A 993,231-nucleotide genomic window follows, 5' to 3' on the forward strand; every position below is an offset into this window, starting at 1 on the left:
AGATATCAGCTACAAACAAATCACCCTGTAGAGAGATCAGCTAGAAACTAGACACAATGTAAGGAGTTCGGCTACAAGCAAATCACCTTGTAGAGAGTTCACCTACAAACAAATCAACCTGTAGAGCGATCAGCTAGAAGCAAATCAACCTGAAGAGAGGTCAGCTACAAAATATCACCTTGTAGAGAGATCAACTACAAACAAAACACTTTACAGAGAGTTCAGCTACAAACAAATCAACCTTTAGAGCGATCAGCAACAAACAAATCAACCTGTAGAGAGATCATCTAGAAACAAATCAACCTGCAGAGAGATCAGCTACAAACAAATTAGCTTGTAGAGAGATCAGTTACACACAAATCAACTTGTAGAGAGATAAGCTAGAAACAAATCACCTTGTAGAGAGTTTATCTAAAACAAATCAACCTGCAGAGAGATCAGCTGCAAACGAATCAACTTGTAGAGAGATCAGCTACAAACAAATCACCCTGTAGAGAGATCAGCTAGAAACTAGACACAATGTAAGGAGTTCAGCTACAAGAAAATTACCCTGTAGAGAGTTCAGCTAAAACAAATCAACCTGCAGAGAGATCAGCCACAAACAAACCTCACCTTATAGATAGTTCAGCTACAAACAAATTACCTTGTAGAGAGATCAGCTACAAATAAATCAACCTGCAGAGAGATCAGCTACACACAAATCATCTTGTAGAGACATCGGCTACAAACAAATCACCCTGTAGAGAGATCAGCTAGAAACTAGACACAATGTAAGGAGTTCAGCTACAAGCAAATCACCCTTTAGTGAGTTCAGCTACAAACAAATCAACCTGCAGTGAGATCACCTACAAAAAGCACCTTGTAGAGAGTTCAGCTACAAAGAAATCATTTTGTAAAGAGTTCAGCTGCAAACAAATCACCTGTACAGAATTCAACTACAAACAAATCACCTTGTAGAGAGATCAGCTAGAAGAAGTTACGTTGTAGACAGTTCAGCTACAAAAAATTCACCCTGTACAGAGATTAGTTAGAAGCAGTTTTCTTGCAGAGAGTTCAGCTACAAACAAATCACCCTGTAGAAAGATCAGCTAGATCAATTCACCTTGTAGAGATTTCAGCTACAAAGAAACCACCATGTAGAGAGTGCAGCTGCAAACAAATCACCCTGTAGAAAATTCAGCTACAAACAAATCACCGTGTAGAAAGATCAGCTAGAAGAAGTTACCTTGTAGAGAGTTCAGCTGCAAAGAAACCATTCTGTAAAGAGCTCAGCTGCAAACAAATCACCTGTACAAAATTCAGCTACAAACAAATCACCCTGTAGAGAGATCAGCTATAAGAAGTCACCTTGTAGATATTTCAACTAACCCTGTAGAGAGATCAGCTAAAAGAAGAGTTACCTTGTAGATAGTTGAACTGTAAACAATTCACCCTGTAAAGAGATCAGCTAGAAGAAGTCACCTTGTAGAGTGTTAAGTTACAAAGAAACTACCATGCAGAGAGTTCTGTAATAAATATATGTACGTATTATATATCTAATCAAAAACAGCCAAGCTGTAAAAAAAGGTGCAGCCCCCAGAAAGGCAATGGTGAAAAAAGATGTGAAATCCAAGGTGGCAGCCAAGAAATGGCTTTGATGGTAGGTTAATGGTTAAATTTTAATAACGACATTTCAGGTGAATTTGGTGCTAAGACCAAGTGGCACAAAATTCACCTGAATTGTCGTTATGAAAATTTAACCATTAACCTACCATCACAGCCATTTCTTGGCCGCCACCTTGGATTTCACATCTTTTTTCACCATGGCCTTTCTAAGGGCCACACCTTTTTTTACAGCTTGGCTGCTTTTTATTAGATATCACTTCTTTTTGTATTTGTATACTGCAAAGCCAGCCTATGCCTGACTTCAGGGCTTTTTAAACCCATGTGTTTTTTTTCTTTACCACAGGAAGAAGAAAAGAACTTAAAGAAGATATTTAACACTTCAATTATTTTTGATTTTATTAGTAATTATACAAAGTATATACATATATTTATTACATGCCCATTATTCTCCACAGGATATTTTTGCAGCTGATCTCTCTACTGGGTGACTTGAAATGTAGCTGAACTATATACAGGATGGTTTCTTTTTGTAGCTGAACTCTCTACAAGGTGACCTCTTCTAGCTGGTCTCTCTACAGGGTGATTTGTTTCTAGCTGAACTCTCTATAGGAGACTTGTTTGCAGCTAAACTCTCTACATGGTGGTTTCTTTGTACCTGAACTCTCTACATGATGGTTTCTTTGTAGCTGAACTCTCTATAAGGTGACTTTGTCTAGCTGAACTCTCTACAGGGTGATTTTTTTGTAGCTGAACTCTCTACAGAGTGATTTGTTTGTAGTTGAACTCTCTACATGATGGTTTCTTTGTAGCTGAACTCTCTACAAGGTGACTTATTCTAGCTGATCCCACTACAGGGGGATTTGTTTGTAGCCGATCTCTCTACAGGATAATTTGTTTGTAGCTGAACTCTCTATAAGGTGATTTGTTTTTAGTTGATCTCTCTGCAGGTTGATTTGTTTTAGCTGAACTCTCTACAGGGTGATTGCTTGTATATAGCTGAACTCCTAGCATTGTGTCTAGTTTCTAGCTACTCATTTTCTTAGTTCTACTTTAGTGTACATGGATTCTGAGATTCTATGGTTGCAGTTCACTTTATTGATGTGATGCTTCATGAATGCCAGGAAATTACTAGGATTTCTTTAGAATGATTTTTGTTTTGATTTAAAGTTGAAAAGTTATTACTATATAGTGGGTTTGACTTAAGAGGAGAGTAGCTACATACAACCTGGGAAGAGATAACAATATTGCTAATGCTGAACAGGGTATAATCATGTAAAATTTACTGTGGTTTATTTCAGCTTCTAGTATTGTATTGTCAAATGTTACTGTAACTTGAAGGCACAACTGACAACTAAGGAGCTACATTAGAAAACAATCAGTAGCTAGGAAATTGTGATTGCAATTTAATTTAAGCTGTAATATAAATTGTGTTCCGAATGACATGCCAATAACTAACTACTAAGAGCAAAATAGTCATTGGTGTTTAAAGCCTAACCAAATCCCAGTAGACTAAAAGCCATAGCTATGTAACACTATTAATTTTTTATTATATAACTACATGATACAGAGGCAATCACTAACCTAAAGTAGCCATGTCAATTAATAAAGAAGTGAACTTAAAAAGTGTTTTTCATACTATAAATTCCAAAGTACAGTGTATATGAATTTCACATGCACCAAAGGGATGACTCCTTGGCAACTTCTATAATACCTCGGTAAGTATGAAACAAGCTGCCACATGAGTCATTGTCTCCTTGGTATGAAATTCATACTCTATAGAATTTACAGTGCACTCGGTATAATTACATAGTGACCTTTAGTTCAGCTTTATATTTACAGACTACACTGATATAACAGTGGCAGCTATATGCACACATAAACATCATCTTGTTTTGTAATGTGTGTGTACTATGATTATAAGTAATGTTGAGAAGACATAAACACAACACCATTCACATCATCATTTCTCAGAAAATTGTGTAGGTTAACTACATACATTTAAGAGTTATCACCTAATTCATGTGCTATCAACCATGTAACTACATAGCTAAACTGTTCTCAGCATTCCAATCTGATACTTGATCATGACTGATGCATGAATACTTAGAACAGAATTGATGTAGTTAATAAGCCATTTCATATTCATTTACATTCCATTATACAGTACAACGATTAAAATAAAATTACAGTGATCATCTGTTAAGATTAAAATATACTTATTTGAAATGGCAATGGGCACACTACTGGCACTATAATTATTCTACATCACATTATTGCCTGTATAGTCTGCTCATGTATCTATATGTACTGTACCCAGTATATCCTGCCTAATAACATCGACTTGCTTAAAAGCTAATACTCAATGACATTAAAGTACAAAAGAAACATTAAAAATGTGTTAGTGTTTTTTTTTTGAAAATGGTAATGGTAAGTGAACAATGGTGCTTGGCTTGAAAAGTCATAGGCAGTGGAAAAGTAAGTCATACAGTATGTTTCCTATAATTATGTGCAGAACTTTATTGCCCTGTATACACTCTCTCAGTATAACTACTTAACTTTAGTGACAAAAGTCAAGTGACATGAAACTATATGCTGAGGTGCTTGGTAGCCATAATATATAAAGTGGTTATGGGATTATGGGTGCTGCTAGTGATAGTAACATTCCTTTAAGTAATGTATTTCAAGTGAGCTTATAACCTACCATTATACCTGTACTCCTGCTCTATATCCTACCTATACTACAGTATGTAAATAGCTACACAAAATTAACATGGGAGAGTTATTATTAACTCTTGGTGACACAAAAAAGGAAGGTGCACAATGAGAGATACACTGTTAAAATGAAGAGTAACGACAACTCTCAAGGAGTTCCCAGTGTAGGGACGATTTAACACCCCTGGAGAGTAACCGTTACTCTAAAGGAGTAACTGGGGAGTAACACATGCTCTGAAGGTGGTGTCGCTTACTCTTCAGAGTAATGGTTATTCTCTTCAGAGTGTTGGTTACTCTCCATGGGGTGTTAAATCCTCCCTACACTGGGAACTCTCAGAGTGGTGGTTACTCTTTATTTTTAACAGTGTAAAGATGTCATAAAAGCTTCACAACCAAAACAGGGGGGTAGGGGGCGTGGAGTAAAATGATTCTGAAAAAACAGTGTACATAAAAGGTTGGCTAAATGGAAAGAAAACAGAACAACTTGTACCTATATTATTATTATTACTACGCCCGTGGCAAATACAACCAAGTACAATCGCCAACGGGACAACCTACTAATGGGGCATGTACAAACAGTGCATGGCCAACACAGTGTGTGCAGATCGTGTAGAAAAGATACACAGGAAATGATACATATGCATGCGTACACAGTCGAGAGAGTTTAACTGGCACCAGAAACCACAAAACTGACACAAAAACCAAGTTAAGTTAGCTATATTGAAAGTTTATTATTATTGTAGGTGTGACGTGTCTCTGAAAATGACTCAGCAGTGAAGTGAGGCTATACAGAACAAGGGACATGGTGATGGCACAATTAGCTAATGATCCCAATCAAGCCAATATGGCACAACAGACTCTATTGTAACTAGAGCCTCTAGAGGCCACTGGTGGTGTGCCAGTATATCAGCGGTGTGGCATTGGCACTAGTTGGCACAGTGATCAGTCCATAGGCGGCGAAAAGGGAAGGGGCTAGGGGGCTGAAGCCCCCCTCGGTCTGGGGCTTAGCCCCCCCCTCAGAATGATATCACACCGAAATTATCCTTCTTGGAGTGGGGCTGAAAACCGTGATAAAGATCGAGATACTCTAATAGAGCAGTCGCTCTAATAAAGCAGTGAGTGTGTAGCGAGCTATGTAAGGATTTTTATATAGTTTATCAGCTATAAATGCGTAGCTGGTGAGGTGGAAAGCTATTGTCAGTTGGTTGTGACCTTTTTTTATGGTCTCACCTTACCAAACCAGAGATTAGTCTGGGTCAGCTCATCCCTCCCCCCCCCCTCATATCACCTACTTCCTCCGCCCCTGCATCAGTCTATAATATTATGTATGCACAACATACAGGAGATATTGTTTTATACACAGCAATGCATCTTCTTGTTTATTTCTGACTCCGGCACAGTAGAGTAGCTAGTAGTTAAGCCAGGTGGAAAATAATTCCAGCCGCTAGCAAGCCAGATGAAGGATGAAGATGTATAATACAACTACAAGTATTACATTACTCATTACCTTGTTGTTCACGAGTGAATCAGCTGGTTGTTTACGAGCGAATCAGCTGGTTATTCGCTGGAGCGCATATCCTGCATACAAAATACACAGTTACAAACATTTAAACTTACTTGTAATCTTGTTGTTTACGTGTAAATTTGCCTCTGGCTCTGCTATCACTCCGCGGATGTTTAATAATCTTCTCCTTCGCGCAATCTGTAATTAAGCAAGGGCGTGGTGCTGGGCGTTATATAGAATTACACGTACGGTCAAGTCATCAGCACGAACAGGTGTACTTATTATACGGTTGTGCCTTCATTCACAGGCGAATCTATTATTATTATTATTATTATTATTGGGGGTACAGGTAAGGAGGCAAAGCCTGTAAAAACCTGATCTAAACAATCAAACTACTACAAAAATAACTATACAATATCATACTGGTAATCATAATAAAATCTATCTAGGTGTGTCTTAAACAAATTGGTTGAATGAACATTAACTGAGTCATATGGGAGTCCATTCCAATCATTTATAATTCTTACTGAATAAAAGTGACGGCGTGGCAAGCAGGTAGCGTGTGGTTTGTAGATCTTTAAATCATGACCTCTTGTTATAGAAGATGATCGAAGGGTAAATAAAGATGAGCTATCCATGTCCAGCATGTTATGAAATAGTCCGTATGTGTAAATTAAGTCCCCTCTACGACGTCGATATCTGAGAGATGGTAAGTTTAGGTGGTTTAATCTGTCAACATATTGCAAGTCTTTAATTTCGCTCACTAACTTGGTAGCTCTTCTTTGAATTTTTTCAACTGACTGCTGATCAAGTATGAACTGTGGACCCCATATAATATTTCCATATTCTAATATGGGACGAACAAAAGATTTGTACAGTTGGAGTAACACGTTGGTGTTCAAGTACTCAAACGATTTATTAATCACAGCTAGTATACGATTAGCTCTTGTAGTTACTATAGCAGTATGGTTATGAAACTTCAGAGAAGAGTCAACGATGATTCCCAAATCTTTGACTGACTCAGTAGATGTTATAACATTACCGTCAATACAATAATTTATTGTTTTTGACGATCAGCTCAAATTCCACCATCACACCACTCAAGCTACTACCAAATCTAACCGAGTACTTGGTTTGATTAAGAAATCATTTGAATACCTTGACTCTACCATGCTAACTTGTTTGTTCAATACATTAGTTCGACCTATCTTGGAATACAATAATCCTATTTGGGGGCCTCATTACATCCTAGACAACAGAAAGGTAGAGAAGATACAACGAAGGGCTACTCGTCTCATCCCACAACTTCAAGACAAATCTTACTCAGAGAGGTTGACACAACTAGATTTGCCATCTTTTCATTATAGACGATTGAGAGGTGATCTAATATTTCTTTTCAAAATTCTTAACAATTATTTCACTACCGATTTTACTGATATATATATACGTACTCAAGATCTATTACCAGGGGGCATCAATTCAAATTGCTTAAGGAACGCTCAAGACTATTGTGTAGATCTAATTACTTTATCAATAGAATCACCAACAATTGGAATAGTTTGCCTAATTATGTTGTAAATAGTTCTTCGATTAACACTTTTAAATCATTATTAGATAGTCATTTAATTGATTCAAGATTTATTTTTGTATAAGTCATTTAATTGATTCAAGAGTTATTTTTGTATAATTACTGCATTGATCGGGTATGCAGGCTGTGCCTTTACCCGTATTTAATCATAATCATAATAATCATAATTTCCATAGGAGTGGGTGAGACCTAAATGCAAAACATAACACTTGCTAATATTAAAATTAAGCAACCAGGTTCTCGACCATTCAAACAATATATCAATATCCCGTTGAAGTTGTAAGTAATCGGCTTCACATCTAATTGATCGAAAGATCTTGGCATCATCAGCAAATAGTAAGATTGGGCTGTCCACAGATAACGGAATATCATTAACATATAACAGAAAGAGTAGGGGGCCAAGGACTGAACCTTGGGGAACCCCGCTAGAGACTGTGGACCAACTAGAGTGATCACCATTAAGCACAATTCGTTGCCTTCTACCAGAAAGAAAATTCTGTACCCATCTTAGTAGAGACCCGCCCATGCCATATGCCTTCAATTTCATCAGTAGTCGATTATGAGGGACAGAATCAAACGCCTTTCGGAAATCTAAATATATAATGTCAACAGGATAGCCATCATTAAGTGATTGGGTCCAGTAGTCCATTGCTGTAAGAAGCTGTGTTGTGCACGACCTGCCAGCAATGAAACCATGTTGGCTTGGAGAAAATAAACTGTTAGTGAGCATGTGGTGTGTGACATGATCTTTAATGATTGACTCCAAAATTCAGACTATAGGTGATGTTAAACTTATTGGACGGTAGTTATCAGCAGCAGAACGATTTCCCTTCTTGTGAATTGGTGTGACATGGGCGTGTTTCCAACTACTAGGGAGACAGCTACTACTAAGTGACTTTTTAAACAGTATACACAATGGAACACTAAGTTGTAAAGCAGTTTCCTTTAATGAGTAGAGGCCAACCGTCAGGTCCTGATGATTTGTTTACATTGATTTTCTCTAACCTGTCAAGTACAATGGATGGTGTTATATCGACATCATTAAGTGTTGGTACTGTGTGATCAAAATGAAATGAAGGTACTGAGGATATATCCTCTCTAGTATATACACTGGCAAAATGATTGTTGAAAACATTAGCCATCTCAGTGTTGGAGTGTGTCATGGAGCCATCAGCATGTTGTAGACAATTGATACTAGACTTTGATTTTAATCTGGAGTTTGCATATTTCCAAAATACTTTCTGGTTAGTTTTAATATTGGAGGCGATTTTCTCTTCATATGACTTGCGAAGAGACCTTGTCAAACTACGCAGCTCATTTCTGGCTTTGCTATATAGTGAATAGTCTGTCTTTGTGCCAGATAGCTTATAGTGTTTCCAAAGCTTACATTTTTTCTTCTTCATACGAAATGCTTCACGTTTCATATAAATGTTTTTCTTCTTCATTTTAAGTGCATGGCAGGGTATACATTCCTTAAGAACTGACTCATAACGAGAGGCAAATACATCCCAGGCTTGATGAATGTCTAAGGAACTTAATGTATCATCCCAGTCAATAGCCTCCAGCAAAGTCCACATCCTGTCAAAATCAGCTTGATGAAGGTTGTACCTTGGCTTGTTATCATGGACGTACGTACCATAACATGTTAAAACAAATTTGAGACAAACATGATCACTCAAACCGAGACCAGGGAGATGTTGTATATCAGATATCATTCCTTCTTCATTTCTATCACCACTTAGTTCATGTCTCTAGGCCTTGTAGTTTTCTCAAACATTATTTATTTATTTATTTATTTATTCATTCATTATTATTTATTACGTATTTTTAACCGCATTTCGTGTTATTCTTAGTACTTGGTTGTATAATTAGTACTTTACAGTGACCAGCACATATTCGAAGATTTGAACCCTCATGTTGCACACAGCATTGGGATTAGGAAGTGCATGACTTGACCATTAAGCCAAAGGCGAGTTATATAGTGCCAGCAGTCACGTGCATTAAAAAAAACTTAGACAAAAACCTAAGAAAACGAAAAAAAAGTTGTCTCAGCAGGGACTCGAACCCGGGAATCCGTATATACTCATAAGCAATGCTCATAACCATTATACCACTGGTGCTGCAGCTACTCACCTCTTTTAGTTTCTACCTTATAAACATCCGACTGAAGTGACTTCTATTATAACAATAGTGAAGAAGAAAGCAAAACTGAACCCTAGCCTACCCTAACGCTAAGGAACTACTTTTCGCATCCCCTAAAGTTGAATGCTCGGGGCAACCTACTAGACACATCCCCTAAAGTCGAATGCTCGGAGCATATTGAACGCGTACCAACTCTAGCTCGCCTAGAGACAACTGGTTTGTTTGATAGTCCAGCAAATGATGGACTTGTGCCGGTAAAATAGCCGTTCACGTTCGTAACCGGTGCCGGTACTATATCCAGTTTGTAAGCGAAATGTACATACTCGCATACATTCAACTATTAGGCCAATGAAACTTGATTAGCAGTTTCGCGTCATCGCCCGCATGCTTTTGATACACCCGCATGGAATTTCATTATTGGTATTTCAGATTGAAATACTCTAATAGAGCAGACACTTTTACTCTAACAGAGCAATCAGCTATACTCCAATGGAAAAACCACTTGTTATATGGATTAGTAACGTAGTTTAGCTATTTAATGCAAGAGTAATCAATGTAGATCTCACTGCTTTTTGGCAGAAATCTTCATGTTTGGGATGTGTGTTGTGCTTTTGGAAAATAATGAATAATGAATAATAACCGCCCTCCCGCATCAAATTTTCAAAAATATGAGCGAGAAACTGGTAATCAAGTTTCATTGGCCTAAAAAGTGTTTATAAACCCATAGGCAAGTTGAATAGCATAGCTAGGTGTTTATTTACGGTCATGCATGTGGTTTATAGAAAGAATTTCACTGAACTTTCGTGTTGAGGAATGCTGACAGACAGACAGCATTTCAGCTTTATATATGTGACCATCTCAGCAAAAACCCGACTTGTTCGCACAATAAAAAAAAAAAAATTTTTAAATTGTTTTTTGCCCAAGGAATGGACCACCAAAGTTTCAGCTGTCTGTGGTGTGTAGTTTTGTAATTATAGAGGTAGACAGTAGAAAGAGCAAGATAATCGATTTGTACAGCGACTATAATGAAAATAAACTACAGGCACTTACATTCGCAGCCATAACTTCCGTTTGGATTAGTCTACAACTTTGCAATTTGGCTTAGAACGTTCACCATGGATCAGCACATCAGCCAAGGTATAGTATTAGCCCTGTAGATACTTTCGTATGTAGATATGAAGGCGGTTTGGTAGAACAAATGATGACGATCTTGTTTACGTTTACCGTATCGTAAACAAACGCACGTGACACGCATACTATTAGAGCTAGAGAAACAAAACAAAGATTTTCGAACTCTCCATGAACAGGCGAATAAGATGGTATATAGTTTTAATTGATCTGAGTCTTCATTCTTCAAGTACTGGCCCCATAAAAAAACTTGCGTAGTTTTTTTTTTGTGGCATGCGTAATATTTTATGAATTATTTTATTATTTCGAAGGCCTCTATTTGGTGATTGTTAGTTTCTCATCCAGCCTTTTTAATTATTATGATGCGGGCGGGAGGGTATTACCATTATGCCATTATTTTATAATATTAACACACTGATGATTGCATATTATATCGAACTATCAATAGTCAGCAATATCAATTATTATTACAATCCAAAATCCTTCCGGCATTCATTATACCATTATGTGTGTTTTAATTGATGTTTTTGTATTGTTGTGCAGTTTTGTAATTATTTGTTTGTTGTATATTTTTGTAGTTGTAGTGTTCTTTTTTGTGGCTGACACCTTGTACAGGCTTTGCCTTTTGTGTATGCCTTCCATTGTGGTAAATTTGATAATAATAATAATAATAATAATAATAATAACATGACCTCAACCTTATATTAAAGTGGACTGAAACTTGGTTAATGGAATTAAACACTTCCAAGTGTGTGGTACTTACCTGTAGTAGACTAACATCCTCCTCTACTTTCAACTATACTATCAGAAATTACTTTTTGCAGGGTGGGGACTATTCTACGGAACGGAACGGAACGGAACGGAACGGAATGATGGACTAAACCACGGAACGGAACGCTTTCTCAAACTGAAGCTTGCAACTTACCATTGCTGAAACTTCCCTTATAAGTTAGCAGTGGAATCTCCAGTGGGTGGTTAAACATAAGATAAAAAGAATTAACGGATCGATTGTGGGTTTTTGTTGGTTGTCATTAGTAACGAAGTATTATTGTGGGATGAGCTGTATCAGTGATGTTCATCCATACGGAAGGGAACTTTATGTGAGCTGTTTTTCTTATTTAGACTTTACAAAACAGTCTGGGCCGGTCTTTAAGTCATAAGTCAGTGTATAAATAAAGCAAGCAGGAAGATACTGGTAACAGGAAAGAGCCAGCTGAATTAAAACTTGAAGAATTTTGTGCAGTGTGTGAGGAGCAAATATTTTGGCAGACCGCAAGGAGGGTATATTCTGGCAAACATCACTGAAATGTATGCATGGAGTTATTTATATATTAACAGCTGGTGCAGTGGACTAATGCCGTATTCAATAGTGAGCTGATTTTATCTGTTGCACAATTCAAGGATGTGTCTGACTGCTAGCCTTGAATCAGGCTAAATGTCAAACTCCAAGATCAGCCAAATCTCTATTATAAGCCGCATGTGAAACCATGCCCGTAGCCACCAAGCAAACGTGATTTGGACCAGGATGTGTGTGTAATTTCAATGTATCTAGTCAGACCTGAAATGGAACACTCACATTAATTACATACCACCTAAGAATCCTAGGATTTCTTAAGTGTAACATTTCACATGCTTCACTTCAAACAAAACAGGTTAAATTTGTTCGTCTATTTTCAAGTGATTCCCAGTCCAGCTGGTCCATGAAATTACAATGGGATCACATGTATTTGTTACAGTGCGGGCTGTCCTGTGTTGGATCTACTCTAGAGTTGAGATTTCAAGGTAGACTCATTGCCAATTTACTGACACTAGTACTGTTGTAACAGGTTTAAGTGGAGGACAAATGAAATAGTAATGCTAGATTATTTATGTATACAAATTTTTCATAATGAAATTGATATCCCATTTTGATTTGTACTTCCACTTTGCAACATATTCAAGAGCAAGAAGCTACCACACTTAATCTCCAACCACTGTCATTAATTAACCAAGATCTCACTAGTCTGTAATTCACCTTACTGTAGTGTATGCTTTCTTCATTTCCTTTGAAGTTGTACCAAGAGTTCATAATAAGGTGGGGAGTGTCTAACTTGAATGCATTCACCAAACACCCTGCTTAAAGTAACACCTCGGCCTTATTTCAGAACAAAGGCTTTACCTTCTTCAGCAACTCTAATCAACAGTTTTCTATCCCCCAGTAAAGGTGTTGATTTGATGAAAGGTGAACTTTACACAGGGTTTTTGTACAGGCCATACTGAGAGTTAGACACTCTCCCCCATACAAATCAGTATTACGAACTCTTGGTTGTACAGTATAGGTAAACAAAGATAAGTTTCTCTCCCATCTTATTCTAGGATTTCTATTGACAAGGAAAATTCAATTATTTGTATACAGGCTCAAAATTGAGAAAATATAAAGAAAGTGAATTAATATTATACAGTCAGTTTGCTTTTGGATATTTAATGTCTCCAACCACAACAAAAATTCGATGAATCCATGCATCTCATCACTGGTCGTCTGAACATTCTGAAAGTGATACCTCACTCAATCAACCATATATTCTGTTTATTAGACTGAATAAAGTCATGATTACCTAAACAATCACTTAATTAATGTTTTATAATTATCCTATTCCATTTTCCTGGAGGTTCCACTGATAAAATGCAATTTCAGCAATGATAGCAGCTAGCCAAGCTGCAAGTTGATTCAGAAAGCACTCCATTCTGTAAAATAGACCCCATCCAGAATTCAACTCAGTACTCAGGCTGAGATATCTGACAATAGTCCACTACTCTGTTAATGAATCATTGATGTTCACACAATATAGCCTCCTTGAGGTATCTGAATGTTTGCTCCTCACACACTGCACAAAATTCCTTTAGATTCTACTTAGACTGAGTTGATTCAGCTTGTCACCATACTTGTTTCCTTTGTAGTGTAGCTATACACATACTGATTAATTTATGCCGATTAGAAAGGCTGGGCCTCAGACTACATTCTAAAGTCAAGTAAGTAAAAATAACTCACATACTAGTAAAAAAAAGTCATGCATTAAGTTCCCTACTTGATATATCCGAAGATGAAATCACTGAGTCAGCCATTCCCACAATTAGTACTTCGTTACTAATGACAACCAACAAGAACCCACAATCGATCCTTAAATTCGTTTTATCTTTCTTGGGGTACGTTTGATTACCTGCTGGAAGTGCCACTGATAACTTGTACAGCAATGGTAAGCTGCAAGCTTCAATCTGAGAAAGCATTCCGTTCCGCAGTTTAGTCCATCATTCCGTTCCGTTCCGTTCCGTTCCGTTCCGTAGAATAGTCCCCACCTTTTTGCAGCGAGTTACCCAACACCCTTATTTAGGAATTCTCTTAGACTCAAAAATGTCATTTACACCTCATATCAATCAAGTTATCTCTAAAGCAACAAGGATGCTAAATTTTGTTAAACGTAACCTTTATAGATGTTCTGCAGAAACTAAATGTTTAGCCTGCACCAGTATAGTGAGACCACTGTTGGAGTATGGATCGGCAGTATGGGACCCCTACTTGCAGAAGGAGATACAAAGTATAGAAATGGTACAACGACGTGCTGCTCGTTGGGTCAAGTCAGACTACCGATATAACAGTAGTGTTACATCTATGTTAGCAGATCTACAATGGCCATCACTTCAACACCGACGATATGTGACTAGATTAAAAGTATTCTACAACATTGTTTACTCCTCATCAGTCTTAACAGTCCCAAATTATTTCACTAACACCACACATCCCACCCGCCACCACTACCCCTTCCATTTTGAGATTCCGTTTGCTAGAACAGATCATTATAAATTCAGCTATTACCCCAAATCTATCCGCGATTGGAACAATTTACCAACTGACACAATAGAATCCCAATCTCTACAAGTATTTTTAGATAAATTATAATTGACTCTTATCTATGTGATTCGTAATGTTTTTTCCTTACCTGAACATATCAGTTTGTAACTGTGTTTTCAGTTATCATAATCATAATCATAATGTACAGACCTTGTCCAAATTGTCTTTCTTTCTTACTACAAGCATTTCCTTCAGCAGCTGATTCTACTTTTCGTGATCGCCAACTGTTTTTCGACAGTCAACTGAAAGCCTGCTTTGATGAAGTCGATAGAACACGATTGCAGCTGGCACTGCAGCAATTTGCTAAGGAAAACAACAGTTCTCCTGGCGATATATAGCGTATTGTAGCGTTCATCAACAAATAATTGTAACAGTTTGGTATCACGTGTTCTTCTAAGCATGCACAGAGTAAATAATGGCTACCATGCGGTAGCTTAAGAAGGATTCGGGCGGTGGATGAGAAACTAATAATCACCAAATAGGGGCCTAATACACATGTTTGTGCGAACAAGTCGGGTTTTTGCTGAGACGGTCACATATAATGATAGCTATGAATTCTGATGGACTGCTATTACAGTGGCAATTAGTTTTACCACTCACTGAGTGTGGCGCTTGGCCAGTATCCGGGTGGCCTGCAGATCGAAGTCACGCTGAGGTAGGCTTTTTTTCAGCATTTGTCCCACTATACTAAATTCAACGATTTTCGCTTAGGTTCCCTGGGCTAGTGGTGAAGCACCTCGTACAGGCTCTGCCTTCTGTGCAAACCCTCCAGCGCCCAACTGGTAGACTTGATAATAATTCTCTTGATTGCCCACCATAAAAGGTATTGAAAGCAAATGGTTGTCAGAACTCTAAATTACACTTGGAAAACAACTGAACAGAGTTGTATACGTGATGGGAGCCAGGTAAATGCAAGACATCTGGTATACATGCAAGATGATTAATTTGCGTATAAGGTTCTATAGTCCAGAAGACCACGTGAATCAGTCGCGGTTGTCACTGTAATCAGAATGAGTCGATGTAATCATAATGTAGCTAGTACACACACCATGAATATTGTACAGTTGTACCAATGGCTAGGGCATGTATAAACAGTGTCCAAGCCATTACCAGTAAGGTGTGCTAGTGGGAAATCCTAATGGTGCATATAATATAGCTATAGCAAGGAAGCTTAATTAGTATCTGAAAATCACAACACTAAAACTACTATTTCAAGTATTTGACATAAGCTAAAAAACAAGTGAGCCAATGCAGGTTCTAGTAGATTTGTTTACGTTGTAGGTGTGCAGATAATCTCAGTCAAGAAGTGAGGCTAGGGTAGCTACCCTGAGTCTAGCTATAAACTACAAGACGGTGAAGGCGGGAATGATCATCAGGTCAAACCTAATCAAACCAATGCCAAGTCAATATGGCACAATAATAATAGTAACAGACCATGTTGCAACCAGACGCACTGTCTGGCTACCGGTCGTCCAATCGACTACAGTAATTAATGATCCGTTACACGATCCGCATATTAATGCGAAACGAGATGAGAAACGCTTTTTATTTTGCAATACCAACAAAAAGAAACTGCGTGTGTGTGAAAACTGCTACCGAGGTAGGCACAGCGGCGCTTGGTAAGTATAGTTGTTAATAACATGTACGTCCACCTGTCAGTAGCTAGCTAGCTACTGTATTCTGCGCGGGGGGTGCTTATAATCTCTAATCGATAAGCTCCTTCGCTGAAATAGCGGTCTGGCCACGCGAGACTACTACTGTATAGCCAGAGTTCCCTCTTGCCACCTCTAATACTCAGGATTCGCGAGACTATTACTGTATAATCCTGAGCTCCCTCTTGCCACCTCTAATACTCAGGATTCGGCTCGCTTGGATGTTGCTGTAAACGGCTTCTGGGGTGGTCGTTCGGAGAGATGTTTCATTGATGTCTGTGTTTTTAACCCTTTTGCTCCTTCTAATAGTTCCTCCTCTCTGTCGTCCACCTTTAGGAAGCATGAAAAGATTAAGCATCGTGCTTATGGTCAGCGGGTTCGAGAAGTGGAGCATGCCACCCTCACTCCAATTGTTTTGGCTGCCACCGGCGGTTTAGCCCATGAGGCTACGGTTTTTTATAAGCGACTTGCTTCTCTTCTGGCCAAAAAGTGGGGAGATGATTATTCTGTGGTTCTGGGTTGGCTGCGTTGTTGCCTGAACGTTTCGTTGTTGCGCTCGGCAATTCAGTGTATTCGTGGGGCACGGTCTTCCATTGGTGTTTACACCAGGACTCCACAGTCAGTGGACTTAGTGACTGTGGAATCCCATTTGTCTGCTTAATTTTGTTCAGTTGGCCAGCACTTGCAATCTGTGCTTGGGGTAGGGTAGTCCATCAAGCCCGGGTTAAAAAAAAAAAAATTAAAAAAATAAAAAACTGTATAGCCATGCATGCCGTCACTGGTTATCTACTGTAAAGCAGATAAAACAATCCAGTCCTGTGCCGCGTTGTGGCTATATGTAATCTAATCAAAAACAGCCAAGCTGTAAAGGTGGCGGCCAAGAAATGGCTGTGATGATAGGTTAGCTAGCTAACCGAAAAAAAATAATAACAACAATTCAGGTGAATTTGTGTTGAGGCTCACATTATTTTTCAACCTAGCTTTTTTAGGCTGCACTCTTTTTTTACAGCTTGGCTGTGTTTGATTAGATATCAGCTCTTTTTGTAATTTCATACCTAAAGCCAGCTTTAGGTATTTCTTTTAACTTGTCTTTTCTTTACCACAGATGAGAAAATTATTATGAAGAAGAAGATTTTAATGATGTCTTTAGCTACATGTACTTTACGCAATAATTTTTAGTTGTGTTGATTAATCATAAAAATAAGTCACACAGGTTAAACTGTTCGCAGTTGAATACTCTACTGGAAAATGTGTACGTATGTAGTTGTATAGGGAGCCTCATAATGTAACTGTACTCGTTGACTACATGATGAATGGTTTGTAGTTGAACTTACCACATGGTGGCTTATTTCTAGCTGAAACACTCTACAAAATGTAGCTGAATTCTATCCTATTTCCAGCTTATCTCTCTACAGGGTGACTTGTTTCTGGCTGATCTCTCTACAGGGTGAATTGTTTCTAGCTGATCTTTCTACAAGGTGACTTGTTTCCATCTGAACTCTCTACAGGGTGACTTGTTTCTAGCTACACTCTGCAGGGTGACTTGAACTGTAGTTGAACACCCTCCTGGGTGACTTGATCCAGCTGATTTCTCTACAGCGTGATTTGTTTCTGGCTGATTTCTCTACAGGGTGATTTGTTTCTATATAACTGATCTCTCTACAGAGCTCCTTGTTTTTACTGAGCTCTCTATAGGTTGACTTGAAAATAGTTGAACTCTTTGTAGGTAACAGGGTAACTTGCCTAACTGATCTCTCTACAGGGGATTTGTTTCTAACTGAATACTGTGCAGGGTCTAGCTGATCTTTCTACTGAAAGATTTGTTCATAGCTGGATTCTCCATGGGATTAGTTGGGCTCTTACAGGATGACTTGATCACGTTGATCTCTCTACAGGGTGCCTTGTTTCCAGCTAATTTCTCTATAGAGTGATTTTTTGTTGCTGATCTCTCTACAGCATGATTTTTTTCTAGCTGATCTAACTTGTTTCTAGCTGAATTCCGAGTGAAGAGCCTATGAAAATGTGATGGTACTGTAAACCAAGAAATTTTGTGTAGTTTTCAAGGACACTGCCTATAAAAATTCATGGAGACCGCCTATGAAAATTTGACAATTCATGGACACTGCCTATGAAAATTTAACAATTCATGGCCACAGCAACCATGAAATTTTCTTGTGCCATGAAATAATTTGTCAGTGTTATAAAATTACCATGAAATCTCAACTTCATGAGTATTTCATGGCATCGATATTACAATGAAATATCAATGAAATGACTTTCATGGTACTTAGTGGAGATTATTACTGTTCATGGATAGTCCATAAGTGTTTCATGGCACTGTTCTCTGGTAGTGCTACACGGTGTGGACTTCATTCTATCTGATCTCTCTACAGGATGACTTGTTTCTAACTAATCTTTCAACAGAGTGATTTGTTTCAAGCTGATCTTTCTGTAGGGGGATTTTTTCTAGCTAATCTCTCTACAGGGTGACTTGATTGTTTCTAACCGATCCTTCTTTGGGGTGTTTGTTTCAAGCTGATCTTTCTACAAGGTGATTGAAATGTAGCTAATCTCACTACAGCGTGACTTGTTTCTAGCTGATCTTTCTACAGGCATTTTTTCCTAGCTGATTTCTCTATAGGGTGACTTGCACTGACTTCTTACTGGCTTAACTCTCTACAGTGTGACTTGTTTCTACCAGATCTCTCTACTGGGTGGTTGGTTTTGAGCTGATCTCTCTACAGGGTGACTTCAAAATTAATGTACCTTTGCAGGATAACTTGCTTCTAGCTGATCTCTCTACTGAAAGAGTTTGTTTGGAGCTTAACTCTCTACAGCGTTGCTTATTTCTAACTGAATCTCTCTACGAAATGTAGCTGAATTCTCTCTGGGTGGTTTGTTTTTGTTTTTCTGATCTCCCTACAGGGTAACTTATTTCTAGCTGATCTCTCTACAAAATGATTTGTTTCTAGCTGATATCTACAGGGTGACTTGTTTCCAACTAAACTGTCTACAGGATAACTTATTTCTAGCTGATCTCTCTACAAAATGATTTGCTTCTAGTTGATCTCTACAGGGTGAATTGTTGGTAGCTGATTTCTCTACAGGGTGACTTGTTTCTACCAGATCTCTCTACTGGGTGATTTGTTTTGAGCTGACTTCTCTACAGGATGATTCGAAATGTAGCTTGTGTCTTTACAAGGTTACTTTTTTTGAGTGATCTCTCAACAGGGTGAAATGTAGCTTATCTCTTCACAAGATTGTTTGATCTCTCTACAGGGTGACTTCAAATGGATTTGAACTCTTTGCAGGATAACTTGCTTCTAGCTGATCTTTCTACTGAAAGAGTTTGTTTGTTGCTGGACTCTCCACAGGATTACTTCTTTCTAGCTGAAACACTCTATATACAAAATGTAGCTGAACTCTGTATAGGGTGATTTGTTTCTAGCTCATCTCTCTATGGGTGGCTTGTTTCCAGCTGAACTCTCTACAGGGTGACTTGTTTCTAGCTGATCTCTCTACAGGGTGATATGATTCTAGCTGATCTCTACACAGTGAATTGTTTCTAACTGATCTCTAGTGAGCTCTTTACAGGGTGACTTGAAATGTAGCTGAACTCTCTGCAGAGTGATTTGTTTGCTGAACTGTCTTCAGGGTGACTTGTTTGTAGTTGAACTCTCTAGAGGGTGACTTGTTTGTAACTAAACTCACTACAGGACTATTTGTTTTTATTTATTTATTATTTATTTATTAATGCTTTATAGTACACACATACAAGCATGAGCTTAGGTACACACACAGATACAAGAATTGACAATACACATGGTGTACTAAAGGTCTGTAGGCTTGTTCCTACAGCCAAAAGTAGTAATTATAAAATAATAATAAAAGAACACATGATAAATTGTCTAAAACAGTGTGTACTTAATCGAGAAATGATCAGTAACACACCGACTACAGGGACGTCAATTAATGGAAGCGCATTCCATAAGCGACAGATCCTTACAAAGTAAAAGTGTCGTTGCTTGTTAGTGGTGGAGGGATTGTGATGTAATTTGAAGCCTCCTGATCTGGCACTGGTAGAGAAGGAAATGAAATGGTGAATGTTGAAACTACTGGTTGGATTTTTGATAGATTTGATGAAAAACATGATGTCTGAAAGTTCAAAGGTGTACATTAATGGGAGAAGCTCTAGTTTGAGAATTCTAGTTTTATAGTCAGAAATGTAATCGTTCAAAATATACTTTGTGGCTTGTCTCTGAAGATGTTCTAGGTTACTGATGTCTTTCACTAAATATGGACGCCAGATAGGGGACCAGTACATGAGCTGAGATCTGATTAGAGATACGTATAGCTTAACTTTAGTCAGTGGTGGTATAGATGAACTGAAGGTTCTTCGTACAAGACCCAATGTCTTATAAGCTTTACTTAAAATAATTTCATGATGAGTTTTCCATTCAAGATTATCACTTAATGTAACTCCGAGATCTTTATGTGATTGTTTAGTAATGATTATGTTACCACTAATAGTATATGATGTAGGAGACTTCCGGTTAAAAGATAAATGGCAGCTTTTAGATGAGTTAAAGTGTAAATTTGAGGATGTACTCCAGCTAAAGAGGTTGTCAATGTCTATTTATTAATGCTTTACAGCACAAGTGCTGAAGGTCTGTAGGACACCTGGTCCTACAGCCTGCTCAAAGGCTTTAGCTACTTAAGATGTGTTTGAAAAGTTGGAGAAAGGAGAAAAAATCCATGACTGGACCTAGGTAGCCTCGAACCTGCAGCCATCCGATTTATGCTCGAACGCTTACAGGAGTCTACCAGGTGGCCAGGATGTTTTCTCCTTGTTATTTTCATGTAATTATATCCATAGGTCACGTTGTAACAGTTGTTCGCCAGGAGGTGTCTTAATGTGCTTGAAACATTTGGTGTCATCTGCAAAGAGTAAAGCCTCACTGTCAGTAATAGAATTAGGTAGATCATTCATAAACATGATAAAGGGAAGTGGACCGAGAATACTGCCCTGGGGTACCCCAGATTCAACAGATAAAAGATCAGAATAACAGTTATTTTGATACTAGTTGAAGGGTGACTTGATTGTATTTAAACTTCCTATGTTGTTAGCTGAAATCTCTACATGGTGAGTTGATTGTAGCTGAATGTTCTAATAAATTGACTTATTGGCAGCTGATTGTTCTATTAGAGTATCTCAATCATGCACTTGTTACATCTAGTTCACTTTCATAGTATAGCTCAGTGGATTTTAATCTGATTCCTTGTAAACTACTGAAAGATCACTCTAAAATGATTTATTAACTTCTCTACCTGATTTCAGCAGATTCCGTTCACTAGTTATCCTGGTACGTAGGTGTGGAAGTGCAACTTTTTTATTAACAAAACTCGATTGTTGTGTAGTATAGTGGCTAGATAGCACTGAATGACCAATGAAGGCCCCACCCAAATAGAGAAGACAAAATAACAAGCTACAACACGTGTTCGCGCCTTGTACCAAACCTAATATATTAAAATCACACATGCACATATTTACAAAGGCTAATCAAGACACACGGTAGTGTGTCGTGCGGCCGAAGAAGCCGGCGTGCCACCCGTGAGTATATTAACAGGAAGAAAGAAAACGCAATTTTCACACCTATGTAGCTCTGTGATCCCTTATCCGATTGAAACCAAATTTGCTAGAGAGGTGCCGGCCAGCAAGGGCAGTCTACACACCAAATTTGAAGAAAATCGCTCAAGCCATTTCCGAGATACGAGCGAACAAAATGTCGTTTTAATTTCTTCGTTTTCTTCTTCTACTTCTTCATTTCGCACACTTCGCAAAATCCGCCATAAAACACGAATGCGTGCTCGGATCGGGCTGAACTTTGGCACACTTAAAGGGCTCCTTAAGGCGGATCTCTGTACCAACTTTGGTAGGAATCCGATGAACATTCACGAAGTTATTACCGATTATTTGCGTAAAATACGGTCGAAGGTCTGTCACGCCTACAGGGTAAACTCCTTTGAGGAATCAGTTGAAAATTGCTATGTGGATAGAGCAACCATCGTAGGAGTGCCTTCTTGTGGTTTGAAAGGAATCGGGACAAAGACCACGGAGATATGACACAAAACCCGACCTGTGTCAAAATTACGCGATCGATTTTTATGAATAAAAAAACTATTAGTTTTAGTGTCTATCAGGCAAACTCTTAGAGAAATGAGCTGAAAATCAGTCTGTAGCGGGAATAATCATCATAGAAAGTCCTTGCAGTAGTACAGAAGAATCGGATTACAAACCACTGAGTTATGATTCGAAAGGCAACTACGTGTAGCAAATGCGAGATCGAGATACTCTAATAGAACAGTCACTCTAATAAAGCATTCAGCTGCATTTATAATTTACTCAATTATATTATATTGCAAGTTATTCTGTAGGGAATTCAGCTACAAACAAGTCACCCTGTAGTCAGATCAGCCAGAAGAAGGTACCTAATAGAGAGTTCAGCTACAAAGAAACCATCATGTAGAGAGTTCAGCTCAAACAAATTGCCCTGTAGAGAGATCAGCTAGAAGAAGTTACCTTGTAGAGAGTTCAGTTACAAAGAAACAATCATGCAAAGAGTTCAGCTGCAAACAAATCACCCAGTAGAAAGTTCCGCTATGAACAGATTACACTGTAGAGAGTTCAGTTAGAAACAAGTCATCTTGTAGAGAGATCAGCTAGAAGAAGTCACCTTGTAGAGAGTTCAGCTACAAAGAAACCACCATGTAAGAGAGTTCATCACCTGTAGAGAGTTCAGCTAGGAACAAGTCACCCTGTACAGAGATCAGCTAGAAACAAGTCACCCTGTAGAGAATTCAGCTACAAACAAATGACCCTGTAGAGAGTTCAGCTAGAAACAAGTCACCCTGTAGCGAGATCAGCTAGAAACAAGTCACCCTGTAGAGAGTTCAGCTAGAAGAAGTTCTATTGTAGATAGTTATAGTACAAAGAAACTACCATGTAGAGAGTTCAGCTACAAACAAATCGCCCTGTAGAAAATTCAGCTACAAACAACCACCCTGTAGAGAGTTCAGCTACAAACAAGTCATCCGGTAGAGAGATCAGCTAGAAGGATAACCTTGTAGAGAGGTCAGCTACAAAGAAATCACCCTGCTTCTTTTTTTCTTCTTCCTGTGGTAAAGAAAAAATGATAGGTTAAAAAAAGCCCTAAAGCCGGCCATAGGCCAGCTTTGGGGTATACAAATACAAAAAGAAGTGAAATCTAATCCAAAACAGCCAAGCTGTAAAAAAAGTGCGGCCCTCAGATAGGCTATTGTGAAAAAATATGTGAAATCCAAGGTGGCGGCCAAGAAATGGCTGTGATGGTGGGTTAATGGTAAAAATTTTAATAATGACAATTCAGGTGAATTTTGTGCCAAGACCAAGCTGCACCAAATTCACCTGAATTGTCGTTATTAAAATATTTACATAAAACACGAATGCGTACTCGGATAGAGCTGAAATTTGGTACACTTGAAGGGCTCATTAAGGCGGATCTCAGTGCCAACTTTGGTAGGAATCCGATAAACATACACGGAGTTATGACCGATTATGTGCGTAAAATAAGGTCTAAGGTCTGTCACGCCTACAGGGTAAACCCCTTGGAGGAATGAGTTGAAAATTTATATGTAGATGGAGTAACTATCGTAGGAGTGCCTTTATGTGGTTTGAAAGGAATTGAGATAAAGACCATGGAGATATGACACAAAACCCAACCTGTGTCAAAATTACGCGATCGATTTTTTGATTAAAAAAACAAACTATTAGTTTGCACATCTACCAGGCAAACCGCTTAGAGCAATGAGCTGAATATCAGTGTGTAGCTGGAATAATCATCATAGAAAGTCCTTGCAGTAGTACAGAAGAATCGGATTACAAACCACTGAGTTATGATTCGAAAGGCAACTACGTGTAGCAAATGCGAGATCGAGATTCTCTAATAGAACAGTCACCCTAATAAAGCATTCAGCTACGTTTATAACTTACTCCATTACAGAATTATATTACATTGCACGATATTCTGTACGGAATTCAGCTACAAACAGTTAATCTGATAGACAATTCAGCTACATGCAAGTCACCCTGTAGAGAGTTCATCTAGAAACAATTCACCCTGTATCAGCTAGAAGAAGTCACCTTGTAGAGAGTTCAGCTACAAAGAAACCATCATGTAGAGAGTTCAGCTGCAAACAAATCACCCTGTAGAGAACTCAGCTACAAACAAACATGCCCTGTAAAAAGATCAGCTAGAAGAAGTTACCTTGTAGAGAGTTCAGCTACAAAGAAACCACCATGTAGAGAGTTAAGCTGCAAACAAATCACCCGGTAGAAAGTTAAACTATGAACAGATCACCCTGTTGAGAGTTCAGTTAGAAATAAGTCATCTTGTAGAGAGATCAGCTAGAAGTATCACCTTGTAGAAAGTTCAGCTACAAACAAATCACCTGTAGAGAGTTCAGATACAAACAAATCACCCTGTAAAGAGATCAGCTAGAAGAAGTCACCTTGTAGAGAGTTCAGCTATAAAGAAACCACCATGTAGAGAGTTCAGCTGCAAACAAATCCCCTGTAGAAAGATCAGCTAGAAACAAGTCACCCTGTAGAGAGTTCAGCTAGAATAAGTCACATTGTAGAGAGTTCAGCTACAAAGAAACTACCATGTACAGAGTTCAGCTGCAAACAAATCACCCTGTAGAGAACTCAGCTACAAACAAATTGCCCGGTAGAAAGATCAGCTAGAAGAAGTTACCTTGTAGGGAGTTCAGCTACAAACAAATCACCCTGTAGAGAGTTCAGTTACAAAGAAACCACCATGTAGAGAGTTCAGCTGCAAAAAAATCAATCACTCTGTAGAGAGTTCAGCTAGAAGTTGTCACCTTGTAAAGAGTTCAGTTGCAAACAAATCACCCTGTAGAAAGATCAGCTAGAAGAAGTTACCTTGTAGAGAGTTCAGCTACAAAGAAACCACCATGTAGAGAGTTCAGCTGCAAGCACATCAGCTGCAGAGAGTTCAGCTAGAAACAAGTCACCCTGTAGAGAGTTCGGCTAGAAGAAGTCACATTGTAGAGAGTTCAGTTACAAAGAAACTACCATGTAGAGAACTCAGCTACAAACAAATCGCCCTGTAGATAGATCAGCGAGAAGAAGTTACCTTGTAGGGAGTTCAGCTACAAACAAATCACCCTGTAGAGAGTTCAGCTACAAAGAAATCATCATGTAGAGAATTCAGCTGCAAACAAATCATCCTGTAGAGAGTTCAGCTATGAAAAGATCACCCTGTAGAGAGTTCAACTAGAAGAAGTCACCTTTTAGAGAGTTCAGCTACAAAGCTACCACCATGTAGAGAGTTCAGCTGCAAAAAAAATCAATCACTCTGTAGAGAGTTCAGCAAGAAGAAGTCACCTTTTAGAGAGTTCAGCTACAAAGCTACCACCATGTAGAGAGTTCAGCTGGAAATAAATCACCCTGTAGAGAATTCAGCTACAAACAAATCACCCTGTAGAAAGATCAGCTAGAAGAAGTTACCTTGTAGAGAGTTCAGCTACAAATAAATCACCCTGTAGAGAATTCAGATACAAACAAATCACCCTGTAGAAAGATCAGCTAGAAGAAGTTACCTTGTAGAGAGTTCAGCTACAAATAAATCACCCTGTAGAGAATTCAGATACAAACAAATCACCCTGTAGAAAGATCAGCTAGAAGAAGTTCCATTGTAGAGAGTTCAGCTACAAAGAAACCACCATGTAGAGAGTTCAGCTGCAAACAAATCACCTGTAGAGAGTTCAGCTAGAAACAAGTCACCCTGTAGAGAGATCAGCTAGAAACAAGTCACCCTGTAGAGAGTTCAGCTAGAAGAAGTCACATTGTAGAGAGTTCAGCTACAATGAAACTCCCATGTAGAGAGTTCAGCTGCAAACAAATCAACCTGTAGAGAACTCAGTTACAAACAAATATGCCCAGTAAAAAGATCAGCTAGAAGAAGTTACCTTGTAGAAAGTTCAGCTACAATGAAATCACCATGTAAAGAGTTCAGCTACAAGTAAATCACCCTGTAGAGAATTCAGCTACAAACATATCACCCTGTAGAAAGATCAGCTAGAAGAAGTTACCTTGTAGAGAGTTCAGCTACAAAGAAACCACCATGTAGAGAGTTCAGCTGCAAACAAATCACCTGTAGAGAGTTCAGCTAGAAACAAGTCACCCTGTAGAGAGATCAGCTAGAAACAAGTCACCTTGTAGATAGTTCAGCTAGAAGAAGTCACATTGTAGAGAGTTCAGCTACAAAGAAACTACCATGTAGAGAGTTCAGCTGCAAACAAATCACCCTGTAGAGAGATCAGCTAGAAACAAGTCACCCTGTAGAGAGTTCAGCTGGAAGAAATTACCTTGTAGAGAGTTCAGCTACAAAGAAACCACCAAGTAAAGAGTTCAGCTGTAAACAAATCACCCAGTAGATAGTTCAGCTATGAACAGATCACCCTGTTGAGAGTTCAGTTAGAAACAAGTCATCCTGTAGAGAGATCACCTAGAAGTATCACCTTGTAGAGAGTTCAGCTACAAACAAATTACCTGTAGAGAGTTCAGCTACAAATAGATCACCCTGTAGAGAGATCAGCTAGAAGAAGTCACCTTGTAGAGAGTTCAGCTATAAAGAAACCACAATGTAGAGAATTCAGCTGCAAACAAACACCCTATAGAGAACTCAGCTACAAACAAATCGCCCTGTAGAAAGATCAGCTAGAAGAAGTTACCTTGTAGGGATTTCAGCTACAAACAAATCACCCTGTAGAGAGTTCAGCTACAAAGAAATCATCATGTAGAGAGTTCAGCTGCAAACAAATCACCCTGTAGAGAGTTCAGCTATGAAAAGATCACCCTGTAGAGAGTTCAGCTAGAAGAAGTCACCTTACAGAGAGTTCAGCTACAAAGCAACCACCATGTAGAGATTTCAGCTGCAAACACATCACCCTGTAGAGAATTCAGCTACAAACAAATCGCCCTGTAGAGAGACCAGCTAGAAACAAGTCACCATGTAGACAGATCAGCTAGAAGAAGTTACCTTGTAGAGAGTTCAGCTGCAAACAAATCAACCTGTGGAGAATTCAACTACAAACAGATAACCCTGTAGAGAGTTCAGCTAGAGTCAAGTCACCCGTTAGAGAGAATCCTGTAAAGAGTTCATCTATGTACAAGCAGATCACCCTGTAGAGTGTTCAGCTACATTTCAAGTCATCCAGTTGAGAGATCAGCTGCAAATTATCCTGTGGGGATTAATTGACATGTAATAAATATATGCTTTCTTTTTATATTATGAACTCTTGATATATGCATTATATATATAATTTGTACATTTACTGATAAAATCAAAATGGGTTAAAGTATTTATAAAATCTGCTTCATCTTTTCTTTTTCCTGTGGTAAAGAAAAATATATAGATTAAAAAACTGGCCATAGGCCGGCTTTGGGGTATACAAATACAAAAAGAAGTGAAATCTAATTAAAAACAGCCAAGCTGTAAAAAAGGAGTGCGGCCCTTGAAAAGGCTATGGGAAAAAAGATGTGAAATCCAAGGTGGCGGCCAAGGAATGGCTGTGATGGTAGGTTAATGGTAAAAATTTTAATAACAACAAGTCAGGTGAATTTTGTGCCAATTGACCAAGCATCACCAAATTCACCTGAATTGTCGTTATTAAAATTTTTACCATTAACCTACCATGGCAGCCATTTCTTGGCCGCCACCTTGGATTTCACATCTTCTTTCACCATAGCCTTTTCAAGGGCCGCACTCCTTTTTTTACAGCTTGGCTGTTTTTGATTAGATAATAGTAACAAGTCTACAACTAGATAAGTAATGTCAATCAGTCTGAGACACCCTCCATGGGGGCACAATGTGCACCAGTCCATTGCTGTACCCTTTGTCGTCCACTTACCAATACATGACGAACTGGCCTTGGTGTCAATTCCACTGTGGGATTTTTATCAGTACTGTTGTCTTGGTGTGCTGCTCTAGCTAATTCTGCTGTTGTGACCTCATGAGGGTAAAGTTTAGCTATGGGTCGATTAGTTCGTCCGGTGGATGTTCTAACATTGGTGGAATGAGCTAATCCATCATTACCTTTGTTGAGATGTTCAATGACACCTAGTCCCCACTGGATCCAGGGCATGTCATCATGAATGAGAGTAACATCACCAACTCCTATTGTCTGGGTGTTATTGCCTGTTGAACGGTTGAATTCTCATACTGAAGTCAAATATTCCTTCTGCCACCTGGTCCAGAAATGCTTGAATAACAGTGCTTGGGTCTTAGTTTGCTTCTTTAAGTCTGCATCGTCACCATATGTTGGATCATTAACTTTGTCATCTTGTACATCCTGATAGGGCAGGGAGATAATGGATTGACCTTATAGGAGGTGGGAGGGAGTTATCGGGTACATATCCTTGACATCAGGTGAAATGTAGGTTAGAGGACAATTGTTCAGTACAGCCTCTACCTCTACCACTACAGTCTGGATACTCTTCGATGTTGCATGAGTGTGGCCCAGTATCTTCTTGAGAGTTGACTTAGTAAGCCCTATGAGTCTCTACCAAAAAACCCCCAAGCCGAGGGGCACACTTTGGAATAAACTGCCATTTGACACCTCTCCTAGAAAGGTTCTCAGCTAGTTCCACAGATGATAATAGGCTCTGAAGCTCCTCGGCTGCAACCAAATATGTGGAGGCATTATCAGAAAGCATCAATTTTGGTAAGGGTCTTCTGTTGACAAAGCAACAAAATGCCTGTAAGAAACATGCAACAGTAAGGTCAACAATTACTTCCAGATGGATTGCTCTGGAAACAACGCAGGTGAAGAGGCAAATGTAGGCCTTTTGTTCACCTTCACTGTTCCGGACATACAGTGCACCAGTGAAATCCACTCCAGTCACTTCAATCAGATTTGTTGCATTGACAAGTGGCAGAGGGTCTGGTGTTGAGTATGGTTTGCCTGAAACCTTCCTGCAGGTTACACACTTCCAAAGCAGTGACTGGATATGCTGTCTTCCTGACGGTATCCGGTACTGCTGCCGGATCACCATCAGGGTGGAATTTACACCACTGTGATGTATGATACGTGTGCTTGCAATATCACAAGGTTTGTGTAATGATGTTTGGATGGCAGTAGGTAGGGGAACCTTGTGAGCTCTGATAGTGGGGTATTATGGATACACCCACCACATCTGATCAGTTGGTTTTGGTCCAGGAATAGCCTAAGCTGTCATACCAATGGAAAGCGGTGAGAATTTGAAGTTAAGTTGGAAATCTCTGTTGGCATGTTGGACAGCTTCAAGGAACTTCAAGTTTTCTCTTGATAGTTCAACTGAGGTTATATGTTGTGTGCTAACAGGTGATAGATGCTTCATGTAGTGGATGAAGCATAGCACATATGCAATTACAGCAAGCAACTTCTGCAGGGAGCTATACATCTCAATGTCTATGATGTTTTGGAGGCTGGTTGATGGACTGCTTTCCTTCTGTTTAGTGTGGCAGTTTTGATCCGGTTGTTCTAGGTCAATTTCTGATTGTGACAGAAGGACTCTGTTGGATCCCAGGTTGGCCAATATGTTGGAGATGGCAGCCATGATGGTCCATGTAGTTGAGCTGTTGAAAGGTGATTCCTCTTGTGATGAGGTCTGCTGGGTTGTCCGTAGATGGACAATATTGCCAATTCTTGGAAATCGAGTGAATCTCAACAACTCTGTGGCTTACATATGTTTTTAACGTTTTCTGGCTGGCGATCCAATACAGAATGATCTGGCTATCTGACCACAAGTTTATAGTCAGATTGATGGTCAGGGATTTCATAATGAAGTGTCCTAGCCTGGCTGCAAGTACAGCTGCATTCAGTTCCAACTTGGGAAGGGACAGCTGCTTTAATGGTGCTCGGACATCAGTATTCAGGCTGGTGCTTGCCCTTGTTGGATGTATGCAACTACACCATAAGCATTTAGGCTTGCATCAGCAAAGATATACAGATTGGTAGAAACACCCTGAGGCACAATATTGTACTTACGGGAGAAGGACAAATTTGTGGCTTGTGCAATGTTCGCAGCAATTGTGATACATTGAGCGCACAGACTGGGGTCAAGTGTTATGTCCCACTCTAAATGCTCTTACCATAGCTGTTGTGGGAAGAGCTTTGCTGAGATTGTGACAGGTGATAGTAGTCCCAATGGATCAAAAATGCTTGATGACCATTTGAGAACATCTCTCTTAGTCATTGTAGGCGGAAACGTTGTGTCTAGGTTGGGGGAGACATAGAGCATATCACTCTCAGTGTTCCAGTACATTCCTAGTACCTTAACTGGGTTGCTTGGTTCAACAACTTTGTGCTGTGATGCTACCTGCTGTAGGCCTGCGCCGATCATGTCAGCATAATTTGGGGCATAATAGGTAGCCAAAAGTATCAGCATAATGCCAGCATAATAGGCAAAATTTTTGTGCATTAGTTATCAGAGAAGCTGAAACTCTACCTAATTTGCATGATGCAGAACGGGATAGTGTGCAAACATGATAAAAATCAGATTTACAGCTACGTTGTGAAAAAGATTAGTTAAAGATCGATATATTCTAATAGAACAGTCACCAGATAATGAAATATCCTAATAGAATGCTCACAAATGCATTACGTACTCTAATAGAGCAGTCAAAACACAATTTTATATGAGCATATTTGGAGCATAATGGCACACAACTGGGAATAATTGGAGCATAATAGGAGAAATTTGGAGCAATGCTCAAAAGCATAATAGGCATTTCAAAAGCATAATAGACTCAGGCCTAACCTGCTGAAGGCGATCACAGTTTGAGGACCAGGAGCATAGGTTGAAACCTGCACTACTGAGTACAGAAAGAGTTACAATAAAATATTTGTGTGCAGCTTCCTCACTAAGGCAACCAGACACAACGTTGTCTACATAACAATTGTGAAGTAGATCCTGTGATATTTCTGAGGAATTCCGAATTAGGTGGAAAGTAAGTGCTGCACACAGTATGAAAGGAGAACTGGTAGCTCCAAATAGCACAACTCACAATCTATAAATCACAAAGGGGCTGTTCTCGTCAGTGGGATCCGACAGCCATAAAAAAACTTGAACTGTCCCTGTCTGATTCATCTATATACACACATGGAGAAAGGCTTTGTCAGTGTCAGCTGAAAGCGCAATTGTACGTATGTAGCCGGAAATGGAGGAGAATGGTGCAAAGATCTGTGAAGAATGGGGGCTTGCGGAAAGGTAGTCATTAAGGCTAGGACTGTTGCGAGACTGTTTGCAACTGCAGTCATACACCATTTGGATGATTGTGGTGGTCGAGTCTTTTCTGACTGGGTGATGAGGAATGTGCGATATCAGGATTTTTATTTCAATATACTATAATATCGATACAATATTGGGGTAAATATCGAAATTTCGATATGATTTTCGATAATTTTTAATTGTGTGGGTGGTGTAATTGCGCGGGCGGCCGATATTTATGAATATACTTGAAATACAATTTACACACAAACTATTGCACAAAACTAATAATAAGCCTAGAAAACTGGTAGACAAGTTTTTAAAGTGGCTAGATAGTACAGAACCAACCTTCATTTCTAGCGTCATTGCGCAATCACACACTAAGTGTTGTAGATTCATCAAAATATTCTTCGATATTTCGATAAATATCGCAAAATATTACCATTTCGATAAATATCGAAATCTGCTAAAGCAGTATCGAAAATCGATACGATAACGATATCGACAAAATTATCGCGAAATCGATATTTTTTCGATATATCGCACATCACTAGGGTGAACTACTGTACATTATGTGTGTGACTGCTGCTCTCTACTATTTCTATGAAGCCTTGTTGCTCTTGATCTTTAATGATGGTTCCATGTGTTTTTAGCAGCTGTGGTGTTTTGGATAATCATTGTGCTAGGGACTTAGTTCATTTTGAGCAGATGGAATAATTAGATGGGAGAGGAGGGTGATCCTCTCTCCAGGGAAAATGCAAGCTATAGGCACCATCTGATCATATTGTGATATGGCTTTTTATGTATTGTTGGAGGAGCACATTGTTTTCCCTGAGTGTCTGTAGTGGGTGACAAGCTTGCAGACTCTGAATTCCAGAATTTGAATCAGCCACTGGTTTCTGTGGTACATGATAATATAGTTATATGAAGGTTAGTTGAATTAATGGGTTGGGTAAGGGGAGTGGGCCAGACAATAGGTAGCCTAGTCGTGATAGAACTGCTGTGGGTCCATCACCCTGAATTACCTCATCTTGTACAAAACACCAATAGTAGTCAGCCCCAACGATAACTGAGATTTGGAAGTTCTCATCCCCGGTTACTGGATGAGCCAATGTGAGGCTCTTCAAATATGGAACTTCACTCAGGTGGGTATGCACTGAGTTTCGGATGGAGGCAGCCAATTGCTGAACAATGAGGACCAAAATTGGGATACGAGCAGATTTCAGGGTGTATACAAAGAGTGTTGCTACCTCAAGGCTTCTGAACAAGGACACCTACGCTCCAAATGACAATACTGAGATAGTCTCATGGTGGGTTGGATGAAGACACAGTTCATCAGCCAGTGCTCATGTGATGAAAGCTCTGCTTCCTCAGCAAACAGAATGTTGCCTTCTGTAGTGGTAGTTGCTGATGACACTTCAGCAATAGCTGTCTTCAATAAGCACACACTGGTATATAATGCTGAGAGAGGAGCAGGTGTCATTGTGATGAATGTGGCATTGTCAGTTGCAGGTGCTTGTGCATTAGGTAATGCTGATGTCTGTTGGTCAGGTTGTGGTTGTGTGCTTTCTGTTAGGAAGGCGTGGCAAAGGCTGGTGTGGTGTCGCTTCTTGCACTGAACTTTGAGGTACATTGTGTCACCTTATGCCTGGCAAGACAGTTGAAGCACAACTTGTCTCGCTTTTCAATTGCTAACCCTTCCTTAGGGTCTGTTACACTGTTACATACACCACCTTTGTGGCCTCCCTTACAGAAAAAACATACAGGTTCCTTCCTCTGTTGACCATCACAATGGTGGTGGCCCTTGTGTGTAGCTGTGTAGAAGGAACTGGTGGGTGGTGGGGAGTTGTCGTAATTGCTAGGTTTACCACAGTACTGATAACTCATTTAAAAAATTTGGACTTCTTATGAATGGCAGCAAACACATCTTTAATGGGTCATTCTGTCTCAAAGTGTTCATGTGCTATATGCCGTTTTGATTTCAATGGGTAGTTTACTAAGGATGGATGAGATCAATAGCATACTATATGATTCAGGAGACTTGCCAAGTGTTGATAATGACCTCATGTGCCTTTCTATGGTATCATGAAAGGCCTGTAAACTAACCAAGTTATTAGATGGCTTTGTGAGGTTGAGTAAAGCCTCCATGTGGGCATTGATAATCTTATATGGCTGCCCTTCAACATCTCAAGTGACTCCAGAGAAGTTGGATGTCTTCCATCTAGATGTTTCATCACAGCACCAAATGTGTAGTATAGTAGCTAGATAGCACTGAATGACCAATGAAGGTCTCAAATAGAGGAGATGAAATAACAAACTACAATATGTGTTCACGCCTTGTACCAAACCTAATATATTTGAATCACACATGCGCATATTTACAAAGGCTAATAATAGTAACAAGTCTACAACTAGACAAGTAATGTCAATCAGTCTGAGACAATCGTGCGCATTTTACATATATTTGGCATGTTTGTTATAACTCCATGACTGTAGTCTGTTATGCGATTTCTTTCAAACTACAAAGATTTTCACTACGATGGTTACTCCATGTATAGACCGATTTTCAAGTCATTCCTTTAAACAGTTCACCCTGTGGCCGTGACAAAAAATGCTATCTAATTTTCTGAAAATCGCGTATAACTCCCTTGTTCTTTATCCAAAGTGTACAAATTTGGATTGTAAACATGAAAAATTACTTTCTTACAGCTCGACTAAAGCATGTGTGAGTAATAGCATTTTTTCTAAGTAGTGCGAAAAGAAAAAGAAGAACATAAAGAAGATGAAGAAAAATCCGAAGAAACTAAGACGAACTTTGAAGGTGCATATCGCAGTGATGGCTTGGTATATTCAGTTCAAATTTGAAATTGGAGGTGCCCCTCCCCGTGGTGGTTTCCACAGCAAAAGTGGTTAATTTCTGTTCTGCCATTATCAAGCTACGGATGGGTGAAAACGGCATTTTCTTAGTTCATGTAAAATACACACTTGTCTATCATGTATCCATACTGGCTGTACTTGGCTGCACGACTCACTATCATGTGTCTTGATCTCCGTGAGCATGTACATTGAGTGATTCGGTAATACAACAGCTAGATATAGCTAGCTAGTTATGTACTCGTTCCGTTTCTCCTTTTTTGGTAGCTAACTGACACCATTTAGCTACCCGGAACAAGATCCTATTAATTTTAACATTCTATCCTTATCCAATCATGATGCTTTTCATCATGCTGTTAGCTAAGCTATTTTTTGATGCTATCATTCCATGTGTGCCGGTACTTTGCATTCATGTTGTAATATGTTTGCTGTATAAATTATTGTTTGTGTGCTTTTGTCTTATGTGTGTTTTGTATGTAGCTATATATGTAAGGTACAGTATTGGGGAAGCACCCTTGTGTAGGTATAGCCTTTTGGTGCAACCCATTCCTCTTAGGATAAACTAGATACCAATAAACTAGACACCAATAAATAAACATGTGTGGGATGGTTAAATTAAAGTAGCTAGTTATACTGTGACTGTCTCAGCAAACTCCACTCAGTTTGCACAATTTTCCAATAGTATTATTGAATAATATTAGTTAAATAAGTTAATATTGGACAGCAGGGGCGGATCTAGGATTTATAAAAGGGGGGGACTAATTGAAGGTGCTAATCTATTGGGTAGAGGGTGTGCAAAGCACACTTCCCAGCATGCTAAGCATGCTGGAACTAGGGGGGTCTGGGAGCATGCCCCCAGGAAAATTTAAAAAAAATAGATGCTAAAATACTGCAATTTGGAGACATTTCCACATAAAATTCATAATATTATATGTTCTGCCTGTAGATATTTTATATACTACCTTTAGATTATAGGTATGGCTCTCTGAAGCATTTTGCTAATGGAAAAGTTTGGGTAGGTACAGACAACCAAGTACATGATGCACCCTCTCACAATTGCACAACACTGGATAGGTGCATGTTAGAATAATAATGTTGAAGGTGGAAAATTTTGAAATTTGAACAATACAAGATTGAATCTGAGAACATTTTCAATGGAAATTGTGTACTTGAATTAAATATTGCCATACATATTAACTACATATACACAAGTAGATGAATGAAGCCCTTTAAACAGACCAATGCACTTCGTTGTATGTATGGGTGTAGGCAGATTTGGAAAAAATTCCATAACAGAACCAACTACATGTTTCCAGTGAATGTTCTATTAGAGTAGTTAGCTGATCGCTCTATTAGAGTATCTCGATCTTGTACACCTCCAATGCTGATCCGGGTCCTTGTTGCATAAACTTTAGCATAAATCCACTAATGATACCTTGGAAAGATGTTTATAAGGTGGTTTTATGAGTATTTGTATTATTAGTGATCATATAATTATGCTAAGACAAAATTTCATTATAATACTCAGCATATTGATCAAGTAAAGCCTAAATTTGAAGGGGGGGGGGGGGGGGGGGGGGGGCTTCAGCCCCCGCAGCCCCCCCCCCCCCCCCCTAGATCCGCCCCTGGACAGACAGCACTGTTGATGTTGCCTAGGGGGCTAAATTTGTCCCAGTCAGTTACAAAGAAAATCAAAACAGTGTAACTACAAATAGATACTGTAGGAATTAATTATAATAATTTTGATAAATTGATTGATCTGCATTGTATCATGTGTGGGAAAGGCATCAAAGAAAGAAACTGCTGTAATATAGGTAAACTTGTATGGTGATGAATCATCATTGCTGTATAGCTAAAACAATTTTCAGAGCTGGTTTTTTAGTATATATAGTTAGTATTATCTATAATGTCCAAAGAATGGGTTCATCCTATGTGTAGTTTGGAATTATAGTTCTAGACAGTACTAAGAACAATCTATAGTGGAAACAATTAAAAGGAAAAAAATCAAGAATTTTAAGTTTAATTAAGGATCATGGAATTAATGTCCACTAGTATATCTTTAGGTTAAGGTTACCTCCTTTGTTTTACTATATACCTAATCAAACTTAAATTATTTTCCTTGTACTTGCTTATTTACTTTTTAAATTATTACTGGTGAATCTATACATACCACATTAGATCAAAAAGAATGGCACAAGGCTAGGCTTATTGTTTCCATCTGAATGCAACCCCAGGTATCAATTACTAATATAGTGAAGTAGCCATTATACTTCATTTTCAACTATATTCAGTCCATTACACAGTATTGTAATTGAAAAACACTAGGAGAAGGATCTCTGCAATCAATCAGTCACAACCGAAATCTTGGGACAATCTCTGTAAAACTTTGAATCAGTTCAAATGTAGCAGGACTAGACTAATTGTTAGGATATTTTTTTGTGGATACACCTGTAATTGTTTATCTAAACCCAAACAGCCAAGCTATAAAAAGAGTGCGGCCATCAAAAAGGCTATAGTGAAAAAAGATGTGAAATCCAAGGTGGTGGCCAAGAAATGGCTGTGATGGTAGGTTAATGGTAAAAATTTTAGTAGCAAAAATTCTGGTGAATTTGGTGCCGCTTGGTCTTGGCACAGAATTCACCTGAATGGTTGTTATTAAGATTTTACCACTAATCTACCATCACAGCCATTTCTTGGCCGCCACCTTGGAATTCACATCTTTTTTATCATAGCCTTTTTGAGGGTTTCACCCTTTTTTTACTGCTTGGCTGTTTGGGTTTGATTTCACTTCTTTTTGTATTTGTGTATAGCTTAGAGGCTTTTAATCTATCTTTTTTCTTTATAACAGGAAGAAGAAAAAGATGAATAAGATTTTAAATACTTTAACTATTTCTAATTTTATCAGTAAATATACAAATTATATATATAATTACCAATTATTCCCTACGGAAAACTTATTTGCAGCTGTTCTCTCTACTGGGTGACTTGAAATGTAACTGAAGTCTCTACAGGGTGATTTGCTTGCAGATGAACTCTCTACAGCATGGTTTCTTTGTAGCTGAACTCTCCACAGTGTGATTTGTTTCTATCTGATCTCTCTACAGGGTTACTTTGTCTGGCTTATCTCTCTAAATGGTGATGATATTATGTTTTTGTAGCTGAACTCTCTACAGGTCACTGGTTTCTAGCTGATCTCTCTACAGGGTGATTTGTTTGTAGCTGAATTCTCTACAGGGTCATTTGTTTACAGCTGAACTCTCTACGTGATGGTTTCTTTGTAGCTGAACTCTCTACAAGATAACTTCTTCTAACTAATCTCACTTCAGGGTGATTTGTTTGTAGCATAAACTCTTTAAATGATGGCTTCTTTGTAGCTGAACTACCTACAAGGTAACTTTTTGTAGTTGATCTTTCTGCAGGGCGATTTGTTTGTAGCTGAATTCTCTACAGGGTGATTTCTTCTAGCTGATCTCTCCACAGTGTGTAGCTGAACTCTCTACATGATAGTTTCTTTGTAGCTGATCTCTGTACAAGGTGACTTCTTCTAGCTGAATTCTCTACAGGGTGATCTTTTCGTAGTTGAACACTCTACAGTGAGGTTTTCTTGCAGCTGAACTGTCTACATGATTGTTTCTTTGTAGCTGAACTCTCTACAAGGTAATTTCTTCTAGCTGCACAGTAAAAACAAACTAGTGAACGTGACTACAAATGTCTGCCACAATACTCAATATTTTTGTGTAGTGATGTTCACTACTCAGTTTGTAGTGAACGTCACTACATTGACCACCAAGTAGTGACGTTCACTGCAAAAAGTAGTGACGTTCACTACAAAAAGTAGTGAACATCACTACTTTTTTGTGGCAGAGCAATTCACTACTAAGTTTTTACAGTGTGATCTCTCCACAGTGTGCAGTTGAACTCTCTACATGATGGTTTCTTTGTAGCTGATGTCTCTACAAAGTAACTTCTTCTAGCTGATCTCTCTACAGGGTGACTTGTTTGTAGCTGAACTCTCTACAGGGTGACTTGTTTGTAGCTGAACTCTCTATTGGTGATTTGTTTGCAGTTGAACTCTCTACAAGGTGACTTCTTCTAGCTGAACTCTCTACAGGGTGATGTTTTCGTAGCTGAACTCTGTACAGGATGATTTCTTGGCAGCTGAACTCTCTACATGATGGTTTCTTCATAGCTGAACTCTCTACAAGATAACTTCTTCTAGCTAATCTTTCTACAGGGCGATTTGTTTATAGCTGAATTCTCTACAGGGTGATTTGTTTGTAGCTGAATTCTCTATCTGGTGGTTTCTTTGTAGCTGAACTCTCTACAAGGTAACTTCTTCTAGCTGATCTCTCCACAGGGTAATTTGTTTGCAGCTGAACTCTCTACATGATGGTTTCTTTGTAACTGAACTCTCTACAAAGTAATTTTTTGTAGCTGATCTCTCTACAGGGTGACTTGTTTGTAGCTGAACTCTGTACAGGTGATTTTTTTTGCAGCTGAACTCTCTAAATGGAAGTTTCTTTGTTACTAAACTCTCTACAAGTTGACTTCTTCTAGCTGAACTCTCTACAGGGTGACTTGTTTGTAGCTGAACTCTCTACAGGTGATTTGTTTGTAACTGAACTCTCTACATGATGGTTTCTTCATAGCTGAACTCTCTACAAGGCAACTTCTTCTAGCTGATTTCTCTACAGGGTAATTTGTTTGCAGCTGAGCTCTCTACATGATGGTTTCTTTGTAGCTGAACTCTCTACAAAGTAACTTCTTCTAGCTGACCTCTTTACAGGGTAATTTGTTTGCAGTTGAACTCTCTACATGATGGTTTCTCTGTAGCTGAACTCTCTACAAGGTAACTTCTTCTAGCTGATCTTTCTGCAGGGCGATTAGTTTGTAGCTGAATTCTCTACAGGGTGATTTGTTTGTAGCTAGGCACCGGCCGATTATACCGGCATAATTTAAAGCATAATAGGTGACCAAAAGCATCAAGCATAATGCCAGCATAATAGGGACGATATTTGAAAATTCAGTAATTAAAATGCGGAATATGAGTGCCTGAAAGAAAGTAAATAATCACTGCCAATAGTATTATTAGTGCATTTCATATTTAAAAACACTTATTATAACTTATTAAACCGTTTCTTTGTTGGTCATTCACACTTTGCAGAAATAAGATCGAGATACTCTAATAGAGCAGTCACTTACTCTAATACAGCAGTCAGGAAAGGCTGATATACTCTAATAAAACAGTCAACTCTAGATCATAATCTTCATTTTGAAAGCATAATTTTGAGCATAATAGGATTAATTTGTGAGCAATGCTCAAAAGCATAATAGGTAAAATTTTGGGCATAATAGGCCGGTGCCTATTTGTAGCTGAACTCTCTACATGGTGGTTTCTTTGTAGCTGAACTGTCTACAAGGTAACTTCTTCTTGCTGATCTCTCTACATGGTGCAGGGGCGGATCTAGAACCAGGTAAGGGGAGGGGCTCAAACAGGCCTAAGTTGTAGGTGGTTGGGGAGACCCAGATTCTCTTGTTAGTTGCTGCACTTTGAAGCAGCAAATACCTCTTGCAGATGGTTGCGAAGTCTTAAAAGCTGTTTAAAAGGCTCTGAATGTCTTGAACAACAGTAACACTATAATTATTTTAGAGGCGCTTAGTACTCACGAAGGTGCTGGATGACAATTTCATTTGTAATAATACTAGTAAATTGTGCATATTGACGTAAAGTTTAGTATTTTTTAATCAGAAGTACGGCTCCTCCACAAGGTGAGGTGGGGGGGAGGGGCATTTGCCCCAAATGCCCCATCCTGGATTAGCCATTGTGGTGACTTGTTTGTAGCTGAACTCTCTACATGTGATTAATTTGCAACTGAACTCTGGTTTCTTTGTAGCTGAACTCTCTACAAGGTAACTTCTTCTAACTGATCTCTCTACAGGGTGACTTCAGTGGTGTAGCTAGCCCTGAAGGATTGGTTGAGCACACTTGGCAAGCTGCAGCAATGATGATGTGTTCTTGGATGTGCCAGGGGGTCTGGGAGCATGTCCCCAAGAAAATTTTCAAAGTTAGACTCTCTAAAGTTAAAGATGAGAACAATTCAAGCAGTTTATTATCCCATTATTGCACTAAAAATTGTTGACCGAGTATTGTACTAGGGTGATTGCTCTATTAGGGTGACTTCTCTATTAGAGTATTTCGATCTTGTGTGGCTAGTTTCTGGAAACTGAGTTGGTAGGGCACTGAAACTGATTGGTTGGGCCTGTGCCCTACCAGTACCCACTTTAGCTACGCCACTGTGTGACTTGCTTGTAGCTGAACTGTCTACAATATTAACTGGTTGCTGCTGGGCTCCCTACAGCATAGCTTGTAGAAATCTATAATGTAGTAAGCCATCAACTAACTGAATGCTCTATTAGTGAGACTGTTCTATTAGAGTATCTTCATCTCGCATTTGCTACAAGGAGTTGGCTTTCGAATCATAACTCACTGCAGTTGTTTGTAAACCGATTGTTCTGTACTACTGCAAGGACTTTCTACGGTGACTATTCCAGCTACATATCAATTTTCAGCTCACTACTCTAATCGGTTTGCCTGGTAGGCATGAAAATTATATTCACGAATCTCAATCGCGCAATTGTTACACACCTCCGATTTCTTGTCATATCTCCATGATCTTTATTTCAATTGATTTCAAACCACAAAACGGCACTCCTACAATGGTTGATCTATCCACAAAACGATTTTCAACTCATTCCATCAAGCGGTTTGATCTGTACGCGTGACAACAAATCGATCTTGTTTTACGCGAATAATTGGTCATAAAATCTTAACTGTTCGTCGGATTTGCACCAAGATTGATACTAGAATTTTCCTTTGGACTGCCTTTGTGTGTGCCAAATTTCAAGGCGATCGGAGTGCGTGTTTGCGTTTTATAGCACTTTTTGCAAGTGTGCGAAAACGCGAAGAAAGAAATAATAAAAAAACCTACACTTTGGCTGCTCGTAACTCGGAAATGGCTTGAGCTATATCCTTCAAATTTGGAATGAGGACTGCCCCAGCTGGCGGGAAACGCTGCAGTAAATTTGGTTCCAATCGGATATGGTATCACCGAGATACAAAGGTTTGACAATGAGGTATCTTTCTTCCTATCAATATACCCAGTGTGGCGCGCCGGCTTCTTGGGCCACACGACACACTACCGTGTGTCTTGATCTCTGCTTTTATACTCCATGTGAGGTTTTTGCACAGTAATAACAATAAATGTATAGGGAAGTTATCACGTGGCGCTACTGTGAATTGACACCTTGTGCTGTCAGCAAACATAAATGGGACACAACACAGGTGGATAAGTGCATAAAGCATGCATTGTAGCTATGTACTGCGTTATTCAAAAAGGTGCCAGTAGAGCTGAAGCAATGTCAAAGTAAATGTTGTTTTTTAATTTCATAGCAACTTTTTGGAGGTATTTCAGGTAATACTGAAGACGCTTTTGGGCTTGGTTATCAGTGCTTAACTAATCAGTGGCGGATTTAGGGGGTTTTCAAGGTTTCCGCGGAAACCCCCTTTGAAAAATGATTGCATAACAATTAAATGATTTAATTAGCGCGGCGTGCGCCTTGATCGAGAAACTCTAATAGAGCAGTCGCAGTAGCTATTAAAGTAAGATATTTTATGTACTGTCACTAGGTTGTGACCTTTTTTTTTTTTTTTTTTTTTTGGTCTCACCTTACCAAACCAGACGATGTAGTGCAAACTTTTGCATATCTCATGTCAGTGTATATCTCCACCTTCTAAACTGGAAACCACCTTTATAAATTCCTAGATCCGCCACTGCTAATACTGCCACAATGTCATGATGGTACTGTGAGGCTAGTTCAGTGTGATATTTTTTGGCCAGAAAACCTGATCCCAGTACAATATTGATAAATCCACCATACTGTAGTTTATATTTATGATGGCAGTTTAAATGAGTAACTGACAAGATCTTGTTTACATTTAATACTGCATCATTAATAAAATTAATACATTAACACACATACCCTTCAACTTTCAAGAACATAGCTGACATTATTATATGAGTGCTGGCTGTAAAGGCACTGAAAAGCCTCTTTAAAGATTGATAACACTCTTTAATAATCTAATATATTAGAGCAGTGAAATTGTTTCTAATCTGCAGCCAGCATCAGGGATTTAACTGAATGATTATCTGAAATTCTGAAACTTGTACATGTTATACCAGTGTATCTTCTTCAAGTCTTTGAACATATTGATATCATTATCTACCTGACTTAGCATGTAGCTATAGCTACAGCCTTAATACACTAATAATCAAAATCTCTTGAATTATTACTGCTGATAGCTATTCTACTGTAAGTCTGTTGTAACTACTTAAGGCTAGAAAAATGATGTGTAAGATGGAATGCTTCATTTGTGGCTATTAATTAGTTTTGATAAATTTACTTATATCAGCATCTTGAAAACTCAGCAACCAGCTACAGAAATTAAATACGCATTATTATGGAATCTAGGATACATACATACATACATGCATACATACATACAATAATAATAAAAAGAGTAATGACAGAAATTTTGGGGAATTCTGGAAGGAATAATAGGTAAAATGTTTGAACATGATAGGCTCGGCTTAGCCTAGTATAGTTATAATTCATTTGAGACTGGCTTTCCTAAGAATTGGATCATTTAAACTTGTATATGAAACATGCATAACTTCACCTATTTTTTATTTAGTTTATTCTAAAAATGTGCTTGTCCAAACTATGTTGTTTTTACTGAAACAGTCACATATAATTATATACTGTACTTCACAGTATCTAACTATATAAATATCCCACTAATATGCAGTAGCTAGCTAGCTAGTGGCCAGCTTTTTATTCATTTATTTAGCTATTCAATTCACTCTAAACAGTATTATGGCACAAAGCAATTCTCTTATAGTACTACCCAGACTGCAAAAGACACCATACACCAAAGTATAACTCTTTTCTCTGTAAGGCGATTAATTATTGAGTTTTGGTAGTTAGCTGTTGTGAAGATGTATTATGTAGTATGGTAGTACTGCATATTAGGGATCATGGAGGTATGCAATTTCTCACTTGGCACCAGCCTATTATGCTTTTAATTTTGCCTATTATGCTATGCTGCAGTGCTCAAAAATTTTGCCTATTATGCTCATCATAATTTTTGCCACAATTCCCATGTTTTGTTATTTTCTGTGGATAATGATAACTTTGGCTTATGAACAACTGGTTAAATGTAAAAAGTACTCATTGTGCATTAAGAATTTCGCTGCATTGTAAACTATAATAACAGTGGTGTCATCAGTGGCATCAACTGTTCTGTTATTGTAAGTCAACCTTATTCTGTGGCATGCATTTTTGCTTACAGTATGACAATTATTCTGCCTATTATGCTAGCATTATGCTTGATGCTTTCAGGCACCTATTATGCTCAAATTTATGCCAGCATAATAGGCTGGTGCCTATTTCTCACCTAAAATTGACCAGAAACCAGTCTTTCAATACCTTCACCTGACAGTATTTGTTAGGTATAAACAAGCCCAAAAGTGCCTTGAGTATGACCAAAATTCTCCCAGCAGATTGCTATAAAGTCTTTAAAATGCTTTATTTAGTGGAGTTTTCTACTGATTGACATTAACAGCTAAGGCTTTGGCTTGATTTCTTTACTGTTTGATGTTGCTTCAGTCTGATAGGTGCCTTTTGGCATACCACAGTATGTACAGTACAATGCATACATCATAGACTTATGTTTTCCTAATTTTGTCATGTAGCTACAAGGAAGAAGTAGGGGAATTTCAAGGAATCAAAGAAATAAAAACAATATGTGACCCTATTTTGGAAAACCATACATTTGGGCATATTGGCCAATTTTCTTTTTTATGGCTACAATGAAACACTGAGTGGTTATCTAACTTACGTGAAAATTTTGTGATGATACAATGAAGCATTCCAAAGATATGGTTATTTTACTATCTAATACATAACAAACTAACTTTTCATTTTCAGTTCATAGTACTGCATAGTGATTAGGTGTTACAAATTGATGACAAATCACTTTGTTGACAAAGATCTCCATTTTTACAATCTAAAATGGATGAAAAGAGATCCTTGAGTGTTTAATCATGTGTTCTTTGTGCTTTTCCTCAATTAATTCACCTGTATTATTGTCTAAAGACAAGAAAATGTTTGGTTTTGGGAATGAACAAATCACCCAATTTGTAAGTTAATTGCTGTCCCACGCACTGTGAAACTACTACATGGTCTGATATAATTGAGTATATCTCCTAGAATAAAGAAGCTATGGGTGTGAAATTTCACAGCAAGAGGGCTTAATAGTTGCTTTATCAGAATATGCAAAAAATAAGCTTAAAAAGTTTGCTGAAATTTTCAATTGAGCATTCTCACAAATTATTCATGTGCCCAAATGTATGGTTTTCCAAAATATGGTCACATGTTGTGAAACAAAGTACATCAGGAAGATACTGTATACCAGTGAAAATTTAATCCCAAACCTGCATTAAGGGTTAAATATCCATTGTATATCTTAAAGTGTAGGTGACCTCCCTTGTTCACTACTTTTTTTAGTTCTATGATTTCTAATCGCTGAATGTTTGGTTACTTTTTTTTGCAACATTATTATGACTGGTGAACCCACACATATATACCGAATGAATGGTACCAGACTTATTGTTTTTGTCTGAACGTGTGCCCTACTAAAAAGCTGAAGTTGCCATTACGCTTAGTTTTCAGCTATGTTATGCAGCATTGCAAATGAAGGACACTACAAGAAGCACATCTGCAATCAATCCATCCCTACGGAATATACAGAAAATTCCCGTAACAAATGTTGGGAAGGCATCATGCACTACCATTAATCAACACTTTACGCTGTCAGCAAAGAGAAATGGGACACAAAGCAAGACAAAGGTAAGTCCATGATGTGTGCAGCATATGTGCTGTGGTATACTAAAAGGCACCTGTCAGGTTGAAACAATGTCACATCAAGCCTGTAGCCTTAGCCATTATTCAGTTACGCCTTCTCTGAAGGAACCAGTTAATCAGGCAGTAGAATATTCCACTAAAAAATCATAGTAACCTATTAGAAGCATTTTAGGTCATACTGAAGGCATGTTTGGGCTTGATTACAGTATATGTAACCAACACTGCCAAAGCATCATGAAAGTATGATTTTGTTCAATATCTTTTTGTGAGTAAATTCAAACCTCCGTGATTCATAATACACAGTACTATCATACTGTACGATACCTGTATACAAACAGTAAACTTATTATAGCGAATAAGTTTCCTGACAGAAGGACATTTGTGAACACCTATATGTGACTTTAAAGAAATGTTCATCACTTATGCACATGACTCCCTGGTTCTTTTAATAACTTAAGTGCACATACCAAACCAATTAGGAGTACTGTGGAACTCATTAATAACTGAAATCATAGGCGGCGGAAAGGGGGGGGGGGCTAAAGCCCCCCTCAGTCTGCTGAGGGGGGCTTAGCCCCCCTTAGAATGATATCACAACGAAATTATCTTTCTTGGAGTGGGGCTGAAAACCGTGATAAGATCGAGATACTCTAATAGAGCAGTCACTCTAATAAAGTAGTCAGTGTGTAGCGAGCTATGTAAGGCTTTTTATGTAGTTTATCAGCTAGAAATGGTAGCTGGTGAGGTGAAAAGCTCTTGTCAGTTGGTTGTGACCTTTTTTTTTTTTTTGGTCTCATCTTACCAAACTATAGAAATAAGTCTGGGTTAGCCCAGCCCCCCCTCATATCAGCTACTTCCTCCGCCGCTGACTGTGTATCAACAACTGCTAAGCTTGTTAATGTGAATTATAATGCTTTGAAATATCAGCATTGAGTGGAAATGTGTGGTGAACATGCAATTAGCATTGCAAAGTGGTTGCTAGAAAAACATTGAAAAGATTACACACATCCAAATATTTGATTTCTGAGTAGCTACTTGAGTAAATGCAGTTACTTAGGATTAATCTCCTAATCATCTGATTTCACTATTGTCTGATTTTTAGCAAGCATAATATAGGCAGGTAAAGCATTTATTGTTATGAATTAGTCACTTTATCATTTCAAAGCTATTAAGTATCTCAACTCAAATCTATCTTTAAGTTTATTGTGATCTCTCAAACTGCTTCAAAATGCTGGAATTAATGTACTTCTTAATTCTTTTACACCATCAATAATCTGGTCTGTAGGTACTGTAATATGACAAGTTTAATGATGCAATAACAGAAAAATGTAGGAAGCACAAAACTGTATGATGGGTCTGATGATACATTATTAAAACAAATATTGGCTGCTATAGGTTGAGACTCTAAAGGCACATTTGACATTTCAATCCAAAGCTTTCTTCATTATAGCAGAAAACTTCAAGTATCACCATACATTCATGTTTCCAGACAGCTGTAAGGCTCACATCTGTCTTTATATACTCAGAGCATGTTACTGAGAATGACAAAAGAGTCAGTTCTATTACAAGAGAGGGTATAACGATCAAAGACTTGCCATGCGTTCTTTCAAAGGAGTAAAGTGTCAATACTGTGATAAGCAAGCATATTCATTTCAAAAGTTTGTAGCTAGTGAAGTTGTAAGCAACTTCCTTATACCTACTGCAGTGATCCTTAAAAATAGTCGCCAAAGATTGAATTTTTTTTGCTACATGTACAAAGGCATGAGTTAAGTTATTCAATAAGTTATCCTATCCGTAGCTGTTATTTGAGGATGATTCAAACAACATTTAGGTGAACAAAATTTACTATGAAATGTCTATGAGGCAGTGAGGTTATGGCCATGACTAATTTATTGCAATAATCTTACCTTTAAGTTAGCTTTTCTTGGAAGTATTAGGGAATTTGATGTTATGGTTAGGTCATCCTGTTATGGATTCATACTATATATAATACAAAACATCCTGTGTGGTATGTATGTGATTGGTGTAGCATGTGCTGTTATATCATCATCATCTTTATGTAGTCATCATAGCCATAGCTCATGTAATAAAGCATCACCATATCAAGACTACAAATACATCAACTTATGTTCAAGAAAAATAAACTTTGGCTGTATACCTGGCAAGCAATATAAGACACAAGGTAACCAATACATATAAAAATTGGGAAACATCTACTTATCACTTCAATGTGTATCTTTCATAAGTGGTGAATGCATAACGAAATAACACTGAGACTGATGAAATGAAAGCAATTTTATCACAACAACAGTACTGTAAGGTGGCAACTACAAGTACCTGCTAGGACTATTATTTAGATTTATGTATCTCTCTTCAGCTTTACTACTTCAAAGCAACAATTACGACTAAGAGTCATTATAACTCTTACACCATAAGGTTTAGGATAGTTTTAAAGGCTTCATCAACTGTATATAGAATCTCATGAAAAATAACATTTAATCATCAAGCCCATACTGTTTTAGTTTAAGACATTATGTCACATTTTAGATTTTGAGCTCTCATTTTGCATAAAGCTACTAGTTGAATTGTTGAATTTTCCATTGTCTTTTTTGAGGAGTAAGACATAGCCTACTTTCTTTCACAATCCTTCTCACCCTGATTGTCTTAAGGTCACTCCTTATCATGCACTTCTAACAAGTGTGTGGTTTTATACCATATATGGCTTCTTGGTCTTTATCCTGATTTCTCTCAAACCACCAAATAGGTACCAGCCTATTATGCTGGTGAAATTATATTTTATTGATACTGTGCAGAAATCATAGAGATTATAATGCACAGGTGTAATCATAGAGGTTCATCAGATTGCTACAAATATCATCAGATTGCTACAAATATCAACAGAGGGGTAGACAAAAATCAATAGTGGTAGGGGAGTTAACTACATTTACAAGGAGTTGATTTTATAGTAGAAAGGAACAAAGAAAATTTATATGCATCAAATAAGTGTCATTTGTTGGTAATAGCAGCCATTCCTCAGGCTTGAAAGCTTGGGGATAAGGTCTTCTGTGGGTATAACTAGATGCCCATTGGTTGTTTTGTAAAATGTTGTAGGTTTGGCTTTGGTTGTTCTAGTCTGTAATAGAGGTAGATTAAGAGAGGACAACATGTCAGTGACACTTGAAAAATCATTATAACAGAACCTATCCATGGTTCTCTGAATATATTCCAAATTGTTTATGATAGCCAAGGTGTGAGGGTCCCAAACAGATGCGGCATATTCAATAATGAGATGAACCATAATCTTATAACAACTACATTATTTTAATATGGACAGGATATTGGCACAAATTGCAATACAAAAATTTGTTGACTAGTCTGGCCTTGTTGGTTATTCTCTGAACGTGCATGTTATTCCATGCAAGGTTACTGGCTATTGTTACTCCGAGATATTTTGTGTGAGACACTTGCCTGATAGATACAGAATCTATGCAGTAATTGAGGTCTTTTAGATGTTATTCTTAAAATTCACACTTTTGGTGGCTGAACTCCATTTGTCAAATGTGTGCCCATTGTATAAGTGTATTTAGATATTCTTGAGATATTCTTGTAGAACTTGGCAATTATAATAATGATATTCCTCTTCTGGTATGTTCAAAAGTGAAGCTATAAGCTGATGATGTACTGCTTTATTTTACATCAAGTCCGAAGCTACGTAATAGCAAGAGGAGCAATGGAGCTAAGACTGTGACTTGAGGAACCCTTGATGACACTGGGGTGGGATGACTCTTGTGACTATCAAATGTCACATATAGTGACCTGTCAGTTAGGAAGGATTTGAGCCATAATAATAGTGCTCCATGTATAGTATACCATAGTGATGAAGTTTTTGAAGAGGTGTGTACGTGGCACTTTGCTGAATGCCCTAACAGAAGAACATCACATCAGCCTTCTTCATTGAGACATTTAGCTAAATCATTAATGGTAGTAATCGGTTGGGATTCACAACTTCGTTTTTGTCGAAATCCATATTAACTGTCACAGAGAACTTCATGATACTGTTGATGTTTGAATATATGAAATGTTCCAAGATCTTACAACAAATACAAGTTAATGATACAGGCCTGTAATTACCTAGATCTGACCTGCAGTCTTTTTTTAAAGATTGGAACAACTGCTGCTGTTTTCCAGGTACTAGGTAAAATTTCTTAGTCTAAGGATGCTTGATAGATGATTGTGAGAGTTGGCTCAATTTTGTAGGCAGCTTCCTGCAAAAATCGTGTTGGAAGGTTGTCAGGCCCAGTAGCTTTATTTGCTTGTAATAGTTGAGCTACTGCACCATCTGTATGCACCACTAACTGTGGTATACTGGGTAGGGAATTATCGTTTACTGTAGGTCTGGAATGTGAGATATGTCTTTGAAGTAAAATGGATGGAAAATAGCCTGTAAGTAAATCTGATTTTTCTTGAGGTTCAGTATACAGTAGGTAGACCCTGGTGTTTCAAGGAACTAACCCCTGTGTGATCTATTCTCTTGCTTTTAATATATGACCCATAATTGTTTGAGTTACTGATGGGGTCGATGAGATTCAATGCATACTGGTTAAATAATTTACGACATTGATACTGGCATTGCCTTCTGTTATCCTTGTACTTAGCATAGTCATAATCAGACACTTCATGTAACAACTTTAAATAGGCTGTAGGACCAGGTGTCCTACAGACCTTCAGCACTTCTGCTGTAAAGCCTTAATAAATAAAAAAGTGTTGATTGCATAAACAACATTGCTAGCATAACAGGCAGAATAAGGTTGCTGTTGCTTATAAAAATTGCCTATCACAGTAACTCACTTTAATTACAATAGCCTGGATATCAGAGTATGATGCAACCAGTGAGGTCAGAACCTCGCCACTTTTTGGCTGAAATAAAAAGAAAAACAACTTGAAACAAACATGCAAAACATAGCATATATTTAATGGCAGCAGTTGATAGAATCAGTACTTACCTACTGAACCTGTGTTTTATTCATCCAAAACAGCTTCATGTTCACTTAGTCCATATTAGGCACCTCTAAAATAATTATAGTTGTAGTATATTCACATTAGGCTTTGTATCTTTTGTAGCTACTTTGGAAACACTTCTTGTATTTACTTAAATGATATTACAGAGGTGGTTTTTGGTCAGTATCTAGTTTATCCCTAAAATTACATTGCAGTCTTACAGCCCAAAATTGCCTCCAAAGAATCACAACATGTGAAATTTTCTAAGGAGCATGTTTCTTAGACCAGGTCTGAGCCTCCTACTTTCAATTTTACTCTGACGCCCCTGAATAGTAGGGCAGTTGATGACTACATTATTATAAAGCTTTACAGTGACCAGCACTGAAGGTCTGACAGCAATATGTGCTGCAGCCTTTGGATTACCTAACCTAATAAACAGAATTGAAAAAGTTACTCAACTTAGCTACAAATAAGACGAAACAGAAAGTGGGCCAAAGAAAAGAAAAAAAAATTGGATATGGCTACTTTTGTTAGAGCATATAGAACTGCCAAATGTATATAGCTATAGGAAATAATGTCATATAGTTGCTGACAGAAAAAAAAAAAAACGTTTCAGAAAACAAAGATTTTATGCAATACTGTGAATAAATGAGGTTTACATAGCATATTTAAACCAAGTTAATGTAGGAGCGATGCATGAGTCAGTCGAGCAGTATTAGTGAGCATCAATCAGAATTCACGCATGAGTAAGTCAACACGTGCTTTAGGTGCGGAGAGTGTTAAGCGATAGTGCAATTTCGAGAATTATGCTTAGAACGAAGGGAAGTGGTGGAAAGAAAAAACAAATAGTCACCTCAAGGACGTCAGAGAGATGACAAGAAGAGGGGGAAAGAACTATCCGCCCAGTGCTGGAAAGGAGTCGTCACAGGCTACCAAATCGACCAAGAGAAGTAATGGGACTGCCCATTCACCACGTCTCAAGCGTCAACGTTTACGCGAGCAAGATGATGACTCTTCATCCAGCGAAGATGCTGAATGATTCGACGATGTCCCACTGACGAATGCTGACATCCCGAAGATAGTGGAAGCGATGATGAATCAATTCTCAAAGGAAGGTGAAGATTCTCAAGATGAAGACCAAGATAATCCACACCTCGGTAAGTATCTTTACCGATGTCTGCATCTCCGTTCAAGTCGCGTGACAGTGCGAGGTTAGGTAGGGTGTACAAAGTCTGCTGGTGGTTACAATATTATTTCAAACGAGGATCACGCGCACTTCTCACGTGGTTCGAACGTTGTTGTAAGTTATTAGGCCACTCCAATTGGTAATTATGTTTCTGATCCACCGCCCGCATTCTTTTTTGGTGAATGTGAAATTTCAGAAATACATGGGTAAAATGCCCGCATCAGCTTTTTGAAAAGCCTGGATTTCAGAAACATATATTGGGCTGCAACAAGTATAACTATCTAAATGTCCTAATTTGTATCTTATCAGTGAAAACCTGCAAGAAATGGGCAAAATGCAGTGACAGATCGATATACTCTAATAGAACAGTCTGTAAATCACAATAATACTCTAATTGAGCAGTCACTTCATTGTTGCTTTGTTGCTGAATTCCGCCCGCCCGCACCTAAAACTGATTTTCAAAGGACCAGAAACATAATTACCAATTGGAGTGGCCTTACAGCAGTGTGTACGTATATATATATATATTTTTAAATGTTAATACTAGCTAGGTGCAGTAATCAGTGGCAGTGTGCACGCGTAAAGCATTGGTATTATGCTTGTAGTGTATGGGTAATGCAACGATTGCAAATTAGTTGTAAAAAAAATTCCTCTACTACATTACCACGAAGCCTTATAGGTAGACTAGCCTATGAACTCTAATTACATCCACTCACTATCCCATTCTGACCCTGCCAGTATAGCACTTCATATTGTCCTGTCTCCTCTTTCTCAGATCTGGAGCACGTCAGCGTAATTTCATCTCACCAGAAAAGAACTCCTCCCCCCATCAACCACCGTATTGCTTCAGCTCCATCTGCTGGATCATCTATACCGCCAGTACCACCAAGCCTTGTGGCAAAGATTGAATCTGGAAAGTTTGTAGAGATGGGAGATCTTGTTCCAAGCCACTTAGGTTTTGAGGAGACAGCAGAAGCTAAGTCAAAACAACGATCTATTGCCAACATCTATGAGTGGCTTCAAGCATTTGCTGTCTATGTATCAGTTATTGCCAAAAAGCAGCCGCAGCGTGTGCCAGACTTGATGGGCTAACAAATTATTGTGCTGGAAGCCAGCAACAAATACCAAAATAATCGTTTACTGGCGATTTTGACAGCAAGCCGCCTCCCAACCTGACTGAAGTTTTGAGCACTGCATCAAAGCATAATACATAAAATTAAAGTGCATAGGTTGGTACAGTTTTGGTAGTCCTGTGGCTAGCTTTTATACAAGTGCAAGAAAAAATTAGGAATTTTCCATATGAGTAGGGACTGCAGCTTGTTTGTGAACTTTTTTTTGTAAATTTTATTGAATAGCCGTATTTAGCTAGTAATTCACCCCCCTCTGCAATTCTCGAAATACACAGCTAAACGTTCCTAAGAATGCGGATTTTTTAACAAACTGCTTTAAACAACACATTACCCACAGAAGTATCTTTTCAACGGCCTAATGTATTTCGCGGACTGGACTCACGGACTGGACTCGTGGACTGGACTCACGCACTGAGCTGGAAACAACTTGTAAACAATAATCCAGGAATTATCCATCTCTTGCAACACTGGAGACACCACTATCGCATTACAACTGCTGATACTGTTCTTCCTTACAAGTTAACAAACTAGCGCTTGCACTAATTTATTAGAATACACTTACGATACACGAGTACTAGCAGTGATAACGTGTGATAGAGGCTATTGTTGTAGCTCAGCTGTTTTTCCTTTGTTGCTCCAGTACTTAGCACTGGTGTTAGGACTGTAGTGATGAGTCAGTTTATTTGCATAGCCCCATCACATCGCTGGGCAGTACGTTCCACCTATAGCTACCCTGCTAAGAATTATTACTAGCTCATCTCTACAACACTAGCACTAGTGCTAAAGGAAAAACATCTAAGCTACAACAATAGCTTCTACCATGCTTTATCACTGCTAGTACTCGTGTATCGTAAGTGTATTCTAATTAATTAGTGCACCACTAGTTTGTTTACCTGTAAGGAAGAGCAGTATCAGCAGTTGTAGCTCGATAGTGGTGTCTCCAGTGTTGCAAGAGATGGATAATGCCTGGATTATTGTTTAATAGCTGTTTCCAGCTCAGTGTGTGAGTCCAGTTCATGAGTCCAGTCCGTGAGTCCAGTCCGCGAAATACATTAGGCCCTTTTCAACTGTTTTATAGTGTGTCTACAGTATTATTTTCCACTAATTTTCTCAAAGCCTCAGGGCTGCTCTTACTTTTAGTTCGCGTAAGTACGGGTCACGCCCACTTTCTAGACGACGAGATACGCGAGCCTATGAGGCCTACTATGGTGTTTTTCAGTTGTAGTACGTCTGAAAAGTGTTCTGGAAAAGCTACCCATACAGTCTGTAGAGAGGCGCCATATACAGCCTGTTTTTAAACTCGGAAAAGAAACCACCTTCGAGCCAAAGCAAACACTCTAATCCTTACGCGTGTAGTGGCGATGTTGAACAGGCAGCAGCATATCCCTAGGTGTATCCCAACATTAAAATCACGTGCTTTCTACAATTAAGCTACACATTTATTCCAATATGTTGGGGCGCTGTGGTGTGCATGCTTTGATGGAAGCTGTACCCATGAGAGATGGCCATGATAAAGAAGGATCAAAGATAAAACAGTAAGATAGTAGTGCACACATCGTAGGTATTTAATATTGTGAAAGGCCACAAAATTCGAAGCGTTTCCACCAAAGAAGCAAGGCTGTAGCTGTAGCCAGTTTTCTGCTATGCTTGACTGAACGCATCAGTGAGTGAGGTAGGCAGTGAGGCAGGCAGTGAGACAGGCAGTGAGGCAGGCAGTGAGGCAGGCAGTGAGGCAGTAGAAAATTTGCTAAAATAATTTTTTTTAAAATTTCGTAGCACCTCGTCGGAAACGTTTTGGGTCGTTCTGAAGACATATTTGGGCTTGTTTATACCTGACCAATACTGTGAAATGGCCATGAAGGATTTCTGAAGATGATTTTGGGTAGATTTTTCTTTGTGGACCACGCCCACACCTTCATCGTCCCTACTATACAGTACTATTGTACTGTATGGTAGTACTCTATGAAATATATGTAGGCATTTGATCAAAAGAATAATTTCCCTGGGTGGCACAGTATGTACTAGTGAATTTAAAAATTGTTAATTTAGAAATGGAAGTAGGGATCAAGCGATAAAAACTACTGAAACAAGTGATTTGAATGATGGCAACTATTACAACATAGCTTTGTGGGGAAATCCTTACATTGGCATCTCACCACGTCACCATATATGTTCAATGCCAAAGTAGGGATTTCCCCACAAAGCTATGTTGTAATAGTTGCCATCATTCAAATCACTTGTTTCAGTAGTTTTTATCGCTTGATCCCTACTTCCATTTCTAAATTAACAATTTTTAAATTCACTAGTTTGTTAACTTTTTTTGGTATAGGTATATAGCTATTATTGATCTTTGGCACTGACTGCTCTATTAGAGTATCTCGATCTTGCTGCTTGCTTTATGCAAGCTGCTCAATTACTAAATTGAAAGGCATGCAGGGTTTCTATCTCCTGTTTTCTACAATTAGTTACAGCTGGACCATTAATAATGGGCGTGGTCCACTGATCGTTAAGTACGAGCGCGCGCTCTGATTGATAAGGGCGTGGCCGTGTGTTCTTCACTAGGCTGTTTGATCGCTTTGCAAGTGTTGCTATACAGGCATCTACTTTCCCTTACAGTACGGAATCCGTTATTAGTTTTGTGGCGTCCGAATACGGCTGCTCTATGGAAAGTGTCGATACGAATTATTAACGCCTCCGTGACTGGAAAAGAAGAAGACGATCCGTAATTGAAGATAAAAGGAAAGGCAAAGCGCAGAAGGCAGACACTCGTCGGAACCCGAAAAGGCACATCCCAGCAGCGAGTTAAATATTGTGGCAAAGAATGGTGATCCTTCGCTGCTTCGTTTGGCCTGTAGCCTTGCGAATGTGGTCAGGCAGGCAGGCAGGCAGTCTGGCAGGCTGGCAGGCAGGCTGGCAGGCAGGCAGACGAAAATTTCTGTTTTAGCGATTTTTTAGAAATAAAATTCCAGCACTTTTCTAGTCGTTTCCTGATATATAACGCTAGAAATAAAGTTAGAAACTTGAAGACTCTTTAGTAAAAGGTTTATTTGCTGTGTGAGATATTTCTAGGATGATTTTTGAAGGATCAAAATTTGAGGCGCGCGCCAAATCCACCCGGATCCCTACTTAAACAGTACTATCGTACTGTTTGATTAAGTGGAAATTTCATTATAAAGATAGTAGCCATCCCCATTCAATAAATATGATATTGTGAAAGTCATTCTGTGATTCTATCCAACTTGAAAAATTTTTGCTGGGAGAGCAAAGGGTCCCAGACCCCTTCAAATTTACATTCTTCTCATGCTAGTGTGCTTCGCTACACCTTTCTTCAAAATGAATATTACCTGGCTGTGGTGTTATGCAGTTAGATTATGGAATATCAGCAAAATCTGTCTGTTCCTGATTGGTGTGCAGCCAGCGAGTCTACAGCTTTGCATGCTTGCAATCACATTATACTAAATATGTAATGAGAATTTTCCACATTTTTTGTGCAATACCTTTGTATGCTGTCAAAGTAAGGTGATTGATTGGTAGATTTATTTCCCACACTGTTCTCTGTTTGTAGCAATGTGTAATTTTAGTAAAAGAATTACTCTGCTTGCTATTCATTAGTATTTGCAGTGTACATCTTGGTATACATTCCATAGTTTTACCTGTAGTACCATTCTTTCCTTTGATGTGTTTGTAGAAATTCAATAAAATATGAACTTCGTTACAGAAAGGTCAAAAACAGAATTACATAAAAATAGTAATATTGAATATAGTAATGGAACCTTATTTGTGAGAATTTCTGGTTGATGTAAAGAGAACAGATCAATATTACCATATCATTGTGAGGAAATAATTATGAGACTATTTTTGGCTATTACTGTAGTTAAGAGAGCAAAGGCATTCTTTGATGATCTCAGATATTTATTATTGCCCCCACTAAATACAATACAGCACTGTGCTTAAAATGATAAGAGTAGAGCCTGGGGTCCGATACATTGTGCTTGTGTAACAAATAACTAGTATATTAAAAATTATAATTTAAAAATGAAGTAGGAATTCAAGCGATAAAAAGTAGTGAAACAAGTGATGAACAATGGTACCTATTACAGTATAGCTCAGTGGGAAATCCCTACTTTGGTACTGAACACAAAATAATTGTTATACCATGCCAAAGTAGGGATTTCCCACTGAGCTATACTGTAATAGCTACCATTGTTCATCACTTGTTTCACTACTTGTTATCACTTGGATTCCTACTTCATTTTTAAATTTATAATTTTTAATATGCTAGTTTGTTTAGTGTTTTGATAAAGCATACAGCTAGCTATAAACATGTGACTGTTCTATTAGGGTGACTGCTGTATTAGAGTATCTTGAGTCAGCCTGCAAAGATGTGTGCTTGCCCCAAAAGGGTGTGGTCATCGTGGTTTCGATCGATTCATAGTATTAGACTAGAGAATCTCGAATCCGAGCTCGAATCAACCTACCAACTTGAAGGTGTGTGGTCACAAATACAGCTAGCGTAAAAGGGGCGTGGTAATCGTGGTTTCGATTGATAGATCGATACTACGTAGAATAAAGAATGGGTGTGATGTCATGACCTATCGTGGAGTACCGGTACCTCCGTGCTCTGCTCCATACAGTAGCGTAGTCTAGGCGCCTTAAATAATTTTGTGGCATCTATTATGCTGCTTAAAGAAAGTGTTGATATGGAAAATTAACGCCTTGATATGGTTTTGTTGGATGAAGAAGAAGACAAGCAGCTTGATTGAAGATAAAAGAAAAGACAAGACGCACAGGGCGTACACTCATCGGAACCCCAAAAGGCACATCCCACCGCTGAGTTTGTTGTTGTGGCGTAAAATGGTGACCATGTGCTGCTTCGTTTGGGCTCTAGGCTTGCGACTGTGGTCAGTGAGTGAGGCAGTGAGTGAGACGAAATTTCGAGTTTTGACGATTTTAAAAAAATTCTATATCCGGCCGCCAGTAAGCATTTTCTTGTTTTTAATACTACATTTGATGCTAGGTGGACTAATATTATTCCGTAAAAATGATTTTCGTCACATAAGAAGTTTCTAAGCTGATTTTTTAAAAGCAATATTTTTGGTGGTGTGCGACATTTCAGGGGGATTCCTACTTAAACAGTACTACCGTACTGTTTGATTATACAGTGTAATGAGTAAAGCAATCAATACATCCATTAAGCATGATCTGTATACTCATTTAGCTATTAACTGTCAGTGATATGATGGTAATTATATTACTTTGGAACCTGATATCAGTTGTGGCTGGAGTCAGTCATCAACAGTGCACTCTTGATAAGTTTGTGAGAAATGCTAGTAACATAGTGAACTCTGATGAAACTGCTAAGCATAATCACACTATCACTATCAACAGTACATACTACAACTGTTTATCCAGATCTGAGACTAGTGATCATTACAGTTCCATGTCAGTGTCAATATTGTACATTAGATCAGATGATCCTAATAACACACATGAAGTTCGTTACAACCTACAGTGTAATAATAATGTTTGGGAAATTGTTGGGAACCAGTCAACTGCTCTGAGAAATAACAACACAAGATATTGTGAAGACTGTACTGATCAAACTGTCAATGAGTATCATTGTACAGGTTAGCAATTCATTTGTCATTAGTTGAATTACTGTATATACAGGCATATATATTTAATGCATAATTAGTTTCACAAATAAATGTTCATTGTAACTCAGTGGCAAATACAGGGTGTTGCATTGGTTTTGACTGAAACCCCCTCAGACAATAAGACACACACCCGGATGCAGGTGAACCTATCTAGTTTGTAGACTACCAGCTAAGTGTGTAAATTACATTTGCTATATTATAGCTAATGACCTACATAGTTAATCTTTGATGCCATTCTGGCAGGAGTTTCAGGATTGCCTGGGCACAAGATCTGACTATCCTCACGCAAATTAATTAGAAACAAATGCGAGCCCATCTCTGTGGACTCTTTATAACATATTTGCTTTTGCAAAACTGTTGAAAAGTGCGTAGATGCAACTAGGGCTAGCTACTACACTGCTGGTTGTGCAGCTTGTTAGACTAAGCTATTACTGCATCAATAATATAGAAGCTAAAACTAAACAATGACAAACTGACTTATTATAGCTCCAGTCCCAGTATCAACTTCCAATGTTAAGCCTAAATGTAATTGGGTCTGGAAAAACTGGTCTTATCACCCATGACAGCAGATCAAGACATACGATATGTTGTGCGGCCCAAGAAGCCGGCGTGCCACACTGTGGGTATATTGATAGGAAGAAAGAAAACCTCATTTTCACACTTTTGTATCTCGGTGATTCCTTATCCGATTGGAACCAAATTTGCTACAGAGTTGCCCGCCAGCCGGGAGAGTCTACATTCCAAATCTGAAGGAAGTTGCGCCAGCCATTTCCGAGATACGAGCTACTAAAGTTTAAACTTGTTTACTTCGTTTTTTTCTCTTTATCTTTTCGCACACTTGCAAAATAATTATTGCTATAAAATGCAAACATGTACTCCGATCGCCTTGAAATTTGGCATACAGGAAGGGAGTCCGACGGCGAGTCCAGCATTAAATTTGGTGCAAATCCGATGAATGGTTTGGGAGTTATGACCAATTATTCGCGTAAAACAAGATCGATTGCTGTCACGCCTACAGGGTATGAGTTCAAAATTGCTATGTAGATGGAGTAACCATCGTAGGAGTGCCTTTTGGTGGTTTGAAAGGAATTGAGATAAAGACCATGGAGATATGACACAAAACCCAACCTGTGTTGCAATTATGTGATCGATTTTTATAATAAAAAGTATTAGTTTTTATGCCTACTAGGCAAACCACTTAGAGCAATGAGTTGAAAATCAGTGTATAGCTACAATAATCTTCATAGAAAGTCCTTGCAGTAGTACAGAAGAATCGGATTACAAGCCACTGAGTTATGATTCAAAAGCCAATTCCGTGTAGCAAATGCAAACAGTTAATCCTATAGACAGTTCAGCAAGAAGCAAGTCACCCTATAGAGAGTTCAGCTACAAATATATCGCTGTAGTGATTCAGAACAATACAAGTCATACTGAAGAGAGTTCAGCTATAAACAAGTCATGCACCCTGTAGAGAGTTCAGCTACAAACAATTCACTCTGTAGAAGTTCTGCTACAAACAATTCACTCTATAAAAGTTCTGTTACAAACAAGTCTTCATGCAGAGAGTTTAACAATCAAAATCCACCATGTAAAGACTTCAGCTTTACTAATAAGTTATTCTGTAGAGAGATCAGCTAGAAATAAGAGAGAGTTCAGCTACAAAACATCACCTTGTAGAGAGTTCAGCTACAACCAAATCACACTGTAGAGAGATCAGATAGAAGAAGCCACCTTGTAGAGGGTTCAGCTGTGAAGTGATCACCCTAGAGAGAGTTCAGCTAGAAAAAAATCACCCTGTAGAGAGTTCAGCTACAAAGAAACCATCCTGTAGAGAGTTCAGCTACAAACAAATCACCCTGCAGGGAGTTTGGCTACAAAAACTCCACCTGTAGAGTATTCAGCTACAACCAAATCATCTTGTAGAGTGTACAACTAGACACAAGTCACCCAGTAGAAAGATCAGCTACAAGAAGTTACATTGTAGAGAGATCAGCTAGAAGAAATCACCTTGCAGAGAGTTCAGCTACAAAGAAACCATCCTGTAGAGAGTTCAGCTATAAACAAATCACCCTGTAGTAGAGTTCAGCTACAACCACATCACCCTGCATAGAGTTTGGCTACAAAGAAACCATCATGTAGAGAGTTCAGCTGCAAACAAATCACCCTGTAGAAAAATCAGTTACAAACATATCACCCTGTAAAGAGATCAACTAGAAGAAATCACATTGTAGAGAGTTCAGCTACAAAAAAACTACCCTTTAGAGAGTTTAGCTGAAAACATATCACCTTGTAGAGAGTTCAACTATAAACAAGTCACCCTGTAGAGAGATTAGCTAGAAGAAGTTACCTTGTAAAGAGTTCAGCTATAAAGAAACCATCATGTAGAGAGTTCAGCTACAAACAAATCACCCTGTAGAGAGATCAGCTACAAACAAGTCACCCTGTAGAGATATCAGCTAGATAGAAGTTATCCTATAGGGATCAGCTACAAACAAATCACCCTGTAGAAATATATATTGGAAACAAATCACCATGTAGAGATTTCAGCTAGAAACAAGTCGCTCTGAAAAGAGTTCAGCTAGAAACAATGGGAGTTTCAGCTACAGTTCAGTTATGTATAAGAAGTCACCTTATTACCTACAGTATGATGATCTTTCATTGTTAAATATACAAATATTTTTAATCAGACAAAAACTATACACAACATTTCTTCCTTTGTTCCACAATTCCTGCAAAAAAGAAAAGAAAAAAAAGAACAAGTTATATGGAAGCACCAAAGCCAGTTAATGGCCGGCTTTGTGGCTTGCAATACAAAAAGAAGTGATATTTAAACCAAAGCAGCCAAGCTGTAAAAAAAGAGTTCTGCCCCCAAAAAGGCCAGGATGAAAAAAGATGTTAAATCAAAGGTGGTGGCCAAGAAATGGCTGTGATGGTAGGTTAATGGCAAAAATTTTAATTACGACAATTCAGGTGAATTTGCATTGTCTCTTTTCCTAGCAATGCAAATTCACCTGAATTGTCGTAATTAAAATTTTTGCCATTAACCTACCATCACAGCCATTTCTTGGCCGCCACCTTTGATTTAACATCTTTTTTCACCCTGGGGGCCGCACTTTTTTTATAGCTTGGCTGTTTTGGTTTAGATTTGATTTTTCACCAAGAACACAAGGCTACAGTACAATAATAAACCATTAAATTTTACAGCTAGACTTGAGTGGTCTGCTTTTGCTGGTTTCTGTTCCTGAATATAGTGGTGATCCATACGTGAGGTCTGGGGCCTTAATGGAGTTCCGATCATTAGTCTAGGGGTGGCTGTGTATGGCTGTAATGCTTTGTGGTGTTGAATAAAGACCTGTGCAGTAAATTTCTGTACATTTTAGCCAGTTTTGAGACCTGAATGGTTGGCATAATTCATCCTTACACCTTCCTCTTTGATTTATTAAACAGCCTCTTGCTCTTCTTCCAGACCACCCCTATTGGAGCTTGCCTGATACAGTCAACCTTGGCTTAAAAACTATCTAAAATTGCTGGAAACTTGGCTGTTGGCTACTTGTACCATGGATGCTCTTGAAGGTAAGTGATTGGTATAAAACGAGTGAAATTTTCATACACATAACTTCAACCATTGGTGAGCTAAACCACACTAATGCTTAAAACCAGCATTTCTCAATACTTTTAAATTGGCAATATAACTGGTTTTCCCAGACTGGGTCAAAAATTGGCTTTAATATGTCTTGTGATGTACCTATGCGCCAATCAACTATATACTAGATAACTATTACTTCTTGAATTACTTTATGTCTAGTACTGTTGTCCACTCAGCTTGTGTCTCTACAGGGTGACTTGTTTGTAGCTGAACTCTCTACAAGATACTGTAACTTCTTCTAGCTGATCTTTCTACAGGACGATGTGTTTGTAGCTGAATTCTCTACAGGATGATTTGTTTGTAGCTGAACTCTCTACAAGGTGACTCTTTCAGCTTAACTCTCTACAGGGTGATCTTTTTGTAGCTGAACTCTCTACAAAGTGATTTGTTTGCAGCTGAACTCTCTACATGATGATTCCTTTGTAGCTGAGCTCTCTACAAGGTAATTCCTTCTTGCTGATCTGTCTACAGGGTGACTTGTTTCTAGCTAATCTCTCCACAGTCTGATTTGTTTGTAGCTGAACTCTCTACAGGGTGTGCCTCATAGACATTTCATAGTAAATTTTGTTCACCAAATATTGTTTGAATCATAACAGCTATTGATAGGCCTGGATAACTTATTGAATAACTTAGCTTGTGCTATTGTAGCAAAAAAATATTCAATCTTTGGTGACTTTTTTTAAGAATCACTGCAGTAAGTATAAGGAAGTTGCTTACAACTTCACTAGCTACAAACTTATGAAATGAATATGCTTGCTTATCACAGTATTGACACTTTACATTACACCTTTAAAAGGACGCATGGCAAGTCTTTGGTCATTATACCCTCTCTTGCAATATGACTGACTGTTTTGTTATTTTCAGTAACATGCTCTGAGTATATAAAGACAGATGTGAGCCTTGCAGCTATCTGGAAACATGAATGTATGGTGATACTTGAAGTGTTCTGCTATAATGAAGAAAAGCTTTGGATTGAAATGTGCTTTTAGAGTCTCAACCTATAGTAGCCATTATTTGTTTTAATTATTTATCATCAGACCCAGCGTGCACTTTTGTGCCTCACACATTTTTCTCTGTTATTGCATCATTAAACTTGTCATATAACAGTACCTACAGACCAGATTATTGATGGTGTAAAAGAATTAAATTAATTCCAGCATTTTGAAGCAGTTTGAGAGATCACAATAAACTTAAAGATAGATTTGAGTTGAGATACTTAATAGCTTTGAAATGATAAAGTGACTAATTCATAACAATAAATGCTTTACCTGCCTATATTATGCTTGCTAAAAATCAGACAATAGTGAAATCAGATGATTAGGAAATTAATCCTGAACAATTGCATTTACTCAAGTAGCTACTCAGAAATCAAATATTTGGATGTGTGTAATCTTTTCAATGTTTTTCTAGCAACCACTTTGCAATGCTAATTGCATGTTCACCACACATTTCCACTCAATGCTGATATTTCAAAGCATTATAATTCACATTAACAAGCTTACACAGCATAATTCATTCACAAATACTGACTGTATTTATTCCGTCTTTGTTTAGGTGTTGGAACTAATAGTCCAGATATTCTACCTTGGCTCAAACAAAAACAGACCACAACCCCCAATAGTGAATAACATTAGAGTCATTTATAGATTTGAGGTTTGTTTTGTCTCGTTATAAGGAGTTTTTAAAAATAGTTGTTCCAATACTGAATAAAGACGGAGTTAGAATATGTAGTACTGGAACACTATTTTTGCTGTGTTAGCAGTTGTTGATACACAGTTCCAGTTATTAATGAGTTCCACAGTACTCCTAAATGGTTTGGTATGTGAACTGCAGTTATTAAAAGAACCAGAGAGTCATGTGCATAAATATGATGAACATTTCCTTAAAGTCACATATGTAACCAGGCCTGCGATAATAATAGGGCATGTGGGCACATGATTTTTGCCTACTTTTTTACAATTTCATTACTCATAACTTATTGTGCCATTATGCTATGGCATTGCTATTTTCAGCTCTCAGTACACATTTAATTTGCATCATGATCCAAGTTACAGAATGCAACAATACCATTCCAGTACTAAGATATGGCCTGTAGAGTGATGGGGTGAGCTGAACTCTGTACATGGTAGTTTCTTTGTAGCCGAACTCTCTACAAAGTGACATCTTCTAGCTGAGCTCTCCACGGCGTGATCTCTTCATAGCTGAACTCTCTGCAGGGTGATTTGATTGCAACTTAACTCTCTACATGATGGTTTCTTTCTAGCTGACACAGGAAAAGCACATTGAAAGAACGGGGCAACATTTGTGACAGTAACAGTCCGCTTACTTGGATAACATCTAGATTAAGTAGTTAAAGTCTAAGTAGCTAAAGTCTTTGAGCAGGCTGTAGGACCAGGTGTCCTACAGACCTTCAGCACTTGTGCTGTAAAGCATTAATAAAAATAATAAATAGATCAGACGTTCGCCGTTTCGCCAGCTACAGACGGAGCTGTTTGCCTTCAGTAGTGGCACAAAAACCACACGGAGTGGCAGTATAGCTGGAAGTAACACTTGGCTTTACTGGCTGTTGGTTCTCCATGACTAGCAACATTCTCAAAAGAATCTGGGGTACTTCAGTCTTTGCTTTGTTTATCAGTTTTACGCTTCTAATGCTTTAAAAGCGACATTTTGATTTAATGCACGCACAGATATACATGAAATAGAATATATTACATTGTTTAACACTTGTAAATTCTCTGTGAAAGTTAAGCTTTGTCCTCCAGTTGAACTGAAGAAGTACCATGCCATTCCATAACCTAAAAATAAATACCATAAATAACACCACAAAGTATAATTTTTAACCTTTCATTGTCCGTTGGCTGTGTCAACATTCCATTTAGAAAGTTATGATGTTGAACTTGAAATCTGTTGCCTTACATGTTTCATCAACTGCTGTCACTCTTCATGGAGAACTAACTCAAGGTTGCCATGATGAACTTCAAACAGTTACCTAATATTAAATCACACTAACAAACCATACCAACATGAAATGTGACCGGATTTGCAAAAAGGTACCTTTTCACACACTTGACATACCAGCAAACAAAATATCATAATGGCTGCCTCCTTTCACTCATCAACTTTCTTTATATATCAAAATGTAGCCAACTAATGTAGGTTTAATCAAGAAAAATTGCAACTAAATGTATGCATTGATACAAAAGTTATGAAGTTTCAAAGTTCAAAAAATGGGTCAAATTTTATGTGTGATAAAGGTATCTTTTCGCAAATCCAGTCACAAATTATCACTGTATTACCTGCCATTGTTTATCAACTGTCGTCATTCAACTCTGGGTGGCCACAATGAAACTCAGTCAGCTAATTTTAATTTACACTAATAAAATAGCAACAATCACTCTGTTACCTTCCATATTTCGACTGTCGTCTTTCAATCCTGGAACTAAATCAGGGTTGTCACAACCAACCTCAAACAGTTTGTTAATATTACATAACACAAATAAAATAAGAACATTAAATAATCACTCCTATTACCTTCCTTTGTTAAACAACTGCTGTCATTCAATCTGGAGAACTAACTCGGTGTTGCTGTGATGAACTTCAGTCAGAAAATCACCCTGTCACCTCCTATTGTTCATCGACTGCTGTCATTCAAACTGGGGAACTAACTCAGGGTTGCCACGATCAACTTCAAACAGTTGGCTAATATAGCACAATAAAAATAAAATAATAACAGTAAATAATCACTCGTCAACTTCAATTGTTCATCAACTACTGTCTTTAAACTGGGAAAACTAACTCAGGGTTGCCATGATGAATTTTGAACAGTCAGTAAATCAGTCTGTCACGTCCATTCTTCATTGACTGTCATCATTCAATCTGGAGAACTAACTCAGGGTTGCCACGGTGAACTTCAAACAGTTGGCTAATACAGATATAATGGACAAGATTAAATAATCACTCCTGTTACCTTCCATTGTTCAACAACTGCTGTCATTCAACTTTGAGAACTAACTTGGATTTATCATGATCAACTTCAAACAGTTGGATAATCATTTGTCACGTTCAATTGTTCATTGACTGTTGTCATTCAACCTGGAGAATGAACTCAGGGTTGCCACAGTGAACTTCAGACAGTCAGATAATCACCTTTTCACCTTCCATTATTCATCGACCATCGTTGTTCTATCTGGAGAACCAACTCAGGATTTCCACAGTCCACTTCAAACAGTTGGCTAATACTACATAATACAAAGTAAGCAAGTACAGTAGGGATATTGACTTCTTATCATTTATAGTATTTGGACATTATGTACTACTCCGATCCAGCTTGTTTCAGTACTTTTTATTGCAGCATTATACACTATCTCTAATCTAATTTAAAATTCCAATTTTTTTCTTATACTAGTTTGTGAAGTTTTTTTTTTGCAAGCTCATGACCACTAAATATCTGCTGAGTTACTCACAGCACTGTTATACTAGATTATGACTAATAACTGATCAGTGGGCGTGGCTCTACATAAGCCTGCAGACAATAATGGATGTGGATTCGTGCATACCTATGGACTAATGAATGGGCGTGGCTACCATATGTCTACAGACAGTAATTTACATAAGTGGGCGTGGATTCGTGCATACCTACACACTGATGAATGGACGTGGCTACCATATGTCTACAGACTGTAATTTACTTAAGTTGGCATGGCTCACGAAAGAAGCAGAGCTACGCTAGCACGTGTAGTAACATGTCCACATTTAATTTAGCATGTGGGGTCAGACTCGAATAATCTGTAAAGCAGAACCTGGATGACCCGACTCGGTTTAACATTGTTACTAAATAAACTATATTTATTGACTTACACATTACTATATAGTTCGCTGTGAGTTGCTCTCTCTGATCGACATCAATAGTGAGTCATGTACATGTGTGTTTTTGGTGCAACCGATGACCACGTGTATTCATTTAGTTTGATACAATATGCACTGGTATGGAAGCCGTACTGTAGTCTATTAACACTCAGCAGTAGAACCTTGACTGATGGCCATGGTAAAGAAGGAGAAATGGTAGGACAATACCGCAAGCATTGTATGCTTATCAATATACCAAAGGTTTTTTCTTAAGCGAACTAGAAATGTTTCTGCAAAAAAAATTAGGGCTGTAGCTGTAGCCAGTTTTCCACTACACTTGACTGAAAGTGTCAGGCTGGCAGGCAGGCAGTAGAAAATTCTGTTGGATTTTTTTTTTCTAAATTTTGTAGCTACTTGACACAAACAGTTTGAGTCGATCTAAAGACACTTTTGGGCTTGGTTTTACCCAACCAATACTGTCATGTCGTTGTAAGGAAAAACCGTGGCAGGTTTTAGGGTTATATTATATCACGGATCGCCCCCACACCTTTGATGTCCCTAATATACAGTACTATTGTACTGTATGATAACAATATGATCACTTGTCACTAGGGTTCCATCGATACAGAAAAATACCTACTGATCTGATACCGATACCTAGCAGTAAATTTTCACCAATACAGATACTGATACCGATAATTGCCATACAATTTACACACCTATCAAGCTGGCTATGTGTGACTGCTCTATTAGAATATTTTATTGTGCAGTGACTTTTCTATTAGAGTATTTCGATCTTCATCCAAACATAGTAAGTAGCAGTTGCTTAATGTTTAACAAAGCAATTCCTGCACCTTTTATGCTAGAATAATCCTCAACACTATTTCCAATTTGTTATACCTCACGTTTTGCTAGCATAACATTTATGATGATAGTTATGATTATGATGATTGGTGCGAGTGGTCTATTAATCGGTTTCGGAATATCTGAATAACCCATACTGATCGATACCAAAAGCCCAATATCGGCTCTGATGCATTATCGGTGGAACACTACTTATCACTTTCAATTGTTCATTGACTGTTGTCATGAAACCTGGAGAAAGAACTAAGGGTTGCCACGGTGAGCTTCAGACAGTCAGATAATCACCCCGTCACCTTCCATTATTCATCAACTCGACTATCATCATTCTATCTGAATATCAGCTTCAAACAGTTGGATAATCACTCTGTAACCTCCCACTGTTTATTGACTATTGTTGTTCAACTGGGAGAAGCAACTCAGGGTTACCACAATCAACATCAAACTGTTGGCTAATACTACATAATAAAAATTAAATAACAATATTAAATAATCACTTGTCACCTTTAATTGTGACCGAATTTTGGAAAACCGTCGATATACGCACAACAGTACTTTTGTAATAAAACGCATTTAAAAACTATGGGTAGGCATTCCAGTATCCGAGATTTTTTAATAAAAAAATTCTCCGTATATTCCCCAATAGAACCCTGGCACAAAATGACAACTCGTGTTGAACTTGGGATTGCTCCGTCGTCCGAGCTCCAATGAGGGTGAAAATCGCTGTGGGGTTTGTCCACACGCTGATCATCATGAAAATCTTAGTTTTATCGTGCGCGTTACATATAAGTAAGTTTTGTGTTGTTTTGTAATCTTTTCAAGCCTTGTAATGTATGTAGAATACTTTAAAACTTTAAAAAACGTACGGTCGGGTGGAAGGTAGTCACTGGTGCTTACTTTAAAGTGCGTAGTTACTTCGCTCGGGTTAGCGATTTTCAACTCCAGAGAAATTTTCTGATGGTTGTGTCATCAGCTCAAAAGTATAAACCACTTCAAAGTCGGCATAACAATGCCATAATTGAAACCACAACTCCACCTTAAGTATTGTTGCATCATTGTGGCACCTCCACTTTAGTTATTAACCTTTATAAGTTGTTAACTTGATGTTTTTACCAACTTGAGATAGCCACTTGCCTATGGGCATACAGCATTGTATTGAGAAGTGTGCAGTAGGTGAAACATATTTGCTTACCACAAAGCATACAAAGATCGCTGAGATCCAATAAGACCTGAAGTTACTCTCATTACATGTACAAACTTGCAGCTAGAAGCAACTGCAGTTTCAAGATAGTCCAGATTGCTAAATGGCTTCCTGATTCAATTGTGCCATCTTCCCCTGTATAATGTATGGGGAGCCCTGGAGAAAAAATGTACCTTTTTTCAGTTTTTAAGCACTGTGCATGCCAAAGTGGCTAATTCCAACCCAACAAACTATATATTTCTGAGATCGGCAATCAATACTCTATCTATTGAGCATATAAAAAGCCCGTTTTTCCAAAATTTTAAAATCAGTCTGGAATGCCTACTATGGGTAAAAAATGCAAGCTCCAGAAAAAAATTACACAAGTTTTTATTGCCTCAGTAGTGGGGGAATTAAGCCTCCAATCGATAAATCCTGGGTATCATCGTGTTCGCCTGTTCATAGGGTATACAAAACTCTTTGTTTCATCTCCATACACGAAAGAATTTCAAAGTTACAGACGTTTGTTTACATTTCGGTGACAAAAGAATTTACCGACGATTGTTTTTCAGTTAACTTGCCTTCTTTCTCGAACACAGAAGCATGCCTGGGGAAACAACTATACCTTGGTGGATGCAGAAATTCATGGCGAACACAATGAGCCAAGATCCAATTTTGTGTGCCGTTTTATCAGTAAGTTATGATGGTTTATGTAAGCGCCTGTAGATTCTTTTCTTGATAGCTACTGTACATATCAATTTATTTGCTCATCCGGCTGTCTAGTGCTGTATTTCCATTGCTTATGAAGCTGAAACTTAGCTAGTCCATTCCTCTGTCCCTGTAGAAAACAAGGAACAAATAAAATGCATTTTGAAACTTGTGCGGATATTGACGGTTTTCTAAAATTAGGTCACAATTGTTCATTGATTGTTGTCATCCAACCTTGAGAGCTAACTCGGGTTACCATGATCAGCTTCAAACAGTTAGATAATCACTCTGTCACCTCCCACTGTTCATCAACTATTGCTTTCCGGTATGGAGAACTAACTCAAGAGTTGTCACAATCATCTTCATTCAAACAGCCAGCAAATATTACATAATACAAATAAAATAACATTAAATCACCTTCTGCTGTTCATTGACTGTTGTCAATGAACAGCAGAAGGTGATGCTAGCTGCCAATGCGGGTGAAGCAATGAACTGTCATCGTGAAGGTGTTCCACTGGGAAGGCTTACTGTCCCTAATACAACATGTAATTGACCCATTGGGATTTTCTTCAAACTTTCTGAGAAATGTGTACACTCATTCACTGGACTGCATCTCCAGAAAAAGCACACCTCATAATACATTGTAAATAAAATCACTCCTCACCTTCTGCTGTTCATTGACTGTTGTCATTTAACTTGAAGAACTAAATTTACCACTTAAAACAGTCAGAAAATTACCGTCACCTTCCATTGTTCATTGACTGACTTCATTCAATCTGAAGTTTCCGCAATATACTTGTAGTCAGCAATAACTCCATAAAATAACATTATTAAATAATAATCTGTTACTTTCCGATTCTCATTAAGAGTATTCATTCAACCTGGAAAATTAACTCAGGGTTGCCACAATGACGTATATATCACTCTGTCACTTTCCATTGTTCAGCTCTCAACGTTCAAGCTGGTGAACTAACTCAGGTTGTAGAACGCAAAAGAGCATTAATCGCTCTGTCATCTTTCATACTGACTTGGGGTTGTCACGATGAACACTGACCAATCACTCAGGGAAACACCATCAATACTTGCTTGGCTGTCATGATTTCAATGTTGCAAAACCAAAGTCACCAAAGTCACCAAGAGCATCACTAGTAGTCTAGACCAACCCACACTGTCATGTTTTCTAGTCACGAGCAATGTTGCTTTTGTGCACAAGCCATGGCAGCTGACTAGCAATTACTGATTCACACTGCTGTCACATAGTACAGTCATTTTTTTAAATGAAGCACACTACACTGTCACGTGACAATGTATTATGAGGTGTGCTTTTTCTGGAGATGCAGTCCAGTGAATGAGTGTACACATTTCTCAGAAAGTTTGAAGAAAATCCCAATGGGTCAATTACATGTTGTATTAGGGACAGTAAGCCTTCTCAGTGGAACACCTTCACGATGACAGTTCATTGCTTCACCCGCATTGGCAGCTAGCATCACGTGCTGTTTGTTTATGCACCTATTGAGATTAAGCTCCACTACCCCCTCCCGGGCATACCTGGGGGAATAGTGGGGGATTTGATCCGATTTGACCTTAAAAATTTTCCCACTAGTGGGGTATTTGGCTGTTTAAACATTTTAGCACTTGCTTGACTTTATAAAGTTATGCACCTCCTGCAAGAATAACCTACTTTTCCAAAGTACACTACATGAAGATTTGACTACTTGTCATGCCCCACAGATGAGGAATTTGATTTTTGAAAAAATCAAATCCCCACCTTTCCCCCACCCTTACCCGGAGGGAGGTGGTGGGGCGTAATATTGCTTGGTGCATTATTTCCAAGGATGAAGAACACCAAAGGCTTGCTGTTTGTATGTAGATAAATCAGTGAGTTCCTTCACCAACTAACCGCTCTTGTACATGGTAGGGTTGGCATGGTATAACCTTGACCAACTGACCACTCTTGTATGCGGTAGGGTTGGCTCTTGACCAACTGACCGCTCTTGTATGCGGTAGGGTTGGCATGGTGTAACCTTGACCAAATGACCACTCTTGTATGTGGTAGGGATGACTCTTGACCAATTGATCCCTCTAGGGTTGGCATGGCGTAACCTTGACCGACTGACCACTCTTGTAAGCAGTAGAGTTGGCTCTTAACGAACCGATTGCTCTTGTATGCGGTAGAGTTGGCAGGGCGTAGGCTGGGCCTTAACCAGCTGACCACTTTTTAATGTGTGCATTTAATGTAAGTTTGTAATGTGACTGTTTTGTTGTTGTAGGTCTATTGCAATCACACCATGGCAGCCAACACATTGATTGATTGATTTATTAATTAAACTCACAGTACTCAGCAAAGCTGCTCTTCTGTACTGAATTCCTTCAACACATAATGTAAAACTTTTATATTGTGTTCATTTTTGTGCCAATTGAAGGAGTTCAAAGTGAATCTACTGTAAAGTCTGACATCCATTGAGGAGAGAAGCTATGAAGGCTGATCCTTTACAAGAAAGTGAACTTGTGAAGGCAATTTCATCATATATATTTAAAACACTACAGATGTAGATGTTCATGACCAAAGACTACATTACATACATGTACTGTCTTATCAAGAATTTGTGAACTATTGATTTGTAGTGTGACCATGCATGTGGTTGCTAGTGTGAATATATGAAATGTCATGGTCCCCTGGCTTTATCCAAGTGTGATCCTATATCTATACATATTGTTGTATTATGCTATTGTGAAGGCATGAGGTTATGTTTGGTCACCATTAAAGGTATGGTACACATTAACAAGTGGTTGCACATCAAGTGGTTGCATTAGTAGTTGCATTGGTTTCATCAAGTGGTTGCATTGGTTGCAGTTGTTGCATTAACAAGTGGTTGCATTAACAAGTGGTTGCTTTGAACATCTGGTTGCTGGTGTGAAGGTTGTGGTCTCTAGTGGCCTAGTGTAAAATATAGTCACTGATGTCCATTATTTGTTAGACTCTATTTAGGCTGTTTTGGGTGGGTAATAAATCTCATATACTCCACCTTGTTTTCTAATATACTCCACGCTTTCAAGCACAATATGACATATGCTCAAAATTGGGTTTGTCCAATTGCTATGCGTTGTTCACGTACAGTGATTTATCGAGCACGATTATTCAGTCACGTGAGGATGTATAGTTGCCATGGTGCTAGTAATATTGTAAGAAAACCAGCCTCTTTAGCAAAGCCTACAGCAGCAACAGCCTTGGATGAGGTAAGTAATCTGAGTGTAATGTGAAATAGAGTCCAAAGCAGTTATATGGGCACAATGTGGAGTCTATGTAATTTATAAACCCTCACACTATAAATACAGTAGTGGTCACAACACACTAACACAGGTGTGATATTGTTGTCCAGACTGGCACATCCTTACAAGAGTAGTATACACTCCATGTTAGCCACACTAATAATAGTGTGACCATACATGTACAGCTGAAAAAAAAAGCACTTGTGCATTCAGGAGTGGAAGGGTAGAATGTGACGGCTTTATTATCAAAGTCAACCACTCATCATAGTATTATTGTGAAATATTACATCATCTGCAGTTTCACAATTGGTGTAACATTCCTGGAATGTCAACAATCTACAAAGAGTACACAACACTATTAGTCAGTCAGCAACTTACTGCTTTCAAATCTCTACTTAAACATTGTTTCAAAATGTATATAAAACCTATATCACTAAGCCTGGAGTTTGATTGTAGGTTTAATTTCACTCAACTGAGGCTACCTTAAGATATGTACGGGCTCCCACTGATACAAAATTTTCATCTTTCTACTGTTGACTGGATTAATCTAATGAAAATTCTATGAGTTAAGAGTAAATTTACTCTTGGTTAATGCAAATTGGTTACTTTATTGACCAGCTTTGTTCATCGACTTGAACTGTCACTACAATAAAATGTGTATTTGTACATATGTATTTGTAATGTGTATTTGTAAAATGTGTATTTGTAATGAGTTTATTTATAGCACATAAATTCAATACAATTGATGTTTTTTTAAATCCTAGTACCTCTAAATGATAAAGGATGCCAAAGAACACCTAATTTTTAACACTAGAATCATCTATAATAGCAGAAAATAGTTTTTCATTTACAAATCTCAGTGTCATGTATACCAATAATTATATAGTCACACTGCTTTTCTTGTGTGCTTCACACACTATATCCTAAAAGTGTGTCTACACCCCAAGGTTGTGCTGCTGGTTAAGTGTGCTATGACCACCTCAGTTTTAACAGTGCAGGCCCTTAGTAGTGCCCTCGCTTCAGTGGTGTGCTACAGCCCGGGCCTTCGGGTTTATAAATTTCATAGACTCCACATTGTGCCCATATAACTATTATGTATTTCTAACACGGTGGTATTTAAATTTCAAGTTAGGCACATCAATGTGTTGTTAAGTATCTTATAAAGTTGCTTAATACAGATTCAACGGACTACATATGGCCTTTGTGCTGCTTAGTATTTGGCGACACAGAGCGAAACTAGAGCAGTTTGCACTGAATCGCCGTGCTACTGACCATTGGCTTGGAGATTACCAAAGATTTGTTTAGCTCCATTACACTCTGTATCGTTGTACTAGTTTTCCCATGTGAACTCTACAAGGTAACATTTATTAGCTGAACTCATTACAGTGTGACTTGTTTCTAGATGATCTCTGTACAGGGTGATTTGTTTCTAGCTGAACTCTACAGAGTGATCTGTTCATAGCTGAACTCTCTACAGGGTAATTTGTTTGCAGCTGAACTCTCTACATGGTGGTTTCTTTGTAACTGAACTCTCTACAAGGTTACTTCTTCTAGCTGGTCTCTCTACAGGGTGATTTGTTTGTAGCTGAACTATCAACAGGGTGATAACTCTCTACAAGTTGATGTCTTCAAGCTGATCCTCTCATGGATGACTTGTTATTATTATTATTATTATTACTGGACAGGCAGTGTTTACTGATTATGCCCAGGGGGTAAAAATTACAGGAGTGGGGGGGGATTACTTGTGTCTAGCTGATCTCCCTTTATGGTGATCTGTTAAGTTTGTAGCTGAGCTCTCTATAGAGTTATAACTTGTTTGTATAGCTGAACTCTTTACAGGGTGGTTTTTTTGATTGGTTGCTGAACTCTATACATGGCGACTTGTTTGTACTTCAGAGTGACTTATTTGTAGCTGAGATCTCTACAGTGTGACTTACTTGTAGCTGAACTCTCTTCAGTGTGACTTATGTTCTAAATCTCTACAGCAATATATTTGTAGCTGAACTCTCTACAGGGTGACTTGCTTGCAGTTGAATTGTCTATAAGATTGACTGTCTGTAGCTAAACTCCCTACAGAATAACCTGCAATGTAATGTCAAGACACACGGTGGTGTGACGTGCTGCCCAAGAAGCCGGCGCACCACACCATGAGTATATTAGGCCCCTATTTGGTGATTATTAGTTTCTCATCCAGTCTTTCTAATTATTATGATGCGGGCTGGAGGGCATTACCACTGGGCATTGTAATATTAATACACTGATGTATAGATCTTGTCCAATTGTCTTTCTTTCTTCAAACAAATTAACATTGGTTTTTAGTTGCAATCTCCCTCTATCGACTTCATCATAGCGGGATTTCAGTTGAATGTTGAAAAACTATTGAAAATAGAATCCACTACAGTAATTTGCCAAGGTTACAACAGTTCTCCTGCATGGTGATGCATAGTGCACTGTAGTTTTAATTTAAAAAGCGTCGTCGTGTTCAATACAAACTATGATGGTTTGGTATCATGTGTTCTTCTGAGCATGCACAGAGTAAGTACCGGTAATGGCTTGCCATGTGGTAGCCTAAGAAGGATGCGGGCGGTGGATAAGAAACTAATATTCACCAAATAAGGGCCTTAACAGGGAGAAAATGTGATTTTCACACCTTTGTAGCTCCATGATCCCTTATCCGATTGAAACCACATTTGCTACAGAAGTGCCAGCTAAGTAGGGAGTCTACATTCCAAATTAGAAGAACTCAAGCTATTTCTGAGATACAATTTAGCAGCCAAAGTTTGGGGTTTTTTCTTCTACTTCTTCTTTTTGTACACTTTACAAAATCTGCCTTAAAATGCAAACTCATACTCCAATCAAGCTGAAATTTGGTATACTTACAGAGCAAATGTCAATACCAAGTTTGTAGGAATCCGGTGAACATTTACAAAGTTATGACCGATTATTTGCATTAAAAAAGTTGAACTTCTGTCACGCTCACAGGGTAAACTCCTTAGAGAAATGAGCCAAAAATTACGGTGTAAATAGAGTAGCTATCATAGGAGTGTCTTGTTGTGGTGTGAAAGGAATCCAGATAATGATCATCAAGATATGACATAAAATCACAATTATGTGATTGAATTTTATGAATAAAAATACAATTTTTTTTTGTCATGCCTACCAGGCAAACCACTTAGAGCAATGAGTTGAAAATCGTTATGTAGCTGAAATAATCATCATAGAAAGTCGTTACAGTAGTACAGAAGAATCAGATTTCAAACCAATTAGTTATACTACTTGTAGCAAAAGTTAGATCGAGACACTCTAATAGGACAGTCACCCTATTAGAGCATTCAGTATCATTAGTAATTGGAGCGTTCAACTATGCAACAAGTTGCTGTTTAGAGAGTTCAGCTAAAACGAGTTACCTATATAAGAGTTCAACTGCAAGAAAAGTTACCCAGTAGAGAGCTCAACTACAAGCAAATTATCCTGTCGAGTATTCAGCTACAAAAAGCTACCCTATAATTATAGAGAAATCAGCTAGAAACAAGTAGACTGTAGAGAGTTCAGCTACAAACAGGCTCCCCAGTAGAGAATTCAGTTGCAAAAAGTTATCCTGTGGAGAGTTCAGCTAAATACAAAAAGCCACCATATAATACAGAGATCAGCTAGAAACTAGTAACCTGTAGAGAGGTAAGCTACAAATAGGTCCCCCAGTAGAGAGAGTTTAGCTACACACAAGCAAATCACACAGTAGAGAGCTCAGCTACAAACACATCACTCTGTGCAGATTTCAGCTACAAACAACTAACTCTGTAGAGAATTTGGCTACTAACAAATCAACCTTTGGAGAGTTCAGTGACAAACAACCACCCTGTAGAGAGATCAACTAAAAAGAAGTCACCTGTAGAGTTCAACTACAAACAAGTTCTCCAGTAGGGAGTCTAGCTACAAAAAGTCACCTGTAGAGAGTTCAGCTACAAACAAGTCACCCAGTAAATAGCTCACCCATCTATACAGTAGAAAATTCAGCTACAAACAATTAGTCCCCCGTAGATAGTTCAGCTACAAATAGATCACCTAGTTGAGAGTTCAGTAGTCATTCAGTAGAGCATTCAGCTGTAGTACAAACAAGTCACCTGTACAGAGTTCAAGCCACCCCATATACAGTTCAGCTATATTCTGTGAAACAAATCATCATCCAAAGAGTCATCTACAAGCAAGTCACACAGTAGAAATTTCAGCTACAGACAAGTCACCCTGTTGAGAGATTAGCAAACTGTTACCCTGTAGAAAGATCAGCTAGAAACAAATCTCGCTGTAGAGAGATCGGCTAGAAAAAAATTCACTCTGTAGAGAAATCAGTTTGAAACAAGGCACCGTGTGGAGAGATCAGCTTGATAAACTCACCCTGCACAAATTCTAACTACATTTCAAGTCACCCTATGGAGAGTTTACTACAAACAAATTTCTCAGTAGACCGATCAGTAGATCGCCCTGTACAGTACAGCATTCAGTTAAGAAATAAATCGCCTTGTAGAGAGATAGGTAAAAACAATAAAATGAATGCAGAATATATATAACTAAATAATCTTTCGCGTTCTCAAAAAACCTTGCAATGGGAAGCACTCGGCCAACTACATTGTAAAACCATTCTCTGATGATCAAAACCTGTAAAAGAGGACAGATACCATTAGAACAGTCCAATTAACCATTACAAATCTGGAGGAGTTCATTGTTTTTACAGGAAATGCTTAGGTCGATAATGCATACCGGTAGATAATCATTCGCTTACCCTATGAATATTAATTTTTGCCTGTTTACTTTCCTGCTGCTCACCATTTCAATGAAATTTGAAACACTGGCTAGAAGCTAAAATACATTGCATGACCTTATGGCACAATCACAAATTCACTCAATGCCACATAGTAGAGATTTTCTATGTACTATACGTAACTACTGCATGTTATACCATCATGATTCTAGTTGATTGATATAACTTTTTAGTTTCTATGCATGATAGCATGAAAGAAATAAAAGAAGTAATGAAACAGCAAGTTGTAAACCCCCTATCGATAAGAATCTATCACTGTAAATCAAAATAGGGTAACAGTGGACAATATAACATTAAAATATTGTTTGGACAAAATAGCCAACCAAAATCAGTTTAGGTTGGCCATTTTTAAATTTGATTGGTCATTAAAAAAATCTGAGTGCTATGCACACTGTGGTGTGTGAAGCAAACCCTGAAGTGCGTAGCACGAGCTAGCTAGGGGAGTCTGGGGGCATGCCCCCCCCCCCCCCCCCCCCCCCAGGAAATGTTTGAAAATTAAAGCCTCTCAGATGCAATCTGGTGCAGATCTTGGTAAGTTTTAGAGGCTGTGATATGACATCAGCTACTACAGATGGATAGATCAGAAGTCATGCTTGGACTCCTTATTCTATTTGCACAATTAAAAAAAAACAAACATAATTATTTGTCAATGAAATATCGCGATACAGTGTATGACTTTTTGTTACCGGGTAGTTAGCAGCTATATAAACTACATAGTTATAGACTATATGTGACCGGGCCTGTGAAAACAGGGCATGTGGGCACAAACTCTCAGTACTGGAACAGAATATTTGTATTCTGTAACTTGCATCTTAAAGCCAATGAAATGCTTACTAAGAGCTGAAAATTGCATTGCCATAGCATTATGGTACAAAAAGTTATAAGCGATGAACGTTTGAAAAAGTAGGCAAAAAACATGTTCCCACATGCCCTATTTTCGCAGGCCTAGTCACATATTTACATGACTAGGCAGCTATAAGTATAATAATAATTTACAAATCATTCAGTCATGTATATATGAATCAACAGTTGGCAATAATAGTAAAAATTTACATAGCTAGAAGTTTAGAAGAGAAAGTCAGTCTGATTGACTATCTATCCAGTCATCCCAATCATCAAGTAAATTTAATTCATCAAAGCTAGAACCTGAATCAGACTCAGAGGTTGAGGCTGCTGACAACCATTCAATGGTATCTGTTGTGCTAGTAGTAGCAGCACTAGAACTTGTGCTAGTAGTAGCTGCACCAGAACTGGTGCTAGCACGCTTTCGTTTCTTGTTGGGTCGTCTTGCCTTCTGGTTTGGTCTACGTACCTTCTCTTTCCACCAAAGATCAATGGTGTCATCTCTGTCAGTGGAACATGTGCGCTAGTTATGGTCAACAGATCATCAAGTAATTCATTTGAAAGTGAACATCTTTTCTTAGTCTTGATTACATTGACTTGGGAAAACACCCTCTTTACTACCCCATTTGAAGCCAGCAGAGAAAACAAAAGCTCAACCAAGGCTAGAGCATTAAGCCATTCTGATGCAATTGGTGCATGAAAAAGGTGCCACAAAACAGCCCGATGCTCCATTGTTGACAAAGAAATGTACTGGCAAACATATTGCAGTGCACTTTCAAATTCATCATGAATTTCCTCGGCGCACACATTGGCCTTTCTAAGTGGAATTGAAAATTTTTCTACAAATCTATCTACAGCTTCTAAAGTGGCACTTTCATCTAATGATTTTTGCCAGCCTTGAGTGGCAAGGAAAAAATTATATCCCTTAACAACTGGAGATCAGACCATGCCAGCCTAGATTTAATGCAAGTGCTGACTTTTGAACAATAGTCTTTGTAAGTGCTAGTAAAGTAGATTTTTGCAGCATCAAAGTGCACTAGCTTCTGTGATTGATACGATATGGCTCCATTGTTATTTGTACACTTAAGGAGTGTTGCTGCATACGTGGGCCACGTGTCCAAATGTGTTGAACTCAATTTGTCAACTTCTTTCACAAGCTAGTTAGAACAGCAAGAATATCTAGATCATCAGATTGCATCACTTTTGAAAGTATGGTGCAAGGAGTAAGAAATTCCACAAACAGTGCACAGCCAAGCAAATACTTGCTATTAATCCAATGCCTATAGTAACCCTTGAGCTTAGCTTTATCGGCTGACTTTACAGTAGGATCCTCTGACAAAGCTGCTATGTGACTAGGATATGTACCATACTTAGAGAGGACACGTTTCATCGCATTCCATTTGTGGCTTATCCATCGTGAACCACTAGCTCTGATATGTCTTGTCCCACCATCTTCAGTTGACAGGCATTCTTTTAACTCTACAACTACATCCTCTAGTTGTCAACATTTTTTGGGAGACTTCATATAATAGATAAAGTCTGAGCAGCATCTCATCAACAAGATCAAATGATGTCTTTTTGAAAGCATCTTTTACTGCCAGTTCTAACATATGGACCATACACCGCATCCAAAATATCCATGGCAACTCCTTTTCCACTAATCCCTTTAAGCCAGCACATGCAATGTTAGCAGCAGCACCATCAGTTCCAATCCCAACTAGTTTGGTGCATTGCTCCCCACTAATTGCAGGAATACCAAGCTTTTGCACTGCTGCCTGAACCACATCATATATGCCCAATGCTGTTGCTGTTGATGGCCTACTGATGCACAAATAGCTAGTCCTTGTATAAACCTTTTCACCAACTCCATCCATATCAAACCACACTACTAATAGAAGCTCATTGTCTATATTACCAGCATCAGTCGAACCATCTAACAACAGTGAAAAGAACTTAGCTTTCTGCAAATTAACAACTAGTTCATTTCTCTTGGCCTGAGCAATGTAACCTGTAAAGGAGTTTGCAGTAGTTTCAGTGGTGTAGGTGATCCTGATGTTTACACCATGTCGAGCTTCAAGATCACAGACACTAGGAAATTTCCAAAATGGGATTTTTTCCACAGCAAGCCAGTACACTATATCGAACTTATGCCTTAATCTTACTATTTTGTCCTCAGACAAACTAGTCAAAGCCACAACAATGGGAGCATTTGACATCGAACTCTGCCCTGTTGCTGTTGTTGTCTGTCTTTGCAGCAGAGCCATCGCATGGTTATGCTGCTCACTACTAGCATGGTCACGTATATTACTAGTACGGACAGATTCTGCCCCAGATATCCATCGATCACTGAAGTTTCGCTTACACAAGATTTGTGGTTGAAACCTAGTGCACACAATACATTTCAGCTTCCTTACTACCTTATTTCCACCTTCGACGAAAGCTTAACAGTCCAGCCAGGTCACAGTCTTACACTTCCGATCAAATTCACGCTGCCACTTATGAAATGTAGAGTATTGTACTTTCTTCTTCGATGTGTTTCTGGAACCCTTGTTCCTCTTCATCAAAATTCATGAACTGACAAATCGAACGCCACAATTGAATCCACTCTCAATGTTTGATTAGCACATGCGTATCAATGCCTTTCTTCGATGATGAAGAGAAGACAGATTCACAGTTGGGCCGACGAGATAACTAACAACCCGCAAACGTTACTTGTAAAATTATTATTATTGTATTGAAAGTATTAAAAATGCATGATACAAGCAAATTATAATTTTTAAAAACTGGTCGGCAGAAATGGCCGCTCAATGCCTGTTTTGAGCGGCCAATGTGCCATTTTGGTCGGAAATTGGCTGATGGCTGACTGTTATATTGTGCACTAGGGTAACATCTATTAGCTTTGATATCTCTGGTCATCGTTGTAATAGCATGTATTGCTACTTTAGTCTTAAGTGATAAATCATTAATAATTTTATGTGCGTCAGTAACATACGTACCACACTAGCTACTGTACTATATGTTATCTGTAAAGTAATTATTATTAGTATCATACAGTATGCATGGTAGTACTGTATAATAGGGATTGTGAAGATTGATTTTCCTATTTACACATCCATAAATAAGTTGTTTACTTAAGTGCTATTAACGTAATTACAAAACTCAACAAAAAATAGTTCATAGGTAAAGCTTTTGTTTATGTACCACACTTCTTCCTAAGACTGTACTTGTTCTGGAGGTTTTATAACTCTCTTAGGATGTCACAGTTCCATTGAGATAGGGGTATCTAATCCAAAACAGCCAAGCTGTAAAAAAAGTGTGCGGCCCACAGAAAGGCTATGGTGAAAAAAGATGTGAAATCCAAGGTGGCGGCCAAGAAATGGCTGTGATGGTAGGTTAATGGTAAAAATTTTAATAACGACAATTCAGGTGAATTTTTGTGTCGCTTCACAAAAATTCACCTGAATTGTCGTTATTAAAATTTTTACCATTAACCTACCATCACAGCCATTTCTTGGCCGCCACCTTGGATTTCACATCTTTTTTCACCATAGCCTTTCTGTGGGCTGCACACTTTTTTTATAGCTTGGCTGTTTTGGATTAGATTTCATTTCTTTTTGTATTTGTATACCCCAAAGCCGGCCTATGGCCAGCTTTTAACCTATGTTTTTTTTTCTTTACTACAGGAAGAAGAAAAGATGAAGTAGATGTACTTTAAATATTTAATCAGTAAATGTACAGATTATATATATAATACATATGTGACCGGATTTGCGAAAAGGGGCCTTCCACGCACCCAATTTGCCAACTTTGACAATTGATAACTTCAGATTGGAAAGAGCTATTGCCTTGAAATTTGGGCAGTGGTGATTTCTTTGCAGCTGAACTCTCTACAAGGTAATTTCTTCTAGCTGATCTCTCTACAGGGAGATTTGTTTGTAGCTGAACTATCTACAAGGTAATTTCTTCTAGCTGATCTCTCTACAGGGAGATTTGTTTGTAGCTGAACTATCTACAAGGTAACTTCTTCTATAGCTGATCTCTCTACAGGGTGATTTGTTCGTAGCTGAATTCTATACAGGTGATTTGTTTGCAGCTGAGCTCTTTACAGAATAGTTTCTTTGCAGCTGAACTCTCTACAAGGTAACTTTTCTAGCTGATGTCTCTACAAGGTGACTAGTTTGTAGCTGAACTCTCTACATGGTGGTTTCTTTGTAACTGAACTTTCTACAAGGTGACTTCTTCTAGCTGATCTTTCAATAGGGTGATTTGTTTGTAGCTTCACTCTCTACAAGTAACTTCTTCTAGCTGATCTCTCTACAGGGAGATTTGTTTGTAGCTGAACTCTCTACAGGTGATTTGTTTTAAGCTGAACTTTCTAAATGATGGTTTCTTTGTAGCTGAACACTCTACAAGTTAACTTCTTCTAACTGATCTCTCTACAGGGTGATTTGTTTGTAGCTGAATTCTGTACAGGTGATTTGTTTGCAGCTGAGCTCTTTACAGAATGGTTTCTTTGTAGCTGAACTCTCTAAAAGGTAACTTTTTCTAACTGATCTTTCTACAGGGCAATTTGTTTCTGGCAGAATTTTCTACAGGGTGATTTCTTTGCAGCTGAACTCTCTACATGGTGGTTTCTTTGTAGCTGAACTCTCTACAAGGTAATTTCTTCTAGCCGATCTCTCTACAGGGAGATTTGTTTATAGCTGAACTACCTACAAAGTAACTTCTTCTAGCTGATCTCTCTACAGGGTGATTTGGTCGTAGCTGAATTCTGTACAGGTGATTTGTTTGCAGCTGAGCTCTTTACAAAATGGTTTCTTTGTAGCTGAACTCTCTACAAGGTAACTTCTTCTAGCTGATCTCTCTACAGGGTGGTTTCTTTGTAGCTGAACTCTCTAAAAGGTAACTTCTTCTAACTGATCTTTCTACAGGGAAATTTGTTTGTGGCTGCATTATCTACAGGATGATTTCTTTGCAGCTGAACTCTCTACATGATGGTTTCTTTGTAGCTGAACTCTCTACAAGGTAATTTCTTCTAGCTGATCTCTCTACAGGGAGATCTGTTTGTAGCTGAACTATCTACAAGGTAACTTCTTCTAACTGATCTTTCTACAGGGCAATTTGTTTGTGGCAGAATGTTATACAGGGTGATTTCTTTGCAGCTGAACTCTCTATATACATGGTGGTTTCTTTGTAGCTGAACTCTCTACAAAGTAATTTCTTCTAGCTGATCTCTCTACAGGGTGATTTGTTTGTAGCTGAATTCTGTACAGGTGATTTGTTTGCAGCTGAGCTCTTTACAGAATGGTTTCTTTGTAGCTGAACTCTCTACAAGGTAACTTCTTCTAACTGATCTTTCTACAGGACAATTTGTTCGTAGCAGAATTTTATACAGGGTGCTTTCTTTGCAGCTGAACTCTCTACATGGTGGTTTCTTTGTAGCTGAACTCTCTACAAGGTAACTTCTTCTAGCTGATCTCTCTACAGGGTGATTTGTTTGTAGCTGAACGATCTACAAGGTAACTTCTTCTAGCTGCTCTCCCTACAGGGTGATTTGTTTGTAGCTGAATTCTGTACAGGTGATTTGTTTGCAGCTGAGCTCTTTACAGAATGGTTTCTTTGTAGCTGAACTCTCTAAAAGGTAACTTCTTCTAACTGATCTTTCTACAGGGCAATTTGTTTGTGGCAGAATTTTCTACAGGGTGATTTCTTTGCAGCTTAACTCTCTACTTGGTGGTTTCTTTGTAGCTGAACTATGTACAAGGTAATTTCTTCTAGCTGACCACTCTACAGGGTGATTTGTTTGTAGCTGAATTCTGTACAGGTGATTTGTTTGCAGCTGAACTCTAAACAGAATGGTTTCTTTGTAGCTGAACTCTCTACAAGGTAACTTCTGCTAGCTGATATCTCTACAGGGAGATTTGTTTGTAGCTGAATTCTCTACAGGTGATTTGTTTGATGCTGAACTCTCTAATTGATGGTTTCTTTGTAGCTGAACTCTCTATAAGTAAACTTCTTCTAGCTGATCTATCTACATGGTGATTTATTTGTAGCTGAATTCTGTACAGGTGATTTGTTTGCAGCTGAGCTCTTTAAAGAATGGTTTCTTTGTAGCTGAACTCTCTACAAGGTAACTTCTTCTAGTTGATGTCTCTACAAGGTCACTAGTTTGTAGCGGAGCTCTCTACATGGTGGTTTCTTTGTAACTGAACTCTCTACAAGGAAACTTCTCCTAGCTGATCTCTCTACAGGGAGATTTGTTTGTAGCTGAACTCTCTACAGGTGATTTGTTTGCAGCTGAACTCTCTACATGATGGTTTCTTTGTAGCTGAACTCTCTACAAGGTAACTTCTTCTAGCTGATCTCTCTACAGGGCGATTTGTTTGTAGCTGCACTCTCTACATTGTGGTTTCTTTGTAGCTGAACTCTACAAGGTGATTTCTTCTAGCTGAACTATCTCTTTCCATAGTTCACCACAAGGTAACTTCTTCTAGCTGATCTCTCTACAGGGTGATTTGTTTGTAGCTGAACGATCTACAAGGTAACTTCTTCTAGCTGCTCTCCCTACAGGGTGATTTGTTTGTAGCTGAATTCTGTACAGGTGATTTGTTTGCAGCTGAGCTCTTTACAGAATGGTTTCTTTGTAGCTGAACTCTCTAAAAGGTAACTTCTTCTAACTGATCTTTCTACAGGGCAATTTGTTTGTGGCAGAATTTTCTACAGGGTGATTTCTTTGCAGCTTAACTCTCTACTTGGTGGTTTCTTTGTAGCTGAACTATGTACAAGGTAATTTCTTCTAGCTGACCACTCTACAGGGTGATTTGTTTGTAGCTGAATTCTGTACAGGTGATTTGTTTGCAGCTGAACTCTAAACAGAATGGTTTCTTTGTAGCTGAACTCTCTACAAGGTAACTTCTGCTAGCTGATATCTCTACAGGGAGATTTGTTTGTAGCTGAATTCTCTACAGGTGATTTGTTTGATGCTGAACTCTCTAATTGATGGTTTCTTTGTAGCTGAACTCTCTATAAGTAAACTTCTTCTAGCTGATCTATCTACATGGTGATTTATTTGTAGCTGAATTCTGTACAGGTGATTTGTTTGCAGCTGAGCTCTTTAAAGAATGGTTTCTTTGTAGCTGAACTCTCTACAAGGTAACTTCTTCTAGTTGATGTCTCTACAAGGTCACTAGTTTGTAGCGGAGCTCTCTACATGGTGGTTTCTTTGTAACTGAACTCTCTACAAGGAAACTTCTCCTAGCTGATCTCTCTACAGGGAGATTTGTTTGTAGCTGAACTCTCTACAGGTGATTTGTTTGCAGCTGAACTCTCTACATGATGGTTTCTTTGTAGCTGAACTCTCTACAAGGTAACTTCTTCTAGCTGATCTCTCTACAGGGTGATTTGTTTGTAGCTGAACGATCTACAAGGTAACTTCTTCTAGCTGCTCTCCCTACAGGGTGATTTGTTTGTAGCTGAATTCTGTACAGGTGATTTGTTTGCAGCTGAGCTCTTTACAGAATGGTTTCTTTGTAGCTGAACTCTCTAAAAGGTAACTTCTTCTAACTGATCTTTCTACAGGGCAATTTGTTTGTGGCAGAATTTTCTACAGGGTGATTTCTTTGCAGCTTAACTCTCTACTTGGTGGTTTCTTTGTAGCTGAACTATGTACAAGGTAATTTCTTCTAGCTGACCACTCTACAGGGTGATTTGTTTGTAGCTGAATTCTGTACAGGTGATTTGTTTGCAGCTGAACTCTAAACAGAATGGTTTCTTTGTAGCTGAACTCTCTACAAGGTAACTTCTGCTAGCTGATATCTCTACAGGGAGATTTGTTTGTAGCTGAATTCTCTACAGGTGATTTGTTTGATGCTGAACTCTCTAATTGATGGTTTCTTTGTAGCTGAACTCTCTATAAGTAAACTTCTTCTAGCTGATCTATCTACATGGTGATTTATTTGTAGCTGAATTCTGTACAGGTGATTTGTTTGCAGCTGAGCTCTTTAAAGAATGGTTTCTTTGTAGCTGAACTCTCTACAAGGTAACTTCTTCTAGTTGATGTCTCTACAAGGTCACTAGTTTGTAGCGGAGCTCTCTACATGGTGGTTTCTTTGTAACTGAACTCTCTACAAGGAAACTTCTCCTAGCTGATCTCTCTACAGGGAGATTTGTTTGTAGCTGAACTCTCTACAGGTGATTTGTTTGCAGCTGAACTCTCTACATGATGGTTTCTTTGTAGCTGAACTCTCTACAAGGTAACTTCTTCTAGCTGATCTCTCTACAGGGCGATTTGTTTGTAGCTGCACTCTCTACATTGTGGTTTCTTTGTAGCTGAACTCTACAAGGTGATTTCTTCTAGCTGAACTATCTCTTTCCATAGTTCACCACAAGGTAACTTCTTCTAGCTGATCTCCCTACAGGGTGAATTGTTTGTAGCTGATCTCTCTACAGGGTGACTTGTTTGTAGCTGATCTCTATACAGGTTTTTTTGTTTCTAGCTGATCTCTTGAATTCTTTTCAGGGTGACTGCTCTATTAGGATGACTGCTCTATTAGAGTATCTCGATCTCGCACTTGCTGCACCAAGTTGGATTTCGTGTTATAACTCCGTGGCTTTAAGTCAATCATTCTAAGATGATTACTCCATCTGTACAACGATTTTCAAAGCATTACCCCAAGCGCTTTATCTGGTAGGCGTGGCAAGCAGTCGTTGTTTTTTTTATTAGCTAATATGGATTGCGTAATTGTTACACACTGATGGTTTTTTCGTTGTATCTTCCTGTTTTTTAGCTCGGTTTCTTTCAAACCACAAAAGGTTTGAGGTTCAATAGTTAACCTATTCACCCACCGATTTTCAGCTTCTTCCCATACGCGGTTTACCCTGTAGGCGTGACAACATATTGGTGTTATTTTTCGTGAATAATCGCTCATAACTCTTTGCCTGTTTATCGTATTCCAGCCAAAGTTGGTACCGAGATGCACCTTTATATCCCACTTCTGCATGCCAAATTTCAAGGCAATTGGATATGGCGTTCGAGTTTTATAGTACTTTTTGTAAGTGTGCAACAAGAAAAAGAAAAATAAGAAGAAAAAAAAAACGAAGAAACTGAGACAATTTTTGAAGTCGCATATCTCGGGAACGCGCGAAGTGATTTCGCTCAAATTTGGAATGTGGAGTGCTGCAGTTGGAGGGCATGTCCACAGCAAATATCGTCTTGTTTCATCAAGGAAGCACAGAGCTACGGAGGTGCGAAAATTGCATTTTCTTCCTTCCTGTCAATATACTCACGGGTGTTACGCGCTGGCTTCTTGGGCCGCACGACACACTACCATGTGTCTTGATTAAGAGTATCACAGGAATTAATGCTACATCATACATTTCTTCATGTGGTGTTACATCTTCTTCAAAATCACTCTCACGATCACTACTGTAGTCAGATATCTTGCTTTTTGAATTTGACCTACTGTATTCGTAGACCTTTAGCCCCATGCATGTTATCAGAACTCAAGCATTAGCTTTGCATTGGTTGCTGAAGTTATCCTATAGGTGGTATGGTTCTGCTGTAGCAATCACCATAATATGGCATGTATCAAGACACATGGTAGTGTGTCGTGCGGCCCAAGAAGCCGGCGTGCCACCCGTGAGTATCAAGACACACGGTAGTGTGTCGTGCGGCCCAAGAAGCCGGCACGCCACACCGTGAGTATATTTACAGGAAGAAAGTAAACGCGATTTTCACACTTTTTTATCTCGGTGATGGCTTATCCGATTGAAACCAAATTTGCTGCAGAGTTGCAAGCCAGCTAGGGGAGACTACATTCCGAATTTGAAGGAAATCACTCAAGCCATTTCCGAGATATGAGCGGCCAAAGTTTGGTTTTTTTTTCTTCGTTTTTTTTTCTTCTTCGTCTTTTTGCACGCTTGCAAAAATTGCTATAAAACGCAAACGCGTGCTCCGATCGTCTTGAAATTTGGCACACTGAAAGGGAGTCCAAAGCCACATTCTAGCATCAAATTTGGTACAAATCCGATGAATGATTCAGGAGTTATGACCGATTATTCGCGTAAAACAAGATAGATTTGTTGTCACGCCTACAGGGTAAACCGCTTCATGGAATGAGCTGAAAATTGCTATGGAGATGGAGTAACCATCGTAGGAGTGCCTTTTGGTAGTTTGAAAGGAATCGAGATTAAGACCACGGAGATATGACACAAAACCCAACCTGTGTCACAATTACGCGATCGATTTTTAGTAATAAAGAAGTATTAGTTTTTACGCCTACTAGGCAAACCGCTAAGAGCAATGAGCTGAAAATTGGTGTATAGCTGGAATAATCTTCATAGAAAGTCCTTGCAGTAGTATAGAAGAATTGGATTACAAACCACTGAGTTATGATTCGAAAGCCAACTCTGTGTAGCAAATGCGAGATCGAGATACTCTAATAGAACAGTCACCCTAATAGAGCATTCAGCTAATTTATTTACTCCATTATAGAATTCTATTACGTTACAAGTTATTCTGTAGGGACTTCAACTGCAAACAGTTAATCTTATAGACAGTTAAGCAAGAAGCAAGTCACCCTGTGGAGAATTAAGCTACAATTATATCACTGTAGAGATTCAGAACATTACAATTCACACTAAAGAGAGTTCAGCTATAAACAAGTCATGCACCCTGTAGAGAGTTCACCTACAATTAAATCACTCTCTAGAGAATTCAGCTACACACAAATCACTGTGCAGAGAGTTCAGCTACAAACAAAGTATCCTGTAGAGAGATCAGCTACAAACAAAACACTTTGCAGAGAGTTCAGCTACAAACAAATCAATCTTTAGAGTGATCAGCAACAAACAAATCAACTTGTAGAGAGATCAGCTAGAAACAAATCTACCTGCAGAGAGATCAGCTACAAACAAATCAACTTGTAGAGAGATCAGCTAGAAACAAATCACCCTGTAGAGAGTTCAGTTAAAACAAATCAACCTGCAGAGAGATCAGCTACAAACATATCACCTTATAGACAGTTCAGCTACAAACAAATTACCCTGTAGAGAGATCGACTACAAACAAATCAACTTGCAGAGAGATCAGCTACACACAGATCAACTTGTAGAGAGATCAGCTAGAAACAAATCACCCTGTAGAGATTTCAGCTAAAACAAATCAACCTGCAGAGAGATCAGCTACAAACATATCACATTATAGACAGTTCAGCTACAAACAAATTACCCTGTAGAGAGATCGACTACAAACAAATCAACTTGCAGAGAGATCAGCTACACACAAATCAACTTGTAGAGAGATCAGCTAGAAACAAATCACCTTGTAGAGAGTTCAGCTACAAACAAATCAATGTGCAGAGAGATCAACTACAAACAAATCACCCTGTAGAGAGATCATCTAGGAACTAGACACAATATAAGGAGTTCAGCTACAAGCAAATCACCCTTTAGAGAGTTCAGCTACAGACAAATCAACCTGCAGAGAGATCAAATCACCTTATAGAGAGTTCAGCTACAAACAAATTGCCCTGTAGAGAGATCAGTTACAAACAAATCATCCTGCAGAGAGATCAGCTACACACAAATCAACTTGTAGAGAGATCAGCTACAAACAAATCACACTGTGGAGATCAGCTAGAAACTAGACACAATGTAAGAAGTTCAGCTACAAGCAAATCACCCTGTAGAGATTTCAGCTGCAAACAAATCACCCTGTAGAGAGATCAGGTAGAAACTAGACACGATGTAAAGAGTTCAGCTATAGAAGAGGTCACCTTATAGAGAGTTCAGCTACAAAGAAACCATCATTTAGAGAGTTCAGCTGCAAACAAATACTCTGTATAGAGTTCAGCTAGAAAAGTCACCTTGTAGAGAGTTCAGCTACAAAGAAACTGCCATGTAGAGAGTTCAGCCTCAAACAAATTACCGTGTAGAGAATTCAACAACAAGCAAATCGCCCTGTAGAGGGATCAGCTAGAAAAAGTTACATTGTAGAGAGTTCAGCTACAAAGAAACCATCATGTAGAGAGTTCAGCTACAAAGAAAGCACCCATGTAGAGAGTTTAGCTGCAAACAAATCACCTGTAGAGAGTTCAGCTAGAAGCAAATCATGCTGTAGAGAGATCAGCTAGAAGAGGTCACCTTGGAGAGAGTTCAGCTACAAAGAAATCACCACCTAAAGAGTTCAGCTACAAAGAAATCACCCTGTAGAGAGTTCAGCTAGAAGAAGTCACCTTGTAGAGAGTTCAGCTACAAAGAAACCATCATGTAGAGAGTTCAGCTACAAAGAAAGCACCATGTAGAGAGTTTAGCTGCAAACAAATCACCTGTAGAGAGTTCAGTTAGAAACAAATCATCCTGTAGAGAGATCAGTTAGAAGAAGTCACCTTGTAGAGAGTTCAGCTACAAAGAAATCACCACCTAAAGAGTTCAGCTGCAAACGAATCACCCTGTAGGGATCAGCTAAAAGAAGTCACCTCGTAGCGAGTTCAGCTACAAAGAAATCATCATGTGGAGAGTTCAGCTACAAAGAAATCACCCTGTAGAGAGTTCAGCTAGATTTGTAGAGAGTTCAGCTACAAAGCAACCATCATGTAGAGAGTTCAGTTACAAAGAAACCACCAAGGATGTAGAGAGTTTAGTTGCAAACAAATAACCTGTAGAGAGTTCAGCTAGAAACAAATCACCCTGTAGAGAAATCAGCTAGAAGAGGCACCTTGTAGAGAGTTCAGCTACAAAGAAAGCGTTGTGTAGAGAGTTCAGCTACAAAGAAAGCACCATGTAGAGAGTTTAGCTACAAACAAATCACCTGTAGAGAGTTCAGCTAGAAAAAGTCACCTTGTAGAGAGTTCAGCTACAAAGAAACCGTCATGTAGAGAGTTCAGCTACAAAGAAAGCACCATGTACAGAGTTTAGCTGCAAACAAATCACCTGTAGAGAGTTCAGCTAGAAAAAAATCACGCTGTAGAGAGATCAGCTAGAAGAGGTCACCTTGTAGAGAGTTCAGCAACAAAGAAACCATCAGGTGGAGAGTTCAGCTACAAAGAAATCACCCTGTAGAGAGTTCAGCTAGAAGAAGTCACCTTGTAGAGAGTTCAGCTACAAAGAAACCATCATGTAGAGAGTTCAGTTACAAAGAAACCACCATGGATGTAGAGAGTTTAGCTGCAAACAAATAACCTGTAGAGAGTTCAGCTAGAAACAAATCACCCTGTGGAGAAATCAGCTAGAAGAGGTCACCTTGTAGAGAGTTCAGCTACAAAGAAACGGTTATGTAGAGAGTTCAGCTACAAAGAAAGCACCATGTAGAGAGTTTAGCTACAAACAAATCACCTGTAGAGAGTTCAGCTAGAAGAAGTCATCTTGTGGAAAGTTCAGCTACAAAGAAACCATCATGTAGAGAGTTCAGCTACAAAGAAAGCACCATGTAGAGAGTTTAGCTGCAAACAAATCACCTGTAGAGAGTTCAGCTAGAAACAAATCACCCTGTAGAGAGATCAGCTAGAAGAGGTCACCTTGTAGAGAGTTCAGCTACAAAGAAACCATCATGTGGAGAGTTCAGCTACAAAGAAACCACTATGGATGTAGAGAGTTTAGCTGCAAACAAATCACCTGTAGAGAGTTCAGCTAGAAGAAGTTACTTTGTAGAGAGTTCAGCTACAAAGAAACCATCATGTAGAGAGTTCAGTTACAAAGAAACCACCATGGATGTAGAGAGTTTAGCTGCAAACAAATAACCTGTAGAGAGTTCAGCTAGAAACAAATCACCCTGTGGAGAAATCAGCTAGAAGAGGTCACCTTGTAGAGAGTTCAGCTACAAAGAAACGGTTATGTAGAGAGTTCAGCTACAAAGAAAGCACCATGTAGAGAGTTTAGCTACAAACAAATCACCTGTAGAGAGTTCAGCTAGAAGAAGTCATCTTGTGGAAAGTTCAGCTACAAAGAAACCATCATGTAGAGAGTTCAGCTACAAAGAAAGCACCATGTAGAGAGTTTAGCTGCAAACAAATCACCTGTAGAGAGTTCAGCTACAAACAAATCACCTGTAGAGAGTTCAGCTAGAAGAAGTCACCTTGTAGAGAGTTCAGCTACAAAGAAACCGTCATGTAGAGAGTTCAGCTACAAAGAAAGCACCATGTAGAGAGTTTAGCTGCAAACAAATCACCTGTAGAGAGTTCAGCTAGAAACAATTCACCCTGTAGAGAGATCAGCTAGAAGAGGTCACCTTGTAGAGAGTTCAGCTACAAAGAAACCATCATGTGGAGAGTTCAGCTACAAAGAAACCACTATGGATGTATAGAGTTTAGCTGCAAACAAATCACTTGTAGAGAGTTCAGCTAGAAGAAGTCACTTTGTAGAGAGTTTAGCTACAAAGAAACCATCATGTAGAGAGTTCAGCTACAAAGAAAGCACCATGTAGAGGGTTTAGCTGCAAACAAATCACCTGTAGAGAGTTCAGCTAGAAGAAGTCACTTTGTAGAGAGTTCAGCTACAAAGAAACCATCTTGTAGAGAGTTCAGCTACAAAGAAAGCACCATGTAGAGAGTTTAGCTGCAAACAAATCACCTGTAGAGAGTTCAGCTAGAAGAAGTCACTTTGTAGAGAGTTCAGCTACAAAGAAACCATCATGTAGAGAGTTCAGCTACAAAGAAAGCACCATGTAGAGAGTTTAGCTGCAAACAAATCACCTGTAGAGAGTTCAGCTAAAAGAAGTCACTTTGTAGAGAGTTCAGCTACAAAGAAACCATCATGTAGAGAGTTCAGCTACAAAGAAAGCACCATGTAGAGAGTTTAGCTGCAAACAAATCACCTGTAGAGAGTTCAGCTAGAAGAAGTCACTTTGTAGAGAGTTCAGCTACAAAGATACCATCATGTAGAGAGTTCAGCTACAAAGAAAGCACCATGTAGAGGGTTTAGCTGCAAACAAATCACCTGTAGAGAGTTCAGCTAGAAGAAGTCACTTTGTAGAGAGTTCAGCTACAAAGAAACCATCATGTAGAGAGTTCAGCTACAAAGAAAGCACCATGTAGAGAGTTTAGCTGCAAACAAATCACCTGTAGAGAGTTCAGCTAGAAGAAGTCACTTTGTAGAGAGTTCAGCTACAAAGAAACCATCATGTAGAGAGTTCAGCTACAAAGAAAGCACCATGTAGAGAGTTTAGCTGCAAACAAATCACCTGTAGAGAGTTCAGCTAAAAGAAGTCACTTTGTAGAGAGTTCAGCTACAAAGAAACCATCATGTAGAGAGTTCAGCTACAAAGAAAGCACCATGTACAGAGTTTAGCTGCAAACAAATCACCTGTAGAGAGTTCAGCTAGAAGAAGTCACTTTGTAGAGAGTTCAGCTACAAAGAAACCATCATGTAGAGAGTTCAGCTACAAAGAAAGCACCATGTAGAGAGTTTAGCTGCAAACAAATCACCTGTAGAGAGTTCAGCTAGAAGAAGTCACTTTGTAGAGAGTTCAGCTACAAAGAAACCATCATGTAGAGAGTTCAGCTACAAAGAAAGCACCATGTAGAGAGTTTAGCTGCAAACAAATCACCTGTAGAGAGTTCAGCTAGAAGAAGTCACTTTGTAGAGAGTTCAGCTACAAAGAAACCATCATGTAGAGAGTTCAGCTACTAAGAAAGCACCATGTACAGAGTTTAGTTGCAAACAAATCACCTGTAGAGAGTTCAGCTAGAAGAAGTCACTTTGTAGAGAGTTCAGCTACAAAGAAACCATCATGTAGAGAGTTCAGCTACAAAGAAAGCACCATGTAGAGAGTTTAGGTGCAAACAAATCACCTGTAGAGAGTTCAGCTAGAAGAAGTCACTTTGTAGAGAGTTCAGCTACAAAGAAACCATCATGTAGAGAGTTCAGCTACAAAGAAAGCACCATGTAGAGAGTTCAGCTACAAAGAAACCATCATGTGGAGAGTTCAGCTACAAACAAATCACCCTGTTGAGGGTTCAGCTAGAAGAAGTCACCTTGTAGAGAGTTCAGCTACAAAGAAACCATCATGTAGAGAGTTCAGCTACAAAGAACCACCATGGATGTAGAAAGTTTAGCTGCAAACAAATTACCTGCAGAGAGTTCAGCTAGAAACAAATCACCCTGTAGAGATATCAGCTAGAAGAATTTATCTTGTAGAGAGTTCAGCTACAAAGAAACCATCCTGTATATAGTTCAGCTATATTTTAAGTCACCCAGTAGAGAGATCAGCTGCTAAAAAATATACTGTGGGGAATAATGGGCATGTAATAAATATATGTATATAATTTGTATAATTACTAATAAAATCAAAAATAATTGAAGTATTAAAAATCTTCTATAAGTTCTTTTCTTCTTCCTGTGGTAAATAAAAAAAACACATGGGTTAAAAAAGCCCCAAAGCCAGCCCTATGGCTGGCTTTGCAGTATACAAATACAAAAAGAAGTGATATCCAATCAAAAACAGCCAAGCTGTAAAAAAAGGTGCGGCCCACAAAAAGGCCATGGTGAGAAAAGATGTGAAATCCAAGGTTGCGGCCAAGAAATGGCTTTGATGGTAGGTTAATGGTAAAAATTTTAATAACGACAATTCAGGTGAATTTTGTGCCACTTGGTCTTGGCATCAAATTCACCTGAATTGTCGTTATTAAAATTTTTACCATTAACCTACCATCACAGCCATTTCTTGGCCGCCACCTTGGATTTCGCATCTTTTTTCACCATGGCCTTTTTGGGGGCCGCACCTTTTTTTACAACTTGGCTGTTTTTGATTAGATATTAACAGGAAGAAAGAAAACGCAATTTTCACACCTATGTAGCTCTGTGATCCCTTATCCGATTGGAACCAAATTTGCTAGAGAGGTGCCAGCCAGCAAGGGGAGTCTACACACCAAATTTGAAGAAAATCGCTCTAGCCATTTCCGAGATACGAGCGAAAAAAATTTCGTTTTAATTTCTTCGTTTTCTTCTTCTACTTCTTCATTTCGCACACTTCGCAAAATCTGCCATAAAACATGAATGCGTGCTTGGATCGAGCTGAAATTTGGCACACTTAAAGGGCTCATTAAGGCAGATCTCTGTTAGGAATCCGATGAACATTCATGGAGTTAAGACCGATTATTTGCGTAAAATAAGGTCGAAGGTCTGTCACGCCTACAGGGTAAACTCCTTTGAGGAATCAGTTGAAAATTGATATGTAGATCGAGCAACCATCGTAGGAGTGCCTTTTTGTGGTTTGAAAGGAATCGGGATAAAGAACATGGAGGTATGACACAAAACCCGACCTGTGTCAAAATTACGCGATCGATTTTTATGAATAAAAAAACTATTAGTTTTCGTGTTTACCAGGCAAACCGCTTAGAGCAACGAGCTGAAAATCAGTATGTAGCTGGAATAATCATCATAGAATGTCCTTGAAGTAGTACAGAAGAATCGGATTACAAACCACTGAGTTATGATTCGAAAGACAACTATGTGTAACAAATGCGAGATCGAAATACTCTAATAGAACAGTCACCCTAATAAAGTATTCAGCTGCATTTATAATTTACTCAATTATATTACATTGCAAGTTATTCTGTAGGGAATTTAGCTACAAACAAGTCACGCTGTAGTCAGATCAGCGAGAAGAAGGTACCTAATAGAGAGTTCAGCTACAAAGAAACCATCATGTAGAGAGTTCAGCTCAAACAAATTTCCCTGTAGAGAGATCAGCTAGAAGAAGTTACCTTGTAGAGAGTTCAGTTACAAAGAAACAATCATGCTAAGAATTCAGCTGCAAACAAATCACCCAGTAGAAAGTTCCGCTATGAGCAGACCACACTGTAGAAAGTTCAGTTAGAAACAAGTCATCTTGTAGAGAGATCAGCTAGAAGAAGTCACATTGTAGAGAGTTCAGCTACAAAGAAACTAATATGTAGAGAGTTCAGCTGCAAACAAATCACCCTGTAGAGAACTCAGCTACAAACAAATATGCCCTGTAGAAAGATCAGCTAGAAGAAGTTACCTTGTAGAGAGTTCAGCTACGGACAGATCACCCTGTAGAGAGTTCAGCTACAAACAAATCACCATGTAGAGAGTTCAGTTACAAAGAAACCACCATGTAGAGAGTTCAGCTGCAAAAAAATCAGTCACTCTGTAGAGAGTTCAGCTAGAAGAAGTCACCTTGTAGAGAGTTCAGCTGCAAATAAATCACCTTGTAGAGAATTCAGCTACAAACAAATCACCCTGTAGAAAGATCAGCTAGAAGAAGTTACCTTGTACAGAGTTCAGCTACAAAGAAACCACCATGTAGAGAGTTCAGCTGCAAACAAACACCCTGTAGAGAGCTTAGCTACAAACAAATCGCCTGTAGAAAGATTAGCTAGAAGAAGTTACCTTGTAGGGAGTTCAGCTACAAACAAATCACCCTGTAGAGAGTTCAGCTACAAAGAAATCATCATGTAGAGAGTTCAGCTGCAAACAAATCATCCTGTAAAGAGTTCAGCTATGAAAAGATCACACTGTAGAGAGTTCAGCTAGAAGAAGTCACCTTTAGAGAGTTCAGCTACAAAGCAACCACCATGTAGAGAGTTCAGCTGCAAAAAAAATCTATTACTCTGTAGAGAGTTCAGCTAGAAGAAGTCACCTTGTAGAGAGTTCAGCTGCAAATAAATCACCCTGTAGAGAATCCAGCTACAAACAAATCACCCTGTAGAAAGATCAGCTAGAAGAAGTTACCTTGTGGAGAGCTCAGCTACAAAGAAACCACCATGTAGAGAGTTCAACTGCAAACAAATCACCTGTAGAGAGTTCAGCTAGAAACAAGTCACCCTGTAGAGAGATCAGCTAGAAACAAGTCACCCTGTAGAGAGTTCAGCTAGAAGAAGTCACATTGTAGAGAGTTCAGCTACAATGAAACTCCCATGTAGAGAGTTCAGCTGCAAACAAATCACCCTGTAGAGAACTCAGCTACAAAAAAAATATGCCCTGTAATAATATCAGCTAGAAGAAGTTACCTTGTAGATAGTTCAGTTGCAAAGAAACCACCATGTAGAGAGTTCAGCTGCAAACAAATCACCTGTAGAGAGTTCAGCTAGAAACAAGTCACCCTGTAGAGAGTTCAACTAGAAGAAGTCACATTGTAGAGAGCTCAGCTACAAAGAAACTACCATGCAGAGAGTTCAGCTGCAAACAAATCACCCTGTAGAAAGTTCAGCTATGAACAGATCACCCTGTAGAGAGATCAGCTAGAAACAAGTCACCCTATAGAAAGTTCCACAGGAGATACTAGCACTGTATACGGAATGGACGCTGTCCACGAATAATTTCACTTGGCGGACTGTATACGGGTGTAAACCCGTGCGGTGCCCGCCTAATGGCTTCCTCCACTACGCGGATACAACGCCTATATCCGCAAAGCAACTTATTCTACAACGCAGACAAGACGGAAGTAACGGGGAAGATAATTATAGTAGCTACAGGCTCCCACAATGATGTATCTATAGGGCTAAAACCACAGATTCAGAATTATAGCCCATGCGCGTTATAGCTCAGTTGAGGCCTGCACTCACTACTGTCCACTTTACCAGTCAGGTACTGGAAGGTGAACATTGGAGGCAAAACCTGTACGAGGTGCTTATCACGACATGTCCAGGCTCGTGATAAGCACATAGAGGCCAATGAATGACTGATAAGAAAAATCGGGAGTATCGATGCCGGAGTTTAGGTATTAATGATGAAACTGGCGCCTGGGCACTTGAAAACAGGCGACCACTGTGTCTCGGTGCTGGAAACACTTTGCACATGATGCATCAGCTAGCACGAGACCCCTCCTCGCCACAGATTATACCCCAGCACTCGTGTTTAGTGGCAAGTACCGCGGGTGCGGTTACCATTAGTTGCAAGAGTGCCAGACCTGCAGTTCTGTGGCATATTATGGCACAATATACCTACATCAACTTTTTAAGCTAGCCCCACCCCCGGAATCCCGATACACCTACTGGGGATTTGACCATCTACATCCTGGGACTTTTGATGGTGGCGGTCAAAAATCATTTTGATAAATTAATTCCCCTCAGAAACCCCCTTTTGAGGTGGGAATATAGTGGGGTTTTAGCTTCAGTACTGGGAAATTTGACACTAGACCTTGTCAAATCTGCTGTATTCCCCACCCTACCTGGAGTGGGACATGAATAGTGCATTGAAGTTTGGTAGAACTCACCATAAAAGCTGTCATATTAACAAATACTTGAATTGGAGCTATGACATCATGGGAAGTGTGGCTTCATGGACTAAGTAACTAAACTAACTTCGTAACAGTATACTACATCCCCCTTCTTCAATAAGGCACTCAGAACATTGTTTGTCATGCATTAATCAATTATAAATTATTATACTTCTTGTTTCCCGTTTATGGTATGTATTGTCCAACTTGACAGCAGCTCATGGTTATAGGCTAGCTTCAATCACATGACAAAGTTGTTAGCCCAGTTGCATACCTTTACCACGTCCAGTATGTGCATAGACAGGTGACATATATATTACGATGATAATTTCACTGTGACAGTTCATTTAGCCTGCAAACAGAAACAAACAACTCAATACATTTTTGAATGTAGTAGTTTCAATAGCCGTATGTGTCCAACTCAGCAAAATCCTCGTATGTGTCCAACTCAGCAAAATCCTCGTATGTGTCCAACTCAGCAAAATCCTCGGCATATCACAAAGCACCACTGTTGGACCTGTATAAGTGTTGTATATGTACAATTCATTAATTATCGAACCTGACAAACACATAATGGACAAATCACATGCTGGAAGGAATGATGTGGCGGACACGGCTTTACAATACAATCATTGTTATACAATTGCTTTACTTTCAGCAGGTAGTACATATGAATAATAGTTAGCATATTATATAGTTACTGTGGGCTTGTCCCACCACCCCTGCATACCATCCCACAATTCAGCTCCATTTCACAGTTTTAACTATGCCACTAATACAAGCTTGGAGTTCCACATGCCAGACAAGTGGGCAGTTTAAATCTTGCTACACAGTCACAACATTAAAGAATACTTATAAGCATTTGATCTGATTAATGCACAGTAAAGAGGAAATTGTTCATTATCAATATCAGTGGATATATAATTAACATCTTGCAAAGGAGGCTGGTCATGCTACATCAAACATCTTATGGTCTCCAAAATTGTTCAAACCATTCAACTGTGATGCTAAAAATTATTGAATTTAATTATTTAAAAGGACTCTGGGAACCATAGATTATGGTTCCCAGAACCCTACTCAACACTTGTTTGGCTTTCATAACTAATAAACAAATGCTACGAACATTATGCATACCCACTTAAAAGTGTCAAAGGACTCCATATGGACGATGATATTTTCAGTGCCCCGTTTGGTTCTGCAGGCAATGTCGTAGAGCTATGACACACGGCGAACCATGAGCTCCTCTGGTTTAGGGTAGTAAAGATCAACCACCCTATCTCATACACACTTATGTTAATCCAGTTTGGTAAATCAACTAAGTACTTACACACAGACACACAGACGCACACCCATACACCAGGAATATCCAACAAAATAGTTATGAGAAATCTTGATAGCTGAGATTTCTGAAAACTTTCATGTGTTCAAAGCTGCAAACAGTGAGCTGCGTACCCACTGATTTTTCCTGTCTAAAGATGGGACATCTTGACAGGACATGCCAACAAAAGATGGGACATCTTGATGGCTGAAAATCATGAGTACAGAGCTAAAGCTTGTACCGTTTTGCAACTGCGAACATCGTAATAACATTGATATTGATAAACAGTTACGTACCCAATGATTTTTCCTGCCTAAAGATGGGACATCTTGACAGGACTTGCCAACAAAAGATGGGACATCTTGATGGCTGAAAATCATGAGTACAGAGCTAAAGCTTGTACGGCTTTGAAACTGCGAACACCGTAATAACACTGATATTGATAAACAGCTACGTACCCACTGATTTTTCCTGACTAAAGATGGGACATCTTGACAGGACTTGCCAACAAAAGATGGGACATCTTGATGGTTGAAAATCATGAGTACAGAGCTATAGCTTGTACCGTTTTACAACTGCGAACATTGTAATAACATTGATATTGATAAACAGCTACGTACCCACTGATTTTTCCTGCCTAAAGATGGGACATCTTGACAAGACTTGCCAACAAAAACGGGACATCTTGATGGCTGAAAATCATGAGTACAGAGCTAAAGCTTGTACGGCTTTGAAACTGCGAACATCGTAATAACATTGATATTGATAAACAGTTACGTACCCACTGATTTTTCCTGCCTAAAGATGGGACATCTTGACAGGACTTGCCAACAAAAGATGGGACATCTTGATGGCTGAAAATCATGAGTACAGAGCTAAAGCTTGTACGGCTTTGAAACTGCGAACACCGTAATAACACTGATATTGATAAACAGCTACGTGCTCACTGATTTTTCCTGCCTAAAGATGGGACATCTTGACAGGACTTGCCAACAAAAGATGGGACATCTTGATGGCTGAAAATCATGAGTACAGAGCTAAAGCTTGTACGGCTTTGAAACTGCGAACACCATAATAACACTGATATTGATAAACAGCTACGTGCTCACTGATTTTTCCTGCCTAAAGATGGGACATCTTGACAGGACTTGCCAACAAAAGATGGGACATCTTGATGGCTGAAAATCATGAGTACAGAGCTAAAGCTTGTACGGCTTTGAAGCTGTGAACATCGTAATGCATTGACATTGATAAACAGTTACGTACCCACTGATTTTTCCTGCCTAAAGATGGGACATCTTGACAGGACTTGCCAACAAAAAGATGGGACATCTTGATGGCTGAAAATCAGGAGTACAGCGCTAAAGCTTGTACGGCTTTGAAACTGCGAACACCGTAATAACACTGATATTGATAAACAGCTACGTACCCACTTATTTTTCCTGTCTAAAGATGGGACATCTTGACAGGACTTGCCAACAAAAGATGGGACATCTTGATGGCTGAAAATCATGAGTATAGAGCTAAAGCTTGCAGTTTATATAACTGTGAGCAGTAATAACATAAAATGAGATATCTTGAAAGCTAAAAACCATGAGTACAAAGTTAATTTGTATATTGACAGCGATTATCAAACATAGAACGTCTTTGAAGTGGCCTATTTTCTTCATTGCTTTACAGATACATATATGGAATTACGATGTGGGTTACAGGTCGGCTCACCATTTTGTTTTCTAGTGAGGGTACGGAGAGTATACTATCTAACAGGATATCTCGTCGGATGTGTCAGTCACTCTGAGGATAGCTACATGTTAGCCGCTAGCTCAGTACGTCAGTAACGAAGAGACGGTTGTTTCTTCCGTTTATCGTCCAATACTTGAACACAATACAGTAGCAGAATGATAGGTACCACACGAGGTCTAAAGATTGTTCTGGAATTATTTTAACAGATGCGCACCTTTTAACTGGTGGAGGCGTGCGCACAACAAACCATCTTTGATCATCAAAATCACGTGCGGTTTCTTTTTGACGGAAGTGATTGGATACTGACGCTAAGCAGTCTAACGCAGCCGGATTGTTGAAGAAAACTAGGGTTAAACATGGCGCAACATTGGCGCTACTCAATACCAATGATTGCGACGATACTTTCATGGAATTTGGGGGGTTTTCGGGTGCTTGGCAGCTGAGACGTAATGGCGCTTGACTGAGCAGATCTAGATGTGAAGGATACCATCGTGTCAAACACCTCAGATTGTTTTCGCCAATCGATACAGTGAAATACGTATTGTTTTTAATTACTGTTTTATGTATTATAACAGACATTCCGGGTAGAGAGAACTACCGTCCTAGTCTGCTTTCTTCTGTTAGAACACTAAGCTGTGTGATGGTATGTACTCTTTGGTAAGTATAGTTGTGTTTTGGTTGGTAAGCCATGGCTGTTTTGTAGTGTAGTCGCAGTTTATTGGACCGTGCCCTTAGTGGATGATTTCAACCCAATATCTGCTATGTTGCTGGGATGCAATCGTACCATGGGCTGTTTGGCTGTCGTAAGGATTTTAGTTACCTACTATTCAAATTCATGGTAAGACTTGTTTTAGTGTAGCTTGATATAATTTAATGTGTTTCTCTGTGTACCAGTTGTCTAGCCAGCTTTCCAACAGTAGTTCAGTGCTATCAAATGATTTTGCCTTTATCTTTTAGGATTTCCTACAAGATATTTTACAGCATTAGTATCTCAATGGAATTTCCTTGCCACTACTTGCAATAAGCTGTCAAGTACTTAATAACTGAAACACCAGAGACTGTTAACAGAATCCTATGGCATTAAGCCAGTCTTTGGAAGCCAGATTGTTGCAAGCTGATCGTAGCAGTATGATGACCCCTCTGGCACGTGATGGCAGACATCAACCACAAAACAAACTCTTTACCTTACCCAGAAACCTCTAATGGATATTCAACTTTCTGCTAACGTCAAAGTCAACTTGTAAACAGTGGTAGCTGATGGACACGTGACTATGGTACGTGCTGATAGTGTGTAACTATTTTCTTTCCATTATGTATAGGCTTTTTCCAGGTGTTGTCGTGTTTGCAACAAAGAACTATTCACACAAGTAGTGTTCACATCTGGTACTTTGGCATGTGCTAGGTTAGTGTATAGTAATGTGCAGTTTGTGATACACTGTAATGTATGTTTTTCTTCAGGTTGAACTTGCTTTGCTTCGAACAGTTATGCAAGGTACATGTGTAGTGTGTAGCTGCATTATCTTACTTTTGTTATTGACAGAACTGGAACGTTGGAATGCATGGAGCTAAGAATGTTGTGTAAAAGAATGAACAAGACATTTTTATTTTTATTGTGGAATTTTATGCATTTTAAATTATGCTCTCACGTGACAAAAACTGAATTCATTATCGGACACAGCGGCCCGCACGTAGGATCCTGCGTGACCCTTTAGGCTCATTGGCGGACACCGGATAGGTGCTTACGGAGAACTAGGCGGTTTATTGATGGCACCGTACGGATTTCTTCACGGGTGAGACGCGTACATCCGCGTACAAGTGGTCCCAAACGGGGTACTAACAGTAGTCCGCGTACGCCTACGCGGATAACCGCATCTCAACCGTCTGCTCCCACTACGCGGTGTCTAATCCCCTTGGTACGTTGTCCGCAATCAAGGTGCGTTATTCCTGTGTTCAGCTAAATGAAGTTACCTTGTAGAGAATTCAGCTACAAAGAAACCACCATGTAGAGAGTTCAGCTGCAAACAAATCACCCAGTAGAAAGTTCAGCTATGAACAGATCACCCTGTTGAGAGTTCAGTTAGAAACATGTCATTATGTACAGAGATCACCTAGAAGTATCACCTTGTAGAAATTTCAGCTACAAACAAGTCATCTTGTAGAGAGATCAGCTAGAAGAAGTTACCTTGTAGAGAGTTCAGCTACAAAGAAACGACCATGTAGAGAGTTCAGCTGCAAACAAATCACCCAGTAGAAAATTCAGCTATGAACATATCACCCTGTTGAGAGTTCAGTTAGAAACAAGTCATCCTGTAGAGAGATCACCTAGAAGTATCACCTTGTATAGAGTTCAGCTACAAACAAATCACCTGTAGGGATTTCAGCTGCAAACAAATCACCTATAGAGAGTTCAGCTACAAAGAAATCATCATGTAGAGAGTTCAGCTGCAAACAAATCATCCTGTAGAGAGTTCAGCTATGAAAAGATCACCCTGTAGAGAGTTCAGCTATAAGAAGTCACCTTTTAGAGAGTTCAGCTACAAAGCAACCACCATGTAGAGAGTTCAACTGCAAACAAATCACCCTGTAGAGAATTCAGCTACAAACAAATCCCCTGTAGAGAGACCAGCTAGAAACAAGTCACCCTGTAGACAGATCAGCTAGAAGAAGTTACCTTGTAGAGAGTTCAGCTGCAAACAAACCACCCTGTAGAGAATTCAACTACAAATAGATAATCCTGCAGAGAGTTCAGCTAGAGTCAAGTCACCCTGTAGATAGAATCCTGTAAAGAGTTCATCTACGCACAAGCAGATCACCCTGTAGAGAGTTCAGCTACATTTCAAGCCACCCAGTAGAGAGATCAGCTGTAAATTATCCTGTGGGGATTAATTGACATGTAATAAATATATACAAGAGTTCATAATATAATGAACTCTTGATATATGCATTATATATATAATTTGTACATTTACTGATAAAATCAGAATGAGTTAAAGTATTTATAAAATCTGCTTCATCTTTTTCCTTTTCCTGTGGTAAAGAAAAATATATAGGTTAAAAATCCCCAAAGCTGGCCATAGGCCGGCTTTGGGGTATACAAATACACAAAGAAGTGAAATCTTATCAAAAACAGCCAAGCTGTAAAAAAAGGAGTGCGGCCCTTTGAAAAGGCTATAATGAAAAAGATGTGAAATCCAAGGTGGCGGCCAAGAAATGGCTGTGATGGTAGGTTAATGGTAAAAATTTTAATAACAACAATTCAGGTGAATTTGGTGCCAATTGGTCTTGGCTCCAAATTCACCATACTGTATCTTTTGAGACTGTTGTTTGATGTTATTTATGCTAAATCCGGCTCAAGGCATACACTCATAGATAGCTAATACATGCTACTGTAGCAAGTCACACTTCCAGAATCATATGCACTACATTGTTTACAATAGTATAGCAATGCAGCTACAAAATTGGCAATATTGTGTACTTTTTCATAAACCCATGAAACTTTCCACATAAATAGTATTCCTCATGACATGTAATTTTAGATATAGTGCCATCACTGAGTTGACCTTTGGTGACCTTTACGGTCATTTTTGTGCAGAAAATTGATCATTTTTGTGCAGAAAGTTGATCATTTTTGTCTTTAACTCCCCGAGGCATTAATTAACTTGTTAAAACATGGTACCAAAATAAAGATCTTGTTGATAGAAACAATTTAGTTTTTAATTGAAGTAATAGGTGAACTCATTACAAAGTTATGATCATTTTTACTAGCTGCAAAATTTGATAAATTTATGCATAATTATCTGCCCACAGGTAATTCACACCTCAAGGGCAGGTAAATTTATCAGATTTAGCAGCTAGTAAAAATGATCATAACTTTGTAATGGATTCACCTATTGACTTCAAATAAAAACCAAGTTGTTTCTATCAGCAAGATCTCTATTTTGGTACCATATTTTAACAAGTTAATTACTGCCTCAGGAAGTTAAAGACAAGAATGATTAATTTCAGTACAAAAATGGCCGTAAAGGTCACCAAAAGTCAAATATGCAATGGCACTATATCTAAAAATGCATGTATTGAGGAGTGCCATTTATGTAGAAAGTTTCATGGTTTTATGAAAAAGTGTACATTTTATTTGCCTGTTCATGGAGAATTGGAAAATCTTTGTTTCGTTTCTCCGATCCAACGGTATGCGTGTCACGTGCTTTTGTTTATGATGCGGTAAACATAAACAAGATTGTCAGCGTTTCTTCTATCAAACCGTCTTTATATCCATATGCGCAAGTATCTACAGGGCTAATACTATATCTTGGCTGATGTGCTGATCTATGGTGAACGTTTTAAGCCAAATTGCAATGTTATAGACTAATTCAAACGGAAGTTATGACTACGGATGTAAGCGCCTATAGTTTATTTTCAGTATAGTCAGTGTACAAATCGATTACCTTGCTCTTCCTACTGTCTATCGCTATAATTCCAAAGCTACACGCCACAGAAGGCTGAAACTTTGGTGGTCCATTCCTTGGACACTGCTGATATTGTTGAGTGAATAAAAAAAATTTTTAGTTGTGCAAACAAGTCGGGTTTTTGCTGAGACGGTCAATTTGTTATGCATTGTAAAGACCAAGGCATATGAGTTAGTTGAAAAAAAATTACTTTAATATATTCATAAAGACAATTTGAATCAACTCCTCTAATAGAACATTCGTTTACCCTGATAGAACATGTACGTATATTGGATGGTAACTATTATGCTCACAAATATTCAACTGCACATACTGACCCTGATGCCTGTACCTTGATGCACATCACCATTGTTTATGCTTTTGTTTTTTTATGATACTGCACACATAGAAAATACATACCATCATTGTGATTAAATGGTGGATCAATATAGCCAGTTGGAGTTTATTCTTTTTTTTTCTTTCTTCTTTTTTTATGGTGGAAGGGGAGGAGTAGGGACTATGAGGCTTTGAGCTGGGTCATGTGATCTCAATGAGTACTCAGTAGATTTTCACTGTTCAAGTCAATTATATGCTAAATGACAATTTGCTTAAAAAAATTCTCTTTGCTACTGATGGCTTTTCAAGCACAGCGGACTGGCTGTGGTGGCATATTACATTTTCACCGATGGTACCCATGTTGGCTGCACCGGTCATGCATTGTAGTTATCACAAAATTGCCAGGTGGAATTTAGGCAGGTAGTTGAGGTGGACTACATGATTGTCTCTGAGAGCTGTCATATTATACGTATAGATATTTTAATGGAGTTTAACTTTTGTAAAAAAGTTAATGGAGTGAGATAATTTGTGTGTGTTTGGGCATTGTAGTAACACATGGTAGCTATCCTACATTGGATAGGTACGTAGCACACCTGCATCACAATGCTACAGTGTAGATGTAGTATAGAACAATAGATATTAATTAGAAAACATTATGAACGCATGCGTAAGATAATTAGTATTAGTATTAGTATCAATATTATTAAATTATGGACAATGTACAATCATTCCAGTAACTTAAAGTTAATAGGCCGAGGGCCTTTTAGTCTGTCCATATCCAATTTGATGCCAGCCAATTATCTGAATTGTTCTTAAACTTATTTAAACTATCTGACACGAGCACATATAGGGGAGGGAATTCCACTGATTTACAATACGGTTAGTAAAGAAATATAATCTTGGGTTGATCCTGGAGTGGTGCTTAAATATTTTCTGATGATGTCCTCTAGTAATACTGTCGACACTGGTGAAGAATGGGCCTGGTGAAACTATACAAATAGTTAACTATTTTATATACATCTATTAAATCGCCTCTTTGTCTTCTACAATACAAGGAAAGTAAGTCAAAGTGTTGTAATCTTGTTCCATATGGTAGTTGTGCTAATTCTGGAACTAACTTAGTGGCTCTCTGCAGTATCTGTTCTAGTTTGTTGATGTTTTGTGCTAAAAATGGGTTCCAAATTGGGACACAGTATCTAGCTGTGGGCAAACGTATGTCTCATATAGTAGTCTCTTTATTATTCCAAGGGATTGCATAGCTTTAGCTGATTCTTTGTCTCATTGTGGTGTGAAATTTGGCTTAGATGTTATCCATACTCCCAGGTACTTTTCGGATGATGCTATACTAAGTTTAGTATTTGTCCCTTCAACATTCATATAGTATTCATAAGGTGAGGCATTATTTCCATACTTTAAGTGCTTACACTTAACAATATTGAAACGCAATAACCATTCTTTGCCCAATCACAGAGTTTGTCCAGATCATTCTGAAGAAATAATGTAGAGAGTTTAGCTGCAATCAAATCACCTGTAGAGAGTTCAGCTAGAAACAAATCACCCTGTAGAGAGATCAGCTAGAAGAGGTAACCTTGTAGAGAGTTCAGCTACAAAGAAACCACCACATAAAGAGTTCAGCTGCAAACAAATCACCCTGTAGAGGGATCAGCTAGAAGAAGTCACCTTGTAGAGAGTTCAGGTACAAAGAAACTATCATGTAGACTCTGAGAGTTCAGCTGCAAAAAAATCACTCCGTAGAGAATTCAGCTAGAAGAAGTCACCATGTAGAGAGTTCAGCTACAAAGAAACCATGATGTAGAGAGTTCAGCTACAAAGAAACCACCTTGTAGAGAGTTTAGCTGCAAACAAATCACCTGTAGAGAGTTCAGCTAGAAACAAATCACCCTGTAGAGAGATTAGCTAGAAGAGGTAACCTTGTAGAGAGTTCAGCTACAAAGAAACCACCACATAAAGAGTTCAGCTGCAAACAAATCACCCTGTAGAGGGATCAGCTAGAAGAAGTCACCTTGTAGAGAGTTCAGGTACAAAGAAACTATCATGTAGACTCTGAGAGTTCAGCTGCAAAAAAATCACTCTGTAGAGAATTCAGCTAGAAGAAGTCACCATGTAGAGAGTTCAGCTACAAAGAAACCATGATGTAGAGAGTTCAGCTACAAAGAAACCACCTTGTAGAGAGTTTAGCTGCAAACAAATCACCTGTAGAGAGTTCAGCTAGAAACAAATCACCCTGTAGAGAGATCAGCTAGTAGAGGTCACCTTGTAGAGAGTTCAGCTACAAAGAAACCATCCTGTAGATAGTTCAGCTACATTTCAAGTCACCCAGTAAAGAAATCAGCTGCAAAAATGTCCTGTGGGGAATAATTGGCATGTAATAAATATATATATATATATAATTTGTATAATTACTAATAAAATCAAAAATCCTCTTTAAGTTCTTTTCTTCTTGCTATGGTAAAGAAAAAAACACATGGGTTGAAAAAGCTCCAAAGCCAGCCATAGGCCGGCTTTGTAGTATACAAATACAAATAAAAGTGATATCTAATCAAAAACAGACAAGCTGTAAAAAAAGGTGTGGCCGGTGAAAAAAGATGTGAAATCCAAGGTGGCGGTCAAGAAATGGTTGTGATGGTAGGTTAATGGTAAAAATTTTAATAACGACAATTCAGGTGAATTTTGTGCCAAGACCAAGCGGCACCAAATTCACCTGAATTGACGTTATTAAATTTTTTACCATTAACCTACCATCACAGCCATTTCTTGGCCGCCACCTTGGATTTCACATCTTTTTTCATCATGGCCTTTCTCAGGGCCACACCTTTTTTTACAGCTTGGCTGTTTTTGATTAGATATCATTAAAGTATAAAATAAATAATAGAGGTCCAAAATGAGCCTTGAGAAACACCAGTACCACTTAGATTTCTTGCCATTTACAACAACTCTTTGGTGTCAACGGCACAGAAAACTACTGATCCAATTTAAAAAATCATTTGTTATACCATAACCCCTTAATTTGATTAACAACCTTTGATGGGCAACACTGTCTCAGGCTTTTTTAAAGTCAAGAAATACTACATCAATGTTATAAACCAATTCAATAGATGTTGTCCAATCTTCAAATGTTTCAAGCAGGTTGGTGAAACAGGATTTCTGGTAAGTGAATCCATGTTGTTGGATGGAAAAAATGTTTTTGTAAGATAAAAAATCAATCTTTTGGTCTCGAATGATTGACTCTAATACTTTACAAGCTTGAGAAGTTAGACTGATTGGGCGATAGTTGTTAGGCAGGTTTCTTAGCCAATTTTTGAAAATGGGAGTTACATTTGCCAGTTTCCAATCCTCAGGTAGTTGTCCTGATACCACGTGTATGGGTCATTCTAATGGGTGACCAGGTGGTACAAAAAGTCGGTCTTATTGATGATGATGAAAAGGAAGAAAGGACCAATGATGGGGCTAAGTATTTTAGTCTGGTTTGGATATTGTTTGTACCACTACGTAGTGAGCAGGATTGTACATGTGGTAAGTGGGAGATGAAGTAGTTCAATATTTGGACAACGGACTAACCGATTGCCTTAACGTCTGCCCGGAGAGTTCTTTCCATGTATTGTTGTGCACGACTTGCATGTATGCCAGCAAACCAATGCGTTGTTTGTTTGCAGTAAAAGCCACGATATCCCACATGAAATGCCCCACGCGTTTGGGGGATATTCGGTGTAGGCATGCAGAGGGTTGTCCTGACTTCTGTACTACCAGGTATGTTGAGATGCCACCTTTGGCAAATTTTAATATGCCTATTTGACACCAGTTTTGGAAAGAATAAATTTTGCCTATTTTTGAAAGTGGGGCATGGCCACAATGCTCTGATTTGAGAATTGTGCTATCATTTAGTTAGGTACTAAGCCGGATGTGCCTGTTGTGGTTAATACACAAATACGATGGGGCTGGGTGAGCAAAGTTAATACTGTATGACTAGCACTGATTTTAATAGAGCAGTCGCACTGTATATGGTACTAATCATTTCCTACTGAGGTTAACAATTACAATTTACCTTCGTAGCATTAAATAATGTGTAGTACAAGTGTCAGCGAGTTGGCTCGCTGAGGGGAGAAAATGTTGGTGAGTGAAGACTATTAAGCAAGTGGTTTATGTTCCTGTGGTTGGCTGGCAATGGCTTAGCCCATATATTACCTGTGTGTAGTATAGATGCCAGTGAGTTGGTTCACTGAGGGGAAACAAATTAGTAAGTAAGGAATATCAAGTAAGTTGTGTGCGTTCCAGTAGTTGGCTGGCTCTGGCATGGCCCTCATATTAATTTTCTTTTGTTATGGAGCAGCTTATCCCTTCCTCTCTCCTTTCACAAAAAAATAAAATAAAATCCCTGTACTCTCCAACTGGTTATATTGATTATATTGATTCACCACTGAATCACAGTAATGGTATAATATCACAATAAATGTAACAATGGTCATTTGCATTAGGGTACGGACAGTGGGGTCGGTATGTGCATGTGTACCGTATGGGCTAGTGTACAATTTCAATCCAAACTATTCATCTACGTATGAGTAAACATATACCGTATATGACCGTGGGCTCAAATACACGCAGGGGCTCAAATATATGCCGGGTACAGCTAGGGGACTGTCATAATAAATGCCGGGGCTCATTTAAATTCCAGGGTGCTAATGATATGCACTGAAAGGGGTTCTAAACTCATGTCAGCTACTAACTATATAGTGATGTCTCATTACCAGTCTTATGATATCTTGTCTTGTTCGACTATGCCTTCTCTTCTGGTGATGGCCATAGCGTATTTATTGTGGTCATTGTCATCTTTCCGCCCGACTTCCAATGTTTCACCCAGCAGAGGAGTCCAAATGGGTTTATGTATGTGATGGGCTATGGATTTCATATTTCGTAGGTACTTGTACTGGCACCTATCATTCTCAACGAGAGATTAGTAAGAAATAAATGCCTGGGTCCAAATTAACGCCGGTCTCGTTTAAACGCCGGGTCAAAAATGATTTATAGGAAATAAACTCCTGGGCTTCTATACGGTCATATACGGTACTCTGTTAGAGTAGTTGATTGAAATTGTCTTTATGAATATATGTGTTAAGGTGATTTTGGATTATTCATATGCATTGGTCTTAAGATTGCATGGCTAATGATAATGCCACTGGTGGAGCATTGTCAGTGGTCTAATAATGGGAGGGTACTTCAAATATGATTATAGTACTTCTTGTATAACAATGTAGTGTGTATGATTCTGGAAGTGTGGCTTGCTGCAGTAGTGTGTATTCAGCTATCTATGGCTGTATGACTTTAGCCGGGCTCAGTATAAATGACATCAAACAGTAGACTCGATAGATATTGTAGGTACTACAACATACTCTTCCTTAGGTGCCCAAAGGGCCCATTTATAAGTTAACACTGCTTGGTCTCGGGGCCTTTGCATTGTTATGGTTCACCAGGGAACACACGTACACCTTTGTAGCACCCCTGTGTGTGCCTTCATAGCACAAATAGTGTGTAGTACAGGTGCCGGTGAGTTGGTTCACTGAGTGGGTAAAGTGTTGGTTAGTAAAGAATATTAAGCTAGTGATGTGTGTTCCAGTAGTGGGCTGGCACTGGCATGACCATCATTTTATTTGTGTGGAGTACAGTTGTAGTGAGTCATTTCACTGAGTAAAAATTAAAGTTAAAATAATTTAAAAAAGACGAAGTTGGTTAGTAAAGAATTTTATTTAGCAAGCAGTGTGTGTTCCAGTAGTTAGCTGACATTGGCAGGGCCTTCATTTTATTTTTCTTTTGTCATTGAGCAGCCTACCTAGCACTCCAACTTGCGTGTGTACTCCCAATGTAGAATGCAAAGTATATATAGTCAACAATAGACACATTATGTGCTACTATTTAACAATATGCAATGCTAACAGGAAAAGGCTGTAACACTGCTGCACACAGTTAATGTTACAGAGTATTCGTCATCAACGTGTACATAATACAGAGTGGCACCGAGTACAACCTCAAGTAGATCTCAGCACAATTGGTCGTACCCTATAAAGGTGTAGTTGTTTTAAGTTTCCGTTATTATTCAGACAGACACAGTTGACAGTCACCACTGTTTCAGTACATTCTCTGTAGCAGGCTGCTTAAAATATCACATACACTATCACATACACTATGTCTCTAAATAATGTTACTAAACGTCGGGTTTATACCTTTTACTGAGGAGTACATTGCTAGTATATTGTTCTAATACGTGTACCACATTGATACAAAGACACACGACAGATAAGGACTGAACCATTCCTATATATCTTTTTTGACTGGGATACGAACACGCACAATACACAGGATGAACTGTCCACCATTGAAATTATTGCACAGTGCTTACAAAGCAATACACAGGATTTCCTGTCTTCACTGCATTAACCCCCTCATCAAACCAATTCTCCGTTATATGCACAGTACATGAATAGTTGCAACACTCTCGTTTATTGTTTTCCGTCCGTGGCCCAGCTAGTTCATGATGCCCTTTTGATAAGGATAGATACTTCATTGCCTACTCTCGGTGGCCTAGTGAGGAATGGATATTTACCACCTGGGACTCAGGTTCTTGAATCCTCTTTTACATAATCATGCACAATACTTCATTCTTATAGGTTATGTCCTATCTCTTTTTATCAATGCAGGGATCAGTGTTCTGGTTATTAGTTACAGTGTGGGGTTCCTATGTATGTACGGCTTGGTGGAAATTTCTGTGACGTTAAAGTTGGAAACCCCCAGGTATTTCGCCCCCAAGCCTCATGCAATTGGGAGCACCAGTTGTGACTGGATTTGTGAAAAGGTACTTTTTCTCCACACAAATTGTGACCCATTTTTTGAACTTTGAAGCTTCATAAAGTTGTGATCATGGTGTATAATTGCCTGAAATTTTCGATGAGTGTAGCTACAGTATCTGGTTGCATTTTGACACTAAGAACAAACTAATCAGTAAACAGAGTCAAGCGCTACATCATTTTGTTTGCTGGTACGTAAAATGTGTAGAAAAGGTACATTTTTGCAAATCCAGTCACAATTTGTGGCTGATCATACCAATGGTCCTGTTACAAAATTGTATAGGAGAACCATGGAACCCTGTGCAACTACCAAAACAACGACCATCATTGGACAGAGGTTGACAAGTGAACAATATCAGCTTGAAACAAATGGCCGATTGTTTGGGGCTCTTTATTTAATGACTGACATTAATTTGGTAATAACTTCATAGATGCATGTGTTGAAGCATAACATGTTCATCTAGTGTAATGCAAAAAATCTTTTGGGTACAACACTGAAACAGTGCAAGCATAAATAAAAGATTGAGATACTCAAAGAGAACAGTCACATAATTCTAATATAGCAGTCACGTATGTAAAAAAATTCATCAATATGCTGGTTTACAAAACTTCCAGGAATAATTTTGGAAATGATTGGTGAATTTAAAAAGAATTGTTAGAAAGAATAATTGAAAGCTCTAAAAGTGTAATAGACTCCTGCCTACTAGCCCATTAATTTGTACTGCTGATGTATAGCATGATTGTTTGAGTGTAACATTAACTACATTAAACTTCATTACAATTAATGTCATTTAAAATCGTTTGTGACTGGATCTGCAAAATTCCCACATGTTGAATTCCAGTTTATTGCATTTTCTTTACCTAGATAGTCAAAAGGAATGGTAATCCAAAGCTTCAGTTCTAGAAGCTAAGAACTTTCGAAGTTACAGTGCTACAAATGGTAACAACAGAAAGATAGATTTGTACAGTGACAATAGGAAAATTAAACTACAGGTGCTTAATTAAATGGTCATATCTTATGAATGCAGTCCTCTACAAAAATGAAACCTACATCATCACATTCTCCATGAACAGGTTAATCCATTGCTGGGTAGATTTTTCTCCTCAGTTCTTCCTATGACCAGGGAAAAAGCAAAAACATCAAAGAACCACTTGTCCAATGTGAGACAGGCTAATGCTGATATCTTGATAGTACTGACATGAAACAAAGATTATCAAACTCCTCTTGCTTTGAGGAACATGATACTACCAAGGTTTTTCCTTTAGCACCTTCCTTTCTAGTGAAACAAGAGCTTTAAAAAATTTACGGATTTTTTTTTAATGTCAAAGTTGTGAATAAAGTTTACAGTTATTTAGACTATGATATAGCTCATTTAGAGGGTTACTAAATCACTTAGTCACCTGACATGCTCATTTAGTCACCTACACATGTTCATTTAGTAACCCGGCCTCAGGCAATTTTGTACGTGAAAAATAATTATAACACGAAAGGTACACTGGAGTACTTGATAATACTGTAATACAATTCTTCTCCGTGTTCTGCAAATAATTCTGGAGAAATAGTAGACTAAGCGGCATATCTACTATAGCTCTAGCTGTTACTCTGGTTACCGGTCGAATAATTAATTTTGTGGGCGCTGTAAGGACTTCAGGAAGAAACGTTCTGCTGTTCTGCATTACTCTTTCACCCCACCCTAATGCTCTGGCTATAAAGGTATGTACTTTAAACCATAGTCTAAATAAGTTAGACACTGCGACCAACCGGAACTAAGCGATTTAGTAATCCCCCTGGCCCTTAGTAGCGCCCTCGCTGCGCTCGGGACGCTACAGCCTCAGGCCATCAGGGTTACTAAATCGCTTAGTTCCCTTGGTCTTGGTGTCTAACTATTATATAGCTTTCAGTTGCATTAGCTGAAGAAGCAACTACAGTAACTGACCACAGAAAGATGTCAATATAGATCAATTGTGACCAGACCTGCAAGAATCCCCTATGTTAGTGCCAGCTTACTTTTTTATAGTAGAATGTATGCATAAAATGCAATGGGTAAAACATGTGATGAGTATAACACATTAGATTAGGGTATGGTTTCATTAATGTTATTCATTATTGAGCAAATGTATTAGTCTATATGAAGTGTTTTGTAAACTAATGAAATCTACAAAGAGTCTGTTTACACACTCTAATAGAGCATTCACTGAAGTTGCTGATTATGTTTGTGTGTCGCCATGGTAAGCAATAACAAATATCAGAAGTATATAAACTTTTTGCATACAATTATATCAATTCTCTAAACAAGGCTTTTTTATTTGTAATGTACTTACGTATGCATACCAGAAGGGTAATTCTCTAGACATGACTTCCTTTATTTTGTACATATGCCAGAGGAACATGCATTTGTTGCGGTACTTCCACAAACCAGACAACCAGGTAGTTGACACTATCCCTTAATGAATAGAGAAAGTATCAACATTGTGTAAATTTTAGAAATGGTACGCAGAAACACTCCATTCTATTAATCATTGTTTTGTTTTGTATTATAACATGCAAATTCTTTAATTAAACATGTTTCGTAACACAGAATTGTCTTATAAACTTTATCATGAAAATTCTCTAGTCCTCGATACTGCCTAAAGATGATGAGTACATGTATCGTATGTTTCTTTTTGCATGAAGTTGATAGCTGTTAGTGCATGTATTACCAACAAATTCCCACTGTGCATGTGTTACATATTTCAGCTTGTTTCTGCATCAACTCAATGAATACTAGTTAATGAGTACACTCAGGTAGTATAGGATGAATACATGCTGCTGATACCTATGTACTGTACATATGTCACTCTGTACATTATTATTGTAGATCACAATTTCTTGAAGAGAGACTACTACTTTTCATTCTTCAGAAACTTTGACCATCAACAACTATCCATCATAATAACAACCTCTGAATCACAACCAGTGAACTATTTCATTGAAGCTCCAGGAATAGGATATTATACTAGTGGTAATGTCACAAGTGATAATGAGGTCATTAATCTTCCTACTACTCTGATAACATCATCACATAATGATCAGGATAAAGGAACTCACCTGATGACCAGTAGTGATAGGGTGACTGTGATTGGTCAGACTTTGGCAGAATTTAGTATTGGAACATTTCTTTGTTTACCCATTACAAACTTTTGTGTTGATGAATATGTGTATTATGGGATATCTGTACCAAGTGGTAGAAGTGGCTCTTTCAATAGTTCAATTTTAGTAGTTGGTACAGAGGATAACACAATGATGAAGTTGACAGTCACACAACCAGTCACCATTAGTGTTAGTAACTCTACAGATGATCTCACTGCTGGTATACAGTACTCATTTGTGATCAACAAGCTCCAAACTGTGTTGATTGAATCAGTTGATGATTTGACTGGAACTAAAATTGTTACAGACAAACCAGTATCTGTGTTGAGTGGTCATGAGTGTGGTTATGTACCAAAAATCTCTTCTAGTTGTGATCAACTAATAGAACAAGTTCCACCCACCACATTATGGGGTAGAGTATATTATACTGCACCATTAGCCACCAGAAGGTCATATACTATTAAAGTACTAGCAGCATATAACTCCACTGTTGTTGATATTTACTGTAACAATACAAGGGAGTCTTATAATATTAGTGAAGGAGAGTCTGTCAACAAAGCACTATCACTACAAGAGTATTGTGCCATTAATTCCAGTAAAGAAGTGTTAGTTGTTCAGCTTAGTCATGTATTTGCTTATCAGGATATTGGTGATCCAATGATGACACTAGTACCAGCCACAAATCAGTATAGTAACAAATTTCAGTTTTCTACACTTCAAGGTCAATCAGGTTTCACACACTATATTAACATCATAGTGTTAGCACAGTATTATCAACCTGACATGATATACCTGATATCAGGAGGAGTGAACAGGTCACTAGATACACAGCAATGGGTACCAGTTATGGTGAATGGTGTTACTGAAGCTTATAGTGTACAAGTGAATGTATCAGAGGGTGTGGCTGAAATTGCTCATGTTAACACTTGTGCTACTGTGATGAGTGCAATAGCATATGGATTTGCTATTCGTATTGGTTATGGTCACCCAGTTGGAATCTTCTCATATCCAGGTTAATGATACGTAATTATGTACTTATGGTTAGCTTTCATAAATAGTGTTTGTGACAGGTGTATGTAAAACAGGAACATACATTGTTAGTTGTTCACACCTTTATACTCAAAATTTTACTTACATCAGTGTGTACTCTGCACAACTAAGTGCCACCACAATGATATTGTTGATATACATACGGTGTATACAGTGGTGATGTGATTAGGTACAACCAAGAAGCTATAAAGAATGAAAATAAAGCTAAACTTGACCTTAACCCATAAAATTCAAACTTGTTTTCTGAAATTTGACACACATGGGGGTTTTAAAGGTGTATATATTATCACATTTGATTTAAGTTCAATTAGCAGTCACTGAATTATTACTGTGTATGTGCTAATCTTTGTGATACATGCATAATTTTTGCAAGTAGACAATTTTCAGCAGTTTTATTTTGGATTTTTACTTAGATTACCTATTATCACACAGTACGATAGTACTGCATAATAATTATTTACAAAAAGTTGACAAACAATTGCAAGTACACAAAACAACTGAAATTTTCAACTAGAGTAGGGACCATAGCACATCGATACAAAGTACTGAAACAAGTTGGAGTAGTGCATGATATTAAATCACAGTAAAAACAATAAGAAGTGTAATATCCCTACATTTCCATTATGGTATCTTAAGCACATGTACAGTGGGGATATATATATCTAATCAAAAACAGCCAAGCTGTAAAAAAAGGAGTGCGGCCCTGAAAAGGCTATGGTGAATAAAGATGTGAAATCCAAGGTGGCGGCCAAGAAATGGCTGTGATGGTAGGTTAATGGTAAAAATTTTAATAACAACAAATCAGGTGAATTTGGTGCCGCTTGGTCAATTGGCCCAAAATTCACCTGAATTGTCGTTATTAAAATTTTTACCATTAACCTACCATCACAGCCATTTCTTGGCCGCCACCTTGGATTTCACATCTTTTTTCACCATAGCCTTTTCAAGGGCCGAACTCCTTTTTGTACAGCTTAGCTGTTTTTGATTAGATTTCACTTCTTTTTGTATTTGTATACCCCAAAGCCGGCCTATGGCCAGCTTTAGGGCTTTTTAACCTATATATTTTTCTTTACCACAGGAAAAAGAAAAAGATGAAGCAGATTTTATAAATACTTTAACTCATTCTGATTTTATCAGTAAATGTACAAATTATATATATAATGCATATATCAAGAGTTCATAATATAAAAAGAGAGCATATATTTATTACATGTCAATTAATCCCCACAGGATAATTTTCAGCTGCTCATTTTACTGGGTGACTTGAAATGTAGCTGAAATCTCTACAGGGTGATCTGCTTGTACGTAGATGAACTCTTTACAGGATTCTCTCTACAGGGTGACTTGACTCTAGCTGAACTCTCTGCAGGGTTATCTGTTTGTAGTTGAATTCTCTACAGAGTGATTTGTTTGCAGCTGAACTCTACAAGGTAACTTCTTCTAGCTGATCTGTCTACAGGGTGACTTGTTTCTAGCTGGTCTCTCTACAGGGCGATTTGTTTGTAGCTGAATTCTCTACAGGGTGATGTGTTTGCAGCTGAACTCTCTACATGGTGGTTGCTTTGTAGCTGAACTCTCTAAAAGGTGACTTCTTCTAGCTGAACTCTCTACAGTGTGATCTTTTCATAGCTGAACTCTCTACAGGATGATTTGTTTGTAGCTGAACTCTCTACAGGGTGATTTCTTTGTAGCTGAACTCCCTACAAGGTAACTTATTCTAGCTGATCTATCTACAAGGCGATTTGTTTGTAGCTGAACTCTCTACAGGTGATTTGTTTGTAGCCGAACTCTCTACAAGGTGATACTTCTAGGTGATCTCTCTACAGGATGACTTGTTTCTAACTGAACTCTCAACAGGGTGATCTGTTCATAGCTGAACTTTCTACTGGGTGATTTGTTTGCAGCTAAACTCTCTACATGGTGGTTTCTTTGTAGCTGAACTCTCTACAAGGTAACTTATACTACCTGATCTCTCTACAATGCGACTTGTTTTCAGCTGATCTGTGATTAGTTTGTATCTGAACTCTGTACAGGCTGATTTGTTTGCAACTGAACTCTCTACAAGGTAACTTCTTCTAGCTGATCTGTCTACAGGGTGACTTGTTTCTAGCTGGTCTCTCTACAGGACGATTTGTTTGTAGCTGAATTCTCTACAGGGTGATGTGTTTGCAGCTGAACTCTCTACATAGTGGTTGCTTTGTAGCTGAACTCTCTAAAAGGTGACTTCTTCTAGCTGAACTCTCTACAGTGTGATCTTTTCATAGCTGAACTCTCTACAGGATGATTTGTTTGTAGCTGAACTCTCTACAGGGTGATTTCTTTGTAGCTGAACTCCCTACAAGGTAACTTATTCTAGCTGATCTATCTACAGGGTGATTTGTTTGTAGCTGAGTTCTCTACAGGGTGTTTGTTTGCAGCTGAACTCTCTACATGGTGGTTTCTTTGTAGCTGAACTCTCTACAAGGTAACTTATTCTAGCTGATCTATCTACAGGGCGATTTGTTTGTAGCTGAGTTCTCTACAGGGTGTTTGTTTGCAGCTGAACTCTCTACATGGTAGTTTCTTTGTAGCTGAACTCTCTACAATGTGACTTCTTCTAGCTGAACTCTCTACAGGGTGGCTTGTTTCTAGCTGATCTCTCTACAAGGTGACTTGTTTCTAGCTGAACTCTCTACAGGTGATTTGTTTGCTGCTGAACACTCTACATGGTGGTTTCTTTGTAGCTGAACTCTCTACAAGGTAACTTCTTCTAGCTAATCTTGCTACAGGGTGATTTGATTGTAGCTGAATTCTCTACAGGGTGATTTATTTGCAGCTGAACTCTCTACAAGGTGACTTCTTCTAGCTGAACTCTCTACAGAGTGATTGATTTTTTTTGCAGCTGAACTCTCTACATGGTGGTTGCTTTGTAGCTGAACTCTCTATTAGGTGACTTCTTCTAGCTGAACTCTCTACAGGGTGGCTTGTTTCTAGCTGATCTCTCTACAAGGTGACTTGTTTCTAGCTGAACTCTCTACAGGTGATTTGTTTGCAGCTGAACACTCTACATGGTGGTTTCTTTGTAGCTGAACTCTCTACAAGGTAACTTCTTCTAGCTAATCTTGCTACAGGGTGATTTGATTGTAGCTGAATTCTCTACAGGGTGATTTATTTGCAGCTGAACTCTCTACAAGGTGACTTCTTCTAGCTGAACTCTCTACAGAGTGATTGATTTTTTTTGCAGCTGAACTCTCTACATGGTGGTTGCTTTGTAGCTGAACTCTCTAATAGGTGACTTCTTCTAGCTGAACTCTCTACAGGGTGACATTTTCATAGCTGAACTCTCTACAGGATGATTTGTTTGCAGCTGAACTCTCTACATGATGATTTCTTTGTAGCTGAACTCTCTACAGGGTGATTTGTTTGTAGCTGAACTCCCTACAAGGTAACTTATTCTAGCTGATCTATCTACAGGACGATTTGTTTGTAGCTGAGTTCTCTACAGGGTGTTTGTTTGCAGCTGAACTCTCTACATGGTAGTTTCTTTGTAGCTGAACTCTCTACAATGTGACTACTTCTAGCTGAACTCTCTACAGGGTGACTTGTTTCTAGATGATCTCTCTACAAGGTGACTTGTTTCTAGCTGAACTCTCTACAGGTGATTTGTTTGCAGCTGAACACTCTACATGGTGGTTTCTTTGTAGCTGAACTCTCTACAAGGTAACTTCTTCTAGCTGATCTTTCTACAGGGTGATTTATTTGTAGCTGAATTCTCTACAGGGTGATTTATTTGCAGCTGAACTCTCTACAAGGTGACTTCTTCTAGCTGAACTCCCTACAGAATGATTGATTTTTTGCAGCTGAACTCTCTACATGGTGGTTTCTTTGTAACTGAACTCTCTACAGCGTGATTTGTTTGTAGCTGAACTCTCTACAGGGTGATCTGTTCGTAGCTGAACTCCCTACAAGGTAACTTCTTCTAGCTGACCTTTCTACAGGTCGATTTGTTCGTAGCTGAGTTCTCTACAGGGTGATTTGTTTGCAGCTGAACTCTCTACATAGTAGTTTCTTTGTAGCTGAACTCTCTACAATGTGACTTCTTCTAGCTGAACTCTCTACAGGATGACTTGTTTCTAGCTGATCTCTCTACAGGGTGACTTGTTTCTAGCTGAACTCTCTACAGGGGATTTGTTTGCAGCTGAACTTTCTACATGGTGGTTTCTTTATAGCTGAACTCTCTACAAGGTGACTTCTTCTAGCTGATCTCTCTGCAGGGTGATTTGTTTGTAACTGAACTTTCTACAAGGTGATACTTCTAGCTGATCTCTCTCCTTGATTACTTGTTCCTAACTGAACTCTCAACAGGGTGATCTGTTCATAGCTGAACTTTCTACTGGGTGATTTGTTTGCAGCTTAACTCTCTACATGATGATTTCTTTGTAGCTGAACTCTCTACAAGGTAACTTCTTCTAGCTGATCTTTTTACAGGGCATGTTTGTTTGTAGCTGAGTTGTGATTGGTTTGCAGCTGAACTCTCTACATGATGGTTTCTTTGTAGCTGAACTCTCTACAAGGTGACTTCTTCTAGCTGATACAGGGTGACTTGTTTCTAGATGAACTCTCTACAGGGTGACTTACATGTAGCTGAATTGTCTATCAGATTAACTGCTTGTAGCTGAATTCCGTACAGAATATCCTGCAATGTAATATAATCTAATCAAAAACAGCCAAGCTGTAAAAAAAGTGTGCGGCCCTCAGAAAGGCTATGGTGAAAAAAGATGTGAAATCCAAGGTGGCGGCCAAGAAATGGCTGTGATGGTAGGTTAATGGTAAAAATTTTAATAACGACAATTCAGGTGAATTTTTGTGCCACTAAATTCACTTGAATTGTCGTTATTAAAATTTTTACCATTAACCTACCATCACAGCCATTTCTTGGCCGCCACCTTGAATTTCACATCTTTTTTCACCATAGCCTTTCTGAGGGCCGCACACTTTTTTTACAGCTTGGCTGTTTTTGATTAGATTTCATTTCTTTTTGTATTTGTATACCCCAAAGCCGGCCTATGGCTGGCTTTGGGGCTTTTTTAACCCATGTGTTTTTTTTCTTTACTACAGGAAGAAGAAAAGAACTTAAAGAAGAATGACAGTACTTCAATTATTTTTGATTTTATTAGTAATTATACAAAGTACATACATATATTTATTACATGCCCATTACGCCCCACAGGATATTTTTTTTGCAGCTGATCTCTCTACTGGGTGACTTGAAATGTAGCTGAACTATATACAGGATGGTTTCTTTGTAGCTGAACTCTCTACAAGGTAACCTCTTCTAGCTGGTCTCCCTACAAGGTATTTTGTTTCTAGTTGAACTCTCTACAGGTGATTTGTTTGCAGCTAAACTCTCTACATGGTGGTGTCTTTGTAGCCGAACTCTCCACATGATGGTTTCTTTGTAGCTGAACTCTCTATAAGGTGACTTCGTCTAGCTGAACTCTCTACAGGGTGACTTTTTTGTAGCTGAACTCTCTACAGGGTGATTTGTTTGCAGCTGAACTGTCTACATGATGGTTTCTTTGTAGCTGAACTCTCTACAAGGTGACTTCGTCCAGCTGATCTCTCTACTGTGTGGTTTGTTTTAGCTGAACTCTCTACAGGTGATTTGTTTGCAGCTAAACTCTCTACATGGTGGTATCTTTGTAGCTGAACTCCCTACATGATGGTTTCTTTGTAGCTGAACTCTCTGCAAGGTAACTTCTTCTCTACAGGGTGATTTGTTGTAGTTGAATTCTCTACAAGGTGGTTTGTATGAGGCTGATCTCTCTACATGGCGGTTTCTTTGTAGCTGAACTCTCTACAGAGTGATTTGTTTGCAGCTGAACTCTCTACATGGTGGTGTCTGTGTAACTGAACACTCTACAAGGTGACATCTTCTAGCTGATCTTTCTACAGGGTGAATGGTTGTAGCTGAACTCTCTATATGATGGTTTCTTTGTAACTGAACTCTCTACAAGGTATCTTCTTCTAGCTGATCTTTTTACTGGGTGATTTGTTTGCAGCTGAACTCTCTACATGGTGGTTTCTTTGTTGCTGAACTCTCTACAAGGTGAATTCTTCTACCTGATCTCTCTACAGGGTAATATGTTTGTAACTGAATTCTGTACTAGTGCGTTTTTGTGGGTGATCTCACTGCAGGTTGATTTGTTTGTAGCTGAACTCACTAAAGGGTGATTTTGCTTGTAGCTGAACTCCTTGCATTGTATCTAGTTTCTAGCTGATCTCTCTACAGGATGATTTGTTTGTAGCTGATCTCTCTACAAGTTGATTTGTGTGTAGCTGATCTCTCTGCAGGTTGATTAATTTGCAGCCGATCTCTCTACAAGGTAATTTGTTTGTAGCTGAACTGTCTATAAAGTGATTTATTTGTAGCTGATCTCTCTGCAGGTTGATTTGTTATAGCTGAACTCTCTACAGGGTGATTTACTTGTAGCTGAACTCCTTACATTGTGTCTAGTTTATAGCTGATCTCTCTACAGGGTGATTTGTTTGTAGCTGATCTCTCTACAAGTTGATTTGTGTGTAGCTGATCTTTCTACAGGTTGATTTGTTTGTAGCGGATCTCTCTACAGGGTAATTTGTTTGTAGCTGAACTCTGTACAAGGTGCTTTTTTGTAGGTGATCTCACTGCAGGTTGATTTGTTTGTAGCTGAACTCACTAAAGGGTGATTTGCTTGTAGCTGAACTCCTTACATTGTGTCTAGTTTCTAGCTGATCTCTCTACAGGGTGATTTGTTTGTAGCCGAACTCTCTATAAGGTGATTTGTTTGCAGCTGAACTCTCTACATAATGGTTTCTTTGTTGCTGAACTCTCTACAGGGTGTTTTGCTAGTAGCTGAACTCTCTACAGGGTGATTTACTTGTAGCTGAACTCCTTACATTGTGTCTAGTTTCTAGCTGATCTCTCTACAGGGTGATTTGTTTGTATCTGATCTCTCTATAAGTTGATTTGTGTGTAGCTGATCTTTCTACAGGTTGATTTGTTTGTAGCGGATCTCTCTACAGGGTAATTTGTTTGTAGCTGAACTCTGTACAAGGTGCTTTTTTGTAGGTGATCTCACTGCAGGTTGATTTGTTTGTAGCTGAACTCACTAAAGGGTGATTTGCTTGTAGCTGAACTCCTTACATTGTGTCTAGTTTCTAGCTGATCTCTCTACAGGGTGATTTGTTTGCAGCTGAACTCTCTATAAGGTGATTTGTTTGCAGCTGAACTCTCTACATAATGGTTTCTTTGTTGCTGAACTCTCTACAGGGTGTTTTGCTTGTAGCTGACCTCTCTTCAGGGTGATTTGTTTCTAGCTGATCTCTCTACAGGGTGATTTTTGTGTAGCTGACCTCTCTTCAGGGTGATTTGTTTCTAGCTGATATCTCTACAGGGTGATTTTTTGTAGCTGACCTCTCTTCAGGGTGATTTGTTTGTAGCTGATCTCTCTACAGGTAATCTGTTTGTAGCTGAACTCTCTATAAGGTGATTTGTTTGTAGCTGATCTCTCTGCAGGTTGATTTGTTTGTAGCCGATCTCTCTACAGGTAATCTGTTTGTAGCTGAACTCTCTATAAGGTGATTTGTTTGTAGCTGATCTCTCTGCAGGTTGATTTGCTTTAGCTGAACTCTCTACAGGGTGATTGCTTGTAGCTGAACTCCTTACATTGTGTCTAGTTTCTAGCTGATGTCTCTACAGGTTGGTTTGTTTGTAGCTGAACTCTCTACAGGGTGATTTGCTTGTAGCTGAACTCCTTACATTGTGTCTAGTTTCTAGCTGATCTCTCTACAGGGTGATTTGTTTGTAGCTGATCTCTATACAAGTTGAATTGTGTGTAGCTGATCTCTCTGCAGGTTGATTTGTTTGTAGCCGATCTCTCTACAGGTAATCTGTTTGTAGCTGAACTGTCTATAAGGTGATTTGTTTGTAGCTGATCTCTCTGCAGGTTGATTTGTTTTAGCTGAACTCTCTACAGGGTGATTTGTTTGTAGCTGAACTCCTTACATTGTGTGTAGTTTCTAGCTGATCTCTCTCTACAGGGTGATTTGTTTGTAGCTGATCTCTCTACTAGTTGATTTGTGTGTAGCTGATCTCTCTGCAGGTTGATTTGTTTGTAGCCGATTTCTCTACAGGTAATCTGTTTGTAGCTGAACTCTCTATAAGATGATTTGTTTGTAGCTGATCTCTCTGCAGGTTGATTTGTTTTAGCTGAACTCTCTACAGGGTGATTTGTTTGTAGCTGAACTCCTTACATTGTGTGTAGTTTCTAGCTGATCTCTCTACAGGGTGATTTGTTTGTAGCTGATCTCTCTACAAGTTGATTTGTGTGTAGCTGATCTCTCTGCAGGTTGATTTGTTTGTAGCCGATCTCTCTACAGGTAATCTGTTTGTAGCTGAACTCTCTATAAGATGATTTGTTTGTAGCTGATCTCTCTGCAGGTTGATTTGTTTTAGCTGAACTCTCTACAGGGTGATTGCTTGTAGCTGAACTCCTTACATTGTGTCTAGTTTCTAGCTGATGTCTCTACAGGGTGATTTTTGTAGCTGAACTCTCTACAGGGTGATTTGTTTCTAGCTTATCTCTCTACAGGTAGATTTGTGTTAATTTGTTCATTGCTGATCGCTCTAAAGGTTGATTTGTTGCAGCTGAACAACCTGCAAAGTGTTTTGTTTGTAGCTGATCACTCTAAAGGGTAATTTGTTTGTAGCTGAACTCTCTCCACAGTGACTTGTGTGTAGCTGAATTCTGTGTAACTGAATTCTCTAGAGAGTGACTTAATTGTAGCTGAATTCTCTACACAGTGCATGACTTGTTTATAGCTGAACTTTCTTCAGTGTGACTTGTAATGTTCTGAATCTCTATAGTGATATATTTGCTTAACTCTCCACATGGTGACTGTCTTCTTGCTGAACTGTCTATAAGATTAACTGTTTGCAGCTGAACTCCCTACAGAATAACTTGTGATGTAATAAATTCTATAATGGAATAAATAAATTAGTCGAATGCTCTATTAGGGTGACTGTTCTATTAGAGTATCTCGATCTCGCATTTGCTACACGGAGTTTGCTTTCGAATCATAACTCAGTGGTTTGTAATCCGATTATTCTGTACTACTGCAAGGACTTTCTATGAAGATTATTCCAGCTATACACCGATTTTCAGCTCATTGCTCTAAGCGGTTTGCCTAGTAGGCGTGAAAACTAATACTTTTTTATTCATAAAAATCGATCGCGTAATTGTGACACAGGTTGGGTTTTGTGTCATATCTCCATGGTCTTTATCTCGATTCCTTTCAAACCACCAAAAGGCACTCCTACGATGGTTACTCCATCTACATAGCAATTTTCAACTCATTCCATGAAGCGGTTTACCCCGTAGGCGTGACAACAAATCGATCTTGTTTTACGCGAATAATCGGTCATAACTCCTGAACCATTCATCGGATTTGTACCAAATTTGATACTAGGATTCGCCGTTGGACTCCCTTTCTGTGTGCCAAATTTCAAGGCGATCGGAGTACACGTTTGCTTGTTATAGCAATTTTTGCAAGTGTGCGAAAAGACGAAGAAGAAAAAAAAACCAAGAAAAAAAAACGAAACTTTGGCAGCTCGTATCTCGGAAATGGCTGGAGCGATTTCCTTCAAATTTGGAATGTAGACTCCCTTGGCTGGCGGGCAACTGTGTAGCAAATTTGGTTCCAATCAGATAAGTGATCACCGAGATACAAAGGTGTGAAAATGACGTTTTCGTTCTTCCTGTCAATATTCTCACGGGTGTGGCGCGCCGGCTTCTTGGTCCGCACGACACACTACCGTGTGTCTTGATTCTGTAATAGAGTAAGTAATAAACGTAGCTGAATGCTCTATTAGGGTGACTGTTCTATTAGAGTATCTCGATCTCGCATTTGTTACACGTAGTTGCGTTTCGAATCATAACTCAGTGGTTTGTAATCCGATTCTTTTGTACTACTGCAAGAACTTTCTATGATGATTATTCCAGCTACACACTGATTTTCAGCTAATTGCTCTAAGTGGTTTGCCTGGTAGATGTGAAAACTAATAATTTTTTTATTCATAAAAATCGATCGGGTAATTTTGACACAGGTTGGGTTTTGTGTCATATCTCCATGGTCTTTATCTCAATTCCTTTCAAACCACAAAAAGGCACTTCTAGATGGTTACTCCATCTACATATAAATTTTCAACTCATTCCTCCAAGGGGTTTACCCTGTAGACGTGACAGACCTTCGACCTTATTTTACGCACATAACCGGTAATAACTCCGTGTATGTTCATCGGATTCCTACCAAAGGTGGTACTGAGATCCGTCTTAATGAGCCCTTCAAGTGTGCCAAATTTCAGCCCTATCCGAGTACGCATTCGTGTTTTATGTAAATATTTTAATAACAACAATTCAGGTGAATTTGGTGCCGCTTGGTCTTTACACAAAATTCACCTGAATTGTCATTATTAAAATTTTTACCATTAACCTACCATCACAGCCATTCCTTGGCCGCCACCTTGGATTTCACATCTTTTTTCACCATAGCCTGTCTGAGGGCCGCACTTTTTTACAACTTGGCTGTTTTGGATTAGGTTTCACTTCTTTTTGTATTTGTATACTTTAGGGCTTTTTTAACCTATCATTTTTTCTTTACCACAAGAAGAAGAAAAGATGAAGCAGGGTTATTTCTTTGTAGCTGACCTCTCTACAAGGTTATCCTTCTAGCTGATCTCTCTACTGGATGACTTGTTTCTAGCTGATCTCTCTACAGGGTGACTTGTTTGTAGCTGAACTCTCTACAGGGTGGTTTGTTTGTAGCTGAATTTTCTACAGGGCGATTTGTTTGCAGCTGAACTCTCTACATGGTAGTTTCTTTGTAGCTGAACTATAATAATAATAATAATAATAATACTATCTACAATGTAACTTCTAGCTGAACTCTCTACAGGGTGACTTGTTTCTAGCTGATCTCTCTACAGGGTGACTTGTTTTTAGCTGAACTCTCTACAGGGTGATTTGTTTGTAGCTGAACTCTCTACAAGGTAACTTCTTCTAGCTGATCTTTCTACAGGATGATTTGTTTGTAGCTGATCTCTGTACAGGGCGACTTGTTCCTAGCTGATCTCTGAACAGGGTGACTTGTTCCTAGCTGAACTCTCTACAGGTTATTCTTTGTAACTGAACTCTCTACAAGGTAACTTCTTCTAGCTGATCTCTCTACAGAGCAATTTGTTTGAGCCGAACTCTCTACATGATGGTTTCTTTGTAGCTGAACTCTCTATTAGGTACCTTCTTCTGGCTGATCTGACTACAGGGTGACTTGTTTGTAGCTGAATTCCCTATGCAATGTAATATAATTGAGTAAATTATAAATGCAGCTGAATGCTTTATTAGGGTGACTGTTCTATTAGAGTATCTCGATTCCGCATTTGCTACACGTAGTTGCGTTTCGAATCATAACTCAGTGGTTTGTAATCCGATTCTTCTGTACTACTGCAAGGACTTTCTATGATGATTATTCCATCTACACACTGATTTTCAGCTCATTGCTCTAAGCGGTTTGCCTGATAGACACGAAAACTAATCATATTTTTATTCATAAAAATCGATCGTGTAATTTTGACACAGGTCGGGTTTTGTGTCATATCTCCGTGGTCTTTATCCCTATTCCTTTTAAACCATAAAAAGGCACTCCTACGATGGTTGCTCCATGTACATAGCAATTTTCAACTGATTCCTCAAAAGAGTTTACCCTGTAGGCGTGACAGACCTTCGACCTTATGTTACGCAAATAATCGGTCATAACTCCGTGAATGTTCATCGGATTCCTACCAAAGTTGGTACAGCGATCCACCTTAATCAGCCCTTTAAGTGTGCCAAATGTCAGCCCGATCCGAGCACGCATTCGTGTTCTATGGCGGATTTTGCGAAATGTGCTAAATGAAGAAGAAAAAAACGAAGAAATTAAAACGAAATTTTGTTCGCTCGTATCTCGGAAATGGCTGGAGCGATTTTCTTCAAATGTGGTGTGTAGACTCCCCTTGCTGGCCGGCACCTCTCTAACAAATTTGGTTCCAATCGGATAAGGATCACAGAGCTACATAGGTGTGAAAATTGCGTTTTCTGTCTTCCTGTTAATATACTCACGGTGTGGCGCGCCGACTTCTTGGGCCGCACGACACACTACCGTGTGTCTTGATATATATAATATATTGTTTTACTGTTGTTTATTATTGTGCACTACTCCAGCTTGTTTCAGTACTTTTTATTGATGTGCTATGGTTACTACTCTAGTTAAAAATTCTAATTTTTTTGTGTACTTGTATAACAACAAGCCAATCCTTAATGTGTTTGGGGATGAAATTTTTGCACACAGAGCAAAATCTGGAAAAATTGCATTCCTCAAAAATTTGTACATATACAGTAACAAGTATTCATGAAACAAAACGTTGTCACACCTACATGGCAAACTGCTAAAGGTAAGAAGCTGAAAGTCAGTGCGTGGATAGGTTAACCATTGTGTCTCCACTCATATCTTTTGTGATTTAGCAGAAATTTAAGTGAAAGTCATAGAGTTAAACAAAATAAATGAAGCAGTGTACTTGCCAGACAAAGTTGGTACATTTCTTAATTAGATGAGAGCGGCCTAATAGGGGATGGGGCCTAACAGTAGTGCTGTAGGTTACTGATGGTGTAAATTGTTAGTGGTAAAATGTTGGGTGCTAGGAGAAAAAGCAGTCTAAGTTTGCAGTCTATGTCAAAAATTTATGTGACTGGTTTCCACACATCAATAAAAGTATGCCTACCTGATACTATTATTTGAAATGGTTCTATTGTGGGTTGTGGCTCAGCAGAAACTGGTAGCATTCTGTTTGACTAGTTACTGTGTTATTGAGGGAGAGTCTTTAGCAGATGAACTATCATACCCTACTCCAAGTCTTGTTCAGACCATGTGAGTGTTTTGCATGCAGCTCCTTCCATTTGGTCTACTGCCTGAAAATCTGTATTAGCAACAAAACAACATTCTCAAAAGCTATGTGGACATATGGGTCCTAGCTGTAGCCCTCTCCAAATTGCTGCTTGTGTAGATTGCAAGTGCCACATACACTCCAGCTATTAGACACAAACTAATGGTTATAATTATATTAAGCACATATTTCCTGTTAAGCACACATGACATACTCACACCTGTTTGTTAAGTGCATATATAGTTGAAATCGCTGCTACATTGAGCTGCAAGCTTGTGCTACATAGAATAAGTTCACTATGAGTGTTACAGTGCGCTTGATGCCTTGCCAGGAACGTGTCCAGCAGATACCACCAGTAATGGTAATTGCACCTGATTTTCAGGATTACCGTTTTCTCAACTATGTGATTGAATGCTGGTATCCAAATTGCTTGATAAACATGGTGGGCATGAATTTAATGCTTTCCTAGCAGAGACTTCTTCTGCCTATATATTGATAGCCAAAGGCTACAGTATCTCTAAACCATATCCCATTCAATACATAATGTGAATGATGGTTTACGCCTCATGTGGTTGCTTAGAATTACAAATGATGTCTTCGATCTCCTGTTTATCACATTTATGGAAAGTTTTTTTACATAAATCATTTTACAGTACATGCTCAAGCAAACTGTGTTGTATCTCAGCAGTGCTTTATGTATCAAGACAAAGCTTCAGTATTTCTTCTTATTGGAATATATTTTGGTACTCCAACTATACCCTTATTGCTTTCCATTCCTTTGCTCAGTCGTGGATCATAAACGAAGGATCTAGAATACATAGCTATGTATCTGGAAATCCCTAACTTACTGTGGTGGATGATCAAAATTTAATACTGTTAGTTTAATACTTTCACAGTTCAAAACTTTAACAGGCAAATCTTTTATGAATTTGAGACTCTGCATTGTAAATTTTCTCTCTGATTTCATAATAATGTTAGCTAATACCGCATTTACACTTAGCCTGGTTCAGCCTGGTTCTAATGTGATCAAAAGTAAACCATGCCCAAAACCAAGCTGGCCCTTGTTTACACTATGAAGCGCAAACAGTGCTGACCACAGAAACCCTTCACGTGTTATATCCGTTTTTAGTAATTTACTGGTTGTTAAATGGCTGACCAAACGCAACTGTTATCATTACTACTCTTTAGCTACTTAGATTCACACAATTTTACACCAATTCAAACTGTGGCCAACTTTAAAACCCAAAGGGAGACAAGACTAAGAAGAAATAGATTGAAACGCTTGAAATCTAGACGGAAAGCAGTTATATTAATAAGTTGTAACATCTTTCTTTTATTAAGAGTATTTACACTGCGTACACCGAGGCAACTGTAGACTCTGCCGAGGTACAGTATGTATAGTTACCTTTGTATGTTGAATCCTTGCAAAGCTATTAAATTACAAGCTGCCACACAAATTTATGTTTTTAGGTCTTCTCACTGGTGGGAACATGTTGAGTTAAGTACTTTTACTGCTACTGATTGGCTGGAGAATTTTCGCATTAGTAGAGAAACATTTACTTATATATGTCAGAAGCTTAAGCCTCTCATTCAAAGGCAAGATACTAAACTGCGTAAGGCTATCAGTGTAGCTATCAGTGTAGAACACAGAGTAGCCATAACATTATGGTGTTTAGCCACATGTGGTGAATATCGCACTATTGGTCATTTGTTTGGTATTGCAAGATGCACTGTATGTGTAATTGTCCATGACACTTGTACAGCAATAGTTGAAAGTATGATGTCTCAGTATATAGTGTTCCCACATGGTGATGAGCTCAAGGAAGTAATTGATGGCTTTGTTCGTAAATGGGGATTTTTACAATGTGCTGGAGCACTTGATGGTACTCATATTCCTGTAAGAGCACCAGCAATGAATCATACTGATTACTACAATAGGAAGGGGTGGTACTCCATCATTGTTCAAGGGGTTGTTGATCATAACTATTTGTTTCGCAATGTGTATTGTGGATGGCCTGGGAGTGTGCATGATGCCCGTGTGCTAGCTAATTCATCACTGTATCATAAAGCTACTTCAAGAGAAATACTTCAGCAACACTCATTAACTATTCTGGGACAAAACATACCAGCATTCCTTGTTGCTGATTCAGCGTACCCACTATCTACTTGGATAATGAAGCCATTTCCACATAATTCATCTTTATCAGCAGCCCAAAGAACCTTCAACTACAGGCTTTCTAGAGCACGAATTGTGAGTGAAAATGCATTTGGGCGGTTAAAGGCCAGGTGGCGGCGGTTATTGAAACAAAATGACATGTCTATTGCGAACATTCCAAACATCATCATAGCCTGCTGTATTCTCCACAATGTATGTGAAGTCCATGGAGAAACTTTCAATGAGATTTGGCTAGAAGGTATAGATTCTGATCAACCATCAGCATCAGCTAGTACAAGTGCTGTTTCATCTACAGCTGAAAATATACGTAAAACGCTAGTGCAGTATTATAGTAGTTAATAACTCATGTTTTGTTAAATCATGTTATAATCGCATGTTTTATTATAGTCACATGTTTTATTAAATCACACAGAAAGATCACCTGTAGATGAAAATCATACACAATCCTGTAGTTTTACAGCTCACTAGTTGTCGCAGTTTCCTGGCCACTCATACATCGGATCAATTCCGGAAGTGCTACTTGCACTACTGGAGCTAGAATTGTAGTAATATTGAGAAGGCATCATGGGTTGTTGAGTTGGAGTAGCATTATTACTATGCAATAGTGTAAACATCTTCAGTTGAAACTCTCTATCCTCTCTTCTTCAGCGCTCTTCTCTTGCTTCATTTTCTTTAATCCTGTCATTCTCCATCTTCAGCATCATCTTATCTAATTTAATGCGCTTTTCTTCAAGATTTATAAAACATTCATCAGTGCTGATCAGAGCTTTGGTCATCCCTTTCATAAACGTGTCTAATGTTTTCTCAAGCTTTTCATCTCGGGATCGCTTTTTTGATACTGGTTTTTTTCTACCCTTTTCTCAGCAGCTTTATCTTTGTCATTAACTTCACTTGATTGCTTCTCCTCAGCTTTGCCATCACCATCCACAGAACCACCACTAGTAAGGCTATTGTTTAAACTTTCTTCATCATTCCTCTGGTATGCTTCCTCATGATCTGATGATTCTGTTGTAGGTGTACTGAACGTATCTAACAATACAGGAAGTGCTATTGCTGGCTTGGTCCCCATTACCTCATCTAGCTCTTCAAAGAATTTGTACGTCTTCCTATTATTTCCAGTCTGTTTCAAGCCATCTTTAATTTTCTTATATTCTCCTTTCAACTTTTTCACCTTTTCACGACATTGTGGACCCGTTCTAGTGAAGCCAGCCACTGCCATTTCACGAGAAATCTTATCAAAAACTTCACGATTTCGCTTACAACCCTCTAGCTGCTCCTGTATTGTTTGTTCACCCCATATTTCAATCAGTTTTACCCAGTAGAAACCATCTTGCAAGAACCTGCAAGATCCTGCAAGTTCTTGCAAGAAATTATGATTGCAAGAATTTCTTGTCAAATTCTTGCAAGAGTAGTTAAAATCTTGCAAGAAAATATGACTGCAGGAATATCTAGTGCAAGAATCACTCTATTCTTGCAAGAACATAAAAATCTTGCAAGGATTATACAGATTCTTGAAAACTTCTTACTTAATTGAATTTAATTATATATACACTTAATTGAAAGAATTATAATATACTTTGGGGAAAATGATTTACGTACTATATGATGACTATCTGCCGCATTGAGGAAAGTTCTGGATTAGTAGCTACCCCTGGAGCCAAGTCACTAGTAGTTCATGGAGAGTACAAAGATATCCAAGTAACAGCATGTACAGCAATACATTTTACAGGTAGCTTCAGTACAGGACCAGAGGTAGTTGTCATTCATGTTTTTTTTTTCTTTCTTTCAGTGTTTATAGCTATACAAGGCTGATAACACCATGCCAAGAGCCTGACAGAAGTCACAGAGTCACCAGAAGGATAAGCTGTCGCAGAAAAATACCGAAATACATTTTAAATTATTAAATACAATATTCTATAATAAGCGCGTTATTTAGAGTAAAGAATATTACCATAGAAACGGCTTCTTTAGCAACGGTGTCGAGTGGAGTAGTGAAGAAAGAATTATTTTACTATTGAAATTCTTGATCTAAAAGGTGACATTTAAGTTTTTACTCGTATTTTGAATGATTGCTGGCCGGTTTCTTCCGGTGGGAGTTATTTCCGAGCTGTGAAATCGTGACTTACATCATAAAGCGGCTCTAGTGGAAGTCGCCGTTACTTGTAGTATGGTACCCTATTGTGACATGGCAAAGGAAGTTTAAAGACTGAGAGGAAAAGTGCAGTATTAGTGCGAGCTAGTTGTGATGGCTACGGCGAGTAGTGGCCGGTCTTTCAGCCCGCTATGGTGCAAGCTACATGATGGTACCCTACAACACTGCAACCATAGTTTTCTAGCGTGAAGGCGAAGAAACTGGGAATTTATCGATGTGTGAGAACATGCGTCTCTGAAGTTCCGTCACTATGCAGAGCCGTCTAGGCAGTAAAATGATGTCTTGCTATAAATTATCTGGTAAGCTAGTTTGTATCATTGGCATATTCTGGTGTGACTAGTATCTAAATTATACTGTAGGTTACCAAGTCACTATAGAACAATAATATTTTTTTCATACAGAAGGATAGCTACAATACAATACACATCATAGTAGGCGGTTACATCTTGCCACTTCCAAGTTGGCTCTTGCTCTGCTTTATCCTGTAAGGAGATAATGTTTAGTTGACATAAGTGAGCATTTAAATGTTTATTAGTATGGATGCCTCAACGTCACTGAGAATATCCATAAAGTTGAGAGCATTAACACTGTACGCTACTGGTTGTAAACAAGATAATGCAAGCAATCATCCAATCAGTTGACCTCAACAACGAAATGATGAACTCCAGGTAGTGACTAATACTGTTTTATATATGATTGCAACTGCATATTACAGGTTACCTAATACAGCATGCAGTGAGGAATTCAAAACCGAAATAGCATTGACGATAACTGTATGTGACATATTTTCAATGGATAAACATAGGTAACAAACTATATAGTGGTGGAACATTCCTTAAATGTGTTGTTTTCTACGATAGCTGGGAATCAAGTTCTGTACAACAATCAAGTTAGAGTTAAATACAACAGCTTGGAGCAAGAGTCATGTCCATTTACAAGATTATGTTCAGCTACTAATAAATGTTTTCATATTCATTGATTATCGAATTATAAGTGGCCAGCTATAGGATGCATGTGTAAAGCTAATGATGGTCTTGCAAGACATGCAAGAAACCGAAGTGCATTAAACTTTCTTGCAAGAATAGTTTTGTAAAATCTTGCAAGAAAAGGTATGCCAGAAAATTTATGCTAGAAAATTTCACAAGATCTTGCAAGAATTTTGCAGGATTATGCAGGATTCTTGCAAGAAAAGGTCCTTTTTTATTGCAAGAATCAGAATCCTGCAGGATTTACAGAAATCTTGCAAGACTTTTGCAAGAATCTTGCAAGACTTACATGCACAGATCCTGCAGGATCTTGCAAGATGGTTTCTACTGGGTAATACTTCTTTATCACTCCAAGACGCCATGCCTTTGCCGCAATCAAGCGCGTAAAGTTATACGCAAGTGCAGTCCGGTTTGTAGTGACGGTTTTGTTTACACTATCACAGGAAACGAGGCTGATGCGTGCTGGACCGTGCTGACCCTGTTAAGTAAACCAGGCCATTGTGGCACGGTTTAGTTTGGTGTGGTTGTGTTTACACTTCAAGCAGGAAACAGGCTGGCCCACTTTAATGCGAGCTGGCTCACTTATGATTAGTAGTGTAAACGCGGTATAAGTTTCTTAAGCGTTTCATCAAATCTCTGCTGACTGTAGACAGAATTACAAAATTAATGTCTATGTGTTGGATGAATATCAACTGTATGAAATTAGCAGAAAACTGCAGGGATTAATGTTGCTTGTCAGTTTAACCCGGTCAGCAGGACTTACCCTGTTGTGAACAGGTTGCCACTGTCAACAGATGGTGGTTGTTTTGGTAGGTGTGCAGGGTTCCATGGAATCTCCTATTAATTCTCAAATAGGCCCCTTTTCAACAAATGTGACCGGGCCTGCAATAACCAGGCATGTGGGCACAAACTACACCCTTTCACACTACAGATCATATCTCAGTACTGGAGCAGAATATTTATATTCTGTAAATTGTATCAAAAAGCCAATTAAATGCTGATTAAGAGCTGAAATTGCATTGCCATAGCATAGTTGTATAAAAAGTCATGAGTGATGGAAGTGTGAAAAAGTAGGAAAAAATCATGTGCCTATATGGCCTATTTTTGCAGGCCCAGTCACAAATTTACATGATGTATACAGCATGTTTTACTACAAAGGCTTGGAGGTAGGAATGCTTAGGGATTCTAACATTCTCTGAAACCACAAGAATTTCCGCATGCCAAAGAAAGGCAACTGCCTTTCCCTCCAAGCCATAGGAGCCGTAAAACCTCTGGGATACTCACCACAGATAGCTGAAACTTTGGTGAACCATTCCTTGGACAATGCAGATAATGCTGAGAAAATAAAAAAATATTCAGAGGTTGTGCGAACTAGACGGGTTTTCGCTGAGATGGTCTCATACGTATGTGACTATTGTATGTACATTCAGTGAAATTAAGTAATGGATAACTCTCGATCTTTCTTTAACATTGCTGCTTCTGTGTTGTGTTGGCTGGTCCATCTGTAATTCTATAATTTTTATAGCATACTGTAGCATTGTTACGAAGTTGTACTGAGAATAAAGTAGATGGGGTTGATGATGGTCCTATTCAGTGTCATACATGGTACTGGGGACATTAGCTTTATATAAGTTGACCACATAATATTATTATGTATGTACGCTGCGCACAGGGTTGACGCTTGTTATCTGTATAGTAGTGTTGTAAACTGGTATGGAAAAACTGGTTATTAACTGGTATTGTCTTTTGCCCACTCACTTGGTAAACTTCTGCTGACAAGTGATAACGTCATAGCATAACCTCAAAGCATGTGTAAATGTTGTGTAACAACAAAATAATATTTAGGCAATTTGCAGTTGCCAAAATTTTAATTTGGCGAAATACGTACCATTTGATTTTGTATTAAATTTACTGATAAATTGGCACTACACTGTTGCACATGTTGTAGGCTGACAGAAGGATGGATTTGTATCCTGAACGTTTCTTGTGCTGAAATGTCTGCCTTGTAAATTTTGTGCTCATTCACAGTAGGCTGTCCACTGATCGCTTTCACAGCGTTAGATCATCCGACGTGTGATCAAATGTCTGAGTCTGACCTGGATTGGATCACGTGTGCAATGGATCAATTAGTTCACGTTGAAGTGTTTTAACCTAGTTCTGCCACACAACCTAGCTTTTTTGTGAGCCACACCTACTTATCATGTTGCCATATAATGTTGATAGCATACTTTAACATTGTTACGAAGTTATACTGAGCTTTCTTGTCTTTGTATCGTTACTGGTGACATCAGCTTAATAATATGACCATGTATTTTGTGTATGTACACTGTGCACATGGCTTTCCCTTTGTTATCATTTAAACTGATTAAATAATGGAAAGTTAAAACCCATTGATTTATCAGAATTCCATTCAAATACTCTAATAGAACATACACACTTAAGCAAAATACTCTAATAGAACAGTCACTTCTGTTTGAATAACAGAATATTTGGGTATAGATAGCTGAACATTAATGGGACCACTGTTATACTAGGGTATGTGTGACCTATTAGAGTATTTTGTCATTACGTGAACATTCTATTAGAGTAAGTGTATGTTCTATTAGAGTAGTTGAACGTAACTATTATAAACAAATGGGCTTCATTTATTTGAACAAATGCACTTAACTGAACACTTTTAAGATTGAACTGAAACAGATGTTCAGATAGTGGAGGTCTTACTATACTTATTATACATCACAATTAGACAAAGCAAATACAAGTTGTTTATACATTAACAAATTTACTTGGTTATGTGTGACCCAGTCCTAGTAATAATAATAATAATAATAGTACAACGTGTTGACAATCATTCATCCATGCGATAATTTCAAACGGAATAATATTAGTATTTGCTGCTACTCAAGTTGGTACCATCACAGAAGTTTTCAGCTTGGTTTTAGTGAATTTACACTAGGCAGTGCAGACATCTGACAGTCTAAAAATCAATTGAATATATACATGCAGTTAATCAGTGTGAATAGATGTGGCACTTTGGCTAGCCTCATTTTTTCACTCCTCGTTTCGTTACTAAACCTCCACTCCTCATTTCATTACTGAACTTTCACTCCACTTTTTGTTACTGAACCTCCATGAAGAGGTGAATACATCAGTATTCTTGTGACTCTTTAATATCCATTCGACTTCTTCAAGCAGTGTACTTATCTTAGTTTCAAATCAGTTAAAGTACTCTCGATAGTACGCTTCGCCATTCCATTAAAATCCAGTTACAATATAACAAATATTTAGTAGCATTCAGTCCTAATACTGGGTAATTAAGGAAGCACTGAAGGATCATTTTTTCACCTTCAAAGAAGTTACACCATTGACTGGAGCCCATTTTAAACCTTGCTTTAGTCGCCCCCCAATGCAAACTGTACAGGTATAACATGCAATCACTGCATTGGTGTGGCCAAATCTGCCAAGACAGTGACCATATCCAATTACTAAATCAATGGCAAAGCTCTGCTTATCAAATCAGCTTGTGTCTAATTCAATTAGCAGTACAGTACCTGTAACAATCCACAAAAGTTATCTTTAGGGACCCACCGATTATGCTGGCATAATTATGAGCATAATAGGTGTCTGAAAGAATTGAGCATAATGCTAGCATAATAGGTAGAATATTTGTGTTATAGTATGAATTCTTGCTCATCAAAATAGCTATCACAGAAAGATCGATATACTCTAATAGAACAGTCAGTAACTCTAATAATTATAACAATCATATAGCTGACTGTTCAATTAGAGTATATCGATCTTTTCTGTGATATACATTTTGACAAGTTTGTGCTTCAGCCACTTATTATTTATCCATAAATTGGAAATTATTATGGGCATAATTTGAACATAATCAGAGTACAATATAACGGTCGGCCCTTGGCCATTTTCCGACCAAGTGATGCTGTTGACCGATCAATGTAGCCGTTGGTCGGCCATTTGTGCCGATCAAATTTTTTACAACTGTAATTAGCCTTTATAACATGTAATATTATAGTTATTATTATTGTCATATTGTTAACTTTCCTTACCAAAGCTATTTAATCACTACGTGAAATCTCGATCCCGTCTAAGCATCGACTCGATGCGCATGCGTAAGCTAGAGCACTGCATCTCGTATTTACCCAAATTATCGATTGTGGGTTACTGTCGATGTTGTGAAGAAGCGATCACTACACTGACTACACGAGTGGCGCCTTCCAAGAGAAGAAAAGAAAGTAATGATTGCGAAGTGGAGGTACAATATTAAGTATAAGATGGCCATTTCGTGGTTATAATCTGTAGAGATGCAGTGGCTGGAGAAAGTGGAATGAAAGCCACGTGATAAAGTGTTCTGCACACGTAAAGTTCGAGAGTAAGTTTTGATCTATTGCTATGCACAAGAGAAACTTTAGCAATAGCTAGTTGATAATTCAATCTGTGCTGACTCAACACCACTTGTAACAAAGCATTTAGCCTAGCTAAGTCTACAAACTGGCTGTACAATACATTGATTCATAGTTTTTTTTTGTAAAATATGTATGCAGCAACACAAATTTTGTACAAGTATTACTAATAAACAATTAATTCTCTGTAAAATGTATGTGCATAAAGTTCAGTGATAAGTAGCAGAAAGTGGTCTCAGATTCAATCTCAGAGTGATCCTTTTTCAAAAATTTCCTGGGGGGGGGGGGGGGGGATGCCCCCAGACCCCCCTAGAAGGCTTGTGTTTCGCACACTAGAATAGTACACCTCTATCTTATGGCCATGCAATTTCAGAAATGGCCAATCAAATTTACTTTTGATTGGCCATTCTGTCTGAGCAATAATTTTCCCTATATATTGTACACTGATAATGGGTAAGTAATGAACATAAATTTAAGCATAATAGGTAAATTTTTGAGCATAATCGGCGGGTCCCTAGTTATCTTATTAACACTGGTTATATGTAAGACCACATGTACATGTAGACACAATAATTATAGTGAACCATCATAATAGAGATTGCCTATGTTTTTTTTTTTGAAAATCGTAATAGAACACACACCTAACACTATCTTAGATAGTTCTCTCAACCCCTAAAGAAGCCTTAGAAGTCAATTTGCATGAAGTTTAGGTCCACTAGTAAATGTGGCATTTAAAAACTGATAAAGATACTTTTTTAAAGGACTTAAATATGCCATTTTGTTTATCTTAATCTTATTTTTTTTTTTTCACTGATCTACAACAAAAAAATCTGTTTACTGTCTGTGAAAAAACTACATAGCCTATCTTGCTGTGTCCTTCTTCATGTCCGTGACTTATTTTTAAATGCATATTGCAATGTTAACATAAATTTTAAAGTAAATTTGCTTCTTGTAGGTTCACTTTGCCATTGTTCTTCTGACTTAGTTTCTGCAAGGGTGACCAATGTGTTAATTGTGTTTATAACTATCCAATCTATTTATGTTAACAAGTTCATTTGAAAACCTTACGTCATTACCTATATTTAACCACAAATATATTAAGTTCATACCAGAGCAGCAGTGTTGTTGTGTACCACTGCATACTTGACTCATTGTGATCACATAGCTGCACAAATTAGAAGCCATACTATTGCTGACCACAGCATGCTATACACAGTGTATAGTACAAAGTACAATCAATAGCGATGGAACATTACACTGGTGTTTGCTAACTCTTATAATTTTAACTGAGTACTTAATAGCTATACTATACATGACCACTAATTTGATATACCTGTACATGTTTAGTACTGTGTAATAATAACAACTGTTATTATCACGTTAGATATCCATAAATGGATTTATAAAAAGTAAACAAACTAGTATAAAAATAATTTTAAAATTTAAAACATGAGAATAGAGATCACTGAAAATAGTAAAGAAACAAGAGTCAAACAAGCTAGGATATTAAACACACAGAGATTTCTATAATGTACTCAAATAAACATTTGTACAGAAGCATTCTCAGTACTTATCTGCCCCTGAGTTATGGAGAAGTTACCTTCTACCATATCCATTGAGTCGAAATAGAGATCTCTGTGTGTTTAACATGCTGGCTTGTTTGACTATTGTTTCTTTACTTTTTCAGCAATTTATATTCCTATGTTTTAATTTTTTTTATGCTAGTATTGTATGCTCTAGTCAAGACATAGTTAATGGTTACATATAATCATAGTACATTGCAAAACACTGCATGGTAAGCATATATATAAAGCTGAAAATCTGTCTGTCCATCTGTCCGTCTACAATTCCGATGGCGTCCAACGATTTTCTCACCAGCTGATGCATGTATTGAAGAGTTTTTTTTGTGCAAAACTAAGCGCTCATCATCTAAGAATTACTTTGCTTTCAAATGAAGCTTCTAACTGCCGTCGTTTGTCATTTACAGCGCGATTAGTGCAAGGGTGCAGACAAAAATTCGCTTGAGTTATTTCTGCAAACTGCAAGTAAAACACCTATTCCATTAAACTTAAGCATGCCTTTCTAAACAACTTTTAAAGACTCTATAACTTCGAGTGACATTCAGCCCATGTAGTAGAGCATTAGGCAGGAAACTGGTAGGATGGGAGTTCAAATCCCAGTTGTAGTACTTTTTTTTTCTTTTTTAAACCTTTTGGTTACAACTTTTCTTCAACAACCTTTTTTGCTACAAGATTTTTTTTTCATTTTGGTAGCCTTTTTGTAACAGGTTTTTCTCACTCTACAGTGAAGGCTGTGTATTAGGGACTGACCAAAAGTGTCGTGATTATCAATGTTTCCTGAATTTTCAATTCAGTTACATGCTAAGGGATATTTTAGAAGCATTACCAAGTGTCCAGATTATGTAGGTGTCCTTATTTTCAAGTGTCCTGATTAACAGGTTCCACTGCATTGGTTGGTAATAGTTTGTGGTAGTTAATTTTACTGCACAAAGGTGATGACAATAGGTAATAATAGTCAGTAGTAGCTTACTCATACAGTACTGCAAACGTAAGGATCATGGAGGTTAGAGGTGATGACAATAGGTTGTAGTGTAGTAAAGGGAACAGGATGGAATGTTGTAGTATTGTTAACATACAAAGCTCAGCCTGCACTGTAGGCATGTACTGCACCCTACCATTATGTAGTTTCTTTTTGTTGTCAGTAAGTTAATAGTCATATGTATGGCCTACATGACAGGTACTATACTATTATCACATAACATGTAGTTTGCGCCTGTGTGGTAGACATAATATTATAGGTATGGACAGGTAGTACAATATTACAGTTGTATTTACTTATGTAGCTACACACAGCTTTCCTGTTTAAAATTATCTGTATGCTCACATCATTCCAGTGTACTTGCAGGATGGCCTAATAGTATTTAATGGTCTTTAAAAGTTACATTCATTATACATGCAACATAGTTACATGAATTTTATTGCATGGTTACCATTACATGATGCGCATGCCCACAATATAATGCGCAATATGGCAATTTCTACATTACTGGGTAGGTACCAATAAATAATGCTTTTTGTGATCAATCTTTTATCAAATGATGCTACATGTAACTATAGCTTGCATAATAGGACAGGTACTACAAACCGTCCACATTGTTCACACCTATGTGTTATAAGCATACACATTACTAGAGTAGTTTAGCTACTGCAATTCTGCAGGTTCAGGGGTACCTGCGTGCTTCCCATGATTTTGGCAAGATGTTGGTATTAAAAATATTACCACCATGCATGCTGCAGGGCATGAATGGTACTGATGTTTAATGCTTGGTTGTTATTATAAAGTGATCTCGACATGTAGGGCAGGTACCAATGCTAGTATATATATATTTTAAATTACATGTATCCCACAAACAAAGTGAATAAGAATGAAGTTGGGGTGTGTGCAGGGTGAACGGGTGTTACTAGGTACAACTCCTATTGCTTGGAGGGAAAGGTGGTAGCCTTTCTGTGGCCTGTGGAAAATATTGCGGCTTCTACAGAATACTTACCTCCAGGCCATCTTAATAAAACATGCAGTATTAAGTAGCGTTTAGAAAAAAGGGTTCTGAACATGGACCTATTATAAGGTTTATTGGAGAATCTGTGAAATCTTGTACAACTTACTAAAACAACCACAATCTGTTGATGGTGACAACTGACTCATAACAGGATCAGACTGGCGGCTTATGGTTCTAACAGCAAGGAGCTACATTAAATGAAGTTTAACCAGTTAAACTAAGAAAATTAAGCAACTGTATACAATGGGGTTTTCTTTGAGGGTGTGATACTGTCCTGATGGTAGTGGGCTAGACGTGCAAGGTATTTTTTGGTAATCATAGTCAGCTGTAGTAACACTGATTCTTGATCGCTTGCAATGATTTTAGTTCCTCAGCCTTTAGAGGTCTAACTAGAGAATTTTCTAATTAGAGAATTTTCTAACTAGAGAAATGCAACTGGATGAACCACCGTCGGACATTAGCTGCTGCTAGAGAAGTCATACACTACTTGACTGAGAACACTTAGCTACGCCAGTAAAATCCCTCATCACCAGCTTGGAACCTACCACTACAAAACCAGGAAAGTCACACTGTGTATAACTGTCTTAATTTAAATATAGCTATTGCATTATTCAACTGAACACATGAAGTAAAACTAGTGGGTTTGCTGGCTCACGCAAGCTTGTTTCCTGAAGCGATAGTTATCAATTGACCAGCAACGTATCCCAATAGTACTATAAAAATTAATTACTCAGACAACCATTGATCATGTAAAAAAACTCGTCCAAATGCTAGACCTGATTCTCAGGCAATCCTTCAGTCTGACACCCCATCAACTTAACTGTCGGCTTCGCTGTCGCAACTTAGATCCCTCAGCATTGCAACAGAAGCAAAAGTCCAGAAACCTATAGTACGTTCGCGTTGAGTTGAATCCTGGGTTGTTGATTAAGAAGCCATACAAGATCAAAGGCTTTAAACATAATGTTTATGACGCATTTATTCGTAAGCCCATGTTACGGGCGCGCACTTAATTGTTGAGAATATGGCGTCCAGTGCACCGTCAGCGAGTGCGGAACGAAACCCTCTTGGAAAGAAGTTAAACAGCCTAACGAAGTACCTACTTATGAAACTATGGGAGTACTTTAAGCAAGAAGCGAAGAAATGTAAAATTTCTATCAACATCACGGAGAGAATCTTGCCGAGAATGAAGACTGACTGACTCTAATATAGCAAGTTTATGTTTTATCTTATTGTTCTAGGTTAAGCTATAGGTATTTTCAATTGCGGTTGTACACGTGAGCTGTGTGTGTGTGCGTTATATGGAATCTTTCCCGCCTCGTGGTGCATGGTGATAGAGGTCAAGTGGCTTTCATCAAACATTCCAGCAAGAGAACCTGGTAGCTGAGACGATCGGTATTTGGAGACACTCCCGCAGCCGTCTCATTGGTGCTGTGACGCAGTCGTGAGTCGTTAGCCTTACACTTTCTAACCCGCCATTTAAAAGTCGTGGTACCGTGGCAAAGGACTCGAGAACGGTACCCAGTAAGGCAAGCGACTCGTTATCTTGATTCTGTTCTTGTTGGTTTTATTTCAGTTACCGAAAGCAAATTATGGCGATGGAAGTTTCACACCTCCGAGCGTCACGAAGGAGAGCTAACAACTTTTCTGCACAAGCAAACATATTACTAGACGAGGGAGCACAACGCTCATTTATCACACAAACTCTCGCCAACTCTCTGCACCTTAATGTTCAAAGAAGAGAATCAGTTGCAATTGCTGCATTTGGAGCATCAGAGGTTTCCAACCAGACTCTTCCTGTTGCCACAATCTGCCTAGCAACTACAGAAGGCATTCAGATTCCTATCAATGTTCTTGTCATTTCGAGAATCGCTCAGCCACTCCATAACCTTCCCTTTTCCTATATTAAGCAACTACCATATTTGAAGGGGCTACACCTTAACCATGCAATCTCAGACAGTGATGCAATCAACATCTCAATGCTTATAGGAGCCGATGCTTACTGGTCCATTGTGCAGGAAGCCATAGTTCGAGGACCAGGTCCTACTGCTGTTCAGACTAAGATTGGGTACTTACTTTCAGGACCACTACACAACTACACCAGCTCTATAGCATCCAGTGTATTTAATCTTAGTTCAGCATCACTGTTCGACTCACTATACGCTATACCGGTCTGCATTCTGTTCGTTGACAGATTCTACAATTTTTAAGTATTCTCTTTACTTCTGATCTTCCATGTGGAATCCAGTATTCTTGTCTAACTTCAGCTAATGTTTGTGCCACACCTGAGTGAAGTACCTTGCAATGAATATATTCAATCACTAAGCGAGTGTATGGTTCTTTACTCGGAAGAAGCTTTGGGCATTTTGCACCTTGTGTCAGCTCAGCATTCTGATATCTTCCCTGACATCTCAAAAGGCCTTGTTCGTCAATCATTAAATTTAACTGATCTGTCATATTACTACTTTTGCCATCTCTCATCAGTTTAATTGTGTCTGAATAACACTTCTGTTATGTAAACTGGTCCCATAGAAGTTTTGCCTTCTTCAATTCTTGCGATGTCAATAAACCTGTTACAGTTTGTCTTTTCTTGAACTTGTCAACATATCTTAAAATCCAAGCAGTGGTTCGCAGTAGTTTTTGAAGTGATGAAAATCGTTCAATTTTAATGATTGATAAATTAAAATTTCCATCAGGACTCTCCCCAGCTATGAGTTTTGTTTCAAAAAGGACTTTGTGTTCTTCTTGATCTCCGACTGTTTGAGAAGATGTTTCTGAAAACTTGTAAACTGGCCATTTCTCTTGTGGATTTGATAACCATGTAGGCCCATTCCACCAGATAGAACATTGTAATTCAGAAGGCGATTTTCCTCTGGTGGCTAGATCTGCCAGGTTTTCTTGAGTCGGAACATACTTGAATGACATTCTTTTGTGGGACTTAATTTCTTTCAACCTATTCTCTACAAACACTGGAAGAGGCTTATTACTCTGAAGCCAGTGGAGCACACATTGTGAGTCAGTCCATACAACCTTTGAAGAAATTGGCAAATGCAGTTCTCTGTCAACAAATTCTAGTGCTCTCGTTCCAATAAGGACACCTAATATCTCCAATCATGGAATTGTTGTCTTCTGTGGAGCCAGACGTGTTTTTGAAAAAATACAGTCGACTTTGCATTCACCAGCTGATGACTGATGCAGGTAAATTACTGCAGCATATGCTTTTGCAGATGCGTCACAAAAGCAAAGGAATCTGTACTCTATCGGTTGACTTTCAGTGATGTTCATTCCAACATGTCTGGGTATACTGTACATTGAAATAGTTGTTAAGATATCCCATAAGTGTTGCCACCTGCTCAGATACTCACTAGAAAGTTCTGTGTCCCAATCAAATTTGCATGTCCACAACTCCTGTATGAACAGCTTGGCTTCTAAGACTGTTGGAGCAAAAAATCCAAGTGGATCAAAAATAGATGCTACTGCTTGCAGTACCTCACATTTTGTACTAGCTTCCTTTGTTCTGTCACCTGAAGGTCCTGGTAGTAACAAAGTATCACTGTTCAAATTCCAATTTATACCAAGGACCTTAATGTTTGAGCCACTTGCTCTATCTTGTTCAGGGACAAACTTCATTAACTCTTGGGAGTTTGATTCCCATTCTCGTAAATTCATGGAAGCTCTTGCAAATATCTGTTTGCTGTCTGTATACAAATGTTGCACCTCGTTTAGGGTACGTGTTCTTGTAATTATGTTATCCACATAAATATCCCATTGTATTCGTTCAGCTGTTGGATTACCAATGTGTTTTAGGTGGTAAGTTATTGTAGCTGCTAACAGAAATGGACTAGATACTACTCCAAAATTTACTCTGCAAAATCGATAAACTTGTAAGTTGTTATTGAGATCATTGACATTTATGGAAATGAGGCACAAATACTAAGCATAGTCAGGTGATTTTTGTGCAATTATGCAATCATTATTACATGTGCAAGTGAAATGGCATCTCCGTGTATAATTGTTCATTATGCTTGTATGATGGTTGCCAAAAATACAGTATTAAGCATTGGTCTGGCACGGTATAAAGCAGAATTATTTTCTACACTGATATGTACCTCACTGCAAAAAAGAATAGAACAATTGTAACTCAAAAAGCATAATAGTAACAGGTCACCATGACCATTTGTTAGAGTGTTAGCTAATTTTCTTTATAAGTTTTATTTCTGTGGGCACTATTATCTCCGTTCTTCAAAAATGTTTTCAACAAAAGTTTTACTACAACTGAACTGGTGTATACTCTTCAGTGACCTCTTGTAGGTGAATCTTCTCTTGGCCAGTTCATGATTAAAACAAATTATCAATGTATGAGGTTGTGAAGTACATACGTAACTATGTAGGTAACTGATACTTATGCTTGCAGAGGTATGCAAATACTTGGTACTTGAATTATTGGAATTGGTGCAGCCATAAGATTCACCACCTAACACAGTTTTCGTTATTCAAATTACAGGTCCATCTGCACCTCCACAAAATATTACTACTATGGTGATCAACTCAACATCAATATCTGTGTTTTGGGATCCACCTCCTTTTAGTGATCAAAATGGTGTCATCACTGGCTATAGAGTGAGCTTTACTAATGTAAACAGATCTAGTATTCTTTTTAAGGACATCATTCAGTCTACTGTTACTGCCACCAATTTAAAAGAATTTGAAGTATACAGTATAACAATTGCAGCAAACACTTCTGTTGGCAGAGGACCATTTAGTGCTCCTGTATCAAATGAAACCCTTAAAGATGGTTCGTTTTTAATGTGTGCATCTTTTTGTGCTTATGTATGTTTGTGAGTACTGTCTAGCAAACACAATCCATAATTCACTTTATTTGGTGTAAAATGATTTTGGTATGCAAAAATTATACAAATCAACACACACAGTAGTGTGTCATAAGGCCACAAAAGCCAGTGATAACAAGAAAAAAAATGTTTTTCATGCATGCATAACTCCATGGTCTCTTCTCAAAAGCACACATTATAGTTGCCAATTGTGACCGGATTTGCAAAAAGGGGTATTCCACACACATCCAGTTTACTAACTTTGTAACTTTAGATTAGAAAATGCTAACTTGAAAATTGCTCTGTAGTGGGATGGGGAAAATTTCAGGTTTGTATGTTTCTTGTAGAGTAAGTTATGGTCTTCTGAGTTAATAGAATGTGGAAGACCCCTTTTCACAAATCCATTCACAATTTAAGATAAACCGCCTTACATATGTGTTAGTGAAATATAAGACTCCAAAGTTAGGCTAAATTTGGTTGTTTTTCTTTGTCTCTTTTTTTGTGGGGCCTAATTTTTTGCATGCTTTACAACTAAATTTGTACTTAAAGTAGACTGCCAGGAAATTAGCATACAGATTTAGGTGAATTCAATTCATGTACCAAGTCCAGTACGAATTTGATAAACATTTATGGATGATTATTTAGACGAATATTAACATGTATAGGTATGGTAATAATTCAACAATCGATCTGTACATGCGATACAGCTTGAGGTCAACTTAATACCCACACACAGTTTAATCAGCCTTAAAGAAGTGGTGGTAATTCAGGCACCCGTAGTTTTCAGATGTGTGTACCCGCTACAGACCAGTCTGTATTGGTAAGAAATCAACCATGGCAAGTTAAGCCTCTAGCAGGTTAGCCCTCAAGTTTATTAGTCTGTTACGGGTACGAAATACTATGCACAGTAACATTACATTGGTAACTTGCTACGTAAAAGTATGTACAGGAGTAGAAGGTAGCACTTCGATTCAACCAGTTCAAGGTTCAACAGTTTGCTAGTAGAAAGTGTTGCTTTTCTAATTATGGGTAGGGATTAATTTAAGACATGCTTAGTCATGTTAGACTCAAGCATGGAAAATACGCTTGGAAACATGCAAGTGAACTGAAAACAAGGTAAGCAAATCACCTGTATTTGTTGCATAGATGTAACTTAGATGGTAGCGTAGTTATTGTAGTTAATTGCTCTCATGGAGGGTAAGCCCGCAGGATATTCCCTCACAGGTATGGAATGTCACAGTTTACCCACAGGCAAACCTGCAGGATATCTGCAGTGGATATTGTTTTAAAACGCACTTGGTTTATGCTGCTAAACCCGCACTTTTGTGTACCCTTTCTTTGAATAAAATTGATGATAATAATTATCATAAATGTCAGTATCCGTATGCTGTTGTGCCATGGGGATCAAATTGCCCTTGTTTTTGTGTATGCACATGTCCATGTGTAGGTGTAATGCATCAGCAATTATGCCACTTCTTTCTGATTTAGCTCCTACTGCATCACCTCAAAAAATATCATTTGTTCACACATCTCGAAGTATTACTTTATCATGGTATCCACCAACACCTTTGGAGCAAAATGGTGTCTTGACCCTATACCATGTAATTATCATGGAAGCACAGATACTATATTTAGACAATGGAACAGTAATCTCACAAATTGGAAGGAATTTCAACAGGACATGTGATGCTTCGAGAGATCATATGCAGTCCATTGACATGTTACATCCTAGTTACAACTACACTGTTAGAATAGCAGCAGCTACTGTAGTAGGAATAGGTCCATTTAGTGATCCCATTACTGTGATGACACTGGAGGATGGTGAGTACTAAGTTAGGTGACTTTCAATGGTATTATTTTATAACACAAAATGGTTGTGTGCATAAATGTATTGCAATTCAATACATGCAGGGACAGAAATACTTACAGTAATAAGTATGACTAAGTGTATTTAAAACATCATCTAAATATCAAGACACACGGTAGTGTATTGTGTGGCCCAAGAAACCAGTGCACAACACAGTGAGCATATTGACAGGAAGAAAGGAAACACAATTTTCACGCATTCGTAACTCCATAGTGCCTTTACAAAACACTACAATTTTTTGCTGTGGACACACCTGCTAATGTCGGTACCCCACAAACTAAATTTCAACAAAATCACTTCAAGCATTCCTGAGATATGAGACTTCAAAAATTGGCTTAATTTCTTTTTTTCCTTCTTTTTCTTTGTCTTTTTGCACACTTACAAAAACTGCCATAAAACATGAACACAATATCCGATTGCATGCCTTGAAATTTGGTACACAGAAGGGGGGAGGGGGAATAAAGGTACATCTTGGTACCAAGTTTGGCTGGAATACGATAAGCAGTCAAGGAGTTATTAGCAATTATTCACAAAAAATAACACCAATATATTGTCATGCCTACAGGGTAAACCGCTTACGTGAAGAAGCTGAAAATCAGTACATGGATAGGTTAACTATTGAACCTCAAACCTTTAGTGGTTTGAAACAAATCGAGTTAAGGTTACGGTATAGTTACGGGCAATCATTCAAAATTTTGAATACTTTTTGAGAAGCCCATAAAACCAGTCTAGCAGCATGAAAAGTTTTAAATGAAGGTGAAGCCCTTCATATTTAATGTTTTAATGTAGTTACAGTGTAGTTTGAGGCAGGTGGAACACTACAATTTGTTGTAGTAACACAAGTAAGCCATCCCATACATCGCTCAGCTCCAGCTGTCACTACCATGCTTTTCCGTTGCCAAATACAGCAAAAGCTGTAGGCTCTATAGGCATTTCTGGGGCATAGCGATACTGTATATTAAATTTATTAGGTTCTGTGGAAGCGTTTTTGGCGTGTTTCTTCCCAGTGACTCAGATACAAGCCTTCAAAGAGCTTGTTTCACTCGAAAAACTACTAAAAGTTCAATAAAACGCCAATACAACCAGTAACTTAAAAAATCACTTACACAGGACCTAGATATGTATTTTAGTTGTTTAGTCACTTGTGTTGAAATTATAAGGATTCAGTAATCTGTTAGTCTTGTTTTTGGCAGCACGTTTTTATAAAACATCGCTCTATTGTGGACTACACACCCAAAAACAGTCCTTGTTCTGTAGTAAAAACAAACAAGTACAATTAGTTGTATTGCTAACACATACACAGTTGTTGAAATTATTTATCCCTGCTTGGTTTAAAGTAGGTTTTGTAATTTGTTCCGCCCTTGCATTTTAAACTATTCCGTAACCTTAAATACCATGAAGATACAATGAAAAAACCACAATGTGTAATAATTACGCTATCAAGATTAGCTAGTAAAAAATTGAATACTTGCCATGCCTACCAGATAAACCACTTCAGTGTACAGATGGATTAATCACCTTAGAAAAGCCCTTCAATAGTTGAGAAGAATCAGATTTAAAGCCACAGAGTTATAACACTAAATCCAACTCCGTGTAGCAAGTGCAAGATGGAGATACTCCAATAGAGCAGTCACTCTAATAGAGCAGCCACCCTGAAGAGAGATCAGCTAGAAACAAGTTACCCTGCAGAGAGATCATCTACCAGAAACAAGAGAGAGATCAGCAGGAAACAAGTCACCTTGCCAAGAGATCAGCTAGAAACAAATCACCCTATAGAGAGAACAGCTACCTTGTAGAGAGTTCAGCTAGAAACAAGTCACCCTGTAGAGAGTTCAGCTGCAAAGAAACCACCCTGCAGAGAGTTCAGCTACAAAGAAGTTACCCTGTAGAGAAATCAGCTAGAAACATGCCACCCTATAGTGTGATCAGCTAGACACAATGTAGAGAGTTCAGCTACAAGTAAATCACCCTGTTGAGAGTTCAACTACAAACAAGTTACCCTGTAGAGAGAACAACTAGAAACAAGTCACCCAGTAGAGAGATCAGCTACAAACAAGTTATTCTGTAGGGAAGAATTGGCATGTAATAAGATCTAATCCAAAACACTGAAGCTGTAAAAAAAATGCAGCCCTTGAAAAGGCCATGGTGAAAAAGATGTGAAACATGTGGCACAAAATTCACCTGAATTGTCGTTATTAAAATTTTTAACATTAACCTACCATCACAGCCATTTCTTGGCCACCACCTTGGATTTCACATCTTTTTTCACCATGCCCTTTTTCCATTAACATACCATCACAGCCATTTCTTGGCCGCCTCCTTGGATTTCACATCTTTTTCACCATGGCCTTTTTAAGGGCCGCACCTTTTTTACAGCTTGGCTGCTTTAGATTAGATATCACTTCTTTTTGTATTTGTGTAACAGCACGCCAGCCACCAGAGGAATCAGGGCAAGAAGAATCCAAGGAAGAATCGCAGCTTAACAGTTCACTTTATTGAGGGCTAATTTGGAAGGCAACAATATACATTTTAATGCCCTAGTTATACAACAAAACATGTAGTGACCTCAATGACGTGTCATGTAGTGATACAAATAACAAAATAAAAATCAGGTGATAACAGTCAGTCAGTCAAGTGAGTGTCACTCCATTCAGCTTCTCTATCACACTCCTCCCTCCTTCTTTAGCATCACACAGCTCTGTTGAGACATCTTCCCAGTATGGTAATCTGGAGAGAGTATCTGCGTTAGCATTATCAGTACCCTTCCTATGTTGCACTTGGAAGATATATGGCTGTAATGCCAGACTCCACCTCATCAGTCTACTATTGTGATTCCTGAATTTTGTGAGCCACTGTAAGGCTCTATGATCTGTCTGAATCACAAACTGTCTGCCCAGCAAGTAAACTTCAAAAGCTTCGATACCCAATTTGACAGCCAAACACTCCTTCTCAACTGTCGAGAACCGCTGCTCTCTAGGTAAAAGCTTCTTGCTAAAGAAGGATACTGGGTGATCATGTCCCTGATCATCCTGCTGGCTCAGGACAGCTCCAACCCCTACTTCGGAGGCATCTGTCTGTAAAATAAAAGATTTAGTGAAGTCTGCATTTTTCAAAACAGCAGATGACAACATTATTTCCTTTAGCTTACTAAAGGCCTTGCTACCTTCATCATCTAAACTCACATGTTCCGGAACTGACTTTCTGGTGAGGTTGGTGAGAGGTGTAGCAATAGTGGCATAGTGAGGAATAAAACGTATATAGTAGCCAGTTAATCCAAGGAAGGATCGCACTTGCTTCTTGGTTGTCAGAAGCGGAAACTGGGCTATTGCTTGAAGCTTGCCCCTCTCTGGCTTCACCACTCCATTCCCCACCACATGCCCTAAATACTTACACTCTGTCATAGCCAACTGGCACTTAGAAGGTTTAGCTGTCAAACCCAATGACTGAAGACGCTTCAACACTGCCTGGAGGTGTTCCAGGTGATCTTCCCAAGAACTGCTAAACACAAAGAGGTCGTTGAGGTAGGCACTGGCAAACTTGTTCATTCCTCTAATAACATGATCCATCATGCGTTGGAATGTAGCCGGTGCCCCACACAGACCGAATGGCATCATACGCAACTGATATAACCCCTGGGGTGTGATAAAAGCAGTCTTGGGACGATCCTCTACAGCAACTGGCACCTGCCAATATCCCTTCGCCAGATCTAGAGTGGATATGTATCTAGCCTGACCCACCTTGTCCAGGATATCATCCACCCGTGGCATCGGGTAAGCATCAACCCGTGTCACAGCATTAAGTCTTCTGTAATCCACGCACAGCCGGATGGTGTTGTCCTTCTTCTTAACAACCACAACTGGTGAGGCCCATTCACTGCTACAGGGCTCAATAATGCCCTCAGCCAGCATCGTCTCTACTACCTTTTCTACAGCTTCTCTATACACATGTGGCAACCGGTATGGCTGCTGACGGACTGGAGTATCTCCTCTAATGTGAATGTGGTGTTGACAGACTGAAGTCCATCCACATTTACTACTCATCACCATCTTAAACTTTGCCAGCAAGTCATACAACTGCCTCAACTGTTGCTTAGACAGCTGGTCACTTACAATAGGAGCATCACTACCCTCACACTTCCATGTGGGCATATACTCTTTCATGTCCATTTGTTCTACTAACCAAAAACTTGTAGCTACTGGTGGATACCACTTCTTCAGCATATTCACTTGAAATACATTCTTCCTCTTCCTCTTATTTGGCATCAACACCTCATAATTCACCTTACCTACCCTGCGTAGTATGCGATATGGCCCTTGCCACTGAGCTAACAACTTATTACTACTATTAGGTAACAACACAAGTACCTCCTCATCTGGCTGTAGCTCTCTCTGCCTAGCTGTCTGATCATACCACTTCTTCTGCTGCCCCTGTGCTGCTCTAACATTCTCTTCCACCAGCTCAGTCATCTCCTCCAACCGTTCACGTACTAAGAGAATATGTGACGCAACACTCTCATCACTCTTCTTGTTGGCTTCCCACACTTCTTTAAGCACATCAAGTGGACTTCTAACTTCTCTTCCATATAGAAGCTCAAATGGGGAGAATCCTGTTGTGTCCTTGGGGAACCTCACGATAAGCGAACAAAATGTAAGGAAGCAGCCGGTCCCAGTCTCGTCCCTCCTTATTAACAAGCTTCCTCAAGAGCGACTTCAGGGTCTTATTGAACCTCTCTACCAATCCGTCAGTCTGCGGATGGTAAGGAGATGTACGGATCTGGTGTATCCGCAAGAGGTTGTACAACTCCTTAAGAAGTTGCGACATGAAGTTGGTGCCTTGATCCGACAGAATCTCTCTTGGAATGCCCACACGAGCAAATAACTGGATCAGGTGCTCTGCCACTGTACCTGCATCAATGGAACGAAGAGGCATGGCCTCTGGATACCTAGTAGCATAGTCGCACACTACCAATATATGCTGGTTACCTCTTCTACTGCGGGGCAGAGGACCAATAATGTCCAAAGCTATACGCTCAAAAGGCTCCTTCATTATTGGTGGAGGTATTAGAGGTACTCTCCGATGGCTTCCCTTTGCAGTACGCTGACATTCAGGGCATCGGCGACAGTAGTCTGCCACATCACGGAATAAAGCTGGCCAAAAGAACCGTCTACTGATTCTCTTAACAGTCTTGTCTCTACCAAGGTGACCTGCTAGTGGGATAGTGTGAGCCAACTTACACACTATCTGGTGGAACTGCTCTGGTAAAACCAGTTGTTCTACAGCTTCCCCTGATTTTTTCTTCGGGGTCCACACATGATACAGCAGACCATCTTGCTCAACAAACTGCTTAGGGCTTCTCTCCCTCATATCCCGAATTCCCAGAACCTCATCCTGCAGCTTACGCAGCTCCTGTTTAGACTGATTCACATTGGGGATATCTTCTTGAAGCCTCTTAAGACATGCCCATTCATACCGGTCCTTCCTCTTGTCTGATCGTGACTTCTTTGATCTTACAGCCCTATCATCAACAAACATGTCATCACCAAAATCAAACTCACCTGACAACACAAACTGCTCGTTGCTATCCGCACTAGGAGAAACACTCATTTGCTCCTCCGGTTGTCCCGTGGCTACCTCAGGTTCCTGTACAGGCTCTACACTACTGGAAGAATCAGTTGATTCCCCTTGCTCTAACTGGGCTGCTTGTGCTAGGGCCTGACGCCTAGTAACCACCATGAGGGCCTGTCCACCATCATTGGCTCTCAACAAATTCAACAGCTCAGGAACATCTGTCCCCAACAACACAGACTGTGGTAAAATCTCTGATACCACAACCTCCACTGACACAGCCTGTCCATGCACTTCCAACTCCATATTGGCAAGAGGATACACCACAGTATCCCCGTGAGCACACTGGACTGTAACAGCCTCACCTTGTCTCAGCTTCTCGTCACTGACAAGGTCACTATGGACTAAGGTCCTAGAACAACCAGTATCTAATACAATATCAGATACCAACTGACCTTCCACCATACCCTCACACCTACTCAAAAACTTACTCTTAGAGGATTTGTAAGGATTCCTTGCCCCACAATAAAATGAGCCACTTGGGCATTGCCTTGATGTATACCCCCTACCTCCACAATTGTAACATACTAAGGGCTTGTCCTCCCGTTTCTTCCTCTCTCCCTTTACAGCAGTCTCTCCCTTCGTAGCATCCTCCCCTTTTGAGGACACTCCTGTTGCCACCTTCGTAGGGCAGTCTCTCGCCAGATGACCAGGTTGCTTACAGGTAAAACATGTCCTTTGCCTGCTTTTCTTTGGCTCCATACCTGGAACCCAAAGATCCCCCTTCCTGGCTTGTCTGTAGTCCTCAGCCAGTCGACCAGCTTCCTCACTAGTCCGCGGTTTCCTCTCATTGACCCATACTTTAATCTCCTCAGGCAGGACCTCCACAAATTGCTCCTTCACCAACTCATCGACCACTGCCTGGCGATCTGCACGTCCCTTCAGCCACTTTTCTGCCAGATCCTGGATACGGATAACAAGCTCCACAGGAGTTTCATTCTCATTTGGTCTCACATCACGGAATCGTCGTCGGTGGTCTCTTCATTGATGTCGTAACGACGAAAAATGGCTGCTTTCACTGTGTCATAGTCCTTTGCGTCGTGGTCGCTCATTGCAGCATAAGCCAATCGTGCCTTCCCTCGGTTAGCCCTCGAACTAATTATTCATAGTGCCTCCTGCTGGTTTCCCATTCAAGGCGTCTCACTTCGTCATATTGGCAACGTTCCTCTAGTCGTGCCTTCTAGAAGAGTTCTCGTTCTTCTCTACGGTTCTCCTCTTGTCTGCGGGATTCCTCCATCCAGGCCTTCAGTAGCTCTGCTACTTCTGACATTGCTGGTTCTGTCTCAGGTTGGTAGCTCCTCCCAGAGCGCAGCATACGCGAGCTAGCTAGCAAGCTTAGTAGCCGTAGAACGAATCGACCACTCCTGTCACCAGGCGTAACAGCGCGCCAGCCGCCAGAGGAATCAGGGCAAGAAGAATCCGAGGAAGAATCGCAGCTTAACAGTTCACTTTATTGAGGGCTAATTTGGAAGGCAACAATATACATTTTAATGCCCTATTTATACAACAAAACATGTAGTGACCTCAATGACGTGTCATGTAGTGATACAAATAACAAAATAAAAATCAGGTGATAACAGTCAGTCAGTCAAGTGAGTGTCACTCCATTCAGCTTCTCTATCACAATTTGTATACACCAAAGCTATATTATTGCCAGCTTTGGGGTTATTTTAACCTGTGTTTTTTCTTCACTTCAGAGAAAGAAGAAAGACATACAAGCAGAGTTTTCTATATTAACTACTGTATTTTTTTATCAGTAATTAATCAAAATTTGAAATTATTACGTGCAACTGATCTCTCTACACTGTGATTTGTTTGTTTCAGTTCTTTACAGAGTGATTTTTTTGTAGCTGAACTCTCTATAAGGTGACGTGTTTATAGTGGGTCTCTCAAACAGGGTAACTTGTTCCTAGCTAATCTAAAAAAGGTGATTTTTAACTCTCTACATGGTGACATTGCTCTAGCTGATCTTTCTACAAGGTGACTTATTTCTAGCTGATGTCATAGCTTATCTCTCTAGAGTGTGATTTGTTTGCAGCTGATCTCTCTACAGGGTGATTTGTTTTTAGCTGAACTCTCTGCATGGTAATTAGGTTGTAGTTGAACTCACTACAGGCTAACTTTTTTGTAGCTGATCTCTCTACAGTGTGATTTTTTTTGTAGCTTATCTCTCTACAAGATGGTTCATTTGTAGTTGACAAATGAGCAAATTTTAAGATCATGTGTAATTGCATCCATGAGTTATTGAATATTTTTGAAACGCATTCATACTATAGCTGATCCTTTTACAGGGTAACTTGTTTCCAGCTGATCTCTCTACAGAGTGACTTGTTTCTAGCTGATCTAACAGGGTAATCTGAACTTTCTACAGGGTGACTGGTTTCTAGCTGATCTCTCTATACAGGGTGACTTGTTTCTAACTGATCTCTCTTTAGGGTAAATTATTTTTAGCTGATCATTGGGAGACTTGCTTTTAGCTGATCTCTCCACAGGGTGAATTGCTTGTAGCTGAACTCTGTACAAGGTAACTTGTTTCTAGTTGTACTCTCTAGTTTGTAGCTGAACTCTCTACAGGGTAACTTGTTTCAAACATTATCTCTCTTCAAGGTGACTTGAACTCTCTACATGGTGACTTAGTTCTAGGTGATCTCTCTGCAGGGCAGATCATTTCTGGTTAACCTCTCTACTTGTGTCTAGCTGATTTATCTACAGGATGATTTGCTTGTAGCCAAATTTTCTACAGGGTGATTTGTTTGTAGCAGAACTCTCTACAGGATGACGTTTTGTAGCTGATCTTTCTACAGGGTTTCTTGTTTCTACTAGCTGATTTGTTTCTAGCTGAACTTTTTACTAAGAGATTTGTTTGTAGCTGAACTCTCAACAGGGTGATTTGTAGTGTAATTGGACACACTACAGGATGACTTGATCAAGCTGATCTCTCTAAAGGGTGCCTTGTTTCCAGCTGATCTCTCCATAGAGTGATTTTTACTAGCTGATTTCTCCACAGCATGATTTGTTCTAGCTGATCATTCTACAGGGTGACTTGTTTCTAGCTTAACTCTCTACAGGGTGACTTGATTCTATCTGATTTTTCTACAGGGTGACTTGTTTCTAACTTATCCTTCTATGGGGTCAAGTTGGTCTTTGTATAGGTTGATTTGAAATGTCAGTACAGGGTGACTTGTTTCTAGCTAACTAATCTCTCTACAGGGTGACTGGTAGCTGATTTCTCTACAGAGTGACTTCTTTTTGGCTAAACTCTCATTTTGTTTCGAGCTGATCTCTCTACATGGTTGCTTGTTTCTAGCACAGGGTGACTTGAAAACTAGTTGAATTTTGCAGCATAACTTGTTTCAACCTGATCTCTCTACAGAGTGATTTGTTTCTAGCTGATCTCTCTACAGGGTGATTTGTTTCTTAACTGAATGCTGTACAGGGTGATTTACTGATCAGTGTATTGAGAGATTTTTATATTGCTAAACTCTCCGCAGGGTGACTGGAAATGTAGTTGGAACCTGTGTAGCGTGATTTTATCAAGCTAATCTCTCCACAAGGTGCCTTGTTTCCAGCTGGTTTCTCTGCAGAGTGATTTTTTTGTAGCTGATCTCTCTACAGCGAGATTTGTTTCTAGCTGATCTTTCTACGGGGTAACAGTTTCAAGCTAATCTCTCTACAGAGTTACTTGTTTGTAGCTGAAATCTCTACTGTGTGACTTGGGCTTGTAGATGACTCTCTGGATGATGAATTGTCTTTACAGTATATAGCTGAACTCTATACGGGGTGGCCTGTTTGTAGCCAAACTCTCTACAGGTGACTTGTTTGTACTGCAGCTGAATTCTCTACTGAATGACTACTGAACTCTCAACTGGGTGACCTATTTGTAGCTGAACTATCTACAGGTGACTTTTTGTAGCTGGAATCCCTACTGAAGGACTTGTTTGTAATTGAACTCTCTATACAGGTAACTTGTTTGTAGCTGAACTGTCTAGAGGGGGATTTGTTTGTATCTGAACACCATATAGGGTGACTTATTTGTAGCTGAATCTCTACAGTGTGAAGTTTTGTAGCTCAACTCTCTACTGTACAACTTGTTTAAGCTGAACTCTCTAAAGGTAACTTGTTTGTAGCTGAATTCTGTAATGGGTGACTTGCTTGTAGCTGAATTCTCTACAGGATGGCCTGTTTGCAACTGATCTTGTGTTTGCATGCAGCCGAACTCTCTACGGGTAACTTCTGTGTAGCTTAATTCTCTACTGGGCGACTTTCTTGTAGCTGAATTCTCTACAGAATGGCTTGTTTGCAGCTGAACTCTCCACAGGGTGATTGTTTATAACTGAACACTCTACCGGTAACTCATTTCTAGACTGAATTCTCTACCAATCTACAGGATGGCTTATTTGTAGTAAACTCTGCATAGGCTGATTTGTTTGTAGCAGAATGCTGTATAAGGTAATTTGTTTGTAGCTGAACTCTCCACAGGGTGATTTGCTTGTAGTTGAACTCTCTACCAGGTGATTTGTTTGTTGCTGAATTCTCTAATGGGTAAACTAGTCTGTAGCTGTACTTCGCAGGGTGAATTGTTTGTAGCTGAACTCTCTACAGGGCGATTTGTTTGTAGCTGAACTCTCTACTGGTGAATCGTTTGTATATAGCTGAATTTTCTAACATATACCTAGCTTGTAGCTGAACTTAGCAGGGTAAATTATTTGTAGCTGAACAGGTGATTTGTTTGTAGCTGAACTCTCCACAGGATGATTTGTTTGTAAGTGAACTCTCTACCGGGTGATCTGTTTGCAGGTGAACTCTCTCCTGAGTGACCTGAACGATTTACAGGTGACTTGTTTCTAGCTGAATTCTCTACCAAGTGACTTGTTTCTAGCTGAATTCTCTACCGAGTGACTACCTTCTAGCTAAACTCACTTTTTTATAGCTGAACTCTCTACTGGGTGACCTGTTTGTAGGTGAACTCTACAGGTGAACTCTTTTTGGCTGATCTCTCTACAGGGTGACTTGTTTGTAGCTGAAATCTCCACAGAGTGATTTGTTTGTAGCTGAGTTTTGTAGCTGAGTTCTGTACTGTGTGACTTGTTTCTGTGTAGCTGAACTCCCTCTACTGGGGGACCTATTTGTAGCTTAACTCTCTACAGGTTACTAGTTTCTAGCTGATCTCTGTATTATATGGTGGCCTTTTGTATATAGCTGAACTCTTCACAGGATACCTTTTTGCAGCTGATCTCTCTACTGTGGGGCCTGTTTGTAGCTGAACTCTCTACAGTCTACTTGTTTCGTGCTGTTATCTCTAAATAGGGTGGCTTTTTGTAGCTGAAATACTCCACAGGGTGATCTGTTTGTAGCGGAGCTCTCTACTGGGTAACTTTTTTTAGCTGAACTCTCTACTGGGTGACTTGTTGCGTAGCTGAACTCTCTAAACAGTGACTTGTTATGTAGCTGAATGCTCCAAGTTACTAACGATACTGAATTCTCTAATAGGGTGACTGTGCTATTAGAGTATCTTGATCTAGCTTTTGCCGAGGGGTCCGACACTTCAGAGAGCGTACGAGATTTCCAGATTTCTACTGTGATTTCTGATTTCCAGGTTGATTTCTGCTTATTTCTGCCCACACAAGCTTTAGTTTACGTAAAACATCTCCGATTTACAGAGAAATACAGAAGTTAGAGGCCTTGATTTCTGATTTCTACTGCAGGAGCGTACGAGATTTCACAAAGTGTCGGACCCCTCAGCTTTTGCTACAAGTAGTTTGCTTTTGGATCATAACTAAGTGGTTTGTAATCCGATTCTTCTGTACTACTGCAAAGACTTTCTATGATGATTATTCCAGCTACATACCGATTTTCAACTCATTGCTCTAAGCGGTTTGCCTGGTAGGCGTGAAAACAAATAGTTTTTTATTTATAAAATTCGATCGCATAATTGCAACACAGGTTGGGTTTTGTGTCATATCTCAATGGTCTTTATCTGGATTCCTTTCAAACCACAAAAAGGCACTCCTACAATGGCTACTCCATCTACACCGTAATTTTCAACTCATTCCTCTAAGGAGTTTACCCTGTGGACATGACCTTATTTTACACAAATAATTGGTCATAACTTGGTGAATTTGTACCGGATTCCTATTAAACTTGGTACTGCGATTTGCCTTAATAAGCCCTTTATGTATACTAAATTTCAGCTTGATCAGAGTACGCATTTGCATTTTATGGCAGATTTTGTAAAGTGTACAAAAAGAAAAAGAAAAAAAACCAAACTTTGGCCACTCATATCTCGGAAATAGCTGGAGTGATTATCTGAAAATTTGGAATGTAGACTCCCCTACCTAGTCGGCACGTTTGTTTCAAATCTAGTTTCAATCGTATAAGGGATCACGGTGCTACAAAGGTGTGAAAATCACATTTTCGTGCTGTTAATATACTCACGGTGTGGTGCGCCGGCTTCTTGGGCCGCACATTGATCAATATAATGATATAAAATTTGTACAATTGCTGATAATATCAAAAGTAGTTAAATATTAAAAGTCAACTTCAAATCTTTTTAAGGTGGCAGCCAAGAAATGGCTGTGATTGTGTAGGTTAATGGTACAAATTGTAATAACGGTGATTCAGGTTAAATTGGTGTAGCACTCTTTTTTACAGCTTGACCCTTTTGGATTAGATTTCATTCCATATACCAAATAAAAATATTTTGTTATAACTGACTGTAAAGGTTTTTGCCTGCCCAGTAATCCTCAAAACTCCCCTGCAGAGCTTATTGCAACAGAACTACGTCAAGACACAATGATCAAAGACTCTGATAATTTAAAACAGCATACACCTTTTATACTAGAACATCAGTTGATTACTTTACATCATCAGGTGACTATACAACATCAGGTGACTACATTAATTAATGTTTTACATGTACAATAACAGTAAACTCAGTTAAATTGGGTGCTGCTGCTAAAGTTAGGTCAGCTTTGTTACATATGCCCTCCGATGATTAAGCTCGTCTGATTGTCGTCTGATTTCTGGCTCCGTAATTATATGGAGAACTTCTTGAACCATCCTGAGGGACCAATGATAGTCTGGTTGTGGCTCTTGGTGTTAACTTGCGCTTCCTACATTTCTTCTTCTTTGAAGACACTGTTTCAGTTAGTTCACCAGTTATCTTTAGTTGTGGTTGACTCATAAATTTTTCTACCCATTTGGGTGGTCGTCCAGGTTTAGATCTTTTATTTCCATACCAATAGTACGTACAAGGAAATGACAAAGGACAGTTCTTGACTCTCATTTGGTGAACCTGTAATGGTGGATCATCTGGGAAATACACTTTAACAACAGTCACATCTCGGTTGTCCTTTGAAATAACTCGAAAAGGGCCACGCCAAGGCTGTGACAGTTTGCATAATTTGCCAGTCTCCTCTGAAGGGAAATAAACAAACACCCAGTCTACAACTTTGTACCTTGGGTTGGTAGCTACCTTGTCATATTGATGTTTGTATTTATGCTGAGCTTCCCGATTTTCCTTTCCTGCCATAGTCTTTGGTGAAGAAAGCATCTCGACTAATTGTTCTCGATAATCACTGATGTCAACAGGCTGGTGTGAAGTGGTTGGCACTAGTTCCGCTTCTGTTGGCGAACAGCAATCAAAGCCGAACAATAAATAAGAAGGTTTCTCACCTGTGGAACTATGGTGCATGTTACAACAGGCCCATAAAGCCCCTGGAAGGTAAGTGTCCCATTGAGATCCAAACTTAGCTGCCTGTTTCTGGAGCATTGCTTAAAATGTTCTGTTGAGCCTCTCAACCATGCCATAACACTGTGGATGATGGACAGTTGTGTTCAACTTTTTGATTCCTAGTAGCCTACAAGCATCCTGCATTAAAGTTGACAGAAGATTAGTTCCTCTATCAGACAACAAGGCTTCTGGCACACCACATAGAGGTACAACCTCTTCTGCTAATAGTCGAGCTATTCTTTCAGCCTTCTGATCCGGCATAGGAAATGCCATAGGCCATTTTGTAAATAGGTTTTGAAAAACTATTAAATACCTGTTTCCCCTTGTGGTTAGACAAAGTTCCATGATGTCAACCCCGACGATCTGAAAGGGATGATCGACAGGGATTGGCTTCAGGGGTGGAATTGATTTCTGTTCTGATCTTCCCCTGAGGGTAGCTTCTAGCATAATCCATTAGGTCTTTATATATATGGTTCCACCACCACCTTCTAGAAATCATCTTAAAAAGTCGTGGACTAGAAAAGTTACCAGCTAGGACTCCAGCATGATGTTCTTCCATAAGCTGTTGCTTCAGTGAGGTAGGGACCACTATCTGTGGTAATTCTCCTTGTTTAGAATCTAACGGTATAGTATATTGCCTGACATGGTAAAGCGCTGTGCTAAAGTGATCACTTCTTGTGCCTGCTGCCCATTCTCAGGTAGCACACTATCTCTTAAATACAGTATGATAGGACTCAGCTCAGGATCTGCTAACTGTTGTGAACTAAAATTATTATAATTAGTTGTGTCATCATGGGCTGTTTATTCAGAAGATCAACAATATTCTCTGGTGTCCTGCTTGAGGAAATCTTGGCTACTTGTACTTCTAGTTCTCCATCCTCTTTCTCAGGTGCAGGTAAGTTGGACTGATGGGACAGTGCATCAGCATGACAGTTTTCCTTCCCAGCTTTGTGTATAAACTCTAATCTTCCAACACCACTACCATGAACCTTGATCCACCACCATGCATGCTTGCCTGTGGGATTAGGGGTCCCCAATACTGCCTTTACCGCAGCATGGTCTGTGTAGACAGTCACTTGGTATCCATACAAGTAATACCACAAGTTGGTGATTCCCCATACTATTGCTAACGTCTCCAATTCTGTGACTGGATAATTCTGCTCAGACCTTGAGAGTGAGCGACTAGCATATGCTAGGGGATGCAACTTCCCATGATCTTGAACTTGTGATTGAATAGCTCCCAATCCCAAAATACTTGCATCCATCTCCAGTACAAAATCCCTGTCAAAGTCTGGGTATACAAGTACTGGTACAGTTATTAAACAAGACTTGAGGTTGTTAAAGGCAAACTCACATTCTGCTGTCCAGTGGTATGCTACATCCTTCCTTTCATACAACGGCTGTGCTAAGGAAGAGTAGCCTTTGACAAATCTCCTGTAATGTGATGTCAACCCTAAACATTGCCTAAGCTCTTTCAAAGTTGTAGGAACTGGAAAGTCTTTTACTGCTACTATGTTCCTGATACTGAGTTTAAAACCATTAGGAGTGACAAGATGTCCTAAATACTCCACTTCTGAACAACAGAACCTGCATTTCTGAGGATTAAGTTTCAAGCCTGCCTCCTTCAAACTCTGAATGTTCTGGAAAACACAATAATGTCATCCAAGTACACATCCACAAATTCCTGTTCAGTGTCCTTCTTTAAACCCAAAAGCAAATTTTGCATTAACCTTTGAAAAAAGGAAGGCGCATTCTTGATGCCAAAGGGCATAACACAAAATTCATACAATCCTCTATGAGTCACAAAAGTTGTCTTCTCCCGGCTAGAAGCACCCACTCTAATCTGCCAGTAGCCAGACTTCAAATCTAAGTACTTGGACTGGCCCAATTTGTCTAGCAGATCATCTATCTGTGGCAGTGGAAACACCTCAGGCTTGGCAACTTCATTGAGTGCTCTATAATCAACATGAAATCAGTGAGCCATTACGCTTCCTTACTAACACTTTGGGGCTTGCCCATGAGTTCTTTGATGCCTGTATGACTCCTTCCTCTTGCATCTTGCTCAGCTGTACAGCAATCTCCTCTCAAGCTGCAAATGGAACCCATCATGTTACTTGCTTCATAGAAGTTGCACTATTAGTGCTTATGTTGAACTCTACTAGACTGGTCTCTCCTCTTTCTCCTTCAGCAATTGAAAATATGTGATGATACTCCTCTAGGGTGGTAAGTAGTTTGTCCATTTCTGCCAAAGACAACACCTGGAAATTAGAAGAACATTTCGTCTGTTTCTTTAATTCTTGCTTCCTCCAGTGAATGTGCTCATTTGAAAAAGTTCGGACATTCATCACACATGAATCATCCTTCCCTTCAGAATGATGACTACCAATCTCATCTGCATTGGCTTGAATCAGGTCAACTTTAGCAGCCTTCCAAAAATGCATACCTTCCTTAAGCACCGGAGTATACAAGCTAGTGTTAAACACAACAATAGGTGCACTACCACTTCCATCATTCCTTATTAGACAATCATTTACCATAAGTGTGTTATGCCAGGACTGGTCAAGCTCCAACATAAGGTAAGTAGTATTTGTTGACTCCTTAACTTCCACCAGAACCAAGGCTGAACTATCAGCAGGTAAGCGAACAGTCTGGATAAGACTGATCCTGGATTTCTTTTTCTTCTTCAACTTACTATGATCTGCAGCTGGAAAAACTGATTGGACATCAGGATGGTAAGTAATAATATTTAGCTTACAACACACATTCTCAGAAAGTAGTAATATATCAGGTGCATCTAACTTAACATACACTCTTTCACACATTGACTTCTCACCAAATTTGATCTGTAAGTCCAGTTGTCCATCCAACTTCAACAGTTGGTACCCATAAGTACAAGCGGTTCTATCAGGTGGTTTAAACTGCTCCCTTTTAATTACACAAGCTGTAACAATTTCTTGGAATGCATTTCCACTAAGTATCGTGATGTCAGAGCCAGTATCTATAATTTCTCTGATTGGGAGTCCCTCAATCTGTACCTCAATGCTCTTAGGAGTACTGGTAGTCTGAGTAACTTCCTTAAGCTGGACTGTGGACACTGAGGTCTCAATGGGTGAGAACAAGGAATCAACTATCTTTGAAAATTTGTTTGGAGATATCTCTATGGGCTTGTCTTCAGTTCTGACTACCCAGTTTTTCCTTACGCGACTCTCACTCTTGGTAGCTTTACACAATCATGAGTAAGGTGATCAAGACTATCACGTACATAACATCTAACCTGCCTTTGAAATGGAAATAACTTTTTCTTGTTATTCCTTTTTGCTCCTGAATCCTGCCATTGATAATTTATGTTAGTCTGTGGGTATGAAAACAGGGTAGAAAACTCTTTTTAGTATACTGTTTTTTCCACTTCAATTCTGCAAGTCATCTCTCTTCATTTTTTGCAGCTATGCAAAGCTCTTTATAGCTTTGGGCTTCAGAGATGGCTGGAGCTTTACTAATGAGATCATTTCGCAGGCCATCCTGTAGTTTACCATACAGCAACACATCTCTAGCTTCTGCTGACATCGGGTCATGACCAAACGCCAGCTGAAATGTGCATACCAACCTTCTGCTGAAATCAGAAACACTCTCGGATTCCTTTTGAGTGATGTGTCTAAAATCTATAGCCGACAATGTTTTACTGCTGGGATCTAATCATACTCTCAATCCAGAAGTAGCTGACTTGTAAGTATCACGTTCAGTTTAACTCATAAAATTCCACTCAAGTAAAGCTCTACCACGCAAATATCCAGCCAACTGCATGAGCGTTTCACTATCAGTCCAGTTATTCCAAGCTGCAGCTCTTTCCAATGTTGGTAGCCAATCATCAAAACAGGTTTCAGCATCTTCCCCAGTGGAAGTATCTATTGGAGGGGCTTTACCTCGATGCTGTACTGAAGTGTCACTCAATGAGACTGGGAGGCCTGCTTGTGTTACTGAAGGGCTGCTAGAGATAGCAGTACTCATGTGCAACCCAGCGCATGGTACATTCCAAACATGGGGCATCATTGTAGACACAGTCCTTGCAGGATTACCAGAGACAATACTAGGTAGCCCTGTATGAAATGACACAGAAGGTAAAACAAATGATGGTGGTACCTGTACAGGTTGTCCTGACTCCATTGTTGGCGGCATATGAGACTGCCCAAGTAGCTTTGATGATGTTGTGACTCCATTGCTGGCAGGCTTGTCAACAGCAGTGGTTACATGTTTAGGAAGAACTGGAACAGTTTGATTGGGCAACAAGGTATCTCTGTGGAGATCAACAGTAGAGGAGGGTAAGAGCCTGCTAACATTAGTGGCTCCACTAGAGTGTCCAGACAGAACAGTCTGCTCAGTTGCAAGCGACGTAGTCACAGCACTCTTCATTCCTGTCTGTTTCCTTAGATACTCTAGTTCCTTGTCTCTCTCCCACAAAGCATAATCAAACTCACAAATCTGGTCACGAATGTCTTTCCACAACTCCTTAACTCTAACCTTAGCCTGTAGAAGTTCACATTTAAGACATTACACTTCGGAACCTGAAGAATGTTTTCTTAACTCTTCACATTCCAAAACTAACTTAGTCATCTTTTCCTCAGTTCCAGCAAGTGATTGTGTAAGCTGCTGGTTCTCAAGAGCCAGTTCTGTCTCTCTCGCCTCAGTCTCAGCAAGTAGCTTGGTCAGCTGCTGACTCTTAAGGGCCAGCTCTGTTGCTTTCTCCTCAGTCTCAGCAAGTAGCTTGGTCAGCTGCTGGTTCTTAAGGGCCAGCTCTGTTGCTTTCTCCTCGGTGTCTGAAAGCAAGCACTTACACTCCAATATAGCTAACCTCTGTTTCTCTGATAACTGTCCAAGTGAGCAAATCTCAGCATTGGCATTCTCCAAGGTTTCATGTAATCCTGTGTCAGTAGGTTCATCCAACACACTCTCTCTTGAGCTTGCCAATGAGGGACAAGAACTAACAGGAGCTAAAGTTGGGCGTTCACCTGGCATTGAAACTTCAAAGAATGCTCCACCTTCATCATGTAGCTCTAACCTCTGTAGTCCGCCTGAAATTTCCTTGATTACTAGTTGCACATTTGCAGGATCTCTCTCCAGTTTCCTTAGTTTCCCTTCCACCATGACTTGGAGCCAGTGCTAGTGACAGGTAAATCTAAAGATTGAGCCAATAAATGCCATTGTTCAATGTCAATACGCCTAGAAATCAGAGGATAAGCTTCTCTACAACCTGAAAGCTCCATTTCTGTCCTAAACTTAATAGACAAAATTAATGTCCACTATGGGCCAATTTATGGACTAGGCTAAAGCCTTATTGCTCACTGTCTGTAAGGGAGTCTCCCCTAGCAGAGTAAGTCCATTCACTCCTATCTTGGGAGGACCTCCACTGTAAAGGTTTCTCCTTCCCAGTAAGCCTCAAAACTCGCCTGCAGAGCGTATCGCGACAGAATCACTTCAAGACTCAATGATCAAAGACTCCAATGATTTAAAACAGTATACACCTTTTATACTAGAACATCAGTTGATTACTTTACATCATCAGGTGACTGTATTACAACATCGGGTGACTACATTAATTAGTGCTATACATGTACAATAACAGTAAACTCAGTTAAATCAGGTGCTGCTGCTAAGGTTAGGTCAGCATTGTTACATAACCATTAATAGTCATGCACAAGTATATTATAAATTATTAATTTAAAAATTAAGTAGGGATCCAAGTGATGGAACCAAATGACAAATGGTGTTGCCATAGTGAAAAATGCCCATAGCATAACAACATAGTAGGTAGTGAAACAATAAGTGAATGATGGTATTGCAGCATAGCTCAGTGGGGAAATTCCTAACAATGATTTTATTCAATGCCAAAGTAGGGATTTTTTCCACCAAGCTATGCTGTAATACCATCATGTTTCAGCACTTTTTATTGCCTCATTTTAAAATTAATGTACTAGTTTGTGTTGGTTTTTGTCAGCTACCGTAAAACAGGAAAATTTTGACAGAAAATTTTTGTCTGTTAATATTTTGGTGCAACATATTTTCGCCACTGGCATAATTGACAAAAAAAAATTGACAGGATACCTAACGTTAATATCAGTATTCGCAAATAATTTATATAGTTCATCATTTTAATTTTCATCAATACGGCCAGCAACAAAAAATTTTTGACAGCAATTTTTTTTTGATTTATGGTATACATGTGTGACTGTTCTATTAGGGTGACTGCTGTATTAGAGTATCTCAAGTCACTATTTCTTGTGCAGGTGTTATGATCATAATAGATTTTAAAGTGGTGTGGTCTCGGTTTTTGATCATTAAGCTGGCATTATAGGCATGACATTGAGTTACAGGTAACTACCAAACATAAACGCTTTAACAAGTTTATGGCATCTAAATATGCTGCTTAGATAAGAAAAATTAATGCCTCCATAATGCTTCCGTGTAGCTTCACCATACACTAGGACTCGTAATTAACACGCATTGCACGAACTATTAGCAGCCCGAATGCACAAAAAGTAGTTTAACAAAGTAACTCACACGTAATTCACCATAGTTTGGCATGGAAGACGTTTATCGCATGTTTTGGCAGGTTTTGTTTGCAACCCACAATCGATTCTATTGTGAGTGACATGGCAAAATATTTCCGTGATATTTCCAGTACTTGTCCATTTACATTAACAAATGTAACAGCAACGTTACCTTCTCCCACCCATCATCAAAGGATTTAGGTATGTCTATAAAAGCAATCCAGTAGTATAACTCGTATTGGCAGGGGTGATTGATCACTCAGTGCGGCGAGACTACCAGCCTTCACCGGCGTGGGTGATTAGTTGTACTGGCGTGAGCCCCACAGTCTATTAGCCTGCACTAAGGCACATGCATGGGCAACTGTGCTTTATTGCCCACAAAGAGTGCTTTATTGAACGAATAAAGCACTCTTTGCAGTGCAGTAAAGCACTCTTTGTGGTCTCGAAGCACTGTTGGCCAGCTGAGAGTGCACTTTATGAAAGTTAAAGTACCATTTTTCCTTTGATCTCGCCCACACAAAGTTCTATAATTTTTCTTTACGAATGTTTGAATGTTGTTACACCCATTTAATTAGTACAATAATAATAATTTTGTATTATGAACATGTACTAAAGATAGGTTTGTGTACATTTCTGAAACCTTTTACCTCAAATTAATGTTAAAAACAACCATGCATATAAAAGTAAAAACTTACTCTTACAATGATAATAATTGAGCATGGGCGAGATAACGAATGTTCGAATGTTGAAATTTACATTCGAATGTTAAGCTTATTGAACATTCTAACGAATGTTTGACATTTGTTCATGCCCTACTATGTAGGTGGAACCATTGTGGGATTAAGTTATATGTCGTTTTGAAATCGTCACAGTGTTACACTGTATAACAAATCATGCGATTAGTAGAGAAGATTGGACGTGTTTTCGAATCAAAGCTTGTAGCAAGATTATCATTGCTTCTGTTAGCTGGTGGATCAAAAACAGAGTGATAGCTACTGTGACAATAAAGTTAAAGCCAGCACTACCAAGGGTTTAAAGTAAGTGGTAACAATGAGTAGATTGTTGTCAATGGTTACAGGTTTTTGCAATTGAATTCGTCGCCTTTGCGATTGAATTCGTCCCGTTTGCAATTGAATTCGTTGGTATTGCAATTGAATTAATTCGTCCCGTTTGCAATTGAATTCGTCAGTTTTGCAATTGAATTCGTCGGTTTTGCAATTGAATTTGTCGGTTTTGCAATTGAATTCGTCGGTTTTGTAGTTGAATTAGTCGGTTTTGCAATAGAATTCGTCGCTTTTGTATTACAATTCGTCATAAACAAAACGGCTCCAAGAAACCAACCCGTTCATTAAGAGATGAACTATTTATGCCTTGGAGAGTTACACTTGAGACACTAGAAAGTAATTGGAGCTGGTGGTATGTGAAGTTGATAGCTGTCTGAGAAGTTAATTAACTTACTCGCGAGTGACCACACCCATCGCGAATGGCGTAGTAGAGTTTGGAATGTTGCTGGATAGGCTGTAGAGGAAGAATTATTGCCTTATAAAGAGTTGTTTACTACTGTTTTACTTGAACAAGTTCTTGTAGCAGCTGCTACATCATGTTTTCGTGTTTCCTCCAGCTGCCATTCTTGTTACAGACGAATTTAACTGCAAAAGCGACGAATTTAACTGCAAAAGCGACGAATTCAATTGCAAACGGGAAGAAAGGAAACGTCATTTTCACACTTTTGTATCTCGGTGATAGCTTATCCGATTGAAACCAAATTTGCTACAGAGTTGCCCTCCAGCTAGGGGAGTCTACATTCCATATTTGAAGGAAATCACTCAAGCCATTTCCGAGATATGAGCAGCCAAAGTTTGGTTGTTTTTTTCTTCTCCGTCTTTTCGCACACTTGCAAAAATTGATATCAAATGCAAACGCGTGCTCCGATAACCTTGAAATTTGGCGCACAGAAAAGGAGTCCAAAGGCAAATCCTAGCATCAAATTTGGTGCAAATCCGATGAATGTTTCAGGAGTTATGACCGATTATTCGCGTAAAACAAGATCGATTTGTGGTCACGCCTACAGGGTAAACCGCTTCATGGAATGAGTTGAAAATTTCCATGTAGATGGAGTAACCATCATAGGAGTGCCTTTTGGTGGTTTGAAAGGAATCGAGATTAAGACCACCGAGATATGACACAAAACCCAACCTGTGTCACAATTACGCGATCGATTTTTAGTAAGGCCACTCCAATTGGTATTTATGTTTCTGGTCCCTTAAGATTAAATTTTAGATGCGGGCGGGCGGAATTCAGCAACAAAGCAACAAAATTATGAAGAAGTAGCTATAGTATACTACAATAAACATTTCACCATTATAATGTTGTGTAATATATTAGGTACAGGTGTAAGTGACTTCATAGATACAAAACTTAATAATAACTCGTAGGATACAACAGTACAATATGAGTACATCATGATTTTTGAATTTTGGGTTGTTTACAGTCAGCACATTGGGGATAATATTCCGTTTCATTCCATTCAATATCTTTTGCACAGTATACACAAATTGGTGGATACTTTGCAGCATAATACAATTTTTCAATTGGTTCACCACAAGCTATATCTCTTGCATAAACATTAAGTCCCTCTGGTAACTCGAGATCACTCATTGATGCACCACATGTAAAAGAGTAATCTTTTAAAGCTCTTTCAAGCTGTAAACATTGGGCTCTTTGAAGCTTATGTTGAGAATAGAGCAATCTCCAGCTGTCACATTCCTCACACTGCAGCATCATATCAACATTCCTTACATGAGTTAAGTTTGATGCAAATGGCAATGTTTTCCTACGTTTATTCGGCTTTTTCAAGCTAGGGCAATGTTCCTCACTAGTATCTGTTCCATATACATCAGAAAAGCACCTATAGTGACCTTCTCCAGGTACTGGGTCTGGTATGAAGTTGATAGATTGAAATATTTCTGTGGGCAATTTTGGAGGCTTGCAAATACAGCATGAAATGGATCCACATTTTTTAATTTGAAACAAATACTTCCGTGTCCTGCAGCAGTGGTCTATAAATGCTTTAAGTTGAGGCTTTTTGTCCAAGGCTTCTTTCTGCAATGTTACGCCAGATGACAAACTGTCATCAATAGTATGTAAATATGACCACATTAATTCAATTTCGTCATCACTTGCTGCACTAACAACTTTTATTTTTTCATCTTTTAGCTGTAGTCTTTCCATAATTTGTGTTAAAAGAACTCTGGTATGTGAAATACTATCAATCACATCTTTGGAAAAACCTGGTATTTTTTTAAGCTGTATCTCGTAACTGTTTTAGATTATTACACTTTTTGACTTCATCCTCAAAATGGTCATCCAACTTCTCTCTCATGAGTCCTACACATTGTAAACCCAAGTTAAGAGTGGACATAATACGCTCCACTGGATTTCGCCAAGAATGGCATGGAGCAGTGCGAGCAGCACAAACAAAGTCTAAGTCAAACTTTAAAAATAATGAAATTAGAGCTACCTGCACTGATAAATAAGTTACTCGATGATCTGGCCCACCATCCGTATACACTAGTAAAATATGTTTGTTTTCTACTTGACTATCCAAAATGCACGATAGTTCTGTTGCATGATGCATAGGAGAGGAAGGTTCAAATGCACATTCTTTCAGCGATACATTAACTTGTCCTCGGTACCAAGAACCAGAAAACTCATCAGGTATATTATTGATGAGAGCCACACTTGGTATAATACCAAATTTCATAAAATCGTGGTCACCTACATCAAAGCTTGCTCCTACTTCGACAAGTACTCTTCTCCCCCTTTCGGTTGCTGCGACTGGAAACCCAGGTTCCCCTATTTTTATTTTGTGTTTATCATCTAAGCATGCCATTGTAGTAACTGATTTAAATTTAATGGCAAATTCACGAAAATATCTGAACAGTGCGACTGCATAATGCTCATCTGGATGGGTTTTTCTAAATTGCCTTGCTTGTATCATAAAGCGAACTTTCAGCTTACCTGTATAATGCATTGCAGTCTTATATTTGGGGTTTGTAGGCCAAAATTGTAAACGTAACCACTCTTCGCATGGTACTGCAGTCCCTTCTGGGCATCTAGCTTGTACTTGTTCTTTGAAATCTCGTATGGATATAGCAGTTGACAAATGAGTAATTTGCAAGTGTCTGCGATCATCAACTGCAGCACCTATCCCTTCATCTAAAAACCTTTTAGCTTCTTTCCAAAAATATTCATATTTTGTCTTTTGCTCAGGATGTTTAACTTCACGTAAGTCAACAATAGTTTAAGGATCATCAGGCTCCATAAAAAGTAATTCCGTTACTCTAGCATCTACCTCTGCTTCATTGAGGCAATTGACTGCTGAAGAGTCGCCCGTTAATTCATGATAAAAATGTCTAAGTACTGATGGTTTCACAGAAGGGGCAACTCTGCCAAACTTTGAGTACAACTCTTTTCGCATAGCTCGGGTGTGAAACACTGGAAAATTTGGTCGAATGGACTCAATGACTGGTTGACTACTGCCAAAGGCGTCTTCTGTTTTTTTCTGCATTTGGTACTCGCCAAATAAAATGTAGGTTTCCCTTATTGTTTCCATGTGAATATGTACACATTACAATTGGATAATGAAGGCCATTATTGCCTAACAATTGCAAATAATCATACCTCTTTTTTGAATCTGTGTCAAGGAAGTCGTTTAGAAACAAATACTCATAATCTCCCATGGTACAAAGTTTGGTATCAAGGTTTTTTAACAATGGAAGTAATAACGTAGTAGATTTGATGTATTTAACTGAAACTACATCTCCCATTATTCTTACAGGTACACTTGATGAATGCCTCAAAGCAGCTTTTTTATTCTGCTTTTCAAGGTAGTCAGTATACTGATGCATGGACCCAGTAAGCTCTTCAACATCATGATGAAACTTTTTCCACAGCTCTTTTTTCCAGTAACTTGTTTGTAGTATTGAAAATAAAGAACTAACAAGTGGTTTTAAATAATCTGACGACATATTTGTTATTGTTCTTTTTCTATGTTTTGATTTTTCTGGTATATTGTAACCAATAAATTTGGAAAAAACTTCTGGAATGGGACACTGTTGCAACTTTATTGTGTCATGGTGTCCGTCAATGTACCACAAAAGATCACACAGCGTTCTTACTAAGTTAACACCTAACGTATTAGCCTCAGAGGTAAAATAGAGATTGTTGTGGTCTAAGTAATCAACAAGGTCATTGAATAGTTCATCCTTTTTAGTGTGACGTGGCTTTTTATTAGGCAATTTTTTGATTTTTGCTGCAATAGCCTTTGACTGTGCATCATTATTGCAAATGCATTCTTAGCTGGCACTGGCGTGGATGGTGCCAACATCACACAATACTTCAGATACGCACCAAACATTTGTACAGCCCTATCCAAGTTTACTGATACCTCTATTAAATCCATGAACTCTTTGGACTTTCCAATGAAAACACTAGCAAGTGTAATTATTTGTTCTTGGCTTCCACTTGGTCCTTCATCACACTTCATTATCACTTCTGCTTGCAGCTTATCTTCGTAAAACCCCAAAACGGTATACCCTGGAGGTTCTAAAGGCAGTACGGTCCATGGCAGAATGATTCTGCTGGTACCCCGGTTTATAACTGTACAATTCACCAAAGTCATTGAACTAGAAAAAGCAACAACAGTGTTTTATAGCTACAACATATAACATGTACAAATACCTGTACTATAAATACTTACCAACTACAGAGAAACAATGATAAAACGAAATAGAGATGATTGAAACGGATACAATTCACGAAGAAAGAAGCCATGCCACGTAATCACGTGATATATGTGCATGCGTGTTGTTGTATTTCTGAAATTAACCATTTTGCAAAACTTGATGCAGGAGGTGGACCAGAAACATAATTACCAATTGGAGTGGCCTAATAAAAAAGTATTAGTTTTTACGCCTACTAGGCAAACCGCTAAGAGCAATGAGCTGATAATCGGTGTATAGCTGGAATAATCTACATAGAAAGTCCTTGCAGTAGTATAGAAGAATTAGGTTACAAACCACTGAGTTATGATTCGAAAGCCAACTCTGAGTAGCAAATGCGAGATCGAGATACTCTAATAGAACAGTCACCCTAATGGAGCATTCAGCTAATTTATTTACTCCATTATAGAATTCTATTACATTACAAGTTATTCTGTAGGGACTTCAACTGCAAACAGTTAATCTTATAGACAGTTCAGCAAGAAGCAAGTCACCCTGTGGAGAGTTAAGTTACAATTATATCACTGTAGAGATTCAGAACATTACAAGTCACACTGAAGAGAGCTCAACTATAAACAAGTCATGCACCCTGTAGAGAGTTCACCTACAATTAAATCACTCTCTAGAGAATTCATCTACACACAAGTCACTGTGCAGAGAGTTCAGCTACAAACAAATTATCCTGTAGAGAGATCAGCTACAAACAAAACACTTTGCAGAGAGTTCAGCTACAAACAAATCAATCTTTAGAGTGATCAGCAACAAACAAATCAACTTGTAGAGAGATCAGCTAGAAACAAATCAACCTGCAGAGAGATCAGCTACAAACAAATCAGCTTGTAGAGAAATCAGTTACACACAAATCAACCTGTAGAGAGATAAGCTAGAAACAAATCACCCTGTAGAGTGTTCAGCTAAAACAAATCAACCTGCAGAGAGATCAGCTACAAACAAATCATCTTATAGACAGTTCAGCTACAAACAAATTACCCTGTAGAGAGATCAACTACAAACAAATCAACTTGCAGAGAGATCAGCTACACACAAATCAACTTGTAGAGAGATCAACTACAAACAAATCAACTTGCAGAGAGATCAGCTACACACAAATCAACTTGTAGAGAGATAAGCTAGAAACAAATCACCCTGTAGAGTGTTCAGCTAGAAACAAATCACCCTGTAGAGAGTTCAGCTACAAACAAATCAATGTGCAGAGAGATCAACTACAAACAAATCACCCTGTAGAGAGATCATCTAGAAACTAGACACAATGTAAGGAGTTCAGCTACAAGCAATACACCCTGTTGAGATTTCAGCTACAAACAAATCAGCCTGTAGAACGATCAGCTAGAAACAAGTCACCCTGAAGAGAGGTCAGCTACAAAAAATCACCCTGTAGAGAGATCAGCTAGAAACAAATCACCTTGTAGAGACTTCAGCTACAAACAAAATCAACCTGCAGAGAGATCAGCTACAAACAAATCACCCTGTAGAGAGTTCAGCTAAAACAAATCAACCTGCAGAGAGATCAGCTACAAACAAATCATCTTATAGACAGTTCAGCTACAAACAGATTACCCTGTAGAGAGATCGACTACAAACAAATCAACTTGCAGAGAGATCAGCTACAAAAAATCACCCTGTAGAGAGATCAGCTAGAAACAAATCACCCTGTAGAGACTTCAGCTACAAACAAATCAACCTGCAGAGAGATCAGATCACCTTATAGAGAGTTCAGCTACAAACAAATTGCCCTGTAGAGAGATCAGCTAAAAGAAGTCACCTTGTAGAGAGTTCAGCTACAAAGAAACCATCATGTAGAGAGTTCAGCTAAAAAGAAACCATCATGTAGAGAGTTCAGTTACAAAGAAACCACCATGGATGTAGAGAGTTTAGCTGCAAACAAATAACCTGTAGAGAGTTCAGCTAGAAATAAGTCACCTTGTAGAGAAATCAGCTAGAAGAGGTCACCTTGTAGAGAGTTCAGCTACAAAGAAACCATCCTGTATATAGTTCAGCTATATTTTAAGTAGGGTTGGTACGAATATTGAAATTTACCTTCGAATATTCGCTAATAAAATGTTCGAACATCCAAAGCTTCGGTGTTAGCTTTCAAGTTGTAGGTTTTCTTGTATTTATGCACATCCTTCTAGGTTTTATCTTTCTAAACCTATTTAACAAGTTTGTAAGCATTTGGAAAGTGCATAGCAGCAGTACTGAATGACGCGATCGATCGATTGCAAATGGGCGTGTCCTCTATACTGCAATCATGCACAGGTAAACACCGAGAAATGGCTAAAAGTATGCTTTCCATGCATTATCTATCACTTTATAAGGTGTTTTAAGGCTGCAACCATGGTAGCAAGCTGAACTGCGATAGTTTAAAAGTGGGCGTGGCACACGAAGATCGATCGAGAAGAGACGAACATTCATCACGCAGAGGAATAATAGCTGCAATAAAGATAACTACGTTTATTTGTAATTCTTTCATAGACTATGAGTGCATTACGAAGCTTCGAAGGATACTTTTATAATTCGAAGTTTACTTAACCTTCGAACCCACGATGCATTCGAAGCTTTGTCCCAGCTCTAATTTTAAGTCACCCAGTAGAGAGATCAGCTGCTAAAATATATCCTGTGGGGGAATAGTGGGCATGTAATAAATATATGTATATAATTTTTATAATTACTAATAAAATCAAAAATAATTGAAGTATTAAAAATCTTCTATAAGTAGCGATTTCCAACCTACCAATTTTTCACACATATTTTTGCTACATAAATTATACACCTTCAATAAACGTTTCACAAGCTGCCGTTCCAGTAAATAGTAGCCAATGCTTCGTACTTTGTATTGCACTTTACTGGATTAAAATCTATGCGGTATTTATTGAAATACAGCAAATCAAAGTTTGAGAAATAAAAATCCCCATAGGGAGCCCATACAAATAATTGCGTACGTAATTCTAATTGGAAGAATGTGGCACCTGTGATAGCCAAAGTTTCTGAGTGTTTCTGCGTGAATCTGCTGCTGATGAGGACGAAGAAAGTGGCTCTGGGCAAACCGTATATGCTGATTTCGATTTTTCCATGTGTTTTTTGATTGGAGGACGATTGATGTTGGATTACGATGGAAATATGGCCCTTTTAAAGGTAAATCGCCATCTAACACTGCTCAGAATTCAGCATTACAATCACCCTGGGCTTCAAGGCATCCCCCTGCATCGATGCAAGTATAGTTTGAAGGTGAGCAGTTTGTTGTCTTGCGCGGAATTGCAAAATAAGGTTCAAGGTTGAGCATAATCTTTTCAAAAGTGGAGACTGACATGTGATACCAACCTTACATGGCTTCACACGTACCTGTTGTTATATTCTGGTGTATTTACTGCTGTTTTGATCCATTTTATAGCAGCTTCAGTGATTGTAATTTTGATCAGAAACTATTTATAATTTCTCTTTGTAGTATAGTGATGTCATTGTGTTATATAATAATTATCATCCTTAGTGCTTACAATGTGACAAATAAAGCTGAGCAGTGTCCAAACAAATCTATTTTAAAAATAATGTTGCTCTTACAGTGTGTTATCTGATTGTCATGTTTCCAAAGTACGTGTTAATTGTGACTTGTGATGCCAGTACTTGCCATTTATAAACTATTACTGATTTGTCTAGTTAGTTATCCTTGAAATTGCATTAAGTACCCGTGTATACTTAGTATTACACAATACACACAATTTTATTTGTGAATCACTTGTAATATTCTGAGTGGTCAGTCTACAAAGAAGTGGTCACTTTTGAGAGGTTTTACTTACTTCATATGCTGTTCTTCATAAAATAGTTATGTGGTGAAAATTTCATGTCGTTATTAGTTTCCTATCTAGATTTATGACACTTTGTATATTGTGTTTGGTGCCATGCGATATACTTCAAAAGCATTGAAATGCTGTACACAAAAATCATCACACTGTCAACTTCTTTCCTTATATCTTTTGATAGGAACCACTGATTGAGGTGGGGTTTGCACTAAAATGACCCTGACAAAATGCACAATATTTGTCATACCAATGAATGTATGGAATGTTAATTATTTAATTTAGTTGGAAATCTCTACTATAAGTTCTTTTCTTCTTCCGGTGGTAAATAAAAAACACATGGGTTAAAAAAGCCCCAAAGCCAGCCTTAGGCCGGCTTTGCAGTATACAAATACAAAAAGAAGTGATATCTAATCAAAAAACAGCCAAGCTGTAAAAAAAGGTGCGTCCCCCAAAAAGGCCATGGTAAAAAAAGATGTGAAATCCAAGGTGGCGGCCAAGATATGGCTGTGATGGTAGGTTAATGGTAAAAATTTTAATAACAACAATTCAGGTGAATTTTGTGCCACTTGGTCTTGGCACCAAATTCACCTGATTTGTCATTATTAAAATTTTTACCATTAACCTACCATCACAGCCATATCTTGGCCGCCACCTTGGATTTCACATCTTTTTTACCATGGCCTTTTTGGGGGCCACACCTTTTTTTACAGCTTGGCTGTTTTTGATTAGATTAATAATATACAGGTGATATCAAAGAGACTGTAGCAAATGTCATTTTATGACTACTCAAGTGTGTCAATATCATTGTCGTGAGATATGTTCATGCAGCCAGTTCCCTTGCAGTTACCACAAGCAAGAATGCACTCAATGTTGTGCTTCTTGCATAAGCATCTTAGTGTACTGCAATCAGTCTGGCAGTTGCATCTGATCACCTGTAGCAGATGTTCAGGAGCAGGAGGTAGCGATGTTTGAAGTGGCACAAACCTCTGTTCACACTCCTGCCATCCCCAGTCTCTGAGATGAAGTTCTGCAGCTGATCCTTTCCATTCTTGAACTTGAAAGCTTGAAGGTACACGTGAAGGATGTGGTACTTTGCTGCTACTAAAGTTGGTGGTAAGGATTGTGGTTTTACATGGGATGTTTATGGAGCCACCTTTTCACAGAACCGTTTATGTTGGAGGGAATCTAGTGTGTCAGTTAACATTCCATTCTAGACTAGTACTAGAGCTTTCTCTCCTGCATCTATCTCATCGTCTGTGGAGGCTGAATTGGAATGAAACACCTTTGCCTGCTCACAGAACAGACTGCTTGCTTTGAACTTGCAAAGAGATGTCCCTTTTCCAATCCCATAGAGACGTGATGTTGTGTCACACCCAAGAATAGCATGGATGAAGAGGATGTTGTGCTTGACCAAGCTTTTTTTGTGGCTTTGATGTTCCAGATGTGAAGCATTTTTTGTGTTTTCTTTGGTTCAAGATGAAGGAAGAGGTCATGTGAGTCGAGACTTGCATGGTAGCAGAGCAGAACAATGAAGCCAGTTTCTTCACCAACAAGCACAGTGGTGGTACTGGTGGTAGCAGATTAAACAGCCTTCTGAACAATCAAAAGATCAGTTTCTCCTGGTGCATGGTAAGTTTTGTAGTTGCTCTTCTCCAGTTCTGTACTCAGCATGAAAATATATTGCTGTTCATTCTTTCAGTTGGCCAAAACTGGTCCTTCTTCATTGTGGTGGTCATGTTAGCGGCGACTGTCACAGTTGCACCAGCCTTTCCTTTTGACTGCCTCTGATGTGTCATATCTTTTGTGTTCATATTTTCATAGCCATCAAATACAACTATGGCATCCTTGTACTTTCTTGCTACACATTCTGTGTACTGATGGCAGATGTCTCCATATGTAGAACCACGAAACCATGCATGGGGAGCATTGTAGAAGTACTCCACCATCCAGGACATACTGAATTCCATCATCTGAGATATCTGCTAGGACACCACTTTCACATATTGCATCAGCAAGTGCTGGCTTGTCTGCTTCGTGAAGCAAAAAAGAGGAATCAAAGAAAGCAGGTGGATAACTGCATAGCTCATGCTTGAAGGCTAACTCCAGATTATTGCATGACAGTAGTAAGTCTCTGATCTGAAAGAGGAGTGTGGATCAACCTGAATCCCTCCAAAGATGACCAAATATCTCTCCTCAGATGATCAAAGTACAGGTCTTCCATTACTTGATGTGCTTGGTGTTGGCTCCTCTTGGTTGGTGTGTTTTGCTATTTATGTAGGTTACAGTACTTGCGGCGACATCGCTGATGTACCACATCCCCAGGCATAGTACAAAATTAATGCTGTTGTTCCTGGCAATACTGACCTGGTTGATGGTTAAAGTACTTTTTGCTGTTAGACTAGAAGATGGGACACATCTGCAGAAGTCTTGCAGATGGCTTAAGTGAGCTACAACACCGAATGATCAACTTACCTTTATCTAAAGGTCCCTGGTTCATTCCCAGGTTTCAGCACCTAATGTCAAGATTGACAAAGTTTGTCCTGGCTTGTTCAGTTAGTTAGCAAGTACTCTTCTCATGCTATCACCAGCATTTAAAAACCACTACAACTCTACTCTGCCTTATATTCCATACAATGTTGGACCTGAACATTATCATTGGTAGATGTGATATTCACTTATCCACAACATAGCCTTTCAGCTGCTGGTTGAAAACTGTCAAGCTCACTATACCACTCTGTATGCATGCAAAACATGCATAAAGGCATTACTACAGTAGTTACATTTGCAAAACATGTACAAACAGTTATCAAATCCATTAATGTATTTGATTGTAACTCATTAACACATTTTTCTAAGATAATAATTTTAGTACCAAAAGATTCATCTTTGCGAGAGCTTTATAATGTTATAATGATACAATAAATTTTGATATAAGTAGTATCCTAGCTGAGCTATGACTATAAACACCACGAAAATATCAAACCATTAAGGAGCAAAAACGTTGGTTTTTATTTCAGTGATTTTCACACTGTTCCCCCACGAGGATTCCTTAGGACTTTTTTCCGGTCACTGAGAACATAATAAAGAAAAAAAACCTGTTGAGTTTACTTTTGTTACAATTAGTGTGAGGTTGACCCAATATTCTTGGTAAAATGCCTGTACTAATCAGTGCAAGCATACTATGAGATAGAAGCTGTGCTGGCCTTATTGCAAATTGACTGTACGTCAGTAAACAGGGTTACATGGTAGTTGGATGAATACTTTTCTTTGTCAATAATAAGGATGTACTCATATTGCTATGCTATAATACATTTTTAATATGTCATGCATCTACTGTACCTTGATTATTGTATGTGCTGGAATACTACTATGTTTATTTTATCACACAGCTCCAACTGAAGCTCCACTGAATGTCAGTGTACTTGTTCAGTCATCTCACAGTATCATATTGTCATGGGAACCACCTTCACTAGAAGATCAAAATGGATTCCTAGTTCAATACCATGTGATTGTCATGGAAACCCAGATACTATATTTAGACAATGGAACAGTATTCTCACAAATGGGAATAAATAGAAACAAAGCATATAATATTTCAGAAGAGCGTAGACAATTGATTGACATGTTACATCCTAGTTTCAACTACACTGTTAAAATAGCAGCAGCTACTGTAGTAGGAATAGGTCCATTTAGTGATCCCATTACTGTGATGACACTGGAGGATGGTGAGTGCTCCTTGGTCATTTGCAATTGAATGTCAAAATATTGTATAGTGCACTTTACTCAGAGTGAAGTACAGTAATAAGAGATAATTTTTACTACTTGTCGTAGAGTACTGTAGTACTGTATATTAGGGTTTAGGGTTTTCTGGTCAATAAATCACCCAAACCCATCTTCACAATGCCATCCTGGCACCTTGACAGTATTGGTTAGGTATAACCAAGCCAAAAAGTACCTTAGTAGAACCCTAAAGGCTTTCAACAGATTGTCATGGAAAAAGTATTCAATGGAATTTTTGGGTAAGTAAAATTCTGGAAGAATGGAAACGGGATGGGAGTGGAAAGCGGAAATGGGAACTAGCGAAAAATGCCTAGTAAAGGTCATGATGCCATTTTAAAGGTTGAATTGTACAGCACAATGCTTCTTTGCAGCATTGTTGGATTCTTATGCTAAAACGATCGAAATACTCTAATAGAGCAGTCACCTGTAGTAAAATATTCTAATAGAGCAGTCAAATCTTTTGTTAGCTATCCTACCAGAGACCCACATTGATGGCCTGTGAATTGATGGGCTATAGCTGTTACAGATTAGGTAAATAGACAAGCTATGTCATCAATATTGAAAGTTAGCTACTCACTTCAAACCATTAAATTTTATACCATTATCAAGACACATGATAGTGTCGTGCGGCCCAAGAATCCAGCGCGCTACACTGTGGGTATATTGACAGGAAGAGTCATTTTCACACCTTTGTATCTCAGTGATACCTTATCCGATTAGAACCAAATTTGCTGCAGAGTTTCCCGCCAGCTAGGGGAGTGCATATTCCAAATCGCTCAAGCCATTTCCGAGTTACAATCGGCCAAAGTTTCGGCTTATTTCTCTTGGGATTTTTTTCTTCTTCGTCTTTTCGCGCACTTGCAAAAATTGCTATAAAACACAAACGCATACTCTGATTGCCTTAAAATGTAGCACACAGTAAGGCAGTCCAAAGGCGAATCTTAGTATCAAATGTGGTGCAAATCCGATGTACAGTTAAGGATTTATGACATATTATTCGAGTAAAACAAGATGGATTTGTTGTCACGCCTACAAGGTAAACCGCTTCATGGAATGAGTTGAAAATCGTTTTGTGAATAGATCAACAATTGTAGGAGTGCCTTTTGGTGGTTTAAAAGCAATCAACATAAAGATCATGGAAATATTACACGAAACCGAAGATGTGTAGCAATTGCACGATAGAGATTCGTGAATAAAAATACCAATAATTTTCACATTTACCAGGCAAACTGCTTAGAGCAGTGAGCTGAAAATGGATATGTAGCTGGAATAATCATCGTAGAAAGTCCTTGCATTAGTATAGAACAATAGGATTACAAACCACTGAGTTATGATTCCAAAACCGACTCCGTGTAGCTAATGCGAGATCGAGATACTCTAATAGAACAGTCACCCTAATAGAGCATTCTGCTAGTTCATGACTTTCTCCATTGCAGATTTCTATTACATTGCAAGTTATGCTGTAGGGAGTTTAGCAGCAACCAGTTAATATTGTAGACAGTTTAGCTACAAGCAAGTCACCCTGTAGAGAGTTCACACAGTTAAAAAAAGGTTCTTTATTAAACACCCCTTGGGGTGTTTTATCTACAATTGTTGTCAGGCTCCCCCTTAGGGTGTCCCAGTACACCCTTAAAGGAGTTTCAGTAACACTCACCAACGGTGTTCCAATAAACTTTAAGGTGGTATACATAACACCCCTAGGTGTTTCAATAACGTCTTTAGCAGTGTTCAGTAGTCTTACAATTTTATTAGGGTGGTATTAAAAGTACAAGCATTGAAAACTGCTATACATAAATGTATAAACTTAATTTCATAAGAGTTTATTGTTCTATACACATTTTCTCCAGATTGGAATAACAGTCTCCAGTTGCAACAGCTACTCATCTTTGAGATTAAACACTTAGTACTGGAATGGAACTAGTGATGGAAGACTCAGCTACCCTCATCTTCAGGATCGCATCCGGTAATAACCAGAAATGGTTCTGACTGACAATTCGAAACTGCACAGAGTCTACATCGACATCACGTCACTGCAAATAAAAGAATAAAAATATATAACATATAACAAGCATGACAATAGGTACATATTTCAAGGAACTATAGTCTTGGCCGTATACCGCACAATACAAAATTTTGGTGATTTTACTCGAGAAGGAATTTGGTGGATAATATATTGGCGAATAGTTGTGTCATATTGCATTTTTGGCGAATCAAAATCATTTTGCCAAATTAGCCAAAATTTTCTCCCACCGTACAGTAAGTAGTACTGGTCTATTATTGATTTTGGATGCCAGGAAGCACTCCAGCCTATCTAGAGTTGTGAATTTATATGCTAATACGTAATTAATGCTTCATGCAGTGAAACTATTAGAGGTTTTATATGTCAACCAAACATAACTTTGTGAATGTACACTACAGGTAAACATACCTCAAAATTCTTAAGTAAAACACTATCCTTGCAAACCATCTTGGATGTAACAGATGACAAATCAGCTTCCAAGTACACAATCAGTAACATCTGAGAAAAATAAGACCTTGTTACATTCTTAATTGTTACTTACCATCTGGGTGGACAAAAATCATTAGCTACATTCACCAAGAAGTCCCAATAGCTTCTTAAATTATGGCCTGGTCTTACACTAAAACATTGACATCAATTTTGTTCTCCACATAGGCCAGTTGATAAAAATGAAGTCCTTTATATTGTCGTCAATTGGAACAGTTGCTTTTAACTTGTTTTGTATCTATATACCAAAAGAAAACATAATTTTCAAACTATAACAAACTATTATGGTACACTTACCCAAGTACTTGTGTGCAAAGAGGGGAATTTTGATCAATAACCTCTGACAAAAGTGGACATTCAGTCACTATTAAAGCCAGGCGTTCAGTAGGGTTAAATCCACTTATCTTCGAATTGTACAGTTCCTTTGCCACCCTCTTTTAATAGTCACCCTTCATGGACTGAATAGTGTCATCATACTCAGCCATCAGAAATTTCCAATCCATTGTCGGTGGACTCCATTCTCAAGTTTTTTAGTTGGTTCATTACTGATACTTTGATCAATTTGTTTGCTACACCCTCCTCTGAATTCTTAATTTCTAAAATAAACCAGTGTATCAAGGTTTTACACTTAACAACATACTAACACAAGTCCACTGTCCATTATCATCCAGGACCTAGCAGGGTGCCGCTTTTGAGCCAGCTTCTGGCACACCACATTGTAAGCCTCTGACTTTGGATGTACAATGATGCATGTTCTTGGCATCTAAGCTATCTCCTGTCTGCCCTGCCAGTTGTCAAACCAGTGGAAATGGCCTATAACATTGTCACGAGAATGTATAAAGTTCTACTGAAGATACCAGTCTCATTACGCTGTTCAGAAGTGAACACTTCTAATCGTCGCCAGTTCTTTCTTCACAGCTATAGATCATGTATTATTCACGTAAAAGTTGCCAGGCCGTTACTCACCTTTTCCCACTCTGGGCGCCCAAGCACTGATAACCGCTGCAGCCGGGTACAAATCGTCTTCCACATTCCCGCCGTCAATGCTGTTAAATTTTGGTACATTTCTTTACTATCGAAAGCTGCTCGCACGTTATCGTCTCAACTGCTTCTTTCGGTGGCCATATTACTGATATTGTGCACCTGGTCTTGCACCTGGTACACGCTATATAGTGCGCACTGCCGTTCAATAGCTGGGCATTCAATGGAACACAATTGGATCGTCAGGTCATCACTTATTTCTTGGTATATTTTGACATTCTGGAAGGTATGCGTGTATATAAATGCCAACACACGGGCCTATAGGACTGCAGGGAGTGTAGCTCAGTATCCGCTTGAATTGTCCATTGGCCTTGTCACAATCAACTTTCATTATAGTGAACATGTGTTGACATCCATTAGTTCTTGCAATTTAAAGGTCGGATCAAGTGTATGAAAAATCTTGATAGCTAAGCTTGATGTATAAATCGGACTCACAAACTGGCATTTTGAATCACGTCACAGTGTATGATGATGACCACAAGGCTACCCTCCGGCATCACAAAGGAAAATTTCCTTCCATTTTGAACATGATATGGAGTCTCTTAATGATATTATTACATGACCAGCTGACGACTGGAGTGATTGAAAAGATGTTGGATTATGAAGTAGCATTTAATGTGTAGCCTTGTATCAACACTGACATTACCATGCTTATATAATGGATTGCAATCCTATGGCTGACAAATTAGTACGGCACACAGAATTATTTACTTTATCGACTGCACGTACATTCATGCTCATATCTGTGAACTCTGCCTTTTGCACAGTGCACAATTTATATTTTAGATGTCTATAATTGTACGGAATTGAATTATCATTAATGCACACTAAAATCAAATATACAGAATGTACAAACACTATTAGTACTTGTAAAAGCAGTTATTGACATGTACAATCTAGCAAGCTACAGTACGTTGATGGATTGAGTGTGGATATAGTATAGCTGATCTGTTCGTCTGCATGCTGAGCTCAATGTAACATTGTTTGGGCTTCACTGTTGCACTTAACTAAATCAGCAACACTGCATGAGCTTATAATCCTATAGCATCACTGTATGGTGTGTAGACTCATTCCTACATAAAAAGAAATTCATTTCAAATGTATCAGTATAGAGTGTACAATAACACCTTTAATACACCCCAAAGGTGCTTCACTACACCTATTACAATCCAATAACATTATAGGTGTAATATAACACTCCTGGGTGTATATGTACACTGTTAAAGGTGTAGGTGTTCCATAAACACCTTTGTCAGGGTGTAACTGAACACCCCTGTTTTAACAGTGCAGCTACAAATATATCGCTGTATAATTATTATAAGTCACACTGAAGAGAGTTCAGCTATCAACAAGCCATGCACTCTGTAGAGAGTTCAGAATTCACTCTGTAGAGAATTCTGCTGCAAAAAAGTCTTCATGCAGAGAGTTTAACAACCAAAATCCACCCTGTAAAGAGTTCAGCTTTACAAGTTACTCTTTAGAGAGATAAGCTAGAAACAAGAGTGAGCTCAGCTAGAAAACGTCACCTTGTAGAGAGTTCAGCTACAAACAAATCACCCTGCAGGGAGTTCAGATACAAACAAATCATTCTACAGAGAGTTCACCTACAAACAAATCACACTATAGGGAGATCAGTTAGAAGAAGCCACCTTGTAGAGGGTTCAGCTGTGAACTGATCACCCTGTAGAGAGTTCAGCTAGAAATAAATCACCCTGTAGAGAGCTCAGCTACAAAAAAACCTGTCCTTTAGAGAGTTCAGCCGCAAACAAATCACCCTGCAGAGAGTTCGGCTACAAAAATATCACCTTGTAGAGTGTTCAGCTACAAACTAATCACCTTGTAGAGAATTCAACTAGACACAAGTCACCCTGTAGAGAGTTCAGCTACAACTAAATCACCCTGTAGAGGATTCAGCTGTGAACGAGTCACTTTAGAAGGAGTTCAACCTGAAACAAGTCACCCAGTAGAGAGATCAGCTAGAACCCTGTACAGCCATCAGCTAGAAGAAATCACCTTGCAGAGAGTTCAGCTACAAAGCAACCATCCTGTTGAGAGTTCAGCTAGAAACAAATCACCGTGTAGAGAGTTCAGCTAGAAACAAGTAACCCTGTAGAGAGATTAGCTAGAATAAATCACCTTGCAGTGAGTTCAGCTACAAAGAAATCATCCTGTAGAGAGTTCAGCTACAAACAAATCACCCTGTAGAGGGTGCAACTACAAACAAATCACCATGCAAAGAGTTCAGCTACAAAAAAAAATCACCCTGTAGAGAGATAAGCTACAAACAAGTCACTTTGTAGAGAATTGAGCTACATTCAAAATTACAAATCACCCTGTAGAGAGTTCAGCTGCAAACAAATCTCTCTGTAGAGAGTTCAGCTAGGGGTTTCAGCTAGAAAAAAGTCACCCAGTAGAGAGATAAACTACAAACAAATCATCCTGTAGAGAGTTCAGCTATGAACAAATCACCCTAGAAGGAGTTCAGCTTGAAACAAGTCACCCAATAGAGAGATCACTCAGATCATCTAGAAAAAGTCACCCTGTAGAGCAATCAGCTAGTCTAGAAGAAATCACCTTGCAGAGAGTTAACTACAAAGAAACCATCCTGTTGAGAGTTCAGCTACAAACAAATCATCCTGTAATGAGTTCAGCTAAAAACAAGTCACCAACTAGAGAGATCAGCTAGAAACAAGTCACCCTGTAGAGAGATCAGCTAGAAAAAGGTACTTTACAGAGAGTTCGGTTACAAAGAAACCATACTGTAGAGAGTTCAGCTACAAACAAATCACCCTGTAGAGAGTTCAGCTAGACACAAGTCACCCAGTAGAGAGATCAGCTAGAAGAAGTCCCCTTGTAGAGAGATCAGCTAGAAGAAATCACCTTGTACAGAGTTCAGCTACAAATAAACCATTCTGTAGAGAGTTCAGCTACAAACAAATCACCCCGCAGAGAGTTCGGTTACAAAGAAACCATCATGTAGAGAGTTCAGCAGCAAGCAAATCATCCTGTAGAGAGATCAGCTACGAAAAGATCACCCTGTAGAGAGTTCAGCTAGAAGAAGTCACCTTGTAGAGAGTTCAGCTACAAAGAAACCACCATGTAGAGAGTTCAGCCACAAATATATCACCTTGTAGAGAGATCAGCTAGAAGAAGTCACCTTGTAAAGAGGTCAGCTACAAAAAGATCCACCATGTAGAGAGTTCAGCTGCAAACAATCACCATGTAGAGAGTTCGGCTACGAACAAGTTACACTATAGAGAGATCAGCTAGAAACAAATAATGTTGTAGAGAGTTCAGCTACGAACAGATCACCCTGTAGAGTTCAGTTACAAACATGTCACCCGCAGAGAGATCAGCTAGAACAAGTCACCTTGTATGTAGAGAGTTCAGCTACAAAGAAACCACCCTGTAGAGAATTCAGCTACAAACAAATCGCCCTGTAGAGAGATCAGCTAGAAACAAGTCACCCAGTAGACAGATCAGCTAGAGCTAATTGCCTTGTAAAGAGTTAAGGGTGCTCTATACAGTCCGCTTATATGGCTTCCCATGAAATTTAATTTGTTCTATAACTTACAAATGGTTTTAGCAAATGTTCTGTACCTTTTTACTGAACATAATCTAACACTAGTACACAGTTTAGTCCAAACCCAACTGCTAAATTTGCTTTAGAACATGAGTTACAGTTTTTCCCTTTATACTAGAACTAGTCCTACAGTTTACGCACAAGAGCCTTGATACTTTTATGATACACTATGCTAAACAGCACAAACCATTGTGCGTTTTTATTTTTGTCTTTTAGCTTCTCAATCATCACATATTAATCTTTCGGGTTGACAGTCCCAGAGATCCTTTTTTTACTTCTACCTTATTCATCATCTGAACTTGCTATTTCAAAATGGCAAACACTCTTCTTTGGTAAAATTACTAAAGTAGCTTGTGTCAAAAGTTCATGTCTATTGACGGAGTATTTCTAATTTAAGTGAATTTAAGTGATAGGATGTAGAATAGCAAAATCCGTGTGCTTGTTGCTATGGGATACCTAGTTTACAGGTACTAAAATGCGTCAACATGTCACAGACTACTTAAGTAACCACAATATTTCTTTTAGTGCAAAACAGACTATGTTTTGGGAAGCCTTGTATGAACTGTACAGAGCACCCTTAAGCTATTAAGAAACCATCATGTAAAGAGTTCAGCTGCAAACAAAATCACCCTGTAGAGAGTTCAGCTATGAACAAGTCACCCTGTAGAGAGATCAGCTAGAAAAAGTTATGTTGTAGAGAGTTCAGCTACAACAAAACCATCATGTAAAGAGTTCAGCTGCAAACAAATCACCCTGTAGAGAATTCAGCTACAAACAAATCACTCTGTAGAGAGATCAGCTAGCAGCTACAAAGAAACCATCATTTAAAGTGTTCAGCTGCAAACAAATCATTCTGTAGAGAGTTTAGCTAGAAACAGGTCATCTTGTAGACAGATCTGCTAGAAGAAGTAACCTTGTACAGAGTTCAGCTACAAAAAATCCACCATGTAGAGAGTTCAGCTGCAAACAATCACCTTGTAGAGAGTTCGGCTACGAACAAGTTACACTATAGAGAGATCAGCTAGAAACAAATCATCTTGTAGAGAGTTCAGCTACAAAGAAATCACCCTGCAGAGAATTCAACTACAAAGAGATAATCCTATAGAGAGTTCAACTAGAAACAAGTTACTCTGTAGAGAGAATCTAATCCAAAACAGCCAAGCTGTAAAAAAAGAGTGTGGCCCTCAGAAAGGCTATGGCAAAAAAAAGATGTGAAATCCAAGGTGACGGCCAAGAAATGACTGTGATGGTAGGTTAATGGTAAAAATTTTAATAACGACAATTCAGGTGAATTTTGTGCAAAGACCAAGCGGCACCAAATCCACCTAAATTGTTGTTATTAAATTTTTTATCATTAACCTACCATCACAGCCATTTCTTGGCCGCCACCTTGGATTTCACATCTTTTTTCACCATAGCCTTTCTGAGGGCCGCACTCTTTTTTTACAGCTTGGCTGTTTTGGATTAGATTTCACTTCTTTTTATATTTGTATACCCCAAAGCCACCCTATGGCCGGCTTTAGGGCATTTTAACCTATCATTTTTTCTTTACCGCAGGATGAAGAAAAGATGAAGCAAGGTTATTTCTTTGTAGCTGAACTGTCTACAAGGTGATCCTTCTAGCTGATCTCTCTACCGGATGACTTGTTTGTAGCTGAACTCTCTACAGGGTGATTTGTTTGTAGCTGAACCCTCTACGAGGCAGTGGCTAAAAAAACTATTCTTTACAACTAGCCCAAACCTGGGACCAGGAGGGGTATAGTAGTTACATACATATAAACAAAATTTTCTTTGTGTTTGAATTACATATTTTGTGCTCTATGTTGTCACAGTTGTTGTGTAGCAAAATGTCAGAGAAGGGAATAATTTAAGGGATTTCAGGGGAGTGTGGGAGCATATTTACCTAGTTAAAACAAGATTGAATCTGGAATCAATTTGAGATAAGTGACCGAGATCTAGAACTAGGAAACAGCAAACAAACTTACAGTGACGTACAAGCTAATTCTTTATTGTTTTATAAGATTTTAAGGCAATTTTTTTTATATCAATGGTGAACTGTGAAAAGACCATAACTATCAGTGGCAATTTTAGTGAATGCAAATTTTTTGAAAATGGCAATCTCAAGACTGGATCTTGAGGTACTTTTAGTCAAATCCCTGTAAACATGCACAGCATATTTATGTAATTTTTTACTTTATTCTTTTCCGTGGTGCAGCTTGCTGACTTTTACAACTAGCCAAATCACCATTTACAACTAGCCAAAAGTCATTTACAACTAGCTTTTTGGCCACAACTAGCCCCCTTTTTAGCCCCTGCTACAAGGTAACTTCTTCTAGCTGATCTTTCTTCAGGGTGATTTGTTTGTAGCTGAATTCTCTACAGGGCGATTTGTTTGCAGCTGAACTCTCTACATGGTAGTTTCTTTGTAGCTGAACTCTCTACAATGTAACTTCTTCTAGCTGAACTCTCTACAGGGTGACTTGTTTCTAGCTGATCTCTCTACAGGGTGACTTGTTCCTAGCTGAACTCTCTACAGGTGATTTGTTTGCAGCTGAACTCTCTTACATGGTAGTTTCTTTGTAGCTGAACTCTCTACAAGGTGACTTCTTCTAGCTGATCTCTCAACAGGATGACTTGTTTCTAACTGAACTCTCTACAGGGTGATCTGTTCATAGTGGAACTTTCTACTGGGTGATTTGTTTGTAGCTGAACTCTCTACATGATAGTTTGTTTGTAGCTGAACTCTCTATTAGGTGCCTTCTTCTAGCTGATCTGACTGCAGGGTGACTTGTTTGTAGTTGAATTCCCTACAGAATAACTTGCAATGTGATATAATTGAGTAAATTATAAACGCAGCTGAATGCTTTATTAGAATGACTGTTCTATTAGAGTATCTCGATCTCGCATTTGCTACGCGTAGTTGCCTTTCGAATCATAACTCAGTGGTTTGTAATCCGATTCTTCTGTACTACTGCTAGGACTTTCTATGATGATTATTCCAGCTACATATTGATTTTCAGCTCGTTGCTCTAAATGGTTTGCCTGGTAGAAACGAAAACTAATAGTTTTTTTATTCATCAAAATTGATCGCGTAATTTTTACATAGGTTGGGTTTTGTGTCATATCTCCATGGTCTTTATCCCGATTCCTTTCAAACCACAAAAAGGCACTCCTACGATGGTTGCTCCATCTACATATCAATTTTCCACTGATTCCTCCAAAGGGGTTTACCCTGTAGGCGTGACAGACCTTCAACCTTATTTTACGCTAATAATCGGTCATAAATCCGTGAATGTTCATCGGATTCCTACCAACGTTGGTACGGAGATCCACCTTAATGAGCCATTTAAGTGTGCCAAATTTCAGCCCAATCCGAGCACGCATTCATGTTTTATGGCGAATTTTGCGAAGTGTGCAAAATGAAGATGAAGAAGAAAAAAAAACGAAGAAATTAAAACGAAATTTTGTTCACTCGTATCTCGGAAATGGCTGGAGCGCTTTACTTCAAATGTGGTATGTAGACTCTCATAACTGGGCAGCACATCTCTAGCAAATTTTGTTCCAATCGGATTAGGGATCACAGAGCTACATAAGTGTGAAAATTGCATTTTCTTTCTTCCTGTTAATATACTCATAGTGTGGTGCGCCGACTTCTTGGGCCACACGACACACTACCGTGTGTCTCAATCCTGTAGAGAGTTCAGCTACACACAAATCACCCTGTAGAGAGTTCAGCTACATTTCAAGTCACCCAGCAGAGAGATCAGCTGCAAACAAGTTATCCTGTAGGAAATAATTGGCAGATTGGCATTTAATAAATGTAAACATATATATAATTTGTAGAATCACTAATAAAATCAAATTAGTATTAAAAATTTGCCTTAAATCTTGATTATGATTAACTCTTTTTTTTCTTCCTATGGTAGAGAAAAAATAATAGGTTAAAAAAGTCCCATATACGTACAAAAAGAAGTGATATCTAATCAAAAACAGCCAAGCTGTAAAAAAGGTGCGCCCCCCAAAATGGCCATGGTGAAAAAAGATGTGAAATCCAAGATAGCAGCCAAGAAATGGCTGTGATGGTAGGTTAATGGTGAACATTTTAATAATGACAATTTAGGTGAATTTGGTGCCGCTTGGTCTTGGCACAAAATTCACCTGAACTGTCGTTATAAAAATTTTTACCATTAACCTACCATCACAGCCATTTCTTGACCGCCACCTTGGATTTCACTTTTTTTTCACCATGGCCTTTTTGTGAGCTGCACTCTTTTTTTTACAGCTTGGCTGTTTTTGATTAGATAGATATCAACTAGAAACAAGTCACCGTGTAGAGAGTTCAATTACAAACAAAATTAAACATGCTGTAGAGAGATCAACTACAAAATGTCACCCTGTGGAGAGGTTAGTTAGAAACAAGTCACCCTGTAGAGAGATTAGGTAGAAACAAGTCATCCTGTAAAGAGATCAGCTGGAAACAAGTTACCCTGTAGAGAGTTCAGATTTAAACAAGTTATCCTGTAGTAAAAAAAAGCTATAAAGGGTCACCATGTCAAGAGTTTAGCTACAAACAAAATAATCATCCTGGAGAGAGTTCAGCTACATTAATATATTTATGTCACCATGTAGAGAGTTCAGCTACATTTCAAGTCTCCCAGTGAAGATCAGCTGCTCCTGTAAAAAGAAATAGCATGTAATAATTTTAAATTTTGTATAATTACTGATAAAATAAAAAATACAGTAGTTAATATAGAAAAGTCTGCTTTAGATATCTTTCTTCTTTCTCTAAAAACACAGGTTAAAATAATCCCAAAGCTGGCAATAAGACAGTTTGGCGTATGCAAATACAAAAATAAGTGATATCTAATCAAAACCACCCAAGCTGTAAAAAAAGGTGCAGACCTCCAAAAAGGCCAGATTCACCTGAATTGTCATTGTTACATTTTTTACCATTAACGTACCATCACAGCCATTTCTTGACTGCCGCCTTGAATTTCACATCTTTTTCACCATGGCCTTTTTGGGGGCCGCACCTTTTTTACAGCTTTGATGTTTTGATTAGATAGATGTATATATATATATGTACTAGATAAAGCACTGCCGCGAGTACTATACGGGAAATATAGCACGGAAAGAGTGGGCGAGAGACAAATATAGCATGAGGTGAAGCCGAGTGCTATATTTTGTCTCGAGGCCACTCTTTGAATGCCATATTTGCCATATAGCACAAGTGAAAGGCAATGCTTTATCTGGTATAGAGAACTGTCAAATTGGAATAGAGATCACTGAAAAAAGTAACGAAACTGGAGTCAAACAAGCCAGCATTTTAAACACACAGAGATCTCTATTTGGACTAAATGGATGATGGTAGAAGTAGAAACTAAGGAAAAACAGTAGTTTCTCCATAAATTAGTGGCAGATAAGTACTGAAAATGCTTCCATAATTTGAGTCCAAATAGAGATCTCTGTGTGTTTAATATGCTGGCTTGTTTAACTCTTGCTTTATTACTTTTTCATTGATCTCTATTCCCATGTTTTAATTTTTAAAATTATTTTTACGTTGGGCGATAACCAATTCAGACTATAGCTTGTATGGCTCTGGTCACTGCCGTAATGGTGGCTTCCTGATTGAATTAGTGCTAAAACAGCTCACTAGTAGGCTTCCTTTATGAATATGATCATCTTTATGATCCAACGATTCTTTCTTTACACTCTAGCAACGATTTCTGATGACTGGAATCCAGCAAAGCACGTGACAAAAAAAATTGTTACAGGTATCTAACCAGTTTAGATACCTATCCTGGATATCTATTGGATTTTAAATACCTACTTAACAACTAAACTTCAAAGCATACTATGCGTGCCACAGTCTAATATTATCAGAGTTAGTAAACACCATTCATTACTATTGAATGTACTTTGTACTATACAGCTTTGACATATCCAACTATAGGCAGTGTATAGCATGTTGTGGTCAGTAATAGTATGGTTTCTGATTTGTGCAGCTATGTGATCACAATAAGTTGAGTACACAGTGGTACACAACAACAATGTTGCTCTGGTATGAACTTAATATACTGTGGTTAAATATAGGTAATGATATAAGATTTCCAAATGAACTTGTTAACATAAATAGAATTAATAGATTGGATACTTATTAACACAATTAACACATTGGTCACCCTCGCAGAAACTAAGTCAGAAGATCGGCGGCAAACTGAGCTTACAAGAAGCAAATTTGCTTGAGAAAATGGGTGTTATCATTGTAATATGCATTTAAAAATAGGTTATGGGTGTGAAGAAAGACATATATAAGAAGAAAGACTTATATAGGAAGGAAAGTTATGTAGTTTTTCTCCCCAAAAGTACTCACGTTTTGCTTTAGCCCTGTGAAAAAAATAATCATACAGTACGATAGTACTGTATAGTAGGGACATCGAAGGTGTGGGGGTGATCTGTGATCAAGACACACAATAGTATGTCGTGCGGCCCAAAAAGCCGGCGCACCACACCGTCAGTATATTGACAGGAAGAAAGAAAATGTCATTTTCACACCTTTGTATCTCGGTGATCCCCTATCCAATTGAAACCAAATTTGCTACAGAGTTGTCCGACAGCCAAAGGAGTCTACATTCAAAATTTGAAGGAAATCGAGATACCAGCTGCCAAAACTTTGATTTTTTTTCTTCGTTTTTTTTTTTCTTCGTGTTTTTGCACACTTACAAAAATTACTATAAAACGCAAACACGTACTCCGATTGCCTTGAAATTTGGCACACAGAAAGGGAGTCCAAAGGCAAATCCTAGCATCAACTTTGGTGCAAATCCGATGAATGGTTCAGGAGTTATGACCGATTATTTGCATAAACAAGATCGATTTGTTGTCATGCCTACAGGGTAAACCACTTCATGGAATGAGTTGAAAATTGTTATGTAGATGGAGTAACCATCATAGGAGTGCCTTTTGGTGGTTTGAAAGAAATCAAGATGAAGACCATGGAGATATGACACAAAACCCAACCTGTGTCACAATTACGCGATCGATTTTTATGAATAAAAATTAGGCCATTGCTATTGCCACCAGTGAACTAAAAAAAAAACTAAAAAAAACTTAGACAAAAAAGGTACTGTAAAACGAAAAAAAAAGTTGGGTTAAAGCGGATCCCTGACCCCAGACCTTCTGCACTTGAGTCACAGGGCCTACCACTGAGCCACCGCTGCCAGCTACTGACTTCCTTTGTTTTCTACATTATAAATGCAACTATAGTAGCAAACCACAAGGGTGTACTATATTATTAAAGAACAAGGAACCAAAGCTGAACCCGACCCTAACCCTAACGTTAACACTACTTTTTGCATCCCCTAAAGTCGAATGCTTGGGGCATACACATCGGTGTCAATAGCTAGTGGGTGGTTCTTATTGACACCGGTATACCAGTGGATATAGACACTCCGAAAAAAATTAGTAGTTGTTACGCCTACTAGGCAAACCGCTTAGAGCAATGAGCTGAAAATCGGTGTATAGCTGGAATAATCTACATAGAAAGTCCTTGCAGTAGTACAGAAGAATCGGATTACAAACCACTGAGTTGTGATTCGAAAGCCAACTCCGTGTGGCAAATGCGAGATCGAGATACTCTAATAGAACAGTCACCCTAATAGAGCATTTAGCTAATTTATTTACACCATTATAGAATTCTATTACATTACAAGTTATTCTGTAGGAAGTTCAGCTGTAAACAGTTAATCTTATAGACAGTTCAGCAAGAAGCAAGTCACCCTATAGAGAGTTCAGCTACAAATATATTGCTGTAGTGATTTAGAACATTACAAGTCACACTAAAGAGAGTTCAGCTATAAACAAGTCATGCACCCTGTAGAGAGTTCTATAGAGAATTCAGGTACAAACAAGTCACTGTGGAGAGAGTTCAGCTACAAAGAAACTACCCTGTAGAGAGTTCATCTATACAAACAAATTACCCTATAGAGATCAGCTACAAACAAGCTAGGAACCCTGTAGAGAGTTCAGCTACAGACAAGTCACTTTGTAGTTTATACAATGTTCAGCTACAAACAAGTCACTCTGTAGAGAAGTTTGCTACAAACAAGTAACTTTCGTGTAGAGAGTTTAGCAACCACAAAACCACCCTGTAAAGAGTTCAGCTATACAAACAAGTTACTCTGTAGAGAAATCAGCTAGAAACAAGAGATAACTCAGTTAGAAGAAGTCACCCTGTAGAGATCTCAGCTGCAAAGAAACCCTGTAGAGAGATCAACTACAAACAAATCACCCTGTACAAAGTTCAGGTACAAACAAATCACCCTACATAGAGTTCAGCTACAAAAAAAAATCACTCAGTAGAGAGTTCAGATAAAAAGTAACCATCCTGTAGAGAGTTCAGCTACAAACAAGTTACCCTACAGTGAGATCAGTTTAAAACAAGAGATTTCAGCTACAAACAAATCATCCTGTAAAGAGTTCAGCTATGAACAGATCACCCTGTAGAGAGTTCTGCTATACAAGTCACCCTGTAGAGAGATCAACTAGTAGAAGTCAACGTCTAGAGAGATCAGCTAGAAGCAAGTCACCTTGTAGAGAGTTCAGCTACAAAGAAACCATCCTGTAGAGAGTTCAGCTACAAACAAATCACCCTGCATATAGTTCAGTTGCAAATAAATTACCTTGTAGAGAGTTCAGCTACAAATAAATCACAGTTCAGCTAAATAAAAGTCACACTACAGAGAGATCAGGTCACCCTATAGAGAGATCAGCTAGAAGAAGTCATGCACCTTGTAGAAAGTTCAGCTACAAAGAATCCACTCTGTAGAGAGTTCAGCTAGAAACAAGTTACCCTACAGAGAGATCAGCTAGAAACAAGTCACCCTCAGTGTAGAGAGATCAGCTAGAGGAAGTCACCTTGTGGAGAGTTCAGTGACAAAGAAACCATCCTGTAGAGAGTTCAGCTACAAACAAATCACCCAGTAGAGAGTTAAGCTGCAAACAAATCACCCTGTAGAGAGTTCAACTACAAACAAATCAACCTGTAGAGAAATCAGCTAGAGGAAGTCACCTTGTAGAGAGATCAGCTAGAAATAAGTCACCTTGTAGAGAATTCAGTGACAAAGAAATCATCCTGTAGAGAGATCAGCTAGAAACAAATCACCCTGTAGAAAGATCAGCTATAGAAACAGCTCACCTTGTAGAGAGTTCAGTGACAAAGAAACCATCCTGTAGAGATATCAGCTATAACAAATCATTATATAGAGAGTTCAGCTACAAACAAATCACCCTGTAGTGAGATCAGCTAGAAACTAGGTACAATATAGGGAATTCAGTTATAAGCAAATCACCCTGTAGAGAGTTCAGCTACAAACAAATCACCCTGTAGAGAGATCAGCTACAAACAAATCACCTTGTAGTGAGTTCAGCAAGACTTGACACTTTTTAAAGCGTTTTAGTGTATTTGAGATGCTGACAATTCACATATTTGCAAACTGAGATAGTTCATATAACTATTGCAAAGAATTCCTGCTACTGCCTCTACCAATTGTGTAGTAATCTTAAGCATAAATGTTGCAAGAAAATAGTATTTTGAACTGAAGCAAGTAAAGATAACTGTCTAGTTTCTTCTAAAGTATAATTTGATATGTATATAGGTATTCCAATGTTGTATAGTATTTGGATATGAGTTTTAATACAATAGACAATATATCTGCTGCTGAAATAGCTTCAATTATCTGTTGGAACATTTAAAGTTAAATAATTGCAGTTTACGAGATCATGCAGTTGTAACAATAGCTGATGCATTGGTAAAAATCAATTCTTTAGTGTACCTTAACCTCGGCAACAACTGCATCACACAACAGGCAGTCACAAGAATAGGAGATGTTATTTATAGTAATCATACAATAAAGGAGTTGCACCTTCACAACTGCTTAAGACCATTCAATTATACTTTCAGCTGCTAGACAAAAATCTGCATTGAAATGCCTGAATTTGAGCTCAAACATCATCACACGTTCTACAGAAGGTATCATAGCATCAATTGTTGATCACTCACAGTTAGAATACATTGATTTATCATATTGCTACTTATCAGAGTCTGGATTTCTTCAAATTTTGAATCGGTTTATCAAGATAAGCATACTACAGTATGTCAATATTGAATCAAATACTGTCACCTAAAGATCAGTGGGAATACAATTGTAAATGTAGACACTTTAGTGCAAGTAATTACAGCAAATGTAAAACTGAGGCATCTCAACACATCTCATTGCCAAATCAATGTTGCTAGCTTTGTTGCAGTTTTTAAAGCCTTATAAAATAAAATGTGTTTGTCTTGTTTTGATGTTAGTTACAGTTTTATAGTCAAAATGGCTGCCATTGAACTGGATAAAGTATTTCATAGCAACAAAATCATAACACATTTATTATTGAGTCATTGTGTGTTTGAACTACAGTCATTTAGCAAAATTGTGCCACCCCTAAAACTATTTGGTTGTTTAAGGCATTTAGATCTAAGCAGCACTGCGAATGGTCAATGCTTAGCAGATGATATATCAGATGTTATTGAGAGCAATAATATGTTACAACATTTGAATCTATCAAATTGTAAGTTATCTGGACTTCGCCTTATGAAGATTACTTTAAGTGTAGTGAAGCTATCAATGTTGAAGCGCTTGGATATTTCTTGCAATAAAATAGCTAATGAAGCTGCTGTTACATTTGCATCTGCTATCAAAAACAATCCATCTCTCCAACATTTGCTTTTGAACAATTGTAATATACAAGAATTAGGAATCAAGAAAATTGCCAATGCATTTGAGATGTATATCATCTTTGCTGTCTCTTGATAATAGCAACAATCAAATCACAGCTAAAATTGAGCTATAAATTGCTGATGCAGTAAATCCTGATCTGCAATTGCACTTGTAGCCATTAACTTCATCAATACAAGTTCCATTATTATCACAAGGATTGGTATCACAATCATCAATATCTGTAGTACAGTTAACACCGGTAAATCCTGCTACACAATCACACATGTAGCCACCAGTGATATTTACACAGTTTCCACCATTAAGACATGGATTAGGCATGATGTATTAAAAATCTGCTTTGTCTTTTATTCTTCCTGTTGTAAAGAAAAAGGATAGGTTAAATAAGTCCCAAAGCCAGCCATAGGCCTGCTTTTGGGTATACAAATACAAAAAGAAGTGATATCTAATCAAAACCAGCCAAGCTGTAAAAAAAGGTGCGGCCACTAAAAGGCCATGGTGAAAAAAGATGTGAAATCCAAGGTGGCGGCCAAGAAATTGCTGTGATGGTAGGTTAATAGTAAAAATTTCAATAGCAACAATTCAGGTGAATTTGGTGCCGAAACACGAATTGTTGTTATTAAAATGTTTACCATTAACCTACCATCACAGCAATTTCTTGGCCACCACCTTGGATTTCACATCTTTTTTCACCATGGCCTTTTAGGGGCTACACCTTTTTTTACAGTATGGCTGTTTTTGATTAGATATAATATAACCCAAAAACCTGCCACGATTTTTCCTCACAACGACATGACAGTATTGGTTGGGTAAAAACCAAGCCCAAAAGTGTCTTCAGATTGACCCGAAATGTTTCCATCAAGTTACTGGAGAATTTTTTTTTTTAAATTTAGTCAACGGAATTTTTTACTGCCTGCCTGCCTGCCTGCCTGCCTGCCTGCCTGCCTGCCTGCCTGCCTGCCTGCCTGCCTGCCTGCCTGCCTGCCTGCCTGCCTGCCTGCCTGCCTGCCTGCCTGCCTGCCTGCCTGCCTGCCTGCCTGCCTGCCTTCCTGCCTGCCTACCTGCCTGCCTGCCTGTCTTCAGTCAAGCGTAGCAGAAAACTTGCTACAGCTACAGCCCTAATTCTTTCACAGAAACATTTCTAGCTGGCTTACGAAAAAACCTTTGGCATATTGATAAACATCAAATGCTTGCACTATTGTCTTACCTTTTATCCTTCTTTACCATGGCCATCAATCAAGGTTCTACCGCTGAGTGTTAATAGACTACAATATGGCTTCCATTTACCAGTGTATATTGCATCAAACTATTCAAATACACAGGGTTGCCGGTTGCACCAAACTATTTGAACACATGTGTACGTGACTCGCTGTTGGCATTGAGCAAGTTGGCATTGAGCAACTCTCGACGAACTATATAGCAATGTGTATGTCAATAAATATATAACAATGTTAAACCGAATCGGGTCATCCAGGTCCCGCTTTACAGATTATTCGGGTCTGACCCGACATGCTAAATTAAATGTGGACATGTTACCACACGTCATAGAATAGCCCTGCTTCTTTCGTGAGCCACGTCCACTTGCATAAATTACTGTCTGTAGACATATGGCAGCCACACCCATTCATCAGTCTGTAGGCATGCATGAATCCATGTCCATTATTGTCTGCAGGCTTATGTAGAGCCGCGCCCACTGATGTATGAGGCATAATTTTGTATAACAGTGCTGTGATTAACTCTTAAAATATTGTGACTGGTTTTGTGAAAAGCAGGCTATTTAGTGGTCATGAGCTTGCAAAATAACTTAACAAACAAGTATAAGAAAATATTAGGAATTTTAAATTAGAGTAGGGACAGTGTATAGTGCTGCAATAAAAGTACTGAAACAAGCTGGATTGGAGTAGTACATACATTATGTCCAAATACTGTGAAACAATAAGAAGTGAATATCCCTACTGTGCTACACTCAATGTACAGTAGGAATATTCACTTCTTATTGTTTTACAGTACTTGGACATTACGTACTACTCCGATCCAGCTTGTTTCAGTACTTTTTATTACAACACTATACACTGTCCCTACTCTAATTTAAAATTCCTATTATACTTGTAACAATAAGATGAACAAAATGGCATATTTCAGAAATTTAAAGTACTACTTTTATTGGTTCCTTTTGACTTCATATTTTCCAGTGGACTTAAAGTTCTTCCAAATTAACCTCAGCTTCTTTTATGGTTGGGGAGCTTCTAAGGTAGTGTTTAGGTGTGTGTTCTATTAGGATTTTGGCAAATACATAGGCGATCTCTATTATGAACCACTACCATGGTTCATGATTTTTTTCCACAGAGCTAGAGCAAAACGTGAGTACTTTTTGGGGATAAAAAACAACATAACCTTTCCTCCTATCTCTTTTTTCACGTCCATGACCTATTTTTAAATGCATATTACAGTGATAACACCCATTCTTAAGCAAATTTGTTTCTTATATGTTCACTTTGCCATTGATCTTCTGACTTATTTTCTGCAAGGGTAACCAACATGTTAATTGTGTTAATAGGTATCCAATCTTTTTATGTTAACAAGAAAGTTCATTTGGAAACCTTGTATCCTTACCTATATTTAAACACAGTATTATTAAGTTCATACCAGAGCAATAATGTTGTTGTGTACCACTGCTTTCTTGACTTATGTGATCACATAGCTGCACAAATCAGAAGCCATACTATTACTGACCACAACATGCTATACACTGCCTATAGTTGGATATGTCAAAGCTGTATAGTACAAAGTACATTCAATAGTAATGAAACATTACACTGGTGTTTGCTAACTCTGATAATATTAGCTGACTACTTAACAGCTACTATACATGATAATTAACTTGATATACATCTTTAGTATTGTGTAATATTAGCAACTCTTATTATCACGAGTACACAGAAAAAATTGGAATTTTCAACTAGAGTAGGGGCCATAGTACATTGATTAAAAGTACTGAAACAAGCTGGAGTAGTCCATGATATTAAATCACAGTAAAACAATAAGAAGTGTTATATCCCTACTGTGCATTTCCAATATGGTGTCTTGAGCACAGTAGGGATCTAACACTTCTTATTGTTTACTGTGATTTAATATTGTGTGCTTCTCCAGCTTGTTTCAGTACTTTTTATCGATGTGCCATGGTCCCTACTCTAGTTGAAAATTCCAAATTTTTCTGTGTACTTGTTTGTAATTATTATGACCTGTGAACTTATGCATACCGCAACTGAAATGGTGCCACATGCCCCAGCTATATCAATTATCGTCTGACAAGTGAAGTATCCATTATGTTTCGTTGTCAGCTATGTTCAACCCATTACACAGCAATACGAATCAAGGAGTGTTCAAAAAGCACCTCTACAATCAAAATAGCCGCTATGAAAATATGGATGATTTCCGTTTCGAAGGGAAGCCATCACGTTCTACTGCCAGATCGATACTTCTCTGTCAGCTAAGATGAATGGGACACAAAGGAGGACACTGGTAAGTCCTTGAAGAATGCACTGTACATACTGCAATATGCTCTCCAGCCAGAGTAACATCAAACTGAAAAAATCAAGCCCGTAGCTTTAGCCGTTATCAAGTTACGCTTGTCTGAAGGCATCAGTCAGTCAGCAGAAAATTCCGTTAAATAATTTTTTTTTTAATTTTGCAACTTGTTGAAAGCGTTTGGGTCAATCTGAAAGCTGGTTTGAGATTAGTTTTACCTAAGGGCAGCTCCAAGGCTTTTTGGGAGAAGAATTTGCGTAAGAAAACAGTGTAGCCTTCCAGTATATGTAAATGATTATATAAAAATCTTTAATTTAATGAACTTAGTACTTATTTCTGTGAAATTATAGTGCATGTGCTATTCTAATGTTTGCAATTACTCTTAGTAATCTAAAAAAAATTGTACTGTGTGTTTTGAAATTTGATGAACTTAATCATTAAATGTCAATAAGCACCTCAAAAGCCACTGATGTGGAGTCTATGCAATTGCTTGCTTTTTAACATTAATTTTAATTTGTTGAGACTGGTGAGTTTGAATTTGTTGAATTTTATTTACACCTGGTGTATGGTAAATTTGATTTGCTGTTTTCAGTGTGTGTATATATGTATAAGTTACATCATGAAATCCATGCAGCAGTACTATATTACTGCATGCAGTGCACACCAGTCATAAAATTGTGTTGTCCATGTGCATGGACATGAAAAAAATTCAGAAACTAGGGGGGCAAAAAATTGTAAATTTAAACAAGTAGAATAGGGATCGAAGTTGTGATTCTGAAAAAAACTTCATAAACAAGAAGTAATAGGGATGACGATTCACAATACTGCTTAATACATCAATACAAGCCAAGCAGCTTGATTTATGTACATTGAATTTAAGATTCCTATTTCGGATTTTTATTTTAACAGTCGAAATAGTAGTCTTAAATTCAATGTACACAAATCATGCTGCTTGGCTTGTATTGATGTATTAAGCAGTATTGTGAATGACCATCCCTATTACTTCTTGTTTACGCAGTTTTTAAACCAGGCGCGCGCTCACAGCGCACCTGGTTTACTGAAATTGTTTTCGTAAAAAGCGTGTGTGTGTGTGTGTATGTACCTATCTATCTACCTATCTACCTATCTATGTTTGTCCGTATGCACCCACGTGAGCAAAATCATTAAATAATGGTAAAAGCAGCTTTTACATAAGGAATAAAAGCGAAATTAAGTCTGTATTAAACTTCTACACAGGTGAACTTTGCTCTGAGGTGGTTTCTTTTCGACGGACTGAAATACGGGTGTGGCGACTTTCCTCAGACTACCCTCCCCTTGAGGTTTTCAGGCGTTTAACAACTGAAAAACAATGGTGCAGGCCTCGTACACTACCAGGAATAGCCTATTGCTTCGAGTTGAAAGGTGGCGTATCCCTTACGTATGCAAACGAAAATGAAGAGTAGCTTTAAGGCTTTGTCAAGAGAATTTGTGGGAAAAAACACAATAGTCAAACTATAATACAGTTTAGAAGATACTTTTGTGCGTAATATGTTGGTAAATGCAGTTTGTTTAACAAACGCTTCCTTAGCAGTGCATAGCAACATAATTGAACGAATTACGTAAATTTGATGAATTACAAAATACGAGAATTAGCTAACAATATTATTGCACAACCCAAAACTACCCTATTATAAAATAGTAATACATAGTTGGTTAATTCATAGTAGCATATACTATCTATGGTTAATTCCAGATGAGTTAGCTAGCTGCATGGCACCTGGTTTTTAGAAGTAGCACAACATCAACTTGTTTTTTCAGATCACAACTTCAATCCCTATTCTACTTGAATGTTTAAATTTACAAATTTTTGCCCCCTAGTTACTATTGGATTTAGCCTGTATTTTTTGTTAGACTTAATTATTGACTCAATTTAGAAGTGTGTTTAAAAGCAGTTTATTTTCCCACATTCTGATTATAACGGTAAATCTGAAATAAATTCATGCTATTTACCGTATAGCGGATTTTTATCGTGAGGACTTTAATCTCGCGTTTTGGGCACTTCACAATATTAAAATTCACGACATATTTTATCATGTGGAGTTTTGTCTATCGCAAGGTATTTAGCGTCTGTAAAACTGTCATGTTGAAACGTTCAATAACAAATCAGGTGCTTGTTTGTAAATAACAGCTTTCTGATTGTTTTGTAACAGCTCGATCAGTTGTTCGTTTCCCTACACAACACGTGTTTCTTCACTAAACATCGCTGAAAGCGACTGCCCTACCCATTTCTTGGCAAACTTCAGGCGCCTGCATCAATTAATCATGGATACAAGCATGGATACAAAGAAACACGGCAAACATAACAAATTTCACTGCTTCCCATCTCGTACGCGAACACTTATTACGAGTAATAAATTCGTGCGAGGAATTCAATGTCGCAAATTTGTCACCTTATGAGATTAAGTGTCGCTTGGTTTTATTTCCGCAAGGAAAATTGTTTGCGAGAAAAACCCGCTATATGGTATGTAAAAGCAAGCTTTTTAGATGCACTTATATGGTTTCCTGGCTAGTTATAAATGGGCTTATAACATAGTTTAACAGCTTTCCAACATGCCCTAAGGCAATGACTTTGATGTGGCACCATATCTCAAATGATTTAGTATGCCTTACTCAACTTCCATAAAATGTTTGGTGCTGTTATCACAAAGTGAACAATTTCATCAAATTTTTTTGCCTACTATGTTTTAAGAGTTCAAGTACAACAAGTCACCCTGTAGAGAGTTTAGTTACAACAATTCACCCTGTAGAGAGCCAGTCACCGTATACACAATTCAACTACAAACAATTCACCCAGTAGAGAGTTCAGTTACAAATAAGTCACCCAGTAGAGTTCGGTTACAAACAATTTACCCTGTAGAGAGTTTAGTTACAACAATTCACCCTGTAGAGAGCCAGTCACCGTATACAGAATTCAACTACAATCAATTCACCCAGTAGAGTTCAGTTACAAATAAGTCACCCAGTAGAGTTCGGTTACAAACAATTTACCCTGTAGAGAGTTCAGATACAACTAGTCACCCTGTAGAGAGTTCAGTTACAAGCAAATCACCCTGTACAGATTTCAGCTGTAAACAATTCACCCTGTTGAATGTTCAGATACAAAAATGTTGCCTGGTAGAGAATTCAGCCACAAATAAATAACCCTGTGAAGATTTCAGCTACAAACAAGTCACCCAGTAAACAATTCATCTACAAGCAAGTCACCCAGTAGAGCATTCAACTACAAGTAACTCACCCTGTAGAGAGTTTAGCTACAACAAATCACCTATACTGTACAATAGAATTCACTCTGTAGAGAGTTCAGCTAAAACAAATACAAGCCAGCCAACCTGTAGGAGAGAATTCATGTAATAGTACAGTACTAAGAGTAGGAAAAGAAGCTCCAAAGGAGGACTGTGACAAATACAAAAAGAAGTGATATCTGTATCTATAAAGCCAAGCTGTGAAAAAGAGTGCAGCCCCTGGGTGAAAAACATGTGATATCCAAGGTGGCAGCCAAGAAATAGCTGTGTTGGCATTAATTTTAATAACAACAAATCAGATTAATTTGGCACCAAATCCTAGTAAACACAAATTCACTTGAATTGTCAGTATTAAATTTTTGTCCATAAAACCTATGTACCATCACAGCCATTTATTGGCCAACACATTGGATTTCACAGCATTTGCACCTTGACTGTTTTGGGGGTTGAACACTTTTTCACAGCTAGGCTGTTTTTGTATTCACATGACACTTGATACTGAGATTTTGACTTTAAACTCCCATTATTTATGCCAATTTCAAGGCTGTTGGATAACAGATTTGTATTTTATAGTAACTTTGCAAGTGTACTAAAGAAGGAAGAAAGAAGAAATATGAAAGCAATTAAGCTGATTTTAGAAGGCTCGTATTTCAGGAATACCGGGAACAATTACACTCAAATTTTTAGTATACTGATTACTGTCAGAGAGGGAATTTTCATAGCAAAAACCATTTTCTATAGACAACAAAGAGCTACATGTGTATGTGTAAATACTATCTAATCCAAAACAGCCAAGCTTTAAAAAAAGGAGTGCGGCCCTGAGAAAGGCTATGGTGAAAAAAGATGTGAAATCCAAGGTGGCGGCCAAGAAATGGCTGTGATGGTAGGTTAATGGTAAAAATTTTAATAATGACAATTCAGGTGAATTTTGTGCCAAGACCAAGCGGCACCAAATTCACTGAATTGTTGTTATTAAAAGTTTTACCGTTAACCTACCATCACAGCCATTTCTTGGCCGCCACCTTGGATTTCACATCTTTTTTCACCATAGCCTTTCTGAGGGCCAAACTCTTTTTTTACAGCTTGGCTGTTTTGGATTAGATTACACTTCTTTTTATATTTGTATACCCCAAAGCCGGCCTATGGCCGGCTTTAGGGCTTTTTAACCTGTCATTTTTTCTTTACTACAGGAAGAAGAAAAGATGAAGCAGGGTGATTTCTTTGTAGCTGACCTCTCTGCAAGGTGATCCTTCTAGCTGATCCCTCTACCGGATGGCTTGTTTGTAGCTGAACTCTCTACAGGGTGATTTGTTTGTAGCTGAACTCTCTACAAGGTAACTTCTTCTAGCTGATCTTTCTACAGGGTGATTTGTTTGTAGCTGAATTCTCTACAGGGCGATTTGTTTGCCTAAACTGCTGAACTCTCTACAATGTAACTTCTTCTAGCTAAACTCTCTACGGGTGGCTTGTTTCTAGCTGATCTCTCTACAGGGTGACTTGTTTGTAGCTGAACTCTCTACAGGGTGATTTGATTGTAGCTGAACTCTCTACACGGTAACTTCTTCTAGCTGATCTTTCTACAGGGTGATTTGTTTGTAGCTGAATTCTCTACAGGGCGATTTGTTTGCAGCTGAACTCTCTACATGGTAGTTTCTTTGTAGCTGAACTCTCTACAATGTAACTTCTTCTAGTTGAACTCTCTACAGGATGACTTGTTTCTAGCTGATCTCTCTACAGGGTGACTTGTTTCTAGCTGAACTCTCTACAGGGTGATTTGTTTGTAGCTGAACTCTATACAAGGTAACTGATCTTTTTACAGGGTAATTTGTTTGTAGCTGAATTCTCTACAGGGCGATTTGTTTGCAGCTGAACTCTCTACATGGTAGTTTCTTTGTAGCTGAACTCTCTACAATGTAACTTCTTCTAGCTGAACTCTCTACATGGTGACTTGTTTGTAGCTGAACTCTCTACAGGGTGTTTGTTTGTAGCTTAACTCTCTACAAGGTAACTTCTTCTAGCTGACCTTTCTACAGGGTGATTTATTTGTAGCTGAATTCTCTACAGGGCGATTTGTTTGCAGCTGAACTCTCTACATGGTAGTTTCTTTGTAGCTGAACTCTCTACAATGTAACTTCTTCTAGCTGAACTCTCTACGGGTGGCTTGTTTCTAGCTGATCTCTCTACAGGGTGACTTGTTTCTAGCTGAACTCTCTACAGGGTGATTTGTTTGTAGCTGAACTCTCTACAAGGTAACTTCTTCTTGCTGACTTTTCTACAGGGTGATGTGTTTGTAGCTGAATTCTCTACAGGGCAATTTGTTTGCAGCTGAACTCTCTATATGGTAGTTTCTTTGTAGCTGAACTCTCTACAATGTAACTTCTTCTAGCTAAACTCTCTATGAGTGGCTTGTTTCTAGCTGATCTCTCTACAGGGTGACTTGTTTGTAGCTGAACTCTCTACAGGGTGATTTGTTGTAGCTGAACTCTCTACAAGGTAACTTCTTCTAGCTGATCTTTCTACAGGGTAATTTGTTTGTAGCTGAATTCTCTACAGGGCGATTTATTTGCAGCTTAACTCTCTACATGGTAGTTTCTTTGTAGCTGAACTCTCTACAACGTAACTTCTTCTAGCTGAACTCTCTACAGGATGACTTGTTTCTAGCTGATGTCTCTACAGGGTGACTTGTTTGTGGCTGAACTTTCTACAGGGTGATTTGTTTGTAGCTGAACTCTCTACAAGGTAACTTCTTCTAGCTGATCTTTCTACAGGGTGATTTGTTTGTAGCTGAATTCTCTACAGGGCGATTTATTTGCAGCTTAACTCTCTACATGGTAGTTTCTTTGTAGCTGAACTCTCTACAACGTAACTTCTTCTAGCTGAACTCTCTACAGGATGACTTGTTTCTAGCTGATGTCTCTACAGGGTGACTTGTTTGTGGCTGAACTTTCTACAGGGTGATTTGTTTGTAGCTGAACTCTCTACAAGGTAACTTCTTCTAGCTGATCTTTCTACAGGGTGATTTGTTTGTAGCTGAATTCTCTACAGGTGATTTGTTTGCAGCTGAACTCTTTTACATGGTGGTTTCTTTGTAGCTGAACTCTCTACAAAGTGACTTCTTCTAGCTGATCTATCTACAGAATGACTTGTTTCTAACTGAACTCTCTACAGTGTGATCTGTTCATAGCGGAACTTTCTACTGGATGATTTGTTTGCAGCTAAACTCTATGCATGATTGTTTCTTTGTAACTGAACTCTCTACAAGGTAACTTCTTCTAGCTGATCTTTCTACAGGATGATTTTTTTTCTAACTGAACTCTCTACAGTGTGATCTGTTCATCGCGGAACTTTCTACTGGGTGATTTGTTTGCAGCTAAACTCTTTGCATGATTGTTTCTTTGTAACTGAACTCTCTACAAGGTGACTTCTTCTAGCTGATCTCTCTACAGGATGACCTGTTTCTAACTGAACTCTCTACATTGTGATCTGTTCATAGCGGAACTTTTTACTGGGTGATTTGTTTGCAGCTAAACTCTATGCATGATTGTTTCTTTGTAACTGAACTCTCTACAAGGTAACTTCTTCTAGCTGATCTCTCTACAGGGCAATTTGTTTGTAGCTGAATTCTCTACAGGATGATTTATTTGAGCTGAACTCTCTACATGATGGCTTATTTGTAGGTGAATTCTCTATTAGGTACCTTCTTCTAGCTGATCTGACTACAGGGTGACTTGTTTGTAGCTGAATTCCCTACAGAATAACTTACAATGTAATATAACTGAGTAAATTATAAATGCAGCTGAATGCTTTATTAGGGTGACTGTTCTATTAGAGTATTTCGATCTCGCATTTGCTGCACCTAGTTGCCTTTCGAATCATAACTCAGTGATTTGTAATCCGATTCTTCTGTACTACTGCAAGGACTTTCTATGATGATTATTCCAGCTACATACTGATTTTCAGCTCGTTGCTCTAAGCGGTTTGCCTGGTAGACACGAAAACTAATAGTTTTTTTATTCATAAAAATCGATCGCGTAATTTTGACACAGGTTGGATTTCGTGTCATATCTCCATGGTCTTTATCCCGATTCCTTTCAAACCACAAAAAGGCACTCCTACGATGGTTGCTCCATCTACATATCAATTTTCAACTGATTCCTCCAAGGCGTTTACCCTGTAGGCGTGACAGACCTTCCACCTTATTTTAGGAAAAAAATCGGTCATAACTCCGTGAATGGTCATCGGATTCCTACCAATGTTGGTACGGAGATCCGCCTTAATGAGCCCTTTAACTGTGCCAAATTTCAGCCCAATCCGAGCACGCATTCGTGTTTTATGGCGAATTTTGCGAAGTGTGCGAAATGAAGATGATGAAGAAGAAAAAAACGAAGAAATTAAAACGAAATTTTGTTCGCTCGTATCTCAGAAATGGCTGGAGCGTTTTCTTCAAATTTGGTATGTAGACTACCCTAACTGGGCGAGAAGTCTCCAGCAAATTTGGTTCCAATCGGATAAGGGATCACAGAGCTACATAGGTGTGAAAATTGCGTTTTCTTTCTTCCTGTTAATATACTCACGGTGTGGCGCGCTGGCTTCTTGGGCCTCACGACACACTATCGTGTGTCTTGATCTTTCTTCCTGTTAAGGCCACTCCAATTGGTAATTATGTTTCTGGTCCACCGCCCGCATCAAGGTTTGCAAAATGGTTAATTTCAGAAATACAACAACACGCATGCGCATATATCACGTGATTACGTGGCATGGCTTCTTTCTTCGTGAATTGTATCCGTTTCAATCATCTCTATTTCGTTTTATCATTGTTTCTCTGTAGTTGGTAAGTATTTATAGTACAGGTATTTGTACATGTTATATGTTGTAGCTATAAAACACTGTTGTTGCTTTTTCTAGTTCAATGACTTTGGTGAATTGTACAGTTATAAACCGGGGTACCAGCAGAATCATTCTGCCTTGGACCGTACTGCCTTTAGAACCTCCAGGGTATACCGTTTTGGGGTTTTACGAAGATAAGCTGCAAGCAGAAGTGATAATGAAGTGTGATGAAGGACCAAGTGGAAGCCAAGAACAAATAATTACACTTGCTAGTGTTTTCATTGGAAAGTCCAAAGAGTTCATGGATTTAATAGAGGTATCAGTAATCTTGGATAGGGCTGTACAAATGTTGGTGCGTATCTGAAGTATTGTGTGATGTTGGCACCATCCACGCCAGTGCCAGCTAAGAATGCATTTGCAATAATGATGCACAGTCAAAGGCTATTGCAGCAAAAATCAAAATTGCCTAATAAAAAGCCACGTCACACTAAAAAGGATGAACTATTCAATGACCTTGTTGATTACTTAGACCACAACAATCTCTATTTTACCTCTGAGGCTAATACGTTAGGTGTTAACTTAGTAAGAACGCTGTGTGATCTTTTGTGGTACATTGACGGACACCATGACACAATAAAGTTGCAACAGTGTCCCATTCCAGAAGTTTTTTCCAAATTTATTGGTTACAATATACCAGAAAAATCAAAACATAGAAAAAGAACAATAACAAATATGTCGTCAGATTATTTAAAACCACTTGTTAGTTCTTTATTTTCAATACTACAAACAAGTTACTGGAAAAAAGAGCTGTGGAAAAAGTTTCATCATGATGTTGAAGAGCTTACTGGGTCCATGCATCAGTATACTGACTACCTTGAAAAGCAGAATAAAAAAGCTGCTTTGAGGCATTCATCAAGTGTACCTGTAAGAATAATCCCATCCAAAAACAGCTTATAGCTGTAAAAAAAGTGCGCGTTTAAGTAAAGCAGAGTTAACTGCGACAAAAAGTAATGATATCATAATGCGGCCATGTGCGAGGTGTGCAAGTTGTAATATTAGCTAATCAGATAATACAATGTTATTGTTAAAGTGTTAATGAGAACTATGTGATGCTGCTAGTTTTGAAGTGTGTGAGCATCTTCATAAATGCCACATAAATTTAATTCTCAATAAAGCAATGTGTATAGATTCTCTGATAGTAATAAATAGTTTGAGTTTGGCCACCTTTCCTTTGTTCGTAGCATTGCTGTATACAGGAAAGGCGGCCAAACTCAAACTATTTATTACTATCAGAGAATCTATACACATTGCTTTATTGAGAATTAAATTTATGTGGCATTTATGAAGATGCTCACACACTTCAAAACTAGCAGCATCACATAGTTCTCATTAACACTTTAACAATAACATTGTATTATCTGATTAGCTAATATTACAACTTGCACACCTCGCACATGGCCGCATTATGATATCATTACTTTTTGTCGCAGTTAACTCTGCTTTACTTGGACGCGCACTTTTTTTACAGCTATAAGCTGTTTTTGGATGGGATTTCAATACTTTTTGTTAGAATAAGCAATGCACTGTTGATAACAGTAGGTGAGTCAGTAGTTTCCATGGTTTTGACAGAAACCCCAGATTACAGTGACAGAATATTAAAATATAACTGTAATTTTAGTGGCCAGGGCCGCCCACATTGGGGGTAACTGGGGTATTTTTCCCCCTACCACAGCCTGAAAGGGGCCACTTGAATACCTGTTTAAAGAAAGATCGATATACTCTAATAGAGCAGTCAGGATCTAGACCCTTCCTTGCCCCTGGGCCCCTCTTTAACTCTTTTCCCTGGGCCCTCTAATTTCTTTGGACGGCCCTGTTAGTGGCATGCAACTGCAGTCAACTAACACCCATTTTAACTAGTAAACCCTTAACAACACTTTGCCTTTCATCTTGTACTGCATTGAAACGATCAAGATACTCTATTAGAGCAGTCACAAAACAGCTGTAACACAGCCATAGGCGGCGGAAAGGGGGGGGGGGGGGCTTAGCCCCCCCTCAGAATGATATCACACCGAAATTATCTTTCTTGGAGTGGGGCTGAAAACCGTGATAAAGATCGAGATACTCTAATAGAGCAGTCACTCTAATAAAGTATTCAGTGTGTAGCGAGCTATGTAAGGATTTTTATGTAGTTTATCAGCTAGAAATGGTAGCTGGTGAGGTGGAAGCTCTTGTCAGTTGGTTGCGACCTTTTTTTTTTTTTTTTTTTTTTTTTTTTTGGTCTCACCTTACTAAACTATAGAAATAAGTCTGGGTCAGCCCAGCCCCCCTCATATCAACTACTTGCTCCACCGCTGAACACAGCAATCAATATTTAGCATAGTTACAACTTCTGCTTAGCATCGGATTGTATAGTTTAAATTACTAGCTACTTACAGACTTTACAATATAAAAATATGGCACTTGTAGAAATGTGACTGTTTTATTAGAGTATCTCGATCTACTTCAAGCATTGACTAATTCAAGTGAAGAAGCTACGCCCCTGCCAAGAGATCTTGTGAAATGAAATGAGAATAGTAAAGAAAAGGCAAGTATGTACAGAGACAATAGAGGGGCGCGTAATTATGTCCTGTTGTAAATAAACGCCTTTAAAATTTATATTACTACTAAATAAACGCACCAGAATAGGCTTGTGTGGCTGTTGTCTCCAAGGTTGTCTCATTATTTGTCTTTTCGTGTTGAAGGGATTTAGTCGCAATTGGTGAGTTTAACTATACATGTATTTGTGTTGTAAAACTTAATTGTAAAAAGGCGATTAGCACATATCATGATAAACATGTATTTGTCACAGTAGAGTCTCTCACGAAGTCACGATTATTATGAGACATTGGACCAGGGTAAAAAATTTACTGCTATATTTAGAGGTTGTAGCGTTTGTATATCTTAGTATCTTAATAAATAATCCCCCATGATCACTAATCACTAATAGTACAGTGAAAACTGGTCATTATTCAGGCCGTAGGGACAAAATTTTCTAACCTTGCCTTTTAAAGAGGTGGCTGCATTATGCGGCCTTAAAAAAAGGTAAGAAGCATGCTGTTCTAACTGGCTATAGAGATGGATTTAGTGTATGACAGCGTATGAGACAGTGAGTGCTGGCAGCAAGGGGGCAGCCAATCTGTTAGAGCACCAAAAGCACTGCTTCAGACATAGGCAGTTGACTGTCAGCCCCAAGTGTAAAAAGTTTCACTGTTGGTCCTTATAAGCTCCTGATGAAGAAAGTGATGAAGTCATTATCCATAGGATATATTTTTCAGAGTATCCATTTCAGTTCTACAATATAGTAGCCAAGCATAAGATGAACATAACACAGCATTCCAGTAGTTTAGTGGTGACCACAACACTGCCTGAGTTAAACTGTGGTGAGATTTGAGACTACCAGAAGTCCTGGAATGTCTTCAACACATGAAATACCAAATATCTAATGCCTGGCTTTCATCCACAGTGGACCTGTCTTGGTGGCCACTTGTACAGAAGGGAAACAGCTAGTTGCCACACCCCTTAATTATCAATTTGTAAAATCGTTAGCAAAATTGTGTGTGCGAGCAAGTGCGATGTGGCAGTGCCGTGTATATGGTTGCTGCCTAGCAGTGACACATCACGAGTATTGAAGTCACAATGCGTTACTGTATCATCCATCTAAATACAATCTCTGAATGTGTCATTTTGTGTAGAGAGCAATCTTCCACAAGAAGTGACCTGCAGGTTTCAGTGTATATTGTTAACCATTAATATTGTTCACAATATTGTGAACTATATGTACAGTGAAACCTCACTTAGTGGCCACCTCTTTAATAAGACCACCTCATTATATTGGCCACCTCTAGTAGGTCCCAAATATAGCTAAGCATTACTTATGACCTCATTAATAAGGCCACCTTGTTATTCAGGCCAAATTTTTTGGTCCCACAGCCTGCCATATTAATGAGGTTTCATTGTACTTATGTGAATTTTTATTTTTCGTAACTTTTCTTCAGGTTTACTGATGGGCACTATGAAGCATTGTTGACTGGTACGTGTATAATGTGGTGACTTGAAATGCTAAAACAGTACGTAGCGTGTCTTGTATGTACATGTAATGTGTTGTAATGTGTCCACACATCCACACATCTTAGAAATAAATGTAATTGTATTCTCTATAAATAGTCAGTTCCATTGTGCCACTGGGTCATAAGTTGGTTGAGTATGGATCATCCAGGGCACTTGAGTCACATTTTGTCCTGGCCAAGTGGATCTCATCCACTGACAGAATATACAGGATCAGATCACGTGTATAAATTACGGTGGAACTTGTTTATTGCCACCTTCACTCATTCAGCAGGTAACAGTGTATAAATTCTCAATTGGAATTGGCTTTTCAAGAGTGGTTGTCTTTCTATACTAGTGGCCATTAAGATAGGTTGTACTGATAGAGTGTACATACTAGAGATGCAACAATATCCTCCACTTAGTGTCGTTTGATAGTGATGCAATGGAGACTATGTATTATTGCATTTAAATACTATACTATTATATTGCAACTCTAGCACGTATTTATAACAGGAATGTTTGTTAACCGTTTAGACATACTGGAGCCACACCCACTCATCTGGATTCTACAAATGGAGTCATACCAACTTGTTGTCATCATACTCACTCGTTACTCCCATTGTGTTTGGATGAATATACATGCCGTCATGTGAGACTTGCTACCATGGCGGGCCACTGGAAAACATTTGCATAGCAGTTATATTACAGTCATTATTGTACAATTCTTACATTATTGTTGTGAAAAGTGTTTGGTATTCATGTGTCTCCTCTGTATGTTGTAATTACATGTGTAATTTTGTGTGGGGGTGCTATAAAATGCAATAATGCATGGTGACAATTGTATTAGGCGATTTTGCACACTTCCTTTTAAGCTAGCTACATGTGCTAATTACTCACAGCTTGTGTCAACAACTGGTAACCGCAGTTGTACTCTTGTGTCATTCTTTAAGCCGCGCCCTTAGAGGACAAATTATGTGGGGGCGACTAATTTCAAAACGAAGGATGGTATGCAGCACCATAGATTAGCTATATCTATGGACTATAATCTATGGCAGCACACTTCTTGGTGGCTATATGTACTGATTAATTACATAGAGCGCCAGTTCATCAATACCCAGAGACCGCAGTTGTGCTCTGCGTCATTCTTTAAATTCCGAGTAAAATTCTTAGAGAGCAAATGACGTGGGGGCGACTAAATTCAAATTTCAAACTAGCCATTCTCGAAAACAAATGTTTCAATCTGAACGAAACTTTCAGAACAGTTTAAAGACACATTGCCCTACATGCCAAGCGAGTATTGCGGAAAACAACAATCTGGGATTTGTATTTGGCCTCTAGGTCGACTGAGGACGACTGAAACTTCGTTTGGTGCTGAAATCACGACTGTAGGGTAATCATGTATGGTGAAATCAATGATGTGAATCTTGAGGTGATTGAGTGAATACTGAAGCGATAACAGGGCGATCAATGTTCGGAATGCACAAAGGAACGCAAGGCATACACCTGCGGTTGCGTCTAACCGCATGCAATTAAAAGAAAAATGAAACGTCCCCTTTCATGTCGGCAATCTCGATCACGAAACAATCGGCATGGATTTGCTTCACTGCTTGTGTGGTAGTTACTAGTGACACGATGAGTTCAACTCCAGAGTTTCAGAGGGATAGCGTAAGTGACGGGTGGATTACAGGAAGGCCAAATTTGAGAACGTTCGTTCTTGTAAAATCCTCACGTAGTGGTCGCGTCATTTATTGTCTGCGGCGCGCGTTTCTGCTTTACTGGCCGCGCGACTCACTACCGTGAGTCTTGATGGGAGATGCAGTTTCAGTTAAATACATCAAATCTACTACGTTATTACTTCCATTGTTAAAAAACCTTGATACCAAACTTTGTACCATGGGAGATTATGAGTATTTGTTTCTAAACGACTTCCTTGACACAGATTCAAAAAAGAGGTATGATTATTTGCAATTGTTAGGCAATAATGGCCTTCATTATCCAATTGTAATGTGTACATATTCACCTGGAAACAATAAGGGAAACCTACATTTTATTTGGCGAGTACCAAATGTAGAAAAAACAGAAGACGCCTTTGGCAGTAGTCAACCAGTCATTGAGTCCATTCGACCAAATTTTCCAGTGTTTCATACCCGAGCTATGCGAAAAGAGTTGTACTCAAAGTTTGGCAGAGTTGCCCCTTCTGTGAAACCATCAGTACTTAGACATTTTATCATGAATTAACGGGCGACTCTTCAGCAGTCAATTGCCTCAATGAAGCAGAGGTAGATGCTAGAGTAACGGAATTACTTTTTATGGAGCCTGATGATCCTTAAACTATTGTTGACTTACGTGAAGTTAAACATCCTGAGCAAAAGACAAAATATGAATATTTTTGGAAAGAAGCTAAAAGGTTTTTAGATGAAGGGATAGGTGCTGCAGTTGATGATCACAGACACTTGCAAATTACTCATTTGTCAACTGCTATATCCATACGAGATTTCAAAGAACAAGTACAAGCTAGATGCCCAGAAGGGACTGCAGTACCATGCGAAGAGTGGTTACGTTTACAATTTTGGCCTACAAACCCCAAATATAAGACTGCAATGCATTATACAGGTCAGCTGAAAGTTCGCTTTATGATACAAGCAAGGCAATTTAGAAAAACCCATCCAGATGAGCATTATGCAGTCGCACTGTTCAGATATTTTCGTGAATTTGCCATTAAATTTAAATCAGTTACTACAATGGCATGCTTAGATGATAAACACAAAATAAAAATAGGGGAACCTGGGTTTCCAGTCGCAGCAACCGAAAGGGGGAGAAGAGTACTTGTCAAAGTAGGAGCAAGCTTTGATGTAGGTGACCACAATTTTACGAGATTTGGTATTATACCAAGTGTGGTTCTCATCAATAATATACCTGATGAGTTTTCTGGTTCTTGGTACCGAGGACAAGTTAATGTATCGCTGAAAGAATGTGCATTTGAGCCTTCCTCTCCTATGCATCATGCAACAGAACTATTGTGCATTTTGGATAGTCAAGTAGAAAACAAACATATTTTACTAGTGTATACGGATGGTGGGCCAGATCATCGAGTAACTTATTTATCAGTGCAGGTAGCTCTAATTTCATTATTTTTAAAGTTTGACTTAGACTTTGTTTGTGCTGCTCGCACTGCTCCATGCCATTCTTGGCGAAATCCAGTGGAGCATATTATGTCCACTCTTAACTTGGGTTTACAATGTGTAGGACTCATGAGAGGGAAGTTGGATGACCATTTTGAGGATGAAGTCAAAAAGTGTAATAATCTAAAACAGTTACGAGATACAGCTTAAAAAATACCAGGTTTTTCCAAAGATGTGATTGATAGTATTTCACATACCAGAGTTTTTTAAACACAAATTATGGAAAGACTACAGCTAAAAGATGAAAAAATAAAAGTTGTTAGTGCAGCAAGTGATGACGAAATTGAATTAATGTGGTCATATTTACATACTATTGATGACAGTTTGTCATCTGGCGTAACATTGCAGAAAGAAGCCTTGGACAAAAAGCCTCAACTTAAAGCATTTATAGACCACTGCTGCAGGACACGGAAGTATTTGTTTCAAATTAAAAAATGTGGATCCATTTCATGCTGTATTTGCAAGCCTCCAAAATTGCCCACAGAAATATTTCAATCTATCAACTTCATACCAGACCCAGTACCTGGAGAAGGTCACTATAGGTGCTTTTCTGATGTATATGGAACAGATACTAGTGAGGAACATTGCCCTAGCTTGAAAAAGCCGAATAAACGTAGGAAAACATTGCCATTTGCATCAAACTTAACTCATGTAAGGAATGTTGATATGATGCTGCAGTGTGAGGAATGTGACAGCTGGAGATTGCTCTATTCTCAACATAAGCTTCAAAGAGCCCAATGTTTACAGCTTGAAAGAGCTTTAAAAGATTACACTTTTACATGTGGTGCATCAATGAGTGATCTCGAGTTACCAGAGGGACTTAATGTTTATGCAAGAGATATAGCTTGTGGTGAACCAATTGAAAAATTGTATTATGCTGCAAAGTATCCACCAATTTGTGTATACTGTGCAAAAGATATTGAATGGAATGAAACGGAATATTATCCCCAATGTGCTGACTGTAAACAACCCAAAATTCAAAAATCATGATGTACTCATATTGTACTGTTGTATCCTACGAGTTATTATTAAGTTTTGTATCTATGAAGTCACTTACACCTGTACCTAATATTTTACACAACATTATAATGGTGAAATGTTTATTGTAGTATACTATAGCTACTTCTTCATAATTTTGTTGCTTTGTTGCTGAATTCCGCCCGCCCACATCTAAAATTTAATCTTAAGGGACCAGAAACATAAATACCAATTGGAGTGGCCTAATATACTCACGGTGTGGCGCGCCGGCTTCTTGGGCCGCACGACACACTATCGTGTGTCTTGATCTAATCCAAAACAGCCAAGCTGTAAAAAAAGTGTGCGGCCCTCAAAAAGGCTATGGTGAAAAAAGATGTGAAATCCAAGGTGCCGGCCAAGAAATAGCTGTGATGGTAGGTTAATGGTAAAAATTTTAATAACGACAATTCAGGTGAATTACTGTGCTGCTTGGTCTTGGCACAAAATTCACCTGAATTGTCGTTATTAAAATTTTTACCATTAACCTACCATCACAGCCATTTCTTGGCCGCCACCTTGGATTTCACATCTTTTTTCCCTTTTTGAGGGCCGCACACTTTTTTTACAGCTTGGCTGTTTTGGATTAGATTTCACTTCTTTTTGTATTTGTATACCCCAAAGCCGGCCTATGGCCAGCTTTGGGGCTTTTTAAACCTATTATTTTTCTTTTCTACAAGAAGAAGAAAAGATGAAGCAAATGAATACTTTAAATATTTCTGATTTTATCAATAAATGTACAAATTATATATATATATATATATATATATATATATATATAATACATATATTTATTACAGAACTCAACATGGTGGTTTCTTTGTAACTGAACACTCTACAACTAGACTTCTTCTAGCTGCTCTCTCTACAGGGTGAATTATTTGTAAATCGTCTGAACGATCTACAAGGTAACTTCTTCTAGCTGATCTCTCTACAGGGTGATTTGTTTGTAGTTAAACTGTCTACAAGGTAACTTTTTCTAGCTGATCTTTCTAAATGGTGATTTGTTTGCAGCTGAACTCTCTACGAGGTAACTTCTTTTAGCTGATCTCTCTACAGATCACTGTTTCTAGCTGAGCTCTCTACAGGGTAAATTGTTTCTAGCTGAACTCTCTAAAGGGTGGTTTGTTTGCAGCTAAACTCTATACATGGTGGTTTCTTTGTAACTGAACTCTCTACAAGGTGACTTCTTCTAGCTGATCTCTCTACAGGGTGATTTGTTTGTAGCTGAACTCTCTACAAGGTAACTTCTTCTAGCTGATCTCTCTACAGTATCACTTGTTTGTAGCTGAATTCTGTACAGGTGATTTGTTTGCAGCTGAACTCTCTACATGATGGTTTCTTTGTAGCTGAACTCTCTACAAGGTAACTTCTTCTAGCTGATCTCTCTACAGGGTGATTTGTTTGTAGCTGAACTATCTACAAGGTAACTTCTTCTACCTGATCTCTCTACAGGGTGATTTGTTTGCAGCTGAACTATCTACAAGGTAACTTCTTCTAGCTGATCTCTCTACAGGGTGATTTGTTTGTAGTTGAACTATCTACAAGGTAATTTCTTCTAGCTGATCTCTGTACAGGGTGATTTGTTTGTAGCTGAATTCTGTATAGGTGATTTGTTTGCAGCTAAGCTGTTTACAAAATAGTTTCTTTGTAGCTGAATTTTCTACAAGGTAACTGCTTCTAGCTGATGTCTCTACAAGGTCACTAGTTTGTAGCTGAATTTTCTACATGGTGATTTCTTTGTAACTGAACTCTCTACAATGTAACTTCTTCTAGCTGATCTTTCTACAGGGTGATTTGTTTGTAGCTGAACTCTCTACAAGAAAACTTCTTCTAACTGATCTCTGAACAGGGTGAATTGTTTGTAGCTAAACTATCTACAAGGTAACTTCTACTAGTTGATGTCTCTACAAGGTCACTAGTTTGTAGCTGAACTCTCTACATGGTGGTTTCTTTGCAACTGAACTCTCTACAACGTGACTTCTTCTAGCTGATCTTTCTACAGGGTAATTAGTTTGTAGCGGAATTTTTTACAGGGTGATTTGTTTGCAGCTGAACTCTCTACATGCTGATTTTTTTATAGCTGAACTCTCTACAACGTTACTTCTTCTAGCTGATCTTTCTACAGGGTGATTTGTTTGTAGCTGAACTATCTACAAGATAACTTCTTCTACCTGATCTTTCTACAGGGTGATTGTTTGTAGCTGAACTATCTACAAGGTAACTTCTCCTAGCTGATGTCTTTACAAGGTCACTAGTTTGTAGCTGAACTTTCTACATGGTGGTTTCTTTGTAACTGAACTCTCTACAAGGTGACTTCTTCTAGCTGATCTTTCTACAGGGTGGTTTGCTTGTAGCTGAACTCTCTACAAGAAAACTTCTTCTAACTGAGCTCTGTACAGGGTGAATTGTTTGTAGCTGAACTATCTACAAGGTAATTTCTTCTAGCTGATATCTCTACAGGGTGATTTGTTTGTAGCTGAATTCTGTACAGGTGATTTGTTTGCAGCTGGACTCTTTACAGAATGGTTTCTTTGTAGCTGAGCTCTCTACAAGGTAACTTCTTCTAGCTGATCTCTCTACAGTGCGATTTGTTTGTAGCTGAACTCTCTACATGGTGGTTTCTTTGTAGCTGAACTCTCTACAGGGTGATTTGTTTGTAGCTGAACTATCTATAAGGTAACTTCTTCTAGCTGATCTCTCTACAGGGTGATTTGTTTGTAGCTGAACTATCTACAAGATAACTTCTTCTAGCTGATCTCTCTACAGGGTGATTTGTTTGTAGCTGAATTCTGTATAGGTGATTTGTTTGCAGCTGAGCTCTTTACAGAATGGTTTCTTTGTAGCTGAATTTTCTACAAGGTAACTTCTTCTAGCTGATGTCTCTACAGGGTCACTAGTTTGTAGCTGAATTCTCTACATGGTGGTTTCTTTGTAACCGAACTCTCTACAAGGTGACTTCTTCTAGCTGATCTTTCTACAGGGTGATTTGTTTGTAGCTGAGTAAACTTCTTTTAGCTGATCTCTCTACATGGAGATTTGTTTGTATCTGAACTCTATAAGGTGATTTCTTGTAGCTGAACTATCTCTTTCCATAGTTGAACTCCCTACAAGGTAACTTCTTCTAGCTGATCTTTGTACAGGGTGAATTTTTCTAGCTGATCTCTCTACAGGGTTACTTGTTTCTAGCTGATCTCTATACAGGTTACTTGTTTCTAATTTTCTTCAGGGTGACTGCTCTATTAGGGTGACTGCTCTATTAGAGTATCTCGATCTTGCACTTGCTACCAGCGTTGAAACCGGGTCGGGTCAACCGGGTCACATTTTCTCCGGGTCATCCGGGTCTGACCCGGTTTACAAATTATCCGGGTCTGACCCGGATTGGATCACGTGAGAAACGAAATTGATCGTTTGACGACGTGGAACTTATAAACGCTAGTCGCGTAGCTCTTTCGTGAGCCACGCCCACTTATAGCGTTACAAACATACGCTCAGCCACGCCCATTTATTAGTAAGTACAGTCTGTAGCATGAAACTGTGTCCGTTTCTGTCTGCAAGCTTACGTTGGGCCACGCCCACTAATCGATTAATATATGAGTTGTATATAGTCTAGGTCTAGTCTTGCAGCAGGATAAGTACTTTTGTGAGCCACACCCATTTTAATATATTGGGAAATTGCAATACTAAGTATGTACGAAGCCACACCCAATTGCTGTCTGTAAACTTACAGTAGCTACGTGGAACCAAACCCACTGGCTGATTTTAAATTATAAACTTACCGGCTTAGTTATCACATAACTACTCGTTTACTCAACACGAATCGAACGCTCAAAACGTAGTCTCGCGCCTGAGTCGCTCGAGAATACCCGAAACATAGCTCTTATCGCGCGCCTCGGCTTATTTTAATCCGGGTCAGTGGGTCATCCGGGTCAGCAGTAGTGACCCGGTTTCAACGCTGCTTGCTACACCAAGTTGGGTTTCGTGTTATAACTCTGTGGCTTTAAGTGTGATTCTTCTACACCATTGAAGAGCCTTTCTAAGATGATTACTCCATCTGTACAGTGATTTTCAAAGCATTACCCCAAGCGGTTTTTCTGGTAGGTGTGACAAGCAGTGGTTTTTTTAATTGTTAATCTCGATTGCATAATTGTTACACACTGTTGGTTTTTTCATCGTATCTTCGCTCGATTTCTTTCAAACCACAAAAGGTTTGAAGTTCAATAGTTAACCTATTCACTCACCGATTTTCAGCTTCTTCCCATACGTGGTTTACCCTGTAGGTGTGACAACATATTGGTGTTATTTTTCGTGAATAATCGCTCATAACTCTTTGCCTGTTTATCGTATTCTAGCCAAAGTTGGTACCAAGATGCGCCTTTATACCCCCCTTCTGTGTGCCAAATTTCAAGGCAATCGGATATGGAGTTAGCGTTTTATAGCAGTTTTTGTAAGTGTGAGACAAGAGGAAGAAAAATAAGAAAAAAAACAAAACAAAGAAACTAAGCCAATTTTGAAGTCGGATATCTCGGAAACGCTTGAAGCGATTTCGCTCATATTTTGAATGTGGAATGCTGAAGTTAGAGGGCATGTTCACAGCAAAAATCGGCTTGTTTCATCAAGGCAGCACAGAGCTACGGAGGTGCAAAAATTGCGTTTTCTTTCTTCCTGTCAATATACTTACGGGTGTTGCGTGCCGGCTTCTTGGGCCGCACGACACACTACTGTGTGTCTTGATAAGTATGGCATTATTGTTCTCCTATCAATAGATGACTGTAATCCTAACCCTTGTATGAATAATGGAACTTGTACAGATGGAGTTAACTCTTTCAGATGTAATTGTGTGGATGGCTTTACTGGATTGGATTGTACAACTAACATAGATGATTGTGATCCTAATCCTTGTATGAATAATGGAACTTGTACAGATGGAGTTAACTCTTTCACATGCAATTGTGTGGAGGGTTTTAATGGAGAGAATTGTATAGATGATTGTGATCCTAATCCTTGTATGAATAATGGAACTTGTACAGATGGAGTTAACTCTTTCACATGCAATTGTGTGGATGGTTTTACTGGAGAGAATTGTACAGCTAACATAGATGATTGTGATCCTAATCCTTGTATGAATAATGGAACTTGTACAGATGGAGTTAATTCTTTCACATGTAATTGTGTGGATGGCTTTACTGGAGAGAACTGTACAACTAACATAGATGATTGTGATCCTAATCCTTGTATGAATAATGGAACTTGTATAGATGGAGTTAATTCTTTCTTGTGCAATTGTGTGGATGGTTTTACTGGACAGAATTGTACAACTAACATAAATGATTGTGATCCTAATCCCTGTATGAATAATGAAACTTGTACTGATGGAGTTAATTCTTTCACATGCAATTGTGTGGATTGTTTTACTGGAGAGAATTGTACAACTAACATAGATGATTGTGACCCTAATCCTTGTATGAATAATGGAACTTGTACAGATGGAGTTAACTCTTTCACGTGTAATTGTATGGATGGTTTTACTGGAGAGAATTGTACAACTAACATAGATGATTGTGACCCTAATCCTTGTATGAATAATGGAACTTGTACAGATGGAGTTAACTCTTTCACGTGTAATTGTATGGATGGTTTTACTGGAGAGAACTGTACAACTAACATAGATGATTGTGATCCTAATCCTTGTATGAATAATGGAACTTGTACAGATGGAGTTAACTCTTTCACATGCAATTGTGTGGATGGTTTTACTGGAGAGAATTGTACAGCTAACATAGATGATTGTGATCCTAATCCTTGTATGAATAATGGAACTTGTACAGATGGAGTTAATTCTTTCACATGTAATTGTGTGGATGGCTTTACTGGAGAGAACTGTACAACTAACATAGATGATTGTGATCCTAATCCTTGTATGAATAATGGAACTTGTACAGATGGAGTTAACTCTTTCACATGCAATTGTGTGGATGGTTTTACTGGAGAGAATTGTACAGCTAACATAGATGATTGTGATCCTTATCCTTGTATGAATAATGGAACTTGTACAGATGGAGTTAATTCTTTCACATGTAATTGTGTGGATGGCTTTACTGGAGAGAACTGTACAACTAACATAGATGATTGTGATCCTAATCCTTGTATGAATAATGGAACTTGTACAGATGGAGTTAACTCTTTCACATGCAATTGTGTGGATGGTTTTACTGGAGAGAATTGTACAGCTAACATAGATGATTGTGATCCTAATCCTTGTATGAATAATGGAACTTGTACAGATGGAGTTAATTCTTTCACATGTAATTGCGTGGATGGCTTTACTGGAGAGAACTGTACAACTAACATAGATGATTGTGATCCTAATCCTTGTATGAATAATGGAACTTGTACAGATGGAGTCAACAATTTCATCTGTAATTGTGTGGATGGTTTTACTAGAGATCGGTGTGAAAAAAGTATGTTTAAAAGGTCATTGTAGTTAATTTTTGCTATTGTGACTGATTTTTCTGCTATGTTTATTTATGACTGGATCTGCGAAAACTGGCCTTATCGCCAAGATAGGAAGTTTGATTACTTCACACAAACACAAAGCTTTATAAATGCACTATCAAATTTCACTGTCACAGTCAACCAGGTCTGCTTTTGCTAGCTGCTTGTTTCAAGCACAGTGGTGAGCCGTATGAGTGGTCTGGGGTCTTGATTAGGGTTGGGCGATATACTGGTATGATGGTATATTACAGCTGGCAATAACCAATACCGCCTTGTTTTTGAAAAACCGCCATACCAGTTTAAACGGTTATTGCAATATCATAGCGGGAATACAGCTGCAACTACACACTTACACGTGTTAACAACGCCATATTGTACTTGTCAATCAGTATTACAGCCTCCTTGTACTAGCAAACAAGCCTAACCCATGCACTACTACACAAAACAGCACACTAATTATTAGAATACATGCAAGGAGAGGAATGTGTACTGGATACAGCACTTCTGTGATTGTGGGATAAAAATTCTGGCTTAACATTAGTAAGCCTTAGTAAATTATCTGCTAGCTATATACATAGATAGAAACTAGCTATCTCTCCTTCAAAATTTATATGCACTCCATGCTCTATAAGTTTTTCCAAACTCTTAGCTAGCTGGTAAACAAATTTCACCCATGCATTATACTGTGTAAACAGTTTTTAGTGTAGCTACTTGATATAGTTCATTTCAATACCGTGATTTTTGCAATAATCGTGATAATAAGCTCCACAATAACCGTGGGAGGAAATTTTCAATATCACCCAACCCTAGTCTTGGTGGAGCCCTGGCCAACCAGGAGATGGCTGTGTGTGGTTGTACAGCTCCGTGGTATTGGACAATGACCCCCTGTGCTGTAAATTTCCTTTTATTTTAGCCAGTTTGTAGCCCTGAATGGCCAATGACTTGACCTAATTCATCCCAAAACATCCCTCTTCAATTTTTAAACAACATCTTGCCTGCTTTGCAGGCCCCCCACCTCCAACCCCTTTTGGAGCTCACCTGATACAGCCAAACTCAGTTTAAAAAAATATCTAAAATAGTGGGAAACTTAGAGGTTAACTACTTCTTCAGTGGATGACCTGGAAGGTAATAAATTGTTGTAAAATGCGTGAAAGTTTGGTGTGCGTTGCTACCACCATTGGCAAGCTACAATACTCTGAATAGTTATAACCAGCATTTTTCGATACTTTTAAATGGGAGATAAGACTAGTTTTCCCAGAGACAGTCACATTTAACAAACACAAGGAAAAATAGAGAAATTTACAACCTAGTAGGTATCATTGCAATCACTTGAAGTTGAGAAGCACTGAAGTTGAAAACAAGAAAAGAAAAAAAATTGGAAAGAAAAATAATAAAAAAAACTTAAAATTAGACTAAAAAGATGAATCCTGAAGGTACTTTTGGGATCAATTAAACCTAACCAGTTCTGCCTAGGCACTGCGAAGGGTAGATGAACTCTCTACTGGGTAGTTCTTTCTAGCTGAACTCGCTACATAGTGACTTGTTTGTAGCTGAATTCTCTACAGAGTGACTTGCTGTAGCTGAACTCTCTACGGGGTGACTTGTTTATAGCGAACTCTCTTCAGTGTGACTTATAATGTTCTGAATCTCTCCAGTGATATATTTGTAGCTGAACTCTCTACAGTGTGACATGCTTGTCGCTGAATTGTCTATAGATTAACTGTTTGTAGCTGAACTCCCTACAGAATAACTTGCAATGTAATATAATTCTGTAATGGAGTAAGTTATAAAGGTAGCTGAATGTTCTATTAGGGTGACTGTTCTATTAGAGTATCTCAATCTCGCATTTGCTACACCTAGTTGGCTTTCGACTCACAACTGTTACTCAGTGGTTTGTAATCTGATTCTTCTCTACTACTGCAAGGACTTTCTATGAAGATTATTCCAGCTACATACTGATTTTCAGCTCATTGCTCTATAGTGATTTGCCTGGTAGGCGTGAAAACTAATAGTTTTTTCATTCATAAAAATCGATCGCATAATTGTGACACTGGTTGGATTTTGTGTCATATTTCAATGGTCTTTATCTGGATTCCTTTCAAACCACAAAATGGCACACCTACAATAGTTACTCCATATACATAGCAATTTTCAGCTTATTCCTTCAAGGGCTTTACCCTGTGGGCATGACAGACCTTCGACCTTATTTTACATGAATAATGGGTCATAACTCCATGCATGTGGTCATAACTCCATGCATGTTCATCAGATTCCTTCCAAACGTGGTACTGAGATTTTCTGTTATGTGCCCTTAAGTGTGCTAAATTTCATCCCGATTGGAGCACACATTCGTGTTTTATGGCAGATTTTGCAACATATGCAAAATGAAAAAGAAAAGAAAACAAAGAAATTAAAATGAAATTTTAAACGCTTGTACTGTATCTCAGAAATGTCTGGAGTGATTTTCTTTAAATTTGGTATGTAGACTCCCTACCTGGCCGGCAGTTCTGTAGCAAGTTTGGTTCCAACCAGATAAGGGATCACAGAGCTACATAGGTATGAAAATCGCATTTTCTTTCTTCGTATTAATACACTCATGGTGTGGCGTGCCAGCTTCTTGGGAAGCACGACACACTATTGTGTGTCTTGATTTAAATGTACAAAGTTATAATCTTTAACATCTTTGCAGCCATTCATGGCTGCCATGCAACTTTTTCACCCAGGCTTTAAAGGCTGCACCTTTTTATGCACCTTGGCTGTTTTGCATTGATTTTACTTCACTTCTTGTTGTGTTTTAAATATCCAAAGCCGACCATAAACTGACTTTGAGGTTTGGCGTTTATACAAACTTCTTCTTATCTACAGATATACAATGATGATGATCATATAAGACAAAGCAGTGCTCTACTAGTGTAGAAAAACACATACCAATCTGATACCAAAGGATATATGCAATAACCAATCTAATCCAAAACAGCCAAGCTGTAAAAAAATAGTGCGGCCCTCAAAAAGGCTATGGTGGAAAAGGATGTGAAATCCAAGGTAGCGGCCAAGAAATGGCTGTGATGGTAGATTAATGGTAAAAAATTTTAATAACGACAATTCAAGTGAATTTTGGTGCCGCTTGGTCTTGGCACAAAATTCTCCTGAATTGTCGTTATTAAATTTTTTACCATTAACCTACCATCACAGCCATTTCTTGGCCGCCACTTTGGACTTCACATCTTTTTCACCATAGCCTTTTTGAGGGCCGTACTCTTTTTTTACAGCTTGGCTGTTTTAAATTAGATTTCACTTCTTTTTGTATTTGTAATATGGCCGGCTTTGGGGCTTTTTAACCTATCTTATTTTCTTTACCACAGGAAGAAGAAAAGATGAAGCAGATGTTAAATACTTTAAATATTTCTGATTTATCAGTAAAATTGTACAAATTATATATATATAATGCATATATAGAACTCTACATGGTGATTTCTTTGATACAGCCAAACTCGGTTTAAAAAAACTATCTAAAATGGTGGGAAACTTAGAGGTTGACTACTTCTTCAGTGGATGACCTGGAAGGTAATAAATACTTTAAATATTTCTGATTTATCAGTAAAATTGTACAAATTATATATATATATAATGTATATATAGAACTCTACATAGTGATTTCTTTGTAACTGAACACTCTACAAGGTGACTTCTACTAGCTGATCTCTGTACAGGGTGAACTGTTTGTAGCTGAACTATCTATCTACAAGGTAACTTCTTCTAGCTGATCTCTCTACAGGATGATTTGTTTGCAGCTGAACTCTTTACCTGATGGTTTCTTGGTAGCTGAACTCTCTACAAGATGACTTCTTCTAGCTGAACTCTCTACAAGATGACTTCTTCTAGCTGAACTCTCTACAAGGCGATTTGTTTGCAGCTGAACTCTATACATGATGGTTTCTTTGTAACTGAACTCTCTACAATGTGACTTCTTCTAGCTGATCTCTCTACAGGGTTATTTGTTTGTAGCTGAACTCTATGCATGGTGGTTTCTTTGTAACTGAACTCTCTACAATGTGACTTCTTCTAGCTGATCTCTCTACAGGGTGATTTGTTTATAGCTGAACTCTCTACAAGGTAACTTCTTCTAGCTGATCTGTCTACATTTGTAGCTGAACTCTCTACAGGTGATTTGTTTGCAGCTGAACTCTCTACATGATGGTTTTTGTAGCTGAACTCTCTACAAGGTAACTTCTTGTAGCTGATCTCTCTACAGGGTGATTTGTTTGTAGCTGAATTCTCTGCAAGGTGATTTGTTTGTAGCTGAACTCTCTACATGGTGGTTTTGCTGTAGCTGAACTCTCTACAAGGTGACTTCTTCTAGCTGAACTCTCTACAGGATGATATTTTCGTAACTGAACTCTCAACAGGTGATTTGTTTGCAGCTGAACTCTCTACATTGTGGTTTCTTTGTAGCCGAACTCTCCACAAGGTAATTTCTTCTAGCTGATCTCTGTACAGGGCGAACTGTTTGTAGCTGAAATCTCTACAAGGTAACTTCTTCTAGCTGAACTCTCTACAGGGTGATTTGTTTGTAGCTGATCTCTATACAGGTTACTTGTTTCTAGCTGATCTCTTGAATTATCTTCAGCTTGACTGCTCTATTAGAGTATCTCGATCTCACACTTGCTACACCAAGTTGGATTTCGTGTTATAACTCCCTGGCTTTAAGTCTGATTCTTCTACACCATTGAAGATCCTTTCTAAGTTGATTACTCCATCTGTACAGCGATTTTCAAGCATTACCTCAAGCAGTTTATCTGGTAGGCCTGGCAAGTAGTCATTTTTTTATTAGCTAATCTCGATTACATAATTGTTACGCACTGTTGGTTTTTTCGTTGTATCTTCCTGGTTTTTAACACGATTTCTTTCAAACCACAAAAGGTTTGAGGTTCAATAGTTAGCCTATTCACCCACCAATTTTCAGCTTCTTTCCGTAAGTTGTAGGCGTGATAACATATTGGTGTTATTTTTCGTGAATAACCACTAATAACTGTTTGTCTGTTTATCGTATTCCAGCCAAAGTTGGTACTGAGATGTGCCTTTGTACCCCCCTTCTGTGTGCCAATTTTCAAGGCAATCGAATGTGGCGTTCACGTTTTATAGAAGTTTTTGCAAGTGTGCGTAAAGAGGAAAAAAATAAGAAGAAAAAATGAAGAAACTAAGCCAATCTTTGAAGTCGCATATCTCAGGAATACTTGAAGAGATTTCGCTCAAATTTGGTATTTGGAGTACTGAAGTTGGAGGGAGTATCCACAGCAAAATGCATCTTTTTTCATCAAGGCAGCACAGAGCTACGGAGGTGCAAAAATTGCGTTTTCGTTCTTCCTGTCAATATACTCATGGGTGTTGCGCGCCAGATTCTTGGGCCGCACGACACACCATCATGTGTCTTGATCATGGGTGTTGCACGCCAGCTTCTTTGGCCAAGTAATATTGATAATTGGTTTATAATTTTGTGCATGGCTATGGCTATAAATTATAGTGCTTGTATTTAGGTTTTAGAACATAGTAAATTCCATCCAAGGTAGGTATGCATGATTATACTATGGATTTTTCTTATGCAGTGACTGTTCTATTAGAGTATCTTGATGTTTCATGCATAACATGATACGTTGTAGTTGCTCAAATTTTATCAATCTAAAATTGTAAGTCATCATTCACTGAACAAACCTGCAAGCCTACTCATTTGTATTTCTAAATTGATTTTAGGGACAATTAAAACTTGTAATTGCTTGTTATGAAAAGAGTTCATTATGTGTTTATATGTTTGTATAATATAAGAACTTTGTACACCTATGTATAGTTACTTTGATTTTTGTCACAGATTTGACTCTCACAACATCATTTTCATCAGTCATTCTACTGGAAGGAGACACAATTACCTTATCATGTACTCCATCTATAATAGAAATTGTCGTGTTGTGGACATACAATGGAAAAAACATTACACAAAGAGAGAACATATTGTTCACTCCACCTGGTCTCAGTCATGTCCTAAATATAACAAATGTAGGAATAACTAATAGTGGTATTTACAATTGTCATGCTGCTGTTCATGATGGTAAACCAGTTGATCAGAATATTACTGTATCTGTCATTGGAGGTACAGTGTATATATCAGGAGCTTATGAGCTGCCGATGGCAGCGAAGGAGCATGAAACTTACACTGCTTGCCAGGTTCCATCACAATCCAAATCAATCTCCAATTAGTTTCCATATAAGGAAAGTGAAATCTCATTATTTGAAGCCATATACGAAATTGCACGTGACCAGTGACACATGGCGATGGTAAAGTTGGCTGAGTTTTCCTTGAGATCTTTCTCTTCTTCGGTGGTGGCGAACTCATCTCTACTTCATGTGGCTGGAGCATCATTTGTGCGTGACATAAGCAAACACAGTGATGTAATTTGGATTGTCGTGAAACTCAGTTTCATGCTCCTTCGCCGCCTTCAGCAGCTCATAAGCTCCTGTATATACATATAAATGGATACTATATAACTTCATTGTTATCTGTGTGTCAAAATGTATCATAAAGTACACACTTCAGGTACTTGCCGAATACAGAACTTAGGAGTTAAAGTTCTCTTTAAATAAAGTACACAACTACAGTTACACATGTACATGAGTGAGGGTAGATTTAGGTGGCATACCAGGCCAAGATGCAGCCAAGATGAAGGTGGTAACTCTGTCAGGGAAAAACGTTCTCTAATCACTGTCTAGGTTTATTCATATCCAATATTGTTATTGCATTTGACAGGATGTATATGTCAATATGAGTAACAATGCATGTGTGGATCGTATTGCAGTGGTTGTATTATTAAAGTTATATTGACTGTTCTACTAAAGTATCTTGATTGCTTATTTAATTTTTTATGAAACTACCTGGCTAAGAAGAAGAGATATGTTGGGAGATTCCCTCTAAATCTGTCTTAATGAAGCTAGCATTAAATAAAAATATAGATTTGGTGTTTTATTATAATGTCATCCAGAATTCAATATTTGACTTCTAGTTATCATGCGTGTACCTTAAGAGTTTAATTGAAACTGGAGAGGAGAGGGGATTTGCCTCAAATGTCCCATGCTGGATCAGTCATTGAGTATTCATAGTAGGTTAATATGGCCGGCTGCATTCCTGACTCCAACTGCTTATTGAATCATCACTGTTCTTTTTTATATTTGGAAATGTTCACCACATTAAAGCATTACAGTTTTAACGTTAAAACCCTTTGTAACTTTTAGCAGTTGCAATAGTTATTATAGCAAGTACAAATATACATCAATTCAATGATAAATTTAATACCTATTTTTTGTATCTTTTAACAGAGTAGGGGCATCTAGTAGATACTAAGTTGTAAAAGTTCTTGTCAGCTTTCATTTTAGCCTTCCAATGTTGTCATGTATTGTTATTAATTTTATAAGACTGTGTTTTGGGTTGAGTCTTGGAAAGTGAAGGTGGTATAAATACTGTATGCATGCTAACATTGTACAGTACTACAACATGATAAAAGAAACATGTCCATAATAAGTTACCTGTTTCATTATTAGCATGTGATGAAGATTTTGCTGGAGGGTTGTTGTGGAGCAAAACTAGACACAGTACAACAACCACTCAATCTTGTGCACAGTTGCATCCAAACTTTCGTTCTGGTGTCACCATTGAGAGAAAATGTCTAAATAATGGAAGGTGGTCATCAGTTGATCTGAGTAGCTGTACTATGTTCACAGGATCCAACCCTGTTGTTATGGTGTCCTTTACAGTAAATACTGGCAGCAATAACACAAATGCTACAACAATTGCAAATCAGGTAAGTGAACATAAATTTCTTTACAATATATTGTATGCAGAAATTTGATTTTAGAATACTTTATTAGAAGATCAGTTACATAATATACATGACTTGTTTAATGTAGTTTATGTATGCACTTAGACTCTATTTAGGTTGTTTTGGGTGGGCAATAAATCTCATATACTCCACCTTGTTTTCTAATATACTCCACGCCTTCAGCCACAATATAACATATGCTCAAAATCTAGGTTTATCCAATCGCTATGCATTGTTCATGTGCAGTGATTTAATGAGCGATATTGTTTTGTCACGTGAGGACGCATAGTTGCCATGGCGCTAGTATTATCACAAGAAAACTAGTCGCTTTTGCAGAGCCTACAGCAGAAACAGCCCTGGATGAGGTATGTAATCTGAATGTAATGTGAAATAGAGTCTAAAGCAGTTATACGGGTGCAATGTGGAGTCTATGAAATTTATAAACCCTCAGGCCCTTAGTAGCACCCTCATTTCGCTCGTGCACTACAGCCTGGGCCTTTGGGTTTATAAATTTCATAGACTCCACATTGTGCCCGTATAGCTATTATATATCATACAATACAGTAGCACTGGAGTTTTGAGCTTTCTTGCCATTCAAACTAATCCAATAACATCCTATTAAACAGTATCTAATCCAAAACAGCCAAGCTGTAAAAAAAGAGTGCGGCCCTCAAAAAGGCTATGGTGAAAAAAGATGTGATATCCAAAGTGGCGGCCAAGAAATGGCTGTGATGGTAGATTAATGGTAAAACTTTTAATAACGACAATTCAGGTGAATTTTGGTGCTGCTTGGTCTTGGCACAAAATTCACCTGTATTGTCATTATTAAAATTTTTACTGTTAACCTACCATCACAGCCATTTCTTGGCCACCACCTTGGATTTCACATCTTTTATCACCGTAGCCTTTTTGAGGGCCGCACTCTTTTTTTACAGCTTGGCTGTTTTGGATTAGATTTCACTTCTTTTTGTATTTGTATACCCCAAAGCTGGCCTATGGCTGGCTTTGGGACTGTTTAAACATATATTTTTTTCTTTATCACAGGAAGAAGAAAAGATGAAGCAGATGTACTTTAAATATTCCTGATTTTATCAGTAAATGTACAAATTATATATATATAATACATATATTTATTGCAGAACTCTCCATGGTGGTTTCTTTGTAACTAAACACTCTACAAGGTGACTTCTTCTAGCTGCTCTCTCTACAGGGTGATTTGTTTGTAGCTGAACTATCTACAAGGTAACTTCTTCTAGCTGATCTCTCTACATGGTGATTTGTTTGTAGCTAAATTCTGTACAGGTGATTTGTTTGCAGCTGAGCTCTTTACAGAATAGTTTCTTTGCAGCTGAACTCTCTACATGGTGGTTTCTTTGTAGCTGAACTCTCTACAAGGTAATTTCTTCTAGCTAATCTCTCTACAGGGTGATTTGTTTGTAGCTGAATTCTCTACATGGTGGTTTCTTTGTAACTGAACTCTCTACAAGGTAACTTCTTCTAGCTGATCTTTCTACAGGGTGATTTGCTTGTAGCTGAATTCTGTACAGGTGATTTGTTTGCAGCTGAGCTCTTTACAGGAAAGTTTCTTTGTAGCTGAACTATCTACAAGGTAACTGATCTTTCTACAGGGCAATTTGTTTGTAGCTGAACTATCTACAAGATAACTTCTTCTAGCTGATCTCTCTACAGGGTGATTTGTTTGTAGCTGAATTCTGTACAGGTGATTTGTTTGCAGCTGAGCTCTTTACAGAATAGTTTCTTTGTAGCTGAACTCTCTACAAGGTAATTTCTTCTAGCTGATCTCTCTACATGGTGGTTTCTTTGTAGCTGAACTCTCTACAAGGTGACTTCTTCTAGCTGATCTTTCTACAGGGTGATTTGTTTGTAGCTCAATTCTGTACAGGTGATTTGTTTGCAGCTGAGCTCTTTACAGAATAGTTTCTTTGTAGCTGAACTCTCTACAATTTAACTTCTTTCTAACTGATCTTTCTACAGGGCAATTTGTTTGTGGCTGAATTTTCTACAGGGTGATTTCTTTGCAGCTGAACTCTCTACATGGTGGTTTCTTTGTAGCTGAACTCTCTACAAGGTAATTTCTTCTAGCTGATCTCTCTACAGGGTGATTTGTTTGTAGCTGAATTTTCTACATGGTGGTTTCTTTGTAACTGAACTCTCTACAAGGTAACTTCTTCTAGCTGATCTTTCTACAGGGTGATTTGCTTGTAGCTGAATTCTGTACAGATGATTTGTTTGCAGCTGAGTTCTTTACAGAATGGTTTCTTTGTAGCTGAACTCTCCACAAGGTAACTTCTTCTAGTTGTTGTCTCTACAAAGTCACTAGTTTATAGCTGAACTCTCTACATGGTGGTTTCTTTGTAACTGAACTCTCTACAAGGTGACTTCTTCTAGCTGATCTTTCTACAGGGTGATTTGTTTGTAGCTAAACTCTCTACAAGGAAACTTTTTCTAGCTGATCTCTCAACAGGGAGATTTGTTTGTAGCTGAACTCTCTACATGATAGTTTCTTTGTAGCTGAAGTCTCTACAAGATAACTTCTTCTACTTCTAGCTGATGTCTTTACAGGGTGATTTGTTTCTGAATTCTGTATATAGGTGATTTGTTTGCAGCTGAGCTCTTTACAGAATGGTTTCTTTGTAGCTGAGCTCTCTACAAGGTAACTTCTTCAAGCTGATGTCTCTATAGGGTCACTAGTTTGTAGCTGAATTCTATACATGGTGGTTTCTTTGCAACTGAACTCTCTACAAGGTAACTGTACTGGTGATTTGTTTGCAGCTGAGCTCTTTACAGAATGGTTTCTTTGTAGTTGAACTCTCTACAAGTTGACTTCTTCTAGCTGATCTTTCTACAGGGTGATTTGTTTATAGTTGAACTATCTACAGGTGATTTGTTTGCAGCTGAACTCTCTACATGATAGTTTCTTTGTAGCTGAAGTCTCTACAAGATAACTTCTTCTACTTCTAGCTGATGTCTCTACAGGGTGATTTGTTTCTGAATTCTGTATATAGGTGATTTGTTTGCAGCTGAGCTCTTTACAGAATGGTTTCTTTGTAGCTGAGCTCTCTACAAGGTAACTTCTTCAAGCTGATGTCTCTATAGGGTCACTAGTTTGTAGCTGAATTCTATACATGGTGGTTTCTTTGCAACTGAACTCTCTACAAGGTAACTGTACTGGTGATTTGTTTGCAGCTGAGCTCTTTACAGAATGGTTTCTTTGTAGCTGAACTCTCTACAAGTTGACTTCTTCTCGCTGATCTTTCTACAGGGTGATTTGTTTATAGTTGAACTATCTACAGGTGATTTGTTTGCAGCTGAGCTCTTTACAGAATGGTTTCTTTGTAGCTGAGCTCTCTACAAGGTAACGTCTTCTAACTGATGTCTCCACAAGGTCACTAGTTTATAGCTGAACTCTATACATGGTGGTTTCTTTGTAGCTGAACTCTCTACAAGGTGACTTCTTCTAGCTGATCTTTCTACAGGGTGATTTGTTTGTAGCTGAACTCTCTACAAGGAAACGTCTTCTAGCTGATCTCTCAACAGGGAGATTTGTTTGTAGCTATACTCTCTACAGGTGATTTGTTTGCAGCTGAACTCTCTACATGATTGTTTCTTTGTAGCTGAATTCTCTACAAGGTAACTTCTTCTAGCTGATCTTTCTACAGGGTGATTTGTTTGTAGCTGAATTCTGTATAGGTGATTTGTTTGCAGCTGAGCTTTTTACAGAATGGTTTCTTTGTAGCTGAACTCTCTACATGGTGGTTTCTTTGTAACCGAACTCTCTACAAGGTGACTTCTTCTAGCTGATCTTTCTAAACGGTGATTTGTTTGTAGCTGAACTCTCTAAAAGGAAACTTCTTCTAGCTGATCTCTCTACAGGAAGATTTGTTTGTAGCTGAACTCTCTACATGTGGTTTGTTTGCAGCTGAACTGTCTACATGATGGTTTCTTTGTAGCTGAACTCTCTACGATGTAACTTCTTCTAGCTGATCTCTCTACAGGGCGTTTTGTTTGTAGCTGAACTCTCTACATGGTGGTTTCTTTGTAACTGATCTCTATACAGGTTACTTGTTTCTAGCTGATCTGTTGAATTCTCTTCAGGGTGACTGCTCTGTTAGGATGACTGCTCTATTAGAGTATCTCGATCTCGCACTTGCTACACCAAGTTGGATTTCGTGTTATAACTCCGTGGCTTTATATCTGATTCTTCTACACCATTGAATAGCCTTTCTAAGATGATTACTTCAGGTATACAGTGATTTTCAAAGCATTATCCCAAGCGGTTTATCTGGTAGGCATGGGAGGCAGTCGTTTTTTATTAGCTAATCTCGATTGCGTAGTTGTTACACACTTGGTTTTTTCGTTGTATCTTCCTGGCTTGTAGCTCGATTTCTTTCAAACCACAAAAGGTTTGAGGTTCAATAGTTAACCTATTCACCCACCGATTTTCAGCTTCTTTCCATAAGCGGTTTACCCTGTAGGCGTGATAACATATTGGTGTTATTTTTGTGAATAATCACTCATAACTCTTTGCCTGTTTATTGTATTGTAGCCAAAGTTGGTACCGAGATGCGCCCTTGTACCCCCCTTCTGTGTGCCACATTTCAAGGCAATCGGATATGGCGTTCGCGTTTTATAGCAGTTTTGGTAAGTGTGCGACAAGAGGAAGAAAAATAAGGAGAAAGAAAAAATGAAGAAACTAAGCCAATTTTTGAAGTCGCATATCTCGGGAATGCTTAAAGCGATTTCGCTCAAATTTCGAATGTGGAGTGCTGAAGTTGGAGGGAGTGTTCACAGCAAACATCGTCTTGTTTCATCAAGGCAGCACAGACCTACGGAGGTACGAAAATTGCGTTTTCTTTCTTCCTGTCAATATACTCACGGGTGTTGCGCGCCGGCTTCTTGGGCCGCACGACACACTACTGTGTGTCTTGATTGGTTAAGCATAACCAAGCCCAAAAATCTCTTCAGAGTGACCTCAAATCTTTCCAGCATGTTTCTATAATTTTTTTTAAATTATTGAACTGAATTTTCTAGTAACTGACTAACTAATTAACTAACTGATATGTTCAGCCAATCATAACTTGACAATGCATAAGACTATGGGCTTGTTTTTTCACTTTTCAACATTGCTTTGTCCTGAGACATGACTTTTCAGCGACCACATTATGCATTAATCACGGACTTAACGTTGTCCTCCTTTGAGTCCCAGTTCTTTTCACTGACAACACAAGGTGTCAATTTGCGGTAATGCGATACAGCTCCTCTGTGATTGTGGTGGTAGCTATTATTTTATGGTCCATATTTTCCATAGTGATTGCAGAAACACTTCTCGTACTGTTCTTCATTTGTATTTCTGCATAACAAGTAGAAAGTAGCTAAGACGAAGCATAATGGTCACTGCTTTTTAGTAATTGATTGTTGGAGTACGTATTCAGATGCGAAATTAAATTTATGGCATTCCTGATACCATCAGTTCTTTTGATGCGGTATGTGCGGGTTCATTAATCATAACTACGATATTAAAAAGTAAACAAACAAATGGAAGGAAAAATTTAAATTCTAAATTGGATTAGGGGTCAAAAAATATAGCAAAACAAGGGAATTGCTAAAAAAAGTAGTGAAACAAGAGAGGTTGCCTATGCCTGCAGATATAATGGCAAGTATAGGCAACCTCTCTTTTTTTCACTACTGTTTTGCTATTCCCTTGTTTTACTCTTTGATCCCTAATCCAACTTAAAATTTCTTGTTAATTTGTCCCATTTTCAATTGAATTTGTTACTTTTGCAGTAGAAAATTTGTCACTTTTGCAATTGAATTTGTCACCTTGGCAATTGAATTCAATGCACTTGCTGTAGAATTAGGTGCTATTGCATTAAAATTAGTCGCTTTTGCAGGAAATTTCATCATGACTGGTTGTTTGTTCCATATGCCAAGATAGAAATAAATTTCTTTTAGTAAGTTATTTTTATTTATTTATTTTAGACTTTACAGCACAAGTGCTGCAGATCTGTAGAACTCCTGGCCCTACAGCCTGTTTAAAGTTGTTATAGAAAGTATGTTTGAAAAGGTGAAGAAAGGAGAAAAAATCCGTGATTGGACCTTGGTAGCCTTAAACCTGCAGCCATCTGATTAACGCTCAAACACTTACAGGAGTCTGTCAGGTAGTCGGCATGTCTCCTTTCTTAATTTCAAGTATATGTATCCATAGGAGCCTTAAAGAGTGACTTTATTTTCTTGAAGTATTCCAAGTGGACAGTATTTTATACATCCATGTCTGTATGAAGCCGTTTATAAAGGAATAACTGGATATCTAGTGTTTTCAGAGGTATGAATTTGAGTGTGCACATGTCCATTAATAGTGAACAAGAGTGGTAGGAATCCTTATCAAGCATGCTGTAGACAAATTAAGTACTGACTAATTACTGCAAGTTCTTGTTAGTCAACAATTGTTTCAGCTGCTTCGAATAGTGTTCTTGATTAGCCCGGTGCTCACTGACTACATGCAGTTGTGATGAAATTTCCTGCAAACGTGATGAATTCTAATGCAATTCTACTGCAAGCGTGTCAAACTCAATTGCTAAGGTGATGAATTCAATTGCAAAAGTAATAAATTCAGTTGTAAACAGGATGAAGTAATTTGCAAAAACCTGTATATACAGTACAGTAACATGTGTCTGTGTTATGTATTTGTTCGTGTAGAGTTGTGTGTATTATATGTGCAGATCCTATCAATGCTTTATGGACCTTATAGAATTTTTAGCTAATCAAATTTTAATATTAAATTTGTTATAGTGCAATACTGATAAAGTTTTAGGTCTTTGTATGTTTTACTTTGTTTTTGTTTAGGTTATACAACTACTGCTCAACAGATCTATTAATTATATTGAACAACATGTATACAGTTATCAACATTATATCTCTTCTGATGGGTCAAACATGTTCGACATTGTATTGTCATTTGATCTAATAATAACTCCAGTCCCTGCAGACATAGCAGAAAACATCACAAATATTTTAGAGGATAGTGAACATAACAGAAAACGCAAACAAGTCAATGTAATTTATGAGGATGTTGAAGTGTCTGCATTCCAACCAAGCAGTAAGTATTGTTTTCCTTTATACTGTGCTGTTGTAATAGTATACTGTGTACTCCGTATGCTTACAGCATCTTGCTCCTGTAATACTGATACTGAGACTACTATAAGAACAGTTTGTACTGGACCTAGTACTCCACCATGTTTGTGTGGCTCCCAAAGTTGTACAGTAAGTTACTACTTCATCAGTTTACACCTAATTCATGTTATATTTATAGTGTAATAGTCCCACTTATGTTGGTGATGGTAATGTGTGTGGATTAGACTCAGACAGTGATGGATTTCCTGATGTAGGTTTGGACTGTGATCAACCTCAATGTGTACAGGTAACAAGTTGAGAAATGTGTATCCTAGTCAGTAGTGAAGTTTTATAACTTTACAGGATCTCTGTCCTAAAATATACAGTAGAACTAGTTCTGGTGAACAAAGTGTATCATTCTGCACATTATTACCTGACAATCTGGGTGAGTTCCTTTAAGTATTTATGTGCTTAAGTTTACAATATTATTGCCATTACACATTAATAATGTGCCTGTAGTAATTCGCCTGGAGTGTATTATGTGACTGTACAATAGCATACTCACCTAATTGCTAAAATAAGTCGCTGCACATATTTAAAGATTTATGGTAGTAATTCATAAAACAAAGAAACTGTATAATATTGTATGTAAAGTGCATACTGTACCATAACAAAAAAACATTGCCACTACTTTGACTTTATTTATTTAGGATTTGCAGGACCAAGAATTTATAATTATTTGTATGGAGGACAGTATCCAACTTCCATTATGGCCTATAGCCCAGGAAAACATCCTCACTTTAAATTCCATTTGACCAAAATAATGCTTCTACTTGAGATAAAGACTGTTGATTAATGTTGATCACTGTTGTTGGGTTCAAGCCTTTTTTCTAAGAGCAGACTATGGTGCTACTTAACTCAGAGTGCTTGCTGAATGTAGTACAGGATAGGACCAATTTCACAATCATTGCTACATAATCACGTAGCCTCAATTCTCTGCCTTAGTAGAAGTATTCAGCTTGATAATGCATATTCTTGAGTTCTGCTTCTATAGCATGCACTACATTTAAAAACAGGTTAGATAACTTGTTGTGAGATGTCATCAACAGCACAACATTGATTTAGTCTATGAGATTATGGCTATGTATCTCCCCTCCCACACACACTAAATAATTATACAAAATATGCCCAAGTACAGTATGAGTAGAACTTTAGTACACCTCTTTATAGTGGCAGCAGTAATGAGGTAACTTTTGGGGTCAGGACTCAGGACTATTCATACTAGTATATTTAAAAATTAAATAAGTAGGTATCCAAGCATTAAAATGTAATGAAACAAAAGACGAATGATGGTATTACAGCATAGTTCAGTGGGAAAATCCCTACATTGGCATGTTGTTTCAATCATTTTGTACAGTATCAAAGTAGGGATTTTCCCACTGAGCTATCCTATAATACCATCATCCATTTCTTCTTTCACTACATTTTATCACTTGGATCCCTGCTACATTTTTGAATTGACAATTACCAGTTTGTTTGAATTTTGTTACAGCATACAGCTATACCACTGTGACTGTTCTATTAGGGTCACTGCTGTATTAGAGTATCTTGAATTAGCCTTCACCTACCAGAGGACATGTTGCTATTTCATATTTTCATTGCACTAGCATTATGAATGTAGCTAGACCAATAATAAGGGGTTGTGGTCATTGTGATAAAGTAAATAGATTATTAAGAGGTATGGTCCTCTTAATCAATTGTTATAATCAACCAAGACCATGAATGGGCATTGTCTCATACCTATTGTGAAGTTACAGGTACCTACCATGCGTATGCACTTTAAATATTTTATGGCAACTAAATATGCTGCTCAAGGAAGGTGTTGATATAAAAATTAATGCCCTAATATGGATACATTTCATCAAGAACACCACAACCAGAAGATAAAAGGAAAGACAAGATGCAGAGAACACACACTTGTTGAAACCCCAAAAGGCACATGCCAATGGTGAGTTTGTTATTATGGCATAAAACGGTGGCCGTGCGCTGCTTTGTTTGGCCTCCAGCCATGCAACTGTGGTCAGGCAGGCAGGAAGAGCAGGCACAGAGACAGGCAGTTAGAAAATCTCATTGAATAAAAAAATTAAAAGTTTGTAGCTATCCATTGAAAGCATTCAAGGTTGTACTACAGGCACTTTTGAGCTTGGTTATACTTAACCAATAATGCCAAGGCACCAGGAATGTATTGTGAAGCTGGTTTTCAGGTGATACGTTTGGCCAGAAAAACTCAAACCTCCATGCTCCCTAATATACAGTACCACCGTACCACATGATAACTATAATTATGTGACATGATCTGCAAAACCCGACACAATCGCACAAGCCTAAATTTACAATAATAAAGCATTGAATACATTGGGTGAAATACTTGCGTGTTATTGAAAAATTCCATAAAATTTTTGAATGCCTCTTTTGTAGTCAAAGAAGGGACAAACAATAAAACCCTGGATATCAAGACACACGGTAGTGTGTCGTGCGGCCCAAGAAGCCGGCGTGCCACCCGTGAGTATATTAACAGGAAGAAAGAAAATGCAATTTTCACACCTATGTAGCTCTGTGATCCCTTATCCGATTGGAACCAAATTTGCTAGAGAGGTGCCAGCCAGCAAGGGGAGTCAACACACCAAATTTGAAGAAAATCGCTCCAGCCAATTCCGAGATACGAGCGAACAAAATTTCGTTTTAATTTCTTCGTTTTTTTCTTCTTCTTCATTTCGCACACTTCACAAAATCTGCCATAAAACATGAATGCGTGCTTGGATCGGGCTGAAATTTGGCACACTTAAAGAGCTCATTAAGGCAGATCTCTGTATCAACTTTGGTAGGAATCCGATGAACATTCACGGAGTTATTACCGATTATGTGCGTAAAATAAGTTCGAAGGTCTGTCACGTCTACAGGGTAAACTCCTTTGAGAAATCAGTTGAAAATTGCTATGTGGATGGAGCAACCATCGTAGGAGTGCCTTTTTGTGGTTTGAAAGGAATCGGGACAAAGACCACGGAGATATGACACAAAACCCGACCTGTGTCAAAATTATGCAATCGATTTTTATGAATAAAAAAACTATAAGTTTTCGTGTCTATCAGGAAAACCGCCGGGAGCAATGAGCTGAAAATCAGTCTGTAGCTGGAATAATCATCATAGAAAGTCCTTGCAGTAGTACAGAAGAATCGGATTACAAACCACTGAGTTATGATTCGAAAGGTAACTACGTGTAGCAAATGCGAGATCGAGATACTCTAATAGAACAGTCACCCTAATAAAGCATTCAGCTGCATTTATAATTTACTCAATTATATTATATTGCAAGTTATTCAGTAGGGAATTCAACTACAAACAAGTCACCCTGTAGTCAGATCAGCCAGAAGAAGGTACCTAATAGAGAGTTCAGCTACAAAGAAACCATCATGTAGAGAATTCAGCTACAAACAAATGACCCTGTAGAAAGATCAGCTAGAAGAAGTCACCTTGTAGAAAGTTCAGCTGCAAAGAAACCATCATGTAGAGAGTTCAGCTGCAAACAAATCACCCTGTAGAGAACTCAGCTACAAACAAACATGCCCTGTAAAAAGATCAGCTAGAAGAAGTTACCTTATAGAGAGTTAAGCTCCAAACAAATCACCCGGTAGAAAGTTCAGCTATGAACAGATCACCCTGTTGAGAGTTCAGTTAGAAATTAGTCATCCTGTAGAGAGATCAGCTAGAAGTATCACCTTGTAGAAAGTTCAGCTACAAACAAATCATCTGTAGAGAGTTCAGATACAAACAAATCACCCTGTAAAGAGATCAGCTAGAAGAAGTCACCTTGTAGAGAGTTCAGCTATAAAGAAACCACCATGTAGAGAGTTCAGCTGCAAATAAATCCCCTGTAGAGAGATCAGCTAGAAGAAGTCACATTGTAGAGAGTTCAGCTACAAAGAAACTACCATGTAGAGAGTTCAGCTGCAAACAAATCACCCTGTAGAGAACTCAGCTACAAACAAATCGCCCGGTAGAAAGATCAGCTAGAAGAAGTTACCTTGTAGGGAGTTCAGCTACGAACTGATCACCCTGAAGAGAGTTCAGCTACAATCAAATCACCCTGTAGAGAGTTCAGTTACAAAGAAACCACCATGTAGAGAGTTAAGCTGCAAACAAATCACCCGGTAGAAAGTTCAGCTATGAACAGATCAACCTGTTGAGAGTTCAGTTAGAAACAAGTCATCCTGTAGAGAGATCAGCTAGAAGTATCACCTTGTAGAAAGTTCAGCTACAAACAAATCACCTGTAGAGAGTTCAGATACAAACAAATCAACCTGTAAAGAGATCAGCTAGAAGAAGTCACCTTGTAGAGAGTTCAGCTATAAAGAAACACCATGCAGAGAGTTCAGCTGCAAACAAATCCCCTGTAGAGAGATCAGCTAGAAACAAGTCACCCTGTAGAGAGTTCAGCTAGAAGAAGTCACATTGTAGAGAGTTCAGCTACTAATAACAAAGAAACTACCATGTAGAGAGTTCAGCTGCAAACAAATCACCCTGTAGAGAACTCAGCTACAAACAAATCGTCCTGTAGAAAGATCAGCTAGAAGAAGTTACCTTGTAGGGAGTTCAGCTACGAACAGATCACCCTGTAGAGAGTTCAGTTACAAAGAAACCACCATGTAGAGAGTTCAGCTGCAAAAAAAAATCACCCTGTAGAGAATTCAGATGCAAACAAATTACCCTGTAGAAAGATCAACTAGAAGAAGTTACCTTGTAGAGAGTTCAGCTACAAATAAATCACCCTGTAGATAATTCAGCTACAAACAAATCACCCTGTGGAAAGATCAGCTAGAAGAAGTTACCTTGTAGAGAGTTCAGCTACAAAGAAACCACCATGTAGAGAGTTCAGCTGCAAACAAATCACCTGTAGAGAGTTCAGCTAGAAACAAGTCACCCTGTAGAGAGATCAGCTAGAAACAAGTCACCCTGTAGAGAGTTCAGCTAGAAGAAGTCACATTGTAGAGAGTTCAGCTACAATGAAACTCCCATGTAGAGAGTTAGGCTGCAAACAAATCACCCTGTAGAGAACTCAGCTACAAACAAATAGTCCCTGTAAAAAGAATAGCTAGAAGAAGTTACTTTGTAGAGAGTTCAGCTACAAACAAATAACCTGTAGAGAGTTCAGCTAGAAACAAGTCACCCTGTAGAGAGATCAGCTAGAAACAAGTCACCTTGTAGAGAGTTCAGCTACAAAGAAACTACCAAGTAGAGAGTTCAGCTGCAAACAAATCACCCTGTAGAAAGTTCAGCTATGAACAGATCACCCTGTAGAGAGATCAGCTAGAAACAAGTCACCCTGTAGAGACTTCAGCTAGAAGAAATTACCTTGTAGAGAGTTCAGCTACAAAGAAACCACCATGTATACAGTTCAGCTGCAAACAAATCACCCAGTAGAAAGTTCAGCTATGAACAGATCACCCTGTTGAGAGTTCAGTTAGAAACAAGTCATCCTGTAGAGAGATCACCTAGGAGTATCACCTTGTAGAGAGTTCAGCTACAAACAAATAACCTGTAGAGAGTTCAGCTACAAACAAATCACCCAGTAGAGAGATCAGCTAGAAGAAGTCACCTTGTAGAGAGTTCAGCTATAAAGAAACCACCATGTAGAGAATTCAGCTGCAAACAAACACCCTGTAGAGAACTCAGCTACAAACAAATCGCCCTGTAGAAAGATCAGCTAGAAGAAGTTACCTTGTAGGGATTTCAGCTACAAACAAATCACCCTGTAGAGAGTTAAGCTGCAAACAAATCATCCTGTAGAGAGTTCAGCTATGAAAAGATCACCCTGTAGAGAGTTCAGCTAGAAGAAGTCACCTTTCAGAGAGTTCAGCTACAAAGCAACCACCATGTAGAGAGTTCAGCTGCAAACACATCACCCTGTAGAGAATTCAGCTACAAACAAATCGTCCTGTAGAGAGACCAGCTAGAAACAAGTCACCCTGTAGACAGATCAGCTAGAAGAAGTTACCTTGTAGAGAGTTCAGCTGCAAGCAAATCACCCTATGGAGAATTCAACTACAAACAGATAACCCTGTAGAGAGTTCAGCTAGAGTCAAGTCACCCGTTAGAGAGAATCCTGTATAGAGTTCATCTACGTACAAGCAGATCACCCTGTAGAGTGTTCAGCTACATTTCAAGTCACCCAGTTGAGAGATCAGCTGCAAATTATCCTGTGGGGATTAATTGACATGTAATAAATATATGCTCTCTTTTTATATTATGAACTCTTGATATATGCATTATATATATATAATTTGTACATTTACTGATAAAATCAGAATGAGTTAAAGTATTTATAAAATCTGCTTCATCTTTTTCTTTTTCCTGTGGTAAAGAAAAATATAGGTTAAAAAGCCCCAAAGCTGGCCATAGGCCAGCTTTGGGGTATACAAATACAAAAAGAAGTGAAATCTAATCAAAAACAGCCAAGCTGTAAAAAAGGAGTGCGGCCCTTGAAAAGGCTATGGTGAAAAAAGATGTGAAATCCAAGGTGGCGGCCAAGAAATGGCTGTGATGGTAGGTTAATGGTAAAAATTTTAATAACAACAATTCAGGTGAATTTTGTGCCAATTGACCAAACGGCACCAAATTCACCTGAATTGTCGTTATTAAAATTTTTACCATTAACCTACCATCACAACCATTTCTTGGCCGCCACCTTGGATTTCACATCTTTTTTCACCATAGCCTTTTCAAAGGCCGCACTCCTTTTTTACAGCTTGGCTGTTTTTGATTAGATTGTCTTATTCGCCTCCTCAAGAAGAGTTTGAAAATCTTTGTTTTGTTGAAGTAAACCCAAGGATACGGAAGCTATGAGCATTGTTTACGTCACATTGAAGTTATCGTACGCGATCAATTTTTCTTCATGAATTTCACCTTTGTATGCAGTGAAGAAGGGTGAGTAAAGGAAAGCTTACCCAGTAATAGTTTCCACTGTTCATGGCAAACATGACATGACTGTGAAAAGTGTAGCTCCGGACCTCAATTCGTTGGTAAGTTACAACCATTTTTGTAGGTGCCTGTAATTTATTTTCCCTATACTTACTGTACAAATCAATTTTTTAGTTGTTGCTACTTTGTAGGGCTGTAACTCCTAAACTTATTGGCATATGAGGCTGAAACTCTGCCAGAGGGTACAACTGGCTAAGTAGATTATAAATATTTAATAACAGGAATTTGAAAAATGTGCAGTTGTGTCGGGGTTTCGCACATCTGGTCACATATCACAGCATCCTAATTAATGTTGGTAGTAGGACTAATGGTCCTTGGATACAACCCCCGTCCTAGGATGGTGGTTGAGTTTGGTAAATATACAGGTTCCCAGAGTCCCACTGCAGCACTTCCTTTATTCACAAAATCCTTTCTCCCTTTCTACTGGTACAACATTACAAACCCAAGTACCACACTGGTCTCATTTACCCACCAACCTAATGGCTTGGGGATGACCTGTCCATATTTACTAGTGCAAACATACAAATAGGTTGTAGGAGGATTGCTGCAGTAAGACCCTATTGGGATCCCGTACTGTCACATTCCACAAGGGAATGGACGAGTTTGCAGCTATGTTGCCATGCAGCTGCAGACCTACTACAGCCTCATGGATGACCATATGACTGTATTCTTGTTTTACTCTACCGGCTATGCCTCATGCAGCTTTGTTGCCATGCAGCTGCGGTCCTACATATCACAACAACATACAGTTTTATTTATTTTATTTTTGTGTTTTGTGTAGCTGGCAGCTAGTTTGCACATTATTCTAAGGGCCAGACAAGTGCACAGCCATTTGCAGCTATGTTGCCATGCAGCTGCGGACCTACATACTATATACAATTTGTTTTGTAACGTTTGTTCAATTCACAATTCTATGGGCCAAGTTAGCACACAATTATGCAAGCCATTTGCAGCTGGGTTGCCATGCAGCTGTGGACCTATCTACTATATATATAATTTGCTTTGTAAAGGTTCAATTCACAATTCTATGGGCCAAGTCAGCATACAATTATGAATGTAATTTGCAGCTAGGTTGCCATGCAGCTGCAGACTCACATATACAATTTGGATTGTAAAGTTCGCTCAATCGACTTTTTTTTTTTACTTTTATTTATTTATTTATGTATATTTTTGATATTATCTTTTAATGAGCCAGGCTAGCAAACAAATATGAACAATGTTTGCAGCTAGGTTGCCATGCAGCTGCATAGGTATAAAAGTTTTCATTCTCTCATTGATAAACTTGAAATATCAGTAAGCTCACAATTTTTTTACCTATTATGCTTTAGAGCAATGATCCAAATTCAAGCCCACTAGGCTCAAAAGTAGGCATTCAAATAAAGATTATGCACGAGTACTGACTGTTTTATTAGAGTAAATTATTAGTGTTTCCTGACTGCTGTATTAGATAGGATATATCTATGAAAAGCATGCAATTAACTAACCAGGTGGAGTTAGCTACCATGCATTCTGTGAAGGTGTAAACAACACAACAAGCAGATGTACTATGGGATGGGTCAGTCAAGGCATAAATAACTTGCTACCAACCACCTATTTCACTTGTAAATTAAGCTCTAAAACTAGTTGATATTGAATGATAGCAATGAGTGATCTAGCAGTAACTGGAAGACCTAAAACAAGTCCAGTATGGGATTATTTCAGCTATGATGAAAGTGCTAAAAAGAGCAAATGTGAGGTTATAGCAAATGTAGTAACTAAGACTAAGTGTGGGAAAACCTTCTAAGGAAAATTTAGCACAAACCTAAAGTTGCATTTGAAGTCATCACATAGAGAAGCCTACGATGAAGTGATTAAGAAGGAAAAGCAAAACAAAGAGAAAGAAAATGAAAAGAAGTCATGTACTAGAGCTAATACTGTCTGTAATTTTTCAATGGAAAGTAATCAACCACAAATCACTACTTTTCTTAAGAGGCCCAAGCTGTATAACAATGAAGATCCTAAATGCAAGGCTATCACAAAAAAGTTATCTATATATTTAGCAGCATCTAGTGCCCCTATTAGCTTGGTTGAGGATCCAACTTTCTCTTCACTAATCACAGAATTAGACAGTAGGTACTCTGTATATGATGTCAAAGAAGATAGACGAAGCGCTTATAGATTTAAAAGGCAATATTTTGTTCCACATGTTGCAAGCTAGAAAAGTAAATTTTTGTACTGACATGTGGAGCAAGAAGGGAATGACTGCTTCTTTTATTGGTGTCACTGCTCATTTCTTTGCCAGTCACAAGCGTCACAATGTCACTTTAGCAGTGAAACACATGCCAAGCCCTCATAAAGGAGAGGAAGTATTAAAGATTGTTTTGCAAATCTTCAAAGATTTGAACATTCCTGATCACAAGATTGGAAGCATAATAACTGATAATGGGAGCAACATGGTGAAGGCTTTCAAAATTCTACAGCTACAACAAAAAGAAAATATGCAAAATGAAGGTGATGATGAGGAAGATTTTGAATTGTGTGATACAGATAACGTAGATGTATTGGACACTGGCAGCTTAGATGATTCTTTACCTGATCAGGAAAAAACCATCGAAGAATCACATCAACAAGACATGTATGAACAAGAAAGAGAGTTCGATGAAAATGAATTTGAACATGAAATAGCATTTGTTGGATATGGGAGGCTTAGTTGCTTTGCCCATTCATTACAACTGGTTGTCAGTAAATTTGATGAGTGTAGTGTATTTAGACATACCATTAAAAAAGCCAAGAATATAGTAAGCAAATTTAACAAATCAACAAAAGCAACTGAAAAACTGATTGCAAATGCTGGCTTAAAACTACTAGGAGATTGCCCAACTAGGTGGAGCTCTACATATTATCTACTGATTAATCGATTTTTAACAGTCAAGGTTTCTGTTATACAAGTTCTTGATGAGCACAGCTGGGATGGTTTGCAGAACAGTGAATGGAGAGTTCTAGAAAATATTCAAGAATTGCTGCAACCCTTTGCAGAATACACAACTCTGTGTAGTGGGGAAGAATATACCACTATATCATCAGTTGTACCTATTGTAATAGAATTACAGTATCACTTGGAAGAGGTGTCTACAAAGCCTGGAATGGCTACCATATCAAAAAGGTTGAACAATGAGCTGAAAATCCGTTTTGATAAATATGTGAATCCCTCTGCAGCTGGATTTGATGTGTATTACTTAGTTGCAACATTTCTGGATCCAAAATACACGCTAATTTTGAATGATCAACAGACCACAGTGGTAAAGGCACATCTTATAGTTGCATTGAAAACTGAAATATCAGAATTTACTGACACCACCCTTGAGTCAGGAAGCACAGAAACTGTGTCTGTGGTAGCAAATAGTGATAAACAACCTCCTCTAAAGACATTTCATCACTTATCCAGTATCATAAGCCAAAGATTACGAGAAGCACACCAGGTTGACAAAGGTATAGCTGCAACTACTGCTGAAAGTGAAATTGAGAGATTTTATGAATTGCGGTTCAACATACCAACGCCCAGTAAAAAAAATGCTCTTACATTTTGGTTAGAGTTGGAAACTACATTACCAAATCTTTTTCGCTTAGCAGTAGACTTAATGGTAGTACAGTGGAACCTGTGTTACGGTCACCTGGATTAAGCGGTCACCTCTGCATAACGGCCATGGACACAAAGTCCCAAATATTTTTCCATACAAATGTATGCATTGTTGTCTGCATTAAGCGGTCACCTGTCTAACGCGTATAACGGCCAACCAAGAATTCGCCTATGAATCACTGTATACATAACTTTCTCCTTCATATAGCGGTCGCTACCTTTTATGGTGGCTTGTTAAGCCAACTGTCTGGCACCACGGCACCATTTCAATTAATGCACAATTATCACCCTTCCTGCCTTTCAATGAATACTATATAATCTATCAGGCTTCATTGCTTAAACGTATTCAATACCTATAACCAACATTCATAACAAGCTCACCTTGTCCTTTCTGTACTAAAATATTACTGCATTGCGGTTGGCACGAGCCTCTTAATAATAATCACTCATTCATAACGGCCATAGCCACTAAAATGCTGCTGACCACCTTATACAGGTTTTCTCTATAACAGCCACCTGTATATAAAGGCCAGGTATATCTGGTCCCAAGGTGACCATTATAGACAGGTTCCACTGTACCTGCATCTAGTGCTCCAATAGAACGCACCTTTTCTATAGCAGGGTACTGCTGTATTGGTAGACGCAATCGTTTAACCAACACTAATTTAGAGAGAGAAGTCCTGATTAAGGCTAATGATCAGTACATTTAATACATGTATACGTATAGAATATGTAATTTACCTTTGAATGTAACAATAACAATAACAAATATTAACAATAACTAAATTGTACCCACTGGCTTCACTGTTAACAATTAATAACTAAAACAAAAAGTATTTTGTGAAGCTCTACAATAACAACAACAATAGCAAAATTTAGAACACATTACTATTACAACACTAGTAACATGGCAGCAAACAATGAACAGCACCAAGCACCCTCATGCAGCAGTAGCATTGACATTAATATATATTTGCGCCTGTATACATACAGGTGTGGTGTTATGCACATTGCAGCTGAATAGTTTTTTTCTTTTTTGAAAAAAAACTGATAGTAGTGCCGCACGCAGAAGCTGGGAGCAGCAAACAACAATCGGCGGAAAGTAATATACACAGCATTCAATAACCCTGTATATATCATTCGCAGGTGCATATAGCTATACAAGATCTGTGTTACTGTGCTGTCATGCAGCTGCAGTTCTACCATTGATAAATAATATACACATATGCATAAAAACACACACGCCTATAGAGGCAAGCAATGAACAGTAACATCACACAATACATAATAGGCCAATTATTCACACATGTTATCTACCCATAATGATCATAGCATGTCATTCAAACCTGTTTACGGGCATCGTATATATGTGTATATAAATTTATAGCTGTAACTATGTACAGCTATGTTGCCATGCAGAGCTGCATATCTACTATTGGTAAGGAACATGTGATCGACTTTAGGTCTAACCAAAGGAAAGTGCTGTTTGTCTGTTGGCATGAAGCTATTGGTTGTTTTGTTGTCATAAGGCGGATGCCATGATGACAGCAGATGACATTCCACACATATTATTGCAGTAACAGCAAACAATAGACAGACAGCTACAGTAAACAATCACTGTGAAAGGTACTTTATTATATGGAGAATATACATTTATTTGCCGTGATTAATGTGTGGACACTGATCATATTTGTACACAAGTGCACTCAAACTGTACCCGCCTTTGAGTGGCACCCATATATACATACACCTCTTTAATATACATATTACACAATGTAAATCAAACAACACAATATTCATAGAGATTCCATAACACCAACTTGCCCAGAGAGCTAAAGTCCATTCATCAACATACCAGACTACTCTAAAGAACATACACTACACCTGATGCCAAATTACTCTAATAAAACAATCACCCACATTGTTAGGATAATCAAGGGTTCAAATAACATTCGAATGATCAAGGTCCCACTGTATCTATATACCCTGTGTATTTGGCATAACTCACATGTAATGCTGTTAAATACTATTCAATAGCATCTCGGAGTACAGGGTGTAAAGCTGGTGAAACGGGAGGTAGGTGGGCAGATTACAAGCTGTCTTCACTCCATGCCACTGCTATGACACATGGTGCTACTTATCACACATATAAATCCAATAAGCACACACATGTGTGCATGTGATGTAATTGCAATTAGCGACACTGACTCATTCAACTGATGGATTACTGTTTAACTGCAGCCCTACCCACATTAACTTAGTTTAAGGTCTTAAACTTCATTTAATGTTGGTAGTAGGACTAATGGTCCTTGGATACAACCCCCGTCCTAGGGTGGTGGTTGGGTTTGGTAAAATATACAGGTTCCCAGACTCCCACTGAAGCACTTCCTGTATTCGCAAAGTCCTTTCCCCCTTTTTACTGGTATAATATTACAAACCCAAATACCACACTGGTCTCGTTTACCCACCAACCTAATGGCTTGGGGATGACCTGTCCATATTTACTAGTGCCATAGAAAGGTGAGTGATCAGTGAACCTTTCCCCCAAGCCAACCCTCTTAGTGGGAAACCTGTAACATAACTGGTTCACATGTACAGTACAAAATTGCAACATGGGAGGTCCATACTGATAAAGATGCACAAAAGATAGATACACTCACCTAGATGAGGATGCAGTATTATATGCGAGTAATGATAAGACTGAAATATACTTATAGCTATAGCTACTGTAGCAAGCCTTATATTATAATATGTAATATGACAACTTTGGACCTTGGTGTCTAGTAAACATGGGTACCTTCAGCAAGTGACAAGATGATGTGTAGTATCTCCACAAGTGATGTAGCTGTTACAGAAAAAAAGGCAAATAGTCCGTAAGCAATCTATCACAGAGTTGGAGCAAGGTGGGTAGTGGTAGTGGCAATGGCAATGAAAACCTAAGGGGCACACAGCCTGTAGTTGTGCATAGGTAATGCACAACTTCACAGGTATATTCAATCCTACACTGTGAAAAAATAGGGATATAAGATGGTATTTCCAGTGGCTTATTGAATACAAAAAAGCTTGATATAACCTGTAGTATACTAACAATCACATGTAAGGCTTTAGTTAATGTGTTAAACATACTGAAGCCATATATGTGATGGTATAGTGTGGGCATTATATTTGATATAAGCTATTTTAGGTAATGTGGTAAATAAACTGAAACCATATATGTAATAGTATAGTATGCATTACACTAAAGTATAACATGAGTATAATACAGGGTTTATATTAAGGCTTATTTGTATTCAATAAGGCACTGGAAATACCATCTAATCCAAAACAGCCAAGCTGTAAAAAAAGCGTGCGGCACTCAAAAAGGCTGTGGTGAAAAAAGATGTGAAATCCAAGGTGGCGGCCAAGAAATGGCTGTGATGGTAGGTTAATGGTAAAAATTTTAATAACGACAATTCAGGTGAATTTGGTGCCGCTTGGTCTTGGCACAAAATTCACCTGAATTGTCGTTATTAAAATTTTTACCATTAACCTACCATCACAGCCATTTCTTGGCCGCCACCTTGGATTTCACATCTTTCTTCATGACAGCCTTTTTGAGGGCCGCACGCTTCTTTTACAGCTTGGCTGGTTTGGATTAGATTTCACTTCTTTTTGTATTTGTATACCCCGTAGCCGGCCTATGGCCGGCTTTGGAACTTTTTTAACCTATCTTTTTTTCTTTTCCACAGGAAGAAGAAAAGATGAAGTGGATGTACTTTAAATATTTTATCAGTAAATGTACAAATTATATATATAATACATATATTGATTACAGAAATCTCTGTGGTGGTTTCTTTGTAGCTGAACTCTATACAAGGTAGTTTCTTCTATAGCTGATCTCTCTACAGGGAGATTTGTTTGTAGCTGAACTATCTACAAGGTAACTTCTTCTAGCTGATCTCTCTACAGGGTGATTTGTTCGTTGCTGAATTCTGTACAGGTGATTTGTTTGCAGCTGAGCTCTTTACAAAATGGTTTCTTTGTAGCTGAATTCTCCACAAGGTAACTTCTTCTTACTGATCTTTCTACAGGGTGATTTGTTTGTAGCTGAACTATCTACAAGGTAATTTCTTCTAGCTGATCTCTGATTTGTTTGTAGCTGATTTCTGTACTGGTGGTTTGTTGGCAGCTGAGCTCTTTACAGAATGGTTTCTTTGTAGCTGAACTCTCTACAAGGTAACTTTTCTAGCTGATGTCTCTACAATTTCACTAGTTTGTAGCTGAACTCTCTACATGGTGGTTTCTTTGTAACTGAACTTTCTACAAGGTGACTTTTTCTAGCTGATCTCTCTACAGGGAGATCTGTTTGTAGCTGGACTCTCTACAGGTGATATGTTTGAAGTTGAACTCTCTAAATCATGGTTTCTTTGTAGCTGAACTCTCTACAAGGTAACTTCTTCTAGCTGATCTCTCTACAGGGTGATTTGTTTGTAGCTGAATTCTGTATAGGTGAATTGTTTGCAGCTGAGCTTTTTACAGAATGGTTTCTTTGTAGCCGAACTCTCTACAAGGTAACTTCTTCTAGCTGATGTCTCTACTAGGTCACTAGTTTGTAGCTGAACTCTCTTTATTATGGTGTTTTTTTTGCAACTGAACTCTCTACAAAGTGAAATTATTCTAGCTGATCTTTCTACAGATTGATTTGTTTGTAGCTGAACTCTCTACAAGGAAACTTCTTCTAGCTGATCTCTCTAAGGGAGATTTGTTTGTAGCTGAACTATCTACAGGTGATTTGTTTGCAGCTGAACTCTCTACATGATGGTTTCTTTGTAGCTGAACTCTACAAGATGATTTCTTCTAGCTGAACTATCTCTTTCCATAGTTGCATGAACTCCACACATGGTAACTTCTTCTAGCTGATCTCTCTACAGGGTGATTGTTTGCAGCTGAATTATGTACAGGTGATTTGTTTGCTGCTGAGCTCTTTACAGAATGATTTCTTTGCAGCTGAACTCTGTACAAGGTAACTTCTTCTAACTGATCTTTCTACAAGGCAATTTGTTTGTGGCTGAATTTTCTACAGGGTGATTTCTTTGCAGCTGAACTCTCTACATGGTGGTTTCTTTGTAGCTGAACTCTCTACAAGGTAATTTCGTCTAGCTGATCTCTCTACAGGGAGATTTGTTTGTAGCTGAACTATCTATAAGGTAACTTCTTCTAACTGATCTTTCTACAAGGCAATTTGTTTGTGGCTGAATTTTCTACAGGGTGATTTCTTTGCAGCTGAACTCTCTACATGGTGGTTTCTTTGTAGCTGAACTCTCTACAAGGTAATTTTGTCTAGCTGATGTCTCTACAGGGTGATTTGTTTGTAGCTGAACTATCTACAAGGTAATTTCGTCTAGCTGATCTCTCTACAGGGTAATTTGTTTGTAGCTGAATTCTGTACAGGTGATTTGTTTGCAGCTGAGCTCTTTACAGAATGGTTTCTTTGTAGCTGAACTCTCTACAAGGTAACTTTTCTAGCTGATGTCTCTACAAGGTCACTAGTTTGTAGCTGAACTCTCTACATGGTGGTTTCTTTGTAACTGATCTTTCTACAGGGTGATTTGTTTGTAGCTGAACTCTCTACAAGGTAACTTTTTCTAGCTGATGTCTCTACAGGGAGATTTGTTTGTAGCTGAACACTGTACAGGCAATTTGTTTGAAGCCGAACTCACTAAATGATAGCTTCTTTGTAGTTGAACTCTCTACAAGGTAACTTCTTCTAGCTGATGTCTCTACAGGGTCACTAGTTTTAGCTGAATTCTCTACATGGTGGCTTCTTTGTAGCTGAACTATTTACAAGGTAACTTCTTCTAGCTGATCTTTCTACAGGGTGATTTTTTTGTAGCTGAATTCTGTACAAGTAATTTGTTTGCAGCTGAGCTCTTTACAGAATGGTTTCTTTATAGCTGAACTCTCTACAAGGTAACTTCTTCTAGCTGATGTCTCTACAAGGTCACTAGTTTGTAGCTGAGCTCTCTACATGGTGGTTTCATTGTAACTGAACTCTCTATACAAGGTGACTTCTTCTAGCTGATCTTTCTACAGGGTGATTTGTTTGAAGCTGAACTCTCTACAAGGAACTTCTTCTAGCTGATCTTTCTACAGGGAGATTTGTTTGTAGCTGAACTCTCTACAGGTGATTTGTTTGCAGCTGAACTCTCTACATGATGGTTTCTTTGTAGCTGAACTCTCTGCTAGGTAACTTCTTCTATTGATCTCTCTACAGGGAAATTTGTTTGTAGCTGAACTCTCTACATAATGGTTTCTTTGTAGCTGAACTCTACAAGGTGATTTCTTCTAGCTGAACTATCTCTTTCCATAGTTGCATGAACTCCCTACAAGGCAACTTCTTCCAGCTGATCTCCCTACATGGTGAATTGTTTGTAGCTAATTTCTCTACAGGGTGACTTGTTTGTAGCTAATCTCTATACAGGTTACTTGTTTGCTGATCTGTTGAATTCTCTGCAGGGTGACTGCTCTATTAGGTTGACTGCTCTATTACAGTATCTCGATCTCGCACTTGCTGCACCAAGTTGGATTTCGTGTTATAACTCCGTGACTTTAAGTCTGATTCTTCTACACCATTGAAGAGCCTTTTTAAGATGACTACTACATCCGTACAGTGATTTTCAAAGCATTACCCCAAGTGGTTTATCTGGTAGGCGTGGCAAGCAGTCGTTTTTTTAATAGCTAGTCTCGATTGCATAATTGTTACACATTATTGGTTTTTTCGTTGTATCTTCCTGGTTTTAAGCTCGATTTCTTTGAAACTACAAAAGGTTTGAGGTTCAATAGTTAACCTATTCACCCACCGATTTTCAGCTTCTTCCCGTACGCGGTTTATGCTGTAGGCATGACAACATATTGGTGTTATTTTTCGTGAATAATCGCTCATAACACTTTGCCTGTTTATCGTATTCCAGCCAATGTTGGTACCGAGATGCGCCTTTATACTCCCCTTCTGTGTGCCAAATTTCAAGGTGATCGGATATGGCGTTCGCGTGTTATAGCAGTTTTTGTAAGTGTGCGATAAGAGGAAGAAAATAAGAAGAAAAAAAATGAAGAAACTGAGCCAATTTTTGAAGTCGCATATCTCGGGAACGCGTGAAGCGATTGTGCTCAACTTTGGAATGTGGAGTTCTGTAGTTGGAGGGAGTATCCACAGCAAAAATCGTCTTGTTTCATCAAGGCAGCACAGAGCTATGGAGGTGCGAAAATTGCGTTTTCTTTCTTCCTGTCAATATACTTACGGGTGTTGTGCGCCGGCTTCTTGGGCCGCACGACACACTACCGTGTGTCTTTATCTTATATCCCACCTTTTTGACAGTGCTAGTTTCAACATTGTTTTTTAAAAAAAAACAAAAAAAAACATGCCCTACAGTGCAAACCTTTATTTTAATTAATTTTTTCATGGTATAGTTGGTCACTGTGCACAGAACCACTGTGATACACATAAATAAACTCAGGTATGTACCTCACTTATGCACACACCAAAGATATGTATAAATTATTAGTGACTTGTGTTCACTCTCTATGTGAATGTGAATATGCCCTATTAGAACATGGTTAGCAGGGGCGTAGCCAGGATTTTTTGAAGGGGGGTTCAAGCACCAGCATAGAGTTACCAGAAGCAGGGGTCTGGGGACGCAGCCCCCAGCCGCTGAGAGATTTTCAATATTTTAATGAATCAAAACTCAGCAAATTGCTATATTTTATGCAAAAAGCACATTAATTATGATGCATATAAGTGCCCCGCGATGAAGGTAGTACTAGATAAAGCCACCTAGTGGAAACAGACAGCATAACACATATATAGAGACACACATATATATAGTAATCTGTAAGTGATAGTTATCTCACTGTGGTATAAGAGCCATGAATCCACTGATATAACTACACAAATATGCATTGCATGAATTCATTTTGCATAACACAAGTGATAAATTACTGGAGCTTTATATCTTTAAGGTTACGGTATAGTCACGGGCAATCATTCAAAATTTTGAATGCCTATCGATACTTTTTGAGAAGCCCATAAAACCAGTCTAGCAGCGTGAAAAGTTTTAAATGAAGATGAAGCCCTTCATATTTAATGTTTTTATGTAGCTACAGTGTAGTTTGAGGCAGGTGGAACACTACAATTTGTTGTAGTAACACAAGTAAGCCAGCCCATACATCGCTCAGCTCCAGCTGTCACTACCATGTTTTTCCGCCGCCAAATACAGCAAAAGCTGTAGGCTCTATTGGCTTTTCTGGGGCATAGTGATACTGTATATTAAATTTGTTAGGTCCTGTGGAAGCGTTTTTGGCGTGTTTTTCCCAAGTGACTCGGTTACAAGCCTTCAAAGAGCTTGTTTCACCCGAAAAAATTACTAAAAGTTCAATAAAACGTCTATACTACCAGTAACATAAAAAATCGCTTCCACAGGACCTAGATATTTTAGTTATTTAGCCACTTGTGTTGAAATTATAAGGATTCAGTAATCTGTTAGTCTGGTTTTTGGCGGCGCGTTTTTACAAAACATCGCTCTATTGTAGACCACACACCCAAGAACAGTCGTTGTTCTGTAGTAAAAACAAACAAGCACAATTAGTTGTATTGCTAACACAACACAGTTGTTGAAATTATTTATCCCTGCTTGGTTTAAAGCAGGTTTTGTAATTTGTTCCGCCCACGCATTTTAAACTATTCCGTAACCTTAAACACTGCACACCAAAGCTATAGCAGTATAAGGTCATGCTAAGTTTTGCATTTAATGTTAGAATGTCTGAAAAACTTCATATGGACATGGATATATTTACATGCATGTTCTATTAGAGTATACCTGACTGCTCTATTAGAATATAAACCTGACTGCTCTATTAGAGTATATACCTGACTGCTCTATTAGAGTATATACCTGACTGCTCTATTAGAGTATATCGATCTTTTTATCGAGTTTTGAAGAGGCCTAGGGCTCATGTTACCTCTGTAAATCCTTACCTGAGAGATAAATGCAAGCTTTATCAATTGTTGTGCTGTGCTATATTACTCTCTCATTTTGTCCTGCCACACTAAATGGTGTGTTAGGATCCTGCTTACAGAAGTCTAAATTTTACAGGGGGTGTTCCTGAACCCCCCGAAACCCCCCTCCCTACGCCCCTGGTTAGTAAAGCAAATACACAAAGATGATGGAGAGTAGCATATCAGATTTGCATATGGGCATGATTTAGCAACATGAGAAGACAAGTGAATGCTTCCATATTGTGATTGGCATAGCCAATGGACAATAGATGTGCCTAGATAATGGAGATCTGGGTAGGAAGGTCCACTGTATATTTTAGTATACAAGGTTAAATACTCTAATGCAACATTCAACTATAGCATTTGGATTGTTACATTTGCACTTTTTGGGTTTTTTTTGGTTGTCTGGTTTTGTCCTAGAAAGCACGTGGTTTGTAGCCTATTGAGGTTTGAGAAACAGAAAGATTAGCTCTAAAGAGGTGATGCTTAGCTGTTAGATGGCTTCTTATTCCAATTACTACCTCGGTAAATTAATGACACAATTTACAGCCAAGCATACAGTTTTACAGCCCAGGGAGATAACCAATTATTTTGTATTCTATATACCCACACAGCGAAACTGGTAGTCTATGACGACCTTGTCCTTGTACATATAACTTACCGTCGTGGATTGGTTACGAGTGGATACAGCGTTCATATCAGATTTCGTATCATCAGTCGTCTTGCTTCGTCGTGGGACCATTTCTTGGAGACGGAATTCTGTTCGGCACCGTAACAGTAGCTCTCTATCAACACCAAGTACCTCCGTCGCGGTAGTATCAAAGCATCCTTTGCCGGATCAGCAGTCCTCTATTAACACCCAGCAACATAGTCGCGGTAGTATCAAAGCATGCTGAACTTCGTCCCAGTAAAACTAGATCCCGTAAAACTAGCCATTTTCCGTATAGGTATATTAAATTTTCCGTATACTAAATATTACATTTTCTGTACATTAAAAAGAAATAAAATGTTAGTCTGAATCTTCAAATATGGCATCCACCGGATCAGCCAAATCAACTTGGTGTATCTAGAAATATGCACCAAATAACCACTTATTTCAACTGCAAAAAATTTACTTACAAGATTTGAAGGTGTAGCATACTGACCCTAAGGAAAAATAAATAATTTAGCATATACATATAATTTTGTACAATGTCTCAAATAGCAGGCTGGATGTTTCTTTCAAGCTACTGCTAAATTCACCCAAACCGCTAGCATAAGTGGAAAATGGTTACAAAGGTACTACAATAAGGATTAACAACACGGTTCTGGCTACACTTGTACAAGGCACGTCCCATAGGCCAACTTATGATGCATATTTGTGGGCTATCAACTGCCTTCATAGTTGTAAGGTTTCCAATACCATGCAGGACGCCCAGCCACTACACCTTACTAGGTGTTCAATTTCATAAGGAAGAAAGGGGCCAAGTCCTAGCGGCTTGCTTCAATTCCTTCATGAGTTATGATGGATTACACAACGTTACCTTCTGTGGCTTATTTTTCACATACTGTAGACATGTACAAATTCATTATTTCACTCTAATGCTGTTTTCTAAAACTAAGGCTAAAACTTTGGACATCCCAGGCCATCGGTTTTTCTCTATATATAACCAAGAAGTTATTATAAAAGTTTCAGAAAATTGCAAAACTAGCTGTGCTTTTGGTCACATATCAATAATGTATGGATGTAGCCAAGCTTTTACCACACAAACTAAACTCAATCTTAACATTTCAAGCAAAACGCCCTAGATTTGCTGTTGTATTGCCAAAGTATCAATCAACAAACTTTCTTCTCAAAAGTTAACATGATGGTAGTGTATAAAGCAATCCCATTGAAATAACCCAATATTCAGTATGCAATGCTTATTATTTACAGTAATGACAAATTATACACAAACAACTCACCTGCTGTGATGGCAATGATTCTTCATAGTGCTACAAAATCAATAATATGTAAATGTAAGCCTAATCGACACTTTGACACTTACGTTAAGCAATGATCATTGTTATCTGGTCGTTGACTGAACTGTAATACAACCAGTTAAGGTACATCACACGGAATATTTTGTAGGTTAATTTACCTGAAGATAGTACTGGTCTTGTGGAGGCTGTATGTTGCGAGCATAGTACGGTGAAGGTGAATAGCCCTTTGCAATGTGCAGCTAAACTAAACATATGAACTTTTATACTGTACACACATACATCTGAATAATCATCTTGCGGCAGAGGATAGTGTGTGAGGCTCTGAAAATAGATAATAGCCATCAGAAGAGGTATTTGCTATGTCATACGTAGTACGTACCTCAGAATCATAAGCTGCGTGCATCTGATCATGACCTGTATCACCACTAGCAACAGCTGATCTTCAACCTGTAGTGGTCAAAATAAAATCACAAATGATACAGCTTAGCTGTGTACACACCTGTTCCACTTCAGTATAGGAGGATTGCAACTGGTGACCATTTTGTGGTGCATCATGATAAGCAGTTGCTACCTAAAAATGTATCATCTGTTACACTATACTAATTATAAGTTAACAACAGTAGGACTTATTGACCGTGCTCTCACTGCCCAAGCTGGAGCTCCCCTCGGGGCTTCACACACTAGTGGAGTAGACACTACTCTGGGCTTCTTCAATACACTTTTCACTGTCCACTTTTGATCCAGCTCTTGAATGAAGTCTTCTAGTTCTGTCAGGGAGACCATAAAATCAGCCTTGTTGTAAGAAATACCATTCATGTAATGTAACTAACCAGTAGATCGCCACGATGGTGAATGTGTTCTGTAAGAGCCTTCACCGTCATCACTCTCTTCAGTCATATAGGCTGGTATGATTTCTCTCCATCTTTTCTTTTCTTCTTTCGTCACGCATAGCTTCTTGCAACGATCATACAACTATTTCCACAATATTGAAATTTATTTATGCATCCAAAGAAAACTAACCGCTTTCTGCCTGCTCCTCACTTTGGTGTTCCTGCCATTGGCTTCTTTAATAGCCACCCTGTCAGGCCTCACATTAGTAACTAGCTTTCGTCTACGGGATTCGTAGTAATGATGAACTGCCTCTAATATTAATAACCAACATCTATATATGTAAATAAAATATGTAATGTGTACTACGTTACATAACTCAAACAATATATACCGTATGCCTTGCAAATCCCAGATTTTTAACAAAAAAAACTATATGTACATGTTCCATCAATTTTTTAAGTATATACAGCAGGAGTTGCTAAAAGCTGACCAATTTAGTAATATGTAAATAAAGGGTCTAAGTACCTCATTAGCGACGAAACTTTAAAGCATACTATGCGTACCGTAGTCTCAATTAGGTGTAGTCTCATGAAGGTACAAATATCACCTGGTGACATTGCTCTTACTTCAATGCAGCCAAAATGTTGGCTGGTCAATCATAATTATAACCCCAATCATTCAGAAAATCACGATGCAGAATTTACTTAAAACAACCTTGAATTATAGAGGAAGGTGATTTATTTTAAAACTTCAGTGCTGGTCACTGTAAATTTCTTTTGAATTATTTGAGCCAAAATTCTGCAGTTCTCAAGTGCAATGAAAAGACAACTTGAGTCACTTGACAATGAACAATTAGGTGAGAAAAGGCAAAATATGGAATAATGGAATGGCAGAATTACAGAATAAGCAAAACTTTGAATATCCCTACAAGGCGAAGATGAGACAACACTAAAACTATGCTCAGCAATTCTCAGGACGATCTTGAAATAGAATCACTCTAAAGTAGATAAGTACCAATACTGACATTACGTAGTATCACTGCCTATATTACTGGTATCGGTACCAGATCCATATTGGCAATACATACTAAGAGTGAAGACTTACCACATTTCCTACATTTTCAACCATCATTAAATAAGTTTCTAGTAGCAAATAACTTACAGTAGTTATGCAAACAAACTAATACCTTGTTATCGGGGCTCTTTTTAAACTGTTGGCACACACACACTCCATGTGTATTCTAATAAATGCTCCACGTCACGTGGTGCTTAAAGTGCAGTTAGGTACAAAAACTTCAGTTCTTTCTGCTGTGCTAGCTAATATCAGCTATCACTCTAAGTTAATAGCCCTAATTTATTGCAGACACCTTTCTATTAACAGGTGAAAGCTAAAGCAGGATTTAACCTTCATATTTTTTTTTATTTGCTTAGAGATGGATGACTAACAGTTGAGGAAGATGATTAAGTAGAATAATTATTGAAAACACAGAATACGGCAAAATGCAATAGCAGAGTTGCAGAAAAGTGAAATTTGAAATCTACCGAATCCGATCTGGCTTTATATGCTCTCCACCTCATATAATCACAAACACAAGACAACAATAGAACAATGCTCAGCGATTTGAAGGGCAGTCTTTAACGAATCGAATAATGCTAGTAGCAAATTATCGAATAATTATTTCAGCACTATTTCAAATGCACTTCACCATAACTTTGCCACTAAAATAGTTTTCTTTGCTGTACTAGCTAATACCAGCTATCACTCAACATTACCTGCCCCAATTTATTAGTGTACACCGTCTTCTACGAATATAATCTCTCAAACCCTAATTAAATGGTCATGAATGAGCCTATAATCCAAAATTATGTCACAAGCAAAAATGGCTACACATTAGCAGGTAAACTTTGATGACTCTTCTATGGCCGATGATTTTGAAATCTCAGCCAAGAATGAAGATATCAAAGCATAAAGTAGCCTACAATAGAGATAGCTACGAAAACCACTCAAAAATCGCTTCTACATACTCTAAAAACCATACCTGTGGGTTAGAGCCTGATATCTCCATTAGCTGAGATATGACTAGACAAAATTTTCCCCCTTTTCTGTCAGCCATAGAAAAATCATAACAGTCCTTCTACTAAAGCCGCTATTAGTTTTCCTTGTGATGCAATTTTGCTCTGCTCTCCAGTGACTTCCAATTTATTCATGCAATTAAGTAGTGTAGGGCTGACAGACTAAAGTCACCACGGTGCAAGCCATGTCAGGTATCAACCTTATGATATGACAAAGTTTCTTTCCAACATAAAACTGCTGGTGCCATTTACAGAACAAGAATATTAAATCACATGCATGTACAGCTTGAACGGGAGTCTAAGACCAAGGTGCAAAACAGTTCATCAAGTTTATTATTGCTCCACCATATACCCCCATTTCAGGAAGGAGGAGAACTAGGAAGGGATTCGACCTAATCTACCAACTAACATTGTAAGTCTATCTCCCTCCATTGTCAGCAAATACCTGGGTCTTCTATTAATTAACCCCCACCCCTGGGACTCAATTTTAGTCTAATCCTCTCGTTTTCCTGCGTCGGGAAACATGGGACAAAACATGAAGTCTTACTTTTCACTTGCTTCAGAGGATATTTCTCAACTAGTTGCCCGATTAAATAGTCAGCAACAATATTTGATTCTGCTCACTACGATACCTGAGAGGTAGAAACATTTCAGAGCACATACAAAAATTACAATAAAAGGTTACATATTGTTCGATTATAACTATTGTAAATGCCATATGTGACCCTCTGAGCAAAAACCCGACTAGTTTGCATTTTTCTCAAACTTCATTTATGACTTCTTGGTTATCTACAGTGAAAAAACAATGGGCTGCCAAAGTTATAGCCTTATCTGATGAATAGTTGTGGAGTTATAGCGATAGACAGCAGGAAGAGCAAAATAATCGATTTGTACAGTGCTTATACGGATAAAAAATTACAGGCGCTTGTTTAATCCATCATAACTCGAAAAAGAAATAAGCTACGGAGATGGGACTTGGCTCATTCTCTTCCTTATGAAATGGGGCACCTCGTAAGGTAAATTAGTAAGCCTACAGATACCCACAGATTTAAGCACAAGCGCTGTTTGAACTTAAAAATGGCGACGTGACGCCTGTTTTTACCGCAACGGAAACTAACGCTTATAACTCACGTTTACTTCATGGCACTGAAACGAAACAAAGATATTCGTACTCACCATTAACTGGGGAATCCGTTGGTCACTTAGTTGTCGTGATTTGAGCTTAGTTTTACTGTTCACTGAATGGATTAAAATTCGCTTAAAATAATTTTTGCAGTACACATTTTTACCATATCTATTCCAATGGGATTTATCTCAAAATCAGAATTATGCAAACTAGTGGGGTTTTCGCTCAGCGGGTCACATATGGTAACAGCTCAAAAAATCTGCACTTTGATGCAAAATAATTTTTGGCATCATTTTAATTTGGCAGAATGCACATGAGCATTTTGCATAGCTGCATACATTATTTTTAGTAATAGTAGTGTCATTTTAACTTGGTACTACACTTCCAATTTGCCAAATCGCCAATTACTGCAAACATTTTCTACACATAATGTATTTAGTATTGCATCCTTGTTCTCAGAGGTCGAAGCACTCATGTGCTTACAAGTATAAGCAAAGATTAGTAATTTTACAACCAATTACAGACCATAATAATAAAAAGTAAAGGAACAAGGTGGCTGCTTATACATCTGCTGAAATACTAGTGGACATTTAATCTCTAATAACTATACAACAGAAATACAGACTGAATTAGGGATTAATATATCTGCAGGCATAGACAACCACTATTGTTTCTTCACTTTTTTATTACTATGATACCTAAATGGCTGTAAATTAATATTTTTTGCTAATAATTGTTTGTTAAAAACATGATTATAATTTAGTGAACTCGTGCCTACAGCTTTAAAAGAAAAGATGGCCACCATTTGCACAAGCACATGCACTAAGAATTAATTAGCAGAAGGTTAATAAGTCAGTGTGCCTCGTATCCAACTATTTTCAGCCCATTACACAGTGTTCCAAAAAGAAACTTGAAAAATACCTCTACAACCAATCCAGCCACTACAGAAAAGACGAAACATTCACTCATCTAAACACACACCATCAGCTTTCAATTAGCGTAAGGCAAATGCGCCATTACGCTCTGTTTTCAGTTACCGATACGTCGAACACGATACCTAACATTTCAAGCAAGGAATAGTTTGTAAAGCACCTCAGTACTCAGGGAAGTCTCTTACTGCAAGCTTTGCACTGAAGCGATAGCATGCATACCGCAAATCGTCACCTATGCAAAGGAGCTGGGCATTGTAGCTGCTATGATTGGCGAAAAGGCACATCTAGGGACAAAGCGACATAGAACAGTGAAGAAATCAGGCCTGTAGCCTTATCCATTGTTTAGATGCGCTGGGCTGAATCAGTTAGTACAAAATTCTGTCAAATACTGTTAGAAAATTTCATTGCAACTAGTTAGAGTAGAAGATAAGGGTTTAGGATAAATCTGAAAACTTTTTTGAGCTTGGCCATCCCTAACCAATACTGCCAAGTTTCATTGGCTGTTTTTTGTGCGTGTTTTTAAAATCAGTAAGCTTAGGCTCGAAGGTGGTTTCTTTTCCGAGTTGAAAACCAGGCGTACTGACTTTACAAAGACACTGTAAAGGGCTTTCCTAGCAGATTTTTCTGGCATTCTGCAACTGAAAAACACTGTTAGTAGTAGGCTGTTCAGTCTCCCAGGAAGTGCACATCTCATCATTGTAAAAGTGAGTGTGACCCATACTTACGCGAGCAAAAATAAAGAGCAGCCCAGAGGCTTTATCAAAGAATACTAAGATACACAGACTATAAAACAGTTAAGAAGATACTTCTGTGTGTAATATTCGTTTAAAGCGGTTGTGTAAAATGTGCTTCCTTAGCAGCACATAGCAACGTATTTCATGAATTATAAGTAATTCAAGAATTACAAAATACTTCATTGCAATAAATTGCATGTGAATTATTACAAAACAAACCAAAGTTTTATTTATAGTACAGCTTATGTAATATTGTTGCATTGCAGTGATAAGCCAGGTAGAGCTGGTGCCTGGTTTTGAGAAGTAGCACAACATGAACTTGTTTTGGGTGATGTTACAGGGCAAGAAACCCCCAACCTTCAGGATACTTAATAGACAATGATACTGTATAATAATGTTAACGCATATTTGGACTTGAAATCTCATGTGAGTCTAAAGAGCTGCAATACATAACTAGCAAAAAATGAATATCAATTTCTAAAGGCGCTTAAGGAGGTGCTAAAGCAATAACGCGCATACCTGAGAAACATGTTTTTTATCTCAATTTTAGACAAACAAAATGAAATTAGTGATTAATTTTGCATAGAACAAGCTGCACATATAGCATTTGTAGCAGGTAAAAAGTGTAGAACTGGTCTCGAAGCAAGAAATCAGCAGTACTAGGTGGACCACAGAAGATACGTTATCTTGCGACAACCTCAAGTTTTAGCTCCGATACTTCACACGATGAAAACATACTATTACGAGAATCATTCTACGTATCAATAAGTGGAAGCAAGCTACAAGTCGAAGTATATGCCATTTCAAAGCAAAGGAAGGCCTTGTCCTACCATTTGCATTAAGCGAACAAAGCCATACAATGGATATTAGATATATGGGAACGTAGAATTATTCAGACAGTATTACTTACTATTTCTACGAAGTTTCGTGGTGATTCAATCCGTATTTACAAAGAAAGGGATGTTGATTCAATCCTTATTTACAAAGAAAAGGATGTTTGTAACACTGCATGTAAGACCTGCTGTTGACAAATAATTATTAGTGGAGCTTGTTTCTACACCTGTTGTAATTGGCTTTGTCAAGGAGAGTTGAATTTGTTTCAGTCCACCTGAACCATGTAATGGCAGCTGATGCTAACAACTTACTTGTTACTTGTGGTAGGTTTACACTTTGCTAGTGTAATATTTACTTTGCTAGTCTAATATTTACTTTGTAGTGTAATATTTGCTTTGCTAGTGTAATATTTGCTTTGCTATTGTAATATTTGCTTTGCTAGTCTAATATTTGCTTTGCTAGTGTAATATTTGCTTTGCTAGTGTAATATCAAGACTCACGGTAGTGAGTCGCGCGGCCAGTAAAGTAGAAACGCGCTCCGCAGACAATAAATGGCGCGACCACTACGTGAGGATTTTACAAGAACGAACGTTGTCAAATTCGGCCTTCCTGTAATCCACCCGTCACTTACGCTATCCCTATGAAACTCTGGAGTTGAACTCATCGTGTCACTAGTAACTACCACACAAGCAGTGAAGCAAATCCATGCCGATTGTTTTGTGATCGAGGTTGCCGACATCAAAGGGGAAGTTTAATTTTTTATTTTTTTATTTTTTATTATCGCATGCGGTTAGACGCAACCGCATGTGTATGCCTTGCGTTCCTTTGTGCATTCCAAACATTGATCGCCCTGTTATCGCTTCAGTATTCACTCAATCACCTCAAGATTCACATCATCGATTTCACCATACATGATTACCCTACAGTCGTGATTTCAGCACCAAATGAAGTTTCAGTCGTCCTCAGTCGACCTAGAGGCTAAATACAAATCCCAGATTGTTGTTTTCTGCAATACTCGCTTGGCATGTAGGGCAATGTGTCTTTAAACTGTTCTGAAAGTTTCGTTCAGATTGAAACATTTGTTTTCGAGAATGGCTAGTTTGAAATTTGAATTTAGTCGCCCCCACGTCATTTGCTCTCTAAGAATTTTACTCGGAATTTAAAGAATGAAGCAGAGCACAACTGCGGTCACTGGGTATTGATGAACTGGCGCTCTATGTAGTTAATCAGTACATATAGCCACCGAGAAGTGTGCTGCCATACATTATAGTCCATAGATATAATCTATGGTGCATACCATCCTTCGTTTTGAAATTAGTTGCCCCCACATAATTTGTCTTCTAAGGGCGCGGCTTAAAGAATGACACAAGAGTACAACTGCGGTTACCAGTTGTTGACACAAGCTGTGAGTAATTAGCACATGTAGCTAGCTTAAAAGGAAGTGTGCAAAATCGCCTAATACAATTGTCACCATGCATTATTGCATTTTATAACACCCCCACACAAAATTACACATATAATTACAACATACAGAGGAGACACATGAATACCATAAACTTTTCACAACAACAATGTAAGAATTGTACAATAATGACTGTAATATAACTGCTATGCAAATGTTTTCCAGTGGCCCGCCATGGTAGCAAGTCTCACATGACGGCATGTATATTCATCCAAACACAATGGGAGTAACGAGTAAGTATGATGACAACAAGTTGGTATGACTCCATTTGTAGAATCCAGATGAGTGGGTGTGGCTCCAGTATGTCTAAACAGTTAACAAACATTCCTGTTATAAATACGTGCTAGAGTTGCAATATAATAGTATAGTATTTAAATGCAATAATACATAGTCTCCATTGCATCACTATCAAACGACACTAAGTGGAGGATATTGTTGCATCTCTAGTATGTACACTCTATCAGTACAACCTATCGTAATGGCCACTAGTATAGAAAGACAACCACTCTTGAAAAGCCAATTCCAATTGAGAATTTATACACTGTTACCTGCTGAATGAGTGAAGGTGGCAATAAACAAGTTCCACCGTAATTTATACACGTGATCTGATCCTGTATATTCTGTCAGTGGATGAGATCCACTTGGCCAGGACAAAATGTAACTCAAGTGCCCTGGATGATCCATACTCAACCAACTTATGACCCAGTGGCACAATGGAACTGACTATTTATAGAGAATACACTTATATTTATTTCTAAGATGTGTGGATGTGTGGATGTGTGGACACATTACAACACATTACATGTACATACAAGACATGCTACGTACTGTTTTAGCATTTCAAGTCACCACATTATACACGTACCAGTCAACAATGCTTCATAGTGCCCATCAGTAAACCTGAAGAAAAGTTACGAAAAATAAAAATTCACATAAGTACAATGAAACCTCATTAATATGGCAGGCTGTGGGACCAAAAAATTTGGCCTGAATAACAAGGTGGCCTTATTAATGAGGTCATAAGTAATGCTTAGCTATATTTGGGACCTACTAGAGGTGGCCAATATAATGAGGTGGTCTTATTAAAGAGGTGGCCACTAAGTGAGGTTTCACTGTACATATAGTTCACAATATTGTGAACAATATTAATGGTTAACAATATACACTGAAACTTGCAGATAACTTCTTGTGGAAGATTGCTCTCTACACAAAATGACACATTCAGAGATTGTATTTAGATGAATGATACAGTAACGCATTGTGACTTCAATACTCGTGATGTGTCACTGCTAGGCAGCAACCATATACACGGCACTGCCACATCGCACTTGCTCGCACACACAATTTTGCTAAAGATTTTACAAATTGATAATTAAGTGGTATGGCAACTAGCTGTTTCGCTCGCAAGACTGTGTGGCAGCTGTTTCCCTTCTGTACAAGTGGCCACCAAGACGGGTCCACTGTGGATGAAAGCCAGGCATTAGATATTTGGTATTTCATGTGTTGAAGACATTCCAGGGCTTCTGGTAGTCTCAAATCTCACCACAGTTTAACTCAGGCAGTGTTGTGGTCACCACTAAACTACTGGAATGCTGTGTTATGTTCATCTTATGCTTGGCTACTATATTGTAGAACTGAAATGGATACTCTGAAAAATATATCCTATGGATAATGACTTCATCACTTTCTTCATCAGGAGCTTAAAAGGACCAATAGTGAAACTTTTTACACTTGGGGCTGACAGTCAACTGCCTATGTCTGAAGCAGTGCTTTTGGTGCTCTAACAGATTGGCTGCCCCCTTGCTGCCAGCACTCACTGTCTCATACGCTGTCATACACTAAATCCATCTCTATAGCCAGTTAGAACAGCATGCTTCTTACCTTTTTTTAAGGCCGCCACCTCTTTAAAAGGCAAGGTTAGAAAATTTTGTCCCTACGGCCTGAATAATGACCAGTTTTCACTGTACTATTAGTGATTAGTGATCATGGGGGATTATTTATTAAGATACTAAGATATACAAACGCTACAACCTCTAAATATAGCAGAAAATTTTTTACCCTGGTCCAATGTCTAATAATCATGAGAGACTCTACTGTGACAAATACATGTTTATCATGATATGTGCTAATCACCTTTTTACAATTAAGTTTTACAACACAAATACATGTATAGTTAAACTCACCAATTGCGACTAAATCCCTTCAACACGAAAAGACAAGTAATGAGACAACCTTGGAGACAACAGCCACACAAGCCTATTCTGGTGCGTTTATTTAGTAGTAATATAAATTTTAAAGGCGTTTATTTACAACACGACATAATTACGCGCCCCTCTATTGTCTCTGTACATACTTGCTTTTTCTTTACTATTCTCGTTTCATTTCACAAGATCTCTTGGCAGGGACGTAGCTTCTTCACTTGAATTAGTCAATGCTTGAAGTAGATCGAGATACTCTAATAGAACAGTCACATTTCTACAAGTGCCATATTTTTATATTGTAAAGTCTGTAAGTAGCTAGTAATTTAAACTACACAATCCGATGCTAAGCAGAAGTTGTAACTATGCTAAATATTGATTGCTGTGTTACAGCTGTTTTGTGACTGCTCTAATAGAGTATCTTGATTGTTTCAATGCAGTACAAGATGAAAGGCAAAGTGTTATTAAGGGTTTACTAGTTAAAATGGGTGTTAATTGACTGCAGTTGCATGCCACTAACAGGGCCACCCAGAGAAATTAGGGGGCCCAGGGGCAAGGAAGGGTCTAGATCCTGACTGCTCTATTACTGCATATCGATCTTTCTTTAAACAGGTATTCAAGGGGCCTCTATCGGGCTGGGGCAGGGGGAAAATACCCCACTCCCCCCCTCCATGTGGTTGGCCCTGACCACTAAAATTACAGTTATATTTGAATATTCTGTCACTGTAATCTGGGGTTTCTGTCAAAACCATGGAAACTCACCTACTGTTATCAACAGTGCATTGCTTATTCTAACAAAAAGTATTGAAATCCCATCCAAAAACAGCTTATAGCTGTAAAAAAAGTGCGCGTCCAAGTAAAGCAGAGTTAACTGCGACAAAAAGTAATGATATCATAATGCGGCCATGTGCGAGGTGTGCAAGTTGTAAAATTAATATTAGCTAATCAGATAATACAATGTTATTGTTAAAGTGTTAATGAGAACTATGTGATGCTGCTAGTTTTAAGTGTGTGAGCATCTTCATAAATGCCACATAAATTTAATTCTCAATAAAGCAATGTGTATAGATTCTCTGATAGTAATAAATAGTTTGAGTTTGGCCGCCTTTCCTGTATACAGCAATGCTACGAACAAAGAAAAGGTGGCCAAACTCAAACTATTTATTACTATCAGAGAATCTATACACATTGCTTTATTGAGAATTAAATTTATGTGGCATTTATGAAGATGCTCACACACTTAAAAACTAGCAGCATCACATAGTTCTCATTAACACTTTAACAATAACATTGTATTATCTGATTAGCTAATATTAATTTTACAACTTGCACACCTCGCACATGGCCGCATTATGATATCATTACTTTTTGTCGCAGTTAACTCTGCTTTACTTGGACGCGCACTTTTTTTACAGCTATAAGCTGTTTTTGGATGGGATTTGCTTTGCTAGTGTAATATTTGCTTTGCTAGTGTAATATTTACTTTGCTAGTGTAATATTTGCTTTGCTAGTGTAATATTTGCTTTGCTAGTGTAATATTTGCTTTGCTAGTGTAATATTTACTTTGCTAGTGTAATATTTGCTTTGCTAGTGTAATTATAACTAGCTCCTAAAAAAATTTTGTTTAGAATAAGTCATGTTATGTCATAAGTATTTGCTATGGCTTCTAGTGGGTGTCATTACTTTATCACCACCTTAATCACTTCCAAGCTCCTCTGCTTTGTAAGTTTGCTTGTCAACATTATGACTGAAGCTGAACATATCAGTAGAAGCTGAACATATCAGTATCAATAGACCGTAGCTAGCTAGACTTACAAGTATTGTTATACTTGGTGATTATGCATTATTATGGTGCAGTTGGTAACATAACAACAAAGGTGTAATGCAAGCCTGTTCAGTGTCATGTGTTGTTTAAGTACTCCCAGCTTGCTATAGTATAGGTAAGACTTTCAGTGATAGCATTCTTCAGTAGATAAACAATCCCAAAAGAATGATGTGATGATCACCGAGGCAGAGCCAAGGTGATTATTATATCATCATTGCTGAGAGGTATTTATCCAATGAAGAATTAAACCTTATGACTAGGTGAACAAGTTGATGTTGTGCTACTTCTAAAAACCAGGCGCCACTGTGTTGCTCTACTTGAACTTAATCACCATTCACCAATGCTATACTATTATACAAAGTTAATTTTACATGCTGTAAAAGACAGAACTAAGACACAGTTATGCATGCACTTCTTTGTAATTTAGTATTTCGTAATTCATGAAATACAAGTATTTCCCGAAATATGTTTCTAAGTGTTGCTAAGGAAGCATAATTGTAATAAACCACTCTAAACGACACATTACGCACAAAAGTATCTTCTCAACTGTTTTATAGTCTATCTATCATATTATTCTTTGAAAATTCTCGCAGCAAAGCCTCCGGGCTGCTCTTCATTTTCGTTTGTTAAGTATGGGTCACGCCCACTTTTAGAACGGCGAGATATGCATCTACTGAGAGCCTACGAGGCCTACTACGGCGTTTTTCAGTTGTAGAACACCTGAACAGCCCACTAGGAAAGCCAATCTCGAAGCCTGTGGAGAGTCGCTGCGCCGGTTTTAAACCTCGGAAAAGAAACCACCTTCAAGCCAAAGCTCACCAGTGCGGTGGTACACTAAAGGCTTTGTTTAGCCTTAACTTGTTGTGGATAAGCTGTTTTTGCAACTGAGCTAATGGTTTGCTCACGTGGGTGCGTACAGACAAACATACATAGGTACATAGGTACACACACACACGTTTTTCGGGAGACAAGTTCAGTAAACCAGGCGCGCGCCCACAGGCGGCTTTGGGCCGGCTGTGGGCGTGCGCCTGGTTTAATTACATCAATATTAATTTTGTTGTCATTTGCTATTTTGTACCTTTCTTCTAAATCAAAATCAGCATCGAATTCTTCATATAGCTTCTTAACATCTCCCTACAAATATGATCAGTTAGCCATGATAACGGTTGCAGAAGTATCAATCCAACACAAGGTAAATAAACAAATGAAAGTTTATTAATCCACCAGCACATGGCGATGCAATCAAGTAAGATGCAGCAACTAATACTTAAGCACTTACATAAAAGCTTCTCTAATATTAACTGTTAATAAATACTGTAGTACTTACACTCAAATTGGTATCGAGACGTTCATCATTAGAACTAGCAAGTGCTTCGTCTGGTGTGGTACCTTCCTGACCGGCAGACTGTAAGTTTGCTATCTCTTCTCTCATTGACCCAACTTACCCAACTTCTTCTTTTAAGGCTTCTACGGTCATCCTCAATGCCTGATTGTCCATGGCAAACTTTGATAGTGCTTCCTGCTGACTTTGCATCATAGCAGCCATCTGGTCAAGTTTCCCCTCAATTGCTGAGGTCACAGGTTCACTATGCTGCTCTTGTCTAGATCTCGCATAGAATCCAACCAAATGACTGTTCCTATTATCCACACCTAGTGGTATCCAAGTAACACACAGAATAAATTTGGCCTGTTGCCTTCTCACCTCGAGTCCTTGAAGTAATTCGTTGCTCTAATCTTCGAGGTGTGCCACGGTTGGCATTCATATCTATTGGAGAAGTAGTGATATGCAGAAATTATGTCTGTGACTTCTCGCCTCGGCCTTGTAGAGTCTGTGATTGAAAGCTGTGATCTGGTCCCTGAGGTGTGCCATGGTTGGCATCCATACCTAGATATAAGTAGTGATAATATTGTGTAGAAATTATGTGTGCTGACTTCTTACCTCGGCCTTGTGGAGTCCGTGATTTTCTTACCTCGGCTTTGTGGAGTCCGTAATTGAATGGTCTGACCTGGATCCTGAGGTGTGCCACAGTTGGCATCCATACCTGTATATAAAGTAGTGATATGTAGAAATTACATGTGCTGACTTCTTACCTCGGCCTTGTGGAGTCTGTGATTGAAAGCTGTGATCTGGTCCCTGAGGTGTGCCACGGTTGGCATCCATACCTAGATATAAGTAGTGATAATATTGTGTAGAAATCATGTGTGCTGACTTCTTACCTCGGCCTTGTGGAGTCCGTGATTGACTGGTCCGACCTGGATCCTGAGGTGTGCCACGGTTGGCATCCATACCTGTATATTAAGTAGTGATAATATTATGCAGAAATTATGTGTGCTGACTGCTTACCTCGGCCTTGTGGAGTCCGTGATTGAATGGTCCGACCTGGATCCTGAGGTGTGCCACGGTTGGCATCCATACCTGTACATGAAGTAGTGATATGTAGAAATCATGTGTGCTGACTTCTTACCTCGGCCTTGTGGAGTCTGTGATTGAATGGTCCGACCTGAACCCTGAGGTGTGCCACGGTTGGCATCCATACCTGTATATGAAGTAGTGATATGTAGAAATTACGTGTGCTGACTTCTTACCTCGGCCTTGTGGAGTTCGTGATTGAATGGTCCGACCTGAACCCTGAGGTGTGCCATGGTTGGCATCCATACCTGTTTATGAAGTAGTGATATGTAGAAATTATGTGTGCTGACTTCTTACCTCGAGTATTGTAATGGATCATTGTGTTAATTAATCAAAATGCTCGAAGAATTGACCACTGGGATTTCTGATTCCACTCTCTAGGACTAGCCAGTTGCCAAGCTGGTTGGACTGTACAGCTGGCTGTTTTAGCGGTTCAAACAACTCAAGTTGTATAAATTTTCTTTGATGGCGCTTATTTCGTGTCATCCCTCTCCAATTTTCTTTCTACAACCAATTTCACGCTCACACATAACTCACGTTAGATATCTCAACAAAGTCCTCTTCGTTTCCATTTTCTGGGAATTCCAGAAGTTCCCTACTTGCGTCCTCCTCGAGATCCGAGTCTTCTGTATGCATTAACTTGTGCCGATAATACGTAGACTTGGACACTTCTTTGTGGCAGTGATCACAAAACTGTCGCTTTCTATTTCGCTTGACTCCTAGGCTTTGTGAAGACAAAGTCGTCCCGGCCATTTTATTATCGTGTCAAACTGTAATAGTTACGGATTCTTATACGATTGGCGTATCCAATGTATCACGAAATTTATTTCGTATCCGTACGTCTAGCTTGTCTCGAGAAATGGCAGGTTTCAAGTACGGAAATCGCGTCAACTCGTAACTATTAGTGAGTTTCGCTGTGCCACTAGCAAAATAACAACAGAACTTGCATTATTAAGTCAGCATACTAACATGCATTTTTTAGTTATGGGTACTTCTGACATTGGGAAATTTGGAAATTGGTATATGCACCAGACTGCCTAGACAAAATAGGGTATAGTAATGTGTTTGTGTAGCAGAGATCAAAAATAGCAACCTGCCATACTGTCATTTCTGACCAGTCACATGGAAATTATCAACCAAAATGCTCTCCCACTAAGCCACATAGCACTCAATAAGAACGGTACTGGCATTCTTTAGGCAACATACTAACATGCATTTCTTGGTTATCAATACTTCTGCAATTAGGAGAGTGGTATATGTCTAGACAAGATAAGGTATAGTAATATGGTTAGCATGCTGGGATTTCCAACCGGTCACAATGACTATAACCGGATTGAAGAACTTTGATATTATGACCTACCAAATAAGCTCCCAATAAACTCTAAATATGTAAACTGCTCACTCTCATGTATCAATGGCTGACCACACCACATGTTGGTCTGTCAAATCATATAAAAGACATTACATATTAAGAACTGAGTAGACAGTAACAGTAGCCGGTTTTCATACTATTGAGCTACCTCAACATTTGCAGCAACAAATTAGTAGAGAACACTATACCAGCGCTTTCCCAGATTCTTCAACAAACAGACAGTATCTTATGCATGCTTGGCGACCACCAAATACACACATACACTCGGCACATTCCCCACACATATCATTATGGTATGCTCACAATCAACACATTCCTTGATTGCACAATTGTATTATTGTGCTTCCCTATACACTCAGCACATTCCAGACAGCACCCTGAGCAGAAGAAATCTGCTTAATAGTTAGAAGTATATCTTTTTGGTACAGATTTTTATTGCTGTTGTTTTGTTAGTTGCTTGCAAAAAATTCACAACAGAAATGTGATAGATAGTTAGCCTAACTTAATGTAGTGTAAGATAAAGTTACCATCAGAAAATTGATTTTATATCACCATGTGATATTTAAATGTGATTGTGTCCTGATTTAGCAAGCAACCTGAAGAATAAGATGATATCCACCTCCTTTTTATTAGCCACTGGCATCACATGATAGCACCCATAGCGCAAAGTGCCACTAAACAACAAGTTTGACAATGTTGAATCAAATCGGCATAGTAAGAGAACACAGGAAAAAAAAACTGATACACAAAACAGTTGGACTGATAATAATAGCAACCCTAGACGTAGCCATGCAGTTTGAAGGAGCTAAATGGGTTGTTGATTTATATCGCACCTAGGACAACCTAAAAAAATTTTATCCCACTGGCTTTAGCTATGGTTGGTTGCCTATGAGGATGCGGCCTGTATTAACACCATAGACAACAAAGTCCCCGCAAATATTTCATTAGATCCCCTGCTGACGTTAGTTCAGATAGCTGTAATAATTGGTTAAAACATGGCTAGTGATTTTGCGTTGTGTTCACTTGTTCCTCCCATAGCTCTTCTCAAGACTGACCAAGGCTGCACATGTTTGATGTGCTGATGGTAAGTCCTGAATACTAAAGCAACCAGGCGCATATTTTTATGGCTTCTCGTAGCACTTTTAAACTATAGCTGCACAAGGGAAATCTGTTGTTTTCCAGTGTTTTAGCTAGCCTGAGGGGGAGAGGGAGGGGGGGCTGAACGGTGGCTTTTTTACCTTATTGTACTACCGATTTACCCAGCGTTTTAGAGGCTTACCAATGTACCAATCATTGTCCCATGAGCACTCGCATATGGGTATGTATTCACACTATCATAAAACAGATGTAGTTACATGGAATGGGTTCACCGGATTCGAAGTACGTTGGCGCATTCTCCGACTGGCTCTTCCTGGCTGCCTTCTTCGCTCCACGCCACTGCTATGACACGTGGTGCAAGCTCGACGTGGTGCCACTTGTAACACGTATAATAAGCGAGATTACAAGCTGTCTTCACTCCACGCCACTGCTATGACACATGGTGTACTTATCACACATATAAATCCAATAAGCGCACACATGTGTGCACGTGATATAATTTCAATTAGCGACACTGGCTCACTCAACTGATAGATTACTGTTTAACTGCAGCCCTACCCACACTAACTTAGTTTAAGGTCTTAAACTTCATTAAACTAGTGATGCATTTTGCTACAGAAATCTATGTAGTGGTGAGTGAGCCTGGGCCCTACCAAAGCAGAGCTTTCCCCAGAAAAATAAAGTAGAGCGGTAATACTGTCAGTTTGCTACTAACATCAAGGTCAATTTGTAAATTATATATGTTCTTTTTACCACATCAAAGCAGTGCTGTATCACTCTATCACTCTTTAGTGGAGCCCCTGCAAAGCACTTTGGTGACCATGTTCATATGCAACATCAAGAATCACTAAGTTACTCTAATTAAGCAGTCAAAGTATTCAAAAGCATAAAGCAAAGTACCAATCTGTGAAGAAGATTAAAATCATTATTTTTATGTACTTGTCTGTGGTGTAGAACTGGATTTGGCTTATAGTCCAGTCTCTTATGTCAAATTTTAGGCAATATTGTGATTTACTGGACCAAAGCTCAAAACTTGGTGCAGTTATTCCTTAGGATGTACAAAGTGATTTTAGAAGGGGTGCCACCATGAACTTACCCTGCACCCCTTTGTACAACAGCTATTTTCAACAATCTGCGAAATTAAAACCCATCATATTTACTATATTGAATAACGTATGTTTTGCTAAACACATCTCTAAGTTTAATAATTCCTATTTTTGAGTGAGCAGTCCAGACATCCCAGTATAGTTTCATTGAAATATCATGGCTCTTTATAAAGATACAAGACTTACACAAAAAAAATTAAGTTTAGTGAAAATTAAAATAGCTAAAATTTAAATATAGCTAATTTTGAGAATTTTCGGTCAAAAACCATGTCTATAGTTCCACTACTTTGACCAATCGCTATACATTTGTTTACTGGATATTGTATCTACTTGGGGGATCAACATTATAAAATTTATAAGGTTTCAGAAAGCAATGATCGGAAAAATCTTTGGCTTTAATCTTTTACCAACTTATCTGTTTATGCTGTTTATTAATTATGTACAGTTGCTGATCATAGTAATCTATTAATAAGCTGAATGTGTACATACAGTTTATTTATTAGCCAGTCTTCTATTAGCACTCTTATGTTCAAGAAATACAATTCTCTAGATTTAATGTAGCTTGCAATTGTAGAATGTCTGATTTGCAAATGTTTACATGTACTTACAAACATAGGTTCAGACAATATTATACACATATCACTGGAAAATATATGTCACACCACTTTATAGAAATGCAATTATTTAGTGAAACTAAAGATCTTTTTCCTTATGTTTATTATCGAAACTACCACAATGAAATCTCTTGAATCCTACATGTCTAGCTCTATTACAGAATGACAATCTGTAATTTGCTGCACCAAGAAAATTTTGTATGTGTTATATTACATTGATAAATTGACATCCTCACACAATTTTTCTGCCCCACATCGGAATTATAGAGGTTTCACTGCAGTTGTTCAACAAAGGCAAATTCTCTGAGCGTCTACAATTTTTATGGTATCACAGCATAGCATGATCTTTTTCTCAATGCCATTTTTAAGTACATGTTTACAGGGTATTGTCTTACTGCTTTGTAATACAATTATGCATGATGGGTGATAACTATGTATATAAGTTATAATCCAGTGTGTATGGAAGAAAACGTATGTATATTCTACAGACCCAACTAGGTGCATGTAAATTGGTACATTGCTCATATACCCTATTGCTACCAGTCATGGTGCATGCAGGTTTGAAACCAAAACATTTGCATGATGTGACTAACATATCTTAAAAATAATGCGAAACTTGTAGTACAAGTTTTCTTATTCGGATTTAATATATGTGACCGGATTTGTATTCTGAACAAGTGATTTGTTTGCAGCTGAGCTCTTTACAGAATGGTTTCTTTGTAGCTGAACTATCTACAAGGTAACTTCTTCTAACTAATCTTTCTACAGGGCAATTTGTTTGTGGCTGAATTTTCTACAGGGTGATTTCTTTGCAGCTGAACTCTCTACATGATGGTTTCTTTGTAGCTGAACTCTCTACAAGGTAATTTCTTCTAGCTGATCTCTCTACATGGTGGTTTGTTTGTAGCTGAACTCTCTACAAGGTGACTTCTTCTAGTTGATCTTTCTACAGGGTGATTTGTTTGTAGTTGAACTCTCTACAAGGTAACATCTTCTAGCTGATCTCTCTACAGGGACATTTGTTTGTAGCTGAACTCTCTACATGTGGTTTGATTGCAGCTGAACTCTCTACATGATGGTTTCTTTGTAGCTGAACTCTCTGCAAGGTAACTTCTTCTAGCTGATCTCTCTACAGGGCGATTTGTTTGTAGCTGAACTCTCTGCAAGGTAACTTCTTCTAGCTGATCTCTCTACAGGGTTATTTGTTTGTAACTGAACTCTCTACATGGTGGTTTCTTTGTAGCAGATCTCTATACAGGTTACTTGTTTCTAGTTGATCTCTTGAAATCTCTTCAGGGTGACTGCTCTATTAGGATGACTGCTCTATTAGAGTATCTTGATCTCGCACTTGCTACATGTAACAAGTTGGATTTCGTGTTATAACTCCATGGCTTTACATCTGATTCTTCTACACCATTGCAGAGCCTTTCTAAGATGATTACTCCATCTATACAGCGATTTTCAAAGCATTACCCCAAGCGGTTTATCTGGTAGGCGTTGCAAGCAGTCGTTTTTTATTAGCTGATCTCGATTGCATAATTGTTACACACTGTTGTTTTGGTTCTATCTTCTTGGTTTTTAGCTTGATTTCTTTCAAACCACAAAATGTTTGAGGTTCAATAGGTAACCTATTACCCCACCGATTTTCAGCTTCTTCCCATACGCTGTTTACCCTGTAGGCGTGACAACATATTGGTGTTATTTTTCGTGAATAATTGCTCATAACTCTTTGCCTGTTTGTCTTATTCCTGCCAAAATTGGTACCTAGATGTGCCTTTATACTCCCCTTCTGTGTGTCAAATTTCAAGGTAATCGGATATGGCATTCGCGTTTTATAGCAATTTTTGTAAGTGTGCGAAAAGGGGAAGAAAAATAAGAAGAAAATGAAGAAACTAAGCCAATTTTTGAAGTCGCATATCTCGGGAACGCTTGAAGCGATTTTGCTCAACTTTAGAATGTAGAGTACTGAAGATAGAGGAAGTGTCCACAGCAAAATTCGTCTTGTTTTATCAAGGCAGCACACAGCTATGGAGGTGCGAAAATTGCGTTTTCTTTCTTCCTGTCAATATACTCCCAGGAGTTGCGCGTCGGCTTCTTGGGCCACACAACACACTACCGTGTGTCTTGATGGGTGGGTGGAAATAGGGCTACTTTTGCTCTAATAACTTAGTGCAAACTATGGACTTTCTTTGATGTTCTCTTTAGAGCAAAAGTTTTAAGTTGAAACTACAGTAAGTTAGTGTATACTGAATTGTGTATGGGTGAAAATCTGACCAATTTTAGGCATTAAATTGGATGTGAGGTCACCAAAGGTAAAATTAGAGGTGGTGTGGCTTTCTGTTTAAAAAAACAAAACAAAAAAGAGCTAGCTTTTAAAGAAACAAACTATGTGGTAAGTTTCATATCTTTTTCCAAAAGTGCACAAAAAGATATTAGAATCCTATTTTACTAGGAAGTAGGAATGAGTATAATTCTGCATGGAACCCAGCTCCAGTAGGTGAAGTATCCAGTAAACAGGTGGTGCTCTGTGTGTAGAACTTAGTCATTGTAGTGGAAACGTGTACATGGCTTTCAATGGAAATAAGTAACAAGCTAATAAATTTGAAAGTTCTTCATGAATAACCATGTTCAAAATTTAGCGATTTTAATTTTCGCTGAATGTATAGTTTTGTTTAAACTATGTATCTTTATACTGAGCCATAATATTTCAATGAAATTGATTATGAGATATTATGGACTGCTCACTCACAAAAAGAAATTATTAAAATTTGGAATATGTTAAGGAAAAGACAACTTGTTCAATAGGGTTAATATATAGGTTTTAATTTCGCGGATTGTCCAACATAGTTTTCGTACGAAGGGGTGCAGGGCAAGTTCATGGTGGCACCCCTTCTGAAATCACTCTGTATACCCTAAGAAGTCACTGTACCAAATTTAGCGCTTTGGTCCAGTAAATCACAGTAAAAACCATAAGAGACTAGACTATTATTAATATTGATAGGTGACATATCCTAAGACCTCCTGGATTGGACTGACTTTGTCAGCTGGTCATGTACTAACCTGTGCACTGCAGATCAGTTACTCTGTAGTGCAAGTTTATGCATAAAATTGTCCTTGTTTCCGTGTATCTAAACCAAAACAGCCAAGCTGTAAAAAAAAGAGTGCGGTCCCCAAGGTGTAAAAAAGATGTGAAATCCAAGGTGGCGGCCAAGAAATGGCTGTGATGGTAGGTTAATGGCAAAATGTTTAATTACAACAATTCAGGTGAATTTGTGTTGCCTCCTCCCCTAGGATTCGGCACCAAATTCACCTGAATTGTTGTAATTAAAATTTTTGCCATTAACCTACCATCACAGCCATTTCTTGGCCACCACCTTGAATATAACATATTTTTTCACCTTAGGGGCCACACTCTTTTTTTTACAGCTTGGCTGTTTTGGTTTAGATATCACTTCTTTTTGCATTGCAAACCACAGAGCTGGCCATATGGCTTTGATGCTTCTTTTTAACTTGTAAGGAATTGTGGAAGAAAGAAAGTAATTGTGTGTATAGCTTTTGTCTGATGAAATATTTGTATATTTAACATTGAATGATGATTATCACATACTGTAGTTAATAAGGTTACTTCTTACATAACTGAACTATAGCTAAAACTCTTATTGTTTGTAGCTGAACTCTTTTCAGGGTGATTTGTTTCTAGCTGAACTCTCTACAGGGTGATTTGTTTGCAGCTGAACTCTCTACATGGTGATTTCTTTGTAGCTGAACTCTCTACAAGGTGATTTGTTCAAGCTGAACTCTCTACAGGGTGGCTGAATTCTCTACAGGGTGATTTGTTTGCAACTGAACTCTCTACAAGATGATTTGTTTCTAGCTGATCTCTCTATGGTGTAACTTGATTATAGCTGAACTCTCTACAGGATAGTTTCTTTGTAGCTGATCTCTCTACAGGGTGACTTGTTTCTAGCTGATCTCTCTACAGAGTGAACTTGTTGTTGGCTGAACTCTCTACAGATGATTTGTTTGCAGCTGAACTCTCTACACGGTAGTTTCTTTGTAGCTGAACTCTCTACAAGGTGATTTCTTCTAGCTGATCTCTCTACAGGGTGATCTGTTCGTAGCTGAACTTTCTACAGGGTGATTTGTTTGCAGCTGAACTCTTTATATGATGGTTTCTTTGTGTGTACAAGGTAACTTCTTCTAGCTGATCTCTCTATAGGGTGACTTGTTTGTAACTGAACTATCTGCAGGGTGATTTGTTTGTAGTTGAACTCTCTACTAGGTGATCCTTCTAACTGATCTCTCTACAGAATTAGTTTTTCTAGCTGAACTCTCTACAGGGTGATCCGTTCATAGCTGCACTCTCTACAGGGTGATATTTTTGCAGCTGAACTCTCTACATGGTGGTTTCTTTGTAACTAAACTCTCTATAAAGTGATGTCTTGTAGCTGATCTCTCTACTGGATGACTAATTGTTTCTAGCTGATCTCTCTATAGAGTTATAACTTTCTCTATAGAGTTATAACATGTTTGTATAGCTGAACTCTTTACAGAGTGGTTTTTTTGATTGGTTGCTGAACTCTCTTGCTACACGGTGACTTGTTTGTACAACGGAGTGACTTGTTTGCAGCTGAACTCTCTACTGGGTAGCTTTTTTGTAGCTGAACCATTTATGCAGTGACTTGTTTGTAGCTGAATTCTCTACAAAGTGACTTGTTGTAGCTGAACTCTCTACAAGGTGACTTGTTTATAGCTGAATTCTCTTCAGCGTGACTTATAATGTTCTGAATCTCTACAGCGACATATTTGTAGCTGAACTCTCTACAGGGTTACTTGCTTTTAGTTGAATTGTCTATAAGATTAACTATTTGTAGCTGAACTCCTACAGAATAACTTGCAATGTCATATAATTCTATAATGGAGTAAGTTATAAACGTAGCTGAATGTTCTATTATGGTGACTGTTTTTGGATCTAGCTAAAGCTTTTGACTGTGTTGATCACTGCAGAAATTACCCTATTATGGTGTCAATGGTGATGCTCTTTCCTGGCTAACGAGTTTTTAAGTAGGAGGACTCAACAGGTTAATTTTCAGGGTTCATTGTCATCAAGTGGATGCATAAAGGTTGGCATCCCACAGGGTTCTATTTTGGGACCTTTACTTTTTTCCATTTATGTTAACGATTTACCTAATGTTATATCTTTGTCTGATGTTAACATGTTTGCTGATGACACTGAAATTCATTTTAGTCATAGTGACCTCTTAACTGTGGAGCGGACACTTCAGGCTGATATTCAGAATGTCTCCTTTTGGTTAGTAGCTGATAAATTAAAGCTTAACATTGTTAAGCCACTATGTATGTTAATTGGTTCTTGTCAGAGAATCAGTGGAAAGAGTCTTAACTTGTTCCTTGATAATTCAGCTCTAAAACAAGTTTCTGTTGCAGGGTATTTGGGAGTGTACTTTGATCGTTATCTTACCTGGGACTCTCACATTAATTATGTACTTCAAAGAGTTAGAAGAAAACTTTATATGATTAATCGACTAAGACCTGTTGCTCCTAGGGTGCTTCACCTTTTGTATCAAGCATTTGTATTATCCATTTTTGACTATTGTGATACAGTGTGGTCTCCATCAAATGCCTCCTGTATTCGCAGATTGGAGAAAGTTCACTCCAAGTTTTTGTCTTCTTTGCCACCTTTTCATAGCTCAGATCTAGGCATAACTCTGGTTGAACAAAGAACCTTTCATACAGCTGTTCAGGTTTTCACAATATTGCACAATGTTTCGCCTACATATATGCAAGGACTGTTTTCGTATGCTACTGATGTCACTGGTCGTTCTGGACGAAATCCCCACCGATTGTATGTTCCTAGAATCAGAACCAACTATGGCAAGAGATCTTTAGTTCTTTACGGTATCGGGGAACCTTTATATGGAACCGTCTATCTGCTATGTTGTACAATGCCACCTCTGTCAGACAGTTTAAATCATTATTTTGTTCTTTGTAAATTTATTTTTGTTTTGTGTGCTGTACTATTTTGTGTAGTTTGCTTGCATGTAATTTCACAGGGCACAGCTAAAAAAACAGCCTCTTCGGCTGATGCTGTTTTCCCTGTATAAATACTACTAATAAAATAAAATAAAATTAGAGTATCTCAATCTCGCATATGCTACACGTAGTTGCTTTGGGATCATAACTCAGTGGTTTGTAATCCGATTCTTCTGTACTACTGCAAGGACTTTCTATGATAATTATTCCAGCCACACACCTATTTTCAGCTCACTACTCTAAGTGTTTGCCTGGTAGGCGTGAAAACTAATAGTTCTTTATTCATAAAAATCGATCGCGTAATTGTGACACTGGTTGGGTTTTGTGCCATATCTTGATGGCCTTTAACTGGATTCCTTTGAAACCACAAAAAGGCACTCCTACGGTAGTTACTCCATCTACATAGCAATTTTCAGCTCATTCCTTCAAGCGGTTTACCATGTGGGCGTGGCAAACCTTCTACCTTATTTACACAAATAATCGATCATAACGCCGTGAATGTTCATCGAATTCCTACCACACATGGTATTTAGATTTGCCCTAATGAGCCCTTTAAGTGTGCCAACTTTCTGCCCGATTAGAGAACGCATTCATGTTTTATGGTGGATTTTGCAAAATGTGCGAAAGGTAGGAGTAGAAGAAAAAAACCCAAACTTAGGCCCTCGTATCTCGGAAATGGCTGGAGTGATTATCTTCAAATTTAGAATGTGGACTCCCCTACCTAGCCGGCAGTTCTGTGGCAACTGTAGTGTCAATCAGATCAGGAATCACGGAGCTACAAAGGTATGAAAATCGTGTTTACTTTCTACCTGTAAATATACTCACGGTGTGGCGCGCCGGCTTCATGGGCTGCACGACACATCAACTTACTAAAAATATCAATTTTATAGTATCATACAGTGTGCTATATTAGGGATTGTGTAGGTTTGGGCTTTTCTAGCCAAAAATATATCTCCCTAATACCAACATCACGATACCTTCATGGTATCTTGGCAGTATTGGTTAAGTATAACCAAGCCCAAAAGTGCATTCAGTACAACCTGAAACACTTCCAAAAAGCTGCTACAAATTTTTAGTTTTTAAATTAGGTGCATGCCCACGGCTGGCCTTTGGCCAGGTGTGGGTGCACGCCTGGTTTACTGAAATGTGACCAGATTTTACAGAACCGAACCAAATCGCACATCTGGCAAAATCAAACTACTGTAACCCCACCAGTGGATAGCTACACTATCGTACTACAAGTTTTGACCCTCAGCACTACTCAAACTACACGAGGCTGGTTTTAACAGACGTCTTTTCTGGCTGGTGTGGAGTGCTCAAATGGCGGTTCCAGGCCTTGTGGAGGACCTGGCTTGGCAAGAATCAGTGGTTTACTGGTGGACAGCCTTATAATGTTGGCCAGACGTGTTCTCTGTAGATTTTGCTACATATCAGCCACTAAGGAGCCAACGCAGCCCTGTAATCTTGTGTCTGGACTCCAATCGTGGTCTGCCTCCATTTTGAGGTCTATCTTTTGCCCTCCCCGCCACCCTCCACCCCTTTGTGAGCAGTCGTGATACTACTTCGGTTGTCCAACTGCTCAGATTTTCTATCTCATTTGGCGGGAAACTGTACAAGTAGCTACAAGTACTGGAAGTGGCTTGAAAGGTAACAGATTGATGCATCTTTTGTGTAAATTTCATACGCGTGCTTGCTATCCTTGGAGAGTTATGCTGGCTTCAATTCTTTAAAACCGTTTATCTCGAAACTTCTAATGTGCGATTTGGATCGTTTTTCTAAAATCCAGTCACAAATTGTTTTCGTAAAAGTATGTGTACTTATCTATCTAAACCAAAACAGCCAAGCTGTAAAAAAAAGGGCGGCCCCCTAAAAGGCCTGGGTGAAAATAGATGTGAAATCCAAGGTGGCGGCCAAAGAAATGGCTGTGATGGTAGATTAATGACAAAAATTTTAATTATGACAATTCAGGTGAATTTGCGTTGCCTCCTCCACTAGGATTTGGCACCAAGTTCACCTGAATTGTCGTAATTAAAAATTTTGCCATTAACCTACCATCACAGCCATTTCTTGGCCGCCACCTTGGATTTCAAATCTTTTTCACCCTGGCCTTTTTGGGGGCCGCACTCTTTTTTACAGCTTGGCTGTTTTGGTTTAGATATCACTTCTTTTTGTATTGCAAGCCACAAAGCCAGGACATAAACTGGCTTTGGTGCTTCCTTTTAACTTGTTCTTTTTCTTTAATGCAGGAATTGTGGAACAAATGAAGCAATTCTATGTATAACTTTTTGTCTGATTTAATATTTGTGACTGAATTTGACAAAACAAGGCTTCGATGCACAAAGCTTCGTTAGGAGATATGGCGATTTTAAGGAATCATGGTGTAATACCTTCCCAGTGCCTACAGCTGTGCAAACAAAATTTGCACCAATTATTCATCTATTTATTAGCTATCACTGTGTGGGTGTATACATTTCTGATACCCAAAATTTGCTCTGTTTTGGGCAGCTTTTTTCGAGTGGGTAATAATATCACAGGTGGTAGTAATAGGGTGGGAGGGTGGGGGGTAGTGGGTGGGCTTAATATAGCGGTATAAAATGAAGTAAGTAGACGATTGGAATCCAGAGGCCAAGTTTGGGCTCTCTATAGCCCTCCATGGCCCTCAAATCACTCCAAATTGACTGAGAACACTATTGGTGAGCCCTCTGTGAATTCCCAGCTCACTACACACCATTATCACAAAGCCATGACCATTTAATAGTGCCAATCTCCCACTCGTGGCTTTGACAGGATCGGAAGAAAGCTGCTACAGAAACCAGACTTGCCAGTGCTGAAGGAAGTACAGTGTGGAATATGATAGTGTATTAGACCAGCAATCCATTTCTGATAAAAACATAAGTTTGATTTTGTGTGTGTGGAAGCCTTGTTATATGAAATCCAGTCACATTTGTATATTTAACACTGAATAAGGTGACTTTTTACACAACTGAACTGTAGCTGAAATTATCATTGTTTGTAACTGAGCTCTTTTCAGGGTGACTTGTTTCAAGCTGCACTCTCTACATGGTGATTTGTTTCTAGAGCATACTTCTACAGGGTGATTTGTTTGTTGCTAATTCTCTATAGGATTATTAACTTGTTTCTAGCTGATATCTCTACAGGGTGACTTGTTTCTAGCTGATATTTCTACAGGGTGATTTGTTTGTAGCTGATCTCTCTACATGGTGACTTGTTTCTAGCTGAATTCTCTAATTGTTTCCAGTACTTATACTGGGTGAAACTGATCACTTGTATTTAGCTGATGTCTCTACAGGGTGACTTGTTTCTAGCTGAACTCTCTACAAAATGGTTTATCTCTAACTGATCTCTCTATAGGGTAACTTGTTTGTAGCTGAATTCTCTACAGGATGGTTTCTTTGTACCTGATCTCTCTACAGGGTGGCTTGTTTCTACCTGATCTCTCTACAGGGTGACTTGTTTCTAGCAACTCTCTACAGGTGATTTGTTTTACAGCTGAATTCTCTACATGGTGGTTTTTTTTTGTAGCTGAACTCTCTACAGAGTGACTTACTTGTAGTTGAACATTGTATAAAATAACTTGTTTGTAGCTGATCTCAATACGTTAGCTAACTTGTGTATACAGATGAACTCTCTACTGGGTAGTTTCTTTGTAGCTGAACTCAGTCTATACTCAGTGACTTGTTTACAGCTGAATTCTCTACAGAGTGACTTGTTGTAGCTGAACTCCCTACAAAACAACTTGCAGTGTATATATATATATATATATATTTTTTTTTTTATAGTTATAACACGCTTATGAGGGATATGACTAAAATATACGCACGATTTACGAGAGCGCGTAGCGATCGAGTGAGAGTGCGTATATTTTAGTCATATCCCGAGTAATCGTGTTACTGTTATATTCTACACCCCAGTAGATGAAAGCGATTTTAAGATAGTAAGTTATAGTGAAACAGCACCACCTGGAGATGGAAATTCTTGATGGATCAGACGTTTTACACTTTTAACGGTGCCACGCCCACATAGTCGCGATTAGTGAGTTATCCACGAAGGAGACAAGAGTTCATTGAAACTTGTTCCAGTTCGTGAGGTGAATAATTGTTGATTAATTTAGGTGCTTGTTATCAGAGACTTGTTTACCGTTTAGACAAGGATTTCGCGGAATGTGTGAAGTTACACTATAGAGGTAAGCGTAGCCACAAAGCGTGGTATATCAGTTATATACCACAGTTTGCCATGGTATATCAGTTATTTACCACAGCGCGGCACTTTTGATCTCAACCACAGGTGTGGTATATATATAATTTTACAATGGAGTAAATAAAAAAATAAATAAAAAATCACGTGACCCAAAGAGTGGCGAAATTAGACCCATCCTCAGCAACTCACTTCGGCGAAACTTTTCAGCTGTGGTACCGTGGCGTTTAGTTCTACTAACGGTACCCTCGAAGGTTTGAACCTAAATTTCGTTGAATTGTTGTCTTGGTGTTTTATTGAAACAGCCGGTGCGTGCTATTTGGAATGAGATGTCTAAAGGACCTATAAAACGAAAAGAGCTGGCTAGTTCAATCTCACCAGAAGCTAATCGATCAAAGAAGCATAATCAGGAAGGTGATACATGTGTTAATTGTAAGATTATTATTAATGATGAGGAAGAATGTAGTATTCAGTGTTAGTGGTGCCAGTTATGGGTTCACAGTAAGTGTGCCAATCTGAAGGATGAAGAGTGTGCTATTCTACGTAAGCCCAGCATTAACCTTGTGTTTTTCTGCACTACTTGTGTGCCAAATTTAGATGAAGCACTAGAGTTCATTGAAGACAATAAGACTGATAAGTCAGTACACTCACTTGTATCAAAATACGATTCCTTAGCACAGTCAATTAAAGATCTCTCCTCTAAAATCGAAAGCCTCTTCTCCAGAAATAGTAATCTCCAGATGGAGATTGACTCTGTTTCAGAATCAACTACCACCCACACTCAACCAAATGAAAAGCAGACCTCTGCTGCAACCACATTGACTGTTCTAGATGAACTGGCAGACAGGGAGCGAAGAAGCAAGAACCTGATAGTTTACAATTTTAGAGGGGCATCCGACTCCAAGTCTGAAACACCAGAGATTAAGGATCCAATCAAGTCTGTCTTTGATCTTGATGTCAATCTAACTAAAGTAGCATGCCTTGGCCGCAGAAATGAGTCCAAACCAAGACCTTTACTAATATCTCATGAGGATGTACTTGCTAGAGGCTCAATCTTGTTTCAATCCGGAAAGCTCCACAATTTTGACCAACACAAGAATGTGTATATAGCACCAGACAGAACCAAAATGGAACGAGAGAAACATAGAAAACTAGTAGATGAATTAAAACGTAGGAGATCTAGTGGGGAACAGAATCTGGTTATTCGCAATGGTGTTATTGTTTCCATAATTCGTCGTCATCAATCCTCTGTCCCTAGCAACCCCAGTACCTCTAATCAGCATTCTTGATAACCCTTCAGTTTGTAATATAAGTAACTCTACGTTGTCTGATTTGTGCCAAATTCCCCAAAACAACCTCAACCCTAATCGGAATTCCAATTCTATTCATGCTCTCAAATTTATTTCTCTAAATAGTCAAAGTATTGTATCGAAACGGGCCTCCCTTGCTGCATTACTAGATGAATGTGACCCTGACATTGTGGAAGTATGTGAAACATGGCTAACACCAAACATTTCCAATAGCGAATTCTTCCCTGATGGGTATCATGTTTTCAGAAGAGATAGAGCTGATGGCTATGGTGGGGTACTTTTAGCATGCCGGACCTCAATCAACTGTCAGGAATTAACATTTGACACTAACTCTGAAAGTGTAGTCTGTCGGGTCACTCTAAACTGTCACCAATCCGTAATAATATGTTCCTTCTACAGACCCCCAAACAAAGAGGTTCAAAATGTAAAAGACCTGTGTGATCTATTTACCAGTATTACAGCAACTTACCCTAACATACCCATCTGGCTGGCTGGTGACCTAATTTTGTCCAATATTGACTGGGAGAATAGTTGTACACAAGGCTCTGCATATCCCCTTGCTCTATGTGATACAGTTTTTGATTTTTTACAAGAATATGGTTTCACTCAAGTAGTGAACTTTCCTACCAGAGCAAACAATACCTTGGATGTATTTATCACTAATAGACCATCGCTCATCCATTCATGTAGTTCCATAGCAGGTATCAGTGACCACGAAGCTGTCTGTATTGATTCCTCTATCACACTTTCACAACAACAACAGTGCACTGAGAGAAAATTATATCTTTGGCACAAGGCAGATGCATCTTCTATTAATGAAATTATAACCCAATTTACTAGTTCCTTTTTAAATAAGTTCTCACCTTCTACTCCAGTTGACACCTTGTGGGAAGAGTTTAAGATGATGTGTTTCAATTGTTTAGGTCTTGTTCCCACCAAACTTCGTTCTAATAGATCAAAACAACCTTGGATAAATGCTTACATAAGGCGACAATCACCTAAGAAACAATGCCTCTATAACTTGGCCAAATTTTCTAACAGTAGGCATAACTGGGAAGTCTATCGAACTTTTAAAAGAAAAGTTCAAGGAGAATGCCGCAAAGCATATAACAACTACATTGGAGGGTTAATTGATGAGAAAGGTTCTGTTACAAAGAAACTGTGGTCTTATATAAAGAACCAAAGAAAGGATCATTGTGGTGTAGCACCTTTGAAAGTGGATGGAGTTGTCTACAATGACAGTCTAGATAAGACTAAGATCCTTAATCATTATTTCACCTCAGTGTTTACACCAATCACAATGGATACACCCCCACTGATGAATGAGCCACCGACAGCAGATATTGATCCTATTCAGGTTGACATTAATGGCGTTGTTGAGCTATTAAATCAAGACACGCGGTAGTGTGTCGTGCGGCCCTAGAAGCCGGCGCGTAACACCCGTGAGTATATTGACAGGAAGAAAGAAAATGCAATTTTCGCACCTCCGTAGCTCTGTGCTGCCTTGCTGAAACAAGACAATTTTTGCTGTGGACACTCCCTCCACCTTCAGAACTCTACATTCCAAATTGGAGCGAAATCTCTTCAAGCGTTCCCGAGATATGCGACTTCAAAAATTGGCTTAGTTTCTTCGTTTTTTTCTTCTTATTATTTTTATCCTCTTTTCGCACACTTACAAAAACTGCTATAAAACGCGAACGCCATATCCGATTTCCTTGAAATTTGGCACACAGAAGGGGGGGGGTATAAAGGCGCATATCTGTACCAACTTTGGCTGGAATACGATAAACAGGCAAAGAGTTATGAGCGATTATTCACGAAAAATACCACCAATATGTTGTCACGCTTACAGGGTAAACCGCGTATGGGAAGAAGCTAAAAATCGGTGGGTGAATAGGTTAACTATTGAACCTCAAACCTTTTGTGGTTTGAAAGAAATCGAGCTAAAAACCAGGAAGATACAACAAAAAAACCAACAGTGTGTAACAATTACGCAATCGAAATTAGCTAATAAAAAACGACTGCTTGCCACCCCTACCAGATAAACCGCTTGGGGTAATGCTTTGAAAATCGCTGTACAGATGGAGTTATCATCTTAGAAAGGCTCTTCAATGGTGTAGAAGAATCAGACTTAAATCCACGGAGTTATAACACGAAATCCAACTTGGTGTAGCAAGTGCGAGATCGAGATACTCTAATAGAGCAGTCATCCTAATAGACCAGTCACCCTGAAGAGAATTCAAGAGATCAGCTAGAAACAAGTAACCTGTATAGAGATCAGCTAGAAACAAGTCACCCTGTAGAGAGATCAGCCACAAACAATTCACCCTGTAGAGAGATCAGCTAGAAAAAGTTACCTTTTAGGGAATTCATGCAACTATAGAAAGAGATAATTCAGCTAGAAGAAATCACCTTGTAGAGTTCAGCTACAAAGAAACCACAATGTAGAGAGTTCAGCTACAAACAAATCACCCTGTAGAGAGATCAGATAGAAGAAGTTAACTTGTAGAGAGTTCAGCTACAAAGAAACCATCATGTAGAGAGTTCAGCTGCAATCAAATCACCTGTAGATAGTTCAGCTACAAAAAAATCTCCCTGTAGAGAGATCAGCTAGGAGAAGTTTCCTTGTAGAGAGTTCAGTTACAAAGAAACCACCATGTAGAGAATTCGTTTACAAACTAGTGACCCTGTAGAGACATCAGCTAGAAGAAGTTACCTTGTAAAGAGTTCAGCTACAAAGAAACCATTCTGTAAAGAGCTCAGCTGCAAAAAAAATCACATGTACAGAATTCCACTACAAACAAGTCACCCTATAGAAAGATTAGTGAGAAGAAGTTACCTCGTAGAGAGTTCAGTTACAAAGAAACCACCATGTAGAGAATTCGTTTACAAACTAGTGACCCTATAGAGACATCAGCTAGAAGAAGTTACCTTGTAAAGAGTTCAGCTACAAAGAAACCATTCTGTAAAGAGCTCAGCTGCAAACAAATCACCTGTACAGAATTCAGCTACAAACAAATCACCCTGTAGAGAGATCAGCTAGAAGAAGTTACCTTGTTGATAGTTCAGCTACAAACAAATCACCCTGTAGAGAGATCAGCTAGAAGAAATTGCCTTGTAGAGAGTTCAGCTACAAAGAAACCATCATGTGGAGAGTTCAGCTGCAAACAAATCACCTGTAGAGAATTCAGCTGCAAATAAATCTCCATGTAGAGAGATCAGCTAGGAGAAGTTTCCTTGTAGAGAGTTCAGTTACAAAGAAACCACCATATAGAGAATTTGTTTACAAACTAGTGACACTGTAGAGACATCAGCTAGAAGAAATTACCTTGTAAAGAGTTCAGCTACAAAGAAACCATTCTGTAAAGAGCTCAGCTGCAAAAAAAATCACCTTTACAGAATTCAGCTACAAAAAAATCACCCTGTAGAGAGATCAGCTAGAAGAAGTTACCTTGTAGAGAGTTCAGCTACAAAGAAAACATCATGTGGAGAGTTCAGCTACAAACAAATCACCTGTAGAGAGTTCAGCTACAAAGAAACCATCATGTGGAGAGTTCAGCTGCAAACAAATCACCTGTAGAGAGTTCAGCTACAAACCAATCTCCCTGTAGAGAGATCAGCTAGAAGAAGTTACCTAGTAGAGAGTTCAGTTACAAAGAAACTACCATGTAGAAAGTTCAGTTACAAACTAGTGACCTTGTGGAGACATCAGCTAGAAGAAGCTACCTTGTAGAGAGTTCAGCTACAAAGAAACCATTCTGTAAAGAGCTCAGCTGCAAACAAATCACCTGTACAGAATTCAGCTACAAACAAATCACCCTGTAGAAAGATCAGCTAGAAGAAGTCACCTTGTAGAGAGTTCAGCTACAAAGAGACCACCATGTAGGGAGTTCAGCTAGAAGAAGTTATCTTGTAGAGAGTTCAGCTACAAAGAAACCATCATGAATAGAGTTCAGCTGCAAACAAATCTCCTAGAGAGTTCAGTTACAAAGAAACCACCATGTAGAGAGTTCAGCTAGAAGAAATTACCTTGTAGAGAGTTCAGCTACAAAGAAACCATCATTTAGGTAGTTCAGCTGCAAACAAATCACCTGTAGAGAATTCAGCTACAAACAAATCTCGCTGTAGAGAGATCAGTTAGAAGAAGTTACCTTGTAGAGAGTTCAGCCACAAAGAAACCATTCTGTAAAGAGCTCAGCAGCAAAAAAATCACCTGTACAGAATCCAGCTACAAATAAATCACCCTGTAAAGAGAACAACTAGAAGAAGTTACCTTGAAGAGTGTTCAGTTACAAAGAAACCACCATGGACAGTTCTGTAATAAATATATGTATTATATATATAATTTGTACATTTACTGATAAAATCAGAAATATTTAAGGTACATCTGCTTTATCTTTTCTTCTTCCTGTAGTAAAGAAAAAAAGATAGGTTTAAAAAGTCCCAAAGCAGGCCATAGGCTGGCTTTGGGGTATACAAATACAAAAAGAAGTGAAAACAGCCAAGCTGTAAAAAAAGTGTGCGGCCCTCAAAAAGGCTATGGTGAAAAAAGATGTGAAATCCAAGGTGGCGGCCAAGAAATGGCTGTGATGGTAGGTTAATGGTAAAAATTTTAATAACAACAATTCAGGTGAATTTTGGTGCCGCTTGATCAATTGGCACAAAATTCACCTGAATTGTCGTTATTAAAATTTTTACCATTAACCTACCATCACAACCATTTCTTGGCCGCCACCTTGGATTTCACATCTTTTTTCACCATAGCCTTTTTGAGGGCCGCACACTTTTTTTACAGCTTGGCTGTTTTGGATTAGATTCTTTAGAGACTCACAAAGCTGCTGGACCTGATGAAATACCAGCACAATTTTTGAAGGAATTTAGTGAACTTCTTGCTCCCTCACTTACTGTTGTTTTCCAAGCATCGTTAAACCAGTGTTCTTTACCTTCTGATTGGAAAAGGGCATATATTGTACCCATTTTTAAGAAGGGTAACCATGCTATCCCTAATAACTACAGACCCATTTCCTTGACTTGCATTTGTTCAAAAATTCTAGAACTCATAGTTTATTCACATGAATTTGCTCATTTATCTCACTATAACATTTTATGTGACCAACAACATGGCTTTCGTCGCTTAAGATCATGCGAGTCCCAACTGATATTAACTGTAAATGATTTTGCTGAAACCTTGAACAATGGAGAGCAGTCTGATGTAATATTTTTAGATTTTTCAAAAGCATTTGACAAAGTGTCCCATTACCATCTATTTCACAAGCTCCATCATTATGGCATTCGAGGAGATATACTAGATTGGATAAAGAACTTTATGTTAAACAGATCTCAATGTGTAGTAGTTGACGGTCAACAAAGTGACTTGACTGGGGTATCATCTGGTGTTCCTCAGGGGACAGTCCTCGCTCCCCTATTGTTCCTTTGCTTCATTAATGACCTGCCTAACTGAATTACATCTAAGATAAAACTTTATGCTGATGACGTGCTATTGTATACTACGATTCATTCCCAAGATGACTGTCACAGATTACAACAGGATCTTAACACTTTAGAACAATGGGCAGCTGACTGGAAAATGTCATTCAACTTACAAAAATGTGAATTTCTTAGAATCACTAACAAGAAGCACCCAATACTAGCTCAATACACACTGCAAAGTAAAACTATAAAAGAGGTAACACATACTAAGAATCTAGGTGTAACTATCGACAACAACTTATCCTGGTCAGAGCACATTAAACAAATTACTAAAAAGGCCAATAACACCAAATGCTTCTTGCAACGTAACTTGAGCAAGTGTCCTCTCCAAGTCAAAAGTAACTGCTACAAAGCCCTGATTAAATCTATCTTAGAATATGCAGCCACAGTCTCTGGTCACCCCACACGCGAAGAGACATTGATGCCATAGAAAATGTCCAAAGACGAGCAGCACGGTTTGCATTTAACAACTATTCTAGATATTCCAGCGTCACTGAAATGTTATCTAACCTTAATTGGCCCACCTTAGCCAGATGCAGGAATGAACAGAAGGCTACAATGTTATTTAAAATTATATCTCACCAAATCGATATTAATGCTGATGATTTCCTTTTTCCTAATCCTAACCTACATCACACCAGAGGCCATGATAAGAGATTTTTAACCCCAATGACTAGAATTGACTGTTATAAATTTTCTTTTTTCCCCTCTGCAATCAATATTTGGAATTCCTTACCCCAACACGTGATTGATTTAACAGAGATTGACCAATTCAAGCACAGCCTAGCTGGACTAGTAACTGTTTAATAATTTATCAATGTGTATATATGGTCTTGTGTATAGTAAATATTGTATAATTATATAAGTTTGTTTTTCTTTTGTAATTGACAGTAGCAATTGTACCCTTTTTTGTGCACCATACTCTTTTGAGGTCTGCACAACAATCAATAATAATAATAATAATAATAATAATTAAAAACGTATAGCTGAATGCTCTATTAGGGTGACTGTTTTATTAGAGTATCTCGATCTCGCATATGCTACACGTAGTTGGCTTTGGAATCATAACTCAGTGGTTTGTAATCCGATTCTTCTGTACTACTGCAAGGACTTTCGATGATAATTATTCCAGCTACACACCAATTTTCAGATTCACTGCTCTAAGCGGTTTGCCTGGTATGCGTGAAAATTAATAGTTTTTTTTTTCATAAAAATCGATCGCGTAATTGTGACCCGGGTTGGGTTTTGCGTCATATCTTGATGGCCTTTAACTGGATTCATTTGAAACCACAAAAAGGCACTCCTACGATAGTTACTCCATCTACATAGCAATTTTCAGCTCATTCCTTCAAGCGGTTTACCCTGTGGGCGTGATAGACCTTCGATCTTAGGCCCTTATTTGGTGATTATTAGTTTCTCATCCACCGCCCACATCCTTCTTAAGCTACCGCATGTGAGTAGTTATTAGTTTCTCGACCGCATGGTAAGCCATTATTTACTCTGTGAATGCTCAGAAGAACACGTGATACAAAACTGTTATAATTTTTTGTTGATGAACGCTACAATGCGCTATATATCGCCAGGAGAACTATTGTTTCCTTAGCAAATTGCTGCAGTGCCAGTTGCAATCGTGCTCTATCGACTTCATCAAAGCAGGCTTTCAGTTGACTGTCGAAAAACAGTTGGCGATCACGAAAAGTAGAATCAGCTGGTGAAGGAAATGTTTGTAGTAAGAAAGAAAGACAATTTGGACAAGGTCTGTACATCAGTGTGTTAATATTATAAAATAATGGTATAATGGTAATACCCTCCCGCCCACATCATAATAATTAGAAAGGCTGGATGAGAAACTAATAATCACCAAATAGGGGCCTTATTTTACGCGAATAATTGGTCATAACTCTGTGAATGTTCATCGGATTTCTATCAAACATGGTACTGCAATTCGCCTTATTTAATGATCCCTTTAAGTGTGCCAAATTTCAACCCAATTGGAGCACGCATTCGTGTTTTATGGCTGATTTTTGTAAACTGAGCGAAAAGAAGAAGAAAAACCCAAACTTTGGCTGCTCGTATCTCGGAAATGGCTGGAGCATTTTTTTTCAAATTTGGAATATAGACGCCCCTGCATAGTCAGCAATTCTGTAGCAAATTTGGTTTCAATTGAATAAGGGATTACAGAGCTACAAAGGTGTGAAAATTGCATTTTCTTTCTTCCTGTACTCACGGTGTGGCGCGCCGGCTTCTTGGGCCGCACAACACACTATCGTGACCTATCTACCTATGTTTTTCCATACGCACCCACGTGAGCAAAATCATTAAACAATGGTAAAAGCAGCTTTTATGTAAGAAGTAAAAGTGAAATGAAGTCTGTATTAACTTCTGCACAGGTGAACTTTTCTTTGAGGTGGTTTCTTTTCAGCGGACTGAAATACGGGTGTGGCGACTTTCTTCAGACTTTGTAAACTACCTTTTCTTTGAGGATTTTAGGCGTTTGATAACTGAAAAGCAATGGTGCAGTCCTCGTACACTACCAGGAATAGCCTATCACTTCGAGTTGAAAAGGGGCATATCCCTTACATATGCAAACAAAAATGAAGAGCAGTTTTGAGGCTTTGTCAAGAGAATTTGTGGGGAAAAACACGATAGTAAAAACTATAAAACAGTTTAGAAGTTACTTCTGTGCGCAATATGTTGGTAAAAGTGGTTTGTTTAACAAGCACTTCCTTAGCAGTGCATAGCAACGTAATTGAACGAATTGTGAAAATTTCATGAATTACAAAATACTAGACAGATGCTATAGCATCGAGGGGCGAGCCTGATCAAGTTAAGTAGTGATGCTCATGCATTATAATGAATTGAGATGATATTGCCACAAAAAATGAATAATTGCAAAGTACATAAAGCAATAATTGTACAAGTGTCATTTAATAAGCAGTACGTTCATGATGCAACCTGTGATACGGAAGTAACTGTGTCCTTTGAATTGATGGTATACACCAGTACAGGTGCTGACAGCAACTGGTCTTCAAGGTCGATGCTGCTTGTGTGAGGCACTGCATATGCCAAGATCTGATTTAGAATATCATTGAAAATGGTGACTTTATTAAAGGGTCGTCAAATGATGGCAGTTGGCGTGTAACAGCACTATCATTGCAATCCGTAGCAGCAACTTGTTCTCCTTGTCTTCTCCTTTTGGATACAACATGTTCTTTTCTTCGTTGCGACAAAGCCCTTCGTTGATCTACAGGCATCTGTGCATACCTGCCTCTATCATATTCCCTACGTCTTGCAAGTCGCTCTTCTCTTTGCTCGGGGGTTTCCCTATTCCGCCTGGCTCTGTACTGCTCCCTCCTTGTCCTCAATCTTTCTTCTCTTTCCATCTGCAATCTAATCCTGGCATGGTTCACCTTACAACTGAGCGATGTTTAGAAATGGCATGATATTTCCGTGCACACACACCGTGGCATGGTTGACCTTATGAACCATATTTAGAAATGGCGTGATATTTCCGTGCACATACTCCGTGGCAGGGTTGACCGTACGGACCAAATTTAGAAGTGGCATGATATTTTCGTACGCGTACTCCGTGGCATGGTTCACCGTACGAGCGATATTTAGAATTTTCGTAGTTTTCCGTTTTCGATCGCGAATGGTTCACCGTACGAAATCTCTCGCTAGTGTGGGGCTCGCTCAGGCTCGCCCCAACAAGAATTAGTTAATAATATTATTGCACAACCCAAAACTACCCTATTTTAAATAGTAATACATAGTTGGTTAATTCATAGTAGCATATACTATCTATGGTTAATTCCAGATGAGTTAGCTAGCTGCATGGTGCCTGGCTTTTAGAAGTAGCACAACATCAACTTGTTTTATTTACGGCTGAGCACCTGACTGACTGACTGCTTGGCTGATGTCTTCAGACAAGTGCAACTCGATAACAGCTAACTACGGGCTTAATTTTTTCACTGATTGACATCGCTTCAGCACATCTGGTGCCATTTGGAGTGCCACAATGCATACTTACCTGTGTCCTCATTTACATCCTATTTATCTTTGCTGACAGACAGCATAATGTGATTCCCTGTAGCACCATGTGATGGCTTCCCTACATTTGACAAGACTCATCCAAATTTCCCTTGTGACTGACTGACTGCGGAGGTCCATGTCCTAGTGTTTCTCCATTTGGAATGCTGCATAACGGGCTGAATTTAGTTGAAACCTAAGTGTAACGGCAACTTTGTTATTTTAGTAATTCATATTTGGGGTGCTTGGTTTGGCAAAATTAATAAGCCTGGCGCCATGCTTTCAAAGTATATGCATGGGTTCACCAGTAATAATAATGTTACAAAAAGTAAACAAACAAGTAAAAGTTCAATTAGGGATCATAGAAAAAAGTTGTGAAACAAGGGAGGTCACCTCCACCTGAAAGGTATACTAGAGGACATTAAATCCTTACTTCAGTTCATACTCAACTGAAGTGGGGATTTAATGTCCACTAGTACAGTATGTCTCCAGGGTTAGGTGACCTACAGTACCTTGTTTCACTATTGTGTATTTATATTCCCTAATCAAAATTAAAACTCTTAATTTTATCTTATACTTGTAATACATGTGTATGCATTATATAGAATTTGTAGGATGTCTGATGGAACAAGATATGACATGGAACATAACATGGCCAACAACAAACATCAGTCAAGTAGCTATACAAAAATGTCCAGGTGGAAGTGAGGCAATAGGTACATATGTATACTGACACATCTTACTACATAAATATGTAATCAAGTGTTCATAATATAATTATGAACTCTTGATGTAACTTATCCTGTAAAAATATGGCATATACGCAGACCTAGTACATAGTACATAAATTCAATTAAATATTAACAAAATACAGCTACAGTAAGTGACTACTACATGTTTAAGTAATATATGTTAGTTGAGGTATATACTTGTTACAAACTCAGACAACCTACCATGCTTTAGGTACATAATGTGTAGTTAAACTCTTTACATTGGTGTAGGACTTGCCAGAAGAGAATGTATTAAAAAAGACACATGGGGTTCTCCAAATGTTGATAAATGTAGTACTGTTGAACAAACAAGACTTGAAATGAGAGCAGGAGAGTTGTCCAAGCTTGTTGACAGCATATTTGTTAATGACGATAGAGGCTTGACACAAACATTTATGCCAGAAGTAGTGGAGGATATTACTGATGAACTGCAGGAGATCACAAACACTACACGACCTATTCTACCAAATGATGTTGCCTCAGCTGCTAACACTTTAGGTGATATTATTAGGTAAGGTGACCACAAAGTTTAGTTATTGAAACTAGAGAGTACAGTATACATAAATTAGTAATGAATTTCCAAGTTATCTTTGAAGGGAAAGATGTTAAGAATGTGTCATTTAGTGAGATGTTCTTTGTAAATTGCAAATTCTTAGCTAGTTAGTTAACAAATCAGTGCTAACATTGTAATGGAATCTGTATGATATATTTCCAACATACAGAGTGACATATATAACGTTTGATGAATTTAATCAAGATGCAGTGACACAAGTGACTGAGGTAAGTATGTGCACTTCTTTAATAAATGTATATGATTGGGTATGTGTACAGTCATGTGTCGTTTTGTTGTGAAATTTTATGATCTATCTTGTTGTCTTCTAAATGATGACTTATCTCTTATAACTACATTCATGTGCAGTATAATCATTTTACAGTGGCCCTAAAGATCACACCATGTCCCAATATCTAAGTGACAATGAGCGATATCCAAAATGATGTTTCTTAACGTTGTGTGTGTCATCTATGATGCCACAATACAAAACCGCTGCCATAGTGTGGACACTTTGTACAGGGAGATATTGGGCGAGATAGTGTTTCCCTATGATAGCATTTATAAATTCAAAAAAGGGTGAAGGTGAGACATATTGTACAGGTGTATATAATGTGATACAAATAAACCTATTTGTGTGTGAATTTAAAATTTTCAGACCGCTTTCCTTGTTGGGGCGTGTTTTGCACTGTCACGGTACATGTACTACTTCTTACCATTACCAAACAACCATCTAGTGGTCTAAACACTTCAGTATACACAACTGCAGCACTGTATGATTAACCATTGATTTAGCATATCATAAGCTTTACTTTTGCTTGTAAATCTATTAGTGCAGGCCAATGCATGAAATATGTATAAAAGTTATGATACTTGGTAATTTGTGATCAAGACACACGGTAGTGTGTCGTGCGGCCCAAGAAGCCGGCGCGCAACCTCGTGAGTATATTGACAGGAAGAAAAAAAACGCAATTTTCGCACCTCCGTAGCTCTGTGCTGCCTAGATGAAACAAGACGATTTTTGCTGTGGACACTCCCTCCACCTTCAGCACTCCACATTCCAAATTTAAGCGAAATCGCTTCAAGCGTTCCCAAGATATGCGACTTCAAAAATTGGCTTAGTTTCTTTAGTTTTTTTTTCTTCTTATTTTTCTTCCTCTTTTCGCACACTTACAAAAACTGCTATAAAACGCGAACGCCATATCCGATCGCCTTGAAATTTGGCACACAGAAGGGGGGGTATAAAGGCGCATTTCTGTACCAACTTTGGCTGGAATACGATAAACAGGCAAAAAGTTATGAGCGATTAATCACGAAAAATAACACCAATATGTTGTCACGCCTACAGGGTAAACCGCGTATGGGAAGAAGCTGAAAATCGGTGGGTGAATAGGTTAACTATTGAACCTCAAACCTTTTGTGGTTTGAAAGAAATCGAGCTAAAAACGAGGAAGATACAACGAAAAAACCAACAGTGTGCAACAATTATGCAATCGAGAATAGCTAATAAAAAACGACTGCTTGCCAGGCCTACCAGGTAAACTGCTTGGGGTAATGCTTTGAAAATCGCTGTACAGATGGAGTTATCATCTTAGAAAGGCTCTTCAATGGTGTAGAAGAATCAGACTTAAAGCCACGGAGTTATAACACGAAATCCAACTTGGTGTAGCAAGTGTGAGATCGAGATACTCTAAAAGAGCAGTCATCCTAATAGAGCAGTCATCCTAATAGAGCAGTCAGCCGAAGAGAATTCAAGAGATCAGTTAGAAACAAGTAACCTGTAGAGAGATCAGCTACAAACTAATCACCCTGTAGAGAGATCAGCCACAAACAATTCACCCTGTAGAGAGATCAGGTAGAAGAAATCACCTTGTAGGGAATTCATGCAACTATAGAAAGAGATAATTCAGCTAGAAGAAATCACCATGTAGAGTTCAGCTACAAAGAAACCACAATGTAGAGAGTTCAGCTACAAACAAATCTCCCTGTAGAGAGATTAGCTAGAAGAAGTTACCTTGTAGAGAGTTCAGCTACAAAGAAACTACCATGTAGAGAATTCATTTACAAACTAGTGACCCTGTAGAGACATAAGCTAGAAGAAGTTACCTTGTAAAGAGTTCAGCTACATAGAAACCATTCTGTGAAGAGCTCAGCTGCAAACAAATCACCTGTACAGAATTCAGCTACAAACAAATCACCCTGTAGAGAGATCAGCTAGAAGAAGTTACCTCGTAGAGAATTCAGTTACAAAGAAACCACCATGTAGAGAATTCATTTACAAACTAGTGACCCTGTAGAGACATCAGCTAGAAGAAGTTACCTTGTAAAGAGTTCAGCTACATAGAAACCATTCTGTGAAGAGCTCAGCTGCAAACAAATCACCTGTACAGAATTCAGCTACAAACAAATCACCCTGTAGAGAGATCAGCTAGAAGAAGTTACCTCGTAGAGAATTCAGTTACAAAAAAACCACCATGTAGAGAATTCATTTACAAACTAGTGACCATATGTGACCGGGCCTGCGAAAACAGGGCATGTGGGCACAAACTACACCCCATCACTCTACTGGTCATATCTCATTACTGGAAAAGTATATTTCCATTCTGTAACTTGCATCATTATGCCAATGAAATGCTTACTAAGTGCTGAAAATTGCAACACCATAGCATAATGGTACAAAACGTTATGAGTGATGAAAGTGTGAAAAAGTGGACAAAAATCATGTGCCCACATGCCCTATTATCGCAGGCCCGGTCACATATAGAGACATCAGCTAGAAGAAGTTACCTTGTAAAGAGTTCAGCTACATAGAAACCATTCTGTAAAGAACTCAGCTGCAAACAAATCACCTGTACAGAATTCAGCTACAAACAAATCACCCTGTAGAGAAATCAGCTAGAAGAAGTTACCTTGTTGATAGTTCAGCTACAAACAAATCACCCTGTAGAGAGATCAGCTAGAAGAAGTTACCTTGTAGAGAGTTCAGCTACAAAGAAACCATCATGTGGAGAGTTCAGCTGCAAACAAATCACCTGTAGAGAGTTCAGCTACAAACCAATCTCCCTGTAGAGAGATCAGCTAGAAGAAGTTACCTAGTAGAGAGTTCAGTTACAAAGAAACTACCATGTAGAAAGTTCAGCTACAAACTAGTGACCTTGTGGAGACATCAGCTAGAAGAAGCTACCTTGTAGAGAGTTCAGCTACAAAGAAACCATTCTGTAAAGAGCTCAGCTGCAAACAAATCACCTGTACAGAATTCAGCTACAAACAAATCACCCTGTAGATAGATCAGCTAGAAGAAGTCACCTTGTAGAGAGTTCAGCTACAAAGAAACCACCATGTAGGGAGTTCAGCTAGAAGAAGTTACCTTGTAGAGAGTTCAGCTACAAAGAAACAATCATGAAGAGAGTTCAGCTGCAAACAAATCTCCCTGTAGAGAGTTTAGTTAGAAGAAGTTACCTTGTAGAGAGTTCAGCTACAATGAAACCATCATGTGGAGAGTTCAGCTGCAAACAAATCACCCTGTAGAGAGTTCAGCTACAAAGAAACCACCATGTAGGGAGTTCAGCTAGAAGAAGTTACCTTGTAGAGAGTTCAGCTACAAAGAAACCATCATGAAGAGAGTTCAGCTGCAAACAAATCTCCCTGTAGAGAGTTCAGTTAGAAGAAGTTACCTTGTAGAGAGTTCAGCTACAAAGAAACCATTCTGTAAAGAGCTCAGCTGCAAACAAATCACCTGTACAGCATTCAGCTACAAACAAATCACCCTGTAGAGAGATCAGCTAGAAGAAATTACCTTGTACAGAGTTCAGCTACAAATTTAAAGACACCATCATGTGGAGAGTTCAGCTGCAAACAAATCACCCTGTAGAGAGTTCAGCTACAAAGAAACCACCATGTAGTGAGTTCAGCTAGAAGAAGTTACCTTGTAGAGAGTTCAGCTACAAAGAAACCATCATGAAGAGAGTTCAGCTGCAAACAAATCTCCCTGTAGAGAGTTCAGTTAGAAGAAGTTACCTTGTAGAGAGTTCAGCTACAAAGAAACCATTCTGTAAAGAGCTCAGCTGCAAACAAATCACCTGTACAGAATTCAGCTACAAACAAATCACCCTGTAGAAAGATCAGCTAGAAGAAGTCACCTTGTAGTAGAGAGTTCAGCTACAAAGAAACCACCATGCAGGGAGTTCAGCTAGAAGAAGTTACCTTGTAAAGAGTTCAGCTACAAAGAAACCATCATGAAGAGAGTTCAGCTGTAAACAAATCTCCCTGTAGAGAGTTCAGTTAGAAGAAGTTACCTTGTAGAGAGTTCAGCTACAAAGAAACCATTCTGTAAAGAGCTCAGCTACAAACAAATCACCTGTATAGAATTCAGCTACAAACAAATCATCCTGTAGAGAGGTCAGCTAGAAGAAATTATCTTGTAGAGAGTTCAGCTACAGTAAAAAGAAACCACCATGTAGAGAGTTCAGCTGCAAAGAAATCACCCTGTAGAAAATTCTGCCACAAACAAATTGCCCTGTAGAAAGATCAGTTAGAAGAAGTTATCTTGTAGAGAGTTCAGCTACAAAGAAACCACCATGTAGAGAGTTCAGCTAGAAGAAATTACCTTGTAGAGAGTTCAGCTACAAAGAAACCATCATCTAGATAGTTCAGCTGCAAACAAATCACCTGTAGAGAGTTCAGCTACAAACAAATCTCCCTGTAGAGAGATCAGTTAGAAGAAGTTACCTTGTAGAGAGTTCAACTACAAAGAAATCATTCTGTAAAGAGCTCAGCAGCAAAAAAATCACCTGTACAGAATCCAGCTACAAATAAATCACCCTGTAGAGAGAACAGCTAGAAGAAGTTACCTTGTTGATAGTTCAGCTACAAACAAATCACCCTGTAGAGAGATCAGCTAGAAGAAGTTGCCTTGAAGAGTGTTCAGTTACACAGAAACCACCATGGACAGTTCTGTAATAAATATATGTATTATATATATAATTTGTACATTTACTGATTAAATCAGAAATATTTAAGGTACATCTGCTTCATCTTTTCTTCTTCCTGTGGTAAAGAAAAAAAGATAGGTTTAAAAAGTCCCAAAGCAGGCCATAGGCCGGCTTTGGGGTATACATTTACAAAAAGAAGTGAAATCTAATCCAAAACAGCCAAGCTGTAAAAAAAGTGTGCGGCCCTCAAAAAGGCTATGGTGAAAAAAGATGTGAAATCCAAGGTGGCGGCCAAGAAATGGCTGTGATGGTAGGTTAATGGTAAAAATTTTAATAATGACAATTCAGGTGAATTTTGTGCCAATTGACCAAGCGGCATCAAAATTCACCTGAATTGTTGTTATTAAAATTTTTACCATTAACCTACCATCACAGCCATTTCTTGGCCGCCACCTTGGATTTCACATCTTTTTTCACCGTAGCCTTTTTGAGGGCCGCACACTTTTTTTACAGCTTGGCTGTTTTGGATTAGATATATGTATATCTAATGTTTTGCTTGCAGTGTGTCCTAAATACAGTACTTGTGCATGTGTCCAGTGTGGCCATGTTATTCTTAGGACATCATCAATGTGCTAGATAATTTATTGGATCAAAGAAATGATGTGTCTTTTATGGAGATGAGTAGAATGGTTAGTTGCAGTATTGTGAGATTTTATATGCACACTAAAGCACAAGATGTGTAGTTATTAGTGTATGAGCATGTATTGTGTATGTAGGCACTGAATCTGTGATGATTAGTTTTCATCAACAACATATAAGTGATTTGAATTTATACAGTATATGCTATCATCTGAATTACAGTAATCGAACACTGATTATACAGTATAATTAGGGGAAAAATGTGTAGTGGGAGTATATCCAACATAGTAGGGTAAACAATTTATTTATGCATTTGGTATCAGAGGAGTTGAAACACTGTACATTTTACGTGATGAATATCAGGTTAGTCTAATAAAACAGGCAAAATCAGATTCACAGCAATCAAAAAACATATTATTTTATGATTGACTAGTGAAAACCAGCTGTTGCTATAAGAACATTATTTACATAAACTGAGTAAAAAACTATGCATGCTACATACACAAAAAATTATAACCATTTTAATCTTTGCACTGGAACAAAGCTCAAATCAATAAAACGTATTTAGAATCGGATTTTCCTGTTCATGGAAAGTAAGAAAATATTTGTTTCGCATATATAATGCAAATGACAGGTTTCATCTTTGTAGCTTATTTGAGTCATGAGATATGATCAATTAAATAGGCGCCTGTAATAATTTCCGAATTGTTGTATGCATTGAGTTTATTGCACTCCCAACTGCCTAGCCCTATAACTCCAAGACTGTTCATCATATAATATAAGGCTGAAACTTTGGTTGTCCATTCCTTTTTAGCACAGATAACAGAGAAACAATGAAATGGAAGTTGAGGAATGTGTGAAAATGACCAGTGTTTGCTCAGCCAGTCACATGTGGCTGTACTAGTATAGTATGGATCCTCGCTTAAAATGAATAGCACCAGCCGAAACACTGCTGTAAAAAGCTTTCATAGAAATATCATAGATGACCAAAATCGCCTTTACAGAATAGTCTTAGTGTTTCTAACATTAAATCCAACATTAAAACAAGAAGCTTACTTAAGGATGAATATTGTTGTTGTTTTTTCAGATATTGCCCAAAACCCGATGCTGGTCTGTTTTGCCTGCCTGCCTGCCTTCCTGCCTGCCTGCCTGCCTGCCTGCCTGCCTGCCTGCCTGCCTGCCTGCCTGCCTGCCTGCCTGCCTGCCTGCCTGCCTGCCTGCCTGCCTGCCTGCCTGCCTGCCTGCCTGCCTGTCTGTCTGTGTGCTTTTATTTACTGTCTGTTTACATGTTTATAAAGAGTTAAGTCAGTAATGATTGTGGAATGGTGTTACTAATTCACTTTAGAATGATACAGAAGTGCAAAAAACTGTTGGTGAGCGATTACTTGTAAACACTGAAGAAGTTGGTGTTCTGTTAAGCAATAGTCTGAGTAGTGACAGCAATGAGGCTGTGATGAACACCATTGAGGGAAACAACAACAATGTTGGTTAGTAATGTGCTACTACTTCATCATGCATATGTACATATTTTATGTAGTATCATAGTATTAGTGAGATTTATGATATTTCCCTCACAAAAGTTTATACTGCCTTTGATTTTTGTACATACGTAATTGATGTGATTTCTGTTTAGTAATTTCAGCACTGGTTCCTGCACATGAATATCTGATGAATATTGGTGATATAGAATTTGGTCCATCAAACACATCTAACAATTTTTTTGCAAAGTTTGGTGGTATGGTACCATCTTACAAAATACCAAGTGCTGTGATTTTGAAGAGGACTGAAGAAGGTATGATCTGCACAAACAAATTATAGATTATATGTGTGAACAAACTTGTTACTTACTGTGCATCTACAGTAACAGAGCTAGCACAAACAAATTAAGTGGCCATGGGCATCTATGAAAAGATAAACATATGCTTCTAAATTTGTCTGCACTTTAATCCTGTAACTTCCATAAATTTCCACCTATCACACTTTACATGCATGGACAATTAATTTTATCATTTCATAAAGATATTGCACACTTTTACTGTGCACTGGATATGGATAGCCCTATTCCACTGTCAGAATACTAAATATGCAGTATGTGATTTTCTTCAATTTGTGTAGGAAGGAGAGTTCCTATAACTACTGGTATCACTAGACATCCCCACTTACCTACTAATGAAGGGTATGTTATATATATTATAATGACGTGTTTGCAATACATAGTGTATCATTGCATATATGTAGTGTAAAGGTGCAAAGTTTGATTTTATCCCTTCAAATATCAACCAATCTGCTGAGTAGACTAGATCTTGGAAATGAAACTGTGTCATTATCATTCAACATTGGAATGGTATGTAACTGATTGTAAGTATTAAACTGTTAGAAGTTTAAACACACAGGTATAGATTCTAGCTTAAGGTTCCATAAATCACGCACCAGAATTGGTTACACAGCTCACACTTCTACTATGTTTTGTGCTATCAAAGTAAATTTACAGATTCTGGCAACTGTCTACTGACCCTACTGACCAAAGTATAGGACTTAAAATAGGCCAGGATAAATGCATGACTCAAGGTATTGTACTGTGTCATGAAGGAAAAGCCATTATCACCATTTATGAATATGGATTATTGTTATAATTGGTACCTGAATGATGTCACTATAATTAAAGTCATTCAGTATAATGTTATGAGTGGCAATACAAAAAGTGCGCAGTTTATAGTCCCTTGTGCTACTATGTGATTAAGAATGTTGCAGTACTATGGGTTTACAGTTATAGAAGGTTGATTTTACATGCACTGGCCAGGATTAAACCATTCTCAATTTTTTTTAAGTTTTCAGTTCAATACAAGTACTATACTTCAATATCCAAACACAAAAGTATGCAATCATCACAATAGATGTGTGTCTACAATTATTCTGTACATGAAGATACATGGGTATGCAGTGGAAAATTGTGTTGCTTTTCTGTCAATTTTAGCCAGGAAATACGTCAGTGTTTAATCCTCGCTGTGAATTTTTCAGCATATCAAAGTAAATTAGTAATTGCATATGTATTTTCTAATTCACTGTTTGCATGCCGTGTTTAGCAATGTTAATGAAAGTGGTACATTCTCAACTGATGGTATAATGCAGAGTGACACAACTAATAGCACATTTGTTCAGTGTTCTACTACCCACTTGACTAGTTTTGCTGTTCTGGTAGATGTGTCTGGAAAGAGTGTGAGTACATAATAATATTATGCACAACTACGTATATAAGTGCACCAAATAAAAAAAATTATGTGCATATACATTGCATCTAGCTAAGTCTTATATACAAATATAAGGAAACTTATAAATAATAACATTGAGTAGGGATTGTAGAAATAAAAAAAGCAATGAAACAAGGGAGGTCATCTACATCTGCAGCTGTTAGTGGCCAGCTGTACTAGTGAACATATATTACTACTTTAGTCGTATGCAACCTGTTATAGTATAGCTGTGACTGAAGTAGGGATTAATATCCACCAGTATAAAGTGTATCTGCAGGTATAGATGACCTCCCTTGTTTCATTGCATTATATTTCTATGACTCTTAGCTAGTAAAATTTCATAATTTATCCTCACACTTGTCTGTTCACTTTTATGTAATAACATAATTTATTACTGGTGAACAATTGCACCATATCAAAGAAACTAAGAACAGTGCCTCTGCAATTAATCCACTCACTATAGAATTAATGACTGAACGCAGTCCTGATTTTCACTTACCAAAATATGAAGTGGCCATTCAACTTCAGCTATGTCCCACTTGATATACAGCATTACAAATGGCAAAAAAAAACACTACAAGATGTGCTTCTGCAATCAATAAAGTCACACTACAGCAATTAAAGCACTGAAGTCATGATATGTTACTGCTAATCAACTCCTGTGCTGTAGGGGAGAAATTCAAAGGATGACAAAGGTATCAGTGGTGGATCTAGGAATGTATAAAGGGGGTTTCCAGTTTAGAAGGTGGACATATGCACTGCATAGGAGGTGAAAGGATGCTACAGTCGGGGGTGCCCAAAATTTATGGTGGTAGTACTAGTGGGTGTGCGAAGCACACCAAGCATGCGAAACATGCTAATTCTAGGGGGGTCTGGGGGCATTCTCCCCTGGAAAATTTTGAAAATTTGGTGTCAGGAGATTGAATTTGGAGACATTTTCGGTGGTTTCAGCTGTTACTCAATTACTAGTACTATTAATTTTATTTTAATACAAGCTTGAGTTGTCACTGCTTGAAGGTTGTTAGTTTACTAATTTGTTAAGCTGCTTTACTGTAGTTGTATCCCGTTATGCTGATAGTAAAATGTCAGTGACTTTAAGTATATGGAACATAATTGTTTTACTAAGTTTTAAACTCTCAGTAAAACATCAGTGAATGCGGGTTTACTGAAAAATACTAAAAATACCAAACAATTAACTGTTCCATATACTGGGGATATACCACTCTAGTAAACTAAGAAACTTCAAGCAGTGTGTATTAGGGTGACTGTTCTATTAAGGTGACTGCTCTATTAGAGTATTTCGATCGTGATTGACAAGTTTCTGAAAGTTCAAATGACGATTATTGCACAATACAGCTTTAAGTTGGAGGTACTCAGCACCCCCTCTTCCGCTGCCTATGCATGAGTGTGTGAAGAAGCATAGTCACTTGTGCTAGGGGGGTCTGGGTGCATGTCCCCCAGAAAATTTTAGAAATTTTGATGCTCTGAGACTGCATTTGGCAACAATTTTAGTATGAAATCAAGACTCACGGTAGTGAGTCGCACAGCCAGTAAAGCAGAAAGGCGCGCTGCAGAAAATAAATGAAGCGACCACTACGTGAGAATTTTACAGGAACGAATGATGTCAAAAAAAAGAAAAGAAAGCCTTCCTATAACTCACCCACCACTTACGCTATCCCTCTGAAACTCTAGAGTTGAACTCATCGTGTCACTAGTAACTACCACACAAGCAGTGAAGCAAATCCATGCCGATTGTTTCGTGATCGAGATTGCCGACATCAAAGGGGAAATTTCATTTTTTTAAATTGCTTATCGCATGCGGTTAGATGCAACCACAAGTCCTTGTGTTCCTTTGTGCATTCCAAACATTGATTGCCCTGCTATCGCTTCAGTATTCACTGAATTGCCTCAAGATTCACATCATCGATTTCACCATACATGATTACCCTACAGTCGTAATTTCAGCACCAAACGAAGTTTCAGTCGTCCTCAGTCAACCTAGAGGCCAAATACAAAACCCAGATTGTTGTTTTCTACAATACTCGCTTGTCATGTAGGGCAATGTGTCTTTAAACTGCTCTAAGAGTTTCGTTCAGATTGAAACATATGTTTTCGAGATTGGCTAGTTTGAAATTTGAATTTAGCCGCCCCCACATAACTTGCTCTCTCCAAGAATTTTACTCGAAATTTAAAGAATGACGCAAAGCACAGCTGCGGTCACTGGGTATTGATGAACTGGCGCTCTATGTAGTTATTCAGTGCATATAGCCACAAAGAAGTGTGCTGCCATAGATTATAGTCCACAGATATAATCTATGGTGCTGCATACCATCGTTCATTTTTAAATTTGGATTTAGTCACCCCCACCGTGACGTAATTTGTCCTCTAAGGGCGTGGCTTAAAGAATGACACAGAGTACAACTGCGGTTACCAGTTGTTGACACAAGCTGCGAGTAATTAGCACATGTAGCTAGCCAATTGTCACCATGCATTATTGCATTTTATAGCACCCCACACAAAAATTACACATGTAATTACAACATACAGAGGACACATGAATACCAAACACTTTTCACAACAATAATGTAAGAATTGTACAATAGTGACTGTAATATAGCTGCTATGAAAATGTTTTCCAGTGGCCCGCCATGGTAGCAAGTCTCACATGACGGCATGTATATTCATCCAAACACAATGGGAGTAACAAGTAAGTATGATGACAAGTTGGTATGACTCCATTTGTAGAATCCAGATGAGTGGGTGTGGCTCCAGTATGTCTAAACAGTTAACAAATATTCCTGTTATAAATATGTGCTAGAGTTGCAATATAATAGTATAGTATTTAAATGCAACAATACATAGTCTCCATTGCATCACTATCAAACAACACTAAGTGGAGGATATTATCACCAGTATAGAAAGACAACCACTCTTGAAAAGCCAATTTCAATTGAGAATTTATACACTGTTACCTGCTTATTGAGTGAAGGTAGCAATAAACAAGTTCCACCGTAATTTATACATGTGATCTGATCTGTATATTCTGTCAGTGGATGAGATCCACTTGGCCAGGACAAAATGTGACCCAAATGTCCTGGATGATCCATACTCAACCCACTTATGACCCAGTGGCACAATGGAACTGAGTATAGAGAATATAATTATATTTATTTCTAAGATGTGTGGATGTGTGGACACATTACATGTACATACAAGACATGCTACGTACTGTTTTAGCATTTCAAGTCACCACATTATGTACAGACCAGTCAACAATGCTTCATAGTGCCCATCAGTAAACCTGAAGAAAAGTTGCAAAAAATAAAAATTCACATAAGTACAGTGAAACCTCATTAATATGGCCAGTTGTGAAACCAAACAAATTGGCCTGAATAACAAGGTGGCCTCATTAATGAGGTCATATAGTACTGCTTAGCTATATTTGGGATCTACTAGAGGTGGCCAATATAATGAGGTGGTCTTATTAAAGAGGTGGCTACTAAGTCAGGTCTCACTGTACATACAGTTCACAATGGTGAACAATATTAATGGTTAACAATATACACTGAAACTTGCAGGTCACTTCTTGTGGAAGATTGCTCTCTACACAAAATGACACATTCAGAGATGGATGATACAGTAACGCATTGTGACTTCAATACTAGTGATGTATCACTACTAGGCAGCAACCATATACACAGCACTGCCAATGTACAACATCGCACTTGCTCGCACACACAATTTTGCTAAAGATTTTACAAATTGATAATTAAGGGGTGTGGAAACTAGCTGTTCACTGGAAAGACTGTGTGGCAGCTGTTTCCCTTCTGTACAAGTGGCCACCAAGGCAGGCCCACTGTGGATGAAAACCAGGCATTAGATATTTGGCATTTCATGTGTTGAAGGCATTCCAGGGCTTCCAGTAGTCTCAAATCTCACCACAGTTTAAATCAGGCAGTGTTGTGGTCACCACTAAACCACTGGAATGCTGTGTTATGTTCATCTTATGCTTGGCTACTATATTGTAGAACTGAAATGGATACTCTGAAAAATATATCCTATGGATAATGACTTCATCACTTTCTTCATCAGGAGCTTATAAGGACCGATAGTGAAACTTTTTTTACACTTTGAGCTTACAGCCAACTGCCTAAGTATGAAGCAGTGCTTTTGGTGCTCTAACAGATTGGCTGCCCCTTTGCTGCTAGCACTCACTGTCTCATATGCTGTCACACACTAAATCCATCTCTATAGCCAGTTAGAACAGCATGCTTCTTACCTTTTAAAGGCCGCAAAATGCAGCCACCTCTTTAAAAAGCTAGGTCAGAAAATTTTGTCCCTACGACCTGAATAATAACCAGTTTTCACTGTACTATTAGTGATTAGTGATCATGGAGGATTATTTATTAAGATACTAAGATATACAAACACTACAACCTCTAAATATAGTAGTAAATTTTTTACCCTGGTCCAATGTCTAATAATCGTGAGAGACTCTACTGTGACAAATACATGTTTATCATGATATGTGCTAATCGCCTTTTTACAATTAAGTTTTACAACACAAATACATGTATAGTTAAACTCACCAATTGTGACTAGATCCCTTCAACACGAAAAGACAAGTAATGAGACAACCTTGGAGACAACAGCCTCACAAGCCTATTCTGGTACGCTTATTTAGTAGTAATATAAATTTTAAAGGTGTTTATTTACAACAGGACATAGTTACATGCCCCTCTATTGTCTCTGTACATACTTGCCTTTTCTTTACTATTCTCATTTCATTTCACAAGATCTCTTGGCAGCGGCGTAGCTTCTTCGCTTGAATTAGTCAATGCTTGAAGTAGATCGAGATACTCTAATAGAACAGTCACATTTCTACAAGTGCCAAATTTTTATATTGTAAAGTCTGTAAGTAGCTAGTAAGTTAAACTATACAATCCGATGCTAAGCAGAAGTTGTAACTATTGATTGCTGTGTTACAACTGTTTTGTGACTGCTTTAATAGAGTATCTTGATCATTTTAATGCAGTACAAGATGAAAGGCAAAGTGTTATTAAGGGTTTACTAGTTAAAATGGGTGTTAATTGACTGCAGTTGCATGCCACTAACAGGGCCACCCAGAGAAATTAGGGGGCCCAGGGGCAAGGAAGGGTCTAGATCCTGACTGCTCTATTACTGCATATCGATCTTTCTTTAAACAGGTATTCAAGGGGCCTCTATCGGGCTGGGGCAGGGGGAAAATACCCCACTCCCCCCCTCCATGTGGTTGGCCCTGACCACTAAAATTACAGTTATATTTGAATATTCTGTCACTGTAATCTGGGGTTTCTGTCAAAACCATGGAAACTCACCTACTGTTATCAACAATGCATTGCTTATTCTAACAAAAAGTATTGAAATCCCATCCAAAAACAGCTTATAGCTGTAAAAAAAGTGTGCGTCCAAGTAAAGCAGAGTTAATTACATCAAAAAATAATGATATCATAATGCGGCCATGTGCGAGGTGTGCAAGTTGTAAAATTAATATTAGCTAATCAGATAATACAAGTTATTGTTAAAGTGTTAATGAGAACTATGTGATGCTGCTAGTTTTTGAGTATCTTCATAAATGCCACACAAAGTTAATTCTCAATAAAACAATGTGTATAGATTCTCTGATAACAATAAATAGTTTCAGTTTGGCCGCCTTTCCTGTATACGGCAATGTTATAAACAAAGGAAAGGTGGCCAAATTCAAACTATTTATTGCTATCAGAGAATCTATACACATTGCTTTATTGAGAATTAACTTTGTTGGCATTTATGAAGATGCTCACACACTTAAAAATAGCAGCATCACATAGTTCTCATTAACACTTTAACAATAACATTGTATTATCTGATTAGCTAATATTAATTTTACAACTTGCACACCTCGCACATGGCCGCATTATGATATCATTATTTTTTGTTGCAATTAACTCTGCTTTACTTGGATGCGTACTTTTTTACGGCTATATAAGCTGTTTTTGGATGAGATATAATTATTTACTAAGTCTATATTTACAGAGTGTTGAGCATGCACACACATCATGTTGTCGCTTTTTATATGTGAACGCCACAATAATTAATTAAAGTACTTAACTGTTGCATAATCATTTTTCAAAGGGGGTTTCTGAAACCTTGAAACCCCCCTAAATCTGCCACTGAATATGACCATGATGCAAGCATTGCAGCTACTTTGGCTGGTGAAAAGTGTGATCTTTGGCAGAAACAATGTTGACTCTGAACAGTACTTTATCCATAGTCAAGCTATGCTTGTCTGAGTGTGGCAGTCAGTTACAGCAGTAGATTTATTGAGTTGTTCTGAAGATGTATATGGGCTTTGTTATGCCTAATTACAAGTGGTTTTGGGTGGTAATTTGGGTATGAATACTCAAACCTCAATGATCCCTAATATGCATTACCATATTGTATGATAGACATCATTTGATCACCATGAATGGCCTCCTGATGCACTCTAGTTGAACGATTCTTATGTAAAATACATCTAGGAGACTATTTAAATGTGTCCACATCACTAGTCTTGTGTTCCAGTTGGACAGTAAGATGCCACAGTATTGCCCATATGACATACAAGTAGCAAATATCTCTAGAAATCCAACTGTGAAAGTATAGCCAATCAACTTAGTGGCTTGGCTGTGGTTGCGTCTTTATGCATTCATGGTGAAAAGTTGTTATCCAATGGTGTACATAAAGATGGTGCAGTGGCGGATCTAGATGGGTTTCTGGGGTTTCAACAGAAACCCCTTTTAAATTTAGTTTAGTGGCATTCTCAATACATAAACATTGTTGTATTGACAATCCCCCCCCCCCCCCCCCCAAAAAAAAAACACTATCGCTGTAAAAAAAGGCACGTCCAAGAAACTACAAGTACCTGAAAAAAAAACAACAGCTCAGCTATAGAAGAAAACTAACAGGCAACTGAAAGAGCTGATATCTGGAGCGGCCAAGAATTAATGTTGCTACAACTACCAAAGTTTTACCAAATCCATGCTCAGGTAAAATGAAAGTAACTGGCAACCAAAACAGCTGATATTTGAAGTGGCTATTTATTTTGATACAGCAAACTACAATTATTAATGAAGTTGTAATATTGAATCTTAATCGTTCAACTGTGTTCTATACATTCATCCCTGCTACATCGTAAATTAATTCTTTATTACTCTAATTGGCTGGTAATTTGGCCGCCTTTTTCAATAGTCAGTATGGAGAGAAAAAAAAGGCGGCCAAATTACCAGCCAATTAGAGTAACAAAGAATTAATTCACGATGTAGCAGGGATGAATGTATAGAACACAGTTGAATGATTAAGATTCAATATTACAACTTCATTAATAATTGTAGTTTGCTGTATCAAAATAAATTTTATTCTAGGCCACTTCAAATATCAGCTGTTTTGGTTGCCAGTTACTTTCATTTTACCTGAGCATGGATTTGGTAAAACTTTGGTAGTTGTAGCAACATTGATTCTTGGCCGCTCCAGATATCAGCTCTTTCAGTTGCCTGTTAGTTTTTTTTCTATAGCTGAGCTGTTTTTTTTTTTTCAGGTACTTGTAGTTTCTTGGACGTGCCTTTTTTTACAGCGAAAGTGTTTTTGGGGGGGATATCACTAATTTTTATCAGTTATATAATTGAAAGAGTCAAGCCATGGGGTGTATGATGAATTCTGCATTGTAGCGGTGTTGAGACAAAACACAAGTGATGATCATATATCATACATTCCTAGTACGGCTAGTAACTGTGAATTGTTATTAGAACCAGAACTGGTGGAAACTGCAATTTATTGGTCTGGCCAAGTAATGGCTATGGTCAGGGTTACCACTAAAGATGTGTGCAATACACTTATTTGCAAAGCATGCTTTGTAGGTTTTCTGGGAGGATACCAAATCTGAAAAATGACATAGCAACTCTGAGATTTACATCTGGGAGTAGAAATTTAATACTTTATGCTATATTGTTTGATGACTGTTCTATTAGGGTATTTTTGCCTCACTGTTCTATTAGAATATATTGATACTTTTCCATGAATAAAACCTACTATGGCCACTGCCATACAGACCATAAAGACAACTCAGCAACTTGGTTTGCCAGTCACAGCACAAGATGCTTTGCTGAGGGTCTATTATAGAGATCACACAAATGTGTGAACACCAGATTTTCATTTCAATACATAGACACACACATACATCATAAAAGCACAAGACACACACAAAATGTGCAAACACTATACATACCACTACCCATGTACACACATATATACACCACATATTGGTTGTACTTGATGTAAGCAAGTTTATATCACAAAGCTCTCGTAGGTGAGCTGGTAGCAGTAGTGCTCTTACTTAGTGTTAAAAAGTTCTTGCAGTGCTCGAAACAGAGGTACTGGAGAGTGAAGGATTATCACTGACATCATATTCATTCACAATAATCGTTGCAATGTGAAATTGCTTATGTACTGTATCACCATTGTTATGTTAATGTGTGCATGATTTATCCCACAATATGATTACCTCTTTTGGTATGTTGGTAGACTGTCCCTGGTGTGTTTGAATACCATTACAGAGACAGAGGATTGAAACAACTTTTAGAAGGGAGGATGGCAGTAGCCCAGACGTTTGTGACAGCAGGGACCTGAGGATATGAGGACGTATATATTAGTGTTTTTCACATGCAGACATGCCAACTATGGGGATTTGCTGGGGTATGCATATGCCTTACAGGATAGCTTTTAAAATAATTTCCCTTTGAAATTTAAGATTTTTAATAGCACCGATTTGGTTAACTGCATGGATGATTTTTTAGCACAAATATTTCGGCATAGCCATTCTTCCACACAAAAGCTACTAAGAACAATTATTATACCTAAGATGGAAAACTGGGGGAGGAGACAACATCATCAGACAGACCACCGCGGAGCTTGGTGCGGTGGATTCCTCAATACATTAATTGCCGGTATACTCCCATGCCACCGGCGTCTTCGGAGATATAGTTCAGTGGTCAAAGGATACACGGTCACAAAACTCACAATCCATAAGAGTATTGACGTACATTTACAAGTGTTCACGTGCACTACTGGAGGTGTGAAAGGGACTTTCCAAAAGACTTCCTCAACTACCACAAGTGGTATTACCAAATACGGCAATAGCGCATCACCTTGATGGTGACCTACTTTGCGAAAGTGTGTAGATCTAACTGTAAGTTAATATCGCTTATTAAATGTTTTTGTATGTGTGTAAATGAGGTGCACGTGTTTCAGTCCTTCTCCAGTCTTGGCTGAACATGAATGAATTAATTAGAGTTAGCAGTTGAGTGCATATTAGGAAGAACCTCAGACGGTGGTTGCTACTTTATATAGTTGTTATGCACCTATCAATGTAAAGCCCCACTACCATAGGTCAGAGACGTAGCCAGGGGGGGGGGGGGGGGCATTTGCCCCCCATCACTAAGTGTTTTTTTTAAACCTCCGTCACAACTCACAAGCTAAACTGACACGCAAATGACTAAATTATGTGCGCTACTACACGGTATCACCAGGGGTTGCTAGTAAATGCGCACACACTAACACAACATTCAACTCGCTCGTGAATCCACCGAACGAAAATATTAGAGACACACTTCTATATTTATCCTAGATTACTCACGTGGTAGAGCATTTTTGAATCTAAAAAGAGTGAGCCATTCTAAGTGACCTCCCCGCGGCAGGAGTCGCAACTCACAAGTGACAAAGGAGACCAAATGATGCTACGAAAAACTGCCTATGAGGTGATAAAGTCTGGTTAAATGTACCAAGTTTCTTTCCTCGAGTCGATCACACTAGATCTTTGTACGACAGTGCAGTGGCATGCCAGTTTTATTATTTTACTTTGTCAGTCAGTTAGGCGAATCAGTCACAAGCTTACAAGTTCTGCTAGCTAGACAGGTGGGATTCCGTGCAATACGCAGCATTTGAATTTCGTCAAATGAAGTGAGTGAACACGTCATCCTGTCAGCAATGTGCTAGGACTGCAGCACAGGCTGTGGCTAATGTAAAGTACCGGTAACTTGTATTTGCACTAAAATATTAGCAATATGGTTCTACCAAACTGTGGATGAATTTGTTGGAGTACATGCAGTTGTGGCACGTGTGATGATGCTCGACGAATATTCCTCCATTGATAAGTGATAAGCAATCAGTAATGAAATAATTACGTAGCTAGTTATTTAAGCTGTAACAATACAACATCGTATGTTGGCTAGCCCATCATTGGGTCATTAGCCTTTTTTACAATCATTAATGATTTTGAGTGTTTCATGGGGGCATACCTGCCTCTCCATCACCTGGCTAGCTACATCCCTGCCACAGATATGGCTGAGGTGGGGATTTCATCCCTGAAAATTATTCCCCACCTACTGAGAAGTACTGGTGATACAACATTGCTCCACATATCCTGACATCTCCCAGTAGCGAAACCCGGGGTTAGTCGGGCTTTTCACAATCACTCATTGCGTCTGTCACAGTGTAGCTATTTCAGTTGCAAGTTATTTCAAGCAGGATTTAGTGGTGACAAATAGTAAGTCAGCATCCATGAAATGCTGCATTGGTGTGTTTCTTTGACAATGACAAATTTCCACCAGGAAACTTAATGGTCCATTCCCCCACCTTCAGCGTGTACCTGTGGTAGTCGGGCATTACATTGATAGGTGCATTAAATCTGCTCCTGTTACATAATTTGTTGTTTATACTATGAGGTCTTAACTGCATCACATTATCCTGCATTTTCAAGGTCTCGGTCTACTGCATCATCAACACCATATTGCAAACGTCTGTGTTATGGGCAGATTGGGACCAATGATTACATGTATTGTGATTATAGCATCGTAATTCTCCAGGTCAGTTGGGACTCGCAGGGGCGGATCTAGGATTTATAAAAGGGGGGGGGAGCTAACTCAAGGTACTTATCTCTTGGGTAGAGGTGTGCAAAGCACACTTCCCAGCATGCGAAGCATGCTGGAACCAGGGGGGTCTAGGGGCATGCCCCCCCCCCCCCCCCAGGAAAATTTTGAAAAATAAATGCTAAAATACTGCAATTTGGAGACATTTCCACATAAAATTCATGCCTGTAGATATTTTATATACTGCCTTTAGATTATAGGTATGGCTCTCTGATTCTGAAGTATTTTGCTAATGGAAAAGTTTGGGTAGGTACAGGCAACCAAGTACATGATGCACCCCTCTCACAATTGCACAACACTGAATAGGTGCATGTTAGAATAATAATATGTTGAAAGTGGAAAATTTTAAAATTTGAACAATACAAGATTGAATCTGAGAGCATTTTCAATGGAAATTGTGTACCTGAATTAAGTATTGTCATACATATTAACTACGTACACAAGTAGATGAATGAAGCCCTTTAAACAGACCAGTGCACTTCATTGTATGTATAGGTGCAGGCAGATTTGGAAAAATTCCATAACAGAACCAACTACATGTTTCCAGTGAATGTTCTATTAGAGTAGTTAGCTGACTGCTCTATTAGAGTATCTCGATCTTGTACACCTCCAATGCTGATCCGGGTCCTTGTTGCATAAACTTTAGCATAAATCCACTGATAATACCTTGGAAAAATGTTTATAAGGTGGTTTTATGAGTATTTGTATTATTAGTGATCTCATTATAATACTCAGCATATTGATCAAGTAAAGCCTAATTATGCCCCCCCCCTGGATCCGCCCCTGACTCGTGTTTGAGTATCTTGAGTGTTAAGTGTCCATATCTTGTCTTTGTAGTGCCCACTTTGCCAACTTGCTGTTTACAAATGTGTTTTCAGTAGTGTGGGAATGTATCAGTTATAGATGTCACTATAGTTGTGAGTCTTGACTGGAATTTCCAGGAACTTTAGCTGCAGTTAAAAGATAAACACAAGTGAATATTTGTATAAATAAGGTTTTTTTGGCTGTGTGTTGACTGGCAATGGTCTAAATGACTGGATTTATTTGTGTTTTAGTCAGGCACATGTTACTTTATGTAAGATGTTGGTGTCCCAATAGTTTCTCAGATCTAATAGTCAGACCGTTTTCTTTCCCTACCTAGTTCTGGGACGAATGTGCATTTCATGATCATATTCGAAGGTTTTGTAAATTTAGTGAATGCTTGAAGGTGTGTTTCTAATATTTCAGTGCAATATGCATTCATATATTTTTGCAGAAATGTACTGTAGTCATTGAGATATAATGTAATCTAAATTTATTTTCTCAAATGTTACTATGCTTATATACTATAGTAACCATGGTAACTAGTGTTTGTTGGTAAAATGCATTTGTCACATATCTCCTTAATGAACAAATGTCAGACATTTGTCCCATCATTAGTTATTTTACAGATCAATTACTAGTAATGGCTCTAACCACCAGTGTCTAGATCATGAGACTACCCTGATTATGAAGGTGTCCTGGTTTTCCAGGTACATTGATGTGCAATGAGATTTTGTAGAACCTTTAGCTGCTGGTTAATGTGTTTAATAGTGCATCCCAAACTTGTTACCTAGGTTTAGATTGACCACACAATTAACGTGTTGTGTTTCTTGACAGGTAAAGTGAAATTCAGACATTGGAGGAAGGCATCCCATTAGCTAGGCCGGATGACAAATGTAGGTTTCGCAGACCGCCTTGGTTGCACCCCACCCGCATTGACCCTTCTTGGCTGCACTGAGGATTGGTGTCCTGTCAAGTACACAATGGCAGATCCAACATTAAGAAACAAAGCCAATGATCGTTCTTATTTGTCTACCAACATGGGACAGTGGTTTATTTTATAAGTGCACTTTGTGAAATACTGTATTGTTGTATGTATCAATTATTAGCTTGCGTGACATGTGATGTTAATCACTAGCCGTCTGGCTTTACTGTGCATGAGCACCTTTTCTTCAGAAAGTTAAGTACGAATTGGGAGTGATAATGTCTACACGAATGAAAGCAATCACGTGATATTACATGGATGGCGCTAAATGGAATTATACTGAAAACACTCTCCCTAGGGAAGTTACATTCTCATGCTTTCACAGTACGTTTATATGAGTGTTGGGTTTGTGTCCACGCCGTGTCTTTAAAAGTTATCGTATGGATTAGGCGTTTGGTAAACAAAATCCGCTGTACAGGCAATCCAGTACTAGAAAACTCCTGTGCCAGTATTACTCCACAAAAGGCAGTTACATTCAATGATGATAATGGCGATAACGCTAACACAAGCCGGGATATCAACGCAATGAAGTGAACTTGGTCTTATTTTCGCGGTTGCGACAAGATAACCACTCATTTACAATTCCGGCGCCCGCTGTGCAATACATTTCTAATGGGAATGATTGTGTAATTCAGAGCTAAAATTGCGAAACCGTCCCTACACATAAATAACTCACGGGTAGTAGCCGCGCGCGTTTTATTTGCGGCGTGCGCTTTGTAGTTTCTTGGCCTTGTGCCTCACTACCATGAGTCTTGATTTGTCATGGCAAACAACTATATACCAGTAGCATAGGTGCATGCAGTTGCACTTAGCTAACACCATTTATAGCTACTAAACCCTCAGCAACACACCAACACTTAACTTTTCATCTCCCACTGCATTAAAAATGATCGAGATACTCTAATAGAGCAGTGAAGTAACTACTCTAATAGAGCAATCAAAGCTACAGCTTGTGGTCACCATATTTTCCCTATAGTTAGCTATAGTATTTAGTAACTATGTACAGTTTAAAGCATTGAATTTATTGTAATTGCTAACTAAAAATAGCCTAAAATCCAATCTCAGAGTTTATAAAATCTCAAAATTTCCAGAGAATTGTCATCAGATGCCTTCTTTAGCTACGCCGATTTTCAGAAACCTTCTTTTAAAAATCCTAGATCCGCCACTGGGATGATATAACATCTGCTTATTTATAAATGTATCTAATCCAAAACAGTCAAGCTGTAAAAAAGAGTGCGACCCTCAGAATGGCTATGGTGAATAAACATGTGAAATCCAAGGTGGCAGCCAAGAAATGGCTGTGATGGTAGATTAATGGTAAAAATTTTAATAACAACAATTCGGGTGAATTTGGTGCTGCTTGGTCTTGGCACAAAATTCACCTGAATTGTCGTTATTAAAATTTTTACCATTAACCTACCATCACAGCCATTTCTTGGCTGCCACCTTGGATTTCACATCTTTTTTCACCATAGCTTTTTGAGGGCCGCACTCTTTTTTTACAGTTGGCTGTTTTGGATTGGATTTCACTTCTTTTTGTATTTGCATACCCCAAAGCCGGCCTATGGCCAGCTTTAGGGTTTTTTAACCTATTATTTTTCTTTACCACAGGAAAAAGAAAAGATGAAGCAGGGTGATTTCTTTGTAACCGAACTGTCTACAAGGTGATCCTTCTAGCTGATCTCTCTACCAGATGACTTGTTTGTAGCTGAAATCTCTACAGGGTGATTTGTTTGTAGCTGAACTCTCTACAAGGTAACTTCTTCTAGCTGATCTTTCTACAGGGCAATTTGTTTGTAGCTGAATTCTCAACAGGGGGATTTGTTTGCAGCTGAACTCTCTACATGGCAGTTTCTTTATAGCTGAACTCTCTGCAATGTAACTTCTTCTAGCTGAATTCTCTACAGGAAGACTTGTTTCTAGCTGAACTCTCTACAGGTGATTTGTTTGCAGCTAAACTCTCTTACATGGTGGTTTCTTGTAGCTGAACTCTCTACAAGGTGACTTCTTCTCTCTAAAGGATGACTTGTTTCTAACTGAACTCTCTACAGGGTGATCTGTTCATAGTGGAACTTTCTACTTGGTGATTTGTTTGCAGCTGAACTCTCAACACGATGGTTTCTTTGTAACTGAACTCTCTACAAGGTAACTTCTTCTAGCTGATCTCTCTACAGGGCAATTTGTTTGTAGCTGAATTCTCTACAGGGTGATTTGTTTGCAGCTGAACTCTCTACATGGTGGTTTCTTTGTAGCTGAACTCTCTATTAGGTACCTTCTTCTAGCTGATCTGACTACATTGTGACTTGTTTGTAGCTGAATTCCCTACAGTATAACTTGCAATGTAATACAATTGAGTAAATTATAAACGCAGCTGAATGCTTTATTAGGGTGACTGTTCTATTAGAGTATATCGATCTCGGATTTGCTACACGAAGTTGCCTTTCGAATCATAACTCAGTGGTTTGTAATCCGATTCTTCTGTACTACTGCAAGGACTTTCTATGATGATTATTCCAGCTACGTACTGATTTTCAGCGTGTTGCCCTAAGCGGTTTGCCTGGTAGACACGAAAACTACAAAAAAAAACAAAAAAACTCACGAGACGGGAGTTATGTCTAATTCGCGGCTGATATCCCTTCCTTCAACAATCCGCCATTCTTCACCCAATTGTAAACGCTGTTGTACCGTGGCACTAGAGGATAACGGTACCTGATAAGGCCAGTCAGATTATCTGTAGAAGTGTTTTCGCTTGATGCTTTTTTTTAGAATCTTCAGCAGTCAAATGTCTAAGCGAGACAGGCCTGGCGGGGACACTCCACCAACTAAGAAAATCAAGGATAAGGTCGATGTGTGCACAATCTGTTCAGAACGGGCTAATGAAGACGTGATGGAGTGTGCTTGGTGTGAGTGTAGACAGCACAGTGCTTGTTTGGGTATAGGTGCTGAGCAATGTAATACTCTTAGTACTGTTACTTACAATGTTGTATATTTTTGTTCGTCTTGTTTATCCCACCTGCCTGCTGCTATGCAATGCTATGATAACCATTCACAGGATAATGCAAACTTCAATCTGTGGAACAGAATGTGAACTCCAGACTAGATGGAGTTGAAAACAAGATAACTGAGGTCATCAAATCCATCAAATCGCAATTAGGGAAACACCACAAATCCCTATCTGATGTCATCACTGAGCAACCTACCCACACACCAAAGCCATCAAATCCTCCATCACAAATTTCAGAAGAATCAGTTGTCAATATTGCAGCTTCGATTACCACTGAACAAAAAGCAAAGGAAAAAAAGACAACTCAACATAATTGTACATAATATAGAAGAGTCCTCTGCTGAAGATGGTAAAACTAGGAAAACACACAATGTTGAAAGATGTACAGACCTGTTTTGAACCTACTTGGGAGTCACAGTTATTATTGACAAGGCTTTCCGTGTAGGAAAACGATCCTCAAAACCTAGATTACTTAAAATCTCACTCAGCTCTGACCAGGACAAGGCCTCCATCTTGAAGAATAAGCTAAAGCTTCAATCAGCCAACAACCCCCCAAAGGTTCGTAACATTTTCATAACTGAGCAGAGGAAAAATAAAGCACTACGTCAGCAACTTGCTGAGATGAATAAAGGAGAGAATACATATATGATAAAAAATGGGAAAATAGTGCAGAGACCACAGTAAGTGGCCCCTGCACTGATAATTACCCCCTTCTACCTCAACCTGTAACTAATTCTCCAACAAGTGATTCCCCTGTTATTACCACTCTCACCCTAAACTGTCAATCTTTACTTTCAAAACGAGAATCTTTTATGAACCTTATCAATACATACTGTCCCGAGATCATTTTTGGTTCAGAATCTTGGCTAAATTCAGATGGTTCATCTAGTGAAGCATTCCCAACAGGTTACAATGTTTACCGTAAAGATTGTGCCTATGGTTATATATATATATGGTGGTGTTTTTGTGGCATGTCACCAGTCCCTCATCTCTTCTGCTGTAGATATACCTGACAACACTTCTGAATTATCTGCTTGCCAAATAAGTCTCCCAAACAACTCCAAACTAATTGTTTGCTCAGTTTACCGTCCTCCTTCCAGTAACATCGATTACCTTGATGATCTTTGCAAACAGCTTGAGTCCATTAAGAGACCCATTCAGATGCTACTTTGTGGATAGCAGGTGATATTAACCTCCTGGATATCAACTGGGAGGACAACTTTGTTGAGGGTCATGCTTACCCCTTAGTGTTTAACAACACCTTCCTTGATTTTCTCAAAAACAATGGTTTAATACAAATGGTGTACTCCCCTACTAGAGGCAACAACATTTTAGATATTTTTGTCAATAATCGACCTGCTACCATGCAGTCATGTGAAACTATTGGGGTATAAGTGACCATGAAGCTGTTCTTACTAAGGCTTCCATAAACATTCACTGCAAAGACCCCTCCAAGAGACTAATTTATTTGTGGTCAAAAGCAGACTTTAACATCATCAGACAGAATATGCAGTCACTCATTCAAGATTACATGTCCAGCTACAGTACTCAGTTTCTACCCCTGTCAATGTGTTATGGAATAAATTTGCTGACATTTGTGATTATTGTCTGAAGTTAATACCAACCAAAACTTCCTCATCAAAATTCCATCAACCTTGGATCTCTAATCATGTCAAACGGCTCACTCGTAGGAAACAGCGAGCGTACAACCATGCACGACTGACAAATCACCGAGATGATTGGTCGTCTTACTAACATCAAACGACTTACACAACAAGAGTGCCGTAAGGCCTTTAACAATTACATATCTAGCTTTATTGATGCAGAAAACAATTGCACAAAGAAATTGTGGTCCTTTATTAAAAGCAGGGGGCTCGACCAAACTAGTATTGGCCCAATTAACTACAGAGGAGAAACCCACACTGACTCATTATCCAAAGCTAATGCATTCGCTGATTACTTTTCATCAGTTTATGCTCAAGATGATTCATCTAACATTCCCACTCTTGAAGGTGAACCGCTTCCTGATATCCAACAAATCCACATACACCTAGAAGGTGTCACTCAAATATTTCTTAATCTAAAACCATATAAGGCTGCGGGTCCTGACAACCTACCATCCTACTTCCTTAAAGAGGTTGCAAATAACACTGCCCCTTCCCTATGTTTGATTTTCCAGGCCTCGTTGAACCAGGGGTTGCTACCTGACATCTGGAAATCTGCTTCAGTTGTCCCTATATACAAGAAAGGTAAAAAAGATGATCCCAGCAACTACTGACCAATTTTACTAACTTGTATTTGCTCCAAAATACTAGAACATGTTATATACTCTCGCATATTTGAACATTTAGACTGCCATCAAGTTTTAACAGAGCAACAGCATGGATTTCGACAGCATAAGAGCTGTGTAACTCAACTGATTACAACAACACATGACTTTGCCCAGTGTCTGAATGAAAGAGGACAATGTGACGTATTACTGTTGGATTTTTGCTAAGCTTTCGACAAAGTTCCCCATTCCCGACTATTTTACAAGTAACATCACTACGGTATCAGAGACACTCTACTTACATGGATTAAGAATTTTCTTAGTAGCCGTTCACAAAGAGTAATCCTTGATAATAAACAAAGCTCTTCATCTGATGTTCTTTCTGGTGTTCCACAGGACACTGTTTTAGCCCCCTTGTTATTTCTCTTATTTATTAAATGACATCCCTTTACAAGTACAAAGCAAGATCAGACTATATGCTGATGATGTCATTCTTTACCGTAACATAAATTCCATAGAAGACTGTTGTGTATTACAGAGAGATCTTGATCTTCTCACACAATGGTCACACAAATGGCAGATGATATTTAATCCTAAGAAGTGTGAATTTTTAAGGATTTCTAACAAAAAAACATCATACCTAACATCTATTATATTGACAACCACTCAGTAAAGGAAGTCGCCCATGCCAAATATCTCAGAGTAATTTTTGACCAGACCCTTTCTTGGAATGAACATATAAAGCAGATAGCAAGCAAAGCCACCAAAGTCAATGCCTTCTTACATCACAACTCATACCACTGTCCTGTTAATACCAAACTTAACTGTTATAAAGCTATGGTGAGACCGGTAATAGAGTATGCTTTTCCTGTATGGGACCCCCACACATCTACCAACACAAATCTTCTATAAGCGGTTCAACTATCAGCAGCAAGGTTATGTTACAAGGATTACTCTAGATTCTCAAGTGTTTCATTAATGTTAGAAAATCTTAACTTACCTACCCTAAATAGCAGGAGGAACAGAGCCAAATTACAGATGATGTATAAAATCACTAACAACCTGGTGTGTGTTCCAAATGATTGTTTGATTCCTATTCCACCCTTCTTGAGAAATGGCTACTTCAACCAACTAGATACCAGAATTGATAGTTTTAAATTTTCCTTTTTTTCCCCTCGACAATCAAACTGTGGAACTCAATCCCCCCTCATATAGTCAACTCCCCCACACACGATCAGTTTTGTACCCTCTTAGATAATTATCACAATCACACCTGTGTGTTATAATCACATTGATTTCTGCACAGCACACGCAAATAATAATAATAACTAATAGTTTTTTATTCATAAAAATCGATTGCGTAATTTTGACACAGGTTGAGTTTTGCATCATGTCTTCATGTTCTTTATCCTGATTCCTTTCAAACCACAAAAAGGCACTCCTACGATGGTTACTCCATCTACATATCAATTTTCAACTGATTCCTCCAAGTAGTTTACCCTGTAGGCATGACAGACCTTCGACCTTATTTTATGCAAATAATCGGTCATACCTCCGTGAATGTTCATCGGATTCCTACTAAAGGTGGTATGGAGATCTGCCTTAATGAGCCCTTTAAGTGTGCCAAATTTCAGCCCAATCTGAGCACGCATTCGTGTTTTATGGCGAATTTTGCGAAGTGTGCGAAATGAAGATGAAGAAAAAAAACGAAGAAATTAAAAGGAAATTTTGTTGGCTCGCATCTCGGAAATGGCCAGAGCAATTTTCTTCAAATTTGGTATGTAGACTCCCCTAACTGGCTGGCACGTCTCTAGAAAATTTGGTTCCAATCGGAGTAGGGATTACAAAGCTACATAGGTGTAAAAAGTGCGTTTTCTTTCTTCCTGTTAATATACTCACGGTGTGGAGCGTCGACTTCTTGGGACACACGTTGATACAGTAATTGGAGTGAATAGTAACTACTATACATGCCAATTTGAGGTTCTCGTGATATTATTATCAATTCATTACATACAGTCAATATGTACAGTACATTGTACATTCTTACCAATAAAGTACATGTTTCAAATGAAATTTGGTCATTAATATACAAGTATTCATTATTAAATTTTGATATTTGCTTAGTTAAAAACACTGTTTTACTGATTTTTGTGGCTATAGGATAGCACTGGATCTAAAGCATTGTCCATTGTTAGCTATATCGGATGTGGAATATCAATCATTTGTCTTCTTTTGAGTATTACAATACTGATTTTGTTCAGGTATGTGTGTTGTTGATGTTCCATTATACAGTTTAAATGTCTTTACTAGGAAAAGTGTCTTTGATCATAAGCAACATTTCATCCATCTAAACCTCTGTATTGCTCTTCTACTTGGGATAACAATATTTATTAGTGGAATTGAAGCTGCTAGTGACTATAGGGTAAGAAGAAGCTATTTTTAAGAAATTATTATTAATGTTGATCAGTACATTTACACAACCACCGTTTACCATGTGGCACAAAGTGGTTTGGTTTTCTTGTCAACCACCATCTGATTCTAATGATGGTGGTTACTGTGTACAGGGTTCTATGTTTCTACTATGTATTTTACAATAGGACCACTGATATGAGTGTATCTGTCTCCATTCTAGGCTAGCTGCCTCATTGTTGCCATTCTGCTTCATTACTTTTTCATGGCTGCTTTCAGCTGGATGTTGTGTGAAGGAATCCTATTATTTATTATGCTACAATTTGTGTTGTATCATGGATTCCTTAAAAGCCGAATGTTTTATCTGGTGGTTGGCTGGGGTAAGTTGTAGCTACAACAAACTTTGTCTATTTTTGATATGAACTTTAACATTTTACTATAGGATTACCTCTTCCCATTGTTGTTATTTCTGCTGTTGCATCGCATGATCAGTATAGTGTTGATGATAAGTAAGTTTAAGAGTATAGAAGATATTAAGAAATATAGCCATTGTAATGATTACTAATATTTGTTTAAGTATATAGGTTGAAACTGTAGCAATAGTAGATGTAGTGCATGAGTCTGTGATTAAGGTCCTAACAGCCACTAATGTAAATACGACCTATGGTAGTGTTAGCCAAAATAGAAGTATCACAAAAACATACACCAATACTTCATTTAAACACTACCTTATATTCCTCCAGCAGCCCTAAACAAAGGTGAATCATGCTATATCACCTATCTCTAGTAGCTACAGAGTTATATTTTTGCACAATTCACCAATATTTGAGACACCTAACAGGAACTTGAACAGGAATTTAGACTCGGAACAGTAAAGTATTGCTCACTATGCACTGTGGGATATAGAAGTTGTGCTGAATATACTCAGATGATATTGTCATTATTTCACTTCATCTAGAATTTATTTTGTGCTCATGTAACAACCACAACAATTATCATCTAATTATTGGCTGCACAAGATATCAGCTCTTTTAGTCGGTGATAATTATCACCAGTTACTTTTACTGCATTTACTTGAACATGCCCTTATATCTAATTTCTCTTGTTTTTTTGTGCATATCACATTCTAATAGTATATAGTAAGACAGAATCAATTATTACTGCCTGACATAGGCCATTTGTCAGGCAAATATTGTGCATGGCCGACCATAATGGAACCTGCCTGACAAAATATCAGATCAAAATAGAAGGAAGTTAGAGAGTTTTATAGTGAAGCATTGTCAATCAATTAGACAACAATGATTGTATTATTATAGGTTGAGTCACTCTATTCTATTATAAGGATTCCGACAAATTGTGTAAAACAGTAGCATATCAATGTCAGGTAATGCTTTAGGTTGCCTGACATTTTCACTGGGATTTGAAAAAAAATTATAATTGTCTCTGTAGTAAGATATCAGCTTAGTCAGGGGTGGTGGAAACACCTTGGGCAAGGCTGTAGCTAGGCTAATTTGTGACCAAATCTGACAAAGTCAGTCTATAGCCGGAAAATACATGTGCTTGCTTAATATTGTGTATCTCCATTTCTGTGTAATTTATGGCAATTCTAGATCTGTAAGTTTCATCCATAAATTTCTACATAATATGTGGGGAAAATATTATATAGTTATCATGTCCACAGAAAAAGTTATTGAATTTTAAACTTTGAAATCATAGTCAAAATTTAACAGGCTATAAGACTGATTTTGTCATACCGGGTCACATCTAGGGGATGACATGTGTTAGTGTGCAAAGCATACTAGTGTGCAAAGCATATCATACTAGTGTGCAAAGCATGCCAATCTAGGGGGTATGAAATTTTGAAAATTAGGCTTTCTGAGATTGAATCTGACAGTGATTTTAGCAGTTCATTTGAATAATATCAAGACACACGGTAGGGTGTCGTGCGGCCCAAGAAGCCGGCGGCGCGCCACACCGTGAGTATATTTACAGGAAGAAAGTAAACGCGATTTGCACACCTTTGTAGCTCTGTGATTCCTTATCCAATTGAAACCAAAGTTGCTACAGACGTGCCAGCTAGCTAGGGGAGTCCACATTCCAAATTTGAAGAAAATCGCTCTAGCCATTTCCGAGATACGAGCGGCCAAAGGTAGGGGTTTTTCTTGGTTTTTTTCTTCTACTTCTTTTCGCACACTTTGCAAAAGCCGCCATAAAACATGGATTCATGCTCCAATCATGCTGAAATTTGGCACACTTAAAGAGCTCATTAAGGCGAATCTCAGTACGAAGTGTGGTAGGAATCCGATGAACATTCACAGAGTTATGATCGATTATTTGCGTAAAATAAGGTCGAAGGTCTGTCACGCCCACAAGGTACCGCTTGAAGGAATGAGCTGAACATTGCTATGTAGATGGAGTAACTATCGTAGGAGTGCCATTTTGTGGTTTGAAAGGAATCCAGTTAAAGGCCATCGAGATATGATACAAAACCCAACCTGTGTCACAATTATGCGATCGATTTGTATAGGTAATCACACACATTTGAGTGCAATTTTGGCTGTTACGAGTACAATTATTCCATAATTGCACAAAAATGCGTGTGATTGCCTACTAATCACATAGTGACCACCCTTCGTGGTTTTTAGTACACATCTATCCAGTTCTATGTGGCCATTAACTTCTACCAGGTGATTGCATCATCTCACATCATTTGTTGTTGCACTTAAAAGGCTTCGTGTGTCACCATTACTGATTGGCTACCCAAAATGTCTACATATGTTGCACTTAAAAGCCTTCTATTGTCAGCTTATTTGATTGGCTATTCATTATATCACTTTCTTGTTGCACTTAAAAGGCTTCTGTTATTCTACTATTTTATTGGCTACTTTACAGTGCAATTACAGAAACAAGGCCGTGCGATTTGGGATTAATTGCACTCCTACTATTGGGACTAATGTATGGCAAATTAAACCACTAGGTGATTATGATAAATAAAAAAACTATTAATTTTCACGTCCACCAGGCAAACCGTGAGCCGAAAATCGGTGTGTAGCTGGAATAATTATGATAGAAAGTCCTTGCTGTAGTACAGAGGAATAGGATTACAAACCACTGAGTTATAATTCCAAAGCCAACTATGTGTAGCATATGCGAGATCGAGATACTCTAATAGGACAGTCACCCTAATAGAGCATTCAGCTACATTTATAACTTAGAATTATATTATGTTGCAAGTTATTCTGTAGGGAGTTCAGCCTCAAACAGTTACTCTTATAGACAATTCAGCTACAAGCAAGTCACCCTGTAGAGAGTTCAGCTACAAATATGTTGCTGTAGAGATTCAGAACATTATAAGTCACACTGAAGAGAATTCAGCTATGAACAAGTCACCTTGTAGAGACAACAAGTCACTCTGTAGAGAATTCAGCTACAAACAAGTCACTGCGTAAAGGGTTCAGCTACAAAATAGCTACCCAGTAGAGAGTTCATCTAGATCAGTTACAAACAAGTTATTTTATGCAATGTTCAGCTACAAGTAAATCACTCTGTAGAGAGTTCAGCTGCAAACATATCAGCCTGTAGAGAGCAGCTACAAAGAAACCATCCTGTACAGAGTTCAATTGCAAACAGAACACCCTATAGAAAGTTCAGCTAGAAACAAGTCGCTGTGTAGAGAGATCAGCTATAAACAAGTCATCCAGAGATCAGCTAGAAACAAGTCATCCTGTAGAGAGATCAGCTAGAAACAAATCATCCTGTAGAGAGTTTAATCACAAACAGAAATCCCTATAGGGAGTTCAGCTAGAAACAAGTCACCGTGTAGAGAGATCAGCTAGAAGCAAGTTATCCAGTGATCATGCAGCTAGAAACAAGTCACCCTGTAGAGAGATCAGCTGGAAACAAGTCACCCTGTAGAGAGATCAGCTACAAAGAAACCATCTTGTAGAGAGTTCAATTACAAACAGATAACCCTCTAGAGAGTTCAACTAGAAACAAGTCACCATGTAGAGAGATCAGCTAGAAACAAGTCATCCAGGGATCAGCTAGAAACAAGTCACCCTGTAGAGAGATCAGCTAGAAACAAGTCACCCTGTAGAGAGTTCAGCTACAATCAAGTTACACTATAGAGATCAGCTAGAAACAAATCATCTTGTAGAGAGCTCAGTTGCAAACAAATCATCCTGTAGAGAATTCAGCCACTCTGTAGAGAGTTCAGCTTGAACAAGTCATCTTGTAGAGAGTTCAGCTACAAAGAAATCACCATGTAGAGAGTTCAGCTGCAAACAAATCACCCTGTAGAGAGTTCAGCTAGAAACAAGTCACCCTGTAGAGAGATCAGCTAGAAACAAGTCACCTTGTAGAGAGATCAGCTATAAAGAAACTATCCTGTAGAGAGTTCAATTGCAATCAGAATACCCTATAGAAAGTTCAGCTAGAAACAAGTCACCGTGTAGAGAGGTCAGCTATAAACCAGTCATCCAGAGATCAGCTAGAAACAATTCATCCTGTAGAGAGATCAGCTAGAAACAAGTCACTCTGTGGAGAGATCAGCTGGAAACCAGTCACCCTGTAGAGAGATCAGCCACAAAGAAACCATCTTGTAGAGAGTTTAATTACAAACAAATAACCCTCTAGAGAATTCAACTAGAAACAATTCACCGTGTAGAGAGATCAGCTAGAAATAAGTCATCCAGAGATCAGCTAGAAACAAGTCACCCTGTAGAGAGATCAGCCACAAAGAAACCATCCTGTAGAGTGTTCAATCGCAAACAGAAATCCCTATAGAGAGTTCAGCTAGAAACAAGTTACCGTGTAGAGAGATCAACTAGAAACAAGTCATCCAGAGATCAGCTAGAAACAAGTCACCCTGTAGAGAGATCAGCTACAAACAAATCATCTTGTAGATAGTTCAGTTGCAAACAAATCACCTGTAGAGAATTCAGCCACCCTGTAGAGAGTTCAGCTTAAACAAGTCATCTTGTAGAGAGTTCAGCTAGAAACAAATCATCCTGTAGAGAGTTCAGCTAGAAACAAATCACCCTGAAAAGAGTTCAGCTACAAACAACAAGAGTTTCAGCTACAGTTCAGTTATGTAAGAAGTCACCTTATTAACTACAGTATGTGATAATCATCATTCAATGATAAATATACAAATATTTCATCAGACAAAAGCTATACATACAATTACTTCCTTTCTTCCACAATTCTTTACAAGTTAAAAGGAAGCAGCATCAAAGCCATATGGCCAGCTTTGTGACTTGCAATACAAAAAGAAGTGATATCTAAACCAAAACAGCCAAGCTGTAAAAAAAGAGTGCTGCCCCAAGGTGAAAAAAGATGTGAAATCCAAGGTGGCGGCCAAGAAATCGCTGTGATGGTAGGTTAATAGCAAAAATTTTAATTACGACAATTCAGGTGAATTTGGTGCTGAATCCTAGTGGAGGAGGCAACACAAATTCACCTGAATTGTCGTAATTTAAATTTTTGCCATTAACCTACCATCACAGCCATTTCTTGGCTGCCACCTTGGATTTCACATCTTTTTTCACCTTGGGGGCCACACTCTTTTTTTACAGCTTGGCTGTTTTGGTTTAGATTAATATTAGCTTGACTGTTGTATTAGAGTGACTGCTTTATTAGGGTGTCTCGATCTTGAGGGCATTAATATTAGTATCAAGTGTACCTATGTAGGAGTCTGGGGGCATGTTCCCCTCTGTCGAAAATTTTGGGAATTAGACTCTAGGAATTGAATCTGAGAGTAATTTTAGCAGTCACCATTAATGTTATATTTGTTGGCTGCTGTATCAGGTTGACTGCTCTATTAGGGTATATTAATCTTGATGCATATAATCTAGTTGATTTACTACAATTGTAGGAAGCTAAGTATTTGTATATTTAGCTATTATTGGTGTAATACAATCAGTAAAATTGTTCGATGACAGCTAGAGATAATTTTAGAGGGGCTGAGCCCCTCCATAATCTTTCTACAGCTCTACTTGTCCCCCTTCTCTTCGGCCCTTGGTTGTAGTTAATTATGATTTTTACAACAATGATAGCTATACACAGTTTAAAATACTAATTAAAATTTACTTTTAAACTGTCATCTTTGATTTTAATTACAGAATTATCTTTTTTGCATTGCAATGTTTTTAGGTAACGAAACAATACAATCTAACTGATATTGGTATACCATTGTAACAACTTATACATTTTATAGTATTCATATGTATTATAGATGTTGGATGTCTACAGAAAAAGGAGCCATTTGGGCGTTCATTGGACCAATGTTAATGATCATATTGGTATAGGGTGTACACACTGAATACATGTGTATTGTTTTACAATGTATCATTTTAGGTCAACTTGTTCTTTCTGACTGCAACTATTATAAAAATATACAGTAGTAAAAGTAGCACCAATCGAGCTATTCAACAGTCTTCCTTCTATGCTGCAAAGTAAGTAACATTTTATTCTATAAAAATTGAAAATTCAATTAAGTGCTTAGGCAAGTATGCAATCAATATTTCTTCCAAAGTTTTAAATAGGCTGTACCCACTTCAAATATTGTATTCGTATGTAGTCTGAAACTACCAGTCTGACCATTCTGAAAATCATTTGAGTGAGTTTAATATAGATAGACTCCAATAAGCCAGATCAAGTAATGACTGTTTTTCTCTTTGTATGTACACATATGATAAAGTTTTTATTAAGAGTTAACAGTTTACTGTGTCATGCTTCACTTAATCGCTTTTTCTTAGTAACCTGATTACAAATTATCTATCAAAGCATTATTTTGGTAACATTGTGATGCTCTTTTTTGCCAATAAGGTACTTTTTGTATGACTTTTAACATCTTATACATCTGATGACGTGGAAAACTTTTAAAAGATTAGGTAGCATGTTTAAAATGAAAAGCAAACCACTGGACAGAGGACACATTCTTACCTCTTTAATATAATGGTAGAGCTTCTTTTATGCATTGAAAGTGAGTGTGTAATTTGAACATTTCAAGTTCAGTTTCATTAAAGGAAGTGTCTAGCTATGGCTATTTGAACTAAACTCTGCATTTCACTTATATTATTGTGTAGAACCATTGGGGTTTGCATACCTGAAGGTGTACTATTAATAGTTATATCACAGGATTTGCTGATATATACACCCAAAGCACGAGGGCTGCAGGTGTATATATCAGCAAATGTGACCAGATCTGCAAAAAGAGGTCTTACAGTCTTTCCACACTTCCAAGTTTGACGAGTCATAACTCATCATGTGTTTAACCCAATGTCTTAAAATTACATCCAAGAATAGTGCATATATTAGGAGTGTAAGGTGACCAAGGTTCAGGTTGGTACCATACACACAAGTCAAGGTATGGATTGCCAAGCACATGCAATTAGAAAGGCTATAAGACCCCTTTTCACAGATCAAGTCACAAATACCAATTCGAGCAGCCGTGATATAAGTGATATATCATTGGGGCGCACTCACCTAATAGGTGAAAGAACTAATGAGAACTCATCCCATTTGTTTAATAAAGTAGCATCTGAATATGGATCGTGGTTTTAATAACGTGGGCTAATAGGCACCAGAGCATTAAAACATCATTAATGCATTACTATGCTTCAATGTGTAATGTTAGAAAACTTGTGATTATGGGATAGAGTTTATATTCTTATAGTACTAAGTTAAGCCGACTAAATTTGATATTGGGACAGTATGTAAGGTATTATATTAAGTAAAGTACTTAGGACTGTAAGTTACTACCATATAGTAAAAAAACTTTGGCGGTAAAAAAGTGTGATGAAACCCCTCTGTTAAAAAAATTGGCAGAAAAAACTTTGGCGATTGAAATAATATTCGCCAATGTTTTTACCGCCAAAGTTTTACTCGATGGTACATAAGAATAACGAAAAGGTGTCAACTCATCAGTTAAGTAGTGTAGTAAGTGTATTGGTAGCTAGCATTGTTTTTGTAGCAGTACTTTTGAAGCTATTGATCTAATGATGTGTTAGCAAAGGCGTGCTTCACTATATCCCATGCGATTTTGAGAGGCAGAGCGATTGTATTTACATTTTCAGTAGCAGTGGTTATCACATAATTATATCAAAGTATTTGGCCAAATCCATCGCGAGATGATGAACTAGCTGATGTGTGAATGGGAAGCAGGTTAGAAATGCTATCCCAAGGAGTGCCTGGAGTGCTTACAACTGTGGGATGCATTTCGAAAATCTCCAAAGTCAGCTCAATCTTTATTGCATGGTGGTACAAGCTGACCTTCATCTCAAGTTCTAGTTATTCAATGTGCTTGTGTGATCATCTAAAATAATTGGTGAAAAAAACTTTGGTGAATTGAACACTATTTGCCAAATTCGCCAAAGTTTTTTGCCACCAAATTTTTACTATACGGTAACCTATTTCAGCGTAGCAGTGGTAGTTTTTCCATTCTGTAGTTTGTTCAAAGGCTGATATGTGGTGGGTACAAATACACATCCGCGATCACCCAAACAATTATTTTGTGCCTTCAGTATCCTTTACTAACAACCAACTAGTTTATCTTTGCAAATATACTCAGCTTAGCAACCACTACAAAAATGAGTCCCACAATACAAAGCTCTATATGTTGCTCAATATAACAAGTCAAGGAGTATTGTCTCTTTGAACTGGCTGGGAATCAGTCATTGGCAAATCGCTTTCCCATAATAATTATTGCCTGGGCAATATCTTGATATCGTCCAGGAAATATATGAGTTAAACCCCAAGCGGCGCCTTTGAATGCCCATGCTAAAGTAGTATATTGCTAGATTGCTCAGCAGCTCATATGAACACAAAACAATAGCGTAATTCAGTCATTTTATGTAGTAGTTCTCCAGATACAGTAATACATATTTAATTTCGTTGTTACAGATCATCACTAAAAGCAGCTATAATAATTATTCCTCTACTTGGATCTACTTGGGTGTTTGGATTATTGGCTATCAATAAAAATACAATCACTTTTGCTTGGATATTTACAATACTTAATTCACTGCAGGTATAGCAAGAAATGGACTAGTAGGGATATTCAATATGTGAAATACATAATTATTATGTATAATTTTGTTGCACTTCCTTACTGGATTGTTTGTACAATACAATACTTGTAGCGTACCCTAGTACTAATATCTGTAATCTTTGTATTGTTTTCTGTACAGGGTTTCTTCATTATGTCTTTCTATGTGCTTAGGAATGGCAAGGTAAATAATAAAATGTGTTTGTCACATTGTGTTAATGTATTTTTAACATGAGATTAAAGAAAACTAATACAAATCACCCATGTGAGATAAACAGTTCTACAGCCATTATAGCTTGCTGAGGGTAGTGACTACACATATGTATTTGCACCAGAGATATGTTAATTAATACTTTTCACAGTGTTTCTAGCTTCTTGTAAAGTTTTGCACCAAATAAGATACACAGAAAGAGATAGACTTCAATACAGACCATCATCAGGTACAGACACAAAGTTACAGGGCTATTCTGGCTCCTTAGTGGGTGATATGCAGCAGATTCAACACAGAAAATGTTTTGGCTACCGTAACTGGCCATTCACCAGTGCACCACAGATTCTCATCTAGCCAAGTTCTTACCAAGGCCAGATACAGTACTATTCAAGCTTGCCACACCACCAAAAATCCATTTTTTTACTTGCATATAGAATATTAACACACTAAGTCCATTCAGTACAGCTGGCTGAGTAGCTTGGAGTGTAAAGGTCCCACCTTGGGCTTTAATGTTGACCAAAAACTGTTTATTATTATGATTAAAGTACTTGGTAAAGGCAGAGCCTTTATGCCAAAAGGCCTTATAAAGGACTACGATGTTTATATTAACTTTACTAAGTATGTTTGAAAAGTAGGAGAAAGAAGAAAAAATCCATGACTGGACCTGGGCAGCCTCGAACCTGCAGCCATCCGATTAATGCTTGAACGCTTACAGGAGTCTGCCAGTCGGTCAGGACATTTTCTTCTTACTATTTTGATGTATTTGTATCCATAGGAACCCTAGAGAGTGACTTATTATCTCTAAGTACCCCAAGTGGAAGCAAATGGTCATTGTTTTATTACGATTAAAGTACTTGGTAAAGGCAGAGCCTGTATACCAGAAGGCTTTATAAAAGACTAAGATGTTTATATTAACTTCACTGTTTGTAAAAGTACATTGACAATCAGCTATCCTCCTTTGCATTGACAGTTTAGTATGACACTAAACAGTTTGGATCACAAGAGTTTGCTTTTTGTTGCTAAAAGTACTCACAAACTTCATTCCCTACATACTGTACTGGCTGCTTTTAGCACAAGGTATTTTTGCGCATGTTAATGTTATTTGATAAATAAATTCTAGAAACCGGGTAGTGTAGCATTATATAATTATACAATGGGTTTTAAAAAAAGATTTTCAACTGCAAATTGTATCATACGGTACTATCTATAGTAGGGATAACGAAGAAGTGGGCATGGCCTGTAATAAAATGTCACCCAAAAAATCTGCCTCAATTTTCCTCACAATGACATGACAATATTGGTTGGGTAAAATCAAGCCCAAAGGTACCTTCTGATCAACCCAAAACGTTTTTGTGAAGTTGTTACAAATTTAAATTTTTTTACTTTGATGGAATTTTCTACTGCCTGATGCATACTGGGTACAGCTACAGCCCTACTTCTTTCATAGAAACATTTCAAATTCTCTTAGGAGCGTTACAAGGATAAAGGGACAGTAACAAAAGGACACAATCATGAAATTTGTATGCACATGATAATATAGCACCACATTGATATGACTACCATGTGAGACCAAATACATGCCCCTATTTATGTGGTTTATATCTTTAGGAGTGATAATATATTCTCACTCATGTGGTAGTTATCATGCGAGTGTGCACCTGCTAAATATTTTGAATAAATTAACTGAATAGCTATAATACCGCATGTGAATGCATGATGTTTAGATTTTAATTGAGTGGAGTTGTTTTAGCATAGCTATATACAACCAAGAAAACTATTAGTTCAATTCACTACTCTTAATAGAGCAGACAACTGGTCTCCATAATTGGCCACTATTTCCAAACTGATAAATTTAGTTAAAACACTAAATTTCTGTTAGATGCATTTCTAAAAATTATAGCAAACAAACATTTTATGCATGGCAAAACATGGATATACCTACCCCAATACTGAGGAGTTTTCAGTGAGGCATAATTGTACATGTAAACTTTTACCAGTTTCATAGCGGAAAAGTTGTCCAGTAAATGACAGCTTTTGCAGAGTTTCTCTTTCTGATAACTATACAGCTATTTGCCATATATTAGTTATTAAGTTACAGTGGGTATGCATGTGTCTATTTATTTACTACAGACAGCAAAGCCCTACAATATTAAAGTACAGAAAAGTTGTTGTTTACATTTGTAGAACTGTTAATGTGATTTATACTCATGTAAATTCAGACAAGTATTCCAATTTGTTATTCTTAATGTCTTCGGGCCACTGGACATAACACATACATTATCAGCAGTAACTAGTCAATATGATAGCTGGAAAAGACAAAATAAACAGATTGTGGCAAACATGATTGAATATGGTAGACAAAGCAAATAGATCATAAATTCCCAAGTATTACTGATTTATAAGAGTGATCAAGCTTGAAGCCAAATGAAACAGCACAAACTAGAACAAGCTTGTGTGTGGTCTTTTGTCCAGATGACACTGTTTGGGGTTCTTGGATCCAAAAGTTTATGCCAGCTTATAGTAGCTGACCAATCAGAATTTGGGGCAGAATGAATGTAAACAAATTTGCAGCAGTATTTATTTCACCAAAAACAGGGGGTGTAAGGCTGAATAAAGAATCAGAGAGAACATGTTTATTACTTTGATCACACTCTTGTACCTGCATGTCCTTGAAATTAATTAACTGGTCAATTTGGATTGAAGTAACCAGGTTGGTGCATACCGCAACTGGTCACAGGAACTTTGTTGCACCTTGTTTTCAGACAATACAATAATTGGGTTGTCAGCTGCATAGAATGTCCGAACAGGTTAGGTATGATGATTCTAAAATCATGTTCTACATTTTGTACACACTTAATATTAACTGCTGGCAGTATGGCATTTCATGATCAAGAGAGTATATATGACACAGAACTTCAAAATGATGATCGTATCTTACAGTGCGATAGTACTGTATTACCGTACTGTATATTAGGGATCATGCAGTTATGGGCTTTCTTGGCCAAAAATATCACCCTAAAACCAGCCTCAAATTTCCTTCATAACAGCTTGACAGTATTGGTTAGGCATAGCCAAGCCCAAAAATGCCTTCAGAGTGATCCCCAAACCCTTCCAACAAGTTTCTACAGAATTTTAAAAATTTTCTATTTAACAGAATTATTTTTATTCTGACTAACTATAACTGATGCCTTCAGCCAAGCATAACTCGACAATGGATAAGGCTACAGGCTTGATTTATTCACTGTTTGATATTGCTTTGTCCCAAGACATGCCTTTTCACTAACCGCAGTACACTTTTCAGTGCATAATTGATAGGGACCCGCCGAATATGCTGGCATAATTTTGAGCATAATAGGTGCCTGAAAGCATTGAGCATAATGCTAGCATAATAAGAAGAATATTTCAGCCATACTACAAATCCTTGATGGTCAAACTACATATCACAGAGAAAGATTGATATACTGCAATAGAACAGTCGAAAACTCTAATAGAACAACCAGGCACCTGACTGTTCTACTAGAGTATATCGATCTTTTCTGTCGCATACAGTTTTGAAGAGCAAAGATGTGCTTCAGCCACTTATCATGTGCCGATAACTGAAAATTTATTAGCAAAACATGGGAAATGAGGCATAAAGTTTGAGCACAATTGGTAAAAAATTTGAGCAGTGCAGCATAGCATAATAGTAGTAAGGTGGCCATTATGCTTCATTTGTAGTTATACTCCACTGCTCATTACACAGCATTATAAATGAAGAATAGTACAAGAAACTTCTCTACAATGAATCCAGTTGCTACAGAAAATGCAGGCAAAAAGCATGACACAGCCAAAGGGAAGCCATATCACACTATCGCAAATCGATACCTTGTGTTGCTAGCGAAAAGAACTGGAGCACAAAGGAGGACAAAGGTAAGTCCATGATACATGCATTTTACGGATGTCCAACAAAAAACTAACACCTCTCAATTAGCACATATAACACATCCCATATAAAGCACTACTAACATGCAACTTCTACTGAAAATTTAAGATCAATACTGTGTTCTATAGTGAAGTTACAGCTATTACAATGCCATTAAAAATTAGGCCCATTTTACAAAGGAAAAATGGCTCCGAAGGGAAAATTAGCTAGTGATTTCTACATTTTAAATAAAACCATACCAACTCAAATTGTTCGTATAAGCCACTAAAACCATTTCTAACATATCTACAGGTAAGAAGTTGGACATAGTGCTTTTAACAATGTATCAAACTTACAACAGGAAAAATTGCTGCTTCTGCAACATTAGCTTAATTCTAGGGCAATGCCTTCAGTAATCCCATTTAGACCAATAATTGCCATTAAAATCTATTGAATCATTTCAGCATACAACCCTATCTTATCACACAGCTGGCCTATGCCAATATTATATCCATTCAATGACACTACAAAGCACACAAACTGGATTGCGGAGCTAGTATGCACATTGCTCAGGTTTACTACATTACAAATATGTGACCAGATTTTACAACCAAATCGCACATCAGGCAAAATCAAACTAACACCACCAGTGTATAGCTACACTATCGTACTACTAGTTTTGACCCTCAGTACTACTCAAACTACTCGAGGCTGGTTTTAACAGACGTCTTTCCTGGGTGGTGTGGAGTACTCAAATGGCGGTTTCAGGCCTTGTGAAGGGCCTGGCTTGGCAAGAATCAGTGGTCTACTGGTGGACAGCCTTATAATGTTGGCCAGATGTTTTCTCTGTTGATTTTGCTACATATTAGCCACTAAGGAGCCAGCACAACTCTGTAATCTCATGTCTGGACTCCAATCATGGTCTGACTCCATTTTGAGGTCTACCTCTTGCCCTCCCCGCCACCCCCCCACCCTCCACCACTTTGTGAGCACTCGTGATACTACTTCGCTTGTCCAACTGCTCAGATTTTCTTTCTTATTTGGCGGGAAACTCTACAAGCAGCTACAAGTACTGGAAGTGGCCTGAAAGGTAACAGATTGATGCATCTTTTGTGTAAATTTCATATGTGTGTTTGCTATCCTTGGAGAGTTATGCTGGCTTCAATTCTTTAAAACCATTTATCTCGAAACTTCTAATGTACGATTTGGATCGTTTTTCCAAAATCCTGTCACATATATTAAAAACAACTTAATACACTCAACTGAAGTGCGTACATGAGAAAAATATAGCGTTATATTGCACACAGACAGTAAAATAGGGTATAAACGCCTGCTATATTAACCATACCTTGCATTTGTGGCTTGTACACTTGTCAGATTTGAAATCAGAACTATTGAAAACCTAGGATACATGAAGGCCCCTTAAATCCATCTGTAATGTCGTGGAAACACCATCATACTGAAACAACTAGCTAGTGCCATTACCAGAATACATTTTGTGTCTAATTATCTGAAGCCTAAATTTTTATGTATTTTTTACTTTGAAATACGATAACTTCGTAATTACAAAACGAAATAAGTTGAATTAAACTTTATTTCGAAGCGCAAGCATCTAGGAATGAAATTTCGCTTAGTGATAATTTGTTGAAAGTAAGTATTGGTTGTTAAAGAAGGCTATACAGCCTTGTACTAAAAATATGAGGTTAGATATCACTAATAATCCAACAACTGAAAATGTTACTGTATAATACTCTCAATAGCAGTATATTGAAACACGTCAAGCGATTAGCCATTAGAATTAGTATTACACTTGTTTGTCAAGGTCCCTTGACAAAAATCTATAATACTAATTTGATTGGCTAAAATAGTGTGGTGCATTTATATTAAAGTAAATGTCCAACTTGACAACTATTGTTACCATAGTGATACATGCCCAAAGCATAACAATAATATGGCTGCTTAGCAATGGTTGCTAGGTAACCGTTGCTAAGGTAAAGTCATTTTGAGACCATAGCATCAGTTACTAGGCAACGGTTACTAAGTGTGATTGATCTTTTATGGTGGTTTTTATTTGAATTTATGTTGCCTAGTAACAGTTGCTATGGTTGTCGGATTAATTTGCAATAGGACGAATGGCTGTGGTATTTGGGATTAATAATTCTCGCATTGTAAACAGGAAGGAAATAGTGCTCGGCTTCGCCTCACACTATTTTACTCCTTCCTGTTTACAATGCTCGCACTATTAATCCCGAATACCACAGCCATCCATCCTATTACATATACTAATAGGTAAAATTTTGAGCATAATAGGCGGGTGCCTACACAGCATAATTCATACACAAATACTGACTGTATTTATTCTGTCTATGTTTAAGTGTTGGAACTAATAGTCCAGATATTCTACCTTGGCTCAAACAAAAAACAGATCACAGCCCCCAATACTGAATAACATTAGAGTCATTTATAGATTTGAGGTTCGTTTTGTCTCGTTATAAGGAGTTTTTAAAAATAGTTGTTCTAATACTGAATAAAGACGGAGTTAGAATATGTAGTATTGGAACACTATTTTTGCTGTGCTAATAATTGATTATTGGGGTTCGCGTTTAGATACAAATGGAATGCCTGACACAATACTTCCTATTAATGTGGTGCACATGGATTCAGTAGTCATAATTTTGTTATTTAAAAAGTAAACAAACAAGTAGAAGGGAAAATTAAGAATTTTAAGCTGGATTAGGGATCAAAAAACAAAAAAGTAGGGAAACAAGGAAACAGCTGAAAGTTGTGAAACAAGGGAAGTTGCCTATACCTGCAGATATACTAGTGGACATGTATCCCTAATTCAGTCATGGGTATAGACTGCAGAGTAGGGATTAGATGTCCACTAGTATATCTGCAGGTATAGGCAACCTACCTTGTTTCACAACTTTCAGCTATTTCCTTGTTTCCCTGATTTTTTGTTTTTTGGTCCCTAATCCAGCTCAAGATTCCTAATTCTTCCTTCTACTTGTTCGTTTATTATTTTAATAACACAATTATGACTACTGAATCCACGTGTAGCACAGCATGGCACCAGACATTCCATAAAATGAAAAAATTGCATCTAAACGCTTGCCCCGATAATAAATTACACACTGAAAAGTGAGGTGGCCATTACACTTCGTTTGTAACTATGTTCCGCTCATTACACAGCATTACAAATGAAAATCAGTACAAGATTCTTCTGTGCAATGAATCTAGTCACTACGAAAAATGGGGGCAAACAGCCAGAGGGAAGCCGTATCGCGCTATCGCAAATCGACACCTTGCATTGTCAGCGAAAATAACTGAAACACAAAGGAGGGAAAAGGTAAGTCCATGATGCTTGCATTGTACGTACTGTGTTTGGCAAAAAGGCACGTCTTGGGACGAAGCAACATCAAACAGTGAAAAAATCAAGCCCGTAGTTTTGACCATCTACATAGCAATTTTCAGCTCATTCCTTCAAGGGGTTTACCCTGTGGGCGTGACAGATCTTTGACCTTATTTTACACAAATAATCGGTCATAACTCTCTGAATTTTCTTCACAATCCTACCAACATTGGTACTGAGATCCGCCATAATGAGCTCATTAAGTGTGCCAAATTTTAGCTTGATCGGAATACGCATTCGCATTTTATAGCAGATTTGTAAAGTGAGCGAAAAGAAGAGGAAAAAAAAAAACAAGAAAAAACCCCCAAAACTTTGGTCACTCATATCTCGGAAATGGTTGGAGCGATTTTCTTGAAATGTGGAATGTGGACTGCCCTACCTAGCCGGTACTTTTGTAGCAAATTTGGTTTCAATCGGATAAAGGATCACGGAGTTACAAAGGTGTGAAAATTGCATTTTCTTTCTCCTGTTAATATACTTATGGTGTGGCACGGCGGCTTCTTGGGTCGCACGACACACTACCGTGTGTCTTGATACAGTACCACTATATTGTATGATAGTGCTATCATTAATACTTGTAATTGTGTAATATTGTGACTGGTTTTGTAAAAAGGGGCCTTCCCATGCACGCATTCAATTTGCCAACTTTAACAATTCGGGCTTTAGACAGATTGGAGGAAATTAATGACTTCAAATGTGGTCATCAATAGTTAGCATAGGCAGTGCTAAATCCCCCCTTCAGTCTCCTGAGGGGGCTTAGTTCCAAGAATGATATCACACTGAAATTATCCTTCTTGGGGTGGGGCTGAAAACCATGATAAAGATCGAGATACTCTAATAGAGCAGTCACTCTAATAAAGCAGTCAGTGTGTAGTGAGCTGTGTAAGGATTTTTATGTAGGTTATCAGCTATAAATATGTAGCTGGTGAGGTGGAAAGCTATTGTCAGTTGGCTGTGATCTTTTCTTTTTTTTTTGGTTTCACCTTACCAAACCAGACGGAGACAACGTAGTGCCTCATTTCCATAAGTCTGGGTCAGTCCAGCCCTCCCTCATATCAACTACTTTCTCCACACCTGATAGTTAACACTAACATTGCTAAATGGGTGAAACATTTTACGGCTATATACAGCTCCTATAAGGATGAGTGTTAAAGATGTATTTTCAAATAACTAGTTGGATCATTATACCATAGATTATATAATCTATGATTATATAATGTATTAAGCGGTCATGAACTTGCAGAAAAAGTTCACAAACAAGTATTTCCTCTCCATATGTTTTTTAGGATACCAAGATCGAGATACTCTAATAGAGCAGTCACTCTAATAAAGCAGTCACAGTATTAGAGCAGTGTGTAGTGAACTATATGTGACTGGGCCTGCAAAAATAGGGCATTTGGGCACAAACTACACCCTGTCATTCTACAGGTCATATCTCAGTACTGAGACAGAATAATTGAATTCTGTAACTTGTATTGTAAAGCCAATTAAATACGTACGAAGAGCTGTAAATTACATTGCTATAGCACAATGGTACAAAAAATAATGAATCATTGAAGTTTGAAAAAGTAGGCAAAAATCATGTTCCCACATGCCCTATTTTCGCAGGCCCGGTCACATATAAGGATTTTTATGGGAGAAAATGTCTTGTTTTAGTGAGAATACATACATACATACATACATACATACATACATACATACATACATACATACATACATACATACATACATACATACATACATACGTACAGGGAAGGAAAAGGGGCCTAGACTCAGGGGTACACAGCTAGCTGGAACACAGGTAGCTGGATCCCTGGCAAGGCAAGGCAAGGCTAAAAAAACCAAAAAAAACCATATGTTACAATATACTTTATCAGCGATAAATGCATACTTGGTGAGGTGGGCAGCTATTGTCAGCTGACTGTGACCTTTTTTTGGTCTCACCTTACCAAACTAAACAATGTAGTGCCTCAGTTCATTTTTACCCCCTTTTCCATAAGTCTGGATCCACCCCTGCAATGTAGTACCACAATTTGGCCCCAGTATATTGTGCCCAATATTTTATCTATTATGCTTTTGAGTTTTGCTCAAAAATTAAGCCTATTATGCTTAAAATTATGCTTTCAAAATCAAGATTATGCTCTAGAACTGACTGTTTATTAGAGTACATTAGTGTTTTCTGAATGCTGTATTAGAGTAAGTGACTGCTCTATTAGAGTATTTCGATCTGGCTAATGTCCTGGACATTTTGAAGAGAAATGTTTGACATTTGTAAGCCAGGGGATGGTAAAAACCCCATTTAAATGGATTTGGATTGTGTATATGTGTGCTGGGTACATTAGCTAGGCTGCTACTGTCAGAGAAGCCTAACTGTAATGTAACTACTCGGGCAAAAATCATGGTGCGGTCATCGTGCATGTATCTATTTACTATTGAACGGTAGCTGATGCTCTCAATGTTCATAAAAATAGCTTTGAATTCGATATAGGTAACTATTTGATTTGTACGAGCTTCACATGTGGCCGAATATAAAATTGCATGACAAGGTGACTTTGGAGCTTTGTAATTCACAGCCAATAGGGACTAAGCCAAATATCTGCATATATTTGAAGACTATAAGAGTTGCTCTTTCATATCAAGCACAGAAAAACTTGATCAGCTTCATGTATTACAAGCAGTGCCACTAGACCGATAATATATATGTGACTGGATTTTGGAAAAACGATCCAAATCGCACATTAGAAGTTTCGAGATAAACGGTTTTAAAGAATTCAAGCCAGCATAACTCTCCAAGCATAGCAAGCACGTGTATGAAATTTACACAAAAGATGCATCAATCTGTTACCTTTCAGGCCACGTCCAGTACTTGTAGCTGCTTGTAGAATTTCCCGCCAAATAAGATAGAAAATCTGAGCAGTTTGACAAGCAAAGTAGTATCACGAGTGCTCACAAAGGGGTGGATGGTGTGGGTGGCGGGGATGGCAAGAGATAGACCTTGAAATGGAGGCAGACCACGATTAGAGTTCAGACACGAGATTACAGGGCTGTGCTGGCTCCTTAGTGGCTGATATGTAGCAAAATCAACAGAGAAAACTTCTGGCCAACATTATAAGGCTGTCCACCAGTACACCACTGATTCTTGCCAAGCCAGGTCCTTCACAAGGCCTGAAACCCCCATTTGAGCACTCCGCACCACCCAGGAAAGATGTCTGTTAAAACCAGCCTCGAGTAGTTCGAGTAGTACTTGGTGGTGTTAGTTTGATTTTGCCTGATGTACAATTTGGATCAGTTTTGTAAAATCTGGTCACATATTTTGTCCGAGAATTGAGAACATTCAGACAGGTCACTTTTGCAGCTCCTGCAGCCAGACAAAGAAAGGTACAGGTCTGAAATTTTGCATGCAAGAGTTTCTGGCCTAGACCTCTCCAAAGGCATAGCAATAGCAGAAATTTTCTTTGTGGGTTTAAAGAAAAATTGCATCCGAACCCATGATGGTCGAACATTGGTGGCTTACTCTAGCTTCAACAGTGTGCATGTCCCGTGCGTTTGTTTATGATGTAGTAAACGTAAACAAGATTGTCATCATTTCTTCTACTAAACCACTTTCATATCCATAATCCATATGCACAAGTGTCTACAGGGCTAACACTATAACTTGGCTGATGTGCCGATCCATGGCGAACATTTTAAGCCAAATTGCAACGTTGTAGACTAATCCAAATGGAAGTTATGACTGTGAATGTAAACGCCTGTAGTTTATTTTCAGTATAGCCACTGTACAAATCGATTATCTTACTCTTCCTACTGTCTAGTGCTATAATTTCAAAACTATACACTACAAAAGGCTGAAACTTTGGTGATCCATTCCTTGGACACTGCTAATAATGCTTAGTGAATAAAGTTTTTTTTAATTGTGCAAACAAGTCCGGTTTTTTCTGAGACAGTCACCATTACTGATTAACCACTATTATACTAAGTTACTCATCCACTATCCCTATTCCTATAATATTAATACCAGACTTTAATAGTGCCCAAATTATCAGTAATATTATTAATAATATAACAGATGTCTTTGATCAGTTACATTTGTGGCAAAAATTTGCTTTAGCCATTGGCAAGCTATAATTGATTGAATACTTCAAACCACTACATTTCTGTGTTGTACAATTTGTATAAACTTTAAGGTACCTCTTGGTTGCATATATAATGCACTTACATGATTACAACACCACATATTTACACACAGTTTCTGGAAAAAATCAAAACTTGGAGTGAACAAAGAGGTTTTCTGTCATTTGACACTGTGAGTTATTGATTAATATTGCAAATTACATGTATACATGTATGTATACAATGGTATAGAACTCCCTGTCTGTACCCATTACACTTGTAAAGTTGTATACATATAAGCTACTAATTTTTGAAGCAATTTTGTGTCTAATAAACGCTCATTATCCATGAGCACACTAACAAGTGTCTTTGTGGTTCATCATCTACACTTCAATGAATGTACTGGTGTGGAGGATAACTTGAGATACATTTCTGTCATCAGCTATGCCATTTGTAATGAAATACTTCACCTAGAAATACCAATTTGAAGACCTCACTAGTCACAACTTTACTTACAGTATACTATGCATGTGTCTTCTCAGAATCTATGTACATTTTTCAACCAATAGCTTTATGATTATAAAATTTATTTGCATCAACAGTCTGCAAAGAGTTAGGGATGTAGGGTTGTACCAGAGACTCATATTTATATTAAATTGTGGGTTCATTTGACCTGAAAATTGTTTTTAAAAACTAAGTATGTGGAAGAATTGGGGACATTTTGAAGCAATCATGAAGCTTTAACAGTGTGATGAAAATCTGCTATTTGCACAATTCCATTCAAAAATATCGAGGTACTCTCTAATAGAGTAGTTAGAAATTCTAATAGAACATTCAAACAATTTTTACTACTCTAATAAAGCAATCACATAAAATGATTATGATATAATATAGCAACCAGATATATAAAAAAAGAATATCTGAAGCTAAAACATAGTATATTGGTCTAATACTGACATAATTGGCCAAAGATAGTGAATTGATTTCGGGAGTAATCTAGTGCATAATAGCTAGGTTATTATTTTAAGTACTGTTTAAAAATGTGATGCTCATTTGAGTATAATAGGCCCTGATACTGTAGTAATTGAAAGTGAATAGTCTGAGCTACAAAGTAGGTACTTCTACTGGTGTGCATAGTATGTTCTTAATACAAGTTTATCCATAATATGCTTCTGGGAAAACCGGTATTCTTGTCCATGATAGCTGGTTTGAATTTTCACCATGAGCACTAAAATTACATAAATGCACTAGTAAATTTCAATGTCATAATCAGCCAGGATTCTTGTGCAGGCTGCTTTCCCCAAGACCAGCTACGAGTAGTCTGGAGCCTTAATGGAGCTCTGGCCTACTTAGGGAGGCAACAATACTGGTCTTCCCAGATGCAATCATATAATACAGTGTATGGTAAATGATAATATGCATTTTTATATAGAAAAGAACTTCATCATTGCCGCAAACTTCAAGTATGTCTTTGTGTAATAATCATACTGTATAACATGTGCAGTGTTTTGGTACGAGCAACTGTATGAGTGTACAAGTAGAGGTCTGGACTATCCCCAGATAATATTGTACATAATAAAGGGTGAAAGAATTGAGAACCATTCCAGCACTTTGAAGCAATTGTAGTGATACTGTAATATGAGCTAAGATTGAGGTAGTGTACGTTTATAGAAGAGTCAGTAGAATTAAGACACACAATAGCGTGATGTGCGGTCAAGTACAGCCAGTATGGGGACACAACAGACAAGTGTGTATTGTACAGAAAATCATAAAACGTCATATTCAAGAATCCATACATTGAGAGTACCTGAACAGAAATTGATCATTTTTGCTGTGGAAACATCTGCATGGTGGTTACCTCCTGTTGAATCCACCAGCCATCTCAGCAATATATGCCTTTAAAGTTCGTCTTAGTTTCTTCACATATTTCTTCATCTTTTTCTATAGTACAGCTGTACCTTCTTTTCACATCACATATAATTACAACTAAAAATAATTACAATGCATTCATAATAAACCATAATTACAGTCAACTACTGAAAGTGGGAAATGGGAGGATGGACCTAGCAGTAGGAAAGGGTGAAATCAGGGTAGTCAAGGAGGTACAGGTAGTTACTGGAAATGCCAAATACTGTAGGTTGACATCAGAAATCAGGGCCGATTTAGACTGATTAAATGGTGAAGAGATACCCTTAACTGTGGTGTAATTTCGGGCTAAAATTGCATTCACAGATAGTTGCTGATCAGTGGAGTCATCAATATCTAGGGTATTCATTTGGTAAGCATGAAAAGCTGGTGAGATGGTAGTAAAAGACTGTTTTTATACTGGTGAGCTTTCATTGCATGGTAAACTTGATAAACAGAATTCTCTAAATAATGTTGAGTGTCAGTTGAATTCATTGATGCAATCTTATCTGTGCCTGAAGGAGTAGCCCCAAGATATGCTGAAGAGACCCAATAATGAACTGATGTTTTCTCAGAAGCAGCATAAAATTAAAAGACTTGTCAATAGCCTCAGGTGTTTTTTCTTCTTTGCTACATTTCCTTTGTACTTTGATACCAACTGTGGGTAAGAGCCACTAAGGGAGTCTTGGAGATCTGAATCTCGGAATTCCAAAGGAACTTCAATTCCTCTACAACAAGCGAGGAAAACCTGTTGGTGACAGGCATAGAAAAGCTGTCACTAACATGAGTACTAGAAACATCACCAATAGAAGAGTCACACACAATAGGCTTTGTTACAAAATCATATGCATTGAAATAAGTAGCTTTTTCAACTCCCTGCTCCCCAAGATCTCTTGAAAGCACTGTTTATGAGCACCAAACGAAACTTGACAGTCAGATCCCTCATCAGGTAAGTCTACTAGACCATCATCCTTTCCAACTGGAAAGCCCTATAACCAAGAAGAGCCCAAATATGCAATACAATTTTGGCATTGTAGTGATATAACCGAGTACTCAATCTTTCAAAAAGTCTTGCCTGTAGAAAGACCATTTTGAACAGTGGAAGTCCAAACAATGGAGTACTGCAAGAAGGTATCCAAGTACCACCACTAAGGGCAAAAACTAGGACTGTGTGGTAATGACAATAACATGATTATCGTGATATCTGTGTGATTTATCATGATAAAGATAATGAATTTTCTAGTATTGATAACTTAATATAATAGTAAATCCCAGTAGACTATTGTATATTGAAAGCAGGCAGATAGTACTATTGTGAGTAAGGTCACAACCAGCTGTGGTAATTCTGAAAAGGGCAAGAGATGTTAACTGTAAACATTTATTATTAGGCACAACTGTTTTTGTAAAAGTACTCTATGGCAATGTTTCATTATCAAGATAATATCATTTATCGCGATAAATGAATTTTGTTATTGAAACTTATTGAGATAGGTTTTCCATCATCACACAGCCCTAGAAAAACTCACCACTAATAGTCTCCATTAAATTTTTGAGTCAATCATCTTTTTTTCACTTCTCCCTTAAGAACTACAAAACCAAAAGTGGTAGCTGAATCTGTTAGAACTGCAGAATGGAATGCACTCCGTACCAAGATGTTAAAAATGTTAGTCAACCATGCAAAGGTCTGGATTACATACTTATCACCCAGTATAGCAGCAGACTCTCCAGACACCATCTGTTCTGTATGAGTTGTCCTCTAATAATGTGGAATAGATAAGGTCATAAAGTGTGCTGTGCCATCTTATGCACAGTGTACCCATGACCACGTCCAATTATGTGATCCCCAAAATGATCGATGAATTGTCCACAGATGCACTTAGGTGAATCTGCATCAGAAAACACCAGAATTCCAAGCCGACTTGAAACCAAGTGCAAGCCAGATCAGAGGAATCTGATAAAAGTACCAAATGAGCTCAATCACTTACACTTTGCTGAAACAAAACTTGTGAGTATAGATGTTCGTCAATATAAAATTGTAGCTCTGGGTGTGGGCAAAGAGAAAAGCTGGAAGTAAATTTGCCAAGTTTTGTTGTGCCAAGTTTTCTCCCTCCAATTTAAAAGCATCCTCCTCTACATGTACAACATCTGATAAACCAAATCCCGTATGTCTGAATAACTACCCAGAAATATTGCTATAACCTACGTATGCATGCTTTATTTGAAGGGTAATAAGAAAATTATGCAGAACATCTGCAGTCCAAATTTCATTTACATCAGATAAAGAACAGAGGAGTTTGCACAACTTTTGAACAATGCACAAGTGATTATTTTGTCACAGCCACTACTCAAAGGAATAAATTGAACTGTACATGAAGTAACCATCATACAGCAATCCTTTTGTGGTTTGAAGAAATCATGCTAATGGTCATAAAGATATAACAAAAATACTAGTTATATGTAACAAATGACCAATTGTGACCTGATCTGTGAAAAGGGGTCTTAAAGCCTTTTCAATTGCATGCACTTGGCAACCTGTAACTTGACTTGTAAAAGTGGTATCACCATGAAATTTAGTTTCCTAACATAGCACTATGGCTTGGAGTAATATGAAGGTGATAGGTTGAAAACATTAGGAGTTATGATCAGTCAAACTTGACAATTTGGAAATACTATATATAAGACCCCTTTTCGCAGACCAGGTCACAATTGAGCTTTGTTAAAGTAAATGAAGGTAACTTTGTGAATTTAAACTTTGATGAACTGTATTTCCTAAACAAATGATCAAAATATTTTGATATTTTTATTGACGATGCACCAGGATTGTGGTGATTGTCTGTGTCAAAGTATAAGTTTCTAGCTACTCTGATTTTTATGGTGGCTCATTTTGTCGTAGCTTGAAAACTTTTAGTCGGCACATCAAAACCTTGCTAGGCAAGTGTCTAGACATTTCTCTGAAGTGCAATACGTACTTGTACTGGTTTAGTTATGGCCAGAAAGCGCATAAATCTATATATCCCTCCTTGAGACCCTACCAGCATGATTGAATGATTGCACCTTGAAATTGCCTTGAAATTCCTGAGAAAATTAATGCAGCATTACAAGATAGCTGTAGCTGAATTAAGGACTGATATGCTTCTCTAGCATGTTTTATAACAACCTCAGACTGTTTTTGCGTGTTACTAAAAGAGTGGTGGTGTTGCTAGTTTACCGTAAAAATTTCAAGAAGTTACCCTATATACACGGTTTTTGACACTGCCAGATGTTTTGTGCTATATCTCGATAATGGCTATCTCAAATCACTCATAAATTGGTATTCACAGGCTAAATAAATATATGGATGTTGATTGCACCCAAGATTTGAAATCAGATTTGTTGATCGTAATTTATGACTCCAAATGCACAATATTCTCAGAGTTACCTCCATTTACTTTAATAAAAAGTATTTCTTGCCACACTTACCAGGAAAGCTAGTTAATGGAGTGAGCTGGAAATAGATATATTAATTATTTAGAAAGGTCTTTTAGTGGTTTACAATGGAATCACATTAAAAACCAGAGATATACCATGAAAGTCAACTAGGTATAATCTAATAGTGCAGTCATCCTATTAGAACATTCAGCTACGTCATAAGTCACTCCGTATTAGAGCGTTCAGCTACAATCAAGTCACCATGTAGAGAGTTCAACTACAAACAAGGTACCCTGTGGAAAATTCAGCTACGTTACAAGTCACACCTGTAGAGAGGTCAGAGACAGTTCAGATCAAACAAATCACCAGTTCAGCACCAAACAAAGTAATTACCAGTTCAGCTACACAACAAGTCAGCTTAGAGTATTCAGCTCACAACTAGTCACCCTGTATAGAGAGTGCAGCTACAAAAAATGTCACCCTATACAGTTCAGCTACTGTATGTTACAAGTCACCCCATAGAGACATCAGCTACAGTCAAGTCACCACATAGTGAGTTTATCCACAAAAAGACCACCTGGTAAAAAAAAAATAGCTATGAATAAATCATCATGCAGAGAGTTCAGCTACAAGAAAGTTTCCCTGTAGAGAGATCAGCTACAATCAAGTTTGGAGATAACCACTGATACATCATAACTTGAAACTACATAATATCATTTGACTTAGTAACGATAGTCTTGGAACAATAGTTTCAGAACGATAGTTTATCGAGATGGCATTATTAAAAAGGTTGTGAAGTATACAGTGATCTTGACATGTATACTATATCTATGTACAAATGTGGCCTTTGTACATAAAAGATTATCTGAAAATATAAGTGGCCTTTAAGAAGGTAACCGATTAGTTTAATTTACTTTTAACACAATATAAAAGTTTTTAACATCCATTTAAATTTTCCAATTCAGTATTCTTTTCCACTTTACATTTCAACTGTCTGAAACATTTATGCAATACAATATGTGGGACTATGTTGTAAAACAGTTACTTACATGTACTACCATGATTTTGATACTTTCAAATTATATACATGCTCAGACAAAGCGGTGAAATACCATACTGTAATAATGCAAAAAAATATGTCAGACAAAAACAGTTTCACTGTATGTATCAATTGGCTATCAATAAAAATACATAATTTTAATGGTGGAGCAGGCCTATTGATTTTATGATGTGAAATAATGTCTATACTATTGAAGTCTTTGCACAATGAATGCACTTGATCGCTGATCATGCTTGTTGGTATCATAGTAAGTGGTATGTCTTACTAAAAATAGCAACTGAGTTGAGTCCAAAAAACAAGATAGCTAACTGTGGGATTGGCCAAGTTGCATGCACCAAGCCAAAATACTGAATAATCACATAACATAATTAATCAACTGGCATGGAATTCCATTCTTGAATTTTAGAAATTCGCATTGGTCTGCTTATCACTTCCATGTACGTATATTTGTACTTTTGTAGAAGAACAAGTTTATGCAAAAAAGGAATCTAACAGTTTGGCTGCTGTTAACTCTGTCATCATTAATGAATGCAACATTTCACAACCTTTTCCTTCTTCCATTCAAACAGCATCATCACCTAATATTGGTAAGTGCATGTACATTATCATTGAATTGTAATTTTAATTTGAAATGTACATTTCTAGTTAACAGCTACGTTGATGCTGATGATTGCAGCTTGAATAAGTTTTCATCCCTCAAAAGAGACTCAGATGTAGATGAAGTGTCATCATTGGAATATATCAAGCCTCACCAAGAAGTAGAAACTACTAATTTCTAAGACCTTAAATTATGTGCTGCATAAGACTATATAAGCCAGTTAATTTCTTTGCTATATTAGTTTTGTTAGTTACTTTTAGCTGTAGTACTTTGATTGAACCACCAAAACAATTTTTTTTCTATTAATCTTAGGTACTAGGCGCCATTAATTGGTGTAATACACAATTTACACACTGTATGAAAAATAGTATGCTGTACAGTAAACTGTATTAAGTTTAAGCAGCACTTAAAGATGATTGTACATACAAATCACATGTCAATGACATTTAGAGAAAGGCAATACAATGAAGTATGGCTGATTTATGGTCTTTTATCTATTGATATGCGAAGGAGGAAGATGAAGAGATGGTTCTGTTGTACTTTCAAGCCACAACGTGAAGTTCTGGACTGGAAGGATGGGACCATTTAAACCAAAATTTAATGGGTTAGTTAATGATGCTTGTAGTTATTAAATAGCTTAAACAGTTTTTGCTCTTTAAGAGTTTGTTTTAAAAGACATGTGTATAGTACAATTTTCTGGACAGTGAATTGCATTTTTTAAATGGTTGTGGGTTTAAGTGTTAACTAAAATGTTCCACAACAAGCTTACACTGTGTATCAAAATAAAGGTAAGTTTGGTAGTGGTTTTGTATCTAGAGGTAAAAGGCTGAGAGGTGCCATGGAATGCAAATGATTGCTTTCAGATTAGTTAAAAGATAGCAGTATGAATTTCTCAAAGTTTTCTCAAACCAGTCTCTTTTTCCGTGAATTTGCCAAAGTTTTAAATTTACATTAAACAATACAGTGTATGAACCTTTTGAAATTTGGAGAGGTTACTTTAGACATTTACACTGTAAACTCTAAATTGCTGAGTAGGGACCCGCCGATTATGCTGGCATAATTTTGAGCATAATAGGTACCTAAAAACATTGAGCATAATGCCAGCATAATAGGTTAAATATTTATACGACAGTATAAATTCTTGCTGGAAAAATGACAATTGCAAAATAAGATCGATATACTCTAATAGAGCAGTCAGTAACTCTAATAGAACAATCATCACACTGACTGTTCTATTAGAGTATATCGATCTTTTCTCTTACTATGCATGCAGCAAAAATTTATTATTTGTGTTCCAGCCACCCATTTTTTCTTTCTATACAGTGTTAAACTAGTAGCAAAGTATATCAACTAAGGCATGAACATTGAGCATAATCGAGCATAATAGGTAAATATTGAGCATTAATTTAAGCATAATAGGTGAATTTTTGAGCAGTGCAGCATAGCATAATAGGTAAAATTATGAGCATAATTGGCGGGTCCCTATTGCTGAGGCAATGGTAATTATTTCTGCAATATTGTAGAATTTCTCCATATACCACACATTCAATACCAACCAAATATTAAGGCCATCATTATTAAATACCTTGTTTTTCATCACTGCCCGCATCAATTTTTAGGTAGCCACACCAAATTTTACTTCTTTAATTATAGATAACGTGAATGCATTATTTCATGATAGAAGGAGGCACAGAGTGATTAAGTTTTAAGGTAAATACATTACCTTTGCATATAAACATAGCAGAAGGGTGGAAGTCCCATCACTCTTGTTCAACAAGGTAGATGGGTGTACAATCCTGGCAGAGCAGTCAGAAACTGAAATAACTAGAGTCAAGTGTATAGTTAATAATCAGCAATCACCTACTGCCCGCATCAGTTTTTGTTCCATTGGGTGACGGGAAACAAGTGATATAATAATGGTGGCCATACTGTAGGTTAGGAACCCAGTCCAAGTTTCTTCATGGTTTTAGAAACCAAGGGGTTTCTAAAACTATAAACAACCTAGGGCGTGGTTCCTAACAAACTTAGAACATAGCTCGGCGTATATTTAATTTTAGCCACATTATAATTTGAACCCAACAATCAAAAACACGTTTTCATGACTAGGTTTTAAGTACAGTGCTTGAAGTCTGAATAAATTACTCAGTAGTTTTCTAACCAACTCAAGGAGGTTTCGTAGTGATATTAATGAACTCATTAAATATCACAGATCAAAGCTACATTGCATTCCATGTTCTAATATCCAACAAAAACAAAAAAATGGAATGATCAACTACATAGAGTAGGGACAATAGTACAACGATAAAAGTACTGAAACAAGCTGGAGTAGTGCAAAATATTAAATCACAGTATTTTTTAATAGTGGCTACTTTGATTGCAGTGGTGCTTTTCGATCATGATGAACAGTTCTTGATTCGTACTGCTGTGTAACGGGTTGAACATAGACAATGAAGTGTAATTGAATCACTTTTCAGACAACAATTGATAATTTGATAGGTGGGGCACACAGCACCAATCCTTTTTTTTGTTATGGTATCCAGTCAATAATTTTATAGTACAAAAAAAAGTTAACAGACAAGTGCACAAAAACTGTAATTTTAAACTAGTATAGGTACCATAGTACATCAATAAAAAAGTAATGGGATAGTGCATATTAAATCATAGTAAAAGAAGCGTCATATCCCTACTGTGTTCAAGATGGAAATGCACAGTAGGGATATAGCATTTCTTATTGTTTTACAGACGATTTCCATTATGAAGAGAAGCCAGAACATGCCACCACCAAATCAACACCTTTTGCTGTCAGCAAAGATGAATGGGACACAAAGGAGGACACTGGTACCGTACGTCCATGAAGAATGCATTGTATGTACTCCGGTATGCCAAAGGCACCTCTCGGGCCAAAGCAATGTAAAAATCAAGCTCATAGCCTTAGCCGTTATTAAGTTATGCTTGTCTGAAGGCATCAGTTTAATCATCAGGTAGTCAGTCAGTCAGTCAGTAGAAAACTCCATTTTAAATTTTTTTTTAAATTCCATATGCAAGTTGTTGAAAGCATTTCAAGTTGATCTGAAAGCTTGATTGGGCTTAGTTTTACCTAACCAATATTTCCTTTCATCATCAGGGAAAAGTGAGGCAGATTTTTAGGTGATGTTTTTTGTGGGCCACACCCAAACCTTTGTGGTCCATACTATACAGTTCATACTGTATGATATACATTGGTATTTAGATACAATGTATAATTATAGCTTAATTTGGTCATTAATATTATAATGCATGAAACATTATCATTTATCACACTATGAGGTTTGTACCTGATTAAATGCAACACCCAAGGATGGAGTTGATTACAAATCAGATACAAACCAAATGGATATAATATATCTGATTTATGGTATGGGGCATGTGCAGATCAAAGGTACCTATTTGTAACATGGAAGAAACAAGAAGGCATGGCTTATTGTTCTGCTGAGTACTGTGTAAAAGGAACGATTATACTCATTATTATTACTCTCTTGGTGATTCATTGTTAACTAGTTTATTCATTGGTAACATGTTTTCCATGCACAAGTGCAATGTGTATGTTGATACTAATCACTCCAGCCATTGTACTGCTTCACATCATTTACATAGGTGTAGCTAAAATGTCTGATATTCATTGTTGAGTTGTGCAGTGCTATTATAATAGTCTTTGTTAGCTTAATTTTATTGATGAATGAGCATGTGGTATACAGATACCAACTCAGCCCAGAGGTTGTACTGAATCCTACGAATGTAGTGCTATATGTTTATTCATTCCAGAGTGATTCATCTTACTGATGTATTAGCCAAATTCATTGCCTTGTATTGTGACTTCTTGTGTTGGTTAGGTATTTGGTGGCCAGACTGTGTGGCCAAAAGGAAGTAGTTAGCCATAATTGTAAACCGGTCTGCAACTGATTGTACAGTGTAACGCTGGCGGAACCTTTGATCTACCCACACACCATACTACAAAATTAAATTGAAGTTCCAGCATCAAATCAAAATCACTGACTAATATTTGGAGCAGAGGATGATTACTCTTTTTTAAAATTCTTTAGTATTTGTTGAGACTAAACTTTCCGGTTTTATTACCAACAATACAGTAGTACTGTTCAGTACCCCCTCCCCCACATGCACACACACAATGATGGGCGCCAATTACTACTATCCCTGGTAGTATTGGGTAGCAGGTAAGCTTTGCTTATAAAATGATTGCAATGGGTCACACCCTCTTAAATGATCAGAATGCATTAATAATCAGTGCTGAGCTCAATGACCTAGCCCCCTAGCTTGATCTACTGCATAGCTGAGTTGCAAGATCAAGGTACATATATACTCTAATGCGACAGTCAAAGCCATACGTGTATTTTATAGCAATTAACTAGTGCACTATTATTAACTTAAAAATGAAGTAGGCTTAAATGATAAAAAAATAGTAAAACAACTCAACAGGTGTCAACACCAGCCTACAGTTATGAAAATGTAAAATGTATATTTACTAGTGTTGCGTATATACCTTTGACTTGTAGGATGCAAGAAGCACCATACAGTAGTTTTAATATAGCCTCCATGTTGCCGCTACCAATCTTAAAGATTATGGTACACTACTGTAACAGTAGAAATGAAGTTATTTAGAGAACTGTGAGACTGTGTTGCAGGCCATAGCACGCTCTGTAAAGAAGTTTCATGCGATGACAGCTGGTGTTGTTCATGGTGAATTAAGCAGAGTTTTGACAAGGCAATGATGTGAATAACATTACTTGTATCAACAATAGTTCTAGACAGACAATCCAATAGAATTAATTACTACAATGCTTTGTAGTACCATGCTTTGTTCAGTAGTTTTTGTGTTTTTTCATGCATGACCACAAACATGCTGTCCCATTAGCCTTGAAAGGCTTTGCATAATTTTGTTGTCCTGTTGTATTCAGTGTGTAAATTAAGTTATGGCCATTGTTACACTGCTATTGGCACTTGTTCCATGTATTACCCTGGTGGCTAGAAAACCTTCTCATCAGGTGGCTGAGTATAGACAATTGCGATAAGTATGGTGAAACATATGAGTGCAAAATGCAATGTGAACATCGTTTTACATTTAGTTGCAGTAAGTTGTCTGAAGATGTGTTTAGCAAAATTGATGGAGTCATAGATAACTACTGAACAGTTCTGTGCCATCTACTATGAGCTGCATGGTCATGAGTTATATCAACAAGTCTTCTGGTAGTTTTGTAAGTAATGAGATATTGATACTATTCACAAGGCACTGGATAGTGTCATAGGTCCGTTAATTAAAGTTCTCACTGACACAACAAGTGAATTTCAACAATTTCAGTATTTCCTACACATCATGATCATAAATTATAGACCATTCTAACACATTAGAAATAAGTGTATACAATTTCACTATTTTAAAAACAATCTATGTATGTTTTTATTATACAGAGGCACATGTGTATCACCTACTGTAGTACATTACATTGCATAGAAGTAACAAGTAATATGTAACAGGTTACATTTTTAGGGTAACAACCCCAACTCTGCCAATTAGCTACATCATTATATGGTATGATCAAATTCCTCGATCAGAATCATGATTCTCAAAAATATTCCAATAAATAGAAATAGAAATGTAGAATTGACTGTTTATTTAAAATTCTATAGTTAATTATTGCACATAAACAAGATATTTGATTGTTCTATAGAGTAGTCTGCAAAAATAGGATTGATTGCATTATTAGAGTAAATGTGACCAGATTTTACCAAACCAACACCTCCAGTGGATAGCTACACTATCGTACTAATAGTTTTGACCCTCATTACTACTCAAACTACTCTAGACTGGTTTCAACAGACGTCTTTTCTGGGTGGTGTGTAGAGCTCGAATGGTGGTTTCCGGTCTTAATTGTGAAGGACCTGGCTTGGCAAGAATCACTGGTTTACTGGTGGACAGGCTCATAATGTTGGTCAGACGTTTGTTGTGTTGATTTTGCTACATATCAGTCACTAAGGAGCCAGCACAGCCCTGTAATCTCGTGTCTGGACTCCAATCGTGGTCTGCCTCCATTTTGAAGTCTATGATGACCACAAAAAGTGATAACTTCACAATAGCATCATGTACTATGTTGATCACCTACATACCATAATGGAAGTATTGCATTCTAGTCTGAAGCCCATAGCAGAGTAACCTAAAACCCCTTATTCTAAGAAATGATTGCTTTAAGGGAAAATTATTATTTTAACAAGTACAATATCATACATTTCTCTATCTGTAGTATAAATCCACCCCAAAAACACCTTTGCTGTAAAAAAGGCGCGCCCAAGAAACTACAAGTACCTGGAACCCAATGTAAAAAAACAAAAAGAAAGCACAGCTCAGCTGAAGTGAGAAGTAACTGGTAACTTAAAGAGCTGATATCTGAAGCAGCCAAGAATACAATTACTAAAGTTTAATCCATGCAAGAATACCTTGGCTATAAAACAGGTGTGTACATGAAAGTAACTGGCAACTGAAATGGCTGATATCTGAAGCGGCCAAGAATGAATGGTCATATACAACTAATTCAAAAATTTAACACTGAACATTTATAATTCAGCTGTGTTCTATATTCACTCTTGCTGCATCGTAAAGTAATTTCTTTTAACTCTAATTGGCTGGTAATTTGGCCGCCTTTTTTAATAGTCAGTATAATAGAGCAAAAAAAGGCGGCCAAATTACCAGCCAATTAGAGTTAAAAGAAATTACTTTACGATGCAGCAAGAGTGAATATAGAACACAGCTGAATTATAAAGGTTCAGTGTTAAATTTTTGAATTAGTTGTATATGACCATTCATTCTTGGCCGCTTCAGATATCAGCCATTTCAGTTGCCAGTTACTTTCATGTACACACCTGTTTTATAGCCAAGGTATTCTTGCATGGATTAAACTTTAGTAATTGTATTCTTGGCCACTTCAGATATCAGCTCTTTAAGTTACCAGTTACTTTTCACTTCAGCTGAGCTGTTTTTTCTTTTTGTTTTTTTACATTGGGTTCCAGGTACTTGTAGTTTCTTGGGCGCACCTTTTTTACAGCGTAGGTGTTTTTGGGGTGGATATCACTCATTTTTGTCAGTGATAGACTCTACATTTGGTTTAAAAGGTAATTTTTTTTTTGGAAATGAGCAATTAACATTAATGCAGAATATTATCTTGGAGAGTCAGTAAAATCCATACATAATAATGATTGTTTCATAACACCGTAAATTCGGAAGTATGAATTTACGGTGTAGTATGACTGTTCTATTAGAGTAAATCTATCTTTACTGCCTACATGTGATGAATATATCTCATATCTGTGCATGTTAAATGCTTCAGACACCTAATTAAACTTGCAAGTGCCTAATTAGTTCACAGTTGCTACACAGCTATAAATACATTTGTAATTGTTATCATGCACCATAATCATTTATCATGTTATAACCATTTTTTAAATATTTTGGTCACAACTTCAGGATTAGAGCAGCAGAGAAAGGAATAGAGGACTCAACTATCAAGACTTGTATATGGGAGATGGAACAGTATTGCGATGGACAATGCTGGTACTAACCCCTCAAGGGTGTTGCAGTACAGTATAGATGCAAGACCAGAGCCTCGATCGTCACCTTTTGACTGTGGTCACAACTTCAGGATTGGAGCAGCAGAGACAGGAATGGAGGACTCAATCATCAAGACTCGGAGAGATGGAATAGTATTGCCATGGATAATGCCAGCACTAACCCCTCAAGGATGTCACAGTGCAGTATCGATACAACCACTCCAACCAGTGCATAAGACCAGAGCCTCGATCATCACCTTTTGACTGAAATTTTTATACGTGATGAAGCAATTAAAACAAAAAAGTTGTAGTACTTATACTTTCCTGAGGGAGCATGCCCCCAGAGTCCCAGACTCCCCTGCCTGTTCAGCAGAATAATAGGATTGAGCCTTACTACCACTTTCACCTTTATTCTTGGCCCGGATGTACATATCGGCAACATAATACAGTAGCTGTAGATAATGCTAGCTAATGCCCCTAGGCAGAGCTATAGGGGTGGGAATTTTTCCCTACTATCACACTATCACAGTAGTTCTTCTCGCAGTTCTTTACCTGGCCATCATCAACTGCTGTCAAAACATTAGTGTCGTCCCCCAGACCCTTCCTCAAGCATGCTTATCACACAAAAATAACTTAGTTTAGCAGTGCACAAACAATTATTGTCAGCTTATACTTAGGGTTTCCACTCAAAACAGGAAGGTGCTTCATTTTGTTGTTTTTGGAGATTTTCACACAGATTTACCTTTAAGATAAAGCAAACAAGTGCTAATTTGTTATTGGAATGTTTGCAGCAGTCGCTATCAGCACAATTTTAATATCCAAAAAGTGGTCACGTGACCAAAAATCCCTTCATACAGAATGTCCACTGCGAAATAAGATGATACCTCAGTCTTTTTCATTCTTTCTGATGATTTTCATGCAGGCTGACCTTAAGATAAACCAAACAAGTGCTAATATATTATTAAACTGTCTATTACTTTTAATATTAGTGCAGTTTTAATTGTAAATACCAAAAAGTAGTCACGTGGCCAAAAATCCCATTACAGCTATAAAGAATGTGCTATAGCACTACAAGATGTAGAAGTCTTCATTATAAGGCAAGAAAATACACTAATTGTGACTTCAGTCACCCCAAAGTACACTGATTTTCTACTAAGCTGCCCAATTTAACTATTATGATATTTTTTGGTCATGTGACCACTTTTTGTATGTTTTTGTGTGTTAAACGTATGCTGTTACCCAATGCTACAAGCAATCTAATAATAAATTATCACTTGTTTGCTTTATCTTAAAGGTCAGTCTGTGTGAAAATCACCAGAAACAACAAAAGGAAGCACCTTCCTATTTTGAGTTGGAAACCCTATTATACTATATTAAAGTACACTTACCGCATTGTTGAACCATGTATACCACCAGAATCCACCGGATTGACAACTAACACGTGATCTATTTAGGGGAAATCTCCTGGAAAGTCCCTAATTACCTTAAGCGGACACTCGTGATACGTGGTTTTAAATTGAATGGTTTAAGAATGTAACTAGATGGTGAGGCATACTTTAATCGGCTCGACTTTAATGAGAAACTCGAGCCCCTCGTGAGAAACTACATCGCTTGTGCAACGCTTGAAGAAGTAAGAGTCAAGAATACTGAGGTACTCTATGATATATGCCGGTCTTGAATGCTAACGAAACGAGGAGTGAAGTTTGTGCAACGTGTCACATTACCACACACTGATTCACCGTGTTTGTGCGATAGGATTTATGGATCTGTCCACCAGATGCTGAAAGGAAATTCATTCCACCACATGTTGAAAGGAAATTCATTCCAACTTGTGAAGTTATTGATATAGTCATTGTTGGGGTCCACGGGGACATCGATGATCATTTACCAGTCAGCTGTAAGTAATGTCACAACAGAAGGAAAGGAACCATTTCCATACCCCTATGGCATACTGATTTTCCTGGTCAGTTTATGTACACTCAACCACAGAAATGTAGAACTTTGGTTGCAGGTGGAAAATAAACACATTTTTACTCAGTTACAAGAGATTCACCCAGCTGGGATAAAATGTTGAAGTGAATGTCATTATAGTATGTTCATGTTGAGCTGAATCCTGAAAAACAGCTAAAAATTTAAAAGTGGACTTTTTCTCAATAGAGTTAACATTTCAGCCAACCAGATGATTATTGGTAACAGCAAAAGTATCAACAACAGACACGTACAGTTTGGCTCCATTACAAGTTCGGGAAAGGGTTGTAATGGACACTACTTATATGGCTTCCCTATAGGAAATGTATTGCAAAAATTTTGATTGGCCGTAAATATTATGTCAAACATTTGAACAAAAAGATTTTGAACTATTTTTAGCAGGTCAAACAGTACTACAAATGAGCCAAATTTCAAGATCGTGTGTAGTTGCATCCATGAGTTATTAAATGTTTTTGAGGATTCAGCTGAACGTGAACATACTGTAGTACTAACTTGTTCATCAGGTATTGGACAATTCCAAGTGTCCAGATTATGCAGTTGTCCTCATGTTCAAGTTTACACGTTTAGGCAAGTCCCACAACGTCCTATAATCTATTACTATATCAGTGTGGAATAATGCTTATATAATATTTTTCATATTCCAGGCTTTAGGTGTATTATATTTAACACCTGCTTGTTGGTTTTTGCAGGCCATCTGGTCATACAGGTTTATCCACTAGCAGTTGAATGTGATCATGGTACATATGTAAGTTGAGACCATGCAAGAACAAAGATACAGGTGTCATGAATTTCAGGTCAGTTAACGTTCAGAGGAATTGTGTTATTGCAATTGTTCTTTTTGTAGTTATCAATTATCAGTGACCAGTTTGTGATAGCATACTTTTGTTTGACTAATGATCTAATGTTCTGGTTTACATGCTTACCCAACAGTTATGTTACTCACTTAACCTGCATATGGGATATATTTTTTTAAGTTCATTTTGATTATCCATCCTTTATTGGTACAGCCTGGCATATTGATTTTTTGCACATTCTCTTTTTAATTCAGTGCCTGCTGGATTGTTTCGTCAGATATCGAAACAGGTGTCTTTGGTTTTGCGACCAATGTTCCAGGTCAGTTTGCATATGTGTTTAATTTAAGGTCGACTTCAGTGCCTGCTTATTCTTTTACAGGTCTCGGTGTCGAGTGTCATGAATTTCAGGTCAGTTGACGTACAGAAGAATTGTATTATTGCAATTGTTGTTTTTGTAGTTATCAATTATCACTGTATACTAGTGATGTGACTCTGAATTTGCAGGTCAGTCTACTCAGATCTATCCGGTATAGTGTTGATGGGTTCAAACAAATATCCAGTGTAGACTGTAGTGGCATCAAGGGTGTTAATTTCCAGGTCAGTTTACATGTTGTGATGTTAGTGATTTTTTCCTAGTACCCAGGTGTTAAGTGTATTGTATTTAATGCCCACTTGTTATGTTTTTAAATTATGGTATATCAGTGTAGACAGTGCAACAGTAAGCCTTCTGTGTTGTAGTAACTATTTGTTTCATAATTATGCTGTTGTCCCGGAATGGCACAATTTTTGGGCAACCAGTGTGAAGTCCAGTGGTACAAACATTGTATTATGACCAAGTTGTGATAGCGTACTTTTGTTTGACTAATGTCCTAATGTTCAGGTTTGACATGCTTACCCAACAGTTATGTTATTCATTCACTTAGCCTGGGATATAATTTTTGTTCATTTTGATTATCCATGCTATTATTGATCCAGCCCGGCATATTGATTTTTTGTACATTCTCTTTTAATTCAGTGCCTGCTGGATTGTGTCATCAGATATTGAAACAAGTGTTTTTGGTGTTGCGACCGATGTTCCAGGTCAGTTGCATGAGTGTTTAATTTAATGTTAACTTCAGTGCCTGCTTATTCTTTTACAGGTCTCAGTATCGTCATGCTGACATACAAGAAATCATCACTATTGTTGGAACTATTTTTAGTCAAGTCTTGATGTGATGTTGATTAACGTTGTTACACATTGTTGTATGTTTACCATATGGCAAGAAATTTTCATGGCCATCATGAAATTTGAATATTGTGTAAGTTGTGTGGAACAACCCCAACTCATACATGGTCACTGGCAAACCACGAGCCACATTCGAGCCACAACACCACCAACCACATTCGAACAATCCATTACAAAATTTTGTTGCACCATTTGTGTGTGCATAATACTTATTGAAAGCCACAACACAAGCTACATGGTACACACTACATAGAGGTGGTAACCTCTAAAGGCTTGTTACCTTTTGTATTCACCTTACTGGCCTTTGTGGTTAATCTATTAAAAATTACATGTAAATAGAGAATTGAAGAGTATGCTTAAAGCACCTTCGCTAGTGATTTTGTTCTTCACACCATAAGACAACTGGCGATTTATAAACACTCGTATGGGGTGTAGCACTAAATGGAATTTAAAAGATTTCTTCTTAAAACGCCATCCCTAGGGAACTTACGGTTCAGCACGCTGTCACAACTTGTTTATCAGGCATTAGAGTTTGTGTCCACGTCGTGTCTTTAAAAGTTATTGTAGGGATTAGAGGTTTGATTGAAGAAAATACGCGTATAGGCAAACCAGGATTGGATAATGTCAGTGCTAGATGGACTATACAAACACGACTATGTTGACTGGTATAACGTGACAGTAGTTGTAAAATAAGGTAGAGAAATAAAGTGAAATACGCCAATTTTTTATTTTGCGATGGTTACTTTTTAATTTTTAATTAAATTAGCGAGGTCGCAAGAAAACTATGATGATGATGACGACTCCTAAAGATTTTTTTATCATGTAACGCAATACAAATCTATTGAGAGATGTTGCATAATCTAGGACTAATATTGCAAAATCAGCCCTACACATAAATAACTCACAGTAGTGGCCACGCGTCTTTTAATTGGGTGTGCGCTTTGTAGTTTCTTGGCCGCGCGACTCACTACTGTGAGTCTTGATCTTGATATAAAAGCTCCATGGTGTAGGGTAAGACATTTTTACCATGTTGCTTGTACATATGTATGTATCCATACAATCTACTGTATGCAAAAACAGCTTGGCTATGTAAAAGGCATTTCCATGAACATAAAATTAAAGTAACTGGCAACTGAAAGAGCTGATATCTAGAGCAGCCAAGAATGAATGTTAATACAACTAACTGTAATAAACAAAGTTTAGCACTGAACCCTTATCATTGACTCATGCTCTACATTTGAGCTGTGGCTGTGATAATCACATGATGACATACAGGTAACTTCACAATAACATCACATAATATGTGACCAGATTTTACAAAACCGATCCAAATTGCACATCAGGCAAAATCAAACTATACCTCCAGTGGATAGATACTCTCTCGTACTAATAGTTTTGGGGCTGGGCTGACCCAGACTTATTTCAAGTTTGGTAAGGCAATGGCGGATCCAGGATGGGGCATTTGGGGCAAATGCCCCCCCATTCCTCACCTTGTGGAGGAGCCAGTCATAATTCTGATTAAAATAGCTACTAAACTTTGTCAGGCTAAGAAACTCATGAAAATGTGCACATTTTACTAGCATTTATTACAAATTCACCTGAAACCAAAGCGAACCAAAGTCAAAATAGCTGTAAAGTTGTCACCCAGCACCTTTGTACGTACTAAGCGTCTCTAAAAATAATTATCGTGTTGCATTTGTTTAAGACATTTACAGCCTTTTAAACAGCTTTTAAGACTTCATAACCATCTGAAAAGGCAAAAGTGGCAAAAACCAACAGTGAGACACTACTAAGAGGTAATTATTTGTTGTTTCAAAATGCAGTACTGAACTAGAAAATCTGGCTCTCCCCAACCATTTACAACTTAGCCTGTCTGTGCCCCTCCCCTTGCCAACTCCTGGATCCGCCCCTGTAAGGTGAGACCAAAAAAAAAAAAGGTCACAACCAACTGACAAGAGCTTTCCACCTCACCAGCTACCATTTCTACCTGATAAACTACATAAAAATCCTTACATAACTCGCTACACACTGACTACTTTATTAGAGTGACTGCTCTCTAAGAGTATCTCGATCTTTATCACGGTTTTCAGCCCCACTCCAAGAAAGATAATTTCGGTGTGATATCATTCTGAAGGGGGCTAAGCCCCCCCTCAGCAGACCAAGGGGGGGCTTCAGTCCCCTAGCCCCCCCCCCCTTTCCGCCGCCTATGACTTAAACTACTCCAGGCTGGTTTCAACAGACATCTTTTCTGGGTGGTGTGTAGAGCTCAAATGGTGGGCATTCTATTGCCTTCTCTGTGGTAGTGTGTGTCCGAGGACTCACTCACTCACTTAATTAGCTATAGTTATTTTTGTACATTGTCATTTAAAAATTTTTTTTTGGTTTGTTCATCACCAATGATGGTTTCTTTCGTCCCTGATTCAATTTCCTTCCGCTTTGAGCCCGGTGTTCCGTAACCTCCTATTCGTACTGGGTATTTCAGTTCCCTTTGAAAATTATACTGTTTGCGTGATAACGTCAGAAGTAACGTGATGACATCATCACGCAAAAATCCTTGCTTTCTAACGGAACTGAAATCCCGGGTATGTGAATTTGTTAGATAATTTTGTGAGTTATTTATTCGTAGGAACTTTTTATGTTGTTTTATGCTCACGTGAGATAATAAGTCAGTGATTGATCATACACGTGTAAGAAAGTTGTTAAATTCTAGAAACGAAAACGAACAACTGGCGCCCAACGTGGGGCTCTAGAAGGCACGAATCGAAGACAACTACCTTGATATTAGTCCGGAGACGACGACATATCGAACTGGCACACCGTCCGACGAAGCAGAAGATTGAAACAACGAGGAGAAAAACTGAGAGAAAACCAACAAACCCACTTTCATTCACTGAACAGCCTTCACAGCCGATTCTGATCTCAATTCTAACCACAAACGAAAACGTCTGGTACCGTGGCAACATTCTTAACGGTACCCGTGAAGGCAAGCGCACGATTCGATTGAAAGTATTGTTGTTGTTGTTTTTTGTAGAATTCGAAGAAGACTCGAGAATTGTGTGACATGTCAGAGGACGAAGCATCTGCACGTGCGCTCGAGAGAACACGTGCTATTAGAGGTGGTCATCGCGGCGTCGTAACGAAACTTATCCGTGAAGCAGAAGAGATAATAACAGCCGCAACAGGGCCTTTAGACGCTCCAGGAAGAAACAGAGTTAATGCTATCAAGCAACAGTTGGAAGGAAAGCTCAAAACTTTAGAAGAATTGAACAAGGAAATTTTAGCTAGCTGTGATCCTACAGTCATTGTTACTGAGATTGAGGAATCAGATGCTATTGTAACCAAGGTGATTAGTTGTAAGCTTAAAATAGATGAACTCATAGCCGTAACTAGTAGTGCAAGTTTCACTTCATCTGAGACAACTGTTGCTTCACCCGTTAACCCATTGACCCATTCAAAACCTCGATTGCCGAAGCTCACTTTGCCCAAGTTCAATGGAGATGTTACTAAATGGACTACCTTTTGGGACTCCTTTAAGTCAGCCATTGATGAAAACCCTCAACTTGCTCCTATTGACAAGTTTAATTATTTGAATAGTCTTTTAGAAGGTAACGCCTTACGATGTGTAAAGGGCTTGCAATTGAGTGAAGATAATTATAACACGGCCCTAGACTTGCTTAAACAGAGATTTGGGAAGAAGCAACAGATCATTTGTGCCCACATGGAGGAACTTGTCAAATTGTCTGACTGTAATAATGATCGACCACATAGCTTGCGTTCATTGTATGACCATATAACAGTACACATCAGAGGTCTTGAGGCACTTGAAGTCAATTCTGATCAATATGGCAGTTTGTTGATCCCAATCATTATGTCTAAGCTACCAAGTGAAGTTAGGCTTAAGGTAGCTCGGGAAAACCAAGAAGATGTATGGCAAATCAAGGACTTGATGAAGGTTTTACAAACGGAGGTAGATGCCAGAGAGGCTAGCGAGACCACTAAGCTCAAGTCAGCATCACAGACTGCTGCCAAAAATCATTCACAAAACAGACACAATCATACTGCAGGTGCCTTTGTGTCTCAAAATCGTCCAATCAAATGTGTGTACTGTAATGCACTACATTACTCAGCTTCCTGTGATAAAGTCCGTGATGTGAAGGAGCGTAAGGACCATCTTATCAAGACAGGACGTTGCTTTAACTGTCTCAAGGCAAATCACAAGACTAGGGAATGTTTGAGTACCAAGACATGTAGGCTGTGTCATCAAAAACACCATCAGTCGATTTGTAACTCTTTGTCACAACAAGTAGAGCCCTTTGTCCCTTCTTCCTTACCACCTGTCTCCCTACCAACCGATGGTAGTGTAGCAACCTCTAATAATACCAGTAGCAATAAGAACGCTAAAACTGTTTTGCTACAGACCGCCAGAGCTGTTGCTTACAATCATGACACTGAATCTTCTTCCAGAGTTCGAATTCTTTTTGATAGTGGGAGCCAGCGGTCTTATGTTACAGAACAACTCTGTTCCAGGCTGAAATTGAGGCCAGTTAGTACTGAAAGACTACAAGTTAATACATTCGGTGGTGAACACTTTAAGGCTAAAAGTTGCAAGCTGTACAGAATTGATTTGTCTAAACCTGGAGTTCATGAATGCCACTCGATAACTGCCATAGGTTATCCTACCATTTGTTCCACCTTGCCTTCAGTAACAGCTGTGGGAGAGTATACACACTTATCAGATTTGGAGCTAGCAGATTTCTCTGGAGGACCAGATACCGCAGCAATAGAATTGTTGATTGGCTCCGATTTCTACTGGAAGTTTGTAACTGGAGAGGTACGTCGTGGAAGTGCTGGTCCCGTGGCCATACATAGCACACTTGGATGGCTTTTGTCTGGCTCGATCAACCCCACTCAAGTATCCGGTGATACCTGTACACATTTGATCTTGGCTACATCCAACGTAACTAGTATTCCTGAAGTTCAGGATCCAGTCCAAGACATGCTACGAAAGTTTTGGGACACTGAGTCAATCGGAATAGTGGACACAGAGCAAGAAATGACAAATGAATTTTCGAATCACATACAGTTTCATGAGAATTACTATGAAGTTTCGCTACCGTGGAAGGAAGGACATTGTGACCTCCCTAATCATTTTTCCTTGAGCCTTAATCGATTAAGACACCTTCAACACAAGCTACTAAGAAATCCGGACCTTCTCACAGAGTATAATCGTATCATAGAAGAACAACTCCAGAAGGGCATAATTGAGCAAGTCAATGCACCAATTCCAGGTCAGTTTGAGAAGTACACACTTAACAAGAGAGGTGAGTCGGTACATTACTTACCTCATCATGCTGTTATCCGCCGGGAGAGAGCCACTACTAAAATTCGAATTGTTTATGACGGTTCAGCCAAACTCAACGAGTCTGAGCCTTCTCTTAACGAGTGTCTTCAAACTGGTCCCAACTTAATTCCAAAATTATTTGATGTTCTTCTTCGATTTAGAGCCCATCCTATAGCCATTACTGCTGACATTGAGAAGGCCTTCCTTATGATAGGCGTAGCACCTAAGGATCGTGATGTACTTAGATTTCTGTGGTTTCAGGATCCCTATAAGCTGGATAGTCCCATACGTCAATTTCATTTCACTCGAGTAGTGTTTGGCTTAAGGCCATCCCCTGCATTGTTAGGTGCAGTTATTCTTCATCACCTCGACAAGTACAGTAGCATAGAACCTCAGTTAATTGAAGGGATAAAGAAAGGGCTATATGTGGATGATCTTATTACTGGTTCTGATAGTGTGGCTTCGGCCTTTCAGATCTATACCAGAGCTAAACAAATTATGAGTGAAGGTGGACTTAACTTACAAAAATGGACAACAAATTCACCAGACCTTCTAAAACGAATAAGACAAGCTGAAGAGGCCCATGCTGGTAACCATGGTAGTACCCTGACATCAGTATCTGAAGAAGAGCAAACTTATGCTCAGTCCCACACAGGGTTAATGAACCCCACTGAATCTCAGACACACAACAAGCTCTTGGGTGTCTTGTGGGATAGTAAATCAGATGAGCTTCTAGTCGACCTGTCAGAGTTGGTACGCTATGCCCATAGTCTTCCAATGACCAAACGATCAGTTCTTAGGGTGAGTGCCAAGATATTTGACCCTTTAGGGTTACTCAGTCCATTTGTTGTTAAGCTGAAACTGTTGTTTAGAAATTTGTGTTCTGAGAATGTCAATTGGGATGATCCAGTAGAAGGGGAGATTCTTAATAAGTGGAAGTCATTGATTCAGGAGTTCGAGTCTCTTGGTCAGATAAGAGTGCCAAGGTGTTATTTTGACAGTTCCCGTGTACCAATCTTGTTTGAATTGCATGGGTTTAGTGACGCGTCGTCTCAAGCATATGGTGCTGTAGTTTATTTCAGAACAGTTTATGATGATGGGAGCGTATCATCAACTTGGGTCTCTTCTAAGACACGTGTTGCTCCAGTGAAGCACCAAACAATCCCCCGACTAGAATTGCTTGGAGCACTAATGCTTACTAAATTGGTCTTGACTGTGAAGAAGTCACTTGATTCCTTGCTTAGTTTAAACTGTTACTATTGGACCGACTCCACAGTGGTGCTATTTTGGATCAGAAACCACAAACCTTGGAAGCAATATGTCAGTCACCGGGTGAATGAGATTAGACGTCATTCACTTTCAGAAGAATGGAATCATTGCCCTGGGTCTGTCAATCCGGCAGATATGCCATCACGAGGATTAAAAGGTTCTGAACTTTGCGATAGCCAGCATTGGTGGATTGGGCCTGAATTTTTGTGTAAGCCACAGTCCGAGTGGCCAAATACCACAAGTCTTAGCAGTGTTGAAGAAGCTAACCTGGAATTAATCAAGGAGGTGCCTGTCATTTCACATTCCTTGGTCGTTTTGAGTACACAGTTTAGGCTACATGATGTGATTGACTGTGAAAGATTTAGTAGTCTGCTTAAGTTGCTAAACACTACTGCTTATGTATTTCGGTTTACAAGACTGTTACGTAATCAAATCCGCAGCAATGCTTCTTCAAGAGTTAGTGGTTGTTTAAGTCCTACTGCTGAGGAGATAACAGAGTCAGAATCTTATTGGATAAAATCTATACAAGGAGACTCTTTTTCAGCAGAAATCAAGCATCTTGCTACTGACCGCCCAAGTGAATGTGTTCCTCTTGTTAAACAATTTGCACTCTTTCTCGATGGTGGAATATTGAGGTGTAGAGGAAGATTGAATAATTCAACATTGCCTTTAAATGCCAAGAATCCAATTCTACTGCCCCACAATCATCCGTTTGTTACCTTGTTGATTCAGCAATACCATGAGAGGTCAAGGCACAGTGGGGTGAATGATACCTTGACACTGCTGAGGGAGAACTATTGGATTCTGAAGGGTAAGCGAATTGTGAAACAAGTTATTAGCAGATGTGTAACATGCTTAAAATGCGAAGGACTACCTTATCGTGTCACTACAACTCCTGACTTACCAGCAGAGAGGGTGTCTGACGACCCTCCTTTTACCCACATTGGTATTGACTTTGCGGGTCCGCTCTACATCAAAGATAAGTCCCCCAATCAAACCAAGGTGTATGTATGTTTATTCACTTGTTGCTCAACGAGAGCGGTCCACCTTGAACTTACAGAGCTACTTTCGGCTGAATCGTTTTTATTAGCTTTCAGACGCTTCGTTGGAAGAAGGGGATTACCATCAACCATATGGTCTGATAATGCCAAAACTTTCAAGACTGCTGCTAAGGAGATTCAGAAGTTGATTCGCTCCCCTGAAGTGATAAAGCACCTTGCATCCAGCCGTATAACCTGGAAATTTATAGTTGAAAGAGCACCGTGGTGGGGAGGTTTTTGGGAACGGATGGTCCGTTCAGTCAAACGTAGTTTGAAGAAGTGTATTGGTCGAGCCTCCCTCACCCATGATGAACTAAGTACTCTCTTGGTTGAAGTTGAATCAGTTGTCAACTCAAGACCCCTCACATATGTCTTTGATGATTCAGAGGGCATCAACTACTCACTGTCACCATCTCATTTGATATATGGGAGGAAGGTTGCCAACATTCCAAATATTGGTCACTTTGAGATTGTCAGTACTTCGGAAAGCTTGTCAAGACGTGCTAAACGCCATCAAACACTTCTTAGACACTTCACCAATCAATGGAGACGCCAATACTTGTTAAGTTTGCGAGAAGCTCATTCAACTGCTTCAAGATCATCAGCAGTGAAGTCAGTGGAAGTTGGTGATGTAGTCATACTACGTGATGAATTAACTAAGCGGGCGCTTTGGAGATTAGGCATTGTGACTGAACTTTTAACAGGAGTAGATGACACAACCAGGGCAGCAATTGTCAAGACAGTTAATTCTGACAGGACTCAATTTCTTCGTCGCAGTATCAAACATCTCATTCCAGTTGAGCTGAATACTAATCTTGATGCAGTCAATGATAGTTCGGTATCAACTACTGATGAGGAGCAACACGGTTCTACATCCAGTTCTACACAATCTCGAAGACGAGCAGCTGCTATCAGGGGAGAGAAACAAAGAAGACTTAACACTAGCAATTAGTTACCTTGTACACCTGTTATCATGTAGAGTTTTTTTTTGTAATTTTGAGTTGGCTCACTTCCGTGCACCAACCGCCGGGAGTGTTAGATAATTTTGTGAGTTATTTATTCGTAGGAACTTTTTATGTTGTTTTATGCTCACGTGAGATAATAAGTCAGTGATTGATCATACACGTGTAAGAAAGTTGTTAAATTCTAGAAACGAAAACGAACAGAATTTGAGAATCCGTAATACGCTCCGCATAGCTAATCAGTACGAAACTATTTATCTTGTTATACCAACGATATATTGAACAGTACGAGGGGTCCGTAACGCAGTACTTAGATTTGAGATTTGAGAAATCTTAAGAAAGATTCAAGATTTTGACTGAGATTTGAAAATATTTTACAAGATTTTAAGATTTCAGTTAAGATTTGAAGTACTATGTTGTAGTGCTGTGGAGCCGTATTCTGTGCCTGGTATGAGTCGAGGTACGAGTCTACTGAAGGGGCTACTCTTTAGCTATTGCAATACTGCATACTACCAGCAATAGAGCTTAGTATATGTGGCTAATTAGCCTAGTTAAATTGGCGGCTTTGCCCGCTGACACGTAGCAAGTTAGCCTACAGCTAATGGAACTGTTCCCAATGCATCTATACAGTTACCTCACATAGTAAGTAATCATGACTAAGAGCTAGCTCTCCTTGTAGTGATCTCAGTAGTGATGAAAAAATGCCTAGATCTTTAGTTGTACATACTTCATTTGTACTGAGCAACCAAGATAGTGACATAGCAAACTACTTCAGTGCTAGTCACTGTAGCTAAAGCATTCAATCAAATCAAATTGCCCTGCATGCGCACATAAGCTCAGTAAATCTCACACTAGAGTTGGCAAAGCTTAATTATACTATTATTAACTACTACTTTGCCCTAGATTTTCATGCCGCACATGTATAGCTGTATTATAGTACTGTATGCATCAAATAATAGCTATGTCTAAAATCATCATGTTTGCCATGTCCATGCAAGTTGTGTACATTTTAGCTATATCATTATTTAGACATCTCTTGCAACTGCTGACAGTTGGACTGCATAATTGTCTCGATAATTGTGTACAGGAACTTCAGCATATCAATGGTGTAGCTGACTTCAGCAAATGTGGAATAATATGATATCAAAGATACCACACAATTAGATTTTACACATAGATTCCACACTTATATATAATATAACTTGTAGTGCAACTGTCTTTGAGACTGTCTACCTGAGTTAGCAAAGTGATATGGACATTGACCCACTGAGATATAAATTATTAGCTAGCATGCTTGTTAAAGTTTGTGCGTGTATTGTAAATTGTATGTATATACATGTGTACATAAACTCAGCTAAGCGAAGGTATCAGATGCGTTCATGCATTTCAAGGTATCAGGTATCAGATGTGTTCATGCGTTCAGCGCAAGTATATCAACTTCCAAACTGGTAGTGGATAGTTCCTGAGGTTGCTGCTTCATCTCCTGTTATCTTTCACTAACCAGTAATAGATGAGATAGTAATTTAATCTGCTCGAATCTGTTCAGCTAAGAGTGTGATATCATTTGGACACATTACTTGCTGGCATGGTAGAGTTAAGCTTACACATTACATAGTGCATGTTGCTACATAGCTAATTATAATTGGACTAAGCTTTCATACCTGAGCTTAATGTTGTGGGATGCTGGCACAAGATACCAGTGCAGGAATATTCAAAAGCATGCAAATTCTTTGTAACCAAAACCTTAAGATTTCAGAGACTCCAGCCAGCCGTGTTGTGACTTGATCCACAGCCACATACAATCAAGACGTGTGCCTATGGTTATGGAGCCATAGCAAGGATTATTAGTCTTCTCTGTATTCTTCTTGCCAGCATGTCTCTGACTCCCTATACTGACAAAGGCTTTCAGTACACTGTTAAAACTTAGGTGCTACCATGACACCTATGATTTTCTAAAAATCAAGGGGGTATTGTTGCAACACCCTTGAAAATAATTACCACCATAAGAGGTTTATAGTCACACTTGTTGGGTGTTACCATTTTGTAAACACCCTTAATTGTTCATTGGAAACCCTAAACAGAGGTCTAACACCTCATGATAGGGTGTAATGTACATGTAATCGCATACAGTTACTAACACTGTTAGAAATGTGACAGAAATACGTGACTGCAATTTATTTATGGGCCAAGTGATTTATCGGCCCCCATGACAACAGCACCTGCCCTGAATTATCATGCAAGATGAACACCTGCAGTTTCAAGTGAAATATAATAGTAGCTATTAACAGTATCAGATTTTACAAAACTGATACAAATTGCACATTAGACAAAATCAAATACCAGAGTATTGCCATACTACCATACTAGTTCATGGTTTTAAGCTCAAACTACTTGACGCTGGCTTTAATGGTGCAGGTGGTGTGAAAAGTTTAATGGAAATTTCTGGCCTTGGTAAGGTTGACTGTCTTGGGTTGACAGGAATTGGTGAATGGCCTATTTTAGTTGCCCAACATAATATTCTGTGTTGATAATTGCTTTTGCTGCATATATACCAGGCACTTAGGAGCCAGCACAGCTCTGTAACCTCATGCATGTCTGGATTTCAATTGCAGTCTTTATTTCCCACTCCTCTACAGCCCACCTTCCACTCCTTTGTGAGCAGCTGTGATTCTACCTCCACTACAAAAGAAGTGTCATGTGTATGCGATATGCTCCAAACATGTTGTACATAGTGTGAACTCCTGTGGTGTATGTGATGTGTAGGAGATGATAGTTCAAATTTGCCTCATTAAATAGCAAATGTGAACTATTATCTCCTACATATTACTTACCCCACCTAAGTACATTTCATGCATATCACATTTAGTCGCTGACTGCACTTGTGGACTGTGCTGTAAACAGCCCCTGAACACCAATCAAGACATTATCTAATTCATCACATATGCACAAATATGCATTTTACTGTAGTGAGCTAGCTAGCTCACTCATTAAAGTTATCTGATTTTCTTTCTTATTTGGCAGGAATACTCAAGTATCTGAAAGGTAATAAATAGATGCATCTCTGGTGTAATTTCATATGTGTGCTTTGGCAATTTTAAATCTAAACCAATAAATATGTGACCGGATTTGACAAAACAAGGCTTTTACACACATCCAATTTTCTGACTTTAACCAGCTGTAACTTGACTACTCAGCAAGCTATTGGCCTAACATTTGCACAAAGTCCTTCCATAGCATAGTAAATTACCAGTTCAAAATTGGAAACTAATGGCATACTCCTACATAATGAATGAGTTATGGTACTTCAAAGTCATAAAGTGGATGTGCGTGTAAGCCTTATTTTGTCAAATTCGGTCATTAATATGGATTGGTTTTCCAAACAATAGCTGCATAAATGCTTTTACATTGTGCTAAAGGAAATTTGTTTACTATGCATGAAGTGCTGCACTTCTGTATAATTATGATAATCAATACAACTATATTTCATTGATGAGGTGTAATGGGAACACCCTTTGCACCTGCAAGGGTGTTTCTGTGAATGAAATCCCACAATTAAAAGTTTCTTTGGTAGTTACGTTATAAGTACAAATTGCAACTTACATATAAAGTGTAGACAAGCAAGTAAGTGTACTTGTAATCATGTTGAATTACTGTATTTCACAGGTCATAATATGTGTTTCCTAAATATATCATCAATGAAAATGAAGGTATAGGAGGAGATCCACCCCCACGAAAGTGTTGGAAATTAACAGTGTACCGCACCACACACCCTGGACTTACACCTCTTGTAGCACCTTTACACTCTGGTGTTATATTTCTTGCAGCACCTTAGCACTCTTTTTTCACACCCTCTAAGTGTCACCACAGCACCCTTTTCTAACACCTGAAGGGAGTTGTTTTTAAACATGCAACTGGACACCCCTAAAGGTGCTTTTGGTACACCTGAATTTTAACAGTGTAGCCTTCACAGCTGAGGTCCCATATGAGTGGGATAACAAATTAAACTACATAGCAAATATCACTACTCGCATCACTAAAAGCAGGGATCCCACATGTGTAGCTACACTTTTCATTTGTCGCATGAATGTTGGCTAGTCTATATCAAGGTCTATACTATATCTAGAATATAGAGATTGAGATGTGTTGATTATAATTACTGCATGATGATTTTCAAGAATGTGAATATTGACGAGACATGCTAGCTACTCCTGATTTAGCTAAAGAGCTCACTAAAGAGATGTAGCTGTTAGCTATTTGAGTTTTATCTTGGCTATTATGTCAGGAGCAATATGAATCCGTACATGCACCATGCTCACTCTTTTCACAGGTGTGAATTCAGTATGTAGACTCACCTAACAAAGATCCGAGTCAGGGTCACTAACTAGCTTGTCCCAACGAGTTCGTCAAGTAGCTAAAGGCGTTGCGAAGAAGAAACAACCTCGGGAACAACTGGCTATATCTCTGGCAATATACGTAGACTGCAAGAACCCAATAATCGCACAGTACGCGTGGACGAACAGGCCTAGGTGCAAGAATACGTGTTAACAAGCAAGAGCTAGAGTAAAATATCCAAACGTTTACTGAAATTTACTAACAAGAAGATTAAGATTTGATTGTGGTAGTCTCAGATTCAAAGATTTCAGCGAGATTTTAAAGATTGTAAAAGATTGTCACGAAGGTTAGGAAGATTTTAAAGATTCCATGGATTTTAATGGATTTGGCAGATTTCACAGAGATTCGGAGATTTGAGAAGATTCTTGTAGATTGCATGGGGATTCTAAGAGATTTGAATCTCAGATAAATTAGATTTAAAGCGTGGCGGACCCCTCGGAACAGTAGAAGCTGCGGAGAGCTGTGAATGCAGAACGAAGCTGCTAATGTGTCCAGTACAGTGGCGTTTGGTAAGTGGTAGTAATAGTAGTTGTTTGTTCTTAGTTCGTAGCTAGTTAAGTCCACCTGAGCGACTGCGTCTGTTTGTTTGGCTGTGACTAGCCTGGGGATATCAAGTCGGCTCCTTCAACACATTACCCGAATAGCAACCCCTTTAGCAACTAGCATTACCCAACTAGCAACTCCTAGGGATGTTGAAATGGGCTTTTTCATCCGATTGGTATTCTCTACTTTTTAGTGGGAGAATGGGAGGTGCGGCCACTACTGCTTACAAGAGGTTGGCATCGCTGCTTGCTGCTAAGAGAGACCAGCGTTATAGTAGTGTAGTGTCCTGGATTAGATGCTCCAGCAGTTTTTCTTTACTGAGGTCAGCTGTAACCTGCCTGCGTGGAGCCAGGTCTCATGACTATCGGAGCAAATAACCTTGCAATATTTGAGGGTCAGGTGCTTCCATCACATGTATTTTTTAATTGTTGTTTATTATTTTTTCATTTACTTGTTATATTTCTCTGTTTAAAAATGTAAAAAAATAAAAACTGTAGGGCACACGGAAAAAAAAAAACTAGCAACCTCTTTGTATAGAGCGGTAACACCTAACGTCATAGTTGTTACATAATTGTACGCATACCGTTGGAGCATTAGTTTACTTTGCCTCAGGTTTGTTGAGACTGTCTTTCTAAATGAAACCATGTTATCAGGAGCAAGTAAGAGAGTAGTATAACAGATATTTAGGTAATGCAGGATAGTTTGATCCATGCTGGGTGAGTTACGGCTGATAATTGGAAAAAATTGCGTGGGCACAAGGATTTTGACACTTTGAAATGTATGATAGAAGAGTTCCACAACATTTATAGCAATACAATGATTTATTATTGTTCATTACTGAAGTGTTGTTTAGTGACAATAGCTTTCTCGAGTCGAGCCCAAAACCAGCCTTTTAATCCTTTTAATGGGTAGAATGAACCTGATGCACAAGTGACATTTTTCATGCCTTTCCCAACTTCGGTTCTATGTCCTGAGTAAGTTTCATGCTGAATGAATCGCCAGAAGCTAGCCTCTTGAAGAAGCCCTGCCAATAAATGTGTCCCACTTTTTTGCCCTGTGGAAGTTGCAGTTACGCATTTTAATGTACTTTTGTGACGTAAAATTTATCGCTCTATCAGTCAACCTAGTACTGGGGGAGGGACCAGGCCCGTAGTGAAGGGGGTCTGGGTTCTAAATTCTCCCTCCCTCTTGGAAAATAGGTCCACAATTTCAATATATAAAGGTCCACAATTTCAAAATTAAAGTCCAACGTAAAAGTTTTAATGGCTGAATTCAGCCTTTTAGTGTATTATTTTCACTCAATTTTTTTTTCTTTTTGAGGGGGTGGGGGCATGTCCCCAGACTTCCCTAGCTTTAGCATGCTTCATATGATAGGTGCGCTTTGCACACCCTGCACTATATACCCTACATCACACCACATAAACAGTCCAATTTTCATCTAAAGAGCCTATAACTGCTCAGATGAAAGTCTGGCTATGACCCTAGGGATGCCTTGGGACTATTTGAGCCACAGATCTCTTCTATTATTTTTGACTCAGTGTTTATAGTAGGATTGGGGTAATCAGGAATTTTGGTGAAAGTCTGTATGATAGCTAGCCACACTAGTTAGTGTAACCAATCAATTATCAACACCCTTATCTCCGTGGAACATACTTTTACCTTCAAGCATTCTTTTGGAACGAGGTTTGGCTGAGATATTCAGTTTGATATCATCTTCCTGTGCCCCAAATTAGATGTCAATAGCTGCTGAAAAGGTGCGGAGTCGAAGTAACCAGTTACTGTACAATTACTAGAACTCATGTAGGCTTGCATGTTTCAATTACCGGAATATTAACTCCTAAACCCATTAAATATTATTAAAAGGCCCATGAAATTATGAGTACCTAACCAACATCCATGAAAATTTCAGTTAGTACGTATGTAAGCTTGCATAATGTACTAGTTGTATATTTATTTTGTTGGTGTAAAAATGCACACATATAACTACATTGCTTAATAATTAAACACACAGTAGTCATTTAAAAATTGTATAATGGCTCCAAACTGATTCTATATGCATGTTTTTCTCTTTGCTCAGTTCTTGATCTCTTAATGGTTTCTAGATGTTTTGTAGGGATAGCATGGTGTCATTCTTCAACTCCAGTCATGGAAATGAATGTTGGGCACACTACACCTCTTAACAATTGGCTAGATGGCAGTACACTATCTTGGACCATGTTCTAACCAATCTCTGCCTTCATTACAGCTTTCCTGTGATCTTAGGTCACCCCAGTTCAACCATCAACTTTGATAGTATAGCCATATTTACTGTGTTTATCTTTGGTATTTTCAGCAAGTACTCACCTTGATCATGACTTGGTTGTATCCTTTAATTGTTTGGTGACTACCATTGAAGCAGATATTGGCATTATACTGTCATGGGCCCTCAAAGTGACAGAGAACAAATACCATTGAAGATGCAGGTTTAATCCGCTTCCAGACATATCCTCAAATCTACAGTACTGAAGTTCAACATGAACTGTTTATTCCTTTATCCTGACATACGTACAGTACCAGCGGTAGAATTGTAACCCTTAACACCCTTTACACACTTTCTCAACCATGCCATGAAATTATCTATCCTTGTGCTTCAGAATTCCACTGTTTATATGCGTTTGGTAATAGGGAAATCAATCAGTGATGATGAAATCAGAGGGTATTTCTGCTAGTTGAGTTTACCTATGAGCAATCATACTACCAGGTCTTGGAATCTTAAAGGTCTATGTTTAAATCTAAGAATACTGATACTAAAATAAAGTTTTGTAATGTGCATGCTTACAATTGCTTATTAAATCACAGAAATGTTGACAAGGAGTTTGATTGGCTTGTAAAGAAGACATAACTACATTAATTGAACCTGTTCAGCTTGACAATTGGGTAGCACTCATTGTTTCTGCTATTGAAGCTGTTGGATAGAGTTTAATAATGTTTTGGTGACTTCAAAGTCACAGTTAAAAATTTTGGATTGCTAGCCAATACCTACGTTTTGAAACTTTTTTAAAATGTGCTGTTAGCTTCTCCTATACTTTGGTATTGGTGATAACCTACAGCCTCATGGCCACCAAGATAATCCATAATAAGTGCTAAACACTGAATATTGCTTGAATCATCTTCTAACAACAGCTCCTGATAGCCTATTGAAACACTTACCTCATACCATTGTAGCAAAAAATTTTTATTCTTTGATACATGTTGACATATCACAAACATATTTGTTGGTATGGCCACCTGACTCAATACCATGAGTCTTGATCAAAAAGAAAACTTATGGTGAAGTGCCAAATACACTATACTCCAGATACAGCAATGTTGGACTTGATTGCAAATGCACATGCTATATGCAAGTCACTACTGTGATTTAGCTATATACAATTTTGCAATCTTCACCACAAGTCACATTATGTTTATCTTTTTAACACTTCAGCTCACGGACGTATGATGAACCTTTCAAATCAATATCACACACCAGTGCTTGGAATAATGTCCGGAAACTGGCGAGTTTCTGGATAATTTGTGGAATTTCTAAGTCAGAATTTAAATGTCTGGATTGAAAATCCAGACAATAAAATTGTGGTTTGCATGCATTACCCATAGATATGTACATATTGAATTTAATACTCACCTAGCTGCACCATTCAGTATTTCCCCATTGTCATTCATAGATACTTCCATAGTAGCTTGTCATATTGAAGCGATTAAATTTCAAGGGGGTGTCACGCAGGTACACGCTGTAGGTAGATCTGCAACTGCGGTCAAAGTCTTGACTGGCTGGAATTTTGCTTTGGCCTGTGATTGAGAGCCTTTTCGATCTTTGACCAGTGACTTAGCCACAATTTTTCAGTACTTTTCGATTGTGGGTTGTAAAATTTACCCTTGACTGTTGTCTTGGCACGATTTTGGTGGCCTTGACCTTGGACTTAGATTTTGACTGTGGTAGCAGATCTACCTACAGTGAGTGCCTGTGTGTCACCCCCTTGAATTGTTGAGGCAAAAAGTATGCATGCCCAGTATGCAAACAGTTTTTTTATGTACAAAAGCATGACATGGCAGCAAGTAGTTCAGGCCTAGATTCAGGCTGTTGTAAGTGTTCTTCTTCATTGTTAGCAGCGCCTGCTAGTAAGAAGTAGTAGTAGCCCAGGTGGTAGGGCATCCACCTGGTGATCAAGAGGTCTCAGGTTCAATGCTCGAGCAGGGACTTTCTACAACTGTGTTGTTTCCTTGAGCAAGAAACTTCACTCCCATTGCTCCAGCCACACAGCTGTAAAACCGGGAACGTGTACCAGGGAACAGCTGAAAAACAGTCATTGGGGTATTCAAAACATAACAATTACATTATCATGGAAAGAAATATCACAACATAATGTTATTGTTAGCATGGAGTTCCTTGGAGTAGCTGTATGGAAACAAAAACATAAAATATAAAAATTATTGTTAAATTTTGTTTCAGCACATGCTATTATTTATGATTATACAAAGTGCTCTTATATAATTGTCATAAAAGCTATAGAAAGGTAAAGGCGTTGTTACACCATAGATTTTGCCTAAAATGCCATCTCAGAGTATCAAATTTTGAAACATTTTCTGGGGGGAGGCACACCCCAGACCCCCCTAGTTTTAGCATGTTCGCACAATGTTACCTACATAATTTCAGCTATATCTGCCATACAAATTAACCAAATTCCTGACAATTCTACATAATTATGTGACCAGATTTTACAAAACCGATCCAAATCGCACATCAGGCAAAATCAAACTAACACCACCAGTGGATAGCTCCACTATTGTACTACTAGTTTTGGCCCTCAGTACTACTCAAACTACTCAAGGCTGGTTTTAATGGACGTCTTTTCTGGGTGGTGTAGAGTGCTCAAATGGCGGTTTCACGCCTTGTGAAGGACCTGGCTTGGCAAGAATCAGTGGTTTACTGGTGGACAGCCTTACAATGTTGGCCAGACATTTTCTCTGTTGATCTTGCTACATATCAGCCAGTAAGGAACCAGCACAGCCCCGTTATCTTGTGTCTGGACTCCAGTTGTGGTCTGTAGTGTTGTGAACCAGTATGGAAAAACCGGTTATTAACTGGTATTGTCTAGGTCAAGCCAATTATTGGCTAAGAAGCCTTTTAAACGGTTTTGCCCACCCACTTGGTAAACCATAAATTACCCCTGCTGACAAGTGTTAACATCACAACATAACCTCAAAGCATGTATAAATATGTGCTTGTAATAGCTGTTATTGTAAGGCAGGATGTTGATGGTAACTTTGGTACCACCCTAAGGCTTCCAAAAGGCATGTTTAGTGCCATAATGTCTGCTAATTTACAATCAGACAATAACCGGTCAATATCCAATTATTCACCTTCCAATAACCGGTTTTAGTAAACTCTGCAGGTTCACAGCACTAGTGGTCTGCCTCCATTTTGAGGTCTATCTCTTGCCCTCTCTGCCACCCCCCACCTTGCACCCCTTTGTGAACACTCGTGATACTACTACGCTCATCCAACTGCTCAGATTTTCTATCTTATTTGGCAGGAAACTCTATGAGCAGCTAAAAGTACTGGAAGTGGTCTGAAAGGTAACAGATTGATGCATCTTTTGTGTAAATTTCATACGTGTGCTTGCTATCCTTGGAAAGCTTTGCTGACTTGAATTCTTTAAAACCGTTTGTCTCGAAACTTCTGCAACTTGGATTGTTGTTCCAAATTCCAGTCACATATGTCAGGAAATTTTCCTGGTGGTTTAAAAAATTAATTTCGAGCACTGCACACAATCAATAATTGTATCCATGTTGCTATTTAATTTCTCTGCAGCAATGGTTACATGATTTAAATAAGTTACGATAGTTTTTCAGATTTACATTTTTCTTGGATCTACACTACCAAGAATTACATCAATATCTGCTGCTCTATCGTGTAACTTTTGTTGCTAAATTTGCCTTTTATCCACCATTTACCTTACTCTTCCACCTCTGCTCAGAGGCTTCAACTTGAAAACTTCATTAGGAGTGACACTTGTTGTCAACTTGAAAGTGTCTATTGATAATGATAAAGGTGAATCCTAACCACCAGTATGTACATACAGTATACATAATTATTACTATAACTAACACAGTAACACTTCAAAATTTCATTAGCATGATATCCTTGTGCTAGTTATCTGTAATACTATGTACTTTTAGTCATTGGCAGAACTTGCCTGTGGCTTTCAGTGCATTTTTGTACTGTAAAACATTATAATAATAGTTATATTAAAAACTGTTTGCATATACAGTTACATCACTGACTAGTTAATTATCACTAGCTACTGTAAATGTATACAAATATAATAATAGCAACTTCTGTGTGTAAGCTACATTATAATCAAGGTGATATATCATCATGATTATACCAAAGGTTCACATGGTATGCAGAAGTTTTAAACTGTATACAGAACTGAATTATCTTGAAATGTTGCTGGACAGGTGCATTATTACAATTGTTAGATGTTTATCAGCTGGTTATCTGGCTGCCTGGATGGCCACACACGTTGGAGCAGAATCTGGATCACATACCTCTGATACCTGTATATAGTATCAAGCTGTAAAAAAAGAGTGCGGCCCTTAAAAAAAGCTATGGTGAAAAAAGATGTGAAATCCAAGGTGGCGGCCAAGAAATGGCTGTGATGGTAGGTTAATGGTAAAAATTTTAATAACGACAATTCAGGTGAATTTTGGTACCGCTTGGCCAATTGGCACAAAATTCACCTGAATTGTCGTTATTAAAATTTTTACCATTAACTTACCATCACAGCCATTTCTTGGCCGCCACCTTGGATTTCACATCTTTTTTCACCATAGCCTTTCTGAGGGCCGCACACTTTTTTTACAGCTTGGCTGTTTTGGATTAGATTTCATTTCTTTTTGTATTTGTATACCAGCTTTGGGACTTTTTTAACCCACATTTTTTTTTCTTTACTACAGGAAGAAGAAAAGATGAAGTAGATGTACTTTAAATATTTTATCAGTAAATGTACAAATTATATATACTGTATCATACATATTTGACCGCATTTGCGAAAAGGGGTCTTCCACACACATCCAATTTTCCAACTTTGACAATTGATAACTTCAGATTGGAAAGAGCTATTGCCTTGATATTTGGGCAGTGGTGAGCACCACTATAGCTGAATACATGGTGCAACTTTCAAGTTAATATGTTACTTGAACACTGAGTTATGGTCTCCAACGTTTACGGAATTGGATGTGTGTGGAAGACTCCTTTTCGCAAATCCGGTCACATAAATTATATTGATTACAGAAATCTCCATGGTGGTTTCTTTGTAACTGAACACTCTACAAGGTGACTTCTTCTAATTGCTCTCTCTACAGGGTGAATTGTTTGTAGCTGAACGATCTACAAGGTAACTTCTTCTAGCTGATCTCTCTACAGGGTGATGTGTTTGTAGCTGAATTTTGTATAGGTGATTTGTTTGCAGCTGAGCTCTTTACAGAATGGTTTCTTTGTAGCTGAACTCTCTAAAAGGTAACTTCTTCTAACTGATCTTTCTACAGGGCAATTTGTTTCTGGCAGAATTTTCTACAGGGTGATTTCTTTGCAGCTGAACTCTCTACATGGTGGTTTCTTTGTAGCTGAACTCTCTACAAGGTAATTTCTTCTAGCTGATCTCTCTACAGGGAGATTTGTTCGTAGTTGAATTCTGTACAGGTGATTTGTTTGCAGCTGAGCTCTTTACAAAATGGTTTCTTTGTAGCTGAACTTTCTCCAAGGTAACTTCTTCTAACTGATCTTTCTACAGGGTGATTTGTTTGTAACTGAACTATCTACAAGGTAATTTCTTCTTGCTGATCTCTCTACAGGGTGATTTGTTTGTAGCTGAATTCTGTACAAGTGATTTGTTTGCAGCTGAGCTCTTTACAGAATGGTTTCTTTGTAGCTGAACTCTCTACAGGGTGATTTGTTTGTAGCTGAAATCCCTACACGGTAACTGCTTCTAGCTGATCTCTCTACAGGGTGATTTGTTTGTAGCTGAACTCTCTACAGGTGATTTGTTTGTAGCTGAATTCTCTACAAGGCGATACTTCTAGGTGATCTCTCTACAGGATTCCTTGTTTCTAACTGAACTCTCAACAGTGTAATCTGTTCATAGCTGAACTTTCTACTGGGTGATTTGTTTGCAGCTGAACTCTCTAAATGGTGGTTTCTTTGTAGCTGAACTCTCTACAATGTGACTTCTTCTAGCTGAACTCTCTACAAGGTGACTTGTTTCTAGCTGATCTCTCTACAGGGTGACTTGTTTCTAGCTGAACTCTCTACAGGTGATTTGTTTGTAGCTGAACTCTCTACATGGTGGTTTCGTTGTAGCTGAACTCTCTACAAGGTAACTTCTTCTAGCTTATCTTTTTACACTGCATATTTGTTTGTAGCTGAGTTCTCTACAGGGTGATTTGTTTGCAGCTGAACTCTCTACATGGGAGTTCCATTGTAGCTGAACTCTCTACAATGTGACTTCTTCTAGCTGAACTCTCTACAGGGTGACTTGTTTCTAGCTGAACTCTCTACAGGTGATTTGTTCGCAGCTGAACTCTCTACATGGTGGTTTCTTTGTAGCTGAACTCTCTACAAGGTAACTTCTTCTAGCCGATCTTTCTACAAGGTGATTGAGTTTTTTGCAGCTGAACTCTTTACATGGTGGTTGCTTTGTAGCTGAAGTCTCTAAAAGGTGACTTCTTCTAGCTGAACTCTCTACAGGATGATTTGTTTGCAGTTGAACTCTCTACGTGGTAGTTTCTTTGTAGCTGAACTCTCTACAATGTGACTTCTTCTAGCTGAACTCTCTACAGGGTGACTTGTTTTTAGCTGATCTCTCTACAGGGTGACTTGTTTCTAGCTGAACTCTCTACAGGTGATTTGTTTGCAGCTGAACTCTCTACATGGTGGTTTCTTTGTAGCTGAACTCTCTACAAGGTAACTTCTTCTAGCTGATCTTTCTACAGGGTGATTTGTTTGTAGCTGAATTCTCTACAGGGTGATTTATTTGCAGCTTAACTCTCTACAAGGTGACTTCTTCTAGCTGAACTCTCTACAGAGTGATTGATTTTTTTTGCAGCTGAACTCTCTACATGGTGGTTTCTTTGTAACTTAACTCTCTACAGGGTGATTTGTTTGTAGCTGAACTCTCTACAGGGTGATCTGTTCATAGCTGAACTCCCTATAAGGTAACTTCTTCTAGCTAATCTTTCTACAGGGCGATTTGTTTGTAGCTGAGTTCTCTACAGGGTGATTTGTTTGCAGCTGAACTCTACATGGTAGTTTCTTTGTAGCTCTACAGTGTGACTTCTTCTAGCTGAACTCTCTACAAGGTGACTTGTTTCTAGCTGATCTCTCTACAGGGTGACTTGTTTCTAGCTGAACTCTCTACAGGTGATTTGTTTGCAGCTGAACTCTCTACATGGTTTATTTCTTTGTAACTGAACTCCCTGCAAGGTGACTTCTTCTAGCTGATCTCTCTACAGGGAGATTTGTTTGTAGCTTAACTCTCTACAGGTGATTTGTTTGCAGCTGAACTCTCTACATGATGGTTTCTTTGTAGCTGAACTCTCTACAAGGTAATTTCTTCTAGCTGATCTCTCTACAGGCCGATTTGTTTGTAGCTGCACTCTCTACATGATGGTTTCTTTGTAGCTGAACTCTCTACAAGGTGATTTCTTCTATAGCTGATTTTTCTACAGGGTGATTTGTTTGTACCTGAACTATCTACATGATGGTTTCTTTGTAGCTGAACTCTCTACAAGGTAACTTCTTCTAGCTGATCTCTCTACAGGACAATTTGTTTGTACCTGAACTCTCACATGATTGTTTCTTTGAAGCTGAACTCTCTACAAGGTGATTTCTTCTAGCTGATCTTTCTACAGGGTGATTTGTTTGTAGCAGAACTCTCTACAAGGAAACTTCTTCTAGCTGATCTCTCTACAGGGAGATTTGTTTGTAGCTGAACTCTCTATACATGATTTGTTTGCAGCTGAATTCTCTATATGATGGTTTCTTTGTAGCTGAACTCTCTGCTAGGTAACTTCTTCTAGCTGATCTCTTAATTCTCTTTACAGGGTGAATTGTTTGTAGCTGAACGATCTACAAGGTAACTTCTTCTTACTTATCTCTCTACAGGGTGATTTGTTTGTAGCTGAACTTTCTACAAGGAAACCTCTTTTAACTGAGCTCTGTACAGGGTGAATTGTTTGTAGCTGAACTATCTACAAGGTAACTTCTTCTAGCTGATCTCTCTACAGGTTGATTTGTTTGTAGCTGAACTATCTACAAGGTAACTTCTTCTAGCTGATCTCTCTACAGGGTGATTTGTTTGTAGCTGAATTCTGTATAGGTGATTTGTTTGCAGCTGAGCTCTTTACAGAATGGTTTCTTTGTAGCTGAACTCTCTACAAGGTAACTTCTTCTAGCTGATGTATCTACAGGGTCACTAGTTTGTAGCTGAATTCTCTACATGGTGGTTTCTTTGTAACTGAACTATCTACAAGGTGACATCTTCTAGCTGATCTTTCAACAGGGTGATTTGTTTGTAACTGAACTCTCTACAAGAAAACTTCTTCTAACTGATGTCTGAACAGGGTGAATTGTTTGTAGCTGAACTCTCTACAGGGTGATTTGTTTGTAGCTGATCTCTATACAGGTTACTTATTTCTAACTGATCTCTTGAATTCTGTTCAGGGTGACTGCTCTATTAGGATGACTGCTCTATTAGAGTATCTCGATCTCGCACTTGCTACACCAAGTTGGATTTCGTGTTATAACTCCGTGGCTTTAAGTCTGATTCTTCTACACCATTGAAGAGCCTTTCTAAGATGATAACTCCATCTGTACAGCGATTTTCAAAGCATTACCCCAAGTGGTTTATCTGGTAGGCGTGGCAAGCATAATAATAATAATAATAATAAATTAGCTAATCTCGATTGCGTAATTGTTACACACTGTTGATTTTTTCGCTGTATCTTCCTGGTTTTTAGCTCGATTTCTTTCAAACCACAAAAGGTTTAAGGTTCAATAGTTAACCTATTCACCCACCGATTTTCAGCTTCTTCCCATACGCGGTTTACCCTGTAGGCGTGACAACAAATTGGTGTTATTTTTCGTGCATAATCGCTCATAACTCTTTGCCTGTTTATGGTATTCCAGCCAAATTTGGTACCGAGATGCGCCTTTATATCCCCCTTTTGTGTGCCAAATTTCAAGGCAATCGGATAACGCGTTCGCGTTTTATAGCAGTTTTTGTAAGTGTGCGAAAAGAGGAACAAAAATAAGAAGAAAAAAAAAACGAAGAAACTAAGCCAATTTTTGAAGTCGCATATCTCAGGAATACCTGAAGCAATTTCGCTCAAATTTGGAATGTGGAGTGCTGAAGGTGGAGGGAAGCTACACAGCAAAATTTGTCTTGTTTCATCGAGGCAGCACAGAGCTACGGAGGTGCGAAAATTGCGTTTTCTTTCTTCCTGTCAATATACTCACAGGGTTGCGCGCCGGCTTCTTAGGCCGCACGACACACTACCGTATGTCTTGATATGAATGATGGCTCTCTTCAGTGTATTTTGCTTCGGGGTTTATCAACAGTAAACTTTGGAGTTGGGGTGTATATTTTATAGTTATAACACGCTTATGGGGGATATGACTAAAATATACGCACGATTCACGAGAGCGCATATATTTAGTCATATCCCGAGTAATCGTGTTATAACTGTTATATTCTACACCCCAGTAGATGAAAACGAATATAGATAGTAAGTTATAGTGAAACAGCACCTCCTGGAGATGGAAATCAATAGAAATTCTTGATGGATCAGACGTTTTACACTTTTAATGGTGCCATGCCCACATAGTCGCGATTAGTGAGTTATCCACGAAGGAGACAAGAGTTCATCAAAATTTGTTCCAGTTCCTGAGGTGAATAATTGTTTTTTTTTGTTTTTTTTTTGGTGAATAATTGTTGGTTGATTTAGGCGCTTGTTATGAGAGACTTGTTTACCGTTTAGATAAGGATTTCGCGGAATGTATGAAGTTACACCATATATGGTAAGCGTAGCCACAAAGCGTGGTATATCAGTTATATACCACAGTTTGCCGTGGTATATCAGTTATAAACTACAGCGCAGCACTTTTGATCTCAACCACAGGTGTGGTATATAAGTGCAATACACCTCATAGCCATGGTTACATAAATATCATATATCTGGTAGTACTGTGTATTAGGGATCATGAAGAACTGAGCTTTTCCAGCCAAAAATTATCACCCTAAACCAGCCGCAATTTCCCTTCATGACAGCTTTGCAGCATTGGATGGGCACAGCCAAGCCCAAACATTTCTTCAGACCAACCCCAGATCCTTCCAAAAAGTTTCTATGGAATTAAAAAAAATTCTATTCAACAGAATTTTGTCTTTAATGAGCATGCTTGAGTGGTACATATGTGACCATCTCAGTGAAAGTCCATCTAGTTCACACAACCTCCGAATTTCTTTTTATTTTCTCAGCATTATCTGTATTGTCCAAGGAATGTTTCACCAAAGTTTCAGCCAATTATGGTAAGTAGTTTTGGAATTACAGTGCTAGAAAGTAGGGAGAGCAAGAAAATCGATTTGTACAGTGACTATACTAAAAATACACTACAGGTGCTTACATTCATAGCCATAATTTCTGTTTGGATTAGTCTGCAGTGTTGAGAATTGGCTTACAATGTTCACCATGGATTGGCAGATCAACCAAGGTATCAAGACACACGGTAGTGTGTCGTGCGGCCCAAGAAGCCGGCGCGTAACACCCGTGAGTATATTGACAGGAAGAAAGAAAACGCAATTTTCGCACCTCCATAGCTCTGTGCTTCCTTGATGAAACAAGATGATTTTTGCTGTGGACATGCGTCCCAACTGCAGCACTCCACATTCCAAATTCGAGCGAAATCGCTTCGCGCGTTCCCGAGATATGCGACTTCAACAATTGGCTCAGTTTCTTCATTTTTTTCTTCTTATTTTTCTTTTTCTTGTCGCACACTTACAAAAACTGCTATAAAACGCGAACGCCATATCCGATTGCCTTGAAATTTGGCACACAGAAGGGGATTATAAAGGCGCATCTCTGTACCAACTTTGGCTGGAATACGATAAACAGGCAAAGAGTTATGAGCGATTATTCACGAAAAATAACACCAATATGTTGTCACGCCTACAGGGTACACTGCGTATGGGAAGAAGCTGAAAATCGGTGGGTGAATAGGTTAACTATTGAACCTCAAACCTTTTGTGGTTTGAAAGAAATCGAGCTAAAAACCAGGAAGATACAACGAAAAAACCAACAGTGTGTAACAATTATGCAATCGAGATTAGCTAATAAAAACGACTGCTTGCCACGCCTACCAGGTAAACCGCTTGGGGTAATGCTTTGAAAATCGCTGTACAGATGGAGTTATCATCTTAGAAAGGCTCTTCAATGGTGTAGAAGAATCAGACTTAAAACCACGGAGTTATAACACGAAATCCAACTTAGTGTAGCAAGTGCGAGATCGAGATACTCTAATAGGCATTCCAGACCGATTTTTAAATTTTGGAAAAACAGGCTTTTTATATGCTCAATAGATAGAGTATTGATTGCTGATCTCAGAAATATATAATTTGTTGGGTTGGAATTAGCTACTTTGGCATGCACGGTGCTTAAAAACTGAAAAAAGGTACATTTTTTCTCCAGGGCTCCCCATACATTTTACAGGGAAAATGGCACAATTGAATCAGGAAGCCATCTAGCAACCTGGACTATCTTGAAACTGCAGTTGCATCTAGCTGCAAGTTTGTACATCTAATGAGAGTAACTTCAGGTCTTCTTGGATCTCAGCAATCTTTGTATGCTTTGTGGTGAGCAAATATGTTTCACCTACTGCACACTTCTCAATACAATGGTGTATATCCATAGGTAAGTGGCTATCTCAAGTAAGTAAAAACATCAAGTTAACAACTTATAAAGGTAAACAACTAAAATGGAGGTGTCACAATGATGCAACAATACTTAAGGTGGAGTTGTGGTTTCAATTATGGCATTGTTATGCCAACTTTGAAGTGGTTTATACTTTTGAGCTGATGACACAGCCATCAGAAAATTACTCTGGAGATGAAAATCGCTAACCCGAGTGAAGTAACTACGCACTTTAAAGTAAGCACCAGCGACTACCTTCCACCCGACAGTACGTTTTTTAAAGTTTTAAAGTATTTCACATACATTACATGGCTTGAAAAGATTACAAAACAACACAAAACTTACTTATATGTAACGCGCACGATAAAACTAAGATTTTCATGATGATCAGCGTGTAGACAAACCCCACAGCGATTTTCATCTTCATTGGAGCTCGGACGACGGAGCAATCCCAAGTTAAACACGAGTTGTCATTTTGTGCCAGGGTTCTATTGGGGAATATACGGAGAATTTTTTTATTAAAAAATCTCGGATACTGGAATGCCTAACTCTAATAGAGCAGTCATCCTAATAGAGCAGTCATCCTAATAGAGCAGTCACCCGAAGAGAATTCAAGAGATCAGCTAGAAACAAGTAACCTGTATAGAGATCAGCTACAAACAAGTCACCCTGTAGAGAGATCAGCCAAGAACAATTCATCCTGTAGAGAGATCAGCTAGAAGAAGTTACCTTGTAGGGAATTCATGCAACTATAGAAAGAGATAATTCAGCTAGAAGAAATCCCCTTGTAGAGTTCAGCTACAAAGAAACCACAATGTAGAGAGTTCAGCTACAAAGAAACCACCATGTAGAGAATTCGTTTACAAACAAGTCACCCTATAGAAAGACCAGCTAGAAGAAGTTACCTCGTACAGAGTTCAGTTACAAAGAAACCACCATGTAGAGAATTCATTTACAAACTAGTGACCCTGTAGAGACATCAGCTAGAAGAAGTTACCTTGTAAAGAGTTCAGCTACATAGAAACCATTCTGTAAAGAGCTCAGCTGCAAACAAATCACCTGTACAGAATTCAGCTACAAACAAATCACACTGTAGAGAGATCAGCTAGAAGAAGTTACCTTGTTGATAGTTCAGCTACAAAGAAACCATCATGTAGAGAGTTCAGCTACAAACAAATCTCCCTTTAGAGAGATCAGCTAGAAGAAGTTACCTTGTAGAGAGTTCAGCTTCAAACAAATCACCCTGTAGAAAGATCAGCTACAAACAAATCTCCCTGTAGAGAGATTAGCTAGAAGAAGTTACCTTGTAGAGAGTTCAGCTACAAAGAAACCATCATGTAGAGAGTTCAGCTACAAACAAATCTCCCTGTAGAGAGATCAGCTAGAAGAAGTTACCTTGTAGAGAGTTCAGCTTCAAACAAATCACCCTGTAGAAAGATCAGCTAGAAGAGGTCACCTTGTAGAGTTCAGTTACAAAAAAAACCACCATGTAGAGAGCTCAGCTACAAACTAGTGACCTTGTAGAGACATCAGCTAGAAGAAGTTACCTTGTATATAGTTCAGCTACAAAGAAACCATTCTTTAAAGAGCTCAGCTGCAAACAAATCACCTGTAAAGAATTCAGTTACAAATAAATCACCCTGTAGAAAGATGAGCTAGAAAAAGTTACCTTGTAGAGAGTTCAATTACAAAGAAACCACCATGTAGAGAATTCAGCTACAAACTAGTGACTCTGTAAAGACATCAGCTAGAAGAAGTTACCTCGAGAGAGTTCAGCTACAAAGAAACCATTATTTAAAGAGCTCAGCTGCAAACAAATCACCTCTATAGAATTCAGCTACAAACAAATCACCATGTAGACAGATCAGCTAGAAGAAGTTAACTTGTAGAGAGTTCAGCTACAAACAAATTACCCTGTAGAGAGATCAGCTAGAAGAAGTTACCTTGTAGAGAGTTCAGCTACAAAGAAACCACCATGTAGAGAGTTCAGCTGCAAAGAAATCACCCTGTATAAAATTCTGCCATGAACAAATTGCCCTGTAGAAAGATCAGTTAGAAGAAGTTACCTTGTAGAGAGTTCAGCTACAAAGAAACCATTCTGTAAATAGCTCAGCTGCAAACAAATCACCTGTACAGAATTCAGCTACAAACAAATCACCCTGTAGAGAGATCAGCTAGAAGAAATTACTTTGTAGAGAGTTCAGCTACAAAGAAACCACCATGTAGAGAGTTCAGCTGCAAAGAAATCATCCTGTAGAAAATACAGCCACAAACAAAGTGCCCTGTAGAAAGATCAGTTAGATGAAGTTACCTTTAGAGAGTTCAGCTACAAAGAAACCACCCTGTAGAGAGATCAGCTAGAAAAAGTTACCTTGTAGATCGTTCAGCTACAAACAAATCACCCTGTAGAGAGATCAGCTAGAAGAAGTTACCTTGTAGAGAGTTCAGCTACAAAGAAACCACCATGTAGAAAGATCGGTTAGAAGAAGTTACTTTGTAGAGTGTTCAGCTACAAAGAAACCATTTTGTAAAGAGCTCAGCTGCAAACAAATCACCTGTACAGAATTCATCTACAAACAAATCACCCTGTAGAGAGATCAGCTAGAAGAAATTACATTGTAGATAGTTCAGCTACAAACAAATCTCCCAGTAGAAAGATCAGTTAGAAGAAGTTACTTTGTAGAGAGTTCAGCTACAAAGAAACCATTTTGTAAAGAGCTCAGCTGCAAACAAATCACCTGTACAGAATTCAGCTACGAACAAATCACCCTGTAGAGAGATCAGCTAGAAGAAGTTACCTTGTAGATAGTTCAGCTACAAACAAATCTCCCTGTAGAGAGATCAGCTAGAAGAAATTACCTTGTAGAGAGTTCAGCTACAAAGAAATCACCACTGCCCAAATTTCAAGGCAATAGCTCTTTCCAATCTGAAGTTATCAATTGTCAAAGTTGGCAAATTGGATGTGTGTGGAAGGCCCCTTTTCGCAAATCCGGTCCCATATGTATTATATATATAATTTGTACATTTACTGATAAAATATTTAAAGTACATCTACTTCATCCTTTCTTCTTCCTGTAGTAAAGAAAAAAAACATAGGTTAAAAAAGTCCCAAAGCTGGCCATAGGCCGGCTTTGGGGTATACAAATACAAAAAGAAATGAAATCTAATCCAAAACAGCCAAACTGTAAAAAAAAGTGTGCGGCCCTCAGAAAGGCTATGGTGAAAAAAGATGTGAAATCCAAGGTGGCGGCCAAGAAATGGCTGTGATGGTAGGTTAATGGTAAAAATTTTAATAACGACAATTCAGGTGAATTTTTGTGCCGCTTCACAAAATTTACCTGAATTGTCATTATTAAAATTTTTACCATTAACCTACCATCACAGCCATTTCTTGGCCACCACCTTGGATTTCACATCTTTTTTCACCATAGCCTTTCTGAGGGCCGCACACTTTTTTTTACAGTTTGGCTGTTTTGGATTAGATAGTGTTAGCCCTACAGTCACTTTCACATAGGCGTATGAAGGCTATTTTACTGAAAAACGGTGACGATTTTGTTTATGTCTACTGCATTGTAAACAAACATACATGACATGCAAACCATTGGGGCAACAGAAACAAAACAAACTTTTTCGAACTCCCCATGAATAGGAGAATAAGATGGTGTATAGGTTTAATCAATTTAAGACTTCCTTTCCTGCTCAATTAAAGCTTGCATAAAATTTTGTTTGTAACACGAGTAATTTCACAATTTATTTTTTTATTTTTTGTTCTCAAAACGCATGCTTGTGCAAACTAGACCAAGTTTTCACTGAGATGGTCACATATGTATACTGTAGTCACTAGGGATTTACCTGATATATATGCACACGCCCTCAGGTCTGCAGCCCTCAGGTTTAGGAATATCAATCAAATTCCTAATATTTATTACCTGTTGTATACATTTATTACATCTTCTAAAAACTCAAAAAGTTACGGAGATTCACACATTGATGAAAAGATGACTAGTATAATTTCAACTTATCAGTCAATTACATAGTGCTAGTTTGAATAGATACCAATGCCATTTTTGTAATATAGAGTAATAGCAACTTGGTATATATATTACAGCTCCTACGGTCACCATAGTCAGTAATCCAGCTGGTACACCAATTAGTGGATCTATTAACACATATGACTATCCCATATTGAGTAATGTCACTCTGACATGTATGGTGGACCCTTCACCATCAACCACTATCACCTACCAGTGGGACACTACAGAATGTTACACTAATAGCAACTACAATAATGGTAAACCAGGATGTTTCCCTCATAACCAGACAACACAAAGTGTACCTGGTTATAATCTTACTGCTGAGGATGCTGGTACCATCGCTTGTACTGTAACCATTGGAGGTACTGAGTATTCTAGTAAACCATTTACCCTTCATATATCAGGTTTGTGTGAATTTCTGTAGCAATACTAAATACTTTACATTAATCTTAAGTGTACTACTGTACGTGTTATGTTCTCTACACTACAGGTGTGGTTATGATTACTGGAGATTTGATTGGTAACAACAGTGATGTTGTTACTGGGAGTATTTTAAATGATTACTCATTTGTTACAACAAATCAAAGTAGGGGTCAAATTGCTCGTTGTGTGACTGGATTGGGTCCTTCTGGTAACAAAAATGGTGAACTAGGAAAATGGTACTTTGATGGAAGTCGGATTCCTAATAGAGGATGCATGAGCAATCGTAGTAATGTGATTCAACCCAGTGGAGCTATGATTGCTACAACTGTTGGAATAATCAACTTGCAACTGTGTAGACTACTCACTACATCAGCAGAAGGTGTTTACTGGTGTATGATGATGAACAGCTCAATGATGTATGAAGTGAAGAGGTTGGGTGTGTATTTGAGTGGAAGAAGTGAGTCATTAAATTATTGTGTCACACCATATTTTATACCTTAAGAATTTTGGATGGCAATTATATTCCTTGCAGCTGTCATACATTGCAATAAATTTTAAACCTTAGTGAACAAAACAGTTGAGACAGTGTAGCAATAAAAGGATTCCTTTTGTAGCATGATATCAAGAGTTGCAAGCAAGAAATTGTTGCAGTAATGTTAATACGTAATAATATTTCTAGTGTAACAATAACATTAACATCATTGAAGCCTTCTTATCAATCTCATATCTTTTTCAAAGCAACAATTTTATGAAACTTCAACTTTTTTTGCACATCAGCTATTTGGTTTTTTTGTACAGTATTAGCAAGCCATTTTTGATTTGAGGCTTTTTGCTCCAAAAGTTCTCATTGCATTCTAATACAGTATTCACCTATTTCTTCTAAAACTTTTTGAAGTCGTGTAAAATTTGCATTGCCAATGCTTTTGCACTCTAACTTCCATTTTAAAAGTAGGAACTATGGGAGAAGGATAACTATCAGCAAGTAGCTTAAGGTTAGTGACCCTTTGAAAAGTCCCTGTTTCCAATCAACGTATTTAACTTTCTCAATTTTTGTGTACCTTTATTTTGGTGACTGTTATGTTAGACCAATTCAATCTCATTTTTGCTGTTACATGTATTTGGTATCATCTTAAAACTTTTTTACCATGACAGATTGCTGACGACTAATATAAAATAAACAGTATTAATCATTTGTCTAGTTACATAATCTTCTTAAAATTTGATGTAAATTATGCAGTACATACATCAAACAGTACAGTAGTAATATTTAGTAGGGTTGTCCCCTAAAATGAATGGAACCTGCCACAATGCTGCCCATAAAACCATTATAGAATTTCATAAGTGACAAAAGTACCTCCACGTAAGAGTGTTAGTGCACCTATACTGTAGCATCAAATCCAACATTAGATACAAGAATAAGCTTTCATAAAGCCGAATATTAATTTTAAAAACAAATTGCCAACACGCTATTTTTGATCTGCCCCTGACTGCCTGCCTGCCTGCCCGCTCACCCACCCGCCCACATTCACAAAGCTAGTGGCTAAACAACTCCCCATTTATGTCATGCTACTTAATTTACATCTGGTATTTGCCTTTTGGTTTCCAACAAGTCTACCCTCTGCACCTCACCTTTCCTTTATCTTCTGGTTGTCTTCTTCGTGCAAAAACAGGCATTAATTTTCCTTAAGTTTCAAAACTTTCTTAATAGGAGTGAATTTAGACACCACAAAACTATTTGAATAGTGCAGTGCAATTCATGATAACTATCCAAAATGAACATCTCACTTTGATATGGAACAACATAAAATTAAAAGCTAATTTTATCTTCAAAATTTCTACCAGTGGTGCAAAGTAAAGTCGCCTAAATGTTTAAAAACTTTGGTGGGTTCAAGACACACAGTAGTGTGTTGTGTGGCTGAAGATGCAACACCATTACTGTGGATATGCCCTCCTCCATCAATAGTTCACATACCAAATTTGAGCAAAATCGCTTCAAGCATTCCCAAGATATGAGACTTTAAAATTTGGCTTAGTTTCTTCATTATTACTTTTTTCTTATTTTCGTTCTTTTTGAACACTTACAAAACCTGCCGTAAAATGTGAATGCAATATCTGATCACCTTGAAATTAGGTAGACTGAAGGGGAGTATAAAGGCACATCTTGGTACCACGTTTGGCTGGAATACAATTAGCAGACAGGGTGTCATCAGCCATTATACACAAAAATAATACCAATATGCTGTCATACCTACAGGGTAAACTGCTTATGGGAAGACTCTGAAATTTGGTACGTGGATAGGGTAACTATTAAACCTCAAACCTTCTGTAATTTGAAGGAAATTGAGTTAAAGACCATGAAGATACAGCAAAAAAACCAGCAGTGTGTAACATTTATGTAATTGAGATTTGCAAAACAAACAAAACAAAAACGATTACTTGCTGCACCTACTAGAATGATTTGAAAATGGGAGTATACTGTAGATGGATTAATCATCTTAGAAAGGCCCTTCAGTGGTTTAGAAGAATCAGGCTAAAGCCACAGAGGTATATAGCACGAAATCCAACTCCATGTAGAAAGTGCAAGATCAAGATACTCTAATAGAGCAGTCACCCTAATAGAGCAGTCAATTTGGTAGTAAATTAAAGCATTCAACTGGAACATGTAGAGATTTTAACTCTGTTATAAGCCACTCTGGAATAAAGCTCAGGTACAATCAAGCCACCATGTAGAGTGTTCAGTTACATTTAGAAGTCACCCTATAGAGAGCTCAGCTACAACAAGTCATCCTGTAGAGATTTCAGCTATATATATAGAAACAAATCATCCTGTAGAGAGATCAGCTAGAAATAGATCACCCTGCAGAGAGATCAGCTAAAAACAAATCACCCTGTAGAGAGTTCGACTAATTTCAGGTAACCCTAAGAGAGTTCAGCTACAGACAATCACCCTGTAGAGAAATCAGCAAGAAACAAGCCACTCTGTAAAGAGATCAGCAAGAGAGAGTTCAGCAAGAAAAAATCACCCAGAGAGATCAGTTAGCAAAGAGTCACCCTGTAGAGAGATTAGTTCAAAACAAGTCATCGTGTCGAGAGTTCAAGTCATCCTACAGAGAGTTCAGCTAGAAACAATTAAAGTCACCATGTAGAGAGATCAGCTAGAAACAAGTCACCCTGTAGAGAGTTCAACTACATTTCAAGTCATCCTACAGAGAGTTCAGCTAGAAACAAATTATCCTGTAAAGAGATCTGCTATATAGAAACAATTCACCCTGTAGAGAGATCAGCTAGAAACAAGTCACCTTGTAGAGAGTTCAGTTACATTACAAGTTACTCTGTAAAGATCTCAGCTGCAAGAAAATTATCCTGTAGAAAGTTCAGCTATTTTGCAATGCTTTCTATAGAGAGGTTAGTTAGGTTACAAGTCACTCTGTGGAGACAAACCATTCACCATGTAGTTTAAGAGAGTTCAGCACATTACAGGTCTCTCTGTAGAAATTTTAGCTACATACTTACACATTTCCCTGTAGAGTATTCAGCTGCAAACAATATAACTAATTTGATAATTATGATCAATCAACATAATTGTAAATTACTAATACTATTGTTTAAATGTACTTATAGTAAATAAGTTATAGTTAAACCCCACCACAAGTAGGATATCGTAGTTATCAACCTGAGGCAGAAGTGAAGCTGAGGCTGAAGTATTGATAACTAGATATCCTATGAGAGTAAGTGTGGTTTAACTGGCTTCTATCCCACACTTTGAAGCAGTCAAGTTCACAAACAACATCTAAATAAGGCTAGATAAGCATGTCAGTTGTGTATGGCTTCATTTTTGTAATTTTATGGTGTGCATGGCTTCAATTTTACTGGATATAATGTGTAATACTTCAATTTGCTTTGCTTGCACTTCTTTCAACTAATGTGTTGTCTTCCATTTATGCACTGGAGTTTAACTACCATTCCCGGGGTTTAATTTATACTTGCAGTTTTTTTATTTTGATGTAACTTCAGTGGATTATAAAAATCTCAGTCTCTGTCATAATCTTCATTCCTGCCATAAAGAAAAAAAAAGTTGAAATTACGAAAAGAAGTGATATCTAATCAAAAAAAAAAAACAGTCAAGCTGTAAAAAAGGGTGAAGCCTCTAAAAAGGCAGGGTGAAAAAGATGTGAAATCCAAGATGGTGGCTAGTAAATGGCTGTGATGGTACTGTAGGTTAATGGCAAAATTATTTTTAATAATGAATATTCGGGTGAAATTAGTGCTGAATTCTAGTGAAACTTGGAGAGAGCAACACAAATTCACCTGTTATTAAAATTTTTACCATTGACCTACCATCACGGCCATTTCTTGGCCACCACCTTGGATTTCAGATCTTTTGTCATCCTGGCTTTTTTAGTGGCTGCACCTTTTTTTACAGCTTGGCTGCTTTTTGATTAGATTATCATTTGTGGTTACATGAGAATCCCATAAAATGCTAGTGGGTGAAAAACTTATTTAAAATGTATCTACAGTTTAATGAATTTTCAACAAAACTGTTCATACGAAGCCACCTCATAATAGCCAAACAAAGCAATTTTAATTTTTCTGCTTCGGAAGTAGCCTTTCATAACTTTTTGAGTATTTTTACAAAATACTACAGTACTTCCTATGGTAAAAAGCAAGGATTGCAAAAACTTGCAAGAAGTTGTACTGACATTATTACAGAAAGAAATTGTGGCAGATGTACTTATATTGGAAAGAGCAGCAAAATTGATCTTTAAATGGAAGTAGTCAGGTTTTAGATAAAAGTGGGTGGAACATTGTCACCACTATGAAACAGAAGATTGGATATAACCTTGTCATATTGGCAAAGCCACTGAGAGAATTTAAGAAACCCTAAGATGTTGGCCCCTTATCAAACGGTATGGTAGTGCCGTGCAAGTAGGGATCACCCCAATAATTTTGTGCCGTACCCAAAATCCCACCTTTAAACTTATCCTAGAGAAATTTTATGCCATGAAAATCATCTTTATGGAACAGTATTAGTCCATATAATATATATAACAAAAGACGTACAGGTGGCCGGATATAGAATTTTAAAAATTGCCAAAACTCGAATTTTAGTCTAACTGCCTGACTGACTACAGTTGCAAGGATAGAGCCAAATGAAACAGTGCACGTTCACCATTTTATGCCACAATAACAAACTCACCAGTGGGATGTGCCTTTGGTGTTGCGATGAGTGTAGGCCCTCCGAACCTTGTCTTTTCTTTTATCTTCCATCAGGCTACTTGTCTTCTTCTTCATCCAATGAAATCATATCAAGGAATTAATTTTCCATATCAACACTTTCTTTCAGCAGCATATGTGACTGTCTCTGGGAAAACTGGTCTTATTGCCCATTTAGAAATATCTAGAAATGCCAGTTTTATATATTCAGAGTGTTGCAGCTGGCCGATGGTGGTAGCTACGCATACCAAATTTTCACGTGTTTTACAACAATTTCTTACCTTCCAGATCATCACGGAAGAAGTATTTAGCAGCTAAGTTTCCTGCCATTTTAGATAGTTTTTAAACCAAGGTTGACTGTATTAGGTGAGCTCCAAAAAGGGTCAGAGGTGGGGGGCCTGGAAGGCAGGCAAGATGATGTTCAAAAATTGAAAAGGAACATGTTGGGATGGATTAAGCCAAGTTATGGGCCATTCAGGGCTCAAAAATGGCTAAAATGAAAGGAAATTTACAGCACAGGTCATTGTCCAATGCCACAGAGCTGTACAGCCACATACAGCCATTTCCTGGTTGGCCAGGCTCCATCGAGACCCCAGACTACTCGTACGGTTTGCAACTGTGCTTGAAAAAAGCTGCCAGCAAAAGCAGACCACTTTACTCTGGTTGACTGTGACAGTGAAGTTTGATAGTGCATTCATTAAGCTTTGTGTTTATGTGAAAAATCAAACTTCCTGTCTTGGGTGATAAGAATGGTTTTCACAGATCCAGTCACATAATTAGATGCCACAGAATTATTTCAGAGCTGGATTTCAGAAGTGCTTCAGTCCTGGCACTACTATAGGAGATATACCAGCTAGGTATCTGCAAATTTGCAATTGACATCCTGTTTGCAATCGGTTTGTGACCACGCCCATCAAATATAGATCTAAGTGGACTAATAGTGATAGAGTACAGAGACCACACCTCTTACAAATCTAGCTATTCACTTAACAGTAAACAAGATCACCTCACCCCTAGATAGCTACACATCCCTTGGCTGACTCGAAATATACTCTAATGTAGCAGTTATGTATGATATTCTAATAGAACAGTCACAAGTTACATTGTAGCTAGCTGTACTACAGCTAAAAAAACTTTAAAAACTAGTATTTTTTAAAAAAATGTTAAGTTATAAATGAAGTATGTACACTGTAGGGATCTATGCAATAAAAAGTAGTGAAACAAGAGATGAATGATGATATTACAGCATAGTTCAATGGGAAAGTCCCTACTTTGGCACACTTTACTTATAACAATTATTTTGTTCTGTGCCAAAGTAGGGATTTCCCACTGAGCTATGCTGTAATACCATCATCCATCTCTTGTTTTTTACTACTGTTTATTGCATAGATCCCTACTTAATTTTAAATTAACAGTCTTTTAAAATACTAGTTACTGATATAGCTAGGTAATACCTTCAGCATGTGAAGCATAGAGGGTCTGGGGGCATGCTCCCCCAGAACATTTTAACCTCTGAGATTGAATATGAGTGATTTTAATAGTTTGTTGCAGTATCATCTCAAGCTTGAATTTCTTTATAGTAAGCTTTCTGCCAAATACATACCACCTAGGAAATTTTTAAACATTATACACCATATATACTACAGTTTGTTAGTGTAACTAACTAGTTTAACTAACTAGTATAACTGAATATTTTCCTGACTGCTGTATTAAGGTGACTATTCTATTAGAGTATCTTGAACTTGATTATTAGTCACTATCTCACTAGGAATCTGCAAAGAAGAGTATATCACACTCACCTTATAAGATATAATACAACACTCACCTTATAAGGTATGTTACAAGTATAATGGTTTACTGTACTTAGAAACATACTCATTGCTATGAATCTTGTTGAGCTTGCTGGCTAATAGATGGTATCCCTTACTGAGGCTACCTTTGTCTTCGAGTCTACTGGAAATGTTTACACTGTTGTATGTTATTTTTATTGTATGTGTGGATAGTTTAGCTATGGGGCAGCTGCGAGCAAAATGCCCCAGTTGCCACCCACCACTTTAGCAACCCTGCATACAGGTATTAGCATAACTTCTGATTTATTTACCTGTTTATAGCAACAACAAAAAATTTCACTGAATTATAAAGTCTGGAAGTTTTTGGTGAATTGTACTAAAGCACTTACTATAATGTAATAGGGAATATCAGTAGATACCTGTAGCTGCACTATAAAATGATCACATATAAACTCTCCCTAAATGATCAGAACACAAATCACACCCTTCAACCATCATAATTCATTGTCATGATGACCACATTTTTAATAATCTAGCTGTAATGAACTGCAGTTTCCATGTGAAAAGAAGGAAATTGCAACCAAATCCTTTAATCTACTGTATAGCATACAGTACCTCACTATGCTTTAATATAGTGACACTTCACATGATCGATAGTGGGTTTTAGTTTTGTAAAGTGAGCCAAAGCATAGATAAGTTGTAGACTTGGAGTAGAAGATAGTTCATTGGTTTAGTGAATGAAGAAGGTAACATGTTAGTTTTGATTGCATGTGTCGATGTCCAGACACTGGGCATATAATAGCGATTAATTGATTTGGCCATTAGTGTTAACATATTCACTACTTTAGTTTACTCATGGCTAGTAAAGTAGGTACTTAAGTGCACTTGAATTGTCTTTATATTGCTGTTTTGACACCTGGCGCAATATCACACATGCCAAGCACATGCGTAGTAACTGGGTGAGGTGCTTAATTGACTAGGCCATTATAGTGCTATAAACATATTCACTGCTTTAGTTTATTGATAGCTAGTACGAGTGTATAGTAAGTACTTTATAGTGTACTTAAGCTTCATTATGTGCTGCTCAGCTCCCATTTGGGCTCCTGTGTTTAATTGTGTAACCACAATCAAAGTGATCTGCATGCTTGTGTCGATACACTTATATTCGGCCTCTCAGCAGCACCTTGTCTTGCTCATACATTGTTATCCACTATCGAAATTCACATGGTCACATATAAATACACTTACAAAGCATTCCTTCAGTTTCCCACACTTGCAGGTGGTAAGTCACCATATTAGTTGTAACATGGGCACTTGTGATTTGCCTGAAATATATGCACTTGCACTCGGGCCCTGCGGGCCCTCATGCTCGTGTGTATATTCACTCATGCCCATGTTACAAGTAGTACTACAAAAATTATTTTTTAAATGAAGTATATGAGGTTCCAGCAATAAAAGGTAGTGAACTAAGAGACATAATTGGTGGTAACTATTAAAACACACATAGCTATGTGGAAATATCCCTACTGTGGCATTGAACAGATGATGATGATACAGTAGCATGTCAACATAGGGATTTTCCCACATAGCTATGCTGTAATACCTACCACCATTCATATATTTTGTTTCACTACTTTTTATTGCTGGAATCCTGCTTCATTTCTGAGCTAATAATTCTTAATTGCACCATCATAATCAAGACACACGGTAGTGTGTCGTGCGGCCCAAGAAGCCGGCGCGCCACACCGTGAGTATATTAACAGGAAGAAAGAAAACGCAATTTTCACACCTATGTAGCTCTGTGATCCCTTATCCGATTGGAACCAAATTTGCTGGAGACGTGCCGCCCAGTTAGGGTAGTCTACATACCAATTTTGAAGAAAATCGCTCCAGCCATTTCCGAGATACGAGCAAACAAAATTTCGTTTTAATTTCTTCGTTTTTTTCTTCTTCTTCTTCATCTTCTTCATTTCGCACACTTCGCAAAATTCGCCATAAAACACGAATGCGAGCTCGGATTTGGCTAAAATTTGGCACACTTAAAGGGCTCATTAAGGCGGATCTCCGTACCAAGTTTGGTAGGAATCCGATGAACATTCACGGAGTTATGACCGATTATTTGCGTAAAATAAGGTTGAAGGTCTGTCACGCCTACAGGGTAAACGCCTTGGAGGAATCAGTTGAAAATTGATATGTAGATGGAGCAACCATCGTAGGAGTGCCTTTCTGTGGTTTGAAACGAATCGGGATAAAGACCACGGAGATATGACACAAAACCCAACCTGTGTCAAAATTATGCGATCGATTTTTATGAATAAAAAAACTATTAGTTTTCGTGTCTACCAGGCAAACCGCTTAGAGCAACGAGCTGAAAATCAGTATGTAGCTGGAATAATCATCATAGAAAGTCCTTGCAGTAGTACAGAAGAATCAGATTACAAATCACTGAGTTATGATTCGAAAGGCAACTAGGTGCAGCAAATGCGAGATCGAGATACTCTAATAGAACAGTCACCCTAATAAAGCATTCAGCTGCATTTATAATTTACTCAGTTATATTACATTGTAAGTTATTCTGTAGGGAATTCAGCTACAAACAAGTCACCCTGTAGTCAGATCAGCTAGAAGAAGGTACCTAATAGAGAGTTCAGCTACAAATAAGCCATCATGTAGAGAGTTCAGCTCAAATAAATCACCCTGTAGAGAATTCAGCTACAAACAAATTGCCCTGTAGAGAGATCAGCTAGAAGAAGTTACCTTGTAGAGAGTTCAGTTACAAAGAAACAATCATGCAAAGAGTTTAGCTACAAACAAATCACCCAGTAAAAAGTTCCGCTATGAACAGATCACACTGTAGAGAGTTCAGTTAGAAACAAGTCATCCTGTAGAGAGATCAGCTAGAAGAAGTCACCTTGTAGAGAGTTCAGTTACAAAGAAACAATCATGCAAAGAGTTTAGCTGCTAACAAATCACCCAGTAGAAAGTTTCGCTATTAACAGATCACACTGTAGAGAGTTCAGTTAGAAACAAGTCATCCTGTAGATAGATCAGCTAGAAGAAGTCACTTTGTAGAGAGTTCAGCTACAAAGAAACCACCATGTAAAAGAGTTCAGCTGCAAACAAATCACCTGTAGAGAATTCAACTACAAACAAATCACCCTGTAGAAAGTTCAGCTACAAACAAGTCACCCTGTAGAGAGATCAGCTAGAAACAAGTCATCCTGTAGAGAGTTCAGCTAGAAGAAGTTACGTTGTACAGAGTTCAGCTGCAAAGAAACTACCATGTAGAGAGTTCAGCTGCAAATAAATCGCCCTGTAGAGAATCCAGCTACAAACAAATCACCCTGTAGAAAGATCAGCTAGAAGAAGTTACCCTGTAGAGAGTTCAGCTACAAAGAAACTACCATATAGAGAGTTCAGCTGCAAACAAATCGCCCTGTAGAGAATTCAACTACAAACAAATCACCCTGTAGAAAAGTAGATCAGCTAGAAGAAGTTACCATGTAGAGAGTTCAGCTACAAACAAACCACCCTGTAGAGTGTTCAGCTACAAACAAGTCACCATATAGAGAGTTCAGCTAGAAGAAGTTACATTGTAGAGAGTTCAGCTACAAAGAAACTACCATGTAGAGAGTTCAGCTGCAAACAAATCGCCCTGTAGAGAATTCAGCTACAAACAAATTACCCTGTAAAAAGATCAGCTAGAAGAAGTTACCTTGTAGAGAGTTCAGCTACAAACACATCACCCTGTAGAGAGTTCAGCTAGAAACAAGCCACCCGTAGAGAGTTCAGCTAGAATAAGTTACACTGTAGAGAGTTCGGTTACAAAGAAACTACCATGTAGAGAGTTCAGCTGCAAACAAATCGCCTGTAGAGAAGTCAGCTACAAACAAATCACCCTGTAGAAAGATCAGCTAGAAGAAGTTACCTTGTAAAGAGTTCAAATCACCCTGTAGAGAGTTCAGCTACAAACAAGTCACCCTGTAGAGAGATCAACTAGAAACAAGCCACCCGTAGAGAGTTCAGCTAGAATAAGTTACACTGTAGAGAGTTCGGCTACAAAGAAACTACCATGTAGAGAGTTCAGCTGCAAACAAATTGCCCTGTAGAGAATTCAGCTACAAACAAATCACCCTGTAGAAAGATCAGCTAGAAGAAGTTACCTTGTAGAGAGTTCAGCTACAAACAAATCACCCTGTAGAGAGTTCAGCTACAAACAAGTCACCTTGTAGAGAGTTCAGCTAGAAACAAGTCATCCTGTAGAGAGTTCAGCTAGAAGAAGTTACATTGTAGAGAGTTCAGCTACAAAGAAACTACCATGTAGAGAGTTTAGCTGCAAACAAATCGCCCTGTAGAGAATTCAGCTACAAACAAATCACCCTGTAGAAAGATCAGCTAGAAGAAGTTACCTTGTAGAGAGTTCAGCTACAAACAAATCACCTTGTAGAGAGTTCAGCTACAAACAAGTCACCCTGTAGAGAGATCAGCTAGAAACAAGCCACCCGTAGAAAGTTTAGCTAGAAGAAGTTACATTGTAGAGAGTTCAGCAGTTTAGCTGCAAACAAATCGCCCTGTAGAGAGTTTAGCTACAAACAAATCACCCTGTAGAGAGTTCAGCTACAAACAAGTCATCCAGTAGAGGGATCAGCTAGAAGGATCACTTTGCAGAGAGGTCAGCTACAAAGAAATCACCCTGCTTCATCTTTTCTTCTTCCTGTAGTAAAGAAAAAAATGACAGGTTAAAAAGCCCTAAAGCCGGCCATAGGCCAGCTTTGGGGTATACAAATACAAAAAGAAGTGAAATCTAATCCAAAACAGCCAAGCTGTAAAAAAAGAGTGCGGCCCTGAGAAAGGCTATGGTGAAAAAAGTTGTGAAATCCAAGGTGGCGGCCAAGAAATGGCTGTGATGGTAGGTTAATGGTAAAAATTTTAATAACAACAATTCAGTGAATTTGGTGCCGCTTGGTCTTGGCACAAAATTCACTTGAATTGTCGTTGTTAAAATTTTTACCATTAACCTACCATCACAGCCATTTCTTGGCCGCCACCTTGGATTTCACATCTTTTTTCACCATAGCCTTTCTCAGGGCCGCACTATTTTTTTACAGCTTGGCTGTTTTGGATTAGATAATTATATACTGCATGTATATTTATTTGCATGTTGTGAGAATTAATTTTGGGAGACGATTTTAATAGTATGAATTTCAAAGTGTGTATCTGAGTTTAGGATGGCTATGACTAACCAATACTACCAAGTTGTCATGGAGGAATTGTGAGGCTAATATTTTGTGTGATATTTTTTGGCAGGAAAGCCCAACCCTCATGTTCACTACTACAGTACTGTATAATACAGCACTCACCTATTTCTTCATACATCTTTTAGAAATTTGTAAAATTTGCATTGCTGCAACTTTTACACTATAACTTCCACTTTTAGTAGGAACTATGGGAGAAGGATAGCAGTTTAATGGCAGTGACCCTTTGTGAAGTGCTTTTCCAATCCACATTGACTTTCTCAAATTTTTGTGTACCTTTGTTTTGATGACAGTTCTAGTAGACCAGCTCAAATTTGTTTTTATTGTTTAGGGTCATCTTATAATTTTTAACCCATGATGGCTTACTGAGGACCATTATCAAGTCACACTGTAGTGTATTGTGTGGCCCAAGAAGCCAACACACCACCCCTTGAGTATACAGTATTGACAGGAAGAAAACATGATTATCACACATTCATAGCCCTGAGATCCTTTATCTGAATGGAGTGAATTTTACAGAGGAGTTGCTCACCGGTATGGCAGTCCACATGCCAAATTTGAAGGGGCACCCCAGTTAATTCTGCAGCCAAAATTATTGTGACTTACTTCGTTTTTTTTCTTTTAACTGTAGTACGTACTTCTGCTTCTTATTTTTGCACTATAACACACAAGTGTGTAATCCAATTGAGCTGAAATTTAGCAAACTTAAAGAAGCTCTAAACATCAATCCCAGTACTAAAATTAATTTTGTGAAGTTATAACCAAATATTTGCATTAAAAATATTGAGCGTACAAGGAAAATCTTCACAGAATGAGTTGAAAATTAAATTAGCCATCATGGAAATGCTTTTTCATGGTTTGGAAGGAATCAATATAAAGATCACAGAGATATAATGATAGAGACCATGGATATATAATGCAAAGCCAAACATATGTAACTAGTATATTAATAATTATAAATTTAAAGATGAAGTAGGATCCTAGCAATAAAAAGTAGTGAAACAAGAGATAAACAATGGTAGCTAGCTATTACAGCATAACTCAGTGGTAAATCCCTACCTTGGCATTGAACACAAAATAATTGTTATACCATGCCAAAGGAGGGATTTCCCACCGAGCTATGCTGTAATAGCTACCATTGTTCATCTCTTGTTTCACTACCTTTTATCACTTGGATCCCTATTTTATTATTAAATTTATAATTTTTAATATACTAGTTTTAGTTTTTTGTTAAAGCATACAGCTATAGTCTGTTTGCATTCACCTGAACCCTCGTTTCTTGTTAATAACTCTTATTACATGGGCCAGCTGCCCAAACATTTAGTAGCACTGTGAAGCCCTTTAAATGCCAGAACTGTTAATCAAAAAAGCGCTTTGATACAGGCAAGAACAAGTGAGTTATGAGGCTTTTAAAATATCCCATACATTTAGTATGGACGATTAAGGCACGCAGACATGTTTGCACCATGAAAACATGCTCATTCCTGTACAAAACTATTGGGAGTGAACACATGTTCACCTCTTTGATAACTATATTTGGCGGAGGCTCAGCTGAATGCTTACTGACTGTAACAATAAACATGTTACTGTTCTATTAGGGTGAGTGCTGTATTAGAGTATCTCGAATCAGCCTACCAACTTGAAGGTGTTTGGTCACAAATACAGCTAGTATAAAAAGGGTGTGATCATCGTGGTCTCGATTGATAGATCGATAGCACATAGAATGAAGAATGGGCGTGATCTTGTGACCTATCATGTAGTACCGGTACCTCTGTTAGGGATGCGGCAATTATGCCGGCATAATTTTGAGCATAATAGGTACGTGTGGGAATCAGGGATTATGCTAGCATTTTGAGGTGATCATAAAGCTTTAACAGTAGGAAAATCTGCAGATTGAACCTTTCCATTAATAAGATCGAGATACTCTAATAGAGCAGTCAAAACTCTAATAGAACAGTTACTGAATATTATTTACTCTAACAAAGCAGTCACATTGAATTGAAATACTCTAATACAGCAACCATCTAAAGAATTCAAGATTATTTGAAGCTTAAGCATCAATGAAAATGGTCTGATACAACAATAAACTGGCATTATTAGCCAATTATGGTGGCATAATTTTAGGAATAATGGGCAATTCTCAAAAGCATGCTAGGTGATTTTTTGAGCACTGCTCAAAAGCATAATGCTCAATTTTTGGAGCATAATAGCCTCATGCCTAACCTCTGTACAGTAGCATAGTCTAAGCGCCTTAAATAATTTTGTGGCATCTATTATGCTGCTTAAAGCAAGTGTGGATATGGAAAATTAACACCTTGATATGGTTTCGTTGGATGAAGAAGGAGTCAAGCAGCCTGATTGAAGATAAAAGAAAACCACATCCCAGTGGTGAGCTTGTCGTTGTGGCATAAATGGCGACCATGCACTGCTTCATTTGGGCTCTAGGCTTGCGACTGTGGTCACTCAGTGAGTGAGTGAGTGAGATGAAATTTTGAGTTTTGATAGTTTTAAAATAATTCTATATCCAGCCTCCAGTAAGTTGTTTTTAACGCTACATTTGATGTTAGGTGGACTAATATTATTCTGTAAAAGTGATTTTCGTTGCTTAAAAAGTTTCCAAGCTGGTTTTTAAAAGGTGGTACTTTTGGCAGCACGCATCATTTTGGGGGATCCCCACTTAAGCAGTATGGTAGATAATTGTGGGATCAAGGTTCATGAATAAAAAATCCATTAGTTTTCTTACACTGCTTGAAGGTTCTTAGTTTACTAATTTGTTAAGATGCCTTACTGTAGATATACTGATAGTAAAGTGTCAGTAAACTTAAGTATATGGAACATAATTATTTTACAAAGTTTTAAACTCTCAGTAAAACATCAGTGAATGCGGGTTTACTGAAAAACTACTAAAATAACAAACAATTAACTGTTCCATGTACTGGGGATATACCACTGTAATAAACTAAGATACTTCAAGCAGTGTTACCTACAAGGCAAACTGCTTAGGGGAGTGAGTTGAAAATAGATGTGTAGATGGATTAGTCATCACAGAAAATCCTTTTGGTGATATAGAGGAATCAAATTAAAACACACCAAGTTATAATGCAAAAACAAACTGTTTTGCAGCAATTGTGTGATCAAGATACCCTAAAAGTACAGTCACCATATTAGGGAATTCAGCTATGTTGCTAAGTCTGAGGATACACCTCTCATTTAACTACAAACAAACCACCCTGCAGAGAGTTCAACTACAAACAAGTCGCCCTGTAGATAATACAGCTATACAAACAGGTTACCCTGTAGCAGCATATACAGGGGCGGATACAGTGGAATTAGACAATGGCTATATTCTATACTGAATGCTCTATTAGAGTATTGTGATGACTGTTTTATTAGAGTATATTCTTATGACTGCTCTATTAGAGTATCTCAATCTTTTACTAGCTAAAAAGTGATCCGGCCAGTGCGGCCTTGGTTCTGATATGATTTTTAGTATGGAAAACAGAGTTGCTGTTAAGGTTACGGAATAGTTTAAAATGCGTGGGCAGAACAAATTACCAAACCTGCTTTAAACCAAGCAGGGATAAATAATTTCAACAACTGTGTTGTGTTAGCAATACAACTAATTGTGCTTGTTTGTTTTTACTACAGAACAACGACTGTTCTTGGGTGTGTGGTCTACAATAGAGTGATGTTTTATAAAAACGCGCCGCCAAAAACCAGACTAACAGATCACTGATTCTTTATAATTTCAACACAAGTGGCTAAACAACTAAAATATCTAGGTCCTGTGGAAGCGATTTTTTAAGTTACTGGTAGTATAGACGTTTTATTGAACCTTTAATAGTTTTTTCAGGTGAAACAAGCTCTTTGAAGGCTTGTATCCGAGTCACTGGGGAGAAACACGCCAAAAATGCTTCCACAGGACCTAATAAATTTAATATACAGTATCACTATGCCCTAGAAATGCCAATACAACCTACAGCTTTTGCTGTATTTGGTGGCGGAAAAACATGGTAGTGACAGCTGGAACTGAGCGATGTACAGGCTGGCTTACTTGTGTTACTACAACAAATTGTAGTGTTCCACCTGCCTCAAACTACACTGTAGCTACATAAAAACATTAAATATGAAGGGCTTCACCTTCATTTAAAACTTTTCACGCTGCTAGACTGGTTTTATGGTCTTCTCAAAAAGAATCGATAGGCATTCAAAATTTTGAATGATTGCCCGTGACTATACCGTAACCTTAAAAAGCACATCTCTTCCTGGATACCTGCCTCTATTACACCACCCAGACAATTAACTATCACAAACATTTTAACACATGTTCCCACAAAGGCTTGTCTGGATTACTTCGCATTTTGATGAGTCGTCAAATGGCTAGCAACATACAGCAGATTTGTTTACTGCTTAGTGGTGCAGTTCTTTATACTTAGAGTGTAACAGCTACTGATTTTAGAAGACCTTGGTAAGAATATTTTAGCCATAACAGCAGCACTTATACACACGTATGTATTTGTATGGCTTCTCACAATGATCCATTTTATAGCACATGTAAACAGAGAGGCTTTCAATTAGAGTATCTATATCACTGCTACAGTAATATAGCAATCACTGACTGTTCTGCTAAAAGACATCAATATATCATTATTAATAAATACAGTATTGTATCATGATACTTATTTGCTGTATTGATATATTGCCGTATCGATATATATATATATATATATTGCAGATCTCTAATCACTAATGTTGTCGCAATGTAAAAACACTGGCTGATTGATGACTGATGATCAGAGTTGAATTTCATTTATCAATTTACAATTACATCCTGGACACATAATGTGTTATTATGGTAAATGTAACTATTTAATCAAGTTGACTTTACCTAAGTGTTATTATGTCACTCAAGTTATTTATCCACTAAAAACTCCTGACAATGCATGCATACCTTAACTAAACATGACTCATAAATATCATCAAATTTTTGTAAGACTATAATTAAATATACAGGTTTGTTGATTATATTTAACAAGGGCTGCACCTCATTGCAGCAGTCTTCACACTATATGACCAGGCTTGTGAAAACAGGGCATGTGGGCAGACCATACCATGACACACAACTGGTCATATTCCAGTAGCAGAACAGAATATTTGCATTCTGTAACTTGTTTAGTAAAGTAAATTGCATGTCTAAAGCATGATGGCATAAAAAGTTATGTGTGATGAAATTTAGGCTAGTGTAAAATTACTGTATGTGTCCACATGCCCTGTTTTTACTGGCCCGGTCACAGATATATTATGGTTTCTTTTTGTTCTATGTAATTCTTTACACAGCTGCTCCAAGAATAAGTCCTCCCTCATCAACATCTAATATAACAGCAGTTGCTGGTACTCCCCTCACGTTGTCCTGTACTTCAGTAAATTCGCCCCCAGACACATTCACATGGAGGAAGGATAGTGGTCCAATAATTAACTCTACTAGTATCACTACAGTGACTCATACTAATACTAGTGCAGTGTTCCGTGCTGACTACTCCATTAATAGCATTACTACAAGTGATAGTGGAACATATACATGTATTGTGACTAATCCTATTGGAACTGATAACAAAACTATAAATGTTACTGTTACTGGTATGTGGATGCACAGTGTGCTACTGTACTATTATAGTGTATATAAGGCCTGTAGTCTGTTCTGAGCAAAATAAACTTATGTACCGGTAGTATATAGGTACACTGTAACACTTATTGACTCACTTTGATGATCTCCAATGCATTAGACCACAATGCTATAAATAATTCTATGAAAGTGTAAATACTTGTAGTTCTGCAATTAAAAGGACAGAATGGGTACAGCTTTTCCCTTAGTTCAAAATTTTTATTAGCTTGTGTGTATGTCATTGTTTTTTGTAAGCATGCTACAATATTTTATTTGTACCACAACATAACAGTAAGGTAGCAGTATCAAATCACCCAAATAAATATCAGTACTGGATGGCACTTAGTTTGTTTGTACAAAATCACCATTACATGCAGCAAAGACTCAAAACAGTGCTCAGCCATTCTGTCTGAAAATCATGCCCTTTTATAACCTAACTTTATTTACCTCAATATTGCATGTATTTATATTATGTCAAATCATTTCCACAAGTGCCATTGGGAAATAAATCGTAGGGTGCATGGCTGAGAAGCTAATATGCACTAATATAAGGAGAAACAGTGAGCCATTTTATCACTAAAGTGGGTGATATTTTTATTACATAGGATGAGCTAACTATGTAATATTTTAAATTAGTGAAAATATGGTATGTAGGTAATTTATATACTAGCTCTTATGTAATAGTTACTAGTTCAGCTGCTGGTGCTCAGTCTGTTATACTGTACAACTCTACTACAACCAAGCCTTTTGATTAGTGCAGTCTTTATAAAGCTCATTAATTATTTTTGCATAATTTTACTAATTACTGAGTACTTTTATTGGTCAGTGTGACCCAGCTGTTGTTGGGGGCTGTTGACAATTGCAATAAACTTGCTTTTTTTCATTGCAAAATAATTTTTGTATGCAAAATTTGTATAACAATTTCTTGCACAAAAATTTAATACAAGATCAAACTACTCTAATAGAGCAGTCATTCACATAAATCATACAAATATATTTACACAAAAATTTTTATCACAAAAAAATTTTTTGCACGAAAATAAAGTGAATTACGGTAGTCATGCCATTAGTACTACATGCCATGCTGCCAAACTCTACTATATATGTAGTTTTAAGATTCATAAACTTGAATTTGTTCATTTATATAAATAATTTAATGCTCTACACACTTCAAGACATTTGATTCTATGTAAGTGCAAGTTACATACTGTAAATACATACACCTTTTCATTAATCTTACCACTCATAAATCAGAAATTAATAGTTTTATAAAGTTTTATGTACTTACCAAATTTCATATTATTATGTATATTGTATCTACTATAGATTTAGTACATTAATAAAATATAATAATAAAAAATGCTACTTCACAACTCCTACGGTCACCATAGTCAGTAATCCAGCTGGTACTCCAGTTAGTGGATCTACTAACACATTTGACTATCCCATATTGAGCAATGTCAGTCTGACATGTATGGTAGACCTCTCACCATCAGCCATTATCACCTACCAGTGGAATGCTACAGGATGTTAGCTACATTAATATCTAATACAATAATGACGAACCAAAATGCTTTCCTCATAGTCAGACAACACAAAATGTAACAGATAGGCCCCGGCCTACTACACCCAGATTTTTACCTATTGTGCTTTTGAGCATTGCTGAAAAATCAGGTATGTTTTTCTCAAAATTATGCTTTCAAAATCAAGATTATGCTCTATAACTGACTGTTTAGTAGAGTATATCTGGCTTTCCTGACTGCCGTATTAGAGTAAGTGAATGCTCTATTAGAGTATCTTGATCTTATTTCTGCAAAGTGTGAATAACCACAAAGAAACGGTTTAATAAGTTATATTACGTGTTTTTAGATATGAAATGCACTAATAATACTATTGGCGGTGATTATTTGCTTTCTTTCAGGCATGCGTACTGCACATTTTTTGTACTGCAATTATTGGTGGAACTGAATATTCCAGTATACCATTCAGTATTAGGGGACCCGCCTATTATGCTCATAATTTTACCTGTTATGCTATGCTGCACTGCTCAAAAATTTACCTATTATGCTTAAAGTTATGCTCAATACTTACCTATTATGCTCAAATTATGCCCAATTATTTATACCTCATTTCTCATGCTCTGCTAATAATTTCCAGTTTATGGATAAACAATAAGTGGTTGAAGCACAAACTTACTTGTCAAAATGCATATCACAGAAAAGATCGATATACTCTAATAGAACAGTCAGCTATGTGATTGTTCTATTAGAGTTACTGACTGTTCTATTAGAATATATCGATCTAATCCAAAACAGCCAAGCTGTAAAAAAAGTGTGCGGCCCTCAAAAAGGCTACGGTGAAAAAAGATGTGAAATCCAAGGTGGCGGCCAAGAAATGGCTGTGATGGTAGGTTAATGGTAAAAATTTTAATAATGACAATTCAGGTGAAGTTTGTGCCAATTGACCAAGCGGCACCAAAATTCACCTGAATTGTTGTTATTAAAATTTTTACCATTAACCTACCATCACAGCCATTTCTTGGCGGCCACATTGGATTTCACATCTTTTTTCACCATAGCCTTTTTGAGGGCCGCACACTTTTTTTACAGCTTGGCTGTTTTGGATTAGATTTCACTTCTTTTTATATTTGTATAGCCCAAAGCCGGCCTATGGCCTGCTTTGGGACTTTTTAAACCTATCTTTTTTCTTTACCACAGGAAGAAGAAAAGATGAAGCAGATGTACCTTAAATATTTCTGATTTTATCAGTAAATGTACAAATTATATATATAATACATATATTTATTACAGAACTGTCCATGGTGGTTTCTTTGTAACTGAACACTCTTCAAGGTAACTTCTTCTAGCTGTTCTCTCTACAGGGTGATTTAATTGTAGCTGGATTCTGTACAGGTGATTTTTTTGCTGCTGAGCTCTTTACAGAATGGTTTCTTTGTAGCTTAACTCTCAACAGGTGATTTGTTTGCAGCTGAACTATCTAGATGATGGTTTCTTTGTAGCTGAACTCTCTACAAGGGAATTTCTTCTAGCTGAAGTCTCTACATGGTGGTTTCTTTGTAGCTGAACTCTCTACAAGATAACTTCTTCTAACTGATCTTTCTACAGGGCAATTTGTTTGTGGCAGAATTTTCTACAGGGTGATTTCTTTGCAGCTGAACTCTCTACATGGTGGTTTCTTTTTACTGTAGCTGAACTCTCTACAAGGTAATTTCTTCTAGTTGATATCTCTACAGGGTGATTTGTTTGTAGCTGAATTCTATACAGGTGATTAGTTTGCAGCTGAGCTCTTTACGGAATGGTTTCTTTGTAGCTGAACTCTCTACAAGGTAACTTCTTCTAACTGAACTCTCTACAGGGAGATTTGTTTGCAGCTGAACTCTCTTCATGATGGTTTCTTTGTAGCTGAACTCTCTACAAGGTAACTTATTCTAGCTGAACTCCCTACATGGTGGTTTCTTTGTAGCTGAACTCTCTACAGGTGATTTGTTTGCAGCTGAACTCTCCACATGATGGTTTCTTTAAATTTGTAGCTGAACTCTCTACAAGTTAACTTCTTCTAGCTGATCTCTCTACAGGGTGATTTGTTTGTAGCTGAACTATCTACAAGATAATTTCTTCTAGCTGATCTCTCTACAGGGTGATTTGTTTGTAGCTGAATTCTGTACAAGTGATTTGTTTGCAGCTGAGCTCTTTACAGAATGCTTTCTTTGTAGCTGAACTCTCTACAAGGTAAATTCTTCTAACTAAACTCTCTACAGGGAGATCTGTTTGCAGCTAAACTCTCTTCATGATGGTTTCTTTGTAGCTGAACTCTATACAAGGTGACTTCTTCTAGCTGATCTTTCTACAGGGTGATTTGTTTGTAGCTGAATTCTGTACAGGTGATTTGTTTGCAGCTGAGCTCTTTACAGAATGGTTTCTTTGTAGCTGAGCTCTCTACAAGGTAGTTTCTTCTAGCTGATGTCTCCACAAGGTCACTAGTTTGTAGCTGAACTTTCTACATGGTGGTTTCTTTGTAACTGAACTCTCTACAAGGTAACTTCTTCTAGCTGATCTTTCTACAGGGTGATTTGTTTGTGGCTGAACTCTCTACAAGGAAACTTCTTCTAGCTGATCTCTCTACAGGGAGGTTGGTTTGTAGCTAAACTCTCTACAGGTGATTTGTTTGCAACTGAACTCTCCACATGGTGGTTTCTTCTAGCTGATCTCTCTACAGGGTGATTTGTTTGTAGCTGAGTTCTGTACAGGTGATTTGTTTGCAGCTGAGCTCTTTACAGAATGGTTTCTATGTAGCTGAACTCTTTACAAGGTAACTTCTTCTAGCTGATGTCTCTACAGGGTCACTAATTTGTAAATGAATTCTCTACATGGTGGTTTCTTTGTAACTGAACTCTCTACGAGGTAACTTCTTCTAGCTGATTTTTCTATAGGGTGACTTGTTTGTAGTGGAATTCTGTACAGGTGATTTTTTTGCAGCTGAGCTCTTTGCAGAATGGTTTCTTTGTAGCTGAACTCTTTACAAGGTAACTTCTTCTAGCTGATGTCTCTACAGTGTCACTAGTTTGTAAACGAATTCTCTACATGTTTGTTTCTTTGTAACTGAACTCTCTACAAGTTAACTTCTTCTAGCTGATCTCTCTACAGGTTGATTTGTTTGTAGCTGAACTCTCTACATTGTGGTTTCTTTGTAGCTGAACTCTACAAGGTGATTTCTTCTAGCTGAATTATCTCTTTCTATAGTTGCATGAATTCCCTACAAAGTAACTTCTTCTAGCTGATCTCTCTACGGGGTGAATTGTTTGTGGCTAATCTCTCTACAGGGTGACTTGCTTGTAGCTGATCTCTATACAGGTTACTTGTTTCTAGCTGATCTCTTGAATTCTCTTCGGGTGACTGCTCTATTGGGATGACTGCTCTATTAGGATGACTGCTCTATTAGAGTATCTCGATCTCGCACTTGCTACACCAAGTTGGATTTCGTGTTATAACTCCGTGGCTTTAAGTCTGATTCTTCTACACCATTGAAGAGCCTTTCTAAGATGATAACTCCATCTGTACAGCGATTTTCAAAGCATTATCCCAAGCGGTTTACCTGGTAGGCGTGGCAAGCAGTCGTTTTTTTATTAGCTAATCTCGATTGCGTAATTGTTACACACTGTTGGTTTTTACGTTGTATCTTCCTGGTTTTTAGCTCGATTTCTTTCAAACCACAAAAGGTTTAAGGTTCAATAGTTAACCTATTCACCCACCAATTTTCAGCTTCTTCCCATACGCGGTTTACCCTGTAGGCGTGACAACATATTGGTGTTATTTTTCGTGAATAAGCGCTCATAACTCTTTTCCTGTTAATCGTATTCCAACCAAAGTTGGTACAGAGATGTGCCTTTATACTCCCCTTCTGTGTGCCAAATTTCAAGGCAATCGGATATGGCGTTCGCGTTTTATAGTAGTTTTTGTAAGTGTGCGAAAAGAGGAAGAAAAATAAGAAAAAAAATGAAGAAACTAAGCTAATTTTTGAAGTCGCATATCTCGGGAACGCTTGAAGCGATTTCGCTCAAATTTGGAATATGGAGTGCTGAAGGTGGAGGGAGTGTCTACAGCAAAAATCGTCTTGTTTCATCAAGGCAGCACAGAGCTACGGAGGTGCGAAAATTGCGGTTTCTTTCTTCCTGTCAATATACTCACGGGTGTTACGCGCCGGCTTCTTGGGCTGCACGACACACTACCGTGTGTCTTGATCTTTCTGTGATACCTATTTTTATAAGCAAGAATTCATACTATTACACAAATATTCTACCTATTATGCTAGCATTATGCTCAATGCTTTCAGGCACCAATTATGCTCATAATTATGCCAGCATAATCGGCAGGTCCCTACCATTCACTTTACATGTATCAGGTACAGTGCAATGGTTACATATTGTGATATCAATTTTGATATCAAGGTAGAATAGTTGTAGTGTTTAAAAGAGAAGTCTATGAATTATATACTGGCAAGAGTAGATAACTAAAGAAGAAAAGTTTGATTCAGGGCAAATGCTATAATGATTTGACTTACACAACTGTACTGTATGACTCATACAGTACAGTTATGTGAGTAATTTTAAAAAGCATAGTGTTTAATTGATTTGGCCATTAGTGTTAACATATTCACTACTTTAGTTTATTCATCGCTAGTAAAGTTAAGTACTTTAGTGCACTTGAACCATCTTTATATTGCTGTTTTGACACCTGGCGTGATGTCAAACACTCGTAGTGATTGGGCGTGGTGCTTAATTGACTAGGCCATTATAGCGCGGTAAACATATTCACTTCTTTGGTTTATTCATGGCTAGTATGGTAAGTACTTTATAGTGCACTTAAGCTTCATTATGAGCTATTTGGGCTTGCTGTGTTCAATTGCATACCCACAATCAAAGCGATCTGCATGCTTACATTCAGCATGCTCTTATGACGTTATCCACAATCGAAATTCACATGGTCCCATACAAATACACTTGCAAAGCATTCCTGCAGTTTTCCACACTTGCAGGTGAGTCACCCAAGTGGAATATATTAGTTGTAACATGGGTATTTGTGATTTGCCTGAAATATATGCACAAGCATGAGGGCACAGCCTGAGTGCAAGTGCGTATATTTCAGGCAAATTACTAATGCCCATGATACAACTACTACTACAGACAGACACACACACGCACACATATAATTTGTATGATTACTGAATAATTAAAAGTATTTAAAATCTGCTTTATATCTTTTTCTTCTTCCTGTGGTAAAGAAAAAAAGATAGGTTTAAAAAGCCCCAAAGCCAGCTTATATGGAAGGCTTTGGGGAATACAAATACAAAAAGAAGTGATATCTAATTCAAAACAGCCAAACTGTAAATAAAAGAGTGCGGTTCCCAAAAGGCTATGGTGAAAAAGGTGTAAAATTCAAGGTGGCAGCCAAGAAATGGTAGGTTAATGTAATGGTAAAATTTTTAATAATAACAATTCAGGTGAATTTGGTGCCAAGATCAAGCAGCACCAAATTCACCTAAATTGTCATTATTAAAATTTTTACCATTAACCTCCTTGGATTTCACATCTTTTTTCACCATAGCCTTATGGGGCCGCACCCTTTTTTAAAAATTTTATTATTTTTTTTTTTTACAGCTTGGCTGTTTTGAATTAGATAATTATTACACACTGCTGTTTTTATTGTATATTAATTTTTTTGTGCACTGTATTCTTAGGGTCTTTAATACAATTTCTTCCAACCACAAAGATTTGAGGTTTGATAGTTAACCTATCCATGTACCGATTTTCAGCTTCTCCTCATAAGTGGTTTACCCTGTAGTAATGACAACATATCGGTGTAATGTTTCGTGAATAATCATTAATGACTTTGTGATTGATTATTATGTTCAAGCAAAAATTAGTCCTAAGATTTACCTTTAAACTCTTCTAATTTGTGCCATATTTCCAGGTAATCAGATAACACATTTTCACTTTATTGCCGATATTGTACATTCATGAAAAGAAGGGGAAAAAGTACAATAAATGAACAAATTATGCAAATTTTTGAAGGCTTGGATCTCAGGAATGCTTAGAAAGATTTTACTTAAACCTGGTATGTGGACTACTGAAAGTGAAGAACATTTCCATCAACAACAAAAATCATCTCACTTCATAAAGGCAGCACAGAGCTACAAATGTATAAAAGAACTTTTTAATAACACACTGGTGTGCTGCACCAAACTACATGACACACTATCATGCTTGATAGTCTGTCATAAATGCACGTGAACTTATGACAATGCATGTATGTCTTGACCAAACATGACTTATGAATTTGATCACATATTTTAAAACTATATGCATAAAATATATAACTTTGTTGATTAGATTTATATGACAGAGTGATAACTAATTTCAGGAGTTTTTGTAACATGTGACTGGACCTGCAAAAAACAGGGCAAGTGGGCACAAGCTACCAGTGTTGGGGTAGATACTTTTAAAGTAACTCATTACTTATTACTAACATATTATCAATAAAATATTACATTGTGTGAACAGCCTTAAGCTGTCATGTGCAGAACTACCATCTTATCTTGGAAATATAATTGTATCTAATCCAAAACAGCCAAGCTGTAAAAAAAAGAGTGCGGCCCTCAAAAAGGCTATGGTGAAAAAGATGTGAAATCCAAGATGATGGCCAAGAAATGGCTGCGATGGTAGGTTAATGGTAAAAATATTAATAATGAAAATTCAGGTGAATTTGATGCTGCTTGGTCTTGGCACACAATTCACCTGAATTGTCGTTATTAAAATTTTTACCATTAACCAACCATCACAGCCATTTCTTGGCCGCCACCTTGGATTTCACATCATATTTCACCATTAGCCTTTTTGAGGGCCCCACACTCCTTTTTTACAGCTTGGCTGTTTTGGATTAGATTTCACTTCTTTTTGTATTTGCATACCCCAAAGCCGGCCTATGGCTGGCTTTGCGACTTTTTAACCTATCTTTTTTTTCTTTACCACAGCAAGAAGAAAAAGATGAAGCAGAATTTAGAAATACTTTAACTAATTCTGATTTTATCAATGTACAAATTATATATATAATACATATATTTATTACATGTCAATTAATCCCTACTGGATAATTTTTTTGCAGCTGATCTCTCTACTGGGTGACTTGAAATGTAACTGAACTCTCTACAGGGTGATTTGTTTTGCAGTTGAACTCTCTACAAGGTAACTTCTTCTAGCTGATCTCTCTACAGGATCACTTGTTTCTAGCTGATCTCTCTACAGGGTGAATTGTTTCTAGCTGAACTCTCTACAGGGTGATTTGTTTGCAGCTGAACTCTATACATGGTGGTTTCTTCGTAACTGAACTCTCTACAAGGTGACTTCTTCTAGCTGATCTCTCTACAGGGTGATTTGTTTGTAGCTGAACTCTCTATATGTGATTTGGCTGCAGCTGAACTCTCTACATGATGGTTTCTTTGTAGCTGAACTCTCTACAAGGTAACTTCTTCTAGCTGATCTCTGTACAGGATGATTTGTTTGTAGCTGAACTCTCTACAGGTGATTTGTTTGCAGCTGAACTCTCCACATGATGGCTTCTTTGTAGCTGAACTCTCTACAAGGTACCTTCTTCTAGCTGATCTCTCCACAGGGCAATTTGTTTGTTGCTGAACTCTCTGCATAGTGGTTTCTTTGTAGCTGAACTTTCTACAAGGTGACTTCTTCTAGCTGAACTATCTCTTTCCGTAGTTGAACTCCCTACTAGATAGCTTCTTCTAACTGATCTCTCTACAGGGTGAATTGTTTGTAGCTGAACTCTCTACAGGATGATTTGTTTGTAGCTGATTTCTATACAGGTTACTTGTTTCTAGCTGATCTCTTAAATCTCTTCAGGGTGACTGCTCTATTAGAGTATCTCGATCTCGCACTTGCTATACCAAGTTGGATTTTGTGTTATAACTCCGTGGCTTTAAGTTTGATTCTTCTACACCATTGAAGAACCTTTCTAAGATGATTACTCCATCTGTACAGCGATTTTCAAAGCATTACCCCAGGTGGTTTTTGTGGTAGGGGTGGCAAGCAATCGTTTTTTATTAGCTAATCTTGATTGCATAATTGTTACACACCATTAGTTTTTTCATTGTATCTTCCTGGTTTTTAACTCGATTTCTTTCAAACCACAAAAGGTTTGAGATTCAATAGTTAACCTATTCACCTAAGGAGTTTCAGCTTCTTCCCATATTAAGCGGTTTACCCTGTAGGCGTGACAATATATTGGTGTTATTTTTCGTGAATAATTGCTAATAACTCTTTGCCTGTTTATCGTATTTCAGCCAAAGTTGGTACCGAGATGCGCCTTTATACCCCTTCTGTGTGCCAAATTTTAAGGCAATCAGATATGGCGTTCGTGTTTTATAGCAGTTTTTGCAAGTGTGCAAAAAGAGAAAGAAAAATAAGAAGAAAAAAAACAAGAAACTAAGCCATTTGTTGAAGTCGCATATCTCGGGAACGCTTGAAGCGATTTCGCTCAAATTTGATATATGGAGTGCTGAAGTTGGAGGGCATGTCCATAGCAAAAATCATCGTGTTTCATCAAGAAAGCTCAGAGCTACAGAGGTGCGAAAATTGCATTTTTGTTCTTCCTGTAAATATACTCACGGGTGTTGCGCACCCACTACCGTGTGTCTTGATTTGAGAGAAAGTAACAGTATTTTCTGATCAGTTGACTTGATTCATTAGTTTTAGGTGAACTTTGTTATGGCTTTGTTTGTTCATTGTAGCTAGTTGTTACTCAGTGAACTGTAACTTCATTACTTCAGGTCACGGAGTAGTGATAAAATTACTTAATATTTAAGCTGTAATAATTTCATTACTCATGTAATGGATTAAATTAATAGGTAAAGTTACTTGAGTTATATATGTGTTTTGAAAGCATATTACTTACTTACCACAAGGTATATATAACAAGTAACATGTTACCCCCAACACTGCAGACTACATTCTGTCACACTACAGGTCATATCTCAGTACTGGAAAGAATAATATGCATTCTGTTATTTATATTATAATGCCAATTGCATGGTGGCATAAAAGGTTATGGGCGATCAAAGTTAGGCAGCAAATATTATGTGCCCACATCCCCTGTTGTCACAGTTCTGTTCACATTATGTATTTTTAATTAAACTATTTTTTGTTGTTGTTGTTGCTTTTATTGTGTATTTGTTTTCCCAGTTGCTCCAAGAATACTTTCTCCATCATCAACATCTAATATAATAGTAGTTGCTGGTACTACCCTCACATTGTCCTGCACTTCAGTCAATTCTCCCCCAGACACATTCACATGGCGGAAGGATAATGGTCCAATAGTACAGTCCACTAATATCACTACACTGACTCATACTAATACTAGTGCAATGTTCCGTGCTGACTACACCATTGATAATACTACTACAAGTGATAGTGGAACATACACATGTACTGTGACTAATCCTATTGGAACTGATAACAAGACCATCAATGTTACTGTTACTAGTATGTGACCATACGCATAATTATAGTGAGCATGTAAACTTATATCTAATCAAAAACAGCCAAGCTGCAAAAAAAGAGTGCGGCCCCCAAAAAGGCCACGGTGAAAAAAGATGTGAAATCGAAGGTGGCAGCCAAGAAATGGCTGTGATGGTAGGTTAATGGTAAAAATTTTAATAACAATTCAGGTGAATTTGGTGCCAAGACCAAGTGGCACAAAATTCACCTGAATTGTTGTTATTAAAAATTTTTTACCATTAACCTACCATCACAACCATTTCTTGGCCGCCACCTTGGATTTCACATCTTTTTTCACCATGGCCTTTTTGGGGGCCGCACTCTTTTTTTACAGCTTGGCTGTTTTTGATTAGATATAACTTCGTTTTGTATTTGTATACTGCAAAGCCGGCCTATGGCTGGCTTTGGGGCTTTTTTAACCCATGTGTTTTTTTTATTTACCACAGGAAGAAGGAAAGAACTTATAGAAGATTTTTAATACTTCAATTATTTTTGATTTTATTAGTAATTACACAAATTATATACATATCAAGACACACGATAGTGTGTCGTGCGGCCCAAGAAGCAGGCACGCCACACCGTGAGTATATTAACAGGAAGAAAGAAAACGCAATTTTCACACCTATGTAGCTCTGTGATCCCTTATCCGATTGGAACCAAATTTGCTAGAGACGTGTCGCCCAGTTAGGGCAGTCTACATACCAAATTTGAAGAAATTCGCTCCAGCCATTTCCGAGATACGAGCGAACAAAATTTCGTTTTAATTTCTTCGTTTTTTTCTTCTTCATTTCGCACACTTCGCAAAATTCGACATAAAACACGAATACGTGCTCGGATTGGGTTGAACTTTGGCACACTTAAAGGGCTCATTAAGGCGGATCTCCATACCAACTTTGGTAGGAATCCGATGAACATTCACGGAGTTATGACCGATTATGTGCGTAAAATAAGGTTGAAGGTCTGTCACGCCTACAGGGTAAACCCCTTGGAGGAATCAGTTGAAAATTGATATGTAGATGGAGCAACCATCGTAGGAGTGCCTTTCTGTGGTTTGAAAGGAATCGGGATAAAGACCATGGAGATATGACACAAAACCCAACTTGTGTCAAAATTACGCGATCGATTTTTATGAATAAAAAACTATTAGTTTTCGTGTCTACCAGGCAAACCGCTTAGAGCAACGAGCTGAAAATCAGTATGTAGCTGGAATAATCATCATAAAAGTTCTTGCAGTAGTACAGAAGAATCGGATTACAAATCACTGAGTTATGATTCGAAAGGCAACTACGTGCAGCAAATGCGAGATCGAGATACTCTAATAGAACAGTCACCCTAATAAAGCATTCAGCTGCATGTATAATTTACTCAGTTATATTACATTGCAAGCTATTGTGTAGGGAATTCAGCTACAAACAAGTCTCCCTGTAGTCAGATCAGCTAGAAGAAGGTACCTAATAGAGAGATCAGCTAGAAGAAGTTACCTTGTAGAGAGTTCAGTTACAAAGAAACAATCATGCAAAGAGTTTAGCTGCAAACAAATCACCCAGTAGAAAGTTCCACTACGAACAGATCACACTATAGAAAGTTAAGTTAGAAACAATTCATCCTGTAGAGAGATCAGCTAGAAGAAGTCACATTGTAGAGAGTTCAGTTACAAAGAAATAATCATGCAAAGAGTTTAGCTGCAAACAAATCACCCAGTAGAAAGTTCCGCTATGAACAGATCACACTGTAGAGAGTTCAGTTAGAAACAAGTCATCCTGTAGAGAGTTCGGCTAGAAGAAGTTACATTGTAGAGAGTTCAGCTACAAAGAAACTACCATGTAGAGAGTTCAGCTGCAAACAAATTGCCCATTAGAGAATTCAGCTACAAACAAATCATCCTGTAGAAAGATCAGCTAGAAGAAGTTACCTTGTAGAGAATTCAGCTACAAACAAATCAACCTGTAGAGAGTTCAGCTAGAAACAAGTTACACTGTAGAGAGATCAGCTAGAAACAAGTCACCCTGTAGAGAGTTCAGCTAGAAGAAGTCACATTGTAGAGAGTTCAGCTACAAAGAAACTACCATGTAGAGAGTTCAGCTGCAAACAAATTGTCCTGTAGAGACAAACAAATCACCCTGTAGAGAGTTTAGCTAGAAACAAGTTACACTGTAGAGAGATCAGCTAGAAACAAGTCACCCTGTAGAGAGTTCAGCTAGAAGAAGTTACATTGTAGAGAGTTCAGCTACAAAGAAACTACTATGTACAGAGTTCAGCTGCAAACAAATTGCCCTGTACAGAATTCAGCTACAAACAAATCACCCTGTAGAAAAATCAGCTAGAAGAAGTTACCTTGTAGAGAGTTCAGCTACAAACAAATCACCCTGTAGAGGGTTCAGCTACAAACAAGTCATCCTGTAGAGAGTTCAGCTAGAAGAAGTTACATTGTAGAGAGTTCAGCTACAAAGAAACTACCATGTAGAGAGTTCAGCTGCAAACAAATTTCCCTGTAGAGGGTTCAACTACAAACAAGTCACCCTGTAGAGAGTTCAGCTAGAAGAAGGTACATTGTAGAGAGTTCAGCTACAAACAAATCAACCTATAGAGAGTTCAGCTAGAAACAAGTTACACTGTAGAGAGATCAGTTAGAAACAAGTCACCCTGTAGAGAGTTCAGCTAGAAGAAGTCACATTGTAGAGAGTTCAGCTACAAAGAAACCGCCCTGTAGAGAGTTCAGCTAGAAACAAGTTACCCTGTAGAGAGTTCAGCTAGAAGAAGTTACATTGTAGAGAGTTCAGCTACAAAGAAACTACCATGTACAGAGTTCAGCTGCAAACAAATTGCCCTGTAGAGAATTCAGCTACAAACAAATCACCCTGTAGAAATATCATCTAGAAGAAGTTACCTTGTAGAGAGTTCAGCTACAAACAAATCACCCTGTAGAGAGTTCAGCTAGAAACAAGTTACCCTGTAGAGAGTTCAGCTAGAAACAAGTTACACTGTAGAGAGATCAGCTAGAAACAAGTCACCCTGTAGAGAGTTCAGCTACAAAGAAACTACCATGTAGAGAGTTCAGCTACAAACAAATCAACCTGTAGAGAGTTCAGCTAGAAACAAGTTACACTGTAGAGAGATCAGCTAGAAACAAGTCACCCTGTAGAGAGTTCAGCTAGAAGAAGTCACATTGTAGAGAGTTCAGCTACAAAGAAACTACCATGTAGAGAGTTCAGCTGCAAACAAATTTCCCTGTAGAGAATTCAGCTACAAACAAATCACCGTGTAGAAAGATCAGCTAGAAGAAGTTACCTTGTAGAGAGTTCAGCTACAAACAAATCACCCTGTAGAGAGTTCAGCTAGAAACAAGTTACCCTGTAGAGAGTTCAGCTAGAAGAAGTTACATTGTAGAGAGTTCAGCTACAAAGAAACTACCATGTAGAGAGTTCAGCTGCAAACAAATTGCCCTGTAGAGACAAACAAATCACCCTGTATAAAGATCAGCTAGAAGAAGTTACCTTGTAGAGAGTTCAGCTACAAACAAATCACCCTGTAGAGAGTTGAGCTACAAGCAAGTCATCCGGTAGAGAGATCAGCTAGAAGGATCACCTTGCAGAGAGGTCAGCTACAAAGAAATCATCCTGCTTCATCTTTTCTTCTTCCTGTAGTAAAGGAAAAATGACAGGTTAAAAAGCCCTAAAGCCAGCCATAGGCCGGCTTTGGGGTATACAAATACAAAAAGAAGTGAAATCTAATCCAAAACAGCCAAGCTGTAAAAAAAGAGTGCGGCCCTGAGAAAGGTTATGGTGAAAAAAGATGTGAAATCCAAGGTGGCGCCCAAGAAATGGCTGTGATGGTAGATTAATGGTAAAAATTTTAATAACAACAATTCAGGTGAATTTGGTGCCGCTTGGTCTTGGCACAAAATTCACATGAATTGTCGTTATTAAAATTTTTACCATTAACCTACCATCACAGCCATTTCTTGGCCGCCACCTTGGATTTCACATCTTTCACCATAGCCTTTCTCAGGGCCACACTCTTTTTTTACAGCTTGGCTGTTTTGGATTAGATATTTATTACATGCCCATTATTCCCCACAGGATATTTTTTAGCAGCTGATCTCTCTACTTGGTGACTTGAAATATAGCTGAACTATATACAGGATGGTTTCTTTGTAGCTGAACTCTCTACAAGGTGACCTCTTCTAGCTGATTTCTCTACAGGATGATTTGTTTCTAGCTGAACTCTCTACAGGTTATTTGTTTGCAGCTAAACTCTCTACATCCATGGTGGTTTCTTTGTAGCTGAACTCTCTACAAGGTGACTTCTTCTAGCTGAACTCTCTACAGGGTGATTTCTTTGTAGCTGAACTCTCTACATGATGGTTTCTTCGTAGCTGAACTCTCTACAAGGTGACTTCTTTTAGATGATCCCTCTACAGGGTGATTTGTTTGCAGCTGAACTCTTTACGTGGTGATTTCTTTGTAGCTGAACTCTCTCCAAGGTGACCTCTTCTAGCTGATCTCTCTACAGGGTGATTTGTTTCTAGCTGAACTCTCTACAGGTGATTTGTTTGCAGCTAAACTCTCTACATGGTGCTTTCTTTGTAGCTGAACTCTCTACAAAGTAACTGCTTCTAGCTGATCCCTCTACAGGGCGATTTGTTTGTTGTTGAATTCTCTACATGGTAATTTGTTTGAGGCTAAACTCTATACATGGTAGTTTCTTTGTAGCTGAACTCTCTACAAGGTGACTTTTTCTAGCTGAACTCTACACAGAGTGATTTGTTTGCAGCTGAACTCTCTACATGATGGTTTCTTTGTAGCTGAACTCTCTATAAGGTGACCTCTTCTAGCTGAACTCTTTACATTGTGTCTAGTTTCTAGCTGATCTCTCTACAGTGTGATTTGTTCGCAGCTGAAATCTCTACAGGTTGATTTGCTTGTAGCTGAACTCCTTACATTGTGTCTAGTTTCTAGCTGATCTCCACAGGGTGATTTGTTTGTAGCTGATCTCTCTACAAGTTGATTTGTATGTAGCTGATGTCTCTGCAGGTTGATTTGTTTGTAACTGATCTCTCTACAGGGCAATTTGTTTGTAGCTGAACTCTCTATAAGGTGATTTGATCTCTGCAGGTTGATTTGTTTGTAGCTGAACTCTCTAAAGGGTGATTTGCTTGTAGCTGAACTCCTTACATTGTGTCTAGTTTCTAGCTGATCTCTCTACAGGGTAATTTGTTTGTAGCTGATCTCTCTGCAGGTTGATTTGCTTGTAGTTGAAGTCTCTACAGGGTGATTTGTTTCTAGCTGAAATCTCTACAGGGTGATTTGTGTGTAGCTGATCTCTCTGCAAGTTGATTTGTTTGTAGTCGATCTCTCTACAGGGTAATCTGTTTGTAGCTGAACTGTCTATAAGGTGATTTGTTTGTAGCTGATCTCTCTGCAGGTTGATTTGTTTTAGCTGAACTCTCTACAGGGTGATTGTTTGTAGCTGATCTCTCTGCAGGTTGATTTGTTTGTAGTTGAAGTCTCTACGGGTGATTTGTTTCTAACTGAAATCTCTACAGGTTGATTTTTTGTAGCTGATCTCTCTGCAAGTTGATATGTTTGTAGTCGATCTCTCTACAGGGTAATCTATTTGTAGCTGAACTGTCTATAAGGTGATTTGTTTGTAGCTGATCTTTCTGCAGGTTGATTTGTTTTAGCTGAAGTCTCTACAGGATGATTTGTTTGTAGCTGATCTCTCTACAGGGTGATTTTTTGTAGCTGATCTCTCTGCAGGTTGATTTGTTTGTAGCTGAAGTCTCTACAGGGTGATTTGTTTGTAGCTGATCTCTCTACAGGGTGATTTGTTTCTAGCTGATCTCTCTGCAGGTTGATTTGTTTGTAACTGAAGTCTCTACAGGGTGATTTGTTTCTAGCTGATCTCTCTACAGGGTGATTTTTTGTAGCTGACCTCTCTTCAGGGTGATTTGTTTCTAACTGATCACTCTACAGGTTGATTTGTTTGTAGCTGAAATCTCAACATCTTGTAGCTGAACTCCTTACATTGTGACTAGTTTCTAGATGATCTCTCTACAGGGTCATTTGTTTGTAGTTGATCTCTCTGCACATTGATTTGTTTGTAGCTGAACTCTTTACAGGGTGATTTGCTTCTAGCTGATCTCTCTACAAGTTGATTTGTGTGTAGCTGATCTCTCTGCAAGTTGATTTGTTTGCAGCTGAACTCTCTACATGGTAGTTTCTTTGTAGCTGAACTCTCTACAATGTAACTTCTTCTAGCTGAACTCTCTACAATGTGACTTCTTCTAGCTGAACTCTCTACAGGGTCACTTGTTTCTAGCTGATCTCTCTACAGGGTGACTTGTTTCTAGCTGAATTCTCTACAGGTGATTTGTTTGCAGCTGAACTCTCTACATGGTGGTTTCTTTGTAGCTGAACTCTCTACAAAGTAACTTCTTCTAGCTGATCTTTCTACAGGGTGATTTGTTTGTAGCTGAGTTCTCTACAGGGTGATTTGTTTGCAGCTGAACTCTCTACAGGGTGATTTATTTGTAGCTGAACTCTCTACAAGGTGACTTTTTCTAGCTGAACTCTCTACAGAGTGATTGATTTTTTTTGCAGCTGAATTCTCTACATTGTGGTTTCTTTGTAACTGAACTCTCTACAGTGTGATTTGTTTGTAGCTGAACTCTCTACAGGGTGATCTGTTCGTAGCTGAACTCCCTACAAGGTAACTTCTTCTAGCTGATCTTTCTACAGGGCGATTTGTTTGTAGCTGAGTTCTCTACAGGGTGATTTGTTTGCAGCTGAACTCTCTACATTGTAGTTTCTTTGTAGCTGAACTCTCTACAATGTGACTTCTTCTAGCTGAACTCTCTACAGGGTGACTTGTTTCTAGCTGATCTCTCTACAGGGTGACTTGTTTCTAGCTGAACTCTGTACAGGGTGACTTGTTCCTGCTGAACTCTCTACAGGTGATTTGTTTGCAGTTGAACTCTCTTACATGGTGGTTTCTTTGTAGCTGAACTCTCTACAAGGTTACTTGATCTCTCTACAACATGACTTGTTTCTAACTGAACTCTCTACAGTGTGATCTGTTCATAGCGGAACTTTCTACTGGGTGATTTGTTTGTAGCTGAACACTTTGCATGATTGTTTCTTTGTAACTGAACTCTCTACAAGGTAACTTCTTCTAGCTGATCTCTCTACAGGGCAATTTGTTTGAGCTGAACTCTCTACATGATGGTTTCTTTGTAGCTGAACTCTCTATTAGGTACCTTCTTCTGGCTGATCTGACTACAGGGTGACTTGTTTGTAACTGAATTCCCTACAGAATAATTTGCAATGTAATATAATTGCGTAAATTATAAATGCAGCTGAATGCTTTATTAGGGTGACTGTTCTATTAGAGTATCTCGATCTCGCATTTGCTACACGTAGTTGCCTTTCGAATCATAACTCAGTGGTTTGTAATCCAATTCTTCTGTACTACTGCAAGGACTTTCTATGAGTAGGCATTCCAGACCGATTTTTAAATTTCGGAAAAACCGGCTTTTTATATGCTCAATAGATAGAGTATTGATTGCCGATCTCAGAAATATATAGTTTGTTGGGTTGGAATTAGCTACTTTGGCATGCACAGTGCTTAAGAACTGAAAAAAGGTACATTTTTTCTCCCGGGCTCCCCATACATTTTAAAGGGGAAAATGGCACAATTGAATCAGGAAGCCATCTAGCAATCTGGACTATCTTGAAACTGCAGTTGCTTCTATCTGCAAGTTTGTACATGTAATGAGAGTAACTTCAGATTGTATCAGATCTCAGCTATCTTTGTATACTTTGTGGTGAGCAAATATGTATCACCTATTGCACACTTCTCAATACAATGGTGTATACCTATAGGCAAGGGGCTATGTCAAGTAAGTAAAAACATCAAGTTAACAACTTATAAAGGTAAACAACTAAAGTGGAGGTGCCGCAATGATGCAACAATACCTAAGGTGGAGTTGTGGTTTCAATTATTGCATTGTCATGCCAGCTTTGAAGTGGTTTATACTTTTGAGCTGATGACACAGCCATCAGAAGATTGCTCTGGAGCTGAAAATCGCTAACCCGAGCGAAGTAACTATGCACTTTAAAGTAAGCACCAGTGACTACCTTCCACCCGACAGTATGTTTTTTAAAGTATTCTATATACATTACAAGGCTTGAAAAGATTACAAAACAACACAAAACTTACTTATATGTAACGCGCATGATAAAAATAAGATTTTCATGATGATCAACGTGTGGACAAACCCCACAGTGATTTTCATCCTCATTGGAGCTTGGACGACGGAGCAATCCCAAGTTAAATACGAGTTGTTATTTTGTGCCTGGGTTCTATTGGGGAATATACGGAGAATTCTTTTATTAAAAAATCTCGGATACTGGAATTCCTACTATGATGATTATTCCAGCTACATACTGATTTTCAGCTCATTGCTTTAAGCGGTTTGCCAGATAGACACGAAAACTAATAGTTTTTTTATTCATAAAAATCGATCACGTAATTTTGACACAGGTCGGGTTTTGTGTCATATCTCCGTGGTCTTTATCCCGATTCCTTTCAAACCACAAAAAGGCACTCCTACGATGGTTGCTCCATCTACATAGCAATTTTCAACTGATTCCTCAAAGGAGTTTACCCTGTAGGCGTGACAGACCTTCGACCTTATTTTACGCAAATAATCGGTCATAACTCCTTGAATGTTCATCGGATTCTTACCAAAGTTGGTACACAGATCCGCCTTAATGGCCCTTTAAGTGTGCCAAATTTCAGCCCGATCCGAGCACACATTCGTGTTTTATGGCAGATTTTGCGAAGTGTGCGAAATGAAGAAGAAGTAGAAGAAGAAAAAAACGAAGAAATTAAAACGAAATTTTGTTCGCTCGTATCTCGGAAATGGCTGGAGCGATTTTCTTCAAATTTGGTGTGTAGACTCCCCTTACTGGCCGGCACCTCTCTAGCAAATTTGGTTCCAATCGGGTAAGGGATCAGAGAGCTGCATAGGTGTGAAAATTGCGTTTTCTTTCTTCCTGTTAATATACTCACGGGTGGCACGCCGGCTTCTTGGGCCGCACGACACACTACCGTGTGTCTTGATCAGTGGCAAATCTAGATGAGTTTCTGTGGTTTTTGACAGAAATTCCCTTTTAAATTTGGCTGTTGCTATTGTTCCGGCAGTCACGTGAATAAAAATAAAACTTAGACAAAAAAAAGTCCTCAAACGAAAAAAAAAAAAGGAAAAACACAAAATGTCTTGAGCGGGAATCAAAACCCGGGACCTCCAGTGCTTGAGCCCAGAGTCCTACCCATTGTGCTACTTGGCTCCCAGCTACCCAACTCCCTTAGTTTCTACCTTATATGTCTCTGAGTCGAGTAACTTCTATATAATATATATTGAACGTGAAGAAGAAACTAAAGCTGAACCCGACCCTAACCCTAATACTAGAACTACTTTTCGCGTCCCCTAAAGTCGAATGCTCGGGACAACCTACTAGACACGTTCCCTAAAGTTGAATGCTCGGGGCAACCTACTAGACGCATTCCCTAAAGTCGAATACTCGGGCAACCTACTAGACGTGTGCCCTAAAGTCGAATACTTGGGGCATAGCATACAACTAGTGTGCTTGATAGTGAGAAATCTAGTGGACTGCCGGAACAATAGCACTGACAAAATATTTCCGGCTGCCGGAACAATAGCAACTTCGTTTAAATTTAGCTAAGTGGCAGTGTAACTAGCTTCATTATTGTTGAAGTATCCATTACACTTCATTGTCAGCTATGCTCAACCCATTACACAGAATTTTGAATTAAGGACTGTTCAAAAAGCACCTCTACAATCCACGCATACCAAAAGAAATAGTGCTGCACACCCCAATTATATTAATTATCATCTGAAAAGTGAAGTATCCATTACTCTTCGCTGTCGGCTATGTTCAACCCAGTAGGCACTAGCCTATTATGCCAGCATAATTTTGAGCATAATAGGTGCCTGAAAGCATCAAGCATAATGCTAGCATAATAGGCAGAATAATTGTCATACTGTAAGCAAAAATGCATGCCACAGAAAAAGGTTGACTTACAATAATAGAACAGTTGATGCCACTTATATGGCATTAAGTAGTTGTCTGACACAACCGTTATTAGTTTACAATGCAGCCAAATTCTTAATGCACAACAAGCACTTTTTACATTTAACCAGTTGTTCATAAGCCAAAGTTTATTATTATCCATAGAAAGTAACAAAACATTGGAACTGTGGCAAACATTTTGAGCATAATTATGAGCATAATAGGTAAAAATTTTGAGCACTGCAGCATAGCATAATAGGCAAAATTAAAAACATAATAGGCTGGTGCCTACAACCCAGTAGGAATCAAAAAAGCACCTCTGCAATCATAATAGCCACTATGAAGAATACAGACAATTTCCGTTTCAAGGGAAGCCATCACGTGCTACCACCAAATCAACACCTTTTGCTGTCAGCAAAGATGAATGGCACACAAAGGAGAACTCTGGTAAATTCATGAAGAATGCATTGCATGTACTGTGGTATGCCAAAAGGCACTTCTCGGGCTGAAATGACACTGAATAGTGAAAAACTCAAGCCCGTAGCCTTAGCCGTTATTGAGTTACACTTATCTGAAGGCATCAATCAGTCAGTCAGTCATTAGAAAATTCTGTTGAATTACTGTTTTTAAAAATTCCGTAGCAACTTGTTGAAAGCGTTTCAAGTCGATCTGAAAAATTTGCTTGGGCTTAGTTTTACCTAACCAATACTGCCTATCGTCATCTAGGAAACTTGATGCTGGTTTTTTCAGTGATGTTATTTCGTGGGCCGCACACACTCCTCCTTTGTGGTCCCTACTATACAGTTACTATCGTACTGTAAGATACCACTGTATTTCAGTAGCATGCATGCAATTTCACTTAACTAACACCACTTATAGCTATTAAACCATCAGCAGCACTTCACTTTTCAACTTTCACTGCATTAAAAATGATCGAGACACTGGCTCTAATAGAGCAGTCAAGTAACTACTATAATAAGAGCAATCAAAGCTCCAGCTTATAGTCACAACTTTTACTCTATAGTTAACTATGTATTATAGTATTTAAAAGCATTGGATTTATTGTAACTGTTAACTAAAAGTAGCCTAAAATATGATCTCAGAGCTTCTAAAATCTCACAAATTTCTGGAGAAATATTCTCAGATGCCTTATTTTTCAGGTATACAAACTTTCAGAAACCCCATTTTAAAACCCTAGGTCCAGCACTGAATAGTGCAGGCCGTGCTGAGCAATATGAATTTTACATAGTGGTGGTGTGTACATCGAGATACTTGCTGTTACTTCTAACAATGACCAATGTATTTTAGATTGTAACACTGAATTATTCTACACAATGTAAATTCTTATAGTTCTGCAAATAAAAAGGATAGATCAAGGTTAATGGTCAAATTCAAATTGCATGATTTTATGTACTTACCCAAATGTTATTACTTCACAGCTCCTACAGTCACCATAATCAGTAATCCAGCTAGTACACCAACTAGTGGATCTATTAACATATTTGACTATCCCATATTGAGTAGTGTCACTCTCACATGTATGGTGGACCCCTCACCATCAACCACTATCACCTACCAGTGGAACACTACAGAATGTTACACTAATATCAACTACAATAATGGTGAACCAGGATGTTTCCCTCATAACCAGACAATGCAAACTATTACTGATAATGCCGTGACTGCAGAGGATGCTGGGACTATCACTTGTACTGTAACCATTAGTGGTACCAAATATGCCAGTAAACCATTAACACTTCGGATATCAGGTATGCATCCACTTCTGTTGCAGAATCAATTATAAATACATTGATTTATGCATACCACAGCAGCTGTTTTACCTCTACACTACAGGTGTGGTTATGACTGCTGGAGTATTGATTGGTAACAAGGATGTTGTTGATGGCAATATTTTAACTGATTACTCATTTGTTGCCACAAATCTGAGCAGTGGTTTAATTGCTGGTTGTATGACTGGATTGGGTCCTTCCGGTGACAGCAATGGTGACCTAGGAGGATGGTGCTTTAATGGAAGTCAGATTCCCTTAAGAGGATGCATGAACAGTAATAATATTATCCAACCTGTTGGAGCTAAGATTTCAAAGATTGTTGGCTTAATCAACTTACGTCAGTGTCAACCACTCACTACATTAGCAGAAGGTGTTTACTGGTGTATGATGATGAACAGTTCAATGATGTATGAAGTGAAAGGGTTGGGTGTGTACTTGAGCGGAAGAAGTGAGTCATTGGCACACATACATGTGTGTGTGTCATACCTTCTTTAATGCATAAAAGATGCTGAATGGTATAGTTACATTACATGCAGGGTTATTTTTATGAACCATGCAGTTGATAAATAATGCTACTGTTGAAGATTACACTATATGAAAACTTATAAAATATTACAGGCATCTGTCATGTGTTGCAATAAAGTTTGAAATAGTAGTCAATAAACAATAAGTTGCAAAAAATAGGACAACTTTAAAAGAATTGCTGGTGTAGCATTGTAGCATGATATCAAGGGTTGTGGTCGACAAATGATTGCAGTGATGTCAATAATTCTAACAATATCATTTATTGACATTAACATCACTGCAGTTTTTTCGGTGCCACCATTGATTCTCAAATTTTATAAAACTGCTACTTTCTTCACAGCTCAGTTATGTGGTTTAGATAATTTTTGTGCATTTGCAAACCACCAAGTTAGTCTATGACTGGCTTTGAGGCTTGCTTTTATTTGTTTGCTTTATTAGCTATTCTAACAAGTGTAAACAAAATGAAACTTTTACATTTGAGTAGTGATCATAGAAATAAACAGCAATGAAAGAAGGGACTTGCGGCTATACAAGTACACATTTAATTCCTACTTTAGTTACATTGCAGACTATAAATAGTATAGCCATAACTGAAGTAGGATTTAGGTTTTTAAATATCCTCCTAGTACGTATATTGTAACTGCAGGTGTAGATGATCTCCCTTGTTTCACTCTATTATCCCTAATCAAATCAAAATTTCTGAATAACATAATATATTTATTTACACTGTAAGTCAGTTGTAAAACATCAAGACACACGGTAGTGTGTCGTGCGGCCCAAGAAGCCGGCGCGCAACCCCGTGAGTATATTGACAGGAAGAAAGAAAATGTAATTTTCGCACCTCCGTAGCTCTGTGCTGCCTTGATGAAACAAGACAAATTTTGCTGTGTACATTCCCTCCAACTTCAGTACTCCACATTCCAAATTTGAGCGAAATCGCTTCAGGAATTCCTGAGATATGCGACTTCAATAATTGGCTTAGTTTCTTAGTTTTTTTTCTTCTTATTTTTCTTCCTCTTTTCGCACACTTACAAAAACTGCTATAAAACGCGAACGCGTTATCCGATTGCCTTGAAATTTGGCACACAGAAGGGGGGTATAAAGGTGCATCTCGGTACCAACTTTGGCTGGAATACCATAAACAGGCAAAGCGTTATGAGCGATTATGCACGAAAAATAACACCAATATGTTGTCACGCCTACAGGGTAAACCGCGTATGGGAAGAAGCTAAAAATCGGTGGGTGAATAGGTTAACTATTGAACCTCAAACCTTTTGTGGTTTGAAAGAAATCGAGCTAAAAACCAGGAAGATACAGCGAAAAAATCAACAGTGTGTAACAGTTACGCAATCGAGATTAGCTAATTTTTTATTTTATTATTATTATTATTATTATGCTTGCCACGCCTACCAGATAAACCACTTGGGGTAATGCTTTGAAAATCGCTGTACAGATGGAGCTATCATTTTAGAAAGGCTCTTCAATGGTGTAGAAGAATCAGACTTAAAGCCACGGAGTTATAACACAAAATCCAACTTGGTGTAGCAAGTGCGAGATCGAGATACTCTAATAGAGTAGTCATCCTAATAGAGCAGTCACCCTGAACAGAATTCAAGAGATCAGTTAGAATTAAGTAACCTGTATAGAGATCAGCTACAAACAAATCACCCTGTAGAGAGTTCAGCTACAAACAATTCACCCTGTTCAGACATCAGTTAGAAGAAGTTTTCTTGTAGAGAGTTCAGTTACAAACAAATCACCCTGTTGAAAGATCAGCTAGAAGATGTCACCTTGTAGATAGTTCAGTTACAAAGAAACCACCATGTAGAGAATTCAGCTACAAACTAGTGACCCTGTAGATACATCAGCTAGAAGAAGTTACCTTGTAGAGAGTTCAGCTACAAAGAAACCATTCTGTAAAGAGCTCAGCTGCAAACAAACCACCTATACAGAATTCAGCTCCAAACAAATCACCCTGTAGAGAGATCAGCTAGAAGAAGTTACCTTGTAGATAGTTCAGCTACAAACAAATCATCCTGTAGAGAGATCAGCTAGAAGAAGTTACCTTGTAGATAGTTCAGCTACAAACAATTCACCTTGTACAGAGCTCAGTTAAAAGAGGTTTCCTTGTAGAGAGTTCAGCTACAGACAAATCACCCTGTAGAGATATCAGTTAGAAGAAGTTACCTTGTAGATCGTTTAGCTACAAACAATTCACCCTGTAAAGAGATCAGCTAGAAGAAGTTACCTTGTAGAGAGTTCAGCTATAAAGAAACCATCATGTAGAGAATTCAGCCACAAATAAATCATGTGTAGAGTTCAGGTACAAACAAATTGTCATGTAGAGAGATCAGCTAGAAGAAGTTTCTTTGTAGAGAGTTCTGCTACAAACAAATCACCCTGTAGAAAGATCAGCTAGAAGAAATCACCTTTTAGAGAGTTCAGCTTCAAAGAAACAATCATGTGAGAGTTCAGGTACAAACAAATTGTCCTGTAGAGAGATCAGCTAGAAGAAGTTACCTTGTAGAGAGTTCAGCTACAAAGAAACCATCATGTAGATAGTTCAGGTACAAACAAATCACCCTGTAGAAAGATCAGCTATAGAAGAAATCACCTTGTAGAGAGTTCAGCTACAAAGAAACCATCATGTAGAGAGTTCAACTACAAACAAATCGGCCTGTAGAGAGATCAGCTAGAAGAAATTACCTTGTAGAGAGTTCAGCTACAAAGAAACCATCATGTAGAGAGTTCAGCTGCAAACAAATCACCTGTAGAGAGTTAAGTTACAAACAAATCTCCCTGTAGAGAGATCAGCTAGAAGAAGTCACCTTGCAGGGAGTTCAGTTACAAAGAAATAAACCATGTAGAGAGTTCAGCTGCAACCAAATCACCTGTAGAGAGTTCAGCTAGAAACAAGTCACCCTGTAGAGAGATCAGCTAGAAACAAGTCACCTTGTAGAGAGTTCAGCTAGAAGAAGTCACATTGTAGAGCTACAAAGAAACTACCATGTAGAGTTCAGCTGCAAACAAATCACCCAGTAGAGAACTCAGCTACAAACACATCGCCCTGTAGAAATATTAGCTAGAAGAAGTTACCTTATAGGGAGTTCAGCTACGAACAGATCACCCTGTAGAGAGTTCGGCTACAAACAAATCACCCTGTAGAGAGTTCAGTTACAAAGAAACCACCATGTAGAGAGTTCAGCTACAAAAAAATCAATCACTCTGTAGAGAGTTCAGCTAGAAGAAGTCACCTTGTAGAGAGTTAAGCTGCTAACAAATCACCCTGTAGAAAGATCAGCTAGAAGAAGTTACCTTGTAGAGAGTTCAGCTACAAAGAAACCACCATGTAGAAAGTTCAGCTGCAAACAAATCACCTGTAGAGACTTCAGCTAGAAACAAGTCACCCTGTAGAGAGATCAGCTAAAAACAAGTCACCCTGTAGAGAGTTCAGCTAGAAGAAGTCACATTGTAGAGAGTTCAGCTACAATGAAACTACCATGTAGAGAGTTCAGCTGCAAACAAATCACCTGTAGAGAGTTCAGCTAGAAACAAGTCACCCTATAGAGAGATCAGCTAGAAACAAGTCACCTTGTAGAGAGTTCAGCTAGAAGAAGTCACCTTGTAGAGAGTTCAGCTACAAAGAAACCACCATTTAGAGAGTTCAGCTGCAAACAAATCACCCAGTAGAAAGTTCAGCTATGAACAGATCACCCTGTTGAGAGTTCAGTTAGAAACAAGGAATCCTGTAGAGAGATCACCTAGAAGTATCGCCTTGTAGAGAGTTCAGCTACAAACAAATCACCTGTAGAGAGTTCAACTACAAACAAATCACCCTGTAGAGAGATCAGCTAGAAGAAGTCACCTTGTAGAGAGTTCAGCTATAAAGAAACCACCATGTAGAGAATTCAGCTGCAAACAAACACCCTGTAGAGAACTCAGCTACAAACAAATCGCCCTGTAGAAAGATCAGCTAGAAGAAGTTACCTTGTAGGAATTTCAGCTACAAACTAATCACCCTGTAGAGAGTTCAGCTACAAAGAAACCATTCTGTAAAGAGCTCAGCTGCAAACAAATCACCTATACAGAATTCAGCTACAAACAAATCACCCTGTAGAGAGATCAGCTAGAAGAAATTACCTTGTAGATAGTTCAGCTACAAACAAATCACCCTGTAGAAAGATCAGTTAGAAGAAGTTACCTTGGAGAAAGTTCAGCTACAAAGAAACCATTTTGTAAAGAGCTCAGCTGCAAACAAATCACCTGTACAGAATTCAACTACAAACAAATCACCCTGTAGAGAGATCAGCTATAAGAAGTTACCTTATAGATAGTTCAGCTACAAACAAATCTCCCTGTAGAGAGATCAGCTAGAAGAAATTACCTTGTAGAGAGTTCAGCTACAAAGAAACCACCATGTAGAGAGTTCAGCTGCAGAGAAATCACCCTGTAGAAAATTCTGCCAGAAACAAATTGCCCTGTAGAAAGATCAGTTAGAAGAAGTTACCTTTTAGAGAGTTTAGCTACAAAGAAACCATTCTGTAAAGAGCTCAGCTGCAAACAAATCACCTATACAGAATTCAGCTACAAACACATCACTCTGTAGAGAGATCAGCTAGAAGAAGTTACCTTGTAGATCGTTCAGCTACAAACAATTCACCCTGTAGAGAGAGCAATTAAAAGAAGTCACCTTGTAGAGTGTTCAGTTGCAAAGAAACCACCATGGAGATTTCTGTAATCAATATATGTGACCGGATTTGTGAAAAGGAGTCTTCCACACACATCCAATTCCATAAACGTTGGAGACCATAACTCAGTGTTCAAGTAACATATTAACCTGAAAAGTGCACCATGTATTCAGCTATAGTGGTGCTCACCACTTCCCAAATTTCAAGGCAATAGCTCTTTCCAATCTGAAGTTATCAATTGTCAAAGTTGGAAAATTGGATGTGTGTGGAAGACCCCTATTCGCAAATCCGGTCACATATGTATTATATATATAATTTGTACATGTTTACTGATAAAATATTTAAAGTACATCTACTTCATCTTTTCTTCTTCCTGTAGTAAAGAAAAAAAACATAGGTTAAAAAAGTCCCAAAGCTGGCCATAGGCTGGCTTTGGGGTATACAAATACAAAAAGAAATGAAATCTAATCCAAAACAGCCAAGCTGTAAAAAAAGTGTGCGGCCCTCAGAAAGGCTATGGTGAAAAAAGATGTGAAATCCAAGGTGGCGGCCAAGAAATGGCTGTGATGGTAGGTTAATGGTAAAAATTTTAATAATGACAATTTAGGTAAATTTTGTGAAGCGGCACAAAAATTCACCTGAATTGTCGTTATTAAAATTTTTACCATTAACCTACCATCACAGCCATTTCTTGGCCGCCACCTTGGATTTCACATCTTTTTTCACCATAGCCTTTCTGAGGGCCGCACACTTTTTTTACAGCTTGGCTGTTTTGGATTAGATAATTCATTACTGCTAAATCATTGCATACTTCAGTACATCAAAGGAAAGAATGGCAACAGATCCATTATAAAATTTAAGTGTGCAACTAAATCCATGTTCTTACTGTATTATCAATTGCTGAAGCAAAAAGTGGCTATTCCTCTTCAATTTCAGCTATGTTCCACCAGTTATACAGCATTAGAAACAAAGAACAGTATGAGAAGTGCCCCTGTAACCCCTCGAGTCACTACAAAAATTTCAACTGAATGCATAATATGTTTTACCCCTGAGGAGCAACTCTCAATTACTGAAACACTATGTGGCCATTCCACTTCATTTTCACCTATACGTACATTCCATCCACTATATACAATGTTACAAATGAAATGAAAAAAACAGTGTGAATAGTACTTCTGAAATAAATCTGGTCATGCTATGAAAGTTAAAACACTGAAACCATGATATGTTACTGCAAATCACACCTACTGTACATGATGCATACATTGTAGCTGCTGTGGTTGGCAACGATGTATGTCTTAAGCCAAAGAGACATCAAACAATAATGAAATCAAGTCCATAGCCTTATCCATAGTCAGGTTATGCTTGGTTGAAGGCATCAGTTATTCAGACCGGCAGTCAGTTTGTAGAATATCCATTTAAACTATTTGGAAAGATTTGGGGTTGCTCTGACAACATTTACAGACTTAGCTATGCCTAACCAATACTGCCAAGTTGTCATGGAGGAATAGTGAGGTTAATATTAATTTTGTGTGATATTTTTTGGCAGGAAAGCCCAACCCTCATGTTCACTACTACAATACTGTATAATACAGCACTCACCTATTTCTTCATAAATCTTTTAGAAGTTTGTAAAATTTGCATTGCTGCATCTTTTACACTCTAACTTCTCCTTTTAGCAGGAACTATGGAAGAAGGATAGCAGTTTAATGGCAGTGACCCTTTGTTCTCAAATTTTTGTGTAACTTTGTTTTGATGACTGTTCTAGTAGATCAGCTCAAACTTGTTTTTTATTATTTAGTTTCATTTTATAATTTTTAACCTAATAAGTATGGTGGTTTACTGATGGCCTTTATCAAGTCACACTGTAATGTATCATGTGGCCCAAGAAGCCAATGCACCACACCGTGGGTATACAGTATCGACAGGAAGAAAACATGATTTTCACAGATTCATAGCCTGGACATCCTCTATCTGAATGGAACGAATTTTACACAGGAGTTGCCCACTGGTATGGTAGTTCACATGCCAAATTTGAAGGGACACCCCCAGTTAATTCTGTAGCGAAAATTATTGTACCTTTCTTCATTTCTTTTCTTTTAACTACTTCTGCTTCTTATTTTTGCACTATAACACACAAGTGTGTAATTACTCCAATTGAGCTGAAATTTAGCAAACTTAAAACACCAATTCCAGTACTAAAATTATTTTTTTGTGAATCCAATTAACATTAATGAAGTTATAACCTAATAATTATTTGAATTAAAAAATATTGAGCCTACAGGGTAAATCTTCACAGAATGAGTTGAAAATTAAATTAACCATCATGGAAATGCCTTTTCATGGTTTAGAATGAATTAATATAAAGATCACAGAGATATAATGATCTAATCCAAAACAGCCAAGCTGTAAAAAAAGAGTGCGGCCCTGAGAAAGGCTATGGTGAAAAAAGATGTGAAATCCAAGGTGGCGGCCAAGAAATGGCTGTGATGGTAGGTTAATGGTAAAAATTTTAATAACGACAATTCATGTGAATTTTGTGCCAAGACCAAGCGGCACCAAATTCACCTGAATTGTTGTTATTAAAATTTTTACCATTAACCTACCATCACAGCCATTTCTTGGCCGCCACCTTGGATTTCACATCTTTTTTCACCATAACCTTTCTCAGGGCCGCACTCTTTTTTTACAGCTTGGCTGTTTTGGATTAGATTTCACTTCTTTTTGTATTTGTATACCACAAAGCCGGCCTATGGCTGGCTTTAGGGCTTTTTAACCTGTCATTTTTCCTTTACTACAGGAAGAAGAAAAGATGAAGCAGGATGATTTCTTTGTAGCTGACCTCTCTGCAAGGTGATCCTTCTAGCTGATCTCTCTACCTGATGACTTGCTTGTAGCTCAACTCTCTACAGGGTGATTTGTTTGTAGCTGAACTCTCTACAAGGTAACTTCTTCTAGCTGATCATTCTACAGGGTGATTTGTTTGTCTCTACAGGGCAATTTGTTTGCAGCTGAACTCTCTACATGGTAGTTTCTTTGTAGCTGAACTCTCTACAATGTAACTTCTTCTAGCTGAACTCTCTACAGGGTAACTTGTTTCTAGCTGAACTCTCTACAGGGTGATTTGTTTGTAGCTGAACACTCTACAAGGTAACTTCTTCTAGCTGATCTTTCTACAGGGTGATTTGTTTGTCTCTACAGGGCAATTTGTTTGCAGCTGAACTCTCTACATGGTAGTTTCTTTGTAGCTGAACTCTCTACAATGTAACTTCTTCTAGCTGAACTCCCTACAGGGTAACTTGTTTCTAGCTGAACTCTCTACAGGGTGATTTGTTTGTAGCTGATCATGAACTCTCTACAAGGTAACTTCTTCTAGATGATCTTTCTACAGGGTGATTTGTTTGTAGCTGAACTCTCTACAGGGTGACTTGTTTGTAGTTGAACCCTCTGTAGGGTGATTTGTTTGTAGCTGAACTCTCTACAAGGTAACTTCTTCTAGCTGATCTTTCTACAGGGTGATTTGTTTGTAGCTGAATTCTCTACAGGGCAATTTGTTTGCAGCTGAACTCTCTACATGGTAGTTTCTTTGTAGCTGAACTCTCTACAATGTAACTTCTTCTAGCTGAACTCTCTACAGGGTAACTTGTTTCTAGCTGAACTCTCTACAGGGTGATTTGTTTGTAGCTGATCATGAACTCTCTACAAGGTATCTTCTTCTAGATGATCTTTCTACAGGGTGATTTGTTTGTAGCTGAATTCTCTACAGGGCAATTTGTTTGCAGCTGAACTCTGTACATGGTAGTTTCTTTGTAGCTGAACTCTCTACAATGTAACTTCTTCTAGCAAAACTCTCTACAGTGTGACTTGTTTCTAGCTGAATCCTCTACAGGGTGATTTGTTTGTAGCTAAACTCTCTACAAGGTAACTTCTTCTAGCTGATCTTTCTACAGGGTGATTTGTTTGTAGCTGAATTCTCTACAGGGCAATTTGTTTGCAGCTGAACTCTGTACATGGTAGTTTCTTTGTAGCTGAACTCTCTACAATGTAACTTCTTCTAGCTGAACTCTCTACAGGGTGACTTGTTTCTAGCTGATCTCTCTACAGGGTGACTTGTTTCTAGCTGAACTCTCTACAGGGTGATTTGTTTGTAGCTGAACTCTTTGCATGATTGTTTCTTTGTAACTGAACTCTCTACAATGTGACTTCTTCTAGCTGATCTCTCTACAGGATGACTTGTTTCTAACTGAACTCTCTACAGGGTGATTTATTTGAGCTGAACTCTCTACATGATGGCTTCTTTGTAGCTGAACTCTCTATTAGGTACCTTCTTCTAGCTGATCTGACTACAGGGTGACTTGTTTGTAGCTGAATGCCCTACAGAATAACTTGCAATGTAATATAACTGTGTAAATTATACATGCAGCTGAATGCTTTATTAGGGTGACTGTTCTATTAGAGTATCTCGATCTCGCATTTGCTGCATGTAGTTGCCTTTCGAATCATAACTCAGTGATTTGTAATTCGATTCTTCTGTACTACTGCAAGAACTTTCTATGATGATTATTCCAGCTACATACTGATTTTCAGTTCATTGCTCTAAGCGGTTTGCCTGGTAGACACGAAAACTAATAGTTTTTTTATTCATAAAAATCGATCGCGTAATTTTGACACAGGTTGGGTTTTGTGTCATATCTCCATGGTCTTTATCCCGATTTCTTTCAAACCACAAAAAGGCACTCCTACGATGGTTGCTCCATCTACATATCAATTTTCAACTGATTCCTCCAAGGGGTTTACCCTGTAGGCGTGACAGACCTTCGACCTTATTTTACGCAAATAATCGGTAATAACTCCGTGAATGTTCATTGGATTCCTACCAAAGTTGGTACGGAGATCCGCCTAATGAGCCCTTTAATTGTGCCAAATTTCAGCCCAATCCGAGCACGCATTCGTGTTTTATGGCGAATTTTGCCAAGTATGCGAAATGAAGAAGATGAAGAAGAAAAAAACGAAGAAATTAAAACGAAATTTTGTTCGCTCGTATCTCGGAAATGGCTGGAGCGATTTTCTTCAAATTTGGTATGTAGACTCCCCTAACTGGGCGGCATGTCTCTAGCAAATTTGGTTCCAATCGGGTAAGGGATCACAGAGCTACATAGGTGTGAAAATTGCGTTTTCTTTTTTCCTGTTTATATACTCACGGTGTGGCGCGCCGGCTTCTTGGGCCGCACGACACACTATCGTGTGTCTTGATAGAGACCATGGAGATATAATGCAAAGCCAGGCATATGTAATAATTGTGCGATCAAGTTTCATGAATAAAAGATCCATTAGCTTTCTCACCTACAAGGCAAACTGCTTAGGCGAATGAGTTGAAAATAGCTAGATGTGTAGATGTATTAGTCATCACAGAAAGTCCTTTTGGTGATATAGAGGAATCAAATTAAAACACACCAAGTTATAATGCAAAAACAAACTGTTTGCAGCAATTGTGTGATCAAGATACCCTAAAAGTACAGTCACCATATTAAGGCATTCAGCTATTTTGTTAAGTCTGAGGATACACCTCTCATTTAACTACAAAACAAGTCACATCATCAATGTAACAAGTAATTTTGTAAAAAGTTCAGCTATACAACAAGTCAATCTGTAGTGAGAGTTTAACTACAAACAAGTCACCATGTAGAGAGTTCAGCTACAAACAAGTCACCCTGCAGAGAGTTCAACTACAAACAAGTCACCCTGTAGATAATTTACAGCTATGCAAACAGGTTACCCTGTTGCAGCATACAAGTCATCCTGTAGAGAGTTCAGACGCTAAAAGTTAACCTGTAGGAAGTTTAGCTACATTACAAGTCACTTAGTAAAGATTTCAGCTATGTTGAAAGTAGTGACTACAAACATATCTTTCAGTAGGGAAGGCAACACAAATTTACCTGAATTGTCACTACTAAAATATTTGCCATTAACCTACCATCACAGCAAATTTTGGCTGCTATTTTTGATTTCACAACTCTGACCTTATTGGGGGTTACACAGCTTGGCTGTTTTAGTTTAGACAAAATGCTGTACTAGCCAGCATTAATGGTCTGTCTAGGAAGCATTGCAGTAATCACACTTGGTTGTTTTATAGAAAATTGAGCATAATAATGTGTTTAAAACTAATCTGTAAGATGATTGGTAGGTCAATAATGTTTAAATAATATGGTGTAAAGTAGGTAAAGCTTAATTATGTAATTTTATTTGCTTAATTATTCCCATTCACATTATATGAAAATAATTTTATAATTTTGGGAGAAGATTTTAATAGTATGTACATGTGTATCTTAAAGATGGATAAATAGCTTGTGTCTGGATGTATATTATTTGGCACTGGAAAGGGTAAAAAGCTTTTAGGAAAGTGTGTTCATATGTGTCATATGTGATCATACGTTATGTATTCATGTGCTTGTAACCCAGTCTGGGATATCCAGTCTTATCGCCTATTTAAAATTGCCAGTTTTAAGTATTTAGAGCGTTGTAGCTCACCAATGGTAGAAGCTACGTACATGTACCAAATTTTCACACAATTTACACAAGTTCTTTATCTTCCAGAGCATCCACTGTACAAGTAGCCAACAGCTAAGTTTCCCTCCAGTTTTTGAACCAAGATCAGCTCTATCAAATGAGCTCCAAAAGGGGGTGGGCTTGAGGCTGTTTAAAAATATTAAAGAGAAAGGTGTAGAGATGTATTAGGCCAAGTTATGGGCTATCCAAGTCTCAAAACTGGTTAAAATGAAAGAAAACATACAACACAGGTCTTTATTCAACACCACAGAGCTGTACAGCCACACACAACCATCCCCAAGCTTACCAGAGTCCCATAATGCATGTATGGATCACCATTGGGCTTGGGAAAAGCAGCTAGCAAAAGCAGACCACTCAAGTTTAGCTGATTTTGATGGCGCAATTTGATAGTTTATTAATGTAGCTTTGTGTTCTTGGTGAAAAATATAAATGCTGTCATAAGCAATAAGACCAGTTTTCCCAGATCTCGGCCAGTCACATATTATGTGTTCATGCATGTGGGTATAGTTTGTAGTCGTCTAAGATACTGTATGTTGTGTACATGGGTATACTTGCTTTCTTTATAACTACAAACACTTTCAATCACAATTTCCAGGTTAATTAGTTTGGCTTTAACTTAGAGGCAGCTGCAATTTAGTGACTGAGTAGAAGGGAGAATGCACTGCATACAGTAAGTAAGTGGAGCATAGAGGAGAAGGAAGAGTTTATATATGAGGTGGAATTTACTAATTTTGCATTTACAATTATTACAATGGTAATTACCAATACAGTAGGACAAAGTGGTATGCATGTGGGTGACGATAAACAAGGTATTATTAATGTTGTCCTACTGCAAAAACCCAGGCTGATTGACGACTGATAATCAGAGTTGAATTTCATTTATCAATTTACAATTACATCCTGGATACGTAATGTGTTATTATGGTAACTGCAATTATTTAATCAAGTTGACTTTACCTCAGTGTTATTATGTCACTCAAGTTATTGATCTGCTGAAAACTCCTGACATTGCATGCATACCTTATGACTCATAAATATCATCACATTTTTGTTACAATTATAATTAAAATATACAAGTTTGTTGATTAGATTTAACAAGGGCTGCACTTGATTGCAGCAGTTTTCACATTATATGATCAGGCTTGTGAAAACAGGGAATGTGGACAGACCATACCCTGTCACACAACAGATCATATAACAGAATATTTGCATTCTGTAACTTGTTTAGTAAAGTAAATTACAAGCCCAAAGCATGATGGCATAAAAAGTTATGTGTGATGAAATTTAGGCTTAGTGTAATATTTTACTGTATGTGTCCACATGCCCTGTTTTTACTGGCCCGGTCACAGATATACTATATCAAATCAAAATATTTTCATTTGTTCTATGTATTTCTTTACACAGCTGCTCCAAGAATAAGTCCTCCCTCATCAACATCTAATATAACAACAGTTGCTGGTACTCCCCTCACATTGTCCTGTACTTCAGTCAATTCTCCCCCAGACACATTCACATGGAGGAAGGATAATGGTCCTATAATCAACTCTACTAGTATCACTACACTGACTCATAATAATACAAGTGCAGTGTTCCGTGCTTACTACTTCATTAATAGTGTTACTACAAGTGATAGTGGAACATACACATGTATTGTAACTAATCCTATTGGAACTGATAACAAAACTATCAATGTTACTGTTACTGGTATGTGGACACATAGTGTGCTACTGTACTTGCACTTTCCTTATATATTATAGCAAGAGTTAATTATAGTGTAGGGCTGGTAGGCAGTTCTGAGCAATATAAACTTTATGTACTGTACTGGTGGTATATAGGTACACTGTACTACTTATTGACTCACTTCTGATGATCTCCAATGCATTAGACCGCAACGCTATGAATTATTCTACAAAGTGTAAATACTTGTAGTTCTTCAAATAAAAGGACAGAATCAGTACAGCTTTTCCCTTAGTACAAAATTTTATTAGCTTGTGTGTATGTCATTGTATGTGTATAATTTTTTTGTATGCATATTACAATATTTGTGACCCAGTCTGGGAAAACCGGGCTTATCGCCTATTTTAAAGTATCGAGAAATGCCAGTTTTAAGTATTTGGTGTGTTGTAGCTCACCAATGGTTGAAGCTATGTGTACCCAATTTTCACACGTTTTACATCAACTCCTTACCTTCCAGAGCATCCACTGTACAAGTAGCTAGCAGCTAAGTTTCCCACCATTTTAGATAGTTTTTGAACAGATGTATCAGGCAAGCTCCAAATGGGGTTTGAGGTGGGAGCCTGGAAGGAGAGCCAGAGGCTGTTCAAAAATTATTGAAGAGGAATGTGTAGGGTGAATTAGGTCAAGTTATGAGGCATTCAGGTCTCAAAACTGGCTTAAATGAAAGGGAAATTCACAGCACAGGTCTTTAGTCAATACGACAGAGCTGTAGAAAATTTTTTTTCCTGGGGTATCCAGCACCCCTTGCCCCACCCCTAGCACTAGATGTGTTGAAATGCTAGCCAAAAGAAGGACTAAAAGTAATGGGAAAGGATCGAATTAAGGAAAAGCACCTGACCTTCTATTAAAGCAAGGTCAAGAGTCCTATGGCTAGCTGGGCAGCCACTATGGGAGTGTGCTCCCCTGAGACAAGCAAAACACTGCAGTTTATTGGGAGCACTGTTCACCCCCATAGCAGTGACCGCAGCAGTCTTCAAGCAAGCCGAATGATGCATCTCCAATTAAGGCCTCCCATGACCCTAGAAAACAGCACCAACCGAGAAACCATGACAGCAACGCATTAAACAACCTTTATAGAGCCCCTTGCAGTGGTAAAGGAGGTGAAACAACATGTCCAACAGCCCACGAGATGCAGAGAGAAGGGGGGGCTAATCACTCTAAATCAACTGGATCTTCAAATGGAGGTATACAGCCACATACCCATGCTTACCATAGCTCCATTAAGGCCCTACACCAAATGTACAGATCACCACTGGGCTTGGGAAAAGCAGCCAGCAATAGCAGACCACTCAAGTTTAGTTGATTCTGATTGTGAAATTTGATGGTTTATTCATGTAGCTTTGTGTTCTTGGTGAAAAAGCGAATCTGCAGACATGGGAAATAAGACCAGTTTTCCTAGATCCAGTTACATTTTATTTGTACCACAACATAACAGTAAGTTAGCAGTATCAAAACCACCGAGTACTGGATGGCACTTGGTTTGTTTGTACAAAAACACCATTACATGCAACAAAGACTCAAAACTGTGCTCAGCCATTCTGTCAGAAAATCATGCTCTTTTATACTGTATAGTAAAAAAAAAACTTTGGCGGGAAAAAATGTGTGACGAAACCCCTCTGTTGAAAAAATTGGCGGAAAAAACTTTGGCGATTGAAATAATATTCACCAAAGTTTTTTACCCGGCGCCAAAGTTTTTACTGTACGGTATGGTACGGTACGTAAGGATCTCGGTAAAGGACATATCAAAACTTGTGTAAAATATTCCGGATTTCCGAATGGATTATGCCTGTTTCGTATAAAATAACATTGTCTTCTAAACAAGGTACCATAACTTCCGTGTACTTTGGTTGACAGACACGAAGTTTGGTTTATCAGATTCCTTGATGAAAGGCAATTCGATTCATGTGTAAGCTCTTTGTGTAGTAACAAAGGGAAAGGTAAAAAAGAGCCTTATACCATGAAATTTATGTTTTCAGAATTTCCGTAAAAACACGTGTTTCTAAACATATTTCTGCAAACTAACCTGTTTAACAATTTATACAGTTAGAGTCTTATTAAGCATCCTTCGCTGTATAGAATGATACCAAATTTAGCAATTTTGGTTGAGGATAACAACTTGTAATTATTGAGATTTTCCCCGCCGAGATAATTAAATTTTCCAATAGGTAATAATGTATGGAGTGCGTATTATGTCATCATCAGTAGTAAATAACTGTCGCTATGGTGACATTTTCCCATTTATACGGTCGCAATTGGAAACATAAATTCAAGGGCTTTCCTTTGTTACATGGTGTGCTGTAGAGATTTTGTGAGTTAAAGGTTGTAAATTAGTGTTTTTGTGTGTAATGTAAATGTATTTTGTATTGGACAATGAATGACAAGGAATGATGAGATTTATGATCAGCCTCTTTTACCAAGTTGAGGTTTCAAAAAAGATATTAAATAGATATTAGATTTATTTGATGCGTAATTCTTAATTTTTAAAGGTTTAACCCAGTATTTTAAAAACTTTTAATGTTGACCACCTGAAAATGCTTGATTTGACAAATCCCATACATATGTTTTGATATGATAAAACGACAAGGTGTCAACTCATCAGTTAAGTAATATAGTAAGTGTATAGGTAGCTAGCGTTGTTGTTGTAGCAGTACTTTTGTAGCTACTGATTTAATGATGTGCTAGCAAAGGCGTGCTTCTCTATCTCCTGCAATGCCAAGAGCGGCCATATTTGCTTCTCAGTGAACTCCAGTAGCAGAGGTTATCACTTATATCAAAGTATTTGGCCAAATCCATCATAATACAACAAACTAACTGACATGCGAATGGGAAGTCAGTTGGAAATGCTATCCCAAGGAGTGCTTACAACTGTGGGACACATTCCTAGGAAGATCAAGATCTCCAAAGTCAGCTTGATCTTTATAGCGTGGTGGTACAAGTTGACCTTCATCTCAAATTCTAGTTACTCAGTGCGAGACTCAATGTGCTTGTGTGATCATCTAAAATAATTGGCAAAAAAAACTTTGGAAAATTGAACGCTATTTGCCAACATATTGGCATAATTTTTCATGAATAATCGTTAATGACTTTGTGACTGATTATTGTGTTTAAGCAAAAATTAGTGCTAAGATTTACCTTTAAACTCTTCTTATTTGTGCCATATTTCCTGGCGATACATTTTCACTTTATTGCAGATATTGTATGTTCGTGAAAAGAAGGGAAAAAAGGAACAAATTATGCAAATTTTTGAAGGCTTGGATCTCAGGAATGCTTAGAAAGATTTTACTTAAATCTGGTATGTGGACTACCAAAAGTGAAGTGCATTTCCATCAACAACAAAAATCATCTCACTTCATAAAGGCAACACAGAGCTACAAATGCATGAAAATCACTTTTCAATAACACACTGGTGTGCTGCACCAACTTCTTCGACTGCATCACACACTATCATGCTTGATAGTCTGCCATAAATGCACGTGAACTTATGACAATGCATGTATGTCTTAACCAAACATGACTTATGAATTTGATCACATCGTTTTAAAACTATATGCATAAAATGTACACCTTTGTTGATTAGATTTGTATAACAGGGTGATAACTAATTTCAGGGGTCTTCGTAACATGTGACTGGACCTGTAAAAAAACAGGGCAAGTGGGAATAAACTACTGGTGTTGGGATGGTTACTTATAAAAAGTAACTCATTACTTATTATTAACATATATCCATAAAAATAATACATCGTGTGAACAGCCTTAAGCCATCATGTGTGTAACTATCGTCTTATCACATGGCACAATCGTGTTGTTTGGAAAATGAGTAAATCTCGGTTATAATTGTATTTGAGAGAAGGTAACAGTATTTTCTGGTCAGCTAACTTGGTTCATTAGTTTGAGGTGAGCTTTGTTATTGCTTTCTCACTTCATTGTGGCTAGTTATTACTCAGTGAACTGTAACTTCATTATTTCAGGTAGTAAAATTACTTAATATTTAAGCTGTAATAATAACTTATTACTCAGGTAATGGATTAAATTTATAGGTAAAGTTACTTGAGTTATGTATGTGTTTTGGAAACATATTACTTAGTCACCACAAGGTATATGTAACATGTAACATGTTACCCTCAACACTGCAGACTACACTCTGTCACACTACAGGTCATATCTCAGTACTGGAAAAGAATAATATGCATTCTGTTATTAGTATTACTGTATAATGCCAATTGCATGGTGGCATAAAAGATTATGGGTGTTAAAAGTTAGTCAGCAAATATTATGTGCCCATATGTCCTGTTGTCACAGTTCTGTTCACATAATATATAATTTTAATCAAACTGTTTTTCTTTGTTCTGTGTATTCGTTTGCCCAGTTGCTCCAAGAATACATTCTCCATCATCAACATCTAATATAATAGCAGTTCTTGGTACCACCCTCACATTGTCCTGCACTTCAGTCAATTCTCCCCCAGACACATTCACATGGAGGAAGGATAGTGGTCCAATAGTACAGTCCACTAGTATCACTACACTGACTCATACTAATACTAGTGCAATGTTCCGTGCTGACTACATCATTGATAATGCTACTACAAGTGATAGTGGAACATACACATGTACTGTGACTAATTCCATTGGAACCGATAACAAGACCATCAATGTTACTGTTACTAGTATGTGACCATATGCATAATTATAGTGAGCATGTAAACTTATATCCACACAAAAACAGCCAAGCTGTGATAAACTGGTGTGGCCTCAAAAAGCCTGGGTGAAAAAAGTTGTGAAATCAAAGGTGGCGGCTAAGTAATGGCTGCAATGATGTTAATGCTAAAAAATTTTAATAATGCAGCCATTATTAATTTTTTTTTAGCATAACATCATTGCAGCCATTTCTCAGCCGCCACCTTTGATTTCACAACTTTTTTCACCCAGGCTTTTTAAGGCTGCACCATTCTTTCACAGCTTGGCTGTTTTGTGTGGATTTCACTTCTTTTTGTACTTTATAAGACCCCAAAACCAGCCTATGGCTGACTTTGAAGTTTGTTTTTACTCACATTTCGTCTTTTCTATGTAGATACAATGATGATTATTGAAGACAGACTTATAAATTTATTTCATTGCATGATTTAATTCAATATTTGAAAATATTATTGTAATTCTCTAATAAAGTGCACATTGTTTTGAGGACTTCTAATAGAACATACATAGAATGTTCTAGAACAATCTAGTATCTATTGGTAGATCTATGAAATTACAAATGTTTGATTACAATCACATTTCAACTAGAAATTTCATTTATAAAGCAGAAATTAAGTGAGGTGATCAGCCAAGGTAGCAGTGGAAAGGATGCAGGTGTTAGGTATGGAGGTCCCTGGTTCGAACACTGGTAAGTCTTTTTCCCCCCGACATTTTTTACACACATTTTTAACCCCGCGGTGACTGCTCTATTAGAGTATGTCAATCCCCCGATTTTACACTTGCTTAGTTTTTGCTTTATAACTTTGTCACCGTAACTCTATTGCTATTCAAACTATCAAAAGGCACTGCTACGATGATCAGCCTATCTACATACCAATTTTCAAGTTATTTTTATACTCGGTTTACCCTGTAGCCGTGACAGAAATTTGATCTTATTTACATGAATAAACGCTCATAACTCCTTGAATATTCCTCAGATTCACAACAAACATGGTATGTGAATCCACCGTTACATGCTCTTCATCTGTGCCAAAGATTGAGGCAATCGAGTTACACATTTGCATTTTTATAGCAATTTTTGCAAAGTGTGCAAAAAGAAATCGAAGCTCCAGTAGCTCCCGTACGGCATAAGAAGAAAAAAATTAACTTAAAATGAAAATTTGAACACCCATATCTCATAAATGGCTGTTGTGAATTTAATCAAATTTGCTGTGTGGCGTACCCTACCTGGGAGACAGCTACTGTATAATGCAAAAATGGTGTGCTTTGGAGAAGGGGCCATGGAGCTATGCATGCATGAAAAGGCTGTCACAAGTTTCTTTCTTCCTGTTAATATACTCACGGTGTGGTCACTGACTTTCTTGGCCGCACAACACACTACCGTGTGTCTTGATAATAATAGCAGTGGCAGATCTAGATGGATTTCTATGGTTTTTGATAGCAACTCCCTTTTAAATTTAGCTGAGTGGCAGTGTAACCTGTTTGATTATTGTTGTATTGACAATTTGTCACAGTAAATAACTATAACCACTGTACTTCAGTAGTATGCAGTTGCACTTAAAAACTAACACCACTTAAAGTTATTAAACCATCAGCAACACTTCACTTTTCAACTCCCACTGCATTAAATATGATTGAGATACCTGCTCTAAGAGCAGTCAAGTACTACTGCAATACAGCAATCAAAGCTCCAGCTTATAGTCACAATTTTTACTCTATAGTTAACTATGTATTATAGTATTTATAACCATTGGATTTATTGTAACTGTTAACTAAAAGTAGCCTAAAATCTGATCTCATAGCTTCTTAAATCTCAAACATTTCTGGAGAAATGTCCTCAGATTCCTTATTTTTTCAGGTATACAAACTTTCAGAAACCCCTTTTAATATCCCCAGTCCACCACTGATTAGTGCAGGCTGTGCTGAGTAATATGAATTCTACGTAGTGGTGATTGTACATTGAGATACTTTGCTTTAAATTCTAGCAATGACCAATGTATTTTAGATTGTAACACCATCTACATATTGTAAATTCTTATAGTTCTGCAAATAAAAAGGATAGAATGGGAAGCTACCAAATAGTATTTAAATTAAAACTCATAATAAATATAGGAAATCAGCAAATAAGAAAGAGCTTATCCTTTAGTACTGTACATAATTTTAATTAACTTGTGTGTACGTATGTGTACAATATACTGTAAGGGAATGGTATGTGGCATAATATTTTATTTGTACCGCAGTGCTAAGACAAAACTACTGATTACAAAACTACTTAGTTTACTAGTACTTTGTCTAGTTAGTCTACTAAAATACTAGGTTTGTTTGTACAGTAGCAAGTACAATATTTCATGTAGCTTTGTGTTCTTGGTGAAAAAACGAATCTGCTGACTTGGCAATAAGACCAGTTTCCCAGATCCAGTCACATTTTATTTGTACCACAACATAACAGTAAGGTAGCAGTATCAAAACCACTCAATAAATACAAGTATGTACTGGATGGCACTTAGTTTGCTTGTATAACATCACCATTACATGTAGCAAAGACTCAAAACTGTGCTCAGCCATTCTGTAAAAAATCGTGCCCTTTTATAACCTAATATTGCGCTGCTATATTTACTTCAATAGTGCATCTATTTATATTATGTCAAATCATTTCCACAAGTGCTATTGGGAAATAAATCATAGGGTACATGGCTGAGAAGCTAATATGTGACTGGATTTTGGAAAATCACCCTTATGGGTGCATACTTGATTCAGAGAAAAACGTATTTTAATAAATTAAAGCTTTGTTACTCACCAGCCTTGGCAGCTACACGTTTGGATTTTTTAGCAAAGATGGAGCAATTCACAACCTTTAAGAGCAGCTAGTGGCCAAGGTAATCCCTGTAGAGTTTCCCGCCATTTTAGATAGGTTTTTTCACCAGTGTTGTTGTATCACGAGTCCTCAAAAAGGGGTGGAGGGTGGCGGGGTGGGGCGGGCAAGAGATAGACTACAAAATGGACGAGAATAGTAAATGAAGGCACCAGACCACAAAACAGCCTGTCTGAGGCAGAGAATAGACTGAATTCTCGCAAAACAGACATACATCACACATTCAGCTCCCTGCTCGTCTGTCCACAGTGCATGAACCCCCCAAAGCACTTCCCTGTTGTTCACAGACCTGTACAGATGTCTGGGGTGGTTATACAGGCTGCCAGAGAATGGTCCACCAAAAGCAGACCCAACAATTTGAAGGCAAGTTTGATATGGAAATTGTTAGCCTGATAGTGCAGCAACTTCATGCTGGTGTTATCTCACTTTTGCCTTTTGCGCCCATATGGTTGATTTTGCTAAATCCAGTCACATATACAGTAACATGAGAGAGCCATTTTACTGCTAAAGTGGGTGTTTTTTTAAGGATGAGCAAACTACATAATAAAATTGTTATAAATATTTTGTGAAATATTCCTATATAGTGAAGTATGGTATATACGTAATTTATTTACTAGCTTTCATGTAACAGTTACTAGTTCAGCTGCTGGTGTTCAGTCTGTTGTACTGTACAACTCTTCTACAACCAAGCCTTTTGATTAGTGCAATCTTTATAAAGCTCAATAATTTTCGCATAACTTTACTGATTACTGAGTACTTGTATTGGTTAGTGTGACCCAGCTGTTATTAGGGGCTGTTGACAATTGCATTAAACTGGACATGCCATGTTGCCATAATTCTACTATATAGCTTTAAGCTTTATAAACTTGAGTTTGTTCATTTATATAAAAATATAATGCTCTACACACTTCAAGACATTTGATTATAAGTAAGTGCAAGTTACATACTGTAAATACATACACCTTTTTGTTAATGTTACCACTCATAAATCAAAAATTAATGGTTTATGAGGTTTTATGTACTTAGCAATTTCTTTTCCTTTCCTTATCAAAATTATTATGTACATTGTTTCTACCATAGATTTAGTACATTAATAAAATATAATAATATAAAATGCTACTTCACAGCTCCTACAGTCACCATAGTCAGTAATCCAGCTGGTACTCCAGTTAGTGGATCTACTAACACATTTGACTATCCTATATTGAGTAGTGTCACTTTGACATGTATGGTGGACCCCTCACCATCAACCACTATCACCTACCAGTGGAACACTACAGGATGTTACACTAATATCAAATACAATGATGGTAAACCAGGATGTTTTCCTCATGACCAGACAGCACAAAATGTAACAGATAATGCTGTAACTGCAGAGGATGCTGGTACTATCACTTGTACTGCAGTTATTGGTGGAACTGGATATTCCAGTAAACCATTCACTTTACATGTATCAGGTACAGTGCAACGGTTACATATTGTGATATATATTTTGATATATAAAGGGCAGTGTATAAGGTAGAATTGTTGTAGTGTTTAAAAGAGAAGTAAAAATTGAGATGTAGTAATAAGAAATCAATATATATACTGGCAAGTAGATAACTAAAGAAGGAAAGGTTGATTCAGGATAAACATTGTCAAGATTGTGACTTACACAACTGTACTGTATGACTCATACAGTACAGTTATGTGAATAATTGGTTCTGTATGAACAATACTGAATACATTGGCCCATGCAAAGTACATGCATACTTATTACAATAGTACTGCATCTTACTTACTGTTCTGCATATTATAAATAGCCAATGTCTGTAACTATCCATGGCATTGCTGGATCATTGCCTTGCACCGTCCTTGTGGCCATCCTTATGATTTACACCTTGTCTCATGGAAGAAAGTACATGAGTGCACATGTTCTGATAGATTTTATATAGCTCATATCTGCCTACTTTCTGTTTTTTGATACAGCTGCATGCAATAAAGTGCTGAGACTCACACAGACACATGTATACACTATTGCTAGCTCATAATAGAATTGGTTACTGAGGGTCAAGGATGGCATTACATATCAGGCACTTTAATGCTGGAAGCAAAAACTCTGATTTCAAATTTAGCTGTTGTTCAGTTATTTGTTTCTATTTGTGAGAAATCACCTGTTCATTCCCATGGCTTTTTGCATGTGATATTTCAAGTGCGTTGTTGCATGCAAGATGTTATTGCATGTATGATATTGCATGTGTGATATCATAGGTGTGTTGTTGCATGTGTGATTTTGCATGTGTGATATTACAGGTGTGCTGTTGTATGAGCGATATTGCTTGCACGCTGTTGCACGTGTGAGATTGCAAGCTTACAGCTGCAACCAGGCTTGTTACCATCCTTATAATTTGCACCTAGCCTAAAATGCCTCATGGAGACAAGTATGTGAGTGCATATGTTTTTGATAGATTCTTTGATAGCTTATATCTGCCTGCTTGCTGTTTCTGATGATTGACAAAATAACACAGTTGCCTAAATTAGCTGTTGCCTATTTATTTGCTTCTGTTTGTGAGCTGGTGTCTTCTGCTCATTCCTATGGTTTGCATGGATGTTGTTGGAAACACTCTAATAGAGCAGCCACAATACACTAAAATACTCTAATAAAACAGTCATGAATGTTATTTCCCTAGGAGCCTGCATGTGTTTCATGCATGTTGTTTCATACATGTTAATTTGCATTATATTACATGTCTTGACGTTGGATGCTGTTATTGCTACTACTTGATAGTGGTACCATCCCTTTTACTGCAATTATTGGTGGCACTGAATATATCCAGTAAATCATTTACTCTTCATGTATCAGGTTTAGTACAAAGTTATCCAATGAGATATTTGATGTGTTACTGTACATCGTAATTTGATGGATTCATCTCACTGTAGTAGTTTGTAAACTTTTATTCTCCACGTTATTGTAACTGCTTTACAAAGCAGTGTAATGACTCTTAAATAGGTGACAGGATTGATTGCAGAGGTGCTTCTTCTACTATTATTCATTTGTAGCTCTGTGTAATGGGCTGAAATCCTGAAAGCAAAGCGTAATGGCCACTTCAGTTTTGAGTCAGTAATTGATAGTTGGGGCATGTGTTCAGTCAAAAACATTACCTCTGGTGCCATCCTGTGGTATGTGTGGGTTCACCAGTCATAATAATGCAAAACAAGTATAAGGAAAATTAAGAGTTTTAAGTTTGATTAGGGATCATACAAAAATTAGAAAGCAGCATGAATAATTCTCTTTGATGTTGACACAGTTAATGAGGTTATTATTACCACTTAGAGACCTGAGGTTAGGGCTCTAAGTTTCATTTAGAGACCTGTTGTCACGTGAGACTGTTATGGTAAATTCAACAACACTTCAAAGAGTTTTCTATGTCACTGATTTAATTAGTGGTTGTATGGTTAAGTGAGATTTGGGTTTTTACCGTCATCAGCCATACCAGCACTTGACCAAGCTAGCTGTCAAACCGAGTGAGCCAGCTGCTTGATGCATATTACAGCTACCCCAGCAATGTTCCACATCACAACTAGCTAGCCATCAGTGAAACTACTGGTGTTGCCGAGTTTACAGCAAGCATGTTTGCGTTCTTGTGCTTGTCAGCACTGTCGCCATTAGACCATCAACACACTTCAGCTGTGTTATTGCACCTGTTTGTAACATTTGTCGCTTCATGGCCAGTTATCATAAAGCTTGTCGCTTCGTGGCCAGCTGTTATAAAGCTTGTCACTTCGTGGCTAGTTGTAATAAAGCTTGTCACTTCGTGGCCAGTTGTTATAAAACGTATCGCTTCGTGGCCAGTTGTTATAAAGCTTGTCGCTTCGTGGCCAGTTGTAGTAAAGCTTGTCGCTTCGTGGCCAGTTGTGAAGCTTGTCGCTTCGTGGCCAGTTGTAATAAAGCTTGTCCCTTCGTGGCCAGTTGTAATAAAGCTTGTCGCTTCGTGGCCAGCTTGTATTAGCTAGTAAAGAAGCCTTAGAACTAAATAACAGCTGCTAAAACAACACTAAGCCGCGGTACACGCGAACACGCTGTAAAGGACCTTACCTAGCGTGACTCTGCGCTTCTTTCGTCAGTGCTGGTAACGAGCTGCTTTCTAAATAGGTTAGATACCCACTGTAGGTTTTTAGTAGGTTGAAACCCTTGTGCTTGGTTTGGAACCTCGGCGGGCATTAATTACTGAGTGACCTCGGCTGCGCATCGGTCATTAATTAATGCCACACCTCGGTGACCAAACCGCGCCCTCGGGTTGACCCTACGAAAAAACCTCCAGTGGGTATCTAACATACACAAAGTATGGAAACAAGGGAGGTCATTTACAGCTGTAGATATACTAGTAGACATTTAATCCCTAATTCAGTCATGGGTATAGACTGAATCAGGGATTACATGTCCACAAGTATACCTGGAGATGTAAGTGGCCTCCCTTGTTTCCCTACTTTTCTTTTCTATGATCTCCAATCAAACTTAAAATTTTTACTAATACCTTATCAATGCAAGCTGAAACTTGCACCACCAGCAATGGATGAATCATACTGGGTGATTTTTTCTATATCCTCTTTCCTCACCTCAGATAAACTTGAAATCAGCGAAAAATGATCAACTCATAATGACTGTCTTTCCAACTCAATAATGTATAGGATCCAGAAGCAATGGAAGGCTTTAATAAATTGTATGCACAATGCTACACAGTGCATGGAACATGCTAATCAGGACACTAGGGCACCTGCATATTCTGGAAACCTGGTAATGGTCCCAAAGTATCCCTTAACATAAACTAGCAAGGAATATCTGGACACGTTGATAATCAAGACACTTTTGGTCAGTCACAAGGTGTCCTTAGTATAGAAATTTTACTGTATGCCAAGCGTGTTGACATGCAGACATTCATACCTGTTGTTTAAAGGTACAGCACTCAACCAAGGTAATACTGTACTACATGAGTATAGTAAAAAAGTAATACTGCCTAATATTTATTATTTTTACACATAAAAATGTTGTACTATCAGATTTCCTTATATTTGAGAACAGAAATGACTGTGTGCAGTGCTTTTAACATTAATAAATTCAATTTTCACTCTGATTGACTGATTTATTAATTGTCTCTGAATTAAAGTCTTATTATGTGTTAGCTACATGTATATCAATTACATATCATTTACAGGTGTAGTTATGACTGATGGCAATGACAATATCTATGGCGATTACTCATACACTACTATAAGTTCTATATAAAGTCGCCTGGTAGCTAGTTGTGTAACTGGGCTAGGTCCTAGTGATGGTTCTCTCAATGGAGCCTTGGGTGGGTGGCACTTTAATGGAAACAGATTACCTCATGTGTCATGTATGGCTACTGACCGTGTGATCCAACCCAATGGAGCAAATATTGCAAATTTTGTTGGAATGATAAACATACGTCAGTGTGAAGTTGGAGTATTTGCTACAACAGCAGAAGGTGTTTATTCATGTAGAACATTGAACAGCTCAAAGATGTATGAGACCATGAAATTGGGTGTGTATTACAATGAAAGGAGTAAGTTATATATTATTGATATTGTTTAAGAGAAAAATAAACAATTAAGCATGTACATATGTTATGTAGATGCAGTTCCCTTCTCCAAATGTAATGATTTTTACATCAAACTTTTCTGCTATATTTGTTTGTACACCTACACACTTAATTAAGCAAAGTTACCTTGAGATACTGTAAGTACAACATGTGCTCTTTAGGGTTATGAATCTAACTGAGTTTGATCCAAAGTCCAAGGTCTAAGACCAAGGAAAATTTTATAGTACATATACAATACAGGAAAATAATTATAAATTTGTTTTTTACAGGGATACCTCAAATACATTAAAATAGCAGTGTAAACAAAGCATAGGATACATATACTTTGTAAATGAATTCATAGAAGAAAAAATTCATCCACAGCATGTTAACCTCCCAAACTCAATAATATGTCACCATTGTGGTACCAGATTCAAAGATTGCTGTTGTAATTTTTGTTGTACATGTATGCATGGTATGTTCAGTACTATGACATGACCAAATTTAGTCACATTTATTGCAATGCATTCATTGGCTTAGAATTGTTTTTATTTTGTTCCCTACAGGTGCTCCAGTTATAGACCTCCCTTCAAAATCTAATATCACTGTCAATGTTGGTTCTCCCCTCATATTATCCTGTACCTCACGAGGTTCTCCCCCAGACACATTCACATGGAGGAAGGATAGTGGTCCAATAGTACAGTCCACTAGTATCACTACAGTGACACACACTACTGTAAATGCAGTGTTCCGTGCTGACTACTCCATTGATAGTGTTGCTACAAGTGATAGTGGAACATACACATGTACTGTGACTAATCCTATTGGAACTGATACATCCATCATCAGTGTTAATGTTATCGGTATGTATGGCTTTATTAATGTGAAACATCGATGCTATACTTATTGTATTGTATTTATTAATGTATATCTTCTATAAGAGGAAAATGTACATATTTTGATAATAAATTAATTGACATGATCAGTTATAAAAATAACTGTTACAATTCCTTTTTAAAGTTTGTGTAACCCGATTTGATTATAGCCTCAATTTACTAACTCATAACTTGCCTTGTGAATAAGGTATGTATTATGTGATCATAGAATTGTCACACTCATCTACAATATGTATACGTATAAGTGACCTGGTCTGACAAAACAGTCTTATAGCCTTACTAGATATCCAATTTGATAACTCAAAACTTTCTGTGCCTTACTTTTATCTAATTACAATTTTGCCACATGTAACATTAAGCTGACCAACTAGAAGAAGCAACCTTGTACAAGTGTAGCCAATTTATTTCACATCTGTAACTATAGCAATATTTGACTAGTTTTGCATGTTATATTTGTCATGAGTTCTACATATTTACAAGTTAATTTTTTTGAATTGCTGTATAACTACTTTTCTGCCTATGCAATTCCAGGTCCTGTTATATTTAGTGAAGGAGAAAAAGTTGAACATCAATCAATGATTAATGATTTTACTATCAATAACAAATTGACTCTAATGTGTGCTTCTATTAATGAATCTGATATGGTTAAATGGGAAGTGTTCAATCAAACAGGAACTGTATTGACTAACATATCCAGTGTTTCTTCAACAACAATAATACATTTTACAAATGCGAGTGAGGATTATACATCTCATGTAAAGTGCATATTAATGAGTAACAAATCTGTCCATCAAGATGTGTTCATCACCAAACGTAAGTTGCTACATATATGATGCACCATAAATGTTATATGTAGTATACATGTACCTTATTATTACATAGAAAATCCATTCTATAAGTTGTTAACTAACAACAGCTTAGTAGTAGCATTGGGTAGTAGTCCAGTCATCAGTATTATCATTGCCATTGATTCTGATGGTACAAGATCACAACAGGATAATGCCACTAACTCTTTAGTGTTCACTCATACTAGTAATAATGGTGATGTAGTAAATGTGGATGGACTTGAACAAGATCCTGTTAACTTTCAGTTGTACCATTACACATTTCCACCAGTACAGAGAAGTAGTGTTGGCACTTACACAATAACGTCAGGTATGTAAGAAATACGTTAATTTATACAGTACAATACACACCTGTAGCTTTAGTAGAGTGTTCCTTTGATTGCTGACAATATGTATTCAATTATCATAGTACAATCATTTTGCCCTAACTATTCATAATCTTTCTTTACTTCCCTTAAGCATTGTTTATACTGTACTCTCTGTAAACCATAAAAATACAATTGTGACCGGATCTGCAAAAAGGGATCTTATAGCCTTTCCAGTTGCATATACTTGGCAACCCATACCTTTACTTGTGAAAATAGTACCACCCTTAAATGTGGTCACTAAATACCTCTAGCATGGCACTAATGTTTGGTGTAATTTGAAGGTGTTAGGTTTCACACATGATGAGTTATGATCAATCAAACTTGAGGATTTGGAAAGGCTATAAGACACCTTTATACAGATCTGGTCAAAATTTTATCGGAATGTGATCACAAAACCCATTGAAATAACTAAATATAGATGTAAGGATACAGCAGTTGTATTCGTTGTGATAACCGTAGGTCCTGTGTTCACAATTCTACATAATATATCAAAAAGTAATCTCACAGCACATTTCAATTAAGTACATATATAGGTGAGCTTACTAAAAGCAAGATCAAAATTATTCTACTTTATAAGAATTATCTGAGTTAATGTGGCAGGTAGTTTGACAAAATGTTATGGTGAAATAATAGTACAGAGGTCAATAAGAAGAGGTTTAAGTTCAACTCAAGTACTGACGCTTTTATTTCTTGCATGTACAGTCTAGGTGTGGGAATTTGTTTACATCCGGTTGAAGAAATAGTTTAGTAAGATCCTTTTGGGTGTTCTATTAGAGTAGTTGACTGTAGTATTAGAGTATTTCAGATAAAATTATAAACTACATGTATTACTCTTGAGTTTTAATTGATTCTTAATAAACTGTAGCTCTTTCCCTTGCACTGTCTATCTTTCCATTGTCTATGCTTATGTTGCACTTGTAGTTTCTACAAGCTTCCTAGCTACATTAGGCATAATCATACCAGATTATAACTAGCTTTTTTTGATATGACATTATGTCAGATCAAAGTCAAAGTTCATCAACAAGACCTGACATTGTATAGCAATGAATATGCAAAGCACATGCAGATGGGTGAGCATGTGGAGTTTGGGGACATACACCCCAAGAAATTTTGGAATTTAAGATTGCAAATATTAACACCAAAAACTCCTTCAGCAGCCATACACTGCATGATTGTTAAACCACACATACAATGAATCAATAATGATTATGAGCGAGTATAAAATGTGAATGAACTTGAAGGTCTGTGGGTGAACTGTGCCCACAGTCATATTACACAAGTAATTATTACAACTACAGTACTTATATTAGTTACACATACTATTACAAATTGTGATTGTATAGCTAGCTATCTACTAAAATCACTACTTGTGTTATTAAAATAGCATATCTGTACTGGAATTTTGAACAGAAACAGAGAAAGCATTAAGCATATGAGTTACACTGGCATGGAAATTAGTGAATGAACATCATAATTCTGAGGACATTTTAAAAGGCTGTTGAAGTGACTTGGAGACTATCTACTAAACCGGTCAAGAATGGCCCACCACTTTCAGCTAAAAAGATCGATATACTCTAATAGAACCGTCAGCTACTCTAATAGAGCAGTCAAAGTGTTTCTAAAAAGATGCACCTAAAGGTCTTAAAACGAGTTCCATCAGGGAGTCAAACCTACACCCTTCAGCAAAGTATACTTTCTATACCTTTCTACCACATGTTCACACAGTTCAAGCTAATTGGCTAGTAAATGTCTGATGGCCGACTATTATAATCCACTCTGGGCATGATAAAAATCGAGGTAAGGGCTTCAACATCCTCTTTCCTCTAACTACACCAGTATCACTCAAAAAAGTGCACAATTTGTGTGAATATTATGCAGTTCTCCCACAAAGTGTGCAATTTTATACTACACAATTCTAATACAATAGTTAATCTTCACCTTAATTTTATTCAGATTTACGTAGTCTACAATCTTTGGAAGTTGAAGAGGAACTTAAATCCCTACGTGTGGAACTTAGAGTAAACAAATTCCTAGGTTAGTTATTTGTCTCTTAACATATAATTAATAGAAATTGCAGGATTTAGTCTCAAGAGATCATTTTCATCAGTCACTCTACTGGAAGGAGACAGCATTACCTTATCATGTACTCCATCTTTAATGGAAGTTGTTGTGTTGTGGGCTCACAACAGAACAACTATTACAAATCAGGAGGATATAATGTATACCCCACCTGGGCTAAATCATAGTTTAACTATTGAGAAGACTAACACAAATGACACTGGTAGATATAGGTGCCGTGTTGCTATAGATGATACTCAGATTATGAAATTTATCAATTTGACTGTTGTTAGAGGTATGCACATTGTTTATTATCTAGTTATGTTAAGATTTCAGAATTTGCTATTACTCTTAGACTACAGTTTGTAATAGTTTTATATATACATGTAGTACATGTATCTGCATGAAACTTCTTGGGTAATGCATGTTTACACAATACAGGCATACAGTACATGTCAATATTAGGTGGGGTATCTCACTCCTTTAACCTAATACTACATGTTAATTCAATATCTATTCACTGGGATACTTTAGAAGTTTAAACAAGCACTGTAAGTACAGGCTTGTTAAGAGATGAACAACAGCAATTCATGTTTCTGTCATTCAAAATTTTAACTACGTGTTTACTTTCAATTGAGTTTAATCACATGGATCATATGTGGCCTCCATAATATAATTATTATACTTTGTCAACTACTGTACTGTCCCAATTTCTAAATTGGCATTTTAGCTGTGACACGGTTAACCTCTCCACAATTATTTGCACAAGCATCCTGTAATGTTTTTACACCTTTGTAATAATGTTATTAGGACTCATACATTATTATTGTTATAAAGTACATTTAAACACAATTTCTGACAACATCCTGGCTGATCTGCACCTGGTAGGTGCTCCTGTGTATGCTGTGAATATACTCATGATGTAATGATTATATATTCAGCAATAAAAAATACCATAAATGTGAACATATGCACAACTAACATCCTGCATCATGTTAGCAAGTTCATTCAAATTGCCTAGTTGTACAAACAGCAACATTTTCACCACCCCCACCCCCTGCATGCATACTATACATGTGCCACTTTGTAAAATTGTATTTCAGTAATCATATGTAATATTGTTGCTACATTAGAGCATGTACACAGTAATGTCAGTGTGACTATCATATTAGAGTTCAAGTATTGGTTTAAAGTATCTCAATTTTTTGTATAAAATTTTAAAAAATTACACCTTTTCTTTGATAATGTGTTTTTATACTATCATTAGAGCTTAGGTTAAGTAGAGCTTGGTTGGATTAGCCTGACTAATGTAAAATCACAAATAATTGCAGCAATGAAATTGTAAATCACTGTAGCTGTTCATCATATGAAAATACCGAACTGTTTTAGTTCTAACAGGAAAGCAACTTCTAATAGCACAAGTGCACTGTAGCTATAAGGGAAAATACCGTGACTGGATTAAGGATTAAACATCCACTAATCTTCCTTGTTTCCCTACTTTTTTGCATGGTCCCTAATCGAATTAAAAATTCCTAATTTTTCTACTTCTCTGTTTACTTTATGTAACATTATCACTGGTGAAGCCACACATACTGTACCAAAAGAAAGGATGATGCCAGAGTTAATGTTTTCATCTGTACACATGCTCTAGCTATCAATTACTGACTTGAAAGTGAAGTGGCCATTATGCTTCACTTTCAGCTTTGTTCATCCTGTTATACAGCAGTACAAATGAAGAACAGTAGGAGAAGTGCCTCTACAATCAATCCAGTCACCAAAAGAAGGATGATTTGCAAGCCTTAATTAGCTACTAACTTGAAAGTGAAGTGGCCATGTTCATCCTGTTTCACAGTGTTATTAACAAAGAATAGTAGGTGCAATCAATTCAGTCACCATGGAAAATATGTTGTTTACAAACATAGGGAGCCCATCATGCCACCGCGAATCGACAACTTGGCTCATGTCAGCAAAAGAAATGGGACACAAAGGAGGGTAAAGGTAAGTCCATGATGCGTGCATTGTACGTACTGTGATATGCCAAAAGGCATGTCTCAGTATGAAGCAACGTCAAATAGTAAAAAAATCAAGCCCATATGTAGCCTTAGCCATTGTTCAAATTCAGCTAGCTTGAAGGCATCAGGCAGGTAGGCGGGCAGGCAGGCAGGCAGTTAGTCAGTAGAAAATTTCCATTGAATTTTTTTTAATTTTATAACAATCTAGCATTTAGGGTTGTACTGAAGGCACTTTTAGGCTTGGTTATGCCTGCCAAGGTGCCAGGATGGTATTGTGAAGCTGGTTTTTGGGTGATATTTTTAGTCAGAAAATGCCTAATTTTTATTATTATTATACAGTACAACTTATTATATGATTATGCGTATACAGGTACATAGCAGCAAAATACAATGATTAAATGTAAATACATAGTATAATATTATAAGTATTTTTTTATATTTATAGCATGTGGCAAAGATTTTTCTGAAGGTTTGTTTTGGAATAGAAGTAGATTGGACTCAACAGTCACTCAACCTTGTTCAACACTACATCCTAGTTTTCGTTCTGGTGTGAACATTAAAAGACAGTGTTTGAGAAGTGGAAATTGGTCATCAGTTGATCTCAGAGATTGCACCATGTTCAGGGATGCCCTCCCAGTTGTAACACTTTCCTTTACAGTGTCATATGCTGACAATGGCACAGATCCTACTGCAATTATTATAAACCAAGTATGAATGTATGTACATGCTCATGGCTAAGTATGTACTGAACTACAAAAATGTAGTGTACTCACACACACACACACACACACACACACACACACACACACACACACACACACACACACACACACACACACACACACACACACACACACACACACACACATGCACACACACACACACACACGGTCATGTGTGTGCACCTACAAGCACAACGTATGCATGTGCATGCATTTTTGTATGTGTGTGCATGTGTAGTGCATTAATTTTGTGTGACTGTGTGTATAATACACTGTATGTGTAATACGAGTATGTATGTACGTTTGTAGTTTGTGTACATATGTATATATGTGTGTATTCATGTGTGTGTGTGTGTGTGTGTTTGTGTGTGTGTGTGTGTGTGTTTGTGTGTGTGGGTGTGTGTGTGTGTGTGTGTGTGTGTGTGCGTGTGTGTGTGTGTGTGTGTACGTGTATGTGTGCGTGTGTGTGTGTACAATATGGTACATCTTTTGAGACTAATTATATGGTTGTGTGTTATTGAAATCATGTAAAAAACAGATACGTAGAGACAAAAACACATTTGTGAGAAAATTGGTCTCAATTCCCATAATAACAAGTTTGACTTTTACTTAGCCACAAACACAAAGCTACATAAATATAATATCAAATTTCACTGTCATAATCAGCCAGAGTTATTGGTTTGCTTCTGCTGACTAGTTTTTCTAAATCCAGTGGTGTGCCATATGAGTAGTCAGAGTCTTGATGGAGCTCTGACTGAGGCTGTACATGGCTGTACAGTTCAGCGATGTTGGATAAAGACCTGTTCTGTAAATTTCCTTATCTTTTAACCAATGTTGAGCCTTGCATGGCCAAATCAAAACCCCATAACATGGCCTATAAGTTCCTCTTTCATTTCCTTTGCCATCCCCTCACCCACTGCCTTTACTGGAGCTTGATAATTATAGTCAATTGCAACCTTGGTAAAAACTACAGTGTATCTATAATGATGGAAAGCTTAGCCATTAGCCACTTGTACAGAAGATACTCTGTAGTTGGTGTTAAAAGTGTTGTAGTTGTGTGCACTTAGCTTCAACCAGTGGCAAGCTACAATGCTCTGAATACTTGAAACTACTGTTTCTCCATACTCATAGATAGGTGACAAGACCAGTTTCCAAGAGACAGTTACATTTTTAATTGTACAAGTTTGTTAATGAAGTGATTATGTACTATATCTACTATTGCATACCATTGTTTACCAAAATGTCAAATGTCAAAATCAGTATTGTTACATGTGCACGTGTATTTATGCAGGTTTTGAGTGAGCTAAACAGTTCTATTCTAAGAGATAAGATAAAAGCTTATAGTCACCTTTCTGCAGTTGGATCAAAGTTAATGAGCTTTTTGGTATCATTTAATCTACACGCAACAATATTTTCTGCTGACTTAGTAGAGGATATTGAAAATATTTTTGTTGGTAATGGAAGTAGCAGATTTCATTCAGATGATATGAATTTATTCTATATGAATTTTGAAATATCCGCATTTCAGCCAAATTGTAAGTATTAGCAACTATAATTGTAGATAAGCATTATAAGCAACAAGCAATAAATATGTGATTTTGCAAATAATTCTTGTGACAACTAATCATAGTTACTTTATAAACTGTAGCAAGCTGTCCTTGTACAACAACTGATGATAATTCCTTGCGAATAGTTTGTACTGGACCTAGTACTCCACCATGTTTGTGTAATTCCTCACAATGTTGTACAGTGAGTTACCACTTCATCAGTTTACAACTGATTCATATTATATTTACAGTGTAATAGTCCCACTTATGTTGGTGATGGTAGTGTGTGTGGATTAGACTCAGACAGTGATGGATTTCCTGATGTAGGCTTGGACTGTGATCAACCTCAATGTTTACAGGTGCTAATAATGACAGATACAGTATTCCCATTATAGAAATTAATATTTTGTTTAGGATCTCTGCCCTGACACGTATAGCAACATTAGTATTGGTGAAACAAGTGCATTATTCTGCAAACAGGGTGAGAATTTTTATTTCATCTGAACATACATACTACAGTTTGTAGATAATCGTGCGAAGAATAATTGTGTGTAAATGCTACATGATACCTACACTGTCAGTGCCTTACAGTACACTCTACCAGAGTGGAAACACATTATTTTACTCTTGTACTGTATATAATTGTACATAGGTAGACACTGAATAAATACAGTTTTATTAAGAAATTCCAACATTCTTCAACTTTAGCAATGTATTTATTATGGTGGCAAGGTTCTATGAGCTAATGGATAACCCCTATAAATGTAGACTTAATTTAGACATGTATAGACACCAGCCAATTATGTGCTGCTTTATGTATGCTGCAGTGCTCAAAAGATCAACTGGTTGTGCTACAATTTACAATTCTGTCTACATGATACTTTTTTATACATCAGATTAATATACTGTAAGAAACAGTCGTGTAAAAATAGACAAGCTATTAAAGTTCTTAGTTACCTGACTATTGATAATATCATTGTCAAAATCTCCAGGAATTGTGAACTTCCAAATTCATCTAATCCTACTTATAAGACATGGATGGATGTTTCTAGCCTCCTAAACATATTGATGGATTTGATCAGAGATTCTTAAGAAAAATCAAACACCAACATCTCCAAGGTTATTCTCCCAAGATGTTATCAGACGTCTAGAAATAGTAACAGTAAAACAAGGTCAAGCAGATTCCTCCATTCCAACAAGTACTAAATATTGCTGAAAAATATTTTCACAAGTAAAGATTTACTAGTATTTTTAAAAATTGTTAATTTAAAAATGAAGTAGGGATCTATGCAATAAAAAGCAGTGAAACAAGAGATGAATGGTGGTATTACAGCATACCTCAGTGGGAAAGTCCCTACTTTGGCATTGAGCAAAATTATAGCTAATGTGCCAAAGTAGGGACTTTCCCATCAAGCTATGCTGTAATACCATCATTCATCTCTTGTTTCACTACTTTTTATTACATAGATCCCTACTTCATTTTTAAATTAGCAATTTTTCAAAATACTAGTTTGTTTAGTTTTTGTTGTAGCACAGCTAGCTAGTTACAGCATATTGAAGTATGTACTGTGCCAAAGTTGGAAGCACATAGGCCCGTAGTAGCATGCATAGCTTATCTTTGATCATAGTAGCAGTGCCGCTCAGATCTATGACCTATCTCAGTACAATGGTCCGCGTTCTATTCCCCCTGGCTAGAAGTTGTTAAACGAACAGTCCCTTTCAGTTGTCTGGAGCTTAGTCTCGACTAACAGGATGAAATAATACAATTTCCACTAGAGTACTATGCAATCACTCGCCGATCTCGCTTTCTGGCTCTGATGGGCTGAGTCAATGTGTTCAGAGGAACAAGCCATCAAGTATCAGTCCGTCTCAAATCTCTTCATCGATTGTAGTCCAGATATTGGCAAAAGTCGAAGTGACAACTCAGCAGCCTTGATGTTTCACGTGCAACACTTGAAATTATATGTGTCCCACTCTTTCAGTAGCATAAGCACTTTCTGAAAGAATTTTGTGGTGTTTACAGAAAAATGTTGATACGGAAAATTAATGCCTTGGTATGGTTTCGATGCTTGAAGAAGAAGACAACTAACCTGATTGAAGATAAAAGGAAAGACAAGGCACACAGGGAATACACTCGTCAGAACCCCAAAAGGCACATCCCACCGGTGAGTTTGTTGTTGTTGTGGCATAAAATGGTCACCATGCGCTACTTCATTTCGGCTCTAGGCTTGCGACTGTGGTCAGACAGTGAGGCAGGCAGTGAGACTAAAATTGGAGTTTTTTGGTGATTTTTTAATATTTTATATCCGGCCACCTGTGTTTTGTTATATTTAATGCTGTTTTATGTATTATATGATCTAGTACTATTCCGTAAAGGTGATTTTCGCCACATAAAATGTCTGTAGGATGATTCTTAAAGGCAGAATTTTGGGTGGCACACGAAAAAGTCACCACAATCCCTACTTAAATGGTACAACTGTACCATTTGATATTAGTATAAAAGTTATTCTTTCTATTCGAGGGCAGATAGAGATTTTAAAAAGTGGGTTCCACTATAGTAAATGATCATCTACTGTAACAGTTCAGCTATCTAGTATGTTGTGCAGATAGCAAACTAAGAGTTTCTCAGCAATGTTTCACTGTTAATCCAGAGCAAGGGAAAAAGCAATCACAGAAGCCTTTAACCAACACCACATATGGAAATACTATATGTGAGGTGCTGTTGGAATGGAGGGAATTCTGTGATAAAAAGAAGTAACAATAACTGCTTTAACCACTAAATTACACAATAAAATAATACTGTCTTTAATGATAAATTACATCTGATTCAAATGCAATCTTATACACTGTGCTTAATACATTAGACAACTATTGTGCTCAAAAGTGTATAATTGCTGGTACAGTTGTGTTACTAAATTCACCTTCATGTTGATGGAAAATATATGTTTAACATTAATATGATATGTTTTATGATTAATGTGCTGTGATATGATATTATTATGCTGTATGCTGTACTTGTACGCTAACTTGATATTTGATAATTGGTGTTTGCTGTTACATGCTATATTGAATTCAGAAAATGTGTCGTTGGGATGTTCTTATGAACAAGATGACACATGGAATATATCATGGCCAGGAACAAAAGTCAGTGAGGTTTCGATTCAGAAATGTCCAGGTGGAAGTGAAGCAGAAGGTATTGTACTGTATAGGCATGCATCTACTATGCTGGAATAATTTAGGTAGTAAAATGAATTAGGGAGTATTCCAGAATAATCAAATAAGTTCTAGGAGTACTTGGTGCAAAATGATATGCTTTGCTTGCAGTATATTGCACAAATCTTTTGGACATATCACTGAAACAGTGCAAACATAAAAATCGAGATACTATAATAGAGCAGTCACTTACTCTAATAAAACAGTCAACTTCAAGTCCATAATTCTAATATACTACAGTATGTATACTGAAATCTTAACTAACATCAAGGGCGGATCCAAGGGAGGCGCTAAGCTAGGGCTATATGTAGTAAGGGATAAACAACTGTAGTAACTGTTTGATACAATAGTAGTGCAGTGTGAGAAGCACACTACGCATGAGGAGCATACTTTATCTAGGAGGTCTGAAAGCATTTCCTCACAAGAAAAGTTTGCAAATTTGGTTTTATGAGATTGAATTTGGCACTAACTTTAAAGGCATGGTGAGCCACTTCAACTAAGTGAAATCATTATTTTCTAGCAGTGGTAACTAGCTATAAAGGGCACAGCAAAAATGCTGCAATGTGATTTGAGTTCAAAGTTGAAGTTCAAGGGATCTAGATCTTTGTTCTTTATAGTTTAAAGAATTTTAATGATGAATGTTCTAATAGAGTAATGACGGTTTTATTACAGTAGTTGACTGCTTTATAGAGTATTAACAGTTTTTTAGCATTACCCCTGAAGTATAAAATTAATCCCCTTTTTTGAGAATAACAGATGACTAAAAAGAATTGCCAGAAAGAATAAACAGAAGATTTTGTCTAGTGTGTAATAATACTGTACAGCACTTTCATTTATTTTAAAGCAATTTCATCATTTCAAAAGTAATTTAATTAAGGATACTTGACTTCTTAGATTTAAAATATTCATATCTTGACTACAATTATAAACACATTTACAGGTTGACTGGTAAGTCATAAAATTATTAAAGTTTTCTTAACAGGGCTTGCAACCAGAAAATGTCTTGGAATTGAGCAGTGGGGTGATCCTGATGTGTCACAATGTAGAACAGTTAAACAAATAAGACTCGAGACAAGAGCTAAAGATTTGGCTAACCTTGTCCACAATAGATTTGTAAATGATGATAGAGACTTGACACAAGCATTCATGTCAGAAGTTGTGAAGGATATTGCTGATGAATTACAGGAGATCACAAACACTACACAACCTCTTCTACCAAATGATTTGTCCTCAGCTGCTAACACTTTAGGTGATATTATTGGGTAAGTGATGGTAGAAACATCCAATTTATCCAACAGTTCAGCAATTTGCTTATACTATAAAAGTGCTCTTCTATTTAGAATAATCATAATTATCAAGACACACGATAGTGTGTCGTGCGGCCCAAAAATCCGGCACACCACACCGTGAGTATATTAACAGGAAGAAAGTAAACTCGATTTTCACACCTTTGTAGCTCCGTGATTCCTTATCCGATTCAAACCAAAGTTGCTACAGAAGTGTCGGCTAGGTAGGGGAGTCCACATTCCAAATTTGAAGAAAATCGCTCCAGCCATTTCCGAGATACGAGCGGTCAAAGTTTGGGGGGGATTTTTTCTTCGTTTTTTTTCTTCTACTTCTTTTCGCACACTTTGCAAAATCCGCCATGAAACACGAATGCGTGCTCCAATTGGGCTGAAATTTGGCACACTTAAAGGGCTCATAAAGGCTAATCTAAGTACAAACATTGGTAGGAATCCGATGAACATTCACGGAGTTATGACCAATTATTTGCGTAAAATGAGGTCGAAGGTCTGTCACGCCCACAGGGTAAACCGCTTGAAGGAATGAGCGGAAAATTGCTATGTAGATGGAGTAACTATCGTAGGAGTGCTTTTTTGTGCTTTGAAAGGAATTCAGTTAAAGGCCATGGAGATATGACACAAAACCCAACCTGTGTCACAATTACGCGATCGATTTTTATGAATTAAAAAAAAAAAACTATTAGTTTTCACGCCTACCAGGCAAACTGCTTAGAACGGTGAGCTGAAAATCGGTGTGTAGCTGGAATAATTATCATAGAAAGTCCTTGCAGTAGTACGGAAGAATCAGATTACAAACCACTGAGTTATGATTCCAAAGCCAACTACGTGTAGTATATGCGAGATCGAGATACTCTAATAGAACAGTCACCCTAATAGAGCATTCAGCTACTTTTATAACTTACTCCATCATAGAATTATAATTATTACATTGCAAGTTATTCTGTAGGGAGTTCAGCTACAGACAGTTAATCTTATAGACAATTCAGCTACAAGCAAGTCACCCTGTAGAGAGTTCAGTTACAAATATGTTGCTGTAGAGATTCAGAACATTGTAAGTCACATTGAAGAGAATTCAGCTATAAACAAGTCACCTTGTAGAGAGTTCAGCTACAACAAGTCACTCTGTAGAGAATTCAGCTACAAACAAGTCACTGCGTAGAGGGTTCAGCTACAAAAAAAAGCTACTCAGTAGAGAGTTCATCTAGATCAGCTACAAACAAGTCATTTTATGCAATGTTCAGCTACAAGTAAGTCACTCTGTAGAGAGTTCAGTTACAAACAAGTCACTCTGTAGTACAAACAAGTCACCGTATAGCTGGAGAGTTCAGCAACCAATCAAAAAAAACCATTCTGCAAAGAGTTCAGCTATACAAACATGTTATATGCGGCTCAAGAAGCCGGCGCGCCACACCATGAGTATATTGACAGGAAGAAAGAAAATGCGATTTTCACACCTTTGTAGCTCAGTAATCCTTCATCCTATTGGAACCAATTTTGCTGCAGAGGTGCCCGCGAGGTAGGCCACTCCACATACCAAATTTGAAGAAAACCGCCTTAGCCATTTCCGAGATATGAGTGCCCAAAAGTTCGTTTTTATTTCTTTGTTATTTTTTCTCCTTATTCTTCATCTTTTCGCACACTTTGAAAAATTGCTATAAAACCCAAACGCGTATTCCAATCGCCTTGAAATTTAGCACACATAAAGGGAGTCCAATGATGAATCCTAGTATAAAATTTGGTGATGATGCTTGTGCTTGTGGCAGTATACAGGACTTGCTCATCTGATGGAACCAGCTCTGTTTTAAGGGACCTGCTTTTGGCTATTTTGTGAATGCTCCTAAAACTTGGTTAGTTTCTAAGGAAAGGTTCCATTCAATTGCTACTACTCTGTTCTCAGATACTGATGTTCAAATTACTTCCGCGGGCCGTTCCTACCTTGGGGCTGCCATTGGTTCAAACGCTTATGTCCAGGAATTTGTGAGGGACAAGGTTGTTGGTTGGTCAGCAGAGATTACACGACTTGCCAAGTTCGCACAAGTTCAACCGCATGCTGCTTATTCTGCTCTCACTCATGGCTTGTCAAGCCATTGGCTCTACCTTTGTCGCACTACTCCAAACATATCAGAGGTTTTACAACCCCTTGAGGACAACATCCGGCTGGTACTTATCCCTTCTTTGACGGGATGCTCTCCACCAAATGATACAATCCGTAAGTTATTTGCCCTTCCACCTCGATATGGTGGTTTGGGTATCATAAACTCAACTCTTATTGCAGCTGAGGAGTACTCAGCCTCGTGTCACATTACTGAGCCTCTTTCACAATTCATTCTGGACCGGGATACCAATTCGGCTATTGTTAAAACAGAACAGCTATCTCGCAAGTCCGCAATCCGCAATTCCAAATCTTCCAACTATTCGGATAGGTCTTCCAGTTTGCGTACCCACTTGGATCCCTCCTCTCAATGCGCTTTAGATCTAGCCTCAGCCAAAGGGGCCTCCAACTGGCTTACCACCCAGCCCCTACAGGAACATGGCTTTGCACTGCATAAGTCCGCGTTTCATGATGCCGTGGCACTACGTTATGGGTGGTCTCCTCAGCGGACTCCTGCACTGTTAAAAATAAGGAGTAACTGTTACTCCCCTAGGGGAGTTCCCAGTGTAGGGAGGATTTAACACCCCTATATTTTGTGGAGAGTAACTAACACCCCACAAAGGAGTAACAGGAACCCTTTGAAAAATCTATTGTAGGGAGTTCTAGATACTCTAGGAGAGTTCACATAAGCATGCAAGGCGTTTCCTTTACTCCATGAAATTCTGCAAATAACTCCGTATAAAATCTCAAATGATGTTAAAGACATACAGCAAAACTATAACAAAATATTTAAATATCCAGCTTTATAATATTGGAAAGTCACTGAAAAAAAGAGATCAGTAGCAAGGCTTCATCATCAGCAAACGACACTTCACTGCCACACTTCACTGGAGTTACTTCCTGCCACATGACATGTGATCAGCTGTAGTAAATAGCAGTATAGTAAAGAAATATTCAACAACCATACTTGTTACCTTTATGGCTGAAGGTACGTCACACACAGTTGCCAACAAAGTTGTAAAAACAATTCTGCCAGACCAACAGCATCAGTAGTGTAAACTAAAAAGGCACAGTTGCTATCATGCAAAACAGCACTTTTTTGCTACCTGGAGTTCATCATTTTGTTTTTCTATTTGTTCACTGATTTCTTGTGGCACCTGTAATATATGTTTACAAATTGATGCACAGTCACTGTATGTTAACACACTTACTGGATGTTGTAAAAATTCTATGTTCTCAGTGACATTGAGACATCTGTGCTAAAAAAGTAAATATGTGCTTACGCAACTATAAACATTATCTCCTTACAGGTCAAGAACAACTTGGAAAGTTGATGAAGTCGAAGACACACAATGTACATTGTATCAAAGATTCTTGTTAACTGCAGATGATACATCTTACTAGTTAATTCCAGTGAATCTGCATGTAATTATGTAAAAAGACTGATACAGGCTACTGACCTTACCAGGCAATATCATTGTGTCCGGCTGCTAACGTCAACTGAAGGCAGACAGACATGATTATGTACGCCATGTTTAAGCTAGGTGGCTTTCCTCTCCTCCCTCAAGTCTTCAACTTCTTACACACTGACTACTAGTAGCTAGCGGTGAGCTTGGATGGGCTGAATACTGTACGTACCAGTCAGTGATACGACTGAGTCCGCCGAATTTTATTCTCTTTCCCTGAGTCTTGAACTATTTCTGCCGTGTCACAATAAGGCGCCTAAACCCTCACGAGCAGTGGTGACTTCCGTTGGAGCCAGTTTAATAAACCGGTGTGTCACACGAGACGACTCAGATATGAGCTCAAACGTACCTGAAGAAACAATGAACGAGATAGACTCTAGTGAACGTCCAATAATTATTCACGAACAAGTAAACACTTTAGTATCACCTTTTAAGCACTACAATTCCTCAGGGAAGCAAACCGCTTTCAACTACTCAACACGGCTCTGTTGTTAAAGAAGCCGTTTCTATGGTAATACTCTTCACACTAAATAATGCGCTTGTAATAGAAATGGTATTTAATAATTATACATACGTATTTCAATATATTCTTGAATCTTGAGTAACAATTCGTCCTCCTGTTTTCGTACTGTCTGTTTCCTTCACTATGCCTTGGTTAGCCTGTAAAATAAAACATGAATAAATGGCTGCCATTGAAAAGGAAGCCTAAATAATTACTTTCCTTTTTTACATTGACTGACTAGAATTGAACTGGTTAGTTAATGGAGAAAATAACATAGTGAGACAGCTGATCTGCATGTGGCTCATTCATATGTGGCCTCAGCCATACTGGCTCACTGAGTTCACCTTAGCTACTATAGCTAACTGGTAATGGGAACTCTTCAGTTTGGTGCCTTCACTTACTTGGAGTTCTCTTTACCCTTAGTGGGTTACTGTTACTCTCCTATTAATCCAAACTCCCCTTTCAGAGTAAAATATTTTACTCCCATAGTTACTGTTACTCCCCTGTTTTAACAGTGTGCTCACTGTGCATGTGGGACTTCCTTTTCAGTGGAGCATACTTTATCCTGTCCCAAGGGTGGCTTGCCTTCTATCCGACACAATGAGATCAGAGATCTAACTGCTACCCTGTTGACTGAAGTATGCTCTCAGGTAGCTGTTGAACCAGAGCTCCAGCCGGTTTCACAGCAGGACTACCCTGCTTCTGCCAATATCCAAGATGGTGCCCGTCTTGACATCGCCATGAATGGTTTTCGGGGTGGAAGAAGTGAAAGATGTTTTGTAGATGCACGGGTGTTCAACCCTCTGGCTGCTTCTAATGCGTCCTCATCACTGGCCTCCTGTTTACGGAGGCACGAGAACATTAAGAAACGCGCGTATGCTCAGAGAATTCGTGAGGAGGAGCATGCCTCTTTTACCCCCCTGGTAATGTCTGCCTCTGGTGGTCTGGCTCATGAGGCTTCTGTTTTTTATCAACGCTTGGCTCGTCAACTTTCAAATAAGTGGGGCGATGATTACTCTGTTGTCATGGGGTGGTTAAGGTGCTGTCTATCTTTCTCTCTCTTGCGGTTCTCCATACAATGCATCCGCGGAGCCCACTCATCCATCGGTCACTATGTTAAGACTCCCCCAATCGTGGAGCTGATTCGGGCAGAGTCACAGTTTGCCGTGGACTAAGAAAGTCCCAGTTTGTCCAGCACAGGCCAATTATGTGCTGGGGGTGGTAGGCAAGGGCAGTCCATCAAGTCCGGGAAAAAATTGTATAAAATTTGGTGCAAATTCGGTGAATGGTTCAGGAGTTATGATCGATTATTCGCGTAAAACAAGATCGATTTGTTGTCACACCTACAGGGTAAACCCCTTCATGGAATGAGTTGAAAATTGGTTTGTGGATAGATCAACCATTGTAGGAGTGCCTTTTGGTGGTTTGAAAAGAATCGAAATTAAGATCATGGAGATATGACATGAAACCTAAGGTGTGTAAAAATTGCGCGATCGAGATTCGTGAATAAAAATACCAATAATTTTCACGCCTACCAGGCAAACCGCTTAGAGCAGTGAGCTGAAAATTGGTATGTAGCTGGAATAGTCATCGTAGAAAGTCCTTGCCGTAGTACAGAACAATCGGTTTACAAACCATTGACTTATGATTCCAAAGCCAACTCTGTGTAGCAAATGCGAGATCGAGATACTCTAATAGAACAGTCACCCTAATAGAGCATTCATCTAGTTCATGACTTACTCCATTATAGACTGCAAGTTATGCTGTAGGGAGTTCAGCAGCAACCAGTTAATATTTTAGACAGTTCAGCTACAAGCAAGTCACCTTGCAGAGAGTTCAGCTACAAAGAAACCATCCTGTGGAGTGTTCAGCTACAAACAAATCACCCTGTAGAGAGTTCAGCTACAAACAAATCACCCTGCAGTGAGTTCGGCTACAAAGAAACCATCATGTAGAGAGTTCAGCTGCAAACATATCACCGTGTAGAGAGTTCAGCTACGAAAAGATCACCCTGTAGAGAGTTCAGCTAGATGAAGTCACCTTGTAGAGAGTTCAGCTACAAAGAAACAACCATGTGCAGATTTCAGCTGCAAACAAATCACCCTGTAGAGAATTCAGCTATAAACAAATCACCCTGTACAGATTTCAGCTAGAAGAAGTTACCTTGTAGAGAGTTCAGGTACAAGGAAACCATCATGTATAGAGAGTTCAGGTACAAAGAAACCACCATGTAGAGAGTTCAGCTGCAAACAAATCACCTGTAGAGAGTTCATGCAGCTAGAATCAAATCACCCTGTAGAGAGATCAGCTAGAAGAGGTCACCTTGTACAGAGTTCAGCTATAAAGAAACCATAATGTAGAGAGTTCAGCTGCAAAAAAATCACTCTGTAGAGAGTTCAGCTACAAAAAGATCACCCTGTAGAGAGTTCAGCTAGAAGAAGTCACCTTGTAGAGAGTTCAGTTACAAAGAAACCATCATGTAGAGAGTTCAGCTGCAAACAAATCACCCTGTAGAGAGATCAGCTAGAAGAAGTTACCTTGTAGATAGTTCAGGTATACAAACAAATCACCCTGTAGAGAGATCAGCTAGAAGAAGTTACCTAGTAGATAGTTCAGCTACAAACAATTCACCCTGTAGAAAGATCAGCTAGAAGAAGTCACCTTGTAGAGTGTTCAGTTACAAAGAAACCACCATGTAGAGAGTTCTGTAATAAATACATGTATTATATATTATATATAATTTGTACATTTACTGATAAAATCAGAAATATTTAAAGTATTTAACATCTGCTTCATCTTTTCTCCTTCCTGTGGAAAAGAAAAAAAGATAGGTTATACAAATACAAAAAGAAGTGAAGTCTAATCCAAAACAGCCAAGCTGTAAAAAAAGAGTGCAGCCCTCAAAAAGGCTATGGTGAAAAAAGATGTGAAATCCAAGGTGGTGGCCAAGAAATGGCTGTGATGGTAGGTTAATGGTAAAAATTTTAATAACGACATTTCAGATGAATTTGGTGCCAAGACCAAGTGGCACCAAATTCACCTGAATTGTTCTTATTAAAAATTTTACCATTAACCTACCATCACAGCCATTTCTTGGCCGCCACCTTGGATTTCACATCTTTTTTCACCATAGCCTTTCTCAGGGCCGCACTCTTTTTTTACAGCTTAGCTGTTTTGGATTAGATAACTCTATAGAGAAAGTTATAACTCTATAGAGAGATCAGCTAGAAACAATTAGTCATTCAATAGAGAGATCAGCTACAAGACATCACCTAATAGAGAGTTCAGTTACAAAGAAACCACCATGTAGAGAGTTCAGCTGCAAACAAATCACCCTGTAGAGAGTTCAGCTATGAACAGATCATCCTGTAGAGAGATCAGCTAGAAAGATCACCTTGTAGAGAGTTCAACTACTAACAAATCACCCTGCAGATAGTTCAACTACGAACAAGTCACCCTGTAGAGAGATCAGCTAGAAGAAGTTACCTTGTACAGAGTTCAGCTACAAAGAAACCATCATATAAAAAGTTCAGCTGCAATGCCTGCAAACAAATCACCCTGTAGAGAGTTCAGCTACGAACAGATCACCCTGTAGAGAAATCAGCTAGAAGAAATCACCTAGTAGAGAGTTAAGCTACAAAGAAACTACCATGAAGAGAGTTCAGCTGCAAACAAATCATCTGTAGAGAGTTCAGCCAGAAACAAGTTCACCCTGTAGAGAGATCAGCTAGAAACAAGTCACCCCATAGAGAGAGCAGCTACAAAGAAACCATCCTGTAGAGAGTTCAATTACAAACAGATAACCCTATAGAGAGTTCAGCTAGAAACAAGTCACCGTGTAGAGAGATCAGTTAGAAACAAGTCATCCAGAGATCAGCTAGAAACAAGTCACCCTGTAGAGAGATCAGCTAGAAACAAGTCACCCCATAGAGAGATCAGCTACAAAGAAACCACCCTGTGGAGAGTTCAATTGCAAACAGAAAACCCTGTAAAGAGTTCAGCTAGAAACAAGTCACCGAGATCAGCTAGAAACAAGTCACCCTGTAGAGAGATCAGCTAGAAACAAGTCACCTGTAGAGATAGTTAGGTGGCTTAGCAAAAAAATGTGGACACAACTGGCAAAAGCACCAATTTTTTTCTGTGAGTTCCTTACCACATTAGATTGTAATTTTTGATAGGATCCATCTCTGGCATGCATGCTGGGAAGCCATCCAAGGCTTGGATATATTCCTTTTGCGATATTGGTGTTTTAAATAGTAATTTGAAACTTTAGAATAATCTTACGACTAGAGTATTTCAAGTGACATTAAATTAAGTATGTCAGTCATTAAATTATAAATTAGGTCTTAAGTTTAAATATTTATCAACACATGTCTATGTTTTTGTGTTTTATTTACAATTACTCTATTAGAGCAGTCGGGCAGTCCTGTAATAAAGATAAGCACATCTCCACTCTGCATTTTACATTCACTTGTACCACAATCACTTAAAACATGCAATAATCCACCATACTGCCACCACAAATATCCCTAGGCTGTATTGTGATGTGATGTGTTGTGCAGTGCATGTGCACTCTCCTCAAGCATGTACGTATTTTGACAGATGGAATCTTTAGATTAGCTTGCTCTGAAGTGTACAATTTCCAGCCTATTGGCCCAGATCTAGGAGTGCTTACCCCCTTAGAAATTTAACAATGTACTTGCTTATAGGAAAAGCTAGTACAGTACATTTCATCAATTGTTTGCTTATGATACAACAAGTGTACCATAACAGAAAGATAAAAACAGCAAGGAAAAGAACTAAGCTCTTCTGAAAACTAATCAGTGCTGCATGGTCAAAATTATATTTGCAGGACTGATTTATTGAATGTGGGAATTTGAAAGAATAGTACTGCTAGAACAGTAATCTATAAAGTTTTGCTACACAGTAATAAAATTACCATGACCACTGTGCTCTTCTTTGCATGTGATTTCAACACAGCTATCTTACCCAATATTGTATGCATACAATCATGCCAAACATGTCATAGTTGAAATTCTACACTGTTGATTAACTGATCAATCAAATATTGCAATTCTGTATTCTTTACATCCTAACCTAGCATATCAAAGCTAACTATGTGTAATCTTTGGCTGCTAAGCTCCACGGTAATGGTGAATGTAAACATACTATACTAAAAGTTATTTTTCACTGCTACAATTTGATTTTAAATTGCAGTACTTCATCAGATTGCATCATACTGTTATGTCTGAAACATCTTTAAAACTATAGCATTTGATATATACATACCTGCATGTCCAGTCAAGCTCTGGTAGCAAGGCAATTATATTTACGTGTACGTATTTAATCTTTTATACTCTGCCATTGCTTAATGAAAGCTGTTTGGAAATTCATGAAAAAATCCCATGGTGACTGCATCCCACGGTTATACTGTACTTAAACCACCCTTTGCTCTCACAAACCCTGGTGAAATCCTATGCATTATCCACTACTACAAATACACATTTTTAGCATTAATTCAGCTTGAGACTTGAGTAGAGGAATTTTATCTTACATGGTATATAGCTGTACTGCTGGATTAACAGTATGAAGGACCTTATTGTATGTGATTTCAGCATAAAAACAAAGTCATGCTTGTAGCAATAACACATATTTTCATACTAAATAACAACAGCTGATATGTTATCAAGCTATAGCTACTTCGAGACCAAGTGGCACAAAATTCACCTGAATTGTTGCTATTAAAATTTTTACCATTGTCCTACCATCGCAGCCATTTCTTGGCCGCCACCTTGGATTTCACATCTTTTTTCACCATAGCCTTTTTGAGGGCCGCACTCTTTTTTTACAGCTTGGCTGTTTTGGATTAGATATATAATACATGTATTTATTACAGAACTCTCTACATGGTGGTTTCTTTGCAACTGAACACTCTAGAAGGTGACTTCTTCTAGCTTATCTCTCTACAGGGTGAATTGTTTGTAGCTGAACTATCTACAAGGTAACTTCTTCTAGCTGATCTCTCTACAGGGTGATTAGTTTGTATAGCTGAACTATCTACAAGGTAACTTCTTCTAGATGATCTCTCTACAGGGTGATTTGTTTGCAGCTGAACTCTTTACATGAAGGTTTCTTGGTAGCTGAACTCTCTACAAGATAACTTCTTCTAGCTGAACTCTCTACATAGTGATTTCTTTGTAGCTGAACTCTCTACGTGATGGTTTCTTTGTAGCTGAACTCTCTACAAGGTAACTTCTTCTAGCTGATCCCTCTACAGGGCGATTTGTTTGTAGATGAATTCTCTACAGGGTGATTTGTTTGAGGCTGAACTCTCTACATGGCAGTTTCTTTGTAGCTGAACTCTCGACAAGGTGACTTCTTCTAACTGAACTCTCTACAGAATGATTTGTTTGCAGCTGAACTCTCTACATGATGGTTTCTTTGTAGCCGAACTCTCTGCAAGGTGATTTGTTTGTAGCTGAACTCTCTACAGGGTGATTTGTTTGTAGCTGAACTCTCCACAGGTTGGTTTCTTTGTAGCTGAACTCTCTGTAAGGTGACTTGCTTGTAGCTGAACTGTCTAAAATATTAACTGGTTGCTGCTGAACTCCCTACAGCATAACTTGCAATCTATAATGGAGTAAGTCATGAACTAGGTGAATGCTCTATTAGGGTGACTGTTCTATTAGAGTATCTCGATCTCGCATTTGCTACACAGAGTTGGCTTTGGAATCATAAGTCAATGGTTTGTAAACCGATTGTTCTGTACTACGGCAAGGACTTTCTACGATGACTATTCCAGCTACATACCAATTTTCAGCTCACTGCTCTAAGCGGTTTGCCTGGTAGGCGTGAAAATTATTGGTATTTTTATTCACGAATCTCGATCGCGCAATTGTTACACACCTTAGGTTTCATGTCATATCTCCATGATCTTAATTTCGATTCTTTTCAAACCACCTAAAGGCATTCCTACAATGGTTGATCTATCCACAAACCAATTTTCAACTCATTCCATGAAGGGGTTTACCCTGTAGGCGTGACAACAAATCGATCTTGTTATACGCGAATAATCGATCATAACTCCTGAACCATTCACCGAATTTGCACCAAATTTTATACTAGGATTCATCATTGGACTCCCTTTATGTGTGCTAAATTTCAAGGCGATTGGAATACGCGTTTGGGTTTTATAGCAATTTTTCAAAGTGTGCGAAAAGACGAAGAAAATGAAGAAATAAAAACGAACTTTTGGGCACTCATATCTCGGAAATGGCTAAGGCGATTTTCTTCAAATTTGGTATGTGGGGTGGCCTACCTGGCGGGCACCTCTGCAGCAAAACTGGTTCCAATCGGATGAAGGATCACGGAGCTACAAAGGTGTGAAAATCGCGTTTTCTTTCTTCCTGTCAATATACTCACGGTGTGGCGAGCTGGCTTCTTGGGCCGCACGACACACTACCGTGTGTCTTGATATTAAGGATTTACGGCACAAGTACTGAAGGTCTGTAGGACACCTGGTCCTACAGCCTGTTTAAAGTTGTTTCATAAAGTGTGTTTGAAAAGATGTAGAAAGGAGAAAAAATCCATGACTGGACCTGGGCAGCCTCGAACCTGCAGCCATCCAATTAGCGCTCGAACAGGCTGTAGGACCAGGTGTCCTACAGACCTTCAGCACTTGTGCTGCAAAGCCTTAATAAATAAATAAATAACTAAATAAAATACATAAATAAATATTATGTAAGAGATATTTCATTTATATATCACAAACTAATTACTGCAAATATTATCTAATCAAAAACAGCCAAGCTGTAAAAAAACGGTGCGGCCCCCAAAAAGGCCATGGTGAAAAAAGATGTGAAATCCAAGGTGGCAGCCAAGAAATGGCTGTGATGGTAGGTTAATGGTTAAATTTTAATAACGACATTTCAGGTGAATTTGGTGCCAAGACCAAGTGGCACAAAATTCACTTGAATTGTTGTTATTAAAATTTAACCATTAACCTACCATCACAGCCATTTCTTGACCGCCACCTTGGATTTCACATCTTTTTTCACCATGGCCTTTTTGGGGGCCGCACACTTTTTTTACAGCTTGGCTGTTTTGGATTAGATATCACTTCTTTTTGTATTTGTATACTGCAAAGCCGGCCTATGGCTGGCTTTGGGGCTTTTTTAACCCATGTGTTTTTTTCTTTACCACAGGAAGAAGAAAAGAACTTAAAGAAGATTTGTAATACTTCAATTATTTTTGATTTTATTGGTAATTATACAAATTATATATATATATTTATTACATGCCCATTATTCCCCACAGGATATTTTTTTGCAGCTGATCTCTCTACTGGGTGACTTGAAATGTAGCTGAACTATATACAGGATGGTTTCTTTGTAGCTGAACTCTCTACAAGGTGACCTCTTCTAGCTGGTCTCTCTACAGGGTGATTTGTTTGCAGCTAAACTCTCTACATGGTGGTTTCTTTGTAGCTGAACTCTCTACATGATGGTTTCTTTGTAGCTGAACTCTCTACAAGGTGACTTCGTCCAGCTGATCTCTCTACGGGGTGATTTGTTTCTAGCTGAACTCTCTACAGGTGATTTGTTTGCAGCTAAACTCTCTACATGGTGGTTTCTTTGTAGCTGAACTCCCTACATGATGGTTTCTTTGTAGCTGAACTCTCTACAAGGTAACTTCTTCTCTACAGGGTGATTTGTTGTAGTTGAATTCTCTACAAGGTGGTTTATTTGAGGCTGAACTCTCTGCATGGCAGTTTCTTTGTAGCTGAACTCTCTACAGAGTGATTTGTTTGCAGCTGAACTCTCTACATGATGGTTTCTTTGTAACTGAACACTCTACAAGGTGACTTCTTCTAGCTGATCTTTCTACAGGGTGAATTGTTTGTAGCTGAACTATCTACAAGGTAACTTCTTCTAGCTGATCTCTCTACAGGGTGATTTGTTTGTAACTGAACTCTCTACATGATGGTTTCTTTGTAGCTGAACTCTCTACAAGGTGACTTCTTCTAGCTGATCCCTCTACAGGGGGATTTATTTGTAGCTGAACTCTCTACAAGTGATTTATTTGCAGCTGAACTCTTTATGTGGTGGTTTCTTTGTAGTTGAACTCTCTACAAGGTGACCTCTTCTAGCTGATCTCTCTACAGGGTGATTTGTTTCTAGCCGAACTCTCTACAGGTGATTTTTTGCAGCTAAACACTCTACATGGTGGTTTCTTTGTAGCTGAACTCTGTACATGATGGTTTCTTTGTAGCTGAACTCTTTACAAGGTGACTTCTTCTAGGTGATCTTTCTACTGGGTGATTTGTTTGCAGCTGAACTCTCTACATGGTGGTTTCTTTGTTGCTGAACTCTCTACAAGGTGAATTCTTCTACCTGATCTCTCTACAGGGTAATTTGTTTGTAACTGAACTCTGTACAGGGTGCTTTTTTGTAGGTGATCTCACTGCAGGTTGATTTGTTTGTAACTGAACTCACTAAAGGGTGATTTGCTTGTAGCTGAACAGCTTACATTGTGTCTAGTTTCTAGCTGATCTCTCTACATGGTGATTTGTTTGTAGCTAATCTCTCTACAAGTTGATTTGTGTGTAGCTGATCTCTCTGCAGGTTGATTAATTTGTAGCCGATCTCTCTACAGGGTAATTTGTTTGTAGCTGAACTCTCTATAAGGTGATTTGTTTGTAGCTGATCTCTCTGCAGGTTGATTTGTTTTAGCTGAACTCTCTACAGGCTGATTTACTTGTAGCTGAACTCCTTACATTGTGTCTAGTTTCTAGCTGATCTCTCTACAGGTTGATTTGTTTGTAGCCGATCTCTCTACAGGGTAATTTGTTTGTAGCTGAACTCTCTATAAGGTGATTTGTTTGCAGCTGAACTCTCTACATGGTGGTTTCTTTGTAGCTGGACTCTCTGCAGGGTGATTTGTTTCTAGCTTATCTCTCTACAGGTTGATTTGTGTGTAACTGGTCTCTCTACAAGCTGATTTGTTTGTAGCTGATCTCTCTGCAGGTTGATTTGTTTGTAGCTGATCTCTCTACAAGTTGATTTGTTTGTTGCTGATCACTCTAAAAGTTGATTTGTTTGTAGCTGAACTCTCTGCAAAGTGTTTTGTTTGTAGCTGACCTCTCTTCAGGGTGATTTGTTTCTCTCTACAGGGTTATTTTTTGTAGCTGACCTCTCTTCAGGATGATTTGCTTCTAGCTGATTGCTCTACAGGTTGATTTGTTTGTAGATGAACTCTCTACAGGGTAATTTGCTTGTAGCTGAACTCCTTACATTGTGTCTAGTTTGTAGCTGATCTCTCTACAGGTTGATTTGTTTGTTGCTGATCACTCTAAAGGTTGATTTGTTTGTAGCTGAACTCTCTGCAAAGAGTTTTGTTTGTAGTTGATCTCTCTACAAGATGATTTTTTGTAGCTGACCTCTCTTCAGGATGATTTATTTCTAGCTGATATCTCTACAGGGTGATTTTTTGTAGCTGACCTCTCTTCAGGGTGATTTGTTTCTAGCTAATCGCTCTACAGGTTGGTTTGTTTGTAGCTGAACTCTCTACAGGGTGATTCGCTTGTAGCTGAACTCCTTACATTGTGTCTAGTTTCTAGCTGATCTCTCTACAGGGTGATTTGTTTGTAGCTGATCTCTCTACAAGTTGATTTGTGTGTAGCTGATCTCTCTGCAGGTTGATTTGTTTGTAGCCGATCTCTCTACAGAGTAATTTATTTGTAGCTGAACTCTCTATAAGGTGATTTCTTTGTAGCTGATCTCTCTGCAGGATGACTTGTTTGTAGCTGATCTCTATACAGGTTACTTGTTTCTAGCTGATCTCTTGAATTCTCTTCAGGGTGACTGTTCTATTAGGATGACTGCTCTATTAGAGTATCTCGATCTCGCACTTGCTGCACCAAGTTGGATTTCGTGTTATAACTCCGTGGCTTTAAGTTTGATTCTTCTACACCATTGAAGAGCCTTTCTAAGATGATTACTCCATCTATGCAGCGATTTTCAAAGCATTACTCCAAGCGGTTTATCTGGTAGGCGTGGCAAGCAGTAATTTTTTATTAGCTAATCTCGATTGCGTAATTGTTACACACTGTTGGTTTTTTCGTTGTATCTTCCTGGATTTTAGCTCGATTTCTTTCAAACCACAAAAGGTTTGAGGTTCAATAGTTAACCTATTCACCAACCGATTTTCAGCTACTTCCTATACGCGGTTTACCCTGTAGGCGTGACAACATATTGGTGTTATTTTTCGTGAATAATCAATCATAACTCTTTTCCTGTTTATTGTATTCTAGCCAAAGTTGGTACAGAGATGCGCCTTTATACCCCCCTTCAGTGTACTAAATTTCAAGGCAATCGGATATGGCGTTCGCATTTTATAGCAGTTTTTGTAAGTGTGCGAAAAGAGGAAGAAAAATAAGAAGAAAAAAACCCCCAAGAAACTAAGCCAATTTTTGAAGTCGCATATCTCGGGAACGCTTGAAGCGATTTCGCTCAAATTTGGAATGTGGAGTACTGATGTTGGAGGGCGTGTCCACAGCAAAAATCGTCTTGTTTCGTCAAGGCAGCACAGAGCTACGGAGGTGCGAAAATTGCATTTTCGTTCTTCCTGTCAATATACTCAAGGGTGTTGCGCGCCGGCTTCTTGGGCCGCACGACACACTACCGTGTGTCTTGATAGTGTATATTCATTTCCATAGTGAGCAACTATAAAGAAATTTCTCTATACAGTTTGTGAATCATACAAGCTGTATACGTATGCTGTAAACTATAGGTGACCGGATTTGCGAAAAGGTATCTTTTCCACACATTTACATACCAGCAAACAAAATTATGTAACACTTGACTCCTTATACTCTTGCTCTTAGTACCAGAATGCAGCCAGATATTGTAGTTACACCCATGGAAAATTTCAGGCTATTATATGCCATGATCAAAAAGTTATGAAGCTTCAAAGTTAAGCACCAGCCTTTCATTTTACCTATTATGCTATGCTGCACTGCTCAAAAAGTTTACCTATTGTACTCACAATTATACTCAAACTTTTTGCCTCAACTTTCATGTTTAACTAACAGTTTTGCACTTTCTGTATATGGATAACAGTAACTTTTGGCTTGCGAGAAATTGTTCAAAGTTAATCATTTAAAAATAATTCAGCCAGCAGCTTATCAGTTATGTCAAATCTTTATGTAGCTCATTGCTTCATTAGGATTACTAATAAGTCTACACACCACTACTATAATTCTTTTTGTGTGTATGTGAAGAGAATGTGTAGGAAAGTACACAAGATTATGAACAGAGTAGCAAAGTATGCCACTCTTTTCCACTGATAATAATTCAATGCACAACATATAAACAATAGATTGTGCTAATAATTTTAATTGTCATTAAATTATCAACTCAGTATACCATGTATAGTAGAAATACAGTGTAATGTATAGTATGAGTACGTAATACATAGTATGAAACTGATGGCTCACAATAAATCATTCTTCTAATCTATTATAGGAACGGAAGTCATTTTAAATCCGTTTGAAGATATTACCAGTAGCCATACTCCACCATCACTACTTACCCCTGCATCATCATCAGCTTCTGAGTCTCAAATGGTGAAAGCAACTGATGTGCCACAACCTAGCAAAACACCAAGCCTTGTCCAAATGGACATTGGCATAATCTATTCTAAGGCTACGTCACCTGCTGATTTTTCTGCTGCAGTGCACTCGCTGACGGTGGCTGAAAAGTATGAATTGCTTACAAACCATAAAATTCCACACAAGGACCATGCATTTCCAACACAGCATGTTGGTGGTTGCAATCGCAGTTTCAAACCTGCATGGCTTTCACTGCATCCTTGGATGGTGTACAGTGAGCAGGTTGATGGAGTATTCTGCATCATATGTGCCATTTTCTGCACTGATTTGTCCAAAGGAAGCTTTGTTAACAAGCCATTCCATGCGTGGAACAAAAAAAGTGAAAAGGCTAAGGAGCATGAAAATTCTTTGTATCATCAAAAATGCATGGAACTGGCTGATAGCTTCAAATATAATGTTGAGCATCCAGATGTCTCCATCACATCTCAGGTAGATGCTCGCAAAGCTGCAAATATCGAATGCAACCGTAGCATTCTGAAATCTTTGGCTAGCGCTGTGCTGTTTTGTGGCAAACAGTGCATAGCCTTGCGAGGAGATGCAGAGAAACCTGAAACACCAGGTAATCCAGGAAATTTTCTTGCTCTACTAAAATTGCTAGCTACAAATGATGATATATTAAGGAAACATCTGGAAACTCCTGCAATGAGAAATGCAACATACATCTCTCCTCAAAGTCAGAATGATTTGATTGAGGTTATAGGTGAGCAAATATTCCAAGGCATAGTAGATGATGTCAATGCATCTCCATTTTATGCTATTCTGGCAGATGAGGTAACATCCCACAATGTGGAGTACCTAGCTTTATGTGTCAGATTTTTTGATCATAAGCAGAATACAATCAGGGAAGAATTTTTGGCATTTCTGCCCTTAGTAAGAATAACAGGTGAGGCAATTTCTGCAGTCATATTAGGCTTCTTAAGTAAGAACCAAATTCCAGCATCAAACATGCGTGGTCAGGGGTATGATGGTGCTAGCAACATGGCTTCAGATTCGGTAGGTGTCCAAGCACGTATTAAGCAGGCAGCCCCATTAGCTACGTATGTACATTGTAATGGCCATTGTCTTAATTTAGTTATCAGCAAAAGTTGTAAATTACCACAAGTATGCAATGTTCTTGATCGGATGCAAAGCTGCAGTAAGTTTTTTCTGTACAGTCCAAAGCGAATGGGTGTTTTAGAACTCATTATAAGGCAAAATGTGGTCGATGAGACAAGAAGAAAACCCTTGTTGGATGTTTGCAGGACCAGATGGGCAGAACGGCAGAGTGCTTATCAACACTTCTATCAGGCATATGTGTTCATTACTGAGGCTTTGGAGCTGATCGGCTACAAATGGCACATGGAAAAGTATGGCACCACCTATTCAGATTGGGGTACAACAAGCCGTAGTGATGCACAACAACTGCTAGCAGGAATCATCAGCTTTGAATTTATTGTAGTCTTTCTTACAACTTACCAATATCTCTCACACTTAGCTGGTATCACAGTAAAGCTACAGAAACGTACACTTGATATTATTGAAGCTCATGAAGAAATTACAGAGATTACCAAAACTTACAGCCTTGAGCGGAAAAATGTTGACTCTGGGTTTGCTAAGATATTTGAACACAGCAAAAGAGTTGCAGAAAAAGTAGATTGCACCATTCAAATGCCACGCATTGCCTCTAGGCAGAAGCATCGTAGCAATGCTGCAGCAGATAATCCTTGTGAATACTTTCAAAGGAATGTAGCAATACCACTGCTGGACCACATAATTTCTTTCTTGGACCAGCAGTTCTGTGATTCATCTGTTACTGCTATTATGCTGTTAGGGCTTGTGCCATCTATTTTTTGCAGAAAGAATATTAACCTTGAAACAGCTGTTTCCAAATACAGTGCAGATCTTCCATCCCCAGAACTATTCCAAATGGAACTTAAGCGTTGGAAAAATCGCTATACTGGTAAGAAAACCAGAGAAAGACCATCATCAGCTGGAGAAGCACTAAAGGAGTGTGACAAGGATATGTTTCCCAACATATTTGTACTTTTACAGATTGCTTGTACCATTCCAGTAACATCCTGCGAATGTGAGAGGAGTGCAAGTGGATTGAGGCATTTAAATAATTTTCTAAGGGCATCAATGGGAAAAGATCGGCTCTCCCATTTGGCATTAATGCATATACACTATGACACTCCAATAGATCTTGACAGTGTAGTAGATACTTTTGCCACACAACATCCACGTAGACTCGAGCTGGATTCACTACCCTGAAATTCACATAATTATTATTATGATTTGGCACTTGTAACATTTTTTTAAACCACTTACAGTTTAATAGCGATAACAATTAACACTTTTATAGTGTACAAATTCTTTATCATGATAATATTATGTGTATAACTACATAGTCCCGTGTTGCAATGCATATGGTACAGAATTGACACATCAGTAAATATCGTGCTATTTTAGTGGCTGAAATGTCACCAAATTCAGTCTTTTAGCATGTATTCCTTAAAAAATTTCCTGGGGGGCATGCCCCCAGACCCCCCTAGTTTTAGCATGCCACCATATCACACCATATGCATAATTATGGTGCAGAATTAGTAAATAATTGTGCTATTTTAGTGGCTTAAATTCAGTCTTTCAGCATGAATTTTTTTTTAATTTCCTGAGGGAGCATGCCCCCAGACCCCACTAGTTTTGTGTGCTTCGCACACCCTCAGCGTCACACTAAAAGGTCCACTTTTTCTTCAAAAGAACCTACCAACCTAAAGGTCTGCCTACGGCCCTGCTACAAGGTGACTTCTTCTAGCTGATCTCTCTACAGGGTGATTTGTTTGTAACTGAACTCCCTACAGGGTGATTTGTTTGTAGCTGAACTCTCTACAAGGTGATACTTCTAGCTGAACTCTCTACAGGGTGATTTGTTTGCAGCTGAACTCTCTACATGGTGGTTTCTTTGTAGCTGAACTCTCTACAAGGTAACTTTTCTAGCTGATCTGTTTACAGGGCATATTTGTTTGTAGCTGGAGTTCTCTACACGGTGATTTGTTTGCAGCTGAACTCTCTACATGGTAGTTTCTTTGTAGCTGAACTCTCTACATTGTGACTTCTCTAGCTGAACTCTCTACAGGGTGACTTGTTTCTAGCTGATCTCTCTACAGGGTGACTTGTTTCTAGCTGAACTCTCGACAGGTGATTTGTTTGCAGCTGAACTCTCTACATGGTGGTTTTACATGGTGGTTTCTTTGTAGCTGAACTCTCTACAAGGTAACTTCTTCTAGGTGATCTTTCTACAGGGTGATTTGTTTGTAGCTGAATTCTCTACAGGGTGATTTATTTGCAGCTGAAACTCTCTACAAGGTGAATTCTTCTAGCTGAACTCTCTACAGAGTGATTGATTTGTTTGCAGCTGAACTCTCTACATGATGGTTTCTTTGTAGCTGAACTCTCTACAAGGTGATTTCTTCTAGCTGATCTTCTCTACAGAGTGATTTGTTTTCAGCTGAACTCTCTACATGGTGGTTTCTTTGTAACTGAACTCTCTACAGGGTGATTTGTTTGTAGCTGAACTCTCTACAGGGTGATCTGTTCATAGCTGAACTCTCTACAGGGTGATTTGTTTGCAGCTGAACTCTCTACATGATGGTTTCTTTGTAGCTGAACTCTCTACAAGGTGACTTCTTCTAGCTGATACAGGGTGACTTGTTTCTAGATGAACTCTCTACAGGGTGACTTGCATGTAGCTGAATTGTCTATCAGATTAACTGTTTGTAGCTGAATTCAGTACAGAATATCTTGCAATGTAATATAATTCTATAATGGAGTAAGTTATAAACGAGGCTGAATGCTCTATTAGGGTGACTGTTCTATTAGAGTATCTCGATCTCGCATTTGCTACACATAGTTGCCTTTCGAATCATAACTCAGTGGTTTGCAATTCGATTCTTCTGCACTACTGCAAGGACTTTCTATTAGGGCTAAAACGAATATTCTAAATGAAAGAGAACGAATATATGTTTAATCAAGAACAAATAATAGAATATTCTATATATAGTGTAATACTCTTATACAGTGTATATGTGTTATTTCTTATTATTTGTATTCAATTGTAAGACATCATTAAAATTTGATACAGTATATAGGCAGCTTTTGAAATGAAGTAAAAGTGTCTGATGATGTAGCTACTAGAGGTGTACCGATAAAGATTTTTCAGCTGTATTGATATCTGATTAATTTGTACCTAAAAGAGCTGATACTGATTATATACCGATTAAATTATTGTATATTCGTAAATCAAATAGAACTACATGTGTAGCTACTACATGATGTATATTCTAATGATTTGTAGCATTGAGAAAAGAGAAGTGATGTAACTTTACTATGTTGCACAACTACTTATAGTGGTGTGGCCTCTATTACACAACCCAGACAATTAGGCACACCAAATATTTTACTATGATACATGCTCCCTTGTCCGGATTACTCCGTATTTTGATTAGTTACCAAGATGGCTGTAATACACAGGTGATCACTTTAGTTTTCCTGTAGTGCAGTTTTTTATTCTTAAAGTGCAGCTAACAGCTACTGTTCTGGGTAAGAATACTTTAACACTAATAGCAGTACTCACATGCGCAGTCGTATGGCTTCTCGTAACTTAGCGTTTTATAGAATAGTGTAGAGAGGCTTTCTGTTTGTTTGTAGCGAACAAAAAGGCTTTTGATAGCTGGCCATGCAAACTAATAGATTCATAGAGCGTTTGTGCCCATTATTACTGAATATGGAAGGAAAATCAGCAACCGATCACGATCTGATCACCCTCGCGATCACCAATCCGATTATTGGTACATCTCTAGTCCAGTGTCTGATGTTGTAGAGACTGACAAAGATTCCTCATTACTAGTGTCCGCCATCTTTACTGTAATTTCGAAGTTTCGAATTCAATAATTCCTTCGAACGAAGTCGAATCGAATACAAATTCGAATATTCGGTATATTCGTTTTAGCCCTACTTTCTATGATGATTATTCCAGCTACATACTGATTTTCAGCTCATTGCTCTAAGCGGTTTGCCTGGTAGATGTGAAAACTAATAGTTTTTTATTCATAATAATCGACGCGTAATTTTGACACAGGTTGGATTTTGTGTCATATCTCCATGGTCTTTATCTCAATTACTTTCAAACCACAAAAAGGCACTCCTACGATGGTTACTCCATCTACATATCAATTTTCAACTCATTCCTCCAAGGGGTTTACCCTGTAGGCGTGACAGACCTTCGACCTTATTTTACGCACATAGTCGGTCATAACTCCGTGAATGTTCATCGGATTCCTACCAAAGTTGGTACTGAGATCCGCCTTAATGAGCCCTTCAAGTGTGCCAAATTTCAGCCCTATCCGAGTACGCATTCGTGTTTTATGGCGGATTTTGCGAAGTGTGCGAAATGAAGAAGAAATTAAAACGAAATGTTGTTCGCTCGTATCTCTGAAATGGCTGGACCAATTTTCTTCAAATTTGGTATGTAGACTCCCATAACTGGCCGGCACATCTGTAACAAATGTGGTTCCAATCGCATAAAGGATCACAGAGCTACATAGGTGTGAAAATTGCATTTTCTTTCTTCCTGTTAAGATACTCACGGTGTGGTGCGCCGGCTTCTTGGGCCGCACGACACACTATCGTGTGTCTTGATATAAACAAACATCATCAGTTCAACAGCTTGACCACATCCCATGACACTAAATAGCATGATTTAAAGGTCCTATAAGAACAGGAGATGGAAACACGAACTGCTGGTTGAAATTGTGATGAATTGAGCTCTTTGGTAAATGGTTTATGTCAATTAGTGTAACTTTCCTGTTCATGATACAGCCACATCTAATTATAATGTATTTCACCTGTTCCCTATGTCCTTTAAGCTCAGTGTATAAAATCTTAAAATCTTTCCTTTCTTTTAAGGGGATAAATAAACCTTTTGGAAAGTAGGATCATCCTTAATGAGTCCTGATGCACCTTTAAAGCAAGTCTATTTTGTCCCTTTATCATCAAGTGTAACTTTAGATGTATTCCCTACATTTGCCAAGCCCTAATAGTTAGCAAATTGTAGCATCAAAAACTAATAGCTTGTGTATTATTATGCCCTGGATTGTTTTGGCATCAGCATGTTTTCTTTCCTGGATAGAAATCTGCACAAGTTCAGGGAAATTATGAATCATATTAACCTTCCGCAATCGCCATGCAATTTCTTTTTTTTTACAGTATTTTACAACTTTGTCAAATGAATATTACCTAAATTTGGATTCAACGCCACCTTCCTCATCACCATACAGTATGATAGTACAATACTGTATAGTAAGGACCACAAAGGAGTAGCTGTGGCCCATGAAATAACATTACCCAAAATTTCCAAAAACCAGCCTCAACTTTCCCTGACAACAATGAGGCAGTATTGGTTAGGTAGAAGCCTAAATTAGCTTTCAGATCAACCCAAAACACTTTCAACAAGTTGCTACGGGGTTTTTTACAAAACATTATCTAATGGAATTTTCTGACTGACTACCTGATTCCTTCAGGCAAGTGTAGCTCGATAACGGCTAAGGCTATGGGCTTGATTTTTTCACTGTTTGAGCCTGAGAGGTGCCTTTTGGCATACTGCAGTATGTACAATGCATTCTTCATGGATTTACCAGTGTCCTCCTTTGTGCCCCATTCATCTTTGTTGACAGCAAAAAGTGTCAATTTGGCTGTAGCACTTGATGGCTTCCCTTCGTAATGGAAATCATTCGTATTATTCATAGTGGCTATTTTGATTGCAGAGGTGCTTTTCAAACAGTTCTTGATTTGAAATGTTGTGTGTAACAGGTTGAACATAGCTGACAATGAAGTGTAATAGATGCTTCACTTTTCAAATGATAATAGCTGGGGCGTGCGGCACCATTTCAGATGCGGTATGCATGGATTAACCAATTATAATAATTATTTACAAAAAAAAAGTTAACAAACAAGTACACAAAAACTTTTTGGAATTTCCAACTAGAGTAGGAACCATAGCACATCGAAAAAAAGTACTGAAACAAGCTGGAGTAGTGCACAATATTAAACCACAGTAAAACAATGCTGTTATATCCCTACTGTGCTCAAGATATCACAATGGAAATCCACAGTAGTGATATAACACTTTTTATTGTTTTACTGTGACTAAATATCATGCACTACTCCAGCTTGTTCCAGTACTTTTTATCGTGTGCTATGGTCCCTACCTAGTTGAAAATTCTAATTTTTTTTGTACTTGTCTTCATTACATCATAACACCAATAGGTGTTGCAGCCATCAACTTGTATTCTAAAATGTTACAAAAGTTGGAGAAAGAACTTTTGAGTCTTATTTACAGTAATGTCTTAGCTACATTCTCAGTGTTGGGCAAGTTACTTTTTAAAAGTACAGTAACTAGTTACATATTACATATTACTTGCAACTGAACTATTTAGTTACAGTTACATATTACCCATAAAATGAAGTAACTATAATAATATTACATATTATATTACTTTGTGTCCACAGCCTTAAGCTGTCATGCGTGAAACTACCACCTTATCATGTGACATGATTGCATTGTTGGACAATGTGCAAATCTTGATTATAATTATAAGTAAGAAGCTGGTAAATAAGCTTCATTCAGTAGGCTTCATTACTTCGTTGTGGCTAAGCGTTACACAGTAGATTACTAATGAGATTAGTAACTTCATTACTTGTAGTAATAATATTCGTAATATTAGATTCGTTACAGTAACTATATTACTTAGGTAACGCGTTACATTTGTAAGTAAAATAACTTGAGTTATATTACCTGTTTTTATAGCGTATTTCATTATATTACTTAGTTACCACAAAAGTAATAATATTACGTAATGCGTTACATAAGTAACGTGTTACTCCCAACACTGTACATTTTAAACCACTTTCTTCAGAGACTTGACCACCATGTCATTAACACAACTTACAATCTCCTTCGTGAGAAGTAGCTATATGGCTATAAGTCTGAATTAATGTAGTTCGCTCACCTCTAACATACTTGTCACCAATCTTTGTCCCACACAGGTGTTACTGATTGGTTTATCCACCACTGTCATCTGATGGTGGTGGGGTTGGTAGTTGTACAAGGACTCTGTCTGCTGTGGGAAAACCTAACCAAAATTGTAGGCTGGGACTTAAATTGGGAAGTTATATGTATTAATATTAGATGGATTGGTGAATACTTTTGAATGGCAAAAGGGGATTTTTCAGACTTTTGACATAGCTTGGGTGTATCAGGCATCACTTAGTATACAGGGAGGCAGATCCTATTAGAATCCTTGCACTATCACATCCCGACTAGTCAGGATGGAGATGCTGAATCATGGGCAGGTGCACACCTGCTACCTTGTATTCAGCCGTGCCTATACATACTCACACTTAACTCTGACACAGGATACTGTTTAGGCATATAGGGAAAGTATTAGCACTGACAGGCTCCTGCCAGACTGCATTAAGACTGGTAAATTTTTTTTTTTTGGTAGGGTATACGCTGACAGTGAATACTTTTGCTGGCACATAGAGGGTAGCATTAACACTGACAGGCTCCTGCCAGACTGTACATAACATTGGTAGCACTGCTTCTGTGACTTTGGGTAGCATTTAATTTAGCACTAACAAGCTATTGCCAAAATTCACATCACGCATGCACTTATGTGAATATTTCCGACTCGCATGACACCTGCAGCGAATAGTAACTACACATGATGATAGGGTTAAAGTACACATTCCTATGAAACCTACAGTGAATCAAAATAATGGATACACAAATTCTTATGGAGTTAATTAGCTAAAGGTATTATCAAGAGTAAATAATAGAGAAGAGAGTATCCAACTGCCATATACCATATCAAAAATGATCCTGTTAAGTCTTTCTGCATATTTCAGTAAAATTTAGGGTATTATAGAAGTGTTCATATCTAGTAATCATCACCTTCAACACTTACACACACAATACAAAGCCTGTGTGCACACCACTTGTTAATAGACTAATTTAACACCTTCTTTGAAAATGTTTTAACAAGCAGAGTGGACTTTACAGGATCATTTTTGATGTGGTATATAGCAGTTGGATACTCTCTTCTCTATTATTTACTCTTGGTATTATATAGTGTTTTCTTTTTGTAGTTTTTTTTTTTTTTCCAATTTTAATGTGACCCCATTGCTGCTACAGCTGCATGCACATGTCTACAGTTATTCTTGCATGAGCTGTGGTTATTGCTCACTGAACACACTAGGTAACGCCAACCAGTCCTCCCATTTTATGTGCTCTTCTTACTACACACATTGGGTTGCTTGCTCAAAGCCTTGACCGGGTGTCGATTCCTCAGGCATTGTAATTAACTTGCTTGTTTCCTGCAATAACAAACTATACATATAAATACACAACCACATGTATATATAAAGAACACATCAGATATAAGGTACGCTAGTATGCGATTGTGGTTTTGTAAACTGGGGGCCCTTTTGGTGAAAGATAGAGTAACCATTGTACAAACCAATGGGATGGGAGAGAGGGATTCTTCCTTTTGTCCTCTGTCTGTGGCATGATGGCTCACCCTTAACAACTAACAAGTCACGCTGTTCATGCTAGGAGGAACGTGTTGAACACTGCGCATGTGCAAATTCCAGTTAATGCTCACTAACATTTCTAACCAATGCATGCATGATTAATAGCTCCTACATTAACTTGGTTTAAATGTGCATGTAAACCTCATTTAATGTAGTTCGCTCACCTCTAACATACTTGTCACCAATCTTTGTCCCACACAGGTGTTACTGATTGGTTTATCCACCACCGTCATCTGATGGTGGTGGGGTTGGTAGTTGTACAAGGACTCTGTCTGCCGTGGGAAACGTAACCAAAATTGTAGGCTGGGACTTAAATTGGGAAGTTATATATATATTGATGGGTTGGTGAATGCTTTTGAATGGCAAAAGGGGATTTTTCAGACTTTTGACATAGCTTGGGTGTATCAGGCCATAGAAAGGCATGGGAAATGACTTTCCACCCAAGCAGGAACCTGGGTTATACTACTACCTATACAAGCCAGAGTAAACATCTTTAACTGACTTTTCACGTATACAAGCAGCATTATATAGAGCACCCACAACATAATATAGATGTACACGCATGTATCCCATATGTGCATGCATGTACACGTCTGCAATATGAGTATCTTCATACATGCTCTAAGCACTTACAAGTTGCAGGGTGGATTAAGTGTAATAATACTGTGGTAGTACCAGGAGCAGGGTTGATATCAGGATACAATTGGAATAGACCTCCCATCAGTACCAGCTGCAGTTTAGCCAGGATGCACCATTAATGCTTCTGATGAAGCAGTGCAAAATTTGAAGATACAGTGAGTATGTGTTGTGGCCAAACACATGACTGGTTAACTATGGGTTTGAACAAGGTGGTCCTAGTGTACTAATTTTGATTACTAAGGAAAAGGAAGCCAATTAGATAGATAGCCTCAGTGATGTATGAAAACATAGTTGAAAGGTAGCCAGCATGCTACTTAAGTATGTCAGCAGGCAGTCTTCTTCCATACAGTAGTTGAAGGGAAAGCTGGCGGTGGTGATTGACTATCTAGTTTGTGGGGTGACTGTGGTAATGATTACATCTACATCCTATTGATATAGCATCATTAGAAGGTTGTGGTGCTAATCATTAAATTATTTTACTGACAGTGTGCACGATAAGAACAGCTGTTGCATGACTAATCAATGAAGCGAGGGATAATAACGAATCAAACGTTCATTTTTATTTTTTGATTGGAGGTTCTCATGGTCTTGGTTTCAATTGAAGATGTATAGGTCTGCAAGTGTAAAGGGGAGTCATTAGTAAAATGAAGATTGTTACGTGTATAGCAGAGAATATACCCTTGTTGTAAATCTTAGGTAAATGGTTCCTTTTCGCTCACTAAAATTTCTAACCAATGCGTGCATAATTAATAGCTCCTACATTAACTTGGTTTAAATGTGCATGTAAACCTCATCTGCATGAAGTGCCAACTTGTCATAGAATTTACAGAACCAATCTACCCTTAACTCACTGCATTGTTCAAAGTAACGGATCATCTGACTTCTTACATTTGCCACACAGCCACCACTTGCACTGAATAAGGTCCCTCACATTATTGGTGTACCTGTCACATATGTGGTCAGTAGCTGCACCATCATCCTCAAGTGTTTGTTCATTTTATTTTTATGCTGCGGAGGGGTACAGTATTATGCTCAAGGTACATTTCATGCTATACATTGTAACTGGCCCAATTAGAGCCACTGAAATATTTGATTCTGATAAGGTGAGCCTTGATGAGGAAAACACAAATGTCCAAGAGGAACAATGTATCAACTAATCTGTGTCCCTCAATTGTTACTTGTCATATTTTGTTCAGCCAGTTGACACATTGTGCATAATAATACTGTGTAGCTCACAAATACAAGAAAACTAGTAATTTCATTTTAATTTGTGATGTAGCTTTGTGATGTAGCTAGCCAATTGAGAATACTACAGTAAGGCAGATATTGAGCACCTGAATGTATCTGTGCATGTTACTCCTTGAAACAAGCAACTAAAAGTGGCTCAAAGATTACAATCATAGGTTTTGTAAGCTAAGTATTGCATTTTAAAATATAGAGTATAAAAATTCAGGTGTGCAGATATTACAGCATCACTGTATAAATTTTCATTTTGATACTTATGTAGATTAAATTCACAGTGATTATATTTACTACTCAATAATACTATGTGAAATTTAGGAATGTATTTCCATTGTAAATATGAGTGACATTGTGACAAAGCAATACTTTTGTAGTTCTTAGCATATGTTAGAAGATCAGCAGAAATCAGTTCCTACTCTCGCACTATATCTGTGAGTAAACCCATCTACTGTACTATACTTTGATATGTGACTACCTGTTTTATTGTATAGCCAAAATTTCTTAATTTGTCAAAGAAAGATTCTGCAAGTAAGTAATCCCTACTGTTTTAATAAACATCATGACAATAATTTCAATGGCTGAAGCTGTTTAGTTCTATACTCTGGTCTTATTTGTTTAATAAGTATTTTTAATATTTTCTTAATTTAGTTTTGTGCAGCTTTCATGGTCATCTTAGTGGGTACATAAGTAAGGGAAGAGCCTCACTATTGTTTAAATAGATCTAACAATAATTATGTAGTATAATTATACTGTAGCACATTTTATGTACTGGGCTTCAATTCACTAGAGTAGTACAGTTTACTATTGCCTTGCTCATACTACATAAAACTATGCATTGGTGCTTGCTGTTAATTCTAATAAAGCACCACAATCCTTTATTGCATTCATAAAGACAAATATGATTCTGCCTTTAAATTAATATTGGAACCAATTATTCAAATTTTGCAGACTGAATTATGAATGGGCCATTGGTCTTGAAATAAAGTGTTGGGATCAGTGGTTCATTGATGTCCCAGTTTGGGTGGTGTTTTAACAACTGGTATAAATAAAGATCAAGTTTGCTGATTTAAATTAATATAGGCTTGTTTTGGTACATAGTTTTACTGTGTAATGCATAAACTTGACAGTGTCCTACATGAAAATACCCACAGGGTACTGTTTCATGAATTATATAGACACTATGGTCTTAAGTTATGTAGACATGGTAGTGTACATTATTTAAAGCTATATGATAATTGTATTTTTATCAAGTGGCATACATTTATAACATTAATTTTATTTTATATAATTGTGCATGACTACAGGAAAAGAACATCGCCAAGTTGATACAACAAACCAGTTAAATGCACCAAATGCCGCTGATGGAAATATTTCTACCCATGAACAAAATTTTTCTCTTTCTTCACCAATGACTCCTCCCAATACTCACAACTGTAAGTACAGTACAGTTCATGTAAATGTAATTATTGTTTTGATCATGTGTAAGTATAGATGATGGTATTGCTGAAGCTGCTGATTCTAGCTTTAATGAAGTTTCTTCTACTAAAAGGAATTCACAAACCTTGCAGCACAAGGAAGAAGAATACGTTGATGCTATACAAGAAACAGATGTTTAACTGCATTTCTGTATACTTAAAGTGTGTTGCACGTATCAAAAATGACTGTGTAGCAGAATTTTCTTAAATTACTTTTGTAGCATGCAACTATTAGTTTTCTGTCCACATTATCTTAGACACTATATGTACTAATCAGAGTTCTTTGTGCATGTATGGTACCTAAGCTATACATAATTGACTTTATACATACAGTACAAACCATCCACTCTTCTTTTTCAGCACTGCACAATTCCTGATTGCCCACCAGCTGAAGGCTTGAGTAGTGCCAACATTGTGTTGAGGTGATAGATAATGATCATATGCTTACTTTGAGCATACATACGTCCTAACCACATCTGTTTGCTTACCATGATTACCTCATCCATTTCATAAATCAACTTGGTTTAAATTGTACCAATGTAAACCTCTTTTACATGTATAATTATATTGCTGACTGATTTTGCTGCCACAAGACATGAGACTGTTATGCTTATAAGTTGAGCTTACAGCTCTTACAAAATCTCCCTAAAAACTATCCATACTGTATTTCTCAATATCATACCACAAACTCTTGTCAACAATATTGCTTTATTAAGTTGTCATATAGGAATCTGGATGTCAACTAGAGCTGGACGATATAACAGTATTGTTAGTAATCTGTGATATTTAAGTATACTGGTTTTGATACCGCCTGTTTTTTTTTTAATACCGTCATACTGTCTGGGCATTATGGCCTGCCTGTGGGCTTGTTTCATCCCATATTTAGAAGGTAACCAGACATGTGACAATGTTTGTAGGCAGGTGCTGAGGGAGTGTATAAACAGTGGAATGGACTACTGGAATGGTGGAATGGAATTTTTTAAAGTTCAATATCATTTTTTACATCCAAATAAGTACAACTCCTCCCCTTATGTAAGCAAATAAATAGGATTCCCCTTGAAGTCAGCATAATTTTCCTCACCACAACACTTGTATGACTTATAACTCAATACTTTATTACTTGTGTGAAACTAACTGGTTCAGTTCAGTGTGCAACATGGCATTGCCATGATGAACTTTGGCTTAAATTTTGTTTTCTGACATAATTGTGGAAAAGGCTCATTGTAAATGCTTACAAGATCGCATTTCACTTTTCCCAATAATTTTCGCTTAGGTTCCTAGGTTAGTGGTAAACACCTCGTACAGGCTCTGCATTCTGTGTTCGCCCTCCAGTGCCTAACTGGTAGAGTTGATAATAAATGAACACTTTATTGTACAGTGAATGTGCTTTTACAATGCATTCATGTAATCAGCTAGCTAGCTAACTTTTTATCATTTGGGGGAACAAGGGTTAAGTCCGGAGTCTTCTTAGTATTCCCAATAAACTGCTATTGTGCATGTTCATAACTGACTTTACAGTACATTACATTAGTAAACTTTGTCTATGGTGAAGTGAATTATGCTAAATAAGCTGACTTCAAGGGAAATTCTATTTATTTGCTTACATAAGGGGAGGAGTTGTACTTATTTGGATGTAAAAAATGATATTGAACTTTAAAAAATTCCATTCCACCATTCCAGTATTCCACCATTCCAGTATTCCATTCCACTGTTTATACACTCCCAGGTGCTGATGTAGTCAGCTAACCAAACTATGTAAACAAGTTTGTGGTAATTTGTACCTGAGGTTTGCTGAGCTACCATGGGTACTTGGTGCTTTTGTTAAGGTAAATGGCAGTTACTTTAATATCAATGGCTTTTACATTTATACTGTGGTATTTAGTAATACCGTGATACTTTTTATGGAAGGTATACCATTTGCTATTTTTCAATACCACTCAGCACTAGTGTCAACATGACAAACTCTAATAGAACACTCAGTAACTGTTATAGAGCAGGCAGGTACTATATTCAATGTGACAGCCAGTGTTGGGCAAGTTACTTTTTAAAAGTAACGAGTTACATATTACATATTACTTGCAACTGAACTATTTAGTTACAGTTACATATTACCCATAAAATAAAGTAACTATAATAATATTACATATTATATTACTTTGTGTCCGCAGCCTTAAGCTGTCACGTGTGAAACTACCACGTGACATGATTGCGTTGTTGGACAATGTGCAAATCTTGGTTATAAGTAAGAAGCTGGTGAATAAGCTTCATTCAGTAGGCTTCGTTACTTCGTTGTGGCTAGGCGTTACTCAGAGGATAACCAACGAAAATAGTAACTTCGTTACTTGTAGTAATAATATTACGTAATATTAGACTCGTTACAGTAACTATATTACTTAGGTAACGTGTTACATTTGTAAGTAAAGTAACTTACGTTATATATTACGTTTTTATAGCGTATTTCGTTATATTACTTAGGTACCACAAAAGTAATAATATTATGTAACGCGTTACTCACAACACTGGTGACAGCTTTGTTATATAGAATATTAAAGACATAAGGCCACACCAAGTCAAACCTTAGTTTCTGGTCACCCGCCCGCATGGTAAACCTGGAACCCTAGTTTATGAGGACTATTATTAATATTACAGGTGCTTAAGTGCATGTGACCCAGCAAGACACTTATTTTTTACTGCAAAAGATCGAGATACTCTAATAGAGCAGTCAGAGATTCCAATAGAGCAGTCACACTACTCTTAACTCTAATATTAGGTATATATGCCACACTAATAAAAAATGTTTCTAACTATAGCTAGTTTTGTTCTCGATTATATAGCTGTTCAGATTATAACTGTTACTAATGCTTCTGTAACCAAAGTAATTTCAGTAGCATTAACTACTAGCCCATGCAGATGGGCCATAGCTTTAACTTTATAATTCAAATGTAGTCCTCTAATGATTAGTCTAGTAACTTCAAATTCCTTATCACTGAACACTGCAGGGGTATGGAAAGCCAGCAACATTCGGTGAGCTTAAACTTAAACTTTTCCATGACTAAAATTAGATTGGCAAGTAGAAACCCTTATAGTTTAAACATTCCCAGATGATCACTAAAAAACACTAGTCTGGAGCACTCAATGACTCAAAACTTTGACAGTTACTTTTCTCAAGGTTTGCTGAATAGAAGGCTGGAAACACATAGCTAGTGGGCTAAGACTTCACATTTGAATGAAAAGAATTTCTGATGTGAAAATAGAAGTTAAATTTCATTTTGGATCATGATCATTTGAACAACTTAGCTATAAGTCATAGCAAGAGTTCATAATATATAGAGAGAGAGATTATGAACTCTTGGTCATAGTAATACTTTCCTGACATAGCTAATGAGACATTTATTTCACTTGGAAAGCATAAGTAGCTACATGAGCAAAACATTTCCTATAGTATATTCTAAATAAATAAATAAATAAACTTAAATGCTATACATCAGTGTATAGCTAGCCATGATCCATCAACAACTTTCCTAGTGCATTTTTTTGCCGAAGCACAACTACTTATGTTGTTGGTTAAGTTTGACTAAAAACAAAATCAACATGAATTTGCTAAATTGAGTAAATAATAATACCATACAGTATATTGTCACAGTAGAGTCTATAGTCCTGAAGTCCTGATCATCCGCCCGCCCGCATCCATTTGTAGGCTTGGGAGTGACCAGAAACTAAGGTATGACTTGGAGTGGCCTAAATAACAGTTGTTATAATACTCTATCTGTATCTTCACTTTTAAACATACCATAATTCCCTTGTTTTCATGCACAAAATTTGCATGATAATTTTTTTGTGCAAAAATATTTTTGTATGATTTATGTGGATGACTGCTCTATTAGAGTAGTTCGATCTTGCATAAAGATTTTTGTGTAAGAAATTCTCTTACAAATTTTGCACACAAAAACTATTATACAACAAAAGAAAATTATAGTATTTTGCAAACTTGGTCGAATGTATATAATATGGACAACAAATACCAAGCAGAATAATAATTTGAGCACTGCACATAGTGAAAACTAGTCTCGTCCTCGCAGACCCATTCTCCGGGGTGGTGCTTGTCGATTAGAGATTATAAGTGCCCCCTCCGAAAGGGTCTGGTGAAATGCCCATACCATTTTTGTCCGAGAAATCGCCAACTCTGGCGAGTGATAATTGGTGTTTAATACTTACAAAAGATTTTACAAAAGGTGATGATTAAACAGTATTTATTATTTTATGACTGCGCAGTACAGACTTTACAAAAGCAAAGCCACAAGGAAATTATTCAAACATCACACTAATTTAGGGCTGGGCGGTTTCTCGGTATTATAGTAATACCGCGGTATTGCAATGAAACGATATCTGTATCGCGTAGATTTCGGTGAAACGATGATATCACGATATCAATATTATTACGATTTTTAGTGTTTGTGACAGCTTATTAAGCCCTTAAGGTTGTTATAATGCACCTCAAATAATCACGTGATACTACTGCAAACAAGGACCTAGTACTAGCTAGTCAATTTTTTTTTACAAAGATCGAGATACTCTAATAGAACAGTCAGCTAGGATCGAGATACCCTAATAAAGCAGTCAGCTACTCTAATATAGCAGTCATCTTTAATAACCGCGATAAATAGTAATATCGTGATATATTTCTGCACGATATATCGTGAAGCGAAACTCCAATACCGCCCAGCCCTACACTAATTCATATACAAGATCTAATTTTTATAGTAACAGAGTTATCAATGACTGGAATTCATTACCCCTGTAGGAAACAGACATATATGTGTATGTATATTTAGGTAGTATGAGGTGTTTTATGTATGTAGTTAGGTCATAAGTAATTCCTATTAATGCCTTGTACAGATCGCGTGATTGGGATTCTAATTAGTGTTACTATACCACACAACCCCAATCTATTGTTGATTCTCCCTCTGTCAATGATTTTAAAACACTGCTGGACAGACACTACAGTAATTGCTTATTTGATTTTGTATAGTAATTAGAATAGCTAAGTACATAATTTGTTTATTATTATTGTTATTATCTACTTTACCAGTTAGGCACTGGAGGGTGTACACAGAAGGCAGAGCCTGTTCGAGGTGTTTGCCCATAGCCTAAGATCCTAAGCGAAAATCTTTGAGCTAAATATCCTAAAGTGAAACGGGACAAATAGACTACCTAGAAGGGGTGAAAAAAAGCCAACCCCATCGTGACTTGATCCGCAGGCCACCCAGATTCCGGCCAAGCGCCACGCTCGGAGCCAACTTTGGGGAGGCCACCTAAGTAGGGAAATGTTGTTGTTATTATCTACTTTACCAGTTAGGCACTGGAGGGTGTACACAGAAGGCAGAGCCTGTTCGAGGTGTTTGCCCATAGCCGAGGAGCCTAAGCGAAAATCATTGAGCTAAAAATTTATGGATGTACTGAGGCATAAAAGCCTTTATCATTAAAATACAAATACAAAGCTTACCTCAAATCGTCACCTCTTGTGTAGTTATTAAACACCAATTATCACTCGCCTGAGTTGGCGATTTCTCGGACAAAAATGGTATGGGAATTTCACCAGACCCTATCGGAGGGGGCGCTTATAATCTCTAATCGATAAGCGCCACCCCGGAGAATGGGTCTGCGAGGATGAGACTACGTGAAAATTGTGAAGTTAACTATGAATGTATATACCTATTACCTACAATTGTGTCTCGGAACTTGAAAGGCTATAACTAGGGATGCGGCAATTATGCCGGCATAATTTCGGGCATAGCTAATAGGCATGTGTGGGAATCAGGAATTATGCTAGCATTTTGAGGTTATTATAAAGCTTTAACAGTAGCAGATTGCATAATTCCGTTAAAACGATCGAGATACTCTAATAGAGTAGTCAGAAACTCTAATAGAGCAGTCACTGAATCAAGTGTGTCGTGCGGCCCAAGAATCCGGTGCGCCACACCGTGAGTATGTTGACAGGAAGAAAGAAAACGTCATTTTCACACCTTTGTATCTCGGTGATCCCTTATCCGATTGGAACCAAATTTGCTACAGAGCTGCCCGCCAGCCAGGGGAGTCTACATTCCACATTTGAAGGAAATCGCTCCACCCATTTCCGAGATACAAGCTGTCCAAAATTTCGTTTTTTCTTCGTGTTTTCGCACACTTGCAAAAATTGCTATAAAACACAAATGCGTACTCCGATCGCTTTGAAATTTGGCACACAGAAACGGGGTCCAAAGGCGAATCCTAGCATCAAATGTGGTGCAAATCCGATGAATGGTTCAAAAGTTATGACCGATTAGTCGCGTAAAACAAGATCGATTTGTCGTCACGCCTACAGGGTAAACCGCTTCATGGAATGAGTTGGAAATTGCTACGTAGATGGAGTAACCATCGTAGGAGTGCCTTTTGGTGGTTTGAAAGGAATCGAGATAAAGACCACGGAGATATGACACAAAACCCAACCTGTGTCACAATTACGCGATCGATTTTTATGAATTAAATAGTATTAGTTTTCACGCCTACTAGGCAAACCGCTTAGACCAATGAGCTGAAAATCGGTGTATAGCTGGAATAATCTTCATAGAAAGTCCTTGCAGTAGTATAGAAGAATTGGATTACAAACCACTGAGTTATGATTCGAAAGCCAACTCCGTGTAGCAAAATTAATGCGAGATCGAGATACTCTAATAGAACAGTCACCCTAATAGAGCATTCAGCTAATTTATTTACTCCATTATAGAATTCTATTACATTACAAGTTATTCTGTAGGGAGTTCAGCTGCAAACAGTTAATCTTATAGACAGTTCAGCAAGAAGCAAGCCCCCCCTGTGGAGAGTTAAGCTACAAATATATCACTTTAGAGATTCAGAACATCGCAAGTCACACTGAAGAGAGTTCAGCTATAAACAAGTCATGCACCCTGTAGAGAGTTCACCTACAATTAAGTCACTCTCTAGAGAATTCAGCTACACACAAGTCACTGTGGAGAGAGTTCAGCTACAAACAAATTACCCTGCAGAGAGATCAGCTACAAACAAAACACTTTGCAGGGAGTTCAGCTACAAACAAATCAACCTTTAGAGCGATCAGCAACAAACAAATCAACTTGTAGAGAGATCAGCAAGAAACAAATCAACCTGCAGAGAGATCAGCTACAAACAAATCAGCTTGTAGAGAGATAAGTTACACACAAAACAACCTGTAGAGAGATAAGGCCACTCCAAATAAATTCTCTGTTTCCTGTCCTGGACTCAGGCATATTTGTATGCAGGCGGGCGGTCCATTTCCATTATTTCATTATAAGATTGGCTAGCTTTTCAAGCCATTATTTGCCAATAAGGCTGCATAAAAGGCTGCATAAAAGCATGCTTGAGCTTGTTCCTTCCTTTGTAAGTTGCAAAAATAACTCAAACGTGAAATTTGTGCTGACTTGATAGCACTGCTGACACTGTTTCAAGACCGCTTTTACTGAGCCTATCAGTATGCAAGAATAACCGGAAAATAATGGAAGAATACGGAATAATGGAACATTTAGAGCTGGCAGTAACCAGATGCGGGCGGTGGACGGGAAACAGAGAATTTATTTGGAGTGGCCTAAGCTAGACACAAATCACCCTGTAGAGACAAAAAATCACCCTGTAGAGACATCAGCCAGAAACAGGACACAATGTAAGGAGTTCAGCTACAAGTAAATCACCCTGTAGAGAGTTCAGCTAAAACAAATCAACCAGCAGAGAGATCAGCTACAAACAAATCACCTTATAGTGAGTTCAGCTACAAACAAATTACCCTGTAGAGAGATCGGCTACAAACACATCAACCTGCAGAGAGATCAGCTACACACAAATCAACTTGTAGAGAGATCAGCTACAAACAAATCGCCCTGTAGAGAGATCAGATAGAAACTAGACACAATGTAAGGAGTTCAACTTCAAGCAAATCACCCTGTAGAACGATCAGCTAGAAACAAATCAACCTGCAGAGAGATCAGCTACAAACAAATCAACCTGTAGAGAGTTCAGCTAAAACAAATCAACCTGCAGAGAGATCAGCTACAAACAAATCACCTTATAGAGAGTTCAGCTACAAACAAATTATCCTGTAGAGAGATCAGCTACAAACAAATCACCCTGTAGAGAGTTCAGCTACAAACAAATTATCCTGTAGAGAGATCAGCTACAAACAAATCACCCTGTAGAGAGTTCAGCTACAAACAAATCAACCTGCAGAGAGATCAGCTACAAACAAATCACCTTATACAGAGGTTGGCTACAAACAAATCACCCTGTAGAGAGATCAGCTAGTCGCTAGAAGCTAGACACAATGTAAGGGGATCAGCTACAAGCAAATCATCCTTTACTGAGTTCAGCTACAAACAAATCAACCTGCAGTGAGATCACCTACAAAAAAGCACCTTGTACAGACTTCAGTTACAAACAAAGTACCCTGTAGGGAAATCAGCTAGAAGAATTCACCTTGTAGAGAGTTCAGCAACAAAGAAACCACCATGTAGAGTGTTCAGCTGCAAACAAATCAGCCTGTAGAAAATTCAGTTACAAACAAATCGCCCAGTAGAAAGATCAGCTAGAAGAAGTTACCTTGTAGAGAGTTCAGCCACAAAGAAACCATTCTGTAAAGAGTTCAGCTGCAAACAAATCACCTGTACAGAATTCAGCTACAAACAATCACCCTGTAGAGAGATCAGCTAGAAGAAGTTACCTTGTAGACAGTTCAGCTACAAACAATTCACCCTTAACAGAGATCAGTTAGAAGAAGTTTCCTTGTAGAGAGTTCAGCTACAAAGAAATCATTCTGTAAAGAGCTCAGCTGCAAAAAAATCACCTGTACAGAATTCAGCTACAAACAAATGACCCTGTAGAGAGATCAGCTAGAAGAAGTTACCTTGTAGATAGTTCAGCTACAAATTAACAAATCACCCTGTTAAGAGATCAGCTAGAAGAAGAGTTACTTTGTAGATAGACTAAGATAGTTCTGCTGCAAACAATTCACTCTGTAGAGAGATCAGCTAGAAGAAGTCACCTTGTAGAGTGTTAAGTTACAAAGAAACCACCATGCAGAGAGTTCTGTAATAAATAAATGTATTATATATATAATTTGTACATTTACTGATAAATTCAGAAATATTTAAAGTATTTAACATCTACTTCATCTTTTCTTCTTCCTGTGGAAAAGAAAAAAGATAGGTTAAAAAAGCCCCAAAGGTGGCCTTAGGCCGGCTTTGGTGTATACAAATACATAAAGAAATGAAATCTAATCCAAAACAGCCAAGCTGTAAAAAAAGTGTGCGGCCCTCAAAAAGGCTATGGTGAAAAAGATGTGAAATCCAACGTGGCGGCCAAGAAATGGCTGTGATGGTAGGTTAATGGTAAAAATTTTAATAACAACAATTCAGGTGAATTTTGTGCCAAGACCAAGCGGCACCAAATTCATCTGAATTGTCATTATTAAAATTTTTACCATTAACCTACCATCACAGCCATTTCTTGGCCGCCACATTGGATTTCACATCTTTTTTCACCATAGCCTTTTTGAGGGCCGCACACTTTTTTACATCTTGGCTGTTTTGGATTAGATAATATTTACTCTAATAAAGCAGTCACATTGACATTAAATACTCTAATACAGCAACCAGCTAAAGAATTGAAGACTATTTGAAGCTTAAACATCAATGAAAATGGTCTGATACAACAATAAACTGGAATTATTAGCCAATTATGGTGGCATAATTTTGGGAATAATGGGTAATTCTCAAAAGCATAATAGGTGATTTTTTGAGCATTACTCAAAAGCATAATGTTCAATTTTTTGAGCATAATAGCCTCATTCCTAGCTATAACTTAGTTATAGAAACCTGAATCTCTCCATCTATCATAAAGACAATGTTGGTGCAAGGCTCCGGCTTATTATGCCCAAAATTTTACCTATTATGCTTTTGAGCATTGCTCAATAATTAAGCCTAAGATTATACCCTAGAACTGACTGTTTTATTAGAGTATATCAGCCTTTCCTGACTGCTGTATTAGAGTAAGTGACTGCTCTATTAGAGTATCTCAAACTTATTTCTGTAAAGTGTGAATAGCCAACAAAGAAATGGTTTAATAAGTTATATTACATGTTTTTAAACATGAAATGCACTAATAATACTATTGGCAGTGAATATTTGCTTTCTTTCAAGTGCACGTATTGCACATTTTAATTAAATTTTCAAATATCGTCCCTATTATGCTGGCATTATGCTTGAGGCTTTTGGTCACCTATTATGCTTTAAATTATGCCGGAATACTCGGCAGGTGCCTAGTTGGTGCACATACACTGTGAAAAAGGTGGGATATAATATGGTATTTCCAGTGGCTTATTGAATACAAATAAGCCTTAATATAAACCCTGTATTATATTCATGTTATAGTCTAGTATAATGCATACTATACTATTACATATATGGTTTCAGTTTATTTACCACATTACCTGAAATAGTTTATATCAAATATAATACCCACACTATACCATCACATATATGGTTTCAGTATGTTTAACACATTAACTGAAGCCTTACATGAGATTGTTAGTATAATACAGGTTATATCAAGCTTTTTTGTATTCAATAAGCCACTGGAAATACCATCTTATATCCCTCTTTTTTCACAGTGATAACCAACCAAATATCAAGGCAACAGTTTTTTTCTATCTAAAGAAATCAAAGTCGGTAAATTGGATGTGTGTGAGACAAATCCGGTCACAATTATGGGGAATAGAAAAATCCATAAATTTATATTACTGAAATTAAAGTGTTTCCACAAATTACATTCCCACAAACACCATGACAGTAAAGAAAATTACCTGTAGGTGTAACCAGGCTTTCAAGGGGTTACTATATTACCAGTAGCAAGAGTCTAGGGACACACCCTGTTACTGAGAAAACTTGAACATTTGAATGGTCTACAACTCACAAATTGCTGTTTGAATTAATGTGATACGCTGTAGTTAACTCCTATATATTAGATCCCACTGGAACACAGCTGCATAGCTAGTGGGCCTACACATACAGACAAGAATACATTGACAAAAATGGTAAATAATTGAAGCATCGGTTAAATAAATACATGGATATTTATATCAATGTTCTACTTGGCTGTTGTATTAAAGTATAGTTGACTGCTCCTCATTTGTGGGCCTTTCCTTAGGAGAAAGACATGGATCATATAAGCCCAAAATTAAGGAATTTCCCAAAATCTTCACCTATTACGCTCTTTAGTGTTCCCATTATGCTTGCTTTACGCTCCTAGGAGGTTAACAACAACTCTTACTGTAATCTTGGAACATTTCAATCAGTGAATGCTCTATTAGAGTACCTCACTACAAAGTGATTTCTCTATTAGAGAGGAATGCTACTTGAGTGCTCTATTGCAGCTTAAATTTTAACCGATTGCTCTATTAGGGAGTATCAATCTATTTTCAAAGTATTTGGCTTCATATTTTACCAAACATGCTGGAATAGCACTCCAGCATATCATATGTTGTTATGTTGGCATAAATTTTTGTGCTGTACTGCATATCATTGCTCACTCAATTATGTGGTGCCAAACTTAGTGTGTTAGGTTCCTGCTGAAACCTTAGATATCCAAATTCCAATCCTGAAATCCTTGAAATTCTTCCTCCCAATTCCCTGTGATATTGCATGTGCAATTACATCAGGTAAGAGATCATATAGTAAGTTATCACAATAGCAGCTGGAAAAAATTATCAACTGACATACATTCATATCTGTATACAAAAATGTTTATAGTTTCTACTAAAACAACAATACAAATATAAGCAATTGCAAACTAATACTCTAATGTTCTGCAGCTACACAAATGTTTGCAGTTATGTGGTAAATAGCAAATTTAATCTTATGGATTTCTAGTCATTTTACACTGTAAAATTGGAAAATAGAATCCAGGAGATATCTTACTGCTGCTTGGTTGATCAAAATACAGCCACGCATTATTTAGTGCAAGAGCTTCACCAAACAAGCAGTCCATTTGACTGGTAACAAAATGCACTTGTAATTCCAATTCACTGTAATACTTCAAGCTTGCTTTATAGAATAATTTAGTGCTTCCAGTTCCAAAGCTGATGTCAGCATAAAGAGTCTTACTGATAGTGTATATGTTAACAAAAATGGCAGCAAATGGACAGCTGAAGTTTCCTGTGTATGTTGTGGGAGTAGGAGGATATGGGATCTGTAATAAAGTAATGGAACATCTTAAATGTAGCCACAATACGTAGTCCATGATACTGTATTTTACTGTACAAGTGTATGGCATATACTGTAATTTGCTTTTTTTTGTTGTAAAATAATTTTTGTATGCAAAATTTGTACGGAATTTTCTTGTACAAAATTTTTTATACAAGATCGAACTACTTTAATAGAGCAGTCATTCACATAAATCATACGAAAATATTTTTACAACAAAAAATTTTTGCATGAAAATAAAGCTAATTATGGTACAACTCTCTTGGCTAATATGGTTGTACTTTAGATGTAATAACCCACATTGAATCATGTTTATCACAGAGTAGGAATTTTTTGTTTGCTTCACTGCATCTTTAAGTCTGTATGATAGAGTAAGTGAATAAATCTAGACACCAGTTCCAATCCTATATAAGTGGTTAATCAGTACCTACGTACCATGCTAGTTAAGCTTTTGAAACTTTCTAGTTTCATCGTCCCTAACAACTGTATGGATTGATTATCAATGATCTTTCATTAGAACTTGGTATAAAACTGGTCTTTAAACTCCACTGATCATATTTCCAATACATACAACACTCCAAAAGAAATCAAACCATGGAGCTGTGGAAATATTTTTACCTATTGTACCGCCAGGTAAAATTTTGATCACTTACCATACTGTTTGGGGAGTTATTTGCTCTAATAGGGCCTACAATGTACAATGAAGTTGATAGCAATGTGTCCCTGCTAAAAAATCCTGTACAAGTACTGTACAAGTACTTTTACTAGGTTTTAAGCAAGGTGAAATACTCAAATTTCATTGGCTACTTACAAGCATCTAAATTCTGTAGATCCAATGTTTATGTCTCAATTCTGGGGCAGTACAAAATATGGAAATTATGCATCTGTAACAATGGCAACGCATGGGCATTTACTGGATAACAAGTTTCGTTACAAGTTACAGGGAGGTGTATATTGGGCTAGTTTCTACAACTTTCTCATGTCACAAGCAGCTGTGAAGGTACAACAATGAGCTGTGGTCTAAATTAGTTAGACATCGAAACACAGGAGAAACCCTCAGGTTTCTACATTGAAACACAGGGTTCTACAAATCTAGAAACCCTCAGTCCCTGTGATAACGCCATCACTTCGCTTGTGTGCCAAAACACAGGGTCTTTCAGGTTTCTAAATTCCATAGAACCATGTGTTTCGATGTCTAACTATTATATAAACACTATATATAGTATGACAAATGTCCAACTTTCAGAATTAGTTATGCTACCTTTCCTTTCACACTAATTTATTTATTAGAAGCCACAAGCCTTTTGTGGTTACTTATTGGCTTCTTACAATTAACGTGGGCTACTGGGTAGCCACCACCTTAACTTTAAACTACAGTATCTTACAGTATGTTGTTAATGGGACTGAACACTTTAATCAGGGTATATACTGTATTATTAGTGGTATGTTCAGGTTTACTTATTTTGTGATAAAGGGGTAAAAAAAATGACTAAAAGAAAAGTGGTTTTTCTTGAGATATTCCAGCTAACTTGATTAGTGATGACAAGAAAAGTGTGAAGAGCAGACATGTACAGTTTGGCTCCACTACAAGTTTGGGAATAAGCTGTACTCAACCATACACTTTTGATTAAAATTATGATTGGTCATTTATATAGCTAGTGGGTCCAAGCTGTACTACAAATAAGCTAAATTTTATGAACTTCATCCACAGTTTTTAATAGGCCCAAGCTTATTATGCTTTTGAGAAATGCTCCAAATTTTCCCTATTATGCTCCAATTATACCCAGCATGCCTCAAATATGTGTGCTCTTAGAAATTGTATCTTGATTACTTTATTAGAGTATCTCAATACACCTGTGAACATTTTTTTAGGATATTCCAACAAGCCGTGACTATAGTATCAATCTTCAGCCACTCTCCCCTTAACAAGAAACTGTAAATCTGACTCTTTTTGGTGTTTATTAGACTATTCCAATCTGCATCACACAAAATATGCAAAGTTTTACCTTCTCTGATATGCAATTAATGGACAAATATGGTGCCAATGATAAAGTTGTATAGCTATACGTATATGCATGTGTGGAAATAATACATTAGACTAGATGTAATGTTGTGTATTATTGGGATTATGAATAAAATAAAAGAACAACATCCAAACATTCATAATGTATAAATAATTTCAAGTTGCTAATGGTTAGAGATCCACCAATTATGCCAGGAATAATACAGTTCTATAGGTACAGTACATACCGGTATAGTTGGAAATAAGGAATAATAAATTATTCTGGAATATTTACAAAATTCTGAGGATATATAATTTACAACTAAAATTCATGAAGTTTACTTGCATTATATCGGTAAGTGTTCTTAAAAGCACAATGGTGAATCCAGCAGGGGGCATTTGGGGAAAATCCCCCTCTCCCTTGTGGAGGAGCCATGCTCTTTTGATTGAAATACTAAACCTTGTCAGGACAAAATCAATTTATAACTCATGAAAATATGCATACAAGTACACAATAATACTGAACTTTTCAACTAGAGTAGGGATCCGGACCATAACACATCAATATAAAGTACTGAAATAAGCTGGAATAGCGCATGATATTAAATCACAGTAAAAACAATAAGAAGTGTTATATCCCAACTGTGCTCAAGATACCGTAACGGAAATGCACAGTAGGGATATAAAACTTCTTATTGTTTTACTGTGATTTAATATCATGCACTATTCCAGCTTGTTTCAGTAATTTTTATCAATGTGCTATGGTCCCTACTGTAGTTGAAAATTCCAAATTTTTGGTGTACTTGTTTGTTAACTTTTTTGTAAATAGTAATTATTATGACTGGTGAACCCAAGCAATCATTCCACATCAAAACAAAGAAATGGCACCGCAAGCCCTAGCTATAGACATCAATTATAGTCTGAAAAGTGAAGTATCCATTATGCTTTGTTGTAGGCTACAGTATGTTGAACTCTTTACATAGCAGTATGAGTCAAGAACTGTTCGAAAAGCACCTCTGCAATCAAAGTAGCCACTTTGAAAAATATGGACAATTTCCGTTATGAAAGGAAGCCATCATGTGCTACCACCAAACCAACACTTCTTGCTGTCAGCAAAGATGAATGGGACACAAAGGAGGACACTGGTAAGTCATGCATATTAAGTACTGCGGTATGCCAAAAGGCACCTGTCAGGCCAAAGCTACGTCGAACAGTGAAAACATCAAACCTGTAACCTTAGCTGTTGTCAAGTTACGCTTGTCTGAAGGCATCGGTCAGTCAGTCAGTTACTCAGTCAGTTAGTAGAAAATTCTGTTAAATAGTTTTTTAAAAATCCATATCAACTTTTTGAAAGCATTTCGGGCCAATCTGAAGGTTTGTTTGGGCTTAGTTTTACCTAATGAATATTGCCTCACCATCTTCTGGGAAAAGTGAGGCTGATTTTTGGGTGATATTTTTCATGGGCCACACCTACTCCTTTGTGGTCTCTACTATACAATACTAACATACTGTATGATATCACTACCATATATTGCAAACTGACTCACTTGAAACCAAAGTCAAACCACCTGTCAAGCAACCTGTCATTTGGCACCTTTCAGGTGTACTAAGCACCTCTAATTAATTATCATTTCTGGTGTATAAGACATGCACAGCCTTGTAAACAGTTATAAAGACTTCACAACTATCTGGAAAGCCATTGCACTTGCTAAGTGGTTCCTGCTCAAAAATAAAGCAACTAACAAGAGAGTTTCCTTTTCCCACCCACCCCTATAACTTAGCCTTTTTGTGCCCTCCCCTTGCCAGCTCCTGGAGCCGCCCTTGCACCATGAAACACTGCTAGCATTAAAACATCGAGATGCTCTATTAGAGCAAACACTAACAGTCACCCAGTACTATATTTGCGATTGCTTACAGTGTCTCAATCTTTTTCTTCAGTTTTATGCTTGTTTATTTACTACAGCAGTAAATGCTAATGCAGTACACAACTGAATTATATAGCATCACCCCTAGGAATACTTTTAGGAGAAATATATGCTAGCAAAAGTAGTCAGAGAGGAACAGAATATAATATTACTTGTATTAATTTTGTTTATTTAGAACTTGCCACATATAAAGGAAAACAAGTGATTATATCACTGACGTACTGCTACATATTACCTTTCTAACTGCATTGGAAACCATGAAATTATGGAACACTGGTATTACTGCATTGTAAGCAGCTATCATTGTGCTTTCCAGGTTGACACTACCACTAACCAAAACACTCATCCCTACAATAGTGTAAAACAACAGTGTGATAATAGTTACATAGTGTATATTCATCATTTAGCTACTATACCCAAAAACTCTATGATTGTTATATGCATTTAATAATGTGCAAACTTATGACTTCAGGCATTAAATTTCTATGTAAAACTATATCTCACAGGTATTTTCCAATAACAATAACTAATCACTGTGTCACCTAATGTTTCTTACTTCTCTACTCACAATCTGGCTAAATCTTGTTACATTTGCTTTTAGAGCACTTTTAAAATACAACTGTACAAAACCATTTTCTGTTAGGGCACTGAAATAACTGGAAAAATGTTAGTAATTTAGTCAGCCTTACTCAGTATTACAAATATGAAATGTGTGTCTTTTGTATAGTATAGCCCATACAGGACCCCCAGTGAGCTTGCCATTACCACCTAGACCTGTCTACACCCTAGTGGTGCCTCAGTGTATTATGATGATTAATTTAGTCCACAGCTAAATAATCTAATAATGTTTATATGTGACTGGATTTTGGAAAAACGATCCAAATGGCACATTAGAAGTTTCGAGATAAACGGTTTTAAAGAATTCAAGCCAGCATAACTCTCCAAGGATAGCAAGCACGCATATGAAACTTACATTAAAGATGCATCAATCTGTTACCTTTCAGACCACTTCCAAAACTTGTAGCTGCTTGTAGAGTTTCCTGCCAAATAAGATAGAAAATCTGAGCTGTTGGACAAGCGAAGTAGTATCACGAGTGCTCACAAAGGGGTGGAGGGTGGGGGGTAGCGGGATGGGAAAGGGTTAGACCTCACAATGGAGGCAGACCACGATTGGAGTCCAGAGACGAGATTACAGGGCTGTGCTGGCTCCTTAGTGGTTGATATGTAGCAAAATCCTCAGAAAAAATGTCTGGCCTACATTATCAGGCTGTCCACCAGTAAACCACTGATTCTTGCCAAGCCAGGTCCTGCACAAAGCCTAAAACCGCCATTCGAGCTCTACACACACCCCAGAAAAGACGTCTGTTGAAACCAGCCTCAAGTAGTTTGAGTGGTACTGAGTGTCAAAACTACTAGTACGATAGTGTAGCTATCCACTGGTGGTGTTAGTTTGATTTTGCCTGATGTGCGATTTGGATCGGTTTTGTAAAATCTGGTCACATATTAAATACATAATTATACATACCAAGTCCCAAATCAGGTATATATCCAAACATGGACGAATATCCAGGAAGATTCCCTCCTTTTCCACGTACAAGATATGTGTCTATGAAATTCATCTCCCATGGAGTACCAAACAATGTTTTGCCATCATAGTTCAAAAACACTGCATAAAAATATTAAACCTACATACATATTGTACTGTACATACGGAGGTAGCAAGTAATGGAAATAGAGATACTGTGGTAGTATAGTCATAAGCTGTTGCAACTAAATAATGACATCATCTAACAAAACAGTTAGTGTATAAATAAATATCCAAACCAAACAGCAACATCATACAGTACAATAGTACTGTATAGCAAGGATGATGAAGGTTTTCTGTGATAAAATATCACCCAAAAATCTGCCTCAGTATTCCCTCACAACAACATGACAGTATTGGTTGCCCTAAATGGGTAAAATCAAGCTCAAAATTTACTTCATATTGACCTGAAATGTTTGTCAAGTTACTAATATCTTTTAATGAAATTTTCTACTACTTGCCTGCTTGCCTAACTGATGCATCTAGCATAGCAGAAAAGTGGCTACAGCTACAGTGTTACTTCTTTCATAGAATGCTTCAAATTCACTTAAGAAGAAATCTTTGGAATATTGATAGCCTTGATACAATACATGCACTGTTGTTTTACATTTATCCTTCCTTACCATAGCACAATGTGGTTTCATCTCTGGGCATGCATGTCATCATTACACCAACATATTGGAATACACTTGTTCAGCCAGTGAGCTTTGAGAATGTACAGTAACTGATTATCATATACATAGGCCATTTGTAAACTTTGTTTGAGTGGCTTAGTTGTAGTGTAGCAAAATTGCTGTTGTATTTGTGGTTGATAAACCACATACAGTAGTGATTTTTTTTTCCATACATTAGTTCCAATAGTAGCAGTGCAATTAATCCCGAATTGCATGGTATTGCACTGTTAATCTGACGGCGTGATGTAATTCTATCGACAAGTGGTGTTGTCACAGTAATAGATGCCCCATTTTATAGCAATAACAGATGAGGAATAATTGTACTTGTAACAGCCAAAATTGCACTCGGTTTTGCCTCAGGTAATTTTACTGTACAATTATTCTCTAATTGCACTCAAATGTGAGTGATTACCTATACTACTCAAATCCAACCATAGTTACCATACAGATTTAAAGGTACTATACAATGAACAAATGAACATATGTGTAATCACCTGGTAGTCCCATTTCTTTTATTAAACTAGCTGGTAGAATGTCAGTGGTAGGTTTAGAAGAGCCATATGCAGAGTTAAAATAAGTTGAAAGCTAAATGTTTATGAAAAGCACATAACAGTAAAAAAGTATATCTGTACTCTATAGAAAGGTATATGCACATGTCCTATATAAGTACATACATTGAAATTTTTGCAACTTGTATAGTGAGACCTTTTTAATAGGGCCACCTATGGGACCCATGATATGTGACCCTATTACTGAGGAGGCCCTATTACCACAAACCTCATTAATGTGATCATAAACCAAAATGGCCTTATTGAAGTTTTTAACAAACCAGCAACTGCCTAGCTGCTGTAACAGCAATGTGCAATTGATCTAAACACACTATGTAGAGTTTATCACAGAGAAAGGTAGGAACAGGGCTGCAGCCCAGAGATTTTGAGTGGTCTGGCCAGCCATGGACTGCAATGGAGGTCATAGTCATATACACTACCTTTTTTATTGACTGGATGCAATTTTTTAGAATATCTGCTTTCATGTGATACTCAATTCAACTACATGTGATAACTATGCACAGCATGCCAAGCTAAGGGGGTCTGGGTGCATGCTCCCCCAGGGAAATTTTTGAAAATAGATTAGGGCTCAAATGAATATTCTATTATTTGAATATTCGGAGAATATTCAAATATCATTTCTGGTATTCGAATATTCGGTTCAAAAGAAATATATAAAATCACTGCGTAGAGTACATGGAAATTCTTGATTCTACATAAGCATATCTATGACATAAGTGATCAAATCATTTTGATTCTGATTTGTATTAAATATTAAAGAGACATCTTGTACAACAGGATTATTGATATCCCATCCATACCAATTAATGCTGAAAAAGAATATTCGAATATTCGGTAGTTGTGAATAAAGAATATTCGAATAGCAAAAACCACTATTTGTTTGAGCCCTAAAATAGATGCTCTGAAATGGCATCTAGAAGCTATTTTACTTGCAAGGCCTCTTCTCCTTTTTGTTAACATCAAGGATTATCCTGGTATTTTTGTACTACAATACCAGTTAATTCAATTTCATATCTAAAATTTTACTTGCACAATTTTAGTGAAAGCTTAGTTCTTTGAGATACAGAAGCCATTAAGATTTCATTAAGATTGTAATTGCTAATGCACTGTATGATCAATTAGCTCAATGCAATGACATGCAGATGACTCACTGGAACTTTTGAGTGATTGGAAGACAATTAACATACATGTATAATGGCTTAAACTAAGTAGAACAGTAGCTATAATTTACCAAACGCTCTATTAGAGTATTGCGATGACTGTTCTATTAGAGTATTGCGATGACTGCTCTATTAGAGTATGTTGACAGTTTTACAATTCAAGTAGCTGAAAAGTTGTTACTCCAGCATTACTGATGGTGCATGAATGGTAGCTGAAAAGTGGTTATTCCAGCATTACTTGGTTGGAAAAACATGAAGTACGTGTATACTGCCAGAATAATGGGTACTGCTTTCAGTAGTTAAAATATGCACTTAAGAGCAGCAACTTTTGCAGGATACCTTGACTGCCTGCTCAGCTGGCCTCTTTACTGAGGGAACATTGTATTAGTTTTACTGGTTTGGTCTTGTGGTATGTGGCCACTGGCTTTAATAATGAGGTGGCCCTATTAACGAAAATGCAATATAATGGAAAATAAATTTGGACTTGCTGGACCGGACCACTACAGTGAGGTGGCCTCATTACTGAGGTCTCATTACTGAGGTGGCCACTAAGTGAGGTTTCACTGTATTGTACTATTGCAAATTATATAGTGCATACTGTACATAGTTTTCATTAGAATTTTATTACAAGAGTCAGTGTTGTGAAAAATCTTTATCATACAGTACCGTAGTACTCTATAGTAGGGACCACAAAGGTGTGGGGGGTGGCCCATGAAAAAACATTACCCAAAACCAACCTCACTCCTTCCAGATAATGATGAGGTAGTATTGGTTAGGTAAAACTAAGTCCAAACAAGCCTTCAGGTCAACCTACAATGCTTTCAACAAGTTGCTACGGAATTTAAAAAAAAATGTATTTAACAGAATTTTCTACTGACTGACTGAGTAACTGACTGACTAGCTGACTGACTGATGCCTTCAGACAAGTGTAACTCTATAACGGCTAAGGCTACGGGCTTGATTTTTTCACTGTTCGACATCGCTTCAACCTAAGAGTTGTCTTTTGGCATACCGCAGTAAGTACAATGCATTCTTCATGGACTTACCAGTATGAGTCCCATTCACCTTTACTGACAGGTTTCAAAGCTCTAACAGGTATTTTGCCGTGATTGCAATGATTTTTCTCTCCCAGCTGTTGGTAGCATGCACCAAGAAAATATTATGCTAGATTACAAGCACAGGTGCGCATTGGAAAATAGAGAAGTAAGCAGGGGTCAAAATTTTGACAAGAAACGCTCAAGTCTCAAGTCAAAGACAATAAACACTACTAGTCAAGGGTCAAGGTAAATTTTTCCCTGGTTAAGACTTTGACCACGGTTGCAGATCTACCTGTAGTGTGTGCTGACACGAAACCCCCTTGCTCCAACCATTGTACTGCTTCGCATCATTTAGATGGGTGTAGCTGAAGTGTCTGATATTCATTGTTAAGTGGTGCAGCTCTCTATCCTTGGTTAGCCTAATTTATTGGCAAGCAAGTGTGTGGTATACAGATACTGACTCAGCCCAACAGTTGGGGCATTACTATTCAGTGGACTGGAGCACTGGACTGGACTGGACTGGACTGGAACACTGGACTAGACTACTAAGACTAACATATTTTTGGTTTTTGCACATTCCTTGGTTGGATTTGTGGAATCTTGCTAGTAAGCACCCTTAGAGCACCTTCAAAATGCTGAAGACAAGCAGTGGAATATGTGAAAACTGTATTTCACTATACCATTCATTATGCCTCTGTACAGCACTTACTCCTTACTCTGGTGTGTAGTAATGCTGCAGGCATTGCAGGGAATGTGACAGCAATAGTTAATCAGCGATCAACTTTCCAGTAGACAATATCCTTCGAGATATCCTGAGGAGCAAGCTAGTCTTACTAGTCTCGCTGCCAGACTTCTGTTTCAGCTTATCAATTAAAGATTATAAGTGCCCGTGCTGAAAAATCTCTAATTGGTAAGTCCCTGGACTGAACTAGAGGTCTGGCCATTCAAGACTAGCTTGTTCCTCAAGCTTGCTCTAAGGATATCTTGAAGGTTATTGTCTACCAGCAAGTTGATCGCTGGTTAACTATTGCTATATTCCCTGCACTGCCTGTAGCATTACTAAACAGCAGGGTAAGGAATAAGAGGCATAATGAACAGTAGTGGAATTATTAAGAGTCAGACAGTTTTTACATTTTCTACTGTCCATCTTCAGGGGCTGCAGGTGCCCTAAGGGTGCTTACTAGCAAGATCCCATAAATCTAACCATAGAATGTGCAAAAAAACAAAAATATGTCAGTCCAGTAGATCAGTCCAGTGTTCCAGTCTAGTAGTCCAGTTCACTGAATAGTGACGCCCCAGCAGTTGTACTGCTTCTCATTAATTTAGACGAGTGGAGTGTTGTGTGGTTATTCCTTCCAGAGCGATTTACCTCATTGTCAGATATTGATGTATTAGCTTTGTATTGTGTTAGTCTGGTGTTTGGTTTCATTTGAAGTCTTTGAACTAATTAGTGGCCAGACTGTGTGGCCAAGAGGAGGTACTTAGTCATGCTACAATTATTTGTGAACAAGTTTACAACTGATTTATAACACTGGCGGCAGCCTTTGATCTGTCCTTGTACCATATTACAAGAAGGGTTATATTCCTACTGTGCATTTCCGTTATGGTATTTTGAGCACAGTAGGCATGTAACATTCTTACTGTTTTACTGTGATTTAATATCATGCACTACTCCAGCTTATTTCTGCACTTCTTATCAATGTGCTATGGTTCCTACTCTAGTTCAAAATTCCAAAATTCTTTGTGAACTTGTACCATAAAATTATTGTGATTTGCTGTTACAGAGTAACAAATAGGATAAGTAGCTATAAAAAATGTTGTTTCAATGAAATAGCATGAATTATAGCTAAGGTGTACATGTGAGATGTAATTATTGTAACCAGATTTTTTCAAATAATCTTAAATGACAAATATTTTCATGCTGATGCTGTGCAGAGTTTACTTTACTTAGACAATGGTATGCAGCATTTCGTTTGATGTGTGGAGGTCTCTCATTTGCGAAGAAACCTGGTATCAGGTGTCTTAACCAGTAAGACACCTGACAGTTGTTTACAACCACAATGTGGCCTACAGTAATGAAATTAGCCTTTTGTGGACAATTAGTATTTCACACATCAATAAACACCAAGCGATTGCGAGCAGATTATTGCAAAGAAATTACACTCAGGTACGCTGTTATCGTGGGTAGCTCAGCAGATTTATAGACCATTGTGGTACAAGCCATTAATTCAGTTTGTGGCCTTCGCCATATTAAAGCACGCTCTGTAGACCATGCAAGACAGCCATGTTGGCACTGGCTATTCCCATTTGCTGCCATTCACACGTATCTATAATGCCTCAAACATACTTTTTATCGACTTTACAATCCTTCAGTTATTCGCGCTTCATGGCTTGCGCGTGAGCTTGCGCGACCTCACATCTTTTGCTCGCTGAAATACCCTAGGTGTTTACAATGGGAACTCTCTACATTAACTCACTGCTTCTACGCCATTGTCTAAAACACTTAGACACTCTCAATAGGCGTCTTCGAGGATTTAAAAACCATCGGTGACGTCAATAATTACCTCGGCGCAATCCTCGAAGACACCTATTGCGAGTGTCTAACTATTACAAACAAATCTGCTGGAGGTGTCTTATTGGTAAGACACCTGGTTTAATAAAACACTTGCTTACATCATGATGAGACAGACCCATAGTAATGCAATTATCATCTTGTGGACAATAAGTTTTTCTTTTTTAACTCATCAGTAAACACAAAGCAAAACAGTGGAGAAATCACAGCCAGGTGATCCTTTGCTCTTGTTTCCTGTAGTTATTTAAGGGAATCAAACGGTCATTGTGATTGCTTAATACAGGACTTAAAGAATCCTATTCATTTCTTTGTACTGTAGCTTATGCCATAACAAACATTGTTCAGTAGACCTATGTTGGCATTGGCCCTTTACAACTGCTGCCATTCTCAAGCACCTGCCCAGTTTCAAACACATAATCATTGAGTTCACAAACTGTTATCACACTCCATGGGTTGCCATCATCTCCCAAATGTTAAGTGTAAGGGCTTGCTGAAAGTAACCTGGTCACTGAAAGTACCGTGGTATTGAGATAGGACCTGTTAACAGGGTGTAGCTTGTGTCCATTTGTAAATGCCAGGTTCTTAGTCACAATTGTGGTCACATACTATACTATGTAGAGTACACTACATACTTACATATAATTTGGTAAAATAAGAAAAGAAGGTACCTCAACTATGCATTGACTAAATATAATTGTGACCAGATTTTGGAAAATCAGCCTAAATGTCAGTTTTATCGTTTAAATATTTATGATAAAATTAGGCATTGCACACTACCGATCAGCTTTACAATGATTAGAATCATTAGTCAGTCAGTACCTTGAATTACAACAAATTCAGAATCTGTGAAGTATTGTAACAAGTGCATAAGTATTTTAATGCTGACACAGCAAAGCATAGATTTCTATGTATTTCACATGTGACATTAACACTGATTTTCCAAAACTTGTTCACAATTATGAATGTGTATTAGAGTTGACAGAAAGCCTCAATATTTTAACAGACATACTCATAGATGATCATTAAAACTTACGAGTTGCTTTTATACTAGTTTCTAGGTGACACTTTACACATTTCTAACTACCATATAGCAGGATATTTCAAGGGGAAAATATTTAGTGGATGACCACCATTCAAAATTTCGAGTGGAAAAATTTGCTTTATTAGGGTCTTTATGCATTAAACAGTACCAAGATGCATATTTTGAGAAGGGAAATTTTCGTGGACAACTGCCAACCCATGGGAAATTTTCCCTCTCAGAAAAAAAAAACACTATAATATTATAATATCAAATACATGCACACAGTGTGTATGTATTGTATGTATTGCCACTAAAGCACTGTTGATTGCATACCTTCAATAGATCATTGATGGTCGAGTACATCTGTCCTGCAGGTGCTTCCCATCCTAGGTCGAATATGGGTACCTTGTGACCATCACTACCATAACCAGTAGCCATTTTATACATAACACTATTGGAGGATGACAAATCATAATACAGTAAATATTGGACACATACATCATAATGATGATGCATGTGGTTAATGGATTAGCTATATGTCTTGCAAATATCATTTTCATATAAATTATATGTATTGGGCTTAAGGCATGTCCACTAAACAAAAATAATGTGAATTGAATGCATATTGATTCGAATTATTCACGTCTACACAGAATGCGTGTTAAGGTGATTCGAATTGAAAGTGGATTACATGAATCCATCTCCATAGGTGGTTTGAATGTGAATTGGCTGGAGAATCAGGATTCATTATGTCATAATAATGCAATGCTAGTTAGCATGTGAGTGCTTGATCAATTTGCGTGTGACCTTTGTAAACAACAGAAGGCAGAAATACAGAAGTGGTTGGTGTGATAAAAGCACTAGGACATCTAGAAGCAGTGTTTCATTATCATAGCTAGCTCTTAGAGTTTGAAAGAACAACGGTCCCATGCCATTCATGCACAATCAGTGATCTTTTACCCTCTATTCGTAGAAATCCATATGGTACGTTAAACACAAGAATGAGTGTTACTATGAGCTATTCCTTTCATTTATAATTAAACTCACTGTTCTCTCAGTTGGCACAAATTAGCATTTTCTCAACCATTTAATTGTTCGTTTAACACAAGTACTGCTGATTACACAAATCTTTAAAAATTGCATGATGCATGTATGCATGCACACACCGGACTCAAAATGTTTCGTTTCACAGAACAAGGTACTAACATCGGGGGGAGGTCACCTACACCTGCAAATATACAAGTGGACATTTAATTCCTAATTAGTTATGGGCAAACACTGAAAACGTCCACTAGTAAATCTGCAGGTGTAGGCAACCTCCCTTGTTTCTCTACTTTTTCTATAATCCATAATCGAACTTAAAATTCCTATTTAACTTCATAAAGGCTTCTCCTCTTTAGTTGGTTGCTGTATTAGAGTATTTCATTTCATAATGGTGACCAGTCATTTTGTAGACTACTCTATTAGAGTAGCATAGCAAACTCAACTGTCCTATTAGAATTTCTGACTGCTCTATTAGATTATCTTAATCATTTATGCAAATTACAGATTGTTTTACTGTTAAAAGTTTTGTAAATGCCAGCATAAATTTCTGACTCCTACACATGCCTATTATTCCTGAAATTATATCGGCATAATTGCTGCATCCCTTATCACACTTTAGGTAGCTATATGCCAAATGTGTTTTAATAAACAATCTATGCACTACAATGTCAAAAGTAGGACACTGCATATACCAAAAAATAGTTTGTCACCTAGTCAATGTTTTGAGAGCAGATTATATATATTCAACCTAAACATATTGTACATACAATATACACACTGCACGCATTTAATACACATAAGTATGATTACTAACTCTCCAGTATAGTCAAATCCTGTATTAGTTAACTCCAATGGCTGCAGGATCTGTTTTTCAACATACTTTTCATATGACATAGTAGGGTGAGTCCTTTGTGCTATACACCGACCCAGTAATGCATATGCCAAGTTGCTAAATACAGTATATATACAGTATGTAGTTAAATGGAACATGATTAGTAATAATACACTATCGCATCACTATTGTATGGCCATACACACAGTACATTGTGTACATAACACCACTTAGTATCATATAGTATGATAGTACTGCACAGTAAGTAAGACAAAGGTTTGAACATGGCCTGTGATAATATATCACTCGAAAACCAACCTCGATTTCCCCTCACAACAACATGACAGTATTGGTGGGTGAAATTAAGCCCAAAAGTGCCTTCAGATCAACCTGAATGTTTTGTAAAATTACTAAAGAATTTAACGAAATATATTCATCAGGATTTTCTATTGCCTGCAGCCTGATGTGTTCAGTCAAGTGTAGCAGAAAAGTGGCTAATGCTATGACACTATATACTTCTTTGACAGAAACACTTTAAATTCACTTAAGAAGAAACTCTTGGTCTATTGATAGCCACACAATTAACCTTAGACTTGACTGGTCTACTTTGTCTGGCTGTTTTTCCCAAGCACAGTGGAAAATTTGTACGAGTGGTCTGGGGCCCCAATGGAGCTCTGATTATGGCTGTATGTGGCTGTACACCTCAGTGGTGTTGAATAAAAACCTGTGCTGTAATGTATTTTCATTTTAGCCAGTTTTGAGACCTGAATGGCCCACAGCTTGGCCTAATTCATCCCTTTTTAATTTTTTAAACAGTCTCTTACTTAAATCTTTGGGCCCTCACCGCTCACCCCTTGGAAACTAAAGTGTTGGCAGCTTGTACAGTGGATGCTCTTGAAGGTAAGGAATTAGTATAAAACATATAAAAATTTGGTACACGTAGGGTTCAACTATTGGGAGCTATAACACTTAAAACTGGCATTTCTTGATACTTTAAATTAAGATGGTTTTCCAAGACTGTATCACATATAACAACATTCATAGCATATGATGTCCATATGTATGATAGTAAAAAGTTTCATTATTAGCAGCATTAATGTCTATCAGTTTCATCACTTGGGGACTTTGAAGCTACATAATTACAGATTCTAATAAAACAACACTTTTCAAAAAGCCCTAAATTTTGTGCAAGTGAAGCATAATTGGATATCACATAAGTAGCTAACCTGTATGATGGTAGTGTCCATGATGGCAGAACTTTGTTTTGGGAGCTTAGTCTTTGTAATATAGTTGTTGTATCCAGTGGGCAGGAATTGTTTGTAGTAGCAGTACCATAGCAAGGTGCTTCTCGTGGTAGACCAGACAACTGCGAGGCTAACTGCCTGTAAATTGCAAAATATGTAAAATACATTAGTTGAAAGTCTTTTAAAATATTTTTAAGGCTTACTATAAACAAAATTTGATCAAAAAATTACTTACTTTTACGATGGTAATGATTTAATGTGCAATAATGTAAAACATTTCAGCTTGAAAATATAGAGTAAGTTTGTGTGTCCGGAAATATGTAGCATTTTCTCAGTTACAGCCACATATACTCACCTCAGTGTAACAACATCACCTGTATTAAAAGGATCTCTAATAGAAAACAGTAGACAATAATGTGACAATGGATCATCTAGTGACTTGATATGTCCTTGATCATACAACTGAAATAGTGCAATGACCTGTGCAAACAACATTGTGACGGTATGTACATACAATATACTATGCATCTGGGATGGTAAAGTAAGATGCACACATGGGGACAAACTAAACCTCTTCACATAAGAAGTCATATCTCAGTTCCAGAATACAGTATCGGTATTCTGTAACTGTTAAACTTTGATACAAACTAGCCAAAGCCAAATGGAAAAACAAGAGTAGCATAATGATTGTTTGAAAAAGCAGATAAATTTCGTATCCTGACTAGTGCTGAAACAATTTTCAGTTATTTGACTAATCAGTCAGCATGACATTATTTGATTCATTAAGACACTATTCAAATATTCGTTAGCACTTTGTACACTGTGATCAGATGGATAAAGCCAGTCTTGAAACTTTACATCCTGAAAAAGTGGTATATTTATGCTGTAAAAATTTTGTTTAGAAGAAATAGAAATAGCTCTTAGGCTATTCCTCGCTCCCTAACAAGTGCTTATTGAACAGAAATACATGCTTAAAGAATAATCGAATATTTGGTTGTTTTGTTCACAACTATTCAAATAGTAAAAATTGCTAATCGTTTCAGCACTAATCCTGACATGCCCTGTTAGCCTGGGCACATGTTGTAATTGTGCACAGTATTATTTATACATACCGCAAAAATCTTGCTCACACTTGCAATACGAAATATGGTATCACCATCTGGCATCACATTAGGAGAATTTTTATCCTTTGTGCCAAATCCTTTTACATATTTAAATGTGTCTGCATAATGAATTCCAAATACTGCTCCCGGCTAAATAACATAATATTCCATATTACAAACACATATGATATGTGACCAGGTCTGGAAAAACTGGTCGTATCACCCATGACAGCAGATTTGATTTTTCACCAAGAGCACAGAGCTACATAAATAAACTATTTCATTACCAAAATCAGCTAGACTTGAGTGGCCTGCTTTTGCTAGCTACTTTCCCAAGCACAGTGGCAATCTGTATGAATGGTCTGGGGCCTTAGCGTCAGGCATAACTTGATAAATTGTTTCTCATCCCCACCTGCATCCTTTTGTACCCCACTGCCTCAAAATTCATTATTGTTGTTATCAATCATGTGAACACTTATTTTGATGCTAAAAGGGTCGGCTATCATTTTACAGCACAGCAAATGTCACTTTCACCTCAGAAGTGGTGGTAAAAAGTATACTGGTTCTTAAAGGCTTTAACTAACCTTTACATTAGCAGACAGTGCAATTTGGAATATAATGAATAATGAAAAATGACCTCCCATAATCCGAATTTTTGTAGACGAGAAACAAGTAAATCAAGTTTGCCTGGAATAATGGAGCTCTGACCATAGCTATATGTGGCTGTACAGTTCCGTGGTGTTCAATAAAGACCTGTGCTATAAACCTCCTTTCATTTTAGCCAGTTTTGAGACCTGAGTGGCCCATAATTTGGCCTAATTCATCCCTATGCCTTTCTTTTAAATTTTTAAACAGCCTTTTGCCCTCCTACCAGCCTCCCATCCCTTTTGTAGCTCACTTGATACAGTCAACCCCAATTTAAAACTGTCTAAATGGTGAGAAACTTAGCTGTTGGCTGCTTGTACGGTGGATGCTCTGGAAGGCAAGGAATTGGTGTAAAATGTGTGAAAATTTGGTACACATAGCTTTCATCCATTGGTGAGTTACAACACACTGAAATAGTAAAACCAGCATTTCTCAATACAGTGGAACCTCAGTTATCTGAACCCCTTGGGACCAGGGATGGTCCATAAGTCTGAAAAGTCTGTATCTCTGAAACTGTGTATGAATAACCTTAAAATAGCATGCAGAAAATTTAAAATATAATTAGTTTCAACTACTCTAATAGAACAGTCACTACTCTTATAGAGCAGTCATTTTGGTGGTTTGATTAACTGAGAATCCGGATAAGTGGCGTCTGGATAATTGGGGTTCCACTGTACTTTTAAATAGGTTTTAGGACCAGTTTTCCCAGACTGGGTCACTTATTGGTATCACTATAGTAGAGGAATATACAGATTCCAATACTGCATAAGTTTATAAAGTCATTAATTTTACATACTATTACAGTATTAATATTAATATATTTTTCCCGTCAGCACCACAGTTTGTCCTGAGCTTTAGTTAAACTATACCTGTAACTGGTTATAAGTGCTTACAATAAAATTCTATGCTATGGCCTTTGCAGTTACACATGTGAAGTACACATCCCAGCCAGGTATACATGTACCCATTGACATTAATGCTACTATGTCCCATGCCTAATAGTTAGATAACTAGAAATCGAAGACATTTATTATTTCAGTCTACTGTACAGAACCTGATGTTTCTACAAGCAAAACTCACTTCTCAGTATTTGAATCTGACGTTTTCATGTAGGCCATTGCAGTGTCACACAACCTAATTTATGTCAACAATCAATCTCTACTAAGCACGGTATCTTCTTTTTCATCACAATAATGAAACCACTAAAGGCTAAGCCTGAAATATTTTCCTATGAAATATAAAGTGTGATACCTGGGGGAAGGGCTTACCCATTTCCCAGTTTACATTGTCTGTGCACATACTACTTCTCATACACACATTTAGTTGACATCGTAGCCATTTACTAAACATATGGCAGCATTTTAATGCATTACAATGATGCCGTTACAATACATAGTCACTTACTGCTGTATTGGGATTAATGATATTACTAACAATCTTTTCAACATTTTGTAAAGCATCACTGATATTCGTAGGTATCGGTGAGGGGAGTGGTTCAAATGTAACAGGATGGAATGGACACACTCCACTTGTAGCAGACATCTTTTGAGCCAGAAAAGGAATACCCTACATAGTGCAAAATATAGGGCCATGTATGTAGAACTCTACTTCTGCATACGACGTTTGCCATACAATAACATACAGTATATGTGACCAGATGTTACAAAACCGATCCAAATCGCACACCAGGCAAAATCAAACTAACACCTCCAGTGGATAGCTACACTACCATACTACTAGTTTTGACCCTCACTATACTACTCAAACTACTCAAGGCTGGTTTCAACAGACATTTTTTCTGGGTTGTGTGTAGAGTTCGAATGGTGGTTTCTGGTCTTGTGAAGGACCTGGCTTGGCAAGAATGACTGGTTTACTGGTGGACAGCCTCATAATGTTGGCCAGACAATTTTTGTGTTGATTTTGCTACATATCAGCCATGAAGGAGCCAGCACAGCCCTGTAATCTCATGTCTGGACTCCATTCATGGTCTGCCTCCATTTGAAAGTCTATCCCTTGCCCACTCTGCCACCCCCACGCTCCACTGACCCCTTTGTGAGCACTCGTGATACTACTTTGCTTGTCCAACTGTTCAGATTTTCTATCTTATTTGGCAGGAAGCTCTACAAGCAGCTACAAGTACTGGAAGTGGCCTGAAAGGTAATAGATTGATGCATCTTTTGTGTAAATTTCATGCGCGGGCTTGTTATCCTTGGTAAGTTATGCTGACTTGAATTCTTTAAAACCGTTTATCTTGAAACTTCTAATGTGTGATTTGGATAGTTTCTCCAAAATCCTGTCACATGTACAAATTGTGCACAGAAACATTGTATATACATACATATATAGTAACACCCCTGGATATCTTATATGATTAATGATATGACACAGCTTCATCCTTATTACCAGCGGTTGATAACTCTGCATCATCTCAGTTTACAACACAGAGAGTTAAACAAATTGGTGTACATAAATGTGACCACAATTGAAGGATAGCTAAGCTGATGGATGGTGAAACTGAAACTGGCTTCACCTAGTTAGTAATAGAAGGATGAAACATGGCTGATAAGTTCTGTTTTTAGTGGTGAAAACATGCTAACACCTTACCATGACATTAATTTATCAAAAATACATTACTATAGTTATTCCAAGATTTTCTGTGTAAATTCATTGCAATTTTATGACTTTCTGAGTAGTGCATGGATCAGAAAACTTATTAGCTAATCTAGCTCATAAAAATCGCAGTGGCAGATCCAGAGGGAAGTCTGTGTCCCCCCGTCCCACATACACACAATCTATTAAAGATTGAGATGCTCTAAATTAAATAGAACAGTCATTAGTCAGTCAAATACCAGTTACCACATGTAACACTTAAGATAAGAATCGTCCAGAGTTATTGCAAAGTACTGAGTATAAAAACTTGCATTATCAGAGACTGCAGCATGAATCTGTGGGCACACTTTGATATATAACCTACAATTTTTTTCAAATTAAATGTTGTACCTTTGTAGGTCATAATTATTACTTTAGGCTCATGGCTGAACTCATAACTGTCACTGATCAGTAGTGTCTAATCACTGGACTGGACTACTGGACTGGAATACTGGAATGGACTACTTGACTAACATTTTTTTTTGGTTTTAATACTCTTGGGTGACTTGTGACAACATTTCAGCACTGAGTGGTGAATATGATCCTAAAATGTTGCTGTGATAAGCCAAATGGGTTCAATTAAATGTATTCTAATCACTGCTTGACAGTGTCTACTCTACTGTATAGCAGATACTGACATGTAGGTATACCCAAAAATGTTTCTCTCTTAGGCACATGTGATTATTGTGATACTACTTTCTATAACATATATATATAATCTAATCAAAAACAGCCAAGCTGTAAAAAAAGGTGCGGCCCCCATAAAGGCCATGGTGAAAAAAGATGTGAAATCCAAGGTGGCGGCCAAGAAATGGCTGTAATGGTAGGTTAATGGTTACATTTTAATAACAACAATTCAGGTGAATTTGGTGCCAAGACCAAGTGGCACAAAATTCACCTGAATTGCCGTTATTAAAATGTAACCATTAACCTACCATTACAGCCATTTCTTGGCCGCCACCTTGGATTTCACATCTTTTTTCACCATGGCCTTTATGGGGGCTGCACCTTTTTTTACAGCTTGGCTGTTTTTGATTAGATATCACTTCTTTTTGTATTTGTATACTGCAAAGCCGGCCTATGGCTGGCTTTGGGGCTTTTTAACCCATGTGTTTTTTTCTTTACTACAGGAAGAAGAAAAGAACTTAAAGAAGAATTTTAGTACTTCAATTATTTTTGATTTTATTAGTAATTATACAAATTATATACATATATTTATTACATTCTCATTATTCCCCACAGGATTTTTTTGCAGCTGATCTCTCTACTGGGTGACTTGAAATGTAGCTGAACTATATACAGGATGGTTTCTTTGTAGCTGAACTCTCTACAAGGTAACCTCTTCTAGCTGGTCTCTCTACAGGATATTTTGTTTCTAGCTGAACTCTCTACAGGTGATTTGTTTGCAGCTAAACTCTCTACATGGTGGTGTCTTTATAGCCGAACTCTCTACATGATGGTTTCTTTGTAGCTGAACTCTCTATAAGGTGACTTCGTCTAGCTGAACTCTCTACAGGGTGATTTTTTTGTAGCTGAACTCTCTGCAGGGTGATTTGTTTGCAGCTGAACTCTCTACATGATGGTTTCTTTGTAGCTGAACTCTCTACAAGGTGACTTCGTCCAGCTGATCTCTCTACGGGGTGATTTGTTTCTAGCTGAACTCTCTACAGGTGAATTGTTTGCAGCTAAACTCTCTACATGGTGGTTTCTTTGTAGTCGAACTCTCTACAAGGTAACTTATTCTCTACAGGGTGATTTGTTGTAGTTGAATTCTCTACAAGGTGGTTTGTATGAGGCTGAACTCTCCACATGGCGGTTTCTTTGTAGCTGAACTCTCTACAGAGTGATTTATTTGCAGCTGAACTCTCTACATGATGGTTTCTTTGTAACTGAACACTCTACAAGGTGACTTCTTCTAGCTGATCTTTCTGCAGGGTGAATTGTTGTAGCTGAACTATCTACAAGGTAACTTCTTCTAGCTGATCTCTATACAGGGTGATTTGTTTGTAGTTGAATTCTGTACAGGTGGTTTCTTTGTAGCTGAACTCTGTACATGATGGTTTCTTTGTAGCTAAACTCTTTACAAGGTGACTTCTTCTAGCTGAACTCTCTACGGGGTAATTTCTTTGTAGCTGAACTCTCTATATGATGGTTTCTTTGTAACTGAACTCTGTACATGGTAACTTCTTCGAAATTCTAGCTGATCTTTCTACTGGGTGATTTGTTTGCAGCTGAACTCTCTACATGGTGGTTTCTTTGTTGCTGAACTCTCTACAAGGTGAATTCTTCTACCTGATCTCTCTACAGGGTGATTTGTTTGTAACTGAACTCTGTACAAGTGCGTTTTTGTGGGTGATCTCACTGCAGGTTGATTTGTTTGTAGCTGAACTCACTAAAGGGTGATTCTGCTTGTAGCTGAACTCCTTGCATTGTATCTAGTTTCTAGCTGATCTCTCTACAGGGTGATTTGTTTGTAGCTGATCTCTCTACAAGTTGATTTGTGTGTAGCTGATCTCTCTGCAGGTTGATTTGTTTGTAGCCAATCTCTCTACAAGGTAATTTGTTTGTAGCTGAACTGTCTATAAAGTGATTTATTTGTAGATGATCTCTCTGCAGGTTGATTTGTTTTAGCTGAACTCTCTACAGGGTGATTTACTTGTAGCTGAACTCCTTACATTGTGACTAGTTTCTAGCTGATCTCTCTACAGGGTGATTTGTTTGTAGCTGATCTCTCTACAAGTTGATTTGTGTGTAGCTGATCTTTCTACTGGTTGATTTGTTTGTAGCCGATCTCTCTACAGGGTAATTTGTTTGTAGCTGAACTCTGTACAAGGTGCTTTTTTGTAGGTGATCTCACTGCAGGTTGATTTGTTTGTAGCTGAACTCACTAAAGGGTGATTTGCTTGTAGCTGAACTCCTTACATTGTGTCCAGTTTCTAGCTGATCTCTCTACAGAGTGATTTGTTTGTAGCTGAACTCTCTATAAGGTGATTTATTTGTAGCTGAACTCCTTACATTGTGTGTAGTTTCTAGCTGATCTCTCTACAGGGTGATTTGTTTGTAAATGATCTCTCTACAAGTTGATTTGTGTGTAGTTGATCTCTCTGCAGGTTGATTTGTTTGTAGCCGATCTCTCTATAGGGTAATTTGTTTGTAGCTGAACTCTCTATAAGGTGATTTGTTTGTAGTTGATCTCTCTGCAGGTTGATTTGTTTTAGCTGAACTCTCTACAGGCTGATTTGTTTGTAGCCGATCTCTCTACAGGGTAATTTGTTTGTAGCTGAACTCTCTACAAGTTGATTTGTGTGTAGCTGATCTCCCTGCAGGTTGATTTGTTTGTAGCCGATCTCTCTACAGGGAAATTTGTTTGTAGCTGATCTCTCTACAGGGTGATTTTTTTGTAGCTGACCTCTCTTCAGGGTGATTTGTTTCTAGCTGATCTCTCTACAGGGTGATTTTTTGTAGCTGACCTCTCTTCAGGGTGATTTGTTTCTAGCTGATTGCTCTACAGGTTGATTTGTTTGTAGATGAACTCTCTACAGGGTAATTTGCTTGTAGCTGAACTCCTTACTTTGTGTCTAGTTTGTAGCTGATCTCTCTACAGGGTGATTTGTTTGTAGCTGAACTCCTTACATTGTGTGTAGTTTGTAGCTGATCTCTCTACAGGATGATTTGTTTGTAGCTGATCTCTCTGCAGGTTGATTTGTTTTAGCTGAACTCTCTACAGGGTGATTGCTTGTAGCTGAACTCCTTACATTGTGTCTAGTTTCTAGCTGATGTCTCTACAGGGTAATTTTTTGTAGCTGAACTCTCTTCAGGGTGATTTGTTTCTAGCTGATCTCTCTACAGGTAGATTTGTGTTGATTTGTTCATTGCTGATCGCTCTAAAGGTAATTGATTTGTTGCAGTTGAACACCTTGCAAAGTGTTTTGTTTGTAACTGATCACTCTAAAGGGTAATTTGTTTGTAGCTGAACTCTCTCCACAGTGACTTGTGTGTAGCTGAATTCTGTGTAACTGAATTCTCTAGAGAGTGACTTAATTGTAGCTGAATTATCTACACAGTGCATGACTTGTTTATAGCTGAACTTTCTTCAGTGTGACTTGTAATGTTCTGAATCTCTATAGTGGTATATTTGCTTAACTCTCCACATGGTGACTGTCTTCTTGCTGAACTGTCTATAAGATTAACTATTTGCAGCTGAACTCCCTACAGAATAACTTGTGAAGTAATAAAATTCTATAATGGAGTAAATAAATTAGCCGAATGTTCTATTAGGGTGACTGTTCTATTAGAGTATCTCGATCTCGCATTTGCTACACGGAGTTGGCTTTCGAATCATAACTCAGTGGTTTGTAATCCGATTCTACTGTACTACTGCAAGGACTTTCTATGAAGATTATTCCAGCTATACACCGATTTTCAGCTCATTGCTCTAAGCGGTTTGCCTAGTACGCGTGAAAACTAATACTTTTTTATTCATAAAAATCGATCGCGTAATTGTGACACAGGTTGGGTTTTGTGTCATATCTCCATGGTCTTTATCTCGATTCCTTTCAAACCACCAAAAGGCACTCCTACGATGGTTAATGCATCTACATAACAATTTTCAACTCATTCCATGAAGCGGTTTACCCTGTAGGCGTGACAACAAATCGATCTTGTTTTACGCGAATAATCGGTCATAACTCCTGAACCATTCATCGGATTTGTACCAAATTTGATGCTAGGATTCGCCTTTGGACTCCCTTTCTGTGTGCCAAATTTTAAGGCGATCGGAGTACGCGTTTGTTTGTTATAGCACTTTTTGCAAGTGTGCGAAAAGACGAAGAAGAAAAAAACGAAGAAAAAAAAACGAAACTTTGGCAGCTCGTATCTCGGAAATGGCTGGAGCGATTTCCTTCAAATTTGGAATGTAGACTCCCGTGGCTGGCGGGCAACTGTGTAGCAAATTTAGTTCCAATCAGATAAGTGATCACCGAGATACATAGGTGTGAAAATGACGTTTTCGTTCTTCCTGTCAATATACTCACGGTGTGGCGCGCCGGCTTCTTGGGCCGCACGACACACTACCGTGTGTCTTGATTATTGTGAATTGGTGACTAGTCTGTGTAATGGGGGCACATTAAATTTACCTTACTTTTAAAACTTGTGTGCCATTGTGCTATGACCACGCAGTTTTCTACTCCTCACTACTAACAGTTAAATGGCATTTTAATACAATCAACAGAATGCAGACATTTCATTCCAGTAATGAAATATAACCAGTTTTGCGATAGGATCTATTTTGTGTGTTTACACACACGCACACACGCACTATATGTTATAGAAAATTGCATTACAATAATCACGTCTAACAGTGAGATAAACATTTTTGGGTATACCTACATGTCAGTACCTGCTATACAGTAGAGTAGATACTGTCAAGCAGTGATTAGAATGTATTTAATTGAACCCATTTGGCTTATCACAGCTACATTTTAGGATTAAAGTAGCATATCGCTGATTGGGTGACCATTGTCAATAAGTTCTTTTAGGTCAATGATATCACGTGAATTGAAAGCCATTATAGACTGAGTTTAAAATTAAGTTATAGCCAGTCTATCCGATTCACATGCACACAGTTACTCATGCCTGCATATTATTCAGTAGACTTGAGGTTGCGATAGACGGTTCTTTCACTGTCAAATAGTACAGTGCTATACCGGGTTCTTCAGCAGGCTTTGCTTTTTTAAACATGATGTGTTGCCAAACAATTCGCCACCTCAGGTCTACTGATACAGGCATGAGTAAATGTGAATCAGATAGATGGCTGCAACTTAATTTTAAACTGAGTCTATAATAGCTTTCAATTGGTTACTTTTGACATGATATCATTGACCTTAAATTTTTTTGACAATGGTCATGCAATCTACAGTGTATACACCACTCAGTGATGAAATGTTGCCACATGCACAGTAACCCCACCCTTAATGTGTGAAACCAAAAAAATCCAGTCCAGTAGTCCATTCCAGTATTCCAGTCCAGTAATTAGACCAGCACTACCGTCACTGATCTCTACATGCAGCTCCAGACCATTTAGGAAGTGTGATTTATTACTATAATACATATGGCTTAAACATCAAAAAATTCAGCCCTGAAACATGATAATAAAACACCGTTTAGTTTCTGAGGGTTGTAGCCTCACTGATTTATAATAGTTATGCCTTTCTACTAGCTATAAGTACCCTGGTCATGCTGCACGGGTACCTCTTTGCCAAACCCTGGATCCGCCCTTGTATTGCATGTAGCTATATGGATTTAAACTTTTAAACTCGAGAGTTAGACTTACAAAACTAGCTACAATGAGCGCGAGGACCATGACAAGTGTTAGTGTCGTACCCAGACCTTTTTTTCCCTTTCTTTTGTGTGTGGGAGGGGGGAAAAGGTCTGGTGGACCTTCAACAGTGGTTTTGTGCACCTCAGGCCCCCACTGAAAAACCGGTGGTGTTGGGAAATGGAATAAAGTTCCAGGAGTCAAATAAACCAACTAGTTTTTCCCTCCAGCTCCCACATACAAAGCGTCGGTCTGGGTACTGCGAGAACTAGATAACCATTATTCATTTCAACGTGACAAAATCTTAACGTTTAGAAATTTTGCATGCAAATAATGCATTGAGTTTAATCAACTTTCTTGCTTGATAATTACTGGCTAACCTGCACAAATGGGGTGTTGGCAGCTACGACGATTAAAACTACCAGAATCGATTTCATGACACCACTGGCAAGTAATGCTGTAGACTTCATCACGGACGAATAGTCGAGCCTACTCCACCCTTAGGAATTTTAATTAATAATATACTATATCGGGATAAAATTTCCAGTCTACTCCTGAAACTTTATGCGCACTCAGCAAAATACAAGCGTGTTAAAAAGCAATCTAAGCTTAGCTAGTTGCTTTATGCACAGAATGTTGTATGATGTGAGTGTATAGGAATTCCCCCGAAGAGTTCCAGGAATGTCAGGCACGCCCCTTAATTGTACCATCTGCAACCAATTATGTGGTTATGCTACAGAACATTGCATACAATTGTAGTGGCTATAGTATTATATAAGTAGCTTATGTTGTGATTTGTTATTATTTTGTTAAATATGCTTGTCCATTAATTGGTACCAAAAAAATACCTGTAGTGGACATATGATAGACACAGCAAGCACCATGTTAGTAACTTATAGCTACAATATAATATAATTGTGTACATTTATCCCATGTCAGTAATGCAACAATAATAGTAGCTACATGGCAGTATGTGATACATCGCGCACACTGCCTATAATCCTACCTATGCTGTAGCTATCATTCATTAATTCTACTATAGCTTAAGACTGTATGAACCTCACCATAATTATATAAAATGTTATCAATCCTTACTGGCCATATTTTCAGTTGTACATTTTGAATTAGGTGCATTATATATAGAAAGTAATTTCTATGAAACCAGTGTTAAGGGATAGATAGAAAAAAAACTGAAATTCTCACTTAACAAAAATCTTGTGCCTTTTCAGGGTTGTAAAAACAACATTTATTTGAAACACATACTTATACAAGAGTGTACATTATAGTAATAATCAATGCAATGTATTGTAATAACAATTATGAAATGCCTACTATACTGTATATGCCAGGGTATAGATTCTGATGTGTATAGTCAGGAAAAAAGTTTATGGTAAAAGACTAATGGACTAATAGTATCTTCCCATTTAACAATCTTAAGTTGTTCTTGTAAATTTGCACTGCAAAATTGGAAAAAAGAACCCAGGAGATATCATATGGATGTTTGGTTCATCAAAATATAACCAAGCATTATTCAGTGCAAGCTCTTCACCAAGTAAACAGTCCATTTGACTGGTAACAAAATACACCTGCAATTCCAATTCACTGTGATACTTTAGAGCTGGTGTATAGGAGAGGTTATTACTTCCATCGCTATAGTTAAAATCAGCATAAAGGATTTTACTCTTTTTAAATATGTTAACAGAAATGGCACCAAATGGGCAAGTGAAGTTTCCCATGTACGTTTCAGGAATAGGAGGATATGGAATCTGCAATGAAAGAAGTACATGACATACATGCAGCATGCATTAAGCACACTGTATAAGCAATACAATGTGTTCACCTATATCATACAGTACAGTAGTAGATGTATGTTAACAATGATGGGGTTTGCATTTTCTCAAAAAAAATTGACTGGAAATCAGCCTTACAATATTGTGTATTGATTAGGCATAAACAAGCCCTAATGTGCTTTTAGCATGACATGAAATGGTTCCAATCAATTGATATGAAATTTTAAATTTTCTATTCACCACTGTCTGATGGATTGACTTCTTCAGACAACCCTCAACAATGGGTTTGGGCTGCTGATTTTCTCACTGTTTGACATTGCTTCAAACTAGTGCCTTTTGGTATACTCAGTACATACAATGCATGCATCATGGGCTTACCTTTGTCCCTTTGTCTCTTATTTCTCTTCACTGACAGCTTAAGGTGTCAATTTGCATTAGTGCGTGGTCTCTTCCTTATGTTTGCAATGGGAATCGTCCATACACACTGTGGTGACTGGATGATTGCATAAACACTTCTTGTACTGTTCTTCATTTTTAATGCTGTATAATGGGTTGAACATACGGTAGCTGAAAATGAAGCATAATGGTCACTTAACACTTTTCAGTAATTATTGATTGCATGAGCACATGCTCAATGAATACAATAAATCTGGCACCATTCTTTCTTTTGATGTGGTATGTGCATTATAATTACAAAATACTGAGCAAGGAAAGTTAAGTCTGATTAGGAAAAAAAGCAGTAGACTAAGTGAAATGAGTGAGTTCACCTACACATAGTACTAGACTATGTGTTAGGGATTAAATTTCCTAGCAGTCCACTATATCATCAAGTGTTGGTATAGCTTCCCTTACCTTTTTCTATGATCTCCTTGCAATTTCTAATTTGTGTTGCACTTGTTCCCATACAACATTCCTGCCTTACTGTATCTAAGTTGGTTAGAAACCACACACTTTTTTTGTTGTTGAAGATTTAATAATATGCACCTTCGAAAAGTATGATTTATAAGTATGAATTCCATATCCATTAAGGCAGCAATAGTGCTAGTATGTACATTGTTACAGTACATGAAATTCATACTGGATCAAACCACAGTACATGTAATGCTGAGCTGACATGGAAAACAAAGTTTTCCCATTGTGGTGGTAGTTACTTCCTAATGTTGTGAGTATATTCAAACTTCTATACTTCAGTATATTAACCTAACCTTTACAGCTGCATTGGAGACCATAAAATCATGGAATGCTGGTATCACTGCATTGTAAGCAGCTTGCACTGCACTATCAAGGTTGACAGTACCACTGACCACCACACTTAGCCCTGTAATAAAGAAACTAACTACCACCATAGTTTTGCAGAAGATATGAATAACATTTATACAATACTAATGCATGCCTTATAAGTTCAGTACATTTGCACAACCCAGTAATAATTAATATCAGTATATAACTAGTTTAAATGCAGCAATGCAGTTATTATGGAATGTGAGCAAAGAATAGCTTGTCAGTTCAAAGAATTATTATACACAAGAAAATTATAACAATTGCATGTATTATACAAATTATACATATTTTCAGATCACTGTACAAGGATTATGCACAGTTAAATGGCTTCATATATGTGTACATACACTGAAAATGTGTCACGCTGAAAGTTGATGGTATGAACGCTCATTGTGCAATAAACTATGTCTGCATTTGAAGTATTACTTTTGACCAGTGTACATACATACCCAGTCCCAGCTCAGGGATATATCCAAACATGGCAGAGTAGCCAGGAGCATCTCCTCCTTTACCACGTACAAGATATGAGTCTATGAAATTCATCTCCCATGGAGTACCAAACAATGTATTGCCATCATAGTTCAAAAACACTGTATGTGAAAAGATGTTGCTTTTGTATAGTATGCATATGCATACACATACAGACAGACATTCATTATGCACATATATATTTACACACACACACAAGTACAAGTTACAGTTGATCTGATGTAGTTAACTTTAGATGTGAAACAGCTATGATTTACTCCAATATGAAGTATAACTGACAACCAAGTCACATTCAAGACACGCTGTAGTGTTATTAGAAAGAGTTCAACAGAGATCATATATCAAACTAACATATTTTGATATTGTACTAAACTCTTAAATTTGTCAATGTTATGCTTGATGTATGTCTGTGCATGAATTGAATGAACTAGTTCTTTGTTAAATCATTAAAGCAGCCATATCCTCTTCGTTTGAAATGGGTGAAGTTCAACAATAGCATAACATATGATTGTGATGAATTTTCAACCCATTTAAAATCAGAATCAAGTACAATTCATCCTGTCACTTTTACCTCAACAGACTTCCATGTTTGTGGAATGCTCTGGATTTATCATTGTTTAATGATGTTTAGAGACCTAAATATTCAACACATTTTCAAGAACATAACCATTGTAGTTTTCATGCTGTTTGTCCTTGTTCTAGATGTAATCTCACACTTCTCTTGCACAGCTTAATTAACGGGTGCAGGTAGGCCATACTAGCACGTCAACTGCATATACATGCATGTACAGTATGTATGTTTTATAGGTATAGCAAAATCATAAATACATTCCACCTAGGAAATTTAAACATTAAAAACTTTGAAGTTGAATGTGAGTGCTTTATTAGAACAGCTACTATATTTCTCTAACTACTGTATTATGGTGACTGTTCTGTTAGAATATCTTAATCTTGGTGGATTTCTGAGCGTGGGCCCAGGCTCTTACACCCCTGAATTACATTAGTAATCAATTAACTGATCTAATTTTTAAACAATAATACATGTATATATATACGTATAGTTGTACCACCAATATTACTGTATAATCATTCACCTGGTAATCCCATTTCTCTTACTAAATTAGCTGGTAGAATTTCACTTTTAGGTTGAGAAGAGCCATATGCAGAATTCAAGAAAGTTGACACCTAAAATTACATCAAAATAAATTATCACAAGATATCACTATATTAACAGAGTTTTTTCAAAGTTGACAACAGATATATGTTACAAGTCCAGGGCAGGTTCCAAAGATTCCATGGAACTCCCTTTTTGGAACAAACCTTACTTATAGCCAGTTATAACTTTATATGGAAATAAATTTTATTTGAGGTATCCAAAGCTTATGACTCTCTTCACTTCATGCAACAGGTGATCAATCACCCAAGCCAACATGAGTTCAACCACTCCATTCATTTTATAAGAGAATTTGTTTATGAGAAGTAGAGTTTAAAGTTGTAGCTACTTTTGTTGTGATAAACTTACATGTCCAGAGATACAGTATCACTAAAAATTCTGTTTAGCACCTATTGAGTATTTTAAGCCTCGGTAGGTGTACTAATGAACTACATGGGTACGTTTCCTTGCTGAATAGTTACTTTGCTTTATCTGTAAAGTGGGTGTGATCCATATTCGCTCACATATTTTAAACCATGCCTGGTCTTTATTTTGCTGTGGTGTTACAATAAGCAACAGTTTGTGACAACTCGTTGTCATTGTCATCCACTCAAATTGAATTACTTTTCGTTCTTCACACTACTGCTGTGACACCATAGTAGCTGGAAAGGGTGTGACAGTAACTAGTCAATGTCCTTAAGCTTATGTACCTTCACTACCTATCCCTTTAAGTATGACCTTAGAAAGTAGCAATAAAGTACAAGCTTCCATTTCTTCAGTTCTTAGACAAAAACATGTTCAGTCTTCTGTGTGATGAGTTTAAAGCAAATTCCGCAGTGACTTTACCTGTATACTGTATACACATTACTGAAATAAAATGTCTCCATTGTCTACATTGATTAAAGACTGTGTACCCTCAGACATTCGTGTTTTACATTCATGTTAGGTCTCTAACCTATACATTCATAGGTGTTAGAGGAACCAATTCAAGTAGATCATTTTGTAATAAAGAGAGTAGGCTAATAGCCTGCACTATGAATGAGAGAACAAAGCAAATCATTGACCGAAAGTGAGATTTGCAAGGCTTGATATCTTTCTGGTAGCAGATTTCTAACAACACTAAGGATCTATTAGCAGGTCTCTTATTGGATTATCTGTAATGTGGGTGTGATAATCCTATCATTAAAATATTAATTTGTATTGTACTGTCTGCTACAACTGACATTCTTTCTATGTGAATGGCCCTGCAAAAATAGGGCATATGTGCACATGATTTTTGCCTACTCTTTCAAATTCCATCACTCATAACTTTTAAACCATTGTGCCATCCAATTTTCAGCTCTTAGTAAGTGTTTAATTGGCTTTATGATGCAAGTAACAGAATTCAAATAGTCTGTTCCAGTGCCGAGATATGCCCTGTAGAGTAATGGGATGTAGTTTGTGCCCACATGCCCTATTTTTGCAGGCCCAGTCACCTACAGTATATTGTAATATCAAGCTTAGAAACAAAATTATGTGCATAAACCACATACTTTCAAGAGATCATTGATAGTAGAGTACATTTGCCCTGAAGGAGCATCCCAGCCAAAGTCAATAAGAGATGCCTTGTTACCATCAGCATCATAGCCAACGGCCATCTTTGAGATAATACTGTGGAAAGAAATTACGTATTAGTTATAAATACATTCCATTACATACACATAAGCATACGTATACTTGTAGCCTGTATTGCATTAATACAAACCTTTTTGTATAGTCAAATCCTGTATTAGCTAGACCCAATGGTTGCAGGATGTGTTTTTCAACATATTCCTCATATTTCATTGTGGGATGAACCTTCTGAACTATGCAGCGACCAAGTAATGAATATGCTAAGTTACTGAAAAGAGATACAATTAAAAGACAGGTTTAGGTATAATACAATGTAACCAGATAGTAATAATAATACAACCTGAACATATTGTTGCTTTAGGTGTAATAATGACTCATAAATAAACATGATTGTAATAATCATAAATATTCACATGTGAATATTGTAGAATATTCAATAGGCAAGAGCCATAATATGCCACTACTGAAAAATGGGCACATGCCATGCGTTTACTATTATTAATTTTAATGTCAAAAGAATGTGCAATAATGATGAATAATATTGCACAAAGCTATATGGCAAAGGTTGTAAATAGACAGTATGGTAGTTGTATTTCTGACAAATTGCGAAAATATGTATATCTTTACGAAAATAAATTAATATCTCTCAAATATCAACAAAGCATGTTATGTGTCTTTCAGAAATTTTATCAGACATACTGAACAATTGTGAGTATGTACTGTACAAATACTGGTTGTGTACCATCAGACTATGATTGAGTTAGATTGTACACAGCCAGCATTTCCAATTTGCAAGAATCTGAAACTTACTGTATGGCTATACCTGCCTGCCTGCCTGCCCATGTCTATGTTTTGTGGCTGAAATTGTGACTACTGCCACAGTGTACTTCATGATCAAACTTTTCCGCACAGAAAAACAAACCATATTATGAAACCACTAACCTGTATGATGGTATGGTCCATGAAGGAAGAACCCTATACTGAAGGCTTAATCTTTTTAATATCTCTTGTGTATCCAGTGGACAGGAGTTCTCTGTAGTAGCATTACTATAGCAAGGTGCCTCCCGTGGAAGACCAGACAACTGTGAAGCTAATTGCCTGTAAATTGACACAAAAAAAATTCACTGTATTTACCACTGCAGTACTTACATATAAATTTTAATATTGTATATACTGTTATGCTATACTATGGAATCAGTCTAAACATCATCACCATTGAGCCAGGACTTTTTTGGCATTAATAAACAAGTGGCTAATTTAGAGTGGTGGATTAGTGTATAACATACCCTTTGTTATCATTTGAAAACAATTAATGCTGACCTTTATATATACAGGTGGTTATTAAGACAGTGCCATACACACACGTCACATCTATGTACAGTAAATACTGCCATTATCTGCATACTATTACCTAGCTGTCATATCATACTATTACCTAGCTGTCATATCATACTATTACCTAGCTGTCATATCATACTATTACCTAGCTGTCATATCTCATTAAAATAATAGACTAGTATAGTAGGACCTATTTATCTGACCCCTTGATTATCTGAACAGTATAAATAACCTGCTCTATTAGAGTATTTCGCCATTAGCCGAACTTTCTATTAGAATCAGTGTATGTTCTATTAGAGTAGTTGAACTGAACTCTACATATAAATGAATGGGGTTCATTATCCGAACAAATTCAGTTATCAGAATACTCTTATGATTGAATTGGCACAAAAGTGTTTGGATAATAGAAGTCCTACTGTATTTGGCTTATACTTATACTTGTGAACAAAAGTACAAGTTAAATAACACAGCATGTATCAACAAATAAGTATATATGCATACATACAAGTGTAAGGTAAAAATAGAAAATTTGCATTTGAGTAGGGATCATATACAAATAAAACAAGGGAGGAGTCATCTATACTTGCAGCTATACTAGCTATGGGGATTGAATTCCTACCTCAGTCATACACAGCCTGTCAACAGTATTATATAATTATATAGCCATGACTGAAGTATGGATTAAATGCTCACTAATATAGTTGCTGGTATAGATGACCTCCGCACATCTCGGGCAGAAGTGATGCCAAACAGTGAAGAATCATAGTAGGCAGAGTTGGGGGTAACGTGTTACATATGTAATGCATTATGTAATAATATTACTTTTACAGTAACGAGTAATATAACACATTACAACAAAGTAGCGAGTAATATGTAACAAATATTACATCTGGAAATTGTAATGAATAAAACGCGTTACTTCCTTTTAAGGTGCATTGTATCCAGGCATGTGATTGATTACATTTTGGGTACAGACAAGACTGGAGACAGCGTCATAGGTATGGACAAAGAATGATAGTGCATGGGGAGTACCCTTGAGGCCAAGATACAACAACAAAGTATGTATTTGTGGCTGAACTACACCAGAGAAACACGTGTCTCGTTTGTGTCACTTGTAGTTGTAGGCTGGCAGCTAGCTTGTATTTAGAAGGTTGGACTTACTTTAGAGTTTGTAATGAACAAATGTAATAAGTAATATTATTACTAGTTACAGCCCTTAGAGTAGCGAGTAATATGTAACTCGTTTCTTTTTTCAGTAAGTAATATGTAACTGTAGCGCTACATCACATACAAGTAACGAGTAATATGTAACTAGTTACATTTTTAGTGTAATGACCCCAACCCTGATAGTAGGTAGTTTTGGGTCACTCTGAAGATATTTATGAGTTTGGCTCTATATATATACCTATAACCAGTGCTGTCAAGTTGTTATGAAGGAAATAATAGACTGGATGTATGATGTATTTTTGTGCAGGAAGTCTAAACCTTCATATCCCTACTATACCGTATTACCATGATGTGCATGATATCTAGTCACTCCGTATTCATACCTACCTACCTACCTACCTACCTACCTCAGAGTAACAGTATCATCTGAGTTGTAAGGATCTCTAATAGAAAACTTCAGGCAATAATGTGACAGTGGTTCATCTAGAGAATGGACGAGTCCTTCATGGTACAACTGAAACAATGTAATTACCTAAATACAATATGAAGTACATACTATAACACAACTATATAATACTAACCACAAATATCTTGCTCACACTTCCAATACGAAATATTGTGTCAGCACCCGGTAGTTCATCAGGAGGACCTTTATGCTTCACACCAATACCTTGTGTGTACTGAAATGTATCCATGTATTGAATCCCAAATACTGCTCCAGGCTAGTAATATTACATCTTGGTAAGTTATATACAAATACATGTACATTAAAGTAATAGCACTAAGTCATAAAATTGTGGAAATTGTGCCTTGCAAAATTACAGACAAACAAAGGATTGTGCTTATGTTAGCACTCATAGCATATTGTGGTCCAACTACAGTATTATAGCATTATTTTTACAATTTTTAACACTTTTATTGATATCCATCTTTTTTGCTATTTTCTCCCATGTAATGTCATTTATTCTGATACAGACAACTTTGCAAGATAATGCAATTTTTATGTTTGCAGAATAACACAACCGAATGTATTATTGGAAATGTTTTTAGTGTTTTAACAACTGATTGTTTGCTATTACTCTAATCTTGGCTCCATATAACATTTATTTATTTATTCAGTAGTAATTAATCACACAAGTAGTTTAGGAGTTTATTTTTTATGTTTTGCTCTAACAGTACACAAGAAGTATTATAGTACATCACACACAATTAACAACTGCAATTATTTACAGATACAGTTACATTCCCCGCACTTACTGCTGTGTTAGGATCAATGACATTGCTAAAAGTCTTCTCAACATTTTCAATAGCCATACTGATGTTATCAGGAAGTGGTGAGGGTAGTGGTTCAAAAGTGCTAGGATGAAATGGACATGGTCCACTTGTAGCATTCAACTTTTGATAAGGTAAAGGAATGCCCTGGATGTGAAATACACCCACAAGTAAAGTTTCTACAGACTTAGGAATTAAAACAATGAAAATATAATAATATATAACACCACCATGCACTATACCATTGGCACTTAGGCCGCCTTTCCTTTGTTCATAGCATTGCCGTATCAAGAAAGGTGGCCAAACTCAAACTATTTATTGCTATCAGAGAATCTACACATTGCTTTATTGAGAATCAAATCTGTGTGGCATTTATGAAGATGCTCACACACTTAAAAACTAGCAGCATCACATAGTTCTCATTAACACTTTAACAATAATATTGTATTATTAGCTACTATTAATTTTCCAACTTGCACAGCACATGGCCACATTATGATATCATTACTTTTTGTCGCAGTTACCTCTGTTTTACTTGGACGTGCAGTTTTTTTACAGCTATAAGCTGTTTTTGGATGGGTATATACGTATATGTAATTTGTATAATTACTGATAAAATCAAAAATTGTTCAAGTGTTAAAAATCTGCTTTAAATCTTGATTCTGATTAAATCTTTTTTTCTTCCTGTAGTAAAGAAAAAAAAGCCCCAAAGCCGGCCTATCGGCCATAGGTCGGCTTTGGGCTATATAAAAAGAAGTGATATCTAATCAAAACAGCCGAGCTGTAAAAAACGAGTGTGCCCCCAAAAAGGTTATGGTGAAAAAAGATGTGAAATCCAAGGTGGCAGCCAAGAAATGGCTGTGATGATAGGTTAATGATCAAAATTTTAATAACAGAAATTCAGGTGAATTTGGTGCCGCTTGGTCTTGGCACAAAATTCACCTGAATTGTTGTTATTAAAATTGGCCGCCACCTTGGATTTCACATCTTTTTTCACCATACCCTCTTTGGGAGTCGCACTCTTTTTTACAGCTTGGCTGTTTTGGATTAGATATACCTTAACAAGAGTAATCTGATTCCATAAAAATTTCCCAGGCTACAATAAATAAATTGGTTTATTAATTGTTTATGGCACAATTTAAAGTGCTCAAACCTTATAAATGGTTTATCATGAAATGCCCCAAAAATTGCTTCTCTAGCACTTTCAGTGGCAATATTAAAAATAAATACATATCATGTTAAGGCTTCTCATATCATATACGTAGGCTAAGCAGCTGCTATGGAATTGGAAACCAGTCAGTAAAATCTCTAAAACTGCCTTTGATACAATTGGATTTAGATAGACAGATTGACATAGTGATGCTCTGTTATTACTTGAATATTTGCTACTACAAAACATACCTGCACATCATTTTACCAGTATATATTTGGCTGAATGACCATGATTACTTAAATCAGAAATGAAAATATTTTTCTGCAAATTACTGTATGGTAAATTTTCTGGTAGCCATGTACACTAGATATAATTTTGACATGTATAAACATGGTTAGTTTGCTTTTGACAACACTATATGCACCTGGCTCCCAGCATAATCACCATGTCTAAGTCATCTAACTATAAGCTAGCTTGCATATCAATTAACTTGAAACATTGCTGTGCAAATACTATTATAAAGCTGAGCGATGGTGGCAATTGATCAATTGTTGTTATAGTGAGTAACAATCGTGATAATGATAGTACACATGTAGTTGTGCTTTTGTGATAAATTGTGCATACCCCAAACATTGGATAACAGAAGCAAAGTTAGCAAACGTGATATTTTTGAAGCCAAAAAACCAGTAGAACAAAGATAACATTCAACTGTAATGGAAAGACAATGCAATAACAATTTTTTTCCAATGGAGTGTTAGAAAAGCAGACATGTGAGTTGGATTATTTATATGTGGGTTGAGTGTCCTTGATAATATCATGATACTAGTATGTTCAGTTATCAGAACCAGGTGGGTTGTAAGAGTGATGTTGTATAAAACAAAGCACTTCAGGAGGGGAGTGGGGAATAACCATACCTCTTACTATAATGTATCACCTTTGTTACAATGTTAGACAGCACTGGAGTCATTCTAAGCTAGCTCACCTGGATTACAGGCTATCGTGCTATAAAAGTTACTATCAAATCGTGATAATGATAGTTGTACTATCACTCAGCTCTACATGTAGTAAATAGAAGCAGTAACACACACATGCACACACAACACACACACACACACACACACACACACACACACACACACACACACACACACACACACAATCATGCAGATTCACAATAACTATAGAAGAATTTAAGGAAATTAGTTTCGATTTGTTTTGTACTGTGATGCCCTATTTAGGACTTTGCTAATGAATTACAATTATTAATATACATCTAATACATAATTTTACAGAAGCAGGTGGCATACAAAATGATTACAGCTGCAGTGTGTAATATAAATTTCAGGCATGTGCAGATACATTATATTGTCAGGACACTGAAACAGTTGAGTGGACATCAAACTATTTGCCTGAACATTTAAACTTTTGTTGTTTCTCCGTTTGTACATGTGTTTCTGCCAACTTAAATGTTTGTTTCAAACATTCAGGTCACCAATGTACTGTACCACTGATCACTACTCAACCACTCACTATAACAGTGAGCAAAAAAAAACAAAAAAACAACAACAGGAAACTGTAGTGTTTAGGGTACTCATATAAGAGCTTCTATGGAACCAATTCTGTTATTGGGGCTTTTATAGGAAGGAGTCATAAGGCCTTCTGTGCAGTGCCGCTGAGAAGATTTAGGAGGCCCAGGGAAAATTTAGAATGTGGCGCCCCATAATTTCAATAAAGAAAAGTAGACAAAAGAACATTATAGCTAAGTAGCTACTAGACTACAACTAAACGCAAACTAGCTACTAACTGATAAGCTTATTAACAGTTTTAGCAAGCAAACCAAGCTAGGGGCATCACCCCCAGGAAACTTAGACTCTCTGAAATTGAATATGAGAGTATTTTACTAGAACAAGCTTAGCTAAGTAGCTACTAGACTACAAGCTACTAACTTATAAGTTTATTGACAGTTTTAGCATGCAATAATCTAGGGGGGTCTGGGGGCATGCACCCCAGGAATGTTTGAAAATTAGACTCTCTGAGTTTTACTATGAGAGTGATTTTATAAGAGCAAGCTGACTACAACTAAAGGCAAGCCACTAGCTACTAACTGACAAGCTTGCTGACAGATGTAAAGCATACCAATCCAGGGGGTCTGGAGGAATTCCCCCAGGAAAGTTTGAAAATTAGACTCTCTAAGATTACATATGAGAGTAATTTTAATAATTTACCACAGTATAATTGGATTGTTGTATTAGGGGAATTGTTGTATTAGGGCATCTCAAGTTTAAATTTTACAGCAAGCTTTCTCCCAAATATATACCACCTAGGAAATTATTGTACCCTATGCCAGACAGTTTTTTTCAACAGTTAGTGGACTCTATAACTAAACATTTGCTGTACTAGGGTGACTGTTCTATTAGAGTATTTTGATATTATGTAGAAGTCACACTGTCTATATCAGCGCATTATAAGATATATTACGAGTAATGGTCTGCTGCCACTGCTGCATTGGATTGCTATGGATCTTATTGAGCTTGGATGGTATCTCTTATACTGAGGCTTCCTATGTATCTTTGAGTATACAAGAAAGATTTACACTGTTGTACATATATTTTATTGTAGCTACGTGTGGATAAGTAGCTATGGGGCAGATACTACTGTACGAGGCCCCTGGAGGCCCCTTACTAGATGGGACTCAAGGCAAAATGTCCCAGTTGCCACCCTGTCGGCGGCCCTACTTCTGTGAATGAATTTTGTATTGTAGCTGCATGGTCAAATTTTGTTAGTGCTGCTATTAGTGGTTTATCTGTATAGTCAAAAGAAAATTGTACAAGATGTACTGACATCTTGCTCATTGTTTTTAAATAGCTAAGATACACAAGTGAATACCACTACCAATGGCTAACAGGTTGTAACTGAGACAAGTAGGTTAGCATAACATAATATTATTAATGTGTTAACCTCAGAGTTTACTTTTGGTATGGCTTGTGGTCACCACAAACCATCAACACATGACTTAAATACATGCCAATATAATAGTGATGTGCAATATTAAGATATTGGTTTCAGCACGATATCGATATGATAATTGGTAAAATATTGAAATTTTGATACTTTTTTGGTATTTTTTTTCTTTAGAATATTTTTTTCTTTTGATTAATTGCGTGGAACAAATTTTCATAATTAGCGGCTATGCTTTATAGAATTTGTGATGGAGGTAATAACAAGCCTTGGAAACTGGTAGACACTTTTTAAAATGGCTAAACTGTACAGAACTGAGCTTCATTTCTACCATGATCGCACAATCACACACCAAAAGTTGTAAATTACCAAAATATTACTCAATATATTGAAAATTGTAGCAAAAATATTGACTATACGATAAATATTGATATCAGTTATAAAAATATTGAGATTCGATATGATATTGGTATTTTTTTAAATATTGCAATGTTGATAATTTTTCGGTATATTGCACATTACTACAATATAACTATGCCTGGCCTCCCTCCTAGCCTGTCACGAGTGTATGTAGTAACAATTCTATGTGTAGCATGCAACGCATGTGCACAACACAGACTAATGCACATAACTTGTGCTTGAAATGAATCTTAGTGAATCATTCTAATCAGTGACTATGGTGACAGGAGTAAAACACGATAGTGTGCTACAATGACGTTTTCATAACCACTCACCCGTAATCCTTGGTACGGGCTTGATACCTGTAAAGGCAAGTAATTCACATTGCTAGATCAGTAATTTCATGTTTTTTTTGTTGTTATGTAGTGTCATTGTCCTGCTATAAACATATGAGCAATGACGGAATCCAGACAAAAGATGCCACTTTCACTACCTCCCCTAGTGCCCCTCAAAATACATGCCCCACAAGCGGCTGAGAATTGGAAACTCTCCAAGAGGGCATGGACTAACTACGTCCTGGCCACCGAACTTGACAACAAAGTTGAACAGATTCAAGTCATTATTTTGCAACTTTGCTAACAGTAATTAGCGAGGAAGTACAGGAAGTGTTTGCTACTTTTGACTGGGCCCACAAAGGAGATGATGCAAAGATCAAACCAGTACCGACCAAGTTTGCTGCTTACTGTCAACCAAGGAAGAGTATTCCCTTCAAGCGATACTGTTTCAACCGATGTGCTCAAGAGCCTGGTGAGACTTATATACAGTACCACATGGCTTTGCGCAAGTTAGCTGATACGTAGCTGATTCTGGGTCATTGTAAATTATTTTCATCTGCTCGTTCATAGTTTCTGAAGTACGACATTACATCTATCCTTGTAAGTGTGAGGTTGGAATCTCGAAGCAGAGTTTTATGCACCTTATCCCAAATACAAGCTGGTCTCTCGGAATCTCATCAGGGATGATGTTGTGAAAATCACAGAATCAGTAAAAGCTGTCGGATCATATAAAGCCCAATATGCACCTCAAACTAGAAGAGGAGACAGTGTGAAGCAGGCTACTGTTGAAAAAAAGCAAATCTTTACTGCGAGAGTTTTGGAACTGTGGCCGGTAGCATGCATATTACAAATGAGAACTGTGCTCAGCCTTTGGCAAGACATATGATAGGTGTCATAAACTCAACCACTTTGCTAAAAAGTGTTGCAGTAGGAATTGGGAAAGACATCAAACCTGTGGAAGACCATGATGATGATATAGGCACCATAGGCACACCAATGGACACTAAGGAAGTTGTTACAGGCATGACTGATAAAGAAAGAGATGAAGTGTTTTCTGCACAGATATCTGCTCAGGCCCTGAATGACTCACAATAGCTGACAATACAGGTTAATTCAAAGGGACATGTATGTAAGTTTTCAAATTGAAAAAGGTGCACAGTGCAATGTATTGCCTGTTACACAGTACAAAAAAGCTACTGGAGATGACCACGTGCTTCCAGACAACTCACATATAACAGCATATGGCGGGACCAAACTTCCAGTGGTATGCAGAGCACGTTTACAAGTACAATGACTTGGTATCCGATACACAATTGACTGCAAGCTCACTGACAGTCCAACTGTCCAGCCGTTGTTAGGCCATAAAGCATGCTTGACCATGAAAGTAACTGCGTATTTACATAATGACAAATTAAACAAACCGCAGATATGTCAGACAGTAGTGTGCACAATTGACAGTGCAAGCCTCTCATCTATTGAACAAGATTATTGGTGAAGAACTTCCCAATAGTTTTTGGCAGTGGCATTGGCAAGCATAATGGAGAGTACCATAATAGGCTGGTGGAATAGTACAACATGCACCAAGGCATGTCCTTGTGGCAATAAGAGACCACCTTAAGAGAACTTTAGATGAGATAGTGAGAGCAGACATAATCATCCTTGTAACAGAGCCAACCCAATGGTTTAGTTCAATGTTGGTGGTTCCTAAGAAGAATGAAACTTTGCGCATCTGCCTTGATCCCAAATATCTTATTGCTGCAATTCGAAGGGAGCACTACCTGCTACCAATAATAGAAGACATTGCTACCCGCTACCAGACATCGCTACCAGTCTATATGATGCCAAGGTATTCACAGTGCTCAATACATGGTTTTTGGCATGTACAGCTGGATGAACCATCATCTTATTTAACAACTTTTCACACACCGTTTGGCAGATACTGATGGAAAAGAATGCCTTTTGGAATTAGTTCAGCCCCAGATATTTTTAAAGAAGAATGCATGAGTTAGTGGAAGGTTTAACGGGGTAGAAGTTGTCGCAGATGACTTCATAGTAGTAGGATGAGGAAGTACCGTTTGAAACAGCAGGACGTGACCATGACAAAAATTTGGAAGCTCTCCTCATCAGGTGCAAAGACAGAGGAGTCAAACTAAATGCTGATAAAATCAAGTATGACTATCTAGAGTTCCTTTTATTGGTTGTGTAGCAACAGCAGAAGGGTTATGTACTGACCCTGCTAAAGTTCAAGCCATCACAGAAATGCCACCACCCAAGGATGTGAAAGGCGTACAATGATTGCTAGGATTAGCCCAATACCTTATCAAATTTCTCCCTCATTTGGCGAGTATCACAAAACCACTAGGAGAATTGATGCAAAAGGAAGTAGCCTGGACCTGAGACCATGCTCAGCAAGCAGCACTGGATGATTTCAAAGTGGCTGCTACCAGTACACCTGTGTTCCACTATTATAGTACAGATGAAGAGATCACGTTACAATGTGATGCATCCCAAAGGAGCAGCTATACTGCAGAAAGGTCAGCCAGTAGCCTATACTTCTAGGGCTTTAACTAAAGCAGAGACAAGATACGCACAAATTGAGAGAGAACTTTGGCCATAGTGCTTGGGTGCACACACTTTGAAGCCTGTAGAGATATTGCTATGTAGAGACTGATCATGCGCCGTTGGAAGCCATTGTCCTAAAACCACTTAACAGTGCACCCAAGCGTCTGCAAAGGATCTTACTTCAACTGCAGAAATATACCCTACTGTAGATGTAAAGTACAAAAAAATGACATTAGATGTATGTGGCAGATACATTGAACTTTACACCATTGCCTGAAGTGAATGCCTGTGTGTTTTCTACAAATTTGGAGGCTGTGGATCATGTCTCAATGCTGGGCTTCAGTGATGATCACATTTAATAAATTAAACATGCATCACTGGATGATCCTGTTTTTCAAGTGCTCCGTAAAATTATTGTAGATGGCTGGCCTGACGACAGGGACAGTCTATCTGACTGTATATGAGCCTACTATGATTTTCGAGATGAACTTACAGTGCAAGACCAGCTAGTGTTTAAAGAACAGTGTTTATTTGTCCCAGCCTCCCTGCGCAGAGAAATGATGGCTGCAGTACATGCATCACATATTGGAGTAGAAGGGTGCATTAAAAGAGCTAGAGATACACTCTACTAGCCCAGGTCTAGAATGACAACAGACCTTAAAGAGCACATATCAAAATGTGATGTTTGTTTAGCTCACTGTGCAGCACCAGGAAAGGAACCACTACTGCAGCATGAGGTTATTGAACAACCGTGGACCAAGGCAGGGGTTTACTTGTGTGAACTACATAGAAGAACACTGCTGGTTGTATGTGATTACCACAGTAATTATATCAAAGTGGAAATGATCACCAAAGCTAACACAATGGGGGTTAGCAATCCACTGAAAGTGATGTTCTCTAGATATGGAGTCCCACAATAGTGGTATCAGACAATGGTCCCCAGTTTTCATCAGAAGAGTTTGGTACATTTGCTACAAAATTGCAATTTAAACAAATCACATCATCACCTCATTATCCCCAGTCAAACGGCAAGGCTGAAAATGCAGTGAAGACAGCGAAGCGGCTATTCACAAAATACTTGGAATCAGGCCAATCAGAATATCTTCCCTTCTCGATTGGTGTAGTACTCCAACAGAGGGAATCAGAATCAGTCCTGTTCAGCATTTTTTAGGAAGATGGTGTAGAACCCTACTGCCAGTAGCTACAACATTGGTCACAACAGATTATCCTACGCAACACAGTAGCTGGAAGTTACGAAAGTCTAAGAACACTACTATAATCGGCAGGCAAAGGCTCTTCACCCATTGGCACCAGGGGACACGGTTTGCATTCAGCTACCTGGAGAGTCTACTTGGAGTACTGGTGTTTATAAATGATTAGTAGCCCCAAGGAGTTATGACGTACAAGTAAAGGACACCTGTTACAGACGTAATAGAAGACACATAATTCAGACAGATGAACTGTTACCACTAGAACATGTGGAGCAAGAAGAGTGGCCATTATCATCCCAAGAGAGTTATATATCACTCTCAGTACACTTGAAGGAGTCAGTGGTTGAAACCATCGACTGCTGTGTCTCCTGAGTTATGCATATCGCAACATACTCAGAAGCAGCCACAGTGGATGGCAGACTATGTTCCTTCATAAGTAGCTAACATTTTTTTTACACTTTAATTAGGTGTATTTTTAGGCATGTATTTTTTGTGATTTAATTTTTTTTTTTCATTTTGGAGGGAAGATGTCACTAGTGTATGTAGTAACAATTCTGTGCGTAGCATGCATCACATACGCACAACACAAACTGTTCTATATAATGCTCATAGCTTGTACTTGAAGTGAATCTTAGTGAATCCATCTAATCAGTGACTAAATCATTACATAGCCCGATATCATGCACACTAAAATCTGCATGCTACACTTTGAAAGGACATTACTTTCAGAAAAAAATCAATTATGGCCTGGACTGTAAATCACTGCTAATTAATTGTCTGTTGTCAGACTGTGATTTCAAGTCATTTCAACCCATACTGAAATATGCATGACTAACATTCACGATACACAAAAGCTTGGGATAGCTACATGAAAATCATTTTGTTATCCCTGTTCATACCGTATGTACTCAATAAGTAATGGGGTGCCTGCTCAATAGAATTTACACAAATAATTATGCAGTGCAAGTCACTACTTTTGTGGTATCAAACTAAATGGTATGTTCAGTAAAATCCCTGCTTGGTATAGTAAATAGAAAATCAAAGGGATGGATTTCCGCAACCCTTGGAAATTCCCTTTTGTACTTGAGTCCCTGAATTTAAAAGGACTAAATGCATGTAACATATGTGCACTGAATGCATGTAACTTGACACCTATGCTTTGCTAAATCCCAGGAACTCACAGCAATTAACAGTTCGGTAATCATGTTAAGGCTAAAATATGCCAATCCAAACCCTTACCCATTTTCTCCCATCTAGCCCCAAGGGGTGCGACACCTTTGCAAACCTGTACGTGATTTAAACCTGATTTGTGATTTGAAATTGGATTTGTGATTTGAAACTTTATGCGTGATTGCTGTAGTGTGATTTGTGAGGTTATTACTGGGTTTTGAAGGACAATAGTTTATGATTACTTAAAAACTAGTATTATAGTATAACTGTGAGGTTGTATTGTTTAGAAACCAAACAGTTTTAATTATCTGCGTGGGCGAAATTGCTCGGATTTGTTAATAATTATTTGTGATTTGGTAGCTAAAGGGCGTACATGATTTGTAGAGGTGTCGTACCCTCCCCCCGTCTAGCCCTGGGAGAGACGAGAGAGAAAAAATCCGAACCTTTACATACCTTACATACGAGGCAGAAAACGAGGCAGGGACATACTTGGGCTAAAGCCCAACCCCAGCCCTTGATCCCGATTTGTCAAATCGCTTGTATGGCCCCATTGCTCGAGCTCCATACCAGAAAATGACATTGATAGATGTATTATTGTGCATCCTGACCTTCACCACAGCATTCAGACTCAAGGTTACAACGATGAGAATATCTAGATGTTCGACGATAGGTGGCCTCATGTTTCCGGCTGATCGCACAATACGCCCGTCCCAAAGACGTTTTAGCAAGCCAATCCCTTGTTTCACGAAATGTAGACACAGGCGCTAATTGGTAGCCTGTTAAGCGCCATCTTTTGGATTTCAACAATAAGCGCCGAACGAGGCACATAATACGAAGCCTCATCAGTGTCAGTGTCATCTTAACATTGTAAAAGGCTTCATGATCAGTTTGAGGAATCCATATGTCACATGAGTGCTGAAGAGATACCAGCCTCATGCTGCTAGCCTCTTAAGATCAGTACAAAAATAGCTACTGAGTAAAACCACCATCAAAAGCCCCAGGGCGGGGAAAGTGTAGCTGTCAAATCCCCAGTAGGAGTATGGGGACCTCTGGAAGTGGGGGTGGGGCTTGACATTGATAGGTGCATAGCTGTAACAATGTACAGTACATAATACATAGGGGATTCATACCATGCTACTGAAATTATTGGCTGTATAAGCACAACTTAACAACAACAGTAAATATTCAACTGGAAGTTAAATGATACTGTAATGTGCTTATTGGCTGCATGCATTCAGCCACCAATGGTACATTGATGTAGTAATAAATGACAATGCTGACATGAATGAGAAACTACTTATGTGGCCTAATTATAAATGTAGACCTGTAGGATATATACTATGATAGCTATAGATTCTTTAGGGCTCATAGTTTGCAGTTTGTACTACTATATGTTTGTAGTTGTGCATACCATTGCACAGTGCACATACCAATATGCCTAAAACATAGATGCAGATAGTGTATGTGTGTAGCAAAGAAGTATAAACATGAAGTTCATATTTTAATTTCCCAAAAGCTGGTTGAGACTGGGATTTATTACCAAATGTAATGCAACCGAGGCCATCACACTAATCTATTCAGATTGCTTTTCTAGTAATTACAACTTAGTTGTGGATTATGCTATAGCTACACTGTAACACCAAGTGTAGGTTTCCATTACTGCGTAGATTCTACATGTATAGCAGCATTAAGGATGTTCTGTTGTTTTGTTTTGTTTGCCTACCAGGAAAACATACAGCAGTCTCATCTGAAAACAATAAATTACACTCGTACTCGTACACATGTAATGCATTTGCCTGTATGCTAGGGACCAGCCTAGTAATCCAGCATAATTTAGAGCACCATAGGTGCCAGATAGCATCAAGCATAATGGTGGCAGAATAATCTCAATTTCCAACAAACTTAGTCTGTCAACCAGACACGCATGCATTTCATTGTATAAATTACTCAATATACTCCATTACAATAGTCATTCATTCTAATAAAGCAACCAAGCAGACTTATCTTTAATTTGAGTGCATAAACTTATTTTGCATATTCTGCAACCTAGTAGCAAGTGTAACTACCATTACTGGGTTATAATGTTATACAACTTTTCATAAGTTACTGTATAACATACGTATCGTCAGCACAATGAAATAAAGTGAGCATAATATTGAGCATAGTAGGGGAAAATTTGAGCTGTGCTGTCAGTGCAGCATAGCATAAAACGTAAAAAAAGCATAATAGACTGGTCCCTACTCTATATAGCGATCTACGTTTTGTTAATATTTTGAGTCTGATTATAGTCACAGTAGCTATAATTATGTACTGGAGGTGCTTGATTATATTATATAGCAATTTACTGACTGTTATGTGGAGTGCAAGCATGTTGAATCAAATAGTTTTTTGAAACTATTTCTGTGACATGTAATATATAGGCCTGCATCAAATATGCCAGCATAACAGCATAATAGGCTGGAGTGCTATGCCAGCATATGTGACCCAGTCTGCAAAAAGGGGCCTTGGCAACCTGTAACTTGACTTGTGTATGAGTATCACCCTGAAACTTGGTCCCTTATACACCTAACATAGCACTATGGCTTGGTGTGATATGATTTTTGGAGGTGATAGGTTCAAAGGATGAGGAGTTATGATTAGTCAACTTGACAATCTGGAAAGGCTGTAAGACCCCTTTATGCAGACCAGGTCAGACATACAGTATGCCAGTATAATGGTAGCATATTAGGTGGATATTTCAAACTATGCAATTCCATAAAAATACAAAAATACTCCCTAATAGAGTAGTCAGTGGAAAATGCAAACTATAATAGAGCACTCAAATGCACTATACACCTAGTTCCTTGGATCGATACTCTCTAATATAACAGTCACTCTGTAGTGAATACTTAATAGAGCATTCGCTGATTAAAGTGTTCCAAGGTAAGTGTAAGAAATTTTGTTAACCTAAGGCGAATAATATATAGGAACACCGAAGAGCATAATAGGTGAATTTGGAAAAATCCCTGAAAGCATTTTAGGAAAAATTTTGAGCATTTTTGACTCAGCAGCCTTATATTCTTTAAAAGTTACATCACCATGTATGCTACATATGTAGCTACATGAAACACACTGATGTTTAATGCTTAGTTCCTGCTATAGATTTTACTATAGTTTAATGTGGAGATAGTCCTGCACATAGGGCAGTACCCATGATGCTATGCTATAGTATATTATGTGTGTAGTGGTATAAACACCTTTGGATGTAAGTGTACACAATTTGTACCCAAAATGCACTACTATTGTCTGTTTATTCACATGTACATTGTTTTTATATGAATGCACACACACACACACACACACATGCATTAAACAAAGAAAACAGGTTATCAAACATTTCATATGTTTGTAATAGGTAAATACTGTAGTTTTGTCACATTAAGCACGCACAAGAGACTATATTCTTATCCAGATCTATTCATTTGGTGCCCTAGCCATGAGAAATAGAATCCTGGGCTTTTGCCACTGTTGTCTGGTTTATCAAAGTACATCCATGCACCATCTAGTGCAACCAATTCTCCCAACAAACATGTCATCTGGTTTGGGTCGACATAAACTTGTAATTCATAGTCATCATAGTATTTCAATATGGGAGAGAAAAAAAAGGTATTAGTACCATCAGTCAATCTTAAATCAGCAAAAAGTATGTCATCCTTCATATATATTCTAACAGTGTCAGAAGACAACTGTACGCTGGTGTAGTTTCCAGTGTATATGTTGGGATCGGTAGGAGCAGGAAACTGTAAACCAACATTATGACACAAGTTTATGATAAAAACAAATTTCATTTGTACACATAGATTAACATATTACACTATAAGAAGATTAGGAATTTTAAACTAGAGTAGGGACAATGTATAGTACCACAATAAAAAGTACTGAAACAAGCTGGATTAGAGCAGTATGTAATGTCCACAGCTCAGTAGAGATGTTTGCTTATTATCGTTTCACAGCAATTGGACATTACATACTACTCCAATCTAGCTTGTTTCAGTTTTTTTTTATCAGGGTACCATAATGTGCTTTTTTCGTTGTAAAATAATTTTCGTATGCAAAATTTGTATGAAAATTTCTTGCACAAAAATTTAACACGAAAATGTTTATCATGAAAACGTTTTGCACGAAAATAAAACAAATTACGGTACTACATTGTTCCTACCCTAGTTTAAAATTCCTAACTTTTCTTCTTGTTTATGAACTTTTTTCCTGCAAGTTCATGACCACAAAACACATTGTGTTATAATGCAAGTTCAATCAAACTGGATTTTTAAAAAATAGATCTTTACTAATCCATACAGGAGCAGTACATAACCCTAAAATTTATCATCCACTAAGTAATGTTGGTGCTAACTATTGACCAGACTTGTTTCCTTCAATCTACCTGAAGTATGAATCATTAAAGTTGGCAAATTGGTTGTGTGCATAGTAAGACTGCTTTTTGCAAAACCAGTCACAATTATAGTTAATCACAGCACTATGGGTATATGCAAGTAGTCAGCAAATGTTTGTCGATTAGCTAAAAGTATAACACACCACATATTATTGCTAACTGTATTCACTTGGAAGTTCATTAAGTTGTCTAGTTTAACACAAGGAGTGACAAGGTTCACTCACTAATTTTGTTTACACAGTATAACGTGGTTAGCTTGACACACCATGCAAAGAAAGTCAGTAAAGCATGCTGCCAGTCTGGATAATGATGAAACAAACAAATCTTTCTGCGATAAGCACCTCTAAAAATAACAAGTAGAAGGAAAAATTAGGAATTTTAGCTGGATTAGGAATCAAAGAACAAAAAAGCAGGGAAACAAGGGAACAGCCAAAAGTTGTGAAACAAGGGAGGTTACATATATCTGCAGATATACTACTGGACATCTATATAATCCCTACGCTTCAGTCTATAGCCATGGCTGATCATGAATTAGGGACTACATGTCCACTAGTACATCTGCAGGTATAGGCAACCTCCCTTGTTTCACAACTTTTAGCTGTTCTCTTGTTTCCCTGCCTTTTTATCCTTTGATCTCTAATCCAACTTAAAATTCCTAATTTTTCCTTCTACTTGTTTGTTTACTTATTTAATAACACAATTATGACTACTGAATCCACATGTACCACATTAAAAGAAAGAATGGCGGAGGCATTCCATGCATCTGAACGCGTGCCCTAATAATCAATTATGCACTGAAAAGTGAGATGGCCATTACGCTTCATTTGTAACTACTGCTGATGGCAAGAATCTTTAAAAATTGCATGATGCAATGCGTACATGTGCACATCATTAAAAAAACAACAACAATTTGTTTCATAAAACAGGTAGCTGACGTCTGGCACCAAGATTCTTGATATTAACAACTTGTTCTGTGGAACAAAACATTGTGAGTACTGTGTATGCATGCACGCATGCGTCACACAATTTTTAAAGATTCGTGCAATCAGCAGTATACTCCACTTGTTACACAGCGTTGCAAATGAAGAACAGTACAAGAAACATCTCTGCAATGAATCCAGTCACCATGGAAAATGCAGGAAACAGAGCTAGAGGGAAGCCATATCACCATATTGCCATATTGTGCTATTGCAAATTGACACCTTCTGTTGTCAGTGAAAAGAACTGGAACACAAAGGAAGACAAAGGTAAGTCTATGATATGTGGATTGTACATACTGTGGTTGGTGAAAAGGCACCTTTCGGGACAAAGTGACATCGAACAGTGAAAAAATCAAGCCTGTAGCATTGTAGAGTGGCATTAGTTAGTTAGGCAGTAGAAAATTCAGTTAAATAGCATTTTCATAGAAACTTGTTGGAAGGGTTTGGGGGTCACTCTGAAGGAATTTTTGGGCTTGGTTATGCCTAACCAATACTTCCAAGCTGTTATGAAGGAAATTTAAGGTTGCATGATCCCTAATATACAGTGCTACCATACTGTATGATTATCGTTTTTATCTTATAAAGCTATTACAGCAAACGTTAAAGGCTTCAGTTAGCCTAATGGTAAGATTTAACAGTGAAACACTGCTGGAAAGTCTACGATTAAGAGTGGAACTTCCCCATTTAGAAGTCTGGATCCATGCCTGTGGTGAACAGTACTAGTCACAGTAAGCATTCAGAAATGCAAGTAGCTAAGTAACTTTGCTAAAAACAAAAACTTGCCCCTGATGATACTGGACAGCTCACTCAGTACTGCAACATCTACAACATATGTCCACGGGTGTACATGTTATGCAATACTATACTGTATAGTGTTGTGTAACATGTAGCTACCTCCTGCCGTGGATGGAAGCTCTACTATCGATGAAGAACTTTCACTGGTACAGAAGGATAAAAGGCAAGACAATAGTGCACGCATTGTATGTTTATCAATATGCCAAAGGTTTCTTCTTAAGTGAATTTGAAAAGTTTTTGTGAAAGAAATAGGGCTGTAGCTGTATCCAGTTTTCTGCAATGCTTGACTGAACGCATCAGACAAAAAAAAGATAAAATTCAGACAAAAACGTTTCTGGTAGATCTGAAGGCACTTTTGGGCTTGACTTTATCCAACCGATGCTGTTATATGTTGTTGTGAGGAAAAAATTGAGGTTGGTTTTTGGGTGATATTTAATCATGGGCCACACCCACACTTTCATTGTCCCTACTATACAGTACTATGATGTGCATAAATTTTGTCATTACCACATGTACCAAATTTGTGTTTTACAAGTGTTACAACACTTCACTTAAAACACCAGAAATTTTGTATATATCATATAGTTCAAGGGCATAGTAAGGATTTGTACATGGTTTCAAGATTTGTTAGTGAGTCACAATGCAGGAGTCTAGGGACACAGCTTCAAGTAACTGACAGATTTTGTACATTGAAATTATTAAAAATAAATTTATAGATAATACTAACTGCTTTTATTATTAATGCTTAATACTTAATTTTAGTTATTGGTCTTCACATAATTATATATTAAACCCAGGATATCATTATTATCAACCTGAGATTGAGGCAATGCAATACCATGCTGAGGTGTTAATAACAGATATCCTACAAGTGCTGGTGCAGTTTAACTAGCTGCTATCCCACACTTTGAAGTACTTGACTTCATAAACAATGTGACAATTGGTGTTGATAACACATTATGACATGTCTTCTATCCCACACTTTGAAGAATTTTACTTCATAAAAACTACAATGAGGCTAGTAAAGGTGTGTATGGTTTGAGTTTTGCTGTGCTTCTATAATTATGTGATATGGCTTCATGTTTCAACCGAATGTGTTAATTAGCTTGTCATACATATTTGTGACTGAATTTTGGAAAATCTCCCATATGGGTGCAAGTGAAATGATTAGAATTTTCATATTTAGTGAGTTACTACGTATTAAGAGGAGGAAACAGATAAAAAAAAGAATTTTCTTGTCATTTACAGCATTGAGAATGACTTACAATCATTATGAAGTAAATGCAGGTTTGCATTGTAAATCGTGTTATGTGATCATTAAATATTTTACATATCAAATGCACCCATATGATTGATTTTCTGAAATTCGGTCACATTTAATAATTCTGATTCTGACCTACTGGGGTTTAACTTCCATTCCCTGGGTACAACTACCATATCATCTAACTTTTTACTTTGATGTAGGGCTTTAGTGGGATAGAAATAATATAGGTATAAATGTATGATTAACTTTGGCATTCAGTGTAGTCCAAAGCATATTATTCAGATTTTCTGGTTAAAAAGAGAAAACCTTATGATGAAGAGTTGTGAAGTATTCTTTTGAAAGGATACAGTGTATTAATACCTTTTTTACCTTTGTAAAGAAGCATTCTATAATGGGTCTCTATAACTGTTCTATTTTTTTAATGGTTGACCATTCTATTAGAGTATCCAAATTTAAAAAAAAAAACTTGTTAAATTTAGTTTAGTATATTCAATACACTCTATAATCTACTAGTATTTTTTTAAAATTAATGTAAAATTTAAATATGAAGTAGGGATCTATGCAACAAAAAGTAGTGAAACAAGAGATGAGTGATGGTATTACAGCATAGCTCAGTGGGAAAGTCCCTACTTTGGCACATTAGCTATATTTTGCTCAATTCCTAAGTAGGGACTTTCCCATTGAGCTATGCTGTCATACCATCATTCATCTCTTGCAGGGACATAGCTAGCCAGAAGGTGATGGAGGGGCAGGCATGCCCCCCAATGAAACACTCAAAGTTGTTCATCATTGCAAAAAAGGCTAATGACCTAATGATGATCTAGCCAACATACGATGTTGTATTATTACAGTTTAAATAACTAGCTGCATAACTATTCATTACTGATTGCATATCACTTATCAATGGAGGTATATTTATTGAGCATTATCGCACGTGCCACAACTGAACTCCAACAAATTCATCCACAGTCCGGTAGAGCTACGTAAATTGTTAATATTTTAGTGCAAATACAAATTGCTTTATGTTTGCCACAGCCTGTGCTGCAGTCCTAGCACACTGCTGACAAGATGACATGTTCACGGATCACTTCACTTGGAGAAATTCACATGCCACGTATTGCACAAAATCCCACCTGTCTTGCTAGCAGAACTTGTAAGCTTGTGACTGATCCGCCTGACTGACCGACAGAGTAAATAAATAGACTGGCATGCCACTGCACTGCCATACAAAGATCCAGTGTGGTCGACTCAAGAAAAGAAACTTGGTACATTTAACCGGACTTTATCACCTCATAGGCAGTTTTTCGTAGCGTTATCTGGACTCCTTTTTCACTTGTGAGTTACGACTCCTGCCACTGGGAGGTCACTTAGAGCAGGTCAGATTCAAAAATGCTCTATCACGTGAGTAATCTAGGCTAAATATAGAAGTGTGTCTCTAATATTTTTGTTTGGTAGATTCACAAGCGAGTTGAATGTTGTGTCAGTGTGTGTGTATGTGTGTGTGTGTGTGTGTGTGTGTGTGTGTGTGTGTGTGTGTGTGTGTGTGCACATTTACTAGCAATCCCACATAGTAGCACACATAATTTAGTCATTTACATGTCAGGTTAATACTGGTAAGCTTGTTACGGAGGTTAAAAAACAACAAAACACTTAGTAATGGGGGGGGGGGGGGGGACAAATGCTCCCTCCCCTTGGCTATGCCTCTGATCTCTTGTTTCACTACTTTTTGTTGCATAGATCCCTACTTCATTTTTAAATTTACAATTTAAAAAATACTAGTTTGTTTAGTTTTGTTGTAGTACAGCTACAATGTAACTTGTGACTGTTCTATTACAATATCATACATGACTGTTGTATTAGAGTGACTGTTGAATTAGAGTATATCTCAAGTCAGCCAAGAGGTGTGCAGCTAGCTATACCAATAAGGGGTGAGGTCATTTTGTTTGCTGTTAGGTAAACAGCTAGACTGTTAAAAGGTGTGATATCCATACTCTATCACTAGTAGTCCACCTAGATCTTTAATTGATGGGGGGGTCACGATTATGAACCTATCGCGAACAGGATCCCAATCGCGAAATTGTACATACAGTGTATCTAGTCTTATAGTAGCACCATAACTGAAGAAATCCAGCCCTGAAATAATCTCGGAAATAATTCTGTGGCATCTATATTATGTTGCTGAAAGAAAGTGTTGATACGGAAAATTAATACCTCGATATGATTTTGTTGGATGAAGAAGACAAACAGCTTGATTAAAGATAAAAGAAAAGACAAGGCACAGAAGGCCTACACTCATCAGAACCCTAAAAGGCATATCCTACTGGTGAGTTTGCTATTGTGGTGTAAAATGGTGGCTGTGTGCTGCTTCGTTTGGCCTCTAGCTTTGCAACTGTGGTCAGTGAGACTAAAGATTCAAGTTTTGGTAATTAAAAAAAATTCTATATCCAGCTACTGTATCTGTAAGTGTTTTGTTATATTTTATGTATTATATGGAGTAGTACTATTCCGCAAAGGTGATTTTCATCACATGAAATGTCTCTAGGATGATTTTTAAAGGCAGAATTTTGGGTGGCGTGCAAAATTTTCACCACGATCCCTACTTAAACGGTACTACCGTACCATTTGATTCCATTATTTCCATACAGCTGGTATATTTCCTGGTCATTACATACACTGTTGTGTGTCTTATCATCACAATCAATGTAATGACTTATTTACAGTACATGTACTTTTTTATGGTGACAGTGATAAATTTACCTTTCCTGCTTGAGCAATTAAAAGCTCCTTAAAAGCTGGAATGATGGCTTTATAGGCACCCTCTATATCACTCTCCAAGTTAACATTTGTGTTAACAAGCACAACAATCCCTGCATGATGTATGAAACATGGCATGTAAAATCACACAAATCTTAACTCCTGTAATATGTTATGGTTTGATTAATTTTATACACACATTAAGCAACTAACCCAGTCCAAGGTCAGGAGCAAAGCTAAACTGTGAGGAATATCCAAGAATACTTCCTGATTTGGTGCGTACAAGATAAGTATCAACAAACATCATTTCCCATGGAGCACCAAACAGTGACTTTCCATCATTATTCAAGTATACTATAAAATATTGACAATAAGAATAAACCCATAACACTGAAAAGCTGTCTGGCTTAACTAGACCAGCCCAACTAGCCCTTGGAGCTCACAATAAAAAGTACATCTTAAACAGGAGAAATCATTACTTGATGCTAAAATTTAATTATTACTAAATCTGCATGGCTAAAATAGGGATTAAATTTGCTTGTTTGGTGACTTCTACTTCTATGGATTTGTCAGCATCAAGGAGCACAATGAACCACAAAAACAATGCGTAATAATACATACTAACTTGGTGAAGCCATATCTCTGACTAAATGTGGTTCAAGTATTTTGCTAGCAGATCCAGTGGGAATATACACCGAGTTGAAAAAATCTGACAGCTACGCATACAGTACATGGTATAATAGTACAGCAGGATGTAATGATAAATATAAAAGTTAGTACTACCTTTAAGAGATCATTGATGGTGGAATACATTTGTCCAGATGGAGCATCCCAACCCAGATCAATAAGAGGTGCATTTTCTCCTCCAGCAATATAACCAGTTGCCATTTTAGACACAACACTGTACAAAGTGCATTCAAGTACAGTGTATAATAGATATAAACAAAATTGTACAAAAGGTGCATACATGCAGTATATTATGTATAAAATAGGATAACATTATTGTGATACACTGTACTCATAATTAAAGCTGACTTACTCATCATTAAATTCAAATCCAGTATTGATCATTTCTAGTGGCTGCAAGATGTGTTTTTCAATATATGTTTCATATTTCATGCCAGGATAAGCTTTCTGGATTAGGCACTGACCTAACAGTGAATAAGCTAAATCGCTACAAAAATATGAAATCAGAATAAAGTGTAGCAGGAGAAAAATGAAAATACATAATTTTATGATAATCATACACTATGATAGTAATGTATAGTAGGGACCACAAAGGAGTAGGCGTGGCCCACAAAATAACATCACCCAAAAAACAGCCTCAATTTTCCCAGACGATGATGAGGCAGTATTGGTTAGGTAAAACTAAGCCCAAACAAGCTTCAGATCAATCCGAAATGCTTTCTACAAGTTGCTACGTAATTTAAAAAATAATTTATTTAACGGAATTTTCTACTGACTGACTAAGTAACTGACTGATGCCTTCAGACAAGCATAACTCGATAACGGCTAAGGCTACTGGCTTGATTTTTCCACTGTTTGACGTCGCTTCAACCCGACAGGTGCCTTCTGGCATACCGCAGTACATACAATGCATTCTTCATGGACTTACCAGTGTCCTCCTTTGTGCCACATTCATCTTTGCTAACAGTGAAAGGTGTCGATTTGGCGTAATGGCTTCCCTTCGCGTAACAGAAATCGTCCGTATTTGTCATAGTGGCTATTTTGATAGCAGAGGTGCTTTTTAAACAGTATACTGCTGTGTAACGGCTTGAACACAGCCGACAACGAAGCATAATGGATACTTCACTTTTCAGACGATAATTGATATAACTGGGATGCGCGGTACCAATTCTTTCTTTTGGTATGCGTGGATTGCAGAGTTGCTTTTCGAACAGTTCTTGATTTGAAATGCTGCGTAATGGGTTGAACATAGCTGACAACGAAGCATAATGGATACTTCACTTTTCAGACGATAATTGGGGCATGCGGTGCCATTTCAGATGAGGTATGCATGGGTTCACCAGTCATAATAATATATTTACAAAAAAAAAGTTAACAAACAAGTACATAGAAAAAAATGGAATTTTCAACTAGAGTAGGGACCATAACACAGCGATATAAAGTACTGAAACAAGCTGGAGTAGAGCACGATATTAAATCACAGTAAAATAATAAGAAGTGTTATATCCCTACTGTGCTCAAGATACCATAGTGGAAATGCACAGTAGGGATATAACACTTCTAGGGATGAGCCTACTTTGCTGTTTTTCCCACCTATTTTTCTTTCCAGCAATTCTTTTATTTCTTACCTATTTTGCTCAATATTTTCTATTTTGCTGAGCATCAGTAAAAATTAAGTGTAGTATCTCTAGCTTACAAGCATGTGTGACTGCTCTATTAGAATATTTCGTACACAGTGACTGCTCTATTAGAGTATCTCAATCCTTAATCACCATTTCCTATAGGATATGTTGTCCTATTACTATGTGTGACTGTTCTATTACAGTATCTCGATCTTTTTCATACAAAATGTGCTAAGTTGCCATTCCTAGGTGCACATTTTTCCATTTTTTCACCTCTTTTTCCAGCATTTTGCTCTTTGCTTTTACCAACGTATTTTTCCAAACATTTTGCCAGCAAAATCGACGCATCCCTAAATACTTCTCATTGTTTTACTGTGATTTAATATCGTGCACTACTCCAGCTTGTTTCTGTACTTTTTATCGATGTGTTATGGTCCCTACTCTAGTTGAAAATTCCAAATTTTTCAGTGTACTTGTATAATCATGTAGAAATATAGGAAATATTTTTACAATTAACCTGTAGGAAGGTTTTGTCCATGATGGAAAATTCCTATAATGTTTACGAAGTCTTTCAAGAATTTCTGTTGTCTTCAGTGGACAGGTGTTGTTACTGACTGTGCCATTATAGCATGGACTTGCATGGGGCAAACCAGACAGTTGTGAGGCTAGCTGTCTACAGCATTAAGAGAATATATATACATAATAAAATTGGTATTTTAATATGATTTGTTTAACTTTTTTGCACACATATGTAAGGTTAGACAATGGTCAATACAGCACACTGCACCTTAATGTAACAACATCATCTAATGTGTATGGATTTCTTAGAGAGAACTCAGGGCAGTAATGAGTTATGGGGTCATCCAAAGATTTTACTCTACCTTGTTCGTACAACTGGTATAGCATCAGTACCTACAAATTTGGTAAAATGTACAAATTCTGCACATATAATATGTGACCGAATTTTGGAAAATCACCCATATGGGTGCATTTGACAACTAAAATATTTAATGATCAAATCACACACTTTATAGTGCATATCTACTGGTTGATGGTTTTAGGCCATTCTCAATACCTTAAATTACAAGAAAGTTTTTGAAATATTTTCAAAACTGTGCCCTACTCTTATTAGCAACCCACTAAACACGAAAATTCTAATTATTTCATGCATGCCCATATGGGTGATTTTCCAAAATTCAGTCACATATGTGACCGGATCTGCAAAAACAGGACATAATCGCATATTTTTCGAATTCCTGTTTATTAAACATTATAATCTACTTAACCGAGTGTACCCACTGGCAATATTTCAGCTTCATATGCCAATAACTTTTGGAGTTACAGCCCTACAAAGTAGCAACAACAGAAAAATCGATATGTACAGCAAGTATAGGGAAAATAAATTACAGGCGCTTACAAAAACAGTTGTAACTTACCAACGGATTGACGTACGGAGCTACAATTTTCGCCATCATGTTCGTCGTGAACAGAGAAATCAATTACTGGGTAAGTTTTTCCTTTACTCACCCTTTTTTACTGCATACAAAGGTGAAATTCGTGAAGAAAAATTGATCGTGTACGATCGCTTCGACAGGGCGTAAACAAACGCTCATAACGTACGTATCCTTGGGTCTACTGCAACGAAACAAAGATTTTCCAACTCCTCTTGTGCAGGCGAATAAGATGATATCCAGATTTTTATTGCTAGTCCCTTCCTTCACTAAGAAAGAGGAGTTTAAACAATTTACCGAATTTTTTCAATAATACGCAAGTATTTCACCCAATGTATTCAATGCTTTATACTGTAAATATAGGCTTGTGCGATTATGTCCCTTTTTTGCAGATCCTGTATGGAATCACAAACTTACAGTAAATACTTTAGTGATACTAGCGATACGGAATATAGCGTCACCATCTGGGGTAACTGTAGGAGTGTCTACATCCATTGTACCAAACCCTTTAGTCCATGTCTGGTCCATGTAACGAATTCCCACAACTACACCAGGCTGCATTGGGTAAATTATTACTGTAATGAAACAATTAAGGCCACAATTCAGTTGCTATCATCACTAACCATGAAGCAGTGTGGAACTACTGTATTAATAATGCTATTCTACACTGTTTCAAGACTTAACTATAATGTAATGAAAGCTTCATTTGCCCTTCTCCTATGTGTCTGATCTCTATAATATTATTGCATGTGTCCAATCAGCATAATATATAATTCCGTATGTTACAAGACTTGTGTTATAGTGTAAGGAAAAAATTGAGATTTTTAATTTCTATTAGGGATTACAGAAATAAAATAAGGAAGGTGCCTATGCCTGCAGATATACTAGTGGACATACCCACAACTGAATTAGGGATTAAATGCCCCTTGTACATCTGGAGGTATAGACGATCTCCCTTGTTTATAACTATACTTTTGATTACTATGATCCCTAATATTCTTTATACTTGTTTGTTTATTGAAACAGTATTATAACTGGTTAACCCATGCATACACATTAGAATGGAAAGTATGGTGCCAGCTTATTGCTTTCCATGCGCTCGCCCCAAATATCAATTACTGAAATAGCAAAGTGACCATTATGTTTTGTTCAGCCTGTTATGCAGCATTACAAATGAAGAAGCACTAGGAGAAGGACCTCTACAGTTAATAAGTCACAACGGAATATTTGGACAAATATCGTCAAACATAGGGAAGCCATCATGTGAATCAACACCTTGTGCTGTCAGCAAAGATAAATGGGACACAAAAGAAAACACAGGTAAGTGTAAGAAGCATGCACTATGTGTACTGTGGTATGCCAAAAGGTACCAGTCGGGATGAAGCAATGTTGATTCGTTGAACAGGAAAATTCAAGCCTGTAGCCCTAGCCGTTATTGAGGTATGTTTATCTGAATGTATCAGTCAGGGAGTCAGTAGAAAATCCTACTAAATATATATTTTTTAAATTTCATAGTAAGTGTTCAGGTTGTACTGAAGGCACGTTTGGGTTTGGTTATACTACCCAATACTGCAAAGATGCCATAAAGGTATTGTGAGGCTGATTTTAGGGTAATATTGTTGGCCAAACTTTCATGATCCCTAATATACAACAGTATGATTGATTCAAAGGTAGTATCTGTATAATATGGCTGAATGGTTGGCTACTGAACAGATAATAAGCTTTTAACCAATATAATTATATATATATATATATATATTTTTTTTTTGAGGGAAAGACTGCTGCATCAGTAGAAAAAACTACTGCTTTCCAGCAGTGCCCTATACATAACATGTACATCAATGAACATATGTATACACAATTACATTATATAAAAATTAGGACTTATGTAAATGTTTAAATTGTCCAAGATTTGTTACAGTGTAAAGTGAGGCATTAAGTGAGTTCCAGATTTGAGTACCTTTGAAATAAAAACTATTCTTGCCATATGTCGTCCTGACTCTTGGTATGAAACAGCAATGACTACTTCTTTCAACTGAGAGGTAAGTAAACGTTACTGTTGTAGTATGTTTCTCTTAAATAGAGCTGGTGACGAGTTCTATAAACCATGATGGCACTATGGAATCTCCTATGTTCAGCCAATTAAAGTACGTATCGCCCAAAAAAAATTTGTGTAGCTGGAATCAATGAACAAAACTTATGTTAAAATCTTTTAGTATTGCATTTACAGTAAAAGCAACACTCATATAGCTACAGTAGAGCTCACAGGTAACGTCACGGGTATACACATGCGAGTAATGCTTGTATCTTCTTGCAGGATCATTCCTTTGCAATGTACTGTACAATGCCTGTGGAACATTGCGTGGATATGCACTAGCCACGCGAGAAGCTCGCCCACATGAGAACACTAGCCACTGAGTTTAGTACCTTCATGCAACACTTAAATCACATAAACATTTGTGACTGGTCTCATGTTCGTGCAAGCCTAGCTAGAGTAAGCCACCAATGTTCGACCACCATTGGTTTGGACAAGATTTTTCTTCAAACCCGCAAAGAAACTTTCTGCTCTTGCTATGCCTATGGAGAAGTCTAGGCCATAAACTCTTGCATGCAAAATTTCAGACCTGCAGCTTTCTTCGTCTGGCTGCTGCAGCTGCAAAAGTGACCTGTCCAAATGTTCTCAATTCTCGGACAAAAATATGTATTATTGGTCGAGTGGCACTGCTCGTAATGCTTGAAGCTGATCAAGTCTTTCTGTGCTTGATATGAAAGAGCGACTCTTATACTCTCCAAATATATGCAGATATTTGGCTTAGTCGTTATTTGCTGTGAATTACAAAGCTCCAAAGTCACCTCTGTCTTGCAATCTTAAATTCGGCCACATGTGAAGCTCGTGTAAACCAAATAGTTACCCATATCGAATTCAAAGCTATTTTTATGAAGATTGAGAGCATCAGCTACCGTTCAATAGTAAATAGATACATGCACGATGACCGCACCTTGATTTTTGCCCAAATAGCTACATTGCATTTAAGCTTCTCTGACAGTAGCAGCCTAGCTACTGTACCCAGCACACATATACACAAACCAAATCCACTTAAATGGGGTTTTTGACTATCCCCATGTCTTAGAAATGTCAAAAGTTTCTCTTTAAAATGTCCAGACATTAGCCAGATCGAAATACTCTAATAGAGCAGTCAATTACTCTAATATAACAATCAGCCAATGTAATATCACATGTAATCAGTATTTAAGTGTTGTAATCAATGAAATTCACATATTACTAGTCTTATTGAAGTGAATATGCCTCAGTGTGGTCCTCAGATTTTCTGACTGCTCCAAATGTATATAATAGGTTATTGTTCTATTAGAGTGTTTCGATCTGGCTAATGTTCTGGACATTTTGAAGACAAACTTTCGACATTTTTAAGACATGGGGATAGTACAAACCCCATTCAAGTAGATTTGGATTGTGTACATGTGTGCTGGGTGCAGTAGTTAGGCTGCTACTGTCAGAGAAGCCTAAATGCAATGTAGCTAAAATCAAGGTGCAGTCATCGTACATGTATCTATTTACTATTGAACGGTAGCTGATGCTCTCAATCTTCATAAAAACAGTTTTGAATTCGATATAGGTAACTATTTGATTTGCACGAGCTTCACATGTGGCCGAATTTAAGATTGCACGACAGAGATGTTTTTGGAACTTTGTAATTCACAGCCAATAAGGACTAAGCCAAATATCTGCATATATTTGGAGAGTATAAGAGTTGCTCTTTCATATCAAGCATAGAAAGACTTGATTAGCTTCAAGCATTACGAGCAGTGCCACTCGACCGACAATACACATTTTTGTCCGAGAATTGAGAACATTCGGACAGGTCACTTTTGCAGCTGCAGCAGCCAGGCGAAGAAAGCTGCAGGTCTGAAATTTTGCATGCAAGAGTTTATGGCCTAGACATCTCCAAAGGCATAGCAAGAGCAGAAATTTTCTTTGCGGGTTTAAAGAAAAATCGCGTCCGAACCAATGGTGGTCGAACATCGGTGGCTTACTCTAGCTAATTTTACAGTAGAATGCAATAACCGCGTGTTGGCTGGCCCGCAGAATGCAATTGATGGAATATTTACAAATCAAAAAAAATCCATAAATTCTAAAGCGCTTGTTTCACACTGAAGGAAAGTGATAACACCAAAAACTTTGATAGGATCGTGATCCCCAAAGCAAGAGGAGTTCCACAATCTTTGTTTTGTGTTAGTACACCCAAGAAGACGGAAGATATCGGCATTAGTCTGCCTTGAATTGGACGAGCGGTTCATCATCGCTTTTTCTCACGTTCGTTCGCCTTCGCCAGTTCCCCCTGGTCGTAGGAAAGGCCTGGAAGACAAAACGTACCCAGCAATGGATTTGCATGTTCATGGAGAATTTGATGGTGCAAGTTGCATCTTGGTAGAGGACTGCACTCGTACGTTATGATCGTTTTATTAAGCACTGTAGTTTGTTGTCACTGCACAAATCGATTTTTTGCTGTTGCCACTTTGTAGCGCTGTAACTTCGAAATTTCTTAGCTTCTAGAGTTGAAACTTCAGCTGACCATTCCTTTGGCTACCTAGATAAAGAAAATATGAATTTGAAAAATGCACTAACTGGGGCTCTGTCGCATTACTTTGCGACCAATCCATCTAGGTCTACGGTAACTCTAGCTACAGTACTGACTGTATAGTACGTGAAAGGAATGTCAGTAGCTAAGTGTCCAAGTATTCGGTGGCTACAACACAGGCATTGTAACAGGAGACCTCACAGCCGGCGGAACTGAGCCAGTGCCGCCTCCCAACACCATAGGTGAGTCCTGTTATCTCGTCTTTCGTGACGCTCTCGAGTAAAGTTTGCTATCATGGAGCATAACTGTAGCTATGCTGTATCCACGCGGGTCACTCGAGCACACCTCACGAGTGTCGTGCGTGTACATTCGACGTTACCCGTGAGCTGTACTGTATATAGAATAATGCAAATTATATAATGCATTACCATCACAGAGTATGCAAACTCATAGTTAGAATAATAGGAAATATTACTTGACTACCTTGTAGAGGGAAAGAAAACTTTGGTGAATAGCAAGCTAAATTGCATTTGGTGAAATAAGCTTTGGCAAATTAAGCTCAGTCTTTAGCTATAAAGATGCTAATCTCAGGCACAGTATGGGTTAAACTTTGGTGAATTTGCAGCAATTCCCCAAATTCACCAAAGTTTCCTCCACAAAAGTTTCCCTCTATACAGTACTAGTAGAGCGGCATAGCACCCAAAAAAATGAGCATTTCATGCATTTGGTGATACAATTATGAAACTTTCCACACAAATTGTGCTCCTCCTGACATGTTTTTTGATATAGTGCCATCACAGATTTGACCTTTGGTGATCTTTGCATTTTTTATTGAAACATTGTCTTCCTGAGGCATTATTTTACACTGTCAAAACATGGTATCAAAGTAAAGGTGTTGATCGAAGAACTATATTGACTTTTGTTTGAAGTTAGTATCTCATTCCACTACAAAGTTATGATCATTTTTATAAGTCATAAACTTCTTTGCCCATTACTAATGGGCAAGTAATTCATAGAATTTCATGGCTAATATAAATTATCTCACTTATTGACTTCAAATAAAAGCCAAGTAGTTCGTTTTAGCAGCACCTTTAATTTGAAACTGTGTAAAATGATGTCTTAGGGAGTAAAAGACAAAAACGATACGTTTTCAATACAAAAAGGTCACCAAAGGTCAGATATGCACTATATCAAATGTATGTCACAAGGAGTACAACTTAAATGGAAAGTTTCATAATTGTAACAAAAAGTGCACAACTATCGCACTTTGCCACTGTATTATACATGTACATATCAAAAGAGCTCTTATGAAAGAATCAGACTGATGATTGATATTAATAAAGTCTACCACAAAAAGACCTATAAATAATTCTGTACATTTGTGGGGTGGACTGGACCTTCCAAAGAACTCTTGTGTCCTACTTGGGGTGTTTTCATTCAAAATTACAATTCTTCAAAGGACAAGCTCTAATAGAAGTAGTCACTGTATAGAAAGGAGTGTGATGATCTATGTATGTTAATAAAATGCTTCATCAGTCATAAGTTGCCATGGGTTGTTCTTAAGCAGAAATTGTTTGGAGGGAATATCCTCAGACTCTTTAGATCAGAGTATCTTAGCAAACCAGATAGTCTATAGAAATGATGCATGCAGAGAAAACTACGATCTCAGCTAAATGACCAAAGCCATTACATGCACACAATGCTTTTATAACACATAGTTACATACCACTTTAGAGGGACTGACAAGATCACCAAATATATTCTGAGCTGCTTGAATGGCATTACTGATACTATCAGGTAATGGTGATGGTAGTGGTTTTATTGTATCAGGATGAGGTGGACATGACACATTACTCATCTTAATGTTCTCCATCCACATCTATATGTAATAACGTATACACAAAAAATAACCTTAAATACTGTGAATGATACACCTTTATGTTTATTATAGTTCTATGTTCAGTTATATTCTAAGGCTAATTAATGTTAATTAATTTTATGTTTAAGATCCCCATCGCATTGCCCTGTCTCACCACCTAAATTTGGTCATTATTATGACATCGATCATGCAATTATTTCATCATCTCAATTTGCTTATATAGAGCTAGGCATCAAGGAAGGCAGGGTAAATGGGCAGAAGATACTTGGAAAATGCCTATGGGCTACCCCTTTCACTTTTTAGATAGCAGGAGAGTGATCAAATAGATTGAAATACTCTAATAGAGCATTCAGCTATCTCTAATAAAACACACTGCTTGAAGGTTCTTAGTTTACCAATTTGTTAAGCTGCTTTACTGTAGTTATACCCAGTTATACTGATTGTAAAATGTCAGTAACTTTAAGTATATGGAACATGATTGTTTTACTAAGTTTTAAACTCTCAGTAAAACATCAGTGAATGTGAAAACTACTAGTATTAGTATTAGTATTAGTATTACAGGTAAAGAAGGCTCACGGAGCCTGTAAAGCTTGATCTGTACAAAAAGAATTTAACAAATTTGCAACTACATAGCAAAAACTTACAATAATAGTTAACTAATTAATAATCATACAATAAAGTAGACCAGCCACTGTCAAGAAAATTTTTAAAATCATTAAGTGTGGGAGCATTAACTAAAATAACAAACAATTAACTGTTTCATATACTGGGATATACCACTCTGGTAAACCAAGAAACTTCAAGCAGTGACAGTCAAGTGCATGTAGCTATCAATAATGAACTACATGCCTACCTGTCTGCATTAATTTATGCAATAACTTTTCTGAACTGAAGCATAAAATTGGTTCAACTGCCAGGTAAATATTACTGGCAGAAAAATACAGTATGACAACAAATTTAATATTGGCGAAACTAATATTTGGCGATTTGCTATAAAATTGAAGTTGGCGAAATGCTCTCACTGAAAAATTGGCTAAGTACGGTGCTGTACTAGTACTAACTCGCTTTAAAGGTCCTGCTTCCATAGACACCTACTGTACTGCTCCAATTTCTTTCGTGTCCACACCCACTTTCAGGATTATTTGCTGTCTGTAGGCATACTTGCCCATTTATCAATGGCTGCACACGAATTGATGTCTGCAAGCTTATGTGTAGCCATGCCCACCAATCGAGTATGAATTCTAGTCTAGTCAGTAAGCCACACCCATTTGCATGCGTGGAACCATGCTAATTTACCAGTTTCAGCAGTATTCACGAAGGTTTGTCAAAAACCTACTTCAACAACTGCTTGACCCAAGGTTTGAAAATATTATTGATGAAATTTAAATTTGGCGGTTTAGTCAATTCGCTAAATTTAGTACACCGCCAAATTTAATTGATATACGGTATTACTATTATTACTGTGGACTGAAGCTCAGCATGTAACGAAAGCTCGAGAGTATGACACCTCTATAAATTACGTACGCCCTTCAGCTAACCATAAAAAAGCAAACAATTTCTGCTCTCTGCAAATAATTAAAACTGATAGAAAACTATAGTCTCGCAAAAATAATACAAGCTCACAGTGATGTAAACTACTGTTAATAATGATTTATTGTCTTCAGAGCCCAGTAGTAGGGATGTCAACCCCCCGCAAAAATTACGAAATTTTTTCTTCCGTAAATTTCATTAAAAAGTGGCACAATGACTTGTTCGTCTTGTAGACAGTTTATTCACTAGATTTTTTCGTTTCATAGTGATGAACTGGTCAAGGTAGTGCTCTTCTGGTGAGTTTCCTCGTGATTAGAGTAGCTAGGTGCGCGTGTAAGACGCAATGTTGGATTCCTGCCTAGTAAACGTATGGAAGATGACAGCAGGCTAGTTTTGTCGATCGCCATGCACAACAGCATTCCAGTTAATCGATAGGTTGGTTTTCAGTTAGTGCAAGATGCAACTTGAACGCCTGTATTAGTTTACTGGCAATGCTGTGCAATTGATAATACAAAGTGACATAATCACCCATACGTCACTTGTTTTTGTTTTGTGCCATGGCTACTAATGGTGATCAATAGAGAAGTCTGGAGAACCGCCTATTTGTTTATTTAACAATTACTAGCTACTACAAAAGCAAATGTGGCAAACCCATATATCATTTTGGAGCATTTTTCGAGCTCTACAAGATGCTGTGGCTAAAACATGCATTTGTGACACTTTCAAAAATCCGTTTGACATCCCTACCAGTAGCAACCTCACAAATCACACTACGACTATCACACATGTGACATGGATTATTATATTTTGAATTAAATACAAGAAGAACTATTATTAACAGTTATGTAATGGGGAAAGCCAGTCTCTGTCTGGATCAAATCGACAGCAGCTACTGGGTTCTCATGAATGAAACTGCCGGCAGAAGAACAAAAACCACACAAACATCTAATTACTGAGCATATAGAGAAAATGACAAGCAACATCTAATCAGTGTCATTACAGTGGCATAGTGATTATTATTATAAACACTTTACAGTGACCAGCACTTAAGGTCTGATAGCAACTTGCGCTGCAGCCTTAAGATTACCTAACCTAATTGATCATTCCTCTATTCTGAATGGTCACTATAAAGCATTAATAATAACAATAACAATAATAAATCATAGCATAGAATGATTTCAGAATAGAGGATAGTTTGTAAAACACAATAGCTTGATCAGCCATCCCACCTGTTGCAGAGAAGCCAAGATGCCACGTTTTATCTCACGTATTCGAGTTTTATAAACACGCTTCTTGAGATGACAATAATTGGACCTTGGAGCAGAAGAGCAGTTAGTAGGTGCATGAGGGTTGACACTTTAACATTATTAAACATAGGACTTTTCATATCTACCACCCTGAAGTCCATTCATAGCACTTGAACATCTAAACATGCCCCAACTTCAGTGGTTATGCACCTATCAATATTAAGCCCCACTACCCCCCTCCCGGGCGTACATGGGGGAATAGTGGGGAATTTGATCCAATTTAACCTTAAAAATCGCCCACTAGTGGGGCATTTGACTGTTCAAAAATTTTAGCACTTGCTTGACTTTATTAGCTATGCACCTTCTGCAAGAATAACCTACTTTTCCAAAGTACACTATGTGGGGATTTGACTACTCGTCATGCCCCACGGGTGGGAAATTTGATTTTGAAAAGGTCAAATACCTTTCCCCCACCCTTGCCTGGGAGGGGGGTGGTGGGGCATAATATTGATAGGTGCATTAGGGTGGGGTGGCATGATCAAATGTTCCCCAGAAGCAGGCTGTAAGGTTGGTTCAACCTACACTTCATGATTTTCAAATCAAGTTTCACATCACAAGTCATATTTCAAATCACAGATTTTAAATCACGCGAAGGTGTCGTAGGGCGACCTGCACCATACGGTAAGGTACTATTTATCTACAGTGTATTCCTGCACTTAGAATAGTTTTAGATATGGTCTAAAGATTAATGCTTTATCAAGTAGTAGGTGTACAGTCTCCAGTACAAGATGTCGGTGAAGGGTGATTAGCCAGTAACTGATAGCTAGTAAATTTAGAAAAGGTCATTTTAAGTGGGTGGCCGAGTAGCTAGCTAGAACCCATGATTATCGCACCGGCCACTTTAGCTACTCACTAACCTGGTCAGAATCATATGCAGTATTTGCAGTTATCAGTAGACAAAGCAAAAGCACTGTGAATAGTCGCATTATCATCCACAAGATCTTAGACAACTTAGCCGCTTGAATGCATCAACTTAAAATATAAGCGCACACACATTTATTTAACATGTGATCATAGTGTGCCGGGTAAATATTTCGAGGGGGAAATTTCGCAGATTTTTCGGGTTTTGGGGGTTATCAGCGAAATTTTTAGCCTTGAAAAATAGACCTCCATGCAGTCAATACATTTTGGGAGAACTTGTAAATCTGCGATTTTTTTTATTTTTAGCAACAGTGCTCAACTTCGAAACATTTGCCCCTCGAAATATTTAGGCTATAGCTACGGTATAGACGCTTTTTTCTAAATTTGTTAGGTATTAAACTGATATCTGGTGCGCCAAGAATGAACGTAAAAAAATAATGCCACTTAGTATAACAAAAATTGAACGGATTGGATAAGTTTGCACTGTCTGATGTTCTGCATTCAGTCTTGCTGCTTAACTCTAATCAACAATCATTTGGCCTCCTTTTTCTCTATTACTATTGCAAAAGACTTGTCAATTGCAGCAGCAGCAGCAGCAGCAGCAGCAGCAGCAGCAGCAGCAGCAGCAGCAGCAGCAGCAGCAGCAGCAGCAGCAGCAGCAGCAGCAGCAGCAGCAGCAGCAGCAGCAGCAGCAGCAGCAGCAGCAGCAGCAGCAGCAGCAGCAGCAGCAGCAGCAGCAGCAGCAGCAGCAGCAGCAGCAGCAGCAGCAGCAGCAGCAGCAGCAGCAGCAGCAGCAGCAGCAGCAGCAGCAGCAGCAGCAGCAGCAGCAGCAGCAGCAGCAGCAGCAGCAGCAGCAGCAGCAGCAGCAGCAGCAGCAGCAGCAGCAGCAGCAGCAGCAGCAGCAGCAGCAGCAGCAGCAGCAGCAGCAGCAGCAGCAGCAGCAGCAGCAGCAGCAGCAGCAGCAGCAGCAGCAGCAGCAGCAGCAGCAGCAGCAGCAGCAGCAGCAGCAGCAGCAGCAGCAGCAGCAGCAGCAGCAGCAGCAGCTGCCTTACTGCTGCTATTGCTAAGGTGCTCTATAGATACTCTAATTAAATTGAATCTGTATACACCATCATAAATACATGAATATAATTTAGCCTGTTGCCTGGTGGTCCTTTATGGAGTTGAACTCTGTGTCTTGCTCTCACTCCCTGCAGTTTGATCGGTAGTCTGCAGGGCTTTCTTAAGGCCCCTGTCTGGTGTGTATGCTGGCGGTCCATGGGGTTTTGTAGGTCTGTGTAGACTCTGTAGGTTTAGCTGCTTTTTTGTTCTTTCTGCTTTTTGGTTTATTTTATATAAGCTAGGTTTAACTTCTAGCTAGAGATCAGGGAAGATGGGAGTGCCATTAGGGCCGGAATAGAAATCAAAATTAAGTACATCAACATGTATGATGGATCCTCAGTCAACATGCGACCACATATCTGACCAACTTGGGTCAGCTGTGGGCGTGGCAAAACAAACACGGGGAAAAAACACGCTAATTAACTTATAACCTAAACTAAAATTACAGCTAACATACGAAGTAAAACAGTCATGGCTAGAAATTTTAGCTACGGGGCGGCCGCCAGTGCAGCAACGTACGTGATCATTCTCGCGATGAAATATACAAACTAGACTTAAGCTTATATAGCACTTGTGGGTGGACACGATCTTTTAAGGCGGGATTGCGCGGGCAAATCATGTGGTATGTAGGGTGGAGTAATGGCCGTAATGATTGGAGTGTGAAACGTTAAATGCGTACATGGCGGTTGAACGAACATCGGTAAGTCATTGATATTGACGTGTACGTACAGTGTGCATAAAACATGAGTAAATTAATAATTGCTGACAAAATTTATGTTACTGGATTTTGGTAAAACGATCCAAACCGCCCATCAGTGAGTTTTGAGATCAGATATTAAAACGGTTTTTATTAAAGAACTCAAGTCAGCATATCCGAACACCACTAAAACTAGCTAGGTGTATCTGGCATTGTTATGGGAAATGGTGCACTTCATTAAGTGTCATGAGACTGATAGCGTTCTGTTTGGCTGTTACTTTGCATGTTGTTGACAGTAATTTTTTTAGCAGCAGGCAGAATTGCCTCAGTCGGATCTGCTCCTTACGAGTGTCTTACAACCCTTTCAGAGATGCCTTCTGCCTGGAAACATGATCATTATCAGCCCTTACCGTAATACAGAAACAGCATATGTGCTCCAGCGGATTCTTGCTGCAGGCTTCACTGAGCTGGTGGTTGTGTTGATCGCGCATCATGGCAAGTTAACACGACGCAGGTAATGGGTTTGTATTAGTATTGAGTGCACAGGTAAGGAGCCTGTAAAGTCTGATGTTTACAAAAATTATTACCTATCAAATTACAACATAAAAACAGTAGCTACAGATGATACAACAGGAATTAACAATCATACAATAAAGTAGACGAGCTACAGTCAAGAAGATTTTTAAAGTCATTCAATGAGGGTGCGTTAACTACGTGATGAGGTAAGTTATTCCAATCATTAATGGCTCTCATGGTAAAAAATGAGGATCTCACTCTTGTAGATGATTGTGGCTTAAATAGTTTGTAACTGTGACCCATAGTTATTGATAAAACTATTGCTGGCTAGCAATTCTGATGAATCTACGTTAAGATTATTATGTAAAAGTTGATAGATCAATATCATATTAGCTATGTAATCCAGTCTGGGAAAAAGGATCTTATCGCTTTTTTAAATTATTGAGAAATGCCAGTTTTAAGTATTTAGTGTGTTGTGGCTCACCAATGGTTGAAGGTACTTGTATCTAATTTTCACACGTTTTACACCAATTCCTTACCTTCAAAAGCATCCACTGTTTAAGTAGCTATCAGTTAAGTTTCCTGTCATTTTAGATAGTTTTTAAACTGAGGTTGGCTGTATCAGGCAAGCTCCAAAAGAGGATGGAGGCGGGGTCCCGGAAGTAGGGCAAGAGGCTGTTTGCAATATTGAAAAGGACGATAAAGGGATGAATTAGGGCCATTCAGGTGTCAAAACTGGCTTAAATGAATAGAAATTTGCAGCACAGGTCTTTATTCAACACCATGGAGCTGTACACCCACATCAGCCTGACCAGAGCTCCATTAATTCTCCACATTATATATTGCACGTATGGATTGCCACTGGGCTTGGGAAAAGCAGTCAGCAAAACCAGACCACTCAAGTCTTGATTAACCAGACCACTCAAGTCTTGATTGTGAAATTAGATAGTTTATTCATGTAACTTTGTGTTCTTGGTGAAAAATCGAATCTGCTAACATGAGCGATAAGATCTGTTTTGGGTCGCATATCCCACTGATGCCTCTGGTATTGTAGTTATTCCAGTTGTACTATCTCTAAATCATATATCCGTTCACTGTAGAGTGTGATTGATGATTTCTGCTGCCTATATGAACAATGCCTCAATCTCCTGTTAAAATATGTATAGAAAGCTTTTCACCCAAACAATATTCTACATGTGCAAGCAAATCATGACTTGATGGATCTCAATAATCCTTTCAAGCTATCAAGACAAAACATTGATACTTTATTGCATGTAAGTAGGGTACTTGGGTACTCAAACCATAGCCTAATTGGTTTCCATTAGATCCTTCAGTAACTGGAATGTCCAAAATATGCAGCTGTCCGGAAACTCCCTTTCTTACCTTAACTTGCCAAGGATAGCAAGAGAGATGTATCAATCTATTACCTTTCACACCACTTCCAGTACTTGTAGCATAGATTATCCAGTACTTGTAGCATAGATTATCCAGTACTTGTAGCATAGATTATCCAGTACTTGTAGCATAGATTATAAAAGGGTTTATATTATCAAGAGTAGCTGCTTGTAGATTTTCCCGCAAAATTAGAAAGAAAATCTGAGCAGTTGGACAAGCGAAGTAGTATGACGAGTGCTCACAAAGGCAAGGAGCCCCCACCCAAATACAAAAAGGAAAAAAGTGACCTTCGGCACCCAACTTACCAAATTTGAGCAAGATTGCCTGATGCAGTTGTGAAATATGCGTCTTCAAAATTTGGCATTATGTCTTAATTTTTTTCTTTGTTTAGGAGGCTTAGAGAGCTTATATTATTCTTTTTGCACACTTTACAAAAACTATTATCTAATGCAAATGCATAGCTCGATTTTCTTAAGCCCCATGATCACGTACCAAGTTTGGTGCAAATCTGATTAATAGTCGTAGAGCTTTGGACAATTATTTATGTTAAAAAAGGGCGACTGGTTGTCACGCCTACAGGATAAACCGCCTATGGGAATAGCATAAAAACTGGTATACATATAGGTTAACAATCATAGCTCAACCTTTTGCAGTTTAAAATAAATTGCATTGATAGCTATAGAGGTACAAGGTAAAAACCAAACAACTGTAAATTGCGAGGTTGAAATACTCTAATAGAACAGTCATCATGATGTAAAAGAGATGCATGAAAAATGTCAAAAGAACTTATCATCATTCAAACCAGGGACCTCCATACTGAACACATTAAGAAGAATACTCTAGAATTCAACTGCACGCTGATAGCTATGCTAGTGAAGGTAGTAACTAGCAAAGGACGTAACTGGGAAAGTTGATTGGTCCATTGTTGTTTGCTTGTCGAACAATGGTACATTCTTCCAAAGGAGAAACACCTTTTTTCCTACTATAATGGTAGAGATTCTAATCTACCGTCAGCATTGGATTTCCATTCCCCTCATCCAAAGACTCCTGTTATTTACTTAGACAGTGGCACAGCTCTCTTTAAGGAATTAAAGTTTATCCGTGAAATTGCTAGGAAAATATTCAGCATGCTCAACTATCTCAGAAAAAACAGTATGATAAGTCTACTGGTTTAGTAACAATTGGTAATACCAGGTTGGTATCAATTCTATTAGAGCGTTACAAAAGTAATCAATTAAACTCTGTAGTACAGTATATACTATTGGAACTTCTCTAGTATTCCATTGAATCAAAACTGATAACCATTTTGGTACAGATCGGCGGGGTAGTACACTATTATTAAAACCTATTCACGCCATTCGTCATCATCATAATTATCAATAATAAGTGCTATGCTAATAAAACTTGTGACAACAGGCTGTAAATTGTATTCTAGCATAAAAGGTGCAGGATTTACTTTGTTAAAATCACATTTAGCATGAAAATTTGAGATATTCTAATAGAACAGTCACTACAAAATCTTAATACACAAAGAGTAGAATCATGCATACCTAACTTGGAAGGAATTTACTTTGTTATAAAGCACTATTGCTACATGTATACTGCAGCTTTATATAGCCATGAATAAGCAAGCACAAAATTATAAATTGGTTTTGGTATTGGATCAGTAGATATTTTTCTAAATTGAGTACTAGTTTGTCATATCTTCATTACATCTGTAGGTAAGAAGAACAATGATTTGTGTAAAAACCAACCTCAAAGCCAGTATATGGGTAGCTTTGGGGTATATTTTTAAAATACATAGCAAAGAAGTGAAATCCTTGCAAAAAACAGTGAAGCTGTACAAAAAGGGTGTGGCCTTTGAAAATACTGGTGGAAAAAGTTGTGAAATCAAAGATGGTGGCCATGAAATGGCTGCAATGGTGTTGATGATAATAAATTTCAAAAAAGGCTTTGTGCATTAATATAATTTATTATCATAACATCATTGCAGCCATTTTATGGCTGCCACCTTTGATTTCACAACCTTTTCACCAAGGCTTTTTAAAGGCCACACCCATTTTGTGCAGCTTGGCTGTTTTTGCATGGATAATTATATCAACAGTTCAACAGATCGACTACAGCTGAAGCCCGAGAGTTAAATATTCTGTATGAACAGGAGATGGCAACATGAGCTGCTTGCTGAAGTATGCAACATATTGTTACTCTTCGGTAGATAGCATACATTGCAAGTTTTGTAATGGTCACTGGCATGAAATGGCCTAGACAGCCAAATTCAACAGTCACAAAATCAACCAAAAATCCAGCATGTTGAAGGTACAGCAGTATTGAACCATAGTGATCTTCTTTACGGTTCCTTGCAGCCAATAAGTGATGCTGAGTATTAGTAATTGAGAGGATTCTAATACACACACATATATATATATATATAAATGCCACTTTAGTGTGGGTGTTCAAAGGTGGTGTTTAACTTGCACATTGCTGGGAAAGCGGTTTGCCAATGACTTTGATACCCAGCTAGTTCAAAGAATCAATGCGCTTTGACTCGTTATATTGAGCGACATAGAGCTTTGTATTGTGGGACTCATTTTTGTAGAGGTTGCTAAGCTTAGTACATTTGCTAAGATAGACTAGTTGGTTGTTACTAAAGGATAGCGAAGATACAAAATAATTGTTTGGGCGATCGTGGATGCGTATTTCTACCCACCACATATCAGCCTTTGAACAGACCACGGAACAGCAAAGCTACTACTGCTACTTGAAATAGGTTAGTAACTTACAATCCTAAGTAATTAACTTAATATAATAACTTACTTACTGTCCCAATAGGGTTTTTTTTGGCTTAACTTAGCACAAAAATGATGACAATATAAATTCCATCCCACAATTGCAAGTTTTCTAATATTGCGTGTTGAAGCATATGTAGTAACGTATTAATGACGTTTTAACGTGTGGACAACATTTTGATGGCTATTAGCCCACGCTATTAAAACCACGATCGATCTTCAGATGCTACTGTATAAAACAAAAGGGATGAATTCTCATTAGTCCCTATTAGATGAGTGCTCCCCAAGTGATATTATATCACTTATACCACGGCTGCTTGGCTCGGGCTTTGGGTGTATATATCAGCAAAATCCCTCGCAGCCATGGTATAACTATTACATATAGCATGGTGGAATCTTGGGGGACTAACGTATTCCTGGTACTGTAGCTAGGAAGATCAGTATAAAGTTTATAGCAATGTGGCAAATTCTTTTTAAAGTTGTGAATAAAAACCTGCAAAATCAAGTGTATCTCCCTTGATCAAGTGCAACAGAACAAAACATGGTTAATTGTAGACTGAGTAGAGTGACAAAGGGTACATACATACTGGAATAAAGATTATATTGCAGCAAGCCAGATTCAATGGTATTGATAATGCAGTAAGAAAGAAAACGCAATTTTCACACCTATGTAACTCTGTGATCCCTCACCTGATTGGAACCAACTTTGCTACAGAAGTGCCGGTCAGGTAGGGGAGTCTACATTCCAAATTTGAAGAAACTCGCTCTAGCCATTTCCAAGATAAGAGCGGCCAAAATTAGGGTTTTTTCTTGTTTTTTTTTTCTTCTACTTCTTCAAAATCCGCCATAAAACACGAATGCGTCCTCCACTCGGGCTGAAATTTGGCACACTTAAAAGGGCACATTAAGACGGATCTCAGTACCAACGTTGGTAGGAATCTGATGTACATTCGCGGAGTTATTACCGATTATTCGCATAAAAAAAGGTCGAAGGTCTGTCACGCCCACAGAGTATACCCCTTGAAGGAATGAACCGAAAATAGCTATGTAGATGGAGTAACCATCGTAGGAGTGCCTTTTTGTGGTTTGAAAAGAATCGAGATAAGGTCATCCAACCTGTGTCACAATTACGTGATCGATTTTTATGAATAAAAAACTACTAGTTTTCACGCCTACCAGGCAAACCGCTTAGAGCAGTGAGCTGAAAATCGGTGTGTAGCTGGAATAATTATCATAGAAATTCCTTGCAGTAGCACAGAAGAATAGGATTACAAACCACTGAGTGATGATTCGAAAGCCAACTACGTGTAGCAAATGCGAGATCGAGGTACTCTAATAGAACAGTCACCCTAATAGAGCATTCAGCAACGTTTATAACTTACTCCATTATAGAATTATATTGCATTGCAAGTTATTCTATAGGGAGTTCAGCTACAAACAGCGGTGGAATATACAATGTCATGCAAAATGTGTACTTTGTGATTCCTCACGTCCAACTACTGCTCATGTCTTGGGGGGCTGTCCGGTTGCGTTATCTCAGGAAAGGTACACTTATCGACATGATTTAGTCATTCAGTCTTTGGTCGACAGTTTCATCAGGGTTTACATTGACTTGCCCTATATCCGGGTTTATGCTGACCTTCCTAACTTGCGAGCCAGTGAGTCACCCCCATCTACACTTCCACCTAATGTGATTGTGACCCCCTTTAGACCAGACATTGTTATCCATAATACCGTCACTTCTAGTATACTTTTATTTGAACTGACATGTCCATTGGACAGTGCCCACCATCTTGAGCAGGCTAGATCTCGCAAACAAAATAAGGCTGAATACCACCAAATTCTATCAGAGCTAGATAGGTTAAATGTTACCAACTTTTATGAGATTCTTGAGATCAGCGTTTTAGGTCACTTCCAGCAATTTTCAGTCACTAACACTTACAATGTACTACATTTTATTGATAAGGACATCAATATCACAAGGTCACTGGTTCGACGGATGCTGGATGATGCCTCGAAGGTTTGTATGACTGCATCCCAGAGGATTTTTATGGCAAGGGATTGCCGAGAGTGGTTGTGATAATGTACTTGTAATTTAATATTTTTGTTTTGTTTTGTAATCGTTGTTTTTGTTTGTAATTGTAATTACTTTTCTCCCTTGCCATGCCCACGTTGGTATCACTTGATCACCAGCCTTGTGGTCGCATGTGACCGAGGGTTACTGAATTTGTAAATGTATATACATGTCTCATTTATTATGATGGTTTCAACAACATTAATCTTATAGACAATTTAGCTACAAGCAAGTCACCCTGTAGAGAGTTCAGCTACAAATATATCGCTGTAGAGATTCAGGACATTATAAGTCACACTGAAGAGAGTTCAGCTATGACAAGTCACTCTGTAGAGAATTCAGCTACAAACAAGTCACTCTGTAGAGAGTTTAGCTAGCTACAACAAGTCACTCTGTAGAGAATTCAGTTACAAACAAGTCACTGTGTAGAGAGTTCAGCTACAAAAAAACTACCCAGTAGAGAGTTCATTTATATAAACAAGTTAGCTAGCCTATAGAAATCAGCTACAAACAAGTTACTTTATATAATGTTCAGCTACAAGTAAGTCACTCTGTAGAGAGTACAGTTACAAACAAGTTACTCTGTAGTACAAACGAATCACCTTGTAGAGAGTTCAGCAACCAATCAAAAAACCACCCTGTAAAGAGTTCAGCTATACAAACAAGATATAACTCTATAGAGAGATCAGGTAGAAACATGAGAGAGCTCAGCTACAAACTTAACAGATCACACTATAGAGAGTTCAGTTAGAATCAAGTCATCCAGTAGAGAGATCAGCTAGAAGACATCACCTTGTAGAGAGTTCAGGTACAAACAAATCACCCTGCAGATAGTTCAGCTACAAACAAATCACCCTGTAGAGAGATCAGCTAGAAGAAGTCACCTTGTAGAGATTTCAGCTACAAAGAAACCACCATGTAGAGAGTTCAGCTGCAAACAAATCACCTGTAGAGAGTTTGGCCAGAAACAAGTCTCCCTGTAGAGATCAGATAGAAACAAGTCACCCTGCAGAGAGGGAGATCAGCTACAAAGAAACTATCCTGTAGGGAGTTCAATTACAAACAGATAACCCTATAGAGAGTTCAGCTACAAACAAATCACCCTGTAGAAAATTCAACTAGAAGAAGTCAGCTTGTAGAGAGTTCAGCTACAAAGAAACCGCCATCTAGAGAGTTCAGCTGCAAACAAATCATCCTGTAGAGAATTCAGCTACAAACAAATCACCCTGTATAGAAATCAGCTACAAACAAGTCACCCTGTAGATATATTAGCTAGATACAAGTTACCCTATAAGGATCAGCTACAAATAAATCACCTTGCAGAAATATGTGTTGGAAACAAATCACCATGTAGAGAGTTTAGCTAGCAACAAGTCACTCTGAAAGAGTTCAGCTACAAACAATGAGGGTTTCAGCTACAGCTCAGTTATGTATAAGAAGTCACTTTATTACCTACAGTATGCAATTATCATTCATTGTTAAATATACAAATACTTTTAATCAGACAAAAAAACTGTACACAAAATCTCTTCCTTTGTTCCACAATTCCTGCAGAAAAGAAAAAAAGTAAGCACCAAAGCCAGTTTATGGCCGGCTTTATGGCTTGCAATACAAAAAGAAGTGATATCTAAACCAAAACATCCAAGCTGTAAAAAAAGAGTGCGGCCCCCAAAAAGGCCAGGATGAGTGAAATCCAAGGTGGCGGCCAAGAAATGACTATGATGGTAGGTTATTGGCAAAAATTTTAAGTACGACAATTCAGTGAATTTGATGCTGAATCCTAGTGGATGAGGCAATGCAAATTCACTTGAATTGTCGTAATTAAAATTAATTTTAGCCATTAACATACCATCACAGTCATTTCTTGGATACCACCTTGGATTTCACATCTTTTTTCATCCTGGCCTTTTTGGGGGCCGCACTCTTTTTTTTACAGCTTGGCTGTTTTGGTTTAGATATATATATCTTTTCCACAGGAGACATTCTTGTTTTAGAGTAAGAAATTTATTCTGTATAGTCAAAGATTCGAGAGTAGAATTCCAATCATCAACATGAGAGGAACGTAAACTGCTATGAGCCTTGTTCTTAAAAGTAGATGAAATATGGATGTTAGAAACTGATACTTTTGCAGCAAAAATGCATCTAAAACATTACCTTGTGCATCCTGAAAGTCAGTACATAGAAGAGACTGATGCAATTCAACAATCATTGGATCAACAGAGTATTCAGTAGCCAGTATATAAGACAGCTTAGCAGACTATTATTTAATTGTACTTATCGATGTTAAGACCTACTCCCCCACTTCAGGCAATTTTAGGATTTATGAAGGGATTTGAAGTTTAAAATGTGCCCAAGGGTGGGGATGAAATTTTTACTTGTGGCACATGATAAAAACCAAAACTCTGCATCAAAATCCCTTCTTATTCTCACATCGTAATTGTTGAGTTTGACCAAACAATTTATTGGACAATTTGACTTTCTACCAGGCCATATTCCTACTATATCCCCCATCCTCCCCGTACTGGGGGAGTGAGGCTTAATATTGATACAGTGGAACCTCTCTCTTATCCAGGCAGTCTGGTGTCTGTATTTCAGAAATGTCCATAACTAAGAATAACATGCTAATAACTGTTTTAAATGTTATTATTGCTATCAGTTTGTACTATACAATTTAGTACGTAGAGGAGAAAGTCACTACAGAGCATTCATGATTACTCCCCTGGGTTGTAAAATGTTTATTCACCTATATAGCAACCATGCAAGTGGTAGTTATTTTTAGTAGATTAAACAAGCCACCCAACCAGTAAACAGTAACCTTTAGGCTCCCTCCTTGTGTTTTCATCTAACCCAAACTTCGTTATTGTCAATAGACTACAAGTAGAGATGAGCCTATTTTTGCTTTTTTTCACTTATTTTTCTTTCAAGCAATTCTTTTATTTCTTACCTATTTTGCTCAATATTTTGCTCAAAATTTTTCTATTTTGCTGAATCTCAGTAAAAATTAATTGCAGTATTTCAAGGTTACAATCATGTGTGACTGCTCTTTAGAATATTTCACACATAGTGATTGCTCTATTAGAGAATCTCGATCTTTAGTCACTATTTCCTATGAACATATGTTGTCCTAATACTATGCATGACTGTTCTATTAGAGTATCTCGATCTTTATCATAAAAAATGTGCTAAGTTGCCTTTTTCCAGGATTTTTCTTTTTACTTTTACCAATGTATTTTTCCAAAAAAATTGCCGTCAAAATCAGCGCATCCCTAACTACAAGCCATGTGACTAATTTGGGCTGTCTGGACAATGAGGTGGGCAACTTGAAACAGTGGAAATGGAAACCAGTGGAAATGGACAATGGAAATGGTCAAATCATCATATAAATGTACCCTAGAGTAAAACTCTTGTTTAGTGGCCACCTCTTAAGGCCACTTTCTTATAAAGACCACCTCTGTACAAATACCACATTGTAAATAGGTCTCAAAGATGGCTAAGGACCACTTCATGGTCACCTTTGATAAAGACCACCTCTTTACATGGTAATATTTGGTAAGCTTCAAACATGTATTTCATGACCCATATCAAATGTCATCTCTTTGTCTACAATTCACTCAAGTCGTATACCACCGTCGCTTAGCTTGTACCGGCATAGATAATATTGTGGTACCAGAATGTGTCATACAAAAAAATATTCCATGCCAGTGAAATGTAGCTAGTAGACTACTACCTACTGTATCAATGAAAAATGAGGTCACATAGGAGATGATGACCTTAAGAGCCTAGTCTTTTTAGAATGATGTTTGGAACCTAGCTATTATTGCAATGTAAAGAGGTGGTCTTTGTAAAGAGGTGATCTTTATAAAAGGTGACCATGAAGTGGTCAGTATCCCTTAGCAATCTTTGAGATCTAATTGCAATGTGGTCTTTGTACAGAGGTGGTCTTTATAAGAAGGTGGTCTTTAAGAGGTGGCCACTAAACAAGGGTTTTACTCTAAGGTACAGTTTTTTGACAATTTGTCCATTTCCACTGTTTCCAATTGCCCAAAATGAGGTGTCAGATAATATAGGTCTGTATAAGGGAGGTTCTACTGTATGTGCTAATTAGCTGCAATTAAAATAAAATACTGTTCAAGGTTTGCATAGACTGCCTGTAATGTGGCTGCATACAGCAGCACATTTTACATTTCCAAATACTCAAGAAAGCGGTTGCCTGGGATTACCATGATTGATTTTTGTAGTGGTTGATTTGAAAGAAGTTTTATGGATGTTCATGTCTTTAATCCACTTGCTACTTCTAACAGTTCCTACACACTTTCCTTAACTTTTAAGGAGCATGAAAACATTTTTTAAAAGTGTATAATGGTATTTTAAGCGAAGGCAATGGAAAGATGGAAAGAGCAAGAGGATGGACTAAGTTCTTTTAAACAATCAATGAGAGGTGGTCAAAATAAACGAATCTAGCTTATAGAACTGCATGTTAATTACTCACAACTCTAAGTTGAACATGCTTCATTTAACCTTTTATTTAGTTATGTCAGGGGCATTGCTCACTATGCCACAATTCTTTTATAAGTATCTAGCTTCCCTCCCATCTTATTTCAGACCATGCAGTTTGTGACTCCAAGCCCCAGAAAACCTTCCAAAGCTATCACTGAACTTTGAAAAGTGATTGCAATAAATATACAGAGCCTCAGTTACATGTGTGACTACATGTGAGGCAAAAGCCAATGCAGGCATGGGAAGGAAATAGCTATACAAAAAAGACAAGTTCAGAAACTAATTAGACCACATAAAATTATTACGGGAAAAGAATATTATATTCTTTTGAAAAGCATTGATGGAAATTGCTGCTGCTTTTTCAAGTAATTGATGGCAATGAGAGAATGGTTGGTCCATAACCTTCTGCATAGTGTAGTAGTGCTCTCCTTAAGATAGTGTCCAAGGCAGCTGATCCCAACCGTGAGGTATATATTGGCAAGAGAAACCCAAACGGTCACATTCTGCAACTATTTGCTGATTTTCTAGTTTAGTTGTTTTGTGGTTCCATGCAGCCACAAGATATCATGTTAATTAAATGGGCAGGTTATCTCCAATAAAGTAAATCCTCATCATAGACAACAATGTCTGGTCAGTTTTGTGAGGAAAGTGCTTACAATGACTAAATAAATACATTTCAGGAATCCTCATACTGTACGTAGCTTCAACACCCTATAATGTAATCTTGTGCACCACCATTTGTAATTTGTTACATTATTACATTGTATTTTTTTAAATAAATAGTAACTAAATTTATTGTATGTGTTAGAGAGTGCACAGCTATGTATATGCCATCAACATTTCATTATTAATTGTATACTGTAGGTGATAACACTCTTGGTGCTTTTTTCATTACAGCAAGGTGAGTGTATTGAATAGATAATAATTATGCATATTATGAATTTGCTGAATGGATAGCAGAGCATGAGGCCTGGGATATAGGTACAATACAGTATATATGTATGTGGTCAAGCACAAGGTGAAGTGTGTATGCAACAAGTACAGTATACACCGAGTTGTCCATATCATGGAGACTAAAACTGAAATAGTTGAAATGCAAAAATAGAATTGTTTATTTATACATATATTTTACATTTATAGTGTTTATAGTGCAATGTTACAGTTGTGATGGTACAACTGTAGAACCAGTCTACTGTACCTCAGTGTAGCTACACTTACAAGTGTAGACTATATGTGTAAGCATGCTACTGTATCACTAATTTTTCACCACTTTCCTACTGGTGCAGACATCACAAATTTCTCAGTTAGAACTATAGTGAAACATAGACCTGTGACCTATGTACATAAAGCCAAGATCATTAATTTTACTAAGCACATTGCCATAATACCATTTCAGAGCTTATGATAAGAATTCTCTGTTGTCCTGCCACAATGTCCTGACAAACCAAAATCGGCCGGACAATTGCCAAAATTGACTGGACATGAGATGAATGCCCAACATGTCTTCTGTAGCATAGCAAATAAACATTATAGTGGTAAGACATCACATGCCTTACTGCAGCTGTTATGTGGTTAAAGTACACCAGTGGGTTGGCAATGGTACATTTATGGTCACTCCCTTGGGTTGTAAGAATGTATACTATCTCCTGGCAACCAAGTGAATGTTATTGTTGATAGCATGCCAGCTCAGCCCTTAGGCTCCTTCTTTATGCTTTGATGGGACACTGTGTCCGGACAAATTGCATTATGGTCAGACATCTATGCAATTTGACCGGATTTTGTCCGGTGTCCGGACGTTATCATAAGCTCTGCCATTTAGTGTATAGTGCTTCCCACTTATACAGTGGTGCTTCTTGAACTACCCATTGATTTGTTTGAATCATTTTGTAGAACTAAAACACACTATATATATACAGTAATAGTTTAGTCTGGTGGCACCCGCCCCTTTGCATAGAGTAAGGTCTGGTCACTCTAGCCGGCATGCTGTCATGATTGTGTCAAATGTTGATCATGCAGTTCTGAAGCAGAGCAATAAAAGAGTTTTAGCCGTGTGTGTAGCATCTCCATTCCTGATAGAGGGAATATGACAGCACTGTGTCTCAATTAGGATGATTGTTACACCTTTAGAAACCCAAAAAGAAGTGTATACTGGACACCACTGCATACATGCCACACCAAATTACTTCTCTGTCCAAGCATTGATTTATCTTAAAATAATAAGGCAAGATAATTTAAACTCATTATGGCAGCCAGTACCAGGCAAAATTTACCAGAACCACCACCACTAACACCTGAGTGGAGCACTACCAATATTGCAGCATCCAGGTAGTAATGGTACATGTTTTTATATACATTTCTGTATCGCTGACATTTTCTTTTAGTATTTTTTGTTTGTAACACCTTTTATTAGTGAGTGCACAAACGTGTACTTGTACTGGAGAAAATGTAACTGCTCATGAGATGGCTACATCTGGAAGTGGGTCTGTAAGAAGTCTTGATGTTAGGGGTAAGTGAATTTGTAGATGTATAAAATGGATGCAGAAAAACAGAATTTTGTCAGCTACATAATAAGGTTCATGAAGAAAAGTGATTATTTAAACAAGGGCGATAATGACCTGATAAATTAAATCCCTACTTTAGCTGTAATTAACCAACATGGCTCAAAACTCAAGTAGGAAGTATAGTCCATTCGAGTTCACCTGACCCCTTATTTATTGTTAATGACTCTTGTTACATGAGTCAGCTGCCCAAAGCACTGTGAAGCTCTTTATATGCTGGAACTGTGCATCCAAAAATGTGATTCAGTATGAGCAAAACCAAAATCAATGAGTTGTGAGGCTTTAAAAATCTCAATATGGATAATTCAGGTGTGCCAACATGCTTAAAACAGGCCAGCATGCTAGTTCTATATTTTGGGTGCTTGGGAATTCCTACTATATACACAATACAGATATTTGTGTATAATTTTTGCTAATATTCCAAAATTTTTATTCATATAGTTGAGAACTTAACAACTGTGGCTGGTATGAGTTGTGATTCCCTCATAGTCACTTGGTATCTACGTGGAGATGCCATCATGTTATCTCAGCTGAACTACACTATTACACTAACAAACATCACAACCAGTGAAGTTGTAAATACCATTAACTTTGCTGGGAATTTCTGTGTGCCAACTATGAGTAGCCAGTGTGGTGAATATCTTACAAGGTTTTCTTATACAATTGTTGATCTTACCCCGCTGAGTCAGACTTACAACTTGTCACTGTTAACAAGCATCACAAACAATAGTATGTATGAAATACTGACTCCAGAAGTGACGACAACAGCAACCACCACCATTGCAGGTACGTTTGTTCTAACTACTATTCTATTTTTTAATTCTGTGCCAATTGTTAACAAACTTTTCCACATGAAAAATGCTTTAATTCAGTAGTCATATTTTATTGAGAATACTATTGTACATAGGTGTAGTAAAATCATCATTAACGTGCATGTTTGTTTTAAGTTCTACAAAATTGTTTATCGATAGTACATAATTTATCAATAGTACATAATTATGTAGGTAGGTGTTATTGATTCGACCCTTAATTGCTTTGTAATAAAGCAATTAAAATAATGCTAAAAATTGTTTCTTGTTTACCCTGTTACTTCAAATTGTTTGTTAGTGAAATACACAAACATGACTGGGTGTCTCTCCAACAGTTAATCAAATAGTACGGTAGTACTGTTTAAGTAGGGATCCCCCGAAATGACAAGTGCGCCAAAAATACTACCTTTTAAAAACCAGTTTAGAAACTTCTTACGCGACCAAAATCACCTTTACGGAATAATATTAGTCCATCTAACATCAAATGTAGTGTTAAAAACAAGGAAATGCTTACTGGCGGCCAGATATAGAATTTTTAAAAATCATCAATACTCAAAATTTCATCTCACTCACTAACTACAGTTGCAAGCCTAGAACCCAAACGAAGCAGCCCACGGTCACCATTTTATGCTGCAACAGTAAACTCATTGGTAGAATGTGCCTTTTGGGACTCTGACATGTGTATGCCCTGTGCACCTTGTCTTTTCCTTCAGGCTGCTTGTCTTCTTCATCCAACGAAACCATATTGAGGCATTAATTTTCCATATCAACACTTTCTTTATGCAGCATAATAGATGCCACAAAATTATTTAAGGCGCTTAGATTATGCTACTGTATGGAGGTACCGGTACTACATAGCTACCTGTATCTTCACGATAGGTCACAAGATCACTCCCATTCTTTATTCTACGTATTATTGATCTGTCAATCAAGACCATGATTACCACGCCTCTTTTATGCTAGCTGTATTTGTGACCGCACACCTTCAAGTTGGTGAGCTGATTCGAGATCATCTAGTCTAGTATTGGATCAAAACAATGATGACTACACCCATTTTTGGGAAAGCACACATCTTTGCAGATTGACCCGAGATGCTCTAATACAGCAGTCACCTTAATAGAACAGTCAAATGTTTATACTGTAGCTAGCTGTATGCTTTAACAAAAAAACTAAACAAACTAGTATATTAAAAATTATAAATTTAAAATGAAGTCAATAAAAAGTAGTGAAACAAGAGATGAACAATGGTAGCTATTGCAGCATACAGTAGCTCAGTGGGAAATCCCCACTTTGGCATTTATGCCATGCCAAAGTAGGGATTTCTCAACTAGGGAGCACTCAACTTTTCGTTATGCTTTAATAGCATCTCGGCCATATGCTATCTACATAATATATATGTATAATACATAGCATGTATTTTAGGAAACTTTCACACAGTACATGTAGTAGTTGTAACATGGGCATTCGGGCTTTGCCTGATATGTATGCCTGACTGCCCCAGTTACAGCTAATATGTAACACTTATTAGGCTGATAACCTGTACAGGGCAATCAATCACCCAAGCCAATACAAGTGCAGCCACTGAATGTGTTATATATGCTTGCCTAAAATTTTCAATTATGGGTCAGCAGCTAGTACGTTCTGGTTATGTTTGGTTTAGGCCTGAGCCTATTATGCTCAAAATTTTACCTATTATTCTTTCCAGAATTTCCCAAAAAATTCTCCTATTATTCTTTTTGTTATTCTTGTATCCAGCCTATTATTCCATAATTATTCTCATTCAGTTTATATCTGTGGTTAGTTGCTTAGTTTTCAAGATGCTGCTATAAGTAGTTTTGTCCAGATTATTATTAGCCATATATGAAACATTCCACCTTACACATCATTTTTCTATCCATAATAGTTACAGCAGACTTAGAATAGCTATCTACAGTAATAATTCAAGTATATTTAATTATTAATAACAAGCTGTAACTACTGTATAGCTACTATAAGTTAGGTAGATAACAATGTTGAAGAAGATACACTGGTATAAGATGTACAAGTTTCAGAATTGCAGATAATCATGCAGTTAAATCCCTGATGCTGGTTGCAGATTGTTAACATGAAACGATCTGACTGCTCTATTAGAATATTTGAGCGTTCTATTAGAGTATATCGATCTTTAGAGGTTTTTCAGTTCCTTTCAACCAGCACTCCTGTCAGCTTTATATTATTTGTAGTAGCTTAACTCTTTCTTCTAGGTAATAAAGAAGAGACACGCCCCCTAATTCCACTGATTTCTCCCATGGTCGTCCGATTATTCTAAAATTATGCCTGTAGCCATCCTATTATTCCGGAATTATTCTCTCGAAATTGGTAACCTATTATTCTCAAGATTATGCCGGCATAATAGGCACAGGCCTAGTTTGGTTATGATAAATGGACATATCCTAGAGTAGGCATTCCAGCCTTATTTTTGAATCTTGAGCTTTTTATATGCTCAGGAGATAGAGTATTGATTACCGATCTCAAATATATATAGTTTGTTGGGTTGGAATTAGCTACTTTGGTGGCATGCACAGTGCTTAAAAGGCACATTTTTTCTCTGGAGCTAGATCCAAATTACTTTAAAAGGGAAAATGGCACAACTTCAAGCATTCCTGAGATATGCGACTTCAAAAATTGGCTTAGTTTCTTCGTTTTTTTTTTTTCTTATTATTTTTCTTCCTCTTTTCGCACACTTACAAAAACTGCTATAAAACACGAATGCGTTATCCGATTGCCTTGAAATTTGGCACACAGAAGGGGGGTATAAAGGCGCATCTCGGTACCAACTTTGGCTGGAATACAATAAACAGGCAAAGAGTTATGAGCGATTATGCTCGAAAAATAACACCAATATGTTGTCACGCCTACAGGGTAAACCGCGTATGGGAAGAAGCTGAAAATCGGTGGGTGAAGTCACTTTTAATGTGTTAGTTGGTCAGGTATCTACTCAGCATTAAGTTTCAATAACCCTTGTAGTTTGCAATAAGCAGTCCACTGATGACATTGTCAACACTGTATGTGTAACTTGATATGACATCCTAAAGAAATCAAAGGTTTACTGTATTACTTCGAGATGCACACCCTGTACATGATAACGATAAGTGGGTGTGGCTCACAAAAAAATAGATTGTATATAGCAGGACTAAGTTAAAACACTTCAAAGTGAACTAATTGATCCATCGCACACATGATCCAATCCAGATATTTGATTGCGCATCGGATGATCTAACCCTATGAAAGGGATCAGTGGACAGCTCACTGTGACTGAACACTAAATCTACAAGGCAGACATTTCAGCACAACAAACATTCAGGATACAAATTCATCCTTCTGTCAGCCTACAACATCTGCAACAGTGTAGAGCCAATTTACCAGTAAATTTAATAAAAATTAAATAGTGTGTATTTTGCCAAATTGACAACTGCAAATTGCCTAAATATTATTTTGTTGTTACACAGCATTTACACATGCTTTGAGGTTATGCTATGACATTATCACTTGTCAGCAGAAGTCTACCAAGTAAGTGGGCAAAAGACAATACCAGTTAATCAGTTTTTCCATACCGGTTCACAACACTATTACACAGAAAACAAGCGTCAACTCTGTGCTCGGTGTACACAATTAATAATATTATATGGTCAACTTATATAAAGCTAACGTCCCCAATACCATGTATGACACTGAATAGGACCATTATCAACCCCATCTGCTTTATTCTCAGTAAAACCTAGTAACAATACTACAGTATCCTATAAAAATTATAGCAATACAGATGGACCGGCCAACACAACACAGAGTAACATTATTAAAGAAAGATTGAATGATATCCACTACTTAATTTTACTGAATGTACATACAATAATCACATATGTGACCATCTCAGTGAAAACCTGTCTAGTTCGCACAACCTCCAAATATTTTTTTTTTATTTCTCAGCATTATCTGCATAGTCCAAGAAATGGTTCACCAAAGTTTCAGCCTTCTGTGGTGAGTAGTTTTGGAATTACAGTGCTAGAAAGTAGGAAGAACAAGGAAATCAATTTGTACGGTGACTAAACTAAAAATAAACTACAGGCGCTTGCATTCGCAGTCATACCCTGTAACTTCCATTTGGATTAGTCTACAAAGTTGAAATTTGGCTTACAATGTTCACCATGGATTGGCAGACCAACTAAGGTATAGTTTTTGCCTTGCATTCACCTGTGCATAAGGGTATGAAGGTGGTTTTGTTAAAAAAAAAAAACAGCAATAACTTTGTTTATGTCTACTGTTCTGTAAACAAACTCACGTGACACACAAACCATTGGAAGATTCTAAAACAAAGATGGTGCATAGTTTAATTGATTTGAATCTTCCTTCTTTGAGTACTGGCCCTATAAAAACTTGCATATTTTTTTCTTGTAGCATGTGTAATTTTACGGATTATTTTAAAATTTCTATTTTCTAAATACTCATGCTTGTGCGAACTAGACAGGTATTCGCTAAGACGGTCACATATCGTAAATCATCATACATACGTACTGTACACAGTCATACATTACGAGCTATATGTAACAACAGACATTTAACTAGAACATAATTATATTAGTATCCTATAGCATACTGTATGTATGCGATATATAGACTATTGTTATGCGAGTAGTTAGCAACAAGTTTATAGTTGTTTGCGAGTGAATCTTTGGGTTTGTTTTGGGACGTGAACAGGCAGCACTGCTATAAGACAGAATCTTAGTACAAACTCCACTAACACTGTTACCATCCACAAATTGAATAGCTCATTACATCTACACTTGCACTGCTATTGTAGTCATTATTACTCAGTGTTAACAATATTGGTTTGAATGCTATAGTAGCTATAAGCCATGTTATCTACAATAGATTTGTCTTGACCAGCAGTCGCACATCTAGTGCTGCAAGCATATGGTAAAAGCAAATGTTCAAAGTATATTATTTATCTTATGACACATGTGTCTGCATCATTAGTGTACAACATGCACAGTACTGATATGTCTACAGAAGCTGCATACACATGAAACACAAACAAGTCTTATAAGAACGACTGCTCTATATGAAAAACTATTTCTTGGTGCCCCTTACTCGATCCTGAGCACAGTAAACAGAGTCTTTTATCATAGAAATTTTGTTTTGCTACCTTTTTAATAGCTAAACAATGCTTGTACAGTAGCTACAAATAGTAAGTCATCACTTATGGACTAGTCACTAAATAACAGACCACACAGCGTAGTATCAGTGATTTGACAGTAGTACAAACTTGTAAATTTGGTCCAATAATAAGACTTTTCCCCTACTGACTATTGGCTAAAATCTCGTAAGTGTATTCTAATGCTTTTGCGCATTTTAATACTCAAATGGAATACCCTAAAAACTACTTGCAGTAAAGTAATAGTTGGAGTACATTACATAGAACTAACTTCCAAGTAAGAAAACATCGTTGCTTCCACCAATAATAGTGCTTTCCCTCATAGGAGACAAGGAGTCAAGCGCCTGGTTTAACGCGCAGGCGGCGCAGCGCATTTGAATTGGTTGCTATGAGCTACAAACCGGCCGTACTAGTTTCTGGGCACGCAAATAGGTTTTACGAGTGGTAACTAACGAGTTACTGGTTGTCAGGCACTGAAAAAGGATGGCGTTATATGGAAAATTGTATTCAATAACGAAGGCACGGAAGAAAAAATCCCTTTTTATTTTTCCTGTTTTACTACCGTCTAACACAATCCCGGTGAGCATTTGTGTGTGTGCTAAGTAGTTTCGCTGTACATTAAGTAATTAATTAATTATTTATGACGTCACTTATTATTATTATTATTATTACTTGGTTATGTAATTTTTATGCTTGCCACGCCTACCAGATAAACCACTTGGGGTAATGCTTTGAAAATCGCTGTACAGATGGAGTTATCATCTTAGAAAGGCTCTTCAATGGTGTAGAAGAATCAGACTTAAAGCCACGGAGTTATAACACGAAATCCAACTTGGTGTAGCAAGTGCGAGATCGAGATACTCTAATAGAGCAGTCATCCTAATAGAGCAGTCACCCTGAACAGAATTCAAGAGATCAGTTAGAAATAAGTAACCTGTATAGAGATCAGCTACAAACAAATCACCCTTTAGAGAGTTCAGCTACAAACAATTCACCCTGTTCAGACATCAGTTAGAAGAAGTTTTCTTGTAGAGAGTTCAGTTACAAACAAATCATCCTGTTGAAAGATCAGCTAGAAGATGTCACCTTATAGATAGTTCAGTTACAAAGATACCACCATGTAGAGAATTCAGCTACAAACTAGTTACCCTGTAGATACATCAGCTAGAAGAAGTTACCTTGTAGAGAGTTCAGCTACAAAGAAACCATTCTGTAAAGAGCTCAGCTGCAAACAAATCACCTATACAGAATTCAGCTACAAATAAATCACCCTGTAGAGAGATCAGCTAGAAGAAGTTACCTTGTAGATAGTTCAGCTACAAACAAATCATCCTGTAGAGAGATCAGCTAGAAGAAGTTACCTTGTAGATAGTTCAGCTACAAACAATTCACCCTGTACAGAGCTCAGTTAAAAGAGGTTTCCTTGTAGAGAGTTCAGCTACAGACAAATCACCCTGTAGAGAGATCAGTTAGAAGAAGTTACCTTGTAGATCGTTCAGCTACAAACAATTCACCCTGTAAAGAGATCAGCTAGAAGAAGTTACCTTGTAGAGAGTTCAGCTACAAAGAAACCATCATGTAGAGAAAGAATTCAGATGCAAACAAATCATGTATAGAGAGTTCAGCTACAAACAAATCTCCCTGTAGAGAGATCAGCTAGAAGAAGTTTCCTTGTAGAGAGTTCTGCTACAAACAAATCACCCTGTAGAAAGATCAGCTAGAAGAAATCACCTTGTAGAGAGTTCCGCTTCAAAGAAACAATCATGTGAGAGTTCAGGTACAAACAAATTGTCCTGTAGAGAGATCAGCTAGAAGAAGTTACCTTGTAGAGAGTTCTGCTACAAAGAAACCATCATGTAGATAGTTCAGGTACAAACAAATCACCCTGTAGAAAGATCAGCTATAGAAGAAATCACCTTGTAGAGAGTTCAGCTACAAAGAAACTATCATGTAGAGAGTTCAACTACAAACAAATCACCCTGTAGAAAGATCAGCTATAGAAGAAATCACCTGTAGAGAGTTAAGCTACAAACAAATCTCCCTGTATAGAGATCAGTTAGAAGAAGTCACCTTGCAGGGAGTTCAGTTACAAAGAAATAAACCATGTAGACAGTTCAGCTGCAAACAAATCACCTGTAGAGAGTTCAGCTAGAAGAAGCCACATTGTAGAGCTACAAAGAAACTACCATGTAGAGTTCAGCTGCAAACAAATCACCCTGTAGAGAACTCAGCTATAAACAAATCGCCCTGTAGAAAGATTAGCTAGAAGAAGTTACCTTATAGGGAGTTCAGCTATGAACAGATCACCCTGTAGAGAGCTCAGCTACAAACAAATCACCCTGTAGAGAGTTCAGTTACAAAGAAACCACCATGTAGAGAGTTCAGCTGCAAAAAAAAATCAATCACTCTGTTGAGAGTTCAGCTAGAAGAAGTCACCTTGTAGAGAGTTAAGCTGCAAATAAATCACCCTGTAGAGAATTCAGCTACAAACAAATCACCCTGTAGAAAGATCAGCTAGAAGTTACCTTGTAGAGAGTTCAGCTACAAAGAAACCACCATGTAGAGAGTTCAGCTGCAAACAAATCACCTGTAGAGAGTTCAGCTAGAAACAAGTCACCCTGTAGAGAGATCAGCTAAAAACAAGTCACCCTGTAGAGAGTTCAGCTAGAAGAAGTCACATTGTAGAGAGTTCAGCTACAAAGAAACTACCACGTAGAGAGTTCAGCTGCAAACAAATCATCCTGTAGAAAGTTCAGCTAGAAGAAGTCACCTTTTAGAGAGTTCAGCTACAAAGCAACCACCATGTAAAGAGTTCAGCTGCAAAAAACTCAATCACCTTGTAGAAAGATCGGCTAGAAGAAGTTACCTTGTAGAGAGTTCAGCTGCAAACAAATCACCTACAGAGAGTTCAGCTAGAAACAAGTCACCCTATAGAGAGTTCAGCTAGAAGAAGTCACATTGTAGAGAGTTCAGCTGCAATGAAACTCCCATGTAGAGAGTTCAGCTGCAAACAAATCACCCTGTAGTGAACTCAGCTACAAACAAATATGCAGTGTAAAAAGATCAGCTAGAAGAAGTTACCTTGTAGAGAGTTCAGCTACAACGAAACCACCATGTAGAGAGTTCAGCTACAAACAAATCACCTGTAGAGAGTTCAGCTAGAAACAAGTCACCCTGTAGAGAGATCAGCTAGAAACAAGTCACCTTGTAGAGAATTCAGCTAGAAGAAGGCACATTGTAGAGAGTTCAGCTACAAAGAAACCACCATTTAGAGAGTTCAGCTGCAAACAAATCACCCAGTAGAAAGTTCAGCTATGAACAGATCACCCTGTTGAGAGTTCAGTTAGAAACAAGGAATCCTGTAGAGAGATCACCTAGAAGTATCGCCTTGTAGAGAGTTCAGCTACAAACAAATCACCTGTAGAGAGTTCAGCTACAAACAAATCACCCTGTAGAGAGATCAGCTAGAAGAAGTCACCTCGTAGAGAGTTCAGCTATAAAGAAACCACCATGTAGAGAATTCAGCTGCAAACAAACACCCTGTAGAGAACTCAGCTACAAACAAATCGCCCTGTAGAAAGATCAGCTAGAAGAAGTTACCTTGTAGGGATTTCAGCTACAAACAAATCACCCTGTAGAGAGTTCAGCTACAAAGAAACCATTCTGTAAAGAGCTCAGCTGCAAACAAATCACTTGTACAGAATTCAGCTACAAACAAATCACCCTGTAGAGAGATCAGCTAGAAGAAATTACCTTGTAGATAGTTCAGCTACAAACAAATCACCCTGTAGAAAGATCAGTTAGAAGAAGTTACCTTGGAGAAAGTTCAGCTACAAAGAAACCATTTTGTAAAGAACTCAGCTGCAAACAAATCACCTGTACAGATTTCAACTACGAACAAATCACCCTGTAGAGAGATCAGCTATAAGAAGTTACCTTGTAGATAGTTCAGCTACACACAAATCTCCCCGTAGAGAGATCAGCTAGAAGAAATTACCTTGTAGAGAGTTCAGCTACAAAGAAACCACCATGTAGAGAGTTCAGCTGCAAAGAAATCACCCTGTAGAAAATTCTGCCAGAAACAAATTGCCCTGTAGAAAGATCAGTTAGAAGAAGTTACCTTTTAGAGAGTTCAGCTACAAAGAAACCATTCAGTAAAGAGCTCAGCTGCAAACAAATCACCTATACAGAATTCAGCTACAAACACATCACCCTGTAGAGAGATCGGCTAGAAGAAGTTACCTTGTAGATCGTTCAGCTACAAACAATTCACCCTGTAGAGAGAGCAATTAGAAGAAGTCACCTTGTAGAGTGTTCAGTTACAAAAAAACCACCATGGAGATTTCTGTAATCAATATAATATTATGTGACCGGATTTGCGAAAAGGGGTCTTCCACACACATCCAATTCCGTAAACGTTGGAGACCATAACTCAGTGTTCAAGTAACATATTAACCTGAACATTTCACCATGTATTCAGCTATAGTGTTGCTCACCACTGCCCAAAATTCAAGGCAATAGCTCTTTACAATTTAGGTAAATTTTGTGAAGCGGCACAAAATTCACCTGAATTGTCGTTATTAAAATTTTTACCATTAACCTACCATCACAGCCATTTCTTGGCCGCCACCTTGGATTTCACATCTTTTTTCACCATAGCCTTTCTGAGGGCCGCACACTTTTTTTACAGCTTGGCTGTTTTGGATTAGATTTAGAATACTTTAAAACTTTTAAAAACGTACTGTCGGATAGAAGGTAGTCACTGGTGCTTACTTTAAAGTGCATAGTTACTTCGCTCGGGTTAGCGATTTTCAGCTCCAGAGTAATTTTCTGATTGCTGTGTCATTAACTCAAAAATACAAACCACTTCAAAGTCGGCATAACAATGCCGTAATTGAAACCACAACTCCACCTTAGGTATTGTTGCATCATTGTGACACCTTCACTTTAGTTGTTTACCTTTATAAGTTGTTAACTTGATGTTTTTGCTTACTTTGGATAGCCTCTTGCCTGTGGGTATGCACCATTGTATTGAGAAGTGTGCAGTAGGTGAAACATATTTGCTCACCACAAAGCATACAAAGATTGTTGAGATCCGATACGATCTGAAGTTACTCCCATTACGTGTACAAACCTGCAGCTAGAAGCAACTGCAGTTTCAAGGCAGTCCAGATTGCTAGATGGTTTCCTGATTCAATTGTGCCATTTTCCCCTTTAAAATGTATGGGGAGCCCTGGAGAAAAAAATACCTTTTTTTCAGTTTTTAAGCACTGTGTATGCCAAAGTAGTTAATACCAACCCAGCAAACTATATATTTCTGAGATCAGCATTCAATACTCTATCTATTGAGCATATAAAAAGTCCATTTTTCCAAAATTTAAAAATCGGGCTGGAATGCTTTAAAGTAAGTACCAGTGACTACCTTCCACCCAACAGTACATTTTAAAAAGTTTTAAAGTATTCTACAGGCTTGGAAAGGGTACAAAACAACACAAAACTTACTTATATGTAACGCGCACGTCAAAACTAAGATTTTCATGATGATCAGCGTGTGGACAAACCCCATAGCGATTTTCATCCTCATTGGAGCTCAGACTATGGAGCAATCCCAAATTAAACGCTGGTTGCTATTTTGTGCCAGGGTTCTATTGGGAAATATACGGAGAATTTTTTTATTTAAAAATCTCGGATACTCGAATACCTACCTAGAGATATAACGGAGAATTTCCGTTACGCTAGTTTAATGTGTTATTCAATCGTTAATGGAAACAGTTCACTAAAGACCTAGACAGGTAAGCTTGCTTGTAGAGTGGCTACTCCATGCAGAGTGGTAGCTTCGTGATGGGGGCGTGTCCGTATTCAAAAAACGTGCGGAAACAATCGATTAATAAGCTATAGCACTAGTTTTCACCTTAGCCCAACGTTTTTTAACTCGTAGAATGGCGAGGATAACAAAACACTCACCGTCTGAGTGGTTTTCATGGCGAAATCCACGTCGTGTATACTAATTACGTGAGTGTAAATCGATCCCCACAATCGATTTTAGCATCAATCTCTATTATAATCAGTGCCCAGTTTGTAGCCCGGCTAGCTGGGCTAAATACGAAATGTAGCCCGGACGGCTCCTTTGATCTGAGGTGTGAAAGTGTTACATACCATACATGTATATGCGAGCGTGGCGCTTGGCCGGAATCTGGGTGGCCTGCGGATCAAGTCACGATGGGGTTGGCTTTTTTTCACCCTTTCTAGGTATTTGTCCCGTTTCACTTTAGGATATTTAGCTCAAAGATTTTTGCTTAGGCTCCTAGGCTATGGGTAAACACCTCGAACAGGCTCTGCCTTCTGTGTACACCCTCCAGTGCCTAACTGGTAACGTAGGTAATAACAACAACATTTCCCTACTTAGGTGGCCTCCCCAAAGTTGGCTCCGAGCGTGGCGCTTGGCCGGAATCTGGGTGGCCTGCGGATCAAGTCACGATGGGGTTGGCTTTTTTTCACCCCTTCTAGGTATTTGTCCCGTTTCACTTTAGGATATTTAGCTCAAAGATTTTTGCTTAGGCTCCTAGGCTATGGACAAACACCTCGAACAGGCTCTGCCTTCTGTGTACACCCTCCAGTGCCTAACTGGTAAAGTAGATAATAACAACTACTATAGCTACATATATTCAAACCATATTTAGTATGCAGCAAACATGCTATGATGCATCCACAAAAGTGCACAATAATGAGCTGTTATAATAGATATATGATGCAATGTCTGTGTTCAAATGGAACACAATACAGTAGCATTCAACCTTAAAATTAATGAGAAACATATTGCAGGATGAGCATTTAGTTATTAATGTATTAAGTTAATTCCTTGTATGTATCTCCAGATCGTCCTCAGAATGTCACTGCTTCAGCAATTAACTCTACTACGATACAAATAAATTGGGATATGCCCACTATCATTAATGGTACTATACACTATTATACTGTGGTATACAGGATAAATGGTAACATGGACTTGATGGAACTAAACTCTACTGATATCTCAGTAGTAGTGACAGGACTCTATCCCTTTACCTTTTATACATTCCATGTAATGGCAGTTACTGCAGCATGTAGTGTAGCCAGTGAGAGGGTCTCTGAACGAACAAATGAAGCAGGTAAAACTTAATATTTCTGTTGATTATTAACTAAACAAGTTTTTGATTCTTGTAGCACCAAGTGCTCCACTAAACGTTATGGCATTTAATGGAAGCTCCACTTCAATTAATGTAATCTGGCAACCACCAATGACTCCCAATGGTATTGTGCGATCATACCGTGTGGTATACACTACTGGTAGTACTACTGCTGATGTTACTACTACTTATAATTCAGTTGTTATTACCATGCTAGAGATATTCACAACTTATCAGGTCCAAATATTTGCCACTACTGTTGCTGAAGGAGATGGTAGCAACATAGTCATAGTGACCACTGATGAAGACAGTAAGTCTTGAATTGTTGGTTGCAAATTATTCTTGGACATGTAACCAGATACAGTGTACTTCTAAGCATGTCTGTACTTCTAACCATGTTATATTGTCTTGATATTTACATATGTACTTGTCAATTATAGCACCTGGGCCTCCTGGTGATCTATTTGTCAATGAAGTAAACTCCACTGCAATAGTTGTCACTTGGGATCAACCTGGTGTAACAAATGGAATTATCGCATCTTATGAAATTCTATATTCTATTGGAAATGTGACAATGGTTAATGAAAATGCTGCTGCAAGTGTACTTGTTGATGCAACCACAAGCACTTCATATCATCATGTCATCGGTGGGCTTGATCCATTCACAGTGTACACTGTGGTTGTAAGAGCATACACTGGTATTGGAGCTGGAGATTTAACTGATACATTCAGTATTCTAACTGATCCAGACAGTAAGTGAATAATGTTTTAATTATTCTGTTGCAATCACATTTTTATAGGCTCATCACCCCCAGTTAATTTCATGGTGATGGCTCTCAACTCTACTACAGTGCAGTTATCATGGCAATACCCTGAGTCACCAAATGGTGAGATTAGGGGCTACTCAATCCTTGATTCAACAAGTCGAGATACTGAAATAGTGGTACTGAACATTTCCTTGGGAATTGTGAATGATAACAGCAACCGGACTGCTGTAATAGCAGGGTTGACGCCATTCACTTACTATGGCTTTAGAGTTAGAGCCTTCTCTTTTGGTGACCAAAATGAACGACCAAACTTTGTACATATTGGAATAGTAACTGATGAAATACGTGTAAGAACAGATGAAGATGGTAAGATGTATAATAGTTAGCAATGCAGTGGTTGTTATTTGTTCACTTTATGCACAGTACCTGATGCTCCCAGGAACTTTTCAGCAGAAGCTATGTCTTCTACAAGTGTGCAGTTGTCGTGGGTTGTTCCTGATCCTACAAATGGCATTATACTGAACTATACTGTGGCCTATTCCAACAGCACAAATACTTTAATGATGGTGTATAATGATGATACATTTATGGACACAATTACTGGCCTTAATGAGGACACAGAATACAATTTTGCTATTTATAGTAGTACTAATGCTGGAGCAGGTCCTAATGCTACTGATCTGGCGAGAACATTTGAAGATTGTAAGTGCAACTCCATTAATTTTGTACTCTAAATGAAACTACCCATGGAATCAATTGCACAATGTGTGTAAATGTCCAATGAGCATGTAATGCAGAACAACTTTATTTTTACAGTGGTAAATGTATAAACCATGTGTTGATATTGCATAGTAAGAAATAAAATCTGTTAATGCAAAGCTTTGTTACATTTTCTGTTGTCAATTACAGATCCATCTGCAGCACCACAAAATGTTCGCACTATGGTACTGAGTTCCACATCAATATCAGTGTTCTGGGACCCACCACCTTTCCTCGATCAAAATGGTGTCATCACAGGCTACCAAGTGACTATCACTAATGTCAACCGTACTAATGTCTCTACTGTTGTCAATGTTGCCAATACTAGTCACATTGCATTGGACTTGCAGGAATTTGAAGCATATGACATAGAAGTGGCTGCAATGACTGCTGTTGGCTTGGGTCCATTTAGTGTTGCAGTTAGACGCCAAACTCTTGAAGATAGTAAGTGCTTCACATCAGAGCTGATATGTAATTGCCATTGTTTTAAATATATTCAGCAAAACTATGAAATAGGATGTAGCCTCCAAAAGCCTGGATTAAAAGTTTTGAAATCAAAGGTGGTAGCCAAGAAATAGCTAAAATGATTATTATAACAATCAATTTCAATATTGCACACATAAAATAAATTGACATTAGAATCATTCCATCCATTTTCTTGGGTCACTACCTTTGGTTTCACAACTTTATGTAATTCCTATAATCCAGGCTTCACTCTTTTTACAGCTGGCTGTTGTAGCATGGATTTTAACTCTTTTTGTATTTATCTGGCCGTACGCTGGCATTGGGTTAGTTATAGTTAAACTCCAACATGAGTATCGTCCCAGAGGCAAAGCAGAGGTGTTGATAACCTGATATCCTACGAGTGCAGGTGGTAGCTTCTATTCCACATTTTGAAGTAGTCAAGTTCATAAACAATGTGTTAATAAGCATGTCAGTTGAGTATGGCTTAAATGTTTGCTGAATATGTAGTTTTTGTAATGGTATGGCTTCAGTTTTTGCTGAACATGTAGTTTTATAGTGTGTATGGCTTCAAATTTTACTGAACTTGTAAATTTTATAGTGTATGGCTTCAATTTGCTGTGATTGTACTTCTTTTAACTTAATGTGTAATTTCCATATATGTACTGGGGTTTAACTACCATGTACTGGGGTTTAACTACCATGTACTCTCAGTTGTTTACTTTGATGTATGGCTTCAGTAGGATAGAATATACCCATATTTCTTCCTACAAGTGTACGTATCTACAGGTACAATGATGATTATGGAAGACAGAAATGTCAATTGAATTTATGTATTTTACCATTTGACATAATTATATTATTATTTAAAACTCTAATAGAGTGCACACCTTTTGAAAACTCTAATACAACACTATTAGAATGTTCCAGATTTTCCATTGGTACATGTAGATTATGAGATTATAAACTTTTGCTATTGTGTAGTTTTTAATTATATGTACCACTCTGCATGGGAAGTTCAAAGGCACCACCAGTGCTGTAATTTGTATATGGCACTGTTTCAGACCGCAGCAAGTGCATTAATCAACTATGTAAAGTAGGTGTGGAGATTCCTAGAAGCCTGCACAACAATTTAAACATTATTCTTGCACTTTTAGAATGTTCAGTGACTCTGTGTTCTTTTAGAGTATTTCCAACCCAAATTTTACATACCAGGTTGGTTTTTCCTTGTAGCTGTCACTGAATTATTTAAACAACAAAACATGAGCTGTGATGGTATACAGACCAATTTTCCAGCTAATCCAATAAGCAGTTTTCTCTGTAGATATGACAAAATGTCGGCAATTTAAATAATTGTCTGTGACTTTGTGAATGTTGATCAGATTTGCACCAAACTCCATGCATAAACTTGCTTTATTATATCCTTAATATGTACCAAATTTCAGGGTGATCAGAGTATGCCTTTGTGTTTTATGATAGTTTTTGTTAGCTAAGTGTGCAGAAAAAGGAGAAAACTCTAGACCGCAAAATGAAGACGAAAACCAACCGTTCTTTATTATTACTTCACAAAATGCAATAAGCGATTTTGTTCAACTTTGATGTTAAAATTTGTTTATTTATTTTTAGACTATATTAGTGGTTCTAAAAAAGCAAAGTTTATAATATCACAAAAGAAAATGTAAATGGAATAGTGTAAGGAATTGTCACAATTAATTTACTATCGGTAATAATTTATGTAAAGGGATATGCAAAATTACTTGCAGCATGAAATATCAATTTTTGGGATAACCTTTAAAAATGTCCTGAAAATTACATGTAAGTTTTATTACAGAAACACCATGGAAACAATGGGCTTAACGTAATTATATAGTATAATCATATACTTTTTGTGCAGCATAAAGCAAATCTTGATTCCTTAAAAATTTTGATCAAGATTCATGGAGTTATAACCAATTATTCACATAAAATAAAATCACGATTCTATCATCCCTACACGACACACAATTTTAAGGAATATTGGATTGTAGTTCAAGTAACCATCATAGGAGTGTCCTTTTGATAGTTTGAAAGAAACCAAGAGTCAATACAATGCCAAAACCAACATTGTGTATATAACAATCACATGATCGCATTTTGTTAATAGAAAATCATACACTATGATAATAATGTATAGTAGGGACCACAAAGGCGTAGGTGTGGCCCACAAAATAATATCACCCAAAACAGCCTCAATTTCCCATAATGACAATCAGGCAGTATTGGTTAGGTGAAACTAAGCCCAAACAAGCTTTCAGATCGACCTGAAATGCTTTCAACAAGTTGCTATGGAATTTTAAAAATAACTCATTTAACGGAATTTTGTACTGACTGAGTAAGTAAGTAAGTAACTGACTGATGTCTTCAGACAAGCGTAACTCGATAACAGCTAAGGCTATGGGTTTGATTTTTTCACTGTTCGGCGTCACTTCAGCCCGACAGGTGCCTTTTGGCATACCGCAGTACGTAAAATGCATTCTTCATGGACTTACCAGTGTCCTCCTTTGTGTTCCATTCATCTTTGCTGACAGCGAAAAGTATCGATTTGGCGATAGCACGTGATGGCTTCCCTTCATAACGGAAATCGTCCGTAATTGTCATTATGGCTATTTTGATATCAGAGGTGCTTTTCAAACAGTTCTTGATTCATACTGCTGTGTAATGGGTTGAACATAGCCGACAATGAAGCATAATGGATACTTCACTTTTCAGACGATAATTGGGGCACGCGGTACCATTTCAGATGCGGTATGCATGGGTTCACCAGTCATAATTATTATTTACAAAAAAAGTTAGCAAACAAGTACACAGAAAAATTTGGAAATTTCAACTAGAGTAGGGACCATAACACGTCGATAAAAAGTACCGAAACAAGCTGGAGTAGTGCACAATATTAATTCACAGTAAAACTATAAGAGTTGTTATATCCCTACTGTGCCGCTTGTTTCAGTATTTTTATCGATGTGTTATGGTTCCTACTTTAGTTGAAATTTCCAAATTTTTCTGTGTACTTGTGTTTATGGGAATGAGCTGAAAATTTCATCATAGAATAACCTTATAGTGGTTTAGAAAAAGTCACAATCAAAAACTACTGAATTATGCTGCTAAAACTAAATACCTGTGACAAATACTCGATCAAGATACTCTAATAGTGCAGTCACCCTATTATAACATTCAGTAAGGCGCATGTTGACAGTTCAGCTACAATCAAGTGACCATTTAGAGAGTTCAGTTACAAATAAATCACCACGTAGAGAGTTCAGCTAAAAAACAAGTCACCCCGCAAAGAGTTCAACTACAAAACAAGACAACCTGTAGAGAGTTCAGATACAAATGTATAGTTCAACTATGTTACAAGTCACCACTTAGAAACAGATCTGCTACAATCAAGTCACCATGTAGAGAGTTCAGCCACAAAATAAGTCATCCTGTAAAGAGTTTGACTAAATTACAAGTGGCCCTGTAAAAAGTTGAAAAGCAATGCTGTATGATACAAAATTTTACGAGATAAAATTTTGGCAATTTATCTGGAAATAGAATTTGGTGGATAGTATTTTGATGAATTCTTGTGTCATACTGTATTCTCTGTATTTAATTGGCTAAATATCGGATAGAATTTATTGGCAAATTAAAGCCAATTTGCCAAACTTTTCTCCATACAATATTATGTATTGTATGGTATGTGTGGATATATATACTTTAAAAAATACACAGAAATGTACATCTTCCTGTAGTAAAGAAAAAGACAATAAAAAAAGAAGGCTTCAAAGCTAGCGGAAGGCAGCTTTGGTATATGAAGTTACAAAAGAAGTGATATCTAAACTAAAGCAGCCCAGCTGTGAAAAAAAGGGTGCAATCCCCAAAACACCCAGGGTGAAAAAGATGTGAAATCAAAGGCAACAGCCAAGAAATGGCTGTGATTAATTTAATGTCAATCATTTTTTAATGATTACTGATCAGTAAAAGTGATTGGAATTAAAATCATTGCAGGAATTTCTTGGCTGCCAATGTTGTTTTCACTTTTTTTTCACCCAGGATTTTTTGGGGGTCGCACCCTTTTTTCATAGCTTAGCTGTTTTTGATTAGATTATATTATCCTGTAATCTTTACCATTTGTTACTGGGTGCTGCTATTACAGTGTACACAGTATGTGCAGCTGTTAGTTGGAAAATGTGGGGTGACAGACTTATGTAGATTTTGCATTTTTACTATTACATATCCATTCCATCATTATTAATAAAATTTTCTATATATACAGCACCCAACCCACCGCACAATGTCTCAGCTTCAGCAGTCAATTCTACTACAGTAGAGGTCACCTGGGATCCACCCAGTATCACCAATGGGATCCTACGTTATTACACTGTAGTGTATGGTAGTAGTGATGACATGGAAGTGAATTCTAGTGATGTGACTGTGTTGGTGTCAGGACTGGATCCCTTCACTAGTTACACATTTTATGTGTTAGCTGTTACAATAGCACCAAGTGAAGCTAGCCAGAGTGTCACAGTACAAACAAGTGAAGCAGGTAAGAATAGTAGTTTGTTTTAATGTTACTTGATACTATTACTACTTATACAAGAATAAGAAATTTTAAACTCGATTAGGAATCACAGAAAAAAATTAGGGAAAGAAAGGAGGTCACCTACACCTGCAGATATACTAGTGGACATTTAATCCCTACTGCAGTCTATTACCCATTATTGAATTAGGGATTAGATGTCCCTTATTCAAAATGGACATTTAGGACAGCTCCCACATGTATATCTGCAGGTCTAGGCGACCTCCCTTTTTTCTCTACTTTTTTATTGATCCTAAAATACTAATTTTTCCTTATCCTGTTGTGCTTACTTTTTGTAACATTATTATGTCTGGTGAACCCATGCAAACCGCATCAAAAGAAAGGATGGCGTCAGAGTTCTCAATACACATCCCAGCTATCAATTACTAAGTCGAAGGTAAAGTGTCCATTACGCTTCGCTATCAGCTTTGTTCAGCCCAATACACAGTACTACAAACAAAGAACAGTAGTAGAAACACCTCTGCAATCAGTCCAGTCACTAAAGACGATTCGCGTGCCCCAACTATCAGTTACTGGAAGTGGCCATTACACTTCGCTTTCAGCTATGTTCAGCCTGTTACAAAGCATTACAAACAAAGAACAGTAAAAGAAATGCCTCTGCAAATCAATCCAATCTCCATGGAAAATATGGATGATTCCCGTTTACAAACATACGGAAGCCATCTAGCTACCATGAATCAATACCTTGGTCTGTCAGCAAAAAGAAATGGTACACAAAGGAGGACAAAGGTAAGTCCATGATGTGTGCATTGTACGTACTGCGGTATGCCAAAAGACTCCTGTCGGGCTGAAGCAATGCAGTGAAAAAATCAAGCCCATATCCTTAGGTGTTATCAACTTACACATGTCTGAATGCTTAGTCAGTCAGTCATTCAGTCAGTCAGTCATTCATTCAGTCAATCATTCAGTCATTCAGTCGGTCAGTTAGTCAGTCATTCAGTTAGTCAGTCAGTCAGTAGAAAATTCCAATAAAGACATTTAAAAAATATTTTGTAGCTAATTTTTGGAAACATTTCGGTTGTACTGAAGGCACTTTGGGCTTGATTATATCTAACCAATACTACCAAGGTGCCATGAAGGTATTGTGAGGCTGGTTTAGGGTGATACGTTTGGCCAGAAAAGCCCAATTCTTCATGATCCCGTACTGTATGACAATGTAAAGTTCATAAAACTAATTGTTGTAACACTTTCAACTAACTGTCATGTATAAGCTTCACATGTACTAATAGTAAATATCAAGTAATTACACAATAGAATAGTCACTGCAAACACATAATGAACACAGTTCTACTTATACCTACATGAACTATGATATAGGTGAAGAATCTGATGAATAAGAATTGCTGGAGGGATATAGATAGGAATAAAGAAAACTAAAGACTGATCCTTACAGTCAAAACTTCCATGCTTTTATCACAATAGAAGTAGCTATCAATTAATAATAGAAGTTACATACTAAGAGTAAGATTAACTAGGATAGGTGTCAGACTGTGACCAAAGTGGGCCCAGAGCACATGAAGTAGGTTAAGGTTTGGGATTTTGTTACTGAAATTGATACACCACTAGTGTATTAATTTATAAATGAAGTAGGGATCCAAGTGGTGAAACAAGAGATGAATGATGGTATTACAGCATAGCTCAGTGGGAAAATCCCTACAATGGTTGGTTGTTCCTCAGCATGCTACTGATATGGAGGTCCAGGTCCAACTCTAATGAATAAAGGAACTCACAAATGAGTCACACCCAGAAGATGGAGGTGCATGTGGGCTCCTTGCCATGGATGTCTTCCCTTTGAATTTTATAACTGGATAGGTAATTTTGAAGTGATAAAATTTTAATTTACTGGTGTGAGATGTAGATGGATGTGATGATAATCACTCCTAATTTAGTATTTGTAGGACCTTTAATCCATTGACGGCCACTGCCGCCGTATGGCGGCATGGCATCATAACTCATGCATAGAATAAACTTTAGCCTAGCTATAACTTGTAAACACGTTTCATAGCAAGATGCGCTAGTACTGAAATGGACACTCCTATAGAGGTCCCATTTCTGGGATAACTGGATCCTTCCCGGACTAGTGTACATTTGTTATGTAATAACGTAAAGTGTAACCTTTCATAATAGGCGAATTAAATCATTCTTCAAATTGAAACCAAGTAGCTGATAAAAAAGAAAGTGTTATAAATTGATGGAGACAGGTAAAGTTGACAGTTGGCTGCATTATCCCAGACGTGGCATGGTGGACACGGGCGTAGATATGCATGCGCAACAGCAGAAATGGGACAAATCACGAAGAAACAAGCTGTGGAATGGATCGCACTGTAAGTAAACTATATAGAATAGTTCTTTGGAGTGTAATACACCTTTGTAAATAGTTAGTTGGGATTCCTTTAGTTGCTCAGAATGGTTTTTACCAAAGTTTAGACTTTGTTGTTTTGATAAGTGTTGCAGTTACTGTTATGTAAACAAAAACAGCACAGTCGACCTCCTTAGTTTATAGCGAATATTTAGATATACGGTTACAAAGTAGTTCAGTGTATTGGACGGCTAGTATGATGTGATTCAGCAATTTTGCCATTGGTCCTGAAGAATTTGGCCATCAATGGGTAAACCTAATGCATACAGTATGTGCTGAGACATGTAGTTGATAGATTATATATTTATTAAAAACAACTATATACATTTGTGAGTACACCTGCACAAAGAAATGTACATGAACCTCAACTGATGCAATAAAGAAAAAAAGCTCAGGTGCTGCTGACCACCCCTATGAGATGACATAGTTATAGTAAGCACCAGTGAAGCCATAATATTATACTAAAGTTAAAAAAATCAATGCAATTTATTGTATAAATATGTATATACTGTAGTAGTCAATAACTTAGTTTATAGGTACAAGGCATCTAGGTTTCATTTGTTTTGCTTTATGCATATGGCTGATGGGAAATACATACAGAAGGCATGAATGTATGTTGGCTAAGTTGCATTGTCCAATTGAGTTCCATTTGAAACAAACTTCCAAGTTTTAGGATCCATAGTTGAGCTTCTTAGGAGAAGCTGACAGATGCTGTTGAAAGAATAATCAATGCCTGTAGATAGCGAAGGATGTTCCTTGTGGCTGAACATTGCTGAAACTCTGTGTTGTACTTCAGCTGCTGTGGCCCAAGTTCTTGGGAGAATTACAAAACCAAGTGTAGGTAGTCAATAGTCCTATGGCCTGGTCTGAGGTAGTGGTCTCACAGGAGGTTACAGCTGTGGCATACCAGGAGAAAGTTTTTATTCTACAGAAGAAATCTGACACTCACTTCGGATGCCTCTGAACCCAATCCTGTTCAATGACCATTACCATTATTATGACGGCTATCAGTCATCTGATATTCCCCAGGGAGCCTGCTATATTGGTCATTTAAGAAAAGTGCTAGGTCTACATAGTAGCTATTCCCATTTCCTACATTTTAGTGAGTAGAGGAGGCATCCCTTCAATGATACTATTGATGAGTTTCTTGATATTGACATTTTGTCATCATGGCATCAAGGGTGAACTTGAGGATAAGAGGAGAGGATCTACCATCAGGGAAAAACTGGCTACTTCTCGCACTGGACTTACAGTGGAGACAATCCTAGATAACGAGTGGCAGCCAACATGTTGCATATTAATGCAGGCACATAGAATTCCCCTCTTGTTCATATAACGCAAGGTGTTCAAGTGCGTGCAGTGGGTTCCAATCACACTCATTCTGCTGAATTCTATGCAGTCTGAAGAAGAGGAGCCCCTTGGAAGTCAGAGACGTCCTTGCATCCATTCTTGCAAATGAGACTTGTGGTGTTCCAGTTCAAAAAATACATAGTTCCAGCTGTTGGAGATAAGGACATCTGGAGGGAAAACAAACTAGCAAATTACAAAGCATTCTATCTGGGCTGAGAGTTCCTGATGATTACGGTGCTGTGGTGGAGTGAGCTGTTGCTGCCTCAGAAGAAGTTGTAGGAGTTGGTAATGGTGTTGACATCAAGGAGTTTCATCCAGCTGCTGGATGAGTCTACCACAGTAGTGGCTAGCTGGTGCACTGAGACTTCTGGAAGGAAGGTACTGGAGCAACAGCTGGGACTGGAGAAAATTTCAGGGTGACAGCTGTACTGGTGAAGGCAGTCCCTCTGATGGAGCTCGCACTGAAGGTCCATGGTATGAGTAACTCATGATTCTGAAGAATGCCTGCTGCAGCAGCAGCAGCAATGATTCTTGTGGTTATTTATCACAAGTGAGCTTGCCAGCTTTATAAGCACTTTGAAGTGCATGCTTAAATTATTGGAATGTACTGTATGTGACAGGTTGAGTGCCTGTTGTGTGTAAACATGATGCCAGGCTAACTTGTCTCATTACATAGTTTAGTACACTTATTGAATTTAAATCTTGGAGATTATTTACTATACATACATTATAGTGTACATGGTAATCTATAATACACTGTATGCATGTAACAAGTACAATTACATGTGTGTATGCATTGTATAAAGAAATTTGAATGTCCATGTACGTACATGTACTAATATTATTATTATATGGGTATTTTCTACAGCTCCAACTAATGCAAGGAATTTAATCACTATCCCTGGAATATTTGAAGTCAACTTAATGTGGCTTCCACCTACTCAACTTAATGGAAATGTGTTCTACATTTATGCCATCATTACAGCAGTAACTAACAGTTTAGTAACTAATAGAGTGACTGTATCCACTCAAGTTACTGTAACTGGGCTGAATGCTTTCACTAACTACACCTGTACTGTAACAGCTGCTACATTTGCAGGCTCTAGTGATGCAATCACCGACACATTTATGACCTTACAAGGAAGTAAGTTTATTATATTAAACAGACTAATATTTATTTACCCTGTAATTGATTATAACATGTTGCTTGGCCATTCAAACACTGGATATGCAAACATCTTTACTATTGACTGTTATATTAGTATTTTCTCTATTTTAAAAAAAATAATTAGGACCAGAAGCAGTTACAGACTTTATGGTGGAGACAACAGAGAGGTCTGCATTATTACGGGCTAGTACTCCAGATGTTCCCAATGGAATAGTGATCTATTACCAAGTATTGTATGACATTGTTGGATCCAGTAATACCATGAGAATGAATTTCTCTACTACTAATAACATGCGGTTAAATGATGAGCTGAGAAATTTGCTACCATTCACCCAATATACTTTCTCAGTTAGAGCATGTACTATTGCTGGTTGTGGTCCAGCTTCTGTTGACATGTTTAGAACAACATTGGAGGATGGTTAGTTTTAGTTTTATCGTAGTAAAGTAATACTTTGAAACATATACTACTCTACTGTATTGTAAATTCAGCTGTAAGCCTTAGTATTCATTGTTCAGGATTATAGTCATTATACTGTACCCATCAGTGCAGATCCAAGGGTGGGGAACAGGGGGCACAAGCCCCTCCCCTCTCCCCAAAAAAGAAAACCATTATACAAAATCAATATACTCTAATAGAGCAGTCAGTATAATATTCTAATAGAACAATCACCACACAATGCTACCTTCATAGTTGCTGAGTATAATATGAAAAAACTAGCATCTACAGTACTATACATGCATGCATGGACACACTTAGCCAGCTAAGTATATTTTGCAAATGAAATGCACTTGGTCTTGTGTATGCCATTCTTTAGGTCCATAACTATTAGCTACACATATCTGTCACTCATCCCTATACAACTCTTGATCAATGTAGTCCACTTAGAAAGCCATATATTTTGTGTATAAAACTATTCTGCATCAAAATTTTTATCCCTGAAGCATATGAAATAGCTTTAGCTTCTGAGGGGCTACACCCCCAGACCCCCAGCTTTACATGCCTACTACCTTGGTGCACCCCTGGCCAAACTCCCTACCCATATGTGACTATTTGATTAATATGCCTACATAGTTTGGTGCAGTATACATTCATCCATGGGTAATCTTAAATTCTCACTAGATTTTATGTACATGCATAATACATTATACAGTACCATAGTGAGTCCAGCTGGTCTTGTTTTGGTTGGATCATTTTACTTAGCAAAAGTAAGATACTTTAAAGTACGTGCATGTAGGTTTAAATTTCAGATTTGCATTGACAAATTTCAGTTAGAATTGCTAGGCAATTTTTTGGAGGGGGTTTGCTTTGAATATGTCTTTTCATCCACAACACAGATGATAATGGCCTGTATATTGCATAGCACAGTAAATATATGCACTGTTTTGTGTGGGAGTGCTGCTGTTTTATAACTAACACATTGTATTTCTCCAGGCAACTACTGGAAAAATAGTTTGCCAAATGGCTTTGATATCTGACTACTAAATTTATACATTACCATAGAGCCGGGTTGTTAAGTGCATGCGCTTATAATTTTTGGAGAAAACTTTTGTAACTATCTGTTAGGCGCATACGCCTAATTAATAATTATCCGGTCACTTTGACAGAACTCCACCTCCAATGGATCTAGTTAGGGTGAAGTCACGTTTAAGGAACTGATTTTACTTAAATTTTGTTTACTGTATAGCTACTTGTGTGTTGTTATTACAATTATGAACTTTCTGTTTAAAAAAAAAAAATAATTATGGTGTGTTTTAACATTAAATTAATAGAATAGTTTGTGGTCACCACATCAGTCTGTAAGGATATTTGACCCTATATCTGGGTGAAATACTTCATGACGAACAAGAATATGACATCCAGATGGCTGACCTCAAGGGAGATGCAATCCCTTAGGAGACATAAATTTTCCAGTATTTCCAGCTTTTCTTTCCGTGTGTAGCTTAGTCGAATGTAAGCCTTACATTGGGCCATGTGCGCTTATCAGCTATGGTAATTCACAAGAAAGGTGTATACGCTTATCAGATACCACACAGAAGAAAACTTTGGTGGTAAAAAAAACTTAGGAAAATTTGGTGAATCTCCAGTAATTTGCCAAAGTTTTTTCGTCAATTGTGCATTATTCTATTTTGTGATCTGCCACAATGTTGAAAGTGAAACCTAGTGTCTACAGAATATCCTTCTGAACATATGTCACTGGATTTTAAAATATAAACCACACCCCTACCCTCCCCCCCCCCCCCCCCCCCCCTTTGTGAGCTCTCTTGATTCTCTTCATTCATACAACTGCTCAGATTCTCTGTCTTATTTGGCGGGAAACTCTACAAGCAGCTATGTAAGTACTGGAAGTGGTATAAAAGGTAATAGATAGATGCATCTTTTGTGTAAATTTCATATGCATGCTTGTTATCTATGGTGGATTATGCTGGCTTGAATTTTTTAAAACTGTTTATCTTGAAATTTCTAATGTGGTAGAGTGGGCAAGAGATAAACTGATAGACTTCAAAATGAAGGCAGCCCATGGTTGGAGTCCAGACAAGAAATTACAGGGCTGTGCTGGCTTCTCAGTAGCTGATATGTAGCAAGATCAATAAAAAAATGTCTGGCCAACATTATCATGCCATCCACCAGTAATCCACTGATTCTTGATAAGTCGGACTCTTCACAAGGCCAGAAACCGCCATTCGAGCTCTCCATACCACCCATAAAAGACGTCTGTTATAACCAGTCTCAAGTAGTTTGAGTAGTACTGAGGGTCAAAACTAGTAGTATGATAGTATAGATATCAACTGGTGGTGTTAGTTTGATTTGGCCGGATGTGTAATTTGGATTGTTTTTTTTAAATCTGGTCATATAATATTTCAAACGTGTTCATAGTGTATCTTGTTTGTCTTCACCGTTTCAGAGGGCTTTGCCTGATCCTGAGGGACTATTACACACCAACAGGAGCAACTGCTCATGCTAACATAAAGGTCATCTGGGCTAGGGTTCTCCCATATACATAAGCTTATATTCATGGTCAGAAGGTCGACATTTTCAGTCACACTCGAGGTCACACTGCGAAGTTTAATAAGGTGCGGGTTAAATCATCCCTACAATTATAGTTTTGCGCCACCCACATGCTTTTGGGGGCATCACTACGAGACTTTGCTAAACTTGTCATCAAAGTTTTTTCGCCAACCCTGCAATAAGGTTCATTCGCCAAAATTTTTTACAGTCAAAGTTTTCTTCCATATGGTAGCGTGCGCTTAATAGACACATGTGCTTAACAACCTGACTCTATGGTATCAAAATAAGCTATATGAAATGAATGTACTGTGTGAGTACATTTTATGTTTTAGCTCCTAGTAGTCCACGAAATGTTATTGTGACATCCATTAATGCCACTGCTATCAACATAACATGGACAGAACCTGCAATGGCAAATGGAATTATCCGCAACTACACAATCAATATTTTAACCAGTGATAACAGACTCATATCAGAAACAAATCAAGTGGATTTGTTCATCACAGTTTTTGGGCTTAACCATGACACTGAGTATATTGTTAACATTAGTGCAGTGACAGTTAGACCAGGAGAACCTGAAGTGATATTGTTTACTACAAGACCATGTAAGTTTATCATGACTTGTATGACAAAATGATTAACTGTAGCCAGATCTTCAAGAACCCCCATGTGTTTGCACATTAATTTAAAAAAATTTTTACTGCATATCCATCATCTATAAATGAATGGTCAACTGAAATTTTAGCTGTAGAAGCCAAGAGATTTAGATGATGTAGTGCTACAAAGTGGTAACAACAGAGGAATGGATTTGTACAATGATATATAATTGGGATTAAACAAATAGGAATACAGTCTTATAATTATACATCATCATATTCCCAAATCCATTGCTAGGTAAGTTATGTCTTAAGGTCCTTCCTACAACCAGGATAAAGGCAAAGGTTGTTGGAAAAGATGAGTACCACATGTATACTCTTGCTTTGGGGAAAATGATGACATCAAGGCTTTTGTCATTGGTACATGTACAGGTACATACCTTCCTTCTTTGTGAAGGAGATGTTCAAAAAGTTCACATAAATTTTAATTGTCATAAGTTCTGTATAATATATTTATTACATGTGCTTATTGCATTCTACCCTAGAATTAGTCTTGACCTACAGATCTGTCTATAAATAATATTATGGTAAATAAAATCTTTTCAATTTAGTACCATCACTACCATTGACTGTGACAGCTACTACTGGTGGAATGTTACGAACACTTGTTGTAGACTGGGAATCACCCAGTAATCCAGGGGGTATAATAACAACATACATGGTGACCTATAATGACATCACAATTAGTACTAATGGAAATGATACAATGTACACTATTATGGGACTGGATCCATTTAATGATTACACTATTAGTGTGACAGCATGTACTGATAATGGTTGTAGTAACCAAACTGATGATGTGATTGGAACTACAGCAGAGGAAGGTATGACACTACTGTTAACATAGATGTAAAATTCAAGGTGGTTGTTTTATATGCAGCACCTAACACAGTTCAGAATGTTTTTGCTTCAACGATCAATTCTACCACAGTAGAGGTCACTTGGGATCCACCCAGTATCACTAATGGGATCCTACGTTATTACACTGTAGTGTATGGTAGTAGTGATGACATGGAGATGATGGAAGTGAACTCTAGTGATGTGACCACATCAGGAATGGGACAGGATATTGGTAGTGGTATGAATGTTGGCTCTGTCTCACAATTAGTGTCAGGACTGGATCCCTTTACTAATTACACATTTTATGTGTTAGCAGTTACTGTAACACCAAGTGAAGCTAGCCAGAGTGTAATTATACAGACAAATGAAACAGGTAATGTTTAGCAGTCATGAACAAACTAAATATACACTAGATTATTGCATTACGTTTTATATATTTATTGTCACTGATATAACTCTTTTCTGATGTACAAAGTAAGACAGTGGTGAATCCAGGGAGGACCCCCTTCTCCATCCTCGAACTAAAGAAATTGAAGGGAAGTTTCATAGAAGATTGAGATGCTCTAATAAAATAGTCAAATACTTTAATAGAACAGTCACCACAAGCAACTCCAATTGTACTTCATTCACAAAAATTTCTTAGGAATATGTTACTCATCTAAAATGTAAGATTTTTATACAGAGTAGTGACTATCAGACTGCATAACATAGATGCAGTCTCTGTATGACACAATTTACTTCAAAGTCATATGTAACCTATTCATGGAAATCACCACTATCACTAATCCCTACTACAAGTCATGCTTAATGAAGACCACTCAGAATCCATACTTTATTACTACATTTGTATATGTGCACAAAATTAATGTTAGTATTAGACAAGTCTATAGCCTCTGGGGGCTGCAATGACCACCTGCTCATATTCCTATACCTTCAGTACCAGGCTGGTACACCTACCCCCAACAGTTCAAAACCCTATATCTGACCTGTAAGACACACCTGTATGATATAAAATGACAGCTTGTGCTATCCTGTGTTTGTACGTTACTCCATAGTTGTTTCCCAGTGGGAAGACAACATTGTACTGTTTTGGATTAAGGTGTAGACAAGAAAGATGACCAGACATTGCATTCTTCTTCTTAATGCAAAACATTGTGCATAAAAATCAAACATGTCCTACAGTGGTATAGGTGCCACTGAGGCAACTGATACTATATAACATGAATCTGAAAGAAGATAAATTTAATAAAGCAAAACAGTGAGACATGCCTTCTAGTGCAATCACAACCTAATGCAATCACAGATTCTAATAAAACAGTCACACTACCATGTCTCTAATTAAACAGTCAGTTGTGCATCACCTATACTATTATTTTGTTAAGTATGTCCTTGGTCTGAGTGGTATAATTATTATATTACTTATTTAAACCACACACAAAAAGGAAAACTGAAGGCTTACAAGCCATTACATTTCTCTGGCAATTTATTGTAACTCTGCATATTTATATGCTCTCTCTTACATACTTTCTAATATCTCTTTATCTACTATGGTAACAAGAATGTGTTAACTGCACCTAAATTAAAAGTAATGCATTATGCTATGAGATATTTGCCTTATTTGCTACTTAAAAATACTGAAATTTAACCGTGGTCTCATTTTGCTACTGTAATTATGGGGTGTCAGTGGGGTTTACTCAGTGCATGCATCAGTGTACCAAAAGACAAATCATCTATTGGTTTGATGTAAAGTCTTTTTGAGAATAGTGAATAGTAGCAACTTTAGCTGCACTTTATCTATATGTAATGTATTCAGCTGTAGCACAATGAAATGTTCTGGAGTAATTTTTTTTTGATTTCTGCTGCAGTATGTTTTATACAAATTATGTGAAAGGTATCAAATACCTTATACGTGTAGGCAACTAGGTATCCATATTCTTTTCACTGAACAGAATACAAGATATCATATTATACATATACAGGGGCCATTTTAGCACAGCTTATTTGCTTGGGTATTATATTGTATAATTAACCTGTACTCATTTGTAGTAATTCACTATTGCATAATATTCATTTTGAAATATTTGATAATCAATTGGCTAAAATTTTATTCAGTAGTTTATGAAAAACAACACAAAATGTGTAGAAATTGCAAAGGCTGTATTTTTTAATATTTTGGAAGTTTAAGCGTTGTTGCAGTATAATAGTTCCTAAACACAAAAATAATGGGTTTTATTAAAATAATGTGTTTTATTAAAATAATGCATAAGCTTTTGTGCTTAATTGCTGCTTAGCTCCGAGTTCTCCAGAAGAAGTTACAGCATTCACCATCAACTCCACATCTATTATGGTAACTTGGCAACCACCAATAACACCCAATGGTATTGTGAGATCGTACCGTATTGAGTTCACTACTGGAGGTGTGGCTGATAATGCTTACACTATCAACACTTCAATTATCATTAACATGTTGGAGAAATTCACTACTTATCAGATTCAAGTTTTTTCCAGAACTGTTGCTGAGGGAAGTGGTAGTGTAACTATTAGTGTAACAACTGATGAGGACAGTAAGTTACTGTTACATTTCCAATATACTGTGCTTGTGCTTACAGTTTGCTGAAGCATGGGCATGTGTCTGGTCTACTAATCTTGTTTTGGGATACTTTTATCTGTAGGTCTGTCAGCATTTCCATAATTTATATAAAGAAATATTTTGAGTTAATTAAAGAAAACTTCATGGATATAAGTACTGCCACTTAGTTTATTCAGAGATCCACCATTCTCGTAATAGTAACCACATTTCAAGAAACCTACCCTGCTCTGGTATGTATTAATGTTGTTCGCTAACCATACTCCACCATAGCTTCATTGGTACCTCACTTTATGCTTCGAGTATTTCAACTTCTCTTTGTTTACTGCTGTCACAGGCTTTGCACCTTAAGTTGATTGTGGAGGGTTTTGTAAGTGTAAAAAGCTTTATGACAACATTTTTGATAATTTCAGTTAAGTACAAAGTGAATTCTAATGTGTGTATTTCAATTTGGAGCTTATTGTGCTTTTTAATGTATATTGAGACAGTTGATTAGTTCATTTCCTTACTCAGTATATCTTTGCAGTTATAGATAACTGTACTTGTTAGCTGTACTTTCTACAGTAAACAGGTTAGCTACACTTGTTTCATAGGCTTTTCCTTACCTTGTCACTAGAAAACTGTGCCAATAAATTACACATGAAACTCATATACATTTTAAATTTTATGTTGTACCTGTACTTATCTAATAATTATATTATCTACTGTACAATTGTGTAGCACCTGGTGCTCCTGATGATTTTTTTGTCAATGAGATCAACTCTACAGCAATAGTTGTCAGTTGGTCTGAACCAGATGCAACCAATGGAATTATCACATCATATGAAATCCTCTACTCTGTTGGTAACATACTTGATACAGATGCTATTAGTATACCAGTTGATGTGACCACAAACACTTCTTATCAAATTATTATTGGTGGACTAGATCCCTTCACAATGTATAGTGTGGCTGTAAGGGCATATACTAGAATTGGAGCTGGAGAATTGACTAATACCTTCAGTATTCTAACTGATCCTTACAGTGAGTGCTGCTGGCTTAAGTCTAAATCTATAACTATGTATAAAGCTGTCTGTTTGTGTGATTATTCATAATACCACTTACTCTACAGTTACTCTATGTATTGACATGTGTCATGCTAAACAAAATAGAGCACTTATCATTTGGCTACTTTAAGGTCATTATTAAAAGTTCACATATCTTCTGTTTGTTCTCTACAGCACGTTGAATGGCATAATGTAGTAAAACTTGAGCTACATTCCTTTAAAAGCACAAGACAAATTGTTCTAGTAGTAGAGCACCCAAATAGTGTGCAGGAGGATGTGGATATAAATCCAGTTGCACGAAGGCACTATTTTCTAACCATACCTTCATTGGCACACCTTTTTAAAGCTCAAATTTAAGCTCATTGGCATCCTGTAATCCAAAGTACAGTTTGTATTACTGTTCATGAAATGAAATGTGCTTCATCTGGCAATTTGAATATTGTTGCAGCAAATTGATTCATGTTTTGTGTAGGGATAAGTTTAGCTTCAAAAAGACAGGCAAACAACTGTGGTGTTTTGCACACATCCTTTAGCCAACCCCAAATTATTAATCAATTCGGGTTTTGATCCCTGCACAATTTAGAACTTTTTTTCATTCACTGAAACTTTTTGATACTCCTTTTTATACACCCAGTTTTTTATTCACTAACTTTTATGCTCAAAGTTTATCAGCACTGGTATAGACTGCTTTACAACACAGAGACTCTTATAGAACACAAATTGAAGTTGATTTTTGCAGTCACCTCATGGAATATCCCACATGTTGCAGGATGTATTTATATACATACGTATGTGTACTGTATGGACATTATCTGTTATAGGTTCATCCCCACCAGTAGGATTTATGGTGATGGCACCTACTTCAACTGCAGTACAGTTATCATGGCAATATCCTGAGTCACCAAATGGTGAGATCAGAGGTTACTCCATTCTCTATTCATCAATACCAGATAATGAGATGATGATACTAAACATCACCTTAAACGCTACTGACGATACTAGTAACCAGACTACTATAGTATCAGGGTTGACACCATTCACCTACTATGGCTTTCGTGTTAGAGCATTCTCCTTTGGTGACCAAAATGAGAGACCTAATTTTGTCCATGTTGGAATATTAAGTGATGAAATACGTGTGAGAACTGATGAAGATGGTAAGATATTGTTATCAGTTGTTTGTACATTATTACTTGTATACATACAGTACCTGAAGCTCCAATCAACTTCTTAGTAAATGCTACAACTTCTACAATGATACAATTATCATGGAATACTCCATCAGTCACTAATGGGATTATAGTAGGCTACACTGTGATCTACTCTAATAATAGTAACACTATTGTGGTAGCATATAATGATAGCACATTTGAAGACACAATTAATAATCTCAACAAGTACACAGAGTACAGGTTTGTTATTTATGCTAACACTAGTGTAGGAGCAGGTGATAATGCTACAACAACAGTGAGAACATTGGAAGATGGTTAGTGTACTCAGATCTACCTAAATAAATAAGTTCTTTGGAATGGATAAGTGTACTTAAGTATTTTTTGTTAGCTTTCCATACTAGATACACTGCGGCCTTTAGGTTACTGGCCGAGCGCAAACAAAGTGTAAAATTATGTGCTAGTAGTGGCATGAGTAGCAGTGAAATTTAGGATAAATACCACGAGTACTAATGTTGCATTGAAAATGGGTAAGATTTCATGAAGGTAATCTAAGTAAAGTTTCCATGTTCAATACAACAAGAGTGGTAATTATCCCAAATTTCACTGCTACCCATGCTACTCCAAGTTAATACCATACTCGTGCTTTGGTTGCCAAATAATGGTAGTTATGGTCTGGTTGCTATGGCTCTATGGAGAATCAAATCAAAATAGCCCATAGCAACTGCTGACAGGCAACCATCAACATGTTCATCTTAGCAACCATTACCATGGAGACTGATGCTAAGATAATAAGCATTTTAAGCCATAGTAACCATACATTAGCAACCATTGCTAAGCAACATTACTACTTGATATCTGTGAAATAAGGGGTTCATTTTGCTGCTGGTATAGGTGCTTTTGTAATTGATGCAAAATAACAAACCTTATAATATTTTGCTGAAATGATCATTGCCATATTCACTATGGCAATGTTGCAAATGTTGCTGACCACTTTTCCAGGTTCCCTACAATATCCCAGTGTAGCCTGTGAAAGTAGTATATCGCTAATTTTTTAAAGCAATGGTCGTACTAATGGCTAATCTAGGCTGTTGAATCTGTACAGTAATTACACCACAGTGTGGAAAACTGATTGATTTTGTGAACAAATGAGTCATGTGGTTAAACTGCAGTTCACTTTTGTAGAAAAAACTGAGGTACTTTGTTTTATACTATGTATCTTAGGCTTGTGAATACAAAGCTGTAATACACAATGCTAACTATCTGTGTAGATTGTATGTATGTTGTATTCTAGTTCCTACCCGACCTGAGAATGTCAGCGCTTCAATAGTTAATTCTACTTCTGTAACAGTAGAGGTCACCTGGGATCCACCCAGCATCACTAATGGGATCATACGCTATTACACTATAGTGTATGGTAGTGATGATGACATGGAGATGATGGAAGTGAACTCTAGTGATGTGACTGTGTTGGTGTCAGGACTGGATCCCTTCACTAATTACACATTTTATGTGATAGCAGTTACTATAGCACCGAGTGAACCTAGTGATAATGTTACCATACGGACCAATGAAGCAGGTAAGAAACGAACATAATGATACAGTGATCCCATTACTGTTTTGTTTAATGTTAACAGCTCCATCTAGTGCAAGAAATTTAACAGCTACTCCTGGCAGGAATGATGTTGTACTAATGTGGCTGCCGCCTACACAACTCAATGGCAATGTCTCCTATTCTTACACCATTAGAGTCACAAGAACAAACACCTTGATAACTAATGGAGTTACAACAGATCTTGATGTTACCATATATGGACTGAATGCATACACTGGTTACAGATTCACTGTGGTGGCAGTAACACTTGGAGGTAGTAGCAATTCAATCTCCACTTCATTTGTGACACAACAGGGAAGTATGTTAATAATAATATGGCATGTAAATCAATGGCTTGTTGCTAATTACATGAGTCTGTTATTATTGAAACTGATTAGCATTGCAGCCATTTTTTGGTTACCACCTTTCAAACTGCTTTTTTACATGTACAAGACTGTTCTCTAAGCAGTTAACTTTGTGATCAATGTCAGATTCTAAATCTACCAAATGTAGCTAACTCATCTGTGAGGTTTATTGTATCTTACAAGACTGCACAAACACTAAAATAATATCTATGCTGATTGTTCGCACTTTAACTATTTTGGCATGAATTTTAACTACTGACAACAAAGTGACTACACTTATTTTGTTTAAATTTCAGTATGTAGACTGGTACAGAACACACTCAGCATTTAAAATGTACTGCAGCTAAAGAACAAGGAATTCTGCCTAAGGAATTTAAAAAGTAGCAAAAAAGGAAAAATAAATATGTAGGTATTGTGTTTTAAGCCAATAATAGAATTAAGTCTCTAAGAAGTAATATACTATTATAATATCTGTGTAATCTATTAACGTATTTTGTTGTAAGATCATAAAAGCATTGTGTAATATTTTGTGACATATTGTTTGAGTCTCGCCAAGTGATCAAGTTAGAATGACCTGACTGACTGGACTGGTGGCATCAGGTGATGCCTACTATTATGTAGATAAGAATAATACTACCATATTGGAAGTACAATATATGTGGCCTAATTTGGGAAAACCGTCAATCAACGCACATCAATAGATTGTGATATATGCAATTTTAAACACCACAATCCAGCATAGCTTCGGAAAAACAAAAGCCACGAGTTTGAAATTTTCACCGTGAATGCAGCCAACCATAGTGCTTATTACAATTCAATTCATAGAAAGCAAGCTGTTGATATAAGTGTGATTTTGAGCACCTTTTTCATGACAGTATCTGTAACACAAGCATGTCACCATGGGTGGTGGTGGGGTTGGTGGGTAGGTTATTGATATGTGAGTAGAAAATGGCCGAGTAGGTGATATGGTGTCTCCAGCCTTTTAATTTTTGGCTCTCAAGACCACCTGTGCAACTGAAAAACACAGAAATTATGCAGAAAATATCTGGACAACTGTCTAATGCTGCTCATGTCTCTAGTCTTGTATTTCAGCTTGCCAGTGACATTACAAGGTTCCAGAGCATTCCCAGTGGCTGGCACACATCTCTAGAATTCCACTTGTGAAAAGCAGCCTGATCAAACCAGAGGCATGGCTGAGGTGCAAATGTGTAGAGTATTGGTGTGGCTATCCATTCATGGTGAAAACTGAACTTCACTGGTGTGCATGTAGATTGACGATTTTCAAAAATTTGGTCACATATAATCATTGTGTATATTGCATATTCAGTTCCAGAAGCAGTTACAGACTTTATGGTGGAGACAACAGAGAGGTCTGCATTATTACTAGCTAGTCCTCCAGATGTTACCAATGGAATAGTGATCTATTACCTTATCTCATATCAACTGGTTGGATCAGTTAATGTGATGATGATGAACTTCACTACTACTGACATGTCCTTGAATACCACACTAACGTCACTACTACCATTTACCAACTACACATTCTCAGTTAGACCATGTACTATTGCTGGTTGTGGTCCTGTGTCCAACAGTGTAATAAAATCAACCTTTGAAGATGGCAAGTTAATAAAAATTTACCATGTGCTTGTAATTTTGCTAAACTGTCATTCCAACCCATCAATGAAAATTTAATGAACTCTAATTTAAGACTTGAGTATCTGATGTTATAGAAAACTGTAGCGTATTGCAATCAACCCTATCACAGTCAGTTATTATCTTTGAACAATTTAAAGATAGCTTTAGCTAACTGCACCATGTTGCTGTGCATAGAGCTCCAGCAAAGCACCCTTTGTACAAAGCATTTTAAGTGCTAACATTGGATAACCTCATCCAAAACATTTCAACTATTATATTTATCGTCAAACCTAAACCTTCCAATACAGCAAGATAAACATGCATTTTTTGTATAAATTAATGCAAATTATTGTGAGATCAAAACAGTAGATTAATGCATTTTTGCTTAAAAATTGTAGTAAATATCACTGCAAGATTATACAATCTCGTAACACTTATAATTATCTGTTTTAAAACTAGTAATGTACAGAATGTTATCCATATACCCAATTACAATTAATTTTCTATCTTCTTTGAATTCTATTGCAAAACTGTACTGCACAGAGGTCATTATTGGCGTACAGTGTACAGAACATGTGTACATGTATCCACTTACTTGTTCTTGCTTTATTTAGCTCCTGGCAATCCAAACAATATTACAGTAACATCTTTTAATGCTACTGCCGTCACTTTAATATGGACTGAACCTGTGATATCAAATGGAATTATTCGATATTATCTCATCTCCATTTTAACAAGGGATAACAGTACAGTGTTCACTATTAATCAAACAGATGTCACAGATCTAACAGCTACTATTATTGGACTACGTCATAATACCAATTACAGGGTTAATGTCAGAGCTGTGACTGTTAGAGTCGGAGAGCCTGGATCAGTATTATTCACCACAAGACCTTGTAAGCATACTGTAAAAGTGCTTTGCCAAAAAGACATCTTTTTGTTGTGCATAAGAACAATTTATTGAATGGCATTACAGAATTGTGTTGCTGTGAAGTAGGTATGCACTTCAGCAAGATCATATTTAAATTCCTTTAAGAAAAAGTATATTAATGAGTATGAATCAATATTTCCATATTTATTTAGCCATTGTAAAGTATTAAGGACAGTGGTACCTAGTAACAGAAATACCAAAATTAAACTGCCTAATGACATCCTTAAAATGCTGGTATTGCAATCTATCATTCAAATAATCAACTGTAGATATCTGAAATCCAAAGCACTTAGTCTACCTTTATGTTTTAGTCTTCCTTTTTGCTAGCTTGCTATACAGTACTTCCTGCCTGCCTTCCTGCTTGCCTGTGTTTTGTAGCTTGCAATTGTAGAATTTCTAATTTGCAAACATTTACATGTACACAAATATACGTTCAGACAACATACACATATCACTGGAAAATATGTCACACCACCCTATAGAAATGCAATTATTTAGTGCAACTAAAATCTTTCAATGCAACACACAATTTTCATTTTAAGGTGCAATAAAACAAACTCTAGATTTTGACAAGTAAATATTGGGGCTCTAAATTGGCATGTAAATATTGGGGACTCTAAATAGACTTCCCATTTCTTTTCCTTATATTCCCTTCAAAACGTTTTGCTATTTATCGATGTGCTATGGTCCCTACTCTGATTGAAAATTCCAGTTTTTTGTGTATTTGTTAGCATTAGGGAAAAGTAGGCAATGTTAGAGCTAAGTGTGGTGGAAGAGTGGTGTATTCAGTTAGGCAAAAATTCTAGACTGTGTATATACGAGCACATAATATAAAGTCCTCAATAAATGGTGGAAGTTGCCACTACTCCGAGGGATGGGGCTCAGCAACCAACACGTTAATGGAAAAATAAAGTTTAAGGATCTGTGTATGCACTAAAAGTAGTGAAATACGTAGCTAGCTGTAGGAAACCTCTCCTAGTATATAAAATTTTTAAACATTAAATAGAAATATTCTACAAAGAAATGCACAAAAATTACTAGAATGTTGCTAGAATTATAAAAGGAAGAGTCCGTTTTCCTTGCAAACATTTCAATTTTGAAAGGCTTTGCAAGAATTTCATGCAAAGATAGTATGATAGTGCAGAAATTTTTTACCTGAGCTAATTTTAGCATTGAACATGTTATAACATCAGGCAAAAGATTTCCAAGCAGACATCCAAAGTAAGCTACTGTATGATATACCATTGCATCTTCTCTTTGGCTGCTTTTTAGTGTAGCTTCACTCTGTTATCTAGTAATGCTGAATGCACTGGTACTTTTGCCGTGATTCTTCTATTTAATTTAGTTACTCTTCATTCATGTTTGTAATCTTTTCACTTAGTACCATCTCAACCGCTTAATGTCACTGTCACTACTGGTGGAATGTTACGAGCACTTGTTGTAGACTGGGAATCACCCAGTAATCCAGGGGGTATAATAACAACATACATGGTGACCTATAATGACATCACAATTAGTACTAATGGAAATGATACAATGTACACTATTATGGGACTGGATCCATTTACTGATTACATTATTAGTGTGACAACATGTACTGATAATGGTTGTGGTAACCAAACTGATGTTGTGATTGGAACTACAGAAGAGGAAGGTATATATGTGCTATACGAATCTTTGTATATTTTCTGCATGCATTAACATACAGTGTATGTAAAATGAAACAATAAATAAGTTGTTTGGTGCTACACTGGTTTATTATATCAATGTAGTACTTAACTTTTGTACCACATTCACCTAAGTAGCATAATCAACAAAATGTTTCCCTTTAACTTCTAACTCAAATGAAGGAAGATCCTACAAATTCCTAGTTCTCATCATCTGCTCCAAATATCTTTCAGCTATGAAGTAGTTATAATTCCATTTTCATAGACCGATAAATTATATATTTTAATGCTCTGCGTAGGTAGACTGAGACAATGTAAAGTACACTTATTAACCATGCACTGGTACTTATTTCAGGCATAATAGGTATGTGTGGGAATCAGGAATTATGTTAGCATTTTGAGGTGATCATAAAGTTTTATCAGTAGGAAAATCTGCAGATTCCACTATTCTGTTAATAAAGATCGAGATACTCTAATAGAACAGTCAGAAACTCTAATAGAACAGTCACTAAATATTTACATTTTGTGTATCATGTACCACCATCAATAAACTGTTCAATACAATACTGTATCATGATACTGTAATAAAGTGGTCATGGCTAGTTATGGCTGATATATCAGCTTTTATCAGTACCTTAAAGAGCTGCACCGATTCTACATTCACTACGTATACAAATTTCTTTATGCGGCTGATAAACTACAGAATGATGCATTATACCAATGTGACAATTAGCTAGTGTAAATGTGTTCTGATATGATTTTTTAGCATGGAGAAAGCAGAATTGTTGTTACAAAACACTTTTCTACCTGGATACTATTACACTACCCAGACAATTAGATACCACAAACATTTTAATGCATGCTCCCACAAAGGATTACTCCACATTTTGATGAGTTATTAAGATGGCTACTATAGCACATTGTTTACTGCTTAGTGCTGAAGTTCTTTATACTTAAAGTACAACTACTGTTTTCAGAAGACCTGGGTAAGAATATTTTAGCCATAACAGCAGCACTTATACACACATATTTGTAAAGCTTCTTGTAATGTTGCACTTTATAGCACAGATAATAGAGAAACTTTGAGTATCTCTAACAAGGAGATCACTGTTACATGTACAGTAATAGAGCAATCACTGACTGTTCTACTAGAAAACTTCAATATGCCGATATTCTAAGTACAGTATCATATTGTGATACTTATTTGTTGTATCGATATATTGCCATGACAATATGTATTGCCATATCAATATGTATTGCAGGTCCCTAATTATTTACTCTAATAAAGCAGTCACATTGAAATGAAATACTCTAATACAGCAACCAGCTAAAATCTCCAAGACTATTTAAAGCTTAAACATCAATAAAAATGGTCTGATACAGCAATAAACTGGCATTATTAGCCAATTATGGTGGTATAATTTTGGGAATAATGGGCAATTTGTAAAAGCATAATAGGTGATTTTTTGAGCACTAATCAAAAGCATAATGCTCAATTTTTGGAGCATAATAGCCTCATGCCTATTTGCATATCAAGATACATGATAGTGTGTCATGTTGCCAAGGAAAGCCAATGTGTTTGGGTGCATAACAGACAAGTGTATATTTTACAGAAACCAAGAAAATGCTATTTTCATACCTACATACCTCAGTAACACCTAAACAGAAATAGCCCGTGTTTTCTGCAAACATCTCTTAGGGTTAGACATTTTTCCATTCCACATTTCGGCTAAATCAGCATAGTGGTTATTGAGATACATGCCTTCAAAGTTCTCATTATTTTATTTTTCTCTTCAGCCATTAATGCAATGCTTACAAAAATTTCTGTTACTCTCACAAGCATTATTGAATTCTTTTAAGTGTAAAGAACATATTATAACACATTTATTGTTCAATTTGTGGGGAGTTAGTAAAACACGGAATACGGAATAACAGAATTGCGGAATAACGAAATAAGCAACTTATCTTTTGCAGATTGTACAAATAGTTATATGCTCTATAGTAATTATACTTTATTTACCTTGTAACAGCTCTGCATGGTGCACCACGGCGATGAATAGAACAGCAGCTGGCAAGCATTAAATGGGATGACCACACAACTAATCACCCTAGAACGATCTACCTCCGCTAAACTTACTTACCTACACTCTTTATTCAAACCTGAAGAGTTTTGAAATCCATTTAAAGACACACAACCATTGGACTTCTCTACTGAACTCGTGTGACTCTAATAAATTTAGCCATATGCACATGCAGGGTAGCTACTTTAACTTAAGAATAGAACTAGGTCTGTAGCTATATCAACTAAGGAGTATAAATAAGTAAGTTTAGCAAAGATAGATTGTTCTAGGGTGATCGGTTATGTGCTTGTCCCATTTAATGCTCGCCCAGCTGCTGTTTGTCCATTGCCCTGGCATGCCATGCAGAGCTGTTGCAAGGTATAAATAAAGTATGATTGCTATAGAATATATAACTATTTGTACAATCTGCAAAAGATAAGTTTTGCTTATTTTGTTATTCCACAATTCTGTTATTCCGCATTTCACGTTCTCCTAACTCCCCAATTTGTGTACGGATTATGTTTTCATGAATAATTAAAGCAATAAGGTTGACGTGTCTGAAAAGTGTAATTGCACAGTTTATTACTGTATTTGTACAGAGCACATTCTATTTTTGAACTCTTAAATATAGCACCCAACCCACCTCAAAATGTCATGGCTGCATCAGTCAATTCTACTACAGTAGATGTCACCTGGGATCCACCCAGTATCACTAATGGGGTCCTACGCTATTACACTGTAGTGTATGGTAGTAGTGATGGCATGGAGGTGTTGGAAGTGAACTCTAGTGATGTGACCTCATCAGGAATGGGACAGGATATTGGTAGTGGTATAGATGTTGGCTCTATCTCACTATTAGTGTCAGGACTGGATCCCTTCACTAATTACACATTTTATGTGTTAGCAGTTACTGTGACACCAAGTGAACCTAGTGATGGTGTTACTGTGTTAACTAATGAGACAGGTAAGATCGTGTTATTGAAAAATACATTGAATTTGAAAGGTATATAGTAATGTGTATTAAAAGTTTAGTTTATAGGTAAGGAATAGAGTACAGATATGTTAGATTAAAGAGAGTGACTTCTTTTCTATGAAAGCTGTTGTTGCATGATTACCTGGCCGAATCACAGGTGTCATTAAGAGAGGTTTAAATGCAATGATGAGGGGTATATCTTAATTACAGATTATCTGTAAGGGACTGAATATCACTAACTTTGGAATGTTTAGTTCTATGCCTTGTGAATTGACTTTGTTTAATTAAAATGCATAATACAAGAACTTTGTTGCAATCAGTAAATGGTCAGTATTCCAATCCAATCAAAATGCATAGTATTATCATAGAAATGTTCTTCCTAGCTCCAAGTGTTCCAGTACAAGTCACAGCATATAATATCAGTTCCACATCTATTATGGTAACTTGGCAGCCACCAATATCACCCAATGGTATTGTGAGATCATATCGTATTGAGTTAACTACTGGAGGTGTGGCTGATAATACCTACACTGTCAACACTTCAATTATCATTAACATGTTGGAGAAATTCACTACTTATCAGATTCAAGTGTTTGCCACTACTGTTGCTGAGGGTGATGGTAGTGTAATTGTTATTGTAACAACTAATGAAGATAGTACGTTACAATTTGGTAGTAATTCTTGTAAATTTAGACTGTAATATTGCCTGTGCAATCATATGTACTGTATTCTCTGTAAACAGTGAATTAAGAATTTAGACTATCAGGCTTGTGAACGATGTCTATTATGAGCGTTCCTAAAGCCACTCCATTGTTTTACATTTAGAATCATTCTATTTACCATACCTTTTGCCAGTTATTCATACAGCCAAACACATGTAACCACTATGTTACAGTTCTCCATTTATTGGGTATATGGATGAGTGTTTTATTAGTATGACTCTTTTTTGCACTGCTTTTGCATTTCCAAGTACAGTACTGCTTGGTTTTTCAATGCTTTTAATAGGTGTAGTGTATAATAATTGTCATTCACTAAGCAACCATAGTACTTGTATTAACACAAAAGCTGATTGATTTTTTGATGTTATTAAAATTACTGCTTTACAGCACCTGGTCCTCCTGCTAGTCTATTTGTCAATGAGATCAACTCCACAGCAATAGTTGTCAGTTGGTCTGAACCAGATGTAACCAATGGAATTATCACATCATATGAAATCCTCTACTCTGTTGGTAACATACTTGATACAGATGCTATCAGTATACCAGTTGATGTGACCACAAACACTTCTTATCAAGTTATTATTGGTGGACTAGATCCCTTCACAACGTATGGTGTGGCTGTAAGGGCATATACTAGAATTGGAGCTGGAGAATTGACTAATACCTTCAGTATTCTAACTGATCCATACAGTAAGAATTCGTTAGTCTTAAATTAGCTTATATACTTGGTATTGTTGTACTGTATGTATACAGCACAGTGTTTTATTTTAAAATGCTAACAGCATAAATTCACCACTGCTGTGGTTGATACGTATATGTGACCGGATCTAAAAAAACCGGCGCATTTTTCAAATTCTATACTAATAATCTACTTAGCCAAGTGCATGCTCTGGCCATGTTTTAGCCTTGTATGCCAACAACTTTTGGAGTTACAGCCCTACAAAGTAGCAGCAACAGAAAGATTGATTTGTACATCAAGTATTGGGAAAATAAATTACAGGTGCTTACAAAAACGACTGTAACTTACAAACGCAATGTAGTACAGAGTTGCAACTTGCACTATCATGTTCGCCATGAATAGGGGAGTCCATTATATGTGAGTTTGTTTCTCCTACTACCTTTCTTCACTACATACAGAGATAAAATCGGTAAAGAAAAATCGATTGCATTCGACCGCTTCAACATGATGTAAACAAGCACCCATAACTCACATATCCTTTAGAGTAATTCTACGAAAATGTAGTTTGTTGCCCTAGCAACAAACAAAAGTTAACAGGCTAACTTCCATTGGGTGAGTTGTCAACATGTAACACCATGTGTGACCATCAGTCACCTGATTGCAGAAGTGCACATCATAATTAAATTCCACAATCCTAATATAGTAACAGGTCAGGCTTTGCTCATCATTATTATTACTGTCACGTTATGATTGTTTGGTGCTTTACCAGGGTCAATGATCCTCGAATATTCCTCAGGCAGTAAAGGATCTAAGCTTGTGAAGTTAACGATATCAAAATTTGATTGATGATCCCTGTGCACATGAGACTGATCCACTGACCTGCCGGATAGCTACAGCGTGAAACCAGCTAAGTTACATTATACTGTATCTTCGTTAGTAGCTAGCTGGTAGATTATGTTCAACGGAATTAAAGCTCACGATACACTATTCAGTATGATTGTGGCGCAGATGAAGCATAGCCAACAGCAAAGAATCCATGCGACCTACGTTCACATGTGTAGGCGGCCTCCCAAAGACTGCATGGACTACAGTTGATTTCGGATTGCTTGAGGATGAGGCTTGCGCGTGAGTCGCGATAGCGAATAGAGCTTGTTGGTTGAAATAGCTCACGTATTCAAGCAATCACATGTGCGGGTTGTTCACGGGCAGCCTGAGATCGACTTGATCAAATTTGTTAGGCAAACATGGGTTCCAGCCCATTTATTAGGTAGCTCGCAGCCGCTTATTTACTCAAAGCTATTTGATAACAGTGTTTCACCTTCAAACTTAAAACAAGCCCATCGCGGTTAAGGTCGCCTGTGCGTCGCCCTTGTTGTAACCGAGAAACTGCCGTACTAATTACCACTCTTCAGGCTTCTACTACATCTCCCACATAGCAACACACAAATCAATTAAGGTAAGTAGCCTACCACAATAACGCATTATTCTGTAACAATGTTACTGTTACATCAAGAACTCCAGGTTCCGCAAAAATTAATGGCATCCAATGCTTAGAGTGACATGCCATTTCAACAGGCTACTCATGCAAATATATATGTATATATATATATATATATATACATTCATAATTTAATGTTTCATAATGCTGCAGCCCTGCTCCTTCATGAGCCATGTCCCCGGATTATAGGCTATAGCTAGACATACGTAAAGCCACGCCCATTTGACCCAGTGTGTGTAGCAGCCAGCAGATATGCACAACACTGTACCTGCTGCTTTCATGGAGCCATGCCCACTACTCTAGGATCATAATATCAGCCACAGTTTGATAGTCTTATAGCTGGCCAGCTTATTTCATGAGCAACGCCCACTTGTGAGACTGCTTGTATTGATATATATGTGGAGCCATGCTAGCCGGTCATTACAAAGGTTGTGGGCATGTTCAAAGCCACGCTTTGCTTTAGGTACTGAACCAGTTTCGATGCCGCCCAGCAGTTGTTAGCTGCCTACTAAAGATTAGTACAAGGTAGTTAAATGCTTAAAGAACACAGTGGTGTAACAAAGTATGTAATATAATGCCAAAGTGATGATAGGCATGGTTGGACACCAGTTTAATTACATATGATAAGGAAGGGAAATTTTGCAGCAAAATCGGGCTGTTTCCAAAAAACAAAAACCACTACAACCAGGACTTACCACTTTAGGGTACATTAATCCCCATAGCCTAATGTATCTTCACCATAAATGCTGACTGTATTGACAAAACTGTTGGAAAGTTATTCTAATATATTGTACGTCAGATTTTTTCATTGTCCTATTCACAACTATCATCACTCATGGTGTTTGTGCTTTGCTTTAAGCTACAGGTATAGGTTCTCCTTTATCTGATTCACTCCAGCAGGGGCAAAGTTATAGGATTTCCCAGGAACAAAGTCCCATGCAAGGTGAAATGAGAACCCATAGCTGTGGACTACTTGTAACACATTTGCAAAATGAAAGTGCACACATACATTTAACTAGCAATTAAAATGCCATTTATGTAGCTTATTAAACTTAGATGTTAACGTTACCACTGGAACTTGAAACTTAGCAGTAAAGGACTGACTCATCACTGCTGTCACTATTCCAATCCAGCATTGACTTTTTCTCTATCACTCTTCCCTTCTTGCATACAGCTGCATATAGTTGCACTTTGTATCCATCATTCTGAGAGTTTGAATATAACATTGATCCCCCTTAGTGCCACCTCCAGCATGACACATACAATACTCACTACTCCCACTCTAGCCTGGGAGGTGACAGTGGGAATTGGTCTTCACCTGTTTTCATTAGTGTACCATAAGTGATTAAAATATAATGCATAAATGCTCCATCTTACGAGGAGCCCAGTGAGATTTTACATGATGGCGAGCAGTTAACCAGTGCTGTTTTACTCAATTCCACTTGTAATAATACTTATGTTGCACATTCTACATTCTTCACAATTGTGCATTAATAGCTAACAATTAATATGCATATCTACAGTCAACATTGTTCCCAACCCATTGGATCACATACCACAGTGCATGTATAATTTTCACTGCCATGATGCCAATTTATCATAATAATAGTTGCTTGTCACCTAAAGTATACGTACATTTTCATTGTACAGGCAGTCCATTACGACATCTACTCTAAAATTTCTCATTGTGCTACAGTCACATTAGAACTGCCTCCCAAGTTTAACCTAGATTGCACATTTAGAAGTCCTTACCGCATTCAAGGAGCAATATCCACATGCACATTTATTGTTCCCATCAATACTGCAGATGACAAAGCAATTGCTGCATCACTACAGAGATTGTTGAAATGTAGAGTTCAACACGTGTTAATCAAAATTAAAAATATTATATTTTATTACCCTTCAGAGTACTGCCTTCCCACTATCCACTACATCGCTGTTCGGCGTTTAACAGAACTGCTACCACAAAATACCTATTCAAACTTTACTGACCTTATTTTGCATTTTTTTCTCCTTACAATCGAGGTGGGATGTAGAAATTAACTGGCCATGCCATTAGGCTATCATCAAAACTGTTTGTGTTATCATTGAGGTTTTATTCATCTGTTATGGTGTGTCTGTAGACATTGTCATGGCCATTCATAGTCTGTGGTGCCCGTGTTGCAAAACATGACTGTTGTGAATGTACATACTTGTGGTGTATTAATGCATTAGTTGTGTATGCATGTTGTGCTTGCTGCAGCCATTGTTGGTTGTTGCGTATGAATGTCTGTAGTGTATTGATGTTGCGTTTGTTGCGCTCAATGTTGCTGCGTATGAATGTCTGTTGTTGTATGAATGTTCAGTTTGTTGCGACCGATATTTGTTGCGACCGATATTTGTTGTGATCAGTGTTTGTTGTGTATGAATGTCTGTTGTGTATGAATGTTGTGTTTTTGCTGTAATCAATGTTTGCTGCATATGAATGTCCGTTGTGTATAATGTTCAGTTTGTTGCGATCGATGTTTGCTGCATATGAATGTCTGTTGTGTATGACTGTTGAGTTTGTTGCGACCGATATTTGTTGCGACCGGTATTTGTTGTGATCAGCGTTCGTTGAGTAAGAATGTCTGTTGTGTATGAATGTTGCATTTGTTGCAATCAATGTTTGCTGCGTATGGATGTCCATTGTGTATGAATGTTCAGTTTGTTGCGATCAATGTCTTCTACTTTGAATTTCTGTTGTGTATAAATGTTCAGTTTGTTGCGACCGATATTTGTTGCGACCGATATTTGTTGTGATCAGTGTTTGTTGTGTACGAATATCTGTGGTGTATGGTGTATGAACGTTGCATTTGTTGCAATCAATGTTTGCTGCGTATGAATGTCCGTTGTGTATAAATGTTCAGTGTGTTGTGATCAATGTTTTCTGCATATGAATGTCCATTGTGTATAATGTTCAGTTTGTTGCGATCGATGTTTGCTGCGTATGAATGTCTGTTGTGTATGACTGTTGCATTTGTTGCAATCAATGTTCGCTGCGTATGAATGTCCATTGTGTATGAATGTTCAGTTTGTTGCGATCAATGTCTTCTACTTTGAATTTCTGTTGTGTATAAATGTTCAGTTTGTTGCGACCGATATTTGTTGCGACAGATATTTGTTGTGATCAGTGTCTGTTGTGTACGAATATCTGTGGTGTATGAACATTGCATTTGTTGCGATCAATGTTCGATGCGTATGAATGTCCGTTGTGTATAAATGTTCTGTGTGTTGCGATCAATGTTTGCTGTATATGAATGTTGAGTTTGCTGCAACCAGTATTTGCTGCAAACGATATTTGTTGTGATCAGTGTTTGTTGTGTATGAATGTCTGTTTTGTATGAATGTTGCATTTGTTATGATCAATGTTTGTTGCAATCAGTGTTCATTGCGATCAATGTTTGCTAAATATGTACGTCTGTTGCATATGAATGTTGAGTTTGTTGCACCTGACAATTGTTGTGTACATATGCCGTGCTTGCTACGGCCTGTGTTGTTGCTGTGTGTTCACGATTTGTGAGCTTGGTATTACAGAAGATGTCTGTCGAGAATGTTTTGTGGTTACAGTGTACTAATGTAGCATTTGCTATGTATGAATATCACGCTTGGTATGATCGATGTTTTGTTAGTCTGTTGCATATGACTGTTTCATCTGTTTACGACCAATATTTAGTGCGATAGATATTGCTGTTAACACGCATTCTGGTACTATTACCCAATCGCCCCGGTGCAGAAGTGCCGGGCACTCAAGTTGTCGCCAAAGCCTATACAGCATGAAGCCAGCCCTGCACCTTCTGCTCCGGGGTGATACATCAGATCACACTTCAACACTGATACCTATATAGCAGCTTACGGTACCTCACCTGCGTAGTACCACAAGTTACCTTAGGGTGATGATGGTTGACATCACGGGGAGGCGAGCACCATGCCCGCTTCTCACCACCCAACCACCCCCGAGCATCATGTAGCGGGCTGGCACTCGCCCCCCCATGGGGGGTACCTGTAACGAGAACACACGCAGCAAGGCACAGTTAACACTACACAATAGCAATACTTAAAGTACATAACCCCAATTAGCGGTAGCTTAGCAAACGATAATTTGGGTTAGGGGCAACTGAGGGGACTGACAATAGCACACAAGCAATATAACGAGTGAACACGCATGCAGCCTGGTATAAGCCAGTCATGCGAACACACGGTTATTAAGCGTGCAGCAACAGCATCATGATCCACGTACACACATGCAATAACACGCATGCAAATAACACGCATGCAAATAACACGCATGCAAATAACACGCATGCAAATAACACGCATGCAAATAACACGCATGCAAATAACACGCATGCAAATAACACGCATGCAAATAACACGCATGCAAATAACACGCATGCAAATAACACGCATGCAAGTAACACCCATGCAAGTAACACGCATGCAAGTAACACGCATGCAAGTAACACGCATGCAAATAACACGCATGCAAATAACACGCATGCAAATAACACGCATGCAATAATCACGCATGCAATCATGCAAATGACAACTGCAATCACACACGCACACATTGTAAGCCAGCGCAGAGGGGTAAAGCTGTGCAGAAGTCTGAATAAGTTTTGCACTACCTCGTCAGTTAAGATAGTATGTACGTAATATCGCTACTTGCACCCTATGCTTGCCCCTCAGTTGCCGTAAGTATGAGGTGTCATGTGAATAGGGGGAGGGAGGGTGGGAAAGTTTTCTAAACAGAGAGAATGTCACACTGAGACGGCGTGGTGGCTCACGAGAGACAATGTAGCACGTGATAGAATATCACACTGAGACAACGTGGCGGCTCACGAGAGACAGTGTAGCATGTGAAGATAACTCGCTAAGCTGTTTACCTATTTAGAAAGATTACATCCAGCTTGACAGCCTGTTATTCTGGTTTATTGTCTATACGCTATGTTAACAACCAGCGTGTACCAGGCATGTTAACTTCAATTTATTGGCAAGCAATAAATTATATTTAACACGCATTCTGGTACTATTACCCAATCGCCCCGGTGCAGAAGTGCCGGGCACTCAAGTTGTCGCCAAAGCCTATACAGCATGAAGCCAGCCCTGCACCTTCTGCTCCGGGGTGATACATCAGATCACACTTCAACACTGATACCTATATAGCAGCTTACGGTACCTCACCTGCGTAGTACCACAAGTTACCTTAGGGTGATGATGGTTGACATCACGGGGAGGCGAGCACCATGCCCGCTTCTCACCACCCAACCACCCCCGAGCATCATGTAGCGGGCTGGCACTCGCCCCCCCATGGGGGGTACCTGTAACGAGAACACACGCAGCAAGGCACAGTTAACACTACACAATAGCAATACTTAAAGTACATAACCCCAATTAGCGGTAGCTTAGCAAACGATAATTTGGGTTAGGGGCAACTGAGGGGACTGACAATAGCACACAAGCAATATAACGAGTGAACACGCATGCAGCCTGGTATAAGCCAGTCATGCGAACACACGGTTATTAAGCGTGCAGCAACAGCATCATGATCCACGTACACACATGCAATAACACGCATGCAAATAACACGCATGCAAATAACACGCATGCAAATAACACGCATGCAAATAACACGCATGCAAATAACACGCATGCAAATAACACGCATGCAAATAACACGCATGCAAATAACACGCATGCAAATAACACGCATGCAAGTAACACCCATGCAAGTAACACGCATGCAAGTAACACGCATGCAAATAACACGCATGCAAATAACACGCATGCAATAATCACGCATGCAATCATGCAAATGACAACTGCAATCACACACGCACACATTGTAAGCCAGCGCAGAGGGGTAAAGCTGTGCAGAAGTCTGAATAAGTTTTGCACTACCTCGTCAGTTAAGATAGTATGTACGTAATATCGCTACTTGCACCCAAATTCCCCCAAAATCCCCCCAGTTGCCCCCAGCGTAGCTGCATGGAAAATACCATATTTGAACTAATGATTGAAGTAGTGACATTTGTGATGATACAATATAGTGCATGTGGAGCAATTTGTCAAGTACATTGTTAGGCAGCTTGACTGTCTGGTTCCCATGTTGGTTGACCAGAGGCATCTGTGCGAGACAACAGTTCATAAATCTTGGATGTTAATGATGGTTGCTGGTGGATGTAAGTGAGGTAGGCATTGCTGGACCATCGACCTAAATTTTTGATCAGCCATGCTGGAAGTCCAGCGGCTGCTGCCGTAGTAGCTGCGCCGATCCGGAAACTGTGAGAAGCAAATTGAGAGTCATTAAGCCCGGCTTGCTGGAGGAGTTGGCGGAGCGACTTAGTGACAGCTGCACGCGTCAGAGGACGGAATCTGCCAGCTTGGTAAACAGGGGCAGTAGGGGCCACATCGCCAGAAAGCTTACGATAACGATCAAAGGCATGCCATGGGCAAGTTGAAGAGTTGGTGTTAAAAATTTTAACTGTGCATCCGCGACGAAACGGATCTGTCTTGGACTGGTGTAGGGTGATGGTAATGTGATCGACAGAGAGCGTAACATCACACCAGCGGAGGTTAGTGTATTCACTCACCCTTAAAAAGCCATAAAAAGCCATGGTGAATGCAGCCCATAGCATTCGTTGCTCGTGGATGGTGTAGCGTGATTGACATAGTTGCTCTTTAAGGGTATGCATGATATTCACGGTGATAGGCAAGCGGGTACGCTGGTTGTCACCTTGCAGACGTCGAATACCTCTGCATACTAGCTGTAATAGATCGCCCACAGTAGGGTCTGACATACCTTGCTCTATGTGGAATAGGCGGATGGCTGCTAAGTAGACTTTGATGGTTTTATAAGACACAAGGTTGGATTCATGAGCACAGAAGTATTGAAGTGTCAGTGATGATGCTGGAACTGAGATAAGGGTGTACTGACTACAAAATGACTGAAACTTTGCTATTCCTGACTGATAGGTTCTTCTGGTAGATTCGGCAATACCATGATACCGGCATTGCAGGAGGCGATTGTGAAGGTTTGAGTTGGCCATGCATGGATGCGGTCTGGGAGTAAGTTGGCTTCTGGGGCTAGTTTTCTGAAGTTCTCCATCTGAAAACGAGAGAGGGAGTCAGCTATGTTATTGCAAACACCGGGGACATGAATCACACATACATTAATGTTATAATTACTGGCACAAAAATACAGCAAGCGGACCAAAGCCATGAGATGGGGTGCACGAGTAGAGCCCCTGCTCCAGATATCAACAACAGCTTGATTATCACAGTGGAAGAGGATTTTTTGTCGGGACCAGAAGGAACCCCATGTGTGGACTGCTGCTACTATCGCAAATAATTCTTTCCATGTGATGTCCTGCTTACCTTGTAGGGTTGACCAATGGGATTGGAGCCACCTACCATCCCAGTACGCTCCCCATCCATGCAGTCCAGAGGCGTCAGTGTAGAGATGTAGTGCTGGCGAAGGTATCCATCTCGTATTTAAAATAAGGCTTGTGCCTGACCATTCCGGTAAGAAATCTAGCCACCATTGCAAGTCCAGGTATGCTTCAGTTGTCAGGCTAATGCGGTGATGTAGGTGGGACACAGTGTTGCTGAGATCAATCATTCTGCGTAAGAAGATACGTCCAGCCGGGACCACCTTGCAGCAGAAGGATAACTTTCCTATAAGGGACAACAACTCACGCTGAGTGCATTTGTCCCGCTGTCTCATCCAACGTAGCTCATCCATTAAAGCATGTTTCCGATCATCTGAAATACTGGCTTCCATTGTGAGACTGTTTAGGAGGATGCCAAGGAAGGTTAATGAGGTAGTAGGACCTTCAACTTTGGACAGTTTAATCGGGGCGTTAATTTTTTCACACAATGTGAACATTGATTGTAAGTTTTGTGCACATACAGGTGAGGTTGCTGGCCCAGCAGTAAAGAAGTCGTCAAGGTAGTGCAGCAGGTGTTGCACACCGTATGAATGGTGCAAGATCCAGTGGATGGCTATTGAAAGCTGGTTAAAGAGATAAGGGGCAGATCTAAGGCCAAAAGGCAAACAGGTGTCTATGAAGAATTGTTGTCGCCAGCAAATGCCTAATAGGTTCCAGTCCTCCGGTCTAACTGGTATTAGGCGAAAAGCATTCTTAAGATCTATCTTACTCATTAGTGCTCCTGGACCTAGGTTATTAAGAATTGCGTAAGCATCATCTATGGTGCAATAGGATAGTGAGTATAATTCTGGGTCAATAAAATCATTTATACTTTGTGCAAAAGGTGCTGAAAGGTGGTATATAATTCGCCAACCCCCATCATGTTTAGGCACAAGACCTAAACCCGAGGTGCGAAAATTGGGGAGGGGTGGTTGGTCAAAAGGACCGAGGACTCGTCCGGCTTCACACTCCTCTTTGAGCGTTGCATCAATGACTTCGGGCTGCTGGAAAGCAGACTCTAAATTTAAAGCTAGGTGCGTGAACTGGGGGCCTGTGTAGCCAATTGTACAGCCAAGTCTTAAGTTATCAATAAGTTGTCTGACGAAGACTTTGTCGGGATGGTTACTTAATTCACGTTCAAGGGTGAACGGTCGTAGTGGAGTCCACGGAAGTGGTTTAAAAATGGCGGAGCTGTCCTTTGAAGGACAGCTCTTGCCCGAGTGGGGCCCGCCGCAGTTCTCACATCTGTGAGCAAATCTGCAGTTTGCACGGTGGCAGTATGACCTGTTGAAGTCACGGCATGTGTTGACAAGGAATGGGGTGGGGCGCTGTTGGAAGAAAGCGGGAGCGTGCTGCTGTGTGTTAGGAGGGGCTGGATGTTGTCCTCCATGGGTATGTGAAGGAGAGGGACGAAAAGGACAGTGGTTGGGATAATGAGTGGTACTACCACAATGAGTGCATGGCCAGCGGTTTGGTTGAGCTGATGTACCAGGGAAGTGCTCAAGCCATAGGTCTATGTCGCGGACATCCCATCGTAACGATGGGTCGGTAGCAGCCTTGGTACGAAACTTTGCATCGTAACTAAGCCAGGCATGTAGGGGATGATTTGTGTTTGCGGAGGTAATAATTCGCTGATAAGCGATCAAGTATGGAGCACATGAGGGGTTAAAAGATATGCGGAAAGCTAGATACACATTCCACGCTTCCATCCATGCACCAAATGATGTTATTTTCTTGGTGTTTGCTGGGGGCTGAATGGAGACATTGTCTCCTGACTGGCTTAGCTGTAGTGTAAGAGTCTGGGACTGGGGCTCTGGTGCACCAAACATGGATTTGGGTAGAAGAGTGGTGAAGTCAATGTACTCACCTTTGGTTATCTTCTCTTGTATCCTGGTTGGGCAGGGTGGTAAAGAAGGTTGGGGGAGTGACAGGGTCTGATGGGGTGCCCTTGTTGAAGTAGAGTTGACAACTGGTGTAACGTGGGCTGGGGTGCGACTTGCTGCAATTTGCAGCGACACTGGATTGTTTGAGTGAACTGGAAGAGAGGCAGCTGACAGGCGGTCGTCCTCTATCGCTTCTGATTCATTACCAGCAGCATGCGTGTCACTAGTGCTTGCGGGCCGAGTGTCGTGGGTTGGTTGAAGGATACTGGTCAGTTGGTTAAGGAGTTGCTGTGGCAAAGCAGAGGTGACACTCCCTGGGCGGGATGGTGGATTTCCTCCTGAGTTATTAGCGGTGGTTATTTGGTGGGTATTGGTGGAGTCTTCTTGTGGGCCTTCCCCTTGTGAGCTGTTGGCGGCATCTGTTTGCAAGTGTGAATGCAGGCGATCGATCAGAGCAGCTTTATTTCCTAGAGTTTGTAACTTGAAGTGTTTCAGATGGGATTTTAGGGCAGCCACGGTTAGAGCATTCAATTGAGTTTTTGATGCGCCGGCGAGGCTATAAGGCGTGGCGGGGCTAGTTTCCTCTGACGCGTTGCGGCGTGTTGCTGGCATGGCGGTAATTACTATGAGGAAGTTAGCAAATACACATCTTAATTAACAACAACACAAACAAAAAACAAACATACGTGAATTCGGAGAGACGTGTAGAATTATCGAAATAGAAGCTTCACTGACGGAGTCTATGTTCAAGTACTTGCTCGGCACGTACCAGTGCAGGTGACGGCGATGACTTCAGTGGGAGCGAACAAGGGGTTGAATCACGTTTAGAACGACGTTACTGAAGTTCTCCAAATCCGGGATAGTCTCTTGGAAAGTTTTCTAAACAGAGAGAATGTCACACTGAGACGGCGTGGTGGCTCACGAGAGACAATGTAGCACGTGATAGAATATCACACTGAGACAACGTGGCGGCTCACGAGAGACAGTGTAGCATGTGAAGATAACTCGCTAAGCTGTTTACCTATTTAGAAAGATTACATCCAGCTTGACAGCCTGTTATTCTGGTTTATTGTCTATACGCTATGTTAACAACCAGCGTGTACCAGGCATGTTAACTTCAATTTATTGGCAAGCAATAAATTATATTTTCCAATTGCTTGCACAGTGAATGTAGTGCTTGTTGTGGCTGTTGTTCTGGCATGATTAACAACTGTTGTGTATGAACACTCATCGTTTCATTGTGACTGTGTATTATGCAACTGTATAACAACAATAACACACATTACTCATCTCATAGTTAACCTTCATTGTTCGTTATTACTTGGCTTGTACACACAAGTTATTCTATGCCTTTCGTACATTCTCATTTGTCATTATTGATAGTTAACGACCTACATGTTATTTTGCATTACAAGCAATGATGTTGTCTCACGGTATAGTATTGGTTGATATGTTGTTGCATATATTCACTGTATAATAATATACAAGTTGCAGATACATACTCCATAATGGTAGTTACCATATTAATTGATGCATTATATCTGTGCTTGCATCATATACATTTATGTACTTATGTTACTGTACATTTTTGTCAATTTTCATGTAACTGTTTACAATTACTTTGGGGGAAATTGGGCACAAATTGCTGAATAATTAAAGTCAATAGCTGCCTAGTCCAAGGCTGTGTGTGTGTTATCACAAAATGCTACCTGTCATTAAATTTAATGTGTCACAACTGAATGTGCTAATCCTTGTTATAATTGTATGTTTGCAATGTGGTTGCTGAATGTTGCTGCTGCTGGCTTGGCATAAGTCATACTGGATGTATTATGTAAAGTTTGCTGTGACAGTGATAACACATACTCATTGCCTATTTGTGCTAGTGTATCATACCTCGGTTGCCCTACCTCCCCCAAAGAGTTGTATGTATATGTATGTATGTCTGTATAACTGGTCTGTAAAGTGATGTGTTGTTGTAATATGTTGTGGCCGCATGCCGTAATGTTATAGAGTTAGGTGCGGTGGAAGGGCAGTTTGTGTAGGAAAGCATGCAGTAATGTGTTGTGGTATGCTTGTACATGCTCAAGTTAGCATGTTTACAAATATTTTTGAACTATGCTTGAGTAGCGAATAATATGGTACCCATGTTTTTATCATTGCACCCTTTCTTCATAAAGAACAAAGCATTAAAAAATTTTACGAAATTATTTTAATTACACAAATATTATATGCATTGCAATCAATAGCCAATACTGAAAATTTAGACCATTATGTCGGGTTTTCGCAGATCCGGTCACATATTGCTATAAGGTACTGAAAACTTGAAGTCATTCTAGAGATGTTTTACAGTGTGTTGTAGTTACCTTATATTTTTTGCTGTATGTATGTATGTATGTACATATGCATGTAGTTACACTTTTTTTTCCTTGCCATGACCACGATCAGATCTGTGGTCACATGTTAGTCCGAGGATTTACATACTCGTCTCTTTTTTTTTGTACACATTCATCATAATCATGATGGTTTCTCCCCCTTATGTGTGATGGTACACTGTACATTTTGTGACAATTCGATATCTATGTTTCAACCTAATTGTACATTCACTGCATTGTGGTGTAGTGATACTGTAACATAGCTGTTGTATAGTGCTGCTCAAGCGTAACATCGCACTCGTTTGCACCACTCGATTGTGAGTGATTAAAAAAAAACACTAATTAAAGGAAGTGCACTTGTTTTCTTTGCGAGTATTCATTCTGTTTCATATGGGATGAATACTCATGAAGGAAACAAGTGCCATACCCTTTAATTAGTAAGCTTTTTCATCACTCGCAATCAAGCGGTGCAAGCGAGTGCAACGTTACATTTGAGTGGTACTGTAGTTACTTGTGCTAGCATGCACAAGTCATAATCCTGAATATACAATAGTTACTGTTTGCTAACATCATACTATATTAGGTTCATCCCCACCAGTAGGATTTATGGTAATGGTACTCAGTTCAACTACAGTACAGTTATCATGGCGATATCCTGAGTTACCAAATGGTGAGATCAGAGGTTACTCCATTCTCTATTCATCAATACCAGATAATGAGATGATGATGCTAAACATCACCTTAGACACTATTGATGATACTAGTAACCAGACTACTATAGTGTCAGGGTTGACACCATTCACCTACTATGGCTTTCGTGTTAGAGCATTCTCCTTTGGTGACCAAAATGAGAGACCTAATTTTGTCCATGTTGGAATATCAAGTGTTGAAATACGTGTGAGAACTGATGAAGATGGTAAGATATTTCTTTTATCACTTGTGTAATTACATTGGTACGTCGTATGTGCTATAGTTCCAGAAGCTCCTACCAACTTCCTAGCACATGCTACAACTTCTACAATGATAGAATTATCATGGAATTCTCCATCAGTCACTAATGGGATTATAGTAGGCTACACTGTGACCTACTCTCATACTGATAATAGTAACACTTTTATGATAACATATAATGATAGCACATTTGAAGACACAATTAATAATCTCAACAAGTACACAGAGTACACAATGGTCATTTATGCTAACACTAGTGCTGGAGCAGGTGATAATGCTACAAGTACAGTGAGGACATTGGAAGATGGTTAGTAAATTACCACCATACATGTAACACCAAACTGTAAAAAAATGTTTATTCTTTTAACAAATGTGACTGGATCTGCAAAAACTGGTCTTATTAGGAAGTTGTTTTTTTGTTGTTTGTTTTTTCACACAAACACAAAAGTTTTATGAATGCACTATCAAATTTCACTGTCACAGTCAACCAGAGTAAAGTAGTCTGCTTTTGCCAGCTGCTTTTTTAAAGCACAGTGGCAAGCTGTACAAGTGGTTTGGGGTCTTCATGGAGCCCTGGCCAACCAGGAGATGGCTGTGTGTGGCTGTGCAGCTCCGTGGTATTGGACAATGACCTGTGCTGTAAATTCCTTTCATTTTAGCCAGTTTTGTTCCATGAATGGCCCATAAGTTGGCCTAATTCATCCCAAAACGTTACTCTTCAAAATTTAAACAGCACTTTTCCCGCCTTCCAGGCCCCCTGCCTCCCACCCCTTTTGGAGCTCTCCTGTATAGCCAACCTCGGTTAAAAAGTTATCTAAAATGGCAGGAAACTTAGCTATTGACTACTTCTTCAATGGATGATCTGAAAGGTAATAAATTGTTGTAAAACATGTGAAAATTTGGTATGCTTAGCTACCACCATTCGTATGCTACAACACTCTGAATATTTAAAACTGGTGTTTTTCGATACTTTTAAATTGGCAATAAGACCAGTGTTCCCAGACACGGTCACAAATGACATTTGAAATCCAATTCGTCAATCAAGTAATCACTGCAAAGATGTATTGTCTATTACTTATTAATAACAGCATAATATAGCCGCACTTACTATAAAAATGATTGATATTAACATCATTACAGTAATTTTCACCCATCACATTCGAACTTTTAATCGCACTTTTTAAAAAGTCTTACTACATATCCATGGGCTCAAAAACACACAGAAGCTCAAAAACACACAGGGGCTCAGCAAGTACTTCATCCCAAGCTATGGAATACACACCTTAGGTATGTTTAACTTCTAAGGTGGTTAAATAAATGTTGGAATCATGAGTTACTGTATACTAGAGTCTATATACTGGATAAACATGCTTCATCTTGTACGCTCATTGTGTGCTTGGCTTTTGAAGTTAGCATTGATTGAATTAATATTGAGTACTAAAATACAACATTCACTCAGTAGAATTATCACACAGTTGCAGTGAAATCTGTGTACTGCTTTATGAACGATTTCCTTTCTGATTACTATCTGTAAGGCACTGTACGTATGTACATACAAACCATTAACAGTGGGTAACTTTCAGAGGTAACTTTATTAAAATCAATCACTTTAATTTTTATTCTTTTGAAAAGTATCACTGCAGTGATGGGAAATCCATTAATTTGTATAGTGTAAAAAGGATGAAGATACGGTGTGAAGATTCTTGGGTTACCTGTAATTTAATGTACTGTGCCATTTGTGTCTTGCATTGTTTGAAACAAACAAGTACAAACAAAATTTTGGAATTTTAAGGTCAAGTAGGGATCATAGAAATAAAAAGTAATGAGTAGCCTGTACAAGTGGATATTTAATTCCTGTGAGTATATACAGTAGAACATATATGGTAGTATTTATTATTGTAATGTAAGTGTCACTACATGTATTTCTTTGTGTCTTCACAGCACCCAACCCACCTCAGAATGTTTTAGCTTTGGCAGTCAATTCTACTACAATAGAGGTCACCTGGGATCCGCCCAGTATCACTAATGGGATCCTACGCTATTACACTGTAGTGTATGGTAGTAGTGATGGCATGGAGGTGATGGAAGTGAACTCTAGTGATGTGACCTCATCAGGAATGGGACAGGATATTGGTAGTGGTATAAATGTTGGCTCTATCTCTCTATTAGTGTCAGGACTTGATCCCTTCACTAATTACACATTTTATGTGTTAGCAGTTACTTTAACACCAAGTGAAGCTAGTGATAGAGTTACTGTGTTAACTAATGAGACAGGTAAGATCGTGTTATTGAAAAATACATTGAATTTGAAAGGTATATAGTAATGTGTATTAAAAGTTTAGTTTATAGGTAAGGAATAGAGTACAGATTTGTTAGATTAAAGAGAGTGACTTCTTTCTATGAAAGCTGTTGTTGCATGATTACCTGGCTGAATCACAGGTGTCATTAAGAGAGGTTTAAATGCAGTGATGAGAGGTATATCAAGACACACGGTAGTGTGTCGTGCGGCCCAAGAAGCCGGCGCGCAACCCCGTGAGTATATTGACAGGAAGAAAGAAAACGCAATTTTCGCACCTCCGTAGCTCTGTGTTGCCTTGATGAAACAAGACAAATTTTGTTGTGTACATTCCCTCCACCTTCAGCACTCCACATTCCAAATTCGAGCGAAATCGCTTCAGGCATTCCTGAGATATGCGACTTCAAAAATTGGTTTAGTTTCTTCGTTTTTTTTTCTTCTTATTTTTCTTCCTCTTTTCGCACACTTACAAAAACTGCTATAAAACGCGAACGCGTTATCCGATTGCCTTGAAATTTGGCACACAGAAGGGGGGTATAAAGGCGCATCTCTGTACTAACTTTGGCTGGAATACCATAAACAGGCTAAGAGTTATGAGCAATTATGCACGAAAAATAACACCAATATGTTGTCACGCCTACAGGGTAAACCGCGTATGGGAAGAAGCTGAAAATCGGTGGGTGAATAGGTTAACTATTGAACCTCAAACCTTTTGTGGTTTGAAAGCAATCGAGCTAAAAACCAGGAAGATACAGCGAAAAAATCAACAGTGTGTAACAATTACGCAATCGAGATTAGCTAATTTATTATTATTATTATTATTATTATTATGCTTGCCACGCCTACCAGATAAACCACTTGGGGTAATGCTTTGAAAATCGCTGTACAGATGGAGTTATCATCTTAGAAAGGCTCTTCAATGGTGTAGAAGAATCAGACTTAAAGCCACGGAGTTATAACACGAAATCCAAGTTGGTGTAGCAAGTGCGAGATCGAGATACTCTAATAGAGCAGTCATCCTAATAGAGCAGTCACCCTGAACAGAATTCAAGAGATCAGTTAGAAATAAGTAACCTGTACAGAGATCAGCTACAAACAAATCACCCTGTAGAGAGTTCAGCTACAAACAATTCACCCTGTTCAGACATCAGTTAGAAGAAGTTTTCTTGTAGAGAGTTCAGTTACAAACAAATCACCCTGTTGAAAGATCAGCTAGAAGATGTCACCTTGTAGATAGTTCAGTTACAAAGAAACCACCATGTAGAGAATTCAGCTACAAACTAGTGACCCTGTAGATACATCAGCTAGAAGAAGTTACCTTGTAGAGAGTTCAGCTACAAAGAAACCATTGTGTAAAGAGCTCAGCTGCAAACAAATCACCTATACAGAATTCAGCTACAAACAAATCACCCTGTAGAGAGATCAGCTAGAAGAAGTTACCTTGTAGATAGTTCAGCTACAAACAATTCACCCTGTACAGAGCTCAGTTAAAAGAGGTTTCCTTGTAGAGAGTTCAGCTACAGACAAATCACCCTGTAGAGAGATCAGTTAGAAGAAGTTACCTTGTAGATCGTTCAGCTACAAACAATTCACCCTGTAAAGAGATCAGCTAGAAGAAGTTACCTTGTAGAGAGTTCAGCTACAAAGAAACCATCATGTAGAGAATTCAGCCGCAAACAAATCATGTATAGAGAGTTCAGCTACAATCAAATCTCCCTGTAGAGAGATCAGCTAGAAGAAGTTTCCTTGTAGAGAGTTCTGCTACAAACAAATCACCCTGTAGAAAGTTCAGCTAGAAGAAATCATCTTGTAGAGAGTTCAGCTTCAAAGAAACAATCATGTGAGAGTTCAGGTACAAACAAATTGTCCTGTAGAGAGATCAGCTAGAAGAAGTTGCCTTGTAGAGAGTTCAGCTACAAAGAAACCATCATGTAGATAGTTCAGGTACAAACAAATCACCCTGTAGAAAGATCAGCTATAGAAGAAATCACCTTGTAGAGAGTTCAGCTACAAAGAAACTATCATGTAGAGAGTTCAACTACAAACAAATCACCCTGTAGAGAGATCAGCTATAGAAGAAATCACCTTGTAGAGAGTTCAGCTACAAAGAAACCATCATGTAGAGAGTTCAGCTACAAACAAATCTCCCTGTAGAGAGATCAGCTAGAAGAAGTCACTTTGCAGGGAGTTCAGTTACAAAGAAATAAACCATGTAGAGAGTTCAGCTGCAAACAAATCACCTGTAGAGAGTTCAGCTAGAAACAAGTCACCCTGTAGAGAGATCAGCTAGAAACAAGTCACCTTGTAGAGAGTTCAGCTAGAAGAAGTCACATTGTAGAGCTACAAAGAAACTACCATGTAGAGTTCAGCTGCAAACAAATCACCCTGTAGAGAACTCAGCTACAAACAAATCGCCCTGTAGAAAGATTAGCTAGAAGAAGTTACCTTATAGGGAGTTCAGCTATGAACAGATCACCCTGTAGAGAGTTCAGCTACAAACAAATCACCCTGTAGAGAGTTCAGCTACAAACAAATCACCCTGTAGAGAGTTCAGTTACAAAGAAACCACCATGTAGAGAGTTCAGCTGCAAAAAAAATCAATCACTCTGTTGAGAGTTCAGCTAGAAGAAGTCACCTTGTAGAGAGTTAAGCTGCAAATAAATCACCCTGTAGAGAATTCAGCTACAAACAAATCACCCTGTAGAAAGATCAGCTATAAGAAGTTACCTTGTAGAGAGTTCAGCTACAAAGAAACCACCATGTAGAGAGTTCAGCTGCAAACAAATCACCTGTAGAGAGTTCAGCTAGAAACAAGTCACCCTGTAGAGAGATCAGCTAAAAACAAGTCACCCTGTAGAGAGTTCAGCTAGAAGAAGTCACATTGTAGAGAGTTCAGCTACAAAGAAACTACCACGTAGAGAGTTCAGCTGCAAACAAATCATCCTGTAGAGAGTTCAGCTAGAAGAAGTCACCTTTTAGAGAGTTCAGCTACAAAGCAACCACCATGTAAAGAGTTCAGCTGCAAAAAACTCAATCACCTTGTAGAAAGATCGGCTAGAAGAAGTTACCTTGTAGAGAGTTCAGCTACAAAGAAACCACCATGTAGAGAGTTCAGCTGCAAACAAATCACCTATAGAGAGTTCAGCTAGAAACAAGTCACCCTGTAGAGAGTTCAGCTAGAAGAAGTCACATTGTAGAGAGTTCAGCTACAATGAAACTCCCATGTAGAGAGTTCAGCTGCAAACAAATCACCCTGTAGAGAACTCAGCTACAAACAAATATGCAGTGTAAAAAGATCAGCTAGAAGAAGTTACCATGTAGAGAGTTCAGCTACAACGAAACCACCATGTAGAGAGTTCAGCTACAAACAAATCACCTGTAGAGAGTTCAGGTCACCCTGTAGAGAGATCAGCTAGAAACAAGTCACCTTGTAGAGAGTTCAGCTAGAAGAAGTCACGTTGTAGAGAGTTCAGCTACAAAGAAACCACCATTAGAGAGTTCAGCTGCAAACAAATCACCCAGTAGAAAGTTCAGCTATGAACAGATCACCCTGTTGAGAGTTCAGTTAGAAACAAGGAATCCTGTAGAGAGATCACCTAGAAGTATCGCCTTGTAGAGAGTTCAGCTACAAACAAATCACCTGTAGAGAGTTCAGCTACAAACAAATCACCCTGTGGAGAGATCAGCTAGAAGAAGTCACCTTGTAGAGAGTTCAGCTATAAAGAAACCACCATGTAGAGAATTCAGCTGCAAACAAACACCCTGTAGAGATTTCAGCTACAAACAAATCGCCCTGTAGAAAGATCAGCTAGAAGAAGTTACCTTGTAGGGATTTCAGCTACAAACAAATCACCCTGTAGAGAGTTCAGCTACAAAGAAACTATTCTGTAAAGAGCTCAGCTGCAAACAAATCACTTGTACAGAATTCAGCTACAAACAAATCACCCTGTAGAGAGATCAGCTAGAAGAAATTACCTTGTAGATAGTTCAGCTACAATCAAATCACCCTGTAGAAAGATCAGTTAGAAGAAGTTACCTTGGAGAAAGTTCAGCTACAAAGAAACCATTTTGTAAAGAGCTCAGCTGCAAACAAATCACCTGTACAGAATTCAACTACGAACAGATCACCCTGTAGAGAGATCAGCTATAAGAAGTTACCTTGTAGATAGTTCAGCTACAAACAAATCTCCCCGTAGAGAGATCAGCTAGAAGAAATTACCTTGTAGAGAGTTCAGCTACAAAGAAACCACCATGTAGAGAGTTCAGCTGCAAAGAAATCACTCTGTAGAAAATTCTGCCAGAAACAAATTGCCCTGTAGAAAGATCAGTTAGAAGAAGTTACCTTTTAGAGAGTTCAGCTACAAAGAAACCATTCTGTAAAGAGCTCAGCTGCAAACAAATCGGCTATACAGAATTCAGCTACAAATACATCACCCTGTAGAGAGATCAGCTAGAAGAAGTTACCTTGTAGATCGTTCAGCTACAAACAATTCACCCTGTTGAGAGAGCAATTAGAAGAAGTCACCTTGTAGAGTGTTCAGTTACAAAGAAACCACCATGGAGATTTCTGTAATCAATATATGTGACCGGATTTGCAAAAAGGGGTCTTCCACACACATCCAATTCCGTAAACGTTGGAGACCATAACTCAGTGTTCCAGTAACATATTAACCTGAAACTTTCACCATGTATTCAGCTATAGTGGTGCTCACCACTGTCAAAAATTCAAGGCAATAGCTCTTTCCAATCTGAAGTTATCAATTGTCAAAGTTGGCAAATTGGATGTGTGTGGAAGACCCCTTTTCGCAAATCCGGTCACATATGTATTATACAGTATAATATATAATTTGTACATTTACTGGTAAAATATTTAAAGTACATCTACTTTATCTTTTCTTCTTCCTGTAGTAAAGAAAAAAACATAGGTTAAAAAAGTCCCAAAGCTGGCCATAGGCCGGCTTTGGGGTATACAAATACAAAAAGAAATGAAATCTAATCCAAAACAGCCAAGCTGTAAAAAAAGTGTGCGGCCCTCAGAAAGGCTATGGTGAAAAAAGATGTGAAATCCAAGGTGGCGGCCAAGAAATGGCTGTGATGGTAGGTTAATGGTAAAAATTTTAATAATGACAATTTAGGTAAATTTTGTGAAGCGGCACAAAAATTCACCTGAATTGTCCTTATTAAAATTTTTACCATTAACCTAACATCACAGCCATTTCTTGGCCGCCACCTTGGATTTCACATCTTTTTTCACCATAGCCTTTCTGAGGGCCGCACACTTTTTTTACAGCTTGGCTGTTTTGGATTAGATATTAATTACAGATTATCTGTAAGGGACTGAATATCACTAACTTTGGAATGTTTAGTTCTATGCCTTGTGAATTGACTTTGTTTAATTAAAATGCATAATACAAGAACTTTGTTGCAATCAGGAAATGGTCAGTATTCCAATCCAATAGTATTATCATAGAAATGTTCTTCCTAGCTCCAAGTGCTCCAGTACAAGTCACAGCACATAATATCAGTTCCACATCTATTATGGTAACTTGGCAACCACCAACAACACCGAATGGTATTGTGAGATCATATCGTATTGAGTTAACTACTGGAGGTGTGGCTGATAATACCTACACTGTCAACACTTCAATTATCATTAACATGTTGGAGAAATTCACTACTTATCAGTTTCAAGTGTTTGCCACTACTGTTGCTGAGGGTGATGGTAGTGTAATTGTTAGTGTAACAACTAATGAAGATAGTACGTTACAATTTGGTGGTAATTCTTGTAAATTTAGACTGTAATATTGCCTGTGCAATCATACGTACTGTATTCCCTGTAAACAGTGAATTAAGAATTTAGACTATCAGGCTTGTTAACGATGTCTATTATGAGCGTTCCTAAAGCCACTCCATTGTTTCACATTTAAAATCATTCTTTTTAACCATACCTTTTGTCAATTATTCATACAGCCAAACACATGTAACCACTATGTTACAGTTCTCCATTTATTGGGTATATGGATAACTGTTTTATTAGTATGACTCTTTTTGCACTTCTTTCACATTTCCAAGTACAGTACTGCTTGGTTTTTCAATGCTTTTAATAGGTGTAGTGTATAATAATTGTCATTCACTAAGCAAACCACGTTACTTGTATCAACACAAAAACTGATTGATTTTTTAATGTTATTAAAATTACTGTTTTACAGCACCTGGTCCTCCTGGTAGTCTATTTGTGGATGAGATCAACTCTACAGCAATAGTTGTCAGTTGGTCTGAACCAGATGTAACCAATGGAATTATCACATCATATGAAATCCTCTACTCTGTTGGTAACATACTTGATACAGATGCTATTAGTATACCAGTTGATGTGACCACAAACACTTCTTATCAAGTTATTATTGGTGGACTAGATCCCTTCACAGTGTATAGTGTGGCTGTAAGGGCATATACTAGAATTGGAGCTGGAGAATTGACTAATACCTTCAGTATTCTAACTGATCCATACAGTAAGAATTATTCGGTAGCCTTAAATTAGATTATATACTTGGTATTATAGTACTGTATGTATACAGCTCAGTGTTTTATTTTAAAATGCTAACAGCATAGACTCACCACTGCTGTGGTTGTTATGTAGCTATATGTGACCAGATCTGCAAAAGCCGGCGCATTTTTCAAATTCTTTATTATTGAACATTAATAATCTACTTAGCCAAGCGCATGCTCTGGCCAAGTTTTAGCCTTGTATGCCAGCAACTTTTGGAGTTACAGCCCTACAAAGTAGCAGCAACAGAAAGATTGATTTGTACATCAAATATTGGGAAAATAAATTACAAGTGCTTACAAAAATGACTGTAACTTACAAACGCAATCTAGTACAGAGTTCAACTTGCACTATCGTGTTCGCCATGAATAGGGGAGTCCATTACATGTGAGTTTTTTCTACTACTACCTTTCTTCACTACATACAGAGATGAAATCAGTGAAGAAAATCGATCGCATACGACCGCTTTGACATGACGTAAACAAGCACCCATAACTCACATATCCTTTAGGCTACTGCTACGAAACAAAGATTTTTGAACCCCTCTTGAGTAGGTGAATAACATGGTATCCATGTTTGTATCATTGCACCTTTTTTCATAAAGAATAAAGCGTTTACAAATTTTGTAAATTTTTTTCAATTACGTAAATATTTTACACATTACAATCAATAGCCCATACTGAAAATTTAGGCTTGCACCATTATGTCGTGTTTTCGCAGATCCGGTCACTGTTATAAGGTACTGAAAACTTGAAGTCATTCTAGAGATGTTTTACAGTGTGTTGTAGTTACCTTATATTTTTTGCTGTATGTATGTATGTACATATGCATGTAGTTACACTTTTTTTTCCTTGCCATGACCACGATCAGATCTGTGGTCACATGTTAGTCTGAGGATTTACATACTCGTCTCTTTTTTTTGTACACATTCATCATAATCATGATGGTTTCTCCCCCTTATGTGTGATGGTACACTGTACATTTTGTGACAATTGGATATCTATGTTTCAACCTAATTATACATTCACTGCATACATTGTGGTGTAGTGATACTGTAACATAGCTGTTGTATAGTACTGCTCAAACATAACGTCGCATTCGCTTGCACCACTCGATTGCGAGTGATTAAAAAAACTCATTAATTAAAGGAAGTGGCACCTGTTTTCTTTGCGAGTATTCATTCTGTTTTGTATGAGATGAATACTCATGAAGGAAACAGGTGCCATACCCTTTAATTAGTAAGCGTTTTAATCACTCGCAATCAAGCGGTGCAAGCGAGTGCAACCTTACATTTGAACGGTACTGTAGTTACTGTCATAGCCCTGCATATACAATAGTTACTGTTTACTAACATCATAGGTTCATCCCCACCAGTAGGATTTATGGTGATGGCACTTAGTTCAACTACAGTAGAGTTATCATGGCAATATCCCGAGTCATCAAATGGTGAGATCAGAGGTTACTCCATTCTCTATTCATCAATAGCAGATAATGAGATGATGATGCTAAACATCACCTTAAACACTACTGATGATACTAGTAACCAGACTACTATAGTGTCAGGGTTGACACCATTCACCTACTATGGCTTTCGTGTTAGAGCATTCTCCTTTGGTGACCAAAATGAGAGACCTAATTTTGTCCATGTTGGAATATCAAGTGTTGAAATACGTGTGAGAACTGATGAAGATGGTAAGATATTTCTTTTATCACTTGTGTAATTACATTGGTACGTCGTATGTGCTATAGTTCCAGAAGCTCCTACCAACTTCCTAGCACATGCTACAACTTCTACAATGATAGAATTATCATGGAATTCTCCATCAGTCACTAATGGGATTATAGTAGGCTACACTGTGATCTACTCTCATACTGATAATAGTAACACTGTTACGATAACATATAATGATAGCACATTTGAAGACACAATTAATAATCTCAACAAGTACACAGAGTACACATTGGTCATTTATGCTAACACTAGTGCTGGAGCAGGTGATAATGCTACAAGTACAGTGAGGACATTGGAAGATGGTTAGTAAATTGCCACCATACATGTAGCACCAAACTGTAAAAAATGTTAATCCATTCAACAAACGTGACTGGGTCTGCGAAAACTGGTCTTATCAGGAAGTTGTTTTGTTTTTGTTTTTTTTCACACAAACACAAAGTTTTATGAATGCACTATCAAATTTCACTGTCACAGTCAACCAGAGTAAGGTGGTCTGCTTTTGCTAGCTGCTTTTCCCAAGCACAGTGGCAAGCCGTACAAGTGGTTTGGGGTCTTCATGGAGCCCTGGCTAACCAGGAGGTGGCTGTGTGTGGCTGTACAGCTCCGTGGTATTGGACAATGACCTGTGCTGTAAATTTCCTTTCATTTTAGCCAGTTTTGTTCCATGAATTGCCCATAAGTTAGCCTAATTCATCCCAAAACGTTACTCTTCAAAATTTAGACAGCACTTTTCCCACCTTCCAGGCCCCCTGCCTCCCACCCCTTTTGGAGCTCTCCTGTATAGCCAACCTTGGTTAAAAAACTATCTAAAATGGAAGGAAACGTAGCTGTTGACTACTTCTTCAATGATGATCTGGAAGGTAATAAATTGTTATAAAACATGTGAAAATTAGGTATGCTTAGCTACCACCATTGGCAAGCTACAACACTCTGAATATTTTAAAATGGTGTTTCTCGATACTTATAAATGGGCAATAAGACCAATTTTCCCAGAGACAGTCACAAATGACAGTTGGAATCAAATACTTCAACCAAGTAATCACTGCAAAGATGTATATTGTCTATTACTTATTAATAACAAAATATATAGCAGTACTTACTATAAAAATGATTGATATTAACATCATTACAGTAATTTTCACCCACCACATTTGAACTTTTAATCGCACTTTTTAAAAAGTCTTACTACATATCCATGGGCTCAAAAACACACAGAAGCTCAAAAACACACAGGGGCTCAGCAAGTACTTCATCCCAAGCTATGGAATACACACCTTAGGTATGTTCATCTTCTAAGGTGGTTAAATAAATGTTGGAATCATGAGTTACTGTATACTAGAGTCTATATACTGGATAAACATGCTTCATCTTGTATGCTCATTATGTGCTTGGCTTTTGAAGTTAGCATTGATAGAATAACATTGAGTACTAAAATACAACATTCCCTCAGTAGAATTATCACACAGTTGCAGTGAAATCTGTGTACTGCTTTATGAATGATTTCCTTTCTGATTACTATCTGTAAGGCACTGTACGTATGTACATACAAACCATTAACAGTGGGTAACTTTCAGAGGTAACTTATATTAAAATCAATCACTTTATTTTTTATTCTTTTTGAAAAGTATCACTGCAGTGATGGGAAATCTATTAATTTGTATAGTGTAAAAAGGATGAAGATACGGTGTAAAGATTCTTGGGTTACCTGTAATTTAATGTACTGTGCCATTTGTGTCTGGCACTGTTTGAAACAAACAAGTACAAGGAAAATTTTGGAATTTTAAGGTCAAGTAGGGATCATAGAAATAAAAAGTAATGGGTAGCCTGTACAAGTGGATATTTAATTCCTGTGAGTATATACAGTAGAACATATATGGTAGTATTTATTATTGTAATGTAAGTGTCACTACATGTATTTCTTTGTGTCTTTACAGCACCCAACCCACCTCAGAATGTTTTAGCTTTGGCAGTCAATTCTACTACAGTAGAGGTCACCTGGGATCCACCCAGTATCACTAATGGGATCCTACGCTATTACACTGTAGTGTATGGTAGTAGTGATGGCATGGAGGTGATGGAAGTGAACACTAGTGATGTGACCTCATCAGGAATGGGACAGGATATTGGTAGTGGTATAAATGTTGGCTCTATTTCACTATTAGTGTCAGGACTCGACCCCTTCACTAATTACACATTGTATGTGTTAGCAGTTACTGTAGCACCAAGTGAAGCTAGTGATAGAGTAACAGTACGGACCAATGCAACAGGTACATATGTACACAAGTATAAGGAAAATTAGGAATTTTTAAAATGTTCTCTAGTACATCTGCAGGTGTAGGTGACCTCCCTTGTTTCCCGACTTTTTTCTATGATCGCTAATCAAATTTAAAATTCCTAGTTTTCCTTATACTTGTTTGTTAACTTTTTTGTAACAATATTGTGAATGGTGAATTTGTGCTTACCGCATCAAAAGAAAGGATGGCGTCAGGATTATTTTTTCATCTAAATGCATGTCCTAGTTATCAATTACTGATTCAAAAGTGAAGTGACCATTATGCTTCACTTTCAGCTATGTTTAGCCTGTCACACAGCACTACAACAAAGAACAGTAGGAGAAGTGCCTCTGCAATCAATCAATCAGTCACAACGAAAAATACGGAAAGTTTGTGCACCCCAACTATGAATTGCTGACTTGAAAGTGAAGTAGCCATTACACTTTGCTTTTACCTCTTTTCAGCCTGTTACACAGCGTTACAAACAAATAGCAGTATTTGAAACACCTCTGCAATCAATCCTATCACCATGGAAAACATGGACGATTTCCATTTACAAATGTAGGGAAGCCATTCATTGCGCTACCACAAATCAACACCTTCAGCTGTCAGCAAAAAGAAATGGAACACAAGGGAGGACAAGTTCAAAATGCATGCATTGTACATATTGCAGTATACCAAAAAGCATGTCTCGGGACGAATTGATGTCAAACAGTAAAAAAATCAAGACCATAACCTTAGCTGTTATCAAGTTAATCTTGCCTAAAAGCATCAGACAAGCAGGCAGTTAGTCAGTAGAAAATTCCATTGAATAATTCTTTTTTTATTTCGTGACTATCTATTAGAAGCATTTAGAGTCATACTGAATGCACTTTGGGCTTGGTTATACCTAAAGTACTGCAGGATGGTATTGTGAAGCTTTGATAATTTTGACCAGAAAACCCAAAACTCCATGATCCCTAATATGTATACAGTACTATGATATATTTATTGTCACAGAAAAATTGTGAGTAATATCATAATATTATGGTATGGTAGTACTGTATAGGGATCATGGAGGTTTGGGTTTTCTTGTCCAAGAATACTAATATCTACCAAAAACCAGCTTCACTTTTTCTTTATAACAGTTTGGCAGTATTGTTTAGGCATAACCAAACCCAAGGATGTCTTCAAAATGACGAACCCTTCCAACAAGATTTTAAAAATTATTAAACTGAGTTTTCTGCTATTGTAACTGACTGACTGACTGCCTGCCTGCTGATTGCCTGATGCCTCCGACCAAGCATAACTTGACTATGGGTAAAGCTACAGGCTTGATTTCTTCACTGTTCTGTATTGCTTCAGCCTTTTCATCAACCATAGCAGCTACAATATACATGTCATGTACCTACCTTTGTCCTCCTTTGTGTCTCATTTCTTCTGCACTACCGCATAAGTGTTAATCGGTGGTAACTTGCAGCATGGCTTCTGTGTTTTATTTTCCATAATGTAACTGGATTGCTTACAAAAGTGCTACTCATACTGCTCTTCATTTTTAATGCTGTAAATTGGGTGGAACATAGCTGGAACTGAAATGAAATGGCCACTGCACAATTGATAACCAGGGTGTGCTTTCAATCATAATTACTAGATTAATTACACAGGCACTTCTCATAGTTTTCTTCATTTATAATGGGCATAACTGAAAAAGTAGCAGAATGAGACTTCGAATTTCAGTCATTAATAATTGGGGTGCACATTTACTCAACTATTAATGTGTGTGGCACCATGGCTTCTTTCCTCTGTTTCTGTATTCAATGGTAAAGAAGTAAGTTTCTTCAAAAAAAAAGTTGAAAACAAGTGTAAGAAATAATTAGAAGTCTTACATTTGAATAGGGATCATAGATAAAAAAAAGTAATGAAACAAGAGAGGTCATCAATACCTGCAGCTCTTCTAGTTGACATATAATTCCTAATTTGGTCATAGACAATCTGAAGTAGGAATCGTATGTCAACTACAGTAGTATAACTGAAAATGACCTTCCTAGTTTCATTGCTTTTTTTATCTACACCTGCATCTATACTATTAATTCCTGGCTATGACTGAAGTAGGGATTAGGTGCCAACTCGTATAGCTGAAGGGGTAGATGACCTCTCCCTTGTTTTGTTGCTTACATGTATTTTACCTGTTATCCCTACTCAAATGTAAAATTTCTGTTTTTTTCTTTCACTTGCATGTTAATTCTATCTAATCCAAAACAGCCAAGCTGTAAAAAAAGTGTGCGGCCCTCAAAAAGGCTATGGTGAAAAAAGATGTGAAATCCAAGGTGGCGGCCAAGAAATGGCTGTGATAGTAGGTTAATGGTACAAATTTTAATAACAACAATTCAGGTGAATTTTTGTGCTGCTTGGTCTTGGCACAAAATTCACCTGAATTGTCATTATTAAAATTTTTACCATTAACCTACCATCACAGCCATTTCTTGGCCGCCACCGTGGATTTCACATCTTTTTTCACCATAGCCTTTTTGAGGGCCGTACACTTTTTTTACAGCTTGACTGTTTTGGATTAGATTTCATTTCTTTTTGTATTTGTATACCACAATGGCCGGCTTTGGGACTTTTTAAACCTATTTTTTTTTCTTTACCACAGGAAGAAGAAGGTGTACTTTAAATATTTTATCAGTAAATGTACAAATTATATATATATAATACATATATTGATTACAGAAATCTCTATGGTGGTTTCTTTGTAACTGAACACTCTACAAAGTGACTTCTTCTAGATGCTCTCTCTACAGGGTGAATTGTTTGTAGCTGAACGATCTACAAGGTAACTTCTTCTAGCTGATCTCTCTACAGGGTGATTTGTTTGTAGCTGAATTCTGTACAGGTGATTTGTTTGCAGCTGAGCTCTTTACAGAATGGTTTCTTTGTAGCTGAACTCTCTACAAGGTAACTTCTTCTAGCTAATCTCTCTACAGGGAGATTTGTTTGTAGCTGAACTCTCTACATGATGGTTTCTTTGTAGCTGAACTCTCTACAAGGTAACTTCTTCTAGCTAATCTGTCTACAGGGAGATTTGTTTGTAGCTGAACTCTCTACATGATGGTTTCTTTGTAGCTGAACTCTCTACAAGGTAACTTCTTCTAGCTAATCTGTCTACAGGGAGATTTGTTTGTAGCTGAACTCTCTACATGATGGTTTCTTTGTAGCTGAACTCTCTACAAGGTAACTTCTTCTATTGATCTCTCTACAGGGCGATGTGTTTGTAGCTGAACTCTCTACATGGTGGTTTCTTTGTAGCTGAACTCTACAAGGTGATTTCTTCTAGCTGAACTATCTCTTTCCATAGTTGCATGAACTCCCTACAAGGTAACTTCTTCTAGCTGATCTCTCTACAGGGTGACTTGTGTGTAGCTGATCTCTATACAGGTTTCTTGTTTCTAGCTGATCTCTTGAATTCTCCTCAGGGTGACTGCTCTATTAGGATGACTGCTCTATTAGAGTATCTCGATCTCGCACTTGCTGCACCAAGTTGGATTTCGTGTTATAACTCCGTGGCTTTTAGTCTGATTCTTCTACACCATTGATGAGCCTTTCTAAGATGATTACTCCATCTGTACAAGGATTTTCAAGACATGATCACAAGCGGTTTATCTGGTAGGCGTGGCAAGCAGTCGTTTTTTATTAGCTAATCTCGATTGCATCATTGTTACACACTGTTGGTTTTTTCATTGTATCTTCCTGATTTTTAGCTCGATTTCTTTCAAACCACAAAAGGTTTGAGGTTCAATAGCTAACCTATTCACCCACCGATTTTCAGCTTCTTTCCATACGCGGTTTACCCTGTAGGCGTGACAACATATTGATGTTATTTTTAGTGAATAATCGCTCATAACTCTTTGCCTGTTTATCGTATTCCATCCACAGTTGGTACAGAGATGCTCTTTATACCTCCCTTCAGTGTGCCAAATTTCAAGGCAAGCGGATATGGCGTTCGCGTTTTATAGAAGTTTTTGTAAGTGTGCGACAAGAGGAAGAAAAATAAGAAGAAAAAACGAAGAAACTAAGCCAATTTTTGAAGTCGCATATCTCGGGAACGCGTGAAGCGATTTCGCTCAAATTTGGAACGTCGAGTGCTGAAGTTGGAGGGCATGTCCACAGCAACAATCGTCTTGTTTCATCAAGGAAGCACAGAGCTATGGAGGTGCGAAAATTGTGTTTTCTTTCTTCCTGTCAATATACTCACGGGTGTTACGCGCCGGCTTCTTGGGCCGCACGACACACTACCGTGTGTCTTGTTTAATAGTTTACATAGCTGCATATATATCTTTTACTTACAGCTCCTTCCACTGCAAGAAATTTGAGAGCTATTCCTAGTGTAACTTATGTAACACTAATGTGGCTGCCACCTACACAACCCAATGGCGATGTCTCCTATTCGTATTCTATTAGACTTACAAGAACAAACACCTTGATAACTAGTGGAGTTACAACAGATCTTGATGTTACCATTTATGGTCTAAATGCATACACTGGTTACAGATTCACTGTGGTAGCAGTAACACTTGGAGGTAGTAGCAATTCAATCTCAACTTCATTTGTGACACAACAGGGAAGTATGTTAATAATATGTATTCCAGTATTTGTATGTACTGTAGCTTATTTTACTGCTGTACTTTTAGCCGTATAAGGTGATCCGTTAGGAGCAAAGAAATTTTTAATTAATTAAAACCCATTTGAGTGCTGACTCCTCAGTATTCCAATGTGCTAGTTGAATGTCCATGTATCACTGCTCACTGAACCCTTCTTTCAACTATTCAATTGCTATCCTAAGAACAAAATGCTACATTATGCATAGTTACATCTTTTGATTTTGACAAAAGATTTCAAAATATTATTATTTTCAAGTGCCATGTTTTATTGTGCAATCACACATGTACGACAATACATTATAGGGTGCATGGCAAACCTCCTCTGAGCACAACACTGGTACCAGCTGCTGTTGATAAACCATCATTATGTGATTAATATTGCATACAACAGGAGAAAATGTTTTGCTGATTCAGCTGTATATAATTAGGAAATTTAATATCCCTAATACATATAGTACATCTCTATGTTAATGTGGTACCTGTATAGCTACATACAGTAGTTCAGCAGGAAAGTATACAGTAGGGGAGCAGAATTGTATTTGGGAATGAAAACAAAAAAGGCCATCATCACTATGTTGGTTAGATTTTACACTGAGACACTGCTCCTACATCATTGCTGGATATTTTTCCTAACTGATGAAGATACTAATGGAATAGTCACACCCACTAAAATATTCCATAAAGCAGTCAATAATTTGATAGGCAATTACTAAATGATTTGTGAATCTGTTTATTATGGCACTCACAGTTTTTTGTTGCAACCTGTAAATTTACTAGTATTAGATAGCATATTTAAGGCACATTTCTCCTGATGTCTTTGCTTTAATGCATTAATGCCATTTAGTTCCAGAAGCAGTCACAGTCTTTATGGTGGAGACAACAGAGAGATCTGCAGTATTACTGGCTAGTCCTCCAGATGTTACCAATGGAATAGTGATCTATTACCTTATCTCATATCAACTGGTTGGATCGGTGAATGTGATGATGATGAGCGTCACTACTACTGACATGTCCTTGAATACCACACTAACATCACTACTACCATTTACCAACTATACATTCTCAGTTAGACCATGTACTATTGCTGGTTGTGGTCCAGCTTCTAACAGTACAACATCAACATTGGAGGATGGTTAGATTGCATGTTTAATTTATATTATACATTAAAACATAAAATGCTTTTAAAGTGTAAAATCAAAGCTGATTCTGACTTTTGAGGAATTGTTTGTAGATTTCAAGGTCAATATTCCATTGTAGTATAACCACTGGTCAACTTGGCTTTGACTACTACCTCTGCTTTTCTAAACTACAGTATGTTCTTATTTGTTATTTTGAAGGTCCCAGCTTTTTAAATCAGACACGTGCCCACAGCCACTTTCCTGTTTTCCTAGAGTTGGTTTGGGAAAATTGTGCATCTGCAGACTGTGCGAAAGCATGTCTGTCCAAACACTCATTTGAACAAAGTTCTAAGCCTGCAATACAGTAAGACTCGATTCTAGCTATTTATGGACTATATTAAGCACTCATGAAGATCAGCCCTCTTATAAGCCATTTTCGTTATTTTACTTGAAGGCAGTGTGGCAGGTCTCTGAGTACTATAGATAGTTGGACACTCATACTTCAAGGATTTAAAATCTGAGGTGACATCAATAATTACTGACGCACAGCCAAGACAATTAATCCTTGAAGATACATATTATGGCATTCTATAGTCTGTTCGCATTCACCTGAGCCTTCATTTCTTGTTAATAACTCTTGTTACATGGGCCAGCTGCCCAAACATTTAGTAGTGCTGTGAAGCCCTTTAAATGCCAGAACTGTTAATCAAAAAAGTGCTTTGATACGGGCAAAAACAAGTGAGTTATGAGGCTTAAAAATATCCCATACATTTAGTATGGACGATTCAGGCACGCAAACATGTTTGCAACATGAAAACATGCTTGTTCCTGTACAAAACAATTGGGAGTGAACACATGTTCACTTCTTTGATATTACTATATTTGGCTGGGGTTCAGGTGAATGCGTACCAACTATAAGTGTGATGTAGAAGCAGTATAGAGAGTTTCCATCATAAACAACAAGGACATTTCAGTAAGCAAAAGGATTTAGGTCATGGCAAGCTATATGGAGCATGATAGAGGTTTTCAAAGCTGATAAAATTATTGTATTTGAGGGTTTAGAGATGCACTAGAATGGCAGCAATGCAAATAGCTAGTGCCAGCATAGCTGTCTAGGTCTACAAGGCGGGATGTAATATGGCGAAGACCACGACTTTTTCAAGTATTAACCAGTTATCACGATGGTTTAATCCCCTGCTACATATGTAGCTATGTACAGTGACAGGAGTACCTGAGTGAAATTTCTCTGTTACAATTGGCTTACAATTGCATTGTTTCCCTTGGTGTTTACTGATGTGTTGAATACTAACTGTCCACAAGAGATTAATGGTATTACTGTGGGTCTCATTTTAGTTGTAAACAAGTTTCCTATTGAGTCCAGGTGTTCCACATTAAAGCAAACTATTGTTTTAAATGATTAAATACCGCACTATCCTACGTATGTGCTGTATGGCTAAAACTCTCATCATTGGCCTAAAACAGATATTCAGCAGACACTTCTTTACCTGTTACCTCTATTTGTGTTTTAAAGTTATGAATACCATACTACCCAATTTGAACAATGGTCACCTCTATTGAGTAAAACGCAGTCTGTGGTTACTAGTAACTTCTTGCTGTTGTGGCTACTTCAATTTCTCTGGCTACCTTCACTGGCATCTGTGGTTACCTTACTGAGTAAATAAGGCCTGTGGTTACTTTACTGGGTAAAATGAAGTTTGTGATTACCTCTACTGGGTAAAGTCACTCATCTCTAATATTTAAATAATTATAGACTCAAGCTTTATCTCAACCAAGTGCTACTGTCACCTTTGTGGTAGGAGTGCTTACCTATAATGTTCAATTGTAGTGAGCTTTTTCGATAACTTACTAATGTTGATAATTATTTTGATATGTAGGTGCATTGTATGATATACAAATTCTAGTAGTTTCTCACCAAAGTTTTCCACTCCACAAAATGTGAATCATAAAGTGAGTACATTACACATTACTCAAAATATCTGGCATTCACCACAAGAAATCCAAGTTTAAATAGTCAAATGGAAAAGTAACAAGCATGAAGAGCTCAAAATACGGGGGGGGAGGGGGTATATGTAATGTACGTAACTTTGATGGTGCAGGTGATATTTAAACAGATTCTCATAACATTACTGAAGTTTGTACCTTACCTGACAATGTAGTTTGCATAGGTGGTTTAACCAATAGGCATGACAGCAAATCAGTGAGGCCGACTGCTCTATCAGAGTATCTTGATCATGTAACTCTAATCTATACTAAAACAGGAAAGTGGTGAAAAAAGGGTGTGGCCCTCCACAAAGCTAGGGTGAAAAAATATGTGAAATCCAAGGTGGCGGCAAAGAAATAGCTGTGATGGTAGGTTAATGGCAAAAAAGCTTGATAACGACGATTCAGGTGAATTTGGTGCTTCAAACAAATTTACCATTGAAGTCATGGACAGCTCCATTCTGATCTTTTTTCCACATTAGTAATATCAAGAAAAGATCTTTTGGCATAAATCAAAAAATCAAAAATCAAGGTTTTCAACTCATTTCTGTGTCTTATAGTAATTCAGTAATGTTCTATAGACTTTTGAGCAACTTTTGATATTAAAATTGAGAAGATTTCTTTTTTTTTACATTTACAGTGTTGTGATAGTTTGGTACAAATCTGGTAATCATACTGAATTGTTTTGTGTGCATTACTAACATGTTTGAAGGTTATACACATTTTAGTAAATGTGATGCAGTATGTACTACATACAACAGATTTTAAAGTACTTTTGTATTATTATTGGAATATGAACTATGTGTCTTCTATAGCTCCTAGTAGTCCTCGTGATATTACTGTGATGTCCATTAATGCTACTGCTGTAAATATAACATGGTCAGAACCTGCAATGACAAATGGAATTGTTCGCAACTACACAATCATTGTTTTAACAAGTGACCACCATGTTGTACGTATGACTCATTCAATGGACATCACTGATCTGACTATAATGATTGTTGGACTAACCCACAATACTGATTACATAGTCAATATCAGTGCTTGGACTGTCAGACAAGGAGAACATGGATCACTATCATTTACTACTAACACTTGTAAGAACCACTTGTAGTGTGTGCATTCACAGTTCATACTTTTTTATTTACAGTACCATCACTGCCATTGACTGTGACAGTTACTACTGGTGGAATGTTACGAGCACTTGTTGTAGACTGGGAATCACCCAGTAATCCAGGGGGTATAATAACAACATACATGGTGACCTATAATGACATCACAATTAGTACTAATGGAAATGATACAATGTACAATATTATGGGACTGGATCCATTTACTGATTACACTATTAGTGTGACAGCATGTACTGATAATGGTTGTGGTAACCAAACTGATGTTGTGATTGGAACTACAGCAGAAGAAGGTATATACAAATCTATACTGTCCTACATTTTTATTTTGCAGAATTTATGTATGTAATCAAGGTAAATGTTTTACACATGCATGTGCCACCCACCTGTTATATTGATACGACATTAAAACTAATAATCAAGACTCACGGTAGTGAGTCGCGCGGCCAAGAAACTACAAAGTGCATGCCCAATTAAAAGACTTGCGGCCACTACTGTGAGTTATTTACATGTAGGGCCGGTTTCGCAATATTATTCCAAAATATCATATAAGAATTATTCCACACTGATATAGTAATAGATTATAGGACGTTGTGGAACTTGCCTAAACGTGTAAACTTGAATATGAGGACAACTACATAATCTGGATACTTGGAATTGTCCAATACCTGATGAACAAGTTAGTACTAATGACATTCACTTCAACATTTTATCCCAGCTGGGTGAATCTCTTGTAACTGAGTAAAAAGGTGCTTATTTTCCACCTGCAACCAAAGTTCTACATTTCTGTGGTTGAGGAAAATCAGTATGCCATAGGGGTATGGAAATGGTTTCTTTCCTTCTGTTGTGACATTACTTACAGCTGACTGGTAAATGATCATCGATGTCCCCGTGGACCCCAACAATGACTATATCAATAACTTCACAAGTTGGAATGAATTTCCTTTCAACATGTGGTGGAATGAATTTCCTTTCAGCATCTGGTGGACAGGTCCATAAACCCTATCGCACAAACACGGTGAATCAGTGTGTGGCGATGTGACACGTTGCACAAACTTCACTCCTCGTTTCGTTAGCATTCAAGACCGGCATATACCATAGAGTACCTCAGTATTCTTGACTCTTACTTCTTCAAGCGTTGCTTAAGTGATGTAGTTTCTCACGAGGGGCTCGAGTTCTCATTAAAGTCGAGCCGATTAAAGTACGCCTCACCATCTAGTTACATTCTTAAACCATTCAATTTAAAACCACGTATTACGAGTGTCCACTTAAGGTAATTAGGGACTTTCCACGAGATTTCCCCTAAATAGATCACGTGTTAGTTGTCAATCCGGTGGATTCTGGTGGTATATGTCATGGTTCAACAATGCGGTAAGTGTACTTTAATATAGTATAAGCTGTCAATAATTGTTTGTGCACTGCTAAATTAAGTTATTTTTGTGTGATAAGCATGCTTGAGGAAGGGTCTGGGGGATGACACTAATGTTTTGACAGCAGTTGATGATGGCCAAGCAAAGAACTGCGAGAAGAACTACTGTGATAGTGTGATAGTAAGGAAAAATTCCCACCCCTATAGCTCTGCCTAGGGGCATTAACTAGCATTATCTACAGCTACTGTATTATGTTGCCGATATGTACATCCGGGCCAAGAATAAAGGTGAAAGTGGTAGTAAGGCTCAATCCTACTATTCTGCTGAACAGGCAAGGGAGTCTGGGACTCTGGGGGCATGCTCCCTCATGAAAGTATAAGTACTACAATTTTTTTGTTTTAATTGCTTCATCAAGTATAAAAATTTTAGTCAAAAGGTGATGATCGAGGCTCTGGTCTTTTGCACTGGTTGGAGTGGTTGTATTGATACTGCACTGTGACATCCTTGAGGGGTTAGTGCTGGCATTATCCTTGGCAATACTATTTCATCTCCCTGAGTCTTGATGATTGAGTCCTCCATTCCTTTCGCTGCTGCTCCAATCCTGAAGTTGTGACCACAGTCAAAAGGTGACGATCGAGGCTCTGGTCTTGCATCTATACTGTACTACAACACCCTTGAGAGGTTAGTACCGGCATTGTCCATCGCAATACTGTTCCATCTCCCATATACAAGTCTTGATGGTTGAGTCCTCTATTCCTTTCTCTGCTGCTCTAATCCTGAAGTTGTGACCAAAATATTAAAAAATGGTTGTAACATGATAAATGATTATGGTGATAACAATTACAAATGTATTTATAGCTGTGTAGCAACTGTGAACTAATTAGTCACTTGCAAGTTTAATTAGGTGTCTGAAGCATTTAACATGCACAGATATGAGATATATTCGTCACATGCAGGCAGTAAAGATAGATTTACTCTAATAGAACAGTCATACTACACCGTAAATTCATACTTCCGAATTTACGGTGTTATGAAACAATCATTATTATGTATGGATTTTACTGACTCTCCAAGATAATATTCTGCATTAATGTTAATTGCTCATTTCCAAAAAAAAATTACCTTTTAAACCAAATGTAGAGTCTATCACTGACAAAAATGAATGATATCCACCCCAAAAACACCTTCGCTGTAAAAAAGGCGCACCCAAGAAACTACAAGTACCTGGAACCCAATGTAAAAATCAAAAAGAAAAAACAGCTCAGCTGTAGTGAAAAGTAACTGGTAACTTAAAGAGCTGATATCTGAAGCGGCCAAGAATACAATTACTAAAGTTTAATCCATGCAAGAACACCTTGGCTATAAAACAGGTGTGTACATGAAAGTAACTGGCAACTGAAATGGCTGATATCTGAAGCGGCCAAGAATGAATGGTCATATACAACTAATTCAAAAATTTAATACTGAACCTTTATAATTCAGCTGTGTTCTATATTCACTCTTGCTGCATCGTAAAGTAATTTCTTTTAACTCTAATTGGCTGGTAATTTGGCCGCCTTTTTTAATAGTCAGTGTAATAGAGCAAAAAAAGGCGGCCAAATTACCAGCCAATTAGAGTTAAAAGAAATTACTTTACGATGCAGCAAGAGTGAATATAGAACACAACTGAATTATAAAGGTTCAGTATTAAATTTTTTGAATTAGTTGTATATGACCATTCATTCTTGGCCGCTTCAGATATCAGCCATTGCAGTTGCCAGTTACTTTCATGTACACACGTGTTTTATAGCCAAGGTGTTCTTGCATGGATTAAACTTTAGTAGTTGTATTCTTGGCCACTTCAGGTATCAGCTCTTTAAGTTACCAGTTACTTTTCACTTCAGCTGAGCTATTTTTTCTTTTTCTTTTTTTTACATTGGGTTCCAGGTACTTGCAGTTTCTTGGGCGTGCCTTTTTACAGCGAAGGTGTTTTTGGGTTGGATAACTTTTAGCTAGCAGATATTGTTATGCAAAGACTTATGTACAATGAAGTAAATTATAATAATTTTTAGTGTAACTTGTGTTTATATCTGTTTATTCATAGCTCCCACCCCACCTCGTAATGTCATTGGTACAGCTGTAAATTCTACTACAGTAGAGGTCACCTGGGATCCACCCAGTATCACTAATGGGATCCTACATTATTACACTGTAGTGTATGGTAGTAGTGGTGGCATGGAGATGATGGAAGTGAATTCTAGTGATGTAATCTCATCAGGAATGGGACAGGATGTTGGTAGTGGTATAAATGTTGGTTCTATCTCACTATTAGTGTCAGGACTGGATCCCTTCACTAATTACACATTTTATGTGTTAGCAGTTACTGTAGCACCAAGTGAACCTAGTGATAGAGTTAATGTAGTAACTGATGAGGCAGGTAAATATTAAGGATATTAATACATTAAGTATGTATGCACTGTATAAGTACCATATTGCTGTGATAAAAGTCTTTACTTACTGTAGCTCCAAGTCGTCCAGTAAATGTTGTAGTTTACAATATCACCTCTACTTCTATCACTGTTACCTGGCAACCACCAATAACACCCAATGGTATTTTAAGATCATATCGTATTCAATTCAGTACTGGAGGTGTGGCTAATAACACAAACAGCTTAAGCACTTTAATTGTCATCAACATGTTGGAGATATTTGCTACATATCAAGTTCAAGTTTTTGCTCGTACTGTTGTTGACGGAACAGGCAGTGAGATAGTTAGTGTGACAACTGATCAAGATAGTAAGTTAATGTTAATCAATGTAATGGTAATGTTACCAAGTACACATAATAATGTGACAATGTAAAATACATTTTGTGATTGTTTGCTGTACTAAATAATTGTATTGCAGTTCCTACCCAAATTCCATCCTGCTGTTTCATGGTGACTTCATCTTCATCTTGCTGAGACTATATGTTATTAGTTTTATGTATCATAATACCATTCCCTTGGACTAATCCATGGTTTTGTTCTAACCTACATCCCCTTTGCAGACTGTAATGATCCAAAATAACCACTGTACAATTTAAAATTGTATTTTTACATTATATTGCAATCATATTGTGTTCTTACAGCACCTGGTCCTCCTGGTAGTCTATTTGTCAATGAGATCAACTCTACAGCAATAAATGTCAGTTGGTCTGAACCAGATGTAACCAATGGAATTATCACATCATATGAAATCCTCTACTCTGTTGGTAACATATTTGATACAGATGCTATTAGTATACCAGTTGATGTGACCACAAACACTTCTTATCAAGTTATTATTGGTGGACTAGATCCCTTTACAATGTATAGTGTGGCTGTAAGAGCATACACTAGAATTGGAGCTGGAAATCTGACTAATACCTTCAGTATTCTAACTGATCCATACAGTAAGTGCTACTTACATACTGTAGTGTGTGGCATAGAAATTAGCCTCTGGATGTGTTTGATGATTCAATAGAGTTTTAGAGACTTTTTCTAAAATTTAATAACTTTTTCATGCTTCCATAGCTCCATAACCCCTTCTCCAAAGCACATGATTTTTGCATTACAACTGTTCCAGGTAGTGTATGCTACACAGCAAATTTGATTAAATTTGCAACAGCCATTTGCAAGATATGGGCGTTCAAAGTTTCATTTTAATTTTTTCACGTAAAAAAGATCAAACTTCTGTCAAGGCTACAGGGTAAACCGAGCATAGGTATAACTTGAAAATTGGTGTGTAGATAGGCTGATCATTGTAGCAGTGCCTTTTGATAGTTTATTGCTGTAACTTTATTCAAAGGTATTAAGCAAAAACCAAACAAATGTAAAATGACAGGTTTGAGATACTCTAATAGAGCAGTCACCACAGGGTAAAAAGGTGTAGAAAAATGTCAAAAGGAAACTTACCAGAGTTTGAACCAGGGACCTCCATACCTAACTTAACCACTGAACCACTGAACCACTGCTACATTGGTTGATCACTTCACTTAATTTCTGCTTTATAAATGAAAGTTCTATTCAAAATCTACTTATAATCAAAGTGACAAATGTTTGTAATTTCATAGATCTATCAATAGAAGTACTAGATTGTTCTAGAACATTCTATGTATGTTCTATTAGAAGTCCTCAAAAAAGTGCATTCTATTAGAGTATTACAATAATATCAAATATTGAATTAAATCATGCAACGAAATACAATTATAATTCAATAATCATTGTATCCACATAAAACAGAATAAAAACAAGCCTCAAAGTCAGCCATAGGCTGGTTTTTGGGCCTTATAAAGTATGAAAAGAAGTGAAATCCACACAAAACAGCCAAGCTGTGAAAAATGGCCGGCTTTAAAATACCTGGGAGAGAAAGTTGTGAGATCAAAGGTGGCTGCCAAGAAATGGCTGCAATGATGTTAATGCAAAAAAAATTAATAATGGCTGTGTGCATGGTTAAAATTTATTACCATTAACATCATTGCAGCCATTTGTTGGCGGCCACCTTTGAATTCACAACATTTTTCACCTTAGGCTACACCATTTTTTTCACAGCTTGGCTGTTTTTGTGTGGATTAACATTTAACCAGGACAGTCAAATCTTTTAATCATAAAAAAGGCTTAAACCAACTATACTTACAAATCAGTTTATTATGCTTTGAGCACAGTGCTCAAAATTCAATATTTTGCTTAAATTCCTAGGTAGATCTAGAAGCCACTGCTGAAAGGGGGGGGGGGGGAGGGGTAAGGGGGGCAAGAAGTTTTAGGATAAATCCACTAATAGGATAAGAATGGAACTCTAGTACACAAGTTATATAACTTTGTTTGGTATAGCTGGATGAATGAAGGACATACACTTTCTAAGAATCTCGTTGGATATCTTCTGAGAAATATATAGCATTGTCAATTAACAACATTAAAATTCTGACTGCTCTGTTAGAGTGTCTTGATCTTTGGCACAAAAATTCAAACTTATTAGTCTCATTTTCTTCACTGTGTGCAGTTTATAACTGTAAAGTGCATTTATAAATGTTGTCTTCTATTTGCCTGTTGGCTTTCTGTACTACTGAGTACAGTGTGAATGCATTATTTCTGTTTCTGGTGTTTCCTGACTGTTGTATTATAGCAAGTGAATGCTTTGTTATACTTTTTGATCTTATCTTTGTACATATGTATTAAAAGGACTGAAATGTAGGCTTTGTAGCACTGAAATGATGACAGAATCAAAATCCTGGTGGTTTTCTGTCAAAATGCCTTTAGTGTGGTGACGTTCCAACTTTCTAGGCCACGTGACACACTACCGTGTGCCTTGATCTGTTTTAGTTTGCCACACACTCTATTAGAGAACGACTTATTATTATAGTATGTAACTTAATTGCAGGATGCTTTAAATTTTAGGAATGAAACACTTTGCATACAAAACTTGAGCTAAATTGGTTCAGTCTTTTTTAAAGATAATAATTTATATGCCTTTAAAAGTCATAGTATCTATATTTTTCTTCTTGATCATTTTCTAAACTAGTTATAAGGGTATATATAATCTGATACATTTACATGTAAATTGTTATGCCACAGGTTCATCCCCACCAGTAGGATTTATGGTGATGGTACTCAATTCAACTACAGTACAGTTATCATGGCAATATCCTGAGTCACCAAATGGTGAGATCAGAGGTTACTCCATTCTCTATTCATCAATACCAGATAATGAGATGATGATACTAAACATCACCTTAGACACTGTTGATGATACTAGTAACCAGACTACTATAGTGTCAGGGTTGACACCATTCACCTACTATGGCTTTCGTGTTAGAGCCTTTTCTTTTGGGAGTCAAAATGGGCAAGATGTTTTGAACATTGGAATTGCAACTAATGAAATACGTGTACAAACAGATGAGTTTGGTGAGATATAGTTATTTATATGCAAACTTTGTAAGTGCATATTGCTGCTTGTTTACACAGTACCTGAAGCTCCAACAAGATTCACTGCAATAGCTATTTCATCTACAAGGATACGATTATCATGGGATGTTCCAGCTGTTCCTAATGGAATTTTACTGAGCTACACTCTGATATATTCTAACACAACAAACACTTTAATGGTAACATATGATGTTAGCACATTTGAAGACACAATTAATAATCTCAACAAGTACACAGAATACACATTTGTTATTTATGCTAACACTAGTGCAGGAGCAGGTCATAATGTTACAACTACAGCAAGGACATTGGAAGATGGTAAGAGTGTGTGTGCGTGTGTACGTTCGTGTGTGCATGCGTGTGTGCGTACGTGTGTGCGTTCGTGCGTGCATGTGGCAGCATAGCTAAATTGCTAGAGCATCAGCATGGTAATCAAAAGTTCCAGATTTAATACTCTATATTATACTGGATGACTTGTATTGTAGGTACCTGAAAACCTCTAGGTGACTTGTAATGTATAGCTGAACTCAGACTTGTAACATACCTAGCTGAACTCTGTACTAGGTGATTTGTACTATTGACTGGGAAACTGTAATGTGGCTGAACTGGGAGACTTGTAAAATAGTTGAACTCCCAATTGCAACAGAGAAACTTGTTACGAAACTGAACTCACTAGAGGGAGACTTGTTGCATGTATGTAGCTGAACTCTCTACAGGGTGACTGGGCAACTTTTTATATAGCTGAACTCTCTACTGGTGTCTCAACAGTGAGACTTTTAGTGTAGCCACAGTCCCTACTGAGTGACTTATAATGTAACTAGATTCCCTACTGGGTAACTTGTAATGTAGCTGAACTCTCTACTGAGTGCTGAATCATAGATACACAACTCTTAATAGAGATTGGAAACGGCATCATGTGCCCAGTACACTACCTATACAATTGACATCACTGGTTAGATACAAAACATGTTTCGCTTGTTACCACTTTGAAGAGTATGAAAAGACTAACATTTCTCTTTACTGTAGACTATCAGTGTGTGTAGGTTTAGTAGAATATGAAAGTTCTCTAAGGTTGAGCAATACAAGCTCCTTTGGTGGAAGACACTGTCTGGCCTTTCCCACAGAAGAAACTCATCATATCGTGCTGTTTCAGCATTGCTTCTACACCAAGCTACATTTCTGTTCCTGTAGCAGTTGTGTACTCCTTCTGGTATCGACGATACATGGTATTTTAGAACCCCTTTGGTCATTAGAATTGAACAGTATAGTTTGTAAACTACAACTCTGGTTTAAATGCTGCATATTTCCTTGATTACAACTTGGATAGGTGTTGTTGTACCATCGTGTTTCTGTTCTCCTAACTGTGCACAGCTACTGTCTAGCATAATCATTTGTCTTTCAAGTTTTAATCTAATGCAAAGCTGTGGAACAAAGCTAGTAGGATAGTAGCACAATTCGCTCTTAAGTTCTAAATCACTCTCGCAAAACCTTTAAACTTTATTATGGGACAATTAAATTTGTATGCAATACAAATTATGGAAACCACCCATAACATTCTAAACAAGCCTATTTCTGGTGCGTGATGCCATTTCCGATCCCTATTAGGAGTCGTATATCTATGGCTGAATTTTCTACAAGGTCATTTTTGTTGGTGAACTCTCTATGGGGTGACTCTCTGTAGCTGAACTCTATATAGGGTAACTTGCTTATAATTAAACTCTCTACATGGTGACTTGTACAATAGCTGAGCACTACAATAGATACTTACTCTAATAGCATGACTGCACTATTAGAGTATTTAATTGCAGGTAGTTGGTTTTTTGCATTATAACTCACAGGTTTTAAACCTGACTATTCTATTCTACTGAAAGTCTTTTCTAAGACAATTAATCTACTGAAATTTTAATTTTCAATTTATCCTTTTTGTGGTTGGTCTGGTAGGTGTGACAATGAACTATTTTTATTTATGAAACTATATCATGCGATTGATACACACGATTGGTGTTTGTGTTATAACTTGTTGGTCTTTATCTAGATTCATTTCAAACCACCAAAGGCACTCTTACTGTCACTAATATATCTACAAACCAATTTTCAACCTATTCTTGTAGTGCATTCAGTAGAAAATATGGCTTTAATGTTTTTTAAATAATCACACATATATACAACTCCACCATGTTTTATCCAATCTGTACAAAAATTTATCTTTAAAATGATGTGTTGTATGACACTTCTACTGTCCTACAAATTTGAATAATTGACTGAAGTATGCATGGACAAGTTGTAGCAAATTTTCTAAGTGGTGCAAAATGAAAAATAAGATTTAAAAAATGTGAAGAAAACAAGATGAATGGCTCTGCAGATTCAGGACAAATTTGAAATAGAATGTGCCCCACCCACAGAGAGTTTTCACAACAAAATTGGATATTTCCCTTCAGCAGTTATAGATCTATGGAAATATGAAAACGACATTTTCTTGTTTGATGTAAAATATTGGTTATACATTGGCACTGGCTGTAGTTTGCCACCTAACTCATTATTTTGTCTAAACATAATAATTACTTTAGTTACTCTATTAGAAGTAATAGAAGATACAATGTTATGACACATGTTATAATTTTTACCTGCTCATAGCACCCAATCCACCCGAGAATGTCAGAACTTCAGTCATCAATTCTACTACAGTAGAGGTCACCTGGGATCCACCCAGTATCACAAATGGGATCCTACGCTATTACACTGTAGTGTATGGTAGTAGTGATAACATGGAGATGATGGAAGTGAACTCTAGTGATGTGATTGTGTTGGTGTCAGGACTGGATCCCTTCACTAATTACACATTTTATGTGTTAGCAGTTACTATAACACCAAGTGAAGCTAGTGATAGTGTTACTGTAGTGACTGATGAGGCAGGTACATAAGTTTATAGCAAAAATGTGATATATGTAATATACATTATATAAGTATAATGAAAAAGAAGTTACATTAGGAATCATGGAAAAAAGTAGGAAAACAAGGGAGCTTGCCTACACCTGCAGGCCAATTTCAGCCTATACAAATAACTGATTAGGGATTAAATGTCCACTAGTATATCTGCAAGTGTAGGCGACCTCCCTTGTTTCCATACTTTTTTCTTGATCTCTAACTGAACTTAAATTCCTAATTAATATTTCCCTTATACTTGTTTGTTTACCTTTTTGTAACATTATTATGACTAGTGAACCCATGCATACTACATCAAAAGAAACAATGGAGCCAGAGTTAATGTTTCATCTGAAGAAGCACCTCAACTATGAATTACTGACTCAAATGTGTAGTAGCCATTACACTTTGCTTCTAAATATGTTCAGCCCATTACACAGTGCTACAAATGAAGGACAGTAGGAGTAGTGCTTCTGCAATCAATCCAGTCATCAATTTGCGTGCCTAAACTATCAATACTGACTCGAAAGTGGAAGTTGCCATTACTCTTTGCTTTCAGCTATGTTCAGCCCATTGTACACACAGCATAACAATTGAAGTATAGAAAGAGAAGGGCTTCTGCAAAAATGGGACACAAAGGAAGACAAAAATAAGTTCATAATGCATGCATTGTACCATACTGCAGCAGTATGCCAAAAGGACCTGTCGGGCTGAAGCAAACTGAAAAAATCAAGCCAATAGCCCTAGTTATGCTTGTCTGAAAGCAACAATCTGTCAGTCAGTCAGTCAGTCAGTAGAAAATTCCACTAACGCGTACATTTTTTTTAATTTCGTAGAAATTTTATTGAAACATTTCTGGTTGTACTGAAGGCAATTTTGGGCTTGGTTATTCTGCCAAGGTGCCATCAAGGTATTGTGAGGCTAGTTTTGGGTGATATGTTTGGCCAAAAAGATCCTAAATCTTCATGATCCCTATAAGTATTACCATACTGTATGATACAATGATGATGTGAAACTTTAATATGCCGCCAGGTTTATATTTTACCATATAGTCCTAAAACCGCAGGTGAGTATACAGTATATATACTAGTGTTATAAAAATTGTTAATTTAAATGAAGTAGGGACCTTTGCAATAAAAAGTAGTGAAACAAGAAATGAGTGATGGTATTACAGGCGGATTTACAGCATAGCTCGGTGGGAAAGTTGCTATGTGCCAAAGTAGGGACTTTCTCACCAAGCAATGTTGTAATACTGTACCATCATTCATCTCTTGTTTCACTACTTTTTATTGCATAGATTATTAAATTAAAATACTAGTTAGGTTAGGTTTACAGCTAGTTCCAGTGACTATTCTATTAGAATATAATACATGACTGTTGTATTAGAGTGACTGTAGTATTAGAGTATCTCGAGTCAACCAAGGGGTGTGCAGCTAGCTAGACCAATAAGGGGTGAGATCATCTTGTTTACTGTTAAGTAAATAGCTAAATTGTCACTATTAGTCCAACTATATCTTTATTTGATAGGTATGGTCGCGAATCTATCGTGAACGGGTCCCCAATTGCAAATTTGTAGATATCTAGCTAGTATACCTCTTGTAGTAGCACCGGGGCTGAAGTGCTTCTGAAATATACCTGTGGCATATAAACATACTGCTGAAAGAAAATGTTGATACGGAAAATTAATGCCTCGATATGGTTTCAATGCTTGAAGAAAACAACTAACATGATTGAAGATAAAACAAGGTACAGACGGACCACACTCGTTCAAACCCCAAAAGACACATTCCACCAGTGAATTTGTTATTGTGGCATAAAATGGTGGCCATGTACTGCTTGTTTGGTCTCTAGCCTTGCGACCATGGTCAGTGAGTGAAGTGGACCAAATTTCAAGTTTTAGTGATTCTAAAAAAATCTATATCCTGCCACCTGAAAGTGTTTTCTTGTTTTTAATACTGTGTTTCATGTTAGATGGATTAGTATTATTCCATAAAGGTGGTTTTCATTACATAAGATGTCTCAAGGATGATTTTTAAAGGAAGCTTTTTTTGGCGATGCGTGTCACTTTTTTGATGTGATCCCTACTTGAACAGTACTACATTACTATTTGATATCTATCTGGGAACAGGTGAGGATATACTGTATTATATACTCACCTGCAGTTAGGTACAGTAAGTATACATATACTCACCTGCAGTTAGGTACAGTAAGTATACATATACTCACCTGTAGTTTAAGGCACATGACACTAACTCCTATTAGCAGGCTAATAGCCCATGGTGGGTTCCAGTATGATCAATTGCCAAAAGCTTATAGCCTTTGCTATACTGGGTGATCAATCGCCCCAGCCAGTAAGAGTTTGACCACTGGATTCAGCTTCTCTAGACTGGGTGACAGCAGGTAACATTTCTCTTTCGTTTATTGATATGAGTGGAAATTCTGGGGATATACGGAGATTACAAAGTCCTACAATTGAATGTTACTACAATTCTGACTCATGAGAGAAAGCCTACCAATGTGTGTACCATGCCAAACTATGAAAAATTAAGTGCAAGTTGTTTTATGGGTTTATTTGTGTGTATGGGTTGTTATTTAGTACCGCGATTTGTTTTTGTTGTAAAATTATTTTCACATGCAAAATTTGTGCAGATTTTTTTTTGCACAAAAAATTTACAAATGATCGAACTAGTCTAATAGAGCAGTCATTCATGTAAATTATACGAAAATATTTTCACTCAAAAATTTTTATCATGAAATTTCTTTGCATGAAAATAAAGCTAATTATGGTATGTTGCATAATGTGGGTTAATTTAGACACATGGTATACAGTATATGAACCATGGCTCTCATCGGTGTATTATACTTATATACATACACTCAGTTATCAGAAGTTTACTGTTGATAAGTGCAATACACCTTGTAACCATGGTTTATATATTACTTGGAAAATTTTACGTAATATTTCCTTTGGTATTTGAGGTTACTTAATCCAATGGAACCTGTGGCAGGGTTACCAAATTGGTGGTAACCTGTGGTCCCGCTGGTGGTTGTTTACAACATTCATCAAGCAAAAGTAAAATGTCCTTACGTTAGCTAACTTTCTGGACAAGAAACATCGTTAGTGTTCAGATAGTCTAGGCATTCAATACACCTAGGTCTGAGTCAAATATGCTCAAAATTTTGCCCAAAATGCTTTCAGGAATTCCCTAAATTTTTTACCCATTATGTTCTTACAGTAATCCTATTATACTTGCATTGTGCTCCTAAGTTAGCATCATTTGTTACAATTATCTTGGAACATTTTTATCAGTGAATGCTCTATTAGAGTATGTCAATATAAAATGGCTGTTCTATTAGAGAATATTAATCTAATGAGCTATGTACAATGCATTTGAATGTTCTGTTGCAGTTTCCAGTTTCCACTGACTGCTATATTAGGGAGTATCAATCTATTTTCATGGAATTAAGCTGGCCAATGTTCGGCACAGTGTGTCACTGATACCACAAACTCGAAGAATAAATCTCAATTCTAGCACTCACAGTTTGCTTCTGATAGCTTACTTTCTGGACAAGACAAATTTAGCCCGGCGTAGTAACTAGAGATGCAACAATATATTGATATATCGTGTATCGTATCGATTTAAGACAATATCGCTGTATTGATACAAGTCAAACCATATCGATATATCGCGTATCGTGATATACCGACATATCGTGGTGTGTTAACATGGCTGACAATCAAATTATTGTACATTGTGGTTAAACTGAATAGTATGTAATGCTTCTCAAAGAAAAATCAGCTCACTTATTTCTCTTAAAAAACAAAAAAAAACATTAAAAAACAGCATATACCATTGCTTAGACTCCACTTTGTATCACGCAATATATCACTGTATCGTGATACACCAGAGGCAATATATCGATACATCTACACACTGTAGCATTGCAACTCTAATAGTGACTACTTGATACTAGCACTATTGTCATGCAACGGTTATGAATGTCATTCCAGTGCAGTGGCACTGATACGATTAACTCGACTTAAGGATAAATCCCAATGTTAGCATGCACAGTTTACCACTTTCTCTCATTCTTTCTTTAAAATGGGTTGATGTCGGCTTCTACGCTATTTAGAGCCCCTCAGATGATGTGGGCTTAGCTACCCACAATTAATTTCCTTGGCCTGCAGTCTCGGTAATTAAGTTTGTGGGCAGCCTCGGTTACATCGTTCTCAGGTATCTAAATAGCATAGAAACCTTGTCAGCCCATTCTAGCTAATACAAAACCATGGCTATGAGTTGTATTGCACTTATACTACACCTGTTGTGGAGATCAAGAACACTGCACTGTGGTATATAACTGACATACCACAGTAATCTGTGGTATATAAGTGATACATCATGCTTTGTGGCTACATTTACCATAATATGGTGTAACTTCACACATTCCATGAAATTATTTGTCTAAATGGTAAACAAGTTTCTAATAACAAGTGCCTAATTATTCACCTGAGTAAATAAAATGATTTTCGATGAACTCTTGTCTCCTTCATGGATAACTCACTAATAGTGGGTAGATGGATATGGCACCGCTAAAGAATCTAAAACATCTAATCCATCAAGGATTTCTACTGATTTCGATCTCCAACAGTTTTTACTATAAATTGCTATCTATAATCGTTTCATCTAGTGGGGTATAGAATAATACCAGTTACAGTATGTGTAACACGATTCCTCAGGATGTAACTACTATAAATAATTTTATATGCATGCACTCTCCCTTAAGCCCTGCATACTCTCGGGAGGGATGCATATTAGTCATATCCTTTGTAAGCATGTTTTAACTATAAAATATCTCCTCAGTCATCAGTAGTTTACTGTTGATAAAGCCGTCAGCAAAACCAAAGTGAGTCATGGTTCATATAATATACGCATACTATGTGTCTAAATTAACCACACTACCCAACATACTAACAACCCATGTGCACACAAATAAACTTAGTAAAGTAGCTTAATTCGCTATAGTTTTGACATGGTAGACATGGAGGTAGCCTTCCTCTCATGAGTCACCTCACTTACAATGGTAGTGACATTTGATTGTGAGACTTAGTAATCTCTGTGTATCCCCAGGAATTTTCCATTCACTTCAACAAACATAGGGGCAACACTACCTTCTGCCACCCATCATCAAAATATAGAGGTGGCTTGAGCATTGACATACACCTGCAATACATTTGAAGTTTCACATGATCATGGTACAATTATATATTATAATTAAGTCACTATATTTCTGGTCATCATTCAATGCTTTAAGGTTACTGCATTGGTCTCTATAGGGAAACAAATATTTACTAAGCTGTAAGGCACATCTCCGTTCTGTGTGAGGTCTTTCTGTGAGAACTGAAAAGTTATACATGTGGATGCATTCTAAGCTACATTACTGTATGTCTCTCTGAAGTTCTTAGTCAAACAATAATAAGCTAGGCGGGCAGTTCATAGTGGCTCATAAGGAAAGTTAATATTAAAGTCATTTGAGGCATCAAATATTGTCATGACAGATACTTGAAACTTTATAATCCTTTTTATACTTAATGAATCCTTTTGTATAGTAAATAGTTTCACATTGTATTATTGAAATGTTCTTCCTAGCTCCAAGTGCTCCATTACAAGTCACATCACATAATATCAGTTCCACATCTATTATGGTAACTTGGCAACCACCAACAACACCCAATGGTATTGTGAGATCATATCGTATTGAGTTCACTACTGGAGGTGTGGCTGATAATACCTACACTGTCAACACTTCAATTATCATTAACATGTTGGAGAAATTCACTACTTATCAGATTCAAGTGTTTGCCACTACTGTTGCTGAGGGTGATGGTAGTGTATTTGTTAGTGCAACAACTGATGAAGACAGTAAGTAAATGATGTCAGTCTTGGACACAGCTACAATTTATATTTTATTTTAAACAAAATGCTGACTCAGATCATCACTATGTTCCTTGGAATATTGCACTGTGAATAGTTTACTGTGTCTTACTGTATACAATTCCCATTCACAACCCAACTCCAGCTGCAAATCCTGTTGCTCATTAGCACAGCTTCCATTAATATTATTTGGTGGCTTTATTATTTGTAGTATATAAACTTTACTCTGTAAATAAATACTGGTTGCCCTAAAATAAGGTGGTTCCTCTTGCATTCTTTTCATGTTGAACAGTAGATATTGACTCCAGTTTAAAAGTTGTATTTATGTACAAACTTCATGAGGAGACTGGCTAGAGGAGTACTTTAGCTACAAAAAGATTCATGCAAACAATAAAAGTAGAGGTTTTCTATTGAATAGTGCTATGTTATACCTGCAGCCATTTTTGCCAAATTAACTATGATGTAACAATTCCTTCTCTGTTTATGTATTCTGGCCTTCCATTTCAAACTTGGGTACAAGTTGATATGTAGTGACATATGGTAGCAATAACTTGGGTATACAAAATAACTATATAGTTAGATCTAACATGTTGGAGTTGATGGAAGTTTCATACATTTCCATTTGTTTGGCCTGTTCACTTTGTCCATTCATTAATTTTCTTCTCTTCATACTTGGATACTGGACAGATACTGGATAATACAATTACTTTTGATGTAAATAAATATTTTGAATGGTGGTATTTTACATGCAACATCTCTTGTAAGGTAACAGCTACTTGTCACTTGCATTGTACAAAAATGAAAAAACTTTTAATAACCTTTAAAAGAAATTATGATTTTTCACTTAGAATTATGATACTACAGGTACTGTTTGTATGATATAGAATTGCTCATTGACTACTTATGCATACGTGCATGTACTGTATATGTGACCGGATTTAGCAAAATCAACCATATGGGTGCAAAAGCCAAAAGTGACATAACACCAGCATGAAGTTACTGCACTATCAGGCTAACAATTTCCATATCAAACTTGCCTTCACCTTTTTGGGTCTGCTTTTGGTGGACTGTTCTATGGTGGCCTGTATAACCACCCCAGATGTCTGTACAGGCCTGTGAACAACAGGGAAGTGCTTTGGGGGGTTCATACACTCTGGACTGACGAGCAGGGAGCTGAATGTATGATGCATGTCTGTTTTGTGAAATTTCAGTCTATTTCCTGCCTCTGACAGGTTGTTTTGTGGTCTGGTGCCTTCAGTTATCATTCTCATCCATTCTGTAGTCTATCTCTTGCCCGCCCCACCACCCCCCACCCTCCACCCCTTTTTGAGGACTTGTGATACAGCAACACTAGTGAAAAAACCTATTTAAAATGGTGGGAAACTCTATAGGGATTACCTTGACCACTAGCTGCTCTTAAAGGTTGTGAATTGCTCCATCTCTGCTGAAAAATCCAAACGCGTAGCTGCCAAGGCTGGTGAATAACAAAACTTTAAATTATTAAATACATTTTTCTCTGAATCAACAATGCACCCACAAAGGTGATTTCCAAAATCCAGTCACATATGGTTGTATTTTCCATACAATTTGCATTATTATACAGAATACGTACTTTTATTATTTTACAGCACCTAGTCCTCCTGGTAGTCTATTTGTCAATGAGATCAACTCCACAGCAATAAATGTCAGTTGGTCTGAACCAGATGTAACCAATGGAATCATCACATCATATGAAATCCTCTACTCTGTTGGTAACATACTTGATACAGATGCTATTAGTATACCAGTTGATGTGACCACAAACACTTCTTATCAAGTTATTATTGGTGGACTAGATCCCTTTACAATGTATAGTGTGGCTGTAAGGGCATATACTAGAATTGGAGCTGGAGAATTGACTCATGTCTTCAGTATTCTAACTGATCCATACAGTGAGATTTGAACATACTCTATATGTGTGCTATATGCATATTAAAATTCACCATAGCAAATAACTCCATGCAAAAGTAGCAAATTGCAGTGTGTCAGAAATTAAGGCCGTAAATATAATGCATTAAACTTTCAGGCAGATAAGCTTTACTTTGTTCGATTTGAATACGGATTATGAACATGTGATGAGCACATGTATTTAGTATTGATTACACTGATTCACAAGCTATTACTGTAGTACTGTCTGTATATTTGCTATCTGTTCTGAGTAGATTGGTAGGTATGGCAACAACTTTTATATAATCATTCCTTATTGGTAATGTTTATGATGTGGCAAATACACCAGCATAATTGTGGGCACAATAGGTATGTGTGGGAATCAGGAATTATTCTAGCAGATTGAGGAGATTGTAAAGCTTTTACAGTAGGAAAATATGCAGGTTGCATAATTCCAATTAAAAGATACTCTAATAGAGCAGTCCGAAATTCTAATAGAACAGTCAGACAATATTACTATAATAAATGTCACATAGAAATGAAATCCTCTTTTATAGCAACCAGCTAAAAGAATGGAATACTATTTGAAGCTGAAACATCAATACACATGTCATAAACTATTGGCCATTGAAGGTGACATAATTTGGGTTTAATGGGCATTTATCAAAAAGTATGATAATAGGTGATTTTAGAGCACTCCGCAAAACTGTACTGCTCAATATTTGGACAACAATAGCCTCATGGCTAGTAATCTCCATCATCCTATTATTTCTTTTTGTAAACTGTACCTGTATACTGAATAATATAATCACTACTGGCGCTTCAGTGTTAGCAAAAAAGAACAAAAATAAGACTAAAAGATAACACATATCATATCTTGGTTATGACAAAGCCATTATAGATAATACAGAAATCACACATGTTAAATGCATACAGAATTTAAAAGGGAACCTTTCCCAACACTGATCATAAGCAGGAGCATAGAAATCTTGAAATTGAAATAGCTGAAATATTCTTATTTCGACTAGTGTCTTGAATTTGTTAATAATGTACTATTGTACACATAATATACACACATTGAAATGTCTAGCAATACTGTCATGGCATAATACTGTTTCAGGTTCATCCCCACCAGTAGGATTTATGGTGATGGTACTCAGCTCAACTACAGTGCAATTATCATGGCAATATCCTGAGTCACCAAATGGTGAGATCAGAGGTTACTCCATTCTCTATTCATCAATACCAGATAACGAGATGATGATACTAAACATCACCTTAGACACTATTGATGATACTAGTAACCAGACTACTATAGTGTCAGGGTTGACACCATTCACCTACTATGGCTTTCGTATTAGAGCATTCTCCTTTGGTGACCAAAATGAACAGCCAAATGTAGTGCATAATGGTGTGTTAACTGATGAAACACTTGTGAGAACACACGAGGATGGTAAGTTTCTGTTATTTTATTTTTCAGTATGTTATACATTCTATGAGTAGTACCTGGAGCACCTACAAGATTTACAGTACAGGCAGTGACTTCAACTACAGTACAGTTATCATGGAGTGTTCCAATTGTAACAAATGGAATTGTACAGAATTATACTGTTATCTACTCTAATGGAATAGATACTTTTATGATTGTTTATGATAACAACACATTTGATGGCACTATTACCAGCCTTAATGGAGACACAACTTACAATTTTGTCATTTATGCTAACACTAGTGCAGGAGCAGGTCCTAATGCTACAGCTACACTGAGGACTTCAGAAGATGGTTAGTGTGCTTGTATATGGTTTAAAACAGTTTACGCAGCAAGTAAAAACAACATTTAAGGAATGATTATTTTTCATAGTTTGCATTTTTGCAGAGTAAAATTAATGAAGGTTTTATATTTATGTATATGACTAGATCTGACAAAACACTTATGAAATCTAGCTGACTTTTTATCATGACAGATTCTTAAACTCATAGACTACAACTTTACACATTGTCTGTTATGAAGTCTTTTATCTTGAACAGAAATTCACAGACCCTGTGAAACTGCATATGAGTAAAGGTTAGCATCATAATTACCTGCGATGAAATTTTTGGAATGGTGAATACTAAGCTTATTTACATACAGCAGTTATACTGAGCTTGTGTATGTACAGTAGTTACAAGAACTGGCTATATGTGACTGGGCCTGCGAAAATAGGGCGTGTGGGCACATAAAAATTACCTACTTTTTCAAACTTTGATGTGTGATAACTTCGTATTCTATTATTGTTTGGCCATGAAATGTTCAGCACTTATTAAGCATTTAGTTGGCTTTACAATATAAGTTACAGAATGAAACTATTCTATCCCACTACTGAGATATGGTAAGTTATGTGGTGTGGTGTAGTTTGTGCCCACTTGCCCTATTATCGCAGGCCCAGTCACATATAATCTCTTTCTTAATCAGTTGATAATGATTTGATTGTAAGCAGAGCCCCTAGGGCATCCTATTTAAACATCCAATCTTCACTCTTTTACTCTGTTTTACTCCTTTAAAGTGCACACCAATCACCCAACACACTTTTGTCTATTGCTTTGTAATTGTCAGTCAATACTGCATCACTATTTTAAGTAAACATACAATGCCCACAGCTACGTATGTTAGTGAAGTTTCATAGCAATCACTGTGCAGGTGTGTAGGTTTCAATAGTCCAAACTTTTCCAATTATAGGCAGCTTTTTTATTCAGGTAGCTAACAGTAATAATTATTTTTATTACATTGCCGTACTGTATGAGTTTTGTTTAAAAATTCTAGTCACACTATATACAGTACGTATGTATGTCATTTACTTTATACAGTATTTCAAACCAGTGAATATGCTGAGGATTATTTGTATCTAAAAATGATTAAAAATTTACTCAGACAATTTGGTATAAGGAAAATTCCAGCTAAAATTGTGCCATACTTGAATTGCTTCACTCGACAGGTGCATGTACACCCAGGGAAGTTTTCAAAAGTTTTCAAGTATATGGAGGACTTCAGAACTTTACAATACAAAGAATAGAGTAGTAACCTTTTTCTCAGGGCTGATTTCCTATTAATGTTCTTTTTTCCATTTATAGCTACATAAAATAGTAATAATGTGTATGAAAGTTATGCTGCCATGCAATTAAAGCAGTTAAGCATCATTGTATTTTAAAACATGCTGTATGATCAAGTGTCGTACAGGCCTTCAGCACTTTTGCTGTAAAGCCATAAAACAATCAACCACTCTAATAGAACAATCACTCAGTTACTGTACACAATAATCCTTATTTAAAAAGACCTGCATATGCATAATACTTGTAATATTAATCAGTAAGAAAACTTACTAACTAACTGGCCGACTAACTGATACACGAGCATACCAATCAATGGATTAATAAATGGTGGATGAATGGACAGATAGATCAAATATCTGATAAACTGATCAACCAACTGACTGACTGACTGACCAATATAAACATTAGACTTATGGTATCAATTCAAATAAAATTAAATAATTAGCTCACAGCTAACTGACTAACCACCAGTAACAGCAGACATACTTTGTGTGTTATTCTCTATGCTTTTACTGGTAGCTGTATGGAACGAAATGAGCATTTTTGCAGCCAAAGTTCATTATTTTTATGAACTCTTGTCACACAGTACAAAGATTTTTAATGTTTATGGCTTCATGCTTATTTATATACAGTATACCATGCGTATGGAAATACTGAATGTATTTTTATATATGTGTTTTATCACTTGCAGTTCCTACTGATGCAAGAAATTTAACAGCTACTCCTGCTATAACTTATGCAACACTGACATGGCTACCACCTGCCCAACCAAATGGAAATGTTTTCTATTTCTATACGATCACTGTTGCAGAAACTGGAATTTTGGTAACTAGTGGAGTGACCGCATCACGTAGTGCTACCATAACTGGATTGGATGCCTTCACTAACTACACATTTTCTGTGACAGCTGCAACATTTGTAGGATCTAGTAATCCAGTTACCAGTACTTTCATGACATTACAAGGAAGTAAGTTGATCCGCCATTATTTTATTACTATGGTATTAAGTAATTAACTATCCTCATCAATCTACATACCTTTACTGTTATATTGCAGTAGCAAATCTCACAACTTTTTCGTTAATTCATTTCGTCTGTATTGCAAACTGGCATCACCTCAAAATAATTAAAATTTACCTGCCTAAATTTTTAATACAGTGTTATTTCAGCCTTCATTTCTTGTGCACTGGCTACTTTTACATGGAAAGTTTTGCTCACATGTCAGACAGAGATTCATACAGTCACACAATTTTCACAGACTAACTCTAATAACCACATGGCCTTGCCTCTGACCAGCTGCAGTTTATGTGCCTGGTTTAACTTTTTGAAAATCAGTTAGTAACTGAATTTTCTTGTGAACAAGTACCATTTGCATTGTTCACAGTGATAAATTAAACCATGTTAGATGTTAGATTAGATGTTTCATATGACATATATGTACATCAGTTATGCATATACAAATAAAGAGTTTTGTGTATTCTACCTTACACGTACTTCATTCAATATTTGTAGTTCCAGAAGCAGTTACAGACTTTATGGTGGAGACAACAGAGAGGTCTGCATTATTACTGGCTAGTCCTCCAGATGTTTCCAATGGAATAGTGATCTATTACCTTATCTCATATCAACTGGTTGGATCAGTTAATGTGATGATGATGAACTTCACTACTACTGACATGTTCTTCAATACCACACTAATGTCACTACTACCATTTACCAACTACACATTCTCAGTTAGACCATGTACTATTGCTGGTTGTGGTCCAGCTTCTAACAACATAACATCAACACTGGAGGATGGTTAGTTTGTTGACATATGCCTCTGCACTATTAATACAAGTATAAGGAAAAATAGAAATTTTATATTTGAGCAGGGTCACAGAAATAAAAAGCAACGAAACAAGGGAGGTTATCTACACCTGCTGCTAATCCCTATTTCAGTCAAATACAGAGTAGCTATGGCCATGACTACAGTAGGGGGTAAATGTCCACTCGTATGGCTGCAGGTGTAAATAACTTCCCTTGTTTCCTTACTTTTTTTATTGCTGTGATCCACAATTTGTACTTGTTTGTTTACTTTTTTGTAACAGTTACTGGTGAACCACACATATATACTGCATCAGAGGAAGAATGGTGCCAGTTAGACTTAATGCTCACCCTAACTATCAATTACTAGAAAGCCTTGTTGCCATTTTGCTTCATTTCTAACTTTGCTCCACACATTATACAACATTAGAAACAAAGAACAGCGCAAGAAGCACCTCTGAAATCAGTCCAGTCACCACAGAAATTGTTGTGATTAAACATGTGCCCCGACTATCAACCACTGGGAAGCGAACTGCTATTTTGTTTATTTTCAGGTATATTCTACCCATTCATTATACAGCATTACAAACAAAGAACAGCAGACAAAGGGCCTCTGCAATCAATCCATGCACTACAAAAGTTATGGATGATTCTCATAACAGCCAGCGTGCACTGAAGCCACCACACGTTACTGCACATAAACTCTATTGAGGCATGAAGATTGGAGAAAGAAATTGGACACAAAGGAGAAGGAAAGGTAAGTCCATGATTTATGCACTGTAGCTGCTGCAGTTGGCGAAACATCTCAGGCCAAAGTGAGTGAAGAAATCAAGTCCATAGCATTTGTAGTTGAGTTATGCTTGGTTGAAGGCATCAGGTAGTCAGTTAGTAGAGAATTCAGTTAAACAGATAATTTTTAAAATTCTATAGAAACTTGTTGGAAAGGTTTGGGGTCAGCATTTTTGGACTTATTTATGTTTAACCAATACTGTCAAGCTGTTTTAAAACAAAAATGAAGATGTTGTTTGGGTGATAATGAAGGACAAAAGACTCCATGATCTCTATTATACAGTACTACTTTACTGTTCCTTTTTTAGACCAACACAAGCTTTACTATACCATGGGATGTCCAAGTTGGCTATTTTAGACTAAACCCCTTGCTTTTAATTAAGGCAAAAAGCTGCTGGAAGATACTTTAATAGAACAATTTAGTGCAATCAATAAGTTTGCATGCAAAAGTAGTTTATACAGGAAATGAAGGCAATCAGCCAAAACTGAACCTGTCATCACTTAACCACTTATCACTCTGCAATAAACCTTAGTAACTAGCTATGGTGGTACAACATTGAAAACATAACCTTTGAAAATCAGCCATTGTTATTTTCAAGAAATGCACAAGCACAACTAAACTTTAAATTAAAGCATGCAATGCTATTATGTCCCAAGCATACAAATAATAAACACTTTAAACATATTTACCATGATATCTATATGTTGACTTATTACTTTAGAGACTCAGACAAGATCAATAAAAGTTATATTTACTCTAGTAAAACAATCAGGAAATGTAAATGCACACTAATAAAACACATTGGTTATTAAGTTTAATATTTTAAGCATAAGTTTGAACATACAGTGAAACCTCTCTAATTGTAACTTAGAAAGCCGAAACTGGTTTGCTGCACCAAGAAGAGTTTTATAATTCTAACCTCACTAATCCATCACAATTTTTGGATCGATGAGTGTTGAATAATAGAAGTTTAACTGTAATAGGTTCATGTATGCATGTGCATATATTTTAAAGGTTCCAAGGCATAAGTTACTTACATCTATCCACAGTATAGTAAGACTTATTATGATACCCTCTTCTCTTTTCATTGAATCTCTTGCTTAAACTACAGTACTTTAGTGTATTTCTTTATTGGACAATTCATGGTCACCAATATTTAATATTGTTTGTATGTTTGACTATTTTAAGGCTGTCTAAAAACACAGGGAGAGAGTATTGTGGATATTTTCATTTATGTAGTTACCTTTTGAAAAAACTGCTTTTTCTGTTAATTTACCTCCATGTAATCACAAATTCCACATATTTTCTTGTTTGGTGAACACATTTCTCAGTTAATTTATGCATACTCATGTACAATATGTATGTGGGCTAAATAGTTTCTGTATACAAACTGTGTATTATACCCTACCACTTTTTTGTTCCAGCTCCCAGTAGTCCTCGCAATATTACTGTGACAATAGTCAATGCCACTGCTGTCAACATAGCCTGGATAGAGCCAGCAATAGCAAATGGAATCATTCGAAGTTACAGAATTTCCGTATCAATCAGTGATAACAGGAATGTATTGGTAATTAATCATGTGGATGTGGTAGATTTGTCAGCAGTAGTTGTTGGTCTTAATCATGACACTGATTACACTGTTAATATTACTGCTGTAACAGTTAGACTAGGAGAATCAGAAATGGCAATATTTACTACAAGACCATGTAAGTTTATACATATCAAGACATACGGTGACTGTGTTGTGTGTTGTGCATACGTACCATACCAAGGGTATATTGCCTGAAAAATAAACAAGATTTTCAATCATGCCTATGTAGCTCAAAGTTATCTTTTACAAACGAAATGATTTTTATACTACAAATTCCCTCTATTTTTAGCATTTTGCATACCAAATTTGAGCAAAATTTCCCTATATATGCATTTAGCAAATGTGACCCAGTTTGGGAAAACTGGTCTCATTGCCTATTTGAAAGTATCGAGAAATGCTAGTTTTAAGTGTTAATTGTGTTGTAGCTCACCAATGGTTGAAGCTATGTGTACCAAATTTTCACACATTTTACACCAATTTCCAACCTTCCAGAGAATCCACCGTGCAAGTAGCCAACAGCTAAGTTTCCCACCATTTTAGATGGTCTTTAAACCGAGGTTGACTCTGTCAGGCAAGCCCCACAAGGGGAGACCGGAAGGAGGGTAAAAAGCTGTTTAAAACATTGAAACGGATGGCATAGGGATGATATACTGTAGGACAAGTTATGGGCCATTCAGGGCTTAAATGAAAAGAAATTTACATAACATGTCTTTATTCATCACTACTGAGCTGTACATCCACATACAGCCATCCCCAGGCTGACCAGAGCTCCATTAAGGCCCCAATCTGCACGCACACTGAGATCACCACTGGGATTGGGAAAAGCAACCAGCAAAAGCAGACCACTCAAGAAGTCTAGCTGATTTTGATGGTGAAATTAGATAGTTTATTCATGTAGCTTTGTGTTCTGGGTGAAAAATTGAATCTGCTGATATGGGCGATAAGACCAGTTTTCCCAAATCCAGTTACAAATATGAGCCCTCAGTGTTAAAACTTTATAATTTTTTTGTTTTTCTTAGTTTTTCAAAAAGCTAGATTTATTTTCATTGTTTCATATACAGTACAGCTCAAAGGTAACGTCACGAGTATACACATGCGAGTAATGCTCGCATCTTCTCGCGGGGTCATTCTTTTGCAGTGTACTGTACAATACCTGTGGAATATCGCGTGGATATGCACTATCCGCGCGAGAAACTCGCCACACATGAGAACACTCGCTACTGAGTTTAGTCACTTCATACAACACTTAAATCACATAAACATTTGTGATCGGTCCCATAATTATGTTCGTGCAAGCCTAGCTAGCTAATTATACAGTAGAATGCAATAAACACACACCTGGGCCCGCAGAATGCAATGGGTGGAATATTTACGAAAACAAAAAAAAAATCCGTAAATTCTAAAGCACTTGTTTCACAATGAATGAAAGTGATAACACCAAACACCTTGGCAGCATCATGATCCCAAAATCAAGAGGAGTTCCAAAATCTTTGTTTCGTGTCAGTACTTTCAAGGAGACAGAAGATATCAGCGTTAATCTGCCTTGCATTAGACGAGCAGTTCACTATCGCTTTTTCTCACGTTTGTTTGCCTTCGCCGGTCCGTAGGAAAGGTCTGGAAGACAAAACGTACCCAGCAATGGATTTGCTTGTTCATGGAGAATTCGATGGTGCAAGTTGCATCTTGGTAGAGGACTGGATCCGTATGTTATGATCGTTTTATTAAACGCCTGTAGTTTATTGTCACTGTACAAATCGATTTTTTGCAGTTAGTACTTCGTAGGCCCTTCGTAGCACTGTAACTTCGAAATTTCTTGGCTTCTAGAGTTGAAACTTTGGTTGACCATTCCTTTAACTATCTAGATAAAGAAAATACGAATTAGAAAAATGCACTAACTGGGGTTCTCTGGCATTACTTGGCAACCAATCCATCTAGGGTTACGGTAGCTATATACTGCTAGCTACAGCATTGACTAGTCCGTGACAGAGTCAAAGTCAAGTCAGTAGCTAAGTTACCAAGTATTCGGTAGATACAACACAGGAATTGCAATAGGAGACTTCACAGCTGGTGGAACTGAGCCAGTGCCGCCTCCCAAGACCATAGGTGAGACCTGTTATCTGGTCTTGTGTGACGCTCTTGAGTAAAGTTAGCTAACGTGGAGCATTACTGTAGCCTTGCTGCATCCACACGGGTCACTTGAGCACGTGTCATGCGTGTACATGTGAGGTTCCCCATGAGCTGTACTGTACTTGAGGACATGTAACTCGATCAAACTGAATTTTGGCATAGAGGTGACAAAAGAAAATTCATAGTCCAGGTGAATCTGATAAGTGTCCACAGAAATATGTAAAAATAACCAATTTGTTTTGTCACGCTTTGATGGGCAACTATTTATATAGGCGAACCATCATAGCTCAAACCTTTTGTGAGAAATGCGGTGACAGTGACAGAGTTGCACAGAGAAAGTCAACTGTAACTGAAATACATGTACTCTTGAAAGACACCAAGTAATAAAAAATGCATGAAAAACATTGGAAAAAGTCACCTACAGCTAACCTCAAACCCTTCACCACTGCGCCACTGTTGTCAGCTGTTCAGCTCTTTTAATTCTACTTTAACAATGAAAGTTGTAGTAATTATATAGTAAATATGATGTCATTAATACAGTAACATCATTACAGCCATTTCTTTACCATCACCTTTAATTTCATAAATTTTGCTCACAGGCTTTTGAAGGCAACACCCTCTTTTATAGCTTAGCTGCTTTTTCATGGATACAGGTATTCATTTCAATGCAACACAGCAAAGTACTTTACAGTAATAAATATCAAATTTTCCTGAATTGTCATTATTAAAATTTTTGCCATTGACCTACTATCACAGCCATTTCTTGGCCACCACCTTAGATTTCACATCTTTTTTCACCCTGGCTTTTTTGGAGGTCACACCCTTTTTTACAGCTTGGCTGTTTTTGATTAGATATCACTTCTTTTTGTAATTTCATGCCTAAAGCCAGCATATGGCCAGCTTTAGGTATTTCTTTTAACTTGTCTTTTTCTTTACTACAGAGAGAAGATCATTATGTATGAAGAAGATTTTTATGAATTCTTTAGCTATATGTACATTAATTTTAGGCAATAATTTACAAGCATTATTGTGTTGATTGATCATAAAAATAAGTCACACAGGTTGAAATATTTGCAGCTGAACACCCTACAGGGAAATGTGTATGTAGTTCTACAGGGAGCCTCACAATGTAACTGTGCTCTTTGACTACATGGTGAATGATTTGTAGTTGAACTCACCACATGGTGGCTTATTTTTAGCTGAAACACGCTACTAAATGTAGCTGAATTCTCTCTTGTTTCCAGCTGATCTCTTTACAGGGAGACTTGTTTCTAGCTGATTTCTCTACGGGGTGATTTGTTTCTAGCCGATCTCTACAGGGTGAATTGTTTCTAGCTGATCTTTCTACAGGGTGACTTGTTTCCAACTGCATGAACCCTCTACAGGGTGACTTAAAATGTAGTGATCAAGCTGATTTCTCTAAATGGCGATTTTTTTTCTGGCTGATCTCTCTACAGGATGATTTCTTTCTAGCTGATCTCTTTACAGGGAAGCTAGTTTCTACTTAGCTCTCTACAAGGTGACTTGAAAAATACTTCAACTCTTGCAGGTAACAGGGTAACTTGCATAACTGATCTCTCTACAGGGAGATTTGTTTCTAACTGAATACTGTACAGGGTGATTTATTTCTAGCTGTTGTTCTACTGAGTTATTTGTTCATAACTGGACTCTCCATGGGGTGACTTGAAAAGTAGTTGAGCTTTTACAGGGTGACACGGTCACGCTTATCTCTCTACAGTGTGCCTTGTTTCCAGCTGATCTCTCTATAGAGTGATTTTCTAACTGATCTCTCTACAGCATGATTTGTTTCTAGCTAATCTGACTTATTTCTAGCAGAACTCCCAGGTAAGAGCCTATGAAAATGCGATGGTAAACTATGAAATTCCATGTAGTTTTCAAGGACACTGCCTATAAAAAATTGACAATTCATGGACACTGCCTATGATTATTTGACATTTCATGGACACTACCTATGAAAATTTGACAATTCATGACCACTGCAACCATGAAATTTTCTTGTGCCATGAAATAATTTGTTGGTAGTATGAAATTACCATGAAATCTCCACTTTTCATGAATATTTTATGTCAATAATATTACCATGAAATATCAATGAAATAACTTTCATGGCACTTTATTTTACTATTCATGGATAATCCATAGGTGTTTGATGGCACTGTTCTCTGGTAGTGCTACATGGTGACTTCATTCTATCTGATCTCTCTACAAGGATGACATGTTTCTAACTAATCTTTCAACAGAGTGGTTTGTTTCAAGCTGATTTTTCTACAGGGTGATTGAAATGTAGCTAATCTCGTTACAGGATGACTTGTTTCTAGCTGACCTCTCTACACATGATTTTTTCTAGCTGATTCCTCTACAGTGTGACTTCTTGCTGGCTAAACTCTCCACAGGGTAACTTGTTTCTACCAGATCTCGGTTTGTTTCAAGCTGATCTTTCCACAGGGTGATTTGAAATATAGCTTATCTCATTACAAAGTTAATTATTTCTAGCTGTTCTTTCTACAGAGTGATGTAATTCAAATGTAGTTGAACCCTTTGCAGGATAACTTGCTTCTAGCTGATCTCTGTACTGAGAGATTTTGTAGCTGAAGTCTCCGCAGTGTTGCTTATTTCTAGCTGAATCACTTTATGAAATGTAGCTGAATTCTCTCTAGGTGGTTTGTTTCTAGCTGATCTCTACAGGGTGAATTGTTTCTAGCTGATTTCTCTACAGGGTGACTTGTTTCTACCACATCTCTCTACAGGGTGATTTGATATGTAGCTTTTCTCTTTACAAGGTTACTTGATCTCTCTATAGGGTGACTTCAAATGTATTTCAACTCTTTGCAGGATAACTTGCTTCCAACTAATCTTTCTACTGATAGAGTTTGTTGTAGATGAACTCTCCACAGGGTTTCTTATTTCTAGATGAAACACTCTACGAAATGTAGCTAAATTCTTTATAGGGTGACTTGTTTGTAACTGAACTCTCTACAAAGTTATTTGTTTTTGATACTAGTTGAAGGGTGACTTGACTGTAGTTGAACTCCCTATTGGGTGACTTTTTGTTAGCTGAACTCTATACGTGGTGATTTTATTGTAGGTGAACATTCTAATAGAGTGACTTATTGCACAGCTGAATGTTCTATTAGGGTGACTGCATTATTAGAGTATCTCGATCGTGCACTTCTTACACTTTTGTAGTGTAGCTCAGTGAATTTTAATCCGATTCCTTGTAAACCACTGAAAGATCATTCTAAAATGATTTATCTACCTCTCCACCTGACTTCAGCTGATTCCGTTAGCTACTTTACCTGGTAGGTGTGGCAAGTATAATCACTATTTATTAACAAAACTTGATAGTACTCATTTTACATATGGTTGGCGTTTTTGTTATAATTCCATGACTGTTAGTGTGATTTCTTTTAAACCACAAAAGGTTTGCACTACGAAAGTTACTCCATGTACATACCAATTTTCAAGTCATTCTTTCAAAAAGTTTACCCTGTGTCCGTGACAATGCTATCAAATTTTCAAAAAGCACGTATAACTCCATCGTTCTTTATCCGATGTGTACGAAAATTGGTCTGTAAGCATGCTTCATTACATTCTAACTGCCCTCAAACTTTGAGGGAAACAGACCAAAGCATGCACCAGTTATAGTGATTTTTCTAAGTGTTGCAAAAGAATAAGAAAAACACAAAGAAACTAAGACAAACTTTGAAGACATATATCTCAGTGATTCCTTGGTGGATTCAGCTCAAATTTGAAACTGGAGGTGCCCCACCTCGAGGGAATTACCACAGTAAAAATGGTTAATTTCCAGTCAGGTACTATTGAGCTACAGATGCATGAAAATGGCATTTTCCTAGTTCCTGTAAAATACACACTTGTGTGTCGCGCGTCCGTAGTCTACTTGGCCACACAACACACTATCGTATATCTTGATTTGTATTTCTGTCAGATTAATAATATTACTGCTAATTTAATTCATTTCAGTACCATCACCACCATTGAATATGACTGTTACTACTGGTGGAATGTTACGAGCACTTGTTGTAGACTGGGAGTCACCCAGTAATCCAGGGGGTATAATAACAACATACATGGTGACCTATAATGACATCACAATTAGTACTAATGGAAATGATACAATGTACACTATTATGGGACTGGATCCATTTACTGATTACACTATTAGTGTGACAGCATGTACTGATAATGGTTGTGGTAACCAAACTGATGTTGTGATTGGAACTACAGCAGAGGAAGGTATGTATTTGTGTTTAGAAGTTTCATATGAATAGGTTGGAAATTAAAGTAGAAATGTGAATGTAATATACAATAATACAGTGTGTACAATGATCATAAAACATTATACATACTTTAAATTACTGCATAGTTTTAGCACACAAAATCTGTGAGCTTGGCTGACAATGTACATGTAAACTGGTAAACATACTAATGTAGTGGACTAGTGGTTCAGTACACCACCGTGAACTTAATTCAAGGGTATCATATCAATAAAGGAGACAATTTATAATTGGAGATAGTCTCTGAATTGATCATTTGCTATTCCATTGGTATGGTATATATCAGTGTACAGTATAGAAGAAAATTGCATTGAATTTACTTTTATTTTGTAGGCAATATAATGTTTATTTCATAAATTGCAACTCTGTTCATATCTACAAGTTATAATGTATGTGTAATTATGTTCTTATTATATGTCTGCACATGTATTTTAGCTCCCAACTCACCTATAAATATTTCGGCTTCGGCAGTCAATTATACTACAGTAGAAGTCACCTGGGATCCACCCAGTATCACTAATGGGATCCTACGCTATTACACTGTAGTGTATGGTAGTAGTGATGACATGGAGGTGATGGAAGTGAACTCTAGTGATGTGACTGTGTTGGTGTCAGGACTGGATCCCTTCACTAATTACACATTTTATGTGTTAGCAATTACTGTAGCAACAAGTGAAGCTAGTGATAGAATTACTGTGTTAACTGATGAAACAAGTTAGTATTACAGTTGAGTGTTGCTTAGAAGATACTGTAAAGCTTGAGGGTTGCTTGATGTTTGATGCAATTGATGAGCCAATAATGCTAGTTATATTCATTAAACAATGCACGATATCCTTCAATTAGTTAGAGGTATCATTGTACAGGTAGAGTATCCTCCATCATGAGTAACTCCTCAGTACGCAAACCTATCACATGTAAATACCCATTGTGCCCTGTAGGGACTTAGTAGATAGGCTACTTCCATTTATTAACTAGGTTCAAATCTACAAGTTAGGTGTACCACTGTACATTAAGAGTTTGAAACTTACAAAAATTGGAGTGAACCTACATAATATGTGATCAGATTTGTGAAAAGGGATCTTCCACACACATCCAACTCTATGAACTTAGAAGATTTAACTTTGTCATCAAAACACATTAAACATAAAATTTTCTCCAACAACTAAGCCATGTTGGCATTCACTACTGAGCAATTTTCAAGTCAATAATCCTTTTCAATCTACAGTTATGAATCGTCAAAATTGGTAAATTGGTAAATTGAATGTGTGTGGAAGATCCTTTTTCACAAATCTGGTCACATTATTATATACATACAGTGTATGCTTTACTCTTAATTGGTGTCAATTATACTTTAGCTCCAAGTGCTGCAGTAAATGTCACATCACACACTATCAGTTCGACATCTATTATGGTAACTTGGCAACCACCAATAACACCCAATGGTATTGTAAGATCATATCGTATTGAGTTCACTACTAGAGGTGTGGCTGATAATACCTACACTGTCAACACTTCAATTGTCATTAACATGTTGGAGAAATTCACTACTTATCAGATTCAACTGTTTGCCACTACTGTTGCTGAGGGAAGTGGAAGTATTATTGTTAGTGCAACAACTGATGAAGACAGTAAGTTCATAATTATGTGCTTAAAATTTTAGTACTCTAGCATGCATTAAATGTGACTAGATTTTGGAAAAACAATCCAAATCGCACATTAGAAGTTTTGAGATAAATGGTTCTAAAAAATTCAAGTCAGTATAACTTCCTACACGTATGAAATTTATGCAAGAAATGCATCAATCTATTACCTTTCAGACTACTTCCAGTATTTGTAGCTGCTTGTAGAGTTTCCCGTAAAAATAATGTAGAAAATCTGAGCAGTTTGACAAGCAAAGTAGGATCATGAGTGCTTACAATGGGGTGGAAGGTAGGTGGTGCTGGGATAGGCAAGTGATAGACTTCAAAATGGAGCCTCACCATGACTGAAGGTCCAGACACAAGATTACAGGGATGTGCTGCCTTCTTAGTGGCTGATATGCAGCAAAATCAACACTGAAAATGCCTGGCCAACCTTATCAGGCCATCCACCAGTACACTACTGATTATTATCAAGCCAAGTCCCAGAAACTGCCATTCGAGCTTACCACACCACCAAGATAATACGTTTCTTAAAACAAGCCTCAAGTAGTTTCAGAAATGCTGAGGGTCAAAGGTAGTGTAGCTATCCATGGTACATAGTGTTAGTGTGATTATGCTTTATGTGTGGTTTGGATCGGTTTTGTAAAATCTGGTAATTTCTAAGCTACCTAGCAGAACTAAGTGGGGTTTACATTGTGATGCATTTATGTACATTTATGTATCTAAAACTTCTTACACATTGAATACACATTAATTATCCACTATATCATTTTACAGCGCCTGGTCCTCCTGGTAGTCTATTTGTCAATGAAATCAACTCTACAGCAATAGTTGTCAGTTGGTCTGAACCAGATATAACCAATGGAATTATCACATCATATGAAATCCTCTACTCTGTTGGTAACATATTTGATACAGATGCTATTAGTATACCAGTTGATGTGACCACAAACACTTCTTATCAAGTTATTATTGGCGGACTAGATCCCTTCACAATGTATAGTGTGGCTGTAAGGGCATATACTAGAATTGGAGTTGGAAATCTGACTAATAACTTCAGTATTCTAACCGATCCATTCAGTGAGTACCAGACACCAATTAATAACAATCGCAATATCATTTATTAACTGTACTCATTATTGTGTTATTCGTGCTTATTACTTGCTCTGAAGTATACATGCACATTAACGTTATATTTCTGATTACACAAATAGACAACCTACAGACTCAGTTGAAAGCATTTCTCTAAGGAATAAATAGAAAAATAAAGCATAACTAAGGAATACATGTACAGCTGACATGCTATTTTAGGATAGCATTAAAGCCAAGACCTTTTCTCTTATAGATGTAGGACTAGCAAGACATTATGGAACTGTAAGCCGATTTATATAAAATATGCTAACATAACACTTTATATGGGTTATCAGAGGTCACTGTATAGAGTGGTTGCACAATAATTACATTAGACGCGCTTAGAAAAATGCGTGGCAATAGTCCATTGCCACAATGCATAAAAAATTGCGTATTCGATTCTACTGCCACAACGCTAGTATGGATAGCTTAACCACTACAATGTTACATTCACCTATTATAAGGTATTAATATACTAGAAGGACGAGAGCGTAGCTGGTCTGGTTTCTGAAATTACTATAAAATTCTGCTTTTTGCTAGCACGCTCACGAAACCAGATGCCTATTCACATTTACCAATGTGAAGAGTTTTCTGACACGATTATGAAGAAAGAAAGTAGTTTAGCCTTGCCATTTCAACTTACGGGTGGAACTGTTTCAAAAATGCGTGGGCGAATACACACTATTTTCGCCGTGTAGCCACAAAGCAGACCGGCTATGCTCTCACTACTCTAATATGTTAGTACCTGATAACAGACGATTAACAACACCGACGTAGTTTGGCTGTTAGTCACTCTACAACAACAGGAAAATGAAACACGCAGTTTTTCCAGCACCTGGCTGTACAAATACCACACATTTTGCCACACATTTCAGTTGAATGCCGCACCTGTGACGTCACATGCAACCGCTCTATAGTAAGGTCATCTGTCTAATATTAGCCATTTCATAATGTATTATTTGTGTACAAAGTAATATGCCTAAAGCAATCACCTATTCTACAAGTCAAGAAACTTTGATGTAAGGTTGATCACAATAGACATGCAGATTTTGCAGTTTTTGACAGAAATAAATAAAAAATTTGCAACTATTAGTATGTATCATATGCAACTGAAAGTAACAGAACTGTAATATGCTCCCTCCCCTTAGACTGGTATTCCTAGTTGTGTGATTTTATTCAATAAGCATTCACCTTACAGAATAGCACTCATATGTGACCAGATTTCACAGAACCGATCCAAATCGCACATCAGGCAAAATCAAACTAACACCACCAGTGGATAGCTACACTATCGTACTACAAGTTTTGACCCTCAGCACTACTCAAACTACACGAGGCTGGTTTTTACACACGTCTTTTCTGGGTGGTGTGGAGTGCTCAAATGGCGGTTTCAGGCCTTGTGTAGGACCTGGCTTGGCAAGAGTCAGTGGTTTACTGGTGGACAGCCTTATAATGTTGGCCAGACGTGTTCTCTGCTGATTTTGCTACATATCAGCCACTAAGGAGCCAGCACAGCCCTGTAATCTGGTGTCTGGACTCCAATCGTGGTCTGCCTCCATTTTGAGGTCTATCTTTTGCCCTCCCCGCCACCCCCCAACCTCCACCCCTTTGTGAGCACTCGTGATACTACTTCGCTCGTCCAACTGCTCAGATTTTCTATCTTATTTGGCGGGAAACTGTACAAGCAGCTACAAGTACTGGAAGTGGCTTGAAAGGTAACAGATTGATGCATCTTTTGTGTAAATTTCATACGTGTGCTTGCTATCCTTGGAGAGTTATGCTGGCTTCAATTCTTTAAAACCGTTTATCTCGGAACTTCTAATGTGCGATTTGGATCGTTTTTCCAAAATCCAGTCACATATAACACTCATCTGGCTGTAAAGGAGCCAAACACACAAAAACATACTTTGGAATCACTCCATGACCAGTGCCAGCCACCACACACTGACCAGACTTCTTTTCACTGCTCCAGGATCCTTGGCAGGTCACGTGATCTCACATGATGCTCCAGAAATAATTTATATGTGACCAGATTTCACAGAACCGATCCAAATCGCACATCAGGCAAAATCAAACTAACACCACCAGTGGATAGCTACACTATCGTACTACAAGTTTTGACCCTCAGCACTACTCAAACTACACGAGGCTGGTTTTTACACACGTCTTTTCTGGGTGGTGTGGAGTGCTCAAATGGCGGTTTCAGGCCTTGTGTAGGACCTGGCTTGGCAAGAGTCAGTGGTTTACTGGTGGACAGCCTTATAATGTTGGCCAGACGTGTTCTCTGCTGATTTTGCTACATATCAGCCACTAAGGAGCCAGCACAGCCCTGTAATCTGGTGTCTGGACTCCAATCGTGGTCTGCCTCCATTTTGAGGTCTATCTTTTGCCCTCCCCGCCACCCCCCAACCTCCACCCCTTTGTGAGCACTCGTGATACTACTTCGCTCGTCCAACTGCTCAGATTTTCTATCTTATTTGGCGGGAAACTGTACAAGCAGCTACAAGTACTGGAAGTGGCTTGAAAGGTAACAGATTGATGCATCTTTTGTGTAAATTTCATACGCGTGCTTGCTATCCTTGGAGAGTTATGCTGGCTTCAATTCTTTAAAACCGTTTATCTCGGAACTTCTAATGTGCGATTTGGATCGTTTTTCCAAAATCCAGTCACATATACACTTTATAGTGGTCATTCCAAATGTTACAGCCAGTGTGTGCATGCAGTACTTTATATATGCTACATTAGTATTACAGTATATTTGTGTCACAGGTTCATCCCCACCAGTAGGATTTATGGTGATGGTACTCAATTCGACTACAGTACAGTTATCATGGCAATATCCAGAGTCACCAAATGGTGAGATCAGAGGTTACTCCATTCTCTATTCATCTATACCAGATAATGATATGATGATGCTAAACATCACCTTAAACACTACTGATGACACTAGTAACCAGACTATTATAGTGTCAGGGTTGACACCATTCACCTACTATGGCTTTCGTGTTAGAGCATTCTCCTTTGGTGACCAAAATGAGAGACCAAGTTTTGTCCATATTGGGATTTCAACTGATGAAATACGTGTGAGAACAGATGAAGATGGTAAGATGTGTGTATGAAACTTAGTAAGAATTACTACAGTTTATTTACATGTAGTACCTGAAGCTCCTAGAAACTTTGTAGTTCAAGCAATAACTTCCACAATGGTTCATTTGTCATGGAGTGTTCCGAATACCACTAATGGTATTTTACTGAATTATACCACCATCTTTTCGAATGGGATCGAAAGTTCCATCAAAATATATGACAATAACACATTTGAAGACACAATTAATAATCTCAACAAATACACAGAGTACAGGTTTGTTATTTATGCTAACACTAGTATAGGAGCAGGTGATAATGCAACAAACACTGAGAGGACCTTGGAAGATGGTTAGTGTATATAGTGCTTGTATACAGCATGTTCAATAATTACAGGATGTCAACACCAAAAGCTGGTAGTGTGTCATACTGACATACAGTACACATGATTGTAATTATTTTCTGTGTACTGCCAGATGCATAGTTGTAGTATCACAAAATGTTCCGTAAGTGTCAGCAAGCAGCTAAAAGAATAAGAAACTGATTAAAATTTTTACAAGTAGCAAAACGCTCTAAGTTTGGTGAAGCTACAGTTCACTGTAGTAAAAGTGTACTTGTAATATTAGTTCAATACGATTGAGAAATTTATAGCCATATGAATGTAATATATAACTCAGAATGAAAACAGCCTTAAGGTGGAACCTTCTAAATAGCTATTATAGTACATGTCAAAAAGTGATATCAAACTACATATCACTTATTATCTGTGCAGTGATGTAATGTCCAGCAGTTCTCAACAACTGTATCATCATAATATAGGGTTAATCTTGAATTAACATATTTCCCTGTACAACAGCTGTTGAATTAGGAAATACATGTACTGCAATGTAGTATAATTTTGAATAGAGCAAAATACTAAAGCATCAATCAAACATTTTACTTGTCACGTGAATCCCTCTTTCTCAACTTACTGTAATGCTTACCTATTTTACATAAATTATGGCACTTAATAATATACATGTATATGTATTATTGCATGGATGTACTGATTTATGGAAACTATTGTTTTATCCTTAGTCCACTGAGTCCAAATAGAGATCTGCATGTGTTTAACATCCTTCTTTTGTTTCTCTATTTCCATATTTTAATTTATTTTTACACTAGTGTGTATTATTATATGCATGGATGTGAATTCATGCTTTGTACCTTTCTGTAGCCCCTACTCCACCTCAGAATATTTTGGCTTCAGTCATCAATTCTACTACAGTAGAGGTCACCTGGGATCCACCCAGTATCACTAATGGGATCCTACGTTATTACACTGTAGTGTATGGTAGTAGTACTGACATGGAGATGATGGAAGTGAACTCTAGTGATGTGACTGTATTGATTTCGAGACTAGACCCTTTTACAACCTACACATTCTATGTAATAGCAGTTACTGTAACACCAAGTGAAGCTAGTGATAATGTCACAATACAGACAAATGAAGCAGGTAAGATTCAAATGTGACCGAATTTTGGAAAATCAACCATATGGGTGCATTTGACACCTGATAATCAATAACAAGCTTTTTAGTGCAAATCTGCATGTTGATGTTTGTAAATCATTGTCTATTAATACCTTGAATTACCTAACTTCTCTAAAAAATATTTTTAAAACTGTGTGCTGCTTGTAAAAGCTACTCACTAATCATGAAAATTCTAATTATTTCAGGCATGCCCATATGGGTAAATTTCCAAAATTCAGTCACAAATATGTAACAAAAACCAATAACTGTATAATTGCAATGGTTGTCATTTGCAGCTCCTTCTAATGCAAGAAATCTAACTGCTACTCCTGGTATAACTGATGTAATACTTATGTGGCTGCCACCTACACAACCCAATGGTAATGTCTCCTATTCTTACACCATTAAAGTTGCAGGCACCAATACTTTGGTGACTAGTGGAGTTACCACTTATCACACTGTGGTTATTACTAATCTGAATACATTCACTAACTACACAGTTACTGTGATAGCTTCAACACTTGGAGGTGCCAGTAATCCTGTCTCCAGCATATTTATGACATTGCAGGGCAGTAAGTTTTACATGTTACAGATGTAATATTCTTTTTGTGACATTTACTGAACACCTAGCTATGTGTATACAGTATAGTTTTCATTTGTCACTGAGTATGGTATTGTAGAATACCTGTACCCACAATGCTGTTTCAGTGTAACTTCTTAAATGCTAGGCCCTACTATTCATTACTCTAAATTACCTTAAGTGACTTGAATGGTAAAAATTTCAAAGTTACTGCCACTCTCGCACCTGTTCACTCATTGACTCATACACTTGTACACACATTTTTTTTATCTTCAGGCAAGTATCAAGACACACAGTAGTGCTTAAATGTCAGCACTACAGGTATTACCAGAAAGAATTTAGTTTCACTCTTTTTTAGCTTCGTAGTCCCTTCACTACACTGAAATTACAGCTACCTGCCAAGCGAAATACAGTAGGCCACATAGTAAAATTGATCAAAATCATTTCTGTACATTGATTGACTGTGCATTTTCAAGAACGTGTAATTCTGATACATATTTTAATTGTATTGTATTTCAAATACATATTGAAATGTGTCGTGCAAATAATACCATAACTTATCATGTCTTCAATAATCATCATTGTGCCTGTAGATAAAAACATGGATGCATCTCAAAGCCATATAAAATACAAAGAGAAGTGATTCAATCCATTATAAAAAGTAGCCTTCTAAATCCCTGCATTTAAAAGGTTGTGAAATCACTGCCACCTTAATTTTATGTTTTGTTACCCAGGCACTTTGAAGGCCACACCCTTCTTTTCATAGCTCGGCTGTTTTTGCAAGAGTAGTAATGAACTGAGAGAATGTTCACCAATATCCGAGTCTAATTATCTTTTACTTGTGTCATTTTATTATTAGTTCCAGAAGCAGTTACAGACTTTATGGTGGAGACAACAGAGAGGTCTGCAGTATTACTGGCTAGTCCTCCAGATGTTACCAATGGAATAGTGATCTATTACCTTATCTCATATCAACTGGTTGGATCAGTTAATGTGATGATGATGAACTTCACTACTACTGACATGTCCTTGAACACCACACTAACATCACTACTACCATTTACCAACTATACATTCTCAGTTAGACCATGTACTATTGCTGGTTGTGGTCCAGCTTCTAACAATGTAACAAGATTAACTTTAGAGGATGGTTAGTTTCCTGGTTTTTTTAAATTGTTTAAAAAGTACTGCAGCATGCACAGCAACCACTGTGCACTGATACTGACCTGCCCAATAACTCACAAATGCAACATTCTCTAACTACTGTATACGTTTTTTCTATACATAGTCCCCACTTTAGAATATCTCTGAACACTGTGCCTTAGGCAGTACGACTTTAACTACCTTCTTCAACATGAATGCACTAAAATGTAGACATCACAGTTGTTCATGGTTCACTAAATCCATGGTGAATCCATTGGTATGCTAACACAAAAATAATAGACCATATACAGTATGTGAGTTGGATGGACACTGCATGTGTATACAAATTATGTCATTTCTTTCATTTAGCTCCTAGTAGTCCAAACAACATTACAATATCTGTTAACGCTACTGCTGTCACCTTAACATGGACTGAACCTGTGATACCAAATGGAATTATTCGATATTATCTCATCATTTTAACAAGGGACAACAGTACAGTGTTCACTGTTAATCAAACATATGTCACATATCTAGCTGCAACAATTGTTGGACTTTACCATAACACTAATTACACTGTCAATGTCAGAGCTGTAACTGTTAGGGAAGGAGAGCCTGAATCAGCATCATTTACCACAAGACCTTGTGAGTCTATAGTATAGTAAATGTATGTGTGCATAGCATAATATTATTAATGCTGTAATAATGTTTCAAAGTACAAAATAATATTTTTATTTAAATTAAGGAAAGCAAAGTGTTTGGTCTTTACATGGAGTGTCTGTTTAAAATCAGTAACTCAATTCTTTACAGAACAAAAGTATGTATGCATATGAAATCTGTACATATTGTGTATACCATAATTCACTTGATTTTTGCACAAAAAATTTCATGATAAAAATTTCCATGTAAAAAATATTTTGTATGATGTACAGGTATTGGAATATTTTGATCTTTTGCAAAAATTTTGTGTAAGAAATTTTCATTTAGTTTTTGCATACAAAAACTATTTCATAAAGCAAATAACACTACATAGTTAATTATTGCTTGTCAATTCAAACATTCACTTATTATAAGACACTGTGATTGTAGTAGTGTAAGTCTATTTGTGAACACATGTTTTTTCCATTGCAAATATTTCAATACCTAAAATCAGGATATGTAAAGACACTTCACAGCTCAATTCCAATATGTCCCAATGTATATATTCTGTAATAATAAAATCTGGGGATCTGCTCCAAATAGAATATATACCAGTAATATAGTATGATACAACAGTGTAAGTGCGTCAGGTCATCTGGCTTATCTGAGTTGTGTTTTGTCCATGTCAAGTGGGCCTCATCTGTTTTATTGAATATCCAGCTCTGACCCTTGATGAGATCATGTGCAATAATATTGTATTGATAGAAATGAAGCTGTACATACTCAAGAAACTTGCATGGAGCCATGCCCACCATCCGGTAATGTGTTTTGCTGTCTGTACAGATATGTGAAGTTATGCCTACCTATCAGGATTGTATACTACTGTCTGGGAATGAATAGAATTATGCCAACTATTGGGATTGGGTGTTGCAACTACTGTAGTCTAGCATCAAGCAAGCCCACATTTGTAAGGAAATGTTTAGGGTTGATGTAGCTGCCGGTAGGCATATGTAGAGACACACCCACTTATCAGTTGTGTGTTAAATACTCTGTAGTAGCTATCCTCATTTCTATTTCCTCTTTCAAACAATCCTTTGTATAGTGTGATAACCTGTATAATCTACAAAATTAACTTAGGGCTAACTAGCAAAGCTTGGGACTTGTGGATTTTTAAATATAGCTTTTGATGTGTGCCTCTGTTTTAATTAAATGCGATCATGTCTGGGTCAGATCCAAGTCCCATCCAATTACTATTTGTGTCAGTGAGTCAACTGGACCAGCAGTATTGACCCACTCACAACCCTAATATGTGACCGGATTTGCGAAAAGGGGTCTTCCACACTCATCTAATTCTATGAACTTGGAAGACTTCAACTTTCTGTTCAAGTATCATACAATCCTGAAAGTTTCTCTATCCATTAAGCTATGTTAGTACTTACTGATGACCAACTTTAAAGTCATTAGCATTTTCCAATCTGAAGTTATAGATTGTCAAAGTTGGTAAATTGGATGTGTGTGGAAAACCCCTTTTCGCAAATCCGGTCACATATGATCCATTGTACAGCATATATCTACAACTGACTATGGACAATTTTCTATTATTCCATTTAGTACCGTCTCAACCACTTAATGTCACTGTCACTACTAATGGAATATTAAGATCACTTGTTGTACAATGGTCAATACCTATATACCCAAGTGGTATGATAACAACATACATGGTGACCTATAATGACATCACAATTAGTACTAATGGAAATGATACGATGTACACTATTATGGGACTGGATCCATTTACTGATTACACTATTAGTGTGACAACATGTACTGATAATGGTTGTGGTAACCAAACTGATGTTGTGATTGGAACTACAGAAGAGGAAGGTATATCTATGTACATATATGTACTATAGCATTATACTGCTGCAGTGGAAGCCACGACAATAAGAATGCTACAGTAATACACACACCTTGAAACTAGTTATATGCATTGTTGAAATGATAAAGTGTACTTGTATAAAGTAAGGGTTAGCTGTGTATGCATATAGGTAATGAAATGATAGTATCAATGTCTACAGTAATGTGCATACACTAATCTTTCATTCATAGCACCCAACCCACCTCAGAATATTTCAGCTTCAGCAGTAAATTCTACCACAGTAGAGGTCACCTGGAATCCACCCAGTATCACTAATGGGATCCTACGCTATTACACTGTAGTGTATGGTAGCAGTGATGACATGGAGGTGATGGAAGTGAACTCTAGTGATCTGACTGTGTTGGTGTCAGGACTGGATCCCTTCACTAATTACACATTTTATGTGTCAGCAATTACTGTAGCACTGAGTGAAGCTAGTGATAGAGTTACTATAGTGACTTATGAATCAGGTATATGCATTTGACTAAGAACTGTACAATAAGGGTTATGCTAGCATGATGTGAGCATAATAGCTAACCAAAGCAATAAGCATGATAGGACAATTTCTAAGGTTTAAAGCAAAACGCACAAAGTGTATGCCAAAAAGACAGCAAACATTCCACATATTCTGCAATCCTTATGAATTGTAATTATACAGATTCTTTGATTGTTGAAACACTTGAGAGTAATAAAATTAGGACACTCTATTAGAGCAGTAACTTATTCTAATACAGCAGTCAGAAAATACTAATACACTGTAATGAAACAGATAGCCCTTGATCATAGTGATTATTGTAAATAGCAACAGTTTGATGGGACTGTGGGTTTGTAAATTTGGCTGCATGGTAGATTTACTAAACTATTGTATGCACCACATTGCTTGATGTTTTAACTTGTTAAACATCTATCATCAGCTATATAAGCAATTTTATTGAGCTGATAGTACATGTAGCAACTGCTAAAATTATTGTACAAACCTTAAATATGTGTTGTATAATATGATCTGATAATTGTCTGCAATTGTAATGTAATTGCTTGCATTTAATGTCCTTTACATTTGGATCCTAGCTCCAAGTGCCCCAGTGCAAGTCACATCACATAATATCAGTTCCACATCTATTATGGTAACTTGGCAAACACCAATAACACCCAATGGTATTGTGAGATCATATCGTATTGAGTTCACTACTGGAGGTGTGGCTGATAATACCTACACTGTCAACACTTCAATTATCATTAACATGTTGGAGAAATTCACTACTTATCAGATTCAAGTGTTTGCCACTACTGTTGCTGAGGGTGGTGGTAGTGTAATTGTTAGTGTAACAACTGATGAGGACAGTAAGTATATAAGTACATGTACCTTCATTACTCTTGTGTACTTGGTGGCTTAATTAAGTCCATACAATTATCCATAATTGTTATATACTAACTCTGTTATGATACACATGTATAATGTAATTTATTGCACTACAATAAATTGAGGTTACCATGAAAGGTTGACTTAGGCTTCAATGACAAGGGTGCATAGCCAGATCGCTATTGAACACATTTAACAATAAAGCGTGTACCCATACAGAAATGATTGACACATGCTAGGCATCATAAACCAGCTTGACAAGTTCACTAGCTCACGTGGATTCCACTTGGCTCGAAACATGTCACAAGGCAGAATGTTACTTTATCTCCACTAAGAACTTGCAACTGTTGCAACTATACACAGGCCAGTGGGTAAATATAGCTTAAAGAAGACTTTATGCCAAAGTCATGTATGTTAGCATGTTTTTCTTTTTCTCTCTTTTACTCATAAGAGATATACTTATCACATTGGTGACTGAAAAGGAGGGCACTAGGCGCAACATGTTGCTTATCAAAATCAAATATGTTGTTTCAATAATGTAATACTACAGTATAGTCTGTGTTACCATAGCAAGGATTGCTTGCTTAACCCACTCCACATGACAATACACGTGAGCTGCTGCTATGACCCTGCATGATTGCTTAACCCACTCAATATGGTGATACACGTGGGCCGATATTATTGCACCACATGACTGCTTAACCCTTTTCACATGGTGATACATGTGGGCTGCTGCTGCTATTGCCTTACATGATTGCTTAGCCCACCCACATGGCAATACATGTGGGTTGGTGCTGCTGCTGCTGCTGCTGCTGCTGCTGCTGCTGCTGCTGCTGCTGCTGCTGCTGCTGCTGCTGCTGCTGCTGCTGCTGCTGCTGCTGCTGCTGCTGCTGCTGCTGCTGCTGCTGCTGCTGCTGCTGCTGCTGCTGCTGCTGCTGCTGCTGCTGCTGCTGCTGCTGCTGCTGCTGCTGCTGCTGCTGCTGCTGCTGCTGCTGCTGCTGCTGCTGCTGCTGCTGCTGCTGCTGCTGCTGCTGCTGCTGCTGCTGCTGCTGCTGCTGCTGCTGCTGCTGCTGCTGCTGCTGCTGCTGCTGCTGCTGCTGCTGCTGCTGCTGCTGCTGCTGCTGCTGCTGCTGCTGCTGCTGCTGCTGCTGCTGCTGCTGCTGCTGCTGCTGCTGCTGCTGCTGCTGCTGCTGCTGCTGCTGCTGCTGCTGCTGCTGCTGCTGCTGCTGCTGCTGCTGCTGCTGCTGCTGCTGCTGCTGCTGCTGCTGCTGCTGCTGCTGCTGCTGCTGCTGCTGCTATTGCCCTACATGACTGCTTAACCCACCTTACATGACGATACATGTGAGTTGCTGCTGCTGCTTTTTCCCCACATGACTGCATAATCCACCCCTCGTGGCGATACATGTAAATTGCTGCTGCCATTGCCCCTGCATGTGTTAGCATATGCACATACAGCATGCAGTTGACTGTAGGGCTTGCTAGGTTAGTGCGTGCCTCAAATTTCAAATGTACTGTATGTATAAACCGCCCAATGATTCCTCAGTTTCCCTTCATCACTCCAAAGTTGGCAAAGCAAACTAACACAGATAATAGCCTGTTTGTCTGAACTTTGTACTGAGCAGGTATGTAAATAGTTGTATTCTCTGCATTTGTAACACCATGTTAATTTAATGCATGTTCATTAACCTGCCTCTTGTGCAGAAGGATGGCAAGAGTCTCACTTGCTTGTGCCGTGTGCTTGGGGAGGTTGGGTGGCAAACAAGCAAGCAAACCGGACACATGCTTACCTCCTCACGGGGTGGGGGGGAACCTTGCATGTCAATAGTACGTTATGCATACAGTAGTATATTTACATAATTACATACGGATGTGCACATACATACTTACAATAATATATACTCTATGTTTGATTTGAGTATGCAATTATGGAGAATCAAATGTGGTATAGATTATGTAGTATTTGAGCTTCAACAATTTGAGTACTCATGCAAGGTTGATTTACTGAAAATGAAGTCTCTAAATGGCAAGATGTCCATATATGTATGTAGAGAGAAACTGAATTCTGAGGAAATATAGATGCACAGTGTAGTTCGTGCCTTTAACAGTGCTGTTTAATTGTTTGCTGGTGAACAGCAAGGTCTTTTTCTACGTATTTATACTAAATTTTATATAAGTATGTATCTTGATCAATAAAAAAAAGCAAAGAAAGTAACAAAAGACAGTTGAGTTGATGCAAAGAGTGTTAGGCTGCAACACTATTGTCTATATAATTTATTGATGTTCAGGAATTCACTTCAATCAGGCACAACAACATAATACCTTCAGGTCATTGAATAATGTAGATATCTCCCTTTGGCTCTCTCTCTATTAATAACGAGCGAACTTGGTGCTGAATTGTAATGAAACTTGGAGAAGCCAATGCAAATCACCTGAATTATTACTATTAAAATTTTTGTCATTAACCTACCAACACAGCCACTTCTTTGCCGCTACTTTGGATTTCACATTTGTTTTCACCCTGGCTTTTTAGGGGCTGCACCTTTTCACAGCTTGGCTGTTTTGTATAGATTGTAAGAAGCTGAGCATACAGTACTAACAACAACACTTGAACAGTTTTAATCTAGCTAATAATAGTTATTTTAAAAAGTATCAACTTTATCCAAATATAAATTTTTCAATGCAGATGTACTAAATGAAATCTTTATTTCATGTTCTGCTGCTATATTAATGGGAATTTTTTATTCATATCTTAAATATTTCAAAGTGCATATGTTGTATTTTATATTTTACAATTGCTTATAGCACCTGATGCTCCTAACAGTCTATTTGTCAATGAGATCAACTCTACAGCAATAATTGTCAGTTGGTCTGAACCAGATGTAACTAATGGAATTATCACATCATATGAAATCCTCTACTCTGTTGGTAACATACTTGATACAGATGCTATTAGTATACCACTTGATGTGACCACAAACACTTCTTATCAAGTTATTGTTGGTGGACTAGATCCCTTCACAATGTATAGTGTGGCTGTAAGGGCATATACTAGAATTGGAGCTGGAGAATTGACTGATACCTTCAGTATTCTAACTGATCCATACAGTAAGTGATATTCAATGCAGATGTAGCAAGATAATACAGATTGCTCTAAAACAATATTCCCATTATGCAGTGAAACCTACCTGCTCAAGTCACTGTACAATAAGGTCACCTGTTTAAATTGGCCATTTTAAAACCTCCGAATATATCATGTGTGTGCTAGTAACATGCCTAAAGTAATCACCTATTTAAAATTCAAGAAGTTTTGATGTAAGGCTGATCAAATAGACATGCCGGTTTTAACTGTCTGTGTGTGAATTCAAGTTCAAACTTATATAAAAGCATAGAAAATTTGCAACTATGTATCACATGCAACTGAAAAAGTAGTGGAACTTTCATATGTGACTGGATTTTGAAAAAGCAGCCTTAATGTTACATTTTACTGCTTAAATTTATATTTATGTTCATATTCCAAACTACCAATCAGCTTTACAGTGATCAGAATCATCAGTTAGTACCTTCAATTACAACAAATTCAGTGACATATTATTTATAACAAATGTGCAAATGCTTTAATAGTGATACAGCAAACTAACGATTTGTATGTTAACATGAAAACTGATTTTTTTTCCAAAATCCGATCACATATGCTCCCTCCCCTTAGAGTGGAGTTCCAAGTTCAATGATTGAATTCAATATGCATACACCTTATAGAATAGTACCCATATATGCTTTATATTAGTCATTGTAAATGAGAACTCAACAGCTGTGCATGTAGTACTTTATATATGCTACATTAGTATTACAGTTTATTTGCGTCACAGGTTCATCCCCACCAGTAGGATTTATGGTGATGGTACTCAGTTCAACTACAGTACAGTTATCATGGCAATATCCTGAGTCACCAAATGGTGAGATCAGAGGTTACTCCATTCTCTATTCATCTATACCAGATAATGAGATGATGATACTAAACATCACCTTAGACACTATTGATGATACTAGTAACCAGACTACTATAGTGTCAGGGTTGACACCATTCACTTACTATGGCTTTCGTGTTAGAGCATTCTCTTTTGGTGACCAAACAAACTTAGTACACATTGGGATTTCAACTGATGAAAGACGTGCAAGAACAGATGAAGATGGTAAGATGCACTCAACCTATACAGCTTTGCAACAATTATTATATAACCTTATGTTTTATATACAGTTCCTGAAGCTCCTACAACCTTTGTAACACAAGCAATAAATTCTACAATGGTTTATGTATCGTGGAGTATTCCAAATATCACTAATGGCATTATAGTGGGCTACACTGTAATCTACTCTAATAATAGTAACACTGTTATGATAACATATAGTCATAATACATTTGAAGACACTATTAATAATCTCAACAAGTATACAGAGTACACAATGGTCATTTATGCTAACACTAGTGTTGGAGCAGGTGACAATGCTACATCTACAGTGAGGACATTGGAAGATGGTTAGTGTGCTTGTATAAGAATTGTATGAGGAGTGCTACTTAATATCTAATCAAAAACAGCCAAGCTGTAAAAAAAGGTGCGGCCCCCAAAAAGGCCATGGTCAAAAAAGATGTGAAATCCAAGGTGGCGGCCAAGAAATGGCTGTGATGGTAGGTTAATGGTAAAAATTTTAATAATGACAATTCAGGTGAATTTGATGCCAAGACCAAGTGGCACAAAATTCACCTGAATTGTCGTTATTAAAATTTTTACCATTAACCTACCATCACAGCCATTTCTTGGCCGCCACCTTGGATTTCACATCTTTTTTCACCATGGCCTTTTTGGGGGCCGCACCTTTTTTTACAGCTTGGCTGTTTTTGATTAGATATCACTTCTTTTTGTATTTGTATACTGCAAAGCCAGCTATTTGTATACTGCAAAGCCAGCCTATGGCTGGCTTTGGGGCCTTTTTAACCCATGTGTTTTTTTTATTTACCACAGGAAGAAGAAAAGAACTTATAGAAGATTTTTAATACTTCAATTATTTTTGATTTTATTAGTAATTATACAAATTATATACATATATTTATTACATGCCCATTATTCCCTACAGGATATTTTTTAGCAGCTGATCTCTCTACTGGGTGACTTAAAATATAGCTGAACTATAATACAGGATGGTTTCTTTGTAGCTGAACTCTCTACAAGGTGACCTCTTCTAGCTGATCTCTCTACAGGGTGATTTGTTTCTAGCTGAACTCTCTACAGGTGATTTGTTTGCAGCTAAACTCTCTATATCCATGGTGGTTTCTTTGTAGCTGAACTCTCTACATGATGGTTTCTTTGTAGCTGAACTCTCTACAAAGTGACTTCTTCTAGCTGAACTCTCTACATGTGATTTTTTTGCAGCTAAACTCTCTATATCCATGGTGGTTTCTTTGTAGCTGAACTTTCTACATGATGGTTTCTTTGTAGCTGAACTCTCTACAAGGTGACTTCTTCTAGCTGAACTCTCTACAGGGTGATTTCTTTGTAGCTGAACTCTCCACATGATGGTTTCTTTGTAGCTGAACTCTCTACAAGGTGACCTCTTCTAGCTGATATCTCTATAGGGTGATTTTGTTTCTTGCTGAACTGTCTACAGGTGATTTGTTTGCAGTTAAACTCTCTACATGGTGCTTTCTTTGTAGCTGAACTCTCTACAAGGTGACCTCTTCTAGCTGATTTCTCTACAGGGTGATTTGTTTCTAGCTGAACTCTCTACAGGTTATTTGTTTGCAGCTAAACTCTCTACATCCATGATGGTTTCTTTGTAACTGAACTCTCTACATGATGGTTTCTTTGTAGCTGAACTCTCTACAAGGTGACTTCTTCTAGCTGAACTCTCTACAAGGTGATTTCCTTGTAGCTAAACTCTCTACATGATGGTTTCTTTGTAGCTGAACTCTCTACAAGGTGACTTCTTTTAGCTGATCCCTCTACAGGGTGATTTGTTTGCAGCTGATCTCTCTGCAGGTTGATTTGTTTTAGCTGAATTCTCTACAGGGTGATTTGTTTGTAGCTGATCTCTCGGCAGGTTGATTTGTTTGTAGCTGAAGTCTCTACAGGGTGATTTGTTTGTAGCTGAACTCTCTACAGGGTGATTTTTTGTAGCTGACTTCTCTTCAGGGTGATTTGTTTCTAGCTGATCGCTCTACAGGTTGATTTGTTTGTAGCTGAAATCTCAACAGGGTGTATTGCTTGTAGCTGAACTCCTTACATTGTTTCTAGTTTCTAGATGATCTCTCTACAAGGTGATTTGTTTGTAGTTGATCTCTCTGCACGTTGATTTGTTGTAGCTGAACTCTCTACAGGGTGATTTGTTTCTAGCTGATCTCTCTACAAGTTGATTTGTGTGTAGCTGATCTCTCTGCAAGTTGATTTGTTTGTAGTTGATCTCTCTACAGGGTAATTTGTTTGTAGCTGAACTGTCTATAAGGTGATTTGTTTGTAGCTGATCCCTCTACGGGGTGATTTGTTTGCAGCTGAACTCTTTAGGTGGTGATTTTTTTGTAGCTGAACTCTCTCCAAGGTTACCACTTCTAGCTGATCTCTCTACAGGGTGATTTGTTTCTAGCTAAACTCTCTACAGGTGATTTGTTTGCAGCTAAACTCTATACATGGTGCTTTCTTTGTAGCTGAACTCTCTACATGATGGTTTCTTTGTAGCTGAACTCTCTACAAGGTAACTTCTTCTAGCTGATCCCTCTACAGGGCGATTTGTTTGTTGTTGAATTCTCTACACGGTAATTTGTTTGAGGTTGAACTCTCTACATGGCGGTTTCTTTGTAGCTGAACTCTCTACAAGGTGACTTTTTCTAGCTGAATTCTATACAGAGTGATTTGTTTGCAGCTGAACTCTCTACATGATGGTTTCTTTGTAGCTGAACTCTCTATAAGGTGACCTATTCTAGCTGAACTCTTTACATTGTGTCTAGTTTCTAGCTGATCTCTCTACAGGGTGATTTGTTTGCAGCTGAAATCTCTACAGGGTGATTTGCTTGTAGCTGAACTGCTTACATTGTGTCTAGTTTCTAGCTGATCTCCACAGGGTGATTTGTTTGTAGCTGATCTCTCTACAAGTTGATTTGTGTGTAGCTGATCTCTCTGCAGGTTGATTTGTTTGTAACTGAACTCTCTAAAGGGTGATTTGCTTGTAGCTGATCTCCTTACATCGTGTCTAGTTTCTAGCTGATCTCTCTGCAGGTTGATTTGTTTGTAGCTGAAGTCTCTACAGGGTGATTTGTTTCTAGCTGATCTCTCTACAAGGTGATTTTTTGTAGCTGATCTCTCTGCAAGTTGATTTGTTTGTAGTCGATCTCTCTACAGGATAATCTGTTTGTAGCTGAACTGTCTATAAGGTGATTTGTTTGTAGCTGATCTCTCTGCAGGTTGATTTGTTTTAGCTGAATTCTCTACAGGGTGATTTGTTTGTAGCTGATCTCTCTGCAGGTTGATTTGTTTGTAGCTGAAGTCTCTACAGGGTGATTTGTTTGTAGCTGAACTCTCTACAGGGTGATTTTTTGTAGCTGACCTCTCTTCAGGGTGATTTGCTTCTAGCTGATCGCTCTACAAGTTGATTTGTTTGTAGCTGAAATCTCAACAGGGTGTATTGCTTGTAGCTGAACTCCTTACATTGTTTCTAGTTTCTAGATGATCTCTCTACAAGGTGATTTGTTTGTAGTTGATCTCTCTGCACGTTGATTTGTTGTAGCTGAACTCTCTACAGGGTGATTTGTTTCTAGCTGATCTCTCTACAAGTTGGTTTGTGTGTAGCTGATCTCTCTGCAAGTTGATTTGTTTGTAGTCGATCTCTCTACAGGGTAATTTGTTTGTAGCTGAACTGTCTATAAGGTGATCTGTTTGTAGCTGATCTCTCTGCAGGTTGATTTGTTTTAGCTGAACTCTCTACAAGTTGATTTGTGTGTAGCTGATCTCTCTGCAAGTTGATTTATTTGTAGTCGATCTCTCTACAGGGTAATTTGTTTGTAGCTGAACTGTCTATAAGGTGATTTGTTTGTAGCTGATCTCTCTGCAGGTTGATTTGTTTTAGCTGAACTCTCTACAGGGTGATTTGTTTCTAGCTTATCTCTCTACAGGTTGATTTGTGTGTAACTAATCTCTCTACAAGCTGATTTGTTTGTAACTGATCTCTCTGCAGGTTGATTTGTTTCTAGCTGATTTCTCCACAGGTTGATTTGTTTGTTGCTGATCACTCTAAAGATTGATTTGTTTGTAGCTGAACTCTCTGCAAAGTGTTTTGTTTGTAGCTGATCTCTCTACAGGGTAATTTGTTTGTAGCTGAACTCTCTGCACATTGACTTGTGTGTAGCTGAATTCTCTAGAGAGTGATTTAATTGTAGGTGAACTCTCTACAGGGTGCATGACTTGTTTATAGCTGAACTCTCTTCAGTGTGACTTGTAATGTTCTGAATCTCTACAGTGATATAATTGTAGCTTAACTCTCCACAGGGTGACTTGCTGCTCGCTGAACTCTCTATAAGATTAACTGTTTGCAGCTGAAGTCCCTACAGAATAACTTGTAATGTAATAGAATTCTATAATGGAGTAAATAAATTAGTTGAATGCTCTATTAGGGTGACTGTTCTATTAGAGTATCTCGATCTCGCATTTGCTACAAGGAGTTGGCTTTCGAATCATAACTCAGTGGTTTGTAATCCAATTCTTCTATACTACTGCAAGGTCTTTCTATGAAGATTATTCCAGCTATACACCGATTTTCAGCTCATTGCTCTTAGTGGTTTGCCTAGTAGGCATATAAACTAATGCTTTTTTATTACTAAAAATCGATCGCGTAATTGTGACACAGGTTGGGTTTTGTGTCATATCTCCATGGTCTTAATCTCGATTCCTTTGAAACCACCAAAAGGCACTCCTACGATGGTTACACCATCTACATAGCAATTTTCAACTCATTTCATGAAGCAGTTTACCCTGTAGGCGTGACAACAAATCGATCTTGTTTTACGCGAATAATTGGTCATAACTCCTGAACCATTCATCGGATTTGTACCAAATTTGATGCTAGAATTCACCTTTGGACTCCCTTTCTTTGTGCCAAATTTCAAGGCGATCAGAGCACGCATTTGCGTTTTATAGCAATTTTTGCAAGTGTGCGAAAAGACAAAAAAGAAGGAAAAAAAAACGAAACTTTGGCCGCTCATATCTCGGAAATGGCTTGAGTGATTTCCTTCAAATTTGGAATGTAGACTCCCCTAGCTGGCAGGCAACTCTAAGGCAAATTTGGTTTCAATCGGATAAGGTATCACCGAGATACAAAAGTGTGAAAATGACGTTTTCTTTCTTCCTGTCAATATACTCATGGTGTGGCGCATGGCTTCTTAGGCCGCACGACACACTATCGTGTGTCTTGATAGTACCATTATGCAGTCCAATTAAAACATGCTGTATTGGGTTTTACATACAATTATGTTCATTTGTCCTGCTGATCATCAGATAGTGCAACCAAATCTGCAAAAGGGGTCTTATAGCCTTTTCAAATGCAAGTGTCTGGAAACTGATAACTTGACTTATGAATAAGGTTTCAGGCTAAACGTTGGTCACTTTACACCTCTAACATGGCACTATTCCTGGGTATAGTTTCAAGGTGATAGGTGAACCACATGAGAAGCTATGATTAGCCAAACTTGGAACTTTGGAAAATGAATACTTTACTTATCCCCTTTTACAGATTCGGTCACTTGTATATATTGAATGATTTTAGTGTGATCACTGCCATCATACTGTGTCTACATATATAGCACCCAACCCACCTCAAAATGTTGGAGTTTTGGTAGTCAATTCTACTACAGTAGAGGTCACCTGGGATCCACCCAGTATCACTAATGGGATCCTACGCTATTACACTGTAGTGTATGGTAGCAGTGATGACATGGAGATGTTGGAAGTAAACTCTAGTGATGTGATTGTGTTGGTGTCAGGACTGGATCCCTTCACTAATTACACATTTTATGTGTTAGCAATTACTGTAGTACCGAGTGAAGCTAGTGATAATGTTTCTGTGGTGACACATGAATCAGGTACATCACAGTGTGTAAGTATAGTCTTTAGTGCATTAAAACAGCAAAAACAGTAAGGAACAACAGATAACAACCTACATTGTTATGCTAGTATAGCTACAAGTGTAGGCGACCTCCCTTGTTTCAGTGCTTTTTATTACTATGATCCTACTCAGTGTAAAATTTTCCTTACACTTTTAAACAATAAGGTGGTGAAATAATATACAGTGCATACAGGTGTATGTGGTATACCTATAGACTTTAGTGCAGGAGTCAATAATGTGCTTATATGGACATTTTTACATAGTTTTTCTCTTAAAATAAATCCTTTGTGTTGTTTATTTCTTATAGCTCCTACTGATCCACGAAATTTAACAGCTACTCCTGGCAGAGCTGGTGTTACAATAATGTGGTTACCACCTACGCAACCCAATGGCAATGTTTCGTATTCTTACACTGTCAATGTTACAGGAACAAATAGTTTGGTAAATAGTAGAGCCACCACCTATGAAAGTGTCACTATTACTGACTTGAACCCATTCACTAACTACACAGTTACAGTAATAGCTGTAACACTTGGAGGTACTAGCAATCCTGTCTCCAATACGTTTGTGACATTGCAGGGAAGTATGTTACAAGTAGTGTAGTTTATGTGCATGCATATCATATAACATTTCATTCCACAAAAATATTAGACCCACCTACAAAGTGTATAGTTTGTATAATATAGTGTCCAACTATATATGTGATACTGTCACATTGTTGTGTGTTACTATCACACTGTTGTTCTCCATGAACCCTGTGCATGTATCTTACTTACTAATGCTACAATTGTTTAGTTCCAGAAGCAGTTACAGACTTTATGGTGGAGACAACAGAGAGGTCTGCATTGTTAGAGGCTAGTCCTCCAGATGTTACCAATGGAATAGTGATCTATTACCTCATCTCATATCAACTGGTTGGATCAGTTAATGTGATGATGATGAACTTTACTACTACTGACATGTCCTTGAATTCCACACTAACATCACTACTACCATTTACCAACTACACATTCTCAGTTAGACCATGTACTATTGCTGGTTGTGGTCCAGCTTCTAACAATTTAACAGCACCAACTCTTCAAGATGGTAAGTTTACTACATAACAAAATTCATTTTGGTTTACTGCCATTTCTTGGCCACTGTAATTTCCATGCAGCCTTTTTCATGCTTAGCTGTTTTGGGTAAGATACCATTTATATTTGTATGTGTATATGCAACTTTGGGCTTGTTTGACTAACTGCCAGGTCTCTGGTGGAGCAAACCACATATGTACCGAAAATATAGCCACACTAGTCAGCCTAAATGGATAATCACTTGGTAGCTATAATATTTTATCTCGATGCTTCCTATGGACTAAAAACCTAGATTGAGGTGTTTTAGTGTTAACTATAAGACTGTCATGAAACAATAAAATTATTTAGGGCAGCTCCAAGGGGGCTTCTGAGGCTTCCAGAAACTGGTGAAGCAAGATTGAGATACCCTAGTAGAGCAGTCATCATAATACAACAATCAAGCATTTATTATAATAATATTTGACAGCCTGCTAACCAGGGCTGCTGAAATCACTCTTAATTCAATTTCAACCTTGCATGAGGGAGTATGCCCCCAAAATCCCCCTAATTTGGCATACTTTGTATACTAGTGTCCCAGTACTGGTATATGACTTTCATTCTACAGTACATAACTTTAAATTATATTGCCATGTAGCTAGGCCCTGACATTAGAAAAATTCTGAATTGAAAAACGAGTGATCAAAGTTACTTGTGCCTTTCATGCTGTTTCTAAATACACGTATACCTTATACCTTACATACACCGTACAAGCACTGTCACTTGTGCTATTTCTTTTGTTTGTGTAGCTCCAGGAATTCCTCGTAATATCACTGTAACTTCTGTCAATGCTACTGCTGTTGACATATCCTGGACAGAACCTGCAATAACCAATGGAATTATTGTAAATTACACAGTAACTATTTTAACCACTGATAACCATTTTGTATTAATGACCTTTCCATTGGACCCAGCTGATTTAACTGTAATGATCATTAGACTTACCCACAATACTAGTTATATGGTCAATATCAGTGCTTGGACTGTCAGACAAGGAGAACCAGGATCACTATCATTTACTACTATACCTTGTAAGTATTATACATATATTTGTATAGAACGTGTACGCTGTATTATGTACAATTTAATTTCTGATTTCAGTACCATCACTACCATTGAATGTGACAGTTACTACTGGTGGAATGTTACGAGCACTTGTTGTAGACTGGGAATCACCCAGTAATCCAGGGGGTATAATAACAACATACATGGTGACCTATAATGACATCACAATTAGTACTAATGGAAATGATACAATATACACTATTATGGGACTGGATCCATTTACTGATTACACTATTAGTGTGACAGCATGTACTGATAATGGTTGTGGTAACCAAACTGATGTTGTGATTGGAACTACAGAAGAGGAAGGTATATACAGTATGTATGTACGTGTATTTGTGTGCTGTGACACTTTCACATCTTACTAAATTTTATTTGTTAAATTAAGGATCATTCTATTGTGTTTTCATTAAGTTTGCTCAATGCTTTTTTCATAATATTCTATTACAGTGGATCCTCAGTTATCCGAACCCCTTGGGACCAGAGGTGGTCCATAAGTCTGAAAAGTCCATATCTCTGAAACTGTGAATAAATAACCTTAAAATAGCATGAAGAAAAATTATGAAAATATCAGTATTTCCAACTACCCTAATAGAACAGTCACTACTCTAATAGATCAGTCATTTTCATGGTTCGGTTAACCGAGAATTCGGATAAGTGGGGTCCGGATAACTGAGATTCCACTGTATGTCAAAAGTATGTCATCTGCTAGATTAAAATGATGCACTTCTAGGGTACAGTGTAGCTATGTTATGAAGAAACATCAAAGATTTTCAAAAGTGATGTGCTAGTAATGAGGGTTTTGTATATTGGGTTCCTTGACTGTGTATATGTGACTCAGTCTGGGAAAAGGAGTCTTATTGCTTATTTAAAATTGTTGAGAAATGCCGATTTTAAGTATTCAGTGTGTTGTAGGTCCCTATACATGTACCAGATTTTCACAAATTTTCCATCAATGAAGCCTTACCTTCCCAGGGGCGTAGCCAGGATTTTTTGAAGGGGGGTTCCAGCACCAGCATTGAGTTACCAAAAGCAGGGCCGCAGCCCCCAGCCGCTGAGAGACTTTCAATACTTTAATGAATCAAAACTAAGCAAATTGCTATATTTTATGCAAAAAGTACATTAATTGTGATGCATATAAGTGCCCTGCGATGAAGGTAGTACTAGATAAAGCCACCTAGTGGAAACAGACAGCATAACACATAGAGACACATAGTAATCTGTAAGTGATAGTTATCTCACTGTGGTACAAGAGCCATGAATCCACTAATACAAATGGAATGACTTACAATCAAAACAATATAACTGTACAAATATGCATAGTATCTGAAAAACTTCATATGGACATGGATATATTTACATACATGTTCTATTAGAGTATACCTGACTGCTCTATTAGAGTATAAGATCTTTTAAACAAATTTTGAAAAGGCCTAGGGCTCATGTTACCTCTGTAAATCCTTCCCTGAGAGATGAATGCAAGCTTTATCAATTGTTGTGCTGTGCCATTACACCATGTTACTCACTCATTTTGTCCTGCCACACTAAATGGTGTGTTAGGATCCTGCTTGCAGAAGTCAAAATTTTACAGGGGGTTCCTGAACCCCCCAGAACCCCCTCCCTACACCCCTGCTTCCAGAGCACCCACTGTACAAGTAGCCAACAGCTAGGTTTCCCACCCTTTTTGATAGTTTTAAAACCAACGTTGACTGTATCAGGTGGTGGGGGCCAGAGAAAGGCAAGGGGCTATTTAAAATTTTAAGAGGAAGACATGGATGAGTTAGGCCAAGTTATGGGCCATTCAGGTATCAAAACTGGCTAAAATGAAAGGATGCTAAATTTACAACGCAGGTCTTTTGGAGTTGTACAGCCACATACAACTATCCCCAGGTTGGTCAGAGCTCCATTACGGCCCCAGATTGCTTATATGGATTGCCATTAAGTTTGAGAAAAGCAGCCAGCAAAAGCATACTACTCATGTCTAGCTGATTTTGATTATGTAATTTGTTAGTTTATTCATCTAGCTTTGTGTTCTTGGTGAAAATTCAAATCTGCTCTCATGGGCGATAAGACCAGTTTTCCCAGACTCAGTCACATATATCGATGTTTTTAAAATCATTTGAAATAGGAAGCATGTGTGCCCTCAGGAGTGTTAATTGTACGTTGGATATTGTTTAAATTCCTATAAATTAAGGCTTGCAAATTATTGGGAACTATTTTGAAAATTTAGTAAATTGATATCTACCTGTATCTGTTGCTTGTTTATACATAGCTCCTACCTCTCCTCAAAACATCACGAGTACAGCAGTGAATTCTTCTACAGTAGAGGTCACCTGGAATCCACCCAGTATCACTAATGGGATCCTACGCTATTACACTGTAGTGTATGGTAGTAGTGATGACATGGAGATGATGGAAGTGAACTCTAGTGATGTGACTGTGTTGGTGTCAGGACTGGATCACTTCACTAATTACACATTTTATGTGTTAGCAGTTACCATAGCACCAAGTGAACCTAGTGATAATGTTACTGTGTTAACTGATGAGTCAGGTGAGAAAGCATAGTATGTTAAGTACAAATGAGAGTATATACAACAAGCCTGTTCAGTCATTTGTACAGTGCATGTATTTCATATAATTGTAGGACCAAAGTCCATGTCACTGTTATAGGACTCCAGATTGTTTGATAATATGTAATTGCCAAATTAGATGACTATCAACACAGATAGATGGACAAGCATTAAATGTGTGTGCTGAATTAGAATACATAATGTAGCTCTGTAAGTAAATCAAACAGCCTTCATGCACATTGGAGTTAACTTTGAACTGATGTGTCATACAGCCATTCAGATATACGTAATGGTTACAGTAATTACTCCATGTACTGAAGTTTAGAAAATGTACTTATTGTTTTCAATATTTAGTTCCAACTGCTCCAGTAAATATTGAGATTTACAATGTTACCTCTACCTCTGTCACTATTGCCTGGCAACCACCAATAACGCCCAATGGTATTGTGAGATCATACCGTATTGAGTTCACTACTGGAGGTGTGGCTGATAGTACCTACACTGTCAACACTTCAATTATCATTACCATGTTGGAGAAATTCACTACTTATCAGATTCAAGTGTTTGCCACTACTGTTGCTGAGGGTGATGGTAGTGTATTTGTTAGTGTAACAACTGATGAAGATAGTAAGTTAATATAATTATCAAGATAAACTTTGCTATCACTAATATTTAAACTAAGTCTAAACTGCTCCTGGGGAGCATATTTTGGTTTATCTATTAAACCATTGACTTTAGTTAGGAGCTAAACTACATTATCAAGACTCATGGTAATGGGTCACACGGCTAAGAAAGTAAAAAGCACACACCTCAAATGAATGAACACAAGACACTACTATGAGTTACGTATTTACATACAGCAACAGTTTTACAATCCCCACCACAATTCACATGATGTGTACCATTTTAACACCCGAGCTGATGGATGCACAACAAACTTTCAACTTGATATATATCACTCACAAACAATACTTGTATCCATACTAAGTCACTAACCTATTATGAGGCAAATCAGTGCAGAGCAAGCTAGGATTCTGCTGTGCACACTCAGTTAGTTAGCCGTCGTTTTCTTTGCTGGATTTAGAGTATGATTACAGCCCTACTTCTTTGCTTCTCCTCCTGTCACAATCGACACATTACCATAATTATTGTTTTATTTATATTGATGGACACTAATATAAGTGGTACCAGCAATTTTGGCAGATTTTCGTTGAAGTCTGCAATTCGAAATCCTACCACAAATGATTGTTATCAATGAGAGTACCTGGACATGATTGGAACCATCATATAAATACACTGTAAAAGTTCCAAGAAAATATGGCAATCATACAGGTAAACTCTTCTCAACATGAATACTCTAATAGAGCAGTTAATTACTCAAATGTGTTCACAGGCTTTTGTAGTTACATATGCAGATGTTTGTCAGTTGGTTACCTACATAGCCACACAAGTTGTATCTCACAAGAACAGAATCTGGATCATGTAATCATAATACACCAATGCAAAATTATGCAAAAACAGATAAAAAAAGAAAGGAAACAAGAGCGGTCATTTACACCTGCAGCTATATTTGTTGATGTTTAGTCCTACTTCAGTAATGTGTGTATGACTAAAGTATGAATTAATGTTTAGTTACGCTACCACTCACCTATTTACGTGCTCTGTTCCTCGGATCTTCATTCTTCACCTCCAGCAATCCATTGATTGAGGAGGGGGTTTGGTAAGTGCCAGGGGGCCTCATCTGCCATGGTATATGGCCTAGCAAGGTTATGGAATTCCAGTGGGGCCAAAGTAGGAAGTACTTTTGGTTTATTGATGCTTGGGTAATGAAAGAGTTTAGAGCAGAGAAGCGCCTTTGTCCTAAACTCTTTACAATAGAGGCAAACGGGAGAACCTAGTGGATAAGGCAGATATCCTAAGTGAGGCCCCCTGGCTGTCTCAGACTCCTCTAAGGAGAATGGACGAACTGCTTATAGCAGCAGTAGGTGATGTGTTGACCTGCGGGTCACCACTAATTTGTGTCACGTGGCTTTAGCCAGATTGTGACAGCATCAACACCTGTGCGCAGGTGCCAGATTGTGATGACAGCATCAACACCTGTGTGCAGGTGCCAGATTGTGATGACAGCATCAAACACCTGTGCGCAGGTGCCAGATTGTGATGACAGCATCAACACCTATGTGTAGGTGCCAGATTGTGATGACAGCATCAACACCTGTGCACAGGTGGTACAATGGTCAGGACGTGACGGTTTCTTTCAGAGTTGTCAATATCCACTGTTGAGAGTGGCACTGTGTGAAATAGCATTGACACGTGATGGTAGCACTGAGGTCTCTCTATGGTGGTTAGCTGGTTGGTACTCTATAGCTGGGAAATGTTTGATAGTGCTCATGACAGAGAGTGTCTTCTTGTGGATGGGAGAGTGTCTCCTAATACTGATCTGGATGGGAAAGCGTCTTCAGCTAGCAATCTGGTTGGGAGTGCATCTCTAGTTAGCAATTTGAATGAGAGGGCTTCTCCTAATACTGATCTGGATGGGAGAGCATCTTCAGCTAGTGATCTGGTTGGGAAAGCGTCTCCTGGTAGTGATCTGGATGGGAGAGCGTCTCCGGCTAGCAATCTGGTTGGGAGAGCATCTCTAGTTGGCAGTTTGAATGGGAGAGTGTCTCCTAATAATGATCTGGATGGGAGAGCATCTTCAGCTAGTAATCTGGTTGGGAGAGCGTCTCCTGATACTGATCTGGATGGGAGAGGCAAGCAGCTGTTAGCAACCCAATTTCCTGATGGCACTCTGAACTGGAGGGGCTTGTCTGTGACTGCAGGCAGGATGAAAGAGCATCTCTCCTGACAAAGATTTGAACTGCGAGCATCCCTCAATAGCAATCTCTACTTGTGGTAGCAGCTGGCACGGTGAAGGAATCCAGGCTGGCACAGTGAAGGAATCCAGTCAAACCTACAGCTGAAGAACTCGCAACAAAATGCATACGATAGTACAGTCTTTCATGTAAATGTTTTGGAGTACAACAACAACAACAACAACAACATTATGTGTCTACTTAGCTTGCTCCACTGCTTATCAGGGCTGAGCGATACTACTGTTTTAGCGATATATCGCGATGTTTTGAAAGTATCGATATCGTGGTATTTTGTTATTAACTATCGTGATACCATGCCTGTACATTACTGTCATTAAAAATCCATTTGTTATGCAGTACTAGGCTAAGAATTCTTGTAAATGATAAAGTCCACCCATCTGGTTTCCCCTGCAGAGAGGTGTGAACACCATAACAACCTCAAAGCATGTGTTACAATAACTGTTACTGTAAACAAGGATGATAGTGGCTAGTTTGTTATCACCTATAAGGACTTCCTGCAGGAATGCTGAGCAATAAGCTATGTAGCACCAGCTATGATGGACTTATTTGTAAGTATCGTGAACTATTCAGTATCGTGAATAGTGGCTTTAGTATCGATCGTGCTACTAAAATGGCAGTATCGCTCAGCCCTACTGCTTACACTACATATGTACAGGTATGTAAGTACCACTATTGACAATGGGATACTGACTAGAATTTTTAACTGCCAGCATACCATGCCAATTAACATAGAGTACCTGTGTGTAGTGAAGTTTGTGAACTGTTCAGTGGGTAGGGACAGGGTGGGAAGATTTGTTACAACAGATATGAATTACTGCCAACGTGTTCTGCTCACTTTATTGCGCATGCATTGTTCTTATTAGAGCCCACTGTTGCATGCTAATATTTTGGGTACTTGCGCAGCCTACGCTTCACAACATTAACTGTGTTTAATAACTTAAACTTTATTTAATGTTTAGTTACGCTACCACTCACCTATTTACGTGCTCTGTTCCTCGGATCTTCATTCTTCACCTCCAGCAATCCATTGATTGAGGAGGGGGTTTGGTAAGTGCCAGGGGGCCTCATCTGCCATGGTATATGGCCTAGGCAAGGTTATGTAATTCCAGCGGGGCCAAAGTAGGAAGTACTTTTGGTTTATTGATGCTTGGGTAATGAAAGAGTTTAGAGCAGAGAAGCGTCTCTTGTCTAAACTCTTTACAATAGAGGCCATAGGTAGGTCATGATATGTATTATGTATATCGTGATCTACCCCCCCCCCCCCCAAGCATCAAGGTTATTTATTTAGACCATGCAATGTGCAGAAATGATGATGGTGGCAACATCTAGTAATATGCAAGATAAGCTATGCTTGCAGCATACAGAAGATGATGATGATGTGCAAGCTGAGCAACGGTGACATACAAAACAAGCAGTGGCAGTGACATACGTTGGTATACGGACAAGCAATGGTGACGACATACATATCAAGCAAGTGTGACAACATAAACATTAGGAAGACATAACGTACACGCAAACTAACATGCAACTAACAACCCGATGGTGTGCCCCGTACCAATTGCCTGGCAAAGTTGTGGAACAGATCCTAACCATAGAACTACAGATATATGATGAAGACACTGTATTGTGTACACATTAGAGCAAGCACTGTGTTTTGAAACAATTCCTGTTGAAGATGTATAGGTTGAAGTTTCCTTTAATGACAATAAATGGACTTTTCTTTGGGACTATTATAAGACTCAAGGGGTATAGTGTGTAAGAAGCTGGCACAACACCGTGAAACTACTATGCAAAACTCTAACATGTACTTGGCTGCTTTTCAACATACAGTTTATGATAACCATGTGTTTGTGTTGTTGTTTTTACAAAGCAACTCTTATTATTTCACATTTTACTGGGGGTGTACCAATAGAGAAATTTCTGAACCGATCCAATATAAAGCGATATACTGAGTCAGAACACCGATACTGACCCAATATAATAAAGTGCAGCTATACATTTAGATTAGAGGAAACTGAGAAACTTTAACTTGCCATAAGATACACTTAGTAAGTAGTTCCAAGTCCTAACAATCACTGCCAATGGTTGATTGCCTGTGGTGGTGTGGCCTCAATTAACAGCCCAGACCGTGAGGCACCCACAAGTTTATTTTTTTATTATTATTATTTAGTGCGTGCTCCCACCAAGATAAGTCCAAATCACTCCGTATTTTTAATGGCTTGTAGAGATGGCTGGTTGTTTCAAGCTGTGTTTCTAGTTTATTCATCCCATGGTTACTTTTTTTTTTTTTAATTTTTTTTTTTATAGCTCTCCACTATGATCATTTTTGTATGGTTATAACAAAGAATGTTTGCTATACGCGTATTTCTATGGCTTCTCATAGCATAGCACTTCTTTTCAAGGATAAAACTACTGTTTCCCCAGCTTTGTTTGCTATATAACAGAGGGTATAATGCAGCTTTACCATGGCAAAGACTATTTCGGTATATTATATCAATTTTGGCGGCTATATTGAGACCAACCGATATTGGCAAAAGACAAAATCGCCATATTGGCCACTGATACGATGTACCGGTACATCCCCACTGATTGTATGCAAATATATACAGTGTGTGTGGGGACAGTGTGCAAGATTATACTAGTACACCAATTGGTGTTATACTGTTGCTTACCCGATGCAGCATCTTGTTTGAGGCCGTTTCGCAATAGTCGTGGTGTTTGTCCTCGAAGATTCTGATTGATGCCCACCACGTGATTTCCCTGCATTTTTGTTGATTAGGTGGCGTCCGACGAACTGGTTATGGTATGAGGTGGAGCTGTAGTTACTGTTGGTATTGAGTCCAGCGGCGTTGGAGTTGTCCGAGGCGACCGTGACACCGTGTGTGGGCCAAGGTAAGCAACTTGTGGAAACGACCCTGAAGGTGGCTACTAGCATTGTAGTATCGCATCTTGTCGCGTCGTCATCCTGTCCGGAATACTTGTTCCTTTAGGCGGCCCTTCCTCCGGCGTGACAAAGCTCTTCGCTTGCTCAATCCAGCAGTCGACCTTCCGAAGGACGACGACCCTCCCTTTCCTCAGCCGGCGATAACTACGAGTATTCATCTTGAAGATTAAAAGCCACTGTAACTGGCAAGATTTGTTACAACAGGTATGAATTACTGCCAACGTGTTCTGCTCACTTTATTGCGCATGCATTGTTCTTATTAGAGCCCACTGTTGCATGCTAATATTTTGGGTACTTGCGCAGCCTACGCTTCACAACATTAACTGTGTTTAATAACTTAAACTTTATTTAAATGTCCACTAACATAGCTGCAGGTGCAGATGGTCTCTCTTTTTCATGCTTGATTCCTACTCAGATATGAAATTTCAAATTTTTCCTTGTCAAATGTGCCCATATGGGTAATTTTCTAAAATTTGGTCACATATATAGGTGCAGTATCATATCGTAATACTCATTTACTGTGTCAATATATTGCCATATCAATGGTCCTTACTATGCAGTTCTACCATACTGTATGATATAAGTAATTTAGAGGGAGGAAATAAAACCTGTAATGTAAATTGTTCTTCATTAAATGTTTGTACTATACAGTGATGAATATGCCTTTACTGCATGTATTTACATGATGTAGAAACTTTAATGATACAGTAGTAGTCATAATTTATTTACAAGCAATGTTAGTCTCAGATGACAAGTAAGTATACTTTGTCCGGAATACAGTTAACTTCAAAACACATACTGTAGTGGTTGGCAAGATAATCATCTGATTTCAAAGGAATGAACACACTGTGCTATTAAAATACAGTTCCATACCAAAACATATACATAATATTTGTGCAGTATGTTTGAATATGAATATAGTATATTGTAGTAATAGTGTGGTACTTGTTACTATAGCACCTGGAGCTCCTGATGGCCTATTTGTAAATGGAATAAATTCCACAGCAATAGTTGTCAGTTGGTCTGAACCAGATGTAACCAATGGAATTATCACATCATATGAAATCCTCTACTCTGTTGGTAACATACTTGATACAGATGCTATTAGTATACCAGTTGATGTGACCACAAGCACTTCTTATCAAGTTATTATTGGAGGACTAGATCCCTTCACAATGTATAGTGTGGCTGTAAGGGCATATACTAGAATTGGAATGGGAAATTTGACAGATACTGTCAGTATATTTACAGATCCATTCAGTAAGGACATAACATTATAGAATTTCAACACATACGTATATTATATGCATTAAGCACAATGTCTGCAATTTTATTTGCTAAAACTTTGGGACAGGAGTAAGAGACCTGTTATTCATTTAGTAAAGGTAGTATAAAACTACAGAATTACTGTATATCTAGCAATACTATAACAAGTGCACAACCTTCCAAAGAAAAGTGAGTATGAAAAAGATGTGAGAGGCAAGAAATGGCTGATAGTATGATGTAAATTAACGTCTTACTCATACTAGTCTACTTTTCAAAGGCTGCACCTTGTTCACAGCTTGGCTGTTTTAAATTAGATACAGTATTATCTCTTTTTGTATTTGCATATTATACAAGCACCAAAGTCAGCCTGAGGTAAGCTTTAGTATTTCTACAGGTAAACAGAAGAACTAGATTTTAATAAAACTTTTGTACTATTTTATAGCTAAGGACGCATTGATTTTGCCAGCAAATTTTTTGGCATAATAGGTGGGTAAAAGCAATGAGCAAAATGCTGGCATAATAGGCACAATTTTTTGTGAAGTGGACATAAAAATTACACAAAAGATTGAGATACTCTAATAGACCAGTCAGACATGATCAAGACACACGGTAGTGTGTCATACAGCCAAGAAAACCGTCGACCACACCGTGAGTATATTTACAGGAAGAAAGAAAACAGCTTTTTCATGTGTGCATACCTCCATGGCCCCTTCTCCAAAGCACACCATTTTTGCATTATAGCTGTCCCCCAAGTAGGGTACGCCACACAGCAATTTTGATTAAATTCGCAATAGCCATTTGCGAGATATGAGTGTTCCAAATTTCGTTTTAATTTCTTCATTTTTTTCTTCTTACGCCGTACTAGGGCTTCAATTTCTTTTCACACACTTAGCAAAAATTACTATAAAATGCAAATTTGTAACTCAATTGCCACGATCTTTGGCACAAATGAAGAGCGTGTAACGACGGATTCACGTACTAAGTTTGTTGTGAATCTGAGTAATATTCAAGGAGTAATGAGCGTTTATTCACGTAAAAAAGTTCTGTCACGGCTTCAGGGTAAACCAAGTATAGAAATAACTTGAAAATTGGTGTATAGATAGGCTGGTCATTGTAGCAGTGCCTTTTGATAGTTTGAATAGCAATAGAGTTACAGCGGCAAAGTTATAAAGCAAAACTAAGCATGTGTAAAATCGCAGGATCGAAATAATTTAATAGAACAGTCACCCCGGGGTATAAAAGGTGTGCAAAAAATGTCAAAAAAAAACTTACCAGAGTTCGAACCAGGGACCTCCATACCTAACACCTGCATCCTTAACCACTGAACCACTGCTACCTTGGCTGATCACCTAACTTAATTTCTGCTTTATAAATGAAATTTCTAATTGAAATCTGCTCATAATCAAACGTTTGTAATTTCATAGATCTACCAATAGAAGTACTAGATTGTTCTAGAACATTCTATGTACGTTCTATTAGAAATCCTCAAAAAAATGTGCACTCTATTAGAGTATTACAATAATATTATCAAATATTGAATTAAATCATGCAATAAAATACATTTATAAGTCTGTCTTCAATAATCATCATTGTATAAGAAGAAATGTGAGTGAAAACAAACTTCAAAGTCAGCCATAGGCTGGTTTTGGGGCCTTATAAAGTACAAAAAGGAGTGAAATCCACACAAAAACAGCCAAGCTGTGAAAACATGGTGCGGCCTTAAAAAGCCTGGGTGAAAAAAGTTGTGAAATCAAAGGTGGCGGCCAAGAAATGGCTGCAATGATGTTAATGCTAAAAAAATTAATAATGGCTTTGTGCATTGTTAAAATTTATTAGCATTAACATCATTGCAGCCATTTCTTGGCCGCCACCTTTGATTTCACAACTTTTTTCACCCAGACTTTTTAAGGCCGCACCATTTTTTAACAGCTTGGCTGTTTTTGTGTGGATAAAATATCAACAATGCATAACTAATTGCTATGGGAAGAACAAGTGGAAATAGAGATACCCTAATAGAGTAGTCAGACGTGTTAAGCAATATTAGCTAGCTTCTTGCTATACATTTTATGAACAAGTACAGATCGAGATACTCTAATAGAACAGTCTCTGTAAGGTGGAATTGTAGCTTTGCACTTGAAAATGATCAACTAACAAAGATTAATGCTGAGCAAAATTTATAATTCTTGAGCAAAATATGGAGCATAATAGGTGAAAAATAAAAGAATTGCTGGAAAGAAAAATAGGTGGAAAAAAAGCAAAATACTTGTCGCTATTTATAGCTTCTTATTTTGTTCAATGTTGTGTGTATGACTCTTTATTAAGGTATCCCAAAATGCACTTTTTACACACTTGCATGACAGGTTTTTATTATACCTCATTGGCATTAAGAGATTTCCATTACAGTTAGTGCTTTTATATATAGTTTATTGACATGTGCAGAAACATTAACCGGTTTGCATGAGCAGTTTAGGTGGTAGGCATGGCAATAAATTGCACTATCACACCAACCTCTCTATTTGAGTATCTTGACGTCTGACATGTATGCTATAACATATTTTATTTAACTGTTTTTTTTTGTAATACTGTAATAGAGTGCACATGTTATTCTGAGGCTTATAATATAATGCATATAGAATGTTCTAGACAATATGGAGTTCCATTGATGGATCTATAATATTATATATACATAGAACTTTACCTCTCTGATATAGCTAGTAAATTAATACTTTCATAAATTAAGTGAGGTGAGCAACTGACAACAATTTCTGAGTAGTAAAGGTAGGCATGGAAGTCCATGGTTTGAACTCTGGACAATTTTAACCGTTTTTCTGCACATTAAAAATAATAAAAAAATTGGTGACTGTTTTATCAAACTATCTCAATCATGCTTGTTTTACATGATTAGGTTTTGCTTTATATCTCCTTAGCTAATAGTCTTCAGTACTTACAAAAAGTTTGTTCTATGATTGTCATCCTATTTGTAGACCAATTTTTAACTATTTCTGCAAGTACATGTAGTTTATCCTGCAGGCACAACTAAACATTGCACATTTAAATTTTGAAAATTGATCATATTATACATAAATTAGGTGTTTTTTATACCCCACTAATTCGAGGAGAATCCAATGAAACTTGTGCAAATTATTGTAAGGGTTGCAAAATAAAAATCAGCAGAAGAGTAAGAAATATGCAGTATGAAGACTGTAAGATGAAGGAAAATTATTTTAAAGTTGGCTAGGCTAATTTAGCTTAAATTTTGTGTGGAAGATGTTTCACCCTGAGGAAATTTCCGCAGTAAAACTGGGTTATTTTTGTGTAGTCTTTACTGAAGTACAAATACATGAAAATCACATTTTCTTGGTTGTGTCATGCACCAGATTTGTCAGCTTTCTCTGGCCACATGACACAAGTCCTGATATGAAACTCGAACTGTTTTGTTAATGTTAATAACACAAAGATACACTGGTGTGGCACACTGCTTTCTTTGTTCACATAACACACTATGATGTGTCTTTATTGTAATCGTTTTGCCAAAAGAGATTTTGCACAGTGCTAGGTGGATGCACTGGCGCTTGATGTGGTGACGTTGTTTATCACAGGTTCATCACCACCAGTTGGTTTTATGGCTACTGTTCTCAATGCAACTGCAGTGCAACTATCCTGGCAGTATCCTGAGATACCTAATGGCCAAATCAGAGGCTACTCCATTATTGATTCAACAATTCCAGCCACAGAGATTATAGTAATAAACATTACCTTAGACACTGTTGATGATACTAGTAACCAGACTACTACAGTGTCAGAGTTAAGACCATTCACCTTGTATAGTTTTCGTGTGAGAGCTTTCTCTTTTGGGGACCAAAATTCTTTGCATGTAGGAATATCATCAGATGAAGTACGTGTCCGAACAGATGAACATGGTGAGATATAGTTTGTGAGGCAAAATTTTATCATTGTTGATTTTCACAGTACCTGAAACTCCAACAAGATTTACAGCGAGAGCTGTTTCATCTACATTGATATATTTATCATGGGCTGCTCCAGCTGTTCCTAATGGCATTTTACTAAATTACACTATAGTTTATTCCAATGAAACAAACACTTTTATGATAACTTATGACAATAGCACATTTGAAGACACAATTAATAATCTCAACAAGTACACAGAGTACAGGTTTGTTATTTATGCTAACACTAGTGTAGGAGCAGGTGACAATGCTACAACTACAGTGAGAACAATGGAAGATGGTTAGTATATGCATGCATATAGAATTACAAATAATTATATATAAGAAATGTAGTTAGCAAATAATCTATATATTTTCATCTGCTCATAGCACCCAGCCCACCTGAGAATGTCAGGAATTCGGTCATTAATTCTACTACAGTAGAGGTCACCTGGGATGCACCCAGTATCACAAATGGGATCCTACGCTATTACACTGTAGTGTATGGTAGTAGTGATGACATGGAGATGATGGAAGTGAACTCTAGTGATGTGACTGTGTTGGTATCAGGACTGGATCCCTTCACTAATTACACATTTTATGTGTTAGCAGTTACTATAACACCAAGTGAAGCTAGTGATAGAGTTACTGTAGTGACTGATGAAGCAGGTACGTACTAAGTGACAGGTTTTTTACATGTATAAGCATTGAAGTAGCAAGGGTATTTGGAACAGGAAAAGGTTGAATATAGAAGATTCTTCATTCTTTGCAACAAATTGATGTAATTACTTTCATCCTTGATCACTAGATTTGAGTCAATTGTGACCTAGTCTGTGAAAACTGGTCTTATCACAAGTTTAAAAGCACTGAGATATGCTGGTTTAAAACACATATTTTTATTTAGTGTGTTGTAGCTCACCATTGGTTGAAGATATGTTTAACAAAGTTTTACATGTTTTACACCAATTCCTTACCTTCCAGAGCATCCATTGTACAAGTAGCCAGCAGCTAAGTTTTCTGCCATTTTTAGTTTTTAGCTTGATGTTGGCAACCTAGAAAAGGGGTGGTGGGGAGGGAATTTTTACAAAAATAATGAAAGAGGAATGCGTGGGGATGAATTATGCGAACGTGTGGGCCATTCAGGTATCAAAACTGGATAAAGTGATAGGAAAGTTTCAGCACAGGTCTTTATTCAGCACCACAGAACTGTATAACCACATGCAGATATCTCCAGACTGACCAAAGCCCCATTAAAGCTTGTACAGCTTTCCACTGTGCTTGGAAAAAGTAGCCAGCAAAAGCAGACCACTCAAGTCTAGCTAATTTTCAATGTGAAATTTGATATTTATTCATATAGCTTTGTGTTCTTGAAATGTGTTGTCATTGGCAATAAGACTGGATTTCCCAGGTCCAGTCACAATAATTATTATTAAACTTTGAAAGGGGCCTGCTATGCTTTTGAGCATTGCTGAAAAATCAAGATTATTATGCTGAAAAATAGAATTCAAATCAAGACTACACTTGAGATTCAACTGTTTTATTAGAGTACAGAGGCTGTACATCAGCATTTCCTGACGGCTGTAATCACAGTAAGTGACTGCTCTATTAGAGTATTTCAATCTTGTTTTTGTAAAGTGCATGTGATTAGCCAAGAAGCAGTAAGAATAGTAATATTACATGATTTTTTGATGTATGAAATGCAGTAATAATGTATAATTTGTTCATGTTTTGTTGTATTTATGGTACACACATTAAATTGCCTTTTACGCTGGTATAATGCTTGATTCTTTTGCTAGCCTATTGTACTGGAATTATGCCAGGATAATTGACACAAGCATATTGAGCACACTAACATCGCAACACTTTAAGTTGTAATTACCAGTCACTTGTGAAATTTTCTTTGCAGCCAAACTATTTTTGCATTGTTCACTAATCTTTTTGTTAATGTTATTTCTAGCTCCAAGTGCTCCAGTACAAGTCACATCACATAATATCAGTTCCACATCTATTATGGTAACTTGGCAAAGACCAATAACACCCAATGGTATTGTGAGATCATATCGTATTGAGTTCACTACTGGAGGTGTGACTGATAATACCTACACTGTCAACACTTCAATTATCATTAACGTGTTGGAGAAATTCACTACTTATCAGATTCAAGTATTTGCCACTACTGTTGCTGAGGGTGATGGTAGTGTAATTGTTAGTGCAACAACTGATGAAGACAGTAAGTTGATATCAATACACGCAGCCAGTTACTGTATAGTTACTGTAGAAATAACACTTGCACCGTTGCTTATCAGTGAAGAAATCAAATATGACAAAGCACAGAATTTATTTCCATATTCTTTGAACTGTGTATCGATGTTAAAGTTTTAATATTCCTCCTGTCCTTCTTAGGTCTTAGCTTGTAGTCCTGCCTATTATTAATTCAATCATTCTGCACTTTTTCTTGCATTGATTGCTACTCCATATTTACATTAATATTGTTCAAATGCAGTAGTTCATTTCTAAAGTTTTGCTTATATACACAATCAGCAGTAAATACATGCGAATACTCCTTTTAAGCCCTGTAATATGTGTACTTTTACAGCACCTGGTCCTCCTGGTAGTCTATTTGTCAATGAGATCAACTCCACAGCAATAAATGTCACCTGGTCTGAACCAGATGTAACCAATGGAATTATCACATCATATGAAATCCTCTACTCTGTTGGTAACATACTTGATAGAGATGCTATTAGTATACCAGTTGTTGTGACCACAAACACTTCTTATCAAGTTATTATTGGTGGACTAGATCCCTTCACAATGTATAGTGTGGCTGTAAGGGCATATACTAGAATTGGAGCTGGAGAATTGACTAATACCATCAGTATTCTAACTGATCCATACAGTAAGTGCACTACTTTCTGAGCAAAATCATATGTCTGACATAATTATATTTTGACAAAAAGCCTCAACATTAAAATTATGTTAGCATCATGTACATTATGACGCTACCAGACTTCCATTGTGCGAGCATGTACAAATGTAGGCCATTCTAGTTTCACACATGATGATATGCTTGCATGATCAGTACAAGTAGGAATATATATGTGACCCACTGAGTGAAAACCAGCCACTTTTGCAAAATTCTATTTGCTATAAAAATGTATTGAAATAAACTAGGTAAAATACATGTGCTACATAAAAATTTTACGTACATTTCAGTTGCTTCGTTATGTATCGAATCAAAGCTCGCATCATTAAAACCTATACATCACCAGTATCTCCTGAGTAAGAAAATCTCTGTTTTTATGTTTGTACAGTGAACAGTTTGTGAGTTATGGGCGCTTATTTATAATACGGTAGAAATACAGTTTACTGTCATCATTTATTTGTTAAAATAGCCTTCTTCTTTGTCCCCGCAGAGATGTACTGGGAAAACACTATACCTTGATTGATATGCCAGTTCATGGTGAACATACTGAGCTTCATAGCTTGCTTCAGCCATGATATATGATTTATTAAATAAGAGCCTGTAATTTATTTGGTGTGTTAATTGTTGCTATACAAATTGACTTTATTTCTGTTCCTACTGTCTAGCGCTATAACTCCAAGTTATTCATCACAAAAGGCTGGAACTTTGGCTGTCCACTCTTTTGTTACTATAGATAACAGAGAAACAATAAAATGGAATTTGAAGAAAGTGCAAAAACAGCTGCTTTTTGCTCAACGGGTCACATATAATGACTGATTCTGTGGTAGCTACTTAATGAAAACAGCAGTATCAGTCTAATGCCAATACAGATACTACTGTAGAATTGGTGCAGCTCTAGTGAGATTGAAGTGATCAAGCATAGAGCTTCTATAACACATATTTTATATGGGTGTATTATGTGTGTACTTGAACACTATGTAAAATGTTCTAAGAACTTTGAGTGACTTTATCTACTTCTTTGTGCTTTCATAAAATTCATAATACACTACTGCATGCATGTTTCATGTTGCATTACATTTGTGCATAGTGAAATAATTATGACACATATACAGGTTCATCCCCACCAGTAGGATTTGTGGTGGTGGTACTTAATTCAACTACAGTACAGTTATCATGGCAATATCCTGAGTCACCAAATGGTGAGATCAGAGGTTACTCTATTCTTTATTCATCAATACAAGATAATGAGATGATGATACTAAACATCACCTTAAACACTACCGATGATACTAGTAACCAGACTACTATAGTGTCAGGGTTGACACCATTCACCTACTATGGCTTTCGTGTTAGAGCATTCTCTTTTGGTGACCAAAATGAACAGTCTGATTTTGTAATTATTGGAAGATTAACTGATGAAATACACATGAGAACTGATGAAGATGGTAAGCTTTATGTCTAGTCACTTTGCAGTGTTAATTATGTTTTTTGTGTTACATGATGTGTACAGTACCTGGAGCACCTACAAGATTTACAGTACAGGCAATGACTTCAACTACAGTACAGTTATCATGGGGTGTTCCAGTTGTAACAAATGGAATCGTACAGAATTATACTGTTATCTACTCTAATGGAATAGATACTTTTATGATTGTTTATGATAACAACACATCTGATGGCACTATTACCAGTCTTAATGGAGACACAATGTACAATTTTGTCATTTATGCTAACACTAGTGCAGGAGCAGGTCCTAATGCTACGGCTACACTGAGAACTTCAGAAGATGGTTAGTCTTTCTGTTAGTATGGTCCAAGCAAAAACAGTATTTCTGTATGTATTATAAGCATGTAGTCCTTGACTGTTATAAAGGCTAAGTCACCGATTATTGGTAGGTACCAATTATCGGCACCTGTAAAGTATACAGACTGTGGAGTATAACAGAAGTTAGCCAGTAACAATCTGGGCTGTTGTACTCTCTAAAACATTTCTTGCAATCATTTTCAATAAGTAATATTTATTACTGTTCCTAAAGTGCTCTACAAGTTATGCTGACTAGTTATGCTTTTGCGCCTAACCTGAATATCTCTCAAATGGCTTGCCTCATCTTCAAAAAATTTCTGTGACAAGGGAGTTATCCAAGCACTGTATATCCCATAAGAAAGTTTGTAAAGAACCAATAAAGCACCAGAGAGGTATTACTCATGAATTTGCACACCGTCTGCTGATAATATGTACGTGGATACTTCATGGCGATAATTGGCACATGATGGGATAGTTATAAAAACTGGAATTGAAACAGGAAACAAAACGAAATGAATCTAAATCAGCCTACAGTCTAGTGGAGGACAATTACTATATTATACACAGTTACACTATTATATATGCACGCACTACCTGTTTATGCATCAAGCAAGACTCCAGGTGGAAAATTTCTCTGCACGGTGCTTATCGATTAGAGATATTAAACGCCTGCTCCTATCTGAGGGTCTGGGGACCCGCTGGGGACTTTACAATAGAAAAGTTCTGTGCTCGGGTAGGTGAGCGTTGATTGTTCCTTGACCACTTTCTTAAGATAAGTGAATAGCAATAACTACTTGATCATTACAAACCATTTACGGTAATTATTGGCTGCAGTGCATACGTTGACCTGTCACTGAGGCCATGGCTTTAAGAGAGGGATGAAGCCATCTGTGGCTATTATGGCACACCTCTTATGTAAGTGGTCAAGGAACAATCAACGCTCACCTACCCAAGCACAGAGCTTTTCTATTGTAGAGTCCCCAGCAGGTCCCCAGACCCTCGGATAGGAGCAGGCGTTTAATATCTCTAATCGATAAGTGCCGTGCAGAGAAATCTTCCACTTGGAGTCTTGCTTGATGCATAAACAGGTAGTGCGTGCATATATAAGTGTAACTGTGTATAATATAGTAATTGTCCTACACTAGACTGTAGGCTGATTTCGTTTCGTTTCCCGTTTCGATTCCGGTTTTTATAACTATCCCACATGATGGGCTTTGTGATTTCACTTATCACATGATGCTCACTCACATGAGATAATTAAAATTAGTTGTGCATAGAGACTAAGGATTGCTCTATTGAATAGTCCATTTGTCACTACAGTGAAGAATTACAACCACTTGATAAAATGATGCCGACAATTGGTGACTTACAGTGTATGCTATTTGCTAAAAATTTATTTCTTATGCAATACTGTGTGAGAGTGCTTGTGTGTGACACATTTCTGATGTTCATCACTTATAGCTCCTACTAATGCGAGAAATTTAGCTGCTACACCTGGTATAACTTATGCTATACTGACATGGTTGTCACCTTCCTTACCTAATGGAATGGTCTTCTACTTCTATACTGTTACTGTAACAGAAACAAGTATTTTAGTGACCAGTGGAGTGACTGTATCACTTGGTGCTACTATTACTGGATTGAATACCTTCACCAATTACACATTTACTGTAACAGCTTCAACATTTGCAGGGTCTAGTAGTCCAGTTACCAGTACTTTCATGACATTACAAGGAAGTAAGTTTTACCCATACATGATATTATACAGATAATTTACAGTATAAATATATGCATACAAAGATTACAAAGGAATGCATTAAAGTACTCTGCACACATTATAAGCTTATATCTCTCTGTCTTTGATGGAATACTATAGACTACAAAAATTGCTGGAAGTGTAATCTAATCCAAAACAGCCAAGCTGTAAAAAAAAGAGTGCGGCCCTCAAAAAGGCTATGGTAAAAAAAGATGTGAAATCCAAGGTGGCGGCCAAAAAATGGCTGTGATGGTAGGTTAATGGTAAAAGTTTTAATAACAACAATTCAGGTGAATTTTGGTGTCACTCGGTCTTGGCACAAAATTCACCTGAATTGTCGTCATTAAAATTTTTACCATTAACCTACCATCACAGCCATTTCTTGGCTGCCACCTTGAATTTCACATCTTTTTTCACCATATCCTTTTTGAGGGCCGCACTCTATTTTTACAGCTTGGCTGTTTTGGATTAGATTTCACTTCTTTTTGTATTTGTATACCCCAAAGGGGCTTTTTTAACCTATCTTTTTTCTTTACCACAGGAAGAAGAAAAGATGAAGCAAATGTTAAATACTTTAAATATTTCTGATTTTATCAGTAAATGTACAAATTATATATATAACACATATATTTATTACAGAACTCTACATGGCGGTTTCTTTGTAACTGAAAACAAGGTGAGTCCTTCTAGCTGATTTCTCTACAGGGTGAATTATTTGTAGCTGAACTATCTACAAGGTAACTTCTTCTAGCTGATCTCTCTACAGGATGATTTGTTTGTAGCTGAACTATCTACAAGGTAACTTCTTCTAGCTGATCTCTCTACAGGGTGATTTGTTTGCAGCTAAACTCTCTACAAAGTAACTTCTTCTAGCTAATGTCTCTACAGGATCACTTGTTTTTAGTTGAACTCTCTACATAATGGTTTCTTTGTAGCTGAACTCTCTACAGGGTAACTTCTTCTAGCTGATGTCTCTACAGGATCACTAGTTAGTAGCTGACCTCTCTACAAGGTGACTTCTTCTAGCTAGCTGACCTCTCTACAAGGTGACTTCTTCTAGCTAGCTGATCTTTCTACAGGGTGATTTGTTTATAGCTGAACTCTCTACAGGTGATTTGTTTGCAGCTGAACTCTCTACATGATGGTTTCTTTGTAACTGAACTCTCTACAAGGTAACTTCTTCTAGCTGGTCTCCCTACAGGGCAATTTGTTTGTAGCTGACTCTCTACATGATGGTTTCTTTGTAGCTGAACTCTCTACAAGGTGACTTCTTCTAGCTGAACTCTCTACAGGGCGATTTGTTTGTAGCTGATCTCTATACAGGTTACTAGTTCCTAGCTCATTTCTTGAATTTTTTTCAGGGTGACTGCTCTATTAGAGTATCTCTATCTCGTACTTGCTACATCAAGTTGGATTTCGTGTTATAACTCTATGGCTTTAAGTCTAATTCTTCTACACCATTGAAGAGTGTTTCTAAGATGATTACTCCATCTGTACAGCGAATTTCAAAGCATTACCCCAAGTGGTTTTTCCGTAGGCGTGGAAAGTAGTCGTTTTTTATTAGCTAATCTCGATTGCATAATTGTTATACACTGTTGGTTTTTTCCTTGTGTCTTCCTGGTTTTTAGCTCGATTTCTTTCAAACCACAAAAAGTTTGAGGTTCAATAGTTAACCTATTCACCCACCGATTTTCAGCTTCTTTCCATCAGCGGTTTACCCTGTAGGCATGACAACATATTGGTATTATTTTTCGTGAATAATCACTAATAACTCTTTGCCTGTTTATTGTTTTCTAACCACAGTTAGTACATAGATGCGCCTTTATACCCCCATTCTGTGTGCCAAATTTCAAGGCAATCGGATATAGTGTTCGCATTTTATAGCAGTTTTTGTAAGTGTGCAAAAAGAGGGAAAAAATAAGAAGAAAAAAAAAACGAAGAAACTAAGCCAATTTTTGAAGTTGCATATCTCGAGAATGCTTGAAGCGATTTTGCTCAAATTTGGAATGTGGATTGCTGATGTTGGAGGGCATGTCCACAGCAAAAATCGTCTTGTTTCATCTGGGCAGCACAGAGCTACGGAGGTGCGAAAATAGAATTTTCGTTCTTCCTGTCAATATACTCATGGGTGTTGTGCGCTGGCTTCTTTGGCTGCACGACACACTACCGTGTGTCTTGATATTCAAATTTTGAAGCTGTAGCCAAAATGTATCTCATTTTAAGTGTTGTAGTACTATTTGTATTGTGATAAGCATCCTACTATTTGAAGTGGTTTGGTAGTGTACGTATAATATATAGTGTTTATGCTCTAGGTATAAGAGCAGGAGCGGTTCTAGAAAATTTGCTGACTGGTTTCTAACTGTAAAGTAGAAGTCCGGGGTCCATACTGAGGCACTGTAATTAAAGCCTAGTATTTAGCTAACTACAACACTAACAAAATTAATTTTTCACAATTGAATCTTACCAATATGAACCTACACAAAAAGATTTGATGCCTTGTCGAGCAGTTTGCCAAGGTTGTGATAGCTAAAATGATAATTATTAGAATTGCTTAACTTCAAAGTTCAAAAGAAGTGGTTGGATTTTTCTGTGGTGGAGAGAAGTAATTTATGTAATTTGGTCACTAAAGGTTACTAACAAACCTGGTTTTAGGCTCAAACACTTTGTTGAGTTTTTTTCAATTTGTGGAAACTGACTGGTATCTGGAAACAGGTGAAACCCCCCAGAACTGTACCTGTATGAGGGTTTGAATCCCACTGGTGTCTTGTTTTGTTTTCTTCTCAAACGGTGTAACTGCTTTTGGTAGTGTTCTTCTGATCTCATTATCATACAATATGGTGATATTGTATATTAGGGATCATGTAGGTTGGGTTTTTCTGGCCAAAAATATTATCCAAAAACCAGCTTCAGAATACCATCCTGGTGCCTTGGCAGTATTGGCTAGGTATAACCAAGCCCAAAAGTGCCTTCAGTATGATCCTAAATGCCTCCATTAAATCGTTATGAATTTTTTTTAACATTAATGAAAGCTTCTACTGACTAACTGCCTGCCTGATTCCTTCAGGCAAACATAACTCGTGATAACAGCTAAGGCTATGGGCTTGATTTTTTCACTTTTCAACATCGCTTCATCTGGAGACATGCCTTTTGGCATACCGCATTAATCATTCAGAAATACTGAGGACTTTAATTAAAAGACCCCTGGAATTGGATCAGGGGTCTTTAAATGGAGTTATTCATAGGGCTTAAAATGGAGTTATTCAAATGGAGTTATTCAAATGGAGTTATTCATTGGGCTGGTCTAATAATATAGCACAGCCCTATGAATAACTCCATCCAAATAAGGCATATAATAGATATAGTTAGCCAATAGTTAATAGTTAGCCAACCTACATAGATATCTTGAAAAAACTTCATACAGTAAAGATAACTCTGCATTTCATATACAGTGCATGCTATGTACTACACAATAGCTCATAATGCCAGCACTCATAAAGCTCCATAATTTTCAAGTTGAATTTCTGATCTTCTGACACAGACAAATATCAGCATTCTGTTTCAAGTACAAATGGTAATTGACATGATGTACAATATATCCAATAGTGGAAGGGGTGAGAGACACACAAACATAGTTTTGAAACATTTTGAGTAATTTCTGATAACCAGTTATGGTTTATGGTTGAAATTTTACATGTACATTACCTCTTACGTATATTATACAACTTTTCACAGAAAATTCTCCCTCCAACCTTAATTGCAGGCGTACAGTCATTGCATCTTGTGTTGTTTAGCATGTATTTTCTATGAGACATTTCTCCCAAAGTAAACACAGCAATCACTCATGTTGCATGTCAGTAGAAGCAGAACAGACTATACTAAAATCTTACAGAAACATTAAGCATCATCTTTAACACAGTTATTGTAGTGGTCCTTCAAAAGTCACTTTCTTTCCTGTGACAAACACGTACGATGCTCATTTCCTAAACAGAAACTCATTCTGTGTCTATCTGCCATCCTGCTTTGTTCAAATCACATTGTCTTGTATACCAACTGATTCGTAATGATGTAATTCTCTTTTGATCTTTGTTTCTGCTCGTACGATGAACAAGGAAAGAGTTACAGCCACAAATATAACTGAAACATTAGAAAACTGATTTATCAATCCTTGCCTCCCTTCACAATGGTTTGAGAGTATAATTGTAGATACCTCTGTATTTGTCTTGAAATGGTGAGTAGAATGGTGGTGATTGAGATCATTTATCATTACCACAACTTGAGTTATGGCAGTTTGTTTAAAGACGTGCATATTTGAACAATACATTATTTTGTGGACGTTTATGAGTGCCAGCATTAAGCTACAAACATTTTATGAATCAATTTACAGTGTACATTCCTTTCATTACTTCAATCAATCTATTGTACATGTAGTTCCAGAAGCAGTTACAGACTTTATGGTGGAGACAACAGAGAGGTCTGCATTATTACTGGCTAGTCCTCCAGATGTTACCAATGGAATAGTGATCTATCATCTTATTTCATATCAACTGGTTGGATCAGTTAATGTGACGATGATGAACTTCACTACTACTGACATGTCCTTGAATACCACACTAATGTCACTACTACCATTTACCAACTACACATTCTCAGTTAGACCATGTACTATTGCTGGTTGTGGTCCAGTTTCTAACAACATAACATCAACATTAGAGGATGGTTAGACTGTTTTGTGTGTACATTGTGTAGTTACCATTAATGTTAATAGTATTAATTTGTTAATGATGTAAAAGCAGGTTAGGAACTTACAGTAATTCTTTGTCTAAGTGTTTTCCATATGACAGCATTTAAAACTGTCATACTGTACTGTATAAATTTGTTGTACTTTTAGCTCCAAGCATTCCTCGCAATATTGTTGTGACTTCGTTCAATGCAACTTCTGTCATCATAACTTGGACTGAACCTGCAATGATGAATGGAATCATTCGAAATTACTTGATCACTGTTTTAACCACTGATAACCATGTTGTACGCATGAATAATCAAGTGGATCTATCTATAGCAATTGTTGGACTTACCCACAACACTAGTTATACAGTAAATATCAGTGCTTGGACTGTCAGACAAGGAGAACATGGATCACAATCATTTACTACTTTATCTTGTAAGTATTATGCATATATTTGTATAGCATGTGTACTGTATTATGTACAATTTAATTTCTGATTTCAGTACCATCACTACCATTGAATGTAACTGTTACTACTGGTGGAATGTTACGAGCACTTGTTGTAGACTGGGAATCACCCAGTAATCCAGGGGGTATAATAACAACATACATGGTGACCTATAATGACATCACAATTAGTACTAATGGAAATGATACAATGTACACTATTATGGGACTGGATCCATTTACTGATTACACTATTAGTGTGACAGCATGTACTGATAATGGTTGTGGTAACCAAACTGATGTTGTGATTGGAACTACAGCAGAGGAAGGTATAGTCTATAATTCAAGTAATTTGTATTTGATGTAATCAGCTGTATAAGTAGCTACCTACAGCCGGTGTTGGGACAGTTACTTTTTAAATGTAACTCATTACATATTATTTACAACTGAACTATTTAATTACAGTTACATATCACCTACATAATAAAGTAACTATAATAATATTACATATTATATGATTTTGTGTCCACAGTCTTATAGCTGTCATGTGTGAAACTACCACTTTATCACATAACATGGTTGCGTTGTTGGACAATGTGCAAATCTTGGTTATAAGTAAGAAACTGGTGAATAGGCTTCATTCAGTAGACTCTGTTACTTCGTATTGGCTAGGCGTTACTGAATGGATTACTAACGGAGATTAGTAACTTTGTTACTTGTAGTAATAATATTATGTAATATTAGACTCATTACAGTAACTTCATTACTTGGGTAACGCGTTACATTTGCAAGTAAAGTAACTTGAGTGGTATTACCTGTTTTTACAGCATATTTCGTTATATTACTTTGTTACCACAACACTAATAATTATTATGAATGCATTACTTATGTAACGCATTACCCCCAACACTGCCTACAGTAGTTTGTATATTAATATTAAAACTACTGTATTATACTTTGAAGTTGCATTTACCTAATTAGCATGGCTTTCAAGTAAAAGTGTGCAGTTTATATATTAAAGTATCACAAAATTTTGCATTGATTTATTTGCCAAGAAATGCAATGAGCTACTTATTTAATACACAGGTGTATGTATTTTCAACTCTGATGTGCAAGCATGTACATAATGTTTTCTTGACTTTTATAGCACCCAACCCACCACAAAATATTACAGCTTCAGTCATCAATTCTACTACAGTAGAGGTCACCTGGGATCCACCCCATATCACTAATGGGATCCTACGCTATTACACTGTAGTGTATGGTAGCAGTTATGACATGGAGATGATGGAAGTGAACTCTAGTGATGTGACTGTGTTGGTGTCAGGACTGGATCCCTTCACTAATTACACATTTTATGTGTTAGCAATTACAGTAGCACCAAGTGAAGCTAGTGATAGGGTTACTGTAACGACACCTGAGTCAGGTACATAAGTGTCAGTAATGCAGTTGTTCACATGAAAAATCACACGGTGGCATAGTGCTGTGTAGTGAGGATCATAAAAGTTTATACTTTCATGTGGAAGAGAATAGTAAATAATCCCTATCTAATTCAGTCATGGGTATAGACTGAATAAATGTCCACTAGTATATCTGCAGGTGTAGGTGACCTCCCTTGTTTCCCTACTTTTTCTATGATCCCTAATCCAAATTATAATTCCTTATACTTGTATATGGAGCAAAAGTATTAATAATGCAGAAAATAAGTAAAGGATTAGTATAGGGTCCGTTCTTCACTCTTTGTTACATTCGCCTTTGTTTTAGTTGTAGTTACCAGTTAACAGATTTTCCTGAATGTCTCATTTTTACTGCCATGCAATCAGCTTTTAATTTGGTCACAATAATTATGTTATTGAATTGCTGCAATGTTCTTTCTAGCTCCAAGTGCTCCAGTACAAGTCACATCACATAATATCAGTTCCACATCTATTATGGTAACTTGGCAACCACCAATAACACCCAATGGTATTGTGAGATCATATCGTATTGAGTTAACTACTGGAGGTGTGGCTGATAATACCTACACTGTCAACACTTCAATTATCATTAACATGTTGGAGAAATTCACTACTTATCAGATTCAAGTATTTGCCACTACTGTTGCTGAGGGTGATGGTAGTGTAATTGTTAGTGTAACAACTGATGAGGACAGTAAGTTGATATTTCTTCATATACATGATTGTGATCACAAATGCACAATGTGTTCATCTGTATACTAGCTCAAGTATTTATTTCCAGGGCCAGATCCCATGGTCAAGCTGGTCAGACATTCACTGGACTACTTTTCAGATATTTGAAGGTTGCAAAATGACTAGGATACTCTAATAGAGCAGTCAGTTGTAATACTCTAAAATTAGTGGTGAATTCAGTTGAATATAGCCTCTGTTCTAATTTGTTCTAAGCCTTTGTAGCTACATATGTTAATCATCTTGTCCTTTCTAAAGCCATCTGGATGGCATTGCATTGGGCTAATTGATCATGCTTATCTTTTCTTGTCTCAATCAAAATTGCTTTTAATCTTCCAAATCTCTTATAAACTTTCACTTTTAGAATTTCTTGTCCACTAAATGAAATGTGTGCATAATTAACTATGACTCTGTTGTAGTCCATGGATGGCTTGCCACACTATGTCTCTGTGCTCCAGCAATCTTTGTCTCTCATTATCCACTGATGACTTGCACAGTTATGCCACCTTGTGGCAGATGTTATTTCACAAGCCGTAGAATTGATTTTAATGGATGCTTGTAGAAGTCGGTTCATTAGCAAGCCTGTTTTCCAGGAGTCCATTGCCATTATTTTCTATTTAGTCACATCTTGATTTACTTAATACTGCTAATACTACAGATGTTGTTATTTGTGGGAATTTTGGCTGCACAATTTCTGTGCACAGTATTTACCTGTTATCATGAATTATACACTGTGGTATTTACATGTAATTAAAACAATAATATTATGTTGTATTCTATAGCACCTGGTCCTCCTGGTAGTCTATTTGTCAATGAGATCAACTCCACAGCAATAATTGTCAGTTGGTCTGAACCAGATGTAACCAATGGAATTATCACATCATATGAAATCCTCTACTCTGTTGGTAACATACTTGATACAGATGCTATTAGTATACCAGTTGATGTGATCACAAACACTTCTTATCAAGTTATTATTGGTGAACTAGATCCCTTCACAATGTACAGTGTGGCTGTAAGAGCATATACTAGAATTGGAGGTGGAGAATTGACTAATACCTTCAGTATTCTAACTGATCCATACAGTAAGTTCAGAGCACTTCTACACATTCTCTTAAATTAATAGCAGGCTAGTCAAATATTACATTTTAGTCAGGCAAAAGTTTTATGTAACAACAAAGACTGCTTCACACTGTAGGAAAGAAACAGTTGCACTACACATTTTGCAGTCTACTATGTCTTACAATACATTACATATCACAGGATCATCCCCACCAGTAGGATTTATGGTGATAGTACTCAGTTCAACTACAGTACAGTTATCATGGCAATATCCCGAGTCACCAAATGGTGAGATCAGAGGTTACTCCATTCTCTATTCATCAATACCAGATAATGAGATGATGATAATAAATATCACCTTAGACACTATTGATGATACTAGTAACCAGACTACTATAGTATCAGGGTTGACACCATTCACCTACTATGGCTTTCGTGTTAGAGCATTCTCCTTTGGTGACCAAAATGAACAACCAAATTTTATTCATGTTGGGATTTCAACTGATGAAATACTTTGGAGAACAAGTGAAGATGGTAAGATAGATCTAGCAGTAATATGAAATTTATTGCCATTATTTAACTACAGTGCCTGAGAGTCCTACAAGATTTGAAACAGTGGCTTTATCTTCAACAAGGATTCACATGTCATGGAATGCTCCAAATGTTACTAATGGCATTTTACTGAAGTACACAATAATCTACTCTAACACTACTAACACCTTTGTAGCAGTGTACAATAATGAGACTTTTGAAGATACAATTAGTTATCTTAACAAATACACTATATACAGCTTTGCTATTTATGCTAACACCAGTGCAGGACCAGGATTTAATGCCACAAATACAATAAGGACATTAGAAGATGGTAAGTATACATACTGTATCCAGAATTGTTATGACTTATGCATACAGGGTGTGAAATACTGTAGGTAGACATGACATTAAACGATCATAGGATAGAGTAGTACTTTCATTACTGTTTTAGAAATGCAGATAATAAATGAGTGGTATTTTATTGTTTATAGCACCCAGTCCATCTCAGAACATTTCAGCTACAGTAGTTAATTCTACTACAGTAGAGGTCACCTGGGATCCACCCAGTATCACTAATGGGATCCTACGTTACTACACTGTAGTGTATGGTAGTAGTGATGACATGGAGATGATGGAAGTGAACTCTAGTGATGTGACTGTGTTGGTGTCAGAACTGGATCCCTTCACTAATTACACATTTTATGTGTTAGCAGTTACTGTAACACCAAGTGAACCTAGTGATAATGTTACTGTGTTAACTGATGAGGCAGGTAAGTGGTACTGTACGTATACATAATACATATTTCTACAGCATGGCACACAACAAATTTCTTGCAACCCTTTCCAGAAATTTAAAACGTTAAGGTCACAAACAGTGCATGTACCCTGTTTGTGATGCGTGATTGAACCATCCTACTGATGTCCTTAAAATATCGAACTCTATTTACAACCATTGTATGCGACATTTTAATTAACTACAGTAAGTCTCAGTTCAATTTCACAGCGTAATGTGGAAACTGAACTCTTAACAGTTTCAATGAATCCTTCTAAGCACTGCATGTGCATACACACTTTGTGTTAAAGATCAGTTTAACAACCACCATTTTTATGTTGGCTATGTAAAGAACTACAATGCCATGCTGAACCATGCATACTGTACATCACATTTATGCAATAATATAGCTAATACATTTAAGTACATTTTACCTGCCTGCACTTGTCTTTGTAGCAGGAGAGAATTTGTACTTGTTCCTGTAAAATTAATCCACACAAAACAGCCAAACTGTGAAAAAATGGTGCAGCCTTAAAAAGCCTGGGTGAAAAAAATTGTGAAATCAAAGGTGGCAGCCAAGAAATGGCTGCTATATTGTTACTGACAATAAATTTTAACAATGCACACAGCCATTATTCAAATTTTTAAGCATTAACATCATTACAGCCATTTCTTGGCTGCCACATTTGATTTCACAACTTTTTTCACCCAGGCTTTTTAAGGCTGCACCATTTTTTACAGCTTGGTTGTTTTGTGTGGATTTCATTTCTCTTTGTACTTTATAAGGTCCCAATACTAGTCTATGGCTGACTTTGAGGTTCTATTTTACTCACATTTCCTCTTTTCTATGCAGACACAATGATGATTATTGAAGACAATAAATATATTGCATTGCAGGATTTACTTCAATATTTGACAAAGTTTTTTTTGAAGACTTTTAACAAAACACACACAGAATGTTCTAAAACAATCTAGTACTTGTATTGGTAAATTACAAATGTTTAATTATAAGCAGATTTAATCTAGAAATTTCATTTATAGTTGAAGCAGAAATTAAGTGAGGTGATCTGCCAAGATAACAGTGGTTCAGTGGTTAAGGATGCATTTGTTAGGTATAGAGGTCCCTGGTTCGAACTTCAGTAAGTTTTTTTTCTTTTTTAAAATTTTGTACACTTTTTAACCTTGTGGTGACTGCTCTATTAGAGTATCTTGATCCAGTGATTTTACACTTGTTTGGTTTTTTGCTTTATAACTTTGTTACTGTAACTCTATTGCTATTCAAACTATCAAAAAGCACTGCTATGATGATCAGTCTATCTCCACACACAGTTTTCAAGTTATTCCTATATTTGGTTTACCCTGTAGCCATGACAGAAATTAGATTTTTTTTACATGAATAAACACTCATAACTCTTTAGATATTCCTCAGATTCACAGTAAAACTTGGTATGTGAATCCACTGTTACATCATCTTCATTTGTGCCAAAGATCGAGGCAATCGAGTTACATGTTTGCATTGTATAGCAATTTTTCCAAGCTATGCGAAACTGAATCCAAGCCTCCATAGCCCCCATACAACATAAAAAGAACAAAAAAACAAAGAAATTAAATGAAACTTTGAGCACCCAAATCTCACAAATAGCTGTTACAATTTTAATCAAAATTTGCTGTGTGGCCTACCCTACCAGGTGAACAGCTATAATGCAAATGGTGTGTTTTGTATAAGAGGCCATGGAGCTATGTATGCACACATGGAAAAGCTGTTTTCTTTATTCCTGTCAATATGCTAACAGTGTGTTGTGCCGCTTTTCTTGGCTGCACAACATACTACCAAGTGTCTTGATATGTAGAAGCCCACAGTATTGTAGGGTATGTGAAAATAGTTTTGTTTGTGCATCAACTTACAATTGTGCTAATGATTACTTACAGCTCCATCTATTGTAAGAGATTTAACAGCTACTCCTGGTGTGATTGATGTTGTGCTAGTGTGGCTGCCACCTGTACAGCCTAATGGTGATGTCTCCTATTCCTATACTATTGAAGTTACAGAGACCAGCATTTTGATAACTAGTGGAGTTACAACAGATCTGAATGTCACTATTACTGATTTGAATCCCTTCACTAACTATACATTTACTGTGACTGCTGTAACACTTGGAGGCTTGAGCACTGCAGTAAGCCTCACTTTTGTGACTTTTCCAGGAAGTGAGTTGAAATTGTCTTATTGTTGCAATGAGATTACTTTTTTTTTGTGCATGTGATCCGGTGGCTAACCAGTAATGAAGTCACAGTAATGTTCACATTATACAGTGAGCAAAACATGATGATGATTTATTGGGCCTGTATCTCACTACATATATAGCTAAACTATTAGCTGACCAGCATTAAGATTGAATTAGTACTCCGCTGTTTTAATAACCAAAACCTCATTGGTACTCTTATTGCCCTTGAATAGAAAGTTAACTGTAGTATATTTGAAATCTCAGTAACATAAATCTCAACATCCCAATGATTAAAAACAGGTAGAATGACAGAGGCATTGCCTATCAACCATTCCACCATAAATGACTCTATCTTTAATAAACCTTTGCATCGATACCATGTACATTGGCTGGGGAGTTACAGAACCAATAATTTCTTACATATCTAAAGTTCATAATGTGCCACTGTCCCATCATATTCAAAGTATTTCTCATAAGCAATAAAATTACAAACTTTATAACAATCTTGAGCATTACTAAACAAATGATGTATGCTGTATTTTACATAAAATGAACCAAAGAGGTAGCTACACACTTTGTAGTGTACATTTCATAATCATCATTCTTCAGTTCCAGAAGCAGTTACAGACTTTATGGTGGAGACAACAGAGAGGTCTGCATTATTACTGGCTAGTCCTCCAGATGTTACCAATGGAATAGTGATCTATTACCTTTTCTCATATCAACTGGTTGGATCAGTTAATGTGATGATGATGAACTTCACTACTACTGACATGTCCTTGAATACCACACTAACATCACTACTACCATTTACCAACTACACATTCTCAGTTAGACCATGTACTATTGCTGGTTGTGGTCCAGCTTCTAACAACATAAGATCAACATTGGAGGATGGTTAGTATGTACAATGGAGTTATAAAGATGTACTGAAGCTGTAGGGCTGTAAACAGATTTTACGATAACTCTTTTTGTCTGAAAATCCTAGTTTTCTTATATACCATATATTTAAATGTGCCTACTAACGATGCTAATCTCAGGTGCTACAAGTAGTTGGTGGGTTAAACTTTGGAAAATTTATAGCCAAATCCACTTAAGTTTCCCCCCGCCAAAGTTTTCCTCTATAAGGTATGTATGTATGAATGAAATACATGTATTATAGGACTTCTTTGTATTGAGATTTTATATTTCAGCTCCTGGAATTCCTCGTAGTATCACTTGGACTTCAGTAAATGCTACTACTGTCAACCTCTCCTGGACTGAACCTTCAATAACCAATGGGATAATTAGAAACTATACGATCACTATTTCTACCAGTGATCACCATGTTGTATTCATGACTTATCCAGTGGACATCACTGATCTGACTATAGCAATTGGTGGACTTACTCACAATACTAGCTACACAGTCAATATCAGTGCTTGGACCATCAGACAAGGAGAATCAGGATCACTGTCATTTACTACTATACCTTGTAAGTATTAATATTTATGCATATTATTTTGTATAGCATGTGTGTACTGTATTATGTGCAATTTAATTCTTGTTTACAGTACCATCACTGCCATTGAATGTGACTGTTACTACTGGTGGAATGTTACAAGTACTTGTTGTAGATTGGGAATCACCCAGTAATCCAGGGGGTATAATAACAACATACATGGTGACCTATAATGACATCACAATTAGTACTAATGGAAATGATACAATGTACACTATTATGGGATTGAATCCATTTACTGATTACACTATTAGTGTGACAACATGTACTGATAATGGTTGTGGTAACCAAACTAATGTTGTGATTGGAACTACAGAAGAGGAAGGTATGATATATACGTATGGTGTATATCAAGCATTAGTTGTGTAAATCATATTATGTAACACTTTCACACCTCAGATCAAAGGAGCCACCTGGGTTACATTTCGTATGTAGCCCTGACTACAACTGGACAGTGATTATACGGATGTCAAGGCCGAAATCAATTGTGGGGATCAGCATTTCTCATTATATACAAGCATACCTTCATGGGTTTAGACAATTAGGTTGGCATAACTGACTAGGCAATTCATATATGTGGCTGCCATGAGCATCACATGTGAGGCATGGTACTAACAATTCTTATGGCTGCTTATACATCACAAACCGCAACACCTTGTTATTACATCGTAACTTCGTACTTCTACAGGGGTATATGAGAGTACGATACTCTCCTCGGTATATGTAATAGTTGTATCATGTACCCGAGTGATTTGCCTGATATGTACACCCAAGCTCGAGGGCCGTTAGGCCCGAGAGCGTAGGTGTACATATCAGGCAAATCACGAGGGCACGTGATACAACTGATATGTACCATGTAAGCTAATAGCCTACTGTGGTGGGCAACTAATCACCCAAGCCAATACAAGGCAACCCACTGGATTTATTATATAGAGAGTCTTGTAAAATTCGATTATGGGTCAGCAGCAAGTAACGTTGCAGTTACGTTTGTTAACATAAACGGGAAAATCCTATGAATATCACGGAAACACTCAATTTTGTGATTTAACAAGTGTTTCAAAGTTGCTACATCGTTTAACCACTGTTTACAATGTTTTCTAAACATCCAGAGGGGTAAGCTTCGCTGTAGAGTGGTTACCTCGTGACATACGAAAAGTTGGCGTGGTACATAATCAAACACGCGGACACGCGATTGTAAATTAACCATGACACTAGTTCTCACCTTAAACTTCTGTTTGTCAACTCATAGGGTGGTAAGGGTGTCAAATCGCCTTCGTACGAGTGCTGTAGAATGCAAAATCGGGTTCATGGTTTTCATCACGTGAGTAATAATAAACTCCCACAATCGAATACTGCCAGGATTCTTATAAAAACAAACAACGTTACCTCATCAGATATATCAAGGCCATGGTACATTTATAAATGTACCATAGCCAGCCATGGTTTAACTTAAATGTACCATGGCCAGCCAGGGTTTATAAGATATGTACCCTGAAATTTGGCTTTGAAGTTAGGTGGTTTCATGGTACATGTAATAGTTGTAACTTGGGCATGAGGGCTTTGCCTGATATATATGTATGCATGACTGCCTGAGGGTCACAGGTCCAAGGGCAGAGGGCATACATATGATGCAAAGCCCGAAGTTCCATGTTACAGCTAAAATGTAGCACTTATCAGGCCAACTACCTGTACAGGGCGATCAATCGCCCAAGCCAACATGAGTGCAACCACTGGATGTATTATATATGCATACCTAAAATTTTCGATTATGGGTCAGCAGCTAATACAGTGTTCTAGTTATGTTTGGTTACAATGAATGGACATATTCTAGGGATATCGCGGAGAATTTCAGTTACGCGAGATTAAAGTTTTAATCAGTGTTGTTGAATTGTTTATGGAAAAATTACGAAGTTTACTAAAGGCCTAGATAGGTAAGCTTGCTTGTAGAGTGGTTACTCTATTCAGTGTGGTAGCTTCATGATGGGGGCAATTCCATATTCGAAATCATGCAGAAACAATTGGTGAATAATCTATAGCACTGTCTCGTTCTCACCTTAGCCCAACGTTTTTCAACTCTTAGGATGGCTAGGATAACAAAACGCTCTATTTATGAGTGATTTTCATGGCAAAATCCAAGCCATGCATCCTAATCACATGAGTATTAATCGAAAGCTCAAGTTGGTTTGGTTGCTAGCATAATTGTTAGGCGTGCATTCAATCAATATTATTTTCAGTTAATGACATCATTAATTATACAAAGAGAAATGGATGAACTTGGACTTGTTACATCATACTGTAACTTCACAATACACCCTTCTACAAGGGTATGTAAGAGTAGGATAGTCTCCTCATGTATATCCACACAAAAACAGTGCAACCTTTAAAAGCCTGGGTGAAAAAAGTTGTGAAATCAAATGTGACAGCCATGAAATGGCTGCAATGATGTGGATGATAATAAATTTTAGTAATGGCTTTGTGCATTAATAAAATTATTATGATCAACATCATTGCAGCTATTTCCTTTAATTTCACAACTTTTTTCACTCAGGCTTTTTGAAGGTCACACCCTTTTTATACAGCTTGGCTGTTTTGTGTGAATTTCCTTTCCTTTTGTAGTTTACATATGTACCCCAAAGGCAACGGCTTTGAGGCTTGTTTTTACACAGAGCATTGTTCATCTTATCTACAGATGCAATGAAGATGATATAAGATAAACTAGTGCTCTACTAATGCTAAAAAATATCTACAGTACCTATCCGATACTAAAGCCAATATATACTGATAAAATTTTGTGCTTGCTTGTTCATGGCTATACGAAGTTGTAAATTCCTTCCAAGTTAGATATATTTTGTCTTAGATTTTGCTGCGACTGTTCTATTAGAGTATCTCATGTAAAATGTGATAAGTTGCAGTTGCTCAATTTTTACAAAGCAAATCTTGCATCTTTATGCTAGAATACAATTTGCAGCCTGTTATCACAAGTTTTATTAGCATAGCACTCATTGTGGTGATTATGATGATGAAGATGGGTGCAAGTACAGTAGGTCTTATATAGTAGTGTACTACCCTGCTGATCTGTACCAACATGGTTATAATATTGGCTTTGATTCAATGGAATACCAGAGAAGTATTGTATTACAGATTTTATTTGGTTACTTTTGTAATGCACTAATAGAGTGCACAATATTTTTGAGGACTTCTAATAAAACACACATGGAATGTTATAGAACAATCTAGATTTTCCATTGGTAGATCTATGAAATTATGTACTTCAGTATTGAGTAGATTTTAACTAGAATTTTCATTTATAAAGTAGAAATTAAGTGAGGTAACCAGCCTTAATAGCAGCAGCTCAGTGGTTTAGGATTTGGGTGTTCAGTACGGAGGTCTCTGCTTTGAATGCTGGTAAGTTTTTCAACATTTTTCATGCACCTTTTTTACCCCATGGTGACTGTTCTATTAGAGTATTTCTATCCCGCAATTTGCATTTGTTTGTTTTTGCCTTGTAACTATATAGCTGTCAATGAAATTCTTTTTGAACTACAAAAGGTTTGAGCTATGATGATTAACCTATAAGCATACCAATTCTTAAGTTATTCCCATAAGAGGTTTACCCTATAGGCGTGACAACATGTTGGTCTTTTTTAATCATACATAGCTCTATGAATATTAATCAGATTTGCACCAAACTAGGTACATGAGTGTGCTGCAACACATTCTTAAAGTGTACCAAAGCTCAAGATATTTTAGCTATATATAAATTTGCATTATTTTATAATGGATCTGTAAAGTGTGTGAAAAGGATATAATGTGAGCCCCCAAGCTCCCTAAAAGAAGCCACTTTCTTGACCGCACGACACACTACCGTGTGTCTTGATCATGGCGTGGCACACCAGCTTTCTTGGCCACATAAACATGACACACTACCGTGTGTCTTGATAATATTATTATGAACTCTTGGCATTAGTGATCAAGACACACCACACGATTTAAATGTCTTCAAAATTTCAGTGAGATTTTAAGCTTAACTTAATTAGCTTGGAATTTCACCTTCATACATAAGTCCTTTAAGCTACTTTAAGGAAAGGTTCTTTTAATCAGTCATATTTCAGCTTTATTGTTCACTTCTGCACTCTAGTGATTATCAAAGTTAAAAAATACTTACGTTTTTATTTTTTTGGTATATTTTCTGTTCCTACTTCATTCTTAATTATGTTATCATGAAATTTCAATAGTTTAGCACTCTTACACATTTACTGTGATGTAATTTACTGATCTAGTCCCAACTGGTGTACCACTGATGATTGGTTTGGATGTTCAGTCATCCCATAGTATTATGGTGTCATGGGAATCACCTTTACCAGAAGAGAGCAACGGCATACTTATCCAATACCATGTGATTGTCATGGAAACTCAGATACTATATTTAGACAATGGAACACTAGACACACTAATGGGAGACAATTTTAACAGAACATATAATGTTTCAGAAAGTCGTACACAATTGATTGACATGTTACATCCTAGTTACAACTACACTGTTAGAATAGCAGCAGCTACTGTAGTAGGAATAGGTCCATTTAGTGACCCCATTACTGTGATGACACTGGAGGATGGTGAGCACTCAATTAAGTGATGTTACATTAATACCATAAACTATTGATTATAGTTCCATCATCTCCACCACAAGATGTTGATGTTATTGTGATCAACTCTACTGCAGTGTTTGTTAGTTGGAGACCACCAATTGTAACTGGTCAAAATGGAATGATCATATCTTATGGTGTAATGGTTGTTGATCTTCTCAAAAACAATATAACTAGAGTCACGCTTATGGATGAAACCAATATTACTATTAATGGTAATTTTTTGAAATATGTACAATTCTGAATGCAATAAAATTTTTTTAAATTAGGGTTGCTGTAGATCTTAACGATGAATATTTTATATAATTTTAAACTCCATGCATTCTTCCTACTTACAGTATACAAAAAATAATTTCAATAGAGCAAATATTCATTAAAATCATGATCTTATACTAAGTTGACCATACATGTAATTACCTATAAGACTTGAACATTTTTTTCCTTTTCGACAATAGTATATACATCACATAAAGTTACAATGTAACAGTAAATAAATTATGAATAAAAAGTATGCTAATCTATATGTGGTATGTATAATGCATTTATTAGGACTAAGGAAGTATGGTAACATATCAGTCACCATATCAGCCTACACATCAGTAGGTACTAGTGATAATGCTACTTCATCTCCAGTTGTAGTGAGGACATTTGAAGACTGTGAGTTACCATCTCTTGACAATGTCTTAACTGATCATGTCATTTATACACATAGTTCCTGGACTTCCTGAAAACTTTACTGTACAAGTACTTAACTACACCACTGTGAGGTTGACATGGTTACCACCCAGTTCACCTAATGGAGTTATCTTATTCTATAATATCACTTACTATGGAACAAGGCTACATATTCAGTCTGTGAGTAGAAATTTTAATTCAAATACCAGTCTGTTTGCAACTGGATCTCCAGTGTAAAGAAGTAATCAAGAGCTAACTAGCTAGCTCACCATATTTAAACCTTTTATGCACCAGTCTGATTTTCATCTTTCCAGGGCTGCCCTTCTATGACCTCAAATGGTCATCATATGTTTTCAATGATTGATGGAACGATGACTATAATTATTCCTCATCAATCAGTTATGCCAGCATATGCTTATTAATGCATCAGTGCTCCTTTTTTAGTACTTCCCTATGACTCTGCATGGCTTTTCTTCAACATCAGTTTGGTTTAATATAATTATATGATACTGTATTAATTATACATTATTATTGTCCACATACCATACCAAACATTTTCTTTCCTTGTGGGTGTATGTCAACCCTACTGAAAACCTTCTTTAAAGGGAGAAAATGTTTTTCAGTTTCTTGTAATCAATATTAATTGGTGGGAAATTGTTTTCTTAAATTAGGTGAAAAGAAATGGTGACTTGAACCTATCGGATTGAATTCAACAGGCATTATTTGTATAAAATTTGTGATTGATATACATATAATTAGACTTTAGAGTTTACGTGCTATACATTCATAAACAATTTTGTGAAAATATACCTATATAATCATAACTTACAAAGTAACGTTTTCTTCATACAGAGCACAGAAAGTTTTACAGAATCATTTGGTCCATTCAGCCCTTCACATGATGGTAATATCACGGCTACTACAATAATGGATTTGAACACATTGTTTCTGTCTAACAGTAACTACACATTTCAGGTAATACAGTACTTACTGCACATGTAATGCATACACACTCCAAGTACTCAACAATTTTTGACCTGATAGCTTTTTGTAAATACCGTACATATATGCTCTACTGTTTTTATAGATAAGAGCTTCCACAATCAATGGCAGTGGGCCAGCTGCAACTGATTTATTATTCATTCAACTAGGAAGTATGTGATACATGTGTACTTACATACGTAACATACAACAGTACATATAAATCATTATATTGTTCCAAAAATGTAGTGAAACAAGATACATGAGTGATGGTATTGTAGCTATGTACTACAACATAGCTATATTATATGCCCTACTTTGGCATGTTACCACCATCTGTTCAATTTCAAAACAGGAATTTTCAAACATAGCTATGTTGTAATACAATAGCTACAATCATTCATATCTCTTGTTTTGCTACCTTTTATTGCTGGAACTCTATTTTATTTTTAAATAATATTATTCTTTATTTTATAATTTTTTGCTATAACATACATAGCTATGATATACACATGTGGCTATGGAGTATTCCACTCTTGATAAGCGAGCAATGCAATAGATTAAGAGGTGCAAAACTGTAGTTATAGTGGCTCTGGTCATTAAGGGGCCATGACAGTGAATTCTGATCATTTATACTAGGGCATGCCATCACTTTATAAGTGCAACTACACATACCTATGTCCCTCTTACAGTAGATTGAGTACTTCAAATGGTTTTGTGGCATCTAAATACACTAAACTAACTTAGGAAGGTGTCGATACAAAAATTAACACATCGGTATGATTTCCTTGCATGAAGAAGAAAACCAGAAAGGCACATGCCACATGTGAGTTTGTTATTGTGGTGTGAAAATGGCTGTGCACTGCTTCGTGTGGCCTTGCTTCTCTGGTCAGGCAGGCAGCAGGCTAGCAGACCATAACTCGGATTTTGGCTTTTTTAAAAATTCAACATTCAGACTTTTGTAAATATGTTTGTAATGGTGGATTCAATGTTAGATGCACTAAGACTATTCCATTAAGTGATTTCCATCTCATTCCATATTTGTATGATGGTGTTAATGTAGCGTTTTGGTGGGTGCTGTTAATTTTATGGGGAAATCGTACTAAATAGTACTGCCATACTCTTTGATAGGAATTGTATGTAGGGCTGAAATGATCATGGTTTGTTAGTATTTGAGTACTCTCTAGAGTTAACAATCAAGTACTCATGAATACTAGTTGCATGTAGTCATACCCATTTGACATGTTACGTACGTACCAACCTTAAACAGTTTACAGCTTTTCAAGTAACAACAATGATACACACACTGTATTAAAGTACTGATGTTAGTGTTCCTGACAAAAATAATTCCAATCAAACTCTACAGCCTTCATTGTGTCACTCCCTGATGACAAATACATCTTGTGAGCTGGGTCATGTGATCTTAATGAATACTCAAATACCAATTTTACTATCCGAGTACCGAGTACTTGTCGAGTATTAGTATTTGCCTAATTATATATGACATCATTTGAGAGAATTTTTTATACATATCAATGCACAAGTAATTGTTTTTATTTAAGATAAAAATGTAGCTCTTGTAGTTTATTTTTTATGAACAGCAGTTATTCACAACTATGTATAGTTTTAAGAGTTATTAGTGTTGCATCCTATTATTAATTTAGTCATACATATGTATACACAGCATTTTCATATGAATGCATCGGTTCCCCACTGTGTTCTTGTACTAGTTTGAAATTGTCTTACACAGGTCCAGTCATATTTAGTGATGGTGGAAATGTTGAGAATCAATCAATTATTAATGATTTTACTGTCAATAACACATTGACCCTAACATGCACCTCTGATCATATGTTTGATGTTGTTGAATGGATAATGATTAATCAGACTGGAACTGTTCAATCACTCTTTTCAGACAGATCCAATGTTTCAGCAACAATAACCTTTAAAAATGCAAGTGATAACTTCACTTCATATATGAGATGTAGCTCTAACAGTGGGTATTCTATCAAAGAAGTATATATCATTAAAGGTACAACATACAGTACTGTACCTGTAATGCATATTATTCAATATGTTTTTAATGTGAAAGTGAAACATATAGTACTTACAGTATACGTACTTACAGTATTTGACTTTCACGAAATATCCTAAAATAGATGCACTTCATCAGTACAGTTGAATTTTGATGCAGTGTGTAGGTTGGAGAAGAATATATTACACAAAAGTAACTTGTAAAATCTTGTAAGCAACAAACTTTTTATTATGACTGCTGGTAAAAATAAACTTCAGAGCCAGTTTACAAGCTTTGGTTATCAAAATGACTATTTAATTAGAGCATTTTGTCAATAACTGTATGCTCTATTAGAGTATTTGAACAAAGCTTTCTATCTATATAATTATGTAACTTGGTCTGGGAAAACTGAATTATTGCCCAATTCCCATGATAACAGGACTGATTTGTTCACCACAGGCACAAAGTTCTATCAAATTTGGCTGTCAAAATCAACCAGGATTAAGTGAGCTGCTTTGCCGGCTGCATGTTTTTTCCAAGCCCAGTAGTAACTGAAAAGTTTGTAAATTCAAACAGCCTTTCATAATATGTGACTCACTCTGGGAAACTAGTCTTACCAACTGTTTACAAATGCTAATGTAAGCATTCAGAATGTTTTACTGTAGCTTGCCAATGATTGAAGTTACTTGCATGACGTGGCCTAATTTATCTCTACACATTACTCTTTCATGCTGAAAACAATACTTTGCTTTCCCCCTCTTCCACCCACCAAAGTTCAGTGTACCTTGCAAAAAATTATCAGGGAATCCTAGTTGGTATATATGTTACTTGTACAGTGAATGCTCTGGAAGGTGTAGTTTTAAGCTTCTACCACTGGAAGTAGAAATATGGAGATGGATGGAATACCAAGTTTTCTCCTCTCTTTAAAAAGTTTTTGTAGACAATGCTCAAAACAGAAGATGAAATACTTTAAGCTGTCAAAACACTCTAATAGAACAGTCATGCTTTGATATTGTTAATGCATATATTTATAGCAACTTGTATTTTGAACCTTGCAAAGTCAATTTTCCTGGAAACATGCATACTGAAATCCCTCAGAATACAGTAGCGTGCTTGTTGTATGCTTCATTTTGTTCTGTATAAGTTTCATTGCTAAGGTTGGCACTGCATATATTCTACCATGTTATACCATATGTCCATATCAATAATGTGTAATATACATATATATGTATGTACATATGATAAAGAATATAATTTAGCTCTTGATGCAATAATGTCCCTTTAGAAAATCCATTTTACGAGATAGTAAGTAATTGGAGCTCGGTAGTACCATTGGCTAGTAGTCCAGACATCAGTATTATCATTGCCATTGATTCTGATGGTACAAGATCTCAACAGGATAATGTCACTAATTCTTTAGTGTTCACTCATACTAATAATAGTGGTGTTGTAGTAAATGTGGATGGACTTGAACAAGATCCTGTTAACTTTCAGTTGTACCATTACACATTTCCACCAGTGCAGAACAGCAGTGAAGGAATCTACTCTATTCAATCAGGTGTGCATTTAATCAATGTTTTCCATGACTGTAGTAATGTAAATTCTTACTCTGTTTAGATATAAATGAAAAGCATACATTCATGATTCCACTTACCATAGAAAGAGAAATAAGTATGTTTGTAACATTTTATTGTTACATTATAATTAATTAACTAAATATTTCTAGTATTGACATTAACTAGATCATTTTCATCACTCGCTCTTCTGGAAGGAAATACAATAAATTTGACCTGTACCCCATCCATTATGGAAGCTGTCTTGTTGTGGAGTCATAATGGAACAAATGTGATACAAAACTCAGCCATTGTGTTCACACCACCAGATCTCAATCATAATCTAATCATTGCACAGTCAAGAGCAAATGACAGTGGTGTTTACACCTGTCGCGCTGCCATTGATGATATGTTGGTTGAACAAACCATTCGTGTGAATGTTATAACAGGTATTATTTAATGTACAATTAAATCTGGTGATGCATACAATTGTAAGCATGCCACACATGGAATTCCTACAATAGTATAGGAACCCACAAAATATTTCCAAGTATGCATCTATACTGCAGTTTTCACACACAATCAAAAAGCATACTTATACAAGCTTCAACTTAGGTTAAATATAGCCATTGCCCTAGTTTCATGTGCACCATCTGAGTAATACCTCGGACTGAAATCACTTCTTTCTATTCCATTTGTTAGCATGTGATGATGATTTTTCTGGAGGTTTATTCTGGAGCAGCAGCAGGAGAAATGCAACTATCCACCAACCTTGTTCAGAACTGCATCCTAACTTTCGTTCTGGTGTTAGCATTGGAAGACAGTGTTTAAATAATGGTAGTTGGGCATCAGTTGACATATCTAACTGTACCATGTTCAGAGATTCCTATCCTGTAGTAGTGGTTTACTTTACACTTACTGCCAATAGCACAAATATAACGGATTCAGATACAGCAGTGATAATCAACAATGTTAGTTCATCCTGTATATACTTTAGCCCATCGTCAGAACACTTGTCTTATATATTATATACCTCTCTTTTTATAGGTCATTAATCATCTTCAAGATAACTTTACTATGGAAATAATGAGCCCAGTTATTAATAATTCCTGGGTATACAATTCTGCTTCTGGATCACAATTGTCAAGTCTTACAATATCTTTTAATTTGCAAGAAACAATCGCCCACATCAATATATCAGAACATGTTAAAAATTATTTAGAGATTAATAAGAGCCACATTTTCCAACCTGGAATCATTTTAAGTAATGAAGATATCAGTGTGCTAGCATTCCAGCCAAACTGTAAGTGCAAAATAAGTGACAATAAAATGTGACAGCTGCAGTGTTCTATAAACTAGCCTGGAAAAAGACACAATCTGTTAATTTGTTGTATAAAACTTGTCAATACAAACAGTACTAATAGAGTAATTATCCCAATGCTTATCTATGAAATTCTTTATTCATTTTATAGCAAGCTGCTTTTGTGATGTAAATGATGAATCCACCATAAGAACAGTATGTACTGGACCTAGTACTCCACCGTGTTTGTGTAGTTCCCAAAGTTGTACAGTGAGTTACTGTATAATCCAGTCGCATGTAATTACTGTTGCATCTTCTTGTAGTGTAATAGTCCCACATTTGCTGGTGATGGAAGGGTGTGTGGATTAGACTCAGACAGTGATGGATTTCCTGATGTAGGCTTGGACTGTGATCAACCTCAATGTGAAGAGGTGCAAGGGTAGTTACGATTGATCTGTCATAATCGTGGTTATTTTACAGGATCTCTGTCCTGAAATTTATAGCATCATAGACTCTGGTGAACAAAGTAGATCATTTTGTAGAGAGGTTGACCATAGTACAGGTTAGCTTTTAGCTAATACATATACATGCACAAACAAGGTAACTGACACAATTTTCACTTTGATGTATGTGACCTAAACATGTACTGGATGACTAGTGGTTGTTGTGTATTGAGTATTGTATAATAACTATTATCCTTAGAAATAGTTGTGATCTAACATCTAATATTTATATAAAGGTTTTACATTATAACATGCACAGTAAAAATGAAGCTAATAATCAATTAACTAATTCTCATGCAGCATGACATATTTTCACTCTCTTGCACTGTGTGTAGTCAATAAAGCAAACCCTTTTAAAATGATTTTTATTATTTGATTCAGAATTTTTGGTGTGCCCATCTGAGCAAGACCAAACCTGGAATATAACATGGCCAGCAACTAATGTCAGTGAAGTGGCCCAGCAGAAATGTCCAGGAAGCAGTGAAGCTGAAGGTAATAATAATTATAATTTATTATGTATGAGGTTGCAATAGATCATAGGGCATGAGACTAAACTATACTATTATAAGTTTAAACACATCTGTTTGACTAATCTAAAACACTAGTAGTAACTGTGAGCTGGATTCCCCAACAATTATGTACTTATTGCAACCATGTTGAGTTGCAGTAGCAATGATCATCTCCTGATCATATTAAATATACCTTTTCTTAGTAACTAATATTACATGTACCCCTATACATGACACAATTAATACTTCGTTCAGTATGTACAGTAGACTATTTATGAAAATATAGTTGCTCTAGTATATTAACATTGTTTCACTGGTAGGATTTGCTACTAGACACTGCAGTGGAAACTATACATGGAATTCTCCTGATGTGTCACAATGTAGAACAGTTGAACAAATAAGACTTGAGACAAGAGCTGAAGAATTGGTTGACATTGTTGAAGGAAGATTTTCCGCAGAGGACAGAGACTTGACACAAATGTTCATGCCTGAATCTGTGGTGGATATTGCTGATGAACTACAGGAGATCACAAACACTACGCAACCTCTTCTACCAAATGATGTGTCCTCAGCTGCTACTACTCTGGATGCCATAATTGTGTAAGTTTCAGTTAAACAAAAGTTACGTAGCTACCTGCTATTGATACAGTTAAGTCTTTGGTGTACATATACAATGTGCAATGATGTTATGATGGTTGAGTGTGTTACATAATACATTTTAAAATCTATTGAAGCCATCTTGCTAGTAAAGTTTACAATACAAGTATTCCTATTTTAGTGGTGTAACTGTCATTCAGACATGTGAGGTAGAACTTTCAATGGTTTTCTCACGGATAGTTAATAGAGTTTGATGTATGTTTTATTAATTACCTGTATCTTTGCTAAGGATTATGGCAAGTTGCAGGTGTTAAAATAGTCATGTGTTACTTAAGGCAGTAAAGACTATAATAAAACAGTCATATTTGCTTAAACTGAGTATATACCTTTATAGAGTAACTACAATAGCCATTGATGAAGTTGATCAACCATTACTTTTGGATGTGGTTGAAGTGAGTACAGTATACATATATGTACATACCCATGCACATAATCATAAACTGAGTATATACGTAGATCAGTAATAGAGTAAATGCTACATACAAATACATAGCATTAGTTATACTCATACATGATCATATCACCTCAATGCAGGCTCAATGGAGCAGATGACAGCAATAGTTTAAACAAAGTTATGACACCAATTTCACATGCAACATGTATGCATGTGCCTTTTATGACAGCAACTGGCTATGATTGCATTCAAGTACCGTACAATATTGAAACTGTGTTACTAAAAGTGCTGCATGCCATCAATACATATACAGTGGACCAGTAGTGCATATTTAATAAACACGTAAATTAGAAGATATGCAATGTAAAATGAATGAAAAATCCTTAAACCTATAGACATTGATGCCGTACATATACAATGACAAGGAAAATAGGGATTTTAAATTTGATTAGGGATCATAGAAAAAAGTTGGAAAACAAGGGAGGTCACCTACACCTGCAGATATAGTAGTGAACGTTTAATCCCTAATTCAGTCTATATAGCTACCCATGTTCACTAATATATTTGCAGGTGTAGGCGACCTCCCTTGTTACCAAAACTTTTCTTTCTACTGTGTGATCCCTAATTGAATATAAAATTCCTAATTTTTCCTTATATGTGACCCAGTCTGAGAAAATCGGTCTTATTGCCCATATCAGCAGATTCTACTTTCACCCAGGACACAAAAGCTACATGAATAAATGTGACCAGGCCTGCGAAAATAGGGCATGTGGGCACAAACTACACCCCACCACATAGCATCTCATATCTCAGTACTGAATTAGAATATTTTCATTTTGTAACTTGTATTTTAAAGCCAACTAAATGTTTAATAAGTGCTGAAAGTTTCATGGCAAAACAACAATGGAATACAAAGTTATGACACATCAAATTTTGAAAAAGTAGGCAATTTTATGTGCCCACATGCCCTATTTTCGCAGGCTCAGTCACAAATAATCTAATTCCACAATCAAAATCAGCTAGACTTGAGTGGTCTGGTTTTGCTGGCTGCTTTTTCCAAGCCCAGTGGTGATCCATACATGCAGTGTGGGGCCTTAATGGAGCTCTGATCAGCCTGGGGGTGGCTGTACAGCTCTGTGGTGTTGAATAAGTACTTCTGCTGTGAATTTCCTTTCATCTTAGCCACTGTTGATACCTAAATGGCCCATAACTAGGCCTAATTCATCCAAACACCTTCCTTTTCAATTTTTGAATACCATCTTGCCCGCCTTCCATGCCCCCTGCCTCCCATCCCTTTTTGAGCTCGCCAGATGCAGTCAACCTCGGTTTATGAACTATCTAAAATGGCGAGAAACTTAGTTGTTGGCTACTTGCACAGTGGATGCTCTGGAAGGTAAGGAATTCGTGTAAAACGTTTGACAATTTGGTACACATAGCTTGAACCATTGGTGAGCTACAACACACTAAATACTTAAAACTGGCATTTCTCGATACTTTTAAATAGGCGATAAGACTGGTTTTCCAAGACTGGGTCACATATTTGTTTGATTCCTTTTTTGTAACATCATTATGACTGGTGAACCCACACATACCAAATCAAAAAATAGAATGGCACCAGGGATAAACTTTTCGTCTGAATGCATGCCCAATTATCAATTACTGACTCAAAAGTAGAGTGTCCATTGCAATTCACTTTCAGCTATTTTCAGTCCGTTATACAGCACTACAAACAAAGAACAGTAGGAGAAGTGCCTCTGCAATCAATCCAGTCATCACGGAAATTACAGACTATTCCCATTTACAAATGTAGAGAAGCCATGCATCACGCAGCCACGAATTGACACTTTGGGCCATTAGCAAAAATAAATGGGACACAAAGGAGGACAAAGGTAAGTCCATGATGCGTGCATTGTACACACTGCGGTACGCCAAAAGGCACGCCTCCGGATGAAGTGATGTCAACAGTGAAAATGTCAAGTCCGTAGCCTTAGCCGTTATCAAGTTAGGCTTGCCTGAAGCAGTTAGTCAGTAGAAAATTCAATTAGATTTTTTCATAATAATCTAATGAAGGCATTTAGAATCATACTGAAGGAACTTTTGGGCTTGGTTATGCCTAACCAATACTGCCAAGGTTCCAGGATGGTATTCTGAAGCTGGTTTTTGGGTGATATTTTGGCCAGAAAAACCCAAATCTCCATGATTCCTAATATACAGTACTACCATACTGTATGATAATATTTTATTGCACAATGCCAATTTTCACAGTGGAATATTTTATCTTACTAACTTACATTAGAAAGTTGGTGAAAACATAATTATGATTATTGGCTGTATAATTATAACAGAATAAGACATTTTCAGGAGCATTCACGATCAGCAGTCTGCTACCATGTATGATAGCTATCACTTTACAAGTACAAATTATATACTGTGCATGTGATCACATGACTATCAACTGCTGCATAAGATGGATTATTTCCTTCTGAGAGATGGGGATAATTTCCCGACATCCACAGTCTTTAAATGAACTGTATTTAAAACTTTTTCCTAATATAAGTTGATGAATTCTATTTTCTTTGTTCATGTATTTGTAAGTGTCATAATTATGAAGTTATTTGTCAAGAAAGCATATTTCAGTTACTAACAGTTCATTGGTACAAAAGTATAAATTATGTGACCAGATTTGTGAAAAGGTACAACCTTTTTTTCACACATTTTACAAGCCAACAAAAATGTTTAAAGCAGTTGACTCCTTAGTTTTATAGTTGCTTCTTGTATCAAACTGCAGCTAGATATTGTAGCTTCATGTATGGAAAATATCAGACAAATGTATATAAAATGATAAAAAATATTAAGTTTCAAAGTTAAAAAATAGGTCAAATTTTGTGTGTGAAAAGGCATCTTTTTGCAAATTGGGCCACATAATAATTGTTAGACTACACCTTTGCTATTGTAGTGCACACAAACACAATTAAATTTGGTTTTATTCTTTTTTAGGATGCCATTGATACACTAGATAGTTTGCTAGATGAAAGAAATGATATATCTTTTGATGCAATGACAATTAAGGTGTGTTAAAAAATGAAGTCTAAGACAGTACTTGCTGTAGCTACTCATTACCTACATTTATATATCCATTGTTATAATGTAGGTATCATGGTCATTCAGTAGCTACATGATGCTACCAGTATATGCATAACTCTTAATGTTTAAAGAGTTTTAATTTCAAGATTCTAGGAATTTTAAATACACCTGTACTAGATAAATCACGGACCTGGAAATTAAGCTGGCATAACTTCAAACATAAATAGGTGCCTGAAAGTATTGGGAATGTAATGCTAGGTTGAATACTTGAATGTGCAGTATTATAAATCCCTGCATAAATCCTTGTCTACCAAACTATAAATCCCCTTTGTCAGTAACTCTAATAGAACAATCAGGCAGCTGAGTGTTCTGTTGAGGTATGTTGATCTTTTCTCTGAAATGCATTTGACAAACATAGATTTATAGTCTCTTCTTCAGCCACTTATTGTTAACCCATAAAGTGAACATTTATTAGCAAAACATAGGAACTGAGGAGTTTATTAATGCTGAGCTTAATTTTGAACAATATAGGCAAATTTTCTGACCACTGCTCAAAAGCATAATAGGTAAAATAAATTGCATAATCGGCAGGTCCCTAGCAACCAGTAGTACTGAAATTGCCTTATGCTATTCCATTTGATATAGCAAATACAGTAAATGAATTTACTGTATTGACTGTGTACTATCTTTGCTATTACATATATACGTACATGATAGCTACACAATTTGAAAATGTAACAAATAGAAATTTATGTATAATTGTATGTAGCAAAATGATTCAGAAGTGGCTGCATCAGTTGGTGAGCAATTACTGATGAATACAGAAGAAGTTGGTGTTCTGTTCAGTAAGACGTTAAATGGTTCTAGTAATCAGACCATCAGGACTACTAATAATATAGGTACTGAATGTTCAGTACATTTAACAGTAAAATTGCATTATTATTTTGTTATTAATATGTATATAGAAATATGTATCATGGCAGCATTGTTTTATCTATCTGTACCTCAAATTGCATTACATTCCAAAATGCTTCTAGTCTTACAATAATTGTAACTGCATTGTACTATTACATGTACGTACATACTTCATGCACATAGTTTCTAATTATTTGAATCTGTTACACAAATCCTCAGTTGAACTATATTATATTAATGTAAGTGATTGTTAGTTCCTCAACATGACAATGGCATGCAGCATTTCCATTGATGTGTGGAGGTCTATTATTTACAAAGAAACCTGGTATTACTGATAAGACACGTGACTCAATCGGACAGTTATTTACAACCACAATGTGGCCCACAATAATGCAATTAGCTTCTTGTGGACAATTAGTATTTAGCACATCAGTAAACACCAAAGGATACAATGAGATGGCGAGCATATTGTAAGAAAGAAATTACACTCAGGTATGCTGTTATCTGTGGCTAGCTCAGTGGGGATTAGACCATCATGGTAGCGGTTAATCAATAAGCCATTAATTCAGTTAGTATGGTAGCGGTTAATCAATAAGCTATTAATTCAGTTGGTAGCTTTCGCCATAATAAAGCGCATTCTGTAGACCTAGACAACCATGCTAGCACTGGCTATTCACATTGGCTGCTATTCACACATATCTATAATGCCTCAAATACACCTTTTATAGACTTTACAAACCTTTATTCACGCTCCATGGCTTGCGTGACCTCACATCTTTTACTTGCTGAAATACCCTCAGTTTTTAGAATGGGAATTAACTCTATACTAACTCACTGCTTCTACACCATTGTCTAAAGCACTAAAGGCACTCATTATAGGCGTCTTCAAGAATTTACAAACAATCGGTGGCATAAATAATTACCTCAGCTGCGCCTAAGTAATAATTGACATCACCTCAGGTTTTTAAATTCTTGAAGATACCTATTATGAGTGTCTAACTATTACTAAATGCTTGACTAAATTACAATAATGTTCATTAGCTATTGGAGCACAGATTGCAAGTCAACAAAGTTTAGAGGGAATCATGAATATACAATTTCCACCACCTGATGTCTCTTCTAATGATCCGTTTATGAAGTTTGAAAACATGACACCCATGATTCAAATACCAAGCTCTGTTATTATGAATCAGATTGCTAAGGAAGGTACATATTAAATTGTACAGTTCTAATGTGTCTTTACATACTGTACACTGACAAATAATGGTTGTTGTACATAACGCTTATTGTAAGGGCAGATCTAGGAACTGGCAAAGGAAGGGGCACAAACAAGCTAGGTTTCTGGTGGAACAAATTTTCTTGTTAGTAATTAGCTGTATTTTTGAAGCAGTAAATAATCACCTCTTAGTAGTGTCTCACTGTTGATTCTGCCATTTTGGCCTTTACAGATATGGTTGTAAAGTCTTAAATACTGTTTGAATGTCTTAAACACCACCAACACAATCATTACTTTTAGAGGTGCTTAGTACCACAAAGGTGGTGACAGCTGGTTTGACTTTGATTTCAGGTGAGTTTGTGATACTTAGTGATCTGCATATTTTTGTGAGATTTGGACTGACAAGGTCTATGGCTCCTCCACAAGGGAAGGGGGGAGGTGGATTTGCGCCAAATTCCCAATCCTGGATCTGCCATTGTTTTATTCAAGTCAAAGTAACTTGTATTAAACTTTATTATTGTGTAGGTGATAATATTCCACTGATCTTTATCATTGTAAGAAATTCACATTTACCAACTGATGATGGGTGAGCGTATATTTCTGTTAAAGGTGCCTGTATTAAAATGTGTGCTAATACACAGAGAAAGTGTGGAAGGCTTAATATTGTCCAGTCAAATATCTTCAAAATCAGGAACTAGAGTAGATCTTGGAAATGATACTGTACTGCTGACTTTTAACGTTGGACAGGTACGTATAAACTCTATTTTGTGTATTACGGTGTATAGATTGTACTGCAATTGATAAATAAATTCATCTAAGGCTTTGTCACACTTTGCTTATAGCCAGGAAATGTATATCATTTAAACCGCCGGTGTGAATTCTTTGATTATTCAAGGTACGTTATACCTTATGAAATTATGTATATATTTAAGTACTGCTGTTCATCTACAAAGTGGGAGTTTTTCATCTGATGGAATTACTCAAATCAAAAGAAATAATAGGACATTTGTGCAGTGCACTTCTAACCACTTGACAAGTTTTGCTGTTTTAGTAGATGCATCAGGAGTAAGTTTAAGTGTTGTGTGTTGGACTGTCTTTGAACGTATTCTCACAGTTGGATTACTGTATGGGGGAATGTACACATACATGTATATTATGCATATATGTGACAGCAAATTGGTAGTACTTTCATAAATGTGTATCAAATTTACACTAAGGTTGATTTGATGTAAAATATTGGAACTTATAGATATTACAGTACATGCACATGAAAGTCACAATTTTGTTCTTACTGATAATGACACACTGATGTGGCACTTTGGCTATTTGGACTACATAACACACACTGCATGCATTGTAGTGAATTACTGTGTTTGCATTAATAAATTTCTGTGTTGTAGGGTACACCTGAATCTACTGCTCTGTCAGTTATCAGTTACATCGGATGTGGGATATCCATGATTTGTCTCTTGTTTACCATTATTGTACTGTTATTAAAAAGGTATGTGTGGTTTCCTTAAATTAATAGCATATTATACACATAGTATTATCTTTACTATATAGGAAAGATATATTTAACCAAGTGCAGCATTTCATCCACTTAAACCTTTGCATCACTCTGTTATTGGGACTCACAGCATTCGTCAGTGGTATTGAAAGTGCTAAGGAATACAGAGTATGTGTATACATATACATAATTATTGCACTTTAAATTTGATTTCTTGTAATTATTAAAGGCTAGCTGTCTCATTGTGGCCATCATACTTCACTACTTCTTCATGGCTGCATTCAGCTGGATGCTTTGTGAAGGAATACTACTATTCATTATGCTACAATTTGTATTTTATAAAGGTTTTCTTAAAAGTCGAAAATTCTTTTTATTGTTAGGCTGGGGTAAGCATTACTCACAGAAATGATATGATATACTTTGTGATGTGTTTGTTGTGATATACAGGATTACCTGTTCCCATTATTATCATATCAGCTGCTGTCTCACATGAGCAGTATGGCATTAATGATAGGTATGCACTTGATAGCTATATATTTTCTATCATTTTAAGACTACTGAATAATTTTTTTTACAGATGTTGGTTATCTGAAGAAAAAGGTGCAATCTGGGCATTTATTGGCCCCATGATTGTTATCATACTGGTAATACATATCATCCACACAAAAACAGCTAAGCTGTGAAAAATATGTGCAGTTTCAAAAAACAAGAAATGGTTGCAATATTGTCATAATTGGTCACCATCTTGATTTAACAGCTTTTTCACCCATGCTGTACTTTTTTCATGGCTTGACTATTTTTGTGTGGATTTTGCTACTTTTTGTACACCCCAAAGCAAGCACATAGTTGACTTTGGGTTTCACTTCAGCCACATTTCTGCTTATCTAAAGACACAATGATGATTTTTGATCTCTGCAGAAGTTATAATTGTATTGTTTTATTTGACTATTTACTAATATTCTTTTACTATTCTAATAGAGTGCACATTTTCGAGGATTTTTAATAGAAGATCATAATTATATAGAATGTTCCAGAAAAATCTAGAGTTTCCATTACTAGATCTATGGAATGACTAACTTTTACTATTAAGCTGCAATTTGGTTTATAAAGCAGAAATTAAGTGAAGCAGATAGTCATGGCAATTATGGCAATATAATTTTAAACATTTCTTAAAAGCACAATAGGGGATTTTTGAGCACTGTTTAAAACCAACATCATAAGCATAATAAACTCATGTCTACTCAGTGGTTAAAAATCTGGGTGTTAGATGTGGAGGTCCCTAGTTCAAACCAAACACTGGTAAGTTTTTCGACATTTTTATACACCTGTTTACCCTGCAGTGACTGTTCTATTAGAATCAAACCCCACAATTAATGCTTACTTGGTCTTTGTATGTAACTATGCACGCAGATTCATTACTCTCCTTTGCTTTTCAAACCATCAAAGGTACTGCTACAATGATTAGCCTATCTACACACTGATTTTCAAGTTTTTTTTCCTTTTACAGTTTATTTTGTAACGATACAAATTATGCAATTAAACATTCATAACACCATGGATATTCATCAAATTCAAAGCCAACTTAATATCTTCATGTACCCTTCCAAATTTCAAGGAAATCAAGTTGCACATTTATGCTTTATAACAAGTTTTGCATAGAGTAGAAATATTTTCTCCCGTAGACTCTTGTTAAAAGACAAAGAAATTGAACTTTTGGCCATTCATATTTTGGGAAAGGCAGGAGCAATTCAGTAGTATGTGCTGTGTAGCCTACCCTACCTGGAGGACACTTATATTATATAATACAGAAATGACATGCTTTGGAGAAGGGCCATGGAGCCATGTATGCATGAGAATTACATTTTCTTCCTGTCATATGCACAGTATGATGGCACACCAGTATTTATGGCCACATGACACTCTACTTATTACTGTCCTCTTGTTACATTACATAACCATTTTCTGTTGTAGATTAACATATTCTTCTTAATCTTCACTATTTATAAAGTATGCCAAAGCAAAAGGACCAGTATAACGGCTGAGGAGGTCTCTACTTTGAACACTGCAAAGTAATTACTTATTATTTTATATTTGTAAATAAATATGTACTGTATTTGTACATGGGGTTGTACAGCTGTAAGTACACATTATTAAGCTCAACAACCTATAAAATGGCCTAGATACATGACATTTAAATCAAACCAAATACATTTACAGCGGAACCTCGGTTATCCAAACCCCCTGCAACCAGGGTTGGTCCATAAGTCTAAAAAGTCCATATCTCTGAAACTGTGTATAAATAGCCTTAAAATAGCACTTTAGTGTAAACGTCACAAGGTCAAGTTACATACTGTATTTCTTTAATGACAGCTACACCCATATGACTTTGTCCCCCTCCTCACTTTTGAATACTCTTCTTTTCCCTTCTACAAACAGCCTATTTGTGTGACTACAAATGTGTAGATAGATTTCACATTATGCATTATGTTTTTATAACTTTCTTAGACTTTAATTACACCACTCTCTAATTAGTTACCACATCAATGCTTCCTTGTGCAGTACAGGTTACAGCATGTTAGACGATTATCCATACTTTGAGGACTTAATTTAATTATTGGCTATTGTGCTTAAAGGCAAGTAGTTTATCAGTTTGCAAGCTAAAGTGTTAATCTCCCCAAAAAAATACTTCTAAAAGAAATTCAACTTGTAAAAGAAATTAAATGTACTGTAATAATTATATTACCATAGACTCTGGTTATTAAGCGCATGCGCTTATAATTTTCGGAGGAATTATTTGTGAAATACACTATGCTTGTTAAGCGCATACACTTAATAAGTGATTGTAACGGGTTTCTGCTAGAAGAGTATTGCTCGGGCCCACCATATTTTCCTAGCGATTTAGTTACCAGTGTTCAGTCAAATAGCTCACTGTACTTTAGTCGACGAAACAATAGTTCAGGTGCAGCTATCGATACAGGTGGTGGTATCTGCTAGACACGTGCCTAACAAAGTATCAAGTGTACTGTGATGCTTCTGGTTTGTTCTACTGGTATTTTGCTACCATTGTACATAGCAGGAGCGATTTCAACTACAGGTATATGTGCTTAACAAGAAGTGTTTATCACAAGTATTCCATATGCACTTAACAAGAAATATGCACTTGATAACCATCTGCACCTAACAACCAGAGTTTACGGTATATTATCCAACCATCTGCACCTAACAACCAGAGTTTACGGTATATTATCCAAATGCATACATTCCAATACATTTGTGCTTGTAAAATTCCATCCCTTTGTGTTCTGTGTTACTTACCATACTTGTACACTGTATAATATGAACACTTTTACGTAGTTACATATAAAGCATGTTATCAATTGTTCATGTTTAATGTTCATTTTATCAGGGCATTAGTGAAAGCTGCTATAATTGTTGTTCCTATTCTGGGATGCACATGGGCAATTGGACTATTTGCTGTCAATGAAAACACAGCTGCTTTTGCATGGATATTTACAATAGTTAACTCACTACAGGTATTGTACCTACTTGCTCAAATTTATGTAGTTTATAAAATCATATATTGACTTTAACAGGGTTTCTCAATCATGGTTTTGTATGTGTGGAGGAATGATAAGGTAAGACAATGCTTGCATTTCTATACAACATTTGTCTTTGCAATAGCCATACTCTAGCTATATGATTAAATTACTGTACCGGTCTTTCAATAGTGTACTGTATGTAAATATTACATTGCTTAACCAAAAAGAAAAAAATGTTTGCTTTATATTATTGATTAAACTTTATCCAAGTTTCCATGTGGTCTTTGATATCACATCAGCATGCTCTTATTTGGTACAATGCATTTAGGGAAATCCTGATTAATGCTCACCCAAACCTCTTTCCTTCTGTTGTGGAGCTTACATACACTATTATCTCTACCTGGTCATCAAATGCTCTTGGCTGTCATGTGTAGTTATCTTCCAGCATTAACTTTGTTTAACTAGTTATTCTAGCTGTGGGTACAGTTTACTTGCAAACCTTTCAAACAAACTGGTCCACGTGAAGCCTTATTATTTAACAAGCATTAAAATATACTAATCACCTTTGCAGTGCAGTAATTTAAATCATTAATCTGTGTACCCTGTAAATTCCAACAAGTACAAATCTGTTTTAGTGGTAACACGGAAATGACGTTATATATTGTGGCTTTTAAACTAAGTTGATTTGCAAGATTTAATAAATGATTACTGAATGTGGCTGTACATCTCTGCAGTGTTGGATAATGAAATGCACTACAGCTTTTCCTTTAGTTTTGCTAGTTATTAGCCCAGGTTAACCAATGACTTGGCCTAGTTCATCCCTACTTGTTCCTCTTTCATCTTGATAAATCTTTTTCCTTCCCAACCCTGTCCACCACCACTATTGGAGCTCATTGATACAGTCAATCTCACCAACCACTATCTAAAAATGTGAGACCCTTAATGGTTCTTGGCTGCTAGTACAATGGAAATAAAGAATTGGTGTCAAACATGTGAAACTTTGGACAACTATTGGTGAGCTATGCCCCTTTGAATATAAGACCAGCATTTTCGATACTTATCATACAGTACGATAGTACTGTATAGTAGGGTGTGGGTTTAGCCCATGATAAAATATCACCCAAAAACCTGCCTTGATTCCCTTCATGATGACATGACAATAAAACCTAGCCCAAAAATGCCTTCAAATCAAGTTGAAATGTTTTCATCAACTTAGTACAGATTTTTTATTTAAAAAATATTCAATGGATTTTCTACTGCCTGCCTGCCTGCCTGATGCATTCAGTCAAGTGTAGTGGAAACATGGCTACAGCCCTACATCTATCGCACTTGAATTCACTTAAGAAGAAACCTTTGGCATATTTATAGCCATACAATGCGTGTACTACTCTCTTGCTTTTATCCTTCCATTAGTGTTGCTTATCAGTTTAACCCGGTCAGCAGGACTTACCCTGTTGTGAACAGGTTGCCACCGTCAAGAGATGGTGGTTGTTTTGGTAGGTGTGCAGGGTTCCATGGATTCTCCTTTTAATTCTCAAATAGGCCCCTTTTCAACAATTTTACATGATGTATTCAGCATGTTTTACTACAAAGGCTTGGAGGTAGGGATGCTTGGGGATTCTAACATTCTCTGAAGCCACAAGAATTTCCGCATGCCACAACTTTCCTAATAGAAACCCTGCACTGTCACATCCTGAGCTAGCCTCAAGATGGAAAAGACAAGGGAAAAATGGGAGGATTTACTAAGCTCCCTGCTGGGACTGTCTGTGGTGCATGCTTCACTTTCCCACACCCCCGTAATTTTTTTTTTTGGGCAATACATTACATTAAACCCTACCCAACAATCCCTTTGTGATTATCATCTTCTAAAATACTAATATGAGATAGTTGGTAGAGGGGAGTGGTATGGGTGGGACAAGATTCACTATGCCATATAGCACCATGTGTTCTAACACCTCTCCATGTGCTTTTTCTTGTAACGCATGTGCAATGTTATTTTCCAATTATTGCCAACCCTTCTAACGCGTGTGCCTTCGCAATCTTCCATGGTGGAGCTTTGGGTTAGTCACTATTATAATACACTCATGCATGCTCGACTGCAACATTATCCTAGTTTAACTAGTTAAACTCCATTATACTATAGCAGCCATAGCACAGTATGGCTTTGATTTCTGGTCATGCACATTTCCTAATATTATTGCACCAACATATTGGAGTACATGTGTCTCGGTTCCAGGCAGGTAGTTCAGTGAGCTATGCTCCATTGTAGACAAGAAGTCGCCTGCCACCAGGAATGGACTGCTTGTAGAATGGTACGCACAAAGCGTATGTATGAAAGTAGACTACTGTTGTAGATGAATTAGTCTGGATTAGCTGCATGTAAGTGAATTAGTCTGGCAGCTATACCACACCTTGATAATTGGTTTGTGTACTGTAACTGTCTTTTTTCCTGAGCATACCAGCAGGGTTGACTGTTCAGTATAAATAAGTAAATAAATAAATATTAGTATAAAAATTGTCTTTGGTGTCGGATCAGTAGGTATTTTTCTGTATTGGTAGAGCACTAGTTTGTCTTATATCATCTTCATTGCATCTGTAGATTAGGAACAATGATTTGTGTAAAAACAAACTTCAAAGCATTGGCTTTGAGTATATATTTAAACTACAAAAAGTGAAATCCATGCAAAAACAGCCAAGCTGTATAAAAAGGGTGCTGCCTTCAAAACAACTGGGTGATAAAAGTTATGAAATCAAAGGTGGCAGCCATGAAATGGCTGCAATGATGTTGATGATAATAAATTTTATTAATGCACAATTCACATCATTGTAGTCATTTCATGGCCGCTACCTTTGATTTCAGCCCTTGTGTATAATATTGGATTACTAGATATATGATCGCTGCAGATCATGATCTTACTCATGAATACAATTAAAACTAGAATTATATTATTACATACATATGTGAGAGTAGGTAACTATTTAATAGTGGTCATGAATTGACAAAATAGTTCACAAACAAGTATAAGAATTTTAAACTAGAGTAGGGACAATGTAGTACCGTTGCAATAAAAAGTACTGAAACAAGTTGGATTGAAGTGGTATGTAATATCCAGTACTTTAAAGCAATAAGAAGTGAACATCTCTACTGTACGGTTTGGTTGTAGAGTCTCCATAACACAGTAGGAATATTCACTTATTATTGTTTTGAAATTATATACGTACTACTCTGATCCTGCCTGTTTCAGTACATTTTATTGCAGTGGTACTAAATTGTCCCTACTGTAGTTTAAAATTCCTAATCTGTGACCAGATTTTACAAAACCAATCCAAATCGCACATCAGGCAAAATCAAACTAACACCACCAGTGGATAGCTACACTATCGTACAACTAGTTTTGAACCTCACTACTACTCAAGCTGATTTTAACAGACATATTTTCTGAGTGGTGTGGAGAACTCGAATAGTGGTTTCCGGCCTTGTGAAGGACCTGGCTTGGCAATGATCAGTTGTTTACTGGTGGATGGGCTGATGATGTTGGCTAAATATTTTTCTGTTGTCTGTTGATTTCACTGCATATCAACCACTAAGATGCCTGCACAGCCCTGTAATCTCGTGTCTGGACTTCAATTGTGGTCTATCTCCATGTTGAAGTCTATCTCTAGCCCACCCTGCCACTCCCACCCTCTTCGTAAGAACTCGTGATACTATTTTGCTCATCCAATTGCTCAGATTTTCTAAGTTATTTGGTGGGAAGCTCTACAAGCAGCTACAAGTGGTCTGAAAGGTAATAGATTGATGCACCTCTTATGTAAATTTCATGCGCGTGCTAGTTATCCTTTGCAAGTTATGCTGACTTAAATTCTTTAAAACCATTTACACGTACCTTGAAACTTCTAAGTGAGATTTGGAACGTTTTCCCTAAATTCAATCACATTTTTCTTAATATACTTGTAAATATGCAATAAAAAAAATTTTAGTCCTATAATAATAAAGTTAATATTTGTGTACAAATGATCTTTCTACAGTTTCTGGCATGGATTAAAACATCAAGGCATTCTAAGGATAAACGTGCCTATTCTATATCTGTAAGTGACTTCTGAATATGCAAATGTTACACTAGCATAATAAATGCATGGGTTGTAGTGTCCATTTCTTTTCACAGGAAAGATCTTTTACACTCTTTAAGAAAAGGACTATTTCTAGTAAAGTCTCTTCAAGTAAGTTTACCACTATACTTTACATTCCCTGTCTTTCAAAAATGTGTTCAGAAGTATTTTGTAATTGTTCAACAAGCCCACTAACTAGATGCTGTAATTTACAGTGTAATTGTTAAAAATATACTTAACCAGATTTGTGACAAGGGGTCTTCTGCACACATCTAATTTACCAACTTTGATGACTCATAACTAGAAAAGGCTACTGACTTGACATTCAGTCAGTAGTGAGCACCAACATAGCTTAGTGGATGAAAAATTTTCAGGTTATTATAACCCACACAAAAACAGCCAAGCTGTGAAAAAATGGTGCAGTCTTAAAACTCCTGGGTGAGAAATCAAAGTGATGGCCAAGAAATGGCTACAATGATGTTAATGCTAAAAAAATTTAATAATGGCTTTGTGCATTGTTAAAATTTATTGGCATTAACATCATTGCAGCCATTTCTTGGCCGCCACCTTTGATTTCACAATTTTTTCACCCAGGTGTTTTAAGGCCGCACCATTTTTTCACAACTTGGCTGGATTTCACTTCTTTTTGTACTTTATAAGGCCCCAAATGGCTGAGGTTTGTTTCTACTCACATTTCTTCTTTTCTATGTAGAATGATGATTATTGAAGACAGAATTATAAATGTATTTCATTGCATGATTTAATTCAATATTTGATAATATTATTGTAATACTCTAATAGAGTGCACATTTTTTGCTTCTAATAGAACATACATAGAATGTTCTAGAACAATCTAATACTTCTATTGGTAGATCTATGAAATTACAAACATTTGATTATAAGCAGATTTCAACTAGAAATTTCATTTATAAAGCAGAAATTAAGTGAGGTGATCAGCCAAGCTAGCAGTGGTTCAGTGGTTAAGGATGTAGGTGTTAGGTATGGAAGGCCCTGGTTTGAACTCTGGTAAAGTTTTTTTCTTTCAACATTTTTTGTACACCTTTTTTACCCCATGGTGACTGCTCTAATAGAATATCTCAGTCCCACAATTTTACATTTGTTTGGTTTTTACTTTATAAGTTTGTTGCTGTAACTCTATTGTTATTCAAACTAACAAAAGGCACTGCTGCGATGATCAGCCTATCTATACACACCAATTTTCAAGTTATTCCTATACTTGGTTTACCCTGTAGCCATGACAGAAGTTTGATTTTTTTTACTTGAATAATGCTCATAACTCCTTGGATATTCCTCAGATCCACAGCAAACTTGGTACATGAATCTGCTGTTACATGCTCTTCATTTGTGCCAAAGATTGAGGCAATAGAAGTTGCACATTTGCATTTTATAGCAATTTTTGCAAAGTGTGTGTACAAAATTGAAGCCCTTGTAGCCCCCCGTACAGCATAAGAAAAAACAAAGAAATTAAAATGAAACTTTGAACGCGCATATCTCATAAATGGCTGCTGCGAATTTAATCAAATTTGCTGTGTGGCATACCTTACCTGGCAGACAGCTATAATGCAAAAATGGTGTGCTTTGGAGAAGGGGCCATGGAGCTATTATAATATATGCATGAGTGAAAAGCTGTCTTGTTTCTTCCTGTCAATATACTTACAATGTGGTGCACCGGCTTTCTTGGCTGCACGACACACTACCATGTGTCTTAAGCACTGAGTTATGGTCTTCCTAGTTCATATAATTGGAAGTGTGTGGAAGACCCTTTTATGTAAATCTGTTTATATACTGTATACTGTAATTATAATGTAATTGATATGGTTGAACTCATAACAGTATATGATTACTGCCACTTGTAGGCTTTGCATTGATTATGCCGGCATAATTTTTGACATAATGGAGGATGAACAACAAAAAGCATAATGCTGGCATTATGGAGCATAATTAAGAACAAAATGGGCACAAATTTCCACTACCATAAGTACTACTGCTATAACAATCACAAAGGCATTGGCTAATGTGTTTTGAAGTAATTCCTGACAATGAGTAGAAAATGCACTATAGTCTTATTACAAGTTTACACTTGATGGAATGAGTGCTTTTCATTGTGGGTTTGAGTTTTATAGGACACATGCAGTCATGTGCCAACTAGTACCAAGGCATGGCAAAGTAGTTTAGCTGAGCTTCAGTCATTGAATTTGGTATTATATAAAGTGTCTCATTGTCTGATTTTGAATAAAATGTGATGTGAAGATTATGATTATTGGAAGCTCAATTGGAAGACAATACAATTGAAGCTCTAATGATAATAAAGTTAGTGTTGAGTCAGTATAGTTAGTGAATGTCTGGACATTGAAAATAGTGAAGTTTGTGCAGGACGTCTGCAGTGAGACTGAGGTAAATTTCAAACCATAAAAATGTTTCAAAAAGATCGATATTCTCTACTGAATACAACAGTCAAACACTCTAATAGAACATTCGTCACATGCAACAGAGAGAATGAGAACTATTTAAGTGTTTATCCCCAGGAGGCTAATATGTTCTTGACATGGTGCTGCATACATAGCAGTTGCTGTCCTCTGAATACCAATTGCTACAACTCAGAAGATCAATCAGAAACCATGCAAAATATTTTTACACATAATTATTTGCATATACAAACTACAAAAATACTAAATAAAATGTCTATAGCTTCTGAGGGACTATAGATATGTCCCCAGACCCCTTGCCCTAATGTGTGACCATCTCAGCGAAAACCCGTCTAGTTCGAACAAGCATGCATATATGCGTATTGAGAAAAAACTAAATTTTAAAAATCGGTAAAATTACACGTATTACAAAAAAAAATTTACGCAAGTTTTAATTGAACCATTGCTCAGAAAAGGAAGCATTAAATTGATTGAACCTATATACTATCTTATTTGCCTATTCATGAGGAGTTCGAAACTCTTTGTTTCATTTCTGTAGCCCCAATGGTTTGCATATAACATGCATTTGTTTACAATGTGGTAGACTTAAAACAAAATTGTCGCCATTTCTTCAGCAAAATCACCATCATACACCTATGTGCAAATGATTACAGGGCTAAAACTATTCCTTGACTGATCTGCCAACCCATGGTTAACACTGTAAGCCAAATCTCAACTTTGTAGACTAATCCAAATGAAAGTTATGGCTGGTAATGTAAGTGCTTGTAGTTTATTTTTAGTATAGTGACTGTACAAGTCAATTTCCTTGCTTTTCACTTTCTATATAGCATTGTAATTCCAAATCTACTCACCATAATCGACTGAAATTGTGGTGAACCATTCCTTGAACTGTGTAGATAATGCTGAGAAAATAAAAAGAAATTCAGAAGTTGTGCAAACTAGACGGGTTTTGGCTGAGATGGTCACATATGCCTACTAACTCTGGAGCACGTCCCAATTTCAAGCTATTGCTATTATTTGAATGTTGCAGTTGAAGTGACACTTTTCTATTCACATTCTATCATATGCAGAACTTCTCTGCACAAAGAAAAAACACAAAATAAAGGCATAATGCATTTCTGAAAAGCATAAAAACAAGCCTAATAGTTAGAAAATTGGAGAAATGCCAAAAATCATAAAATGCAAATTTTGGAGAATAGACTCAAGCCTAGCCACTTGTGGTATACAAAATTAATGATTATGTTCATTCTTTACAATCAGTACTTGTATCATGGTGTGCAGAGATGGAGGGTTGTTACTTTTCAAAAGTAACTTATTATTATTATTACTTAATACCAACCACCTTTAAGCCACACAGTCTGACCATTGACTAGTTCAAAGATATGAAAGAAACCATGCAGAAACTAACAATACCATTTTACAAATACAGTACATTAGGCTAATTCAGACTATTAGATTGTAGACCATTGCATTGCCATTATTGCTCAGCAATGAAGATCTGATACAAATACACTCTGAATGGGAAGTAGTACAATGGCTGATGAGATGCATGGCTGGGATGAATTGGCAATGATACACCATACACTGGTTCATACAAACAAATTACCAGACCACCAATACAGTAACATCATTCCTTGGCACATATTTCATTAGTTTCTCCCTTTGTTTTACAAATGGGCACCTTTGATACATGCCAAAAACAGTAAATAGCATGCCCATTCAGTAAGTATTCCGATTTGTAAATTTCAGGCCTTTGTTGCATTTAGTAACACCACAATACAATAATAGAAAAATAAACACTCCATCCTCAGGCCTGTAGACCCTCAGGCAAAGTGTCAAACACATTAACTACAACATAACTAACTGTGTTACTATACAAATGGTTATAATTGTAACATATGCACTGATCTGTTAAGTGGTACTCATCTATTCTATGTTTTAATAGCTGCTACAGTACTATAATAACCAACTACTACTAATTGTTGTATCGTAGATCATTGTGTTTGAACCATTATAGGCTTTTGTGCAGCTGTGGTTTCATATATACAAAATAATTATATAAAATGAATCTTAATGTAGTGTGTATTGATTTATTAAAAATTAGCCACCGTAAGAAGCAACCTTAGTGAAAAAGCAATGACTCAGTACAACAGTGTCATCTGCAATGAGTATACCCAATCATCGAGATACTTCAGTCCAAAGCAGATTCAGCCTCCAAGCAACATCTGTAAGCACCCATACACAAGAGTATTTTAAACAACTGTATACTTAATTAGTTAACACCAGTGTTGCTGAGAATTATGAATTTGATGAATGTGATGAAATAAAGCCTAAATGGCGTCAGAGACGTGATCCATCATTTGATACAATATCACCATTACAGTATCTGAAACAGAATCAACAAGAAGCAGTGATTATGCACTATAAAGAAAATACCACTGAAGACACCAAACTTTAACTTCAGAGCAAAATATTTTGCTGCTGCAGTGTTACCTTTGTTTTATAACTGACTGTAGACAATTAATTTTAGAATTTATTGCATAGATATGGGTATTATATATTAATGTTTATTGTATTGCAGTATCACGAATATGCTTTTTCCAAGTGATTGTGTTATAGTTTTTATTGTGTATGCACTGTCATTATAAAATTGTTTATACTGTGCAGTACATAATACTTAAAAGATTCATACTATGCTACTGAAATTATTGGCTGTATAAGCAGTAAATATTCAACTGGAAGTTAATTGATATATAGCATAATGTACAGTAACAGTTGTCAGTTATTGAACTGAGAGTTACAGTATGATAATAAAGTAGCAAGCAAAGTAGTGGTGTGCGATACATCGAAAAATATCGATATCGCGATAATTTGTCAATATCATTATCGTATCGATTTCTATACCACATTAGTAGATTTCGATATTATCGAAAATTTTGATAAGTATTGAAGAATATTTCGATAAATCAACAGCATTTTAGTGTGTGATTGCACAATCACGCTAGAAACGAAGGTTGGTTCTGTACAATCTAGCCACTTTAAAAGCTTGTCTACCAGTTTTCTAGGCTTATTATTAGTTATATGCAATAGTTTTGGAGTGTAAATTGTATTTGAAGCATATTTATAAATATCGGCCGCCCACGCAATTACTCCACTCACACAATTAAAAATTATCGAAAATCGAATCGAAATTTCGATATTTACCCTATTATCGTATCGATATCGCACACCACTAAAGCTAAGTATAATAATACAAGAACTCTGATCATGAATCCCTTTGAAGATCACTACACTTGTCAGTTATGAAGTATTCATATAGAAATTTACTGACTGTTCTGTAGAGTACAACCATGTTGAATCAAAAAGTTTATTTAAAATTATTTCTGTGACACACGACTAGGCTGGAGTGCTATACCAGCATAATGCTAGCATACTAGGTGAACTATGGAGCTTAATTCCATTGATATCATGTTCCCTAATAGAGCAGTCAGTTAAACTGCAATAGAGCATTCAAATGCATTGTACATAGCTCCTTAGATTGATATCTTCTAATAAAACAGTCACTCTATAGTGGATTACTCTAATAGAGCATTTACTGATTAAAATGTTCTAAGGTAATTGTAAGAAATATTGTTTACCTAGAAGCAGCTTCAGCATAGAAGAATATAATAGGCAAAAAACTAGGGAAATTTCTGAAAGCCTTTTGGGTACATATTTGATGTTCTTTAGAAGTGACATCACCATGTATGCTACTGTACATAGCTACATGAAACACACTGATGTTTAATGCTTGGTTCCTACTATAGATTTTACTATAGTTTAATGTGGAGATAGTTCTGCAGATAGAGCAGTACCCAGGATGCTATGCTATAACATATTATACGTGTAGTGGTTATTATAAACACCTTTGGATGCAAGTGTATACAATTTGTATCCAAAATACACTATTTACTGTTCACATGCACATTGTTGTTATATGAATGTACACACACACATGCAGTAAACAAAGAGTATCAAACGTTTCATATGTAATAGGTAAATAGTGTACTTCTGTCAAACTTAAGCACACACACTAGACACTACTCTTATCCAGATCTATTCATTTGGTGTCCTAACCATGGGAAAAAGAATCCAGGGCTGTTACCACTGTTGTCTGGTTTGTCAAAGTACATCCATGCACCATCTAGTGCAACCAAGTCTCCCAACAGACATGTCATCTGGCTTGGGTCTAAATAAACTTGTAATTCATAGTCATCATAGTATTTCAATATGGGTGAGAAATAAAAGGTAGTGGTACCATCGGTCAATCTTAAGTCAGCAAAAAGTGTGCCATCTTTCATATATATTCTAACAGTGTTAAATGATACTTGTACACTGGTGTAGTTACCAGTGTACATGTCAGGATTGGTAGGAGCAGGAAACTGTAAAACAACATTTTGACACAAATAATTTATGTAATATGATGACAAGAAATAAATGGATTTCATTTCTATTTATAAATTAAGATGTTATAAGTACACAGATTTTGTTACTACTATCTGTGCCAAATTTTCATTCGTGTATGTTTTACAAGTGTTACAACTCTTCATTTTATACACCAGAAATTTTATGCATAACATAAAGATCAGGGGCATAGTTAGGATTTCTCAAATGTGGCATTTGGGTACTATGGGTATCTACAGCTGTTCTATTGTAGGGGTGGGCGGTATCTCATTTATATTGTAAACTGTGATGTTTTGATTAGGGACCCGCCAATTATGCTCATTATTTGTGGCTGGATTTTGGAAAAACGATCCAAATCGCACATTAGAAGTTCCGAGATAAACGGTTTTAAAGAATTGAAGCCAGCATAACTCTCCAAGGATAGCAAGCACACGTATGAAATTTACACAAAAGATGCATCAATCTGTTACCTTTCAAGCCATTTGCAGTACTTGTAGCTGCTTGTACAGTTTCTCGCCAAATAAGATAGAAAATCTGAGCAGTTGGACAAGCGAAGTAGTATCACGAGTGCTCACAAAGGGGTGGAGGCTGGGGGGTGGCGGGGAGGGCAAGAGATAGACCTCAAAATGGAGGCAGACCACGATTGGAGTCCAGACACGAGATTACAGGGCTGTGCTGGCTCCTTAGTGGCTGATATGTAGCAAAATCAACAGAGAACACGTCTGGCCAACATTATAAGGCTGTCCACCAGTAAACCACTGACTCTTGCCAAGCCAGGTCCTTCACAAGGCCTGAAACCACCATTTGAGCACTCCACACCACCCAGAAAAGACGTGTGTAAAAACCAGCCTCGTGTAGTTTGAGTAGTGCTGAGGGTCAAAACTTGTAGTACGATAGTGTAGCTATCCACTGGTGGTGTTAGTTTGATTTTGCCTGATGTGCGATTTGGATCGGTTCTGTAAAATCTGGTCACATTTTACCTATTATGCTATGCTGCACCGTCCAAATTTTTTCCTATTATGCTTAAATTGATGCTCAATATTTACCTATACGCTCAATATTTATACCTCAGTTCCCATGCTATTCTAGTAAATTTGCACGTTATGGGAAAACAGTAAGTTGCTGAAGCACAAACTCTAAATCCTTGCTTGTCAAAATGCATGCCACAGAAAAGATCGATATACTCTAATAGAACAGTCAGCTGTGTGATTATTCTCTGACTGCTCTATTAGAGTATATCAATTTTTCTGTGATATGTATTTTGAAAAGCAACAATTTATAGTAATGCACAAGTGTTCTGCCTATTATGCTAGCATTATGTTCAATGCTTTCAGGCACTTATTATGCTCATTATTATGCTAGTACAATTGGCGGGTCCCTAGTTTTGATGAAACAATATCAGTGTTGTCAAATTAAAAGTTCTTAGAAATGATATTATTGTGATATCACTATTACCACAGTGTTCTCCATAAAGTACACTGCTTGGAGTTTTTTAGTTTACTAGAGTGGTATATCCCCAGTATATGGAACAGTTAATTGTTTGTTATTTTAGTAGTTTTCAGTAAACCCGCATTCACTGATGCTTTACTGAGAGGTAAACTCAGTAAAACAATTATGTTCCATATACTTAAAGTTACTGACATTTTACTATCAGTATAACTGGGTACAACTACAGCAAAGCAGCTTATCAAAGTAGTAAACTAAGAACCTTCAAGCAGTGGTAAATATCCGTATACTCAGAGTAACCATGGCAGGAGACCTATTGTAGCTCCAGATCCGGGAAGAACCAGATTGTAGATCTAGGGAAGGATCTATAGAGGCATTTTTGAAAGATATAAAAGTTGAGATACTCTAATAGAGCAGTCACTCTATACTTTAATAGAGTAGTCAAGTATACTCTAATAGAGCATTCATGCAAATATAAAAGTAAAAGATGTATCAATGTGATAAGGAACTTGATGTAAAGTGCTGTTTTTTTTCATTGAAGAAAGAATAGTTGTACAGCAGACATTGTAGCATTATATGTGGGTGATGCAAATATGGATGCGTCTATTATGCTGGGATAATATAACAGGTGCTTGTCACTGTAAAGTGTTAATAATAATAATAATAATAATACCTACATGAACAGCTTTTTATCTGCAACCCATCTGGGAATGGAAAGCTCTACCCCCACATGTTATAGAATCAACATCAATCAATTTATTTCATGATAATAGACATTATAGTGTAATTACTTCAGTAATTATTTATAGTTAGATTTTCTTTGTAATTTTCTAGGACAAGCTAGTCCCCTGGGAAACATGAGCAGTGCTGCCTGCCCAGTATCAAATTAATTAATAAATAATTTTGAGAATAATAGGTAGTGGAAAGAATTGGGGTATAATCGGATAAGTCCTAGGAATAAATAGTGCAAAATTATCTGTCTTGCTTACTTTTCCAGTAGGAAAGAGGATTTCATTTTCTTGGCTGTGTTGGTTCCTTAAGGTACTTATCGACCACACAGGGCCGGAGCAATTGGTCAGACCAGTCAGGCAAATGCCTGGCCACTTTTTGAGCATCTATATCCCACAATCAAATGTAATATCTATAATTTGAGCCACAACTGGCATCAATGAAGTGTGTATAGACTGTTACATAAGCTAAACAGCTACTTACACCGACAACGTACTTAATTTTTTATGGCTGGTTGCACTTGGAGATGGAAACTTTCATGACCTGGCAAGTGGATCTCTTGATATCTTCATTTGAATAGCTAATTAGACTAATTATGGTCACGAAAGAAATGGCGATTTTTAGATCAATAAATTTGAGCTCCTTACCAGACCTAGCTGATAAGCCTAACCAGCCAAAGAGTATTTCTTTCCTCAAGAGAAGCTATGGCAAGACTACCGTAACCAACAGAACGTTCCAGCCAAAGTGGTTTGATAAATGGAGATGGCTTCACTATGATACGTCTGGTGACAAATGTTTTGTTTTCTTTGTGTTACTGCACTGAAAACTGGAAAGATGAAGCCCTCAATGAAGTGTTTTAATGCGAGGGTACTGCAACTGGAAGGATGCATCTGGTGAGAAAGGCAGGTTTACTACTACAATATCAGTCCACAAAAGAGCAGTTGAGGAGATAGAAATACTTCCCAAAATGACTCGTGATATTGGTGAACTTTATTCAAGCAGTCATGCTAAGGACAAACTTCAGAATCGTTCTCATGTATTGAAGGTAGCTATTCCAGACAATTCAGTTTTATCGAGACAGAGTATATAGCCCTGCATGGAGATAGAAATGATCAAGAAAGTAAATTTATGCAACTCATGAAGCTCTGTGAAATAGACGATCCCAATGCAATGAAGATTTGGAGCAGTGCACAGATAAGTATGCCTGTCATCAAGTACAGGATGAAATGATTCGTATTATGGCATTTCATATCTTGAGGAAAATATCAGCTGATTTTAGCTAGCTATTATGGGAATGCACATATAAGTTATTTTGCAAGCATTTAATGGTTTACTATTATTATAGTAAAATTGCAGTGTAAAATGCCAGACTCCCTTACATAGCAAAAACGCTTCGCATTTTGCACAGTGTGCTTCACTCACTACGCGTGCACTCCTTAACAATACTACCCTTTCAAAAATTCCTGACCACTTTGAATTTCACTGCTCCAGCCCTGCCACGGACTGTGTAGACACTGGTGAAGTTTCTGTTTCAGAATTCTCATCCATGAGCTCCTCAGAATATTTCCATAACAGAGATGACCTCTTCTTAGCAGCAGTACTGCTACTGCTATCATCTCGATCTAACCTTGTACGTTTTGTAGCAGTGGTACGACTTTTTTCCTCTTGGTCTTCCAATCACTCATGTACAGCAATTATCATCTGTTTGGCTAAAGCAGCTGAAGATGAAAACACTCTCTGTTTGAATCTAGGATCTAATAAAGTGGCTATAGCATAGTACTCATTAGATTCCATCAGCCTGTAATGTTCCCTCAATGATCTGAGCATATCTCTCTTCATTCTCGTGACTCCTGCATCACTATCACTTATTTCCAAAGAATGCATTATACCGTTAACAACTGGGATAATAACAGCAGCAGTAGCATAATTACCACTGGCTTCACATGTAGCTTCTTCATAAATCTGCAGAATTTTCACTACCTTCTCTGTTAGCAACCGATTTGAGCTTGTTAGCTCAACAGGAACATCCAGCTCTACTACAGCAGCAGTAGTTGCTACTCTCAGCTCCACCAGTCTTTGCAACATATAAAAGGTTGTAGTCTATCTGGTGGGCTCATCTTAATCTCTTTGGTGACAGCCCTAATTGTTCTTCAATCCTCAACAATGACTGCAGTGCTATAGTTGAATGCTTACAATGTCCCACCAGTTTACGAGGTTTTGCTGTGAGATCAACCACTACTGGTTGGGCTAAACAACCATCCTTAACCACCAACTGCAGAGTATGGGCCAAGCACCCAAAGCTAGGAATGGCTGCATCTCGTAGCCCAGATACAAAATTATTATCATTGTCCCTTACTACAACATGTATTTTGTCACTTAAGATCCAGGAATCTAAACACTTGGTAATCATGGATCCAATATGTTCACCAGTACAATAATCATTGAAAGGAGCTGAGTGCAAGCAAACTTGTTGCAGGGTAAAATCTGGTGGAATGTAGTGACATGTTAAAATAATGTACGAATCTTGTGCAACTGAGCCCAAAATATCTGCTGTTACACTAACATGGGATACAAAAGAAAGGGATTTTCTTATTTTTGCACAAACCTTCTGATAAATTTCTGGTATCAATGTTTCGGAGAAGTATTTGTCAGAAAGAAGATTGTTATGGAGCTCTAAAAGCTTCAACAACCAACTAAACCCAGTGTGATCCACTACAGTAAATGGCTCGTTATCAAGTGCTATCATCTCACCTATTCGTCTAGTGATTTCCTTAGCTCTCGGGTTGTCAAACACCAAAGGCTGGGATTTTGTGAAAGATTCTATGGTTATTGGCTGGTCACTACTCCCACTGATACTTGAGCTACTACTCTTGCCTCGTTCTTTTTTTTGCTTCTCTTTGGGGCTTGTAATTGTGAGAACTCGTCGGGATGCTTAGTTTTCAAGATGACGACGCATGTTGCTCATATTATAATTCTTAACATTTTTCCACTTCTGGGAACATCCACTGGACAGAGAGGGCACAAAACTTTACTTACATCAGTGACATTAATCACAAAGTAATCCCACAAAGCACTCATTTTAACACGACTAGTCATTGTAACATTGTTCTTGGATTGTTCTCAATGTTTAGACTGCATCACGTGATATATGTGTGCAGTTTACTCATGTGAGCGACCTGCTGTTACCTTGCTTTGTATTATTTGCTCTAGGTAGCTTGGCTTAATTTTACAGTAAAATATCAGCATATCGGAGTGATACAGCAATCGATACTGATTTGCCAGAAATGCTAATATTGGTGCCAATTTGATACCAATTCAATTATCGGTGGAACACTAGATACAACACTGAAAACAGTACAAGTATATAAACTGTTGAAAAGATCAAGATACTCTAACAGAGAAGTCAAGTTAGAGTCCATAATTCTAATATAGTAGTCACTTATGTAAAACTCTGATTTATACAATTGTTTTGCACAAATTTTCAGGAATAATTTTGGGAATAATGGGTAAACTTAAAAAGAAAGAATAATCAGAAGATTAAAAAGTATATAGACTCCTGCCTAGATGCAATGCTGAGTATAATCTTCAGCTTTTGTCATGCAAGGGAATAGATAGACCTCCTATATTTATATCATGCACTTGGGTGTACAAAACACATCCTCACTACACTTAGTTGTATATAGCAAAATTCTGATGTCTGTGTATATCTCCATGAATACAGTAGTTCAATGAATGGCATTATGTCATGTATTGTATGTCATGTATATGTATATCCAGTTATGACTCTACAGTTATGTCACTTGTGTATACAATTATAAGTATAGTTGGATGGTAGAGAATATCGTGATAATTAGTAATATCATAATACTTTCCCATGATGTATTATGATAGTAAAATTTCAATGTCGTCCAGCCCTATTCTATTGTGCAGTTTTGACAAATGATTGACTGCTCTATTACGGTATCCCAATTTAAAAAAAAAAATTACTCTACTTGCTAAACACTCTGCTATTTATAGCTCTTTCATATAAGTTCCAATTGTAGACCTTGCTAATTTGACTTTAGTATAATACACTCTATTCCATACAGTTAGTATAATTCCTGGTTGCTACATGTACTATTATGAGTCTTGTCATCACAATAAATGTAATGACTTATTTAGTATGTTCACTTTTAGTGGTTATAATAGAATTACCTTTCCTGCTTGAGCAACTAAAAACTCCTTGAAAGCTGGAATGATGGTTTTATAGGAACCCTCTATATCACTCTCCAAGTTAACATTTGCGTTAACTAGCACAATGATTCCTGCATGATGTATGAAACATGGCAAGTAAAATCACACAAATCTTTAACTCCTGTAATATGTTATGGTTTAATTTATGCACACATTAATTAAGCAACTCACCCAGTCCAAGGTCAGGAGCAAAGCTAAACTGTGAGGAATATCCAAGAATACTTCCTGATTTGGTGCGTACAAGATAAGTATCAACAAACATCATCTCCCATGGAGTACCAAACAGTGACTTTCCATCATTATTCAAGTACACTATAAAATAAAATATTGACAATAAGAACAAATCTAAATAAAACATATGAAAAGATCAGCCCAACTTAGTAAGTTACAATAACAAGTGCATCTTAAACAAGGCAGATCATTACTTAATGTCAAAATTTAATCCACGTATACTTTTAATTGAAACTAAATCAGCATGGCTAAAATAGGAATTAAATTTGCATGTTGGGTGACTTCTGCCTCTATGGATTTGTCAGCACACATACCACATCAAGGAGCAAAATAAACCACACAAAATGAGTATAGCATACTAACTTGGTGAACCCATCTCTCTGACTAAATGTGGTTCAAGTATTTTGCTAGCAGATCCAGTAGCGATATACACTGAGTTGAAAAAATCTGACAGCTATGATAGGTATAATAGTGCAGCAGGATGTAATAATAAATATAAAGTTAGTGCTACCTTTAAGAGATCATTTACGGTGGAATACATTTGTCCAGTTGGAGCATACCAGCCCAGATCAATAAGAGGTGCCTTTTCTCCTCCACCAATATAACCAGTAGCCATTTTAGACACAACACTATAAAGTGCATTCAGGTACAGTGTATAATAAATATAAATAAAATTGCACAAAATGTGATACAATACAGTATGTACAAAATAGGACAACCCTAATTTATTATGATAGACATACACCTAATTAAAGTTGACTTACTCATCACTAAATTCAAATCCAGTATTAATCATTTCTAGTGGCTGCAAGATGTGCTTTTCAACATATGTCTCATATTTCATGCCAGGATAAGCTTTCTGGATTATACATTGACCCAACAATGCATAAGCTAAGTTGCTACAAAAATATGAAGTTATATAGTGGCAGGAAAAAAAGTAGCTACATTATTAGTATTAAAAATATAGAGATTAGGCTATGAAAAGTTAATGATGTGTTTCTGGTTATCTTCCTAGTCATATTATTTTTGCTAAATGAATTGCACAATTACCATTCAATAATATATAGTATTTTATGTCTGTTGAAAGGTTTCATGTCTTGTTTCTTATAAAGATGCACTAATTTTATATATTAACTTTGTTCTTTCCTATAATTCCATGTACTTCTAAGTCAAATGTGGTGTACCACATCAAAAAGCTGCAGAAAAAAAAAACAAAAAAAAAACAAACAAACAAACAAAAAGCCTGGTCACCTGGTCAATTTTGGGAAATTGGTAGGACCAGAAACATATAATTAACTTTGCATGGCCTTATAAATGTAATTTATTTACAATTTACCTGTAGGAAGGTTTTGTCCATGATGGAAAACTCCTGTAATAATTACGAAGTCTTTCAAGAATTTCTGGAGTCTTCAGTGGACAGATGTTGTTACCAACTGTACTATTATAGCATGGAAATGAGTGGGGCAAACCAGACATTTGTGAGGCTAGCTGTCTACAGTATTAATAGAATAAAATATAATCATACACTACGGTAGTGTAGTGTATAGTAGGAACCACAAAGGATAGACGAGGCCCATGAAATAAAATCACCCAGAAACCAGCCTCAATTTTCCTGACAACCATAAGGCAGTATTGGTTAGGTAAATCTAAGCCCAAAAAAGCCTTCGGATTGGCCCAAAATGCTTTCAACAAGTGACTACGGAAATCAAAAAAAATTTATTCAACGGAATTCTCTACTGACTGACTGACTGACTGATGTTTTAGGCAAGCGTACCTCAATAACGGCTGCAGCTAGGCTTGATTTTTTCACTGTTCGACGTCGCTTCGGCCCTAGATGTACCTTTTGGCATACCGCAGTATGTGCAATACCTTCTTCATGGACTTACCAGTGTCCTCCTTAGTGTCCCATTCATGTTTACTAATAGCGAAAAGTGAAAAGTGTCCATTTGGTGATAGCACATGATGACTTCCCTTCGCAACAGAAATCGTCCGTATTTGTCATAGTGGCTACTTTGATAGCAGAGGCACTTTTCAAACAGTTCTTGATTCGTACTGCTGTGTAATGGGTTGAACATAGCCGACAACGAAGTGTAACTGATACCTCACTTTTCAGACAATAATTATTGATATAACCTTGGCATGTGGCACCATTTCTTTCGATATGCGTGGATTGCAGAGGTGCTTTTCAAACAGTTCTTGATTCGTACTGCTGTGTAATGGGTTGAACATAGCCGACAACGAAGTGTAACTGATACCTCACTTTTCAGACAATAATTATTGATATAACCTTGGCATGCGGCACCATTTCTTTCGATATGCGTGGATTGCAGAGGTGCTTTTCAAACAGTTCTTGATTCGAAATGTTGCGTAACGGGTTGAACATAGCTGACAACAAAGCGTAATGGATATTTCACTTTCCGCACGATAATTGGGGTGTGCAGCATCATTTCAGATGTGGTATGCATGGGTTCACCAGTCATAATGATTATTTACAAAAAAAGTTAACAAACGAGTACACATGCACAGTAGGGATATAACACTTCTTATTGTTTTACTGTGATTTAATATCATGCACTACTCCAGCTTGTTTCAGTACTTTTTATCGATGTGCTATGGTCCCTACTCTAGTTAAAAATTCCAATTTTTTCTGTGTACTTGTAATATTATGCATAGTAAAATTGTAGTTTAACATGATTTGTTTAACTTGTACACATACTGGTCAGTACATAACAACAATAATACACACTGCACCTTAATGTAACAACATCATCTAATGTGTATGGATTTCTCAGAGAGAATATAGGGCAATAATGAGTAATAGGGTCATCCAATGATTTTACTCTTCCTTGTTCATACAACTGGTATAGCATCAGTACCTACAAATTTGGTAAACTGTACTGTCAAGTTCTGCACATATAGTATATTGTATATATGGAAAACTTACAGTAAACACTTTAGTGATACTTGCTATACGGAATATGGTGTCACCATCCGGGGTAACTGTAGGAGTGTCTACATCTGTTGTACCAAACCCTTTAGTCCATGTCTGGTCCATGTAACGAATTCCAACAACTACACCAGGCTGCATGGGATAAAATATTACTGCAATGAAATCATTCAGGCCATACGGTATGTATAATTCAGTTATCATCTCTAACTATGGGCCAGCATAAAACTATTAACAATGCTATTCTACACTGCTTCAATGTATAACTAATGAATGCTTGATTAACCCTTCTCCTTTGTCTGATGATTTCTATTTCATGTGTCCAATCACCGTGTAATTCCCTACGTTATAAATTCAAAGGCAGTATCTGTATATGGCTGAATGGTTGGCCTTAATAGATGAAGCTTTTAATCAATAAAGTACAGTAGTTGCATTGCACATACAGTCATACAGTGATATAAATTGGGAAGTATAACTGTAAAACTTCTTTTGGAGGGAATATCTTCAGTCTCTCTATACCATGTTGTGTTTGGCTAGCCCTGTGCCTTAGCAAACCAGATAATCTATAGAAACGATGCACACAGAGGAAATTATTAGACCTGGCTTTATAACCAAAGCCATTACATGCACACAATGCTTTTATCAAACGGTATGGTACTACTGTTTAAGTAGGGATTGCCCCAAAATGATGTGTGCTGCCAATATTGCCACCTTTAAGATCATCCTAGAGAAATATAACTACAAAAATCAACTTTGCACACAATATTAGTCCATCTAACAAGGAAAACAGCATTGAAAATAAGAAAACACTTACTGGTGACCGGATAACTATTTTTTTAAAAATTGGCAAAACTCAAAATTTAGTCTACCTCACCACATTTGCAAGCCTAGAAGCCAAACAAAGCAGCGCATGGCTGCCATTTTATGCCACAATCACAAACTAACCGGTGGGATGTGCTTTTTGGGGTTCCAACGAGTGTGTTCCCTTGGTGCCTTACCTTTCCTTTTACCTTCAATCAGGTTGGTTGTCTTCTCCTTCAAGCATCAAAAGGCGTTAATTGTCTGTATCAACACTTTTCTCTGAGCAGCATACATGTATTTAGATGCCACAAAATTATATCAGAAAGCGTTTATGCTGCTGAAAGAGCAGAGCGCTTATAATTTCCAGTCAATGCAGTCTAGTGTTGCACGTGATAATTTAAAGCTGCTGATAAAGAGCAGCTAGGTTGTCATTTCGGCTTTTGCCAATGCCTGGACTGCATTTGATGAACAGATTCATTACTTATAATAGAGAGGCTGATACTCAACAGCTTGTTCCTCTGAACACACTTGCTTCTGAATGAGATTAATCAGCAGGTGATTGGATAGTCTACTGAATACTCGAGTGGATAGTTACCATGACAAAATTTTATTACTTCATCCTGTTACTCGAGACAATGAAAGGGCCTGTTCATTCAAATAAGTTTGCGATCTGCAAGTTAGCGATTGGGATCCCATTCACAATAGGTTTATGACCATGCCCATCAATTAAAGATCTAGGTGGACTAATGACGATAGAGTATGGAGACCACACTTCTTAACAATCTAGCTGTTTACTTAACAGTAAACAAGATGACCTTATCCCTTATTGGTCTAGCTAGCTGCACACCCCCTGGCTGACTTGAGATATACTTTAATACAACAGTCATGTGTGATATTCTAATAGAACAGTCACAAGTTGCATTGTAGTTAGCTGTGCTACAGCAAAAAAACTAAACAAAGTAGCATTTAAAAAAAATGTCTATATAAAAATTAAGTAGGGATCTATGCAACAAAAAATAGTGAAACAAGAGATGAATGATGGTATTACAGCATAGCTCAGTGGGAAAGTCCCTACTTGCACTTTAGCTTAGCAATTATTTTGCTCAATGCCAAAGTATGGGCTTTTCCACTGAGCTACCATCATTCACCTCTTGTTTCACTACTTTTTATTGTATAGATCCCTATCAATTAACATTTTTTTAGAAATACTATTAACACACAGTTACATACCACTTTAGAGGGACTGACAAGATCACCAAATATATTCTGTGCTGCTTCAATAGCATTACTGATACTATCAGGTAATGGTAATGGTAGTGGTTTTAGTGTGTTAGGATGAGGTGGACATGACACATTACTCATCTTAATGTTCTCCATCCACATCTATATAATAATACACACATACAAAGTAATCTTAAATACTATGAATAATATCAAAACTTTTAATTACGACCAGCTTAAACACATAAAATATCATTAGCATCCATAGTGATTACTGCACAACGACAACCAATGAAGATGTGTAAAAGATTTATAGCCATTATCGTAGGTAGTGGGAATTTTCAATTAACTACTGCCAAAATAACAATAACTAAAATTTGTAACGCTCTAACAGTACAGACATTAAACATACGTAGGGGTGATAAGTGGTATGGATTACTTATAGTTAGAAATGGGATTGGTCTACTTATACTCTTAAATTCCTCTCATAATCTCAACTGTTGAAGAAAGAAAATTGTCAACTTCTTATGACTTGAAATCCAACCACTATTCTGTATCATAAATGTTGGCAAAACCCCTTTGGTCATGCAGTACATAGCAAGGTACATCTAACAGCCCTTAAAAGTGATGATAAACTTGCAGTCTACGAGTATAAATTCAAGGTACACTAAAAGGGCAGGTTATCATTGGTTGTTACATGACATTGTGCAAAGGCTAAGCATTTGGTCATATAGCTAGCTACATTTTTGTAAGAGACATATGAAGAAGTTTGCTACATGGAACAGACATTATTGTGCTTAATCATGGAACACCATAATTTTCACAAAATAATCTGCAGAACTAATTCACAATGCTTTCGTTTAATTGTAACAGTAATGTAGTGAAGGTTAATAGGTGTCAAGATGTCAAAATAGTTTCAGAGCATTCCTTTCTTTCCAAATATTCGCCTTTCAATTTATATTAGAAAAATAAGTGATTTTCAACCTTAAAAATGATGCACTTAAATTTCTTTGATTTCCTTCTCCTATAGCACAATTTAATCGCTATTCATTGCTCTTTTCAAATCTGATTCAGTATCTTATTTATTTATTATGTGTCGCGGGTTATTACGCCTATAATGTATGGGGAAATTTGCTACAACAGGTTGATTTAGGCCATTTTGACGTACCTAAATTTCTGTGAATTGGACTTCTTCTGGTACTTGCAGAGAGTTGCTCTACAAGTATCACTCCTAGAAAGTTACTAAACAGACTCGAGGTAGGCGGTACACAATAATTTATTTAATTTTTTGATTTTCAATCGAAATGTATTGGACATATCTGTTCCAATTGGCATTTTTGCCTTGAACAAAAGTATAGCAAAGTCTGCAAACTTCTTGATACGAAAATTGGAATAACAACTGAATTCACAAAAACGTTAAAATTGATTTATTTTTCTTTTATTTCTACATTCCAGCTTTACTATTGTTAATTTTATGTTTGAGATCCCCCACCAACATTGCTATGTCGTACTGGTCATTATTATGACACCATGTCATTATTTCATCATCTCAATGTTTACTGATGGTATGGGAATATAATAAACTAACTTGCTTACATAACTAGGCGTCAAAAAGGCAGGGGACTGATTCAGTCCCATCTCAATCTCAATCTCAGATAATCATAATAGTAATACTTTACAGAATAGTACAAAATTCTGAGGGTCTACCAGTGACCTACACCAATAACCTAACAAACTCAAGACACATGGTAGTGTGTCGTGTGGCCCAAGAAGCTGGCATGCAACACTGTGAGTATATTTGACAGGAAGAAAGAAAACGCACATTCGTAGCTCCGTGCTGTCTTTATGAAATGAAGCGATTTTTGCTGTGGACATGCCTGCCAACGTCAGTACTCCATATTCCAAATTTTATCAAAATTGCTTCAAGTATTCCCGAGATATGCGACTTCAAACGTTGGCTTAGTTTCTTCATTTTTTCTTCTTATTTTTCTTCCTGTTTTCACACACTTACAACCACTGCCATAAAACGTGAATGCCATATCGGATTCCCTTGAAATTTGGCACACAGTAGGAGGGTATTAAGGCGCATCTTGGTACCAAGATTGGCTGAAATATGATAAACAGTGGAGGAGATATTAGCGATTATTTACGAAAAATAACACCAATAATTATTATGTTGTCACGCCTACAGGGTAAACAGCTTACGGGAAGAAGCTTAGGTTAACTACTGAACCTCAAACCTTTTGTGATTTGAAAGAAATAGAGCTAAAAACCATGAAGATACAATGAAAAGACCAACAGTGTGTAGCAACTATGCAATCAAGATTAGGCCACTCCAAATGAGAATGTAGTTTCCCGTCCGAGATTTTTGAAAATTTGGTGAGGGAGGGAGGCTTATTATCATTATTCATTATTATTACACCAATGGATTTTGAGCCACAAAACTAACTATGAAATGAAGTCAAAAATCTACTGTAGCTCAGTTTTACATGCACAGTACTGTTTCATGCTCTTCTTTAATTTTCACATACCCTATAGCACTACGCTATCATTCTATGAAGCTACTGGACCAGAGCAGTTACACATAATACTTCAAACTTAGTAGCTGAATACAGTGGTGTGGCTTTTCTGCCAGGTCTGGATCTACAGAGAATGATTTACAATCTGAACCATGGCTGCATATGCTGTATTATCACAACGGTAACCTTTGAAGCATCCAAATCCTTCCTGCTGAGCATCATTATAGTAAGGAGATGCCATGATTCATGATTTTGAAGCATTTGCTAAAACGTTTGCCAGTCCTTGTTGATGATGGTCACGAGTTCTCACGTAGCTATGAAGTACTTCACATAGCTAATTACTAGTAAATTTTAAAGCTATAGATATATTCGCAGATTGAAGACTACAATCACAACAACAGGTTGTGGTTCAACTATTCATATTCCATCAACAGTGGATAAACAATCCAAAACAAAATATTACTATAGCTAACTATTCATAAGGCTTGTTTTGTCCGCCTAATATAAAACCGAGGCTTAAGATATGTGACTGGATCCACGAAAACTGGTCTTATCGCCAAAGACTGGAATTTTGATTTTTTCACACAAACACAAAGCTTTATGAATGTACTATATCAAATTTCACTGTCACAGTTGACCAGAGTAGAGTTGCCTGCTTTTACTAGCTGCTTTTGTCAATCACAGTGACTGGCCGTACAGGTGGTCTGGGGTCTTGATGGAGCCCTGGCCAACCAGGAGATGGCTGTGTGTGGCTGTATATGGCTCCGTGGAATTGGACAATGACCAGAGCTGTAAATTTCCTTTCATTATAGCCAGTTTTGAGCCTTGAATAGTCCATAACCTGGCCTAATTCATCCCAAAATGTTCCTGTTCAATTTTAAACAGTTTCTTTCCCACCTTCCAGGACCCCTTCCTCCCACCCCTTTTGTAGCTCACCTGATACAGCCAACCTTGGTTAAAAAACTATCTAAAATGTTAGGAAACTTAGCTGTTGGCTACTTCTTCAGTGGATGATCTGGAAGGTAATAAATTGTTGTAAAACGTGTGAAAATTTGGTACGCGTAGCTACCACCAGTGGCAAGCTAAAACACTCTGAATATTTAAAACTGGCATTTCTCGATACTTTTAAATGGGTGATAATACCGGTTTTCCCAGAGACAGTCACATATTATGTTAGTTCTAATTGTTACTTAAGCACTTGCTATACGTAGCTACTTATCTAATGTGATAGCTGTACATGCATGCAGAGATTGACATTCCATCATCTAGCTCAGTAGAGCTAAACTTACTTAGAAACTCCTCAACTTTACACAGCTTTGCAAAGTGCCCAATCACTTACAAGGCCTTTTAGAGCTATTCTTTCAGAGAGTTTCAGCACATAACAGAAGGCTTAACACAAATCCATACACATGGCAACACTGCCAAGAAATAATTAATTATCTTCTTGTAATTAGAGAATAATGGCAATAATGTGGTAATAATGACCATTTAATGTGGGTGCTCAGACGTGATGCGGGCGGAGGATTGGAAACTACATCCTCGTTTGGTGTGGCCTTAGCTAATAAAAAAAGACTACTTACCACGCCTACCAGACAAACCGCTTGAAGTAATGCTTTGAAAATCGCTGTACAGATGGAGTAATCATCTTAGAAAGGCTCGTCAATGGTGTAGAAGAATCACACTTAAAGCCACAGAGTTATAACCCGAAATCTAAATTGGTGTAGCAAGTGCTAGATCGAGATACTCTAATAGAGCAGTCATCCTAATAGAGCAGTCACCCTGAAGAGATATCAGCTAGAAACAAGTCACCCTGTAGAGATATCAGCTAGATACAAGTTACCCTATAGAGAGATCAGTTACAAACAAATTACCCTGTAGAAATAAATAATGTGCTGGAAACAAATCACCATGTAGAGAGTTCAGCTAGAAACAAATGACCCTGAAAAGAGTTCAACTATAAACAACGACAGTTTTAGCTACAGTTCAGTTATGTAAGAAGTCACCTTATTACCTATGTGGTAATCATTCAATTTATTCAGTGTTAAATATACACATATTTAATATTAAACCAGACAAAAAGCTATACACACAATTGCTTCTTTTGTTCCACAATTCCTGCTGTAAAGAAAGAAAAACAATTTAAAAGGAAGCACCAAAGCCAGTTTAAGGCCGGCTTTGTGGCTTGCAATACAAAAAGAAGTGATATCTAAACCAAAAAAGCCAAGCTGTAAAAAAAGAGTGCGGCCCCCAAAAAGGCCAGGGTAAAAAAAGAAGTGAAATCAAAGGTGGCGGTCAAGAAATGGCTGTGATGGTAGGCTTAATTATGACAATTCAAGGTGAATTTGGTGCCGAATCCTAGTGAAACTTGGAGGAGGCAATGCAAATTCACCTGAATTGTCGTTATCAAAATTTTTGCCATTAACCTACCATTATAGCCATGTCTTGGCTGTCACCTTGGATTTCACATCTTTTTACACCCTGGCCTTTTTGGGGACTGCACTGCTTTTTTACAGCTTGGCTGCAATTTGGTTTAGATAATAATTATACGTATTTAGATACAAACAGCTATAATTGTTAGATGCAGGATTCTTGGAACAATGGGAACAGGGACAAAGGTAATGGAAACAACAAGGAGTATTGTTAAAGTTTGCTAAGAAAAGTTTCTTTATTTTCTGTTTTACAACTAGTGATTGTGAATAAAACAGTATAATCCCTTTCACTTTTTAAGATAGCCATAGCACCAACAACACATCAAAATACTGTAATGGAGTATTCAGCTAAACAGGCAGGTGAATGTACAAATACCGTATAGCCTAAACATTTCGAGGGGAATTTTTTGACTGATTTCGCAGTTTTGGGGTTACCAGTGAAAATGTTATCCTTGATGAAATATTATTTAGACCTCCACATAGTCTAATACATTTTGGGAATATTTGCAAATCTGCAAAAAAATTAAATTAGCTCAACCTTTAAAAATTTGCCTAAGCTATACAGTAATGAACTGCATGCCTGCCTGCCAGCATTAGTTTAGGCAATAGCTTCCCTGATCTGAAACCTAACTTAGCGGTTCCGGAAGAATTTTAAAATTAATGAGAATAGTTTTTATTTAGCATAGCCTTGTGCACTACTCCCCGAGGATCTCGTAAAAAGTTAGTTTTTAAAAATCCATCATAGGATGGTGGAGTTTTAAGCAATTATTCCTATTAAATTAGGCAACATTTTCTCCGTGTCTTTCCATTGAAAAAAAGTTTCAAATGGCGCAATTGAACAACTGCTTATAACTCAGCTTTGCAAAAACATTTTGAATGTCTGTTTTCTGTTATAAATACCTTAGCACATGGTCCAAAGTACAACCATACTTGTAAGACCCTCTGAATAAAGGTCACCTCCATAGAAGATCAATAAATAGTTGGATGCATTTAGCATCTTATGGCATGCATATGGTGGAGTGCAAACATTTTGTACCAATCATCTCCTCCCAAAAATACAATGTGCATGCAAAGCAAGGAGTCATACTGTTGATTTATAGCTGCTTATATGATTATTTTTGCTCTTAAAGTCACAGCTACCAAAATAGTGCACCAAAGCGATAAGCTACTTGTGGTGGTGCAAATTCGCTGACTTTTAGCATAGTAATATTGAAAACTACATGGACGAAAATGTTCACCTTGGCGTAACTAACATGTGCTGGGTCGTTTCTTACAAAGAAAACATAACATTGTGGTGGCTATATTACAAAGTAATCTTATAATTGGCATAAAACACCACACAAACATATTTGTAGCAGAATGCACCATCGTATTCGTCATCCCCAGAAACCCTAGAAATTATCCAACTGTTTGATCAATCACTCGTACGGCAGCAAATCAATTGTGCCAACTTTCCAATGGAAGATTCACGGAGAAAAATTTATGCTAAATTTACGGAATTCCGGAATTGCTACCTAACTGTCAGGAAAACATTACTGGCAGCAGGCTGTGGTCTATCACTTCTTACCCCTCGCAAACACATGATCATTGATCGCAACAGGGAGACTGCATGAAGCTCAGGCGAGCTCAGGACGTAACGAAAGCTACAGTACATTCTAGATACAGCTAGACGGGTTTAACGAGAAGGCACTTATAAATATATATTAGAGTGGCTAGGTGTAGTCACTGGAAACGTGCAGTATAGCTGATAACTAGTGATCTAGAAAAGGTCATTTTACGTGGGTGGTAGAACCTGTGATTATCACACCAGCCATGCACAGTAGCTACATGTTACAATACTCACTAACCGGGTCGAAGTCATATGCAGTATTTGCAGTTATCAGTAGACAGAGCGAAAACACTGCAAATAGTCGCATTATTCCCCACAGAAAATGCGGTTAATCAACTTGAATATAAGCGCGCACAAATTTATTTAACATAGCGTGCCATAAGCACCACCCCTAAGAAATCAAAATAGGGTATGGCCACGCGAGACTGGCCAGACATCACTGTCGTGAGCCTATCCTTTTTGTGGTTAGTTAACATTAACTCATCCCAGTTTGATCTTACCAAAAAATTGTTCTACTCTACAACAGATACTAATTTTCACTGACAAAATCATCAACAGTCCCTTACAAACAGATGTTATTTACCTTGACATTAGCAAGACTTTTGATTCAGTGTCACATAGTATTTTACTGATCAAGCTGTGGTCTATCAAATTTACACCAAGGTCGATTTGATATAGCTAAATATTGGAACTTAGAGATATTACATGCACATGAAAGTCACAATCTTGTTCTTGCTGCTAATGACACACTGATGTGGCAGTTTGGCCATTTTGGCTACATGACACTCTGCATGCATTGTAGTGAATTACTGTGCTTACACGAATAAATTTCTGTGTTGTAGGGTTTATAACTGAATCTACTGCTCTGTCAATTATCAGCTACATCGGATATGGGATATCCATGATTTGTCTCTTGTTTACCATTATTGTACTGATATTAAAAAGGTATGTGTGGTTTCCTTAAATTAATAGCATAATATACACATAAAATCATCTTTAATATATTGGAAAAATATTTAACCAAGTGCAGTATTTTATGATTGGACCACTTAAACCTTTGCATCACTCTGTTATTGGGACTCACAGCATTTGTCAGTGGTATTGAAAGTGCTAAGGAATACAGAGTATGTGTATGCATATATTGCACTTTAAATTTGATTTCTTGTAATTATTAAAGGCTAGCAGTCTCATTGTGGCCATCATACTTCACTACTTCTTCATGGCTGCATTCAGCTGGATGCTTTGAGAAGGAATGCTACTATTCATTATGCTACAATTTGTATTTTATAAAGGTTTTCTTAAAAGTCGAATATTCTTTTTATTGTTAGACTGGGGTAAGCATTAGGGGGCATCTCCAAACTGATTTTGGTACGCTTAACGTCATAATGATGTTAAGAGGGGAGGGGAGTTCAGCCCATGATGTTATTAATTTTTTACTAAAGCGGTTATAGTGTAAACAGTTAGGAACAGAGAGAGTGATGTGATTAAGCAGCTATGCTGTTTGTAGACTACGTTTCCAGGTAAAGAATATAACGTTTTGTGCTTCTATTGCCAATGCATTGTTGCATACTGTGACGTTAAGGAGGGGGGGAAAGGAGGGGGGGTCTGAAGTTAGTGTCATTATGATGCTAAGCGTACCAAAATCAGTTTGGAGATGCCCCCTTACTGACAAAAATGATATGATACACTCTGTGATGTGCTTGTTGTGATATACTGGATTATCTGTTCCCATTATCATACAGTACGATAGTACTGTATAGTAGGGACTACAAAGGAGTAGGTGTGGCCCACAAATAATATCACCCAAAAACCAGCCTCAATTTTCCCAGATGACGATGATCATGAGGCAGTATTAGTTAGGTAAAACTAAGCCCAAACAAGCTTTCAGATTGACCCGAAAGACTTTCAATAAGTTGCTACGGAATTTAAAAAATTCATTTAATGGAATTTTCTACTCACTGACTGAGTAAGAAAGTAAGTAAGTAACTGACTGATGATTTCAGGCAAGTGCAACTCGATAACAGCTAAGGCTACAGGCTTGACTTTTTTACTGTTCGACGTCGCTTCGGCCCGACAGGTGCCTTTTGGCATACCGCAGTGTGTACAATGCATTCATCATGAACTTACCAGTGTCCTCCTTTGTGTCCCATTCATCTTTGCTGACAGTGAAAAGTGTCGATTTGGTAGTAGCACACGATGGCTTACCTTCAAAATGGAAATCATCTGTATTTTTCATAGTGGCTACTTTGATTGCAGAGGTTAGTTCTTGATTCGTATACTGCTGTGTAACGGGTTGAACATAGCCGACAACAAAGTGTAATGGATACTTAACTTTTCAGACGATGATTGATATAACTGGGGCGCATGGCACCATTTCTTTCTTTCGGTATGTATGGATTGCAGAGGTGCTTTTGGAACAGTTCTTGATCCGAAATGCTGTGTATAAGCTTGAGCCAATCTTGCTTTGAAAATAGCCTATTATGCTTTTGAGCAGTGCTCAAAAATTCAGCCTATTATGCTCAAAATTATGCTTTCAAAATCAAGATTATGTTCTAGAGTTGGCTATGTTATTAGAGTATATCAGTTTTCCTGACTGTTGTATTAGAGTAAGTGACTGCTCTATTAGAGTATCTCAATCATCAGCCAAAAAACAATAAAAATAATAACATAGCACATTTTCTTGATACAAAATGCAGTGTTAAGGTATAGTGTGTCCATGTTTTGCTGTATTTTTGGCACGCGCATTGCGCATTTAATTAAAAATCATGAAATTGTCCTATTATGCTGGCATAATGCTTGATCCTTTTGCTAGCCAATTATGCTCGAAATTATGCTGGCATAATTGGTGCAAGCCTAGCTGTGTAACAGGTTGGAAATAGCAGACAACAAAGCGTAATGGATACTTCACTTTTCAGACGATAATTGGGTCATGCGGTGCCATTATGCGTGGGTTCACCAAGTCATAATAATTGTTTACAAAAAAGTTAACGAACAAGTACACAGAAAAATTTAGAATTTTCAACTAGAGTAGGGACCATAGCACATTGACGAAACAAGCTGGAGTAGTACATGATATTAAATCACAGTAAAACAATAAGAAGTGCTATATCCCTACTGTGCTCAAGATACCATAATGGAAATGCACAGTAGGGATATAACACTTCTTATTGTTTTACTGTGATTTAATATCATGCACTACTCCAGCTTGCTTCAGTACTTTTTATTGATGTTACTCTAATTGAAAATTCCAAAATTTTCTGTGTACTTGTTATCATATCAGCTGCTGTCTCACATGAGTAGTATGGCATTAATGATAGGTATGCACTTGATAACTATATATTTTATTTTTCTATCATTTTAAGACTACTGCAATAATATTTTTACAAATGTTGGTTATCTGAAGAAAAAGTGCTATCTGGGCATTTATTGGCCCCGTGATTCTTATCATACTGGTAATACATATCATCCACACAAAAACAGCTAAGCCGTGGAAAAATATGTGCAGTTTCAAAAGATGGCTGCAATATTGTTATAATTGGTCACGACCTTGATTTAACAGCTTTTTCACCCAGGCTGCACATACTTTTTTCATGGCTTGACTATTTTTGTGTGGATTTTGCTACAGTACTTTTTGTACACCCCAAAGCCAGCACATAGTTGGCGTTGGGTTTCACCCACATTTCTACTTAATTATCTAAATACACAATGAAGACTGCAGAAGTTATAATTGTATTGTTTTATTTGACCATTTACTAATATTTTTTTACTATTCTAATAGAGTGCACATTTTTGAGGCATTTTAATAGAAGATCATACATAGAATGTTCTAGAAAAAGTCTAGAGTTTCCATTAGTAGATATGTGAAACGACAAAGTTTTACTATTAAACAGATTTAAGCTCCAATTTTGGTTTATAAAGTAGAAATTAATTGAAGTGGATAGTCATGGCAGTTATGCCAATAATATAATTTTAAACATTTTCATAAATGCACAATAGGGGATTTTTGTGCACTGTTTAAAACCAATGTCATAAGCATAGTAAACTCATGCCTACTCGGTGGTTAAAAATCTGGGTGTTAGGTGTGAAGGCCCCTAATTCAAACGTTAGTTTTTGACATTTTTTAATACTTGTTTACCCCACAGTGACTGTTCTATTACAACATCACAACCCCACAATCAATGCTTTTGTATGTAACTATGTAGTTGTTACTCCTTTGCTTTACAAACCATCAAAGGCACTACTACAATATATTCACACAGATTTTCAAGTTTTTCCCATTTGCAGTTTATTTTGTAGTCATAAAAATTTAACATTCATAACACCATGGATATTCATCAAATTCATAGCAAACTGAATATCTTCATGTGTCCTTCAAAATTTCAAGGAAGTCAAGTTGCACATTTATAGCATAGAGTAGAAACATCTTCGGCCCTTATTAAAGACAAAGAAAAATCAAGCCATCCATATCTTGGGAATGGCAGGAGCAAATTCAGCTATGTGGCCTACCCTACCTGGAGGACACTTACATATAATACAGAAATGGCATGCTTTGGAGAAGGGCCTTGCAGCCATGTATGCATGAAAATTGCTATTTTCTTCCTGTCATATGCACTGTCATATGCACAGTATGGCGTGCCAGCTTTTATGGCCACATGACACACTACTTATTAGGGTTGCTGTATTTGGCGGATCACGGACTGATGGATTACGGATCGCGTGATGAACACACTCCACTGCTCATTGGATATGTTTATAAGCATTGTGTCAGTATATAATCTATGATTAAATATACTTGATATAATAATTATTTCACGAAACGCTGCACACATCACTTCGTCCCAATTTTTTTTTTTAAATGCCTAACACACTGTTCCTGTATTTAGCTAGCTACGTGATCACTGTAACAATTGAAGGTAAAGCCGCCGACAATTCATTATTACATAGGTCAACTACCTTATTATTATTATTACTGTGTAAACCTCATGCAGGGTATACCTTTGATCAAACTGAAGTATTAAAGCCTAATCCAGCCAGAGAGAGAAAACCATCAGTTTTATTGATGAAAAACACAGTAACAGTATAATTATATCCTCGGATACATGCTACCACAAATAGGGCAATATAAGCCCAACAAGTGGGCATGGCAAGGATAACAAAAAGCAGCAGTACATATACACTCAATTAAAAAGAAATTAATTATATTATACAAATACAATGTTCAAGTCTCCACCATTCTTGACAGTCCTTTGCCATAAATATCCTCCTAGAGGAAGAGATTGATATTGCTGCCGCTGAATCAAAGATCCTTTTACTTCTAGATTTAGTCATCGTAAACTCATTTTGAATGAAATTCACACAGTTCATAAAAGATGACAATGAAATTGGTAGATAGTGGCCTAGTACACTCATCTCAATTGTATAGACCCTCAGTGCTAGTCACTGTAAAGTGCTAATAATAAATACTTTAGTATAGGTTTAAGGAAGAAAATCCATCCCTCCTGGAGGAAGACTGAGTGTGGCCCCGACTAGACATTGGGTGACCTGCAGTTCGAATCCTGGGATTGGGGGGATTTTTTCCTTACTTTGGCCCCTTTTCTGTTACACCTTATCAGTCAGTAAGTCAAGTCACTAGGTCTATTAAGTCCTTGAAATTATATAGGTTAGGTAATCCTAAGGCTGCAGCACATGTTGCTGTCAGACCTTCAGTGCTGGTCACTGTAAAGTACTAATAATAAAATAATAATAGTATCATAATAGCTAGCAATCCCGAGTCGATCTAATTCAGCCAAGTGTAGCTGATAATCTTCCTTACCAAGGTTACAGTCTCTTGTAGATTCGAGATGACGAACAGAGTCCAAAGGACAGGTGTCTGATTGTGAATCACAATATCAGGGCGGTATGGAGTAATAAGAAGAGAAGGCGGGATTGTTGCCTGGGGAGAGTCGCTTGCCCAAAATCCAGGTAAGTCAGCATAGATCCTACACTGATCAGCCAAAACTTTAGAAAGTTCAGTGATCAAGCTGCCCAAAACTTGGCTGTGCCTATATGTGCAGCGGCCCTGTGTCAAGGCACTGGGACAGCCACCGACAACATGGGCAGTGGTAGGCTGGGTACTGCCACACAATGTACATTTTGCACCGCATTGGATGTTCCACCTCCGTAAATTAACTGCTGTGGGGAGAGTGTCAGAGGCAGCACGAAGAATGAAAGAAAAATGGCCTGGGTTGCATCCAAGTAAGAGTCTATTCCAGGTTCCACAACGATAATCAAGAGACACAGAGTCTTTCAGTTTACACTGGACAGAGAGTGTGCCCAGATGCTCATCATAGCGCAAGCGTTCATCATTAGCAGCCAACTTCTTAGATTCTAAGTAAAGACGACGAACCATTGTTATTTTTCTTTGTCATTTAGTCGGGAAGGTGAGACTAATTACAGCCAGCCCAGGTGGGGACTATTCTACGGAACGGAACGGAACGGAACGGAACGGAACGGAATGATGGACTAAACTGCGGAACGGAATGCTTTCTCAGATTGAAGCTTGCAGCTTACCATTGCTGTACAAGTTATCAGTGGCACTTCCAGCAGCTAATCAAACGTACCCCAAGAAAGATAAAACGAATTTAAGGATCGATTGTGGGTTCTTGTTGGTTGTCATTAGTAACGAAGTACTAATTGTGGGAATAGCTGACTCAGTGATTTCATCTTCGGATATATCAAGTAGGGAACTTAATGCATGACTTTTTTTTACTAGTATGCGAGTTATTTTTACTTACTTGACTTTAGAATGTACAGTCTGAGGCCCAGCCTTTCTAATCGGCATAAATCAGTATGTGTATAGCTACACTACAAAGGAAAAAAGTATGGTGACAAGCTGAATCAACTCAGTCTAAGTAGAATCTAAAGGAATTTTGTGCAGTGTGTGAGGAGCAAACATTCAGATACCTCTAGGAGGCTATATTGTGTGAACATCAGTGATTCATTAACAGAGTAGTGGACTATTGTCAGATATCTCAGCCTGAGTACTGAGTTGAATTCTGGATGGGGTCTATTTTACAGAATGGAGTGCTTTCTGAATCAACTTGATCATTGCTGAAATTGCATTTTATCAGTGGAACCTCCAGGAAAATGGAATAGGATAATTATAAAACATTAATTAAGTGATTGTTTAGGTAATCATGACTTTATTCAGTCTAATAAACAGAATATATGGTTGATTGAGTGAGGTATCACTTTCAGAGTGTTCAGACGACCAGTGATGAGATGCATGGATTCATCGAATTTTTGTTGTGGTTGGAGACATTAAATATCCAAAAGCAAACTGACTGTATAATATTAATTCACTTTCTTTATATTTTCTCAATTTTGAGCCTGTATACAAATAATTGAATTTTCCTTGTCAATAGAAATCCTAGAATAAGATGGGAGAGAAACTTATCTTTGTTTACCTATACTGTACAACCAAGAGTTCGTAATACTGATTTGTATGGGGGAGAGTGTCTAACTCTCAGTATGGCCTGTACAAACACCCTGTGTAAAGTTCACCTTTAATCAAATCAACACCTTTATTGGGGGATAGAAAACTGTTGATTAGAGTTGCTGAAGAAGGTAAAGCCTTTGTTCTGAAATAAGGCCGAGGTGTTACTTTAAGCAGGGTGTTTGGTGAATGCATTCAAGTTAGACACTCCCCACCTTATTATGAACTCTTGGTACAACTTCAAAGGAAATGAAGAAAGCATACAGATGAATCAATAAAATCACTACAGTAAGGTGAATTACAGACTAGTGAGATCTTGGTTAATTAATGACAGTTGTTGGAGATTAAGTGTGGTAGCTTCTTGCTCTTGAATATGTTGCAAAGTGGAAGTACAAATCAAAATGGGATATCAATTTCATTATGAAAAATTTGTATACATAAATAATCTAGCATTACTATTTCATTTGTCCTCCACTTAAACATGCTACAACAGTACTAGTGTCAGTAAATTGGTAGTGAGTCTACCTTGAAATCTCAACTCTAGAGTAGATCCAACACAGGACAGCCCGCACTGTAACAAATACATGTGATCCCATTGTAATTTCATGGACCACCTGGACTGGGAATCACTTGAAAATAGATGAACAAATTTAACCTGTTTTGTTTGAAGTGAAGCATGTGAAATGTTACACTTAAGAAATCCTAGGATTCTTAGGTGGTATGTAATTAATGTAAGTGTTCCATTTCAGGTCTGACTAGATACATTGAAATTACACACACATCCTGGTCCAAATCACGTTTGCCTGGTGGCTACTACGGGCATGGTTTCACATGCGGCTTATAATAGAGATTTGGCTGATCTTGGAGTTTTGACATTTAGCCTGATTCAAGGCTAGCAGTCAGACACATCCTTGAATTGTGCAACAGATAAAATCAGCTCACTATTGAATACGGCATTAGTCCACTGCACCAGCTGTTAATATATAAATAACTCCATGCATACACTTCAGTGATGTTTGCAGAATATACCCTCCTTGCGGTCTGCCAAAATATTTGCTCCTCACACACTGCACAAAGTTCTTCAAGTTTTAATTCAGCTGGCTCTTTCCTGTTACCAGTATCTTCCTGCTTGCTTTATTTATACACTGACTTATGACTTGAAAGACCGGCCCAGACTGTTTTGTAAAGTCTAAATAAGAAAAACAGCTCACATAAAGTTCCCTTCCGTATGGATGAACATCACTGATACAGCTCATCCCACAATTAATACTTCGTTACTAATGACAACCAACAAAAACCCACAATCGATCCGTTAATTCTTTTTATCTTATGTTTAACCACCCACTGGAGATGCCACTGCTAACTTATAAGGGAAGTTTCAGCAATGGTAAGTTGCAAGCTTCAGTTTGAGAAAGCGTTCCGTTCCGTGGTTTAGTCCATCATTCCTTTCCGTTCCTTTCCGTTCCGTAGAATAGTCCCCACCGCCAGCCCATGCCGCAGCTGTAGTCCCACGATCATTCTATAATTTACCTTCTTTTCTCATGGGAGGAGAGTGTGCCCTAGCCATCAGACCACTGAATTGATCTGCTTTCCTGTTCAGAATCTTCGCTTAATAAAGAAGATCGTCAATAGCTAATCAGCTCGCCAAGTTAACTTACTCAGAATTCGATAAAATCCAGTCTCCTCAAACACCTGCCTATCAGGCCATGGCTAACGAATAGTAACGATGTACACATGCAGCGCCAGATAGTAGACTATATAGTTGTACTATACGTATGACTATGTAGTCTCCCCCAATTGTGGGGATTCCCCCAATTGTGGAGCTGATTCGGGCAGAGTCTCAGTTTGCCGTGGACTAAGAAAGTCCCGGTTTGTCCAGCACAGGCCATTTATGTGCTGGGGGTGGTAGGCAAGGGCAGTCCATCAAGCCCGGGAAAAAAACAAAAAAAACTATACGTATGACCGTAAACGGTCGTAGCTAAATCCGTAAATCTGGAACGGTACGTGGGCATTTTAGTGACGAAGTGAAGTGTGCAGCGTTTTGTCATCATTAGTAAAATGATTATTATACCAAGTATATTACAATACTGATACAATTCTTATAAACATCTCAAATGAGCAGTGGAATATGTTCATCACGTGATCAGTCGATCCGTAATCCGTCGATCCGTGATTAGTCTGGCGCGGCCGCCCCTTCGCTAACAGGAAGGGTCTGGGGACTCTAGCATTGTGTACTTGTGCGAACTTACCGAAAACTGGTGCGTCCAATCAAATCGCTTGCCTGCTCATTTAGTGACGTGGATATCCGTTTTGCCTAACTTGATAGGCGGCAAACTATGGCTTCTGTTTTTCTTGCCTCGAGTCTTGTCCAGTTAGAACGACTTACCGTGAAGGAATAAGGACGTCATATTAGAAAAGGAGAAAGAGTACGTTAAGTAGTCTTGTAAGTTAGAAGCGGTGAGTTTTTTTTTAGCGTTCCACTGGATATGAATATCGCAATGACTAACGATAATGGTACAATCTAATTACGGAAAACCACGTCTCTCCCACTAATTACATTCCATTCCCACAAGTACACTATGCTAGAGTCTCCAGACCCTTCCTGTTAGCGAAGGGGCGGCCGCGCCAGACTAATCCGTGATCCGCCAAATACATCAACCCCTATATTTATTATTGTCCTTTTGTTTCATTACACAACTACTTTCTATTGTAGATTAACATATTCTTCTTAGTCTTCGTTTTTTATAAACTATGCAAAAGCAAAAGGACCAGTATAACAGCTGAGCCGGAAGTCTCTGCCTTGGACACTGCAAAGTAATTACCTATTGTTTTATTTTTATAAATACGCATTATTTAGCTTCACAGTCTATATATAATAGCCTAGATACATAATCTTTAAACCAAATCAAATAGTAACTAATACATATTTAATGCACTTTAATACTCTTACAGGGTGTGGTAACAGGCGGAATCACACTTAATCGTAGAGGAACTACTTGTTATTATCATCATTTAAAATTTGTATTAAGTGAGTGTCTAAGTTATTTGGCCAGGTAATTGATTGAAGGTACCTGAGCTTGCATCATCTCAGGGGCTATAAATAGTGTGGAAACCAATGTTGGCTTGTTCCATAGGCGGTGGAGACGCGGGGGGTATGGCCCCCCACTTTTGGGATCGACACTGTTTGCAAGAGAAGATCTAGATATTCTATAATAGAACCGTCAGGATCTGGATACTCTAATAGAGCAGTCATAATATTCAGAGAAGCAGTGTAGCAAGTTACAATGTTACGTATGTGTAGTTATAAATAAGGAGATATAATCAGTGGAGAGCAGCTATTTTCAGCAGGCTGTGACCTTTTTTTTTTCTTTTTTTGTCTTCAACTTACAGCTGGCCTGGCCCCCTCACTCTTTGGCCTGTTCCACTGCCCCTGGCTTGTTCTAAGTACATATAGCTACTTTAGAAAATTTCCCTGTCTTCCCAAATCATTTATAGCGATATATAGCTAGCTATAAAATAGGGTTTCCACTCAAAATAGGAAGGTGCTTCATTTTGTTGTTTCTGGGGATTTTCACACAGATTTACCTTCAAGTTAAAGCAAATAAGTGCTAATTTGTTGTTGGAATGTTTGCAGCAGTCGCTATCAGCACAATTTTATATATAGGATTTCCACTGCAAAATAAGAGGATTCCTCAGCCTTTTTTTATTGTTCCTGATACTTTTATGCAGGCTGACCTTAAGATAAAACAAAGAAGTGCTAATATATTATTAAACTGTCTAATACTTGCAATGTCAGTGCTGTTTTAATTGTAAATACCCAAAAAGTGGTCACTTTACAACAATTTCATTGTGGCTATAAAGGATGTGCTATAACACTAAAAGATGTAGAAGTCTTCATTATAAGGCAAGAAAATACACTAATTGTGACTTCGGTCACCCTACAATACAATGATTTTCTAATAAGCTGTCAAATTTAACTAATATGATATTTTGGTCATGTGACTATGTTTTTGTGTGTTACATTTATGCTGATACTCAATGCTACAAGCAATCCAATAATAAATTAGCACTTGTTTGCTTTATCTTAAAGGTCAGTCTGTGTGAAATCACCAGAAACAACAAAAGGAAGCACCTTCCTATTTTGAGTTGGAAATCCTATATAAAATTTAGAAGAATAGCTAGCTACAGTAACTGTTACAGTACTCCAAAAATCACACGACTCGGCCAGAAGCTAGTACCTTCCATGAATGCATGTGACATCCGCTTACTCCAATTACCGGTTATTCAAACGGAAGTTGGCATAGCTATTACACTCTAGGGATTTCTTGTATGGGCTATATATAAGTACCTGACGCACACTTTTATTATGTATCTATCGATGAATATGACTACCTGATCTTGGATATATAACAGCCTCTGCAGACCGCCTGGCAGTTTTAAAATTCTGCAGCTACTAGCTAGTGTATTTCTCGTTGTGCCCAGATGGATTCACGGATGGACAATTTTTGGGTCGCTGTTTCAAACGCCTTCCAAAGAGCACCGGTGCGCAGGCTAATGTCAGATTACTGCAACGCTATGTCAAGTGTCCTCCAAAGTGCTACTTCTACGCTGAATGCATCGACTGCTGCTATTCGTACTGCTTCAACATCAGTTGCTACAGACTCGACCAGCCCTGGGGCGTCAAGATGCAGTAGTTTAACACCCAACTTGCAGTGCATGATAATCGGGTCTTTTGGTGACACACACGCTGAAGGTATAAAATGTTCTCCTAAAGACAAACGGCCTCTTGAAGGAGCAGGGCCTGTCACACACGACTTTCTACCAGGAGTGAAGGAAGATACTCTGCGATTGCAAGACATGATACGCAAGGATAAAAATAAGGAACTGGTATGTACCTTAACGGATTATCCGCAGGAAAGCAAAAGGTTTTACCTTGACCGCATCGAGAAATTGTTCAAAGAATGTTCAAAGGATGGAGGTCAGTTCATAAAATAATTGTAGGGAATATATAATCTATGGTGCACTACAGCTGCATGTGTTAGCTACGCATCTCGCTACGCATAAGTACACTGTTAAAATGAAGAGTAACCACAACTCTCAAGGAGTTCCCAGTGTAGGGAGGATTTAACACCCCTGGAGAGTAACCATTACTCTAAAGGAGTAACTGGGGAGTAACACATGCTCTGAAGGTGGTGTCGCTTACTCTTCAGAGTAATGGTTATTCTCTTCAGAGTGTTGGTTACTCTCCATGGGGTGTTAAATCCTCCCTACACTGGGAACTCTCAGAGTGGTGGTTACTCTTTATTTTTAACAGTGTAGCTATATCATATGTATTACTTACTATATCCTTACAATTAAGTTGCTGGTGGCTTAGCTACATGTAGCTATACAGTAGCTGAGGACAATGATAGCTACATATTTTGTAGCTACAACAAAGATTATTGATTATACTGTGTAATATAAACATTGCAAGGAATGCATGGCATACTGATCTATATACATGTTAATAAAGCTGCTACAGAAAAGGAATGTCATCAGAAAACAAAACTTTGCTATCATGCATGCATCCTTCTTCTAAAGGCTTCAGCATGCATGCTTAACTATTAATAATAGCTTTGCCCATATTATACCGGCCTGACACATTGTTATTTATAGTAGTGAAGAACTCAAGCTCATCTGCCCATTTGATTATCATGATGACCTTACTGCTGCATGCAAATGTAAAGCAGGAAAATTCAAATATCAACAAAGTACTGTAGCTAGGTCTTACTAAAAAAGATTTACGACCAGAAATCAGCATAGTGACAAATTAGTATAATTATACTAGTGTTAGTGGGTATAGTACACAACAATCAATCCCAAAACAATGTGGCTTGAAAGTGACTCAAGGAACTTTCTGATCAATTTCAAATACAGAATGAAATTTTCTACTGACTAGCTAACCTCATAACTGTATGCCTTCAGCCTTTAGGTATAAGTGTAGTGTAACTTGAGTATTGCTGAATCTTTCACTGTTAGATCCTTGGGCCCTTTTGTGTACTCCAAGAGGTATACAAGCATGTTTTGTAGACTATATCTATGTCTACAATAATTATTTTCCTTTATATAGTGCTAAGATGTCAATATGTAGGTAGTATGTCCATGGCTGCATGTGTTCATTATGTTTAAATATCTATATAATTTATTTATTTATTAAGGTTTTACAGCACAAGTGCTGAAGGTCTGTATAGGACACCTGGTCCTACAGTCTGTTTAAAGTTGTTACATAAAGTATGTTTGAAAAGGTGGAGAAAGGAGAAAAATATTTATCTTTACAAACATATAGCTACATATTTACTTACTCGCATAATAAATCAACGTAAAGAATTATCTAAATTTATTTTGTACTATGCTTCTTTCTACAGTTACAGTAATTAGAATTATGATTTCAGACATGCTCACTATAATTATATATAGCTCTGTATACTATTATGCAAAATAATGCCCCTAACTGAAGTAAAACTAAAAATTGGGAACTGTACAAGCAAATAATATAATTTAAACTCTATTATGTAATGCCTCAATTTATTTTATTGTTTATTTGATGTATTATCAACAGTAGGATATAGCTCAGACCAAGAATAGTGTTTTGCTCCTAATAATGTCTATCAGAAACTAATTTAACCTTTCCTTCATGATGACTTTGCATAATTAGTTAGGCATAATGAAGCCCAAATGCCTACACAATGGTGTAAATTGCTTCCAACAAGTTACTATGGAAATTAATTTAACAGAATAGTTTATAACTATAAGCTAACAGATGCCTTCAAACAAACATAAATCAGGTGCTATCAATTTTTTTTCTATCGTTTTGGTCTGGCACATGCTTTTGGCATACACTGTATAAGTAGAATGCATGTACGTATTATGTACTTACCTTCCTTCTTTGTGTCCCGTTCCAAATTAAAGATTGTGGATTGTTGCTACAATAATTTACATAAGTGATATGGAGTGAATTTAAGGCTTTTTATACATAAAGGGAGAACATACAAATGTTAAAATATTTGGCTGCAAAGAAGGAAGTATGAATGTAGTTAACTTTTCATGATAAACATATGAATAGATTTGTAATCTGAAAGAGGCCCTACTAAGCTTCCTGCATTGTCACCAGCCCCAAGTGGAGGATACAACATGTAGGGTCTGTGCACTAATGTGTTAGAATGCAAGAAATTAAATCACCATAACTTTAATTATGACATGAAATTTCATCTGGGTAATGTAATAGTACCAGCAACACAAAACATGTACATTGTTAATCAAACCATGTAATTTAGTAGAATTTGTAGGGATTCTCATCTCTATTATTACCATTATATATAGATATATGTGAAAAACTTCCTTCATGACCTTATATAGGATTATTCTATATTTTTATTGTAAGAGATATTCTCTTACATGCTCAATGTGTGGGCACATTCAAGAAATTTTGGATTTAATTAATTAAATTTGTGGAGTGTAACAGGTAATAAAGCCATAATCATGCGATGACCACTAGGTATACAACATTATCTGTAAGCCATCAGGTAAAAGGTTTGTCTCGACCTCAAATTATGAAATTTTGCTCGGCTGAAGGAATTTGTTTGAAAAACAAAGCTATAACCATTACCCTTGTATTTGTAGAGGGAGTGGTGATGAGTATAAGGCTTGAGAGTGGACACGCAGTGAGATCAAGCCAATGCTCGTGGATACTACACTGACACCATGTTAACTTATCTCTGAACTCTAACTGCACACATGTGATACATTACATCATAACAATAATAACTACTAACAGTCACTATAACTAATTAGAGTCAATTCCTGACAGTATTAGTAGAGTTGCATAGTGTGAAAAATGCATCATATTTGTTACAATCCACACAAATTTCATTCCTTATAACATTTTTGTGATGTAGTTCCACAAAAGATTTGTAGCCATCTGTGTATTGAAAATTCACCCATTATCCTTTTTCTCCCTTGAGGCACATGGTTTAAACATGATTTTAAATTAATAGTCTTGCTTAAAGTAACAACTTGGTTTTATTTGAAGTTAATAGGTGATTTTGTTTAAAAGTTATGGTCATTTATATCAGCCATGAAAACAGTGGCTAAAAAAACTATTTTTTACAACTAGCCCAAGGGAGGGTAGTAGTAGTACATATAAACAAAATTTTCTTTGTGTTTGAATTATATATTTTGTATTTTATACTCTGTGTTGTCACGATTGTTGTGTAACAAAATGTCACTGAAGGGAATGATTGAAGGGATTTCAGGGGAGTGCGGGAGCATACAGTTGAAACATAATTGTGGTGAGACTGAATCTGGAAGCAATTTGAGATAAAAGTGACTGAGATCTGAAACTAGGAAATAGCAAACAAACTTACAGTGATGTACAAGTCAATTCTTTATTGTTTTATAAGATTTTAAGGCAATTTTTTCATATCAATAGTGAACTGTGAAAATGACCATAACTATAAGCTGCAATTTTATAATTAGTGACCATAAGCAGAAAATTTTTGAAAATGGCAATCTCAAGACTGGATCTTGAGGTACTTTTAGTCAAATCCCTGTAAACATGCACAGCACATGTATGTAATTTTTGACTTTATTCTTTTCTGTGGTGCAGCTTGCTATTTAGTCTGACTTTTACAACTATATAGCCAAATTACCATTTACAACTACCCAAAAGTCATTTACAACTAGCTTTTTAGCCACAACTAGCCCCCTTTTTTTAGCCCCTTCATGAAAGTGTATAAGGTTACTTGCCCATTGGTAATTTATACCAGGTAAATAAATTCCAAGAATTTTGTCACTAATATAAATGGTTATAACTTCAGAGTGGAGTGAGCTATCTGTGAATGCTATCCCACTAGGGACCTGAGAGAAGGCTAAAGCCTGTGAATACAGGAAGTCATAAACATGTAACTAAAACATTGAAGAATGCAGAAAAATATCCCAGACACAGTGATGACTTGATCCCCAGCAACATGTAGTTTAGGCATGTGCCAAAGGAGCCACAACAACCGGGATCTGAGATTTTCTCTGCATTCAACCTGTACTTAAACATCGAATTCTCGCCAGCAATGGTTTTATCTGTGAATGCTATCACACTAGGGACCTGTGAGAAGGCTAAAGCTATTCACTTCATCAAACAAATTTAAAGTCAAGTTGTCAACACCTTTAATTTAAAACTATACAGTAACTAACATTGTAAAATAATGTCCCAGGGAAAGAAATACAGAAATGGTGAAATTTCAATGATGAAATCCATGCAAGTAGAGAAATGTTATTAATCGAAACTTTAAAAGCTAGATTGTGAAAATTAATTTGGATAGCAAAATTTTACATCACTGTGGAGGTTTCAGGTGCATGCATACCTGCATAGCCAATGGTATAGGTAAAGCACATGTAACTGTTCTTCAATCCTACCCAATCAGCTATGAAAAATAAGATACAGTCTCACCGTGACTCTTCATTATTTGTTTTAACGAATAATTATTGTTAAAGAGTATGCACTGCTGTTTCCACAGCTTCAGAAACTTTGGAAAGTACTATAGCACAAGTTTAAGGAAAAATTTGAAATTTTAAGTTTGATTAGGGATTATAGGAAAAAAGTACGGAAACAAGGGAGGTTGCCTACACCTGCAGATATACTAGTGAACAATTAATCCCTAATTCAGTCTATACCCAATACTAAGACTAAATTAGGGAATAAATGTTCACTATAGTATAGCTATCTGCAGGTGTAAGCGACTTCTCTTGTTTCCGTACTTTTTTCTATGATCCCTAATCGAACTTAAAATTTCTAATTTTTCCTTAAACTTGTGTGTTCACTTTTTTCGCCACGGTAACATTGTTATGACTGGTGAATCCACGCATATTGCATCAGAAGAAAGGATGGCACCAGAATTAATGTTTTCGTCTGAGTGTGTGCCCCAGCTATTGAAACTGCTTTGAAAGTGCAGTGGCCATTACGCTTTGCTTTCAGCTACATTCAGCCCATTACACAGCACTACAGATGAAAAACAGCAGAAGAAGTGCCTCTGCAACAATCCAGTCACCATGAAAATACGACAATCCGCACGCCCCCAACTATCCAAATTACTACCTCGACGCAGCGGCCATTACGCTTCGCTTTCAGCTATGTTCAGCCTGTTACACAGCATTACAAATAACGCTGTGCCTAGAGTCACGGCACCATGACTGGACATTTTGCTGCTAAAGTCACAGTGCAGTCACCCAGAATTCACACAGTGTTTGTATGAAGGTAAGTTTTTGTTGAGTTTGAGGCGAGCAAGGGTTGGCAGGAGTCTAGTATTCCCCAAGTATTTGACTTTAGGGCACGCACCTAGTAGTATTCCCCGAGCATTCAACTTTAGGGGACGCGCCTGGTAGTATGCCCCGAGCATTCGACTTTAGGGGATGCGCCTTGTACTTTAGAGTTAGGGTTAGGTAAGAGTTCAGGTTTAGTTTCTTCTTTACTGGTGTTATTTATATAGGCTTCTTCATGAATGACATATATAAGGTACAAACTAAGGGAGTAAGGTAGCTGGAGCTGCAGTGATACAGTGGTAGAGCACTGAGCTAGAGTATGGGACATCCAGGGTTCAATCCTCGCTTTAGCCAGGTTTTTTTTTCATTTTCTTAGGTTTTTGTCTAAGTTTTTTTTTATTCACGTGATTGCCGTGACTCTAGGCACAGCCTACAAATAAAGAACAGTGTTAGAAAATCGTCTCTGCAATCAGTCCAGTCACCATGGAAAATACGCACGATTCCCATTTACAAATGTTCTGTAGGGGAAGCCATGCATCGCGCTACCTCGAATCAACACCTTGGGCTGTCAGCGAAAAGAAATGGGACACAAAGAAGAACAAAGGTAAGTCCATGATGCGTGCATTGTACGTACTGCAGTATGCCAAAAGGCACGTCTCGGGACAAAAAAAATCACTGAAGCTCATAGCCTTAGCCGTTATCGAGTTACGTTTGTTAGCTGCGCTTGCCTGAAGGAATCAGGCAGGCAGGCAGTTAGTCAGTAGAAAATTCCATTGAATAATTTTTTTTAAAATTCATAACATTTTATTGGAAGCCTTTAGGATTGTACTGAAGACACTTTTGGGCTTGGTTACACCTAACCAATACTGTTAAGGTGCCAGGATGGAGTTGTGACTGAAGCTGGTTTTTGGGTGAATGTTTTGGCTAGGAAAACCCAAATCTCCACGATCCCTAATATACACTACTGTACTGTATGATAAACTGACTGCTATAAAGTACTTTTATTCATTCCTTTTGACTTCATATTTTCTAGTTGACCTAAATGTCTTCCAAATCAACTTCTAAGGCTTCTTTTGTGGTTTGGGGGAGCTTTCCAAGGTGGTATTTAGGTGTGTGTTCTATTAGGATTTTGGCCAAAAACATAGGTGATCTCTATTATGAACCACTACCATGGTTCATGCATGATACTAACAAATGTGATATAAATTTTACAGCACTCATATACTATACTGGCCATGGAGAGGTTGGAACAGGAAATTGGTGCTTCAAAGATGGCACCATTAGCTTCCAAGAAATCATATCACTGTATTTTGATTATTTCCGTGGAAAGCTGCTATACATATTCACTGATTGCTGCTACTCTGGTCAGTGGGTAGTAAAGCTTGCCAAATATTTGGATGATTTGGGTATTGGAGCATGTGGTCACCAAGCTAGGGAACAAGGCATATTATTCAAGATTGCTGCTTCATGTGAACCTGATCAAAAAGCTGCTGATGGGTGTTTTTCAAAACATTCAATCAGATTTGACGAAGTTGATGGGAATATCACATTTTCTACATGTGGCAAACTATCTGAGACACAAACTGCTTATGGATGTGACTTTACCCAAATTATGTGTTATCAACTTCAGGGAAGCAAAGCTCCATGCCGGATACCTAATATACCAGCTAAGTATCAGTGGCAATGGCAAGATGTTGTTACTTCAGAATTCATGCCAGGTGCACGAACTTTTTTAGTAAGGGGAAAAGACAGAGGGAGAAATGCATGGCACTATGTTCTTGTCCCTGAAGAATTAGTTGCATTGTTTAAAGCTCAGGTGGCCACTGGAACAATTGATGTTGCAATTTTTGGTCATGTTGTGTGTAGTGCTTTTGGTGATGAACCTTCAGATGAGATTAAACAAAAAATGAGAAAATTTTCTCCAGGTTACTACTAACTTATTCAGCAACCAAATACCATGTAGCTATTTGGACAGATAGCTGTACATACATGAAAGTGCACATGTAAATTATTTATTTGCATTTATTTGTATATACATACACGTATATATAATGGTAAAAATATGCACAGCTGCAGATAATACTGTACATTGTAAAAAAATGGGTTATTACATAAACACCTTTTGGGGTGTTATATCTGCCGTTACAACTGGGCTCCCCACAGGTGTTCAGTTACACCCTTATGGGGTGTTCCATTACACTTATCAATACCACCAGTGGATAGCTACGCTATCGTACTAGTAGTTTTGACACTCAGTACCACTCAAACTGGTATCAGCAGACGTCTTCTCTGGGGTGTGTGTAGAGCTCGAATGGCGGTTTTAGGCCTTGTGAAGGACATCGCTTGGCAAGAATCAGTGGTTTACTGGTGGACAGCCTGACAATGTTGATTGTTGGCCAGACGTTTCAGTTTTCTGTTCAGTTGTCCAGCACTTGCAATCTGTGCTGGGGGTGGTAGGAAAGGGCAGTCCATCAAGCCCGGGTTAAAAAAATTAATCAATTTAAAAAAACAGAGTTTTCTGTGGATTTTGCTACATATCAACCACTAAAGAGCCAGAACAGCCATTTAATCTGGTCTCTGGTCTCCAATCGTGGTCTGCCTCCACTTTGAGGTCTAACCCCTTTCCCACCCCGCCATCCCGCCACCCCCCACCCTCGGCCTACTTTATTCCACGGACTGGACTGGACTCGCGGACTGGACTGCTGTTGGATTGGACTCGCGGACTGAGCTAGAAACAGCTTTTAAACAACAATCCAGGAATTATCCATCTCTTGCAACACTGGAGACACCACTATCGAGCTACAACTGTACTGCTGCTGGCTCTTTCTTACAAGTCGTGACATTAGCGCATGCACTAATCAATTAGAATACACTTACGATGCATGTGTATTCGCAGTGATAAAGCGTGACAGAGGCTATTGTTGTAGCGTACATGTTTTCCTTTGTTGCTTAAGTACTTAACGCTAGCGTTAGAGTTGTAGTGATGAACCAGATTATTTGCATAGCCCCATCACCTTGCCTGGTGGTGCCACCTAGCTACCTAGTCTGGCGCCACCCGCCCCAGACTACTAGCTACCGCTAAGAGTAATTACTGGCTCATCCCTGCAGCTGTAACACTAGTGCTAAAGCAACAAAGGAAAACATCTACGTTACAAGAATAGCCCCTATCACGTTGTATCACTGCTAGTACACATGTATCATAAGTGTATTCTAATTAATTAGTGCATGCGCTAGTGTCATGACCTTGGTCATGACTTCTAAGGAAGAGGCAGCAGCAGGAGAAGCAGCAGCAGCAGCAGCAGCAGCAGCAGCAGCAGCAGCAGCAGCAGCAGCAGCAGCAGCAGCAGCAGCAGCAGCAGCAGCAGCAGCAGCAGAGTTGTAGCTCGATAGTGGTGTCTCCAGTGTCCACAGCCTTTCAGTAATGTAATTTAAATGTATTATAATATTCTATGAACAAAATACTATCATGTTCATTGTAATGTATTCTAGTGGTGTCACTCTATGCCACACACATGCAAATGATTTAATCTGATGTATATGCTTTGTTTATCACTAACTTTACAAGGGAATTATTTTGAATTTGTTAATTTATTATGGAAACCACTAAAAAGACATATGTTTAATCCATTTTTATAACATCCTAGTCACCAATTACTGGGACGTAGGGAGGGGGGTTCCGGGGGGTTCAGGAACCCCCCTGTAAACTCTGCAAGCAGGATCCTAACACACCATTTAGTGCGGCAGGACAAAATGAGTGAGTTGATAAAACTTACATTCATCTCTCAGGGAAGGATTTACAGAGGTAACATGAGCCCTCTTCAAAACTTGTTAAAAAGATCGATATACTCTAATAGAGCACTCAGGTATACTCTAATAGAACATGCATGTAAATATCCATGTCCATATGAAGTTTTTCAGACATTCCAACATTAAATGCAAAACTTAGCATGACCTTATACTACTATAGCTTTGGTGTGCAGTGTTTAAAGATATAGAGCTCCAGTAATTTATCACTTTTGTTATGCAAAATTAATTCATGCTATGCATATTTGTATAGTTAGCTATATTGTTTTGATTGTCATTTGTATCAGTGGATTCATGGCTCCTATACCACAGTGAGATATAACCATCACTTACAGATTACTATATGTGTCTCTATGTGTTATGCTGTCTGTTCCACTAGGTGACTTTATCTAGTACTACCTTCATCCCTGGGGCACTTAATGCATCATAATTAAGGTACTTTTTGCATAAAATATAGTAATTTGCTGAGTTTTGATTTATTAAAATATTGAAAGTCTCTCAGCAGCTGGGGGCTGCGCCCCACACCCCTGCTTCTAGTAACTCAATGCTGGTGCTGGAACCCCCCTTCAAAAAATCCTGGCTACGCCCCTGAATTATAAACTATAAATTCCTCAATTGAGAAACTTAATGTACACCTGTCTACTGTGATGATTAGGCCTAGACAAATTTACTGTATATGTGAGATGATCTGGCTTCCATGCACACAATAGCAAACTAATGTTTTCTGGATTGCTGACGTATCACATTCCACTCTATCTTTTCTTCAGATCTGGCTGCCCTATTCTGACAACCTCCAGCCGCCTTTTCAGATACTATGAAAGCCATGAGTGGAGGTTTGGCAAAGTTCAATGGCCATGACTTTGTGGTATGGTCTGCCATGAGCTGGGGAAGCCTTGTAGGACTGGGAAGTCTTGCTCTTCTTCACTTGCTGTAGGAGTTATTTAAGCATAAGGAGGGTCCATGGGGAGCCCAAATTGAACTTCTGGTTTTCTTACTCCATTTTATACTCCTATATATGTAATTATATATAAGATTTGTGTATATATCAAGACACACGGTAGTGTGTCGTGCGGCCCAAGGAGCCGGCGCGTAACACCCGTGAGTATATTGACAGGAAGAAAGAAAACGCAATTTTCGCACCTCCGTAGCTCTGTGCTTCCTTGATGAAACAAGACGATTTTTGCTGTGGACATGACCTCCAACTGCAGCACTCCACATTCCAATTTTGAGCGAAATCGCTTCAAGCGTTCCCGAGATATGCGACTTCAAAAATTGGCTCAGTTTCTTCGTTTTCTTCTTCTTCTTCTTTTTCTTTTTCTTGTCGCACACTTACAAAAACTGCAATAAAACTCGAACGCCATATCCTATTGCCTTGAAATTTGGCACACAGAAGGGGGGTATAAAGGCGCATCTCGGTACCAACTTTGGCTGGAATATGATAAACAGGAAAAGAGTTATGAGCGATTATTCACGAAAAATAACACCAATATGTTGTCACACCTACAGGGCAAACCGCGTATGGGAAGAAGCTGCAAATCGGTGGGTGAATAGGTTAACTATTGAACCTCAAACCTTTTGTGGTTTGAAAGAAATCGAGCTAAAAACCAGGAAGATACAACGAACAAACCAACAGTGTGTAACAATTACGCAATCGAGATCAGCTGATAAATAAACGACTGCTTGCCACACCTACCAGATACACCGCTTGGGGTAATGCTTTGAAAATCGTTGTACAGATGGAGTAATCATCTTAGAAAGGCTCATCAATGGTGTAGAAGAATCAGACTTAAAGCCACGGAGTTATAACACGAAATCCAACTTGGTGCGGCAAGTGCGAGATCGAGATACTCTAATAGAGCAGTCATCCTAATAGAGCAGTCACACTGAAGAGAATTCAAGAGATCAGCTAGAAATAAGAAACCTGTATAGAGATCAGCTACACACAAGTCACCCTGTAGAGAGATCAGCTAGAAGAAGTTACATTGTAGGGAGTTCATGCAACTATGGAAAGAGATAGTTCAGCTAGAAAAAATCACCTTGTACAGTTCAGCTACAAAGAAACCACCCTGTGGAGAGATCAATAGAAGAAGTTACCTTGCAGAGAGTTCAGCTACAAAAAAACCATCATGTAGAGAGTTCAGCTACAAACAAATCTCCCTGTAGGGAGATCAGCTAGAAGAAGTTACCTTGTAGAGAGTTCTGCTTCAAACAAATCACCCAGTAGAAAGATCAGCTAGAAGAGGTCACGTTGTAGAGCGTTCAGTTACAAAAAAACCACCATGTAGAGAGCTCAGCTACAAACTAGTGACCTTGTAGAGACATCAGCTAGAAGAAGTTACCTTGTAGAGAGTTCAGCTACAAAGAAACCATTCTTTAAAGAGCTCAGCTGCAAACAAATCACCTGTAAAGAATTCAGCTACAAATAAATCACCCTGTAGAGAGAACAGCTAGAAGAAATTACTTTGTAGAGAGTTCAGCTAGAAAGAAACCACCATGTAGAGAGTTCAGCTGCAAAGAAATCACCCTGTATAAACTTCTGCCACAAACAAATTGCCCTGTAGAAAGATCAGTTAGAAGAAGTTACCTTTTAGAGAGTTCAGCTACAAAGAAACCATTCTGTAAAGAGCTCAGCTGCAAACAAATCACCTGTACAGAATTCAGCTACAAACAAATCACCCTGTAGAGAGATCAGCTAGAAGAAATTACCTAGTAGATAGTTCAGCTACAAACAAATCACCCTGTAGAAAGATCAGTTAGAAGAAGTTACTTTGTAGAGAGTTCAGCTACAAAGAAACCATTTTGTAAAGAGCTCAGCTGCAAACAAATCACCTGTACAGAATTCAGCTACGAACAAATCACCCTGTAGAGAGATCAGCTAGAAGAAGTTGCCTTGTAGATAGTTCAGCTACAATGAAACCATTCTGTAAAGAGCTCAGCTGCAAACAAATCACCTGTAAAGAATTCAGCTACAAATAAATCACCCTGTAGAGAGAACAGCTAGAAGAAATTACTTTGTAGAGAGTTCAGCTAGAAAGAAACCACCATGTAGAGAGTTCAGCTGCAAAGAAATCACCCTGTATAAACTTCTGCCACAAACAAATTGCCCTGTAGAAAGATCAGTTAGAAGAAGTTACCTTTTAGAGAGTTCAGCTACAAAGAAACCATTCTGTAAAGAGCTCAGCTGCAAACAAATCACCTGTAAAGAATTCAGCTACAAATAAATCACCCTGTAGAGAGAACAGCTAGAAGAAATTACTTTGTAGAGAGTTCAGCTAGAAAGAAACCACCATGTAGAGAGCTCAGCTGCAAAGAAATCACCCTGTATAAACTTCTGCCACAAACAAATTGCCCTGTAGAAAGATCAGTTAGAAGAAGTTACCTTTTAGAGAGTTCAGCTACAAAGAAACCATTCTGTAAAGAGCTCAGCTGCAAACAAATCACCTGTAAAGAATTCAGCTACAAATAAATCACCCTGTAGAGAGAACAGCTAGAAGAAATTACTTTGTAGAGAGTTCAGCTAGAAAGAAACCACCATGTAGAGAGTTCAGCTGCAAAGAAATCACCCTGTATAAACTTCTGCCACAAACAAATTGCCCTGTAGAAAGATCAGTTAGAAGAAGTTACCTTTTAGAGAGTTCAGCTACAAACAAATCACCCTGTAGAAAGATCAGTTAGAAGAAGTTACTTTGTAGAGAGTTCAGCTAGAAAGAAACCACCATGTAGAGAGTTCAGCTGCAAAGAAATCACCCTGTATAAACTTCTGCCACAAACAAATTGCCCTGTAGAAAGATCAGTTAGAAGAAGTTACCTTTTAGAGAGTTCAGCTACAAAGAAACCATTCTGTAAAGAGCTCAGCTGCAAACAAATCACCTGTACAGAATTCAGCTACAAACAAATCACCCTGTAGAGAGATCAGCTAGAAGAAATTACCTAGTAGATAGTTCAGCTACAAACAAATCACCCTGTAGAAAGATCAGTTAGAAGAAGTTACTTTGTAGAGAGTTCAGCTACAAAGAAACCATTTTGTAAAGAGCTCAGCTGCAAACAAATCACCTGTACAGAATTCAGCTACGAACAAATCACCCTGTAGAGAGGTCAGCTAGAAGAAGTTTCCTTGTAGATAGTTCAGCTACAATGAAACCATTCTGTAAAGAGCTCAGCTGCAAACAAATCACCTGTAAAGAATTCAGCTACAAATAAATCACCCTGTAGAGAGAACAGCTAGAAGAAATTACTTTGTAGAGAGTTCAGCTAGAAAGAAACCACCATGTAGAGAGTTCAGCTGCAAAGAAATCACCCTGTATAAACTTCTGCCACAAACAAATTGCCCTGTAGAAAGATCAGTTAGAAGAAGTTACCTTTTAGAGAGTTCAGCTACAAACAAATCACCCTGTAGAAAGATCAGTTAGAAGAAGTTACTTTGTAGAGAGTTCAGCTAGAAAGAAACCACCATGTAGAGAGTTCAGCTGCAAAGAAATCACCCTGTATAAACTTCTGCCACAAACAAATTGCCCTGTAGAAAGATCAGTTAGAAGAAGTTACCTTTTAGAGAGTTCAGCTACAAAGAAACCATTCTGTAAAGAGCTCAGCTGCAAACAAATCACCTGTACAGAATTCAGCTACAAACAAATCACCCTGTAGAGAGATCAGCTAGAAGAAATTACCTAGTAGATAGTTCAGCTACAAACAAATCACCCTGTAGAAAGATCAGTTAGAAGAAGTTACTTTGTAGAGAGTTCAGCTACAAAGAAACCATTTTGTAAAGAGCTCAGCTGCAAACAAATCACCTGTACAGAATTCAGCTACGAACAAATCACCCTGTAGAGAGATCAGCTAGAAGAAGTTGCCTTGTAGATAGTTCAGCTACAATGAAACCATTCTGTAAAGAGCTCAGCTGCAAACAAATCACCTGTAAAGAATTCAGCTACAAATAAATCACCCTGTAGAGAGAACAGCTAGAAGAAATTACTTTGTAGAGAGTTCAGCTAGAAAGAAACCACCATGTAGAGAGTTCAGCTGCAAAGAAATCACCCTGTATAAACTTCTGCCACAAACAAATTGCCCTGTAGAAAGATCAGTTAGAAGAAGTTACCTTTTAGAGAGTTCAGCTACAAAGAAACCATTCTGTAAAGAGCTCAGCTGCAAACAAATCACCTGTACAGAATTCAGCTACAAACAGATCACCCTGTAGAGAGATCAGCTAGAAGAAATTACCTAGTAGATAGTTCAGCTACAAACAAATCACCCTGTAGAAAGATCAGTTAGAAGAAGTTACTTTGTAGAGAGTTCAGCTACAAAGAAACCATTTTGTAAAGAGCTCAGCTGCAAACAAATCACCTGTACAGAATTCAGCTACGAACAAATCATCCTGTAGAGAGATCAGCTAGAAGAAGTTGCCTTGTAGATAGTTCAGCTACAATGAAACCATTCTGTAAAGAGCTCAGCTGCAAACAAATCACCTGTACAGAATTCAGCTACGAACAAATCACCCTGTAGAGAGATCAGCTAGAAGAAATTACCTTGTAGAGAGTTCAGCTACAAAGAAACCATTCTGTAAAGAGCTCAGCTGCAAACAAATCACCTGTACAGAATTCAGCTACAAACAAATCACCCTGTAGAGAGATCAGCTAGAAGAAATTACCTTGTAGAGAGTTCAGCTACAAAGAAACCATTCTGTAAAGAGCTCAGCTGCAAACAAATCACCTGTACAGAATTCAGCTACAAACAAATCACCCTGTAGAGAGATCAGCTAGAAGAAATTACCTAGTAGATAGTTCAGCTACAAACAAATCACCCTGTAGAAAGATCAGTTAGAAGAAGTTACTTTGTAGAGAGTTCAGCTACAAAGAAACCATTTTGTAAAGAGCTCAGCTGCAAACAAATCACCTGTACAGAATTCAGCTACGAACAAATCACCCTGTAGAGAGATCAGCTAGAAGAAGTTGCCTTGTAGATAGTTCAGCTACAATGAAACCATTCTGTAAAGAGCTCAGCTGCAAACAAATCACCTGTAAAGAATTCAGCTACAAATAAATCACCCTGTAGAGAGAACAGCTAGAAGAAATTACTTTGTAGAGAGTTCAGCTAGAAAGAAACCACCATGTAGAGAGTTCAGCTGCAAAGAAATCACCCTGTATAAACTTCTGCCACAAACAAATTGCCCTGTAGAAAGATCAGTTAGAAGAAGTTACCTTTTAGAGAGTTCAGCTACAAAGAAACCATTCTGTAAAGAGCTCAGCTGCAAACAAATCACCTGTACAGAATTCAGCTACAAACAGATCACCCTGTAGAGAGATCAGCTAGAAGAAATTACCTAGTAGATAGTTCAGCTACAAACAAATCACCCTGTAGAAAGATCAGTTAGAAGAAGTTACTTTGTAGAGAGTTCAGCTACAAAGAAACCATTTTGTAAAGAGCTCAGCTGCAAACAAATCACCTGTACAGAATTCAGCTACGAACAAATCATCCTGTAGAGAGATCAGCTAGAAGAAGTTGCCTTGTAGATAGTTCAGCTACAATGAAACCATTCTGTAAAGAGCTCAGCTGCAAACAAATCACCTGTACAGAATTCAGCTACGAACAAATCACCCTGTAGAGAGATCAGCTAGAAGAAATTACCTTGTAGAGAGTTCAGCTACAAAGAAACCATTCTGTAAAGAGCTCAGCTGCAAACAAATCACCTGTACAGAATTCAGCTACAAACAAATCACCCTGTAGAGAGATCAGCTAGAAGAAATTACCTTGTAGAGAGTTCAGCTACAAAGAAACCATTCTGTAAAGAGCTCAGCTGCAAACAAATCACCTGTACAGAATTCAGCTACAAACAAATCACCTTGTAGAGAGATAACCTAGAAGATATTACCTTGTAGATAGTTCAGCTACAAACAAATCACCCTGTAGAAAGATCAGTTAGAAGAAGTTACCTTTTAGAGAGTTCAGCTACAAAGAAACCATTCTGTAAAGAGCTCAGCTGCAAACAAATCACCTGTACAGAATTCAGCTACAAACAGATCACCCTGTAGAGAGATCAGCTAGAAGAAATTACCTAGTAGATAGTTCAGCTACAAACAAATCACCCTGTAGAAAGATCAGTTAGAAGAAGTTACTTTGTAGAGAGTTCAGCTACAAAGAAACCATTTTGTAAAGAGCTCAGCTGCAAACAAATCACCTGTACAGAATTCAGCTACGAACAAATCATCCTGTAGAGAGATCAGCTAGAAGAAGTTGCCTTGTAGATAGTTCAGCTACAATGAAACCATTCTGTAAAGAGCTCAGCTGCAAACAAATCACCTGTACAGAATTCAGCTACGAACAAATCACCCTGTAGAGAGATCAGCTAGAAGAAAGTACCTTGTAGAGAGTTCAGCTACAAAGAAACCATTCTGTAAAGAGCTCAGCTGCAAACAAATCACCTGTACAGAATTCAGCTACAAACAAATCACCCTGTAGAGAGATCAGCTAGAAGAAATTACCTTGTAGAGAGTTCAGCTACAAAGAAACCATTCTGTAAAGAGCTCAGCTGCAAACAAATCACCTGTACAGAATTCAGCTACAAACAAATCACCTTGTAGAGAGATAACCTAGAAGATATTACCTTGTAGATAGTTCAGCTACAAACAAATCACCCTGTAGAAAGATCAGTTAGAAGAAGTTACCTTTTAGAGAGTTCAGCTACAAAGAAACCATTCTGTAAAGAGCTCAGCTGCAAACAAATCACCTATACAGAATTCAGCTACAAACAAATCATCCTGTAGAGAGATCAGCTAGAAGAAATTACCTTGTAGATAGTTCAGCTACAAACAAAAATCACCCTGTAGAAAGATCAGTTAGAAGAAGTTACTTTGTAGAGAGTTCAGCTACAAAGAAACCATTTTGTAAAGAGCTCAGCTGCAAACACATCACCTGTACAGAATTTAGCTATGAACAAATCACCCTGTAGAGAGATCAGCTAGAAGAAGTTACCTTGTAGATAGTTCAGCTACAAACAAATCTCCCTGTAGAGAGATCAGCTAGAAGAAATTACCTTTTAGAGAGTTCAGCTACAAAGAAACCATCATGTGGAGAGTTCAGCTGCAAAGAAATCACCACTGCCCAAATGTCAAGGCAATAGCTCTTTCCAATCTGAAGTTATCAATTGTCAAAGTTGGCAAATTGGATATGTGTGGAAGGCCCCTTTTCGCAAATCCGGTCACATATGTATTATATATATAATTTGTACATTTACTGATAAAATATTTAAAGTACATCTACTTCATCTTTTCTTCTTCCTGTAGTAAAGAAAAAAAACATAGGTTAAAAAAGTCCTAAAGCTAGCCATAGGCCAGCTTTGGGGTATACAAATACAAAAAGAAATGAAATCTAATCCAAAACAGCCAAGCTGTAAAAAAAGTGTGCGGCCCTCAGAAAGGCTATGGTGAAAAAAGATGTGAAATCCAAGGTGGCGGCCAAGAAATGGCTGTGATGGTAGGTTAATGGTAAAAATTTTAATAACGACAATTCAGGTGAATTTTTGTGCTGCTTCACAAAATTTACCTGAATTGTCATTATTAAAATTTTTACCATTAACCTACCATCACAGCCATTTCTTGGCCGCCACCTTGGATTTCACATCTTTTTTCACCATAGCCTTTCTGAGGGCCGCACACTTTTTTTACAGCTTGGCTGTTTTGGATTAGATATATATATATATATATATATATATACATGCTGGACACTATAAAGTACTAGTAAGTAAGTAAGTAAGAATATGTATGTACATAAGAAGTCTACACACCCACCACCCCCAATACTATTACCGCAGCATAATTCATAATATATATATATATATATATATATAAACACTGCCTGCATTTATTCCGTCTATGTTTTATTGTTGGAACTACCACAGGCCCCAATACTGAATAGCACTGTAATATTTATTGATCATTTTCTCTCATTATAGAGACTATTGAATTACAATACTAACTAAATACGGAGTTCGTATAGGTAGTATTGGAACACTATTTTTGCTGTGTACACCAACACGTAAAAAAAAGCTGCCCAAAACAGGGCATACTGTAATTTTAACATCAGAAACATATACCCACAGGTGAATGCTTGGTTGATGTGAACACAGATACTATACTTACAAAGGATTGGCAAAGCACGATCAAAACAATAGTGACGTCATGTCCAATCCTCGTTATGGTCTTTACACTTCCTCTGCCTGGTTACTAGATGCACAAGCTCCTTTGTTTCTTCCATAGCACAGGCAGTTCTCTCTATTGATGTACAACCTTCTTCAAATGAGCCCAGCACTAATACGTGAGTAACTGATAAAGGAAAATAGCATAACACACCCTAAAATCTCAACCTAGCGCGTAAAGAAGTTCCGAGACTCATGGCTATTCACACTTGTGGAGTTTTTACAAAGAAACAAAAACTCCTTGTTGAACACAATTTATAAGAGAATACTTGAAACCATTAGTAAAGTGCAGTGCTTTGTTTTATAGAAGCTAAAACTATTTCCTAAGTTGTGGTTTGAAACTCAGTTTGAAGTCATTTCGTTATGTTGATTTGTGAAGTTTTGTCATAGTACTGGGAGAAGAAACAGCAAGCTACTATACAGCATAAGAGATTAATGTTATGGTAATGCAGTGCAAACATGCATCAGCTCAAATTCAGATGTGGCATTAGCCAACAATACATGTGATCCAGCAGCTCAATGTATTGCCCTGAAGTCACAGTCACTGGTGTATAGCCATCCTCTACTTGGTTGAGTAGGTCATTTTATTTAGACGCAGTAAGGGAGACAGTAGTGGAAGCAAAATGAAGCTGTAGTAGTGAAGCACACTATATGTAAGGCATCAACGTAATTTTATATTGGTGCGTACAGTAGTGAATCAAGAGCCTACATGGATATAACAAAACAGTTGGTCCACTGGATATCGAATTGATGTACCCATGTCACACTGAAAGTAGCATTTAAACCTGGAGTCGCCAGTATCAATCATGAACAAATTAACATATATGCACACCATACATTATAGACAAATACAATAACTGTTATTTAGTAGCCATGAACCGAAATGAGTTTGCTTGATACTACCTCGGAACATCACGTTCAATATTGTCCACTGCAGTTCAGACTCTGTATCAGTACAAAATAAGCACAGTATATTGCATAGCACAACCACATACTAACTATTGTTGATAGCATGTTTCCACCCTTTTGTAGACTGTAAAAAATGCTAGAAAAGTGACAAACAGTGGTTATTGTAACAATAATACAAATTGCTGTTTAAGATACTGTTACTCTGTTAAGAAACCTGACATACGTATTATGCAGATCAATATAGCCACGAGGAACTGCCATGAAATGTAGACATGTCATAGATGGTTTTGTTGAATTCCTTCTTAGAATTGATTTCATAGTCACACAGAAAAATCACTAGTTCGACAGGGCAATGAAATTGACACAGCATTTTAATAACAATCGCATCTATCACAGCTTGTGTGATCAGTTGCAACTACTGCCGAGGGGTCAGCAACAAGCTCTAAATCTCATAGGTCAATTCTTGAAATCTTTCACTCCAGATTTTGGTGCTAAGGCTGCATAAATTTAATTATTGGTTTCTCATCCCTGCCTGCATCGCTGTTTTTCTTACCTCATCAAGGATTTTTAACCCCACTGGTGGCTAAGGGAGGCCAATTAGCAACTATTATAGTTGATATGTACCTTACTAGAGCAGTCTAAGAAAATTGCATTTTGAGTTATTTTAGCTAGCTAATTCAGCTATCTAGTTAGTAAAAATAAAACAAAATCTGTCCTCCCGCACTGGAGTACAGGAGGATGAGAAACTAATAATTAAGTTTATGTGGCCTAAATACTTAGCTACTGACCCCTCAACTAATGCAGATGCATACTGTAGTCAACACACTATACCAGAGCATTACACCATGAAATGCTTATGACAACCATGCCATCAAAGTTAAATCGTGAATTTAACATGAAGTGTCATTTCATGATTTGTTTCATAGGCCATGAAATGCATATGCATATCGGAATTTCATGGCACTGTAGAGATTTCGTGGGTGCAGTACCCATAAAAATAGGAAAGCCATGGGATCTTTCATAAGTAGAGGCATGACAAATTCATATACTCATCTGATAGTGAAATTACTCAATAGGAAATGGACTGCAGGGAGTAGGAGTATGCAAGATTACCAGTGATAGGGTTTCCACTTTGAAAATTCAAAGTCAATACTTCTTAGTTAACGCTGTGCAGGAGTATTGACAAACTAAAAACAAACACAAATCCACAAACAAATGCGGTTAAAAACGATTCGTAGTTACGCAGCGAAGCGTAATGTTTCAGACAAAATATGGTCACGTGAGAGTATTTCTAATTTTGGCGGGAATGAGCTGCAGTAAGCTAATGAAACCAAAGGTAAGTTCCATAAACATAAAAACAATCTGTTGAATGACAGTATATTGCAAATAGGAACCCGATGTGGGTTATTTCGTTCCCCACAATGTGAAACGACGCGAAGGACGCGCCAAAAACCGAATTAGAATTCTACAAGACGTTATAAAATGCTTCAAAAGAGCTGACAAATCGAAAATGAAGAGAATTGAAGAGCTACAGAATGCTTTAAGTGACACTAGAAGCCTAGTTCAGGAGTGTAATGGTGAGATTAGAGAGCTAAAGAGAGCGATCCGCAGCCGTGATGAGTTAATCGATGTTCTTGAAAGCGAGAAAGAAGAACTGTGTGAACAGTTAGATGGGGAACTTGCTAGACACCATGCTGAAGTGAAGATTCTACAAGAACAGATCCAGAAACTCAGCCTTGGGAGTGAAGTGAGCACCTTTACTGCTAGAAAGTGCAATGCTAATGTCAGGGAATTGTATTACACACTACTAGCCATGCACATTTCCCCTTCAAAGATACGAGCAGTGGTAACAAATGTCATCAGTCACCTCATTCCATCTGTCAATGACAGTCAACTCCGCTTACCGGGAAAGTCTTGTGCTGCTTATATGCGCAGCCAGGAAATGCCAACCATTAGCCAAGCACAGAAAGCGAGTGAGTTGATGAAAAGCGATCAGTGGTGTTTAAATAGTGATGGTACGACCTTAATGCAGCAAAAGAAAGTTGCTTTTTTAATTAACGGAATAGTATTCGGAGTGCACGATGTTCCAGATGGTGCATCACAGACTACCCTAGATGCTCTCAAGGCTGAGCTCACGAAAACTGGTAGTGTTGCTGCTAAAGCATTTCCTAGCAATAACCAAGACTTTAAAGTCAGTCACATTGTTTCTTCAACATCAGATTCTGCCTCCACACAAACAAAACTATCACATCTATTGGAAAAAGAAGCTGGACATAAAATAGTTGAAAATAAATGTGCAATGCATCTGGGTGTGAATCTACGTACCGCTCAAGTCAAGGCAGCAGCTAACTTTACTGATCATCTTTGTAATAAAGAAGAAGCCACATTGTCTTCTAGTTGTAGTTCTGAATCTGACTACGAAGATGTTGGAGGTAAAACATATGAAGATGTTGGAGGTAAAACCTACGAAGATGTTGGAGGTAAAACCTACGAAGATGTTGGAGGTAAAACATATGAAGATGTTGGAGGTAAAACCTACGAAGATGTTGGAAGTAAAACCTATGAAGATGTTGGAAATAAAACAGGACCGATAAGCAACAGAAATTTGATTCGTGATATTGATTTATTTGTTAAAGAGCTTGCAAAACTGTTCGGCCACTTGGGTACTCCTGAGTATTGTCATGGTGCATCAGTATTTCGGGTCTTTCTAGAGGCCAAAACGAGGGAAACCATTGGAGATGAACAAAACTACTACCTATCTGCTCAGAAGGTAGTCTTAGAACGCCAGATAGGAAATCGCTACTACGTAACATCTTGCAATGCTGGGAGATTGTATTTTCTTTGTAAGGCGTTTATTGCATTTTTAGAGGAGCAAAAGTTGATTAAGGAACTTAATCGACTGGAACTTACTTGTCTCCAGAAACTTCATGACTCCTTGCTTTTAACCAATTTAAGACTGGAGGGATTAATGTTTGATAAAGTGTATGCAGACTTAATGATTCTAGTCAAATCAAGTGACATGAAGAAAACAGCTATTGACATGAGATCCCACTATGAAGAACTGCTTAATTTTTTCAGTACTGTAATCACTGAACCAGAAGTATTTCTTGATTCTAATGTGCAGGTATTCACAAGTGAGTCCTTGTTGTATGGTGAATCTAAAAAATTTAACCACAGATTACATGAAAAATACATTTGTGTACGACAAGTACTGTATGAAAGCTGTGATAGCGATGAAGCTGCACTTCTTCCGTTAGTCAGTGCTGTAAGCAAAGCAATGCACCTTAAACTACAACAATATATGAAAGATCACTTACCGGGTGGCCAATACCACAACCCAGACTCACACGTACACTCAGTACTTTCTAAACTTCAGCCACACAATGACAGATCCGAGAGCGCATTTGGCTTAAATGATTGGCTGAACAAAATCCTTCCAAACATGGCACAATCAACACGTTCTACTATGATAGAGTTTTCTTTCAACAATACAATGAAGTGGTTAAAAGATCAAGGTGAGGAACAGAAGAAAGCACTTTTAGTTCTCGCTCAAGAACAACGGAAAGCAGTTTTACAAGAGTCCAGAGAAGCTTCTAAATATGTGTTTGAAAGAAAACTACACCAGAGAAGTGAAACAATTAAATTGGCACATGCTAAAAGAGCAAAAAAAGAAAAGAAAGTAGAATCTATTAAATCTCACCATTTGATAACTACAGTCACAGAGTTAAATTGTTTAGTAGCAAATGTTACCTCGTTGTCTATTCCTAAACCTGTTCAGGACACTGAACTTAGAGAAATGGTCAAAACACAAAAGCTGCTGAGAACATTGGTGTACAATCAGAAAGGAATAAAATTAAAGTTATCTTCAAATGGCAAGCTAAGACCAATACAAGATCTTTTAAAGGACTTAGCAACTGTTATTAGTACTAAACCAGTAGCAGTACGCAGAAAAGAACATGCACAGGTTCATCAACAGTTGTACACAATTTTTACAAAGCCATTGCTCCTAAAAGGCATTCACATAAAACATAGATTTGAAGAAAATGATGATCTAAAATGGTATGAAGGAGTTGTTGTCAGCATTAATAAAAAAGAAGTCTTAATTTGTTATAATGAAGATGGCGAATACCAATTCACACTTGAAGAAATTAAAGAAGATTTTTATTCTGGAGACTTGGTTATCTTGTAATGATTCACGTTGTCATTATTTGTAACTTTTATATATTCTGAAGACTTATCTTGTAACTCATCCTTCCATGTTATAATTATTTGTAACTTTTTATATGTTGTGGAGACTTAATTATATTGTAATTTATCTCAGGAGGGTGGGGGGCAAGTGGGCCAGTGCCCTCGCATCAGAAGTTTTTAGTTGTGCATTAGGCTTTGTGAACAAAATTCGAACTTTTATGGTAAAGTGTATGATGATATATTCAATCCTATATTCTTTGATGACTGCTACCTATTAGTAACAGGATCAACATTGGAAGGCTATAGAGTTGGTGGTCAAGATACTCTAATAGAATATTCATGTACTTTAATAGAGCAGTCACGTTTTTAAAGAGAACAGTTAGAAGTGCATAATGCAATTATAAGTAGCCATGTGACATGTTTATGGTCTGAGTGCCTATTCTACGCACATGTACAGTTGTCAACTCCTTCCATGACCTACATTGCAACCTAGGAAATCTCTGGAGATAAAGAAAATACCTCCAGGAGGCCAGTTCAGTGTGGAGTTGAATAGACATTAAATGGTCTGCATTTAGCTCCTGAGATGCTATCTGCAAATAACACATTGAATATATTGTGAAACTTAATTATGTTGATGATGATCTACGACTACGTCATAGGTCTCATGCAGTTAGCTATAAGTATTGATTTGTACTATCAACAATACTTCAGTTAGCTATAAACTGTCTCCAAAATTGCATGCTGGTTTTCTGTCTAAATTCAATTTCAGGAAGCCAATTTCAGGGCATGAACTCCTGACCTCCTAGAGGGCTCATGCTTCATGTTTCAGTGCCGGGTGCTTTCCACACTGTGCAATCACTGCTACCTATGTCCCTCCTTAATATTATAGTATTATTAAGTACCAGTAGAGGCAGTGCCTGTATACGAGTCACCACACTATATGACATGTAAAGTTACAACCACTGTTCTACAATCACTGTTCTATAAAGTCACATCATTATTTTAGCTACTGTAGTTACGTAGCATTACAATTGTTAACCTCATACACTCCTTCAAGTAGCAATACAGCCATCTCTAAAAAGGGCTTAAGTTCTGGATATGTCGTAATTACAAATTCTACTTTTACTATTTCCGAGTCCTTTTCAGATGCAACTTTCTGAACTTCTTCTTGCAATCATCTTCTACCAGGCGGCTGAAACTGTTCTACACTTGGAATCTTTTTCAGCCATCTATATACAATCATAAAGTAATTACAACATGATGCAGTAGCTTAGTAAAATCATTTTAGATGGCCAGTCAGCCAGGGCAGTGGGCTTTAAATGAAACAACAACGTAAATGCACTCACGGGGTAATCTAGCAGAGTTAGCAACCTTATCTTTGCCTTACAGAGCAAGAAAGGTTCCCGACCAAATGACCAGCGAAAACCAGGGCTGGCTATGCGAATGACATAGACTACCCATGACCCGGCCATGTTTAGAACTTTAATCAACATTACTAGTACCGCTTATACAACATAACCTATACAGCTTTACCTATCAAATGTATTTCTTTAATCCTTTCAACAGCAAAGTCGGATGGATAGAGGGCAGGGAGGTGCGAGAGGAAGTGTTGATTCGTAAAAAAACTCACGTGACCATATTTCGTCACATTTGTTGTTTTTGGTAATTAGGCACTACGCAATGTAACTTTAATACTAAGTCCGAGCGTTTGTGATTTTTCACTTCTCATTGATAGCTAAACATTCTCGGAGGTTTATATTTTTAAAATTAAACCTTTGAATTTTGACGGTGGAAACCCTACCAGTGATACAGGAAAATTGCTCGATTTTTACTCCATACAATCGTCGGGTGCAATATCATGGTTTATGTTGTTAGTGTATAGTTACTTTTTAAATAATAGTTAGACGTCAAGAACCAGGGTTCTACGGGGTTTAGAAAACTCGAAGGCCCTGGGCTGTAGCGCCCGAGCGCAGCGAGGACGCTACTAAGGGCCTGAGGGTTTTCTAAATCGCGTAGAACCCAGTGGTTCTTGACGTCTAACTTATTTAGACTACAACTCGTTATTGTATCTTGAGTTAACAGCTGCTTGTAAACAAGAAATGTATGGCTAATTACTAGAAACAAGCCTTCTACACCTTCCTACATGATATGGCGGGACCTCAGCGTAGCCGTTGCTACCCATTTAAACGCCCATGCGTTGCCAATGTTACAGGCACGTGCTATGTATCGAAGTACTGGACTCAGCGACTGGACTACAACTCATTGTTGCTGTTGTTGTGCCTCGACAGCTGCTTGTAAGCAAGTAATGTAGTGTTGATTAGTACAAACAAGCCCATTACACCTCCAGTACGGCTGTTACTAGCCATTTAAACGCCCATGCGTTGCCAATGTTACAGGCGCGTAATTATCGTGCTTCGTATCGCCTCAGAGCGTGGTCTCTATTGGACATGAGCGTGGCTCTACGAGATTTAGAGACCACGTTTTCAGCCAATCAAATTTCAGTATCAAAATTGTTGTAGTCTAATGTATGTTAGGTTATCAGTGTAGGTCACTGGTAAACCCTCAGAATTATTATTCTGTAAAGCATTATTATTATTATTATTATCAAGACGGGGTTTTCTATTTTCACACGATCTGAGGTCCGGAAATGACGCAAAGCATACGACTGTAAGGCACTGCGCGTTCCTTACTACTTTCGCTCGTTTGTTCTTTTTACAGTGTGGTTGTGTTATTGGCTATCTATGGCCCTGGCTACTGCTACTATCGCAAATCTATATAGTGAATCTGATGTTTTCACTTTGTGACAAGATGATCTGTTCACGTGAGTTTTATAGTTTAATATCGTACTAGATCTAATCCCAATACAACCACTTGAGTTGGGGGCTTGTGACATTGAAAATTACATTTCCCATTTACTGAATGGTGGTGTAAATTCCCACACATCCCAACAAATTGTACCATTTATCAATGCATGTATTAATTGGGTTGTGATCAAAGTTGCTAAGTGGTGCATGTGTTCAATTAATACAAATGCAGTAGCACTTCTCTGGTAAAGACAAGTCCCCAGACTCGATCCCCACAGCTACCTCAAGGAAAGTTAGCAACAAGAGTTAATATATTATGTTCTGAGTAGGATATCCTACTCTTATATGCCCTATAGAAAGTGTATTCATATACGTGTATGACATAATGACAAGGTGTTGTGGTTTGTGATGTACAAGAAGCTATAAAAATGCTGGATTCCAAATATTGTCAGCAGGGCCGCCCACAGGGGGGGGGGGGGGGGGGCAACTGGGGCATTTTGCCCCGGGCCCCAGCCTGAAAGGGGCCCCAGGAGGCCCCACGAAGGGCCCCCTGAATACCTGTTTAAAAGATCGATATACTCTAATAGAGCAGTCAGATCTAAATACTCTAATAGAGCAGTCACAGTATTCTTCAGAGGAGCAGTGTAGCAAGCTTATAGACAAGGAGATATGGTTGGTGCTGGGTAGTTGTTGTCATTGCCAACAGGTTGTGACCTTTTTTTTTTTTTTTTTTTGGGTCTTCACCTTACAACTTGGGTGAAGGGCCCCACTTTAACTCTTTGCCCTGGGCCCCTTAATTTCTCTGGGCGGCCCTGATTGTCAGTGGTAATCACGTGCATATTCCCATTCATGGACATGGCCTAGTGAAAATGCCTCTAAACCATGATGGCATGTATTAGTTCATTGTGACAGTGATGCTTGAGTAGTTTCTAGCTACATTGTTAGGTATGCTTACAATTGATGTTATGTTCGGGTGTTGTATGCATCGCATTATGCCTTTCTATGGTTACGTATATACAGTAGTAGGGTATAACATGAATGCCTGTTAGTGACACACTGTCTCCCATACTCAGCCAATATTGCACATAATTTTTTTCTCCCATAGTCCAGCGATTTTAGCCTACCATTGATTAGCACTCTTGGCAAGAAGGGTAAAACTAATACTCTAGGAAAAATTATGTGCAATGTTGGCTGAGTATAATATAAATCACATGGGATATATTGCATTGTAGTATATGGTTTATGTTAAAGTTTAGCATTTGAAAAATGGTTTGACGTAAAACTAAAGTAACAGCAGAAGATTTGAAATACTTATCAATAGCCAGGCACAGAAACATGTGATATAGCCTTGCAATCCATGCAGCCAAGTGCGCAGGGTACTATAACTGGAGAATTTACAGGCACGGAAATACGTATTATAGACACTAGAGTTGAATTAGTACTTGTATGTGACAAAACCAGTCTTATAGCCTTCATGTTTTGACAAATGATAACTTGTCCTGTGAAGTACTTTAAACCTGGGTCAGTTTATAGCCCTTGCATAATCTTTGGGCAGCTGGCCCATGCAACAAGAGTTCCTAACAAGAAATGAGGACTCAGGTAAATGTGAACAGACTATAGCTGTAGCTATAAAAAGTAGTACATTTAAAGATTATTAATTTGAAAATGAAGTAGGGATCCAAGTGATAAAAAAGTTGTGAAAAAGGAGATGAATTGATGGTATTGCAACAAAGCTCTGTGGGAAAATACCTACTTTGGCATTGAAGAAAATAATTGTTATAACATGCCAATGTAGGGATTTTCTCACAGAGCTATGTCGTAATACCATCATTGATCTCATTTCACTACTTTTTATCGCTTGGATCCCTATATTAATTTTTGAGGTTTGGGTTTTTCTGGCCAACAATATCACCCAAAAACCAGCTTCACAATGCCATGCTAGTACCTAGGCAGTATTGGTTAGCTATAACCAAACCCAAAAGTGCCCTAAATGTCTCCAATAGATTGTTATGAGATTAAAAAAGATAATTCAATGGAATTTTGTACTGCCTGCCTTCAGGCAAGCGTAACTTGATAACAGCTAACGCTATGAACTTGATTTTCTCACTTTTCGGCATCGCTTCATCCTAAGACGTGCCTTTTGGCATACCACAGTACATACAATGCATGCATCATGGACTTACGTTTGTCCTCCTTTGTGTCCCATTTCTTTTTGCTGATGATAGTCCAAGGTGTCAATTTGCGATAGCGTGGTGCATGGTTTCCCTACAGTATATTTGTAAGCAGGAATCATTCATATTTTCCATGGTGACTGGATTGATTGCAGAGGCACTTCTATATCAGAATTCTCAATTCAGGTCTTCTTTCACTGTTTACTGAAGCGAATAAAACATGTGTAAAAAGCAAACGTTTTTTACCTAATGTATTTCAATGGCATTTATCTCAAAAACGAAACTATGCAAACAGGTCAGGTTATCACTCAGCAGGTCATATATACTCTGCAGTACAATATCATATGTGTCTTAATTTTTATTTTGTACATATTATGTAGCTGCAGGTCTTGTTTGTTGTCTGATAATTTGTGTGGATGGCATCTATATGATAAGAAGAGTACCTCATCCAGTGACCAGTGTAGAGTAGTCACCACAATAGTGTGGCTAAGTTTCAAGTAGGTTCATTAAAGGGTTGGGAAGTTATATCTGGAAAAGCTATAAGACTGGTATTGTCAGACAAAGTTACGTACATATTGGTATTTGTATTACAAAATTGTCAAGGGTTAGTATTGGTCAATTTCTAGTCCATTAATGGGGCTCCTGGTCTGACTTTTTAATGAGGTACTATATTATAAGTCCTTGTAGCTCAGTAGACATAAGCATAGCAGAGCTTATGATAACGTCCGGACACCGGACAAAATCCGGTCAAATTGCATAGATGTCTGACCATAATGCAATTTGTCCGGACACAGTGTCCCATCAAAGCATAAAGAAGGAGCCTAAGGGCTGAGCTGGCATGCTATCAACAATAACATTCACTTGGTTGCCAGGAGATAGTATACATTCTTACAACCCAAGGGAGTGACCATAAATGTACCATTGCCAACCCACTGGTGTGCTTTAACCACATAACAGCTGCAGTAAGGCATGTGATGTCTTACCACTATAATGTTTGTTTGCTATGCTACAGTAGACATGTTGGGCATTCATCTCATGTCCAGTCAATTTTGGCAAATGTCCAGTCAATTTTGGCAATTGTCCGGCCGATTTTGGTTTGTCAGGACATTGTGGCAGGACAACAGAGAATTCTTATCATAAGCTCTGGCATAGTGCATGCAAGTATAATTGTTTGTGAGGTTCGTATACAACACTGTTCAGGGATTTTTTTGTCAATGTGTGTGTGTACTGCAGCCTGCTTGCAAGAGATGTGAATTTTTATAATTGGTAAAAGTCTCTGGGGCTAAGTCATTTACTTGTGAAGTTTTTGCACTGGTGATTGAAACATGGTTTTTATTTACAGAAATCCCATCAAGTATTTAAAAAACACTACTGTGAAGATATGTATGATGTGTGTCCAAAACTCAAAGATGGGATTCATACAAGAATAGAGTTAATATACATATGTACATACTATATTTCATGTGTTGTATACAGCATTCATTGTCAATGTGTATTAAACAGCATCCATGCCATCCATTCTCTAATATGATTTTAAGTTACCCTAAAAAAGTGTTTAACTTCATCACTATCTTGCTATTACTATAATAAAGATATCAACTTATTGCATTACAGTTGTAAGTCTTAATCCCCAACATTTCATGTAGGGCGTACTATAGAGAAAACATAAAATAATAATGTTATATACATCATGTAACCAAATATTCACTTACTACACATAAAAATACACCACAGTCATGACCATTTTGCTGTCGTGGCACTTCTAACAAAACAGTTAAGTAAGTACTGTTATTGCAGTGTACAGTACTTTAATTTGAACTGAACCGTTTCAGGTACGTATCTAACATTCACATCATCCCATTCTGTTATTATTTCTTTCCTTTCCAAAATCCATCCTTTCAGTGCTTCTACACAGCTGTACTATGTACGACCAAGTAAATCATACACTAAGAGCTCCTTGTCAGCAATATGCAAGGCCTATTTGGTATTAAATCTTTGTTAATTGTATGTTATAGTGGTACTCTATAGGCATACCAGAAGTATCCAATGATTATTGTGCACATGAACTGGAAACAAGCACACATTGTACTCCTGGAAATTAACCTACAGCAAGTCATACAAAAAAATGCATTAGAAGACCCTTAATTAAATTGTTATCAAAAATATTATTAGTATACCTTTTATTACCACCTTCTTGTTACTTCAGAATGTCGATTCAGGCTGTTGCATAAGAAGGTCGATGTGACAAATGTTCTTCTCGTATCCTAAACAAGTGCTTCTAAATACCTTCAGTTGCATTTGCATTGCATACTAACATTTGAACACTTTTTGTAAAAACTTTGTGATCACCTGTGAGAATAACAAAATAGTCACATACTGAAAACTAATATTTACAACCTTGTCTGTGAGCCAGTGAGTTGAAAATAGTGACCAGACATCATTTAAGGAGAGCCCACTAGGTTGTACTGTCAGTGGTTTCTTCTGTGCATTGCTCCATATCTTGTAAACCTTGTATGTACATAAATTATTACCCATCTGTTTACAATGGCAAACCTTTTCTTTCTGCTTCTTACTTAGTACATACCAATCTTGTTTCGTAACATCCACCCACTATATATCCATATACGCAAAAACACAGATGTGTGTTTGTGCATAACAATGACATCACATACATTCTCAGTGTCTCCTACTGTATCATCCACTTGATGTGCATCTGTCTCCTTCTCAACATTCTCATTGCTGGACAATATTCTCTGTGATAGTTGCTAGATTTCAGGTGTATAAAGTATGTACAATAATCTATTACTAATTTAGTACCTGTCAAACAGCAGTGGTGCATGCAACACTGCTTTTTGATGCCAGGGCCACCAAATATCTTCTTATCTAAACAGTTGGTACACTCTCCACAATTTGTGGCCTGGCATCCATCACAGTCTCTGCACTGCTTTCTCTTCATTCCTGTTCTTGTTGCTGCATGAATGTATGTGTGTACACGCAATCACCGTAAACACATAAGCATACCACTTGATATTAGTTTGGGTGGTACTTTTGTATTGGGTACGTCTAAATGGTATAGTCATACATCAGTAATAGACAAGTTACATAAATTGTTTACCTTCCCCTTTGTTATCAACTTTCAACCTTAAGCTGTTGGTTGTATCCTTCAAAATCTGTCCAGCTGCAGCTGCCTAGAAGAAGAAAAATTATCGATACATATATACACCCAGTAGTGTCCAATTTGTCCCGAGGTAACATGCACTGTAACATGCATTTTAGCAAATTGAAACTCAAATGCTAAAACAGAAAAAAATGATAATAGAGATCTCCAGATCTTCAGCTGGCATCAGAGTGGCCAGCCAGCAAATTCAGTATAATGACCCTGTAAGCTATTAGTATAAATGATTAAAGTACATGTTGACTGTAAGTTTGTAAATTATAAACAAGCTAGTAATTTGTAAGTTCTCCATTAGTTGTTACAATGAAGTGCATTGGAATTTGTCTTTGCATGTACAGAGGTTACTGACACACTTTTATGTTATAGCGGAAACCACCATGTGCTACGTACAGTATAATAATTAGTAGGTGTTTGTTATTTTAACAGTAATCAGGTTCCATACACTGTATATGCATTGGTGGAGTATTAGCAAGTACTTTTGCATTGAAAAGGCCCCAGTTGAAAAGCAGCAATGCAACAGATCCAATTTACCTTACAACAAAACATGTACCTTTCTAAGACTGTCTGCCTTGATCCCAACCCTATTGCGATACCGCCAATCTTTTGCTGCTGGACCACGTCTACTCCGCAATGGTAGCTTTTGATATTTCTGGCATACTTTGAGTGCTTGCATTCTTGCTTGCTTCCTTACAGTGTTCCTTAGCTCTGGCCTAATAATCAAACCTCCACAGCTGGGAAGCTTCTCCTTTAAAAAGGTGATTATATCTTGAATCTTATTTCCTACTTCATGCAAGTCATCTGGATTAACACAACAATATGTCAAAGTTTCCAGGGCTTTTAAACCAATTCTAGCACACTCTCCCTCTTGCTTTAGTGAACAGGAATAGGTCTGTAAATGATGCGGAATCCTAGTAAAATATATAATGAATTTTATATGATACATACCTTTTTTGCTGGTATCTCTTCATTATGACCATCCATTGGAGGAGGTAGTTCACTGATGTCATCATTGCTACCATCAACATTACTGTCATGAAGTGCAGTGTCTTGATCTACACTGGGAGAAAAGTAGTTGTTCAGTGCAGCTTGGTCAGTGCTTAAGTATGCACTCTTGGTGTATCAGTCAGGTAGACGATCCCAGTTCCACTGTGGATAAAGTTCAAATATGCAAAAGAAGTGCTTGCATGGTAAGTTCCATTCTGTCCAGTCACGACAAGTGCATGAAGGATCCTCAAAGAAAACAGTATGGTGTTTTTCACTGAAACCTTTAACTTCAAACTTGCCTGTTGTTTCATCAAGCACAGTTGCATCTGAGGAAATATACGTACTTTAAGGCTTTAGAGCGTCTTTCTAAGCAATGCAAAATAACAGATCGAGGTCTTCCTTGTAGGTAACTGGGCACAAAGCTTTTGTAAGTACGATACATGTCACTTTGCTTGTAATTCAAGAATAGATACTTCTGATAGCTGTCAGGAAGAAACTTCTCTACAATGAGAGCAGACAATGTCATATTCTTGTTGTGAGGAAGGTAATTATATTTCAACACTTTGTTCAAAGCTTCAGTACCATTATTGGCATTAACAGCAGCATGGAGATCTCTATCACGATATGCTCTACTTTTTGTCCATTGATAGTGTGTTCCCAAAATATTCGTGTGGATTCCTGTCAAAATAAATGTGATCCTATATAATTATTACAGAAACTATGAAAAGGTCAGTGATCAAAAGTATAATACCGTACAGAGGGAAACTTTGGCGGGGGGGAACTTTCACAAATTTGGCAATTTGCTACAAATCTGTCAAAGTTTAACCCTCCAATTACTCAGATTAGCATCTTTATAGCTAAACATTTTGTCAAAGTTTAGGTACGATTTCAAGCAATGAAGAAGGGTAGTAACAGGTTGCAGTATACTGTATAGAGGGAAACTTTGGTAGGGGTGAATAGCTGCATTTGGCAACACCAAAATTAATGCTAACTACAGTTGATTATTTAATTAGCTTCAGTTTATAACACACACATTAGTAACAGGGATCCATGCATCTGAAAAATCATCAGAGAAAGACTGTTGAGTGGTAAGTAGTGCATGTCTGTCAGACTGATTGCAATAATTAGTAGCATTGGTTGCAACAATGAAATTAACTGACAATGAATTCACTAAAGGACATGGCTGTCTGTCTATGAATATACCCAAGAATTTCCCCTGTGTACATAGTGGTGCATGCCATTAATAAAACAGTACTTGACCCATATATATTACTGATACACATTGCTTGATACAATTTTACAGTTTGGTATAGCTAAATACTCCATGCAAAATATGTCTAGGAAATATCACATTATGCATTTCATGGCTAGTTCCATTTGAAAGTGCACCATGCATGCATGTTTTGAAACCATGACTTCCGTAAAGTAAAGACTTTGTCTGGCATACAGTTTTACTGACATTTCCAGTAGCTATAGCTATAGGTTTTGTCTGTCTGAGACTACCACATATGCTGTACAGCTAATGAGATAATATAAACACTAGATACAATAGCAAGAGTTAGCTATTTAAAATAAACCCACATCAAGCTTCTTGTTAACAGACGACCTCGTACCAAAATAGCTATTGGTCTGTTGCTTGTGATCTTCCAAAGTCTCCTCTAGATTCGTTACAAATCCTGTGTAATAGTTAGGCCCAGAACTAGCCAGACCATCACTCCACGTACATCATTTCAGGACTTCAGATCGAGTGAATATAGTGAACCCCTTATCAAAAAAAAAAAAAAAGAAAGGATTGTGGGAAACGCTTAGGCCACTCCAATTGGTATTTATGTTTCTGGTCCCTTAAGATTAAATTTTAGATGCGGGCGGGCGGAATTCAGCAACAAAGCAACAAAATTATGAAGAAGTAGCTATTGTATACTACAATAAACATTTCACCATTATCATGTTGTGTAAAATATTAGGTACAGGTGTAAGTGACTTCATAGATACAAAACTTAATAATAACTCGTAGGATACAACAGTACAGTATGAGTACATCATGATTTTTGAATTTTGGGTTGTTTACAGTCAGCACATTGGGGATAATAATCCTTTTCATTCCATTCAATATCTTTTGCACAGTATACACAAATTGGTGGATACTTTGCAGCATAATACAATTGGTTCACCACAAGCTATATCTCTTGCATAAACATTAAGTCCCTCTGGTAACTCGAGATCACTCATTGATGCACCACATGTAAAAGTGTAATCTTTTACAGCTCTTTCAAGCTGTAAACGTTGGGCTCTTTTAAGCTTATGTTGAGAATAGAGCAATCTCCAGCTGTCACATTCCTCACACTGCAGCATCATATCAACATTCCTTACATGAGTTAAGTTTGATGCAAATGGCAATGTTTTCCTACGTTTATTCGGCTTTTTCAAGCTAGGGCAATGTTCCTCACTAGTATCTGTTCCATATACATCAGAAAAGCACCTATAGTGACCTTCTTCTCCAGGTACTGGGTCTGGTATGAAGTTGATAGATTGAAATATTTCTGTGGGCAATTTTGGAGGCTTGCAAATACAGCATGAAATGGATCCACATTTTTTAATTTGAAACATATACTTCCGTGTCCTGCAGCAGTGGTCTATAAATGCTTTAAGTTGAGGCTTTTTGTCCAAGGCTTCTTTCTGCAATGTTACGCCAGATGACAAACTGTCATCAATAGTATGTAAATATGACCACATTAATTCAATTTCGTCATCACTTTCTGTACTAACAACTTTTATTTTTTCATCTTTTAGCTGTAGTCTTTCCATAATTTGTGTTAAAAGAACTCTGGTATGTGAAATACTATCACTCACATCTTTGGAAAAACCTGGTATTTTTTTAGCTGTATCTCGTAACTGTTTTAGATTATTACACTTTTTGACTTCATCCTCAAAATGGTCATCCAACTTCTCTCTCATGAGTCCTACACATTGTAAACCCAAGTTAAGAGTGGACATAATACGCTCCACTGGATTTCGCCAAGAATGGCATGGAGCAGTGCGAGCAGCACAAACAAAGTCTAAGTCAAACTTTAAAAATAATGAAATTAGAGCTACCTGCACTGATAAATAAGTTACTCGATGATCTGGCCCACCATCCGTATACACTAGTAAAATATGTTTGTTTTCTACTTGACTATCCAAAATGCACGATAGTTCTGTTGCATGACGCATAGGAGAGGAAGGCTCAAATGCACATTCTTTCAGCGATACATTAACTTGTCCTCGGTACCAAGAACCAGAAAACTCATCAGGTATATTATTGATGAGAACCACACTTGGTATAATACCAAATTTCGTAAAATCGTGGTCACCTACTTCAAAGCTTGCTCCTACTTTGACAAGTACTCTTCTCCCCCTTTCGGCTGCTGTGACTGGAAACCCAGGTTCCCCTATTTTTATTTTGTGTTTATCATCTAAGCATGCCATTGTAGTAACTGATTTAAATTTACTGGCAAATTCACGAAAATATCTGAACAGTGCAGCTGCATAATGTTCATCTGGATGGGTTTTTCTAAATTGCCTTGCTTGCATCATAAAGCGAACTTTCAGCTGACCTGTATAATGCATTGCAGTCTTATATTTGGGGTTTTTAGGCCAAAATTGTAAATGTAACCACTCTTCGCATGGTACTGCAGTCCCTTCTGGGCATCTAGCTTGTACTTGTTCTTTGAAATCTCGTATGGATATAGCAGTTGACAAATGAGTAATTTGCAAGTGTCTGCGATCATCAACTGCAGCACCTATCCCTTCATCTAAAAACCTTTTAGCTTCTTTCCAAAAATATTCATATTTTGTCTTTTGCTCACGATGTTTAACTTCACGTAAGTCAACAATAGTTTTAGGATCATCAGGCTCCATAAAAAGTAATTCCGTTACTCTAGCATCTACCTCTGCTTCATTGAGGCAATTGGCTGCTGAAGAGTCGCCCGTTAATTCATGATAAAAATGTCTAAGTACTGATGGTTTCACAGAAGGGGCAACTCTGCCAAACTTTGAGTACAACTCTTTTCGCATAGCTCGGGTGTGAAACACTGGAAAATTTGGTCGAATGGACTCAATGACTGGTTGACTACTGCCAAAGGCGTCTTCAGTTTTTTCTGCATTTGGTACTCGCCAAATAAAATGTAGGTTTCCCTTATTGTTTCCAGGTGAATATGTACACATTACAATTGGATAATGAAGGCCATTATTGCCTAACAATTGCAAATAATCATACCTCTTTTTTGAATCTGTGTCAAGGAAGTCGTTTAGAAACAAATACTCATAATCTCCCATGGTACAAAGTATGGTATCAAGGTTTTTTAACAATGGAAGTAATAACGTAGTAGATTTGATGTATTTAACTGAAACTGCATCTCCCATTATTCTTACAGGTACACTTGATGAATGCCTCAAAGCAGCTTTTTTATTCTGCTTTTCAAGGTAGACAGTATACTGATGCATGGACCCAGTAAGCTCTTCAACATCATGATGAAACTTTTTCCACTGCTCTTTTTTCCAGTAACTTGCTTGCAGTATTGAAAATAAAGAACTAACAAGTGGTTTTAAATAATCTGACGACATATTTGTTATTGTTCTTTTTCTATGTTTTGATTTTTCTGGTATATTGTAACCAATAAATTTGGAAAAAACTTCTGGAATGGGACACTGTTGCAACTTTATTGTATCATGGTGTCCGTCAATGTACCACAAAAGATCACACAGTGTTCTTACTAAGTTAACACCTAACGTATTAGCCTCAGAGGTAAAATAGAGATTGTTGTGGTCTAAGTAATCAACAAGGTCATTGAATAGTTCATCCTTTTTAGTGTGACGTGGCTTTTTATTGATTTTTGCTGCAATAGCCTTTGACTGTGCATCATTATTGTAAATGCATTCTTAGCTGGCACTGGCGTGGATGGTGCCAACATCACACAATACTTCAGATACGCACCAAACATTTGTACAGCCCTATCCAAGTTTACTGATACCTCTATTAAATCCATGAACTCTTTGGACTTTCCAATGAAAACACTAGCAAGTGTAATTATTTGTTCTTGGCTTCCACTTGGTCCTTCATCACACTTCATTATCACTTCTGCTTGCAGCTTATCTTCGTAAAACCCCAAAACGGTATACCCTGGAGGTTCTAAAGGCATTACGGTCCAAGGCAGAATGATTCTGCTGGTACCCCGGTTTATAACTGTACAATTCACCAAAGTCATTGAACTAAAAAAAGCAACAACAGTGTTTTATAGCTACAACATATAACATGTACAAATACCTGTACTATAAATACTTACCAACTACAGAGAAACAATGATAAAACGAAATAGAGATGATTGAAACGGATACAATTCACGAAGAAAGAAGCCATGCCACGTAATCACGTGATATATGCGCATGCGTGTTGTTGTATTTCTGAAATTAACCATTTTGCAAAACTTGATGCGGGCGGTGGACCAGAAACATAATTACCAATTGGAGTGGCCTTATGTTGTTTCTACTGTGGACTGTTTCCTCTCGTTTTCTCCGCTACTATGTTAAAATGCTGTTGTACCGTGGCATAATACTGGATTGTATGATAACGGTACCACTCAAGGCTAGTCGCTGCGTTTCTTTGTATGTTATTTCGTCGTGGTGTTCTTTATTTAGAAACGGATAATAATGTCGTCCTCTAAAGACACTGACGCAGCCAGCATGGACACCACTTCTAGCTTAAAGCGTAACAGACCAGGCGATTCTCCACAATACTCGTCTCAGCCAAAGAAAACCAAGAAGAAAGGTGGGTGTATTTGTCCAATCTGTTTAGAAGTAATACAAGATTCCAGTAAGTCTAAGAAGGGTCATGATTCTATTTTCTGTGAAGGCCAGTGCAACTCCTGGTTGCATAGAGGTTGCGCAGGTCTTCCCAAATCTGTGTTTACCAGTTTACTAGATTCCTCTGATCCATTTTACTGTCCACATTGCCAACTAAAGGAACACTCCTCAACCATTTTAGATCTGAAAGCCACAATTGCTTCACTCACCAAATCTATTACAGCTCTCCAGACCTCTGTCAAGTCATTGGAGCCTACTTTGGAGCCTGTATCAATGCCTGATGGATCAACCTCTGCAAACTCTCAACCTAAGCCTGCAAATGTCACCCTCACTAATAAACCACCATCTACTGCTAGTTATGAGGATAAGAAGTTCAATGTTGTCATGTACGGTATTAAAGAAAGCCCACCCAAAACATCTAAATCTGACCGTCTGGAAAATGATTTACAATCAATCACCAATGAATTTGCTAAAGTTGACTTATCGATCCAGGCCAGTTCAGTCAAGGATTGCTTCCGTTTGGGCAGATACAAATCTGATGCTTCACGCCCCAGGCCAATTCTTATTAAATTTCTACGATCCACAGAAGCCACCATGGCTTTAACCAAAATTGCCTCATTCCAAGCTCCAGTATGAATCAAACCTGACATGACGCCGGAAGAAAGGAAAGCTGAATCTGCATTGCTTAAAGAAAGATGGACATTGATGCAATTAGGCTTTGACAAGAAAAGAATTAAAATTAGAAACAAAAGCATTTTTATCGACAACAAACTCTATGGACAATACCAAAATTCTGAACTATGCCGTTCTGATTATAATCCCCCACTCCCTCTAATGACATCTACAAATCAGCAATCTTCTTCTGCAGCACCTACAACAAATCAATGACTACTCAGCTGTTATTATATGAACATAAGAAGTATAGTTAACAAATTATCCTCGTTTCAAACTTTGATTTATTCCCATAATTTTGACTTTGTAGCTATTACTGAGACATGGCTATCCAGCAATATATTTGACAACGAAATTTTACCTACTAACTATACTATATATCGTAATGATCGTGGCTCAAGAGGTGGTGGTGTCCTTGCAGTGCGGGATAACATTGTTAGTAAAGTCCTCCCCTCCCCGACCAATATTGAGATGCTAACTGTTGAAGTGGAACTCCCACAAACACTTATCCTATGTATTGTGTACTTACCTCCTAATCCTAATGTATCACTGATCCAATCTGTATCAAGTTATCTCTACCAGTTTCAACAGTCCTCTAACATTGTACTACTAGGTGACTTCAACTTGCCTGACATTGACTGGGATACTCTCTGTGGTAGCACTATTGCTGCTGAAGCATTTTGTGACACATGTTTTGAAAATAATTTATCACAGTTAATATCCTGCTCAACTCATATCCATGGCAACACTTTGGACCTCATCCTTACTAACAATGATGACCTAATAGACAGCATTTCAGTAAGTGATATTGACAACCTATGTATCAAATCTGATCACTATGCTATCACTTTTGAATTATCATTTGTTCAACCTCAGCCAACTGAAAATATTTCTCAACATATTTATTTCTCTAAAGCTGATTTTCATGGAATGAATTCCTATATATCCAAATCTATGATCGTCAACTGTTTGTTCCTATCTGATGTTGAAGCTACATGGGATATGATTAAGTCTATTATTCACGAAGCCATGATGTTATTTATTCCCAAAATACAAATCCGTTCTAAACAATACCCCAAGTGGTTTAGCAGAGATCTACGACATCAATTGAAGTGTTTGCATACCCTGAGAAGAAAGCACAAGTGTTCACCTTCTGAACACAATGCAAGTCGACTAAATCATGCTGAAGAAATGTTCCAACAAAGTGCAGCTGCTGCTAAGTCCAACTACGAAACTGCACTCATTACCAACTATGCCAATTCTTCTAATCTTGCAATATACCATTACATAAGAAGTTTTACAAAGTCAGCCACAATCCCACCCACCATCTACCTTGATGCTACCTCAGCTAACAGCAACATCTCTAGAGTAAATCTTTTTAATCAATATTTCTATTCGGTTTTTACTCCACCTTCTACAACTCCACATTATGCGAATGCAACTTCACATTCTAATGAAATGAACTCACTGGCCTTTACTGAAGAAGACGTGTATTCAGTTTTAAGTCAGCTTGATCCCAACAAAGCTACAGGAATTGACTCTATTAGCCCCAAAATTCTCAAATATTGTGCTCCATCACTCACCCATCCATTATGCCACCTGTTCAACTTAAGTTTGGCATTTGGTGTTATCCCCCAAGAATGGAAAGTTCATCTAGTGGTACCAGTCTACAAATCAGCTGATCGATCATCCGTAAAGAATTACAGACCTATTTCCCTTCTATGTAACACATCAAAAGTTTTAGAAACTCTTATCTACAACAAAATCATTGATCATGTACTTAATAATGTTACTACCTGTCAGTTTGGATTCTTGCCTGGTGGGTCCACCACCCAACAACTTTTGCTATATTTGAACAATATTTTCAAAGCTACTTCCCAAGGTTACCAAATTGACTCTATTTATCTAGATTTTCGTAAGGCTTTTGATAGTGTATCCCACAGCAAGCTCTTAGTTAAACTATCAAATTATGGAATAACTGGAAACCTCTGGAACTGGTTTAATAACTACCTACGTAATCGCTTTCAACATGTTAAAGTCTGCAATATTATTTCTGATCCATTGCCAGTATTATCTGGTGTTCCCCAGGGCAGCATCCTTGGCCCCCTGCTGTTTCTAATGTATATAAATGATCTAACACTAGCTACACAGTTTTCTAATCTATTTTTGTTTGCTGATGACACCAAGCTTTATAAAATAATTCTTCACCCCCCTGATCATACTGATTTACAACAGGATCTAGACCAGCTATATATCTGGAGCATCGACTCTGACTTATTTTTTGGCATCAGTAAATGTATCTACTTGAGTTTTACAACAAGACACCTACTTCCTATTCACTTGATGGTAACACACTTCCTCGGCTGCACAGTCATCGTGATTTGGGTATACAAATTTCTGACAACCTCTCCTGGGAGAATCATTACAAACATATAACTTCCAAGGCTTATAGATATCTCGGCCTCCTAAGGCGTGCTTTTAGTAACTGTCACTCTGTTAAAGCCAAAAAAACTCTATACATAACTCTTGTTCGATCTCAGTTAACTTATTGCTCTCAGCTGTGGAATCCGTACTTGATCAAGGACACTATTACCCTAGAAAAGATTCAGCGACAAGCAACTAAATTCATCCTTAAAGACTATGAATCTAGCTATCATACTCGTCTCCTCAAACTAGATCTATTGCCTTTAATGTATACACTGGATTTCTATGACATCATGTTTTTCATCAAAGCTCTAAAGCAGCCTTCCAACCATTTTAATATATATGATCATGTTTCTTTTAGCACTGCAAACACCAGATCATCCTCTAATAATAAACTCAACCATGTCTATACTTCTAACAATTACACCAGGAACTTCTATTTCAACAGAATATCAAGACTGTGGAATAAATTACCATCCATTGATCTAAGCCAGCCACTATCAGTCATTAAAGTCAACATGTACAAGTATCTACATCAACACTTCACACTTCATTTTTCAGCTGACAATCCTTGTACGTATCATTTTTGTTGCAGATGTAGTAATTGTTATAACGTAGGTTTATCTAGCAATTTCTCGGTACTTTAGTTTTGTAATTAAGTAAATTAAGTTTTAACTTTTTCGGGCTGCCAACACAGGTTGTTGGTTGACCCTCAATACGTTTACTGTATTGTAAAGTATTAATAATAAGACACACGGTAGTGTGTCGTGCGGCCCAAGAAGCTGGCGCGCATCACCCGTGAGTATATTGACAGGAAGAACTAAAACGCAATTTTCGCACCTCCGTAGCTGTGTGCTGCCTTAATGAAATAAGACGATTTCTGCTGTGGATACGCCCTCCAACTTCAGTACTCCACATTCCTAATTTGAGCGTAATCACTTCAAGCGTTCTCGAGATATGCGACTTCAAAAATTGGCTTAGTTTCTTTTTTTTCTTTTCTTCTTATTTTTCTTCCTCTTTTTGCACACTTACAAAAACTGTTATAAAACGCGAACGCCATATCCGATTGCCTTGAAATTTAGCACACAGAGGGGGGTACAACGGCGTATCTCGGTATCAACTTTGGCTGGAATACAATAAACAGGCAAAGAGTTATGAGCGATGATTCACGAAAAATAACACCAATATGTTGTCACGCCTACAGGGTAAACCGCTTATGGGAAGCTGAAAATCGGTGGGTGAATAGGTTAACTATTGAAACGCCTCAAACCTTTTGTGGTTTGAAAGAAATCGAGCTAAAAACCAGGAAGATACAACGAAAAAACCAACACTGTGTACCAATTGGGATTAGCTAATAAAAACGACTGCTTGCCACTCCTACCAGATAAACCGCTTGGGGTAATGCTTTGAAAATCGCTGTATAGATGGAGTAATCATCTTAGAAAGGCTCTTCAATCACGTGAGATACGAAATTGTTCGTTTGACGACGTGGAAACATATAAACGCTATCGCGTAGCTCTTTCGTGAGCCACGCCCACTCATCGCGTTACAAACATATGGTCAGCCACGCCCATTTATTAGTAAGTGCAGTATGTAGCACAAAACTGAGGGTATCTATGGTGAGGGGTAGCTACTGTTAGTAGGTGATGACCCTTTTTTTTTTTTGTCTTCAACCTTCAGCTAGGCTGAAGTTGCGTCTGGATCCACCCCTGTTTACTCAACACGAATCGAACGCTCAAAAAGGTAGTCTCGCTCGCTCGAGACTAGCCGAAACATAGTTCTTATCGCACTCTTCGGCTTTAATTAATCCGGGTCAGTGGGTCATCCGGGTCAGCAGTAGTGACCCGGTTTCAACGTTGGCGTATAAGCAGTAAATATTCAACCAGTAGTTAATTGATAATACCCAGGGGCGTAGCCAGCCAATATTTGATGGTTGGGCATAACATCAACTTAACTACACGCACAAGAAACATGCTCACTTTCATGCGAGACATTATCAAAGAAAAATATGAAAAGTGTATGCACATAAGGCCTAGCTACCTATGCTATAGTGTAAACAAATGCTGCTTGCATGCATGCAACATTTACTAGCTATGCTATTCTATTAAACTTGTAGGGCAGGCATCCACCGACGATCGTCGTAGTCGAGCATCACGTGACATCAAACTGCTGAACCTACGAGAACCAACAATGTAAACATTTCATCACATATTTACTACAATCAACTGGCAGTATAGCTTACAGACCAACCACTATGTAATGCTTTTCAAGTAAACGCCACATGGCCCCGAATGAAGGACAGGGGCGCTATAATGAGTCTCGTCACAAATATCAGCATGTCAAGAAAGCTTCGTCCCAGACTTATAGTAGCCAATGTACAGTTTGCATGAATCTGGTGTAAACCACTACTCGGTTAGACAAATTGTGCACGTGATACTTTATAATGACTTGACCTTTTCACCATTTCCATATGCCATTATTGCTATCTAGAAGAGTACGTTTACCCGTTTTCTTTCATCAGCAGTAAGTTAGGCTATACGGTACTTTCCTTAGGCCAACATTTATTAATTCCTTATTTCCCGTCACCCGCCCGCATACCCACTTTGCCTACCGCATTGGTAATTATTATTGCATTTAGAATTTATAACTATTTAGAAATAAGAAATGTTTCTGTGTAAAGATCGAAATACTCTAATAGAGCAGTCAGCCATACACTCAGTTATTCTACTACAACACATTTTAATGATATTTATTTGCTTGAAAGCATTTTTGAACTCCTTACCTTGTTGCTAAACGTCTTCCTAAGTGCTTACTTGTCTGGTATGCTTATGACAAGCTCTTAAACATCCATTGTAGCTAGCTAGAATGCTATTTTAGACTAGTTAACTTATGGACAGTTAAGGCTGACCAAAATAATAAAATTTTAGTTATTAATAATAATAACCACCCGCCCTCATTACCTGATTGCTCTCAAGGTGACGGGAAACAAGGAATCTTATTATGTTGGCCTTATCAAAAAATATGCTTGACAAGTCCACTGAAACGAAATCTTTTGCTGCCAGCACCATCCACACTGAATCCTACTAACGATTATCACTCACTGTGACTTAGAGATACAGTACCTTGTACAGTACCACGACTATAGTGTATAGTGTACCACGCTTCGACTCCGGGCTATTTTAAATTTCGAATTTAAATCGCGCCAAAGAACGTGGCACGTGCGTCTACCAAGGGATTTTCCGCGTAATGGATCACGTGATACACAATTTATCTCAATCCCTAGCTTCTTCGAAGTCATGGCTCAACAAATGAGGTACATTTTTACGCTTTACAGTATTAAAAAGGGTTGTTTTGTGTGCTGCTGTGAATCCTCGCGTGAATTTTAAACTGGCTACTTGTGATGGTTGGGCAAAAGTTTGTGATGGTTGGGCAAATTCCCGCCCATGCCCACCCTTGGCTACGCCACTGATAATACCACAATAAACAGTAACATTTATTGAACTGAGAGTTACAGTAAATTACCTCACATTGATAATTAAAGTAGCAAGTAAGATCATTAATTCCGTTGAAGACCACTACAGTAGAGGATCAATGAATCTCTTGCTTTATTAATCAATAATGTGATGTATGCAGGATTTGTTGGGAAGCATCATGTGGCTATACAGTGTGTGCCTTGAAATAAATTAACTCTTCAGGAAACTACATATAGATCACAGGGCGGATCCAGGACCTGGCAAGGGGAGGGGCACAAACTGGCAAGTTGTAGGTGGTTAGGGAAAGCAAGATCCTGTTGTTAGTTGCTGCATTTTTGAGCAGCAAATAATACACCTCTTAGTAGTATCTCACTGTTAATTTTTACCATTTAGGCCTTTGCAGATGGTTGTGAAGTCTTTGAAGCTGTTTAAAAGGCTTTGAATGTCTTAAATATCAGCAACACAATAATTATTTTTAGAGGCACTTAGTATGCACAAAGGTGCTGGGCGACAAATTTCATAGCTAGTTTGACTTTAGTTTGCTTTAGTTTCAGCTGAATTTGTAATAAATGCTAGTAAAATGTGCATATTTTTTCGTGAGTTTTATAAGCAGATCTCGACCTGGCATAGAGTTTGTATTTTAATCAGAAGTATAGCTCCTTCACAAGGTGGGGGGCATCTGCGCCATCCTGGATCCACCATTGGATCACAACTATCACAAGCAAGGCCAAATAAACTTAATGCTTAGTTCAGTATTCAAATACCACACTGTAACAATGATGGAGGGCAGACTTTTATTACTAGATAGCTTGCATGACTCAGAATGTAATTTCCTTAGCTAGTTACCAATGTTAAAAGGTGCTTATTGGCTGTATGCATTCAGCCACCAATGGTGTATTGATACAGTAAGAAAAATGGCGAATGGGAAACTACTTACGTGGATAAATGTAGACCTGCATGTAGGATAGCTATGTATAGTATATAGTAGCTATAGCTAGGCCTAAGTCATTAGACAAATATGCTCAATTTTTTCCCAAATTGTATTCTGGGATTTCCAACAATTTCATCTATTATGCTCTTCAGCGTTCTTATTATGCTTGCATTTTGCTCCTATGTAGGTTAAAAACATTTCTTACAATTATCTTGGAACATTTTACAGTGGAACCTCTCTTATCTGGACAGTCTGGTACATACTACTGTCAATATCTCGGAAATGTCTGTAACTAAGAATAACATACTAGTATGCTAAAATGATTAACTTACATGTAAATACAAGTAATGTTATTTCTATCAGTTAGTGGTGTGCAGTTTAATGGGCAGAGGGGGAAGGTACTACAGAGCATTCATGGTCACTCCCCTGGGCTGTAAAAATCCATTATCACCTAACAACTAAGTGGTAGTTATTATTAGTCGAATAATCAAGCTACTAAACAGGTAAACAGCAACCTTTAGGCTCCCTCCTTGTGCTTTCATCTAAACCAAACTTCATTATGGTCAATAAACTACAAGCCATGTGACTAATTTAGGCTGTCTGGACAATGGAGGTGCCTGGATAGTAGAGGTCCGGACAAGAGAGGTTCCACCGTAATCAGCAAATGCTCTATTAAAGTATTTTACTACAGAGTGACTGCTCTGTTAGAAAGTATTGATCTACTGTAAGGAACTGCATTTGAGTATATAGCCTGCATCAAACACAATGCAAGTATAATAAAAAGTATAATATAAGCTAGAGTGCTATACCAGTATAATGCTAGTATATTAGGTGGATATTTCAAACTATGGAGCTGAATTCCATGAAAACAGGTCGATACTCTTCAGTAGGAAGCTGCAAACCACAATAGAGCACTCAAATGCACTGCAGTCCTGCACATAGGGCAGTAGCCATGCTATGCTATAGTATATTATGCATGTAGTGACCTTTTGGATACAAATGTATACAATTTTTACCCAAAATGCACTATAACTGTTCACATGCACATTGTTTTTATATGAATGCACACACACACACACACACACACACACACACACACACACACACACACACACACATGCATTCAACAAAGAGTATCAAACATTTCATATGTACATAACAGGTAAATACTGTATTTCTGTCAAACTTGAGCACCCACAAGAGACTACTATCCAGATCTATTCATATGGTGTCCCAACCATGGAAAAAAGAATCCTGGACTTTTGCCACTGTTGTCTGGTTTGTCAAAGTACATCCATGCACCATCTAGTGCAACCAAGTCTCCAAACAAACATGTCATCTGGCTTGGGTCTAAATATACTTGTAATTCATAGTCATCATAGTATTTCAATATTGGAGAGAAATAAATGGTATTAGTACCATCGGTCAATCTTAAGTCAGCAAAAAGTGCATCATTCTTCATATTTATCCTAACAGTATCAAAAGGCAATTGTACACTGGAGTAGTTGCCAGTGTATGTGTCAGGATTAGTAGGAGCAGGAAACTGTAAAACAATTATTATAACACGTACGAGTTTATAAGCAATGTAATGAAAAGAAATAAATTTCATTTGTGCATTCAGATTAACATATTATTATGCATACATATTTTTTGTCATGTACCAAATGTGTGTTTTACGAGTATTACTTTAAACACCACAAATTTTGTACATAACATACATACAACTCTTCACTTTAAGCACCAGAAATTTTATACATGGCATACAGTTCAAGGGTATAATCAGGATTTGTAAAGTACATAGTTTCAAATTTGATCATGAGTCATAATGCAGGAGTCTATAGGGACACAACTTCCAGCTGCTGAAAGTTTTCTTGCATATCTTGAGATAATTATGGTAGCTGTATTATTAACTTTGGCATTCAGTGTAGCGAGGGATCTTGATCCAAACTATATTATTCAGATTCCCCAATAAAAAAGAGAAAACCTAATGGTGAAGAGTTCTGAAATATTCTTTGAAAATCTACAGTACATTAATTCCCTTCTTACCCCTGTAAAGAAGTAATCTAATGGGTCTCTATGGTTGTTCTATTGTGTACTTTTGATAATTAATTGACTGCTCTATTAGAGTATCCCAATTTTAAAAATATACCTTGGTTCTTACACCACTTCATTTACTTGGTAAACACTCCACTATTAACCGGCTCTTTCGTACAAACAACAATTTCCAATTGTACCTTGTAAAATTGATTTTAGTATATTCAATACACTCTATTCCACACACTAAGATTCAGTTGATATAATTCTTGGTCGTTATACATACACTATTTTGAGTCTTGTCGTCAGTTATCATTCACAACCAATGTAATGACTTATTTACAGCATGTGTATTTTTATGGTTATAAGATGACAGTGATGAATTACTGTTACCTTTCCTGCTTGAGCACCTAAAAACTCCTTGAAAGCTGGGATGATGGTTTTATAGGCAGCCTCTATATCACTCTCCAAGTTAACATTTGCATTAACTAGCACAACAATTCCTGCATGATGTGTGAAACATGGCATGTAAAATCACACAAATCTTAACTCCTGTAAAATGTTATGGTTTACTTTAAGCGCACATTAAGCAACTCACCCAGTCCAAGGTCAGGAGCAAAGCTAAACTGTGAGGAATATCCAAGAATACTTCCTGATTTGGTGCGTACAAGATAAGTATCAACAAACATCATCTCCCATGGAGTACCAAACAGTGACTTGCCATCATTATTCAAGTACACTATCAATAGAACAAACCTAAATAAAACACTGAATTGTTGTCTGGCTTAACTAGACCAGCCCAACCTTGTAAGTTTTTACAATAATAAGTGCATCTTAAACAAGGCAGATCATCACTTGATGTCAAAATTTAATCCCTATTATGTTTATAATTCAAACTAAATCAGAATGGCTAAAATAAGGATAAAATTTGCATCCTGGGTGAATTCCTCCTCCATGGATTTGTCAGCATACATGACCTACTCACAATGAGTATAGCATACTAACTTGGTGAACCCATCTCTCTGACTAAATGTGGTTCAAGTATTTTGCTAGCAGATCCAGTTGGGATATACACTGAGTTGAAAAAATCTGACAGCTATGATAGGTATAATAGTACAGAAGGATGTTGTAATAAAATTCGTGCTACATACCTTTAAGAGATCATTGATGGTGGAATACATTTGTCCGGCTGGAGCATTCCAGCCCAGATCAATCAGAGGTGCCTTTTCTCCTCCACCAATATAACCAGTAGCCATTTTAGACACAATGCTATACAAAGTGCATTCAGGTACAGTGTTTAATAGATATAGATAAAATTGTACAAGATGCGATACACAGTATGTATAAATTCACAATATAATTATAATTTATTGTGATAAATGTACTCCTAATTACAGTTCACTTACTCATCACTAAATTCAAATCCAGTATTAGTCATTTCTAGTGGCTGCAAAATGTGTTTTTCAACATACGTCTCATATTTCATGCCAGGATAAACCTTCTGGATTATGCACTGACCCAACAGTGAATAAGCTAAGTTGCTACAAAAATATGAAGTTCAGAATAAAGTGTAGCAGGAAAAAAGTGTAGTAACTACAGTGCATACAGTACAGCAATAATAATTAATGCAATTTATTAACTTTAGGATTAACCTGTAGGAAGGTTTTGTCCATGATGGAAAGCTCCTGTAATACTTATGAAGTCTTTCAAGAATTTCTGTTGTCTTCAGTGGACAGATGTTGTTACCTACTGTACTATTATAGCAGGGAGACGAGAGGGGCAAACCAGACAGTTGTGAAGCTAGCTGTCTACAGCATTAAGATCAAATATAATAATACACATAATCAATTATTGGTATTTTATAATAAGTATGGTCAGACAATATGGTACGTAACAACTGTTACAATAATGCACATACACTGCACCTTAATGTAACAACATCATCTAATGTGTATGGATTTCTTAGAGAGAACTCAGGGCAGTAATGAGTTATGGGATCATCCAGTGATTTTACTCTTCCTTGTTCGTACAACTGGTATAGCATCAGTACCTACAAATTAGGTAAAAAGTACAAATTCTGTACATACAGTATTGCATGGAATCACAAACTCACAGTAAACACTTTAGTGACACTTGCTATACGGAAAATTGTGTAACCGTCCGGGGTAACTGTAGGAGTGGATACATTCTTTGTACCAAACCCTTTAGTCCACATCTTGTCCATGTAACGAATTCCAACAACTACACCAGGCTGCATGGGGTAAATTATTACTGTAATGATACCATAAGGTAGTAACTATGTATAATTCAGTTGCTATCATCTCTAACTATGAGCCAGTGTTGAACTATTAACAATGCTATTCTACACTGCTTACATGTGTACCTAATTTAACCCTTCTCCTTTGTCTGATTTCTATTTTATGTGTCCAATAACCATAGAAATCCCTATGTTATTAATTCAAATGCAGTATCTGTATCTTGCTGAATGATTGACTATAATGGACGAAGCTTTTAATTAATAAAGTACAGTAGAGTTGTATTAAATATAAAAGTTGGGTTTATAAGTAGAAATGTAATTTGTTTGAGTGAATTTCCTCAGTCTCTAGATCTGGCTAGTTCTGTGTCCTAGCAAACTAGAGAGTCTATAGAAAAGATGTACACACTGGAAACTAAGAGCCCAGCTTATGACCAAAGCCAATCCATGCACTCAATGCTTTTATAACACACAGTAACATACCACTTTAGAGGGACTGACAAGATCACCAAATATATTCTGTGCTGCTTGAATGGCATTACTGATACTATCAGGTAATGGTGATGGTAGTGGTTTTAGTGTGTTAGGATGAGGTGGACATGACACATTACTCATCTTAATGTTCTCCATCCACATCTATAATACAAACAAAATGATATTAAATGCTATCAACACTTTAACTTAATGATGGCTTCAACACATAAAACATTATTAGTACCTATAGTGATTTCAACACCTATTACATAATGACAACCAATGAAAATGTGTACTCTTAGGTAGTGGAGTTTATCAAGGGTAAATCCAAGGTACAATAAAAGGGCAGGTTATCATTAGATGTTGCATGCAGTGCAAAGGATAAACATTTGGTCATATAGCTAGCTACATTTTTTGCATTTTGAATAACAAATCAAATTCACGAAAACATTAAATTAAGTTGTTTTTTTTCTCAAAGTTTACTGATTGTATGGGAATGTAATAAACTTGCTAACCTAGAAAGAAGGCAGGGGGCTGATACAGACCAATCTCAATCTCAGGAGATGCCTAGAGGGGTTTAACTCTATCACTTCTTAAGATAACAGGATAGGAAATACTCTAATAGAGCATTCAGCTAAACAGGTAGGTGCATGTACAAATAATGAACTGCCCGCCTACCCGCATTAGTTTAGAGAATAGCTTTCCAACTTTCACTAGACTCTGGTTTATTACCTAGGGACTAGATCACCGCTAACGTTGTTCCTGTTCATAAAAAGGCGATAAACATCTTCCCTTCACTCATCAGCCTTACATCCATAATTGTCATTAAGGTGATGGAGAGAATTATTCCTAACAACCTAATTAGTGACACACACATGGCTTTCACAATAAGCATTCCACCGTCACCTTCTTCATCTCATCTGCTCATGATTGGGCAGCTTGCCTAGACAGATGTAATTCTGTTCACTGCCTTTTACTAAACCTTGAGAAGGCAATTGATTCTGTACCGCACAATCGACTTTTACTTATACTTGAGAATTTGGGTATTCATGGTAAGCTTCTATGCCCTCACATACAATCCATACAGTTACAAAACAACAATAATCACAAAACGAAACAGCATACACAATACAAATCCAAAATTAAACAACTGACAAATACGAATTGCATTTAGGCCTGCTCTTCGTTGTTTCTTCTTTTACTGTAACTACTTATATTTTGGACTGTATTTTGCAACTGTGTAGTTACTTGTGCTGTGTATAATTATGTTGTCTTTTTGTGTGGGGAGCACATTTGCAGGCTATAGGCCTTCTGTGCACCCATGTCTTTTGACAAAATTGATAATCTAAGCTGGTCTGAAACCTAACATCGGCCTAACTGCCAGGGAAACATTTATCATTGATTGCAACAGGGAGACTGTATGAAACTCAGGAGAGTCAATAATGGAAAAAACAGAAAGCTACAGTACATTCCAGATATACATGTACTCTAGCTAGAAGGATTTATCGAGGAGATCCTTATATAGATTAATTAATAATTAATGAAGGAGTGGCTAGGTGTAGTCACTGGAATCGTGTAGTATAGCTGATAACTAGTGATCTAGAAAAATAGAAAAGGTCATTTTACGTGGGTGGTAGAGATCGTGATTATCACACGAGCCATGCACAGTTATGTAACTACGTGTTACTGTTAGCCATAATACTCAGTCACTAACCGGGTCGAAGTCATATGCAGTATTTGCAGTTATCAGCAGCCAATACTCTACAAGGCTCTGGTAAGACCTCACCTTGAATATGCTAATGTTGTATGGGGACCCAATTATATTGGAGATTGTGACAGGATGGAGAGAGTGCAAAGAAGAGCCACTAAATGCGTTCAGGATCTGTCTAGTTTGGAGTATGATGAACGTCTGGTTACCCTCAAGCTTCCTACTTTGTCATATCGAAGGCATCGGGCTGACATGATTATGCTATATAATATCTTACAAGGGAATGTTAATCTTCAACCTGAATTATTTTTCCACCTGAATTTGTCAAGTGCAACAAGGGGACATGACTTCAAACTTTTTAAACCTCATGCCCAAAAGAATGTTCGAAGTAAATTCTTTTCAGTAAGAACCATCAATTCATGGAATAATTTACCCAATTATGTAGTGTCATCTAATTCTACTGACAACTTTAAAATTTTGATTGATAACTTTTATTCTTAATGTAATTGTTTATTGTAATGAGCAGGACTCACAGGCATAATGCCTTTTTCTCTGTATTTAATAATAATAATAATAATAAAATAATAGCAGACAAAGCGAAAACACCGTGAACAGTCGCATCATTGCCCACAGGAAATGCAGTTAATCAACTTAAATATATAAGCGCGCAGTTATGTATTTATTTAACAAAACGTGCATGTGATCATAGATATATGTAGTAATGATGTGCCGTATAGCCTAAATATTACGAGGGGGGAAATTTTCACTGACTTCGCGGTTTTGGGTGTACTGTAGCTATACAGATTCAGTATAAATATTTCAGAAGTGGGTAGCTAGCTGCCGACTTACGGTTTAAAAAAAAATTGTTAGCCTGCAAGTATACCATATAGTCTATAAGGCCAGGCAAACTTGATTACTTGCTTCTCATCCCCGCCTGCATCCCTTTTTATCCCACTTTTAAATTTTATTTAATATTTATTTTTCTTTCCCGCGGGGTGACTAGCACCCCTTCAGTGCCACCAGCACCAGATGGTAAGATGCTGGACAACCCCAGCTAACCCTTTATGTAAAATATGCTAATGAAAAACAGGAAAAAATGTTCAATGATGGTAAATAACTTTGTCCCTAGTGGGATAGTGACTATATTGCCCATTTTACTATTGTACATTTTACTACTATATACCATCTATATATCCTGTTTAATTTGTGACTGTAGAGCTCGATGTGTTGATGGCCCATGTTCCTGGTAGGATTTCTCATAATTCCTACAGTCATCATTACTAAGTATGGGAATATCAAACTATGATTACCATGTCTACCAATTGCTTGGTTATATCTTCAATTGGATTTCTTAGAAGGCATACGAGATCTTAAGGGGTTCCAAAAGTTCCACAGAACCCCTTATTGGCCAATTAGCTATTGGCTGCATAAAAGTTTGATGAAGCCAAGCTTGGTTGAACACTAAAGGCAGTAATTTTATTGTGTAATTACCCTCCTAAAGCAACTATTATTGATCAAACCACCCAACACCAGATATTTCCTTACTAAACATGGACCCTATTGGCCATGGAGTATAAACACTATTAGAAAATCTAGATGTCCACAAAGCACCAGGACTGGGATAATATACCACCTATACTATTAAAAGATCTATACTCGTATTGCTTCCTCAGACCTCAGTTAAGGTTTTTTAAATGATTCTAATGGACTTCTCAAGCACCTTCAAGTGCATTAATAACTTTATTTTAAAAAATGTTTTGGTAATGTTTACTAACTGTTTTTGTATGTTGCTATTTCAAGTCTTTCTGCAAAAGCCAATACTGTATAGGATTGCATAAAATTTTGTGGCTTTTACTAGCACATACCAAAGTTAGCTAGCTGTAACCTGTAGTTATATTTGCTAGCTTTAAGGTGAAAATGCCACTTTCAACATTTTTGGATCAGCTGTCCTTCAGTAAGAATCAGAAGCACAAAGAGTAGCTTGATAAAGATAGGAATAACACAGCTTCAATCCTTTGTAAGAATTGCTAAATGTTGGTTTGTAGCTACAGTAATTTATATAGGCCACTTCACCCAGCATCGTACAATATAATATAGGTATGGTGCTGGGTGAAGCCTCAAGAGTTTGATGATGTTGATGACAATCTCCTTAGATCTAGTTTGTTGCACGTAGCTACTGCATAGCTATGTAACTCAAGTCTGAAGCAACAACTGCATTACTCTGCAGTAAGCTACAATTGAGGCTTTTAAAATATATACCCATATTTCTCGAGATACATGATTAATGTAAGTAACAAATCCTAGGGTTCACTTCAATTACATAATTACAAGGCATATCAATCACTTTTCAGCACTATGGAAACATAGCAATGATTTATTTCATTAACTGAATCACAATAGGTACTAAAGCCTTTCACATCGTTTCTATAAAAGGAATGCCAAATTTTGAACTGCAAATTTGACTGCAGTGCTGCATTGTGTCACAGTAATTCAATGATTTGAAACTCATATAATGTATGTTCAGCATTAACCAAAGTATTATTTTTTTCAAGTAAAGGTTTTCTTATCTAGGAGAAAATTGGTGTTGTACTGCCTGTGCATGGTGTGTGTGTTTGTGTACCATGTTCATATACAGGTGTGGTTCTAGAGGTTTCACCGGTTTCTGGAAACCAGTCAGAGTTTAATAAAATTGGATAAAATAATTGAAATAAAATTTAAGTCTAAAACCAAATTTACTACAGCTAGGTAACATCTGTCCTCATAGCTTTTGTGCGGTTGACCAAATTAACTTTCAGCATAATATACCATATTATTACTAGCTATTTAAAACATTAAAAAATTTAAAAGAAAGTAGGGATCGATATAGTACACATGCTACAAAAAGTAAGGAAACAAACTCAAAAATGTTATAGCTGAAATGAGAAATGATCCACGGAACAAAAAGTAAAGAAACAGGATTAGATGGCTACTTGCTAAAATGAGTCACCCTACTTTTGGCTAACATCTTGAAATGAGACTATCAAATTAGCCAAAAGTAGGGATTAAAATGTGCCTCATTTTAGCATGTAGCCATCTAATTTTGTTTCTTTACTTTTTGTTCCGTGGATCGTTTCTCATTTCAGCTATAACATGTTTGAGTTTGTTTCCTTACTTTTTGTAGCATGTGTATTATATCGATCCCTACTTCGTTTAATAGCTTACTTTTTATGCCCAGCTAGGTAGCTAGATAACACTCCTGCGCATGCTTAGTACAAATATCACTCATTTTCATATGCAATAAGTGCCTCTAAAAATAATTATCATCTTTGTCTTTAAAGCTATCACAGCAATTGTTCAGAGCTTCAACTGCATTTCTAAAGACCTAAATGGTAAGATTTAATAGTGAAACAAAGCTGGAGAAATCCCATTTAGGAGGCTGTATCCACCCCTGAAATCCATGGTTTCCTCACAAAAAAATAAACTGGTAAGACTATAAAACAACTATACAGCATTAATAAATGCTACAGATGACTTCTTGACTACTAACCTGGTCTTATGGCACACAGTTAAAATCAGATATTCAGGCAGTGACGCGCCTCACAACTATCAAGTGCTGCAACTATCAAGTGTTGCAACTATCAATTGTGATCAGGCCTGCGATAACAGAGCATGTGGGCACAAACTACACGCCATCATACTACAGGTTATATCTCAGTATTGGAATAAACTGTTTGCATTCTGTAACTTGCATCGTAAAGCCAATTAAATGCTTACTAAGACCTGAAAATTGCATTGCAATAGGCTAAGCATAATAGTATATCTTTCTGCAATAGCATTGGGAATATATACATCCATCAATTACATGTCTAAGGATTACATTAACTTGATACTATCCATCATCATATTTGCATCATGTGTTGTTGGCATAACCCATGTATTAAGGCCAGTTGCTATGAAAACCCTGTAGTTGTTGTACCAAGCAATGTTACTGATGGCAGTGCACTCAGTGAAATTTTGTTTCCTCCACCATTATTGAGTCAACTGAACCACTTCAGTTTGGTGCTAAAGCAAAAGGATCACTCTGACAAAAATAAAGGTACACTACAATTTTTTTTTTTTTTTTGCCATGAACATTCTATAAATTTTATGAATTACACATGAAGTTACCCTGAAAGACATTCACAGTACATTTACAATATTGGGAAATTCCCATGATTTTATCACAATACTCCATGAAATGTCTATGAATTTACACACATGGGTGACATCATTGATGCCAGTGTCTTCACATTAAGATGGGAGCCTCGTGCAAGGTTAAGCTTGAAGTGAAGGCCATGCCATGGGGTTTCTGAGCCAAGCTATTGAAACTAGAAATTTATACAAACCTTTACTAGTAAGTAGTATATTGTTATGAATGCGATTATAGTATATACATAGGCATTTACTAATAGCCTATTTTTGATTGTTATGGTACTGATGAACATACATAGCCACATTATATTTGACTGGACCAGCAAAAATACTGTAGGGCATGTGGGCATTACGTTTTTTTACTCACAACGTTTTGTACCATTAAGCTATGGCAATGCAATTTTCAGCTCTTAGTAAGAATGTAATTGACTGTATGATGCAAGCTACAGAATGCAAATATTCTGTTGCAATACTGAGATATGACCTGTAGAGTGATGGAGTGTAGTTTGTGCCCACATGCCCTGTTTTTACAGGCCCGGTCACATAATTATGTAAGTGTTTTCATCTGCTGTATTACATGCTTTCTATGTGTTGGTAACTGTAATTAATGGGCATTTTTTTGTCTACAAAATTTAACACCACTCCTCAAAAAGCAACATTAGGAACTAGAATTTACCACACATTGTAGCTAAGTAAACCATTTTGTTTGTTCAAGTTTCGGCAATATTACTCCTTAATCTCCCAAGTATTGCACAATCGTTTTACACTACTCCGCCTATTGCCATATGCATGTATCTCCTACATGCATTAAGCAATCATGATGACATCAGGACTACTCTCCAGTGACTAATTGAGAACATTGGTGTGATCATAGAATAATCCACTTAGTATTGTAATAGATTTTAATTGTTAAAATTTCAATAATTTTTACCAAATGTATGATACTTTTTGGTGTTTCATTGGATAGTCACAATATTCAGATAAAAGCAACAAAAACTTGGAGCAGAAAACAATATTCTATAATGATTTTATGACAGGAATAATATTATTTATAGATGTTGGCATTTAAGAACAGGAATATAAATGGTAATGTATTGTCACCCTATATGGACCAGATCCTTATATGGAAACTTATATTTCTAGCTTTTGCTAAGAAGTTACTGAACTGATAAAAATGGGTGGTTCAGACAAAGCACTTTTCATCCAGCTACAAAAAAAATCCATTGGATGCAAAAATGTATGGGAAAATTGATTCTGGGAGATTTAGGGTTAATACACAATGTACTAGACTACAAACTTTTTCCTAACAAAGACTGGAAAAAATCTTTGAGATTCAATATATAAGGAGTGGGACAGACAGGATTGAATAAACTATCAAAACACGGAACATTTAGATTTTTCAATATCTTTCAAGATTTGATTTTGCATAAGAGGCTTATGTAACATGTTGTATCTTTAATTAGTTACTTCGGTGCCAGGATGGATCTAGGATTTTGCTAAGGTTTGGGGGAGGGGGAAGAAGCTATTTCACAGTGTTGAGGGCCGTCCAGAGAAATTAAGGGGCCCAGGGCAAAGAGTTAAAGTGGGGCCCTAGAGGCAAGGAGTTTTCCATTCTGAATCACAACTTCACCCAAGCTATAAGCTGAAGACCAAAAAAAAAAAAAAAATTCATGACCTGCTGACAATGACAATAGCTACCCCTCACCAACCATATCTCCCTATCTATAGGCTTGCTACACTGCTCCTCTGAACAATACTGTGACTGCTCTATTAGAGTATTTAGATCTGACTGTTCTATTAGAGTATATCGATCTTCAAACAGGTATTCAAGGGGCCCTTCGTGGGGCCTCCTGGGGCCCCTTTCAGGCTGGGGCCCGGAGCAAAATTCCCCAGTTACCCCCCCCCCCACCTGTGGGCGGCCCTGACAGTGTGTGATGCTCACTTTGAAATGCAAAGCATGAGCTTCAGAGGCAGTGGCGTAGCCAGACTTTTCGCCATGCCTGGGCAATGGGTGGGCAAGCCATTTCCCATGCAACACATGTACACATGCCCATCTTCATATGGACATCAATATAACACTTTTAAAATGCATTATGTATCATCCTACACTACTGTATGCAAGATGACTAATATCAACCTAATAGAAGCGAACGCCTAGCTAGCTATTGGCCTTCTAACATACTACATACATCTAGCTACATGTGTCTTAATACCAGACTACAAAAATTCTTGAATTAAAGCACGAGGCGCTCTATCACGTGATGACTATGCTCTGCCACTACAGTTGCTAGCCTAGAAAAGTAGAAACAAAAAGAAAAGAATTGCTGACTGAACAAGTACTCCATACCGTTTGAACTGAGCAGTATCCACAAGGATAGATGGGTGCTAATTTCACAAATACCTCTAGACTGCTTTACCTCCCGAGTTTTGACCACACCGATAGCTACCGTGATCACTTAATCCAAATGTAAACCGTCCAGCCCACTATAGTGAAACCAATTCTTTGTCCTTCACTCCTTGCCACAATGCTGCGTGTTTTTGTAATCACGTGATCTTGCTTCTATTTATTGCCTTCTCTATTTGTGCACAATCAAGTTACTCGTAGGGAAAATCCCTTGGATAACCCCATCTCTGTTTAGCCAAAAAGAAGGAAACCATCGGTGAAAATGGCACGGTGAGTGTTGTATAAGTTGTGCTATACTTATTCTTGTACAGTGACTAATTAAGTAACTTTAGCAAAATCTCGAGCTATCCAGCCCACGTCTTTATAATTACTCTAGGAGCTGATGGTGGGGCAAAGAAGTCTGATGCCCGGGCAATGCCCTGGCTTGCCCGGGTTTGGCTACGCCACTGTTCAGAGGGTCTGGGGACATAATCCCAGAAAGTTTTTTGAAAATTAATGTTCTGAGATTGAATTTGGTGGCAATTTGACTAAAATTTGATAGTTCATCAGAACAAATAGTATAGCTATACTGAGCTAGAAAATATAATTAGTATGTATAGTGTAAAGTCTCTAAGTCTTTAAAGTAAAGGCTGTAAAGTCTTTAAGTATAACTGACATTTTGAGAATGATTTTGGTGCTAACTTTGGGTGAAATTAGGCTGAATTTTTTATTGAACATTCAAATATTTCTGAGCTATAAAATAGAATTAGCATAAAGTCTAGGCTATACTAAAGCACAAGCAGTGCAAAATATTTAAACATAGATATTGCTGGCATGTGGTGCGCTGGTGTGAAATATTTGCTCCATTTAAAACAGGTTATTATACCGCATTTTGAAAGATTTTCTGATTGCTCCTGTGAATTTGAAATACGTCCATGCAATTTATTATAAGCAAAAACAAAGATTTTGAATGTAATTGTATGGTTTCCGGCCCAGCTATAAATTGGCTTATAACCTAGTTTAAAAGTTTCAAAATATGCCTTAAGGCAATGATTGTGGCATGGCATGGGACCATATCTCAAATGATTTAGTATACAGTACATTACCCAACTTCCACAGAAAATGTGGTGCTTTTGTCACAAAGTGAACGATTTCATCATAATTTATTGCTTAGCTGCTCTATTAAAAACTCCACATGCATAGCTTCAAAGCTAGTGAGTAACAATGCTTTAAAATATTAAAATATGTTTTTCTGTGAATCTAATAATATGCCCATACAGGTGATTTTCAAAAATTCAGTCACATATATAGTAAAAGTCATGGTGTTTTCGAGTTTGTGTAATTCATAGGATGTATAAAATTCATAGCCCATGAAATAGAAAGTCTTCATAGGGTCATAAATATGACAACCCATGAATTTGAATTCATTGAGAAACCATGAGTTTATTAGTTAGTACTGATTCCTTTTGTGTATACAGTAGGGTTTTACAAACAGCAAAATTGAGATATCCTAATAAAGCAATCATTCCAATACATTGTAAGGGCTATTGTAATTTCTAATAAAACAGTCGCATGTAAATTATCTATATATATACTAGCTCTTTAAATAGTAAACATATATAATTTGAATTGTGTCATTGTGTTGCTATAGAGGTATTGAAGTTGGATTTCAGCTTTGTTAAAATGGGCTTCTAGTTTTGGCTGGCTTCATTTCAACAGTTTATTTTGTGACCAAGGTAATGAAGTGTTTGATTCCATGGTAATCTAACTAATGCTCTGTAGCATTGGATACTGAGTAATGTGTTTACAATGTGCCTCGCCTTCTGTGCCATTGAATTTAGATCCCTGCAAACGTAAGTTAACAGTTGTAAGAAGTGATCTTTAGTATCTTGCAATTGAGTATATAAGAATTACAGAGCTGCAAATCACGTTTTCTTTCTTCCTGTAAATATACCTCATGCCTGCTGCTTGGGAGAACGACACTATCATTTGTCTTGATTAGCTGGGTTTAAGCTTAATGCATATTATTTGATAAAGTAATCCTTTTGTGATAAATTCATTTTTGACCTGATATAAGACTAAAGTATGTCAAAATACAGTATTTTGTTTAATATTTTAGCACTAGAGTTGGCTGCATTTGTCTATTGGTAATACTGGTCTATGACATACTTTGAGTAACCAATACATGCATAATAAAATTGTGCGAGTTTAGGTGTATTTCGGTATTGATATGGTGAAAACTGTATGTATTGTAGTTGAATTACCTATGAAATGTAAGTATGTAGCTAGACTTTTTGTAGTGATGTAATAATGGAGGCCATCATTCAGTGGCGTTTCCTGTTGACTTCCTGGAAAATGGTATTCATGGCAATTTTTTGTAATGATAGTGTTGGGAGAATTTATATTTCCAGGTGAGTAGTTCACATAATTATGTGACTGGGACTGTAAAAACAGGGCATGTGGGCACATAAAATTTGCCTACTTTTTCAAACTTTTACCACTCATAACTGTTTATTCCATCATGCTACGGCCATAGAATTTTTCAGCATTACGTAAAATTTTATAGCACAAGTTACAGAATGCAAATAGTTTACTCCAATACAGAGATATGACCTGTTGTGTGACGGAGTGTAGTTTGTGCCAACATTCCTTGTTCTCGCAGGCCCAGTCTTATGTACAAGTCATATGATTTTTTTGTGATATAAATTAGGATTATTTATTGCTCTTCTATGTTGTTATGATGCAAAGTGAGTAAGGTTGTTAATTCATCATTGGTATAGCTATGGTGACATTATAATCCAGGCAACACTCCAACAATAGCAGTATCTATTTTATGATAAGATTTATAGCATACATCCTTGGCCTTGTCATTGCCATTGTGATGTTGCATACATTGAAACCATTCAGCTGAGCACTATTTAGAGCATATAAACAGTCATGCTACTTATATTTGGTGTAGTCTGTGCTGTTATTTGTGGTGCCGGGATGTTTGGCATTGCCATTACTAACTGCAGCATTTAAAGGAGAACTAAGTGATCTGTGGAGGCGAATGTCTTGCAATAATAAATGTTCTACTGATGTTGCATTATTCTTGAAGGTTTAGTGAATTTTGAGAACTAGCTATCTGTAGGAAGAAAACAATAAGGAAAAAAAAAACGTTGACAGTATAAGTTTTAAAATTTGCAATTTTACATCTTACGTCATGGAAAAATTATTTACTTGCTTCTACAAGTTCTTGTATGAATCACTGAATTGTACATATACAGTATGAGGTACAGAATAAAGTAGATGGAACATATTGTTCATAACTAACATGTACAGTATGTAGCTATAGACTTTGTCCATAATTAAAATTTTCTGCAATTTGTGCAAGGCATTCAAGACTTTGTGTTATTTTCATGTTGTCACCAACTGTGCTACTATAATATACTGGGTCAAACCAGATAACTGAGAAGCCAACAGTTTTTAGTGTCAAGAGAATAATTACTATGAATAAAACTTTGGTAGATGTTTTGCCAAGAATGTACATGTCACGTAAATGATTAAATTAATGTGGTGTGCTCAGAGCTTGGTAGATGGCAGCATTGATAATAGACACCCTCTATGATGGCAGTAATATATACCTGTGGTTTTACTCATAAGCTGGTATAAGATACATATAGCACAGGTATACAGAGTTGGGGGTAACTAGATACTTTTGTAACTAGTTACTTGTAAAGTAACTAGTAATATAACTAGTTACTTGTAAAGTAACTAGTAATATAACTAGTTACTTGTAAAGTAACTAGTAATATAACTAGTTACTTGCTTTGTAACTAGTAACTTGTAACTAGGAGTAATTGTATGAAAAATAACTAAGTTACAATAGTAACTAGTTACAATAGTTACATTGTAAATATAGGTACACTGTATTTACACTTTAAAAGCAAGAACCCTTCAACTTTTGTGTCATATATGCTACAGCCACATTAAGTAGATAGATTCTGTGTACTGATGTCTATGAGTAACAGACCTACCAATAATTAAAACTGACCTAAAATAGCCACAGAATCATTATTTTAAGTGCACATATGTATTGCATCCCTTGATTATGCATATCTGAGCAAAAGTCATGTTACAAAAGCTAAAACAAGTCATAATTTATACTAAGAAAGTAACTAGTAACTGGAGTACTTAGTTACCTTTTAAGGGGTAACTGTAACTATAACTGAGTTACATGGGATAAAAGTAACAAGTAACTAGTTACTTTTCTGAAGTAACTACACCAACTCTGCAGGTATATATACCTGTAAAGTCTGGGAAACGTGCATACAGTACTGTATTGTATATGGAAATGAAACTCTGTGGTAGCTACCTGTTATATGGAAGCTTTTGTGACCACCTGGAAGAAGTATCTGTAAACGCTTGTGCCAAACTCTTTATGTAGTCCACAGTCCATATGTGGTCCATGTATAGTGACTTTCAACAGCTACAACTATAACTAGTTGCATGAGGAATGTTATAATACAGAACGATTTGAATTTAGCTACATAGCTGTCTGTCAGATTCTGCTGTGCTGCAAAGGCTAAACAGCACTTTTAAAATAATGTAAACTCTGCAATACTGGTACTTTATTTGAATAAATAATTGTTGTGATGAAATAATAGAGATATACTTTTACCTTGTAGAATTTTGCAGATCTGTTAACGTTTACTACAAGGTGGCATGATGTGGCTTATTGTCCATGTTTTGGTTGCATCAATTCATTATTTAGTTGCTGAACCTATAGTGATGTAATGAATCACCAAATGGTGTAATGCTACATATAAAATCATTTGAGTACAAGCTGTAGTCATAATTCATCTGGCTTGGATGAGTAAAAGTTCCAAGCTGTACTGCAATAATACACTGCAATGGTAAAGTCTGATATGCTGGACTACAATTCCACAGGACTGATGCATGTATTTGACGTTATATATGCGTCTATTACAATTGACAACCAGGGAAAGTACATATATCTCCACAATTATTATGAGATAGAGTGTACTTAAACTGCCTAATTACTAACCAAGGTTTAAATCCAAGGAAAAACTATCTGACAGACTATTGAACTAGAGACAAACAGTACACATACAATAGTCTTAAGCAATTTCACAACAGAAGAGCACAGGCATATATACAGCAACTTTTATAACAACTGCTATTGCAGTTCTACAAATACATATTCTAGACAACACAAGAGTAAAATGCTGATTGCTGAAAACGTAAAATGCTGACAATGTTGTCTCATGCTACAGTTAGTTAAGCTACTGTACAACCATCACTACTAATAATGATATCTTAAGAACCTTTATAAGTTCTCTGGTTAAACAATATTGTTAATGAATCAAGCATTATTTTTGGCTGTGATCGAGCAATCAAAGGTAACAATTGATGGGATCGTTCAACCTATACTAACGTACAGTGTGGCAGTGACTCACCTACCCTTGCAGACTTTGTCCTGACCACTTTCCTGACAACCACAATGACTTGTTTTCTTTTGTGTGGGAGTGGAAATTTTTCTTCTCCCACACACAAAAAGGAAAATTGTGTATCCGTTACTGGACTGAACTTTAGTATAACTGCCCCCTTGGTGGATTACTTATCCTTTCACCCAAATTACAGTACCATGTTTTGTATTAATCCCTAGTGATGAAGGATTATCTAGATGGCTTATAATTATTGCCCAAACCATGGTTACACCTGGAAAAATTATATAGGAGCTTTTCATGGTGCCTTTGTCTTTGATATGTTTGTTAGCCCTCTTTCATGTCTTCAAGTTCTGTTTGTGGGAAATTTGAGCATGCTTTTATATGTTTCTTTGATGGTTTTCCTTCAATAAGACATAAAGAATTACAGCAGCCTTGTTGTAAGAAGTCTGCCACAATGTTTACCCTGAACCACCATCACAGCTTTTGTCAGGAGAACAATTATACTACAGATCTGTACATGAACATTGAAGATGGTGCCTGGCATGATGTGAGGATAGAGAGGTTTTAGGGACATGATAGGAAGATGGCCTTTCTTTGGATGTTCTTATGCCTCCTCCAGTCCTCTTTGACCAAATGCTACCATTGAGCTGAATTTGACAAGAAAGAGAATGTATGATGAGTAAGTACATCTATGTAGAAAGGGACACTTTACTGTATTGATACATATTTTTATGTTCTGGTGGGATGGCTCTAACTGGAACTATTGCTTGCAACACTTACAAGAAACGAGGTCATCCTTTGTACATGTTTTGGATTAGATTCAAACTTTCTTATTCATTTCTGCAGTGATGTGCTTATGAGGATCAAGATCAAGCCATCACAGATGCAATTTACAAAATTCAGCTAGTCTGTTCCTGCAGTGTGGAACTTGAATAAGTTTATAGTGTAATTCTTTTCTGTAACTTTCAAAAATTTTATAAAAAGGACTAAAAATTGGAGTACTAGATTCAATTTTTTTTTGCCACAGAAATTATGAGCATTCACCACAAAACTTAGAACTTGCACATAATGAAGCCTCAGTGTAGTTCACTCTAAGATGATTAGCCTATGGCATGGTATTGTAGTAAGCACTGTAGCTACAATGGTTTCACTGCTAACATAATAATAATATGTGACTGAACATTGGAAAATCACCCATGTGGGCGCGTGTGAAATAATTAGAAATCTAATAAGAGCAGGGCACAGTTTTGAAAATATTTCAAGAATTTTCTCGTAATTTAATGGATTGAGAATGGCTTAAAACTATCAACAAGTAGGTTTGCACTAAAATTTGTGATTTGATCATTAAATATTTTAGGTGTCAAATGCACCCATATGGATGATTTTCCAAAATTCGGTCACATTATGTATCTGTCTATCCTTCTCTTTTGTAATAAACCAAAGGTTCTGTCAGTTTTGCACTACATATGCATCTAATATAGAAATGATACAGAATATCACCTAGCCATTTCATTTTAACAGTTTGCATAATAATTTGCTTGATTCGTCAACAACTATAGCTACAGTTTGCAATGCTTGAATATGCAATCATTACATAATGTAATGTGGTTTTCACATTACATAGTATAATGTGGTTTTCACACATGTTTATGTAGCTAAATTAACATAATTCAACTAGGATCTTAAACAACATTGTTCCTTTAATATGTTCCTTCTGTGATGTAGTTTTCCCTATTCAGGTTGGATTACATAGTAGTGGCCTGCCTGTTAGATAGGGAAGAAAACTGCCGATTTTCAAACTGTTAACAAGACATTGTAATTATTATTATTATTATGAATTCTTGCTATCAAATAGACCACAGACTACACATTAGTTGTGTGTGCCTTTTACTATTATATTATTTTATAATTGCTATACAACTCGATGTGTGTGATTGTTGTGCAATGTCATAAGGATAATGAATTAATAAAAGTGTCCTATTCAGGTTGGATTACATAGTAGTGGCACTGCTATAAGTTGAAAAGTCTGACATTTATTTATTATTTGGGAAGCCAGTACTGCTAATTTTACTGCTCAATGTTGGATAACTTAAACCTGAGCATGTGTAAACAAATGGATGCTCATATTTCTAATCACTTAATTTGGTGATTGAAAAGAGTGTTAGAGCAAGATTCCATTTCTCTCCAGAAGAAGAGAACCATCATTGTAACATTTAATGAGATAAATACAGTTACTGTAGATTAATTCTCTGTTTCATGCCATAGGGGGCTCCAGGATTTTTGGTGACTGGTTTCTGATCAAAAGCACAGCTAGATTTTAGGTGAAGACCAAAAAAAAAAAAGGTCAACACCTCCTAAGAATGGCTATTCTCCACTAAATAATATTTGTATCACTGATTGATAAAGCACATAAAAATCTTTATTCCCAACTTCATACTTTGCTACACTGCTTCTCTGAATACTGTGACTGCTATATTAGAGTAGCTGACTGCTCTATTAGAGTATCTCAATAATGTGACCGGTTACCGGAAACATCATAAACCCCCCTGGAGTTGACCCTGCATGAAACCACAGTCAGATCACACAAAAAGAAAATCTGTTAATTAAAAAAGAAAAAGTTATGTTAGGCTGTCAGTTATCCACTCACAGCAGTTCCAAGCCATGACAATCTTCTCATACTTGTACCAGCCATGCTATCAATGATCGGTCTGATGGTAGATTTGATGGTTGTATATATGAAACCAATGAAACACTTGACATTCTGAATAGAGGTTGGTTGATAGTGAACCAGCACACTATTTTCAATTGTTTTGTAGTAGTGCAGGCAATTGTAGATATTCAGTCTTGTCTTGTTTCCTAGATCTTGCAGATTGAATGTTGTGTTTTAAATTTAAATAGCATGTTAGTTCAAGGAAAGCAACCGAACGTGTAGCTGAGTTATATACAACAATATCTGCCCTGGGTATTAGAATAGTAGCTTGATGAACTTCACTAGATCGAAAACCCTGAACCAGTGGTGGATCCAGAGAGGGTTTCAGGTTTAGACACCTGGGATATTTTTACGTGGGCATTAGTGAAAGTCACTCAACAAGTGTAACACTCAGCATGCGAAGCATGTTACAATTAAGGGGGCAGTCTGAGCCCATGCCTCCACAGGAAAATTTTGAAAATTAGCTTTCTGAGATTAAATCTGGTAACACGTTTGATTGATATATTAATTAATACATGGTATTATTTCATCTAGCAGTGGCAATTCTGAAAGCTGATATTCAGGGGACAAAGCAAACCAAATGAATTCCCCCACAGGAAAAAGTTGACATTTTAGTCTACTTTTGGTGCTGAACTTGTTGAATAAACATTGAAAGTGATCATACATGTTAAAAGAAAGCTCATTATTTAATGTCAGTCTCTAGAAGTAGCAGCTATGAATCTGCATGATAAGCAATGCATGGACCACAACATAAAATTAATGCAGTAGCTAGTATGATTTCATGCATCCAGAAAACTTCTGATCTCATTCCACTTTGGAATGACTGAATTTATAGGCATAAGTTCTCCCAGGCCTACTGATAGAAAATAATTAAGTTTTGAAGAATGTTTCAGAATGGTAACCGGGGGCAGATCTATAGACTTTCAAACACGGAGGTTCCACTCTGGAACATGGTAATTGCCAGAGCAGCTTCAGTCTAGTTAGCTACCTCAGTAGTAGCTAGCTAATAATATTTGATGACAATAATCATTCCCCACTGTTAAATCTTATCATTATATTTAAACCCTACAGAAAATGCAAGTGAAGCTTCTTAAAACCACTAAAACAGTAATTATTTCTTTAATAATAGAGATGCTTATTGTATATGAAGAGCCCACATTTCGACCCCTGATGCTAGAATGGTACCAAATGATTAACTATACATTGTTAGCTATTATTATTATAGCAAATGTGAATTGTGTGCTTGGCTGCTGGTCTACAAATTAGGTACAGTAGTTTCACCCACCTGTGCTCACTCCATAGACTTATTTGGGCACTTCCTTATTTTCAGAGGGGGTTTCAGCTGAAACTATTGCAACCCCCCTGTATCCACCACTGTAATTGTCAGCATAAACATGGCTAGATGGATAGTCATGAACCATTTCTTTCAGCTTTAAAACCAGTGAATGAAGTACTTGGTCATGGTGATACATGTATCTTTGTTGTACTAAAGCCACAGGCTAGGATGTGAGCAGTGGTAGGACAAGTAGAGTCCCACAAGGTTGAACATACGTACCATAACCTCAAGTTTAATGCAGTTGGTAAGGTGCTTGAAGCAGCCCACAGAAGAATGACAATTGCCCTGGGTGGGAACCAGACATCAGTTGGTTCTGTGTCCTGTATGATTTCCTCTAACTAGGAGAGTCTCCAAATTTGGATTGGAAGGTGTCTGCAAATTAATGAGCAGCTTCATATTTCAGACTTATGATTGTGCAGACAATAAACGCTCGGCTTTAACATACAATGATTGAGCAGTTAGAAGGGAAAATAGTTGCTCACGTGCAAATATCAACAAAGAGTAGTCAGCATCTTGTGTTTGTAGAGGGACTGCAGTCATAGTGGATGGATTCCACCCTAAAGAAAATAATAAGTTATGTCGCTATAAATTAAAGCATAGCCACATTGTAGTTGACTATGGCAGTTACCTGAAAGGAATAGTATACTGGATGCAGGATCAAACTAGCCGCAGGGGCGAAGCTTAACTGGAACGTCAACTCGTGTGATCATGTGAGCACACACTGCAAACCCACATCTACTGTTAGCTATTGTGTAATACAAATGTCTCAAGATTTATAATATTAATGGCATACGAGGTAGATTTCATTGCGGCACCGTTACTGGAGGGGAACAGCTAGGGCGGACTTGATGATAGCCTACGGCAGTCTATTGATAATGGCAGTTTTGCCCATATTTATAGCAGCTCGTCGCTCAGTTTACACTCAAGAACAATTGAAGGTACACGTCAATCGTTATCACATGTACATGCCATGTTATACTGTGGATAAAGGGACCACTCTTGTGCCGCGGCCAAGCGCCAAACTGCTTTTTTCGTTGGTGGGAAGAAAGAGGTTCTGAACGCAATGGCTACATCAGTTATTCCACCCCCCCCCCCCCCCCCCCCCCCCCAAAAAAAAATACAAAAGAAAAAAATTGATCTATGCATTGACTATGTGTTGTGTACTGGTGAAGCTAATATCTTTGTCTAGGGCCAGCTAACAAGCTTGAATTTAAACTATGCAATGCATTGATGCTTTAGTTAGTATTTTGAGTCCATCTCTTAGTTGTCCAGCACGTATACCAGCTGGTGCTGGGGGTGGTGCCAAGGGCAGTCCATCTAGCCTGAGAGAAAATTATTTGTTACTTTTGTTCCATCATAATCTGAATCTATACTGTAGTTATCAATAAAGCACACCAGCTAGATGTACACTGTAGCTACGCACTACTTCCTGTTGTGGACCAAACTTAGTTCAGAAGTGCCAAATAGGCACCCACTAATCATTGGCTGTGGGGAATCTTCAAGTCTCTACCAATGAGTAGATATTATTATATTATGAGCATAAGCAGCTATTCCATCATTTACTTGACTACCAAACACAGTAGCTGTATGAATGTGAGTTGGAGGCTCACTTGAACTCATCCCTTCAAACAGACAATGAAAGGCATTTAGTACAGTACGTATTAGAGGTGTGCGATAACAAATTTAGACATATCTCGATATTTCCTTTTGAACATATCTCGATTATCTAACATATCTAGATGATTGGAAAAAAAAGCATATTATAGTCTACTGCCAATTATGTACGTAACCAGTGAAGTGAGCACAATTTTGAAGAGTATAAAGAAGTGAAAAGTGATAGTTTTAGTACAGTGCTCAAGTGGTGGGAGAGTTGGAGATGGTCTATACCATCAGATATTCCTTGATATACAAGTAATTTACGGAAGTTTACTATTATCTAGATAAATAAACCTATTATCCTAATCTCGATAAGTCTTATGATATCTAGATAATCGGATATATCTAGATAACCGCACACCTCTAGTACGTATGACAATGGCATTAGCGAGGGTTAGGGTTGGATACAACTTTGGTTTATTCTTTACCAGTCTTTCTTTGCCACAACTATACAAGTTTCAAAATCTAAAGGAGATGGGTAGCTGGTAACTATAACACAGTGGTTAGATGACTTGCCCATAGTCTGGGGAACTTGATAGCAATAATCTCTTGGGATACATTTTGTGTGGCTCATTTTGAAAGTAACTTATATGGTACAATATCCACAGCCTCTCAGTAATGTTATTATAATATTGTATTCATAACAATGAACAAGTTTATATTGATACTATGTTCATTATATTGGTGTGACTCTATGCCACACACATGCAAATGATTTAATCTGATGTATATACTTTGTTTATCACTAACTTTACCAGAGAACAGGGAATTATTTTGAATTTGTTAATACTATTATGGAAACCACTAAACAGACATATGTTTAATCCACTTTTATAGCATCCTAGTTACCAATTATAAACTATAAATTCCTCAATTGAGAAACTTAATGTACACCTGTCTACTGTGGTGACTAGGCCTAGTCAAATTTACTGTATATGTGTGATGATCTGGCTTCCATGCACACAAAAGCAAACTAATTTTTTCTGGATTGCTGACCTAATGGACTATCACATTCCACTCTATCTTTTCTTCAGATCTGGCTGCCCTATTCTGACAACCTTCAGCTGCCTTTATCAGACACTATGAAAGCCATGAGTGGAGGTTTGGCATAGTTCAATGGCCATGAGTTTGCGGGTATGGTCTGCCGTGAGCTGGGGAAGCCTTGGAGGACTGGGAAGTCTTGTTTTTCTTCACTTACTATAGATGAACTTCTGGTTTTCTTACTCCATTTTATACTCCTACATGATTATATATAAGTGTGCGTGTGTGTGTGCATGTGTGTGTGTGTGTGTGTGTGTAAGAAGTCCACACACCCAGCACCCCCAATACTATTACCGCCGCATAATTCATACTGAATAGTATTGGAGTAATTTATTGTCCATTTTCTCTCATTATAGAGACTATTGAAGTACTTGTTTCAATACTGACTAAAGACGGAGTTTGTATAGGTAGTATTGGAACACTATTTTGCAGCATGCAAAAAAAACTTACAAAGGATTGGAAATGCGCGATCAAAACAATAGTGATATCATATCCAATCCTCGTTATGGTATTTACACTCCCTCTGCCCGGTTACTAGATGCACAAGCTTATTCGTTTCTTCTTTCGTAGCATGAGTAGTTCTCTTTATTGATGTACAACCTTCTTCAAATGAGCCCAGCACTACTAGGTGAGTAATTGATAAAGGAAAATAGTGTAACACACCCTAAAACCTCAACCTAGCACGTAAGGAAGTTCCGAGACTCATGGCTATTCACACTTGTGGAATTTTTACAAAGAAACAAAAACGCTTTGTTGAACACAATTTATAAGAGAATACTTGAAACCATTAGTAAAGTGCAGTGCTTTGTTTTATAGATGCTAAAACTATTTCCTAAGTTGTGGTTTGAAGCTCGGTTTGAAGTAATTTCATTATGTTGATTTGTGGAGTTTTGTCGTAGTACTGGTAGAAGAAACAGCAAGCTACTATACAGCATAAAAGAGCTTAATGTTATGGTAATGCAGTGCAAACATGCATCAGCTCTAATTCAGATGTGGCATTAGCCATCAATACATGTGATCCAGCAGTTCAATGTATTGTCCTGAAGTCACAGTCACTGGTGCATAGCTGTCCACCACTTGGTTGAGATGGTCATTATATTTAGACGCAGTGAGGGAGACAGTAGTGGAAGCAAAATGAAACTGTAGTAGTGAAGCACACTGTATGTAAGCAAGAGTTCATACTAAATATATATATTATGTACTCTTGATGTAAGGCATCAACGTAATTTTATATTGGTGCATACAGTAGTGAATCAAGAGCCTACATGGATATAACAAAACAGTTGGTCCACTGGATATCGAATTGATGTACCCATATCACACTGAAGGTAGCATCTAAACCTGGAGTCGCCAGTATCAATCATGAACAAAACGTATATGCACACCATATATTATAAACAAATGCAATAACTGTTATTTAATAGCCATGAACCAAAATGAGTTTGCTTGATACTACCTCAGTACATCACGTTCAGTATTGTCCACTGCAGTTCAAACTCTGTATCAGTACAAAATAAGCGCAGTATACTGAATAGCACAACCACATACCAACTGTTGTTGATAGCATTTTTTCACCCTTTTGTAGTTGGTAAAAAATGCTAGAAAAGTGACAAACAAGTGGTTATTGTTGTAACAGTAATACAAATTGCTGTTTAAGATACTGTTACTCTGTTACAAAATCTGACATACGTATTATGCAGATCAATATAGCCATGTACTCTTAAGGAACAGCCATGAAATGTAGACATTTCATAGATGGTTTTGTTGAATTTCCTCTTAGAATTGATTTCATAGTCACACAGAAAAATCACTAGTTTGGGAGCTAGGGTAATGAAATTGACACAGCATTTTAATAACAATCGCATCTATCACAGCTTGTGTGATCAGTTGCAACTACTGCCGAGGGGTCAGCAACAAGCTTTAAATCTCATAGGTCAATTCTTGAATCTTTCACTCCAGATTTTGGTGCTAAGGCCGCATAAACTTAATTATTAGTTTCTCATCCCTGCCTGCATCACCGTTTTTCTTACCTCATCAAGGCTTTTTAACACCACTGGTGTCTAAGGGAGGCCAATTAGCACCTTTTATAGTTGGTACCTTACTAGAGCAGTCTAAGAAAATCGCATTTTGAGTTATTTCAGCTAGCTAATTCAGCTATCTAGTTAGTAACAAATAGAACAAAATCTGCCCTCCCGCACTGTTATTTTGAGTACAGGAGGATGAGAAACTAACAATTAAGTTTATGTGGCCTAAATACTTGGTAACTGACCCCTCAACTAATGCAGATGCATACTGTAGTTAACGCACTATACCAGAGCGTTACACCATGAAATGCTTATGGCAGCCATGCCATCAAAGTTTAATTGTGAATGTAACATTAAGTATCATTTCATGATTTGTTTCATAGGCCATGAAATGCATATGCATATCAGAATTTCATGGCACTGTAGAGATTTCGTGGGTGCAGTACCCATGAAAATGGGAAAACCATAGGATCTTTCATAAGTAGAGGCATGATAAATTTATATACTCATCTGATAGTGAAATTACTCAATAGCAAATGGACTGCAGGGAGTAGGAGTATACAAGATTACCAGTGATACAGGCAGATTGAGTTAATGGGACATTTTCCTCATGGCTTTCGGTTACCTCAGGTGTGCCCCAGGGTTCAGTCTTAGGCCCTCTTCTTTTTTTACTTTACATTAATGACATTTCCTCTGTTATATCTCACAGCAAAGTCAAACTATTTGCTGATGATGTCATGATCTACAAGGAAATCTCATCTCCTGATGATGTTAAATGGATTTCTCAAGTATAGCTCAGTGGGCAAAGAAGTGGCTCTTGCGTCTCAATCCACTTAAATGTGATAGCATAGTGATTTCCAACAAGCGTTCCCCAATTTTACCTTCATACAATCTAGATTCTTCTGTTATTCTACACCATCCTGTAATTCGATACCTTGGCATTATAGTTGACACAAAGCTGAACTGGAATGAACACTGTAAATATGTCTCAGCTAAAGCTACAAAAGCACTCAATTTTCTTCGCCACTGCCTGTTCAATGCTCCTTCATCCATTAAATCTACTGCTTACAAATGCAATGCATTGTTATGGAATATGCCAGTCCAGTTTGGCATCCTCATACTGCTAAAAACATCAATGCTCTGGAATCTGTTCAGCGTAGAGCTGCCCGTTGGGCTTCCAATAGCAGGTGGATTCCTTCATCTCACTGTTGGAGTAAGTCTTCTGACGAATGCATCCAAGCATTAAAGTGGCCTACCATTCAACAGCGTCACACCTACTTTACTATTTGTTGCATTCATGATAGTATCCACCACAGGAATTCCTTACCATTTAGTGAACATTTTCAGTTGTCCCAAGCTCCCACAAGGTGTCACCCTCTATCTATCCGCCCTGTGACATCGTCTATTAATTCTTTTCGTTACTCTTTCTTTGTGAACAGCCCATTTCTGTGGAATACCATACCCCATACCATCCTGCGAATTAAACAGCCACCCTTGTTCCGTTTAGCCCTCCGTCGTTTTCTTTTTTAAATCTTCTCTATACTTAATGTTCTTGTTTTGTTGGTATTTATTTTTGTTCTTGTAGTAGTTATTTTGTTTTTCAGGTGTATTTGCTTATGTCGTTGTTTTTGTAATTTCTGGTGTTTAATCAAGACTCACGGTAGTGAGTCGCGCGGCCAGTAAAGCAGAAACGCGCGCCGCAGACAATAAATGACGCGACCACTACGTGAGGATTTTACAGGAACGAACGTTGTCAAATTCGGCCTTCCTGTAACTAACCCGCCACTTACGCTATCCCTCTGAAACTCTAGGGTTGAACTCATCGTGTCACTAGTAACTACCACACAAGCAGTGAAGCAAATTCATGCCGATTGTTTCGTGATCGAGATTGCCGACATCAAAGGGGAAGTTTCATTTTTTTTTTTTTTTTTATCGCATGCGGTTAGACGCAACCGCATGTGTATGCCTTGCGTTCCTTTGTGCATTCCGAACATTGATTGCCCTGCTATTGCTTCAGTATTCACTCAATCGCCTCAAGATTCACATCATCGATTTCACCATACATGATTACCCTACAGTCTTAACTTCAGCACCAAACGAAGTTTCAGTCGTCCTCAGTCGACCTACAGGCCAAATACAAATCCCAGATTGTTGTTTTCCGCAATACTCGCTTGGCATGTAGGGCAATGTATCTTTAAACTGTTCTAAAAGTTTCGTTCAGATTGAAACCTATGTTTTCGAGAATGGCTAGTTTGAAATTTGAATTTAGTCGCCCCCACGTAATTTGCTCTCTAAGAATTTTACTCGGAATTTAAAGAATGACGCAAAGCACAACTGCGGTCACTGGGTATTGATGAACTGGCGCTCTATGTAGTTAATCAGTGCATATAGCCACAAAGAAGTGTGCTGCCATAGATTATAGTCCACAGATATGATCTATGGTGCTACATACCATCGTTCGTTTTTAAATTTGAATTTAGTCGCCCCCACCGTGACGTAATTTGTCCTCTAAGGGCGCGGCTTAAAGAATGACACAGAGTACAACTGTGGTTACCAGTTGTTGACACAAGCTGCGAGTAATTAGCACATGTAGCTAGCCAATTGTCACCATGCATTATTGCATTTTACAGCACCCCCACACAAAAATTACACATGTAATTACAACATACAGAGGACACATGAATACCAAACACTTTTCACAACAATAATGTAAGAATTGTACAATAATGACTGTAATATAACTGCTATGAAAATGTTTTCCAGTGGCCCGCCATGGTAGCAAATCTCACATGACGGCATGTATATTCATCCAAACACAATGGGAGTAACAAGTAAGTATGATAACAAGTTGATATGACTCCATTTGTAGAATCCAGATGAGTGGGTGTTGCTCCAGTATGTCTAAACAGTTAACAAACATTCCTGTTATAAATACGTGCTAGAGTTGCAATATAATAGTATAGTATTTAAATGTAACAATACATAGTCTCCATTGCATCACTATCAAACGACACTAAGTGGAGGATAAAGTTGCATCTCTAGTATGTACACTCTATCAGTACAACCTGTCTTAATGGCCACCAGTATAGAAAGACAACCTCTCTTGAAAAGCCAATTCCAATTGAGAATTTATACACTGTTACCTGTTTAATGAGTGAAGGTGGCAATAAACAAGTTCCACCGTAACTTATACACGTGATGTGATCCTGTATATTCTGTCAGTGGATGAGATCCACTTGGCCAGGACAAAATGTGACTCAAATGTCCTGGATGATCCATACTCAACCCACTTATGACCCAGTGGCACAATGGAACTGAGTATAGAGAATACAATTATATTTATTTCTAAGATGTGTGGATGTGTGGACACATTACAACACATTACATGTACATACAAGACATGCTACGTACTGTTTTAGCAATTCAAGTCACCAAATTATGTACGGACCAGTCAACAATGCTTTATAGTGCCCATCAGTAAACCTGAAGAAAAGTTATGAAAAATAAAAATTCACATAAATACAATGAAGCCTCATTAATATGGCCAGCTGTGGAACCAAAAAAATTGGCCTGAATAACAAGGTGGCCTTATTAATGAGGTCATAAAGTACTGCTTAGCTATATTTGGGATCTACTAGAGGTGGCCAATATAATGAGGTGGTCTTATTAAAGAGGTGGCCACTAAGTGAGGTTTCAATTAAAGAGGTGGCCACTAAGTGAGGTTTCACTGTACATACAGTTCACAATCACAATGGTGAACAATATTAATGGTTAACAATATACACTGAAACCTGCAGGTCACTTCTTGTGGAAGATTGTTCTCTACACTAAATGACACATTCAGAGATTGTATTTAGATGGATGATACAGTAACACATTGTGACTTCAATACTCGTGATGTGTCAATGCTAGGCAGCAACCATATACACGGCACTGCCAATGCACAACATCATACTTGCTCGCACACACAATTTCGCTCAAGATTTTACAAATTGATAATTAAGAGGTGTGGAAACTAGCTGTTCGCTCGAAAGACTGTGTGGCAGCTGTTTTCCTTCTGTACAAGTGGCCACCAAGACAGGTCCACTGTGGATGAAAGCCATGCAGGCATTAGATATTTGGTATTTTATGTGTTGAAGGCATTCCAGGGCCTCCGGTAGTCTCAAATCTCACCACAGTTTACCTCAGGCAGTGTTGTGGTTACCACTAAACCACCGGAATGCTGTGCTATGTTCATCTTATGCTTGGCTACTGTATAGTAGAATACTCTGAAAAATATATCCTATGGATAATGACTTCATCACTTTCTTCATCAGGAGCTTATAAGGACCAATAGTGAAACTTTTACACTTTGGGCTGACAGCCAACTGCCTAAGTCTTAAGCAGTGCCTTTGGTGCTCTAACAGATTGGCTGCCCCCTTGCTGCCAGCACTCACTGTCTCATACGCTGTCACACACTAAATCCATCTCTATAGCCAGTTAGAACAGCATGCTTCTTACCTTTTTTAAGGCCGCAAAATGCAGCCACCTCTTTAAAAAGCTAGGTCAGAAATTTTTTGTCCCTACGGCCTGAATAATGACCAGTTTTCACTGTACTATTAGTGATTAGTGATCACGGAGGATTATTTATTAAGATACTAAGATATACAAACGCTACAACCTCTAAATATAGCAGTAAATTTTTTTACCCTGGTCCAATGTCTCGTAATAATTGTGAGAGACTCTACTGTGACAAATACATGTTTATCATGATATGTACTAATCGCCTTTTTACAATTAAGTTTTACAACAGAAATACATGTATAGTTAAACTCACCAATTGTGACTAAATCCCTTCAACACGAAAAGACAAGTAATGAGACAACCTTGGAGACAACAGCCTCACAAGCCTATTCTTGTGCGCTTATTTAGTAGTAATAAAAATTTTAAAGGCGTTTATTTACAACAGGACATAATTACGCGCCCTTCTATTGTCTCTGTACATACTTGCCTTTCTTTACTATTCTCATTTCATTTCACAAGATCTCTTGGCAGGGGCGTAGCTTCTTCACTTGAATTAGTCAATGCTTGAAGTAGATCGAGATACTCTAATAGAACAGTCACATTTCTACAAGTGCCATATTTTTATATTGTAAAGTCTGTAAGTAGTGTAAGTAGCTAGTAATTTAAACTATACAATCCTATGCTAAGCAGAAGTTGTAACTATGCTAAATATTGATTGCTGTGTTACAGCTGTTTTGCGACTGCTCTAATAGAGTATCTTGATCGTTTTAATGCAGTACAAGATGAAAGGCAAAGTGTTATTAAGGGTTTACTAGTTAAAATGGGTGGTAGTTGACTGCAGTTGCATGCCACTAACAGGGCCGTCCAGAGAAATTAGAGAGCCCAGGGAAAAGAGTTAAAGAGGGGCCCAGGGGCAAGGAAGAGTCTAGATCCTGACTGCTCTATTAGAGTATATCGATCTTTCTTTAAACAGGTATTCAAGGGGCCCCTTTCGGGCTGGGGCAGGGAGAAAAATACCCCAGTTGCCCCCCCCCCCCCCCCCCCCATGTGGGCGGCCCTGGCCACTAAAATTACAGTTATATTTTAATATTCTGTCATTGTAATCAGGGGTTTCTGTCAAAACCATGGAAACTCACTTACTGTTATCAACAGTGCATTGCTTATTCTAACAAAAAGTATTGAAATCCCATCCAAAAACAGCTTATAGCTGTAAAAAAAGTGCGCGTCCAAGTAAAGCAGAGTTAACTGCGACAAAAAGTAATGATATCATAATGCGGCCATGTGCGAGGTGTGCAAGTTGTAAAATTAATATTAGCTAATCAGATAATACAATGTTATTGTTAAAGTGTTAATGAGAACTATGTGATGCTGCTATTTTTAAGTGTGTGAGCATCTTCATAGATGCCACACAAATTTAATTCTCAATAAAGCAATGTGTATAGATTCTCTGATAGCAATAAATAGTTTGAGTTTGGCCGTCTTTCCTGTATACTGCAATGCTACGAACAAAGGAAAGGTGGCCAAACTCAAACTATTTATTGCTATCAGAGAATCTATACACATTGCTTTATTGAGAATTAAATTTGTGTGGCATCTATGAAGATGCTCACACACTTAAAAATAGCAGCATCACATAGTTCTCATTAACACTTTAACAATAACATTGTATTATCTGATTAGCTAATATTAATTTTACAACTTGCACACCTCGCACATGGCCGCATTATGATATCATTACTTTTTGTCGCAGTTAACTCTGCTTTACTTGGACGCGCACTTTTTTTACAGCTATAAGCTGTTTTTGGATGGTATTAATTACTTGACTAACCTTTGACGTGTCTAGGGAGGTGCAGTACTGGTTGCTCTTCGCCACCGGCCAACTGTTGTTGGTAGTGGTGGTTTTGGTATGTGTACCTGGTCCCAGTTGCTGGGTTTGATTTAAAGAATTTTCTGTCCTAAGATTTCTTTTTGGGATCAATTGCCTACTGGGTCTTATATTTTTATTTTCCAGATGTGCTGATACTTGGGCAGGGAAGGACTTTGGTGCCCAGAGGCATTCTACGCACCAAAGGCCTTCCTTTAAGCCATGATTGGGTCTAAATACTAAAATAACCATCCTAGAGACCAGGTACTATCACATTCCCTCTATCAGGAATGGAGATGCTGCGAATGCAGCTAGAGCTTTTAAAAAGCTCTGTTTTTCAGAATGGCGAGACCAGAATTGGCACTGGGCGGCCGAATGCTGATCTGGATTCTGAGAAGTGTGGAAGAGGCAGCATTTGCTAAGAAGCAGTGTGCTACACTCCTCGCAACGAGGAGCTGACACTGACCAGCTATGACAGAGCTGCGTGCCAAGACTCCTGTTGGGGGAGGTGGCATTGACTCATGAGGGGGGGGTCACATGCCAGGCACTCCCGTTCTTGTATCACATCTGTTGGGGGAGGTGACATTGACTCATGAGAGTCGCATGCCAGGTGCTCCCTTGCTTGAATTACATCTGTTGGGGGAGGTGACATTGACCCATGGAAGTCACATGCCAGGCACTCCCTGCCTGCAGTGAGCAAAGGAGTGCATCGTGTGTGTCAGTAGCTGTAACAACAAACAGAAAATACAGTATGCAATATTGGCTAATAACTGCAACAGCTTTGGCATGGCAGAGCTGTGGAAGTTCTGGTATTGGTCCGTGATACAGTCTCCTGCCAGGCACTCCCTTGCGTTTGGCATCGCTGCTTGGTAATGGCCCATGATAGTCTCCAGGCTATACTACCACTTAGCATTGGCAGTATAATAGGTTCACCTACAGGGAGCTAATGAGTACATCAATGCACAAGTATGATAGCATCATGTGATGACAATACAACAGAGGCGCAGTACTGGCTAGTTGTATCACCACCAGTGTGCCTGCTCGAAGGAGTGCTACCACTGAAGCGATTAATAGAGGGTGGAGTGCAATGTATATGTATATATGTGTGTGTGCTATACCCTGTATGTGGGTCAACCACGTACATTTTTATTGGAATTTATTGTTGTAGGCATGATGTTGCTGTGAAAACTGGTATTTGTGCATAAGAGGGATGGGATGGGAGGGTAACACTTGTCTAACAACTAACGCCACGTGCTACTGCGCATGTGCTAGGATTCTTATTAGTGCGTCGTTATTCTTATTAATGTCTCGAGTCTAAGAGTGAATGCTCGAGGCCGCCATCAAGTTCAACATTAACTTTGTTTAAAGGTATTTTAAACTACATTTAATATTAATTACTTGACTAACCTTTGACGTGTCCAGGAAGGTGCAGTACTGGTCGCTCTTCGCCACCGGCCAACTGTTGTTGGTAGTGGTGGTTTTGGTATGTGTATCTGGTCCCGGTTGCTGGGTTTGATTTAAAGAATTTTCTGTCCTAAGATTTCTTTTTGGGATCAATTGCCTACTGGGTCTTATATTTTTATTTTCCAGATGTGCTGATACTTGGGCAGGGAGGATCGTCGATGAGAGGAGAGTGGAAGCCGAAGTAAAAGCAGTTTAAATGCCACTAAAACAAATTATGCAAAACCCTTGATTTTGGAATGAACGAGAATGTGTGGACAATGTAACCGTTATGCTTAGAATACTTGGCTAGTGCTAGAAATGCAATGCATGAAATGTGACCCTATTTTGTAAACTAATGGATGAGGCTTTGGATGCTTATCTATTTTATTTTAGCTTGATATCTTAATATAGGCCAATTTACATTACAAACTTAACTTTTTATGATTAGTGTAATGCATTAAGTTCTGTGAGTGATTACGTGGAACAAATGGTGACAATCACTTTGTTGACAAATAGTTCAATTTCTACCTTCTAAAATACATATAAAGAGATTTCTGACAGTTGAATCAAGTATTCTTGGTACTTTTCTGCAATTAATTGCATGTATCATTGTCTCAAGACTTAGTTTAACTATTCTAGCACCTGAACAAATCACCCAATGTGTATACTAATTGGTGCCTCGCACATGTGAATTGTGAAATTACTATATAGTGTGATATAATCATCCACATCTCCTACTGTAGCTAACTGAAGCTTTAGGGGTGAAATTTCACAACAAAGGTTTAATAGAAAAACTCAATTGAATTTTGCCATGTGTGGAAAAGGATGGTTTTCAAAATATGGTCGCAAATAGTGTTTCATCAGTTTGCCTAACAAAAGAAAGTACATCATCTTAATCCTTACACAAAGCCGGTGCAATCAAAAAGCTAATAATCCCCAGTGATCCCTACCATTTACTGTTGTTGTATTTCGAATATTGAGGTACACCGAGGGGCCTGACAACTACTGGAATCCTATGTTAATCACTTAGAATCCCAAAATAATATCTAGAATCTTGTTTAAGAGTCTGAAATCTTCGGTAAATGGAATCTCAACGAATCAAAACTGTTCAAGTTTGATTATTTCTGTATATTATTTTGTAAATTATGCTGTAAGTTATCTCATGCAATCAGTTTACTCTCACGAGTCATGCAAACATGTCTTGACACATCTGTACAGGCAATAATAGAAATTAAGCCTGAACTTCCAGTAATCCAGTCAGCCTGGTAGTTATACTGTAGTTGAGTACATAAGAATAATAATTTACAGCGTATGTGTAGCTACAGTATGCAAATTTTGAAGTGTGGAATTTTTTTTACTTGGAATCTGGGATCTTCGTATGGAATTCAGGATCTTTGTAAAACCTTGATGAGATTTGGAATCTTACACACAATTTTTAGGTGGTGTCAGACCTCTCATGATGTTTCAAAGAAAACTATGCACAAGTAACATACAATAGTACTATTAAAACACTTTTGCCTTGTGAAGCACAACAGGAGCTCATCGAGTCCGTAGGACGAGGGAGCATGTAACTCCGCATACTCACAACGTAAACAGCAAAATTCAAACATGGCGGACTTTTCTTAACATAGTATATTCCTTATATAGTAAAGGTTGTATCGTAGGGTAAAGAATTACGTAATAATCATGCCACAAATATGCAGCGCCTGGATTAATTCGTGAAAGAAAGGAATGGCAAGGAAGGAAACGTCGAGGAAAAGGCTTAACTAACGGAGTGAAATAGTGACAAGATGTTTTGGAGACTGCTAGGAAACATTCTTGCTTACCGCGTAATGTAAGTGGGCCGGCTATCAGTCCACGGCGGCAGCACAGATTATCTGCAGTAAACACTGACGGAATCAAGTTTCATCGCTCACTGCTGGAGCAAGAAGACTACAGTATAACTATTGTGCCAGTAGTAATAGGTTTAGCGAGCATGCGCGGTATGTGTTTATCCTTATACGGTTATTGTTTAAATTACTATTAATAAATTGCGACGCCATGTTTGAATTTCGCCGTTTACGGAGTTACATGCTCCCTCGTCCTACGGACTCGATGAGCTCCTGAGCACAATAATTATGTGACCAGATTTTACAAACCGATCCAAATCACACATCAGGCAAAGTCAAACTATCACCACCAGTGGAAGGCTACACTATCGTACTACTAGTTTTGACCCTCAGTACTATTCAAACTACTTGAGCCTGGTTTTAACAGACATCTTTTCTGGGTGATGTGGACAGCTTGAATGGCGGTTACTGGCCTTGTGAAGGACCTGGTTTGGCAAGAATCAGTGGCTTACTGGTGGATGGCCTGATAGCTATAGTGTTGGCCAGACGTTTTTTCTGTTGATTTTGCTACATATCAGCCACTTAGAAGCCAGCACAACCCTGTAAACTCGTGTCTGGACTCCAATCATGGTTTGCCTCCATTTTGAAGTCTATCTCTTGCCCTCCCCGCCACCCCCCACCCTCCACCCCTTTGTGAGCACTTGTGATACTACTTCGCTTGTCAAATTGCTCAGATTTTCTATCTTATTTGGCAGGAAACTCTACAAGCAGCTACAAGTGGCCTGAAAAGTAATAGATTGATGCATCTTTTGTGTAAATTTCATATGCGTGCTTGCTATCCTTGGCAAGTTATGCTGACTTGAATTCTTTAGAACCGTTTATCTTGAAACTTCTAATGTGCGATTTGGATCATTTTTCCAAAATCCAGTCACATATTAATTTCAATGGTATTAATCAAATGGTAGTACTGGTTAGTAGGATTTCTCCTAAAATGATTTGCACCTGTTAAAATGCTGCCGTAAAAATCCATCATACATAGAAAGGTATCAGCTCACTACGAAAAACACCTTTAAGGAAGAGTCTTACAACATCAAGCATCAAATCCAGCAGAAAAATACAGTAAACCACATCTCTAATCTATTGTGTATCTCGTTCAAGATAAACAGCTAGATCAAGGTATTCTAATACTGTAAAGCAGTCATAGTCACACATGTATATCATACGATAGCTATGCTTTAACAAAAAGTTAACAAACTAGTCCAGATAATTATTAATTTTAAATGAAGTAGGGTTCCAGCAATAAAAATTAATGAAACAAGAGGTGCGAATGATGAGCTATTGCAACATAACTATTTGGTAACATGCCAATGTAGGCATTTTCCCAGATTGATATGCTGTAATGGCTAGCAATAGTTGGTGCTGACTGGTTCACCTATATATATAATATGTCTTTATACGTATCTGCATAGAAACGAGGATTGAATGCAAAGAAAATCACAGCTAAGATTGCAGCAGCTACCCCTCTGTATGGCAGTTCAATAGTGTTAGTGATATATGTGTGCACCAATTACCTCTCAAAGGATTATACAAACTTTTTATTAAGTGTCATCTTCTTTGGACAAGGTGTGCGTGTTGTGAACCATGTAACCAGGTCAGTTGCTTTGGTGAGCCTTTATTATTTTAAAAATAATGTTACCATGGCAGCACTCTTGTGGATATGTTTATGGATTCATCATTATTGAATAAACTGAGCTATTACACTTTGTTGCTAAAACAACATGATCATCCTGACAATAATAAAGGTGAGCATTCATAATGTAATGAAGTACACACGGTTTGGGTACACCTACTTATAATTATTCATTCACTAAAGTTCCTTACGTTTTTAGCTACACTACTCCATTCACAGTCTATCATTTAGTTCACAACTGATCAGTCTGGTTTTTGCATTGTTTCAGAGACTTGGAGTAGTGAGGTTTGGACTTGAAATTGCTCAGAACTATGTAACACTATGAGAAGTATGTGACATCTGATTTAGCGCCTTCATTGTTGCTTACACAAAATTATCATACATAAAAGGGAGTCTATTTGATAAATTCTATACGTGGTGAAAAATCTGCTGCTTAAGCTAAGCCTACAATCAATCAAATGTATTTTAACTCGTGTATATTATCCAGCCTCCTGTATACAAACTACAGTATGTAATACATACAGCTATGCATTTGTAAGTACAAGCATTCATATTATACATAAACATAGTGTGTGTGAGTATGTGTGTGCGTGTGTGTGTGTATGTGTGTGTGCATGTGTGTATGTCTGTATGCATGTGTGTGATGGGAAAGGATCTTCTACACAGTGCACACACAAAAGCAAACTTACTTTTCCTGTGTTTACTTCTGTGCTGTCTTTGAGGATTGGCATTGACAGGGTTCTCAGGCTAGTGTATCTTTTCGTTATTCCCATGGGTGCAAGTTGCTTGGAGATTGTACAGCTAAATTTCATTTATTTTGGTATCATCATGTATAACAGAGTTCAAGTTTGTCAAGGATGCTGCACTTTATTCTCGTGTGAAGCTGCCTTTTCTTTTATTAGTGTAGCAAGTGTTTGCGGTTTGACAGTAAGCCTGATCAAGTCCTAGCAGGAATTGTGGCTGACACTTCTGTGTTGTCGCCAATCACCGTGGAGGAGATGTAGTGAAATTGGTGGAGAACTTCCGGTGTTTGGGAAGGCTCTTTAAGAGACAGGGAGTTGTATACTGTGTTGTCTGGGCAGTTAATGAAGGCAGTTAGGAAGCCTGGTTGTCTCTGTCACTCCATCTTTGCCAACAAATCTTTGTCAGTTGATGCTCATAGGTATGTTTGCATATCTTCCTACAGTAGCAGGTACCTTGTTGTATGGAAGCAAAACTTGGGCTGTGAAGGGTGATCAGACCAGGGTGTTAAGCAGTCATTGCATGAAGGGATATTAGGGGTTTCTTGAAACAGCAGTGGGGGGGGGGGGGGGGACATATCTCCTTTGAGCAGTTGGCTGTGGACTTTGGAGTGCTTAGTGTGTTACTGGTGTGTTACTGGCGCAACTGGTTGAGTTGTATGGCAAGGTTAAGCAACTACCACTTCCCCAAGCAATTGTTGTATGGAGAACTTTAAACTACTAGGCCATTTAATGAAAATGGACCCAAGTTATGATGAAGAGACATAGTTTTAAAAGATATCGAAGGAAGTACGTAGTTGAGCTGGTATGATGTAGCCCAGAATGGTATATGATTTGTGTCAAGCTATCCCTTTTGGAGGAGTTGCTAGAGGTCCTATTGTGGTCACTGGCTCTTTTGCCTGTGGCTGCAAAAGGACTTTTTGACGATCTGGATACTTGACCGCACATGTGCTTGTCAACTTCTTCCACCACAATAGACAGAGTTCTGCTGCAGGTGTGCAGAAGTTTCCATCGCAAGTGATCTCACCAGGCACCAGCAATACTTACAGTGTAGCTAGGTTTGAACCAGGTCTGATTCCGGATCCTACAGTTGATAGTTGACTGGCCAATAAGATAAGGTGTGATTGTTTGTGTGTGTGTGTGTGTGTGTGTGTGTGTGTGTGATGGGATGGGATTTGCAGTAATCTTCTACATACGTACTGTAGTGCACACACAAAAGCATATTTACCTTTAGCACAGACATAGTTCTTTACTAAATACTAGTAGCACACTATTATTAATTAATAACTTCTCAGTAGAATTGACCACAATTAACTCACCTACTATATGGTTTTCCTGACTATTCCATAATTCCTGAGACAGCTGTAGCTACTCCATTATCCAAACTCATTGGCCCTGGACGATTTCAGATAACCGAAAAGTACGGATAATATATACAGAACTTTGTTCAAATACTGTACACTTTCACCCTAATAGAACAGTAATTTGTGCAGTTTGGATAATGAAAAGCTTGGATATGTAAATGATGGCTGGATTATAGAGAGACTACTGTACGTGGTATGGTATAATGTATGTAAGCTTGCATGCAGCTCATAAGACAATTGTCACATGGATTCCTTGTTCCGGTAGCGTAGAAAGTCCCGATAGGCGATAATTCGATCAGCTTGGTAGAGCAAGTGTTTTATGGTTTACTCTTTCATTTTGGCATATTACCATTTGCCTACAAGCCTCTCTCATGCACCAGCTCTACATTAGCATGCCTGATACATCCAACCTACGTAATATAACTATTTGAAATGACAACAAAATGTACTTGTAACTGTATGTTTTGTGATAGCCTTGAAGGGCATGAATTACCCTATAACATATGCAAATGCTGTACATACTGTATGTGTGCAAGCTGGAACTCATGACAAGTTAAATAAGATTGTCCTTTTCTCAGTTTAGGCCCAACATGTGCCTGTAGTACAGTGCATACATTGTAATCATTCTTGTTAGTTTAACATACTTTTCTCTTATTGCATAGAGGAGTTAGTTTTAAATTACAATTTGGATGCCAAGGACTATATACTCTTTGATGTTTAATAGCAGCTACATGTAGAATTATTCATAAATCTCATGCAGTACTTCAAGGAAAAATGTTTGGTAGTTTTTCACACCTCACCCACTGTTTTTTCACTTAAAAAGAAGTGTGCCTGAAACCGAAGTCATAGTACAGCACATTTAATCTCAAATTATTTTATTAGTAAGTTAGCTTGTTGATATAGGACTTATCACTTTTTTAGTATTAAGAAAGAAAGGTAGCAGCCTTTGTCCTATGAGTCCATGACAATAGCCACCAAATCCTCTTAAAGGATCCCCTCAGTATCAAGAATAATGACATCAGTGGATAAGATTATGCATCTGCCACTTAGTGGGAAGAAAACATTACATGTAGATGTATGTATATATGTAGATTACGTGCAATGGTGATGAGAGAAAAGGGGTCTCACTCTGTTTAAAACTGTTCAGTCTGAGTTTAAAGTAGAAATTATGTATTTTTACTGATAAGTAATCTCAGTAATTATGAAAGCATTTTAAATCAAAAATAAAGATAATAATGCATATATGTACATGCTTTCCACCAATGCATGTGTGTAAACAGTATCTGTCTCTGAATTGACATATTGGAGAGATTATATTATGTAATCTTCACAACTCTTTGGTTAAACTTCTAATATTTTTCTTCTTAATTGCTAGAGGTATTCAAGTGGGATTTCAGCTTTATTGATATTGGCCTATATGTTGTGGCTGTCTTCACTGCAATGGCATATTTTATCACTAAGGTACAACTATAATAAAAATAACAATGTAAATTTTATATATTTAATAGTGCCTATTACTCTGTAGCACTGGATACTGAATAATATTTTTGCGATGTTCTTTTCCTTCACTGCCATTGAGTTCATATCACTGCAGACGTAAGTTATATATAACATAATTTATATATTATACTGTAATTCTGAAATATATATAATTCTGCACAGATGCATTTTGGCCTATGTATGTGTATTATACTGTGTAACTATGCAGTGGCTCTGCCTGAAACAAATAACTGTATTGATATTATGCATATCTGCTACTTAATGTGTCAAAAAGAATGCAGCAAACATGTTATTCGCATTATGTAATACTGATCAATTGTGTAATATGGAATTTTATTAGCTTTTGCTGTTATCAAGAAGAGTAGGAATCATTGTGGATATATTCATGGGGGGGAGGGGGGAGGCGGTTCTAGAAAATTTGCTGACTGGTTTCCAACTCAAAGGCAAAAAAGCCCATCAGGGTTGGGTTAATTTTACAGATACTTTAGCTTTAAAATGTTCACATTTAAATCTTACCATTCTAAGTCTATACAGCAAATTTGATGCATTATCGAAGAGTTGCAGAAGTTACAATAGCTTTATTTTTAGAGGTGCTTAATATGTTCAAGTCTCAGGAGAAGCTAATTTGTGCTGGAGAGAAGCAGTTTACGTAGTTTGATCACTATCTTTTTGTAATACATATGTACCATTTTAGACTTACATTTCGCTTACTGTTTCAATTTTTTTTTCGATTTAAAGGTCCACTGAAATGATAAAATATACTTTGGCTATTAGCAATCCTCTCTACTAGTGGGATAGATTGGTGCATGTGATTTTGTTAGATTTTGTTTTATTTAGTAGATATAACACATTTCAGTGTATTGTGGTTTTTTCAATTATATTACATCATAACGCATGAGACAAAGAAACTTTAGTACGTGTGAGGTGCCATTGGAGCAACAGAGGCATACATTGTACAGCTAGACTCAATTCAGTTTCACGTCATATCTGTCATAACAACTTAAAACATGGTAATAACTTGTACTGCAACCAGTTACACGGCAGTAAGTGAATTTACGCTGGTCTTGTGGTGAAGAACGCTCGAGAACTCCCACTAAACTCAGTTAAAGGGACTGTAAATCAACAGTCCAATGGTCGAAACATGTCTAAGTTTACTTCTTAAGATGTTTTGAATACACTGAAGGGTCCAATACAGCAGATGGAGGTAGAAAAATGTGAGGAAAAACAAGTGCGATGGTGCCACTGGCAAGATACCCGGCAAGATATCATCCCTACCAGGCAGAGAAGCGACTCAGGATAGTGTAATATAGATACCATTGTTTGTTTCATGGTACTGCTAACCCAGCTTTGTAAACAAACTGAACTAATCTTCAGTGAAACAAAATGAAGCATGAACTTTGATAGTGTGAAGCACACAGGCCAAGCTGCTACAGGCAACTATAGAACAACTCCACCATTGTTTTCCAGCAGAACGTTCAAGTAATCTTGGAACACTATGAAGCTGAAAAGGAGAGCTTTGGCATTGCCACCTGCACGTTAGACTTTCACTGTTTATCTACCTTTCCCATTGCAAAGTGTGTAATAACAGTACTTCTGGTTCTTTGTCTTGAATCACAACATGATGTAACTAGACTTTGTGGCTTAATATCTCTGTACAACAACATAATTGAATTATTACAAAGGTGGTTTTGTGCATTGCATGATACAAACAACCTATTTATTCAATAAAATGGCAAGTGGATTTTCCATTTCAGTGAACCTTTAAAAAAGCTGACTGGTTTCCATTGTTTGGATGCCTTCATTGCTTTATTAAATAATCACAAATTTGCTGCATTATTTGTTATAGAATAGTCATTATGATTTACACATACATATGATTTTAGAGTATCGTACATAGCTATTGTATTAGGGTAACTGCTTTAGAGTGCATCAAACTTGCTGCTGATCTCAAGAGTTGTAGCTAGCCCCTGGTGATACATAGATATTAAGGAATGTTGTCACAGTGCCTTGTTTCTGCAGCAAAATTGATCATTTTAAGTGCAGCTAGAGCACACTTTGCTTCTGTAGCAAACCAATAACTAAAAGCACAGCTACTTATACACTCCCTGTTACAGTAGTGTAAGCTCTTCAAATGATTTTGTGGCATCTAAATATGCGTCTCTAAAGAAATTTTCAGTATGAAAAATTAATGCTTTTGTATGGTTTTCTTTCATGATGATTAGAGATAAAAGGTAAAGGCAAAATGCACAGAGCAAACACTCATTGGACATGTACACGAAAACGCATGCACCGTGTGTGTACTGTGGCATGAAATGGTAGTTGTGATAGTTGCACGGAATTAAAAAAAATTGGTAATTATATGCACTTACTTTGGATACATAATTGATCATCAATTGCATGACTATTTGTGGTCCTTTCATGGTAAACTTAAGCACACCAAAATATACAACTGCATGATGACTACTTATTATTGCATGGATGAAAATGTATATTTTTAAATTATTATTTTAGCACTCAAGTTTGCTACATTGTCCTATTGGGAGCACTCTTCTTTGACATATTTTGGGTAACCTACATGTAAGCCATACATGATAAACTCACATAATATGTTTACTTTGAGTTTAGATGATTTTTGGAGTTCATATAGTAATAGTCGGAACAGTCTTATTTGAGGCACCTCTAAAATGTGAGTAAACTTTACTTAGTGGAGCTAAGGCATCTATCAATATGTAGTGGTGTTTCCTATGGACTTGTTAGAAGGTAGCCAAAGCAATATTTTTATCATGTTACCACCAAAAGATATTGCATTTCCAGGTATGTACTATATATGTAGTCTATTATATAAAACATGCTTTGTATGTATTTAGGGTTATTTATCGCTCTTTTATATCGTTATGATGTAAGGTGAGCATGCTATTTAAAATGTCTTTAAATGATGACATAATCCAGGCAGCACCCCAACAATAGCAGGATTTATTTCATCATAAGTTGTATATCATACATCTTTGGCTTCATGATTGCCATTGTGACGATGCATACTTTCAGGACCCCTCAGGTGTGGATTACTCAATGTAAAGTAGTGTCTTTATAACATACATTCTTGCTTAATGTAGTCAGTACTGCTATTCCTGGTGCCAGCTTGCCTAGGACTTCCATTAGCAACTGCAGCAATTAAAGGTGAACTATCAGATCTGTGGAGGTGAATCTGCGCTTATTGGAAATAGCCATATGTCATTTTATTGTAGGTTTAATGAGCATCAAAAACTACCCTGAAGATGAATCTAGTAATAGAAACTAAAGTGACTGTGATAGTTTTCTCAGTGGTTTGTAACATAATCTAATGTCAGTAGCTTATAATGAATATTATTCTTATTATTATACTAGGACCATGTCACATACAACCAAGTACATACAGCAACGCAACAACCCCCTAGTGAGGCTATTAGGTGTGAAGGCACAATCAAAATAATTATGATCCCAAATCAACTCAATATGTCACAATAGTGACAGATATAACACAATAGTGGCATCATACCTAGAGGCCACCAGTAGCTAAATACGGTTCATCAGTGGTGTGGCAATGGCACAGTGATGTGTAGGTGTGGCAATGGCACAGTGATGTGTACACAGTACATGCATATAAAACATACAGGAGAGAACCACACCTTGAATATTGCAGTATTGTATGCAGCAATACATTATTGGCAATATCACCGAAGATAAAAATTATTCAGCCATATAGCCAATAATATACAGCACAGTATCAACATCAACTAGAGGTCACCAGTAGCTAAAAATATAGTTCATCAGTGGTGTGGCAATGGCACAGTGATGGGTACACACTATATGCATACACAACTTGCAGGAGATGCACAACACTGTAGGAGTATGCAAGCCAGGTGAACCAGACAAAGGAAGACAGCCAAGCCAGTCAGAGCCTCTTAAGCCAGATAAAGGCAAAATATGCAATAAAACATTAAAACATACCACGCTCTTTACAATGCATTAGTACAAACGGACAGCCAGGCCAACCAGAGCCTAGCAAACCAGAAAAATAAAAATACAAGTAAACAATACAAACAAACAACTGCTATTAATCCTGTTCTTGTGCAGCTGGCATGCCGTACTTACTTCCCAATGGTGTCCTGTGTAGCCACCTTAATTACCTTGTCCTTTACCTGGAGCACATCAGCTGGCATGGCGACTTGAGACTTAGTGTGCCAGTTGGCAACACTTTCAACCACAAATGAACAGTAGTCTGCTCATCTAAATAGCCATTTGAATCTACCTGGTCAATTAGTAGTGGGCATCACTCGCAAACTCTTTTGATTGGCATTAAATAGAATTGTTGTACTGTTTCTATCACCACCACAAAACACCCACCCATTATACGATTTTCTCTGCATACAACATGGATTCTATTCCTGGTGAGTGTGAAGCCTTAGGCCTTGTAGTTTTCTCAAACATTATTTTATTACACAAAAATCATCATGACAACTTGCATGAGTTAAATTATCCTATACTTTATCCAAAAGATTAGGATTGGTGTTCAGTCACAAAATGACGCAAGGCATGAGAGGAGCTCAGCAGCATTAATACAGGGGCAGATTCAGGGTGGTTCAAAGGGTTCCATGGAACCCCCTTTTGAAAGGGCCTTTCTTACTCGTGATACTCTAATAGAGACGTCAAATCGAGATACTCTAATAGAGCAGTCACAGTAGTCTTTTGAGGAACAGTGTAGCAAGCTATGTATCTAGTTATAAATAAGGAAATATAGTTGGTGAGGGCATCTATGTCTATGGTGAGGGGCAGCTATTGTGTGCAGGTGATGTCCTTTTTTTTTTTTTTTTTTTGGTCTTCAACTTCAGGCTAGGCTGAAGTTATAAACTCTTGATATAACACAATAGTACCGTTGTACCTAGAGGCCTCCAGTGTATAGCTCTCTCCTGTATGTTTTGTATGCATATATACTGTGTAGAGATAATGAGAACCATTTAAGTGTTTATCCCCAGGAGGCTAAGGCCACTCCAAATGAGAATGTAGTTTCCCGTCTGAGATTTTTGAAAATCTGATGAGGGAGGGAGGCTTATTATCATTATTCTTTATTACATCAGTGACTTTCGACCCACAAAACTAACTATGAAATGAGGTCAAAATCTTTAGTTTTACATGCACAGTACTGTTGCATACTCTTCTTTAATTTTCACACACCCTACATCACTACGCTATCACTCAATGAAGCTACTGGACCAGAGCAGTTACACATAATGCTTCAAACTTAGCAACTGAATACAGTGGTGTAGATTTTCTGCCAAGTCTAGATCTACACAGACCAAATTACATACAAATAACCAGTTTACATACAAATACAATTTACTTGAGTGAAAATGACATTTATCTTGACCAAGAGGGTTTTGACAGGCTTGCAAAAAAGAGCCAGAGAATGATATATCATCTTGTCTCTGGACTTTGGCTGACACACTTCTTGAGCTTGTGACCTTTTGCTTCTTATACTCAGTTAGGTTTCACATAATCTTATAAAATATGTCATTTCGTGTGTGGTTCATTCTTTCAGCATTTACCAAAGGACTTTGAGGTACATGCCTAGCAGCAGTCCACTATTAGTAATTAATTTCACTGCTTAGAATGCTGAGCTCCAAGTAATCAATTAAGGTACCAGCTACGGACTATTTCTATATATCACTTCTTTATCATCATTCTCTAAGGAACAGATGAACCATGGTTGCATATGCTGTAATTATCACAATGGTGACTTTTGGAGCATCCGAATTCTTCCCGCATAGCATCAATATAAGTGACCAGATATGCGAAAAGGGGTCTTCCACACACATCCAATTTACCAACTTCGATAATTCATAACTTAAGATTGGAAAGAGCTTTGACCTGAAAATTGGTCAGAAGTGAGTACCAACATATCTGAATAAATGCTGAAGCTTTTAGGTCAATATGTTACTTGAAGACTTAGTTATGGTCTCCCATGTTAACAGAATTGGATGTGTGTGGAAGACCCCTTTTCGCAAATCCAGTCAAATAGTAAGGAGATACCTCCCATGTTGTGATTCACAATTTTGAAAGCATTTGTTAAAACTTTTGCCAGTCCTTGTTGATGATGATCATGTGTTCTCACTAGCTATATGTAGTAATTACTAGTAAATTTGAAAGCTCTAGATATATTCACAGATTATAGACTACAATTACAACAACTGGTTGCAGTTCAACCATTCATATTTCATCAACAGTGGGTTAGCAATCTGAACAAAATTTAGTATTATAGCCAACTATGAAACCAGTATTAGGCTTGTTTTCTTTGGCTAATATAAAACTGAGGCTTAAGATATTATGTTATTTCTAATTGCCACTTGAAGACTTAAGCTTGCTATAGCTACTGATCTAATATGATAGCTGTACATGAATGCAGAGATTGACATTCCATCATCTAGCTCAGTATTGCTAAACTTACTTAGACTTTTCACAGCTTTACAAAGTGACCAATCAGTTACAATACCTCTTAGAGCGATCCAGAGCTTCAGCACATAACAGAAGGCTTTACACAGATTCATACATGTGGCAACACTGCCAAGAAACAATTATCTTCTCATAAGTTTAGAGAATAATGACAATAATATGGTAATAATGACCATTTAACTAGTTGCGGTTTCTATGACCAACAACCAACCAATACTATTATATGAATACATATGAGGCTTGTGTGGAGTAATGGGTGTGCCAGGGTGGAATGGCTGAATTGTCTTGTATTGTTATTGTGTAGCTAACTGGTGTAGGGCACACGTGAGATGCTCACGTGATCCGGGAGACAATTCAGCCACTACAAATCTTCATTACAAACTCATGTGGTAAACAACCCACCTAAGCTGGCATTAATGATACCAGCATTTAAATACCCACACGAGTAGACACAATGTGGAACCTGGCAACACCCATACAAGCAAGCCATTGCATTTAAAAAGCCGCATACCCATAGATGTGATGGTATATACACAGCCAAAAAACAAGTCAGTCACATTAGAACAAAAAGCTATGGTGGATGCTCAATCTACCAATTAAGTGAGTGCCTTCACATACTGCCATAACTTATAGTACCCTTGATGAAACCTATTTGATGGTACTGCTTGGCCTGCTTAAACCTACAGCTTATATTCGCATGACTAGCATTACAATGATCAATATGATATAATCATAAGGAAGTCATGTTATGGAGCCAGAGACATACATGTATGCTACTGTCATTGCCATTTTTTTTAAATCTGAGGTATGAAACTGATATAATTATTGCTGTAACATTCCTGCATGGACGTCTGCTTGAGGCACACTGCAGCTGCATCAGTTGAGCACGGGATAAGGTTGAGTCTTCCTTTGACATTGCATACACGTGGTAACTCAAAACCACTAAAAGCCATTTGCCATGCATTTCCAACATTGTCCAGGGGCATTTAACTGAACCATTTATCCAATGAGTGCCTTACCAGACTTGGCTTGGGCTCAAGGGAGTGGGAAACCATTTGGCGTGTTTCATCTCAGGTTGAACCTGGGGACTGTGGATAGAACCAGGGATCCAAGGAGGTGTAAATATAATGATATAAACTAGAAAATAATGTATGACGATGTTGTAACAAGTGTCACATTTGTCACAGTAATGTAGAAAAATACTTCATACTAGTGGATATTTACAGAGACGATAACTACTAAACCAGCAAGGTTATGATTATTACACTGGCTAACAATGACTAAAAGAACAACTAACTTGAGGTACAAGACCACTTACAGCACACTATCCTTCACTATAAAAGTAGGGGAAAAAAAATCGGCAAAGGTTTAAAATATTGTTATACTTGTGTCCACAATTAAAAATCCAAATAATAGCATTGTACTATTACATATGTCCGATATCTAAAATTTATCACATCACCTTATTGTTATTACAGGTATATATTATAGCATTAATAGTGCATACAAGAGATTTGAACTGTCAGCATTCTGCTCCAGTACCATTATGTGCCAGGAACTAGGGCAATAATTGTGAAGGTATTTATTGAGAAATTTTTCATGTCTCTTCAGCGAACACTGGCTTGGAAGAATAAAAATCACTTGTAGCATAATTTGATCCAGACATGTTACAGTATCTTTCAGTGGAGCTTAAGATAAAGAATAGTTTAATAAAAATAATTATGATATAGTGACAAGCTGTAATTGCTTTCATTATATAATATATAACAACGAAAATAGGGTCTTTAAGTGCATGACAATGTTGGGATCACATGTGCAAATTTTATAATCCATACTAAAACTTCCAAAGCTTTATCACGTAAATAGAATCATAGTGAAATTGCCTTGTAAAATATCCATTTACTGAAGCTCTTGATGTATTACATGAGTCTGTTGGGATGCCATTATTGTTGAATCCTGTTGCCATCAATCAGTATGATCAAAATCCAATAGCATTGTCTCTGTAAATCATTGTATATATGCCAAGAAGGTGTGAGATAAGTGAATTGATTGCTAGGAAGCACATACGTATGTATAAACTCAAAACAACTATCTACACAATACATTAGAGAGAGTGGACAGCCAAATGATGATCACACTCCTAAAAGGGTGGAACATAAGGCCCCTTTCTCCTTCTAAGGATTGCATGATAGTGATATTATAAAGATAGAACACAGCTGCAAGATAACAACCCAGTATCACCACACATAAGGTGTATAATGTAAATAAAATATATTGCTAACATGATAGTACTAACATGATATTGTTAACATGATGAAGAGTATCCTTATACTTAATGGCTTGTCAGTGATTGAAGATAATGAGCTCTCACATACATGAGCACCACTATTTGTGATATGAGATAAGTACAGGGTGGAGCCAACAAAGTTTCTGTGTAGAGAACAACATTTGCAGAAAAATAAATGATATGATGGATTGTTGCAACTGAGTGACAGTCATCGACTGGACTAGAAACTTTGTTTTCCTTTCCAGTAAACATGCCAGTAGATCTGTTTTTAAGATGAAAGATACTCCTATTACTGTTACTACGACACAGCTAGGGACCCGTCGATTTCGCCAGCAAAATTTTTGGCATAATGGTTGGGTAAAAGCAATGAGCAAAATGCTGGCATAATAGGTGCAATTTTTGTGAAGTGGACATAAAAATTGCACAAAAGATCGAGATACTCTAATAGAACAGTCAGACACGCTAAAATATCGACAATGCATAGCTAATTGTTACAGGAACAACAAGTGACAATCGAGGTACCCTAATAAAACAGTCACACATGTTAAGCAATATTAGCTGGCTTCTTGCTTTACATGTTAGAAGTAATTTTTGATCGAGATACTCTAATAGAACAGTCACTTTAAGGCGAAACTGTAGCTTTGCACTTGTAAATATTCAATTAACAAAGATCAGTGCTGAGCAAAATTTATAATTCTTGAGCAAAATATGGAGCATAACAGGTGAAAAATAAAAGAATTGCTGGAAAGAAAAATAGGTAGAAAAAAAAGCAAAATAGACTGGTCCCTAGACACAGCATCTTACTGGCAAACATGCCAGTCACCCTCTGAGTAAAGCATGCTGGCCAGCGTGCCAGCAGTCACTCATGCAGACTCCCTCTTGTGTAACACATAAAGGCAAGCGTACCAGTCTCTTATAAGTACATAACACATAATGGCAAGCATTCCAGCCCCTCTTGTGAAACACATAATGGCAAGCGTACCAGTCCTTCTTGTTTAACATATAATGGCAAGCGCACCAGTCTCTCTGATGTAACACATAATGGCAAGTGTACTAGTCCTTGTGGAATACATAATTGCAAATGTACCAGCCTCTTATAAGTACATAGCAAATAATGGCAAGCATGCCAGTAACACATAATGGCAAATGTGCCAGTCTCTTAAATAAGTAACACATAATGGCAAGCGTGCCAGTCCTTCTTGTGCAACACATAATGGCAAGCATGCCAGTCCCTCTTGAGAAACATATATGTTCCAGTCCCACTTGAGTCATAACAGCAAATGTCATAATGGCAGGTATGCCAGTCTCTCTTGAATAACAAAATGGCCAGTCCCACTTGAGTAATACATATCGGAAAGTTTGCCAGTTAATGAGCTGTCATAGTTGAAGATGATGAGCTATCATATATACCAAAACCACAATATGTAGGAGCACAACATGATATAACATGGGTTGTGTTATAGATACAGTGGACCCTCAATTATCCAGCCAGCAATTATCCAATTTTTTTCTGTTATCCAGACTGTGGAGGTGACTGTTCTATTGGAGTATTTGGTCTAGTCAGTGGAGACATTTCTATTACTTTTAGTACTATGAATGAGTGGAGCTAGGTTTGAGTTTCAAAGGCTGGGCCTGACACTGCTGAACACACAGTACAGGAATACCATGAGAAGCTGTGTAGGAGATGGCAAAACTGTGCCAAACTATTGGACAACACACAATGGAAAGCATGTCCGTCCACCTTATGTAACATCCAGTAACCAATGCATAACGGCATGTCCTTTGAGTAACATATATGGTGGCAAACAGGCCAGTCCCTTTTCTGTAACACATATTAATGGCAAGCATGCCAGTCCCGCAAGCGTGCCAAGTCCCATTTGAGTAACACCTAACACTTGAATAATAGACAGTACACAATATACCAGTAATTCTGAGAACAGCTAGTGCACTGACCCTCTTAAAAAATGCAATACCTCGTTAGAAAGAAGAGAACAGCCATACAATAGTTGCACCTCCAATGGACAGTGGTACGCAAAGTTCTTTTCTCATTCCTTCTTCCTCAAGCTCTTCAATCAAGTGGAGTTTCAGAAACAGTAATATGAGTAAGCTGCAGTTGGTAGCATGATAAATTGATCCGGCCATCCCTGATTGGTCTTGCATAGCAACTGAAGTCTAGATTGCTGGAAAAGCAGAGTATTAAGCTGTAGCTATGAACATCCCATTCTAGTTGTAATTGAACGTTGGCTTTCCACCACAGAGTGTTCTTGTTTGAATCTTCTCCTACATTAAATGGCAAATATCCGTTGGTTTCCCACTGTAATATCAGGAAAGTATAGTTTCCGTGTTTCTGAGTTATTCCAAAAGGTTGTCACAGTCAATGCGAAGTAGCTAGCCCCATGGCTAGCCCCTCGAGGTGCCGCCCAAATTTCTGCATTGGGCCCACCCGGCCAGTAGGCAAGCGTGCACCCACGCCAAACTCTAACAAATATACACCATATTAACTACCTGTCTAGGCGTCCGTGGGCTTGTGAGTTAGTTGCGTGAATAACAAAACGCAAGGTAGTTACGTGAGTACTGTAACGTACTGAAACAAACGCAAGTTCTGTCCGCGTTTACGCTCTCCCGGCGCTGTTTCTGGAGTAAATTCCTCCACCCAAGTCCAGGAGTCGTGCTGCTGGCAAATAAAAGTAGGAAGGTCCGTAATTCCTGACTGAAAAGCAGCTTCTCAACTCACTACGGCTTGTCTGTTGAACGTCGCTAAGTAACCAGTTGGCGGGCGCCTCAATCTTATTCAAAATTCCCGCCCACACTATGTTGGTGCACGTGACTGCACTGTGTACTGTTGTTCATATTTCCAGATCAACAGTGCTAGCTATATGAATGTAAAACCTTCTAGTTAACACTGTTTAACCTGCGGTTAAACTTGTATTAATGCAGGTGCTTTGACGTAATGCAGGTGGAGGATGGGAAACTACATCCTCATTTGGAGTGGCCTAATATGTTTTTGGTATGGTGCTGCAAATGCAAGTTACGTATTATAGTGAGCAATGGATGTCATATGAATACCAATTACTATAACTCAGAAGATTAATCAGAAACGATGCATAATATTTGATTTGCATACAATATAACAAAGATAGTAGAAAATAAAATATCTATAGCTCATGAGGGACTATAGATATTCTCCCAGACACTAGTCTTGCTGTAATATGTCTATGAACTCTGGAGCACATCCCAATTTCAAGCTATTGCTATTATTTGTATGCTGCAGTTTAAGTGACTCTTCTCCATTTACGTTCAATCATATGAAGAACTTCTCTGCACAAAGAAAAAGCACACAAATAAAAGCATAATGCTTTTCTGAAAAGCATAAAATCAAGTATAATAGGCTGAAAATTGGGGAATGCCTTAAAGTATAATATGCAAATTATGGAGCATAATAGACTCAAGCCTACTTGCCTTTGATCTCCCTACTAAAAGTGTTATATAGGACTGTAACAGATAATTATACAGTGTACCTTTAGTACATTCTGATGTTTAGTAGTGAAAACTCAACTTAATTATCTTTGCTTTTGTTTTGTGAGATCTGTGCAAGTGGTTTGAATTTCATTCTGTAACTCAATGGTTTTTCCTTGTCTACAGTTGCATGTTTGGTTAATGAGTTATCTTGCTATGTGGGTGATTTACATTATAGAAGTACTTTCAAATTGTACACATAAATGTACCCCCCCCTGCCTGGTTTCTTTACTATACAGGTATTGACATATAGTCACTACTAAAAACACATGTATCAAACATCAAGAAACCAAGCAACCTATATATACAACAAGGAAATAAATCTAATTTAAAATCAGGAAAAGTTTAGGGAAAGAATACCAAATTCATACCACAAAGACTAACTCACTGTTGATACATTACGTATAGGCAAAATCCCTAAAAAAGCACCTATACGTAATCAGCAGGAAATATCAATTCTATATTTAGATGTCCTGTGAACCAAAGTGTGGTTAAGTTGCTGGTGTGCAGCCTGTGTCGTAATGGATAACTCTGATCATGAATTATGAAATCTGGAACTGCTGCCAACAGGCAAGGGTGTTTCAATAAGCCTGCATTAGCTATGGGTGTACCCATAGTACAGTATTTCCAATGCTGTATACTGTAAAACTTAGGGATGGGGTGTTTGAGAGCACCAGTACTAACTACATCTGTAAATGCAAAATTACTGTAATATTATTGGGGTAAATAATAATGAAATATCCATCTATATCTGCAAGTAGAAGGAAAATTTGATTAGGGATCATAGCTATAAAAAGTAGTAAAACAAGGGAGGTCACCTACGACTGAAGATATACTATTGTGGACATTTAGCAAGTAAATTCAGTCAAGGATAATGTTTATATATACACAGGTGCAGGGGACCTTCTTTGTTTCACTATCTTTTAAGGCTATGATCCTGAATCGAATTTAAAATTCCTAATTTCACCTTCAGAATCTACATGTACTTGAATACATTTTTGTAACTGGTGACAAAAGAAAGAATTGCACCATACTTAATGTTTTCATTTGAATGCATACCCAAATTATCGATTACTGAAAAAGTGAAGTACATAGTTATTGCTCTTTGTTTTCAGCCGATTACAAATGAAGACCATTACGAGAAACACAATCCAGTCAATACGGAAAATATGGATGATTTTTGTAGAGAAACCATCATGCCCTATAGCTACAGTCAGAAAGAAGAAAGGGGACACAAAGGAAGACAAAGGTAAGATAATAACAACATACCAAAAAATTCAGCCTGTAACCATATAACCATTATTATGCTTGTCTGAAGGCATCGGGTGTTCAGTCAGTCAGTAGCAAATTTTGTTTAAAAATGATTTTCTAAATTATGTAGCCAAGTTTTCTGAAGAATTTTTTGGCTACTCCAAAGACACTTTTGGGCTTGAATCTGCCTAACCAAAACTGCCAAGGAACCATTAAGGTATTGTGAGATTAGCTTCTGGTTAATATTTTTTTGTGAGAAAATGCAGACCACCATGCATGATATGATTAGGGTTGAAATGACTAGCAATTTTACCATCAGTGGATATCCTAAGCACAACTTCTCCACATATCCTACAGATAGTGACATCATCACTTGAAATTGTATATTTTATTGTGAACAAGCTTGTTTCACTAGTGTTTATAGAATAGGCATAACATTCAAATGAAAATACTTTGTAGTACTGCTAAATTGTGGAAGCTACTGTATGTGTCAAGAAAAGTTTATTATACCTTGAAATTATTAGAAATAGAAACTACTGTATCTGAAATTACTATCTACGTAGATATCCGGATAATACAGATTATTATATAGATATAGCAAAGTAAACTGTTAAAATAGAGGTGTTTCTAGAACACCTTCAGGGTACAATTTTTGTGGTGCTTTTCTGTGTGTGTTTAGTTGCACTCCACAAGGGCGTAGCGAACCTCACCTACATGGTGTTTGGTGTAACATTATATTTTACCAATGGTGCAAACATGATCGCAACTCTTATGGTGTCACAATCATCAATGCAAAGTGCTGTAATGGAAATGTAAATGCACAACATAAACTCAACATGCTTACATCAATGACCATGTTCTTTTTGCCACTAAAGGTTACCATTTTGAACTACTCTGATTGCGGATTTAATATAAAAACTTTATCAAGTACACCCAATGAGTGTGCTAAAACACTCTCTAAATTACACAACACACCATTGTTGGTGTGCTAAAACACCCCTAAAGGTATAGTAGATATACAACACTGCCTCCAGGGCGTACCAGAACACACTAGTTTAACAGTATTTATATCTGTTACAGCCCTACAACAGTCTATCTATCTGTCTGTCTGTCTGTCTGCCCGGCCACCTGCCTGTATGTCTATCTATCCATCCATCTATCTGTAACACAGCAACTATCTCATCCCAAGCTGAATCATCAACAAGGCCCTGTCTTTTCATGATCAGTGCATGTAGTTATAAGTTCTCATCAATAATACCCCTGCACTGAAATATATAGAGGTCCATGCTAAGCAAAACTATAGAAGATTAGTACAAATTTAATTCCTACAGTACCTTAGGATTAAACTTGTATTTCAGGTGATCATCTCCTTTGTTAAATTTCCTTATCTTATTTACATTTGTTTGTTAACCATTTGAAACCTAATTCTCAATGGTGGACATCAAAGGAAAGAATTTTACCAAATTATGATGCTATAATCGGATGATAAAGGGTGCAGGCGGGCTAAGGCGACTCCAAATAAATTCTCTGTTTCCCGTCCTGGATTCAAGCATATTTGCATGCGGGCGGGCGGTCCATTTCCATTATTTCATTATAAGATTGGCAGCTTTTCAAACCAATTGCATTATTTTCCTGGCATGTTTAAGCTTGTTCCTTCCCTTTTAAGCTGCAAAAATAACACAAACGTGAAGTTTGTGCCGACTTGATAGCACTGCTGACACGTGAGCTGACCCTGTTTCGAGATGGCTTTTACTGAGCCTGTCGGTATACAAGAATAACCGGAAAATAATGGAAGAATACGGAATAATGGAATATTTATAGCTGACAGTAACTAGATGCGGGCGGTCGACGGGAAACAGAGAATTTATTTGGAGTGGCCTAAGCCTCAGTAAGGTTGGAGGGAGCGAAGCGCCGACTGTCCCGGCGAATCGGGCCTGCAACGATATATTTGGACCCCCCAAAAAAGTGGACCCCAGTCCACTTTTTCTTGAAATATTTAGACCCCTCTGAAATATTTTATCCCCCCTACAAAATTTATTATTAACGCCATATGCATGCATTCAAAGGAAGTCCAAATATTTCAGCTTAAATAATCGATCCCCCCGCCGTCTATATTATCCTTGCCCTTACCTGTTGCATTCAGCTGACCACCCAAGTTTCTTTTGTTGTGACAAGTATAAATATACTATTTTCCCTTACACGCCACACGGGCTGCCTCTGCTTTGATGGTGCAAGTTACCATCAGACCTTTGGTGTCACTTTTCACCATAAAGCATTAAATAAATAAATAAATAATAAATAGTCATAGTTCAGTAAGTAGCTAGTCGGAAGCTAGCGCATTGATACAATTCTCTGCTATAACACACACAAACACGCACGCTCTAAAATCTACCGGTTTCTTATTATTTGGCTGAGTGTGGCCCCGACTAGACATTGGGTGACCTGCAGTTCGAATCCTGGGGCTGGAGGGATTTTTTTTTCCTTACTTTGGCCCCTTTTCTGTTACACCTTTCCAGCTATAAGTCATTAAGTCTAAGTCCTTGAAGTTAGGTCAGGTAATCCTAAGGCTGCAGCACATGTTGCTGTAGACCTTCAGTGCTGGTCACTGTAAAGTGTTAATAATAAATACTTTAGGTTTAAGGAAGAAAATCCATCCCTCCTGGAGGAAGGCTGAGTGTGGCCCCGACTAGACATTGGGTGACCTGCAGTTCGAATCCTGGGGCTGGAGGGATTTTTTTTTTCCTTACTTTGGCCCCTTTTCTGTTACACCTTTCCAGCTATAAGTCATTAAGTCTAAGTCCTTGAAGTTAGGTTAGGTAATCCTAAGGCTGCAGCACATGTTGCTGTAGACCTTCAGTGCTGGTCACTGTAAAGTGTTAATAATAATAAAAAAAATAATAACACTTCGCCAGTTTTCAACATCAATCCATGCAATATTAACATGATGCAAAGTGCTTATTATCCCTACCTTAAAATAATTACTACAGCACATGTTTTAAATATATGGTTGTCCCCTGTCTCTTTAAGCCAGCAGAGAACTGAGATACACTTACCATCACATGCTGTGTATCCTAGCTACAAAGCTCATGCATTGAAATTTTTGCTAATTTTTTTCTTTGTTGAAGTACTGATATGCAGACCTACGGAACTTCCAAGCTAGTTAGTTATTGAAGCATCTTAAGCAACAATTCCAAAATCCATACTAACAACATGCTATTGCCCAGATATTGTTCAATTCACTATGAAAATGTGATCATATATAATCAGCCCTTTCCATGCAGGAAACAATCGAAAGTTGAGTACCTGTAATTGCTGCAGAGATTTTAGAGTAGAAACTAAGTTACTAAGAGACAATTGAAATTATTATTATTATTTTTTTTATTATTAGCACTTTACAGTGACCAGCACTGAAGGTCTGACAGCAACATGTGCTGCAGCCTTAGGATTACCTAACCTACAAGGACTTAGACCTATAGTGACTTGATTTTACTGACTGAATAAGGTGTAACAGAAAAGGGGCCAAAGTAAGGAAAAAAATCCCTCCAACAATTAACCCCAGGATTCGAACTGCAGGTCACCCAATGTCTAGTCGGGGCCACACTCAGTCTTCCTCCAGGAGGGATGGATTTTCTTCCTTAAACCTAAAGTATTTATTATTAGCACTTTACAGTGCTTGGTCACTACCAGCCAGTCTCCGCTGAATTACCAGCATCTTATATGTTGTTTGTCAAGAAGATGTTGAATGCTACTGTCTGTAATAGTATTCCAACTTCTGAAATTAAGAATTGTCTTAGCTCAATCATTGGTGGACTCAGCCAACCATACTTATCATAATAACTGAAGATTGTTAATAACTTCTCTCATCCTACTGATCTTATTCATGTTAACTCATCCACCAGAGGTCATAATCAAAGATTCCATCACATCTATATTCATACAACCCAACACAGCAATTCCAGATCAATCAGGCTATGGAACTCGCTACCTCAAGAACTCTTATCCAACAGCCATCATTATCTATTTTTAAACAGCAGTTGAAAACATTAACTTTCTCAGCAAATTAACATCATGGTACTGTAGCTTAGGGTAGCTTACTGTAAGTGTAATGTACATAATGTAATGTAATTTCATGTATGTGCATTATCCTCAAACCTATAGGCTGCACATTATTTAATAAAAAAAAAAAGATTATACTATTAAAAAGATTTAGCTATCTACCATTTATTTATTTTTTTCTGTTTGTACACATTCAATATCATTGTTTATCAATGGTGGTTTCATATCTTATATGTGCTGTGGGGAGCAAATAATTAGACACTTAGTTAGACACTTAATGCCGTGTTACACTTGTCACTTTTCCGTATGAATTATATATAGACTGGGGTGGTTAATAGCTGAATGCAACAGGTAAGGGCAAGGATAATATAGATAGGGGATCGATTATTTCAGTTGAAATATCTGGACCCCTTTGAATACGTGCAGATGGTGTAAATAATAAATTTTGTAGGCAAAATATCTCAGAGGGGGTCCATATATTCCACACATTTTATTCCGAGGGTCAAAATAATTATTTCGATATATTTGGACCGGAAAATAGGGGGTCCAAACTTTTCGTCACAGGCCCACCCACTAATTTTTGGCCTGTATTAACAACACCATAATATAACAACTTAAGGCTAAAGAGCACTAGATTTGTTATTTAAGAGATGAATGGTATAATATTATATCATCAAGAGTAGCTAATGTTTGCATGAATGCTTTGTTCACATTATACTGTAGTAAAGTTAGCTATAGGCCTTTGTGTGTGTAGTCTCGTGTGGCCAAACAGCCTTTTCCTTTTTTGGGTGGTAGCTATTTATCGATTAGAAATTAACAGCGAGGGGGGTGGGGTCTATTCTACGGAACTGAACGGAACGGAATGATGGACTAAACTGCGGAACGGAATGCTTTCTCAGATTGAAGCTTGCAGCTTACCATTGCTGTACAAGTTATCAGTGGCACTTCCAGCAGGTAATCAAACGTACCCCAAGAAAGATAAAACGAATTTAAGGATCGATTGTGGGTTCTTGTTGGTTGTCATTAGTAACGAAGTACTAATTGTGGGAATAGCTGACTCAGTGTGTTCATCTTCGGATATATCAAGTAGGGAACTTAATGCATGACTTGTTTTTACTAGTATGTGAGTTATTTTTACTTACTTTGACTTTAGAATGCACAGTCTGAGGCCCAGCCTTTCTAATCGGCATAAATCAGTATGTGTATAGCTACACCACAAAGGAAACAAGTATGGTGACAAGCTGAATCAACTCAGTCTAAGCAGAATCTAAAGGAATTTTGTGCAGTGTGTGAGGAGCAAACATTCAGATACCTCAAGGAGGCTATATTGTGTGAATATCAATGATTCATTAACAGAGTAGTGGACTATTGTCAGATATCTCAGTCTGAGTACTGAGTTGAATTCTGGATGGGGTCTATTTTACAGAATGGAATGCTTTCTGAATCAACTTGCAGCTTGGCTAGCTGCTATCATTGCTGAAATTGTATTTTATCAGTGGAACCTCCAAGAAAATGGAATAGGATAATTATAAAACATTAATTAAGTGATTGTTCTACTACCAAATTAAGCATGTCTCTTTAATTCATTTATTGCATGACCAAGGCAAGTTTTGTTACTACAATACAGTAGCCAATTGGATGTCAGTTGTTTCTGCTTATCTTGACAAGATAAATAGTTTAGAAGACCACTCAATTTCTTCAGTTTCAGAGGATTATATCCAGAGAAATTAACTAGAAAGTTACTGGTGACATGAAAAGGCTAGGCGATCATGACTTTATTCAGTCTAATAAACAGAATATATGGTTGATTGAGTGAGGTATCACTTTCAGAATGTTCAGACGACCAGTGATGAGGTGCATGGATTCATCGAATTTTTGTTGCGGTTGGAGACATTAAATATCCAAAAGCAAACTGACTATATAATATTAATTCACTTTCTTTATATTTTCTCAATTTTGAGTCTGTATACAAATAATTGAATTTTCCTAGTCAATAGAAATCCTAGAATAAGATGGGAGAGAAACTTATCTTTGTTTACCCATACAGTACAACCAAGAGTTCGTAATACTGATTTGTATGGGGGAGAGTGTCTAACTCTCAGTATGGCCTGTACAAACACCCTGCGTAAAGTTCACCTTTCATCAAATCAACACCTTTACTGGGGATAGAAAACTGTTGATTAGTGTTGCTGAAGAAGGTAAAGCCTTTGTTCTGAAATAAGGCTGAGGTGTTACTTTAAGCAGGGTGTTTGGTGAATGCATTCAAGTTAGACACTCTCCACCTTATTATGAACTCTTGGTACAACTTCAAAGGAAAATGAAGAAAACATACAGATGAATCAATAAAATCACTACAGTAAGGTGAATTACAGACTAGTGAGATCTTGGTTAATTAATGACAGTGGTTGGAGATTAAGTGTGGTAGCTTCTTGTTCTTGAATATGTCGCAAAGTGGAAGTACAAATCAAAATGGGATATCAATTTCATTATGAAAAATTTGTATACATAAATAATCTAGCATTACTATTTCATTTGTCCTCCACTTAAACATGCTACAACAGTACTAGTGTCAGTACATTGGCAGTGAGTCTACCTTGAAATCTCAACTCTAGAGTAGATCCAACACAGGACAGCCCACACTGTAACAAATACATGTGATCCCATTGTAATTTCATGGACCACCTGGACTGGGAATCACTTGAAAATAGATGAAAAAATTTAACCTGTTTTGTTTGAAGTGAAGCATGTGAAATGTTACTTAAGAAATCCTAGGATTCTTAGGTGGTATGTAATTAATGTGAGTGTTCCATTTCAGGTCTGACTAGACACATTGAAATTACACACACATCCTGGTCCAAATCACATTTGCCTGGTGGCTACGGGCATGGTTTCACATGCGGCTTATAATAGAGATTTGGCTGATCTTGGAGTTTTGGCATTTAGCCTGATTCAAGGCTAGCAGTCAGACATATCCTTGAATTGTGCAACAGATAAAATCAGCTCACTATTAAACACGGCATTAGTCCACTGCACCAGCTGTTAATATATAAATAACTCCATGCATACACTTCAGTGATGTTTGCAGAATATACCCTCCTTGCAGTCTGCCAAAATATTTGCTCCTCACACACTGCACAAAATTCTTCAAGTTTTAATTCAGCTGGCTCTTTCCTGTTACCAGTATCTTCCTGCTTGCTTTATTTATACACTGACTTATGACTTGAAAGACCGGCCCAGACTGTTTTCTAAAGTCTAAATAAGAAAAACAGCTCACATAAAGTTCCCTTCCGTAGATGAACCATGGATGAACATCACTGATACAGCTCATCCCACAATTAATACTTCGTTGTATTGTAATTGTAATTGTAATTGTAATATTTAAACAGGGATTCCACTCAGTGAAAAACACTGATTTTCAGTGGAGCCCTGCGAAACAAGCATACATACATACATACACAAATACATATATACATACATACATACATAAACATACAACACAAAAGGGTATACAAAGAACAGTACACAAAACTACACAGATACAATCAACTAAATTTATCATGATATAACCGTACAAATTTAGATAAGTTGGTTGCTTCAGTAACAGTTGATGGTAAACTGTTCCATATCATAGCTCCCCTGTAATAAAAACTTCTTTTCCCATAATTGTTGTTTACTCTAGGAACAAAGAGTCTATTAATGTTTCGACCAATATGACCTGTGATATCTCTGGAATAGTGAAATATATTGTGGAGATACGAAGGTAGCTTCTGGTGAATAGATTTAAAGATCTGTATAGCTGTATGAAACTTACGACGTTCCACCAAAGTAAAGGAAAACTTGCTCTGGTACAATGCTGGCAATTTTTTCATAAACTTAGAGTGAGTTCTTTCAATCAGTGCAGTAAACTTAGCGGTGGTGGGGCACCACACAACATCACAGTAATCAAACAATGGTAGGACAAAAGCTGAATAAAGCAAACATAGCACTGCAGGTGTCAAAGTTCCATACCGAAAGATTGATGAGAGTCTTGATCTAGCTCCAGAGGCTATATTAGTGATATGTAAGGACCACGATAATGTGGGATCAATTATAACACCCAAATATCGAACAGAGTCAACTTGGCTTAAAGCCATACCCCCAATTGAGACATTAAAACTTTTGCCCGAAATTCTTTGCCGACTTCCAATGAGCATGGCAGTTGACTTCACAACATTAAGACATAAATGAGAACTACTGATCCACTGAGCTACCTTGTCCAAATCAGATTGAACTTGTGCTTCCACAACACCCAAGTCTGAATGGCTATAATGTAACTCAGCATCATCAGCGTACAGGTCCATAGTAGAGTAATCAACGACAGATGGCAAATCATTGATGTATAAAGCAAAAAGCAATGGACCTAAAACAGATCCTTGGGGCACACCAATTGTAACAGTGCCCCAGTCTGATGTGTTACCATTAAACACCAGACGTTGTTGTCGATTTAACAGATAGTCACATAACAGGGCATAAGACGCTCCGTGAAAACCATAACACTGCAACTTAGAGCACAGAATCGCATGATCAACAGTATCAAAGGCCTTAGCCAGATCCAAAAACACAGCTCCAGTGTATTCACCTCTATCAATAGCCCTAATCCATTTATCTGTTACATACAGCAGCACATCATGAGTGGAATAACCAGAACGAAGTTACTAATGACAACCAACAAAAACCCACAATCGATCCGTTAATTCTTTTTATCTTATGTTTAATCACCCACTGGAGGTGCCATTGCTAACTTATAAGGGAAGTTTCAGCAATGGTAAGTTGCAAGCTTCAATTTGAGAAAGCGTTCTGTTCCGTGGTTTAGTCCATCATTCCGTTCCGTAGAATAGACCCCACCAGCGAGGGGGCACTTTTATTTTCGGCAGGTTATATAGAGCCGGTATGCCGGTTACACTATTTTGCCGGCAGTGGAGGGTATAATACTTAGAATGTTACGTGCATTAAAAAAAAAACTTGTACAAAAAACCTAAGAAAGCGAAAAAAAAAAGTTGTCTAAGCGAGGGTTCGAACCCGGGCATCCGTACTCATAAGCAATGTTTGTAACGATTATACCACCGGTGCTGCAGCTAGTCATATTATTTAGTTTCTACGTTATAAACATCCGACTGAAGTGACTTCTATATATAACAAGAGTGAAGAAGAAACCAAAGCTGAACCCTAGCCTACCCCTAACGCTAAGCCTAAGGAACTACTTTTCGCATCCCCTAAAGTTGAATGCTCGGGGCAACCTACTAGACGCGTGCCCTAAAGTTGAATGCTCGGGGCAACCTACTAGTGCCGGCACAATAGCCGTTAGTGTTTGCAAACCGGTACCGGCTAAATATACACTTCGTTTATTTTCTAATCTAATCGATAAACACTACCCCAAAGGAAAAGGCATGCAGTCTGCAGTCTGGCAACACGAAACTTTAACGACTCTGTGCGTGTGTGCGCGCGTGTGTCTTGAGTGTTTGATGTCATCAAATATATGCTGGCTACACCATTGGAATCAAGCAAAATGGTGTCTCCAGAGTGACTGAAATGCTTTTGGTCAGTTTCTATGGATATAATAGTTTATTTAATGGAATTCCCCACTGAATAACTAACTGATGGCTTTAGACTATCATAATTCAATAATGGCTAATATTGCGGACTTGATTTCTTCACTCTTTGATGTTGTTTAGGACTTTGGATCAAAGGCATGCCTTTTCACTAATTGCAGCAACTACAGTGTATACACCGCTGGATTTACATTTGTCCTCCTTTGTACTCCATTCTTTTTGCTTTGTTGCAACATAATGGTGTTGATGTGTGGGAGTGCATCAGTGGTTACATGCATTAATTGTCAACCATGTGCATGTAGCTAAAATTAATGTAAAAGCCTTGCAATCATGGTCCATTATGTTTGCATCATGCCATCAATAGTCAAAGTAGGTGGATTTATTTCAGGCAAGCTTTATGTAATATTGACTTCTGTATGTAGGACAGGACAAAGCTATAGACATTATAGCTAAGTGACACTGCTACTGTGTTTAGTAACAAATAGTACAGGGGTCAAACTCGCCAAAAACTTACCTTCATACAACTAGCGTAATTTGGTACATCGCAAACCTTTACCTAGATGATGATATAATAAAGCAGATTGCCTAGCTTTTGCATGCAGAAGGTTATATGCATGCAAGTTAAAAATGCGCATGCAACTTTTGCACTTCATAACTATATATAGCTAGCTATATAAATCAGCTGTGTATAATGACCGTCGTATTAAACATAGCTACAAGCAACCAACTCCAGTCACAAGCTACTGTGCCATACTTAACAGTTGTGTTCACAGAATTGAATCAACTAGCTAGAAAGTTGCAGACTCATAACTTCATTGATTAGCTACCAGCAGTGAGGCTACCGGCGGACCGCTCTAATGATTGGATATATCGCCGTTTTTGTGCTCTGTTTTGTGCAGGTGTACATGGCCAATTATTAACGAACATTCCACCACCGAGTACTTCATATGTACAGATCTACGCTCTTCCGGTCGGACAAGGTGACTGCACGATTATCCAATGTCCAAGCAGCGGGGATATTATTGTTTTTGACTGCGGATCTAGTGGTGCGAATGGGATTTTACCAAGCGACGTACAAGCATTCCTCGGTAGTAGCATCGACAAAGTACGATACATACTGGTAACTCATGCAAACCAAGACCATTTCAACTACCTGTACCAGATCACCTGGAACACTTCTAGTGTGATGGCTGTTATTATCGGTGGAATGGCGTCAGACTACAATAATAATGTTAATATGAGAAATTGGCTGAGCAACTGGAATACAATAAATAAGCTCTACATGGTCAATAACGGAGTATCATGCATTGGCAGCACAAATTGTCTTATTACTAACGCCAAGATGCCATCTAGCACAATTGCAACTAACTTCTGCAGCAATCCAAGTATCCCATTTAGCATCCTCGCTACTAATGTTGGCAGTTCCGCAAACCAGAAAAGCATTGTAATGAAAATCGTACAAGGAGGATGGAGTATGCTTCTTTCAGGTGACATGGAAGGAGCTGCTTCTGTAACAATTGCTATGAACTTAGGTACTACACTGCAGTCAACGGTGTACAAAATATCACACCATGGAGCAAGTGCAATGGCAAACAAGGTTGAGTGGCTTAATCCTATTAAACCTACATTTGCTTTTGCAAGTAATGGTTATGCTTTTCGTAATTGTCGTCACCCTAGATGCATCACAATTGACAGGTTGCTATCATTAAACACTATCACTACAACAACACCCCATAATTTATACTGCGGAGGTACATCGGCAATGACTGACATGAACAATTCTACCTTTCAGTACAACATATTGGAGACCTCACCTACATCAACTTTAATTTGTTTCCTTACTTACACATCTTCTGGTGCCTTACCAGGATCACACTGTGGTACCTCTACACTTACAGCAGACACAAATGATGGTGTATTTGACGATGAATGCCTCTCAACATCTCAGACTGGAGGTACCACTCTGTCCATGACTGCACATCCCACCTTACTTGTTATAATGATGATGTTCAGCTTTATCATAATAATATTATAAGCATACACAATAAGATACTTTGATATTGTGGATAGCTTTCTATGTACTTCCTGTAGACTGTATATTAATAGCTGATCAATTATGTTAGCATGCACTATGTAAGACTTCCTTTATTTGTTATTGCTTTATAACACCAGATGCAAGATTACAGAATTAAAATAGTTATGTACAAAAATAGTGTGATAGTGTTGAGGGTCAGATGGCAACGTGTGCCAACTCCCCTTATAATACTGGTTAATAACTACTGTACATGTAGACAACATACAAAGACACTTACTTAGCCACGCACGCACGCACGCACGCACGCACGCACGCACGCACGCACGCACGCACGCACGCACGCACGCACGCACGCACGCACGCACACACGCACGCACGCAACAGTAATTGGAAACAGTGGAAATGGAAACTGGAAACGGAAACGGTCATGTAAATGTACCCTAGAGTAAAATTGTTGTTTAGTGCCACCTCTTAAAGACTACCTTTTTACAAAGACCACCTTCATACAAAGACCACCCTGTAGTTGGATCTCAAAGATGGCTAAGACATACTGACCTTATAAGACTACTTCATGGTCACCTTTTATAGTGACTACCCTCTTTTACAAAGACCCCAATGACCACCTCTCACATTGTAATAATAGCTACTGTAAGTCCAAACATCACTTTATCAAAACAGCTAGGTCAACTAAAATAAGCTAGACTCTATATCATCTCCTTATGTTCTATTAGCTACATTTCACTTGAATGGACTATTTTTGTTATGACACATTCTGGTACAAACTAAGCGATGACTTGAGTGAAGTGTGGACCAAAATAGGGTGACCCCTTTCTGTGAGTCACGACATACGTGTTAGAATATTACCACATAAAGAGTTGGTCTTTGTAAAGAGGTGGTCTTATAAAAGGTGACCTTGAAGTGGTGTAATCAACCAAGTATGCTTTAACTATCTTTTAGAGCCTGATTACAATGTGTTCTTTGTACAAAGGTGGTCTTTGTAAAAGGTAGTCTTTGTAAAAGGCAGTCTTTAAGAGGTGGCTGGTTTTACTCTAGGATACATGTATATAATGATTTGACCATTTCCATTTCCACTTTCTGGCTCCGGTTTCCAATTCCACTGTTTCCAATTGCCCCCCCCCCCCCTCCCCCACACACACACACGTACATATATACCAACCAAAGCTGTGGTATCACTAATATGTGTGACCTACACTGTACCTGCAAATAAGGAAAAAGTGCAGCCATGATTCATGCGTAAATTTCAGTCATGTAAGAAGGCCAATATGAGAATGCAAAAACTGTGGGTGAAGAAGCACTACACAGAACATTGAAATGCATGTTGTGATTAGGTCTCTGTAAATTATACTGGTATATTGTAATTTAAAGCATAATAGATAGCTAAAAGCATAAAAATACTCTAATAGAGCAATCGGGAATTGTTGAAATATGTATCTCTAATAAATCAGGCATGTAATCTTGATTTTAAAAGTACAAGTTTGATCACAATAGGTTTGATCACAATAGTTTGACCACTGCTCAGGCATGACAGTACAGAGTCATGGCAATAAGTATACCTGCCTTGCTGTAAAGCCCCAGGCAGCTATTCAGCACATGGTGGCAGGTAGGACAAGGTGATTGACAGAGAGAACAAGTCACAACAATATAGTATTTAATGGGGATAATTGGTGACTCTGATGAAGTCCAATATACAAAGGAGAACTGGCCAGGATGAAATCCTTATAGAGCAGCTTCCAGGGCACCATTGTTTTCAAATTTGTAGAGGGTGTTCAGTTTCTCTTGACAAAGCATTGTTTCTCTAGAATTGGCAAGGTGTCTGCAAGCACTAGAAAGTTTGTGAGCCATTGAGATAGTGCCAAGTTGTGCTCTGAGTATTTCTTGATGAGCACTGTTAATCTAAAGAGGAAAGGTCTATATAGATGCAATGCTAGCTGAGTCTGAGATCGATGTTGGCAAGTTTGGTAGCACCAGAAACATACTATTATTTAATTCATTATGCCTGAGTTAGTCTGTCTTAATTGAGATTTATTTGAGATATTGTAGTTGTTTAACAATACTAATCTGCTAAAAGATCTTTTGCCTTCTATATACTCTGGCACTGGAATGGATATAAATTACCAACCTTCCTTAACTTAGCAGCTAGATGGACAAATACAGTGAGATAGGAATCTATAGAGAAGCCACTTACCATGCTATAAAATATATAAAGTGTGTAGTATGATTTCTGTGATCTATTTTGAGGCTCTAACATCATACTGTAGAATTCTATTGATGCTATGACATACATACAGTAAGTTAATAGCTCTGTTTATATTAACATTCCTAATAATCTAAATAAACTATACAATTAGGGTACTCACTATACTATTGGAACTAACGTATGGCAAATTAAATCACTATGTGATTAGATTTGTAATTTTAATGGCACCCGTCTAATATGAAATGATACAATTTTTTTAACCAAATGTGGTGCTTTTATCAAAACATGAATAATTTTATTGCTTAGCCACACTACTATGAAAACCATGTGGTCTAAAAGTTGTAAAAATATATTATTTCAAAAAAATATAACTGTCCAAACAATGGTGACAAATTCCAAAACACTGGTCATTTTCAAACAGTCTTATATACTGCCAACTACTGTGTGGAAATTCCATACTTGTAATGTGTTTCAAATTGATAAATAATACATAGCCACTGTACCAGAGGCAGTGGAGCAGACAAAAGGGTAGGAGAGCCAACTTTAACAATAAAAGTTTCACAGTTGAGTTTGAAGCATAGAACAGGGATGGATGTTATTCAAGGGGGTCTAGGGGTAATAAGTTCTAAAACAGTTTTAGAAGCTCTGTGAGAGTATTTTAGACAATCTCCAATAGTATCCAAGCCAAGTAAATTTCTATAGTTCATAAGACACAGCTATCTTTGTATATAATGCTACACGGTAATAGCTATATTGTGCTAATCACAACACTATTAGATATCTTCTACCAGCTTTGTATATATGCTCTAGTTGTTGTCAGTTGGTAATGAACATTACATTTGTTATGAGTTGTAGTCGTGACATGATTTGTGATGTGGTGACACATGTACTGTAGATAGGTGAGTAACAAATGAATATTATCTGTATTACTATAGCTTAAAATGAAGCAATTCTATTAAGTCATGACAAAACTGTAAGTGGTGATTATTTACTTAGTACTCTTTTCAGATCAATGTACGCATAGGCGGTGGAGACGGGGGGCCATTGCCCCTCCACTTTTATGGAACACTGTTTGCAAGAAAAGATCGAGATACTCTAATAGAACAGTCATGATCTGGATACTCTAATAGAGCAGTCACAGTATTCAGAGAAGCAGTGTAGCAAGTTACTTAGCTACTTATGTGTAATTATTAATAAGGAGATATAATTGGTGGAGAGCAGCTATTGTCAGCTGTGACCATTTTTTTTTTGCATGGTCTTCAACTTATAGCTGGCCTGGCCAATGGCGGATCCAGGATGGGGCATTTGGGGCAAATGCCCCCCCCCCCCCCCCCCCCCCTCTCCTCCTTGTGGAGGAACCAGCCATGCTTCTGATTAAAACAGCTAGTAAGTTTTATGTCAGGCCAACCAAGATCAGTTTAAAACTTACAAAAATATGCACATTTTACTAGCATTTATTACAAATTCACCTGAGACCAAAGCGAAACGGAAGTCAAACTAACTGTAAAATAGTCACCCAGCACCTTCGTGCGTACTAAGCGCCTCTAAAAATAATTATCGTGTTGCTGTTATTTAAGACATTCAGAGCCTTTTAAACAGTTTTAAGACTTCACAACCATCTGAAAAGGCCAAAATGGCAAATATCAACAGTGAGACACCACTAAGAGGTGATTATTTGCTGCTTTTTTGCAGCACTGAACTATAGAAAATATGGTTCTCCCCATGCATGCAACCACCTACAACTTACCCTATTTGTGCCCCTCCCCTAGCCAGCTCCTGGATCCGCCCCTGCTGGCCCCCTCACTCTTTGGCCTGCTCCACCGCCCCTGAATGTACGAGCTGTAAGCAATTACATGTAGCTATAGTGGAATGAAGAAATTCTATATATACAAGTTTAAGTACAGATTTTTTTTCTGGTACATTAATCATTATCCCAATAACCTACACAATAGAATGTCAAAACCTTGACACTCACTACACTATCAATGAAGACAGCCCAGGTGGTTTTTTTTAATCCCTAGAAACTCGCAATCTAGACAAGTGCTCAAATACATAACAATTTTTTCAACTTTATTGTGATTTTTATTATGAATGTTACAATCATTTATTAATTAACACACTATGCATTTGTGAATGTAATTGGATTTTTATTAAGCACACAGCTGCTAAAATGATTAATGTTATCTTGCAGCAGCAACTATTTACAATTAAGCAACTCTCTTGAAAGTGTCCAATCCAAACAGACCAGGAAATGCAAATCCAGGACTTTTCCCTGTCTTGTCATCGATCTTCTCAAAATATAACCACTGATTGTTGGCAGCAGATACTTCATATGATACACAAGGCAACAGAGGAGGTTCTTTGATTTGAAAAAGAAGGTCATCATAGTAGGATATAAAAAGAGCAACAGTTGGAGATGTTTGTACAGCCAACTGATCTTCATACTGAAATATACTAAAGTTTGCTAGCCCTGATTGATCTATATATGTTCCAATATATGCTTCTGGGTTAGGTGGAGCAGGATACTGCAATGAATGGAAAACATATCCATGACAGTACCTAGCACAGCTATACAATAGGTTATATTACAGAGTTAGACCATGTAGCAGGATATACGTATGGGGAAAGGGAACAATTTTTGAAAATTTACAATTATTATTCATGAATTTTTCCCTCAAAATATTTTCTCAATACACTTGCTGTATCTAAATGGAATTATTTAAACAAACACTCTGAACTCTAGCAGATCAATACTATCATCTTGAATCATACAATACGATAGTACCGTATAGTGTGGACCACAAAGGAGTAGGCGTGGTCCATGAAAATTAACATCACCAAAAAAACCAGCCTCAATTTTCCCTGATGATAATGAGGCAGTATTGGTTAGGTAAAACTAAGCCCAAACAAGCCTTCAGAAAGCTTTCAACAAGTTGCTATGGAATTTTAAAAAATTTAACAGGAATTTTAAAAAATTTAACAGAATTTTTTTCTGACAAACTGCCTGCCTGGACCGACCGACCGACCGACCGACCGACCGACCGACCGACCGACCGACCGACCGACCGACCGACCGACCGACCGACCGATACCTTCAGACAAGCGTAACTCGACAATGGCTAAGGCTACGGGCTTGATTTTTCCACTGTTCGGTGTTTCTTCAGCTTGAGAGGTGCCTTTTGGCATACCGCAGTACGTACAATGCATTCTTCATGGACTTACCAGTGTCCTTCTTTGTGTCCCATTCATCTTTGCTGACAGCGAAAAGTGTTGATTTGGCAGTAGCACATGATGGTTTCACTTTGTAATAGAAGTCTTTCCTATTTTGTAAAGGATCTATGGTACTTTCATAGTGGCTATTTTGATTGCAGAGGTGCTTTTCGAACAGTTCTTGATTCGAAATGCTGTGTAATGGGTTGAACATCAGTGCTGGTCACTGTAAAGCTTCAATAACAATAGCATACATAGCTGACAATGAAGTGCAATGGATGCTTCACTTTTCAGATGATAATTTGAGCACACAACACCATTTCAGATGTGGTATGCATGAGGTCACCACTCATAACAATTATTTACAAAATGAAGTGAACAAACAAACACACAAAATATTTGGAATTTTCAACTGGAGTAGGGACCATAGCACATCATTAAAAAGTACTGAAACAAGTTGGAGTAGTACATGATATTAAATCACAATAAAACAATAAGAAGTGTTATATCCCTACTGTGCATTTCCGTTATGAGCACAGTAGGGATATATATAACACTTCTTATTGCTTTACTGTAATTTAATATCATGGACTACTCCAACTTGTTTCCGTACTTTTTATCGATGTGCTATGGTCCCTAATGTAGTTGAAAATGTTTTGCGTACTTGTTGTCACTATAAATAGTGCAGTAAAGGTGCCTGAAAATGTCAAGCCTTGACACAAAATTGGTTAGAGAACTGTATAATAGTATAATGCCAGAAACTGATATTAATTTTAAAATACCTTACAATACTGAACCTGTAAGTGATACCAACATGATTGTTATAAAACACAGCTGTGTAATTTGACTACTATACCTTGAAAAATTTGCAACAGATAAAGAGCATATAAAGTCAGTGGGCTGGGGCTTGTTTTTACCACATTTCTACTTATTTACAAGCACAATGATTAATGAAAAACAGAAGTTATAATTGTATTGCATATTTTGTTGACCTTTTTGTAATACCCTAATAGAGCAAACATTTTTTTGTAGTATTAGGACTGAATTTCCATTATGGTAGATCTATGAACTTATAAACTATTTAGTACATTCAAGCTAGAATTTTCATTTATAAAGTAGAAATTAAGCAAGGGGAACAATTGTGATATTCAGTGCTTAGACTTTGGGTGTTCAGTATGGAGGTCCCTGGTCTGAAAAATTTTCGACATTTTTTACCCATGGTGACAGCTCTATTAGAATATTTCAATGCCTCAATTTACAGTTGTTTGGTTTTTGCTTTGTAGCTCAGTTATTGTCATTCCTTTCTTTTTTAAATCATTAAAGGCACTGATATATTGGCTAGTCTATGTACACAATGTTGTTCTCATAGGTGGTTTATTTTGTAGCCATGACAAAAGTTCAGATTTTTAAATACAAATAAAGGTTCGTGGCACTGTGGATGTTCATCAGATTTTAGTACATGAACACCTTTATTAGTTTTATTAGTTATTTTTTTGTACTAGATTTTAAGGGAATCAAATTCCACATTTGAGTTTTATAGCATTTTTTTGCAAATTGTGAAAAAAGTATTCTAGGGCTCCCTGTAGCCCCTTAAGAAGAAAAATAAAAAAAGGAAAAATCAAAAGTTTGACTGCCCATATCCCATGATGGTTGGAATAAATTTTCTGTGTGGCCTACTCTACTAAGTGGACAGCTATAATGCAAAACTTGTGTGTTTTGGAGAAGGGACCATGGAGCTACAGCATAGGTGTTTTCTTTCTTCCTATCAATTATACACACAGTGTGACATGTCGGCATTCTTTTAGCTGCACAACACATCATTACATGTGTCTCTATGTGCTTAAAAAAACACTACTGCATAACACCCATCACATGAAAATGTTATATTGAGCTAAAATGTAATAGACATTTACTACTGTGCAACAAAACTGTGTAGGGGGGTAAATTACTACATTATTGTAACACATCTTTACCTTTGGTTGAAGACCAGTCAAAACAGGAACAAATGCTTTGACAAGTATATCATATGGGTAACTTAGAATATTAACTAATGAGGGAGTTCCACTGATCAAAATAACATAACCTAAATGGAAACAAAATACAATTATGTTAGCTACACATTTTCGGTGTGTCACAAATGTTTACAAGTAAAAAAATGGATGAATTTGACCATCTCCACAGCAATTCATCAAAACTTTACATGTCAAAGTTTTAGAATTAGTGCATTCTCTTATACAGCACTGAAACTAATAAACGTGTGGCTGGAGATTCCACAATTAATTAACCCAAAGATCCTGTGATTTGCTATCTAAGAGAAGAAAGAATGTTACCACAAGGTCCAAGGATTACTAAATTCCGTGTATTTTAAAGTCTGTGTGAAGGCGTTACTGAAATGTCCAAAGTAAGAAAAACTTGACATATAAAATGTACGGTTTACACGGCTGCAGCTATATTGAGACAAACTGTTCTACAACAGTTCATGGATGAAATCATCACTCACACTTGAAAAAGAAACACTATGGAGAATTGCTTTGGCATGTTCAATTATCATCTAATAGAAGTCGTTCATTGCCAAACCCATAATATTTCTAGTGTAGGGATAGTTGCTTTTACAAAGTAATGATATGGGCACAATGTGGAAACTATGGAATTAAAAAATCTGAAGCCCTGAGTCTGTAGCGCATGAGCGAAGTGAGAGCGCTACTAAGGGCCTGATGATTTTTAAATTCCATAGACTCCACATTGTGCCAGTATATTAACTGCTTTAGACTCTATTTTACATTGCAATGTCACCACTTCCATGGTTTTTTCTGCTGTAGCATCAGTAAAATTGTCAGGATCTTTTGTGATAATACTAGCGCCATGGCAACCATGCATGCTCAGCCAAGTATCCCCCATAGCTTTAGATGAAATAACTATAGTGTATACAGTAGAGATATAACACTTCTTATTGTTTTACTATTGTGCACTACTCCAGCTTGTTTCAGTGATGTGCTATGGCCCCTACTCTAGTTGAAAATTCCAATTTTTTGTATACTCATTGATATAGTGCCATTGCAAATTTGACCTTTGATGATCTTTGCAGCCACTTTTGTACTGAAAATTTGTTATTTTGGTCTTTATCTCCCTACGGTATTATTTTACACTGTTAAAACATGGTCAAATCTTATTCTAAGAAACAACTTAATTTTTACTTGAAGTCAATAGCTCTTTCCACTCTAAAGTTAATAATGTTATGATCATTTTTATTAACCTGCCCTTTCTATTGCATTGTTACTATTATGAATAGTATACACTTGACATGCATAACATTATTTTCAGTGGGGAATGTTTAAGTCTACAAGTCATACATCATAAACCTAAACACATGCATACAGTCTGACACCACATGCGTCAACTTTATGTAGGCAGTGATTCAGTGAAGCAAACAAATAAATGTGACCCAGTCTGGGAAAATTGGTCTTATCACCTATTTTAAAGTATTGAGAAGTGCCGGTTTTAAGTATTCAGTGTTTGTAGCTCACCAATGTTTGAAGTTATGTGTACCAAATTTTCACATGTTTTGCACCAATTTCTTACATACCTTCAAGAGCATCCACTGTAAACGTAGCCAACAGCTAAGTCTCCAACCATTTTAAATAGCTAAACTTTAACTTGATGTTGACTATACCAGGCGAGCTCCAAAAGGGGTATGTGGCAGGGGCCAAAGAAAAACAAGAGGCTGTTTAAAAAATTAAAGAGGAAGGGATGGATTAGGCCAAGTTGTGGGCCATTCAGGTCTCAAAACTGGCTACAATGAAAGACATTTACAGCACAGGTCTTTATTCAACACCATGGAGCTGCTCAGCCACCTACAGACTGGCCATAACTCCATTAGAGTCCCAGACCGCTCATACAGATCACCACTGTTATTGGGAAAAGCAGCAGACCACTCAAGTCTATATAGCTGATTTGATCATGAAATTTGATAGTTGATTCATGTAGCTTTGTGTTCTTGGAGAAATATCAAATCTGCTGCGTGGGCAATAAGACTGGTTTTCCCAGACTGAGTCACAAAATTGATATGTAATTAAGCTGTGATGAATACAGCATAAAATGTATTATGCATACTTAGTTGAAGCTCAGGGAGGAATGTCATAAAGCCACTGTATCCAGAAAGTTGACTACCTTTGCTACGAACAAGGTATGAATCTTGAAATAGCATCTCCCAAGGTGTTCCCCACACAGTAACACCATCATAATCCAGAAATGCTGCATGAATGACAATGATGTACAGTATGTAAGTTTCTACATTGGATGCAAATCATAGGAAACTATTTTAAGAAATAGATTGTTCCATTTTGCACACAGATACAAAATTACAGATTATATACAATATTAGTATGTATAATATGTACAGGTCAATACAGCATCTTTAACTTAAGAAATTCACTGTTAGTGTGTATGACAGTATGTCAGCATGATACTTTATTTATACTGGTTTATTCTCAACACTCCATCACCTACCTGGTAACGACATTTGCTTCACTGATTCAGCACTTAGAATACCACCATCTTGTCCAAATGAATTAAAGAATTGTGCAAGCTAAAGGCAGTGCATAAAGATCAGATAGTAGCTACAGCTACACTGAAATTGTAAAGGTTACATAGTCTATGTGTACCTTCATCAGATCATTCACAGTAGAGTACATTTGTCCAGCAGGTGCTGCCCATCCCAAGTCATAAAGAGGTGCTTCACTACCATCAATATTATAGCCAGTAGCCAATCTTGCTTTAACACTGAAAATTGTACAGCAGTTTGTATATAATACAAAATAAGAAATCTGTCAATAGGTAATTTAAAAAAAATACATAATGAGGTGTCTGTTTGCAGTTATCAGTCTTTAACCTTCAGCCTGCAAAGCGTAAAGTACTTACTATACATCGATTATACAATAATTGAATTCAGATGCTGGAAATTACAGATAACCTATACACCTCGTGTAGCTGTTACTTTACACAACTACATAACATGACTTGTCAGATAGTCTCTAGTCACAGGATTATTATACACATAAATTGAACATTGTACTTTTATGCAGTATTCAACTATCATATAACACTCATTAAATTATTCCCAAAACTATGCTACAACTCTTTCAACCAATTATTGTGCTAAATCATCCACATTGATGTTTCAGCTTTTAAATAATTGCTATAATCAGGGGTGGATTTAGAGGTTTTCTAAGGTTTCTAGAAGCTGGTCAAGTACATTCACACAAGAGTTTGCATATAGAGTAGTCAACTACCCTAATAGAACAGTCACATTTTGTATTTTTTAAGTTAAATCTAAAATAATTATTGTATCTCACAGTGTTTAAGACTGAAAATTTTCCTGGGAGCATGCCCCAGACCTCTGAATGGCATCCATACCTACTTCTGAATCTGTGCCAGCAGAAGCAAGCATATACGTAAGCAGCCTATAACAACTATCAACCATGTGATTAAAACGACAGCTGCTTTAAAGATTTTTAGGTGAAACTGGTTACCATACTTAATCTCAGAAGTAACAAAATCATTATTTTCTAGCTGCTGAATGAACAGATTGCATTATATGATGCTTTTAAATTAATTAATTAATTAATTCATGGGATACTAATGATACAATTCATGTACCTGTCAGTGATTTTAAATCCAGTGCTGGTCATTTTCAGTGGTGCCAGAATGTTCTTCTCCACGTATTCCTCATAAGTAATGGGTGAATTTACTCTGTGCATTAGGCAGCGTGCCAGCAAAGCAAATGCTAAATTGCTACAAAGATAAATAGAAGTAGATATACAACGCCATAATCTGGACATATTAAACTTGTTCAATTTTGTGTTTAACTGACAAGCACGTTGGTGTTTACATTCTCAATAACACCAGCTGCCGTATTACAGCAGGGTCACATGCATGTACATACAGTATACATGCCCAGTATATTATGTATGTATATACAAAATCCAAGACCTAAAACTCAATAGGTGGTGTACATTTGTGAATGTATGAATACAAACTATTATATTTTAGCATACAGGAGTGAAGCATGCAGGCTGGAAACTTCATACACTACTTTAGTTGCTATTGATATATCTAATTATTGTAGTTATGTACTTTTACTATTGCTAAGCATGCAAAATTTGTTTGCCAGCATTATAAGATAAAGGTTTACCTATTTTGGTCTGCCACTACAGTAAACACTGATACTACAGTACCAGCACAAAACTGCTATATTGGACTTGCATGGGTGGAGAGATATTGTGGGACTGAGGGGTCTAAGAGAATAAAACTTGGCAAAGTTATATAACTTAAAAGTCGACATATATACTCTAACAGAACAGTCAAATGAATTTAAAAGTGCACATGAAAATGTACAGTAAAATCTTTTTATGTAATAGCATTGAACCACTTAACTCTTAATCTATATACGTATGTGACTGGGCCTGTGAAAACAAGGCACAAGGGCACATAAATTTGCCTCAACTTTTAGCTTTCATGGCTCATAACTTTTGGTACTGCATTTGGACAATGAAAGTATTTTTCAAATCCATCCTGTAAAGTTATGGTATTAACAGTACTTCACCTGTAAGATGGTCTAGTCCATGATGTCATCACAAGATATTGATCCTTCAGTCTTGCTATTATATCATCAGTAGTGGTTGGACACAAATTGCCACTGAGATCACCAAAACAAGGTGGCTGGTCTGGTAGTCCAGAAAGTTCTGCTACCATTTGTCTACATAAGGAATGAGAGATGAGTATTGCCATGATACATACATATGCACAAGAGAAATGCATACACATAACTATGCATACCATAATTTACTTTTTTGTTGTTGTAAACTAATTTTCGTATGCAAAACTTGTATATACAAATTTCTTACATGAATTTTTTTTTACATAAGATTGAACTACTCTAATAAAGCAGTCATTCCCATAAATCATATAAAAATATTTAGCAATTTTTTTATCATGAAAATTTTTTGCACAAATTTTTTGCACGAAAATAAAGCGAATTACGGTACTTTGTGATACCTGTACAACAGACAATAGAAATATGGAATGGTTTGTAAAATTGATAGTTACCTTAGAGTGACAACATTTTTAATACTGTAAGAATTTTTAATTGAAAATGAAGGGCAGTAGTCAGTGAGGGGATCATCCAGAGACTTGACATGTCCTGCTTCTAACAAGTGGAATAGTGTCAGAACCTGTATGGTGGGTAATTAAATTATAAGATAAGGAACTGACTGAAATGTGCATTATGCAAAAGTACATAATTATTATAGCACATATCAGTGGCGGATACAGAGGGGTACAGGGTGCACGTACCCCTTCTCCCTCCACTTCCCAATAATATCTCAAGACACTGTAATAGAGCACTCTGTCAGATACTCTAATAGAACAGTCACTGCATGTAACACTATTAAGAATCCTCTATCGTTATTTCTGAGTATGAAAACTTGCATCTGCAACACCAACCTATGGACACACTATTATAGCATTCCAGGAATTTGGTCTTTTCCACATGACAATTTACTTTAGGCTCATCATGACTGTCACTACATGGTCCTTTCAGCTCTTGATCAATGCTGACTACTTAAAAAATTATTATGTATTATGATTTAGATATTAGTGCTTAAAAATGAAACATATAAAATGCCTTTAACATCTAGGGGAAGCACCCACCAGACCCCCTGCTTTGTATAGCTACCTACTACCCTGGTCATGGTGCATACCCCTTGTCAAACCCTTGATTCACTTGTGCACATTATGTTATAGTTAAAGCACCGCCGCACGTGTGTATGGAAAATACAGCACAAGGGGGCATGTTGAGAGGTTAATACAGCACTAGGCGAAGCCAAGTGCTGTATTTGCCTCGAGACATCCCCCGAGTGCTGTATTGTTCATACACACAAGCATAGGCAGTGCTTTAACTGTTATATTGTACTTCCTGGTTGTCTGGCTCGGAGCGATTTTCTCTAGTACTCAAACTGCTGCGACTTTCGATGATCACGATATCAGTAAGTGTTTAACTAATCTATTTCTAGTCGTACAACAAACTAATAGGATTAGTTTGGCTAGTTTTAGTGATTTACAATGTCACGCACGTGATCAATTGTGCTGTCTTAGTGGAGTCGTGTTTAAAAAGCTTCGTAATCAGATGATCGGTAAGTGTTTATACAATCTATTCCTAGCCGTAGAACGAACTCATACAGTAGGATTAGTTTGGCTAGTTCAGCGATTTACAGTGTGTTGTTCACGTAACATTCCTTAAATAAATTCTCCTCATAACTGTACTGTATTTGCCCAAGTGTGCTGTATTTTCCCAATTAAGCGCATAACTGTACTGTATGACTCATACAGTACAGTTATACAGTTGATTAGTACTAAAAACTCATGGGTTGCTTTCCTCCAGCTGTACAAAACCTATTGTTATGGACTAAACATCACATTTGTTTGTCCTTATGTACCTCTTGTAATGTAAAATCCTTCCCAACACTGTCTCTAAGAACATTAAAAAGCCTTCTACATCATCATTGGTAGTGCTGGATCTAGGATGTTCCTGGGGCAAATTATGCTGTGCATGGAAGCAGCGCCTCCACTCTCTTGCCTTTATGTTGGCAAACAATGCTACTATATGGACAATATGATACGTGGCATTGCTTTGATCCTCCCACGTAAAGTACAATAATTATAGCTTAATAGGAACATACTTTATATAAATAGATATGTAGGTTTTAAGTTCCAATAACTTGTTTAAAATAATTTCTGACTCATACATGTATGTTCCAAAATGATATTAAAGCCTATAATACATCTTGCAACAAGCTCTCAATTTCTTTATTAAAATGCAACTTCATATTACTAGTGCTTACATTGCTACAGTATACATTTCAGATATTAAATTCATGATACTGTATTACTGTTTGATTGACTATTTAGAAATACAAGTATCTGTTCTTGAAAATTTAATAAAAAGTAGGTTAGCTACTAGCTAAAAAAATGGACACAAAAATTAATGTAAATATAAAGATACATTTTAAGGCTCATAATTGTGTCTGGTGAGTAGACCTACATCCAATATGCCAGTATAATAAAAAGCATGATAGGCTGGAGTGGCATATTAGGTGGATATTTCAAACTATGGAGCTTAATTCTCAGAAATTAGATCAATACTCCCTAATAGAGCAGTCAACAGAAACTGCAATAGAAGTGCAAGCATGTAGCTATTTAGATCTATACTTTCTAATTGAAATACTCTAATAGAGCATTCACTAATAAAATGTTCTAGTAAAAAATTTTAGGGGCATAAAATGGGAACACTGAAGAGCATAATAGGCAAGAATTTTGGGAAAATCCTGATAGCATTTTGGGCAAACTTTTGAGCATATTTGACTCATGATCATGCCTACTGGTGAGCATATCATAAGTATGTACATAATGGTTAAAAGCAATCCGACACTTCCTATACTAAAGTGCCAAACTATCTTTTGAATTGTATCATACTAACCATACAATACACAGCATTGCTTCGTACATGTAACCACATATCTAAATACTTGCTATATACTGTACTGAGCTCAACTATGTTAACATTTACATGTTTACATCAAGACTCATGGTAGAGATTTGTGTGGCCAATAAAGAAAGAAGTAAAAGTGCATGATGAAATAAAATTTTAAAAAGCCTGCATGATCACTTATTTACATGTAACAATGGTTTTACAGTCTTCATTGTAATTCACATGTCTTTTACCATTTTAAAACTGACATACAACAGGCTTTCAACTTGATACTATTATTGATACAGATAAATCTTGTATCCATAGATGATATGTACATGCATGCATGTATTCAAGAGAATCGGAATAGATAGATTATAACTGAAAAAAAAAATTATACTATATAATAATATAGTATGTAGTTCAAGTGATTTTAAATAGTGCATAATATAACTCATATTGCTCCATATCATAACAAAGCATTGTCAATGTGTTACAATAGCTATTACTGCACTTACCACAAACACTTTAGAGATACTCCCAACACGGAATATAGTGTCACTATCTGGTGTACGAGCAGATTTGGATTTTTTGTCAACCACACCATATCCAATATTCAGTATTGTTTCACCTCGATATGCTACAGCAGCTGCTAACCCCGGCTGTATAAAAGCAAAAATATCATGACCGTATATGTATGCTGACAGCATGATTGACAGTTACTTATACGTTATAGTACATGGTACATATTACAAGCACCTGTATCAGATTAGTCTCATATGGCAAGACTCTATTGTTGTCATGGTACTAGTATAATTATAGGATGCTGTCAATGCCTACTGATTCAGAAATAGTATGCAGCATCATGTCATAATCTCACTCATTAATAAAAATCTCACAAAACACACCCTCAGGGATGAAATTTTGACCATTCATCAAGCCAAAGTCATGTGACTAGTATCAATTATTTGTAGCTTACTAGTGTCTGAATAGAAATTAACCACTTCATCTGCAGAACCTCCCTTGGGGTAGGACACCTCCTATTCACACATTTATAGCCCAATTAATATTGGAATTATGCACGATTTTGAAAAGTACAAATGCAATTTGTTGTCATGCCTACAGGGTAATCTGCTCAACGGAATATCTTGAAAATCAGTCTGTACATTAAGTAGGCCCCGGCTGATTATGCCAGCATAATTTGTGACCGGATTTGCGAAAATGGGTCTTCCACACACATCCAATTTACCAACTTTGATGATTCATAACTTCAGGTTGGAAAAGGGCATTACCTTGAAATTTGGTCAGTGGTGCACACCAACATAGCTTAATTGATGGAGAAAACTTCAGGTTTAGATATTACTCGAACACTGAATTATGGTCCTCCAAGTTATTATAATCGGATGTGTGTGGAAGACCTCTTTTCGCAAATCCGATCACATTTAAAGCATAATAGGTGACCAAAAGCTAGCATCAAGCATAATGCCAGCATAATAGGGATGATATTTGAAAATTTAATTAAAATGTGCAGTACATGCACCTGAAAGAAAGCAAATAATCACTGCCAATAGTATTATTAGTGCATTTCATATTTAAAAACACGTAATATAACTTATTAAACCGTTTCTTTGTTGGTTATTCACACTTTGCAGAAATAAGATCGAGATACTCTAATAGAGCAGTCACTTACTCTAATACAGCAGTCAGGAAAGGCTGATATACTCTAATAAAACAGTCAGTTCTAGAGCATAATCTTGATTTTGAAAGCATAATTTTGAGCATAATAGGCTTAATTTTTGAGCAATGCTCAAAAGCATAATAGGTAAAATTTTGGGCATAATAGGCCAGGGCCTAACATGAAGTTACTATCATAGTACAAACCTTTTGTAGTTAGAAAGTACATAGTGGCTATTTGTCCAGTTTCAGACGTCGATTTATACAGGCTATTCATCTTGCTCTCACTTATCATAACTCAAGTATCAAGCAAACTACAATAGTTGCATGAAGGTAAGTTTTTGGTGAGTTCGAGGTGAGCTAGGGTTGGAGCGAGTAAAGCAAACACATGTGAAAAAAGCGTGATCGAGATACTCTAATAGAACAGTCACTGAGAAATTAAAAAATGTGCAAAACATTGGAAAAATTCTCCAGATTTTGAACCAGAGACCTCCACATCTATATACCCAAGCTATTTACCACTCTGCCACTGCTGTCAGTTACTCACCTTACTTAATTTCTATCTTATAAATGAAAGTTCTGGTATAGTAAACTAGAATGATAACTTAAGGAAAATAAATTACAGGAACTTACATATTTAAAACAGTTGTACATAACTTACAAAAACAATGATATAGAGAGTTGCAACTTGCAGCATTGTGTTCGCCATGAATAGGGGAATGTATTGCTGAGTAAGGTTTTCCTGGTATCACCTTCCTTAACTACATACAGAGATGAAATCACTAAAGAAAGATCGATCGTGTACGATCATTTCGACGTGCTGTAAACAAATGTACATAACTCATCACCTATCCATTAGTCTACTGCAATGAAACAAAGATTTTTGAACTTCTTTAGAGCAGGTGAATAAGATGATATCCATGATATAACCTATTCTTAACAAAGAGAAAAACATTTTTATGGGAATACGCAAGTATTTTATTCATCGTAATTAATGGTTTTATACTGTGAATTTAGGCTTGTGCCATTGTGCCAGGTTTTCGCAGATTTGGTCACATAGAGAATTTGTCAAAAATTCTTTTGTTAAATTATAATGTGTATGGTAAGGTCTAGTGATTCTGATATTCTGCTATCAACATTATTTTTCAGTTGTATAAGAAACACATGGCTATAGCTAACGTATCACATTGTACATTATAGCTAACGCATCACATTGTACATTCGACTTGTGTTTGTAAGTTGCACATGGAAGCAATAGCAATTATACAGACTATCTACAATAGTTCACTTGATGTTAAGCAATCACATCCTGTATCAGTAGGTTTGAACCAGAGTATGATCAAAATTAAAAAGTATACCACATGAATACTTTTTTTTGAAAACTTACTGTAGTTTCGAATTCCTGGCCTTATGTCTATACATATTTACAATGCCATGAGTACTCACCACACTTGTCTCATTGATTATCAGTTTCGCCATAGAACTGAGGTTAGTGAGGACATCAGTAATCTTATCAGGTAGTGGTGATGGTAGTGGTACTGGCTCAGGATGGTATGGGCAGAACATCGGTGGATCAGCTACTTGTTTCTTTGTTTTTAAAACACTACTCAAGGTAATTGTCTCTGATAAGCCCTGTAAAATAAAACACAAAGTGTCTACGTTTATGTAGGTACTGTTCACTGCATAACCAAGAATTGCTTTTGGCTTATACCTGAGTTATATCATAAAGTAGGTGATACAGTACTGTATATTTGGGATCATGGAGGTTTGCAGTTTCCCACAAAAATATATACCTTCATGGAACCTTGGCAGTATTGGCTACTGTAGGTACAATCAAGCCCAAATGTGCATTCAGTATGACAGGGGGATGTAACTTCACAACCCCAAATAATAAGCACAATACATTGTAAATCAAAGTTATATGATTGTCTAAATGTTCGGTCCAGCCACTAGACATACATGATCATAAAAACTTAGGTGATACGAGAATTCATCTAGGGTAGAGCATTCAACTATTTCATTCGTTAAATTGTTCCAATCAATAATGGATGTGTAGTAACATGTCATAGTGTAGCCCTGCTTCTTTCGTGAGCCACGCTCACTCATGTAAACTACTGTCTGTAGGCATATGCCATGCCCACTTATCAGTCTGTAGGTATGCACGAACCACTTCTGTTATTGTTTGCAGGATTATGTAGAGCCACATCCACTAATCAGTTGTTATTGTATGAGTCATAATCTAGTATATAGTATTGTGATTAACTTTATAATATTATTGTAACTGGTTTTGTGAAAAGCAGGCTATTTAGTGGTCATGAGCTTGCAAAAAAAGGTTTACAAACAAGTATAAGAAAAATTTGGGAATTTTATATTAGAGTAGGGACAGTGTATAGTGCTCCAATAAAAAGTACTGAAACAAGTTGAATTGGAGTAGTACGTAATGTCCAAATACTGTACTGTAAAACAATAAGAAGTGAGTATCCCTACTGTGAATTCCTAATTTTTCTTATACTTGTAAGGTACGGGCTTGATTTTTTCACTGCTTTATAAAAATAGCATATGGCGATGGTCAGCCACAGGGACGTGTTGCTGCAAATTGACCTCTTGTGCTGCCAGTAAAAGAAACAGGACATAAAGGAGGGCATAGGTAAGTCCATAATGTGTGTACTACAGTATATGTACTACAGTATGCCAAAAGACACCTGTCAGGGTGATGGGAGATGTCGATATTTCCATAGTGACTGGATTAATTCCAAAGGCTCTTCTTACGCTGTTCTTCATTTATAATGCTGTGTAACAGACTGATCATGCCAGTAAACGAAGTTTAATGGCCATTTCACTAGTAATTGATGGTTTGGGCATGTGTTCAGATGCAAATCTAATAGATTATATTCACTGCCAAAAACATTCTAACTAAAACATAGCTACCATCACACAGCCTATTAAATTTACAGTTACAATTTTGGAGACTAATGAAACAGTATCACAAGTCCCCTCACTCAAGTGATTGGTACTAGCTATTAAATCAGAATAAAGTAGCCTTTTCAACTTAAGGCTGCAGAGAATATACCTGATTTGGAGGCAAGTTGGCTTAGTATGCACATAAGTCTGACTCTGTTGCTAAGGCTGTAACATCCTCGATGAATACTATCAACAGCACAATAATTACTGAGGTAGAGTCATAACCAAGGACAGATCCAGGATTTCCCAAAGGGGGGTGCTAAGGTAGGGTATCTAAGAAAAGTGGCAACTACAGTTACAGCTAGTGTAATACAGTGCAAAGCACATTCAGCTACATCTAGCTAAGGGCCTGGATGTTGATGAGTCAGCTGAAATGGTATCAGCCAAACGTGGTATAGCACTGGTCCAGTGTATATCTGTACATTTAATAGACCAGTAAACTCAGACAGTGAGCCTATTCTCCAACTTAGAATCCATTTTTGGCAGAAATATCTCTGTGCCCTGCATACATGCCAAGTGGCTTCAGTATCCCTGACATGTGTTGCACTGTAGCAGATGACTGATGCTATTTTCAGATGAATGAGTTATTAATGGAACCATCAGTGATAAAAAAGATTGACTCAGCTGCAGAGATAATGAATTTCAAGATGGATACAGAAGTGGCAGATAAATTTTAACACTAATAAGTGTGTTTTGCTAAGATTTATGTACAAGGCATTTTCCACTACTAATAAATATACGACTAATCCTTGCATTTGAGTATGCCACTCAAGTCACATCCATAGAATCTGATTCGTAAAATCTAAATGATGCATAGGCGAGTACAAGATGGGTCTAATCAGACTATAGTATCCAGAGCAATGTAACAGCAATGTTGAACAAAAATGATTGGGCCACACTGAAACAGAGAAATAAAATAAATCGTTTATCCCTCCCATGTACAGGTACAATTATACCTTAATTGCCATAATCTGCCAATGTTCTGCAAAAAACTGTTTTGATAATCAGTGGTATAAGTTGTTGGCAGAATAAATCTGAGTGGGTGGTATTGTCTGACGCTGGCAGGAGTGAATTAGCCCCTCATGTTATGAAAAAGACTTCGCAATACTTTACGTACAGAAGTTATATGTAATTACTTCCCCCTAATCTCTTTTCACCTTTATTCTTTCATTGGGTGTAATCAATGTTATGCTGTCTTTCCAATTATGAATCACAATCTCTTCTTGCTCTTTTCATGTACCTTTTCGTTGCCCATGTATGCAATTACATCTACTGTTACAGTAGCTTCTACAACACAGGCGGTGGAGACGAGGGGGCCATGGCCCCCCCACTTTTATGGGACACTGTTTGCAAGAAAAGATCGAGATACTCTAATAGAACAGTCAGGATCTGGATACTCTAATAGAGCAGTCACAGTATTCGGAGAAGCAGTGTAGCAAGCTACTTAGTACGTATGTGTAATTATCATATAATTGGTGGAGAGCACCTATTGTCAGCATGCTGTGACCTTTTTTCTTTTTTTTGGTCTTCAACTTACAATTGGCCAGGCCCCCTCACTCTTTGGACTGCTCCACTGCCCCTGTTCTACAAGCTTTAATTTCTAACTAGCACATAATCAATTTTTAAAAGAAGTGGACTTTTAGCACCCATATGCAGCTAAGACATGAATGTTCTTCAAGAGTAAACACTCCTAAGGAATGGATGGATTGGGGGGAGGTGCAGGCAATGGCCCATGTAAGTGGGATTTTGTAAATATCCACAAGGATGCAATTTGTTCATGCATGGAAAAGTCACTTGGGCAGTGTCGTAAAGTACTACGTAGCTATCTTGTCTCAGCAGAATAAAAACGTTAACATTTAATACATAGCTACAGGTGTAGCTTTCTACAAGCTACTGTGCCAGTGTGTAAGGGAGTAGCTAGTTATGTAGGTCTACAACACAGATTTTTAAATACTGTAACCACAATATTAATACAATATGAATGAAGTTAGACAATATAGCCAACAGATGTTGTATGAAAGCCGAGATGAAAGCATTATATCCACTTATAATGTCTATTCATAAACGTATAAATTATTAGCTGTGTATATAGCTACATGTCTTACCGCATGTAAACTTGACATCACGTAACACAGTAACATCATCGATGTTAAAGAGTATGCCATCGCGTAGTTTCTCTTGAGTGGCTATATATGTAGAAAGACTGGCCTTGCTGCGTTTGAGGAATGCTGTGAGATTCGACGGTGATACCTCGTGTACACTGAGCTATTGTAGAGGTCACGAAATTCACCTTATAACCATGTGTACCGTTATCGTATAATCGAATCAGCTGATGATCAGACCATGCGTTTATCACGAGATAGCTTGAGAGTAGTCATCAGATCGTGTAGTGTAACTTATTAGCTACGTGCCAGCAATTGCTATGATTTCATTTATGCATACAGAATACTTCGACCTTTTCATAAACCAGTGTGGATCTTTAAAAAACTTTGTGTCACATGATCTGTGCGGATTCAGTATTACTGTGCAGAGACTTACAATGACTTGACTAGTAATCCTGCTGCAAGTAATCTTGCTCTAGTGATGCCACACAAACCAAAACTATTTAAGTCCTTTGCCCCTTAGTTACTTTTTTATAAGGTGTCGCCCCAATAAAACTACCTAAGTTAGATTCTTCCAACCATATGGTAAAGCTCATGGGTCTTCTCGTCTTTCAATTATTCTATAGCATCTTCACTACAATTTCAATTTCATAAAGTTTAGTGTAGAGGTAGTTGAGCACTCGTGCAACCTTCATACTTGCCAACAATTAATTGGTGACTGATTACGTTACCAACCAAGAATTGATGTATATAAATATTCCTTCCTCCCAAGAACTGTACCAGAATGGAATAGATTAGATGATGAGATTATTGAGACTGACTGTGTTGAAGAATTTAAGCAAAAATTAGCCAATTCTATGTATATAGTTAAGTAACTTATCGTAATTGTATATATTTTTATAGTTTATTATTGTAATTGTACATATGAAGTGGCATTACAGACAGGATGTTATCCGTAACACGGAACTAATATACTAATAAAAACGGAAATTAACTTGTCTATACAGTCTATAGTGACTAACCTGTCTATACAGTCTATAGTGACTAACCTGTCTATACTGACTAACCTGTCTATACGGTCTATAGTGACTAACCTGTCTATACCGTCTATAGTGACTTACCTGTCTATACTGTCTATAGTGACTAACCTGTCTATACGGTCTATAGTGACTAACCTGTCTATACCGTCTATAGTGACTAACCTGTCTATACTGTCTAGAGTGACTAACCTGTCTATACGGTCTATAGTGACTAACCTGTCTATACAGTCTATTGTGACTAACCTGTCTATACAGTCTATATAGTGACTAACCTGTCTATACAGTCTATAGTGACTAACCTGTCTACACAGTCTATAGTGACTAACCTGTCTATACAGTCTATAGTGACTAACCTGTCTATACAGTCTATATAGTGACTAACCTGTCTATACAGTCTATAGTGACTAACCTGTCTATACATTCTATATAGTGACTAACCTGTCTATACAGTCTATAGTGACTAACCTGTCTATACAGTCTATAGTGACTAACCTGTCTATACAGTCTATAGTGACTAACCTGTCTATACAGTCTATAGTGACTAACCTGTCTATACGGTCTATAGTGACTAACCTGTCTATACCGTCTATAGTGACTAACCTGCCTATACAGTCTATAGTGACTAAACTGTCTATATAGTGACTAACCTGTCTATACAGTCTATAGTGACTAACATGTCTATACAGTCTATATAGTGACTAACCTGTCTATACAGTCTATAGTGACTAACCTGTCTATATTATAGTGACTAACCTGTCTATGCAGTCTATAGTGACTAACCTGTCTATACAGTCTATAGTGACTAACCTGTCTATACAGTCTATAGTGACTAACCTGTCTATACGGTCTATAGTGACTAACCTGTCTATACCGTCTATAGTGACTAACCTGTCTATACCGTCTATAGTGACTAACCTGTCTATACCATCTATAGTGACTAACCTGTCTATACCGTCTATAGTGACTAACCTGTCTATACAGTCTATAGTGACTAACTTGTCTATACAGTCTATAGTGACTAACCTGTCTATACGGTCTATAGTGACTAACCTGTCTATACGGTCTATAGTGACTAACCTGTCTATACAGTCTATAGTGACTAACCTGTCTATAACGTCTATGGTGACTAACCTGTCTATGCAGTCTATATAGTGACTAACCTGTCTATACAGTCTATATAGTGACTAACCTGTCTATACAGTCTATAGTGACTAACCTGTCTATACAGTCTATAGTGACTAACCTGTCTATACAGTCTATAGTGACTAACCTGTCTATATAGTGACTAACCTGTCTATACAGTCTATATAGTGACTAACCTGTCTATACGGTCTATAGTGACTAACCTGTCTATACCGTCTATAGTGACTAACCTGTCTATACTGTCTAGAGTGACTAACCTGTCTATACGGTCTATAGTGACTAACCTGTCTATACAGTCTATTGTGACTAACCTGTCTATACAGTCTATATAGTGACTAACCTGTCTATACAGTCTATATAGTGACTAACCTGTCTATACGGTCTATAGTGACTAACCTGTCTATACCGTCTATAGTGACTAACCTGTCTATACTGTCTAGAGTGACTAACCTGTCTATACTGTCTAGAGTGACTAACCTGTCTATACGGTCTATAGTGACTAACCTGTCTATACAGTCTATTGTGACTAACCTGTCTATACAGTCTGTATAGTGACTAACCTGTCTATACAGTCTATAGTGACTAACCTGTCTACACAGTCTATAGTGACTAACCTGTCTATACAGTCTATAGTGACTAACCTGTCTATACAGTCTATATAGTGACTAACCTGTCTATACAGTCTATAGTGACTAACCTGTCTATACATTCTATATAGTGACTAACCTGTCTATACAGTCTATAGTGACTAACCTGTCTATACAGTCTATAGTGACTAACCTGTCTATACAGTCTATAGTGACTAACCTGTCTATACATTCTATATAGTGACTAACCTGTCTATACAGTCTATAGTGACTAACCTGTCTATACAGTCTATAGTGACTAACCTGTCTATACAGTCTATAGTGACTAACCTGTCTATACGGTCTATAGTGACTAACCTGTCTATACCGTCTATAGTGACTAACCTGCCTATACAGTCTATAGTGACTAAACTGTCTATATAGTGACTAACCTGTCTATACAGTCTATAGTGACTAACATGTCTATACAGTCTATATAGTGACTAACCTGTCTATACAGTCTATAGTGACTAACCTGTCTATATAGTGACTAACCTGTCTATGCAGTCTATAGTGACTAACCTGTCTATACAGTCTATAGTGACTAACCTGTCTATACAGTCTATAGTGACTAACCTGTCTATACAGTCTATAGTGACTAACCTGTCTATACGGTCTATAGTGACTAACCTGTCTATACCGTCTATAGTGACTAACCTGTCTATACCATCTATAGTGACTAACCTGTCTATACCGTCTATAGTGACTAACCTGTCTATACAGTCTATAGTGACTAACTTGTCTATACAGTCTATAGTGACTAACCTGTCTATACGGTCTATAGTGACTAACCTGTCTATACGGTCTATAGTGACTAACCTGTCTATACGGTCTATAGTGACTAACCTGTCTATACAGTCTATAGTGACTAACCTGTCTATAACGTCTATGGTGACTAACCTGTCTATGCAGTCTATATAGTGACTAACCTGTCTATACAGTCTATATAGTGACTAACCTGTCTATACAGTCTATAGTGACTAACCTGTCTATACAGTCTATAGTGACTAACCTGTCTATACAGTCTATAGTGACTAACCTGTCTATATAGTGACTAACCTGTCTATACAGTCTATATAGTGACTAACCTGTCTATACAGTCTATAGTGACTAACCTGTCTACACAGTCTATAGTGACTAACCTGTCTATACCGTCTATAGTGACTAACCTGCCTATACAGTCTATAGTGACTAAACTGTCTATATAGTGACTAACCTGTCTATACAGTCTATAGTGACTAACATGTCTATACAGTCTATATAGTGACTAACCTGTCTATACAGTCTATAGTGACTAACCTGTCTATATAGTGACTAACCTGTCTATGCAGTCTATAGTGACTAACCTGTCTATACAGTCTATAGTGACTAACCTGTCTATACCGTCTATAGTGACTAACCTGTCTATACCATCTATAGTGACTAACCTGTCTATACCGTCTATAGTGACTAACCTGTCTATACAGTCTATAGTGACTAACTTGTCTATACAGTCTATAGTGACTAACCTGTCTATACGGTCTATAGTGACTAACCTGTCTATACGGTCTATAGTGACTAACCTGTCTATACAGTCTATAGTGACTAACCTGTCTATACAGTCTATAGTGACTAACCTGTCTATACGGTCTATTGTGACTAACCTGTCTATACAGTCTGTATAGTGACTAACCTGTCTATACAGTCTATAGTGACTAACCTGTCTACACAGTCTATAGTGACTAACCTGTCTATACAGTCTATAGTGACTAACCTGTCTATACAGTCTATAGTGACTAACCTGTCTATACAGTCTATAGTGACTAACCTGTCTATACAGTCTATAGTGACTAACCTGTCTATATAGTGACTAACCTGTCTATACAGTCTATATAGTGACTAACCTGTCTATACAGTCTATAGTGACTAACCTGTCTATACAGTCTATAGTGACTAACCTGTCTATATGGTGACTAACCTGTCTATACAGTCTATATAGTGACTAACCTGTCTATACAGTCTATAGTGACTAACCTGTCTACACAGTCTATAGTGACTAACCTGTCTATACAGTCTATATAGTGACTAACCTGTCTATACCGTCTATAGTGACTAACCTGTCTATACAGTCTATAGTGACTAACCTGTCTATATAGTGACTAACCTGTCTATACAGTCTATATAGTGACTAACCTGTCTATACAGTCTATAGTGACTAACCTGTCTACACAGTCTATAGTGACTAACCTGTCTATACAGTCTATATAGTGACTAACCTGTCTATACGGTCTATAGTGACTAACCTGTCTATACCGTCTATAGTGACTAACCTGTCTATACAGTCTATAGTGACTAACCTGTCTATATAGTGACTAACCTCTCTATACAGTCTATATAGTGACTAACATTTCTATACAGTCTGTAGTGACTAACCTGTCTATACCGTCTATAGTGACTAACCTGTCTATACAGTCTATAGTGACTAACCTGTCTATATAGTGACTAACCTGTCTATACAGTCTATATAGTGACTAACCTGTCTATACAGTCTATTGTGACTAACCTGTCTATACAGTCTATATAGTGACTAACCTGTCTATACAGTCTATATAGTGACTAACCTGTCTATACAGTCTATAGTGACTAACCTGTCTATACAGTCTATATAGTGACTAACCTGTCTATACAGTCTATTGTGACTAACCTGTCTATACAGTCTATATAGTGACTAACCTGTCTATACAGTCTATATAGTGACTAACCTGTCTATACAGTCTATAGTGACTAACCTGTCTATACAGTCTATAGTGACTAACCTGTCTATACAGTCTATAGTGACTAACCTGTCTATACCGTCTATAGTGTCTAACCTGTCTATACAGTCTATATAGTGACTAACCTGTCTATACAGTCTATATAGTGTCAGGTTAGTCACTATAGACTGTATAGACAGGTTAGTCACTATAGACTGTATAGACAGGTTAGTCACTATAGACTGTATAGACAGGTTAGTCACTATATAGACTGTATAGACAGGTTAGTCACTATAGACAGTATAGTGTCAGGTTAGTCACTATAGACTGTATAGACATTTTAGTCACTATAGACTGTATAGACAGGTAAGTCACTATATAGACTGTATAGACAGGTTAGTCACTATAGACTGTATAGACAGGTTAGTCACTATATAGACTGTATAGACAGGTTAGTCACTATATAGACTGTATAGACAGGTTAGTCACTATAGACTGTATAGACAGGTTAGTCACTATAGACTGTATAGACAGGTTAGTCACTATAGACTGTATAGACAGGTTAGTCACTATGTAGACTGTATAGACAGGTTAGTCACTATAGACTGTATAGACAGGTTAGTCACTATAGACTGTATAGACAGGTTAGTCACTATATAGACTGTATAGACAGGTTAGTCACTATAGACTGTATAGACAGGTTAGTCACTATAGACTGTATAGACAGGTTAGTCACTATATAAACTGTATAGACAGGTTAGTCACTATAGACTGTATAGACAGGTTAGTCACTATAGACTGTATAGACAGGTTAGTCACTATAGACTGTATAGACAGGTTAGTCACTATATAGACTGTATAGACAGGTTAGTCACTATAGACTGTATAGACAGGTTAGTCACTATAGACTGTATAGACAGGTAAGTCACTATATAGACTGTATAGACAGGTTAGTCACTATAGACTGTATAGACAGGTTAGTCACTATAGACTGTATAGACAGGTAAGTCACTATATAGACTGTATAGACAGGTTAGTCACTATAGACTGTATAGACAGGTTAGTCACTATAGACTGTATAGACAGGTTAGTCACTATAAACTGTATAGACAGGTTAGTCACTATAGACTGTATAAACAGGTTAGTCACTATATAGACTGTATAGACAGGTTAGTCACTATATAGACTGTATAGACAGGTTAGTCACTATATAGACTGTATAGACAGGTTAGTCACTATATAGACTGTATAGACAGGTTAGTCACTATATAGACTGTATAGACAAGTTAGTGACTATAGACCGTATAGACAGGTTAGTCACTATATAGACTGTATAGACAGGTTAGTCACTATAGACTGTATAGACAGGTTAGTCACTATATAGACTGTATAGACAGGTTAGTCACTATAGGCTATATAGACAGGTTAGTCACTGTAGACTGTATAGACAGCTTAGTCACTATAGACTGTATAGACAGGTTAGTCACTATAGACTGTATAGACAGGTTAGTCACTATAGACTATATAGACAGGTTAGTCACTGTAGACTGTATAGACAGCTTAGTCACTATAGACTATATAGACAGGTTAGCCACTATAGACTGTATAGACAGGT

The 993,231-nt window shown here is 37.6% G+C and overlaps 26 protein-coding genes and 12 long non-coding RNA genes across 53 annotated transcripts; 16 read left to right on the forward strand and 22 right to left on the reverse strand.

Moving 5' to 3' along the window:
* Window positions 1–7,551: 7,551 nt before the first annotated feature.
* On the reverse strand, window positions 7,552–8,058 carry LOC136253745 (uncharacterized). Its single transcript, XM_066046403.1, has one exon. The coding sequence runs from the start codon at window positions 8,056–8,058 to the stop codon at window positions 7,552–7,554; it is 507 nt and encodes a 168-aa protein (XP_065902475.1).
* Window positions 8,059–8,332: 274 nt separating this feature from the next.
* LOC136253746 (uncharacterized) lies at window positions 8,333–9,124 on the reverse strand. Its single transcript, XM_066046404.1, has one exon. It carries the CDS (start codon window positions 9,122–9,124, stop codon window positions 8,333–8,335), a length of 792 nt encoding a protein of 263 aa, XP_065902476.1.
* Window positions 9,125–28,118: 18,994 nt separating this feature from the next.
* On the reverse strand, window positions 28,119–30,663 carry LOC136253747 (uncharacterized). Its single transcript, XM_066046406.1, has 7 exons — window positions 30,413–30,663; window positions 30,042–30,227; window positions 29,720–29,965; window positions 29,101–29,440; window positions 28,846–29,037; window positions 28,503–28,631; window positions 28,119–28,409 (listed from the first exon to the last, which is right to left on the reverse strand). Exons 1-7 carry the CDS (start codon window positions 30,661–30,663, stop codon window positions 28,119–28,121), a joined length of 1,635 nt encoding a protein of 544 aa, XP_065902478.1.
* Window positions 30,664–51,455: 20,792 nt separating this feature from the next.
* LOC136254635 (fasciclin-2-like) lies at window positions 51,456–424,382 on the forward strand. The gene is made up of 5 exons (XM_066047379.1): window positions 51,456–51,539; window positions 57,917–58,325; window positions 406,016–406,345; window positions 406,432–406,821; window positions 423,961–424,382. The coding sequence occupies exons 1-5, from the start codon at window positions 51,513–51,515 to the stop codon at window positions 424,323–424,325; spliced, it is 1,521 nt and encodes a 506-aa protein (XP_065903451.1). The 5' UTR covers window positions 51,456–51,512; the 3' UTR covers window positions 424,326–424,382.
* LOC136254652 (uncharacterized) lies at window positions 99,006–100,616 on the reverse strand. Its single transcript, XR_010700635.1, has 2 exons — window positions 99,835–100,616; window positions 99,006–99,217 (listed from the first exon to the last, which is right to left on the reverse strand). It is a non-coding gene; the product is annotated as an uncharacterized lncRNA (long non-coding RNA).
* On the forward strand, window positions 101,803–103,431 carry LOC136254645 (uncharacterized). Of its 7 annotated transcripts, none has more exons than XR_010700598.1 (5): window positions 101,803–102,290; window positions 102,337–102,418; window positions 102,465–102,599; window positions 102,719–103,253; window positions 103,302–103,431. It is a non-coding gene; the product is annotated as an uncharacterized lncRNA (long non-coding RNA). The 7 variants fall into 7 exon arrangements; XR_010700600.1 differs by having other exon boundaries at window positions 102,276–102,418; window positions 102,719–103,163; window positions 103,220–103,253; XR_010700603.1 differs by having other exon boundaries at window positions 102,276–102,418; window positions 102,719–103,035; window positions 103,081–103,253.
* LOC136254670 (uncharacterized) lies at window positions 134,589–135,485 on the forward strand. The gene is made up of 3 exons (XR_010700660.1): window positions 134,589–135,194; window positions 135,297–135,379; window positions 135,431–135,485. It is a non-coding gene; the product is annotated as an uncharacterized lncRNA (long non-coding RNA).
* Window positions 153,191–157,252, reverse strand: LOC136252724 (uncharacterized). The gene is made up of 4 exons (XM_066045291.1): window positions 157,160–157,252; window positions 155,310–157,103; window positions 153,758–155,191; window positions 153,191–153,649 (listed from the first exon to the last, which is right to left on the reverse strand). Exons 1-4 carry the CDS (start codon window positions 157,250–157,252, stop codon window positions 153,206–153,208), a joined length of 3,765 nt encoding a protein of 1,254 aa, XP_065901363.1. The 3' UTR covers window positions 153,191–153,205.
* Window positions 173,776–176,022, reverse strand: LOC136252725 (uncharacterized). The gene is made up of 2 exons (XM_066045292.1): window positions 175,887–176,022; window positions 173,776–174,755 (listed from the first exon to the last, which is right to left on the reverse strand). Exons 1-2 carry the CDS (start codon window positions 176,020–176,022, stop codon window positions 173,776–173,778), a joined length of 1,116 nt encoding a protein of 371 aa, XP_065901364.1.
* LOC136254657 (uncharacterized) lies at window positions 185,580–187,528 on the reverse strand. Of its 3 annotated transcripts, XR_010700642.1 has the most exons (7): window positions 187,325–187,528; window positions 187,228–187,276; window positions 186,999–187,171; window positions 186,656–186,954; window positions 186,414–186,596; window positions 186,281–186,370; window positions 185,580–185,882 (listed from the first exon to the last, which is right to left on the reverse strand). It is a non-coding gene; the product is annotated as an uncharacterized lncRNA (long non-coding RNA). The 3 variants fall into 3 exon arrangements; XR_010700641.1 differs by having other exon boundaries at window positions 187,003–187,276; XR_010700640.1 differs by having other exon boundaries at window positions 186,999–187,276.
* Window positions 215,265–218,320, forward strand: LOC136254655 (uncharacterized). Its single transcript, XR_010700639.1, has 3 exons — window positions 215,265–216,154; window positions 217,431–217,502; window positions 218,017–218,320. It is a non-coding gene; the product is annotated as an uncharacterized lncRNA (long non-coding RNA).
* Window positions 264,618–278,262, reverse strand: LOC136254639 (uncharacterized). The gene is made up of 10 exons (XM_066047389.1): window positions 278,152–278,262; window positions 277,903–277,958; window positions 265,831–265,972; window positions 265,641–265,782; window positions 265,429–265,577; window positions 265,310–265,381; window positions 265,190–265,257; window positions 265,090–265,131; window positions 264,969–265,034; window positions 264,618–264,913 (listed from the first exon to the last, which is right to left on the reverse strand). Exons 1-10 carry the CDS (start codon window positions 278,254–278,256, stop codon window positions 264,877–264,879), a joined length of 879 nt encoding a protein of 292 aa, XP_065903461.1. The 5' UTR covers window positions 278,257–278,262; the 3' UTR covers window positions 264,618–264,876.
* LOC136254659 (uncharacterized) lies at window positions 272,893–275,089 on the reverse strand. The gene is made up of 3 exons (XR_010700644.1): window positions 274,985–275,089; window positions 273,630–273,701; window positions 272,893–273,107 (listed from the first exon to the last, which is right to left on the reverse strand). It is a non-coding gene; the product is annotated as an uncharacterized lncRNA (long non-coding RNA).
* Window positions 278,618–280,076, reverse strand: LOC136252726 (accumulation-associated protein-like). The gene is made up of 8 exons (XM_066045294.1): window positions 279,532–280,076; window positions 279,411–279,482; window positions 279,290–279,361; window positions 279,169–279,240; window positions 279,042–279,113; window positions 278,916–278,987; window positions 278,795–278,866; window positions 278,618–278,709 (listed from the first exon to the last, which is right to left on the reverse strand). The coding sequence occupies exons 1-8, from the start codon at window positions 279,551–279,553 to the stop codon at window positions 278,618–278,620; spliced, it is 546 nt and encodes a 181-aa protein (XP_065901366.1). The 5' UTR covers window positions 279,554–280,076.
* LOC136254673 (uncharacterized) lies at window positions 317,133–319,326 on the reverse strand. The gene is made up of 3 exons (XR_010700663.1): window positions 319,247–319,326; window positions 317,887–317,958; window positions 317,133–317,434 (listed from the first exon to the last, which is right to left on the reverse strand). It is a non-coding gene; the product is annotated as an uncharacterized lncRNA (long non-coding RNA).
* A 546-nt stretch (window positions 424,383–424,928) lies between the features above and the next one.
* Window positions 424,929–499,198, forward strand: LOC136253748 (hemicentin-1-like). Its single transcript, XM_066046407.1, has 22 exons — window positions 424,929–424,939; window positions 425,612–425,814; window positions 435,051–435,350; window positions 446,902–447,231; window positions 447,317–447,700; window positions 460,437–460,736; window positions 465,136–465,435; window positions 469,463–469,792; window positions 473,612–473,896; window positions 474,478–474,774; window positions 475,339–475,620; window positions 475,690–475,962; window positions 477,974–478,054; window positions 478,098–478,373; window positions 480,536–480,798; window positions 482,104–482,347; window positions 482,461–482,561; window positions 482,611–482,718; window positions 482,774–482,840; window positions 485,436–485,552; window positions 486,555–486,834; window positions 499,141–499,198. Exons 1-22 carry the CDS (start codon window positions 424,929–424,931, stop codon window positions 499,157–499,159), a joined length of 4,851 nt encoding a protein of 1,616 aa, XP_065902479.1. The 3' UTR covers window positions 499,160–499,198.
* On the reverse strand, window positions 489,707–491,437 carry LOC136254649 (uncharacterized). Of its 2 annotated transcripts, none has more exons than XR_010700620.1 (8): window positions 491,009–491,437; window positions 490,862–490,960; window positions 490,434–490,783; window positions 490,277–490,387; window positions 490,180–490,222; window positions 490,075–490,125; window positions 489,943–490,027; window positions 489,707–489,890 (listed from the first exon to the last, which is right to left on the reverse strand). It is a non-coding gene; the product is annotated as an uncharacterized lncRNA (long non-coding RNA). The 2 variants fall into 2 exon arrangements; XR_010700619.1 differs by having other exon boundaries at window positions 490,180–490,227; window positions 491,009–491,435.
* Window positions 499,199–503,996: 4,798 nt separating the features above from the next.
* Window positions 503,997–505,856, forward strand: LOC136253749 (52 kDa repressor of the inhibitor of the protein kinase-like). Its single transcript, XM_066046408.1, has one exon. It carries the CDS (start codon window positions 504,249–504,251, stop codon window positions 505,854–505,856), a length of 1,608 nt encoding a protein of 535 aa, XP_065902480.1. The 5' UTR covers window positions 503,997–504,248.
* Window positions 505,857–513,289: 7,433 nt separating this feature from the next.
* On the forward strand, window positions 513,290–516,899 carry LOC136254667 (uncharacterized). The gene is made up of 4 exons (XR_010700655.1): window positions 513,290–515,542; window positions 515,603–515,639; window positions 516,416–516,544; window positions 516,603–516,899. It is a non-coding gene; the product is annotated as an uncharacterized lncRNA (long non-coding RNA).
* Window positions 516,900–528,354: 11,455 nt separating this feature from the next.
* LOC136254632 (putative beta-lactamase-like 1) lies at window positions 528,355–555,780 on the reverse strand. Its single transcript, XM_066047376.1, has 11 exons — window positions 555,626–555,780; window positions 547,685–547,846; window positions 545,645–545,785; window positions 544,888–545,012; window positions 544,515–544,670; window positions 543,271–543,405; window positions 541,746–541,863; window positions 535,548–535,638; window positions 534,320–534,460; window positions 533,030–533,142; window positions 528,355–528,853 (listed from the first exon to the last, which is right to left on the reverse strand). Exons 1-11 carry the CDS (start codon window positions 555,713–555,715, stop codon window positions 528,521–528,523), a joined length of 1,605 nt encoding a protein of 534 aa, XP_065903448.1. The 5' UTR covers window positions 555,716–555,780; the 3' UTR covers window positions 528,355–528,520.
* Window positions 555,781–556,467: 687 nt separating this feature from the next.
* On the reverse strand, window positions 556,468–575,899 carry LOC136254633 (putative beta-lactamase-like 1). Of its 2 annotated transcripts, XR_010700582.1 has the most exons (13): window positions 575,743–575,899; window positions 565,332–565,493; window positions 564,656–564,796; window positions 564,482–564,606; window positions 562,512–562,667; window positions 561,703–561,837; window positions 561,491–561,608; window positions 559,900–559,990; window positions 558,766–558,906; window positions 558,241–558,353; window positions 558,020–558,189; window positions 557,888–557,962; window positions 556,894–557,011 (listed from the first exon to the last, which is right to left on the reverse strand). XR_010700582.1 is itself a non-coding variant. In XM_066047377.1 (11 exons), the coding sequence occupies exons 1-11, from the start codon at window positions 575,812–575,814 to the stop codon at window positions 556,679–556,681; spliced, it is 1,587 nt and encodes a 528-aa protein (XP_065903449.1). In that variant the 5' UTR covers window positions 575,815–575,899; the 3' UTR covers window positions 556,468–556,678. The 2 variants fall into 2 exon arrangements, 1 of the variants encoding a protein (XP_065903449.1); XM_066047377.1 differs by lacking the exons at window positions 557,888–557,962; window positions 558,020–558,189 and having other exon boundaries at window positions 556,468–557,011.
* Window positions 575,900–578,404: 2,505 nt separating this feature from the next.
* Window positions 578,405–599,410, reverse strand: LOC136254634 (putative beta-lactamase-like 1). Its single transcript, XM_066047378.1, has 11 exons — window positions 599,288–599,410; window positions 595,441–595,593; window positions 589,534–589,671; window positions 588,453–588,577; window positions 588,183–588,338; window positions 586,396–586,530; window positions 586,140–586,257; window positions 585,982–586,072; window positions 585,570–585,710; window positions 585,360–585,469; window positions 578,405–578,913 (listed from the first exon to the last, which is right to left on the reverse strand). Exons 1-11 carry the CDS (start codon window positions 599,360–599,362, stop codon window positions 578,578–578,580), a joined length of 1,578 nt encoding a protein of 525 aa, XP_065903450.1. The 5' UTR covers window positions 599,363–599,410; the 3' UTR covers window positions 578,405–578,577.
* A 15,318-nt stretch (window positions 599,411–614,728) lies between these two features.
* On the forward strand, window positions 614,729–655,949 carry LOC136253750 (phosphatidylinositol phosphatase PTPRQ-like). Its single transcript, XM_066046409.1, has 24 exons — window positions 614,729–614,863; window positions 615,357–615,701; window positions 627,791–628,063; window positions 628,119–628,391; window positions 628,522–628,833; window positions 628,882–629,214; window positions 629,272–629,550; window positions 629,758–630,051; window positions 634,364–634,633; window positions 639,265–639,540; window positions 639,689–639,982; window positions 642,904–643,176; window positions 643,779–644,051; window positions 644,108–644,440; window positions 646,359–646,631; window positions 647,375–647,677; window positions 648,522–648,854; window positions 648,905–649,183; window positions 650,161–650,445; window positions 650,504–650,779; window positions 652,153–652,443; window positions 653,075–653,356; window positions 654,773–655,045; window positions 655,825–655,949. Exons 1-24 carry the CDS (start codon window positions 614,818–614,820, stop codon window positions 655,947–655,949), a joined length of 6,594 nt encoding a protein of 2,197 aa, XP_065902481.1. The 5' UTR covers window positions 614,729–614,817.
* A 1,823-nt stretch (window positions 655,950–657,772) lies between these two features.
* On the forward strand, window positions 657,773–675,983 carry LOC136253751 (phosphatidylinositol phosphatase PTPRQ-like). The gene is made up of 7 exons (XM_066046410.1): window positions 657,773–658,082; window positions 658,475–658,747; window positions 659,198–659,500; window positions 673,274–673,606; window positions 673,664–673,948; window positions 675,583–675,915; window positions 675,979–675,983. The coding sequence occupies exons 1-7, from the start codon at window positions 657,773–657,775 to the stop codon at window positions 675,981–675,983; spliced, it is 1,842 nt and encodes a 613-aa protein (XP_065902482.1).
* Window positions 666,857–671,451, reverse strand: LOC136254629 (uncharacterized). Of its 2 annotated transcripts, XM_066047374.1 has the most exons (3): window positions 671,005–671,451; window positions 670,303–670,941; window positions 666,857–668,113 (listed from the first exon to the last, which is right to left on the reverse strand). In XM_066047374.1, the coding sequence occupies exons 2-3, from the start codon at window positions 670,928–670,930 to the stop codon at window positions 667,086–667,088; spliced, it is 1,656 nt and encodes a 551-aa protein (XP_065903446.1). In that variant the 5' UTR covers window positions 670,931–670,941; window positions 671,005–671,451; the 3' UTR covers window positions 666,857–667,085. The 2 variants fall into 2 exon arrangements, with proteins under 2 accessions (XP_065903446.1, XP_065903445.1); XM_066047373.1 differs by having other exon boundaries at window positions 670,303–671,451.
* Window positions 675,984–681,409: 5,426 nt separating the features above from the next.
* On the forward strand, window positions 681,410–729,928 carry LOC136253752 (phosphatidylinositol phosphatase PTPRQ-like). The gene is made up of 26 exons (XM_066046411.1): window positions 681,410–681,695; window positions 682,147–682,449; window positions 683,844–684,176; window positions 684,234–684,518; window positions 686,151–686,483; window positions 690,815–691,090; window positions 691,971–692,258; window positions 695,061–695,342; window positions 695,396–695,668; window positions 698,829–699,161; window positions 699,248–699,520; window positions 699,854–700,156; window positions 702,315–702,644; window positions 702,705–702,983; window positions 705,300–705,578; window positions 711,236–711,508; window positions 713,149–713,451; window positions 714,567–714,899; window positions 714,950–715,228; window positions 717,225–717,500; window positions 718,044–718,331; window positions 720,552–720,833; window positions 726,848–727,120; window positions 727,597–727,875; window positions 728,517–728,789; window positions 729,579–729,928. Exons 1-26 carry the CDS (start codon window positions 681,410–681,412, stop codon window positions 729,926–729,928), a joined length of 7,665 nt encoding a protein of 2,554 aa, XP_065902483.1.
* A 561-nt stretch (window positions 729,929–730,489) lies between these two features.
* LOC136253753 (usherin-like) lies at window positions 730,490–818,783 on the forward strand. The gene is made up of 79 exons (XM_066046412.1): window positions 730,490–730,547; window positions 732,702–733,034; window positions 733,089–733,367; window positions 734,233–734,511; window positions 734,823–735,098; window positions 735,966–736,256; window positions 736,619–736,894; window positions 738,500–738,772; window positions 738,998–739,276; window positions 739,875–740,147; window positions 742,969–743,271; window positions 744,033–744,356; window positions 744,422–744,700; window positions 750,005–750,283; window positions 750,614–750,889; window positions 751,102–751,392; window positions 752,165–752,446; window positions 752,517–752,789; window positions 754,753–755,031; window positions 755,405–755,677; window positions 761,828–762,130; window positions 765,736–766,056; window positions 766,106–766,384; window positions 766,474–766,752; window positions 768,041–768,313; window positions 768,680–768,982; window positions 770,122–770,454; window positions 770,520–770,798; window positions 772,274–772,549; window positions 776,997–777,284; window positions 777,457–777,729; window positions 777,798–778,070; window positions 778,889–779,167; window positions 779,620–779,892; window positions 780,710–781,012; window positions 781,191–781,523; window positions 781,576–781,854; window positions 782,015–782,293; window positions 784,225–784,500; window positions 785,127–785,414; window positions 785,711–785,992; window positions 786,072–786,344; window positions 790,300–790,635; window positions 790,689–790,880; window positions 791,215–791,322; window positions 791,378–791,520; window positions 792,193–792,315; window positions 792,428–792,494; window positions 794,072–794,353; window positions 795,621–795,893; window positions 795,953–796,006; window positions 796,062–796,337; window positions 796,591–796,859; window positions 796,936–797,191; window positions 797,361–797,458; window positions 797,512–797,619; window positions 797,669–797,750; window positions 798,073–798,183; window positions 798,521–798,800; window positions 799,192–799,249; window positions 802,249–802,320; window positions 803,105–803,234; window positions 804,292–804,456; window positions 804,992–805,052; window positions 805,108–805,213; window positions 805,309–805,361; window positions 805,420–805,531; window positions 805,867–805,967; window positions 806,030–806,141; window positions 806,203–806,359; window positions 806,421–806,487; window positions 806,551–806,617; window positions 807,945–808,042; window positions 809,380–809,506; window positions 809,567–809,608; window positions 813,539–813,598; window positions 813,676–813,730; window positions 818,171–818,293; window positions 818,343–818,783. The coding sequence occupies exons 1-79, from the start codon at window positions 730,490–730,492 to the stop codon at window positions 818,522–818,524; spliced, it is 16,827 nt and encodes a 5,608-aa protein (XP_065902484.1). The 3' UTR covers window positions 818,525–818,783.
* A 1,230-nt stretch (window positions 818,784–820,013) lies between these two features.
* LOC136254677 (putative beta-lactamase-like 1) lies at window positions 820,014–839,042 on the reverse strand. 2 transcript variants are annotated; one of them, XM_066047398.1, is made up of 11 exons: window positions 838,913–839,042; window positions 832,127–832,279; window positions 830,093–830,230; window positions 829,900–830,024; window positions 828,485–828,640; window positions 827,913–828,047; window positions 827,660–827,777; window positions 827,512–827,602; window positions 827,089–827,229; window positions 826,879–826,988; window positions 820,014–820,487 (listed from the first exon to the last, which is right to left on the reverse strand). In XM_066047398.1, the coding sequence occupies exons 1-11, from the start codon at window positions 838,979–838,981 to the stop codon at window positions 820,152–820,154; spliced, it is 1,572 nt and encodes a 523-aa protein (XP_065903470.1). In that variant the 5' UTR covers window positions 838,982–839,042; the 3' UTR covers window positions 820,014–820,151. The 2 variants fall into 2 exon arrangements, 1 of the variants encoding a protein (XP_065903470.1); XR_010700666.1 differs by having other exon boundaries at window positions 820,356–820,487; window positions 826,879–827,038.
* An 11,558-nt stretch (window positions 839,043–850,600) lies between these two features.
* On the forward strand, window positions 850,601–858,564 carry LOC136254615 (uncharacterized). Its single transcript, XM_066047359.1, has 2 exons — window positions 850,601–851,126; window positions 857,653–858,564. The coding sequence occupies exons 1-2, from the start codon at window positions 850,631–850,633 to the stop codon at window positions 858,372–858,374; spliced, it is 1,218 nt and encodes a 405-aa protein (XP_065903431.1). The 5' UTR covers window positions 850,601–850,630; the 3' UTR covers window positions 858,375–858,564.
* Window positions 858,565–859,648: 1,084 nt separating this feature from the next.
* LOC136253755 (uncharacterized) lies at window positions 859,649–861,121 on the reverse strand. The gene is made up of 2 exons (XM_066046413.1): window positions 860,987–861,121; window positions 859,649–859,885 (listed from the first exon to the last, which is right to left on the reverse strand). The coding sequence occupies exons 1-2, from the start codon at window positions 861,119–861,121 to the stop codon at window positions 859,649–859,651; spliced, it is 372 nt and encodes a 123-aa protein (XP_065902485.1).
* Window positions 861,122–877,140: 16,019 nt separating this feature from the next.
* LOC136253374 (uncharacterized) lies at window positions 877,141–881,030 on the forward strand. Its single transcript, XR_010700105.1, has 3 exons — window positions 877,141–877,344; window positions 879,879–879,995; window positions 880,841–881,030. It is a non-coding gene; the product is annotated as an uncharacterized lncRNA (long non-coding RNA).
* A 9,371-nt stretch (window positions 881,031–890,401) lies between these two features.
* Window positions 890,402–891,519, forward strand: LOC136253756 (uncharacterized). Its single transcript, XM_066046414.1, has 2 exons — window positions 890,402–891,471; window positions 891,516–891,519. The coding sequence occupies exons 1-2, from the start codon at window positions 890,402–890,404 to the stop codon at window positions 891,517–891,519; spliced, it is 1,074 nt and encodes a 357-aa protein (XP_065902486.1).
* A 6,590-nt stretch (window positions 891,520–898,109) lies between these two features.
* Window positions 898,110–903,507, reverse strand: LOC136253757 (putative beta-lactamase-like 1). Its single transcript, XM_066046415.1, has 11 exons — window positions 903,472–903,507; window positions 901,767–901,919; window positions 901,143–901,280; window positions 900,955–901,079; window positions 900,682–900,837; window positions 900,436–900,570; window positions 900,181–900,298; window positions 900,035–900,125; window positions 899,628–899,768; window positions 899,423–899,532; window positions 898,110–898,538 (listed from the first exon to the last, which is right to left on the reverse strand). Exons 2-11 carry the CDS (start codon window positions 901,917–901,919, stop codon window positions 898,203–898,205), a joined length of 1,503 nt encoding a protein of 500 aa, XP_065902487.1. The 5' UTR covers window positions 903,472–903,507; the 3' UTR covers window positions 898,110–898,202.
* Window positions 903,508–920,010: 16,503 nt separating this feature from the next.
* Window positions 920,011–942,546, forward strand: LOC136253177 (minor histocompatibility antigen H13-like). 3 transcript variants are annotated; one of them, XM_066045802.1, is made up of 13 exons: window positions 920,021–920,452; window positions 935,344–935,417; window positions 935,478–935,525; window positions 935,579–935,676; window positions 939,044–939,129; window positions 939,194–939,264; window positions 941,680–941,734; window positions 941,794–941,854; window positions 941,902–941,982; window positions 942,036–942,072; window positions 942,118–942,223; window positions 942,282–942,367; window positions 942,414–942,546. In XM_066045802.1, exons 1-13 carry the CDS (start codon window positions 920,363–920,365, stop codon window positions 942,439–942,441), a joined length of 921 nt encoding a protein of 306 aa, XP_065901874.1. In that variant the 5' UTR covers window positions 920,021–920,362; the 3' UTR covers window positions 942,442–942,546. The 3 variants fall into 3 exon arrangements, 2 of the variants coding, with proteins under 2 accessions (XP_065901874.1, XP_065901873.1); XM_066045801.1 differs by having other exon boundaries at window positions 920,022–920,452; window positions 935,344–935,525; XR_010699989.1 differs by lacking the exon at window positions 942,414–942,546 and having other exon boundaries at window positions 920,011–920,452; window positions 935,344–935,525; window positions 942,036–942,067.
* On the reverse strand, window positions 926,385–929,364 carry LOC136254678 (uncharacterized). Of its 2 annotated transcripts, none has more exons than XR_010700668.1 (3): window positions 929,052–929,364; window positions 927,647–927,718; window positions 926,385–927,136 (listed from the first exon to the last, which is right to left on the reverse strand). It is a non-coding gene; the product is annotated as an uncharacterized lncRNA (long non-coding RNA). The 2 variants fall into 2 exon arrangements; XR_010700667.1 differs by having other exon boundaries at window positions 927,379–927,718.
* A 4,827-nt stretch (window positions 942,547–947,373) lies between the features above and the next one.
* On the reverse strand, window positions 947,374–951,021 carry LOC136254679 (uncharacterized). Its single transcript, XR_010700670.1, has 2 exons — window positions 949,915–951,021; window positions 947,374–949,338 (listed from the first exon to the last, which is right to left on the reverse strand). It is a non-coding gene; the product is annotated as an uncharacterized lncRNA (long non-coding RNA).
* An 11,661-nt stretch (window positions 951,022–962,682) lies between these two features.
* LOC136253758 (uncharacterized) lies at window positions 962,683–964,562 on the forward strand. The gene is made up of 2 exons (XM_066046418.1): window positions 962,683–962,721; window positions 963,176–964,562. The coding sequence occupies exons 1-2, from the start codon at window positions 962,683–962,685 to the stop codon at window positions 964,385–964,387; spliced, it is 1,251 nt and encodes a 416-aa protein (XP_065902490.1). The 3' UTR covers window positions 964,388–964,562.
* Window positions 964,563–968,676: 4,114 nt separating this feature from the next.
* LOC136254007 (putative beta-lactamase-like 1) lies at window positions 968,677–986,258 on the reverse strand. Its single transcript, XM_066046646.1, has 11 exons — window positions 986,079–986,258; window positions 982,459–982,644; window positions 979,857–980,000; window positions 976,920–977,044; window positions 976,417–976,569; window positions 975,471–975,605; window positions 974,477–974,594; window positions 974,322–974,400; window positions 973,926–974,066; window positions 971,789–971,898; window positions 968,677–969,130 (listed from the first exon to the last, which is right to left on the reverse strand). The coding sequence occupies exons 1-11, from the start codon at window positions 986,136–986,138 to the stop codon at window positions 968,813–968,815; spliced, it is 1,569 nt and encodes a 522-aa protein (XP_065902718.1). The 5' UTR covers window positions 986,139–986,258; the 3' UTR covers window positions 968,677–968,812.
* Between the last annotated feature and the right edge of the window lie 6,973 nt (window positions 986,259–993,231).

This window comes from Dysidea avara, chromosome 4, assembly GCF_963678975.1.
Source record: "Dysidea avara chromosome 4, odDysAvar1.4, whole genome shotgun sequence".
Classification (NCBI taxonomy): Eukaryota; Metazoa; Porifera; class Demospongiae; order Dictyoceratida; family Dysideidae; genus Dysidea; species Dysidea avara.

What these genes read in the sequence shown, in the direction of transcription:
- LOC136253745 (XM_066046403.1), bottom strand. Translation starts at nt 8,058, where the DNA reads ATGGACTACTGGACCCAATCACTTAATGATGGCTATCCTGTTGACATT.
- LOC136253746 (XM_066046404.1), bottom strand. Translation starts at nt 9,124, where the DNA reads ATGATATCTGATATACAACATCTCCCTGGTCTCGGTTTGAGTGATCAT.
- LOC136253747 (XM_066046406.1), bottom strand. Translation starts at nt 30,663, where the DNA reads ATGATCGGCGCAGGCCTACAGCAGGTAGCATCACAGCACAAAGTTGTT. An exon ending in TCAGATAGCCAGATCATTCT is followed by an intron (nt 29,966 to 30,041) that starts GTATTGGATCGC and finishes TCGATTTCCAAG; the next exon opens with AATTGGCAATATTGTCCATC. An exon ending in CTCGGCTTGGGGGTTTTTTG is followed by an intron (nt 28,632 to 28,845) that starts GTAGAGACTCAT and finishes CTGCCCTATCAG; the next exon opens with GATGTACAAGATGACAAAGT.
- LOC136254635 (XM_066047379.1), top strand. Translation starts at nt 51,513, where the DNA reads ATGAAGACCAAGATAATCCACACCTCG. An exon ending in CCAAGATAATCCACACCTCG is followed by an intron (nt 51,540 to 57,916) that starts GTAAGTATCTTT and finishes ATACTCATTTAG; the next exon opens with CTATTAACTGTCAGTGATAT. An exon ending in TGTGTATTTGAGTGGAAGAA is followed by an intron (nt 406,822 to 423,960) that starts GTGAGTCATTAA and finishes TTCTTTACACAG; the next exon opens with CTGCTCCAAGAATAAGTCCT.
- LOC136252724 (XM_066045291.1), bottom strand. Translation starts at nt 157,252, where the DNA reads ATGAGCGACCACGACGCAAAGGACTATGACACAGTGAAAGCAGCCATT. An exon ending in AGACCACCGACGACGATTCC is followed by an intron (nt 157,104 to 157,159) that starts GTGATGTGAGAC and finishes ATCCGTATCCAG; the next exon opens with GATCTGGCAGAAAAGTGGCT. An exon ending in GAAAGTCAGTTCCGGAACAT is followed by an intron (nt 153,650 to 153,757) that starts GTGAGTTTAGAT and finishes TTTATTTTACAG; the next exon opens with ACAGATGCCTCCGAAGTAGG.
- LOC136252725 (XM_066045292.1), bottom strand. Translation starts at nt 176,022, where the DNA reads ATGAAGTGTGATGAAGGACCAAGTGGAAGCCAAGAACAAATAATTACA. An exon ending in TAGGGCTGTACAAATGTTTG is followed by an intron (nt 174,756 to 175,886) that starts GTGCGTATCTGA and finishes ACTTACGTGAAG; the next exon opens with TTAAACATCCTGAGCAAAAG.
- LOC136254639 (XM_066047389.1), bottom strand. Translation starts at nt 278,256, where the DNA reads ATGAGAGAAGAGATAGCAAACTTACAGTCTGCCGGTCAGGAAGGTACC. An exon ending in ACCATCGTGGCGATCTACTG is followed by an intron (nt 265,578 to 265,640) that starts GTTAGTTACATT and finishes TCTCCCTGACAG; the next exon opens with AACTAGAAGACTTCATTCAA. An exon ending in ACGCAGCTTATGATTCTGAG is followed by an intron (nt 265,132 to 265,189) that starts GTACGTACTACG and finishes ATCTATTTTCAG; the next exon opens with AGCCTCACACACTATCCTCT.
- LOC136252726 (XM_066045294.1), bottom strand. Translation starts at nt 279,553, where the DNA reads ATGATCCATTACAATACTCGAG. An exon ending in GATCCATTACAATACTCGAG is followed by an intron (nt 279,483 to 279,531) that starts GTAAGAAGTCAG and finishes CTTCATAAACAG; the next exon opens with GTATGGATGCCAACCATGGC. An exon ending in ACGGACTCCACAAGGCCGAG is followed by an intron (nt 278,988 to 279,041) that starts GTAAGAAGTCAG and finishes ACTTATATCTAG; the next exon opens with GTATGGATGCCAACCGTGGC.
- LOC136253748 (XM_066046407.1), top strand. An exon ending in CATCAATGTTACTGTTACTA is followed by an intron (nt 465,436 to 469,462) that starts GTATGTGACCAT and finishes GCTACTTCACAG; the next exon opens with CTCCTACAGTCACCATAGTC. An exon ending in AGGTGGAAGTGAAGCAGAAG is followed by an intron (nt 485,553 to 486,554) that starts GTATTGTACTGT and finishes TTTTCTTAACAG; the next exon opens with GGCTTGCAACCAGAAAATGT.
- LOC136253749 (XM_066046408.1), top strand. Translation starts at nt 504,249, where the DNA reads ATGAGAAATGCAACATACATCTCTCCTCAAAGTCAGAATGATTTGATT.
- LOC136254632 (XM_066047376.1), bottom strand. Translation starts at nt 555,715, where the DNA reads ATGAAGTCTACAGCATTACTTGCCAGTGGTGTCATGAAATCGATTCTG. An exon ending in TCATTAATCCCAATACAGCA is followed by an intron (nt 545,786 to 547,684) that starts GTAAGTGACTAT and finishes TATGTTATTTAG; the next exon opens with CCGGGAGCAGTATTTGGAAT. An exon ending in TTTCCAATGCAGTTAGAAAG is followed by an intron (nt 528,854 to 533,029) that starts GTAATATGTAGC and finishes ACTTTATTACAG; the next exon opens with ATCCCATATCCTCCTACTCC.
- LOC136254633 (XM_066047377.1), bottom strand. Translation starts at nt 575,814, where the DNA reads ATGAGGCCACCTATCGTCGAACATCTAGATATTCTCATCGTTGTAACC. An exon ending in AAGAGAAATGGGATTACCAG is followed by an intron (nt 558,907 to 559,899) that starts GTGAATGATTAT and finishes TTTCACATACAG; the next exon opens with TGTTTTTGAACTATGATGGC. An exon ending in TCTCCAATGCAGCTGTAAAG is followed by an intron (nt 557,012 to 558,240) that starts GTTAGGTTAATA and finishes CTTTCATTGCAG; the next exon opens with ATTCCATATCCTCCTATTCC.
- LOC136254634 (XM_066047378.1), bottom strand. Translation starts at nt 599,362, where the DNA reads ATGATAATGCGACTATTCACAGTGCTTTTGCTTTGTCTACTGATAACT. An exon ending in GGATTTGAATTTAATGATGA is followed by an intron (nt 586,258 to 586,395) that starts GTAAGTCAGCTT and finishes CACTTTGTACAG; the next exon opens with TGTTGTGTCTAAAATGGCAA. An exon ending in TAATTGCTCAAGCAGGAAAG is followed by an intron (nt 578,914 to 585,359) that starts GTAAATTTATCA and finishes GTTGGTTTACAG; the next exon opens with TTTCCTGCTCCTACCGATCC.
- LOC136253750 (XM_066046409.1), top strand. Translation starts at nt 614,818, where the DNA reads ATGGCTACATCTGGAAGTGGGTCTGTAAGAAGTCTTGATGTTAGGG. An exon ending in TGAACGAACAAATGAAGCAG is followed by an intron (nt 628,064 to 628,118) that starts GTAAAACTTAAT and finishes TGATTCTTGTAG; the next exon opens with CACCAAGTGCTCCACTAAAC. An exon ending in AAAATCAACCTTTGAAGATG is followed by an intron (nt 652,444 to 653,074) that starts GCAAGTTAATAA and finishes TGCTTTATTTAG; the next exon opens with CTCCTGGCAATCCAAACAAT.
- LOC136253751 (XM_066046410.1), top strand. Translation starts at nt 657,773, where the DNA reads ATGGCTGCATCAGTCAATTCTACTACAGTAGATGTCACCTGGGATCCA. An exon ending in TGTAACAACTAATGAAGATA is followed by an intron (nt 658,748 to 659,197) that starts GTACGTTACAAT and finishes ACTGCTTTACAG; the next exon opens with CACCTGGTCCTCCTGCTAGT. An exon ending in AGTGAGGACATTGGAAGATG is followed by an intron (nt 673,949 to 675,582) that starts GTTAGTAAATTA and finishes GTGTCTTCACAG; the next exon opens with CACCCAACCCACCTCAGAAT.
- LOC136254629 (XM_066047374.1), bottom strand. Translation starts at nt 670,930, where the DNA reads ATGCCAGCAACACGCCGCAACGCGTCAGAGGAAACTAGCCCCGCCACG. An exon ending in ACAAGAGAAGATAACCAAAG is followed by an intron (nt 668,114 to 670,302) that starts GTGAGTACATTG and finishes TCTCGTTTTCAG; the next exon opens with ATGGAGAACTTCAGAAAACT.
- LOC136253752 (XM_066046411.1), top strand. Translation starts at nt 681,410, where the DNA reads ATGTTCTTCCTAGCTCCAAGTGCTCCAGTACAAGTCACAGCACATAAT. An exon ending in TGGAACTACAGCAGAGGAAG is followed by an intron (nt 727,121 to 727,596) that starts GTATGTATTTGT and finishes CATGTATTTTAG; the next exon opens with CTCCCAACTCACCTATAAAT. An exon ending in TGCAACAACTGATGAAGACA is followed by an intron (nt 728,790 to 729,578) that starts GTAAGTTCATAA and finishes ATCATTTTACAG; the next exon opens with CGCCTGGTCCTCCTGGTAGT.
- LOC136253753 (XM_066046412.1), top strand. Translation starts at nt 730,490, where the DNA reads ATGCCTATTCACATTTACCAATGTGAAGAGTTTTCTGACACGATTATG. An exon ending in ATTTATGACATTGCAGGGCA is followed by an intron (nt 735,099 to 735,965) that starts GTAAGTTTTACA and finishes TTTTATTATTAG; the next exon opens with TTCCAGAAGCAGTTACAGAC. An exon ending in ACTCTGGATGCCATAATTGT is followed by an intron (nt 798,801 to 799,191) that starts GTAAGTTTCAGT and finishes ATACCTTTATAG; the next exon opens with AGTAACTACAATAGCCATTG.
- LOC136254677 (XM_066047398.1), bottom strand. Translation starts at nt 838,981, where the DNA reads ATGCGACTATTTGCAGTGTTTTCGCTCTGTCTACTGATAACTGCAAAT. An exon ending in GATGATGTTGTTACATTAAG is followed by an intron (nt 828,641 to 829,899) that starts GTGCAGTGTGTA and finishes TTAATACTGTAG; the next exon opens with ACAGCTAGCCTCACAAATGT. An exon ending in GGATTTGAATTTAGTGATGA is followed by an intron (nt 827,778 to 827,912) that starts GTAAGTCAACTT and finishes TGCACTTTATAG; the next exon opens with TGTTGTGTCTAAAATGGCTA.
- LOC136254615 (XM_066047359.1), top strand. Translation starts at nt 850,631, where the DNA reads ATGGATTCACGGATGGACAATTTTTGGGTCGCTGTTTCAAACGCCTTC. An exon ending in AGAATGTTCAAAGGATGGAG is followed by an intron (nt 851,127 to 857,652) that starts GTCAGTTCATAA and finishes TAAATTTTACAG; the next exon opens with CACTCATATACTATACTGGC.
- LOC136253755 (XM_066046413.1), bottom strand. Translation starts at nt 861,121, where the DNA reads ATGGCAGACCATACCACAAAGTCATGGCCATTGAACTTTGCCAAACCT. An exon ending in AAGAAAAGATAGAGTGGAAT is followed by an intron (nt 859,886 to 860,986) that starts GTGATACGTCAG and finishes TTTTGTTCATAG; the next exon opens with AATATTATAATACATTTAAA.
- LOC136253756 (XM_066046414.1), top strand. Translation starts at nt 890,402, where the DNA reads ATGAACATAAGAAGTATAGTTAACAAATTATCCTCGTTTCAAACTTTG.
- LOC136253757 (XM_066046415.1), bottom strand. Translation starts at nt 901,919, where the DNA reads ATGTGGATGGAGAACATTAAGATGAGTAATGTGTCATGTCCACCTCAT. An exon ending in GGATTTGAATTTAGTGATGA is followed by an intron (nt 900,299 to 900,435) that starts GTAAGTGAACTG and finishes CACTTTGTATAG; the next exon opens with CATTGTGTCTAAAATGGCTA. An exon ending in CAGAGAGATGGGTTCACCAA is followed by an intron (nt 899,769 to 900,034) that starts GTTAGTATGCTA and finishes TTCTATTGATAG; the next exon opens with TGTACTTGAATAATGATGGC.
- LOC136253177 (XM_066045801.1), top strand. Translation starts at nt 920,363, where the DNA reads ATGATAGCCTACGGCAGTCTATTGATAATGGCAGTTTTGCCCATATTT. An exon ending in TCATCCTGACAATAATAAAG is followed by an intron (nt 935,677 to 939,043) that starts GTGAGCATTCAT and finishes CTTAATTGCTAG; the next exon opens with AGGTATTCAAGTGGGATTTC. An exon ending in GAGTTCATATCACTGCAGAC is followed by an intron (nt 939,265 to 941,679) that starts GTAAGTTATATA and finishes TTATTATTTTAG; the next exon opens with CACTCAAGTTTGCTACATTG.
- LOC136253758 (XM_066046418.1), top strand. Translation starts at nt 962,683, where the DNA reads ATGGTCCATTATGTTTGCATCATGCCATCAATAGTCAAA. An exon ending in TCATGCCATCAATAGTCAAA is followed by an intron (nt 962,722 to 963,175) that starts GTAGGTGGATTT and finishes TTCATTGATTAG; the next exon opens with CTACCAGCAGTGAGGCTACC.
- LOC136254007 (XM_066046646.1), bottom strand. Translation starts at nt 986,138, where the DNA reads ATGGCATACTCTTTAACATCGATGATGTTACTGTGTTACGTGATGTCA. An exon ending in TGGACTAGACCATCTTACAG is followed by an intron (nt 975,606 to 976,416) that starts GTGAAGTACTGT and finishes TTATCTTTGTAG; the next exon opens with CAATTTAGCATTTGCTTTGC. An exon ending in CCTCCCTGAGCTTCAACTAA is followed by an intron (nt 971,899 to 973,925) that starts GTATGCATAATA and finishes GTTTCCATTTAG; the next exon opens with GTTATGTTATTTTGATCAGT.